Below are 1,086,857 nucleotides of genomic sequence, written 5' to 3' on the forward strand. Positions count from 1 at the left end.
CATAATCCTAATCCTAACCCCCTAACCCTCTAGTCCTAGCCCTGGCCCTAAACCTAACCCTAACGGCATTGTGTCATTCGTTCCGTGTTTTTTGGTGAATATGCTCTGTGTCTTTGGGTGTTGCGCCATTTTGGGACGGGGGAATGCAGGTCCCTGAGACTCTCACGTCTTACTGAACATTTGGGTCTTCATGGAAAAGGCCAGTGGAGGTATGAAAAACAAAATGAAACAACTCTGTTTTTCTCTGTTTCTTTTATTAGAGACAAAATGGCAAACTTATTATTACTAGAATTAATTTGTGAAAACTGTAATAATGCTGTTTCCAACTCAAGTAACTGTCACTTAAATAACACACAGGCAAAAAGGAGAAGAAATTGTACAAGGAATTAAATAAGTTGAAAGAAATGTGCAGACTTAATAAATAACAAAAAAATGCCTCTCAGATAAAACAGAATCCTTGAGGTGTTGTTTTTTTTAAATACTCCCTTAGATAAAAGTAACCTGGTACAGTAACAAAAACACAAAAATATTAAAAATTGATTTAACAAATGTATTAACATTCTCCAATATTCCGAAGTGCTTAGCCCATATAATATTTACATCATGGAATATTGTATCAGCAGGCAACACAGAAAGGGAAACCATTATGAATCACAAGATATGTTTTGGATATACATATATTATCAATATATATAGACTAATTTCCTCCCATTACTTAAAATTATATTAATTAGGTTAATAATATACCTTCAATTTTTTTAAAAAAAGATATTACTGTCAGCTGGTCCTCTGCTGTTTAAAAACAACTGTAAGTCGTTAGTGTCTACAGCACAGTCTTCCTACATTTTTATTGAAGAGTATGAATACACCATAGCTCCAAGATGGTAGATACCTTCAAAAATGGCTCCAACAAGATTGTGTTGCTCGGGGGGGGGGGGGGGATATAGATTGCAACTGTGTACACTCACGGATACTGAACACATCACTAGGAGCCAGTCGAGAGAGTCTCCCACCCCATAAAAACCTTTCATGAGGCAGTTTGGTAGCAACCAATGGCCCAGATCCTAATTCAAGTGCTGTTCTTTGCAGGATGTGATCTTACTCTTTCTAGCACCAGGTGCAAACAGGACATATTTCACAGATTCCACACACAGGACAGTTCAAATGTAACACTGCGATTTCCAAAACTCACCTCTGCGGCAAACTCTGTGTTGCATCCCTGCCAAAACTACAAGATTCCTTTTTACACCCACTTGGTACATGGTCAGAATAGTGCTTTTACAACAGCTTAAGATTTATAGCAGCTTTGCACATGCACACAATCTTTTAAAAAATAAGAAGATATAAAAAAAGAAAATAAGCAGAGTCGGAGCACCCTTTGGGTGGGTGAGCACCCGATTCTACCTTCCCTTAAAGGGTCCTTTTAAAAAGCTCTCAGGATATTTGTGTCTCTTGTCTCAACAACCTGAGAAAGAGACAGGTGGTGGTGTGGGGATGGGTGGGTTGGAGACAGAGAACTCAAACTGCAGTTCAGTGCATGCACAGGGATTATTGGGAGACAAAGAGTTTTTCACACAACAGATCAACATGGTGCACAGTGTGAGCTGTCCCTATTCCCCCCCCCACTATGTTGGAAGTATGGAGGCCCATAGCATTGCCCCAAGGGCAGTCCCCTCCTCTGCACACAGTCACAGCTCAGCGATTGTCAAGTACTGGTGACCAGTTTTATGTCATTCAAACTGGATGGGTGACCGTCTGGTTGATCATACACCAGAAACCACAACAAATTTCCTTCCAGTGATAAAGCATTAAAGGTGGTCAGAGTGCAAGACCACCTCACTCACTCATTCATTCATTCTCATGCCCAAACGAACACTAGATAAAAATATATATTATTATTTCAACATACTTCCAACGTCTTCTGAAGTCCTTGTGATTCTTAGAATGTCTTTTTGTGCTTGCAAAAACTATGAAGGAAATTACTTACCTAATTTCCTTATAACGGTTTCAAGTTCCTGACTTTATTACAGGTTAATTATCTTCCTATATAAAGATGCAATCACTTAACTGTTTTGATTCCATTGCAGGCTCTTCTCCTCGCCTCCCCCACAGCTCTGCTGAATGAACTGCCAAGCCTTGAAGAGCATAGGAAGTCCAAAATGGAACAATGGGCTGAACAGAAAAGCCTTACAGTTTAATCACCATCCATGTCACTTTTACATGTATGCTTTAAATTCCCTCCTGGGGTGTGCAGAGGAGACAGAAGTCTCCAAAATTTAATTTAGCTTAAGGAGAAATTAAACAATTTGCAATCTAAAACAGCATCACCACTAAAAATATATTTAGGGTTTTATAAGTCTCAATTTTCAGAAGCTCACGCATATATTTCACTACTGTTTCCAGTAGTGAAATGCCAAAACATTTCAGTCATTTTCCTTCCTGTTATTCATATATTTTCCCCGACCATCCATGAGAGGTGAATGGCATTTGAGTCCCTTTGAAATATGAAATCATGGCTCATCTGTGTTTCAACAGGTCTTAAATACAACAAATGCGTCCCTTGGATTCTTCTCTGCACACACAGCAGTTGAACTAAGACACTGATAACAGATTAAAAACAAACCTTCCATAAAAATTTGAGAATATCCCAGAGCACAGCAGAACTGAAATCAAATGAGGTCATATTCATTTTTTTTACTGCTATTGGGAATTTGCTAAAATGAAAATAGGAATTATTACATTACAGAGTGTTTTAGCTGCCTCTGGAAAAACAATAATCTAAACCTAGGCTATTTTAAATAATAGCTTACTCAATGTTTACAAAAATGAGGTCATTGGACAGCAGTTTTTAAAATTCACATCCCCTTCATAAGAGCGGATCCAAAAAAGAAAGCAACGCCCTGTTCCTTCCAATGATAAGTCTGAAACATAGTGCCAACACAAGGCTGTGGGTGCCATGCTAAGAAGGCGTAGAACTAACTGAAGGAACTAAATGAACTAACAAAGGTAAGAAAGAAGGGGAAGTCGAAGAGGAATGTGCAGAGGCAGCCAGACACATTTGGCTTCAGGGCTAGCCAAACAGACTAGAGGACCCCAAGGAGTCATGTGGCCTCTTCCAGGCAGGAGGGCCAAGGGGCTTTCTGTACATGCTCCGAGGATGCACCAACCCAAGGCAGCGGTTTCTCTTAGCATGGACTCTGCAGGTATGATCTAAGAAACAAAGGATCTGAGCAGAATTTTAGGATACAGAGAACACAACTTAAAAGAATTTTGGTGCAAAGAATGCACCAAAGAATGCACAGGGGCACTTCAGCAACCCTAAAATGCAACCATGGTCAGCAGACATCCTTAATCCATGGTTGCTGTGGTTCCAAATTCCTTAACTCAGAAGCTACTTAGAAGAGGCAGAAAACATTTCAGGACTTCTTATTGTATGGAGCCAAAAGGATGCTTGCCTGGAACCTCAGTGCCATTTCCACAGGGGGGAAAAGCCAGGAGTTGGCCTGTGAATCGGTTGCCCAAGATTCGTGTCCCAGAGGACAGTTTTGGAGGTTCAGGGCAACGGACTTAGCAGCACTCTCAAAAAACTGTAACCTGGAATGTATTAAAATGCAGATAATGAAGATAATTTTAAGTGCAATTTGTCAAACAAAAGGAAAAAAATGCATTCCATTCCATGGAGAAAGTGTCTAGATGGTTATCACAGATGAATGGGGAGCCTACTCAAAGCTGCTTCACCCCAGCTCCTTAACATGCAAGAGGACAGAGAGTGATGCTCTACGACAAATTCTAGGACTGGGGGACTTTAGCTTGCTTTTCTTGGAGAACACAATTCTTTGGGCTGCAGAAGTTGTGCACAACCAACCATACAAGATGAACCAAGCTCTTGACTTGTCCAATGGAAAGAACATGCACACAATAATGATGGAGCCCTGGGGAGGAGAGCATCAATGCAGAATCATATGCCACAGAATGTCCTCCCTTCAAGATCCAGTCCAACAAAAAGGGACTTCCAATACTATTCTGCAAAAGTGATTAACTATTTGAAAATGTGGTGGTTAGCCAATGGTCATTTTCCCAGTCATTTCTGCATGACCCCCCAGGTGTCACTCTCTCTTCCTTTCTGCTGGTTCCCTCTGCAGTTGCCTGAGGCTGACAGCATCCCTTGCAAGAAAAGATTGTCAGGGCGACACTTTGGGATAGCAAAGAATCCACATCCATCTGCAACCCAATCCAATAGGATCTTAAAATTGGATTTGTTTTAAACATTTTAAAAAGAAAGTGCCATTGGCCAGGAATGGAGAGAAGCTGATTTTGCATTCCCCGTAAACCTGTCTAACAGAACCAGCAGTAAAAAATATGTAAAAGAAAAAACCCAGGAAAAGCACACAGAGAGAAACACTTACACAACTGAACAACACTAGCACACACGCGCACACACACACAAACAAACAAACAAACAAACGGTTTCTGCCCATAGCTCATCATCATCTGCTGTCAAGTACAGTCCAGCACGAAGTGTTTGTTCCCCTAGAAGCAGAAGCAGCAGCAGCAGGAAACATTTAAAACCACAGGACACATAGTTCAGTCCATTCCAAGGACATGGGAAAAGGAGACATGTTGTTGGTGGCCAGCAGAACAGAATATGGAAGTCACTGGTGACGTCATGGGAGGAGTCAGTCCACCCTGGAAGGTGGCAACTCTTTCCACAGGTCCAACACACAGCCCCGTGGCATAAAAATGCAGTCATGAAAATCAGGTAGTTGCCTATTCAGATTGCAAGTCTACAGTATGCACCTGAAGAGGTTTATTGCAAATAAGCAGCATTTTCGGAGGCTGCCCTGTTGGGAGTGCAAGCTGCCTGGGAGTGCAAGACACTCCTTTTGTCTGCTCCGTTGTTGGCAACAACTCCCCTCCCCACCCCCTGGTTGCTGCATCGGCCTTCTCTGAGGCCTTGGTCCCTGTGCCACTATTTTTTGAGCTCAGCACTTGCCCCTGAGCCCTTCACCCAACTCCGGGGAGTGGGCAAGGAACTAACAGCGATGCAGCGACAGACATCCCCTGCAATGGCACAGCCTTTCCTTGCCTGGGTCCTAAAGGCCGTTGCTGTTCCTGTGGCTGAGGGGAGGCTTGGAGAGCTCCACAACTGCAGAGCGGGATTTATTCAGGAACTTGGGTGCCCGACGTAAGAGCAGCTGTGCTTCTGTGAACGTTTCGGTCAGTTCCTTCTTCCATTGTACAAACTCTGGGTCACTCTGGGGAAAAACAAATGCACACACACAAATATCAGTTTTTTCTTCAGAATCCATTGTACCAGCAAGATAACTACAACTTGTCTCATACAGTTTTGAACTCATTGAGGAAAGACTCTTGATAGAGATAGAGACAAACATTACCGGAAGTTGGGAGCCCACAGCTCAGTGGAGCACCTGCAGAAGGTCCCTAATCTGACTCTTGGAATGCCTAGTAAAATGAAGAGTGGGGAAAAAGTAACTCTGTGCCTCAGATCCCAGAGTGTCACTGCCAGCCAGTGTAGGCATTATTGAAGAGTCTGACTCCAGCAAGTTCAAAGTTGCTATTTGCAAATGCTCAAAGAGGTAAAGGGCCAGGGGCCAGGTGGAAGCATGCAACTATTTTATTGCACAGGGTGGTGGGGCATGTGCAAGGCTGGTTGATCCTCTCCAAAGGAGTTGGGGCAGACACAAAGCTGCTTTCGTAAGCCAGACAGCAAATGTCTTGGGAATTCCTAGGAGAAATAAAGCAAACTTAAATGAGGGAATCACTCTCTCAAAAAAGTTTTACAGTCCTCAGAAACACAAAACTTTAACAGAACAAATCTGTTCCTATGGACATCTGGGTTCAGAAAGAGGTGTGCTCTCGGTACCCAAGAGGGATGCAACATTGCATTAGCCAACAATGGTATCTTATGTGCTAAAATGGCTCAAAATATATTTAAGGAAGAAACATGCCCATAGTCACTGCTGGTGTGGCACACCCGGCCTGTTGTTCTGCTATTTTAAAGGCCCCACCAGCTTTCTCCATGCCCACTGCATGCTCTTAAAAGAACTAGTGGACAGCAGAGCAGTGAAACCCTGCCCTGCGGTGGCAGAAGAGCCCCAGGCAGAAGGCAGGTCACTCTGGATGAGCGACCTGCTCCAGCGAGAGCTTGGAGGCTTTTCAAGCCTCTGCCTCCCAGCCTACCTCTCATAGGTGCCACACCTTTCTTAAAGGGCTAGCCCTCTGGCCTCAGGATGGGCACTTTCCCTGTGTTTCATAAGTTCTTGCCTTGTGCATCCCTGCACTGCTGAGCAGGCAAGGCAGTGGCTGAGGTGCTCCATTTCTCAGGCTCAGGGCAAGGTGCTCACGTGGGTCCAGTGTCCAAGTTCTACAAGCCCTGGTGCGGAAAAATCTGATTCATGGGGCTCCTGCCAGTCCCTTAGCACTGGCAGGAGCCCCATAAATCAGATAGGACTGGCCCCATAGCAGCTGATGCTGCAGCCTCCAACACCATGCCTCAATCACTGATGGCTTCTGAGGTCATGACAATCCCGACGGATGTGAGCTAGAAAAATTCACAGGCCAAACCTTGTCACTCCAATAAACTCAGAGGACTGCTTTAGCAACCACGCTGTTCTATCAGTCTCAGTTCCCATATCTGCAAAATGGGAACATTTAGGAGCATAGAAAGCAGATCACTGGTCCACCAAGCTCAGTATTATCCACCAAGCTCATCTGGCAGCAGCTCCCTCAGTTTTTGGATGAGCTCATCTTCCCAGCTCTAATTGGCTGGAGACTGAATCTGGGACCTTCTGCACAGCAAATGGGTGCTCTGGCTTTCAGCACCTCCCCAATAATACTGGTGGTGGTGATTAAGGATTACTGGGACAATGAGGGTATGCTCTCAGCACTTGAAAGGGCTTACTTAGATAATCAAAACATGCTCAGCTTCCAGGTTGAGGCTATTTTCATGTGTGTGGAGGGAAGCATTTCCTACATCAACAGTTTTGGGTTTTGAACAGTTGGCCTTCCCCACCTCTAAAAAGACCTTTGAGCTTCAGGACCTCCCTCCCCTCATCCCTCAAAGACACACAGCCTACCTCACACTGCAGGACAAACTGCTTCCCCCCTTTAATTCTGAGCAAGATGCATTTTTTGTCCTTGATCTGAGTTTCTTCCACCGACAAAATCTGTTCCATAGTCAGCAAATTTTGCTAAGGAAGCAAAAAGGAAAGACAGGTTGAATTGAAGGCCCAGCTGCTACCACAGCCCTGAGAATGAAACTGGCCAAAACCCTAATCCAGCTTCCTTGGGTTTTCATAAATTGCTTACAGGGGGTGGGAGGTGGGACTTTGGAAAAGGAAGGAATCTTAGCAGCAGGACAGCTAGCTTCTCTCTACAGAAATGGCACTTCCTCACAAGGCAACTCATAAATGTCACAACGTGTGCACAGGATCACAAGGGTTGTGGCTTTGTCAAACCAAAGAAAAAGGTGATGTTTTGTTAAGCAAAGGACCCCAAAAGTCTTCATTTAAAAAATGCTACGTGGGGGGGGGGGATCCCTTCCTTTCTTACACTTTACTGAAAGCTTTTCATGCATGCCAAACCCAAGTCCTCATCTCTCCTTGTGCCCCCCTCAAACTTGGATGGGAAAGATCTAAGAAGTAGATAAGGGCATTTTGCAGGGGGGCTGGTCACCAGCGTGCTTCCTGTCTACCCATCCTGTCTTCTCCTGGGGTGGGAGAGAGGACATGCAGCAAGTCTGCTGAGATTTGATTCTGCTGGAGAATCAACAGGGTGGGCCTTTTCCCTTCCACAGGGCAATCTTTTCCCACAGGGCAGACCAGGGTGGGTGGGTGAAGGAGACCAAGCTGATGTTTCAGGTTTTGGCATCTAAGCCTAGAAGCAATGGCTACTTCTTCCTGCCTTCCCTACCCAACCCCCAAGTCATTGCTTGGAAAATTTCTCAGATGCTGAATACTGAAGGCTCTACAATATTTATGGAGAGGGAAAAAGGGTGGCAATTATGCCTACCTTATGGAGGTAGAGCAGGCATGGCCAAACTTGGCCCTCCAGATGTTTTGGGATTACAACTCCCATCATCCCTAGCTAACAGGACCAGTGGTCAGGGATTAGACACACACCTTTTTACCCCAGGTGGTTCATGAGTATTCAGACAGGAAGTGAATATGGCCTCCCCCCCCCCCAATGATTTACTTTAAGTGAACAGAGTCGGATCAGACGAAGGCTTCTAGTCCACCCCACTGCACTACTCAATACAGGAAATTCAGCAAGCGAGCCCCTCCAACAGATGATTGCACAGGCTTTGCAAGAAGACCTCTGGCTGGTGGAACAGCCCAGCACCCCTCTAGGCAACGTCTTCCAATGGCTCAGCTTTTCCTCATGTTCAGCCCCTGAGATCTAATCCTGCCCTCTGGAGCAAGTTTTTGCCTTTTTCTGTGACTAGCATGGGTGTGTGTCCCAAAGCCCTTTCATGGATAGTTTACCATTTTCGATGGGGCCCAAGGATGCGGAAAGAAATCAGTCATAATTCTGTGAACAGCAGGAGTTAAAAGGGGAGCTCTGGGGGCCGGAAGGGAAGCGGGGATGTTCCCTGGTGATTTCCCCTAAAGCAGCAACAAAGATGCTCTCTTCTACAGCTGCTACAGGGCAAGTCTCGGGGTCATCCTTACAAAGCAGCAGTTCCCAAAGGCAAAGGACCTGTGACACACTTCACCTGAATCGAAAGTACAAGGAGCAGAGCTTCACTTTTGCAACCGAAAAAGGGCCACAAGCGGAGCCCACAACAGATCTGGGCACACTTCCTGCCTGGTGAAAAAAGTAACCCAGAGAAGCGCCAGATTTAGAGATGTTTTGGGGCAGCTCCCTTAGAGGGTGGTAATTCTCCAGCCTCAAGAGCAGAAGTGCTGTGTTCAGCCAAAATGGTGCTCTCCAGGTGTTTCAGGCAGCTAGTCCCACCAGCCTTGGCCAGCCCAGCCCAGCAGAGCCAGACTGGGAAGAGAGGAGAAGGGCAAAAGAGCCACCCAGCCTCCCAGCTCTGTGGGTGGCCATTTGGGGTTCACAGGAGCTGGATTCACTTCCTCACAGCCTGTATGGGCGGTGCTTTGGGAACTGCTGCTAGGCAGGTTTTATTGCCTTACCCGCTTGCGTCTTTTTGTGTAAGTGCGCCAGGTGTCCTAAACAGGAAAACAAGAAGATTACCTGGAGCACCTGGAGCTTGGCATATCCCCTTCTGTGTTGGCCCCTCAAGCCTTAGCATACCGGAGAGGAGGCAGAGCACCCACCGCCACCACGGACATCATGTGCTCCCTCCCCCTGCCAGCCCAGCTGCCCAACTCACCCGTGACTCTCCTTCTCCACGCCATTCAAGCCGGTTTGGAAAGAGGTAAAAATAGCGTCTCTGCCACTGAGTCAGGAAGGGGTTCCCCAGCTTCAGCATGTACCCGTGCATGATGCAGTCCTTCCCCAGAGCATAGTCTGTCACAAGGCAGAAAAAAATCCACCGTTAAGGGGGGAACTTTGCAGCTCTATAGTTCCATCGGCACAAGGAGCAATTTGCAGCTGAAGACGTGCCAGAAAGAGGTCCCTGGAGGCTACAGTCAGAGGGCCACTCCACACGTGGCTTGTGGAATACTTATGCCTCAATTCCCCCTTGTCCATGTAGTAGCATTCTCCTCCAACTACTGCTTTCACACATTTTAAGAGCATAAGGAGAGTTTGCTGGATTGGGCCAATGGTTCTTCTAATCCAGTCTAATCACAGAGGCCAATCAGTTACAACAACAGAAAACCCACCCAGCAGCACTCTCCCCTCCTGTGGTTTCTAACAGCTTCTATTCAGAAGCACTGCTGCCTCCAAGTGTGGAGATAGAGCATCGCCATCTTAAAAAGACCCTCTCTTTCCATGAATATGTGTAATCCTCTTTTAAGGCCTCTTTTGGTGGCCTCACTGCCTCCTGTGGGAGGGAGCTCCATAGTTTCCATGCACTGTGATTTGAAGGCCTTTTTTTCATCTGTCCTGCATCTTCCAACATTCAGCTTCACTGTGTTCTAAGAAAGGGAGAAAAACTATTCTCTGCCCAATTCTTCATGCTATGCATAATTTTATAAACTTCTCTCACGTCACCTCTTCTCCCTAAAGCTGGAGATTCCCTTTGCTTTGAAAATCCAAATAGGAAATCTAGGACAGCAGTAGTTGGAGGAAAACCAGGGGCGTAGGAAGGGGGTGAGGTCCGCCCTGGGTGGCATCCTTGAGGGGGTGACAAAATGGCACACTGGGGGTCGGCACACCGTGAGGCCTGGCCTGCAGCATGCCTAAGCCATGCGTCTCTCCTGGGAGTGATGCAGTGGCTCGCAGCCCTGCGCTGCCCAAAATGCCAGTGTGGGGTTTGTGTCTGCCAGGCAGACTCCGTGGGCACCTTGCCACACCACCCCATGTGCCACAGTGCCCCCATGTGGTGCCCCGTGTGCAGATCACCTCACCACAATGCTCCTGTGGGCAGCTCTCCCAGCCCCCGCTGCTCCAGGTGCCAGAGCAGCCCCTGAGAAGAACTCTGTATGGAGGGGGAATAAAAGGAGGCACAAGAGGGGTTGACAATCCATATTAAACTGAGCTGTGGACAGGCCCTAATTCTCTGTTCCAAAATATTTGGCTGAAGTGGCTTTCAAAGGGACAAGGCAAATTAAGGGAGAAAGAAGGGCCCTGATGTCTCTGTGTCCACCACTATGTTGAGAGTCATCCTGCCAACTGCCAGGGGGGAACAGTGGGAGAAGACGGTTTCGTTTGTCTCCTGCTTTGGGGCTGCCTGGTCCAGCCTGGAGGCATCTGGACCCACTGGGCTAAATGGGTCCCCTCTAGTCCGATTCAACTGCTTCCTTCCTCCTTCTTTGGAGGAAGGAGAGAGGAAGGCAGAGGAAGCAGCAGAAGCAGTAGCAATAGTGGGCATCCAATCAGAGAATCTTAGAGATGGAGGGGTCCCCAGGGTCATCTAGTCCAAGACCCTGCAATGCAAGAATCCCAGCTAAAGCATCCATGACAGATGGTCATCCAACCTCTGCTTAAAAACTTCCAAGGAAGGAGAGTCCACACCTCCCGAGGGAGACCGTTCCACTGCCGAACAGTGAGAAAGTTTTTTCTGAATGTTTAGTTGGAATTTCCTTTCTTATAACTTGAGTCCTACCCTCTAGAGCAGGAGAAAACAAGCTTGTGTGCATGTCCATGGTACTGGAAATTGTGCGCATGTCAGTGCCACCGGAAATCGCTTGTGTGCAGGCCCACATGCCAAAAACGCTTCTGCGCAGGCCCGATTTTCGGCATCTAATGAGTGCTCTGTGGATTCAGTCAGTAAACCAGCTACAAATCCACCTAACAGTTACCTCATTCAACCCACATTTTACCAGCTTCCTTGTGAAAATATCATGTCAAAAGCCTGCCTGAAATCAGTATACTCTATGTCCACAGCATTTCCCTGATCCACCAAGTTTGTAATTCCATCCAAAAAAGAAATCAGATTGGTCTGGCATGACTTATTTTTGAGAAACCCATGCTGGGTTTTAGTAATCACAGCATCCTCTTCTAAATGTTTACAGACCAACTGCTGAATTATCTATTCCAGGACCTTTCCTGGTATTGATGTCAAGCTCACCAGTTGGTAGTTACCTGGGTCTGAATGTTACCTGAAGATGAATATTGGAAGATTTGAGACAAAGCCTCTCCTCCTCAGGGAGGGGAGGAGTTGTGAGCAGGAGCCGTTTCCCCCATTGTCAGGGGGTGCTCCGGCTGCTGTGGCACGCCCCCAGGTGGCCAGCCAATCAGCCGGAGGCTTGGGGGCAGGGTTTAGTTTCTCAGCCATTGTGCTGCTGGTGCACACATATGAATGGCCAAGTGGTCAGCATGCTGACATCTGGTTCAGCGAATGGTCTTTATTTCATGATGATGGAGTTCACCTCTCAGACCTCTGCAATTATATTTGGTTGGCCGACATCATCAGAAGCCTTAGGGATTGGTTGCAGCTGTGAGGGTACTGGCGGCGAGCCTCTTTTGGCTCAGGTGGCAGTCAGGCATTGAAATATGGTTGTGTGTTGGAGGGCAGGGTGTGGCCATCACCTACCCCTCCATTTTAAGGAATCCGGCGGTTGTGGATCCTGTCCAATGCCCTTGCTGGTGGCTAGGGCCATAGTATGACCCCCAGTGACATCGGGGGGGGGGGGCTTTCAGTTGTATTTGCATCAACAGGCTCCTCCCACTGGTGGTTAACCCTTGATAGACTCCCCTCCCTAAGGGGGTGGGGTCATGCTCTGTTGTTTTATCCAATGCCTAATCATGCTGTAATCATGATGTGGCCTTTTTTAGCCCATTAACCTAATATACTGTGCCCATGTGGCAGGTCATTGAATCACAAAAGAAAAGTCCTTCACATAGCACATAGTTAAACTATGGAACTCCTTCCCATAGAAGGCAGTGATGACTACCAACCTGGGTGGCTTTAAAAGAGGATTGGCCAAATTCATGAAAGAGCTAATAGCCAATCTTTACTGTGACAACTTTATTCTACTGGCCGATCTGAGATCATAACAATAAAGTCTGATTCTCTGGATACTAGCCATGATAGCTATGCTCTGCCACCATGGTAAATGCTTTCCCTGGAAGCTGCAGTGTTCTTATGCTTGAATACTGCCTGCAGGTTTCCCACAGGCATCTGCTTGGTGGGACTAGATTGGCCAATGGATCTTCCTATCCTCTCAGGTTGGGATGGCAAAAGGGATGAATGTGAGCAAAATGCAGTTACATGTACCAGAGGGACTTGAGAATCACCAGCTCACACATAGCAATAACCGTCGGATAACGAGCCTCCTGCACAACATATGTGCTGGTGACATTCGCTCCTGCCGCTCCACCACCCTCCACTACCTGAAGCCTCCTCCGTGCACTGAATTATAGACTGAAAGCTTCCCTCTCCTCTTCTAAAGCACTGGCCACAATGAGGGTACTATCTAAATAAAGAAACTAACAAGCAGGTCCCCAGTAGCCACAGTCAATCCTTATGCATCTGGGATTCAGCAGGAAGAACTTCCAGGTCCCTCTCCTTAAGAAGTCAAACAGAAGTGCAAGAGAGCACTAAAAGAATCCTAAAAAGAAGTCCTTAATGAAGGGAGAGCAGAAATCAGCCCCCAAAGACCCTCACACCATGACTTGGCAAATCCCACCTCACATTCCAGAACCAGAGCTGCCTTTGCTACCTTCCTCGTGCCCCAGTTGTTTGTTCTTCGCTCGCTTCCTGGCTTCGACCTTGTCTGTGTCACTGTTCACTGCATCATAAACCGTTTCCACCACTTCTTGTTGCCAGCGCTCTGAGATGACCAGGGGAAAGTTCTTGTACAGTTCTTGGTCACTATCAAGCAACTGATAAAAAGTGGGCAGTACAAGGAAGCAGAGAGAGAGAAGAGACATCGTCAAAAGGGCAAAACCAGCTGCCTTCCATCATATCCATAAAACTGATTGGAATTATGCCTATGAATTAAAAATATATAATCAATCTGGAGAGGAGGGGGATAATCCTACTGGGAGAAATTGGTCCTCAAGTCCCAACCTTGTCTTGGACAAAGGCCTTTCCAAACCCAACAGTCATAAAACAATTCTTAACGTTGAATGTACAACTACAACTCCCATCATCCTTGACTGGCTGGGGCTGATGGGAATTGGAGTCCAACATGTCCCTATCATATTAGGGAAATCTTTGAATGGCCCTGCATGTATTCTCTCAGTAATCCTTGCACCAGCTGGTGCAAGGACACATCCTCAGCTACATTGCACCTTCCCAATCCACCACCCTCACTTGCCAACACTCTCCCATCTCATTATGGACCACTGGAAGCCAAGAAGACTGTTCAGAGTGGAACAGGAGGGTCAAACGAGAAGCACAAGAAGCTTCTGGGTGAGCATGGTGGAAATCACAAACAGCCCACCTCCTCTGGTCTCAATGGCTAAAGGAAAATGTCCCCCTCACACCTTGATGCCTTTTGTGTCTTCCTCATCGAAGGAGCCAATGTCAAAAGCATCCGCCGCATTCACTTCTCCCCGCGGAGGAATCAGAGGCGGTGTGTACTGCCAAAGCAAGAGTAGCAGTTACAAATCCACAGGCCATGGTGATACGGAGTCTTAGTAGTTATTTAAAAAGGTAGGTTGCCCTTCAGCTGAGCTATCAGGACAATGTGTGATAAGAATTTAAAACAAACAACAGGGCAAAAATTCAGCACAAAACTGCATCAAACGCCTCATTTGAACTTTTGGTGCCTCTAAGAAAAAATGTACAAGCGTACATAAGGGGTGTGATTAAAAAATAGCAGCAGATCACCTTTTGCAAGTAGACGTACTGCCAGTCAATGCCTTTGAAGAAGGGGTGCTCCTTCACTTCCTGCGCCCTGAGGAATGAATTGCAACCAGATGGTGATTGTCTTAGGCAATAACGCTTTCAGGCAGACCAATTTGCTATGAACACAGAGGTGCTCTATATGGTGTCTGGCATATAGAGCTCAGTATTCTAGCTCAGTATTATCTACATTGACTTGCACCAGGAGCCTGGGACCTCCTGCATGAAAAGCAGGTGCTCTATCTCCTGAGTTACAGCGCTGCTGCTTTAAATATTTTAAAAGGTAGCTTAGGGCTATCTAGGTGCTATCTAAGACATCAGAGAATCAATCCATAGAAATGGAAAACCAACGGATTTTCTCGGGGCTGCACTGCTATTTGCAAATTGATCAATTTTATTTGCATAAGTTCTGAAGCAAACAGCATGCTTCTTTTGCTTTTCTGTTCATTTTTAGACTATGCGCTTCTCTTGTGTTGTAGGAGGCATCATACAAGGCATTCTGTCCTATGCGAGGAAAAGGGAAGGAATGCCTCTTTGAAGACAGGGCTTGCAGTCTGTATTACTTGTGTTAGTGATTTTTAAAAACAAAATCTGCAACCAATATATGAAGGGTGTCTTTTCACTGATTTAATTTATTCAGCAAGGGCAGCCCCTTTGTAAAACAAAAGTTCTGAGGGCTACTAACTTTAGCCATGATGGCTATGTTCCACCTCCCCTGCCAGAGACAGCACAACCCTGAACACTAGTTGCTAGAAATCACAATGGGGAGAGTGCTGCTGTTGCACTCATAGTAACATAATAAGAGCTGGCTGGATCAGGTCAGCGACCCCTCAGGTCCAGCATCCTCCACTCACAGTGGCCAACCAGATGCCTGCGGGAAACTCGCAAGCAGGATTTGAACACAAAACCCCTCCCGGCTTACAGCAACTGGTATTGCTGCCTCCAACTCTGGAAGGTCCTGCTTTTTGCCTTTCTGTGCTTCTGGCTGGCCATCTTTAGCCTACTGCCTGGCTCTTTGGATGTTCTTAAGGCATGCAACACTTCTTCTGTCAGTGAGGACTTACCCACTACCCTGGCAGCCAAGCCTCTTGCTCACGTCTCGCTGGAGAAGACCTTCCAAAAGAGACTTGAGTTCAGGGGAAAATGACTCTGGTAATTCCACATTCTGAGAAGAAAACAGGGCTATAAGCTCAGTGAGAGTTGAATGGAGTTGCTCAAAAGTTAGGATCCTCCAGACAGGTATCAGTGTCCCCAACCCACAAAAAGCCAGTAGTGATGTATGGGAGTGAGAGCTGGGAGTAAAAAAGACTGATCGCTGAAGAACTGATGCTTTTGAATTATGGTGCTGGAGGAGACTCTTGAGAGTCCCATGGACTGCAAGAAGATCAAACCTATCCATTCTTAAGGAAATCAGCCCTGAGTGCTCACTGGAAGGACAGATCATGAAGCTGAGACGCCAATACTTTGGCCACCTCATGAGAAGAGAAGACACCCTGGAAAAGACCCTGATGTTGGGAAAGATGGAGGGCACAAGGAGAAGGGGAAGACAGAGGATGAGATGGTTGGATAGTGTTCTCGAAGCTACCAGCATGAGTTTGACCAAACTGCGGGAAGCAGTGGAAGACAGGAGTGCCTGGCGTGCTCTGGTCCATGGGGTCACGAAGAGTCGGACATGACTAAACGACTGAACAACAACAACAACACCCACGAGAGACCCCACAGAATCATCTGCAAGCAAAGATGGCAGCAAAAAAAAGAAGCTACTTACTTCTGTACATTCAGCACGGAGGAAGCTATGGTGTAGGTGAGGCTGAGAGATGGTGACTGGCCTAAGGTCTCCAGAGCCCTTGTCTGATACTCTAACTACTACTCTCAAGGCTGGCTACTCTCAAGCCTTGCAGGGCTGATGTTATTTATTTAACAAATGCATATACTGCTTCATAGCCAAAGTTATCAAAGCGGCATAGCAAGATAAAATGAGACAAAATTCAAAAGCTACAGATTCCAAAAGCAATTAAAGCCATCACTACAACTACAGAATGAGTTTTCCATAAAACAGTTCAGCCTCCTTTTAAACAAAAAATCTCTTCCTGGTAGCTGAACTAAGAACAGCCAAGCACTTTGCATGTCTTGAATAAGGAAAAGAGGCAGATTCAGTGGATGGCTGGATCAATGACCTTGAGGGCCTTCTCTGTGGTGGAAGCCCAACTTTGGAGCAGCCTCCCCAGGGAACTTCTCTTGTTGCTGCCAAAGGAAGAGTTTGGGATGCTCTAACTTTTAGTATTGCATCCTCAGGCTTTTTATAGATTTTTTTTTTATAGGAAGAAGGCTATTGCTGCTCTTCATTAATTGTCTTCCAACTGATCTTTCATTTTAATATTATTGCAAACTGTTTTGAGTGATGGCTTGCACCTGAAAAGAAGTATATTTAGTGATTGAAACGAACAAACAAAAGCAGAGACAGAACCATGTCTGGCCAAAGGGTATAACTGCAGAGCAACAGTCATGATACAAAGCATAGAAACACTGGAAGGTGCCTTAGACCATTGACCCCTCTAGATCAGTAATATCTATGCTGGCTGGCACAGGCTCTCCAGAATTTCAGAAAGGTATCTCTCCCATCTCTAACTGGAGAGGTCAGTGGGGATGGAAGCAGGGACCTTCTGCTGCTGCTCTACCACTGAACGATGACCCTTCCCACAAACACAATGGCATCATTCAGAATCCTTACCACTGTGAGTGTCATGCGGTCAATCTCATGCTTGTCTTTGGTCTTGTGCTGCCTGAAAGGGCTGTGCCTAGAGAAAGAAGAAAAATTAAAGCACTGATTTGGTGTGTGGGGAAGCAGGGAGAGAAGGGAATGGAAGGAAACAGGGACATGAGCACTAGGCAGCACATGGGAGAATGGGATTAATAAAATTAGCTGGTGCCCTCTGGGTGTTTGGGATTAAAATCTCCCATCAACCCCAGTCACCACAGTTGTATGATCCTGCTGGGGCTGATGGGAGTTGTAGTTCAAAAAAAATCTCGAGGTCACCAGTTCGGCAAAGGCAGAGAAGTTTGCATCTGCTCCTTTGGATTGGGACACAGAAACACTTTCATACCGGGGGAAAAGTTTTATATCCTAAACTGTAGAAGAATAAAGCATGTTCCTCAGCTAGCTGCCTGAAGTTCTGTGCTATAACATACAGGAAAATCCAAGATGTGGCATGGAAGAGATAAACTGTGTGTGTGTGTGTGTGTGTGTGTGTGTTTCTCCAGCCAGTGGGCTACACTTGGCCTGCCGGGCCTCTCTAGCTAGTCCACAAGGTCACTTGGAGAAAGCCAGGCCCACTCAACCTACATCAGGTATTGTGCAAGTAAGGGCGGGGCTCCCCTTTATGGATCACTGCCTTGTCGTGGCGAAGGGGCTTGAATAACTCAGAGAAGCTATAAGCTATGCCATGCAGGGCCACCCAAGATGGACAGTTTTGACCAAACATGATCCACCTGGAGCAGCAACCGGCAAGCCACTCCAGTATCCCTGCCAAGAAAACTCCATGGACAACAGGCATATAAAAGTTATGATGCTGGAAGATGAGCCCCTCAGGTCGGAAGGCGTCCAACATGCTTCTGAGGAAGAGCGGAGGACAAGTACAAATAGATTCAGAGCTGATAAAGTGGCTGGGCCAAAGCCGAAAGGTCACTCAGTTGTGGATATGCCTGGAAGCGAAAGGCTTTCCTTTCCAATGCTGCAAAGAAAAATATTGCATAGGAACCTGGAATGTAAGAACCATGAACCAAGGTAAGTTGGATGTGGTCAAAAATGAGATGGCAAGAATAAATATTGACATCCTGAACTAAAATGGATGGGAATGGGTGAATTCATTGACGGGCAAGAATCCCCTAAAAGAAATGGCATGGCCCTCATAGTCAACAAAAGAGTGGCGAAAGCTGTACTGGGATGCAATCTTAAAAACGATAGAATGATCTCGATACGAATCCAAGGCAGACCTTTTAACATCACAGTAATCCAAGTTTATGCACCAACTACTGGTGCTGAAGAAACTGAAATGGACCAGTTCTATGAAGACTTACAACCCCTTATAGAAATGACACCAAAGAAGGATGTTCTTCTCATTATAGGCGATTGGAATGCTAAAGTAGGGAATCAAGAGATAAAAGGAACAACTGGCAAGTTTGGCCTTGGAGTTCAAAACGAAGCAGGGCAAAGGCTAATAGAGTTCTGTCAAGAGAACAAGCTGGTCATCACAAACACACTTTTCCAACAACACAAGAAACGACTCTACACATGGACATCACCAGATGGGCAGCATTGAAATCAGATTGATTATATTCTCTGCAGCCAAAAATGGAGAAGCTCTATACAGTCAGCAAAAACAAGACCTGGAGCTGATCTCATCAGCTTCTTATAGCAAAATTCAAGCTTAAACTGAAGAAAGTAGGAAAAACCACTGGGCCGGTAAGATACAATCTAAATCAAATCCCTTATGAATACACAGTGGAAGTGAGGAACAGCTTTAAGGATTTAGATTTGGTGGACAGAGTGCCTGAAGAACTATGGATGGAGGCTCATAACATCATATAGGAGGCAGCAACGAAAACCATCCCAACAGAAAAGGAAATGCAAGAAAGCAAAGTGGCTGTCCAGCGAGGCCTTACAAATAGCAGGGGAGAGAAGGCAAGCAAAATGTGAGGGAGATAGTGAAAGATAGAGGAAATTGAATGCAGATTTCCAGAAAATAGCAAGAAGGCCTTCTTAAACGAGCAATGCAAAGAAATAGAGGAAAATAACAGAATGGGGAGAACCAGAGATCTGTTCAAGAAAATTGGAGATATGAAAGGAACATTTCGTACAAAGATTACCATAATAAAGGACAAAAGTGGTAAGGACCTAACAGAAGCAGAAGACATCAAGAAGAGGTGGCAAGAATACACAGAGGAATTATACCAGAAAGATATGGATGTCTCGTACACCCCAGGTAGTGTGGTTGCTGACCTTGAGAGTGGAGTCAAATGGGCCTTAGAAAGCACTGCTAATAGCAATGCCAGTGGAAGTGATGGTATTCTAGCTGAACTATTCAAAATTTTTAAGGTGATGTTGTTAAGGTGCTACACTCAATATGCCAGCAAATTTGGAAAACTCAGTAGTGGCCAGAGGATTGGAGAAGATCAGTCTACATCCCAATCCCAAAGAAGGGCAGTGCCAAAGAATGCTCCAACTACCGCACAATTGCACTCATTTCACACGCTAGCAAGGTTATGCTTAAAATTCTACAAGGAAGGCTCAAGCAGTATGTGGACTGAGAACTCCCAGAAGTGCAAGCTGGATTTAGAAGAGGCAGAGGAACCAGAGACCAAATTGCAAACATGCGCTGGATTATGGAGAAAGCTAGAGAGTTCCAGAAAGACATCTACTTCTGCTTCATTGACTATGCAAAAGCCTTTGACTGTGCTGACCACAGCAAACCATGGCAAGTTCTTAAAGAAATGGGAGTGTCTGATCACCTCATCTGTCTCCTGAGAAATCTCTATGTGGGACAAGAAGCTACAGTTAGAACTGGATATGGAACAACGGATTGGTTCAAAATTGGGAATGGAATACGACAAGGCAGTATATTGTCTCCCTGCTTATTTAACTTATATGCAAAATTCATCATGCGAAAGGCTGGGCTGGATGAATCCCAAACCGGAATTAAGATTGTCGGAAGAAATATCAACAACCTCAGATATGTAGATGACACAACCTTGATGGCAGAAAGTGAGGAGGAATTAAAAAACATTTTAATGAGGGTGAAAGAGAGAGTGCAAAATATGGTCTGAAGCTCAACATCAAAAAAACAAAGACCATGACCACTGGTTCCATCACCTCCTGGCAAATAGAAGGGGAAGAAATGGAGACAGTGAGCGATTTTACTTTCTTGGGCTCCATGATCACTGCAGATGGTGACATCATCACGAAATTAAAAGATGCCTGCTTCTTGGGAGACAAGCAATGACAAACCTAGACAGCATCTTAAAAAGCAGAGACATCACCTTGCCAACAAAGATCCCTATAGTTAAAACAATGCTTTCCCCAGTATGTATGGAAGTGAGAGCTGGACCATAAAGAAGGCTAATTGCCGAAGAATTGATGCTTTTGAATTATGGTGCTGGAGGAGACTCTTGAGAGTCCCATGGGCTGCAAGAAGATCAAACCTATCCATTCTTAAGGAAATAAGCCCTGTCACTGGAAGGACAGATCATGAAGCTGAGGCTCCAATACTTTGGCCACCTCATGAGAAGAGAAGACTCCCTGGAAAAGACCCTGATGTTGGGGAAATGGAGGGCACAAGGAGAAGGGGATGAAAGAGGACGAGATGGTTGGACAGTGTTCTTGAAGCTACCAGCATGAGTTTCACCAAACTGCGGGAGGCAGTGGAAGACAGGAGTGCCTGGCATGCTCTGGTCCATGGGGTCACGAAGAGTCGGACACGACTAAATGACTAAACAACAAGGGTGGGGCTTGGCCAAAAGCCCCTGCACAGCTTCTGGAGCACTGCACAAAGTAGGCTTGCAGGCCAATCCTACTAGATGCACATGTGAAAGACTTTCCTCATGCTCTTGAACCCAGCACTAAACAGCTGATGCAAAAGAAGGTCAAACTTGCTCAGTTCCAGTAAAGCAAGAGAACTTCCTGCAGGGAACTCTTTTGCACACCCAAACCCAGTGCTAAGGAGGATGGAAAGGCCCTGCTGAAACCAATGTTTCCCTGCTTTCCCCCCTGCTTTTTAGCAGCAGTTTCAATGAAAACTCAGTCTAGCAATGAAGCTCAGCCTAGCTGAGGCAGCAAAGTTTCAGCAGTTTCTGTTGTTTTAGAATCAGGAAAGGGTTTGTATTGGAACAGCTGCTAAAACAAAGGCTTACCCCCTCCTTCATTTTAGCAGTGCCTTGCTGCCTGTGTGGTGCTTCAAAGTCCTGTCCCTGGCACTTCAAAGTGCCAAATAATCTTATTTTTCCATAAACCTGCTAGGCTGGTTTTTATGTATTCTTTTGAAATGTTAAGTTAATCACAGTTACTATGGACCAAATTTTCTCAGTCCATTCAGCAGGAGATATGATTTTCCCTCATTTTTTGGCTATTATAATTTTAGCTGCAGTTATAAAGTAGGGATGCGGGTGGCGCTCTGGGTAAAACCTCAGCCCCTAGGACTTGCCGATCGTCAGGTTGGTGGTTCAAATCCCCACGGCGGGGTGCGCTCCCACTGCTCGGTCCCAGCGCCTGCCAACCTAGCAGTTCGAAAGCAGCCCCGGGTGCAAGTAGATAAATAGGGACCGCTTACTAGCGGGAAGGTAAACAGTGTTTCCGTGTGCTGCGCTGGCTCGCCAGATGCAGCTTGTCATGATGGCCACGTGACCCGGAAGTGTCTGCGGACAGCACTGGCTCCCGGCCTATAGAGTGAGATGAGCGCACAACCCTAGAGTCTGTCAAGACTGGCCCGTATGGGCAGGGGTACCTTTACCTTTACCTTTATAAAGTTGAACACTATTTTTTTATCATTTTCCATAATAACATCTATAATAACATTATAGATAACCCAGCAGAAATATTTAAAGTTCCAGTGGGTATACGCTAGCTAATATATCAAAGTCTGATCATTAGTCTGATCATTTGGATAAAGTAATTAATTCTAGCTATCTATGGATTAAACTTGGATTGGAACCAGGATACACATATGAGAAAATGGGTGTCAGATTTGGATCAAAGAATATCCAGGAAAAAATAGCACTCAATTTGGGTTAACTTCCATTCTAATATAATTTCAGCAGACCTAAATGAGAACTGTTTTAAAAACCCCAGTCAATGGTATTTAACAATACATTGAACTTAATTCATAAATTAGGATTGGATAAATGTTGGAGGTGTGAATTAAATAAAGCAGATTACATATATATCTTTGGGAATTGTTCTCAAATTCTGGAAATCACTTTCTTTTTGCATCTCATCACAAAGCCCTGTTGCTCCAAGAAGCTCCAAGCACTTCTCACGTGCACAATGGCTTAGGAGGACCCCCCCCCCCCAATTCTGCGCTCCCCAGGATGGCTGGGCTCACCCTCGGAGAAGCTTGAAGAGCATGCAGCCCAAGGAGAACCAGTCTGCGCTGCTGTCATAGGCTGTCCCTTTCTGGAGAACCTCGGGAGCCATGTAGCCATGGGTGCCGCTGTGATTAAGGGAGGCAAAAGGAGCGAGTCAAGACAACTAGTGAATGCCTGGCTGCAGTTTAGGATGCTATGGGGGTGAGATGCTTGATGGACCACCTACAATGGTTCATTTCTAAAATCTGCAAGCAAGGGGCAGGGTTACTCGTGGACATCCAATGAAGCTGAAAATAGACAGATTCAGGACAGATAAGAGAAAGTACTTATTCACATACTTAAAACTATGGAACTTACACCAATGGGAGGCAGTAATGGCTGCCAACCTAGATGGTTTTAAAAAAGGACTGCACAGGTTCATGGAGGACATGGCTATCAATAGCTACTAGCCAGGATGGCTCGGCTCTGCCTCCAACTATGGCATTAGAATACCAGTTGTAGAAAGAAGCCACAGGAAGGAAGGGGGCTCTTGTACTCAGGTCTGGGCTGGAGGGTTTTTCCAAAAGAGGCATCTGCTTAGCCACTGTGGCAACAGGATGCTGGACTAGGTGAGCCATTGGCCTGATCCAGGAGGCTCTCCTTTTGTTATGTTCTTGAAACTCCCACAACTACCGTCTCTGAACTTAACAATCTTTTGATGCAGCAAAGGGGCACACACTTTTGGTGAGAAGGTTCTGCAACAATTTAGTGCCCAAATTATGAAAAATGCTGAAACTTGGCTAAACTCCAAGAATGAGTTTCTTATTGAAGTAGGTGGCCTTGGAGAAATACTTTGCTGTGCATGTGCTGCCCACAGGGATCTGAGATCAAACTGATTTGAGAAACAACCTCCTCGCCATACAAAGCATATTTCTCTAAAAATAAACTTAGTTTCTAGTCCTCATAGTTCTGAATTAAATAGTAAGATGGGAAGCTGTCTTGTACCAAATCAAACCACTGATCCATCTAGCACCATATTGTCTACATTGACTGACAGCAGTTTTCCAGGATTTCAGACCTAAGACTGAAAAATGGAGTTGCTGGTGATCTTGTGTCCGAAAAGCAGGAACCATAACTCAGCATCAGAACATGTTCTATGCATACAGAGGGCCTTAGGTACAATCCAGCACTTCCAGGTGAAAAAAGGTCAGGTAGCAGTCCTTATTTATGTAAGCGCCACTTGTCACAAAATGCCTCCCGAGAACTTAACATTAAAGCAGTCTCAACACCTGAGGCCCTGGAGAGCTGCTGCCAGTCAGAGTTAGTGGCCCCATTCTGCCTGACTAGGTGGAAGGCAGCTTTCTGCATTCCAATAAGAGCAAAACTGACACTGTTACAGGTGCCACATAATACATGTACCACATTTGTAAGAAATCAATCTTTTAGTGTGGCACCATGGCACTTTGGAACTTGCTGCCTGTTGACATCAGACAGGTGCCTTCACTGTACTCTTTTCAGTGCCTGCTAAAAACATTTTGCTAGATCATGCCTACCCAGCCTCATAATGTTGATGGGCATTCTAATCTGGTTTTAGCCAATCTCTGATTTTTATCATTTTTTGAATGTTTTAAATAATTTCCTTTACTGATAATTTTTTTGCTTTATTCTTTTGAGGGTTTGGTTTTTGTGTGTGTGTGTGTGTGTGTGTGTGCATGTATGTGTGTGTTTTACAATGAAACTGCATATGAGCAATGTATCAAGGCGAAACCTTTCCTCTTTAACTGGGTCTTTGGCCTCTATCTCTGGCCTTTTAGAGTGGGTGGGGGGGATATTTTAAATGTATTTCTTCCCCTTAGTTTTAATGTGTTTTAATGCATTGGTGGTTTGTTTGCTTGTTTGGTTGGTTAAGTCATTTTGAGTTGCCTTGACCAAAAAAGTGGCTTATAAATTTAATAAATGGTAGCAATATAAATTTTATGAAATAAATAAATAAGTGATAAATTCCATGATAGTAATCATGGTGGTGTTGGCAAAGAAAAAGCAACAGCGGTGCAAAGTGTCAGCCAGAAGCTGTGTTTGCACAATACTTACACGCTGGCATGAGGCTTCTTTTTGGAGAAATCGCAAGCCAGCCCCAGGTCGGAAATCCTCACGTGGCCGTGTTCATCCAAGAGGATATTTGCTGGCTAGAAGCACATCAATAAGCACCTGTTACTTACCACTGAAACGAAGAAATGTTCGACCAACAGGGTCAGTTCACCAAACTGTGCACATGCTCAACCCAGAAAAAAAAGAAAATGGACTTGCTGAAAAACTAGCACTGGCCTGTGTCTTTGGCACAGCTGAACCCCCCCCCCCCCCCGCTTACCTTTCATCTGTTAGGGGCAGAGGGGAAAGGTCAAAATGCTCACAAGCTATGCTAAGCACGGGCACAGACAGCATTTGAACCCCTGGAAGCATGCAATTTTTTGGCCCATCTTAAGCTAAACCACAGAAAGTGGAAAGCTTTACTCAAGAATCAGGGCAATCTAGAAATCCAAAGAGGGTGGAGGGGGTGGCACGGTGATGAAATGGTTCCTCCACCAGTCTGTGAGCTGGGGGCGAGAATCAGAAGCAGAGGCAGATCCTGGAAATCAAGGTGATTTTCTCGCTACTGCTATTCAGGAGCATCACTGCCTCCGACTTTAGAGGCAGAGCATTGATGGCCTTCTCTCCTCCATGAATTTGTCCAATGTGATTTTAAAGCCATCCAAGTTGGTGGTCATCACTGCTTTGCTGGGGGAACAAGTCCCATAGTTTAACTATGTGCTGTGTAAAGGAGGACTTCCTATTATGTGTCCTGAATTTTACTCTTCATAGTCGTCCTGCAACTCACAAAGCGGGGTGGGTGGTGAGATCCACCCACCTGTCATGTTGGACTTTGGGTTGCCCTGATGCCTGAACAGGGCTATAGGTTTTTCAGCCACTTTCCCTCTGCCCCATTCTGCCTTTGCCTCTCAGGCCAGTTACAGCAAGCACCTGTAATGAACATCCCTCACTCCTTCCAAAACCAGCCTGCAGTTCCCCATATCCATCTCTGGCACTCCTTTGGCACTCATCCCTCAAATCTGTGTGGCACCATGGTGGCATTTTCATCTCCTAGGTAAAAGTTACCTTCAAGTCTCTATAGACCACAAAGCGATTGTGCATGTGCTCAAGCCCAAGGATGATCTCAGTGGCGTAAAAGCGCATCTCCTTCTCTGAAAACACTCCATGCTGTGAGAGGTGGTAGTGAAGATCTCCACCTAGAGGTGAAGAGGAGGAGAGAAAGGGCCCAGAGGTCAGTTTCACAGGAAGAACAAGCCAGGCTCAATTTCCAGCACCTCCAGTTACAAGAAGGGGAGCAGCGTCAGGACAGGCCTTTGCCAATGAGCCTGGAGAGCCTGCATTGAGCTAGGCAGTCTCCCCTGGGCCAGGAGAGCAAATGCCAGGACTCTTAAGTGGGAAGATGGTGTTCAGGTCGGTACTTAAGACCCACCTGCTTAGCTGGTTCTTTAAATGACATTGAAGCTACTTCTAAGAGTGCAATTATCTTATTTTTATCCATAATTTAACTGTGATGTTTTTTATTTTTGATGTCTACGTCTTAAGAAGAGTTGCTTAACTACAGTGGTACCTTGGTTTAAGGACCAGCTTAGTTTGTGAACAACTTGGATTAAGAACGCTGCAAACCCGGAAGTAGGTTTTCAGTTTGTGAACTTTGCCTTGGAAGCAGAACATGTTCCGTTTCCTATTGAGTGTGTTCCATTTGTAAATTTCCCCACTGCTATGGGAAAGCACACCTTGGTTTAAGAATGCTTTGGTTTAAGAACGAACTTCCGGAACGGATTAAGTTCGTAAACCAAGGTACCACTGTAGATTGTTACCCTGTTGAATATCAAACTACGGGGGAGGGAACAGGGTGTGAATATAGGGAAATCCATTAACAGCAAGAGGATGAAGAGGAGGCAAAGAAGAAGAAGGAAGAGATTTCAGGAGCAACCAGATTTGCTAACCTTTCCTGGCTATTGCCCCCCTTTTCCAATCCACATCCAGATCTGGCAGTACAAGCCCAGTGTTGGACAAATAAGAAGACCACCCTATTTCTAGCTCAAGCACTTAAGGGGGAAGTCAACAGACATCAGCATTTCTCCGGAGGCCACCACCCAGGAAGAAACGCCATTATAGGAAATGACAGGTTTAGGGAGAATCAATGCATGCCGGTCAGGCCAATGGCCTGACCCTCTTGCGTCAGAAAATCCCCAGCAGCACAGGAGGACGCCTGCCTGTGTGACAGCATGAGGCCCCCTACTTCTGAGGGGGACCAAATCCTACTGATGAGGAAGAAGAAGGACTCCTCACATGCCCTGGATCTGGGACCGGGAGGAAAGGAGCAGCTAAACTAGCTCTGCTAGGGCCTTGCCAGTCCTGAAGCAACACAGCAACCTCTGGATGGCTCCCCAGAAGTTCCAGAGGCCCTCTTCTGCAGGGGTGGTGGGAATGGAACAGTGACCAGGACTATGCAAGCTCAGGCCTGAGAACACTCTCTGGTCAATACAGCTTTGCAATATACCATATTTGTCGCACCATAAGACGTACCTGACATAAGACGCACCTAGTTTTTAGAGGAGAAAAACAAACAAACAAAAAACTATTCTGAACGAAACAGTGGATGTATGATTTTTGTGGTTTATGCTGTGGCCACAGACATGTGATTTGACGGTGAGTTTGGCAAAAATCCTGAGAATCCATGTGGATCTGTGCTTTGTAACCACATTTTTGTGCCATTGCGGCCCCACACAACAGTGGGTGCATGATTTTTTGGGTGCAGGCTTTGGGTGGAGGATTTGTCTTGGCATGTGTGACAGAGACCTGGTTGGATGAAACAGATAGGCCTGTCCTTGCTGCTGCTTGTCCACCAGGTTTCTCTTATGCACAGCAACCCAGGTCATGTGGGCGGGGAGGGGGGGTTGCAGTGATTTTTAGGAAGTCATTAGTCTGCACCAGGCATCCTATTGGGAAGACCCAGTTTTCTGAGTGCATGCTCTGGAAGTTGGGCAATAGGGGCAGTAGAGGATTCCTTTTGGTGTACCGACCTCCCCGCTGCACCAAGGATTCCCTGCCTGAGCTGCTTCAGGTCGTGGCAGATATGTTCCTGGAGACACCTAGTTTGGTTGTCCTGGAGGATTTTAACATCCACGCTGACACAACCTTACAAGGGGCCGCTCAGGATTTTGTGGAACGCATGGCCTCCATGGGGCTGTCCCTGAATAAGTTTGGCCCAACTGATAGCCACAGACATGCCTTAGACCTGGTGGTTACCTCTGCGGATGTTGGTGATCTGACACTAACTAAAAGCGAAACAAAAGAAGTGCCATGGTCAGATCATTTCCTGGTGCAACTGGACTTCTCTGCAACCCTTCCCCTCTGCAGGGAGGTGGGACCGATTCGGATGGTCCGCCCCTGTCACTTAATGGATCCAATTGGCTTCCAGAGAGTGATAGGAGATGTTTTATTCCAAGATGATGGCCTTTCAGCTGATTCCCTGGTGGCCCGCTGGAATGCAGAGTTAACCAGGGCTATTGACTGTCTGGCTCTGAAGCATGGAGCCCAGACAGCCCCGTGGTTTTCCCTGGAGCTGAGGGCGATGAAACAATCGTTGAGACTGCTAGAGCGCTGGTGGCGGAAAACTCATTCTGAATCAGGCCGGACAAGGGCTAGAGCTCAACGTCCAGCCTACCAAGTGTCAATGGAGACAGCGAAGAGGGCCTTCTTCACCGCCTCTATTGCATCTGCAGAAAACAGCAGCAGGAGACTCTTTCAGGTGCTTTGCAATCTATCTGAACCACCTGCATCACCGGGGCCTGGTACGGACCCCAAGATCTCCTGCAATGCTTTTGCAAAGTTTTTTTGCAGATAAAGTCACTCAGATTCAGAAGGAGGTAGACTCCACCGTGGGAGCAGGGCCAGGGCAGGGGAGTGCTAGAGTCCTGTGTAGTCTTGTTACATGGGATCAATTCCAATCTGTTACCTCCAAGGATGTGGACAGGCTGCTTGGACAAGTGAAACTGACTACCTGTCTCCTTGATCCTTGCCCATCTTGGCTGATAAAAGTGAGCTGGGAAGGGCTGGGTGATGGGCTCTGCGGGGTGGTGAATGCTTCCCTCTGTGAGGGAGCCTTCCCAGACCCGCTGAAAGAGGTGGTCATTAAACCGCTTCTTTAAAAACCTCTTTAGACCCAGCCAATATGGCCAACTATCGCCCAGTCTCAAATCTACCATTCTTGGGCAAGGTGATTGAGCGGATGGTTGCTGAACAACTCCAAGCACGCCTGGAGGATGCGGACCATTTGGATCTCTTTCCAATCGGGATTCAGGCCTCACCATGGGACTGAAACTGCCTTGGTTGTGCTGGTTAATGATCTAGGATAGGGACAAAGGTGAGAGCTGTTTCCTAGTTTTGCTGGATCTCTCAGCGGCCTTTGACACCATCGACCATAACATTCTTCTGGACCGTCTAGAGGGGCTGGGAGCTGTGGGCACTGTTATACGGTGGTTCCGCTTTCTCCTGGGCCATGTCCAGAAAGTGGTGTTGGGGGATGAGTGTTCAGACCCCTGGGCTCTCACTTGTGGGGTGCCTCAGGGTTCCGCCCTCTCCCCCATGCTTTTTAAAATCTATATGAAGCCGCAGGGAGAGATCATCAGGGGGTTTGGGCTGGGTGTTCGTCAGTATGCAGATGACACCCAGCTCTACCTCTCTTTCAAATCAGAACCAGTGAAAGCGGTGAAGGTCCTGTGTGAGTGCCTGGAGGCGGTTGGAGGATGGATGGCGGCTTACAGATTGAATCCTGCCAAGACAGAAGTACTATTTTGGGGGGACGGGGGCAGGCGGGTGGGGGGGATTCCCTGGTCCTGAATGGGGTAACTGTGCTGCTGAAGGACCAGGTTTGCAGCCTGGGAGTCATTTTGGACTCACAGCTGTCCATGGAGGCGCAGGTTAATTCCGTGTCCAGGGCGGCTGTCTACCAGCTCCACCTGGCACGCAGGCTAAGACCCTACCTGCCCACAGACTGTGAATTAATCCCATTGCTGTTGTTTGTAACCACATTTTTGCACCATTGTAGCCCCAGGAAACAGTGAATGCATGATTTTTTTGGTGCAGGCTGTAGCCATGGACATGCGATGTGATCTGATGGTGAATTTGGGGTGACCCAATGTAAAAATCCTGAGGATCCATGGACTTTACATCCCCCCTCCCAGGCAGCCTCCACTAGCGTCCCTTATCTCTCTCCCGATCCCTCTTGTTTGCCTTAGTGTCTTTTAGGGTGGAGCAGTTTTTTTGCTCCTCCTTTTCTTCTAAATTCTCTCCTCATTTATTTAGTCTTCCTGTCTCCTCTCCTTGCAAGTTTGCTGTCTTTACCTCCCCTCTCCCAGGCAGCTTTCTTTCTTGCTAGCGTCCCTTATCTCACTTCCGATCGATCGCTTGCTATCAGTGGCTTTGTTTCAACACCCACTTCCCTCTTTCAAAAAAAGGGAGCATGATCTGCTTTTTGCCCCTGGGCAATTCAGCTCCAGGGACCACAAATTTGCTCCATAAGATGCACAGACATTTCCCCTTATTTTTTAGGAAGAAAAAAATGTGTTTTATGGAGCCAAAAATATGGTATATTCCTCTTGGCATTCCAAAGGTCATCAAAGTGGTTCACAAAACAATTTAAAAATGGAACAAAACAGAGGGAAGGGACCACACCAGCCTCCCAAGAAAGAGAACTTCATCCTAGCAAAAGCCACTTAAGAGAATGCATGATTGAGGAGAGAAATCTAAAAATTTCAAGCAATGATTCAGTGTTGGTGGAGAACCCAAAGGTAGCAACCTGCCCATCCTTGGGATGCTCTGAAGGACCATCCCCAAACTGTGCTGAAGACCCACTTGATATACATCAAGATCAGGCAGGATTCCTTCCAGGTAGAGAAATGAACGAGAATATAAGAAATATTCTGAATGTACTTGAATACCTAGAGGTTAAAAATGAAAAGAAAGCAGCAGTGATGTTTATGGATGCTGAAAAAGCTTTTGACAACGTATCTTGGAATTTTATGATAAAATTACTTGAAGAAATTAATTGTGGATCCAAATTTTTTAAAGGAATGCAAGCAATATATTCAGAACAAAAAGCCAAATTAATTGTAAATCGGGTGATAACAGAAGACTGTAAGATACAAAAAGGAACTAGACAAGGTTGTCCACTATCACCGCTTTTGTTCATTCTGGTCCTGGAAAATAAGAAGATCACTGGGATAAAAACAGGGAAAAGTGAGTTTAAATTAAAAACATATGCTGATGATTTAGTGATTACAGTGGAAGATCCAAAAAACTCTCTACTCAGAGTTATAGAAAAGATTCATAAATTTGGGGAAGTGGAAGGATTTAAATTAAATAGAAATAAAACTAAGTTATAAGTTAAGAATTTGAAAGAAGAAGAGCTGGAGCAAAGTATTGAGATAGAAGTCCATATCTAGGGATATGGTTAACATAAAAAAATATAAATATCTATAAAGACAACTATGAAAAAGTGTGGCTTAAGATAAAAAGAAGTAAGGAGTAGAATGAACCTTTCCCTACTAGGAAAAATTGCAGCGGTAAAAATGAATGTTTTGCCAAAAATGCTCTTTCTTTTCCAGACAGTCTCAGTAATGGTGAAAGATGACTGCCTCAAAAGATGACAGAAGGAAATTTCCAAGTTTATTGGGGGGGGGGGCAAAAGGCCAAGGATAAATCATAAGATACTTACAGATATAAAAGAAAGAGGCAGTTTTGGTATGGATTAGGGACTGGATAAAACTGGAAAAGGAAGAAGCACTGGACTTAGAAGGTCACGATAACAGCTTTGGATGGCATGCATACTTATGGTATGGGAAAGGAAAAGTACATAAAGGATTCTATAATCATATAATTAGGAAATAATTAATGAGGGTGTGGAAGAGATATAAAGATTTAATAGAACAAAAGACACCTTGGTGGCTCTCACCAATTGAAGCTTTGCTGCTCAAACCACTTGGAAAGAAAGGGAAGTGGCTTACATATAGTGATTCACTGAAATAACAAGAAGGAAAATGGAAACTAAAAGAGTATGAGGAAATAAAAGATCATTTTCAGAGTTGGCTACACTGTAGGCAATTACATAAGGTGTATAAAGAAGATAACAAGAAAGGATTTAGTTATACTACTTCTAGATTTCAAAAGGAAGTCATAGAAGGGAAAATGAAGTTGCTGAAGGATGCATATAGTATTCTGCTAGAATGGGAAACAAAAGATGAAGATGGGCACAAGATATAGGGCATAATATACAATTTGAAGACTGGGAAAAATTGTGGAAAACAGATTTAAAATTTACAGACTGTTCTCTTTTGAAAGAAAATTATATGAAAATGATGTACATGATGTATCACACCAGTACAGATAGCAAAAATGTATAAAACTGGGTCAAATATATGTTGGAAATTTAAAGGAAAGGAAGGTACCTTTTACCATATGTGGTGGGAATGCAGAGAAATTAATTTTGGGGGGGAAATGATATACAACGAGTTGAAGAAAATGTTTAAAATGACATTTGTAAAAAAACCAGAAGCATTTTTGTTAGGGATTGTTAGACAAGACCTGCCAAGAAAAATAAAGATTTTTTTTATGTATGCAATGACGGCGGCAAGAGTCTTGAGAGCACAAGGATGGACGAATGAGTAAACCCCAACAAAAGAACAGTGGCAAGAGAAATTAATGAACTATGCAGAACTGGCGAAACTGACATGTAAATTGCGAGATAAAGACAACTGTGACTTTAAAGAAGAATGGGAACCTTTTACAGTCTATTTAAAAAGACAACAAAATGAACTGGACTCCTTGGCAGGTTTTGAATAAACATACACAAATTTATTGGGTTAATATGCAGGGTAGATAATATAAGGATGTATAGAATTTTATAATATGCAGAGAACAATATGAGATGAGAAATCAGAGAGAGGAGCTGAGGGAAGTCCTGGGGGGGAGGGAGGGGGGTTTGTTGGGGAGGTGGGAGGGAGAAAAATGGGAGGGGAAAAAACAATGAAGATTATTTGTATTGTTGATTTGTTATGTTGAATTTGTTAATAATTTTGTTTTTAAGAAGAACACTGCAATGGCCTTGCTGGATCTGACCCTGTTTCCAACATTGGCAAGCAGAGCAGGGAGGTGAAAGCCCATGACTGGCCTCCATTTGCAAAGCTCAGAACTTGGCATAGCAATCTGTGCATATTCCCACCCCAAGATCTCCCACTTGATCTTCCTTACCGTTCATCAGGTCCAGAATGAAGCACAGCTTGTCAGGGGTGTGGAAGGCGTAAGTCATGCACACAATGAAAGGGCAGTCCTGGGGCGGGAGAGAAAGCAAAGGGTTTCTGTCAAGCAAGATACTGCCTTCCTGGCCCCTCCTGGATCCAGCAGGTAGGCACAAGGTACAAGTTTATGGTTTGCTTTTGGTACTAAGAAGCACCAAACCTTTGCAAGACCAAACAGCCTCTGAAAGAGTTGGATGCTGTGCTGCCTTGTCCTGATTCTTGCCTAGAAGCATCCTTAGTTCACAGAACCATAGAACTGTAGAGTTGGGAGAGACCCTGAGGGTCATCTAGTCCAAACTCCTGCATTACAGGAACCACAGCTAAAGCATCTAGGACAGGTGGCCATCGAACCTGTTTAAAAACCTCTAAGGAAAGGGAGTCCACCACCTTCTCAGTCTGTTCCACTGTCAAATGGCTCTTACCCACAGTAAGTTATTCCTGAAGTTCAGTTGGAATCTTCTTTCTTGTCATTTGAATCCCTTGGTTTGCTTCCTGCCCTCTGGAGCAGCAGAAAACAAGCTTGCTCCATCTTCCATATGACAACCCTTTAGATATTTGAAGATCAAGACCTCCCAGTCTTCTCCTCTCCAGGCCAACTTCCCCCTAAGTTCAAGGGGGAAGAAGAGCTGGCCAGACCTGGGACCTGCCACCAACTGACATCCTCCAGTCCTAGTCCCAGCCCCCTGATCATCCTACATGTGCCCCCAAGTTTGCCACATAACTGCTTTGAAAAGGAGGTGGAGGCCAAAGGGCTGAGACCCCACCCTTTACAGGCAAGCCATACTTTGACCATCACCTCTAGGCAGGCCAGGTTGCAGCCTCATGGGAACCAGCTGCTGACTCCCAGTAGATGCCTGCTCATCGTGGCTATCTGCTGTGGGGAGACCGCGTCGTGATTCCCCAAAGACTCCGCCAACGCGTCCTGGAGGCTCTGCACGCTGGCCACCTGGGAATCGTCAAAATGAAGGCGTTGGCTCGGTGTTACGTCTGGCGCCCTAACATGGACGATGCCATTACTGCCTGGGTTTCCGCCTGTCAAGCATGTCAAGAATCGAGGCCTGCGCCACCGGCAGCTAAGGGACACACCTGGGAGACGCCCAAGACACCCTGGTCAAGGGTGCACATCGATCTGGCCTGGTGACAGGTCAGTCTTCTCCAACCTGGTGCCCTCCAGCTTCCATAATCCCTGGTCGTTGGCCATGCTGGCTGCTGGGGATGCTTGCTGGGAACTGGAATCCAAAATCAACTGGTGGGTACCAGGCTGGTAAAAGATGCCATAGGAGACACAGATGCCTGCACTGAGGGAGGACAACCAGGCAAAAGCATTTGAGAGGGAGCAGGTAGCGGGGCTTGGTGGCTCTTGCAAGGCTCCTGGGCAGCTTCTGGACAACTATGTCCCAGCAAGGAAATCCAAGTTCACAAGATTTTTAGAATTATTAGCTGGCTCTCAACAAACTCTCAGTCTTTGTTTTTCCCCATGGAACGACAAGACCAGCAGTGGAATATGAGAAGCTTGGCTCAGACCCATGACCCACTGTCCATTTAGTTTTCAGATGTACAGTCCACCTCAGAAAGCCTGGCTTATGGATTTGTAGAATCACAGAATTGTAGAGTTGGAAGGGACCTGACGGTCATCTAGACCAACCCCCTGCAACGCAGGAATCTCAACTGCAGGTTTGCATCATAACATACACCTTAGTCCACTGTTTCACACAGTAACTAACCAGCAACTGGTGTTCAGAGATAGCTGGAGGTTCCACTTAGTCATCACTGTTATTAGACTTTTCCACCATGAATTGGTCTAACAATCCCCTCCCCATTTTAAAATTCCTCTAAGCTGGCAGCCATCATGACATCTTTTGGCAGTGAGTCTCATCAATCAATTATACATTCAGCCTCCTTCACAGGATCATTGTGAGGATAAAATTATGTGACGCGAAATAGAGATGCCCACCCTGGTGCCTAGGGATAAAAGGGGACAGAAATATAAATGAAGCATAAAGTAAAAGTCTCCACACGTTCCCTCAGCTTCCCAATACAAATGTAGGTAGCAGGTCTGAAGTTTCTCTGAACGGGCTTGTGTACTCCTATATAAGATCATAACTCTCCTGAAACTCAATGGATCCCTTACAGGAAGGACTCAGTGATAGAGAACATCAGAAGAGCCTGGCTGTTGGATCGGTTCAATGGCCCATGTAGGCCAGCATCTTGATCTCATAGTGGCCGATCAGATGCCCTAATAGGAAGCCCACAAGCAGGACCCAAACACAAGGGCACCCTCCCCTCCTGTGGTTCCCATCATTTGATATCAGAAGCATTACTGCTTCAGCCAGTGGAGGCCCAGCATGGCCACCAGGGCTACTAGCCACTGATAGCCTCCTCCTCCTCCATGAATGTATCTAATGTTATTTCAAAGCCATCCAAGTTGGTGGCCACCTCTGCCTCCTGTGGGAGTGAGTACTTTTTCAGAGCTGCCCTGAATCTTCCAATAATCTGCTTCATTGGATGTCCTTGAGTTCTAGTGTTATAAGAGAAGGAGAAAAACTTTTCTGTATCCACTGTCTCTTCTTACTCAGCTCTTCTCTAAACCAAAAAGTCCCAAATGCTGCAACTTTTGCACACAGTGGAGATGCTCCATCCCCTTGATGATTCCTGTTGCCCCTTTCTGAACCTTTCCCTGGAATCTCCAGATAGGGCTGAGAGAGACCTGGAACGCTGATGCCAGAGTGGCAAACACTGAGTTGAATGGGTCAATGGCCTGACAGTATCAGGCAGCTTCCTAAGTTTCCGGCCCAGATAAATAACGTGCTATGAATTAGGGTACCAAAGTGACAGTAGGCCCATCTGCCCACGAACCTCATTTGTTTCGCTCAGCAGGCCTTCTCTGGGACCTCTTTGCTGGGCTGGGGGGTGGGTAGTGCTTCATCTGTGCACACAAAGACTTCTCTCCACCATTCAATATTTTTTCTCTTTCTTTCCTCCCTTGGTCAAATCACCCCATTGCAAACCTCTCCTTCTCTGATTTGCTGCAGCTGACAAAGTAGTTTCCTTTCCAAGGAGTGATATATTTGGCAACTGAGGCCCAGATGTTGGGCTCCCCCCACCCCTTCACCAGCATCGTGAGGCACAGAGGAGCCTGTGACAAGGCACCTGGTGGGTCCTGGACTTATTTCTTGGCTTGCTCAGATAAGCCCCACTGCATGGACAGGGGAATGAAAGTCAGGAGAGAGGAGCTGAACAAAGGCTGGCAGGCCTGGCAAAGGAGCTGAGCCGCTAAACAATACATGGCATGACCCCAGGAGCCAGTCAGAGCATCTGGAGGGCACACCCCATTTGCAAAGCATTGCAAAGGAAGACACCCCAGCCAAGGTCAATATCATTATTGTTTCTTCAATTTATTAGTTTCCCAACAACTTGCACTTAAAAACACAGACATAAACATGTTACACCATAGTAAGGTGGGGTGAGGGGAATCAAATAAAACATGAACATTTTGTACAACACACAAAAAGTGAATTTCAGAAATAGACTTGAAAGAGAAGTTGCTGAATTACAACTTATTAATTAACTGAAAACTATGGGGAGACCTGGTCTGAATAGAGATATTGGATTCTTGTCTCATGACATATGCTAAAGCTATTTTTTGTTTCATCTGCATACTATCCCTTGCTTTTTCCTGTAGCACTAAATGCAGTCATTAACAGTCGTCAACAGGTTTATCATACCCATTGAGTCAATCACCCATCTCCTACGACCCTTCTGAGAAAACTCCCACCCCACCCTCTCACTATATATAAGGGTCTAGTGACTTCTGTTTCAGTGTATCTGAAGAAGTGTGCATGCACACGAAAGCTTATACCAAGAACAAACTTAGTTGGTCTCTAAAGTGCTACTGGAAATTTTTTTGATTTATTTCGACTATGTGAGACCAACACGGCTGGCTATCTACCTTACAGGGTGCTTGGGATGAAAGGAGTGGGGGGGAACCATGTATACCAGCTTGAAGCTCCTTGGAGGAAAAGGTGGGATAGAAATGCAATACATACATACATACATACATACATACATACATACATACATAATGAACACATACATACAAAATCATTACATACCGTATTTTTCGCTCCATAAGACGCACCTTTTTCTTCCTAAAAAGTAAGGGGAAATGTCTGTGCGTCTTATGGAGCGGATGCGTGGTCCCTGGAGCCGAATTGCCCAGGGGCAAAAAGCAGATCATGCTTTTTTTTTTTTTTTTTTTGAAAGAGGGAAGTGGGTGTTGAAACAAAGCCGCTGATTGCAAGCGATCGGAAGCAAGATAAGGGACGCTAGCAAGACAGGAGGCTGCCTGGGAGGGGGGAGGTAAAGACAGCAAACTTGCAAGGAGAGGAGACAGGAAGACTAAATAAATGAGGAGAGAAATTAGAAGAAAAGGAGGAGCAAAAAACTGCTCCAGCTAAGAAAAAGACACTAAGGCAAACAAGAGGGAAAGGAAGCAACTGATCGGTAGGATCGGGAGAGAGATAACGGACGCTAGTGGAGGTAAAAGCCCATGGATCCACAAGATTTTTACATTGGGTCACCCCAAAATCATGCATCCACTGTTTCCTGGAGCTGCAATGGTGCAAAAATGTGGTTACAAAGCACGGATCCGCATGGATCCTCAGAATTTTTACATTGGGTCAGCCCAAATTCACCATCAGATCACATCACATGTCCATGGCTACAGCTGTACCAAAAAAACCACGCACTCACTGTTTCGTGGGGCTGCAATGGCGCAAAAACGTGGTTACAAAGCACGGATCCCCATGGATTTTTGCATTGGGCTACCCCAAACTCACCGTCATATCACATGTCTGTGGCCACAGCATGAACCACAAAAATCATACATCCACTGTTTTGTTCAGAATAGTTTTTTTATTGTTTTCCTCCTCTAAAAACTAGGTGCGTCTTATGGAGCAAAAATACGGTACATTCTATCAAGCAGTGGCAAAGCAGCTTTGCAACCATACAAGAGTGTGCTCTCACATAAAATGGTCAAAGGATGCCTCTTGCCACCAGGAAGCTGCCCTCATAGTTCTTAAGGAGGGTGACAAAGCAAATGATGGACTCTCACCACATGGACACTTAGAGCCTTGCTGCAGGGCGCACACACCTCTGGATGAAGTGCTCTTTTTTCCTTTTCTTTTTTGCCTGCAAAAGCTCAAAGGACAGTCGGGCCATTTCAGTCCTTAGGCCATCTGGAGGAAACCAGGCCCTGGGGATCCCAGTAAGGTCCACTCCTTCCCTTGGGATGCTATTTGCTTTGCCATATTCAACCCCCACATGATGTCATTCTTCATCCACTGTCAGAGCCAGCATGCCTCTCTCTGTATACCAGTTGCAAAGAACCACCAGTGGGGAGGCTGCTGCTGCTGCTGCAGTTGTGTCCCACTTGCAGGCTTCCCAGAAGAAGTATCTGGCTGGCCTCTGCAAGAACAGGATGCGGGATCTCGTATTTTGCACAATTTGTATACGGTGTTTGTTTGATAATGTGTGGTTTGCTATGCCTAATAAAGAATCATAGAATCATAGAACTGTAGAGTTGGAAGGGACCCTGAGGATCATCTAGTCCAACCCCCTGCAATGCAGGAATATGCAGCTGGTCCATACAGGGATCGAACCTGCAACCTTGGCGTTATCAGCACCATGGTCTAACCAGTTGTGTCAGACTCTAGGGTTGTGCGCCCATCTCACTTAAGAGGCCGGGGGTCAGTGCTGTCCGGAGACACTTCCGGGTCACGTGGCCAGCATGACAAGCTGCATCTGGCGAGCCAGCGCAGCACACGGAAACGCCGTTTACCTTCCCGCCAGTAAGCGGCCCCTATCTATCTACTTGCACCCGGGGGTGCTTTTGAACTGCTAGGTTGGCAGGCGCTGGGACCGAGGAACGGGAGCGCACCCCGCCGCGGGGATTTGAACCGCCAACCTTTCGATCGGCAAGTCCTAGGCACTGAGGCTTTTACCCAGCAGCGCCACCCGCGTCCCTTTTATGGAAATCTTAGCCCATTACAATTGAAACAGACATTTGAGCCATGCTCGCAAAGTGCAGGGTTCTCCATTAACGGTTTTAGCATACTATGCTCCATTTCCTGACATTGTGGAAGGCCAAGGGAGGTAATGCAAAGTGGTACTGCTTTTAATAAGAGATGTTAAAGATTTGCAAAATAAATAAATAAAATTGAAGCACAAAGAATAATTTTGGGTGGGTGGCTGGAAGGTTTCTTGCTGAAAAAGCAGGACAAATAGTGCAAAACACCAACAATAGAGCTTTTCTAGGAAGTGTGCTTACACTCCCCAGGCAGCTAAAAATGCTAACACCGCCAACCCCAAGAGGCAGCAAGGTTGAGTTTTGTGCCCAAGGGACTCCATTCAAAATGGGTTATCGATAAATTGTGCCCCTTGATGGATTTCATGACCGGGCCAGGCCTAGTTGCCCAATCGTATTTGAAAATCATGACCATACCAAGCAAATGCAGGCAAATTCCAGCTCCCCCCTCCCCACCTGCAGCACTGGCTTTAAAAATGGCAAACCCGCCTCCTAGAACAGCACATAATTCTGATCATTAAGTCTTGCATAAATGTTTGCGGAATTAAGACAATACTGCCCTCCACCAACAGGAAATCCATTCCTGTATGCATTGAAAAGTTGACTTTTCAAGGATTGACTTAAAAAACAACAACAGGATGCTTGACTAGATGGGCCCCCTTTGGCCTGATCCAACTACAGGGCTCTTCTTACATTCTTATTTATAGAATCATAGAATCATAGAGTTGGAAGAGACCACAAGGGCCATTGAGTCCAACCCCCCGGCCAAGCAGGAAACACCATCAGTATTCACTATCCTAGTTTCATTTTCCAGCAGACTCATTTTTATAGATCAGGAAATCGTGAATTCATTTGGAACAGTCACTGAGAACAAAAAATAATAATCAACTTCTCTGCCAGCATCCCCAGTAACTATGGCAATCAGAGCTACTTTTGGCTTGATGTAACAAGGTTATTTTTCTCTGAAGATGCTGCCACTTTGATGTGTGTTTCCTAATCAGCCCAGAAAGGAGAATTTGAAGTTGTGTGCTGTGTGTGTACTTGACATGGGTATCTTTTTAGCTTTGTTATGTGACAGGAGAAACACTGGGTCACAACCACAGGAAAGGACGGAGCTGATGTAAAACAAGAAATTCGCCTCTCCAAATGCTGGTAAGCCAACTGGATCCTGAAGATAAATGGAAAGATCTTTATCCGCTGTTGCATATCATGGCTGTAGAATCATTCAGTGTATAAAGTCCTTTATTATAGCACCGAGGGGTTGAAGAAGAGTCCTGCTGGATCAAAGCAACCGGATCATAATGTCATAAAACTTCAAAGTTGGAAGGGGCAGCAAGGGTCATCGAGACTAACTCCATGCAATGCAGAAATCACAGCTAAAGAATCTTACAGGAGGGCATCCAACCTTTGTTTAAAAATCTCCAAAGAAGGAGAGTCCACCAACTTCCAAGAGAATCGGTTCCACTGTCAAAACGGCTCTTACCATCAGAACGTTCTTCCTAATGCTCAGTCGGAATCTCCTCTCTTCTAATTTGAATCCATTGGTTCAAGTCCTACCTCCTGGAGCAGCAGAAAACAAGCCTGCTCCGTCTTCCATGTGATAGTCCTCCAGGTATTTCAGATGCCTCCACGAAGCCCACAAGCAAGGTCAGAAAGCAACTCCCTGGCCACTGGTGTGCAGAAACACACTGCCTCTGGGTAGGGAGGTTCCATATGGACAGCATTTCATAGATTGGCCTAAAGTCATCTAAGCTACTACATAGTGTGGTGCTGGCTGTGCTGGAATTTGCCTTATACTAAGTCAAATGATTGGTCCACTGAGCTCAGTACTGTTAACGATGATTGGCCAGGATTTCAGGTAGGAATCATTCCCAGCACTACCTCAGCTCTGGAAATTCAAGGGGCTGGGATTTGTATCCAAATCAGATTCCCTCTGCCACTGAGCTATGTGCAGTCCTTCCCCAAAGCCACCAACTTAGATAGTTTTGAAAGGGGTGCAAGGCAAATCCACAGAGGAGGATAAGGCTGCCTGGTGGCAGCATCTTACCTCCAGTATGGGTGGGAAGCTCCAGTTCCAGGTGGGAAGTCTCTGGGTCCCAAGTGCTGGGGAGAACAAATAAGGGGGATGCTGTTGCAGTTATGTCTTGCCTGCACATGTCTTGGATGCATGTGGGTGACTCCTGGGAAGATAGGCCTAGATGGGCCTTTGGTCTGATCCAGCTGCAGGACTCTGATGTACGCTGGTGGCCATCACCACAACTCATGACAATCAATTCCACAAATTTATTAGGTGCTGTCTGAGTACCTTTCTTCATTTCCTCCTGAATCTCCCACCAAACTACTTTTTGGGTGACCTCTTGGGGGACAGAGAAAAGCTTTCCACTTTCTTTACCCCATGCCTACTTTCACAAACCTCCTTAATGACCTTCCTCAGGAACCTTTTTCCTTAAGTGCTTTAGCTTTTTTGCATCAGGAAGGTGTTCCTGCTCCAACAACGATTTCGGTTGCCATTTTCCGTACTTCTTCCAGCTCTATAATATCCTTGCTTGAGACAGGCTGGCCAAAGCTGAGCATCAGGCACATTATTATTATTATTATTATTATTATTATTATTATTATTATTTATATACCGCCCTATACCGGGAGGTCTCAGGGCAGTTCATGCCCTCCAGATGCTGTTGAACTCCAATTCCCATCAGTCCCAAAAGCCAGAGGTCAAGGGCAGTGGGCAGGAGAGCGCATCCTGTTTCACCGCCTGAGGCAAAATGGGAAGGGGCTGCCCTGCCAATCCCTCCTTTACCTGGGTGATGTGGCAGTGACTGCAAAGCAATGATGGCTAATTCTGGTGAGATCTCATGGGGCAAATGAGTGCTCACACAGCTCTCGGTGGAAGGTGCCACTCCTGATGTTCTGCCACCCAAGGTAGCTGCTTTGGCCCACCGCATGGGCAGGCCAGCCCTGGCATTGAGAGTTGGAGCCCACTAGTATCTGGGGCTTCAGGTTGGGGAAGACTGCTGTACACCATGATTCAAATGTGGCCACACAACAGACTATTGTAGCCAGACTGACTTTGGCTTAATATGACAAGGACTTCCTCATACTTTCATGTCTTGTTCTGTTCATCCATTTAGTCACCAACCCAATTTCAAGGGCCTCTGGAAAGCACCTGCTGGTATCTTTCAGCTGACGGTTGACCCCTATTTTGGCAGTGACAACTCACAACACAAGGGAGCATTTGTTTATATGGCTGCAGAATACCTCCGGGAATCCACTGGTTGAATTTATATCCTAAACTTCATTGGGTAGTGATCCTAGAGAGTTACAGTAAAACCAAAATGCCACTGTTAAAGCAACAAATACAAATGTAAAAATTAAAAGCATGCAACACCCAGTCTGCCCTGTGGTGGAATTTCCCAATATTATTATTATTATTATTAAAGTTAAGAGAATGAGCAAAGAGTCAGAACATACTTACGCCTGTACTGACAAGCGACAGCATGATCCTTTCATTCAAGGCTAAAGTCTCCCCTTGCTTCATCTTGATCCTCTTCTTATCCAAGCATTTCATTGCATACCTGAAAATTGTAACTTGTTGAGAAAGGGGCTTTAACAGAGCATTCAATTTTCATCACTTTCAACTGGTAGTTTGAAGGCAGAAAAGTAGGTAAACTGGGAGTTCAGGTGAGGTTCAGGGAATGCTGCCATAGGCAAGGTCCACCTTTCTGGTCCCTCAAGAAGAGATGCTGCTCCACTGAGTTACAATTCCTCTGGTTCAATTATCCCACCTCTATTGCTTGTGAGTTTTGGTTTATAAGTCACTTTACAGTAGCCTTCCCCAATCTGGTGTAATTCTCATCACCTAAGGGATGCTTTCTCAAGAGGCCATTGTTCTTGCCCAACAACAGTCTGGAAAACGGAAATGCATTTTGCAAGAGGTGATCCAGCCCCTTTGGAAAGGGACCAGAGCCCATAGCAAAATCCAGACTGCCTAAGCAGCAAGGACAGTTTGGGGTGGGGGTACCTGCTCAGACAAAACTGGACATTCACATATAGTTATGCTGCACCCATACCCTGGGTTAAGGGTGAAAACAGCATTCACTGGCACAATTTAGAAGGAAATTGTTTAGATGAATAAAGCAGTGGATAAAAGCATGTTAACTGTACCTCAGTTAAAATGTGATAAGCCCACTGGGAGCCAATGAAGCTTCAATGGGTCATCACTCCCCACTCCTCAGACACACCTTGCTGCTGGCTTTTTCAGGTGGAAAGGGCATCCCACTTCCCAGCCAAAGTGGAGAACAACAGCAATTAAACACACAGCACTGCAATGCCCCTCACGTTGATTGTTCTGTTACTTGGGGATTTTATATGGATGCATTACAAATACAAACAAAGCTACTTACATCTTCCCTGTGTCTGCTTTCCGGCAGCCATAAACTTCTCCGAAGCCCCCTCGCCCAATGATCCGGTGGACACTGAAGTCATTCATGGTCAGCTGGGGATGGAAGAGGTGGAAATGAACATTTGCTTGTGCTGACCAGCACATATGCCTCCTTGCAAGCACCCACCTGCCTCCAAAAACAACTCAGGCTAATGTGTCACAATGAACCGGCTGCCTCCTTTTGCTTTTCAGGGATTTGGTGCAATTTAAGGATGAAATGGAATCCTATTCCTTGCAAAGCAGTGGTGCACTCTGGAAATCAGGGAATCAATAGGGGACACATGAAAGGAGACAATGCCCAAATTGTAAGGAATTGAAGGCAGAAGAGATTTTGTGGGTTTCAGGACAAATGTGAGGGCACCACTGAGGAATGTTCATTTAAACTAGGGGCCTGCAGAATAAGTGCTCCAAATGAAACCTTGAGACAAAGTCAGCTAATTAAAGGTTGGTGCTAATAGCACTAAGGTTTGATCCTCGTGTGGGATAGCTGCATATTCCTGCATTGAAGGGGGTTGGACTGGATGATCCTCAGGGTCCCTTCCAACTCTACAATTCTGATTCTATGAAATAAGTCCAAAGCAGAGCTTAAATCAAACTGTCAAGGATAGTCTCAAAATCTCAGAATGCTTTCATTGCGCACTTGAAGCAACAGGCTGCCTCTGAGCATGTGCCAAGTGCCTTTCTTCACCATGGAGAAACCACATCATGCAGAACCCAGAATGCCAACCTTTGTACTGGGCCTTGCGCCAGCAGGACCCCCAGACTCATCTATAAAGAAATACAGGTGGCCTTTTTGGGACGAAAGGTGGAACATAAATTCAATCAATCAAAGTTAGAAAGCAAACTGTGAAGGCAATGTTCTAAAAGCAAAAACAGAAAAGCTGCTTTTGCTAAGAACACCCAATCTCAGTGTTGTTAAGTAAACAGCAGAGTGAATGCTGACCATCCCCATCTGGGATTTGGGAGCGGGGCTTCCCAGAGGTGGGGGGCGGGGCGGGGACAGGGGAAGATTGCTACTAGCCTGAAGCTGGGTGGAGAAAGATAGTCTGCTTATTCATGGGGGCACTCAAAAGTAAGTCTCTTGAAATAAATTAGGCTTCCTTCCTTTTGAGAAAAAAGTTGACATTGCAATGCCTTCCTCTACTCAATTTTCTATATCCCCCACTCAGTCACTATAGGTGTATGTGTTTCATCACGGGGCTGTTATCTATTAACATACTGTAAACATAAAACAAAAATGTGTTCCTGCTCAAGACAAGTGCCTTTGTCTTGCTCATATCAAAATACATATAAGCCCAGTGTTCTCTGAAAGAATTTCACCAATTGCTTGGAGGTCCCCCAGAAACTAGGCAGTGGTCCAGATCCACCTCATCCCTGCCCCTATGTTTAGAAAATGCACACACACCCCCCTGCAATTACTTACATGAATGTTTAGCTCTACATTTTTCCACTGACAAAATCTAGTAAACTTATCACTGCAAAAGAGAAGAAAAGAAAGAAAAAAGAATGTGCATTACGGTGATGAAAACTGTGCACGTGATGATTTATGAAAAGTAAAAACTATATTTAAAATTTTTAAAGCTCTGTTGAAGAGCAAACCTTCAGTGAGCAGATGTTAATTAAAGACAGTTCTATAGCAATACATGGTTTACGATGCTTCTGACAGCATTCCAGTAAAAATGCCTCCATATTTCTTATTTCGTATTTTTTTTTTATTTAAAAAATCTCCAATCATATCCTGAGAAAATTAATTAATCTCTGCATTTTAGAGCTCTATAAAATAATTAAGGAATCACATGGGTGTCATTATCATATGCTGCCAGGGAATTTTGTTTTTTTTCTAATAGTTAAATGACTGTTTATTTCCAAAGTAGACCCCTGAAAGATCACATTGCATAATGATCTTTGTTCTCATATATAATTTAGTGATTTCATCTGCTACATTTGGGAGTAAAATCTCTGAGGTGCAAGTCCTTTTGTGAAAGCAAACAGAATTAAGAACATAGGAAAGGATCTTTTAGCATCTACCTTCCAGCACACCGAGGGCCAGTACTCAGAAGCTCATTTTGCAAGACCTTAGGTCTAATCCAGTGATGGCCAAACTTGGCCCTCCAGCTGTTTGGGGACTACAATTCCCATTATCCCTGACCACTGGTCCTGTTAGCTAGGGATGATGGGAGTTGTAGTCCCAAAACAGCTGGAGGGCCAAGTTTGGCCATCACTGGAATCTATCAACACAGCTCAGGTTCAACAAAATTGTCTCAGCTGGCAACCAGAACCAGGCATGTGGTGTGCTGTTCAGCAGCAGCACCTGCCTGTTGGAACTCTTTCTTAGATAGCTCTGCCAAGCCATTTGCTCACCAAAGCTTTCCCTAACTAGGCATGTCCCTGCTGCTTTCCTGTTTATTAAAAACAGTAAAACTCCAATGAGAACATTTTCATACTACTTCTTATGGCAGTTGTTTTGCAGGGGCTGAGCTGGGTTTGCTGCACTGCAAAGCATTTCGTAATGCGGCTCAGCTCTTCTGCAAGATTTGCAGCTCTTTTTATTTACTAATAAAAATAGAAAATGAAAATAAAGCAACTTAATTAACCAAGTAGATAAAATCAGCTGTAAATCTTGCAGAAGAGCTGAGCCACATTATAAAATGCTTGCTGAGTGAAAATCCAGCTCAATTCCTGCAAAGCGTATCTAATTGCCAAGCACAGCAGAATGAAGAACACCTTCCATGATCAGAGGAAACATCAGGAGAGTAGACTTTGAAGCTGGATGGAAGGAAGATAGCTGCCTTCTGCTTAGACTAGAAGAGTGGGCAGGTCCATGTACAAGGCACAGACTCTTAAAGGCACAAACTCATTACCATTCTAGCACATTCAATGCACCTGAATGCAGTTTGCAAAATGGCTTGTGTCTGCTCCTTCCTACTAGCCATCCCAATGCCAATCCTTCAGCAACTGGCCATGTGACAAACATGCAATCAGATTCATACCTTTCTAGAAACATTTGGAAGGTTTTTCCTCTGAGGCTGTCACAAATTTCTTCTATGTAGGGCTAGAGGGGGAAACAAACATTTATTGTATTTGAGGCAGTGGCCTTTACTTGTAATAATACTTGCAAAGTGCCTAATGAAACATTTAAAAATCCCTAACAGGAGTGAAAAAGCTTCAATAAACTAAGCAGCAGAAACAAGAAAAAGGTGCTAACAAAATTCAGCAGAAGGCATCGTCTGCAAATAAAGTCCCTAAAGCAAAAACCTTCCTAAGGATGTAAGAGCCCAGCTGCCAGATGAGGCTAATGGGCCCCCCTCTAGTCCAGCCTGTCCTCACAGTGCCCAACCAGGTGCCCATAGGAAACCCACTGGCAGGAGTCCAGCACAAGAGTGATCCCTGCTCCTGTGGTTCCCAGCAACAGTCTTTGCCTGTCAGAGACAACAGAGGGAGCTGAACCCCTAGCAGGGAATCGGATAACATTTGGGCCATTGGACAGAAGCTTCTAATGAGAGTATTAAAGTACAGCCGTGATCATAGAGAAGATGGTTCCTTAAAGATGCCCTCACATTGCTTCAGAAGAGGAAGCCCCAAAATACCATTCATCTTGTGATAAGCTGCAGATTGTTTTCAAGAAGCCATTTCCTGTAGGGTCAGTAGTTAGGAGGCATATTGGGGAACAACACATTTCAACTAGACATAAGGAAAATGTCACCACATTCCTTGCTTTGAACAAAGTGGCAATACTTGATCACAGAATTGTAGAGGTGGAAGGGACCCTGAGGGTCATCTAGTCTAATCCCTGCAATGCACAAATCTCAACTACAGCATCCAGGACAGATGGCCAGTCCACCTCCGCTTAAAAGCTCCAAGGAAGGAAAGTCTACAACCTGCCAAGGGCAACCGTTCCTGCCAAACAGCTCTTACTGTCAGAAAGTTTTTCTGAATGTTTAGTTGAAATCTCCTTTCTTGTAACTAGAAGCCACTGGTTTGAGTCCTACCGTCTAGAGCAGGAGAAAACAAGCTTGCTCCCTCTTCCATGTGACAACCCTTAAGATACATGAAGATGGCCATTAGATCTCCCCTCAGTCTCCTCTTTTCCAGGTTAGAAAACCCAGCTTCCTCAACCCTTCCTCATAAGTTTTTGTGTGCACACCCTCCTCCCCAGGTGCCAGGCCCAGATAAATAAGACACAGTACAGCATAGGTATGGGATTAAAATAGGCCACAGCTTTATTAATTTCAGATGTAGGAAAACCTTGGCTTAGGCATTGGGCATGTATCCCTCTCAGCCCCCAGTTGGGGTCTGAGGCAAAGCAGGGACAGACAGGAATTTAGCGGGACACTGCAAAATGTGTGTTTACGCAGCTTGTCCCCCTTTCTGTTCTGGGAGTTTGATCATACACCAAGCGCTGATGGTCAGTGACTCACCTCACAAACCCCTCTAAAGAGGCCCTGTTAACACCATTGCATGAGGGGTGTGTTACGCTACCCTCCCATTCTGTTGATGGACTAAAGGATTCTACCCAAGGCCTAAAACCGTGAAATTGCGGTCTCGCCACCAAGATCCCTACAGCTGAAAAAACCTAATAAATGTCCGCAATCCAGCCTTCAAGACCCTGCCTCACGTCCCACAACAACAGGTCGTTCCCTGTCGAGGTCAAATGCATGCCATCAGGAAGGAACTAATCTGGACTGTCAGCCTTAATGTCCATGTGTTTGATGGAGTGACCACCAATACACCAAATAGCATTGCGGATTGCCCTGTTAATTTTAGCATCACGTACTTGATGCATAAAGACTTCGCTGCCCCTCTCTATTGTAAAAAATAATAAAAAATAATTATTGAGGAGAATCGATGCCATTTGGGTATCAAAAGATCTATTATTAAAGATTAGGAAAGTGGAAATTAATTCAAAAACAATATCAGATCATAATCCAATTACGTTAAAATAAAAGAAGGAAGAAAAATAAGAAGACGGAGAATCAATGAAAATTTACTAAATGATGAGAAAATAGTGGGAAAGGCAAGGGTGACCCTAAAAGAATATTTTGAGAACAATCTAAATCAGGGAACTGATATAAATATGGGATGGGATGCAAGCGAGGCAGTAATTCAAGGCTTCTTCATCCAACAAAATATAATCCAAAGAGAGAGATAACAGAAAATGGAGAAACTCTTGAAGGAGGTAAGAGAAAATGAAAATGAATTGGTTAAAAATCCAAAGAAGGAAATAGCAAACCAAAATATTAAGATATTACAGATGCAGCTCTCTATGATTTTGAATTATGAAATAGAACAAAAGATAAAAATATTAAGACTTTTTTTGTTAATTTGCTAACAAGCCAGGTAGACTGCTTGCATGGCAAATAAAGAAAAAACAAAAAGAGAGAATAATAGAGAAATGAATACAAGAAGGGAAGATAACAGAAGAAGCCAAATAAATATTATTGGAAGTTATATCAAGCAGAAGAGAAGAGATGAAAAAATATTTAGCACAGAATTATAACAAGTGAACAAAATCAACCAATTAAATCTGCCAATAACTATGATGGAGGTGCAGCAATCAATTTCAAAAGCAAAGACAGGGAAAATCTCCAGGCACAGATGGCTTATCTGCAGCATATTATAAGAAATTAGAAGATGTACTGTCAGAACCAATGAAAGCAGTCATGAATGGAATTTTTTAAAAAGGGGAAATATCAAAATCATGGGAAGAAGCCTTCATCACTTTGATACCCAAACAAGGAACGGTTCCAACGTCAACCAAAAATTATAACCTATATCATTATTAAATAACGATTACAAAATATTTACTGACATACTCGCTAATAGATTACAAAGAGTACTTAATGAAATTATACACAAGGATCAAGCTGGCTTTCTACCAGGCAGGCATATGCACAATAATATGAGAAATATAATAGATATTTTAGAATAGTTGGAAGCCAGAACTGACCAAAAAGCAATTCTGATGCTGGTAGATGCCGAAAAGGCTTTTGACAACATCTCCTGAATTTTTATTGGGAGGGGGGGGAGAATAGAAGCTATGGGATTCGGGGGAAATTACAACAGGGGCATTTAGGCAATATAAAGCGATCAGAGAGCAAAGCTGATATTTTACAACAAAATAACAGAGGAATTTAAGAAGTAAGGGGAGCAGAGAAGGATGCCCCCTTCACCCTTATTGTTCATCATGGTGCTAGAATTGTTAGCGATCGCTATAAGAAAAGACAAAGATGTAAAAGTATAACAGTGGGGGGGGGGGGGATCACATAAGATAATGACTTTTGCGGATGACCTGATACTAACTACCGAAAACCCGGCGGAAAGTGTACCAAAAATAATAGAAAGAATCCTCGAATTTGGAAAGGCGAACTAATATCAGTGTACTGGAAAAAGCAAAGATCACCAGTGTTGAAGCAATGATTCTTCAACATCAGCTTCGTTGGACTGGTCATGTTGTGTGGATGCCTGATGATCATCTTCCAAAGCAACTACTTTATTCCGAACTTAAAAATGGAAAGCGTAATGCTGGTGGTCAACAATAGAGGTTTAAAGACTGTCTCAAGGCAAATCTAAAAAAATGCTGTATAAACACTGACAACTGGGAACTTTATCAAAGTGGTCTTGGGCTTTGAAGACACTCGAACTCAGGATGTAAGAGAGAGCGTGCTAAGAGGAAGGCATGCTTGGCAAATCCACACCGTAATCAACTCCTGCCCGGAAACCAATCTCCCCACTGTAGAATCACATGTGGATCCAGAATTGGCCTCCACAGTCATCTACGGACTCATTGTTAAAACCGTGTTTATGGAAGACAATCTTACTCGGCTACGAGTGATCACCAAAGAATAAGTTAGCAAAGAATATGTCTATACAAGAAAAAGAAGAATTACAAAAAATTTCAGGACTAAAGATAGTAAATAAGGCTAAATATCTGGGAATTTGGTTGACAAACAAAAATTTAATGATAATCTATTTAATGATAATAATCTGGACATTTGGAAAGAAATTAAAAAGTATCTGGATATTTGGAATAGGTTAAAATTATCATTCAGTGGTATCAGTAGTAAAAATGAACATGCTTCCCAAAATGATGTTCTTATTTCAAATGATACCAGTAATTGGAGGGATAGGTTGTTTTAAACTATGGCAAAAAGATTTATCAAGATTCATTTGGCAGTATAAGAAACCAAGAATCAAAAACAAATTACTAATGGATAGTAAAAATAGAGGTGGATTGGCATTACCTGATTTGAATTTGTATTATGATTTGGTCTGTCTAAATTGGCTAAATGTGTGGATTGTATTACAGACTGCAGACATTGGATTTAGAAGGATTTGATAACCAATATGGGTGGCACTGTGGGTTAAACCACAGAGCCTAGGACTTGCCGATCAGAAGGTTGGCGGTTCGAATCCCCGTAACGGGGTGAGCTCCTGTTGCTCGGTCCCTGCTCCTGCCAACCTAGCAGTTCGAAAGCACCTCAAAGTGCAAGTAGATAAATAGGTAAAGGTTTACCTTCCGGCAGGAAGGTAAAAGGCGTTTCCATGCGCTGCTCTGGTTCCCCAGAAGTGGGTTAGTCATGCTGGCCACATGACCCGGAAACTGTACGCCGGCTCTCTCGGCCAATAAAACGAGATGAGCGCCGCAACCCCAGAGTCGGCCACAACTGGACCTAATGGTCAGGGGTCCCTTTACCTTTACCTTTATGGGTGGCATGCATATTTAGGACATGAGAAGGTGAAAGTCCACAGAGGATTTCTTAAGCATATTGTAAGAAAATCACTATGCAGAGTGTGGGAAAAAATAAAGATCTTTTAGAACCCAAAACACGCCGGTGGCTCTCACCATTGGAGGTGATAGCAGTGAAAAGGAAGAATACGGAACCAAAATGGGTTACATATAAGGATTTGTTAGAAGAAGAAAATAACAAATTGAAGCTGAAAAAATATGCGGAAATAAAACATCACATGACAGGGTGGATTCAATATCATCAATTAAATGAGGTGTTCAAAATACTGTAGATAACTAAAAAGGTTTTGCAAAAGAAGTCCCAATATTAGATAAAGAATTATTACAAAATAAGAAAAAAGTAATCTCTAGAATATATGGAATTTTATTAGAATGGAAGGTTAAAGATGAGCAAATAAGGGAGTAATGATTAAATGGACAATGGATATAGGTAAACCTATTCAATTAGCATCATGGGAAAAATTATGGAATGAGAATTGGAGATTTACGGCTTGCGATGCCATAAAGGAAAATTTTCTAAAGATGTTTTATAGATGCTACATAACACTAAGCAAAATATTCAAAATGTATAAAACAAAAGCCAAAATGTGTTGGAGGTGTAACCAAGCAGAGGGGACGCTGTGGACCTATAATAAAATTAAGAGCTTCTGGGATATGGTACATGAAGAGCTGAAGAAAATATTTAAACAAACCTTTATTTAAAAAACCCAGAAGCTTTTCTGCTGGGCATATTAGACTCCAACTTTGCAACAGAATATTCCTGTATGCAACATTGGCAGTGAGAATCTTAATTGCAAAAAATTGGAAAAAGATAGTACCAATAAAAAAAGAGTGGCAAGATAAATTATTTGATTACCTTGAATTGGCCAAAATGACGAATTCAATTAGGGCACAATCTAAACAAAAATTCCAAAATGAATGGGGAATATATAGAGATTATCTAAAAAAGCAGTGTCCTAAAATCAATACCTGGACTTGCTTTGAGTAATTTTTGCAAAACAAAATATGGTGTAAAAGAATAAAATATAGAGAAAACTAGGGAAAAGGAAATGGGAAAGAAACAGTTTACCAAATATGAAATTAGACCTGCGCTGAGGACGAAGGAAGTCCATTAGAAAAGAATAAGAATTGAAATATGGATATACGTTTATTATTTGTTTTGTATCTGTATCTGTATTTTTTTAATTAAAAAGTCTGTTTGTTTGTGTTGTAATAAAAAGCTAATGAAAAGCATATAATTCATTTTGTAAGCTTGCACCCAGTTTTCCAATCTGTTAAGGTGATTGTGAATTCTGATTCTGCCTTCTGCGGCAATTGCTCCCCCTCTCTGTTGGGTGTCACCTGCAAATTGGATAAGCAGTCCTTCAATTCTGCAGCACCCCACTTATCCCTTGCTTCCAAGATGATGAGGAACCATTAATGAGTACTCTTTGGATTCAGTCAGTCAACCAGCTACAAATCCACCTAACAGTTACCTCATTCAACCCACATTTTACCAGCTTCCTTGCAAGAATATCATGGGGGACACTGTCAAAAGCCTTACTCAAATCAAAATACAGGAGGTGGTTCACAGGGCTCCAGGCACTCATCCAAGGTCTGTGTTTCTTTGGAGAATTGAGACATGGTGGAGAATGTTGCACCTTTAAGAAATATGGTTTATTCACATATTTACACCTTCAATCTGCACAGACGGAATCTAGATCTTACAGCATGGTCATTTCAAGCAGGGATTGTCCCATACAGCCATGCAGCACTGGAATCAAAGGCATCTCTCCCAGCCAGCCTTCAGTCAGCCTGCCCAAGAGGGATACCAGTTTTTTTCTGTCTCTTCTTCTTCCCAGCACATCTTGCTCCAAAGACTCCATTTTCCTGTCATTTCGAACCCACACCATGACATGTCATGTCAGTGCCGCTATCCCAGGTGAGGCCCTGGTTTGGAGAGAAAGCTTAGCCTGTGCTTTTCCACTAGCCTTCAATCTTCCCTCCAATACTCCAAATAATCAAAATACTTGTCAGGACTGGTCGTTGTCCTCTTCAGATCACCACACAAATGCTTCTTGTTCTTTATAAAACTTTTTATTGTGTATTAACAAAACAATCTTATAAACGGTTCTTAAATATTATTCCTCAGAGTCACTTATTTCAGATACCTTCTGAGCTCTGCTTCTTCATGACCAGCCACCCTCAAAATGGTGAAGGCGCCTCTCCCTTCGTTTTCCCGCTCTTTTTTCTAACCTCCTGGCTAGAGCTGGCCTGTGTCTCCCCTCCTCCGAATCTGAGCTAGAACTTAACCCTTGCCTTTCCTGTGAACAGCCAGTCCCTCCCTGTTGTTCCTCTTGCTCCCTTCTATTAAATTTACTGTTCTCCCTCCCCCCTTGGGGAATGCTTTCTCCCTCTGATAAACTGAAAACTTCTAACTCTTCCCTGACATCACCCCCTCCCCTAAGCCCCCCTTCCTCCTTCTCGCTCTCCTCTGTTTCTGAAGGACCGAACCCTATGAACTCTTCTTCCTCGCTATCTGTCTTTTCAAATATTTCTTGAAGATGCCAGTTATGGGGTTTTGGCTTGTGGGGATATTTTCTATGAAATTCTCTCTGCAATTCTGGAATGTTAATTTTTTCTGCTGGTTCCCATGAGTTTTCAGACTCATCTAACCCTTTCCATGCAACCAAATACTGTAATTTCCTCCTACTTATTCTCGAGTCTAATATCTCTTCCACTTCAGCCTCCTCTTCCCCCATCATGGTGGGAAAAGGAGGTGGTTCCCTTGAAATTTGATACTTATGTGCTGGTACAAATACTGACAATAAAGATCTATGAAATACAGGGTGTATTCTCATATTTTCAGGTAAATGAAGCTTGAAAGCGACTGGGTTAATTTGAGCCTTTACTTGGAAAGGTCCCAATCTCCTTGGTTCTAGCTTTTTACACCTCCCCCGTATTGGTAGTCCCTTGGTAGACAGCCATACCCAGCTCCCTACTTGGATTTCTTCCCCAACTTGCCGGTGCCTGTCTGCAGCTCTCTTATAAGCCTCTTTAGCTTCTTCCAAATCCTCTTTCAATATCTCATGAATGCACCTCAACTCCTCTATCATTTGTTCTGCTGCTGGTACTGCTAACTGCTCCTCTTGACCTGGGAATGCCCTTGGGTGCAAGCCATAGTTTGCCACAAATGGGGCTCTGCCCGTAGACACATGCATTGCATTATTATACGCAAACTCTGCTAGACTCAACTTCTCTAACCACCCGCTCTGCTGATAACCAGCATAACACCTCAGATATTGTTGTAGTGTTGCATTCGTTCTTTCAGCTTCCCCATTGGTTTGCGGGTGTCTCGCTGACGTGAGGCTTAGCTCCACATCTAGTAACTGCAGTAACCTCTTCCAAAATTGTGATGTAAATTGGGCCCCTCTACCTGAAATGATTTGTGATGGCAAACCATGCAACCTAAAAATATTATCTAAAAACATCTTTGCAGTTTCCTGTGCGGTCGGAATTTTGGTACATGGTATGAAATGTGCCATCTTGGTTAGCATGTCAACCACCACAAAGATCACTGTTTGCCTATGGGATGGCGGTAGATCCGTTATAAAATCCATAGACACCACATCCCAAGGCCTTCCCGGCGTGGGCATAGGTTGCAACAACCCTGCGGGAGCTGCTCTGGGTGCCTTGGCTCGTTGACATACTTCACAACTCTTACATATTGTGTTACTTCCTCCCTTAACTTTGGCCACCAGAACTGTCGTGTGATCTGATACAGGGTCTTTTCTCTACCAAAATGTCCTGCAGTCGGGTTATCATGATGTTGCCTCAACACTTTACCTCTTAATTCACCTGCAGGTACATAAAGCACCCCTCTCCTGTACAACAATCCATCTTTTTCTTTGAAACCTTCCTCTTCCCCTCTACCTTTTCTCAGTTCCTCCATTTTCTTTTGTGCAAACTCATCTGTTACTGTCAATCGCTGGAATTCCCTGCCGTCCACTACTACGGCTGCACACCCCCATTGATCCGATCTCAGCATTTCTCGCAACTTGGGAGGTGCTTCCCCTTCCATATACTCAGGTTTGCGCGATAGCGCATCTGCACAAACGTTTTGATGCCCAGGTATATACTCAATCCTAAAATTAAACCCAGCAAAAAACTCCGCCCACCTAATTTGCCTTTGGTTTAGCTGTCTAGCAGTTCTCCAATACTCTAAATTCTTATGATCTGTTTGTACCACCACCTGATGTGACGCCCCTTCCAAAAAATGTCTCCACGCTTTAAAGGCAGCATGCACAGCTAAAAGTTCATTATCAAATATGGTGTAGTTTTGTTCTGATTGATTTAATTTTCTAGAGTAGAAGGCACAGGGTCTCCAGTCCCCTTCCTTGTCCTGTTGCAGCAGAATGGCCCCAATAGCCCTATCAGAGGCGTCAGTTTCTACCTTCATACGTTTACTTGGATCTAGGTGCATAAGATATTTTTCTGAAGCAAACACCGCCTTTAGTTTATCAAAGGCCTTCTGTGCTTCCTCAGACCATCTGAATGGCCCCTTGCCTCTTAGACAATCAGTCAGTGGCGTTGTGATTTTGGAGTAATTACCTATGAATTTACGATAGAAATTAGCAAATCCTAAAAACCTCTGTAGATCTTTCTTAGTTTTAGGTGCCTCCCATTCCACCACTGCCTGAACTTTACTGGGGTCCATGTGCACCCCTTTGTGGGAAATGCAATATCCCAGGAACTCCACCTTTTGTGTATGGAACTTACACTTCTCTAACTTCACATATAACCTGTTGGTCCTCAATCTCTCTAACACCTGCGTGACATGTTTTACGTGTTCCTCCATGCTTTCACTATATATTAAGAGGTCATCTAAATAAAAGACACAGAACTGATCCAGTATACCTGCTAAGACGTGGTTGATGAAGGTTTGAAATACCCCTGAGCCATTTTGCAAGCCAAAAGGCATTACCAAGAATTCAAATGCACCATACTTAGTACAAAAACTGGTTTTCCACTCATCCCCTTCTCTGACCCTTATCAGATTATATGCTCCTTGTAGATCAAGCTTGGTAAAGACTTTGGCTGACCTTACTCTCTCTAAGAGGTCATCTATACGTGGCAGTGGGCACACGCGAGGCTTCATTTGGCTGTTAAGGATTCTGAAGTCACATATTAATCTTGGTGCCCCTTCCTCCCCTTTCTTTTTGACAAAAAAGACGGGAGCACCCCCCGAGGCTGTGGACTCTCTAATAAAACCTCTCTGCAAATTCTTTTGCAGGAACTCCCTCAATGCTGCAGATTCTACTTCCGACATGGCATATATCTTGCTTGGTGGCAACTGTGCCCCAGGGACTAGATCTATCTTGCAATCATAGGGCCTATGTGGTGGAAGTTTATCCGCTTCTTTTTCACAAAAAACATCCCGATAAGCAATATATTGTGACGGAATCTCACTTTCATTCCCCATCAACTTCCCTTCTACCTCTGTTCCCATTACTTCCACTGAGGTTTTTCCCTTTTGCCCCAAACAATGTGTCATACAATAGATCGAACCAAAAACCAAAGACCTTTGATGCCAGGCAATCACCGGATTGTGACGATTGAGCCAACTCATGCCCAGCACCATCGGGTGTCCAGCTAGTTTGGTCACATGAAATGCCCTGGTCTCTGAGTGATGACCCATATCCATTTTCATTGGTGGAGTCTCATAAGTCACTTCTCCTGACAGTAGCGGTCTGCCGTCGATTGTTTTCACTCGCAGTGGGAAATTCAAAGGTAACAAAGCGATTTTGTGTTCCTGTACCAATTTCTGGTCTATGAAATCTGCTGACGCTCCTGAGTCTAACAGCGCCTCTACCTGGACCCTGTGTCCATTGGGTAGTTGTAGTTGCACCTTCACCGTTAGTCCTGGGATAGGTGGTTCTGCGTGAGAGCCTTCTATTGCTTCTCCACCCGGCTGCAAGCTCCCATTTCCAGCCGGGGACATTCGTTTCCCTGATGCAGTTCCTTTGGGCAATTGTCTTCTCCCATGTCTGCTCCAGATAAAGACTCCCATCCTTTACGATTGCGACATTGTCGTGCTAGATGCCCTGGTTTTCCACAGACGAAGCAGCGCCTCATGTCTCTTCCTCTCCCTGCATTTCCTCTTATCATGGAAGAGGTAGTAACTGGGAGGGGTCTGGCTGCTCCTAATTCCATGGGCTCTGGCCGCTCTCGTCCTGATATGTTGCCCGCTCTGCTCTCTGTACTTTCGATAATATTGTTTTCCCGCCACCGTGGTTGCCATTGTTCCTTCTTTTCACTAGCCCTCCGTTCCACGCGTAGGCTCAATTGCAGGCATGTTCGAACCAGAGAATCCAAGGAACTAGGTTCTGGCATTTGGGCCAATTGGTCTAAAATCTCATTATTCAGTCCTTCCCTAAAAAGGGCTGCAACTGTTGGGGAATTCAGATCCCATTTTAATTTCTGCACCAGCAAACTAAAGTTGGACCAATAAACTCCCACAGTGTCTTTTCCTTGTCTCATTCTCAACAGCTGCCTAGCTGTGGTTACTTCATGCGCAGGGTCTAAGAAAATCGTGTCTAGATACTGCAGAAACATTTGTAGATTTCCTAGGGCAGCATCCCTTCGAGATATTAGGGGTATAACACAGTCCTTAGCCCTCCCTTCCAAGAAATTAATCACATAAGCAACCTTCTCTTGCTCAGATTGAAATTCTTTATCCTTTATCTCAATTATGTAAGAAATTTCTGTCTTGAAAGCCATGTATTCAGAGCTTTCTCCCTTGAAGCTACGCGGACGTACAGTAAATGTTTTACTCACTCTGTCTCCACACTTCGCTTGCAGCATGGTTCTATGTTCTCCCAGTGCTGCCGATAGTATATCGATTTGACTTTTCAACTGTAAGTTCTGTTGCCATAAGTCCTGTAATGTTAGCTGGAGCGCTGGGGTTTCTCCTTGCTCAACTGGCACCACAGCTCCCTCCATTTTGGCTTCTCCTTCTTTACGTATAGTGAAGAGGCGCAGAGCAGAAGGTATTCTGTCAGGACTGGTCGTTGTCCTCTTCAGATCACCACACAAATGCTTCTTGTTCTTTATAAAACTTTTTATTGTGTATTAACAAAACAATCTTATAAATGGTTCTTAAATATTATTCCTCAGAGTCACTTATTTCAGATACCTTCTGAGCTCTGCTTCTCCATGACCAGCCACCCTCAAAATGGCGAAGGCGCCTCTCCCTTCGTTTTCCCGCTCTTTTTTCTAAACTCCTGGCTAGAGCTGGCCTGTATCTCCTCTCCTCCGAATCTGAGCTAGAACTTAACCCTTGCCTTTCCTGTGAACAGCCAGTCCCTCCCTGTTGTTCCTCTTGCTCCCTTCTATTAAATTTACTGTTCTCCCTCCCCCCTTGGGGAATGCTTTCTCCCTCTGATAAACTGAAAACTTCTAACTCTTCCCTGACAATACTATCATTTATTAATTTCTAGGGTTTAGGGCCCCTGCTCCCCCACAATACTACCACCCCTTTTAGCAAAAGGGGCAGCTTTCCACAGCTGTGCAGAACAAACAACAGAACAGTTACTGACAGCATTCAGAGCAATACATCAAAACAGATGATAGCACAGCGACACATTTTAAAACACAGTAACAGTTCATCTCCAAGTGACCTCCAGTTTCCCTCGAATCCTTCAGGCCTTCTCTTTCCTCTTCGGGTACATTTTGGCCACCATTCTGCATCCCAATGCAGCTTCTCAGTAACCCACACTTGACAGTCAAGGTGATAAATTTCCAATAAATCTCCAATGTTTAAGCCAGGATGTCAGCCTCAGTATGGATGTCAGCCTCAGATGTCTCACCCAAAGGCCCTCCTTTATCACTATTATCATTACTCAGCCGAACAATTCCTAAACATTGTTAACAGTTTTCGTCATTACAGGCATGGAAAAAGTAAACAAAACAATTATTAGCCCCCCACCCCACCCAAACACATCACAGCATTTCAAAACCAGTGTTGAACTTGCAGGCAGAGTCCTCTCATAAATTAGTTCAGAGTCCCAAGAAAAACCCTCTTGTTGTAATAGCCTGCCTGGGTTTTCTAAAGAATTCTTACTCTTGAGTAAACACAGTTCTCAGTCAACCCAATTCCTTCTGGGTTGCGGGTCAGGGCCTCCAAATTCACACCCAAGTCCCCAAACCATTTCTGTAACTGCTTCAAACGCAATCCCAAGATCCCAGCTGCTCCCTCTCTGGCACATGGGGGGATCTCTTCCCTGGGGCCCATTCCACCCCATCTACTGACCCATATTCAAAATCAAAATCTTGCCACCATACTTTATCTGGAGCACTTTCTTCAGAATCTCCAGGCCTGGCCCACCCACATGGGTGGCCAGAACTCACCCCCCCCCTTTGCTTACTCCTGGGGCTAAACAAAAACAAGTAACTTCCCCAGTGGCTTCCTTCTCCACTTGTAGCAAAAATCACAGCAGTAAAATCAAGAAAAATTAACAATCCTACTTTAAAACATACAAAAGCTAAAATATTAAGATTAAAATTACTTCAACTTCCTAAGCATCTAGGTATGCTTGCCTAAAAAAGAATGCCTTTATCAGGTGCCTGAAAAGAGTCTAGCAAAGGCATGTGCTTTGTTGAAATTTCAGCCTTCACGACATAGGAAAACGGCCAAGTAAACAGCTATTTTCATGGAGGGTCAAGATATTAACTGATATGCATGAAATTTCATATTTAGCTATATAATCCCTAGTGTAGTAAGATGCCTTTGGAGCAGGAATTTTTTTTAAAAAAAGTTTTTTATGAACCACCCTAGTAGGGCAGTAATTGTTCCTTGATAATTTGTCACCCCCCTCCATGATGGCACCTGGGGTGACCCACCCCCCGCCCCCCTCTCCTTCCCCCCTGGGTCTATCAGGTGTTTTCTATCTTGTGGAGAGGCCCTCCCTTCAGCAAACTGCTGGCTTTGGCACTCCTCCATCAGCTTCATTTTGCTCAAGGAGTACTGCTATTCCTCCCTCCATTTTGACTTCATTCAGGCGCATGTTGCTCCTAGGCCTTCTCTCCAGGAAACACAAATCCCACTTTTGACATCAGTTTTACAAACATTGGGTGCCACTCCTGCTCTCTGCCAAGCGGTAGCAAGATTCCAGGGGGTTCCAGGCACTCACCCAGGATCTGTGTTCCTTTGGAGAATTGAGACACAGCGTAGACACATATCTGCCCATTGTAAACTGCTTCAAGATCTTTCAGGTAGTAAGCAGTATATAAAAGGAAATAACAACAACAACAACAAGGATTCCAGAATCACCTGAAAAAGGGTTGGTGGGACCTGCTTCTTGGCAAGATGAGTTTGCACGTGATCAACTGTTGGCTTCGAAAAAGGCTGTGGGAGGGGGGAAAGGATTTTTTTAATTAAATTTTCCCCCCAAGACTTTATTATGAAGTTAAAATAACAATCCAGTAAGAAATACAAAGAAGGGAGGGATAATTATTTTTAATGGGCTAAAGATGGTTTGAGGCGGGGGGAGGGGAGCCAGCAAAGTGCTTTCATTTATTAATTAAAATATGTATATACTACTGTTTCTCATATAGATAAATAGATAAACAGTTGTTTGCTGTCCTCACCAGCTTATGCTAAATATTTTCATGGGCGGAAGAAGAAAATTGGTCTATAGCACTCAAAAGAGGCATTACAGCAGAAGCAGAGGAAGTCACGACTTCTGTGTAAGTGTTAAGAGGACCACAGTAACAAATCAACGAGACGTTTCTTCCTGGCTTCCAATCCTTTTAACAAAAGCACTGCTTTAAGTGGCTTTTAAAGGGTCCCTGTCTCTCACTGTGTTTAAAGAAGTGCTGCATTCCAGTCCCTGGCTAGGCCTCCACGTTAAGACATCTCTGTCTGGTTTTAAGTCCTGGCTTTTAACTAATCCCGGGAGGATGTGCTTACGTACATGTGAGCAGGAGAGCAGCTCTTTCATTATATAGGTGTCGTAGATGTGTCGGCTCCTGCTGAGACGATCCTCCTCCGAGTCCAGTTTTTCATATTCTTTAATCTGCAAGACACAAATGTGGTGATTCAGGACATTGAGCCTTTGAGCTCCTCGATTCCTCCTTTGATGGCTCTTCTCTTGGCTTTCCCACTGCCAGACGACTGAATAACTGGAGAAACTGCCCAAAACCCAACAACAGCAAGGTTGAGCTCAGCGGCAGAGCATCTGCCTTGCATGCAGGAGGTACCAGGATCCAATGGTAGGGCTGGGAGACACTCCTGCCTGCAATGCTGGAGAGCTGCTGCCGGTCAGTGTAGAGATGGAACAACTCAGTGTAAGGCAATTTCCTAAGTTCAACACTCCAGGCCACTTTGCCTACATCTGGAGGCAGCGAAAGCCATTCTTTGTGCAGCTGATAGAGCGGCAAAGAGCTTGCTCGTAAAATCATAGCTGGAATGAACCCAAAGGGTCATCTAGCCCAATGCAGGTATCACAGCTTGAGAAACCTTGTCTTTCAAAGTAGATTAGTGCCACATTCTAGCTATGTTGCCAAATGCATGCCACTCTCCCCTTTTTACAATGCTCTTCCAGAAAAGGGGAGCTCTCCTAAGATTTCTCTCCCCAGGTGACCAGTACACAGTCCAAGCAGGGCTGCTACGGCCAAGCACCAGGCGCTCTCTTCCTTCCCTACCTCTCAGACCCTGGGCTATTTTGGGAAAGGCCAGAGCAGCCTTCTTGGTGCTGGAAAGCAGGCCAGGGGTTCACAAGCTGCAATCAAGCCTCTTACCCTAACTGACTCAGCTCCATCCGTTAATTCCTCTAATCAGTTTCCATGGAAAAGAGACTTCTGCATTTACATCAGGCCTGCAGCGGCACTGACACCAGGAAAGGATTTGCGGGGGAATGGAACAGCTGCTTAAGCCTCATTAACAGGCAGCTCTGGGTTGCGTGTAGATGCTGGTTGATTGTGGTTGCCCCATATTCAGGATGTGTTGGCACCAGAGCCCCTTGGTGTGATCCTCAGCATAAGAGCCAAGAGCCATGGGTCCACCCAGCCCAGCATCCTGTCTCCAGCAGCCACTGCCTCTGGGAAGCCTACCAACAGGGCATGAAGGCAATTCCCAATCTGTGTGCCACCAGAAATTAAATGAGCGGCTTCTGTGAGCCCCCAACGCTCCTTCAACCAAGGAGGGCAGTCTGCTGCGTCCCTTGTGTGGGCAGTGCTTGGCCCCATCTCCTCCCACTCCACCTGAAGGCCGGCAGTTCTGTTGCATCTCTACACAGAGCAGGGCATTCAATCATGCCAGGCTCCCAGATGAACCGGGGGCCTGCCTCCAGAGGAGGGCTTTTGATGGGTCTCTGCATGATACACTGCTCCTTGGTTAGCCTTCCACAGGGCTGTGTAAGCCTGTCGCATTTCCATATTGAGCAAGATGAAATAAACCTATCACTCTGAGACATCACCTTGCCAACAAAGTTCCGTATAGTAAAAGCTATGGTTTTCCCAGTAGTGATGTATGGAAGTGAAAGCTGGACCATAAAGAAGGCTGATCGCCAAAGAATTGATGCTTTTGAATTATGGTGCTGGAAGAGACTCTTGAGAGTCCCATGGACTGCAAGAAGATCAAACCTATCCATTCTTAACGAAATCAGCCCTGAGTGCTCACTGGAAGGACAGGTTGTGAAGCTGAGGCTCCAATACTTTGGCCACCTCATGAGAAGAGAAGACTCCCTGGAAAAGACCCTGATGTTGGGAAAGATGGAGTGCGCAAGGAGAAGGGGACGACAGAGGACGAGATGGTAGGACAGTTTTCTTGAAGCTAACAGCATGAGTTTGACCAAACTGCGGGAAGCAGTGGAAGACAGGAGTGCCTGGCGTGCTCTGGTCCATGGGGTCACGAAGAGTCGGACACGACTAAACGACTAAACAACAACAACAATAAAAAATGTTTGTTTACACAAGCCTATCCAGATATAGAGGGTGCAGATATGTTTTTAGTTTATTGCTGGTTTTAATTTTTAATTTTTTAAAAATTGTTCTTACTAATAATTTTATTGTTTATTCTTTTTGTAACCTGCTTTGAGAGTTTTAAATGTATTATTATTATTATTATTATTATTCCACCCTATACCTGGGGCTCTCAGTGCACAGAATAAAATCAAGATATAAAACCACAAAATACATAATAAAAATAAAAATCCAATCTCCCCCCCCCCCCAAAAAAAAACCCCCCACATTTTAAAAGGGCACAGGATGTAAATTGGATCAACCAAAGGCCTAGTTAAAAAGGAATGTTTCTGCCTGGTGCCTAAAGGTGTATAATGAAGGCGCTGGGCGAACTTCCCTGGGGAGAGCCTTCCACAGACAGGGAGCCACTGAAGAGAAGGCCCATTCTCGTGTTGCCACCCTCTGAACCTCTTGAGGAGGGGGCACGTGAAGGAGGGCCTCAGAAGCTGATCTCAGGGTTCGAGTAGGTTCATATGGGAAGAGGCAGTCCTTGAGGTATTGCGGTCCTGAGTCGTTTAAGGCTTTATAGGTTAAAATCAGCACTTTGAACTGGGCCCAGAAACTAACTGGTAGCCAGTGCAGTCAGACCAGGATTGGTGTAATATGCTCAAACTGTCTTGCTCTGGTGAGCAACCTGGCTGCTGAATTCTGCATCAGCTGAAGTTTCCGAGGCAGCCCTATGTATAACGCATTGCAGTAATCTAATTAAACGACATACAAATTTTATGAAATAAATAAATGTAAGTCACTGGGTGAGGGTCCCAAACCAGGACTTTCAGCAGCCACTCTCAACAGCTCTGTTCGTCTCCTTTGCTGCAATGTCTCTAAAAGCTGTCATGTACTGAGTCAGACTCTTGGTCAATCCATCTTGCTCAATGCTGTCTACTGACTGGCAGCAATGGCAGGGGACTTTCCCAGTCGTACCTGCAGATGCTGCCAGGGACTGAACCTGCAACAAGGCGGCGGCTCTGTCCCCTGGGCTACAGCCCTACCGTGGAAGAAAGGGGAGGAAGAAACACTCTGGCCTGCAGTTCCAGCCTGGACAGAATCAGCTGACTTCCCAGGGTGAAGACTGTCAGCTTGAATCAGCCCTCACCAATAGGACACCCTCCAGATGTTTTGGACTACGCAACCCCCATCAGCTCCAGTCAAGCATGACAGCGCTGGCTGATAGGAGTTGTAGTCCACATCATCTGGAAGGGACTACATTGGCAAAGGTTGCTCTACATACACATATATTACCCCCCTCTAATAAACACCCATTTGACAGCTATGGCTGAATCATTCCCAATAAATCCTTAATCGTGACTCGCACAGCAACAGGTGAGATTCTATTTCTGCATTTAAGGATGTGTTGATGTGCCTGGATTTCTTCTGCTCTCGTTGAGAATAAAAAAGGGATCAAATGTAGCATAATTCCATGAAGGACATGTGATTAATCAGCCAGGAGTTTTTTTTTTAAAAAAGATTCTAATACTTATTTTTTAAAAACTGAAGGTGGCAACCACCACCTTATATATTTATTTATTTATGACTTCTATTAGCTTGCCATTTTGCCCAAAAGGCTGCTGTTGTTTACCTTTGGAAGGAAGAAAGAAACCCTCACCACTAGCCATGCTGCTGGGGCTCATGGGAGGTGCAGTCCAGCAACATCTGGAGAACACCAGGTTGGGGAAGAGGAGAGGAGGCAATATCCAGATCCCAATATAAGCCTATTTCGTATGTTCTTATACAGTGGTGCCTCGCAAGACGAAAAGAATCCGTTCCGCGAGTCTTTTCGTCTTGCGGTTTTTTCGTATTGCGAAGCAAGCCCATTAGCGGAGTAGCGCTATTAGCGCTATTGGCAGTTTAAGGGCTAAAAGCGGCTTTTTAAGGCTTAAGGGATTAGCGGTTTTGCTGCTAAAAGGCTTTTAGCAGCTTAGCGCTTCAGAAAAAGGGTTTTTGGAGCGAAAAAAACCCTCAAAATTTTTTGTCAATTTTCGTCTTGCGAAGCAAGCCCATAGGGAAATTCGTCTTGCGAAGCGCCTCTGAAAATGGAAAACCCTTTCGTCTTGCGGGTTTTCCGTCTTGCGAGGCATTCGTCTTGTGGGGCACCACTGTAACAGAGTATCTTTTCATATTTTCTTATTTATTCCCTATTGCACAACAAATGCACCAGAACCAAAAACAAACTCAATTCCTTTGCCTTTTCTTCGTAGAATTTATTGTGGTTGTAGAGAAACACTGAAAAGTCCAAGGGAAAGAGGGAGATCCTTTCTTGGCCATTTAAGAATGGAGAGGGAGGGGCTGAATGGTTCTGAACTCAAAAAGGGAAGTTTGCAAAATAGCTGTTTTATCACCATCCATGTAGTGTCAAAAATTTCCCCTGAACCTAGCTCTTTAAAAAAAAAAAAAGAGGGGTGGGGTGGGGGAAGAGATTCCTTTACCATGCTGAAGAAAGATCCAGACACGATTCACCAGATTTGAATCGCATAGAGGACAGATCTCTTACCTCTTCATAGAACTTCAGCTGAGGAACCCCTTCCTCCATGTTCATTTGGCATAACTCTTTGAAGAGCAGAAACCCTAGTAAAGACAGAAGAGTGTTGTCAATGTAATAGGAAGGTAATGTAATAGGAAACGGAATCCCATATAAAGGAATCCCACATGCAAGTCCTTATCTACCTCAGTGCACTGGGATAAACTGAGGTCTGAACAGGAATTTGAAAATGCAGAAAGATATAGGTTTGCATGATATAACACTGTTTCCAGTTGGTGCTAAATGGCTAGAACCATTTACCAAGGAACCTGCTGCTGAACTCTGACCAGACAATCTTTTAAAGGGTCCACACTTAACACCAGCAGAACAATACATTCTCTACCTTCGTAAACATTTTCCTTACCTGCAAAAGTTCATGATATACGGGCTGTCACACATGTCCATCATGCAGAATTTGACTTGATAAAAATAATTTCATGATCAATTAAAACTGGGAGCAAGTAGGAGAGAAGGAGCACTCAATACTAGCCTTGGGATCACTGGTGGAGGAAGAGGAGTGCGGGGGGAGTGCACCGCCCCCAGCAGCGTGATCCCGGTGGGGTGCCATCATGGCTGCCCCCCCCCCGCCCGTGCTGGGCGCCATGCTCCCGGAGGAGGCGTGCCAGCCCTGCCCCGCCTGCTCTCCGCCCCCTGGTGACAGAGCATGAAGCTCCGCTACTGCTTGGGATGAGAAGCCCACTTTACTCAGGCACAATCAAGTTCCACTCAAACCAGATAACGTTCTTGTTGTTGTTATATATTTATTTGTGCCCACCTTTCTTCCTGACAGGAACTCAGGGCAGATTACAGACAGAATTAGAACTGCTAAAAACGTGGGGAAAGAACAATCCTTAACAATTAGACATTAATAGAACTGAAACACACACACTCTCCCAGATCTATTAAAAACATACAGACAATTACACCAAAACCAAAAACCAAAAACAGAATGGCACCAACCCTTTCCTTAAAAGTAGTCAATTCCCCAAACCCAGTTGGAACGCGAGCAGGACAGCAAGGAAGGAGCCAGTCTAACTTCACTAGGGAGGGAGTTCCAAAATTGTATGGGAGCAGCCACCACCAAGAAGGCCCTCTCCCAAAGATCTCAGAGCCCAGGCAGGTTCATACGGAGGAATATGGTATTTCAGATGGACTAGGCCTAAGCCATATAGGGATCTACAGGTCATAACCAGGACTTGGAACTGTGCCAGGAAACAGACCAGTAGCCAGTGGAGCTGTTCTAGCAAGGGGGTCATCTGCTCCCTATAACCAGCCCCAGTCCACAATCTGGCTGCAGGTCTTTAAACCAGCTGACGTTTCTGAGCACTTTCCAAAGGCAGCCCCACATGGATAGTACAGCCATATGATGCTGGAGCTGAAGGAAGAAATGCTACATTTTAGTCCAAAAGATATGGAGGGCACCAGGTTGGCAAAGACTGCTCTGTGTAATGCAATGTAGAAAAATCTAACACAGAGGTGGGGAACAGCCAGCCCGCCAGCCCTATCAGGTCCTGATTTGAGCCACACCACCCACAGCTGCCAAACAGCTGGCCACAATACATGTCAACAGGTGTGAGGCAGTTAAGGGCACAGCTACTAAGGAACCATCAGGAGCTTAGAGGCCCCTCCCAGAGTTCCTCCCTGGGAATTCCCTGGTGCAGCCAGAGCACTGACCTGAGCACTTAAAGCAGGGGTCACCAACCTAAGGCCTGGGGGCCGTGGACGGTCTGGGAATCAGTGTGATTTTACATGAGTAGAATTCTTTTATTTAAAATGCATCTCTGGGTTATTTGTGGGGCATAGGAATTCATTCATCCCCCCCTCAAATATATAGTCTGGCCCACCACATGGTCTGAGGGACGGTGGATTGGCCCGCAGCTGAAAAAAGTTGCTGACCCTTGACTTAAAGCGTGTAAGAAGCCCTCCTTGTAAGTGTAGGGGAGGGGAAGAAAAGCTTGTTCATTATAAGACACAGAAAAGAGGCCCTAATCCTATTTAACTAAGATGGACATGCAAAGGAGATGTGCCTGCTATTTCAGTCTCTGCAGAAGAGGTAAGGAAGTTAGAAGAAAGTTGTTCTGCCTCATGATTAAACCAGCATAAGCTTGTAGAAGGAAGTATTGCCAAAGATGGACATAACTGCCCCTTTGCTTGGAAGTGTATAGATGCACAGTTTTCATATTTGGTGCGCCACCCCAAACTCCTTGCTGGTTGAGGTGTTGCACCAGTCTTGCAATGCCTCAGTAAATGTCCTTGTCAGGATTTTATTGGCTGTCCAGACTAAACCCTCAGGATATTGGATACAGAACCCTAATATTTTGCCCACCCTGCCATGGGGCAGGGGGGAACAGGAAGCTAGATAGGGGCCCTAAGAACAGCAGCCTAGCAATTCAGGAGAGATCAGCACAGGTTAGGTTAGAAAGACTGTCTAGGAAGTCTGGCAATTCCTCTACTTTATCCCCATGCAAACCTCCTCAGTATGCCAGTGACGCTCAGCTCTATTTCTCCATGACATCTGAATCGGGAGAGGCTGCAATGCACCTGGGCCACTGCTTGGATGAAGTGCTGAGAAGGATGAGGTTGGATCATGAGGTTGGACTGAGCTTGGATCCTGGCAAGACAGAGGGACTGTGGGTCAGTAGCTCCCATGTCCAGGAAATTGGCCAGGTGCCTCCCTGGGATGGGGTTGCCCTTCCCTTGAAGAAGCAGGTTTGCAGCTTGGAGGCTCATGCAGCCACAGTGACTCAAAGTGCCTTTGACCAACTGCAGCTGCTTTGGCAGCTATGGCCATTCCTGGAACAGGAAAGCCTTGTTGCAGTAGTTAATGTGTTGGTTACTTCAAGGATGGATTACTGCAATGAACTCTTGATCTAGAAGCTTGCACTTGATCCAGAACTGTACTCTTTTCAGCACCTGCTAAAAATATTTTTGTTTAAACAAGTCTACCCAGTTATGTGGAATGTGATGTGTGGCTTAATGATGTGTAAAGGGACCCCTGACCATTAGGTCCAGTCATGACCGACTCTGGGGCTGCGGCACTCATCTCGCTTTATTGGCTGAGGGAGCCGGCATACAGCTTCCGGGTCATGTGGCCAGCATGACTAAGCTGCTTCTGGCGAACCAGAGCAGTGCACGGAAATGCCGTTTACCTTCCCGCTGGAAGGTAATTTATCTACTTGCACTTTGATGTGCTTTTGAACTGCTAGGTTGGCAGGAGCAGGGAATGAACAATGGTAGCTCACCCCGTTGCGGGGATTCGAACCGCCGACCTTCAGATTGGCAAGTCCTGACTTCCGGGTTGGTGCCTCTGGCAATGGCGGAGTTCCTCTGATCGGGAGGAACTTGCCCCATGGGAATTTGGGTCTGTACCGCCGTGGCGAAGGCGGAGACCCGTAAAAATCACAGGCGGGAGAAGCCTGTGAATGTGGGATTCGGCAGGCACCATTTGCGCCTCCCCTACTCGCGGGGAAACCCGGTTTCGGGGATCCGGAGTGACGTGGGGTGAGCGGCGGTGCTTCGAATCGTCTGCTTCTTCCACGGAGCCAAGCAGCATAGCTGTTGCCGGAGAGCATTGACTTTTTCCTGTGGACAATTTGACTCCAAAGTAATTACCCGTGAGTAGAGCTGAGATGGGAAAATCAGATTTTAAAAGTTTAATTTGGCATCGAAACGGGGAGGTTCAAAACAGGAAGTCCGCCTTCCCTACTTGTAAACAGACTGAGGCAAGGAAGCTGTAGGCTGAAGTCTTGGAAAGCCTTTCGTAAAAGTCTAAATTTCTATCGGTAAAGAGCATAAAACCCCCCTTGGAGGCAGGGGAAGGGGGGGAGTTGTGGACTGAGTATGCCTGCAGGAGAGAGTGAAAAGAGTTAAAATAAAGCCGCTCTGACCCTGGAAACGGGCTGCCAGTGACTGACGTTTTGGAATGTCCATTGACAGTACTTAGAATGTTCCTTGACAGCTAGCGAAGGAAGAGAAATACATTGTTTCTATTGTCTCCGGCTGCTTCGAAAAAGGAGTAAAAAGTAACTGGAATCTGAAATTAACTTTGGATGGTATGAGTTTTGTTTAAAGGGGACATTGTTTCCCTCTAGTGGATGTCTCTGAAATTGGTTACTTTATAAGAGCTGGGCTAGGGGACTTCCAGCTGCAATATAAGAACTGTGAGAATTTGAGATTGACCTTGAATTTCTCAAGTGTTATGGTAAATGGAAAGGGAAAAAAACAGGTGAAATGTCGACAGAAGAGGCCTTAGTGGTTGTGTTAGTGAAAATAAACGATTCGTTGGAACAGCTTCACAGGAAAATTGACAATCTGGGACCAAAAAAGGTGGACACTAACACAGAAACCATTCAGAGATTGATACAGGAATCTATTTTGACATGGCAAACTATGGATGAAGTCAGGGAGAAAACCCTTGCTGTTGAATGTAAAACAATAGAATTGGAGTGTGAAAGAGCCCCATCCATTCAGAAGCAATTCGATGTGACATCTGATATGATGGAAAAACAGAAGAATTTGAGGACCAGAGCCCTATCTGAATTGGGAAAGGAAAGCTTGACAGAGTTTCAGGAGGAGACTGGACTAACATTGGTTGAGAAAGAGAGGTTTTTGAGGGCCAGTATGACCGCCAAAAATGTGAATTTATTTAAGGGTAACTGTGAAGGACATTGGTTTGAAGAGAAGGGGGATTGGGAAACATGATCAAATCTGAAGTTGCTATTGTTGGGCCGAGTTGTTGTGGTGGGGATGAGGGTTGCAGTGATGCTGGGGATGTTGCCTTTGTTCCAAATAGTGCAAGCTTTGGATGGGATGGATTGTATCAGGAGGTGGCAGAGGGATGTTTTTGGAGCTGTTTGGCAGGGCAGGAAGCCTCGAGTAAAACTTAAGATACTGACGGATGCTAAAGAAGGAGGTGGACCTGCCCTGTCAGACCCTTAAATTTTGTTGTGAACCATCTGCTTTTTGCTGGCTGAGAGAATGGTTGTCTCCTGGAAGCACAGAAGTGTTGGATAATGGCAGATGAAGTTGATGGACTAGATGAATTGGTGGAAAAGACTGGCAAGATCCGAGACCAGGGAGAAGAGTCGGTGGAAGAAGACTGGGAAAAGTTTAAAGAAAATTTATAGAAATATTGTAAAATTAATGAATGTTAGAAGAACATTGGAATGAAGTTATATGGCTTCAGTAGAAATGTTATAAGGAATTAAATAGATTAATAGAGTATTAAAGGAAAATAAGGTTAAAATGTGTTAAGATAATTATAGGATAGAAAACAGGGGAAGATGGACAGGAAGTGGAATTAAGTATAAATAGATTAATTGAGCATTAAAGGTAAAAATATGGTTAGAATGTGTTAAGACAATTATAGGATAGAAAACAGAGGAAGATGGAAAGGAATTGCTGAAACAATTAACAGAAGTGGAATACAAAAAGGGAGGTGTGAGGAGGTCGAGGAAATAAGGGAAATAAAGATAAGATGTTGAAATTGAAATTTTAAATGGTTTTTGTTTTGTTTTGTTCTGTTTGTTTCTTTTATTATGTTGGGTTTTTTATTATGTATTGTATTGTATTGTATTATGTTTTTTCTTTTTTGGTCTTTTGCAGTGTTGTGTTTAATTTGTTGAAAACTCAATAAATATTATTTTCAGACAGATCAGCAAGTCCTAGGCTCTGTGGTTTAACCCACAGTGCCACCCGCATCCCTGTCTTTAGTATACTGCCAACTGAATAGTTTAAATAGTTGTTTTTACTAATACTTTTGTTGATTTTCTTCATTTTGTGAAATGCTTTAAGGTTTTTTTACAATCAAGCTGTGCATAGATTTAACAAAATAAATAAATAAAATTTCATTTGCACTGTTTTCCCCCTGCAGATGCCAGTGCTGGCCCACCAATCATTGTTGGCCCGGTATTGGGCACAGAAGACGTATTTTGGGTGGATACGTACTTAGGCAAGGAAGCTGCCAAACCTGAAGCACAAAACATTCCCACACAAGACCATGTGCACCAGGAAATTTTTGCATAGAGTGATGTTTGGATACTCTACAATAAAGGCAGCAATGCGGTAAATTTATTTCTACGGAAGAAAATTCCCAACAGGCCCAGATAAAGCCCAGTGGCAAGGAATGTAGATCTAAAGCAAACATATGTGCATCTGAGAGAATTAGAAAGCCACTGGCTTAATCCCCTTGGGAAACACTGCAAAAGGGTTTACCCAATAACTTTTGCCTTCTGTCAAACTGTTTGGCTAACCAGTTACCCAAAAGCATACTGGTAGAACATAAAAGCAGAGTACTGGGGACTTTCCATGAGCAGGATCTCCATCAAGGTACATCAGTACTCTGCTTTTATGTAGCAGCAAAGAGACCCCACCTGCACACAAACACACTTTTGCTCCGCAGCCTGCCCAGCTGCCTCAGGCTCACATCCCAGAGACCTAAGTATCCCACTTCTCATCCTTCCCAAGGCCCAGCATCCTACTAAATGAATAAACTGAGTTATGCTAAATGTGGCGAGGTGGACTATGGGGAGTGCACCTGTGTCTTACTGTGAGTTACAAAACCCCTCACAAAACTCCAACAAGGAGCTACACTCACTCCATTTATTGTAGGAATACATTTACTCCCCCTGCAACAATTGTTTCTGGAGGCAACCCTGTTTCAACTCCGGTCACATAATTTCCCCCAGAGTTCTTGTCTTTAGGAGACATTGAACAGCCTCAGAAAGAGTTCCTTTTCTAAGTCAGCAAATACTGTTAGTGTTCTCCAGCCAGCTGACTCGCACATTCAATGGGTGGAGGTGGGTCTCCCTTGCAAGTCACAAAAGCAGGACAACCTAATCCATAAGACACCATCAGTATGCATCCACTTTTTAAAAATAACCACAGCCTGAAAACACAAAGCACATACTATTAGTTTTGTGAAGTGTCAAAGAAGAAATAAGCCTGTAGGAATATTGTACATACTAGGAGAGGATATATTGATTAAATATTATCCTTCCTAACTCATGCTAGTGAGTCATACAGTAGAGTCCATTCCCCAATATATAGCAGGAAGCTAGTTGGTAGATTCGTTTTAATCTCTATATTTAAGCAATCCAATCTGGCTTTGTTCAGACTGGATTTTGTTCCTGGTAAGACCTCTTTTATCCCTTCTAAAAAGAATAAAGACACAAGAAGCTTCTTTTAAAAGTAACAAGAAGTTTACCCACATTCAGTTCACAGTTGGATCCCTGAAGGCAGGCTTTACAGTGTGGCTTACATCCTTGTAAGGATGGTCCTATGTGCCGCTGGCAGAGAGCCAGCAATGCAGTCCAAGAGAAAAAATGGGATCAGAAGAGAGTCAAAAAGAGAAAGATGACTGCATGACTGGACCTTTTGTAGGGTCTGCAAGGGTCACACCCACCTACCTGCTCACATGCAGGGGGAGGATGCTCCAGACCAGGTGGAACAGAAAGTTCAGCTGGCTGGATCAACACCCCCCTGTCTGTGTCCACTCTAGGCAAACAGGAAGTGATGTACTTAACTGCTTATGTTACATCCCATAAAACCGACACAACCTTAAAATATATTTGGCATTTGCTGATGGATTTATGGACAGACTTGGCTTTATTTGCTATGAAATACAAATATTTGTTGGGGGAATAGTGTGATTTCCCCCTCTGGGTCTTATCAAGATCAGTACGTATAGTTTCCTAGGGCAGAATCATCAGGAGGTGTTGCTTGTGTTGACACAGTCACCATAAAACTCTGCTTTATCTTTCATTTACTGGGATCCTTTCTATACTGCAACCCACCCCAATTCAGTTCTTTCACATAACCACCTTTATGGGCTGAAACTTGGCCTACCATCCTGTAAAGCCAGCCAGGATTTTGTCATCACTGCTCCTTGCAACTAGAGCTAATTTGGAAGGAGCAACTCAATTAACTGCCAACTATGACACCCTAAGCTTTCCTCCTCCTGGCTCTTCCCTTGAAGCCCCACAGAGAATTCCCACAGCACATGGCAACCTGTAAACCCCAAAGTCCTTGAGTGGCCTTGTCTGGACATAATGCTTAAAAAACCACTGTTTACCACCACTGGAATGAATCTGAGCAAGTCCTGCACCACAGTCCAGTGCAGCCAAAAAGAGAAGAGCAGAAAGATTCATTTCCTGTTTTAGAGTAACCATGGTTTGTCGTTATGTCCAAGGCAGGATAAACTGCAGGATAAACTATGGTTTGTTCAAACAAGCCAGCTTCAAATTGTGAGTTACAATACACATGGCTTCAGTGGAGAGGGGAACACACAAGCCTGGGGCTTATTTCCTTAATGTTAAGCCAGCATTCACCCACCTAGTGCCCTTAGTGGTAAAGCAACATTCACAAGGAGTGCTGGCTGGAGCTGTGGTCCAAAACACCTGGAAGGCAGCAGGTTGTTGAAGCCTGTGCTAACCATAGTTCAGCATTGTCATCCAAATGAGGTCAGTGTGTGAGGAAGCAGGAAGAGGACAACTGCCTCCATGCATCTTGTTGGTGGCTGTGGGAAGCAGGATGCTGACCTAGAAAGTCCATCATGGTCTGCCCAGCGTGACTCTCTTGGTATATGTCTATTAGCAGTGATAGGACCAGAACCTCCACATTAAATGTAAACTGCCTCCAAGTGCCTGGTGGGTTGTCCCTTCTAGGCTTCCTAAGGCCATCTGGTTGGCCACTGTGGCAAACAGGAGGCTGGACTACGTAGATCCACATTAGGGTACTCAAGCAGAGCTCTTAAGATGTTTTCAAGCTACAAAAGTCAATTGAAGTCTGTAGTATCCACTTCTCCAAGCTGTTAGCCGAAAACTTGGTTGAGAAAGGCACGAGGCATGTTCCTCCACAAATGGCCATGGTCAGCCAACCTCCAGGTGGACTGGACTCCACCTCTCACCGTTGGGCTCATTTAATGCCTTTCACTGCAGTGCTGGCTGGGACTGTTGTCAGGGCACCATGTTAGCTCCCCTTGGCGCCTAAAATGAACTGTGCCAGGTCCACAAAGCCTCTGTTTTTCCCCTTCATGTATCTGTTCCAAATAGCTTCCATATATTTCTCTGCTGCTCACAGGCACTTGCAGGACCCCAGATATTTTATTATTTCAACAATGGGTACTTCAAGACTGGATTACAGTGGTACCTCGGGTTACAGACTCCACTAATCCAGAAATAGTACCTCGGGTTAAGAACTTTGCTTCAGGATGAGAACAGAAATTGCGCACCAGCAGCACGGCAGCAGTGGTAGGCCCCATTAGCTAAAGTGGTACCTCAGGTTAAGAACGGTTTCAGGTTAAGAACGGACCTCCAGCATGAATTAAGTTCTTAACCCAAGGTACCACTGTACTGCAATGCAACAAAATGTGGGACTTTACAGATGCTGGATCCTGAAGCTGCCATTAGTGCAGAATGTTGCAGCACAGTTGCTGACATGCGTTAGCCCCTCAGACCCTCTGATCAGAGATTTTCACTGGTTACCAATTTGCCATCAGGCCATGTTCAAGGTGTTACTAATTAGTATATAAAGCCCTTAACAGGTGCAACTGGACCTCTCCGCGACCCTTCCCCTCTGAGGCAGGTGGGATCAATTTGGCTAATCCACCCCCACCACTTGGACCATTGGATCCAAATGGTTTCCAGAGAGTGGTAGGGGATGTTTTATCCCAAGTTGATGGCCTTTCAGCTGATTCCCTGGTGGCCCACTGGAATGCGGAGTTAACCAGGGCTATCAACTGTCTAGCTCTGAAGCACCTTCTCCAGTTGCAGAGAGCCCAGCCAGTCCCATAGTTCTCCCCAAAGCTGAGAACGATGAAAAAATCACTGAGACGGCTAGAGCACCGGTGGAGGAAAACTCATTCTGAATCAGACCGGACATGGGTTAGAGCTCAATGTTGAGCCTACCAAGTGGTGACAGTGATGGCGAAGAGGACTTTTTTCACTGCCCCTACTGCATTTGCAGAAAACAGCAGCAGGAGACTCTTTCAGGTGGTTCACAATGTAATGGAATCTCCTTTGCCATCAGGGCCTGGAAAGGACCCCCAAATCTCCTGCAATGATTTTGCAAAGTTTTTTGCAGATAAAGTCGCTCAGATTCGGAAAGAGGTAGACTTTACCATGGGAACAGGGCTGGGGCAGGAGAGTGCTAGAGTCCTGTGTAGTCAAGTTGCATGGGATCAATTCCGAGCACAATTCAAAGTGCTTAAATGGCCTTGACCCAGTATACCTGAAGGAACGTCTCCACCCCCATCGTTCTGCCTGGACACTGAGGTCCAGCTCCGAGGCTCTTCTGGTGGTTCCTTCACTGTGAGAAGTGAGGCTACAGGGAACCAGGCAAAGGGCCTTTTCGGTAGTGGCACCTGCCCTGTGGAACATCCTCCCATCAGATGTCAAGGAAATAAACAACTATCTGACTTTTAGAAGATATTCGAAGGCAGACCTGTTTTGAGAAGTTTTTAATGTTTGATGTTTTATCATATTTTTAACATTCTACTGTAAGCCGCCCAGAGTGGCTGGGGAAACCCAGCCATTTTACTATTAAACACAGTTTTATTTTCACATATGCTTCCTTTATTTAACAGCAGTTTCATCTGTAATTCTTGCGAACTTGCACATTGTCTTGGGCCCATTTGCTTTAATGATAAAAAATCCTGCTGGAACATCAGGCAGGGAAGGAAGAGAGAAAAGTAAAGCAGGCTCTACTTGGGGATGCAGAAGATCCTGCTGGAGCAGCATGCAGCAGCTCGAGGCAAACAATGCTGAACTAATTGGGTATTTATTTGGCCAGTGAACTGGGGCAGCCCCTGATTACCACAATTACTGACCTACTGCTAGAGGGGCTGAAGCTGTGGTGAATGGGGCCCCTCTGAAACACACACCCTCTAACTGATCTCCAGAAACTGGAGGAGAGGGAGAAATGGCAACACAACACAAAGGGAGAAAATTACTCTGTGCCAAGCCATTTGCTCTGGGCCATCCTTTCCAAAGCTTTGAGACCACAGATAAGCAAACCAGCTAACAAGAAACAGAGACTAACCCGGGGGTCAGCAACCAAAGACCCATAGGCCACAAGCAGCCCACAGGGGTTGTTTTACCAGCCTATGAGCCGTCCCTGACCTGAGCCGCCTGCTCGGCGAGCCCACACGTGCTGCGCTAAACTGGTGCAGCATGGCGCGGGGGCTCGCTTCCGCAATGCCGGAAATCACGTCTGCGCAGACGCCGGTAATAGCAGGCGTGCGCACTCACGCGTGCCCGCGGTCCAGCTCAGAGAGGGCTCCACGGCAGTGAACCAGCTCAGGCAAGGTAAGCCTTGCTGACTCACTGGCTTATCAGCATCCCCCTCTTAGGAGCCCTTGATCAAGTAATACCTTTTGTATCGCTTGATGTTTTCAACATGGCAAATATCATTCCTGCTGCCTAATTTTAAACTGCTTAGAAACCCAATATGGGTCAAGGAGTTCAAATAAGACTTTTTTTAAACGAGGACAGGCAAAAGAAAACAACGCTTCGAAACCAGAAGCCCCGTGCCATCCGGCTCATCCTGTGGCAAACAGGAAGTGGAGAAGAGCAACAAGTTAAAGGTGGTTCATTGACTCAAAATAGAACTGCACTCTCATCCCAGAGCTGGGGGCCTCAGAGGAAGCAGAATGCACTGGGACATAATAAACAGAAGCTTAATTGCAGATAAAAATGGGGTTTTAGATAAATGCACTGACTTAAAATTTTCCCACTTCCTATTTTATTTAACAAGGGACTCCTCCCACCCCCAAGGAGGCAAGGAGAGCAGGCTGATTTTGGCTGGCATCAAAATACAGCAGAGAGGGGTGAAGAATGATCCAGCGATCTGACCCAATGGGTGCACAATAATCCCCCAGGAAGTTCTGCTGCATAGTCACCACTGAAATCAACCTATGCAAGAGCCCTCCTATTCATTTTCAGTTGTGCAGAAGAGCATCAGGGGCAACTGGTGCATGTTTTAAAAAGATATCAACTTGACCTCAGGAAGCACCAGTCTGAGGCATTGATAACTGTCTCCTCCTCGTTTAGGCAGCAATTTCTTATCAATTTTCTTTTTATATTTGTCTTTATAACAGTGGTGACTGGCACCCATTAGGATTGGCAGAGTAAGGTGGGACTTCTGGGGAGTGTCATGGTGTTGGGATTTCAGTTCCCACAAACTGCGGAGAAGCAGCTACATTGTTTACATCATGTGATGTTACTCAGCGTGAGAAAGGAAGTCTGAGCCAGTTCTCAGACAGTCCTGAGTGTAACCTGGGTGGAGTTTCAGTGAGTCCTTCCGCTTCTGGATTGAAGCAGTGTTGAGTCGCAGACTCTGATGCTGGACTGCTCAGGGAGAGCAGACATGTATGTTTGTTTGTACAGTCGAATTAAGTAGCTGGAGACTACAGACTGCAATGACATCACCTTGCCGACAAAGGTCTGTATAGGTAAAGCTATTGATTTCCCAGTAGTGATGTATGGAAGTGAGAGCTGGACCATAAGGAATGCTAATTGTCGAAGAATTGATGCTTTTGAATTATGGTGCTGGAGGAGTCTCAAGAGAGTCTCACAGACTGCAAGACGATCAAACCTATCCATTCAGGAAATCAGCCCTGAGTGCTCACTGGAAGGACAGATCCTGAAGCTGAGGCTCCAATATTTTGGTCACCTCGTGAGAAGAGAAGACTCCCTGGAAAAGACCCTGATGTTGGGAAAGATGGAGGGCACAAGGAGAAGGGGATGACTGTAGAGTATTCCTTTCCTGTATGATTATTCCTTTCCTGTATGACTAGAACATGGCCTTCTTGTATTCTCTTCCTGTGTTGTTTTCCTGTTGAATTCTTAGAGTCCTGCGTAGGTGGTGTTCTTGCACACTGCCTTCCAAACAACCCTGGTACAGATAGCTCCAAGTCTCTAAGTGATGTCATGACCTTCCTATCTAACTATATACATCCCCTGTTTATCACCGCAGACTAGAGGAATGTTAAGTGCACTCTATATAATCTCTGAGTACCAGCCTATTAATGATAGATTACTATGTTCCTGTACCCTCTCTATCTAGTGATGTGTAATGTCTTGCATGTAACCCTCGTATGTAATATTGCAATGCCTGTACACACCCCACATGCAACCAATCAGCACCAAGCACATATGCAGCAATTGGGGTAATATACAATAAAAGGGACTCTCCGAGACTTGGTCTGGGAGATGCCTCCCACATGAACACCCACGACTCATCTGCCGGTTATTATGTCAACCCAACAGACGACAGAGGACGAGATGGTTGGACAGTGTTCTTGAAGCTACTAACATGAGTTTGACAAAACTGCAGGAGGCAGTGGAAGACAGGAGTGCCTGGCGTGCTCCGGTCCATGTGGTCATGAAGAGTCGGACACGACTAAACAACTAAACAACAACAACAGACATTCTTCTAGAAAGGTCTACCTGAACAAGAACGTCAAATACATGGGGTAGGCTTTGCTATTAAAAACCATCTTGTGAAGCTCTTGTCAGAAATCCCTACCGACATTAATGAATGACTTACGCACCAACACTGGATGCTGATGAAGACATTAACGTTTTTTTTTACTCTTGGCTGGATATCATCCTATCAGAGACACCTAAGGAGGAATCCTGGGTGAATTTAATGCAGGAGTTGGGCAATATTTCTATCTGTGGCCTGGGACTATTAGGAAAGAAGGAATTGGCAACAGCAACCAGAATGGAATCTTACTTTTGACAATATATGCAGTGCACAACTTTGTAATTACCAACATACTCTTTTGACAAAGAAATAAATTTAAAACATCTTAGAGGCACCCTTGGTCAAACCACTGGCGCCTCTTAGATTATGTAATCGTCCTAGCCGAAGATGGCAGTGATGTGCTCCTTACCAGAACTATGACGAGTGCCAACAACTGCTGGACAGATCACTGATTAATACGTTCCATGTTGGCCATCAAGATTTTACCTCAATGCAGGCTTCAAGGAAGGAAGGTAAAGGTAAAGGTACCCCTGCCCGTACGGGCCAGTCTTGGCAGACTCTAGGGTTGTGCGCCCATCTCACTCAAGAGGCCGGGGGCCAGCGCTGTCCGGAGACACTTCCGGGTCACGTGGCCAGCGTGACATCGCTGCTCTGGCAAACCAGAGCCGCACACGGAACGCCGTTTACCTTCCCGCTAGTAAGCGGTCCCTATTTATCTACTTGCCCCCAGGGGTGCTTTCGAACTGCTAGGCTGGCAGGCGCTGGGACCGAGCAACGGGAGCACACCCCACCGCAGGGATTTGAACCGCCGACCTTTCGATCGGCAAGCCCTAGGCGCTGAGGCTTTTACCCACAGCGCCACCCGCGTCCCAATCAAGGAAGGGGAACCAGGGCGCAAAATGAACACTCAAGCCCTTCAAGATCCTGTTAAGCAGGATTGCTTCCAAACGACTCTTAAGGACCATCTGCTTTCGGAGTTCCCTGATAACATCGAGGAACACTGGACCAAGTTAAAAACATCCATTACTGCAGCCTGTGAACAAACTATTGGATACCAAACCAAGAAACACCAGGACCAGTTTGATGAGAATGACAGTGAGATTGAACTCATTACAGTGGTACCTCAGGTTACATACGCTTCAGGTTACAGACTCCGCTAACCCAGAAATATTACCTCAGGTTAAGAACTCTGCTTCAGGATGAGAACAGAAAACGTGCTCTGGCGGCAGGGCAGCAGCAAGAGGCCCCATTAGCTAAAGTGGTGCTTCAGGTTAAGAACAGTTTCAGGTTACGTATGGACGTATGGTCAAGTCTGGCAAAGAGATAGAAACTGTGCCCCCAAGAAAAATACCTATGCCAACACTAAGGCTGAAGTTCAAAGAAGAACAAGAGAACTAAAGAACACCTGGGGGTTTTTTTATTAAAAAGGTCAAGAGATCCAGCACTTATTGGACACTCATGATGCACAGAGTTTCTTTGTGGCTACAAAGACCATCTATGGGCCAATAAATCATGGCATATGCCCCCTACAATCAACAGATGGTACCACACTTCTAAAAGATAAAGAATCTATTGCACTGCTCTGGAAAGAACATTACCAGCAACTCCTTAACCGCAACTCCCCTGTAGTTGTTGATGTCCTCTCACAAATCCCACAAAAACAAATTAGAGATGAGCTTGCAGTATCTCCAAATCTGGGTGAGTTGTGAACAGCTGTTAACCAAATGAAAAACACTAAAGCCAGCAGACCTGACAGGATACCTGCCAAAGTCTTCAAAGTGGGAGGAATAGAATTTGCACAACAACTTCACAAGCTCATCAAAAAAATCTGGGAGAGAGAGGAGATCCCAGCAGACTTTAGGGATGCCAAGATTATCAATCTCTTTAAAAAAGGTGACAGAATGGATTGCGGAAACTATTGAGGCATCTCTTTATTAGCTGCGGCTGGCAAATTTCTTGCAAGCATCTTAGCAAACCATCTCTTAACAATATCCAATGCGATCCTCCCTGAATCCCCAAATGGTTTTAGACCTTCTAGGAGGACAGTGGACATGATTTTCACTGCTCAACAGCTTCAAGAAAAGTGCAGAGAGCAAAACCAACCCCTGTATATGGCATTTATTTACCTAACTAAGGCCTTCGACACTGTAAATCATAATGCCCTGTGGACTGTCCTTCTGAAAATTGGCTGCCCAGATAAATTTGAGAACATCATTTGGTTCCTCCATGATAATATGATGGCAACAATCACAGATAACAATGGCTCTCAAAGTGAACCATTTGTAGTGGGATCAGGTGTTAAACAGGGTTGTGTTATTGCCCCAACTCTATTCATTATTTTCATTGCTACGATCCTACACTTTGTTGAAGGGAAACTCCACTCCTGTGTAGAAATCATATATCGAACAGATGGAAAGCTCTTTAATCGAGCAGGCTGAAAGCAAAGAGTAAGGTTACTGTAACTTTAGTCCTAGAGCTTCAGTATGCTGATGACAATGTAGTGTGTGCACACTCAGAGGAAGACCTGCAAACCATCCTAAATATCTTTGCAGAAGCTTATGAAAAGCTTGGCCTATTGCTCAATATCCAAATAACCAAAGTGCTGCACCAACAAGCACAAAACAATCCCTCTGCAGCACCACAAATCCAACTCAATGGTGCAATGCTGGAAAATGCCAATCACTTCTACCTGGGCAGTTATCCTTCCACAAGGGCCCACATTGATGCTGAAATCCAGCATCGCCTGAGCTCTGCGGGTGCAGCTTTCACCCAATTGAAGTGCAGAGTGTTTGAGCACTGGGACAGTCACAGGGAAACCAAACTGCTTGTTTACAAAGCTATTGTACTACCAACCTTACTGTACACTTGTGAAACATGGACCATTTATAAACGCCATCTCCAACTCCTCAAAAGATTCCATCAACAGTGTCTCCGAAAAATTTTACACAGCACTTGGGAAGACAGGTGAACTAAAGCCAGTGTACTGGAAGAAGCAAAGATCACCAGGGTCGAAACATCAACTTCATTATATTGGTCATGTTGTTCAGATGCCTGATTATTGTCTTCCAAAGCAACTACTCTATTCAGAACTTAAAAATGGAAAGTGTAATGCTGGTGGTCAACAAAAGAAGTTTAAAGGCTCTCTCAAGGCAAATCTAAAAAAAAAAAAAAATGTAGTATAAATACTGACAACTAGGAAACACTGGCCTGCAAGTGCTCCAACTGGAGAACAGCTTTTACCAAAGGTGTCATGGGCTTTGAAGACGCTCGAACTCAGGATGAAAGGGAGAAGTGTGCTAAGAGGAAGGCATGCTTGGTAAACTCTCACCATGATCAAGTCCCACCCAGAAATCAATGTCCACACTGTGGAAGGACGTGTGGATCCAGAATTGGCCTCCACAGTCACTTACGAACCCACTGTTAAAACTGTTTATGGAAAACAATCTTACTCGGCTATGAGTGATTGCAAAAGAAGAAGACAGGGAACCAGGCAGAGGGCCTTATCGGTAGTGGCGCCTGCCCTGTGGAATACCCTCCCATCAGATGTCAAGGAAATAAACAGCTATCTGACTTTTAGAAGATATTTGAAGGCAACCCTGTATTGGCAAATTTTTGTTGTTTGATTCTATTTTTAATATTCTGTTGGCAGCTGCCCAGAGTGGCTGGGGAAACCCAGCCAGGTGGGAGGGGTATAAATAATAAATTGTAATTGTAATCATAATTATTTTATGTCTAATGTTTTACAATTTTTTATGTGCTGTAAGCTGCCCAGAGTGGCTGGGGAAACCCAGCGAGGTGGGTAGGGTATAAATAATAAATTATTATTAAACACAATGAAGAAACTTTTGAGTGAATTAGGAACAAGGACTGAATGTTTCTTAACATTGGAGATAAAGTTGTGATGTGGGACTGAAGGAACACTATGGTTGATGCTTATCTATAACAGTTACTGGAGAACCTCTTTTGGGCTTTTTGTTCTGAAAGAAAAATGAATGAACTTGAAATGCCCGAACTAAAGACTGAAAGCACATTGCCTAGCAGAGGGAGGAACAACTGGGTATTACTCTGGATTGAACATTTGACTATCTTGAAGAACACTTTTATACAGTATAGCCAACAGAGGGATAGTAGGAAGTCCTTTTTCTGATTTGTTTCTTCTTTTTTAAAATTTTTTATTATCTCCTTTAATATCCCTATCTCTTGCCTCTCTTTCCTTTCCTTTTCCTTTTTCCTTTTCTTGTTTTCTCTTTTTGCTGAGTTTGCATTTCTGTCTTGTTCTGTTCTGTCTTTTTGCATTTTGCGTTGTCCCCTACTTAGATCTAAGGAGGGGTTAACATGCAGATTGCTGTTTAGATATTGAAGGACTCTGTGTGAGAGGCTCGGAAGTGAGTATCTCCCAGGTGGGAGGATGAGAGAAGAAAGGGAAGTTCCCCGGTGAGAGTTGGGAGGGATCACCTTTCTCTGTGTGGGACAAGATTTACACGTGAAAGAGGACTTTGTATTCTCTCTCTCTCTCACTTAGTTTGTTCTTTTATTACAATGTATTATCAAAAGTCTTAATGAAAGTCTTTTTTTAAAAAAAGTACTGGCAGGGTAGAGGACAAGGAAGTCAACAGCAAGTGGAGCCACAACCAATGAGGGGCAGAGCCAACACCTTTTTTTGTCCCCCTCTACTGAGTTCTTCAAAGGCAACCCTAAGATGGAAGAAGCTAACCTCCAGCACCACCCACTGTGCAGGTTGTACGTAAGGAGGGAGGCAGGCGGTGGCTTACTGAGGGTAGCCGAGGTTGGTGGGGCAGTGTCCCATTTGTCCTAACGGACCTATGTCTCCAATATGCCCCTTTTGCAAACAGGAAGCTGCAGGGGTCCGCTCTTCACTTAAAGTGAAGATGCCAGGTAAAGGTAAAGGGACCCCTGACCATTAGGTCCAGTCGTGGCCGACTCTGGGGTTGCGGCGCTCATCTCGCTTTATTGGCCAAGGGAGCCAGCGTACAGCTTCCGGGTCATGTGGCCAGCATGACTAAGCCGCTTCTGGTGAACCAGAGCAGCGCACGGAAACGCCGTTTACCTTCCCGCCGGAGCGGTACCTATTTATCTACTAGCACTTTGACGTGCTTTTGAACTGCTAGGTTGGCGGGAAAAGTTAAGATGCCAACTACTTTTCAATTCTTTAACTGGGAAAGCTACAGAAATTTAATTTTTTCTATGCCATCTTGAGCAGCTTCAAAGACAGTTGACAATTGTTATAATTGCAGAATTTTGGCAATACACATGCTAACATTTTGGTGGCAAAATTTTGGTTACCAGGTTCTGATGAGATTTCTCGCGGCAGCCTCCTTTGTCAGAGCAGATTCCATCAGACAAAAGACACTGAAGAGCTCAAGGTCACCAAGGACAGACCAAGAGCAGCCTCCGCGAGGCCTCCTGGCTGCTGCTGCTGCACAACAGCTCTTTATTTGGTGGTGTTTCTGTGCATATTTGACCAATGCTAGGCAACAATGCATGGATTATTCAGAAGGTGTGATGCGCCAGGGAGACAGAAACACTAACAAGAGTTTTGCTTTGACAGGGCAGGATGGGCTCGTTCTCCAGAGCAACGCATCTGGCATTCTGTTCCAACAATCCGTCATGGAGCTGGGCAAGGAAGGAGGGTGCTTTATGGGCCTGCTAGCCAAGTGCCTGAGGCAAGGAATGTTCCCTTCAACTTTCCGTGTGCAAAACCTGACCTGCTTGGTGGGAAGGGCTACACCTCTGTGGCAGAGCACATCTTAGTCAGGCAATGGGCCTCCAGGTTCAATCTCCATCTCCAGAGAGGCTTCGGGAGCCCCAGGTTTCTTGAGCTCACTCTGCCATGCAGGGCTTCGCTTGCACGCTCTCTCTCTCCCTTTCTTACTCTGTGAATGATCCCCAATTCGCCTTCCCTGCTTCTCTCTCTCTATGTGTGTGTTTTCAGATGTTTCTTCAGAATAAAAGGGGGGAAACACCCAGTGTTTGTTGTGTGTGCCTTTCTTTGGGGAAGCAGCAGCCCACAGGTTTCTTACTAGCCCAGCCTACGCTGCCAGCCTCAGGTTAACTCTGCCAGTCTTCAGCTCTCCCCTCCCCTGACGCCAACAGGAGGGAAATACGCTCTTGAGATGCTTGTTGGCTTGCAAGTTGCTTCAGAGTAAAAGAAAAAAAACCCCACCCTGCTTTGCGTTTGAGCCTCTTCTGGGTGTCTCCCCCCCCCCTTATGCTGCCCATTTTCTCCTAGATGGCTACGCCAAGAGTGGACACTTACAAATGCCCTCGGATGGGGTGGAAGGCGCATTAGGCATCCTTCCCAATGCTGAAGGAGCTTGCAAAAAAGTTTATGGCTATTCCAAGAACAAGTGTGCAATCTGAAAGTGTGTTCAGCTCGGCTGGCAATGTTCTTCAAATACAAAGGGCATCTCTATTGCCAGAAAACGCCAAAATGCAAATTTCCCTTGCAAAAAATATAAATTGCGTTTAATAGTTTTTGTTCTGTAAAATTTTATCCATGCTTTCCGGTTTGGCCTGGTTTATAAAAGAAATGCAATTTTTCTTGGCAATAAAAATATAAATTTTCTTTATATTTTGTTCTGTTAAAATTTATCCATTGCATTCTTTCTATTTTGGCCTTGTTTAGAAAAGAAAATTAACAAACAATCAAATAACTGGTGTTGTGCGATGTATACATTCAACTAAGACTCGATAGTGAATTATATTTGAATATCTAAAAGTGTGACATTGAATTTGCTTTTTTCTTGTTTAGTAATGTAATTAAATGTTTAGGGAACCTTTGGTATCTAGCTTCTAATTACTTCCACAGCTTTAATTTTAGAGAAAATGTGCTATTATCGGTACAGTAGTACTATAACATAACAGTTGCAACAATACATTAAGTAAAATTTTATCAGTTTTAGAGTTAGAGCCATAAGTAATAGCAGTTGCCAGGACCATGTTCACCTCTACATAGCTCCAGCCTTATTTCAGATATTGTGATATACTGAAATATCACAATATTTAACTGGTTACGTATCGTGATGTTGAAAACCAGGTATCACCCAGCCCTAGTAACTGGAGAAGGAAGGGTTTTATATATTTAAATGCCATGGCTTTTGTCAGGGAAGAGTTAGAGTTAGAAGTTTCCAATTTCTCAGAGGGAGAAAGCATTCCCCAAGGGGGGAGGGAGAGCAGTGAATCTAATAGAAGGGAGCAAGAAGAACAACAGGGAGGGACCGGCTGTTCCCAGGAAAGGCAAGGGTTCAGTTCTAGCTCAGATTGGGAGAAGGGGAGATACAAGCCAGCTCTAGCCAGGAGGGTAGGAAAAAGAACGGGAAACCGAAGGGAAGGGTGCCTTCACCATTTTGAGAGTGGCTGGTCACGGAGAAGCAGAGCTCAGAAGGTATGTGAAATAAGTGACTGAGGAAGAATGGTTAAAGAGAAGGATCGTTTAAAAGTTTGTTTGTTAATACACAATAAAAAGTTATAAAAGAACAAGAAGTGTTTGTGTTGTGATCTGAAGAGGACAACGACCATTCCTGACAGTCCTTACTCCCAAAATCCTAAGAATTATTGCAAGGCTGAGAGTGATCACGAGAGAGAGAGAGAGAGAGAGAGAGAGAGAGAGAGAGAGAGAGAACTACAGTTCACAGGGCTCTCTAGGGAAATGGAAGCGACCGTTCTAGTCTGTGATGTAAATATTCCCTCAATTCTCTATCTTGCACCATGGGAGTTAAAGAAATGAGGTGAAGGAAAATTGTGAGCCATCTCATTTTTGTGGCACCTCCTGGGGTGCCAGAGTAATGCTCAGAAGACCGTGAGCATGCATAGAAATGTCCCAAGGAAGATATCCCAGAACCTATTGTAAGTCATGGGCTTGCTCCTAGATGTAACCAGGTATACTGACAGCAACTACCATCAATTTATTTTTAAAGACTCCAACGCTGGCTGGGGCTGGTGAGAGTTGGAGTCCAACAACAGCTACTCAAGGTTCCCCACACCTGCTCTAGAAGATAAGCCTGTTAGCCCTACAAGTGAGTAAAGCTGAAAAGCAGCTGGAGTTAACAATGGACAGCTAAAACAATCCGCTTATGAACCTTTCCCCAAAACAGTTGGACACACACTTTCTGATGCCAATAGTGATTATAATGATAATAATAATGATATTTATTTATTTATTTATTTATTTATAGTCCATCTGGCTGGGTTTCCCCAGCCACTCTAGGCGGCTCCCAATAGAATATTAAAAACATGATAAAACATCAGTCATTTAAAAACTTCCCTAAACAGGGCTATCTTCAGATGTCTTCTAAAAGTCATGTAGTTGTTTATTTCCTCGACATCTGATGGGAGGACGTTCCACAGGGCGGGTGCCACTACTGAGAAGGCCCTCTGCCTGGTTCCCTCTAACCTCACTTCTCACAGTGAGGGAACCGCCAGAAGGCCCTCAGAGCTGGACCTCAGTGTCCGGGCAGAACGATGGAGGTGGAGACGCTCCTTCAGGTATACTGGGCTGAGGTCGTTTAGGGCTTTAAAGGTCAGCACTAGCACTTTGAATTGTGCTTAAAAACGTAATGAGAGCCAATGTAGGTCTTTCAGGACCAGTGTTATTCTGAATTAGTTGTAGTTTCTGGGTCACCTTCAAAGGTAGCCCCAGGTAGAGCGCATTGCAGTAGTCCAAGCGGGAGATAACTTCTGACAAGAGCCTCACAAGATCATTTTTAATAGCAAAGCCTACCTGTGCTGGTCCTGGGGGGGGGGGGGTGTTACCATGCGGTGAGGTCTGAGTCCGGTCCTGGGTCGAGGATCTGGAGGCTGTCCGTCAAGGGCAAGGTGCGGTTCCAAGGCAAGAAGCCGGGCGTGGTCAGGAACTCCGGAAGAGCAGGTCAGGGTGCTGGCAGGAACAGGTTTCCAGCGATGTTGCTCCCGCAACCTGGGACTGGGCTGACTGGCCTTTATCTCCTCTGAGGCCAGGGGCGGTCCCGGCCCCACAGGTGACCCGCCTCTCCTGGCCTTAAGGCGAGCTCTCCTCCTGAGAGAACCCAGTTCCCTCCGCCTCTCTGTCCTGAGCCTCTGCAGCTCAGGAGAGGCTAGAGGGTTACTGGACCCAGAGGCAACCTCACCTTCCACTGACAAGGCTGGGAGAGGAGCACCTGCAGGCAATGGGTCCTCAATCACCTCCGGAGCCAGAGTGGATTCATGTGGTGTCTGCTCCTGAGGATCCAGCACAGCTGCGGGCCCTTCAGATTCAAGCCCCTGCCCTGGCTCAGCCGGCCCTGGAGGCGGGGACTCCTGTGCAGGCTGGGATTCCTCAGGTTCAGCCTCTGAATCAGATTCCCAGGCCATCACACTACCACATCTAAGGGACATGGTGGCGCTGTCGTCTAAAACCACAGAGCCTAGGGCTTGCCAATCAGAAGGTCGGCGGTTTGAATCCCCGCGATAGGTTGAGCTCCCGTTGCTTGGTCCCCGCTCCTGCCAACCTAGCCGTTCGAAAGCACAAAGTGCAAGTAGATAAATAGGTACCGCTCCGGCGGGAAGGTAAACGGCATTTCCATGCGCTGCTCTGGTTTCGCCAGAAGCAACTTAGTCATGCTGGCCACATGACCCGGAAGCTGTATGCCTGCTCCCTCAGCCAGTAAAGCAAGATGAGCACCCCAGAGTCGTCCGCGATTGGACTTAACGGTCAGAGGTTCCTTTACCTTTTTACCCCATGTATTTGATGTTCTTGTTCAGGTACATCTTTCTAGAAAAATGTGTAGCCTCCTTTTTCTTCCTTCAGTAGTCCCTCACCTGATCTTCGAGTTTCTTGAAGCGCTGCAAAATCAATGTTAAAACATCACAGCTGTCTTGCAATGATGGCAAGTTCTGCGTTCGGGATGCTTATTATCTGTGTTATCCGACAAAGTCCATATATTCCCTGTTCTAAACTTCAATTTTCTTTTACGACTACTGGGTGCTCAGGGGGAAAGGGAGGCAGACTAGGTTTAGGGCACCTAGGTTTAGGCCACCACTCACCACAATGTGAGTGATCCAATGTGATCCAGCAAGCGAGTGCTTCCCTGTAACCTTGCTTCTCACAGTGAGGGAACCAGCAGAAGGCCCTCAGAACTGGACCTCATTGCTTAGGCTGAAGGATGGGGGTGGAGACACTCCTTCAGGTATACAGGGCCAAGGCCGTTTAGGGCTTTAAAGGTCAGCACCAACACGTTGAATTGTGCTCGGAAACGTACTGGGAGGTCTTTCAGGACCAGTGTTATATGGTCTTAGTGGCTACTCCCAGGCACCAGTCTAGCTGCCACATTCTGGATTAGTTGTAGTTTTTGGGTCACCTTGAAAGGTAGCCCCACGTAGAGTGCATTGCAGTAGTCCAAGCAGGAGATAACTAGAGCATGCACCACTCTGGCAAGACAGTCCTTGGGCAGATAGGATCTCAGCTTGCGTACCAGATGGAACTGGTAGATAGCTTCCCTGGACACAGAATTGACCTGCGCTTCCATGGACAGCTGTGAGTCCAATATGACTCCCAGGCTGCACACCTGGTCCAGGGGCACAGATACCCCATTCAGGACCAAGGAGTCCCCCACAGCTGCCTGCCCCCTGTCCCCCCAAAACAGCACTTCTGCCTTGTCAGGAATCAACCTCAGTCCGTTAGCTGCCATCCATCTTCCAATTGCCTCCAGACACTCACACAGGACCTTCACTGCCCTCACTGGTTCTGATTTAAAAGAGAGGTAGAGCTGGGTATCATCCACACACTGATGAACACTCAACCCAAACCCCCTAATGATCACTCCCAGCGGCTTCATATAGATGTTAAAAAACATGGGGGAGAGGACAGAAAACTAAGGCACCCCACAAGTGAGAGCCTAGGGGTCTGAACACTCATCCCCCCCCCCCCACTTTCTGGACACAGCCCAGGAGGAAGGAGCGGAACCACTGTATAACAGTGCCGCCAGCTCCTCTAGACGGTCCAGAAGGATGTTATGGTTGATGGTGTCAAAGGCCATTGAGAGATCCAGCAAAACTAGGAAACAGCTCTCACTTTTGTCCCTAGACCACCGGAGATCATCAACCAGCGCAACCAAGGCAGTTTCAGCCCCATGATGAGGCTTGAATCCCAATTAGAAGAGATCCAAATGGTCTGCATCCTCCAGAAGTACCTGGAGTTGTTCAGGAACCACCCGCTCAATCAGCTTGCCCAAGAATGGAAGATTTGAGACTGCAATCCCAACCACTTGCACTGCTAAGCCACAGTTAGAACTATGGTTCCACAAAAACAGACAAGGCACAGCTATGGCAAACATTTCCAAACTGTATGATGATGCTGTGGTGGTGAGAGAGACTAAGGCATGCCTTGAGCAATCAAGTTACCATCCTGGACATGAGCCACCTTACTGGATGCATCCATCAGTCTATGTTCCTCAGACTGGGGAGGCCCCATGGAAGACTGACACCCCTTCCCACACCCACAAGAGAGGTGTTAGATCACAGGCCCAGGCTTCAGCTGAACCTTCCTCCTACCTGGAGCCCTCCAGAGATCAACTCCCATCAGCCCCAAGCAGCAAAGCCAATTGTCATGGCTGATGGAAGTTGTAGTCCAAAGCATCTCGAGGGCACCAGGTTGGGGAAAGCTGCTACACATAGCTGATCCAGTGGGAAATGTAAAAAGCCCCACCCTTGCCAGGAAAGCACAGTCCTATCCCTGAGCCAAGAGGACCCCTTCCTCTTGGTTCATGTGGGAACCAATGACACTGCAAGCAAGAGCCTCCAGAAGGTCAAAAGAGACTACGAGGCTCTGGGCAGGAAATTGAAGCAATTAAATGCACAAATTGTCATCTCATCTGTCCTCCCAGTTGAATGACGTGGCCCAGGGAGAGAGGGAAAAATAGTGGAAGTGAACAGCTGGCTTCGCAAATGGTGTAAACAGGAACGGTTTGGATTCTTAGATCACAGACTGCAGTTTCTTGAAGATGGACTTCTGGCAAGCGATGGGCTGCACCTCACAACGGTTGGGAGGAATGTTTTTGCCAAAAATCTCAGAAACCTCATCAGGAGGGCTTTAAACTGACTAATGTGGGGGAGGGAAGGTAGGAGTCTATCAATTGATGAAGATGATCATCCAAATGTCATAGACCAAATGGAGCAAACAGCACGCAGACCTAGTGGTGGGAGGAAAAAATCCTTAAATAAGAGACACAGGGGAATGATTAATGGACTTCAATGTCTGTACACTAATGCACAAAGCATGGGAAATAAACAAGATGAGCTTGAGCTCTTGGTACAGCAAACTAAATATGACATAATAGGCATCACTGAAACCTGGTGGGATAAGTCCCACGATTGGAATGTAATAATGGAGGGATACAATCTATTTCAGAGAAACAGACCAGACAAGAAAGGAGGAGGAGTGGCGTTATATGTCAGGGATGTGTATACCTGTGAAGAGATCCAAGATTTAGAACCTCAAAGACAAAGTGAGAGCATTTGGGTCAAAATTAAGGGAGAGAAGAATAACAGTGACCTCATTGTGGGAGTTTACTATAGATCCCCAAGCCAAACGGAGGACATAGATGATGCCTTCCTGGAACAAATGGCCAAGCATGCAAAAGGAAGGGAGATAGTAGTAATGGGGGACTTCAATTACCCAGATATTTGTTGGATGTCAAACTCAGCCAAGAGCATAAGGTCAAACAGATTCCTCACTGGCCTTGCAGACAACTTCATTGTCCAGAAAGTGGGAGAAGCAACAAGAGGAACAGCCATTTTAGATCTGGTCCTGTGACGCGTGCCTCCTCCCTCCGTGACTGCAATTAGCAGGAACTCACTCGAGGCCAGTCGCCATAAATTCCTTTCTTTATTGCTTTCTGACAAGATTACATCCAGCATAAACAAAGCGACCCGTCTCTCACGAGGCGTTGCTCTAACTGCTTTCTCTTTTCCCTCTCCCGCGAGACCAACAGAGCCAACGGCCCAGCCCCTTCCGTCTTTCCCTGTGACGTGGATCCCCCTCTCTCTGAAGCACCCCTTCCTCCCCAGACTCACTGCTCTCTTCTCTGTCCTCTGAGGACTCGCTGCTGATTAATGGAGACCTCTCTCTGTACCCCCTGATTCTCTCCTCCCTTGCTCCCTGCAGTTCCCTGACAGGTCCTAACCAATGTTGATGACCTGGTTAGTGGGGTAGAAGTGGAAGGATCATTAGGCGCAAGTGATCATGCTCTTCTGAAGTTTACTATACAGCGGTAAGGAGCAGCCAAGCATACTAGGACTCAATTTTTTGACTTTAAGAAAGCCGACTTCATAAAACTTGGGGAAGTGCTGGGTGAGATCCCATGGACAGTAATACTAAACGGAAAGGGAGTTCATGATGGCTGGGAGTTTATTAAGAGGGATATAGTAAAAGCACAACTTCAGGCAATACCAATGAGACGGAAACATGGAAGGTGCCTAAAGAAGCCAGGGTGGCTATCTAAAGAACTTTTAACTGAGTTAAGATTTTAAAAGGATGTGTACAAAAAATGGAAAAGGGGGGGAACCACCAAAGAGGAATTCAAACAAATAGCCAGCACGTGTAGACACAAAGTCAGAAAAGCTAAAGCACAGAATGTACTCAGGCTTGCTAGAGAGGTTAAAAGCAACAAAAAAGGCTTTTATGGGTATGTTCGTAGCAAAAGGAAGAACAAAGAAACAGTGGGGTCACTCAGAGGAGAAGATGGTGAAATGCAAACAGGGGACACAGAAAGGGCTGAACTCCTCAATGCCTTCTTTGCCTCAGTCTTCTCCGATAAAGAAAACAATGCCCGACCTGAAGAATTTGGAGCAAATGATTCAGCAGAGGAAACACAGCCCAGAATAACTAAGGAGATAGTACAAGAATACTTGGCTAGTTTAGATGTATTCAAGTCTCCAGGGCCAGATGAACTGCATCCAAGAGTATTAAAAGAACTGGCAGATGTGATCTCAGAACCACTGGCAGTCATCTTTGAGACTTTCTGGAGAACAGGCGAAGTCCCGGCAGACTGGAGGAGGGCAAATGTTGTCCCTATTTTCAAAAAGGGGAAAAGAGAGGACCCAAATAATTACCGCCCAGTCAGTCTGACATCAATACCAGGGGAGATTCTGGAGCAGATCATTAAGCAAACAGTCTGTGAGCACCTAGAAAGGAATGCTGTGATCACCAATAGTCAGCATGGATTTCTGAAAAATAAGTCATGTCAGACTAACCTGATCTTGTTTTTTGACAGAATTACAAGCCTGGTAGATGAAGGGAACGCAGTGGATGTAGCCTACCTTGATTTCAGCAAGGCATTTGACAAGGTGCCCCATGATATTCTTGTAAAGAAGCTGGCAAAATGCGGTCTTGACTATGCTACCACTCAGTGGATTTGTAACTGGCTGACTGACCGGACCCAAAGGGTGCTCATCAATGGTTCCTCTTCATCCTGGAGAAGAGTGACTAGTGGGGTGCCACAGGGTTCTGTCTTGGGCCCGGTCTTATTCAACATCTTCATCAACGACTTGGATGATGGACTCAAGGGCATCCTGATCAAATTTGCAGAAGACACCAAACTGGGATGGGTAGCTAACACCCCAGAGGACAGGATCACACTTCAAAATGATCTTGACAGATTAGAGAACTGGGCAAAAACAAACAAGATGAATTTTAGCAGGGAGAAATGTAAAGTATTCCACTTGGGCAAAAAAAATGAGAGGCACAAATACAAGTTGGGTGACACCTGGCTTGAGAGCAGTACATGTGAAAGGGATCTAGGAGTCTTGGTTGACCACAAACTTGACATGAGCCAACAGTGTGACACGGCAGCAATTCTGGGCTGCATCAATAGGAGTATAGCATCTAGATCAAGGTAAGTAATAGTGCCACTGTATTCTGCTCTAGTCAGACCTCACCTGGAGTACTGTGTCCAGTTCTGGGCACCACAGTTCAAGAAGGACACTGACAAACTGGAACGTGTCCAGAGGAGGGCAACCAAAATGGTCAAAGGCCTGGAAACGATGCCTTATGAGGAACGGCTAAGGGAGCTGGGCATGTTTAGCCTGGAGAAGAGGAGGTTAAGGGGTGATATGATAGCCATGTTCAAATATATAAAAGGATGTCACATAGAGGAGGGAGAAAGGTTGTTTTCTGCTGCTCCAGAGAAGCGGACACGGAGCAATGGATCCAAACTACAAGAAAGAAGATTCCACCTCAACATTAGGAAGAACTTCCTGACAGTAAGAGCTGTTTGACAGTGGAATTTGCTGCCAAGGAGTGTGGTGGAGTCTCCTTCTTTGGAGGTCTTTAAGCAGAGGCTTGACAACCATATGTCAGGAGTGCTCTGATGGTGTTTCCTGCTTGGCAGGGGGTTGGACTCGATGGCCCTTGTGGTCTCTTCCAACTCTATGATTCTATGATCTATTGGGAGTCTATTGTTACGCTCCGTGTGCAGAGTATGGCTTCTGAAGCTGGTTGGAGAGCAGACTTTACCTTTTGCCATCACACACAGACGGAGATGCTTGCAGAGTAAGAAAAATAACAAAGTTGCTTATCATAGGAAGTACATAACTTGGAAATAAATGTTTCTAAACTAACTAACTAGTCTAGAAAAGACATAGATAGTGATAATTTTTTCTCTGTGGTCCAAGAGAGAAGTGTAAGGAGGAGGAGGGAGCTCTAAACAGGCTGCAACCTAAGCTGTATCAGTCCAAACTTTGAAGGATAGGGAGGTCAGCACAGAGGTCAAAGGTACAGGGATAGTCAGGAGGTCTCTTGCTGTTTTAAGCCCATGCAAATCCTTTTCTGCCAGCTGAGTTGCACCCCAATTTCCAACAAAAATCCCAGAATCAAAAACCAACTGGGCTCTTAACTCACAGCCCATTGTTCTGTCACATTATCAAAAATATATCGCACATCTTGCTTTGTATGTGAAGCACCATTTGCCTCCCAATTTCTCCTCAGGAAAGCACACAACTCTGCCCCAGATATCCACATTTTGGAAAACACCAATTTATAGAATGCAGTTCTGAACATCAGCATGGGAGGAGTAAAAAAAAAAGCACACGGCGGCTTACCAATCTTCTGACTAAAAATCTTGTCAAAGGTTAATTCACCTCTCTCCTCCAAATACTTCTGCATCACACTGCGGATACTGAAAGAGAAATCACAGACACACATTACTCCTTGCAACCACACATACAACAAGGAAATGAAGAAAGAGAGGTATAAAAAGGTACCTTTAAAAGATAGATATCGTGAACAACAGGCCAAATCAACTACAAAACCCTGAAGATGTCATCCTGAAGGATTTGAGGTTTTGGTTTTCAATCAGAAATGGATAAATCAAACAGAAAATGTCTGCATGGGATTCACTTTCACATGCATATATGTGAGTATTAGTGGTTGCTACCTTTTGGAGGCCAGTAGACATATTTGGGATTTTGAGAGAGGGCCGTGGGCACCACCCACTTTGCTTGCTCCTCTCTCAACAGATTTGTTGGTGGTTTGGAGGGGATCCCTTTTAAATAATTGTGAGGATCCCTAAGGATCTGTGCCTCAATTCTATGTTTTTGTACCGCAGCAGCACTGGAAACCACCAGATCAGTGAATTCAGATCAGTTATGTCAGTGGAAAAATACGTGATTGGTGATTTGATGGCAGTTGGAGGGGGAGACTGTAGGCAAAAATAATTTGCAAATTTCAAATTTCATTGCATATGGCCTTCTCTGGCCTCCCCCACATATCCTGCATTATTCTGATGCCATCTCTCCTCTAACTCCTGTTTTGCTCCACTTTCTCCCACCAGGCCATTCAGCTTTATTCCTGAAATCCCCCCCCCCCCCCCGCTCTTTCCCCATCTCTAACCTCCATGGTCGGAGGCAGTATGCCTCTGAATATCAGTTGCTGAGAATCGCAATTGTGTAGAGTGCTGTGGGGCTTGCATCCTGCCTGTGGGCTTCCCACTGGGGTATCTGGTTGGCACTGTGAGAACAGGATGCTGGACTAGATGGACACCCACTGGCCTGATCCAGCAGGGCTCTTCTTCTGTAAACATGACTCTGAGAAGCCCACAAACACATACAGCATTAGCAACTGCCCCTTCCTGCTGTTGTTCCGCAGCAACTGGTTTTGAGGCACACTGTCTCCAGTACCAGAGGCAGAATATAATCATCATGACTAGTAGCTGTCCGGGACTGGCAGGACCCAGACGAGTGTGCACCAGGGGAAGGGGGCTGCTGGCTGACTCCGGAGAGGGGCCCTGTGAACCAGCCAGGAGGCAAGAGGCAGAGGCAGGAAAACCTTCAGAGTTGGAGGGTAGAGTTCAGGATGGGTTGGTAGACGAGGAGGAAGAGGCAGATCAGGCAAGTGAAGGGCCAAATGCTTCCCCACCCTCTCCCAGAACCAGGAGGAGATTGAAGAGGGAAGAACAGAGGCAGTTCTTATGCAGCTGTAGTCTCGACCTGTGTGCATGCAGCCCAACAGGGAAGGTGCATGTGACAGGCAGCAGAGTGAGACCAGGATCTGGGGATGCAGTGCCTCAGAATTCCACCAGGGGGCTGGAGCCTCTCTCTGATTGGCCACCAAGCCAGAGGGGGTGGAGATAGCACTTTGGGAGGGAGAATAAAAGGAGCTGTTTCTGAGAGATGGAGATGAATTTGGTTCTGATCAGTGTGTGGAACATCTACCCTAAGGAAAATATCTACAGCTAGAGAAAAGAGCCTCTGAGCTTAGGATGGAAGACAATGTTGTGTGTATTGGGAGAGTATTCAGACAGGAGTGAATTGGAGGGCTGAGCATGAGCCAGGAGAAGTAGAAGCTGTCTCCTTGGGTCTCCTTCCAGTCAGGAGAGGAGACATCTTCTAGAAAGAAAAGAAGAACCTAAGTCCAGTTAAGAGGGGCGTGGGGATCCCCTGGGTCTGTTGTATTATTTGAAGCACCTCAGGGGTGTGACTGTTAAAAGGTTGGGTAACTGACAGAAAGTACCACCTGGTTTAAGAACCAAAGTATTAAGATGTAACACTATGGCGAACACACAGGGTTCCCGGACGTTTGACAGTCTATTGATCCCTGTGCCACCGTGCTCGCTTCGCCGCTGCCACCAGCCCGTTACTCTCGGGTACACACTGAGTCCAGACAGTTTTTAAAATTGAACCAAATAACCAAGTTTATTTTATAAGCATTAACAAGTTTATGGTTTCAGATAATTTTTCTTGTCAGTCTCTTAACCTTAGTTTCTTTACGGCCTATACCTTCCTAATACCTTCTGACTGATTATCTCAACTGTTTAACTGACTCCTCTTAACAGATTCTCTCACTCTCTCACATCAGACTTGCCCAACCCACCGACTTATCCTCCCTCTCTCTTCTCTAACTCCAGACTCACTTCTTAACAACTCTAACTCTAACTCCTCCCCTTGGGTTCCTATTGGTTAATCATTTTACACTTAGTTAACCCTATCCTTATGACCCAGTATGATGTCACACACCTAGGAGGGCAAACGCCACAAACACCTATGCAACAACTGAGTTAAGGAACTGAAGTGAAATAACTGAAAATAAGCTGAGCATTTACCATCTAGTCTAGAAACCTATAACATCTACCTGAAACGTAATAATTGAACATAAGCAACTGAAGTTTAAAAGAAGCTGTGCTTGATTAGAAGCCTGTCACATCCATTAGTTTTAATATAATTATTAAGTTAATCATTTTCTGAAAGAACATTGCTTCCTGATATAACCTTTGTTTTATCCACTTTGTTCTGTAAAATAAATCTTTCTTTGTTCAACTTTTGCCTGAGTTTCCAAGTTCCTAAGAATTCCTTCACACAAAATCCAAGAGACAGCCTTTGGTGGTTAGAAATATACTTATAGGAATCATACAGAAGTGGGAGATTCTTCACAGTGCATAAACTGGTGGAGGGCGTGAGCCCCCCTGTTAATGCTCCATAGATGCAGAACAGGGCATGGCTGCCTAGATGCTAAACTGGTGTGTGTGGGTATGTAGAAATGACTATGTGTCAATTTTGTACTCCTTTGGCTGGCGAGGGCCCTTGACAGTAGCCAGCGATAGCCTTATCCTCCATGAATTTGCCCAGTCCCCTTATAAAGCCATCCGAGTTGGTAGCTATCAATAACTGTTGTGGGAATAAAGGTCACAGTTTAACTATGTGCTGTGTGTATAAGTCCCTCATTTTGCCTGTCATGAATCTCTCCATATTCAGCTTCAGTGGATCTCTCAGTTGGGCTCTTGTGTTACAAGAGAGGAAGAAAACCATCTCTCTATTGAACTTTTTTCACACAATGCATAATTTTATATACAGTACCTCTAAACCACTCGCTAAAGTAAAATGTTCCAAACACACTGTAACTTTTCTTCACAGGGGAGTTGCTCCTTGCCCTTGATCATTTGGGTTGCCCTCTTCCTGCTAAGATCCCCACCTCTCACAACAAGTATTTCTGCAAGCTCATGTTTAAATGCCATCAGCAGAAACGGTTCTTTGCCTTTGCGTGAGTGACCAGATGTGAGGATTGGTTTGTCTTACAAATGAGTTGTGGTTCATTTGCTTATGCAGAGTGTGCAAGTGTGATGAGAGTCCCCCTGTTACCCCGCCCATCTGGCTGGGTTTACCCAGCCCATCTAGGCAGCTCCAAACAGATTAAAAACAGAATAAAACATCAAACATTAAAAACTTCCCTAAACAGGACTGCCGCCTTCAGATGTCTTCTAAAAGACAGTTGTTTATTTCCTTGACATCTGATGGGAGGGTATTCCACAGGTCAGGCACCACTACTGAGAAGGCCCTCTGCCTGGTTCCCTGTAGCCTCACTTCTTGCAGTGAGGGAACCACCAGAAGGCCCTCGGAGCTGGACCTCAGTGTGTGGGCAGAACAATGGGGGTGGAAAACACAAGGGCAGACTAGGACCAGCTTGAGAAGGTTTGATCTTCTGCCTCCCCAACTCAGTAGGAAACATCAGGCAGCTAGGGCTGTGTTTTGCAACTACAGGAAGTCTTTAAGGGAGAGGAGACTTTAAAGCTAAGCTATGCCTCCATGGTCTGAGGCAGAAATACCCTAAGCAGTCTCAAAACGGCTAACATTCTCTTCTCCCTTCCTCCCCCACAACAAACACTCTGTGAGGTGAGTGGGGCTAAGAGACTTTTGAGAAGTGTGACTAGCCCAAGGTCACCCAGCAGCTGCATGTGGAGGAGCGGAGACACAAACCCAGTTCACCAGATTACGAGTCCACTGCTCTTAACCACTACACCACACTGAGAACAGGATGTTGGGCGAGACGTGCCCCTTTGGGTCTGATCCAGCAGGCTCTTCTTGTGTTCTTAAGAAATGGAGAGGTGCTTCTTCCCAAAGAGAACACAAGACCTGTCATTTGTTCAAATAAATGAGGATCGCCACATTAGTCACATGTGGAGATAGTAGGAATGAATCATCCCTGCATATTTCAGTGGGGGCTGAATGAAGATGTTGAGGAAAGGACTTTGTAAGGAGATAGGGAGGAATCAGTACAGGTCTGTAAAAATTGTACTGAAGACCATGAGAATATCTTGCACACAGAAAACCACACTAGCAAGGATCTGTTTGCATTTCTTAGGCACTGCTGGACAGAAAGCCAAATCTTAAGACATTTGCTTCTACTTGGGCAAACAACCAGGCCTGCCTGTAGCCTGGCCCTGGTCAAAGCCTGGCAGGCAGCTTGTCAAAGCAGCAGAACTGCCCTCTGTGCACAGCTGGGACTGCTTCCTAGTTCTGCTGGAAGGCAGCCAGACCACCTGCTGCTGCTGCAGGAAAGGTGCATAAAGATCTAAGGTGTGGCATGGCGACACACTTCTCTATTCCACCAGAGATGATGCCAAGGGCTACAGAGGAGCTCCGGCTGACCCAGCACCAGTAGCCTGGTTCATCCAAGGTTGGTCCCGTTCTGGCACACTCATTTCTGTAGCTCAAACTCAAGCTAATTTTGTTTCAAGCAGCTCCCTTCAAGGAAGGCATCCCAAAAGGGGGGCAGGAGGGGAGAAGCGATTTCCCACCCAAAGAACCCCAGGAGCTGGAAATGAGTGTCCTGCCCTTTCTTTTGAGCAACAGCCACTTTCTTCTGTCACCTTGTGACTGCAGTTCTTTTGGCATCTGCTGTGCTCTGTGCATCAGGACAAATAAAGCACATTGGGGTTAGGTGTGCCAGGCTTTTAATGAGTGAGGTGCAAGTTGTCACTGGTGCCCTGCCTTGCAAATTAGCATCACAAAAGTATAACCGGATCGCAAAACATTTTATTCAAGTTGTTTACCCAGGCATTCCTTTGGTCACTTATTAGTAGCACGTCAAAGGAACCAGGTCTCTTTCTGTTTACACATGCTTCCGAGCTGGTTGCCTAGAGGAGATTCTTACTCACCACAGATGATCAGGCAAGAGATGGTTTGTAAGTCTGGCTCCACCTCCTTGACAATGCCTGCTCATAGCACAACCTCCAAGCTAGATACACCAAAGGCCATCCAGTTCAACACATCCAGTTCATACCAGAAACAAGCCAGTTTCTTTGAAACAAGAAGAAATTGCTGAGCCATTTGTAAATGTGTCCACCTATACACTGCTCTATACTCATAGCTGAAAGCATTTCTCTGGGAAAGGCCTTCCAAAACTCTCATTTTATGTTCACTTCATTATTTTGAAGTGAAAAAAAGGAATGTCAACACTGCTAGCAACAGCTTTCCAGAGATTCTGGAAGAGAGGGAGTGGGGTGAGTGACTTTTCTTTCTTTTTTTAAGCAACCCTTTAACCACACGTTAAAGGTTGACAGGAACTCAACAGCTGTAGCTCCTATCCCAAACACCAGCAATTTTAAACCAAGAAGGCCTGCCCTGCAGATTTATACATTTTGAAAGTGTTCACCTTCTGTTCTCACTGACCAGGCAAACTCTCCCATCTTTCAAACCCTGTGACTGTTCTTGTTTTCCTCCAAACCATCCTCTGATCAACAAGCTGTGCCCCGTCCTCATTCATAATGCATGAGAAAGAGAGTCAATTAATATATCTACTCTTCTTTAAAACAGCAAAGAGTCAGCGCAGAAGAGCTCTTAAGTGCTTAAGCCTGAGATCATGAGGTGCCCCAGGAGAACGTGATGGAGGCTGTGTGCGGAAAAGAGGCTCACACTAGTGATGTTAAATTATTGAGAATAATCTTTTGGAGAACATTCTCGAGAATATTCTCGATTAATGAGAATATTAGATAATTTTTATTTAAAATAGGAGAATATTCATTTAATGCATTTAATGCTTCTAATAGGTCTAACACTTAATAACTGTTTTGGTGACTAAAACACAGCTTGATAAACAAAACTATATGCATATGCAGAAAAAAGAAGTCATTAACATTAAATATATTATCGTTATATGATAATATATTTCAATATGTCAAATATAAATGGCACCTTGAACCAATGAATGGCACTGCAAAAATCAGTTACTGGCACTAAATAAAAATATAGAAATGTCAACTGTTTAAATCAAGGCCACCTCACATGCTGTTACATATAACTGTATAGACCTAGGTACTTTAAGTGTATAAACCATTAAAGCTACTTTCTGTTTTAAAAAAAATCACACTGTATGGCCAAGAATATAGAATTGCTAAGAATAAGGTTACAGCAAAATAGAAAAAAGGCTATTACATATAGTTGAAATACATATGAATTCAAATGTTCATCAAATTTAATGCATAGCTTTTTTTAAAAAAAATGTTTTCTGTAGCTCACATTTCAAAACTGCCAACGGTAAATGACACAATGCTCGGTAACGTAACTGGATCAAAAAAATCATTATTCATTACTGTTATGTACTGAAGTTCTCAACCTGGGCCAGCAGGGGGATACTGTAGATAGTTATGCAAATGAAGGATCGAAAGTGGCGTTCAGTGATTGGATAGTTTTAGAAAGTTGCTACAGTTACATTGTTCTGGAGCTCTATATAAGCAGGCTGACTGAGCTCTTCAGTTTAGTTCTGTTCTGGCTTCTGAATAAACAAGAGCTATTTGAATAATCGCTGTGTCGTCTGATATGTTCGCCCACAACTTAACAATTACTTACACTGGTAACATCACAGCTTGACTTATTAGTTACTAGATTTTTTAAATGTGGGTTGTAAAACTGGTTCTTACATTAGAGTTTAAAGTTTGTGGAGAATATTCTCCGGAGAATTTTCTAGCAGAGAGTTTTCTCCACAAACCATAAATTATAATGTAAGAACCAGTTTTACAACCCACAATTTAAAAATCTAGTAAATCTAACTCAGGCATAGGCAAACTCGGCCCTCCAGATGTTTTGGGACTACAATTCCCATCATCCCTGTTAGCTAGGGATCGTGGAAGTTGTAGTCGCAAAACATCTAGAGGGCCAAGTTTGCCTATGCCTGATCTAACTCAATCTGTGCAGCAGAAGAAAAGAGTGTGTGATTGAGCCACCCCAAAGGGCACTCCAAGCACATGCAGGAGGCATTCTGTGCAGGCTTTTGGTTTTGCTTACCTTTGCTTTTTGCACCGCAACCATCCTCCATAGAGCTGCAGGGGCCTTTTATTCTTCTTTTAAAATTGTGTCTTAAATTGTGTTTTTACTTTTACTTTTTACTGTAAATTGTTCTGTAGCCTTTTTTGCAGCAGCGGGGGGATGAACCCAGGCAGTCCATAGCCCTGGTTAGCTCCGCATTCCAGCAGGCCACCCGGGCATCAGCTAAGAAGCCATCAACATGGGATAAAACACCCCTTACCACTCTCCAGAAGCCATTTGGATCTATTAAGTGGCAACGATGGACTATTCAAATCAATCCCACCTCCCTGCGGAGGGGAAGGGTCACAGAGAAGTCTAGTTGCACCAGGAAGTGATCTGACCATGGTACTTCTTTTGTTCCACTGGAATTTAGTGTCAGATCACCCACGTCTACAGAGGTAAACACCAGATCTAAGGCCAGATCTAAGGCATGTTCATGGCATTCGAGTATGGCCAGAGTTATTCAGGGACAGACCCATGGAGGCCATGAAGTCCCAAGTGGCCCCTTGTAAGGTCATGTTGACATGACTGTTAAAATCCCCTAGGACCACCAGACTAAGTGTCTCCAGGAGAACATACACCATGACCTGAAGCAGCTCAGGTAGGAAATCCTTGATGAGGTCAGTACACCAATAGGAATCCAGTACTGTCCAACGTCCAGAACATGCACTCAAGAAACTGGGTCTCCCTAATAGGACGCCTGGTGCAAACTAATGACTTCCTAAAAATCCCTGCAACCCTCTCTCCCTGCCCACACGACCCGGGTTGCTGTGCATAAGAGAAGCCTGGCAGACAAGCAGCAGCAAGAACAGGCCCACCTGCCATGACCATCCAAGTATCTGTTATACATGCCTGGTCAATTCTACCATCCACAATCAGGTTATGGATGGCACTGGTCTTACTGGTCATTTACCTGGTATTACACAGCACCACCTTGAGGTCCTGTAGGCCTTGTTGATACCTGTATCCTTCTGGTCAGGCCAGACCTGGAGGCAGGGACAGCCTTAAGACAATGACTAAACTGGCCTACTTGGTAATGACGTGGTCTAGTTTTAGTGTAACTCCTCCTGCTGCCCATGATCACTGAGATTGGATGTCCCAATGCCTCCACCCTAGTGTTGGCTGGGGCTCACTCCTGGGCAGGCCTGTCTCACTCCCTCTAAAACAAATTAACCTCGAATAAAATTTAAGATTAAGAAAGAAAGAGGTGGATTTGCCCTGCCAGACCTTAAACTTTATTATGAATCAGCCACATTTTGTTGGCTGAAAGAATGGATGCTTCTTGAAAATACTGACCTTTTAGATCTGGAAGGTTTTAATAATGTATTTGGCTGGCATGCATATTTGTGGTATGATAAGGTTAAATTTCACAGAGCCTTTAAAAATCATATTATTAGAAAAGCATTGTTTAACGTTTGGATAAGATATAAGAATTTGTTAGAAAATAAAACCCCAAGATGGTTGTCACCAATGGAAGTGAAGGCATTGAAAACACTCAATATGGAGGCCAAATGGCCGAAGTATTGGGAAATTCTGGAGCAAGAGGGAGACAGGCTAAAATTGCAGAGTTTTGAAAAATTGAAAAACAGAGTGCGAGATTGGCTCCATTATTATCAAATAATGGAGGCATATAATTTGGACAAAAAATTAGGCTTCCAGGTGGAAAAATCAAAATTAGAAACAGAATTGCTAGAACCCAAAGTTAAGAATTTGTCAAGAATGTATAACTTGCTGCTGAAATAGAATACTCAAGATGAAATGGTGAAATCTGCTATGATTAAATGGGCACAAGATGTTGGACATAATAGTATGATGGCTGACTGGGAACAGTTATGGACCACTGGTATGAAGTTTACGGCATGTAATGCCTTAAAGGAGAATTTAATGAAAATGATTTACCGGTGGTACTTAACACCAGTCAAGCTGGCAAAAATTTATCATTTGCCCAATAACAAATGTTGGAAATGTAAAGAGACTGAAGGTACTTTCTTTCACCTTTGGTGGACGTGCCCAAGGATTAAGACCTTCTGAGAGATGAATCATAGAATCATAGACTCATAGAGTTGGAAGAGACCACAAGGGCCATCGAGTCCAACCCCCTGCCAAGCAGGAAACACCATCAGAGCACTCCTGACATATGGTTGTCAAGCCTCTGCTTAAAGACCTCCAAAGAAGGAGACTCCACCACACTCCTTGGCAGCAAATTCCACTGTCAAACAGCTCTTACTGTCAGGAAGTTCTTCCTAATGTTGAGGTGGAATCTTCTTTCTTGTAGTTTGGATCCATTGCTCCGTGTCCGCTTCTCTGGAGCAGCAGAAAACAACCTTTCTCCCTCCTCCATGTGACATCCCTTCATATATTTGAACATGGCTATCATATCACCCCTTAACCTCCTCTTCTCCAGGCTAAACATGCCCAGCTCCCTTAGCCGTTCCTCATAAGGCATCGTTTCCAGGCCTTTGACCATTTTGGTTGCCCTCCTCTGGACACGTTCCAGTTTGTCAGTGTCCTTCTTGAACTGTGGTGCCCAGAACTGGACACAGTACTCCAGGTGAGGTCTGACCAGAGCAGAATACAGTGGGACTATTACTTCCCTTGATCTAGATGCTATACTCCTATTGATGCAGCCCAGAATTGCATTGGCTTTTTTAGCTGCCGTGTCACACTGTTGGCTCATGTCAAGTTTGTGGTCAACCAAGACTCCTAGATCCTTTTCACATGTACTGCTCTCAAGCCAGGTGTCACCCATCTTGTATTTGTGCCTCTCATTTTTTTTGCCCAAGTGCAATACTTTACATTTCTCCCTGTTAAAGTTCATCTTGTTTGTTTTGGCCCAGTTCTCTAATCTGTCAAGGTCGTTTTGAAGTGTGATCCTGTCCTCTGGGGTGTTAGCCACCCCTCCCAGTTTGGTGTCATCTGCAAATTTGATCAGGATGCCCTTGAGTCCATCCTCCAAGTCGTTGATAAAGATGTTGAATAAGACCGGGCCCAAGACAGAACCCTGTGGCACCCCACTAGTCACTCTTCTCCAGGATGAAGAGGAACCATTGATGAGCACCCTTTGGGTCCGGTCAGTCAGCCAGTTACAAATCCACTGAGTGGTAGCATAGTCGAGACCACATTTTACCAGCTTCTTTACAAGAATATCATGGGGCACCTTGTCAAATGCCTTGCTGAAATCCAGGTAGGCTATATCTACTGCGTTCCCTTCATCTACCAGGCTTGTAATTCTGTCATAAAACGGGATCAGGTTAGTCTGACATGATATATAATGAAATGAAAAAGGTATTTAAATATACCTTTTTGAAGAAACCAGAGGCCTTTCTCCTGGTCATGATCGGCCAATTGGTGCCAAGGAAGGATAGAACCTTTTTTATGTACGCTACAACAGCAGCAAGAATACTTATCACAAAGTACTGGAAGACACAAGATCTACCCACCCGGGAAGAATGGCAGATGAAGCTGATGGACTACATGGAAATAGCGGAAATGACTGGCAGAATCCGAGACCAGGGAGAAGAGTCGATGGAAGAAGATTGGAAAAAAATTAAAGTATATTTACAGAAATATTGCAAAATTAATGAATGTTAGAAGAATACTGGAATGAAGTTATATGGTTTTAGCAGAAATGTGATGAAGAATTAAGTAAAAACTGATTGTTAATGGGCTAAAGTGGAAAATTTAAAGTTAGATTAGGTTAAGACAAATTATAGAACAAAAAATTGAGAAAGAGGGAAGGGATTTGCTGAATTAGCTAATTTGAACTAGAATACAAAAAAGGGAGGTGTGAGGAAGTCGAGGAAACAAGTAAATGAAAGATAATGATATGGAATTTGGATGTGTTTTCTTTTTTCTTTTTATTATGCTGTTTTGATGTATTGTTCTTTTTTCTTTTTCTTTTTCTCTTATTTTTGATGTATTGTTTGTTAAATTTTTCATTGTTTCTGTTTTCTTTTACACCTTTTTCTATAACTAAAAAACTTTTAATAAATATCTTTAAAAAAACAAAAACAAATTAACTTATGCAAATTAGCTAACTTAACTAAAATCAAATCCAGGACAAGTCATTCAGAAGGAATCATGAAATCACAGAACTGTAGAGTCAGAATGTGCGCTCAAGGGTCATCTAGTGCAACCCCTGCAATGCAGGAATCACAACGCAAGAATATCCCTGACAGATGACCACCCAACCTTCATTTCAAAACCTCCAAGGAAGGAGAGTCTACTGCCTACTGAAAGAGATCGTTCCACTGTCAAATGGCTCTTACTCTCAGGAAGTTCTTCTGAATGGTTTGTCCCCTGGCATTCCACTCCCCGAAAACAGCGATCGATTCGAAGTGCCGCGCCACTCACCCCACGTCGCTCCGGAGCCCCGAAACCGGGTCTCCCCGCGAGTAGGGGAGGCGCTAATGGCACGAGCCGAATCCCAAGCCCACGGTCTGCCTCCGACCGTGGTTTTTTGCGGGTCTCCGCCTCGCCGTGGCGGTCAGACCCTTCTTTTCGGAGAGCGGTCTCCTCCGAGACGGAGGAAATCCGCCATTGCTCAGCGCGCCAACCCGGAAGCCCTGTTCTGTTTCATTTCAAGGACCGCTAGAGAATCCACAAATGATTCCTGTCTGCCAGGACACATCCTCCTTTGGCGCTTCCTGAAAGTTTTTTAAATCTTTGGTTTCAGTCTCTGGTTTTCCTGATTTTTCCTCCAAGCCTTTCAGAGAGACATCAAACGCTTCTGTTTTCTTAGTCAGTGAGTCAATCTTACAGTGGTACCTCGGGTTACAGACGCTTCAGGTTACAGACTCCGCTAACCCAAAAATAGTACCTCGGGTCAAGAACTTTGCTTCAGGATGAGAACAGAAATCGTGCAGCAGTGGTGCAGTGGCAGCGGTAGGCCCCATTAGCTAAAGTGGTACCTCAGGTTAAGAACAGTTTCAGGTTAAGAATGGACCTCCAGAACAAATTAAGTTCTTAACCCGAGGTACTGCTGTACTTGACAATTGTGTCACCATTTCCGTATTTTTATCAATTCGGGCTAGTAAGTTATCTGCTAATTTGTCTGAGTGCTGTGTTATCTCCTTGGCCAAATCTGATTTCATCTCAGAAATCATATCAAATAATTCAGAGTGGGACTCTTGAACCGAGGCCCTCCTAGTCATCACTGGTGTTGTCTGCTCCTTGGTTGCCATCTTACTCAAATGCAATTATCAATTACAATTGTTACAACCTATAGGAAAAATTCAGCTCCTTTTTCAATCACCTGTGCCCTGCTCCTTTCCCCCCCTTAAGTGGGATGCCTTAACACTGGGCTGTGGGCCCTCCTCCATCTTGTTTACTCCATGTCTGACATCTAGCTCACTGCAGACAATCCTGGCTAGCAGAAACATCCCAGCACAGGGCCAGGCTGAGACTTGCAACCTTAAGCACTCTAGCCCTGAGCTGCAGGCCCTCCCATCTAACTAAATTCTTCCAGAAGGACACGAGCGAAGCAAAACCTACCAATGAACCCTGTGTGAGACAAGATGGATAAATGGCATATTGAATTAAGTTGCTGGGAACTGTTGCTAAGCCCAGGGTGAGTGGCCAGTTACAAGATGTTCAAATTTACTACTGCAGTAGCTCAGTATGAGGACTATGTCACCTACCTCATGCACAGGCTGCCCCCATGGCTGCCAGCATTTCAAGAAAATCCCCTACATGTGCACATGAAGACTGATCATGAGGAAAGATGGCCAACTCCACGGCTAACAGTCACTGAGACACACAAAGTCAATGGCAGTTCCAGGACGAGGCAGAGGGCCAGTGGAGCTGGTGGGACAGAGGTTGGCTGCTGAACAGCAAAAGTTAGGAGGCAAAAGAACCCCCCCCCCCAGCTCCTTGCACAAGTCCCACTGAAGTGAGTGCAACTTCTGATCCCATCAGAATCTGCCTCACCAATCCCAAGTCAGACCATTAAAGCAGCTGGCTCAGTATTACCTTCACTGGCCAGCAGCAGCTCTTGAGGGTTTCAGGCAAGGATATTTTCTCAACCTTACCTGGAGATGTTGCCAGGGATTGAACCTGGGACACGCAAAGCATGACCTCTGCCATTTGAGCCATTCATTTTTCTCAGGTTTGTGCAGGAGTGAACATCCAGGCAACTGTCCTGGGAGTGCACATCTGGAAATTTCTGTTTTCCTTGGTTTCAGGAGATCTGTATGACTCAAAAGCTCACTGCCAGCATATTAAAAATCAGGTGAGACATGGAAGGAAACACCTGGGGTTCTCATCATCCCGTTGTCATTTGCCATTTGTTGTGTTGTCTCTGAAGGATTCAGGACACCTAAGCTCTCAGCCATTTCCTAGGACAAAGATTGTTACCTGTAATCTAATTAGGAAAGCCTGCTCTCACCTCTTTGATCCTACAAGCAGTGGAGCTAACATACATAAAAACCAAATAGACTTTGTTGATTTGAAATCTATGTTTAAGCTAAAGAATCTGGTTTAAACACATTCTGATCTACGTGATTTGAGGGCAGGAGGGGATCACTGCAGGTGTGCCTGCCCCTAATCACTCAGCAATTACCTCTCAGGAATATTTCCTATTGAGCAGGGAGCTAACTGGCTCACAAACATAAATACACACACACTTAAAACTGCTCTCTCCTTGCCCTGTTCCCTGCCAGGCCAGCCAACCAGACTGGAGCTGACAAGAGCACCTACAAGGCCAATCCATTTGTTTGCACCAACATCATCTTAATGTTGCTTCTTCACTAGATTCTTTTGCAGAAAACACCAATGTCAGGATTTAAAAAAACCTATATGCTACACTTGGGAACCAACCCTAACTTTGAAGGACAGGAGAGTAGACCTTTTTCTCCTTGCCTCATACTCTTTCTAAAAAAAGAAAAAAATGTTCTCCTGAAAGAAAAGGAAAAACCTCCAGTGCTGCTCAGCACTTGATCTAAATCACACTGCAGTTGTTCCATCCCTTTCAACAGCAAGTATCACATGGGGGTGTTTCTTTCTTGTCTAGGTATCAGTCTAGGATTGCATCAGCACAGTCATCTCTCTCTCTTTCTGAGCAGACAAGCACCGCATCCCTCCACAACCACCTAGGCCAGAAGCATTGACATTCAGTGCATGCGTAAGACTCAGCCTTGCCTGTCTAGTACATGAGTAGGCAAACTAAGGCCCGGGGGCCGGATCCGGCCAAATCGCCTTCTAAATCTGGCCTGCGGATGGTCCAGGAATCAGCATGTTTTACTTGAGTAGAATGTGTGCATTTATTTAAAATGCATCTCTGAGTTATTTGTGGGGCATAGGAATTTGTTCATTCCCCCCCCCCAAAGAAAAAATATAGTCCAGCCCCCCACAAGGACCACAATGGACCGGCCTCCTGCTGAAAACGCTTGCTGACCCCTGGTCTAGAAATAGAGAAATACCTGTCAAGTAAGTGGTCAAAAGGAAACCCAGAAGGGATAATGGTGATGACTCATTGAGATTTAACAAGCCAGCCTGGTAATTGCCTGTCCTACACAGGAGAGGGTGCACTCAAATGTACACACACAGATGGTGCACTTAAAACCATGTGAAATGACCCCAACAGTGCCCACCTTAAAGGGGCGGGGAGAGATTTCCTCCCTCTAGCTATACTCCAGTTCTTGATCTCCTGGCTAGCCTAAAAAACAGGAGCAGGAACATCATTCACCATCAGCTCAGGGAGGGAACATTTACGTGTCCTCTAAGAGACAAATGGGACGCAGGTGGCGCTGTGGCTTAAACCACAGAGCCTAGGACTTGCCGATCAGAAGGTTAGTGGTTCGAATCCCCGCAACGGGTTGAGCTCCCGTTGCTCGGTCCCTGCTCTTACCAACCTAGCAGTTCGAAAGCACGTCAAAGTGCAAGTAGATAAATGGGTACCACTCCAGCGGGAAGGTAAACAGCGTTTCAATGCGCTGCTCTGGTTTGCCAGAAGCGGCTTAGTCCTGCTGGCCACATGACCTGGAAGCTGTACGCCGGCTCCCTCGGCCAATAAAGCGAGATGAGTGCCGTAACCCCAGAGTCGGCCACGACTGGACCTAATGGTCAGGGGTCCCTTTACCTTTCAAGAGAGAAATGCATCTACATTTATCCCAAAAAGGATGAGCTCTTTCCCCCTTACAAGGCAACCCAGACTTGCACGAACAAGGCCAAAAAACAAGGTAGAAAACAGGAACTTTGACCACGAGGGGCTCCATGGAAGTCAAGCACATGGAGATACGGAGCTGCAGGAAGCCAGTATTATTGCTGGTTCAGCACCCTGTCTAAAGATAACTGGAGAAATATGGTCTCTTCCTGGGAAAGGATGTTTTCCCTCACAACACACTTCCCCATTTGATCAGAAACATCTCAATCTCATAGTCCACATGTCATTTTAGGATTCCCAAATTCTGAAGTCCATGACTCGGGCAATTTGAAGCCTTCCAACGCAAGTCCATGGGCAAGGGCAGTTTCTGCTTTGTATAAAAAAAGGTCCCAAGTTCAATCCCTGACAGCTGCCTGGAACCCTGGAAAACTGCTGCCAGTCAGTGTAGACAATACTAAGCTAGGTGGTCTGATGTGGGCATATACGAAACTCCCAATTACCACTCCCACTCCCCTTTTTGTCTGTACTTTTTACAAACAGCAATCAGGAAAGTGTTTGTTGTACCTGTCCTTTGACATGGAGTCAAATGAGGGTGCAGAACATCCCACATGGCTGGGATAGCGATTTGTAGCAGAAGACACAGAGGTGCTAATAGAAGAAGAGTTTGGATTTGATATCCCGCTTTATCACAACCTGAAGGAGTCTCAAAGCAGCTAACATTCTCCTTTCCCTTCCACCCCACAACAAACACTCTGTGAGGTGAGTGGGGCTGAGAGACTTCTGAGAAATGTGACTAGCCCAAAGTCACCCAGCAGCTGCATGTGGAGGAGCGGAGACGCGAACCTGGTTCACCAGATTACAAGTCTACCGCTCTTAACCACTACACCACACTGGTTCCCTAGGAAGCTTAGATACAAGGTTGATGAGCTCAGGAGGGGCGCGGGGGGAATCAGGGACAGAAATATCCCCCAAAGGGATAAGAGAAGCTGGATGAAAATAGGGAGGAAGGGAGGCTTTTAAATCCCTGGAAGCAGAGAGGAGGCTTTTGGTTCCCCATCCAATCACAGGGAGGACCATTCCAGGAAGAAGTAGCAGCCCAACGAAAAGGACCAACACAGCTCAGTGGTAGAGCATCAGGTTTACATGTAAATGGTTCTGGGTTCAAGCCCTGACATCTCCAGCTAAAAGGAGGAAGGAAGGGGGATGCACAAACCTGGGAAAGTCCTGAAGCCTTTAAGAGCTGCCACTGGTCAGAGCAGAAAAAGCTGGGCATAAATGGGCCAATGGCACCTTTGTATATTCACATCAGCTCCCATGAAACAGAATAAGATGTCTGGGTGTCCCATCTCTAAGGGGACTTTGGGGGGCAGGGGAAAAACCTTGGCCACTCAAGATTTTAGACAACTGGAGGCCAAGGAGAATGGTACCAAGGTAGCTAAGAGTAGCAGGTAGAGGAAGAAGACCAAGATGTGAATTCCCACTAAAGCGCTGCAGCAGAGGTGCTTGCCAACGTTTACGCTGACTTTGGTGACACTGGAGAAAGACAGTTGCTACCAGGGACAGCAGCTCTGAAAAGCCTTGCAAAAGCCCAGCTATTTTCATAATTTCTTTGTCAAACTTTAAGTTGAGGGGGTCAGGGGAAGGGCCTGACATGGAAAGGATCAATTTGATTATTTATATGACCCAGGTGTCTGGTTGTGGGCACCACCAAAGGACACAAAACATGCACCAACCATAAGTGGAGGTTTAATAACAGTATCATTTTAATTTAAATAATAGTAAAAAGAGTAGTAGGATGAAGGACAACTGAAGCCAAAGAAGCATCATTGGAACAACTTGCCAGGGTGGGGGTGGGAATCCTTTTATGTAGAGGAGGGGGGTCATTATAAACTTTTTTATTTATTCTATTTCTTTGTCACATTTTTGGACTCATGTACCTCAAAGCTACTTAAGAAGGAAAAAATAAAATGACAAAGGCATTAGATGAAAAGAGCAGCAAACATCCGACAATAAATTTAAAATGAACAGACCATCCCCATTTCACCTAAGGGTCATCCTCAGTGGCTAAGCAAAGGCCATTGGCATAACTAACTACCCTTGCAATTAAAAACCAGAAGCCTAAATAAGGGTGGTTTTGCCTGGCACCTAAAATCGTGCTTGCCTGGGGAGAGCATTCTGCCAACAGGGAACCCCCTCTGAAAAGGCCCACTCTCACGTTGACATCCTCTCTGCCTCCCTCACAAAGACCACAAGGAAGGGCAGAGTCCACATTGGTTCATGTGGGTAAAGGCGGTCCTTGAAGTAGCAGGATCTTGAGTCACTTAAGGCTTTATAGGTCAAAAGCCAGTCCCCAAACTAATCAGTAGTAGCCAGTGCAGTCAAACCAGATATGCTCAGACCCTCTTGGGTTATGCTCTTGGATGATCTTGTGGCTGTGTGATTTAAGCACCAGTGTGGTGTAATGCTTAAAGGTGTTAGACTCTGACCTTGGGAGACAAGGGTTCGAATCCTCACACAGCCACCAAGCTCACTGGGTGGCCTTTGGCCAGTCACTACCTCTCAGCCTAACCTACTTCAGAGTTGTAGTAGGGATTAAATGAAATGAGGAAGGGAGAACCATGCATGCCACCTTGAGTTCCACGGGGGGAAAGTTAGGATATAAAATGTAATAAATAAATCAAACATAACTTAAGAGCAGTCAAGGGCCAGGGTCAGGGGAATGCAAAGACCTCAAGCGGCTTCTACCTCCTGAAGGGAATCCAAGCAGACCACATGCAAAAGAAAAAGGGGGATGGGTTGCAATCCTTCATTTGGTTCACATTCACTGTACCCCAAGTCTCAGAGTGCTGGTTTGGGGGGCAATTTGGGGGAGACAAGGGTGAGGGGTTTATAAAAGTATGGTGCTGGGAAAGAGCAAAGAGGGATCTATCCTGGCTGACCCTTCAGTCAGCTGTCATGGTGGAGTTGCATCTGGGATATTGGAGAGGGGTAGCTGGATAGGAGAAGCAGGCTCTAGAAGATATTCATAGGAAGGAGAGACTCATAATTGGAGCCAGGGTGGTGCAGGAGTTAGTGTCTGACAAGGACCATGGAGCTCCTTGGAGAAAAGGTGGGACAGAAATGCAGTAATAATATTGATGATAACAAGCATGATGGGCAGTACTAATCCTGGCTCATCCTCCTTGGCAGAGTTCTATCACAGGTGCTTTTGGCCTGCAGGTGTTGGCGGTGGGGGGGGGGGTGGAGATAGCCTGCGGGGCACAGTGGTTTGAGTTCAAATCCCTCCACTCAGCCATGAAGCTCTCTGAGTGTGATCTTGGGCCAGGCACTGCCTTTCAGCCTAGCCTACCTCTCAGGATTGTGGTGGTTGCTGGCAGGATAAAAAAGGATTAGGACTTGGGAAAGACCAGCCAGCCTAGCCCACCCCACAAGGTTGTCATGGGGGTATCAAACGGGGAGGGGCAAGGACCATTTACACCCATGTGGAACTCCTTGGAAAGAGAAAAGGTTGGGACAGAAATGAAGCAAATAAGTAATAAATTAAATAAAGTACTGGCGGGGAGGAGGAGCACACTGCAAGCCCCCCCCCCCAACACCTCCCGCCAGCCGCTCTCACCTGGGCTCGGGGAGGGTGATCTTCTTGCTGGCGCGAGCGGCAGGCGAACTCTTGCTCTTCTCCATGGCCATGAGGTAGCTGACGTCCGCCAACACGGCCTCCAGGTCCGCCATCTTGGCTGCCCACAGGCCTGGGCCTTTGGCCTGGGCCTCTGGCAAGGGCCCGCACTTGGCAAAAAACACCAGTGAGGTGGGGATGGGGTGTCCCTCCTTCTCTCCCCAGGAGGCCCCCTTCTCAGCGGGCTAGCCCCTCCTCCTCCCTAAAAACAAAGGACCCCCCCATATAAGCAAGCCCTTCTCCCCTGCTAACTGGCACACCCCCCTAACCCAGGATCCTATGATTGACCCCCAATACCCTCACTTTATGTCCCCATTTCCCAATGGGGGCTAAAATGAACACTGTCCCCCTATCACCCACAAAATGACCAGCAGACTCCCCCCTCCGTCTCTCCTTTTATATATAGACTACCCCCTCACCTTGGCTCTTCTAAATGAACCCCCTAAACTCTCTCACACGAAATCCCCCTGCTCTGAAGAGACCGCTCTCATCCATTTACGGCCTAACCCCCCCCCCCCGAAATGAACCCCCTTTGGGCCCCGCTTTCCCCTCCTCCAGGTCCCCCGAAGCCTTGCCAGTTCCCACCCTATATATCTGGGGTGAGGAGGGGGCTCGGAGTTCTGCTAGTCCTGGGGGGCCATCCCCCCCGTGGCCTGGGAGGCTACCGGGGACCCCCCCCTCCTCGCCCAGCCGAGACCCTCAAAGAAGAAGCAGCTGCTGCCACCGCCGCCTTCCCATCGCGAGGGAGCAAAAGATGGGAAAGGCTTGGGGGGACGCGGCGCAGGCGAGCCCCCCCCCCCCGAGCTGCTCCCCCCGCCCTCAGCGCCCCTCTTTCGGCAGGGGCAGCGAGGGAGAGCGGCTGGGGGGGCCCGTTGCAAAGAAGGAAAAAGCAGCCTATGCCCGGAGAGGGCAATGCACGCCGGGGGCGCAGAGAGCTGTGCCGCCCCCCAAGGCGGCTCCTTTCCTATTGCCCGGGGGGGGGCGAAGAAGGGTCGCTGCCGCTGGGCAATCCGGCGCAAACGCCCCGACGCAGCTTCCTTGCAGCCGCCGCGGCCGCCGCCTTCGCGCGCCGCCCCCCGCTCCTCCTTTGCGGGCTTCTGCTGCTCCTGCCCGCCGAGGCTGAACTTCCTCTCCCGGCCCAGGAGGAGGAGAAGGACTGCGAGGACGAGGCGGCGGCGCCTTCCAAACTCCGGCGCTGGATCGATCTCCCCGCCGCTCCGGACGGCAGTAAGAAGCCGAGCCGCTGCGGAATAGCGGGGCGGGGGCGCTGGAGGGGGCAGACTGCTGGCAGGACCGCGCGTGGTTGCCTCCAAGCGGCCTCCTGCGAGGCGCTGCACTGCCTCACACGAAGCGATTTACTGATCCGCAATATGGACCGTGGGCTTCTGATTCCGATTACAAGTTCTGCTTCATCCAGGAGCGTAAGAGGAAGCTGCTTTAGGCCAGCAGTCGGGCCCCTGGTTCATCTCCTAGCCCACCAGGGAAGAGAAAAGCCTCTCCTCATAGCGGAGGCCTAATCCTTCCTTTTAAACTGGAGGTGCTGCAGACTGAAGCTCCGACCTGCCTGGAAAGCTGCTGCTCTCCTGCTGACCTGTGAGCCTGGACGCCTCAGTGGGAGGCAATTATTATTAAAAACAGTACATAACAGCTGCAGCCTTGAATATATAGAGCAGAAGGGTTTCAACTAAAGGGGCACCTCAGATCAGCCAGGTAAGCTTTATAAAGGACATTATTTAAATAAAAGTGGAAACTTGGGGTTGGAAGAGACCTCAGGAATCATCTCGTCTAGCCCCCCTACTGATAAGTAGCCATTCAGCCCCTGCTCAAAAACTGCCAGTGAAGGAGAGGCCACCGGTTCCCCTGTCCAAAAGCTCAAACCACCAGGGACTTCTCCCTAATGTTTAGGCTAAATCCTTTTCCTTCTGATTTGTATCCACTGGTTCAATAGCTACCTTTTGGGAGCAACATAAAATGAATTTGAGCCATTGTGTGTGTAACAGCCCTGCACATAGTTGAAGGTGGCCATCATATATATATATATATATATTTAATAATATTTTATTAAGATTTTCACAAAGAAAGGGAAAAAAAGAAAAATACAAGAAATAAAAAGCAATTAATAACAGTTCAATCTTTCAAAACATATCTTGCATTTGCTTGTTTCTCGGACCTCCCTACACCTCCCCTCTTTGTATTCCAATTCAGTTTGTTTATTCAGCAAATCCTTTCCCTCTTTACCTTTATCTTAATCTTGATCTTAATATATTTTAGCTTTAACTTTCCACCTGTTAACATTCCATTTTTGCATATTCTTTCATAACATTATTGCTAAAAACCCCTTAACCTCAATCCAACATCATCTAACATTCATTCATTTTGCAATATTTCTGTAGATAATCTTTAAATTTCTTCCAATCTTCTTCCACCAGCTCTTCTCCCTGGTCTCGGATTCTGCCGGTCATTTCCGCTAATTCCATATAGTCCATCAGTTTCATCTGCCATTCTTCCCGAGTGGGTAGTTCTTGCGTCTTCCAGTACTTTGCAATGAGTATTCTTGCTGCTGTTGTAGCATACATAAAGAAAGTTCTGTCTTTCTTTAACACCAATTGGCCAACCATGCCCAGGAGAAAGGCCTCTGGTTTCTTCTGGAAGGTATATTTAAATACCCTTTTCATTTCATTATATATCATCTCCCAGAAAGCCTTAATCCTTGGGCACATCCACCAAAGGTGAAAGAATGTACCTTCAGTTTCTTTACATTTCCAACATTTATTATCGGGCAAATGATAGATTTTTGCAAGCTTGACTGGTGTCATGTACCACCTGTATATCATTTTCATAATATTCTCTCTTAGGGCATTACATGCCGTAAACTTCATACCTGTGGTCCATAACTGTTCCCATTCAGCCATCATAATGTTATGTCCAACATCTTGTGCCCATTTAATCATAGCAGATTTTACCGTTTCATCCTGAATATTCCATTTCAGCAGCAAGTTATACATTTTTGACAAGATCTTAGTTTTGGGTTCTAACAATTCTGTTTCCAATTTTGATTTTTCCACCTGGAAGCCAATTTTCTTGTCCAATTTATATGCCTCCATTATCTGATAATAATGAAGCCAGTCTCGCACTTTGTTTTTTAACTTCTCAAAACTCTGCAATTTCAGTTTATCTCCCTCTTGTTCCAAGATTTCCCAATATTTCGGCCATTTGGCCTCCATATTGAGCTTTTTCACAGCATTCGCTTCCATCGGTGACAACCACCTTGGGGTTTTATTTTCAAGTAGGTCTTTATACCTTATCCAGACATTAAACAATGCTTTCCTGACAATGTGATTTTTAAATGTTTTATGCACTTTAACCTTTTCATACCATAAATATGCATGCCATCCAAATGCGTTATTGAAGCCTTCTAAATCCAAAATGTCTGTATTTTCAAGAAGCAGCCATTCTTTCAACCAGCAAAAAGCTGCTGATTCATAGTAAAGTTTAAGGTCTGGCAGGGCAAATCCACCTCTTTCCTTTGCATCAGTTAATATTTTAAATTTTATTCTTGGCTTCTTGCCCTGCCAGACAAATCTAGAAATGTCTTTCTGCCACTTCTTGAAGCAATCCATTTTATCAATAACTTGCAATGTTTGAAACAAATATAACATTCTAGGCAATACATTCATCTTTATCGCTGCAATACGGCCTAGCAGTGAAAGCTTCAAATTTGACCAAGTTTCCAAATCTTTTTTCACCTCCATCCAACATTTTTCATAGTTGTCTTTAAATAAGTTCCCATTCTTAGCTGTCATATTAATCCCCAAATATTTCACTTTCTTAACCACTGTTAAACCTGTCTCATTCTGAAACCTCTCTCTCTCAGTTCCTGTTAAATTCTTTTCCAAAACCTTTGTTTTTAACTTATTCAATTTAAATCCTGCCACTTGACCAAATTCTTCAACTAAGACTCTTTTAGTACTAGATTCTGGCTCCTGCAAAGTCAAAACTAAGTCATCTGCAAATGCTCTTAATTTATATTGTTTGGCTCCGACCTGTATCCCTTTAACCAATTGGTCCCTTCTAATCATATTCAAAAGGACCTCCAGGACTGATATGAAAAGCAATGGGGAGATTGGGCAACCTTGTCGTGTTCCTTTTTCTATCCTGAATTCCTCCGTCACAACATTATTAACAATTAGTTTAGCTTTTTGTTCAGAATAAATTGCACCTATACCATTTTCAAACCCTTGTCCTACTCCCATCCCCTGGAGATTCTTCTTCATAAAACTCCAAGAAATATTGTCAAAGGTTTTCTCCGCGTCCACAAAGATCAAAACTGCCTTAGTGTTGATATTCTCTTGTAACAGTTCCAGAATATTGATTATATTTCTCATATTATCAGATAAGTGTCTACCTGCTTGGTCTTTATGGATCTCTTCTACTAAAACTTTTTTAAATCTTTTAGCCAAAATATCTGCAAAAATTTTGTAATCCACATTTAGCAATGATATAGGACGGTAGTTCTTGAGCTGTGTCTTTTCAGTCTCTGTTTTCGGTATAAGTGTAATGTACGCTTCTTTCCACGACTCTGGTGCCCTTCTCCCTTCCAATATTTCATTACAGACTTCCTTCAAGGGTTGTACCAGCCATTCTTTCAGCGATTTGTAGTATCTAGAAGTCAATCCATCCGGCCCTGGAGATTTACCTAATTGCATGTTCTGAATGGCACTTTCAACCTCTTGTTCAGTTATTTTATAGTTCAACCTCAGTTTGTTTTCTTGAGAGATTCTTTGTAATCCATTTATTTTCAAAAATTGATCTATATCAGTCTCTTTCTGTGGCCGTTGTGTATATAATTGTTTAAAATACCTCTGAAAACATTTTCTAATCTCAGCTGGATTTTGAATAATCTTTCCATCCACTTCTAGATTGGTAATGGTGTTTAATTTTTGTCTTTTTCTCATTTGCCAAACTAACAATTTCCCACATTTAATAGCCGACTCAAATGTCTTTTGTCTCATTTGTCTAATTTTCCATTCTATCTCTTGATTTATTATTTGCATATATTGTACTTGATATAACTTTCTTTCTCTCAGAATTTCTTGTGACTTTGGTTTTACTCTCAGTCTCTTCTCACTTTCCTTTATTTTCTCCAAATTTTTCTCTTTCTTTTCATTTTGGGTTCTCTTTAATGCATTCTGTTGTATCAAGAATCATCTCATAACAGCTTTGCTTGCATCCCAGATTACTCTTTTTTCAACTGAAGTATTCATGTTTATCTCAAAGTAATCTCTCAAGGTTTTTTGGGCCTTCTTAGTTACTTCTTCATCTCTAAATAGGTTGTCATTCATCCTCCATCTGAAGGAGCCAATTGTTGTTAAGTTCATCTCCATCTTCACGGCGTTATGGTCGGAGCAAGTTTTGGGGCAGATTTCCACTTTTCTTATCTTTGGTGCCATGCCTCTAGTAATCCATATTTGGTCAATTCTTGTCCATGTCATTTTGGCTTCAGAAAAGAAGGTTCCCTCTCTTCCCAAGGGGTTCTTCATTCTCCAAATGTCCACTAAATCCAGATTGTCTGTCATCTCAAAAAAGGTGTCTGCCATCTTTAGTAACTACCTGTCTTTGTGCCTTATCCATATTTGTAGATACCACTCTGTTCATATCCCCCATCAAAATCACATTATAGTCCAAGTAATCTGTCAATGTCTCATGCAACTTCTTAAAGAATTCAGATTTCCCCTCATTTGGTGCATATACGCCTACTATCAAAAACTTCTCTCCATGTATTTGAATTTCGACTGCCACATATCTTCCTTGGTCATCTTAAAAAATGAATTTCGGTGATAGGCTCTCCTTTACATAAATCACAACTCCTCTTTTTTTAACTCTATCTGATGAAATAAACTCCTGACCCAATCTCTTATTAATCAACACTTTTCTATGTAGCCTTATCACATGAGTTTCCTGTAAACAAATCAAGTCCAATTGTTCCTTTTTTAACAAGTGAGAAATCTGTTTCCTTTTCTGAGGGGAGTTCAAACCGTTACAATTCCAACTTAATAGTTGCAGAGACCTGATGTAATTACCTTGCTTTTCCTCCAACTGCACCCAATGCTTCTTCCTGTTCTGTCGGTGGTGCCACCTTCTCCAAGCTGTCTATATCAAGAAGTATTTTTGCCTTGTCTATTGCTCCTCTTTCCAGTACTCTTTGCTCCTTTCCAAGTCCTTTCTGTAGATCTTCCACGTAGTCTTTTAAAAATCTGTCTTTGTCCACTGATCTTATTTTAATCTTTCTTCCTTTGATACTGAAAGATAGGCCCTGGGGGAATTCCCACCTGCTATTGCTTCTCAGCAGGGCAACCAAATCTCCGTAATTTGATCTATGTTCCAAAAGATGTTTCGGAATATCCTTAAATATCTCCACTCTTGACTGATGTATTTTCAGGGCCTTCTGGAAATGCAGACCCAAGATTTTATCTCTCTCCTCTTTTGATCTGAGGGTAATCAGGCAGTCTCTCACCTTAGTCTTCTTTCCCCCTCTTCCAAGCCTGAATGCACTCACTATCTTAAATTCTTCCTTCCCCAGATCTAAATCCCAAAAGTCTGCAAATTCCTGCATAAGAAAGTCACTTAGCTTATCTTTTTCAAGTTCAGGTACAGCCCTGATCCTCAGGTTTGTTTGTTTCTCCTTCAGTTCAATCATAGACAACATTGACCTATGATCTTCCAATTGTCTATGTATCAGTGGTATTTTTTCCCCTGTAGCCACTGCTATCTTCTTTGGCTTCTGACCACGCCTCTCGGTAACCCGCCTCTCGGTAACCCCCCCCCCCCTGGGTCCAGCACAACAGTGCTCCCAGCTCCTCTAGATGGTCCAGAAGGATGTTATGATCGATGGTATCAAAAGCCACTGAGAGATCCAGCAAAACTAGGAAACAGCTCTCACCTTTGTCCCTAGCCCGCCGGAGATCATCAATCAGCGCGACCAAGGCAGTTTCAGTCCCATGGTGAGGCCTGAATCCTGATTGGAAAGGGATCCAAATGGTCCGCATCCTCCAGGCGTGCTTGGAGTTGTTCAGCAACCACCCGCTCAATCACCTTGCCCAAGAATGGAAGATTTGAGGCTGGGCGATAGTTGGCCATACTGGCCGGGTCTAAAGATGTTTTTTTTTTTTAAGAAGCGGTTTAATGACCACTTCTTTCAGCGGGTCTGGGAACGCTCCCTTACAGAAGGAAGCATTCACCACCCCACAGAGCCCATCGCCCAGCCCTTCCTGGCTTGCTTTTATTAGCCAGGATGGGCAAGGATCAAGGAGACAGGTAGTTGGTTTCACGCGTCCAAGCAGCCTGTCCAGATCCCCGGGGGTAACGGATTGAAATTGATTCCTTTTAAGTCGACCAGACAGGGCTCTAGCACTCTCCCGACCCGACCCTGCTCCTATGGTGGTGCCTACCTCCTTCCGAATCTGAGTGACTTTATCTGCAAAAAAACTTTGCGAAATCTTTGCAGGAGATCTTGGGGTCTTTACAAGGCCCCGATGGTAAAGGTGGTTCCTTTTTTTTTTTAATTAAATTTTTAATAAATTTTTATTCAATACAAATTAAAATAAATACATAATCACAACAAAAGAAAATACAAAAGAGAAAAACAAATACATCTATCCAAGGAAAAGGAATTAGAGAATATTTTGTCTCTTTTCATATTTACAGTTATTTATACCTCTATAAAATGCTATTCATGATAACACAGTGAAATCAAATGTAAGATATCAGAATAAAGAAAAAGGGAACAAAAAGAGAATAAAAAAGTAAAAAAACAGATCATATATGAAATTTTTAAAAAAGTAGATAAGTACTCACAATACATAGCCATTTCCCATCTATATTTACATTCAATTGTATAATTTCGTCTTGTCCTTATCTACCTTAACCAATTGTTTCTTTTGAAAGAAAAAAGAAAAAAGAAAAGAAAAAAACGACTTCCACCGTTTACCTCACGCGTTTTTAATAATCCGTTCTTCAGATCCGCTGTTCTTCATATTTTCCCTTTGGATTTCCTTAATGTCTCACTTTGTATTTTTTATATTACGCACAAGATTATTCTAAACACAACCAGATTTTTGTAGTCGAGCCCTGGTTTTGTAAATAATCATTTAAAAACTCTGATTGCTTCATAACCATAATTTTGGATTTTCTCCTTATTATATCCATCAGTTTTGCTAGTTCCAGGTACTCGCAAAGTTTCCCCAACCATTCTCTTTTTGTTGGGATGCTTTCCTCTTTCCAATAGCTAGCAATCAAAATTCTTGCCGCTGTTGTCACGTATAGAAATAAGTTAATTTTCTCTTTGGGGATATCTTTATCTAAGATTCCTAATAAATATGCCTCTGCCATTTTTTTATGTGATGTCCTTATCAATTTTTTTATTTTGTCATGGATCATGTCCCAAAATATTTTAATCTTTGTGCAAGTCCACCACTTGTGATATAATGTACCTTTTGTTCTGTTACATTTCCAACATTTGTCATTGTTCCTTTTATTTATTTTTGACAATCTGTCAGGGGTTAGGTACCATCTGTGGTGCATTTTTCTGAAATTCTCCCTTAATAAATCACAAGCAGTAAAATTTATATTTTCCTCCCAAAAAGTTTTCCATCTTTCCAGATCTATCTCATATCCCAAATCGTGCTCCCATTTTAACATGTTTTCCCCTTTCGTCTCTTGTTCTAGGGTGGTTTTCATTACATTTTTGCAAGTATTTTTTGATCGCTCTGTAGTATTTCCTTTTCTAATTTAGAGGTTTTATTTTCAAATCCCCCCCTTTTTATGTCTTTTTCATAAGTTGCTTTTAATTGATAATATTGTAACCAATTTATTCTAAATGTTTGTAATTGTTTGTAAGTTTTTAATTTAATATTTCCATCTGCTTCCTCTAATATTTCCTTATATGTTGGCCAAGTCTCTTTTACATTACTCTTTAATGTTGTAGTTGCTTCCACTGGCGAAACCCATTGGGGAGTTTTCTCAATAATTTTTTCCTTTTGTTCTTTCCCAGACATCCAATAGAGCCTTTCTTACTATGTGGTTTGTAATTTTTTTGTGTTGTTCTTTTTTATCATAGAATAAGTAGCCGTGCCATCCATATATTTTGTTTTTTTATATATATAATATTTTTATTAGGGTATTTACATAATTAAAGAAAACAACAACAACAAAAAAAAACAACAACAAAAACAACAACACAAGAGAGGAAAAAAACAAATAAAAACAATTCCATTTTCATAATATTCCTTGCATTTACTTATTTCCCAGACTTCCCCACACCTCCCCTCACTGTATTCCAGTTCATGTATTTAATCAGCAAATCCCTTCCCTCTATCTTAACTAATCTTTATCTTAATCTTAATATCCTAATATAGCTTGATCTCCTTAATATCTTAATATATTAAGCTTTTTAATTTTACACCTTTTAACCTTTGAATTTTCTATACTCCTTCACCACTTTGTTGCTAATAACCTTTTATGTTCAATCCGATGTCATTCTAAAATTCATTAATCTTATAATATTTCTGTAAATAGTCCTTAATTTTCTTCCAATCTTCTTCCACCGTCTCTTCTCCCTGGTCTCTGATTCTGCCAGTCATTTCTGCCAATTCCATGTAGTCCATCACCTTCATCTGCCATTCTTCCAGAGTGGGTAGTTCTTGTGTCTTCCAATACTGCGCAGTAAGTATTCTTGCTGCTGTTGTGGCATACATAAAGAAAGTTCTATCCTTCTTTCGCACCTGTTGGCCCACCATGCCCAGGAGAAAGGCCTCTGGTTTCTTCTGGAAGGTGTATTTAAACACCTTTTTCATTTCATTATAAATCATTTCCCAGAATGGTGGGCACGTCCACCAAAGGTGAAAGAATGTACCTTCAGTTTCTTTACATTTCCAACATTTGTTATCGGGCAAATGATAGATTTTTGCTAGCTTGACTGGTGTCATGTACCACCTGTATATCATTTTTATAATATCCTCTCTTAAGGCATTAGATGCTGTGAATTTCATACCAGTGGTCCATAACTGTTCCCATTCAGCCATCATAATGTTATGTCCAACATCTTGTGCCCATTTGATCATAGCAGATTTTACTGTTTCATCCTGAGTATTCCATTTCAATAGCAAGTTATACATTCTTGACAAAATCTTAGTTTTGGGTTCTAGCAGTTCTGTTTCCAGTTTTGATTTTTCCACCTGGAAGCCAATTTTTCTATCCAATTTATATGCCTCCATTATCTGGTGGTAATGAAGCCAGTCTCGCACTTTACTTTTTAGTTTTTCAAAATTCTGCAGTTTTAGTTTGTCTCCCTCCTGCTCCAAAATTTCCCAATATTTTGGCCATTTGGCCTCCATATTGAGCTTTTTTAGAGCTTTTGCTTCCATTGGTGACAACCACCTTGGGGTTTTATTTTCAAGTAGATCTTTATACCTTGTCCAAACATTAAACAATGCTTTCCTAACAATGTGATTTTTAAACATTCTATGCACTTTAACCTTTTCGTACCATAAATATGCATGCCAACCAAAAACGTTGTTGAATCCTTCTAAATCCAAAATGTCTGTGTTTTCAAGAAGCAACCATTCTTTCAACCAGCAGAAAGCTGCTGATTCATAGTAGAGTTTTAGGTCTGGCAGGGCAAAGCCTCCTCTTTCTTTTGCATCAGTTAATATTTTAAATTTTATTCTTGGCTTTTTGCCCTGCCAGACAAATCTGGAAATATCTTTCTGCCACTTCTTGAAACAGTCCATTTTGTCAATAATTTGCAGTGTCTGAAATAAAAACAACATTCTAGGCAATACATTCATCTTTATCGCAGCAATACGGCCTAACAGTGAAAGCTTCAAATTTGACCAAATTTCTAAATCTTTCTTTACCTCGGTCCAACATTTATCATAGTTGTCTTTAAACAAGTTCCCATTTTTAGCTGTCATGTTAATCCCCAAATACTTCACTTTCTTAATTACTGTCAAACCTGTCTCATTCTGAAACCTCTCTTTCTCAGTTTCTGTTAAATTCTTTTCCAAAACCTTTGTTTTTTATTTATTCAATTTGAATCCTGCTACTCGACCAAACTCCTGAATCAGTTCTAAAACTCTTCTTGTACTAGACTCTGGCTCCTGTAAAGTCAAAACTAGGTCATCTGCAAATGCTCTTAATTTATATTGTTTGGCTCCGACCTGTATCCCTTTAACCAATTGGTCCCTTCTAATCATATTCAAAAGGACCTCCAGGACCGATATGAAAAGCAATGGGGAAATTGGGCAGCCTTGTCGTGTTCCTTTTTCTATTCTGAACTCCTCCGTTACAACATTGTTAACAATTAGTCTAGCTTTTTGTTCAGAATAAATTGCACCTATACCATTTTCAAATTCTTGTCCTACCCCCATCCCCTGGAGATTCTTCTTCATAAAGCTCCAAGAAATGTTGTCAAAGGCTTTCTCCGCATCCACAAAAATCAAAACTGCCTTCGTATTGATTTTCTCCTGTAATAATTCCAAAATGTCAATTACATTTCTCACATTGTCAGATAAGTGTCTACCCGGGAGAAAGCCTGCTTGGTCTTTATGGATCTCCTCTACTAAAACTTTCTTTAATCTTCTAGCCAAAATGTCTGCAAAGATTTTGTAATCCACATTAAGTAGTGATATAGGGCGGTAGTTCTTAAGCTGTGTCTTTTCAGTCTCTGTCTTTGGTATAAGTGTGATGAATGCCTCTTTCCATGACTCTGGTGCCTTTCTCCCCTCTAATATATCATTGCAGACTTCTTTCAAGGGGTGGATCAGCCATTCTTTCAACGTCTTATAATATCTAGAAGTCAGTCCATCAGGCCCTGGAGATTTGCCCAATTGCATACTCTGGATGGCACTTTCTACCTCTTGTTCTGTTATTCTATAGTTCAACTTCAATTTATTCTCTTGAGAGATTTTTTGTAATCCATTTGCTTTCAAAAATTCATCTATATCCAACTCTTTCTGTGGTTGTTGTGAATATAGCTGTTTAAAATATCTTTGAAAAGAACTTCTAATTTCAGCTGGGTTCTGTATAATCCTTCCTTCAACCTCCAAATTGGTAATTGTATTTAACTTTTGTCTCTTCCTCATTTGCCAAGCTAGTAATTTCCCACACTTATTTGCCGATTCAAAAGTCTTCTGTCTCATTTGTCTAATTTTCCATTCTATCTCTTGATTTATCATTTGCATGTATTGAACTTGATGTAACTTTATTGCTCTTAAAATTTCCTGTGACTTTGGTTTTGCTCTTAATCTCTTTTCTCCTTCTTTTATCTTCTCCAAAAATTTATCTCTCTTTTCCTGTTGTAATCTCTTCTTTAATGCATTTTGTTGTATCAAGAACCCTCTCATAACAGCTTTGCTTGCGTCCCAAACTATTCTTTTCTCGACTGTAGTATTCAATATATCCATATATTTTGTCCCAGCCCTCTAATGTTAGGACTTCATTATCTTTTAATAATATCCATTTTTTTATCCAGCACCAACACGCTGCCTCAAAATACTTCCTTAAATCTGGCACTGCGAATCCTCCACTTTCTTTTGGGCCCATCATTACTTCTGATTTTATCCTTGCTTTCCCCCCCTGCCATATAAAATTTGCAAGGTCTCTTTGCCAGCTTATAAAATATTTAGTTCCTATTACAATTGGAATTGTTTGGAATAAAAATAGAATTTTGGGGAGTATCATCATTTTAATCATAGATATTCTTCCTCCTAATGATGGTTTTAATTTTCCCCATTTGTCCATACCTCCTTTAATTTCTTTCCATTTTTTAATATAATTATCCTTAAATAAATTTGTATTTTTATTTGTAATCCATATCCCTAAGTAGTTCACTTTATTTTCTATTTTTAGTCCTATTATTTCTTCTAATTCCTTTTTTTCTTTCTCGCCTATATTTTTAGTTATCAATTTTGATTTATCTTTGTTCAATTTGAATCCTGCTACTTCACCAAATTCTTTCATTCTTTCCAATGCTTTATTTATACTTTCTTTTGGTGTTTCGGTTGTAATGATCACATCGTCTGCAAATGCTCTTACTTTATAACACTGTGTCCCAGGACATATGCCCTTTATTTCTTCATCCTTTCTCAGAGCTATTAATAGACTTTCTAATATTGTTATAAATAGGAGTGGGGATAAAGGACATCCCTGACGCGTCCCTCTCTCAATGTCTAATTCTTCTGTAATTTTATTATTTTAGATTAATTTAGCTGTTTGTTTTTTGTAGATTGCTTGAATTCCATTCATAAATCTTTTACCTAAATTTAAGCTTTCACATGTTTTGATCATAAATTTCCAAGAGACACTGTCAAATGCCTTTTCAGCGTCTACTAAAAGCATTGAAATTTCTTTACTTCGATTCATTTCGGCATATTCTATTAAGTCTATAATTATTCTAGTGTTGTCCTTTATTTGTCTGGCTGGTAAAAATCCTGCCTGATCTTTTTTAATTATCCTTTTTAGCAGAGTTTTCATTCTATTTGCAAGGACTCCAGTAAATATTTTATAGTCTATATTCAATAAAGATATTGGCCTGTAGTTTTTTATAAGTCTCAAATCTGTACCTTGCTTTGGGATAAGGGTTATTAATGCTTCTTGCCATTTCATTCATAATTAATTGCAATTTGAGTGTTATTATTTCCTCTAATTTTTAATAATATGTTACTGAGATTCCGTCTGGTCCAGGCAATTTCCCCTCCTTCATATTTTTAATCACTTTTTTAATCTTCAAGTTCAATATTTGAATTTAATATTGCATATTCTTCTTCTTCTATATCTGGTAGTCTATTTTCTGATAGGTATTTTTGAATTTTCTTTTCCTCTTTTAATTCTACTTTATATAAATTTTTGTAATATTTTATAAAACTTTCTTTAGGGTCAATGATTTCCTTTTCTTTGTCAATAATTCTATTTATTACTCTTTCTACCTGTCTTTCTTTGATAAACCATGCCAGCATCCTACCCAGTTTATTTGCCTGTTCAAAATATCTTTGTTTCGTCCATATAATTTTTTTCTCTACTTCCCTATTTATTAAATTTGATAGGTGGGCTTGTAAATTCTTTATTTGTTGGAGGATATCTTCATTCTTTGGGTTTTTCACTAGGTCTTTTTCTTTTTCTCTTATTTGTTTATTTATTTCCATAATGTTATTATCTTTATTTCTCCTTACCTTTTCCATTTGTTGTATTATAAACCCTCTCATATAGGCTTTGCTCGCTTCCCAAATCATTTTTTTATCCGTATCCTGATTTTCATTTATTTCATAAAATTCTTTCAATATTTCCTTTGCCCTTTTAACCCTTTGATCGTCTCTCCATACCTCCTCGTTCATTCTCCACCTTCCCTTAGTATGATTTTGAAATTTCATTATTACCGATACCGGATTATGATCTGATATCGATCTGTTTAGTATTTTTGCTTTTTCTAAACTGAACATCAGCTTTTTGGCTAGCCATATTGCATCGATTCGTCCCCCAGATTTTTTTGCCTCCGAGTAATGGGTTATATCTTTAACACTTGGGTTTTTTGTTCTCCAGGCATCATATAAATTAAGTGGAAAAAGGAGAGTGGTAATCTACCTGAACTTGATATTTTATCTCTTTGTGTTCTGTCCATTTCTATCGATGTTACTCCATTAAAATCTCCCATAATTACTATATTTTCATCCACATAATCCCATAATCTCTCTTCCAACTTTCTAAAATGTTCATCCTTTTTGCTATTCGGAGCATCTATTCCTACCACTATGATTTTCCCTTCTTTTGTTTGTATTTCTACCGCAAGTACTCTACCTTCATCATCTTGGAATAACATTTGGGATTTCAACATTGTATTTACATAGATGACCATTCAACTCTTTCTTTCTGTTGCAGATGCTATATATTCCTGTCCTAGTCTCGTATTTTTTAACACCCTTACATGAGTTTTGGATATATGTGTTTCTTGTATACATATGACATCCCATTTTTTCTTCTTTAATATACATTCTAATCGATTTCTCCGAAATTTACTGCATAATCCATTAATATTCCATGAAATACATTTCAGTCTCATAATCCTTTATTTGTTTATAATACTCACAACTTTACTGTTATTATGTAGTTATAGTCAAGAATATGCTATTGTCCTAAGGTCACGTTGAAAAGGAAATAAAAGTTTTGGTCTTGTCGTTCTTGCTTCACTCTACCAGTTTTTCTTCCCTCCCAGACAGGGCTCTAGCACTCTCCCGACCCGGCCCTGCTCCCATGGTGGTGCCTACCTCCTTCTGAATCTGAGTGACTTTATCTGCAAAAAAACTTTGTGAAATCTTTGCAGAAGATCTTGGGGTCTTTACAAGGCCCCAATGGTAAAGGTGGTTCCGTTAAATTGTGAACTACCTGAAAGAGTCTCCTGCTACTATTTTCTGCATATGCAATAGAGGTGGTGAAGAAAGTCTTCTTCGCTGTCGCTATCGCCGCTTGGTAGGCTCAACGTTGAGCTCTAACCTGTGTCTGGTCCGATTCCGAATGAGTTTTCTGCCACCGGTGCTCTAGCCGTTTCCTCACCCCCAGCTCCGGGGGAAACCATGGGGCTGTCCAGGCTCCATGAGAGGGCGCTTCGGAGCCAGACAGTCGATAGACAGATGCGATAACTCCACATTCCAATGGGCTACCAGGGAATCAGCTGAAAGACCATCAACATGGAATAAAGCATCCCCTACCACTTTCTGGAAGCCAAATGGATCCATTAAGTTGTGGGGGCGGATCATCCGAAATGGTCCCACCTCCCTGCAGAGGTGAAGGGTCACAGAGAAGTCCAGTTGCATCAGGAAGTGATCTGACCATGGCACTTCTTTTGTTTCACTTTTACTTAGTGTCAGATCACCCACGTCACTAGAGGTGAACACCAGGTCTAAGGCATGTCCATGACTATGAGCTGGGCCAAACGTATTCATGGAGCCCATGCTTTCCACGAAGTTCCAAGCAGCCCCTTGTAAGGTCATGTCAGCATGGATTTTAAAATCCCCTAGGACAACCAAACTAGGTGTCTCCAGGAGAACATCCGCCACAACCTGAAGCAGCTCGGGCAGGGAATCCTTGGTGCAGCAGGGAGGTATAGGCTGGTATACACATTTAATCAAGTTTGGAAAACTCAGCAGTGGCCAGAGGATTGGAGAAGGTCAGTCTACATCCCAATCCCAAAGAAGGGCAGTGCTAAAGAATGCTCCAACTACCGCACAATTGCAGTCATTTCACACACTAGCAAGGTTATGCTTAAAATTCTTCAAGGAAGGCTCAAGCAGTATGTGGACTGAGAACTCCCAGAAGTGCAAGCTGGATTTAGAAGAGGCAGAGGAACCAGAGACCAAATTGCAAACATGCGCTGGATTATAGAGAAAGCTAGAGAGTTCCAGAAAGACATCTACTTCTGCTTCATTGACTATGCAAAAGCCTTTGACTGTGTCGACCACAGCAAACTATGGCAAGTTCTTAAAGAAATGGGAGTGCCTGATCACCTCATCTGTCTCCTGAGAAATCTCTATGTGGGACAAGAAGCTACAGTTAGAACTGGATATGGAACAACTGATTGGTTCAAAATTGGGAAAGGAGTACGACAAGGCTGTATTTTGTCTCCCTGCTTATTTAACTTATATGCAGAATTCATCATGCGAAAGGCTGGGCTGGATGAATCCCTAGCCGGAATTAAGATTGCTGGAAGAAATATCAACAACCTCAGATATGCAGATGACACAACCTTGATGGCAGAAAGTGAGGAGGAATTAAAAAACCTTTTATTGAGGGTGAAAGAGGAGAGCGCAAAATATGGTCTGAAGCTCAACATCAAAAAAACGAAAATCATGGCCACTGGTCCCATCACCTCCTGGCAAATAGAAGGGGAGGAAATGGAGGCAGTGAGAGAATTTATTTTCTTGGGCTCCATGATCACTGCAGATGGTGACAGCAGCCACGAAAGTAAGAGACGCCTGCTCCTTGGGAGGAAAGCAATGACAAACCTAGACAGCATTTTAAAAAGTAGAGACATCACCTTGCCAACAAAGGTCCGTATAGTAAAAGCTATGGTTTTCCCAGTAGTGATGTATGGAAGTGAGAGCTGGACCATAAAGAAGGCTGATCGCCGAAGAATTGACGCTTTTGAATTATGGTGCTGGAGGAAACTCTTGAGAGTCCCATGGACTGCAAGAAGATCAAATGCATCCATTCTTAAGGAAATCAGCCCTGAGTGCTCACTGGAAGGACAGATCGTGAAGCTGAGGCTCCAATACTTTGGCCACCTCATGAGAAGAGAAGACTCACTGGAAAAGACCCTGATGTTGGGAAAGATGGAGGGCACAAGGAGAAGGGGACGACAGAGGACGAGATGGTTAGACAGTGTTTTCGAAGCTACAAACATGAATCTGACCAAACTGCGGGTGGCAGTGGAAGACAGGAGTGCCTGGCGTGCTCTGGTCCATGGGGTCACGAAGAGTCGGACACGACTGAATGACTAAACAACAACAACAACACATTTAATAAATAATAAATAATAATAAACAAGAAACAAAGAGGCAAGAGAGAGAGAAAATAAACAAACCAATAACCCTTTTACCACAATTCAGAAAATTCTTTCCAAAAATTCCATCAGATCTTAATATTAAAGTCCTTTCTATGCTTTTTCCAATTCTTACACCAGCCATCAATGGCCTAGAAGCTTCTTGTCTTGCAGCCATCTCTTTACCTTTAAGCTCCACCACTTGTAGACGTCTTCCATCTTCTCTGACCCTAGCTTCATTTAGTTCTTCCGTAAGCAAAACAGCTTTTCTTTCCGATTTTTCCAGTAACTGTTGGGATTTGCCTTCCATAGCTATTTCCTGCACTGGCTCCCTGCATTCCAGCTTCTTTCCAACAGGTCCTGTATGTTCCATAAATTGTCCCATTTTTTATATCTCCAAAGCAAATTTTGTTTGAGATTCTGTTCATTTCAGCTTTAAAATCCAAAAGCTGTTGTTAAAGCAGAAGTCATGTGCACATTTTGACAAATGAATGAATAAATAAATAAATAATCCTTGCTATATTTTACATTATTCACTGCCATGCCCATAAAATGGGCTATATCAGATCTTGATCTCTGTAACCTTCTGTGGTTATGACTTCAAATGAACTTTTTCTTTCTTTTTCCAAGGAAAAGGAACTGTTCCCTTCTGAAACACTTTCGGCATGAAACATTCATGACAAGAACATCAGCTGAAATGATCTTCCACACTTGTTGCTAAATATCCAGACAACCATCTAATTGGGAAGCAAAGAGAAAAGCCAACATCAGTCCATTAGCAGCATTGCCTTAATAGTTCTGCTTTACACAAATTTATTTCCCCACCCCCTCACAAAAATAGAATTAATGATTTTCTGAGATTGATTGGGATCATGGGGGGTAGTGGACAACATCAGTTATACACCATGTTACATCCATTCACTGACTTTCTCGGAATAATTGACTGTTGTTTCAATAGAAAGCAGTCCTGTGTGAAAATTCTAAACGGAATCATTTATGAGAAGAGGCACATTAAACTAGCACTGTAGGAAGAAGAAAAAAGCCAGCGGTTTTGAGGCTTTGAAAAGTGCTGGCATTGTTATCAAAGGAAAACGTTCTAAGTTCATATTGGCAGGGCAAATATATAAATTGGAGCAAGGTATTCAGGACTTGGTGTGACACATCTTGGTTTGACTTCTGGGGTGATTTTGTGCAGCGAGGCATCAGGAGGAAGATCTCAGGATTAGCTAGTAGATATCTGGGCAATCTGCAGTAAAGCAGGAAGGATTTCTGATTCCCAATTATTTAACAAATGCAGCAACAGAATGACTTATTTCCACTTTAATTAGGCTTCTGAAATGAAGAAAGCTAACCAGGAGCAGACTTTTATGTGAAAAAAGCAAGAAGGCCCGTTGGGAAGCAATTGAGCGTCTGCTTTGCATGCAGAAGATGCCAGGTTCAATCCTCAGAGGCATTTCCAGGTAGGGTTAGGAGCAGTCTCACCAAGTAGGGAGGGCAGGCAGGCCAGGCCCACTCAAATATTTTCAATGAAGGGGCCAGGCCCCCTCAAAGCAATGTCAGCATGCTATGGGGCGTGTGCTCATGGCATGAGCATGACGCGGGGCGTGCGGATGTCATGTGCACAGGCTGTAGGGTGTACTGATATAGCTCAGCCTTGGCCCCCTCAATTGCGGGGACAAATTGGCACATGTGCTTGGGAGAGTCTCCTTGCCTGAAATCTTGGAGAACCACAACTAGCCCATGGAGACAATGCAAAGCTAGATGACCCCAGTTTAACCATTTCTTTTGCTCCTGCACTTGCATAAATGCCATGCACCTTAATGAGTATTGCAAAAACATCCTGCCGTGGCTGTGTGCAAACCATTCATTTAACACGCATGCGTGCAAACACACACTGCCCCCCCCCAATGTTTTGGGAAATGTGTCTGTTAAGGGTGATGGGAAATGTAGTTCTGTGAAAGGTGAACTACAATTCGAAATATTATTGGGGCAGAGATGCTTAAATGTCTGATAAGCATGTGCTTGGGAGTGCTTTATAGCCTGGAGAGCTCCATGTTCAAGTTCCTGCCCAGCTGGTTCAGCAGTTTTGAAAGCCCCAGTGTCAGGGAAAGGGAGGCAGACAGAGACAGGGCAGCATGGAAACACTTACCGAGAGCCCAAACAGCACTTTTCTAGCCAGTCCTCTGAATCGGAGACTGAAATTGGGAGTGGCCAGTCTGTTCCAGGAACTAGCTATTCCCAGAAGAGGAGATAAGAGGCGTTCCCTGTCTCGCTGGGCATGCTGGTCTAGAAAGCCACGTCACAAAAATTTAGAAGCGGCAACTGACTGAGCAACACGGAGGTGTTGTTTTGGAGCTCCGGCGTGGGCTTGGATTTTGCAGTCATAAATCTACCGGACAGAAGTGGCTTGATGCCTGGAATGTTATCTCCTAACTAGCTAGGCAGCAAACACATCCCTCACACCCAGTTTTGAAAGCCGCAGTGGCACTGACTTCTGCAAGGCTGGTGGGAGACAAGGAATTGCAACCTGCCATCTGTTCCTCCTCCTCTCCTCCCAAGGAGCTGCATCTCCCCTGCCAACTCCCCCCCCCCATAACATTTATTAAATTTCATACAAAGACATAAATTTAACATTACAGAAAAAAGAAGACAATAATAAAAGAAAAAGATAAAATAAAGTAAATAAAGTATTACAGACCTCACCTATACCACCACATACATAAATACAATAAGACTTAGTTAATTAATTAAAATCCAACTTCATAAACATATTACTTGACTTCCTCTAATCTCTTCCAACTGAATTTCCTTGTAATTGAATGTAGCAGTTTCCAATATCATTATTCCATATAACAATATTCTGGTCATAATCAAATTTCCTAACTTTTCTTATCATACTGTTTCTTATTTGTTTATTTAATCCTAATTTAATCCTAGGCTTAATTAGTTCTTTAGTTACAAATCTTTAATATTACAATATTTATTCAAATAGTCTTTAAATTTCTTCCAATCTTCTTGATATTCCTCTTCTTTCTGGTTGCGGATTCTCCCATTGAGATCAGCCAACTCCATAAAGTCCATCATCTTCATCTGCCATTCTTCTACCGTTGGTAATTCTTGTGTTTTCCATTTTTTGGCTAATAAAATCTGTGCAGCAGTTGTGGCGTACAAAAATACGTTTACATCTTTTTTGGGCAATTCAGAACCTGTTATTCCAAGGGGAAAGGCCTCTGGTTTCTTTGTAAATGTATATTTCATCATTTTTTAAAATTCATTATAATTTTTTCCCCAGAAGTCTCTCACCTTGGGACAGGTCCACCTCATATGATAGAAGATACCTTCCTTTTCTTTACATTTCCAACATAGATTATCACAGTTATGGTAAATCGTCGCCAGTTTAACAGGGGTTAAATACCATCTATACATCATTTTCATAATATTTTCCTTTAACATTGTACATGCAGTAAACTTAACCCCTTTCCTCCAAAGTTTCTCCCAGTGCTCCGTTATGTTATGTCTCCCTTGAGTGATTCATATTTCATCCTTTGTTGGCCCAGCCCCACCGCAGACAAGGACAAGCAATTGGAGTGATATTAGCCCTGCAGAGCAGTTCATCGGGGCTCTTTGTCTCCTGATACCCTGCTGCTAAACTGTCAGCCAGTGGTGCAAAGCCTTGAGTGTATTAGCTCTTTCCCTGCCCAGGGCACTCTCTTTCTCCAGATGCCTCCACTTCTTTGGCCTAAAATCAGCTTGTGGTGCCAGCAAGCCTATGCTACAAATATGGAAACTTGGAAACCTAATTAACATTCATTCATTGAAACGGAGAGTTTTTTCATGCAAGGAGAGAGAGAGCGCGCGCAGGTCTGGTGTCTAGGGTCAGCCTGTTCAAAAAGCCCACAGCCCAGAAGGGAGGGGATCATTTACAAGGCCAGACCAGGGCATGCACCATTCATGCTTGAACTGCAGGTCACCCTATGCACTGGAATGGGGCAGTATTGGTATGCAACAATGGTACTGAATACCAGTGTTGGTAGTGTTTTTATATATGTTGGAAGCCGCCCAGAGTGGCTGGGGCAACCGTCAGATGGGCGGGATAGAAATAATAAATTATTATGAATGAATAATAATAATAATAATAATAATAATAGTGACCACCACTTGAGAAAACAGGGTCTTATTAGTAACACCCCCTATTGCCATGTGTTATGCAATGAGACACCAAAGAGTTTTGTGTCCGTTTTTCAGGGGGTCCTCAACAGACCAGTAATTTGGGGGGGGGGGCTCTGTGGTGGAACTGATGCTGATGCTCTGCATGCAGAAGGCACCATGTGGGCCCTGTTTCCAGGCAAGGGGCTCTTGAATAGATACTGATATTATACAAAAAAATGGGGTTAGCTTTTACAGCCCAACTCCCCATCATGGGATTCCGTGTCCCCTAAGCCCATCATTTAATCAGATAAGAAGGGATGGAGGCAGGAACCAATCAAAGCAAGGCAGATCTTTATTTTTCTGTTGCAACAGAGTCCCCCCCTGCCTCCCTGCAACTTGCAAGGAGGTGAGGTCCCAGTTGACAAAGACTTTTGAAATTGCCCAAGCCACTGACCACTGGTCCTGTTAGCTAGGGATGATGGGAGTTGTAGTCACAAAACATCTGGAGGGCCGAGTTTGCCTATGCCTACCTTAGTCAAAGACCACATAAAAACATCATACCTCACAGAAAGAGGTATCTACAACATATAATATGCCCGTAAGATAGGATTTTTATATGCCTTTTGTCTTTGTCCATGGAGTTTTCTTGGCAGGGATACTGGAGTGGCTTGCCGGTTCCTGCTCCAGGTGGATCACGTTTGGTCAAAACTCTCCACTATGGCCTGTCCATCTTGGGTGGCCCTGCACGGCATAGCTCATAGCTATTCAAGCCCCTTCACCACGGCAAGGCAGTGATCCATGAAGGGGCATTTCTAGACTAAGCATACCCAACTCCGTCAACCATTTCTCCTAAGACTTGGTTTCCAGTAACTTGACCAGCTACAAAGCCATCTAACAGTTACCTCATCCAGTCCACATTTTACCAGCTTCTCTACAATAATATTGGGGGGAGGGGGCTTTATCAAAAGCCTTAATGAAACTCACAGCATTCCTCTGATCCAACAAGCTTGTAACTATCAAAAAAAGAAATGGAGGCAGTGATAGATTTTACTTTCTTGGGCTCCATGATCACTGTAGATGGTGACAGCAGCCACAAAATTAAAAGACGCCTGCTTCTTGGGAGAAAAGCAATGACAAACCTAGACAGCATCTTAAAAAGCAGAGACAAAGGTCCGTATACTTAAAGCTATGGTTTTCCCAGTAGTGATGTATGGAAGTGAGAGCTGGACCATAAAGAAGGCTGATCGCCAAAGAATTGATGCTTTTGAATTATGGTGCTGGAGGAGACTCATAGAATCATAGAGTTGGAAAAGACCACAAGGGCCATTGAGTCCAACCCCTGCCAAGCAGGAAACCACCATCAGAGCACTCCTGACATATGGTTGTCAAGCCTCTGCTTAAAGACCTCCAAAGAAGGAGACTCCACCACACTCCTTGGCAGCAAATTCCACTGTCGAACAGCTCTTACTGTCAGGAAGTTCTTCCTAATGTTGAGGTGGAATCTTCTTTCTTGTAGTTTGGATCCATTGCTCCGTGTCCGCTTCTCTGGAGCAGCAGAAAACAACCTTTCTCCCTCCTCTATGTGACATCCTTTTATATATTTGAACATGGCTATCATATCACCCCTTAACCTCCTCTTCTCCAGGCTAAACATGCCCAGCTCCCTTAGCCGTTCCTCATAAGGCATCGTTTCCAGGCCTTTGACCATTTTGGTTGCCCTCCTCTGGACACGTTCCAGTTTGTCAGTGTCCTTCTTGAATTGTGGTGCCCAGAACTGGACACAGTACTCCAGGTGAGGTCTGACCAGAGCAGAATACAGTGGCACTATTACTTCCCTTGATCTAGATGCTATACTCCTATTGATGCAGCCCAGAATTGCATTGGCTTTTTTAGCTGCCGCGTCACACTGTTGGCTCATGTCAAGTTTGTGGTCAACCAAGACTCCTAGATCCTTTTCACATGTACTGCTCTCAAGCCAGGTGTCACCCATCTTGTATTTGTGCCTCTCATTTTTTTTGCCCAAGTGCAATACTTTACATTTCTCCCTGTTAAAAATTCATCTTGTTTGTTTTGGCCCAGTTCTCTAATCTGTCAAGGTCGTTTTGAAGTGTGATCCTGTCCTCTGGGGTGTTAGCCACCCCTCCCAGTTTGGTGTCATCTGCAAATTTGATCAGGATGCCCTTGAGTCCATCCTCCAAGTCGTTGATAAAGATGTTGAATAAGACCGGGCCCAAGACAGAACCCTGTGGCACCCCACTAGTCACTCTTCTCCAGGATGAAGAGGAACCATTGATGAGCACCCTTTGGGTCCGGTCAGTCAGCCAGTTACAAATCCACTGAGTGGTAGCATATTCAAGACCGCATTTTGCCAGCTTCTTTACTAGAATATCATGGGGCAACTTGTCAAATGCCTTGCTGAAATCAAGGTAGGCTACATCCACTGCATTCCCTTCATCTACCAGGCTTGTAATTCTGTCAAAAAACGAGATCAGGTTAGTCTGACATGACTTATTTTTCAGAAATCCATGCTGACTATTGGTGATCACAGCATTCCTTTCTAGGTGCTCACAGACTGTTTGCTTAATGATCTGCTCCAGAATCTTCCCTGGTGTTGATGTCAGACTGACTGGGCGGTAATTATTTGGGTCCTCTCTTTTCCCCTTTTTGAAAATAGGGACAACATTTGCCCTCCTCCAGTCTGCCGGGACTTCGCCTGTTCTCCAGAAAGTCTCAAAGATGACTTCCAGTGGTTCTGAGATCACATCTGCCAGTTCTTTTATACTCTTGGATGCAGTTCATCTGGCCCTGGAGACTTGAATACATCTAAACCAGCCAAGTATTCTTGTACTATCTCCTTAGTTATTCTGGGCTGTGTTTCCTCTGCTGAATCATTTGCTCCAAATTCTTCAGGTCGGGCATTGTTTTCTTTATCGGAGAAGACTGAGGCAAAGAAGGCATTGAGGAGTTCAGCCCTTTCTGTGTCCCCTGTTTGCATTTCACCATCTTCTCCTCCTAGTGACCCCACTGTTTCTTTGTTCTTCCTTTTGCCACGAACATACCCATAAAAGCCTTTTTTGTTGCTTTTAACCTCTCTAGCAAGCCTGAGTTCATTCTGTGCTTTAGCTTTTCTGACTTTGTGTCTACACGTGCTGGCTATTTGTTTGAATTCCTCTTTGGTGGTTCCCCCCCTTTTCCATTTTTTCTACACATCCTTTTTTAATCTTAACTCAGTTAAAAGTTCTTTAGATAGCCACCCTGGCTTCTTTAGGCACCTTCCATGTTTCCGTCTCATTGGTATTGCCTGAAGTTGTGCTTTTACTGTCTCCCTCTTAACAAACTCCCAGCCATCATGAACTCCCTTTCCTTTTAGTATTACTGTCCATGGGAAATCACCCAGCACTTCCCTAAGTTTTATGAAGTCGGCTTTCTTAAAGTCAAAAAATTGAGTCCTAGTATGCTTGGCTGCTCCTTTCCGCTGTATAGTAAACTTCAGAAGAGCATGATCACTCGCGCCTAATGATCCTTCCACTTCTACCCCACTAACCAGGTCATCAACATTGGTTAGGACCAGATCTAAAATGGCTGTTCCTCTTGAGAGTCCTATGGACTGCAAGAAGACCAAACCTATCCATTCTGAAGGAAATCAGCCCTGAGTGCTCACTGGAAGGACAGATTGTGAAGCTGAGGCTCCAATACTTTGGCCACCTCATGAGAAGAGAAGACTCCCTGGAAAAGACCTTGATGTTGGGAAAGATGGAGGGCACAAGAAGAAGGGGACGACAGAGGACGAGATGGTTGGATAGTGTTCTCGAAGCTTTGACCAAACTGTGGGAGGAAGTGGAAGACAGGAGTGCCTGACATGCTCTGGTCCATGGGGTCAGGAAGAGTCGAACACGAATAAAGGACTAAACAACAACAACAGTCTGGAAATGAGGAGACTGAGAGGATAGCCATCTTCAACTATCTAAAGGGCTGTCACATGGATGAGGATGCAAGCTTGTTTTCGCCTGCTCTGGAGAGTAGGACTCAAACCAATGGCTTCCAGTTAAAAGAAAGGCTATTCTGACTAAACATCAGGAAGAACTTTCTGACCGTAAGAGCTGCTTGTCAGTGGAATGGTGGCACTATTTGACATTGGAACGGTCTCTCGTGGAAGGTGGTTCCTTCCAACTCTACAATTCTATAATTCTGTGATGCATGTCACCTCTTACTTGCCTTTCATCAGAACATAAAAGCCTCTAATCCTGTAACCTTTCCTTCTATGGGTGACACTCTGTCCCGTTGATCACACGAGTTGCCCTTTTCTGAACCTTTACTAAATCTTTCTTGACATGAGGCCAGCAGGATTATACACAGGACTCCAAGTCTGGTTGCAACCCAGATTTGTAGAGACATCACAATATAGGCAGTTTTATTTTCAATCCCTTTCCTAATAATTCCTAGCGTGGGATTCACCTTTCTCATAACTGCAGGAGGCAGTGGAAGACAGAAGTGCCTGGTGTGCTCTAGTCCATGGGGTTGGACACGACTAAACGACTAAACAACAACAAAACACCTGTAAAATTAGCAAAAATGTATAGAACTCCTTCAAATGTTTGCTGGAAATGTAAGGAGAAAGAACACACGTTCTACCATATGTGGTATTCTGGGAAATGATTTACAAAGAGTTGAAAAAAATGTTTAAAATAACATTTGTGGGGGGAAACAGATGCTTTTTTGCTAGCTATTCTAGGTACAGAGATTCTGAAGGAGCAGAAACAACTATTCATGTATGCAATGACAGCAGCGTGGATACTACTGGCCCAGAGATGGAAAGAAGTTAAAGTTCCAGCGAGAGATGAATGGCTGATGAAGATGATGGACTACACCAAAATGGCAAAACTGACTGGGAAAATCAGAAATGAGGAAGAGAAGAATTTTAAGAAGGAATGGGAAAAAATTATAATGTATTTAAGAGAATAATGTAAACAACTAAAAATCCTTTGGCAGGATTGATGTAATGCTTGTAATATACGAAAAACTATGGAAAAACGGATTACTATTCTTTTTAAAAAATAGAGAAAATAATGGTAACCGTGGAAGGACAGAGGGAAGTCAAAGGATTCAGGGAATCCTAAATGATGATGTGGATTTGTTTGAATTTAAATTTGTTATGTAAAACTTAATAAAAATATATATTTTTAAAAATTCCCCTAGGTTATATTTGCTGCTGTGTTCTTTTTCTGTGTTATGAAATTGTTTTTGCACTGTTTGGTTTTGAGGAATGAATGAAGTTGTGGCAGAGTTCAAATGCAGAGGATATCTGAAATTGCTGAACTGCTGATGTTGAGTTTTTACCTGTTTTTACCTGTTGTCTGCTGATCTGCCCTGCTCTCCTGTGACTACACCATCAGCCTATTATTTGTACATGTTGTTGTTGTTAGTGCTTTTTCTGGGGGTACACAGGGGTACGCATACCCCTAAACATTTTATGGATCTCTGTACTTTTCTCCATCTACTGTATTTATTTTTCCCGATTTGAACTGTAAAATGATGATTTTTCTTGAGTCAAAATGAGAGTACCCCTAAACATTTTTTTAAAAAAAGCACTGGCTGTTGTTCCTCCTTGTGCCCCTTGCCCTCCGCTTTGGGTAACATCTTTCCCAACAGCATTCTGGAGGACACAAACAAACTTGCCAGAACCTCTTGACATTTTCATGGGTTCTATCCAATGGTGGGTTTGGGATAAAGGTAAAGGTACCCCTGCCCGTACGGGCCAGTCTTGACAGACTCTAGGGTTGTGCGCCCATCTCACTCAAAGAGGCCGGGGGCCAGCGCTGTCCGAAGACACTTCCGGGTCACGTGGCCAGTGTGACATCGCTGCTCTGGCGAGCCAGAGCCGCACACGGAAACGCCGTTTACCTTCCCCTCTAGTAAGCGGTCCCTATTTATCTACTTGCACCCGAGAGTGCTTTCGAACTGCTAGGTTGGCAGACGCTGGGACCGAACAACGGGAGCGCACCCCGCAGCGGGGGTTCGAACCGCCGACCTTTCGATCGGCAAGCCCTAGGTGCTGAGGCTTTAACCCACAGCGCCACCCGCGTCCCGCGGGTTTGGGATACTTTTTTCTAATGGGTCAATCTCTGCTTTCTTTTGCCCCTATGAACCAAGAACAGAATCCTGTTCCCACAATCTCTTTCACAAGACATGGGGAACATGCTATGTCTCCTTCCAGCTCTTGCTGGGCTGCAATTCCCTTCCTCACTGACCATTGTACATGCTGCCTGGAGCTGCCTGGAGTTGAGAGTCCAACAACATCTAGAGTTTGCCTCTCTCTGCTTTGGGAGGGGTAGGGGGATTGCACCTGCTGTTTCTCGTCAATGACATTTGTTGAGAAATTCCAAGCAGTTATTTTTGCTACCAGATATTATACAATGCCTGATGGCCACCTGCTGGCTCTCTAATGATCACTCTTTTGTGCTATTCCCCCCTTCCCTTGGCAACAGTTATATTAGGATGACGTGTTTGGGGGCACTAGGAGGGTAGGTCAGCCAGGCTGGGCTGCAGCTAACTAGTCTGACACAGGCACTGTCAAGTATGAAGATCTGTTTTCTTTTGAAGAAGAAGCCAACACACAGACCCTCCAGTCAATCCAAAGCTATGCGGATCAGCAGAAACAATGTTCCTGCAGAAACATGCCTTTGACCCAAACATGGCAGGAGGGTCTCCTCTCTGGGAGAGAGGGAGAAAGACAGTTCAGTTCATATTTGCAAACTTTCATCATTCACACTTCCCAAAATGGAACATTTTCTTTTCTTTTCTTTCTTTCTTTCTTTCTTTCTTTCTTTCTTTCTTTCTTTCTTTCTTTCTTTCTTTCCTTCCTTCAACCAACTTGACCACCCACTTGCTGCTGCTCATTTGCCACCCATGACCTTCCAGCAGCCCCACTAAGGATGGACATAGCCAGGATTTATGTTGGGGAGCAGGATATCCTCTTCCCTCGTCATCTCTTTTTCTTTTTGTGCTATATATTTTAGATTGCAAGGAAGCAGGCCAGGGGGGTGTAGTTCTAAGAGCTGTGTACCAAGGACATTCAACAGGTCAGGTTTCGTAATCACTACATCTCAGGGGGGAATGTCTCAGTCATTTTTCATTTCCATGAGGCTGGAGAAGGAGAATTTCTTGTGGGTGGATTGGGACGCACCTTCCTTTTGGATAGAGGCTAGCCTGGGCATGAGAGCCTGGTGGTGCTAAAGAGCAGCAGTGAATGCCACCTTCCTCTGACCCACACAGGACTACTGAGTAGCTCTTTGGGCTAAGGGCTGCAAAGACAGCCCCTCCACCTCCCTCAACTGTGGGCCACCCGCTCGGCCCCCCAACTGACAAGAAAGAGGCCTGGTACCCTCCATGGCAAGGGGACCATCTGTCACAGCTCATTTCCTTCTCAGTTCTAATCTGGAGACTTGGCTGCAGCGGCTCAGACCATGAAATGGAAAATTATTGGAGGGAAGAAAATACATTTCACATGAAGGAGAAGATTTAAAACCACACTCAAAACTATAAACACAGGAGATGGATAAAAATAGTCCTTGGCTGGGACATGGGCACCATGGTAGGAGCACCACAGGTGAGTTTTACACAACAAAGGTGGGGTGGTAGGCAAAGAGTCCAGAGACTCTCATCCTGCTTCTCACAAAGGCCAACACAAGCTGTGATGGCCTGGGATTCGGACTCGGAAGCTGAACCTGAGGAGCCCCAACCTGCACAGGATTCCCCGCCTCCGGAAGCAGCTTGAGGTTGGGGCTTGAGCCTGAAGGGTCCTCACTTGTGCTGGATCCTCAGGTGCAGGCACCAGCTGAGTCTGCTCTGGCTCCTGAGGTGATAGAGGACCCATTGCCTGCAGGTGCTCCACTCTCAGCCCTGTCAGGGGAAGCTGAGGTTGCCTCTGGGTCCGGTAACCCTCCAGCCTCTCCTGAGCTGCAGAGGCTCAGGGCAGAGAGGCGGAGGGAACTAAGTTCCCGCAGGAGGAGTGCTCGCCTCCAGGCCAGGAGAGGGAAGTCACCTGTGGACCGGGGCCGCCCTATGCATCGGGGCAGATAAAAGCCAGCCAGCCCCAGTCCCAGGTTGTGGGAGCAACGTTGTTGGTAGCCAGTTCCTGCCTGCACCCTGTCCTGCCAGATCTCCTGACCTCGCCCGACTCCCTGCTTTGGACCCAGCTTCAACTTTGACGGACGGCCTCAATACTGCACCCTTGACCTCGGACTGGACTTGGACCACTCCTCAGGGAAACCCACAGGACCAGCACACAAGCAAGGCATGAAGGCAATTGTCTCTTCTGCTGTCTCTGAACCTGGAGTTTCTATTTGCCCATCACTATTAACAACTGCTGACTCCAACATTTTTCAGATGAAAATATGGACATTCTGTTTTGCATTGGTGTCCCCACCTGACACCCTAGATACATGCTCTGCCCATGGACTACAGGAAAAGGGTGGGGTTGGCTGAGCTGCCCCAATAGGCCTTACGTCTAAGCAAACACACAGGGTTCAAACTGTAAGCTCCACCAAGTTCAAATACAAGTGTGCGCAATCTGAAATCTTATGCACATGCTGTCCCATTCAAGTCAGTAAGTGCACACAAAGGGATCTGCAACCTTTTTAAACTGTTAGAAGTAGGAATTTAAATTAAGGTTACCAGATTTTTTTAGAATCATAGAATCATAGAATCATAGAGTTGGAAGAGACCACAAGGGTCATCGAGTCCAACCCCCTGCCAAGCAGGAAACACCATCAGAGCACTCCTGACATATGGTTGTCAAGCCTCTGCTTAAAGACCTCCAAAGAAGGAGACTCCACCACACTCCTTGGCAGCAAATTCCACTGTCGAACAGCTCTTACTGTCAGGAAGTTCTTCCTAATGTTTAGGTGGAATCTTCTTTCTTGTAGTTTGGATCCATTGCTCCGTGTCCGCTTCTCTGGAGCAGCAGAAAACAACCTTTCTCCCTCCTCTATGTGACATCCTTTTATATATTTGAACATGGCTATCATATCGCCCCTTAACCTCCTCTTCTCCAGGCTAAACATGCCCAGCTCCCTTAGCCGTTCCTCATAAGGCATCGTTTCCAGGCCTTTGACCATTTTGGTTGCCCTCCTCTGTACACGTTCTAGTTTGTCAGTGTCTTTCTTGAACTGTGGTGCCCAGAACTGGACACAGTACTCCAGGTGAGGTCTGACCAGAGCAGAATACAGTGGCACTATAACTTCCCTTGATCTAGATGCTATACTCCTATTGATGCAGCCCAGAATTGCATTGGCTTTTTTAGCTGCCGCGTCACACTGTTGGCTCATGTTAAGTTTGTGGTCAACCAAGACTCCTAGATCCTTTTCACATGTACTGCTCTCAAGCCAGGTGTCACCCATCTTGTATTTGTGCCTCTCATTTTTTTTGCCCAAGTGCAATACTTTACATTTCTCCCTGTTAAAATTCATCTTGTTTGTTTTGGCCCAGTTCTCTAATCTGTCAAGGTCGTTTTGAAGTGTGATCCTGTCTTCTGGGGTGTTAGCCACCCCTCCCAGTTTGGTGTCATCTGCAAATTTGATCAGGATGCCCTTGAGTCCATCATCCAAGTCGTTGATAAAGATGTTGAATAAGACCGGGCCCAAGACAGAACCCTGTGGCACCCCACTAGTCACTCTTCTCCAGGATGAAGAGGAACCATTGATGAGCACCCTTTGGGTCCGGTCAGTCAGCCAGTTACAAATCCACTGAGTGGTAGCATAGTCAAGACCGCATTTTACCAGCTTCTTTACAAGAATATCATGGGGCACCTTGTCAAATGCCTTGCTGAAATCAAGGTAGACTATATCCACTGCGTTCCCTTCATCTACCAGGCTTGTAATTCTGTCAAAAAATGAGATCAGGTTAGTCTGACATGACTTATTTTTCAGAAATCCATGCTGACTATTGGTGATCACAGCATTCCTTTCTAGGTGCTCACAGATTGTTTGCTTAATGATCTGCTCCAGAATCTTCCCTGGTATTGATGTTAGACTGACTGGGCGGTAATTATTTGGGTCCTCTCTTTTCCCCTTTTTGAAAATAGGGACAACATTTGCCCTCCTCCAGTCTGCCGGGACTTCGCCTGTTCTCCAGGAATTCTCAAAGATGACTGCCAGTGGTTCTGAGATCACATCTGCCAGTTCTTTTAATACTCTTGGATGCAGTTCATCTGGCCCTGGAGACTTGAATACATCTAAACTAGCCAAGTATTCTTGTACTATCTCCTTAGTTATTCTGGGCTGTGTTTCCTCTGCTGAATCATTTCCTCCAAATTCTTCAGGTCGGGCATTGTTTTCTTTATCGGAGAAGACTGAGGCAAAGAAGGCATTGAGGAGTTCAGCCCTTTCTGTGTCCCCTGTTTGCATTTCACCATCTTCTCCTCTGAGTGACCCCACTGTTTCTTTGTTCTTCCTTTTGCTACGAACATACCCATAGAAGCCTTTTTTGTTGCTTTTAACCTCTCTAGCAAGCCTGAGTTCATTCTGTGCTTTAGCTTTTCTGACTTTGTTTCTACACGTGCTGGCTATTTGTTTGAATTCCTCTTTGGTGGTTTCCCCCCTTTTCCATTTTTTGTACACATCCTTTTTTAATCTTAACTCAGTTAAAAGTTCTTTAGATAGCCACCCTGGCTTCTTTAGGCACCTTCCATGTTTCCGTCTCATTGGTATTGCCTGAAGTTGTGCTTTTACTATCTCCCTCTTAACAAACTCCCAGCCATCATGAACTCCCTTTCCTTTTAGTATTACTGTCCATGGGATCTCACCCAGCACTTCCCTAAGTTTTATGAAGTCGGCTTTCTTAAAGTCAAGAAATTGAGTCCTAGTATGCTTGGCTGCTCCTTTCCGTTGTATAGTAAACTTCAGAAGAGCATGATCACTTGCGCCTAATGATCCTTCCACTTCTACCCCATTAACCAGGTCATCGACATTGGTTAGGACCAGATCTAAAATGGCTGTTCCTCTTGTTGCTTCTCCCACTTTCTGGACAATGAAGTTGTCTGCAAGGCCAGTGAGGAATCTGTTTGACCTTATGCTCTTGGCTGAGTTTGACCTCCAACAAATATCCGGGTAATTGAAGTCCCCCATTACTACTATCTCCCTTCCTTTTGCATGCTTGGCCATCTGTTCCAGGAAGGCATCATCTATGTCCTCCGTTTGGCTTGGGGATCTATAGTAAACTCCCACAATGAGGTCACTATTATTCTTCTCTCCCTTAATTTTGACCCAAATGCTCTCACTTTGGCTTTGAGGTTCTAAATCTTGGATCTCTTCACAGGTATACACATCCCTGACATATAACGCCACTCCTCCTCCTTTCTTGTCTGGTCTGTTTCTCTGAAATAGATTGTATCCCTCCATTTTTACATTCCAATCGTGGGACTTATCCCACCAGGTTTCAGTGATGCCTATTATGTCATATTTAGTTTGCTGTACCAAGAGCTCAAGCTCATCTTGTTTATTTCCCATGCTTTGTGCATTAGTGTACAGACATTGAAGTCCATTAGTCATTCCCCCGTGTCTCTTATTTAAGGATTTTTTCCTCCCACCACTAGGTCTGCTTGCTGTTTGCTCCATTTGGTCTATGACATTTGGATGATCATCTTCATCAATTAATAGACTCCTACCTTCAGGAGCACTGTCTCCCTCCCCCACATTAGTCAGTTTAAAGCCCTCCTGATGAGGTTTCTTAGTTTTTTGGCAAAAACATTCCTCCCAACCGTTGTGAGGTGCAGCCCATCGCTTGCCAGAAGTCCATCCTCAAGAAACTGCAGTCCGTGATCTAAGAATCCAAACCGTTCCTGTTTACACCATTTGCGAAGCCAGCTGTTTACTTCCACTATTTTCCTCTCTCTCCCTGGGCCACGTCGTTCAACTGGGAGGACAGATGAGATGACGATTTGTGCATTTAATTGCTTCAATTTCCTGCCCAGAGCCTCGTAGTCTCTTTTGATCTTCTGGAGGCTATTGCTTGCAGTGTCATTGGTTCCCACATGAACCAAGAGGAAGGGGTATTTGTCAGTGGGTTTTATGATTCCTTGCAGTCGTTCAGTTACATCTTGGATCTTAGCCCCGGGGAGACAGCACACTTCCCGAGACATCTTGTCAGGCCCACAGATCACTGCTTCTGTTCCCCTCAGTAGGGAATCCCCTATCACCACTGCACGCCTTCTCTTAGGTTTGGTCAGGGTTCTTCCGTGAGCGGTCCGTTCCAAGGTCGCCTGCACATTCCCTGAGGACTGACTTTGCTGCTCATCTTCATATACGTGATCGACTGTAATGAGGGAGAGATCCTCAAATGGAGTCTGCTCTTCGTCTTCCATGCTAGGGGAGAGGACCTCAAAGCGATTGTGTATTTCTAGACAATCAGAGCGAACCCTGGGCCTCCTACTTCTTTGAGTCACGTTTCTCCACATATCGGGCTCCTGTGTTGGTAAACTAGCCTCCTTCTCAGGGGAGTCCCCTGTTTCCTCCTTGGTGGAGACTGTGTGCTCTGTTGCTTCCAAGAAGAGCTCCAGCTCTCTAATTCTTTGGAGCGTAGCTACACGTTCCTCCAGTTGCTGGACTTTGTCTTTTAGGAGGGCAATCAACATGCAATTGCTGCACGTAAAGCTGCCTGCAACCTTTGGCAAGATGGCAAACATTGCGCAGGAACCGCAGGCGACTGCAGCTGTTCCCTCCCCCTCCATCTTGAGAATGTGTCGTTGGGCTTGAGACTAGCTCCGCGAAATCTAAAAGATGGTTCAAACTGCGCGCGCCGATAGGCGCGCGCCGCTGCCCTGCAAACACTGATAAGCTCCTCCCACAGCTAATCACCTGCCTCAACAGAAACCCTGCCCCCTCTGACCTTTGACCAGGGAAATCAGCTAATCAGCCACAAGAATCACACACACAAGAAACCCCTTTTGGCTCCTTCTTCAGCCGCTGCCCTGCAAACACTTAATTCATTTTATTTAATGAAATAAATAAATAGATACTACATGTTCAGGACGTTGATGCTGCAGCAATGGCGGTGGCAGAGGGGCGGCTGCTGCCTTGACCTCAACAGCCACGTTTCCCCTTCCTCTGAGGCTTCTATCTCCTTTCCCTGTGAGCCTGGGCAGCCCCTGAGTTGTTGGTTCTTCGATGGTGGTGGAGGTGGTGGGGAAGCGGTGTGCATGGAAGGCGGAGAAGGAGGGCCGAGAGCAGTTGCGGTGGCGAGGCAAGGGTAGCATAATGCCTCCCTTCCTATCGGAGCAGCCCCAATCCCATTCCTACTTGCGTGCAAGCAGGAGGGGGTGGGGATCCCTCAGCTGGGAAGGGAGGCTTCCCATTGCCTAACTGAGATATTCCTGCCCCCTCCTGCTTGCACGCAAGCTCTGAGAGGCATCGTGAAGCCTCCCTTCACAGCTTAGTTGCTGGGGTCAGGGAAGGTGGAGGCAGCCCGGAAGCTGCATCTTAGAGCCCCTGCACCGCCATCATATGGGGATTTCTGAGCAGCTACTGAAGCCAGCCAGAGCCAGCTGCTCCGGGCTGCTGAGACTGCCGCTGCTGCATTTCCTGGGGATATTAAATGAAATCCAGGGACATTCCAGGGATGGAATTTGTCCGGGAACTTATTTGCAAATGCAGGGACTGTCCCTGGGAAACGGGGACGTCTCGTAACCCTAATTTAAATCCCATAGGCTAGTTCTGACCTGCTGAATTTCTGCCTGCCATAATTTGTTAAAGGAACACTAACTCTGCCAGGGCCGGGGCGGAGGTGCCAGTCTATTTGCTCAAGGTTACCTTGGCATATAAATACATGGTCATGCCACACATACACGTTAGAAGGGGGTTAACATGGGCAACATGCCTACAGTGCCTGCCTCCTATCAAATGAACTCAGCTGAACAACACACATACAAACTCCCAAGTCTGTTGTAGTACCCTCACGCTCACAACACCAGTGCAATGGAGTTTATGCAACAGTCAGTCTTTTAGACACCAACAGACTTAGAATCATAGAAGGCTCATCTAGTCCAACCATGGGTGAAGCCAGGACTTTTGTTGGAGGGGGCAGGCCTTTTGTTGGGGAGGGCAGAACCTTCGGATGACAGCTCTCATACCCTGTACGTCTGGCCATCCTGTCCCCTCGCAGTCTCTTCTTTGCAGGCTCAACATCCCTAACTCCATCAACTAGACCTTGGCTGCCCTCCTCTGCACCCCTTCCAGCTTGTCAATATCTGGTCTTAAACTGTGGCACCCAGAACTGGACATCCCAGGTGGGATCTGACCAAGTCAGAACAAGCAAAGCCCAACCCAAATGCCTGGCCAAAGGCTGGTTGCTTTGGGTTCCCCGCTTCCCTCAGGGAAAGCCCAAGCCAGTGCCTCAGCCATCAGACCTGGAACAGACGCAGGACCTCAGAGCGAGCCTAGCTAAGTTGAGGTGCCACTTCTGGTGGGCTCAGCCATGGCTTAATTTCTAGCCAAGAGAGGTGCCATGGCCTCCCATTCTTCCTGGAAGGCTCCAAATCCCACCTAAATGGGGGGGGGGGGTACTTTTATTCAGGCAAATGGGAAGTGTACTGGTCCAAGGCAGAACCATAGCAGTTTGCCACTTTGCTTTTCAAAATTAACCTCCAAGGGAGAAGCAGTTCATCTCTTCTATCCCAACGGTTCATTAGAAGAACTGTGATGTTAAGAACTCCTGCCTGAGCTTGTTGTTTTCCTCCTCCCTCCCAATCTCTTTTTCCTTGTGGGTTGTGTATTTTAAATTGCAGAGCTAAGGGCAAAACCGTCTACTAGTTTTTGTAAGCTGCTTCGCCGCAGGGGTGTGTGTGGCTGAATAGCGAGACAGAAATGTTTTAGAATGATAGATGAAGGGGGAAGGCACGCCCGGGCACAGCAGGGGAAACTTGGAGGGGGGGCCTTTTACATACAAACCTGAAAAGCAGGTGCCTGGTCTCTCCAGTTCCTCCTCAGACGGGGGATTCATTGGCATTCAAGATGCATCCGCTTGTCTGTCTGGGAGCAGAAAATAGCAAATTTTCTTGGAACATCATTCATCACCAGTGCCAGTGACATGCCAGGGGGGTTCAGCTTAAATAGCCACCCAAGGTGCCTTTTGGACAGGCTGTGGCTGTGCCAGCAAAGAGGACAGAGGGGAACGTGGCCTCTCCTTCGCTGGTTTGGAGGCTGCAGGACTACAGAGCAGGGAGGGGCTCAAAAGAGGATCACCAGATTGAGGAAGTGCTCTCATTGGCCAAGTAATATTTGCATGGGGTGCAGATGGAAGCCTGGTTAACTCTGCTATCAGCACATGACTGAGGTAGCATGGTGGCTGTGGGTTAAACAGCCCTCCATGGTAAATAGCAGAGGCAGGAGACTTTCAACAGTGCACACCTTCAACAGCAATAGAGAATGATCAGAAAATGATAGCTGATGATGAATGCTGGGTCTGGTCAGGTATTGCAATCCTGAGCCATTTAAGGCTTTATATGTCAAAACCAGTACTTTGAATGGGGTCCAGAAACTAAGTGGCAGCCAGTGCAGTTGGGCCAGGATTGATGTTATATGCTCAAACCATCTGCAAAGGTGGTTTGAGCATATAACATGTCGCAGTAATCTAACCTATGGGGATGTGGAGAGATGGGAAGTGACCCTAAGAGACCCCTCCAAAAGGGTTGAAAGTGGAGGGACAGGAAAAAATGAAAGAATGTCTGGGAAAATCTGGACATGTGGCAATCCATGTCAACAGTGTCAACAACTTTGGGCAAAACTTGGCAAAAATTTATCATTTGCCCGATAATAAATGCTGGAAATGTAAAGAAACTGAAGGTACATTCTTTTACCTTTGGTGGACGTGCCCAAGGATTAAGACCTTCTGGGAGATGATATATAATGAATTGAAAAAAGTGTTTAAATACACCTTCTCGAAGAAACCAGAGGCCTTTCTCCTGGGCATGGTCAGCCAACAGGTGCATAAGAAGGATAGGACATTTTTTATGTATGCTACAACAGCAGCAAGAATACTCATCGCACAGTATTGGAAGACACAGGAGCTACCCACGCTGGAAGAATGGCAGATGAAAGTCATGGACTATATGGAATTGGCAGAAATAACTGGCAGAATCGGAGACCAGGGAGAAGAGACGGTGAAAGAAGATTGGAGGAAGTTTAAAGACTATCTACAGAAACACTATAAGATAATGAATGTTTGATGACACCAGATTGAATGTAAAAGGTTATTAGTAAAAAGTTTAAAGATCAAAAAAGACCTAATATTTAAAGAAATAAGGAAATATAGTTATATTAAGATATTAAAATTATGACAAAATCCAATTAAGACAGAGGGAAGGAATTTGCTGATAGAATATATGATCTGGAATACAGAGAAGGGAGGTCTGGGGAAGTCGGAGAAATAAGTTAATGCAAAGAATACAATGAGGATAAAAATTGTTTTTATTTTTAATTTTTATTTTTTCCATATTTTTTGCTGTTTTGTGTTTGTGTTACTGCATTCTTTTATTATTGTTGTGATGTGGTTTATTTTTTCTTACTTTTTGTCGCTTTATACTTATTGTAAAACCTGATAAAATATTTATTAAAAAAAAACAAACAACTTTGGGCAAAACTCAAAAAAAACTCAAAAAACAACAACTTTTCTGTCCTGATTTTCACTGTTTGAAATATGGCAACTCTAGTGGCTGCCAGCTGCCCACAGGTGAGCAGCAGTTCACAGCAGTTCACATGCGATTTGGGGGGGGCGGGTTAGGAGGGCAAGCAGTGGCATAATTCTGTGGGATGCGGAAGGGCAAGTGGCGGTGTGGTTGGGGGGAGGGCAAGCATCAGTTTCTCTGTCTCTCGCCCCCTCTCTCTCTTATCTAAGCTCCCCCCAAGTACAGGCTGCCATGTACTTCACCAGCGAGGGGAATCTGGGGTGAGGGAATAGGGGTTTATCAGGCATGAAGCTCTCCTTGCTCACTTCCCTCATATCTTCACTCTATGCCTCTTGTTTCCTCTCTCTCACTTTGTTTTTGTCTTTGTCTTCTTCCTCACACACAGGAAGACATTAGACAGCTAATCTAGCCATGCACACAACCCTCCCCCTAAAAAAAGGGGGGGAGCCTTTGTTTGGAAGGGAAAATTTGTAATTTTTCTGTGATCTATATATTGGTTGAACTCCAATGCATCTATGGTTTTCCTCTGTCCTTTTATCCTTCCAAAAACCCTGTGAAGTAGGTTCATCTAAGAGTGAGTGGCCCTTAAGTAAATAAAATACCATGGCTGAGTAAGTCTCCCTGCTTGCTGCTGGACTGCAGCTCTTCCTGCATCAAAGGGGATTGGACTCATGGGTGTAGCGGGAGGAAAGTTGCCGCCCCCAATCAATACAAATCAATAAAAATGCATAGCCAATCGAGGGTGGAGTGAGCTTTTGTTTCTCCTGCTTTGGAGGATAGGACCCAAACCAGTAGATTCAAATGCTAAGAAAGGAAATTCTGATTAAACCTCACAAAGAACTTTCTGACAGCAAGAACCGTTTGGCAGTGGAATGGACGCCCTGGGAAGGTGGTGGACTCTCCTTCACTGGAAGTATTTAAACAGAAGTCAAGGATGCCGTAGCTTTGATTCCTGCATGGCAGAGAGCTGGACTAGATGACCCTCAGAGAGCCCCTCCAATGCTACAATTCCATGATTCTAGGAGTATCATGAGTAGAACAGAAAAGACCAAGAACTGTGTTCGAATGGCAAAGCTTTATTCAGGCGATTCCATGGTGATGGCAGCAGTAGCAAGAACAGTTACTCACACACATGAGCGTGCAGAAGAGGCGGCCCCAGCTGGGGGGGGGGTAGATGACCAGGTCAGGGCCCTTGCTGGCTCTCTCAGAGCACTCTCTCACCCCCCCCCCCCCAGTCTGGAGGCAGCAGCGAAGGGGAGTGGGAGGCTTAGCTGGCAGGATGGAAGGCCCCCCTCTGATGCCACTGCATGTCCCGGATTCGCCGCACCGACTGGATCTGGGGCTGCTGAGCACCAAACTCAGCGCTGTCCTTATAGTCCCCCTTCTCAAAGAGGTATTGGTAGCCTCGGTAGCCAGGATACTGGTATCCCACCCATCTGCAAAAGGGAAGTAGAGTCAGCACAGCACACAGTGGGAGTCCCCTCCCAGCTATTCATCCCAGGTGATGGGATCTGGCTAGTGGACAGGGCTTTCTGCTCTGTTTTGCTTGCAGTCTGTAACACATGTGTTATATTTAGAACTGAACATTACGAAAAGTTTGGAAGCAGATTTACAGCATCTCATTTATTTCCAAAAGCAAAAAAGGCCTTTCTATATACTTCCACCATCCAGGGGGGATGATCATGGATCTGCCACTGACTGCCACTTTGACTGAGCCACATCTACACCATGCGTTTAAAGAGCTATGGTGCCACTTTAAGAAGCAATGACTTCCTGCAAAGAATTCTGGGAGCTGTAGTCTGTTAAGGGTGCTGAGCATTGCTAGAATACCCCTGTGCTTCTCACAGAGCCACAATTCCCTGGGAAGAGGGACTGATTGTCAAACCATTCAGAGAACAGGGTGCCCTTAATAGACTTCAGCTCCCATAATTCTTTGCGGGAAGCCTCAACTTTTTAAAGCAGTATTCTAGTGCTTCAAATGTTTGGTGTGAATGTGGCCTGAGTGTAACACATGAACCCAAGGAACTCAAGGAAGAAATGAATTTGCACGATCCTATCAAGGAGAAATAGGGCCCCTGACCCCCATGCAAATGGCCCTAGATTCAACCCACCCCAGGCAGGGCTGGGAAAGACCCCACCTGAACCCCCAACCTGGTGCCTTCCAGGTGTTTTGAACAACAACTCCCACCCTGGCCAATGGTCAGAGCTAATGAGAGTTGTCATTCAAAAGACCTGAAGGGCACCATGTTGGGGAATATTATTGTAGACAGTCCTAAGCAGCACTCTGGCTCAGACTCTGGGCACTTCCTATAACACATAGATTGGACCCTAACGAAGCCCAGCCTCTTCATCTACCCCACACCTGGGCTGCCATCTCTAGCACCTTTTTTGCACTGTCCTTATGGAGGGTCACAGAAGAGCATCTGTCTTGCAAGCAGAAGGTCCCAGGTTCAATCTCCACTGGCATCTCCAGGGATGACTGGGCAAGAGAGCCGCCGCCAGTCAGTAGAGGCAATACTGAGCTAGATAGACCAATGGTCTGATACCTATGTTTCTAGGTACATGCCAGTGGTGTCCTGCAAAAACCCCAGTGGCCTTCAGTTGAGTCCAGGAACACCTCAGAGGCTTTTGTGCCACTCCACCCAGGAATCTTTAGGAAATGAGCTCTCTCAGCCAACCAAGCTTGACCAAGCTGCCTGGCAGAGGACTTACGTGCCACTCTGGACGCGCACAGAGGACACCTTCTCCTGGTAGCCATGGGCATGGAAACTGGGCACGTCATCATCGATGATCTCTATCTTCTTTCCAGTGAAGCTGGGGTTCTCATAGAGGACGATCTTGTGCTCCTGGCTGTCCTAGGAGGAAGCCGCACCAGGCCAAGGTTAGGGGCAGCCACAAAAGGGCAGGGGGAAGGGTGACAGAGCAAAGGAAGAAGGAGGCCATGGGGGGAAAGCCACGTGCAAACCCTGGCTCACTGGGCAGGAGCAGAAGCATGCCAGCTCCACTCCTCTGGGCTCAAACCCTTGGATTAGCTTTACATCGTAGGATCCTTGTAAGGATTAAGGGGTGGCTGGGAGAATTATGCAGACCACCTCAGCACGCTACAGCCCAGTTAAAACATTTTCACAGGCTACCAATCTGATTCCAGGCACACTTCAAAGTGCTGCTTGTAACTTACGAAGTCCTATATGATTGGGCCCAGGCTACCTGAAAGATCACATCTCCCCACGCAAACCTGCCCAGGTGTTAAGATCTTTGGGTGAGATCTTTGAGTGAGATCTTGGTCCCAACAGCATCAGAAACACAGCTGGTGGTGACCCAAGAATGAGTCTTTTCTACAGCTGCTCCCAGAATATGAGATTTCCTCCCAAGAGAGGCTAGACTGGCTCCCTCTTTGTCATCCTTCTGCTGGCAGGTTGAGACCTTCCTGTTTGGACAGGTCTTTGGAAACTAAGGTGCAGACAGTGCTGCTGTCGGGGCAAACTGCATTTTAATTGCTGGTGTTCTAATGTATTTTAACTATTGGTTTTTAACTAGCTTGTTGGGATTACTTTGTATTTCATAATGGTGTTTTTAAATGCTGGACGCCTCCTTGAATCCCAGCTTGGGGAAAAGGCAGGGTATAAATGCTTAATATGCAGTTATTGACACACACCTGTGTGCATAAAAGGGTTAACCCTGAGCCCAAGTTCTCAGAGTGGGTGTTGCTTAGCAGGCTCCCCTCCCCCCCCTCAGTCTCTTTCTCTTCCTTCTATATAGCTTTGACTCCGGGCTCTGCAAATGCTGCCATTGGGCTGAACCTCTCCAAAAGGGAGATTTTATAGCCTGCAATGATCCTTTAAAAAAATTTATTTTATTTTAAAGTCTTTTAGAGCCTCTTCTTTATATGACTGCCAGCAGATGGAGACTTTCTTGCTGCAACTTTTGGAAACTCTGCAGTGGCGTAGCGTGGGTTGTCAGCACCCGGGGCAAGGCAAGTAATTTGCGCCTCCTAACCCGTGGATTTGCGCCCCCTAACCCCCAGATGTTGCGCCTGGTGCGGCCGGTCCCCCCTGCACCCCCCACGCTACGCCACTGAAACTCTGAGTAAAACATTCATTTATTTGCAAAGCCAAGCGTCTGTGATTTTATTCTGTATTTTTGTACAGAACATTTGTTTAAAAGTGGATAAGGGTAGATGTAATATCTAACCAAGTTGTAATGTACTTGGTAGCTATCGCCATTGTGCCTACCAGAGAGTAGGAATCTCTCTTCTAAACCTCTTTCTCCAAGAAATACACCCCGTAATTAAAAGGGGTCCTTGGAGGCAGGAATGAACAGAGAGATCCGGAGGGGGGTGGGGGATAAGCTCTCCTTGGAGGCTTCCGGCAAGGGCTGCCCACTCCTTGCTGATCTGAACATTTCTGCGGCAGCAGGGACTTCTCTGCTGCAGTCACTTCAGCTCTTGGTTTTTGAAGGGACTTCAATGCCATGTACTTCATGCAATTTTATTGTTAATAAAAATATATTAAAATACCCACAGCTTTTTTTCAACCGGAACTCAGTCCGTCTCAGGTAGGCACCATTGCCATTATAAGAGAACAAGGGAGGTGTCCGTGGTGAGTTCTGGCTCTTTTTCTAGAAAAATAACACTGAAAATACCATGCATGAATTTTAATGCATTGCATTTTTAATCATTGAAAGCCACTCAAACAGTAACACACCACGGGTGGGCCCTCCTCACAAGTATATGGTTGGTGGTGGTAGGGAGAAATCTCTCTCATAAAACTAGGCTATTGTGTGTTCCAGAATATTACATCTCCCCCTGCCCACAAAACCCCTCTTTCCTCCAAGTGGTTCCTGTGAAAGCATGACTTGTGTCACTCATTCAGAGTTTTGCTTTGCAGATAAAGCCATGACCCACCTTCCAACTGGAATAACAAACCACAAAGGGCACATGAAGGTCTTCATTTGAACCCTTCTTTCCTTCCTCTCTTTTGTTTTTGCTGCTGAAGTTGCCATCTGTTCTATGTCTGTCCAGCCCCATCATATTTTGAGCAGGGATGGGGAATTTGATGTTGCTGGGCACACATCCCTAGGAGAGCATTACAAGGGGGTGGACTGAGTGACTCTTAGGATCCCAGCTCAATGATTCCATCTGCCCACTCCAAAATCTTCTAAGATCAGCTGCAGACCCTTGTGACTCCACCAGGCATGAAGCCAAACCTGCCCATTCCTGTATCCAGCCCAGGACATTCACTACATGAGTGCTGCCTGCCACCAGCCAGAATGTCTCCCTCCCCTCCCCACCTCCTCACCACTTTGATGGGCCTCAAGGCAGAGATGCTGTCGCTCCTCCGGCTGTTGGTCCACGAGTCCCAGCGGGGATATTCTCCTTTCTCAAAGACAAATTGCTCCCCTTTGCAGTTCACCTGCTCATAGCCAACCCATCTGGAAAAGTACAGAGATAACCCCCACCCCCCACAAAAATCTCCATCAGCTGGAGCAGAACTAACTTTTTCCTGGCAGTACAGTGTTATCTGGGGTTACAGATGCTTCAGGTTACAGACACTTCAGGTTACAGACTCCACTAACCCAGAAATAGTACCTCGGGTTAAGAACTTTGCTTCAGGATGAGAACAGAAATTGTGCAGTGGCAGCACAGTGGCAGTGGGAGGCCCCATTAGCTAAAATGGTATCTCAGGTTAAGAACAGTTTCAGGTTAAGAATGGACCTCCAGAACGAATTAAATCATAGAATCATAGAATCATAGAGTTGGAAGAGACCACAAGGGCCATCGAGTCCAACCCCCTGCCAAGCAGGAAACACCATCAAAGCACTCCTGACATATGGTTGTCAAGCCTCTGCTTAAAGACCTCCAAAGAAGGAGACTCCACCACACTCCTTGGCAGCAAATTCCACTGTCAAACAGCTCTTACTGTCAGGAAGTTCTTCCTAATGTTTAGGTGGAATCTTCTTTCTTGTAGTTTGGATCCATTGCTCCGTGTCCGCTTCTCTGGAGCAGCAGAAAACAACCTTTCTCTCTCCTCTATGTGACATCCTTTTATATATTTGAACATGGCTATCATATCCCCCCTTAACCTCCTCTTCTCCAGGCTAAACATGCCCAGCTCCCTTAGCCGTTCCTCATAAGGCATCATTTCCAGGCCTTTGACCATTTTGGTTGCCCTCCTCTGGACACGTTCCAGTTTGTCAGTGTCCTTCTTGAACTGTGGTGCCCAGAACTGGACACAGTACTCCAGGTGAGGTCTGACCAGAGCAGAATACAGTGGCACTATTACTTCCCTTGATCTATTACTTCCTATTGATGCAGCCCAGAATTGCATTGGCTTTTTTAAATTCTTAACCTGAGGTACCACTGTACAGATAAATTATCTGTCCTCACTTCAGATTTAGAAGAAAATCTCTGGTGTATGCCTCTGGTGTAGAGGAGGGGAACTACTCCAACATTTTAATTCAATTATTTATTTACTTCTGCTATTTGCAACCTATTCTTCACCTAACAGGAAATAAACAGCCTTAAACCCAGAATAACCCCAAACTTGCTCAAATGATCCATACATTCATAAACTCAAACCCAAAACCTCACCCTAACAAAAATTGCTGAAATAAAATTAAAATGAAAGTTGGAGCTGAAGGAATCTCATTCCTCCAAATACATCATTCCCTCTCCCACAAAGGGCTAAGAGTGTCATATTTGCTCATCATTGAAATGACAGTCATGTTGGAGCATGATTCACCTCAGAGGCTATCTGAGATAATTATCTTAAGAAGCAGGAGGTTCTCCTCATTTTGCCCTTTGAAGGACAAACAAGAAACTTGCATGAAATCGTGCAGTGTCAAAAACGAAGCTCCTTCTAGCTGTGTGACCCAACCCCACCTTGGCACAGAAGCTTGCCCTTGCATCTTTCCCAACCCCTGTTCACACAGGGGGAGACTTACGGGCCTGAATGCACCAAGATGGAGCCCACTTTCTCTAGCCCAACCTCCTTCAAATTGGGACAAGCCGCATTCAGCTCATGGCAGCGACCCTGGAAATTCTCCTGCTCGAAGACGACAATCTGGAACCCGAGAAAGAGAGACAGACAGACACCTGGTATCCTACTCAGGGTGCCTACCCAGAGCCTTTTGATGCTGGGTGGCTGATGAAAGCTGCAATCCAAACATCTGGAGGGGAAGCTGCCTTCAAATAGGCAGAGAAGGCAGGAACAGAGGAGGACAGGTTGGTGCAGTCATCATAGAATCATGGTGTGGCTAGCCGAACGTACAGATGGAGAGAACAGCTGTGTCTGGGTATGAACATTGGAAGCTCCCTTATATGGCATTGGGCCGCTGGTCCAGCTAGCTCAGGACCAATGGCAGAGCGTATGCTACTGCCGCCCGGGGCAGGCGCACAAAGTGGCAGGGGTGGGGCACAGAGGGAGCAGCTGCTTGCAATTAGTCTGATTGGACTGATTTGAAGGGCACGTGCCTGGCAGCCCCGTGCGCCTTTGTGACTGTCTGATTGCAGCCTCGCAATGCAGCATGGGGGGTGCAATCACATGCTGAGGCCAGCGGAGGAGAGGAGCGGAGAGGCCTCCATCACCTCTCCTGCTGTCCACTGTTTCTGTCCCTGGTCATGCCCTGGGGGGAGGTAGTTGCAGCGGCTGTGCCTCCCCCCCCCCGCCTCTGCCAAGGGGCGCCCCTTCGCTGGCCACAAGGGGAAGGGGGTGCCACCCCTGACTGGGCGAATCTTCCCTGTGCTCCTGCCTCACCTGCCATGGGGGCACCCAGAACCCCCCAGCTCCCCCCCCCCCCCGGCTAGGCCACTGCTCAGTACTGTACTGTCTTCACTGACTGCCAGTGGCCCTCCAGGGTTTCAGGGAGGGTCTCTTCAAGCTCTACCTGAAGACTGAAGCTGGGATGTTCTGCATGCAAAGCAGATACTCTACCTCTGAGCTACAAATGTCATGATCCACCCAGTGGTGGAAAGCAGGCAGGGGCAGGGCTGGCGTGCATCCTGGGGGTGTGGTGCACCACCTGCAGGGGCCGTGGCGCCCAGCACAGGCGCGGGGGCAGCTGTGATGGCACCCCACCAGGATTGCGCTGCCGGCGGCGGCGTGCTCCCTCCACACTCCTCTTTCTCTGCCAGTGGATCCACCAGGAATTTTGGCTGCATTCAGGTTTCATCAAGTCAGTGAACCTTCCTATAAACTTCCCTCTTTCAGATTTCCCTTTCAGTCTTGGAGCAGGGAGCAAGTGGAGCCGGTCAAGTGAAGGGGTAGAATACTTACACTTCAAAGGAGGTGGAAATATGTACCGAGGACATGATTTCCAGTGGCACCTTCAGAAACAGCCTCCTGCTGAGAAGCAGATACTGGGATGGCAGCAGGAGGTGGTGGGTAGAGGTGGGTAGAGGCTTCATGGACCTCCCTGGGCTGTTCACAGGCGGAAACAGGACTTTGCAATGGGACTTTGCAACAGGACTTTACAAGCAATGCTGTAACATTCTTTTGACAGGCCTAACTGTGAGTGACTTCATCCTGCACCAATTTCCTCCCTAGCCTACCTAGTTATCCAGTTTTGGCCCAAGACCTCCATGGATTGTACCATCCACTGAGGTTCCAGCTAAAAGGCGGGAATGCTAGTGCCTGGAGGAGGAGCAGGCCAAAGGGAAAGCAAGGGTAGATACATAACATCTACCAGGCTCACTGGGAGAGAGCAAGGGTGGCCTAGTGGTCAGAGTGTTGGGCCTGGGAGACCAGGGTTCAAATCCATAAAGCTCAGCCATAAGGCTCATGGGGCAGCCATTGTCTCACAGGGGTATTGTGGGGATTAAGTGAGGAGAGAAAGAACCATGTAAGTCACCTTGAGCTCCTTAGAGAAAAAGGTGGGATATAAATGCAATAAATAATAGACCCAAGGCCTCCCCTCCTGCCCACCACAACAGCAGAGAGTAAAAAAAGATGACCAGTGAGAACTGAAACACAAACAGGTTTCCAAAAATTGGCCCTTAGATGCCTCAGATCTCTTGGACTTTTTTGCTGCAAAAGACCAAGTAACATGGCTTTGTTACTGAAACCAGTTCCAGCATTAACAAGCTCATTTCAGGGTTTGTCTTTGTGTGGACACTTCCTGTGACCCTGGCAGGAGGGCTGGGAGGTAGGAGAGGCATTTGGGAACTTTGCAAAGCTTGGGTCCCTGGCAACTTCTGTTGTATTATGGCCCAATATGGGGAGGGGGGCAAGAAGCTTCCTGCCTTTTCTGTGTGGTGCTGATGGGGAAGGCGGCCAGGCTTGCTTTTCTCTTTCTGCACAGAAGCCAGCAAGATGGAGATTACCTTTCTCCTAGTCAGGGTAGAAATGGTGGGCTAATGATTTTGCATTCTGCTTGCCTTCTGAGCAACTTAACACTTTTATGTACAAAAGTCCACAAAAGCTTGTGCCCTGATGCATTCATTAGTCTTTGAGGAGCTATAATACTCTTTGTTGATCTTACACCTCCTTTGTTTACAGGAAAGATCTCCCCTGTTATAAAGGTTCTCATTTTATTGATAAAATGTAAGATTGGACCAAAATCTATTCTTGTTGCTGCCCCGCAAGATTCTGGATCTGCAGTGGAATTTTCCACCCAGTTGAGTTCTTTCCAGGGAGAGCCTCTGCAGGGCTGCAAGCCCTCTGGGCTTCCTGGCCTGCCCCTTACTGACCTTGGAACTGGCTTGCTGCTGTTTTGATGCTTGGTGGTCTGAAGCCATCATGAAAAGTGGTTGAGTTGCTCCCTGGGGAGAGAACCTCACATCAGATTAGAAGGATGAGGGCAAAGTCACCACATTGGAGAAACAAACACAATGCTAGGTAGGGGCCATCCCAGAGGAAGTTCAGGTCACTCTGCTCCATGAGCACCAGAAACCCGGCAATGTCATTGGCTGGATCCATCTAGTGCAGTATCCTATCCTCACAGTGGCCAAACAGATGGGAATCCTGCAAGGAGAACATGAGCACTGGAGCTCTCTCCCCTCCTGCAATTTCCAGCAACTGGTATTCAGAAGCATTGCTGTCTCCAATGCTGGGTTTACTAGTCCTCGGAGGTAGGTAGCTGGAGCGGCAGAGCTGGCAACAGACAATCTCCTGACACAGCAGGGACAGAGGATTGATCTGTCAGTTTCAGTTTCTCTCAATTTTTCTTTTGCCCCAATCTGTTCTCCACACCAATCTGCACTTTTTATTTTAAAGAGTCCTCATGAAAATTAGTCATCCTTTTAGTGTGCCATTTCCCTAATTGTCACGTATGCAGCTGTGCCTAACATGTATGTTTTTTGCAAGCTATGCCCCCTGATATTCTCTCTTCTCCCCCACCCTGATAGATAGATGCATTTTTGTAACATTTGCAAGGATTGGAGAATTGCACCGCAAAACTCAGAGAAGTGCCAATTTTGAAAGATAGTTGCATTTTGGTCCAGAAATCACTTGGGGAAGTGCAGTTTAGGCAGAAACTGACTTGCTCTCCTGTCCCTACTTGGCTCTCTTCATTTGCAATGCAGCCATAAAGCGCCACTGCAACCAGCTCCCTTTCCCATCATATACATTTCTAGAGAGGAAATCTAACAGAAAGGTCCCCATTTGCAGGTGGCCACACAAACACTTGCCAGGGTTAAAGAGACTGCTGTGTAAAAGGAAGCTAGAAAATATATACATTTGAAAGGGAGAGGGAATCAGCCAGTTTGCAAAAGAAAAAAGGGGGGTCTATAGGGGGTGGGGACCACACCTTCTGATTGCTGCCAAGGTGCTGGGAAATACCCAAACAGTCCAGACACAGACACATCTAGCCAGGAGGAATTACTCACAACTAAGCACTTAGCATAGGGATGTGGGTGGCGCTGTGGTCTAAACCACTGGGCTTGCCAGTCAGTGGTTCGAATCCCCGCGACGGGGTGAGCTCCCGTTGCTCGGTCCCAGCGGCTTAGTCATGCTGGCCACATGACCCAGGAAAACTGTCTGCGGACAAACGTCAGCTCCTTCGGCCTGTAAAGCGAGATGAGCGCCGCAACCCCAGAGTCGTCTGCGACTGGACTTAACTGTCCTTTACTTTACCTTTTTAAGCACTTAGCACGGCTTAATGCAGGCTGTGAACCACTCTTGCCTGTCTCAATTCCCTCTTGTCCAAAGGGCATTCCCCTCCCAATTGCTGCTGTCCCTCTTCTGCCTCCCTAAATACGCTTCCAGACTCCGCTAACCCAGAAATAGTACCTCAGGTTAAGAACTTTGCTTCAGGATGAGAACAGAAATCATGCTCCGGTGGCCCCATTAGCTAAAGTGGTGCTTCAGGTTAAGAACAGTTTCGTCTTAAGAACGGACCTCCAGAACACATTAAGTTCTTAACCTGAGGTACCACTGTACAGATATTCCCTAGGCAATGGAGGCAGCTCTCCTGTTTGGATTTTCAAAGCATAGGTAAGGACAGGTTGGAACAAAGATATTGGATGCCTAACTTGAGGTGCCTCAGTGGAAGCTGAGACCAGCTGAGAACTAGAGAGCTGCTTTCTAATTTCTCCTTCTGGGATTTCCTTTGCAGGATATTCACACCTGGAATGGAAAGAAGAAGACCCCCCCAAAAAATATAACAAAAAAAACCCCCAAACCCCCCAGCTTTAAAACTTTGCGGGGGGGGGGGATTTAAAGAAAGAATAAGATGCTTACCAGTTGCACCAGAGTTTGCTTATGCCACTGGAAGTGCAGCCAAGCACCAGAATTTATAGGCAGCCGGCACATTAATGCACCAGAAGTATTTATCGAGTTCACGAATGTGTGATCAAAATCGAGAATGTTGGATTAAAGGGCAATGAAAACCCAGATCAGCTGACTCGTCACGACCCTTTGTCCTGCTAAAGACCAAGAGGCAGAATTATTTCATGAGCTTTTCATTTTGGAGCCACTCTCTTTGTCAGGCCTGTTGGCAAGAAAAGGGAGTTTCTGTCAACCTCAGCAGGATCTTTGCCAAGCCCCCCCTGGCATCCCTTTGGAACAATGTTGCTCCCAGCTCAGTCCAGTCTGGGGATTTTGAGGACGAGAGACTGTCCCTCTTTGATAAACCCAACACACCCATGTAGCTCATTTAGGAGGTAGAATAATAGAAATAAAAATGCCAAGGTCAGCAGTTGCAAAGTTGGAGTTTTGTTTGTTTATTTTTTAAGGGAAGATGGGTTTTTCCAGCCGTGCACACATTCTGCCTGCTGCTCAGACCACAGTCCCTGCTGGTTTGGCAAGAAGCAACCACAGGGAGACCCATCTACTGAAGCAACTGGCTGCCCAAAGGCTCCAAAGGGAAAGGGGCGAACAATATGCAAGCAGAAGAGCAACACACTGCCCTCCTGGGCAGAGCAGAGTCATTGTGGCAAGGAGCCACTAGGAGCCCTCTCCTCCACCATGAATTTCTCCAATCCTCCGTTAAAGCCATCCAAGTTAGTAGCCATCCCTGCCTCCTGAGGGAGAGAGTTCCATAGTTTATGCGCTGTGTGAAGAAGTCATTTCTTTTATCTGTCCTGCATCTTCAAACATTCAGCTTCATCCGATGTCTATGAGTTCTGGTTGACAGGAGACACACAGAGAGAAGAAAAAAAGTTTTTTTCTGTCTGTGTCCTCCATGCCAGGCATAATTTTAAAAGTATATTTCATGCCGTATCTTTCTCACCCTTTCTCTGAACTAAAACGTTGCAAACACAGCAGTCTTTCTTTACAGGAGAGCAGAGGCACCGAGTTCCGCATGACACTGGGGGGTTCGACATGTGTGTTGTTGTAAATAAAAATATGCCCTTTCCCCTTATGGGGTATCCAAGAGCCCATATAGAGTCCTTACATAGGTTCCCTATTGGTAGGAGAAAATAACAGAGGCCAACCAGAGAATATTGAGAAGCAAAGCAGCTAGTAAGCTTGATCTTTATTGATCTGTTGCAACAGGGTGCTCCCCTCCCACGCAGGAGAGGAAGAGGACCCCCCAGAATTGCTGTGCCAGAGCTTATAAAGACTTTTGAAATTCCCATTCTCTAGATCAGGCCCACCCCCAGAAACATTATGCATACATCACAGAAGGGGTGTAACCTAAGACCACCCCTCAGATCCCACCTACATCACAAATTTAAATGTTGTTTTTCTCCTTGTCACAGTTTATCTCCTGTCTAGCAAGTTACTTGATTGGATTGCCTGGGGTGCTTGTGATGTTAAAATACTTATTTCCTGGGCCACTTATTTCCTGGACCAGGTCACAGGTTCACACCTTATTCAAACAGACATATCCTTGAGACAAGATTTGTGAGGAAAGACAATGGAGAGGCTTTTCCACAGAGAAAGGATTTGGTCAGTTTAGGAATCAAAATGGTTCCAGGTTGGTCTTCCTGTGTTGATCTGTGTATGTGCAGTTATGAACATTACCTTATATCTAATACCATAAAATTCCTATCACATTATCCCCCCTCTGGGGCTAGAATTTTTCTTAAAAAATTTTGCCCCACAAATAATAACATCATATGTTGTGAATAGATACCTTTGTATAAATATATCATATAAAAATAACATATGTTGCATTTTGTTACTAAATTTACTTGTGGCATTCTAGCTCTTGGGACAATCATTTTCTCAATATTGGCTATGCTTTACATTTAGCAGGAAGGTCCACTACTGACTGAAAAATGCAGTTGGTGTTTTGTCCTTCGCCATTTTTGTGTGTTTCTCAGGTGTCAAGATAGCTCTTCTGTGGTCTCACACTGGCATAGTGCTACAGCAACACATCCTGTTGAATCCCCTCGGGGCTTTCATTTAACCTTGTCGCCTGGCATTCACCATAGCTGCCACAAGTTTTGGACATCGCATGAGAGAGACGTCTTTACCTTGGCCTTCCTATGGGATTTTATTATAGCAGGCTCTGGTCTTGCACTCATGGGAAGGACCAAAAAGCTAATTGCCGCCTGGATACACTTGCCCAATTCAAACTGAGTCCAATTATGATTTATATATGCCCATGGACAAAACAAACTGTTAAAAGAAAACCATTCTTAAAAGGGCACTTGTCCAAATAAGTCAATTTAACTCTATAAGGGATCATTCCTGCTAGACCAAAGCATATCCACCTTCATGTATCTTAGAAGCTTCTCCTTGGTAAAGCGAGTTTTAGCACATTTTAAAAAATGGGTAGGGAAGGTTGGCATAGTGCCAGGTGGGAAAATCTAAACATTGGACTACACAATAGCCTGGTCTATTAGAACGCATAAAATGTATGAGAATCCTCCACTGGGGTGTAAGGAATAAGTCATTAAACAAAAAAACAATTACACACAAAAAAATTCCCCCCTCCCCTTTGTGGCAATCACACTGTCAAGACACATTTCAACTTTCCTACATAATAACACATAATACAAAACAAACTAATTAAATATCAGTTGCATATCTTGAGACAATTGTGATCTTCTCAATCCTGGAGCACAGTCTTAAGGTTCAAAAGTGAGAAAATGTCCTTGGAATTCAACTCCTCCCCCTTTGTCAGCTCCCCTCCCCCCTCAGTCTATATCCTTTGAAAGAGATAGCTGTGGGCATTTTGAAAACTGGTGTCTGTTGTTGCAGGTCTTGTCATGGTGAAGAACTGAGTTGAGGGGTTGTTGCTGCTTTTTCATCATTGCACATCTGTAGAAGTGATATCCTGGAAGGGGACAGGGTTTTGGGGGGACTTAAAAGACAAGAGTTAGAAAAAAGAAGGGGCAAAAGGGTTTTCCCTGGGAAGCTGCAGATAATAAAAATCTTAGCGCATTAAGCATTTTATTCATTTCAATATTATCACATTTCCATATAATTACTGTTATTATCTGCTAAGTTTATTTGCTTTCCTTCACTTAGTTTTTGTTGTTGTTTTTTCATATTATTAAATAAAAAATTACTCCACATGCATAGAAAGAGAACTGTAAAAAATACAACAAAGGTTAAACAATAAAAAGAAAGCAAAAAAAAAAAAAAATTAGATTACCAGTCAGATGTAAACAGACTTGACACAAAAACATCAGATTTAGGAAAGAATTATTATTAAATAATACAAAGATATTATCAAAACCACACAGATTACCACTGGACTAAAAAATGGCAAAACAATGGAAAAAGGCTTAAAATTCAGCATGTGCTATCTGATAAGTAGAACTTGATGAAAATGACTTTCAACATGTGATGGACATGTCCCAAAAGTAACACACACACACACACACAAAATGACCTATGAGGAACCAAAAATAAATAAATGCTAAGACACACATTTTTTTAAAAAACAAACAAACCCTGAAGTAATCTGAAGTAACCTGTTTTGGCATTCTAACAACCCAATGAAAAACTGATTAATAAATGAAAAACAGATTATTTGTAACCTAAAAAAGTGTCAAAGCCACAGAGAGATAGAGGGAAATCAACTAGCAGGGATTCAGACTTGTTTTGCTGAACAGAAAGAAAGTGACTGTTTGGCTTTAAGGGAAGAAAGACAAAAGAAATATAAATGCAATTACTTTTTATAGAGTATTTAAATCACTGTTTGCATCCCCTCATTATCATTTGTGCTGTGGGAGAAAAGAAAGGGAAAATTATTTCATGTGAGAGGTCTGTCAGGAAATGCTGTTCCTAAAATGTATAGGCATATACACACACATACCAAAAAAACAACAACAAAAACTGTTATAAAATTTAAATTCCATTGGGGAGGTGAACTACTCAAGAGAGGAACTCACAGTAGGAGTGCTTTGATATTTACCTGTGAAAAGAATTTGGCATGTTAAGATTTGAAATTTGGCAACCTCTTGACTTTTGATGGTCCAGTACTTAACCCTTTTGTCTTAAGTAGCCCTTGGAGCAAAAGACACATTAAGGGTGATTTCCCTCAATGGTTCCAAGGTTTCTCCTTGCAGCACACGCTCTCCAAACCTCCTTTCCCCCCTCCTTCCTCTCTTTCTCTTTTTCAAGCTGATCTAGCCTCTGTGCATATGCAGAGTTCATGTCTCAGCAAACCTTTTATACTATTGAAAATGTTGCATCTTTTGGCTAAATTACCATTTGAATAAGGGAAGGGAAGGGTAAGGAGTAGATTTTAAAAATAGAGTTAGATTTTAAAAACAAAAAAGAGAAACTCAGCAATTCAAGTATTCACCAAAGCTAGCAATTTCAGCCCAAGCAAAACGACTGCTTCCTTTATTTACAGGAAAGGCTATCATTTTGTGTGATTTCCCCCTGGTCATTCGCGGAACAATGCCACGCCCTTATATATGGGATAAAATGGCCAGAGAGTCAGAATTCATAAGATCTTAATATTCTCATTCATTTCAGCATTACCATTTGCAGACAATTTTTTCTGCCCTTTATTTACAGGATGGTAAAGACTGATTCTGCTTGATTATGAATTTGTATGTGCTTAAACTTTGAATAGACTTTTGAGTCAGAATTCATAAGATCTTAATATTCTCATTCATTTCAGCATTACCATATGCAGACAAATTTTTCTGCCCTTTATTTGTGTTGTTGTTTAGTCGTTCAGTCGTGTCCGACTCTTCGTGACCCCATGGACCAGAGCACGCCAGGCACTTCTGTCTTCCACTGCCACCCGCAGTTTGGTCAGATTCATGTTTGTAGCTTCGAGAACACTGTCTAACCATCTCGTCCTCTGTCGTCCCCTTCTCCTTGTGCCCTCCATCTTTCCCAACATCAGGGTCTTTTCCAGTGAGTCTTCTCTTCTCATGAGGTGGCCAAAGTATTGGAGCCTCAGCTTCACGATCTGTCCTTCCAGTGAGCACTCAGGGCTGATTTCCTTAAGAATGGATGCGTTTGATCTTCTTGCAGTCCATGGGACTCTCAAGAGTCTCCTCCAGCACCATAATTCAAAAGCGTCAATTCTTCGGCGATCAGCCTTCTTTATGGTCCAGCTCTCACTTCCATACATCACTACTGGGAAAACCATAGCTTTTACTATACGGACCTTTGTTGGCAAGGTGATGTCTCTACTTTTTAGAATGCTATCTAGGTTTGCCATTGCTTTCCTCCCTAGAAGCAGGCGTCTCTTAATTTCGTGGCTGCTGTCACCATCTGCAGTGATCATGGAACCCAAGAAAGTAAAATCTCTCACTGCTTCCATTTCCTCCCCTTCTATTTGCCAGGAGGTGATGGGACCAGTGGCCATGATCTTCGTTTTTTTGATGTTGAGCTTCAGACCATATTTTGTGCTCTCCTCTTTCACCCTCAATAAAAGGTTTTTTAATTCCTCCTCACTTTCTGCCATCAAGGTTGTGTCATCTGCATATCTGAGGTTGTTGATATTTCTTCCAGCAATCTTAATTCCGGCTAGGGATTCATCCAGCCCAGCCTTTCGCATGATGAATTCTGCATATAAGTTAAATAAGCAGGGAGACAAAATACAGCCTTGTCGTACTCCTTTCCCAATTTTGAACCAATCAGTTGTTCCATGTCCAGTTCTAACTGTAGCTTCTTGTCCCACATAGAGATTTCTCAGGAGACAGATGAGGTGATCAGGCACTCCCATTTCTTTAAGAACTTGCCATAGTTTGCTGTGATCGACACAGTCAAAGGCTTTTGCATAGTCAATGAAGCAGAAGTAGATGTCTTTCTGGAACTCTCTAGCTTTCTCTATAATCCAGCGCATGTTTGCAATTTGGTCTCTGGTTCCCCTGCCTCTTCTAAATCCAGCTTGCACTTCTGGGAGTTCTCGGTCCACATACTGCTTGAGCCTTCTTTGAAGAATTTTAAGCATAACCTTGCTAGCGTGTGAAATGAGTGCAATTGTGCGGTAGTTGGAGCATTCTTTAGCACTGCCCTTCTTTGGGATTGGGATGTAGACTGACCTTCTCCAATCTTCTGGCCACTGCTGAGTTTTCCAAACTTGCTGGCATATTGAGTGTAGCACCTTAACAGCATCATCTTTTAAAATTTTAAATAGTTCAGCTGGAATACCATCACTTCCACTGGCCTTGTTATTTGCAATGCTTTCTAAGGCCCATTTGACTTCACTCTCCAGGATGTCTGGCTCAAGGTCAGCAACCACACTACCTGGGGTGTACGAGACATCCATATCTTTCTGGTATAATTCCTCTGTGTATTCTTGCCACCTCTTCTTGATGTCTTCTGCTTCTGTTAGGTCCTTAACACTTTTGTCCTTTATTATGGTAATCTTTGAACGAAATGTTCCTTTCATATCTCCAATTTTCTTGAACAGATCTCTGGTTCTTCCCATTCTGTTGTTTTCCTCTATTTCTTTGCATTGCTCATTTAAGAAGGCCTTCTTGTCTCTCCTTGCTATTTTTTGGAATTCTGCATTCAATTTCCTGTATCTTTCTCTATCTCCCTCGCATTTTGCTTGCCTTCTCTCCTCCGCTATTTGTAAGGCCTCATTGGACAGCCACTTTGCTTTCTTGCATTTCCTTTTCATTGGGATGGTTTTTGTTGCTGCCTCCTGTATAATGTTTCGAGCCTCCATCCATAGTTCTTCAGGCACTCTGTCCAGCAATTCTAAATCCTTAAACCTGTTCCTCACTTCCACTGTGTATTCATAAGGGATTTGGTTTAGATTGTATCTTACCGGCCCAGTGGTTTTTCCTACTTTCTTCAGTTTAAGCTTGAATTTTGCTATAAGAAGCTGATGATCTGAGCCACAGTCAGCTCCAGGTCTTGTTTTTGCTGACTGTATAGAGCTTCTCCATCTTTGGCTGCAGAGAATATAATCAATCTGATTTCGATGCTGCCCATCTGGTGATGTCCATGTGTAGAGTCGTCTCTTGTGTTGTTGGAAAAGAGTGTTTGTGATGACCAGCTTGTTCTCTTGACAGAACTCTATTAGCCTTTGCCCTGCTTCGTTTTGAATTCCAAGACCAAATTTGCCAGTTGTTCCTTTTATCTCTTGATTCCCTACTTTAGCATTCCAATCCCCTATAATGAGAAGAACATCCTTCTTTGGTGTCACTTCTATAAGCTGTTGTAAGTCTTCATAGAATTGGTCAATTTCAGTTTCTTCAGCACCAGTAGTTGGTGCATAAACTTGGATTACTGTGATGTTAAAAGGTCTGCCTTGGATTCGTATCGAGATCATTCTATCATTTTTGAGATTGCATCCCAGTACAGCTTTTGCCACTCTTTTGTTGACTATGAGGGCCACTCCATTTCTTTTACGGGTTTCTTGCCCACAGTAGTAGATATGATAGTCATCCGAACTGAATTCGCCCATTCCCGTCCATTTTAGTTCGCTGATGCCCAAGATGTCAATGTTTATTCTTGCCATCTCATTTTTGACCACATCCAACTTACCCAGGTTCATGGTTCTTACATTCCAGGTTCCTATGCAATATTTTTCTTTACAGCATTGGACTTTCCTTTCGCTTCCATGCATATCCGCAACTGAGCGTCCTTTCGGCTTTGGCCCAGCCGCTTCATCAGCTCTGGATCTACTTGTACTTGTCCTCCGCTCTTCCCCAGTAGCATGTTGGACGCCTTCCGACCTGAGGGGCGCATCTTCCAGCGTCATAACTTTTATATACCTGTTGTCTTTGTCCATGGAGTTTTCTTGGCAGGGATACTGGAGTGGCTTGCCGATTCCTACTCCAGGTGGATCACGTTTGGTCAAAACTCTCCACTATGACCTGTTCATCTTGGGTGCCCTGCTCGGCATAGTTCATAGCTTCTCTGAGTTCTTCAAGCCCCTTCGCCACGGCAAGGCAGTGATCCATGAAGGCCCTTTATTTACAGGATGGTAAAGACTGATTCTGCTTGATTATGAATTTGTATGTGCGTAAACTTTGAATAGACTTTTAAGTTTGATTTTTGTAAATAATAGACAAAATGATAAACACTGTAATCACTCAAATGCCTGATATCACCAGTTTTACTTCAAAACATCACAGCTTTCAACTCTAATTTTTTTAAAAAAACAAAGAGCAAAGTTGGGCTGAATTTCAATTCATCACATGCTTGCAGACACATGGCCCTCCACACAGCCACAAATTGGAAGAGTTGAAAGGGACCCTGGGGTCATCTAGTCCAACCCCAAAATACATGGCCCTCCCCACAGCCACAAATTGGAAAAGTTGAAAGGGACCCTGGGGTCATCTAGTCCAACCCCAAAATACATGGCCCTCCACACAGCCACAAATTGGGAAACTTGAAAGGGACCCTGGGGTCATCTAGTCCAACCCCAAAATACAGGGTTCATAGCAAGATTTGTACTACCAAAGAGACACACACATACTTATGTACACAGACACAACTGTTTGAAGAGACCAAAAGCCATGCTCCTAGCATGTACTAAGGAAGAGGAAAATAAAAGTACCCAACTTTATACAGAACCCTTTTAGCAGATCTTGAGATAGTTTGAGTGAGTTTGCTTCCTTAGACTAAAGAGTGCAAGTTCCTAGAAAAATGATCTTTAAAGTAAGATTGAAGTGAACATTTTCCTAAGATAGGAAGGGGGTCTCTTATAAAGCATAGTTAAAACAGCCATAGATTTGATTTAAAAGGAATACAGAAGTGAACAATTTTTCCTAAACTTGCAGAGGAATAGTAAGCCTAATCTATGCCCCCCCCCTTGCAGTTTCCTTTAAAGGAAGCTTACTCGGGAGTAAATTTACCTGGCACAGAAGTAAGAAGAAGAAAAAAAACCTGAAAGCGACAGAATGAAACAAGGGGGGGCATTTTCTAAGAAAAGAGGCCAGTCTTATAGAGACTGATATCAGGAGCCTTACAATAACTCTTCTGTCCAACCAAATCAAAGTTAAAACTGGACTCAGATATTTTTCTTAGAAGGAACACCATACTTTCATAGGAATATGCTTAATGAAATACACTGCATTTTAGCTTGAGAGAGCAATTGTGCTCAACTAGGCTTTTGCAGCAGAAACATTAGGTTAACTTCACATTCCAAAATAGACTGGAACACAGGTGTACTCACAAACTCAAAAGTTACAAAAAAACACCATTTACCATTAGACTTAAAATCACCCTCCTCACTTAAACTAGAGGAAGGGGGTGGGTTAATCCTCCTTTCAGAACACAAGTAGCACATATACAGGATCTTACCACTTGGGAGGAAAACTCTCTTAGAGCCTCTCTCAAATAACAAACATTTGCACACTTCACTCTCCATTTTGTCTTGTTTAAGATTGATAAGGCCCAACATGGCTTTCTTAGATTTAAAATTTTGGAACAAGCTTGCATTTTTATTTTAGATGGCACATTTAAGGTAAGCAGCTGCTGGATGTTACCTAAGTATAATTTAAACACAGGAAAAATGTTTCTTAACACAAATTGAAGGGGACTGTCAGAGTCCAGACGGGAAGTAAGCACCAATTGGGCTTCTTTCACGCCAGGGGTCTGAGGACTATTTCCTTTTGACAAGGGTGCACCCATTTTCAATTAAAAGGGGTTTGGACCTGGGCAAAACTCCGAAGGGGAAAACTGGACAAAGCTCTGAGGGGCTAAAAACTGGGGATCCTGGGGATACGTGGAAAAACCTGGGAATACGTGGACAAATCTCCGAGGGAAAAAAAACCTGGGACTGGACAAATCTCCGAAAGGAAAAAAAAAACCTGGGGCTGGACAATCTCCGAAAGGAAAAAAAAAACTGGGGATACCTCACTTAATCTCTATTCTACAACCCACAGCAACCTCCCTGCCTCTTACAATCTAACTCAGAGTCCCTACTGAACGCTTGCACACTTGCAATGCCAGATTGAGACTCTGGAATATGAAAAGATGGAAAGGAATTCAGCGCCCTTGCGTTCTCTGTTCACAGGTCATCTCTAACAAAGATCGCCATGGCAGAGGTGCGGCTGCGCTGGGAATTATAGTTTCAGGGCAGAAGAAATTGCACAACCTTTCTGGGCAAAACTCCGAAGGAATAGGTTGGCATATAGAATTAAGTGGAAGAAATCACACACAACCTTGTGCCTGGGCAAACTCCGAAGGGCTAGGGCTGGTGTTGAGATTGAGAGGACAGAAAGGAGGAGAAGGCATTTTTTTCAAGAGTTAAAGTGAGGAAAGAAGTAAGGATTTGAGAAGTATAGGTTTGCTGTGGTTTGCAGAATCCCACCCTACTAGCCATTTTTCCTACTCATACTCACTTCGCAAGCGCTGTCCTGGTGATCCTGGGATCTCTTGACTGGTTGTTTAAGGCCGGCCTGATCAAGCGTTGCTTCCTCTGGTTAGCCCCGCTGAACCTCCAGTTATTTCCAGACCCTGGGATTAATGGAGGACTGGTTATTCCTCCTGGCAAACTGCCTGGTGCGCGCTGGATAACCATTCCTTCCTCGCTTCCAGAATCCGGGTAACCAAAAGTCCCTTCGTGGTCGCCATCTGTTGTAAATAAAAATATGCCCTTTCCCCTTATGGGGTATCCAAGAGCCCATATAGAGTCCTTACATAGGTTCCCTATTGGTAGGAGAAAATAACAGAGGCCAACCAGAGAATATTGAGAAGCAAAGCAGCTAGTAAGCTTGATCTTTATTGATCTGTTGCAACAGGGTGCTCCCCTCCCACGCAGGAGAGGAAGAGGACCCCCCAGAATTGCTGTGCCAGAGCTTATAAAGACTTTTGAAATTCCCATTCTCTAGATCAGGCCCACCCCCAGAAACATTATGCATACATCACAGAAGGGGTGTAACCTAAGACCACCCCTCAGATCCCACCTACATCACAAATTTAAATGTTGTTTTTCTCCTTGTCACAGTTTATCTCCTGTCTAGCAAGTTACTTGATTGGATTGCCTGGGGTGCTTGTGATGTTAAAATACTTATTTCCTGGGCCACTTATTTCCTGGACCAGGTCACAGGTTCACACCTTATTCAAACAGACATATCCTTGAGACAAGATTTGTGAGGAAAGACAATGGAGAGGCTTTTCCACAGAGAAAGGATTTGGTCAGTTTAGGAATCAAAATGGTTCCAGGTTGGTCTTCCTGTGTTGATCTGTGTATGTGCAGTTATGAACATTACCTTATATCTAATACCATAAAATTCCTATCACAGTGTGTAACATCACATGTGCAACACACACTTGCAATGTCTCATAAGTTGGGAGGAGGTTGTGAGGCCTGCCCACTACAGGTAGGCCCGGCAGGGCCCTATGCCACCAGAGATAGCCCACCAGGGCACACCACTGCTAATGGGAGGCCCAGCAGGGCCCAGCCAATCAAGATTGGGATGCCTCAGCCCCATTCCTGCATACTTTTTTTGGGGGGGGTGATCTGTTCTCAGCCCCATAAAGTTGGGGCTCCCAGGGGAATACCAACCCATATCATTTATTAAAGGTAAAGGTACCTTTGCCCGTACAGGCCAGTCATGTCCGACTCTAGGGTTGTGCGCCCATCTCACTAAAGAGGCCGGGGGCCAGCGCTGTCCACAGACACTTCTGGGTCACGTGGCCAGCATGACAAGCTGCATCTGGCGAGCCGGCACAGCACACGGAAACGCCGTTTACCTTCCTGCTAGTAAGCGGTCTCTATTTATCTACTTGCACCCGGGGATGCTTTCGAACTGCTAGGTTGGCAGGCGCTGGGACCAAGCAGCGGGAGCGCACCCCGCCGCGGGGATTCGAACCGCCGACCTGACGATCGGCAAGTCCTAGGCGCTGAGGTTTTACCCACAGCGCCACCCGCATCCCATATCATTTATTATTCCTTGGCAATTGACAAGTACCCCTTTTGGGGGATTGTAAATTATGCTAAAAAGAAAACAGCTCACACCCACCAATGCAACACTCTCACAAGCTAAACCTGATTGGACCTCTGCAGCTTAAGCTCTTAACCACTAAGTGGAGGCAGTTGGTGTCCAATAGAGCTTCTCCAGGGAAAGTCCAAGGCCTTTTGCCATCAGACCTCAGGCCATCCTGACTGGTGTTAATAGGAGTCCATCAGCGTCTGGAGACACCAGGTTGGCTGATCACAAGAAGTGGTCTCCTGGTGCCTCTTGCCCATTATGTCTTTTGCTTGCAGGTGGGCACATAATGCCCCATAACTGAGATGGGGCAAAACTAGGCTCAGATAGTGTGGGATCTGCCCAGTTTCAAGAAACCATCAATACTCATGGCCTAGTAGTGGGGTTTCCCTATTCTTGATAACACCAAACCATGATAATATTTGGGAGTCATCACTGTGGCATGGATAGCTAGATCCATAGATACATTTACACATTTCTTGTGCTTGATCCTTGAAACAGAAGAGTGTCTCTCTCTCTCTTTCTCTGCACCCTGCAAAAACTACTGCAAATGGAAATAAGGCAACATTGTGGGGCTATTCTGTACTAATTGGTGTTTCTCAACAGATCCACAAAGAGCTTGGGTCCTGTCAGGGAACTGCCATCGGAGCTGGAGGCGGAGAGAAGGCTCCAGAGGGATGGCGGAGAGGGTCCCAGTAGGGAGAGAGGCAGCCCATCCGCTGGGGAAGGAAATCAGCGTAACACCAGTGGAGAAGGGGGGCAGATGGGGGAATCGGAGAGGTGGCTCCAGGACTCCTCGCCAGAGACCAGCGGAGAGAGCACGGGTACTCCGCTGCCCACACCCTCTTTGCGCAGAAGACTTCCACGCAGGCAGAGTAGGAGGAGACTGGGTGTCAAACAGCTTCTATGCTGGAAGAGTGTGATGGCCTGGGATTCCGATTCGGAGGATGAAACAGAGGAATCCCGGCCTGCACAGGAGTCCCCGCCTCCAGGGCCGGCTGAACTGGGGCCAGGCCTAGATGCTGAAGAGCCTGCACCTGTGGCAGTGAATCAGGAGCTGGCCCCAGGTGAAGCCCTTCTGGCCCCAGAGAGGCTTGACGACTCAGTGGCCACAGGTGAGCCTCCTCCAGGGCCCAGTAACCCTTCGGCCTCTCCTGATCTGCAGAGGTTTAGAGCAGAGAGGCGAAGGGAACTGGTTGCCCCCAGGAGGAGTGCTCGCCTTAAGGCCAGAGGAGGCGGGGCTCCTGGGGGCCGGGACCGCCCCTGGCCTTAGAAGAGGATAAAAGCCCAGTCAGCCCGGCCCCAGGTTGCGGGAGCAACGTCGTTGTTGGCTTCGGACCTTCCTGCGTTCCTGATCCCTGCTCGGCCTCCTGTTCCTGACTATCCGGTACTCCTGTTCCCTGCTCGGCCTCCTGTTCCCGACCATCCGGTGTTCCTGTTCCCTGCACAGCCTCCTGTTCCAGCATTCCTGTGCACCGCCCGGCACTCTGCCTCGGACCTTGCCCCTCTTCGTGTGGACTTTGCTACACCCAAGGTACCTTACCCCCGGGACCAGCACAGTTTGCTCCCGCCACCTCCCGCACTCCCCCTTCGTCGGGGTGCGTTCGGGAAGAGCCAGAGGCCATGGCTGAACAGGCGGCTGCACTGGTGGCTTTGGCCCAGGAGAACCAGGCCTTGTCTCACACCGTGCAGCAGCTCAGTGACGCGGTTGAGGCACTTCAGCAACGCTTGGAAGCCCTACCGGCTCCTGGGGCCGACGCCCCGGCTCCGGGCAAATACCCAGTGGCTTTGCCTGAGAAATTTGATGGAGCCCCGGCCAGCTTTCCCATGTTCCTGGCCCAGGCCAAACTGTATATTCAGGGGCGAGCCCGGAACTTTCCTGACGACCGTACCAAGGTGCACTTTTTGATTAGCTTGTTAAAGGACCAGGCGGCCAAGTGGGCGTTGCCGCTACTCAGGCAAGACTCCCCCTTGCTGGCAGACTATACGGGGTTTTGCAATCGTTTGGAGGCCGCGTTCGGCAACCCCCAGAAAGAGAGTCAAGCCAACCGGGCGATTCGGCATTTGAAACAGGGCAAGTCCGCGGTGGCCACATATACCACGGAGTTCCGGCTGTTGGCACAGGACTTGACCTGGAATGACTCGGCACTGCGGGACCAGTATCTCGAAGGGCTTTCGGACGAGGTACTGGACCAGTTGGCCACAATGGAACGCCCCACCACGCTGGACACTCTCATTCAACGGAGTCTACAAATAGGCGACCGGTTGGAGGATCGTCGTCAGGCCCGGGGTCGCCGACACTTCCAGTTCACGGCACCAGCTTTTTCCGGCAGCCCCACGGTCACAACTGATTTAACGGAGGAGCCTATGCAGCTCGGGGCAGTGCGGCCACGCCTTTCCCCCGCAGAGAAGGCGCGGCGTCGGGATGGAAATCTCTGTCTTTACTGTGGCGGAAGTGGACACTTCGCTCGGTCCTGCCCTGAGAAACGCCAGCCGCAGGGAAACCGCCAACCCCAGTAGCTGATGGCCCTAGCTACCGGGGGTCCCAAACCGTACAGAATGGGCCCGCACCAATGGACTTGCAACATCTTATGGTTTCGGTACGGTTATACCCTCCAGGTGGGCCCTGGATCCTCACCCATGCTTTGGTAGATTCAGGGGCAACCCGCTCCTATATGGACGCTGCTTTTGCCGCCCATCATCAGGTGCCACTTCGGAACAAGCCAGTACCGGTCCAGGTGGAAGCGATTGACGGACGACTTCTGCGTTCAGGTGCCGTTACTCAGGAGACCCAGCCTCTGGTCCTGTGTCTCCAGCAGCACCGGGAGTTGCGAACTTTGGACATTGCCTCTATGCCCCGCTTCCCCCTGGTGCTCGGGATGGACTGGCTGGAAGCCCACAACGTTCAGATTGACTGGGTCAAACGGACCGTGCACTTCCCAGACCCATGTTCCCATGCTCAATCCGGAACGCTGGCGGCCGCGCCCTCAGAGGAGGCAGCACCCACGCTCCCAGCCGTGTACCAGGACTACCAGGACGTGTTCGAGGAACGGGGGGCAGACCAGCTGCCGCCGCATCGGCCTTTTGACTGCGGCATAGACCTCCAACCCGGAGCGCCTTTACCAGTGAGTCGCTTATATTCCCTAACAGAGCCAGAGCGCGAGGCTTTGCAGGACTTCTTGCGCAAAAACCTGGAGCGTGGGTTCATTAGGCCTTCCACCTCGCCCACCGCGGCGCCGGTGCTTTTTGTTAAGAAGAAATGTGGGGAACTCCGCCCTTGCCATGATTACCGAGCCCTGAACAAAATTACCGTCCCAGACCGGTACCCCTTGCCCCTTATCTCGGAGCTGCTGGAGCGGGTGCAAGGGGCACAGGTGTTCACCAAGCTGGACCTCCGGGGGGCCTACAACTTGATTCGGATCCGAGCCGGGGATGAGTGGAAGACAGCGTTTGGGACCCGGTACGGGCAGTTCGAATATTTGGTTATGCCTTTCGGTTTGTGCAACGCGCCTGCTGTGTTTCAACGCTACATCAACCACGTGTTTCAGGACCTGTTAGACAAGTACGTGGTGGTGTATTTGGATGACATACTGATTTACTCCCGTGACCCGGCTCGCCATGAGGGACATGTCCGGACCGTGCTGCAGCGCTTGCGTGAGCACCGTTTGTACGCAAAGCTCAGCAAGTGCGAGTTCCATCAGCGGACTGTGGACTTCCTTGGTCACCGGCTCTCTCCAGATGGGGTGCAAATGGACCCGGGGAAGGTGACAGCGGTTCAAGAATGGGCGGCACCCCGGAACCGCAAGGACCTACAGCGTTTCCTGGGGTTCGCCAATTACTACCGGTCCTTCATCGCTGATTATGCTCATCGCACCACCCCGTTGACCCGGCTACTGCGCCCAAAGACGCCGTTTTCCTGGGACAAGGAGGCAGAGGAGGCGTTTCAGGGGTTGAAGGCCTGTTTCCAGAGGGCACCAATCTTACAACATCCTGACCCCTCTCGACCCTTTGTGGTGGAGACCGACGCTTCCAGTACGGCTCTCGGTGCCGTCTTGTCTCAACAGATTGGTCCTGAAGCGCCACTCTTACCCTGTGCCTTCTATTCCCGCCAGCTCCTACCAGCGGAGCGTAACTATACTGTGTGGGAGCGGGAACTACTGGCCATCAAGGTAGCCTTTGAGGTCTGGCGCCACCATCTTGAGGGGGCACGACATCCGGTGGAGGTGAGAACCGACCACCGGAACCTGGAGTACCTCCAGACCACCCGCAAGCTGAACCAAAGGCAGATCCGGTGGGCGTTGTTCTTTTCCCGGTTCCAGTTCCGGATCCGCTACATCCCTAGCTCTCAGAATCAGAAGGCGGATGCCCTGTCCCGGAAACCTGACGACAACGCAGACACGGTACAGCAAGCAGAACCCACCACGATCCTACCTCCGGCTGCATTCCTGGCCACCCAGGAGGCGCAGCCACTGCAGGTTCGGGTGCGGGAACAGCAGCGGGTCGACGCTTGGGCCCAGGAACGACTCCGGGAGCTGGCTGAAGGGTCCAGCCCACAGTATCCGGGGCTGGTCCTGCATCAGGGCCTGCTGCTGCACCACGGTCGTCTGTACATCCCGCCAGGGCCACTACGGCTGGAGGTTCTCCGGATGGCCCATGATGCCCCAGCAGCGGGGCACTTTGGACGGTATCGGACCACCCATCTGGTCAGTCGAGAGTTTTGGTGGCCCCGCCTGAAGGCTGACGTGGCTCGCTACGTTGCTGGTTGTGATGTCTGCCGGCGCGCCAAGGGACCTACCGGGCGACCCCCCGGCCTACTTCAGCCATTGCCAGTTCCACCGCACCCTTGGCACACGGTTTCGTTGGACTTTGTAGTGGACTTACCCTCGTCTCGTGGCTGTACCTGCCTTCTGGTTTTCTCCGACCATTTCACCAAGATGGTGCACTGCGCTCCCTGTCCATCTGTACCCACAGCCAAGGAAACTGCTCAGCTGTACCTTCAGCATGTCTTCCGCCTGCATGGCCTACCTGAGCGCGTGGTGTCCGACCGGGGCGTTCAGTTCACATCCCGGTTCTGGCAAGCACTACACCAGACCCTCGGGACGGAGGTCTGCCTCTCGTCAGCCTACCACCCACAGACCGATGGCCAGACGGAACGGGCGAACGCGGTGCTGGAGCAGTACCTCCGGTGTTACTGCAGCTACCAGCAGGATGACTGGGTCGACCACCTGGCGTTGGCGGAGTTCGCCTACAATAACGCGGTGAATGCGTCCACCCAGCAGACCCCGTTCCAGGCCAGTTATGGTTATCATCCACGGCTGTTTCCAGAGGTGCTGCCGACATCCGCAGTCCCGGCGGTGACGGAGTGGCTTCAAGAGCTCCAGTCCCAGCAACAGCTTTTGGTGGAGCAACTGCACCAGGCCAAGGAAGCGTACAAGGCCCAGGCCGACCGCCACCGCCAGGTGGGGCCGGAACTTCGCGTCGGTGACCTGGTTTGGCTCTCCACTCGCCACCTCCACCCCTCTCGACCTTCGCGGAAGTTGGACGCCCGCTTCACCGGCCCGTTCCCTATCGTAGACCAAGTCTCTCCTGTGGCATTTCGTCTCCGGTTACCCGCAACCCTGAAGGTTCACCCGGTCTTCCACAGGTCCCTTTTGAGTCCGGTGGCCCCACCCGACGAGTTCCACCCGAACCGTCCCCGACCGCAGCCAGTGTTGGTTCGGGGAGAGCCTGAGTACGAGGTGGAACGCATCCTGGACTCCCGATACCGCAGGGGAAAGCTGCAGTATCTCATTGACTGGAAGGGGTACGGACCGGAGGACCGTTCCTGGGAACCAGCGGCCAACGTCCACGCACCTGCCTGCCTCCGAGAGTTCCATGCGACGTACCCCGGCAAGCCGGGTCCGGACCCTCGGTTGAGGGGGGGGCCTGGGAGGGGGGATGGTGTGATGGCCTGGGATTCCGATTCGGAGGATGAAACAGAGGAATCCCGGCCTGCACAGGAGTCCCCGCCTCCAGGGCCGGCTGAACTGGGGCCAGGCCTAGATGCTGAAGAGCCTGCACCTGTGGCAGTGAATCAGGAGCTGGCCCCAGGTGAAGCCCTTCTGGCCCCAGAGAGGCTTGACGACTCAGTGGCCACAGGTGAGCCTCCTCCAGGGCCCAGTAACCCTTCGGCCTCTCCTGATCTGCAGAGGTTTAGAGCAGAGAGGCGAAGGGAACTGGTTGCCCCCAGGAGGAGTGCTCGCCTTAAGGCCAGAGGAGGCGGGGCTCCTGGGGGCCGGGACCGCCCCTGGCCTTAGAAGAGGATAAAAGCCCAGTCAGCCCGGCCCCAGGTTGCGGGAGCAACGTCGTTGTTGGCTTCGGACCTTCCTGCGTTCCTGATCCCTGCTCGGCCTCCTGTTCCTGACTATCCGGTACTCCTGTTCCCTGCTCGGCCTCCTGTTCCCGACCATCCGGTGTTCCTGTTCCCTGCACAGCCTCCTGTTCCAGCATTCCTGTGCACCGCCCGGCACTCTGCCTCGGACCTTGCCCCTCTTCGTGTGGACTTTGCTACACCCAAGGTACCTTACCCCCGGGACCAGCACAAAGAGGTTCAAGAAACACCCACTGACGGATTCTGCCAGTGACTGAGGCAGCCACGGAACTTGAGGCTGTCCAGACAGAAAGGGTTCAACCAGGCAACCTAGCCAGGAGTTGCGGCAACTTACGCACGAGCAACCCCTAGAACCATTACAGGTCCATTTAGAAAAGAGGGGCAGAGAACCCCATTCTGCAAAAGGTGTAAGAGGGCCCAGGGCTGACTTGCCACATTTTGAAGGAAGCACATTGCCATCTAATGAGGGTGTGCACCAAGACAAATTGGAGTGATCCATGTCTCCTTTCTCCCACATTCACATACACACAAATCTGTTTCAATAGGTCCAGTGGGCTTTGCAAGAAGTGGGACTGTCTAAAATGCTGCTTGCAGAGCATTGGAGAGTTTGGGATTATTTGGTGTTTTTTTGTTTTAAAGCACAGCTTTAAAATCCACTTTGTTTTAACGTTTTTGTTTGTTTTTAAGTTAAAAGCTTCATTTAAGTTTTTTTTGTTTTTTTTAACTGCATTGCTGTACTTTAACAAATAACCTTAGCGCACCCCATAACTCCATGGGCAGTACCCTCAATAGTCTCATGTTGCAAAGCCTATTGTTGCATACCTCTCCAATCTCTGAGGGGGGGTGAGATTCCAGGTGCTTACCCAGGGTTCATGTTAACTTTTGGAAATGATACACAGCGGAAACTATGGTTTCTTTAGGATATATGGTTTCTTTATATATAACCTGAGTCTAGGATGGAGGGGTTCACAGTATTAACACCCCAAAGGTGTATTTTTGTTTATCCCACAGCCTTGGTTTCAAGCATAAATCTACCATGGGTGATGGTTGAGAGAGCTCTGCCTTTCCAGCCTGCAGCTTTTTCCTCTAGCACACACTGCTCTCAAACTCAGGCTTTGTCCTCCTGTCTTAAGAACTAGAGGAGCCTCTCTCCATTGTCATCTGGCACAGAGCCCCCTTCCTTTGCTCTCTTAATGGCCCAGCGTCAGGAAGCTAGTCTGTCTTGATAAGCTTATAACACTTGCTAGGATTATAAGGGTGTGGCACCCACAAACTCAGAGCACTAAAATAACTTTTTGGACACAAAAAGGACCTGGGAAAGTCACCTGGAAGCAACAACTTTTTTAAAAAATGCACCAGCATTTGGCCACCTTTAAAACACCTTCTCTCCCGTGTTTATGGAGGAAAGTGAGCCCCTTTTACTTTCTGCCACAAAAGCTTCTGCGCCTATTTGTCAGCAATGTGGCAGATTTAATCAATTTGAGGAGCTGGGGGTGAGGGTCTCCTGTTCCTATAGATTTCAATCACTTTGGCACCCCAAGGCAAACCAAGGGCCTGCGCCCTGAGCCGTGAAGCCGAGACTCCCGGCGATGGAGACGGAAGGAAGAGGCTGAGCGGCGGCGACACTGCCAATCAAACGCCGCACCTGGTTTACCTCAGCGGCGTTTGATTGGCAGAGATTGGCTCCTTCCGCCTCGCCACCACCTTTAGACGCCGCGTCTAGGTGCGTAGCAGCACCCTGCCCTGCCATTGGATGCACAGACACTAAGAGCCCTAAAGAGACGCTTACTCGCAAGTAAGCTGCAATCGTGTCAACGCCGCTTGTTCAGTGCCCGAAGCCCACTGAAATGAAATGCGCTATGGATTGTGCCCCTGGGAAGCTAAGCGCAGCGGCTGGCCCCCCTTGCCTCTTTTTCCAGCTCCCCCCCCCCCATGCCACTTCTCCAGCCCGCCACAAGGTCTGAGGGACAGGGGACCGGCCTGCAGCTAAAAGAATTTGCCGGCTCTGCCAGTAACCAAAAGGAGAACATGCAACAGCAGTTTTTAAGATTTCTCATTATAGCAAATGTGGATCACGGAGCTTCATTTTATGCAAAGCAGATTGGAACCCTCAACACAGAATGGCATGTCACGGTTTGTAAACACATGTACAGTGGAACCTGGGGTAATCCACGTAATCCGTGACGGAGGCATGTCTGCAACCCGCAGCGTTCGCATCCTGAAGGGTAGGGTTCCGGTACTTCCGGGTACTTCCATAACCCGAAAACACGTAACCTGAAGCGTCAGTAACATGAGGTATGACTGTAGATTATGTTGAGGCCTGTAGACATCCTGGGCATCCAAAGAGCCCCTGCTCTGTAAGACCATTTAGCCCAGGATCAAAAAATAGAAGAGGGCTTGACAGGTGCAACAGAGAGGCAGGGGCGTGGGCAGTGAGGTGGGCCAGACAGCGTCAGGGGCCAAGGCTGGTGGACCATCCTGGCTCCAACCCTGAGCAGGGTCCGGAAGAGGCAGAGCCAGCGCCTCACGACCAAGCGGGATCGGGGTGCTCGGGGGGGGGGTGTGCAGGCTCCCTCGCCAGCCCAGCCACGGCGCCCAACTGCCAGGAAGGCCAAGGGGCGAGAGGGGCAGCCAGGAGCAGCAGCTGCCCAGCACGCCCTCTTCCCCGCCCTGCGGGATGCAGTGGGTGTGGACCACCCGGGGTGTAACCCCCGGGAGGGGGGTGACAAAATGGCAGAAATATGTGTGTTTTTATAAAACAAGGGCACCCGGCAACCCTAAAATAACTCCCACACACCCCTCACCCCCTTCCAAAGTGAGGCGCGGGGCCTGCATCTCTCCTGAGGGGGAGGTGGCAGGCGGACTGCCTGCAATCTCTGTGCAGCTTTTTCGAGCAGCATGGGGCTTGCGTCTGCCCACCACCTCAGCCGCCCTACAGCTGAGGGGGAGGCTGTGGAGGGGCTCCATGCAGTGCACCCTCCCTTGGCTCGCTCTGCCCCCGGTTGCAGGATGCTCCCCTCCTGGGGTCTCTAGTAACTGGCCTTTGGAAGCATCACTGGCTCTGACCATGGAGGCAGAACAAAGCCAGCAGGGCTAGTGGGCACCAGTAGCCTTATCCTTCTTCATGAATTTGTCCTCTTTTAAAGCCATCCACATTGGTGGCCATCCCTGCCTGCTGTGGGAGGGAGTTCCACAGTTTATCAAAAGAAAACTATGCGCTGCGTGAAGGACTTTCTTTTATCCATCCAGACTCTCTTGACATTCAGCTTCATTGGATGTGGCCCTGAGTTCTAGTGTTAGGAGAGAGAGAAACCTTTCTTTGTCCACTCTCATGTCATGCAATAATTTGTAAACTTCTATCATGTATGAAATTTCTTTACCAAACTTTACCTGAATGTTGAGTCTAGGACCATTGGAATGTGAAGGTGGTCCTCCTGCTCCATACTGGCCAATTGGCTCCATACTGGCCAATTGGCATCCTCCATAGCTGGCACAGTGCCTGGGGGGTCCTGATGGCTCAAATCTCCCAGACTTGGTGGGCTCAGGAGATTTAGGGGGTGTCACTTTGACCCCAACCCTATGAGAATCTTAATTCAATTGGAAGGCAGGCAGGTCAGACCACCTCCAGACCTTTATTTCCCTTTCCCCCCCTTTTTTTCTTTTTTCCGCCTCCATTTCATTTTAGATTAAGCATTTCTTTTATTTCAGTGTATTATAAAAATATACTATGTGTCAGGGGTTCAGGAGCAGAGTCACAGGAGAGGGAAGAAACGGAGAGCGAGGGGGAGGAGTCGGAAGGAAATGTCAGCGGCGACAGTAGTCCGAGGTCTCTGAGTCTCTCCAGTGACTCGGAGGATTCACAGAAAGGGGCCCCCATGGTCAGGGCAAGGGGGACACCTCGGGAAGAAGGGGCCAGAGGGGACTCAGAGAGTAACAGCTGGAAATCCGGACCAGCTTCCCCCCCAGAGTGCAGTAGGGGGGAGGAGTCCAAGGCATCGGGATCAGGGAGCGCGCAGGCAGAGGGAGAGCGTGAAGCAGGAGTGGCCACACCCTCGTCAGGGAGCGAGGAAACGGTCATCAGGAAAGTTAAACGCGCGCGCGCGCCAAGTTCAAATGTACAGGAGGGCGGCAAGGTGGGCAGCCCGGGTAGGGAGCCAGGTCCTAAAGCACGCCGAAGAGAGGGGGAGGAGTCAGAGGGGTCCAGCTCTGCGTCAGAAGAGTCCAGGAGGGAAGAGACCCCGGGGGGTAGTAAGACCCAGAGGAAGAGAGAGAGAAGGAGGAGGTGGAGTAAGATTAGAGTTTTAAGCTGGTGCACAGGGGGCGGAGATCCAGATAGAGCTTCGCCGGTCTAAAGCTCAGACGTAGAGCTGGGACGCTGAGATTTGTAAATGGAGACTATTCTTCAATAAAGACTTTGATACTGTACTACCGGCTAGCGTTGGTCCTTGGTGAGCTGGGACCCGGAGCCAGCTCTGACAGTAAGCTCTATCTCCATTCTTAAAGTTTTGGCACCAAGAACCTCGCCACGTGAGTTGACGCAGCGAGGGCAGAGGAGGGGTGCTTCAAGAGCTCACAGAACTCAGGCAAGATGACGACGGAAGAGCAGATATCCGCCCTGCAAGAAGCTGTGACACGACTCAGCACGGAGGTAATTGCATCCAGAAAAAGAGAGGAGGAAATGAGTAGCGCCTACCGGGATCTCCAAGTAAGATTGGACGTGATTTCCAAACAGGGGCCACCTGGATCCAAAGCAGAGGGCATTGGATTGGGAAAGAGGGGAGGCAGCCTTGTATCCCATTTTGACGGGAGTTTACAGCAGTACCCCAACTTTAGAGCAGACCTGTTGTTTGCGCTGGATCTGCTTGACAAAGACTTTAGAGATGAAAGAGAGAAAGTGGGGTTTATCCTATCCCATTTGCATGGTGAAGCCAAAACGTGGCTGAGAAATTTATGGAGGGACAATGATCCGGCGCTCCAAGACGCGAAGGCTTTCATTAAAGCTATGGACTCGTGTTTTTTATCAAAGATAGACGTTGATATTGCCAGGAGAGACATACATGGACTTAAGCAAGGCAAAGCCAGCGTGCGTCAGTACCATACGCGTTTCTTCGCACTGGTTCATGCACTGGGATGGGACAAAGCTTCTGCGCCAGTGAGAGATCTCTTTTGGGAGGGCTTGAATACAGAAGTAAAAGCCGAGATTGGAAGGGGGGAGAGGCCAAGGAGCACCCAGGAAGTGGTCCAGAGGGCTCTGGAGATCGGGGTGCATCTGGAGGAACGTCCTTGCAACAGAGAAGAAGGACGTTGGGGAAGGGCACCAGCCAGAGCACCTCCCTTCTATCCCAAAGAAGCAGCGCGTGCGCAGTCCACGCCCTCGCAGGGAGGGGGAGAGGAACCGATGGAGCTCGGAGGTGCCAGGGCTCAGTCAGCTACCAGAGCCCTGACGCCGGGAGCAGTCAAGACGAAGCCTCCTAGAGGGAACAGGAAGTGCTACATCTGCGACAGTGCTCAACACATGGCGAAAGAGTGTCCCCAGAGGCTCCACAAGCACACTGCAGCATCAGCAACAGTGACAGAAGCAACGCAGCAGGGAAACGACAGAGTCTGGCTGGAGGAAGAGGTACTGGGGTCCAGCCAGACAAATCAATGAAACAATCCCCAGGGATTTTGCAGCCCACAGACCCCCTCCCACCCAAACCAGTGGTGCAGCTTACAGCGTCTCTCCAACTGCCCAACGGAAGCACTCTGGAAGTGCCGATCACCATTGACTCCGGCAGCAACGCCGACTTTATAGGACTGGATTTTATTCAGCAGCACAATATACCACTGCTGCCAGCCACACTGCCCCTGAAGGTTGTCACAGTGGATGGCAGGGACTTGCTAGGGGGGCAAGTGGTGCAACAAACGCAACCAATGGTGATGCGGATTGGAAATCACCAAGAGGTCATCAGCTTCAACGTCACCAAACTGTCAGGCACGCCGGTAGTCTTGGGCATGAGTTGGCTGCACAGGCACAGTCCAGCATTGGCGTGGTACCAACGCCAATTGACCTTCGGTTCCTCCTATTGCGCGGAACATTGCATTCTTCGTAGCCAAGAAGAAGGAGGGGAAGACACGCAGCTACAATTGAGCACGCTGCAAGCAGTGCCACGCAAGTACGCAGCGTTTTTGGAGGTTTTCTGCGAGAAGGAAGCAGACAAGCTGCCTCCCCACAGGCCCTATGACTGCCAGATTGACCTCCTGCCAGGGGCGACGCTGCCAGCCGGGAAACTGTATTCCATGTCTGAAGACGAGCTGCAGGAGCTCAAGGAGTTCATAGACCTCAACTTAAAGCGCGGTTTCATCCGGGAGTCGAAAGCAGCGGGGGGCAGTCCTGTATTCTTTGTGAAGAAAAAGGACACGCCCCAAAAAAGACTTGTAGTGGATTTCAGGCTCTTAAATTCAAAGACCAAGCCCACAGCCTTTCCAATGCCCAAAATAGATGACCTGCTTGCAACGGTGAGGAAAGGACGCGTTTTTACAAAGTTGGATCTGAGAGGGGCGTACAACCTGATCCGCATACGGGAGGGGGACGAGTGGAAGACTGCCATGTTCACGCCCCTGGGCACATATGAATATAGAGTTATGCCCTTCGGTTTACAAAATGGCGCCCACTGTTTTCAGGCGTTCATGCATCACGTCCTGGCGGGTCTTCTCTACAAGAAATGTGTCTGCTTCTTGGACGACATCCTGATATTCTCAGAATCTGAGGAGACCCACGAGGGGGACGTCAAGGAGGTTCTGCAGCGACTGCAGGAGCATCGGCTGTACGCAAAGCTGGAGAAGTGCCAGTTCGACAGGAAGGAGGTGGATTTCCTGGGCTACAAGCTGTCGGACAAGGGGCTCGCCATGGACAGCGCCAAGGTTCGCGCGGTGTTGGATTGGAAGAGCCCGCGCAATCGGAAGGAGGTCCAGCGGTTTGTGGGGTTCGCCAACTTTTACCGCAAATTCATCAAGGGGTTCGCGATGCAGACAGCGGCCATTACCGACACGCTCAGCTCCAAGAAGAAGAAGTTCATCTGGACGGAGCAAGCGGAGCAGTCCTTCCAGAACCTCAAGCGTCTCTTCTCGTCCGAAGGGCAGCTACTGCATGTGAATCCCAGCAAACCGCTGAGGGTTGAGACGGACGCCTCAGACAGAGCCGTGGGCGCCGTACTGTTGCAGGAGGACCCGCATGGGGACTGGAGACCGTGTGCCTTCTACTCTAGGAAGCTCAGCAAGTCAGAGCAGAACTACACCATCTGGGACAGGGAGTTGCTGGCCATTCATGCAGCATTCAAGGCGTGGCGGCACTTCCTCATCGGGGCCAAACACACTGTGCAGGTTCGCACGGATCATAAGAACTTGGAGTACTGGCGCACGGCAAGGTTCCTGAACCAGCGGCACATCAGATGGGCGGAGTTCTTTGCGGATTTCGACTTCAGGATAGAATACATCCCAGGCGACAACAACATCATGGCAGATGCACTGTCCAGAAAGCCGCAATACCTCGAAGAAGCGGCGCCAGCAGCGGCCAAGCACATTTTCGCCCAGAAAGCGTGGGCGTGCGCTTCCGCAACCGTGGACCTGGAAGCGGTCCGTCGAGCACTGCAGGAGGACTCCTTCGCTCTAGCCAAGATGGAGGAGGTGCGCAAGGGCACGGTGAAAAACGACGAGTTCCAAATAAGGGACGGATTGCTCATCCGCAGAGGAGCACTCTATGTACCGGGAGATGAGCTCCGCGCGAAAGTACTGCAGCAGTTGCACGACGCGCCAACCGCCGGGCACTTCGGCAAGGAGAAGACGGCGGAACTCGTTGCCAGAGATTTCTGGTGGCCCAAGATGAGGGGGGAAGTCGCGGAGTACGTCTCGAGGTGCGACACTTGCCAAAGGGCCAAGTCAGTGCACAAACCTCCGGCAGGACTGCTCGAACCGCTGCAGACCCCGAGCGAACCGTGGGAGAGGGTGGCACTGGACTTTGTCACGGATTTACCCAGCTCGAGGGGTAAAACGGCAGTGCTAGTGGTGGTGGACATGTTCACTAAAATGGCCCACTTCATTCCGTGCGCGAAGGTGGCCACGGCAGAACAGACCGCCAAACTGTTCATAGACCACGTCTTCAGGGTGCACGGACTGCCACGGTCTATCTTGTCCGACAGGGGGCGCCAGTTCATTTCGAGCTTCTGGCAGAAGCTGATGGGTTTCCTGAACGTCAAGATCAACCTAGCGTCGGCGAGACACCCGCAGACCAACGGACAAGCGGAGCGCGTCAACGCCATCATGCAGCAGTACCTGAGATGCTATGCAAATCAACAGCCGACGACATGGGTGGACTACCTGCCACTCGCTGAGTTCGCTTACAACAACACGAAGCACGTGTCCACAGGGGTGACGCCGTTCTTCGCCAACAACGGGAGGCATCCCAGAACCTTCCCGGGATTAGAGAAACTGGGGGAGGGGGAGCCACAGGCAGCGGAAGTCTTGGCGGCGGAATTGCAGGAAGTCCACGATCAGCTTAGGAGGCAATTAGAGCTTGCAAAGCACGCATACAAACTGCAGGCTGACAAGCACAGGAGGGTTGGTGAAGACATACAGGTGGGAGACTGGGTGTGGTTAGCGGCCCACGCAGTGCCGACCAGATCTTTAGCTAAGAAGAAACTTGGACATAAGCAACTAGGACCTTACCGAGTTGAAGCACAGATCAATCCGGTGGCCTTCCGGTTGACACTTCCGGAAGGATCCAGAATGCACCCAGTATTCCATAGGTCGGTGCTCACGCCCTACAAAGCACCTCACCGATTTCAGGCGCAGGGCACGGCACCAGACCCGTATAGGGAGGCCCCCCCAAGGAGGGAGTCGCCAAGAAGAGAACCCATCAACCAGGTCACAGAGATTTTGGACTCGAGATGGGGGGAAGAGGGAGTAGAATATTTTCTCGCAAGGGAAGGTACCCCGGCCAGCGCCAACAGTTGGGTGCCGGACTATGCCCTGGACGAGCCTCTCCTCAAAGAGGAGTTTCATGCCTTGTTCCCACACAGGCCCATGCCAGCCGAGTATTTCGACGACTGGCTTTTCACACCCACGCTTTCTACCAGCACGTTCCAGGGATTCACATCGGACGAAGAACCAGCATTAGAAACACGTTCACCGGAGGGCTCGCCCTCGGGGTTTGCCTCAGACCGCTCGTTTTGGTGGGACAATCGAGGAGAGGAGAGGTGGCTGAGGGGCCCTTGGCAGGGAACGGACCCAGAGGGGAACGAGGGTGAGAGGGACATGGACGTGATGGGGGAGGACGTTGGGTTCGAGCATGGCGGCACGGAGATGGAAGCAGAGGAGAACGAGGTCGGCGAAGACATGGAGGACGAGCCGGATTTCTCTAACTGGATGCACGCCACGGGGGACGAACTGTATCCACCATTCACCCCCACAACGACGGAGCACCCAGCACCCCCGCCGGAGGAAGGGGAGGGGGGAAGGGGGGGCTTCGAGGGGGGGATGGATGTCAGGGGTTCAGGAGCAGAGTCACAGGAGAGGGAAGAAACGGAGAGCGAGGGGGAGGAGTCGGAAGGAAATGTCAGCGGCGACAGTAGTCCGAGGTCTCTGAGTCTCTCCAGTGACTCGGAGGATTCACAGAAAGGGGCCCCCATGGTCAGGGCAAGGGGGACACCTCGGGAAGAAGGGGCCAGAGGGGACTCAGAGAGTAACAGCTGGAAATCCGGACCAGCTTCCCCCCCAGAGTGCAGTAGGGGGGAGGAGTCCAAGGCATCGGGATCAGGGAGCGCGCAGGCAGAGGGAGAGCGTGAAGCAGGAGTGGCCACACCCTCGTCAGGGAGCGAGGAAACGGTCATCAGGAAAGTTAAACGCGCGCGCGCGCCAAGTTCAAATGTACAGGAGGGCGGCAAGGTGGGCAGCCCGGGTAGGGAGCCAGGTCCTAAAGCACGCCGAAGAGAGGGGGAGGAGTCAGAGGGGTCCAGCTCTGCGTCAGAAGAGTCCAGGAGGGAAGAGACCCCGGGGGGTAGTAAGACCCAGAGGAAGAGAGAGAGAAGGAGGAGGTGGAGTAAGATTAGAGTTTTAAGCTGGTGCACAGGGGGCGGAGATCCAGATAGAGCTTCGCCGGTCTAAAGCTCAGACGTAGAGCTGGGACGCTGAGATTTGTAAATGGAGACTATTCTTCAATAAAGACTTTGATACTGTACTACCGGCTAGCGTTGGTCCTTGGTGAGCTGGGACCCGGAGCCAGCTCTGACACTATGTATTGGGTATGAACTTTTCCCATGTGTTTTAAGATCACTTGTGTCTTGATGGTGATACTACCTAAGGATCTGGCAGGAACCACCTTTGCTCCCAGTGAACAAGCCATAGGAACATTCAAAGCTGCCTTAGAGTGTGCCAGATTCACTTAGCCCGTCGCTGTGTCCACTGCCTGTGGCCATCCCCAGCCCTGTGAACACCTGAGGTCCTTTTTAACTAAAGTGGTGGAGGACTGAACAGGGGACCTGCTGCCTGCAAAGTTCTGCCATCAAGTGACAAACGAGAGGAGACACAGCAAAGAGCAGAAGCCTTGGAGGCTCAGAACTTTATTGAGAACATTAGGCTTTATTTTTATTTAGACAGCAAAACACAGCCTTTTGCCAGCACTTCAGGAAGGGGAGGGTCTCATTTCTGTTTCTTCTCCTTGACGGATGTGACTCGCTATTACTTTAGCTTTCCTCAAAGCAGCCTCTTTTGTGCCATTGTTGGTCCCGGATGCGCCGCACTGACTGGATCAAAGGTTGGCTGGCATCCCACTCATTCCAGTGGCAGTACTCACCCTTCTCAAAGACGTACTGGCGGCCACGGTACCCGGGATACTCATATCCCACCCATCTATGGAGACAGAGGGGCAAGAGAAGGAGGACCTATCAGGATAGGCTCAGCCAAGCATCCTTCCCAACACAGCTCACCGCAGTAACAACTCATTTCCAAAGATCCAAACTACTCATTGAAGCCAGAACTACTCATTGAAGTCAGAACTACTGCCTTTGGGCTCTCAACAATTCCTCTCCGAAGACAATTTACAAAATGAAATTTTCATTTACATAATAAGATTCAACAAAACAGAGCTATATGGTAGGTTAGGTATGAAAGTTGAAAAAGCTTGGTGTAAAATATGAAAAGGACACACACACACACGAAGCCTCTTTTGGGAAGTAGTTCCACAATCAGGGTATTACAGCTGAAAAGGTCTTCTCCTGTATCCCAACGAAATGTACTTCTCCTGGTGGAAGAACCTGGATCAAAGGTCCCAAGGTGTGGTGGGCTGTCAGGTTCATATGGAAGAAGGCCGTGTCCCAAACGGTTTACGGCACACTTCCCCAAGCTGGTGATATTGGACTACAGTTCCCATCATCCCTGATCATCAGTTATGCTGGCTGGGACTGATGGGAAATGGAGTCATGAGAGTAGCCATGATTTATGTTAGGGGGGCAAACCTCCATTAGTTATGTATTTTTATTGATTTACCTGATCTGGGGGGCAGTGCCCCCCCCTGCCCCCTGGCTACACCCATGAATGGAGTCCAGCAATGTCTGTTGGGCACTAGCTTGGAGAAAGAATGGTTTCCCTTAATAGGGAGTTAGCAACATCTTGAATTGGGTCCTGAAATTAATTAGACGTCAGCACAAGTACCAGGAAGATAAGATCATCTTGCACCAGTTTTAATTTCCAGGTGCCGTTCAAAGGCAAATTCAGGCAGAATGTGTGTTAGAATTAGTTCACAGAATTAGTTCAAAAATCTCTGAACTATGCATAAAAGTAGTTCCCATGATTTCTGATTGAACTAAACTAGGTTTGTTTCTAGTTTATCTTCAATTTCATTTCCTTACACACTTTTTTTACTCTCTAAGTTCGTAATTGTTGAGGGAAATGAACTCATTGAGTCACGTTCCACTGTCTGTGTGGTTCAATGTCTTCTGAAGTATATGTCACACCAGTACAGTAGCTGCTGACATCCTGAATGCTGAATTCCCTCCCACCCCGGAGGATCATTTAGAGGAATTTAACAACATCAGCAGAGCCTACTGGATCAGGCCAAAGAGAGCCATCTAGTACAGCATCCTGTTCTCACAGTGGCCACCTAGATGTGCTAAAGGGGAGAAGCCCTCAACCAGGAGCTTCTAGCAACTGGTATTCAGAAGCATTACGTGAACTCAATTTTTTCTCGAGAAAGACAGATGCCAACAACTTGAACTAAACTGGGAGCTGAACCACTTTGTTTTGTAAAGGGACAAACATGAACTGGAATTACTTTCTGTTGGGGCATGTCAAACATGATCTAGTATTAGTTCCTTTCAAAAATGAACTTCCCAAACTCTGGTTACAATAATATAAGCTGGATTGGAGCCTGCCCTCTTCCCCCTTCCTGTGGGCTGCTATTTGCATTGGTGGGGGGCATTATTTTAAGGACATCCTCAAACTCTATTTATTTTAAAACCCAATCCTTGATTATGCTTGCATATCCTTCAGTTTTGAGCAACACATTCCAGGTCTCTGAGATTTGTTTGTGATGTAATTAATTTGCTTACTATGTTTTTTTTGGGTTATTTTTAGTTCATTTAAGCCACCACAAAGGCCATCTGACTGGAAAAAAGCAGGATATAAATGCTACAAAGGAATTCATTCATTTATAGATTGCTCACCCATCAGTGTCCTCTGGGTGAATTACATCTCAGTACTGGTCAAATAGTTCTTCAAGATGCTTTCCTGGGCATTTTATGGCCACCTGTGCTGCTTGTTACAGTTTTCAACTCATAGACTCACAGAATCATGGAACTGTAGGGTTGCAAGGGACCCCAATGGCCCTATAAGCTAGGGTTACCAGAAGTCCCCGTTTACCTGGGATAGTCCCCACATTTGCGAATAATGTCCCTGGATTTCATCTAATATCCCCGGGAAACGCAGCAGTGGCAGTCTCAGCAGCCTGGAGCAGTTGGCTCTGGCTGGCTTCAGGAGCTGCTCAGAAATCCCCATATGATGGTGGTGCAGGGGCTCTAAGGTGCAGCTTCCGAGCTACTTCCACCTTCCCTGACCCCAGCAATTAAGCTGTGAAGGGAGGCTTCATGATGCCTACTGGAGCAGCCTCCCAACTCCTACTTGCGTGCAAGTTAGGCAAGAGGAAGCTGAGGGATCCCCGCCTCCTCCTGCTTGCACATAAGTAGGAATGGGATTGGGACTGCTCCAATGGGAAGGGAGGCATTGCGCTGCCCCAGCCACTCCCGCTGCTCTCAGCCCTCCTTCTCTGCCTTCCATGCCTGACCCACTGCGCACTGCTTCCCCCACCACCTCCACCACCATCGAAGAACCAACAACTCAGGGGCTGCCCAGGCTCACGGGGAAAGGAGATAGAAGCCTCAGAGGAAGGGGAAACGTGGCTGTTGAGGTCAAGGCAGCAGCCGCCCCTCTGCCACCGCCATTGCTGCAGCATCAACGTCCTGAACATGTAGTATGTATGTATGTCTGTATGTATGTATTTATTTAAAGTGTCCCCAGATTCATTAAAAAAAAATCTGGTAACCTTCCTATAAGCCAAATCCCTGCAATGCAGGAATCGCAACTAAAGAATCCCTGGCAGATCCCTGGGCATCCAACATCTGTTAAAAAAACCTCCAGTGAAGGTTCATCACCTTCTGAGGTCATCTGTCCCACTGCTGAACAGCTCTACTGTCAGAAAGTTCTTCCTAATGTTTAGTCAGAATTTGAATCCAACTCTCTTTTCATTTTTCATTGTTCATGTCACTTTTTAATTCCCTTTTTTGTGGAATGCTTTCCCCAGGGAAAGATAACAGAGATCAATCCATTTTTATTTGCCCAGACCTTGTATATTATTGCTTTGCATTTTTTTCTGTTTTAATCTTATTTTATGCAGCACCTAGAGAGCATTTGTACTGGACATCTGATTAATAAAATATATAAGACCAAAATGTTGCCCAAAGATCTTCAAGCACCCACCAGCCACTCTGGTTATAAGCATGATTGTTAATAGATCTTTCTCACTGGCCATTGTCCCTCCCAGAGCCAACTATGTATTACATTCATTTGAAGCATTTTTACTGCCATCACCCCAAATTCTTTGGCTGGAAAAGACTATCAGAGTAGTTTACAAAGATCTATAATGAGAGACAGGTTTTAAGAGCAAGAACCACGCTAATAGTCTTGGCCCTTGTTCCTCACATTTCAAATAATGTGAAGATGGAGGCCAGAGACTGGGAGAGAAAGACAAAGAGCAAAAGGGGGCCTGGACAAGGTGTGTGGACAATTAAAATGAGAGCAAGTCCTGGCAGAAACATTTATGGGGGTTGCTTCAGGAACGCCAAAATGGCTCAGGAAGTTGAAGGTTGTTCCTGAAGGAAAGTCTGTTCCAAATGTGTTTGAGCTGTAGTCAGTAGCTCAGAGCCACCACTTTGGAGAACCAGCTCCTCCTTCCTGCATTTTTGGGGTTTCCGTGCCTCCTGCCTGTTCTTTTCATCTTTTTTGGGGGGGGGGGGAGATAAGCCCACATGCCAGAATGAGCCAAAATCGGTTGGATTACCTTCAGTGAGTTCCATCATTATTTATTTCATATAATTTATATTCCACTTGATTGTAAAAAAAGAAAACCCTCAAAGTGGTTTACAACAAAGATAAAACAATAAAATTGTCTATAAGAAGAATTAATAACAATTTAAGACTTTCAAAAAGTTAAAGGCTAAAAATGGATTAAAACTCACACTAACTTTCAACTGGGTAGGTTTGGCTAAACAAGAATGTTTTTAACAGGGCTATATCGTTTTAGCAGGGATATATCATTCTAAAACGTCACAGGTTTTTTTACCTTTTTATTTGTCAAAGCGGCTGTCTTCCTGCTGCTGGTTGCTGGCTGCTCTGCAGTGCCCTCTGGTGTCACCTTTCAACAACTCATTAGGACATAATGTGTCCTGTGGCTGTCAAAACCATTTCTTAGCCCTTCCTTAAGGTTAAAAACCCCTGGAAAAGACCCTGATGTTGGGAAAGATGGAGGGCACAAGGAGAAGGGGACGACAGAGGACGAGATGGTGGGACAGTGTTCTCAAAGCTACCAACATGAGTCTGACCAAACTGCGGGAGGCAGTGGAAGACAGGAGTGCCTGGCGTGCTCTGGTCCATGGGGTCACGAAGAGTCGGACACGACTAAACGACTAAACAACAACAAGGTTAAAAACCCTGAGTGTAGATCTGCCCCAGGTGCACCCCAGGTGAAGGCAACTGCCTGATGTCAACAGGAAGGGAGTTCCAGAGTGTAGGTGCTGCCACACTAAAATATCCATTTCCTACAAATGTGGAATAGATATTATGCAGCCCCTGCAAGAATGCCAGATCTGCCAATTGCAGCGGTCAAGGGGGAAAAGATATGGGGCAAGCTGGTCCCAAATTGTTAAGGGCTTTATATACTAATTCTAAGGAAGCTGATTTAGGGATTTGCTCTTCCAAGAGAAGCAACTGTGCAAAGAAGCCCCCTGCTGAAGCAGAGGCTACAGGATTTGCCTCCCCGCCCCCCGCTCCCTCCTTACATTCCATTCAGGGCCTTAATGCTGGCCACGCGGTCCTGGAAGCCATGAGCCCACAAGCTGGGGACGTCATCCTCCACGATCTCCATCTTCCTGCCCCCATAGCTGGTGTTTTCAAAGAGGTGGATCTTGTGGTCTGCACTGTCCTGCAATGGGAACAAGTGATGGGAGCTGGTGTGGAGTGGGGGTGGCTGAATGGGTCCCTGAACCCTCTCCCCCTGCAACCACATATTCACAATGAACCACATATTCACAATGAAGAGGGAGGGGCTGTACCAAGACATTTGCTATGCGTACAGAACGCAGGTGATGAGAAGGAAGCTCTCTGCCTGAGCTCCTGGAAAGCTGTTGCCAACCAGAGTGGACAGCATGGGGCTAGGAGGATAAATATCCTGAACAAACACACAGGATATGATAAAGGGAGCATGAAACTGGCATACAAGGGCTGCCCAAGGCACTGGGGTGTCCTCCCCCAATGTAGGTCAGGACAATAACAGATACACATAATTTACTCCATGGCCACTGCCCTTTCGTGGGCAAATATCTGTGACTTACGATCAGCAGGGGGCGAATGGAGAGGAGGCTGTCACTGCAGTGGCTGTTGGACCAGGAGTCCCAGCGAGGGTAGTCGCCCTTCTCCAACACAAACTGCTCACCACTGAATGCCTGACGCTCAAACCCGAGCCACCTGTGGGAGGAATCAAACCTATTGTTGTTCCTCAGTCAACCTGAGAAGCTTGGCATGTAAAGAGGTTGCTCCAAATTCAGACTACATGGCTATCACAAGCCAATATTGAATTCCTGTGCAGCATTTTCTGAATACTGTATGGAAAAGCACATGAATGTGACCTTTAGGAAGTTTGTAAATAAACCATTTTTAACTTACTAAACATGTGGTCTTTTTCTATACTGGGGAAGAGGGGAACTTTGGAAGGAACTCAGAAGGCCATATCTAACAGCCCATATTTCCTCACTTTACTTTGCTGTAGATTTTGTGATTTTAAATCTCTGCTGGGTTTGTCTCATCAGAGAGTACATGCCCCAAACCTGGATGTTGGCATCCAGGAAATTATTCTTTTATATCTATTTTTTCCTTGCCAGCAGTAGTTAATTTGCTACCCATTGCCAGAATGTCTGGAACACTACCTCTAACTATTGTCTATTAATTTCCCTCTGACCTAGACCCAGCCATGTAACGTTTTGACCTGATTTTGTGAATATGCAAAATTAATTGTTTCTGTTTTGATTTTATTTTATTTTTTGTTCTTCTCTTCCTTAGTGGGTTGTGCTTTCTATAGGTAAGGAGCCCTTACCAGTGCCACATGACTCTTGGTTTTTCTGGGAGAGCCTAACATAGCCAGAACAAGACTTCTAGAAGCTGTGCTGATTGTCAATAAAGAAGGTAAGGTAAGAGAGGTTGGGGTTGGCCTAGGCTCTACATACATTAAACAAAATAGAAACACCGCCACCCGACCCCATCCCCATCCATCTTCCCTCTCTCCACCCCCTTTCTTTTTTCTTTTTTTTCTTTTTAATCTTTTCTTCTCCCCCTAATGCCTCAACAAATGAAAAGGATTTGTAAAAATGTTACATGGAAAAAACAACGAGGCATTACACTTACTTCTGTAAAACAAGAAAATCCTTAATAAATAAATAAATAAATAAATAAATAAAGAAGGTAAGGTAAAGGTAAAGGTACCCCTGCCCATACGGGCCAGTCTTGACAGACTCTAGGGTTGCGCGCTCATCTCACTCTAGAGGCCAGGAGCCAGCACTGTCCTCAGACACTTCCGGGTCACGTGGCCAGCGTGACAAGCTGCATCTGGCGAGCCAGCGCAGCACACGGAACGCCGTTTACCTTCCCGCTGGTAAGCGGTCCCTATTTATCTACTTGCACCTGGGGGTGCTTTCGAACTGCTAGGTTGGCAGGCGCTGGGACCGAACGCCGGGAGGGCACCCCGCCGCGGGGATTCGAACCGCCGACCATGCGATCAGCAAGTCCTAGGCGCTGAGGTTTTACCCACAGCGCCACCCGCGTCCCCTCGTCAATAAAGAAAACACAGGTTAAAAACAGCAGTTATCAGAATCAGTACCAATTTTATCCCCATAACTCAGACAGGAAGGCTGAGGGGCCAAGTTACTTACTGCCCAGGGGTTGGGCTAGATGACCCTTTGGGTCCCTTCCAACCAGGGCTTTTTTTTTTTTTTTTTTGCAGCTGGAACTCACCAGAACTCAGTTCCGGCATATTCAGAGAGGGTGCCATTGCCATTATTATATGAGAACAAAGGAGGTGTTTAGGTGCCAAATAGTTCTGGCATCTATTTTTCTAGAAACTCTACAATTCTACGATTCTGGAAGTGAGTTTGTGACGGGAGCAATTTCCTGATTTGTAGCTCAGCCTCTTAGCCAATCCACCTCTTGCTCTGCTTGCTCCCTTTGGGATCACCTGGGCACAGCATTTAAAGCTTTTTTTTTATTATTTTTAAGGACACACAGCTGCCTGTAATTGGCTGCACAGAGCTGAGGAGGCCTAAGGGAGTTCACTGCAGCTTTGCAGCCCCCGGGCCTTTCCTGACTGGCACCCCCCCAACCAGAACTTTGCCAGCAGTCCAGAACTAGAAAAGAGGTGCCTTCAGGGGGCAACTAGGGGCATTATACACCTCTCAAACTACTTTTACTCCTCACAAAAGCTTCTGGGATAAAACCCAAATCAAAATTGGGTGCTTTTAAAATCTAGCTTTCCTTGAGAATGCTCAAATTTCAAGACATGTGCTTCTAGCCCGGTGTGGCTCCCTGCTCTCTCCCATGCTTGGTACTCACGGGCCAGCCTCCACCTGGATGGAGCCCACTTTGTCCAACTCCTTCTCCGTCACGTTGGGGTTCTCATCCATGAGCTCACATTTCCTGCCCTGGAAATTCTCCATCTCGAAGAGCGTGACCTAGATGAGGGCACAGAAGCCAAGTGGCCCAACAGCCATCAAGGGGTAAAGAGCCTCAAAAAGGAGCATGTACTGATGGAGAAACAGTTTTGGGAGAGAAGCTATCAGCCAGCTTGTTTGCAGGGGGCGAAAAAAGCATTCCCAAATTGAGATGCCCTCCACCAAAGGTGACACAGAGACCTTTAGGGCAGACAGCGCTGTTTCTCTCTGTGTGGAGGAGGGAAGGCCAAAGAATGAAGACTCTCTGAATATGTTTGCAGCTTCCAGCAGCTCTTATTTTTCATTTGTATTCCACCTTTCCTCCATGGAGCCTGAGGTGGTATGCATAGTTTTCCCGCTTCTCGTTTAATCCCCACAACCACCCTGTGAGATAGGCCTGGCTGAGTGGGGATTTGAACCCGGGTCTCCCTGGTCCAGCACTCTAACCACTGCACCACACCACAATTAAGACACAATTGTGGAGAAATTTGAAAGACTTTATTCAGGGACAACAAGGACACAACCACAGAGGCAGGGGGACAGTGTTCAAAAAGTAGCTTCTAACAAGGGGCCCAAGAAAGGTGCAGGAAAACTTTTGTTAAGGAAAGTTTTATAAGAAAAAAACTGCTCCTTTTCCCTTATGGGGTATCCAAGTGGGTTTCCTATCAGTTGGAGGAAATAACAGAGGCCAACCAGAGTATATAGAGGAGCAAAGTGGCTAGTAAGTCTGATCTTTATTAACTGTTGCAACAGGGTCCCCACTCCCCACATGCAGGAGGGAGGAGAGAACCCTGAACAATGGAGCGTGAGTCCTTATGCAGACTTTTGAAACTGCCCACCCTGTAGCTCAGGACCCCCCCCAAAAAAACCCCCACATCATACATACATCACAGAAGGAGGCAGTCTACAGCAAAAATAAATCACAGGAGGTGGTCTACAGCAGAAATCCTGTCTGCCAGGATACCTAATAATGGTCACTGATTGCACTGATTACATTACCTGGGCATTACCTGGGCAGCCAGGCTCACCCTTATACACAAATACGCGCCCTTAAGACAGGATTTGTAAGCAAAAGACAACGGGGAGGATTTCCCATTTCCTTCCTCCTTGCAGAGAAATATTTGAGGTCAATTTGGGAGAGTCAAAATGGCTTTAGGATTGCTCTCTCAGACAAATGGTATGTATGTGTTTGCCTTGTACATTTATGAACATTTAATTTATATTTGAGACCTTAGAATTCTCATAACAAAAGCCTTAAAGAGGTGGAAGTGAAGGAGAGGTGTGTGTCGAGGAAAGTAATAGTTCAAATAATGTAGCAAGTGATGGCCAGCTCATTGAAAGACGACAAGGTCTTGAAGATATGATTGCCAGGTCTCCAGGTCTGATTTGAAGCCTCTGGGTTTGCCTGGACCCCTCCAGCTGGAGGACTTGATTCTCAGGGTGGGTGAGAGTACCTTTATCAATAAGAAAAAATATTAAGAAGACTGTGCATACAGCTTGCAAGCTTCAGCTTGGCAGGAGCTGGATGCAAATTGGGGGGGGGGGGGTGTCCCTGCCTTCCTTCACTCCGCTCTCCCAAGTAACCTCTGTTTCCTGGGCCTCCTACCATGACATCACCAGGGGCCACTCTTAGGTTTCAGGCCATCACTGGATGAAGACAATCATCATCACCAGGCCACTGCAAGAACATTCATCCCCAACAGGCTGTGCATATCTGAACACAGGAGGCTCTTCAGCAGTCGGCCCAACCATTAGACACAGTGAGGCAGCTGCCTCAAGTACAGAGTGGTCAGGAGCACCCCAGGTCCTGAGATTTCAGATCTCTCTGATACCCAGACGAGTTTTCCAGAGATAGGGAACAATGCCACAGGCTCAAGAGGTCACTGGGAAGGCAGTTGAATTTAGGTATCCAAACTCTTGAAAAAGAAGAAAAGGAGCAGAAGGTGGCCTAGTATAAACCACCAGAAAGTTTACACAGACAGCCCAGAACGATGAAGTGGGCTCTAACCAGTTACGTTGTTGCAGAAACCCTTGGCTGTCTTTGTACACATGCGCAGCACATGCCCACAAACACTTCCTACCACAGCCGGCTGTTGTTGGGCAGGAAAGGAGAGGCTGGGGAAAGTGTATGTGCTGGGGAGAGGGAGAAGCTATGGGGAGCCCAGTGCTTGGGAAGCAGGGAGGGCCTGAGGAAGGGATGCACTTGTGAGCACCCATACCCTGCCCTAGACGAGCGCAATGCCCTTGAGTGCACGGTGCAAGCAGGAGGGCTGAGGAGGTTTGTGCAACTGCCAACTGCAGGCATAGGAGTCAACTCCTAGGGGCCAAGGGGTCTTTGCCCTCCCTTAAATATTTGAGGGGCTGCCCCCCCCCAAAGTGGATAGGCATTGCCTTTCAAATGGTGTGTGTGCACTGCATCATGTGATCAATTATGGGGACGGGGCTTACATCCCCCCCCCTTTTATTCAAGTTGCCACCCCAGGTCAAAGGGCTATGGCTAGCAAGACAGTGGCCTGGCACATCCTAGCCCAGTGATATGCAAAAATAGCAACCCTGGTAAGAAGTTGGCCACGCAGCACCCATACCCAGCTGTCATGGGAGGCAAGAGTGCTGCCCCGCCACCTGCCCTGATCCAGCTCACCAAGAGGTGCCACTTGGGCAGTGAGTCCTGCAGGAGACCCAACTAGTCCCCGGGGTTGGGAGAGCAAGGTTACTGGTCAAAGTGCAAGAGGAGCCGATTGCCCAGCAATCCCAATTCCGGCCTGAGTCCTAAGCTACAACGCTTGCAACATCAATGTTTTTGCACCCTTAAGGATTTTGCTCCTGGGACAACTGCCACCGGCAAAGGCCACAAACTACATGCTATGGAAAGATAACACTGGGCAACAATTTTTTACTTTTTGAATGTTGTCTAGATTTCTACAACTGATTTAGGGTATTTTTGCACTGCTGAATCAGGAAATGGCACCCGTTTCTCTCCATCAGGTCAGGTTTACTGTAAACTGAATGGTGGGCATTGATCAAGGTAAGTACACGTAAATTGCTTGTTGCTTCACCATTTTTCAAACTTCAGGGCTTGAACTTCCGTTTCTTGGAACTCCTGGAATGCTCAGCGGCAAGGAGTTCTCTCTTCAGAGTCCAACAGTAGTCAGCCATAATGACTGCGTCCCAGCGACCCTGATACCTGGTCTCCATCTCTTTCATGTCCTGATGGAATCTCTCCCCCTACTCATCACTCATTGAACCCAGGTTCTCAGGAAACCAGTCCATATGTGAAAATAGGTAGTGCATCTTGACACTCATGTTGCAGCCCAGGTTTCTGAAAGCAGTCAGCATGTTGTTGACAAGTTCTGCGTAGTTTCTGGCCTTATTGTTGCCAAGAAAGTTCTTCACTACCAGAACAAATGCCTTCCACGCTTCCAGTTCCACTTCATTCATTGAGTTTCCGAACTCTGGATCTCTGATGAGCTGACGGATCTGAGGAGCGTCAAAGATGCCAGCTTTCAACTTCTCCATGGTCAATCCTGGAAAAGCCCGGCACAAGTAAGTGAAGCAGTCACCATCCTTGTCCAGAGCCTTGGTGAACTGCTTGATTAAGCCAAGCTTGATGTGCAGCGGTGGGAAGAGTATTCTGCCTCTGTCCACCAGAGGGTCGTTGATGACGTTCCTTTCTTTGCAAGGCACCAATTCCTCCCACACAGGCCAGTCCTTCTTCGTGTAATGCTGAGCACGGTCCCTACTATCCCACATGCACAGAAAACATGGGTACTTGGTGAAGCCAGACTGTTGTCCCAACAAAAAGTTCACCATCTTCAGGTCAACACAAATAAACCACTTATGCTGATCATAACCAATTTTCTCCAGCACATACTTCACCGCTTCTCCTTCAGTGTACTCGAGTGAGCCACGGGTATAGAGGCAAACTGGTTGCCGTTGTGTAGCAGAACACATTTCAGTGATTGCTTGCTGCTGTCAATGAACAGTCTCCAATCTTTGGGTTCGTACTGTGGCACTCCAAGCTTGAGCAGAAGCTGTGCAATATCTGCACAGTACACCAAGTCCTTCTCTTCCAAGAAAAAACGGAGATACTCTTGATGCCTGTTGCGGAAGAAGCTGATGCGAGCACTGTCAGAGAGGAGGTTTTTTCCCCTTCAATCTGGATGCCAACAGTTCAGCAGAGTCCTTTGACAAGCTGAGGTCGCGAACTAGATCATTCAACTCCTTTGGGGAAAATGGATGTGGAGCATCATCTTCAAGAACCACTTCTTCTTCTTCATGTCCTTCAACACTGGAGGCATCTTCGTCACTAATGTCAGGAAGTTATCCGAAGATAGGCACTGGAATTTCATCACAATGAGCTACAGGACGACGTGCTGATTGAAGAAGAAGGGGCGGCTGCCCCATTAACTTAGTTTTGATCCCCCAACTTTATGCTTTGCCGCACCAATTTATGGAAGATTTCGAGGTTTTATGACTTCAAACTGATCCCTTTTCGACATAATCACCCAGAACTATCGGACCTGAATACTTCTTGTCATTAAAATAATCATTTCCAATCAAAACAATTATTCGACATGGCATTTTACCCCCACCAACTTCTTCTAAAATGCTCCACACAAGAGTACATGTGAACAAAAACGTAAAAAACGACATGTGGCCATAGCTCAAAAACTTGACCTGATTGAGCAAAACCAATGTGATTTTTTGATTCAGCGCATCAGATTCGTCCTAAATCAACTGAAAAAATGCAGACAACGAATTTGTTGTTGACCAGTGTAATCACATCACTCCTTGCATGTTTGCTGGTACATGGAGGTCAGGCTGTGCTCAGACTTGCTCTTGGCAAGCAAAAGATTTGTTGGAGAAGTCAAGAGTGCCATCTTCTGTCTAAATCTAGAACAACCAGCTTTGAAAAAAATACAGTGGTACCTTGGGTTAAGTACTTAATTTGTTCCGGAAGTCCATACTTAACCTGAAACTGTACTTAACCTGAAGCACCACTTTAGCTAATGGGGCCTCCCGCTGCTGCCGCGCCACTGAAGCCCGATTTCTCTTCTCATCCTGAAGCAAATTTCTTAACCTGAAGCACTATTTCTGGGTTAGCAGAGTCTGTAACCTGAAGCGTATGTAACCTGAGGTACCACTGGTATCTGCTTCTAGTAAAACGTGCACCATGTATTGTTACATGCCCCCTATTCAATCTCTGAGCAGTGAGAGAATTCGGGAGTTCCAGGAGCTTACCTAGTTGCATTCCTTGGAATGAAGGTCAATGGAGACTGTGGAGTCTTAAGGCTATATGACATTAAAGGTAAAGGGACTCCTGACCATTAGGTCCAGTCGTGACTGACTCTGGGGTTGCGGCGCTCATCTCGCTTTATTGGCTGAGGGAGCTGGCGTACAGTTTCTGGTCATGTGGCCAGCGTGACTAAGCCGCTTCTGGCAAACCAGAGCAGCGCATGGAAACGCCGTTTACCTTCCCGCCGGAGCGGTACCTATTTATCTACTTGCACTTTGACGTGCTTTCGAACTGCTAGGTTGGCAGGAGAAGGGCCGGGGAATGGGAACTCACCCCGTCACGGGGATTCGAACCCCCGACCTTCTGATCGAAAAGTCCTAGGCTCTGTGGTTTAACCCACAGCGCCACCTGCATTGACATTATTTACACATTATTTACAACATGAGCATAAATGGAGGGACTCACAGCATTAAAACTCCCAAGGATCTTGTTTCTCCATTAGTCAAGTCACAGTTTGGGATCCAGCACAGAGCAAACGGGCCTCTGGGTCTCTGGCTTCCAGCCTGTTTTCAGCTCAAAACTCAATCTTTCTCCTGGCTATTGTTCTCTTACTTAACAGTTAGGTGAGAGGGGCGGAGGAAAGGGCCCCACATCTGCCTGGAGGGCCCCATCATTTAGTTGTTGCCCTTGCTACCTAACTCTTTTTGGGGGAATGCCATTGAGGACAGTTAAGTAGCCAGCTAAGCTTCTTGTTTCACAGAGAAACTTGTCTGAACAGCTCAGCAATATAACCCTTTATTTCTACCCTCACGGGGACAGGACCCCAAGAAGGGGCTCAGGGCATCATCCAGACTGACTGCCCAAACCTGCAACAGTATAAAATCTTCAGGGGCTTTGTGGGACAGGGAAGGGATGAATTCAACACTTGCCATACCTTGTAATTTGGCCCCATTTCCTCTGGGCTCTCCGCAGCTGCCATCTCCTCCATAGGGGTCTGTTGTTCAGTCATGGTGTCTGCAATCAAACCCTGTCCCGCCCCCATCCCCGTGCAAGTTAGAGATGGTTATTGCTCCAAGGAGGAAAATCCTCTCTGCCAAAGATTTCTGCCAGGCTTTCTGCCAGAGAGCATGAGAATGAAGAGATCATCATCTGCATAAGGAGACTCCCAGTCTCCAGGGACTCTGGGAGATTGACCTGCAAAGAACTGGCCAAAGTAAGGCAGTGATCATTCCTACTTTATTGTCTAGCTTTAAGACCAAAAGGGGAGGAGAGCTTTGGGGAGGAACCTATTTGTGATGGAGGCAACTGTCAACTTCATTGGACTGGAGACAGGGGACACAGGGGTGGAGAGTAAACACATCCCACACCCAGCTGGTCTTTTTCTCATTCCTTATTACTGGTGAAGCTGGTTGACCCTTAGGATTCCTTCCAACTCTGCAGTTCTATGCTTCGGGGAGGCAGAGACACATGGAAGGTTCTCCTCCAAGAGTGCATGACTCAAAGCTCTGCACCTCAAGGAACTGCAGAGCAGCACACTGCATTTTTGCTGCTACAGACCAACCCTGTAAGATTCCTCTCAGGACTCTGCCCACCCACTGACCCACAATGAGTTGTAGTTCAAGACGCCACCTCACTTGCAGCTTCCTTCAGGTTTCAGTCTTGGAATTCCACTGCCTGGTGTTCTAGTTCCCCACTCTCCCAAGGCCCTCCGCGACATCTCCCTGGCCTTCCCTCACTGCTGTCGCTGGTACAAAGACAGATGCCGTTACATACAACTTACTGTCTTTAGGTCTCATCTACCCCTTTTTTTTGCTGTGGGGGGGATAACATGGATCAAACGCTTAAGTATGACATTCAAAAGCTTTTGCTGGAGGTAGGGAAGCGCTATGCGAAGGACTCCAGGGTAACCATGTGTCTGGTGAGGACACATTCATACCTCCTTTTCCAGATGCTGTTGGAAACTCTGACAGGCAGGCAGGCAGGCAGGCAGAGGAAGCAGGCGCCTATTTATGTGCTTGCCTCTGAGCGCAGCCCTGGCTTCGAGGGGTGCTGAGGCAGCAGCAACTCCATCCAGCAGACCCCACCCATTGCCTTTCACTTCAATAGTGAGGGCTCCACTCCACAATACGGAGCCATTATGCAGAGGCCTCCCAGCTGACGGTTTGGAGAAGATTAACAGCCTGCCTGCGAGTCAGCCCATTAGGATGTTGGCACTGCTCCTTGCCAGAACGTCACAGAAGTTCTGGGTCAGCAGCTTTCCAACCCCAACCAAAGCCCTTTCAGCAGCAGCAGACACTCATGCCGTATGTCCCAGGCCAGGGAGATGTTACGGAGGGCCTTTCCATTGAAAGGAGCAAGAATTCTGTGCCTCCAGTCTCAGGTTGCTGGTCTTTAAAAGGCAGGCTCATGAGAATCCTCATCCAGCTTATTAAAACTACGTGTTTATTCTAGCGAGTGGAAGTGATTTGAACCAGCAATGTAAGGAGGATATTGACAAGCTGGAACATGTGCGGAGAAGGGAAACCAAGATGATTAAGGGTCTGGAAACCAAGCCTTATGAGTTGAAGGAGTTGGGTATATTTAGCCTGGATGAAAGGAGTTATGATTGTTATCTTCAAATATCTTAAGGGCTATCACACAAAAGATGGAGCAAAGCTTGTTTTCTCCTGCTCTGTAGGGTAGGACTCGAACCAATGGCTTCAAGTTCAAGAAAGGAGATTCCAGCTAAACATCAGGAAGAACTTTTTGACAGTAAGAGCTGTTTGACAGTGGCAAAGTCTCCCTTGGGAGGTTGTGGACTCTCCTTCCTTGGAGATTTTTAAGCAGAGGTTGCACGGCCATCTGTCATAGCTGTTTTAGTTGAGATTCCTGCATTGCAGGGGGTTGGACTAGATGGCCCTTTGTGTTCCGTCCAACTGTACAATTCTATGATTTATGAATTTTGCTTTGTCTGTTTTGCATGTCTATGCATCTTCCTCTAGGTGCCAACCAGCTTAGCTTCAGCAAAATGGTGAACGCATCACAACACTCATTCAGATCGTTCTCTGAAGCCAGCAACTTGTGGTCTTGCAACTTGTGTGGAATTGTTTTGCTATGCTTCAGGGGGCCGTATGCAGCCATCATCTGGTAGGATGCAAGAGTTGGAACTGGGACCCAAGCTGCCCGAAAATGGTATAGCTGCCACCTCAGGAGTAAGAAAGGGCCCTGCCAAACTCCCACCTCTAGTCTTCTCTCCTTTCCAAACTATATGTATGGGAGGGGGGAGAAAAAGAAGGCAGAGATGCTGGGGCCCTTCTTCAGCTACCTGTTCCCTCTTTCTGGCTACCTCAGAGAGAGAGCAAGCAAGGCTGCTGCAGGTGAACAACCCTTGCCCCCCCCCCCATCCTGTTCTGAGAGAGTAACATTTAAAAACAGCCTGTGGAGTCTTCTATGGGGGAGGAAAAGGGGAAGGAAAACCCTCTGCTTCAATAAATGTGAATAGTTTAAAAGAAAAATGAAAGATGGACATGCAAAGTCATTCTGAATGCTGTTTTTAATCAGATATAGTTGTCCAAACATTTCTTAGTAGTAAAACTACTAAAATACAGAATTTCAGTGCCTTGCACAAGCACAAAAGAGAACCCGTGTGTGTACAGATTCAGAGGGATTTGCCCTGATGCCACCTTAATCCCGCTCCTTTGTGCAGGGCCAGCTCCCCGGGGAATCCAGGCATTGCATACATTCCAACAAACCCCCTGCCTCCCCCCCCCCAACATGAAAGAGATGCTGTGGATGCCCCAAACTTTGCTGCAGCTCCTCACATCCCAGCAAAAGGTTTCTGCTAGTCTGGAAAGGAGTCTGTAGGATGTGTGTGTGTCTGAGTGCATACTCAGTGCAATTTAAGGAAAGGCTTCTAGCACACATTAGAGTCACAGGCGGAAATCAAACCAAATGAGAACACCAGGACAAAATCAACTGATTTTTTTTTTTAAGCGAAGCAAATGGGAAGATTGTCAGCACCTTCAGGGGCATTTTGGTGCTAATCACGTTTGCCACTTCAGCACAGCCAACCCACCTAGCAAGCAAAACAGACAAGGGCCAAACCAAAATATCCTGAGTCTTAGGAAGCGGCAAGGTCTGGGGGAAAATCTATACCCACAGCTACTTGAAAAGGAGGGGCATTGTGACAGCATCTCTCTAATCCCCTGGGTATACCCACTCCCTTCCCAAACCATGCCAACTGGGTCTTCCCTGTGGGCTGGGAGTGGGGTGAGGATGCTGCTAAGCAGAACTGAGGACCCCAGGATACATCCTCAGTGGTGCTCAGAGCAGAATATATTATGTTTTCCTATGGCAAAATATTACTGCTATTTCTGCTCTGAGATGAACCCATGGGAGGTGTCTGGTTTAACAGGGGCAGATCCCCAGGGGACGTACAAAGGTTATTCTGCTTCATCCCAAGGAAGAAGGTGCTCCATCCCCGGCACAGCCACTTAGCTGAGGAATGGTTTCCTGAAAGGGAGGGGCTGATTGGGAGACAGCACCATTTGCATGGGGCTTGGGCATAGGCCGAAGACTGCAAAACCCACGTGGGGCAGGGCAGGGAAGAGCAGAAAAAGCCAATTGCGTGAGGAATTGGCACAAAGGTTACGAATGTCTGAAAGCCCACAAGGGCAAATTGGGGATGTTCATCTTCAGGGTTAGGCCTAGATCAGTGGGACACGTCCCCTTCCCATTCCTAAGGGCCAGTGCAGATGCATTTTTGTACTCCCAACAGGGCTGTGAACTTGTGAGACACTGCTCAGCAGTGAAATCTTCTGCCCACCACAGACCGTGTGTGCATGTCCATGGAGGACATCTGTGCAATGCAATAGAAATCTGTCTAATTCTGTGACAATATAAGCTTTAATTTTCTGAAAATAGAACATTTCTGGGAAGAGCACTTAGGGGTACTGCTATTTTCTTAACATCCAAAGAAGGAATCCCAAACATGGGGGCTTTGGGTAAGGAAACAACAACAGCAACAGAGAAACCTCACTATGGAAGAAAGAATCTTGCAGATCCTTCATGGGAACTTGTTCAGGTAAAGAGGCTTCCTAGATGGCAAAAGCAGAGACTCAGCAATGGAAAAGACCAAAGAGGAAGGAAGGTGCTTTGCAGGGTCATAATTCACCCCCCCCCCCGTACATTCACAAGAATGAGCGACCCTGGATTTCTTTTGACAGATTGTGACAAGGTAAAAAGGCTTCTTAGAGTCTGTCTTCAAGAACACTTGGAGACCACAGGCAGGGACCCTAAGCTCCTTCACTGATATCATCCAAGTTTAACATTTGTGGAAAAATAGGTACACACTTCTGCAACTGAACTTTTGAAATAATCAGAGGAATATAAACTATTCATTTACCCCTTTATTTACAGAAAGAAAAAACTTAAACTTCCAGCAAGAGAACCCAGCAGGGTTCCTATGCAGCCCTGATACTGGCAAGGTGAGACTTCCCTTCTTTTTTCAGTAAATAGTGAGGGGTGGGGAACCACCCCTCAGATTATTTACAACTATTTTAATGAGGACTGTCTGATGTTATTGCTTTATCCCTCTAGAAATGGGATGCTCATTACTCTGTGTGCTGACAAAACACACGCACATACAATCTCACTTAAACAATAAAATCTCATTTGATCCTAAAAAAGAAAGAAAGAGTATATATCACATTGTCTTGGCGGAACAGATGATCCTCAAAGTTAATACCAGCCAATCAAAATTTTCTTAAAAAATAATCAGTCAAGTTTCCTCTTTCAATATGGCAGTAAACATAATCTGTTTCTTCCTCTTTCCATTTCCCATACTCAGACAGCAACAAGTCTTTTTGCAAGAGACCAGCCTATAAGTTCATCCGCTACAACATCCTCCCTTGTTCATAAGCCAACAAAGAGCAGGTTGGTGTGCCCAATTCCCCAGCCAGAAGGCCAGTGTGTCAGGCACAGCACCGCCCCCCCCAGCAGCTGGAGTGGGGGGGGGGGGGCAGCTCTGCAGCACAACTAGGAGACCATAACAGCCACAGCTGCGGAGGGGCGGAATGGATCCTGAGGAGTTGGACAGCCTTCCGCATCAGGCCCACCATAGACATTCTTCACACCAGATGGAAAGGCACTGCGCACACAGCAGTCAGGGCGGGAAGCAGCAGCAGCAGGGGAGAGGGGCGTGAGCAAGTTAAGGCTTCTTCTGTCTTCCAAGTCATCCGGACTTCAACCTGGAAAGTTGGGGGAGAAACACTATTTCATATCTGCTGATGGAACAAGGCCTTCTTCACACAGTGCATAGTTAAACTGTGGAACTCTCACGGACAGGAGGCAGCGATGGCCACCAACTTGGATGGCTGTTGATGGCTTCCAGCCACAGTGGCTCTGCTCTGCCTTCAGAGGCAGCAATGCTTCTGAATCCCAGCTGCTGGAAAACACAGGCGGGCAAGGGCTGCTGCGTTCGTAGGAGCAGTGCATCTTTCCCTCATTAGGGTCTAACTTAACCCGTGGGGAGAAATTGTTGCTCAGTGACGGAACACATGTTTTGCATGCAGAGAGCTTCAGATTTATTCCTTCGCATCTCTATTAAAATAAGAGCAGGTGGCTGGTAATGGAGAAGAACTTTCTTTGCCACAGACTCTGGAGAGCCCCTGCAAGCCAAAGGAGGCCATGCTTTCATATATTATTATTATTATTATTATCATTGTTATCATTATCATCATCAATAAATTATTACTATTATTACTATTATTGTTGTTCAGCTGCTAACAACCCTCTTCAAAGACACCAAACTGGGAGGGGTGGCTAACACCCCAGAGGACAGGATCACACTTCAAAACGACCTTGACAGATTAGAGAACTGGGCCAAAACAAACAAGATGAATTTTAACAGGGAGAAATGTAAAGTATTGCACTTGGGCAAAAATTGAGAGGCACAAATACAAGATGGGTGACACCTGGCTTGAGAGCAGTACATGTGAAAAGGATCTAGGAGTCTTGGTTGACCACAAACTTGACATGAGCCAACAGTGTGACGCGGCAGCTAAAAAAGCCAATGCAATTCTGGGCTGCATCAATAGGAGTATAGCATCTAGATCAAGGGAAGTAATAGTGCCACTGTATTCTGCTCTGGTCAGACCTCACCTGGAGTACTGTGTCCAGTTCTGGGCACCACAGTTCAAGAAGGACACTGACAAACTGGAACGTGTCCAGAGGAGGGCAACCAAAATGGTCAAAGGCCTGGAAACGATGCCTTATGAGGAACGGCTAAGGGAGCTGGGCATGTTTAGCCTGGAGAAGAGGAGGTTAAGGGGTGATATGATAGCCATGTTCAAATATATAAAAGGATGTCACATAGAGGAGGGAGAAAGGTTGTTTTCTGCTGCTCCAGAGAAGCGGACACGGAGCAATGGATCCAAACTACAAGAAAGAAGATTCCACCTCAACATTAGGAAGAACTTCCTGACAGTAAGAGCTGTTCGACAGTGGAATTTGCTGCCAAGGAGTGTGGTGGAGTCTCCTTCTTTGGAGGTCTTTAAGCAGAGGCTTGACAACCATATGTCAGGAGTGCTCTGATGGTGTTTCCTGCTTGGCAGGGGGTTGGACTCGATGGCCCTTGTGGTCTCTTCCAACTCTATGATTCTATGAAATTCCTGATAGCCATCTTCAAATATCTCAAGGGCTGTTACAGGGAAGATGGAGCAAGCTTGTTTTCTCCTGCTCTGGAGGGTAGGACCTGAACCAATGGATTCAAGTTCTAAGAAAGAGATTCAGACTAAACATCAGAAAAAACTTTTTGACAGTAAGAGCCATTCAACAGTGGAAGGTCTCCCTCCAGAGGTTGTGGACTCTCCTTCCTTGGAGGTTTTTAAGCAGAAGTTGGATGGTCCTTTGTCATGGCTGTTTTAGTTGAGATTCCTGCATTGCAGGGGGTTGGACTAGATGATTCTTGAGGTCTGTTCCAAATCTACAATTCTAGGATTCTACAAGTAACTTGCGTCTGCTAATTCCAACAGGCAGGAGTGGCCCATTTCACCACTTGAAGCAAAATGGGAATTTCTCCCTCCTTCCCCCTCCCCACCCCATCCCTTCCCTTCCACCGCAGGAGCCTTGGTGTCAGGGAACTGCCATCAGCTCAGAGGTGGGAGGTGGAAGGGCAGTTGGGTTACAGGGAGCTGCCAAAGATTGAGAGAAGCAGCTTGTCCTCCGAGGAGGAGCGAAGCCATGCCTCCAGTGGGGAAAGGGATGCAGGGCTCGGAAGATGCAAGGGAGAGCCGCAACACTGAACCTGAGCAAAGCGGGGGGGAGGCAGGTCCCCCCTTGCCCATGCCCTCTCTGCACAGAGAGGGGAGGCGTAGAATGGGGGTCAAAAAACTGCTCTGCTGGGGAAAGTTTAAGGACTGCCCACTCCCAGATTCTGCTAGTGACTGAGCAGACATGGAAAAGAGTCGATCTGCATTGTAAACGTTTTGGACAGATAATAAAGCCTTGGAAAGACACCAACAGGAAGTCTTGCCTGTTTGCTCTCGAGCAACCACGCCGGCATTTATAACACTTGGCATTTGCAAAGCGTTGCTGATGTGTTTCTCTGCCTGCGGACAGGAAAGCCGAGTGGTGGCCCCTCCTGCTGGAACACCCCCTCTCACCAGTGAGAGGGAGACATTCTGGGAGCAGGAGAAGCAGTGGGGCAGGTGGAGAACCACCTCTTGCATTTCCGCTGCCTGAGGCGGGTGCTTCTCCTTGCCTCATAGGTGGGCCAGCTTTGTCAATTAGGGAGGCAAAAAGTTTTCCCATTTATAAAGTTTCCAGAAACTTACAGACTTACACATTAAATATCTGGGGGGTATGACTGACAGCTAAAAACATTAATATATTTAAAGACAATTACATAAACACTTGGAAAGAAATACAGTCAGTGGTACCTTGGTTTTTGAACAGCTTAGTTCCTGAACAACTTGGAACTTGAACGCTGCCTATCATTCAAGTGTTCTTACAAAAGTCAGTGTTCTGGTTTGCGAACTTTGCTTCGGAAGCCGAACATGCTCCTGAACTTCTGTATTCACTGTTGAGCTGCTAATTTGCAATGCCCCATTGTAATCAAAGCCTTTTTCCTCCCATTTTCACTGCTGCACTGCTAATTTGCACCCCCCCCATTGTAATCAAAGCCTTCCCTTTCCAATTGCAGTGTTCTGAGGTGATACTTGGAGCTTATATTTGGTGCTTTTGTTTTTGCTATTTTTTGCATTTTTGTTTGTGTGGCTTTTCCGTTTTTGTGACTGTGGCTTGTTCTTCATTTTATTATTGATTGATTGATTGATTGTGTGACTGCAGAAATGGATAAAAGCCCCCCATCCAAACATTGACTATCATCAGTGCAGGTAAGAAAAAAAATAATTTTAATTTTTATCATCTACAATACTTATTTTATAGTATAGTACATTGATTATTGCTTTCATTTTATGGATCAATGGTTTCGTTAGATAGTAAAATTCATGTTAAATTGCTGTTTTAGGGGTTGTTTTTACAAGTCTGGAACGGATTAATCCATTTTGCATTACTTTCTATGGGAAAGCGAGTTTTGCTTTTGGAATGCTTTGATTTTGGAACAGACTTCTGGAACAGATTAAGTTTGAGAACCAAGGTACCACTATAAAAAGAAATTTAGAGATTTCGGGTAGGATGAATTTATCTTTTTGGGGAAGAATACTGGTGATTGGAAGTACAGGACACTTCAAGGAATGGCAAAAAGTTATTTCTAGATTTATCTGGCAGGGAACGAAACCAAGGATAAAATATATATTGTTAACAGATGCTAAAGAGAGAGGAGGCTTCGCCCTGCCAGATTTTAAATTATATTATGAAGCATCCTGCAGTTGCTGGATCTGGGAATGGATAACATTGGAAAAAGAACGACTGGTTTACCTGAGGTGTAGATTTATGAAATGGGGACACTGGGGAGAGTAGATTGGGTATTTCCTCTCACATGACCTCAGGCAAGGGCAAAGACTTGTGGGAGGCAGGCATTTCCTCAGTTTTTCGGATTTGCCAAGCAGTAACGTTCACCAATGCACCAGAAAGAATAATAGCAGCCTGCCTCCCTTCCTGGCTCATAAATCAATAAAAATAGAAGCAACAGAGTCAATAGTACCCCTCCTAAAGGAAAAAAATCAGTGCGACTGCAGACCATCATAGGGAGGGTTCCACTGTCCCCAGCATCCCCCAATTCACACTTCAGGTAAGCCAATCATTCTATTTATTTCATGGGACGCTGGGAACAGTGGATTGGGACATACCACAGCACTTCCCAATCCGGCTTACGCACTGACTACAAAACTTGGTCTACACTGTATGGCCAAAAGCCGCCTCAGCTGAAGACGATGCCTAGTGAAAGTGGAAGGAGGCGACCAAGTGGCTGCCCTACAAATCTCTATTAAAGTGGCATCAGCCATAAAGGCAGCAGAAGTCGAGGCTGAACCAGAGGACTGCGCAAAATATGAGATGGGTGGGGCAATTTCATAGTATCATAAGCTAAGGAAATGCACGCCCTAATCCCTCTAGCTAAGGAAACTGAAGAGCCCTTTGCTCCTAAGGTGGAAGGATGAAAAGACACAAACAAAGAATTAGTTTATATACACTTTTAAGGCTCTGCGAACATCCAAAGAGTGCCAAGCCTTTTCCAACGGATGTTTTGGATCAGCACAAAAAGTCAGGAGAATGAGTTCCTGTCGAATGTGGAATTTTGTAAGATCTTTCCATTTCTCCTAATGGAAGATGCATAAATGCTTTGCTACCGACAAGGCTGACAGTTCTGAAACTCATCTCACCTGAGATATCGTAACCAAAAATAGGATTTCAAAAGAAAGGTTCTTTAAGGAAATTTGGCATAGTGGTTCAAATGGAGGCCGTTGCAGTGCTGACAGAACAGAATGCAAGTTCCATGATGGAAAACGGTACTCACTGGAGGATGCTGTAACATAGTTCCTTTGAGGAAACGTTTGATTAGCAACGTTCTGTGACAGCGAAGAACAGCCAACAGAACTTAAAGTCGAAGAAATGGTGGAAAGGTGACATTTTAAAGTATTAGGCCATAGACCATTTTGCAGACCATGTTGGAGATAGTGGAGAACTCTGTGTAGCCACAGCTTTACACTAGGAGGTAAAGGCTGGCCATGTTGATTGATAAATACATCTTGCGGAAGATCTGGAAGCTAGAATGGTGGAGATAACAATCTCATCCAGACCACGATATTTCAGTCTATGGTGCTCAAACGCCATGCAGTCAGTAGGATTGGATGAGTCAATGGTTCCTGGCGAAGTAAATTGGAAGTAAATACAGGAAGATGAAATGGTGGTGCCACTGAAAGCCTGAATCTCTGACAGCCAAGGTCTGCGGGGCCAGAATGGTGCAACAAGACCCACCTGAGCTGTTTCCAACCTGATCTTTCAGAGGACTCTCGGAATGATAGCTTGAGGAGGGAAGGCATACAATAATTCCTTCGGCCATGGAGTCATTAGGGCATCCCAGGTGTCTGCTTGGTTGTCTTTGAACCTGCCAAAGTAATGGGGTAGCTGACAGTTTAGCTTGTGAGCAAAGAGTTCGACTTGTAGAGGACCCCAGCATTGTTGAATCTGAAGAAACTCCTGTTCATTCAGTATCCATTCCCCTTGATTTACCTGGGATCTGCTCAATCAAACTGTTTGCCGTCACCGGTGGTAAGATCTGCCGTGAGGCTGAGGAGTTGACTCTCAGCCCAACTGAAGAGAAGAGCCATCTCTTTCTGGAGAGATTCCAAATGGGTCTCTCCTTAACGAGATATGTGGGCTTTTGTTGTTGAGTTGTCTGTTCAAAGAAGGACGTGGTGGAGTTGAAGACGAGATGAGAAGCAAACAATTGCCAGTCTGGCTGATCTCAACTCTAGCCAATTGATGGAGTAAGTGGCCTTCGAAGGCATTGAGTGTAGAGAGATTAAACCTTGTAAACATGGTTACCTGAGTGCTGCAGGGATTTCTGAATGGAGTGCTTTCCCAAAGACTGGAGGTTTGCGCAGCATGGACAGTTTGAGTTGAGGAGATAAGAGCAAAGACCTGGGCCAATTTTGAATGATCTCTCATTGATGCAGAAGTAAAAACCACTGCAGGGTTCTTGTGTGGTGTTTCGCTCAAGGTGTAATCTGAGAGGCTCACATGCAGAGACCTAGAATTGTTGACAGTTGTTTGGCTGCCATCTTTTTTGTCTTTAAGATTGAAGCTGCCGCTGTGGAGATTTTGCTGATCTGCTCTGGTGAAGAGTCATGAGATTTGAACTGTATCTAGCCGGGTGCCTAAGTGAATGATCCTTTGTGATGGAGCCAAGCAACTTTTTTTGTAGTTGATCAAGAAGCTGTGAGATTGAGGGTGATCTGCAAATGGAGATGAGCCTGTTGAAGGGATGTTGCCTGGAGGAGCAGGTCGTCTAGGAACGGATAAATATGAATGTGTTCACTTCCAATGCCACAATCATGGACTATGCGAAATGGCACAAACATACATCTCTCCAATGCAGTCACAAGTGGATTGGGTCTGCAAGACGCAGAATAATAAGTGAAAATAATAATAAACAATTGAATCATTCCTTAACTAGGAGGTTTAGAAGCAGTCTATCAGTGCCTGCTCACTCCATTGCCATGACTGCGAACTGGGAGGAGAATATATTGCTGAGGAATAATAACCCCAACTCCTTCTGCCGTACCACGAACTAGGAGAGTAGTCAATATGAAGCCTTAATGAAGCCTGAAATGATGCAGAAAATAATGGCTAAAGGCTGTAGAAATCACTAAAGAAATGAGGTGGTGATTTGGAGCCAGCAGCCACTAAAATTGAGCTGCAATTGCGAAAAGACTTGGGTAGGATCCCCCCCCCCCATCTTTAAATCTGATAAATGTGGCAAAACGGAGCCACAGCATGCAAAAAACGAGCATATTCAGTGACCGTGAAGGAGAACATTATACAAGGATGCTCTGCACGAAAGTATACGAAATAAACTAAAAACAAGAAGAACTAAGGTTGCTAAGGGAAACAACCAGGGTGGGGAGGGATGAAATATTTTTTGGAGAGTGTGTGTGTATATGCAAGACTCAAAGACGGAGTAAGTCGCTAAAACTAAGCAGGACTAGATAAAATAAAGCAATAATAAAATGAGATCAAAATTGAAAAACTTATCTGAAGAAGGAAAGCCAGGTAAAACAGACTGCTGAGTCAGGCAGGAGAAAAAAAAACTGAGGAGGAAGTGCCTGCCTCCCACAAGTCTTTGCTCCTGCCTGAGGTCATGCGAGAGGAAATACCCAATCCACTCTCCCCAGCGTTCCATGAAACAAATTGCAGATATTTTAAATCTAGAAGGACACGATAATAGATTTGGATGGCACAAATACTTATGTTATGAAAAAGCAAAGGTGCATAAAGGTTTTCAGAACCACTTAATTAGAAAATCTTTTTTTATGATAAGGGGAAAATATAAAAACTTAATAGAACAAAAAACATCTTGGTGGCTTTAGAAACAAAAAAAATTGGCCGACTAGGAGGCGATAAGAGATTTATTAACGGATTGGTTACAGTATCACCAATTAGATTATATCTCTAAGACAGATAAAAAGAAGTGTTTTAGTTGTGAAATATCAAGATTTCAAAAAGAGTTGTTAGAAAATAATGTTAAATTATTGTCCAAAATGTCTAGTTTGCTTTTAGAGTGGCATACAAACATGAACAAGTCAGTAATGATACACTGGGCAAAGGATTTGGGACATAATATCCAAATGGCAGATTGGGAAAGGTTATGGAAAACAGACTTGAAATTTACAGTGCACTGAAAGAAAACTATATGTAAATGATGTACCAGTGATATTTGACACCTACTAAGCTGACAAAAATGTATAGAACAAGTACAAATACCTGCTGGACATATAAAGAAAAAGAAGGTACCTTTTACCATATGTGGTAGAACTGTAAGGTAATAAAAGCTTTCTGGGAGATGATATATAATGAAATGAAAAAAATGCTTAAAATAACCTTTCTTAAGAAACCAGAAGCTTTTCTATTAGGAATTACAGGTACCAACATTCCAAAGGAACAGAAAAGACTTTTCATGTATGGAACAACAGCTGCCCAGATGTTACTAGCCCAGAAATGGAAAGAACACAAAGTCCCTACCAGAGAGGAGTGGCAAACCAAACTGATGGACCATGCCGAGATGGCAAAACTGACTGGAAAACTCAGAAACCAAGAGGACAAAAACTTTATAAAAGAATGGGAAAAAGTTATAAGTTATTTAGGAAACCACTGTAAGCAGATGGAAACATTAGCAGGACTTTGATTTCATTTGTAGTGTAACAATTACCATGTATAATATGGATTGATATAAAAGTTGCAGTAGCGAAGAATATGTAGTAATAAATGCAATGATGGCCAAAATTGGCCTTCCATCTGTTTTGGGACTACAACTCCCATCATCCCTAGCTAACAGGACCAGTGGTCAAGGATGTTGGGAATTGGTAGTCCCAATACAGATGGAGGGCCAAGTTTGGCCATCACTGATTAAATGTTTAAAATGGGACCCCATGGAGTGGATCGGGGGAAGTCCTCAGATTTGGAGAAATCTCTATATATGGATATATATTTGGATACTTTTTATAACTTTGTACAGTCATACCTCGGGTTGAATGTGCTTAGCATTGAGAATGTTTGAGTTGCACTCCGCGGCAACCTGGAAGTAACAGAGCGCGTTACTTCCAGGTTTTGCCACTCGTGCATGCGCAGATGCTCAAAATGACGTCACGCTCATGCACGGAAGCAGCAAACCGCAACCTGCCCACGCGCTGTTGCTTGTTACGTTCGCTTCAGGATGTGAATGTGGCTCCGGAATGGATCCTGTTCGCATCCCGAGGTACCACTGTATTTGTAAAACCAACTAAAAATGATTTCAAAAAAACAAAAGTTTCTAAAAAATGCTCGCCACCCCAGCATCTGGAATCCAGAGCTCCTCAATGAGACATTATGGCTGATGGCCCCTGGTCACCCCGCCCTTTCCCCCCTGCATTGGGCCAGGCTCATTGCTCTGCAGACCCTCTTCCACTCAGCAGGGAGCTAACCCCATCACCGCCACTGCTGCCACCTCCAGACCTCGGTCGTCACACTTGGTTCTCGTATTGGCTCTGCCTCTTCTTGGACTTCAGCTCCTTCAGCCAATGTGGAGACAGCTCCTCCGACCTGGAATGCAGGAAACAGGCCTGGGTCACTCCCTTTACAAACAAATGCACATCCCATTCGAGGTCCTTCCATGAGAAATTCACTACTGGGGAGCTGAAATAAGGAGGGTGCCTGCTTCTCGCAAGCCTATCTTCCCTCTGCCCTTAGCCCTTGTTTGGTCCTCTTTGCGCACAGGTGAGAAGGCGGGGAACACATCCTGGTTGCCCAAAGTTTCAGCAAAACCTTTGGATTCAATCCTACTAATGCATCTAAAGGAGGATCTTTTCCCTCTGCACTGCATGGCAGGATGTGCAGCCATTGCTCCCTCACAGCTGATCATGCTGGGGCAGAAGTTTGGAAGTCTTGCCAATGCAGCCCTGGCTGGTGATTATGGTCGCCTGAACCCAGAAAGACAAGGTGGTGTCGGCCCACTTTCCTCAGCAACTGCTTTGCGCTTCCTCCCACTGACACCATGAGTGAAGCCTTTGTTTGCCTTTTGAGATGCTGCCAGATGACAAAATCTGATAGAATGTGCAGCGAACAGGATGATACAGTTCTGCTGGGTGATTCCTTATTGGCTTCTCTCACAGAACAAGAAGAAAAAATTTAAAATACGGACATTGAAAATAGTAGCTTATCTGGGGCTGGAAACAGGGCAATCAAAAAACAAAGAAACTGCATGAGTTCCCCAAGTTTCCCCAAGAGGCTTTTCATGCCTTTTGAAAGCACACTTCTCATTTACAAAATGTTTAAAGTGCAAAAACTCAGCAAAGTGCTGGTATTTATGTAAATACAGTCTCAAAACTGGGGACAAGAATAGGGTCTGTATGTAGTCTTGAATGTAGTACAGTGGTACCTTGGTTCAAGAACAGCCCTGTTTATGAACTATTTGGAATACGAACTCCGCAAAACTGAAAGTAGTGTTCCGGTTAGCAAACTTTAACTTGGTCTATGAACGGAAGTTGAACGGTGGGAGGGCACCGGCGGCGGAAGGTCTCATTAGGGAAAGCACACCTCAGTCTAAGAACGGCTTTGGTTTAAGAACGCACTTCCAGAATGGATTAAGTTCGTAAACTGAGGTGCCACTGTATAAGCTGCAGAATTCCACTTCAAGATTTATAATTTTAAAGTCACCAGCCCTTATGACTATAAAGGCAGGATTTAAAGTATTTGGGTAACCCCTGCTGGAATCTCAGAAACCAAAAGACTTTTGGGAAGCTAGAAGGTGGTGCTTTCACAAGTAGCAAAGCAGTAAAATCTGCAGAAAAACTTAAAGGTGAATTTATCAGAATGTCACCCTGACAACAAGCCTCCTCACCTCTCTTCTTTCTCCGTGCCAACAGGCAGAACTCTGCCAGCAGGAACTCCAGCCTGAAATGGGAATTTTGGTGACTTGGACAACTGCACTTCTCCTGTTCCATCTGGTTCATGTCTTTTCCTGAGTTGAGCCTGGAGGGTGGCGAGAGGGGAACCCTCTGGTAAATGTCACGGTTGGATCACAAGTTTCACAAAAGGCAGCGTGAGAAAGGGACCCATCAGCAATGAGCTCACTCCAAGGAATGTCTAGCCAAGGGCCTGGTGCCTTCTGGCCATCACCAGGCAAGGGTGGTTATGCATTATGTGGAGGGGCATGATTTCAGGGATGGAGCACCCGGCTAGTGCATCCAGTCACCAAGTAATCAAGGAGCGGCTCATGGAAAAGACCTGAGGAGGCTTTTGAGGGGAGACCAGGCTGAGACCAGACTGCCCTAACACTTAGACACCCAGCAGATCTCTGCAGTTTGAAGGACAGTCTCTCCTGCAAGTTCCCCAAACCCACTCCACAGGAACTCAGGACAGGGCTTTTAGTGCAGCTGCAACTGTTCTGTGGAACAGCATCTCGGATGAGAGACGGAAGGAGTCTACTTTCTGGAAACAGCTGAAGACATTTTTGTTCCAACAGGCTTTCCCAACCAGATAAACCATGGACTTTGCCATGAATGCCTATTTTGTATGGTTTTAATCTTGTTTCAAATGTATTTGTTACTTTAGTGTTTCTAACTGCTTTTAATGGCTCCGATCTGGTGGAACACTCTGTCACAAGAGACCAGGGCCCTGCGGGACTTGACATCTTTCCGCAGGGCCTGCAAGACAGAACTGTTCCACCAGGCCTTTGGCCAGGGCACAGCCTGACTCCCTCCATCGGCAATCTTCGCAGAGCTCTGGCCCAATGGTTGCCAGTGGCTTGATTTAATTAATTTTATAATGAATGATTTTAGAGTGTTGTTTGTACTGTTTTATTGTTGTTAGCCGCCCTGAGCCCGGCTTTGGCTGGGGAGGGTGGGATATAAATAAAATTTATTATTATTATTATTATTATTATTATTATTATTATTATTATTAATTATCTGACGTGTAAATCACCTTGAGATGGTGGTTTGGAAGGCAATAAATAAATAAATTGTAGCAATAATACAAGAATGCAAACATTTTGACACGGTAATTCCTAAATCTTCAGGCGGCGTTGAATGGAGGCTCACAGCACAGGGCATGGGCCTCCCAGCTATTTACTGGGCATCCTGTTCCCAGTCTCCAGTCACTGGCCCCTTCCTCCCACACCGTTCCACTGCCTCCTTGCATGCAACATGTGAGGTACACCATTTCCATAGCCCACCCTCAGGTGCCTTTGGGGCTCAGAATGGGCTCCAGGTATTCCCATTGGTACCCAAAGTGCCCCCGTGACATTTCTCTTCTTGTGCTACCAAATTACATGAACTAGTACCACGTGTTTCTCAGCGCAGGTTGAGGCAGAATCAACCTCTCCACAGTGTCTCTGAAATATACTCCATGACAGGTTCCCAATGCTAAGGACAAGTGTGTATGGGGGGGTGCACCAACATTCACCTTGAGGGCTGAGTGGTCCATCCCTGGAAAGACAGGGAGCCTCTGCAGCTGAGAGATGGGCGACCTCTCTGTTGGCTGTGGGTTTCCGTCCTCACCAGAGTCTTCTTTCTTGGCTGAGTTTTCTGCTTAAGAATGAGGATTACTCATGAGGCTTCAGACACTTTGGGAGGGAGGGAAGGCACAAAATACAGGGATAGAAACCCACTGCTTGGACCCCTCCAACCAGCAGCTTCTGTCTCCTTTCAAAGCAGTCCCTGGGATGACTTTCCAATCAATTCTCCCAAGCCAGAAGCACCAGAAAGCAGCTTGGTCAGCCAGGGGATGCGACTTCACCCTCTGCCATCTTTGCTCCTGCCCAGGCCTCTGTGACTTTGCTGACCAGGTCCCTCTGTCTCCAATCTCCCTGTGGTGGAAAGGTCAGGCACTGTGGCCTCAAGACTAGCCAAGGGCCCACTGCTGCTCCAACAACCACCCGCTTTGCAACCAGAGGCACCATGGGGGAATTCTGGGTCTACACAACCTTTCCTGACCCTTCCAGGTACAGAGGTGACTGGAGAGGTAGCAGGGCAGCAGTAATAAGATCCTTGCTGGCTGGGAGGTGAAAATCAAGTTTAGCCTCCCCCTCCCTTCTTTCCTGCATTTGCACCTGGAGAACTGCAGCCTGTTGAAGAGCCAGAAGGCTGAGCCAGTGAGTCCCACAGCTACAGCTGCTTCCGGAGAGAAGCCCATCGCATGGGCCATTGTGTTGTGGGTGGCAGCTGTGTTTTGGTCCGAGCACAAATGCAGCTTGGGAAAGTATGAAGTATGAATCACCGTGTGCTGCTAAATGGATTTACGTCCACATTTGTATTTACTATAGCTTTATTGTATTCTCTCTCATATTAATTTGTTCACCGTTTTGTGGGTCTTGGCCAGAAAACAGTATAGAAACAAGTGGACGAAGATGATGATGAAAGTCTCGGAGCCAGCACTGATGGGTACTTCCAACCTACAAAGGCGGGAAGTGCCCAGTTCCATGTGCTTTTGGCTAAGGTCTCCCACCTCACCTCTCCCTCACAGTGAACCATCCAGATAGGAAGCTAGAGAGAATGTAGCTGCACCTGACAATGTATCCGTTGGACACTATTCTAAGGGCACAACGACCAGGCACACAGCTCTGTGCTATCCAACACCCTTTCAACGTGCTCAAGGATGGCAAGTAATCCAGGTTCAAATTGGCTGGGATCCTGCAACTTGGCTCGCTTACTTGTATCACTCATGGAACTATTTGGCAGATTCTGGGGATTTGGGACAGGTTATATAGCACAGGACACCTTCCCTCTGCTACCTGTGGAGCCCTTGAACAACCACGTGCTGTCTGCCTCTTCTGTCACAGAGAGCCGCTGCTCAGTGTCTCCCCCGGAGCTTCTTCTGAGCGAGTGGGAAATTGGGGCTCGGTGCTGGCGCCTCCTTTTGCTGAGCTGCACGCGGGTTTTCAAGACACTCGAGTCCAGCACAGGAGTTTGCTTTGAGAAGAACAAACACACATGCTGTCAAACACAGACCTGCAACACTGCCTGCAATGTGTCCCTCAGGGACATGCCTCAAGAACTTACCTCCAGGAAGGAGAAGTCTGGGCCGTCCCCTGCTAATGCAGGGGCCTTAGCCCTGTCTGCAGATTCTACATCTGTGCTGAAGCGGTCCAGACTGGTGCTCCTGTGGTCCCTGGAGGAATCGTGCTGGTCGGTTGCAGAGGCAGGATCTGTTTGAGAGGAGAAGGACGAGAACCGGCTGCTGGGGGGCTGTTTCCGGGCTGAAGCCATGTTGCTTTCTGAGGAAGGGGACTCTGGCACAAAGCTACGACAACCAAGAGGAACAGAGCAGTGGTTAGCCAGAGGAATACAAAGCAGGGAAGGCTGGGTGGTGACTGAATCACCTCCCAACCCAGGAGACAGCTGCCTCTTGAAGCAGGCTGCTTAAAGCTCAACCTCACCTCCTGTGTTTGGAGGCCCACCTTTCTTGTCCCCAGAACTGACTCAATGGCACAAACAACATGTGGAGTGCTATTTTCCCTAGAGGCCCACCCAAATGTTAAGATCAGAAGAGGGGGCCCTTTTGGTAGCTCCCTCAGGATTGCAGGGTGGGGGTGGGGGGCTGGAGAGGGCCTTCTCTGTTGCAACCCCTGAGTTGTGGGACCTGCACTATACAGCCTTGGGGAAATGCCGAAACCCTGGCCTTTGGCACCTGAGATGTGTATCTTTAGGATCCCTCTTAGTTCTGTGATTCTAAATTGTTTTAAACTGTTTTTGATGCTGTTTTTGAGTGCTGTAACCTGCCCTGGGACCTTAGGGAGGAGGACAGTTAATGAATAACAGTAGTAATACTGACAATAACCTATTATCTCACTTGGCATTCTTCCTTTCTTGCCACAGAGCACAGGAAGTGGTATGTTTACAAAGCCAAGGAGAGGCAGGGGGTCCCAGGATGCCCTGCAACACTGAAGAGTCCAGGTACCAAGGAAGAAAACACCCTGAAGAAAAAGCACACCAAATGCATCAGGAGCAAGGAAGCCACAGTGTGCACACTGACTGCATCTTGGAAGGAAGTGCAGAACTGCCACTTCCATGAAGAGAATGATGGACATTTAAAGAGAAAAGCCCCAGTGATCATACCCAAAGAACCATCTTGTCCCTTACTCTTTCCCCACAGTAGTTAGCCAGATTGGGAACCCACACACTGCATGCCCACAGGCTTCTATACACAACATCAGACCAATGGTTCAGGTTGAAGGGATTACCTGGGGCTGCTAAGAGGCAGCAGAGGGGGGTGGAGGTATAAAGGAGTATCAGGCTTTGGAAAGCCTGGTTGTCACATGCAGGAGGCGTTTGAGAAGAATGGAAAAGCAAAGCCCATTTCAGCCTGGTCCCAGATGGCTAAAGACTGACAGCTCCCTCCATGAACCCCTATGGGACCTAGGCTGGCTTTTGAAACCCTGGGGGGGGGGGTCTCCTCTCCTGTGAAGGGCTGTTGTCCACGGCAAAAGACAAAGGGGGCCAGCAGCATTACTGAGCACTCTTTCTCTGTGCAACCTGTCTGCTTCCTTGCCTCAACTCTTCCTTTGCTTCAGCACCCCCCTCCCCACAATTATTCACCCTCTATTAAGACAGATCTGAACTGGTCACTTGCAGAGGACCACGTGGAGTTAGGCAGGCTCCCCAGTCCCAGTTCAGCAATTGTTCTGGATGGTAACTCAGTGACATCCCCTAAAGGGACCCTTCCTGGCCAAATCAGCATTCCCAAATGGTTTCTAACAACAGCAGCAGAAGAAGCGTGGAATAGTTTGACAACCTCCTGGGGCCTGGCTGTTCTTAGCAGGTGGCCACCTGGCTGAGACACAAACTCCACCCTCCCACCCCAGGGAAGGCTGCTCACGTCTGAACTCACCAACAGTGAACAGAAGCCTGAAACAACTAAGCATCATCTCACAGCACCATTTCAAGAGGCTGCTGCCTTAAAAAGACACGGAACAGGCATATTTCTCAAGCTCTGGTGCCGACTGATTGAGAGGCAGACAGGCCTTGAAACGAGAACACTCAAGAACAGAATCCTTAGGCAGCTTCTTCTGCCCAGAAATGGCAGCACCAGGCAGCCAAAGGCAGCCTCTTCTCATCAGCTCTCCAGGTCAATTAAGACCACCTCCTAATGAGCTCCTAATGACCTCACCATTTGTAATGAAGGATATCTTTAACTCAGGGATCAGCAAACTTTTTCAGCAGGGGGCCGGTCCACTGTCCCTCAGATCTTTGAGGGGGGGGGGGAATGAAAGAATTCCTATGCCCCACAAATAACCCAGAGGTGCATTTTACATAAAAGCTCACATTCTCCTCATGTAAAAACATGCTGATTTCTGGACCATCTGCGGGCTGGATTTAGAAGGCAATTCGGCTTGATCTGTCCCCTGGGGCTTAGTTTGCCTCAACTGAATTTGCTTAGTTTGCTTTAACCGAATATGCCCTGATGTGGAAGAATGTATAATTTGCTGTTGAAATGGAACACTCAGGATGAAATGGTGAAATCAGCTATGATTAAATGGGCACAAGCTGTTGGACATAATATAATGATGGCTGACTGGGAACAGTTATGGACCACAGGTATGAAATTTACCGCATGTAATGCCTTAAGAGAAAACATAATGAAAATGATTTATAGGTGGTACATGACACCAGTCAAGCTTGAAAAAAATTATCATTTGCCCGACAATAAATGTTGGAAATGCAAAGAGATTGAAGGTACATTCTTTCACCTTTGGTGGACATGCCAAAGACATTCTGGGAGATGATCTATAATGAAATGAAAAAGGTATTTAAATATACCTTTCTGAAGAAACTAGAGGCCTTTCTCCTGGGCATGGTCGGCCAATTGGTGTTAAAGAAGGACAGAACTTTCTTTATGTATGCAACAACAGCAGCAAGAATACTTATTGCAAAGTATTGGAAGACACAAGATCTACCCACCCGGGAAGAATGGCAGATGAAGTTGATGGACTACATGGAACTGGCGGAAATGACTGGCAGAATCCAAGACCAGGGAGAGCAGTCGGTGGAAGAAGACTGGAAAAAGTTTAAAGATTTTTTACAGAAATACTGCAAAATTAATGAATGTTAAAAGATTGTTGGAATGAAGTTATATGGCTTTAGTAGAAATGTTATAAGGACTTAAGTATAAATAGATTAATGGAATTTTAAAAGTAAAATAAGGTTAGAATGTGTTAAGATAATTATTTGACAGATAACAGAGGAAGATGGAAATGAATTGCTGAAACATTTGACAGAAGTGGAATACAAAAAGGGAGGTGTGAGGAGGTCGGTGAAACTAGTGAATGAAAGATATTGAAATTGTTTGAGTGTTTTAAATTGTTTTGTTTGGTTTTGTTTAGTTTGATGTGTTTAGTGTTATGTAGTGTCTTTTTATTGTATTGTATTGTATTGGTTTTTATTTTTCTGTTTTTGTTTGGTTTTGCAATGTTTAAATTGTTCAAAAAGCAATAAATATTATTTTTTTAAAAATGCATCTCTGGGTTATTTATGGGGCATAGGAATTCATTCATTTCACCCCAAAAAGTATAGTCCAGCCCCCCACAAGTCCTGAGGGAAAAAGTTTGCTGCTGGAAAGGTTTGCTGACCCCTGCATTAAAGGATGGACCTCTGCCTGGAAAGATGGATAACTGATGTTATACAGTGGTTCCGCTCCTTTCTCCTGGGTCGTGTCCAGAAAGTGGTGGTGGGGGATGAGTGTTCAGACCCCTGGGCTCTCACTTGTGGGCTGCCTCAGGGTTCCATCCTCTCCCCCATGCTTTTCAACATCTATATGCAGCTGCTGGGAGATCATCAGGGGGGTTGGGCTGGGTGTCCATCAATATGCAGATGATACCCAGCTCTACCTCTCTTTCAAATCAGAACCAGTGAAGGCGGTGAAGGTCCTGTGTGAGTGCCTGGAGGCGGTTGGAGGATGGATGGTGGCTAACAGATTGAGGATGAATCCTGACAAGACAGAAGTACTGTTTGGGGGGGGGGGACAGGAGGTGGGCAGGTGTGGAGGATTCGCTGGTCCTGAAAGGGGTAGCTGTGCCCCTGAAGAAACAGTTGCACAGCCTGGGAGTCATTTTGGACTCACAGCTGTCCATGGAGGCGCAGGTCAATTCTGTATCCAGGGCAGCTGTCTACCAGCTCCATCTGGTACACAGGCTGAGTCCCTACCTGCCTGCAGACTGTCTCGCCAGAGTGGTGCATGCTCTAGTTATCTCCCCCTTGGACTACTGCAATGTGCTCTATGTGGGGCTACTTTTGAAGGTGACCCAGAAACTACAACTAATCCAGAATGCGGCAACTAGACTGGTGACTGGGAGCGGCCACCGAGACCACATAACACTGGTCTTGAAAGACCTACACTGGCTCCCAGTACGTTTCCGAGCACAATTCAAAGTGTTGGTGCTGACCTTTAAAGCCCTAAACAGCCTCGGTCCAGTATACCCCCATCGTTCTGGCTGGACACTGAGATCCAGCGCTAGATCCGGTTCCCTCGCTGTGAGAAGCCAAGTTACAGGGAACCAGACTGAGGGCCTTCTCGGTAGTGGCACCCGCCCTCCCACCAGATGTCAAAGAGAAAAACAACTGCCTGACATTTAGAAGACATCTGAAGGCAGCCCTGTTCAGGGAAGTTTTTACTTTGTGACATTTTAATGTATTTTTAATCTTTGTTGGAAGCTACCCAGAGTGGCTGGGGAAACTAAATTATTATTATTATTATTAGCCCTCAGATGGGGCAAAGGGGAAAGTTAGCCCTGGGGTGGATCTAGAAAGCCTTGGCATGAATAAGAGGAGAAGGAGAGGGAGACACTTGACCATCAGAGTGTGATACAAGAGATTAATTTCATAAAAGATGAAAAAATGGAAAGCTGGACGTCAGGGGAGCTCAAGGACAAAAACAGTGCACTTTAAAAGTGTTGAGCATGACAGGATAAGGGCTTAAGGTACCATGTTCACAGCAATGGGAAGAAACACCCATGGTGCTATGGGAGGTGCAGAGTATAGAATAATAGAACTGGAGTTAAAAGGGACCCCAGGGTCATCTAGTCCAACCCCCTGCAATGCAGGAATCTCAGCTAAAGCATCCATGACAGATGGCCATCCAACCTCTGCTTAAAAACCTCCAAGGAAGGAGAGTCTATCACTTCCTGAGGGAGATTGTTCCACCATCGAACAGCTCTTACTGTAAGAAGTTCGTCCGGATGTTTAGTCGGAATTCCTTTCTTGTAACTTGAAGCCATTGGTTCAAGTCTTACCCTCCAGAGTAGGAGAATACAAGCTTGCTGCATCTTCCATCGGACAGCCCTTCATATATTTGAAGAGGACTATCATATCTCAGTTCCCTCTTTTCCAGGCTAAACATACCCAACTCCTTCAAGAGCTCCTCATTTGGCTTAGTTTCCAGACCCTTGATCATCTTGGTTGCCCGCGTCTGCATACATTCTAGCTTTTCAACATTTTTATTAAATTGTGGCACCCAGAAATGGATACAGTATTCCAGGGGTGGTCTGACCAGAGCAGAATAGAGTGGTACTATTACTTCCCTTGATCAGGACACTACATTTCTGTTGATGCAGGCTAGAATAGCATTAGCTTTTTTTGCAGCTGCACCACCCTGTTGACTCATGTTAAACTTGTGGTCCACCAAGACCCCAAGATCCTTTTCATATGTACTGCTAGTTAGCCAGGTGCCTTCCATCTTTTATTTGCGCATCACACTTCCAGTTTCCTGCCGAGCGGAATGGCAGCATGAAACTGATCGCTCTGTAAATAGTGATCATTCTGAGGCTTGCAGAGACAAGAGTGGAGCGTGCCAGGGCTAGGCACCCCCCCCCCACACACAAAGGTTCACTGAGGTTAGTGAAGTGTTGAGTGGTCCATCAGAAGCACCAAGCTCCCACCGCCCACCCAAGAACCTTGCTGAGGGGGGAGTGTAGTGGAGCGCACTCCAGGCTTCATCGCAGCTCTGCCTGCTGAAGTCACAGGCTGCCGCAGCAAGCAGGAGATTTGCATAACAACAATTGAAGCTGAAGAACAATAAGCAGTTTAAAAGTTATTTTATCCAAATAAAATAAAATTTGGCAAAACAGAAACTAAAGAGGAAGTCAACTTCCATTTTCTGGCAATCTGCCAACTGCAAGGCAAGGATTTGTAAGTGCTTAAAAGACAATATTGGACGCTTCCATGGTGACAACTATATTTTCTGGTCTTCCACTTGAGGCGCCATGGAAGATGGCTGAAAATACCATCACTCCAGCTCCCATGGGGTAATTAGAGGCTGAGAAGCACGTAATCAGCCTCCCAAAATCTTCCTGGGGTATGGGAAGATGCAGTGTCATCCGCGGATGCCCAACAAACCAGCCCCAATTTCATAAAGAAGGAGGGGATGAGGGCACTGGATGGAAAGCCCCCGAGGGAGTCTGGATTGCCCAGACGCTGTCTCTGCAAGCGCACCAAGTTCCATTTCTTAAGAAGTAATAGTGCCACTGTATTCTGCTCTGGTCAGACCTCACCTGGAGTACTGTGTCCAGTTCTGGGCACCACAGTTCAAGAAGGACACTGACAAACTGGAACGTGTCCAGAGGAGGGCAACCAAAATGGTCAAAGGCCTGGAAACGATGCCTTATGAGGAACGGCTAAGGGAGCTGGGCATGTTTAGCCTGGAGAAGAGGAGGTTAAGGGGTGATATGATAGCCATGTTCAAATATATAAAAGGATGTCACATAGAGGAGGGAGAAAGGTTGTTTTTTGCTGCTCCAGAGAAGCGGACACGGAGCAATGGATCCAAACTACAAGAAAGAAGATTCCACCTAAACATTAGGAAGAACTTCCTGACAGTAAGAGCTGTTTGACAGTGGAATTTGCTGTCAAGGAGTGTGGTGGAGTCTCCTTCTTTGGAGGTCTTTAAGCAGAGGCTTGACAACCATATGTCAGGAGTGCTCTGATGGTGTTTCCTGCTTGGCAGGGGGTTGGACTCGATGGCCCTTGTGGTCTCTTCCAACTCTATGATTCTATGATTCTAAGATGAAAAACTGGATTTAAGTTTTGGACATGCTTCGAGTGAGGAGGGGGAAATTATTCTGCCAATTAAGCCAGCCACTGAGATACGGAAAAAGGATAACATATAAGTTGGTACGTTGAACGGAACGGAACGGGAAGGAAGGGGTAAGCCCTTTTTACTATTGTATTCTGATTCTGAATCGTTTACATCATTTATAGCAAGCGAGACTGAAAAGTTTTCTATTTGTTTATATAAATATGTCTCTAAAACTATAAACTGTGTGGAAAAAACAATATTATATAATTAAAGCTTTTGATCTTTGAATTGCTTGGAAGAAGATAAAAGATTCTCCAACTGTTGATATTAGACAGAAGCAGGATCTCATTAGCCGCTGGAGGATGTTAAAATTTTTTGGATGGTTTCCTAGATTGTATTGGAGGATTCATGACACATTTTTAATTTGGAAAACCACCATGATGGAATAAGACTGAGCTGCAGAATTATAAATAGTCATAGGGGGAGGTGAGCCTTTAATATGCTACTGTATTTGTACTTCAAGTCCGATTTGGTAAATCTCCCCTAGAAAGGCTAATGTTTGATGCAACCGGTCTGGGAAAATTAATGAGCAGACACTTATAACTGATTACATCGGAACTGAGAGAAGATGGCGGCTGCCAGCAGCGAAAAGACTTTTGGATTCGGCAGAAATACCAGCATGTGAGGAGATACTGCAAAGGACAGAGGGGTATCATACACATAAAATTCACACAGAAACACACCATTTTACTTCAGCTCGCTTGTAGAAACAACTCAGAGGCCATGAAAGAAGGAAAACAACAGGAAGATTTAAAGGAACTATTAGAAATGACTATCAAAAGCAGTAGAGATATGAGATGATCAGAGCCCTGCCCCCCTGAACTTGAAGCATGGGAAGTCCCAATAAAAAATTAATAACTCAGCAGAATATTTGGATTATTTGATATGTATATGTATAATTTGGAATACTTAATGTGATTTGATTGGATTGTTAAAATGGAAAACTTAATAAAAATTATTTATTTTAAAAAAAGAGAACTATTTTTTTTTCATTTTTGGAATTTAACAGGATTGGTTTTGACACTAAACTTGGAAGGTGCTCTATTAGTCCTGATTTGGAATAATATCCTTTAAATTGGAGCTTGACAAAAGAGCACCAGCTTTCTGGATTTTGGATTAATAACACCTGGATCTCCACAATCAGACCCAAAGCTAAGCAGGTGAACACTCACCCAACTCTGGGAGGGACCCTCGGGAGGGGAGAGTGCCTGGAATTAGCTGGAGGGCATACGTTGTGAGAAATAATATGAAGAATGATGAAGAACAGTGTGTAAGGAAAATATCATATTAATTTGGATTTACAATTATTTTGGATGTATAAACATTTTGGATTTACAATTTACAATTACCCACGTGTGACAGGAACTATTTGGAAGTACTGAAAGACCCGGGTATAAGGCGGTATATAAATTCAGTAAATAATAATAATAATAATAAAATAAATAAATAAATAAATCAAAAGAACTGAGCAGCCGTGAGCAGCATTACATTATTATTATTATTATTATTATTATTATTATTATTATTAACTGTGCCTACGGTTTAATCTTTAAATTGTTTAATCTTTAAATTCCTATAAACCTTAAGTTACATTGTCCATATTTGCTAAATGCATACTCTTTGTATTGGTAAACATACCATGTCTCTGCGAACAGTTTGATTTTTTTCATTTCCATCCTGTTTGCTCTTGTTATTAGGTTGAGAACCGAAACAAAAATCTAAGAGGTGGCCTTGAACAACTAATAAGAGCAGGGGTAAGCAAGCTAAGGCCCATGGGCCACAAGCGGCCCACGGGGGTCAATTAACCAGCCTACGAGCCGCCCCCGAACTGAGCTGCCTGCTCGGCGAGCCCCCGCGCGCTGTGCTAAACCGGTGCAGCGCAACTCGCTTCTGTGGTGCCGAAAATCGCGTCTGTGCATACTCAGACGCCGAAAATCTCACCTGCGCAGCATACGCCGGAAATCACGGCTGCGCATGCTTATGCATGCACACGATCTGGCTCATGGAGGGATCTCCAGTGGAGTGAACCAGCCCAAGCGAGATAAACCTTGCCGACCCCTGGATAAGAGTGACACTGAGAAGCCATTGTTTTGCCAGTGTTTTTAATGTCTGTTCTTAAACAGACATAAAATTGTAAGTAAGCAAGGGATGGCATCGCCAACTATAAAGAAGTAAAGGCCTCTCAGGTCGATGAGATTCAGTTCCTGAGGGCAGTATAGCATCTGAGATGGTTTCCATTTTGGGAGACTTTAAAAAGGAAATGCTGGCACAAATGCAAACACAATTTGATAGTGTCAAGGAGGATATTAGGGGGGAGATGGAAAAGCATACAAAAAGGTTGACAGATGCCATGGGAATAACCTTTAAAAATTTGGAGACCAAAACTCAAAAAACGGAAAAAGTCATCCAAGAATTGCAGGAAGAACAAGAGGTAATTAAGAGCGACGTGAGAGGTCTGTCGGGCAGGCAGGACCAATTTGAGCTACAGCTTGCCCTCCTTGAGATGAGGTAAAAATCCAATGTTCTCAGAATAAGAGGTTTGCCAGAGAAGGAGGGATAAACAAGATTTGTTGACATATATAGCCAAGACAATTGCTGATTGGTTGGGGGAAAGTCAGGAGTATCTGGAAGAATCAAGTTGCTACCAGGTTTCATTTGAAGACTTCTGGAGCTAGAAAGCAACCTGGAGACTCCTTGGGGTCAGGGGAGCTATTCTCCAAAAAATTATGAAAACAGTCTCCAGGTTGACAGTAATGAGGTGGCCATTTACAAGGAAATCCCCCCGATTTTATGACAAAGACGCCAGAGAATCCATTATATAACAAATGGTTTGATTAAAGCCAAAATAAAATTCAGATGGGAATTCCCAGAAGGAATTTCCTTTAAATACAAAAGCAAAAAATATAGATTGGCAAATGAAGATCAAGCACACGAATTCTGGCAAAAGTATGGCAGAGATTTTCAATTTGATAACCTATATACAGTACTAGGCCCTCTCTGCCTGGTAGGAGGGACAGGTCAAGATCCAATGGGACCAGCAGGAGGGACAGGCAGAGATCCAATAAGCGGAGCAACAGGAGGGGATGTAGATAACTTATATAATCAAGACAAAGGGGAGTATTAGACAAGGTCGTAGGGAAAAACAAACAGTAAAACAAAATGGCAAATTTAAAGGTATTAAGTTGGAACGTAAACAGCTTAAATAATAAAATAAAAAGGAATAAAATATATAATTCTCAAACAAAATTTAGATAGTTTGTCTTCAAGAAACACATATAGCAAGCAAATACCAAAGAGTCCTAAGTAATAAAACATTAGGAATGGAATTTATAACAGCAGATAGATCAAAAAAAGTGGAGTGGTCCTTTATATTAAATCAAAATTTGAGCCCAAACAAATTTTTAAAGATGACCAAGGAAGAGTAATAGTGGTACAGATCGTGGTGCAGGGCGAACAATTTTTATTAATAGGAATCTATGCCCCTATTGATAAAAAAACCGGACTTTTATAAGAAATTAGAGACTGATTTAATGGATTTCGCAGATCAGAAAAGGATATTGATGGGTAATCTGAATGGAGTCGTGTCATTGTAAATGGATAGAACGATTAGGAAGAAGGATACTGAACAGGACTGACTCCCAAAAACCTTCTGTGAGATGGTGGGCAATTAAAATTTGCTAGACATTTGGAGAAATAAACATCTATTAGATAGGGAATTCACTTTCCATTCAAAGTGCATGAAAGCAGTGCAAGGATAGATGCGATGTGGCTGTCTAAAGAATTAGAACTGAAGGTAAGGAAAATATAAATAATGCCAAGAACAATCTCAGACTACAATCCTTTATTTTTAGAAATGCAAAATGAAATACAATCCACTTTTAGATGGAGATTAAATGAGGATTTATTAGATTCAATTTAAAAATAAAATTTAAAAAAGCACAAAAGGTATTTGGAGACTATTTTGAGCTAAACCTAAATAAGGGTACGAAAGCACAGATAGTATGGGATGCTAGTAAAGCGGTTATGAGGGACTAATTTATCCAACAAAATACGTATAGGAGGAAATAGAGAGAAAAAGAAGAGAGAAATATTAGAGGCATTATTGAAAAAAGAAAAAGAACTAATATGCAAACCAAACAAAGAATCCACAAAGCAAGTAATAAAATTATTACAAACACAATATTCAATGATCATCAATCAATAAATAGAGTGGAAAATTAAAAGAATGAAATAAAAGTATTTTGAATATGCAAATAAACCAGGGAAATTATTAGCATGGCAGTTGAATAAAAACGAGCAAAAAAATAGCATAAATAAAATAAAATAAAATGGAAAAAATATAGACAATTCAAAAGAAATTAGGAAGCCTTTTGTTAAATATTTTACAGAATTATATAGGAAAGGATGTGAAAAGGGGAAGGATATAGATGAATATCTGAAAGCTAGTAATTTACCAAAAATTAAAGAAGAAAAATTAGAAATTCTAAATGCCCAGATAACAACACAAGAAATATTAGATGCAATTAAGCAGGCAAAAACAGGGAAATCGCCAGGAACAAATAGACTATCAGCAAAATATTATAAGAAATTAAATAATCAACTGTAATACCATTACAGGAAATAATGAATAAAATCTTAATATTAGAGTCCAAGAGACATGGAAAGAGGCTTATATAACTTTGATTCCAAAATAAGATGCCAATGTGGCATCAATGAAAAGTTATAGACCAATTTCATTATTAAATAATGATTATAAATTATTTGCTAATAATTTATAGAATTAGAATGAATAGGATGAAAATAGTAATGAATGAGTATATACATCATGACCAGGTAGGATTCCTTCCAGGCAGACAAATGAAAGACAATATAAGAAACATTATAGATATTATAGAATACCTGGAAGTGAGAAATGAAAAACAAGCAGCATTAATGTTTATAGATGCTGAAAAAACCTTTGACAATGTCTCTTGAGAATTTATTGGGGGGGGGGGGGAGTTCAGAAAAGGAATTCAAGCTATATATTCAAATCTAAAAAAGAAATTAATTGTCAATTAGGTGGTAACAGATGAATGTAAAATACATTCCCGTTATCACCTTGGTCCTAGAAGTCCTGGCGAGAAATATAAGGGCAGATGAAAATATTAAAGGAATAAAAGTATGGAAAAAGTCATACAAATTGAAAGCCTATGTAGATGATCTGGTAATCACAGTTGAAGATCCCAAAAATTCTCTTTTGAGGCTGATAGAAAAATTTAGGAGTTTGGGCAAGTAGCAGGATTTAAATTAAATAAAAGTAAGACCAAGTTATTAATTAAAAACTTAACAGAAGCAGATAAAAAGGAATTATTTCAAACCATGGAAATAGAAACTCATAAAAAAGTGAAATATTTAGGGATCTGGCTCTCAACTAGAATTATCAATATTTATAAAGACAATTATGAAAAATGTTGGAATGAGTTAAAAAGGAATCTAGAAATATGGGGCAAAATGAACCTATCATTATTAGGAAGAATTGCAGCAATTAAAATGAACGCATTGCCAAAAATGTTGTTTTTATTCCAGACAATAACACAGCCTGCTTCAAGAAATGGCAAAAAGGTATTTCTAAATTTATTTGGAAAGGGAAGAAACCGAAAATAAAACATAAAATATTAACAGATATTAAAGATAGAGGCGGATTCTCCCTTCCAGATTTTAAATTGTATTATGAAGCGAGCTGTGTTACTTGGATCCGGGATTGGGTCAAATTAGAAAATACTGATTTATTAGACCTGGAAGGACATGATAATAGATTTGGCTGGCAATGTGTATTTATGGTACAGTAAAGGGAAGGTACATAAAGGCTTCCATAACAATATAATTAGGAAATCATTAATAAAAGTATGGGGGAAATATAAAGATTTATTATAACAAAAAATGCCCTGGTGGGTTGCCCCAACAGAGGGAATATCAATCAAAAGGATAAATATGGAAACTGGATTATGAGGAGATTAGAGACTTTGTCTGCAACACTGCGAACTAAATGAGGTTTTTAAAGAAGATAACAAGAAAGGATTCGGTTATACCATATCTAGATTCCAAAGAGAAATTACAGAGGATAGTAATAAACTTTTAAAGAAAATGTATAATTTATTGTTAGAATGGGAGACGAAAGACGAAGAGGTTAAATCGGTAATGATTAAATGGGCACAAAATATAGGTCATAATATACAAATGGAAGACTGGGGAAAGTTATGGAAAGTAACTTTAAAATTTACTGATTGTGTATTGTTAAAAGACAATTATATGAAAATGGTGTACTGATGGTTTATTACACCAGCGAAAATAGCCAAAATGTATAGAACAAGCTCCAATAAGTGTTGGAAATGTAAAGAAAAAGAAGGAACGTTTTATCACATGTGGTGGAATTGTAAAATAATTAAAAACTATTGGTACATGATTTATAATAAAATGAAAAGAATGTTTAAGATAACCTTTGCTAAAAGACCAGAAGCTTTCTTATTAGGCATTTTAGGTCAAGATTTGCCAAAAGACAAGAAAAAAATATTTATGTATACTACAACAGTGGCTAAAATTTTACTAGCTCAAAAGTGGAAAGGCGATGAAATGCCAATGAAATAACAATGGCAAGAAAAACTGATGGAATATGCTGAAATGGTGAAGTTGACTGAAAGACCTAAAGATAAGGACAATATTGACTTTTAAAAAGACTGAGAACCTTTTATGATGTACATACAGAAGCAACATAAGGAAATGGACTCACTTGTAGGGTTTGAGTAAACACTTACAATCAACAAATAGAACATAATAATGAAGTATAATCTTAACTTTACTATATTAGGGAATAAGATAACATGCAGGAGAAGTGAATACGTTATAAACCAGAAAGGGAAGTTGGGGGAAATCGTGGGGTGGGGGTGTAATTGGAAATCTATTTTGTGACCATCTTACCATAGAATCATAGAATCATAGAATCATAGAGTTGGAAGAGACCACAAGGGTCATCGAGTCCAACCCCCTGCCAAGCAGGAAACACCATCAGAGCACTCCTGACATATGGTTGTCAAGCCTCTGCTTAAAGACCTCCAAAGAAGGAGACTCCACCACACTCCTTGGCAGCAAATTCCACTGTTGAACAGCTCTTACTGTCAGGAAGTTCTTCCTAATGTTTAGGTGGAATCTTCTTTCTTGTAGTTTGGATCCATTGCCCCGTGTCCGCTTCTCTGGAGCAGCAGAAAACAACCTTTCTCCCTCCTCTATGTGACATCCTTTTATATATTTGAACATGGCTATCATATCACCCCTTAACCTCCTCTTCTCCAGGCTAAACATGCCCAGCTCTCTTAGCCGTTCCTCATAAGGCATCATTTCCAGGCCTTTGACCATTTTGGTTGCCCTCCTCTGGACACGTTCCAGTTTGTCAGTGTCCTTCTTGAACTGTGGTGCCCAGAACTGGACACAGTACTCCAGGTGAGGTCTGACCAGAGCAGAATACAGTGGCACTATTACTTCCCTTGATCTAGATGCTATACTCCTATTGATGCAGCCCAGAACTGTATTGGCTTTTTTAGCTGCCGCGTCACACTGTTGGCTCATGTCAAGTTTGTGGTCAACCAAGACTCCTAGATCCTTTTCACATGTACTGCTCTCAAGCCAGGTGTCACCCATCTTGTATTTGTGCCTCTCATTTTTTTTGCCCAAGTGCAATACTTTACATTTCTCCCTGTTAAAATTCATCTTGTTTGTTTTGGCCCAGTTCTCTAATAATCCAGTAGGGATTATGTTAAAATTTGTTCATATATATATATATAGTCCCTATTAAAATTCATTTATATATTTAATAGGGACTATATATATTTAATAGGGACTATAGATATAGATATACATATAGATATATATATAGATATAGATGATATAGATAGATATAGATATAGATATAGATATATAGATATAGATAGTCCCTATTAAAAATCATTTTGTTAGCTTGTGCCCAGTTCTCCAATCTGTTGAGGTAATTTTGAATTTTGAATCTGTCTTCTGTGGCATTAGCTCCCCCTCCCAGATTGGTGCCATCTGCAAATTTGATGAGCATCCCCTCAATTCTTTCATCCAAGTCGTTTATAAAGACATTGAACAACAATGGGCCCAAGATAGAACCCAGTGGTACCCCACTTGTCACTTTTTTCCAGGATGACAAGGAACCATTAACCAATACTGCTTGGGTTTGGTCAGTTAACGAGCTACAAATCCACCTAACAGTTACATTTTACCAGCATTTTCACAAGAATATCATTGGGGACTTTGTCAAAAGCCTTACTGAAATCAAGTCCAGAAGCTCAAAAGCCTCTCAGTTCTGCAATTCTGTACAGCTCTTGCTTACCAAGCCCCCTGTGATATACAGCCTTCGCTCTGCCCCCTTTGCAAAAGGGGAACTGAAGCTTAGAGGAAGCACCTCTGCCCAAGGACACAGATCAAGGGCTCAGTTTCCAAGGTTCAAGCCCATTGCAAAAGTGCTGGGATCAGAAAGAGCCACTGCCCAGCTCCCATCCATTGTAAGAGACTGGGAATGAGAAAGGTAGATCCCAAGTGAATCCTGACTCCAAGGTGGGAGCAGGCCCTTCTCCCTTACAAAGGGATCCGTGGACCTTGGCTGCTCAGGGTTGCCACCCCAGGAGCCTCACCTGTCCACACTGTGCCGCTGGTCGCTCCAGGTGCCATACTGACTGTCCGTCTCTTGCACAAGCGTGTCGGTGTCCTTGGCTTCTGCAGCTGGCCTGCCAAAGCACTGCTTCAGCTGATCCTGCAACACACAAGGGGGGGGGGGAGAGCATGCATTAGCCCCTTCTAGGGCAAGGAACAGCTAGCAGGTCTAGGGAGTGATGGTGAATAAAGGGTCGTGATGCCTGTTTCCTCCTGGCACTTAGCAGGGTGTGGCCTCCCCAAGGGGCTTTCCAAGCATCCCACCCCCCACCTTCTATAGGGAATCATCTGTAGAAACTGAGAGGTGTACCCTTGTTCCATGGCTGCTTGCTTGTTCTTATAAACAGCCCCACAGCAAAGGGCCAAAAATATGGGGAAGTCACCTTTAAAAGGACAACTTTCAAGGAGGCTGAAACCTGGTGTCACTTAAACTGCTCTAGGTATTGTTGCTGTGTGAGGGCTATGAGCATCCTTGACTAGAAAGTCAGAGGGGATTCCCAGGAAGAGTAATGGGGGTGGGGCTCCTGGGTCAGCCTTCTTGCACCATGCGGGAAAAGAGTTAGAAGGACTCACAGAAAAATAGCAGGGTTCTCTCACAAAATGTGCCAAATTTTCCTCTTAGGAAACAGTGCATAGACTCATCTTGCCTAGACAAAGCTGGTTAAAGAAACCAGTGAACACCCCAAAATCTGGTACTGAGTGTTCCTTTCTCTCACTTTATACATTTTTATTTTCTGTTTGGCTAACCTAAGGCCCGGGGGCCAGATCCGGCCTAATCGCCTTCTCAATCTCAGTCTCAGTCAGTTTTATTGCACATAGCCAAAGGCTGCCGCAATGTACACAGAATTATTTGACAATTAAAGGAAAATTACTTCACCCAGGGAAGTAATTTTTCCTTTTTTACTTCTCTACTTTTTAACTTACTGAGATTCTAACAGCACCTTCTTGTCTATGCCTTCTCAATCCGGCCCGCAGGTGGTCCGGCAATCTCCGTGTTTCTACATGAGTAGAATGTGTGCTTTTATTTAAAATGCATCTCTGTGTTATTTGTGGGGCATAGGAATTTGTTCATTCCCCCCCCCCCCAAAAAAAAAAATATAGTCTGGCCCTCCAAAGGTCTGAGGGACAGTGGCTGAAAGAGTTTGCTGACCCCTGGGCTAACCTGTTCAAGGTCCTTCTTATCTTGCCCAACCCCTTTTGTTTACGGAATGCCCATCACAGGCCTGCTCTCTCTCTCTCGCTTGGCAACTGTGCCACGATTAGGTCACTACCAACAGGCAAAGCTATTGAAAAATAATATGGTACATGTTAATTAATGGAGACAGCAAAGCAAAAGAGCAGAATAAAGCTAGGTCAGCCCAATAAAAGCCCTTTGTTTTATGCAGTTCCATTCCAGCCACCAAATGATTCTGGTCCCTTTCACCCAGCCTATCATGACAATCGCTTTTCATTAAAAAAGAACTATGTGCTTCCTTTGCCAAGGCCCTCTGAAACCCAAAAAAGTTATTTGATTTGCTCTCAGTCCTGCCATCAGCATCCCTCTAGAAGGGAAGTAAACACAGGAGGAGGTTCTTCAAGCACTGCCAGGGTCCTCAAGCTCAGCTGCTGGCTGGCCACACTCTTCCGTCCTCAGAACCTTCCCAGCTCAGGGAAGTAAACACAGACATGTGACACACCAGCCACAATGTTAGCAACAGAGGAGTGATTTGCTAACAACACACACCAAGAGTGGCCACTCCAAAGGATTCCAACTAGTGCACTGCTAATGGCAGGGACCTTTACAACACAGACACAGACTCCTTTCTGTGCCTGAGGACACTGCGAGAAAGTACAGCCAGGGGTAGCTCAGGAGGGCAAGTCCCAGCCACAAACAAGGAGGCTCTCTGTTTAAGCCCTGGAGATCTACTCAGATCCCAGAACCCAGGTTAAAGTCTTAGTTGAGACCAGACCAAGTGGCTACTGGTGAGACAAGGCAGAACTTGAGTAAGAACTTGTCCAGTGGACAGCTTTGCCATGGTGTCCTCTGGGTTGTTGTCCAACAGAAGCCACAGAAGACCTTTAAATATTTGCTTTAAAAATTCTTGTGCTCACTGGAAAGGCACCTTCCACTCAGAAGCACAATCAAACCCCTTGTTTGAGTCATTGTAAGCTTCACCAGACCATAATCTATGGGTTCTTGTGCCAGAAGAAGAGTCTGATATCCCGCCTTTCACTCCCTTTAAGGAGTCTCAAAGCGGCTACCATTCTCCTTTCCCTTCCTCCCCCACAACACACACTCTGTGAGGTGAGTGGGGCTGAGAGACTTCAGAGAAGTGTGACTGGCCCAAGGTCACCCAGCAGCTGCAGGTGGAGGAGTGGAGACGCGAACCCGGTTCCCCAGATTAGGAGTCTACCACTCTTAACCACTACACCACACTGGCTCTCCAACATCCTGATGGATTGGGGCTCTCCTCTCTCCAAAGCGGGGTGACTTTGCATTGACCCACAGGGAAAATTCAGAAGAGCTTCTGGCTGGGCAACACAGGTAGGGGAAAAAGGCTTATTGTGAGAAAAGCCCTGGATGTCGGGAGGGGGAGAAATTCTATTTAGTCTGCATTTAAAGACAAACTGGCCAAACTCCCATATTCCAAATCAAATGTGACTCAAATCACAACCATCCCTTGAAATGTGCATTTCTTTAAAAATATTCCAGTATAGTTCCCTAGCCAAGTAATGTGTCCAAAAGTGCAGATAAAAGCTGCACAGATTAGTGAAATGCATTGTGTTAGGCCGGGGAAATTGGTATGCATGAATTGGGCACAATTGCATACAGAATGTATTCAGATAAATTCACACCGAAATGCTGATGAACTTTCATGAGCTTCTTCTAAAAGAAAAGTTCAAATTGTTGCAAGAATGTGGAGAACTAAATTTAAGGTTGGAAAAATAAGAAATAGAGAGAACTGATTTGGATTGTGAGAAACTGTGGAATGCTCTAAACTACTTGACCCAAACCATATGAAAGTTTCCAGTGTATTAGTACAGCTGCTCTACTAAGGTAATGGAGACTCCGTGGTACAACATTTTTGTTTCTAGACTCAGTCTTGGGGAAAGAGTTTAGAACCTCCACCTCAATGAATATCTTGAGGCATACAACCACCACATGTTATTTATGCGACACATTAAATACCTGCTGGAACATGCAGGGTGTGAGGTCGGGAGCCACACCACCAAAAGAAGGCCCTGCAGTCAGCTGGCCAGAGCAGGCCATGTGAACCTACAGGAGCTTCTGAGTGAAACTCGCTAACTAGTCCGCTGGACAGGAGCCTGGTTACTCACCACACTCACCATCAGCAATGGGAATTTAAAAAACCCAGTAAATGTTGAAATGGAGAACAATGAAAAATCTACATTTTTAACACTCCTCCTGTGAGTAAAAAGTCTGCTAAAGGGACAGCTTGAATGTGTAACCCATGACTGTGTCATGAAAGATTAATGGACTTCAATGTCTGTACACTAATGCACAAAGCATGGGAAATAAACAAGATGAGCTTGAGCTCTTGGTACAGCAAACTAAATATGACATAATAGGCATCACTGAAACCTGGTGGGATAAGTCCCACGATTGGAATGTAATAATGGAGGGATACAATCTATTTCAGAGAAACAGACCAGACAAGAAAGGAGGAGGCATTATATGTCAGGGATATGTATACCTGTGAAGAGATCCAAGATTTAGAACCTCAAAGCCAAAGTGAGAGCATTTGGGTCAATATTAAGGGAGAGAAGAATAACAGTGACCTCATTGTGGGAGTTTACTATAGATCCCCAAGCCAAACGGAGGACATAGATGATGCCTTCCTGGAACAGATGGCCAAGCATGCAAAAGGAAGGGAGATAGTAGTAATGGGGGACTTCAATTACCCAGATATTTGTTGGATGTCAAACTCAGCCAAGAGCAGAAGGTCAAACAGATTCCTCACTGGCCTTGCAGACAACTTCATTGTCCAGAAAGTGGGAGAAGCAACAAGAGGAACAGCCATTTTAGATCTGGTCCTAACCAATGTTGATGACCTGGTTAGTGGGGTAGAAGTGGAAGGATCATTAGGCGCGAGTGATCATGCTCTTCTGAAGTTTACTATACAGCGGAAAGGAACAGCCAAGCATACTAGGACTCAATTTCTTGACTTTAAGAAAGCCGACTTCATAAAACTTAGGGAAGTGCTGGGTGAGATCCCATGGACAGTAACACTAAAAGGAAAGGGAGTTCATGATGGCTGGGAGTTTGTTAAGAGGGAGATAGTAAAAGCACAACTTCAGGCAATACCAATGAGACGGAAACATGGAAGGTGCCTAAAGAAGCCAGGGTGGCTATCTAAAGAACTTTTAACAGAGTTAAGATTAAAAAAGGATGTGCACAAAAAATGGAAAAGGGGGGGAACCACCAAAGAGGAATTCAAACAAATAGAATACTTGGCTAGTTTAGATGTATTCAAGTCACCAGGGCCAGATGAACTGCATCCAAGAGTATTAAAAGAACTGGCAGATGTGATCTCAGAACCACTGGCAGTCATCTTTGAAAATTCCTGGAGAACAGGCGAAGTCCCGGCAGACTGGAGGAGGGCAAATGTTGTCCCTTTTTTCAAAAAGGGGAAAAGAGAGGTCCCAAATAATTACCGCCCAGTCAGTCTGACATCAATACCAGGGAAGATTCTGGAGCAGATCATTAAGCAAACAGTCTGTGAGCACCTAGAAAGGAATGCTGTGATCACCAATAGTCAGCATGGATTTCTGAAAAATAAGTCATGTCAGACTAACCTGATCTCGTTTTTTGACAGAATTACAAGCCTGGTAGATGAAGGGAACGCAGTGGATGTAGCCTACCTTGATTTCAGCAAGGCATTTGACAAGGTGCCCCATGATATTCTTGTAAAGAAGCTGGTAAAATGCGGTCTTGACTATGCTACCACTCAGTGGATTTGTAACTGGCTGACTGACCGAACCCAAAGGGTGCTCATCAATGGTTCCTCTTCATCCTGGAGAAGAGTGACTAGTGGGGTGCCACAGGGTTCTGTCTTGGGCCCGGTCTTATTCAACATCTTTAGCAACGACTTGGATGATGGACTCAAGGGCATCCTGATCAAATTTGCAGATGACACCTGTCAGAGCTGGCTCCTGGTCCCAGCTCACCAAGGACCAACGCTAGCCGGTAGTAAAGTATCAAAGTCTTTATTGAAGAATAGTCTCCATTTCCAAGCCTCAGCGTCCCAGCTCTACGTCTGGACTCTAGACCGGCGAAGCTCCGTCTGAGTCTCCGCCCCCTGTGCACCAGTTTAAGACTCTAATCTTACTCCACCTCTTCCTTCTCTCTCTCTTCCTCTGGGTCCTACTACCCCCCGGGGTCTCCTCCCTCCTGGACTCTTCTGACGCAGACGTTGACCCCTCTGACTCCTCCCCCTCTCTTCGGCGGGCTTTAGGACCTGGCTCCCTACCCGGGCTGCCCACCTTGCCGCCCTCCTGTACATTTGAACTTGGCGCGCGCGCGCGCATTTAACTTTCCTGATGACCGTTTCCTCGCTCCCTGACGAGGGTGTGGTCACTCCTGCCTCACGTTCTCCCTCTGCCCGCGCGCCACCTGATCCCGATGCCTGGGACTCCTCCCCCCTACTGCACTCTGGGGGGGACGCTGGTCCGGATTTCCAGCTGCTACTCTCTGAGTCCCCTCTGGCCCCTTCTTCCCGAGGTGTCCCCCTGGGCACTCCCCTTGCCCTGACTATGGGGGCCCCTTTCTGTGAATCCTCCGAGTCACTGGAGAGACTCAGAGACCTCGGACTGCTGTCATCGCTGACATTTCCTTCGGACTCCTCCCCCTCGCTCTCCATTTCCTCCCTCTCCTGTGACTCTGCTCCTGAACCCCTGACAACACCAAACTGGGAGGGGTGGCTAACACCCCAGAGGACAGGATCACACTTCAAAATAACCTTGACAGATTAGAGAACTGGGCAAAAACAAACAAGATGAATTTTGAGAAATGTAAAGTATTGCACTTAGGCAAAAAAATGAGAGGCACAAATACAAGATGGGTGACACCTGGCTTGAGAGCAGTACATGTGAAAAGGATCTAGGAGTCTTGGTTGACCACAAACTTGACATGAGCCAACAGTGTGACGCGGCAGCTAAAAAAGCCAATGCAATTCTGGGCTGCATCAATAGGAGTATAGCATCTAGATCAAGGGAAGTAATAGTGCCACTGTATTCTGCTCTGGTCAGACCTCACCTGGAGTACTGTATCCAGTTCTGGGCACCACAGTTCAAGAAGGATACTGACAAACTGGAACATGTCCAGAGGAGGGCAACCAAAATGGTCAAAGGCCTGGAAACGATGCCTTATGAGGAACGGCTAAGGGAGCTGGGCATGTTTAGCCTGGAGAAGAGGAGGTTAAGGGGTGATATGATAGCCATGTTCAAATATATAAAAGGATGTCACATAGAGGAGGGAGAAAGGTTGTTTTCTGCTGCTCCAGAGAAGCGGACACGGGGCAATGGATCCAAACTACAAGAAAGAAGATTCCACCTGAACATTAGGAAGAACTTCCTGACAGTAAGAGCTGTTCGACAGTGGAATTTGCTGCCAAGGAGTGTGGTGGAGTCTCCTTCTTTGGAGGTCTTTAAGCAGAGGCTTGACAACCATATGTCAGGAGTGCTCTGATGGTGTTTCCTGCTTGGCAGGGGGTTGGACTCGATGGCCCTTGTGGTCTCTTCCAACTCTATGATTCTATGATTCTATTCTATCTTTAGACATCAAAATGTGCTATGGAAATTCTTCTACCAATGATGGGAAGTGTCAAGAGACACCCCAAAAAATCCTCCAGGCAAAACATTTGAAAGAGTTGCACCCCAGTTTGTGGTTGGGGGGCACATAGATGCAAGGCTGAGTTGCACACTTCTGCTATAGGCTGTTTCTTGGTGGGTCCATGTTGTCCACATAAAGTAAGAGGACTGGTACAGACACAGGCTGGCACCTTCTGGTGGCAAAATGGCGCTCTCTCTCTCTCTCTCTCTCTCTCTCTTATCCTTTGCATTTCAGCTGGTAGCATTTGATTGCAAATTCCTTCCACAGGTTGATCACAAACTTTGTAAAATAAAATAAAAAATAAAATAAAAAGCCCAAGTCTGTGACGTATGTGAGAAACAAACACCCCCACCCACCCATACACCCCTTTTTCAGAATATCTATGCTGCAGTTGGGACTGTGGCTGGTGAAAAGGTTTATATAACAATAACAATTTATTATTTATATGTCACCCATCTGACTAGGTTGCCGCAGCCACTCTGCCCCCCCCCCCCCAGTAGTAAAAACACAATTTGCCCCTATCTGAAATGCAAACAGGGGACACAGAAAGGGCTGAACTCCTCAATGCCTTCTTTGCCTCAGTCTTCTCCAATAAAGAAAACAATGCCCGACCTGAAGAATTTGGAGGAAATGATTCAGCAGAGGAAACACAGCCCAGAATAACTAAGGAGATAGTACAAGAATACTTGGCTAGTTTAGATGTATTCAAGTCTCCAGGGCCAGATGAACTGCATCCAAGAGTATTAAAAGAACTGGCAGATGTGATCTCAGAACCACTGGCAGTCATCTTTGAGAATTCCTGGAGAACAGGCGAAGTCCCGGCAGACTGGAGGAGGGCAAATGTTGTCCCTATTTTCAAAAAGGGGAAAAGAGAGGACCCAAATAATTACCGCCCAGTCAGTCTAACATCAATACCAGGGAAGATTCTGGAGCAGATCATTAAGCAAACAATCTGTGAGCACCTAGAAAGGAATGCTGTGATCACCAATAGTCAGCATGGATTTCTGAAAAATAAGTCATGTCAGACTAACCTGATCTCATTTTTTGACAGAATTACAAGCCTGGTAGATGAAGGGAACGCAGTGGATGTAGTCTACCTTGATTTCAGCAAGGCATTTGACAAGGTGCCCCATGATATTCTTGTAAAGAAGCTGGTAAAATGCGGTCTTGACTATGCTACCACTCAGTGGATTTGTAACTGGCTGACTGACCGGACCCAAAGGGTGCTCATCAATGGTTCCTCTTCATCCTGGAGAAGAGTGACTAGTGGGGTGCCACAGGGTTCTGTCTTGGGCCCGGTCTTATTCAACATCTTTATCAACGACTTGGATGATGGACTCAAGGGCATCCTGATCAAATTTGCAGATGACACCAAACTGGGAGGGGTGGCTAACACCCCAGAAGACAGGATCACACTTCAAAACGACCTTGACAGATTAGAGAACTGGGCCAAAACAAACAAGATGAATTTTAACAGGGAGAAATGTAAAGTATTGCACTTGGGCAAAAAAAATGAGAGGCACAAATACAAGATGGGTGACACCTGGCTTGAGAGCAGTACATGTGAAAAGGATCTAGGAGTCTTGGTTGACCACAAACTTAACATGAGCCAACAGTGTGACGCGGCAGCTAAAAAAGCCAATGCAATTCTGGGCTGCATCAATAGGAGTATAGCATCTAGATCAAGGGAAGTTATAGTGCCACTGTATTCTGCTCTGGTCAGACCTCACCTGGAGTACTGTGTCCAGTTCTGGGCACCACAGTTCAAGAAGGACACTGACAAACTAGAACGTGTACAGAGGAGGGCAACCAAAATGGTCAAAGGCCTGGAAACAATGCCTTATGAGGATCGGCTAAGGGAGCTGGGCATGTTTAGCCTGGAGAAGAGGAGGTTAAGGGGTGATATGATAGCCATGTTCAAATATATAAAAGGATGTCACATAGAGGAGGGAGAAAGGTTGTTTTCTGCTGCTCCAGAGAAGCGGACACGGAGCAATGGATACAAACTACAAGAAAGAAGATTCCACCTAAACATTAGGAAGAACTTCCTGACAGTAAGAGCTGTTCGACAGTGGAATTTGCTGCCAAGGAGTGTGGTGGAGTCTCCTTCTTTGGAGGTCTTTAAGCAGAGGCTTGACAACCATATGTCAGGAGTGCTCTGATGGTGTTTCCTGCTTGGCAGGGGGTTGGACTCGATGGCCCTTGTGGTCTCTTCCAACTCTATGATTCTATGATTCTATGATTCTATGAAAGAGTCTGATGTTCAGGCTGCTCTTTAAGCCAGCAGTTCTTAACGACTGCAAGCAAAAGTCATCACAAAGGCAACCTAAGAACACAGAAATTTCCTCACCATACAGAAGCAGTCGTATGACGAGTTCAAGGTGCCCTGCCCATAGCCAAGTTGCTGAGCAATAGCTCCCCTAGACCTGTAGCAGTCTTCTATGTCACTGCCTTGCAATGTAACTACTCACCAGAATTCACATGATGCATTCAAGGAGCAGCAAATAATCCTTGGTGCCTGCTTAGTTAAATACAGTTCTGGTCTCCACACTATCCCACTGAAAACATGACACACAACCAATCAATCAGCTAAAATACACCAACCCTCATGCACCTCTTAGCTAGGCTCAGGTTGGGGTGAATTTTCAGAAAAAGGAAATCCAGCCACTCTCACAAATGTTTGTCCACACACATCCTAGTTTCTAAGTCAGTGGATGGATTGGAATTTCTCTCAGAGGGAGATCAGATATACCAAGATGGGGCACAGAGAGGCAGTCTCTGGGATACACTTTTGGCTTCAGTGCAACTACAAAAGTATGCCCCTGCCCTGATAACTTTCTCCAGCCTTCCTAAAAAGCTATGGGCCACCTGCAACCCTAAAGTAAGACAACCACCAACTTTTGCAAAGTGCTTGAACTGCCAGAGGCAACCCCGGTAACCTGGTGACTAGCTACTAGCAAGCCTCCTTTCACAGTCAACCCGTGCAGCTTGTGCCTGGAAAACAAGCAACCCCCTTCTACCAGCACAGCTTTAGGAGTGCCTGCAGTTCCATGGCTGCAATGTTTAGCTAGATGGATTAAAAACCCTTTCACTGACTAAAAATGTGCCCTCAATTACTCAATGTGTTCTTTAAATCTATTTTTGATGCAATGAATTTTTAAAAAGAAAGGATGGCACAGCAGGCAGACGTGGCCTGTTTCCCTTTGCATTGTAAAAAAGGCCTCCAAGTTGTCAGCCTACTCCATCTTGGTTCCTGCCCTCCAAATGTTTTGGACTGCAACTCCCAGACAACCATGCCGGCTGGTGCTAATGCAGGTTGCAGGCCAGAACATCCGAAGGGCATTAGGTGGGGGAAGGCTGCTCCAAGGGCATTCTATAAAACAGAACTATTGCTTTTACACATGTACATATTTAAGTGATTAGACTGACCACAACATTTTAATCAGGTGACAATTTTAATGTCACTTTACTCAAGGTTTCCTGTCTCCACTCCAAATGAGCAGAGGGCTAACAGAGTACTCATGCCCAGCCTCCTGTTCTCACAGTGGCCAACCAGATGCGCGTGGGAAACTGAGTGATACAGAACAGGCACATATTTCCTTTAAAAAGTTTACTGACCACACAGAAATGTAAAGGCAAAATCCACATATTGCTCCCCAGAAAGCACACCAAGACACACACACACAAAATCCAAGCACCATTTCCAAATACTCACTACTGGATAGGTTAACTTTGCCCACAAGGATCTGAACATGGCCCAATGCCTTCTTCTAGACCCGGTGAAGAACCCCTGTCCAATGTGGAGATGGCGTTAGGCAGAGCAATTTCCTGAGTGAGAGACACCTTCCTCTCCCCTAACGTTTGCTGCTGCAGCAACAGATAAACAGTTCCTAGAACTGAGCAGGATCCTATCCCAGCTGACCTCACCAGCCATGGCAGTTATCTGGAAGATTTCCCACAGCATGAAGACACAGCATTTTTCTGTAGCTGATGACTCCTCTGTAGAGGCAGAGAGGAGAAGGAGCCAGTGCAGCCACCAGCCCAACCCTCTGAACCCCAGCACATGAGTGGCTTGGGGTAGCCAGCATTTCAAGGGCAGGGTGGGGGGAAGGGCCAAGAAGGAAGCAGTCTAAAAGGTGTGCCTTGGAGCCCTGACAGGGTGCTGGGACACCATTGTGGGTACATGGGAAGCTCTCTTATACCAAGCCAGATCTTTGGTGCCTCTAGCCTGTTCTATTTGTACTGCCCAGGGGTGGTTCTCCAGGCAAGGGACCTTGTCAGCCCCATCCAGAGAAGCTGAGGATTGAGCCTGCGTCCTTCTGCATGCACAGCACATGCTCTGCCAATGAGCCACTCTCCTTCCTTTGCCTAAAGTGTGGACTCCCAATATCCTCTATGTCTGAAGCATCAGATACTCCAAACTTAAGCCATCCAGTTGAATATCCCTTGTCTCTGAAATCCAGCAGAGGACACAGAAACATCACTGGGTCTAGGAAATATTGACAAGGAATATTGACTTTATTCATGGGTTCCCCCTCCACAAAGTCTTACAAATGTCATTTTAAGAAGGTGTCTAGACTTCTCCCTGCTATAACTCTTTAGCTGGAAACCACAACAGTTAAACATGACTTACATTTGTATTTTGGACATGCTAGAAAGAGTTCTGATAGTAGCACAGTTCATTTAAACAAGGCTCATTTAAAGTTGTTATTATTACTACTACTATTTATTATGCATCCTTCACCCCCAGGTCCCAAGGCTTGTTTACAATAATTAAAACACAAATGCAGCACCACCCCAAATCACCAGCCCTACTAAGAGGAGATGCATTGAAACTAATGAACATGGCTAACAGGTCCATTAATTTTAGTGAGTCTACTCTGAGCAGAAGTTACTTGGATCCAACCCTCAGGCTCCAGCCTGGTCTACACAAGTGAGGTGACAAAACATTCCTGGACTGTCCCATTTCAGACTGCAGGGGATGTACTATAGACAGACACACACACCACTTTGCATGTGGAAAACATCTCCAACCTTTTGCTTAATAAGCTGGTTTGCTGTGCAGAGTGAGTTTATTTGGGAAGAGTGGGAAGAGCTCAGATATGCAGCTGCCTCTCCTACTAATGGCAGCCTGCAATGGTACAATCCAGGAGCACAGTTTTACCCCCACCCCCTCTGTAGTGTGACCAGGATTTCAGAGAGTTCCCCATCAATAGAGTGCAATCACCAAGAACATACGCACACCTGCTCTTGTGGTATGTAGGTGGATGTGACAGAACAGCAAATGTTATGGACTATTGCTAAAAACCACAAAGGGATGAACAGGAGATGAGACCTTAGTGATCCTTGAGACTTACTTGGTCATTAGCAAACTAGGACAGTTGCAGGTTTGGGAACACACACAAGCCAAAGAGATGCAAAACTCTGACAGCTTGCAACAGGCCAGTCTCTCTCATCTCCATGCACTAGGAGAACAAGTTCTGCTGCTCTATTAAAGCAGTGCAGGAGATGCAAGCAGAGCTCATTTTTCTCAACACCTAACTAAACATCCCACCTACTCTTGTGCCATGTAGCTGAATGCTCTCACTGCTAATAATACCAAGGTTGCTATGCAACCAGAAGGCTGCCAGAATAATCTAAGTTACGTATTTCTGTCCCACAGCATCCTGCAAGTGACATCACTTTTGTGGAGCCATGAACATTTAGTATCAACAAACATTTTGCTTGTTGTATGCAGCAGTGGTGGTATTCCTTATGATTTTGTGGCCTATCTTGCAAAAGGTTTAGACTGGATGCCACAAACATAAAATCAGAAGAGATATAATAGAGAAATGAAATCAACCCTATCAACAAAGCTCAAAACTGAAAGGGCTCAAAGGAGAGAAAGCAGTAAGGCCAGCAAAGCACACACTCACTTGCACTTAAGTTTCGCAGACAGAAAAGTCCTTCTTCACACAGCGCATAAACTATGGAACTCTCTCCCACAGGAAATGGCTTTAAAAGAGGACTTGACAAATTCATGAAAGAGAGGGCTTTCAATGGATACTAGCCAGGATGGCTATGTTCCTGTTGCAGGAAACCACAGGAGGGAGAGAATGCTTGTGCTTATACCCTGCTTATGGGGTTCCCACTGAGGCATCTGGTTGGCTACTGTCAAAGAAGCATGGTGGACTGGATGGGCTGCTGGCCAGATCCAGAAGGCTCCTTTTTTGTTCAAAATGCTGCTGGTGGGGCACTCAAAGTGCAGTCCATCTGAACGAGAAGGGGAAGGGCCAGGTGAAAAGGAAGGGTTAAAATTCATATGGTATGAAGTCAAGGAGGTGGAGTGGAGTGCACCTGATGGGACAGGCCTCATGGCAAATGGAGAAGGTTGACATTTCAAGGTATTCAGGAAGCCATCTCCAGGTGGCTGGCAGAAGCAGAATGATGCAGAATCCTCATCTGCAATGAATACCAGGTTGGTGCACCCTTTTCACAGGTTCAGAGGCACCCGATGGCATCAAAGTGCTGCTCCAAAGGTTCACATGGAAACAAAGGTGTCTGCATACCTGATTCTGCAGTACAAGACTGCCAACCTCAGGCTTGTAAAGGTCACCTCACCAAGCGGGTGGCAGGCCTGCAAAGAGATGGTGTTTGCTTTAAGATCAGAGGAAGCTTTATGAAATGATGAAGCAGGAACTGGGAGGACAGGGCAGTTCAATTTGGTAAAATTAAAAGCGAGTGTGCTCTCTGAATGCATGGAGAAGCTGGAATTAGAACTGGAAATTTTATTATCTAACCTGACACAAGCATTCCCTGGGCTGATGTTTAGAAGCAAGTAACCAGATGGCTTAACACATGGGTCTGAAACCTTGCAGCTGGAGGAAGACCCAGATTATCCCTGACCACAGATGGCTTACTTGAATACCAAGATCTTGCACACTACTTCCTGGAGACACTCAGGCCTTTTCACACCTCTCTTGTCTAGCCTGCCCTGGCAAGAAACAGCTGGAATTTGAGATAAAGATGGCAGCAGCTGATTTGCATGCAAAACCAGGCTGAACAGGCAGCAGGAAGATGACCTCTAGTCTAGGAGTGATATTCAAGTAAGCTTCACTAACTGTAAAACTTAGTCTCATCCATTCATTTCAACGTTTCTACTCTGAGTAAAACTTACTTAAGTACCACACTAGGTTTCTTCCTGATATGCTGGTTTTCCCAAGAGAAAATCTCTTCCTGCACTCTGATGACGTATGGTCCGCAAGTCTTTACCAGCTCACCTGCTATGTGTGTGTCAGCTAGGCATGAGATCCAGTGGAATGGGGAAGTCTCCCACAAAGGGGTTCCAGCATAAGCACATATCAGCCCGTTGCTGCGCATACTCCCTCGGGCCAGCCCAAAGAGCAGCCCCTAAGGCCTTTCTGGAGAACACAAACACAGTTCTCTCCTCCAAATTCCTTGGCAGTCAAACACTAGCCACTCATTGTTTGGCACAGACTGGGTTTACACTACGGCGTAAAACATTAGTTAACATCTCCAAGAATGTTCCTTAACCAAAAAGGGGGTGGGGATGATGTATTGTTATGAAGGCTGGTAATGTCTTTTAAAAGGAGAATGTAGGATAAAGCATGACTAAAACAAATTGTCCAAGGTCACCATGAATGGCAAGTCCATTTTCCTGCCTGGCGCTAATTTCCCAGCTGTAAGCACAGCTTCACTGCACCTTTACTACCAGCCCCTCAAAAAATCCGTGACACTCCCTCTGCATCCTTCCAAAGGCATAAGATGCTTCTTGGGGCAGGTAGGAGTCTCACATTCAAACCTTACGTACTGATCAGCCCTCCACTTAACTGCTCTAAACCTCAGTTCTCCCATCTGAAAAGTGAGGATATACTACCAAAATCACCAACCCATAAAAATGGCTCCACTTTGTGCAAGTTAGAAAGTGACATTGCCAACCCAGAATGCAGTCAAAGCTGATTTGGAAATGGCTCTTGTGAGTGCTAACAAGGAGTTGATTGCCAAATGGTTCCTGATGTAAAATCCAGCGTTAGTCTTGGTTGCATTTAAAAGACTTATAGCAGGCTTCCTCAACCTCGGCCCTCCAGGTGTTTTTGGCTTACAACTTCCATGATCCCTAGCTAGCAGGACCAGTGGTCAGGGATGATGGGAATTGTAGTCTCAAAACATCCGGAGGGCTGAGGTTGAGGAAGCCTAACTTAAAGGCTCATGGAAAGCTACTTTAACGCTGTAGTGGTTCATGTTAAATTTTCTTCTACAAAGCTAACTTTTCTCCAATGAGAGAAAATATTTGATTTTTACATTTCCTGCAAGAATATTGTAGCACATACTTTAGAAACAATCTGAGCAGCTCTCAAGAGATCAGCAGAAAATCTGACAATGATGAAATCAAAACTTTTATCTGCTTTTAAATTTTGTCAACTTATAAACAAAAAACCCAGAAATTGTTCTAGTGAGGAATGCTGAGCTGAGAAGGGTAAAACTAGCATTCATGTGGCAGGCAACCAGCAAATTGCTATTATTTGACCTACAGAGCACCTTAACTGGTAAACATTTCCCACCCCTTCCTTTGGTTTATCCTTGAAATCAAATGGGCAATAGGGAACTACATCCCTGTCTTTCATTATCATTAGGTACTCAAGAATGCTTATGGAGCTGAAATATAGACAATATCAACCAAACCAGCACCACGTACCAGGAAAACAGCAGCTGGAGAACAATAACAAAACATTACAACCAGGACAGAGAACATAAGAAGGATGTCCACCAGCTTCCTAACCCTTGTGAGGGAGTGGGGACCAGGTGGGCTTCTCTAGGAGGTGAGTTTCCAAAGGAGTGGCACCATCAGCAAGGAAACCTGGCTGCCTCCTCACCTGTTTGGTAAAGAGAGCAAAGAGGGGAAACCTACTCGCATACCAACTGCAAGTGCCATAGCATCTGGAAGAGAGAGGGTGCCTGAAACAGCAGCAGCTGTTTCATGAAAGCACAAAAGGTTAGGCATGTCTACCATTTCAGCTGACCTACTAACATTTACCATCACTTCTGATAAAGTGCCCAAATGATCCCCAATCCTCCCTGCCTGGTAGCTGAGATGTGACCTGCCAAGTGCCACAGACCTGGCTGGCATCTGAAAGATTTGTTGATTCTGCTTAGCTGAATAAAGCACTGCTGGGTCACTGCCACAAGAGCTATACGTGGAACACCTGAAATATTTCATAGAAACAGCAGCAGCTGCCTTATATGGACTCGGACCCTGGTGTGCATCTAGCTCAGTGCTATCTACATAGACTGGCAGCAGCTGTCCTGGGTTTCAGGCTGGGATTTTTCCCAGTCCTACCTGGAGATGTCTGGGATTGAACTGGGGATCTGCATGCAAAACAGGTTTCTGCCAATGAGCTACAGCCCTTGCCCCAAAGGGAAGCTCTTCAAACTTGTTACCCTTAATCCACAGCACCACACTGCCTCTCAGAATGTTGCTCTGAGTTACCCATAATGTGCAAAGGCAACAATTATTATTCTATTCAGAATTTTGGGTTAAAAAAAAAAAGAAAAAAAGATGTATGGCCAGCATGTCTATGGAATCAAGTTCTTACAGCTGTCTGATGTTTCCCTTTGCATGTACCAAGGAGTAATTAGTTTTAAATACCATTTGCTTCTGGATGCATTCTCAGGAGGCTTCCTTCTTCTTTTAGAATAATTAGGACTACCTTTCAATAAAGTGACTTGCAACATATAAACATGCATCCCAAATGCAACAGAAGTGCAGTAAAAACATTCCAGAGGCTCCTCCTTCACGGGCTGATTCTTCTGCCCCCAAAGTGATGCCACCTGCACCAGCAGCCGAATGAGGGCGGAGCACGCTGAGTGCCCCTGGTAGTGGGGGGAGCGGGAGAGGAGCACTGTATGTGGAATGGAGTATTTTTGGGAAAGACCTGGCTGGCTGGAACCTTGAGCAGCAGCACTCCACGCTAAAGATTACTAAAGATAAAAGGGAACCCTGTGGTTTAACTCAAATCAATTTGGGTCCCATTTGTCAGGTTGGTTTAGCACAATTATTCCACTTAACTCTGACGTGTCAGATTGAAACTTGATACACACATTCAGAAACAATTCTACATTCTAAACACCAAGCCCCAGTTCAACTCCTGCAACCATTTTCAAGGGGAAGATAGAATCAAAGAATTGTAGGGCTGGAAGGGACCCCAAGGGCTATCTAGTCCAACCCCCTGCACTGCAGAAATCAGTAACATGATGTGGACGCAATGGGGTATGGAAATGTTGGCAGACAAGCAGGTGCACATGTACAGGGCACAAGGATAGATTTCCACCCATTTTCAAGAGCAAACGAGGTCTCTGACTGCGCTATGTTAGGGTACGTTATCTAGGAATATTGCCTATTAACACAACAACTTTGTTTTAACTTGGTGAGACATGGTTTCAAGAAGGCACCATCTGAAAACTGGAGATGGGAAGAATACAGTAAACAGAAGAAGCCTTTTTCTTAGAGGCCAAGCCTCTTCCGCAAGCAAATTCCACAGCCTAATAAAGAGGTTATCAAGTGGAAAACTATGAACTGCTTGGGTGCCGGTTCTAGTCCCCTTGTTTATTAAATTCAGTTGATTTGTGTTGTCACTGTGCATGATAGGGTTGCCAAACATATGACAACCCATGTCGGCAATGTCGTTTTTGGCATTTCCCTTTAAAATAGCTCCAAAACTTCATTTATTTTTGGCGAATTTGCCAAAAAGCAGAAGAGAAAAACCAACCAGTGCTCTGCACCCTCCCACCAGCTTTATGGGCTTTCATTTTACATAATTGTAAAAAGAGCTCTGCACTAGCCTGGCCCACTAAGTGACCTAGCTGCCAATCAGGGACTCAAAAGAAAGACAAGATGTATGCCATGGAATAATACACAGGAAGTGGAGTGCCTGGGCCTGACATTGACAGCCCTTCCCTGTACTCAAGTCTGCAAAATCATGGAAGTCCAGACCAAAAGTAATTCCCAAATGTAGGTCATTTATGTCTTTGGCCAGGAGTAAAGGGGGTAAAATGCCAACATCCATCTTGCCCCTTGATGAAGCTTAAAGCCTGATTCGGAGAACGCTGCTGCTGCTGGTGCCTTAAGTGAGGATCCCATGGTTTGTTTACCCAATTAGACGCTCAACGTGAACTTCCTTCCGGAGGAGCCATCTGTAGGCGCTTGCCTCAATGAGCACCAAGACAAAGTGAGGACCACGAGCCCTGCTTAAGGTCAGGAAGCTCCAGAGTCCAATTATGATCAGAGATCCAAGCTTGAAATATAGGCAGGATCATCTGAAGCAAAGGGACAGATTCTTGACTAAACATACTCGTTTTGTGATAAAGGCCTGTTTCTTTAAAACCCTTCAGTGCAACCATGGGGGTGGGGGTTACAAAAGAAACTTTCTCCCTGTTTGTCAAAATGTGGCCTCTGGTCAGGTCCAAAACAAGTCAGGAAGTCACACCATGTCAGGAACCAGGAGTTCCTGGAGACAGGAGGAGAAAGGATCTGGGGGACAAAAAGAAAACAATGACATAAATCCAGCTGACAAGTGAAGCAGTCACTGCCCCAAAACTCTACTGCTACAGCCTCTGCTTTTCAGGGTTGAGAGTGGCCAACCAATATGACAGCCAGCCATCAGAAGCAGGAGTCTGTGCCCCAAAGCTATCAAGCGTCTGGTCTGTCCTTTTGGAATTCAATCTCCGACATCTTCCCAGGAGAGCTGAGAAAGACTTTGCCTGAAATTCTGGAGAGCCAACCCCAGTCAGTATAGACTAGTTCTGCCATGACTCTCCCACGTTGGCAGAAGCCATCATTTTTGTACATGTTCAAGGCTACATGGAGATCACAAACCAAGGCTGCTCCCCTTCATGGGAGCCCCAGTCTGAGGGCAGATCCCCACCATGTATTTAAACCACACCCAACACACATTTTAAAGTACATGTCACCCACCAAAGAATTCTGGGAGCTGTAGTTTCCCTTTACAGAGCTGCACTGCCCAGTACTCACAACAAACTTCAGCTCCCAGGATTCTTTGGGGTGTAGTCATGCACTTTAAATGTATGTTAGATGTGACTTGAAAGCATGGTGTGGATCTGCCTTGTGGTCTTGGCTAGCTGTGCCAAGAGTCTTGGTTGGTACAGGGCAACTTCCTAAGTACCTTACCACATTCATTTCTGTACTACAAACTATCAGCTGTGCACCAGTGCAATTTTTCACGACCTCATCTAAAGAACCCTGGAACAATAACTAGTGCAGTTGCAAAACTACACATGTTTAAGCAGTTCTTGTTCATTCTGAACATGGCTGACACAGGACAATATCCTTACAGAAAAGAGGCAGAACCCTTGGGAACTTTAGGTTAAGAATTATATGGCACAGAGAAAATTAAAAGCCTCAACCATGGCAGGTTCAATGTGGAGACCATGTGCTTGACCTCACCTTCTGGATGAAGTTTTTCAGCATGACCAGATATTTGCTGAAATTAATCAAATTTACTTCTGATAACTGTTGGTGCCATGCCAACAACCACCCGGATGGAGTAGATTTCTGGCACCAAATTGCTCTGCAACCTGGATCAGCCATAAACAAGTCATTCAACCCAGGTGTCTCTACAATTCTGATCAACACCACTTAAGGTACATTCCCCTCCCGCAACCAGCTTTGTTATTCAAACAACCTGCCTTTGCCTACCTCTTACACAATAATGTCTTTTTAGTTTCTCTGGCAGGCCCAGCCAAAGAGTAAACAAAGAACAGCTCAGGCCATGGAGGAGGTTTAACTCTTTGCTCTCAAAACACTCTAGCATGAGGCTGCAGAAGCCACCCTTCTGCTGTGTTGTAGATACCAACATGTAAAATCTGAAGCAGTGTCATTAGAGGTAACAAGTGTGGTAGCTGTGACCCTGGCACCTCACTTCTGGATGGAATAAACCTTCTGGACATCCCACAGGGCCTTCTGGAGAAGGTGGGTTCAAGGCAATGAAACATGAAGGGTGAAACTGCTGGGCCTGTCTAAGCCCAGCTGGAGCAGGGGGAAGTCAGCCAGCTGGAAGAATATTCCCCCTAGGAACCGGCCAGAGAGTTGAAAAGGCAAGACCTATCCTGCCCAGTCTGAAATTTGGGGAGCCTTTCTGAGAAGCCTTCCTGGGACATTGGAGAACCTGGAGATGCCAATGGGCAAGAGAGAGCTTGGCATTCCACACAAACCAAAGAACCCATTTTTAAAATTATACTCCCAGCAAATTCAGAGCACTCGCAAACTTACACTTCCTCCTATCTACACTTTCCTCAAAGTAGTAAGAAATGTCCTTGCAGCATATTCTCAACGTTGGCGGTAAATTCCCTCTCAAGGCTGAATTGGCTAAGTTTAGAATCACAGCAGCCTTTCCTGGCATTATGCTGGAACTGAACAAGGCCGCAAACAATGATTTCTTCAGGAAGCCCTTGTGTGTGTGCACTATGCAACTGGTCCTGTTCACACTCACACCCCCACACCCCCCATTGACCTGGTTAGACTTTAAGGGAAGCTGAGCGAACAAGAAACCTTTTACATGGCTCCCCAGCAGGGACTTAGCCCACGACCACAGACAGGCACCCAGGTGTTACGTTATCAACTGAGAGAACAAAAAGGCCAAACACAGCTCTTTTGTGTTTTGCCACAGGGCCCTCAGAAAGGGTGGCCGAGGGAGCATGTTGATCTTGGACCCAAGGTCAGTCAGGGACTTAATGGGAGGAAGGGTGAGTCAGGCTTCACCCCAAATACCATTTCCCAAGCTCCGGTTCAAAGTCCTCATAAGAGGAAGCACCCTTGAGCATCTGCAGAGTGTTTCCAGCTGTTCCTTCCTTGCTCCCCTTCAAAGTTTAGAATTAGGGAAGCAACATTCCAGAACAGAGGAGAAGACATTTATTCAGGACCAAGCTCCAAGCAACTGTCCCTAGGAGTGCTTTCTTTTTTAGCCCCATGCCTGCATCCAAGGACTTTGAGTTATTTCAAGAAGAAATGAGCCACAGACCAATCGCCCTGTTGCCCAAGTACCTTTGGGACAATGAAGGCTAAAAGATCTGAAAGAAACATCCAACAATGCTAAAATGATCAACAGCAGGAGGCTTTTTTCCTTCTTAAAGCTAAACAGAGATACATTTGCAAGCACACAAACTGTAGCAGGGTTACCAGCCTAGAATGCAACAGCAACCATCCTGGCTCAGTTCATATCACCCACCGGCAGCTTAAAAGGGTGCTTACAAGGTCAGGCTGCTCCGAGCTGGCTTGCCTCTTCCTCAGAGAGGAAAGCCTTTGCTGACTGCGCATGGAAAACCTGCGGAAGGACTCTCTGCTCCGGGATGCAAAGTGCCTGAAGGAGGAGGTGCGCTTGAAAGGGGCTCTGCTTGCCCCCACCCCACTTGTTCGTTCATGGGCAACTGCAGTTGTGACTAAATTCAGCGCCTCTTGCAAGGACCTTCGCACGGAGCCCACCCAGTGGGTCATGTGGTTCTGCGCCACCGTCAGCTTGTCTCCAAGGTAATCCATTGCTCCAAGACACCCAAAAAGGCGGGTGGGCTTGCGAGGTTGGGGGACAGACCGAGAAATTTACTTCCCCCTAAAATGAAACCAGAGCTGCCCGGGAGCCAGAAATTACTAAGCACTCTTGAAAATCTAGTTACAAAAAGAAAAATGGGGAAAAGGAGCATGGGGGATTGGGGGAGGATGGAATAAGGCTGGTAAATTTCTAAGTTGTTTAAAAATCAAGTATTTTTCTTCCTCAGTTGTGGATGCCTCTTTGAACCAAATTCACCCAGTAAAAATGCATCTGATATATCAAGCACATGAAGAACAGAAATCTAGAGCTTGCTTTGGCAGCAGAATGGCATTTGGTCTTCTTTCTCATTCCCACACAGTCTCAGGGAACTCCTTTCCACAGGCCAGTTTGGCAATTTTCGAGTTGAGAATCCTAGAAAAGCAGCTCCTCTTCTCTTCCTCCCCCCTCTGGCCTGGTGAGCTTCTGAGGCAGCAGCACAGAGAATGAAGTTCCGAAGGTGGCCTTTGGCCCATTCATGAGATGGGCTCTTCCCATCTCCCTAGAAAGCCAGTCCTTCAAAGGTAGGTCCCAGTGATGGCCACAGAAGCCCCCACCCTGTCAGAGGTCCGTTTTAATCTCCGGCATCACCACGACCAGCACTTGCCTTAATTTCTAGAGCCCCGTCAGTTCCAAGATGGGGAGAACGATGTGAAGCATGCTGCCTTTGAGACCCTGATTGCCTGACTCACAGCCTCCGGAAAATCTTTTGCATGGCTCTCTGGCTCAGGAAGGGGCTTCCGTGGGGCGGGATGTTCTAGAGACTGAGAGCTTGAGAGGGAGCGATTGCTGGCTGTTCCAGAAGAGGCAGCAGAAAAGGCAGGCTTCCTCAAAGCACTCCTCTCCACCTTTGTGCCACTAGAAGGCACCCTCCAGAAATGCTGCTGGCTGCCGCAGCACTGGCCAAGCCCACCTGGGTGTCTGCAAGCGGAGGGGTATCTCGCTCAGGGAGACTCTGAGAGCAGCTTGAGGCAGAGGGGGCTCCAGCGGTTGCCTCCTCCCCACTTAGAGGCACCCGGTTCCTCCTCTCCCCTCCTCTGCAACAGGAAGGAAAACAATGAATGAGATATAACCGCTGCAGGGGCTGGGCTTGATTAGAGTACAGCCCGGGTTGTCATGGCAACCAAGGGGAACAGCGAGATCCCTTGGAATGATTCAGTTTGCATCTCATCACGTGGAACCTGGGCAATTGTTAACCCTTGCCTGCACACCAGGAGAGAAGCCACCTGGGCTTCTTGGAAAGCCTCCCTTCAGCAGCAACAGCCAGCGGAGGACTAAAACTGGTCAGCCAGAGTGCTTTACAAAGCAAACCCCCCCCCCCCTTCTGTTGACTGGGAGCAATTGTTTGTTTGTTTGGTCATCTGATGTTCTCCCCTAGTTTCATCTGGAGCTTGTAAGCTACTACAAACTTAGTATGGAAAAGAGCAAAGCAAAAAACGTATCCCCATTAAAAAATAACTGTGGAGACAAAATGCTAGTCAATCAAGGTTAGCCGAACATAAATTATATGAAAAGATTCCAGAAATAAACCAAGTTATTCAGTGTCTGCACTGTCAGTTGAAGTTTACTTAATATGTTAAGTCAATCGACTGGACACACCAAAAGGGCAGCAGCTCAAATCAGAAACTAATAGATGCTTCTAAGTCATAAAACCCCCAGATTGTTTCCAGTTACTACTGTAGGAATCAGAAACTCCTTTTTGTTATATTAACCTAAGGAACTGCCTCCTAACTCCTTGAAGCACCTATTATTTGAATTAATAAGTTTGTGTCCCGTTCAAGGTGGGTTTCTGTTCATGAGCAGCATTCTGGCCAGATCTTCTGTTGTTGTTGTTGTTGTTGTTGTTGTTGTTGTTGTTGTTGTTGTTGTTGTTAACATCACCACCTTTCACAAATATGTCTCAAGGTGTTCCACAAAACATAAGAAAACAGTTAAAAACAGCAAATTAATTTTAAAAACTATACAAAGAAAAAACCTATGGCCGAGATCAATTCATTCAGCTAGGAAAACTTGTCAGAACAAAAAGGCATTCAATTGTTTCATGTTTCTTTGGAACTCTCCCGCAGACCACAGCGACCTAATGGTTAAATGAAAGATATGATGCTCCTTCGAGAAACCTTCCCCTGAGCTGTATAGGGCCAAAATCTTGAACTTCGCCAATAGCAGTTGGCAGCTAGAGCAAGTCCTACAAATAAGGTGCTTTGTTGAAGGTTGTGAGTCTCCACCAGCAACCGAGCCACTGCATTCTGCTGCATCTGCAGTCTCTGGACAAGCCCCACATAGAGGAGCACATTGCAGTAATCTGACCATAAGGTCTCCAGTCCATGGACAAGGGTAGTTACACTACCCTTTTGACCAAGGAATGGCAGTAGCTGAAGCTAGCAAATGGCACTCCTAGCCACCAAGGACACCTGCACCTCTGTCAAGTGACAGAGCTGAATCCGGGAGCACCTCCAAACTGCGCAGCTGCTCCTCCAGGGAGAATGAGACTCCATCCATGACAGACCATGGGCCACGCTGGCTGGGGTGGATGAGAGCGGGGAGTCCAACAGCAACTGGAGGATCACAACTTCTTCATCCTGCACTAACAGGACAAGAAGGCTTGTTCCAAGGGTCCTCTCATGTTCCAATGTTATCTTAGGTTATGTAGGCTCTTCTGGAAGCATAAAGGAGGGCAACATCACAAGAGGAGGATAGTTGAACCATGGAACTCCATCCCACAGGAGGCAGTGATGGCCACACACTTAGATGGCTTTGAAAGAGCATCAGACAAGTTCGCAGAGGAGGGGGCTATCTTTGGTCACTAGCCTCCACAGTTGGAAGCAGAAATGCTTCTATGGGGAGAGGGCTGCTCTTGTATGTAGATCCTGCTTGTGGGTTTCCTGCAAGCATCTGGTTAGCACTGTGAGAACAGGATGCTGGACAAGATGGGCAGTTGATCTGATCCAGAAGGCTCTTCTTACCGTCTTAAATGAAATGTTTGAGGGGGAACGCTTGGGGTACAAAAAAGCTTGGGGTGCAAAGCTTTAAATCAGCTTTGGAGAACCTTGTAGGTAGCAGAGTTTAGTTCTGCACCCTCAGTACAAAAAAAATATCAAAATCAATCAAGATGGTCTCATTCTATACAAAACTAGGGTTGCCATGTGTCCTCTTTTTCCAGGACTCCATGGCCTCTTTTTCATGATGAGTCATCATAGAGATCCATAGTTAAAAGCAGAAGTCAGCAAGTGTTCTCTTTTTTGCTCTTCAAAAACTCCCACCAAAGGAGCAACCATGTCACTGAAGTTACAAACCTGCTTTGATCATTATCCATTTGCAACCTATTAGGCACCTCCATTCCTGCAGCATTCCCAAAAGGATATCTGGTCCCTCCCCCCCCCCCCCCGAAAGAGGAGGAGGAGGAGGCAGAAGAGGAGGAGGGGTGAAGCTTTCTGCCACTTGTTCAAAGCTGTAACTATCAGGAACTATCAGGCTGATGAACCTTTCTGTAGCAGTCATCATTCCATTATTTTCTTCATGAGAGCACCACACCCTGAGCTCTCTCATTTTAAACGCATTGAGCATTTCATACAATATATCCTTGTAAGCAATACATTCTAAGCAAAAATCTGAAAGTGTGTGTCAGATTGGGGGTGGGTGTCGACAGGAGGTTATTAGCCATAAAGAGAAGCAAGCAGCAGAAAATTCAGTTTTATTCTTAAGTGAAATATGCACAATAATGTAAGGGGAACATCTGCAAACAGTGGTGTTCCAGCAGCAGGAAATGGGAGCCTGTAGAAGGAAAACAGAAACAGCAACTGCCCCCTGCAAAGAACAAGATATTTGCAGCTCAATCCTAATTTAGAGGAGAAGCAGCAACCTCAGCAGGTGGGATGCTATAGCACTTGGGACCGCCTTCTTGATGGGCCTTGAGGACAATGATCCTAAAATTATTTTAATTTGGCAGCAAAGAGGATGCATGACCAAAACGTAACAACATGATGTGTGGCACATAACGCACTCATTTTATGGGCATTCGGTATAATAGGTCATGCAGACAACTTCATTGTCCAGAAAGTGGGAGAAGCAACAAGAGGAACAGCCATTTTAGATCTGGTCCTAACCAATGCTGATGACCTGGTTAGTGGGTAGAAGTGGAAGGATCATTAGGCGCGAGTGATCATGCTCTTCTGAAGTTTACTATACAGCAGAAAGGAGCAGCCAAGCATACTAGGACTCAATTTCTTGACTTTAAGAAAGCCGACTTCATAAAACTTAGGGAAGTGCTGGGTGAGATCCCATGGACAGTAATACTAAAAGGAAAGGGAGTTCATGATGGCTGGGAGTTTGTTAAGAGGGAGATAGTAAAAGCACAACTTCAGGCAATACCAATGAGACGGAAACATGGAAGGTGCCTAAAGAAGCCAGGGTGGCTATCTAAAGAACTTTTAACTGAGTTAGGATTAAAAAAGGATGTGTACAAAAAATGGAAAAGGGGGGAAACCACCAAAGAGGAATTCAAACAAATAGCCAGCACGTGTAGACACAAAGTCAGAAAAGCTAAAGCACAGAATGAACTCAGGCTTGCTGGGAGGTTAAAAGCAACAAAAAAGGCTTTTATGGGTATGTTCGTAGCAAAAGGAAGAACAAAGAAACAGTGGGGTCACTCAGAGGAGAAGATGGTGAAATGCAAACAGGGGACACAGAAAGGGCTGAACTCCTCAATGCCTTCTTTGCCTCAGTCTTCTCCGATAAAGAAAACAATGCCCGACCTGAAGAATTTGGAGCAAATGATTCAGCAGAGGAAACACAGCCCAGAATAACTAAGGAGATAGTACAAGAATACTTGGCTAGTTTAGATGTATTCAAGTCTCCAGGGCCAGATGAACTGCATCCAAGAGTATTAAAAGAACTGGCAGATGTGATCTCAGAACCACTGGCAGTCATCTTTGAGAATTCCTGGAGAACAGAACGAGAAAGGGGTGCAGAAAATTCCGACAAAAGAGAAAAGCAAACTAAATGAGATGATTGAACAAGAGGAAATTGAAAAAGCAATTAAAGAGTTAAAAAGTGGGAAAACGCCAGGCCCGGATGGATTCAGTGCAAGATTTTATAAAGAAATGAAAGACATCATAATTTCACCACTGAAACAAGTAATGAATGATATATTATTGAGAAATGAGATACCAGAAACTTGGAAAGAGGCATATATTACTTTAATTCCCAAACAAGATTCAGATTTAACCCAAGTTAAGAATTACAGGCCGATTTCGCTTTTAAATAATGATTCTAAATTATTTGCTAATATATTGGCAAATAGAATGAAAAAATTGTTAATGGAGTTGATACATGAAGACCAAGCAGGCTTTCTTCCTGGCAGGCAAATGAAAGACAATATTAGGAACATAATCAATGTTTTGGAATATTTGAATGACAGGATTGATAAGCAAGCAATGCTAATATTTGTAGATGCGGAAAAAGCCTTCGATAATATTTCTTGGGAATTTATGTTAAAAAACTTTGAAATGATGGACATTGGACAAAACCTATTGAATGGGATGGGGTCAATATATAAAGACCAAAGAGCAAAATTAATAGTTAACAACGTGGTGACAGAAAGTATAAAAATAACGAAGGGTACAAGACAAGGATGTCCGCTTTCACCACTGTTATTCATCACGGTCCTGGAAGTTTTGTTAAGAGCGATAAGAAATAACCAACAGATAAAAGGGATAACGTTAGGAAACAAGCAGTATAAGACTAAAGCATTTGCCGATGACCTGGTTTTAACTCTGGAAAATTCGACGGACACTACAAGGGAAGTTTGGAAGGAAATAGAGCAATTTGGACAATTGGCGGGTTTCCGCCTAAACAAAAAAAAGACAAAAATGATGTGCAGAAACATGGACTTAAAAGTTATTGAGGAAGTGCAGCAACAGTTAGAAATAGAAGTGGTTAAGAAAGTTAAATACCTGGGAGTTTGGTTAACCCCAAGAGGTATAGATTTATACCAAAATAACTATATTCCAACATGGAGTAAGATTAAAAAAGACTTAGAGGTGTGGGGAAGAATGAAATTTTCATTTTGGGGTAGAATCGCAATAATTAAAATGAATGTGCTACCAAAGATGTTATTTCTGTTTCAAACCATCCCAGTAATCAGGGGGGCAGCGATTTTTAAAAATTGGCAAAGAGAAATTTCAAGGTTCATATGGCAGGGTAAGAAGCCGAGAATAAAGTTTAAGATATTGACTGATGCGAAAGAAAGAGGAGGCTTCGCCCTGCCGGACCTGAAATTATACTATGAAGCATCCTGCCTCTGCTGGTTAAAGGAATGGATTAAATTGGAAAATACTGATTTGTTGGATTTGGAAGGATTTGACAATAGATTTGGGTGGCATGCGTATCTATGGTATGATAAAAAGCGAGTACATAGAGGGTTTGGAAACCACACCATAAGAGGCTCATTGATAGAAGTCTGGGAAAGATATAAAAATCTGTTGGAGGCAAAAACACCATGGTGGTTGTCACCATTGGAGGTATTATGTGTGAAGAAGACGAATATGAGTGGGGAATGGGTAACATACAGAGAACTAATAAGGAAAATAGACGGTAAATGGACGTTGAAGCCATATGAAGAAGTGAAAAGATATGTGAATGACTGGCTGCACTATTACCAAATTAATGAAATGTTTAGAAAAGAGCTTAAGTTAAATGGTTTTGCGGAGAAAGAGTCGAAATTCCAGAAAGAAATAATAAACAGTCACTATAAAATTTTGGCTAAAATGTACAACATATTGTTAGAATGGCACACAAAAGATGAAGAGATAAAATCAGTTATGATTGACTGGGCGAAAGACTTTGGATATAACATATATATGGAGGACTGGGAGAAATTGTGGAGAGAAGGATTAAGATTTACTGCTTGTACAACTATAAAAGAAAATGTGATGAAAATGATGTATCGATGGTACTTAACACCAGTGAAATTAGCTAAGATGTACAAGGGATGTAACAAATGTTGGAAATGTAAAGATAAAGAAGGTACATTTTATCATTTGTGGTGGGAATGTAAGAAAATTAAAAATTATTGGGAAACGATATATAATGAATTGAAGAAAATGTTTAAATATACATTTGTTAAGAAGCCAGAAGCATTCCTGCTAGGTATTGTGAGAAATGAGATAAACAAGAAAGATAGGAAATTATTTTTGTACGCAGTAACAGCAGCGAGAATATTGTTATAGCCCAGAAATGGAAACAAGAAGAACTGCCAACACTGGAAGAATGGAGAATGAAAATGATGGACTTTGCAGAACTGGACAGAATGACAGGAAGAATTAGGAATCGACGAGATCAGAGATTTATTGAAGAATGGGAAAAAATTTCAGAATATATGCATAATTTAGGTGAAAAACAAATAACGCTTGTAACGTTTAGCGAAGCTTTGTAAAAAAGAAAGTTAAAATTATGGATTGAAAGCAGATTTAATTTAAGAAGTAGATAAGAACTAAGAAATGTGTGGAAAATTGAGAAGGGAAGGAGTACCAGCCAAGTTGAGGGAAGTCAAAAAATGAGAGAATGGTTTTATAAATTGTTTGAATTGTATTAATTTGTCTTATTTGTAAACTGAATAAAAATTATATTTTAAAAAAAAAGAGAGAATTCCTGGAGAACAGGCGAAGTCCTGGCAGACTGGAGGAGGGCAAATGTTGTCCCTATTTTCAAAAAGGGGGAAAGAGAGGACCCAAATAATTACCGCCCAGTCAGTCTGACATCAATACCAGGGAAGATTCTAGAGCAGATCATTAAACAAACAGTCTGTGAGCACCTAGAAAGGAATGCTGTGATCACCAATAGTCAGCATGGATTTCTGAAAAATAAGTCATGTCAGACTAACCTGATCTCGTTTTTTGACAGAATTACAAGCCTGGTACTGAAGGGAACACAGTGGATGTAGCCTACCTTGATTTCAGCAAGGCATTTGACAAGGTGCCCCATGATATTCTTGTAAAGAAGCTGGCAAAATGCGGTCTTGACTATGCTACCACTCAGTGGATTTGTAACTGGCTGACTGACCCTACCCAAAGGGTGCTCATCAATGGTTCCTCTTCATCCTGGAGAAGAGTGACTAGTGGGGTGCCACAGGGTTCTGTCTTGGGCCCGGTCTTATTCAACATCTTTATCAACGACTTGGATGATGGACTCAAGGGCATCCTGATCAAATTTGCAGATGACACCAAACTGGGAGGGGTGGCTAACACCCCAGAGGACAGGATCACACTTCAAAATAACCTTGACAGATTAGAGAACTGGGCCAAAACAAACAAGATGAATTTTAACAGGGAGAAATGTAAAGTAGTGCACTTGGGCAAAAAAAATGAGAGGCACATACAAGATGGGTGACACCTGGCTTGAGAGCAGTACATGGGAAAAGGATCTAGGAGTCTTGGTTGACCACAAACTTGACATGAGCCAACAGTGTGACGCAGCAGCTAAAAAAGCCAATGCAATTCTGGGCTGCATCAATAGGAGTATAGCATCTAGATCAAGGGAAGTAATAGTGCCACTGTATTCTGCTCTGGTCAGACCTCACCTGGAGTACTGTGTCCAGTTCTGGGCACCACAGTTCAAGAAGGATACTGACAAACTGGAACGTGTCCAGAGGAGGGCCATATGTCAGGAGTGCTCTGATGGTGTTTCCTGCTTGGCAGGGGGTTGGACTCGATGGCCCTTGTGGTCTATTCCAACTCTTTGATTCTATGATTCTATGATTCTATTTATTTATTTATTGACTGACTGACTGATTGAATTTATATACCACACCATACCCAGGGGTCTCAGGGCAGTTCACAGAATAAAACCAATATATAAAATCACTAAATACATTAATAAAAAATAAAAACATCCACACAATAGCCCCTCTCCACACACACAAAAATCATATTACTTTGTACGCCAAAGAGGGTACCAAATCCACCTGGCTAGAAATCCAAAACCAGGCAGACTCTTCCACATAATTGTTGTGGGTGACAATGCCAGGCCCCAAGAGTAATTTAGTACTGGAGATGTGCCATTGTCCCCTTGATAAAAATGCTCAAAAATCTTGACATGAAGGACATTGACGAGGCACCCAAAAAAGGAAATGTTGAAGCAATGGGTGACCAACTACCCTCACATAGATGGGCGACATAGGTGTTCTAGTAGGGGCAAAGAGGTAACATTCTGTTATGTGAATCAAGATACTACGGGTGTCAAATCAGCTGACCCATTCCAGGATGTTTGTATCCTCACCCCCACTGCTATGTGAATGGTCAGTGTAACCATTTTACATGCATTTAAGCTATAATCCTGTTGGTTGGTATACACTTCCCTCTGACCACACAACTTACAGTACACTTCCTCTCCCCTTCCAACCAGAGGTGCATGTGTGTCTGTACATTTGTGTGTATGCCTGCCCTATCCCCACTCCTGACGCACTAAGGTAGGGAAAGACCTCATGCATATGATGAAGTGGACTCTGGTCCATCCCATAATAAACTTATTGGTCCTTGAAGTTCAATAAGACACTGTTACTTTTGTTGCAACAGACTAGCAGGGCTACCCCTCTAGAGATAATTAGGAATGCATAAGGAGCACCTTTCCCCTCCTTTTCATTTCCGAAAACTGTTGTGTTTGTGTTGGAATGTATGCTAGGACATGCTCCATCTCCAGCTCAATTTGGGATGGAAGTCTTGGCAAAATCCAAGACAGCCGCTGAGGTGCGCCTTTATCACACCCCTTTATTTGGCTGTATGACTCCAGGTTTCAGGGCATTTTGTAGCCCCTTCTTGGGCTTTCCCTTGTAAGACTGCAGCGACCATGCATTCCACAGCCATCATGGTGAATGTTCATTAGAAATATTACTTCATTCGAGCCAGCTGGCTTTGTCAGAGACAGTTTAAAAATAGTCAGGGGTTTGCACTGATCATCATCCCAAGAGAACAGGTGTTTGGAAGTTCTCATCTCCTTCTATGTCAACAAGAGTCACAGTGTGCCTCCTATATTTTGCTGTTTACAGCACTGCCCCAAAGGCAGAGTGAAAAACCATTATTAAAAGTTGATTCAGGGATCTGAAATCAGATTACTGAAATAAATGACCTGAACTGGAAACAACAGTTCCACTGTGAAAATCGAGACTTACTCTACTTACAAGGCACCCTCCATCCCTGCAGCCTTTCCCAAGGAGGCATAAAACATCAAAGCAGCCTGCCTCCTTCAGTTTGCCCCATCTTCACACAACTGGCATTCCAAAGAATACTTCATCTGGCCCTGGAGGTTCCATTCAGTTATACTCCTGTGTAATATCCACCAACAGACTTAGGTCCTCAGAATCCTCTAATCCTCCTTTTAAAGTATGGCCATTGCCATACTTAGTGGCAGCAAATACTGTGAAGAAGTCACTTATTTTGCCTGTCCTGAATCCACTGTCAATCAGTTTCACTGAGTGACACCCTGCCCCCTCCCGAGTTCCAGTAATATACAAGGGGGAGCAAAGGTTTTCTGCCCACTTTCTCCACCCTGTGCTTCATTTTGTAAACCTCCAGCATATCTCCCAGTTAGCCACCCTTCTAAAGGAACAAAAGCGAAAAAACCCTCATCAGCTCAAGCAGCTGGGCTGAAGCAATAAAAGCCAGAGATCCATTTTCCCATCTCAGTAGCAGTCTGCTCTGAAACCATTGACTGAAGCCGTTTGCTAGCTGAACTTACTCAGAAGAGGCCAGGAAGCAGAACAGAAAAAGCTGGCGAGGTCATCAGCAGGGTTAAAGGACTCTGCACAGGAGCTGGCCTGAAATCTCTTCAGCAAACTGAGCTAGAAACTGCCTCAGTTAATATTTAAACCAACAGCATAAATACCATTTTAGGAAGACATTCCCAACTGCAGTTTGGTTGTTCCTCCCACCAGCTGGCAATCCCACACTGGCGTGGAACATTATGTGTGCAGATGCGTTCAAGGTGAAGGGATGGTGTGGAGAACCTCAAGGAGGTGCACAGCAGCACTAGGGAAGCTGCCTGAATAGCATTAAGAATGCACGCCCTGCGAGGGAAGAGCCCTGAGTCAATCAGGAGCTCATCCAGAAGCCAGGCTCTTTCCCCCAGCCACCATGACAGCTGAGTGGCAAGAGCCATTTTGTGAGATGAGCACTGGGAACCATCAACTGTGTGTATGTGCATTTGGGGGGCAAAGAAGGAGAGAGCACCTGGACAATGTGCCTGTATTCCATTATTCCAACATGTGCTTCAGCTGGCCACCATTTAAAAAACATTGTACAAGGTATCATCATTTGCACATGGCTGTTCATTACAGTGGCTTCCTTCTACTTATGAAGAACGTATCCAACTAAGTTCTACTCAGAGGTCTACTAAAATTACATTAATCATGTCCATTAATTTCAGTGGGTCTCCTCTGAGCATGACTAGCAATGGATATAGCCCTAAACATGCAAGAAATTAATATACCGTATTTTTCACTCCACAAGACGCACCTTTTTCTTCCTAAAAAGTAAGGGGAAATGTCTGTGTGTTTTATGGAGCGAATGTGTGGTCCCTGGAGCCGAATTGCCCAGGGGCAAAAAGCAGATCATGCTTTTTTTTTTTTTTTTGAAAGAGGGAAGTGGGTGTTGAAACAAAGCCGCTGATCGCAAGCGACCGCAAGCAAGATAAGGGACGCTAGCAAGAAAGGAGGCTGCCTGGGAGGGGGGAGGTAAAGACAGCAAACTTGCAAGGAGAGGAGACAAGGAAGACTAAATCAATGAGGAGAGAAATTAGAAGAAAAGGAGGAGCAAAAAACTGCTACAGCTAAGAAAAAGACACTAAGGCAAACAAGAGGGAAGGGAGTGTTGAAAGGAAGCAGCTGATTGGTGGGATCGGGAGAGAGATAAGGGACGCTAGCAGAGGCTGCCTAGGAGGGGGGAGGTAAAAGGCCATGGATCCTCAGGATTTTGCTTTGGGTCTTCCCAAATTCACCATCAGATCTCATAGCATGTCCATGGCTACAGCCGCCACAAAAAAATAATAATCACGCACCCACTGTTGTGTGGGGCCACAATGGCACAAAAATGTGGTTACAAAGCATGGATCCACATGGATCCTCAGGGGTTTTGCATTGGGCTACCCCAAACTCACCATGAAATCACATGTCTGTGGCCACAGCATGAACCACAAAAATCATACATTCACTGTTTCGTTCAGAATATTTTTTTTTTCTTGTTTTCCTCCTCTAAAAACTAGGTGCCTCTTATGGTCAGGTGCATCTTATGTAGCAAAAATATGGTGTGTGTAGGCACACACACACACACACAGAAAATTTCAGTTTTCCCAAAAGGCCACCTTGATCAGAGCTCATTTCCAAGGAAAACTGAAAACATGCTGGCCAGGAGAGGTCTGCTAGTTCTATTTTATGAACCCTCACACCAAATGGGTGTGTTAAAAACAAACTACACTAGTGGCCAAAATTGTGGAAACCTTTTGGAGAAAGTGTATTTCCAAGGATTCATGGCTCATAACACCACTTTCTTTTGGAGCAATACCATAAAATTATATATCATTGGAAAGATAATTAAATGAAGAATGTAATGCAACAAGGTTTGTTCAATTATCTGTATTCTATCAAGAGTTATAGCCAAATAACCAGAAAAAGGAGTGTTTAGAGAGCCAATCAGGTGTCATCTTGTTTTGGCAATGATGACTCATAACACCAGTTTTTTGGGGGGGGAATAATACCATAATTATATATAAAACAGAATGTAGATTTATTGGACTTAGAAGGGTTTGACAATCCCTATGGGTGGCATGCATACTTAGGATATGAAAAGGATTCCTCAGTCATATCATAAGAAAGCCTTTATATAGAGTATGGGTGAAGCACAAAGAATTACTAGAACCCTAAACCCCTTGGTGGCACTCCCCTCTGGAGGCTACAGCAGGCAAAAGGAAGAGCATAGAAACGCAATGGGCCACATATAAGGATCTCTTAGATGAAGAAGGTAATAAACTGAAACTGAAAAAATATGAGGAAATAAAATATCACTTGACAGGATGGATTCAATACCATCAGTTGAATGAGGTGTTTAGAATAATAAAAAAAGGTTTAGATAATAAAAAAAGGTTTTGCAAAAGAAGAGTCAACACAAGACAACGAATTAATACAAAACAAGAAAAAAGTAATTTCTAGAATGTATTGAATTATTTTAGAATGGGAGGCTAAAGATGAGCAAGTAAAGGAAATAATGATTAACTGGGCAATGGACCTAGGCAAAAATATTCAATTATTGGCCTGGGACAAATTATGGAATAAGGACCGGAGATTCACGGCTTGCGACTTGATAAAGGAAAACTTTCTCAAGATGTTTTATAGGTGGTATATGACACCTACCTGGTGCTGGAGGAGATCTTGAGAGTCCCATGGACTGCACGAAGATCAAACCTATCCATTCTGAAGGAAATGAGCCCTGAGTGTTCACTGGAAGGACAGATCCTGAAGCTGAGACTCCAATACTTTGGCCACCTCATGAGAAGAGAAGACTCACCGGAAAAGACCCTGATGTTGGGAAAGATGGAGGGCACAAGGAGAAGAGGAAGACAGAGGACGAGATGGTTGGATAGTGTTCTCGAAGCTACCAGCATGAGTTTGACTAAACTGCGGGAGGCAGTGGAAGACAGAAGTGCCTGGCGTGCTCCGGTCCATGGGGTCACGAAGAGTCGGACACGACTAAATGACTAAACAACAACAACAAATAAGACCTACCAAAATATCCAAAATGTATAAAACAAAATCTAAAATGTGCTGGAGATGTAATCAATCAGAGGGGTCGTTACTTCATACGTGGTGGACCTGTAACAAAATTAAGAGCTTCTGGGACACGGTATATGAGGAGTTGAAAAAAATATTTAAACAAACTTTTGTAAAAAAAGAAACAGAAGCATTTCTATTGGGCATAGCAGATTCAGGCATGGCAAATGAAAATAAGTGAACACCCACAGCAAGAATGTTAATTGCAAAAAACTGGAAACGTGAAACAGTAACAACAACAAAAGAGTGGCAAGAGAGATTATTTGATTGCCTTGAGTTGGCAAAAATGACGGATGCAATTTCAAAAAGAGTGGGGAAAGTACAGAGATTATTTTAAAAAACAGTGCCCTCAAATTAAAACCTGGACTTGCTTCGAATAATTTTTGCAAAACAAAATATGGTTTACAAATACAACATATGGAGAATGGTAGAAAAGACGAAATGAAAAAGAAACAGTTTATCAAGTTTAAAATCAGACCCGCACTGAGAAGGAAGTCTGTTAGAATAGAATAACAACTAAGGATTAGATAACAAAAGTCCATGTGCAGATACTTGCAGATTTATGGATATATGTTTATCATTTATTTTGTGTTTTCTTTTGTAGTTTGTTTTCTAAGTGGTGTGTGTGTGTGCTGTAATAATAAGTTAATAAAAAGTGTGCGTGCGTGTGTGTGTGTGTGTGTGTGTGTGTGTGTATCCCACATGCAACAGAAACCCACATGGGCCACAAAAAGCCAGTGCAGAGGAGGACACCAGCTGAGGCCAGCTCTCTACTCGGGAACACCAGGACAGGGCTTCCTCTCCTTCAGACCAAAACTGAGCAGCAATGCCAGTGAAACAGCTTCCTTACCTCCCTGGTAGGCAGGGAAAGAGTGAAGCAAGACACATACACACCTCAGCTGGGAACTGGATAATGCTGAGGCAAAAGGGCACATTTCCTTTTTGTTGCAGGAAGAGGCTGCTAACATTAGAAACAAGCAAGTCAGATCCAATGGAAGTATCTGCGCCGCAGTAGACAAGCTTCCTGGTGCCCTACTACTAGATCTTTCCTTTTCACGTTGTTGGGTGTACAAGTACTGCCAGACACACACTCAGGTGAGCATGTTGCTGAACTGTGGGATGCAGCTTTTATTTTAATTCTATAGTGCAGGGTCCAGGTGATAAGTTCACAGAGATTGAGCAGAACAGAAACTCACCCCCTTTGCATTAAGTAAAACTAAAACTGTCTCAATGGTTGTTTTAAATTATGTATTTCTAAACTGATGTTCAACCAAGCATACACTTGTGTTTTCTATCTTGTGAAGAATGTTTACTGAGTGGCAGGATGTAAGTTCACTATATAAATCCATCTGATATAACTGCCAACAAACTCAAAGAAGAGGCCCAGCAAGGATGTGGGAGGTTCACCCCACCTTACTTCAGTCACTAAGAATTCCTTGTCCCACTGTAAGGAGAGGCAAAGTATGAGCACCCACATCCCATGACTTGCCATGGTGTAATTCAAACAACCTGAGAGTGCAGAGTGGGAGACTTCCGGGTTCCCGCAAATGGTGGCAGAACACGAGCCTTGATCTCGGGAGAAAGGCTCAATCGGTTAGGGGGGCTCGGGGAAAGTACAAGGACGTTGTGCACCCCCCCAAAAAAGTGAGTTTTCAACCAAAGAATTTTCAACCAAAATGACAGGATTGGGGAAAAATCAGTGCAGGGGATGGGGGGGGGGAATACAAAAGGCCTTGAGGAAACAACAGAAAAAACACAAACAGAAGGGGGGAAATTGAAAAGGGAACATGATAAAATGAGGGAAGAATCAGCCGAGCTGATGAAGATGCAGGAGGCCGCCTGGGACTCGATTGCAGTTCTGTAAATGCAACATAAAGATTTAACTTTGTGTTTTCGTGGGATACCGGAGGAGACTGAGGAAAACATAAGAGGAAAAAAATAATACAGGAATTAGTCATCTGGATGGAGATACAAGAAGTAGTCCAACCGATCAACAAAGCCTTCAGGATAAAATTAAGCTTTGCAAAGGCAAAGATATTGCCAGGGGACTGCCAGCTGACCTTCAACTAATGTATGGCAAAAGATGGAATACTACAGATGAATTATCAAAAGAGACTTCAAACAGATGAACTTAATATAATAATTCTGAAGGAAAGTCCAACTGGATTCCAACATAAGTGCCAAATCACAACCCGCAGATCACATTCGCAACCTGAGCATCCACAGTAATATATGTAAATGATGCACATTAATGTTTATAGATGCAGAGAAGGCCTTTGACAATGTGTCATGGATGTTTATGGAAAAAAACAATAGAGATGATGAACTTTGGAGAGTCATTCTAGAGGGGAATAGAAGCAATTTACTCAGAGCAATAGGCTTTGCTAATAGTGAATAACGTGATAAGAGAAAAATGTAAAATAGCTAAAGGGACAAGACAGGGATGCCCCCTGTCCCCATTATTGTTTATATTAATTTTAGAAACCCTGGCAAGATGTATAAGATCAGATGATGGAATAAAAGGTATTACAGTTGGGTGTAAAGCATATAAACTGAAAGCATTCGCAGATGACATTGTGATAACAGTAGAAGACCTGATGATAAGTATACCAAGGGTCTTGGACAGAATTCTGGAGTTTGGCCAAGTAGCAGGTTTCAAGTTAAATAAAAAGGAAGCAAAAATGTTGGTTAAAAATATGATAGAAAAACACAAAAAGGACCTACAACAAAAAACAGAACTGTTTTAATAGAAAAAAGCAAGGAATATAAACATTTTTAAAGACAACTATATAACCACTTGGAAAGAAATAAAGAGAAATTTGGAGGTATGGGGGAGGATGAAGTTTGTGGGGAAGGATATCAGTAATAAAAATCAATGTATTGCTAAGAATGTTATTTCTATTCCTGACAATTCCAGTAATCAGTGGAGTAGGATAATTTAAACAATGGCAGAAAGCTATCTCCAAATTTATCAGGCAGAGGAAGAAACCAATGATAAATTATAAATTGTTAACGGATACTAAGGAAAGAGGTGGCTTTCCCATGCCAGACTTGAGATTATACTATGAGGTGTCCCGTCTTTGCTGGCTTTGGGAGTGGATTGTTCTAAAGAATGTGGATATTTTAGACTTGGAAGGTCTTGATAATAGATTTGGTTAGCATGCATATCTATGGTATGAAAAGACAAAAGTGCATAAAGGTTTCCTAAACCACTTTGTGAGAAAATTTATTCTGTGTGGGAGAAATATAAAAATTTAGTGGAACAGAAAACATCTTGGAAGCAATATCTTTGAAAATTTAATGCAAAAGGTGAGTGGGCAACTTATAAAGAGCTGTTATCAGAAGTAGAAGACCAATTGAAAGTGGAAAAAATTGAGGATATATGGCATTTAGTAACTGATTGGTTGCAATATCACCTATTAAATGCTGTATTTATAAAGGATTAAAAAATGGTTTTAGTAAAGAAATTTTGAGGTTTGAAAAAGATTTATTAGAGAATAATGTGAAATTACTTTCAAAAATGTATTAACTGTTGTTAGAATGGTATACTAAAGATGAAGAAGTTAAATTAGTAATGATACAATGAACAAGGGATATTGGACATAATATACAACTTGCATCATGGGAAAAGCTATGGAGGGAAGAATTAAAATTTACAGCATGCTGTACGCTGAAGGAAAATTATATGAAAATTATGTATTGTTGGTACCTAACTCCTACTAAATTAGCAAAAATATATAGAACCAAACCAACAAACACATGTTGGAAGTGTAAAGAGAAAGAAGGCACATGTGGATGTGCAAGATGACAAAATCATATTGGAAAATGATTTATGAGTTGAAAAAAATGTTTAAAATTACTTTTGTAAAAAAACCAGAAGCCTTTTTATTAGGAATTTTAGGTCCAGAAATACCAAAGGAGCAGAAAAGACTGTTTATGTAGGCTATGACAGCTGTGTGGTTGTTCTTTGCCCAAGGATGGAAGGAAGACAAGGTACCTGCAAGAGAAGAATGGCTAACAAAGATAATGGACTACGTTGAAATGGCGAAAATGACCTGGAGGGCAAAATGACCTGAAGATAACAAATTTAATAAAGAATGGGGGGGAATTTAAGTTACTTAAAAGAACACTGTAAACAATTAAAACATTGGCTGGATTCTAAAAAAACACTTGCAATGTAGTGAGAACTATGGTAAGAATTGAGTGTTAAGAAAATATGGAGAACATTATATGATACAGTATGGAAACCAAGGAGGGGCGAAGGGAAGTCCAGAGATTCAGAGAATCCTATGTGTACAAGATAATGATTGATTTGTGATGATAATTGTTAAAGGTAAAAATGACTTTAAAAAAAAAAAAAAAGAGAGAGCAGTGTGGGAATCGACAATTTACATAATCAGCTACTGAATCCTGGGACCATACAGAGTCTGGGGTAGAATATAGGCACAAAAAAGGGAAGTTAGTGGGGCCGAGGCAGAACAGAAACACCCCCCATGCATAAAGTAACACCAAATCCTTCTCCATTCCTAGACAAGCTCCCAATTCCCTTCAAAATCAACACATGGACCAGGCATAGGCAAACTCGGCCCTCCAGATGTTTTGGGACTACAACTCTCATCACCCCTAGCTAACAGGACCAGTGGTCAGGTATGATGGGAACTGTAGTCCCAAAACATCTGGAGGGCCGAGTTTGCCTCTGCCTGACATGGACCATCCTGCAACAATCATCCTGCCCTCTGCCCCACAGTATCAATCTTCCTAACTGCTGGCATATGAGGCCACCACCTGGCTGAAGTCAAGGACGTCTGTGGAGACAACCGCACCCAGCAGGCAGCATTTCATGCTTTCTCCCAGCTACTGTGCAGTAACACTTTGCCATCAAGGATGGCTAAACAGCTCCCATTTTAGCTAAGAGCAGGGTCCCTTACAACAGCCTTTATATAGATAATATTCTGACTGTTCAAAGCACTTTGTTGGCATTATACAAGGATGGACAAAAAGATGAATTTGATGAAAAGGATTTTAAGGGGATATATAATATAACAGGGGCACGGGTGACGCTGTGGTCTAAACCGCAGAGCCTAGGACTTGCCGATCAGAAGGTCGGCGGTTCGAATCCCCGCGACGGGGTGAGCTCCCGTTGCTAGGTCCCTGCTCTTGCCAACCTAGCAGTTCGAAAGTATGTCAAACTGCAAGTAGATAAACAGGTACCGCTTTGGCAGGAAGGTAAACGGCATTTCCGTGCGTTGCTCTGGTTCGCCAGAAGTGGCTTAGTCATGCTGGCCACATGACCTGGAAGCTGTACACCGGCTCCCTCGGCCAATAAAGCGAGATGAGCGCCGCAACCCTAGAGTCATCCGCGACTGGACCTAATGGTCAGGGGTCCCTTTACCTTTACCTGTTATAGAGCAGCCTTCATCAATGGCCATGGAGAGCTGTGGCTGATGGAGATTGAGGTCCAAAACATCTGGAGGGCACAAGGTTGGGGAAGACTAAACTAGCTGGGCATTTAGTCTGATCCAGCACAGCTCTTTTATTTGTAGCTCTGCAGTCCTCACAAGCTCAGTGGGATTATACAAGCAGAATGGGGAATGGGAAGACAGTGGCCTTCTATGAACAGGGAGGTGGCATGGGAATTGGTGAAGGAATCGTGAGGACCTCAGATCAGAAGGGCAGGTTGCTGGGGAACACAAGTTGGGGGGGCACAAGTTATAAAATATGCCAGTTTATTTTGATATATTGTTGTTGTTGTTATTATTATCCCACCTTTTCCTCTGACAGGACTCAAGATGGCTTACAGATAAAAATAAGAACCACTACAAACAAAGAAAAAAATCAATCATTAAAATATAATTAAACACTGGTAGAATTAAAACTATATACATATAGAAAATCTGTTTAAAACACACCAATAATTACAATAAAACCAGCATGGCACCAACCCTTTCATTAAAAGCAGCCAGTCTTGTTGGAACAAGAAAGTCTTCATCTGCTGGTGGAATGACAGAAGGGAGGAAGCCTGTCTAGCATCTCCAGGGAGTGAGTTCCACAACCGTCCGGAAGCAGCCATCACCGAGAAGGCCCTCTCCCGCGTCCCCACAAAGTGGGCCTGTGAGGGGGGCAGGACCAAGAGAAGGGCCCCTCCCAAAGATCTCAGAGCCCAGGCAGGTTCATACGGAGGAATACTGCCATTCAGATAGCTTGGACCTAAGCCCTGTAGGTGATAGCCAGCACAGTTTGACTTGTGCCAGGAAACAGACTGGCAGCCTGTGGGGCTGTTCTAGCAAGGGAGTCACCTGCTACCTATAACCAGCCCTAATCAACAATCTGGCGGCAGCCAGGTATGTGGGGTTGCTTACATTTTTTCAAGGGCAGCCCCGCATAGAGTGTGTTACAGTAATCCAAACAGGAGATTAAAAAAGCATGTGTCAATGGCCACATCTAAATTGGGATGGTTCAAACTAGCAAGACCAAGGAGAAAGTTTTAAGGTTGGCAGGCAGAGCTAGTGAAATCCAGAGGTTTCCATCAACCCAAGTGCGTACCACTACAAAACTAAAGAATTGGCAAATTCTTGCAAATTCTGGGTCGAGGTGACTACAGTGTAATAGCGCCCTCCTGTGGTTAAATTATGAGGACATTTTGCAAAAAGACTACAGTGACTTGGTGAAAAAGTCTACTTCCTATCAAAAGTTATTTTATTAGAATACTGTTCAGGCCTGTCCACCCACTGCAACCACATTTCTTTTAAAACAAGAGCAAAAAAGATACATACACTCACCGAAACATTCTTCTGCCTAGTGCTCTAGAAAGAAGGTGCCGACATTTTGCTCAGAGTTGTGCAACAGAAAGCTCCAGTTCATAAAATTCTCTCTTCACGCACACAAACTCCTAAGTCAATATTCAGCCCCAAACCAAGACCACACACTCAGGAGAATGTCCTCTTAGGACACTGAGCTCTCCAGCAGCGTCTGCTCCTGCTTAGCTTGCCCAGTCTTTAGAAAGGGTTAAGAGAATTTTTGTGTGCTCATTTCAAAAAACATTTATGGGAACGATTTGCTTTCTTATGAGGTATGCCTGGCTCTATCACGATTAACTTCCAGGAGGAATTTGAAAACATTCCCATTTGCTGAGGCACTTGCTGTTGGCATCTGTCTGTCTCAAAAGACAATGGAGTGTGCTTCTCGGGGTGAAGTCAAACTGCTGCATTAGCAGCACTAAAGTGACCTCCCTGGGGCACCAACCTCAGCAGTGTGGATGGAGGTCTTGGGTTGACCAGACAACAAAACCCCCCTCTCGGCCTTGCTGGTGTGGTCTAAAGGAAACCAGAGACAGGTGTTTAGCACCAGCTGGGATGCAGGAGTTGTCTGAAGGAGGTGTACAAGGCACCACCCAACTGTCTTAGGGATTCCACTCTGGATTTGTGTAGGGTTTTACTCCTTAGCCTTTTCTTCTCCCCAAGACATCCTTGGTGGCTGAAGAATACTGTTCCAGGTAACCTTAAGATCATTGGATGGAAGAATGCTTTCAATCTTTTCCACTCCAACTGCTTTTGAATGTTTTTAACTATAACTGATGTTTTTAATCGTAATTGTTTTTTGAATTGTTTTCATCTGTTTCAGATTTTATTTTATTTTCTGCTTTGTTTGCTGCCCTGGGCTCCTTAGGAAGGAAAGGAGGGACATAAATTCAATAAATACAGTAAATAAAAATACTGCCATTAGCAATTATGCTGTGGTTTCATTTGCTGTATTAGTTAATGTTTGCAATGTTGTAGCATTTTGTAAGCAGCCCTGTCTTGAAAAAGAAAATCAGCAAAAACAAAATACTTCTGGTTATCTTTGAAAGGAAACGAGCCACCTCTTGATGACCTCTTCTCAGAAATGCACATTGGGGAAAAATTCAGAATGGCTGAGGCATTATCATTCATTCATTTCATTTATATCCCATCTTTTCTCCAAGAAGCTCAAAGTTGGCATACATAGTTCTTTTCCTCTCCACTTTATCCTCACAACAACCCAGTAAGGTAGGTTAGGCTGAGGTTAGGCTCAAAGTCACCCAAGGAGCTTCAAGGCCTAAACTCATTGCCAAGCCTTCACATGAACTAAGCGCAATAGAGTGTGGGGTGCAGACCATCAAACAAACTGAGGCTTCAAGTCTCTCCTTTGCTGCTGCTGCTGCTGCTGCTGCTGCTACCTGCCTACTCTGGGTTCTTTAGTGGCCTCTGAAAGAAGAGGCTTGGTCGCAAATGCTGCCTGTCATTTCACCCCAAGTTGTAGTTAGCACAAGCCACAGTTTCCAAACCAACTTCAAAACAAATGTTTCCTTTTCTGGCTTACCAGTTACAAACCACAGCTTGGTTCTGCTGTCTGAATTAAGCCTATTGCAGTATAATTACTCACAGGACACATGATCCTCCACTATTGCATTTGAAAATGTTACATGCTTTCAAAAGTAGCCCCACAAATGTGTTTCCCCCCACTCCCAGACAGAAAAGAGAGATGAAAGGACTTCTACCAGTTTCTGACACAAATGCCAATTACCCTCTCAAACATTCAAAGGCAACTGTCTTAAATGTTGTAACAGAGCTATTCATGAGCTCTAGAGAGCTTTAAAAAATAAATGAATGAATAAACAATACAGTTAGAAACGAGCTTGTAACCAGAGTTTGTCTTTGCAAGCCTCCCCACCTAGCAGAGCACTCAAAGTGCCCACCTGCATCGGTCCCAGGTGCAAGCCCTCCCCAGGGTGGAAAAAGGCCCTCTGGGTCACTTCTGACACAGAAAGCAGTACTGTGACCCAGGTTTATTTGGTTCGGCTGGGAGATGGGGACTGGGTATTTTGTGGACTGAATCCGAGCGCAGACAGGATGAGGTTTCAGTGGCTGGCAAGTCTGGGATTTAAAGGTGCCAGCCTTCTCATTACCAACAGGCTCCAGCCCTTCTATCTGGGCCTGTCCACAGGTTTCGAGTCCACCTGAATTCAGCAATGCACATATAGTACCAGCAGCCAAGGAATGTGGGTTACCATAAAGGCCATGACTGCAGGCGCTAACATCCTGTTACCGGCACAGTTTATGTTAATTTTAATCCTGAATCCTGCCAACATCGTACACCATCCCTGGTGAAAGTCAGCTGACAAGGAGCAGGAGCAGGAGCAGGAGCAGCACAATCCAAAACAACACTGTGATCGCTGTAGTAAAGAAGAGACACTTCTCACTGGCCTCAGCCTGCTGCAAGGATCTCCTTTTAGTTCAGTTTGGGGTGGCAACAGAACTGAAGAAGTGGTGAGAAACAAGCCCCCACACTAGCAAGCCTGCATGATGACTAAAACACACAAGGTGCTGGGAACCAAAGAGATCCTAGGTGAGCTTCCAAACTTCATGAGCCATGCAGGCTTCCAGAACTAAGTATGTGCTAGTGCAGGACTTCTGAAAGGGAGCAGTACAGCCCCTGCGGAATCACCTAGAGGGCGCTATGTGGCAGGGCCCCCCCCCCAACAAGCACATCAGCCACTTATTTACAACTGACCAACCTACAGCCCAGCAAAATGCCTTCCTCACTTAGTATTTTAAGCCCTACTGCTCTATTTTTATAGGGTAGGGCAGGGGGCACTGGGGATGAGTTTGTGGAACTGAGGGGGCAGTGCCCCCTCCAAATGGGAACCACTGTGCTAGAGGCACAATGAAAAGCAGGAAGGCCAAGGCGTGAAGGGGCTGAGGAGGCAAGTTCGACATAATGATTAGAAAATTCATCCAGGTCATTTGACCACTGTCTCTGGTTTGGTTTCCTTCCTATTTTTCAGCACACAAGATACCCTTCAGAGAATGCTAAAGGAAAAGTTTTCTCCCTTTAATTTGTAACCTGGGTGCAACTTACTACCTCCAGTCACCCAATTGCTAGAAGCAGGCAAAGAGACACATGGTTTCCCAGATAATAGGAAACAGAAATCAAACTACTAACAATGTTATTTTGCCATAGCACTCAGCAGGTGTTTCACCTGTGTTCCTGTGTGCACGACAGTTGAGATGTACAAATCAACAAATGTACACCCTTTCATACAAACACTAGCACCAGTGCTCAATGCAAGGTGTGTAAAGGTAACATGTATCCCTAACAGGAAAATATGGTGCTAGGAAGATGATTGGCTGACATTCATGAACTCTGAGCCAGCAAGGGCCCTTGCCTAAGTCACACCCCCTTCCATGGGATCCCCTCCCGCAATGAGTCTACGGCCTTAGCCCCATGAGCACCAGCTGCTCCTGCTCCTGCCCTTCTTCCTCTTCATTCCAACCCCTTGCTTCCTTGCCAGGCAGACAGAGCCACAGAGCAAGCAGGCAGGAGCATCTCTGGACCCTCCTTGCCCCATCAGGAGGAGCACCAACCCCCACTGTTGTCAGGGAGAGACGGTTGGGCAAGCAAGCTGGTGAAGAGGGTGAAGAAGAGCAGGTGCCTCTTGCTGGGGTGAGGGTCCTCAGCAGATGCCCGCCCATGCCAACCTTTGACAATGGTTCTGGGAGGCCACCGGCAGCGCTTACAGAGCAAATTTCTCAAGGAGTTTTACTAGGCCCAAAGACTAAATACCCCACTCCAGATTACATTTCTAATTGTAGCAGACTCTGACATCTCTGTGTAAGGGGAGGGGGCTGGGAAGAAGCAATGGGGGAATAAATATTTTTCTACCCTTTGAAGGCCACTAAGAATAGAACTAGATTTGCCTTCCTCCACCTACTGTTTATTTTTATTTATTTCATAAAATTTATATGCCACTTGATTGTTAAAAAAACCCCTCAAAGCGCTTTACAAAAAGAATAAAACAGTAAGATTATCAGTAAAAACAGCTAGGTAAATAATTAAAATCAGTGATAAGTTAAAACCAGATTAAATCACATATCAGGAGAGGTTTGGTGAAAGAGGACAGCGAAGGCTCCTGGCAGGGAGTTCCAAAGTGCGGGCACTCCCAGACTAAAATATCAACTTCTTGCAAATGTGGGACATGTATGATGTACCTGTAACAGCGCCCGTTCCGCAGATGGAAGCGAATGAGGGGCCATCTTTGGGGTAATGTGTCCCCAAGTCATTAAGGCCTTTCTGTGCTAATGAACTTGGCAGCCACTGCCGATCTCTGAGCACAGGTGTGATATGCGGACAAGGTTTCACGGCTGCCAGCAATTGTGCTGCACTAATGGCAGCTTCCCAATCAAGCACAAGGGAAGCCCCACACAGAGCCCATTGCAGTGATCCATTCTTGATGTAATTAATGCATGGACTATGGTGGCCAAACCACTACCCTCCCAATGTTTTTGACAGCTGCCATCAGCCCCAGTCAGCATGACTGCTTTGTTTGGTGCTTGTCTCACCGAAAGGAGTTAGGATCCCAGTTCCACATACAAACCACAGATCTATGCTGTCATCTTTTATTATCCTACCATGATTAAACTATTTTCAGGTGTCTCTTTTCAAATGACCTTCCCCTCCTGCTCCTAACCAAGAGACATCAATTGCCCTCCCTCCCTCCTGACAGACAGACAGGTCTCAAAGCCATGGACAGATATACTTAACGGGAAAGCAAGTACACCCCAATACTGAGAATATAAGCAAGAGGTAGATGTTCTACTCACCCACAGAGACCGTAAGGACTTCAGCAAGTTTGGGCAGTAATAATACTCCATTCTCAGCAGAAGATGGAAAGAAAGTGTGCTCCCCCACCTCCGTTTGTTTTGCTCTTTAGTAGAAAGTTATAAGCATATCAGCCCAATTAAAGGCACCATGAATAATTCAGAGAGCTGCTCAATAGGAGGAAAGGATCTGTGCACCGTCTGTCCCTTTAACAGGTGGGGGTGCTGGTGCTGAAGCCACTTCCAAGCCTATTTACATTAACCAACAAGTGCTAGTAGATCACCAGCAAGAGTGCAGCTGCAATTTCAATTTCCAATTATACTTCTGACCAAAACTTCTTTTTCTGAAAAAGGCCTGTTGAGCGGATACAGGCTGCAGTATATGGCAAAAGGAGCAGCCCTTGCTTTGTGGCTGACTGACCTCATTTCCCCCGAGCTGCAGACCACAAAAGGGGGTGGGGGAGAGGAACAGGCTTAGCATAAAAACACTTTTCAAATTAAAGAAGGGGATAAAACTATTCTAGAGCATGGAATAGTCCTGCGCTCCTCTGATGACCAGCAGCACTTGCAAACTAAGAACCAGCAGTAAACCCTACAAATTATTCATCAGCTGCTCTGTGTTCCTCTGCATGCAGCTTCCTAAGCAAAGGCTGCGAGAAGGAGGAGGAGAACAGCTTTGCCACCTCTCAAGATCTCAGGTGTATGAGAAGAGGAAGAGGCGAAAGAGAGGTCAAGATGCTGCTGCCCACACTTCTTTGAGTCACAGACTGCAACCTGCTTAACCCTGGGAGCCTTGCCCTACTCAATGGGGCTTACTTCTGAGTAGACTTGTGCAGGACTGCAAGAGCAGCCAGGGCCAGATGAAGACCTTGAGAGGCCCTAAGCACTGGAAAGATTCTGCCCCCAAATATGTAACTCAAAATAAAAGCAATACTAAACCATAAAATAAACACATGAGATGATCTGATTTCCTCTTATTATTTCAATCTACATTAGTAAGACACAACCCTGGTTCATGTAGGTGCAGATGAGTAATAAAAAGAAAACGCGAAAGGGGGAAAAGAGTGTGCAATGCAGTGTAAGGAAGTTTTACAAAGTTCTCATTTTTCGTATGATAATGATGACTTCAACACTTTTTCTTAAATATCAAATGTTAAGTTCTTCTTTTTTTAAAAAAAATATATCACATTTTTGGGGGATGCCCCTGCTTTGCTGGTGCCCTAAGCAAATGCTCATCTGCCCGCTAGGTAATCCAGGACTGCCGGCAGCCTCCCCTGATTACCTAAATATAAGTGCTGTAAGTCAGCACCCAGAACCTTGGGCACAAGGTAAACAGCAGTTCTTACAACAACAGCTGAGCAGGAGCCCCCACCCACCCACCCAGGAGGACTTCATCTGACAGCAGTGGATGTGGGGAGGGCTGTGTGGAAGCAAGAGTTTGCAGGAAAGACTTGGGGGGGGGGAGTGTCATTGCAAAAGGCAGAATTGCCTATCCTGTTTTTCAGGTGCAACCAGCTGACACAGATTAGCCCTTTCCAGGGCTGGGATTAGCGTGAGGAAATCTGGACTCCCACAAAGATTAAGCCCTGTTATGATTAAAGTCATCTACTTCCATCAGCCAATCCCAGTGTGCAGTGCTGGGTTCATAGGGAAAAGACAATTGTGCACTTGGTGTACTGAAGCAAGAATAGGAGAGAGCTCACACCATCTGAGGGCACAGGTTGGAGCACACAAATGAAAACCAAGGGACTTTTAAGTGAAATGAGCGAGGGGGGCACACACAATGCCTCGTGCATTGTCTGTGCCCCTCTGGATTTTGTCGGCTGCAGACAACATGGCCAATGGTCAGAGATTAGGGAAGCTGGAGACCAACATTGGGCAGTGGGGAGGACAGTTTCCAGTATTCACCTCTCTCCCACAGATACTCTTGTTCCCTTTTCAGAACATATAAAAATCATCATAATCTCATGATTTCCCTTTTCAGCAACAGTGCAACATTATGATGAAAGCAAAACCCCAAATCCACCCCCTTGTCATTACCCCTTAATGTAAGGAGATGGAATTTCATATTGTTATTAAGAATATTTTTTAGCGATTGAAATTGAGTGACGTTTCAAGGGTTTGGCTCAACCTGTTGTTTAAAAAGGTGGGTTCTTTTAACACACACACACACACACACACACACACACTTGAGCGATAAGGCTTTAAAGGGAACAAAAATGGGTACCTTGCCCAGAATGAATGGATAAAATGTTGACACGCCAATGTGGTGGCACCATTTAGGACTGACACACACCAAGCACAACCCAATGCAGGCATCTCTGCGGACACAATGCAAACATACCTTGGCTTCCCATTAGTAAGAATCTCACTACCAGACGAGAGATTGAGTCACTCAGAAGACAGTGAGCCAGATTTTATATTGTCTCCTAGTTTTTCAAACTGGGATTCCACCAAGGCACACCAGAGCTCTGCCACAAGAAGGCTGATAGTCACAGACAAGTTATCAGACAACCACTGTTCCTAGTCTTCCCCTGTTAACATGAAGCTCCAAGGGATGCTGGGTATGTTTCAGGGCAACCTTGCAGGACAACAATAATGCCCAATAAAGTTTACAGGCATCCCCCCTCCCCGAGACTGGATCCTAGAAAGCACTCCCCAATCTCTTGCCCATGCACGGACATCACAACATGGACATGACAAGAGTCCCCCACCTGCCAAAGTTAGCACAACTTCCCCAGTCTTAGTACTCCATTGCTAGCAGCTGCTGAAAAAAGCATACAATTTTCTAAACAAAGCAATCCTTTCAGTCACCACATGGTGGAGTTGAACACCCAGGTGATCAGCAAATCTTTGATTTAAAGCACACTTTTGAGTTTCCTATTTGCAGGCACAACTCTGAAAAGCTTCCTCCTCAAGGATAAGCACTTAACTGGCAGTTTACTACTGTCACCAGCGTCCCATAACCCATCAGACACTGTCCCTGTCCTTTCATCAATGCTGATCAACAGCAGCACCAAATAACACCAACTTCCACCTTTGCTGTTTATGCACTGGCACCTCAGAATTCAAAATTCAAAAACAAAACACATTAATTCTGAAAGGGAGAGGCTGGAAGGAATATGAAGCAACACTTGTGCCTCACACAGTGAGATATCATTCCCAGCCACAACATTTAATATGCTTTAGCCCCTTTTCTGGGACAGGCGCCTGTTTCAAATGAGTTCTGCACCATGGTCAATTTCATAAGGTAATGGAGAAGGAATGGCATTGATTGCAGGCATTCTGGCAATTATTTTCAAATACTTGCCTCTTAATTTCACCTCATACATCCAATTATAGGTAGTTACAACAACTCACAAAAGCTTTATTTATTTACTATTAAATTTATTTACTGCCCTTCATCCAAAGATCCTAGGGCAGTTCACAACAGAAAAATACAAAATGAAAATATAAAATATATAACAAAGACAAAAACAAACCAATAATCTCACTTCCACAAACACATTTAAAAAGCTACAGAATGTTAATCAGCCCAAGGCCTGGTTGAAGAGAAACGTTTTTGCCTGGTGCCTAAAGGTAGCCAATGAATGAGCCAGGTGAGTCTCCCATGGGCATTCCACAAATGAGGGGCTGCTGCAGTAGCCTTTAAGATGACAGCAGGCTCACCAAGTATTGCCTTTGAGTAAAAGACTAACTGCATGGCTGTTTCTTAGGTTCAGTATTCCAACTCTCAAGAGGGTTTCTAGATAGTGATAATTCACAGTAGCCAGGAGAAAACTTCCGATTGCCTTTTGGTTTTTTGAAATCTAGCTTTACTTTTTAGATATTTTCAAACTAAAACCTATTCTGTGCTTATAAATTAATATATATATATTTTTGAAGAGAAAGGTTCAAAATGAATTGCATATTTCACAATGTTTGGGGTGGGGTGCGGATATTCTCTACATCTATGAATAGAAGGGAAAAGTACCAAGCAAATTTGTCTACCAGATGGCTTAAGACTAAAGTATGCTTTTATCAGCAGAGCATATAACACCTTGTTTCACTTGCTCATGTCTCCCTCGCTATCCACTTTGTTGAGCTTGATCGCCTATTCTAAACTTATGCCATATTTTCCTCCATCCCAACCAATCACGCTGAGTCAACAATAGGGCTGGGCAATATCTGATTTTCAACATCATGATATATCACCAGATCACTAAGTAGCCCCTTTTAGAGGCAATCCAGCAATCTAGGGGAGACTCATTGCTCCCTCAGCAGCCCCACAGAGAAAGGACTGGCGCAATGTGATTTAGGCAAGTCACTGGCCCACTCTAGACCAGGAAACCTTGGTTGAGCAAGGCTACGGAAAAGAGCAAGGCAGGGGGGAAAGCACATCTGCACTCATAGCAAAGTGTGTAAACCATTCTGTGGGCAGTGAAGCTCTGAGACCTTCAGTGCACCACATTTACGCAACTAGATTTGCAGGCCTGAAAAAAAAATCACAGAAGAAGAGAACCTACCGCTGCCCAGTGGTCAGTCCTTTTGTCTTTGTAAAAACTGTGGCTCCTCTGCTGTAGAGGAAGGTAGGGAGAATTTCTTGCTCCTGAGCCATCACGGTCCTGCTTGGTCCATTCTTTGTCAACATCCTTTTAGAGAAAGAAATTTAAAAGAGAACTGAACTCACCAAAATCAAGACCTTGCTTTAATGCCATGAGTCCTTGCAAAGTTTTTATATCTGCCACTGCAGAGAAGGGGCAGAAGGTGTGGGTTTGTCTGCCCATCTGCACAGCTAATACAGCTTGCCAGTGGTGCACCCAAGGGTCAGCTGTATGTGCTGTGCAGATGGGGCAGACAAACCTTGTGAGGCATCATAGATGACAAAATGAACAAAAAGACCTAGAATGGTCATTCCCCTCACCCTTTGCTCATTCCTTTCAGTAGCCTTCCAGATGTTGCTGGGCTGCAATTCCCATCACCATGGACCACAGGCCACCCTGGCTGGGGATGATGGGATTTGGAGTGTAGCAGCATCTGAATGGTTCCAGTTGCAGAAGGCTGCCCTGCAGAATACAAGCTATACTCAGTGACTGGTTCTGTAATGTACCTTTGTCCTTTCAAGGAGGAAAGAGTCCCGTTGAGATGTCCTTTGTTGGTTCAGCTGGCTGTCCATAGATTCTGGTGGGAAGCTTTGACATACTCTGTTTTGGTCTTGTCTTCCTCTTGTTTCTGGCCCAGAGGGTAAACTGCCCCTTGCTCTGGACTGGCGACTCTTTTCAGAGTACGAACGCTTTAAGTCTGGTAGGTCACAGGCCAAACCAGATGTAGCGCGACTCCATTTGGCTCTGCTCTTGACTGCAGAACCGTCATTCTCCAGAAAACTTCCACCTGCACCAGCTTGCTTCTTATCAGCCCCACTCACGTCAACACTGGTGCTCCAGTTGCCCTCTGAATGCACAGCTGACAGTTTCTTCAGGCTCACATCCTTCCCCAAGGCACCATCACTGAGTACCTGTGGGGGATGAAGGACAAAGCTTTTCTCCAGCTCCACATCCATACTGACAAGACTGGAGACCTGTGAATTGTAATAAGCATATTTTGCACTTTGGTGCCTTAACACGAGGTCCTCTCCTTGATCATCATCAACAATGAATGTCTTTTTCCTAGTGCTGACTGGATCTGCTGCAGGTGAATACTTTGGTTTTTCTGCAACTGCCCTTGCCTGGAAAGGAGGGCTGAAATTCACATCTATGGCCTTGGAGGGATTCAGCTGCTGGCCACAGTTCCTCAACAGCTCTCTCTCTCTTATGCAGAATTCTGTGGCGTAAATATCCTGCCTAGTGCTTCCTGGAGAATTCCTTTTATGTGCCAATCTCTCCCAAGGAAATGAGCTGCTGTCTTCAGGAAGACCACCCTCTTTCTTGCCCAGAGCCACAGAGTCCTCCTTAGAATCTCCTTCATATTGGGCCATCAGTGCATCAATGTCAAGAACTTTCGACCTGTAATAATCAGAGGCCTTACCTTTGGCCATACTGTGGCTGTGGTTGCTACACTTCTTTTGCCCTAAATGCTCACTGTCCCAATGAAGAGGTCTGAAATAGAAGAGAGACTCTGGCCCTGCTAGATGCAGGGGATCTACTTCTATAACCCTCGCTTTAGCATCCTCTAGTTGCTTCTCTGGAGCCATCGAGTTCCCATCTCTGGTCTCAGTTAGTGTATGTTTAAATGTTCCTTTCTTTGGAAGATCTGAGGCACTACCTTCTCCCCCTTCAATCCAGTTCTTTTTAAGATGCCTGTCCAGAGAGACATGTGCATCTGTAAATCTTTTACTATATTGGTAATTTGGGGGATAGGATCTTCTGGAAGTACTAGTATTGGGAGTAACTGAAGCATCTTTGGCTAGTGAAGAAATGTGTTTGCTTCTGAGAGGATCAAGTAGTTTTCCAGAGATATTTGCGTTTTCATCAGGGATCTGGTAAGTAATAGCAAAATATGTTGCCTTTGGCTCCGAAGGAGAGAGCTGATTCTTAAGACCATTGTCTGGACTGCTGGGAGTGACTAAACTCCCATCCTGTGGCTCTGCTCCACACCTGGGTTTTGGGTTTCTCTTTGCAATCAATTTGTCATGAAGTTGCAAGGAGTCCCCTCTGCTCAGGGCTTTGCCACTCTCCTGAGCCAGCAGCCCAGCTTCCTCAAACTGGGCAGCATCATGAGGCAAGGTCTTCCTTCGCCATCTTTCTGAAGCTTTTGGACCAGAAACATGACAGCCACTTCTCCTGACCATCTCTTCTCCACTGAGCTGTTGATGCGGGTGTACTTCAGCTTTGTGCTCCAAAACATTCCGTTCTTCTTGGGCACTGTATGCCATTGAGCCTGTCATTAATCCAAATGCTTTAGATTCTTCTTTCTGCTCGTAAGATATTGTAGGGTCTGCCTCTGGGTGGGGACACTTGATGCTGTGCTTTTGCCACTGGTAATGGGTCATCCCACACAGAGAAGTCTGGCTCTCCTGCTTACTGGTAATGGGTGAAGAAATGTTCTGACCACCATTTGCTCTGGCTTCACAGCCATCTGTCCTGTCTGGACCTGCTTCAAAACTCTCTGGGAAGCATTTCAGCATTTTGGAACTCTCCATCTTACCAGCAAGAACAGCATCACTTTTTCTTTTTTCTGTTCCTGAAGATAGCTTAGAGACTGTGTCATCTGTTTTCCCCAAATCCTTCTCTCTATTAGTGAAGTATGAAGCTATCACAGTTGCATGCTGCTGTCCAGTCAGATTTTTATCCAACTCAGCTCCTTGCTTGTGGGAAACATGTTGGCTTTGGGAGGCACTAACTTCTTTCAGAGCAGTTACCTTTGTTGAAATTTCCTCTGCGTCTCTTGCTTTGAAAAGGAAAGAGTCATCTTTCCAGCCATCACCCTTAATGTCGGAGCTACGGGTCCAAGAAGCATCCACAGCACTCCCATCCGTTTTTCTCCTCTCTTTCAAAAATCTTCTGCTGCGTAGGGTTACAGCCTTATCCTCAGGCACAACTGCAATTGCCTCGCTTTGCACCCTTTTGCCAACTGTCTGGAGAATTTCATATCTTGGCTCTATCCTTTGGTACATTAATGATTCCTCCACATGCTTTGCAGTGGGTTTTTCATACTTGTCTTTTGCAGTGTATATCTCTGATGCCTGAGGAACTTTGTCTTCATTTGAAATGTTTGCATTTCTTTGTTTTCCAGCATCTGCTGATATATGAGCCTGCCTGGAGGACACTTTCTTTGGGTTCATTTTAGCCTCCCGAGCTTTTTCTAGCCATGACTCCTTGCCAAATCCTAGCTGCCCCTCAACAAACTCATTCATTGCCTGCAATGTAGACTCAGCTTCAAAGTGACCAGCAGCTATGTGGTGCCTCTGCACATTGTGCTCAAACATGGTTGCTCTGACAGTTTTAATGCACACATTCTCTATAGAAGGCTTGGAATGTGTTTTCATGTCATGATCTGTGACCAAAGCAGGACTTTCACCCTGCAGAGTGACATTTTGACTCTCTATGGCAAAACTACTATCTCTCTCAAGGTGCCCATCTCTGTGTGGGATTTTTAAAGGCTGCTGTAGCTTCCAGGGAGTTCCAGCCGAATGGGCTTCTCTAGAATCTGTTGCATGCAGGAAATGTGCCTCATCCTGAAACAATATAACATTAGAAAAAGATATTTTAGAACATTTCTAAATGACATCTTACACATATGCCACTTCTGTAGCATTAAAAATAAATAAATCATAAGAACAACCTTGTAACATCCCAGAATTTTATACCAACTCACAAGTTTTGGGCTTTTCCTAAGAAGTTTGTAACATTTCAATAACAACAACAGGAACAGGATCTTTCCTGCAAATGGTTTTTGGACTGTAAAACTATAGCAAAAATTGCATGCAGTAAAATTGGACTATTTCCCCCAAATATAACCACTATTCTCCTCTGATTTGGATGGTGCATGGTTTCATCCTGAAGGATTCAAGCCTGAGCCAATTTCTGCTGAGCCCTGCAGGACCAATGGGCAGTATCCAGCTAAGTTCTGCTTAGAGTAGACCCACTGAAATTAATGTACTGAAGCTAGTGCTTTAATAAAATTAAAGAGGTGCTTTAATAAAATATTCAACAACTCTATTAAACTGTTATTTTTCTCCATAGTGAGACCGAGCTAGACTGAGCTAGGAGAGTACATCACCAGCCTATCTGGGACCTCAAGAAAATTTACTAAAGCATGGCAAACTTTAATTGACTGAGATTTAAAAGCAAACTGAACATCTTTTTTAAAGATATAAAAATATGCCTTGACACAAACTGAGAAACAACAAGTCTAACAGTGAAACTTCTGTCCATATCCAAGTATCATTATGACAAATGGAATGAAATGTTTAGAGAGAGTTAATTGATGGCATAATGATTAAAACAAACTAGCACTATTCACAGGAGAAAGAAGAGAGGCAGGGAACTCTTTCATAAAAGGCTACTAAGCTTACTGAGGCATTTTGCTATCTTATGCTTAGAAACAACCATACACATGAGCCAAACACCCCTAAATTAAGGATTTTTCTTTGCTGCCTAGTTCGGCAAAGGAATTAGCAAGCTAAGCACCTTAGGATTAGGTCAGTCTTAAAATGCACAAGGTCCACTTCTTGATCAGGCATATGCACAAGCAGAGCCTGACACAATGTCAAAACAGGCTTACATTTAGAAGAACCAAACCCTACAATGCTCTCTCACCTCCTGAATATCTGGCGTTTGACTAACAGGCTTCATGTTTGATTCAGACTGTCGCTCAGGCTTCGTGTCACCAGAAGTCACAGGGTTGGAAAACCTGTTTGCAAAGATTCCACTGAGTTAAAAAGGAATGATCTAACTTGAGTAACAAAATTACTAGCCATTTGCTCCAATACAGGTACATCAGTACATTACAGGTAAACAGCATATTAATTTAGCAAACTTCCAAAAATTCCAAAGCAGCTTTTCATAAAGGTCACTGGAAAAATTAAATTTAATAGCACTGCATCCACTCCAGAAAACCCTGACCTGTCTTACTGGCCATGATGTGTAAATGGATCTAATTCTGTCTGCCCTTTGCCCCAGACCTAATGAGGGCCAGCTCTGGATCTAAACAGAGCAGGCACAAGACAATGAGCCACTGGAGCCTGGCCCAGCAACCACCTCCTCCCTCCCTCCTCGGCACCCTGACCCCCCCCCCCCCCGCCCACCATGACAAGCAGTCAGACTGGGGGGGGGGGCACCTTTGTCCTTCCCCTGAGCCACTCCTGACAAAGTGACAACAGGTTGCCTCAGCTTCAGTCTGAGGAAGCAATTGACGGTGCCATGTGGAGGCTGCCTGAAAGAGTGCTTGTGCCAAAGCCACTTTTCTGCACTTCCAAATGCAATGAAATTAACCTGTGTTTTAAAGCAGTGGTAGTCCAGGCACTCTCTGGTCAAGCTCATCCACAATACCTCACTCTGAGCAAACCTGGGAGAACCCATGCCACTGCTGTGAGAGGGCCGGCAAGCAGAAGGGGGGAGCAGCAGGTGGGCAAGAGGGAGAGTTAGCCGTGTCAACCCCCCATGAACTGCAGGGAGCAACTGGCCCCATTGGCAGATGGAGATGGTGTACAATCTGCTACCCCTCCCATTAAAACAGCTGAACACACTGAAAATATTGCCCATTCAGCTAACAAAAAAAATTAACCTATTAGACTCATTCACATACATTTGTTAGTTTGATAGAACTATCAATGCTTGGTCCTACCTTACATTATGAATTTTGCGTTATTAAAAAAAATCATTATTTTAAAAATCAAGGGTAATCCTGCTTCTTTAAGGCTGTGCCGAAACCTGCAGGGAATCACAGCCCCCAACTAGAACACACCATTTTAAAGAAACAGTGTGCTATCAAAGGGCATCACTGACACTCCTTTCCACACCAGCAACTGCCCCTATCAATTTGCAAGGCAAAATGCCAATGCTTGTGCAGACAGATAAGATTTCAAGAGCAACTGAGGCAGTAGGAGAATGAGAGTAGTGGAAATGTTCTAAAAAGAAAATTTTATCTGAATTTATGGAGTTTACATCTAATTCATCCAAAACTTACAGTTTGGTCAAGTCTGCAGAAAGAGGCCGCGAGCAGAATGACTGGCGCAGGTTTCCTGGCTTGGTCTCTGTATTTTCAGCAGACAGTTCTCTGATCCTCTGCTGGATGTTCATAATTTTGTTTTCTTTCCCAGGACTTTCTGGGAAGGATTCAGCATTCACTGGAGGTGCGCAGCTTTCAAATGAATCTGGTAAATTCACAATTTTTTTTATAGTGCCTTCCCTCAAGCTTTTGTTTTTGGTGTCTGAAACATTTGCAGAGATTTCACTAAAGGCACAAGTTCCCTTGTGCTTTGGTGCCATTCTCTCTTTGCCAGACAGCCTTTCGCTACGGGGTGGCTCTGTGTTTTTTCCTGAAGTTGCTGCAATATCTGTTTCTCTCCCATTTTCTTCCTCTTGGCTTTTAAGTCTCATCTCCCACAGGTATTTTCTGTCCTTTGCAGAGACTTGATTCAAGTCTTTTGGAGTGTTCTGGCCTAGGGACCCAACTTCATTTGAAGAGGGCTTCTGGATTTGAGCAGTAGTTTTACTTTTAATACCCAGGCAGTCATCAACCTGAGTGGCACTTTTCAAATGTGACTTGGAAGAATCCACTTTGTTTAACCCTTCTGCTTCACTCTTGGTCCTCAGTTCAAATGGTCTGCTGCTGCCCTCATTGGTAAGGAGGTTCCTCTCCTTGCTTTCAGATGGGCAAGATTTCCTTTGAATTGAAAAGTCTCGGATTTCAAATTTTGCTGTAAGATCCATGGATAGTGGGCGAGGCTTCCTAACCCAGGACTTTTCAGGATTAGGTTTTTCATCAGAAACATCAGTTCCACACTGCTTTTGATCCTTTAAGGACTCCAGAAAAATGGCAGACACTGGTCTCTGTTTGGGCCTTGGCTGCTCCTCGCTAGCCAAACTAGCGTTGCTCTGCTGCTTTCCAACATTTTTAGGCCTTTCCTCAGTAGCACCTGAAAAGGACTCTTTCCTTTCGAGAGATCTGTGAGGGTTGCAGGAGACAGGCTTGGACTCTGAGGAAACAGAAAATTGCCGGTGAATGGCAGCACCTTCAGGTCTTCTGTAGGACATTTCTGATTCTGAGGGAAGCTGCCTCTCCTGCGCCCGTAAAGTGCTGTATGTTTTCTCAGAAGATAACTTCATCCTTGTTTCCTCAGTACTTCTGGTTTCAAATAGGATTACCGTGTTAGCCTGGGGACTGGAATAAAAGGGCATATTTGCAACTAACTCACTTGTGCTTTTGTTCTCGATTAATTTTTGCTCTACCAAGGGAGGAATGCTTCCACTAAGTATTCCCTTAGCATCTGCCACATTGTCTTCAACGTTTTTGGCAAATGCAAAGGGTCTGCGGGCGACATTGTCAGGTTTGGCTGTGGGGACAGGAGCTTTCACCGCTGCAAAAGTGTCCCAAGACTTCTCCCTTGAGAATGGCTTCGGAGTTAATCGTGGCCTTGAAGTAGCTGGAGGCATTGTTGCTGGTCTCATAGGGTTCCCAAATGTGCTCCTTCCTTCTGAAATTTGTGGGGACACAGAACTTGGATGTTCATTGGACTTGTTGCTTGTATCAGAAAGACTGCTGGCAAAGGTGTGTTGAAGTGTTGCCTCATTCACAAGCTCGCTTCGATTGGTCAGGGATGTCAGGACAGAGCTGACTTCAACTTTCGTTGCCATCGCTCTCATTGCCATCCAGGGGAATTACAAAGAACCCGTGAGGAAGAACATGCTATAAAAAAGCAATAAAATTAGGTGTTACTGCCCCTCAGTTCAACAAATGGGAGGTGAACAAGCAGACATGGATATGGACGGAAATGGACGGGTGGTGACAGGATTCTAACAATGTTTTTAATATCAATAGTTTCTTATTTGGAGTCATCTTTGCCAATAAATATTTTTGTGGGTACCTTTTGCCCACATAAATGATTTCCATGTAGAAAATGCAAGTTTCTCAGATTCAGACAATCATTCTCATTTGCAAAGGCACACTTGTAGTTGAACATATTGTCCCAGCGCAGCCCTCTTTGTTGTCTATTTCCACTTGATTCCCAATGCACTTTCCATCACAAAAACACATTTATATCACACAAAACACAAAAACACAGTTGCAAATATCCGAAAGGAAGGAAGGAAGGAAGGAGCGGCATTTGAAATCCAATGGTGCGTCAGAAGCGAACGTGTGCTTCCAATGAATTTGTTGTAGTAACATCAAACCCACAAGACACTTTCACACAAACCACACCGACCTTAGTCTCCCTGGCCACTGAAAAAAGAGGCAAGCTGGATCTGGAGACATTCTGCAGAGAGTCCTCTCCATGCATCACATGAGAAAAGTGTTGCTCCTCCTCCTGTGAATAACAACAGGTCTTTTTAAGAAGACAACATTCAGAGGCAAAGGAAGATCCTGAGAACATGCAAACGCACATGCTTTACTCAAACTGCTGTGTAACCTCTCCACTTGAGCTGTCTCGCTCATAGGACGTCTTCTTAGGATACTGACTGACTGCACAACTTTGTAAGGAAAATGGCAGCTGGAACTGAGGAATCAGCAACAAGACCAAGAAGCAAGGAAGGGTGAGGAAGTGACAGAAATCTAGAAACCTAGACTGATGCAGCACAGCATACTTAATTTCAACAGGCTCCAATAAGGAGGATGAAACCAGATGGCAGGAACATCTCTCGCTTATGTGAAAGTAATTGGCTAGCTCTTTCTTAATGGTGTTGTTGAAACCATAACAGTTAAACAGGATTTTGTTGACTTAAAAATTTTGTATTAAATTTTTGAATTCTCTATTTTTGTGACAACCTTTGCTGGGAGCCTTTCTTGCTGAAGGAGGTATAGAAATAAATGTTAACAATTACTGTACATTTTAAAGTGTCATCCGTTTGCTACAGGAGCCTGCCCTCTTGTACTCGGGGAAACACAATGTGTACATTTATATTACTAAATATACTGTATATACTCGAGTATAAGCCGACCTGAATGTAAGCCGAGGCACCTAATTTTACCACAAAAAACTGGGAAAACTTATTGAATATAAGCCGGTTCACCACACCACAAACCTCCTGGTGGGCCGGAGTGCGTGTGTGCATGCGCGCATGCGCACACGGCAGAGGGGGCTTCTCTCTCCCCCCCAGCCCCTCCCGTCCCCCTGCCTACCTAGGGTGCTGCCGAGAGGCAGAGGCTGGTGGCGGCAGCGGAGGAGGAGGAATAAGAAGCCCGAAAGCCTCTGCCGCTGGAAATGCACTCAGGTGGGACCCTCACTTGAGTATAAGCCAAGGGGGGCTTTTACAGCATATAAAATGTGCTGGAAAAGTCGGCTTATACTCGAGTATATACGGTATATTATTTTCTTTCATTACTAAACAATGTCACCCATATGATCTCTCTGGCACTTCTAAGAAGGGCTGGGAAAGAACCCTGGAAAGACGGTACTAAATATAACGGCAAGTCCAAGGTCTGGATTTGTAGCAGGTGATGTTCCAATAGAAAAAGTCACTCTCCATCACCATGGGAAGTGGGGTGGGAGTGTGGTGTACCAGAACGAGAGCCGCTTGCCTAGCTGCTCTATCTCCTGTGCTTCCACGAGCTCCTGGCAGCATTGGCTGGTACTGGTTCCTTTACGGAGCAGCTGGACAGCTGGACAAGTGGAGGCAGAGGTGGGAAGAGTCCCCAGCCTCTCCTGCTAAATACTCAGTCAGCAGCCAGGGATCGCACAGCCTGTGGTCACACACCCAGCAGAGAAAGAAGGGAGCCGCCAGATTTTGCCTTCCCGTTGCAGCAGTGACCTGTTTGTACTTTGCAAAAGACATGACGAGAGACACTGATCGAGAGACTCTGCTGCAACAAAACATGTGAGGCAAGTAACTGTGTGTAGCTGCTGCTTCTACAAACCTTGATGATCAACAACAGTACTTAAGGATCTGTGGGTGTTTGGGATACTCTTGAAGAACATTTTCTGTGAGAAGAGGCTTCCTATTATTCGAGTCATACTATTATGAAAGAAACTGTCTGAAGTTTGTTATGTTTAGTAAACTGCTAAGAAACTCATGAGCAATATTATCAGATTTTTCTATAAAAACATTTAATCTTACCTATTATAAGTAAAAAGCGATGTTTTTGTATGTATTGGAAGTAGAGATAGGAAGGCTGGGGGGGGGGGGGATGGAAAAATTCCATTTTCTTCCAAAGCCGTTTTTTTCCAATTTCCCTGGTTTTTCCCCATGACTTCCCATCTCTAGTTGGAAGCTGCCCAGAGTGGCTGGACCAACCCAGCCAGGTGGGCAGAGCAAAAATAAAAGAAGAAGACGAAGACGATGACGACTATCTCTTTTCTTGAAAGAGAAAAATGAAATCGCTCAGTGGGGATAAAGGGAAAAATACCTAGGAATTATTGGCTGGTGAACGTCACTTTAAAATTGTCGAGCTGAAAACCAAGTGGCAGGCGGCCCCAATACTTCCAGTGTTCTTAGTAAAGTATACTGCTAACGAGAAACTGCCCTGAAAATCTTTCAGCTACAAAGGGAGGAAAATAAAAATAAGACCAGTAGAAGATAAAGTAAAGTTTTTGTATAAATTCGAAGAAGATCTGCAGAAGGGACTTGGAAAAGAGCCAAGATCATTGGATAGAAGATCACCAGATAGAGAGTTAGAACAAAGAGCTTTGGACAGAAGATCACCAAAAAGGGAAATCTTGGATATATCAGCACTATCTTTTGGATTGGACCCTCCAGTGAACGTGTCACCATCACTACCAACAGAAGAAGAGCAAGCATTGGGTGCAGTTGGAGGAATATCAAAGTAATTACATGATGGCGTTGCAGGCTCTGAGCTGGAATGTGAATGGACTGAACTCCCCAGAAAAAAGGCGGAGAGTTTTTCATTTATTGAAAAGAGAACATTTGGACTTGATTTGTTTACAAGAAACACATGTGATAAGGCTACATAGGAAGATATTGAGTAATAAAAGACTGGGCCAAGAATTTATCTCATCAGACAAAGTCAAAAAAAGAGGAGTGGTCCTTTATGCAAAGGAGAGCCTATCACCGAAATTTATATTCAAAGATGATCAAGGAAGATTTGTTGCAATTGAAATTCAATCACAAGGAGAGAAATTTTTGATTGTAGGTATTTATGCACCAAATGAAGGAAAATCGGAGTTCTTTAAGAAGCTACACGAGATACTGATGAATTATATGGATTATAATATGATCTTGATGGGAGACATGAATGGAGTGGTGTCTACAAATATGGACAAGGCACAGAGACAGGTAGTCACCAAAGATGGTAGATTACCAAAAACCTTTTTTGACATGACTGAAAGTATGGACTTAGTTGATATTTGGAGAATGAAGAACCCTCTGGGAAGAGAGGGAACTTTCTTCTCTGAGGCTAAAATGACTTGGACAAGAATTGACCAAATCTGGATAACTATGGGATTGGTTCCAAAGAGTAGCAAAGTGGAGATTTGCCCTAAAACTTGTTCTGACCATAATGCCATGAAGATGGAAATGAAATTGACGCCAACTGGTTCCTTTAGATGGAGGATGAACGATACTTTGTTCAGGAATGAAGAGGTGACCAAGAAGGCCCAAAAAACTCTAAGAGATTATTTTGAGATAAATATGAATACCACAGTGGAAAAAAGAGTAATTTGGGATGCAAGCAAAGCGGTCATGAGAGGATTCCTAATACAACAGAATGCAATTAAGAAGAGAATTCAGAATGAAAAAAAGGATAAAATCTTGGGGAAAATAAAGGAAGGAGAGAAGAAACTGAGAACAAATCCAAAGTCACAGGAGATCCTGAAAGAGATAAAGTTATACCAAGTACAATTTATGAAGTTGATGAATCAGGAAATAGAATGGAAGATTAAACAGATGAGGCAAAAGACATTTGAATCGGCAAACAAGTGTGGAAAATTGTTGGCCTGGCAAATGAAAAAAAGACAAAAACTTAATACTATTACGAATTTGGAAGTGGAAGGAAAGAATATACAGAACCCAGTAGAGATAAGGAAGTGTTTTCAGAGGTATTTCAAACAACTTTATACACAGGACAAGCAGAAAGAAATGGATATCGATCGATTTTTGAAAATAAATGGATTACATAAACTCTCTCAGGAAAAACAACTAATTTTGAACGGTAAAATAACGGATCAGTAGGTGGAAGGGGCCATTCAGAACATGCAATTAGGCAAATCTCCAGGACCAGATGGACTGACTTCAAGATACTACAGATCTTTGAAAGAATGGTTAATACAACCATTGAAGGAAGTCTGCAATGAAATATTGGAAGGGAGAAAGGCACCTGAGTCGTGGAAGGAAGCTTATATTACACTTATACCGAAAACAGAGATTGAAAAGACACAGCTTAAGAACTACCGCCCTATTTCGCTTCTTAATGTGGATTACAAAATTTTTGCAGATATTTTGGCCAAAAGATTAAAAAAGGTGTTAGTAGAAGAAATTCATAAAGACCAAGCGGGCTTTCTCCTGGGCAGACATTTGTCTGACAATACGAGGAACATAATTAATATTTTAGAGAAATTACAAGTGAATATCAATACTAAGGCAGTTCTGATATTTGTGGATGCAGAGAAAGCCTTTGACAACATTTCTTGGAGTTTTATGAAGAAGAATCTACAGGGGATGGGGGTAGGGCAAGGTTTTGAAAATGGTATAGGTGCAATTTATTCAGAACAAAAGGCAAAATTAATTGTGAACAATGTAGTGACAGAAGAGTTTAAGATTGAGAAAGGGACACAACAAGGCTGTCCAATTTCTCCATTGCTCTTCATATCGGTCCTTGAAGTTTTGTTAAATATGATTAGAAAGGACCGAGAGGTTAAAGGTATACAAGAGGGAGCTAAACAGTACAAATTGAAAGCATTTGCTGACGCTTTAGTATTGACTTTACAGAAGCCAAAATCTAGTACCAAAAGGGTATTGGAACTGATTCAAGAATTTGGACAGGTAGCAGGTTTTAAGTTGAATAAGGTTTTAGAGAAAAATTTAAATCCGAATGAGAGGGAGAAGTTTCAGGAGGAGACGGGCTAACATTGGTTAAGAAAGTGAAATATTTAGGGGTTAATATGACTGCCAAAAATGTGAATTTATTTAAGGATAATTATGAAAAATGTTGAAGTGAAAAAGGATTTAGAAATATGGACAAATTTGAAGTTATCATTGTTAGGCCGAATTGCTGTGATAAAAATGAATGTTCTGCCAAGGATGTTGTTTTTGTTCCAAACATTGCAAATTTTGGATAAGATGGATTGTTTCAAGAAGTGGCAGAAAGATATTTCCAGATTTGTTTGGCAGGGCAAGAAGCCTCGAATAAAATTTAAGATATTAACCGATGCTAAAGAAAGAGGTGGATTTGCCCTGCCAAACCTTAAACTTTACTATGAATCAGCTGCTTTTTGCTGGCTGAGAGAATGGCTGCTTCTTGAAAACACTGAAGTGTTGGATTTAGAAGGCTTTAACAATGTATTTGGTTGGCATGCATACCTGTGGTACGATAAGGTAAAAGCACATAAAGCGTTTAAAAATCATATTGTTAGAAAAGCATTGTTTAATGTTTGGACAAGATATAAGGATTTGTTAGAAAAGAAAACCCCAAGATGGTTGTCACCAATGGAAGCGAAGGCACAGAAAAAACTCAATATGGAGGCCAAATGGTCGAAATATTGGGAAATTCTGGAACAGGATGGAGACAGAATAAAATTACAGAGCTTTGAAAAATTGAAAAACAAAGTGCGAGATTGGCTCCATTATTACCAAATAATGGAGGCATACAATTTGGACAAAAAAGTTGGTTTCCAGGTGGAAAAATCAAAATTGGAAACAGAATTGTTAGATCCAAAGATTAAGAATTTGTCAAGAATGTATAATTTGCTGTTGAAATGGAACACTCAGGATGAAATGGTGAAATCAGCTATGATTAAATGGGCACAAGATGTTGGACATAATATAATGATAGCTGACTGGGAACAGTTATGGACCACAGGTATGAAATTTACCGCATGTAATGCCTTAAGAGAAAACATAATGAAAATGATTTATAGGTGGTACATGACACCAGTCAAGCTTGAAAAAAACTATCATCTGCCCGACAATAAATGTTGGAAATGCAAAGAGACTGAAGGTACATTCTTTCACCTTTGGTGGACATGCCAAGGATTAAGACATTATGGGAGATGATTTACAATGAAATGAATAAGGTATTTAAATATACCTTTCTGAAGAAACCAGAGGCCTTTCTCCTGGGCATGGTCGGCCAATTGGTGCTACTTTTTTTATGTATGCAACAACAGCAGCAAGAATACTTATCGCGAAGTATTGGAAGACACAAGATCTACCCACCCAGGAAGAATGGCAGATGAAGTTGATGGACTACATGGAACTGGCGGAAATGACTGGCAAAATCCGAGACCAGGGAGAGGAGTCGGTGGAAGAAGACTGGAAAAAGTTTAAAGATTATTTACAGAAATATTGCAAAATTAATGAATGTTAAAAGATTGTTGGAATGAAACTATATGGCTTTAGTAGAAATGTTATAAGGATTTAAGTATAACTAGATTAATGGAATTTTAAAGGTAAAATAAGATTCGAATGTGTTAAGATAATTATATGACAGATAACAGAGGAAGATGGAAAGGAATTGCTGAAACATTTGACAGAAGTGGAATACAAAAAGGGAGGTGTGAGGTGGTCGATGAAATAAGTGAATGAAAGATAAGATATTGAAATTGTTTGAGTGTTTTAAATTGTTTTTGTTTGGTTTTGTTAGTTTAATGTGCTTAGTGTTATGTAGTGTCTTTATATGGTATTGTATTGTTTTTTTCTGTTGGTTTTTTTTTTTTTTTTTTTTTTGGTTTTGTAGTGTTTAAATTATTCAAAAAGCAATAAACATTATTTTTTTAAAAAAAGAGAGAAACTGCCCTGAAAATCGATGGACTCCTATTGCAAAAGAAAACTGAAAGCTGTTAAGCTCATCCAAGTTTCTCCATTTCTCTTATCAAGTCCCATTTCTTTTAATTGTACTTTAAGACTATTTTAACAGGATAAGCTGAAATAACTTTAACACAGTTCAGGGGTCTTTGAATGTTAATATGCAGTTATGAATTAATTGCATGCGGGGATCCTCCTTCCATACTTTTTGAATAGATTTCCCAAAAGATATTGTAGATAAAGTTTAAGTTTTGTGCGTTATATTCAAACTATGATAACTAGAATTTCTGTTTACTATCTCATCTGTAAACTAGTTTACACAATTTACATTAAATAACAAGGTGAGGTTTGGGACCTGAAGGCTCTTTTTTGTCATAAAAGATTTTTTGCTTTTAATCTTGCTTTCTTTATTGTTCCATATAAATTTCAGAATAAGTTGTTGCCACTGATGAATTTACTTGATCCTAATTGGAAAATATTGAAATAAAAATTATTCTAGACTTTTCTGAAGTTGCTCTGCATGTATGACTGCACAGAGATCATGAAAGGGGAGGACACCTTTGCAGACCCACAACATTCTTTGCTTTTTTAAAAAATGCTCGCAGTTTTATCTTCTGCATGTGCCTCTGTATACAACCCTGCACTTAGATCTTTGATCCTTAATCACCCAGGGCACAAGTCCCCAATGGGAGCATCCTACACACAAGAACAGGAAGAATGGAATCAGGCTACAGAAGGTCTGGCACACCCTAGGAACTTTGCCCTTTGACCGCCCAGGGGACTGGCAAGAAACCACACAGAATACCTCACCAAAGATCACTGGGCAGGAGTGTTCCCAGGCAACCCCCGACTACTGTTGATTCACTGCCCTGATAATCTTTAGTCTTACAACCTTGATCTTTAGATTTACAGGCTTATAAAAAGGGTGCTGCAATGCGCGGTGCAAATTTATTCAAAAGGCCGTCTGTTTTTCTATACAAAAGACTTACGTGTTGAACACTCGCTCAGTGAAATCAACAACTTGAAAACATGATCAGCACCCCTGCTCACATGCATCACAATCAAGCAATCAGAAGTGTCCATCAGTATGCAGGATGGATGGTCCATCTTAATTAGGAACTTACCTGGCACTGACCACACTCCACAGAGTGCATTATTTGACTAGTTAATGATTTTTTAAAAAATAAGGGCAGCCATTGCAGCAGAAGACATGCATTCATACGTCTCTCTCAGTACACAACTTAGGGAGCCAAATCCCACTAGTAGTGACACAGCAACACAAGTGGATTTTTAATTTATTATTGTAAACCAGCAGCCTTATGCATGGTGTTGCTTAGGAATGCTAAGAAACAAACAAACAAACAAACAAACAAAAAACAGTGCAGTTTTGAAATCAATGGTTAAACTCAGTGCAGTTTTTAAGGGTTCAGTCCGCAATCTTGATTAAAAAGGGATAAAAACGTGGTTTGATCTCAGGAACCATCATGCAAATTTTGGCTACACTATCTTAAGAGGAGTTCAAATGCATAGTGAGTTAGTGAGCAAACAACTTTCTGAAATATATTGCATGTGGTTCTATGGAAATAAACCAGGGAGGAGGGGTGTTATTTCCACATAGTAAAAAAAAAAAAGGTATTTCCTCATAGTAAACAAAAATCCCAGGCACTTGACCTGTTTACTACTTACAACTTGGATACTGCAGCAAAATCATTTGAAATACTGATTGAGGTCCCTACCCATGGCTCATGAATTTGTTGCATCTGGAGGCAGCCCTGTTTAGGGAAGTTTTTTATGTTTGATGTGTTATCATGTTTTTAATAATTCTGTTGGAAGCCACCCAGAGTGGCTGGGAAAACCCAGCCAGATGGGCGGGGTTGTTGTTGTTATTATTATTATTAGCTGGGGAATCAGGACAGGAGTAAATCCAATGGATGTGTAAGGACAAACCCATCCCCCTTCACCAGACAAAAAACAAGATTACTGCCTCATAATTAGCACCTTTGGTCTGTTAATAACCATTTTGACAAGCACTTGTCAACTGGACATTGTTAACCGTGAAGCCAGACATCTCTGTGCCACCTCTAAAAGTTACATCTGGAAAGCTTGGCCACTTGGAAGAAAGGATTGCTCAACTAACTGTAAAATGAAAAACACCTGAGAAAACAAAAACCAAATCACACCTAAGCACTAGCTAGCACAAAACTAGGACTGAGGTTAAAAGATTCCTCAGGTAAAACATTATAAAGTCATGAAGTGCCAAGTGCAGCTCCCTCTGCCCGTAACAGGAAATCGTACCTCTTAAACATATTTAAGCAGGCAACCCAGGAGTTGTGACCACTGAGAAGCCACTGTGATTAAGCAATATGGGGTGCAAGAGGCAGACTATTCGTTAGGAAGGATAGGAAGGATATGTTCAAAGGTATGTGCAGACTACCTCTAAGCAATTCCACTCCCAGAGTAATGACCTGAGAGAGGTCTCTGCTCCAGCACTAGAAATATGTCCTTCATTGCAGCTGCATGGCTGAGACACAGCTAGCTGTCTTTTTAAAAGACCTCTCTCTAACATAGGATTTGTTCCCCTCCTTAAAAACTTAGTGAGTGTCTGAAAAGTAAAGGAAAGTAATTACTCCTTGGCTGCCAATATGGTCATCACTCTGGGAAAACACAACCAGCACTCCAGTAGAGTGAGGAAAGGAAAGTTTTCTTTCTGGATGCAGAAGATGAGTCTGCCAGGGCAAAGGAGCTCAAGAAAGCAGAAAAGTAAAAGAAAAGAAAAGATCTGAAGGAAGCAGGTTGTGATGACAAAAGGAAAGGGGGCCTTTGCCTATCTACTTATTCTGTGTAGGTTGCCATGTTACAAGAGGATGAACGTCAACTCATTAATACTGCTTGTTCATCCTTCCACGGTAAAGCAGCTTCCAGTATTTTCTATTGCAATACGTGACACTTTTCTTTCTTCTTGGGTAAGGCAGGAAAGGAAGGGAAAAGATTCCACATATTTGTTGCAAGCCTGTCTAAGAAGCCTCACCCGTCTGGAAAGGAGAAAGAGACATCAAGAGGCCACAAAAATGGCTGTGATGCAACATGGAATGTAGGCTTCATATCTTATGTCCATAATTCAAACTCAGCTCCAAGACCACTCATGGCTCATTAGGGAATGACCCACTGAAACAGCAATAGCAGAAATGTTTAAAAAAGAGAGACTGGTTTATTTAACAGTCCTGTATACCTCTGTTTGTTCTTTTTGGTCGGGTCTTTTGTTCCTGCTCCCATTTAAGTCCATATCTCAGTGATTCTCAGCGGGGGGGGGGGGGGGGGATCAACATATTCTGGCTCCACCCTCCCTCCCAAAATCATACCAGAGCACAAGAGACACAACTCCCATGATCCCTAGCTAACAGGTCCAGTGGTCAGTGATGATGGGAACTGTAGTCCCAAAACATCTAGAGGGCTGAGTTTGCCTATGCCTATGGTATAAACAGGAACGGTTTGGATTCTTAGATCACGGACTACAGTTTCTTGAAGATGGACTTCTGGCAAGCGATGGGCTGCACCTCACAACGGTTGGGAGGAATGTTTTTGCCAAAAATCTCAGAAACCTCATCAGGAGGGCTTTAAACTGACTAATGTGGGGGAGGGAGACAGTGCTCCTGAAGGTAGGAGTCTATTAATTGATGAAGATGATCATCCAAATGTCATAGACCAAATGGAGCAAACAGCACGCAGACCTGGTGGTGGGAGGAAAAAATCCTTAAATAAGAGACACGGGGGAATGATTAATGGACTTCAATGTCTGTACACTAATGCACAAAGCATGGGAAATAAACAAGATGAGCTTGAGCTCTTGGTACAGCAAACTAAATATGACATAATAGGCATCACTGAAACCTGGTGGGATAAGTCCCACGATTGGAATGTAATAATGGAGGGATACAATCTATTTCAGAGAAACAGACCAGACAAGAAAGGAGGAGGCGTTATATGTCAGGGATGTGTATACCTGTGAAGAGATCCAAGATTTAGAACCTCAAGGCCAAAGTGAGAGCATTTGGGTCAAAATTAAGGGAGAGAAGAATAACAGTGACCTCATTGTGGGAGTTTACTATAGATCCCCAAGCCAAACGGAGGACATAGATGATGCCTTCCTGGAACAGATGGCCAAGCATGCAAAAGGGAGGGAGATAGTAGTAATGGGGGACTTCAATTACCCAGATATTTGTTGGATGTCACACTCAGCCAAGAGCATAAGGTCAAACAGATTCCTCACTGGCCTTGCAGACAACTTCATTGTCCAGAAAGTGGGAGAAGCAACAAGAGGAACAGCCATTTTAGATCTGGTCCTAACCAATGTTGATGACCTGGTTAGTGGGGTAGAAGTGGAAGGATCATTAGGCGCGAGTGATCATGCTCTTCTGAAGTTTACAATACAGCGGAAAGGAGCAGCCAAGCATACTACGACTCAATTTCTTGACTTTAAGAAAGCCGACTTCATAAAACTTAGGGAAGTGCTGGGTGATTTCAGCAAGGCATTTGACAAGGTGCCCCATGATATTCTTGTAAAGAAGCTGGTAAAATGCGGTCTTGACTATGCTACCACTCAGTGGATTTGTAACTGGCTTGACTGACCGAACCCAAAGGGTGCTCATCAATGGTTCCTCTTCATCCTGGAGAAGAGTGACTAGTGGGGTGCCACAGGGTTCTGTCTTGGGCCCGGTCTTATTCAACATCTTTATCAACGACTTGGATGATGGACTCAAGGGCATCCTGATCAAATTTGCAGATGACACCAAACTGGGAGGGGTGGCTAACACCCCAGAGGACAGGATCACACTTCAAAATAACCTTGACAGATTAGAGAACTGGGCAAAAACAAACAAGATGAATTTTGAGAAATGTAAAGTATTGCACTTGGGCAAAAAAAATGAGAGGCACAAATACAAGATGGGTGACACCTGGCTTGAGAGCAGTACATGTGAAAAGGATCTAGGAGTCTTGGTTGACCACAAACTTGACATGAGCCAACAGTGTGACGCGGCAGCTAAAAAAGCCAATGCAATTCTGGGCTGCATCAATAGGAGTATAGCATCTAGATCAAGGGAAGTAATAGTGCCACTGTATTCTGCTCTGGTCAGACCTCACCTGGAGTACTGTGTCCAGTTCTGGGCACCACAGTGCAAGAAGGACACTGACAAACTGGAACGTGTCCAGAGGAGGGCAACCAAAATGCTCAAAGGCCTGGAAACGATGCCTTATGAGGAACGGCTAAGGGAGCTGGGCATGTTTAACCTGGAGAAGAGGAGGTTAAGGGGTGATATGATAGCCATGTTCAAATATATAAAAGGATGTCACATACAGGAGGGAGAAAGGTTGTTTTCTGCTGCTCCAGAGAAGCGGACACGGAGCAATGGATCCAAACTACAAGAAAGAAGATTCCACCTAAACATTAGGAAGAACTTCCTGACAGTAAGAGCTGTTTGACAGTGGAATTTGCTGCCAAGGAGTGTGGTGGAGTCTCCTTCTTTGGAGGTCTTTAAGCAGAGGCTTGACAACCATATGTCAGGAGTGCTCTGATGGTGTTTCCTGCTTGGCAGGGGGTTGGACTCGATGGCCCTTGTGGTCTATTCCAACTCTATGATTCTATGATTCTATGCTGTAGATAGTCTTACATAAAAGTCTTCCCTCTAACAGTTTTAGAAATCATTTTGGGGTGGCTTGTCTTAAACATTCTTTTCATCATTTTGAAATATTTAACAAACCCTTTTTAATTATTCAGGAAAATTGCCTTTGGCAGGGGCAATGGGAGGGGGGGTGTCCCTCCACCCAAAGGCCCCTCCCCATGTTTTCTGAGGCCTTCACATCTCAGATGCTGTGTATGCGCAAGGAGTGCCAATGAGTGACTGGGCCCAACCCCTTCGATTCCAGGTAGCCTTCCCACCATCAAGCTTGCCTCAGAGTTGCCTGCATGTTATCAATCTTCCTATCTAGGATGAAGCCACGTCATATATCTACTGAAGTAGAGCTTTTCCACAGAGTCTTTAGCACAATTTCCTACCTGGGAAGGAAAATCAACATCCCACAATGTACTTCATTTCAACTTCAGAGCCTCTTGCTTGATTCCCCCCCCCCCCCAAGTAGCCACATTATTTGCCAAGTCTTCCCTTCTGAACATGGATCAACTTTGCCCACGCACTTCCCTTTTCGCAAAAAACTGTGTTCCTTCCATCTGCCTTTTTCCTCCTCCATGAACAATATCAGTCTGATGATGCCTCTGCTTTCTCCCCATAATATGAACTAGTGCTTGAACTGGATGGAGATACACCAGAAAGAATTCAAGGTGACATCTTCAGCAATTCCTCAACTTGCTTCCCCAGAACAACCTGACTCTCTTTGCTTACACTGCCCAATAAAGAGGCCTCAGCTCCTTCCTTCCTATTAGCCATTTTCTCTTTCTTGTTGCTTAGTCACATTTCTGTGCTGCCTAAAACTATTTGTGTGTGGATTCAAAAGCGTATTACAAAAATCTGTTTTCTTCCGATAAAAGCTATTGTGCTTTCAAAACCTCTGCCTATAGTTTACCTTTACTCCCCACTGCCAAAATCAAAGTTTCATGAAAGATTTGCAGAGGGTGCCCAGTCGTATGTAGGCTAAAATGTGCTGAATACATGGGAAAGTTGTAAGAAATAAAGGATTGGGGGAGAGAGAAAAAATAAAAAAGTTAAGGGTGTGGGTAAGACAGCTGACAGTGGCCAATATCCACCCAATGTTCAGAATACTTCGATAATAATGGCATCTGGCCAATACCACAAATGTTTTGCAGTTCTTATTTTTTAATCTGCATATATATCTGATGAAGTTCCACGAGTGTCCAACATGTAGCGAAAGAGATTTCAGTAATTCACAACTTCTCCTTCCCATTTCAGTACTCTGTAGTTAGCAACCCTCAAAACAAAATTCAGATAAAACCATATTATGCTCTTAACCTCCATTACCTCTCTCTACACAATGCTACACCTGAAATAACTGAAAATACAAAACACCTAGAAAAATGGAAATAGAAAAAAAAATCAGAAGAGAATACACATCTAAGCAAAAGCCTATGGGAAGCTAAACAAATAAAAGTTAACAAGAATTTAGCTTTACCAGATTCACCCACAAGAAACTCAAACCTGTACAAACCTAAGTATCCCCGAGCTAGGTCACCAGCCGGCACAGAGCCCTGTCTTGTCAGAATAGCAGGCCACTTGCCCCAGGGAAGCTCATGGGCAGGACCAGACAACCATCGCCATCCCCTGTGGTTTGTTCCAGTAATGGGCTGAAGCCAGAAACACTTCATACCTGCAATGCCAGATCTGCATCACAGACTGCTGGGCTTCCCACAGATCTAGCTGCCGCTACACAAGCACTGCCATTTCAAATCTGCATGCATTAAATATAACTTCCATTTTAGCCCACAGCTTGCTGCAACCTACGAAGTACAGCAAAACCTGAGATTACTTCATATTCAAGGGAAAATCAAAGGCAACTCTGTTCCTGTGACTGTAATTTGTCATCACTGTGTTTAATTCTGAATGTTAAGTTGTTGTAATTTTTGTGGGTGTTCCTGCTGAAGGGCGTGTAATAAATTTAGTAACAACAACAGCAGCAACAGCAGCAGCAGCAGCAACTCTCAAAGACACTAGATTTGGGACAAAATACTAGCTCCTGGAAATTTGTTCAACTTGCTAATGAACAGTTGGGCCAAAGGAGACACCACACAGCTCCCTTGGCTGAACATACAATAATAATAATAATAATAATAATAATAATAATAATAATAATAATAAATTTTATTTAATAATAATAATAATAATAAATTTTATTTATATCCCACCCTCCCCAGCCGAAGCCAGGCTCAGGGTGGCTAACAACAATAAAAATATGGGGGGGGGTATCACAAGACTGCTTGAGTGATGGATCTGACAAGCAACTTGCCTGGAAGGAGCTGTTGCTGCCCACGGATCAGTAACTGAATTAAAAGCTGCCCTGCAGAGCTAGTTGATTCCTGCCTTCCCCCCCTCCAGACAGGGGTGGTTTTTTGTGGGGAAGAGTGTTCTAGAATGTTAGAGGACTGGCACCCAGCCAGTGCCTATCAGCTGCATCTACACCTGAGGCAACAGCATAGAGTGAGGGATATAATCTCTAGCTCTCTATAAGAAGAACCTTGTCTAGCGGAGCCTTCTTGCAAACTACAGGGGACAGCAAGTCACAAAAAAACAGAATGCTAGCACAGTGCTGCCACATGTTCAACAGCTGGAAGCACCAACATAGGGGAGGACTATGGTGACCCTCCTGATCACTGCGTGATGGCAACAGAGTTCCCTGTAGGAAATGCCTTCACTTCTTATTTCCCAAGTGCTACTGCAGAGGCACCAGGTGAAGTGGAGCATTTCCTACAAGCTATGGCAATGACATTCTTCCAAAGGGTCTTGGGAATTGTCCTTTCAGGCAAGTGCTGAAAAGTCTCTGAATAGAGACCCGTAATGCAGAGACCTGTTATGAGAGATCCTCACAGTAATGCGGTTCCCAAGATTCCCTGTGAAAAGGAAATTACTGTGAAATTCAGGCTACTCAAGATGGTTCAGCTCACTCTTGGTGTGCAAGAATTGCACTCGGGAGGCTGCAATGGGAAGATTTTGCAAACTGGGGATGCGTTCTTTGTTTTAGGTTCCTGAGAAGCCGCAAATGGCCCACGCAGGTATATGTGGACAATTAGGCTACAAAATGCTTTTTGTGGACTTTTGTAAAGTTGGTTTGACCAGTCTCGGTTTGCAGTGCAGATTAGCCCTTGGTGTGGCACATCAATGGTTTGCCTGCCCGTGACTTCAACAGACATTCCTCTGGGATTACCAGCTTTACCCCGGCACTGGCAGGCCTCTCGTCCTCTGTTTCATGAGCCCTCTGAGCTTTAGCAGTGAGTGTCTGTCCCACCCTGTCCACCCAGAAAGCTGCCCGCGGAATCTGGGCAGATCAGGAACTGTGCTGCATTGAGAAGACACAAAACAGAGAGGGGAAGGAGCCACCCCCCCCCCAAAAAAAAATATGACACTCAAACAACAGGAGAAAATGATTCCTGTATTTACTTGAATCTAATGCTCACCTTTTTTGGCAAAATTACATTGCAAAAATTAAGGTGAGCATTAGATTCAAAGGCACATTTACATTTGCCTGCAAATACCTTTTTTGGTTTCAAGGTTCTGAAAACTCAGGTGTGCATTAGATTCAATGGTGCATTAAAAGGTAAAAAGGACCCTTGACAGTTAAGTCCAGTTGCGGACAACTCTGGGGTTGCGGCGCTCATTTCGCTTTACTGGCCGAAGGAGCTGGCGTTTGTTTGCATACAGCTTCTGGGTCATGTTGCTTCTGGCGAACCACAGCAGCGCACGGAAACGCCGTTTACCTTCCCGCCGGAGCAGTACCTATTAATCTACTTGCACTTTTGGCGTGCTTTCAAACTGCTAGGTTTGCAGGAGCTGGGACTGAGCAACAGGAGCTCACCCCATCACGGGGATTTGAAGCGCCGACCTTCCGATTGGCAAGCCCTAGGCTTTGTGGTGCATTAGACTTGCATAAATACAATATTTATATAAACTCCCAATAATTTACACACCATATTTGTAGCAAGTCACAGAGTAACAAATAAAAGAGTGAGGTCCCAACCACCTGGTGCATGCAATCCAAATTTTAACAACTAGCAGACAGAGGATCTAACTCCTGAATGTACTCTTCTGTGTAGAAAGTAGTTTGATGTTAAATACACACACAGACACAGACACAGACACACACACACACACACACACACAGAGAGAGAGAGAGAGAGAGAGATACCCTCCACAAATTTTACTGACAAATATGAAGCCACAAATGTTAAGAAAGATGGCTTCTTAATTTAGCTAGTGCAAAGCCAACTCTAGATGACCAATGGGACCATGACTTGCAACCTTGTCAGATAGCATAAAGCAACACAGGCCAAAGATTTCCCCTAGAAAATTTTCTAGTGAGATATCCTGCAAGGTGAGCACCACCCACCAAAACAGTCCTACTCTGTGCACAGCAGTGTGTACAACGAAGACACATCTGCACTGGTGCAAGAAAGCAGTAAAGGAAAGGACTAAAGTTCAGCAGTACAGCATCTGATGTTCACATGTAAATTTAATCCCTGCTATCTCCTGGGAGGTGGGACGTGGGTGGCGCTGTGGGTAAAACCTCAGCGCTTAGGACTTGCCGATCGCATGGTCGGCGGTTCGAATCCCCGCGGCGGGGTGCGCTCCCGTCGTTCGGTCCCAGCACCTGCCAACCTAGCAGTTCGAAAGAACCTCCGGGTGCAAGTAGATAAATAGGGACCGCTTACCAGCGGGAAGGTGAACGGCGTTCCGTGTGCTGCGCTGGCTCGCCAGATGCAGCTTGTCACGCTGGCCACGTGACCCGGAAGTGTCTGCGGACAGCGCTGGCTCCGGGCCTATAGAGTGAGATGAGCGCACAACCCTAGAGTCTGGCAAGACTGGCCCGTACGGGCAGGGGTACCTTTACCTTTTACCTTTATCTCCTGGAAGGTCTAGGAGAAACTCCTGAAGAGCCACTGCCAGTCAGAGTAGACAATATTGAGTTAGATCAGGGGTCCTCAAACTTTTTAAACAGGGGGCCAGTTCACTATCCCTCAGACACTGTTGGGGGCCGGACTATAATTTGAAAAAAATATAAACAAATTCCTATGTACACTGCACATATTTTATTTGTAGTGCATTTCCCAATCCCCAAAGAAAGGGAAGCAAGAAGGAGGGCGGGCTGGCAGCGCAAGCAAGAGGCTCGCCTTTGTCTCCTCCCTTCCCAGGGAACAAGCCTGCTCTGTGGGGCTTTCGGCAAGGCACCTCCTCCTCCGAGGAGACCCACAAGTGGAGGAGGCGACTGCCAAGGTAGGGGCGCTGCGACACGGCCGGATCAGACGAACGCCTGCCTCGTTTGCTCATGAGCAAGCCCCTCGGAGTTTACCCTCGTTGCAAGCGCGTTTCAGAGCTTGTAATGGGGAATTGGGCAGCAGTGATCCTGTGCCTCCTTCCATTGGGAATAAGGCCCAGGGAAGGCGGCGGCGCTGTTTAAAGTTTGAGGACCCCTGGATTTGAAGATTTAAGATAATGTTTGTTTATAGAAAGTAGCTTTGTTGGGTGTTATATTGGATTGGACGAAGTGAATATTGCATTTATATAGTAGACAGATGAAGAATAGGAAGTTCTTTACTTTCTGAATCATATTTTTCTCTTTCTCTTTTCACTTCTTTTCTACTCTTTTTTCTATCTTTCTTTCTTCACCCCCTCCCACTTTTTATGTTTTTATTATATCTAGAAAAAAGTCTTAGTTTGGTCAAAAAAAGAAAATATATTAAGTTTTGTATTTTTCTCTATCAATGTAAACTACCCTCCTTTTTCCTCATGGCAACAGTCCCAAGGCAGCTACTCCCAATTCTTCTTTGTGCAGAACAAAATCCAACAGAGAATTTCATAGACTTTAAAACCAACAAACAAACCCTGTTCTATACAGAAAATATGAAAAGGTCCCAAAGCAAATAATTCAGTTGCATTATCTAAATACAGTAACCATGAGCAGAGCTTTGAGGTGATGAAAGCTTTCACTCAGGAAATTGATGTCAGAGTCTTGTATTGCTACAGGACTGAGAGCCGTGGAACATCCTTTCCAATAGTGTGGACTCTCAAGAGTTCAGCAGGAAAGGAATCAGGAGAGCAGCCAAATCTTAGTCCTTTTTCCTCCTTTCTTGAAGCTTTTAATGCTAAAAGCACTCTAGAAGAGGAAGAAAAGTAACCACAGAGCTCCATCTCTAGTTACATGCTTGAGCTCATCATTATCTCTGCTGAAAAGCTGGAAGAATACAGATGGCACAGTCAAGCCCCAAAGCCCTGCTCTTTCTTGCAGCCTCCTGGGGGCCTCAAGCAAGGCTGGCATCTTGAGATTAAGGGAGCTACTTCAGGAGAAAACTCTGAGTTTATTGAGGAAAACCACACAGAAACAAGGAGTGGGAATGCCCTGTTGTGACAAACTGACGAAGCATCATGCAGCTCGGGGGGAGTGGGGGGAAGAAGCACAGGAAGACACATTCAGGAATCCAGCTCATCCTGAGACAGACACCCCAGACTAACTGCCAAAGTTGCTTGGACAGCCACCCAGCTGCATCCATCAAGTCAGAAACCCCACCCAGAAGAACAACATTCTCTTCAGATAAAATTGTCCTGATAGGACTGTGGGTGAACTCAAGTGGTGTCTCTTATGGGCACCCTCTGTCTCCTCTCTTGGAGTTCCCTTCCCAAATCACTGCCTCAACCACGAATGAGAACCTGGGTCCCTGATGAGCCGTGTCCTTCTTCCCCTTCTGTCAAAATTTAGAGTAATCAAGAATGGGACCTGTCCCCCCCCCCCCCCGCTTTCTTATGATGCCCTGTAAATCAACAAGCGTGCCATCTGTGATACGTTAGTGAGGAAATCACAGTTACAGCTTGAACACAGATAACACGCAGGTTGTGGCATTGTTACCATTACCCATTAATATACTTCTCAAGATCAAGGCACAGGCCAAAGGCAGTGTCCCATAGAATGCCATGAGTCATACAGACTTCTATCAACAACGTCCGAGATCTCTTCCAAAGTAGGTTGGGCAGACAACATTTAGCAGTTTCATTCAAGCCAGAGTTGCACTGGAAGCTCCCCATGTTCTCTGTTTCACACAAAGCACACAACTCGTAAGATAGGAAGAAAATCCAAGGTGGCATAAGGCTTTTGCTCCCCTTTTGCTCCATGTCATAGGCAAAGCAAACTTTGGCATCTACCTCATGGAAGTGGGGAGAGACTCAGAAGGAGCTGCGCTGCAAACGGCTGCCTCATGGCCTCAGAGCTTCAGGGGCACTGGATGGCCCACACTTGAAGCACCCAAAGGCAGGAAACCTGCCCCAGCCTTCACAAGTGGAACTAATGACAGATGGATCTCCTGGCAGCATCCCCTTGTGTCTTTGGCCCAGAGTGGCAAGCAGATGCCAGCAAAGGCTTCCCACACACAGACCCAAGGCAGGCTTTGGGTGCTCAGGTTTATTCATAGTCCACATTCAAATTAAAAAAACACACAAATATTTTATTGCAAACTACCAAGCGTGGAAGGGAGAGGAGGGGACACAAAATACAGAAAAGGCCTTCAAACACTATGCTTTTCATTAATTAAATTTAAAGAAACCAGTCCACCTTAACAATTCTGTAGAAGTTGCTTGTGAAACTTAGCAGCTTTGAACACAAACTTTCCAACCAATTTACTTACATAATGACCGTTTATTCATGATCAAGAACGCCGTATATATACACCTCTAAAGGCTTTCCAAGGAAGGGAGCAATCAAAGGACAAATAAAGTCTAGTTTTTTCAACCTCATAAAAACTGCACAATACTAACTCATGTAGGGCACTTTCTAACTCTTCACTACCGCATGGATATGCACGATTCATATTTCAAATGCTATTAAATCTTCCTTCTAAAATAGCTGAGGAGGAAATGCTGAAATGAAACATGTTATTTCCTATATTTGGGGACACACAACGATGTCAAAAAAAATTAACACCACCTCCCTGTAGATCCATAGCAACTCCGAAATGAAATGGAGCACAAATCTTATGGGGATATGTTAGGATCAGAGCTCTAGTATATTTGACCTGTCTTCTTTTAGCCCAAGGAAGGGGGATGGGAATAAAAGATACAGTGGTACCTCGGGTTACAGACGCTTCAGGTTACAGACTCCGCTAACCCAGAAGTAGTACCTTGAGTTAAGAACTTTGCTTCAGGATGAGAACAGAAATTGTGCAGCGGCAGCGGGAGGCCCCATTAACTAAAGTGGTACCTCAGGTTAAGAACAGTTTCAGGTTAACGACAGACCTCCAGAACAAATTAAGTTCTTAACCCGAGGTACCACTGTACTGACATACCATAGGTACAATTTTGTTTTCCAGGAAAATAATAATAATAATAATAATAATAATAATTATTATTATTATTTATTATTTGTACCCCGCCCATCTGGCTGGGTTTCCCCAGCCACTCTGGGCGGCTTCCATAGAAACCAAAAATACACTAAAATATCACACATTAAAAACTTCCCTGAACAGGGCTGCCTTAAGATGTCTTCTGAATGTCAGGTAGTTGTTTATCGCTTTGACATCTGATGGGAGGGCGTTCGACAGGGCGGGCGCTACTACCGAGAAGGCCCTCTGCCTGGTTCCCTGTAGCTTTGCTTCTCGCAATGAGGGAACCGCCAGAAGGCCCTCGACGCTGGACCTCAGCGTCTGGGCTGAACGATGGGGGTGGAGATGCTCCTTCAGGTATACTGCTTGCATCCCTCATTGAGTCTTCACACACTGAAAGGGCCTGGGACATGAGTGATGGAACAGCAGCTCTGTCTAAGGCTACAACACATACTTTCTTGTTCTTCTCCAAGGTATGCCAGGATACTGGAAAGGGCAAGGTACAAGCACATTGTTCTCATGGCAACGGTCCATACACCCCAACCTGCTCTCAGCAGTGCTACAAATTGTGGAGCAAATGGCTGGCATCTGCAAAGGGAGCATGACGATCCATTGACTGTTCTCAAAGTCCTTCCATGATCATGATCACATGCTCTTCTACTGTTTGACCAGAAATATGAGCCTATAGCAAAATCCAAGCCATCACATCCGCCACAGAGATCCTTCTCTACCTACCACATCTCTAGCTGCTGCCACTTGGAAATTCACCTGAAAATAATTACATAACCTGGCGCACTGCGCCCAGCTCAGCAGATGTTTGTAGGGCAAAATGCATCCCTCTCTCTCACAAATCAAGCCCTCTCTGTGAGCTGAAATGTTTTACATGCTTCACATCTAAGTAGGTCAACTATCCTAAACTGTAAGTCAGCCTTATAATTAAAGTAGGCACCCAAACCGAAAACTCTGCCCTTTGTCCACTAGGAGGATTTGGGCTATGACCTTCCATGGCCCCTTTTCAGTGGCTGCCCCCAGACTTCAGAACCCCCTTCCCAGGGAGACTGGCTCCCTCCTTGATGTCCTTGCACTGGCAGGTGAAGGCAACTTTATTCCTGGAGACTATGGGGAACTGATTACTTTTAAGGAAAAGGCTTTTAATAGTGCGCTCCCTCTGGTTCACCAGAAGTGGCTTAGTCATGCTGGCCACATGACCCAGAAGCTGTACACCAGCTCCCTCGGCCAATAAAGCGAGATGAGCGCTGCAATCCCAGAGTTGTCCACGACTGAACCTAATGGTCAGGAGTCCCTTTAGCTTTACCGTTTTCACTACATGTATTTTAATATACAGTGGTGCCCCACAAGACGAATGCCTCGCAAGACGGAAAACCCGCTAGACGAAAGGGTTTTCCGTTTTTCAATGCACTTCGCAGGACGAATTTCCCTATGGGCTTGCTTCGCAAGACGAAAATGTCTTGCGAGTCTTGAGATTTTTTTCTGCTCCCCACCCCCTTTTTCTAAACCGCTAAGCCGCTAATAGCCTTTTAGCAGCTAATCCGCTAATCCGCTAAGCCTTTAATAGCCTTTAATAGCCGCTAATAGCGCTAATCCGCTAATCCGCTAATAGGGTTGCTTCGCAAGACGAAAAAACCGCTAGACGAAGAGACTCGCGGAACGAATTAATTTCGTCTTGTGAGGCACCACTGTATCTGTTTGTTCCCTTCTATAGCCTATTATAGTTTTATTACTTTTAAACTATTATATTCTATATGGTTTTAGCTCTCTGTGTTTTATTTGTTTTGGTTTTTATTTCCGTGTGCTTCCTTGAGCTGCAGAAAGGTGGGATAAAATAAATAAAATAATATTAATAATACCTGCAAGATAAGGTTGCTGCAAGGTACAGGTGGACTTCCAGAAGGAGCCTGAGCTGTCACCTTGCAGTTAAGAGGTTGGCAGAAGAAAAAAGTAAGTTTCAACTTACTTATACAGTGGTACCTCGGGTTAGGTACTTAATTCGTTCCGGAGGTCCGTTCTTAACCTGAAACTGTTCTTAACCTGAAGCACCACTTTAGCTAATGGGGCCTCCTGTTGCTGCCGTGCCACCAGCGTACGATTTCTGTTCTCATCCTGAAGCAAAGTTCTTAACCTGAGGTATTATTTCTGGGTTAGCAGAGTATGTAACCTGAGGTGTATGTAACCCGAGGTACCATTGTATAGCCTAAGCTAAGCAAAGTGGTGTGTCATGAGTTACATAAATATAAGCCTCGGGGGAAGGAAAGGCAGGTCTCAGTGCTAAAGAGCTTTCAATCTAGTTTTAGATCATAGAATAATAGCGTGTGGAGTTGGAAGGAACCCCAAGGGCCATCTAGCCCAACCACCTGCAACATAGGCATCTCAACTAAAGCATCCAAGGCATAGGGACACCAGCCTTTCCCAGATTATTCTGCCATTGCAAAAATAAAGATTCCCACAGGACGGTGTGTCATGGGTTTTGATTGCCTTTATACTTGTACATTATCCCACTACTTATCCTTATCACCTCAAGTTCCTTCCAACTACCATGAGTTCTAAGTCTCATGGGGCAAGGATCTGTCTTTCCTTGTTGCTCTGTAAGTACTCTGCACAGTGACACGCTTTCAATTAACAGAATAATTTATATATTTCTGTTAATTAAAGCATGTATGTGTGTATGAGAGGAAACATCTCAAAGTGATTTACAATAGAACCTGTTAGAACATGATAACAATAACAATAAAACAACACTATTAAAATCAGTATAAATGTTATTAAAAGATGGTTTGTGCCAAAAGCCACCCAAAGCATCCATATACAGGTAGATTCTTAGTGTGTGTTGAACATGTATTACTGTTGGTGCCCTCCATTTTTTTTGGCTGTTGCTTCTGGAGGAGGTCTATATGGAAGAAGGTGTTTGCTCTGACAAAACCCTACACAACTTCAGATCAGAATCAGAGGTCGGCATCCTAAGGCCCATGGGCCAGTACCGGCCCACGGCGACCCCTGCCGCTCCTGCCCCCGCCCGCTCTTACCAGCCTGTACGCATGTGCACAGGTGCTTCTCCGACCCAAATGTGCCCTGGAAATAGCGTGTGCGCATGCACACTCTTCCAGGTCAGAGCAGCGCCCGTGTGCATACGCTGTTTCCGGTGCACTTCTGGGTCAGAGCGCCAGAAATAGCGTGTGTGCACGAGCACAAGCACTTCTCAAACCCGGAAGAGAGCACATGCGCACACGCTCCGGCCCATCCTCCAACGGATTGAGCGTCAACCGGCTCATCCTTCAATATGGTTTCCAACTTCTGGATCAGGTTATAAGTCAGTATCCAAAGCTTACGCCTGGCTGCTGGTAGCAAATGGGTAGCCAGTGCCAATTTATCCAATTTTTTGTGATATGCCCTCAGTCAGCAGCTCCACTCTGCAACTTAACCACTGCATTCTGCACTAACGGCAACTTCCAAACACCCATAAGGGCCGCCCCATACAGACTCCATTACAATAACTAGATCTTGAGGTTACCAATGCTTGGATCATTGTAGCAAAGTTATCCCATCAAGAAAGAGCTATACCAGCCAAAGCAGTACAGTGGTACCTTTGGATGCGAACGGGATCCGTTCCGGAGCCCCGTTCACATCCAGAGCAGAACGCAACCCGCGTCTGCGCTGTCGCAATTTGCCGCTTCCGCGCATGCACATGACGTCATTTTGAGCATCTGCGCATGCACAAGCGGTGAAACCCGGAAGTAACCTGTTCCATTACTTCCAGGTCACCGTGGAGCGTAACCTGAAAACGCTCAACCTGAAGCGACTTTAACCCAAGGTATGACTGTACAAGGTGCTCCGAGCCACTGTGGTGACTTGAACACCCTCTCAAGCCACACATCTCTTCCTTCAGAGGGAGTGCAAACCCATCCAGAACAAGTAATTTGCTTGATTACTGGACCAGGAACCATCCTCCCCACGGTCTCTGCATTGTCAGGATTCAACTGCAGTTTGTTGACCTTTATCCAACCCACCATTGTGCCCAGACATGGATTCAGAACTAGCCCAGGCACACCTGACTCAGATATAACAGAGAAACAGAGCTTAGTATCTGCAGCACACTGATGACACCAAGCTCCAAATCCCCTAATGACTGCTCCAAGCACTATGTAAATAAAATGAAGTAAAAATAGTGCCAAAGTAAAGGCTATGCGAAAGATCAAGATGAACATAATCCCTGTGAACCTCTGGCAGTTGCATGCCTAAACAAGCAACATTATCTCCTAACCACAGCATACAACAGACTGACCTTGGGCTAGATACTCCACCAAGTGCCTATTCCCCTCAGATCCTTCTGAAGCATCTCATAGGCTGCAAAGCAGAGCTTTGTTCTCCTGACAGTAGCTTCATTATTTCACAATTAAGCAGAAAGCCAAAAGCACACATCCGCACCCAACAGAATCCGGTAGAGGGGCAACCAACGCAGAACAGAGATGGATAATAACCTACTCAATTGTAACCTAATTCACTTGTAACACATCATATAAATATTATTTTACACACCTTCTGTTATACATTTCTAGATGGCAAGTTAAAGATGAGCTCTTTTCACAGTTTAAATCTTAATTTCACTAGTTGTCTTCATGGAGAAAGAGAATTTTTTTTTTTGCACAGCATAAGTGACTTCTAAAACCATGCACCTCAATTATACTTTTCATGCCACACTGATCAAAAACGACTGACTGGCATAAAGGCCTATAAGAAATAAACAGTGATGCAAACTCTTGAGGGCCGCTCCCCTCAAATTAGATGTGGTCTGGGAGGGGGTGAGCAAAACACCGCTGGAACGAATCTGTTTGGAAAGGAAAAGACTCTAGTACAATTATTACATTACATTACGCCCTATCCAAAGGAGACTTGTAGGCACTATAAATACATTTCACATGAACAATGATGTTTATCAACTCAAGATAAAAAAAATTAAAGAGACAAGACTACCTAAGTACCTAATCTGACACATAAACACAGCCATTTTCAGTTTTCAGCCATTTATAAATTGCACCCTTGAAGAAAACATAGAACAAGAAAGCACCAGTCAAGGAAACTGACATAGCCTCTTAAAGGCCATTTCAGAGTGGAAGCTGGATTGCAAGACCAGATCTTTTGACAATAAGGGATTCTATGCTGCAATGGGGATTGGCCTGTGGAGGAAGATGCATACAGCTGGGAGAACAATATACTTTGGACCACCTTAAAGTATAAAAGTTAAAAGCTGCAAATCAGCAAAAAGCACCTCTAAGAACACTGATCTACTAAAAAGAAATCAATACAAATGTGCCCAAGTTTAGATCCAAAACTAATACATTATTTTTCTTCTAATATGCATCCACTGTCAAACTTTAGATTGTAAGTGTCCTGGGACAGGGTCTGTTCAGGCCCCGTTTTCTTCCTCTCCCTTTTTTGCAGGCACTCTGAAGATATAAGAGCTGCCTTGCTGGTTCAGGTCAAAGTTCTACCTAGCCTGGCTAGTTACTCACAGGAAAGCAAAAAGCACAGGGATAAGTGACATATGGTATGCATCTCCTATTTCTTTCTGTCATAAACCAGAACTGAAGACACTTCTAAAAAGCATCCCAAATACAGTAGCTTAACTTGTAACTTGTTTGTTATGACAATACACACTACAGAGCCAGGGGATTCACCCCATTTGTCACATTCCCAACCAAAGTCAACAATGTCTTCCCCTTGATACAGTCAGTTTCCATGGTGCTACCACCATACAATTGGAGGCTGGAGTTGGCACACCATTGATACGAGAGGTTTTCTAAAATTACCATACCCTGGATAATTGCAAACTCCCTAACTGGTTTGACTAGAAAAACTGGCATGTCTTTCCTATGCATTTATACGTGGGTCCCTAATCTTTTCCTGTTCAGTATAACAGGTGATTTAACACCACCCTGGTGAGCAAATTACTATTTATGTGGCAAAATCAGTGCATGGTTCTTCACAGAGAAATGAAAACTGCTCTAGAGCAGTTAGGGGGATCAAGGTGCATCACAAAATGCAGTGTCCAGTTTTAAAAAATCTTCTGCCAAATCAAGCTGTCCAGGCATGTAAGATTTAGAAACCATATTTTAATTAATACAGCCAGGCTACCATTGTTTGATAGTGCATCCACCCACAACCTAGTCCAGATGTTTTGGAATACAACTCCCATCAACTCCAGTTACAACTGCTGCGCCGGGAGTCCAAAACATCTGGAGGATATGAGGTTGTGGCTGGATGCACTAGTGATGTTGTGTGAATGAAGTTGTTAAAGCAACTGAAATAGCCTTATCATGAAAATATCACTCATCTGCCAATAACCAATTAACTTTAGAAGAAGTTGGCAGTAACACAAAACAGCAATTCCAGCCAGGTAGGGAAGATCTCCTCACTAGCAGCTCCAATTTTTGTCATGATCAACCCCTATAGAACAGGGGGTTGCATTCATTTAATATGTTGAAAAGAGCCAAGAAAAATTGTTGCTCTATAAGCAAGGATCATTTGTGATATTATCATGGGTTGCACCAGCTGTCTGATACGTCACATTTATCAACTGTAAAGTTAACTTTTTTCACTCTATTCTCACACTCACATTATTTAATTTGTATTTTGATCAACTTGATGTGTTGTGATATTTCAAATGCACTACCTACTGGTATGACCCAGAATGCCAGAGAAACAGTGCTGGACATCCTCTTAGCCTAAAGGCCTGCTCTGTAATGCAAAAAAATGGGTGAGGTATAAATAATAAATTATTATTATTATTATTATTCCAATGAGGGCCCTCAATTAAGCAGCTACAGGGGTCAAGAACAAACCAGGAACTCTTGTAGTCTTGTCTCTAAAAATAGGTATTCTCTTCATTCACTAATATTTTAACTGAGGCTGCAACCCTAACTACATTTACGTGGGAGTAAGTTCACTGGGACTTACTTCTGTGAGAATATGCATCGGATTGCACAGCCACTGCGTCTCCTCTGCTCCAGACTTCCCTTCCTTCCACTTCCTCTCTTTTCCTCATGCATTTGGTTACTTAGATGGTTTAAGTCTGCAGGCACATTCTTGTGATTTGTCCACCCTATGTCATATTTATTCTTCACCACTTTGCTTTAGGCATTTAGGAAATAATATTTGCACACAGCTCAGGTAGTACGTATCATGTTGCAAGAGACTCTGAGGGGCACCTTTTGAATTATGGTGCAGTTGCTTGGGGGACAAAAACTTTTTGGTTCAGGCCTGTACACGTGACTTTTTAAAAGAGTGCTGCCTACAGCTGCTGAGAGTAATGGATCATTGCCATAGAAACATTAGCTACCCTTTTTCTCGCAATGAAATTTTCTCATAATTGTCACCAATAAAAAGTCATGTATGACAGATCAATAACCATATGTTGCAATCCCTGAATAGCGATGCCAACTTCACTTAATGATTGCACTCGCCAGATTGATTTCAACAGAATTGTATGATCCAAAGTACCTGGAAGATCATTCACACATTAAATCATCATTAGAGACACTGAGGTTGAGAGATCAAACTTGAAAGATTATGAACTGGATACCATGTGGTACACTGATTAAGTCTGCATCCTGCCATCTGTCAAAGACTTGTCCTAATCCTACTTGAAACACGGAAAATACAAAACTTTCTTCAAGCCAGACGTCAGGAAAGCACCTGTCCTTCCAGATTAAATTGCTCAGTTTATCACACAACAGGCACAATCCCCAATGGGATTTGCAGAGATGGTTTGCCTCTGCAAACTGAGCATGTCATGCAAATAGGGACATAAAGGCAGATTTGACAATCTGAGGAAAATGTTTAACCTGCAAAACCAGAACATTTGCAGGATACCCAGTAGCTGGTCATTTTAATGATTACTTGGTAGTGCTTTTAATGTATTTTTAAATGTTTTTATATTGCTGTATATAGCGACATTGGTATGTTATGAGAGGGTCGTTGGTATATTCTTTTATAAATACAGACACTGCCATTACACAAGGTTAGCTTGCCGTCTTAGACAAGACACATTATGCATGTTTTGGTTAACAATGCTCAAAACCAGAACATGTGCCACATTGCTTAAAGGGCAGATTGAATATACTTGATGAGTTTCCTTTTATCCCTATGTGATCTTTTCTCACATTACAGTTTTTTTCTTATTTCTTTCTTTTATGTTTGCATTTCTTTATGAATCTCTCATCTCCCTCCCCAATCTAAATATAAGTACTGGTATGTATGTACCTGTTTGCACTGAAAATTGAATAGAGAAACTAGAAGAAAACTATTTGACAGTTCTAATACAACAAATGCAATGGAGCATCATATAGCCTGTGTTAACTCAAGTCAGTACAGCATGAAAACTCAGGGTCGTAGGTTCAAGGCCCACATTGGGCAAAAGATTCCTGCATTGCAGAAGGTTGACTGGATAACTCTTGTGGTCCCTTCCAACTCTACATTTCTTTTTTTTTCTTTTTTTTAGCAATTTCAATATAACAAAATATCAAAACATATCCTATTCATTATCCCCCCCCCTTCAACTCTACAAATCTATGGGGTACAACACTTCCACAGTCAAAGATGACATGACCCGTAGGCAGTTCTCAGAGGAATGGGAACTAGAATCTCCAATGCCAGCACAAGGAGCCCACCCTAGTCCTTGAGGGCACATTTTCTGACAGGGCAGAGCAGGCAAGAGGCTGAGGCTGCTGACACATGGAGGCTATCTATCCATTTGCTAAGCAAAGGATGCTGCTGTAGCTGCCACAAAGCAAAACACATTTTGCACAGATGCAGCCAGCAGAAACAGAGCTGGGCTCCTCAGGTTGAAATCATAGAACTGTAGGATTGGAAGGGACCCAAATGGTCATCTAGTCCAACCCCCTGCAATCCAAGAATCACAGTGCTAAATGGGCTTTAAATGCTTATATTTGTTTTCCTAACTGCTTATATTTGTTTTCCTAACTGCTATGTCATTAACATTCCTGTTTCACAGTTGGGAAGTAAATTCTATTAATTTCAGTAGGATTTTCTTCCAGGTCAATGTGCTTAACACTGGGGCATTAAACGAAGAAGTTTCGAATATCCCAGCACTCTTCCATAATATATCAGATACAAAAAAACAGTATTTCAAATATTCAGTAACACCAGATGTCTGATGCAGTAGTCTATCAACAGTGTCTAGAGAACTGCTAGGAAATGACAGAGATTCAGTGAATCCACAGCTGAGAAATGACTTGACTGTCAGGTGCCTCAGAACCAAATTAACTGTGCCATCAATAGAATCAAGCTCATGCTCCCTTTGGAGTCAACTTTATCTTTCAACTTACAGGCAGAACACACACCATTGTGGATGCCTGTGGAACTAGCACTAAGCTTAATGCCACAAAGGAGACCCTAATTTGCCAACCTGGTGCCCTTCCAATGTTTCGGACTGAAACTCTTGACAACCTCATCATAGGGCCATGCTGGCTGGGGCTGATGGGAATTGTAGTCCAAAACACCTTCAGGAGACCAGGTTAGCAAAGGCTGCCCTAATTCAAAGCATCTGTCTTGAAAGAAGTTCAGCTGAAATAGGATGTCTAAAGTGTTCATCATTTAGTCACACTATTACTGCTTCAAGTAAAAAACACAATCCTACAATATCCCTTATCAAAAAAAAAAAAGTAATAACATCATTGATGTGTCAACTAAGTTGCTTTTAAATGAGAAATGGATATTGATTCAAATGTGTCCAAAGCTGAAGAAGTCTTTCCATTCACATAACCACTCTCCAACTACACCTCACTGCCAAAACTTTTTATTAAACACTTTGTCTGAATAATAAAAAATAGACCCAGATTCATTTTACAACCATACTATCAGCACAGGACATACCACAATAAAGGACTACCCCCTTCCCCAAATTAATTTATTTTATAATACCACAAGTCAAAAATTAGATCCCTCCAACTAGCCAGCCCCTGGCCTTTGCTCTGGGAGACGCACAGAAGCCCAATAATCCCCTCATGTACATTACATGAAGGGAAGGGATGCTAACTTCCCATTTGCACCCCTTCCCAGTTTACAAGTGCACAGCAGTTTCCTCCAGTCTGCCCTCCCTGAGACATACACTCTATGTAGGAAATAAATGAATAATCTCTGAAGGAGAGAGAGGACAAACAACGACAACAGCATAACTCAACTAAACATAATCATCTCAAATGCAGTAAGACAAATTACGGATGTCAGAATCACTTAATTATCCCATGGGGCTTTAATGAGGTTTAAATACTATGATTTAGCTATGCAGAAGGAAGAAACTCTGGAAATAGCATAATGTGATTTTTTTTAGGGTAGGCATGATCAAGATGAAGCGGATTTGTTTTTGTTTTTAGTCAGAGCAACCCAATTTTGGAACAAGCCAAGCCAAGCTGCCTGGCTGATAAGGATCCTGCTCTGCCCTCCTGGCAGCTAACTAATGAGGGGGAGAAATGGGTCTGGGAAATGGGTGAAGAACAAGGAACTCGACCTGGCTCCAGCCCCTGTTGCTATTTTTCCTCTGTCAGCTTTGGCCTTTAATCCCATCAAAAGGGTCCGGCTTATTGGACGCTAAAAAGGGAGAGCCCATTACACGCAGCAAAAACAAGGGGAGGGAGGGAGGGAGGAAGGAAGTAAAAATCACTCCAGGGAGTTTTAGACCTTAAAGAGGAGGCTCCCTTTCCTTCTTTCAAGCTTGCCTGGAGGGCTCTTCCACCCACCCACCCGCATGCCATGCTCTTCTTCCTGCAAAGAAAGCAAAGCAGGCACTGACCCCCGACCTCTTTGCACGGCTGGAGGGTTTCGCAGGCAGGCAGGCGGGCAGGCAGGTTCTCCTCTGCCGCCTTCTCCCCAAGCTGTTGCAGAGGCGCCTGACAGAGGCGACGGGAAACAAAAAAGCAGAGCAAGGGTAGGGGGCACACAAAGCAGAAGGGGCTGTTGCCAGGCAGGAAAGGAGGGGAGGGGGGAGGCTCCGTGTCAGGAGGAATCTGGGGACACAGCCCTCCCCTTGGGAAAGTGCCGCCTGCACACATATAGACCCCAAGGAAGAAAATGCAAGGGGGGGGGGAGGTGTCCGGAAGAGAAGGTGGCTTGGGAAGAGGCTGCGAAGCGGGAGAAGAGTTGGGGGGGGGCGCATCCCGCAGATCTGAGGAAAGGAAAGGAGGAAAAGCAAACGAGGAGACCGAAGAGGACGCGGGGGGGGGGGCAGGCGGGGGGCTCACAGGTGCCCAGGAAAGTCGGGAGGCGATCGGAAGTGATTTGCTGGGGGGGGGGGAGAGAGAGACTGCCCCGAGGAAGAGGCTTGTCTTTCGCTCGCACAAGGGGGAGACTTTGGCTGTCTTCTTGGGGAGGAGGGGCAGCGGCTGGTCCCGGAGATGGAAAAGGATCCGGGGGGGGGGCAAAGAAAGAGAGAGAAGGAGACCCGACTCCTCCTCCGTGCGAAGCACCTTTCTTGGGGGAGGGGGCGCCCCCTCCTCGTGAGGAGACTTTGGGAGATGCGATAGACCGAAGGAAACTGGCCGGGGGGCGTCGCTGCATTTGGGGGAAGGGGGTCCCCAGAGGGAGGGGCCACACCATACCACCCCGTAGTCCTCACCTGGGTCCGACGGCGGTGGCGCGTGCGCGCGTGCTCCGTCCTGCCCGCCGCGCTCGGCTCCCCGTCTCTCTCTCTGGGCGTCGGGGGCGCGCGGCGCAGCCCAGCTTGCTTCGCCCGGGCGCCAGGGGGCGGGGCCGCCGCTGCCTCGCTTGCAGAAGGGGGGAGGGAGAGGGGCGGGGCCTGCGCACCTTCGTGGGCGGGGCAGGAGGAAGCGCCTCTGTTGCCATGGGGACCGCGCGTCCCGCGCAGGCCAAGGGCGGAGGAGACGCGGAGGGAAGTGCCTCCCTTAAAGGGGGAATTAATGTATAATTGCATAACATTTCTCTGCCGCACGACTGTGTGTCGGAGGGGCTCCTGGCCCAGAGTTCAGCCTCAAGTAGTGTATTAAAATTGAGTTGTATTGGAAGTGAAATTCTAGGATTATGAAAAACAATAATAAAAATTGGGATTTTTATTATAAAATATAAGACTTCTTCCCACACACAATTTCTCTTTTTGAAATAATTTGTATTGTTTTTACAAAGTAAATCAAACAATTAACATTTTTTTAAAAAATAGTAAAAACTTAGGACCTCCCTCCTCCCCTCTGGGGGTTTAAATGTCTATGCCAATTCATCCGAATTACAGTCCTCCAATATATCCAAAGTATAACACTGCAAGAGTTATTCAAACCCTGCCAAAGAGTTCAAGTGTTTACAATGTTCTTTTAAATACAATCTGTATTTGTCCTGGGACGCGGGTGGTGCTGTGGGTTAAAAAGCAGAGCCTAGGACTTGCCGATCAGAAGGTTGGCGGTTCGCATCCCCGTGATGGGGTGAGCTCCTGTTGCTTGGTCCCTGCTCCTGTCAACCTAGCAGTTCAAAAGCACGTCAAAGTGCAAGTAGATAAATAGGTACCGCTCCGGCAGGAAGGTAAACGGCATTTCCATGCGCTGCTCTGGTTCGCCAGAAGCGGCTTAGTCATGGCGGCCACATGACCCAGAAGCTCCCTTGGCCAGTAAAGCGAGAAGAGCGCCGCAACCCCAGAGTCGGTCCCAACTGGATTTAATGGTCGGGGTCCCCTTTACCTTTTATATTTGTCCTATTCTCTATAGAAGTTTTGATCCTCCTGATTTCTGATTTTCCTAGTCAATCTAGCCATCTCTGCATAGTTAACTAATTCTGCCAATTCGCCTTTGTCAGCATCTTGTTCTCTTTCCATTGCTGGGCAAGCAGCATCCTTGCAGCCGTAGCCGTACATGAACAGTCTTCTCAAATCCTTCAGTATGTCTGCACCTAAAATTACTATTATAAACATTTTTTTGATTCATTATATTTCCCATAATTCCTTTATCTTTTTACAATTCAACTGCATATGGTAGAAGGTGCCCTCTTTTTCCTTACATTTCCAACAGACATTTGAGCTAGTCCTATACATTTTCACTAACTTACTGGGAGTTACCGTAAATACCAATGATACATAATCTTCATATAGTTTTCTTTCAGCATGTAACTCGCTGTAAATTTTAAATCCTCTTTCCAAAGTTTTTCCCATGCTGCCAATTTTATGTGGCTGGGGAAACTCAGCCAGATGGGCAGGGTATAAATAATAAATTATTATTATGTTATATCCGAAATCTCTTGCCCATTGAATTATTGCTGACTTAACTTCTTCATCTTTAACAAACCATTCCAAAAACAATTTATACATTTTAGAAAGTAGTTTCACCTTATTTTGTAAATTCTTTCACAAACCTCGATAATTCCGTGGCAAAACCCTTTCTTTTATCCATTTTAAAAACATAATTCAGCTGGTGATATTGTAACCAGTCTGTTAAAATGTTGTAACCAATCTTTTCTCATATTTGATTTCTTCACAAAAATCGCTTCTAATGGCAATAACCACCATGGAGTTTTTTGTTCTAGCAAAAAAATGTATTTATCCCATACCACATATAATGACTTTCTTATTACATGGTTCAGGAATCCTTTGTGGACTTTAACTTTTTCATACCATAAGTACACATGCCATCCAAATCTGTTATCATGACCCCCGAAGTCCAAAATATCTATATTTTGTAATGTTGTCCATTCCCGGAACCAGCAGAGGCAGGCTGCCTCATAATATATTATTAAATATGACAGGGAAAAGCCACATCTATCTTTTGAATCTATTAACAACTTATGCTTTCTTCTTGCTCCCCCCCCCCCGCGCCATATAAACCTTGAAATATCTCTTTGCCATTCCTTGACCACAGGAATCGGTTGAAACAAAAATTACATCCTCAGCAATACGTTCACTTTTATCACATATATCCTCCCCCAGAATGATAAATTCATCCTGTGACAAATCTCCAAGTATCTTTTTATTTCTTTCCACGCGGTCAGGTAGTTATCCTTATACACATTAATATTCTTTACTGTCAACCAAACTCCTAAATATTTGACCTTTTTGCTTATTACCTTATCAGTAATTTTTTGTAGTTCTTTTTTATTTTGTTCTGTCATGTTTTTCACCAGCATCTTTGTTTTACTTTTATTAAGCTTGAAACCTGCCACTTGGCCAAATACATTCATCTTCTCCAAGACCCTTAGTAAACTTACCATCAGGTTTTCTGTTGTTATCACAAGATCATCTGTGAATGCTTTAAGTGTGAATACTTTATTTCCCACCACTATTCCTTTTATTTCTTCATCTACTCTTATTTTCCTTGCCAGGATTTCTAATACTAAAATAAACAGTAATGGTGGCAGGGGACACCCCTGTCTTGTCCCTTTCATTATTTTACAACTTTCTGTTATTACATTATTAATGATCAGCTTTGCCTGTTGCTCTGAATAAATTGTGCCGATTCCTCTATAAAAAGTCTCTCCAAAATCCATCATTTCTAGTGTTTTTTCCTAAAGTTCCATGAGACGTTATCAAAGACCTTCTTCACATCTGTGAACATTAATACCGCCTGCTTGTCACTGCTGGCCTCCAGATATTCTATTATGTCAGTTATATTCCTTATGTTATCCTTCAGCTGGCAGCCACATAGAAAGCCGGCTTGATCTTGATGAATTAAATCTTTTAAAATCCTTTTCAATCTGTTTGCCAATATATTAGCAAACAGTTTATAGTCATTGTTTAGTAAGAAGATCGGCCTGTAATTCTTAACTGACATTAAGTCTGTATCATGTTTAGGAATCAACGGAATGTATGCTTCTTTCCAGGATTCTGGTAACTTTCCTGTATCTGATATTCCATTCATTGCATCCTTAAGTGGTTGTACCAGAAAATCTTGAAATTCCTTATAGTACTTAATTGGCATTTTACCTAGTTTGGCCTGGGTTATTGTGTGCTGGTCCCGGGGGGGGTTACCGTGCAGTGTGGTCTGAGTCCAGTCCGAGGTCGAAGGTGTGGTATGGAGGCTGTCTGTCAAGGCTGAAGCGGGGTCCAAGGCAAGGAGTTGGGTGAGGTCAGGAACTCTGGCAGAAGAGCAGGACAGGGTGCCAGCAGGAACAGGTTACCAACAATGTTGCTCCCACAACCTGGGACTGGGCTGACTGGCCTTTATCTCCTCTGAGGCCTAGGGCGGTCCCGGTCTAAGGTGACCTACCTCTCCTGGCCTTAAGGCGAGCACTCCTTCTGCGAGAACTTAGTTCCCTCCGCCTCTCTGCCCTGAGCCTCTGCAGCTCAGGAGAGGCTGGAGGGTTACTGGACCCAGAGGCAACCTCACCTTCCCCTGACGGGGCTGAGAGTGAAGCACTTGCAGGTAATGGGTCCTCGATCACCACCAGAGCCAAAGCAGATTCAGCTGGTAGTCTGCTCCTGAGGATCCAGCACAGGTGAGGGCCCTTCAGGTTCAAGCCCCAGCCCCGGCTCAGCCGGTCCTGGAGGTGGGGACTCCTGTGCAGGCTGGGATTCCTCAGGTTCAGCCTCTGAATCTGATTTCCAGGCCATCACATATTGCCTGTTGTACCTCCATCATTGTAACTGGTGTGTTCAGGTAATTAATCTTCTCTTTCAGAATGTTTGGTAAATTATTCTGCTTTAAATAATCTTCTGTTTTATCTTTATGTTCCTCTCTGGCTCAATATAGTTCCATATAGTATCTTACAAAATGTTTCCTTATATCTTTCAGGCCATCAATTATTTTATCTTCTACATTCAATTTATTTATTAAATTTTCACTCTGTTTTTTCTTTAATTGCCATACTAACAGTTTCCCCGGCTTATTGGCGAATTCAAAATTCCTTTGTTTTAACATTTTGATTTTCCATTCAATTTATTGACTCGCCAACATTGAAAATTGTGTTTGTAACATTTTTATATTTTGTTTTAAGGTTTTCATTGTTTTCATTTTTGATTATCTCCTCCAGTATTCCCCCCCCTGTTTTTCTCAGAAGTGTATTTTGTTGTATTAAAAAAACTCGCATTACTGCTTTACTTTTATCCCACACCACATTCAAATCTGTTCCCTGGTTCAAATTTAATTTGAAAAAGTCTCTTAAAGATTTTTCTGCTTTCTGCAAAGCAGACCTATCATCCAGAATTCCTTCATTTAGTCTCCACTTCTGTGGTGGTTTCCTTTCACCCCTCAGGTCTAATAAGACTGGGTTATGATATGAAAAAGTCCTAGGTGGTATCTCTGGGGTTTTTCCATCACTCGATATCAATATTGAGGTGATTCTTCCAGCAGATTGATTTGGTTCTGAGAAAAAAAGTGAATTCTTTGTCCATTGGGTGTTTAAATCTCCATATATTAATTAAATTAAATTTTTCCACTAATTGAAAAAAAGTTAATGGTAGTCTCCCTTCCTTATTTTCAGATTTCTTAATGTCCATCTCTAGGGAAACTACCCCATTAGTATCTCCAAGTAAAATTATTGTCTGGTCCATATATTCAAACATTTTTTCCTCAAGTGATTTGTAAAATTCCGACTTTCTCTCATTCATCACATAAATTTCTATTGTTATTTTCTTACCTTGTGCTGTTACCTGTATTGCTATCATCCTTCCTTCCTTGTCTTTGAATAATAATTTCAGGTTGAGCTTAGTTTTTGCATAAATTACAACCCCTCTTCTTTTTGTTTTATGTAATAAAGTCCAGTCCTAATATTTTATTCAAGAATCTTCTGTGCTTCCTTGCTACATGTGTAAACAAAGTATTTCCAAATTTTGTTTCAATAAAACATGCTCTATTTTATTTCTTTTTATTTTAATGTTTAGTCCATTTACATTCCACATTACGATTTTCAGCTTTATCATTCAATTATGTATTATTACAAAAAAAAATCTAATTAAGAGTCTTATTCTTTTACTTCTCCTTGTTTTTCTCCTTATCTGCTACCAACCCCTCACTTACTTCTCCCACTGCCAGTGGTTTTTCGCCTCCTAGCTTTTGTAATTTCTCCCAAAAGTTTCTGCTTCACCTACATTTCTGCATCTCTGCTTTTTCCTTTTGTAGGTGAAGGAAATTTATAGTTACTCCTTTTCTAAAGCAGTCATGCTGGAATCTCTTTTAAAATAATAATATTTTTCTCATCCATTTGCAGTGTTTTTTTGATAATTTATCTGTAAAATCTTATCTTTGACGGCTCTTGAGTTGAAAACCACCAAACAGTCACCAGGCCATTTTTAAGCTTTTGCAAGTCTCGATTTAACTCAGAAAATTTTTCTAATATACGTAGATATTTCATCCTCTTGTATCTCTAGCCAACTAGCTAATTCCTTTGTTAACCTCTCTTGTATCCTCGTCAGCATCTTCCAGGATCCCCTGGAAGCACAATGTCAGCTCCTTCTGCTGCATCTCCAAGATTGCAATCGAATCCCAAGCTGCCTTCCTTCTTTCTTTTCCCCTGTTCTCTCTGCCCTCAGCCGGGGTGTTTTTCGACATCTCTTCTAGGCTTTGGGTTTTTGTTTTTAGGTCTTGTACCGATTTACCCAATTCTGTAGTTTTGGTTGATAATTCCTTAATTTGACCCTTTAATTCCACAATTAATTTTGTATTTTGTTCAATTCTACCCCTCCACCCCCCCCCCAATTTATCCAAGTTTTCGTCCAAGGCCTTAGCATTTTCACTTATGTCTTTTTTTATTTTATTTATTTTATTTTTTTTTTTTAATAAATATTTTATTCGTTTTTGCATAAAAGACAACAAAGCAAAACAAAGCAACAAACAATACACCAAAAACATACAGAATTACACAAACATAACATACTACAAAAAACAGAAATAAAAACAATCTTATCTTCATATTAATCTTGCATTAACTTGTTTCTCTGACTTCCCCGAGTCTCCCCTCCCTGTATTCCAATTCATACAATTAAACAACAAATCCCTTCCCTCTGTCATAATTAACCTCTTTTCTGATTTGAATGTCTTAATATAGCTTATTCAATGCTTAGAACTTAGAATGTTGAGTCTTCTAATCCTTAAAATTTTACTCCAATAACCTTCTACATTCAATCTGATGTTATTTTAACATTCATTAATCTTGTAGTGTTTCTGTAAATAGTCTTTAAATTTCTTCCAATCTTCCTCCACCGTCTCTTCACCCTGGTCTCTGATTCTGCCAGTCATTTCTGCGGATTCCATATAGTCCATGACTTTCATCTGCCATTCCTCCAGCGTGGGTAATTCTTGTGTCTTCCAATACTTTGCAATAAGTATTCTTGCTGCTGTTGTGGCGTACATAAAAAATATCCTGTCTTTCATACGTACCTCTTGGTTGACCATGCCCAGGAGAAAGGCCTCCGGTTTCTTGGGGAATGTATATTTAAATACTTTCTTCAGTTCATTATAGATCATCTCCCAAAAGGTCTTAATCCTTGGGCATGTCCACCAGAGATGAAAAAAGGTACCTTCAGTTTCTTTACATTTCCAACATTTGTTATCGGGCATATGATAAATTTTTGCTAGTTTGACTGGTGTTATGTACCATCTGTATATCATTTTCATAATATTTTCTCTTAGGGCATTACATGCCGTAAACTTTAGCCCAGTGGTCCATAACCGTTCCCAGTCGGCTAGCATTATGTTGTGACCCACATCTTGTGCCCATTTAATCATTACTGATTTCACTTCCTCATCCTGTGTATTCCATTTCAGCAGCAGATTATACATTCTTGACAATACCTTAGTTTTGGGTTCTAGCAATTCTGTTTCCAATTTTGATTTTTCCACCTGGAAGCCAATTTTTCTATCCAATTTATATGCCTCCATTATCTGATGATAGTGGAGCCAATCACGGACTTTACTTTTTAATTTGTCAAAACTCTGCAGTTTCAATTTATCTCCATCTTGTTCTAGTATCTCCCAATATTTTGGCCAATTGGCCTCCATATTGAGTTTTTTGACTGCTTTTGCTTCCATCGGAGATAACCACCTTGGAGTCTTGTTTTCAAAGAAATCCTTATATCTAATCCATACATTAAACAATGCTTTCCTGACAATGTGAATCTTAAACATTCTGTGAACTTTAACCTTGTCATACCATAAGTAAGCATGCCACCCAAACGCATTATTGAATCCTTCTAAGTCCAGTATATCTGTATTTTCAAGAAGTAGCCATTCTTTCAGCCAGCAAAAAGCTGCTGCTTCATAGTAAAGTTTCAAGTCTGGCAGGGCAAAGCCTCCTCTTTCCTTTGCATCTGTTAATATTTTAAATTTTATTCTTGGCTTTTTGCCCTGCCAGACAAATCTAGATATATCTTTCTGCCACTTCTTGAAACAGTCCATTTTATCAATAATCTGCAGTGTCTGGAACAAAAATAACATTTTTGGCAATACATTCATCTTTATCACAGCAATACGACCTAACAGTGAGAGTTTTAGATTAGACCATATATCTAGATCTTTTTTTATCTCCATCCAGCATTTTTCGTAGTTATCCTTATATAAGTTCCCATTTTTTGAGGTCATAATAATTCCCAGATATTTCACTTTTTTCACCACTGTCAAACCTGTCTCATTCTGAAACCTTTCTTTCTCTTTTTCTGTTAGATTCTTTGTCAAAACCTTAGTTTTTGTTTTGTTGAGTTTAAAACCTGCTAATCGACCAAACTCTTGAATCAGTTCTAGAACCCTCTTCACACTGGACTCTGGCTCCTGCAATGTCAAAACCAAGTCATCTGCAAATGCTCTTAATTTAAATTGTTTAACTCCGACCTGTATCCCTCTTACCATCTGGTCCTTTCTAATCATATTCAGCAACACCTCCAGGACCGATATAAAAAGCAGAGGGGAAATAGGACAACCTTGTCGTGTTCCTTTTTCTATTCTGAACTCTTCAGTCAAAACATTGTTAACAATTAATTTTGCTTTTTGTTCAGAATAGATTGCACCTATACCATTTTCGAACTCTTGGCCTACCCCCATACTATGGAGATTCTTTTTCATAAAACCCCAAGAAATGTTATCAAAGGCTTTCTCCGCGTCCACAAATACTAAAGCTGCTTTTGTGTTTATTCTTTCCTGTAAAAGTTCCAAAATGTCAATTATATTCCTTACATTATCAGATAGGTGCCTTCCTGGGAGAAAGCCTGCTTGGTCCTTGTGAATCTCCTCTGCTAAAACCCTCTTTAATCTTCTAGCCAAAATGTCAGCAAAAATTTTATAATCCACATTAAGTAATGATATAGGCCGATAGTTCTTAAGTTGGTGTTTTTCCGATTCTGTCTTTGGTATGAGAGTCACAAAAGCTTCTTTCCACGTTTCTGATGTCCTTTTCCCCTGTAATATGTCATTACATATATCCTTCAAGGGTTGAATTAGCCAGTCTTTCATTGATTTATAATATCTTGCCGTCAACCCATCAGGTCCTGGGGACTTGCCAAGTTTCATATTTTGGATGGCGCTCTCTACCTCTTGTTCTGTTATCCTGCAGCTCAATTTAAATTTACTTTCTTGAGATATTTCCGGTAGCCCATTTTCTTTCAAGAATTCCTCCATATCTGCTTCCTTCTGTGGTTGTTGTGAATAAAGCTGTTTAAAGTATCTTTGAAAGGCACTCCTAATTTCCACTGGGTTCTGAATAATTCTTCCTTCCTCTTCTAAATTTGTTATTGTATTCATTTTCTGTCTCTTCTTTATTTGCCATGCCAATAACTTTCCACATTTGTTTGCTGATTCGAAAGTTCTTTGTCTCATTTGTCTGACCTTCCATTCAATCTCTTGATTTATCATTTGCATGTATTGTACTTGATATAACTTTATCTCTCTCAAGATTTGTTGTGATTTTGGATTTGATCTCAGTCTTTTTTCACCTTCCTTAATCTTTTCCAATATCTTTTCTCTTTTTTCCTGTTGTAATCTCTTCTTGAGTGCGTTCTGTTGTATCAAAAATCCTCTCATAACAGCTTTACTTGCGTCCCATACAGTTCTTTTTTCCACCGTAGTGTTTAAATTTATCTCAAAATAGTCTTTCAGAGTTTTCTGGGCCTTCTTGGTTATTTCCTCATCTCTAAACAGAGAGTCATTCATCCTCCATCTGAAAGAACCAGTTGGTTGTAAGTTCATTACCATCTTTACAGCATTGTGGTCGGAGTAAGTCTTTGGGCAGATTTCTACTTTTTTTGTCTTTGGTGCCAGTCCTCTTGTGATCCAGATTTGGTCAATTCTTGTCCATGTCTTTTTGGCTTCAGAAAAGAAGGTTCCTTCTCTTTCTAAAGGATTTTTGGTTCTCCAGATATCCACCAAGTCCAAGTTATCAGTCAGTTCAAAAAAGGTTTTCGGTAGTCTCCCATCTTTGGTGACTACCTGCCGTTGTGCCTTGTCCATATTTGTAGAAACAACTCCATTCATATCTCCCATCAAGATCACATTGTACTCCAGATAGTCCATCAATGTCTCATGTAACTTTTTGAAAAATTCCGATTTTCCTTCGTTCGGTGCGTATACGCCAACAATCAGATATTTCTGTCCATGGTGTTGAATTTCAATTGCCAAATATCTTCCTTGTTCATCTTTAAAAATTAATTTTGGTGCTAGGCTCTCTTTTGCATATACCACCACTCCTCTTTTTTTAACTTTGTCCGATGAAATAAACTCTTGACCTAGTCTTTTATTAATTAGAATTTTTCTATGGAGCCTAGTTACATGTGTTTCCTGTAAACAAATCAAGTCCAATTGTTCTTTTTTTAAAATGTGAAAAATTGATTTTCTCTTAGAAACCACGTTTAGACCGTTGCAGTTCCAGCTTAATAGTTGCAGAGACATCTTGAAATTGGTCTGCTATATTCCTCCAGAAGCTCCCAATGTGTCTTCTTTCTCTTCTGGTCCCGGTGGTGTCGTCTTGTCCAAATCCAAGATTGCTTTAGCTATAGCTCTCCTTTTTCTCTCTTGTGTATCGGACGGGTCTTGGTCTTTAAAGAATTCCTTCTGTAAGTCCTCCTCGTAGTCCTTTAAAAATCTGTCTTTATCTTCCACTGATTTTATTTTTATTTTCCTTCCTTTTATACTAAACGAAAGCCCTTCAGGGAACTCCCACCTAAAGATGATGTTGTTCTTTCTCAGCTGTGTGACCAAGTCTCTGTAGCTAGATCTGAGGTCTAAGAGATGTTTGGGGATGTCCCTGAACAATTCCACTCTTGATTCACCAACTTCCAAAGGCCTTTGGAAATGTAGTCCCAAAATTTTATCTCTCTCCTCTTTAGATCCAAAGGTGACCAAACAGTCTCTTGTCTTGATTCTCCTGCTTGTTTTACCCAGTCGGAAAGCACTTACTATTTTGATTTCTTCTTTATCCAGATCCAGTTTCCAGAAATCTGCAAATTCCTGTGCAAGAAATTCCTTAAGACCTTCTTTTTCAATTTCTGGCAAGGATCTGATCCTGAGATTCGTTTGTTTATCTTTTAATTCAAGCATGGAAAATCTTGTTCTATAGTCCTCAAGTTGCCTGTTAATCGGTGGTATTTTTTCTTCTGTGGCCTCTGCAGCTGCTTTAGCTTCTTCTGCAATTTTCCTTGTTTTTGATGATTCCTGCAATAATTGCTGAATTAAATTCGTATTTTGTTTAATACAAGCTGTATTTTGATCTATTTTAGAAGATGTCTCTGACACCTTTTTGTTTGTTTCTACAACCTCCTCTGTCAATTTATTTAATGATTCTTGAATTTTTGCAAATCCTGTATTGAAAAGGTCCTCAGTTGAAGACATAGCTTTTGGTTTAGGTTGTACAGATGCACCTCCAATTGGGTCAGGTATAGAGGCTCTTCTTCCTGAGTAAAAGGTTTTCCCAGATCTTGTAGTCTTCTCCTGCAGCTGGTCTACTTTTCCCTTATCACTTGCCATACCACAGCAACTTATTTCAAGGTCACTCTCAGCTGAGGCTAGCTGTCAGACTTGAAGTCAAAACAGTGGAAAGTCCCCAGTCACTTTCCCAGCTGCAGCAAGCTGTCAGATTTTAAAACCAAACAGTGGAAAATTCCCAGTTGCTTTCTGTTTCTTTGTATCAGTCTTTGTAACAATCCTTATGTCCACCAGGGGGATACAATAGCCCCTGGGAACAATGGCTCCCGTCTTCTCCTTCTCAGCAACTTTGCAGCTAATTCCTCCCAGTAACAAGACTTAAACAGTCTCAGCTTTTAACAGTATAATCCAGTTTGCAGAGCTTAAAATCTCAGAGTCTCTCTCCGCAGTCCCTCCTTTACCCTGTGTTTTCAGATTGACAGATCAGAGCCGGGCGCGCCGGGCGGTGGTTCTGGGCGCGCCGGGCGCGCCGGGCGGTGGTTCCCCCACAGTCAGCTCTTTCTTACGCAGGCAATACAGTTTCCAGTCCTTCCCCCCCTTTTCCCTGCCACTTAGGGGGGGAAAAGATCCTTATCAAAACGCCAGATTCCGTTTCTTCAAAAGCACTTTTAAAGGTTTGGCACGCAAAAGTCTTTGTTTCCAGCTATATACAGAGCGGAAGGCTGACTTCCTGGTTAAACCTTACCGCTTCGGTTCTAATTTAGCTTGCTTTTTTAACTTGCCAAATCCAAAAGTTCCTTAATTTGTTTCTTTCCCTTTTAAAATTTGTAATTCTCCTACTCACGGAAAGTTCTTTTATAATCCAATTTGTCCCAAGAAGAAGTTGAGCGCTCCTCCGATCACGGCTGTGCGACGTCTCTCCGAAAAAGAAGCGATTGACTCTCAGCACCGCGTTACCCCCTCCACACTCCGGAGCTCTTTTTTTAAAACCCATAATTAATTCTGAAACATCCATTTTTGGCTCCACTTCTAGTGCTGACCCTCTTCTCCCTTGTGCAGGAGTGGGAGTTACCGCTCATGTCGTTGGTTGTGGCGCTTCAGTTGCCATATCTCAAATTGTCTTAAATAATTATTTAATTTTCTCTTTACCTTCTTAATGTAATATTGTTTTGACTTGCAATAATTTTAGAAACCTCTAGGTGTCACTCTTGCCCCTGTTTCCCCCTCTCTAATTCCATAAAAAAAATAGTAGTGTTATAAAAAACCAATTGCAGTTCCCCTCTTTTACCACTAGATGTCTTTCCCCACACATAATTTCTCAGTTTGACTGGCTTCATTGCCTAGTTCTTCCCCAGGCATGGGCATAGCTAGGGGGGAGCAGGGGGAGCTGCCTCCCCCAAATCAAGCAAATAAATAAAAGCACCACAATCTCCCTCCCCAGCATGCATTTCTCTAGAGCCATCTCTGTCTGGCCCAGCCAGGCCCCCCTTGCCCTGTAGAGTAGTCATTCAGTACTTTGTGGGGAGTAATGACCTGTCTAAGGTCAAGATGGCAAGGGAATGTCTCCCTGGGCTACTGCATTGGGAGGGAAGGAAGAATTTGAGAAGGAAGGGCCGAAAAGGTGTTCAACAAATCCGAGAAAACTTCTTTTAGTTTAGATGTTTTTTAAAGGCATGTTCTTTGTAATTTTGCAAAATATACTTGCTAAACACATGAAAGGTACTCCCTGATGTCAGCTGCTTTGCATGAAGAATGTCCTGGGATCTTCAGGTTGGAAAGACTCCTGTGTGAAACCCTGGAGAGCTACTACCAGCCAGAGTAAGAAGAACTGTGTGAAGTAAACCAAGGAGCTGACTCAGAGGCTTGTGAGGCATCAGTTGTACTTTGTGTGTGTCTAATAACTCTTACACACCCCTGGATATAAAAGAGAGGAATGATGGAGGCAGTTAGAATGCTGTTATCAGTAGGGCTGATCTAATCCACTTTCATGAGTTTGACCAAACTGCGGGAGGGAAATGGAAGACAGAAGTGCCTGGTGTGCTCTGGTCCATGGGGTCATGAAGAGTCGGACATGACTAAACAACAACAACAACAAATCCACTTTCAGTGTTAGAAGTCACCGAGAACAATACAAAGCACATGGTGCACTATTGAAAAGCATGTTTCCCTGTGTCTGTTTTTAGACTTTTTATAAGGGATTGTCAACTATGTTCCTTGCAAGGTGCCATGTGCATAGAGGGCACTATAGAAATAAGAAATAATACAGAGCAGGCTGTGAAATTGTGATGGTAGGGAGTTGGGCTAAATACACTTAGTGCTACCCTCGAGTCAGAATCCACAGGGCCCAGCCTTTTCTTCCACTATCCACAGGGACAGAAGACTCATTGTTTCCCATGACACTTCCGGCAAAGCACTCTCACAGTCAGGTTGGGGGAAAGTGCTCCTGCTGGATCGAGCACGTCCCGATCGCAGCAAGGCAAGGGAAGCACAGGGCAAAGTGACTTCTCCCAAAAAGGTCTGAGAGGACACCTCGGACCGAAAAGGGCACCAAACAGTGCAAAAAGGGGTTCAAGCACAAGAGTGGGAGAAGGACTGGAGAACCTCAGCGCTAAAAAAATTGGGCCAACCTTGCAGCAAGACACCCCAAGGACTGAATTGAGTAGTGTTGAACTATCTGATTTATAAGAGCCGCTGGACCCTACATCTTAAATAAAATAAAACAAAACTTGGACTAAAAGAGGCTTAAACTAAAAAAACACAAGTTCATAGATGCAGAGGCTACAAATTACTATTAAGAAATCTCAAGCCGAAAGGTTAAAAAAAATTTACTTACCAGAGATCAGTGGCAACACAATCTATTTAATTGCAACTAAAGAGCTTTACAGTAGTACCTCAGGTTACATATGCTTCAGATTACAGACGCTTCAGGTTACAGACTCCGCAAACCAAGAAAAAATGCATTGGGTTAAGAACTTTGCTTTAGGATGAGAACAGAAATTGCACGGCCGTGCAGCAGCAGCAGCAGCAGCGGCGGCGGCGGCGGGACGCCCCATTAGCTAAAGTGGTGCTTCAGGTTAAGAACAGTTTAAGGTTAAGAATGGACCTCTGGAACGAATTAAGTTTGTAACCAGAGGTACCACTGTACATCAAAGTAAAAAGTGAGGCTCTGCCTCTTGGCTCCTGCATACTAGCTCAAATACTGAGGTCGAAGTGAGCAAAATAGTTCAGCGAAGTTTAAGAACTGACCTAAATCCCTTTTAACGTTAAGGCGGAGAGTGGGAGCGGGGGGGAATCACTAGATCCCCCCAATCCTACCACTTGGCTTCACGGAGAATCACTTCAAGCAAAGCCGTGGAGAAGGCAAAAGAATTAAAATAGTAAGCAGAACCCAAGGGAACCCAAGTGAGCTATAAAGACCTGGCTGAGCGTTGCAACGGTACAGAAGGAAGAGAAAAAGACTGGAGAAAGAAAAGCCAGCGTCAGAGAAGAAAAAGGAGGTTGAACAGGAAATCGTGGGAGAGCGCAAAGCTACAAAAGATAGCGGGAACAGAGTGTCAATAGAAGAAGCAAAGCAATGAGGATCTGAAGAAAGGGTGGTAAAATGGCGATGAGTATAAAGAAAAGTTGAATCATCTAGCGTCCTGCCTGTTTAAAATGGAGCCATAGACAAAATAGGAGGGCCTGCAGCTCCAACTGCAGCGACACCTAGTGGCGGAGGAGGAAAATGCTTTAAATATTACATCATGGCTTGTTGTTCTTTATACAGTGGTACCTCGGGTTAAGAACTTAATTCGTTCTGGAGGTCCGTTCTTAACCTGAAACTGTTCTTAACCTGAGGTACCACTTTAGCTAATGGGGCCTCCTGCTGCCGCCGCGCGATTTCTGTTCTCATCCTGAAGCAAAGTTCTTAACCCGAGGTACTATTTCTGGTACTATTTCTGTAACCTGAAGCACCTGTAACCTGAAGCGTCTGTAACCCAAGGTAACACTTGTTACCGGAAAAATCCGAGGGCTCCCTTGGACAAAAAGTAAAGACACCAACCAGAGTAAATTGGAGCAAATCAGCAGCCTGTAGGCCTGGCCTTTATTGAACTGTTGCAACAGGGTGTTCCCCTCACTTGCAGGAGAGAGGAAAGACACATAAAATGGTGTGCAAGACCTTATAAAAACTTTTGAAATTCCCCTCCTCTAGGTCAAGCCCACCCCCAGAAACATCATGCATACATTACAGAAAGGAGGGGTTGAGGGAGGAGTTGTGGTAACCTGAGTGTCCTGTCACCCCAGTTTCCTGCCCCCTGAGGGAAGATCTGATCATTGTCCTTTGTTCCAGTCTGTGCTGAATCCACTCCCATATGCAAGTTCTTTGTGATCTTGATTGTCATCTGTCTGGGATCATCAGGGTTGGCATAGCAACTGGGCAGGGCTCCTGTGGATGTGCTGGTATGGTGAAGGGTTTATGGCACCCTGTATCAAACCTTCCCCATTTTGTAGTCTTTCCTTCATGGAGTAAAATAAAAGTGGAACAGTGCAAATCCGATGTATGGTTGATTTTCTATGAATTTATAACAGAAGTGTAGCGTATGTAGTGTGTGAGTGTGTGTGAAGTTTGTACAAACTATATGATGGGGGGGGGGGGTTTCCTGCTACACATTGTAATAAGGTTTGGAAAGAAATAAAAAAGGATTTTGAAACTTGGAGCAGATTAAAATTATCAATAGGAGGAAGAGTTTCCATAATTAAAATGAATGTCCTTCCCAAAATGCTCCATCTCTTTCAAACAATTCCCATATCTAGAGAAATATGTTTTGAGGAGTGGAGGAAAGATATGACAAAATTCATATGGCAAAATAAGAAGGCCCACATAAAATTTAAACTCCTGACAGACAAAAAAGAGAGGGGAGGTCTGGCGTTGCCAAATTTAAAATTATACTGTGAAGCAGAATGCCTTGTATGGCTGAAAGAATGGATCACTTTGGAAAAAGCAGATTTATTAGACCTGGAGGGCTTTAACAACAGATATGGATGGCACGCCTACCTCGCATATGATAAGATCAAAGTCCATAAAGTCTGGAGCAAGTACAAAATGAGACTGGAGCCAATGACACCATGGTGGCTTGCACCTCTAGAAGCCCATGCCATGAAAAAATTAAACATGAATAAGGAATGGGCAACATATAGAAATTTGATAGGGGAAGATCAAGATAAACCTAGAATAAGACCATATGAAGAAATAAGGCATTATGTCTCCAACAGATGGCAATATATACAACTTGGAAGTGTCTTTAACTCGGACTCGAAGAAAGGCTTTGCTAAAGAGAATTCATTAATGCATGAAACATTACTAAAAAAACCTCAAAAAATTACTATCTAAAATGTATAACCTATTGCTAGATTTGGATATGTTTGACGAGGAAGTGAAAGAGACAGTGATTAAATGGGCGTGAGACTTCGGCCACACAATATATTTAGAGCAAAGGGAGAAACTTTGGCAGGAAGATAAAAGGTTTACCACCTGTAGTACTGAAATATACTCAAGAGTCGAGAGTGGATTTCATGCTCTTTATTCAGCTCATAGTGGTGAGGAGGAACGAAAGTCCCCTCAAAGTATCTGCTTTATATACATTATTTACACAATGGGCTGCACATGATTGGCTAATTCCGGACTTCTCCTGTAGGCCAATTAGGTTGTGGATTCACTTCCCTCTGGAGGCGGATTGGGTGGCTCCTGCAGACCAATCATACTGCTGCATTGTTCTAGGACCAATCAGACTGCTGCATTCTAAATCCTATTGTTCTAGGACCACTGCTGCATTTTGGATCCTATTCAACTCAGTACATAACAAATACAATAAAAGAAAATTTAATCAAAATGTTCTACAGGTGGTATTTAACACCAGCCAAATTAGCAAAAATCTATAAACTAAAATCCAATCTCTGTTGGAAATGCAACAAGGAAGCTGGCACAGCAATGCATATGTGGTGGAGTTGCACCCCAATTAAGTACTTCTGGGGAGAAATACATGAGGAGTTGGAAAAAATGCTTAAAATCCCATTAACGAAAAAACTAGAGGCTAACCTATTGGGCCTTTTAGGAAAAGAAATACTGAAATTGAAAAAAAGAATTTTCTTATATGCGACCACCACAGCTAGGATAGTAAGAGCATCTAAATGGAAAGCTAAAGAACTACCTACCAAGGAGGAATGGATTCTCAAATTAAATGAATATTTAAAATTGGCTAAATTAACAGCATCCATATGACAGCAGTCAAATCAAAAACTAAAAAATGAATGGTAATGCTTTGATGATTATATGACAAAATATTGCTCTAAAAAAGACATGCTCATATGCTTAGATTAAGAATGTAAATGCATCAAAACAATAAATTATCAGTGACATATGTATGTATATAGAGAAAATAAAAACAATCAGAATCCAATGATAAGGGTAACATTGATTCTAGATAAGACGAGTAGTGGTGGAGGGAAGTTAAACTGGGTGGTAGGTTTATTTTATTTGTTTTTTCTTTTTCTTTTTCGGATATTGTATAATGATTTAATGTATAATGATTTAATGTTTCTTTTCTGTTATGTATTATTTCTCTTTTTTAATTAAATTGTATGATGGAAAATCTAAATAAAAATACAAAAAGAAGGGGGGGGGGAGAAGCCCCATTGTTTCCCAGGCCAGCCTCCTCCCATCTGCTACTCTTCAGCAGTATCACCAGTAGCCAGGGATGATGGGAGTTGCAGAAATTGTAACTGAAAGGTTGGCCAATGCTCCTACCTTTAATTTCAAGTTGAGGGCTTTTTGGAAGCCTTCTGCTAGACATTTTGCATGGCTGGGCAGCCGCTACAGCAGGCTGTAGGGGCCTTTGTAAAGCAACACTTAAATATGCAGTCCATTGGGACACTCCTGCTATTGAGATGAATGGTGAGCCTTACAAGAGCCTTACATTTCAACAGGGCTTGCCTATAAGAGCATCCCAATGGTTTCTATCAACTAAAATTACTCAGTCTGCCATTGGATTCCACCTTTAATATTCAGATCTCCAGGGGAAATTGAAGGCATTCACAGGCTATGAATGATTGTTTCTTAGCTTGCCCCTTCTGCACATTGAGTTTGGGCTCTCATTCCTTGGAATCACCATGACAACATTCCTCTGGAGCACCAAACATCCTTGAATCAAACTCTGGAAGCAAACTAGTCTCAAGCTTCTGCAAACACTCCTTTTCTGTTGACTCCCTCCCCCCCCGGGTGCAACATTTATTTGAGTTTTCCCCGCTGGCCTGCCTCCACGTAGGTGCCAGGAACATGCTTTGCTCTGAGAAATTCTCCTTGCACTCTCCTTCGCATCCTTGTACTGTACTTGAAATCCTACAAAAGTGCTCTACCATGAGGGATCAGTGTGTAAGCAGGAACCACAAAAGAAGTTGTTGTAGTTTAGTCGTTTAGTCGTGTCCGACTCTTCGTGACCCCATGGACCAGAGTACACCCAGGCACTCCTGTCTTCCACTGCCTCCCTCATGCTGGTAGCTTCGAGAACACTGTCCCACCATCTCGTCCTCTGTCGTCCCCTTCTCCTCGTGCCCTCTATCTTTCCAAACATCAGGGTCTTTTCCAGGGAGTCTTCTTTTCTCATGAGGTGGCCAAAGTATTGGAGCCTCAGCTTCACGATCTGTTCATCCAGTGAGCACTCAGGGCTGATTTCCTTAAGAATAAGTAACCAGTCTCAAAGACACTCACGTTACTATGAGTCACCCCCAGGAATGCATGGAGCAGGTGAAGATAAGTCAGGCTGCTGGTATAAAAATGTACACTAAAGCAGCCCTTTCTGGTTCATAGACCTGTAGCTGTGTGTATTTTCTGCAGATATCAAACAGAGATCTCTTCTTGCTTGCTTTGCACATGTGATCTTTCTGCCTTGTATGCGGAAGGTCCTAGCTTTAGTCTCTGGCATCTGCAGGTAAGGCTGGGAATGTACCCAGTCTGGAATCCTGGAGAACTGCGAGTCAGTGTAGATAATACTGAGCAATGTGGCCCATTGGTCTGACTCAAGGTGGCTTCCTATGTTCCTATAATGTACACACACACAAAAACACATTTCTTCCTCCCCCTCCAGTTAAAGTTTGTCATGCAAACTTTGTTTCAATATAAAGTTAAGAACAAATACCACATTGTCTGCACAGAGACTGATGCTGCTGCAATTCCATCTCTGGCAGACATTGCTAATAGCAAATGGGCATTCCATAGCTGCCCAGGCAGAAGCAGGCCTTGGGGCTTGACACTCAAAAGTGTCCAGGATTTCTCCTGGATCCTCAGTGATATTACATGTAAAATATCCAAGTCTCTACTTGGTGGATGTGGATCTGTTGGATTCTCTGCACACATCTGTTGTTCTTCATAGAATCATAGAATCATAGAGTTGGAAGAGACCACAAGGGTCATCGAGTCCAACCCCCTGCCAAGCAGGAAACACCATCAGAGCACTCCTGACATATGGCTGTCAAGCCTCTGCTTAAAGATGTCCAAAGAAGGAGACTCCACCACACTCCTTGGCAGCAAATTCCACTGTCGAACAGCTCTTACTGTCAGGAAGTTCTTCCTAATGTTTAGGTGGAATCTTCTTTCTTGTAGTTTGGATCCATTGCTCCGTGTCCGCTTCTCTGGAGCAGCAGAAAACAACCTTTCTCCCTCCTCTATGTGACATCCTTTTATATATTTGAACATGGCTATCATATCACCCCTTAACCTCCTCTTCTCCAGGCTAAACATGCCCAGCTCCCTTAGCCGTTCCTCATAAGGCATCGTTTCCAGGCCTTTGAGCATTTTGGTTGCCCTCCTCTGGACACGTTCCAGTTTGTCAGTGTCCTTCTTGCACTGTGGTGCCCAGAACTGGACACAGTACTCCAGGTGAGGTCTGACCAGAGCAGAATACAGTGGCACTATTACTTCCCTTGATCTAGATGCTATACTCCTATTGATGCAGCCCAGAATTGCATTGGCTTTTTTAGCTGCCGCGTCACACTGTTGGCTCATGTCAAGTTTGTGGTCAACCAAGACTCCTAGATCCTTTTCACATGTACTGCTCTCAAGCCAGGTGTCACCCATCTTGTATTTGTGCCTCTCATTTTTTTTGCCCAAGTGCAATACTTTACATTTCTCCCTGTTAAAATTCATCTTGTTTGTTTTGGCCCAGTTCTCTAATCTGTCAAGGTCGTTTTGAGTTTCAGTTGCAACACAACCAGAATTTGCCTTTGCAATGATGACTAGACTGTGGCTCTAGAGGTGCACCGTCAGTACCCTGCTTCTTAGCAATTCCTGTGTATAGTCCTGATAATGTCACTGAGTCCCTTGTGAGAAATACATAATGTCAGGGGTTCAGGAGCAGAGGCACAGGAAAGGGAGGAAATGGAGAGCGAGGAGGAGGAGTCCGAAGGAAATGTCAGCGATGACAGTGGTCCGAGGTCTCTGAGTCTTTCCAGCGAATCGGAAGATTCACAGAAAGGGGCTCCCATGGTCAGGGCAAGGGGGGTGCCTAGGGGGACACCCCAGGAAGAAGGGACCAGAGGAGACTCAGAGAGCAGCAGTTGGAAATCCGGACCAGCGTCCACACCAGAGTGCAGTAGGGGGGAGGAGTCCCAGGCATCGGGATCAGGCGGCGCGCTGCCATCGGGGAGCGAGGAATCGGTCGAGAGGAAGGTTGTAGGCTGGGCGCGCGCGCCAAGTTCAAATGTACAGGAGGGCGGCACAGTTGAAAGCCCGGAAAGGGAGCCAGGTCCCAAAGCCCGCCGAAGAGAGCGGGAGGAGTCAGGGGGGTCTACGTCTGCGTCGGAAGAATCCAGGAAGGAAGGAACCCCGGGGGGTAGCAGGACCCAGAGGAGAAAGGAGAGACGGAAGAGGTGGAGTAAGGCTAGAGTCTTAAACTGGTGTACAGGGGGCGGAGATTCAGATGGAGCTTCGCCGGTCTAAACCCTAGACGTAGAGCTGGGGCGCTCCGGCTTGAAAATGGAGACTGTAATTCAATAAAGACTTTTGTACATTACTACCGGCTAGCGTTGGTCCTCTGTGAGCTGGGACCTGGAGCCAGCTCAGACAGTAAGCTCCATCTCTTCGAAAAGTTTGCACCAAGAACCTCGTAACGTGAGTCGACGCAGCGAGGGAAGAGGATTGGTGCTTCGCGAGCTCACACAAGTCAGACAAGATGACTACAGAACAGCAACTAACAGACCTGCGAAATGCAGTGACACAACTCAACGCGGAGGTACTTGCATCCAGGAAAAGGGAGGAGGAAATGGATACCGCCTGCAGGGATCTCCAAGCCAGGTTGGAAGTGCTTTCTAAACAGGGGCTACCGGGACCCAAATCAGAGGGCATTGGGCTGGGGAGAAGAGGAGGCAGCCTTGTATCTCATTTCGACGGGAGTTTACAGCAGTACCCTAACTTCCGAGCAGACCTGCTGTTTGCGCTGGATCTGCTGGAAAAAGACTTTAGAGATGAGCGAGAGAAAGTGGGGTTTATCTTGTCCCATTTGCATGGGGAAGCCAAAGCGTGGCTGAGGAATTTGTGGAGAGATAAAGATCCGGCGCTCCAAGATGCGAATGCGTTCATTAAAGCGATGGATTCGTGTTTTTTATCAAAGATAGACATCGATATTGCCAGAAAAGACATACATGGGCTCAAACAAGGCAGAGCCAGTGTGAGGCAGTACCATTCCCGCTTCTTTGGATTAGTCCATGCGCTGGGATGGGAGAAAGATTCTGCTCCAGTCAGAGACCTTTTTTGGGAAGGCTTGAATGCAAATGTGAAAGATGAGATTGCAAGGGGGGAGAGACCAAAGAGCACTCAGCAAGTGGTCCAGCGGGCGCTGGAGATTGGGGTGCGTCTGGAAGAACGTCCATGGAACAGAGAAGAAGGACGTTGGGGACGTACGCCAGCGAGAGCACCTCCCTTCTTTCCCAAGGATGCAGCGCGTGCGCAATCCACACCTTCGCAGGGAGGGGGAGAAGAACCGATGGAGATTGGAGGCGCCAGGGCTCAGTCAGCTACCAGAGCCCTAACACCGGGAGCAGTCAAAGCGAAGTCTCCTAGAGGGAACAGGAAGTGCTACATCTGCGACAGTGCTCAGCACATGGCGAAAGAGTGTCCCCAGAGGCTCCATAAGCACACTGCAGCCTCGGCAACAGTCACAGACGCAACTCAGCAGAGAGAACCACAGCAGGGAAACGACGGAGTCTGGCTGGAGGAAGAGGCACTGGGGTCCAGCCAGACAAGTCAGTGAAGCAATCCCCAGAGATTTTGCAACCCACAGACCCCCTCCCACCCAAACCAGTGGTGCAGCTTACAGCATCGCTCCAACTGCCCAATGGACTCACTATGGAAGTGCCGATTACCATTGACTCTGGTAGTAACGCAGACTTCATAGGACTGGATTTTATTCAACAGCACAACATAGCACTACTGCCAGCCACGCTGCCTCTGAAAGTTGTCACGGTGGATGGCAGGGAATTGCTGGGGGGGCAGGTGGTGCAGCAAACGCCTCCGATGGTGATGCAAATTGGGAATCACCGAGAAGTCATCAGCTTCAATGTCACCCACCTGTCGGACACGCCTGTAGTATTGGGCATGAGTTGGCTGCACAGGCACAGCCCAGCATTGGCGTGGTACCAGCGCCAACTGACCTTCGGCTCCTCCTACTGTGCGGAACATTGCATTCTGCCTAGCCCGGAAGGGGAAGAGGATGACCCGCAGCTACAATTAGGCACGCTGCAAGCAGTGCCACTCAAGTATGCAGCGTTTTTGGAGGTTTTCTGCGAGAAAGAAGCGGACAAGCTGCCTCCCCACAGGCCCTATGACTGCAAGATTGACCTCCTGCCAGGGGCGACGCTGCCAACCGGGAAACTGTATTCCATGTCTGAAGACGAGCTGCAGGAACTCAGGGAGTTCATAGACCTCAACTTGAAGCGCGGTTTCATCCGGGAGTCGAAGGCAGTGGGGGGCAGTCCTGTATTCTTTGTGAAGAAGAAGGACACGCCCCAAAAAAGACTTGTAGTGGACTTCAGGATTTTAAATTCCAAGACCAAGCCCACGGCCTTTCCTATGCCCAAAATAGACGACCTGCTCGCAACGGTGAGGAAAGGACGCGTTTTCACAAAGTTGGATCTGCGAGGGGCGTACAACCTGATTCGCATACGGGAGGGCGACGAGTGGAAGACTGCCATGTTCACGCCCCTGGGCACCTATGAATACAGAGTTATGCCTTTTGGATTACAAAATGGCTCCCACTGTTTTCAAGCCTTCATGCATCACATACTGGCGGGTCTCCTCTACAAGAAATGCGTCTGCTTCTTGGACGACATCCTGATATTCTCAGAATCAGAGGAGACCCACGAGGGAGACGTCAAGGAAGTTCTACAGAGACTGCAGGAGCATAGGCTGTACGCCAAGCTGGAAAAGTGCCAGTTCGACAGGAAGGAGGTAGATTTCCTGGGCTACAAGTTGTCGGACAAGGGGCTCGCCATAGACAGCGCCAAGGTTCGCGCAGTGTTGGACTGGAAGAGCCCGCGCAATCGGAAGGAGGTCCAGCGGTTTGTGGGTTTCGCCAACTTTTACCGCAAGTTCATAAAGGGGTTCGCGATGCAGACAGCGGCCATTACCGACACGCTCAGCTCCAAGAAGAAGAAGTTCATCTGGACGGAGCAAGCGGAGCAGTCCTTTCAGAACCTCAAGCGTCTCTTCTCTTCCGAAGAGCAGCTACTGCATGTGAATCCCAGCAGACGAATGAGGGTTGAAACGGACGCCTCGGACAGAGCCGTGGGAGCAGTACTGTTGCAGCAAGACCCGCTTGGGGACTGGAGACCGTGTGCCTTCTACTCTCGAAAGCTCAGCAAGTCAGAGCAGAACTACACCATCTGGGACAGGGAGTTGCTGGCCATTCATGCAGCATTCAAGGCGTGGCGGCACTTCCTCATCGGAGCCAAACACACAGTGCAGGTTCGCACGGACCATAAGAACCTGGAGTACTGGCGTACGGCAAGGTTCTTGAACCGGCGGCACAGAGATGGAAGCAGAGGAAATCGTGGTCGGCAAGAGCACGGAGGACGAGCCGGACTATTCCGGCTGGATGCACGCCAAGGGAGACGAACTGTATCCGCCATTCACCCCCACAACGACGGAGCACCCAGCACCCACACCTGAAGGAGGGGAGGGGGGAAGGGGGGCTTCGAGGGGGGGATGGATGTCAGGGGTTCAGGAGCAGAGGCACAGGAAATGGAGAGCGAGGGGGAGGAGTCCGAAGGAAATGTCAGCGATGACAGCGGTCCGAGGTCTCTGAGTCTTTCCAGCGAATCGGAAGATTCACAGAAAGGGGCTCCCATGGTCAGGGCAAGGGGGGTGCCTAGGGGGACACCCCAGGAAGAAGGGACCAGAGGGGACTCAGAGAGCAGCAGCTGGAAATCAGGACCAGCGTCCACACCAGAGTGCAGTAGGGGGGAGGAGTCCCAGGCATCGGGATCAGGCGGCGCGCTGCCAGCAGAAGGACAGGAGACAGGACTGGCCACGCCTACATCGGGGAGCGAGGAAACGGTCGAGAGGAAGGTTGAAGGCTGGGCGCGCGCGCCAAGTTCAAATGTACAGGAGGGCGGCGCAGTTGGCAGCCCGGATAGGGAGCCAGGTCCCAAAGCCCGCCGAAGAGAGAGGGAGGAGTCAGGGGGGTCAACGTCTGCGTCGGAAGAATCCAGGAAGGAAGGGACCCCGGGGGGTAGCAGGACCCAGAGGAGAAAGGAGAGACGGAAGAGGTGGAGTAAGGCTAGAATCTTAAACCGGTGTACAGGGGGCGGAGATTCAGATGGAGCTTCGCCGGTCTAAACCCTAGACGTAGAGCTGGGGCGCTCCAGCTTGAAAATGGAAACTGTACTTCAATAAAGACTTTTGTACATTACTACCGGCTAGCGTTGGTCCTCTGTGAGCTGGGACCTGGAGCCAGCTCTGACAGATCCAGAATGCACCCAGTGTTCCATAGAGCAGTGCTCACGCCCTACAAAGCGCCTCACAGATTTCAGAGGCCGGGCGCGGCACCAGACCCGCTCAGGGAGACGCCCACAAGGAGGGGGTCCCCAAGAGGGGAACCCATCAACCAGGTCACAGAGATTTTAGACTCGAGATGGGGAGAAGAGGGAGTAGAATATTTTCTCGCCAGCGAAGGTACCCCGGCCAGCGCCAACCGTTGGGTGCCGGACTATGCCTTGGACGAGCCTCTTCTCAAGGAAGAGTTTCATGCCTTGTTCCCACACAGGCCCATGCCAGCCGCGTATTTCGACGACTGGCTTTTCACACTCACGCTTTCAGCCAGCACGTTCCAGGGGTTCACCTCGGACGAAGAACCGGCACTAGACACACGTTCCCCGGAGGGATCGCCCTCGGGGTCTGCCTCAGACCGCTCTTATTGGTGGGACAATCGACCAGAGGAGCAGTGGAGCAGGAAGTGGCTGGGGGGTCCTTGGCAGGCAACGACCCCGGAGGTGCCCGGGGGAGAGATGGACATGGACGTGCTGGGGGAGGACCTTGGGTTCGAGCACGGCGGCACAGAGATGGAAGCAGAGGAAATCGAGGTCGGTGAGAGACCGGAGGAAGAGCCGGACTTATCTGGCTGGAGGCACGCCAAGGGGGACGAACTGTATCCGCCATTCACCCCCACAACGACGGAGCACCCAGCACCCACACCTGAAGGAGGGGAGGGGGGAAGGGGGGGCTTCGAGGGGGGGATGGATGTCAGGGGTTCAGGAGCAGAGGCACAGGAAAGGGAGGAAATGGAGAGCGAGGAGGAGGAGTCCGAAGGAAATGTCAGCGAAGACAGCGGTCCGAGGTCTCTGAGTCTTTCCAGCGAATCGGAAGATTCACAGAAAGGGGCTCCCATGGTCAGGGCAAGGGGGGTGCCTAGGGGGACACCCCAGGAAGAAGGGACCAGAGGAGACTCAGAGAGCAGCAGTTGGAAATCCGGACCAGCGTCCACACCAGAGTGCAGTAGGGGGGAGGAGTCCCAGGCATCGGGATCAGGCGGCGCGCTGCCATCGGGGAGCGAGGAAACGGTCGAGAGGAAGGTTGTAGGCTGGGCGCGCGCGCCAAGTTCAAATGTACAGGAGGGCGGCACAGTTGAAAGCCCGGAAAGGGAGCCAGGTCCCAAAGCCCGCCGAAGAGAGCGGGAGGAGTCAGGGGGGTCTACGTCTGCGTCGGAAGAATCCAGGAAGGAAGGAACCCCGGGGGGTAGCAGGACCCAGAGGAGAAAGGAGAGACGGAAGAGGTGGAGTAAGGCTAGAGTCTTAAACTGGTGTACAGGGGGCGGAGATTCAGATGGAGTTTCGCCGGTCTAAACCCTGGACGTAGAGCTGGGGCGCTACGGCTTGAAAATGGAGACTGTAATTCAATAAAGACTTTTGTACATTACTACCGGCTAGCGTTGGTCCTCTGTGAGCTGGGACCTGGAGCCAGCTCTGACACATAAGAATAAATTTAAGGATTAAAGGCAAACGGATGAGCTAAGAGGATTTGCAGCCCAAGCATCTCCCCTTTCTTCAAATACCTCATTTCAGCTCAGTTCCCCTCTTCCTCTCCCAAAGCTGTGTAGCTCTTCCAGCCAGAAAAGGATTTAAAAAACATAATATGCAAATCAGAACTGTTTATGTAGACCAACAGTAATCTCTTACCTTCACCTGGTTTCTGTCACTCCATAATGTTGTATCTCTGCACCATATACTGTACTGAAGAAAGCAGACAGCTGTACATGGTAAAGATGAATTATCTTGCATTTCCTTCTTTGACAAATATATAATCTTGCCTTTGCCACCCTCAGTTAAACCTTTAGGTAAAAAAAGCAAATGGCAGTTTCCCCACAATGGTCATTTTCCCAGTTGAACAGCAGGGCTTGGATGAGAGGTGCCATTCAGGGGCAATGTGGAAGAGATGCTACACAGCCAGGATTGAGGAAGGAGAAACGGATCTGAGTTGGATTTTTATTTAATCCTTGTGAATCTCATGAGACAACTCTGCAAACTTGTCTATTAAAATATCAGTGTTCGGAAATAATTTGCTCCAGTTGCAACTTCCATTGCAGGGGGTGGGCTAGATGATCCTTGGGTCCCTTTCAACTTTACAATTCTATGATTCTAAGGTTTACTTGAATGTTTAGAAGACTCAATCATTTTTAAGCTAACAAACCCTACCTATTTGAAGGGCCATAGCTCTGCCGTGCATACAGAAGGTCCCAGGTTCAATCCTTGGCATCTCCAGGTAGGGCTAAGAGAGACTCTGAACCTGAGTTGACAATACTGAGGTGCTCTGGTTATCTCCCACATTGACTACTGCAATGTGCTGTATGTGGGGCTACACTTGAAGTTGACTTGGAAACTACAACTAATCCAGAATGCGGCAGCTAGACTGGTGACTGGGAGTGGCTGTCAAGACCATATAGCACTGGTCCTGAAAGACCTACATTGGCTCCCAGTACATTTCTGAGCACAAATCAAAGTGTTGGTGCTGACCTTGAAAGCCCTAAATGGCCTTGACCTGAATGAGTGACTCCACCCCTGTTGTTCAGTCCAGACACTGGGGTCCAGCTCCGAGGGCCTTCTGGCAGTTCCCTCACTGCAAGAAGTGAGGTTACAGGGAACCAGGCAGAGGGCCTTCTCGGTAGTGGCGCCTGCCCTGTGGAATGTCCTCCCATCAGATTTCAAACAGATAAACAGCTATGTGATTTTTTAAAAGACATCTGAAGTTCAGGGAAGTTTTTAGTGTGTGATGTAGTATTGTGCTTTTACTATTTTTTGTTGGGAGCCTCCCAGAGTGGCTGGAGCAACCCAGTCAGATTGACAGCATATAAATAATAAATTGTTGTTGATGTTGTTGTTGTTGTTGTTGTTATGAGTCAGATGGACCAATAGACTGACTCATTGTAAGGCCATTTCCTAGGTATACATTAACACCAAGAAAGTTCAGTGCTGTCACTTGTGGATTGAACCAGCCAATCAGCATAGCCAGCCCTGAGGGATGACAGAAGCTGTCATCTAATATTGAGAGGACTGCAGGGTTCCCACCCATTATCTACCACATGGTTAGCCAACCATGGTTCCCTCCAGATGTTGTTGGATTACAACGCCCTAATTCCCAACTATTGGCCAGGCAGGGTGGGAGGGAGTTTGGGAGTCCAGCAACATCTGGAGAGCCCCACCAGGACTATGCCTGCTCTAGACCAAACCATGCCCAGTTCTTTTCACTCTGCAACCTAACTAATGAGAGATCAAGACACCTTTCATTCCTATAAGGTGCTTTGATTGAACCTGTAAGACCCAGGTTGAAAGGTCTGTCTCATCTTCCTGGCCTTGCTAAACCTGCACCATGTCTGAACATGCACACAAGTCTTTAAAATAAGCAAGCAAGCAACCTTTTGATCTGGGAGCAGATGGGTGGGGATAGGGTGCCACGGTCTGATCTGCTTCTTCCTGCTCAGGAAAAAATGTAAGCATGACAACAGTTGGGTGCTGTTTCCACCGTTCCACTAAAGCTGCTATGAATAAGTGGGGCCCGAGGGTGGTTCCTCATGATGTTTGCCTACGAGGTGGGGCTTATCAATGCAGGCACAATCTCCCTCCATTAGCCAAGAGGAGATGCTTTGAAGCCTTTGCTTCTCCACTTTCTTCAGATATTCATTAACTAAAACTAGGATTGCAGGGTGCGGGGGCTACTTCTGTGAGCCTTGCCTCTGCCTGCATTTGTGAGGTCAAATCCATTGGCAGAGTTGCCAGCTCCCCACCAGGGCAGACCACTGACCTGAAGTCTCCAGGCTTGCCTGCCTGCCCCCAGGGGGAGGGCTTGTATCTACACGTGGGCAAGAGCGCCTGTAAAAAAATAATTAATTAAGAATACTGTGCATGCAGCTTGAAAGCTTCAGTCTGGCAGGAGCTTGCAACAAATTATTGCTCTGCCCTTCTTATCTCCTATGAACACCTACATGTATTTTCTTTGTTTTCTGAACAAGCAAGAATGTTTTGTGGCTGCTTAACAGTCCAGAGACTTCAGTGCTAATCAAAAGCCCTTGCAGCTCCATAAATAAATTTTATATTGGGAGATACACTGTGTGGCTGGTTAGAGATACACCAGATTATACATTTTCTAAATCAATCAAATCAAATCAAATCAAATCAAATCAAATAAATAAATAAATAAATAAATAAATGGGCTCAAGAATTACACAGCTGAAATGGTTTTGAGAAACTATTCTATTCAGCCAACCCACTGGGAAAGGGAATCTCTCTCAACGATATAAAATCCTCACACAACTGACTACCCTTCCTCTCACTTCAGTAAGACTAAAATGGGGTGAAAGATTTTGGAAAAAATTAGAGGAACAACTCTGGGAACAAATTTGGGATGAACCACCTTTTGAATCCATCTAAATTAGAATTTGAGAAAATGCTTTAAAGATAGCACATCACTGGTTTATGTGCCCAGCCAGATAATATAGAATTAATCATAACACCTTGAAGCTTTGCTGGTGGGAGTGCAATTTACCTGCACATGTGGTGGTTTTGCACAAAAATTATCCCTTTTGGGGGGAAAATGTTTCAAATGATGCAATAATTGCTAAAACCAGACTCGAAATTAACTCTACTATTATAACATACTTCACAGATTAGAACGAATCAAGATTTCATCCTCCATTTATTAACTGCAGCTAGATTAGTGATTGCAGAAAAATGGGAAAGCTTAATGCAAATCTTTTTGAAGCCTGGATTTCGCAAGTGATGAACATTGTGCTTATGGACTTTGTTAAGACTCTGTTGCCTATGTTAAGACCATAAGAGCCAACTCCCAGGGGCTGAGGTCCCTTTGGCCCCCAAATAAAATATTTGATGGGACTGCCCTCCCCCAAGGCATTGCTATTCAAATGGTGTGCATGTACCACATCATGTGATCAATTATGTGGGGTGGGGCTTACCTTCTCTCCACCCCCCCCCCCAAATATTTTATTCAAGTTGGCACCCCTGGTTAAGATAATTGAACATGGTTTTCATACACACTCCACTAACTCACAAAATCTTACACTTTCATGTATCATAGAATCCTAGAATTGTAGAGTTGGGGCCCCAAGGGTCATTAGTCCATCTCCCTGCAATGCCGGAATTTCAGCTAAAGCATATCTAACAGATGGCCATCCAACCTCAGCTTAGAAAACCTCCAAGGATCCAAGAAGTCCACCACCTCTAAGGGAGACCATTTCACTGTTGAACAGCTTTTACTGTTAGAAAGTTTTTTTCTGATGTTTAGTTGGAATCTCCTTTCTTGTAACTTGAAGCCATCCTACCCTCCAAAACAGGAGAAAACAAGCTGTTCCCTCTTCCATGTGGCAGCCTTTGAGATAATTGAAGATGAATATCATATCTTCTCTCAGTCCTCTCTTTTCCAGGCTAAGCATACAGTAACCAACTCCTTCAACTGTTCCTCACAAGGTTTGGTTTCCAGACCCCTTTTCATCTTAGTTGCCTTCCTCTGCACGCGTTCCAGCTTGTCAACAACCTTAAACTGTGGTGCCCAGAACTAGACACAGTACTCCAGGTGTGGTCTGACGACCCTTGATCTGACTTCCCTTGATCTGGACACAATACTTCTGTTGAGGCAGCATTAGCTTTTTTTCTGCTGCATCACACAGTTGACTCACATTCAGCTTGTGGTCCACTAAGACCCCACTATTTTTCTTTTCTATGCAACTACTAAGCTCTGTTTTTATTGTATGGGTATGTTTTGTTACTTGAAATTAAATATTAGTTAGGAAAAAAGAGTAACAAGTTGCATAAGCAGTAGTGGGCAGAGGTGTAGCTAGTTGGTTTCATGACTACGATAGTTATGGGACAGAGATGACTTTGGATACCTTGGTGGATGACATGCCAGGAACTGGACTGAGCTAGTGTATCCCTATTGGTTCTGCTGAACTTCCTAGTGGCTTTCGATACCATCAACCATGGTATCCTTTTGGGCTGCCTTTCTGGGATGGGACTTGGAGGTCCTGTGTTACAGTTGCTCCCTTCCTTCCTGGAGGGGCAAATCCAGAAAGTGGTGCTGGGAGACTCCTGTTTGATGCTTTGGCCATTGGCCGGCAGGGTCCTCAGGGACCCTGTTTTGTCCCCCAAACTATTTTATGTTTACATGAGACTCCTGTGAGAGACGGTTTGGAGTTTCAGGGTTCAGTGTCAGTATGCTGATGATACCCAGCTCTATTTCTCATTTTCACCTAAATCCAAAGAGGCTGTCTCAGTTCTAAACCAGTGTCTGTCATCAGTAGTGGACTGGATGAGAGTGAACTAACTATAATACAATACTGACAAGACAGAGGTGCTCTTGATCAGTTGGAAGGCAGAACAGGGAATCGGGATTCATCCTGTGCTGGATGGGGAGCACTCCCTCTAAGGACATAGGTCCATAGTTTGGGTGTTCTCTTGAACTCAGCCCTGAGCATGGATGCTAAGGTTTCTGAGTTGGCCAGGAGTGCATTTGCACAGTTACAGCTAGTGCGCCAGCTGCACCCATTCCTTGAGATGTCTGATTTGGCCAGTAACACATGCATTACAGTGGTGCCTCGCAAGACAAAAAGAATCCGTTCCGGGAGTCTTTTCGTCTTGCGGTTTTTTCGTCTTGCGAAGCAAGCCCATTGACGGAGTAGCGCTATTAGCGCTATTGGCTAAAAAAGGGCTAAAAACGGCTTTTTTAGGGGGGGGTTAGCGGTTTTGCTGCTAAAATGCTTTTAGCAGCTTAGCAATTCAGAATAAGGGGTTTTGGAGCAAAAAAAAAAAATTGATTTTTTTCCCGTCATTTTTCGTCTTGCGAAGCAAGCCCATAGGGAAATTCGTCTTGCGAAGCGCCCCTGCAGACAGAAAACCCTTTCGTCTTGCGGGTTTTCTGTCTTGCGAGGCATTCGTCTTGCGGGGCACCACTGTACTTGCAATTCGTATGGATTAGGGCTACCTTTGAAAAGTGCTCAGAAACATCAACTGGCCCAAAGAGCTGCAGCCAGACTGTTGCTTAGGGCTGGTTATAAGGAGCAGATAAGTTGAAATTTCAGAGTCTGGAATGTTCCTGACCTGGCAACCTTAAGGGTGGGTGGACAGCCGGAAACTGTATGTGCATCTTCATAATTATTCTACATTAATGGGGAGCGGGGGACACAACCCTCTAAGAGCAGAGGTGGTAGGAGAGTGCAGAAAGTCCTGTGGGGACACATGAGCCTCGGATGCAGGTTCCAAGTTCAACTCCAAGTAGAAAGATGCTGGGTTAGCAGGGCTGGGAAAGCCCAAGACCTGAAAGAGCTGTTGCCCAAGGCCTGACGCTATTTGGCTGCTCTAGAATAGAAGAGCATCCCACCAGAATGAGTATATTGTCCTGTGTCCTTCAGAGTGCCCAGTATACTTTACAATGTGAGAAGTTAGTGCCTGCTGAATGGGGAACTAACTTCCATTTCAAACAGGCTGACGTAGAGACTGCAGAAGCTGTTTGCATTATAAGCAGTCCAATCTCATTCACTCCACTCTCTTATGACAGCATGGAATAGCTCTTATTCACCCTCTAATGACAATACAAGAAGCCATGCTTAAAACAAGGCAGGGTTTATAAGTCAAAAACTGTGGCTTATGGGTGTCATTTGTTTGTGGTTAATAAACCATAACAAGCAGGGCTCAGTGTTATATGCAAACCATTCTAGAGAGACATAACTCAGAATCTGTCCCAATCCCAACACCAGAACTGTTACATATAACAGCCATATTTTGTTTGTTTGTTTGTTTGTTTAATTATTGATTTGAAAATACATAGAACCATAGAGAATATATAACTTTCTTTTATCTTTCTGGCCCCACAGAAATAAGTTACAATTAACATCGGTTAACAAAATATCAAAGCAGAATTTTTTAAAAATAACCAAAATTATGCCACAGAGCGGAATGCAAACAGGCAAAAAGCAGCACTTTTATTGTCAAACATTAACTATGAAAGCAACAGCAGGGCATCTCATAAGGAGTGATACCAGAGTAGCCCAAAGGAGCCCGCTGAGACACACACACAAAGCAGCAGCAGTAGCAAGTTGTGTCAGGCAGCAATCACTCAACAGATACATTCAGAGCTCATGTTTTCTTGCTCCAAAAAAGGTACCTGAAGAACCTTCCTGGGTTGCTTGATACAGACACACACACACACACACACACACACACACACAGCGACACCACCTTTCCAACCAGAACTCCCACTAAGCTTCCAGCTTTGGGTGTGTCTCTTTTGGCCAAAATGGAGCCCCCAGCCCCACCCCAGCTGTCAACCTTCCCTTTTTTTGGCAGGAAATTCCCTTATTTCAGTGCCGTTTCCCGCTGCTATCCCAGATTGTTAGATATCCCATAGACTGTCTCTGGGACAGGTGAGCCTGCTGATCCCTTATTTTCAAATCTGAAAGTTGATAGCTATGCACCCCACCCTGGTTAAAACAAAAACGAAGCTCTGGTGATTAGGACACAGTTGCCCACAAGCCAACAACTGCTAATTCACACGGAGAAGCTGTAGACCATGGGTAGGCAAACTAAGGCCCGGGGGCCAGATCCGTCCCAATCGACTTTTAAATCCGGCCTGTGGACAGTCCAGGAATCAGCATGTTTTTACATGAGTAGAATGTGTGCTTTTATTTAAAATGCATCTCTGGGTTATTTGTGAGCAAAGGAATTCGTTCATTTTTTTCTCTTCAAAATATAGTCCAGTCCCCCACAAGGTCTGAGGGACAGTGGACCAGCCCCCTGCTGAACGTTTGCTGACCCCTGCTGTAGACCAACCTGGGACCCTCCAGATGTTCTGGGGCTCCAGCTTCCATCAGCCCCTACTCCCAGTGCAGCTGCATGATGATGGGGCTGATGGAAGAAAGGCCACATGGGCTTGGTCTGATAAGAACTGCAGTCTTAAAAAAAAGTGCCCTTCAACCCTGGGTCCTCAGATGTTGCTGGACTACATCTCCCATCATTCTTGGCCTTGGGTTAAGTTGGCTGGGGATAATGGGAGTTGTTGTCCAACAACATCTCAGGGCTCAAGGTTGCAAAACACTGGTCTATAACACTCAGAGTGTACCAGGCTGGCAAAGGCTGACTTAGATGCACACAAATCTCACAGCTCCAATTCACAAGTGCTTCTCATCTTTGTTCTGGCATACTTCCTTGTGTATGATAGCCCGTCCTGCTGAAATGAATGGGGATTTCTCCATCACCATATGCAGGAGGAGATCATAGAATTGTAGAGTTGGAAGGGACCCTGAGAGTCATCTAATCCAACCCCCTGCAATGCAGGAATATGCAGCTGTCCTGTACCGGGATCGAACCTGCAACCTTGGTGTGTGTGTGTGTGTGTGTGCACATCAGAGGGTGTCAACAACTTTGGATTGGGGCCAGAATCCAGACATGCAGCAGAACAGAGGCACCCCTAAATGAAAGCACAGCAATACATTTTCTCTGCTTTGAACCTTGCATTCCCTTAAGGCACGGATGGGACACCTGCAGCCTTCCAGATGTTGCTGGACTACAACTCCTGTCATCATCCCATATCATTGGCCAGGCTGACTGCAGCAGATGAGAGATGGGAGTCCAGCAATGTCTGGAGAGCCACAGCTTCCCTATGTTTGCTTTAAGGTCTTCAGATAGAGCTGACATTGGGAAACAAACAATTATCACCAAAATTTCCAGCTGCTACTTAAGTCCCAGTTGAAAAGGAGGGGCATATAGGAACTATGCAAACACCATTGATAGCCTTATTCTCCATGAATTTGTCCAATCCTCCTTTAAAACCCTCTACTTATCTATATAAGGGATGCGGGTGGTGCTGTGGTGGGTACAGGAGCAGGGACCGAGCAACGGGAGCTCACCCCGTCACGGGTATTCGAACTGCCGACCCTTCTGCTCCTGCCAACCAAGCAGTTCGAAAGCACGTCAAAGTGCAAGTAGATAAATAGGTACCGCTCCAGCAGGAAGGTAAACGGCATTCCCGTGCGCTGCTCTGGTTTGCCAGAAGTGGCTTAGTCATGGTGGCCACATGACCCGGAAACTGTACGCCGGCTCCCTCGGCCAATAAAGCAAGATGAGCGCTGCAACCCCAGAGTCGGCCATGACTGGACCTAATGGTCAGGGGTCCCTTTACCTTTACCTTAAGGTACTACTGGACAATTTTTTAATATATTCTAACAGGTTCACATTCTCAACCACGATTGTAATAAGAAACAAAACGTTCTAGTGGAATGACTGCCTGATACTGTGTTTGGCCACCGTTGAAATAATAGAAATCTCTTCATCTTAAGAATGACCAGAAAACTAGAGTCAAGTGTTTAAATGTGGGCTGTCAAATTAATTCCGCTGCAGCTGAAAGAGAATGTGTGTGTGTGTGGGGGGTGTTATACAAAAGTTGTGGACTCCCATCTCACATCAGGGATGACCAGCAGATGTCAGGGGTGACGGCAGTTGGAGGTCCAGCAGCTTCTGGGGTGTGTGTCCCCCCATAGCCCCCGCTGCTGTGTTAGCTTAACATTCTTTTAGAGGATTGCAAAGAGTAACAGCTGGTTTTATTCTCCCCTGCCCAAGGCTTCACCTGATGTCGTAATGTGTATAGATAACATGGGCCGTCTTTTTCAAGGATGTAAAAGTCCTCCAGCCAGAGATTCCAAAGGCTGCCCATGATAGCATTTCTACTCAAAGGGCAGGTTCATGCACAAGAGCACATCCAGCCTCTGCCCCACCAAATCAATCCAGATCCACGCCAGTTTCTCATTGACAGACATGGCATTCTGGGCATGAATTTTTTGACATGCACGCTAGCCCCAAGTGTTGTAATTTCAAAATTAGATTTCTTTTCTTTTTTTAGGTAATGTGAAAAGGGGAATCAATGCTTGTGGCATGCACACTCACCTCTGGTCAACAAAATCTGGAAGGTTTTCATAGGGATTCAGAAACCTGCCAAGTCTCTTTGGCAAGTTGATGGGATGAGAGAGACATATCACTTTACACCCCATAGGAAATGAAGCCACTTTTTCTTGCAAACTATTATCTGTCTTTATCCTCTGATGTGCAACAGAACAGCAACAAACCTCCACTACTACTCCCAATACACTCAAAGAATTTTGGCATCTGAGGAGCAGCAAAACGCTTTTCTTAAAAGCAATGATTTCTTAGTGCCCTGCCTAACTCACATATACATTTTCTATACTGTACATACAATATTTGTATCTATATAATATATAGATATAGACACACACACACAAACAATTTCCTGATCAACATTTAAAAGATATGTTTGGCGACATTGAGAAAAGAATGTATTTGTTTGCATAATGCTTCACGCACACAGAGTTCAGGACGCACAGAGAGAATCAATAAAGACCTGTAAATAAATAACATTTTCTTTGCATTTAAAAGTGCTCTCCTTAAAACACATGCGCGCGCGCACACACACACACACGCACACAGACACAAAGCAAGACTGCTATCAAATGGCCAAAATATGCTCTCTCTGATAGCATAGGCAGAAAGTGCTCGGCTTGATTACTCAGCTAGCTTTTAAAACAAAACCATTTTTTAAAGGGATTTCAGAAAAACTAAAAGGTCACCCCAAGGGGTGAGTGCAATTAGTTCATGGTGATGTAGCATTGCTCTGAAAACAAGAGTGTGATATGGGAGTGGAAAACCCTTGTGCTAACAATTGCAAAGTTATATACTAGAAACTACTTCTCAAAATTTAGATACAGCTTCTCATAGCGTCAAAAACAAAGACAACATCAAAAATCCCCTGCAGATGCAGCCTACACACTGCATCTCACCCTTCCTCCAATAAAGGGGAGAAGATGGACCATGTTGTCCTCCCGGTCACTCTGTGAAGTAGGCTGGATGGGCAGGAAGTGACCAACCAACAGCTTCAAGGGTGAGCGAAAATTCAAAGCAAGTCAAGGTCCCATGCTCTTTCCACTGCATCATACCATTTCTCGCTGCCATCTCCAGGGCAGCTGGCTCCTCACAACTTGCTTGGCAAGGACACTGCCCTGTCAGAAAAGGGCTAGTCAGCCTGCTTAATTCTCTCGTTTGGAGTTTTCCAAAGTGGAAAGGTTTATCTTTCAGAAACAGGTCACTAGATCAAGTTTGTGCTTTTAAGAAAGGAGGGTGGAAACACTAGCATCCACAGTCAAAAAGCCCAACACAAGCAACATGTACGTACACCCACCCACCCCATGGACTGCATGGATCCTTCAGTCCCAAACCTTATCCTTAAAATACCACATTGCCCTGCCATCTCCCAGAAAAAGTTCTGGGGGTAGAAGTAGTAAGGCAGATCAGCTCCAGAACAGGAGGAAGTAACTTGTTTTGTAACTGTTCCCCTTCCTTATGGGGACAAAAGGGCAAAAGCCCACTTGGCACCACTGCCCAGGGGCACGATTCTCTTGTGCTTTAGTATCTGGCTGAGCCTGGGATGTGCCTATGTCTGCTTTGGAGGGCGGTGCCTGATTCTTTAACACTTGCCAGAAAAATGGAGTGCCCTACCACTTTGTGGAAGTCCAACCAGCCACCCAAGGCCATGGGAAGTCCAAGCTGAACTTGTTTGGGGCAAGGAATCCAGTTTGCACTACTGGTCCACCTGGCATGGCCTCCTTGCACAGCCAGTGATGGAAGCCTGGGACTTACAGCTTGGGCGCCAAATGGGAAGGGCAAAATTAATGGGCTTGGGCGAGGTCAGCAGCTCCCTCTCCAAACTCAAATCCCCAGGCTTTGCATAGGGAAGCCGGGACAGTTAAACCAGTTTGACTGTACTGTTGAGACAGAGCTCCCTGCTTTGAAGTGCAGCTGTCAAGGACTGAACCCCCCGCTCCCAATTTAAGGATGGAGGTCATTAAGGGTTATTCACTTTGGAAGCGTGGCTCTTTGACCACTCTCTCCTGAAAGAAGAATAGGAAGGGCTTAGCATGGAAGTACGAGTAGCCAGCACAGAGACCCAGCAGGGTGGGTGGGATGGATTTTGCAGCACTGTTTAAGAGACTAGTCCTCTGGAGTGAGAGGGAGAAGCAACTATGGCTGAGCATTTACTGGCTACGAGGAAGGCCTTTTCATGACAACAACAACCAAACAAAATATAGGCACTCACTTAGCCATGATGGCAACTTTTTCAGGAGATTTTTTAAAATCAGGGAACCCATTTAATTTCACTCTGTTTCTTTCTCCTTCTCTTTTAAAAAGAACACCTGAATTTTTAACACAGACCAATTCAAATATTTGTCCTCAATGTTACTTCACACTAGAGTGCTAAGAAGACTGGTTAATCTGGTGCTGACCAGAGACAACACAGAGGCAGAACTTCAGAGGAGTCACAGGATCAGCTCCATGGGCTGCCGTTTCCATCAGCCTTTCCCAACATGGGGCTCACCAAGTGGTGTTGGACTACAACTCCCATCATCCTTGACCATTGGCCAGGCAGACGGGGGATATTGGAAGTTGGAGCTCAACACCATCTGGAGGGCACTGGGCACTAGGTTGGGGAAGGATGGCTTACCTCCTCTAGTAAGTGTTTATAGACTTTCTCCAAGAAGTATCCTGTATCCTGTACTATCACATCATTCAGAAGGACAATGTGAAGGAGAGGCGCAAAGTGTGTGTGTGTGTGTGTGTGTGTGTGTGTTAATAGGCTGAGCCCAACCTCCAAGGTTCAGTGTTGAAGAGAGGAAACTCCTGAGGCTGGAACAGAGCAACCATCGGGTGCTTTCTGCTTTGAAACACAAGGAGCCATCTAGGGCAGAAAGAGAGAAGCGAGAGAAAAATTTCAACGAGATGCCATCAAGGCCCTGGACATACATGATGGCTTTGAAACCTGATGATAGAAAAGCAGGATGCTTAAGTCCTCAGTCCAGCAAAAAATGTGCTGGGTTGGAGAACATTTTTTTTTGTCAGGCCCTGGTCAAGGGCAAAGAATGGCAAGCATCCCCACAGAGCAGGATGGAACAGGCCAGCCTGGCCTCAGTCTGCTATACGGTTTCCTAATGAAATATGGTGACAGCAATCTGGGGCACTGCAGAAAATTTCAGGAAAATCAGGAAGAGAACAGACAAACCTCAGTGGCAGAGATGGCCTCAACTGGCACCCTTCAGAAGGTGAGAAAGCTTCCCCATAAAAGGATGACCTCGGCGAAGCCTCACCTTTTGATTAAAGGGCCAAGAGTTAGATCCCGACCTGCACATTTTGGAGGTGACAGGGGAAGGAAAAATGCTGTCTGTTTAAAATATTCTCTCTGAAGGAAGATCTGAAGGGAGGGAGGGAAATCAACGACAGATCCCAGCCACCCCTTTTCAAGGCTTGACCTTTCCAAACAGGAACAGAAGGTAATAAAACCAGTCATCCCAATAAACAGCCACACCCTTTCCACCCACCTAACGACTGACCTCTGTCCTCAAGGCAAGGTTTGTGCCAGTCAAGCTCCATCCTACCTGAATGAGAAAGGAGGCAGAGCTTGTGAGTTCTTTGGTTAATTGTCATCACGGAAACAGAAGAGCCAGCAGGCAGTGGCTGAAAACACCCAGCCCATGCAAACCGTGGAATGACTGGCTGGGAGACTGCCTCTCCAGGGACTGGCTCAAGTTCATGGGGAGAGGCATGCTCCCTCTCTAGCTCTCTGCCTTATGCGCTAGTCCAGCCTCCAAATGTACACAAGGGTTGCTTCAGTCTCCCTTCCTCTTCCAGGGCAGATGTTCTCTCAAATCACTTGTTCTCAATGAGTGTCTGGACTTTGTAGACAAGGTCCCGCGCCAGCTTCAGGACCTGTTGAGTGTTGTGCCGCTCTGCCATTTCTGGAATGGAAGGAAGGAAGGGTCAAGCAAAACAGAGGAAGAAGAGAGGGTAGGTTCAAAAAAAACAAGGTGAGGTCTCTGCCCTTCCCTCTATCCCCACACTCAGGCATCCTGCAGGGACACCTTTGGGAAGGGACCACAACTATGTGGGAGAGGCCATGCTCAGCACACCGCAAGTCCCATCCCCAGCATCTCTAGTTAAAAAAAAGGATCTATATGTCATGTGCAAGATACAGAGGACATTCACAACACACACGCATATCAGTTGGGCAGGAAAGCAAGAAGATGGTGCAAAAAAAGAGCTCAGCAAGAAGTCAAATACAGTGGTACCTCGGGTTACATACGCTTCAGGTTAAGGACTCCGCTAACCCAGAAATAGTGCTTCAGGTTAAGAACTTTGCTTCAGGATGAGAACAGAAATTGGGCTCTGGCGGTGCGGCAGCAGCAGGAGGCCCCATTAGCTAAAGTGGTGCTTCAGGTTAAGAACAGTTTCAGGTTAAGTATGGACCTCTGGAACGAATTAAGTACTTAACCCGAGGTACCACTGTAGCTCAGTCTGCATGTAAGTGAAATATTGCTCAGACTAAGGCCAAAGTCTACAGCTTGATGGAATCCGGTGAGTCCCTCCAGGCACCAACGGATCCCTAAAGAGTACCTTTTGGGCTGCTTTGGTGGTGGTACTGCAGTGCAGCAGAGAACAAGCCAACATTTCTCTCTGCCTGCACAGAGGTCAGAAGGCAGCTCAACCTCAAAGTCCCTGGCTCAGGACTCCTGGAGGCTGGCTTGGTGCCTATTCCTGAGGGGCACAGATTTTGCAGTGCAGTCATTTGGGACAGAAAAGTGTCCTCAACTTCAGCCCCAGCCCATTACAATCTGTACCATTGAAGAACTTGATGATATCCGTGAAGTCCATGTTGTTCTCCAGGATGATGTCCCGATAAACCTCCACCAAGGCAAGAGCAATGAAGAGGACATAATGAGACGAGGAGATCTGTGCTGCTGCCCAGATCGTTTCCCAGACAGAGAAGACATCATTGTAAACTAGCTCTGTTAGAAAACAGGAACAAAAAAAGAACAGTCATTGAAGCCATCTGAAGCGACCAAAGCTAGGGTTGTCACATGCCCTCTTTTTCCAGGACACGTCCTCTTTTTCATGGGTATGTAAAATGAGAGTCATCATAATGATCCATAGTTAAAAGCAGAAGTCAGCAAATGTGTCCTCTTTTTTGCTCTTTAAAATATGGCAACCCTAAAATGCATAAGTGACCCCCAACCCAGAATTCTCTGCAGCAAACAGCGTTGTGCAGCAAACATCAAAGAGGACACCAGGAAAAAAATTGGGGGGAGGAACAAAGAAGGGCAATTATATTTTACCTTCTCCCAACTCCTGTCCTCAGGATGCTATCAGGGCAACTCATGCTGCTCCAGCTAGTGTTAAAAGATGTGTTTAAGTCAAAATGCAGATACAGACCCCATACCCCCAACGCACCTCGCTTAAAATCCAGGAGAAACCAGCGGTAGCAGAAGTAAAAATGTGTGTAATCGCCATTTTGATGCATCAGCTCAAACAGCTCAGAGTCTAAAATCTACCAGAAAAGCAAAAGCTTCAGGATCTTGTTTCTGCAAGAAAACCACATTTGTCCCTCCCCCGCCACAAACCCCCCACATCCTACATGCAGCAAGGTGCTCAATACTCCCTTGACCTCTTTTCAAAGAGCTTCACAGGACATGGAAGTATCAAGCAGAGAACCTAAGCAACACTGCCACCCTTTCTTTTCCTTGCACAGGTATTGTGCCTAACAGCAAGCAGAATGTGTCTCTGAGAGGAGCTTTCAGCAACTGAATTTCTACTGATTAAAGGCACTGGGATTAAAGGCACTGTGTATGTAGAGGGAATGGCACCCCTCCTCAAGGCCCCAAGGCAAAAACCAAGGAGCTTATCACCCCAAACGGTAACCAAGGGTGGGATTCCAGTGCAAATTGAGGTTTGCATAATTAAAGTAGACTAAGAAGAGCTTCATAGTGAAAAATGAAAATATTTCCTTGGATTTGAAAGTGTTCAACATGCCATGGACCCCTTCATGGATCACTGCCTTGCCGTGGCGAAGGGGCTTGAATAACTCAGAGAAGCTATGAACTATGCCGAGCAGGGCACCCAAGATGAACAGGTCATAGTGGAGAGTTTTGACCAAACGTGATCCACCTGGAGGAGGAACCAGCAAGCCACTCCAGTATCCCTGCCAAGAAAACTCCATGGACAAAGACAACAGGCATATAAAAGTTATGACGCTGGAAGATGAGCCCCTCAGGTCGGAAGGCGTCCAACATGCTACTGGGGAAGAGCGGAGGACAAGTACAAGTAGATCCAGAGCTGATGAAGCAGCTGGCCAAAGCTGAAAGGACGCTCAGTTGCGGATATGTCTGGAAGCGAAAGGAAAGTCCAATGTTGTAAAGAAAAATATTGCATAGAATCATAGAATCATAGGAACCTGGAATGTAAGAACCATGAACCTGGGTAAGTTGGATGTGGTCAAAAATGAGATGGCAAGAATAAATATTGATATCCTGGGCATCAGTGAACTAAAATGGAAGGGAATGGGCGAATTCAGTTCGGATGACCATCATATCTACTACTGTGGACAAGAAACCCATAAAAGAAATGGAGTGGCCCTCATAGTCAAAAAAAGAGTGGCGAAAGCTGTACTGGGATGCAATCTCAAAAATGATAGAATGATCTCGATACGAATCCAAGGCAGACCTTTTAACACCACAGTAATCCAAGTTTATGCACCAACTACTGGTGCTGAAGAAACTGAAATTGACCAATTCTATGAAGACTTACAATACCTTATAGAAGTGACACCAAAGAAGGATGTTCTTCTCATTATAGGGGATTGGAATGCTAAAGTAGGGAATCAAGAGATAAAAGGAACAACTGGCAAGTTTGGCCTTGGAGTTCAAAACGAAGCAGGGCAAAGGCTAATAGAATTCTGTCAAGAGAACAAGCTGGTCATCACAAACACTCTTTTCCAACAACACAAGAGACGACTCTACACATGGACATTACCAGATGGGCAGCATCGAAATCAGATTGATTATATTCTCTGCAGCCAAAGATGGAGAAGCTCTATACAGTCAGCAAAAACAAGACCTGGAGCTGACTGTGGCTTAGATCATCAGCTTCTTATAGCAAAATTCAAGCTTAAACTGAAGAAAGTAAGAAAAACCACTGGGCCGATAAGATACAATCTAAATCAAATCACTTATGAATACACAGTGGAAGTGAGGAACAGGTTTAAGGATTTAGATTTGCTGGACAGAGTGCCTGAAGAACTATGGATGGAGGCTCGTAACATTATACAGGAGGCAGCAACGAAAACCATCCCAATGAAAAAGAAATGCAAGAAAGCAAAGTGGCTGTCCAGCGAGGCCTTACAAATAGCAGGGGAGAGAAGGCAAGCAAAATGCGAGGGAGATAGTGTAAGACACAGGAAATTGAATGCAGATTTCCAAAAAATAGCAAGGAGAGACAAGAAGGCCTTCTTAAACGAGCAATGCAAAGAAATAGAGGATAACAACAAAATGGGAAGAACCAGAGATCTGTTCAAGAAAATTGGAGATATGAAAGGAACATTTCGTGCAAAGATTACCATAATAAAGGACAAAAGTGGTAAGGACCTAACAGAAGCAGAAGACATCAAGAAGAGGTGGCAAGAATACACAGAGGAATTATACCAGAAAGATATGGATGGATCGTACACCCCAGGTAGTGTGGTTGCTGACCTTGAGCAAGGCATCCTGGAGAGTGAAGTCAAATGGGCCTTAGAAAGCACTGCAAATAACAAGGCCAGTGGAAGTGATGGTATTCCAGCTGAACTATTCAAAATTTTAAAAGATGATGCTGTTAAGGTGTTACACTCAATATGCCAGCAAGTTTGGAAAACTCAGCAGTGGCCAGAGGATTGGAGAAGATCAGTCTACATCCCAATCCCAAAGAAGGGCAGTGCCAAAGAATGCTCCAACTACCGCAAAATTGCACTCATTTCACACGCTAGCAATGTTATGCTTAAAATTCTACAAGGAAGGCTCAAGCAGTATGGGGACCGAGAATTCCCAGAAGTGCAAGCTGGATTTAGAAGAGGCAGAGGAACCAGAGACCAAATTGCAAACATGCGCTGGATTATGGAGAAAGCTAGAGAGTTCCAGAAATACATCTACTTCTCCTTCATTGACTATGCAAAAGCCTTTGACTGTGTCGACCACAGCAAACTATGGCAAGTTCTTAAAGAAATGGGAGTGCCTGATCACCTCATCTGTCTCCTGAGAAATCTCTATGTGGGACAAGAAGCTACAGTTAGAACTGGATATGGAACAACTGATTGGTTCAAAATTGGGAAAGGAGTATGACAAGGCTGTATATTGTCTCCCTGCTTATTTAACTTATATGCAGAATTCATCATGCGAAAGGCTGGGCTGGATGAATCCCTAGCCGGAATTAAGATTGCTGGAAGAAATATCAACAACCTCAGATATGCAGATGACACAACCTTGATGGCAGAAAGTGAGGAGGAATTAAAGAACCTTTTATTGAGGGTGAAAGAGGAGAGCGCAAAATATGGTCTGAAGCTCAACATCAAAAAAACAAAGATCATGGCCACTGGTCCCATCACCTCCTGGCAAATAGAAGGGGAGGAAATGGAGGTAGTGAGAGATTTTACTTTCTTGGGCTCCATGATCACTGCAGATGGTGACAGCAGCCACGAAATTAAAAGACGCCTGATTCTTGGGAGAAAAGCAATGACAAACCTAGACAGCATCTTAAAAAGTAGAGACATCACCTTGCCAACAAAGGTCCATATAGTAAAAGCTATGGTTTTCCCAGTAGTGATGTATGGAAGTGAAAGCTGGACCATAAAGAAGGCTGATCGCCGAAGAATTGATGCTTTTGAATTATGGTGCTGGAGTAGACTCTTGAGAGTCCCATGGAGGAAGATCAAACCTATCCATTCCTAAGGAAATCAGCCCTGAGTGCTCACTGGAAGGACAGATCGTGAAGCTGAGGCTCCAATACTTTGGCCACATCATGAGAAGAGAAGACTCCCTGGAAAAGACCCTGATGTTGGGAAAGATTGAGGGCACAAGGAGAAGGGGACGACAGAGGACGAGATGGTGGGACAGTGTTCTCGAAGCTACAAACATGAGTTTCACCAAACTGCGGGAGGCAGTGGAAGACAGAAGTGCCTGGTGTTCTCTGGTCCATGGGGTCACGAAGAGTCGGACACGACTAAACGACTAAACAACAACATGCCATGGAATGTGCAAAGTTAGGAATATTTTTTAAAGCCAGAAAAACTAAAAATAGGATATTTATGGATATGGGAGGAAATGCTGCAGTTAAAATGCACATGCACTGGACATGTGGCAAGAGATGGCTCAGGAAGATGGAATAAAGCAAACACAGAGGCCATACAATTTCAGAAGACCGCCTGTGCGGTGGATGGACAATCTAAAACTAACAGTAGGGATCATGTGGATGCAGGAAGCAAACAACAGAAAGCGATGGAGAGACTGTGAAGAAGTGTCTATCCAAAGACGGACGTGAGACACTGTAGAAGTCAGAAAATGAGCTGTCAGCCTGGCCCAACAATTTCATGTTATGGAATTTTCTGGTTTAGAAAGCTGTGTGGAAATGCACTGGAAAGTGCAGGGTAAATGAATGACTAACGGGAAGGTGAAACTACTAAGTTGGGTTTTCCGGCGTTATGGAGTATGCTGACGACACACAACTCTACTTCTCCATTACATCTGCAGGTGAGGCAGTGGAAGTGCTGGACCAGTGTCTTGCCTCAGTCATGGACTGGATAAGAGTCAACAAACTGAAGCTCAATCCAGATAAGATGGAGGCTCTGTTAGTGGGGGATTCCCTAGGCCAGATGGGTGGGAGGTTGCCTCCTAATTTGGGAACCACTGATCTGACCTCTACATAAGCCTCTGACAAGCAGATCATGGTGAACACTCCATGGAAAGGGTGAACTGGAAGAGTTCCTGTTCTTTACCTGGATGAGGGATCTCATGTTGGCAAAGTGGGTGTCCATGGCGCCTCCATGGGGGAAGTTCTGGTTCATCCGCTTCATAAGCTCTGTGAAACAACTGAAGGCAATGGCCTCTGAACAAGGGCGGGGCGGGGGGGAGTGAGAGAGAGAGAATGGGGGAATCAGTGCCCTGTAGACCTGGATCTCACCTGCTTTTGCCCAGAAGGAAGAGGACCCAGGCCACCCAAGGACACAACCAGGAGCTCTCTGTGTGTTGGCTGCCAAAGGCATGCATGTCCAGGTGACAGTTTTACACATCCTGGCTTGGGGAAAATCACAAAAGTGCTACGTCTTCTCCTGTGCAGGATACTCCTCCTCCAACTGCAGCCCCACATTCCAGCCATGGCCTGGAAGCCACACCAATTAGGCTGTTCACATTGGTCTGACAGTCATGTGGATCTTTGGGATCAGCACACATCAGAGCTTTCTGCATCCTGATGTTCCATCTACCTCCCATGTGCCATGGAGCTGGCTCTGAATTTGTTTTTTTAAACACCAGACATGTCCCTGCTTCAAGCTGTGAAACATGAGTGGGCAAGCCTGTTTCATCTGGATTTGGAGAGGTGCAAGAGGGTGAGGCCCAAATTCTACAATCTCCCACCCACAATGGAAGCACATCTGAGTGGGATGAGAGAGTGGGGGAGTCTTTTCACAGTGGCTGTACCTACAGAGCACCTTGCCTTGGGAAGTGCACTTGGCCCCCTCCTGCACATGAAGAGTTGGATCAGACCAACAGGCCCATCCAGTCCACCATTCTGTTCTCACAGTGAACAAGCAGATGCCTATGAGAAGCCCACATCAGTTGCTCAGAGCCATTTCATTCAAGCAGGCTCTCATTGGGCATGGGTGATCATGTTTTTACATTTGCTGATCCTGTTTCCTTGGTTGGTGGACTTATTCCATTGGGTCTTTTTATGAAATTGTAATTTCACAGAATCACAGAACTGCAGAGTCAGAAGTGACCCCAAGGAATGCAGGAATCATAGCTAAAGAGTCCCTGACAGAGGCCATCCAATCTGTGTTTAAAAACCTCCAACAAAGGAGAGCCCATCACCTCCCCAGGTAGTCCATTCTGTCTGTAAACTATCATGAATGGTGCTTTTGCACCATAGAGTCAGGGCAAAAATGTTATAAATGAACCAATAAATGAATAGTCCAGCGAGGGGATCCATCAGAGCCAGAATTCCCCAGACTGTTAAGGCTGGCATAGTGGCAAATAGAGAGAACTCACCATCATCCAGAATCACAAGCAAAGGAGCCAGCAAGTCACACATCCCCTGGACATAGCCAATGTCAATGTGGTGCCAGACGTAGCTGCAGAGAGACAGGAGGCTGGGTGAGGTGACAGAGGTCCTGCAAAGCAGCTGCCAAGGCCCTGATTTCAAGGGGTCAGCAGCAGACCCAGCAGGAAAAAGGAGCAGAATCTGTGTGGAAACATCCCAAACCTGTGTCCCTCCCATAAACCATGTATGTCTGCAGACCTATATTTCAGCTGCCAGTTCATTTTGCTTTCGGATAGGAGGATTGCAACATTTGACCATACAATCTTAGAGCTGGAAGAGACCCAAGGGTCATCTAGTCCAAGCGCTTGCAATGCAGGGATCACTGCTAATTAATCCATAGGTAATGAACCCACAGCTGATTAAACCAATTAATCAATAAATAATTTTAAACAAACAAAAGCAATTTGATCAATGAAAATGGTGTCATTGATTAAACCACCCAGATTATTATTTTTTTTTAAGATGGCATGTGCTGTCTTAGAAGAGGCACCAGCAAGACAGGGAATGCAGAATGCCTCTTCTAAGATTGGGGGGGGGGGGCTGCTGCAATGCAGAAATGCATCGTCTCAAAGCCCCAAACAGCCTTTGAGGGTGGTTGGTTCCCCTCTAAAAATGCTAGCTTAATAAATCAATCAGTGACAAATCCTCTGTTTAATAAGCTGAGGCTTCATTGGGTCTGTGGGATAACCAGCTTCCTATAACCAGTACTGAGCTGGGTGTGCCAATGGCCTGACGTGGTATAAGGGAGATCCTTTATTCTGAATTATGAGGACTGGAATCTCACTTTATTTTTACGGGAAGGGCCAGGGTTCCAGCCTTCACTCAGCCTGCAAAGGGCCCTCTGTGGTCAGTACATGGGCTGCTCCTTGCGCCAGGCATCCTCTGGTCCCACAGCTCCTGGCCCAAAGAGTGACAGAGTCGCCTGAAGGAACGACACAGCCAGTTCCCGCCCCCATCCCACTGGGCAGCTACCTGCACATGATGTTGCGCAGCTTCTCCAGGTTGGCTGGTGAGAAATACCAGTAGTTCCGGTCGCACCTCTGGACATCCTTCTCAATGCGGTGCAGGTTCACAGTGTACATGTCAAGCAGCTCTGGCTGCGGAAGCAGAAAGGGCAAGGAAACACATCCCAGTTAACGTTCAGCACAAGTTCTGCTAAGGCACATGCAAGGGCCTGTCCACGCCACAAACTTAACAGCTGGTTTTAAAAGTCATAGCATTGCAGAGTTAGAAGGGACCCAGAGGGCCATCTGGTGCAACGCTCTGCAGTGCAGGGATCACAGCAGAATGACAGGTGGATCCTGCTGCCCGAGGCAGTTGCCTCACCTTGCCTCACAGGTGGGCCAGTCCTGCCTCAAATGGGGCAATAAAGGAATGAAATGTAGAAAAGTACATGTGGTGATAGTTTTGTTATTTACAAAACTATTCACACAAACTCAAAACTGAGCTGTTGATAACACAGATATCCTGGCATTGGTAAATCAATTTTAACACCCCACTGATGTCAATGGGACTAAAATATGATTACTTCCTCTCAATCTATCCCATAATCTCTCGCCTTAAACTGGGGGGTATTGACTTTGTTACTATGATATTTTTTAACAGTAATAATTTTTTATATATACCCCGCCCTCCCCAGCCAGAGATGGGTTCAGGGCAGCTAACACCAGTAAAATCACAATTAAAATGTTGGGGAAGGAAAAAACCAACCAATTTAAAATACAGGTTAAAATACAATTTAAAATGCAGCCTCATTTTAATAGTAGCCCATAGATCAAAACCATAAGGGGAGGGAAACATAAGGGTCAGACTAAGTCCAAACCAAAGGCCAGGCAGAACAGCTCTGTCTTGCAGGCCCCGCGGAAAGATGTCAACTCCCGCAGGGCCCTAGTCTCTTGTGACAGAGCGTTCCACCAAGTCGGGGCCAGTACTGAAAAGGCCCTGGCCCTAGTTGAGACCAATCTAACCACCTTGCGACCTCCAAAGTGTTGTCATTTGTGGACCTTAAGGTCCTCCACGGGGCATACCAGGAGAGGCGGTCCCGTAGGTATGTGGGTCCTAGGCCACATAGGGCTTTAAATGTCAAAACCAGCACTTTAAACCTGACCCTATACTCCACCGGGAGCCAGTGCAGTTGGTAAAGCACTGGATGAATGTGATCCCATGGCAAAGACCCTGTAAGGAGCCTCGCCACAGCATTCTGCACCTGCTGGAGTTTCTGGGTCAGCTTCAAGGGCAGTTCCGCATAGAGCAAGTTACAACAATCAACCCTGGAGGTGACCATCGCATAGATCACTGTGGCCAGATCAGGGCAAGAAAGGTAAGGGACCAACTGCTTAATACAGAGAAGATGGAAAAATGCCACCTTTGCTGTGGCTGCAACCTGCACCTCCATGGAAAGGGAGACATCGAACGTTTCACCCAAGCTCTTGACAGAAGGCGCTGGCACTAACTGAGCCCCCGCAAAAGATGGGAGTTGGCGCCCCAACCCCATTTCATCCTGACCTAGACAGAGGACCTCTGTCTTGGAAGGATTTAACTTCAACCGGCTCCCACACAGCCATCCAGCCACAGCTTCCAAGCATCTGGTCAGTGTGTCTGGGGCCGAGTCAGGGCGGCCGTCCATCAACAGATAAAGCTGGGTGTCATCAGCATATTGTTGACAACCCAGCCCAAAGCACCAGACAATCTGGGCAAGGGGGCACATAAAGATATTGAAAAGTATCGGGGAAAGGATTGCACCCTGTGGCACACCACACACCAAGGAGTGCCACGGTAGCTCCCTCGTTAGTGCTATCCTCTGTCCCCGACCTGCGATAAAGGAGTGCAGCCATTGTCGGACTGTGCCCTGAATCTCCACATCGGCAAGGCAGTGGTACAAAAGTTCGTGATCGACCATGTCGAAGGCTGCTGACAGATCTAAAAGAATCAGCAGTCCCGACCCGCCTTGATCCAGCTGTCTACGGAGATAATCTGTTAGGGCGACCAAACGCATCGCGGTCCCGTAACCAGGGTGAAAGCCGGACTGGAATGGATCCAAAGCCGATGTTTCATCCAGAAACCTACCAAGTTGTTTGGCAATCGCTCTCTCAGTTACCTTACCCAGGTATGGAAGATTCGAAACCAGGTGGTAATTGGATAGATCTAAAGGATCTAAGGATGTTTTCTTTAAGAGCGGATGCAACACTGCTTCCTTCAACTCCCCTGGTAAAGTCCCCGTGCCAAGGGACTGATTGATGATCTCACCCAGGGGGGCCCACACCTCGTCTGCACATGCTCTAATCAGCCAAGACGGGCACGGGTCAAGAGGACAGGTGGTGGGCCTTCCAGCTCGGAGGAATCTGTCTACATTGGCAGGGAGTATCCGATCGAAGTGGTCCAATACTGGACCTGGGGACAGTCGAGGGGCCTCCAGTTCTGTTACTGTATCCAAACTGGCAGGGAGGTCACGGCAGAGCAGCAAGACTTTCTCTGCAAAAAAGCTCGCAAATGCCTCACAGCTATGGGTCAAATTCGTATTTAAATTTGGCTGTTCCTCTAGGGTTGTTAAAGACCTAATTATTCTAAAAAGTTGCGCTGGGCGAGAGCTAGCGGAAGCAATGGAAGCTGAGAAGTAAAACTTCTTTACATTTTCACTGCCATCTCATAGGCTTTCATAAACGTCCTATAAGATGTTCTTGAGGCTTCGCTGCGAGCACGCCGCCATACTCGCTCTAGCCATCTGAGGTCCCGCTTCATTTCCCGGAGCTCCTCGGTAAACCAGGGGGCCCGGTTTCGGCGGGGTCACAGAGAGCACTTAGGTGTGATCTCATTGGTGGCTGCCAAGAGCCGGTTATTCCAGTTCTCGACAAGCTCATCTAGTGAGCCGCCAGGGGAAGCAGGGTCCCGCAAGGCTTGACGAAATCCATCAGGATCCATCAGCCTTCACGGGTGAGCCCAAATAGGCTTGCCACCCGGGAGGGAGTCGGGAGTCAATCCTGGCTTTCAGACCATGGCACTTCCACAAGTGAGGACATGATCACATCTATACCCACAGCAAAAATCAAATCCAGCGTGTGGCCTGCTTGGTGTGTGGAACCCAAAACAAACTGGGTTTTTTAAATATTGTAAACCATCCTGTGATCCTCAGAAGAAGGGCAGTATAGAAATGTTAACACCAACAAGAACTGTGGGCCATCATTTAAAAAACTAAACTGTCTTGAGAACACTGCCAGAAAGGCAAGGCTGTAGTACATTAGTAGTAGCTAGCAAGTAAATTAGCTGTACAGTGGTACCTTGGGTTACATACGCTTCAGGTTACAGACTCCGCTAATCCAGAAATATTACCTCAGGTTAAGAACTTTGCTTCAGGATGAGAACAGAAATCGTGCTCCAGTGGTGTGGTGGCAGCAGGAGGCCCCATTAGCTAAAGTGGTGCTTCAGGTTAAGAACAGTTTCAGGTTAAGAATGGACCTCCGGAATGAATTAAGTACATAACCAGAGGTACCACTGTAGTAGTTAGTAGCTGTTAGTAAGTGAATAGATAAATGCTCTAGTGCGATCACAGCAAAAATTTCACCCTGCCTAAAATGTTTGCTCCTTTTGGGTTTTAAAGCAAAACAAAATACCGTTCCCAAAGATCAGGAGGAACCAGGGACCCGGGACCCTGACACACTCACAGAGTAGGTGACCCCCGACGAGGAGACAGGCGAGACTTCGCTAATGGTCAAGTCAGTGACAGCCAGGGATTGTGAATCCAACTGCGGGTACAGGCTCTCCATCTCTGGCTCTTCTGAGAGGTCATCTTCACTCCCCATGGAGCTTTGCTGCCCCACACTGTGGTCTGGCCAGCTGCCTGTCACATCCACTATAGACAGAGATGCCCCCTCTTTATCGGGGTGCTCCTTGCCCATGAGGATAAGCTCCTCTAAGCTGCTGCTGGTGGGGAGCTCCTCCAGGCTGTCCTGGCCCTGCAAACCTTCCCCTGTTTGTGTGCCACCCACAAGGGCATTGTCCACACCGAGAGGTCCCTGGCCGACAGCCATGCTCGCCTGGGCAGAGTGGCACACCGCTTTTGCGGTCTCCACCATACTGTCCTTGGTGCTGAAGATGTGCTCTGAGCATGGGGAGGTGACCAAAAAGTTCTGGGAAGAGGGATAGCAAGGGTCGGGGGAGGAGGCGCCGTCAGGGATCATCCCGTTGGAGAGTTTGGGCCGTTTGCCATCTTCAGATTTGGCATCTGCCTCGGGCTGTTCTACCTCATCAACCGACTCAAACACCTGGGCAAAGAAGGAGAGGCCAAAAGAGAACAGGAATGGATCAGATTGTCTGACTACTGCAATGGCCTCTGCATGGAGCTGCCTTTCAAGATGGAATCTACACACGTATAAAAAATGCTGTGAAAAAGCTTTGTTAAAAGTTTTGAAAAATACATTGAATTTTGCATAGCTCACTGTCACCATCTAGAGTCACATTTGTATATTACACTTTACAACACATTTAAAATGTTTTGTTTGCAGCTGTATAGCTGAGTCTACCGAGGAGCCTCAGCCAGTGCAAAGTGCTCTGTTGCTTTTTCTGGCCAAGTGATCACAGCATATAATTCAGATTCCAGATTGGTTGTCAGCCCAATTCAAAGTGCTGGCTGCCATCTTGAAAGCCACAAACTGCTTGGAGCCAGGTTATTCCACGGATTGCCAGCAGCCTCACAAAGCTGCCTGGCTCTTAAGATTGGCTGTAGAGGTTCCCATCAGGAAGGTGCACCAGTCTAGTGAGGCAGGTCCTTTGCAGTGGTGGGTCCCCCACCTTGGAACTGCACTTGGCCCCTTTGACGGTTTCTGAACTGGCTCTGAAGATCTCTCTTTTCAAACCTGCTTTTATCCAATTCATTCAAGGCTGGTCTAAGCTTTTAAGTGCAATTTTAAAATGCTGCAACTATTTTTCTACCCTATTTTATCATTTCACTGCTGATTTTTTGTTATGTAAATTTTGATCGTTACTGTGAAATTTGTGAGTGGGCTGCCTAGCCCTGAAAGGCACCACAGAAATACCAAAATGAGTTTATAAAGATAGGTAGATATTTTACAGTGAGTCATAAAACAGAGATTAATTTATTATAGCAAAAAAATAAAATTAAAAAATGCTTATGTAACAGTAGTAAATAGTTAAATGTTTAGTAAGAGACTGCATTCTGCAAAGATCTGAAGCTGTGTTCCCAAGTGGGTGGTAGCATCCCTAGGGGTGGGATTACCTAGGGGGAAGCAGGGGGCACTGGAGGTATAAATGACTATCAGACTTTGAAAAGCTGGTATTACTGGATCAAGTTAATCAGTTTTCTTGAATTAATTAAACTAAATAGTTTAAATTGGATTCTGAATAAAGGTGCAATTAGTTGTTGTGTTGTTATCTTTCTTACTGTTGTGGGCCAGGCCAAAAGCAATGCTCTCTCTAGAGATGGAATGATGGAGCCCAGGGGACAGTGGCCCCCAAAAGTTTGGGGTCCGCTGACCTACAGCAAACTTTATCTACCTGCCAGATCTGACCACTGGCCCACCCAGCTTCGCCAGGGCCTCTCCTGAATCTCTGCCTTGGGGGTCTTTCCCAGCCTGCTCCTGAGACCCTTCGGCTGGGGAGACCACTGAGGATTGAACTGCACTCCAGGTAGCTTACAGGTAAAATAAGAACAACTAAAAACATGAAGGGGGGAACAGTGATTAAAAAACAAGGTAGCATTAATAGAATTAAAACGATCCATCTATCTAGACAATCTATTAAAAACATACAATCACATTTTTATCCTGTCCTTTCCTCCAAGGAGCTCAATTTGGTGTACAAGCTTCTCCCCCATCCTCCTTTAATCCCCACAGCAACCCTGTGAGGTAGGCTAGGCTGTGAGAAGGCAGTGACTGGCAGCCAAGGCCACCCAGTGAGCTGCATGGCTGAGTGGAGATTTGAACTTTGGTTCCCCAGGTCCTTAGCCAACACTCTAACCATTACACAGTGCTGTCTCTCAGGCTTGCACAGCAGCTCAGAATTTGGAGTCCCCCCCGAGGATCCAACAGGCTGGACACCTCACCTGGGTACTGCCACTGGAGTCGCTCTGAAGCCGTGTCAGGTTCTGTGGGCCGGAACTGCCGCTCTGGGAAGACTGTGGGAAGAGAGGAGGCGAATGGGAGAACCAGGCCAGGGGGACAAGTCAAGGTGTCTGCAGTGGGGGCAGAATGCGCTGATGCCAGGAATCAGGGGAGGAGGCCAGCTTGGGGGGGCAAGAACCAACAGTGCCCCCTCTTTTTAAATTGCTCGTCCCCTTCCACTCACAAGGTGCTTTAACAATCAGTTGGGGGGGGGGGACTAGGGAGACTCTCCTCTCATAACCCTGAACAAACTACAGCTCCCAGGATTCTATGGAGGGGGGCCATGGCTGTTCCAAGTGGTATCCTAGTGCCTTTAATGTAGGGGGCGGATATGGCGAACATGCTCCAGGGAGTGCTGCAGGAAAGGGCGCAGTGGAGGGGAGAAATTGAGAGATTTAAATTATTTTTACGCATTCTGAAGCCATCTGGGAACTGACTCAATTCCAATGGACCTTGATTCCCCCCCCCCCCGCCACTCACATCGTTGCTGATGGTCGAATCTCGGTGCATCATGTGTTCCATGTGGGAGTCCAGGCTGGCCCCTGAGGAGCACTTGGCCAGGGCGGCCGCGTGAGACTCCTTCTCCCGTTGTCGGACAATCGCCTCGCAGCCCAGCCATTCTGCCATGGTTTGCTCATAGCAGGCGCGAGTCTGGCTGTCGACCTGAAGCCAAGAGAGAAGCTGGGAGAGGCCCGTGCATCCCCCACAGCACCCTGGAGCAGAACTGAACCCAGTTTCATTTATTTGTTTGCTGGATTTATGTCTCACCTTTTCCTCCAAGTAGCTCAAAAGTGGCACAATGGTCAGAGTGTCAGACTAGAACCTGGGAGACCAGGACTCAGCCATGAAGCTCCCTGGGACCTTGGGCCAGTCACTGCCTCTCAGCCTAACTTACCCCACAGGGTTGTTGTGGGGATTAAATGAGGAGGGGGAGAACCATGTACCTTGAGCTTCTTGGAAGAAAAAGATGGTATATAGATGTAATAAACAAAACAACAAACATGGTTCCCCTTCCTCTTCATTTAATCCCCGCAGCTACCCTGTGAGGGAGGTTAGGTTGCAAGAAGGCAGCCACTCCGTGAGCTTCATGGTCGAGTCGGGATTTGAATCCTGGTCTCCCAAGGTCCTTGTCTGACACTCTAACCACTAGAGCACACTGCCTCTCACACAAGAGAGGATAAGTGGTGCAGATAGTTTGAAAAGGATAGAAAGGGAAAAGAACACTTGGCAGCAGGGGAATTTGAACCCATGCCTCCGGAGAGAGCCTAAATCCAGAACCTTAACCCACTCGCAGCGCTGCCTTAAGCAGTGTGATACCTTAGACTGCACAGCACAGAACAATGCCAGGCCTGACCACTTTCTACAAAGTTTGAATCTGATCCACGGCTCTTCCTCAATCCCCCCATCCCGCAAAATCATTTGCCATCAATTAATTTGAATATTATCAAGAAATTTCCAGTGAGCTTCTCATGAGTGGGGTGCAGGATTTTGTCCTGCCTGCCTTGTTTTTAAGGTGCCCAAGGAGTAAGTTCTGGAAGTCCTTTCTCTCAATCTAAAATCATCCACCCAGTGGTCTGGGCTCTGCTGACTTCCTGCGTGCCCAAGTTTCAATGAAAGCCCATGGGGAAGAGATCAGGAGGGAACACAACAGACTGCTGGGTCAGGCAAAAGGGACCACCTAGTCCAGCCTCACAGGGGCCACTCAGATGCCCCAGTGAGAAGCCCACAAGCAGGGCTCAAGCAGAACAGCAGCCTTCTGCCCCCCCCCCTGTGGTTTCTGGCAACTGGGATTCAGAAGATTTGCTGCCCCTGACTGTGGAGGCAGAGCCGAGCCACTGAGAGCCGCCCACAGCTCTCTCTTCCATGACTCCCCTTTTAAAGGTCTGTAGACCACTCTGCCTCCTGGGGAAACAAGTTCCATAGTTTAACCATGCACTGCATTTTCAGATCAGGAAGTGTGGGCAGGCTGAGGAGCACCAGAGAAATGCTTTGCGGAAAGAAAAATTCACCCACCACACCCTCAGCCACTTTGCAATGGTAAGGAACGTGCCAACCCCAGCTCTAAAGTGCCCTGAGTATGAGGCAGAAAAATGGAGCCCTCTTCCACTGGGCAAAGTCAATTTTTGAGGCAGGACTTATGCAAAGAGAACAAATGGAAGTTTTAATCAGCCCCACATAATACTAAAATAGCAGCAAAGAGGTACGTATATCTATAAAACACATTCTTATTAAGTGATCCACTAGTTAGTATAAACTTTTGGTTTTCTGGAGAATTTTTGAATGGAATGAAGCTCCACCATTCTCCTGCAAAGGTGTCTTTGTGCTCCTCTTCCTCTTCATGTGTGGGTCAATTTTTCCATAAGGCAATAATTAATAATAATAATAATAATAATAATAATAATAATATATTTATATATTTATATCCCGCCCATCTGGCTGGGTTTCCCCAGCCACTCTGGACAGCTTCCAAAGGGAGATTAAAAATACATTAAAACATCAGTCATTTAAAAACTTCCCTAAACAGGGCTGCCTTCAGATGTCTTCTAAACATCAGATAGTTGTTAATTTCCTTGACAGCTGATGGGAGGGCGTTCCACAGGGCGGGCACCACCACCGAGAAGGCCCTCTGCCTGGTTCCCTGTAACTTGGCTTCTCGCAGTTAGGGAACCACCAGAAGGTCCTCAGAGCTGGACCTCAGTGTCCGGACTGAATGATGGAGTGGAGACGCTCCTTCAGGTATACTGGGCCGAGGCCGTTTAGGCAATGATTCACCCTCTTTTGTACCATGCGTTCAATTCTGTACCTTTTAAGCCCTTCCAGAATGTGACTGTAACCACATGTGCTCTGCCACTAAGAGAAATCCAATTAGTGGTTTATCCACTAATCGTTCGTCTTGTTTAGCATTTAAATACAGATTCAGTAACACAAGCACTGCAGACTTCATGGCATACCGATGAGTAATTTTACTTATCTCACCTGCTTTCTCTCAGCTTCTGACATCCCAAACCGGTAATGTCCCAGCAGGAAAGGCCAGACTGCTTTCCGGATCTTGTGCTGGACCCCTCCGAAGTAGACTAGCCGCAAAAGCTCTTTCTCCTCATAGCTCTGTGGGGAAAGTTCACTGAAAACTGAGGCCAAGTAAAGAGAAAATGACTCCCCCCCCCCCCGCCAGCCCTCAACCACCTGCCTTCAAAAGCCGGGCCAGAGCCGACTGTGTCCCAGGGGTGGCCAGGGCGAATTGGGGGTCCCCCTTACCGTACTGTCTTGCAGGAACATCTCCCAGACCTCAGGGGTCAGCCCCTGGCTGGCGCTGCAGGGCACGCTGGGTGACACAATGTCGTGGTTCACCAGCGCCGAGAGGTGGGTTCTCACCGTGGAGAGGTGCCGGCAGTAGGCCAGCCCTAAGCCATGGAAAGCAGAGAGAAAGAGGCTGCACAGAGGGCAATCCCAGAGAGACCAGCCCTCCACAGCGGGAAGGGCAGGTAGGGGAGGCGGCTAAAGCACCACTGCCCATTGCTCCCCCAGGGAGGGGCAATACTGGCACAAGAAGCACCCCCACCACCCGCCTGACTTGGAGGAGGGACTGTAGGACCGTGTCAGGACCCAAGGAGCCCCTTCAGTCCCCTTCCACCTCTACAGTTGTGCGATTCCATGCTGTCACTTAGAGGAAAGAAAATCTGAACTGGTTGTATCAACCACCCTGCCCAAGCTGGGTGCCCTCCAGGCGCTCTAAACTGCAAATCCCAGTCAACCCAACTGTGTCAAGGCCACAGTTCAAGCCCCATGTTGAGCAAAACATTCCTGCATTGCAAGGGGTTGGACTAGATGAGCCTGGCTGTCCCTTTCACCTCCACTATTCTATGATTCAATGCGCTGTAGTCCAAATGACCATGCTCACTGGGGTGCTGGAGTTGTAGTTCTAAACATCTGCTATAGACTGATGGCAGAGGGAGAGAAGGGAAACAGAGCTAGTCCCCTGGCAGGGGGATGAGAGGCCAGCTGCCTCCATCAACCATCACCAACTGGCAGCCATTCCACAGGCTACCTGCACCCATTCTATCCCAGCTGTTCCTTATTAAGAACTTTGTCACTTTTAAGAACTGGTGCCAGACTTTGATTTTTCCTTCTCCCTTCCCATCTCTTTCCTTTAATGCCATGTCTGATAGATCATAATCCTGAGGGCCAAGATCATCTTGATCTTTATTGAGCTGCAAGTCTTTTTGGCTTAAGAGCCAGGGGAAGTCTGGGATAAACAAAATATTCTTGCAGTTTTGGTGTCACAGTAGTAGACCCAAGGTAGTTCTGCCCTTCAGTTCACAATACTGGGGCAAACTCCACATCACACTTAATTGCAAGGCCATAGTGCTATAGGGGATATAAAAGTACTTCTTTGTCATCACCTTTTAAAATGAAAAGCAGCAGAAGATAGAAAAGGCTGCTTAACCCTTTCTCCCCCATGGTTATTTCTACACCAAAAACCGTAATTCCATCTCCTGCCCCCAAATGCTTTTTCATCAGGAGATTCAGCAGCCGGGGGGGGGGGGGGGAGCAACTTTCAAAGAAATGGCGGGGGAAGGGTTAAGCAGGCTGTTCCCCTGGCTCCCAAGTGGTGACTAAAAATGGGATGAAGTGAAAACTCACAGCCATAAAACGCTCGAGATAGTATCTGGTACTTCATGTTATCACACAGCAGCTTCAGAGGAGCCCTGGGAAGAGAGAGGGAAGGGGGGTATAGCTACAGTCCTATAAGGAACCAGAGGATGGATTGTTGCAAATGGATACACCACAAGCAATAATCCCATTTTTCAAGATGTACTTTTCAAAAACACATTAGCTGCCATTCAAAGCATAGCATTTCCCTCCTTAGTGACTCACAAGATTAAAAGCAATCTAAAAGCATCCTGCACAGGGGTTCCTGAACTTTTCCAGGCTCCTGCCCCCTTAGTTCCATAAACTCATGCCCAGAGCCCCCAGTCTATAAAAGGCATTATACAAAATAGCATAATAATAACACAAAATAATAACACAATAAAACTCAAAATGCTAATAATAATGAAGAATGCATGTGCTACTGCACCTGGCTGTGGGCTGAGCCACACCGTACAGTGAGAGCCTCCCCCCAAAGAATCATGGGAGCTGTAGTTTGTTAAGGGTGCTGGGAATTAAGAAAACAAAGAAATCCTGCTGCATGAGGCCAACGGCCCCTCTAGCCCAACAGCCTGGTCTCACGGTGGCCACCCAGATGCTGAGAAACGCTGAAGCAGGATTTGAGCTCAAGAGCTCCCTCGCCTCCTGAGGTTTCCAGCAACTGCTCTACCGAAGCAAGATGGCCTCCAGCCGTGGAGACAGAGTACAGCCCTCGTGGCTAGTAGCCCTTGAGAGAGAAGGGTCGTAGCTCACAGGCAGAGCATCTGCCTTGCACAAAGAAGCTCCAAGAGCCAATCCCCAACTGCCTCTCTGGTCAGGGCTACAGAGCCCAGACAGCCTCTGCCAGTTGGTGTGGACAGTACTGCCCTAGATGGGTCTGACTCCCTATGTTCCTGAACTATAGCTCCCAGGATTCTCTGGGGGGAGTCATGTGCTTTAATTGCCCTTCCAGACCTCACCCCGCCAGCCCTCAAGTCAGCCCTTTTGCCTCTGTGAGGCCACCTGGGCTCCCTGGCAGAGAGCAGCCCCATCTCACCCCCAAGCCAGCCTCTGTCGCCTTGCCTTTCATGGTTGCAGCCATTGGAGGGGCCACTCTCCGTGGATCCGCTCTGAGAGCAGGATGAGCAGGAGGACTTGCGGGTGCCTGGCTGCCACATGGAAGGGAGGGTGCTCGTCTGGGTGTCGACCAGATCCTGCGGGGCTAGAAATGCAGAAAGAGAATAGCACAACATCAGGATAAGGCTTGAAGCAGCTTACCCCAGGAGCAGAGAGAGATGGAAAGCTAGATGGGAAAAATCAGACACACAATATTTGGAGGGCTACATCGATTAAACCAATTGCATGATCTTCACCCAATCACAGGAAGGCTTTCAATTAATAAGAGAGAAAAGGTCAACTGCACCAGTATCCACAAACTGGGCTCATTGGCACAACCAAAGGTGGCACCTAAGGAGGCTTTTCTCAAGATAACCACCTCAGTCTCCAAGGAAAATGCATGAATTTGCAGGGAGCACAAGGGAAGCTGCCTTGTACCCAGCCCATCTAGCTAGTACTGTCAGCACTGAATGGCAGCAGTCTCAGGCAATGATACTTTCCCAGCCCTCCCCAGAGGTGCTGGAGATTGAACCAGGGACCCCTTGCATGCACCGCAGGTGCTCAGCCATCAAGCTGTGCACCTCCTATTCCTTGCTGACCAACTTGGGTCATTTGCAAGGGACTGTGTGCCTCAAGGGAACTGGGAACCCTGCAGTCAGAGGGTCAGAGGAGAGAGAAACCTTGCCTCTGGTGTTCGCAGGGTCCCTTTTCCTGTGATGAAAGGGAAAAGAATCAAGAGCTCTATTGCTGGGAAGAATGGTTCCATCCAAGATGTTTGGAGTGGAGGGGAGTCTTCTGGAAAGCCCCCATCCCCACCAGTGAGACAGGGTCATCCGGAAGAGCTGAGGCAGGAAAACAGGATCCTCTCACCCAGCCTTTAACTTTCTTGGGTCCTCCATACATAGTAGGACAGCAGAGATGCCTGGGCTTTTGCTTGTCTCAAGGCAGCCTCAGAAGCATTCTCTGGAGCCGGCCAAGTCTCAGTTATTTTTAGCCACAGCTTTTACCTCCTCTGGATGTGTAGGTAAAGCAGGAGCTGGGCTGAGTACAGAGTTCAAAAACTAGAGTTCAAGGCTAGAAGCCATTGATAGCCTTATTCTCCATGAATTTGTCCAATCCTCTTTTAAAACCCTCTACTTATCTATATAAGGGATGCGGGTGGCGCTGTGGGTTAAACCACAGAGGCTAGGGCTTGCTGATCAGAAGGTTGGCGGTTCGAATACCCATGACGGGGTGAGCTCCCGTTGCTCGGTCCCTGCTCCTGCCAACCTAGCAGTTCAAAAGCATGTCAAAGTGCAAGTAGATAAATAGGTACTGCTCTGGCAGGAAGGTAAACAGCATTTCCGTGCGCTGCTCTGGTTCTCCAGAAGCGGCTTAGTCATGCTGGCCACATGACCCGGAAGCTGTACCCCGGCTCCCTCTGCCAGTAAAGCAAGATGAGCACCGCAACCCCAGAGTCGTCTGCGACTGGACCTAATGGTCAGGGGTCCCTTTACCTTTATACAACAGTGAGCATTCATCCTGATATCCTGAGATGAGCGCCACAACCCCAGAGTTGCTTAACTGTCAGGGGTCATTTACCTTTACCTTTTACCTATCTATATACCGTATTTTTCGCTCTATAAGATGCACCAGACCACAAGATGCACCTAGTTTTTGGAGGAGGAAAACAAGAAAAAAAAATATTCTGAATCTCAGAAGCCAGAACAGCAAGAGGGATCACTGCGCAGTGAAAGCAGCAATCCCTCTTGCTGTTCTGGCTTCTGGCTGCACAGCCTGCATTCGCTCCATAAGACGCACACACATTTCCCCTTACTATTTAGGAGGGGGAAAGTGAGTCTTATAGAGCAAAAAATACGGTACTTTTTCCAGAATCCAGTTCACATTTTCTGTCTTGTTATAAAATATATGTTGTATTTTTCAAATCTTGCAAATCACTGTGGGATCTTTGATGAAGGGAAAGATACAAACCCTTTCTCAGGGTAGCCAACCTTGTGCTGGCCAGATGATGTTGGACTACAACTCCCATTGTCCAGGACCATTGGGCTAAACTGGGTGTGCGTGTTGGGAGGTTGTAGTCCAGCAACATCCGGCGGCCATGTTGGCTATCCTAGAAACAACTAACCTTAAGTGCTCACCATCTCACAGTAAACTTCATGGAGAACTGGCTAAGCACTTAAGAGTTGTGAGGCAGCCAAGTTACAATTCACAGCAAAACTTTCAAAATAATCCCTGGCTGGTTTCACATCAGAGCAAAGGCTCTGATATGCCTTCCAATTACAAGCTCTCATATAACTGGCTTGCAGGAGCACTGCAATGACATGCTGACTCCAGAGTCACTTTGAAACAATTTTACCACACCAAAATGATTGAAGGGAAATTTCCATGAATCACCCCTACATGTCCCACTGGAGCACCATGGCCTAAATGAGTTTTGGAAAGGATGCCAAATGCTTTGATACAAGAAGAAAGAGCATCCCTGGAGCAGATTGTCCTTGAGGGACGGGGCAATGGAGCCTTCCTCCACCAAACAAGAATTGGACCACAGGAGGACGCAAAAGCCATATCTTGCTCTCTAAACTCTATGCAGGGGACATGGGGAATGTGAATTCAAGGACGGTGGGAGGAGCATTTTGATTCAGATCACAGCAGGAAGGTTACTCTGCACAGAGAAGCAGGCTTTGTGTCTGCTGGCATTTGCTAAATCCTACATCAACCAACCTGTTCAGGTATTTAGCAGGTGAACTGCCTGGGCTTTTAACTAATCAATTTAAAAATGAAGGCTTTCTAGGAGAAATGAAAAAACAGTACCGTGTTTTTCAAAGGTCAGCTGATTGACAGTTTTCCGTGTTACTATCAGATGCCTCAAGTATCATTTGGTGGAAAGGAAGGACCCAAGCATTAACAACAATAATGTCCCCATAGTGACACTGGGGAAAGTCAGGCTGAGGTCTGCTGGGCCAATTCTTGGCTGCAGGGCAAAGCCAACCCAGCCCTTGTCCCCTCCAGCCTGAGATCCAAAAGGGAGAGGGGCTAACCCGACAGGAACCTGGAGAGGACAAAGTCTTCCCCAGATCATCCTTTGGACAGCAAGAGGGATGGCTCCATCTCTGCAGAGGTGGCTGCAAGCTGCTGATCTGTTAAAGGACATTTTTCATTTGAGCTCCGTTGCCTCCTTCCTTTCATCTGCCTCAGATTATAACCAACAAGAAGTATGACAGCAACATTATATCACTACTAAAAGCAATTAGATCCATTAAAACATGCCTCTGATTTAATTGGACAATAGATTTCACGGTTTTCATTTTTTTAAATGTTAATTGTTATAGCTATTTATGCATCTGTGGGCATCAGGCATCCTCTCCTCCTCCTCCCAACACAGAAGGGATTGGGGCCAGCTGTGACACATGCAGCACACCATTACAGAGGGAAGAAAGGAGGCTGCTTTTCCTTCACAGCTGTGAGTATTTTATGGACATGCAGGTCTAATCAGTTCATTGGTTTAAAAAGCATTGTATGATCAATCTATTAAGATTTCTTTAAACTGGGCAGCAGCCCTAATCACAGCCCTAATTACAGGTGCCACATAATACTGTTCTGCATTTATAAGAAAGCAATGTTTTAGTTTGGCAGCACCTGCACACTTTGGAACTCCTTGCCTGTTGACATCAGGCAGGTGGAAATGCTGTACCCTTTTTGGTAGCTGCTAAAAAAAAAAATTAGACAAGCCTGTCCAGACATGCAGACAATTGATGTATGTTTAACGTTAATTTTTAAAAAATGTTTTACATAGGGTTTTTAAAAAATAATTTTATTGTTTTATTTGTCTTGTAAACCACTTTTTTTTCTTACAACCAAGGTGTATATAAATGTTATGAATTAAATGAACTTGCTTCTTCTGCTTGTGTGCCTCCAGGCAAAGCAGCCCAAGGGAATGAGCCAAGGAAAAAGATGGGAAGAGGAGGATCCCAGCTGCCTGCCCTGCCCTGATTCATAAATGCCAGCATCTGCCCCAGCTGCCAAGCCAAAAGCAAGAAGCACCCTCCATGGGCCAACAACAACATTACACAGGTGTGGGCTGGACCCCAACGTGACCAGAAGGGGAGCCGTTGCCTCAGGAAGACTCAGAGACCATTTGGGCATCACCACCACTCTGGCAGAGGTCCGACGCTTCCAGGCCTTTTCTTTCCCAGCGGCAGTAGAGGTGGAGGGAAGGCAAGAAGGGTGGTTAACAACCACTAAAGAGGAAGGGAGAGAAAAGGCAAAACATGAAGGCGGGCACAGTCCATGCCGCTTCCTCAAGCCTGGAAAAAGGAAAAACACACTAGGAACTCACTAGCTGTGATTCCCACATTGCTGAGGGTTGGTTCCAACTCTACGATTCTAGGAATAGTAGAAAAATCCATCATTGGCCAGAAATCCCCCTATGGGAAAGCAAAGAGAGCCAGTGTGGCCTAGTGGTTAGAGTGTTGGGCTTAGGACTTGGGAGAACAGGATTCAAATCCTCACTCAGCCATGAAGTTCAATGAGTGGCCTTGGGTGCCAGTCACTGCCTCTCAGCCTAACCTACCTCCCAGGGGTGTTGTGAGGATAAAACGGGGAGGAGAATTATGTATGCCAACTTGAGCTCCTTGGATTAAAAGGTTGTATATAAATGAAAAGAACAATAATTAAGATCACTAACACGATAGGAGTTGGGAGTCAGTCAACATCTAGAGAGAGAAGAGCAAATACACACCCTTTGATGTTTGATGGAGGATTCAGTTTCCCCAGCTTTCATTTATTAATATATTTAAATCCAAGTACAGATTTCTAATCCTTATGAAAGCAAGCTCCCAAAGTGTGGCTGAAACTTCAGAAGCCAGAGACTGGCTGGGACGCCAGCGCCTTACACAGCTCCGAGTCAGCAAACCATGAATAAAATATGCAAATCAGTAATAGTAATAGTAATTTATTATTTGTACCCCACCCATCTGCCTGGGTTTCCCAAGCCACTCTGGGCAGCTTCCAACAAAGATTAAAAATACATTAAAATGTCACACATTAAAAACTTCCCTGAACAGGTCTGCCTTCAGATGTCTTCTAAATGTCAGGTAGTGTTTTTCTCTTTGACATCTGGTGGGAGGGCGTTCCACAGGGCGGGTGCCACTACCGAGAAGGCCCTCTGCCTGGTTCCCTGTAACTTGGCTTCTTGCAGCGAGGGAACCGCCAGAAGGCCCTTGGCGCTGGATCTCAGTGTCCGGGCAGAACGATGGGAGTGGAGACGCTCCTTCAGGTATACTGGGCTGAGGCCATTTAGGGCTTTAAAGATCAGCACCAACACTTTGAATTGCGCTCGGAAATGTACTGGGAACCAATGTACCGGTAGGTCTTTCAGGACCGGTGTTATGTGGTCTTGGCGGCCGCCCCCAGTCACCAGTCTAGCTACCGCATTCTGGATTAGTTGTAGCTTTCGAGTCACCTTCAAAGGTAGCCCCATGTAGAGCGCATTGCAGTAGTCCAAGGGGGAGATAACTAGAGCATGCACCACTCTGGTGAGACAGTCTGCGGGCAGATAGGCCTGCGTACCAGATGGAGTTGGTAAACAGCTGCCCTGGACACAGAATTGACCTGCGCCTCCATAGACAGCTGTGAGTCCAAAATGACTCCAAGGCTGCGCACGTGGTCCTTCAGGGGCACAGTTACCCCATTCAGGACCAGGGAGTCCCCCACACCCACCCGTCCTTCGTCCCCAAAGAACAGTACTTCCGTCTTGTCAGGATTCAGCCTCAATCCATTAGCCGCCATCCATCCTCCAACCCCCTCCAGACACTCACACAGGATCTTCACCACCTTCACTGGTTCTGATTTGAAAAAAAGGTAGAGCTGGGTATCATCTGCATATTGATGGGCACCCAGCCCAAACCCCCTGATGATCTCCCAGCGGCTTCATGTAGATGTTCAAAAGCATGGTAAGGACTGTATAATAAATTATGCAAAGTGTCAGGGAATGGCCTGAAGACGAGGACTGGGGAATGCATTCTATGGCAGACCAGCTTCTCTCCGATGGAGAGCGGGAGGGGGAAGAGTCGCCCCCCCCCCTGTCCACGGCATGTTCAGAAGCAGAGACAGGCAGAAGCTGAACAGCTTGGGGGAGTTACTCAGTTATGAGATAATGACGACAGAACCAGAAGGGAGGGGGCAGCTAGTTGTCTCGTCACTTGAAAGTGTGAGGGCCTCCCCTCGGACTTGGAGGTCCAAACGTATCAGGGAACAAAGGAGTCAGAGGGAGGAACTTCCCGTTGGCGCCCAAAATGCTGCGGAAGCCGGAAAGAGGATTAGACTAGCCAACTGCCTTCCTTGTGGAGAGCTGTGTATTTGTGCTCGCAACATGATGCTGTAATAAAAGGACTATAGATCTATCAGCTGCTCATTAATTCTTATCTGTGAAGTTACTGAAGGGAGGGGAGGACTCTCCATGCCTGACACAAAGTAAGCAAATTTCCATAATTTATACTGGTGGTGGACATGAGCATTCCTTGGTGCAGAATTTTAATGTATCCAAACTGGATCATGCACACCTCTGAGCATTCCTTGATATTCCTCAGGGCATGGAAGGCAGGCTACAATGGCATAATAAATATGGCTTATGAAATATGAATGGAATACACTCCTATATGTTTATAACATGTAGTAAAATTAAAAGTTAGCCTAACGTGGAAAAAAAATCTTATTTAAGATAACTATGTCAGCTTTCTCAGTTTCTACCAGGCGAGCAACCTTACCAAACTCTGACTGAAGGCCAGGATAGAGGATCCGGAAAACGTAATCGGTTGCCTCCTCCTCCTCCTTGTCTGATGCCGACTCCGAGGACCCCTGGGGGCTTCGCTTCTTCAGCTTTGGAAACACCTTCCCCTTTGAGGAGTCAAACAAAATTATTATTAATAATAATAATTTTATTATTTATACCCCACCCATCTGGCTGGGTTTCCCCAGCCACTCTGGGCGGCTCACAGCATATATCAGAACATACTAAAACATCAAACATTTAAAACTTCCCTGAACAGGGTTGCCTTCAGATTTCTTCTAAAAGTCAGATAGTTGTTTATTTCCTTGACATCTGAAGGGAGGGTGTTCCACAGGGAGGGTGCCACTACTGACAAGGCCCTGTGCCTGGTTCCCTGTAACCTCGCTTCTCACAGTGAGGGAACCAGCGGAAGACCCTTGAAGGAGGATCTCAGTGTCCGGGCTGAACGATGGGAACGAAAAAGCTCCTTCAGGTATGTAGGGCTGAGGCAGTTTAGGGCTTTAAAGGTCAGTACCAACACTTTGAACTGTGCTCAGAAACGCACTGGGAGCCAATGAAGGTCCTTTATATCACGCTTCCTCAACCTCAGCCGTCCAGATGTTTTTGGCCTGCAACTCCCATGATACCTAGCTAGGGATGATGGGAATTGTAGTCTAAAAACATCTGGAGGGCCAAGGTTGAAGAAGCCTGCTTTATATGGTCTCGGTGCCGCTCCCAGTCACCAGTCTAGCTGCCGCATTCTGGATTAGTTGTAATTTCCAGGTCCCTTCAAAGGTAGCCCCACATAGAGTGGATTGCAGTAGTCCAAGCGGGAGATAACTAGAGCATGCACCACTATGGCGAGACAGTCTGCGGGCAGGGAGGGTCTCAGCCTGCGTACTAGATGAAGCTGGTAAACAGCTGCCCTGGACACAGAATTGACCTGCGCCTCCATGGACAGCTGCGAGTCCAAAATGACTCCCAGGTTGCACACCTGGTCCTTCAGGGGCACAGTTACCCCATTCAGGATCGGGAAGTCCCCCACACCTGCCCGTTCCCTGTCCCCTAAAAACAGTACTTCTGTCTTGTCAGGATTCAACCTCAATCCATTAGCCGCCATCCATCCTCCAACTGCCTCCAGACACTCACACAGGACCTTCACTGCCTTCATTGGTTCTGAATGAAAAGAGAGATAGAGCTGGGTATCATCCGCATACTGATGAACACTCAACCCAACCCCCCCCCCCCGATGATCTCTCCCAGTGGCTTCTATATGAGCATGGGAGAGAGGACAGAACCCTGAGGCACCCCACAAGTGAGAGCCCAGGGGTCTGAACACTTATCCCCCAACACCACTTTCTGGACACAACCCAGGAGTGGAACCACTGTATGACAGTGCCCCCAGCTCCCAGCTCCTCTAGATGGTCCAGAAGGATGTTATGGTTCGATGGTATCAAAGCCACTGAGAGATCCAGCAAAACTAGGAAACAGCTATCATCTCAATCCCCGGCACACTGGAGATCCTTGACCAGTGGGACTGAGGATCTTTTGGTCAGTTTCACTTGTCCAAGCAGCCTGTCCACATCCTCAGAGGTAACAGATTGGAACTGATCCTATGCAACTTGTCTAGACAGGACTCTAGCACTCTCCCGCCTTGGCCCTGCTCCCACGGTGGAGTCTGAGTGACTTTAATCTGCAAAAGACTTTGCAATATCATTGCAGAAGATATTGGGGTTGTCACCAGGCCCCGATGGTGAAGGTGGTTCCATTAGATTGTGAACCACCTGAAAGAGTCTCTTGCTGCTGTTTTCTGCAGATGCAATAGAGGTGGTGAAGAAGCTTCTCTTCGCCATTGCTATCGCCGCTTGGTAGGCTCGACGTTGAGCTGTAACCCGTGTCTGGTCAGATTCAGAATGAGTTTTCTGCCACTGGTGCTCTAGCCATCTCAGCGATTGTTTCATCACCCTCAGCTCCGGGGAAAACCATGGGGTTGTCCAGGCTCCACGCAATCGGAGAGGGCGCTTCGGATCCAGACAGTCAATAGCCCTGGTTAACTCCACATAGAATCATAGAATCATAGAATCATAGAGTTGGAAGAGACCACAAGGGTCATCGAGTCCAACCCCCTGCCAAGCAGGAAACACCATCAGAGCACTCCTGACATATGGTTGTCAAGCCTCTGCTTAAAGACCTCCAAAGAAGGAGACTCCACCACACTCCTTGGCAGCAAATTCCACTGTCGAACAGCTCTTACTGTCAGGAAGTTCTTCCTAATGTTTAGGTGGAATCTTCTTTCTTGTAGTTTGTATCCATTGCTCCGTGTCCGCTTCTCTGGAGCAGCAGAAAACAACCTTTCTCCCTCCTCTATGTGACATCCTTTTATATATTTGAACATGGCTATCATATCACCCCTTAACCTCCTCTTCTCCAGGCTAAACATGCCCAGCTCCCTTAGCCGATCCTCATAAGGCATTGTTTCCAGGCCTTTGACCATTTTGGTTGCCCTCCTCTGTACACGTTCTAGTTTGTCAGTGTCCTTCTTGAACTGTGGTGCCCAGAACTGGACACAGTACTCCAGGTGAGGTCTGACCAGAGCAGAATACAGTGGCACTATAACGTCCCTTGATCTAGATGCTATACTCCTATTGATGCAGCCCAGAATTGCATTGGCTTTTTTAGCTGCCGCGTCACACTGTTGGCTCATGTTAAGTTTGTGGTCAACCAAGACTCCTAGATCCTTTTCACATGTACTGCTCTCAAGCCAGGTGTCACCCATCTTGTATTTGTGCCTCTCATTTTTTTTTGCCCAAGTGCAATACTTTACATTTCTCCCTGTTAAAATTCATCTTGTTTGTTTTGGCCCAGTTCTCTAATCTGTCAAGGTCGTTTTGAAGTGTGATCCTGTCTTCTGGGGTGTTAGCCACCCCTCCCAGTTTGGTGTCATCTGCAAATTTGATCAGGATGCCCTTGAGTCCATCATCCAAGTCGTTGATAAAGATGTTGAATAAGACCGGGCCCAAGACAGAACCCTGTGGCACCCCACTAGTCACTCTTCTCCAGGATGAAGTGGAACCATTGATGAGCACCCTTTGGGTCCGGTCAGTCAGCCAGTTACAAATCCACTGAGTGGTAGCATAGTCAAGACCGCATTTTACCAGCTTCTTTACAAGAATATCATGGGGCACCTTGTCAAATGCCTTGCTGAAATCAAGGTAGACTACATCCACTGCGTTCCCTTCATCTACCAGGCTTGTAATTCTGTCAAAAAATGAGATCAGGTTAGTCTGACATGACTTATTTTTCAGAAATCCATGCTGACTATTGGTGATCACAGCATTCCTTTCTAGGTGCTCACAGATTGTTTGCTTAATGATCTGCTCCAGAATCTTCCCTGGTATTGATGTTAGACTGACTGGGCGGTAATTATTTGGGTCCTCTCTTTTCCCCTTTTTGAAAATAGGGACAACATTTGCCCTCCTCCAGTCTGCCGGGACTTCGCCTGTTCTCCAGGAATTCTCAAAGATGATTGCCAGTGGTTCTGAGATCACATCTGCCAGTTCTTTTAATACTCTTGGATGCAGTTCATCTGGCCCTGGAGACTTGAATACATCTAAACTAGCCAAGTATTCTTGTACTATCTCCTTAGTTATTCTGGGCTGTGTTTCCTCTGCTGAATCATTTCCTCCAAATTCTTCAGGTCGGGCATTGTTTTCTTTATCGGAGAAGACTGAGGCAAAGAAGGCATTGAGGAGTTCAGCCCTTTCTGTGTCCCCTGTTTGCATTTCACCATCTTCTCCTCTGAGTGACCCCACTGTTTCTTTGTTCTTCCTTTTGCTACGAACATACCCATAGAAGCCTTTTTTGTTGCTTTTAACCTCTCTAGCAAGCCTGAGTTCATTCTGTGCTTTAGCTTTTCTGACTTTGTGTCTACACGTGCTGGCTATTTGTTTGAATTCCTCTTTGGTGGTTTCCCCCCTTTTCCAATTTTTGTACACATCCTTTTTTAATCTTAACTCAGTTAAAAGTTCTTTAGATAGCCACCCTGGCTTCTTTAGGCACCTTCCATGTTTCCGTCTCATTGGTATTGCCTGAAGTTGTGCTTTTACTATCTCCCCATTCCAGCGGGCCACCAAGGAATCGGCTGAAAGGCCATCAACATGGGATAAAATATCCCCTACCACTCTCTGGAAACTATTTGGATTCATTAAGTTGTGGGGGCGGACCATCTGAATCGGTCCCACCTCCCTGCAGAGGGGAAGGGTCGCAGAGAAGTCCAGTTGCACTAAGTGATCTGACCATGGCACTTCTTTTGTTTCAGTTTTACTTAATTGTCAGATCACCCCCGTCCATGGAGGTGAACACCAGGTCTAAGGCATGTCCGTGACTATGAGTTGGGCCAAACTTATTCAGGGACGGCCCCATGGAGGCCATGCGTTCCACAAAGTCCCAAGCGGTTCCTTGTAAGGTTGTGTCAGGATGGGTGTTAAAATCCCCTAGGACAACCAAACTAGGTTTCTTCAGGAGAACATCCACCACAACCTGAAGCAGCTCAGGCAGGGAATCCTTGATGCAGTAGGGAAGTTAATACAGTAATAGGAATCCTGCACTGCCTCTATTGCCCAAGCTCCAGAACATGCACTCAGAAAACTGGCGTCCCAATAGGACACCTGGTGCAGGCTAATGACTTTCTAAAGATCACTGCAACCCTCCCCTCCCCACCCAAATAACCTGGGCTGCTGTGCGTAAGAGAAACCTGGTGGACAAGCAGCGGCAAGAACAGACCCATCTGCCTCATCCAACCTCATTTCTCCATCCACAATCAAGTCATGCATGGCGGTGGTCTTGTGGATCATTGACCAGGCATTGCACAGCAGCACCTTCAGGTCATGTGGGTCTGCCTTGTTGATTCCAGCATCCTTTCGGTCAGGACCAGACTTGGAGGAAACAAAGATCTTCAGAAATGTGGCTGCCTCATTTAGTGCAGAACAACGACCGAGCCAAGGCCAGAGCAGACTCAGTCCCAGGCTCAGACTTCCATAGCATTCCCATCCAATGTGAGGAACTATCCCGTCTGAAACCATGGAGAACCACTGCCAGTCTGTGAAACCAATACGAAACTTGATGGATCTACTATTTGACTCAATCTAACACAACTTCCTGAATGCCTAAGGCCAAGCTCCCATTTCCATGGGGGAGAAGGGGTGGGGGTGAGAACAGTCTCCCCTTATCACAGAGGTTTCCCTCCCTAGCACAGCTTTCCCTCGTTGCTTTTCAAGTCTGATTTTCTTCATTCAGTTTTTAAATTTGATTAAAACAATACTTCACGACAAGGGTTCAGTCCGGAAAGAACATCAGAAGAGCCTCTGGATCAGGCCAGTGCCTGTCCAGTCCAGAATCCTGTTCTCACAGTGGCCAACCAGATGCTCCAATGGGAAACCACAAGCAGGACCCATGCACAAGATCACATTCTCTTCCTGGGATTTCTAGCTACAGTACTGATATTCAGAAGAATATTAATATTTTAAAAAACCTATATGCAGGATTAGAATCACACAATTTGACTCCAGATAGAATACACCCAGAGCCTCCTGCTCAGCCCTCGCTGGAGATGCCACTGGGGACTGAGCCGAGGGGCTTCCCCATGCAAAGCAGGAGCTCTTTGACAGACCTTGAGCTCCAGCAGATGCCCTCCATGGGTTCCTGAGGCCTATACCTTCCTCAACCCCTCTAAAAGCAAAGCAGGAGAACAGAAGACCCACAAAGCCCTTCTTGCACCTGCCACTTCCAGAGCCCATGAACAGTTCATAAGAACATCAGAAGAGCCTGCTGGATCCATCCAGTGAGGCCCATCTGGTCCAGCATCCTGTCCTGAGAGTGGCCAACCAGATGCCTCTTCTGCCAAGCCCACAAGCAGGAATCAAACGCAAGAGCCCTCTCCCTTCCAGTGGTTTCCAGCAACTGGCATTCAGAAGCACTGCTGCCTCTGACCTTGTAGGCAGAGTGCAGCCATCGTAGCCAGTAGCCATTGATAGGCCTCTCGTCCTCTATGAATTTGTCTAGTCCTCTTTTAAAGCCATCTCAGTTGGAGGCCATTACTGCCTCCTGTGGGAGGGAGTTCCACAGTTTTACTATGTGAAGAAGGCCTTTCTGTTGTCTATATACCTTAAAACCTTCAACTTCATTGGATGCCCATGAGTTCTAATGTAATGACAGGAGAAAAACATTTCCCTCTCCACTTTCTCCATGCCATGCATGACTTCATAAACTTCCATCAGGTTTCCTCTTAGGCCTTATGCACATTTGCCTTTCCTCCACTGTCTCCAGGCACAGACTGCACTTAAAAGCTCCAGGTCTGAGCAGGGGTTGGGGTTGTGCTTTTTTTGCTCAGAGCTTTTCCCACAAAACCCCATTCTTTGAAGCTCAATCAGAGCAAATGTCATTCGGCAGAAAACCCAAATTGACGTTTGCTCCGATTGAGCTTTAAAGAATGGGTTTTTGTGGGGACAGCTTGGAGCCAAAGAAAGAAGAAGAAATGTTTGGACATGGAGCTTTTAAGCGTGGACTGTGGCTGCAAAGATCAGGGCAAAAGGGTGTGGATAAGCCATGATTTGCCTTTTCTCTAAACTATAATGTCCAAAGCCCTGCAGCCTTTTCTTGTAGGAGGGTTCTCCACCCCCCTTGATCACCTCAGTTGTCCTTTTCCAGCTCTACAAAGTCATTTTTGAGTGGAGATTACCAGTCCCGAGCTGTGAGAAGCCAACCCATGAGAGGCCACCCTCACCCCCCCCCCAGGCTGCAGCCAGCCTTACCTTCCCCCTCTGTGACCACAGAGGGGGGTCCAGCTGGCCATGGGGCAGGAGCCCATTTTCTAGGCAGGAGAGGAACTGCAGGAGGTGCCCACCTTTCGGGAATCGCAGTGGTGGGCGCTGGATGCCGTCTTGGCTTACCAGGACAACTGTGCCCCCACTGTCTACTATTGGCAAGAGAAAGCAGGTGGGGGGAGAGAGACGGAAAAGAGGGAAGAGGTGAGAACCAGATTCTGTCCAAAGAAACCCCACTGGGCTTCAGGGGGAGCCAGAAGCATTTTGTTGCCCCCACCCCCAAATGGCTTAGGGCCACTCACACCTCTGCTTAATGTCGACAATGCACCCCTCGCGCACCCTTTAAATCCCCTCGTACATACAACAGGTTTCTGGTTTTGATGTGGAGAAGCTTCTACTCTCTTTCCAGAGAATGGGGTGCTTCTCTCCTGCTCCCCTCCAGGTCAGTCGTGGGTGGAGCCAGAGCCCAAAGTGGACTGACCACCAGACAGGGCGACCAAAGCAGATTCTGTAGCGGAGCCAGCCCCTCTCTTACCTTGCTGGTGGCAGTGGAGGTAGACAATGTCCTCCAGGCGGATGGTCATGGCGTAGTCCCAGTAGATGCTGTGAGAGGGAAGAACAAAGCCCACCGGGGTCACCCTCAGAAAACTCCCTGAAGGGTCAGCCCCACATCCACCTCTAACAGGAAGAAAATGGAGTGGGAATAAGCAAAACTAAACTCCTGGCAAATGCTCAACGAAAGAAAGAGACCCATCCCAAATTCTGTGGCAGTAAGTTCCACAATATTAGAGAATCTTTCCACAGTGAGTTCTCTCACTTTAAAAAATGAAGCTGCAATTTTCACTACATCTATGCTACCAGTTTTTGTACCAATTTAGTGAATAATATTGAAGTTCTAAGTTAACATGCAATTGATGCATCATATTTCAGACTGGCTCCCACCTGTTGGACCACTGAAATTGCAAGAGCTGGTTATGAAAATTTAGCTCACCTGTAGAGATGATGGCAGCATTGCTGATTGGCAGCTGAAACTATCATTTAAGCTACCAGTATGGCTGGTGCAACTCTGCATAATTACATTTCAGCAGGAAACCTGGGATAACTCAGTCTGTAGAGCAGGAGACTCTTAATCTCAGGGTTGTGGGTTCAAGCACCACATTGGGCGAAAGATTCCTGCACTGCAGAGGATTGGACTAGATGACCCTCATGGTCCCTTCAAACACTACAATTCTATGATTCTAAACCTGTTAAGACACCACCATTGACCATTATCTAGATATATCTTCTTATACAGTGGTACCTCGGGTTAAGAACTTAATTTGTTCTGGAGGTCCGTTCTTAACCTGAAACTGTTCTTAACCTGAGGTTAATCGCTGTGGCCACGCGATATCTGTTCTCATCCTGAGGCAAAGTTCTTAACCCGAGGTAATATTTATGGGTTAGCGGAGTCTGTAACCTGAAGCGTCTGTAACCTGAAGCATCTGTAACCGAAGGTACCACTGTATACATAACCATCTAAGGCTGTTGTCATGCTCTGCAGTTCACACAACCACCAGTAGGTAGCACTGTGAAAAAAAGTGTGATGACAAACTTAGAGGCTAGCTAGGCAGCACCTGCCCAATGGGGAGGAGGGTGGTGACCAGGGAGTAGAAGGAGTGGGGTGGGGGGGAGGTTGACAAGCAACATGAGCAAGGATGGCACTTTCTCTCTCTCTCTCTCTCTTTGTGTGTGTGTGTTTGGCTTTGGCGGAAGGTCCAGGCTTTCGCGACTTCCGGGTTGAGCGCCAGCGGTTATGGCGGCTCCCCTCTGAACTGCAGAGGGGTGAGCTCTGAGAAAGTTGGGGTTACACCACTATGGCGACGTGGTGAACCCATGAAATCGTAGGCGGAGGAAGCCTACGACCGTGGGACTCGGCGGGCACCATTTGCGCCCCCCAAAACATCTTGGGAGCTCGGAACGGGCTCCGGAGCGTAGCGGGAGTTTGGAGCGGTGCTGAGAGTCAATCGCTACTTCCTCGGAGTGATGTCGCACAGCTGTAACTGGAGAGCGCTCAACTTCTTCTTGGAACAATTTGGATTACAAAAAGAAGCACCCGTGAGTAGGGGGATTACAAAATTTTAAAGAAACTATCACATAATTCTGGAATTGGATTTAAAGCAAAGAAGTAAGATAATTAGAACCGAAGCGGTAAGGTTTAACCAGGAAGTCAGCCTTCTGCTCTGTATATAGTTGGAAGCAAAGACTTTTGTGTGCCAAACCTCTAAAAGTGCCTTTGAAAAAACAAAATCTGACGTTTTGGGAAGGACTTTCTCCCCCCCCCCCCCCAAGTGGCAGGGAAAAGGCGGGAAGGACTGAAATTTATACTGCCTGCGTAGAAAAGAGAGTTTATCTTTGGAAAAACACCGCTCCGACGCCTGGTCCTGAGCTGTCAAATTGAAAGTAAAGTGTAAAGAGGAGACTGTGGAGAGAGACTTTGAGAGTTTAAGTTCTGCAAATTGGACTATCTGGTTAAAAGACAGGATTGCTTAAGTTTTTCTGCTGGGACGATTTGGATACAAAAGTTGCTGCGAAAGAGAAGACGGGAGACATTGTATCTTAGGGACTATTGTAACCCCCCCTGGTGGGCACAAGGACTGTTACAAAGACTGTTACAAAGAAACAGAAAGTAACTGGGGAATTTTCCACTGTTTTGCTTTAAAAACTGATAGTCTGCTGCAGCTGGGCAAGTGACTGGGGACTTTCCACTGTTTTGTTTTTAAATCTGATAGTCTGCTGCAGCTGGGAGTGACCTTGAGACAAGTTGGTGTGGTATGGCAGATGGGAAAGGAAAAATAGACCAGCTGCAAGAGAAAACTACAAGGTCTGGGAAAACTTTCTATTCAGGAAGAAGAGCTTCTATACCAGATCCAACTGGAGGTGCATCTGTACAACCCAAATCAAAAGTGATGTCTTCAACTGAAGATCTTATAAATGCAGGATTTGCAAAACTTCAAGAATCAATAAATAAATTAACAGAGGAGGTTGCAGAAACAAATAAAAGGGTGTCAGAGGCATCATCTAAAATAGACCAGAATACTGTATGTATTAAACAGAATATAGACTCAATTCAGCAATTGCTGCAGGAATCAGCTAAAACAAGGAAAATAGCAGAAGAAGCAAGGGCAGCTGTGGAGGCTACAGAAGAAAAGATACCACCGATTAATAGGCAACTTGAGGACTATAGAGCAAGATTCTCTATGCTTGAATTAAAAGATAAACAAACGAACCTCAGAATCAGATCTGTGCCAGAAATTGAGAAAGAAGGACTTAACGAATTTCTTGCACAGAATTTGCAGATTTTTGGGATTTGGATCTGGGAAAAGAAGAATTCAAAATAGTAAGTGCTTTTCGACTTGGCAAAATAAGTAGGAGAATCAAGACAAGAGACTGTTTGGTTACATTCAGATCCAAAGAAGAAAGAGATAAAATTTTGGGACTACATTTTCAAAAACCTTTGGAAATTGGAGAATCGAGAGTGGAATTGTTCAAGGATATTCCTAAACATCTTCTGGACCTCAGGTCCAGCTATAGAGATTTGGTTACCCAGCTGAGAAGGAACAACATCATTTTCAGGTGGGAATTCCCTGAAGGACTTTCGTTTAGTGTAAAAGGAAGAAAGATAAAAATAAGATCAGTGGAAGACAAGGACAAATTTTTAAAAGACTTTGAGGAGGACCTGCAGAAGGAATCTTTAAAAGAACAAGACCCGTCAGACCCACGAGAGAGGAAAAAGAGAGATACTGCGAAAGCAATTTTGGGCTTGGATAAGAAGACGCCACCGGGATCAGAAGATAAAGAGGACACATTGGGTGCAACTGGAGGAAAATAGTAGATTAAATACAAGATGTCTCTGCAACTACTAAGTTGGAACTGCAATGGTCTGAACTTGGTTCGAAAGAGGAAATCAATTTTTCATATCCTAAAAAAAGAGCAATTGGACTTGATCTGTTTACAGGACACTCATGTGACTAGGCTCCATAGGAAAATTTTAATTAACAAAAGATTGGGTCAAGAGTTTATTTCATCTGATAAAGTTAAAAAAAGAGGAGTTGTAATATATGCAAAAGAGAGCCTAGCACCAAAATTTATCTTTAAAGACGAACAAGGAAGATATTTGGCAATTGAAATTCATCATCATGGACAGAAATATTTGATTGTAGGTATATATGCACCGAACGAAGAAAAATCTGAATTCTTTAAAAAGTTGAATGAGACATTGATGGACTATCTGGAGTACAATGTGATTTTGATGGGAGATATGAATGGAGTAGTTTCTACAAACATGGACAAGGCACAACGGCAGGTAGTCACCAAAGATGGGAGACTACCGAAAACTTTCTTTGAATTGACTGATAATCTGGACTTGGTTGACATTTGGACATTTGGTTGACATTTGGAGAACTAAAAACACCTTAGGAAGAGAGGGAACCTTCTTTTCTGAAGCCAAAAAGACTTGGACAAGAATCGACCAAATTTGGATCACTAGAGGACTGGCACTGAAGACAAAAAAAGTGGAAATCTGCCCAAAGACTTGCTCCGACCATAATACAGTAAAGATGGTAATGAACTTACAACCAACTGGTTCCATTAGATGGAGGATGAATGACTCTCTGTTTAGAGATGAGGAAATAACCAAGAAGGCCCAAAAAACATTGAAAGATTATTTTGAGATAAATTTGAATACCACGGTGGAGAAAAGAATTATTTGGGACGCAAGCAAAGCTGTTATGAGAGGATTTTTGATACAACAGAATGCACTCAAGAAGAGATTACAACAGGAAAAAAGAGAAAAGATATTGGAAAAGATCAAGGAAGGTGAAAAGAGACTGAGATCAAAACCAAAATCACAAGAAATTTTAAGAGAGATAAAGTTATACCAAGTACAATATATGCAAATGATAAATCAAGAGATTGAATGGAAGATTAGACAAATGAGACAAAGAACCTTTGAGTCAGCAAATAAATGTGGAAAGTTATTGGCATGGCAAATAAAGAAGAGACAGAAAATGAACACAATAACAAATTTGGAAGTGGAAGGAAGAATTATACAGAATCCAGTTGAAATTAGGAGTGCTTTTCAAAAATACTTTAAACAGCTCTATTCTCAACAACCACAGAAAGATGCGGATATAGAGGAATTTTTGAAAGTGAATGTGAAAATACCTCAAGAAAGTAAATCTAAATTGAGTTGCAGGATAACAGAACAAGAGGTGGAGAGTGCCATTCAAAATATGCAATTGGGCAAGTCTCCAGGACCTGACGGGCTGACTGCAAGATATTATAAATCACTGAAAGACTGGCTAATTCAACCCTTAAAGGAAGTATGTAATGACATACTCCAGGGGAAAAGGGCACCAGAAACGTGGAAAGAAGCTTTTGTGACTCTTATACCAAAGACCGAATCTGAAAAACATCAACTTAAGAACTATCGGCCTATATCATGGCTTAATGTGGATTACAAAATTTTTGCAGATATCTTGGCTAGAAGATTGAAGAAAGTCTTAGTAGAGGAGATTCACAAAGACCAAGCAGGCTTTCTCCCAGGAAGACATCTATCAGACAATGTGAGGAATATAATAGACATTTTGGAACTTTTACAGGAAAGGATAAATACAAAAGCAGCTTTGATATTTGTGGATGCGGAGAAAGCCTTTGACAGTATTTCTTGGGGTTTTATGAAGAAGAATCTCCAAGGTATGGGGGTAGGCCAAGAATTTGAAAATGGTGTAGGTGCAATCTATTCTGAACAAAAAGCTAAATTAATTGTTAACAATGTTCTGACTGAGGAGTTCAGAATAGAAAAAGTAACACGACAAGGTTGCCCTATTTCCCCTCTGCTTTTTATATCAGTCCTGGAGGTGCTGTTGAATATGATTAGAAAGGACCAAATGGTCAGAGGGATACAGGTCGGAGCTAAACAATATAAATTAAGAGCATTTGCAGATGATTTGGTCTTGACATTACAGGAGCCAGAATCTAGTGTGAAAAGAGTTTTAGAACTGATTCAAGAGTTTGGTCGATTGGCAGGTTTTAAATTAAACAAAACAAAAACTAAGGTTTTGACAAAAAAATTAACAGAAATTGAGAAAGAAAGGTTTCAGAATGAGACAGGTTTGACAGTGGTGAAAAAAGTGAAATATTTGGGAATTATTATGACTCCAAAAAATGGGAACTTATATAAAGACAACTATGACAAATGTTGGATGGAGATAAAGAAAGATCTAGAAACATGGTCTAATTTGAAACTCTCTTTATTGGGTCGTATTGCCGTGATAAAGATGAATGTATTGCCAAGAATGTTGTTTTTATTCCAGACATTACAGATCGTTGATAAAATTGACTGTTTCAAGAAGTGGCAGAAAGACATATCTAGATTTGTCTGGCAGGGCAAAAAGCCAAGGATAAAATTTAAAATATTAACAGATGCAAAGGAAAGAGGAGGCTTTGCCCTGCCAGACCTGAAACTTTACTATGAAGCAGCAGCTTTTTGCTGGCTGAAAGAATGGCTACTTCTTGAAAATACAGATATACTGGATTTAGAAGGATTCAATAATGTGTTTGGTTGGCATGCATATCTATGGTATGATAAGGTCAAAGCGCATAGAATGTTCAAAATTCACATTGTCAGGAAGGCATTGTTTAATGTTTGGATTAGATATAAAGATTTTCTTGAAAATAAGACTCCAAGGTGGTTGTCTCCGATGGAAGCAAAAGCATTAAAAAAACTCAATATGGAGGCCAATTGGCCAAAATATTGGGAGATTTTAGAACAAGACGGAGATAAACTGAAATTGCAGAGTTTTGACAAATTAAAAAGTAAAGTCCGTGATTGGCTTCATTACCATCAGATAATGGAGCCGTATAAATTGGACAGAAAAATTGGTTTCCAGGTGGAAAAATCAAACTTGGAAACAGAATTGTTAGAACCCAAAACTAAGATATTGTCAAGAATGTATAACTTGCTGTTGAAATGGAATACACAGGATGAGGAAGTGAAATCAGTAATGATTAAGTGGGCACAAGACGTTGGTCATAATCTCTTTACATTTCCAACACTTATTATCGGGCAAATGATAAATTTTTGCAAGCTTGACTGGTGTCATGTACCACCTGTATATCATTTTCATAATATTCTCTCTTAAAGCGTTAGATGCCGTAAATTTCGTACCAGTGGTCCATAACCGTTCCCAGTCAGCAAACATTATATTATGACCCAGATCTTCTTTCACCTTTGGTGGACGTGCCCAAAGATTAAGGCATTCTGGGGGATGATCTATAATGAGCTGAAAAAAGTATTTAAATACACATTCCCGAAGAAACCAGAAGCCTTTCTCCTGGGTATGGTCGGCCAACAGGTGCACAAGAAGGATAGGACATTCTTTATGTATGCCACAGCAGCAGCAAGAATACTTATCGCACAGCATTGGAAGACACAAGAGCTACCCACCTTGGAAGAATGGCAGATGAAAGTTACCGACTACATGGAATTGGCAGAAATGACCGGCAGAATCAGAGACCAGGGAGAAGAGACGGTGAAGGAAGATTGGAGGAAATTTAAAGATTATTTACAGAAACATTATAAGATAATGAACGTTTGAGGATATTGGATTGATGGTGAATGGTTATTAGTAAAAAAGTGAATAGAAAAAGACCCAACATTTTTCAGATTTAAGGAAATGCAATTATCTATTATGCATTAAAATTACTAGGAAATTAAAAAATGATAGAGGGAAAGAATTTGCAGACAGAATACTAGATTTGGAATACAGAGAAGGGAGGTCTGGGGAAGTCGGAGAAATAAGTTAATGCAAAGAATGTAAGAAGATAAAAATTGTTTTTAATATTTTTCTTTTTCTTTTTTGTACTTAACTGTTTTTGCGTTTTTGTGTCGTAGTGTTTTCTTTTTTGTTATTTCGTTGTGAGGTTGTTTGTTTTTGTTGTTTCATGTTTATTGTAAAACCCAATAAAATATTATTAAAAAAAAAAAAGACGTTGGTCATAATATAATGCTAGCTGACTGGGAATGGTTATGGACCACTGGTATGAAATTTACGGCATGTAATGCCTTAAGAGAGAATATAATGAAAATGATATACAGATGGTACATGACACCAGTCAAACTAGCAAAAATCTATCACTTGCCCGACAACAAATGTTGGAAATGCAAAGAAACTGAAGGTACATTTTTTCACCTTTGGTGGACGTGCCCAAGGATTAAGATCTTCTGGGAGATGATCTATAATGAACTCAAAAAAGTGTTTAAATACACATTTCCGAAGAAACCAGAGGCCTTTCTCCTGGGCATGGTCAACCAAGAGGTACGCATGAAGGATAGGACATTTTTTATGTACGCTACAACAGCAGCAAGAATACTCATCGCACAGTATTGGAAGACACAAGAATTACCCACGCTGGAAGAATGGCAGATGAAAGTTATTGAGTATATGGAATCCGCAGAAATTACTGGCAGAATCAGAGACCAGGGAGAAGAGACGGTGAAAGAAGATTGGAGGAAGTTTAAAGACTATTTACAGAAATACTATAAGATTAATGAATGTTAGAACGACATCAGATTGAATGTAAAAGGTTATTGGTTAAAAATTTTAAAAATTAAATGACTCAATATTTTAAGCTATAAGTACTAAATAAGCTAAATTAGGATATACAAATTAAGACAAGAACTTAAATAAGACAGAGGGAAGGGATTTGTTGTTCAATTGTATTATCTGGAATACAGGGATGGGAGGTTAGGGGAAGTCAGAGAAATAAGTTAATGCAAGGCTACCATGAAGATAAAATTGTTTTTATTTTTGTTGTTTTTGGTGTTTTATGCTTGTATAACTGTGCTTTTTTCTGTTTTTTCTGTTGTTTATTGTATGTTGTTTTTAATTTTCATGTAAAACTTAATAAAAATATTTATATATATAAAAAAAAGAAGGTCCAGGCTTTCGCTCAGAAAATCCCTGCTGACAACTGGCACAAAGCAGTAAGAAGAGTGCCGGCCATTCTGCCTCAACCCCAGCAGAGGGTGCACTGGCTCTGACGCTGGGCAGCCCTCGTCTCCTCCTAACCCTTGACCAGCACAACTAAGGACTTATTCACCTTTTCCTCCTCCCTTCCCAGGCATGATTCACACTTGAAAGCTCTGTGTCCGCAGTGGCGTAGCGTGGGTTGTCAGCACCCGGGGCGAGGCAAATAATCTGCGCCCCCTAACCTGTGGATTTGCGCCCACTAACCCTAACCCCCAAATGTTGCGCCCGGTGCGGCCGGCCCCCCCTGCACCCCCATGCTACGCCACTGTGTGTCCGAGTGCTCTTTCTTCCTCCGCCCCCTCCGTGAAAAGTGCTCTTGAGTGTTAAATCATAGTGAATAGAAATCTGCATAAAACCTGAATTGCTGTTTGTTGCGTTTCAGCTTTATTGAAACGTTTAAGGGACTTAAATGTTAGCATCCTCATTCACACAATTATTCCAAATGTTAAGGCCCCTGAGAGATATTAGGAGACAGACACCCCACATTCCTCTTTCAGTTTCTGTTGAAAAGGGATTGACTGTTACGCCACCCTGAAAATTGTAACTCTGGGAGGGGAAGAGGAGTCCCTCTGCAACTCTCAGCACCCTTCCCAAACTACACTTCCCAGAATTCTTTGGAGGCACGCCATGATTCTTTCAACTGGAGTTGTACAGTGGTACCTTGGGTTACATACACTTCAGGTTACACATTCTGGCTAACCCAGAAATAGTGCTTCAGGTTAAGAACTTTGCTTCAGGATAAGAACAGAAATCGTGCTCCAGCAGCGTGGCGGCAGAAGGCCCCATTAGCTAAAGTGGTGCTTCAGGTTAAGAACAGTTTCAGGTTAAGAACGGATCTCCGGAACGAATTAAGTACTTAACCCGAGGTACCACTGTAGTGCTTTAAATGTATCGCACAGGAGGAGCCTGAGTGGGCAGGACAAGCTCTGACCCTTCAGATCCTTCTTCAAAAGGCGGTGACTGAACCTTTTGGGGTTTCATTTGTCTTTCACTTCTCTTTGCCCAGGCTTAAAAAAGTGCAGCCATGCTCCCTGAGGCCTTGCAAAAGCAAACACAGGAAAGCAGGCGTTTTTTCCTTGACCTTTGGGGAAATGCAGCAGCTGGGACAACGTGCTTGAGGCCAGAATATGGAGCCCCACCCAGCGTAAGGAGGAGCCAGCAGGAATCTGGACAAGCAGAGCTGCTGTTAAGCAAAGCATGCTGGATCCGGCCAGGGGCCCATCTCAGCCAGCATCCTGTTCTCACAGGGGCCAACCAGATGTCTGCACTAGAGTTGTCTCCTCACCTTCAGTTTTGAGCAGCTGGGATTCAGAAGCACAGCTGCAGAGCAGAGCCATGGTGGCCAGGAGCCATCGATAGCTCTCTCCTAGCAATGAATTTGTCTAAGAAGCGAAGAAAGCTCCCCCACCCTCTCACCCCTGTGTAGTCCAGCCTCCTTCCTCCAGGTGCCCACAGATGTTTTGGGCTCCCCTGCAGGGCTCCTTTTGCCAAGATCTACACAGAAATCTTTATCAAACTCCTCTAATTAAATCTGCCAGGAAGCTCCAAAGCATATGACATCCTTTCAGGTCAAAATACTCCTGTCAGGTCAAAATGCAGCCATTGCAGCCTCCCCCAGCCTGCTGCCTTCCAGGTGTTTTCAACTACAACTCCCATCAGCCCCAGCTAGCGCTAATGGGAGTTGCTGTCCACAGCATCTGCAAGGCATCGGGTTGAGGGAGGCTGATCAATTGTTTTCAACGTGGATAAATTCTGTGGTGCAGCAACTTAAACACCTTTTGTTAATTTTCTTCTTTTGGAGTGGGTGACATGACTATAATTTTTCATGGAATCATAGAACTGAAGTGTTGGAAGGGACCACGAGGGTCATCCAGTCCAACCCCTTTTGCCCAACATGGGGCTCAAGCCCACAACCCTGAGATGCTCATGCTCTACCGACTGAGCTTATAATGTTGCTGCTTGCTTTAGTTTCTTTTTATGCTGCTTTTTTATCCTGTTATATGCATTAGAATAATCTATTCTCTGTGCTGCTCACCTTTTCTCATAGTCCAGATCACCCACAGAGCCATTCATCAGTTGGTTTGGGGTCCACTTGAGAGTCATGACATCAGCAGTCTGGTGAAGGGACAAATATCCTGGGATGGACTCCATATCGTCCCGCTAAGAAAAGAGGAAAAGGAAGAAGCGTTGTTTGCTTTTTAATTATTTTATTATTTAAACATCTATTTGGTGCTTTTTCTTTAATTATTCTGCCATATGGCAAAGAAAGGATTAGCAAAGCAAGCCGCCATCTACGGAGTCAGTCCCTTGGTCCGTCTAGCTCAGTACTGTCTGCACTGACTGGCAGCAGCTCCTCAGTGTTTCAGACGGGGGTCCTTCTCTCCCAGCCCTGCCTGGAGATACCGAGATTTGAACTTGGGACCTTCTGTATGCAAAGCAGATGCTCTGCCACTGAGTTACAGCCCATCCTGATTCCCAGAGCCTTATAATCTATAAAGACATGGAACAAAAAGAAAATGGAACAGGAGGGAGGAGGAAATCAGCAAACTCAGGTAGACGTGCTTATTTATGAATTCTTCTAATGGGCAGCTGGGCCAGAAAAATGCCATGGAAGGACATGCCCAACAAGGCTGGTCGGACGGCCCTGGCCCTTCTCTCCGCTCCTCTCCTGCCACCTGATGGAACAGCTGCTGCCAGGTGACCCGGGGCTCATCTAGCTCAGTATTGTCTACACCAGGCTTCCTCAACCTCGGCTCTCCAGATGTTTTGAGACTACAATTCCCATCATCCCTGACCACTGGTCCTGCTAGCTAGGGATCATGGGAGTTGTAGGCCAAAAGCATCTGGAGGGCCGAGGTTGAGGAAGCCTGGTCTACACTAACTGGCAGGGGATCTCCCAGCTGGACCTGGAGATGCTGGGGATTGAACTTGGGACGTCTGTACACAAAGCTAAACATATGTAGATTTTATGCAAATTTGACCTATGTGCCGTTCTTTAAGTACCTAGCAATGTCATTGCCAGGCAAGCCTCCCATCCAGGCACTGACAGACCTGGCCCTGCTTAGCTTCAGGAAAGTGCCCCCCCCCCCCCGGACTGCACTCTGGGAGTCAACTCAAGTTGAATGGCTTACAGCACAATCCTACTAGACATGCCCATTCTAGGATAGAATCATAGAATCATAGAGTTGGAAGAGACCATAAGGGCCATCGAGTCCAACCCCCTGCCAAGCAGGAAACACCATCAGAGCACTCCTGACATATGGTTGTCAAGCCTCTGCTTAAAGACCTCCAAAGAAGGAGACTCCACCACACTCCTTGGCAGCAAATTCCACTGTCAAACAGCTCTTACTGTCAGGAAGTTCTTCCTAATGTTTAGGTGGAATCTTCTTTCTTGTAGTTTGGATCCATTGCTCCGTGTCCGCTTCTCTGGAGCAGCAGAAAACAACCTTTCTGCTAGATGTGTACAGGGGACCCTGTGACAGCCTAGCTATTGTTATACTGTTATAGCCAAGGGTCAAACACCCTCTGGGGGTCTGTTCTGCATCTTGAAAATCTCTGTTTAAAAATTAAGAGGCCAGTTTCCAGCTCATCCATGAGATTACAGAGCCCAGAGGGTTACAAAGAGAGATATCTACTCACTCCATGGTTGGGGGTGGGGAGAGAAATTGCTAGCATTCTGCAAATTTCCTGAGTTCTCCTCACAGCTAGCATAACTGTATGTATGCTCAGTGTTTCAGCAGTCATCATTTGACCATGGTAAAAGATTTATGGTGCTTCCCACCTTTGCGAGTGGCTACTAGATTTGGTTTCAAAGCAACCCCTTTCTAACCCTGAGAGGCTACTGTCTTTGCTCTACTCACCGGCTGCACCAAGACATTATTTTTGCCGTATAAGAGTGTGGCTCTGGAGTTCTGGTGCAGCGACTCAACGTAGTCTCTGGCTGAGAGAGACAGCCGGTCGTCCATGCTTCCACTGGAATGCCTCTTCTGAATCTAGGAGAATCCAGCCAGAAAATCAACTTGGAACCAGTTTACCTGTTAGGTTGCCTTACCTGCCATATGCACCCACTTTAACCACTTTGATCTGCAGAACTGGCACTGCGACTGGCACCACGTAATACTTGTTCTGCTTTTGTAAGAATCAATATTTTAGTGTGGCAGCACCCGAACACTTTGGAAGTCCCTGCCTATTGACATCAGGCAGGCACCTCCACCGTACTCTTTTCAGCGCATGCTAAAAATGTTTTTGTTTAGACAAGGCTACCCAGACATGTAGAATGTTGATGGATGTTTTAATCGGTTTTTAGCTGGTTGCTGATTTTATCTTTTGAATGTTTTAGAGTGCTGTCTTTAATGATGATTTTAATGTGTTGGTCATGAACCTTCCCCACAACATGCATGACACAAAGACATCAATAACCTCACATGTGCCTGTGCACACATGCCCCACAGTCCCAGCTGCTTCCCTGCAGCTTCTGAAACCTACACAGAGAGCTGGGCGTTTGGTGGGCGAGTCTTGGCGGCAGTGAGAGCTGTGGATTCGGTGGCGCTGGACCAGCTCGTCAGCCGAGGGGTCAGTCCAGAAGTGGTCGGCGGTCTTCATCTTGGTGTACTCCAGTGCACAAGGTCCCACTGTGGAAGGAGGCAATAGGCAGGGCAGGCAGAGGAAACAAGGAGAGCAAGCTGGTAGGCGGCCGTCCCCCATTTGCCGCTGCTCCCCAAACACACTGACCCCCCCCCGCTTTGGTCCAGCTCAACAGCTGGACCAAATTCCAGAGCACTGAATTAATCAGGAAAATCCCAGAAGGTTGGAGTACCAGTGTGTGCAGCATGCCCTTGATGCAAGAACCCAAAACCTTGAGACACCATAATGAAGAACATGAGAACACAAGGAGAGCCTGCTGAATCAGGCCGATGGCCCACTGAGTTCAGCATTCTGTTCGCCATCAGCCAGATGCCCCAAAGTGAAACCCTCAAGCAGTGCCTGAGCACAAGTTCTCTCTCCCTCCTGCAGCTTCCGGCAACTGGGATTTAGATGCATTTACTGCCTCCAGCTGTGAAGGCAGAGCAGAGCCATTGCAGCTAGAAGCCACTGATAGCCCTTATCTCCATGAATCTGCCCAATCCCAGTTGGTGGCCATCACTGCCTCCTGTGGGAGGGAGTTCCATAGTTTAACCACGCACTGCGTGAAGAAGGACTTTCTTGCATCTCTCCTCAATCTTCCCACATTCGTCTTCAAGGGATGTCCACGTGTTCTAGTGTTATGAGAGAGGAAGAAAAACTTTTCTCTACCCACTTTCTCCAGGGTTCCAGTTGGGGGCACTGGGGAGCAGGTATGCCCCCCCCCCATTTTCCTGAAGGCATCCCCATCTCTTCTCTCCATTCATTAGAGGAAGCAGAAAACAGCCAAGGGGAAACCTAGCTGATACAGGGTCCCCCTCCCTACAATAAGATATACTGAGGAGTGGGGGCTCTTATTGCCTAGAGCAGGGTTTCCCAAACCTGAGTCTCCAACTGATCTAGAGCAAGGGCAGGGGACCTGAGACTCTCCCCAGACCATGCTCCCACTCCAGACAACGAATGCCCCACCCCATCTCCACCCCCTTCTCAGGTGTTCCTGCTCCACTGGAAGGTATCCTGGAACTGCAATAATTATTCTGTTTGCTTGCATGGAAACCTCTGACTTTTGCTGAAATGTAGCCAGGCAGGAGTTTCACCCTTGGCTCTGTGCCCCATGCACTTCTACCTCTGGTCCTGCCCAACTGCAAGTACCTACTCTAAAAGACTTTATCTGTATAACTTGAAAATTCACTCCCAGCATCTCAAACACAAGCAAAGTAGTGCTCCAAAACAGTCAGGTTTTACCACTCAACAGCACTTCAGAAAAGCACATTTGTCAGCCCCAAAGTACATCAGGGTGTCAGCGCAGAAGCAAGCAAAGCCACATTACCCAGCAAAGAGGCAAGGATTGGCCCATCAACTGGATCCATCAGCAGGGCTTCCTTCTCATAGTATTTGCTGTACAGACAGAAAACAAGGAGAGAGAGAGAAAGGCTTTATTAACCCCAGGAAGGGTATGGTGCGTGCATCTTCCTCCCAGGAAACATTTCTCCAGCGCTCTACAGCTTCCCTGGCTGCCCACACCTCCCCGTCCAAAAATGCCTTGTGGGAGGAGGGACCCAATGACACCCTCACTTTCATTGGGGACACCCAGTAAGGCTGCCAGCTGCAGGATAAGGGTAAGGACCCTCACAGCCACCCCCGGGCCACTTTACCAATAAGGTCAGCACCCCCAAAACCCATGAGAATCTCACCAAAATTTCCTCTCCCCTTGTTAACTTCCAAATGCAATTTCTCTCACTAATTGATGGAGCATGGTTGGGGGGAAATAATGGGGTGAGGGCTTTTTTTTTTAGCACAGCACTGCATTTAACATACCGCTGGGTATTCCTCCAGTTGCCTCTGCATGCCAGTAAAAGTAAAAATTCTCCAGCACTGAACTAGGCTAATGTATGACCATTAATCTGCTCACTGAAAAATTATGAGCTTGGCTTAAGCTAGGATACCATTTTATCAGTCTGTTAGAAAAGGAGCTGAGAAGGAAACAGGCTTGAATTAACACAAATTACGGGATTTAAATTCTGCTGTTGCCAGAGCCTCCTTTCAGTCTGGCCTGCAGGGGACTAAAATTCAGCATGATGCAACATCAGTGAGGCTCCCTCCTGCCTTTCCCTGTAGCTATAATGCTTTTTAAGCACACAGGCAGTGATGTCCTTCTCTACCACATCCATGCCCAAAAGGAAGGCATAGATTTCTTTGCAGAGGTAGATCTAAATGGCTGTCCCGAATACACCACCTTATTTGAAGGGCGCTAATTGGAGGAGACTTTTTCAGTGATCATACAGGCCCTGACACAGTTTGGGATGGGGGCAGTTTTAGAGGCTACCATGACAGAAGTGGGAGCTTCTTACTTTTCTCTATCTCCTTCCCCACCACCCAATGCCTTCTTCCTTTTTATATTCTTTTTAAATGACAGCACCTTTTAAGAAGTTAAAGAGAGAGGAAAAAGGGGGGGGAGAGATAAGAAGCCCACTCCACTCCCTTCCAAAATCACAAATTATCTCTGCGCTGCCCAATTCTCCTCCTGATCTGTGTTTGCCCAAGGAGACCCAGAGACAGAGCTCCACCCACCTGGCCCCAGCCAGGGAGAATCCAGCACCCCACTAGACCATATCCCTTGCTGGCTAGCTTTGACCAGCAGCTGAGAATGTTGAGCCCCCATCTGAAGACATGATACAATACTCATTGCAGCACCTAAAATTTAGGCAAAATGCCTTCAGCCCAAGGGCAACAAGCTGTTCTGCAGTACTTGCAGTCTGGTGTTAACCACACAGAGACATGTTTTTATCCTTAATAGAATTGTGTTGGCTTCTGTACATTGTATAGTTTATAGCTATGTTCATAGTGGTTTTGAATATCACTAGATATTATTAAAGTTTTGCCCTTTATTTATTTATTAATTTGTTTGTTTAATCGATTTCTACTCCACCTTCTAATCCAGAGAGATTCCAAGGTGACTTATTTTATTTATTTTTATATTTTAAAACCTAAGGGGGTAAAGTATCTCTCCCCAGCTCAACTGGACATGCTCAGAAACAACATGTTGTGCATCAGTTGGGAAGTAAAAATGGAAAACTACTCAAACCTCCAGCAACTTATAATATCATAACCTCAAAAAACATTCCTGCTTTGCGGGGGGTGGGCACTGCAACATTTTGCTGCAGGCTCTTCTTGTCCAACAGAAGACAGTTTCAGACATGCTTTCCAAATGGCCTAAAACAAACTCTGGATCTCCACAAATTGATCAGGCACATGGGGAATTCATCACAACGCCTACTTCCCATGTGAAGTCCAATGAACCCAGATGTTGAAAAGACTAAAGTTTAACTGTGCAAATGAACCTTACGGATGTCTCCCTCAGGAGCAGAGGCAGGCAAAGGAAACTGCCGCCACTCATTGTCTCTCTTTACCTGCTGTTTTCCACCAAGTGGAGCACTATTTTGTCCAGGACCTTTTCGAAAAGTGCCGTCCGGATCCAGAGGTGCTTGATGGCCTGCGGGGAGAGGCTGGGGAGCTTGGAAGCCTTGCGTGTGCTCTCCTGGACACCCGGGCTCTGGTTTCGCCTTAGGGGAGAAGGGAGAACAAGTCCCACATTCACCCGTATCTGTGGCTCCCCAAAATCTCCCAGAAAGACATGCACAAAGTTGATACACTCATCTATTTACTGGACATATTTGCTTACAAAAGGATATAACCCAGGTTTTTAAGAACAAGAATGTGGAAGGAAAATTGCAGCAAAATAAGGCCTAATCTGCACAGACCAGTTTGAGGCTAAATCAGAGGCTACTTTTTCATGTCACAAAAATTATGGGCCAGGAGTCTCAGCATCGTCATTGTTTATTTGGATGCTGCCATTCCAGAACAAACTATGTTCAAGGTGGCTCACAAATAAAAAAATAATTACATAATTTACCATAATTTACAAAATATAACAAAATTTAAACAATGAACAATTAATGAGAACACCCATGAAGAAATAATGAATAAAATCAAACAATCCTCTTACAGTAAATAAAAATACCACCATAAAATCACATAAGTCTTGCACTAGCAACCCAGGTCCAATGGCCCTCCAGACTTCTCCAGCGGCCTGACGCTGGGGACTAGATGCAAGGGCCAAAGCTCTCCTTCTGCTGCTTGAAGCCCCATTCCAGCTGATGTCTGGCCATGTCTCAGCCCCATGCGCACACCCAGGCTCAGAGCATAGACTTACACATTCTCAATGAGCTGCTCCAGGTCCTGCACCTTCCGGGACAATTCCTCAGCAGGAGGAAAGCTCTTCCCCACCTTCATGAACAGGGCGGCAATCTTGTTGCTACGCAGGAAGCCCGCCGCCCGCCGCTTGAGGCCGTGGAGGACACAGGCTTCAATGGCAGCTGGAAGGAGACAAGAGAGCCCAGGGGCCAGATGGTGCATGAGGAGGGAGCAGTGGGGCAGTCAAGTTCGCTGATGATGGGAAGTTGTTAAAAAAGAGATTGCAAAGAGCTCCAAAAGAATGTTTCCAAAGTGAGAAAATGGGTGGTAAAATTGGCAAATGATATTCAGTGAAATGTGTAAAGTGATACATATGGGACCAAAATGTCTTAATTGCCCATACATGTGCATGGGGTCTGAACCAGCGATGACTGACCAGGAGCGAGACCTTGGGTCTCAATGAAGATGTCACTCCAAAGTGCAATGGCTGTGAAAAAGGCAAATTCCATGCTAGGGATCATTAGGAAAGGAATTGAAAATAAAACTGCTGGCATCATAATGCTGAAAACTATGGTGCAACTGCACTTTGAATCCTGTGTCCAGTTCTGGTCGCCTCGCCTCAAAAAGGATATTGTAGAGTTGGAAAAGGTTCAGAAAAAGGCAACCAGAATGATCCAAGGAAAAGAGGGACTCCTCTATAAATAAAGGTTGCAGAGTTTGGGACTTTTTAGTTGAGAGAAAAGGCGAGTAAGAGGAGATAGGATTGAAGTTCATAAAATAATGAACAGAAAGTGGACAGAGAAAACTGTTTCTCCCTCTCATACCACAGGCCACTGTGAGAACAGGATGCGGGACGAAATCCACAAGGTCCTTCTTATGTTCTTTTATTATGATAATTTTTATTAATTTTTCATTAATAACAATCCAATGGAGGCCACATTAATACAATACCAAATCATGCCAAATCACAATACAATCAAAAGAACCAATTAATCAGTTCCGAAATCAACATTTTTGGATGACTTCCCATGTTCCGGCTATCAGGAGTTGATGTTATTGATGTTATTCCTTGATCCTGTGCCAATTCTCTTAATTAGTCCAAGTTCCACAATTCCAATCTTAATCCTTTGTGGGGGGTTTTGCAGCCATTGATGTGACCACTTTCGAACGTATTTAATAAATCCATATCCATTCAATTGCAGAGGGAGTTTTATATCCTGTAGCTGTGTAAAATATTTATTTACCTTCTTTCCCCCCCTTCCTGTTGTAATCAGTTTTCTTCAACATTGCCCCTCCTTCGAGAACTGATTTCTACGTGCGACACGTTTCCATTTTGTCTCATCCGAAAGCATTCCAGAGCCCGGCCACGGCTTCTGGCCTACTTCCAGTGTTCTGGCCTACTTATCTCCCTGTTCCTTCGAACAAGCTGGTGCCTTGACAAAACCATAATAAAGTAGAATCAGAGCTCTCTTTAACGGGCAATATCACAAATCATCACAGTATTTCACACAGTCTATTCTTTTAAGTACTCCATAAAGAAAAGAGTCCCATGGACTGCAAAAAGCTCAAACCTCTCCGTTCTGAAGGAAATCAACCCTGAGTGCTCACTGGAAGGACAGATCGTGAAGCTGAGGCTCTGGCCACCTCATGAGAAGAGAAGACTCCCTGGAAAAAACTCTGATGTTGGGTAAGATTGAGGGCACAAGGAGAAGGGGACGATGGAGGAAGAGATGGTTGGACAGTGTTATAGAAATGACCAACATGAATTTGACGAAACCCTGGGAGGCAGTGGAAAACAGGAGTGCCTGGTGTGCTCTGGTCCATGGGGTCATGAAGAGTCGGACACGACTACTCTGCTAAACAACAACAACAACAAAGAAAATTATAGGTTCTTGTTGAATCCCTCTAGCATTCCATATATAGTTGTAATTCCTTAATAATTTCATTCCATTAATAATTGATTCTTCTTCAGTGAAGACTTGCCAAATCATAGCACAACAAATCCACAAAGAGAACAAAGGCTCCTCCTAACTTACGTAGCCTTCCAATTATTATAACGAAAGTTCTCTCCAGATCAAAACCTTGGCACCCAGTGGCTGATTCATTTAGCAGGTTATCTTTCTCCTTCTTCCAAAACACATGTTTCTTATGTCCATAATCAGATACATTTTACAAAAAACAGAGAAACCGCCGTTCATGGCAACCGCCTTGGGGAGTTTCCAATACGTGCAGTGCTATGCCCTCTGCGTCCCTGCCCCTGCATTCCATCGGAGCGAGAAGCAGTTATCGGACGATCCACGAGGGAAAGCTCTCCCCCCCAACCTGGGGGGCGGGGCTTGCAAGGATAATTACTCCCAAATTATCCTTAACTAACTGCATGGCTGGCATCCATTACTGCGGGAACAGCTGGTCGCCATGGCGGAAGTGGTCCATCCTATGTTCATCTTACCACCTGTTCACACTCTTATCAGTTCTGCAGAGAGATCAGCTCCAACAAACACCTCCTGATGTCCTGAAATGACCTCCATTCCAGATTATCCTTATAAGAAAGCACTATTCCACTTTAGTGTTTGGTGCCAGAGTTGAGATTTCCCTCCTCTTCCCTCCCTGCCCCTTTCTTCTTTTGTGTCCTGTCTTTAATCTGTGAGTCTGACAGCTGGGACTGCCATGTTTCTGAGCAATTGTACGCAAGCTGCTCTGGTAGCTGTTTTGGCTGAAGTGCAAAGAGCAAACACTGTAAAAAAGTAAAATAAACGGCAACGCTCTAGAGATTGCACTTCAACAATTGGAAGTTCAGAAAAGCTCCTCCCTAAGCTGTCCAAGCCCATCTTTGCCACAACATTGCCAGTCCCCGGATACCAATGCCAGCTTGGACCCACCAGCTTGGAGCAACCTGTGACCTCAACCAGGTATCCAAAGACCATTTACCACCTGCTGCTGGGGGGACTCCAACTCCACTTTGATCCTTCTCAGAACATAAGAACTTGGGAAGAGCCAGCTCTATCAGGCCTACAGCCCAGCATCCAGTTCTCACAGTGGCCAAGCAGATGCCCCAGTAGGAAGCCACAAGCAGTTTTGGGACACAAAAGCAATACCCTCCCCTCCTGTGGCTTCCAGCAACTGGGATTCAGAAGCATTGCTACCTCCAACTGTGGCGGTCAGAGCATGGCCATTGTGGCTGGTAGCCATTGATAGCCATCTCCTCCTCCATGAATTTGTCTCATCCTCCTTTAAAGACATCTAAGTCAGTGGCCATCACTGCCTCCTGTGGGAGTGAGTTCCATAGTTTAACTACGCACAGGGTGAAGAAGTCTGTCCATTTGTCTGTTCTGAATCTTCCAACACCCAGCTTCCTTGGATGACCACGAGTGAAGGAGATGCTGATGTCTCCAATTATCACCCATGGCTGACATTGCCCAGAACCAGGACAGAGGCATCTTCCCTACTGGCGCTCTTGCCCTTGGGTAGCAGAGGTCCACAGCGTGAGCCAATGCTGTTGTGAATTCATTTGCCTTCCCTGCTGCGGGTGACGGTGCGGCTCCATCTCTCTGGAGTCCAATGGGGGGGCAGGGGGGAGCCAGACAGAGTAAATTAGCATTTTGGGTCTGAATTATTTTCAGCTTTGGCAAGCTGCAGTGTTCCCAATCCATTCAGCTGCCAGCAAGCTCCCTTATCAGCAGACAGCATGGCAGCCCACAGCATAGCGGGGGGAAGAAACGGCAGAAGCTACCTAGAATCACAGAATTGTAGACTTGGAAGGGAACCCCAAAGGCCATCCAGCCCAACCCCCACAATCCCCACTTGCCCTCCTCTGAAGAAAAAACATGCATCCTCCGTTACAGCCCATTTCATAAGGCTTCAAAATGACAAATCAAATAATTTTTGCTGATTAACTGACAGAAGCTCAGTAAAATTTGAGAGGGCAACTTGCAAACTCAGGGAACACTGGTTCATTTTCTTAGGCTACTTTGCTTCTGGTGTGTTACTGTCAGTTGGGAATGAACGAGAACATATTCAAGGGGTTAGTGCTCAAAGAGAGTGCTTCTTTGCACAAGGAAAAGTCATTGTCAGTTATCTAAAAAGGGGCCACTGACACTGCTGTTTTGATGACAAGTCTGGGGTGGAGCTATCTCACCCACCACTCACAGGTCAAGTTTGATAGGTGGGTGGAACAGACAGACAAACCCCTTCCCAAAATATCTAGTACAGTGGTACCTCAGGTTACATACGCTTCAGGTTACATACGCTTCAGGTTACAGTTTCAGGTCCGTACTTAACCTGAAGCACCACTTTAGCTAATGGGGCCTCCTGCTGCCACTGCGCCGCCAGAGCATGATTTCTGTTCTCATCCTGAAGCAAAGTTCTTAACCCGAGGTAATATTTCTGGGTTAGCGGAGTCTGTAACCTGAAGCGTATGTAACCTGAAGCGTATGTAACCCGAGGTACCACTGTACAGGCATGTTCGAAGTTCATTTCAGGGGCCTGGCTGGATGATGAAGAGTGGCGGCACTAGCCCAAGAACCCCCCAGAGATGACACAGAAGAAGACGACTTAGACCCAGGACACCAATGGTGGAACTTGGAAAACCAGTCTGTGGCAGGTACAAGTTTGGAATGAAATAAAAAGGAATATGGAGGTATGGGGAAGAAAAAAGTTATCCTAATGGGGAAGGATTTCGGTAATAAAAATGAATGTAATGCCTAGAATGTTATTTTTATTCCAATCCATACCAATAGTTAGTGGAGCAGGACACTTCAAACAATGGCAAAAGGACACATCTAAATCTAACTGGCAGGGGGTGGGGCAAGAATTAAATATAAGTTACTAAAGATTCCCCTTGCCAGTTTTAAAGTTATATTATGAGGTGTCCTGCCTCTGCTGGCTTCATGAAGGGATAACATTAAAGAATTCAGATATATTAGATCTGGAAGGTTATGATAACAGATTGGGATGGCATTCTAGGAAATGATATATAATGAACTGACAAAATGTTTAAGATAACTTTTGTTTAAAAAAAACAAAAAAGCCAGAAGCTTTTTTAATAGGCATCACAGGAGAAGAAATACCAAAGGACTTAAAAAGACGGTTTATGTATGCAACAACAGCTGCAAGAATACTTTTTGCCCAGAGATGGAAGGAAGAGGAAATGCCAACCAAGGAGTGGATAGCGAAAAAGATGCACAATGCAGAAATGGTGAAAATGACTGGGAAGTTCAGACACCAAGATGATAGTAAATTTAAAAAAGAATGGCATAAATTTATAGAGTATATTAAGGAACAATGCAAAGATTTAAAGATGTTAGCAGGATTGATATAGTGCTTGTAATTTTTTAATAGGTAAAGAAATAAATAAGGATGTAATCAAAGTTGGATATATGAATTAGATGCAGTTAAAATTAAAAGATGTATTTGTGGAAAACCAGAAGGGGGAGGAGGGAAGTCTTGGGGTACAGGGAATCCCCCAACTTTATAAATAATATTGAATTTTAGTTTGAATGATGCGAATGATGAAAACTGAAAATTAAAATTAAGAAGGAGGAGGAGGCTTGCCTGAACGCAGGAAGGCCATTTTGGCCTACAAACCCATCCCTCCAACCTGGAGCCATACAGCAACTGGTCAAGGGTTTCCTTGCCCCAACCAAAGGGACAGATGTCTCTCTCTCTTTCTTTTCTGTGGTCTGCGGTCTGATTCATCTAAGCTGCATCAGGGGAGAAGCTAGCAAGGGATGCTTTGCGATTAAGCCAAGATGACACATTGTCACTAAATAATGAACCACCAAAGCAAGTGCTGTTTACCAAGAGCTGGCAACACAGATCCGTCAGGAATGAAAGGACTCCCCCCACCATCACCCTTCCACCTGCATGGATGAGGCCTTTGAGGGGGACTGCCATGCAGTCAATCCCACCAAACTTCAGGCACCCACATTGGACAAGTCCTTTGAGTGGAATCCGCTGCAGCCTTTCCATTAAAGCAGGGGTGGCCAACTCCCAAGAGACTGCGATCTACTCACAGTTAAAGACTGACAGTGATCAAACTTGTTGAGCTTTTTTTAGGAAGGAAAGCCCTGTTTTGGGGGGGGGGGTTGAGCTTCTTTGGGGGGAGCCAAAGATCTACCAGACGTTCATGATCTACCTGTTGGACGTGTCTACATTAAAGGAAGAACAAAGCAGAAAGGTTGCAGCCATGGCTTCTTAAAGGCCTGGAGGAGAACAAGGCAGAGGGATGGAACTGAAAGCTGCCCTATCCTGGCGCCATTCTCCCTTCCCCCTCCTCTGCCACTTATCATGCTAATAAGGGTTATTTAAGAGCCTGATCCTCCCCATGGAGGCTGAGGGAGGCTGGCAGGCAACTCAAATTAGATTCCCATCATCCCCAGATGGTGCTCCAGAGCTGCCCTGAGGCCAAGGAGAAATGCAACAGCAGACTTAAGAGGCTGGGATGAGAATTGCCAAGCACTCCTGCCTGTCCTGCCTTGTGGGTGGGGAGGAACAGCACTATAAATAATGTGAAGCCCATAGGGAGCCAGCCAGCTCCAGATTTGCTCTGTTCATTTGGTGAGTCAGGCTACAGTTGCTCCAAGGAAGAGGAGGTGGTGTCTGGATCACCCTGTCTTAATTCTCTCCCCACTCACACAGCTGGCCTACCTTAACCAAAGAGTCAGGTTGAGGTAATGGTCAACAGGCATCCCTTGTAAATGGATGGCTTAGCCAAAGGACATAAGAAGGGCCTGCTGGATGAGGCTAATGGCCCATCTAGTCCAGTCTCCTGTCCCCACAGTGGCCAACCAGATGCCCCAGTGGAAAGCCACAAGCAATTTTTGGGCACAAAGGCAATACCCTCCCCTCCTGTGGCTTCCAGCAACTGACATTCAGAAGCATGGCTTGGATGCAGAGCATGGCCATTGTGACTAGCAGCCATTGATAGCCTCATCTTCCATGACAGACCAGCTTCTCTGATACAAACCTGCCCAGCAGTTGAGAATGATTCAAAGGCTCTTCACTACATCCCCCCAATATCAGAAGTTAGGTGGCAAGTAGAGAGGGGGGCAGTTCCATGGAAGCATACAAATTTAGAAACACTTTTGAAAACTTCGTAATGTAAGATGTATTGAAGCTGTTTTGATAAGAACCTAAGATCATAAAAAGATTGTGCTGGATCAGGCCAATGGCCCGTCTAGTCCACTACTGTGGTACCTCGGGTTAAGAACTTAATTCGTTCTGGAGGTCCATTCTTAACCTGAAACTGTTCTTAACCTGAGGTACCACTTTAGCTAATGGGGCCTCCTGCTGCCACTGTGCTGCCACTGCACGATTTCTGTTCTCATCCTGAAGCAAAGTTCTTAACCCGAGGTACTATTTCTGGGTTAGCAGAGTCTGTAACCTGAAGCCTCTGTAACCTGAAGCATCTGTAACCCGAGGTACCACTGGCCAACCAGGTGCTTGTGGGAAACTCATAAGCTCAATTCAAGCCCAAGAGCCCTCTCTCCTCCTGTGGTTACCAGCAACAGAGCATGGCGGCAATGTCTAACTGCCATTGATAGCCCTCTCCTCCATAAATTTGGTCCATGGAGAGAGCCACCCTTGAAGATGTGTGATGGCCAGAGCAAGGGAAGGTCAGTAGCTCCGGTTTTCCCCAGGCTAGCAGGACAGCCAAGCTGGTGTGCGCAAAGCAAGAGTCAGCACCTTGGAGAGAGGTAAATGCTGAGTTCAGATCCGTGACCAGTGTTTCTGCAGCTGCGCCCAACCACTAATGATGTCTCAGCAACCATCAAGTTTTATAGCAGGGTTGTGTGGCCACTGAGTAGATGCTTGACCCCCCCCCCCCCCGCCCCAGAACTGCCTCCTAACTAAAGGACTGGTGCCGTCTTCTGCAGCTAAGTACCTTCTTCAAGGTAATGGGGTTTCCAGCTCTTGGGATCTCTCCTCTTGGATCTCCTGATTCTCCAGTGAGTCCAATAAGAGGGCCTAGCAGTGGAACTGACATTTTGGGGCTCAGGGAAGGGAAGGTGAGCTCCATGGACCCATGCAGGATGAACCAGCGCCAGATCCCTCTCCACCTTGGGGCTGCTGCAGCCTCCAAGGAGTCTTGGTATGGGATCAGGAAAAAATCCACAGTTGATAAGGCAAAACAGATAGATGGAACAGTCTATTTCCAGTTCGGATCAATATTCCATGTTTATTCTTAAGCCCCACCTCATCCCTGACTAGATGTCATCCAAAAGGGCAGTGCGCAACTGCCTTTAAGAAGCTACTGAGGCTCACAGCTCAGATACTGGTGGCCAGGCAGGGCCGATGGAGCACAAAGGGGAAACTGCACACCAGACAGGAGACGTCCGGCTGGCAGACTTACCACAAAAGGAAATGATGTGGCTGCTGTCTTCATGTACAAACTTCCTGGTGACAGATTCCTCCATTATCTGTTTCACCTGCAAAACAGTAGAGACAAAACAAAAGAAAGGTGAGTTTTTTAGTTTGTGAAGGTAAAATTAAAGTATTAGGTTCCAGTCTACTAGGACTCAATTTCTTGAGTTTAAGAAAGCCGACTTCATAAAACTTAGGAAAGTGCTGGGTGAGATCCCATGGACAGTAATACTAAAAGGAAAGGGAGTTCATGATGGCTGGGAGTTTGTTAAGAGGGAGATAGTAAAAGCACAACTTCAGGCAATACCAATGAGACGGAAACATGGAAGGTGCCTAAAGAAACCAGGGTGGTTATCTAAAGAACTTCTAACTGAGTTAAAATTAAAAAAGGATGTGTACAAAAAATGGAAAAGGGGGGAAACCACCAAAGAGGAATTCAAACAAATAGCCAGCACGTGTAGACATAAAGTCAGAAAAGCTAAAGCACAGGATGAACTCAGGCTTGCTAGAGAGGTTAAAAGCAACAAAAAAGGCTTTTATGGTTATTTTGTAGCAAAAGGAAGAACAAAGAAACAGTGGGGTCACTCAGAGGAGAAGATGGTGAAATGCAAACAGGGGACACAGAAAGGGCTGAACTCCTCAATGCCTTCTTTGCCTCAGTCTTCTCCGATAAAGAAAACAATGCCCGACCTGAAGAATTTGGAGCAAATGATTCAGCAGAGGAAACACAGCCCAGAATAACTAAGGAGATAGTACAAGAATACTTGGCTAGTTTAGATGTATTCAAGTCTCCAGGGCCAGATGAACTGCATCCAAGAGTATTAAAAGAACTGGCAGATGTGATCTCAGAACCACTGGCAGTCATCTTTGAGAATTCCTGGAGAACAGGCGAAGTCCCGGCAGACTGGAGGAGGGCAAATGTTGTCCCTATTTTCAAAAAGGGGAAAAGAGAGGACCCAAATAATTACCGCCCAGTCAGTCTGACATCAATACCAGGGAAGATTCTGGAGCAGATCATTAAGCAAACAGTCTGTGAGCACCTAGAAAGGAATGCTGTGATCACCAATAGTCAGCATGGATTTCTGAAAAATAAGTCATGTCAGACTAACCTGATCTCATTTTTTGACAGAATTACAAGCCTGGTAGATGAAGGGAACGCAGTGGATGTAGCCTACCTTGATTTCAGCAAGGCATTTGACAAGGTGCCCCATGATATTCTTGTAAAGAAGCTGGTAAAATGTGGTCTTGACTATGCTACCACACAGTAGATTTGTAACTGGCTGACTGACCGGACCCAAAGGGTACTCATCAATGGTTCCTCTTCATCCTGGAGAAGAGTGACTAGTGGGGTGCCACAGGGTTCTGTCTTGGGCCCAGTCTTATTCAACGTCTTTATCAACGACTTGGATGATGGACTCAAGGGCATCCTGATCAAATTTGCAGATGACACCGAACTGGGAGGGGTGGCTAACACCCCAGAGGACAGGATCACACTTCAAAATAACCTTGACAGATTAGAGAACTGGGCCAAAACAAACAAGATGAATTTTGAGAAATGTAAAGTATTGCACTTGGGCAAAAAAAATGAGAGGCACAAATACAAGATGGGTGACACCTGGCTTGAGAGCAGTACATGTGAAAAGGATCTAGGAGTCTTGGTTGACCACAAACTTGACATGAGCCAACAGTGTGATGCGGCAGCTAAAAAAGCCAATGCAATTCTGGGCTGCATCAATAGGAGTATAGCATCTAGATCAAGGGAAGTAATAGTGCCACTGTATTCTGCTCTGGTCAGACCTCACCTGGAGTACTGTGTCCAGTTCTGGGCACCCCAGTTCAAGAAGGACACTGACAAACTGGAACGTGTCCAGAGGAGGGCAACCAAAATGGTCAAAGGCCTGGAAACAATGCCTTATGAGGAACGGCTAAGGGAGCTGGGCATGTTTAGCCTGGAGAAGAGGAGGTTAAGGGGTGATATGATAGCCATGTTCAAATATATAAAAGGATGTCACATAGAGGAAGGAGAAAGGTTGTTTTCTGCTGCTCCAGAGAAGTGGACACGGGGCAATGGATCCAAACTACAAGAAAGAAGATTACACCTAAACATTAGGAAGAACTTCCTGACAGTAAGAGCTGTTCGACAGTGGAATTTGCTGCCAAGGAGTGTGGTGGAGTCTCCTTCTTTGGAGGTCTTTAAGCAGAGGCTTGACAACCATATGTCAGCAGTGCTCTGATGGTGTTTCTGCTTGGCAGGGGGTTGGACTCGATGGACCTTGTGGTCTCTTCCAACTCTATGATTCTATGATTCTAGTCCCCTTGCTAGCAGACTGGATCGCTCCCAGGACAGAGATCATTCCAGAGTTTGAAGCTTTGAGGCTGCAGGGACCAAGTTCAAAGAGCTCCTGAAAGCCCCTCCAAAACACACACGCAAGAAGTAGGAGGATTTTTGTGACTATGCCTAGAAGCTGAACTCAGATGCAAGTAGAGCAGAAGGCTGAAAATTAAGCCCTGGAGAGCAGAGAGCAGTTGGATTAAAAGCGCCTGCATCAAAATGAAATCCATTTACAGCAGTTTTAAAAATTGCTCTTAAAGGAATGAAGCACACAGGCCACACTGAGTGCTTTGTTCCTGTAATGGCAACAGGAATGTGATGGAAGGGTACAAGGGGTCACCGGGCAGGTGAAGATCAGTGGGTTACAGAAGGTGCTCCTCCCAATCCCTGTGCTATGGATTCTCCCCTGGGGCTGCTGCCCCACCCACAAAGCTCCGCTTATTCACCCCCCCCCCCCCCCGATTCCAGCTGGAGCAACAAAATGAGTGGGCACCTTGCAAGAGCAGCTGTCAGAGAAGGTGAGGAGAGGATGAAGCTTCCCCCTCCACCATCCCATCAGTCATCCTCCCCTTCCTCCTGCCTCACATTATGAAAGAAACGTTTTACTTGCACACAGCAGATGCCTGTGCACAACTCCCCAGGATTTTAAAATAATGGTGCTGAGAGCAGATGGCAGGACAGGTGGGAAAGGGAGAGATTTTAAATCTGTCTTGCGGTGGCAGCTGCTCCTTCCAGGAACATCTCTGTCATTCTTTAGCTAAAATTTCTACATTGGAGGGGGTTGTACCAGCCTGCAAGTGCTCCAATTGGAGAACAGCCTTTACCAAAGGTGTCACGGACTTTGAAGATGCTTGAACTCAGGACGAAAGGGAGAAACGAGCTAAGAGGAAGGCAGGCCTGGCAAACTCTCACTGGGATCAACTCCCACCCGGAAACCCATGTCCCCACCGTGAAAGGACGTGTGGATCCAGAATTGGCCTCCACAGTCAGTTATAGCCTCCCTGTTAAGACCATATTGATGGTAGACAATCTTACTCGGCTATGAGGGATCGCCAAAGAAGAAGACAACTAGATTACCCTTGAGGATCCCTTCCAACTCTGCAATTCTTTGATTCGATGAAATCCAAGAACCTAAGAAGCACCCCTGCTGGATCAGATCAAGGGTCTGATAGGGAGGATAGGATGGGGAAAACTAACTTAGTCACCCCTCTCATGTCAGGAGATTCCAGCCAGCCATTCTGGGAGGCAAAGGGGCCCAACAAGCAGGGATTTTTCCTTTCCCGGGAATCAGGAAAGGTCCTGCATCTGCACCAATCCTTTCCTGAAGAAAACTGCTTTTAATGAGCTTCCTATGTTCTGCAGGGAATGTGATGGCAAGCAGCCCTTAGAGAAAGCTGCCCTGAGAGAAAAACAGTTGTGGTCTCTGTCCTCTTATGAGAAGAAGGAAATCGAAAAGGTGATGGCAGCTCAAGAGCTCCAGCTCAAGGCAGCTCTGAGCACAGACTTGCTTTCTTAAATGTCTTAAATGTGTCTTCTTTTGCACTTAGGAGAGACGTGCATGTTCTATTATACACCTGGAAGGTATCACACACGCAAATCCCAAGTTGGTAAACTCAAAGAGTCAGATTTTAGAATATTTATATCCTCTGTAATTTGTGTTCCGTTTTGCTTGCAGAGCTAGGCTTTTGTGGACTTACTGGTACTGGCTGAACTGCCACATGATTTCTTTAAAAAAGAAAAATTAAAAGCTGGGGAATGATTGGCTAGTTGGCTAGTTGCTAGTTAGCTAGTAGAGAAGTGTGGGATGTGACCTCTAAGGTGAGGGTAATGCAGATCCAACAGCTGAGCTCTTGAAAAGCTTGTGCTGCCTTACAAACATTGAACTGGCTTATCCTTTGAAAGCACATGAAACAGGAAGTGGCCAGGCCGGCCTCCTCCTCACTTGCATTGCCAACATCCAGCTCTGTTTGTCTCTGCAGTGCTGACAAGCCCAGGCTTTGCTCCTGCTGCTGTGCTCCTTTCCCGGTGTGCAGCTGCTGCCTCTTTTCACAGGACAGTGTGAGCTTTACAGCTGCTCAGCCAACAGCGGATGCACCAGGCCAATGACTAACCCCATTCAGCCGACAATCTCTCTCAGCTCCTTTCTGCTGCCTCACCTGCCAGCTGCGCTTCCTGCCCCCAATGTGTCCTTAGGATGATAATAAAATAATGGCATTCAGAGTCACAATTTCCTGTGCAGGTTTGGTGCTTTCCCTATCCTCGCCTTGCTGTGGGAGAGGAAGCAGGGTTTGAACCTGAAGCAGATCAGTCCCAGTGAGTGTTTGTATTGCAAACAAATTGAGAAATGAAGAAGCAGAAGGGGCTTCTAACCATGTGCAGAGTGCCTCTCAGCTGAGTGTTTGTATTGCAAACAAATTGAGAAATGAAGAAGCAGAAGGGGCCTCTAACCATGTGCAGAGTGCCTCTCAGCTGGCACTAAATTAGTACCTATGGCCCTCTGCCACACATCCAAGGTGGGATTTGCCTGCTCCCCCACCCCATTCCTCAGCATGCATAAATTCCCCAACTGAGTCTGTTCAAGCAGTGAAATAGGACCTGATTACAGAGGGGATCCTGTCCTCAGTTTCCCCCAAACAGCAGACGAGGAGGGAAGCCTATTTCTGCATGGCACCATTCCAGGTGGATGATAGGGAGCTCACAGGAAAGAATAATTAAATCCCTGCACACAGAAAATCAGCAGCTCAGGGAGAATGGTGCTAGCCCAGCTTCACACTTCCATGCTGGTTTTCTAAGTGCAGGGAGTTTGCTTTTTCTTCTTGGCAGGGATAAACCCAACCCACCTGTGAAGCCTGCAGTGGTTCAGTCCAGGAACTGGTTCAACTCCTCACTGGGTGTTGGTGAACAGGAGATCTTTGTTGGTGCTCTCAGAGCTGGAGGGAATTCACAATGGCAAGAACCTGGCCATGGAGTCGACCCAATGCCAGGATGAACAGGATGGCCTTGTAGCAAGTAGCCAATTATCTTTGAGGTGTGTGTGGGGGGGGATTTCAACCCTCTTGAGTGTTGAGCGCATAACAGAAGTGTCCTTGCATTCCTTCACAGAGCAGCAGCCCCCCACCCCCATGCTGCTCTGTACAAACAAAGCTTTGCTTGTGGGGAACCATCAACTTGCCTTTCCCTCTCAAGAAGCTCAGGTGTTTCCAGCTAGAAAGTGGGGGGGCGGGGCTGCTATCCACAGCAAGAGAGAGCAAGTGGACTGCTGGCTGTCCCTCCGGAGCAGCAATGACCCCGGCTTCCACCAGGCAGCCGGCAGCCCCAGCCCCACAGAAGGCAAACTGGTTGAGCTGCATTTTCCACCTGGTTCTGCAGCTGGAGGAGGGCAACCCTCAAGACGAGACCTGAGGCAGGCTGCCAGACTGTGCTTTCTGCCCCTCCCCTCCCTGGTATCTGACATCTGCCAGTCCTCTTCCATTTAAAAAGAATCATGGGAGGCCCATAGCTTAGTGGAAGAGCTCCCTGGCTCAGTCCCCAAAGGCATATCAAGGAAGCACAGGCAATCATTCCTATGGGAGCTCTCTGAGACTTCTTTGGGGGCACTGGGACTTCCTCTCTCTCCCCCCACCCCACCCCAAAGCACTCCTTTCTTGCATCAAGGCCTCTTTCAAAATGTCTTTGTCACAGTTGACCACGTATGTATTGTTGTTGTTTTAAACTGTTTCTGTATTTATAATCGTCGTTTAAAACTATTGTTATTTACTTCATAAAATTTACACACTGCTTGATGGTAAATGCTCAGAGAGAAGGAACCAATAAAATTATCAGAAAAAACTGTAAAAACAACTCTTCAAAACATTCAAAAGATAAGATCAGCAATCAACAAAAGTGCACTGTCAATGTTCTACATATCCAGACTGGCTTGCCTAAATGAAAATGTTTTCAGCAGGAGCAAAAAGAGTGCGAGGGGGGGGGGCTGGTGTCAAGAGGCAGGGACTTCCGGAGTGTGGGTGCTGCCACACTGAAGCAGCCATGAGGGCATCTATGGGGTAAGGCCATCTGGCAGGTGAACTGCTCCCAAGTTGTTATGAACTTTATACCTTGAACAGCACCCCCCCCCCCAATATTCCATTGTTTTATCTGTTTTTATATACTGTATGTAACTGATTTATAAATGTTCTTACCTTCTAAATTGCCTTGTGATGCCTCAAGGGCAGCCATTTATAAATGAAATAAATACAAGCCTGTGGGGAGAACCCCCCTTTTTGTCCCACTTCACTTTTCTTTTACAGCAGGCGAGGAACCCTTTTCAACCCCAGGCTGGCATTGCTCTTGGCCTGCCTTGCAAGGGGCATGCCTGCCAGCAGTGCGTGTCACCCAGGACACTTTCACACACAGGTGTGCACACACCTCCACAGCTGACCACGCCTTCGAGGGAGAGACCGGGATGACATCCTCCAAAGGGCACTGATCTGGGCATCTCCACCCAGCCCTGCATTAAGGCTCTTTTCATGGAGGAGACGCCATCAATGGCCACGGTGGCTCTGCTGCCTTTGCTCTAGTTCCGCGGTTGGAGACAGAAATGCTGCTGAATACCAGTTGCTGGAAGGGAGAGTTGTAGGAGGGGAGAGCGCTGGAGTGCTTGGGTCCCGCTTGTAGGTTTCCCATAATGGGCATCTGGTCAGCCACAGTGAGAGCAGGATGCTGGACTCGGTGGCCTCCCATGGGCCTGATCCAGCAGGCGCTTCTGATGTTTTTAGTAGAGTCCAAGGCAGCTTGCTACACTCAACTCTTAAGGCTCCAATAACACACATTTTCCCCAGCAGTCAAACTGCCTCCTCACTACTTTGCAAATCAAGGCTCAGAGAGAAGTTTTTAGACAGCAGTGCCAGTACCCATCCACATTAAAAGTAAACCAGGGAAGGCTGGCCTGACCTTGGCCGTGTCAGCACTGAAAAACATGTTCTCTCATTTTGAATTTGCACAGGTGTAAACCAGGAGAGCTTTTTGGTTTGCACATTGACTATTGTCTTAACGAAACACAACTCCCCTCCCACCCTGTACCCCCCTCCAATTTGTCCACCTGCTGTCACCAGCCTGTAATTCCAATATCCTGCAGGGACAAGTGGAAAAAACTATCCTGCAGATACAGCAACATCCTAATAATGAAGAAGAAAAACACACTGCTTGCATTATTCCTGTGCGTTCAATCACTGTTTGCATTGGGTTATACAGATGATAACATAGCTGAGAAGTCTGATACGGATGGAAGAAGCACAACTGTTCTCTCTCCACCCCCTGCACACACACAAAGTTTCATTTAGGGAGACAAAAAACAATCATGGCAAGAACTGATTTTCAACAGATACCTGAGGGTGCAAAGTGGGACAATGACTTTAGGTGCCTGGGGTTAGCCTTCAATCTTAAGAAGGTAGGGATCAAAATGTTATCACACACACATTGCACCCAGGTACTGCTCCTAAGCACCAGGGTTGCAATGCACCTGTAGAGCCAGATGCAGCCTTTCCCACCTTCACCATATGCAGAATTCAGTTTGGGCTCCACACTTCCCAGAACCAAAGGAAATGCCACAAGGGAGCCTTCTGCAGAGCTACATTTCCCAACAAGGAAAGAACTGGAGAATTGCACTGTTTCTGTTGAGATGGAGGTGGGGGAAGGAAAGCAGAGACCTGGAAGGTAGTTCCTACAGCCATGTAAGGTTTCTTCATACCAACCAGGTGCAAAAACTCTTATTTCTGCCTTTATTGCTAGTAACCCTCCTCCTGCCAAAATGCTTTTCTGCAGACCCGTATACAAACAGTTGAACAGAATCATAGAATTGTGGAGTTGAAAGGGACCCCCACAGGTCATCTAGTCCAACCCCCTGGAATGCAGGAATGCCTAGCGGGTTCCAGGTCTGCTCTTCTTTAAAGTGGCAGAACACCTGCTTGGCATTCAAAAGGTCCCTGGTTCAATTCCTGGCAGCGTCACCCTGTTTGAAACCCTGGAGAGCTGCTGCCAGTCAGTGTAGACAATACTGAGCTACATGGACCAAGGGCAGATAAGGCAGCCCTCCCCCCATGTTCCTTTTGCACCCTTGGAAAACGTAGTGTGCACAACAACAGGGGTGCCATCTGTTTCTGCCATAATCAGTGGGGAGCTGTAAAATGTGCACCCAGGAAGCCCTTTCAGATCATATGATGCTACAAAGAGAAAGAAAGAAAGAAAGGTGATGCTGAGCTGACGCACATTTCCAAATTCCATCCCCTTCTAACTGCTTCACTCCCCAAAGCCACTGAAGATTTAAAAATCATGGCAGCAGCTGTTGCCACGGAAACAAACTGAAGCAATCAATGCTGGAGGATGAGCTGGCAAAGCTGGGAGAGGAGCAGGAGAGTCAGCTCCAAAGAGGCGGGGGGGGGGGGGCATGGATCTTTCCCTGGAACATTTTCAAAGCAGCAGAGGCAGAGGAAGGGAGCTCTTGGGGGAGGGGGCACAAAAAGCACCTTGAGCAGGAGAAAGCAGAGGCTATGACCTTCAAAGAGAAAGGAAATGGCCCCGGAGGCTCTTCCTCAGCCAACTCACAGCAGAAAGCTCCCCCCTCCCAGGTATTTCGGGGGGGGACGACCAGCAACTGACTTTTAAATAAAATTAAACACACAATTGTTAATTGCGCCCATGGCTAGTTTGGTCCCAAACCCACATATGAGCAAAAATAAAATAACTCCGGCTCTTAAAGGATGGTTCATGTATCTTGTATCAGGTATAGATACCATCATCTTAAAAGATGCATTCTCCCAATTCTCACATATTTTTACTTATTTTTATTTATTTATTTAACTTAATATTTATTTTATTCATTTGTTTTATTAATTTCTATACCGCTTTATATTTTTAAGAAAAATCTCAAAGCAGTTTACAACATATTAAATCAATAAAACATAATTAAAGCAATCTGAAGAAAGTCAAATATAGAGTATACAGTCAAAGCAACATAACAGAAAACTAAAATATTATCTTAAAGATTTCAAAATAAAGCATTACAAAGGAGGTCAACTACAGAATGCATACTTAGCCCAGTAGGGCTGGGGGAGTCTGGCCCTGCCCCCCAGGCCAGGTGGAAAGGGCCTTGCAGGGAGCAGCCCCCACGCCTCACAGCCTTCTTTAAGAAGCTCAAAGTGGCATACACAACTTTCTCCCTCTTTTATCTTCACAACAACCCTGCGAGGCAGGTAAGGCTGAGAAAAGCAGTGACAGGCCCAGTGCGCTTCATGTCCAAGCCGGGCTATGAATCCCAGGCGCCAGTCCCACACTCTAACCTTGCACCACATTGGCTCCCTTCTCACAGACATGTTTGCCCTCTACATTTTTTTTTTTAAAAGAGCAACTCATATTATATATAAGTGTGTTTTCTCAACCTGCCTTCCAATGGAAGTTTTTAGTTGGTCAAACAATTTCTAACCTATTTACAGAATAAGATACTGCAATTCTCCTAATCAGAAGAGATGTAGATTCGCATCAACTTCACCAACAATTCTGTGTTCTGTTGACCATCCAACAGAGGAGATGGCTTGTAATGCCCACACAAGTTGTAATGCCCCAACCTGTGTCGCTGGGTGGTGGGAAGGTAGGAGTCGTAACCCAGCACCATGCGGAGGCACCAGGTTGCGGGAGGGGGCTCTGCTTTTACAAAAATTAACTGAGAAGGTGCCAGAGAACCTCAGAAGAGTCAATGGCCCACATAGTCCAGCCTCCTGTTCTCACAGCAGCCACCCAGAGGCCCACAAGCAAGGCCAGGGCACACCAGTGCTCTCCCACTTGCAATTCCCTGCAAGGGGTATTCAGGGGTATGCATGCCTTCTTTAACAGGAGAGGGAGAGGGTAAGAAGACTGGCTGTGGGATCAAGCCAAATGGGGGCCCCTGTAGTCCAGCCTCCTATTCCCACAGTGGCCACCCAGAGGCCCCCATGGGAAGCCCACCATTAGGACTCTCCCCAATTGCAATTCCCAGTAAGTGGTCTTCAGAGGTATCCTGGCTCCACCAGTGGAGGCAGAACATAGGAAGTGCTTGGCTGTGGGATCCATGCCGTCCAGCCTCCTGTTCTCACTGTAGGCAGCCAGGGGCCTGTGGGATCTGAGCAGAAGGCTTCCAGCAACTGGCATTCAGACTGTGGAGGCAGAGGACAGCCCATGTGGCCAATCCTCTTTTAAGGCCCTCCTGGTTGGGGGCCATCACTGCCTCTGGTGGGAGCGAGTTCCAGACTTCCACTATGCACTGCACAAGGAAGGCATTTCTGTCCTGAATCCTCCAACGTTCAGCTTCATAGGATGTCCATGAGTAAACGGCTCTCCCTGACTGCAGGCCATTCTGAGAACAACCACCGATGCCACACAATCAATAACTCTCCAGAAAAAGCTATCCAAGAATAGACCTTAAAGGTGTTCAGCACTAAGGAATAAAAACATCTTAAGCTCATTGCCGGCAGAGCAGGCAATTAAAAGGTGCTGGAGACGACCTCCACCTTGTGCCCTGGGAGCCCCATTTAAAAATCAAAGGGAAGACACACAGCTGAGGAGGATGCCTTCTGGGTCAGCAGGATGCTACCCTCGCTGCCACTGTGCCCCCCCCCCCCCGCCTGGTGTTAAGTAACCACCACCCCTCCAATATTGGTGGGGTTGCCAAGGCAACCAGAAGAATTTCATTCTGCTTTCTCACCATCAACACATAAATTGGGACTGCATGAACTGGTTCCCTTGCTATTCCTTGAGAGCATTTAGAGTCAGCCAGAAAGAGAAAAAGATGCTGATATATTTTTTTGCTTGCTTCGCACCCCTCTTCACGCAAACCATGGCTGTGTTTTTTCAGTGTGTGTCACCTTTGGGACACAATTCGTGTGTGTGTGTGTGTGTGTGTGTGTGTGCATGTGTGTTGCTTTTTGGCAAAGCATCATTTCCCCAGCACTTGTCACTATAAAACTATCTCACAAGACGATGGGCCCCATCTGCACTCTAGATGTAAAGTGGTATCGCACCACTTTAAGCAGCCATGGCTTTCCCCAAAGAATCCTGGGAATTGTAGTGTTAAGGGTGGGGAGCATTGTTGGGAGACCCCCTATCCCCCTCACAGAGCTACAGTTCCCTGAGAAGAGGGACTGATCATTAAACCACACTGAGAATTGAAGTTTTGTGAGACAAATAGTTCTGTTAGGGCCTCTCAGCACCAAACAACAAACTACAGTTCCCAGGATTCTTTGGGGGAAAGGCTATGATAGTTTAAAGTGGCTTGCTAGTGTTTTACATTTACAGTGGGGACACTTTCATATTCGCCCCCCCCCACCACCACCACCAGATTCCTTGAGAAGAGCTCAGAGAAGGAGGAGGAACGTATTTTCGGGCCACCCAACTCCTTCATCCCAGAGATCATAAAGTGGGCAGGCATGCTCTCTCTCTCTCTCTCTCTCTCAATTGCAAATTACATGCAAGCAGAGAAGCACAATTTATTTGACTAACAGAGGAATTGCCAGCTCACAACTGCAAACAGAAATAAAACTCCCAGGCCAATGAGGACACGTGCTCATATTTCTTATTTCTTGCACAACCTGCACCCCAACACAGGAGATACAAGGCAGTCCAGCCTGGAGAACATCACCATCCAAGGTTTGTGACACGTTCCCCATGTGCCACAGTTCACATCCTAGCCCAGTTTGCCTTTCACATCCTGGTCCCTCCCTGTCAGGCAGCCTGAATGAAACTCATCTCTGGCACTTACATAACCATCATCACGGTGGCTCGCTGATTAAAAGCCCTATGCAGACTCCAGCTCTCCCAGGCTCACAGGAAGAGGCGCACAGTACCTATGGCTTGGTACATAGCTGGAGGGGGAGGCTGTAGGAGGAGCAGGGAGCATTGTGGCTCAGGGACAGAGCACCTGCCTGACAAGCAAAAGGTCCCTGGTTCAATCCCTGCCTCAGAGCCTGGAGAGCAGCTGCTCCTTGTGTCAGCTGGAAAGGGTGGAGCAGTCCCAAAGACCACCCTGCCCACCATGTTGAGCAGAGGCTCAATGTTGAGCAGAGACCACCATGTTGAGCAGAGGCCAGAAAGTAAAATGGGCCTAGTGGTTGACGTGCGCCTCACCTTTGCACAGGAGGTTTCATCCCAGCCATGCCAAAATCTAAGGGCAAATCCACAGTATATATTTAAAGCACATGACTTCCTTGAAAAGTATCCTGGAAAGTGCTGTGTCTCCCCACCAGAGCTACAAATCCCAGTACTCTTAACAAACTACAGGTCCCAGAATTCTTTGGGGGAAGTCACTTTTTAAAATGTGCCTCGTGTGGATCTGCACGGAGGTTTCCCCACATGCACCTCTCCATCCAGGCTCCGAGTTGAAGGGGGCCAAAGGATGGTGGGCATGGAGCTGGGCTGGTGAGGGGCACAGCCTGCAAAGAGACCTCATGCAGAGGTTCCCCATCCCTGGCATGGACCGTCCTGAGCTAGATGGACCAGTGGGCTCCCTGGATTCCGATGAGAGGCAGCGGTAGCCCCTGGTCTCTCTAGCCCCCAGCAAGGGCTTTGCTCCAGTCCGTGACAAAAGAAAACACAGGAGAGGCTTTGAAGTGGAGAAGCATCAGGCCTTGGCAAACGAATGCAGTGACCTCTTCTTGTCCATCTTGCCCTTGATGGATCTGTCAGGACGCAGCAACAGATGATGCCAGAATTCAATTAATGGGAGCAACGAAGCCAAACTTCCCCATGGGGTCACGCCAGCCAGCCTGCAGCTCCCCTCCCAAGAGCAGCACAAGTGAATGTGCAGTAAGAGGGAGCTGCAAAGGGGTAGCCCAGTACCAGCCACACACACCTCCCAGGCTGTGGGCTCTGCACAATCCAGAACTAGACTTACATAAGCAGCAACTCTTTTAGCACCACATGGGAAAGATTGGAGGAGCGGGGGGGGGGGATCAAAATGAGAGCCATCTCAGTTCTGATCCTTGGGGGAGGGATGAGGGGGAGGATGAAAGGGTCTTGAACCCTTAGGAATGTTCATCGGCTAGGCAGACAGGTCCAGATGTCATGCTGCCAGAGACCTTGAGAAATTCTTCATGTTCCAATAATGCTGAAGGCAACAAAGATAATAAATAAGCTGTCCAGAGGGCAAGCGATGCCCACCTTCTCCAGGACATGTTCCAGACTAGAGAGGAAGGGTTGTCCCCAGATGGGGGAAAGCCACTCTGTGTGTCCTCAGAGACTCCCTTTACCTCTACTATCTCATCTTGCCCCAGGGACTACTTAAGTCCTGTTGGATCAGGAAGAGATGCCCATCATCCGGCTCTCACAGTGGCCAGCCAGATACCTGAGGGGAGCCCCCCCCCCCCCGGCCCCAGCACCACCTGAGATGCCCAACACCTGGTCGCCTCTCCACGCCACCTCTCCTCTGGTGACCTTGCTGCCATGGCCTGCCCCAAATAAGGGGAGCATGGGAGACAGGAGCAAGGTCCCTGAGCACGTGAAGACTGCAAGGACCACTCTGACAGGGTAACCCTGCACATGCAGGACAAAATGGGGAAGGAGTGACATGCCCCCCCCAAAAAAAAAATCTGGAGAGTTTTGCATCCCTTCCTGCATTGCCTCGCTTTCCTTTTTTGAACAAGCTGATCTGCTCTTTGGGGTAACAACCCGTCCCCCATGTCCATTTGCAGCTGGCCAGGTCTCTTCTTCCTGAGAGGAGGGAGGAAATCTCCTCGCTCAGTCTAAAGCCCCCAAAAAGGGGGGAAATGGGAAACGGGGCTTTACTCTCCCCCGCCTTGAATAGGATGAGTCAAGCGCATGGAGCCAAACGCAGGAGACTCTTAAGTCGCACCCCCCAAAAGCCCCCCCCACCCCCCACCCCCCAGCGCGCAAATGCAAAGCTACCGAACGAGCCCTGCCCCCCCCCGTGGTGCCCCCCCCCCGCTGCCCCGCGGGGCAAGCAGCGCGCACCCACCTCCTTCTTGGCGCTGCGCAGGAGGCGCTGCCGCGTCTCGGCCTCGGCGGGCAGCAGCAGCAGCGACGAGGGCGTCAAGGCGCGCAGGGCGGCCGCCGAGCCCCCCGACGCCCCCCGGCTGCCGCCCCCCGCCGCGCCCCGCCGGCCCCCGGCCGGAGAGGAAGAGGAGGAGGAGGAGGAGGTCGCCGCCGCCGCCGCCATCGCCGCTTCCTCCTTCTGCCCGAGCGCAGGGAGCCGCTGGCCGCCGAGGACGAGTGGCTGCGCTGCGCTGCGCGGGGCTGGGCGATCCCGACGCGCCGCCCTCCGAGCTCCCCAGCCGCCTCCGCCTACGGCCTCCGCCGGCCGCCTTCCCGCGGACTAGCCGCTTGGCACCGCGAAGGGGAGGGGCTCCGCTGGCGCCTCCACCCCAACCAGGAAACGCGAAATGATATGAAATTCAATAATCAATTGCTAAAACATTTACCTACAGGATATAATGAATGACATTTTAATATTAGGGAAAGTCCCAGAGACATGGAAAGAGGCATATATAACATTAATTCCAAAACAAGATACTGATGTGGCTTCCATAAAAAATTATAGACCGATTTCGTTATTAAATAATGATTATAAATTGTTTGCTAACATAATGGCCAATAAAATGAAAACAGTATTGTACATTGTACATACACCATGATCAGGCAGGATTTCTTCCAGGTAGACAAATTAAGGATAATATGAGAAATATTATAGATATTATAGAATACCTGGAAGTGAGAAATGAAAAGCAAGCAGCATTGATGTTTATAACAAAAATAAATAAATAAATCCTTCCAGTAGCACCTTTAGAGATTGGTATGAGCTTTCGTGCGCATACCTGCAGAAGTGTGATACCTGCGACACTGAAAAAGCATTTGACAATGTCTCTTGGGAATTTATGAAAAAAGTACTTGAAGAAATGAATTAGAGGAAATTTTAGAAAAGGAATCCAAGCTATATACAGTAGTACCTCAGGTTACATACGCTTCAGTTTCCATATGCTTCAGGTTACAGACCCAGAAATACTAACCCAGAAATAGTGCTTCAGGTTAAGAACTTTGCTTCAGGATAAGAACAGAAATTGTGCTCCGGCGGCGCGGCAGCAGCAGGAGGCCCCATTAGTTAAAGTGGTGCTTCAGGTTAAGAACAGTTTCAGGTTAAGTACGGACCTCTGGAACAAATTAAGTACTTAACCCGAGGTACCACTGTATTCAGATCAAAAAGCGAAATTAATTGTCAATCAGGTGATAACAGAAGAATGTAAAATACAAAAAAGGAACAAGACAAGGATGTCCGCTATCACTTTTATTATTTATTTTAGTCCTGGAAGTCCTGGCGAGAAATATAAGGGCAGATGAAAACATTAAAGGAATTAAAGTAGGGAAAAAGTCATATAAATTGAAAGCCTATGCAGACGATCTGGTAGTTACAGTTCATAGAATCATAGAATCATAGAGTTGGAAGAGACCACAAGGGCCATCGAGTCCAACCCCCTGCCAAGCAGGAAACACCATCAGAGCACTGCTGACATATGGTTGTCAAGCCTCTGCTTAAAGACCTCCAAAGAAGGAGACTCCACCACACTCCTTGGCAGCAAATTCCACTGTCGAACAGCTCTTACTGTCAAGAAGTTCTTCCTAATGTTTAGGTGGAATCTTCTTTCTTGTAGTTTGGATCCATTGCTCCGTGTCCGCTTCTCTGGAGCAGCAGAAAACAACCTTTCTCCCTCCTCTAGGTGACATCCTTTTATATATTTGAACATGGCTATCATATCACCCCTTAACCTCCTCTTCTCCAGGCTAAACATGCCCAGCTCCCTTAGCCGTTCCTCATAAGGCATCGTTTCCAGTTGAAGTTCCCAAAAACACTCTTCTGACAGTGTTAGAAAGAATTCAAGAGTTTGGGCAAAAAAAAATAAAAATGACTTGACTTGACTTTCCCCCCCCCTTTTCTTCCCCCCTTTTCTGTTTTTTTTTTTTTTTTTCTTTCAAAAGAAACAATTTGTTTAAGGTAGATAAGGACAAGACGAAATTATACAATTGAATGTAAATATAGATGGGAAATGGCTATGTATTGTGAGTGCTTATCTACTTTTTAAAAAATTTCATATATGATCTGTTTTTTACTTTTTTATTCTCTTTATGTTCCCCTTTTCTTTACTCTGATATCTTACATTTCATTTCACTGTGTTATCATGAATAGCATTTTATAGAGATATAAATAACTGTAAATATGAAAAGAGACAAAATATTCTCTAATTCCTTTTCCTTGGATAGATGTATTTGTTTTTCTCTTTTGTATTTTCTTTTGTTGTGATTATGTATGTATTTTAACTTGTATTGAATAAAAATTTATTAAAATTTTAAAAAAATGAGTTTGGGCAAGTAGCAGGATTTACATTAAACAAAAGTAAGACCAAGTTATTAGTTAAAAATCTAACAGAAGCAGATAAAAAGGAATTATCTCAAACCATAGAAATAGAAACCCATAAAAAGTTTAAATATTTAGGAATTTGGCTAACAACCAGAAATATCAATATTTATAAGGATAATTATGAAAAATGTTGGAATGAGTTAAAAAGGAATCTAGAAATATGGGGCAGAATGAATTTATCATTAGTAGGAATAAATTGCAGCAATTAAAATGAACGCATTGCCAAAAATGTTGTTTTTATTCCAGACAATACTGGTAATAAGCAACACAGTCTGCTTCAAGAAATGGCAAAAAGATATTTCTAAATTTATCTGGAAAGGGAAGAAACCAAGGATAAAACATAAAATATTAACAGATACTAAAGACAGAGGAGGATTCTCCCTTCCAGATTTCAAACTTTATAATGAAGTGAGCTGTGCTACTTGGATCCGGGATTGGATTAAATTAGAAAATACTGATTTACTGGATCTGGAAGGACATGATAATAGATTTGGTTGGCGTGTGTACTTATGGTATAATAAAGTGAAAGTACATAAAGTTTTTCATAATCATATAATCAGGAAATCATTGATAAAAGTATGGGGAAAATATAAAGATTTATTAGAACAAAAAACTCTGTGGTGGGTCGCCCCAACAGAAGCAATTTCAATTAAAAATATAAATATGGAAGGGAAATGGCTGACATATAGAGATTTGCTGATAGAAAGAGAAGGGAAATTAAAACTTAAGGATTATGATGAGATAAGAGAACACATTCATGATTGGCTGCAGCATCATCAATTAAATGAGGTTCTTAAAGAAGATAGTAAGAAAGTATTTGGATATACCATATCTAGATTTCAAAGAGAAATTGTAGATGATAATAATAAGCTCTTAAAGAAAATGTGTAATTTATTATTAGAATGGGAGACTAAAGATGAAGAGGTCAAATCTGTAACAATTAAATGGGCACAAGATATAGGACACAACATACAAATGAATGATTGGGAAAAATTATGGACTCCACTCTGGATTTGTGGAAGGTTGCCTCCTTAGTCCTTTCTGCTCCTGAAGATATCCCACAAGGCAGGTTTAGGATCAGAGTTTTTCTTCTCCTAGATGGGAGAATATGCTTGGATATGTAATGAATATGCAATAAGCAGTCCTAGTATGGGAAGGCTCCTCCTCTCTCACTGGTAGTTAGAGCTCATTTTTTAGTCCTTTTTGGGGAAGGGCCATCTTGCCCTGGGGGGGGGGGGCTCCTGACTCGCAGCTGCCCTCCTCCCAGAGGGAGCCCTGCCTGCGCTTCCTCATGTAGCTGGAAAAGCACCAGGTACAGGAGAGGCCCCAGGATGAAGGAGATAAAGGCTTCCTTGCCCTTTGCCCACCAAGGCTTTGGATGTTTCTCCCCACCCCCCACTGAAATCTCCACTCCTGTCAATCTTCCTGCACCCCTTGCAGGCAGATGAACATCAGCTCAACCCAGCCTGTCACTTCCCATCAAGGTCAGCTTCACAGAGCAACTTCTGAACTGTGGGCAGGAGCCCAAAAGGGAGCTGGGCCTCACCACCTTCCTGGGCTGGCAGCTCAATAACACGCTCCGTGTCGTTTCTCTCCGTGTCCCACGCCTCTTTTCCATGGGAAGAAGAAGCTGAGAGGAGCACCAAATGCTGCTTCTGAGGTGGCCAACTTTTATGCTAAACCCTGCTCCTATGCCTCTCACCAGTAGCTTGATTTACACACATCATCTGGGGGCTTCTAGTGCTCATCTGCCTGCAGTGAAAAGCTTTGCCTGCATATTGAGCTGGTCTTAAAGGCAGAGGAGCAGCCCAGGCAAGGGTCCTCCTGGCCATGGCCACGACTTCTCCCCCTCCCGGGGGTCAACTTCTTCCAAAGCTTTACATGAGTCACCTTCAGCCTTTTGGTTCCTTCTCCTTCACAGTCTCCTAGCAAGGGCAGAAGGTCCCAGGTTCAGTCCTTGACATTTCCCATTGAAGAGGCCAGAGGGCAGACCTGGGAAAGGTCTCTGTCTGAGACTCTGGAGAGCCACTGCCACTACAAAGAGGCATGACTGGTCTAGATGGATAGACATAGCTGTCTCCAAGGTTTAAATCCCAACCTAGGGCTTCTTAATTCAGGCTCTATCAATGGGACCTGCAGGCCAAGACATCCAGAGAGTACCAGATTGGCAAAAGCTGCATTCATTTCATATCTGACGCTCACTAGACCTCAGCCTGTTTAATCGGCATAGAATTCCACAGCTCATCACAGAGACATATAAAGTTCTAAGATGAAAGTGGCTCTGAATATACACATCTCAGCACAACTAGACACACTCCCAAGATTCTAGGATCCAAACACTTTTATTTAAAGAGGAAAGCTAAGGGAATTTAAAATTCTACCTCAACTTGAATGGCGTGCAAAAGGGATAATCCTTTGCAGTCTCTCACTGACATTTTCCACAAAGCCCCACTTTGCCATGGTCTGCCACTGCCACCCAATGCTCAGCAGGTGAAGGCGCAAGACTGAAACACACACGCTCTCTCTCTTGAAGGGTCGGCACTATACTGAAAAAAGGAGACTTTGGTGGCATGTTGAAATTCTTGACATGGAAATGCCAATGGGAAGAGATGGGGACAGCTTCACCCTTCCAAATTGCAACTCTCCAGCAGTTTCCAAATAATTTCCGATCAAATGGAGGTGATGCAGGGATTCCTGACTTGGAAGGGACCAGCCGGGGAGGCAACCTTGAGCCTGAGCACATACTGTCTTAGGACTTGACCCCTGCTTGGGTGGCCCATGACAACTGTTTGACAGCGCCATAAAACCTCCATGTCCAGTGACGAGGGGTGTTGCTATGTGACAAAAAGAACTAGGGTGAAGGCCCCTGGGCAAATATGCTCAGGTTGCATGTGTGCATATGCAAATTTTGAATTTGAATATCACAGAAGGCAATTTAATCATTGACTGCCTATTGATTAATCATTGACTGCCTAATGGATCCTGCTCCAAATTGATTGATTTTTTTAAATAACTCTGATTCACTAGATCATTTCTAGATAAATGGATCTTAAATTAATTTATTTACCTCTGTGTTTCAGAGGCCGGGGAGTGCAGGCAAGAGAAGCAGGTAGGTGTCACTATCTTTTGCAACAGCCTGCTGACTGCATTCATAGGACAGTTTATTCCATGTTCACAATGTTTCCCTAACTGTTAATTTCTGTGCTTTATTTGAGCTTTCACATGACATAAAAGTCACTGCTAGAAATGTTGTGGAATATAGTGCAATCTTAGCAAATGTGTTGTTTACAAATGGATTTTTTCCTGGAAGCAAATAACACAGAAGCAAGCACTAAACTTATATTTCACTACGTCTTTGGAAGAGACTTGCAGGGCAGCAGCTGAAGAAGGAGCAAAAAGGGTTTTCTTGTGTGTGTGATTATTTGTGGCTGATTAGCTGCTCTCCCTGTGCAAAGGTCAGAGGGGGCAGGCAGGGTTTCTGTTGAGGCAGGTGATTAGCTGTGGGAGGAGCTTATCAGAGCTTGCAGGGCAGCAGCTGAAGAAGGAGCCAAAAGGATTTTCTTGTGTGTGTGATTCTTTGTGGCTGATTAGCTGCTCTCCCTGTGCAAAGGTCAGAGGGGGCAGGCAGGGTTTCTGTTGAGGCAGGTGATTAGCTGTGGGAGGAGCTTATCAGAGCTTGCAGGGCAGCGGCGCGCGCAATTTGATCCATCTTTTAGATTTAGGGGAGCTACTCTCAAACGTTTGTTGGGGGAGACCTAGGTTTTTTTGGGGGGGAGTTATTTGTCCTTTCTTCACGCTTTTTATGATGCAGGACCGCTGTAGCCACGCCCAACAACACATTCTCAAGATGGAGAGGGAGGGAACAGCTGCAGTCGCCTGCGGTTCCTGCGCAATGTTTGCCATCTTGCCAAAGGTTGCAGGCAGCTTTACCTGCAGCAATTGCATGTTGATTGCCCTCCTAGAAGACAAAGTCCAGCAACTGGAGGAACGTGTAGCTACGCTCCAAAGAATTAGAGAGCTGGAGCTCTTCTTGGAAGCAACAGAGCACACCGTCTCCACCAAGGAGGAGACAGGGGACACCCCTGAGACGGAGGCTAGTTCACCAACACAGGAGCCAGATATATGGGGAAACGTGACTCAAAGAAGTAGGAGGCCCAGGGTTCGCTCTGATTGTTTAGAAATACACAATTGCTTTGAGGTCCTCTCCCCTAGCATGGAAGACGAAGAGGAGACTCCATTTGAGGATCTCTCCCTCATTACAGTCGATCAGGTATATGAAGACGAGCAGCAAAGTCAGTCCTCAGGGAATGTGCAGGCGACCTTGGAATGGACAGCTCACGGAAGAACCCCGACCAAACCTAAGAGGAGGCGTGTAGTGGTGATAGGGGATTCCCTACTGAGGGGAACAGAAGCAGTGATCTGTGGGCCTGACAAGATGTCTCGGGAAGTGTGCTGTCTCCCCGGGGCTAAGATCCAAGATGTAACTGAACGACTGCAAGGAATCATAAAACCCACTGACAAATACCCCTTCCTCTTGGTTCATGTGGGAACCAATGACACTGCAAGTAATAGCCTCCAGAAGATCAAAAGAGACTACGAGGCTCTGGGCAGGAAATTGAAGCAATTAAATGCACAAATTGTCATCTCATCTGTCCTCCCAGTTGAACGACGTGGCCCAGGGAGAGAGGGAAAAATAGTGGAAGTGAACTGGCTTCTCAAATGGTGTAAACAGGAATGGTTTGGATTCTTAGATCACGGACTGCATTTTCTTGAAGATGGACTTCTGGCAAGCGATGGGCTGCACCTCACAACGGTTGGGAGGAATGTTTTTGCCAAAAATCTCAGCAGGAGGGCTTTAAACTGACTAATGTAGGGGAGGGAGACAGTGCTCCTGAAAGTAGGAGTCTATCAATTGATGAAGATGATCATCCAAATGTCATAGACCAAATGGAGCAAACAGCACGCAGACCTAGTGGTGGGAGGAAAAAATCCTTAAATAAGAGACACGGGGGAATGATTAATGGACTTCAATGTCTGTACACTAATGTGCAAAGCATGGGAAATAAACAAGATGAGCTTGAGCTCTTGGTACAGCAAACTAAATATGACATAATAGACATCACTGAAACCTGGTGGGATAAGTCCCACGATTGGAATGTAATAATGGAGGGATACAATCTATTTCAGAGAAACAGACCAGACAAGAAAGGAGGAGGAGTGGCGTTATATGTCAGGGATGTGTATACCTGTGAAGAGATCCAAGATTTAGAACCTCAAAGCCAAAGTGAGAGCATTTGGGTCAAAATTAAGGGAGAGAAGAATAACAGTGACCTCATTGTGGGAGTTTACTATAGATCCCCAAGCCAAACGGAGGACATAGATGATGCCTTCCTGGAACAGATGGCCAAGCATGCAAAAGGAAAGGAGATAGTAGTAATGGGGGACTTCAATTACCCAGATATTTGTTGGATGTCACACTCAGCCAAGAGCATAAGGTCAAACAGATTCCTCACTGGCCTTGCAGACAACTTCATTGTCCAGAAAGTGGGAGAAGCAACAAGAGGAACAGCCATTTTAGATCTGGTCCTAACCAATGTTGATGACCTGGTTAGTGGGGTAGAAGTGGAAGGATCATTAGGTGCGAGTGATCATGCTCTTCTGAAGTTTACTATACAGCGGAAAGGAGCAGCCAAGCATACTAGGACTCAATTTCTTGACTTTAAGAAAGCCGACTTCATAAAACTTAGGGAAGTGCTGGGTGAGATCCCATGGACAGTAATACTAAAAGGAATGAGAGTTCATGATGGCTGGGAGTTTGTTAAGAGGGAGATAGTAAAAGCACAACTTCAGGCAATACCAATGAGACAGAAACATGGAAGGTGCCTAAAGAAGCCAGGGTGGCTATCTAAAGACTTTTAACTGAGTTAAGATTAAAAAAGGATGTGTACAAAAAATGGAAAAGGGGGGAAACCACCAAAGAGGAATTCAAACAAATAGCCAGCACGTGTAGACACAAAGTCAGAAAAGCTAAAGCACAGGATGAACTCAGGCTTGCTAGAGAGGTTAAAAGCAACAAAAAAGGCTTTTATGGGTATGTTCGTAGCAAAAGGAAGAACAAAGCAACAGTGGGGTCACTCAGAGGAGAAGATGGTGAAATGCAAACAGGGGACACAGAAAGGGCTGAACTCCTCAATGCCTTCTTTGCCTCAGTCTTCTCCGATAAAGAAAACAATGCCCAACCTGAAGAATTTGGAGCAAATGATTCAGCAGAGGAAACACAGCCCAGAATAACTAAGGAGATAGTACAAGAATACTTGGCTAGTTTAGATGTATTCAAGTCTCCAGGGCCAGATGAACTGCATCCAAGAGTATTAAAAGAACTGGCAGATGTGATCTCAGAACCACTGGCAGTCATCTTTGAGAATTCCTGGAGAACAGGTGAAGTCCCGGCAGACTGGAGGAGGGCAAATGTTGTCCCTATTTTCAAAAAGGGGAAAAGAGAGGACCCAAATAATTACTGCCCAGTCAGTCTGGCATCAATACCAGGGAAGATTCTGGAGCAGATCATTAAGCAAACAGTCTGTGAGCACCTAGAAAGGAATGCTGTGATCACCAATAGTCAGCATGGATTTCTGAAAAATAAGTCATGTCAGACTAACCTGGTCTCGTTTTTTGACAGAATTACAAGCCTGGTAGATGAAGGGAACGCAGTGGATGTAGCCTACCTTGATTTCAGCAAGGCATTTGACAAGGTGCCCCATGATATTCTTGTAAAGAAGCTGGTAAAATGCGGTCTTGACTATGCTACCACTCAGTGGATTTGTAACTGGCTGACTGACCGGACCCAAAGGGTGCTCATCAATGGTTCCTCTTCATCCTGGAGAAGAGTGACTAGTGGGGTGCCACAGGGTTCTGTCTTGGGCCCGGTCTTATTCAACATCTTTATCAACGACTTGGATGAGGGACTCAAGGGCATCCTGATCAAATTTGCAGATGACACCAAACTGGGAGGGGTGGCCAACACCCCAGAGGACAGAATCACACTTCAAAACGATTTTGACAGATTAGAGAACTGGGCCAAAACAAACAAGATGAATTTTAACAGGGAGAAATGTAAAGTATTGCACTTGGGCAAAAAAAATGAGAGGCACAAATACAAGATGGGTGACACCTGGCTTGAGAGCAGTACATGTGAAAAGGATCTAGTAGTCTTGGTTGACCACAAACTTGACATGAGCCAACAGTGTGACGCGGCAGCTAAAAAAGCCAATGCAATTCTGGGCTGCATTAATAGGAGTATACCATCTAGATCAAGGGAAGTAATAGTGCCACTGTATTCTGCTCTGGTCAGACCTCACCTGGAGTGCTGTGTCCAGTTCTGGGCACCACAGTTCAAGAAGGACACTGACAAACTGGAAGTGTTATTAGCAGAAGTGTTATTAAGAATTATATGAATATTAAGGGTTAATGTGATAAAGTGGAAAATTTAAAGTTAAATTGTGTTAGGATAAATTATAGAACAAAAATTGAAGAAGAGGGAAAGGATTTGTTGAACTAGTTAATTTGAACCAGAATACAAAAAAGGGAGGTGCGAGGAAGTCGAGGAAATAAGTTAATGAAAGATATAGATATAAAATTTGGATGTGTGTTTTTGTTTTTTGTTTTTTTATGTCGTATTGTTGTATTGTATTCTTTTTATTGTTGTATTGTATTGTTTATTGAATTCATGTATTGTTTTTCTTGATTGTTTTTTCTTTTTATAATTATAAAATATCTAATAAATATTATTTTAAAAAAACAACAACAGAGGAGGGCAACCAAAATGGTCAAAGGCCTGGAAACGATGCCTTATGAGGAACGGCTAAGGGAGCTGGGCATGTTTAGCCTGGAGAAGAGGAGGTTAAGGGGTGATATGATAGCCATGTTCAAATATATAAAAGGATGTCACATAGAGGAAGGAGAAAGGTTGTTTTCTGCTGCTCCAGAGAAACGGACACGGAGCAATGGATCCAAACTACAAGAAAGAAGATTCCACCTAAACATTAGGAAGAACTTCCTGACAGTAAGAGCTGTTCGACAGTGGAATTTGCTGCCAAGGAGTGTGGTGGAGTCTCCTTCTTTGGAGGTCTTTAAGCAGAGGCTTGACAACCATATGTCAGGAGTGCTCTGATGGTGTTTCCTGCTTGGCAGGGGGTTGGACTCGATGGCTCTTCTGGTCTCTTCCAACTGTATGATTCTGTGATTCTATGATTCTATGATTTATGTGGAATGAAAACTCAGATTATAATACAGACCTGCAAAGCCCTAAATGGCCTCAGCCCTGTATACCTAAAGGAGTGTCTCCATCCCCATTGTTCAGCCTGGGCACTGAGGTCCAGCGACAAGGGCCTTCTGGTGGTTCCCTCATTGTGAGAAGCGAAGTTACAGGGAACCAGGCAGAGGGCCTTCTCGGTAGTGGCACCCACCCTGTGGAATGCCCTCCCACCAGATGTCAAAGAAATAAACAACTATCTGACTTTTAGAAGACATCTGAAGGCAGCCCTGTTCAGGGAAGTTTTTAATTGATGAATTATTGTATTTTAATATTTTGTTGGAAGCCACCCAGAGTGGCTGGGTAAACCCAGCCAGATGGGTGGGGTATGAAAAACAAACAAACAAACAAACAAACAGTTCGGGAAATGCCCTGAAAATGTGATAGGTGCTGTGTGAAGGCAGACCTAGACAAACATTTTGTCTGATCTGGCAAAGCATTTGCTTATGTTCTTAGAACAAATGTTGAGCTATGAAGTCTCCATGGTCAGAGGCAGGTCTACCTCCAGAGACCAGATGCTGGAAATTAAGGAACTGGAGAAGACACACTGCCTGGATGGCCTGCTCAAGGGCTCCTAAGAGGCATCTCTCTGGCGCCTGTTGGGAAAAGAATACTGATTTGGCTGGGGCAGGACCTGTGGCCCAACAGATCTTGTTGAACTCAAACTTCCATCTGACCAAGCCACCAAGAGTTTGAGATTGCAGGTGTTGGGGTTCCACCAACACCTGAAGGGCCCAACTCCTGGTCTAGGCTTCAAAAATACTCTCCAAATTCTGCAGCCTGAAAACGTTCTGCAAGTTCTTTGAAGAACATAATAAAATATGAAGTGCCTGCTGGATCAGGCCAATGGCCCATCTAGTCCCAGTGTGCTGTAGTGGTTAAGAGCGGCAGTCTCATAATCTGGGGAACCGGGTTTGCGTCTCCGTTCCTCCACATGCAGCTGCTGGGTGACCCTGGGCTCGTCACACTTCTCTGAAGTCTCTCAGCCTCACCTCACAGAGTGTTTGTTGTGGGGGAGGAAGGGAAAGGAGAATGTTAGCCGCTTTGAGACTCCTTCAGGTAGTGATATAGAGGGGTATCAAATCCAAACTCTTCTTCTTCTACTTCTTCCCGCATCTTGTTCTCCTAGTGGCCAACCAGATGGCTCTGGGAGACCCACAAGCAGGATACTAGCACAAGAGCAACTCTCTCCTCCTGTGGCTTCCAGCAACTGGCATTCAGAAGTACCTGCTGTCTCCAGCTGTGGAGGCAGGCATAGCCATTGTGGCTAGTAGTCACCGATAGCCCTCTTCTTTCCAATCCTCTTTTTAAGCTATGCAAGCTGGTGGAAGAGACCCTGATGTTGGGAAAGATTGAGAGCACAAGGAGAAGAGGACGACAGAGGACGAGATGGTTGGACAGTGTTCTCAAAGCTACAAACATGAGTCTGACCCGGGAGGCAGTGGAAGACAGGAGGGCCTGGCGTGCTCTGGTCCATGGGGTCACGAAGAGTCGGACATGACTAAACGACTAAACAACAACAAGCTGGGGGCGATCACTGCCTCCTGTGGGAGCGAGTTCCATAGTTCAACTGTGTGTGTCCCCAGAGGCCCACTGGGAACCTGCACCTCAGTGCAACAACATTCTCTGCACTTGTGATTCCCAGCAACTGGCATTCAGGAGCCTACCCACCATGGCTTTTAGAAGCCACTGGCAGTCTTATCTTCCTGTTTCCAAGCATTGCCAGTGGGCTTCTGCAGGAGAAGCTCTCAATGGATCAGACTATTTGTCTATACCTCTCTGCAGCTTGTGCCACTTACTCAGCACTGCCATTCAGCCTGTTCCTCTTTGCCATGATTTTAAATTTCCAGTGTTGACCTTTCGCTAACCTGATCTTGGGGGGGGGGGGGACCTGAGGCCAATATGCCTGGAGGCAGAAGATGCTGTAGCCCAGCCTGCGGGTGGCCCACAATAGCGTGCCTGACTGGTTCAGTGCTCATGAGGGCCTGGTCTCTCGCTCCAAGTTCTCCACCTCCACCTTGCGAATTCCTTTGCTCCTTTGATTGACAACCTAGAGCCAAAGATGACAGGAGATGTGAACATCACACTGACAGAACAGATAGGGAACTAAAGAGACTACGCTTCCCTGGCTGAGTTTCTGAGACCAGCACCGCTGAGCAGAAGATACTGCTGTGTGCACGCCAGTCTCCGAGTGGTAAGACTGTGGTGTCTTTAGGAGATGTTGAGTTATTTGCACATAGATGCAACCTGAGCACAGGATACAGGGCTCACAGCATGAACCCCCGCGCACAACAAGAGCCAGTCCTTGTAGGGACTGGGCCTGAGCTGGTCTCCATCCCACCAGGGCTCCTTGTGGCCCTGGTTGGCCCTCATTATGCCTCCTGTGTTCCTTACTTCCAGGCTCAGGTGCCTTCCCACATATGCCAGCAGTACATCTGTGCTACTGTCCCTCAGATATCAGTCTCTTGGAGTATCGCTTCTGGCAGAGTTGCCATACTTCAGGAATTTCCTGGACATATATGGAATACTGCAGTCACAGCAGCCCATGTCGGCAGTGTCATTTCCCCCCTGATTTTCCATAAAAGTAGCTCAAAAACAGCATTTTTTGAAATTTTGCAAAAAAGCAACTTTTCTGTCAGGATTTTCATTGTTTGAAATATGACAACCCCAGCTTCCAGTGTAACATCCCACTTTCTGTGGGAGGAAAGAGCCCCTCAGAATCAGGGGGCTGGTCTGAGCCAAAGAGGCAGACCACAGCAAATGAAGGGAAAGGATTTGGGAGGGAGGAGGAAAAAGGAAAACCCAGTCACTCTTACTCGCAGGGTTATTGCAATTACAGATGGAATGGAAATATTTCAAGGAGAGAAGGTGTCCAAAGTCGCTGGTCTCTCAGTAGCATGGATGGAGAGTTCAACAAGACTTCATCCCAGGTTGAAGGAGTGTGGAAGATTCCATGGTATGTCCCTGGTTGCAGCTCACAGCAGCCATTCACTGGGACCATCCTCCCACGTCGCAGATTGCATCTCCCTGGTAGGCCAGAGGCCCAGAACCTTCGTGTTAAGGTCTGCCTGGAAGTAAGGGAGGTGGGAGAGCAGAGCGCCTGCTTCTGCCACCAGGACACTTGCAATGCCAGTTTCCTCTCATACTCCGGTAATCACTAAAATTGTTAGCTGGGTCTGAAACTTTGCACACACAGCAAAACATCCAGCAATTCCTTCCCTGCAGATAAAGGTTGAGGCTATGGGGCTGGGTTTGGACTGGAGAGGCAGTGCCATCTCTCAGCCTGACCTACCTCACAGGAATGTTGTGAGGACAAAAAGGGGGGGAGGAGAATTGTGAATGCTGCCTTGAGCTCCTTGTAGAGAAGGGAGGGGGGATATAAATGTAATAATAATGAGGAGAAATGGTGGTGGCAGCGGCACCTAGGGCCTCAGAGGGAGTCTGTGGCAGAGGCACAGTTTGGGCTGGGGCTTCCTCTTTGCCACTGAAGCCACACCAGCTCTTGTGGCCACGGACGTGCCTCCTTTGATAGGCGGCTCCCGCCTTCCTTTGATCCACCGCATCTCTTCCCAGTGGCTGCTCTGTGGCAGGTGGGGGGGTGCCCACCCCATCTGGCCCTCCCCTTCTGGGGTCTGCCTTCCCCTTCACCAACTTCTTCAGCTGAAATCCTGCAGGGGCGTTCAGGAGACGCAGCAGGAGGATGTCTGCTCCTCCAGCCGAGTTCCTCATCACCGGGCAGGCTGCTCTGGCAAACCCTAGCCCAGCACCTCTCCTCACCCAGGCAGACTCCAGGGACAAGTGGAGGAAAAAGATGGATTTCCTTTTGTCAGTGATAGGATTTGCTGTGGATCTGGGCAACGTCTGGAGGTTCCCTTATATCTGCTACCAGAATGGAGGTGGTAAGGAGACGGGGTGTGATTTTGGGCTCTTTCCTACCCCATCCCCTTCTAAACAGTTAACTGCTTCCCACTTTAATTGTGGGAGTCTTATTAATGCCTTGCCTGGGATCCCACATTTTCTGTTTCTTGCTAGGGTTTCAATACTTGTCTTAACTTTGCAGAATCCTTCTTCATTCCCCATCATTTTTTTATCCTTTCCTGCTTGACAGCTTCTTTCCCCATCAATGCAACTCCTGGCTGAATCAGAAGTTTTGGGTTTCTGAATGGAAGGAACCGCTCTTAAGGAGCAGGGTGCAGCATTAAAAAAAACCTCTTACAAAAAATGGATATAAAATCTGCCCCAGGAGTTCTTTTCATTGCATAGCTTACATTGAATTAGCCCCTCTAGGATTGTGTCAGTTACATGTTTCTAAGCCAACTTCCCTAATTTCAGCCACTTACCCTTTATAACCTTTTTCTTCTTTGAAGAGTGTTTCAAAAAGCTACTGTGACATTCCATGATAATAAAACTGGTTCAGGGAAGGAGATTGATGGTTCCATGTCAAAGACCATATCTGAGAGCCAGTGTGGTATGATAGATAGAGTGTCAGACTAGGACCTGGGAGAGACCAGGGTTCAAATCCCCACTTGGCCAAGCCGAGCTTACCTTACAGGGCTGTTATGAAGATTAAATGCAGAGAAGAAGGATCATGTATGCCACCTTGAGCTCCTTGGGAAAAGGTAAGTGACCTTCAGACATGGCATACATGGCTTTGTTTGGAACATTCAGATGCACAAAGAATACACTAGTTTGGTTGACAGATAGGAATAGTTTTTGTTGAAAATGGTGTTAAAGCAGAGGCACTGAAAAGCAGCCAATTTTTCTCCTTTTATTGCAAAGTCTGAGGCTTTGTCTTTTGGAGGGCTCCAAATGACAGGCTCCAAATGCCACATTCTTCCTGGCTCTGCAGCTGTTCTACAAGTCAATATAATGCAGGAGATTAGTTTGTTTGTTTTTTAAAGAAATGTGTGGGGTTTTTAAAAATTCCAAGGAGCTGTCCATGGTATTGGGCATTCCTGGAATAACTAGCACACAAGAATGTAGAAAGCTGTGTTGGCTAATTAGAAAATTAATCCAAAATCTACAGTCTGGTGACACCTTTATCGAAGCCAACACAAATGTTGCAAGATGGTGAGTAAACCTGCTCATGACTCAGCGACATTTTATGCCTAATACAAGGTATTCTCATGCTACAGATCTTGCAATAAAGAACATGCTCTCTCTTCTTATCCCTCTAATTTTAATTTGAACTATTCATGCCTCCTAGCATGGCTTCCATTTTTTATGCAGTCAAGCTATTTAAAATACAAAAAATAAAATAAAAATGGAACTGAGTCAGGAGGAGGGAATCAACATGATCTGGTCAGCAAACCTTGGGAAGGACCAAGACTCAGTGGCAGAGCGCCTGCAATGCACACAGACAGTCCCGAGTTTAATCCCCAACAGTATCTCTAGGAAAGACTGGCAGAGAATCCCTCTGTGAAACCCTGGGGAGCCTCTGCCAGTCAGTATTGACACTACTGAGCTCGATGGATGGTGGTCTGACTCAGTATGAGGTGGTATGTTTCAAGGGCTATCACATGGAAGATGGAGGAAGCTTGTTTTCTCCAGCTTACAAGGAAGGAGATTCCAATTAAACATCAGGAACAACTTTCTGACAGTAAGAGCTGCTTGACCGTGGGACAGTCTCCCTTAGAAGGTGGTGGATTCTCCTTCCTTGGAGGTTTCTAAGCAGAGTTGGATGGCCGTCTTTTAACATTTGGTTGAGTTCTCCAGGTACCTTTTAAGCCCTTCTCCCTGGCAGAGATGTAGATGAGTGACACCCATCCCCACACATGCACAGCAGACTTGCCCATGACAGTCGCACCTAATGGTGCTTCCTCTGGGTGCATCCATCAACTATCCCCAGTGTTGTGGGGTGTGCATTTCTCCCCAATACAACAGGTTATGTCTTTGCTACACAAGCACTGGTGTACCAACAATGCAGTGAATGTTGCTCATTAGGACCGCAGTCTCAGAGTGATCCACCCTGTATAGGGAAGAGGAGGCTTTATCACAGGGGACCCACTGCCCACCCCGGGTCTTTCATTCAGACCATGAGTTATTCATATCACTGGGAGGGGGCAAAGCATATTAATGAAACTCTCTCTCCTCTCAGCTGTCCCTCCATCCCCACTGGACTGCAGGGATTCTTGCCTGGGGTGCTGGCTGCCTTGCACCCACTCACAACATTTTTATAATTTCCCTCACCCAGTCCACAGCTGACTTGACTGTCTCACAGCCAAGACTTTTTTGCTTGTGGGGAGATGGAGGCCAGGTCTTTCCTGGTGGCCCTGGATCCAGCAGCACAGGAGGAAAAACCTGTTAAGGCCCTGCCCTGCCCAGACCCCCTCAAACAATCTGAATGTGCAGGCAGGATAATGGAGGTCTTTCTGTTCTCTCCTCACAGGAGCTTTTCTCATCCCATACATCTTGATGGCCATTTTCGGAGGGGTGCCTCTCTTTTACATGGAGCTGGCTCTCGGACAGTTTCATCGGGTGGGAGCTATACCCATTTGGAAGCACATCTGCCCCATCTTTAAAGGTAAAAACCAGCCAAACAAGCAAGGATGAAAATTATAAGATTCTGTGAGCTATGGGCTTGCTTTTTTCCTCCTCCCTCCCCTCCCTCTTTCATTGTGTGCCGCGTCCCAGAGGAAAGTGGTTAGCCACTCATCTTAGTCATAATAAATAACAAGATGAAAGATGAAAAAATCATTTTAATCATTCCAGTGGCACCTTAAAGATCATCTAATATAAGCTTTCAAGGCATGAGTTTTCGTGTGCAATACACTCATCTTAGATTCACATCAAACCCAATCCCCATGGAGGGGGGGATGGTGCATGATTCACGTCATTCAAGTTTTTTTTACCCTGTCCATCCAGCTGGGTTGCCCAAGCCACTCTGTCCAGCTTCCAACACATATAAAATCATAATAAAATATCAAAGGTTTAAAACCTCCTGATACAGGGCTGCCTTCAGATGTCTTATAAAAGTTCTATAGCTATTTATCTCCTTAACATCTGATGGGCACCACCACCAGAAGACCCTTGGAGCTGGACCTCAGTGTCCAAGCTAAATGACGATGTCATTTAGGACTTTAAAGCACCAACATTGTCATAGTAGAGCTCAGTGGAGGGAACCAACCAGCCATATCTTAGGGGAGTACTTGCCTGGAGGCAGAGTCCATATGCAAGGTTCAGTTCAGTCCTAAGGTCAGGAATATCTCAGTTTACATAGTCAGACAATCCGGGGGTCAAAGTCAAGGGCCCAAGGTCTTGAGAAGCAAGAGGCAGCAAGATATGGCCAGGAAGACAAATGTTGTTTCCAGCAAATGACTGAGACTGGAAACCATGCTTAAGAAAGCTGGAGCGAGCTGGTTCTCATCATGACACACATTTTGAATTGTACTTGGAAATGTACTGGGAGCCAGTGAAGATCTTTTAGGACCGGTGTTATATGGTCTCAGTGGCTGCTCCCAGTCACCAGTCTAGCTACCACATTCTGGATTAATTGCAGTCTCCGGGTCACCTTCAAAGGTAGCCCCACGTAGAGTGCATTGCAGTAGTCCAAGCAGGAGATAACCAGAGCGTGCACCACTCTGGCCAGACAGTCTGCAGGCAGGTAGGGTCTCATCCTGAATACCAGATGGAGCTGGTAGACAGCTGCCCTGGACACAGAATTGACCTGCGCCTCCATGGACAGCTGTGAGTCCAGAATGACCCCCAGGCTGCACACTTGGTCCTTCAGGGGCACAGTTACCCCATTCAGAACCAGGGAGTCCCCCCAATCCCTGCCCTCCAAGGTGCTGTTTTGCTCTCCACGCAGGTATCGGTTTTGCCATCTGCATCATTGGCCTGTATGTCTCATTCTACTACAACACCATCATTGCCTGGGCCCTGTATTACTTCTGTTCATCCTTCACCCACACCTTGCCCTGGACCAGCTGTGACAACCCCTGGAATACACCCAACTGCACCAGCTATTTTGGGAAGAGCAACGTCACCTGGACCAACCACTCCAAGTCGCCAGCTGAGGAGTTTTACGTGTAAGTTCATGTCATCTCCTGCATTTATGTGGTTTTGTCAACATTTGCAAATTCTGCCTGAACCCCCTCCCTCCCTCACTTCCTATCTCTCATCTCTCATTCACTAGTTTTTCCTGCTTTTATTAACTGTTATTTTGTCTTTTCGGTGGTTAGAAATGTTGCAAAGGTACAATAATAGTAGCACGCTTCTCTTGTTTCCTCTCCATGACCCTTCAAAATATCCTCTGCAGGGCTATCATAGGCATAGTAGGCACAGTAGCCTGCCCTCTCTTGCATCTCTCAAGCTTGTGCCCTTGCAGGTGTCAATGGACCACAGTTCCTATCATCCCTGACCATGTTAGGCTGGTGCAAGGGACTGATGGGAGCTGGAATCTAACAACATAGAACCATAGCATTGTCAAGTCAAAGGGGCCCCTAAGGGTCATCTGTTCCAACGCCCTGCAGTGCAAGAATCAGAGTTACATGGAACCTGCTGGGTGGAAAGCCACCGGAGGGGAGAGGACTCTTGGGCTCAGGTCCTGCTTGTCCGTTTCCCTTGAAGGCATCTGATTGGCCACCCTGAGAACAGGATGCTGGGCTAGGTGGGCCATTGGTCTGATCCAGCAGGCTCTTCTGATGCTCTTAAGATCTGGAGGGCCACCCACCAGGCTTCCCAGTTCCTCCTTCAGAGCCTCTGCAACCATGTTTGCTCTGAGCTAAGTCCCATTGGCTTCAGTGGCGCTTACGATTGCACCCTTGACCATTTGTGTGTACAAGGAGAGCCTGCTCTGGTGACAAGTGAAGCGCTCAGGGCGATGGCACTCTGATGTTTCCACTTGTTTCTCTCTTTCACTGACCCAAGGGTTTCTGTCTGCCTCAGGAGGAAGGTTCTGGAGCTCCAGAACTCGCAGGGCCTGTCCAACGTGGGAGGCATCCGTTGGCAGCTGCTCCTCTGCCTCTTCCTCATCTTCACCATTGTCTACTTCAGCCTTTGGAAAGGGGTAAAGACCTCTGGGAAGGTAACAGATGCTTTGACTCTCTTCTGTCCAGGCTCCTGGAGGTGGGCAGATCAAGGAGGGGAAAATGTCTCAGCTATACATTCTGCACTGGCCTCTGAAGGGACATTGTCCTACCTGCAAGGAGCACCTCACCCCATGGCAGCAAATATTTGACCCACCCCCCAGCTGACCGGCACCACTTCTGAGGTGTTTTTCCAGCCCCCTGTGGCTGACAGCAGTGGTGGGAGAGGTGAGGATTAGAGAGGGGCAATGTGCCAAGTGGGAACAGGAGCAGCTAGCAGCAAAGCCTTCATGGTGCTCACGGCTCCCAAACTCTGGGACCTTCCACTTGCTGAGGTGCCAAGACCTCACTCCCAGCTGAGATTCAGGAGGTAGTGCAAACCTTTCCTCCTCTTCTACCCCAACCATCAAGCTTTTGAATCAATTTTGCTTTGTTCTCTGGCTAGTTTCCTTTCTTGTTTTATGAGGAATTGTTTTGCTTTAAAAAATTATCACTCTGATTTATAATAATCTTTTGTTTTATTTTTAATGATTTGCTCACTGCTCCGAGGATAGTTACATGGGGCATGCAAAGAGAGGAGATTGGCTGAACAGATTTAAATAGACCTGCCTGAATCTGTGTGTTTCCTGCAACCCCACAGTTGGTGTGTGGGTACCAAATTCTGCACTGTTAAGCATCTTCATTTTCGTTTTGAAAGCAAAGAAATAGCTTCCTAGCCCTTAAGCTTGAAACATTTACAATAATCCCCGATGAAAGAGTCCAGAGCCCAGAGGTGAAGGGGCTGAGCAGGATCCCCAGAGAAGAGGGAGGGAGGCACTCAGGGCAGCCCTGCTTGGCTCCTGGATTGGCAGGAGGGATCCGAATAAATGGTGCAAAACAAGCCAATTGGAATAATTTGACCAATTACAGCATTCAGTTGTGCTTGATCCAGGATGCCAAAAACCCCCTTTTCAAAATAAAAACAATAGTTGCAATGATGATTATGATGATAAACATCCTACAGGGGAGATATGTAGGAATTACTCCAAGGGAGAACCATGGTAATTTGACCATTCTGATGGATTGGCCATAAACCACAAGTGAGGGGGAGGGTGCAGGAGATTCACTTAGAAAATCTGGGAACTTGGCGTTTTGGGGGAACAAGGAAGGGATGCACAGCCCACCCAGAAGGGGAAGTGGGTGGGGAGCTGATGATCACAATGGCCCTGCCCACTGCAGCCCCTTTGCTGCCTTCCAGGTGGTGTGGGTGACAGCCACCCTGCCCTACGCTGTCTTGCTCATCCTGCTGATTCGTGGAGCGACTCTGCCAGGAGCCTGGAGAGGGATCGTCTTCTACCTGCGGCCCAACTGGGAGAAGCTCACCAGCACAGCCGTAAGCCAGCACGATGGCTGCCTCATAAGGCCATGATACAAATTGATGGTGCAGCCACATTTGGAATACTGTGTCCAGTTCTGGTCACCTCACCTCCAAAGGGATGTTGTAGAGCTAGAAAAGGTTCAGAAAAGGGCAACTGACAGAGGTTTATAAAATTAGGCAAAACATGGAGAAAAGGTTTTCTCCCAATCTCAGAGCACTAGAACCCTGGTCCTCCAATGAAGCCGAATGCTGGAAGATTGGGGAGAGATAAAAGGCAATGGATGGCACTGTGGTCTAAACCACTGAGCCTAGGGCTTGCCGATCGGAAGGTCAGTTGTTCGAATCCCCGTGATGATGGGGTGAGCTCCCGTTGCTCGGTCCCTGCTCCCGCCAACCTAGCAGTTCGAAAGCACATCAGAGTGCAAGTAGATAAATAGGTGCCACTCCGGCGGGAGGTAAATGACGTTTCTGTGCGCTGCTCTGGTTTTGCCAGAAGCGGCTTAGTCATGCTAGCCACACGACCCGAAAAAACTGTCTTTGGACAAACGTCGGCTCCCTCGGCCAGTAAAGCAAGATCAGCGCCACAACCCCAGAGTCGTTCATGACTGGACTTAACTGTCAGGGGTCCTTTACTACCTTTTCTTACTTCATGTAGTGCAGAGTTAAACTATGGAACTCCCTGCCACAGGAGACCATGATGGCCACCAACCTGTTTGACTTAAAAGAGGATTAGACAAATTCATGGAGGAGGAGAGGGTTATTGATGGCTACTAGCCAGAATGACTGTGCTCTATCCTCATGGTTTGTGGCAGCAATGCTTCTGAATCCCAGTTGCTAGAAGCCACAGGAGGTGAGAAGGCTCTTGTGCTCAGGTCCCACTTGCTGGTTTCCCACAGGCACTTGAGAACTGGATGCTTGACTAGATGCGCCCCTTTGCTCCTGATCCAGCCACAGGCACTTGAGAACTGGATGCTTGACTAGATGCGCCCCTTTGCTCCTGATCCAGCCACAGGCACTTGAGAACTGGATGCTTGACTAGATGCGCCCCTTTGCTCCTGATCCAGCCAGCTCTTCTTATGGTCTTATGCTTCTTGCACAGCTGCACAATATAGTGAAGGCTGCCACTTTTGCTCGCTGGCTGGGCTCCTGTGCCTTGACCAGATGTGCGTCAGGTCGGCCATCAGCAAGAAGCAGCAAAGTGACTTCGTATGCAGAGGTGGCCCACCTGATGCAGTGCTGAAGCTCCTTGGGGCCTTAAGCCAGCTTTCCAAATTCTATGTGTTCCTCCCACCCCAGAACAAGCACCAGGAAAACGGCATAGAGGTTTCTCTCAGCCTGTTCTAGGCATGACTGGGCCTGAGCCCTTTCCTTTAACTAACCAGAAGCAGGTTGCAAATGAGCTACTATGGCAGCCCCAAGGGGCACCTTGCACTGCCAGGCCAGCTGCCCTGCCTGAGCCTCTGAGCAAGCTGGCTGCTGGCGTCCCATCTGCCATTTCAAAGCCAGCCTTAAGTATTCCATACTGATATGAGAGCATTGCATAATGCAGTGTTATGTTAATGATTACCAGAATATGACAACACCCTTTCCCAGATTGCATCTGATGCTCTAGCAGCACAGAGACACTCCCACCCCATGGAGCAACAGGGAGGAGAGGCTTGCAGTGGACAGAATCAGGGGAGAGGTTGGGGGAGCACAGTGGCAGGCTCTCTTTAAAGCCTAGCTGTGGGGTTCCTGACCATCCCTCCACCTGGCTTTGCACTCCAGAGAAGATCAGAGGATGGATTGTCAGGAGGGAGAGTATTAGGTTGATTATTTTTTCAGAAAACAATAATCAAAAGCAGCCCTTGGAAATGTAAATCGCTAATTGAATCACTCATCTCATTTGCATCTGCTGGGGATTTAGTTGGCCAGCTTCCCTCTCACTGTCTTTGCAAAGCAGGACTGACAATACACTTCCTGCCTGTAATTACCGCTGAGTTGCCCTGGCGAATTTTGATTAAAGCTAATCAGGTGGAGAGGAGAATAAGCAAAGGAATCAGAACCAAGAGGTGGTGCTGCCTTTATAGTCTCTCCCCCCCCACACACACATTCCCCTTGTGGGAATCCAGGTGGGCATGGAGGGTTGGCCCCTACGGACAGGTGGGCCAAGACTTCCATTCTCCTGCTCTGAGGAACTAATAAGGACCAGGATCTGTCCAAAGACTCCTCCAGCCCAACAATCTGTTTGCCAAACGCTTCACCTGTGGTCACTGCCACCATCACCACCTGCCAGCCATGAGGGCAACCACCCAGGGGCACTGCTGGGAGCAAGGAGGGAGGGTGAGCCTTAAGCCTTTTCCTAGGTGCCCCCAAGTGCTTCTGGCTGGGTAATAAATTATGGGGGGGACTGAAGACAGAGGTGATCTTGGCTTCTGGGCACAATATTGATTTCAGGAAAGAAGGAAAGGCCCAACTATTTCACCTAGTGGTGTGTCAGGAGTAACGAATGGGGATAATTGAAGAGAAATTGAATTGATCTGGAGCAAGATCTGTTGGGAAGTTAACTGAGGGCAAATTAATTGGAAAGAAAATTATTTGGGGGGAACTTGAGGTGGGGCACACATTCATTGAAGGACTTATTTGGGGTGATTTGGAGTGGGAGATGAGTTGGCTTCCTTTCTGTGACATTGAAGTCCAAGCATACATCTCCACATATAAAACTGCATTTGCAAATTTGTCTCTACGGCCCCACATGCCGTCTTTTCAGCCCCTCACCATGTATCCTGGCAACAGCTCTTCCCAAACATTAGACAGCTTGACTACACCCACAACTGGAGTCTTTGCTCCTTCCTGAGGAGCAACATGGTGTGACCCAACTGAACAACATGTCTCAGGATTCCTTCCTGTGGTGGAGGGGATGATTCTGGATGTTTAGCCTCTGTCTGGGTTCTGTTTTGTTCCTCTGAGCCAGAGGCCTGTTGTATTTGGGTCTGTGCAGGTTTGGGTCGATGCTGCCGCCCAGATCTTCTTCTCCCTGGGGCCAGGATTTGGCGTCCTCCTCGCTCTGTCCAGTTACAATCCATTCCACAACAATTGCTACCGGTAAGGGCCTGAGGCCAAATCCAAATTCTCCCTTTGCCCCCTCTCCCCATGCCTCCACTGCAGATGAGTGAGACAGGGCTAACAACCTTCTCTCTGCAGCACCATGATTTGAAGGGCTTTCCCTTGAGTGAGGACTGGCCAAGCTTGGCTGATGCCTTGCTGGTGTGCCAATAAGCTGTGCTCAACTCCCAGGGAACTGCCATTCCTCCTGTGGGAAGGAGTGAGTATGGCATCCAAAGAACTTAACCACTGCCTTTGGTAACCCTACAGTCTTCCCTCCTTTCAAGGCTTAATGTGGGTTGACCGTATAGACTTGCTTTTTGTTTGGTGGAACAGGTCACAGGGTTGGCCTCTCCAGAAGGCCTTGTGCGCATGCAGGCATTGCTCTTCTTTGATGGCGCATGCTGGTGCCACCACTGGTGCACTGCAGCATTTATTTGAGCTTGCAGGGAGGATGCCATCCCCAAGCAGAGCAGCGAGCAGAGAGTGTGGGAGGCCCTACTAGGATGGCTACCCTGAGGAGAGGAGAGGCACACCATCACATTGTCATGGTAGAATTAAGATTCAGCTGCCAGCCCAGTGGGCTTCTGGAGGTTGTCCTTTTGCTGCAGGGAGCAAAATGTCTTCTGCTAGCCCTGAGTTGCTGCTGCAGAACCAGGTTGTTGCTGCATCCTCTCAATGACAGGCAAGGTCACCTTGTTGTGAGGCCTGTGGCCTGTCCAGAGACTCATTTATTTTGCCTTCCAGGGATGCCATCATCACTAGCGTGGTCAACTGCCTCACCAGCTTCCTGTCAGGATTCGTCATTTTCACCGTCTTGGGATACATGGCAGAAATGAGGGATGTGGAAGTCGAGGATGTTGCAAGAGACAAAGGTTTGTGTTCTGCGTGTCATGTGTGTCAAAACTGCAGTGCTAAAAATTCTTCCACGTGGTGTATCTGATTGTGGCCTCATGCTCTATACTCCGTAACACAGAATCCTAGCATTGTAGAGTTGGAAGGGACCCCCAAGGGTCCAATCACCCGCAATGCAGGAATCACAACTGAAGAATCCCTAACGGGTGGCCCTCCAACCTCTGCTTAAAAACCCCCAAGGAAGGAGAGTCTGCCATAGAGTTCACCCAGTCCTTAAACTCCCTCCGTTAGTCTGTGACACCTGAGATGTGGACAACCCTCCATACCCTGCTTGGTGCTTATGTCCCTGCCACATCCAGTTAGAGGAGGTTTCTGCCCTCAATGTTGAACACAAGGGCAAGCTGTGGCTATGCAGGTGTAGAGAGTACACTTGATTTACACACTCTTTGAATGTGGCATGTTGGCCTTTACAAAGCTCAGGGGTTCCATATAGTGAAACCCTGAGAGAACATCTTCATGTATATTTAGGCAAGAGTCCCCAAGATGTTTAAAATGCTGTGAGTTGCCCTTAGGCTTACAATCCAAAATCTGCAGACCCACAAGAGAGGAATAATAATAATAATAATAATAATAATAATAATAATAATAATATTGGGCGGCTCCCAATCGAGTGTTAAAAACATACAGCATTAAATATTAAAAACCTCCCTGAACAGGGCTGCCTTCAGATGTCTTCTAAATGTCAGGTAGTTGTTTATCTCCTTGACATCTGATGGGAGGGCATTCCACAGGGCGGGCGCCACTACCAAGAAGGCCCTCCATCTGGTTCCCTGTAACTTTGCTTCTCGCAATGAGGCAACTGCCAGAAGGCCCTCAGTGCTGGATCTCAGTGTGCGGGCAGAACGATGGGGGTAGAGACGCTCCTTCAGGTATACTGGGCCGAGGCCGTTTAGGGCTTTAAAGGTCAGCACCACCACTTTGAATTGTGCTCGGAAACATACCGGAAGCCAATGCAGATCTCTCAAGACCGGTGTTATGTGGTCCCAGTGGCAACTCCCAGTCACCAGTCTAGCTACCACATTCTGGATTAATTGCAGTTTCTGGGTCACCTTCAAAGGTAGCCCCACGTAGAGTGCATTGCAGTAGTCCAAGCAGGAGATAACCAGAGCATGCACCACTCTGGCCAGACAGTCTGCAGGCAGGTAGGGTCTCAGCCTGCATACCAGATGGAGCTGGTAGACAGCTGCCCTGGACACAGAATTGACCTGCGCCTCCATAGACAGCTGTGTGTCCAAAATGACTCTGAGGCTGCGCACCTGGTCCTTCAGGGGCACAGTTACCCTATTCAGGACCAGGGAGTCCCCCACACCCACCCATCCCCTGTTCCCCAAAAACAGTACTTCTGTCTTGTCAGGATTCAACCTCAATCTGTTAGCTGCCAGCCATCCTCCAATCATTGCAGCAGTCCCATCCCAAGGCCTTGCCCTTCCATTTGCCCTTGGCCTTTGGAAATGCTTGGCCATTCATGGTATGCTAGGAAGCTGCCTTATTCTGAGCCCGGCGATTGGCCCATCTGGCTCAGTACTGCCTACACTGACTGCCAGCAATGGCTCTCTGAGGTTTCAGACATGAGTCTCTCCTGTGATGCTGCAGGGATGGAACCTGGGACAGGTGCTCTCCCCACAGAGCCACAGCTCTTTGGCATATTCTCTTCTTTAGGGCCCAGCCTCCTCTTTATCACTTACCCTGAAGCCATCGCCAACATGGTCGGCTCCACGTTCTTCGCCATAATCTTCTTCCTCATGATGATAACACTGGGACTGGACAGCACGGTAGGGAGAACTCTGCCTTATACCCCAAATCATTCATTGCTAGATTTTAAAAGGCTCAGGGCATAGCTCTCCACAAACCTGGGCAAACTTCGCCTGTGCTAACATAGATGCAGGGTGAGGCAGGGAAACTGCTATGGACATGTACCCCCCCCAAACATATAACTGGAGCAGGGGATCCAGGGCCCTGGGGCTCAGGCCCCCTAAGCCACCCCTAACAATGACCCTGCTTTGTGGTCAGGCAATAGGGAAGATTGTGGGATTCTTTTCACAATGTTTTTAGTTTGATTTCACCCGCAAGAGGACACTCCTCCAATGTCTCCCGAGACAGACGGATGCCAAAACATTTCAGAAATGTAGCACATCATTCCTTTTTTATTTGTTTCTTTAAAAAAAAGGCTACTGCGAATTGAAATATTTCCAAATTCTGAAAGTGCGCACCTTCAGAGAAGAGCCTGGCTGGATCAGGCCAAAGGGGCTCCTCTACTCCAGCATCCTGTTCTCACAGGGATTGTCCACACTTCCAGGCCCACTGGCTTGGTTCCAAAACTGTGGGTGCCCAAGGCGACACACAGCATGGGCACACATGTGCCTGATGTCACACACACAAGTCAGTGGGTATGCTGACATTGCACGCACATGCTGATGTGCCTCCTGACATTGGGCATGCACGCCCCTGGTGCAAAATTTGTGGGTTCCTTCATGGGGAATGTTGTGGGGGCTGGAGTACCCAGGGCCCCAGGCAGCCGGCACCTATGCACCCTTCCACTTAACCTGTGCTTCCGAGGCATCAGTCTGAGTGGTTTGCCCTCTGCCCTGCTCCTTTCCCAGGGAAAACCCACTCCTTAGCTCTAAAGCAGAGAAAACATCAACCCAAATTGCTGTTTGCTCCGACGGAGTGCCAAAGAGTAGTTTTCCTCAGGGAAAAGCAGTGGACAAGAACAAATGAGGATAAGCTGCAGTGGCCCCCAGATGCGCCCAAGGGAAGCCCTCCAAGCAGGATTTCAGCACAGGAACAACACTCTCTGCTCCTGTGGCTTCCAGCAACTGGCATTCAGAAGCATTGCTGCACCACCATAGTGCCATGTGGAAGAATTATCCCATATTTTGACTGAGCCTTCCACATAACTCTCTCTGTCTCTGTCTCTGTCTCTGTCTCTGTCTCTGTCTCTGTCTCTGTCTCTGTCTCTGTCTCTGTCTCTGACACACACACACACACACACACACACACACACACACACACAGTGTCCTTTTGCTGACTGAGACTGACAACTCTTTTTGGGGGGTGTATTTGCAGTTTGGGGGCCTGGAGGCTATGATCACAGCAATAATGGACGAGTACCCCCACCTCCTGGCCAAGCAACGGGAGCTGTTTGTCCTGGGGCTCATCACAACCTGCTTCCTGGGCTCTGTAGCCACTCTGACCAGTGTGAGTTGCCAAAAAAGTGGAGCCATATGCGGGGGGGGGGCAGGGGGCTTGGTTGTCTCTTGCTTGTTGACAGCCTTCAGACTTAGAATAACAGAATCCTAGAACAGTAGAGTTGGAAGGGATCCCAAGGGTCATCTTGTCCAACAGCCTACAACAAGTAGACTTTTCGGGATCCACTTCATTTTCTGCTAGAATCTTAAGGTAGGTGCAAAATATAGATGACTAGAATCAAAATGTTGAGAAAAGGGGCAGAGCCTGTTGCCCTCAAGGGCATCAGCTGAAAGAGTTTTCGTATACAACGACAAATCTACACCAGAGCCCCAACAAACTGGCCAACAGAGCTCAGTAAAGACCTGGTCAAAGGGATCTTGTTAATACCCTGGTTTACAAGTGCGGAGACGCAAGACTGAGAGAGAAGCAAGTAACAGAAGAATTGCCAGGACAAAGAGTTGTGGTTTGGGGGTTTTTTTACCAGCATTTTTAATAGAATCATAGGTGCAGGAGGCCAACTAGTCCACCCCCTGATCAGTACAGGACCTTGCAACTACTTCATCTGTGAACGAAGCCCATTCAGACTTGGCTTAAATATCTCCAGAAGGGGGTGCCTGCTGTCCTCTGAGGCAGAGTGCCAAGCCACCCTTCCCATTTGGACATCTCTCCTCATGCTTAGCCAGAAACTGCTTCCCAGCCATTTCCCCCCATTGGTGGGACTGGCACATAAGAACATAAGAAGAGCTTGCTGGATCAGGCCCAAAGGGACCCATCTAGTCCAGCATCCTGTGCTCGCAGTGGCCAACTAGATGGGAAGCCAGTAAGCAGGACCTGTGCCCAAGAGCCTTCTCCCTTCCTGCGGGTTCCAGCAACTGGTATTGAGAAGCCTTGCTGCCTCTGATTATGGAGGCAGAGCACAGCCATTGTGGCTGGAAGTCATGACTAGCCCTCTCCTCCTCTATGGATTTGTCTAATGGCCTTTTAAATCCATCCAGGTTGGTGGCCAACTCTGCCTCCTTTGAGAGTGGGTTCCATGAATCTTCCAACATCCAGCTTTGTTGGATGTTCTCAAATTTGAGGGTTATGAGAGAGGGAGAAAAACCTCTCTCTCCACTTCTCTCTCCATGCCATGCATAATTTAATCAGCTTCTGTCATGTCTCCTCTTACTCACCTTTTATCTAAAACCAAAAAGCCTTTCCTGATAGGAAATAGTCACTCCATCCCAGGGATCATTTTGCTTGCCCTTTCCTGAACAAACCTGCCCTGACTTCTGTGTGATGGCCCTTTCGATTTTTTGAAGACGGCTATCTCGTCTTCTCTTCTTCTTCTCTTTCCCCAGCAAAACATGCTCAACTCTTTCAACTGTTCCCACAGCCATTGTTAAACCACTGGCATGGTTTAACATATGGCTGGTATAGTTACAGGTAGGTAGCTGTGTTGGTCTGCCATAGTCAAAACAAAATAAAAAAAATCCTTCCAGTAGCACCTTAGAGACCAGCTATGGCTGGCATAAACCAGTCATAGTAGCACTAATGCATTGATTGGATGGGGGTAACATGACCAAGATCTCAACAGAGAAGCATTGGCCGTATCTGTCATCCCAGCTGAAAAGCTACTAAGCTTGGATCTTCCCATTTTAGGGCGGGTCATACATCGTGAAACTCTTGGAAGAGTTTGGTGCCGGCTGCTCCATCTTAGCAGTGGTGTTCCTGGAGTCCATTGCAGTCTCCTGGTTTTACGGTAAGGAAAGAAATACCATGTCCCAGTTACTAGGTTTACTATGAGCCCCGGAGAGATTCTCAGCCTTCCCTGCCTTCTGAAACAACCCCCTGTACATGATGTTGCCTAGAAGTCGGGGGGGAGGGATTGTGTCCAGTGGGTTTCCATAGGGAAAGGACTCTATAGAAGTGGGGCCACACCTGAGAAGGCCTTGCTTCCAACAGCCATTGCACCACAGCTGCTCTGGATGTTTCATCATTATCCTTATGTGCCAAATGTTCCTGTGCCATTCATCCATTGTTGTGGGGGCTGTGGGGAGTTTTTTTAATTAGACTATTTATTTTAAAATATTTATATGCAAGCATCTCCATATTTACATGCAAGCATCTCCAGGCAATGTACAACAGCAATACAAAATATGATATGAAATGTTACAATGCCAATACCGTACAATATGCAATACAATTATAATCCAAATGAATTAGTAGTTTAAACAAAGTCAAACTCATAAGAATTGACATCAGGAAAGATCAAAGTGAATACAAAGGTCTTGAGCCTGCAGCAACACTGTGACACAAATGGTACTTCTGCATCTGCTGAGAGGGATCACACACTTACTGTGGCTGAAATGTTTGTGGTGCAGATCCCACAACTGCCACAGCCACATGAACAGGAGCTCCACCCCCTTCTTTTCTTTCCAGGGATCCAGCAGTTTTGCAATGATGTGAAGGCAATGCTGGGGTTTGCTCCAGGAATCTATTGGCAGGTTTGCTGGGCTGCTGTCAGTCCAGCCTTTCTAGCAGTAAGTACTAATCTTCATTATCCTCATTCACCCCCAATGTCCAGCTCAGGAAAAGAGACATTTCCCTGCTTGAGACCACAGAGGAAGCAGAAGGGAAAGAGAGGCCAAGCTAATAAGGGATGGATGTGGTTGTTGCAGCCTATAGAGCCCACCTTTCCTCTAAGTGGCTCCAGGTGGCTTACATAGTTCTCCTCCTCTCCATCTGATCCTCACAACAACCCTGTGAGATTGGGCTGCGATACTGCTATTAGCCCAAGGTCACCCAGTGAGCTTTGTGGCTGAGTGGGGGTTTGCACTCTGGTCTCCCAGATTCTACTCCAACACTCTAACCCCTACACCTGCTGGCTCTCAAATGCTGGCCACCGGGGAATTGAGATGAGGCTGAGGGGCTTTCTCGGGCCCCTTCCCTTGAGAGCAAGGGTTGCCACTTAGTGCAAGCATGTATGCTTTGCTGGCAAAAGGTTCTCAGTTCCATTCTGGGCATCTCCAGTTAAAAACATCTCTGGTCAGAGACCAAAGAACATGGCATGCCAGAGATGGAGGAGGAGGAGGAGGAGGAGGCGTTGATTGGGAAGACATCATCTTCTGCTCCAGGACCATCCAGGCAGGGGACATGGCTTTCCTAGTCTCCTCAGACTCAGAGGAAAAGCTCTCTCCTCTGGTCCAGCAAGTCTGCACCCGTCAGCCTCCAGAAGGCCCCTGCGTGCTGCTGTGACTCCTTTCTCCTTGGGGGAGCTCCAGATTGGGATACCTGCTGCAGGGATTTGCCTGTGGTCCTGAAGAGACTGGCCTTCCTGCTGTGATTCTGCACAGCCTTCTTTGGCTTGGCCCTCCCAGATGTGATTCTCCAGCCCTCTCAGCCAAGGCAATTGCTTCAATCCCCCCTCCCCATGGATCCTCAAATAAAACTAGGACAGGGCAAGCAGGGGGTTGAACTAGATGACCCTTGGGGTTCCTTCCAACTCTTCAGTTCTATGATTCTCAGTAGCAAGTTACATGGAAGCCCTTTCTTTGCCTGAGACTGGAGATCTGATACCACTTAGTGTAGAACAGCCTCTGCCAACCTAGCACCCTGCAGATGTTTTGGACTTCAGCTCCCAGCGTCATATGGCTGTCCCAGACATCTGGAAGCTGAGTTTGAGGCGGGTGGTGGGGCATCATGCTTGCCTTCCATGTTGCCACAGCACAGATGCATGTGTGTAGGCATGTGCTGCCTATGTGTGCTTGTGTGTACACAGCAACCTCATTTCCGGTACCTGTCACTCAATGGCTGCCCCTGGCAGTGTTGTGTGAGGAGACAAGGTGGGGCTGGAACCCCCTGCCCTCCTGCCTGCCCTTGCTGCTCTGCCAGCTGATCTCCAAGCTGCTTCTCCCACCTGGGAAGCACCCAGCTGGCTGGAGCACGTGGCACTCCTTGCCTGTGCCAATCAGGGCACCCAGGTTGCCTTGCCCCAGTTGCTGGTCACGCACACTAAGCCACTGGGGATGGGTGTCCCAGCTAGCTCAGGGCAGGGCTCTCCATGCTGGTTCTTGGCACCCAGACTTTGCCCATCTCCTCTTGTCAGTTCATCATTGCCAGCTCCCTCCTGGACCAGCCTCCCCTCACTCTCTTCGACTACCAGTACCCAGACTGGAGCATTTTGGTGGGTTACTTCATCGGAGCCTCATCCTTCATTTGCATCCCAGTCTACATGGTCTACAAGCTGGTCTGGACCCCGGGATCTCTTAAGCAGGTCAGGGAGCTAGAATCCTCTCTACTCTGTGGTTGTGTGGATGCCTGTGTCTGGGCGGGGGTTCAAGAAAGGGGGTTTCCCTCAGCAGTGGTGGAATTCTAGGTCTTCTCAGGGGCACTAAGGCTGCCATTCTGAGCTTACCTGACTCCATGGAACCTGTGAACCTGCTGTGCAACTCAGGGAGTCTGATGGCGAAGAGGCTAAGCTATGAACCAGTCACGCACATTGTTGGGAACCACTCCCCCCAAAATATACTTTTTCTTAGTGTTTCTTTGTGAGCAATATATTCAAAGGAAATTGATCTGGGGGTGATGACTTCATGATGTATATACAGTGTTTGCTTGTGATGGTACTCAGCAATAGAAGAGCTTCTTATGGCCTGCTGGATGAGAGAGGCAGTGAGCTTCACGGCTGAGGGGGAGGATTCGAACCCTGGTCTCTCCCAGGTCCTAACCCAGCACCCTAACCACTACAGCGCCGCTGGCATCAGCTCCCCCTCTCTCCTTTGCAAGATAAATTCCCCAGGCTGCTGTAACTGGGACCCATGTTTTGTACTTTAACCTGCTTTTTATTTTACGCATTGTTTTTATGGCAAATTGCTTAGACAAGTCAGTTTAAAGTGGTATAAGAACTGTATAAAATAAAGGTGGAATGGGAAATGTATGTAATCAAGTAAAATCCATCACTTGAGTGGCGTTTTCCAGGCTTGTCCCTCTCACTGTCTGTCTCTCTGCCTTGGTCATCCAGCGCCTGGCAGTCTGCCTTCGGCCGGAGAGGAGAGCTCAAGAGCAGCCCATGGAGCCTGGCCTCATGCCACCGGCCCCCTAATCCACAGCACGGACAGCCCCCCGAAGGGAGAGGCCAGTCGGACAGAGGGGACCAACTCCAGAGCAACCGGGAGCCCCAAGCTGCCCTTGGCTGCTCAGGCAGCTGCACCACTTGCTTCACCTCCCCAGGAGAGCAAGATGCCTCCTGCTCGTCCAGCACCAGCTGCAGGGGCACCAAAGTGCATTTCCATCGACACTGGACAACTCCCAAGTCACACCTTTCTTGCTCCTCCTCTCCACTCCACGATCTGCTGTATTCATACAATTATAGAGTTGGAAGGAGCCCCAAGCGTCCAACCCCCTGGGGTGCAGGAATCACAGCTAGTGAATCAATTTCTACTTAAAAACCTCTAGCGAGGGAGAGTCCACCTCCTTCAGGGGAGGGGGGGTCCCGCTCCACTGTTGAACAGCTGCTACTGGCAATAAGTTACCGGTATTCCTGATGTTTAGCTGGGATCTCCTGTCTTGCAATTTGAATGCATTGGTTTGAATGCTGCCCTCTGGAGCAGGAAAAACAAGCTTCCTCCCTTTTGGTATTTGAAGGTGGCTGTCCTCTCAGCTCTCCACCTTTTCTTCTCCAGGCTAAACATATCCAGCTCCTTCAACCATTCCTCATATGTCTTGGTTCCCAGGGTCTTTACCATTTTGGATGCCCTGCTTTTCCCACAGGGCATCCAAAATGGTTCCAGGTCTGTCTGGCCAGGCGATGTGGCTAGAAGAGTTTAAGAGAAGCTGCCAAGAGAGATTTTGGAAGTGTGCATGTCTGCAACCAGCATAGTTTCCCCTGCAATCCTTTTCATGGAAGAAGGCAAGGAGGAGGAGGAGGGGAAAGTCACCCTGAAGGGGGCTCTTCCTCTTTCACAGGAGCCCTCAGCACAGCCCTGCAGCGCAGCTCTCTCTGCCCATGTGTGGCTCAAATACCTACCTAGCTGCTGATCCATATAGTCCAGCATCTTGTTCCCACGGAGACCAACCAGACACCCCCATGGGAAGCCTCTGAGCACCATGAGAGTGCAACACCAGCCACTCTCCTCACTTGTGCAGTAAAGGGTGGGCACTGAGTACGAGAGGCTGGCCCTTCGGGGAAAGAGGGGCTCTACCCTACCATCTCCCCTCTGTCTGCCCCACCTGTCTGTCTCTCCACTTACAACCAGTCCAGGTGGGAGGGAGCACACCTCCATAGAACCAGGATGAGGGGGACAAACCCAGGGTGAGCTGGCTCTGGCGCCACCTACTGGTGGGCTCCCTGCCCAATGAGTAACCATTGGTGGGAGAGGAGACAGACACTGTGTGTGTGTGTGTGTGTGTGTGTGTGAGTGAAAGAGAGAGAGAGAGAGAGAGAGAGAGAGAGAGAGAGAGAGAGATCATGTTAGGTATTGGACAAGACTTGCTTTTAGTCTGTAATCAGGCAGATTGGGACAGGGGCAGGGAGAGGCAGCGAGAACTAATCTGAATAAAATGTACTACCCTGACATCCTGTTGTGAAGAGGAAGCACTAACTGCAAGTTTGTTTTCTGTCCTCTGAAATTTTTCTTGAATTTACATGGAAATTAGCATATGCAAGTTTGCGTCACTGGCCTGTGTGAAGAGTCTTGTCAATACCTGCCCATGATACAAAGAGAAAAGCTACCTGTTCAGTTTGGCTCTTACTGCTCTTACTGTCAGGAAGTTCTTCCTAATGTTTAGGTGGAATCTTCTTTCTTGTAGTTTGGATCCATTGCTCCGTGTGTGCTTCTTTGGAGCAGCAGAAAACAACCTTTCTCCCTCCTCTATGTGACATCCTTTTATATATTTGAACATGGCTATCATATCACCCCTTAACCTCCTCTTCTCCAGGCTAAACATGCCCAGCTCCCTTAGCCGTTCCTCATAAGGCATCGTTTCCAGGCCTTTGACCATTTTGGTTGCCCTCCTCTGGACACGTTCCAGTTTGTCAGTGTCCTTCTTGAACTGTGGTGCCCAGAACTGGACACAGTACTCCAGGTGAGGTCTGACCAGAGCAGAATACAGTGGCACTATTACTTCCCTTGATCTAGATGCTATACTCCTATTGATGCAGCCCAAAAATGTGTTTAGGAAGTTTGCAGCCTGTTTTAAAGGAACAGAAACCTCTGTTGTGTAATTTTCCACAAGGCTATCTCCTCTAGACCCAATTCTAGGCTGTCAAATCATTTCCACTGCATATATATATTCCTGACTTGGATCATTTTCAAAGGCTCTTGCTGCTTTCTCCCTGATAAAGAGCTCTGCCTTACTTTCATTTGACTTGGGGAAAATAAGCTGTTCTTAGAGTGGAGAGAATCACCCTCAATTAGATCTCTGACTACAGGTTCAGGGATCAGAAAATACAGTACTGTAATCAAAAGTTGACAACCCTACATTTGTTCTATGATAAATGTATTTCAAATATCTGGATGTCACCAGTGTCCTTTGACGTGGAGACCATCTTATTTTATTGTATGCAGCTGGAAGCACTGTGGATTTTAATTCTCTTGTATTTAATACCCTCTTGTATTCCCCAATTTACCAATTTATTTGTTTTGGGGAGGTGAGGTGAACTCTGCAAAGGAGGAAGGGGTTACTCTGAGAATGTATTTGCACTGTGGTTCCTTTCAGAGAGATGCTGGGTCACAACTGCGTCCCATGAAGTCCACAAAACATTTATGCCGTGATAATAAATTTGTTAGCCTTTGAGGTGCCACAAGACTGTCGTTTTTGCTGTAAGGGACTGGTGTGGCTACTAGCCCTCTGGAAATGGAAATGGCTGGGTGCCAACTCCATTCAGAAAGTGCTCTCGGAAAAGAAAGGAAACTTTTGCTTGTAGAATATCTGGTTATGAACAAAAACAGCTAGGAAATTAGTGAGATTTAAAGCTATGAAAATCCGAATTCTTCAAAGCTGGGGACTGTTTCGTTCTCGTTTTATTTCTAGGAAAGATCTGTAGCTTGCTGCCTTTTCAAAGGCAAGGAGGTAACGGGTGAAACGAGATAACATTGATTAAAATGCAATAAAAAGAGCAGGAAATTAAAAGCCGCACTGACTGACCCATGGTTTTGAAGCCTGCTGTAACAAACGTAGGTTATTTGCATTTATGCTACAATCCTATGCACAGTTGGGAGTAACTCCCATTGAATTCAGTGGGTTTCCTTCCGAGCAGGGACGCCGGGAATCGCGCGGTCAAGTTTCCACTTTCCTCCCTCTTTATGTAATTCGCTCTACACAGGGCTGCCCTTGAAGCTGCCCCAGAAACTCCAACAGGTGCAGAATGCTGCAGCGAGGCTCCTCATGGGGTCTCTGCCATGGGAGCACATTCACCCAGTGCTTTTCCAGCTGCACTGGCTCCCGGTGGAGTACAGGGTCAGATTTAAGGTGCTGCTTTTGACCTTTAAAGCCCTTCACGGCCTAGGACCCTCGTACCTACGGGACCGCCTCTCCCGGTCTGCCCCACGGAGGACCTCAAGGTCCATATATAGCAACACCCTAGTGGTCCCGGGCCCTAAGGAAGTTAGATTGGCTTCAACCAGAGCCAGGGCCTTTTCAACTCTGGCTCCGGCCTGGTGGAACGCTCTGCCTCATGAGACCAGGGCCCTGCAGGATCTGATTTCTTTCCGCAGGGCCTGTAAGACAGAGTTGTTCCGCCTGGCCTTTGGCTTGGAGCCAATTTGATTCCCTCCCTCCCTCTCTTTCTTTTTTCTTTTCCTTCTCCACCTGCGATGAGGCTACATTTTAATGTTCCATTATTTTAATGTTGTATTTTACTTTTGTTTTTAAGTTGTAATCATTCCATCTTGTTTTTATTATTGCTTGTAAGCCGCTCTGAGCCCGGCCTTGGCTGGGGAGGGCGGGGTATAAATAAAAAATTATTATTATTATTATTATTATTATTATTATTATTATTATTATTATTAATGCCCCGACGCCTCTCCAGAGAGTCAGCGGCATCCGATAATGGAGACTACCACTCCCAGCATGCAATGCTCGGGAGGAGGGCTGAAGGGGACCCTCGGGGTGCTAAAGCCCACGTGTTCACGCGCAACCTTTTGTTGGGCCGGTTGGCTTCCCCCTCCCTCCCTCCCTCCCTCCGCTGGGCAGAGCGTGGCAATGCGAAGCACCTTGGGCTAACACGTGCCGGCAACTTCGCCGCATCCACACGTGCAGAAGACACCGGGTGGAGCTGCGGGGATTTGGCGGGCGGGGCTGCCCTGCGGCTTGGCCCCGAGGAGGGCGAAGGAAGGGCGGGCGGCCTCGGCCTCCACTGCCGGCGGAGGGGCCGGGCGAGGATGGGGCGGCGCGGCGGCTGCCGGGCGGCGGGCCTGCTGCTGCTGCTGCTGGCGGCCGGCGGAGACGCGCTGCGGGACGAGGCCGAGGCGGCCCCGCCAGGGAACAGCCGGCCCTACGCCGTGCTCCAGACGCAGAACCTGGGTGAGGAGGCCGGACGCCTGGGTCCCCGAGGGAGAGGGGGCACCCTCCTCGGACGCCTGGGTCCCACGGCCCTGCCCCCGCCTTCCACCCCTCCAGTCCTCCGCCTCCCTCGCCTGTCCCAAGCCCATCACTCCGCGCCCGCCGCTTGCAGGTTCTCCCTCCCCACTTCCATCCCTGTGATTCCTGGCTCAGTTCTCCTTGCAGGGCCAAAGACCTTCTCTAGCCAAGGGCTGGCAGGATGAACTGGTGTGCCCTTAGCAGCCGGGGCCAGGGAAGGAGGAGGTAGCCCCTGGCTGGGGTAGACTAGATGGCCTCTGGGACACCCTGCCTATTCGGGGGGGGGGGTGAAAAGCCATGGGAAAGCCAGACTCTGTGGACCCTGCATGTCTTTTTTTTATACCAGAGGAGCCTGCTGGATCAGGCCAGTGACCCATCCAGTCCAGCATCCTGTTCTCACAGGGGGAAACTGGCAAGTGAGACCTGAGCGCAAGAGCCCTTTTCTCTCCTGCTGGCAACTGGCATTCAGAGGCCTTGGTGCCTCCTGGGCTGGCTCTCAGCACTGAGCTTCCTTTCTTGAATTGTTTGGCCTCCCAGTCCAATTGTGACTTAGATGTGCTGAGAGTTACACCTCACTGTCAAAGTTGCATCAGTAATAAGTTGTACTATTCCTCTCCCGCTTGCTGGTTGGGGTTTCCTCCTATCCAAATGTCTTCCAAATGTCTTCCTCATTATGCTTCTGAGAATCCCCACAATCAGGTTGCTGGTCATTTTGGCTGTTTCTTTTCCCAGCCAGGCTGGGGCTCCCAGCACTTTCTCCTCACCCTGCCAGGCAGTTCCTGGCCGGGCTGCATTTACTTGCAGCCAGGATGGGGCCAGCAAGGATTGCAGACTGGAATTTCCCCATTGACAGCCCCTGACAGAGTCCAACAGAATCTGGAGGGCTACAGGTTTCCTGTTTCTGCGCTAGCAGATGCTCAGTAGGAGCACTGGTTCTTGTGCCCAAGGATGAGAGCGAGAATCCAAGGAATTCTGAAAATGGGAGGAATTGGTAGCGAAGGTTGGAAGGCACTGTGAGTGATTGGCCTTTGAGGGCTCCTACTTGCTGTGGTCTAAACCACAGAGCCTAGGACTTGCCGATCAGAAGGTTGACGGTTTGAATCCCCACGACGGGGTGAGCTCCCGTTGCTCGGTCCCAGCTCCTGCCAACCTAGCAGTTCGAAAGCACGAAGGGCAAGTAGATAAATAGGTACCACTCTGGCAGGAAGGTAAACGGTGTTTCCGTGTGCTGCTCTGGTTTGCCAGAAGCAACTTAGTTATGCTGGCCACATGACCAATAAAGCGAGATGAGCGCCGCAACCCCATCTGCGACTGGACTTAACGGTCAGGGGTCCCTTTACCTTTAGGGAGCTTCACAGTCGAGTGGAGATTTGAACCCTAGTCTCTCCCAAGTCCTATTCCCAGCCTGTAACTGCACCCTGTGTCTCCCAGCTCCTGCTCTTGAGAGAGCAGCGTGCCCTGTAGACTGAATCAGTCCCTGGCTGCCCTCTTCCATGCCTTATCAGCCCAGGCTCTCACTCTTCCTTTCTCTTGCAGTTCTGATGGGAAGTGTCTTTGGCATCCTGCTCGTCGCCATGATCCTGCTGTCTGTGTGTGTGTACAAGCCCATTAGCCGGCGGTAGCCCAGGAGCAGCATCTTCAGGAGGGCTGGAGGCTGGTGGCTGGAGGGGAGACCCGTTCCCAACACCAACACGGGCCATGTGCTCTGATATACACTTCATCTTCATGCCCGACCAGCTTCTGGGCACGCTGAATGGGACCCTGAAACTGAGATGCGCTGTGCTTCCTTCCATCTTCCATGTAAAAGTTGTTTTGCTCTTGGTCTGATTGCTCCAGTTGCTGTTCCATGTGTGTGTGTGTGTGTGTTTGCATGCATTTGCGCCACAGGGATTTGTGACTTAACAGAGCATTAAAAAAACCACCCTGGTTGTTTTCAGTTGGGCACTCCTGGACTTTCAAAAACGCAGAGCATATTTTGAACTGGGAAAGAAAGGCAGCATTTTATGAAAATTGTTTCTTTGTGTGTATGAACCAGAGGCTCCCACCACCCCAAACTGTTGTCTGTAATATTCTTGCTGACAAAACATAGTGAACTCCTCCCCACACTATTTCTATTTTCCATCACTATTTGCACTTCTTCTTTTTTTCTTGAAATAATTTTTATTAACAGGCCAATCACATAATTTTGTTCAAATCACATTAGTTCCAGATTATACAGCCAAATTTTAAAATTTTGGGGGGTACCCATACATCAAGCTCCGCACGAGTCCAAAATTCCAGATGACTCCAGACATCACTTATTTGCTGCTTTGCTATTTGCACTTCTTCAGGTGTGTGGGAAGACTGCATCTCTCAGATGCGCTTGAAACATGTTAGTTGCACTGTGGGGCATTGAAGTCACACTCTGCTTTGTTGAGGGAGCTTCTCAGACAGGGATGGGGAACCTAGCCCAGCCAGCAGGACCAATGATGGGTGATTGACTCAATGGGTATGGTAAATCACCCATTTCCTACAACCCTTCTGAGAAAACCTCCACCCCACTCTCCCACTATATAGAAGGGTCTGGTGACTTCTGTTTCAGTGTATCTGAAGAAGTGTGCATGCACATGAAAGCTTATACGAAGAACAAACTTAGTTGTTCTCTAAGGTGCTACTGGACAATTTTTTAATTTTTTTTATATATTTTGACTGCATCAAACCAACACAGCTACCTACCTGAACTAAGCTGGTAGCAAATTAAACTTCGCAGGACCCATTTAAGTTGTTTTGGAGTACAAATAAGGAGCAGCAAACAGGCTAGGTCCCAAAATTATCTGGCCTGTTTTGAGGAAACAGGCTCTATAGGGTAGCAAGCAAAGGCTTCAGTTTTCATGGTGTTGTAGTGCTGGAAGTCTAATTTCCTGAAATGCAGGAATCACAGTTAAAGAAGCACTGGCAGTTGGCCATCCAACCTCTGCTTAAAATCATCCAAAGAAGGAGAGTCTACCACCTTCCGGGAGTCTGTTCCACTGCCAAACATCTTTTACCACCAGAAAGTTCTTCCTGTTTTCTTCTGCCGTGTGATGGGACTGGTGTGACTTAAGAGAAAGAGAATTCTGAAATCCTAAGAGTAGTGATGTGAGGTGAGAATATTCTCCACAAACTGTAAACTAATGTAAGAACCAGTTTTACAACCCACATTAAAATTTGTAAATAAATAATAAGTCAAGCTGTGATATTGCCAGTGTACATAATGAATGATTTTTTTGATCCAGTTACATTGTGTCATTCACCATTGGCAGTTCTGAAATGTGAGCTACAGAAACATTAATTTTTTTTAGTTTAAAAATAACTAATTAAATTTGATGAACATAGGGGCATGATTGTATGTCCCTCTCGGGTCATGCCTGTGTACATAAGTGTGTGTGTCTTTTTGGTAGTACAAATCTTGTTGCAAAAGGGAGGTCATGGTGCTAAGATCCCTGTATTTCAGTGGGTTGGACTGGATGACCCCAGGGTCCCTTCCAACCATACAAATCGATGGCTATCAGTGGTGGATTGTATGTTGTGTGTAATGTGAAGGTGCTAGAGGTAATTAGGAAGGATAAGGAATGTGTCTGCAAGCATTGGAGAGTGAAGTTATGGTGGGGTGGGGTGGGGTAGGGTGATGGGCTGAAATTCAGCCGAGCTTTGCTCTTTGGTATAAAAAGATGGAAGGATTGGTTTTCAGAGTTTGGAATAGTTTTAAGAAGTGGGAGGTGAAAGTGGTGATGTTTTGAAGGAGAGCTGGTGATACCAAGCATTTAAGTGCGTATCTAGGGGTTTTCACCATTTTGTCTGTTATTTAAACCAGACTTCAAATATGCTAGAGTCCAGCCAAAGTTTAAAGTACATAAGGTAAAGGTAAAGGGATCCCTGACCATTAGGTCCAGTCGCAGACGACTCTGGGGTTGCGGCGCTCAGCTCGCTTTATTGGCCGAGGGAGCCAATACAGCTTCCGGGTCATGTGGCCAGCAGGACTAAGCCGCTTCTGGCGAACCAGAGTAGCGCATGGAAACGCTGTTTACCTTCCTGCCAGAGCGGTACCTATTTATCTACTTGCACTTTGACGTGCTTTCGAACTGCTAGGTTGGCAGGAGCAGGGACCGAGCAACAGGAGCTCAACCCGTTGCGGGGATTCGAACCACTAACCTTCTGATCGGCAAGTCCTAGGCTCTGTGGTTTAACCCACAGCACCACCCACGTCCCTCTTTAAAGCACATACAAATTCATAATTAAGTGAAATGAGCCTTGATCATTTTTTCCTGCAAATAAAGGGCAGAAAATTTGGTCTGCTAATGGTAAGGCTGAAATGACTGAGAATATTAAAAATCTTATGAACCGTGACTGGCCATTTTCATTCAAACACAAGAGGGCGGTCGATTGTTCTGCTAATGATGGGAGGGGTGTGATGACACAAAATAATAATAACCCACATTTGTGAAACATTTTTGAAAAGTGATCTGTACCCCTAACTCCTGTAGATAAAGAAGGCGTGTAGCTCCCAATTTTCTTTGGCTGGGGTGCAGACATGTCTGTTTAATGCAGGAAACATCATCCATTAGTGCTGAGACTTGATTAGGAATTTAATTTGACCAAACTTTTATTACTGGCTTTCGGTGGAAAAGTTGAGTTGTTGGGTTGTCTGAATGGTGAAATTCTGATCTGTTTAAAATTTAAGATTTATAAGCCTGCTTTCTAAGCAGCAAGAAACAGGAAAGCATATGTATCAGAAATGTCTTAGGACATCAAACTGGGAAAATGGATTTTAAACTGACTGAACAAGTTTTCGGCCCTTGGGAATTTGGTCTCTTGCATCTATCCCTTTCCCCTTCCTTGAGTCCCTAGTAAGAAAAGCCAATCATGGCTTTATTCCAGTGGTAATTTAGTCAGGAGATTTAACACTTTAAATGGTATAATAGATTGCTGAATCATGAACCCTGTGCATGTACAGAGGCTATGTTAGTTGAAAAGAAAAGAAAAAGGAGGTTTAAACCAAGAGGTGACAAAGCTATGCCCTGTACATGGAACTTTATTCAAATTTCTTTAGGTAAAATTGGGAGCCATTGAGGAAACTGCAGTAAGAACTACCCTTTTGTGGGCTTTGTGTAAAAATGTAAGTTGCCCTAAATCTTTGCCCCAGGGGCTACTTAAGAAGAAACAATAGTTAAGTACAGAACCATTAACAACTATCAACAATAGAAAAATGGTTCCCAGATTTTAATCTAACCTGCAAATTTTCGTATGTATTTCAACTATATGTAATAGCCTTTTTTTCTATTTTGGTGTGACCTTATTCTTAGCAATTCTATGCCCATGGCCACACAGTGATTTATTTATTTTTACAGAAAGTAGCTTTAATGCTTTACACTTAAAGTACCTAGGCCTATACAATTATGTTTAACAGCATGTGAGGTGGCCTTGATTTAAACAGTTGACATTTCTATATTTTTATTTAGTGCCAGTAACTGGTTTTTGCAGTGCTATTCAAAGGTACAAGGTGCCATTTACCAGAGATTGACATACTGAAATATATTATATAATGATAAGACCAAAATTATGGTCTTTGGGAAGCGTAGTCCCAGATCCAAATGGAAAATGGATCAGCAGAATCTGGAGCAAACATGCTCCTTCAGATATCTGGGAGTTCTCTTCACTGAGACGCTGTCATGGAAGGGGCACATTAAGGCTACGAAACTCGCAGAAAGCTTGTGGGGCATTAATGAAATTCTATTTTACGGTGGGTGGCCAGTTACTAGAACCTGTGTTGAAAATCTTTGCCAGCGAAGTGGTTTCCCAGAGGCTCTATGGAATAGCGATATGGGGCATGGACCCAAAGGCTAACAAAGCCTTAGAAATAGTGCAAAACAAATTCCTCAGGAAAGTGCTCTTGCTCCCCAACGGGATCCTGGATGCACTTCTTCGTGCTGAAGCTGACGTGACAACAATACAGGCTAGAATTGATTACCTGTGCCTAAATTATGTGAAAAGACTTCAATCTCTTTTGGAGAAGAGATTTCCAGCTATGTCTTACATAGAACAGGAACAGACCAAATGCTGGAAGGCTGGCATCCAACTTCTCTTGTCCCAGTATCAATTACAAGATCTTCAGGTGATCACGAAGATGGATAAGAGGCACTTAAGAGACTGTCTCTTTAGGTCTGATGCAGAAAGGGATCTAACCATGATTGCTCACCATGGTTCCCACTTATCAAAATGGAGCATGCCCAAGCCAGATACCTGACAAAGCTCCCACTTGCCGTACTAAGAATCGCTTTTACAGAACTATGATTCCAATTGATGCCCTCGGCGGTGTTGGATGGACGGTATGGCAAAGTACATTATGAAGAGAGACTCTGTCTGCGTGGACAACCCTGCGTCGAGGACCTGTGCTGTTATTTACTGCAGTGCCTGTTATATATAGACCCAAGAGACCGATTTATAAAACCCCTGTTTACGAATGGAAGACATTTGAATAGGGTGGAAAGGGTGAAATGGCTGCTGAGCGACACCAACAACTTTGTTACTTATAAAGCAGCACTCTATGCGCTGGCAGCTATGAAGATCAGGAACTAGACAAAATAGCGGTCAACTGCAAAGGGGATTCGGATATTTAATTTGGCACATCTTACCTGAGAATCTTCTGCTATTCTATTCTATTTAATGCAACAAATAATTTTAGTAGCCGTGACCATGGTTTTATTGTATGTGTGGTGCCCGATGATTTTTATGGTTATTGTTTTTTGTTCTCCTGAATGTTGCCATTGCCTATTGGCTAGTGCAATAAAAAGTTTTAATTGGAATTATAATGATATTATATTTAATGTTAATGGCTTCTTTTTTATATGTATGTAGTTTTGTTTATCAAGCTGTGTTTTAGTCACCAAAACAGTTATTAAGTGTTAGAGCTATTAGAAGCACAAGATAGCCTATTACTGAATTTACTTGTATCAAACCTTAACATGCCAGCTGTATTTCTTGACTTGTCCTATAACATGTACATGTTCTAATGGAAGAATAAAATATGATTTAACTACTGAGTTTCTATATATCAAACCTTAACATGACAATTACTGGTGCCATCACCTTAGAATGCTTTAACTATAAAACATGTTTTACTTTTTAATTTGATACTTGCAAGTGAGAAGTAGGCTTGTGCTTATATATTTTCATTGTGTTTCCTTTGCTAAACAACAAGTTTCCCTATATGTCAACAGTGCTGACCTGTTGACCAATAAGAAAGAATTTTCTGTAGTTTTTGGTTGCCATCCGAACAAGTTAACCATGAATAAACATGCATATTAACTAATTATATTATTTTCGGTGCATTAAAATGAATACAGTGGTACCTCTGGTTACGTACTTAATTCGTTCCAGAGGTCTGTTCTTAACCTGAAACTGTTCTTAACCTGAAGCACCACTTTAGCTAATGGGGCCTCCCGCTGCTGTCGTGCCACCAGAGCACGATTTCTGTTCTCATCCTGAAGCAAAGTTCTTAACCCGAAATACTATTTCTGGGTTAGCGGAGTCTGTAACCTGAAGCGTATGTAACCTGAATTGTATCTAACCCGAGGTACCACTGTATTCTATTTTAAATGAAAATTCTCTAATATTCTCATTAATCAAGAATATTCTCGAGAATATTCTCCAAAAGATTACTCGAGAATATTCTCCAAAAGATTACTCTCCAAAAGATTACTCTCAAGAATTTAACATCACTACTTAAGAGTAAGCCTCTCTTACTACACATTATGCACTGAATGAAAGGCTACTTTGCTTGCTCCATTTTCTCCAGACAGTAGGATAACTTCTACTGTGAGTTATCATGCACAGATGCATGTGCAAGCATTTTACACCATGAATGAAAAAGCTACTCAGAGTGGCTGGGGCGACCTAGTCAGATGGGCAGCCTATAAATGATGATGATGATGATGATGTGAAGAGTAGGGAACACCTGTTGATGTACTGGCTTCTCCATACATCACTGGGGAGTAGATTGAACTGTGCACACAGTTGTGTATGTGGGCAAGGTCCCTTTAACCAGAGAAACTGGTAAGGCTGCAAGTGCGAACTCCCCCTGTCTGTCCCAGCAAATGCACAAAACAGCATTAATGGAGAACAGCAGTCATGATCCAGCTTCCATGCTGAGCATGCAGAGTCACACACACTGCCATGGAGACACATCCAAACCTTTGGACTTTCCTTTGCAAGCAAAGTGCAGCTCTGCCTCTTCATAGGTGCTTGGATTGTGGCTTTTTTGTGTATCTTAGCACAACCATTTCTTCAAGGAGTCAAGAGGTTGGAAGATGCAATGGAATAAGCTAGTTGAGGGTGTTCACACTGAAAAAAAAATGCACACTTAAGTTTTCGTTGGTGCAGATGTGGTTTCGTTTTTTGTTTTACATACAAACTTGATTTTCCTGGTGTATATATTTTATACTTAACAAAGGGTTAATTTTGCCACTGTATTTATTTTTGGTTAACTGATGTGAACCTAAATGTCACTTTCAAAATGAGAATTCTGCCTCCGTCTCTTTCCCTTCATTGTGACTATGAGCCTGCAGCTGTAGTTCAGGTACTTCTGAGCTGGAAATGTAACTCCAATTGCTTCACTGTGCAGTAAAAAAAATTGTAGCTTCACACAACAAATTCTTGACTACTGTGGTTCACATATTTTCTAGACTGATTGTGACGTAAAGGGCTTGGCCTTTTGCAATCCTTGCATCTTTCAAGGCAGTCACTGCTGTTTCTATTATTTGGGCAGCACAGGATCATGGCTGAGAGATAATGAGGTTCTGTCAGCCATGATATTGCCCAAATATTTTCAAGCATCCCTGCATGATCCCCAAAATTGAACATATTATGTAGCAAATAAGATGCTATTCAGATTATGCTGTATTAAAGCAGCCTGCTCAAGACATTTCTTTATGAAAGCTGCTTTGCAAGGGCTTATTAATGCATTATATTACAAGCACATGCAAACAAAGTGCTGAATGTGAAAGTGGCTTGTCTCTCTGGACCCAACTAAGTGCCACACTGCATCAAAAGAGCGAAGGATCCACTGACTTGCTAAATGTCACAGAATGTCTACACCGCTTAAGGTGCCTCTGTTCTGGAGGGCCAGCTGACATTGTAGGTTTAGCAGTGTGAAGCTACTCAAATGTCAGGCTTATTCCTGCAGACTTTTATCTGTCTGTGATAAGCACAGAGTGACTGAAGGGTGTCTTGTGCCCCTTCCTTTGGGGTTGCAAGAAGATGCAAGGATCAAACAAGGAATTAGGAGCATTGATTTTGGTTTAAACTTCGGGATAGACAAGAAAACTATTCTAAAGGGGGAGGTCTGTTATACTTACAGGTGCCTGCTGAGCAAGATAAGTTGCTTTTAAGCCTGCAGTGGTATTAAGAAGCAATACTCTATGAACAAAGGTTTAAATAAAGACCATCTTTTTCTGGAAGCCTCTCATGTATTGCAGTCTCCTGCCTTTGAAGCTCTATAAAAGGGCAAGATCTGAATTACTAAAAGGGGTAAGCTAACATTCCTGCCAATTGGTGTGTTTTTACTTTGGCCATCAAAACTAACAGCTTGACAACAGCAAGCTAACTTTCTGAGAGCTGCAAGAAGGGCTCTTGCGAGGAGATAACTTACATTATCCTGGATTCAATGGGCCACTGGCACAATGACACAGAGAGGACAGTCCGCTTGCCACAAATGTCCCAGAGCAAAAACAAGAAAAGGCTTCCTTGTAGCAAGAGGGCTGATTCCCAGTTACCTCCTTGCAAGCACTGAAAGAATCCACAATACCCAACAAGGCCCTCTTCAAAAGGATTCCTTTTATTTTCATGTGAAACTTAGCTGCATATTTCTGCCCTGGTTACAACGACAATCCCAGAGTCGTCCATCCCCCCCCCCCCACCCCTGGCTTGCCCCGCATAGAACACCCAGAAATTGCAACTACCTTTCTTCTGGAGAGCTTTATAGAGAGTCCCTTCCCTTCGGGGACTTGAGACAGATTCAGTTAAGAGTGAAGATTAAATAAAGTCAGGCAAAACTTGCAACTGGTACATTTGGAGAGGCTGCCCCCCCCCAGGGGAGGTGAGCAAAGATTAGCCCTGCAGCTGAGGCACCTGAAAGCCCACGGATGTGTCTGCCAACCATCACAAGGCAGCCTTCCCCAGCCTGTGCCCTCCAAATGTTTAGGATGACCCCCCCCCATTAGCCAAAGCATCCCACAGCTCTGCTGGCTAGCCCCCCATTCCCCACCCAGGAGTTGTACTACCAAATAGTTGGCAAAGGCTGCTGCTCTGAGGGACTTCCTGTGGGGTGGCTTCACATTTGCTTCCCTCCTGCCAGTTTCTGAAACAACATTTGAAGGAGGTGGAGCCAGCTCACCTCTCCGCTTGCTACCCAGCCCCTCTGTGCCTCTGGAGAGGGAGGAGGTGGTGGCACTGCTGCCTTGCCCTGACCCCCAGCCCCCTCCCCTGTGTTTATTGCTAGCTAAGGCCACATGGTCTGCAGGCAACAGAAAAACAAGCAAAATTTACTCCTATGCTGCTCCTATCCCCCATGGCACCTGCTTTAAGAACTTAAAACAGACAAAAAATGCACTTTCTAGAGGAAAGGGAGATAATATGCACTATAAGAAGGCAACATGAGTTTCCCTTTTGGTCAAGAGAACCTGCTTTACAGCAGTCCCTTTCTCCCTTTTAATATGGGGAATTGGGTACTGAGTTAAGTTTCCCTCAATTCCCTTTTTTCTTTTTTTAAAAAACCCAAACACTCCTATACACTCCTATAAAGCACCTGTGCTTTATAGACTCCTATACACTCCTATAAAGCACCTGTGTGGGACAGGAGGTCTTGTGCCCACTGGAGTAGCAAACAGCTGGGGTTGAGATAGTGTTAAAGGCTGGAAGGAAATAGGGCATTATGCCTAGAGCATCCTTCCCCATACCTGGAGGGTGCCAGGTTAAGGTAAGGATGCTCATGGCACTGTCCCCAACAGACGGTGGCTGCTGTTCGCTGGATTCAAAGACAACCTAGAGGACTTGCTGCATCTTTGACCGGCAATGAGATGATGCCCACACAAACCTTCCTCAAACAGGGCAAGTTCCCTGCAGTGCTGGACACTAGCCAAAGTGCCCCCCCCTTTTTAGAAAAAAGTTGAAGGCAGCCCAAGGAATTCGTCTTTTAAGTCCAAAGTTCAGAGCACACAAAAGGAGAATGAAGCTTGAGAGGTGGGGACGGCTCCTGTAGATCTGCCGCAAATTGTCCCCACAAAGGACATTTGTAGCCTGGCGCAAGGTGCAGCCAGCCCTGGGCAGCTGAGCCCATGTGCTTCTCAGCACTGAGAAAGGATTAGGCTCCTCCTTTTGCTTTGAGAGACAGAGAGAGAGAGGGTTGCGGGAGCTGCCGCCTGCCTGCCTATTTGTCAAGGAGGGAGCGCTGGAGAGCTCGCTGCAGCTCTGCCTCCTCCTCCTCCTGCCGCCGCCGCTCCAGGTCCTGCTGCTCACGAACGGAAAGCTCCATAGCCAGGCGCAGGTCCCGATCGAAACTGGAAGATTCCTGCAGAGAGGCAGAGGCTGGAGTAGCCAAGAAGCTTTCCTGCAAAGCCCTGGGGGAGAGGAAGAGAGATGGAGTGAAACACTTTTAACCAGCTGCCCAACACAGAGCCTGCTTTTCTAACACCCCCTGCCTTTCTGGGGCAAAGCCCCCCTCCCCCCAATGCATGGAGAGCAACGCTCCCGAGCAGAGGCATCAAGGACCTGCTGGAACAGCTGTGAGAGCTAGAGCCACAGCAAGGAAATGCCTGGGTCTTGCCAGGAAGCCGCTATGCCTCCACACCCCCTCCCAGGTCAGTGCTTGCAGGGAACTTAACTGGACCAGCCGAATGATGCGCAGGTGCTTAGGATGTATATTCATCCTCCCCACCGCCCTTTGTGGGCGACTTTTGTGTTTCTCACTCTCACATACTCAATTTTCATGGAAGGAAAGGAGGCCGGAATGGCTTTAAACGAGGGTTAGACCAATTCATGAAGGAGAAGGTTATCGGCCGCCACTGGCCAGGATGGCTCTGCTCTGCCACCACAGCTGGAGGTGAGGCAGCTACACTTTTGAACACCAGTTGCTGGAAGCCACAAGAGGGAGAGGTGCCCTGCTCTTTGGTTCAGGTCCTGCTTGCTGGTTTCCCGCAGGCATCTGGTTGGCCACCCTGAGGACAGGGTGCTGGACTAGATGGGTCCCCCTTGGCTTGATCCAGCAGGCGCTTCGGATGTTCATAAAAGTCTCCCACCCACAAACAGAAAAGGCAGAAGATGCTGCAGAAGCTACACAGAAAAGGAGTGACGACAGGCTCAGCCTGAACTAAAACCATAATGCCCCCTCCTTTTACGTGGTCCCCCCCCCCTGGAAAGGGGGGGAATCAACTAATGATGGGCAGATGGTGAATGAGAGAGAGAGAGAGAGAGAGAGAGAGAGAGAGAGAGAGAGAGAGAGAATGGGTGGATGAATGAACCAGGGCTGTTCCACACACTTCTTGCTTTGGGTCCGCTCAGGGTTGTGGCCTCTGATCACCTTCCCACAAGGGAATGTGGTCCCCAACTTCGAAAGGGCCACCCACCCCTGCTATGAGCAGCTGCAGCAGAGTTGGTGAAAAGCACTTAGCAGCCCTGCTCTACTCCTGCACTTTCCACATATTCCATCCCTCTCCCACCAGAAACCCCTGGGAGATGGGAGCTCCTGCATGGGAAGGCCAGGCAAGGGAGCGTGAGATACTCCCTGTCACTAGCAACAGATGCTCCAAGCCAGGGCTGGGGAACACCTGGAGCTCTCCAGCTGTTGCTGGGAATCCAACTCCCATCAGATCCAGTCAGGACGACGTGGTCAGGGATGATGGGAGCTGGAGTTTAATAACAGATTCCTCTGGTTCCTCCTCCCTGCTCTACAGTAAACCCTGGATGGGGCTCAGCTTCCTAGCACCTGGTGGTGAGTAACTCCTCATGTTTAGCAAGAAGGAACATTACCTTTGATACTGAAGGTTGAGGTCCTGTGAGTAAGAGACAGCCCCATTCAAGTCTGGTCCCAAAGCCTCCTGAGAAAGACACCAGAGCAGTTAATACCAGTGACAATTTGAGACGCACACTCACACATCATGCAGAAGTGGCTGGTGCTGGGGGTTTAATACCATTGATATCTTTTCTAACCCACTTTTCTATTGGATGCATTAAAGTGACTTACAAAAACTCAGAACAAACCAATCTAAAAAACTAAACACGGCAAGATGCGATAATAGTAAAACACTAAACTAGCATGTTAATTCAGAAGCCAAACAATCCTTAAAAGTAGCAACATTAAACATGAACGCCTCAGTGGTTTTGCTGTGGGTTTTTTAAAGTCTCCAGTGGTTGCCAAAAAGCAAACACATGAAGGAGCTTGGCTGATCTCTCCTAAAATGGAGATCTAATGCTGCCCTCAGCTCAGTGGCAGAGCACATATTTGACATGTAGAGGGTTCTGGGTTTTATCCCTGACATCGCAGACAGGGCTGGGGAAGGAGACCTGACAGAAACCAGAGCTGCTGCCAGTCAGTGTAGGCCCAGTGATGAGGAACCTGTGGCCCACCAGAAACTGTTGAATGCCAGGTCCCATCATCTACCGCTAGCATGGCCAATGGGAATGGTGGTCCTGCAACATCCAGAGGGCCACAGGTTCTCCATCTCCAGGAGAGACCAGTGGTCTCAGTATAAAGCAGCTTCTTGAGGTCTTTTTGACATGCATTGTTGCATTCCCAGGATGCAACAGACTCCCTCAGAAAGTGGTGGACTCTCCTTCCTTGGAGGTTGGGGAACATGGTTCACATGCATCGTCTGAAGACCCCATTTGCCAGATCCCCTGGCCTTTCCTGTGCTCTGATTATTTCACACAAGAATTCTCCCATTATGCTGCTGTCCCAACTCTGCCTCCTCAGGTGGCCCCTTCTGCAGCGTGAGAAAAGAGCAGGGGCAAAGCTCAGCAAGGCCGTCCAAGCTCATGAGATGTTGGCCAGGGGTGTGAGGTAAGGGAATGGGAAAAGATCCCTGAGCAAGAGGGGCTCACTCTGTTCTGGCCAGACTCCATCAGGCTCTGCTGGATAGCAAACTGCATGATCTCGTTGTCTTCATCCTGCACCCGGACATTCCTGCCATCGTCCTGAATGTGATAGGATTTAGGGATCTCAAAGACGGACTGGTCGACCACAAAGGCAGAGGCTGGAGTAGCCATGTGGGGGGGAAAAAGGACACCAAGCATTAAACCCAGGGATTGGCAGAAAGCCCATAAAGCAGAAAGCAGAGGTGTAGCAGTATTATTTCATTTGGCTTGCTGGCTTAAGGATGTAATTCTCTCTTAGGGTGAAAAATGGTTTAGCCCCAGGGTGAAGATGCTGACGATGGGCCCACAGCTCAGGCGGAGCACCTGCTTGGCACAAAGGATGCCCCAGGGTCAGTCCTGGGTGTCCCCCATTAAAAGGATACGACTAACACGCCACAGTCTTTGCTCCTCCTCCAACCCTGGATGGAATCAGCCTTGGTTGCCCTGGTGGATGGCCCGTGTCAGGAGAGGGACCGTTCCTTGATCTCTCAGCGACCTTCAATACCGCTGACTGCGGCATCTTCCTAGATAGCTTCTGTGGCATGGATATCAAGGGGAGTGGACGACTGCAGAAGGTGCAGAAACACTGGAGGAGTGCTCTTCAACTCCACAGGGTATCCAATGCTATCCAGTATCTATATGAAGCTCCTGGGAATGGCCATTAGGAGTTTGGGAGCACGGCACCATCAGTATGCAAAGCTCCAGGGCTCTGGACATATCTTGAACGAAAAATAGGGAAACCAGGGAACACCTTTTCACCTCTATCAAGGCAACCAGGTGAGCATACAATGTCTACTGCTCTATTTAACAGTAGTGCAGAATCAAATAATAGGGCCACTGAACTGGTCTATCCAGTAGTACACCCCCATGAGAAATCAGAAAATAGGAGAGACTTCCACAACATGGTGGCTCTTGCCATCTCTGACTGCTGGCCATATTGGCTGGGGCTGATGGAAGTTGGAGTTTGCAACCAGTTTATGAAGGATGTGTTATTGCGTTGAGCATTTTTATTTGTTGTGCAGTGAACATAATAAGGGATCCATAAACACCTAGAGGACCACACATTGGGGAAGATGGCACTATCTATCCCTCTGCTGCACAATGCTTTGGGAGATGATCTCAGGTCAAAAGTGGGTTTTAAATATATAAAAATGAAGGAGATATCTTGCATAATTCAGCCTGTGAAGGCGCAACCAGGAGCAAAGAGGTCCACACATTTTGTCCACTTAAATCTGACTGCCACAGAGTCTCCCAGAGGAACATCCCAATCTGGAAACCAAAGGGTTCCTCTTACTTGAGTTCCTCCCTCAAACCCTGGAGCAGCTCTCTCACCAGATGGCTGCTGTGCCCCATCTGAAGCCTGGGGAGACGCCTCTTCTGCTGTGCTGCAGCCATTCACATTCCCAAAAGTAATGCGAGCATTGAGGATGTGGAACAATGGGATCTCTGCAGTTGGGGGAAGGGAAGAGGGACACGAGAGGTTGAGCAAGGTCACCAGTTATCCTCATCACCACAGTTTGCTTTGAAGGTGCCCCAAGACAAGAAGCACCGTTTAAGGGGGTTGATGTCTTGAACATGGTGGCAGGTGGGGGGCAGGAAGAGGGAACCGCCAGCACAAAAAGGGTCATACCGATTTTAACTGGAAATCCAGGAGGAAAGTCCAAGGTGATGAAGTCTTTGAGTTGAGCAAAATGTGCACTGGTTCTGGCCATCAAGTCCACAATGGGGGTGACCTGCTCCACAAGGGAGAGGGGAAACTGTTCGGACATCCACAAGTTGGCTTTAAACCTACCAGAGATGAAAGTGTCATAAACACATCTGCCCCAAGTAGAGAAATACAGCATGAGTCAGTAAGCAGTCCTCCCCCCCCCCCTCTCTGACACAGAATGCAATGTTGATAAGGAGCTAGCAGAGAGTGGGAGGGTGAGAAGTCAGCTCGCTCAAGATGCGCAGGCCGTGTCGTACTACAGCTCCCAGATGGGCGCAGAGAATCAGTGCACGCCCTCATAGATTCGGGAGCACCCACAGACTTGGACGCGGTGGAGAGGTTGGGGTTGGCCACGCAGAGTTTGGAGCTCCCTCTAGAAGTGCAGACCATCGATGGGCGCCCCTTATTGTCAGGGAACATCTCAGACACCACGATGCCAATAGGCCTCGAGTTGCCGGGCCACCAAGAGACAATATCGTTCTTAAGCTCATCTCAAAGGGGGGGGGGGGGAATGCCAAGCCAGTAACTTAAAACATGGACCAAGTGAATGTTGTCTCTTGACTCAAGCCTTGACAAAAGCAAGCATCGCTAATGCCTCTGCACCGGGGGAAATGACATCCTTACCCAAAGCAAGCAAGATGTTGGGGAGATGTTGGGCTTCTAATGGAGGCCCCCAGCTGCAGTTGGTGGAGGATTTCTAAAATAAAAGGTGCTGTGGCTTGAGTTACCCTGAAAGACTTCTCTGACTCCCAGGTTCCTGGGGACCATGCTGTGAAGGGCTCTCTCACTGAATGGGTGCTGGGGCTCAGCACAGGCTCAAATCAAGTGCTGCGAGGCTGCTTCAGCAGCAACTCATGGTCCAGCAGGGAGTGGGCCTGACTTCTGCAGGGAGCATCTGTTCCTCCAGAGAGAATCAGAGTGCAGGATTTGCAAGCTGGGGTGCAAGAGAAAGGGAGGGGAAACTGAATCTAAGATAACAGGACGTTCAACAGAGTAGTAGATTTACTTCTGAGTCCGGATGGTCACTTCTTTGGGTCTCCCAATATCTCTGTCTTTCAGGTCAAACTGAGGGTTGAAATATTCCTCAGGAGTGATGGCTGTAGGGTTATTGGTTGTGGCATATTCTGTCGTGAGGTCCTGGGGGAAAGAGGAGAGCACAAGGTGGGTGACCAGCAAGGCTTGGCAGAAACTCCTGGCTATCTGTCCAGGTTGCCTCAAAAGCCAATGGTGTCCCCAAATCAGAAGCCCAGGAGATCAGTAGCAGTGGGCCAAGGCTTCCCAACTCAGCAGGTCAGCTGCTCAGAGGGAGAGAGGGGGATTTTGCCTCAAAGTGAGTTGGCTCATCAGGCAAAAATAGAGGGCAGGATTGGCACAGGGAAACATGAAGGTGTCTGAAGGAAGACAGTCAGTGGGGGTGCAGTGGACCGTGTTAGACTAGGACCTGGGAGACCAGGGTTCAAATCCTCAGACCGGTCACTCACCCTCAGCTTCACCTACCTCACAGGGTTGTTGTGAGGAGAAAATGAGGAGAACTATGTGCACCACCTTTAGCACCATGGGAGAAAGGTGGAATATAAATGAAATAAAGTGCTGGCCTTTCACCAGAGGACTTCCAACATTTATTTGCTTTACATTTACACAAATTTATATTTTGAGGAGTTGAAGACAGAACACCTTGGTCGGTCCCCTGCCTTCCGCCCTACATGGCTGGGCCCAAAGGGGTCTTCCAATGCAAAGCCCTCAGCTTCCAAGTGCAGGGCAGGCCTCTCAGCTGATCAGCATTACAGGGAGCCCATCTTCAAATGAGGCTTCTCCTTTGACCTTTGGCAGGCATTAACCACCTAACGTAATTACATAATGATGTCATTATGACACCAGCAGATTGACATACAGGTGGTCCTGCCCACCTATCAAAGTTGCTCAGATCCCTTTCTCCACCCCTGGCCTAACTGTGAGAAAATAACACAAGCTGCTGGGAAGGAGCTCAGGCCAACTCCTGCTTTTAAGTCCATGTTTATGATTTATTTTTAAATCAGCAACATACTGTGCTGTTTTATTCTTGCAGTTTTTAATGCGAGCCAGTTGAGGAACCAGGAGGTTGAAATGTGGGACAGTGAGTAAATAATAGAGGAGGAGTCCTCTTTTGCTGAAGAGATAAGCCTCAAAACACATTTTGCTCCTATCTCTGTGGTATAAAAACAGGAGTTCCTTGGCTGTTGCAGAAAAAACAACACTTCATGGTTCCAGAGGGGTAGAGGATCCAGAGCACTTCTAGGCTGCCTAGAGGGACTTCCCCTCATGTTTCAAACCCAGATGCACAAACCTCTTCTCTTGGACGACATCATGGAATATAAAATTCTCTCATAAGAAATTTGTTTTGTATTAAATTTGCAGCATGAATCCTACTTTGCTCCCTTACTTTTATTCATTTTCCTTTGTCTTTCTTTATGTATTTTCAATTGTACTGTTAGCAGTTTTCCAGTAAAAGACTTAAAACCATAAAAAAGGGAAAAAAGACAAAGCATTTTGCTCACCTGTTGTGCCCCGTACTCATGCTCGATGGTTCCCAAAAAGGATTCAAAGGGGTTTCTGTCAGCTGGAGGAAAGGGCGGGGGAGGAAGCACAACTGCAGTGTTATCTCTGTCAGCCCCCCATGTCATGCTGAAACCTTCCCACTGGGAAGCATGAACAAGGCTGGCCTTTCAAAAGGGACTCTCCCCACAGCCCCAATGCAAGAGCTGGAGACGCCCCCATTGGATCTCCTGGATCTACTCCTGGAGGGCAGGACTGGAAAATGGAGAGGAATCTCACATCCTTTCCAGTGTGCAAGGATCATGGGGAAATGACTCTCCCTCTGCCTTAAATATGCACAGTAAACTGGTTTGTGATGGAATCTAACATACATGGACGCTGCAACAAATGATTCTGTCACTTTAACACATGACTTGAGCTGAAGAGCCACTTCTTGTGGCAGCGCTGGCAGCTCAGAAATCTTGGGTGCAAAGTGGGTCTTAACACAGTCATTGTCAACCTGGTGCCCTCCACGCTTTTTGGATTATTGCCGACCGGGGCTGGTGGAAGCTGTAGCCCCAAACAACTGGAGGGCTCTAGGTTGGCAAAGCCTGCCTTAAAGGATCCAAAATAAAATGTCAGGAAGTAAGGGGCAAAATTGGCAGTTGCAATTCTGCAAAACAGCCAGCAACAGATTGCCTCCACCACCTGTGCGAGGCTGGTAAGAACACAAAAAAATACAAAGAGCTTGCTGGATCTGGCCAGTGGCTCACCTAGCCAGGTGTCCTGTTCTCACAAGGGCCAACCAGATGCCTGTGGGAAACCAGCCACTAGGATTCGAGCACAAGAGCCTTCTCCCCTCTTGTGATTTCCAGCAACTGCTATGGAGAAGCATTGCGGCCTCCGACTGTGGAGGCTGAGACAGCCATCGTGGCTGGTAGCCCTCACTAGCCCTCTCCTCCTCCATGAATTTGTCTAATCCTCTTTTACAGCTATCCAAGGTGACCATCGCTGCCTCCTGTGGGAGCGAGTTCCACAGTTTAACTATGCACTGTGTGAAGGAGGACTTTCTTTTCTCTGTCCTGAATCTTCCATCCTGAGTCATTGACATCCCCGAGTTCTAGTGTTAGGAGACAGGTAGAAATAAATTTCTCTATCCACTTTCTGCATGCCATGCATACTTTTATAAACTCTTGACTCGCCTTTTCTCTAAGCTAAGAAGTCCCAAATACTGCAGTCTTTCCTCACAGGGGAATTGCTCCATCCTCTTGATCATTTGGGTGGCCCTTTTCTAAACCGTTTACAACTCCAGATATCCTTAGAGGATACCCACACTGTTCTGACTTCCAGCTCACCCCAAAGCCGCATGAAACAGCAGCTGGCCCTGCTTAAAACAGAGCCCCAAAACAGACCAGCTGCTCTTCCCACAGCCCTCCCAGCCTCCTGAATTATAGAGCAGCAGCAGCATGCCTGTGAACACATTTCATTTTGCAGGGGACTGAATTTTGGCCAAGCCGTCACCAAGGAATTGGGTCGTAATGTCTGGGCTCAGAATCAAAGATGCCTTGCCTGCCCTCTCCTCCCACAGGACCAAATTACCTTTGTATCTCCTCTTCTCTTCTTCTGTCAAGTGCTCTGTTCTGATCTTGGTCACAACATTCACGTTGTTGGCCGTATAGACCTTGAGGGAAACAAGGAGGAGGGGGGAGAGAAGTAGAGAGCCCAGCTAGTTCTGGAAGCCCCCACAGAAGTGGCTATGGGGTAACTGACAAGGAGGGTCCCAACCCATCCTCATCCTACCCCAATTCCCAAGACAAAGCACCATCTGTTGGCCAGCTAAAGCATCTCATTAGGGCTCCTCTTGTGGAAGGGTCTCCCCAGGGAGGCTCACCTGGCGCCTTCCTTACATAAAGCATTCCTCTTCCCCATCGCCTTTGGCTCATTAAACTATCTGTGGCCGTTTAAACTCTGAGGGGGGAGTACTGTTTTTGTTTGCTACTATGGGATGCATTTTTGTATACTGCCCTGTGATCCACAGTATAGAAATTTTAATAATAACAACAACATCTCAATATATAATATGCACAGTAAACTCTTTGGAGGGTACAGCTAGCCTGTGTCATTTGGAGTGTCTATAATTCTGGTAGGGAAAAAAAGGAAAATTGCATAAGAACCTCCACAGCCGTACCAAAGGCCCACTGCATCCCTTGAAAGCAGCAGGTCAAAACACCTCTCATTAAGCTCTCAAGCAGAACTTCATAGTGAAAGAGGAACACTTGATGCCTCTCAGAGACATCCCATCATCAAAACCACCCAAGAGCAAAGCAGCCCTGCTGGGTCAGGCCAACCCAGTGCAGCCTCCTGTTCTCACAGTGGTCAACCAGGCGCCTCAAGGGGAAGCCCACAGGGCAGGACGCAAGCCATAAGCCCCCTCCCCTCCTGTGGCTTCCAGCAACTGGCATTCAGAAGATTTACTGCCTCCAAATGAACAACGTCATTGATAGCCTTCTCCTTTGTGAACTTGTCCAATCTATTTAGAGCCTTTTGACATGGAGGCTGCATTTCTCTCGAATGTTACCTAAAGCTGCCAATGGACATTTCTTATTAAAGCCACTGAAAGTGGTCCCAAAGAGTTCCAGAGGCTCATTTCACCCTGTCTTTTGCTTGTCATTAGCACACTGCCAATCCATGTTTTCATCAGATAGCTGTACATCCTTACACTGTGAGACAATGAAGCCCATTATTTGCTGTTTGCTTTTCCCAGACCATCTGAGGCCTCATTTATGCCACTCTTCCGAATCAGAAGCAAAGGTTTTCAGGCTGCATGCACTTTTCATCAGGTGTCAAGTCCTCATGGCTGCAAATTAAAGCTCTGTGGAAGGGGGAGATTTGTGGGCAACACCTGGAGAAATCTTAAAATGCTGAGCAAGGCTCCTAGCTGTCAGGGAAAAGGGACATCAGTACAAGAGCAACAACTGACCTTTGCATCATAATCGCTCACCAATTCACTCTTCTCAGTTCTCCAGACCCAGAAGCCGGACGTATTTCTGCAAGAGACAGGAAGCTATCAAAGAATCTGTGCTTCTGCCTTTACAAACTGGCTGTTGGAAGTGCAACAGAAAGGACCATTGGATTTGTAACTCAAGAACTGACTCTGTTAGTGTTAACTAGCCAAGAGGGTGCCAGGTGGAAGTGCTGCATGATGCTTGCTAAGGTAGCACGTACATGGAGGAGAGCCATGGACTTGAGCACCTTGGGAGAAAAAGCAGCATATAAATGTGAAAGATAGATAGATAAATAAATAAATGCGTTCACTACCCACCTCTTTAAGGAAAGAACCAGGAAGGGACTCAAAACTCCCACCAGCCCCCCCGTGCACCTAGGGGAGCCCGTTACCACTCCATGGTGGCCTTGGCATAGTTTCTTAGCAGGATGAGAGAGAGAGAAAAAAAAGAGAGAAGAGGGGAAGGCTTCCTCCACCTCCTCAGAGGCTTTGGATATGGGGAGAGACAGGGGTTGGGGAGCTCTGGATGCTTCCTCTCCCTGCGCCAGACTCTGAAACTGGGGCTACATGAGATCTAGGGCAGGGGTAGCCAACCAGGCAGCCTTACCTATGGGGGTGCCATTGCAGTTCAAAATGTCTGGAGGGCACCAGGCTGGGCAAGGCTGCTTGGGGAACAGCTGCTGGAGACCCAAACTTGAGCCTTGTCCCACAAGACCAGTGCCTGTCCCTCCCTCCCAAAGGGCAAAGGAGAGCTCTGGCCTCCTCCTCCTCCTCCTCACCTTTCAAAGGCAATGTTCCTCGTGTCCAGGGAAGTGCTGATGATGGGAGAGGTGAGCCGCCTCTCCACCTCCTTGGTCTTTGGGGTCATGGAGTCCAAGGTCAGGCGCTTGATTTGCTGGGTGATCTCAAAGCGCTCCGTGGCAACCACCTTCTCATCGTGGTTCACCTCGATCAGCTCTGCCCAGTTCCCAGTATCTGGAGAGAGGAGGAAGATGCTTTTCTGGGCTCCTGGCCAGCACATGCACACAAAGGCACTTACTTGGGAGTAAGAGAGTGATCTTTATTTGGGCAAGTAACATGACAGGCTCAGCAACAGACAGAGGGCTCAGGAGTCACAACTGAGGAGTTCAGGTGCAGAGCAAAAAGTTGAAAACTGGACAAAAGAGACAGAGAAGTTCCTGTGAGTTCCCTCACCCACCTGACAAGCTTTTAGGGACAAGGCATGGCCTGCTCACTCACTCACCATGTGGGGATATCAGGATTGATATCCATGGGGGGAAGAGCAGGCTACTCCCAAGTGTGAAGGCAGCACCTGGTTTTTAAACTGATTGCTGGGTTTAAAATGGTATAAGGTCAATGTTTCCCTTTATACTTTTGGGTTATTATTTTTTCAACAAAATAATATTACTGTGCATCATTTTGAGTGTGTCTTTTTTGGCAGAGAGCCAGTGTGGGATGGAGGTTAGAGTGTCTGACTAGGCCCTGGGACAAGCCAGGGTTCAAATTCCCACTCAGCCATGAAGCTCTCTATGTGAACTTGGGCCATTCCTTGCCTCTCAGACTAATCTACCTTACAGGGTTGTTGTGGGGACTAAACGAGGAAGGGGAGAACCATGAACACCACCTTGAGCTCCTTGGAGGAAAAGGTGGCATATAAATGCAACAAATAAATGAATAAATAAAAAACATTATGAATTGTTTAACCCAACAGCTTGGGGAAGCTGAAGCATTGCAAGGCACATTCTGCTTACTCCTCTGTAGACCAATAACAATAACCAAGGACAGTGATAACCAACAATGGGTGCCCAAAGGATAGTAAAGGCCTAATGTGGTCAGGTGACATTAATGGAGCCAACTCAGGTAGGTGAAGGACTCCGCAAGTTTCTGAATTTTGCAGAGCCCTTCTTCAAGTGGAATGGAAACACCATTTCCTGGGCTTTGTAAACAAACAAAGGCAAAGGTTTTCAGCTAGGCCTTTTTGGTTTACTGAGCAAGAGGCATCACCTGGGTGACAATCCAGAAATGTATGTTGCACTCTTAGCCTTTGGGGGGGAAAACCCAAACATTATCAAGGAGGCCATGTACTCCACCTCTACCTGCCCCACTGCAGAGAGACTGTCTTCCTGCACAACTCACTGCACAATCCTAACTATGTTTACTCAGGAGTAAGCCCTATTGAACTCAGTGGGGTTATTAGGATTGCAGCCTTACTTTCTGCCTCCAACAGACTGCTGGGATCACTGCTGGTTGTGCCTCTGACTGATGGAAATGCCTCACCTCTTGCCCTCCAGGGCCCTGCATCCCCTGTGAGGAGAATCAGAACTTACAGGGTTAAACAGTTCTGTGTGACGTCTCACATTCTGAGGCGTGGTTATGTTCACATACGGGAATCTTTCTTTGTGTGTGAGCTTCCTTTCGTTTTTGGCTGAGAGACGAAAGAAATGCCTGCTCTCTCGCCGGGACAGATTTATGATGTTTTTCTTCTCATTAAAGGCTGTTAGAGATTAGCAAGAAGCCTGCGAACAGTCAGATTTATTATCCACACACAAGGCAACACTTTCTACCGCTGCAGAACTCTGCTAAGAGCTTCAAAGAGAGCTCAAGTTTTTTCTATCGGCACAGGCATCCATCGGCACAGGGGAAGTGTGCCGGGCGCCATCGTATCTCAGCAACCCCAGCCTGCAAGCCCTGTCCCCCTCTCTGCCTACCTTCTTCCCCCCTGAAGATCAGACTGCGCTTCCCTCGTTCCCAGCTCATGTTCTCAAATCCCAGCAGTGTGATGTCAACTCGCAGCTTTGCACCGCTCTTCCAGATGCGGCAAACATCGCTGGGGCAAACTCTGGAAACCAGCGGAACTGTTGGTAGTTGGAGAAAGGGAGAGAAAAGAAAAGTACCTTTTGCAAAAGAAGACACCAATGCCCAAGGTCCCCTGTGAGGTCAAACCCGTGGCCCACAGAGTCTGGTCTTCTGCTTCCAGGACTGGCCTCCTGGAGAGTCCCAGGAATCCCACCTGCAGCACAGCACTGGGAGAGCAAGGCTTCAGGAACATCATGATGAATCATAGAATCATAGAGTTGGAATAGACCACAAGGGTCATCGAGTCCAACCCCCTGCCAAGCAGGAAGCACCATCAGAGCACTCCTGACATATGGTTGTCAAGCCTCTGCTTAAAGACCTCCAAAGAAGGAGACTCCACCACACTCCTTGGCAGCAAATTCCACTGTCAAACAGCTCTTACTGTCAGGAAGTTCTTCCTAATGTTTAGGTGGAATCTTATTTCTTGTAGTTTGGATCCATTGCTCCGTGTGTGCTTCTTTGGAGCAGCAGAAAACAACCTTTCTCCCTCCTCTATGTGACATCCTTTTATATATTTGAACATGGCTGTCATATCACCCCTTAACCTCCTCTTCTCCAGGCTAAACATGCCCAGCTCCCTTAGCCGTTCCTCATAAGGCATCGTTTCCAGGCCTTTGACCATTTTGGTTGCCCTCCTCTGGACACGTTCCAGTTTGTCAGTGTCCTTCTTGAACTGTGGTGCCCAGAACTGGACACAGTACTCCAGGTGAGGTCTGACCAGAGCAGAATACAGTGGCACTATTACTTCCCTTGATCTAGATGGTATACTCCTATTGATGCAGCCCAGAATTGCATTGGCTTTTTAGCTGCCGCGTCACACTGTTGGCTCATGTCAAGTTTGTGGTCAACCAAGACTCCTAGATCCTTTTCACATGTACTGCTCTCAAGCCAGGTGTCACCCATCTTGTATTTGTGCCTCTCATTTTTTTTGCCCAAGTGCAATACTTTACATTTCTCCCTGTTAAAATTCATCTTGTTTGTTTTGGCCCAGTTCTCTAATCTGTCAAGGTCGTTTTGAAGTGTGATCCTGTCCTCTGGGGTGTTAGCCACCCCGCCCAGTTTGGTGTCATCTGCAAATTTGATCAGGATGCCCTTGAGTCCATCATCCAAGTCGTTGATAAAGATGTTGAATAAGACCGGGCTGCTGCATGTCAAAATTTATCACTATACACTTAACCCAGTAGCTAGCTGTCTTACAGCAGCCAATTCCAAACAATAAATTTGCGTTTTGCAGACTTTTCTCTCACCTGTCCAGAATCTCCTCCCTATCAGTTTCATTGGAGGACCCCACCCCAAGTTCTAATATTGCAAGGGAGGAAAATCTCTCAGTACCACCCATGAACTCACAAACCTCTGGCAGGCCCCTTTCCAATCATGCTTTTTCCTAAACTGGGTGGCGGCAGGCGGGCAGGTGAGGACCCTGCAGTCCCTCCAGATGCTGCTGGACTCCCACCTCCCACCACCAGCAGCCAGCCTTGGCAAGGCCCAGGAGAACAGGAGCTGTAGCCCAACAGGGTGTGCAGAGCAGCATGTTCCTCATCCCTGATATAGCCTTTCCTTGTAGGGAAGATGCTCTCACCTCTTGTGGTTCACTATCTAGCATGTGGTTTGTATATGTGCACTCAGGTTAAACACAGACCCTTTGGGGGCTCTTTGGGAGTTTTGGTAGGACAGACACATAGACATAGTCCAACATAACTGAAAACAAGCAAGTCCCAGTAAGAGTGAGCTGAACACAAAAGGAAATACACAGCCTCAAAGAAAGAGAAGGAAATTTAATTCGAACGTACCCCAACTGGTGAATTCCCATTTCATTTCCACATAAAAATCTGGTGTCTGTTGGAGGAGGGAAAAGAGCACAGTTGTGATGTGTGATTCAGACTGGGGTAGGGCCTATAAAATCCAATGTGTTACTTTAAAATGAAATGAATGCAATATTGCACAAATGGCATGGAACTTGCAGCCTGCAGGCCTCATGATGATGAAGTGGCCACATCATTAAGTGGTTTTCATAAAGAGAACTTGGTCAACACAGAGATGAACAGCAGGCGGTTGGCTGTTCTGGGTGCTCTTTAAGCTCTTACCACCAGCCGATCTTTGAGGCTTACAAAAATCCTTGCGATTTGAAGCTTCAACAATCAGCCAATAGCTGAGGCTTCAAAGCGCTTTCACCAGCCATGACTTTATAAGACCCACAACTGATCTCACATATCGCAGCAGGGGGTATGGCTTGGCCAACTGGAGAGGTCTGGAGGGCCCAGTAAGGCCAGTGACCGAAGGTTCCCCGCTGCTGTTGCATTAAGACATTAGACAGAAGTATTAGGCATCTGCTGTTCTTTTCACTGTGTTCCTCCAATGACTGCAACACCCCACTGCAAAACCTTCAGCACAATTTTATGTACATCTACTCAGAAGTCCCCTTCATGGATCACTGCCTTGCCGTGGTGAAGGGGCTTGAATAACTCAGAGAAGCTATGAGCTATGCCGTGCAGGGCCACCCAAGATGGACAAGTCATAGTGGAGAGTTTTGACCAAAAGTGATCCACCTGGAGCAGGAACCGGCAAGCCACTCCAGTATCCCTGCCAAGAAAACTCCATGGACAAAGACAACAGGCATATAAAAGTTATGACGCTGGAAGATGAGCCCCTCAGGTCAGAAGGCGTCCAACATGCTACTGAGGAAGAGTGGAGGACAAGTACAAGTAGATTCAGAGCTGATGAAGCAGCTGGCCAAAGCCGAAAGGACGCTCAGTTGCGGATATGCCTGGAAGCGAAAGGAAAGTCCAATGTTGTAAAGAAAAATATTGTATAGGAACTTGGAATGTAAGAACCATGAACCTTGGTAAGTTGGATGTGGTTAAAAATGAGATGGCAAGAATAAATATTGATATCCTGGGCATCAGTAAACTAAAATGGACGGGAATGGGCAAATTCAGTTCGGATGACCATCATATCTACTACTGTGGGCAAGAAACCCGTAAAAGAAATGAAGTGGCCCTCATAGTCAACAAAAGAGTGGAGAAAGCTGTACTGGGATGCAATCTCAAAAATGACAGAATGATCTCGATACGAATCCAAGGCAGACCGTTTAACATCACAGTAATCCAAGTTTATGCACCAATGACTGGTGCTGAAGAAACTGAAATTGACCAATTCTATGAAGACTTACAAAACCTTCTAGAAATGACATCAAAGAAGGATGTTCTTCTCATTATAGGGGATTGGAATGCTAAAGTAGGGAGTCAAGAGATAAAAGGAACAACTGGCAAGTTTGGCCTTGGAGTTCAAAACGAAGCAGGGCAAAGGCTAATAGAATTCTGTCAAGAGAACAAGCTGGTCATCACAAACACTCTTTTCCAACAACACAAGAGACGACTCTACACATGGACATTACCAGATGGGCAGCATCGAAATCAGATTGATTATATTCTCTGCAGCCAAAGATGGAGAAGCTCTATACAGTCAGCAAAAACAAGACCTGGAGCTGACTGTGGCTCAGATCATCAGCTTCTTATAGCAAAATTCAAGCTTAAACTGAAGAAAGTAGGAAAAACCACTGGGCCGATAAGATACAATCTAAATCAAATCCCTTATGAATACACAGTGGAAGTGAGGAACAGGTTTAAGGATTTAGATTTGGTGGACAGAGTGCCTGAAGAATTATGGATGGAGGCTCGTAACATTATACAGGAGGCAGCAACGAAAACCATCCCAATGAAAAGGAAATGCAAGAAAGCAAAGTGGCTGTCCAACGAGGCCTTACAAATAGCAGGGGAGAGAAGGCAAGCAAAATGCGAGGGAGATAGTGAAAGATACAGGAAATTGAACGCAGATTTCAAAAAAATAGCAAGGAGAGACAAGAAGGCCTTCTTAAATGAGCAATGCAAAGAAATAGAGGACAACAATAGAATGGGAAAAACCAGAGATCTGTTCAAGAAAATTTCGTACAAAGAGGAACATTTCGTACAAAGATTACCATAATAAAGGACAAAAGTGGTAAGGACCTAACAGAAGCAGAAGACATCAAGAAGAGGTGGCAAGAATACACAGAGGAATTATACCAGAAAGATATGGATGTCTCGTACACCCTAGGTAGTGTGGTTGCTGACCTTGAGCAAGGCATCCTGGAGAGTGAAGTCAAATGGGCCTTAGAAAGCACTGCTAATAACAAGGCCAGTGGAAGTGATGATATTCCAGCTGAACTATTTAAAATTTAAAAGATGCTGCTGTTAAGGTGCTACACTCAATATGCCAGCAAATTTGGAAAACTCAGCAGTGGCCAGAGGATTGGAGAAGATCAGTCTACATCCCACTCCCAAAGAAGGGCAGTGTCAAAGAATGCTCCAACTACCGCACAATTGCACTCATTTCACACGCTAGCTGGTTATGCTTAAAATTCTACAAGGCAGGCTTGAGCACAAGGTGGACCGAGAACTCCCAGAAGAGCAAGCTGGATTTCGAAGGGGCAGAAGAACCAGAGACCAAATTGCAAACATGTGCTGGATTATGGAGAAAGCTAGAGAGTTCCAGAAAGACATCTACTTCTCCTTCATTGACTATGCAAAAGCCTTTGACTGTGTCGACCACAGCAAACTATGGCAAGTTCTTAAAGAAATGGGAGTGCCTGATCACCTCATCTGTCTCCTGAGAAATCTCTATGTGGGACAAGAAGCTACAGTTAGAACTGGATATGGAACAACTGATTGGTTCAAAATTGGGAAAGGAGTGCGACAAGGCTGTATTTTGTCTCCCTGCTTATTTAACTTATATGCAGAATTCATCATGCGAAAGGCTGGGCTGGATGAATCCCTAGCCGGAATTAAGATTGCCGGAAGAAATATCAACAACCTCAGATATGCAGATGACACAACCTTGATGGCAGAAAGTGAGGAGGAATTAAAGAACCTTTTATTGAGGGTGAAAGAGGCGAGCGCAAAATATGGTCTGAAGCTCAACATCAAAAAAACGAAGATCATGGCCACTGGTCCCATCACCTCCTGGCAAATAGAAGGGGAGGAAATGGAGGCAGTGAGAGATTTTACTTTTTTGGGCTCCATGATCACTGCAGATGGTGACAGCAGCCACGAAATTAAGAGACGCCTGCTTCTTGGGAGGAAAGCAATGGCAAACCTAAACAGCATTTTAAAAAGTAGAGACATCACCTTGCCAACAAAGGTCCGTATAGTTCCCAGTAGTGATGTATGGAAGGGAGAGCTGGACCATAAAGAAGGCTGATCGCCGAAGAATTGATGCTTTTGAATTATGGCGCTGGAGGAGACTCTTGAGAGTCCCATGGACTACAAGAAGATCAAACCAATCCATTCTTAAGGAAATGAGCCCTGAGTGCTCACTGGAAGGACAGATCGTGAAGATGAGGCTCCAATACTTTGGCCACATCATGAGAAGAGAAGACTCCCTGGAAAAGACCCTGATGTTGGGAAAGATGGAGGGCACAAGGAGAAGGGGATGACAGAGGACGAGATGGTTGGACAGTGTTCTCAAAGCTACAAACATGAGTCTGACCAAACTGCGGGAGGCAGTGGAAGACAGGAGTGCATGGTGTGCTTTGGTCCAGGGGGTCACGAAGAGTTGGACACAATTAAACGACTAAACAACAACTCAGAAGTCAGTCTCCCAGCCATCTGCATTAAGCAGCAATCTAAAACACTCATACCATTGAGGTTGCAACCCTGCATGCACTTATTGCGAGCATGCTCAACTAAAGAATGGGTAGCTCCCCCCCCCCAGGGTTTTCTCAGAAATTTTACATTTCTTGTCTATAACTGAGCTGAGGCCTATCTATAGCCTTTAAAATGAAGGTTATGGAATTAAGATCCAGCGTGGTGTAGTGGTTAAGAGTGGTAGTCTCGTAATCTGGGGAACCGGGTTCGCGCCTCCGCTCCTCCACATGCAGCTGCTGGGTGACCTTGGGCCAGTCACATTTCTTTGAAGTCTCTCAGCCACACTCACCTCACAGAGTGTTTGTTGGGGGGGAGGAAGGGAAAGGAGAATGTTAGCCGCTTTGAGACTCCTTAAAAGGGAGTGAAAGGCGGGATATCAAATCCAAACTCTTCTTCTTCTTCTTCTAAAAAGAACTGGCAAGCTAAATAGGCATCATTCATGCCTCTCTATTTACCTCATTAATTTTTTGGAGCAATTCTGGGACCCCACCAAGAGTGGTGGACGTTTGGTGGTAATCCCTATGTTGCAGGATCATGTGGACCATCTCAGGATCCCCTGTGCTGACAGCTTCATGCAAGACTGGAAAAAAGACAAACAGAGGGAAGCTAAGAGAGAGGGAAAGGGATTCACATCATGCTGGATACTTGCAACTAGTGAGCCAGTTCAAACAAGAACATGAACTTTCACTCCTGCTTTTCTGGAACTTTCTTAGCTCCCTGGACAGCCATCCTCAGAAGCTCCAGGACCTGCCTACACCTTCTGCTGAAAGCATAGAAACATCTAGGCCTAAAATAGGCATGCTTTCGCCTAGTCAGATCTACTTTTCCTTTTGTTACTGGAGTCCCCAAATTTAACGTAACACTAGAATGAAAGAGCAGAGTGCCTCTGAGCTGTTTTCAGTACCAGAACTGAACTGGAGCTCATAAACCTGTCCTACAAAAGTTCTCTCCTGCTTAACCCAAGCTTTCTTTGTTTCAAAAGTCTAATTTAAAGGGTGGTGGGAACTGTGTTGTTGGTGCCCTATTTAAACAAGTGGGAATTGGAATTCCTTGCCCAGGAATCCAAGTTGGTTCCTTGAAGCACCAAATCAACGAGCGATCGACTAGTAGACCAACAGCTTTACCTTCTGCCCAACACTGGTCTAGGCCCTGCCTGAAGTTCTTCCTCTGTTCTCCTCCCTTTTGCTGCAAACATGCCTTGCTGCAACCCCTTACCTGTCCATCCCTGTGCATTTTCTTTGGTGACATCTGCTTTATGCCGCAGGAGGACTCTGACAGACTCGATGTATCCCAAAGAAACAGCAAGATGCAATGAGGTCCGGCCACGGGGATCCCGCTGGTCTACATCCTGCTAAAAAGCCAATAGGCAGACCTCTTCTAAGGCCTCTGCTATAGTCAACACAAGTCATCAAGGACGTTCAGAGCTAAATATGAAAGCTGACAATGTTTCATGGAGTCTATGCTGACAGCTTCAACGCTGTTGGTGTTGCTTATAAGGACACATAGGCAGGCAAGCTTAAAATGAGACAGCAATCCCAAGAAAAATCAAACTGGTCATGCTTTATATAGAGATAAGTAAAACACCCTATGCAATGAAATTATGAAGAGACATGGAAGAAATTCTGGTCTCAAACTGCACCCCACCAGATGTCTGTGAAACAGACAGATTTTGCCTCCTTCAATGTTTTGCAATTAAGGATAAAACATTTTTCTCTTAGTAGGTTCCACCAGCATCCAACTCAAGCAGCAATCTTATACTGAGTCAGATCATTGGTCCCTTTAACACAATATTGTTTACTTGCCCCAAACTTGTGCTCTCCAGATATTCTGGATACAACTCCCCTCTGCCTTAGGGCCATTTTGGACTGCAATTCCCATCAGCCACAGCAAGAATGGCAGGAGGCATCTGGGCAGTGACAGGCTGGGGAAGGCCGGTCTACCCAAGAGTGGTGGCAGCTCTCCCAGATGGCAACCGGCCTTCCTATGCGAGCTCATTTGGCTGGAGATGCTGAGCACTAAACCTGGGGCATTTGGTGGGCAGAGTTCAACCCCTGAGCTAGGATCTCCCCTGCAATAATCATGAAAGCACTTGTGGGAAGAGGTTCCTCCTTTCTTTTTCAAACTGGAGCTCCAGAAGAACTGTGTCAGCAAGTTCCTCCAGGTTCTTACAATTTCCCAGCTCTTTGTGAGTCTGTGGGTGGGCTTTGGGAGCGAACGGGGAAGCCTAGTCTGCTGGGACTTTATCTCACCATCTTGCCTCCCCTCTTCAACAGCCCAGATTTCTCCTACAGGAGGGGTGAGGAATCTGTTGCTGGGTTCCAACTCCTATCATCCCTGACCATGGATTGGCTATGCGAGCTGGAAGGTGGGAGTCCAACAACCCACAGGTAAGCAGCTTTCTTCAACCTTGGGTCCCCACATGCTGTTGAATCACAAAACCCACCATCCGCAGCCAGCTTAGCCTATGGTCAGGGATGGTAGGAGTTGCGGTCCAACAACATCTGGGGACCCAAGGCTGAAGAATATTGCAGGATCCTCTCCCACTGGGTATCCTGCAGGATGAGGCCTTCCTGCACAAGTGCTGGCCCAATAGGGTGAAGCCATCTTCTCTCCAGCACTTGCAAATGGAGACACTCACATTCCTCTGTGAATGTCCTAAGAGGCCTGGGACTGAGAGGGACTTCTGTGTACAAAGTCTATGTCCTCCCACTGTGTTATTCACCCTCTTGCCCCCCCAAAAGCTGAAAATAAGCTCCCCCCCCCGAAAAGAAGAATCTGGCCTCTGATTTTCTGTACCAGGAATTGCTGTCATTCAGCTACGAGAGGATGCTATGGCAAAATGCCATATACCAGGCAATAACCTTTACAAAGCAAACTTTGTAAAATGACTGGTGATGTTATGGAAACAGATGGTCACTGGGATTGGACCCCCACTTTGGGGACGGACACGGACACACACACACACACACACACACAACAATGAGCGCTTTTGACAGACCACTACAAAATGCAAACCACACAAGGCAGAGAAAGAGCCACTAGCATGCAAACAGCAACACACACTCTCGCCTTACCTAGGTCTTTCACTACTAGCTTTAGAAATCTGAAACAGAAGAGCATCTATAACTAAGTGAGAAAAGTAAAAATCAACAGTGAGCCAAAGAGGAAAGGTCAGGATCATTTTCAGTACTGCTGGTGGGAGTTCTATTGTGTAATCAGCGTGTACACAGCACTGCTTAGGGCAGCTTTCCCCAACCTGATGCCCTCCAGATGTTTTGGATTGCCACACCCAGCGGTCCCAGCCAGCCATGTTCCCAACACACCACACATCAGTTTGTGCTTGTTGAGGCCGATGGGAGCCGTAGTCTGTATTTTCTGGAGACACTAGGTTGGCAATAGTGAGTTTAGGGTCACGTGGGCCAACACACACAAACACACAAGTTACACTGAAGTTGTAAAGTTAGGCCCAACAACAGATAACCAGGTTTTTCACTGGCCAATGTCCCACATTTCAGATGATTTAGCAATTAAGATTCAACCTATCTGCAGATTACCAAAACCTCACCAGCAATAAAATTGTATGTCTGCTGACTGCAGATGGGCTAACTTCTGTGTGAACATGCATAAGGCTGCAGGGAAGATATCAAAGAATCCTGAGTTCGGTTCTGGCCATATGTAGATTATTTAAGCTTAACTGATAAACAAATCTTCTTTAAATCACAGGTTCAGGCACAATCCCTATGCACACTTTCGTGGGAATCGCCCCACCTGATTTAGTGAAATTTAGTTCCACAGTAAAAGAACTGCTATTCCTTGTAAGAAGGAAAGACTGTATGTGATATTTTCCTTCCATTCAGAATTTCAGCTACACGCCAGGACCTCTAAGTGACAATTGGCACCTGCTGCCAATTGCAAGTTCCTTGGGGAAGGGGCCTGAGGTTTTGGGTGTATGTGTGTGTACGGAGACACACAATAACCACAACTGCGATAAGAGATACATTTAAAACCAAGTTTAGCATTAAGGGCCTAAGGGGTTATGGGGCAGGTTGGTCTATCTGAACACAGCAGTCTGCAAATTCCCAACTCAGCTCTAAGCCTGCGGGAAGCTCCCCGTGCCTAACACGGTGCACAAATCACTCCCTCTGACTGGGCAGAGAAGGAAGTGAACAAATTGACTAACCTCTCCAAAAAGAAATCAGGTTTTTGGAGGGATAGAGAAGAGCAATTCTCTGCTTTACCAACAACAGTAAAGAGTGGTTCAGCTTAGCAAAGTCCCAGGTTTCCTTGTTGTGGTCTCCTTCCATCTAGGCTAGTTTCAGCTGCAACCAGCAAGCATGCTCATTCTCCTAGTGGCCTTGCTTCTTGGCCCCACTTGGACAGTTTCCAACATTTCCCAGACACCAACAACACTGTTTGTGGACCACCTGTAAGCTTCAGTTAGAAGCCAGCTGGTCTTAAGAAAACCAGGCTGTTGTACAGTTGCTTTGGAGAACAGCCAGCATAGCAAGAAAAGAACGGGTGGCAAAGATGGAGCAGGGGGAACATAACCAGAGAGCTCTGGGTTCAGATCCCCCCATCATGATGCTCACCAGGTGACCTTGGAACAGTCACTCAGCCCAGCCTCTCTCATAGGGGATGGATGCTCCTTAGAGGAAATGCAGGAAAAAACACTTCCTGCTGTGATGCCCAAGTGAAAGATAAAAACAAGGAAGATGCTCCCTTTAGAAAACCCCTTTTGCCTCAGAGCCCTAGACATCAAACGCATCATTGCACTGCAGAAAAATTCATAACAGGTTCTGAAGCACAAGCTCAGTTGACCAGGACACTGACCTGAGCAAGCCGAGATGGTGCCTTAGAGCTTCCTAGAAGGGTTGCAACTGCCATTTCCACTCTCTCAGTTTGAAACCATTTGCTAGAGTGGGCAGGATTCTACTAGGGGCATGGGTGGGCTGCAAGCTCAAATATTGGCCATTTCTGTGTTATTCTTTTGTGTCTGCCAAATGAAGGGACCCCTACTACTTCCTTTGCCCCTTCTCATAACTCATTCTTTCCTATGAACCTTTAGCTGTTGATGGCTTCTCTCATCCCTTTTCCTTTTATGTATCTACCTATAGGCCTGAACAGAGGCAGAGATTCCATTTGGCCTCTCTGCTCTTATTTTGCATATCACAGGGATTAACTCCTCCAAATCAGATTCAATCCCCCTCCCACTCATTTAGGGAGCCCTCAGCAGCACAGCCTGAGAATAAAGCATACTTTGTGCAGGTTTTTAATTGTTCCTGCTTTTTCACAGATCTCAGGTTGGCCTGACAAATCTGGTTTCTCTTTCCCTTTCCCTTTTAAAAAAAGGGAAACAGCCAGCAGTACCTAAAAGTAGTATGTAATTGCTATAAGGCTTTTAGAAAACCTGCAAGCCCAGAAATAACCAGGACAGCCTTCACCAACCTGGTGCCCACCAGATGTCCCATCATCCTCAACCGGCAAGTGGTAGTCCAAAAGGGATGGAGGGCACCAGGTTGGAGAAGAATGAATTAGGATATGGAGGAGTCCACTGTAGGACCCCCATTCTCCACCACCCTAAAAGCTTTGCTCTACTGAAAACATGGGTACACCCCCTGCCATGATAAAAGTGTCCATCCACCCCTCTTGAGCCCCTCCAGCCCTGAGCCAACAGACAGAGCCCTGGCTCCAGAGAAGAGCACTTGAGATTGGGGGCCACCTGCCCTCTCGCGGGCCCTCTCTCAGCCTAGCCTCCCTCACAGGGTTGTCATGAGGATGTTCTCATGCACATCCTACTGAAGCTCTTGGGAAGAAAGGAAAGACACGAAGGTGATCCACAGCTGCAACTGCTCAGAATCCACACAAACACCTGTGGAAGTCTTAAGAGCCCAGGTGTCCCCTCCAACGCCACATGCCCCCCTTCCTCTTTTTTACCTTGTTCTTCAGCGCTTCTTCCAGCTTCTGGAAGTCATTATTCCAGACTAAGCCGTGCAAAGGGAACTTGCTGTCGGCGTCCCTCGAAGAGCTCATCCTGGGCCGATGGGCCCCTTCTCCCCCCACGTCAGGGCCCGGAGGGGGCCCAAACCCCTTGACACAGGCAGCCCACTCCTCTCAGGTCATGCCCTCCGCTGCCCCCAATGCAGGCTGGGGAGCACCTCTCCGCCCCCCACGGTCGCGGCTGCCTCCCCCACCTCTCCTTTGGGTGCCCAGCGAAGCCCCTCACCCCTCTCGGAATCTGTGGGAGGTCCTCGTCAGCCCCCCGCTTTCGGGCTCCCCCTAACCTTTCACCTTTCACCCCCACCCCACCGCTCCTACGCTGCTCCTCCTTCCTCGCTCCCCACCAGGCCGACCCGCCCGGCCCCGCGCCCGCCTGTGGGGACCAGGAAGGAGGCCCCGGGAGGAGGAGGAGGAGGAAGAACCGCGGCCCCCTCCCCTCGCGGGCGGGACGGCCTTCGGAGGCGGTGCCGGGAGGGGGGATCGCTCAGGGCAACCACCCGCCTTCCCTCGTCCGCTCCCTTGAAGCCGCGGGCGCCATGCTGCGCGCGGGCAAAAGCTTCAGCCCCGCCCCCCCCCCACACCCACGCTTCCTGCGCTGCCCGCCATGATGTCTGAGGGCGCCCAACAGTCTCCGGGTACTCCGGCGGTCATCTTGGAAGAAGGCAACTGGTATTGTCTTTCTCTGCTTCGCTCGCGCTTCCCTCCGACCACCATGGTGACTAAGGGCGCCGTTGCCGCCGACGTAGATCAGGCGGCCATGTTTGGAGAGGGCGACGTATTAGCGTTGTCCGGTCCGCCAAATCAAACTCTGTCATTTTGAGAGAGGGCAAGCGCCATGTTATGTAAGGGCAGCTTCTCCCGTCTCCTCGGACGCGCTCACTTGAAGGTCCCCCTCCCCGGAGCAGCCGAACTGGAGAGAAGCTTTCGTCGAGTCTTATCATAGAACCACAGAACTGTGGAATTGGAAGGGACCCCTGAGGGCCATCTAGTCCAGCCCCCTGCCGTGAAGGAATCAAAGCTACAGCATCCTTGACAGAGGGGCACCTGACTTCTGTTTAAATACTTCCAGTGAAGGAGAGTCCACCACCTTCCCAGGGCGTCCATTCCACTGCCAAACGGCTCTTGCCCTCAGAAAGTTCTTTGTGAGGTTTAATCAGAATTTCCTTTCTTAGCATTTGAATCTACTGGTTTGGGTCCTACCCTCCGAAGCAGGAGAAACAAAAGCTCACTCCACCCTCTGGATGACAGCCCTCACATCCTGTATGTCTGGCCATCCTGTCCCCTCGCAGTCTCTTCTTTGCAGGCTCAACATCCCTAACTCCATCAACTAGACCTTGGATCATCTTCGCTGCCCTCCTCTGCACACCTTCCAGCTTGTCAATATCTGGTCTTAAACTGTGGCACCCAGAACTGGACATCCCAGGTGGGATCTGACCAAGTCAGAACAAGCAAAGCCCAACCCAAATGCCTGGCCAAAGGCTGGTTGCTTTGGGTTCCCCGCTTCCCTCAGGGAAAGCCCAAGCCAGTGCCTCAGCCATCAGACCTGGAACAGACGCAGGACCTCAGAGCGAGCCTAGCTAAGTTGAGGTGCCACTTCTGGTGGGCTCAGCCATGGCTTAATTTCTAGCCAAGAGAGGTGCCATGGCCTCCCATTCTTCCTGGAAGGCTCCAAATCCCACCTAAATGGGGGGGGGGGGGTACTTTTATTCAGGCAAATGGGAAGTGTACTGGTCCAAGGCAGAACCATAGCAGTTTGCCACTTTGCTTTTCAAAATTAACCTCCAAGGGAGAAGCAGTTCATCTCTTCTATCCCAACGGTTCATTAGAAGAACTGTGATGTTAAGAACTCCTGCCTGAGCTTGTTGTTTTCCTCCTCCCTCCCAATCTCTTTTTCCTTGTGGGTTGTGTATTTTAAATTGCAGAGCTAAGGGCAAAGCCTTCTACTAGTTTTTGTAAGCTGCTTCGCCGCAGGGGTGTGTGTGGCTCAATAGCGAGACAGAAATGTTTTAGAATGATAGATGAAGGGGGAAGGCACGCCTGGGCACAGCAGGGGAAACTTGGAGGGGGGGGGGCTTTTACATACAAACCTGAAAAGCAGCTGCCTGGTCTCCCCAGTTCCTCCTCAGACGGGGGATTCATTGGCATTCAAGATGCATCCGCTTGTCTGTCTGGGAGCAGAAAATAGCAAATTTTCTTGGAACATCATTCATCACCAGTGCCAGTGACATGCCAGGGGGGTTCAGCTTAAATAGCCACCCAAGGTGCCTCTTGGACAGGCTGTGGCTGTGCCAGCAAAGAGGACAGAGGGGAACGTGGCCTCTCCTTCGCTGGTTTGGAGGCTGCAGGACTACAGAGCAGGGAGGGGCTCAAAAGAGGATCACCAGATTGAGGAAGTGCTCTCATTGGCCAAGTAATATTTGCATGGGGTGCAGATGGAAGCCTGGTTAACTCTGCTATCAGCACATGACTGAGGTAGCATGGTGGCTTAGGCCTGCCTAGAGCTGTACAATCCCAAATAGATAGAGATCTAGTTTGCCACTGAGAATAGAAGGATGGACAAGATGGGTCCCCTTTGGTCATCCATCAGGCTCCCATTCTGATTTCACAATGGGGCAAGGTCAGTAATTGCAGCACTGTGGAGAGCTCCAGGTGAGCTTTTATGAGGGCTTTATAGATGGTCACCTTCCAGGCTCTGCCCCTTCCTTGGATGAAAGGGTTTAAAGAGGCAGGTCTCTGGCTTGGGACTGAATCATAGAATTGTAGAGTTGGAAGGGAACCCAAGGGTCATCTACTCCAACGTCCTAAAATGCAGGAAACCCAACTAAAGCATCCATGACAGATGGGCATCCAACCTCAGCTTAAAAACCTCCAAGGAAGGAGAGTCCACAACCTCTGGAGGGAGACCTTCCACTGTTGAATGGCTCTCACTGTCAGAAAGTTTTTTCTGATGTTTAGTCAGAATCTCCTTTCTTGTAACTTGAAGCCATGGGTTTGAGTCCTACTCTCCAGAGCAGGAGAAAACAAGCTTGCTTCATCTTCCATGGGACAGCCCTTCAGATATTTTAAGAGGGCTATCATATTAATTTTCTTCCCTACTTTTTCCTGGGGTGTCAATTTTATAAAAACAGTAGCACTAATAACGGACCACCTTTGCCCGCAACAAATATGGTCGCCGCATGCCTCGCCTTTCCCGGCGGCAAGATGGCCGCCCGAGGCCCCGCCCCAGCGTCCCTCGTCACGGACCCTCCGCACGGCGATGGTGAGGTGCGCACTTGGCGCAATCGGCTTGGCGAATGGCTCGGCTCGCGCGCTGGTGGCGCGCGCACGCGCAGGACGCCTTCCCCGTGACTGGCGGGGCTGAGAGGGACCCGTTAGCGGGAGCGGCGGCCCCCCGAGCGGCTCCACTCGGCCCGGCTAGGCCATGTCCAAGCGGCTGCGGAGCAGCGACGTGTGCGCCGATTGCAGCGCTCCCGGTAAGCGCCGCGGGAGACCAGGGGCGGACCACGGGCGGGCGGGGGGCCACCGCGGAGCTCGAAGGAGCCAGGCGTCCGAGGGACCCAGGCACCCCAGGGCTGCCTCCCTCGTCACGGGGCTGCCGCGGGAGAGGCCGCCGGAGAAAGGGAGGGCTGCAATCCTGCTGAGGGGAGGCCCGTCTGGGGGTGTGCAGGGGGCCTCTGGGCATGTGCAGAGGGCCTTCCCTCGCAAGCGGGTGGGGGAAGGAGCAGGTGCCGAGGGGGGAGCTGTCGGGGGAGCCCCGGCACCTCTCCGCTCTGGGCTTGGGGTGTCTGTGAAAGAGGGACATGGGTTTCCCCCGCCCGCCCGGGATGGGCCCCACTAGCCTCCTGCAGGCTCTGCTCGGGTCCTTGCAAGGCGGGCTTCCCAAAGGCGCCCCCCGGCCCCGTGGGATGCAGGATGCTAAGGGCCTTGGGCCTGATCCATCCACAGGTGGTTATGTTTTCCAAAATCACCAGCACCCAGCTTGGGGGCAGTTGGTGGGACACACCCTCTTCCCCCAGGGCCTTTGATGGAGATGACATTCTCGGCCCCAAACAGGAAACCAGCTGCGGAAATTGCTGCGTCCTGCCTTGAGTTAATTGCAGGTGGCAAGAGAAAGCAGCAGCCAGTTCTCAGAAACCCAGCCGGCTCTGCTTGTGGTGGCACAAGGGGCCCGAGCCTTTCCCCTGTACCTTGGATGAACGAGCCAGAATTGCCCCTGACATCAGAGCCTCGTGTGGCTACCAACGGTTGCCCCGTGGGCTGTTGTTGTGGATCTTCCTGCCACAGCGAATCTCAGGTCTGCCTCGTGGTCTGGGCACAATTCAAGGTACCGGCTCTGGACGATTTCTTCCTCCCCATTGCACCATCACAAAAGCACTACTTCAGCTCTGCCATTTGTGGGCTGAGTTCACACAGCCGAGGGCACTTGGGCATACACCACAACTGTGGCAGTCACTTCCCCCAGATCAGACATAGGCAACTTTGGTAATCTGTACCCCCAACTCAAAAACCCATGAGTTGTCCTTCTGTAAGTAAGTAAGTTGCCAACTTGTACTAGTTGGGGAGCCTGCCTAGCATCAAGTACGAAATACGTATACTGGCATACTGCACATAATTCCCAAATGAGAACTCTGAGGTTAAGCGTAGATGCTCTTACAGTTTGCAATTCCACTTTGCTGCATTGTAAGTAAGTAGTTTTTAGGGTGGAGGCTGAGTTGCCGTGCTCTTGAAATGCACAGGGGACCCTAATAATTTATGTGGAAATGGGAATTGCTGGTTGTTTCAGCAGCCTTGCCCCATATCTTTCCCCACACTTAAAACAAGTATGCAAGCATTTCTTCATTGTGTGTGTTCTTCAGCTCTTTCAGGGAGAACTGACAATTTCCCTCTGCTGTTCTTACAACTTCTCTAATAATGATTCACCTTTGCAGTAAAGACAGTAGTGTAACAGATGTTCTATTCGGCTTCAGTTCAAGAGATTGCATGCTTTGCCAGGCACCTTCCCATTCTGCTCCGGTTCAGCAGAGAGCTTGGCTTGTGACTCAAGGCCAAATCTGGCTTGATGCTTGTCATGCTTCCTGTTTTGCGTGACCCTGCCATGTTCTTTGCAGCTTGTTTTAGCTCATGCCCTGGGTGCCTTCTCTGAGCTCAGTACAAATCCAGATTTCCTTCCTTGTTTGGTGATGCACAAAGTACAGTAGTTTTTAAAATATAAAAACTGGACCTGAGAAACCCAACACTACCTGTGGCTGAGGTGGACGGTAGTGGAATTTATTTGCAACCAAACTCCTGCCTCTCTCTCTTCCTGTGCTAAATGTGCCACTGTTTTTCTTTCAGACCCATGTTGGGCATCAGTTAACAGAGGAGTTCTGATTTGTGATGAATGCTGCAGTGTTCATAGGAGCCTGGGCCGGCACATCTCCCAAGTCAGGCACCTGAAACACACACCGTGGCCCACAACGCTGCTTCAGGTAACACACACTGGGCTCATCATGCCATTGAGCCTCGCTGCTGCCCATGCCAATGACCACCCCTCCTGCCTAACAGCTTCCCATAGTAGTCGTGTGTGGCCCAAAGGTGGACGGGGCAGAGGAAGAGAAGAGCTTGCTTGTGTAAAGCTTCCTTGTCTTGTCCTGCGAGGCCAAGGCTTACTTGTCAGGGACAGCCAAACAAGTGGCTGTGTAAGCACTTAAATTATAGTGTGGTGCTGTGTTTGTAAATTTGTAAAGTGGATCTGAGTTGATGTGCTTTTCTCTTCTGTTCCTGATTCCACTTGCTTGCAAGTAAACCTGTTTGGTTCAAATGGGGCTTAAACATCGAATTGATATGTTGCAGGTCCAGAGGACTATCCAGTTTTAGAGTCCTCTTTTTCTTTTTATGCACTTGTATGGGTGTGTTCCAGGGTTTTCTCTTCATATTTGTGTGTCAAAACTGCTTTATTGCAGAGAGTGCCTTGTTCTTCATAAGCCTCCACCTTTCCTCCAGTAAACGTCCTTGCTGTTGAAGCAACTCTTTTATCTGTGGGCCTGTTCAGTGGCAGCACCCTCCTGCATTCCTCCTGCTTCTGGGACTCCTATGGGAGGACAGGATGCTGGGCTAGATGAGCTCTCTTTGGTCTGGTCCAGTAGGCAAGCTCTTATGGGGAGAGCTGGAAAACACTGACCTATGGAATGCATATCACAACCAAATGCTTTCTCCCAATTTAATGATTCTGTTTGTCAACATTCCCTAACCTTTTGCTTCTGGTGCTTTTTTAACGTTTTCTAATGTAACTGCAGTTGTATGGGGGGGGAGTGGGGGGGATGCAGGGGGGTTGCAAGCAAACTCTACTTGTTCACTGTCACTATGACTGCAAAGCACTGTGGCATGATTCCCCACTCAGCCACACAAATCACTAGGTGGCCTCAAGTCCCTTGCAAACTCTTGGCCTGCCTTACCTCTGGTGGAGGTGATGCACCTTACCCAGAACTCCTTTAGAGGAAGGTCAGAATAAATATGTGTTAAAGTGTGCCTGCTTGTTCAGATCTTTTAAAGCTATGAAAGGCAGACAAGAAAGGCTGTTTTCCCCCTTCCACATCTGGCAATATAAAATCAGAAGGCTTGTGGTTGTTTCTTTAAAAAGCATCCTGCCAAGTGTTTTGGGGCCACATAAAACAGTAGCTAATTAGACATAGGTTCCTTTACTGAAAATAGTTTAGCAGGCAAAGGAGGAAAAAACTCCAGGAAACGTCTTGAGCTTATCGGTTATTTCATTTATGGTTTGATTGATTCTGGTGTTGTGTGTTAAAACAGCTCTGGGTTTAGGTTTTTTTAACAAGCATTATGTAAATTTTAATAAATAAAATAAATTTTTGAAGAAGTAATGAAATGAGACACAAATTGCAAAAAGACAGAATATTGTGCATCAATGCACATTGCTGAATGTGTCCAGAGATTGACTATGCAGCAGACTTCAAAACTGGTCTGGGGCCTTTCGAAATGCTGAAATGGATGTTTTTTGCACATTAAACCCAATACTCTAACCCTTAACTTTATTCTAAAGGTCAACAAAACTTTGAGCAGAGCCTTGAAAAGGGCTGTTTCTGTAATAAATGCTGGTGCATTATAGAACGTTTGCAGAGTACACCTGCAGAGCTCCATGCCAGCAACAGGACAACTGTCACCTAGCGTCTAAGTTGCTCTGGACAAGAGGAAGACACCAACTCCATGCTTCGTGTTCTGCTTTGTTTTTTGCAGATGTTGGAAACCTTGTACAGTAATGGGGCTAACTCCATCTGGGAACATTCATTGCTGGATCCTGCATCTGTCATGAGCGGAAGGCGCAAAGCAAACCCCCAGGACAAAGTTCAGTAAGTTGGATCGGGGCGGGCAGGTGGGGGGGGGGGGGGAGCAATGCCTCTATCTTCCCTAGAGGGCCAAAGGGGCAAACCTACAGCAACCTCCAGCAAACCATGGCCAGGGCTGGAGCCGATGTGAGCCAATCCTGATCCTGCCTCCCACATTGCCCAAGCAGAGGAAAACACTCTTGGTGGCAGATGTGACTAAAATGGAGAAAGCCTCTTTATTCAGAGAGCTATTTGGGGTTGGGCGTTCGAGGAGCACACCGGATCAAAATGTCAGAAGTGTGGCTGAGTCCATGGCCTCCTGCTGCTGGAGGAGCATGATTGGGATGCTTGTTTCAAATCAGCATGTGAAATTCAGACCACCTCTGTGGTCTCCTGGGCCATGGCATCTCTTGCATGGCATGCTTCCTCTCCCCATCAAATGCAATTTTTTCTCACCATCCTTCGCCAACAGGGACATTGAGTATTTTTATAGAAAGTGAAATTTTTAAAATATATATTATTGCGTTGTTGTTGTATCTCACCCATCTGACTGGGTTTCCTCAGCTACTCTGGGCAGCTTCCAGCATATATAAAGACTTAATAAAACATTACACATTAAAAGGCTTCCCTATTCAGGGCTGCCTTCAAATGTCTTTTAAAGCTTATATAGTTACTCATCTTCTTGACATCTGATGGGAGGGCATTCCACAAGGTGGGTGCTACTACTGAGAAGGCCCTCTGCAAGTATTCATCTTACCCACAGGATTACGGCCTTAGTTTCAAGCTAAAGGTGCTTAATTAGGGATCACAGGCGCAACTACTGAGTAAAGGCATTGGGAGCAAGACTTTGTCAAAAGCCTTACTGAAATCAAAATACATTACATCCACAGCATTCCCCTGTTCCACCAAGCTTGTAACCATCCAAAAGTAGATCTCACTCATGAGATGTTTTTATGCTCTTCTGTGGTGTAGTTCCTTTTCCTTTTGACTCACTTGTAGCCCCAATAAAGCGGAATTCATCAGAGCAAAGTATCAGATGCTGGCCTTTGTTCATCGCTTACCATGTCGGGATGATGACAGTGTGACTGCCAAAGACCTTAGTAAGGTAAGATTCCCTCATATGAAGACCTCTGAGTTTGGATCCGGCTGAAGGCCCATCTAGTCCAACATTCAGTACTCACTAGATGCCCATTTTATGGGTAGGTAGCTGATCAGGATGTGTTCCATCCACAGTATTTAGCTGCCCCCCTGACACTTTGGGGGAAAAGGTATGACTGAGTCCTAAATGCTTCAGAGGCTACTCTGTGTCAAAATCCAAATTCTGATTCAGAAAAAAGAAACTTAATATTTCCTTTTTTTACTAATGAGGAATTGATTTTTTTTTTTACAGAATTGGATGAAATTTACAGGCATAGTAGCCCCTCCAGATTGGATAAAGGACTACCAAATTAGACACAAAAAGGTTTAGGATTCCCCCCTCCCCCACTGGGCTCATCTGTAAAATTCATCCCTTCCACCCCCCAAAAAGGGAACCATCAATACTTAAAAAAAGAAAAAAGAAAATATTTCTGCAGAAATGGATTAACTTTTCAAGCAGGGTAGCACCTTTTGTGTATTTACAGTTTGGGGGCAGTTAAAAATGATTCATTTAATTGTTTTATAAACAACTTGTGTGAAAACAAAGGGTACATCAAAGGTGAGAAATTTGCCAAATGACAGACAAATCAGCCCAGAGATTTTAGTGCTTGGTGTATTTGAAGTTGATTTTGAGCAGGGGGAGAACTAGAAAGGATTTGCTTCCTTCCCTGTGATATATTGTGGGCAACAGTTCCATTATGAAATCTTAGAGGTGTCCCTTGGAAAATAACCTGCCTGCAAAATTTTGGAAGATAAGATGTAGGGGCCAGAGGGTTACAATGAATGAAAACCAAGAAACACAGCTTCGGGCTTGTATTCTGCTCAGTGACATCAGTTAAATCTTAAGTGTGAAGCTGATCTGAGTGGATGTTTTTATGAGAGACGGAGAAGCATCTGTCACTCCCTCCACACCAGCCTTCCCCAGCAGAGAGCCCTCCAGAAGTTTTGGGCTGCAGCTGGGATGGATGGGTGTTGGGGGCCCCAGGTCACCTGGAGAGCTGCAGGTCAGGGGAGGTTGCTCCACTCCGTCTGCCATTTGATAAACCTTTTTCATGTCTCCACACCTTATTTGTCAGTTGTAGCTGGCAGGTGGCTAGAGGCCAGCCTCGGCGTCCCCCAAAGCAAGCCCCTCTGGGAATCCCTGGAAGGAGTTACTGGGACTGTCAGCACAGGTTTCTCAGCTGCGGTGAGGCGAGAGAAAATTCTCTGCTGACCTCTTTCTTTCCCTTTCAGCAACTCCACTCGAGCGTCAGGACGGGGAACCTGGAGACCTGTTTGCGGCTTCTCTCTCTGGGCGCCCAGGCCAACTTCTTCCATCCAGTAAGAGAAGGCCTTTCCATAAGCTTGGCCATCATTGCTTTGGGCTGGTCTGCAGCAGCTTCTCAGCAAATGCCTGTTAACTCCCCTTTGCAGGAGAAAGGGAACACCCCGCTGCACGTAGCTGCCAAGACGGGTCAGATTTTACAAGCAGAGTTGTTGGCGGTGTATGGGGCTGATCCTGGCACACAGGACTCCAGTGGGAAGACGCCTATTGACTATGCAAAGTAAGCCATTTCAAGCTTGGGGGGGGGGTATTGTTGGCAGGAAAAAAACTAAAAACTAAGAGCAAGTTCCAAAATCCCTTTTGGAGTGGGTGGGAGATGGACCAAACCTCCTTACTATTGAATTTCACTGTTTAGTGACATGAGAAACTTTCTCAGCGTATCCCTTCCTCTGTTTCTGAGGCAACGGAGGATCTCTGCAGCTAGGTTAGAAGGAGGAGCTCTATGTGCTGTGGGATGCTTTCACCCACTTAAAATAAGGCATGGTGGCTTTCAGTGCCTTATTTTAGATAGCAAACCTGTGCAGTACAGTGGCACCTTGGGCTAACTTAATTCGGTCCGGAGGTCCGTTCTTAACCTGGAACTGTTCTTAACCTGAAGCACCACTTTAGCTAACGGGGCCTCCTGCTGCCGTTGTGCGATTTCTGTTCTCATCCTGAAGCAATTTTTTTTAAAAAAATAATATTTATTAAATATTTTATATTTATGAAAATAAAGACAAAAGAGAAAAACAATACATAGATTCAACAAACAATACGTCCACAATAAAAAAGAATTCAATACAACAATACGACATAAAGAAAACAAAAACATTTAAACACACATCCAAATTTCATGTCTGTATCTTTCATTTGCTTATTTCCTCGACTTCCTCGCACCTCCCTTTTTTGTATTCTAGTTCAAATTTACTAATTCAACAAATCCTTTCCCTCTTCTTCAATTTTTGTTCTATAATTTATCCTAACACAATTTAACTTTGAATTTTCCACTTTAACACATTAACAATTAATATTCATATAATTCTTAATAACACTTCTGCTAAAACCCTATAACTTCATTCCAATATTCTTCTAACATTCATTAATTTTGCAATATTTCTGTAAATATACTTTAAATTTTTTCCAATCTTCCTCCATCGACTCTTCTCCCTGGTCTCGGATTCTGCCAGTCATTTCCGCCATTTCCATGTAGTCCATCAGTTTCATCTGCCATTCTTCCCGGGTGGGTAGCTCTTGTGTCTTCCAATACTTTGCGATGAATATTCCTGCTGCTGTTGTGGCGTACATAAAAAAGGTTCTATCTTTCTTTAACACCAATTGGCCGACCATGCCGAGGAGAAAGGCCTCTGGTTTCTTCAGAAAGGTATATTTAAATACCTTTTTCATTTCATTATATAGCATTTCCCAGAAGGTCTTAATCCTTGGGCACGTCCACCAAAGGTGAAAGAAGGTACCTTCCGTTTCTTTACATTTCCAGCATTTGTTGTCGGGCAAATGATAAATTTTTGCAAGCTTGACTAGTGTTAAGTACCACCTGTAAATCATTTTCATTAAATTCTCCTTTAAGGCATTACATGCCGTAAATTTCATACCGGTGGTCCATAACTGTTCCCAGTCAACCATCATGATGTTGTGTCCGACATCCTGTGCCCATTTAATCATAGCAGATTTCACCATTTCATCTTGAGTATTCCATTTCAACAGCAAGTTATACATTCTTGACAAGTTTTTAACTTTGGGTTCTAACAATTCTGTTTCCAATTTTGATTTTTCCACCTGGAAGCCTAATTTCTTGTCCAATTTATATACCTCCATTATTTGATAATAATGGAGCCAAACTCTCACTCTGTTTTTTAATTTTTCAAAACTCTGCAGTTTTAGCCTGTCTCCCTCTTGCTTCAGAATTTCCCAATATTTCGGCCACTTGGCCTCCATATTGAGTTTTTTCAATGCTTTCGCTTCCATTGGTGACAACCATCTTGGGGTTTTATTTTCTAGCAAATCCTTGTACCTTATCCAAACATTAAACAGTGCTTTCCTGATAATATGGTTCTTAAAGTCCCTATGGACCTTAACCTTATCATACCACAAGTATGCATGCCAACCAAATACGTTATTAAAACCTTCCAAATCCAGAACATCAGTGTTTTCAAGAAGCATCCATTCTTTCAGCCAGCAAAAGGCGGCTGATTCATAATAAAGTTTAAGGTCTGGCAGGGCAAATCCACCTCTTTCTTTAGCATCTGTTAGTATCTTAAATTTTATTCGAGGTTTCTTGCCCTGCCAGACAAATTTAGATATATCTCTCTGCCACTTCTTGAAACAATCCATTTTATCCACAATTTGCAATGTTTGGAACAGAAACAACATCCTTGGCAATACATTCATCTTTATAACAGCAATTCGACCTAGCAATGATAATTTCAAATTTGACCATATTTTTAAGTCCTTTTTCACTTCAGACCAGCATTTTTCATAATTGTCTTTAAATAAGTTTACATTCTTAGAAGTCATATTCACCCCCAAATATTTCACTTTCTTAACCAGTGTTAGTCCTGTCTCCTTCTGAAACTTATCTCTCTCCATTGCAGTTAGGTTTTTCTCCAGCACCTTTGTTTTCATTTTATTTAACTTAAAGCCTGCTACCTGACCAAAATCTTGAATTAATTTCAGTACTCTTTTAGTGCTAGATTCTGGCTCCTGTAAAGTTAATACCAGGTCATCAGCAAATGCTTTCAATTTGTATTGTTTAGCCCCCACTTGTATCCCTTTAACCAGTTGGTCCCTTCTTATCATATTCAGTAAAACCTCCAGAACCGATATAAAGAGCAGTGGAGAGATTGGGCACCCTTGTCGCGTTCCTTTCTCAATTTTAAATTCTTCCGTCACCACATTATTCACAATTAGTTTGGCCTTCTGTTCTGCATAAATTGCACCTATACCATTTCCAAAACCTTCACCCACCCCCATCCCCTGTAGATTCTTTTTCATAAAACTCCAAGAAATGTTGTCAAAGGCTTTCTCCGCATCCACAAATATCAGAACTGCTTTAGTATTTATCTTCACCTGTAATTTTTCAATAATATTAATTATGTTCCTCGTATTGTCCGACAAGTGTCTGCCTGGGAGAAAGCCCGCTTGATCTTTATGAATTACCTCTGCTAATACCTTTTTTAGTCTTTTAGCCAATATATCTGCAAAAATTTTGTAATCCACATTAAGCAATGATATGGGGCGGTAGTTCTTAAGTTGTGTCTTTTCAGTCTCTGTTTTTGGTATAAGTGTAATATAGGCTTTTTCCGGTGCCTTTTTCCCCTCCAATATTTCATTGCAGACTTCCTTTAAAGGTTGTATTAACCATTCTTTTAAAGATCTATAATATCTTGAAGTCAGTCTATCCAGTCCTGGAGATTTACCCAATTGCATGTTTTGTATGGCCCCTTCTACTTCCTGCTCTGTAATTTTAAAGTTCAACATTGACTTATTTTCCTGAGAGATTTTTTGTAGTCCATTAACTTCCAAAAGTCTATCAATGTCCATTTCTTTCTGCTTCTCCTGTGTATACAGTTGTTTAAAATACCTCTGGAAGCATTTTCTAATTTCCACTGGATTCTGTATGTTCTTTCCTTCCACTTCCAAATTCGTAACTGTGTTAAGTTTTTGTCTTTTTTTCAATTGCCATGCCAAAAGTTTCCCACACTTATTTGCCGATTCAAATGTCATTTGTCTCATCTGTCTGATCTTCCAGTCTATTTCCTCGTTCATCAATTTCATATATTGTACTTGGTATAACTTTATCTCTTTCAGAATCTCTTGCGACTTTGGTTTCACTCTGTTTTTTCTCTCCTTCCTTTATTTTTTCCAGGATTTTATCTTTTTTCTCATTTTGTAATCTTTTCTTAATTGCATTCTGTTGTATCAAAAAACCTCTCATGACCGCCTTACTTGCGTCCCAAATAACTCTTTTTTCCACTGTAGTGTTCATATTTATCTCAAAGTAGTCTCTCAGAGTTTTTTAGGCCTTCTTGGTGAATTCCTCACTACGAAACAGGGCATCATTCATTCTCCATCTAAAGGAACCAATTGGTGTCAATTTCATTTCCATCTTAACCGCATTATGGTCGGAGTAAGATTTGGGGCTGATTTCTACCTTATTAGTCTTTGGTGCCAGTCCTCTAGTTACCCAGATTTGGTCAATTCTTGTCCATGTCATCTTAGCCTCAGAAAAGAAAGTTCCCTCTCTTCCTAAGGGATTCTTTGTTCTTCAAATGTCCACTAAATCCATGTTTTCAGTCATGTCAAAAAAGGTTTTTGGTAGTCTACCATCATTGGTGACTACCTTCTCTGTGCCTTATCCATGTTTGTAGACACTACCCCATTCATGTCCCCCATCAAAAGCATATTATATTCCATATAGTCCATAAGGGTCTCATGTAACTTCTTGAAAAATTCTGATTTTCCTTCGTTTGGTGCATAAATACCTATTATCAAAAATTTCTCTCCCTGTGATTGTATTTCAATTGCAACAATTCTTCCTTGTTCATCTTTAAACATAAATTTTGGTGATACGCTCTCTTTTGCATATAGGACTACTCCTCTTTTTTTAACTTTATCTGATGAAATAAATTCTTGACCCAATCTTTTGTTAATTAATATCTTCCTGTGTAGCCTTGTCACATGTGTTTCTTGCAAACAAATCAAGTCCAAATGTTCTTTTTTAAGTAAATGGAAGACCCTCTTCCTTTTTTCAGGGGAGTTAGCGCCATTAATGTTCCAGCTCAAAGTTCTTAACCCGAGGTACTATTTCTGGGTTAGCAGAGTCTGTAACCTGAAGCGTCTGTAACCCGAGGTACTACTGTAGTATGTTTCACTCACCCTGTGAGTAGGATTGCAGCCTCAGAAGTCACCAGCAACAGATTTTTATTATTGTTCTTATTGATGTTTTCAACTCAACAGTAGTGATTTCTGAATGAATCTCCCACCCACCTTTTGCCCAATAGGCAAGGAGGGCACCATGAGCTGGCAGAACGCCTTGCGGAAATCCAGTACGAGCTCACGGACAGGCTGGCATTCTATCTCTGTGGCAGAAAACCTGGTAAGGGTCTGACTAGGTTTATTTCATGTTATTGTGGTTATTTCATTTCCCCCCTAAAATTTGAATATCGGTTGATTGTTAAAAATAAACAAACTTCAGAGTAGTGTCTCATACCCTCCAACATTCCTCTGATGAAAATAGGGATGTCCCATTCCATAATAATAATGTTACTCTTTATACCCCAGCATATCTGACAGGGTTGCTGCAGCCACTCTGGGCAGCTTCCAACATCTATAAAAACATAATAAAACATTAAACATTATAAGAAAAAACTCTTCCCTATACAGGATTGCCTTCAGACGGCTCCAGGGTTGGATAACTTCATACTCACCACCATTTCCCCAATGAAAATAGGGCAGGAAATGTGGGGCATTCTGGGATCAAATCAGAAACCAGAAGAACTTCTCTAAATCAGGGACACCCCTGGAACAGGGACACTTGGAGGGTCTGGTGTCTGTAGAATAAGAGTAAGAGTAAAAAAGAAAAAGACAATAAAAATATCAGTAAAAACAGTTCAAAAAAGGTGTTAAAACATTCAAAAAAATAAAAGTCAGTGATAAGCTAAAAATGGATTAAAACCCATGTCAACATTCTCCATATCTGAGAAGGCTTGTCAAAGCCAAAATGTTTTTAGCAGGTGCCAAAAAGAGTGCAGTGAAGGTGCCTGCCTGATGTCAACAGGCAGGGAGTTCCAGAGTGTAGGTGCTGCCACACTAAACGATTTCTTGCTAAGGCAGAACAATAATTAGGTGGCCCCTGTAACTGTGCTGGCTTTGTCGATGGAATCAGTTGAGGGGCAGATCTGGGGTCACTTTATGTACTGTTAGTAACACCTTGAAGATGGCTCACTAGCAAATGGGCAGCTTCTGCAAGTCCCTGAGCAGAGGTAGTCTTATGTTCTATCCTGCTTTACTTCCAGAGAGCTCGGGGTGGAGTCCATGGTTCATGCATCCCCCCGCATCTACTTGTGTGAGAAGTGGTCCAGCAGGAATGGGGGGGGGGCACATATGTTCATCCTGGGTCGCCATTATCTTTTAACCCCTCATGACTGCTGTAGCTCAAGGGAGGAGAGACTTTAGACTTGCAGGAACTACTTGACTTTTTCCTAGAACTGTAGTCTGGTATAAAATATGTATTCTGATCCCAGGAATTTGTTTGGAGTACCAGAACTGAGGTGAGCTCACATTCCTTTCACACAGAAATCCACACCTGGTGACACCCACGCTTTATTCACTTCTGCAATCTAGTTTGGGTGTGGGAGGGGTCATTCTGTTGCTGCTATAAGCAGATGGGAGTCAGAAACCCTTTCCGATCTACTGCAGGAGATCCAGATCTGCTTCTGCCTGTCCTAGCCCTGCCAGAATGCAGCCCTCAGACCTCTCCAGTTCATGCAGGCCCTGAAAAGGCTGCTCAGTTGAATCAAGTTGTGGCTTGTGGAGAACTGTGGGTTGAGATAATGACATGATCCTTTCTCGCACCTAATGCTCTTTTGAAACTTCATTTTCAGATCACAAAAGTGGACAACATTTTATTATACCTCAAATGGCAGACAGGTAAGAATGCAGACTAAGCACTAATAATATGTGGTAATAGTATTGTTGGCCAAATCAAATGACAGTCGTAGATTCGTTTGATTGTCAAGACTGATGTGCGCTCAAGCTTTGATTTTTGTCTTCCTTCTCCTTGCAACCTCTCCTTGTCTTCTGTTAATTGATTGAGGTGCCTAAAGTCTTTCCTGAATGGTGGCGCAGATGTTGATAAATAAGGCAAATAACATTAATAAATTTAATTGATATTTTTTCTCCTGCTGCGGTCCCTTGGGGATTAAGACGGCTGTAAGTAGTTCAGTAGTTTAATTTACCATTTAACTCTGCTATGTGAGGGTTGAAAATTAGGTACTTATCACAAAACACACTGATAACTCAGCTGTGCACTAAAAAGTGTGGACAATAAGTGTGGGTTGGTTGTTTCATTTCTGTGTATTATGTGACCTGTTTTTGCAGAAGTTGTTAAACTGAGGATCTGTGTTCTGGCCAGCACACCCTTTTGAGATAAGCCTTTCATCTCAGAAAGATTTATCTCAAAAGATTACTCAGGACAGGGCTTTGAGTGTGACTGCCCCTGTTCTGTGGAATAACATCCTGCCCCCCTATCTGGACCCTCCGGAAAGAGTTGAAGACATTTTTGTTCCAACATACCTTCCTAGCTGGACAATTGGGTCTTTGCCATGAATGTCTGGTCTGTATGGTTTTAGGTTTGTTTTAAGTGTATCTGGGTGTTTTTGGGTTGGGGAGGTTGTGTGTGTGTGTTTAAATTGGTTTTTTCCTGCTCCCCTCCCTCTGTTTTTTTATTGTACATCACCTTGAGATGATTCTGTTGAAGGCGATCAATACATTTAGATGGTGACTGATAATATATCCAGTGCTTTGGGGGGGCGCAGGGGTACACATACCCCTAAACCTTTTGTGAATCTTTGTACTTTTGTCCCCCGATTTGAACTATAAAATGGTGATTTTCTTGAGTCAAAATGAGAGTACCCCTAAACATTTTTTTAGGGGGGGAAAGCCCTGAATATACCTTTAGGGTATCTCTCAGGGCGTGTGTAATTAAGTTTATATCAGTCTAGAGGCTGACATTCCAGCAGAAACTGTCCACAAGCCTGCCTGCTATGAGAAGCAGATCGATAGATGATATAAAAGCATCAAGCAGCACTTCACACAAGCTTTCTCTGGATCCCTTTTAGAATTCGGTTAATCACTTAAATAACATACATGTTACTGTGATTAACAAAACAGGTTTTATATTTATGTGGCAAACCATTTCCCCTTCCTTCTTCACTAGCTGCTGTGATAAAAAAATGAAATGATGCAGTAAAAAGCAAGAGGACTAAACTACAACTGTGTCTGCATTCTTGGTCAAGGAATGACAGGCGCGTAACTTTAATTTTCACCCCTCTTTGTTTATTCCTTGCCTAGTGGTGCTTCCAAGGTTCAGGTGTCAATAAATACAGTGATCACTTCTTTCTTTCACAGCAGTTTAGATTTGTCAGAACTGGCCAAAGCAGCCAAGAGGAAGCTTCAGTCGGTGAGTAACATTTTCTCTCTGCTTCCCCGCCCTCAGCTTTGGCTTTTCAGGGAGGAGGTTTGGACCCTGGGTGGGACTGGGGAGGGTGCAGAGGGTGGGTTGGATACAGAGCGAGTACAGCTTACCAGGAGTCTTGAGTGTGGAACAGGGACGAAGGAACAAGCCTTAGGGGCTTTTTTAGATTTTTATATCCTTCACTTTAAAGAGTGTGTTGCTGGTGTTAAACTCCTGGGAGTAGCCAGCAGCAACTCGAGCAGCTTTTGGCCCTTGCTGAGGTGCCAGTGGATTGACTCCTGAGAGGCAGCAGCCCTTGCTGGCTGAGTGCAGATTGTGCCACACTGAGTTTGTACCACATTGCCCCTCATCTGCCCCACTGCCCGTTTGCATGCTCTAAAGAGCCACCATGCTGCCACGGACTTGATGTCAATAGAATTGCCCCAGACACCCATTGGCTTCCCCTTGTTTGAGTGGGGCAGGGCTTCCCCATTCCACCCCAGAGCCCACCAAGCCCAGCTTTGAAGGGGCTGGTGGCAGAAGAGCAGAATGTGTGTTTCAGTGCTGGGGGGGGGGCAGCAATGGTGGGGAAATGCTGTGGGCTTCATGAGGAGGGTTTCCTGGTGGGGCATCTGGTGGCTGCTGTGAGAAGCCTGGCTAGATAGATGGAATTTAAGCTGATCCACTGGCTGGCAGGCAAGCAGGGGCCCCTTAGTTTCTGAATGTCGGGAAAATAAAAAGCACACGTTTGCTGCTCACTCCCAGGAGGGGGCTTTGCCATAGAGAGTCGTGATTAACTTTCCCATCCCCTCCTCTCCAGCTGAGCAATCACTTGTTTGAAGAGCTCGCCATGGATGTCTATGACGAGGTGGACAGGCGGGAGACGGACGCAGGTGACCTTCTGTTGCGGGACTTTTGGGTGCTGGAGGGCAGCTGGGTGGGTGGGTGCCATGCCGCAGCACAGGGGCCCTGCGTGAGGCCAGAATGAGCCTCCTCAGCAAAACGCTGCATTGCAGCAAAGGGCTCCTGCCCCTGGAAGGTGCCAAGTCCTCTCTACTCTTCTTGCCCCGTACTGCAATTCCCCCCCCCCCCGCCCCCGGGTAGCTCTACGTCTCGGGGATGTGATGGCCTGGGGTGTCAGCCTTGGCAGCTGCTGTGGGCCTTCCCCAGTCTGGGGCCCTGCAGGTGTTTGGGGAGTTGTAATCCAAGGGCTGGACAAGGCTGATTATAGCTCACAACCCAAGCCTTGGTTTTTGCTTTAGAGTGAAATTGTGTTTGACCCAGAAACTACAACTAATCCAGAATGCGGCAGCTAGACTGGTGACTGGGAGCGGCCGCCGAGACCATATAACACCAGTCTTGAAAGACCTACACTGGCTTCCAGTACGTTTCCGAGCACAATTCAAAGTGTTGGTGCTGACCTTTAAAGCCCTAAACAGCCTCGGCCCAGTATACCTGAAGGAGCGTCTCCACCTCCATCATTCTGCCCAGACACTGAGGTCCAGCGCCGAGGGCCTTCTGGCGGTTCCCTTGCTACGAGAAGCCAAGTTACAGGGAACCAGGCAGAGGGCCTTCTTGGTAGTAGCGCCCGCCCTGTGGAATGCATTCCCACCAGATGTCAAAGAGAAAAATAACTACCAAACTTTTAGAAGACATCTGAAGGCAGCCCTGTTTAGGGAAGCTTTTAATGTTTAATTGTATTTTATTTTTATTTATTGTATTTTAGTGTTTTGTTGGAAGCCACCCAGAGTGGCTGGGGTATAAATAATAAATTATTATTATTATTATTATTATTATCGAAATTTGTGTGTCTTAGTATGGGGGGAAAGCTCATTTGCCCAGAGGGCTTCATTTGGGACAAGGACTGGGCTCTAGGACATGTGTCCAGTGCTTTGACTTCAGGTGTGGGAAGTTTATGAGGGAGGGAGCACCCTTTGTCTGCCACCCACCGATTCCCAGCCAGTGCCCAAGCATGGAGAGACTGTGGGCCTCCAGATGTTGTTGGGCTTCAACTCTCAGCAATCTGCATGGCTGCCGGTCCGGGATTATGGGGCTGGAGGCCAGCAATACCTGGAGAGCCACAACATGTCCCTCCTTTTTTATGTAGAAACCTAAGCAAAGCTAACCCTGGCTTTCCTCTCTCTGTCCCTTGAAATAGTGTGGCTTGCCACTCAGAACCATAGCACGCTGGTCACCGAGACGACGGTGGTCCCTTTTCTCCCCGTCAATCCCGAGTACTCCTCAACAAGGAACCAGGTATGTTTCTCATGCCATTTCTCTGTCATCCGAGGAGGAAACTTATTCCCAAGGCCTAAACACAGGCAGAGGATTTTCCATCTATCAGATTTCTACCTTTGCTGGACAAATTCAGAAGTGGATTGCTGGAATGCACCGTATGTGGAGGCTTTCTGGGATCTGGTTTGGAATCTCCTGCTGGTGCAGAATGCATTGGCAAACTGCTAAGCAGGGAGCTTCCGGTCAAGAACATGGAGCACCAGGGTTAAAGCAGCTTCACTGGCAGCCCATCTGCTTCCGAGCCAAGGTTCAAGGTTCTTGCACTGATTTGCAAAGCCTCATACAACTTTGGCCCAGGAAACCTCAGGGATGGCCTGAACCCTTGTATCCCAGCTTAGTCACTGAAATCCTCTGCAGCAGCAGATGTTGATACCGGAGTTGGTGAGGCTCATTTGACAACAGTGAGAAAATGAGCCTGAGGAACCCTCTGCCACTAGAGATTCACCAGGTGCCTTCTGTGCCAACTTTTAAATGCCTGCTGAAAATTGTTCTGTTCTGCCAGGACTATGCAGGCAGTTAAGTATACATCCTTCCACAATGGTTAACTGATGTCTGGTTTGGGTTTTTTTGTAAATAATTTTTATTCATTTTTATTCATTGGGAGGGGTGGCTAACACCCCAGAGGACAGGATCACACTTCAAAACGACCTTGACAGATTAGAGAACTGGGCCAAAACAAACAAGATGAACTTTAACAGGGAGAAATGTAAAGTATTGCACTTGGGCAAAAAAAATGAGAGGCACAAATACAAGATGGGTGACACCTGGCTTGAGAGCAGTACATGTGAAAAGGATCTAGGAGTCTTGGTTCACCACAAACTTGACATGAGCCAACAGTGTGACGCGGCAGCTAAAAAAGCCAGTGCAATTCTGGGCTGCATCAATAGGAGTATAGCATCTAGATCAAGGGAAGTAATAGTGCCACTGTATTCTGCTCTGGTCAGACCTCACCTGGAGTACTGTGTCCAGTTCTGGGCACCACAGTTCAAGAAGGACACTGACAAACTGGAATGTGTCCAGAGGAGGGCAACCAAAATGGTCAAAGGCCTGGAAACGATGCCTTATGAGGAACGGCTAAGGGAGCTGGGCATGTTTAGCCTGGAGAAGAGGAGGTTAAGGGGTGATATGATAGCCATGTTCAAATATATAAAAGGATGTCACATAGAGGAGGGAGAAAGGTTGTTTTCTGCTGCTCCAGAGAAGCGGACACGGAGCAATGGATCCAAACTACAAGAAAGAAGATTCCACCTAAACATTAGGAAGAACTTCCTGACAGTAAGAGCTGTTTGACAGTGGAATTTGCTGCCAAGGAGTGTGGTGGAGTCTCCTTCTTTGGAGGTCTTTAAGCAGAGGCTTGACAACCATATGTCAGGAGTGCTCTGATGGTGTTTCCTGCTTGGCAGGGGGTTGGACTCGATGGCCCTTGTGGTCTCTTCCAACTCTATGAGTCTATTATTCAATTAAAAAACATTCGTATTAGTAACAAATCAAACCAAATCTTTCCACATTCAAAAACAATATAGCCAATTATATAATCTAAATTAATTAATTTCAATGGGACTTCCCGTGTTCTGGATTTCAAAAGCCAAATATCCATCCTTTATCTTTCAGTTATCTTCTCTATTACTTCACAGTTTTCCAATCCTGATATTAACAATCTCCTCTCTCCCTCAGTCAGTTGCTGGTATAACTCACTATCTTGTTTTATTTGACCATTCCTTATTTCTGTAATCACGCAGGGGGCTTTTTCCACATTGTTCTTAGTTTTAATATTTCGAAGCACAGTCCACTTTAATGGCCCCTTCCTTTTCTGCTGATTGTTGTTCTAATAGGCTCTGAGCTTCCATCCAAGGTTGAAATTAATTAGCGACTTCTCACTGTCTTTGATCTCTGATGTTTTAAAATGTACTGTAGAGGTGTACTTGGCAATCAGTAAGTCACACAAAGATTGTTTCGGTTTCCTCATAAAAACACACGCCAGCTCTCAGGGGCCCTTGGACAGCTGGCAGGCATCCAGAGTTCACCACCACTCTTTTCTCAAACTGTAATGTTCCATGCAAGCAAATGTGTCCTCTGTAAAGTACACCCCTTTTGCAATTCCAATAAAAAAAATCTCCAATCTCCCCCCATTGAAGGAGGTTTTTTCTGATCATATCCTCCTTAGCCCAAGCTGTTCTGATCATATCTGATCTTGCTCTGCCAATTTTGATCAGGGCTCTCCGCCAAGGACTGTGAAGAGTCAATAAGTCCAATTATTTTACTACTCCTGCGTTTCCTTTGGGTAATTAATTATTTCTTGGTGGGGTTCGCCAAATCATGAAATAGTAAATATAACAAATACAAAATGATGCCACTCACCTCATTCATCAAAACGACAAGAAAGGAGTCTTTTTGAAGTCCGAAACTTGACCTCCAACGACTGTGTAGTTTAGCAGATTTTTCTTTTAGCTCTTTCCATCTAGAACATGCCTGTTTTTTTGCAAAATCTTTTAATTGTTAGGAAACATGGACTTCCAGCTGATGAGACTGTTGAGAGCAGTAAGGAGTTAATCTGCTGTGCCTCGGAGCTTGAGGGAAGAGCTTATCAGGCAGGACGTGACGTAAACAGCCTGCTATGCAGTGTGTGTTCTGTGGAAAGTGAAAGTGTTAGTTAAGCTGCCCAGCTCAGAGAGAGAGGAGCTGGGAAAAATGCAGCTACACTCCAATGGATTCTAATCTGTATATATACCGTATTTTTCGCTCTATAGGACGCACTTTTCCCCCTCCAAAAATGAAGAGGAAATGTGTGTGCGTCCTATGGAGCGAATGCAGGCTTTCGCTGAAGCCTGGAGAGCGAGAGGGGTCTCCAGGCTTCAGGAAGCTATCCGCAAGCCCTGGGAGCCCGCGGGAGTCCCCCCCGGGCTCCCCCGGCTTGCGCAGAGCTGCCTGCACCTCGAAGCCCAGGTGCGCTGAGCAGTCGCGCCAGGGCTTCGGGTAGCTGTGCACAAGCCGCGGGAGGGCTCCCCCAGCTTGCGCAGAGCTGCCTCTTATCCCAAAGCTACCCGAAGCGACTGCTCAGCGCGCCAGGGCTTCGGGATAAGAGGCAGCGCTGCGCAAGCCGTGGGGGGGCTCCTCTGGCTTGCACAGAGCTGCCTCTTATCCCAAAGCTACCCGAAGCGACTGCTCAGCGCGCCGGGGCTTGCGCAGAGCTGCCTCTTATCCCGAAGCTACCCGAAGCGACTGCTCAGCGCGCCAGGGCTTCGGGATAAGAGGCAGCGCTGCGCAAGCCGTGGGGGGGCTCCCCTGGCTTGCACAGAGCTGCCTCTTATCCCGAAGCCCCTGCGCGCTGAGCAGTCGCTCCGGGGCTTCGGGTAGCTGTGCGCAAGCTGCGGAAGGGCTCCCCCAGCTTGCGCAGAGCTGCCTCTTATCCCAAAGCTACCCGAAGCGACTGCTCAGCACGCCGGGGCTTCAGGATAAGAGGCAGCGCTGCACAAGCCGTGGGAGGGCTCCCCTGGCTTGCACAGAGCTGCCTCTTATCCCAAAGCTACCCGAAGCGACTGCTCAGCGTGCCGGGGCTTCGGGATAAGAGGCAGCGCTGCGCAAGCGAAGCCCGAGGAGGAACAGAAGGGTCTCCTTCTGTTCCTTCTCCAGCTTCGCTGAAGGGCGCTGCGCCTTCTCCCTCTCTGCGCACCGCCTTTCCTGTGAAGGAGAGGTGCTGCGCAGAGAGAGAGAGAAGGCGCAGCGCCCCTTGAGCAACGCGCCTGTCATGCGAAGCGGGAGGAGGAACAGAAGGGACTCCTTCTGTTCCTCCTCCCGCTTCTCAGCGACGCGCCTGTCCAGCGAAGCCCGAGGCGGAACAGAAGGGTCTCCTTCTGTTCCTTCTCCAGCTTTGCTGAAGGGCGCTGTGCCTTCTCCCTCTCTGCGCAGCGCCTTTCCTGTGAAGGAGAGGCGCTGCGCAGAGAGAGAGAGAAGGAGCAGCGCCCCTTGAGCAACACGCCTGTCACGCGAAGCGGGAGGAGGAACAGAAGGGACTCTTTCTGTTCCTCCTCCCGCTTCGCAGCAACGCGCCTGTCCAGCGAAGCCCGAGGCGGAACAGAAGGGTCTCCTTTTGTTCCTTCTCCAGCTTCGCTGAAGGGCGCGGTGCCTTCTCCCTCTCTGCGCAGTGCCTTTCCTGTGAAGGAGGGGCGCTGCACAGAGAGAGAGAAGGCGCAGTGCCCCTTCAGCGACGCGTCTGTCCTGGCTTCTGCTTTAGCCCTGCGCAGCCTCTTTGGGCAGGGGGAGCCTTCATCCCGCTGCCCTGAAGAGGCTTGGCACGGTTACCCCAGAAACCAGAACAGTCACACGGTATCCCAGAAGCCAGATCCCTCTTGCTCTTCTGGCTTCTGGGGTTCAGAATATTTTTTTCTTCTTTTCCGCCTCCCAAAACTAGGTGCACCCTATGGTCCGGTGCACCCTATGGTGCGAAAAATACGGTATATGTTTTCGGAACAATAAAGAAGCTAGAGAAAACAAGCTGCCGTCTCTGGACTCATCCCTTATCACACGCCGCTGCGCTAATTCTGCTGATGAGTTTACGACCTACAGAGGTCCGCGCAGTGGAAGTGTGCCGGGCACCATTAGATCATAAATCTGTCCGAAGAGATTTATGGGAAGCAGTCGAACTCACTAATTTGACAGAGACTGACTTTGGAGAGTTGCCAAATTCGTGCCTTGGACATCACCCAGAGTCCCTGCCTCTGCATCTTGTTGCGGAGCGCAGATAACGGACTATCTGCAGGTGGCACGGCTCCCCCCTTCCCTGGGGGGTGGCCAGGATTAATTACCCTTATTTAACCCCGAATTACTGACACGACTGGCTGTCCGATCTCTTGGGAGGCCACCATATCTGTTTTTAACCTTTTAAAGGTTTTTCTTACATGATTTTATTGCTGTAAGCCATGTATGTGGTGTGTGTGTGTACGTATATGTGTATGTGTGTGTGTGCCCATGCCCACACATATCTGTGATACAGCTGTATACAAATATCTGTATGAATAAATAAACAAACTGTGCATCTTGGTTCTGAATACTGAACCTGTTGCTGATATTATCTTGGGAACAAGGAGATGCCAAGAGCTCTGAGCTTTCCTTCTGCTGGAAATGGATTTTTCCAGAAAGCCTGGGAAGGCATGAATCTGTAAAGGAGGCGAAGGATCTGCTTTCTGTTCCTGCTTCTCTGGCTGCTTTCTTCTATTGCCTTGCAAGCTCCTCCAGCTCCTCTAAGGCCTTGTCTTGCCTCTTGTCTTTCAGGGAAGGCAAAAGCTGGCTCGCTTTAACGCCCATGAATTTGCAACACTTGTCATAGACATTCTTGGGGATGCCAAGCGAAGGCAGCAAGGGAACCCTGTCCCAAGTTCCAGAGGTGAGTCCCTGTTTGGACGACTGGCTGACTTGAGTTTTCAGGACAGATAAAGGGACGTCCTTCTTCATGCAGCACATAGTTAAACTATGGGACTCGCTTCCACAGGAGGCAGTGATGACCTCCAGATTAGAGAACTGGGCCAAAACAAACAAGATGAATTTTAACAGGGAGAAATGTAAAGTATTGCACTTGGGCAAAAAAAATGAGAGGCACAAATACAAGATGGGTGACACCTGGCTTGAGAGCAGTACATGTGAAAAGGATCTAGGAGTCTTGGTTGACCACAAACTTAACATGAGCCAACAGTGTGACGCGGCAGCTAAAAAAGCCAATGCAATTCTGGGCTGCATCAATAGGAGTATAGCATCTAGATCAAGGGAAGTTATAGTGCCACTGTATTCTGCTCTGGTCAGACCTCACCTGGAGTACTGTGTCCAGTTCTGGGCACCACAGTTCAAGAAGGACACTGACAAACTAGAACGTGTACAGAGGAGGGCAACCAAAATGGTCAAAGGCCTGGAAACAATGCCTTATGAGGATCGGCTAAGGGAGCTGGGCATGTTTAGCCTGGAGAAGAGGAGGTTAAGGGGTGATATGATAGCCATGTTCAAATATATAAAAGGATGTCACATAGAGGAGGGAGAAAGGTTGTTTTCTGCTGCTCCAGAGAAGCGGACACGGAGCAATGGATCCAAACTACAAGAAAGAAGATTCCACCTAAACATTAGGAAGAACTTCCTGACAGTAAGAGCTGTTCGACAGTGGAATTTGCTGCCAAGGAGTGTGGTGGAGTCTCCTTCTTTGGAGGTCTTTAAGCAGAGGCTTGACAACCATATGTCAGGAGTGCTCTGATGGTGTTTCCTGCTTGGCAGGGGGTTGGACTCGATGGCCCTTGTGGTCTCTTCCAACTCTATGATTCTATGATTCTATGGATGGCTTTTAAAAAGGGTTGGACAAACTCCTGGAGGAGATAAGGGCTATTGATGGCTACTAACCCTAATGCCTCTGCTCTGCCGCCACAGTCAGAGGCAGCAGTGCTTCTGAAGACCAGTTGATGAAGCCACAGGAGGGAGGAGGGCTCTTGTGCTCAGATACCCCTTGTGGGTTTTCCGTAGGCATCTGTTGGACCAAACAGGATGCTGGACTAGATGGGCCATTGGCCTGATTCAGCAGGTTCTGCTTGTGTGCTTAGGACCGTAGTGCAGGCAAAAGTACAAAGGGATCCTGGTGAAGGCTTCAGCTGGCTCCTTCCTGATGCCTGTTTCCCTTTCGTTCTGGTTCATGGAGCTGCATTTTGAGGAATGCCACATTCTGCACACATTCCCTAAACATCAGGCATTTGGTTGCTGCTTTTGCAGAAAATGTAGAGCTGATCCTGAAGTCTGTCAACAGCCAGCACAGTACAGAGTGTCAGGATAATGACCAGCCTGACTACGACAGCGTTGCCTCTGACGAAGAAGTGGATCTGGAAACAAGCTCAGTCAAGGCACCCCGGCAGAAGGTGAGCCTGTGCAGAGATATCTAGAGGGCGGCAGCATGTTGGAAGGGGCTGTGCAAAAAGGCTGCTCCTCACGAAGTGCTCGCCTCAGGCCCATCACTGCTGCTAAAAGGTGAACAGTCCTTTGCAGAGTGAGCCTTGTCCCTGCTTATTTGAGCAGCTGGGCCTCTATCCCCAGCACTCTTGGTTCATTTGAAAAGAGATTTGTAAGGCTGCTTGGTTCCCCTTCCAGGTCTGGAAGGAGACTTACGGCCTCTCCTGACGTTAAAGGAGAGAGAGAGAGATGGTACTTCAAAATCCTTGAGGTGTTTGGGGACACCTGCCTTTGGACCAGCATAAACCCTTTGATGCTAATTTTGAGAGCCTATCTCACTTTTGACTTCTGAGTTGAAAACTTCTAGTTATATTGATTCATTTGTGAATTGCCTTTGGAGTTGTTTGTTTTATGTTTGTTTCTGATGTGCAGTATATAAGTGGCACTGAATTCTGCATCATGTATTCTCTGTATTCTCAGAGGCTTCATTGTTTATTATTTAACATGTCCCTTTTGACTTTGGTCCTCAAAGTGAGAGGAAACAGCTGTGTCTAAATGAGCAACACATCATTGTGTGTTGCGTTTTGCAGAGCCTAGATTCAGACTTGTCGGATGGACCCATCACAACCCAGGAATATCTGCAGGTTAAAAACGCCCTGGTGGCTTCGGAGATGAAAATCCAGCAGTTAATGAAGGTGAACGTCAACTTGAGCGATGAGCTGAGGATCATGCAGAAGAAGGTAGCATGAGAGTGAACGAGAGAGGGTTTAGTTTAGTGCGCCTTGAGTAAAAACCCCACATGCATGAAAAGGGCAGAATGTTGAAAGCTCAAAAAAAAAAAGGACTGCAGAGCCTACTGCAACCTGAGACCCTCCCACTGGCTGTTGGGTTCCAACTCCCATCATCCCTAACCACTCTGGTCAGTGGCCAGGGATCATGGGAGTTGGAGTCCTGCAGGGTAGCAGGTTGGTGAAGCATGGTCTAGCATCAACTTCCTGATTGATGGTGATCAACCGTACTCAGCCGGGGCTCAAAGGGAGGGGAGCCACTTGGCTCCCCACCCCCATGAGCCGCAGGGTGTCCAATCCTGCATGAAGTTGTCCCTCACTGTTCACTGTGAAAGAAAAGGAAATGGAAGCCTTCTGTTCCTGTTAATTCCTCTTGGGATTGCTCAGGCTTGGACCCCCATAGATCAAATATTCATCACTTGCCTCCCTAGACCACAGCCCTGGTCACCTTAATTCATAGTTTCCCCCTCCCCCCCACCCGCTGATCTCAGTCACCCCATTAAGGAAAGGCATGACTGCAAATGGTTTACGGTGGGTCTGTACAGCCATTTATGGATTCTCCCGTGTGGTGAGATTTTAAATCCATGAATTTCTTGAGTGGTCAAGGGCAATGCTTTGTCTATGCTGTGTCAATAAAGTGAAAGAGTTTGCCTTTATTTTATATTTTTCTGTGCTGTCTTCTCCATAGCATGAAAAAGGAGAATGATAAACAAAATTATCCTGTTCTTTCTTTGAGAAGCTCAGGATGGGATACACTGTGTGGGCCTATTGTCTTCACTGCAGCCCTGTGGGGTAGGCTAAGCCGAGGGAGACCGAGGAGTCCAAAGCCCTCCCAGTGAGCTTCATGGCCAATCAGGGATGTAAGCCCCGGTCTCCCTCATCCTAGTCCAGTGCTCAAACCACAGCACTACCTGTTCTCAGCTCACAGTTTCCACCATGGCCGTGATCTACTGTGTGAGAGCAAACCCAGTGATCATAGCAAAATGTTTTGCAAAATATGAGCAATGGGGATCATAGAATCCTAGAATTGTAGAGTTGGAAGGGGCCACAGGAGTCATCTAGTCCAACCTCTGACAATGCAGGAATCTTTTCTCAACTTGGGGCTTGAACCCACGAACCTCAGATGATGAGTCTCGTGCTCCACCAACTTTTCAGTTCTCAGTTCAATGCCACTAGATTTGTGAGCCTTGCTAAAATTATAATGGGCTTCTGGGAATGTGTGTAGGACTTTGAGTGCAAACTGTAGCTCCCCCCACCTACTTCTTCATCTCCCCCAAAGATTTTCAGAAAGGAGCAGCAGCTGACCACAAAGCCCCTCTTGGCCGTGTTTTGTGTTTTAGATGGGTGGCCAGGGCTACTGCAGGCAGTGGGGAGGTGGTTTGAGAAATATGTTGCAGCTTACAGTAAGAAGGAAGAGGAGGGGATGAGGAAGGGTATTCACAGGCCTTCAGGGGTGGGAGAGAGAACTAACTTCCAAAGGCAGCGAAAGGGTTTTTTCTCTCTCTTTTCAAGATCTCTCTGACCCAATACTGCAATTGCATGGCTTAGTCTCTCAGTGCTATGTAAAGTTCCTCCCCCTCCCCTTTATGATGGATGTAGCAATTCATGAGCCGCCAGAGGGGGGTGGGCAACTTCCTCCTTTTATATCTATTTGCGGGGGGAGGGGGAGAAAGCAGGAGCGCCAGCTGCTTTAAACTGCGCAGAAAACTGCAGAAGGCCCACCAGATGTTTTATGCCTCTTCCTCCTGATTAATTGTGCCCTTAGCTGACTTGAGGACATTGTTGGGAATCTCTTGTGATGGGGCTCCTGTTCTGATCCCCCTTGTTGTGTTTCCATTCCAGTGGCCTTGCCCCTCTCTCTTGTGCAAATAGGTTTGAGTCTCGTTTCGTCTTCCACTTCCTGCGGTGACATTGCCATTTCCCCAGTTCCCTCTTTTCTCTGATTTGACTGTTGGGCGCTTGGCCTGAGTCAGCCACTTTTAAAGAATGTTGCTAAAGCCGCTGTCTGCGTTGCTCAGAAACGTGGCCTAGCCTGGGTTCACGTTGCTAGATGTTGGAGCTCCTCTTTACACACACAACCCCACCTAAAATTTTGGGGCTCCCAAAGCTTTGAGAATGTAACTGATTTGGCAGACGTTTCCTATAAAAGGAAAAGACTGCCTTTGAAAACAGAAAGACAAGCAAAACCTGGCTAGCTAGTGACGGTTTTCAAGCATGAGGATGCACCGACTGTGCTGCCCCCCTCCCCCAATTCTTGCTTTGCTGTGCTGTGGGGACATCCAAGCCCCCACTCTGAAATGTTTTATTCCAGCTTCAGACGCTACAGAGTGAGAACACGAGTCTCCGGCGGCAGGCCACAACAAACGCCTCCCTGACTCCCGCTGGCTCTGAGTACCCAGACGCCGGCAGCCACTCTTCCTTGATCTGGCGGCCCTCTGTGCGCAGCAGCCGGCCCATGTCCATGTACGAGACAGGATCAGCCCAGAAGCCCTACTTGCCATTGGCCGAGGTCTCCTACCCAGAGGAGCACATCACGTCGCGGCTGCAGCCGTTCCCTCCCCACGTAAGTAAGACCACCAACCTGCTGCCTCTTTGGGGGGGCTGCTTGGGCTGGCCTCACTCAGCCTGCCCCCAATCTGGGGCTCTCCAGATGTTGGGCAAGGCTGGCCATGTCCCTGGGAGAAGTGCCTCTCTCTGCGGACAGAGCATCTCTGCCTAGCTGTCTGGGGCTGTAGCATTTCTGCTGTGCAGACTGGAGCTTTGGCCTTCCGCTTGCCCTCTTCATTTCACCTTTCGCCAACCTGGTGCCCGTCATATGAGGACGGACTGCTGTTGCTCAGTGGGGAGAGAAAGCTGCTCTGTGCATGCTCAAGGAAACTTAAGCATACACTACGACTGCTTGTCAGTTTCTCTGATGAAGAGGGGCAATCAAATATGAAAGAGGGGTGGTGGTCAGTTAGCACCTTGAAAGATGTGGGACCCCAGGAGGGGGGCAGGGGGATCTGCAGGGGGCTTCTTCCCATGGGCTCCTCCATTACTTCAAAGCCAGAGTTTGCTCACGAAAACGTCCAAGCACCCTGAGCTCCTTGCAGTGGTGTGTCATTGTCTTTCCTCACTCTTTTTGCACCTTTGACTTGCTGATGCTGATGCTTGCGTCTTTGTGTCTTGCTGGATTTCAGAGATGTTGCTCTTGCACCCATTACCCACTCTTGGGACAGTCTATTGTGGGTTTATTGATCTAAATCAAATCCCTTATGAATACACAGTAGAAGTGAGGAACAGGTTTAAGGATTTAGATTGGCTGGACAGAGTGCCTGAAGAACTATGGATGGAGGCTCGCAACATTATACAGGAGGCAGCTGGATGATATTCCAGCTGAACTATTTAAAATTTTAAAAGATGGTGCTGTTAAGGTGCTACACTCAATATGCCAGCAAATTTGGAAAACTCAGCAGTGGCCAGAGGATTGGAGAAGATCAGTCTACATCCCAATCCCAAAGAAGGGCAGAGTCAAAGAATGCTCCAACTACCACACAATTGCACTCATTTCACACGCTAGCAAGGTTATCCTTAAAATTCTACAAGGAAGGCTCAAGCAGTATGTGGACCGAGAACTCCCAGAAGTGCAAGCTGGATTTCGAAGGGGCAGAGGAACCAGAGGCCAAATTGCAAACATGCACTGGATTATGGAGAAAGCTAGAGAGTTCCAGAAAGACATCTACTTCTGCTTCATTGACTATGCAAAAGCCTTTGACTGTGCTGACCACAACAAACCATGGCAAGTTCTTAAAGAAATGGGAGTGCCTGATCACCTCATCTGTCTCCTGAGAAATCTCCATGTGGGACAAGAAGCTACAGTTAGAACTGGATATGGAACAACTGATTGGTTCAAAATTGGGAAAGGAGTACGACAAGGCTGTATATTGTCTCCCTGCTTATTTAACTTATATGCAGAATTCATCATGCGAAAGGCTGGGCTAGATGAATCCCTAGCCGGAATTAAGATTGCCGGAAGAAATATCAACAACCTCAGATATGCAGATGACACAACCTTGATAGCAGAAAGTGAGGAGGAATTAAATAACCTTTTATTGAGGGTGAAAGAGGAGAGCACAAAATATGGTTTGAAGCTCAACATCAAAAAAACAAAGATCATAGCCACTGGTCCCCTCACCTCCTGGCAAATAGAAGGGAAAGAAATGGAGGCAGTGAGAGATTTTACTTTCTTGGGTTCCATGATCACTGCAGATGGTGGCAGCAGTCACGAAATTAAAAGACGCCTGCTTTTTGGGAGAAAGGCGATGACAAACCTAGACAGCATCTTAAAAAGCATAAAGCCATGGTTTTCCCAGTAGTGATGTATGGAAGTGAGAGCTGGACCATAAAGAAGGCTGATCACTGAAGAATTGATGCTTTTGAATTCTGGTGCTGGAGAAGACTCTTGAGAGTCCCATGGACTGCAAGAAGATCAAACCTATCCATTCTGAAGGAAATCAGCCCTGAGTGCTCACTGGAAGGACAGATCCTGAAGCTGAGGCTCCAGTACTTTGGCCCCCTCATGAGAAGAGAAAACTCCCTGGAAAAGACCCTGATGCTGGGAAAGATGGAAGGCACAAGGAGAAGGGGACGGCAGAGGACGAGATGGTTGGACAGTGTTCTCGAAGCTACCAGCATGAGTTTGACCAAACTGCGGGAGGCAGTGGAAGACAGAAGTGCCTGGCGTGCTCTGGTCCATGGGGTCACGAAGAGTCGGACATGACTAAACGACTAAACAACAACATTGTGGGTTTCTTTCTTTTTTATAAGAACCTGCTTTTATACTGTGCACATGTGCCTGCACGCGCATGTGTGTATCTTTCTCTCCCTTATTTTTGGGCAGGGAGGAACGGGCTGGTGACCGGCTATTCTTCCTCCATGCCTTTTTTCTCCGTCTCTCCCCCTCCCCTTATTTCTATCTCAGCTGCTTGAACTGCGAAGCTGCCTGGCAGATCAAGCTGGAGTGCTGGCTGAGACGGAGAGGGGGCCACAGCCGCCTGAGAAGGTTTAACTGTTCTGCGTTGGGGGAGGGGCTGCTGTCCCAGCTGGACCAGAAATTGGGGGAGGCTGTAATGCTTTCAAGGCAGTCCCCAGAATCTCTTGCTCAATCTGCTGGTGGTTTTGCTGGCCACCTGGGCAAAGAAGCCCTGGAGGGCTTGGCAAGCCGAGAGGGAGAAGGGCAGCTGGGCAGGGGCCTGTGGTGACAGCAGGGAGGGGGGCGCAGCTGAGAAGGCCATAGTCACAGCAAGGAATAAAGCTCTTGGGGTGTGTCGGGGGCTGTTCCAGCTTAAGGAGCAACGTAGTAAAGCCAGGGGGAGGGGAGTCCAGAAGAGGAGCCAAGCAGGATGGGGGGGGGGCAGACCACAGGTGGATTTGCATAGGATGCAGTCGACAAGAATCACAAGATCATCAAGTTGGAAGGGACCCTGAGGGTCACCTAGTCCAACCCCCTGCAATGTAGAAATCACAACTAAAGCATCCAAGACAGATGGCCATCCAGCTCTGTTTAGGGTGTGAGCAGAGATACGGCAAGTTTTAAGAGTGGGGACTCCTGGCTTCCAGCAGACGTGCCCCTTCTGTGATATCAGAGCAGCTCAGCCAATGGCAGCCAGAGAATTACCTGTCATTAAAGTGGCACTGCAGCGTCAGAGTTTAGCTTGTGCCACCAAGAGGGTTGAAGCAAGAAGAAAAAGGAAAAGGGGGGAGGCAGTTGGAGGGCGGAGAAGGCAATGGGGGAGATCCGTCCTCTTCCTAGGGGTTCTTTCTCCTGGTGATGCAGAACCATGGAAAAGCAAGATGACAAAAGTGTGCTTTTGATACCATCTGTGCAAGGAGATGCCTGTTCCTTATATTTCTGTCCTTTAGCCTTCCAGAATTTAATTTCTGGATCTGATATTCTATTTATTCTGGTCTCCCTGGATTTTGCTCTGCTCTTAAATTGCCCTCAAAGTGTTCTGTAGGTATTGGAGAAACGGGTGTTGGGTCTTCCCACCCACCCACATGTAAACCCCTCCCTTAATGAGCTGATACCCAGATCACTTTTACTCCATGGTGTGCTGTCCACTTCATAGGTAATTAGTTCAGAAATCCTTCAGGCAGAGGGCAAAACAGGGAAGAGGGTAATTGCAGCTTTGTAGGGGTGGAGCTCCCCAAACAAGAAATTTCCCAGCACTTTAAAGCATCAGCAGTGGCCCAAATCCAGCAGGGTTTTGCAGTTACCACGATTCTCTTAAACAGAGCACAACAACAAATATAAGACAAGCGCTGCAGCATCAGGCCAAAGACCATCACGTCCAATCTCCTGTTCTCACAGCAGCCAACTAGACACCTCAATGGGAAACTCGCAAGCTGGACCCAAACGCAAGAGCGACACTCTCCCCACTTGCGATTCCTGGCAACGGTTATTTGTAGGAGCAGCTGCTTCTGACGGAGGTGGAACATAGCCTGGAGGGCTAGTTGCCATCCATAGCCCTCTCCTCCAGGAATTTGTCCAATCCTCTTTTAGAGCCAGCTAGGTTGGCACCTCCCCGCCTCTTGTGGGAGAGAGTTCCATAGTTTTAACTGTGCAGGGTGCAAAGAAGGACTTTCTTTTGTCTGTCCATTGGCTGACCCCAGTGCATTCAAGTTGGAGGGTGAATGTATCACTTTGTCCATGCTGTACATGGAAGCCCAGTGGGGTGGCATAGCCTTATGCTGAGAAACGCTGGTGTTTTTGGAATGAGGGCAGTGGTTATCCTCTCCAGTTAAAAGGTTTGGACAGCAGTAGCAGTGGGGGCAACGGACCCTCTGCTTGAGAGCAGTGAGAGTAAGTAGCCCTGGGTTAGGCAGAGCAAAGGTCTGGCTATAAGAGCATCTTCTCCGGCTGTATCTATGAATCTGGTGGCACTCATCTTGCTTCCTGCCCTTTCTCTTCCAGGCATCCAAACTGGAAAAGCAGAGCAGCCTGCCTGAAGGGGATTATGACAATGCCGTTCCTGCGCTGGAGCCCGACGAGACAGGGTAGGCATCAGGAGAGCATGGGCTGTGTATGAGTATTACTGTTGATTAGTATTTATTACCCACACTTCACCGTAAGGGCCCAGAGCAGGTTGCAGCATTAAAACACCATATGAAAAGAAAATTTAAGCAACTTACAAGCATAAAAGTAAGGTGGGCTCTGCAAACTTTGTCTCAGGAGACAAAGGCCAGGGTCAAGAGGAGCCTTTTCAGCCTTTGCAGGCTCCAGGTGCCTCTGTGAGGGGGGAGGTCCCTAGGTCAGAACCCAAGAAGGTCTTTCCTGTGTTTGAGGTGTATATGTGGGTTGGAGCTTTGGACACCCAATGTGCTCACCTTGAATTGGGCCAGGTAAGGAGCTGGCAGCCAGTGTGGCTGTTTTAAAACAGGGCTTATATGAAATCTAAATGGGTGGGAAACCCATGAAGACTTCCAGAGGTTTCTGGACTGCAGCCTCCCGTCATCCCTGAGCATTGCCCATGCTGGCTGCAGGGGCTGCTGGGAGTTGGAGTCCTGTGACCTCTGGAGGGTCCCCCACAAGCAGTGTTGTCCCTGTCCTCCTGGTTTGTAGCTGGGCTCACACACAGCCTCCTCTGCCAGCTGGAGGCCCTCCACCTCTTGCAGGACTCCAACTCCCAGCAGCCAGGGATTGTGGGATCTGAAGCTCAGCAGCGGCCAAAAGTCCACAGATAACACAGGGTCCCTTCAGTTCCTTTCAAAGCGCAACATGGCAACCCTCAAGACTGGGCAGGAAGTTTTGCTGAGCACATGCCTCAGTGTGACTCCTGTAATCGCGCCAGGCTGCATTTTCACAAGCGAGTGAAGAAAAGCCCCCCCCCCCCGCCTCCCTGGTTCTCTCCCCAAATGGCCCTGGGTAAAGCTGTAGGCAGTGGGCCAGAGCCTCCAGGAAGCAGATCTTTTCTGGGCCTTGTTCATGACTGCCTACAAGTGGAGGATGAATCTTGCGGTGAAGGAGGTTGCCTGTTCTTTACCTGACAGCCAAGGCCAGCTGGCTAGGGACTTGGGGTGGAGAGCAAACAGCACCATTGGCAGCCTTGCAGATGTCCCCCCGCCCCCAGTTTCTTTAGTGGCTTGTTTTATATCAGTCTTCAAAGGGAGAGGAAAACAGTTATCCTCTGGAAATTCTCTCTTGGCCACTTGGCAGAGATTCTGATTTGCCAGAGACAGTCAGGCAAGTGGCCCTCTGAAACGCTTGCGTGTGTGTGTGTTGGCAGAATCAGCAGGAAGGCCAGGCAGCGAAGCACCTTCCGACAGGGAGAAGGGTCCACATCCGAGGCCAAGGACCCAGATGCCAGCCCCAGCCTCCCCAGCACAGAGGATGTAATTCGGAAAACAGAGCAGATCACCAAGAACATCCAGGAGCTTCTGCGGGCAGCTCAGGAGAACAAACACGACAGGTGAGGAGGCCAGGAAGTCAGAGCAGAGGTCCCTGGAAGAAGCGCTTGAGTATCCTGGTCTGCGTTGAGCAAAAGTGCTCTTCCCCCATCAGGAGGGATCCTGGAATCAATTAGATGAGGCAGCATGCAGAGCGATGATGATGCGTGTGTGTCTTGCAAGTGTGGGTTGACGTCCTTCTTTCTTTAAAGAAAGAGAGGCCCAAATTCTTGTACACCTGGCTGGCTTTGCTACCTTTTCCATCCAAGGCACCTGGCAGCTTTTATTTTCATCCTTCTGGACCTCCTAACAGGCCAGGATCTGGTGCTTAAAATCATGCCTTCCTCCTCTTTAGCTGGGAAAGGGTGTGTCTACAAGAGGAGTCCTGAGGTACACAAGTATCTGATGGTGTCCTGGATTTTCCCACGCCCCTTTCTGCTCGCCCCATTTGGGGTTGGAGGGGTGTCAAGAGGCAGAAGTGACCCTGGGAGTTTGGGAGGGGGGAAGCTTGAGTCACATGTGTGTCCTCTTGAGCAAAGGTGTAGGTTATGACAGCTTTATGCGCTCCTTGGTTCTGCAAGCGCTCCGTTGGGCTGTGAGGCGCTCCTGTGCTGAAAAACCTTTCTCTCTCCTCTCTCTGGTTTTCCTCCTTGGGGTGCCCAGGCCATTCAGGCACAGCAGCGCCCCCAAGCTTAGGCACAGCCTGGGCTGTTTCAGTCCCCTGGTTCCATGGGCCGAGCGAGCTTCTCTGCAGCCTCTGACCCTCCGGCAGCCTGACCCTCCCACCACCTGGTATTCTGGCCTCTGTCCCTGCCTCCCAGGCACAGTGTCCTTTTTCTTTCTTTGGGGCCCTCCCCTCCCCTCCCAAGCATGGGGTCTTTAGCGGTTATGCAAGAAAGGCAGCAGAACACCCAGGCCCAGCCTGCTCAGCACCATTTGGGAGAGGAGCTGGGGTTCAATGGGAGTGCAGTTTGGGGCCAGCAAGCGGGGGGAGGGTTCCTTCATCCAGCCTGGCATTTTGTGTCTGCTCCGTCCCTGGTACCCTAATGTGCAGCAGTGAAAGGGGAAACCTTCTTTGACCATCCACAGGGGTGTCACCTGCTCAGCTGGCACCCTGTGTTTCATCACAGGTTGTACTTGCCTCGTGGGACTTTCTGAGCTCACTTGAGGGCAGAAAACAGAAGCGCAGGCAGCTGATGTCTGAAAGAGAGACCTAAATCCAGATGAAGAATCCTGTACCTCTGAGAAGCCCCACAAGAGCTAAAGGAAAAGGTTGAGGCCCTGGCATTTGGTGATGGGACACCCCCTCCTCAACCATGGAGAAAGATGGCCTGGGAACAGGATGAGTGCTAAGAGGCAGGGAGTGGGAGGGTGCAAGGGAGCGGCTTCATCTTTGAGCTTTAGGAAGGTCCTGGCTGCTCTTGGAGCACAGCAGGAGCTCTGCTTGCTGAAATGGGCTTTTCATTTTCTTGTTCAGGTGAGGGACGTGTGTCCCTCCCACACACAGTTGAACTCCAACTCCCAGCATGGTCAGGGATGATGGGACCTATAGTCCAATGGCATCTAGAGGGCTGCACAAGTTGCTCAGCCCTCTTGTACATGTTAAACTGGAACTCACTGCCACAGGAGGCAGGGAGGGCCACTGGCTTGGATGGCTTTAAAAGGGCATTGGACAAATACAGGGAGGAGAATAAGGCTCTTAGCCGTGATGACTCTGCTCCCTGGATCCCATCACCATCCTCCTGGGGTCTGGCGGCAACTGTTTGGGCTCCACATCTGTCTCCACCTCTGGTGGGCTTTAGATGAGACCTTCCTTGCCTCAAGCAACTTTCCTGCATAATCGTCCATGACTGACCCAGCTCCCCATCTCACCTGTCTGTCTGCCTGCCTGTCTCTCTGTGGCTTGAGTTTGGGGAGGAGCATGGAGGTTGGGCATGCAGCTGGTAGCAAGGAGGTTTGTGTGTGTGTGTGTGTGTGTGTTGACTGGGGGACTAATGCACACATGGCTGGGCCACAACCCCTGGCTAACAGTTCTGCGCGCACCAGTTGGATTTCGTGGACTGTGTGGGTCTTGGCACTTCAGGCACACAGGCTCCAATCCCTGCTTGCCTGTAACTCCATCACGTCACTTTTTGGGGAGCAATTTTGTACACTATGACAAGCATTTTGCCCCCCTCCCCGCTGCCACCACTGCTGCCGTCACGGAGGAGAAGGCTGTTGATGCCTCCTCTCCACGATGGCTCTGCTCTGCCTCTACAGTTGGGGGAAGCAGTGCTTCTGAAACCCAGTTGCTGGAAACTGCAGGAGGGGAGAGGGCTCTGGGGCTTGGATCCAGCTTGCGGGTTTCCAACAGGCATCTCGTTGGCCCCTGTAAGTACAGAAAACTGGACTCGCTGGGCCCTTGGCTTGATCCAGCAGCCTCTTCTTAAGTTCTTAGGACCATTGCTCTCTGAGTTTGCATCTCCTCTGCTCTCTCCCAGCACAATGAGACTCTTTCCTATGAGACAACTTAAAGCTTTTCTTCTGGCTACTATTTTTATTTTAAAGTCTCCACATCAAGCATTTGGACTTCCCAGCTGTACTTCTTGTGTTGCCACTTGCCAAGGTGCATGAGGTGGGCCTGGATGTGTGAACACCCTTGTTTTTAATGGCTTTGCCTCTGCAGCAACTAATGTCACCTTTTGTGGCCCTGGGGGTGGGGGAACTTGCTTCCCTTAGAATGACCTGCCCCTCTCTCCCCTTGCAGCTACATCCCCTGCTCAGAAAGGATCCACGTGGCAGTGACGGAGATGGCTGCCCTCTTTCCAAAAGTGAGTAGCCCTGCAGAGGTCAGAGGGGGGCTCTGAATGCGGCAGGGACTCCCTTGTGGTGGCCAGCCTGTGGAAAGGACCAGAGGACTTATTTCATTTCACCTTTATCTCCAAGGAGCTCAAGGGAGCCTACATGGTTCTTCCCACTCCTCATTTAATCCCCACAACAGCTGTGTGAGGTAGGTTAGGCTGAGAGAGGCAGTGACTAGACCAAGGTCACACCCCGTGAGCTTCCTGCCCAAGTGGGGATTTGAACCCTGGCCTCTCTGAGGTCTTAGCCCGGCACTCTAACCAGGACACCCCGCTGGCTCTCTTGGGAGTGGTCTTAGGCCAGACACACCAGGGGTCCCTCTAGCTCGCCACTGCTGTCTCCATGGATGGGTGGCAGATCTGTAGGGTTGTTGTTTTTTTGTAATCATTTTTATTAAGTTTTACAACAAGTACAAAATGACAAAAGCAAGAAAAAATAAAAAAACAAATCACAACGCAACAAAAATGAAGAAACACAATAACACACAAACACAAAACAGCAAAAAACCCCACAGAAAATAAAAATAAAAAATAAAAACAATTTTTATCCTCATTATATTCTTGGCATTAACTTATTTCTGCGACCTCCCCAGACCTCCCTTCCCTGTATTCCACATCATATATTCTATCAGCAAATTCCTTCCCTCTGTCTTGATATAATTTTGTCATAATTTTAATATCTTAATATAACTGTATTTCCTTATATCTTAAAATATTAGTTCTTTTTTATTCTTTAAACTTTTTACTAATAACCTTTAACATTCGATCTGGTGTCATCATACATTCATTATCTTACAGTGTTTCTGTAGATAGTCTTTGAACTTTCTCCAATCTTCCTTCACCGTCTCTTCTCCCTGGTCTCTGATTCTGCCAGTCATCTCTGCCAATTCCATATAGTCCATGACTTTCATCTGCCATTCTTCCAGCGTGGGTAGCTCCTGTGTCTTCCAATACTGTGCGATGAGTATTCTTGCTGCTGTTGTAGCATACATAAAAAATGTCCTATCCTTCTTATGCACCTGTTGGCTGACCATGCCCAGGAGAAAGGCCTCTGGTTTGTTCAGGAAGGTATATTTAAATACCTTTTTCATTTCATTATAGATCATCTCCCAGAATGCCTTAATCTTTGGGCACGTCCACCAAAGGTGAAAGAATGTACCTTCAGTTTCATTACATTTCCAACATTTATTATGGGGCAGGTGATAGATTTTTGCAAGCTTGACTGGTGTTATGTACCACCTGTAAATCATTTTCATTAAATTCTCTTTTAAGGCATTACATGCCGTAAACTTCATACCTGTGGTCCATAACTGTTCCCAGTCAGCCATCATAATGTTATGTCCAACATCTTGTGCCCATTTAATCATAGCAGATTTCACCGTTTCATCTTGAGTATTCCATTTCAGCAACAAGTTATACATTCTTGACAAATTCTTAACTTTAGGTTCTAACAACTCTGTTTCTAATTTTGATTTTTCCACCTGGAAACCTCCTTTTTTGTCCAAATTATATGCCTCCATTATTTGATAATAATGGAGCCAATCTCTCTGTTTTTCAATTTTTCAAAACTCTGCAATTTTAAACTATCTCCCTCTTGCTCCAGAATCTCCCAATACTTCGGCCATTTGGCCTCCATATTGAGTTTTTTCAATGCCTTCACTTCCATTGGTGACAACATCTTGGGGTCTTATTTTCTAACAAGTCCTTGTATCTTATCCAAACATTAAACAATGCTTTCCTGATAATGTGATTCTTAAAGGCTCTATGAACTTTAACCTTGTCATACCACAAATATGCATGCCAACCAAATACATTGTTAAAACCTTCCAAATCCAAAACATCAGTATTTTCAAGAAGCATCCATTCTTTCAGCCAGCAAAATGCGACTGATTCATAATAGAGCTTAAGGTCTGGCAGGGCAAATCCACCTATTTCTTTAGCATCTGTTAATATCTTAAATTTTATTCGAGGTTTCTTGCCCTGCCAGACAAATCTAGAGATATCTCTCTGCCACTTCTTGAAACAATCCATTTTGTCCACAATTTGCAATGTTTGAAACAAAAACAGCATCCTTGGCAAAACATTCATCTTTATAACAGCAATTCGGCCTAACAGTGATAATTTCAAATTTGACCATATTTCTAAATCCTTTTTCACTTCAGACCAACATTTTTCATAGTTATCCTTAAATAAGTTCACATTCTTAGCAGTCATATTAACCCCTAAATATTTCACTTTCTTAACCAGTGTCAATTCTGTCTCCTTCTGGAACTTATCTCTCTTGATCTCAGTTAAATTCTTGTCTAGAACCTTAGTTTTCATCTTATTCAGCTTAAAACCTGCTACCTGTCCAAATTCTTGAATTAGTCCGTTATTTTGTAATTCAGCATTAATTTATTTTCTTGGGAAATTTTTTGCAGTCCATTCGTTTTCAGAAATTTGTCAGTATCCATTTCTTTCTGCTTCTGTGTATATAATTGTTTAAAATACCTCTGTAAACACTTTCTAATTTCCACTGGATTCTGTATAGACTTTCCTTCCACTTCCAAGTTCGTAATGGTATTAAGTTTTTGTCTTTTTTTCATTTGCCAAGCCAACAGTTTCCCACATTTATTTGCCGATTCAAATGTCTTTTGTCTCATCTGTTTGATCTTCCATTCTATTTCCTGATTCATCATTTTCATGTATTGTACTTGATATAACTTTATCTCTTTCAAAATCTCCTGGGACTCTGGTTTCACCCTCAATTTCTTCTCTCTTTCCTTTATTTTTTCCAAAATTTTATCTTTTTTCTCGTTTTGCATTCTTTTCTTAATTGCATTCTGTTGTATCAAAAAACCTCTCATGACCGCTTTACTTGCATCCCAGATTACTCTTTTTTCCACAGTGGTATTCAAATTTATCTCAAAATAGTCTCTCAAAGTTTTTTGGGCCTTCTTAGTAAATTCTTCATTCCTGAACAAAGTATCATTCATCCTCCATCTAAAAGAACCAGTTGGCATCAGTTTCATTTCCATCTTTACAGCATTGTGGTCGGAGCATGTTTTAGGGCAAATTTCCACTTTACTAATCTTCGTAGCCAGTCCTCTAGTTACCCAGATTTGGTCAATTCTTGTCCATGTCATTTTAGCCTCGGAGAAAAAAGTTCCCTCTCTTCCCAAGAGATTTTTCGTTCTCCAAATATCAACTAAGTCCATATTTTCAGTCATATCAAAGAAGGTTTTTGGTAATCTTCCATCCTTAGTGACTGTCTGTCTTTGTGCCTTATCCATATTTGTAGACACTACACCATTCATGTCTCCCATCAAAATCTCATGTAACTTCTTAAACAATTCCGATTTTCCTTCATTTGGTGCATAAACCCCTATTATCAGAAATTTTTCTCCTTGCGTTTGAATTTCAATTGCTACAAATCTTCCATGATCATCTTTGAATATAAATTTTGGTGATAGACTCTCCTTTGCGTAGCGGACCACTCCTCTTTTTTTTACTTTATCCGATGAAATGAATTCTTGGCCTAATCTTTTATTATTCAATAACTCCCTGTGTAACCTTGTCACATGTGTTTCTTGTAAACAAATCAAGTCCAAATGCTCTTTTTTCAATAAATGAAATACTCTCTGCCTTTTCTCAGGGCTGTTCAGTCCATTCACATTCCAGCTCAAAACCTGCAGCGCCATCGTGTGGTTACTTTTGTGCCCCCCGACTGCCCCCAGAGCTTGCTCCTCTTCTGTCGGTGGTGGTGTTGGCACGTTCACTGGGGGGTCCAATCCAAAAGATAATGTCGATATGTCCAATGTTCCCCTATTTCAGGGGTCTGCAACCTGCGGCTCCGGAGCCGCATGTGGCTCTTTTACACCTTTGCCGCCGCTCCGGGGCAGATACTAGCGAGGGGAGGAGGTGCATTGTGCGCCCCGACACTCCTTACGGTGGCGGGCACTGTACTGGCTGTGACGTTGCATGGGGGCGGTGCGTGCGTTAGTCACGCACTGTCCCGACGTCACCTTCCTGCCCACTACATTGTAAGGGGCATGTACGCTGGTCACTGCATTGAAAGGGGGCATTTTTTGTATTTTTTGTTTATTGAATGTGGAAAATAAAATATCATTTAAAAAAAAGAAAAGAAAGGGGGCATGTACGCTGGTCACTGTTTTGAAGGGGAGTGAAGAACACACACACAAAAAAAAGGTAACTTGTTAATTTAACATTTATTTCTATGAGGAGGAGTAATTCTGAGGGATCAAACAAAGAAATTTTAAAAAGTGACAAAAAAGTTATTTTTATAATGACGAGTTTTGCGCTCCCAGTTTTTTTTTTCCTTCGGAAACGGGTCCAAGTGGCTCTTTTTGTCTTAAAGGTTGCAGACCCCTGCCCTATTTGATGATCTTCTCCCCAATGCTCTTTGCTTTGATCCTTTATCTGGTGATCTTCTGTCCAATGCTGTTGGCTCTTTTCCAATTCCCTTCTGTAGGTCTTATTCGTATTTAAACAGAAACTTTATCTTCTCTTCTGTTGATCTTATTTTTATTTTCCTTCCTTTGAAACTGAAGGATAAGCCTTGAGGAAATTCCCACCTGAAAATAATTTTGTTCGTTCTCAGCAAAGCAACCAAATCTACAAAGTTAGACCTAAGGTCTAAAAGATGTTTGGGAATATCTTTAAATATTTCCACTCTTGATTGATGTATTATCAAAGTCTTCTCGTAGTGCCAGCCCAAAATGTTATCTCTTCTTTAGATCGGAGGGTAATCAAACAGTCTCTTATTCTATTCTTTTCCTTCTTCCCTCCTCTTCCCAGTCTGAAGGCCCTCACAATTCTAAACTCCTCTTTTTCCAAATCCAAATCCCAATGAGCTGCAAATTCCTCCGTAAGATAGTCTATCAGAGAGTCTTTTTCTAGTTCAGGTACAGCTCTGATCCTCAAGTTTGTCTGTTTTTCCTTGAACTCAATCATAGAAAGCGCCAACTTATGGTCCTCAAGTTGCTTCTCAAGGTCTGAGACTCTCTCTGTTTCCAGCTGGGTTACCTTCGCTTCCACAGCAACAACCTTTTCTTTAACTTCCTCTGCAATCTGTTGAGTTGAATTGGACTCCTGAATCAATTTCTCAATAGCTTCTGTATTAAAATTAACTGTTTGTCCCAAACTATTTATACTTTGTGTATTCTGGTTTATGCTTTGTGTGTTCTGTCCAATTTTTTATTCATTTGTTCCAAAGAGTCATTTATTTTGCTCAGGGCAAGTGCCAGGGCCTCTTCTGTAATCATCCCTTTTGGTTTAGGATGTGTTGATACAGCCACAGGTGAAGCAGAAGGGCCAGGAAGACCAGATGTAGAACGTCTTTGCCAAGACTTCCCAGACCTTGTTGTTTTGTCTTGGATTGGCAGATCTATTTTTTCTTTCCTATCTGCCATAACACTTATGCCCTTCAAGGTCAAATCCCACAGTCCCAGAGTCTTATCTTTGGAATTGGAAAATTCCAATCCCTGTAGCAATTTCAAAGTCCTCCTCTAGAGGGAAATAGTTACTGTTTATATTATGTTAGTCCAAAGTATCACCTTTTTCCCCTTTTCTTTTTAAACCACAATTGCACAAATATATTTAGTATTAAATCTCAGCTACTGTTACTCATTTTCTTTCACTCCTTTTAGTCCCTTTTAACTCAGAAGAGGGTAATTGAAACAATGTATCACACTTGTTCTCTGTCAAAGAGCAAATCTCACAGTTCATGCAGAGCTCTGAAGTACAACAGTCTTAATGGCAGCCCGTTCCCAGGTTGTGCGCGATGGAAATTCTGCTTCTTTCCCTCACTTTTTGCAGGGAGATATTGTCCAAAAACTCCCCCCCCTTCTCCTGCTTCCAGGGGGGGGGTTACACTATTTTTAATGCTGGAAATTAGATGTTTAAAATACGTCCTCCGAGGTTTTAGCTTGAGCCAATTTGCTTCCAACTTTTTACAAAGGAGGAAGGCGGACTTCCTGTTTTGAGCCTCCCCCCATTCGTTGCCAAATTCAACTTTTAAAACCCCAAATTCTTCACTTTACTCACGGGTAGTTGCTTTTAGATCCAATTGACAACAGGAATAAGTCAGCGCTTCTCCGGCAACAGCTGTGCGTCTTCACTCCGTGAAAGAAGAAATAAGCTCGAAGCACCGCGCCACTCACCCCACTTCGCTCCAGAGCCCCAGTATCGGTTTCCCCGCGAGTAGGGGAGGTGCTCTTGGTGCCCGCCGAATCCCACGTTCCCAGGCTTCCTCCGCCTGGGATTTTTTGGGGGTCCCCGCCTTAGCCGCGGCGGCAGGACCCGATTCTCACGGAGCGGGTTCCTCTCAATCAGAGGAACTCCGCCATTGCCGATGGCGCTAACCCGGAAGTCTTAGTTATGTAAATCATCTTAATGTCCAGAGACTGGTAACATCTAACCAGATCTAAAGAGAAAGGGAATTCTGACACAATCATATTGTATACAGAGATGTAAAACCTTATGCCATAAATTCCACTGCTCACACCTGAATCTCTGGCTGAGCGACACAGCGAGAAATAATCCAGGTTTGCCCACACTGAGTGAATAGTCAAAGGACAAGAAGGAGAGTCTGACTAAACAGCAGGAAAAGTTATCTGACAGTAAGGGAGTCTCTCAGAAGGTGGTGGGCTCCCTTTCACTGGAGGTTTTCAAACAAAGGTTGTATGGCTGCCTGTCAGGGATTCTTTAGCTGTGATTCCTGCATTGCAGTGGGTTGGACCAGATGACCCCTGGGGGTCCCTTCCAGTGCTACAGTTCTGATTCTAGGACACTGGAGCGAGTCTCAGCTCCCTGGATGAAGCCTTTCTCCAGGCCTAACCGTAAATCCTCTTAGGTCAGCGGTGGCGAATCTATGGCTTGCGTGCCAGAGTGGGCACGCGGAGCCCTCACTGCTGGCACACATGCCACCAGCCCATCTGCGCTGTTGTTTTGTTGTTTTTTCCCCGTATGTGTTCCCGCTCCTCCCCATGCTACTGCGTGCATCCACTGCTTAAACCCGGAACTTTTCTTTTTCTTTTTTGCTGGTAGCCGGCGATTGTGTTCGGCGATTGGTCTGTTTTTCAATTGGCTACAGCAGTGGCTGTTTCTGATTGGACATAACAGTGTTCGTTATTTGACCCTTGTGATTTTTTTTCTGCACTTTTTCTGGTGCTGGGTGGTAGTTCCCAGCTCCCCCCTCCAAGCCAGGCCTCGCCCATTCCCTTCTGCCCCCCCCCTCCAATCCTCCGCAGGCTCCTCATCTCCCTTGGGCTTAACCTGCCTGGGCTAGGAGGGCACCTGTGCCCGCCACCTACCTGCGTGCCTGGCCCAACCTAGTCTCACCCCTTTGCCGTTGCCGGAGGGAAGGAGGGAGGAAGATGGGGAAGACCACACCGGGATCGCGGGCAGGTAGCAGGCAGGCAGGCAGGCACGGCTGTTGGGCTGGCTGGCTGGGGTGGGAGCTCTCCCTCTCCTTCTCCCTCTCCTCCTGTCCACTGCTCACCTGGCCCCAGGGCTGCTCCGTCCTCCCCATCGCATCAGCCTGAGAAAGAGCCAGCCAGTTAGCCGGGGAGCGCATCTGGTGGGAGGGGGGAAGACGGAGGGAGATGGCGAGAACCATGGCAATTTTTCTGTTCTGTCTCTCCCCCAGAAAGCTCAAAAACTTTGGGCACTTTGCAATAAATAAGTGGGTTTTGGTTTGCAGTTTGGGCACTTGGTCTCTAAAAGGTTCGCCACCACTGTCTTAGGTGCACACAACGGAAGCAACTGCTGATACATTTTTGCAGTGGAAAGAAAATATTTGGTCCTTTAACCTATCGTCCTCTCTGCATGCTCCTTTAGCCCCCTGCCTCTGATGTTCATGCAGAAGTGCTGCTCTAGCCGGGTGGTGCCTGCCCCCCGTGTCATGCTTTCCCCCCTTTTCCTCTGTCCTCCCCAGAAGCCCAAGTCTGAGCTGGTGCGCACCTCTCTGCGGCTGCTGACCTCCAGTGCCTTCCGACTGCATTCCGAGTGCACAAAGGCCCTTCCGCCAGAGTCCTGCCCCCTGGCCGACATCCAGCTGGTCACCCAGCAGGTCATTCAGTGCGCCTATGACATCGCCAAAGCTGCCAAGCAGCTGGTCACCATCACAACCAAGGAGAACACCAACTGAGGCCGCCGTGTCCTCCCACCTCCGCAGCAGGCCTCCTGCAAAGGGTCGGCTTGGAAGCTGAACATTTTCATGTTTTTTACAGGAATATTTAAGGTGGTGCATTACTTCTTTTTTAAAAAGGAATCTCAGTATTAAAGGGGTTTTGCATGTTTCCCCCCCTCAAAAGCCCCCCCCCCGAATTAATGTAACCCACTGCCTTATTTTATGCCTGTATTGCCAGTGTAAAGAGGGTGTCAGTGTATGGAACGTCATGAGCCAATCTTCGCATCAACCGCTCTCACAGGGATGTGTGTGTGTATCTGGGGCAGGGAGTGGCGGGGAGGGTCGCACTCTGCACCATTTGTGAACTGAAATGCACATATCAGGATACATGGCACATATCCCCAAGTCTTGTTATGCAGCTGTTTGACACACCTGAACCACTATGTTGCACTTACCACTAACCTCTGAAGAGCGGGGGTAGGTAAGGACACCCCCCCCAACATGATCCCTGCCAATCAGTCCCCACCCCTTGCAAAATACCAGGCCATCAAAGGCTTGCTACAAAATGGTAGGACTAGCCTCCCGACCCCTTTAATATTTTAGTCTCCTGGGACTCTGCTTTCCATGGTGGAAGCAGATGGGAGTGTCTCAGATTTTTTTGGCCCCAGTTCATATGGATCTTTGAGAAAGTGCTTTTCATGACATAACTGCACCACAAAGCTTTCCTAGGGCAGAAAATGATTTTTTGCTTGTCCTGTTTCTGCTCACCCACCCCCACTCCTCCTTTGGAGTATCTGCATTCCTGGGAGGATGGCTTGCTGGTGGTGGCTGTGCCGGGAGCGGTGCACTGCAGGGAGTGTCTAGTTGCAGGTGGGACTGAAGGTCCATCTTGGGTGGCAAAGGTACAGTGGAAACCTGCCTGGATTTGGGGAGGAGTGAGAGACTGATTGTCTTGTGTTTTTTGGGTGGGCGGGGTGGGGGGAAGAGAACTGCTGGTGTTGAGAGCTGGGCTTGGTGTCCTGTCCCACTTGAGCCCCGACAACCTTGCTTCTTGAGAGCCACTGTGCCTGTGTTCACCAAGGCGGCAGGGCAGGGTGACATTAAGAAAGGGGGCAGCTGTGCAGGGTGGCTAAGAAAGCCTCTGCTTTGCTGTTGGGTGTCCAAGTGGTCCAGTGGATGCCATGGTTTGCAGACAAGATGCCGTGAAGCAGAGTGGCCCAGCCGGGGTGTATGTGTAGAGAGAGGAAGCAGCTGGGGGGGGGGTGTAGAGAGAGGAAGGTGGACCCTGTTCCAGAGGCTGAATGCGTCTGCTGGTGAAAGGATCATAGTAATTCCTGTTAGGTTGGCAATTTGGCTGGTGCTTCATGGAACGAAACAGGTACCATTGATGGTCATGCATGAGAGAGGTTCCTACACTAGAGCACATTGGTTGCACGGAAGCCCTGCTGCCATCGCTAGGCCTTGAGGGAGTGGTGACCGGTTTGTCTTGTTGGGTTTGGTGGGTCTTAAATGGCCCTCTATGGCGAGAACTAGGTCTGGGTCAGGAGCCTCTCTCCCCCCTTATGCCCAGTTGCCCAGTCTGATCCTCAGTGCTTCAGAACATCCTTTGTGCCACTTGAGGGGAGTCTTCCCTGGGGAAGGCGGTTCAGGGGGCAAGTCTGCATTGTGTGTGTCTGGGGGAGAGATTTCTGGGATGGTCCCAACAGCATGCAGCATGCTGTGGAGTGATTTCTGGCAGGGGCCCTTTAACAAACAGCTGATTTTGTCCAGCGACAGCCCCACCCCCTCCTTTCATCTTGGTGTGTCTGGGCCACCCCACTAGTAAAGGGTTCCGATGAATCCGGAGAAATTCTTATGAATTCTGCTGAATGGAGAAACAGTCTTGGGCTACAGCCGGCCTGTGAGAGTTTGGTGCTCAATGTGGAAAACCCAAAGGACAGCCTGTGGGCACATCATGCCCAATTCTGTGCACACCTGTCTCATAACAAGCAAGAGCTGTGTGCAAGGATGCCTTGTGGTGCTCTGGGTTCATCTCCCACTCATTCCACTGCAGCCTTCCACCCCAGCAGGACAAGACCCACTTAGCTCCTCTTCTCTTAAGAGTCTGGCCAAAATGTACGCACAAAACCGAGAGTGTCTCGGGTCTGGGGAAATAGGAAGCTTGAGGCTGGCTGAGCCTGAGCAAGCAAGTCAACCTTCCTCCTGCCCTGCCTAGTGCTCCCACCGGCAGGCTCTGCCACGGCCCGTGAAGTTGCCAGCTCACTGCAGGGTACTGCTTCTGTACAAGGCAGAGGAGACGATCTGCCCACCTGCATGCCACTCATAGGAAATGGGCAGACAGGCTGTCTGCTCCAGGGATGCTTGGCTGGCGGTGGAGAGGTTTCTGGGTTTAGAAGCAGCAGTCCAACTTGAGGGGTGTGTGAGAGTGTGTGTGTGTTTTACCCTGTTGGTATTTATACATTAAAAGAAACCAAACCAAGTGCCATAATAATGTTGGATGCTGATGTTACCTTGTAATTAACTACCTTTTTAAAAAGTATTGTACTATTTTTGGGTTTAAAGAAACAAACAAACAAAAAAGGTAGAACAGGTATCTTGCTTTTTCTATTCTTGTCTCCTGGTTTTGTCTTCTTGCAAACAGTGTTGACTGGCATGAAATGTTGGCTGAGCATAGCTGTCAACTTTTCCCTTTTCTTGCGAGGAATCCTATTCGGAATAAGGGAATTTCCCTTAAAAAGGGAAACATTGACAGCTATGTGGCTGAGACCGATTTGGATGTCTTTGCCCTTGTTGGGCCTGTGGGCCCATTGCAGGTAGAGAAACTGTTTTGGGCAGCAAGCGCGCACTCCTCCCTGCCAGGAAGTCGGCTCAGGAAAGGGAAAGCACCTGACCGCTGGGTTCTAGGTCCTTCTCTCTCACGGACAAAGCAAAGGAGCAACACCAGCTTGCAGTAAGAGAGTTAAAAAGCTTTATTGAGCCTTTTGACATCCCTGTCAGAGCCTGAATGGGAAGTGCTTGGAGCCTCCCACCCTCTTCTTCCTTGCACTGCTTTGCCAAAAGCAATAATAGGTAGCTGCTGCTTCCACATCCAAGTTTGGCGAAGGTGAAGGCTTGCAAGGACAGCGTGTGGTTGAGCTGCTGCCTGCTGGCTGAGTCTGTCCACCACCATCCCATATCTCCCCCAAGTGCCTTGAAGGATCAGCAATCCCCACCTGCAGAGCCTCTTAGAGCCACAGCTGTACCTGCCCTCCAGGAAGGGCTAAAGCCTTCAGCAGGAGAGGGCTGCTGTGCAAGGGGGGTGGGGGGCTGGAACCCCCCAGCCTCTCTCCTTTTTAATCTATACAAATACTCCCACAGCAACCAGGAAGCGGCTCCCACATTGAGGATTTTAATCTACTGAAACTGGAAAGCAAGCCCCCTCTCGCTTCTTTAGGTCCAGGCTGCTTTGGGATAGCTGTAGCTCTGGAAAAGAACAGAGAAGGAGAAATGCTTTCAGTTCTTGCAGGTAACACTTTTCCTTCAACCCCTGGCAGATCCCTGAATGAAACTGCTGGGATGGGAGGCAGCTGCATGTGTAAATAAGAGGTGGTGAAGGCTGCCTTGTTGTGCCCCAAATACGTTGGTCCAGGCACAAAACCCCAAACAGTTTGGAAATGCCTGACTCCCTTGTCCAGGACCCATGTGGTAGGAGGCCAGACAGAGAGGCTGGCTGCTCCCCCATATAGAGGGCTTGGCTCATCCACAAGAGGCATTTCAGAAACACCCGGGGGACAGAATCACTCTTCTCTTGCCCACAGGATGGGGAAATTCCCTGTTGACTGGCATGAGGCACCAGTTCTGATAGGCTGCTGCCTCCGCCCCCCTCACCTTGTTGCGATAGCCGAGCTCCATCATGCGCCTGGCGGCCAGTTGCTCCAGCTCCGCGTTGCGCTGCTCCTGCTGCTTGGCCTCAGCTGCTTCCTCCCACTGGCACTGCAGCTCCTCCTGCTCCTGCCGATGCCGCTCCGTGAGCTGAAAAATCAATAGGTAAAGGAGAGGGAGAAACCCAGCAAGGTGGGTACATCGTCACAGCCCACGTGAACTATTAGAGCTCACACAGTTAGCAGTCCTCTCTGGACAGCCCACCCACCCTCCTGCTTCCCCCTGTGAGCCTGTGCCTTCAAAGTCCCTCTTCTTAAGCACAGCTCGCCTTGAACTCTGAGCATCATTTTGTCATCACCTGCTGCATGAGGTCCTGTGCCCCCAGCCCTTGATCAGTCCTTCACTTCTCGCTCCCGTCTCTGCCTGACTATTTCCCTTTTGTGTGGAAAAACAGTCCCATTCCTGACTGGGGAGAGGAACCACAAAGCAGAATGATGAAGCAGACCATCTTGTAGCTGACGGGAGGATAACTGCCCTGTATTGTCTAGACTTTGGGGAAACCCACCCAGACACCAAAGGTCTGGACCCCTCCTGCTTTTGGTTTTTGATGGCAGAAAGTGAGGAGGAATTAAAGAACCTTTTAATGAGGGTGAAAGAAGAGAGCGCAAAACATGGTCTGAAGCTCAACATCAAAAAAGCAAAGATCATGTCCACTGGGCCCATCACCTGGCAAATAGAAGGGAAAGAAATGGAGGCAGTGAGAGATTTTACTTTCTTGGGCTCCATCATCACTGCAGATGGTGACAGCAGTCACGAAATTAAAAGACGCCTGATTCTTGGGAGAAAAGCAATGACAAACCTAGACAGCATCTTAAAAAGCATAAAGCTGTGGTTTTCCCAGTAATGATGTATGGAAGTGAGAGCTGGACCATAAAGAAGGCTGATCACTGAAGAATGGATGCTTTTGAATTCTGGTGCTGGAGGAGACTCTTGAGAGTCCCATGGACTGCAAAAAGATCAAACCTATCCATTCTGAAGGAAATCAGCCCTGAGTGCTCACTGGAAGGACAGATCTTGAAGTTGAGGCTCCAGTACTTTGTCCACCTCATGAGAAGAGAAGACTCCCTGGAAAAGACCCTGATGTTGGGAAAGATGGAGGGCACAAGGAGAAGGGGAAGGCAGAGGACGAGATGGTGGGACAGTGTTCTCGAAGCTACCAGCATGAGTTTGACCAAGCTGAGGGAAGCCAGGACCAAGCAGTGGAAGACAGGAGGGCCTGGCGTGCTCTGGTCCATGGGGTCACAAAGAGTCGAACACGACTAAACGACTAAACAACAAAGTCCTACAGGGGCTGCCAGCTGGCTCCTGAGCAAGACCTACCTGCGCTTCCAACTCCCGCCTGCGCTCAGTTTTCAGTGCAGCCTCCTTTTCCTTCTCCCTGTGCGTCAGCTGCTTGGCCACTTCAAGCTCCTGGATCAGCTGCTCCCGGGACTTCACCGATTCCTGCTGCGCCTGCCTGTTCCTCTCCATCCTCTCTTGGATCTGGCGCTCCCTCTCCGCCAGGACCTGTTTCAACCAAGAGATGAGAGGGAGGGAGAAGCCCAGGCTCCTGTCCCTGCTGCGCAGGCAACCTGCCTTGATTCTTTCTGCCCCAGGTGCAGAGAGCTCACCTCAGCCATGAGTCTGTCCCGGGCCTTGCGCTCCTTCTCCCACTCTTGTTCTCGCTTCTCCCACACTTGCTTGGCTTCCTCCCTTTGGTGGGGTGGAAGAGAAAGGAGGGAGTGACTTTGAGTGCCATAGAGGTATCATGGAGGACAATGGCCTTTCTCTCTACAAGTAGGGGACCCCTCAGCTGCTTTGAGAACTGAAGAGCACTGACCCAAAGAAATCATAGAACTACAGTGTTAGGAGGGATCCCAAGGGTCATCTAGTCCAACCCCCAGCAATGCAGGAATCACAGTTACGAGATTCTTCCAAGCTCATCACAGATCCCCTGCCAGATCCTAGGAGCCCTCTCCACCCACAAATGGACCACTGGGTATGCTGGCTGGAGCTGATGCAGAACCTGGAGGGTACTAGGTGGAGCGGGGGGGGGGGGGGGAGGCTGGGCTGGCGGCTGCTCTTCTCCAGCTGTCTCCCCACCACCGCAACCACAACAGCTAAGCCACTTTTGCAGGGTGAGGTTTGTCAGCTACAGGGAAGCAATTGCTCCTCTTCCCAGCAGCCTTTGCTTCAGCCACACCGCCGAAGGGAACGCTGGCAGCAGCTTGCTCCACAGCCCGCCCTCCATCCCGTTCTCCCACCTCACCTGAAGACGGTCTCCAGCTCTGCCTCCCGTGCTTTTTCCAGCTGGAGCTGCTCCTCAATGACCTCCTTCATCCAGGCCACGACAGCCACCGCTTGCTCCCGCTGGGCAGACTTCAGGCGCTGGTCCTCGTCCTCCTGTTCCATCAGTGCCAGGAGGATCTGCCTGTCCTTCTCCTGCAGGGCAGACCAGGAGAAGCTTCCGTGGGCCAGCAGAGCTCCAGGGCCTCAAGCCAACAAGAGCCCTTCCCAGTCCCTTGGAGTCAGAGCTGCTGGGGACAGAGCCCAGGACCGTCTGTGTGCAAAGGCGTTCTCTGGCATGGAGGCCCAGCCACTTCCTTAAGGCAGGGCCAAGGTGGCTAGAAGAGATGGGAGGTGGCAAAGGCCTAGCAAACCAAAGAGGATGATCAGGCTGCCAACAGTAGAACAGCCGCCAAAAAAGCAGGAATACCACAGGGGAGGCGTCTCCAGCATTGTTGGCTTTACAAAAAATGTTGAGATTTGGCAGCAGGCTGTGATGCAATCAAGGCAAGTGCCACTGACCATGGGCAGGGTGCAGCTCCTTGTACTCCAGAACTGAAGGGGTATGGGACAGCCATCTTACCAGCCTTCAGCTGTGCTCTGGGCCTGAAGCACAAAGCATTCCAGTGGCACCAACTTACCAGCTCCTCCTGGATCCACTGGGCCCGCCTCTTCAGTTGGGCTTGATACTGGTGCCTCAGAAAGCGCCTGAGAAGAGAGAAGAGGAGAGCCAGACTTTGTAATTCACAGGAAGAGCCAGAGAAAACAAGCAGGGGGGCTTCAGAACTGCCCCAGCTTGTTAAGTTCTCAAGTGCAGCTAAAAGTACATTTCAGCTACACAAAAATGTAAACAGCACCCCTGAGCATGTGCAAACTGCCTCACTTTCATCACAAGTAAAGGCACCCACAGGGTCACTTTTGGCAAGGTGGAAGTTGCAGCTGCCTAATATATCTTGTTTGAGAAATTAAGTACTGGCGCTGACCCATCCCCCAGCCACGGATAGGAACCCTGCACCCCTAAGCCTAATTTCAAGCAGGTGTCCTGGGAGGAAGATACAGTGGGAATGAGGGGAAAGAAGGAATGAGATGCAAGGGGGGTGTCCCTCACTTGTGGCTCTGGCACTGCCAGGAATCCACCCAACAGATTTCTCCTCAGCCAAATAAAGGTTCCCCCATTCCTGCCCTCCTCTCTCACCACCACCACCTCCCAAATCCTTACTTAGCTAGGGAGGGAACTAAATAGCAGCTCTCAGGGCAGCCAGGTGCCCTCTGTCAACCCCCTCATGCCCTCTGCTTTCCAACAGCCGTACCCAAGTTCAGTCTTCTTCCTCTCCTGCTCCTGGCACTTCCGCTTGGCCTCCAGGGCTTCCAGCTCCCAGTGCTGCCTGAGCAGGTTCTCCTCTTCCCTCTTCAGCTTTGTGGCCTGAGAAGAATGACCCAGAATCCTTCATCTCCAGGCTCACCTCCCTTTCCCAGCAGGAAAGCGGGGGTTGGGGGGTGGGGGACAGAAGCTGCTAGGGAAAGGAGGGGCTGGAGCTGCCCCTGCAGCAGAGGCTGCACACTCAGCATCCCAGATGCACATGACCAGGAGCTGCTCAGCTCTTGCACCTCCTTGCCGCTTGCCCCCACAAGAGCCAACCAATTGCGGGCATGTGCAGCCGGGCACCCAACACTCCTCCTGGCAGGGCACATCTTCCTCAGCTCCAAAAGCCCTAGAGCAGCCACGTGGAAGCGTGGGTTGCACTGACACCCAAAGCTGGGTCGATTTATAACAAATACCTTCAGTTCATAGCCCCCAAAGGCCACGTGGGGCCTGCCCCTAAATCCCACATGGTGGTCACATATGGGAAGAAGCAGAAGAGGGAGAGAGGCTTGGTTCAGGGATCTGCACCTGCACCAAAGAGTTACTGTCTCTCTTCCCCCAGCCAGCCCCCCCCCCCCCCATCTCATCTCTGCCTTTTCTGCCAGGGGACTGCCACAAAGAGAAGCAAGACAAGACAGATGGCGGGTGGGGGGTGGCGACTGGCGCTTGCAATCCTCCACCATCCCCTCAATGCCAGGCCCCAGCATGTACCTCCACCTCCCGCAGCTGCAGCTCCTTCATCTGCTGCCGCAGGAACTCTGCCTGCTTCCTTTCTTCCTGCTTCCGCCTCTCCTCCTCCTCCTTCATCCTCTCCAGGGCTTCGCTCCGGGCTGCCTCGTATTTGTTTTCTGCACAGATCTTCTCTTCCCGCTCAGTGGCTTCTCGCTGGATTGGGGTCAAATGGAAGCGTGAGCATCCTGTCCACCTGCTGCCTTCTCATGCTGAAGGAGCAGGGAGAAGGGGAGACACGGGGCACCAGGCCCAGGAAGCCTGCAAAGAGGCACACTGTGGCTCCTACCTGTTGCTTCTGAGTCAGCTGATCTCCCCAGGCCTCCACCACGTGATCCTTGTGCAGTTTGGACCCAACCTGGTGGGAAGGGACAGAAAGCAGGAGCTCAGCTGTCTCAATGAACTCCTACCCGTCCCCCATCCTTTGAGCTGCAGAACTTGCTTTAGAGGGGAGCAACAGCATTGCTTCCCATCCCACGGTTTGAGCTGGAGGAAAAGGGCAGGAGCATCCTGATACAAAGAAGCAGGGAGCCAGGGTTGGCCTTGGCACCCAGCATCCTTGGGCAGGATACAGGACACACTGCCGACACCTGCCCTGCTGCCACCTTTTTATCAGAAAGGTTTCCCAGCCAAATATTCCCATCAGCACAAAGCAGCAAGAGTCTGGTGACAATGCTCATACCCCACAAAGCCCCAGAGTGACCCAACACCAGGGGGCTCAACCCAGCCATGTTGCTCAGAGTGCCGCTGGTGCCCCCCTTGCCAGGAAGCCTACCAGGGCCTGAGGAAAGGCACTCTGCCTTGGAGCTGGTCCAGCCTGGATCCTGCCCCAAGAGGAGACTGTCCTACTCCATCCCCCTGACAGAGCTGCATTCTGTTCTAATGCACACACACCCCAGGATTCCTTGGGGCAAAATGATGCTGGATTGTGCCCTTGTCTCTCACCTCTCGGAGCTTAGCGCTGTTGTTCTTCCAGCACTCGTACAGACAATCCTCTGCAATCTGTTAAAAAAGCAGAAATCAGAATCCCTCATGCAGGCAGCACCAGAGCCTCACCCGCTTGCCAGTTTACTTCTGTTCTCAGACAGAACAGTACACAACAGTACAGGAATGTAAGCATGGATATCATGTTACATCAGCAATGGGAAATGAAATTGCTGACACCGCTTGGGGATGCGCCTGCAGTGGCAGAAGAATGCTGCGGGGATGCTGGGAAAGGAAGCCTTTGGCAAGACCTGGAAGCATCACTAGGCAACATGACGGTGGCTTTGACCACCAAAGCTGCTGCAAGTCAAGCTTTGGCTCCTGCAGGTGCCTCTGGGAAGCCTGCAAACGCAGCAGCACTTATGGACCATGGGGCACTCACAAAGTAGACCTATAGAGGAACCAGACTTGCCAGCAGATACACAGCCTTCTCTTCCTCATCCTGGGAAATTCTTACACTCAGCTGGTGTGTGCCCCACCCCCACACCCCCCAGATGGTTTAGAAGAGCAGACCAACATTTCCCATGGCAGAGATCGCCTCCTGACAATTCTCTCAGCCCTCCCAGTGCTTCTGTGAATGCTTCTGAATGTCGTCCTATGAGGAAGAGCCCTTAAGACTCTCTTTTAAGACCCTGACAAAGGATGTATCTCTCTCTTGTAACCGAAGGAAAGTTGCAGCGGGTTGGACTAGATGACCCTTGGGACCCCTTCCAACTCTGATTCTATGAGAAATAGTCTTCCTTTCAGACTGACTTGTTTTCTCCGCTCCTCTCTGGCTGACTTCAGCTCGTCATTTCTCCGCCTCTTTTCACTCAGGTCTGCATCCTTGTTCAGCTGCAGCTCCTGCAGCTCTGCTGCCAGCATCTCACGCTCCTCAAAGAGCAGCTTCTGGAGTTGCCTGCGTCTCTGCTCCAGGCTGAGACACTTCTCTTCCTTAAGCTTCTCACGGTGATAGGCGGTCATGCTAGCAAAGGTTTTAAAAAAGAAAAGCGAAGATGAAAATGGTAATATTCTGCTGGTCCCAACTTTGATCCCTTTTTCAAGTTTAGCTTCTAAAAACAGCCCTGACTTCCCTAACCTTCTTTAAGGATGTCCTATTCTCTTTACTGGGACGCGGGTGGCGCTGCGGGTTAAACCACAGAGCCTAGGACTTGCCAATCAGAAGGTTGGCAGTTTGAATCACCGCGACGGGGTGAGTCCTCGTTGCTCAGTCCCTGCTCCTGCCAACCTAGCAGTTCAAAAGCACATCAAAGTGCAAGTAGATAAATAGGTACCGCTCCAGCAGGAAGGTGAACGGCGTTTCCGTACACTGCTCTGGTTCGCCAGAAGCAGCTTAGTCATGCTGTATGCCGGCTCCCTCGGCCAATAAAGCGAGATGAGCGCCACAACCCCAGAGCCGGCAACGACTGGACCTAATGGTCAGGGGTCCCTTTACCTTTATTCTCTTTGTTGTGGCACACAACACTGATGCTGGCGCTCCCAGTTTGCTGCAAGCTTGCAGAGAGCGGTCCTTTCTTTCCTGAAGAAGTGTAAAAAGTCTGACCCTCTCTCAGATTCTAGTGCTTGTTTACACTTCAGCTATTTTACTTGCATTTCAGCTGCCGGGGACAGCTAACAGGGCTGTGGAGGAGGGGGCAGGGCCTTTGCCAGTGCTGCTCTTTCCCTTTCTTGTGTTTGGACAGAGTTAACAGCAAATGCAGCCAAAAATTCTACCCAGGCATTATTCAAGTTGCTGCTTCTCCCCACCCTGCTATGGGTCCCCACTGCCCTAGCCTTGCCTTTGCTTGTAGGAGTGGCGTGAACTCCACTGGGCCTGCTTTGAGCTGTAGACCCCAGACTGTTGAAAATAGCGGCTGTTCAGCTCCCACAGTTTCCGGAAACGGGCTTCTTGCTCACGGTGGTGCACAATCTGCTGCTCAAGGGCTCTGCTGCGGTTGCTCCAAAACGAAGGGATTGTAGGCAACGCCATCTGGGCAACTCTGGATTAAACACCTCGTTTCTGAAGGACATGAGAAGTATTAGTTTTAACAGGTGCATGAACCATCAGCCCACCGAGCTCCACTCCCCATGCAGGCCAGCCAGCCCCAGCCCCCAGGCACTCGGCATTCCATGGCTCAGAGCCTCCCCAACACACAATCTGCAACACAGACCTGGAAGAGATGGAGAGGAGTGTGTTTTCCCAGCTGCCTAGATATATTACGGCTGCAATGTTTAGTCCATTCTGTCACTTAGATCAACTAAAAAATTGGATCAAATATAGGAAGTATCTGTTGGTTGATTGGGTAGCAGAATATTTTAAAAGTTATTCACATAAGTAAGTGGGAGCTGCAAGGAGTTTACTGCCGGCCTGCCAGGCCACTCTGCGCCAGGGGCCTGCTGTCCTGGGACTGGAGGACAGATGGGCAGCCCACTCTGGCCTTTGCCACTGGGGAGCAGCACCTGCTGCCTCTCAGGGAGGGTGGCTGGGAGATGCATGACTATTAAAAGGGGTTAGGCAAACGCATGGCAGGTAGAGCTAGCAGTAGCTACTATACCTGTGCACCACTGCCAGAGATGGCAGGCCTCTTAGCGAGAGGCGCTGAGGCTCACAAGCAGGGAGAGTGCTGGGGCACTCGTGTCCAGCTTGCAGGCATCTGACTCCGGTGAAAACTGAATTTTGCAACGGGGGGACCTTGCATCTGATCCACCTTCAGGACTCGACTCGGAAGGGGGCAGAGGAACCAACTGGTGCCATCCATCAACTGATGGGCTGCATTGTGCACTTTGCCCTCAGCTATATTTTGATCCTGCAGGCAGGAACTACCTTGTCTGCACTGCAGCTAGAAGACTTAAAGTGCTTTACGCGTGTTAATTGTGTGCGTACCAAGCATCGTCCTAGGACCTGCGACAGCCTCCCTATTGCCTCGCCCCAGAAGAAAAAAGCCCTTTTCGAAATGGCAATGCTCTGACGCGCGAGCGCACCAGGAAAGAGCACGCCGCGGTTTTCGCAGGCTCCTCAGCGCCTGACGGGCCCGGGAAAGGCCATGAAGCCCCCGGGATGTGGGGCGGGGGGGGCGGGGGGGCGCCGCTGCTGCTGCCTCCCGGCCCAGCCTGCCTCGCATCCGCCCCTCGAGATCCCTGGATAAAAAAGGGGGAAGGAAATGCAGATATGATCCATTAAGTCCTCAGTCTGGGGGCCCTCGCCGCGAAAGAGCCTCCGACGTCACACAGTCGACGCCGTGACGTCAAAAGGCGAACCGTTTTCACAGCGACGCGACGCGCTTCTATGCGCAACACGGCGGAAGCTGTTAAAAGAAAAGGTAAATCCTGTATTTAAATATGTAAGAACCACAGGGCGATAGCCAACTACCGCCACCCACCTGGAGCCCCGGACGACACGCCGCCGCCGCCTCCGCGACTCCTAACGACCGAGCTCCTTCCGGTGCCGCCAAGCGGCTCCATGGCAACACTTCCGGGCCGGGCTACGGGGGCCGCCGAGGGACACGCCTCCTCCGAGCGCTCCGCGATTCCCGTTCCGCCTTTCGAGACGGACGGGAGCTGTCGAACCGCCGCAGAGATACGAGAGAAGTTGAGAGAAGCACCTTGCTTCGCACGCGAGTCACCTCCGGGTCCCCGTCCGAGACTCCTCCTTGCGAAGTCTGCGCTCGTTTCTTTGACCAGGTCAGCTGAGGCTGGTGGAGGTTGTAGTCCATCTACTGAAGGCATTCAAAGACCTTAAACCAGGGTTGCCCAACCTTGTGACGCCAACTGCTGGTGGACTACAACTCCCATCATCCCTAGCTTCCAGTACCAGTGGTCGGGGTGATGGGAATTGTAGTCCAAAAACAGCAGGCGAGGCGACCCAAGTTTGGGCAACCCCCTTTGAAACAGTCCTGGGCTTCGCCCAAAGAATCCTGGGAACTGTAGTTTGTGGGGGGGGTGAGAGTTCGGAGGAGACCTTCCCTGCTCTCCTCGCAGAGCGGCAGTGCCTCTTCCCGGAGGAGGAGAAGCGGGGAATCCCCTGCTGTCGCTCCGCCCCGCAAGCCCCGGAGCGCCGGTGGAAGCGGCCTCCTAGCGCAGTCCTGGGCTGGTGCGGATGTGGCCGAGATGCCAAGTGTCCTGGAAAGCGGGGTGCCTGGAAGCAAGACAGGCGGCCCGGCCCTTTGCATGCAATCTTTTTCTGGAGCTATTTGCTGGAGGTATTTGTCGTCTCCTGCTGCGCGTCCTGCTTTCTGCTCGGATTCTCTTCCCTGTCTCTGGCTGTTGCCCTCCTCGCTTCTGTCTGCATTTCATGTCCTTAATGCACTGGACCCCTGAGGTCGCAGAGGGTGTCGGGCTTGACATTTCTTTCAGAATCTGTAAAAATAAAGGGACCCCCTTCTCTTGCCTCTGCTCCCTTTCTGCCCCTCCATCTTTTTTCTTTTCTTTTTCTGTTGCAAAGGTGACTTTGGTAAGTGAGTAGAGGACTTGAATGGGTCCAAATGAGATTAACAGATTAGAAAAATTATGTAGAAGAAATGTTTGTGGCCAGGATGTAGAGATATGGGAATAGTTCAATATGTATGTTGAATCCGATGACCACAGAATCTGAATGTTTGAAACCCCCATTCTAGGCGCATTTTGCGACAGGGAATTTCATTAGCACAAGCAGTTTCTGAGCTCTGGGAGCAGTACTGCACCTAAAATTTCAGATTAAAGCTGCAGAGTGGAAGAAAAGGAGGACCTTTTTCTGCCTCCAATTTAAGAATATTAGGGGGGTGGGCAGGGAAAGGACTAGACCATGTGAAAAATGAACATAATATTTTAGCTGCAGTTCATTCATTTTCAGCTTTGTATTTTTCTTATTAAAAAAGTGCACCTAGACATTCTGTTGTTGTGCCCATAACCAGCTCCTAGCTTCCATATCTCAGTTTCTAACACTGCAGAATCTATAAGTTTAAAAATTATATTGGTTCTGCTCCTGTGCTGTACAAGCCATAGGTTATCACAACTAAATCTCACATACTCCATTTATATGCTACACTTTATAATCTCCGATCAGTTTACCTAATAATACTGTAAAATAAGGTTTAAATCCCAGGAGAGTAAATTGCAAGAGCACTTTTTCTGCTGAGTTGCTTTACAAATTGACATTCCTTATGGTTTTTTTGAAAGTCACTTTCTACTCAAATGCGAAACACGGCTTCAAAATCTTGAATTTAATTAAACATGGGGGGGAGCATTGCTATGGTTCCTGTTTTTCATCCTTTTGGGAGGCTATTTTTGCTCCTGTAAATGCTGGAGTTGAGAGAGCAACTTGAACACAACAGCAGCTGCAACATTCCCAATTTTCTCTCTCTCCTCCCCCCCCCCCCCAATTATTTTAACACCACCATGGAATCAGGGGTTGGGAAAACTGCAAAAGCTTGCTCCCTCTTTGGTGGCTGTTTTGGCTGGTCCTGGTTGGGTGGTTTTGCCTTGTGGTGGATTTGGGAGTTCATTGCTTTGGCCTCCTGTGTTATTTGTAAAAAGCAGCACTTGGGACAAGAGCATAGTCTGCAGTCAGCATGGCAGACATCTGATAGTTTGTGTGGAAGTCCTGACACCTTCGGCTTGCGCAGAATATAGACTCTAGTCTTCAAACAGAATTTAAAAGTACCTTCTGAGTGTGTTTACCAGGAAGTAACCCGTTCAGTGGTGTTTACTCCCAGGTAAGTGTGCATAGGGTTGAAGCCGAAACCTGCAATCCCAACACATTTATGGGGGAGCAAGCGCAGCTGAACACAGTGGATCTTACTTCTGAGTAGGCATATACAACTATGTTGTAAGACTGCGATCTTGGGAGTAAGTTCCTTTTAGCTCAAACTGAATTTCTGTAGGGATTCAAGACCAAATGTTTATGGGGTTTCTGTATCACTGTAAACTGTTCCGGGAATGAAAGCAGGAGTGTCATAGATACATAAAATCATTGTCATTATTAAAAATTAAAATTAGAATTATTATAGAGGGCAGGATTCCACACCTTCTGAGATTCATGTATTTCTACCGTGGCCACACCTAGACTTTAAAAATGTATCCAGATTAATAAAGCATTTCGGTTTACTTGTTGGGCATGAAAATATTGACAATATTAAAATTGTTTGCAGTTTGTCTTGGGAGGAGCACTAAACTTAGCCACATCATAATTCGATCTCTTTGCCAGTAGCTGATCCATCTTTACAAGGGACAAAATGTGTGACTGGTGCAGTTTTTATGGCCATCTGGCAGCTGGTGACATTTGGGAGGTGTACATGTTGTTCGAAAACAGTTGTCAACCTTTGTCCCACTTGCATCCCAGCCGTCCCACTTGGAGAGCAGCAGATGGCTTTGGGGTGCAGCCAAGCAGAGGATTGTCCCTCCTGGCATCAGCTTCCTCGACCTTTCAGCCCCAAAGATGTTTGCACGCAAAGTGAAAAACAGATATTCCAAGATGAACTTCCAAAGGTGCAGCGTTGGAAAATCCTTGCAGTAGTATTTGAAATGGCATGAAGACATCAGTTGGTTTAAAATAGGCTTAAAATAGTTAAATTCCCTAAGAAGTGTGCACCAAATTGGGGGATCCCTGGAAAAGTTATTTGCTAGTATTTATATCATGCTTCCCCTGCCCACTTCTAAATGTGATGTCCGAAGTGGCTTAGTATAAACACAGTGCAAAGTTTAAAAGCAACATGTTGGCCGTTTTTGAGATATTAAAACAATGATATTATTAAATCTATACCAAAGCACAGTGATGAAGCAGAAAAAGTAATAGCTAACAGGGAAAGCAGGTGAAGACAAAAGAACCAAAGGCTGTTATCTAATACAACAGAAAAATAATGAGCTCGCAGTTTGACAGAAGTTCCTAATAGTGATGACCTGAACTAATGTGGCAGGGAATTCCGCATGCCAGTTCTACATATAGGCAAGGTTCTGTGTGTACCTAATTTGTGCTCCTGTACAAGTTGCCTTTGTTCATGTTTAAAGTTGGTAAAAACAGAAACTGCATTCTTTGCTAGGATGACAATTCTGTGGCAAGAGGCTGAGCATTCCATAACTCACGTAAATTTAAGATTTGCTGTCCTTATTTTGCAGTATTTATTTCATTACCTTTGAGTTCTATTAGCTTGTAGTGCATGGAGCACAGAGCAGGCGTGATGACATCATCTGCAGTGATGCTAAGCTGATTGACACTCATTGTTCTGCTTAGTGCATGAGGTGATAAGGAGGCTTTCAAGTTCTACTATTGTGTGCAACAGATTAACAAAGCAAAAGTTGGGGAAGGAAGGAAATAATCAGAGGCTTGCTCCTTCATTCCTTTTCTTTGATGAGGTTCCTACTTCATGCAAGCAACTTCAGCAATTGACTTTGAGGGTCATCACAACGAGCTGCTGCCTTCAACATTTTACCACTACCCTCCTGCTGAGGCCATAAAGGCTAGGAACTTACACTCTCACTTTTAAAAGAAATAAATCAGAGACAGCGGAGCCATGGAGGAGAGGAACCTGTGCTGGGTTCTAACTCTCACTCCCCATAACCAGTTGGCAGTTCTGGCTGATGGGAAGGAGTCCAGCAACATTTGCCAGGCTGCAGATGCTTCCCATCCCTAGTTCAGTGGGTTGAAAAAGGACCTGTTTCTGTTCTGTACGTCTTCCAAACTTTATTGATGCAGAAATACAGATAGATGTTTCGGGGGACCCCCCCCCCCCAGTCAGTGGTTACTTCTTGATGTATTGCCTGGTCAAAGGAGGTGGCGGATGCTATAATGAGCCACTCTTTCCCTGCCCCCCCTCCCGCTGCAAACTATCATCATGTTACCATGCAAATGAGGGGGGTTGTTTTGGCTCCTTTTTTGGCCTGGCTCAGGACCAAGCGAATCTGAAGTTTACGTTCTTCACAGCAACAGCTGCCCAGCTCCTTCTCAGACTACAGTGGCTTCGCCTGGATGGGTGCGGTGATTCTCTAGTTCTTGAGAATGAAGAAAGGAGGTTGGTAGATTGGGCCGCTTGGTGGTGAGGGGGCTCCTTGGCTCAGAGAGGCTGGTAAGTGGCAAAAACCAAAGGAAGCTCGTATTTCTGCTAATGGTTATTTGTTTGTTTATGGTGCAGAGCAGCTTCTACAGTCACCATAGAAATATGTCTAGAGTTGAATTTGGCAGGGGGTGGAGAAGAAAGTGCCCTCCATGTCTCAGAGACCCCTGTGAAGAGGGGCTGGTTGTTAAGCCACTCTGGGAATCGTAGCTCTGGGAGGGGAATAGCAGTCTCCTAACAACTCTCAGCAAACTACAGCTCCCAAAATTCTCTGGGAGAACCCATGACTGTTTAAAGCACTTTAAAAGTATGAGGTGAAGGTGGCCTTACTTAGGAGTAAGTCTTATTGAATTCAGTGGGATTTTTCATATAAACATCAATTTTCCCCCTCTATGCTGTTTAACATCTACATGAAACCACTAGGTGGGGTTATCCGGAGGTTTGGAGTACGTTGTCAGCAGTATGCTGATGACACTCAGCTCTATTTCTCCTTTACATCTGCAGTGGAAGTGCTGGACTGGATGAGAGCCAACAAAGGGAAGCTCAATCCAGATAAGACTGAGTCGCTGTTAGTGGGTGGTTCCCTAGACCAGATGGCTTGGAGGTCACTTGCTCTTGATGGGGTTACCCTCCCTCTGAAGGAGCAGGTTCGTAGCTTGAGGGCTCAGGTGGCCTCAGTGGCCCGAAGTGCCTTCCATCAGCTTCGGCTGGTGGCCCAGCTGTGCCCCTATCTGGACAGGGACAGCCTAACTACTGTTCTCTATGTTCTGGTAACCTCTAGGTTAGATTACTGAAATGCGTAGGGCTTCCTCTGAAGACGGTTCGGAAACTTCAAATGGTGCATAAATTCAGCGGCCAGGTTGCTCACCAGAGGAAGACGGTTTGAGCATCTTACACCGATCCTGGTCCAACTGCACCGGCTACCAATTAGTTTCCGGGTCCAATTCAAAGTGCTGGTTTTGACCTATAAAGCCTTAAACGGCTCAGGACTGCAAGACCTCAAGGACCGTCTCCCTCCATATAACCGACCTGGACCCTGAGATCCTCCTCCTCCACAAGAGGTCCGGAGGGTGGCAACACGAGAACGGGACCTTTTCTGCAGTGGCTCCCCGTCTGTGGAATGCTCTCCCCAGGAAGGTTCAGCTGGTGCCTTCATTATACATCTTTAGGTGCCAGACAAAAATGTTCCTCTTCAACCAGGCCTTGGCCAATTAATATTCTACAGCCTTTAAAATGTGCTTGTGGGAATGGTGGGGGTATCTGTTTGGTTTGTTCTTAGTGTTCTTATGTATTTTGTGTTTTTTATATTGTAATTTTATGTTGTGAACTGCCTTGAGATCTACAGATGAAGGGTAGTTTACAGATTTAATAAACAAAAATAATAAAAATAATAAATGTTAAAAGCAAATGAATCCCCAAAAAGAATCTCCACCTTGAATTGGCTACCTGTAGTAAGCTGACACCCCCATGGACCAGCGCCTAGGATTGTGCTGGACATGACATTGATCTCGTGGGAGGCAGGATGGGGGGGGGGGGCGAGGTAGAGGAGAGGGATGGGCCTGTGTCCTAAAGTGACACGTCGGTGTCTGTGCCCCTGAGACATTTTGTTGTCAGGGGCCAAAGTGGAGACATTATGCTCCCCTCTGCAATTCCATATACAGCGCCCCCTTATGTTCTGGGGCCCTGCACACATAAGTGAAATTGAGTAAAGTGGGGATTGCAAAGTAAGGACGCACACAGAGAGAGAGAGACTCCCTCTAGAAATTGCTGGGGGCCGCTGCCCGGCCTGTTCCAAGCCTCCCCAGCGCGCCTTCCCTACTATCCAGCACGCCTTCCCTTGCTCACTTCCCGGCAGCAGCCCTGAGCAAGGGAAGGCCAATTTATTTCTCCATTTATTTCTCAGCAACCTGCGTAAATGCTGGTGGGATGCACGTAAGGGGGAGGGGGTGCCTGTTCCAAAGCTGAGCAGATTGCTTCCACCCTGGCGATGGGGCAGCAGCATCTCCCGCACAGCCAAAGGGATCTGTCCTCTCGCTGCCCCTCAGAATCTGCCCCCGAGGTGGCTGCCTCCCTCCACCTGACAGGAAGGCTGCCCCTTTCTGTGCCTGCCAACAAGATCACTTTCCCCAGGCTACACGCAAGTCCAGCAGTACAGAAGCCCACGGCTGGAGCCCCAGGCTCCCAAGTGCAGCTCCCACCCAGGAGCGTGATCCATCCAATGCCCTTGAAAAGAGTGGTGGCCATGCAGTTTGCTCCGCTTTACTTGGCTGGAGGGGGACGGTTGCCTCCTGGCCTTTGCACCTGCCCCTGCCCCCCTCCTTCCAGGCATGACAGGTGTCTCTGTGCTGAAGCTCTTGCTCCAGGAGGCGGGGGTGTTGCCTTATGCTCAGGCCATGGCACAGGAGAACAGGCAGACTTTGCCAAGGGGCTGCTTTTGGAGAATGAAAATTGTTATGTACTGAAGTTCTCACCCTGCGCCAGCAGGGGGATACTGTAGATAGTTTTCACTCAGGTCCACATATGCAAATAAGGGATTGAAAGTGACGTTCAGTGATTGGATAGTTACAGAAAGTGTTACAGTTGCATTCTAGTGGAGCTCTATATAAGCAGGCTGGCTGAACCCTTCAGTTCAGTTCTGTTCTGGCCTGTGAATAAACAAGAGCTGTCTGAAGAATCGCTGTGTCGTCTGATATGTTCACCCACAACTTAACAAAAATAGCTCATGTTTCAAGAGCCCCTCTGGCTCAGCGCAGGACCTGGCAGCAGAGAGATAGATCAGCAAAGAGATTCCATTGGCTGCAATATAAAATACTGTAAGAGGTGGATCTTTCCTGGAGCAAAGGCCTGCTGTGTGTTGTCGTGTCTCTTTTTAAGTGAAGGTCTTGGGGCAGCAGTTCTACAGTGTGGTGGATGCCGTTGTTGTCTGTGTTTGTGCATGAATCTGGCCCATATGGTCCTTGGAATTCCTCTTAACTTTATCATGGGGTCAGAGGTGAGGAAAGCTCTTTTTCAGTTTTGAAGGGCCCAGTATCAATTTGTGTAGCTACCCAAACAATTTGTGTGTTTATAATTCTGTGGTGAGAGCTTGCGTTTAATAAAAGCTTGTGGGGGAGGCAGTTGATGCAGCAGCAGCAGAACAGATTTTTTAAAATGCAACATTATCCATTTTGCTGCTGTCTTTTCAATGCTGACGGGGGCTGTAGTTTGTCTGGAGAGCACCAGGTTGCCAAAGGTGACCTTAGGTTAACTTTCAGAACTCTGGAAGTGTGTGTTTGTGTGTGTGGTTTTTTCCTACTACCACCCCTAAATATTATTCTCTCTCTCCACCCCCATCCAGGATTTCTGAATGGTCCTGCTAGCTTTTTTCTCTTTGCTGACTTTGGCCTGGTTCGTTTGGACCAAAATGGCAAACTACCCAAGGAAACTGGTCGTGGAAGGGCCTGCCCCAGACCAGCCACTTCCTCCCGAAACTCTGGATCTTCCCACCAATGGATCCCGCCTCCAACTCTCCAAAGCTTGTGGGTCGCAGCCCCCGCTGATGGGGCCCATCCAGGACTCCGAAGACGCCTCCCAGCAGTGCTCTCCTCTAAGCACGCAGGCCTCTGTGGGTGCCCCTAAGCAGCCAGAACACCCCTCCTGCCCCTGCAAGCCCCCAATTCCCCAGTCTGCCTCAGGTCATTCGGCCCAGGGCTCCCCAGCCACGGAGTCGGCGAGGCCTCTCAGCCGGGTCATCGTCCCTTCCTCAGGCCAGTCGCTGAGGCAAATGGGGTCCCTCTCAGGAGAGGAACCAGAGAGCAGCCAGGCCCAAGTGAGGCGCCAAGCAATGACCAAGTTTGTGCTGGGCTCTTTTGAAGACAACTCTTCTGATGACGAGCTTGTGGCTGGATCCTTCAAAATGGCGGGCAGGAGGAGGAGCAGCTTGGCCAGCGTCGGGTCTTCGTCCTCCGTGGATTCCTCGCCGCTGATCTCCCTGTCGGAGACCAGTGGGGTGATGAGGTAAGCATCATGGCAGCTGGGGCAGGCAAAAGCTAGTTTGAGCATGACATGTGAAACGGGCACAATATGAGATCCTGTGCTCTTTGTCTTTCCTAACTTATGCCAAAGCCCCCTCTCCTTCTGATTCACAGCAGTCTATCCCTCCTTTGCAGCTGAATGCCTATGACCTTAAGCAGCTTCCCCAACCCCATACCCTCAATAAGGTTTGGCTTACAGCTCATGTCCACCCAGCCAGCCACGTTCCCCCCAAAGGATGCTTCGTCCTTCTGGGGCTGATAAGAGCTGGAGGGCACCAGGTTGGGGAAGGCTGAGCTTTAAAGGATGGGATGAGGAGCTTGTGGCCTCCGGATGTTGCTGGACTCCAACTCCCATGAGCCCCAGCTAGCGAGGCCAAGTGGCCCAGGATGATGGGAGTGGGAGTCTCAAAAACAGGCCTGCCAGCCATGTTCTGCTTTGACGGGGGGTGGGGCGCCGTCTTCTTGGTGGTGGCACATCCTGGGCTCCTTTGGGAGGAAGGGAAGGATACAAATGGAGTAAATAAACATATGAAGGAACCAAAAGGCAGAGAAGAAGCTCCTGGCTCCTCCTTTGTTCAGTTCAAGATACAGGCCAAGAGATTTCTCTGTGCCTTTTCCCTCTTCTTTTATTTTTTGGCAAACTGATTTTTTATTTGCTATGCTCCTTGCTTGTTACTCCAACTGTTGAAGTTGTGGCTTAAAAAAATGTCTTTCATTTTGAGATGCTGAGGTCTCTTTCATTGTATGTCAGTTTAGAAATGTTTGATTTATGCTTGACTACTGCAATGTGCTCTACGTGGGGCTACCTTTGAAGGTGACCCGGAAACTACAACTAATCCAGAAGGCGGCAGCTAGACTGGTGACTGGGAGCGGCCGCCGAGACCACATATCACCGGTCTTGAAAGACCTACATTGGTTCCCAGTACGTTTCTGAGCACAATTCAAAGTGTTGGTGCTAACCTTTAAAGCCCTAAACGGCCTCGGTCCAGTATTCCCGAAGGAGTGTCTCCACCTCCATTGTCCAGCCCAGACACTCAGGTCCAGCTCCAAGGGCCTTCTGGCGGTTCCCTCACTGCGAGAAGCAAAGCTACAGGGAACCAGGCAGAGGGCCTTCTTGGTAGTGGCCCCTGCCCTGTGGAACGCCCTCCCACCAGATATCAAAGAGAACAGCAACTACCTGACATTTAGAAGACATCTGAAGGCTGTTCAGGGAAGTTTTTAATGTGTGACATTTTAATGTATTTTTAATCTTTGTTGGAAGCTGCCCAGAGTGGCTGGGGAAACCCAGCCAGATGGGCGGGGTGCAAATAAATTATTATTATTGTTGTTATTATTATTATTTTATTGATTTAAAATTTAGACATGGTTTCTGAAAGATGAAAATAGGTGATATGAAGAGGTAACAATCTCCAGAGTAGCTCAGCTTCATGGTAGCTCAGCATCCAGCCAAAGCCAGAACTTTTCTGTTTAAGAAATCCAGCACTCCCATTAATGACCCCCTTCTTAGTTCAGCCAGGGTCTTGGCTTGCAGCCAGTGGTGGATTTAGGTAATTTTAGATTGTGGACTTAAGGTTCTTTGGGGTCCCTTCTTGGGCATTGTGATGGGATGAAGAGCTGCTTGTGTGTAAATTGCAATCCCTCAGAGTTTGAACAGCTTCTCAAACCTCTGCCTGTGACGGAGCCCCTCCAGCATGGCTGCGTCAGTCGCTAGCAGAATCCGAAAGTGGTTGCTTTCGGAAACGTTTCCAACATAAAAGCTCCTTAACGGAAACACGTCTTCTGGCCTCTCTGCGTGACAGTTTCCGGCGTGGAACGGGTGTCCCTATAGGAGGTTCTGGGACATCCCCACTATTTTCACTGGAAGCATCTCTGAGCCATTCCTCCGACTCTCCTTCCCTTGACATTCCTGTTCGCCCCCTACTGGTTCCTTCTTCAGGTGTTACGTCTCCCTTTACCTCAGAGAGCCTTGGCACCTCCGGTGCTGCCGATGGCAGTTCCCTGACATCCACCTCCCCTCCAGGGCCCCCTTCACCCTCTCCCGTCTCCTCCCCTACAGTTTGGGAGGGGGTAAAACCCCGGAAGGAACCTTCCTCATCGTCTGAGGTTTCGAACACCTTTCTCCACTTGTTGCGGTTCCTAGTCTCTCGGTACTCCTCGTCGTCTGAGTCCGTTCCTTCTTCCAACTCCGACTCCGCGAATCCTTCCAGTTCCTCTTCCTCGTCTGTGGTGCCGAAATACTCCCTCCTAAACCTTGCTGCCGGCTGTGGTTTCCTCGGGAATCTTTGGTGGAACGTTTCTGTTAAAACCTCGTCATTGACCTCCTCTGCTGTCACCCAAGTGTTTTCTGACTCCGGTTCCCCTTCCCACGCCACTAAATACTCCACCTGATTGCCCTTCCACCTGGAATCGAGGATTTCCGCTACATGGTTACTGCTCTCCCTCTCTTCCAAGACTGGTCCCCTGGTGTGCTCCCCTTCACCTCCCCCCTTGTACGGTGACAGTAATGACCTGTGGAACACTGGATGCAATTTCATGTGATTGGGTAACCGGAGTTTGAAAGCCACTGGGTTGACCTGCTGAATGACCTCAAAGGGTCCCAATCTCTTGGGTCTTAATTTCTTACAACCCCCTTTGAACGGCAACCCTTGGGTGGACAACCACACCTGATCCCCCACCCTTATGGTTTCACCTTCCCTCCTGTTCTTGTCTGCCTGCTTCTTATATTGAGCCTTGGCCCTTTCTAAGTTGAGCTGAAGCTGACGATGGATCGCTTCCATCTCTTCTACAAAATGTTCGGCCGCTGGGACACTCCATCTCTCGCCTCCCTCCCCCGGGAATGCCCTGGGGTGACACCCGTAATTGGCCAAAAAGGGGCTCATCCCTGTGGACACATGTTCCGCATTGTTGTAGGCAAATTCTGCCAGCGCCAGCTTTTCGACCCAATCATTCCCTCTGTCATTGACATAACACCTCAGATATTGTTGGAGGATGCCATTTGCTCTTTCCGCCTGCCCGTTGGTTTCAGGATGCCGGGCCGTCGAAAAATTGACCTCCACGTGCAGCAAGCTCATGAGCTTCCTCCAGAACCTGGAAGTAAATTGTTTCCCGCGGTCCGAGACAACCCTCAAGGGGGCGCCATGCAGCCGGAAGATGTGTTCTACAAACAACTTCGCTGTTTCTTCCGCTGTCACTGCATGTGAACATGCCACAAAGTGGCACATCTTAGTTAACAGGTCCACTACTACCATGATGGCCGTCTTCCCTTTGGATTTGGGCAGATCCGTCATAAAATCTATTGATACCGCCTCCCAAGGCCGTTCTGGCGTGGGTAGTGGTTCCAATAACCCTGCCGGCGCCCTTCTTTCCCCCTTGGCCCTCTGGCATTGGTCACACCCTCTTACATACTCCTTTACATCTTCCCTCACCTTGGGCCACCAAAACTCCCTGGTGACCATCCACATGGTCTTGTGTTGTCCAAAATGTCCCGCCGTGGGACTATCATGCAACTGCTTGAGTACCCTCCCTCTCAATTCACCTTCTGGTATATACAGTGCCCCTTTGTAATACAATGCCCCATTTCTTTCTTCAAAACCCTCCGGGCTCTCACCCTCTCCCCTGAGGCCTCTGAGCTTATTTTGGGCATATTCGTCAGTTTCCGTTTCTTCTACCAGCTCTCGTCTCCCCACCAGCGCCGCCCCACACACCCAGCGGTCCTCAGGAATGACATGTCTTTCTTCGCTTGCCCCCTCCCCTTCCAAGTACTCTGGTTTGCGTGAGAGAGCGTCCGCCCTGACGTTCTCTGGGCCTGGTACATAACAAATCTCGAAGTGGAATTTGGAAAATTCCTGTGCCCATCTCACTTGTCGTTGGTTGAGTACTCGAGCTGTTCTCCAATACTCCAAATTCTTGTGGTCGGTGCACACTTGCACCTTGTGTTGTGCCCCAATCAATAAATGTCTCCACCTCCGGAACGCTTCGTGAATGGCAAGTAGTTCTCTGTCATACACCGTGTAGTTCCGCTCGGACTTATTCAGCTTCCTCGAGAAAAAACCACACGGTCTCCACTCCGACGTATTTCTTCCCGGCTGAAGAAGCACAGCCCCCACCGCTCTGTCTGACGCGTCTGTCTCCACCCTCATGGGCTTCTGTAGGTCCACATGCAGAAGTTGTTCTTCCGAAGCGAAAGCCCTTTTCAGTTCTTCAAAAGCTCTCTCCGCTTCCGCCGTCCAAACAAATTTCTTCTTGCTACTGAGGCAGTCGGTGATGGGCGCCGTCAAGTGTGCAAAATTCTTGATGAACTTCCGATAAAAGTTCCCAAACCCCAGGAATCTTTGCACATCCTTCTTGGTTTTGGGTGCCTTCCATTCCAGCACCGCCTGGACCTTGCCTGGATCCATGGCCAATCCTTGGTCTGACAGGCGGTACCCCAGGAATTCCACCTCCTTGGCATGAAACTGGCACTTCTCCAGTTTCACCCACAGCTGATTGGCTTGCAGCCGCCCCAACACTTCTCTCACGTCCCTCACATGCTGCTCTTCATTTTCCGAATACACCAACACGTCATCCAAAAAGGCCACACAATTCTTGTAGAGCAACGGCCCCAGGACGTGGTTGATAAAACTTTGAAAACATGCGGAGCCGGCTTGGAGACCGAAGGGCATTACGAGGTATTCAAATGCTCCCAAAGGGGTGAACATGGTGGTCTTCCATTCATCCCCCTTCCTTATTCGTATCAGATTATACGCCCCCCGCAGGTCCAGTTTTGTAAAAATCTTCCCCTTCCTCACCCTGGTCAGAATGTCATCAATTCGGGGCATAGGAAAGGCCAGGGGTTCCGACACGGCGTTTAGGGCCCTGAAATCCACTACAAGCCTCGGCTTATCTGTGTTTTTTTTGTCCACAAAAAACACTGGGCTGCCCCCCACCGCTCGGGACTCTCTGATGAAACCCCTCTTCAGGTTTTTGTCAATGAACTCCCTCAGCTCCTGCATCTCCCTGTCTGACATGGCGTACAGCTTGCCCACTGGGAGTTGAGCCCCAGGGAGTAGGTTGATTTGACAGTCAAAGGGTCTATGCGGCGGCAGTTTGTCCGCTTCCCTTTCGCTAAATACGTTGCTCAGATCTGCATATTGCGGAGGCACCTCCCCTTGCTTCATTACCTCCATCCCAGCTAAGGTGAGCTTGGCTCCCCCTGGATCCTTCCCCTGCTTGCAGTGTTCCAGGCAATGCGCTGACCCGAAGGAGACTACCCTCTGGTGCCAGCCCACTAGAGGATCGTGTAGTGCCAGCCAGCTCATCCCCAAAATTATGGGAGCTCCTCCCAATGTGGCCACATTAAACGCTATCCTCTCGGTGTGCCTTGCCACCCTCATTATCATAGGGACTGTCTGTTGGTTCACTTCTCCTCCCAACAGCTCTCTGCCGTCAATTGTGGTCACCTGCAGGGGTTTACTTAAGGGGAGGGTTTGTATCTGGTGCTCAGCTGCGAACTCCTTACTCATAAAATTACAGGAGCTGCCTGAATCCAGCAGGGCCTTGATCTGTAGGGGGTGTCCGTTTGGCAGCTCTAGCAACACCTCTATCACTAGAGCAGGTCTGGGAGGTTCTGGTGCGGGCACTCTCACTGCTTTTGAGCCTGGCTGCTGTGCCCCGAGGGCAGCCAGGCGTTGGCTTTTACTTGCTCTGTGCTTTCCTCCTCCTCTCCCCCAACAGCTCCCGCCATGCCTTGCCATTCCTTTCTCCGTGGACAGACTCTGGCAAAGTGTCCTGGCTGTTGGCAGAGATAGCATTTCTTCCCGCCCTTTCCCTCCTTCTTCCGCCCTTCACCGATGTTTGAAACTGTGCGCGCACGCGCTGTTCCCACTTCCATCGGCTCTGCCGGCGGGAAAGGCTGCTCTGGAATGTCTGGAATGCGGAGCTCCCTCCAACGTTCTCCTTTCCCCTCCCGCTTCTCCAAAGCCCTCGCTTCCTGGCGCGCTCCTATGGCTAGCGCGGCTTTAGTCAGCTGGTCCATAGACTCTGCTCTGGGGCTCCGGGAAAGTTCATCTTTCAAGGAGGAAGACAGACCTTCTTCGAAAAGCATCAAAATGGGCTCAGCAGACAAGTCCCACCCCAAACGATGAATCAACATAGTGAACTCAGTCCAGTACTCACGGACAGTCCTGTTTCCCTGTTTGCAAGCCATTAACTGCCTTCGCACCCCTCCCTGCTCAATGTCACTGGAAAACATCAGGTCCATGGCACGAAAAAACTTCCTTGTGTCCTTTAGGATCTCATTATTTGCTGCCATCAAGGGTCTAACCCAGTCCTTCGCCCCTGATTCGAGATGGCTAATTACAAAAGCCACTCGCGATTCCTCATCAGGGAAGTCATCAAATTGCAGATTGAGAGCATATTGCATCTCTGTCCTAAAGGCATGGTAGTTCCTGGGGTCCCCCCCAAATTTCTGCACCAATCCTGGCATCTTTCTGTTGAGTGGGGTGGTTTTCTCCCTCCCCCTCTCTGCATCCTGAGCCCTCCTTTCTTCCAGCCTCGCCGTCTGCAAGGCAAGCTGGATTTCCAACGTCCTGTACCTTTCTTCCAGTGTCGGACCTCCTCCAGCTGCCCCTGCTCCTCCGGTTCCTGCTGGTTCGCTCATGATGCCTCTCCCTGGCACAAGCTAGCTGTCGATGACTTTCGGATTGCTGTGATGGGATGAAGAGCTGCTTGTGTGTAAATTGCAATCCCTCAGAGTTTGAACAGCTTCTCAAACCTCTGCCTGTGACGGAGCCCCTCCAGCATGGCTGCGTCAGTCGCTAGCAGAATCCGAAAGTGGTTGCTTTCGGAAACGTTTCCAACATAAAAGCTCCTTAACGGAAACACGTCTTCTGGCCTCTCTGCGTGACAGTTTCCGGCGTGGAACGGGTGTCCCTATAGGAGGTTCTGGGACATCCCCACTATTTTCACTGGAAGCATCTCTGAGCCATTCCTCCGACTCTCCTTCCCTTGACATTCCTGTTCGCCCCCTACTGGTTCCTTCTTCAGGTGTTACGTCTCCCTTTACCTCAGAGAGCCTTGGCACCTCCGGTGCTGCCGATGGCAGTTCCCTGACAGGCATTGATGATTCTAATGAGTGGCGGCTGGAGGGCGGCAGCACTCTCCAGATAATAATGTATGCCTCACTCACTACAAATGGCCTTATGGGGTGGGGGCATTAAAAGGCCGTGTGCATTGCTCAGCAACCTGCATTGAGCATCCAGCATTTTTTGGCTCAAGGCTCCAAGGGCAGGGACTCATCCACATTTCTGTTTGCCCCATGATTTCCATTCACAGGTCCAAGAGGTTTTCGTTTTGTGCTGCCGCTTTTCCTGGGAAAACCTGAATGTCAATCTGCAGAAAACCCAACTGGAATTTGTTCCAATTCAGCAGTAAGCAGTGGGTTTTCCAGGAAAAGTGGCAGGAAAAGATGAACCTCTCTGACCCTTGAATAGAAATCACAGGAGTAACAGAAATGTGGAGAAGCCCTTGCCTGTACCAGCTGCATGGCAGAAAACAGCTCCCTGCTTCATGTTAGTAAAAGTTAACTCTTAAAGCACCCGACATTTCCTAACAGCAAGGAGTGGTGAGTGAAAAGAGAGAGGAGCAGCGAGTTCAGATCCTGAAGCTGATGGAACTGTGTAGATGGGGCAGAGGGAATGACCTGTTTGTTTGTTTTTCAGACGAGAAATTATTGTTGCTTATTTATTGAATTTATATCCCTCCCCAAAGAGCCCAGGGTGGCAAACAGATGGGCCATTTAAAACAAAAGCAAGGTAAACGTTTTAAAACGGGTTAAAACAGTCTAAAAAGAACTACAGTTGAAAACATCTAAAATCAGTTATGGTTAAGAACATTCCAAAAGCAGTTAACCAAAAAGATAAAAAACATTCTTCCACCCAGTGATCTTAGGGTTGCCTGGAACAGTGAGAGCCAGTGTTGTGTCATTGTTTGGAGTGCTGCTCCAGGAGCTGGAAGACCAGGGTTCGAATCCCCACTCAGCCATGAAGCTCCCTGGCTGCCCTTGGGCCTGTCACTCAGCCCACGCCACCCCACAGGGCTGTTGTGAGGGTGAAAGGGGGGAGGGGAGCATTATGTGCACCACCTTGAGCATCTTGGAGAGAAAAAGGATGGAATATAAAGGGCATCAATTAATAATCGTAATTCTTTAGTCACCAAATGCCTGGCCAAACAGGAAAGTTTAAAAATTCCTCCTGAAAATAAATAATGATGGAGGCAGATGCACCTGACTAGGGAAGGCATCACTGAAAAGGCTCCCTCACGGGCTGGTGAGAATCGGAGGGCCTCTGGTGGAGCCACCACCAACCAGCTCAACCAATCGTAGGGTCTGAGATGGTTGGTAATGTATTCCAGATACGCATAGTCAATTTATTATCTGGTGTTTCAAATTATCCTGCTTCTAATTTTTTTTTTTTTAGAGAACCTCTTCTGACGCAGTGTCACACAATAAGCCTTAATGTCCACAAGGACACATTTTATTTTTAAACGCAGACAAACACATTAGCTACAAGTTGTTCCCAAAGCCTTCCAGGGTTGCTGATAAGCAGAGGACAAAAGGCCTGATTAGGACAAAGGACTGTTTCTTTGGGGGGGGCAGGCCCTTTGCCTCCCTCTTGCTGCTGCTCTCCTGTTGCAATGGGGGGGGGGGGGACTATGTAGTGATACGTAGAAATTGTGAAGGGGCTTTGCAGCCCTGGGGGTCCCTTGCGCAGGGGACTCTTGGCAACGAGGAAAGCGACAACTTGGATTTCAGTGAGAAGCAAACCCCGCATGCCTTCCGTGAGTCTGTCAAGCCAGTGATGGAGTCCAGCGAAAGTGTCCCATCTGTCAGGCGATGAGCTTTCTGGAGGTGCCTGGCTGGTCACTATCAGAGGCGGGACTTTGGCTGAGCTGTACTAATCCGACAGTAATCGGACTCTTTTTTAAAAAAAATAATATTTATTGCTTTTTGAACAATTTAAACATTACAAAACCAAACAAAAACAGAAAAATAAAAACCAATACAATATAAAGACACTACATAACACTAAGCACATTAAGCTAAACAAAACCAAACAAAACAATTTAAAACACTCAAACAATTTCAATATCATATCTTTCATTCACTTATTTCACCGACCTCCTCACACCTCCCTTTTTGTATTCCACTTCTGTCAAATGTTTTAGCAATTCCTTTCCATCTTCCTCTGTTATCTGTCATATAATTATCTTAACACATTCTAACCCTATTTTACTTTTAAAATTCCATTAATCTATTTATATTTAAATCCTTATGACATTTCTACTAAAGCCATATAACTTCATTCCAACATTTTAACATTCATTAATTTTGCAGTATTTCTGTAAATAATCTTTAAACTTTTTCCAGTCTTCTTCCACCGACTCCTCTCCCTGGTCTCGGATTCTGCCAGTCATTTCTGCCAGTTCCATGTAGTCCATCAACTTCATCTGCCATTCTTCCCGGGTGGGTAGATCTTGTGTCTTCCAATACTTCGCGATAAGTATTCTTGCTGCTGTTGTTGCATACATAAAGAAAGTTCTGTCCTTCTTTAACACCAATTGGCCGACCATGCCCAGGAGAAAGGCCTCTGGTTTCTTCAGAAAGGTATATTTAAATACCTTTTTCATTTCATTATAAATCATCTCCCAGAATGTCTTAATCCTTGGGCATGTCCACCAAAGGTGAAAGAATGTACCTTCAATCTCTCTACATTTCCAACATTTATTGTCGGGCAAATGATAAATTTTTTCAAGCTTGACTGGTGTCATGTACCACCTATAAATCATTTTCATTATGTTTTCTCTTAAGGCATTACATGCAGTAAATTTCATACCTGTAGTCCATAACTGTTCCCAGTCAGTCATCATTATGTTATGTCCAACATCTTGTGCCCATTTAATCATAGCTGATTTCACCATTTCATCCTGCAAATTTCAACAGCAAATTATACATTCTTGACAAATTCTTAATCTTTGGATCTAACAATTCTGTTTCCAGTTTTGATTTTTCCACCTGGAAACCAACTTTTTTGTCCAAATTATATGCCTCCATTATTTGATAATAATGGAGCCAATCTCGCACTTTATTTTTCAATTTTTCAAAGCTCTGTAATTTTATTCTGTCTCCATCCTGTTCCAGAATTTCCTAATATTTCGACCATTTGGCCTCCATATTGAGTTTTTTCAGTGCCTTCGCTTCCATTGGAGACAACCATCTTGGTGTTTTCTTTTCTAACAAATCCTTATATCTTATCCAAACATTAAACAGTGCTTTTCTGACAATATGATTTTTAAACGCTTTATGTACTTTTACCTTATCATACCACAAATCTGCATGCCAACCAAATACGTTATTAAAGCCTTCTAAGTCCAAGACTTCAGTGTTTTCAAGAAGCAGCCATTCTCTCAGCCAGCAAAAAGCAGCTGATTCATAATAAAGTTTAAGGTCTGGTAGGGCAAATCCACCTCTTTCTTTAGCATCAGTTAATATCTTAAAATTTATTCGAGGCTTTTTGCCCTGCCAAACAAATCTAGAAATATCTTTCTGCCACTTCTTGAAACAATCCATCTTATCCAAAATTTGCAATGTTTGGAACAAAAACAACATCCTTGGCAACACATTCATTTTTATCACAGCAATTTGGCCTAACAGCGATAACTTCAAATTTGACCATATTTCTAGATCCTTTTTCACTTCAATCCAACATTTTTCATAATTGTCCTTAAATAAATTCACATTTTTGGCAGTCATATTAACCCCTAAATATTTCACTTTCTTAACCAATGTTAGTCCTGTCTCCCCCTGAAACTTTTCCCTCTCATTTGGGGTTAAATTTTTCTCTAAGACCTTGGTTTTCACCTTATTCAACTTAAAACCTGCTACCTGTCCAAATTCTTGAATCAGTTCCAATACCCTTTTAGTACTAGATTCTGGCTCCTGTAAGGTCAAAACTAAATCATCAGCAAAAGCTTTCAATTTGTACTGTTTAGCTCCCACTTGTATACCTTTAACCTCTTGGTCCTTTCTAATCATATTTAACAAAACTTCAAGGACCGATATGAAGAGCAATGGAGAGATTGGACAGCCCTGTCGTGTCCCTTTCTGAATCTTAAACTCTTTTGTCACTGCGTTGTTCACAATTAATTTTGCCTTTTGTTCTGAATAAATTGCACCTATACCATTTTCGAAACCTTGCCCTACCCCCATCCCCTGTAGATTCTTCTTCATAAAACTCCAAGAAATGTTGTCAAAGGCTTTCTCTGCATACACAAACATCAGAACTGCCTTAGTATTGATATTCACTTGTAATTTCTCTAAAATATTAATTATGTTCCTCGTATTGTCAGACAAATGTCTGCCCAGGAGAAAGCCCGCTTGGTCTTTATGAATTTCTTCTACTAACACCTTTTTTAATCTTTTGGCCAAAATATCTGCAAAAATTTTGTAATCCACATTAAGAAGCGAAATAGGGCGGTAGTTCTTAAGCTGTGTCTTTTCAATCTCTGTTTTCGGTATAAGTGTAATATAAGCTTCCTTCCACGACTCTGGTGCCTTTCTCCCTTCCAATATTTCATTGCAGACTTCCTTCAATGGTTGTATTAACCATTCTTTCAAAGATCTGTAATATCTTGAAGTCAGTCCATCTGGTCCTGGAGATTTGTCTAATTGCATGTTCTGAATGGCCCCTTCCACCTCCTGATCTGTTATTTTACCGTTCAAAATTAGCTGTTTTTCTTGAGAGATTTTATGTAGTCCATTTATTTTCAAAAATCGATCGATATCCATTTCTTTCTGCTTCTCCTGTGTATAAAGTTGCTTGAAATACCTCTGAAAACACTTCCTTATCTCTACTGGGTTCTGTATATTCTTTCCTTCCACTTCCAAATTCGTAATAGTATTAAGTTTTTGTCTTTTTTTCATTTGCCAGGCCAACAGTTTTCCACACTTATTTGCTGATTCAAATGTCTTTTGCCTCATCTGTTTAATCTTCCATTCTATTTCCTGATTCATCAACTTCATATATTGTACTTGGTATAACTTTATCTCTTTCAGGATCTCCTGTGACTTTGGATTTGTTCTCAGTTTCTTCTCTCCTTCCTTTATTTTCCCCAAGATTTTATCCTTTTTTTCATTCTGAATTCTCTTCTTAATTGCATTCTGTTGTATTAGGAATCCTCTCATAACCGCTTTGCTTGCATCCCAAATTACTCTTTTTTCCACTGTGGTACAGTGGTGCCTCGCAAGACGAAATTAATCCGTTCCGCGAGTCTCTTCGTCTAGCGGTTTTTTCGTCTTGCGAAGCAACCCTATTAGCGCTATTAGCGGTTTAGCGGCTATTAGCGGCTATTAAAGGCTTAAGGGATTAGCGGATTAGCTGCTAAAAGGCTATTAGCAGCTTAGCGCCTTAGAAAAAGGGGGTGGGGAGCGAAAAAAACCCCCCAGGAATCGCAATACATTTTCGTCTTGCGAAGCAAGCCCATAGGGAAATTCGTCCTGCGAAGCACCTCTGAAACCGGAAAACCCTTTCGTCTAGCGGGCTTTCCGTCTTGCGAGGCATTCGTCTTGCGGGGCACCACTGTATTCATATTTATCTCAAAATAATCTCTTAGAGTTTTTTGGGCCTTCTTGGTCACCTCTTCGTTCCTAAACAAAGCATCCTCCATCTAAAGGAACCAGTTGGCGTCAATTTCATTTCCATCTTCATGGCATTATGGTCAGAACAAGTTTTAGGGCAAATCTCCACTTTGCTACTCTTTGGAACCAATCCCCTGGTTATCCAGATTTGGTCGATTCTTGTCCAAGTCATTTTAGCCTCAGAGAAGAAAGTTCCCTCTCTTCCCAGAGGGTTCTTCATTCTCCAAATATCAACTAAGTCCATGCTTTCAGTCATATCAAAAAAAGTTTTTGGTAATCTACCATCTTTGGTGACTACCTGTCTCTGTGCCTTGTCCATATTTCTCTTCTAAGCCCTTTTTTCTCTGCTGCCCACAAGAGCTGGGTGTTCTTTGGCTTCGCCCCCCCCCCCTTTAAAAAAGCACCTGCCTAGGAAAGGGTTGCTTGTGTGTCTTTGGGAGAGGAGAAGCAGCCGCGCCTGAGAAGCGCCCCGACTCCGGCCCGGGGCTTCGTTCTCTGCCGCCTCTCGGGGCCCTTTTCCTCGCCTGAGCCGCTTGGTGCTGCTCGAGAGTTTGCTGGCCCTTTGCCCAAAGGGGAGCAACAGGCGGCAGCAATGGAGCAGCAGGAGGAGGCGGCGGAGGACGAGGCTGCCTCGGGGGCCCCTGCCCTCCGCCCTTCGGGGGGGCTCCCGGCAGAAGCCCTCCCGGGCAGGATGGCAGAGGAAAGCGGAGCCGATCGGAGCTGCTCCGGGGGCCTTTGGAGGTCAGTCCTGGAAGGTGGGGGCGGGCAGAGGACTTGGTCCCCGGCAGAGGGCCGAGACTTGGCGGCCGAAGTCCCTTCTCCTCTTCGGGCAGGCGGAGAGGAGGGGCTCTTGGGCGCCCCCTTCCCCTTGTGCCTGGCGGCAGCCGGGGAGCGGGAGGCGGCAGCTGCCCCGCTCGGACGGGCAAGTCCTTTCCCCCAGCTTAAGAGGTTTTTTCAGGCACCTGCATGTCAGAAGGGGGACTGGCTTTCTGCAGTCGATATTTCCCGCGTGGGGTTTTCAGAAGTGCCAGAGGTCAGGCGGGGGCTTGCAGAAGCCCTTTCGTCTGCTTTATTGCCCCCCTGGGTGTTTTGGAGCCTCCCGTGCATTTGGGGAGTGGATTCTCCAGATTCTTCCGCTTCTTCGTTTTCGTCAGCAAAGATTGTGCCCGTGTGTGTTTCGAAAACTGCTGCGGCTGGAAAAGCTCCTAGATGGAGTTTCCCATTTCCAAAACAAAATCCACGTTTCTTGTGTGACGTCACTGTGTTTCCCACCCTTGACCCTTGCTTGCCTCTTCCATTTTAAATCTTTCTTGCCCTCTTCCCTCCCTGCCCGCACTGCGTTTTTCTTTTAAACATCCAGTTTAGGAAGTGAGGGGGGGGGGACTACACAGCATCTTGTCAGGTTAGTTGATCTTCCTTTCCCCTTGCTTTCCCTGCCTGTCATCTGAAAATTGGGTTAAGTTTTTGCTAAAAGCAGAAATAAGCAAAATTGTGTGCACGCCTTGGGAGTACATGGGAGACACTGATTCCAGTATAATTTATGCCGATTTATTTTTATTTAATGAAGGTTTTGATTTACTTCAATAAACATATCAATATAGTAAAAATAACGTAAGTGCAACAAAGCAGCATAGTATAGAATCATAGAATTGTAGAGTTGGAAGGGATCTTGATGGTAATCTAGTCCAGCTCCCTGCAATGCAGGGATCATCTAGATCATGAATGACAGAGGGCCATCCAACCTCTGCCTAAAAACCTCCAAGGTTATTTCTGGGGGAGACTTAATATTAGGTTGGTAAAATACTTAAGACCATTATGAAAACCAAATTTCACATGGTGCTGTGGAGAGGGAGTCCTTTGTATCAGTATTTCTGCTGTATATAAGGGAATTCAGGGTCCTTCTGAATTCTTTTTGGCACCACACCATTTATGAGTCCCCCCCCCAAAAAAAATTTGCATATTTTTATAGCAAAACAAAAGTTGTAAATTCTGATTTATAAGGCTTTGAGTGTGAGTTGTTTAAATGTGTCATGCATTGCATATTGTGTGAAGCAGTTGGAAAGGTGGCTTTAAAATAAATTAATTCCCTAAATATATGTTATTAAGATTCTTTTCTCTTCCCTTCCCCCCTCCCCCACCCCACAAAATGCACCACTCAAAATGTGGGTTTAGCTACTAGGGTCCCACAGCGCAGCCGTGTTTCCCCAGCCAGAGGGTGGCATGGCCGGACGTTTGCCCAGGCCCCTGTCTCTTGATGAGAAGACCCTCTGACCAAGCAGGGCTTCCATTTCCTCTTGCATAGATTATCTGAGAAGGTCAAGTGCAGTTGAAGAGAGCTCACACTTTGCATGTCCCAACTCTGGGGAGGAGCTTTTGAGGGAGGGGGCAAGCCCCAGGCCCCCAGGATCCTGCAGTCTGCATGAGAGAGGGACTAGACTGCCTGCCTCTGTGACAAGAGATTTACCCTCTAGGAGTCCTTGCATCCCAACAAAACTACAGTATGGCCTGACCAACTTGACTCAATGACTAAGTGGGGTGGAGATACATTTTTCATATTGCTTTGCGACTGCTTATACTTTCTTTTTAAAATACCAATTAGTCCAGGTTCAGATTTGTATATGAAAGGGCACATCACCCCTTCCCCCATCCCCCAAAGGCTGAGGTCACTGCAAGATGACCATCAAGAGAAATTTGCTAAAGTTACTGGAGATCTGTCTGTTTCTTGAAGACTGAAGAGTTCTGAGTGTGGGGTGTTTGTGTTTGGAAATATATACCCTAGTGGAGTACTCATGTTCATGAGCCTGTCATTCTTTCCAAGAGGGGATTTCCACTCCTCATTTTTCTCTCTCTTCCCCCTTCCATTTTTCATTCTTCTTTTCCAGCTGGCACTCAAATGTTCTGTGGCTTCTGGACTGCTCAGCATTCATGGGGGGAGCCAGCGGTGGGAGGAGTTTCCTCTTGTCTTAACTCACCACCTGTGTTTGCTATCGAAAGGAGTGATTATTAATTGTTATTTTGATGATTAGGCTAAATTCCCAGTCAAAACTGCCTCACTCACTTTTTGTCCTTTGCTCCGGAGGGTGTTTGTTGCCCCCCCCCCTCCCCGGCCTAATCTTGCCCGGCAGCTGCATTTCTGGGAGGACTGAGGCCAGCCCTGCAAGCGCTTGGCGAGAGAGCAAGGAGATAGCAGCAAGGAGCAGGCGCTGGGTGGCAAGCTGCCCTCCTTTGCCTCTCCTTGGTTAGGGGGGCATACGGAAGGTGAGAGGGGGGCATACGGAAGGTGAGAGGGGGGCATACGGAAGGTGTAATGCCTTAAGAGAGAATATTATGAAAATGATATACAGATGGTACATGACACCAGTCAAGCTAGCAAAAATTTATCACTTGCCCGATAATAAATGCTGGAAATGTAAAGAAACTGAAGGTACATTCTTTCACCTTTGGTGGACGTGCCCAAGGATTAAGACCTTCTGGGAGATGATCTATAATGAACTGAAAAAAGTGTTTAAATACACCTTCCCGAAGAAACCAGAGGCCTTTCTCCTGGGCATGGTCAACCAACAGATACATAAGAAGGACAGGACATTCTTTATGTACGCTACAACAGCAGCAAGAATACTCATCGCACAGTATTGGAAGACACAAGAACTACCCACGCTGGAAGAATGGCAGATGAAAGTCATCGACTATATGGAATTGGCAGAATCAGAGACCAGGGAGAAGAGACGGTGAAGGAAGATTGGAGGAAGTTTAAAGACTATTTACAGAAACACTATAAGATAATGAATGTTTGATGACACCAGATTGAATGTAAAAGGTTATTAGTAAAAAGTTTAATGATTAAGAAAGATTAAATATTTCAAGATATAAGGAAATGTAGTTATATTAAAATTATGAAAAAATTAAATTAAGACAGAGGGAAGGAATTTGCTGATAGAATATAAGATCTGGAATACAGAGAAGGAAGGTCTGGGGAGGTCGGAGACACAAGTTAATGCTAAGAATATAATGAGGATAAAAATTGTTTGTATTTTTTCTATTTTTCTCTTTCATTTTTTTTTTTTTTTGCTGTTTTGTGTTTATATGTTATGTCATTGCATTTTTCTGTTTTTTGTTGTGTTGTGTTTTGCTTTTTGTTGTTTTATACTTATTGTAAAATCTAATAAAATATTTATTAAAAAAAGAGAGAGAGAGAATTTGGGTAAGGATTGCCTGGGTCGGGCCAAGTCTTGCTTAACCCAGCCTTCTGTTTCCAGCTCACCAGCAGCAGCCCTCCTCCTCTCCTTGTGCCCAGCACCTGGCATTATTTGGTGGTATGATGTGCTTGCACATGGAGGCTCTCTCTAAGATCTCACTTCCCTTTGTCACCTTTTAAAGCCACCATGTAAGCTAGTCATCATCACTGCGTCCTAGGGGGGTTGCATGTTGTGTCCTGAATAGGCCACCAATTTGTTTCACTGTGGTGACATTTCATTCACATAGAGACAGAGCGAAGGGAGTCTTCCTGGTCTCAAACCAGCAGCCTTGAGGCTGGTGACTCTTTGCTCTAGGCACTGCATTGGGAGAAGACCTGCTGGGTGTCCTTGTGGTCGGACACAGACAATTTTTTCTGCAGCTTTCAAACGAGTTCTCCAAAGTTTATAGATCACAAACACATTTCTGAGCCAGCCTACACTTGGTGAGTCATTTTGGTCTGAAAAGAGGAGAAAAACAACAACAAGAAATGTGGAATTATTCAGTACGTGTCACCTGGAGGGCAATTCTGGTTCGCCCTTGATAACCAGAGGAGTGGTGGTTTGAAAGCTTGCTCCTCCTTGAGCTGCCCTTCTGGTTCCAAGGAGTCGCTGCCTGTGACTCCTGCTTCCTATCAGTCCTACCAGGTCAGCTTCCACTCTTAATTTCCCTCCGTCTTCTCACCCCTTCCAGACCCAGCATGTCGGGGATGCACCTGACCAAGAAGGGGCGTGAGCAAAGGAAGCTAGACCTGCACAGGGACTTCACGGTGGCCTCGCCTGCGGAGTTTGTGACTCGTTTTGGAGGAAACCGTGTCATTGAAAAGGTAGCATCCCCACAGAAGGGTAGCACATCGGGGGGGTTGCGACCATGGCTGGGTTTCTTGTGGGCTTCTAAAAGATATCTCCGGGAGGATATGCATAGTCGCCCTTTTTTGGCATAAGGTGCAGAGCTCAAATGCAAATTTTTCATAGAATCACAGAGTTGCAGAATTGGAGGGGACGCCACGGGTCATCTAGCCTAGCCCCCTGCAGTGCAGGAGTCACTGCTAAAGAATCCTTGACAGATGGCCATCCAACCTTTGTTTAAAAACCTCCAAGGAAGGTTGAGTCTGCCACCATATTTGTATCACTTTTCATTCATTTTTCTTTCCATTTTTAAGAAGACCAAGACACTCTTTTGCACAGAGCTTTGGGTTTGGAGGATGAGGTTAGACTATCGCTCTCTCCCCCCTGCCCCAATTTAATATTCGTGCATTACATGGTTGTACTAAGCTTTATGGAACCCACCCTGGAACCCCATGGTGAATACTTAAGGGTGTATAGTAAGTAGGTCATCATCAGGGGCACCAACTCCTAGAGCAGGGGTCAGCAAACTTTTTCAGCCGTGGGCCAGTCCACCATCCCTCAGACCGTGTGGGGGGCCCAACTATATTTTGGAAAAAAATTAAATGAACGAATTCCTATGCCCCACAAATAACCCAGAGATGCATTTTAAATAAAAGCACACATTCTACTCATGTAAAAACACGCTGATTCCTGGACTGTCCGCAGACCGGATTTAGAAGGTGATTGGGCCGCATCTGGCCCACGGGCCTTAGGTTGCCTACCCCTGTCCTAGAGGCTGAGCTCTTTTAGGCCCCTTCCAAATTTATTTTTTTGGGGAGGGGGGGCCCTCCACCAATCTTCAGTGCAGCCCGAGGTTGAGAATGGCTGCTTTGAAGTGTAGGGTGTGAATGTGGCCCACACTTCTCTTGTAGTCTTTGGAGGAGGGATTGGGGTGCTCTCCATTCTCCAGCTGGAAATCTTTCCAGGATTAGCTGCTTAGATGCTTCAGTTGAGATTCCTACATCGCAGGGGGTTGGACTAGATGACCCTCAGGGTCCCTTACAACTCTGTGATTCCATGATTCTAACAACAATCAGTAACAAACATTACCTGTGTGTGGTTTCTTCACAGGTCCTTATTGCCAACAATGGCATTGCGGCTGTGAAGTGCATGCGCTCTATCCGCCGCTGGGCCTATGAGATGTTCCGCAATGAACGGGCCATCAGATTCGTGGTCATGGTGACACCCGAAGACCTCAAAGCAAATGCAGGTAAGCAGCGAGAGTGTGGCTGCTCTGTCTCTGCATGCACATTCAGCGCTGCAAATAATTCTACCATTACAATTTTTCAGAGTATATAAAAATGGCCGACCAGTATGTGCCAGTCCCCGGAGGAACGAATAATAACAATTATGCCAACGTAGAATTAATTGTGGATATTTCAAAAAGGATTCCAGTGCAGGTAAGGTCTGAAATGCTCTATCTGCCTCTTTCCTGTTCCGGAGAACATGACAACAGAACAGTTTTGGTTTGGCGGCTTTGAGGATCAGTTGTTTACAACAGGTTTGTAGCTCTTGAGCTTGCTTCCTTGGAGTGTTTTCCGCAGCCTTTTGTGTTTGGACCCTCCGTCTGTCTGCCATGAAACCTCCATGCAATGCAAAGGATTCCTGGGGACAGATAGAGAGACTCTGCTGGCTCAGGCAGCGGGTGCTCTGGGTGGGGAATGGCAATAAGGTGGCTCTGTGACCCTCTGCACTCTCAACCAGTTTCCCTTCTCGGAATTAAAGCCATTGGAAAGCCCTTGGAAGCAGTATTCTGGGAACTGTAGTTTGCTAAGGGTGCTGAGAGTTGTCAGGAGACCCCTGTTCTCCTTCCAGAGCTGCAGTTTCTAGAGTGGTTTAATAGTCAATCCCTCTTCACAGAGAACTCCGGATTTGTAGCTCTGGGAGAGAATGCACCCATAACAAACTACATCTCCCAGACTTCTTTGGGGGAAGCCAGGACTGTTTAGAGTGGTATCCCGCTGCTTTAAATGCATGGTGTGAAGGTGGCTGAAGCTCCTCTACTCCCCTTAGGGAGTTCTCTGCAATACGCCTCTCTTGTAGTCTTTGGGCTCTGTAGGGCAGATCTTGAGTCAAAGCAGCTGTTTATGGATCTGAAGTCTGTTTCTAAAATGCTTTCATTGCAGGCTGTTTGGGCTGGTTGGGGACATGCATCGGAAAATCCAAAACTTCCAGAATTGCTTCACAAACATGGCATTGCTTTCCTAGGTAGGCATTCTTCCCTGCAGGGGTCCCGACTATTTTGACAGTGGGCACAACAGCGTCTCCTAAGATTCCTTTGGAGGAAAAATGGGGGGGGGGGGCATTTGAAGGTACAATCTTCTTTTTTTGCCGGGTTTATTTGGGGACAGGGTAGATGTTTTGCTTGTTTTATGAGATGTTTTTGACAATTTCTCCTCCTGTGAATTGATATTTTGTGGTGTGCATGGCAGAATCTTAGATTTCCCAAAGACTGACATGGGGAGCTGGCTCAGTGTCTTTGAAATGCATGCTGCTGTGTACCTGTTAATACGGCTGATTTCAAGGTTGTTTATGCACTGAGAGATTGCTCTGTGTGTGTCCACATGGATACAAAAATAGACAATTGTCTGCTGTGGTAAATTGCAAAACTGGGGCCACAAGACGAGCACCTGCTCCTCCTGTGTTATATTCTGTGTAGCACTTCAGACTGTAAGCTGCCTGGGGCAGGGACCTGTCCTCTTGCATGTTGGTGGCACTGTTAAATGGGCAGGCGCAGGATGAGTCGTGTGCCGACCTGCCTGTTGGAACAGGAGCACTGATGGAGTTTCTGTGGTGCAGAAACTAAAAACAAGCAGCGTGCGGAGCAAGTGTAAGCAAGGGAGCTCTGCTGGGCTTCTTGTGGGGCCTCTCCTGGCTGCTTCCTTACGCTCTTCCAATGCTGCCTACGAACGGATGGGCTCTCATGCTGTTGTGCGAGGGGACCATCCGTCCCTCTGGGCCTTGCCCAAGTAAGTACAGTTCTTGGTGGTTTCTTCCTGCACTTACCCCAGGACAACTTGTTCTGTTTTGCCAGGCCCGCCCAGTGAAGCCATGTGGGCTCTGGGGGACAAAGTGGCTTCCACCATTGTGGCCCAGACGGTCCATATCCCCACATTGCCTTGGAGTGGAAGTGGTAAGAGAACGTGTGTGCTCTGTCCCTGCCTAGCTCAGGCTTCTGGTTGGTGCTCCCCAACAATTGCAGGCCTCCCCTGTTCCCAGCTTCACTCTACACATGCCCACAGGGGATGGGACAGAGTGGAGGTTCAGGGCTCAAGGAGCACGGCAGAAACCAAGGCCTGTTTTTGTGAAATGGAGCCTATCTCACATTTTGTCGCCCTCCTACCTACCTCTGCAGTGTTTGACATGAGCTGAGGAAGATTAAGTCTCCATTTGTATCTTGTCCAGCATTCTGTTCTCACACTGGCCAACCAGATACAACAACAACAACAACAACAACAACAACAACAACAACAACAACAACAACAACACTTCACCCATCTGGCTGGGTTTCCCCAGCCATTCTCAATGGAAAACCAACAAGCAGAACCCAAACACAAGAGCAACTGTCCTGTGGTTTCAGCAGCCATGAATTTGTCCAATTTCCTGGGCTGGTGACCATCTCACTGCCTCCTGCGGGAGTGAGTTCCATAGTTCAACTCTGCGCTGCATGAAGAGGTCCTTTCTTTGGTCCTCTCCCAATCTTTCAACATTCAGCTTCCCTGGACATCCATGAGTTCCAGTGCTTGGAAAGAGGGAGAGAATACTCTTCATGATCGCTATGTGTTACTTCCAGGACCCGAAGCCTCTGAATTCCAGCGGCTGGGGAGCAACCAAGGGAGAGGGCTGCTCCTGGGCTCATGTTCTGCTTCTGGACTTCGCTGGGGCATCTAGTTGGCAAGGATGAGATCAGGATGCTGGGCTTGATGCCCCCCCCCCCGCCTGATCCAGCAGGGCTTTGCTTACATGCGCTGCCTGTGGGATGCCGGTCCGGATAGGCCTCTGGTCGGATCCAGCCTGGCTGTTCTTACATCCCTGTGGCCACCACCTAAGGCTTCTTGATGTGAATGTTTCCAGGTTTGGTTGCTGAGTGGATGGAGGACGAGAAGGAGCAGCCAAGAACCATCACTGTCCCCCTGGAGACGTATTGGCAGGGCTGCGTCAGGGATCAGGATGAAGGCCTGGAGGTAACGCAGGTTCAGAGGGGACTTTGGACTTCAGAGCAGGGGTGGCTGACTGTGGCCCTGCCAGGGCCAGACTAGGACAGAAAATGCCACCCGACTCCTCCTCACTCTTCCACCACCTAAGGCAACTTGAGACAGCCGGGGGAAGCCCTGAAGGTGGTGGGGGAGGGAGCAGGGGGATGGCGACGGTGGAGGAAGAGGCGCAGGAGGCAGCAAGCGGCTCTGGAGGTCAGATCTGCTCCTCCTCCAGCTGCCCCCAGCAAGCAAGCCCTGAGCCCAGCGGATGCTGCCTGACTTGAAATCACCCCCTGAAATTGATGGACGGTGGATTCAGGAGAGTCCAAAGAAAGTCCTGAGCAAAACCCCCAGCAGAATTTCCTCCCAAGGCACATTCCAGCTGCAAAAGGGGGGTTTTCCTCAGGGCCACAACACACCTGAAAAGGGTTGCATTCTCCACACACAGCTTCCTTCTCAAAAAGAAACATTATCAGCCCTGAAGAAATCCTGCGCAATTTAACAGCCACGTTGCAGGAAGAATTTGCAACCAAGGCTTTTCCCATCAGCCCTTACTAAGTGAGAGAAGCTGAGACAACCAGGTTTCTCCCTTTCCCACCAAATTTTTAAGCCTCAGGGTTCAGGGCTGAATTTTGATCTGCAGTTCAACCCTGAAACATGACACATTGAGGAGGAGTGGGGCAGCATTTGTATCGGGCAAAGGTGGTAACTCCCTGGGGGGCAGCCAGCGGCCTTGTTCCTTAAGGAGCCCATAGCTCTGTGTGTGTGTAGCTGGGCACTTTTCACGGGGTGAATCAGCCACCATTTTGTACTGAGGGAAGTCTAGGCTGCCCACACTTAGCCTGAGAGAAGCACAGGCCTTGGCCTCTGAGAGGAGATGGTTCGCTCGGTAGTCCGGGGCTGCAATTAGCGGAGAATGGTCCTTTAGCTCTTTGCCATCTGACTCTTATTTTCCTTTCCTTTCCTTTTTCTGAAATTCCCTTTCTCTAAGGCTTCCGAGAAAATTGGCTACCCTGTGATGATCAAGGCTTCGGAAGGAGGGGGCGGCAAAGGAATCCGGATAGTGGAAGCGGCAGAAGAGTTTCCCACCCGCTTCAGACAGGTGAAAGCTGCCTTGGTGGATTTATTATTAATTTACCCCACCCTTTTCTCCACTTAACAATTAAATGTTTAATTGTTTGTTTACGGTTAACTCGTTATGTTAATGTGGCATTTCTGTATTAATTAATTTAATTTCATAGAATGTATACACCACTTGACTGTAAAACAAACAAACAAACCATCAAATCAGTTTGCAAAGAGAGTTAATAAAATTATAAGTAAAAACAATTCTTTGATGTTCAAAAGACAAAATCAGCAATAAACTGCAATAAATGAATAAAAAATACCTCAACATTCCACATAGCTAGGTAGGCTTGTCTAAACAATAATGTTTTTAGCTGGTGCCAAAAAGAGTGCCTGGTGTAAATAGGCAGGGGGTTCCAGAGTGCAGGTGCTGCCACACTAAAATATCCATTTTATAATCTTATAATCCATGCAAGTGCCACTTCAGAACATTTGCAAGTATCTGAGGTTTTGCTTCATGTATGCAAAGTTTCCATAGCCAAGGACAAAGCATATTGACTGCTAGGCTTCCTTTTGGAAATTGAGGCCGGGGTATGTTACAAATACACTAAAATGAAATTCAGATGCTGCTCTTTGCCGCGGGTGCAGAGAACCTCAAGTCTAGGAGCTGAATATGGCTCTACATTTAGTCCTCTCTGTCTGGCCCTCGGGACTCCCCCCAAGTCGCATTTCTCCACTCCCTCCTTGAGGGCTTTGGCTGGATGTATCCTGGAACCGTGACAGTGCCTCTTGAGGAGAGCTGTGTGGCGCTTGTGTGGCTTGCAGGTAGTCCACTGTGCAATGGGAAAGCCCCCCCAGGCTCCACCCACTCTGGCCTCTGGCCCCGCCCACAGCTGGTATGTGGCCCTCAGAAAGTTCTGTTCATGAGGGAATGCGGCCCTCAAGCTGAAAAAGGTTTTCCAGCCCTGCCTCCCAAAAGCTGCACAACAGAGAATCCTTAAACCTTTGGCTTCTTCAGAATATCTGAAAATGTGTTCACTTTTATTAAAATTGGCAGATCTGTACTTTGGGCTTTCCTGTGTAAAAAAATTGGGCTTTTTCTCCCAATGCTGAATCCAGATTAAACACATGGGTTGCTTTAATGTGTTCATAACAAACAGCACAAATGTTGCTTCCAGCGTTGCCGCCTGCCGTGGAGTTTGCCCTTGGAGAGGCATAAATCATTAACAGATGTGAATCAGTCTGTGACGTCAGCATTCCTTTAAGGCAGGAGTTTTCAGTAGGGTGCAACTTTGACGATTTGAAAAACCACTTTGGTTGACTAAAAACGCCTCTGATTAACTGAGCAGCATTTACTGTGTTTGTTATTAACATGAACATGGCTTAGAAAGGATGCTCCCTGTTCACTCCTGCACAGGGTGGATGCCTCTCCTAAGCTGCTGCAGTATATGTGTTGCAACAATTTATTTCTTAGTGTTTGGGTTTTATCACATGCACATTCAACTCACTGGCCTCATACAACTACCTGGTGTATATGCAGTCCTATGCATATTTACTCAGAAGTAAATTCCATTAAATTCAGTGGAGCTTACTCCCAAGCAAGCACCCTGGAAATTGTTTGTTCAGGTGATGACTCACATTATCAGGCCAGCTCTCCAGGGTGAAATCTCTGTTGTGAAACCCCTGTGCCCAGCAGAAGCGTCCTGGCATCTGTCTGTACAGTGTGCTTTTGTGCCTCTGTGTTCTTTGAGTTTTGCTCCCTCCCCCGCCCTTTCCTGATCTTCCTTCCCTTATGGCCCACACAATTCAGCACCAGTAAACTGTCTCCAGAAGCCTCCCCCCCCCCTTGAAGCTTTGAAACATCAAATTTTGGGTGTCTCATAGCCTTGTCCTGTCCTCCGCTCACATCCTTCCCCAGTCCCAACCTTGAGTAATGCTACTCTGGAATGTACCTGGAAGGCCATAGCCAACATGACTTGGCTGCTGTACTCCATGCTCTGGTAACTTCCAGACTGGCTTGTTGTAATGCATGCATCACTTTCTACAACTCAGAAACTCTCAACTGGCCCCAAAGGCAATGACCAGGTTATGGACTGCTTTGGATTGCTTTGTGTTAATTGGTGGGTTTTTTGTCACCACACCCATCTCAGCTTCCCCTCCTATCCAGCTGGTGTGGATTGTGTAGCATTGATTCCTGCACTGCGGGGCCTTGGACCAGATGACCTTTTGGGTCCCTTCCAGCTCCACAATTCTATGATTCTGTGATTCTAGGTGCAGAGTGAGGCTCCAGGCTCTCCGATCTTTGTGATGAAGTTGTTGCAGCACGCCCGGCACCTTGAGGTCCAAGTCTTAGCAGATCAGTATGGGAACGCGGTTTCGTTGTTTAGCCGGGACTGCTCCATCCAAAGGAGGCACCAAAAGATTATTGAAGAAGCTCCAGCAACTGTAGCAGCAACGTCTGTGTTTGAATACATGGAACAGGTACACACACCTGAGTTTTCCAACACAGGCTGTGAGCCAGGGGATGGGAAAGGGTCACAGCTCTGTGGTAGACCACCTCCCTTGCATGCAGAAGGTTCCAGATTCCATCCCCAAGGATTCCCAGCTAGGGCTGAGAGAGACTCCCAGTCCGTGTACAGCACTAAGCTGGCTTGGGCCAATGTTCTGATATGATAAAAGGCAGCTTTCTCTATTCTTATTTAAGCTAGCCCTTTATCTGGGACCACAATAACTGGATTCTTATTCTACAGTAGCAGAGAGTGCCTGGTGCTTCCCAGGATTTTTTAGAAATAAAAAAATGTTTTTTAAAAAATGGAGGGTATAATTCATGAGTTTGGACCCATCATGCCAAAAACCAGGCAAAGTCACAGCAAACTGTATTTTGGTCTGCCATTCTGATTCAAAATGGCACCTGGCACCCAAGCGTTGACAGAGACCCCTGTCCCCATCTCCTTGTTTGCACGCACCAAAACAATAAGCAAACTGAACTGCAGCCACCATTCGCAAATCATGTTTTTCTGAGTTTTGCAATGCAGGTATACAGGCAACCCCTCATTTACATAGGTTCAATATGTGCGTGACTGTGCACACATGGATTGGGCAGAGGCAGAATGAGGTGTTTGCAGGCTTTTTCAGTGGTGTTTCAGATATGTGCAATTTCACTGACACATGTGGTTCCTTAGAATGTAACCCCCGTGTAAATGGCCTACGTATATTGCCTATATTGGGGGGAAATGCACATAGAAAATAACAAAGAAAAAGTTGATGCATTAGGGGAACTTGCTTGGGAAATTGTGCAGAAATGACATAACAAAAATTTATATACTGGGTGGAATGTGCACTAAAATGCATATATATTTTTTGTGGTGACTTCCCTTTCCCACAGGCCCACATCCCTGTTTTTCATTTTATTATTTATTTCCCTTTACAGACTGCCTCTTCTCCAAAGACCTCCTCATGGTTCCCTTTTGCCCTCTTCCTCCTCCCCCTCCTTCCTTCACACTCACAACCACCCTGTGCTGTAGATCAGGCTGAGACCAGGGTCACCCGTAGTACTTTGGGGGTGAGTGTGGATTTGAACCTGTGTCTCCCTAGTCCCTGCCCCAACACTCTGACTGCAGCACCACACTGGTCCTTGTCCCGTGTTCAGATCTCACCTTCACCGCAAACTATTTTGTTTCTTTACTTGCTGAACATATTCCTTATTCTTCAAAATTCAGTTCTCCAAAGCAGCCAATATATCACAATGCAAGAAAAATTAAAGTCAAAGTTTCAGATAATGTAGGAGCGTGCACTTTTCTGGATGAATTGCTCCTGTCACTCTCCCAAGGCATTGCGTGTTTTATGGAGGCTTATTTTGCGTGGCTGCTTTTCTCCACAGTGTGCTGTACGACTTGCCAAAATAGTGGGATACGTGAGCGCGGGAACGGTGGAATACCTCTATAGTGAAGATGGCAGCTTCCACTTCCTGGAGCTGAATCCGCGTCTGCAGGTGGAACACCCTTGCACCGAGATGATTGCTGATGTTAACTTGCCTGCTGCCCAGCTTCAGGTAATTCAGATACTACTAAATGGGGTTTTTGTCCCGTGGCCCTCCCCAGCCAGCATGGCCAGTGGTCAGGAATGATGGGTGTTGTAGTTCCAGCAACATCTGGAGGACCACAGGGGACCCATCCCTGTTCTCTAGGACTAGTGGGAAGCAGGGTCTTTGCAGGGACCTAGAAATTTCTAAGCCTGGTGTTGTTCTCACACCACCAAAAGTCAGTCTCTTTAAGGTCTTTTTCATTGTAGTAATTTATTTATTGCATTTTTATCCCATCTTTTCCTCCATGGTGCTCCAGAGTGCCATATGTTCTCCTCTTCGCGTTTCTTCCCCCAAACAACCCTCCTTTACCTATCCAGTGAAGTAGGTGAGGCAGAGAGGCAGTGATTCAGTGACTGGCACAAGGTCACATCCAGTGAGCCTCATGGGCAAGGAGGGATTTGAACCCTGATATCCCAGGACCTCATCCAGTACGCTCTCCAGTTGCAGTAAAGAATGTAGGAAGAGCCCTGCTGGATCCGGCCAAGCGCCCATCTAATCCAGCAACCTCCTTCCCACAGTGGCTGGCCAGGTGCCTGCATTTAGCTCTTCTCCATAAGAATGTAGCAGAGAAAATAACCGGAGGCTGAAGTGAGCTTGCAGACCCTGGTTAAGAGGGGAACCTGATTAGTGCTAAACATGATTAAGACTTGGTGCACATGTACTCTTCAACTGTGGATGAGCATATGGGAGCCTGTAAGAGAGAGGAAAAAGGAGTATGGGATTTTTACAAGCCGCTCCTAATCTCTTAGCTGCGGTTGAGACTATGGGTTCATCCACACTCCCATTTGCTTTCTAGGCACAGGTCCGAGCAGTTACCCCCTTTCCCCGCTCCTTGCCCATGGAAAACCCATTCTTTAGTGCTAAATTAGAGCAAACATCAATCTGGAGAAAACCCGAATTGCACTTTGCTCTGATTGAGCACCAAAAAGCAGTTTTCTCTGGGGGGAAGCAGAGGGAAAAGAGGAAATGTGAATAAGCCTTTAAGGGTTATCTGCATTCAATTGGCAGTTTATTTCATTTTCCTGTTGTTTCCCTAATTGTTAAGTTCTGGTTTATATTTGAGCTTTCACGTGATGTAAAAGACACTTCCTGAAATATAGTGGAATATAGCACAAGTTTAGCACTTGTTTCCATGTTATTTGCAAATAGATTTATTTTCTGGAAGCAAATATCATGGAAATGAAATGTACACCATATTACCAGAAGTAGTTTTTATGTTATCTGAAAACTCAAATAGAATGCAGAAATTAACAGTCAGGGAAATGTCAAGAAAACAGAATAAACTGCCATGGAATGCAGCCAATATCTTGCCATGTGTTCTGATGCATCCCATGAAATAAAATGTTTGTAAAAGCATCTGGAAAGGACCCTGAAAGGTCCAAGGAATTCTGTTTCCTTTTGCCCCTTCTTTTCTCTTCCTCCTCTCAGATTGCCATGGGTGTGCCTTTGCACAGACTGAAGGACATCCGGGCCCTCTATGGAGAACCCCCCTGGGGGGATTCTCCCATTGCCTTTGAGAGCCCCAGCAATGTGCCCGTCCCCAGGGGCCATGTGATTGCAGCACGGATCACCAGTGAAAATCCTGATGAGGTCAGTCATGGAGACATGGAGAGGGGATGCTGAGAGAGCTTGGGTCCACATTGCAAGCGTGTGGGATGTGAATCCTTTCATCAAGCACTGTCAAACTTCTGTGCAACAGGAGTTCACAAATTGCCTATTGTTTATTTATTTAATTTTTTTGGACCCCAGCTTTCCACCTAAGGTTCTGTTATGCTGCTTACAATCTAAAAATGAAATAAAAGCACAATCCAGCAACCATTAAATATGAACATATAACAATGTAGTTTATTATTAAATATTATTATTCAAGATGAAGCAGCAAGGACTAGCAGCCGCAATAAAACACAATTAAGTCCAGGATTGCTTGGAGAAGATCTTGCAGGAACTCAGATGACCCTGCAAGATCTGCAAGAGCCCCCCCCCCCTAATGAGGGCACTGCGTGGGCCTTACCCCTTCAAGCAAGATGGGGAGCATCAAAGTGGACACAAAAAGAGCTTTTAAGCTTTCCGCCTTGCTTGGATTTAACTTGTGAAATTTCAATCATGTTCTACCACGTATGGTTGAAATAATTCAAGTTAAGAGTGCCTATGATACGATCACACTGTAGTAAAGACCTGGGGACATTAAAGCCCACATCCGGTTTTTCTTAGTACCGGTCAGGTAACACCATCTATGCTTTTCAGTGACTCTGCTGTCTCATGTTTACCATTTTTGTGGCAAGCTGCCTTTTGAGACCTCACTTAAAAGTCGGCGGGGAAATAAGGCAAAAGTGTAAACGCATGTTCTCCCCCCCCCCCCCACTTTCCTGCTCCCCATGTCTCTCTTTTGCACCTTGCAGGGCTTCAAGCCAAGCTCTGGCACCGTGCAGGAGCTGAATTTCCGCAGCAACAAGAACGTCTGGGGGTACTTCAGTGTGGCAGCCACTGGCGGCTTGCATGAATTTGCTGACTCTCAGTTTGGACACTGTTTCTCCTGGGGAGAGAACCGAGAGGAAGCCATCTCGTGAGTATTTCACTGTCATCAACCTTAGTGGCCTTAAGGAGTTGGGAGCAGGTTACCTGCGAGACCACCTTGCCCTGCATATGCTCACTTGACTGCTTTGAGCTTCAGAATGGGCACCCTTGGAGGTGCCACATAGCATTTGTTCCACATTGTGGCCGCACCATACTTTGGAACTCCCTGCCTATAGATACCACTGTGAATCTATACAGTGGGTAGATATTCACTGTATTCTTTTTCACACCTGCGAGAACCACTTTTGTTTAGGCAAGCCTGCCCAGATACATTGAATGTTGGCATGTTGTTTTAATCTGATTTTAGCTTATCACTGAGGTTAATTATTATTTGAATGTTTTAAATAGCTGCTTTTAACTGTTGCTGAACTACAACTCCCATCACCCCTGGCCTTTGGCCATGCTTGCTTGGGCTGATGGGAGTTGTAGTTCAGCAACATCTGGAGGGCCAAAGCTACCCCACCCCTGCAGTAAGTTAAAACAAGAGCCATGATGTTGGGCTGTGAGCTTTCCCCCTCAAATGGCAGTCACCAAAGTGTAGCTTGAGGATAAGGAAATGTGCGGCTTCATGATGTGATGGTAAACTTTTTAGATGATCAGACTGCAATCCTATCCACATCTGTTTGGGAGTAATCCCAACTGAGTGAATGCAAAGGGTTGCCCTGCACATGTTATTAGGGAGAGGAGAGAAGGAGATGCAAGACTGCCTCTCTTCATACCAGCATTTCCAGTAACATCTACCGTAATTCCAGGCTGTGATTGGATGATACTTCAGAAAGGGCCTTGGTTCACCCCCTGATAAATCAAATTTCCAGCTATCTTTTTGAGAAAAGCAAATTTATTGTTGTATGCAGAGTCTAGATAAAAAATAAAAATAAAATCTCCTGAGGCAGATCTGTACCTTAATAAGAAGGGTTATCTTCTCAGAAACTTAGTAGTAGCTCTGAAGGAGCTGTCCATCCGTGGGGACTTCAGGACAACAGTCGAGTACCTGGTCAAGCTGCTGGAAACAGAGAGTTTCCAGGCCAACGAGACTGACACCAGCTGGCTAGATCACCTGATTGCAGAGAAAGTGCAGGTGAGCCGAGCTCCGGGTGCCAGTCATTTATGCCATGCTTCTGAATATATACTGCATATTTTTTATTAACCTTTTGGGATTCAAAGATGTGAGCACCTTGGTCTGAATTCTTTCTTCTTATGAAGAAGTTGTCTGTCTATCGGTCTGCCTACATTATTTTCCCTTCAGGCAGAGAAGCCAGACACTATTCTGGGCGTGGTCTGTGGCGCTCTCAACGTGGCGGATGCTCTGTTCAGGACGTCTATGGATGACTTCCTGCATTCGCTTGAAAGGTAAAGCGCCACCTAAAGGAGTGTTGGGGGTGTTACACCACTCAGCCGCATTTGAGAAACTCTTCCTACTCACCTGGGCTTTGTGCTGACTTGCAGTCGCAAATTATGTTGCAGGGAGTGGCAGCTTAGCTAAAGAGCAGCTGTCCGAGCATAGCAGCAAAGTGTGTGTGTGTGGAATGCTTAGAGTATTCTAAAGGTGCTCTGCAGATCTGTCTTCATAAGATTGTTCTGAAGAGTAACTGAAGGGCGGTGGAGAGGGGAGGAAGAGGATTGTAGGGCAATTTTTGTGCTAAGATGGGATTGTCTTCCAGGGGCCAAGTCCTACCAGCAGCCTCACTTTTGAACATTGTTGACGTTGAGCTTATTTACGAAGGCATGAAATACTCACTCAAGGTAATGCTTGCAAAAGGTTGATCCAAAGGGGAAGGCTCAGAGAGCCAGTTGATTTGTGTGCCAAATGTACCGGGCTCAGTCCGCAAAGACTACTCCAGTTAGGCTGGGGAAAGACTCCTGTCTGAAGCCCTGGAGAGCCCCTGCCAGCCAGTGCAGGCAACACTAGGCTACATGGACTTGACACAAGGCGGCTTCCCACCGGGAGTTTTGGTATGCAGGGTGCGGTTTGGGAACATGATTGGAGAGCAGGCTGTACCGGTTGCTTAGGGAGTAAGAAGATAATGAAGTTGTTCATCATGGGACATACCGTATTTTTCGTCCCATAGGACGCTCCGTCCCATAGGACGCACCTAGTTTTTTTGGGGGGAAATAAAGGGAAAAAAATTTCCCTTTATTTCCCCCCCAAAACCAGGTCGGGAAAACCAAACCAGGTCGGGGAACAGCTGTGTGGTGGCGCTCCACCTCCCCGCTGTCCCCTGAGCTTCTGGGGCTGGTGCTGAGGAGAAGCGCACTTCTCCCCAGCGCCAGCCTCCAAACCAGGTCAAGGAACAGCAGGATGACGGCGCTGCACCTCCCCGCTGTCCCCTGAGCTTGTGGGGCTGGCCGATGTCTGCCCGAAGCGCGGGGCGCGCTGCTTCTGTGCACCCCGCTCTCCGTGCAACAGGCTGCTATCCGCAGCCTAGGGAGCCCTGAGGGAGTTCCCGCAGGGCTCCCCAGGCTGCGGATATCTGCCCGGCACGCAGGGCGCTCTGCTTCAGGGCACCCCGCGCGCCGGGCAGCAGGCTGCTATCCGCAGCCTAGGGAGCCCTGCGGGAACTCCCGCGGGTTCCCCAGGCTTGCTGATAGCTTCCTGAAGCCTGGAGAGGAAGAGGGGTCGGTGCGCACCGACTCCTCTCGCTCTCCAAGCTTCAGCGAAAGCCTGTATTCGCCCCATAGGACGCACCCAGATTTCCCCTTCATTTTTGGAGGGGAGAAAGTGCTTCCTATAGGGCGAAAAATACGGTAAATACAGGTGCCACTACCTGAACATAATCAGTCCTCAGGAAATGGTTTGTCATGAGAGTGTTTGTGTAACAAGTCAACATTTTCTATTGATTCCTATGAGGAAATGTATAATGCTTTTCTGACCACGCAATTTTGTCCCCAAAATGACGAAAAGACCCAGGAAACCCCTCTGAAACCTTGCAAAAAGCAAACAAGGAAGGGAAAAATGCTCTTATTTGCCCCATCTCTCCCCCTTCACCCCCAGCTGCTGCAGAACAGCTGCTGCAGGCCAGCCAAACATGAAAGGCAAGGCTTCCTTGAGGCAGCTTATCTACACGCTGATCTGGCTGTTTGAATATCTGAATCTGCAGTGTGTATTGTGAGGTTGGAAGTGGGCAGGGTGATAGATGGGGTAACTTGGGGTTTTCCTTCCCACTCTGAGGGGAAAATAGGTAAAAAGGCTCCCGTTTTCTTTTTCTGGCGCTTGGGCAGGTTGCTCGCCAGTCGCTGTCTACCTACGTGATCATAATGAACAACACCCACATAGAGATCGACGTCCACAGGTTGAACGACGGGGGGCTCCTGCTCTCCTACGATGGCAACAGTTACACCACGTACATGAAGGAAGAAACAGACCGGTAAGTGGATTTCTGAGTTGCTGCTTCTTGCTCTTTGTGGACTCCAGTTCAAGGCTTAGCAAGGGAGAGAAGCTTTTCCAGGCCACCTACAAGGGAAGGGAGCGGCTTTGTCTGGCCACACGTGCAGCAGCCGTTTGCTCACGATTAAGTCACAGTTGCCTGTGATGTCATGGCGAGCAGCTTAGGCTGGGAGCTGTAGGCCAGGGCTGTGCATTTCACTTTGGCTGTCAGGTCCTGCATTCACTTCCCAGACCGGATAAGACAAACCTTTAGAAGAGGGAGGAAAGATTAGCATAAAAGCAATAACAGCTCACATAGAAAAAGGGGGGAACTCCAAAGAAAAGCATAACAACTAGAGCTGCAGTCTTAAAGTTATAAGTAGCTAGATTAATCAACTAAATGGTGCCTCAATTAATTGGGCCGCACATTTTAATTTTTTTTACATGTGCAAATACTATTTTTAATACAACTATTTATTAAAACTGCTTATATGGTTGGCAGGTGGCAGTGATCTGTTTTAATCTGGTGTTTTTGTCATAGCATAAATCTGAAGCAAAAAAAGCATGAGAGTTGGAAGGGACCCCCAGGGGTCATCTAGCCCAACCCCCGCAATGCAGGAATCACACCTAAAGAATCACCTAAAGAACCACCACTCACAGGTGGCCATCCAACCTCTGTTTCAAAACCTCCAAGGAAGGGAGAATCCTCCACCTTCTGAGATTGGGCGTTCCACATCCTGTGCTTGAGAACTATTCTGTACATTCATTGGCAAATTAATCACCCCCCCATTAAATTAGTTTAAATATTTAAAATGAATATTTAACTTAAGATTTCTTGGTCACAGCAACTGATGGAAGGATGCAGTGGTAAAGGGACACCCTTCTCTCTGCAATGGGTAGCAGTTAACACCCGAAAAGCTAACCCTCCCCCCCCTGTCTCTTTTCGGCTCCAGATACCGCATCACCATTGGCAATAAAACCTGCGACTTTGAAAAGGAGAACGACCCAACCTTGCTCCGTTCTCCCTCTGCTGGGAAGCTCCTGCAGTACACGGTGGATGACGGGGGACACGTCTGTGTGGGCCACAGCTATGCGGAAATCGAGGTAGCCCTGGCGTTTGGCCGGCTGGGAAGCATTTCTGTGGATGCTCTGGAGCTGCCTTCCCAGCCACCGCATGGCAGGGGCAAACGGGAGCGTATTGGGCGCAATGAACTTTCAGCTGCAGAGTGGGTGGGGATGAGTGGATCATTTCTGGGGTACACCCTTTCCCTGGATGCCCCAAGCGCACACTTATTTTGCTTAAGGGCTAATCCAGCCCTGCGTGAATCCAGCTTTCATCCGAGGCCTGTCAGCAAGGGTGAGGAAGCCTCCTGTCACTCTCCAAACAGGTGATGAAGATGGTGGTGACCTTGGCAGTGGAGGAATCGGGCCTCATCCATTACGTGAAGCGGCCAGGTACATTGCTGGAGACGGGCTGCGTTGTGGCGAGGCTTGAGCTGGACAACCCCACCAAAGTCCACCTGGTAAGTGAGCCGAGGCTGATTGGGAAAGGAAGGTGTGTCTGGCTGGGCTCTGCTCCGCCCTTCCGGATTCTGCTGACCTGTGGTTCTAAAAGGATTTTCTCTGCTTTCTTCCTTCTTGTGCTGCCCTCCCCAATGTCTCCCCATCCCCACCTCCAGGCCCAGTTGTACACCGGTGGGCTGCCCACTCAACAGCCCCTGCCCATCCTTGGTGAGAAATTGCACCAGGTCTTCCACAGCGTGCTGGAGAGCCTGATGAACGTCATGAATGGATATTGTTTGCCAGAGCCGTATTTCAGCACCAAAGTAAGGGGGGGGGGTCTCCTTGTGTGCAAAGACCCCTGGCTGGTTTTGTAATATGATTTTTATTAAGATTAATCTAAAACAATACAAACAACAGATCTATCAGTCAAAGCCAAGTCCCACACCCTTTCGTGCCAAATGCTTCACTTGTCCTGCACAGAAAGCAAGGAGGTTGTGGGTTGCCCTGGAGGCCAACAAAGTCCCACAGGGACAGGAAGCCTTCTTCTAGTCTCCTTCCTGCTGGGAGGAGCTAGGGGGTGGCAGGGCCGAGCCACGTCAGAGGCTGTGGTGGTAATGCGGAATAGGGCTCAACAGTCAGGAACAAGCCAGGATCTTCCACAAGCAAAGCAGGTGGGGCCTCTTCCTTGTGCTTGGGAGGCTCCCAGGCAAAGCTGGCTTTCATTGCGCCAGACACTTTTCTCAGATGTGCAGAACTTCTCTTAATACAGTCATACCTCGGGATAAATACGCTTCAGGTTGAGTGCTTTCGGGTTGTGCTCCGTGGCGACCCGGAAGTAACGGAACAGGTTACTTCCGGGTTTCACCGCTCGTGCATGCGCAGACGGTCTAAATGACGTCACTCGCAGGCGCGGAAGCGGCGAAACGCGACCCGTTCACGCGCAGACGCACTGTCGCGTCTTACGTTCTGTTCAGGATGCGAACGGGGCTCCGGAACGGATCCCGTTCGCATCCCGAGGTACCACTGTACTTCCCTTGGGTTCCTTGGCAGTCCCCATACCAACAGAGCCCCTCAGCACAAACTGCCGATGCCCCTGAACTTGCCTTTTCCCAAACTGAATCTGTGTCTTATTTGGGAGGTCCTTGTGTCCCTGATAATTTACTCCTGTTTGATGTTGTTCAGGTCAAAGAATGGGTCTTCAAGCTGATGAAGACCCTCCGGGACCCCTCTCTGCCTCTCCTGGAGCTGCAGGAGATCATGACGAGCATTTCGGGCCGCATCCCGCCATCTGTGGAGAAGTCAATCCGGAAAGTGATGGCCCAGTATGCCAGCAACATCACCTCAGTGCTGTGCCAGTTCCCCAGCCAGCAAGTGAGGGCTGCAGTGGGGAGGGGGAGGGCAGGTGATGCCAGGAGGACTGGGGGTGGGGAGGCCCAGGGGGGATCCTGAGAGAACTGGGGGTGTTCTTGAGCTTTGTGCAGAGTTTCCCCTCCCCTCCCCCTCCCTAGGTCTGTGTAACTGAAGTTACTGCTCTTCTCCAGTTGGCATGCAGGGGTCCTCCAGATTGTGATGTGTTGATATGCGACAGCAAAGGGGTCTAATGCAATCCTGGGCTGCATCCACAGAAGTCTAGTGTCCAGCTCAAGTCATTGTACAGCTCTATTCTGCCTTTGTCAGGCCCCACCTGGAATCTTTGTCCCGTTCTGGGCGTCACAATTTAAGACGGTTATGTGCAGAGGAGGGCGACCACGATGATGAAGGGTCTGGAAACCCAGCCTGATGAGGAACAGGTTGAAGGAGCTGGGGATGTTTAGCCTGGGAAAGGGGAGACTGAGAGGGGACTTGGCCTTACTCTCTGTATATGAGGGCGCTCATACAGAGGATAGAGTGAGCTTGATTTCTGCTGCTCTAGAGGGTAGGACATGAACCAATGGATTCAACTTTCTGATGGTAAGAGCTGTTCAGTAGTGGAGTGGACTCCCCCAGAAGGCTCTCCTCCACTGGAGGTTGTTAAACAGAGGTTGGATGGCCATCTGTTGGGGATTATTTTGCTGTGATTCTTGCATTGCTGGGAGTTGGACTGGATGACCCTTGAGGTCCCTTCCGGTCCTACAGTTCTTTGATTCTATGAACATCCTCTGCTGCTCTGGAGAAAGAAGCATGGGCACAGAACTGAAAGTGCAGAAACAGGCAGCTCCCAAGTCATCTCCTCTAGTTTTTCTCCTTGCCCTCTCTAAAAGACATGCTAGGGTCCATAAACAGCTTCAGGGGAGAGGGCTCTTGTGCTCAGGTCCTGCTTGCAGGTGTCGTACAGGCATCTGCTTGGCCCCTGTGAGAACAGGAGGCTGGACTAGATGGGCCACGGGCTGGATCCAGCAGCCAGGCTCTTCTGATGTTCTTTTGCCCCCCAGATTGCCAGCATTCTGGACAGCCATGCAGCCACCCTGCAGCGGAAAGCTGACCGGGAGGTCTTCTTCCTGAACACCCAGAGCATCGTGCAGCTAGTTCAGAGGCAAGTTCAGGGGGTGGGCACCCTGCCTTTCTCTTCACATACATGCAGCAGACATTCCCTACACCCAATGTGTGTGCTGGGTGTCTAGTTTTTTTCTGCTTTCCTAGCTGGGGCTGATTTGAGTTGTAGTCAAAAACATCTAGACAGCACCAGGTTGAGGAAGGCTGGTTTAATGACTATGCTGTGGCCTTGCCTAGAAGGAGGAGAGCTGCAGCAAACAGCCCATCGGGGCCTTTCCCTACATTATATATTTGAAAGTTGTTTCTTTAAGATTTCATAACTAAATTTTGCATGGTGGCTCCTCAGTTCAAGAATCGGATTTTCATTTACATTGGGATACAGTTGGATACCATTTTGAATCAAGATTTCGTTTCTTAGAATCCCAGAGCAACACAGGGGACAAGGCTGTTAGTGATGGAGATATATATATATATATATATATATGTTTTAAATCTCCAGTTCAACTTGCTCTGACCTGATACATAAATTATGTGCTTCCTTTTTTTTAAAAAAAGTAAAACCTTCATACTTTTTCATCTACTTTATTCGAACAGCTGTGCTTCACAATTAAATTAAATTAAATTAAATTCCTCAAGCCTCAACATGATATTTTTAGCTGAGAGTTGAAAGTTCTTTACAATAGGTGGCGTTGCTCATCCTACCAATGCCTGTTGTAAACAGGCTGAGCAGGTTTTTCTCTTGCATTAGAAACCTGCAAAGTCTGTTTAACCAAAATCAGTGGGACAAAGCTATGTAGGTGCCCACCACGAGAAGCAGAGCCCCTGTGAACCCACCTTCAGCTCTCCAAAAGCTCTTGTCAACCCCAGCAAGAGAGGAATACATCTGTTCCCCTCGTTTAGGTATCGCAGTGGCATCCGAGGCCACATGAAATCAGTCGTGTTGGATCTCCTCAGGTGTTATTTGCAGGTGGAGACCCAGTTCCAGCAAGGTAGGCTCAACAACAGGTTTGCCGCACTTCGGTCATCACGGGAGTGAAAGAGGGAGACCAAATCTGACAAGCACCCCTTTTTATTTTCCCTTTTCGTCTCAGCTCACTATGACAAATGTGTGATCCACCTACGCGAGCTATACATGCCCGACATGACCCCGGTTCTGGAATGCATTTTCTCCCATGCGCAGGTGGCAAAGAAGAATCTCCTGGTGACGATGTTGATTGTGAGTAGCAGGAGGAAGCTAAGAGCCAGGAGTCCTCTCAGAACAGGGAAGGGGTTTCCTGGGGAGCCACAGATTTGTGTGTGTGTGTGTGTCTGTGTGTGCAGCAGGTCTGTGGCCCTCCGGGCCTGGTTGGATGGCAGCATCCATCTTCCCTGGCCATCGGTCACTCTGACTGGGGCTGGTGGGAGTTGTTGTTTGGCCACCTCTGGAGCAGCCCTCAGATTCGCCATTCATTCAAAATTTTATTTGTATGATGCTTTTCCACAAAAACGAATCTTGCTCAAAGCAGCTTGCAACAAAGAAAACAGGAAGGCATTTCGAAATCAGCCACCGCAAGAGCAATTTCATTTCCCAATAGCATAACAGCAAATGTAACAGCATACAAAAGCGCCAACATTTCAATACCAATATAATAAGATTACACTAACAACATTGTGCCTCTTGGCAATAGCAAAAATAGCAAGGGAGCTGCTGGAAACCCCTCTTCCCCTTCTGCTTTCAGCTTCAGAAGCCGGGCTCCCTATCCGCTGCTGGTTCCTTTCTACATTGGTGCAGGAAGAGATAATACATTCTGGCATTTTTTACCTCCAGGATCACCTTTGTGGCCGAGACCACACCCTGACCGATGAGCTGATGGCCATTCTGAATGAGCTGACTCAGCTTAGCAAAACAGAGCACTCCAAAGTGGCCTTGAGGGCCAGGCAGGTCAGTGGGACTCCCGTGTTCTTCCTTCATTCCTGGAACTGCAGGCATTTTGTGCCAAGGCTTTGTGTTGCTGCCTAAGGGGAGGAGGTTCCAAACGGCCCCATGTCAAGCTTTGCATGCCCTGGAGGAGGGTTTGGGTTTCTCAAGGAATCTCAGGAGACCTTCCAGAGCACCTGGCATGGATGGGAAGAGTGTGGCTCTCTGGATGTTGTTGGGCACCCAACACCCAGCAGCCAGCATGGCCAGTTGTCTCAGGATGATGGATGTTGTAGCTCAGCGACATCTGGAGGGCTACAGATGTTCCTTCTCCTTAGCATTGACTCTGTGTTTGGCAGAAAGAGGATGATCCTGATATGTCCAGGTGGTAACTCTTCAGATTCCAGCTACAATTCATTTTGTAATATGGCCAACCTGATTCTGTTGGTTTTTTGTTATGTTTTGTTATGTTTTGTTTTTTACAAATTTACTCAGCATTTTAAACTGTAATGCTTCTGCTTATTGCGATGTGTTGCTGTTGTGCTTTATTTCTGATGTTTTGTTTTCCTGCTTTATTCTATATTTTGCATTTATTATTTTTATGTTTAAGGTGTTGCCTGTGAATGACAACAAGATTAACAGTTTGATTTATACTTTGGGGTTAAAACAGATGGTTCTCTAGTTTTTGTATGTGTCAGCATGGAAAGACCGTTTGAAAATGTCTGGTCTTTGAAATCTCAGAAGAGATAGGGGCACTTTCAGTGTCTTTCCCCACTAACTTTTACATCTCCATTCTCTCCTGATCTTTTGCTCCCACGCTTTTCAGATCGTTTGAAATCCTCCGTCTTGGAGGCAGAATAAATGGCACAAAAGTTAGCAATTGTGCACAAATCTTGCTTTTCACTTGTATGTTTCAAAAGGTTTGCTGGGGCTTGTGCTTGTGATTCCTCCCTCCTTGCTTCCCTTGGGCCGGTTGAACCCAAGCCCCTTTTTGTTCTCAGGTGCTGATTGCCTCCCACCTCCCTTCCTACGAACTGAGGCACAACCAGGTGGAATCCATTTTCCTCTCAGCCATAGACATGTACGGACACCAGTTCTGCCCTGAAAACCTAAAGGTGACCTGGATTGCTTGTTGGGTCTGGCTCTTGCAACTGACAGCATCTGTTCACACTAAAGAGCCATTGTCGTGTCTTGGCAAGAGTGCTGGACTAGGACCCAGGAGAGACCAGGGTTCGAATCCCCACTTGGCCATGAAGCTCCCTGGGTGTCCTTGGGCAGTCACTCATGCTCAGCCAAACCTACCTCACAGGGTCGTTTTGAGGATAAAATGGGGAGGAAGAGAATTGTGTGTGCCACCTTGAGCTCCTAGGAGAGAAAAACAGGTCGGATACGAATACATGACATAAACTTGAGTCACGCTTTAGCCAAGAAGTACTCAGGGGTGGAGCTGGTCCTTTGCCCAGAGTCAGTCTATCAAATCCCTCATTTTTTAAAAAGTAAATAAACTTAGCTGAGAAAGACCCCTGCATGCTTATCAGAGAAGACAGCATTTTCAAGCTATAGTTTTTATTCATTCCTTGTATGACTCTGTTCTTCCCTCTCCTTGTGAGTATTATGCCCTGTGGGCAGATCCATACTTTAGGGATGTAGATGGGTATAGAGAGAAGAACTCTAAGCAGCAGCATCAAAATGCCACAAACCAGTAAGGATGCTGCCTCCTGATGCTTTTGTCGAAACCTCAGCTGTGTGCACGACACAAACACAGTGATTGTTGGTGATAACTCCATCTTCTTAACTTTGCTACAGTAATATAAAGCTTGCAGTGGGGGAGAGGGCCTTGGTCTCATTTGAGGCCTGAGTGATTCTAATCAAACTTCCTCACGGAAGCATGAGAGGTGGCGGACTCCCCTTCCTTGGCGATTTTAAGAAGAGGTTGGGTGGCCCCCTGTCACGGATTACCTAGCTGAAATCTTGCAGGGGGTTGGACTGGATACCCGTGGAATCCCTTCCAACCCTAAAATCCTATTATTCTAAATTCTAAACCAGCGTGATTCTAAAAATGTATTGTGTTCTCCAATGGCAGGCCTGTTTGTTCATTCGCTGCTCCTCCCTTCCTTTCTAGAAACTGATCCTTTCTGAAACCACCATCTTTGATGTCCTGCCCACTTTCTTCTATCACTCCAACCAGGTGGTCCGCATGGCAGCCCTTGAGGTAAAAGGGTGGAGTAGGGTAGTGCTTGAATGGAACACAGTGACATTTTTCCCCCTTCCAAAAAAGGGAGGGTGCTCTTGTAGCATTGATGGCAGCTGCATAGTTTGGGGCAACTGCTGGCAGGCTGGGGATGAATGCATGCAGCATTCATGATCTGAAGGGCGGGTTCTCATTCATAGAACAGTAGGGCTGGAAGAGAGGGACCCAAAGGGTCGCCCAGCCCAAACCCCTGCCATTCACAGATGCGTTGCAGCACTCACACGACGTGATTGACATCCAATTCCAACCTGCACTTCCCCACCCACTCCAGATGTGCCCTTTCTGGGGGAAATCCAAGAAGCAAAACCACCACCATCCCAACCTGTGGCCAGCACCCCCGTTTGGGGAGGAAAAGGTTATAGGAGTATGCTGCTCTTCACCTGTCGTTGGAATTCCCTTCTTTCCTCCCCAGGTGTACGTGAGAAGAGCCTACATCGCCTATGAGCTGAACAGCCTCCAGCATCGCCAGCTCACGGACGGCACCTGCGTGGTGGAATTCCAGTTCATGCTGCCATCGTCCCATCCAAACAGGTGGGCTTAGCCAAGAGCCAGAGACCGACCGTCTTGCACTGGCTCCCTGGGGCTTTGGGGGCTCTTCAACATGTGTGCATGGGAGGACCTTTGGTGCAGAAGGAAACTGGACAAGGGCAGGCTGGAAAGGAGGTGTGGGCATGGGGGCAGAGCTACCGGAAGGTCCCAGGTTCAGTCCCTGGCCTCTCCACCTGAGACCTTGGATAGCCGCTGCTGATTGGAGCAGGTGGCTCAGTGGCTGGGCATGAGGTGTAAGGAAGCTTTGTGTGTCTTCTTTCAGAGGCAGCAGCCCCGCCCTGAGCAGGTAGAGTGTCTGGTTCTTTACACTGTGCAGCATGAGTGGCAATGCAAAAAGAATAACCTGGCTGCAAGTGTGTGTACGACTCCTTGCCTACCTTACCCTGGTTCTTTCAATCATTCTGGGCTTGCTAACTAATTTGCTTTTTGGCAAGCATGTGAAAGGGGTCTTTCTTCCGGGATCATGGGATTATGATTATTTTTTTACGTGTTCTTGGTCCCTGCTATGAAGCTTAGAAGTGAGTATCAAAATCTCCAGGTGGAAATAAGAAGCCAGCATTTGTGGCCTCAGGGCCACACTGGGAGCAAGGACTTTCAAGGGCTGAGATGAGCTGTGCGCAGCCACCTCCTGTGACCTGTCCTGGGTCAGCCTTCTAGCCATGCTGGGACTTGTGGGATCATCATCATGAGCTGTGAAATCTCCAAGGCGGCAGGAGTGAGGGCTGCCCTGGGGGATCCGTGGTGCTGCTGCAGCACTCCTGTTTCCTTTACGAGAATAGCCGTAACCCCCTTAGTCATCCAAGAGTCCTGTCTCCATGACTCCGGGGCTCTGCTGTGCCTGATTCTTCCCTTCCTTTGCGTGTAGGATGTCTGTGCCCATAAGCATCTCGAACCCCGACTTAGCCCGGCACAGCACTGAACTCTTCATGGACAGTGGCTTTTCTCCTCTTTGCCAGCGGATGGGGGCCATGGTGGCTTTTGACAGATTTGGAGACTTCACCAGGTAGCTGAACCGCCATGTTTTTGGAGGGATGTGTTGTGACCCTGGCCTTCTGAATGTCACCAAACAGCTAGACCACATTCACACCCTACCTATGACGTGCTTACGATACCACTTTAAATAGTTATGATGTCTCCCAAAGTATTCTGAGAGCTGCTGTTTGTTCAGGGTGCTGAGAGCTGTTGGGAGGCCCCTGATCCCTTCCCAGCTACAATTCCCAGAACTCCCTTTGAAGAAGGATTGATTGCTAAACCGCTCTGTGAATTGTAGGTCTCTTCCAAATTATCCTGTGTGTAGCATCCTGGGGACAGCACAAAAGTCTTTATTACCCACCAGTCATTCCCAGGAAAGAATGTAGTTCTAGCCATTCTGTTCAAGAGAGCTGAAAGACGCTTTGGATGTTTAAGAGCAGGTCTATTTGTATACCCACCATGTTGCATACAGTTTGTCTGATTCCGCCCCCCATTCCTTTTATGCTCTGAGCTATTTTCTCAACGACTGTCACTTGCCAGACATTTTTAAGTCAAGCGACAGCCCTTGTAAGGACTTCCAGGTTTAGATAGCCAAGCGGCCACTGGAAAAACAGCCAGTCAGTCCTTATTCTTCACATCGGCATTTAGGCCCTCTCATTCTTTGATTCTTCTGCTCCCTGTTTTCTCTTTTGTGCCAGAAACTTTGATGAGGTCATTTCCTGTTTTGCCGACCCCAACCCTTCCGAGAGCCCCTTGTTCAGTGAGGTGAGGGCCACGCTGTACGATGAAGAAGACAGCAAGGTGAGCGACTTGTGGGCCTCCAAGGAGCTCAAGGTGGCAGACAAGGTTTCTCCCTTCCCCACAACAACCCTGTGAGGTAGGTTAGGCTGAGAGGCAGTGACTGCCAGTCAGCTTCATGCTCAAGTGGGGATTTGAACTCTGGTCTCCCAGGTCCTAGTCCAACACTCCACGCTGGCGCGCCAATAAGTGGGGAAGGCAGAATGCCCAAGACAGCCTCTGCCACCCTGTTACTTGTCCAACTGCAGCACAACAGTCCTGCAGCGCTGCCAATGGATCTTACTCTCCAGTAGTTGCTGCCACCATCCTCCTGTGAAGAAAGGGTCTGCTACAGGAGAGTAATACCCATGGGCAGCACTGCAGGGCTGTTGTGTTGCAGTTGGGCAACAAATGGGGTGGGAGAGCCTCTGTGGGGCTTCACCCCTTTGCCACCCTCCCACTTACTCTTGCAGCCCAGATGGGAGGGAACCTGGGAGGCACTAAAGCACTTACTTTTAGGAAGGCTCCAAGCCATGGCACCATGGCATTTGTTCAGCCTGCACAGGCATTTCTGGGGAAAGCAGAGCTAACCTCCAGCTGCTTTATCCTAATCCAAGACCAAAGCAGCTTGCCTGTTTCCCTGGCAGACCCCCCCCCCACCACTTCCTAAGCCCCAGCAACTTTGAGGCCAGTACACCCTGCGTCTCCCAGACAGTTACTATAACTGTATCACTGTAACTGACCATGTGGCTTTGCCGTTTCCAGAACCTCCGAGAGGAGCCCATCCATATCCTGAATGTTGCAATTCGGTGGGCAGAGCACCATGAAGATGAGGAGCTGGTGCCCGTCTTCAGAGCCTTCGCTCAGTCCAAGGTTTGGTGCCTTTCACTTCACTCTGGGGACTGGCAGGAAAAACAGAATGGGTCTTGGGCTTCATTGGAAACACATTTGAGTCGCGTGACTTCCTTCAAAGAATCCTGGGAAATGTAATTTGTTAAAGCTGCTCCTAGCAGCTCCCAGCCCCCTTAACAAACAGTGTGTGTGTGTCAGGTTCTTCATTCAGGCGAAAAAGGAGATGTGTTGTGCCCTGACAGCTATGCATTAGGTAGCTAGCCCCCTTGTTTTTAGCAGCTTGCTTTCCATTTTGGGGCTGCGAACTCTTGCCATGTTTGTGCAGGGAGGTGGGGGTGCAGCTGCACACATCCCATTTGTTCCCCGCAAAAAAATGCATTTGCTGAGCTGGTTTTTGGACTCAAGGGTGCACATTGAATGATGAACCCAACTACATCACCAGCTGCAGATCCTCAAGGCCAACGCTGGCTCCTGCTCAAGGCAAAGCCATGCCTACATTGATGCTGTCTGAGCCGATGGTTTGTGTTGCTGCTCCCTGAAAGATCAACTATTTTGCCCTTGGAGGGTGACATGTCTGTGGGAAGTTTCTCCTAGGCTCACTCACACCTTTGCCTCTCTTCTCTTCTTGGTCTGTTCTCCATACAGAACAACATCCTTGTTGAATGTGGGCTCCGAAGAATCACATTTTTAATAACACAACAGGTCAGTGAAAGTGATGGAATTTCATTTTGGGGTTTTTAGGATTTGGTGGGTTATTTTCTTTAAAAAGAAGACAAGGCACTAAAGGAATGCTGCTATCTTGTATCCCACTTTTCTTCCTGAAGGAGCCCAGTTCTCTGTAGTGGGGGGAGGGGGCTTCTCCTTCTCCGTGTTTATGACTTTTGCTTTCCGTTGCAGAGGGAATTTCCCAAGTTCTTCACATTCCGGGCACGAGATAAGGTGAGTTGGCCCAGGTGGTTTTGTACGTGGAAGTTAGCTTAGCTTGCGCACTGCCAAGACCAACAGGTGCTTGTCCCACTTTCCTGGCAGTTTGCCGAAGACCGCATCTACCGCCACTTGGAGCCGGCGTTGGCCTTCCAGCTGGAGCTGAACCGCATGCGCAACTTTGACCTGACAGCAGTGCCTTGCGCCAACCACAAGATGCACCTTTACCTGGGTGCTGCCAAGGTGGAGGAAGGCGCTGAAGTCACAGACTACAGGTTTTTTGTCCGTGCCATTGTCAGACACTCGGACCTGATCACCAAGGTAAGCCTCAGGGCTGAGCCAAGGGAAGCTGTCGGGGGGAGGGTGCAAGAAGTGGAAGGGGGGCCAGAAACGAAGCGTCTGCTGAGGTCAGCTCAGCCCGAAAGCAGGCATTTTAACCAGGCTCCCGCCTGTCTCCTTATAGCACCGTGAAGCCTCTTCTTTTCTGCTTTGAGGGTCTTTCCTTTCTCTCTCTGATGTGGCGCTTCCTCTGCCCTCTCTCTGGGACAGGAAGCCTCGTTTGAATACTTGCAGAACGAGGGTGAGCGGCTGCTCCTGGAGGCCATGGATGAGCTGGAAGTGGCCTTCAGCAACACGAGTGTCCGCACCGACTGCAACCACATCTTCCTCAACTTCGTCCCCACCGTCGTCATGGACCCCTCCAAGGTCTGAGCCTTGCTTGCTTCCCTTTCTGGTAAACACCTAAGAAGGGCTCTTGCAGATGGGACAGACCAAAGGGGGCTCATCTCATCCGGCGCCTTGCTGCTCACAGTAGCCAACCAGACGCCTCTTCTGGGAAGCCCACCACCAGCAGCAGCAGCAGTCTTCCGACACACCTTCGTGTTTGTGTGTTATTAGTTAAAGTACCATGGTACCTCGGTTCTTGAAGAAAATCCATTCTGGAAGCTCATTGAGCTTCCAAAACGTTTGAAAACCGAGGCGTGACTTCCCATTGCTTGCAAGAGCTTCTTGCACTCAGCGGAAGCCGCGTCGTACGCTTGGGTTCTGAAAAATGTTCGAAAACGGAAGCGTTCACTTCTGGGTCTTCGGTGTTCAAGAATTGAAATGTACGACAATGGAGGCATTTGGGAACCGAAGTTCCACTGTATTTTCTAATCTGCAATGCTTCTGAATGACCATTGCTGGAAACTGCAGGAGGGGAGAGTGCTGCTCTTCTGCTTGGATCCTGCTTGCTACTTTCCCATTGGGGCATCTGGCTGGCCCCTGTGAGAGCAGGATGCTCGACCAGATGGGCCTGATCCAGCAGGCTCTCCCTGCATTCTTAACATTCTTAAAAGAATATTATCAGTCTGATTATGTTGGTGGCACCCCCAGATTGAGGAATCAGTGCGCTCCATGGTGATGCGCTACGGGAGCCGTCTGTGGAAACTCCGGGTCCTGCAAGCCGAAGTGAAGATCAACATCCGCCTGACGCCAACTGCCCAGGCCATCCCCATCCGCCTCTTTCTCACAGACGAGTCGGGCTACTACCTGGATATCAGCCTCTACAAGGAGGTCAATGACCCCAGCACGGGAAATGTAGGTTTCTTGCATGTGCTGGAGATGATGGAATGTTTGTGTACGCTACTCCTTTGTTCTTGCATTTTTGTTCTCTGCACCAATCATGGCCACATAGTATAAAGTGGGATATCTCCCTCCGTTGCTCTGTTAGCTGAGTGGCAGAGCAGCTGCTTTGCATGCCAAGGGCTCCTGGTTCAACCCCCAGTGTCTCTGGGCACCTGGAGAATGGACCAGGGATGGAGGACATTGGTGGCTCTCCAGAGGTTGTTGGACTCAACTCCCATCTGCCTTGGACAACCAATAGTCAGGGAGAGCGGGAGTCATTGCCCAGCACCACCTGAATGGCCACAGGGGCTCCTACTGGGCCTTATAGACACTGGCTGCCTTCGGTGATGTTTCCTGCAGCCCCCAAAGAATTTGTGCTTGCAAATGTTGGAAAGGAATGTGAGAGGACAGAGGAGCCGCTGCTCTCTTGCTATCCTCACCGGCCCCGTCTTCTGTCTCCTCCTACTCTAAGTGCCTCTCGGCATTTCACAGCCTTTTCTTTGCCTGAAGGAAATGTTGCCTCATTAAGAAAAGTAACTTTGGGGAGGGAAGTGAATAGGTACATGGTCAGTGCTCCCTTTTCTATCCCCCAGCTGTTTCCTGTTTGAGTTGTAGGTTAGTTAAAAAATGGGAATTTCAGAAATCAGAACTGAAGGGCCACCTCCGCAGCAGACCTTTAAAGTGCTATGATACCCCTTTAAACAGACATGGCTTCCCCCAAAGAATTCTGGGAACTGTGGCTTGTTAAGGGTGCTGAGAGTTGTTAGGAGACTCCTGTTCCCCTCAAAGAGCTACCGTTTGCAGAGTGGTTTAACAATCAATCCCTCTTCCCAGAGCACTCTGGGAAATTGGGGCTCTGGGGAGAGAATGGGGGATCTCCTGACAGCCAGGGGTGTTTCAAGTGGCATCATAGCACTTTAAATGTATGGAGCGAATGTGGCCAAGTTCTGCCCCTCACAAACTCTGTTGCCAGGTTTGAAACAGCTTTGATTTCACAAGTGTAGAAGTCTGCGGGGAAGAGTGAGGAGGAGGCGGCCTCACGCTGTGCTTTGCCTCCTGGACTAGATCATGTTCCACTCCTATGGAGACAAGCAAGGGCCTCTGCACGGAATGCTCATCAACACTCCGTACGTCACCAAAGACCTGCTTCAATCCAAGCGCTTTCAGGCCCAGTCGCTCGGCACCACCTACGTCTACGACTTCCTTGAGATGTTCCGGCAGGTGAGCTGCAGACGAGGCCCCCACATCTCCTCCTGTTGTATCAGGGAAATGCTTTGTAAGTGGGAAGAGCAGGCTCCAGTTCAGCCCAGAGGCTTCACAAAGCGGAAGAGGGATTGTGCACACTGCTGCACACACGGTTCCCATCCCACAGTTAGCTCTGGTCAGAAAGGTGTTTGAGGTTTACATTACTTATTTTTTAAAACCCTCTAGTCCCTGTTTCTCCAGAACTGATAGTGAGACACAACTGCGGGAGTACATGGCGGGGGGGGGGGGGGGAGGCAGCGCTGCTTTGGTCTGACTGCAGCCCTTAGAGAGCAGTGGGGAGTCCGTCGCCTCCAGGCTTCCAGACGGCTTCTCCCTTCTCCCTTGGTCCTTCTGGCTGGGAAGGCGAGTCAAAGCTGGAAAGCCACTGGATTCTCACCCCACTGCAGAAGCTGGGGCAGGAATCCTTGACACACTGGATCTTCTGGAGTAAGAAAGAGTGGCACTCTGTTGTTTTGCTCATGGCTCTCATGTTGGTTCCTCTTTAGGCTCTGTTCAAATTGTGGGGTTCCACGGAAGCAGACCCTGCAGATGTCCTGACCTACACAGAATTAGTGCTGGATTCTCAGGGGCGGCTGGTACAGATGAACAGGCTGCCTGGAGGAAATGAGGTAGGGCCATGGAAAGGCAAATCCCCCCCCAGGAAAGGAACTGAAAACGGCCAACATCATAATGCCATTGGATTGATTGATTACTTTTATATTCCACCTTTTCCTCCAAGGAGCTCAAGGTGACAAACCTGGTTCTATCCCTCATTTTATCCCCACAACAGTCCTATGAGGTAGGTTGGGTTGAGAGGCAGAGACTGGCCCAAGTCACCCTGAGTGGGGATTTGAACCCTAGTCTCACCCTGTTACCACTACAACAATAGGTGGTGCAAGAGCATTTGGAATGTTGTGTGCAGTTCTGATCACTTCCCCTCAAAGAGAACATTGTAGAGTTAGAAAAGGTTCAGAAAAGGACAACCAAGATGATCAAGGAGTTGGAGCAATTCCCGTGTGAGGAAAGGTATAGAGAAAATGCGAGTGAGAGTCAGCATGAGAGAAGCTATGGAACAAACTCCCACCAGAGGCAGTGATGGCACTGGGTAAATTCCTGGGGAAGGGGGCTATCGAGGCCTACTAGCCACAAGGGCTATTATCTGCCTCCAGGGTCGGAGCCAGCTGTGCTTCTGAATCCCAGTTGCTGGAAGCCACAGGAGAGAAGAGAGCTCTGGCGCCCAGGTTCTGCTGGCAGGGTTTCCCTTTGGGCTGTCTGGTTGGCCCCTGTGAGAACAGGAGGCTGGACTAGATGGATGGGCCGCTTTGGCCTAATCCAGTTTAATATGTTCTTATGGCAAAGGCGCAGGCGAAGAAGCTGGCTCTTGGCTCCCTAGATCCAGTATTTTCGCTGCTGAGGTGGGGCTGTTGCTAAACCCTCAAGGGCTATATATAGGAGGCCCACTGAGGAGAGATGGGGAAGCTGGATAATGCTCTCAGACAAATGACCTCATTGGCTTTTGCTGTTCACTAAACCATAACCATAACACTTGCTATTCTGTGAAAGCAATCAGTGTCAGCTTTGTGGACAAAAGCTCCAGAACATACAGGTGGTAATTTCTTCACCTCTCCTTCTTCCTCAATATCCTTCCAGATTGGGATGGTGGCCTTCAAGATGAAGATGAAGACCCCTGAGTACCCCCGAGGCCGTGACATTGTGGTCATTAGCAATGACATCACCTACAAGATCGGGTCGTTTGGGCCGGAGGAAGACCTCCTCTTCCTGCGCGCTTCAGAGCTGGCGCGCAGCGAAGGCATCCCCAGGATCTACATTGCAGCCAACAGTGGGGCCCGCATTGGGTTTGCTGATGAGATCAAGCACAAGTTCCAGGTGGGCTGGGTGGACCCTGCAGAGCCATACAAGGTATGTGGCTTCCTGGCAGATCCCCCCTCTCCCCAAAAAGAGAGTTTCACTAGGGTAGAATCCCGAGACATTTTGTTGGGGGGGGGGGGGTTGTGGATAGGTACAGTTCTCAATGAGATCCACTTGTCTCCTGGAGCTTCCCTGAATGTGTGCAGAGCCCTGTGTGAGGGTCTCCTCCTCAAGCGACAGCAGCCTCTCCTCTGGGCTGCAATCCCATCTCCACCTTGCAGAAAGCAGCCATTGGAAGTGGAAGCTAGGACCCACAGGAAGCCAGTCCTTTTTAATGCAGCACATAGTTAAAGGATGGAATTCTTTTGCATAGGAGGTAATGAGGGCCACCCACCTGGATGACTTTAAAGGAGGTTGGACAAATGCATGGAGGAGGAGGAGGAGGAGGAGGAGGAGGAAGAAGAGGAGGCCATTGATCGCTTTGAGCCTCAATATGCTCTGCCTCAGGCACTGCAACAGCCTCCCCAGGATCATGCCCTTAATCCATGAGACTTCCAGAGGGGCAACCATGTTTGTCTCTTGCAAGAAAGGCACCTTAAAGCCTAACAGATTTATCATGGCATCCACTTCATTGGATGTTCAGCTGACACTGGGGGTTCGAGTCTTCAAAAGAAAAGAAAAGAAAAGCTTATGCCATAATAAATTTCCTTCCTAATGCATAATTTAAAATCTCATGATTTCAAATAAAAACCCTGCCAGTTTCAATTCTAAGGTTGTGCTGAAGTGGAGTGGGGTGCAAGAACTTCTTGGCTCTTCAGTCCATTTCAAAAGCTCCCCCCCCCCTTTGCAAGTTTTCAGGGAGGTCTTCCAAAGCATTACAGGGCAATTCTCAACTGGTGCTTTGCTTTCTGTAAGGGCATCTAGCGCAGTGGCCTCATTTTTCACCTGGTTTGTGCTCTGGCTCATCTGTCGCACTGATTTCAAAGTGGTGCCCCCAGTTTCCTCAACTGATGTTGCTCCGCCATCTTTTTCCAAAGGGCTTCAAGTATCTGTACCTGACCCCGCAGGAGTACACCAGGATCAGCTCCACAAACTCTGTTCACTGTGAGCACGTGGAGGAAGCCGGCGAATCGAGGTGAGTCAATGGTGTCCCCCTGTCTTGGCTTGCCTGCAGAAGGTCCCGTGTTCAACCCCCAAGGGTATTTCCAGGTGAGACAGGGGGAAACAACAACCGTGTCTGCAATCCCAGAGAGCCTCTACTAGTCATGGAAAGGCAGCCAAGTGCCAGGCTAGATGGACCAGTGCTTTGCCTGGCTGTCAGGCAGCTTCCCTCGTTCCTGGGAGGAGGAACTCTTGGTGTTCTGCCCTGCCGGGCTCCATCTTTCAGCCGCCTTGGCCTCCTGCAGGTACATCATCACCGATATCATTGGCAAAGAAGAAGGCTTTGGCGTGGAGAACTTAAGAGCATCGGGCACCATCGCTGGGGAGTCTTCTCTTGCCTATGATGAAATTGTCACCATCAGCATGGTATGTATGTATGTATGTATGTATGTATGTATGTATATCCTGCTTTCCCCCAGACTGGGACTCAAAGCAGCCCTGGGCTCTTTCTGTCTCCTGCAGGTGACCTGCCGTGCCATCGGAATCGGGGCTTACCTGGTGAGGCTGGGCCAGCGGGTGATCCAGGTGGACAATTCCCACATCATTCTGACTGGAGCTGGAGCTCTGAATAAGGTAGTGAGCAGGCGGCATTCCCTAAGCTTCCTCCGTGTTCCATTGCGCAGAGCCTTCTTGGCACTCCATTTCCTTTTGCTTGTTCCATTGCAGCACTAAAGAGCTCCCTGGAGCTCTCTTCATCTTCTCAGCTGGATGGCTCTCATTTTGCCATGTCTGCCTCTCGGCCAAGGAGCCACCCGCTCCCAGACCATCTCAGCCGCATGCAGCTGCGGTGTGGGAAAGGACGGAACAATTTCTCTCTCTGCCCATGAAATATTTTGGGGATGTAAAAAGAAAGTCACTGCATCTCCCTAAGTGATTTGCACCACAGTCCGACACGTGTTGCAGCATTTGGGACCTTTTAGTTTAGAGAGATGGCGAGTGAGAGGCGACACAACGGAAGTTTACAGAAATATGCCTGGCCTGGGGAAAGTGAAGAGAGAAAAGTCCTTCTCTCCCTCTCATGACACACGGGGCTTCTCCACACTCCCTGTTGTCCTGCTGCTTCCCCTGGAGGAAGCCGGTTGCTGGCCAGTGGGGCAGGCGGGGAGGGACAGCCCCTGGGCTCAGGTCCTGCTTGCTGGCTTCCCACAGGTATCTGGTTGGCCCCCGTGAGAGCAGGAGGCTGGGGCCAATGGGTAGGGTTCTTCTTATGTTCTTCTTGGATTGGGGTTGTGTTTTTGGACCAGGTCTTGGGCCGTGAAGTGTACACTTCAAACAACCAGCTTGGAGGGGTGCAGATCATGCACAATAATGGCGTTTCCCACGTAACAGTTCCAGACGATTTTGAAGGCGTCTACACTATTCTGCAATGGCTTACATTTATGCCAAAGGTAGGTTGAGGGCAACAGAGCTTTGACAATCCTCACAATTCCTCTCTGGTCATCCCGCCTCATAATTATCATTTATCCTAATAGGGGTGATAAACACCAGGGGTGCAATGTTTGTTTCATTCATTCATTCATTTATTTTTGTCATGTTCTTGTTTTCTTCCTTGTGAAAACAAAACCTATCCATAAATAAATTCTTACAATAAAGTATCTTAATTGACTGAAAAAGTTTCCCCCTATCTTAACTGGGCAGCTGACGTAAAATAAAAAAATAATGATTTTTTTTTTTAAGGGAATTACCAATAAATAAATAAAAATCCAGTACAGTCATACCTCAGAAATCAAACACCTTGTGAGTCAAACATTTTGGCTCCTGGATGCCACAAACCCGGAAATGAGGATTCTGGTTTGCGAACATTCTTTGGAAGCTGAATGTCTGAGATGGGTTCCGCGGGTTCCGGTTGGCTGCAGGTTTGATTTCCGAACGTTTTGGAAGTCGAATGGACTTCCGGAACGGATTCCGTTTGACTTCCGAGGTATGACTGTAGTTGATGGCCACCATCTTAGAATTCTCTGTCCTGCTTCTCACATAAATAGGAGGGCAGATTTATGTAGGTTTAATTGACAGGTTGAGGATGCGACCCTATGATTCCAGGAAGGGCATTCACTGGGGCCATGGGATATTGCTGACCACCCTCTCTGTGGGCACGGATGGCCTCCCCAAGGCCCCTTTGCCATCCCCTTTGGGGGAGAAAGAGGGTCCCTTCCAACAATTTTATGAGGCTTTGATTCTATAAGATGCTGTTCACATTCTCAGAGCTAAGCAGCCCTAATTTCTTCCTTTCTTGATCATCTTCTCAGGGCTCTCGTTTTGTTTAAAGCTCGTTTAAGAGAAGTTTCTTCTTGTAGGACAATCGTAGCCCTTTGCCTATCACCACCACAAGTGACCCCATTGACAGAGAAATTGACTTTGTCCCTTCCAAAGCCCCTTATGATCCCCGGTGGATGCTGGCAGGGAGACCTCATCCCAGTAAGTACAGGCACTAACCCAGCTGCAAGAATTCTGCAATGCTTTTGGAGGTATGGAACTGAAAGGGGAGGGGTTGCAATGTAATAGCAGGGGAATTGTTTCTGACCTGGAATTTTCTTCATTGACATTTCCTCCTGGTCAGTGTCATCAAGGCAAATCTACAATTTGTTTGCCAGACTTCCAGGGCTGACCTGAAGTCTCTAGGTTTGTGTGGCCCTCTCCAAGTGACAGAGGGAGGTTGCCATTGTTGTTGTTGTCATTACTAATAATAATAGGCTATGCTTGAAGCTTACGAGCTTCAGCCTGGCAGGAGCTGGTTGCAGGTTATTGCATAGACTCTCTGGAAGATCTGTCCCCTTCACCTCTCCCAATTAACCTCCATCTCCAAGGCTCAAAGCTCATCAATGGTTCTGCTTGTCCCCTGCCTAAAAAAAACGGGTCTGAGCGGTTTTCCATTTGACCTGCTGCTTACCCCAGGCAAACCTTCCCTTCGCGACTGAGTCAGAGCAAATGTCAGTCCATGGAAAACCCCACTGATATTTGCTCTGTTTCAGCTGTAAAGACTGAAGTTCTTCCCAGGGGGAAATGGCAGGACAAGCAAAAAGCTGCATGAACACTCTGTGTGGGGAGGAATTTCCATCCAGTGACGTATTTGTTCATTTGTAGACTTCATGTTTTTTATTTGGATGACATGCTCTTGGCGACTATGCTTAATGCTTAATGTGTCATGCCTAAGGGCACCACTGGGCTCCAGCCCCCAATGATATCACCAGAGGCTGCCCCAAGGTTTCAGGATTGGGCCCTGGGCTCTCAGGATCTGACAGCCCAAAATACAGTATAAAACCAAAAGCATTGTGAATTGCATAATTATAAGATGTGGATCAAATATGTGGAGTAAAAATGCAAGGGAAAGCAAAAGATCATAAACTCCACTGTGAAAGTTTTTTAAAAAGGAAAAAAAAAGCTGAAAATGGAGGCGAGCTGCATAAGCAATCTGCCAGAGACCTGTTGTCTGCCTTCTCCTCACAGGTTACACTGTCCCAAGTTGTTAAGGGCTCTATGTACTAATAGTAGTAATAGTAACACCTGGCAGCGAATCAATGGCTGGTGCAGATCTGGGAGCATAAGGTGTTGTAAGTGGCTGAGCCTGTCAGCTATCAGGCTGCAGCATTCTGCGGCACTAACTGCAGCTCACTGTGGCAGTCGAGGCTCTTTGAGCCTGGGACTGCATTTACCAGGGGTCTGCTCCCTTGTTCCCTGCTGCTACGACATTTCCCCAGCTTTGCATATAATGAACGCAGCATATATGAAGAGGTTGTGGCTTTGGAAGGTCACAGTCAGACTTTTCTCAGCGTCCCCCGTTCCTTTATTGTGCAGCTGTGAAGGGATCCTGGCAAAGCGGCTTCTTTGACCACGGCTCTTTCATGGAGATAATGCAGCCCTGGGCCCAGACGGTGGTGGTTGGCAGAGCCAGGTATTGGCCGAATCTTCCCTCTTACTAGAGGCAGTTGGGGAGAGGAGGGGGCTGGCACATTCTTAAAGGTGCCCCCCAATGGCTGCCTGATCAGTTACTGGGGTGGGCTACACTCCTGCCCTTGTCACGGCCCCCAGGCCATTTAATGCCTGGTGCAGAATTCGTCAGAATGAAAATCTCTGCTTTCTGCCTTTTGCATAAATAGGATTCCTAGTCCTTATGATCATTGAAATGCTCTTGGAGTCTTTAAATAGTTTTTCATTTGTTTTGCATGGAGTCCACATGAAGCTCTTTTCCCTCCTTCGGATTCTTTGCAGGCTGGGAGGGATCCCGGTGGGTGTGATCGCAGTGGAGACCCGAACAGTGGAGTTGGCGGTGCCAGCTGATCCAGCAAACCCAGAATCAGAAGCAAAGGTTGGGAGCACTAGAGTCATTTGCATTCCTGTACCATTGCTGATTTTATCTTTTCCATGAACCTGTATTGTTCTTCTCAAGCTGCCTTGTTGTTTTGGTGACCTCTACATTCCTTGTGTAAAAAGTCAGCAGATCACATGGCTCCTCTTCGGCTGTGACACATCCCTTGAAACATGGGGGGGAAGCTTTGGCCTGAATGTTCGTTTGAAAATGGCAAAACAACAACAACAAACTTTTGGTAACCCCCCATTAGCCCCTGGCCCCTCAACCTCCTGGCTGCTGTCACCAGGATCTGAAATTTTTACCTGCTTTCCTTTTTACTAAGTTTTTGGTTTTGAAGGGTTCCCCCCCCCCCACACAACCTCTTCTGTTCCCTCCTTCCTAGATAATCCAGCAAGCTGGACAGGTTTGGTTTCCAGATTCAGCCTTTAAAACAGCCCAGGCTATCAGAGACTTTGACCGTGAACGCCTTCCACTTTTGATTTTTGCCAACTGGAGAGGATTCTCTGGTGGGATGAAAGGTAACTTACGCACCTCTCCTTGTATGAGCTGACCATGGTCACCTGAGGCCCTTCTTCATGTGCCACCTCCATAGGAGGACAGGAAGGCAGCAACCTGAGAACGGGGCCTTTTCAGTGGTGTCCCCACGCTTGTGAAATGCTCTTCCCAGGGAGGCTTCCTTGGCACCTTCATTATATACCTTTAGGCACCAGGCAGAAACATTTCTTTTCTGCCAAGCCTTTGGCTGTTAATCACCCATGGCCTCGTTTAGTGGGTGGGATCTTTTAATCTTGCCTTTTAAAATAGCCACGTGTTTTAGATTTCTCTGCCTTGTTTTATGCTGGTTTTAATGTAAATGTTCTTTAATTATTGTTGTCGATCGTTTCAAGTTACTTTGCTTAAAAGAGTGGCAACTAAGTTTAATTTTAAAAAATCACCCAGTGATGTTACTTGCTCCCTCGGCCCTGGAGCTGGCCTTGACTCCCGCCCTCCTTGCAGACATGTATGATCAGGTGCTGAAGTTCGGGGCGTATATTGTGGACAGCCTTCGGCAATTCAAGCAGCCGGCCCTCGTCTACATCCCCCCCCATGCCGAGCTCCGCGGGGGCTCCTGGGTGGTGATTGATCCAACTATCAATCCTTTTCACATGGAGCTGTATGCAGACAAAGAGAGCAGGTGGGTGCTGAGGGAGGCGCTCTTCCGTTAGACAGTCTTGGCGTCAGAACATCAGAAGAGCCCTGCTGCAAGGGCCCATCCAGGCCAGCATCCTGTTCTCACAGGGGCCAACCAGAGCCCCCAAAGAGAAACTGGCCAGCAGCACCCGAGTGAAAGAGCCCTCTTCCCCAGGACGGCTTCAAGAAACTGGCATTCAGAAGCTTCTTCCAGCCATGGAGGCAAATAATAGCCATTGTGGCAAGTAGCCACTGACAGCCCTCTCCTCTGTGAATTTGTCCAGCCCTCTTTTAAAGCCATCCAAGTTGATGGCCATCACTGCCTCCTGTGGCAGGGAGTTCCATAGTCTAATTATGTGCTGTGTGCTGCAGCCATGCTTCTGAATGCCAGTTGCTGGAAACTGCAAGAGGGGAGGGTTGCTCCTGTGCTCAGATCCTGCTTGCGGGTTGCCCGTATTGGGCATCTGGTTGGCCCCTGTGAGAACAGCATGCTGGATTGGATGAGCTGCCTTTGGCCTGAACCAGCAGACTCTTCTTGAGTTCTTATGTTCTTAACATCTGGAGCCCCCCCCCCAAAGGGCCCAGTCTCTGATCCAAAGCGATCCTGTCCATGGAGCCTGGCTGAACATCTCCACCAGCCGCAAGGATGTCTGGCTGGAAAGAGTGCAAGAGCCCTAATTTGGGCAGCTCCTATAAGCCTCTGGTCTCTGTTTCTGCAAGATGGCTTTGCTTTCCAGGGGGGGCATCTTAGAAGCTGAAGGCACCGTGGAAATCAAATTCCGGAGGAAGGAGCTGCTGAAGACCATGAGGAGGATTGATGCCACCTATGCCAGGATTGCTGAGCAGCTGGGTAAGAAAAGAGAGAAGGGCTGTGGGGCTGTTTCCTGCCTCCCTACCCCCCCCCCACCTTCCCCTTAAAGCTTGGCCTTGGAATAAGGTTTCTACCCATTTTCAAAGGCCGTATTTGATCCAGGGTGGGGAGGTGGGGGAGAGCAAGTATTCTTGATGAGCTCTTTTTGGCATGTTTTGCTAGAGCAGACTGTGCCACCCTGGCGCCCTCCATCGGCCCCATCCAGCACAGCTGCAGGATGACAGAACCATGGCCCTGCTGGCTGGGCTTGAAGGAAGATGCCGTCCCAAACATCTGGAGGGCACCAGGTTGGCAAAGGCTCCTCTGGTGAACCTGGAAGTCAGAAGAGAGGAAGCTGCTTTCTGCAGAGTCCGACTAGCGGTCTCTCGAGCTCAGCATTATCCACACCAGTTCTTTGGGGTTTCAGGCAGGGAGTCCTTTCCAAGACTCTCCCGGACACCCCAGGGGAGATGGCGCCTGGGACCTTCTGCTTGCAAGGCAGATGCCCTGACCACTGAACTCTATAGTCCTTCCCTGCACAGACTTCTTCCTCCCTGGCATTTTCCTCCCTGCCACGGATCAGCCGCTTTTTCTGGTGTCTACAGATTTTGTCTTCTCCTACAAAGACTTCTTGTATTCTATGATTAACAGGTTCCCTGAGGCTCTCTGCAGAGGAGCACAAGGAGCTGGAGAAGCAGCTGAAGGCCCGCGAGGATTACCTCCTCCCCATCTTCCACCAGGTGGCAGTGCAGTTTGCTGACCTCCACGACACGCCAGGGAGGATGCAGGAGAAAGGAGTCGTTACAGTTAAGCCATGGGGTTTTTTCTTCTCGCTCCTAAATTCTCTGTTCTTCCAGCCTCTGGAGTCTGATCATCCCTCATGCCTGAGAAGGTGTAGGAACTGTTTTTCATTTCATTCAAGTTGGAAAAGCAAGGGCTGGAATCCTTGTTCCACTAATGCTTGCTGCATCTCCTTTGTGCTCCATCTCACGCTAACCTCTCTCACAGGGTTGTCATGAAGGTAAAATGCAGGGAAGGGTCTTTGTCTGCTGGGCAGAGTGTCTTGGAGAAAGCGTGGAATGAAAATATAACCATACGCTTGTGGGCTCATGAACCTGCTCAGCTTCTGAGCCATACTTGCCCAACCTGATGCCCCCCAGATGTGTTTGCCTCCCACTCTCATGGTTGGCCCCAGACTTGCTAAGACCTCCTGTCTTGTCACAGCAGAGTTGATGGAGGGCATCATTCAGGCTGCCTAAGGGGGGTTAAGTATGTCTACAACACTGGATAATGTGAATATCCTGATAAGCTTCCTCCGGCCAGTGCAATAATTTATTAGTATTCCCATTAAAAAAATTAACTAGCAACGACCTTATTTGCTCCCTTTTAGGACATTCTCCAGTGGAAAAATGCCCGGGCGTTCTTCTACTGGCGTTTGCGGCGCCTCCTGCTGGAGGAAGTCGTGAAGGCAGAGATCCTAGAGGCTCACAGCGAGTTAAGCAACAGCCACATCCAGTCCATGCTGCGACGATGGTTCCTGGAAACGGAGGGTGCCGTGAAGGTGCTTAGCTTGGCTCTGTTGCAAGGAGGGGGTAGCCTCTGTTCCCCCCACAGAGGTTGGACTCCAGCCCAAGCCAGCGCACTCTGGGGGTGCAGGGTGTTCTCCCTCTTTCCACCTCAGCTGCTGGCCGCACAGCGCCTCCAAGGGTTTGGAGACACACCGCTTGTATGTGTCCATGGAGCCCTTGCAGCCAAACCCCTGTGTGCAATCTACCTGCAGATATAAGACGCCTTAATAATACAAAGCATGGGTAAAATTGTGGCGTTTTCAGAGTGGAAGGCAAGTTTACAGAGAGAAAGGGGCTTAAAGCCTGTGCATTTCATCCTATTCTCACCTCTGGCTAAATGGGTTTGGCAAGCTTTTGTGTGATTTTCAAAGACCTTCAAGGCCTGCTTGGTTGGAAGTGAGGGTGAGGGGTGCATACTGCGTGAAGGACCCATACCCCACTCTGACCTCTCTTCAAAGCCAGTCTGAGTTTCCATTCCTCCTCCTCTAGGGCTACCTCTGGGACAACAACCAAGTGGTGGTGGAATGGCTTGAGAAGCACCTGCAAGAGGAAGACGGGGCCAAGTCTGCCATCCAGGAGAACATCAAGTACCTGAAGAGGGATTATGCCCTCAAGCACATCCGAAAGTGAGTGTCAGGCGAGACAGCAGGGGGGCTGCTTGAGGAAGCTCAGCTTGTTTGCTGCAGGGGCTGCATCTGGGCTGTTTCTGGGTTGGAAAGAGTTGCATAGCAGGGATCTGGAGGGATGACCGTCCAGTGCTTGGTGCCTGATTCACATTGCAATCGCCATTGCAAGTTGAAAGTGCAGCATGGGGCTTCTGAATGCCAGTGGCTGGAAGCCATGAGGGGAGGGGGGGAGTACTCTTGTGCTTGGGTCCCGCTTGTGGGTTTCCCTTAATGGGCATCTGGCCAGCCGCTGTGAGAGCAGGATGCCGGGCTGGGTGGCCTCCCATGGGCCTGATTCAGCAGCCGCATTCTTAAATGACCCCCTTCCTTCTCCCTCATAACACCCCCCTTTGCAGCTTAGTTCAAGCAAACCCTGAAGTTGCCATGGACTGCATCATTCACATGACCCAACACATCACTCGTGCTCAGAGGGCCCAGATCTCTCACCTCCTGGCAACAATGGACAACCCTTCCTCCTCGTGACTAGGGCATAGCTGCAGCAGGAACAGGCACACGCCCACCATCGGCCTCCTTCAGACCTGACAGCCTCGTGGCCAAGCGGTGCAGCACAGAATGCATCTTCAGCGCAGGGCTCAACCAGCAGTTCCTAGAGCACAGCCACGTGGCAGGCGCAGTGGACCGGGCCTTTGTTGGACAGCTGTCTGTCGTGCACCTGAGGACAAAATTATCCCCAGCTGTTTGGCTGGCTATCAACCGAAGGTCATCTGCAAGTGTATGTTACCCAGCTACTGGTGTCCAAGACAAGTCTCGCCAGGTGTTTTCACATCAAAATGTATTGTCTTTATAAAATAACAGTACCAGTTTTCAGTGACTTTTTTTTTTTTGAAAGAAAAATGTCTGTGATAGAATTGTGCATTGGGGAACAATGCCAGTAACCACTTCCAAACCAGTCTCCAAGGCCTTGGCAAAATGTGTCACACAGACTGCACTGCAGCCATGCTGCACCACAGAACACATTGCAGAAATTCCTACAAAAAATGTTGCTGCTTCTTGGTTGCAGATGACATTTTTAGCCCCATTTGCTGATGTAGGAAGTTTTGTCAATTTTCCTAATGAAAGGGATTATTCCATCTCCCTCCATCATCCTTCCCAACTGCATCCCTCGAGCGCAAGCCAATTCTGCCAAGGTCTGCCCACCTCGAAAGCAAAGCAGCATCTCCACCTTCGGTTGGAAACATTTGCCCATTTCCTGGCAGTGCCTAAGGCTGTGCCTCCATCGCCAACCTAGTGGTTCCAGCAAAGGTTGGCCTAATGGGATTAAGCGGACGCCATGGCCGTTGGAGGCATTGGGTAGGTTGTTGGAATAGGCTGCAACCTGGGAATTCACAGTGCATTTCAAAGGTGTAAGCACCTGGCAGGTGGAATGTATTGTAATCTGCATAATGTTGAGCATTGTAAGTCCCCCCCCAAAAAAACTTATATAAGTGTGTAAAGGGCAAAGGTGGCAACCGAAGGGAAGTTTATGTTGCTAATCCTATCCACTGTTGAGTGTTGCATATCCTGACAGTCACACTAACGTTCCAGTGTCCAAACCAGGCTGCCATGGACTATTCAAGCCCAGGTGGGTGTTGAGGAACATGTTGTGTTGAGTTCAGTGACAGGTGGGAGTTTTTTTCTAAAAGAAAAAGAGAGTTCTGGTTTCTTCCTTCAAGGAAGGAAGCACCAAGTTCAAAAAAGTTGCTCTTTCTCCTAGCAAATATATTAATTTATGTGCACATTGTCATGGGGGGGGGGGGTCCTCTACTGTTCAAGCGTCTAATAAAAACAGCAATGTTTACTAGAAATGATCCTCTCTGGATTTTATTTACAGATGCCACATGCATTTTGTCTGTTACCATGTCAGAGACTCACAAAACAGGTCTTTTTAATTCTCTGAGCATTTCCAACTAGATTTGTTCTTGGCCATAAAGCTATTTCCTCTCCATTGCTCTTGTTCTGAAATGCAATCTTGATTTATTTTTGGACATACGTCTCTTCCATTACTGCCTCTAGCATTAATCCTTTATTGTGAATTTTTAAAAAAAAATCATAAGGCCAACAGTAGTAAATTATTGGATGGCAAGTCATGTCATGTAAGCAGAACTGACATTACATTTTCCATGGGAGGTTTCCTTAAACAATAAAAATTCTGTTAGTGGCCACTTTTCTGCTTTTCACAGAACCATAGAATCACAGAGTTGGACGGGATCCCAAGGGTCCTCTAGTCCAGCCCCTGCAGTGCAGGAGTAACAGCTAAAGCGCCCTGGCAGATGGCCCCCCAACCGCTGTTTAGAAAGAGTCTACCACCTTTTGAGAAAGTTCTTCCTAATGCTTAATGAGAATCTCTTTTTATTTTTTGAATCATAGAATCATAGAGTTGGAAGAGACCACAAGGGCCATCGAGTCCAACCCCCTGCCAAGCAGGAAACACCATCAGAGCACTCCTGACATATGGTTGTCAAGCCTCTGCTTAAAGACCTCCAAAGAAGGAGACTCCACCACACCCCTTGGCAGCAAATTCCACTGTCGAACAGCTCTTACTGTCAGGAAGTTCTTCCTAATGTTGAGGTGGAATCTTCTTTCTTGTAGTTTGGATCCATTGCTCCGTGTCCGCTTCTCTGGAGCAGCAGAAAACAACCTTTCTCCCTCCTCCATGTGACATCCCTTCATATATTTGAACATGGCTATCATATCACCCCTTAACCTCCTCTTCTCCAGGCTAAACATGCCCAGCTCCCTTAGCCGTTCCTCATAAGGCATCGTTTCCAGGCCTTTGACCATTTTGGTTGCCCTCCTCTGGACACGTTCCAGTTTGTCAGTGTCCTTCTTGAACTGTCGTGCCCAGAACTGGACACAGTACTCCAGGTGAGGTCTGACCAGAGCAGAATACAGTGGCACTATTACGTCCCTTGATCTAGATGCTATACTCCTATTGATGCAGCCCAGAATTGCATTGGCTTTTTTAGCTGCCGCGTCACACTGTTGGCTCATGTCAAGTTTGTGGTCAACCAAGACTCCTAGATCCTTTTCACATGTACTGCTCTCAAGCCAGGTGTCACCCATCTTGTATTTGTGCCTCTCATTTTTTTTGCCCAAGTGCAATACTTTACATTTCTCCCTGTTAAAGTTCATCTTGTTTGTTTTGGCCCAGTTCTCTAATCTGTCAAGGTCGTTTTGAAGTGTGATCCTGTCCTCTGGGGTGTTAGCCACCCCTCCCAGTTTGGTGTCATCTGCAAATTTGATCAGGATGCCCTTGAGTCCATCATCCAAGTCGTTGATAAAGATGTTGAATAAGACCGGGCCCAAGACAGAACCCTGTGGCACCCCACTAGTCACTCTTCTCCAGGATGAAGAGGAACCATTGATGAGCACCCTTTGGGTTCGGTCAGTCAGCCAGTTACAAATCCACTGAGTGGTAGCATAGTCAAGACTGCATTTTACCAGCTTCTTTACAAGAATATCATGGGGCACCTTGTCAAATGCCTTGCTGAAATCAAGGTAGGCTACATCCACTGCGTTCCCTTCATCTACCAGGCTTGTAATTCTGTCATAAAACGAGATCAGGTTAGTCTGACATGACTTATTTTTCAGAAATCCATGCTGGCTATTGGTGATCAAAGCATTCCTTTCTAGGTGCTCACAGACTGTTTGCTTAATGATCTGCTCCAGAATCTTCCCTGGTATTGATGTCAGACTGACTGGGCGGTAATTATTTGGGTCCTCTCTTTTCCCCTTTTTGAAAATAGGGACAACATTTGCCCTCCTCCAGTCTGCCGGGACTTCGCCTGTTCTCCAGGAATTCTCAAAGATGACTGCCAGTGGTTCTGAGATCACATCTGCCAGTTCTTTTAATACTCTTGGATGCAGTTCATCTGGCCCTGGAGACTTGAATACATCTAAACTAGCCAAGTATTCTTGTACTATCTCCTTAGTTATTCTGGGCTGTGTTTTCTCTGCTGAATCATTTGCTCCAAATTCTTCAGGTCGGGCATTGTTTTCTTTATCGGAGAAGACTGAGGCAAAGAAAGCATTGAGGAGTTCAGCCCTTTTTGTGTCCCCTGTTTGCATTTCTCCATCTTCTCCTCTGAGTGACCCCACTGTTTCTTTGTTCTTCCTTTTGCTACGAACATACCCATAAAAGCCTTTTTTGTTGCTTTTAACCTCTCTAGCAAGCCTCAGTTCATTCTGTGCCTTAGCTTTTCTGACTTTGTGTCTACATGTGCTGGCTATTTGTTTGAATTCCTCTTTGGTGGTTTCCCCCCTTTTCCATTTTTTGTACACATCCTTTTTTAATCTTAACTCAGTTAGAAGTTCTTTAGATAGCCACCCTGGCTTCTTTAGGCACCTTCCATGCTTCCGTCTCATTGGTATTGCCTGAAGTTGTGCTTTTACTATCTCCCTCTTAACAAACTCCCAGCCATCATGAACTCCCTTTCCTTTTAGTATTACTGTCCATGGGATCTCACCCAGCACTTCCCTAAGTTTTATGAAGTCGGCTTTCTTAAAGTCAAAAAATTGAGTCCTAGTATGCTTGGCTGCTCCTTTCCGCTGTATAGTAAACTTCAGAAGAGCATGATCACTCGTGCCTAATGATCCTTCCACTTCTACCTCACTAACCAGGTCATCAGCATTGGTTAGGACCAGATCTAAAATGGCTGTTCCTCTTGTTGCTTCTCCCACTTTCTGGACAATGAAGTTGTCTGCAAGGCCAGTGAGGAATCTGTTTGACCTTATGCTCTTGGCTGAGTTTGACATCCAACAAATATCCGGGTAATTGAAGTCCCCCATTACTACTATCTCCCTTCCTTTTGCATGCTTGGCCATCTGTTCCAGGAAGGCATCATCTATGTCCTCCGTTTGGCTTGGGGATCTATAGTAAACTCCCACAATGAGGTCACTGTTATTCTTCTCTCCCTTAATTTTGACCCAAATGCTCTCACTTTGGCTTTGAGGTTCTAAATCTTGGATCTCTTCACAGGTATACACATCCCTGACATATAACGCCACTCCTCCTCCTTTCCTGTCTGGTCTGTTTCTCTGAAATAGATTGTATCCCTCCATTATTACATTCCAATCGTGGGACTTATCCCACCAGGTTATAGTGATGCCTATTATGTCATATTTAGTTTGCTGTACCAAGAGCTCAAGCTCATCTTGTTTATTTCCCATGCTTTGCGCATTAGTGTACAGACATTGAAGCCCATTAATCATTCCCCCGTGTCTCTTATTTAAGGATTTTTTCCTCCCACCACCAGGTCTGCGTGCTGTTTGCTCCATTTGGTCTATGACATTTGGATGATCATCTTCATCAGTTGATAGACTCCTACCTTCAGGAGCACTGTCTCCCTCCCCCACATTAGTCAGTTTAAAGCCCTCCTGATGAGGTTTCTGAGATTTTTGGCAAAAACATTCCTCCCAACCGTTGTGAGGTGCAGCCCATCGCTTGCCAGAAGTCCATCTTCCAGAAACTGCAGTCCGTGATCGAAGAATCCAAACCGTTCCTGTTTACACCATTTGCGAAGCCAGCTGTTTACTTCCACTATTTTTCCCTCTCTCCCTGGGCCACGTCGTTGAACTGGGGGGACAGATGAGATGACAATTTGTGCATTTAATTGCTTCAATTTCCTGCCCAGAGCCTCGTAGTCTCTTTTGATCTTCTGGAGGCTATTGCAAGCAGTGTCATTGGTTCCCACATGAACCAAGAGGAAGGGGTATTTGTCAGTGGGTTTTATGATTCCTTGCACTCGTTCAGTTACATCTTGGATCTTAGCCCCCGGGAGACAGCACACTTCCCGAGACATCTTGTCAGGCCCACAGATGACTGCTTCTGTCCCCCTCAGTAGGGAATCCCCTATCACCACTACACGCCTCCTCCTTTTTGTAATTTGGATCCATTGGTTTTAGGTTAACTTACATTCCCAACCCTTTCTAAGATTGCGTGTGTTTGGGCAGGGGCTGCAGGATTGCTATGGATGCCCTGCTGTCCTTTTTCACTAGTGAAGACATTTGTGGGATCTTCCTGTGAAAGAGGTTGCTGATAGGCAGCCGGTGGGCTCAGCCACACTTCTTTACTGCTGAATGGGAGCAAACGTTTGTTGGGTTTTCCGCAGGTAGACGTTTGCTCCCATTCAACACTAAAGAGCAGGTTTCCTTGGGGGAAGCGCTGGGTCAAGTGGACATGTGGGCGAGCCCTGGGTCTGCTGCGTCATATGAAGGCTTGACCAAAAAGACACCCAGGAACCCGAGAATTAATAGCAACTCCTGCTTTTGTTTTATATGATTCTGGACTTGGTGAGAATTTACATCTGAGTAAAAATATCCATATGCTTGAGTTATCCCAAGCTGAAAAACCAACCCAGTCCAGAACATCACTTCTGCTGCCCTGAAAACAACAGACTCGCCATGCAAAACAGTGTGAGGAACCTCCAGCCCACGGGCGACTGATTCTTCCAAAACTACACCCAGCTTTTCATCAGCTGATGGACAGGGGTAGGGTTCAATTCTTTATTGGCATGTGATTTCAACACAGTAAGACTGAGCAGGGGGTCAAATCCTGCTCTGACTCCTGCAGAGAGGAGGACTGAGCTGTCTGCTCATCAGCTGATGACAAGGGAGTTCAGTTCTGCTCAGGGTTGCTTTGCAGTCACCTGATGTCATTATGACGCCAGAAAATTGACGTGTGTGGTCTCACCTGCCTGTCACAGTTGGCCCCTGGGGGTGGGGGGAGATAAGCGTCTGGCCTGCTGAACCAAAAATATTGCCCCCCCCCCCCCCGCTGTAAACAGTAGCAGATTTGCATTACTTCTGGCAAAAGAGAGCTCCAATGGCAGCCCAGCCGTATGACGGGGCTCAACTCTCCTGGCCATCTCTTTCTGCAGGGCTGCTACCCTGACACCTGCCTTGATCAATGTTCTCAGACTTGTGGTTGTGTAAACAAGCCCAAGAGAAAGGAACTTTCCCATTCAATATTTCCACAGTCTATAAAGAAGAGCAAATATTTTGTTCCAGATCTGAAAAAGACTTTATAAAAATTCTATCCAACCAGTGTTTAGTAAAACATTATTAAAAATATAAATATTACATCAAGGTTATACTGGCATCAGCAGACTAAACGTTAAATTGTAAGTTTTCAAATTTTAAAACCAGTTTCCAGTTTTTCCTCCTGTGGGTGGACCTATTCATTTATTTACCTTGTGACCTAATGCTGCAGCCCTGGAAACACTCACCTGGGAGCAGTAAGCCCCACTGAAGAGGGTGGGGTGCACTTCAAAGAAAAGATCCACAGGAATGAATTGCAAAAAAAGAGCCACAGTCCTTTTTCAGCTGTAGAAAAGCCCTATCAGTTAAACATAAAAAACAGTATTGGGTCTGGCACATGTGCCATTTTATCTCTAAGTATCTAAAGTACTTCTTTTAAAGTTCAGGTAAAAAAAGGGAAAGAACCTGACATAAAAGTTTTGCAGTATTTTGCTGTGCTTCTGAATAATTTAAGGTTTGTGTTTTGTTTTCCTGTCACTACAACATTTTAAAAAATTTGATGCTGAATACACAATTCCTTTTTGTTTTCATAAAAATAAATTATAAATAAAATTTACAACAGTAATACTGCCTAGTACAATAATTAGGAAATACTATACACAAGTCTAGAATATAAACCCTAAATTATTTCTCCTTTGTTTTAAAAGCCTAAGGTAATGTTTTATCCAGTGTAAAGTTCATTATTTATTACAGCCTTTGCCAAGCCGACGCTCCCCAGCTGTTTTTGGCCATGGGTCCCATCCATCCTGGCTCACACAGATGTACAGGTGGGGCCGAGGCTGGAGGGCACAGGTTTTGGTGAGGGCTGAGCTGAGACTTTCTCTACCAGGGAACACGAGCCGCCCTCCTCCCTCGAGAGGCAGAGCCTTCCTGGCACCTCGGAAGACTCTGCTGCCCATGGCCTGGACTAGACTGAGACCATCTGGCAGCTGCTCAGGGGCTTCCCAGAAGGGATGGCTGAAGACTGGGCAGAGGGTGGATGCTGGAGGGAAGGGAAGGGAGAGCCAAAGGAAGGGTCCAAAGCGAGAAGTAGGAGCCTGCAGGGAGGGAGAGTAGCTGGATGGTGTGGCTTGAGATGGACAGAGGGGAGATTCACCCCCTTTTGCCTGAAGAGAAGAGAGGCCGGTCAAGAGGCAGGGGGATCACTAATGGAAGTGAAGCCTCTGGGAACTGGGGAAGAAGGTCTGGGGAGGAACCACCAGCAGGGCCCAGAGTGGAGCTGGGGGCACACAGTTGCAACTAGTGATAGAAAGCTCAGCCAGTTGCGGCTTGGACTGTCACAAATGATAGAGCAACCCTAATGGGCTTCAGAACAGCCCAAGCATCAGCGGGTTGGGGTGGGGGGGCTTTGCTGAAATTTTGCAGCTTGCCTTGGAGCACACCAGGATCCCTTCACATCAGTTAGTGTCTTCAAGACTATGCATCTCACCAAAATCTCTTGCTTGGGATGCTTGAAGGAGCAGCAAGGCATGTTCTCCTCCCCAATTTGGATAATTTTGCAGGCTCAAAGCACCCCCAGAAGGAACTGGGCTTCTCTGTTTTTCAGTCAGGCTCAAGGGACGGGAATGGCTCTTTCAGAGAAGGGCAATAGGCTTGTTTCCTTGGGTGCTGATGTACTGAGTGGCAGAGATGGGGTCCAGCGTTGTGTATGTTGTGTAGAGGCCTGTCACTTGCAAGTCTGAAAAGGAGGGGTGGTCAGTGTTGTTGCTGGAGGCAGGGGTGAGGCCAGCGGGGGCCAGGTCGCAGTCAGAGAGGGCCAGAGAAGAGTTGCTGAAAGCACCCAGGCTCTCCAAGTTGAAGCTCTCGTCTTTCATCTCTTCCCAGATGTTACCTTTTCATAATAGGGACAACAACAGAGCAGTGAACATTGGTGACAGTTCAGCTTTGAGAAGGTGGAAGTTGCAAGAGAAGAGGATTGCGAAATGCACTAGTTGTCCACAATCACATTGGCTCTAGTGAGAAGAGGCCCATCTTCCTCCATGATGAAACCAGCCATGAGCGATCCCCATCTCAAACCCCATGAGGACCTATCTAGATCCCCACTTGGACCAGTATCAACCCCTCCACAGCTGAGTTCAAATCCCACATTAAAGAACAATAGAGTTGGAAGGGACCCCAAGGCTCACCTAGTCCAACCCTCTGCAAGGCAGGAATCACAGCTGGAGAATCCCTGCCATCCAGCAGTCATCTCCACCCCCTTACCTTGTAGCGCAAAGTCCATGATGCTGGGATCAAGGGCATCCACCTCTGCGTTCATGTCGGTCATCACGCTGAGGAAATCTGGGGCACGGCTCATCGGATGCTGAGGAAGGGGACTCTGGCTAAGACCGTGCAGCGGGTGCAAGGGAGGGGTCTGCGCAGGAGCAGGCGAATCTGGAGTCATGCACGCTTGCGTCTGGATCTGGTGGTGCAGCGGGAGGGACTGCAGGGCGAGTGTCATGACCGGCTGGGGCTGCAACTGTGAGATGCGCCCTGCGGCTGCCGCCATGTGGCTCCGCATGGAACCGTCCCCCTCAGACTGCTTGCTCACCCGCCTGCAGCTCTCGGGTCGGTCTGTGATGAGCTTGTCCAGCTCCTCTGCAAGGGGAGATTGCCATTGATGCGTGGGGAGTAAAGTCCCTCAGAAGGGGCCCACAGCTCAAGAAAATATAGAAATTATATCCTTTCACAGCACTAAGGCCACATTCACGCAATACACTTAAAGCGCTGAAAGGCGGCATATAAATAGATACCAACATAGCATAAAATTGGAAGCCCTGTGCATGGCCTCAAGTGCCTGGGAGGAAAAGCAGACATAAGCTTTAAAAAAATGAAGAGACCAGCTAAACGAGCTGCTGTCTGTGTGGAGGGAGCAGCCTCCATGCCCGTGGGCATCACCCTCCACGCATCTCCTCCCCTGCAGGGGTGCGGCAGCCACATCCGGTGATTTTGCCGTTTCTCCCTGCCAGAGAACTATTGGCAGGCAGGGCCCCCAGGAGCCTCCTAGCCAGGTGCCGACCTGCTGCTCACCTGGGTTGGCCATGCTCCGGAGAATGGCTGCCAGGTCTTTCCTCTTCCACTTCTGCATCTCCTCTTCCATCTTGTCTATCTTGGCGGGGTTGAGGGCCCACAGGCAGCCTTTGCGGGACGTGCCGCTCATCTTATTCTCCACCTTCTCAAAGCATTTGTTGAGGGACAGGTTGTGGCGGACGGAGTTCTTCCACCCATCGGGCGCTGTCTGCAAAAGGGAGCAAGGCCACTTCCTCAGGTCATTTAAGAAGAAAAAAAGCCCTGTGTCCAGGGGTGGGATTGTGCCCTTCAAAGGCAAAGCACCAGCGAGCACTTCCATGAGGCAACATCATTGCTATGGGACCCAAATGGGTCCTACGTGAACAAAGGTTGCAGCAAGGACCTTTTAGTTTAGAGAAAAGATAAGTAAGAATGATAGAAGTTTATAAAATTATGCGTGGTATTGAGAAAGCTGACAGAGAAAAAGTTTTCTCCCCCTCTCATAAGACTAGAATTCATGGACACCCTATGAAGTTAAATACTGGGAGACTGAAGACAGATCAAATAAAGGACTTTATCATGGAGACAGTTAGACTGTGGAACTCCCTCCCACAGGAGGCAGTGATAGTGACCAACTTGGGGCAAATTCAATGACTGTCCGCCAGGATGGCTCTGCTCTGCCTCTGCAGTTCCCCATGTCAGCTGCAAGGCAAGCCCTGCCTCCCTCACCTTGAAATAAGGGAAGTGCTCCTTCATGAAGCTGTAGATCTCGCTGACGGGGAGGCTGCCCGTCTTGCTGTTTTTCAGGGCCATGGCAATCAAGCAGCTGCAAGGAAGAGGAGAAGTCAGAGTTTCCTCCCCGCCTTCCTGTTCTTGTTGCTGCTTCCATTTCTATTCCACCTTCTAATCCAAGGAGCAAAAAGGTTGGGGTACATGGTTCTCTCCTCTTCACTTTAACCTCACAACCACCTCGTGAGGGAGGCTTACGCTGAGAGACAGCGAGTGGCCCCAAGGTCACCCAGTGAGCTTCATGGCTGAGGGGGGAAACTTGAACCTTGGCCTCCCAGGCCTTAGCCCAGCACTCTTGTTCTGGTGGTGCAGAACGTGCCCCCCCCCCTTTTGCAGACCGTTCCTCGGAGTAATCTCTCCCCATTTCAGTAACTCCAGGGCACACTAAGCCCCCTCCCACAAGTCATCCCTTCTGCATTTACAGGACTTAGGTCCAGTTAAGGATTGTTTTGCAATTTTTTCACAGCGTAAAGTTCTTTTCTCATTTATGATGGAGAAGTGAGAATGACAGAGGATGTTTACTGTGGGATCGGTGCTGTTTGCGGATGCTGCAGTTCTGCAACACCCACACAACCCGGCTGGCATCAGCATGTGGGGCTTGTTTGCTGGATTGATCCTTAGTGGGGGAAATCCAACAAGAGAAAGAGGAAAAAGAAACTCTGTCACTAATTACAGTACAGTTGCACCTTACATTAATTTAACTGGTGCAGTTTCAACCTTGCGCAGTTAAAGGCTGGCCTGTTGGGACTATGCAAATTAAAGACACATGAGGTTTAAGTGTGTTCATTCCCAAATTAAGCCCCACACCTGGAAGCCCTTCGGAACAGCAACTCACTTCAGCTGCAGTTGCTGAGTTTGGGGCATAAGACGGGCAGGTGTGCCTGGGCAAAGTGTGGTCCTTCTCACCTGTAGGAGTAGATAGGCTTGGGGTAAGGCTTCGCCTGCTGGTCCTGGGTGCTGTGAGGAGCCAGGCGGGGGGGCTGTGAGTATTGAGGCTGCGTCCCGTAAGAGGTGCTGTAGATGGTCGTTGGAGGGCACTGGGGTGGGGAAGAGGGCAGGGGGGAGAAAGGGGGAAAGTTTCAGCTCTCAGCAGTTAAATAGAGACTTTAAAGACCTTTTCCTTCATCACAAGGGGTGGGGAGTGGAGGATACCAAGACGCAGGTATAACTTATAACATTACATGTTAGCCTGGACTGAGAGGTGACATGATAGCCAAAATTCTGGATTTATATTTGGATTTAAATCTAGGCCTCCTTCTCCAAAGCCAAATCTTTAGATTAAATCTCTGGATTTAAACCTGGGCCTCTTGCTCCAAAATCAAGGCCTGAACCCCACTTCCGTTCGACCCATATTTTGACCATATTGTGTACAAATTGCTCTCCTGGGTCCGAGGGCTTTTCTCATTGTTCTGCTGCTGTGCCTTGTGAAAATCCAATCTTACCCACTGAATCTGAATTTATCAGATGTGCTGGAAATCCAAAGAGAGATTGAGTTTGACCGAGCTTCAGTTCAGTGGGTAAGACTGAATTTTCGCAAGGCACAGCAGCCAAACGACGATAAATGCCCTCAGACCCAGGGGAAATAATCAGGACACAATATGATCAAAATACGGGTCAAGTGAAAGTGTGGATGAGCCCTACCTCTGCATTAAATTGGGATTAAATCTCTGGATTGCAATCTGAGCTCTTGCTCTGAATCCAAACACATGCTGCTTCCTCTACCAACTCCCCACTGTGGCCCCCTGCCATGCTTTCAAATAAAGGCAAATAAACCCGCAGCAGCTCAGCTTGGCTTACTTGCCCTTGACTTGGCCGCGCTTCTTTGTTAAAGTTGTTTTACGTCCCCTTAAAGCTCTGTGCCTCAACATACACACAGCCTCGGGAGTAGGAGATGGTACCTGTTGCGCGTGTTGAGCGATGGTGAACACCTGCTGGACATGGCGGGGCAGAGGAGGGAAGAGGGGGGCTGCCTGCGCTTGCAGACTGGGAGACAGCTGCCCCCCAACCACATACTGGCTTATCTGCTGCCAAAGGAAAGAGAAGAGGAACGTCAGTTGAAGCAGGTCAGAAACGCCTCCTTGGCCAGGAGTGGGGAGGGAAAGGAAGTGCTTACATTGGCACCGTGAGATGAAACGGCGTTCAGTCCTCCCAGAATGCCTTGAGGCAGGCTGGCCTGGATGTGGATCATTGCTCCAGGAGTCCCTGCGGTGGCGTGCAGATTCCCTGGCATAGACCCTGCTGGGCAACGGGAGAGACATGGGGCGTTGTGAGTCTTCCAATGTGTGTGCAGACAAAACCACGCCACTCGCACGCACAAGAGAAGTGCCAGCACATGTCCGTTTAGCACCTGAGGCACGCACAGAGGCCAAAACAAATGAATAAATCTCCAGGGCGGTAGAAATAAGGAGGGGAAAACACACCCCACCGCACCCCCTGAAAGGGCTCCCATAGCAGTTGATGGAGCAACTCAACATCCCCGCAAGAGACCTACCTGTCTGCTGCAGCACAGCATTCTGGGAGCTGAGTCCAAAGTCCATCCTTTCGCTGGCCATTTGTTGCAGCCGAGGGACGTCCACGGAAGTCAGCCAGGACAGGGACTGTAAGTCACCGGGGAGGTCGTCTTCACCCAGTTGTGAAGGGTCAGAAGCCAAGAGTCTACAGAGCGGGGAAACAAGATGCTCAGGCGAGAGACTTAGGATGGGCTTTTCCCCAATAGTCTTGAGGTTGGACACAAATCCCTGTTGAGTGTCAGCCACTGCAACCCGGCCCCAATTCACACAGCACGGGCCCAGGCCCACGACTGGGAATCTGAGAAACTGTTGTGGACACCACAAAGCACCCTAATTTTATGAAACAAACAAACAAACAAACAAACAAATAAAGTTTAGAAATCTTTAACCTGTACTTATTCTATTTCTAACTTTCTGAAAGTGTTTAATTATTGTTGCTAATTCTTATTACTGATCAGTTCATTGTTTTATCTTTATTGCAAACCGCTTTGAGGTTGTTGTTTTAACAATCAAGTGGCGTGTACTTAAAAAAATAAAATAAAATAATTATCAGATAAGACGCTGGCAATGGTCAGAACCCCCACTCCCCCCCCCCCCGACAACAGGCAAAAGCATCCAGAAGTTATAACCATCTGGGGTGGGGTGGGGAATCACAATTAAAACACAGGTAACAAAGAAAACAAAAAATATGCAACCTCTCCCAACACCAAATAAAAAAATCAATTTTTAAAAAAGTAAAAAGAAAATATTGGGAGGAGCAAAGGGTCTGGGTGGGCATGAAGGGGGCTCATGGTGCCCACGGGCACCACACTGGGGACCCTGGTCATACAGTGTTCAATATTATTTCACTCCCAAGTACATTAATGAAAGTAAAAATCCCATTTCACCCGGGTGCACAAAAGTACTGAAACCTAGAACCACAGTGTTCATTTGCCACACTTGGCTTGTTGCAGATTGAGCGTCAAAAATTTTCCTGTCATCTAAAATAAGATTATAGATGCTTTTTCTGATAGACATATGCATCATTGGCTGAAGGCACTGAGCTTACGCCCTAAAATAAATCTGGCATTTGCACTTGCTCCCTTTGCAATTTTCAAGAGTTTAATAATACAACTGTTGCAGCCAAGTTAATTCACAGAGCTTTGTGCTCACATTTCTCAAAAGGGTTTTGCCGTTTTCCTCTGCCAACCTCAAAGCAAAACTTAGCTCGTTTTTCTCTTTTTAAGGCCAAGGGTGGAAGCAAAGGTGACGCCCCTGCTAGGACCCTCCTGGCTTCCCCCCCCCCCCCCGCTCTCTTCTTCCTCAGTATTAGTCCTTGCCTGCAAGATGGAATAACCCGCCTTGCCAGGCAGGGCTTGTGGAGTTCTGGGCCTGGGAAAGAGCATCAGGTGGTCCCCCCTTCCTCCTCCGCCATTGGCCAGGCTGTGAGTAAACAGGAGCATCAAATGGTTTAAAAACTGGGGAAGGTCCCTGTCGTTTGCAACAGTTGGCCCTGGGCATTGTAAGGCGAGGAGGCATTGTGCTCCAGCGACTGTTGAACAGGCGGGGGGGGGGGGGCGGCACACGTGGCTGCCTTTTGTTTTTGGGATTCTTGCTTAATTGTTTTCTCCCCCTTTTTACAAACTTCCCATTAATCTGTCTGAATGACAGCAGACACACAACCCCGTGCCATCTGGCACTCCGGGGCCCCTGGCAACCCTCAGCCCCCCCCCAACAAATAAATGGGGTCAGGTGGGCGGGGAGGGTCAAGACCCACTGCACACGCCTCCTGTCAGCGAGCGCATGGCCCGCCCCCTGCAGCACATGGCTGGGTGGGAGCACCATCTCCTTCTCCAGCTGATCTTCCCTGGAGAACAAGCTGCTTTCTATGGCAGATCTAAGGGATCCCTGTTCATTCTTCTCCCTAATAAACACTTCCTTGTAAATCCGCCTTGTGTGGAGGAGAAGGGAAAGCGCCTGCCCCTTTTCTGTACCAAATCTTTGCACAACTAGCCTACAGGGTAGACCTCCCACCCCTTTCCTGGGTCCCCACTCTGTATGGAGACAGGGGTTGGCACAGAGTTAGAGGGAAATATAGCTTTGAGAACACTCACTCAAAACCCTTTTAAACTTCTTGAACTGAATGTTATGAACCACCAACCAAGGCTAAAGCCAGCTACCCCTGGCTAGACAGTCTAGAATCATAGAACTGTAGAGCTGGAAGGGATGCCAAGGGCCATCTAGTCCACTCCCTGCCATGCAGGACCTGCAAGATGGTTGTGTAAATCTCTGTTATGTAAAAGGGGCTGAAGGGAAAACAATGGCACAGGAATAAAGCCTGCATTTCTAGCCACTGGATGTTTTGGATTTAGGTGGCTTTTCCATCTGAAACAGGCTTTGGTTCTGCACACCGTGAAAAACAAGCAGGGTGGCTCCGTCTGCCAACCGCTCTCCCCTCAACTGATTGCCCACAAGAGCGCAGTTGCCAAGCACTCACTCCAGGCACTTGGTTCTGTGAGGCCCCCCCGTCCCCGACTCTGCCTAATACCAGCTCAGGCCAGTGGTCCATCGCGCTTTTTTTTGTCAGCCTGGGCACATGAACAGTCTAGTGTGGGTGTGCACAGCCACAGATGGGCATCCTTCCCTGGAGGGTTTTAGGCAGAGGTTGGGAGGCCTCCTGTCCTGATGCTGCCGCTGAGGTCCCTGCACTGCAGGGGGCTGGACTGGAGGACCCTCGGAGGTCCCTCCCAGCTCAACCATTCTCTGATTCCATGATGAGCTCTGCAGGCAGGGCTTCAGGTGGGTGTTTTCCCCAGCCCTGGCATAAAAGACCACCAGCTGAACCCAGACTTCCCTCATTGTGTTTGATTTGTTGTCCTTTCAAAAGGCAGAGTAAAAATGCCACATGGAGCAATGCTCAGATAATTTTTCTCCCCCACTGCCACCCCCATAACTCCCATTCCTCTGGCTGTTTTCATCTTAATCCACCAGTGACTCCAGAAGACAGAGGAAGCAGCTGCACGGCCCCCCCTGCCCCCCCTGCTGCTGGACTACAGCACCCATCAGCCCCTGCAGTCAACCCAGCCAAGTGGCCAGGAATGCTGGGAGATGTAGTCTTAACAATGCATGGAGAGCCAAAACAGGTTCCTTCCCCCTGAGGAGGGGACTATAGATGTCTCCTCCAAGGCAAGCACACAAACAGTAAATCCCACTCCATGGGGTGCTAATCACCCTTTGCAATGACATATTTCTTCAGGAGAGCAGGTTCCCTGGCACTGCACAGCTGAAGTAGAAACCAGAAGAAGCAGGCTTTCTTCCTTCCTCTCACTTTATTCCTGGTGGGGCCACAGAGCAAAACCACCCCAGATCCCAGCAAAGCCGGCCAGAGGGGGGCGTATTGGGGGCTGGGGGTCCTCCACACTTCCCTTTGCTCTGCATTTCTGGGCACAGGTCCGGGATTTCATGTCCAAGCACTTTTTCTCTGGCACTTTCCCCACAAAAACCTGCTCTTTGCTGCTGAAAACAATTCTGCAGAAAACCAAAACTGAAGTTTGATCTGATTCAGTGGTAAAGATCGGGTTTTCCTAGGGAAAGCAGTGGGGCAAAAAAGAAAAAAGAAAAAAAAGGGCTAGCTTTAGAAGTGCTTGGGCACAGAGCAGAAAAGCCCAGGCAGGACAAAGGGGCCTGTGGAGGAGTCCTCAGGCGGGAGCCCTATTTACTGAGACACACAAGCGCACGAGTGCGGCAGCCCTGGGTGCCATCTGGGGGCTGCACATCTAGTGGTTAGAGTGTCAGACTAGCACTCGGGAGGCCGGGGCTAGAGCCCCACTCAGCTATGAAGCCCCCTGGGCTCTGAGCCCAACCTACCTCACAGGGTTGCTGTGGGGATTAAGTGAGGAGGGGGAGAACCATGTGACCGTCTTGAGCTCGGAGGGGTGGGAGGTGGGATATAAACACAATTAATTATAAGATGAGATGAGATGTCATCATGGGCCTGGCCATGCTTGTGTCTGCGCAGCACTCTCCCTTGCCGGACCAGGATCAGGTGTGCGCATTGTAGCACTTGGGACAAAGGCTAGTTCTTAACATTTAAGCATCACGGCATCTATCAAACCAGGCAACAGGGAGCAGTGTCTGCACAAAGGTTTGATGGTCAGAGAACTGAAGGCCTCTCAGATCGGTCTTTCAAAACTGCGACACTCTTCCTTCGTTCCTTTTCATTCCCCTCCCCGCCCCCTCCTTTAAAATACTGTATTGGAAACCGGGTCTCTTCTAAGTTCCGCAGCCCAATGGAAACATTTCAAGGGAGAGAGCGGAGTGTTCTCAGCACAATCTCAGCCTCCCGCTCACTAATTGGGGGCCAATTCCCATTTTGTGGAGTCTTCATGCGCCCCCCCCCCATGGAGAACTCGGGGCTGCAGGTTCCAGTTGCGGCTGCAGTGACAGCAAGAGAGTAAACAGACCTGATAGAATCTGACAGGTCCATTCTCTTCTTAAAATCAGTCAGTCTGAAAGATTTTCTTTTACATAATCCAATGTGCTTTCTCATGAAGTAGAACAAATGCTACCATGCACTTTGGGGTACAATCTAGGGTTTTTTAAATACACTTTTACTCCTTTTAAATGGGGTTGGGCAAATTAGTTTAGAATACATAATAATAAATTACAGCATTATGTTTTACAAACTTTGGGAACTCGGTTTGTACCGGGAAAAAAGTTCCAATAATAGCATGTATGCCTGCTTTTTTTTTTTAAGGTATTATGTTCAGCATGATCACTTATAAATAAGTTCCATTTCAGTTTGTGGAAGGCTTGTATCTACAAATGAAAATGATATTTATTTTCCTTCTGTCTTGAATTCAAAATGATCTCACTCACTCAAAAACAATAACGTTATCTGCAAAACCTACTAGAAGGCATATATAGGTTACCTACAACTTTTATTTAGCAATGAAATCCATCCTTTACAAATGCCAGGATATGTCAAGAGTCCTCCAGACGAAAGAGCAGCATAAGGTGTTCCATGAACCTTTTCCCCATGGAGCTTCAAAGAATGTTAGCAAGTTGCTTGTTGAGCAATGAAAGGCTAGAGCAGGAATGTTTGCCGTGGGAAAGAGTGTCTGAAAGTAGTAGCTGCCCAAAGCAAAAGGGTAGAAGATCCTCCAGCAGAGAGGGAAGGGGGCTTCTGAGTCGCCCATTCCAAATGCACAAAAGTTGAGGAGTTTTTAAAAGTGCTTTTGAGTAGGTTACCTGATGGTAGATTAATTGGTAGGAGCTTCATAGGTAAAGCTAAAGGTACCAGTCACAGACGACACTGGGGTTACAGCGCTCATCCCGCTCTATAGGCTGAGGGAGCTGGTGTTTGTCCGTAGATAGCTTCCGGGTCATGTGGCCAGCATGACTAAGCTGCTTTTGGCGAACCAGAGCAGCGCACGTAAACGCCGTTTACCTTCCTGCCTATTTATCTACTTGGACTTCGATGTGCTTTCGAACTGCTAGGTGGGCAGGAGCTGGGACTGAACAACGGGCGCTCACCCCGTTGCGGGGGTTCGAACTGCTGACCTTCCGATTGGCAAGCCCTAGGCTCTGTGGTTTAGACCACAGCGCCACCCGCGTCCAGCCAGGAGCTTCATAAAAAGGTAAAGGTACCCCTGCCCGTACGGGCCAGTCTTGACAGACTCTAGGGTTGTGTGCTCATCTCACTCTAGAGGCCGGGAGCCAGCGCTGTCCGCAGACACTTCCGGGTCACGTGACCAGTGTGACGAAGCTGCTCTGGCGAGCCAGCACCAGCGCAGCACACGGAAACGCCGTTTACCTTCCCGCTATAAAGCGGTACCTATTTATCTACTTGCACTTAAGGGTGCTTTCGAACTGCTAGATGGGCAGGAGCTGGGACCGAACGACGGGAGCTCACCCCGCCGCGGGGATTCGAACCGCCGACCATGCAATCGGCAAGTCCTAGGTGCTGAGGTTTTACCCACAGCGCCACCCGCGTCCCTTTAAGGAGCTTCATACCACAATATAAAATGTAACCCAGTTTAACCCAAAGTACAGCAAGGCAACAACTGGGGGGCGTGGCTGTTTTTGTTTTTGCTGGTGGTGGTGTGTGTGTGTGTGTGTGTGAGAGAGAGAGAGAGAGAGAGAGAGAGAGAGAGTACATATAGCAGTTATTCTGCCTCCTATCACATGGTAGGATGCAATAACATTTTAGAAAGCTGCAGTGCTTTGTTTTCCTGTAAATAACTTCAGAGGGTGGCAGGAAAGCAGGACACAATAAGAAGTTTCTAAAATTCTGAACTATGTGGAGAGAGAGGAAACCTTTTCCGCTTCTTTTGTGATACTAGAACTTTGGGTCACCCATTCAAGCTTTTAAGCTGCAGTTTTACAGCAGACAAAAATTACAAAAAACCGCATGTAATTTAACTTAGGGAATTTGGTGTACAGTGGTGGGAAGTTCCACTGGTTACAATGTGGTGATTGGCCACCAACTGATATGGCTGCAAAGGGAAGTCAATAAGTTTCCAGAGAAGGAGTCTCTCAATGCCAACTGGGCATGATAGCTAAGTGGAACCTTGATATTCAGAGGAAAGATCCAAGATGGTAGGAGCAGATTCCCTGAAGGCGAGAGCCCAAAGGCATCTGCCCAACTGGCCACGCTGTACTGTACGGTGTACTCATGTGGATGCAAGGCTGATTTGAAGCCTGAGTGCTGTTGGAGCAGGGCCAGATGGAGACCCCGCCTCCCTGCTCAGGGCGCATCTGGATGGAGGGAGACAGGGAGGGAGATTCCTTTCCCCTGGACTATGGCTTGATTCAGCAAGACAATCCTTAGACGCTCAATATTCAAAGCGTACGGATGGCTGGCATTAACTTCCAAACTGCCATAGCTCATGCTGGATAAAGTATGGGGTTTAAACTAAAGAAATACACACACACACACACACACACACACACACGAAAAAAGAAATTTTTAAAAAATGGGTTTTATAAACAAGAATAATGTTATACCAATAAGTATACCAAGTTTTCTCATGTCATTTGTATGAACACATGAGTCTTCGGTAAAACAGACGGAGGCCAGAATGTGTCTGTGATTTTGCTACGTGTCAAAGACACAAAATCTCTTATGCACGCAGAACCCGTCATTCATTTCAGTGGAAGGGCTGAACCATGTTTGCACACCAAGGAGTGTACAGATGTTCTACCTGGCATTTACACACCTCCAGAAGCCATTTGAGGGGGACAGAAATCCCCAGTAGCACCTACTAAAATGCTCTGCCAGGTTCCCAAGGGAAGAGATAAATAATTATTAACCCTTAGTTACTGAGCACATCCTAAGATGCAAGAAATTGCCAGGCTGGAGAGCTAATTGAAAAGCAAAGGGCAAATGTGAAATTGATTTGTGTGCACGGGGGCAAATGACACTCAGAGCACCGTTTCACAGGACAGCAGGGAGAAATACAAATTCATTAAGAAAGAAAGAAAATGCTCACCTATATTCTTGTGGAGAAGGGTGGTGGCTTTGCCCTGAATTTCGAATGAGGCCAGACATGACGGAGGTGATATCACTTTCTATCATTTCCTACATGGAAAGAAGGGGAGAGGGACACACAAGTATGACAGAACTACCCAGTATTTCAACAAATAAAGAACTAGCCTCTTGATTGTTTAAAATGCTATATATGATGACACCCAAATCTTACATATTTTGCTTCAGAAGAAGATTTCCTTGGATTTTTTTTTAAAAAACCTTTGTTGATGCTTAATGAGCAAACACTAGTATATAATGAGAGGAAAATCCACCATTATCAAGTGGATAAATTTGGGATAAACAACATTTTGCAGTCCAAATTCAGTAAGATTTACACAGGACCGACTTTCCAGGCATTTTTGCTGTGAGTGTCCTCATCATATGTATCTAGAGAGAGAGCAGCCTGACCCACTGGACTCAAGGTGGACTTTGCCGTATTTTCAAAAGTACAACCCATTGAAGTGAAATAATTGCTCAAAAGAAAACAAATAAAGAAAGAAACCCGCTGATTGCAGAAGTGGGTGAAAATAAACGAAGTCAAAGCAGCTGACAAGTCTGGGGGGCAATAATCACTGCAGCATCTTTTATCCCAATGCCACTTTGTTTTCACGGGGAGGAAGGCGAAGCTGGTCCCAGACCCCCTTATGCCCCCCCCGGGTCCCGGGCTCCCCACCCGCGGGATCTCTTCGGGGGCCCTGCGGCTTTTGCACCCTGGGCGGGGCGGGGGGAGGCAGGTACCTGCACCACGATGGCGGCGGCGGCGGCTGCCCGGGCGCCCGGCTGCTCCCTTCGCCCGGCGGGTTGCGCTCTCCTCGCTTCCTCCTCGCTCGCCAAACCGTTTTTAAATTTCCCTCTCGGGGAGCTGTCCAGCCTGGAGCATGCGCAGAAGGGGCGGGCCGGCGGCGGCGGGGCGGGGGGGGCAGCTCCGGGCAGGCGGCGCCCTCCTCTCTCTCTCTCTCTCTCTCTCTCTCTCTCTCTCTCGGCCGGCGGAGCAGCCCGGGCGCCGCCCCAAGCTCGCCGCGGGAGCCCGGAGGCAGTGCGCGGAGCCGGGTCTCGGCCGCGAGGAGCTCCCAGTCGCCCCGAGACGCGGCTCGGCGGCAGCGCCAGGAGGGCGGGCGGGCCGGCCTCCCCTTTGGCGCCGCGGCGCCCGCGCCTCCAGCCGCGGGAAAGGGCCCGCGAGGAGGAAGCGGGGAGATGAGGGGCTGCGCGGAGCCCGGCCGGGAGAGCAGAGTGGTTGAACTGTGGAACTCCCTGCTGCAAGAGGAGGCGGGGAGGCCCCGGCAGAGCCAGGATGTCTCTTAGGAGGGGCAGAACCTCGGGGGGAGCTGCCCCCCCCGCCCCACCAACCTGGATGGTTTTGAAAGAAGATTGGACAAATTCATGGAGGAGGAGAGAGCTCTGGATGGCTGCTAGCCAGAGTGTCCCCAGTAAAATATTTGAGGGGCTGCTCCTTCCCAGTTGATGGGTATTGCCGTTCAAAGGGTGTGTGCGCGCCATGTCATGCGACTGATTAGGCAGGGCAGGGCTTACTTGCAGCCCCCCCATACTTTATTCAAGTTGCCCCCCCCCCCCGGTTGGAGGCATCAATACTTCTGAATCCCAGTTGTTGGAAACCAGAGATCTTGTGCTCAGATCCTGCTTGCAGGTTTCCAGCAGGCCTTGGGGAGCCCCTGTGGAAACGGTTTGTGGGACCCAGCAGGGCTCTTCCAATGTTCCGATGTTTTCTGCCCACCCCGCCCATTCCAGGTCTCCCTGGGGCTTTCACAGACAAACAATAAGCTTTGCCAGTTCTTACCAGAAACAGAAAACCTCTGAGCACATGCAGATTCCCTTTTGATTGCTTCCAGATGACCTGTTTATTCAGCAATCCTCATGCATTTGCACAAAGTTTGTAAACCGCTTTAAGATTTCATTAATTGCAAGTGGTATATAAATGCTGTGAAAAAAAGTACAAATAATAAATGTGCAATTGTGTTTCATTTTTGCTTTATGTATTATAGTACGGTTATTCCATGTGTTGTGATGTAAGTTGTCCTGCACTTCTCTTTGGAGGAAGGGTGGGGTCTAAACGCAGTTCAATAAATAAACAAACTAGGGTGCCACAGATGGACATAGGAAGTGTCTGCTGGATCAGGCCATTGGCCCAACTAGGCCAGCATCCTGTTCTTACCCTTGTCAGCCAGGGGCCCCCCATTATGAGAAGCCCACAAACAGGCCCCGGGCACAAGAGCAACTCTGCCCTCCTGTGGCTTCTAGCAACTGGCATTCAGAGGCATCGCTGCCTCTGACTGTGGAGGCAGAGCATTGAGTAAGCCGCCTCTTGAATTTACAAAATGCATAACCTGTGTGCAGCAATCCTGAGTCAACCTTCCTCTTCCTTCTTCCAGGTAAATTAAAGTAGACAAGGTATATCAATAAGGAGTGTTCATCTCTCTACTAGGGCATCATTCAGAATGTGTTTCTGCTACGACACACTGGCTAGCAAGTTCCAGTACTCTGCAACAAACACAGTGATTTGCTTGACAGAAATAGAGCAAAGGCCTGATCCACACATCACCATGTGCACCAAAATGGGCTAGAGAAGCGAAAAACAGCACTAGGAAAGTCTAGACACACACACACAAATTATAGTGAATAACTGCTTTTAAACAAGCAACTTATTTCCTCAGAACGCTTAATGCCTCTTTTAATTTACCAGAGCATTTAATTTCCCCCCTCCACTTGTGTTACAAATCTTCTTTGTATTTCTTGTAGATTGATATTTAAACCGAAATAGACATAAACCAGAGCGATAGGTGCTCCATTTTGCAAGGCCAGGCCTCCCCACCCCCCATGGGTGAAATTTGCTTGTAATACTTTCTGTCAGTGTAACAAATTGTAGTTAAAATCATTTAGTGTGAAATTGCCCATTAATCCCACCAGGAAAAGGCATTTAGCAAAAGTCTAGTCACTTGAGAGCATACAGATGGTGCATCGGAGTTGTACAATAGGACCAACCACTGATTATATGCAGGGATGTAACGGACAAAAAGGTCTTCCTGAAACCAAGGTCGGAAGAAGTGAGGGTGGTCCTAGTGCCTGACTGGTTCAAATAGAAGGCAGTCTTTACAATATCAGCAATAAGCAAAATGCACAAGTATGTTGAGAACAACCAGGGCAGAGAAGGTGAAACGGCTGCAGAGTGAGGCCAGTGACTTTGTAGCTTATAAAGTAGCTCTCTGTACCTTGGCAGCTGGGAAGATTAGGGTGAAAGAACCAGATAAACTAGTGGCCAACTGCAAAGGGGACTCGGAGATTTAATTTGTGCATGTTATATGAGAACTACCTATGTAACAGAGAATTTTAGTAGATTTGTCTGTGGTTTTATTGTATATGTAGTGACTGTTGATGTTTTTGGATGATGCCATGGCCTTTGGGTAGTGCAACAAAAGTTTATGAAGTTAAAAACATAGTCAGAATATATAAACATCAATATCTGGGTATTGATGCCCCAGAAAAAGGAAAATGTCTGCCTGGTGAGAAAAGAATGTCAAAGTTAGTGTCAAGTCCAGAACAGGAGAAGAGCCTGCGAGATCCGCCCCAGGGGCCCCTCTAGTCCAGACTCCTCTTCTCACAGGGACCAGCCAGATGCCTGTGGGAAGCACACAAGCAAGATTTGAGCACAAGAGGCCTCTCACCTCCAGCAGTTTCCAGCAAGTGGTCTTCAGAAGCATTGTTGCCTCTATTAACCTTAAATCTGCCTTGTAGGAATCCTTAGCAGATGACTGCAGTGCCTGGAGACGGTCAGGTCATGCATCCACAACAATGCTCAGAGGAGGAATGACTGCTGGGAAAAGCGCAGAGAGGAAAAACGCCCCGGTGCATCTGCAGCAACACAACCGGATGCCTTCCTCTGCCACAACTGCAACAAAACATGTCTCCCCTATCAGTCTCTACAGCCACAGCAGGCGCTGTAACTCGCCAACCTTTGGACTTCATCCCTGAAAGCACACTCCTCCAGTGTCTCCCGAGACAGATGGATACCAACTGTCTCCAGCTGTGGAGGCAAAGCAAAACAATCGTGGCTAGCAGCCATTGATAGCCTTCTCCATGAATTTGTCCAATCCTCTTTTAAAGGCCATCCCTGCCTCCTGTGGCGGCGAGTTCCATAGTTCAACCAATCTGCTGCATGAATAAGTGCTTTCTTTTATCACTTGTGAATGTTCTGACATTGAGCTTCATTGGATGTCCGTGACTTGCTAGTGTTATGAAAGAGGGAGGGGAAAAAAATATTTCTCAACTTTCTCCATGTCCTGTCATGGGGGTCAGTTCAAAACATCTGGAAAGCCCCATCCTGGGCAAGACTGCCCTGTTGCCCCAGCTGTTGGTGATGTTTCTTCCAGCACAAGATCTCAAATTGTTTTAGGTCTTCTGTGCTTCCTGTTACAGACAGACCTACAAGGACATGCCGGCATTGCTGTTTCTCCCCATTTATTTTGTTGAGATAGCAGATGAGCTGCTGGCATCTGCTTTGGGGTATTGCCAGGACGTGAAGTTGGTCCCTTTGCAATGTGAGCTGTGTCTTCAATGTTTCATCCCCGTTTGTCCTTTCCAGATTCTACATGGACCAGGGTGAGACTTTTCTACACACGTCTCCTTGACAGGCATTAATCAAATGGGAACAATCGAGGCAGGGGTGTTATTTTTATCCAGGGGCACTTTAGCCTGATGGATCCACCCACCCTCCTCAAACGTCTCTGTCCCAAATCCTGCCACCGCTTCTTAGGTTGCTTCTGCTCAATTTTGACATGACTCGGAAATCCAATTAAACCGTTTTTTCACCTTCCCAGTCCCCAAATCCAACATTTCAGTAATTAGTAGAAACAAGCCCCTCTCGCACTTGCTCCTTTTTGTAGTCCAGGGGGCTGTGTCCCATGATTTAAAACTAACATTTTCAAAAGCACTTCATGGTTTTGGGGAATGGTCAATTAACCTTCTGTTTCCTGTGGGGAACCCCGTGAAGAACTGTCAACAGTTGGGTTTGCAGAGATTTGCCCAGTGACCTATGAGGCCAGGAGGTTCACAGATGCATGTAACTGTGTCATCATAGATTTGTTTCCTGGGTGACAATATCGCAAGAGAATGAGCCAACTGCTTGTCGGTTTTTGGCTTCTTCTGTAGCACACGGGTGACCAGCTGAATCGATCACGATGTGCTCTCCTCCCAGCTGGCGTTATGGGGTGTACTAATGGGGAACACAAGGACAAAAGGGGATTTCTGGTATCTTTCAGACATTTCCCCTTCCTCTTTCCCTACACAATCTTTTCTTATTGATACTAATAACTCTGTAGACCAGAGAAAAAATTCACAAGCTACCTGCTGAGTTTTCTGTGCATTTTTAAACTATATATATAACTTGAGAGTAGCTATCCTAGTTGTCAACTATAGAGAAAAAAAGCAACATCCTATACCCATAATTTATGCTGATGCAGTCGGGGGGAGGAGGAGGGGAGGAATGTTGTAACTGCATCATCAGAACAGCTGCTGTATCCAATATTCACTTATCCTGGGACACACACACAAAACACAGGAAATGGTGCAAAAAGGCAGACACACATCCCTGGCTACCTACGTGCTCTTGTAGTGATGTAAAGGTAAAGGTAAAGGTACCCCTGCCCGTACAGGCCAGTCTTGACAGACTCTAGGGTTGTGCGCCCATCTCACTCAAAGAGGCCGAGGGCCAGCGCTGTCCGAAGACACTTCCGGGTCACATGGCCAGCGTGACATCACTGCTCTGGCGAGCCAGAGCTGCACACGGAAACGCCGTTTACCTTCCCGCTAGTAAGCGGTCCCTATTTATCTACTTGCACCCGAGAGTGCTTTCGAACTGCTAGGTTGGCAGGCGCTGGGACCGAACGGGAGCGCACCCCGCCGCGGGGATTCGAACCGCCGACCTCTTGATCAGCAAGCCCTAGGCGCTGAGGCTTTAACCCACAGCGCCACCCGCGTCCCTGTAGTGATGTGGGAAAGCTTAAAAAATTGCTCCCAATGATGTCAGGATAGCTGCAAAGTTCTGCCACCAAAAGAGGTCTGGAGGAGAATAGGTGATGGTGCCATTGTGCTGCTCCCCTGGAAGGGGGCATGTCCACCCCCCATAGCTGCGCCCTCAAAACAGCTTTGGGCATGTCTCACGTTCTTCCCATGTAATAGAATTTCATCAGCCAGCCTAATTTAGATTGCTCCAATATACACTATTCTAATAGGATACAATCTGCGGCTAAGAACATAAGAAGAGTTGCTGGATCAGGCCAATGGCCCATTCAGTCCAGGATCCATGTTCTCACATTGCCCAACCAGATGTGTTTAGGAAACCCGCAAGCCAGACCCAAGCGCAAGAGCCCTGCCCCCTCCTGCAATGCCCAGCAATGGACATTCAGAAGCACATGGAGGCAGAGCAGAGCCTCCTGGCTAGTAGCTCCATGAATTTCTCTATTCCTCTTTTAAAGCCATCCAGGCTAGGGGTCATCACTGCCTCCCGTGGGAGCAAGCTCCATGGTTTACGGTAGCTATGCACTGGTCTATTCAAGCCCAAATACACAGAATCCACATTGTTATTAGCTCTGCAATGGATGTACCACGAACTCCCACCATAAGCTGTTTATGATGCGCAATTTCATCTGAAGGAATGGGTGCCGGACTATTGGACGATGAATTGCGTCCCTTTAAGGCATTTGCTGGCTGCTGTTTGCAGTGGCTCAAGGTGGGTGGAGAACGCAGGAAAGGCTGTTCTCGCCTCTCTCAGGAACATCATTAGACACAGAGAAGGATGTTAGTGGTTTTTTTAAAACAAATTCTCATGGCCAAGATTCTCAGTGCGCAGCTTGCACTGTGGTCACCTACTAACAAGTGTCAAAGTCACCCACTGCTGACAGTGGAGGTGCCAGGGCTGAATTGCTGCCAATAAGTTAAGCATCCCATCTTGGGGGGGGGGGGGTGTTTAAAGAGCTGCTGACAGATAGTGATTGCCCTTCTCCGTGACTGAAGGGGGAAGCAATGTGTTGCCTCTCCTCTGCACTCAGGATGGATTACTCATTCAAAATGACAGGTCCTGTCCTGCTTCTCCAAGTTTGGAGTGCTCTCAACGCACAGATACTTAACGTTAATTCAAGAACCAGTCATGTCAGATGGCCAAGTTCAAATCCCCCCTCCTCTCTCTCTCTCTCTCTCTCTCTCACACACACACACACACACACACACACAAAATAGTATGTTTTGAAAGGCCTGAGCCAATAATAAACACCATCCACCGGGCTTGCTTCCTCCCATGTGGCTCTCATTTAGGACATATCCCCAGCACACTGTCTCCATTGACGGGTAAATATATATGTGTATTTTTTAATGCCTCAAGAGGGGTCTGAATGATAAAAGAAACCTGGTGCATTAACTAAAAGCTCTGTGATTTTATATTGATCTCGCCATGCAGATGTCAGCGCTTCTAATAATTCTTTCAGTTAAACCCAAACGCGATCAAGTCCAGGTTTTCGTAATACAATTAGGCTTGTATGGTGGTTCTGGGACGGGGCAGGAAATACTGACCTTTCCACAACTCCTCAATGTGGACCAGAATCACATTGCTTGCTTTCTTTGTCCCTGGATGTGTGATGTCAAATGGATCCCCCTCCTCATCTGTCCACAGTCAGTGGATTTTTCCCATTGGCCTTAAAGAGAGGGAGTAATCTGATGAATAGCCAAACAGTAAAATGCAGCTGAAACGGAGAGGGGGGGGGTGTCCTTCACGTTTTTGTATTTGATTTACTTCCTACTTCCTTATTTAATCACTGGGTTCCTAAAGGCCCCCTTGAGTGCGAATGACCCATGTTTTGTTGCTAGGGATGTGCCACTGACCCAAGCCAAGACCCCTGCCCTAGTTCACCTATCAGACAAAAATGAATATATTCCAGGAGCTATCAGCTTCCATTATCACTAACTGAGCCTGGCAGGTGGAGACGGGCCTCATTATTTTTAATTGGGTCCTATAGTTCTGCAGTTAAATAAAACACAATGGGCTCAGTCATTCAGGAAGATCTGCAGAAGACCTTCTGAGGAATAGGAGCCCTCCAGGAGAATCCCGTCTTCCCCCTCCACGTCTACCGGACTTTGGCAGGAAAGGACTGCACAGTGGATGGTGCCCAGCACAATCCTGCTCTTTTGTCTGCTTTGGAGTCAGGAGAAAACCAATTCTGCTCCTTTTATTGTTTTTGGCCATTTTCAAAACAATACACACCCTCTTAGGCGAAGGGCTGTAGCTCTGTGGCACAACATCTGCCTTGCAAGGAGAAAACATTGAGCTAGGTGGAGCCAGGATCTGACGTGGTATAAGGAAATCTTTAAAAATGATGATGATGATGATAGTTTACAGTCAATCAATGAAGTTACTCAATCCACTATGAAATGTCTGTGAAGCGCTCATGATGAAGGCATTCTTAGCGGCAGCCCCACCACGGTGGAATGTGATTACGTGAGATGTCAGAGTCCGACCAGGCCGGCCCATCCATTTGGCCACTGGGAGAAGAGGATGGGCCATTGGCTGGATATAGCCGGCTCTTCTTAGGTTGTTCTCTTCGTTCTCTTGCAGCCTTCAAGACGTTCCACCTTTTCCCACCACCTTTAGCAACTTGTTTGATCTGAGCTGCAGAACTTTCCAATGTTTACCTGATTTTGATAATTTTACATTATGCTGGATTAGCGTTGGTCCTCTTGGCTTTTTAGAAACATTTTGAAATATTGCTTTAAGATTTTGGCAGTGCTTTGCAGTCTTAAATTGTATTTTATTGCTTATCTGATATGTCATTTGTAAAAATATTTTGGATGATTTTTCCCCTTGAAAAGTAGTATGCAATTTACATCTCATTCCTCTTTGCTGCTTTGTGTGTGTGTGTGTAATCTGAGAGCTGAAAAATCAAAATATACTCAGTTTGCCATAAATGCTTCCATTGTAATTCAAGGTGGATGGCAGGGATGGTTAGATCTGTCAATTTACGTTTCTCTAAATTTTTAATTTTTCAGTATTTCCAGTGCAACACATTTCCACATTCATTTGTGTTAAATATCTATATATGTTGAACTTTTAAACATTAAAACTCTCTTCCTCCTAATAAACACACCTTTGCATGTGAATTTGCCTAATATAACACATTTTAAAAAGAATTTCCCCCAAATATAATACAGTTTAAATGTTATTTTAGCTTTTAATAATAAAGAAAAAATTAAATTGTCCCATAAATTTGCATGTTTGAACACATTTTTCTGCATTGTAAAATCTGGAGAAGTGCAAATTTTCAAGGCAAGCTGCACTCTGGTTTGCATATTGTTTTGAGAATGAGACCAGTCCACATTAAAATGCAAACCAAACCAAATTTCTACCCCACCTCTGGTGAATGCTAAGATCTGAAGAAGTCCCAGAACATTTTCTGATTCACAAGGCCCTGTGATTTCCATTCCCATTTGCAATGAGCGCCAAAAACAGCCCCTTCCCCTGGACAGTCCTAGGCTGAGAGGCTTGGCAGTTCAGGCAGCCCAAGAGCAAATGCTTGCTGAGAAGACCTGTTTTTGCAAAGCTTTTGTTACACCCCAGCTCTAAATGATAAAGTCTTTAAAAAAACCCTAAAAGATGAGAAGTATTCACAAAAGTAAGAGTGAAGATATAGCAGCCCAGCAGAGGGCTTAATCTCTGTTGTCACCTTTGTCGTTGTCCCCCCACCAAAAAAACAATCCAGGAAAGAGAGATGGAGTTTATGACCAGAATAACAGGGGCAACAATGAGCTCATTCAGACCTCAGCTGATGTTGGGGGGCCACATTCTTCAGGAGGGGCATGTCAGAAGGGAGTCCCTCCAAGGCGATTCGCAGGCCACAGGGGCTTCTCCTCAGCCCCCAAGGATGCTCTCCCACAGCAAAGGCCAGCTTGGGTGGCTCTGATGAAAGCCTCTCCAGATGTGTGCTCATTTCTATGCATGAGTATTGGAAAGCAGGTTCCCCCTCTCCGCAAAGTGTGTTAAGAATTGCAACATGAAAAACCCTAAATGGGAAGTCTAGGCTCTGTTTTCCCACAATCGCAGGTTGTAACATAAGCTGTCTCTTCTAAGTATATTTGGGGGGCGGCAATGTAAAGAGCTAATCGTACCCCCTTACAGCAGGACCAGCGATGATAACTGGATTTGTTTACAATTTCTCCAGAAAATCAAAGAGCAGTTCCAACGATTTATACTGAAATAAAAAAATTAAGGTCTATATATAATAAATGTTCATAAATGTACCAAGCAAACACGTACATAAATATATGAACCACATGTCTGAAGCAGCACAGGAAAACAGCCTGGAAACCATTTTGACTCCCAAACTGACCAAATGATTTCTCTGCAAGGTCAAGGAAAATGGAAAAGCCTCTCCATTGTCTTTTCATTCACAAATCCTGTCGTGAGGGTATGTCTGTGTATGAATAGGGTGAGCCTATGACCTGGCTCAGGAACTAAGTATTTATCATTACAAAAGACTGGCCAGGCTACCCAGGATATCCAATCAAGTGAGCATTAACAGGTAACCTGCCAGACAGGAGGGAAACAACGAACTCAGATTTCTCTTGAGCTACACCCTTTCTGTGATGTAGGTATGATGTTTCTGAGGGTGGTCTTGGACTCCAGGGCAGGCAATTAAAAATGTCTATATAAGGGCGGGCACGCCTTTGTTCGGGGTCCTCCTCCTTTCCTGCGTGTGAGGGGAGCATCCTGTTGCAACAGTTCAATAAAGATCAGGCTTTTCAGCTGCTTTGCTTCTCAATACGTATTCTCTGGTTGGCCTGTTCTTTTCTCCGACCGATTGAGAACCTGCAAAAGACTCTATAAGGGCTCTTATTCCCCCATAAGGGAATAAGGGCAGATTTTCATTTATTACAATACTAACTTGCAGACTTGATAAGATTTAATGTGCTTGTTGAATTAGTATTTAGGAAAGCCAGCATTCTAGCACGGGGGGGGGGGGGTTGTGGTGGGCATTGTCTTCTGAGGATGCTCCCTTGTGTCACTAAGTCAGTCTTGAGTATACCTTGCAGGCCCCCATCAGCAGAGGACGGGGCTGAGACTAACAGATAGTCAGGAAAATGCACAAGGCAGTCGACCTCATAAAGATGAAAACACCGTAAGTAAAGAAGATTTCCCCTCTTACCAATGGGGCCTCTGTGTGTTTTATTTACTCTTTTAAGCAATGCTAGTGATAATAGAATCATAGACTTGTGGAGGTGGAAGGGACCCTGAGGTCCATTTAGTGCAGCTAGTGCTTTTTTCCTGGGGGTACACAGACCCCCTGAATATTTTGTGAATCTTTTTACTTTTGTCCATTTACTGTATTTATTTTTTCTGATTTGAACAATAAAATGGTGATCTTCTTGAGTCAAAATGAGATTACCCCTCAGCATTTTTTTTTAATAATAATAATAAATTTTATTTATATCCCGCCCTCCCCAGCCGAAGCCGGGCTCAGAGCGGCTAACAACAGTAAAATGATAAAACATTCTAAAATCATTTCATTATAAAAATAATTCCAATCAGATTGATGGCAACCATTAAGCAAAATTCTGTGCAGATTGCCAGAGGAGGGGGTCAGGCTGCGCCCTGACCAAAGGCCTGGTGGAACAGCTCTGTCTTGCAGGCCTTGCGGAAAGATGTCAGGTCCCGCAGGGCCCTAGTCTCTTGTGACAGAGCGTTCCACCAGATCGGAGCCATGGCCGAAAAAGCCCTGGCTCTAGTTGAGACCAGCCTAACCTCTCTGAGGCCTGGGACCTTCAGGATGTTTTTATTTGCAGACCGTAGGTTCCTCTGTGGGGCATACCAGGAGAGGCGGTCCCGTAGGTACGAGGGTCCTAGGCCGTAAGAAAAAAAGCACTGAGTGCAACCCCCTGCAATGCAGGAATCTCAACTAAAGCATTCATGACAGACGGCCATCCAACTTCTTCTTAAAAAACTCCAAGGAAGGAGAGCCCACAACCTGCTGAAGGAAACAGTTCCACTGTCAAACCAATCTTACTGGCAGAAAGTTTTTTCTGATGTTTAGTCGGACTCTCCTTTCTTGTAACTTGAAGCCATTGGTTTGAGTCCCACCCTCCAGAGCAGGAGAAAACAAGTTTGCTCCATCTTCTGTGTAACAGCCTTTGAGATATTTGAAGATGGCCATCGTATCTCCTCTCAGTCTCCTCTTCTCCAGACTCCAGGCTAAACATCCTCAGCTCCCTCAGCTGTTCCTCTTAAGGCTTGGAACTCAGCTATACAGCTGCAAATAAAATGTTTTAAGTGTGACACTGGATGGTGATGGTGAGCCTTATGGAAAATTCAATGTATTTTTAAAAAACGGTTTTAAAAAAGCATTTTCAGAACGCTTTTAATATGTGTGTAGATTCCACCTTGGATTCCAAACCCTGGATCATCTTGGTTGCCATCCTCTACACACCTTCCAGATTGCCAATGCCCTCCTTGAACTGAACACAGTGTTGTTTTAGGTGGGGTCTGACCAAGGCAGAAGAGAGAGATACTATTATTTCCCTTGATCTGGACATTATATTCTTCTGTTGTTGCACTCTAGAACAGCATTCGTTTCTCTCTTTTTTGCTGCTGCATCACACTGTTGACTAGATTGGTAACTAGCTCTCTGTAAAATAAATATCCATTTCCCATCTCTCGTGAGCTGCAGCAGGCTAAATCCTTTCCAGGCTTGATGGCTGATCAAGTATGCAGGATTAAAATGCAACAAGCAGGTGCATTTATCTGCCTGAATCCTTAACGGTGCAGTAACACCCCACTTATTGCTTGTAATATTTAGAATTAATGAATGCGGCCTTGAATAATTGATGGCTGTTTTAGCACAAGCAAGAATTCAATTAAATTCGAACAAGAGACATCCAGGCATGTGGTAAGGAATTCCTCTTTCCATTTTGTCTGACTGCAACAATGCCGTTCGGATCTGGTCATTTAAGACAACTGGCAATGGAATGGGTGTGCAAGACGGAGGGGCACGGCACGTATCCGATTGCTCAAAAGTCATTCATCATGTCAGAGCAAGGCAGGAATCTGAACTCCTGGAAAGAATAACGGGTCGGAGATCTCTCTGCATGGAGGTAGGATGGCATGGAGCTGAACCCAGGCTGTAAAACGCAATAGGAATAATTAGAGCATTTGCCAGAAAAATGCTGCAGGTTCCAGAATGGCGCTTGGCCCATCGCCCTAAAGGGAGCAAGGCAGAAAGCAGGATGAGGTGTGGGGTCTGAAGCACTTTCCTTAGGCATCTGGCTTCTAAGAACCCCAGCCTCCCAAGAGCAAAAGTACAACCAGCGAAGCCTTAGAATGGGGGCTCTGTGTCCTGGCGAGGGGCTGGGAGAAGGCAGCTATAGGCACTTGTGGTGGGCATGTCCGAAGGTGGCAGATTGGGGGGAACAAGTGTTTAATGAGCAAGTGTTTAAAGTGAGTATTTTACTCAGGGTTTAATGAAATAGAGCTAGTGCTGTGTAGCGGTTAGACTAGAGTGTCAGACTAAAACCTGGCAGGGACCAGGGTTCAAATTCTCACTTGGCCATGAAGCTCACTGGGTAGCCTTGGGGGACAGTCACTGCTTCTAAGCCTGACCTACCTTGCAGGGTTCTTGTGGGGATTAAACTGAGGAAAGGGGAAGCCATCTAGATAGTAATGAATTAAGTAAAATTACTCAACAGCATGTCGCAATGTCTGTAGCCCTTGCATTACTGAATCTGTATTTAAATGAGAATCAGGACTAGGTGGATAAACCACTAACTCTTAGTGGCAGCATAAATGGTTATAGCTGCATTCCGGAATGACTTAAAAGGTGCAACCCTGAATCCCTGGTACAAAAGAGGATAGCCTCTTGCCCTTATGGGAAGATTGATCCACAAGTTAAGACCAGCTAGAGGAATAAAGCACAAAAGGACACCTTGGCGGGAGAAAGGGGGAGCTTTATTTTGTTCAGAAATTCTCCAGAAAACCAAAGACCAGTCCCAAAGGTTTCCATTAACTTGTGGATCACTTAATAAGAATGTGCTTTACAGATGTATACTGCTGTTAGTTGTTTATGTGTGGGAATACAGGTTTTCATAATGTCTTTTGGGGGGGCCTCCAGGAAAATAAAAATCAAATGCATAAAAAACAGGGGTTCCCAACATGTGCCCATAGGCATTGCAAATCTCTGAGAAATCATCCCCCTTGGAGCCCAACAAGGCACCCTGCCTCTTCCACTTCTTTTTTAAATTTCTCTTTTAAAAAACAATTTGGGGTCATTGTTGAGGTGTTGCTGTTGTATGATTTTAGGGGGGTTGTTTGCAGGTAGGGGTTATCTTTTGAGGGAAACCCTCCTCAGCTTCTCATTTTTGTAGTCATCTGTTTAGTTCTATACATTGGTTTGCAAATGTTTTAAAAAATATTCCTCATGAAATTCACTAGCATTTTAGTGCAGTTTTCTCCTGCAATTTTGCCTACTATACACATCTTTGCAAAACAGTTCCTCCTCCTATAATTTTTGTATGTTATCTTCACTTATATATACATTTACACCATGTGTGCCCTTTACACTGGCTTACTAGCAGTACATGTGAAAAGAATATTGGGGTCTTAGTGGACCACAAGCTGAACATGAGTCAACCATGTGAGGAAGCAGCAAAAAAAGCTAATGCTATTCTAGGCTGCAGCAACAGAAGTCTAGTGTCTATCTAGACCAAGGGAAGTCATACTCCCACTCTATTCCAGACCACACCTGGAACACTGTGTCCAGTTCTGGGCACCACAATGTAAGAAGGATGTTGACAAGCTGGATGGTGTGCAGAGGAGGGCAAGCAAGAGGATCAAGGGATCAACCAAGCCTTATGAGTAGCAGTGGAGCAAGCCGATCGGGTCCCTGGGGCGGTGTGCGTGCCCTGTGCCTGAAGGCGGAACCAGCTGCCCACGGGGGCGGGGCCAGCTGGGGCTCTGTGGGGCCTCCGAGGAGTCTGCCTGCCTCCTCCCATTCAGCCGCCCTACAGCTGGGTCGGGGGAGGCAGCGGGTGGACCATTTGGGCAGTGAGGCACCCAAGCCACCACATCTCGCTCAGGAGAGACGCATAGCTCAGGCATGGGTGCAAGCCCCACGGCGAGTGCCGCCCGGCATTTTGTCACCCCCCTCAGTGGTGACACCTGGGGCGGCTCGCCCCCTCTTCCTCCGCCCCTGCTTATGAGGAGTGCTTGAAGGAGCTGGGTATGTTTAGCCTGGAAAAGAAGAGACTGAGAGGAGATTTGATAGCCATCTTCAAATATCTCAAGAGCTGTCTCATGGAGGAGGGAGCATGCTTGTTTTCTCCTGCTCTGGAGGGTAGGACTCGAACCAATGGCTTCAAGTTGCAAGAAAGGAGATTCCAACTAAGCATCAGGGAAAACTTTCTGACCGTAAGAGCTGTTTGGTAGTGGAACAGACGCCCACGAGAGTTTGTGGGCTCTCCTTCCTTGGAGGTTTTTAAACAGGTTGGATGGCCATCTGTCATGGATGCTTTAGCTGAGATTCCTGCATTGCAGGGGGTTGGACTAGATGACCCTTGGGGTCCCTTCCAACTCTAAGATTCTATGTACATTCTGGTACACTTTACTTGCCTGGAGATGTGCAGAGTTTGAAGGGTGGGTGGACAGTGCAAATTAAGTAAGTCCATCTTGAAATGTGAACTGAGTTTAATTTCTTCCCCATTACTAATTGCACACTATGTAGACATGCATAGAATTGCAGGTGTATGTTGAGGAATTTAAGACTATGCAGTCAGATGAACCACACTACAACTTACTTCTGAGGAATCACCCAGAGCTGGATTGAACATATTGTTGTGATGCTTGTGGGGGGGGGGAGGGGTTAGGGTGTGTGCCTCAGCCCCTTCTAATTCCTGGACCCAGCAAGGGTTACAATCTAATGGAGGATCCCGCTGTTGAAGTAGCCAGGCAAGGGCCATCATGACCCCTAAGTGTGGGTATAAATAATGGGTGGGGTATAAATAATAAATTATTATTATTAATATTAAGAAAGGAAGTTGCTCTGTGTTAGAGGGCAAATGGGTGGGTCAACTGGTCAGTGGTTAGGCGGACCAAAGCCGGAGCCAGGGGGTGTGTGAGAATTGGTCTAGAAGCAGGCAGCAACCTGAGGGGGAGAGAGAGGGAAATGAAGACCCAGGTAACTACCAACAGGTGAATTTGATATCAATACAGGCAACAACCAATTTAGGCACGTCCGAATGACGCACAATTACATACGTGTACACAGTGCCAAACCCAGAAGTAGTGCCAAACCGTCATAAAAATGTCACAAAAAGGGGCGGAACAAGGCAGGGTGGGGTGGAATGGGGTGGAGTGGACTTAGGTGAGGATTGCCTGTAGGAATGATCCTAGAACAGATAATGCAACAGTTGCTCTGTGAGCACTTAGAAAGGATGCTGTGATTACTATGACCCAACACAAGTTTCTCAAAAGCAAATCTAATTTCTTTCTTTGATGGAATCACAAGCTTGGTGGATCTGGGGAATGCTGTGGATGTAGTATATCTTGATTTCAGCAAGGCTTTTGACAAAGTTCCCCATGATATTCTTGTGAGGAAACTGGTAAAATGTGGGTTGAATGAGGTAACAGGTGGATTTGTAGCAGGTTGACTGACCAAACCCAAAGAGTACTCATTATTGGTTTGTCATCATCCAGGAAAAAAGTAATAAATGGGATGATGCAGGGCTCTGTTCTGGGCCCACTGATGTTCAACGACTTTATAAACGACTTGGATGAAGGAATTGAGGGGATGTTTATCCAATTTGCAGATGGCACCAATGTGGAGGGGGAGCTAATGCCACAGAAGACAGATTCCAAATTCAAAATGACCTCAACAAATTGGAGAACTGGGCGCAAGCTAGCAACATGAATTTCAATAGGGACAAATGTAAGGTTCTGCATTTAGGCAGGAAGAACCAGATAAACAAATATAGGATGTGGTACACCTGGCTTTTTCATATGTACTAGCAGTACATATGAAAAAGATCCGGAGGTCCTGGTGGACCACAAGCTTAACATGAGTCAACAGTGTGATGCAGAAAAAGCTAATGCTATTCTCGGCTGCATCAACAGAAGTCTAGTGTCCACATGAAGAGAAGTAATAGAACCCCTCTATTCTGCCTTGGTCAGACCACACCTGGAATACTGTGTCCAATTCTGGGCATGGGCATAGCCAAGGAAGGGTAGGGGGGCAGCTGCCCCCCTAAATCAATACAAATCTGAGGTTCTGCACCCCCCAAACAAAAGCCTGCCCCCCTAACAAAAATCTTGGCTATACCCATGATTCTAGGCACCACAATTTAAGAAAGATGTTGATAAGCTGGAAGGTGTGCAGAGGATCAGTTGAAGTAGCTGCTGATGTTTATCCTAGAAAAGAGGAGACTGAGAAGAGATATGATAGCCATCTTCAGATATCTCAAGAGCTGTCACATGGAGGATGGAGCAAGCTTGTTTTCTCCTGCTCTGGAGGTTAGGACTTGAACCAAGGGCTTCAAGTTACAAGAAAGGAGATTCAGACTAAACACCAGGAAGAACTTTCCGACAGTAAGAGCTGTTTGACAGTTTTCTGAATCAAAATTGGACTCCCTCTGTACTATTTACACCTGAAAATTTGCAGAGTCATAGAATTGTAGAATCATAGAAAATTTGTAGACTCATAGAGTTGGAAGGGATCCTGACTGGGATCTAGTCCAATCCCTGCAATGCAAGGTAGAGGTCTACAGCCTCTTGAAGGAGACCATTCCACTCTTACCACAAGTAAGATCTTCCTGATGTTTAGTTGGAATCACGTTTCTTGCCATTTTAACAATAACAATAACAACAAATTATTTATATGTTGCCCCAGCCACTCTGGGCGCCTTCCAACAAAATAAAACATGAAACATCCATTGGTCCCCATCCTGCCCTGTGGAGCAGGAAAAGACAAGCTTGCTCTATCTTCCATTTAACAGCTTTCAGGTATTACACCCATTTTAACTAAATTCCTAGGCAGATCAGATAATTTTACTGCTGTCCTTTTGTCAGGTGCTGTAAACAAATCACTACTAAAGTGGCAAAATTCAGGGCATCAGCAAGCATTGCTAGGAACTGGAATATTAAATCTCTTTACCAAGCACGCTAGCAATGCAGCAATCCACTGAATGTGTGACAAAACACATGCCTATCCTAGTCCTTTGCTGTGCTGATAGTTCCTAGTAGTCTTCTACTGGTCTGTAAATTGCAAATTGCATTTGTAATTGCCTGTAACTTAGAGGCTGGTCTGTGTCCATGATAATACAAATTGGATTGGGCATCATCTGAGTTTAAGAGTGAAAAAAGATTTGCTGACATTCCTTTTGTAAATTCACTTCCCCAGGTGAGGAGTCAGAATTATCATGTCTTGTGAGTTATTGAGCACATTAAACATTAACTTCTTGGTCTTATTGTTAGCCCAGTTCTCTGCACTTTTAATTTTTAAGCACCACCTGCCTTGGACCCAACTTGGCAAGAGATCCTGTGACTTTGCTCACCAGCTATGCATTATTCACCATGAAGGCTGTGGCTTAGGCTTAGCTTCCTTGGCTTCTGAGCTCCAAAAAGCACACTGGCCTCCGTTGGTTCCAGTGATTTGGGGTGGTGGGCGATGGGAGGGAGGGGGGTGTCACGAGGGAAGAGTGACATTTTCAGCTCGATCCCTTTTGTGATCTCTGGCTTACTTCCATGCTCAGCCTGTAATGTACCTGTGGCTAATCAAAGATCAGCAGTGGCTGCAATATAATCTCTAGGAAGGTCCGGTTTCTCGCTCTTATCTGGAGAAGCAGCCAATACTCACCTCCCTGGGACTCGAAGGGCAAAGCCACCGACATGCAGCATGAATTATTGAGCTTTCTCCACTGGGACGGAAGAGCCGCTTCTCATAACTCACGGCATCGTGTTGAGGCTACGCTGGATGGATCCTAAGCAACTCGCCAAGCGAGCTCTGAATGGCTTAGCTGGAACCATTGTTTGAAACGGCCTTCGGGATGGCTGCCCAGGTAATCTTAGCAATGGGGCGAGATTGTCGTGGTGGAGAACTGTCCAGACCTAGGCTGGGCTTGCTTCGCTTCTCGGCAGCCGCGCAGCTCCATGGCTGCAGATGGAGTCTCCCGCTGCCTCGACTGTGGGTGCACTATGTGACCTTGGGCAGGCCACGCTCTCAGGGCCTCCTCTGCATTTGCTCCTGTTTACCTGAGACAGTTCTGGCACCCTGAAACCCCTGGTTTTGCCGCCATCTTTTTTTGTTGGCAGGAGCTGCTGGAGTTCATTTTCTAAGTGAGGGGGTGGACTGCATCTTGCCTGTGGTGTGCATGTGCCCAGATTCCAGCCCATGAACAATAAGGCACCAAGAGGTTGCCATATTCCATGTTGCAGCTATGGAGGCATCTTTTGAACAACTGAGAACTTAGTGCATTAGGAAAAGAGTATTTCCTTCTGCTCTGCCTTTCACCCAGAGAGAAAGGCAGCCCTTGCCTTTTAAAGCAACAGACAACAGGCTATGGCAGAGTCAATAAGCAGATAGGATGTTGCCTCCATTAACGTCTCCCGCTGGCTGCAGGAAACAATATCTTGATATTATGGGTGTTACAGCTGGTGGGTTCTGTTTCCATCCGATAACTGCTGAAGGTGGGTGTGCACCTGTAAAAGGGAACTTAACAGCCAGCTATCTCACAGAGTTGATGGAGAAAGGGCATCATCCATAAGGTTCCAGCATCCACCCCAAGTGTTGTGATGTGCTACTGGCATTCAAGCAACCAAGTCCAAGAAAGCCAGGGATCACAGCTCTGAAACTCTTCCATCCCAGTTCGGCTTCCACTTCCTGTTTTCTCCCTGGAGTGTAGGGTTGCCTTTCCTGGTCTGTCTCCAGGTTGCCTGGCCCCCTCCAGGTGGCAGGTGGAGGAGAGAACGCCTTCAGTGATCATGGTAAAAATGAGTAAGAGCGCTGTGCATGCAGCTTGCAAGCTTCAGCCCAGCAACTGCAAATTACAGTACAGACACTCTGAAGGAATTTGCTGTCCTCTGCTCCCCTCCCCCAATTACTTTCCATCTCTGGGGCCTGCCCCTGTGATGTCACCAGGGGGGTCGGCCCTGGGTCTCAAGTCTGGGCCCTGAAAACTCAAAGTCTGGGATGGTCCTGACCTGCAACGTGGGTAGAATTTGAGCTCCGTGGAATTTGAGCTCCATGGGGCAGAAACCTAGAATCTCATTCCTTGTGTAGCACCATATACTCTGGTGGCATTATAAGACCACAGTACGAGCAACAGCAACACGCTTGTATGGAGCTGGTCCAGCCTGCTGCAGGATCCCCAGCTGGGCAGGTCATCTCTCAGCACCTGCCACTCTGGAACAGCTGCAGACACCCCAGCACCCCTAGGGCCCACCTTCTCCCTGGGCCACAAACTGGCAGCTGGCCATTTTAATTCATCACAGTATCCCAGACATAGCATGGCTCTGGAGCATTGTGGGAAATGAAAGTGGACGTGTCGGGGGTGGGGTGGGCACCAGAACCAGGAAGGAGGCACACCAGAGGATTCTCTTCAAACCAGCTTTGCAACCAGGGAGTGGAACCTTGCCATTCCTGACAAGGAGCTCCTGGCTTTGCCTTTCAACTTGTTGGGGGGAAGTTTCTTCTTTTGAAGTCAAATGTGACTGTATTGGATTTTCTTGGAAACTGGCCATTTGCATTTCTTGGAAACTGGCCATTGCACTTTGGTCACTGCTCCCAACAGGCTCAACAACACTCACCTCTCGCACCAGGTCCTGGGTGCCACTCAAGATCAGACCCAGGAGCGGACTTCTGGGGAGGAACCATGGCAGGCTAGATATCGGCTTCTGGTACTCCTGCCAACAGACGTAATTGTGCAGTGACGAGAGATAATCAAGACATAAATCCAGATTGCCAAATTCCCTTTTGAAATAAGGAAGGAAAGCAGTAGAGCCTCGCATGCTCAAAAGAAAACATTCATCATGTTGGGGGAATGTCTGTCTTCAGGGGTGGAGAGTGAGGAAAAGCCCTTGGCCAACACACTTCCTAGTAAAGGTAAAGGGACCCCTGACCATTAGGTCCAGTCGTGGCCGACTCTGGGGTTGCAGCTTCAGGTCTGCAAACTTCCTTCTTTTAACAGCCAGGTGTTCTAGGGCAGAGTCATTTAGTGCATCCAGAAATGTGACCTTTGTCATGAGAAAGGAGAGACTTGGAGTGTGGCCTTTGTGGCCAGGAGACCTGGCCTTGGCCAGACCTAGCTTCTGACCAGAGCTCTAGTTACTGGGGTGAAGAGCACAGGAGGCCATGCTTGGGACCCCTTTAATATGGCCAAATTACCTAGGCCGCACTCCAACGCATGCTTACCTGGGGGTAAGTCCCATTGTGCTCAGTGGGGGTTATCTCTGAATAGACATATATGGGGCTGCATTGTTAAAGTTCCATTATATTTAAATTTCCCAACCCACTGTGAGGTGTGGGTGCCCACCCCAGCCTGCCCCCACCACTCCCAAAGCTCATTCTCCTTCCTGCTTCTCCACAGCCAAACAGGGCTTATAATAATCATGACAGGGAAGATGCGGCAGTAAATCTAACTAGGGTTGGGTCATTTGTTTGCTTCCAGCCAGGCTGTTATAAAAATCTCATTTCCTAATGCAGTCAGCCATGAAGTGGCAGCGGCGGTGGACAGAACCTGTTCGTTCACTTATTTATTACACGAGGCATCGCTGTTGTGGTTGCTTGTCTGGTAAAAGCAATGTTTGCATTAAGTGATTCTCTAGAGCCTTTTACACCATAACAACATTATTGAAAGGGGGGGGGGGGGAGAAAGTAAGAAAGTAAAAGTCCTGCGTAGGGATGTCATTCATTCAAATAAAGTAGACCTGCTCATTCCCCTTTAACATTATACGCTAGGAGGTTTGCTTGGCACAGAGTTAAGTGATAGATAAAGCTTCACCTGTTTAATTGCTGCCTGGCTGGCTGCTGAAAAAAGCACAGGCTCAATCAAATACAGGAGGGGGGAGCCACCCAACTGGTGATGCTTTTATTTCACAGGACACCCGCAAACTGTTTTCTTGTCTTTAACAAGTCAGAGCCCCTGAATCTGAGGTCTATGTTCTCTCATCCACCAAGTGTAAAGCAGTTAAGAGTGTGATCCGGTGCTTGTCTACTCAGAAGGAAGCCCCGTTTCTAATGGAAATTGCAACCCAAGCGATTATGAAATGGAATGACAATTCTTCCTTATGCCATTAAGCCCCCTTGGTTCATTGTGCTCCACGGGGTGTCCTTTGCTGCAGGGGCCCCGTCTCCTAAACACAAGAGAGCCCAGCTGCAGCTGCCCAGCGCCCTTTGGGACCAAGGCCATTGGCACGCCACCCCTTTCAAGCGCCAGTCAGGCCTTCCTCCAGAGGTTTCTGGGAGCTGTAGTTTGTGGAGGGTGCTGAGAGTTGGGAGGAGAGCCTCCCTCTTCCCTTCCCAGAGCTGCAGTTCGCCGTCTTCTCCTCCTCTCAGCACCCCCACAAACTACAACTCCCAGAGCCCTTTGGGCGAAGCTGGGCCTTTAAAGGGATGGCGTGGCTGGGGCCCAAGAACAGCCCTGCCAAGGAGCCCCGGGCAAAATGGCTCTGCCGGTGGCTGCTCCTTGGAGGAGAGGCAGCATGCCGGAGGCTGAGGAGGTAAGCGGAGCTCCGGGAGAAAGGGAAGAATACTTCTCTCTGTCCTGGACTTTCTCATCCCCTTCAGTACAAGAAGGAGGCCCGTCTGCGAGGGGGTTAAAATGAAATGGGGGGAGGCAGCAGGGAGACCCCACGCTTGGGGTTTATTGCCAGGGAACTTGGGAGCGCCGCTCTAAAGAAACCAAGGGCTATTTATTGATTTGCTTTATCGCCCGCCCAGGAGCTGAAGGGGCCACGCAAGGCTTTCTTGTTCCCCTCCGTCCCTCCCAGGGAGCTTTGTCGGCTGCAAAGGAAACAAAGGAAACACGTATCTCCAGCCAAGTTCTTCTGCATTTCTTGTGATGTTGAAGTAATCAAACTCTTCCCCTCCCCGCCCGATGAAAGAGTCCTGTTATGCAAACTACTTAATTTTAGCTAATCAAACAAAGTGAGGCCTACAAAATGGTCGCATTGCATAGAAGGCAGCTCCCTAGTCAGGCATTTGCTCCCATTGGGACAGGCTGTGGTAGCCCTTAGACACCCAATGGCCTTGCTCCTGCGTTGAACGGGGTGCCGGGCGTGGCCCCCTGCTTAACTCTCCTGCGAGGGTGTTGATTCACTGCCCCCAATGCACCTAGGCTTGAAGTTGGGCAACTGAGAAAATGAGGGGCCGGGTGTAGCTAGGGCATTTGTCAGTGCTGCTGAATGCCCCTTATACAGTGGTACCTCTGGTTACAAACGCTTCAGGTTACGAGCTCCACTAACCCGGAAGTAGCTGCTCCTGGTTGCAAACTTTGCCCCAGGATGTGAATGGAATTTGTGCGCCGGAGGCCCCATTAGCGAAAGCGTGCCTCAGGATAAGAACGGTTGCAGCTTAAGAACGGACCTCCAGAACAAATTAAGTTTGTAACTAGAGGTACCACTGTATTAGGCTTATATTTGGGGCTTTTTTCAGATGGAACGCAGGTCTGGCACCTCTCAGGTGGGTGCCATTGCACCTATTTTTCTAGAAAAATAGCCCTGGCTATATTTTGCCTTTTGGCTACAAGAGCCCACACAATAGCCTATCATGCAGGAAAATACAAAACTGAGGGGTTACAAGAACTGGGGCAACAGGAAACCTATTTTTAGCAGCGGGGTTCAAAAAGTAAAGCACTAAATAGCCCTCTTCACGGTTTGCTTGAGGGCTAGAAGAGAGGGAGCCCACTGGAGCTGTCCCTAAGAAGGCCTTGTCCCATCACACGTCAACTAACTTCATTCTCCTGCTATGAGGTGCACTTGAGTTGGTTGGTCTTCCTGGGAAAGGCGCAGTGCCTGGCCAGCAGCTCACAGGGGCAGAAGGGCAAAACGAGGAGGGCAGGGGAAGGTGGCCCAAGCTCTGCACTGGAATGAAGTGCCCACCATGCAGCTATGGAAGATGGGGGAGCATCCAGAGTGTGTCTACCTAACAAACTCATAGGGAAGCCTATTTGACTGCCCACCAAGAATCTTGGGCGCTGTTTGGTTGAGGGGCTGAGAACGTTGTATGGATTTGTTTATTTATTAACCTGATCTTCCTCCCAAAGGAGCCCAAGGCAGCAAATCACAAGTGATGAAACAGAACTCCATTTCTCAGAGTTTGCTAGGAGGGGAGGGTGCCCACTAACTTCTCGCTCCAAGATGTGTGTGTCATGTGTGTCTGTGTCTCCTGTGACCTCCCAGGGGTTGGATTCCAAGGCCCTCCATTCCCAGCTTCTTGCCAGGTCTGATGAGACCAGAAGCCCAACAGCACCTGGGGGGCTGCAGGTTCTCAGACCCAGATTTAATCCAAGCTGAACACACCATGCATTTAAAGCACATCAAAAGTGCATATTCCCCCTCCCAAGAATCTTGGGAACTGTAGTTTATCCTTCACAGTGCTAAAATTCCCAGTGCCCTTAACAAGGCACACCTCTTGGGATTATTTGGCAAGAGTCGCGGGCTTTGAAAGTATGCTGTGTGGAACCTGAGTGTCCAGGCTGCATTTGGTGCCTTGGTGCCTTTGCTTTCCTATGTCCTAAGTCCGTCCTTTGGGTTTGTTTCCCTGGTTCGACTTTGCAACTGCTCAGCTCACAATCAACTCCAGGGAAGTTGCTGTTATGTTGAGGGTCACTGCATTGCTCTGTGATACTGGATTCGAGAGCGAGGCTTGAGCAGGTCAAAAAGGCTGATGTCACGATTGATTGGGAACGTGCAGAGTGATACTTTGTAAAATTTCTGCTGAGATGCATTTCCTCCTCTAAGGCACAGCCTTCTCAGCCCTTCAGATGCACCGTTGTCTTTTTGACAGGTAGTCTCTTGACAACATTGTCCTGGGGTTAAAATGAGTGCAGCACTTTTGGAACCAGGAGAGCGTGCAAACTATGGCAAGTTTCGTCCCTTGCCCCCCCCCCCCCCAAACTATCTGTTGAGAATCAGCAATGGGCTGCCAACTCAGCACACATTTAACCCACAAGGTAATGCTGGAATCCGGCAGTTCAGTATCCTACCGTCCTGGTGTTGGAACCAGAATCTAGGTCCTAGATGAACTTTGGTCTTGGCTGCAAACACGACATCTGACTCCCCCAAGCATTTGGACTGATGCAGGGGTAAGTTAAAGTTGCAGATGTTCTGTGCAATTGCTCTGGGGACAGTGTAGATTTTGGCTAAGTTTGAATTGAGCTTGAATTGAGTTGCAGCTGAGAAAGGTTTAATGGGATGATTTAGTCACGAAATGCAAAAGTGGATCTGTTTTGTTGTCCTGCTATTTCTGTAAGATGTAGGATAAATAAACAGACAAATGTCAGCTTTCTCAACTTGCCTTGATGCCTGGGCTGGGATTTATGATGGTTTCCCCTACCTGCAATTAGACTAGGATGCATGTGCTTGTTTTCTGCCAGGACTCGGGGACATCTGTTCTCTTCTACTTGATGGGAGATGTTAAGCCCCTGCTCAGCTCCACGTCAGTAAACTTCCATTGCAGGGCCTGGGACCTCGGGGGGGGGGGGGGTTCTCTTCATGACCAGACCTTTGATACAGGGTTGGCATGTGATGGTTGGTCCAGTATTGTCCAGTAATAAAAGGAATTGCAGCATCAGTTTCTTAGAACTGTATAGTGTGCTGATTACAAAAAGCATCTTGCACAATGCCCAGAGTGCAGCACCTCCAAAAGCTTTGTTGATAAATCTGTATTTATGAGCAAGACTTGAGGGTTAATTCTGAACCAGTTAAGCCAAGCAAAATTTCCAGTTGTGGGGCAGGGAAAGGGGGCATCACTCTCCTGCCTTTTATTCACCAGTAGTTTTGATTTAATTCTTTATAAGAGGGATGGGAACCCCCTTTTTCTGTTGAGGGCCACGTTCCCAAAGGTGGAATCTGCCAGAGGCCTCGTGCCAACTGGGTGCACAGCTGAAGCCCATGGTAGGCAGGGCTGGATACAAAGTGGGGAGCGCAACCTCCTCTCTCTCTCCGGCTTCCTCTCTGCCCAGCCAGATGCAGCAGATCACAGGTCACTCTTGACAGAGGAGGCACTTATTAGTTTGGGGGTCACACGTGGCCTCAAGGCCAACCTTTCTAATTTTAATCTGCTGTTTTACTTTGTTATGGTCCACTGCTGAATTAGCTGTTGAATTATAACAAAAAGCAGCTGTTCTTATTTTATTTTTTTAGTCCAGCTGTTTTTATTATTGTACACTGATTTATGCTTTAAACAAAATATTGATTTGATTCTTATTTACTGTGTGCTTGCTATTTTTTAACTGTGTCGTCTGCCACTTTGGAAAGCGGTTGTACAGAAATGGAAGGTACAAATTTTGGAAAGACATTTTGCTTCCTCTCCTTCTCAAATCTGGTTTGCAGAACCAGATTAAATTATGTGTAAGCAACAACTGCATACAGATATACGGTACTTGGCTTGCATTATAGATACAGATTGCAGAAATAGTGTGGGGTTTTTAATTTTTTTTTAAAGTGTGTACAAAGTCCTGGTTATAACTCCAGTGATGTATACTATTATACCATTTGCACACGCAGGTGATGTCCTATGCGCTGTAAACTCAGAACTTACAAATAACCAGCCTGTGCAATCCAGGCTAATTTTTGCAACAAGTAAAAAGCAGGGATGCTACTCTGTTTCTCCAAACCTGACCTGATACCGCTCTTGCACTTTATGCCAAGACATCCTCGCTGCAGAACTTGGGAACATCCTGCAGAGGTGATGCCAAGCCCCTCCCCTCCCCAATGAGCATGTGGCCGCTACACGAGCTTCAGTTTAGTCTCTTGGCAGCTACACGAGCTCAAAGCGTGTTGCTGCTGCTCCTGACCCTTAACAGGTGAATCTCCAGTTTGTAGCTACTGTGCCATTGGAAGCTGCTTTTTCTCAAAGTCAGGGCCTTGATCCGCTTGGCTCAGCATTGCCTACGTGGACTGGCAACACCTCTTTCAGAAGGAATATTCCCAGCCCTACTACAGGTGTTGGGGGGTCAAACCTGGGACCTTCTGCAAGTAAAGCAGGGGCTGTGGCTCTGAGCCTCCTTGTCCAGTGGTGCCCCGCAAGACGGATGCCTCGCAAGACGGAAAACCCGCTAGACGAAAGGGTTTTCCGTTTTCAGAGGTGCTTCGCAGGACAAATTTCCCTATGGGCTTGCTTCACAAGACGAAAATGTCTTGCGAGTCTTGAGATTTTTTTTCGCTCCCCACCCCCTTTTTCTAAGCTGCTAAGCCGCTAATAGCCTTTTAGCAGCTAATCCGCTAATCCCTTAAACCTTTAATAGCCGCTAATAGCCGCTAATCCGCTAATAGCGCTAATCCGCTAATCCGCTAATAGGGTTGCTTCGCAAGACGAAAAAACCGCTAGACGAAGAGACTCGCGGAACGAATTCATTTCGTCTTGCGAGGCACCACTGTACCTGCGGCCTCTTTTGACCCCCACAAGATTCTCTCTCTGCTGCTGACCAATCCACAGATAGGGAATTGCATACCCCCTTAACTTTCTGAAGCCCAAGAGACCCACTTTTTTTGTTGGTTTCCCTGCTTGAGATTTGAATGGCCCCTGGCTTGGCCTATTGTTTCTGCACCCCAAATGAGCAGGAGTTGCACCGTCTCCGAGATGACAGCGACTGGAGGGTTCTGGGGAAGGTGGGCAGGGGAGACCGAAAGAAATATGCCTTGATTCCCTCCCACTCATCACAAAGCCCACACTGTTTCAAAGCATCAGGATTCCTGTCCTAAAGAAGGTTCTCTTGACCTGGCCCACCTTGCCATAGCATCCACAGAGCGGACGTGCTCTGCCTGGGGCTCCCCTTCTCTCTCTCTCTCTTAACCTGTTCATTCTTCACCTGTCGCATTGGGTGGGGGGGGGGGAGTCCCCAGAGGAAGAGGCCTGACATGGCAGGTCTAACGGAACCCCGCCCCCCGGCCCTGAGCTAGAGGACGGCCGAGCCGGTCGGTCCTCGGCTTAGTCGCTGTAGACCTGCCTGAGCCTGACAAGAAAGAGTTGCCAGGAACAAATCTCTATTGTTCGCTGTCATCTTTAAATGAGTGTCAAAGTAGGCAGGGGGGCTTTGACCGTTAACTGCACAATTTGGCGGGGGCCCTTGTGTCCAGCCTGGCCAGCCCAGGCGCCCCCTCCCATTTCTCAGATTAGCAGAGGCGGCCTCCAGCCTCTCTCCTAAATGGGCCATCGTTGGCCCTTTGTCCACAGACTGCCCGGTGTGAAATTTGCAGCGACGTTAAATGTTTTCTAATGAATAATTATTGAAAGGAAATGGTGGGATGTGTGTGTAATGGATTGTAGCACATTAAAACGTTTTATTCGGGGGACACAAAAATGTTGTCCTTCATAAGCGCTTTCAGAGAAGGGCTTTCTTCCACCTCCCCACCCCCGGGAGAGAGGTTTTAAAAAAAATTCTCAGAGGATTACCATCAAACTCTTATAACAGGGTGTCTCTTTCTCTCTCCCTTCCACCCTGATAGAAATGGAAAGAGGCCCCCTGGCCATCAAATCTTTTTCAAGATGGCAGCCGTGAAGCCTGCGGAACTGTTGGAAGCTTTGGGGTTTAAAAGGAATGTTTTTGAACTGTCTTTTGCTTTGGGAGAATAGGTTGGGTTCCCCTCTCAACCTCTGTGCTTTTCACGGAGAAAGACGATCTAAGGCTGCTGTGCCAAAGTTACAGGCAAGTATTTGTCTATTGACAAGGAACCGTGGAATAATCCTGTCCCCCTCATGCCGATGACGATTAACCTTAAAAGCTTGCATTTTCTGTTCTCTGGAATATATTGCCATGTAACTGTTTTGCTGCGGGTATAATCAAGTTTAGAACATTATTATATCATCTTTAAAAAACTGCACAGGGGTGTCTGCCAAGTTTTGTCTTTTTCCCAAGCAGACAGCTGGTCACCACATTTATGTTTAATGCTGGCTTTTCAGTGAGATTAGTAAGCTTACAGATGTGGTAGATTTTCTTAAAAAGAACCTGGAATGGTTTCCCTTTATAAATGATATTCTGTGCATGCACCACAAGAGTGACCATCCCCACTTCCTGTGGTGTTCTGGAGGTGTTTTGCTGGTTGCTAAGGGGCAGCTGAGTTCAAAAGCATGTCATAGTGCAAGTAGATAAATAGGTACTGCTCCGGCGGGAAGGTAAACGGCATTTCCGTGTGTTGCTCTGGTTCGCCAGAAGCAGCTTAGTCATGCTGGCCACATGACCCAGAAGCTGTACACTGGCTCCCTCGGCCAATAAAATGAGATGAGTGCCGCCACCCCAGAGTTGGTCATGACTGGAGCTAATGGTCAGGGGTCCCTTTACCTTTAAGGAGCAGCTGGTTCCAGGGCAGCAGGTGTCCCTCTGCCCTTTATATTTTGACCTAGTGGAAATAATTTGATTATATAATTCAGTCCCACAAGATGTGGCAACGGCTTTATGTGGCTTTTGAAAAAAGTTAAGTTCATGGAGAAGGAGAAGCCTGTGAGCTGCTCTAAGCCTAAAGGAAATCTCCATCCTCAGAAGCAGTTTACCTTTTGTGCCCTACAGGCTGGGGACAGGTGGGATGGAGGTTGCCGCCTTGCCCTGCCCTGCCTCTGAGCTTTCCAGAATGGCCACTGCATGGGACTGGTGCAATCTATTTTGCCACTTGAGGCAAAGGACAAGATGGCAACCCCACTCCACATTCAGCAAACCATCCAGGCTGGAAGTTGATGCATATGTCCATGCTGATGGTTGGACAGCCTCCTCCTCCCCCGTGGCCAATGACAGCAGGCTAGCTCATGAGATGCCAGCTGGCCCCTGGCAGCTGTCTCCTGAGATCGGCACTGTTACTCTCTGCCCAACGAGAGGGACGGCTCTGCAGGAAATGGGATCCTGGGCAAGGCAAGGCAGGGCTCCTTGGGGAATTCAGCAATACCAGATCTACATGTCAACAATTGCCAATTGACTGGTTGGTTTTCAAGGAGGGATAGACAGTTTCACAGAGGAGAAGTGTGCCAGAAGCTGCTTTATGCCAGGTCAGACTCTTAATTGTTCACCAGTATGTATTTTATTTTAAGTTAGAATATTTGATTTAATGTTTGTGATTGTAATGCAGAAAAGATCCCTGCATTGCAGGGGGTTGGACTAGATGACCCTTGGGGGTCCCTTCCAACTTTACAATTCTATGATTCTAAGTACCACTTCTACTTTGTTCTGTATTTACCCCTCTCTCCAAGCAGGGAGAGACTCGGGGGGCCCTGCGCTTTGCCAGGTTCGGTTTCCTTGGAATGAGGGTCAGCCGAGGCCTTCAGGGTGTACTGTTTTATTTACACCTATATAGGTTTCATTTACACCTGGGCATAAGATGGAGGGGTTCACAACATTCATCAGTATTTAAATGAAAACTTTAAATTTGCAGTTTAGCCCAGCACACGTTTGAACAAAGCAATCTTCCCTAAGACATTTGTGTATGTTGCTTTCACTAATAGATGCATTATAATGCACATTTTACCCCAATGCCTGCATTTTTGTACACTTTACGTGGCCAGAGAACTGCACTGCAGAATTTGTAGAAGTGCAAATAGTGAAGGATGGCTGTGTTTCAGTTTTCATATTTCAGAGGCAGGCTCGCTTTAAATGTGAAAGGAAGTGAATTTCTCCCCATCCCTATGCTTGATCAATGTTGTCTCCATTTCCGTAATCCTAAGTGCTTGGCTGCCCTTCCTTGGTGGCGAGAGAGTGGCGCTCTGCACATGCTTGGTCAGAGTCAGAAGTGCTTCTGAATATGAGCTGCTGGAAACCACAGAAGGGGAGAGTTGCTCTTGTGCTCGGCTTGCAGGTTTCCCACGGGGGCATCTGGTTGGCCAGGAGGCTGGACTAGATGACTCAGCAGACTGACTCAGCAGAACTCTTCTTATGTTTCAGTGCTTCTGTGTCACGTATGGCTTGGTCCTGTACTGAGCTCCGCACTGGTGCTGTGCTGTGGAGAGGCCTGGGTCAAAGAAAGCTGTGCACCGCAGCGCAGGGATAAGAAACATACAGTGGTACCTCGGGTTAAGAACTTAATTCGTTCTGGAGGTCCGTTCTTAACCTGATACTGTTCTTAACCTGAGGTACCACTTTAGCTAATGGAGCCTCCTGCTGCCGCCGCGCCACCGCCGCACGATTTCTGTTCTCATCCTGAAGCAAAGTTCTTAACCCGAGGTACTATTTCTGGGTTAGCAGAGTCTGTAACCTGAAGCATCTATAACCCGAGGTACCACTGTATTTGCAAGAAGACTACCTTCCCAAAAGCAGGTGAACTCTGCAAACGCTTGATGGCTGTTCTTTGTCCAGAGCCTGTCGGAAAGGGTAGGATCTACCTAGGCAGAAGTAGCCTGCCTGGATTTATACAGGCCCTAGTCACCTCCAGGTTTGACTACTGCAATCTGTTGGTATGTCGGACTGCCCTTCAGGACCAGGTTCTCTAAAAAAAATTCCGGTTCAAGATGCAGCAGCTGCTGACTGGCTCATCTTATAGGAAGTAAGTAAATAAGATAATATCGTACTAGCCAGAGAGGCCATGACAAAACCATACAAACCCTGTCAGAAAGAGTGTGTTTGTGCCTCTGCCTAAGACATAAGCAAGGCTGCAGTTGGGGCGCCTCCACGACTGCATGCAATGCATTTCTGTTTAGACCTCTGAATCTCCCTTACAAGTCACTGCAATTTTCTCCACTTCCTCCTCCTTGATTTTTCTTGCCAGCAGCCCAAAGAGGGCTCAGCAGCCTAGAACGTCTCTGCCAAGGAGAGACTGCTTTCTTGGAACAAACAGGGGATTCAGAAAGTGCCTCCTAGGTTCTGTGTATAGTGGGCCATGTCACAAATAACGGTGAATGTCTTCTACATTCACTTGCCCACAAATACAGAGTCTCTCTATCTGCATATGGGATCTAGTTGCTCGTCCAGCACAGCTGAGGGCATTGCTTGGAAACGCAGCCCAATAGAGACAGATCTTAATAGAGCTGGCCAGAGTTTAGACAAACAAGTGGCTCTAAAATTTACTCAGGTGCTTAAATTCAGTATCTTAACTTTTTCTTCTTTTTTATGTTGCTTACACTGGACTTAAAAAAAAATCTTCATCAGCTTCTGTTATCATGTGTCTGTATTTTATGCACTCACCTCGGGCAGAATATAAATCCATCAAGTAAGAATGAATTAAATCAATTGATAAGACAAATTAATAAACTTTCTGCCCACTTTGTGTTGTGATCAGCAGAGGGACTGTTAAGGATTTAATTTTAAAGAAGGTTTTAGGGTGACCTCTTGTGGGAGAAAACAGGACGTACGTCTTCTGAAAATGTGAAGAAGTCACTTGTCATTTCTGTAACCAGAGCACCCTCTTCTCCTCAGACATGATTTTTTTAAAAAAACAACAACAGGTGCCTTGTTGGGCCAAAATCCAACAGGGGGCTCAGGATGCTTAACCTGTTGAATTTCTTCTTGCTGTTCAGCTGGGAAAAGCAGCTCAGCCCTGTTAGAGGAGGGAGGTGAATAAGGAGTTCTGCAGGCAGGAATTTTAGATGCAATGATGGTTGTGGGAGTTTAACCTGTTGGATTTCTGCTGATGTTCAGCTCATGGCTTTAGGGCATTAATAATTGGATCTCCTGCCTTCCCGCTCCTGCCACCCAAAGATGTTTTTCTTATATTTTGCTCATAGGGCAGCTGAGTGCATTGCAAAATGAAGGGTTGGTGAGCCCTCTGCCATCTTAATTTGCCCAGTGCAGGGATTTCAAAGGCTGTAGATAGGTAGATGACTTGGCTACAGCACTCCATGCTCTGGCAACTTCCAGATTGTATTATTGCCATGTGTGCGCTGTGGTCTATGTGGGGCTGTGCTTGAAGACAGCTGAGAAACTCCAGCTTCTCCAAAATTACTAGCTGGTTTGGCTTTAGATCACATATGACCTCTGTTCTAAAACTGTGGCTGCCAGTTTTGTTTTGTTTTTTAAGGCCCAATTCAAGATGCTCACATTAGTGTTCAAAGCCCTAGCTAGGGTTGTCCTATGTCCTTTTTTTTCAGGACACTTTTTCATGGGTATGTAAAATGAGAGTTGTCATAGTGATCCATAGCTAAAAGTAGAAGTCGGCAAATATGCCCTCTTTTTTTGCTGTTCAAAATATGGCAACCCTACAAACATTGCAGGCCTCAAACACCTGAAATGCGTAGGTTTGGAGCGTAGGTTTAGAGGCTTGGAGTGGTGGCAGCCCAGAGCAGGGCCTTCTCTGTGGCAGCCCTTCAGCTGTGGGCACCTGCCTTTTTCACTGAACAGCTTTGGGCAAATGTTGAAGATGTACCTCTTCAGCACTCCTTCCTTGGAGGTTTTTAAGCAGAGATTGGATGGCCATCTATAATGGATGCTTTAGCTGAGTTTCCTGTGTTGCAGGGGGTTGGTCTAGATGACCGTTGGGGTCCCTTCTAACTCTACAATTCTATGATTCTATGTGTTATGCTATTATTGCAAATGCAATATGCTTTAACTGCTTTGAATTCTGAATGTTGAGTTGGTGTAACCCAGCCTGGGGCCTGCTGGTGAAGGCTGGGTAACATAATTATTATTGCTTGTTGTTAATGTAATATAATTTAGCCCTGCACCCTGGGTCCTTGAGACAATGCTGCAGGAAGGCAGCGGTCCTTGAGACAATGCTACTGTGGGTGGCAGAGAAAATGATGAGACTCTCCCCCTCCCATGCCCTTAATGGGTTGGCTTCTAACTGCAGTCAGTGGAAATGTTTCAGTGGAAACTGAGCACTTCCTTGTGCTGCTGTGGCAGTCCAGGGATGGCAGGAAGGGAAGCAATTTGCCCGAGGTGTAATTCTGTGAAAAGAAATAGGTGAGAGAAATCTGATCCAGTAGGCAGCTCCTGGGATTTCAAAGGCCACTCACTCCTTTCTCTCTCTGGTCTCAGAGAAGGTAAGGTGTTCTTTCTGTCTCCGGTGCAGAGCAGTGTGATGGTCTTCATACTGTCAGTGCCCCTTGAGAGGGGCTGGCCGAGCATCCTGGTCAGCCAGGCCTGGGACCTTTGGGAAAGAAGCAGTTATTTCCTAGGAGGAAAAGGGGAAAGGCTGAAGCTGCCACAATGTCGAATGAGAAGCCTTGGCTGTTCTAACCCTAGATGTGCGCAGAATTGAGAGAGTTGTACAGTGGAGAGAGCAACTCTGCACATGGTCAGAGGCACTTTAGTCTCTTATTTTGTGTTCCTCTCTCCACCCCTACCCCAGGCTGTGTCAGCATAGGAACAAAGGAAGCTGCCTTCTAGCGAGTCAGTCCATTGGACCACCCAGTTCAGTACTGCCTGTACTGGCTGGCAGCAGCTCTCCAGGGTTTCTGGCTGGGCTCTCTTTGGGGATTGAACCTGGGACCTTCTGCATGCAAGAACAGGTGCGGTCTTGCTTCACCGGAAGCCCTGGGAAGCAGCCCTGGAGAGTATTCATGCAGCAGATTTAGGAAGGCAGGGAGTGACGTTTTTATAAGGGCCAGTGAGTTAGTGAAGATTCCAGTCTGCTGTTGGGTAGAGCTTTCTGACAGGAAGAGCTGTTTGACAATGAAGCAGACTCCCTGGGAAGGTGGTGGCTCTTCTTTGTTGGAGGTGTTTAAACAGAGGTTGGATGACCATCTGCCAGGGATTCCTGAGCTGCGATTCCTCCACTGCAGGGGGTTGGCCCTTGGGGTCCTTCCAGCTCTGCAGTTCTGTGATTCTCTGCTCATAGTTTCTCTGCGGGAAAAGGCAGCACGAGATGCAGGAAAGCAGGAGGGTGGGTGGCACAGCGTCCCCATGAGGATTGGGAGCACACGTGTTTTCTATTGCCTTCTGGCTATTTTGGACTACAAGTCCCATCATCTCTGAAAGTTGGCCCTGCTGGCTTCTGGGCCCCAGGTTGGGGAAGTCTGCTGCAGGCCCTTCCCCATGCAGGTGGGGCTTAGCATGTGGGGAAGGCACCTGCAGGATGCTGTCTTTGCAGGGTGTGCTTGTGGGTGAGATTTTGAGGGGGAGGAGGAGCTACTAAATGAGCACGCAAGGTGGGCTCAGCCAAGCAAAAGTGAAAAGCAGCAGCAGCAGACTCCCAAACTGCTTCACCGATAAATTGAGCAAATGGCCTCTCACGATGGGGTGCATGTAAAGCAGCCCCAAATTCTGTCACATAGACATTCTCCCCGACAGTAGAGGCAGGTGAATCTGTCAATATCTGCTTTCTTTCAGTTTCTCAGTTTCCAACCTTAAATTCAGCTGGCTACATTTCTGCATCAGTGACCTTTTGAAAAAATAATCTGCATGAAAATAAATATGATTTTTTGTGTACATTTATCCCAATATATGTATTTTTTGCAAGGAATTTTCACCAGTTTACACATATCTTTGCACACTTTTTGGCCAAAGAACAGCATTAAAAAATTTGGAGAAATGCAGATTTTGATAGATGGCTGTGTCCCAGTTCGCTTACTGGTTTGGGAAGTGTAAATTAGGTAAAATGTGAATTGAATGGATTTCTTCCCCCACCCCCATCCCTGCTTGACAGATAACTTCCTAGGTGTGTGTTCAGGGCTGCATTAGCTTTCTGGAACCCAAGAGTCGCCATGTCATTGTGATCTGTTCAGCAAGCCTTTCTCTGCTGCAGGTGCAGATGAGCAAGATCTGTTTCTAAGAGCCACTCGGAATCTCTCTCTCTCTCTCTCTCTCCTCCAAGGTGATGAAAAATATATTTTGCTCAGCTCATGACCCTGGTGGCTAGCAAGCTCCGATAAAAACCTTGCACAGAAAGACGCCCTGTCCAATTCACTGCCTTCCCAACCATGGCCATGAGTTCCCATTGGCGGAACAGCATCCCCAGTCAGGGCAGAGATTGCAACAATATGTTTAAAGTCCAGCTGGATTACTTTAGAAAGGGCTTCGTTGTGGAACAGGCAGAGGAGAATCGCAGGACGGAGCCGAGGCCTGCCAGGTAAGGGAACGTGGGGGAAGCTGAAGCCCTAGCGGCTCATCCAAGCAGACGCCCCCTGCAGCACAGCTGTGCCCAGCTAGATCCTTAAAAGACTTGTGGCGCAGCCTGTGTCTGAAATTCCCATTAAAAATGGCAAGTGCCCATGAATCTGCATGGGGCAAATTTTGGCAGACCTGCAAGCAAATCTTTAAAAGTGTATTTTGGGGGGCAGGAGTTCCAGGGCTCCGTGCAAACGATCTGGGGGCCCTGATCCTCATCACCACCACCTCTCTCCTTTGGCAGAGCACATCTGTTCAACTTGTGGAGAACTCAGTTGGATTCCTGAATTAACTTAAGAGGACAGCAGTGTCTTAGGACAGCCTTCCCAACCTTGTGCTGTTTGGACTACAACTCCCATCAGTCCTAGTTGGCCCAAAACAGCCAGAGGGGAGCCAGGCTGGAGAAGCCTGCCATCAAGCAAGTGGCGGTGGAAGCGAGGAATCCTGGTCAAATACTGCTGTGAAACTATTAAGCTGCAAGGCGGCCAAGAAAATGAGCTACAAACCAGAATATTTACAAATGGTTAGCCTTGGACCAAGGCAGTGGCAGACGCCAGGGGTTTTGTGAGATCACTTTTTGTTTTTGTTTTAAGTAGTACCTCGAGGTGCAAAATAGTGTTTCAGTGGGCAGAATGATGATTAAGAGGGTGGAACCAATTGCTTCCCGACCGTTGGTGAACTTCTAGACCAAATTGCGGTGTCTCCAGATTTACAGCTGCAGGGACTCTGGTGCGCTCCGTGCTACTTTTGGTTTAAACTGCAGTGTGATGGTGATACTGATTCTGCCTTGCAGACGTCTTGCTGGTGGCCTCGTTCCAAATTCCAAATCATTTCTTAGCAATTAAGGGAGACTGATGAGAAGTGTGCATAGAAGAGAAGAGGAGACTGAGATTCCAACAGATTCAAATGACGAGAAAGGAGATTTTGATTAAACATTAGGAAAAACTTCCTTGTTGCTTGTAGTATGCATGAGGCAGGAGAACTTTGCAAAACGAAGCTTTTTCTCTAGTTCTGATTATTGTAGTTTTAAGTGCAAATAAGTGAGTAAATAGGCTGAATCGGATAGATTTTGTTTCATTGCTTTTCCAAAGGGTTTACAATTTATTAATCTTTTTTTAAAAAAAAATTTATAAAATTTTCCAACATACATTTATAGTATCCAATCTAAATTTATCACATATTTTCTCTTTTAGACTTCCTTCAACCTCTCTGACAATCATCCATTATTCAAATTTTTAAATACCGTATTTTTCGCACCATAGGACGCACCGGACAATAGGTTTTAGAGGGGGGAGAACAAGAAAAAAAAAATCTCCCCCTCTCTGCCCAGCGCCCCTTCAGCGAAGCGGCAGGAGGCGCTGCGCAGAGAGAGGGAGAATTTTTCCCCTCTTGTTTTCCCGCTCTAAAACAAGGTGCCGTTCAGGCGGCTACCTTGGAAGCCTGGAGAGCGAGAGGGGTCCCCTTAATTATTGGAATTGTCTGAAATAAGAATAACATCTTTGGCAGCACACTCATCTTAATCGTTGAAATTCTCCCCCAAAAGGATAACTTCATTCGGCCCCACACCTCTAGATCTTTCTTTATTCCCTTCCACACTGGCACATAATTATTCTGAAACAAATCAATACTCTTGGGGGTTAACCAGATTCCCAGGTATTTAACTTTTTTCACCACTTCTATCCCTGTTTGTTGTTGCATTGTTTCTATCATACCTTGATCCATATTTTTTGCTAACATTTTAGTTTTTTTCTTATTCAATATAAACCCTGCCACTTGACCAAATTGTTCAACTTCCTCCAAAACAACTTTTGAACTTTCCGGCGGTTCTTCCACTGTTATTACCAGATCATCAGCAAAGGCTTTTATTTTATATTCATTACGGCCTACTGACACACCTTTTATTGCTTCATTTCTCCTTATTGAATTTAGGAAAATCTCCAGAACCATTATGAATAACAATGGTGAAAGAGGACATCCTTATCTCGTACCTTTTGATATTTTTAATTCTTCCATAGTCATATTGTTTACAATCAGCTTAGCTCTTTGTTCAGTGTATATGGCTTTTATTCCATTAAAAAATTCATTCCCCACCTCCATGTGTTCTAAATTTTTTAACGTAAAGTCCCAAGATATATTATCAAAGGCCTTTTCTGCATCCACAAATATTAACACTGCTTGTTTCTCATTCCTGGCTGTTAGATAGTCTAACAGATTGACTATATTCCTTATATTATCCTTCATCTGTCTGCCAGGAAGGAAACCCGCTTGATCTTTATGTATAACTTCTTGTAACACCTTTTTCAACCTCTTTGCTAACATACTTGCGAAGATTTAACAATGAAATAGGCCTATAATTTTTAACTTGAGTCAAATCCAAGTCTTGTTTTGGAATAAGTGTAATAAAAGCTTCTTTCCACGTCTCCGGCATTTCTCTGTCCTTAAGAATATTATTCATAACTTCTCTCAATGATGTAGACAGGATGTGTCTCATTTCCTTATAATAACTTGCTGTAAATCCATCTGGTCCTGGAGCTTTCCCTTTTTTCAACTCTTTTATGACTTCTTTAACCTCTTCCATTTCTATAGGGGCGTTCAGCCTTTCTTTCTTTTCTGTCGGGATCTTCTGCACCTTTTTTTCTTTTAAGAATCTTTCTATTTCCTCATATTATTTTTTTCTTTGTTATTGTATAAATGACTGTAAAAGTCCAAGAATCCTTTCCTAATACCCTTTGGATTGACTATCTCTTCACCTTCCATGATGATTTTATTTATTGTATTCTGCTCCTTTCTTTTCTTAATTTGCCACGCCAGCCATTTTCCTGATTTGTTTGCAAACTCGAAGTTTCTTTGTCACAGCTTTTTTATATTCCATTCCACCTCTTTGTTTATTATCATCACAAATTGTGTTTGCAGAGCTTTTATGGTCTGTTTTATTTTTAAATTATCTGGTTTCTTGATTAATTTTTGTTCATTGTCCATTATTTGTTTTAAGATTTCCTTCTTACCTTTTTCTCTGCTTTTATTTTTAATTGAGTTCTGTTGTATAAAAAATCCTCTTATCACCGCCTTGCTGGCGTCCCACACGACATTCATTTTTGTACCCTTATTACAATTGTACTCCACCAACTTCTTTCGTGCTTCCTCTAAAAATTTTTGATCATCTAGAAGGTAATCGTTAATTCGCCACCTGAAAGTTCTTTCTTCATAACCTCTTATTTCACATTTGATTGGATTGTGATCTGAAATTACTCTTGGTTGAATTTCCGCTTTTATGATTCTTGGAGTCAATTTGTTAGATACCCATATCTGCTCGATTCTCGACATTGACTGATTTGATTCCAAATTCGGAATACAATTTATTAATCTTGCTCCAGTTAGAAAAATTGTCATCACTCCCAAATTTTGCAGCCTTGGGAAGAAACGTTGTGTTTTCTTCTCAATGCAGACTCTAAATGAATTTTGGAAACCATAAAAGAAAATAAAAAAGTTGTGTTTGTGCAGCTTTGCAGGTCAAGCAAATGCTGGTTTCTGGAAGACACAAGGCTGCTTCCAGGATAATTCACAAGCCTGGCTGGCATCCAAATAAAAGTATAATGGGATGATTGTGTCAAATTATTTCTAGAGGGACAGCAGCAAAAAATTAAAATGAGGTAAAAAAAGTATGTTGTGGCTACTAACAAATACACCATAGTCCTTTATGAAGTCAAGTTTTTGCTGGCAAACGTGAGAGACAGCGGGATGCAGCCATGAGAGTGTTGGACTAAGAGCGGGGAGATCAGGGTTCTGATCCCAACTTGGTTGTGGAAAGGAAAGTGGGATAGAAACGCAGTAAATATATAAATAGTAGTTTTATATATACCTATATTGCCCAGAGTCCTTGAAAAAGGGGTTGGAATGTAAGAAATTTATTTATTATTTATTTGTTACATTTGTATTCCACCTCCCGTGCCACCAGAGCTCAAGGTGGTGTGCATTGTTTCTCCCCTCCCCATTTTATCATTGCAGCAACCCTGTGAGGTAGGTGAGGCTGGGAGGCATTGGCTGGCCCCCCAAGGTCACCCGGCGGACTTCATGGCTGAGGGAGGGATTTGAACCCTGGTCTCTTGGGGTCCTAGTCCAGCAGTCTAACCATTCTCCTACGCTGGTGCTCTGGGCTGTATGTGAACTCATCGGTTCTCTTCCATCTCTGAAAACTAGCAGGTGGTGTCAAAGATGCCCTGCCGGAAGCTGCTTTGTACTTTAATCTTGAAAGACCTACATTGGCTCCCAGTACGTTTCCGAGCACAATTCAAAGTGTTGGTGCTGACCTTTAAAGCCCTAAACAGCCTCGGTCCAGTATACATGAAGGAGCGTCTCCACCCCCATCATTCTGCCCGGACTCTGAGGTCCAGCGCTGAGGGCCTTCTGGCGGTTCCCTCACTGCGAGAAGCAAAGCTACAGGGAACCAGGCAGAGGGCCTTCTCGGTAGTGGCGCCCACCCTGTGGAACGCCCTTCCAGCAGATGTCAAAGCGATAAACAACTACCTGACATTCAGAAGACATCTTAAGGCAGCCCTGTTCAGGGAAGTTTTTAACGTGTGATATTTACTGTATTTTTGGTTTCTATGGAAGCCGCCCAGAGTGGCTGGGGAGGCCCAGCCAGATGGGCGGGGTATAAATAATAAATTATTATTATTATTATTATTATTATTTAATCTCCCTCTTGTACCCACATTCTCTTGGAGAAATTGTGCTGTTCTAGCTATCCTTGATTCAATCCCCGCCCCCTTGCCCCTTGCAGATCGAAGCAGCGTGGAGGAAGCCCTACAAGCTGAACATGGAAGGGGCTCTCGTGGCCCGGGACAGAGTTGGGATTCAAGATTTCGTCCTTTTGGATTCTCACACGAGTGAAAATGCCTTCTTGGACAACCTTCGCAAGCGATATCAGGAGAACCTCATCTATGTAATTGCACTCTGAGCTGCTTTAGGGATGCTCCAGTTGGTCATGAGCTGTCTTATGAAGAAAGGGGTGGTGATGGGTGGTTATTATGGGATGCCTGCTGTTCTGTTGGATTGGTGTCTCTTTCAGATGTGGAGAGGAAATGTGGAACTAGAACAGGAGTGTTGGGCCTCCTGGGGTAGCTTCAAAAGAGGATCAGACCAATTCATGGAGGACAAGGCTAGCAGTGGCTATGGGCCACAATGGCAGGGCCGTGGGCCTTGGACCTTCTGCATGTGCTCTGCCCCTTCCTGGCTTGAGCATAACACAAAGCCATAATTTGTTTCTCTGACCATCCTTGTTCCAAAGGCATTCAGACAAACCATAGTTTGTTTTATTTCCCACGTGCTCTTCCCTCATGCCTGTTGATGGGCATCGGTGGTGGGACATACCAGGATGTACTCTTTACAAAATGTTGCTTTACAAAAATGTATATGAATTAGGCAAAATTGCACACAAACAATTGTGTTGCAAAATGGTGTGTAAAAGTGGAGAGCTTGCACTTAAGGCTGGAAAACTGAGAAATGGGGATAACCTGCAATGGACAGACCCCCTCATCCCTGTGGCTGTTGGGTCCTTATTTGTAGCGTTTGTTCCTTACCCCTCAGACGTACATTGGCACTCTCCTGGTGTCTGTGAATCCCTACAAAGAGCTGGGCATCTACACAGTGAAGCAGATGGAGCAATACAAAGGGGTGAACTTCTTTGAGCTGCCACCACACATGTAAGCACGTTGCCAACTTTCTTAGGTGTCTGCTTGCGCAAGTCTCCTCCCACCCAGATTTTAAAGAACCAAATTAGATTTTAAATGGCAAAATCCTTATATTGCTATGTTTCTGAGTTACTGCTTGTAGTTGAGTAGTGGAGCCTGTTGCACCTTCCAAAAAGTTTACGCTAATTTGTGGACAGTGTAACGAAAGACTCGTTTTCAAATACCTGGCATAAAAAAAATGCTACCACTGTAAGGGAGTAACTAGCATCACACAGGGTTGACTCCAGAAACATAGTTAATAGAGCTGTTGGGAAATAACAATGCAGAATACTGGGCGGGGAAAGGGAAGGAAATTGTTGTGTAAAACATGGTTGGGGGAGAATTTTACTTTATCCACATTTTTATGTAGCAGCACCAGATTTGCAGCTCCCAGACTAATATGTGAAATGGAATGTTATTGTCAGGGCTTTCACCCAGCCTTTGCCAAAGAGGGGCTCATGGTGCGTTCCAGCACCATTTTTTCCTAGAAAAATAGCACTGGTAATTAACCTTCAGATTTCACACTTCTCCAAATCTTGCCATTTAAACTATTGTCTCAAAAATGTACCAAAATGTATGTTTTAAAAAGTGTGCATTTTAGGATTACATTTGAAAGTAAGAGTTTAAGTATGAATTTAAATACAGATTTTTATACATTTTTTAATGTGTCTGTAAAATTAATGAGGAAATTGAACAGAAAGGACTTACTGATACAGGTGCAATTGGCTGGTGATAGACTGATTCAGCCAGCATGGTGTTGTGGTTAGAGCACTGAACTCTGACTGGGAGACCAGGGGTCAAATCCCAGTTCAGCCATGATGCTCCCTGGGTGTTCTTGGGCCAGTCACTGGCGTCTCTCAGCCTAACCCGCCTCACAGGGTTGTTGTGATGATAAAAGGAGAAGGAGAACTGTGTATGCCACCTTGAGATCCTTGGAGGAAAGGTGGAATATAAATGTAATTTTAAAAATAAAAATACCTGCCTAAGTGATGAAGGATGCTTTGAAACCTTCTAGCTTCTGAAGGTGCCTGGCATTGTTTTACTTAACTCTGAGAAGGCTGTCACTGTGACCAGCGTGTGTGTTTGGTCCTTTTCCAGTTATGCCATAGCTGACAATGCCTACCGGGTCATGTGCACAGAGTACAACAATCACTTCATCCTGATTTCGGGGGAGAGCGGTGCTGGGAAAACAGAAGCCTCCAAGAAGATCCTTCAGTATTTTGCCATGACCTGCCCTACCACAGAGCAACTGCAGGTCGTCCGAGACAGGCTCCTGCTCTCCAACCCTGTTCTGGAGGTAAGCAGGAAATGCACCTTGCTCCTCCCGCATCAGAGGCGAGAGCAGCAAGACTTTGTCCGCTGCCTACCCAGCAGAGTTCTCTAGGAGGTTTACATAAACAGTAAAATGCATGATACAAATTACATTATTATTATGATCATCCAGGCTTTTCCCTTACACAAATTTTAAAAATACAGCTAAAATATAATAAGTTAAAATCATATAAAAGATAATCATCAAAAAGTAACTGAATAGAATAAAACAATATAAAACAAATCTATTACAAGACAAATAGTAAAAACAGCACAGCACTGTTAAAGCCCTTTCCTTAAAAAAAGCTTGTTGGGATAAAAACAGTCTTCACCTGCTGGCAGAAGGATAACAAAGAGGGAGCCCGTCTAGCGTCTCTAGTTCCAAAGTTGTCTGGGAGCAGCCACCACCCAGGAGGCCCTCTCCCGCGTCCCCACCAAACGGTGACGGTGGGGGGACCGAGAGAAGCCCCTTCCAAGATCTCGGAGGTTAATCTAGGAGAATAGGGTCTTTCATCTGCTGGGCCTAAGCCATAGAAGAAAGCATTCAAACCAAGACGGGCTCCTTGCTGTCAGGATGTATTTATCCTAACTGAAATCTGAGTAAAACACAGCCGCTGAAACAGTTGGGATGGGTTTTTGGCACCTGTGGAAACCTCCCTGGTGTTTAAGGACAGTTGAGGTGTGATGAGTGCCCTGGTTGCAATTTATTCACCTTTCTGTCTTTCGTGCGGTTGCTTCATGATGAGGCATTGTATTTTTAATCTGGAACCCTGTCTGAAATTGTTTGCAATGAGGAATGGGATAGAAAAGCTTTAATAAATAAATGAAATTTTGAAAAAGAGTGGGGAAATGCTGGAATGCAAGGGGGGGGGAGAAAAGGGGAAGGGGTGATATGGGTGGCACTGAATGATCAGCGCAACTAACAAGAACAACTCAAGGACTGAACAAGGCGAGGAGGAAGAGAGGGGAGGAAAACACCAAAAGACCTCGTTGCTCCTTTTTTGTTTGTGCTCATCTGTAGGCTTTTGGAAATGCAAAAACTTTACGGAATGATAATTCAAGCAGGTTTGGAAAGTACATGGACATCCAGTTTGACTTTAAGGTAAAGCATCTTTCTTTCTTTCTTTCTTTCTTTCACTTGGAATGGGGAGATTTGCAGTGGTCTGCTATAAGAGCCACTTATGCGCCACTCCCCCTGAAGAAACTGAATGTCGTTCTCCTCCTCCCACATGTTATCCCCACGCTGACACTGTTGGCTGACGGAGTGACTGACCTCGCATTTCCCAGAGAGCTTCATGGCTCAGCAGGGATTTGAACCTGGATCTCCGCCTGCCAAGCCAGATACTCCACCCACTGGCGCACATCAGGGCTGACTCGTTGCTCAAGGGAAGGTGACTCTCTGCCTTCTTAGTGCCATGAGATGCTTCCATGTGACTTGAGACAATTCAGCCATCCCTTCTTCATTTCTCTGTCCATTTTTGAGGTGCAGTGGAACCAGAACTCTACACAGGGGATAGTCATTGTCTAGGTTTTACTCAGCAGACCCTCTGAAATTTATGCTCAGAGCTTTTAAGTGTGCACCTGTGCCTGGAAAGAGCCAGGCAAAAGGTACATGTGGAGAAGCTCTTTCTATGCTCTGCCTCCACTTTAGGTTGCCCACTGGTGAGAACAGGAGGCTGGACCAGATGGGCTCCATTGGCTCTTCATTTGTTATCACATTCTCTCTCTTTCCTTTTGTTTTTTTGTTCTTTTCTTCCCAGGGAGCTCCTGTTGGTGGGCATATCCTCAGCTACCTGATAGAGAAGTCCCGTGTTGTCTACCAAAATCCTGGGGAACGGAACTTCCACATCTTCTACCAGTTGCTGGAAGGCGGGGAAGAGGATTTGCTCCACGACCTCGGCCTGGAACGCAACCCTCAGAAGTACATGTACCTAATTCAGGTTGTGGGGGGCTCTTTGTGTGCCCCCTTCTTAACAGCTCTGTTCTCTATGCCCAGCTTTCTCTGGTAACTACTGAAACATGCAGTTTCAACCCAATAACAGAGGCACACCTTACTCTTTTGAACCCCAAAAGGCTTGGATTCCCAGCCATCAGAGGAGCACACTCAACCCGCTGTGGGTTCTGCAAGAGTTGCTGATCTGAGCAGGCTTCCTGATTTGGGAGGGACCAAACCCAGAACAGTGTCTTTGGTAGACAGAGCGAAAACAGGCTCACAGTCCCTACTGTGGATGGGTAAATCTTTTTGCACTCTGCAAAGGAAATAATCCAGTGTCTCAGTCATACTCACACCAGATGATGCAGGAAGGTGTCAGGTACCCAGCAGGAGAGAGGATGGGACTGTGCAATTTATTGTTTTGGTCCTTGCTTCTCCCAGAAGCACATCAGAAATCCTCCTTTGGCTAGGTGCTTTGAGCTCATGGCAGCCACTCATCTATTTCTCAGGGTGCAATAAAAGTTATTCCATGCCCCGCTGTTTGGCAAGTACTTGCAGTAGGTCAGGCTGTGTGTGCCACTCAGCACAAACTCAGCATTTGCTTCAGGAAAGAGGACCCCAAGGACCTCAAGCAGTGGGCCTTGATTTAGAAAAGGGAGAAAGGAATATTCCCATTTTATTTTGTTTGTAAACTGTTATTCTGCTGCTTCAGGGGAATGCTCAATTTTTAAAATATTGTATGTGTAGTGTATATGATCCCGAGCAGACCAAGAACAAAAATACAACTGAGCATCAACACAGACAGAATTAAGGGTGGATGAGTATCAGCTTTGGTTTCCCCATTTTTCCATTCTTAAATTCAGTTTATCAAAACTTCTGCCTCACTGTTAAAAAAAACACGTTAATTTTTTTGTCAGAATTTTAGTGTGAATCTCCTAATTACACATTTTTGCAAGCAATTTCCTGAAATAAAATTATTGGTTCTACATTGCTATCACTAAAATATGTATCCTTATGCTCACATAGTCCTAATATGCTCATTTATCTATGCACCACAAAATTTAGAAAAGCGTGGTTTTCCAAAGATATTTGTATTTTGGTCTGCATCTTGTTTGAGGATGTGCGAAATAAGTGGGCACTCCTTAAAATGTGCACCACCTGCGTTTTGTTCTCATACCAGCATTAGTGTGGGCTGCATTGCTCTCATGTTTTGCCTCTGGTCACCCACTGTGTGAAAGAGGAGCCGGGACTCAGCTGGCCTCCTGCCCAATCCAACAGCCGGGCTCTTCCTATGCTCTGGCCGGACTGTATCTCCAAGCTGCCAAATGGAAGGCAACCAAATGTACTGTATGTATGTGTGGTCTTTGTATCTAGCCTTTCCTCCAAAGAGCTCAGGAAGGCACTTGGAAGGCGCTCCCCACCCTCATTTTATACTCACCCCGTAAGCTTTTACACTTTCTACACTTGCCTTTCCTCCACGCTTTCCAGGCGCTTGAAAGCTCAGTATTCGAGCGCTCCCCCCCCTTTTTTTTTCTCCAGAGCTTTCCCTGTGAAAACCTGCCTTTTAATGTTGAATTGGAGCAAATGGCTTTCCCTGGAAAACCCAAATTGCTGTTTGTTGTGCTCCAGTTTTAAAGAATGGGTTTTCATGGGGAAAGTTTAAGGGTGAAATAAAGAGCACTTAGACACTGAGCTTTCAAGCGCAGACCTGTGCCTTGAAAGAGCTGGGCAAAAGGTTAGGGTGGCTCAGCCCTTTGTGTCTCTGTGTGGGGTTAAACCTCCAGCCTCACCCACTCCAATCCCAGACTCCGCCATGCGCTTTGCCTGTGCAGAAGTTTCTCATGCCACCCCCCTCTCCCCACAACAGGGGCACTGTGACAAAGTGTCTTCCATCAACGACAGGAGCGACTGGAGGACGGTGCACAAAGCTTTCACTGTCATTGACTTCAAAGCGAGAGACCTTGAGGTACAGACAAAGGGGGGGGGCAGGTGAAGGGGGCGTTGCTTGGAAGTGGGCCCCTGCTTAGTGATGGAAGGAAACTGGAATCCCTGTAGAAGCCAGCAAGCTTTTTTTTGGTCAAGAGCTGAGTGGAGCATAGGCAGCTGCCTTGCAGGGCAACAGACCACTGGCCAGCTGAGCTCTCTAGTGCCTGCAAACTGGCAGCTGCTCTTCAGGGTTTTGGGCAGGGTCTCTGCCTGGAGCACTAAGCCAGGGACTTTCTGCCGGAGCCAGGAAGCCAGGCTACTTCCCCTGCATGTAAAATGAGAGTCCGCTCCTCACACTTCTAAGTTGGATATGGCTTGCTCATGAGCAAGATGGCTGCGTAGCCCTGAGGTCTTTGTCCCTGAAAAACTAAATAACTAATGAAACAATAACATTTATGGGCATTAAAGTACCAGTTGACCTGGAACAAACGGGGAATGAAGCAGGAGGCTGAAGCATGCCTGGCGGACCATCCAATGGTTCTGAACACTTTAGCAAAGAAGAAACGGGCAGGGAGTACGGTGGGGCTCACAGCAACGAGGTCATGAAGTTGAAAAGTTATCTGTCACGGGAGGGAGCCTGAGCAACACAGTTCAGTCTCTTGTGAAAAGCATTCTAGGATTCTCTCCCCAAATGAACAGAACTCTAAATGAAGTTCATGCACAAATCAAAGAGCAAGTGAGGAAGGAAGAATCAAACTGTGGTTGGAAGGTTGGAAGTGGTGACTAAGGAACTCTGTGTAAAGAGGGAGGAGCAGCTGAGCAAGGGCAGTGGGCCAACATTTGGGTGAAGGGACCTCTGAATTAGAAGAAGGGACTAAGAAGTCCAGATGAGGGCACTTAAGGGAACTTACTCTCCAGTTTTAAAAATGCACTGTTGAAGAAACCATATACCTGGTGTTGAGAAACCTATAGGAGCTGATCCAAATTTCCCTATCAAACCTATCACAGACACACTAGGAAAAGTGGGCATGCACCCTCATCACTGTAAGAAACAAAGTAAGAAGGCAGGCCAAAAGGGAGTGGACACGGATCAACAGCAATGCAACCAAGGAGGAGCAGGAGCTCGTTGCTCTGAGAGCGCAGGGGGCTGGACTGGGCATTGGCCTGATCCAGGAGGACTCTTCTGTTTTGCTGCTGTGAAGCTGTTGTTCTGCAGCATGGCAGGCGCAGGGCATAAATTGGAAGCAAAATGCCGTTTCTGAGGTTATCTAATATGTGCAGACTGGAGTAATACCCACTTCAGCCTCTGAAGAGGCAGCTGGTCTGCAAGGGTTCTGCCAGCCATGCGTAGTTTTTTGTTCTGCTGCTCACCCTTTCTTGTGCTCACCTGACTCTTTGTGTCCGCAGAACCTCTTTGGAGTAATTGCTAGTGTCCTGCATCTGGGAAACATCCAGTTTGAGGAGGATAGCAATGGCCATGCCATCATCACTACTGGCTCCCAGATCAAGTGGATCTCAAAGGTACCTGCCTGGTGGGGGTGGCAGGTGGGAGCAGCAGCTTCCAGTGAGTCCCTCATAGGTTCTTGCTATTCATTTGCATCCACATGATGCCAAATCATCAAAATGCCATTCTGTATTCCTCCCCCATTTAATCCAGCTTTAATCCACTTCAGATGGTGAAGGAACCCACCCTCTGGTAGGCTCACCTGCCTTGAACCTCCTTTTTTGCCCTTGCCAGCTGCCTGGTAATTTAGGAAGCAGCAAAAACATACTACCAGAAGAATATGTTTTTCTGTCACTTCAACATGGCATTTGCATTTCAGGAGTTGCGTCCCCTCCAACCGCTAGGTGGTACTTGCCATTTGGCTTCAGTTGATTGCCCTTACCATGTAAAAAGGTAAAGGGGACCCCTGACCATTAGGTCCAGTTGTGACCGACTCTGGGGTTGCAGCGCTCATCTCACTTTACTGGCCGAGGGAGCCGGCGTGCAGCTTCCAGGTCATGTGACCAGCATGACTAAACAGCTTCTGGTGAACCAGAGCAGCGCATGGAAACGCCATTTACCTTCCTGCCGGAGCAGTACCTATTTATCTACTTGCACTTCATGCTTTTGAACTGCTAGGTTGGCAGGAGCAGGGACTGAGCAACAGGAGCTCACCCCGTTGCGGGGATTCAATCTGCCGGCCTTCTGATCAGCAAGCCCTAGGCTCTGTGGTTTAACCCACAGCGCCACCCACATCCCCTTACCATGTACACCACCATAATTAAATCTCTGCCTTCACTTATGTAAGGAAAACATCAGAGTCTGTATTTGTGTTCTCTGCTTAACTGTGTTTCACTTTTTTTTTGAAAGATATTTATTAAAATTTCAACATATTACAAAAATAAGAAAAAGAAGAAAAAGAAAAAGAAAATACAAAGTAAAAACAGTTAAAAACAGATCAGTCTTTCCATATCTTATCTTTCATTTGCTTGTCTCCCTGACCTCCTCACACCTCCCTTTCTTGTATTCCAGTTCAATTAGTTAATTCAGCAAATCCTTTCCCTCTTTGATTTTATCTTAATCTTTTATCTTAATATATTATAGCTTTAGATTATCCACCTGTTAACAATCCATTTTTACATATTCCTTTATAACATTGCTGCTAAAAACCACTTAACTTCAATCCAACATCATTCTAACATTCATTAATTTTGCAGTATTTCTGTAAATAGCCTTTAAATTTCTTCCAATCTTCTTCCACCGACTCTTCTCCCTGGTCTCGGATTCTGAACTGTGTTTCACTTGAGGCATCAAGACAGATTTGGGTAACACAACCAGATTTTGTGTTTTCAAAAATGGAGCAGCCATTGTTGCTTCATCCCAGAATCCTACCTAGGTATAGCCTGATACAGTCTGCATTCTCCATCTTCAGATGATACTGAGCAGAATTGGCCCAGGACATTTTGCTGCTTGAGGCAGAATTCCCAGCTGCCCCCCTGCCTCCTCCTCCTCTGCCCCCACCACCTGGGGAAAAGAGAAGAGAAATGGAGGCTGGAGAGAAGCAGTGGCCTCAGGTGGCAGATCCAGGTCCAAGGAGCACTTCCTGTCTCACCTGAAAAGAATTATGGAGAACTCTAAAGCTTGTACAAAATCTTGGTTGCTCCTAATGAAAGGCACTGCTAGACTTTGAAATTTAAGGTCCATTTCCCCCCTCTTTCTTTCTAGCTTTTGGGGGTCCACTTATCAATTCTGCAAGAGGCCCTAACTCACAGAAAAATTGAAGCCCGGTTTGAAGAGGTATGCTAACAAGCTTTTCCTGATTTGCTTGCAAAGAACTGAAGTAGCCAATTCACTAGGTGACCCCACCCTTGTGCTCTTCCTCCCCAAAGGTTTTAAGTCCACTGGATGTTGACCTGGCCTTTTACGCTCGAGATGCAGTGGCAAAGGCCATTTATGGGCGGACATTTACTTGGCTGGTCAACAAAATCAACAGCTCTTTAGCAAACAAGGTGAGTCTCTTGCTGTAGCTAATACAACGTGACCCTCTGAAACATTTTTTTAAAACCATGTTTGCAGTTGGCAATCCGGCAGTCATTCCAAGATAACTGTTCCTCCTTGGAGCCAGTCTGTGAGAGACGGGCCACATCCCCCTTTCTGGGTCCTGTGCTGACTGGGGAAGGGAGGCCTGGCCAGAACAGAGTGTATTCTTCTGCATAGCCCACCTTTCCCCCTTAAACAATGGATAAAGGGGCAGCCAGATAGGAAAAGTCCTTTTATTTACTTATTTATCCATCTATAGGCCACTTAACTTATTACAAAAAATCCCTCTTTGAGCAACTCACAATAAAAAGCTAAAAGCTCTGAAACATACATTAACACAAAAATATATCTACAAATATCAAAAATACCAAAATTACTGAGCACTGTAATCCAGAGTTGTAACTGAGTTTTATAACTCTGGATCATAGTGCTCAATAAGCCAATATTCTGATAACTTATTCTTTATTATAAATTGATTTTTATAGAAATTTTCTTAGACAAATAAGAAATACGTAATAGTAAACACAACATATATAACAAAACTTTACTCTGAGCTTAGTCCCAGTACTACCTGTTGATAAAGAGAATAAGAAAATTGATGCAACCAGGGACATCATAATAATAATAATTTATTTATACCCCGCCCATCTGCATATTACAAAATGAGGTAATATGTAATATGTAGAAACAGTAATCTGGAATGTCAAAGGATGTCATTTATATGTTTTTAAGCAAAGGCCCAAAGTGTTTAGATATACTACCTGCCCATAATGGACTCAGAAGATCCGTGGAGGGTGATGAGGACTGCTCCCTTAGGCTTAAAAATATATAGAGAAAATTTGACAAATGGAAACCAAGTAACTGAAAATGATGTTTTGGATTTAATCCCCCTAAGTTGTTGTTGTTGTTGTTTGCTTTGCTTGGCAGGATCTCACCAGGAAAACTGTGATTGGGCTGCTTGATATTTATGGCTTTGAGGTTTTTGAGACAAACAGGTAAGTTACTCTTGCTCTGGTCAGTTCCAGGTTTGATTAGTGCAATGTGCTTTATGTGGGTCTGCCTGGAAACTTTGGGCTGGTCCCCATGTGCTTCTGGTCACAGCATTTACAAAAAAAGCTGACTTATGAGTATTGAGACCTAAAGGAGGAGAACATCTTTTGCAAGCTCTTCCACTTCCAATTGCTCAGGGTGGTTTTCCTTAAGGGCCCTTGGTGAAAAAGTAAAAATGAAATAAATTTAAAATGCCTGTACATGGAAATCTCGCATATCAGTGGTGGTGAACTGCCCTTTGTTGGAGGTTCTTAAAGAGAGATTGGGTGGCCATCTGTCAGGATCTCTCTAGTTGTGATTCCTGCCTTTCGGGGGTTGGACTAGATGACCCTTGGGGTCCCTTCCAGCTCTACAGTTCTTGGATTCTCTGACATTGGACTCCTTGTCCCTGACATGGCAGGTGGGGTGGGGGGAGGATTAGAAGAGTTGTCAGTCCCATGAGACCCCACCCCCCACCCAGCAGTCTCAAAGCAGCTGCAGTGCAGACACGGGTTTACCCTCGTTAGCTCCTGTTTGAGAATTAAATGCCCATATTTTTCAAATGACTTTTCTGCACTTGGAATTTCCTCTCAAGCTTTGAGCAATTCTGTATCAACTACTGCAATGAGAAGCTACAGCAACTGCTGATAGAGATGACCCTGAAGGCTGAGCAGGAGGAGTATGAACTGGAGGGCATTGAGGTAAAGGCTGCAACCCCACCCCCCCAAAAAAAATAAAATAGATTCCTTATTGCCTTCCTGGTCTGCTGTCAGATCCTTCCTTAAGATAAAACATGTATTTGAGTACATGTGGATTGAATGAAATTTCAAATAAACACAGGTGAGGTTGACTTAGATGACCTGGTCATTCATGATCTGTCCATCACTGGCTTTCCAGATGTTGGAGGATTTCAGCTCCCTACCATTGCTGGAAATTGGTCGGGACACAGGTCCCCCGTACCCCAAACAGCCAAAACAGGCGTTGCCAGTTTTCAAAGCAATATCCAAACCTGCTGAATGTGTCTGCCAGAGGGGGAAGAGGGATGGGCACATCACAAGCAGAGACCCCACTTTAGTTCTCTGAAGAGCCTGTTGCTCCTGTTTCTTCCAATCCTTGCATAGCCCAAATAGGGCATGGAGATGGGGGGCATCGGTTTTGGGAGACTCTCAAGGTTTGCAGAAGCAGAAAAGAAAATCCTCAAGGTAGGCACCCCCCCCCCCGAAGCAACTAATGAGGTTTGAGGGTGCCCAGTGTGGCCATGGAATGCCAAGGTAAGGGCGCTTTAGCGGGGTGTATGTGGAAAACGAGGTGGGAGGGGGTAACATGGAATGAAGCACTTGGAAACCCAAACAGGAGTGCCTCATACGGCAACATTTTGCTGCAGCTCACCCCTTGTTAATCTTCTCCAGCCCAGAGGGAGTTTAATACCTTGTTTGAATTCTCTGTCCAAATCTCACCTCAGTTCTTCAGCCTCAGATTGTCCCAAGGACTCCTGTCCCCACACACCTGGATCTCAGAGATGCTTTTGCTGATGGAAAAGTTATGTGCATCAGGTGTGACTTTTTAATTTTGCAGGAAGCCCTCTTGAGTCTCTGTTTTTGCTTCTCATTCCAGTGGGAGCCAATCCCATACTTCAACAACAAGATCATATGTGACCTCGTGGAAGAGAAACACAAGGGGATCATTTCCATACTGGTAAGAGAGAAGATTCATGTTTAAAAGTTTGAAATGTTTAAAAGTCATGGCTTCCTGCCAAAAGTATACTGGGAATGGCTAGGGAGTTTCTAACGGAGAATTAGTCATACACCCTTCCAAAACTACAGCCCCAAAGTTTCTTTCTGAGTCGGGTGCAGCAGTTAAACCAATTTCAGCCAGGTTTTAGTTTGGTGGTGTCAACACCCCAGGGATGCCTGACTGCCTGGGATCTACATCTTCTTTCTAGTCATGTTAGCTCAGTTGGTAGAGCATGAGGAAAGAGCCCTCGAGGGCATCTCCTGCATCTTCCAGCCTTCAGGAGCGCAACTGCCTCCAATGGTGGGCATTAGCCGTTCTCCTGCTCCTCCTCCTCTTCCTCCTTCTCCATGGACGAAGGACTTGTACTCTCACCCCCAGGAAACCACCAAAGTGGTGGGTTTTCAGGGATAAAAGGAGTTATTCAAGAATGGATAACTTTTCGCATGCCTCCTTGCCTGCTGACAGAGAAATGGAGCCAAATGATTTATAGATGGGCAACCTGAGGCCAGGACTCTCATTAGTGGAAACTTCATCAGACTTGGCAGTGGCCCAGGGAGGCATTTCAATCTGTCCTTCTCAGAAGCACTTGTGGCTTGTGGGATTTTGCATCCTGGGGAACTGGACCTGAGGGGAATAGAGGTCAGCTCTGAGCCCCCTTCCAAACCCCAGCTCCCAGAATCCTTTGGGGGAACCCCTGACTGTTTGAAGTGGTGTCATGGGGATTTAAATGTATGGGGAGAATGTCCTCCCCCCCCCCCCCGAAGAAATCCAGTTATGGCTAGCTGAATAATAGGCAAGACTTCTCATATTCCTTCCTGTGTCAGGATGAAGAATGCCTGCGGCCCGGAGAAGCGACAGACCTGAGCTTTCTGGAAAAGTTGGAGGAGAAAGTAGGAGACCATGCCCACTTCGTGACGTATGCACCTACGCTCCGTAACCTCCCCCAGAGGAGACCTGCTTCCCACATGCCCTTCCCTTCCTTGGAGAGCCCTTCTTCGTTCAGAGCACCCCCTAGCCCTGCCCAGCCCACCTGGCTCTTCTCTTTGACCCTGAGGGAGGTGCAAATGCCCTGCCCCCCGGAACGGAAAGGTTTTGACCTCTTCTCTTTCTGTCTCCAGGCGGAAGCTTGCTGACCAGAAGACACGGAAATCCATTGACTGGGTGGACTTCCGCCTCCTTCACTATGCCGGAGAGGTGACCTATTGCACTGTCGGTGAGAAAGCAAGAGCCCAGCCTCTGCTGGCTTGGAGGTGCCACGTTGGCGGTGGCACCAGACCAGACACACTAAGACCAGAACAGGTTAAAGAGTGTCGGAACTAATCCCCAGTGACATCCCATGAAACGGAATGTTGGAAGATTCAGGACATGTAAAAAGAAGTACTTCTTCACGCAACACGTAGTTAATCGATGAAACTCCCTCCCACAAGAGACGGGGACGGCCACCAACTTGGGTGGCTTTCAACAAGCGTTGGGCAAATTTGGAGCAGGAGGTTTTGGATGGCTTCTAGCTGCAATAACTATTCTCTGCCTCCACATTCAGAGCCAGGCATGCCGGGTTCTGCCCAACATTGTGGGTGCCAGGCGGATCCCATTGCAGCCGCAGCAGGCCCCACTGGGTTTTGGGAGGGCGTAGCAGGCCCCATTGGGCTTCCTTTTGTTATGTGGGCTGCACAATATTGAGGGGGCCTGCCCCCCCATGGAAAATTTTGGGGGGAGCTCAGCCCCCACAGCCCCACAGATATGGCTCCCCTGGTCAGAGGCAGTGTTGCTGCCAAACGCTGCTTGCTGGTTTCCCACAGGCATCTGAGTGGCCCCTGTGAGAACCGGATGCTGGGCTAGAGGGGCCCCGCTGGCCTGCTCAGGAGGCTCTTCTGATCTTCTGACATTAACTAGCTACATCTAGCACACAACGCTTAATCCTCGGGCTAAATTTCCCGTAACTCTCTTGGGCTGCTGGAGTGAAGAAAGGAGGAGTTCAGTCCCACACGATGTGGGGTGGGCATCAGATTGGGATTTGCTTCACAGAGAAGACAGCTATCAATGGCTCCTAGCCACTATGATTCTATTATTTTTTGTGTTTTAATTCACTTTGATTTCCCCACCCCACCCCAATTCCAGGATTCTTGGAGAAAAATAATGACTTGCTGTACCGGAACCTTAAAGAGGTAAACATATCTTTTAATTATGTTAATTTGTTTGGGCTTCTATCCTGTCTTATTTATGAGATATGAATGGCTAATTTAAATAGCAACATGGGCACAAGTTCTTACATATACAGTGGTACCTCGGTTTTTTAACGTCTCGGAAGTCGAACGTGCCATGCGTCTTCCGCATTGAGTTTTACGGAGGTAAGTGCTTCTGGAAGTAAATGTTCAGTTTTCGAACATTTTGGAACTTCAACGGTCTTCTGGAATGGATTACGTTCAAAAACTGAGGTACCACTGGATATTTAAATACACAAACCCAGTACATAAATAATACACAAATTATTTCATGTAAAACAAAGGATGTTTTAGGGGTCTGATGTCTGGTCTGGCAACAACAGATAAAACTACCTGATTGGAAATAAGTAGAGAGAGTTTGGGGGTGAGACAGGGCCCCGGAGTCCCTGGGTTTTTTTTACTAACCGCCCCCCCTGGATCTCTCCCCCCCCCCCCCGCTTATAGGGTAGCTAGATTTACTGTGTAGTGCAGTGCTGGTGGTGGACCCCCTTCCCTCTCTCCTCTCCAGCAATCTTAAATTGCCCAAAAGCAAACTTGAAACATGAGCCATGGTCTGGAGAGGAGACCCTTGGAAGCCCCAAGTTAGCCCCTGTTGCGAATCCGTCCTTCCTCCTCCTCTCCAGTCTCAACAGCCAGCCAGTCTGCATTCTGTGGGCACTGAAGACCCCAGCCCTCTTTGGAGACTGTTTTGGGATTCTCCCCCCCCCCCCATGCCTTGCTTTTGAAAAAAAGATTTGCAGCCTCAGGGATTTCCCTCCACCTAAGCTGCTGTGTGCTGCTGTTTTGCCTGCCTAAACAATGGCACTCACAACCGTAGCATCAGGAGTAGGAGGAATGATAGGTTTTATAGTGTGAGGCTCTCAACGTGTGATAATTCTGGCGACTTGAAAGGAGAATTCACGATGTTCTGATGGGAATCCTCTTGTTTTCTAAAGTCAAAGCTTGGGTTATGTTTCGTTTTAACAGCAAGATCTGACTTGGGATTTGCAAATTTTCCATGCCCCCCCCCCCCCGCCAAATGTCCATGATTTTTAAAGGAGGTGCATTTTCTCCAGCTTCCTGTGCCCCATGCACGTCTAGAAATTTTGCGTCATTTCCCTCCCCCAGCAAATTTTGAATAGGCCCCCCGTGCTCTGATCTTCCCAGTGACTTTGCTTTATTTTCATTTGATCCCAGGTGCTGTGCAGGTCGAAAAATGGGATCCTCAGAGAATGTTTCCACCTGACGGAGCTGGACAACCGAAGGAGGCCTGAGACTGTGAGTTTATCCCAGGCATAGGCAGCCTAAGGCCCATGGGCTGGAAGTGACCCATGGGGGTTGTTTAACCCGCCCATGGACCCCCACCTCCCACTCAGTTGGCTCCTGTGTGCTGCACTAAACTGGCGTGGAGCAGAGCGGGGACCACCTTCTGCGACACTGGGCGGCTTCCCATTGGCTGCAGGAAGCTCCTCTAGCCAATGGGAAGCTGCGCACGCCTCTTCCGCGTCGGAAGGAGCGCTGGAAATGGTGTCTGCAGGATCGCGAACTGGCCCATGCCCCCAAGATGTTGCCGACCCCTGGTTTATCCCATACATGTGGGCCTAGATGTCAGGGCTGAGCTTGGTGCAAGCTTCAAGTGACGTAGCTTGAAACTTCAACAGTTTTGTGGAAAGTGGTGGGGAGGGGGAGGTGGGGGCTTAATTTTAAAAAAACCTTCATTGCCTTTGCTAACAACTGAAAAGTGCAGTGCCATATGCAATGCAAACAAACAATAAATACTAAGGGAAAGCCATACCAATATAAACTGAGACATCCGTATTTCCCAAGGTGGCATGGATGGTGAATGCGGGGGCATTTGAGTCTGAAGCACAGGAAATAAAATCCAGCCAGAAGACATGAAAGTGCTCTGGATCCTCCACCTCCCTGGAGGCACGCAGCTTATGTGTAATTTTTCCCTACAATAGCCTGAGTTCCTAGGTTCTTATACCACAAGGACAAATGTAGATCCCCCCCCCCCCGGGGGGGTTTAATTGCTGAGCTTTTGAAATGCCAGCAGCATCTAACATCCACGTCAAAAGCTCTTTTGGGAGACAAGCTTTCATGTTGTTTCGGAATATGTGGAGAGACGAGAGTTGTGGGGAAGCCAGGGCACGTGGTTTAAGATATTTCTTCATATGCTTGAGATCAAAATATAGTGGTACCTCAGCTTAAGAACTTAATTTGTTCCGGAGGTCTGTTCTTAACCTGAATCACCACTTTAGCTAATGGGGCCTCCCGCTGCTGCTGCGTCGCCGGAGCACGATTTCTGTTCTCATCCTGAAGCAAAGTTCTTAACCTGAGGTATTATTTCTGAGTTAGCGGAGTCTGTAACCTGAAGCGTATGTAACCCGAAGTACCACTATAATGAAACCTGAGGGCGTTCCCACCACAGATGGAAGGATGTCCCCAGAACTCACAGTCCCACCAGCAATCCTGTATTAATTGGAGGGGGACACTTTTATTTTTACATTTTTATGATTTGTCCTTGCAACTGTACTTCCTAGGTGACATTCTGTGTAACTGTTTTGAATGATTCCTTTCTATTTGCTCAGGTGGCAACTCAGTTCAAAAACAGCCTGGCTAGTTTGATAGACATCCTCATGTCGAAAGAACCTTCCTACATTCGATGCATTAAACCCAATGATGACAAAGCGGCTGGTAAGGTTGTCTCTGGGAACGCAGCAGAAGGGTGCATTGTGTTAATAATAATAATAATAATAATAATAATAATAATAATAATATGCAAAGCTCTTTTCTCTGGCTGGCAGAGGTCTGCGGTGATGGGGACCTGTTCTAGACCTACTAACCAGAAAACCTTTTAGCTTAAGATGCAACCATAGGGTCAAGCTTCCCTTCCTCTTCAACTTCTATCCTTCCCCACAAAATGCCCAATACTATAATTGGAATAAGGAAAGGCGGGACGGGGTGACTTTTAAAAGAAGTAAGAAATGCAGTTCCTCCTTGGCACAACTGAGTGCACGTCTGGGTTTTCCCACCGAGAGGATCTCTGGGAGAATATATATTCTTATTGGGTTGAGGGGTTGTTTTGGATGATTTCTTTGGGTCCCAACCAACCCTGTGGTTTTGTGCCTGCAAGACTGTAGTTTGTAGGGACTGCTGCAATGATTAGCCCAGATAGTGGCCGTAGCCAGGCCAGCAAACACTCCATTTACATGTCTAAAGAGCAGGTGAAGGACAGATGTGTTGCTACGGGCACAATCAGCTTGCAATGCTCTTTAAGAAATGGCGTAGGGCTTCACCTCCGTCTTCTGGCTGGATGCCGCATCATCCTGGGGTGGGAGAAGAACAAGCCAAGGAGCTAGTCTTTCTTTTTATCCTGGACTGAGGCTGGAAGCTGGAAAGGAGAGGCTTGACTTGCTCTGTGTGCAGAAGCCAAAGCTATGGCTTGAGGGGGGCACCCCTAGAAACCTAACAGGGACGTGAGATCTGTTGGGGTATTCATGCTGTGAGTCTCTTGGTTTTATGCTCAGGCATAATGTGTGTGTGTGAATAAAACCATATATCCTAAAGACAACACAGTCTCTAGTGACCTCCATTCCAAGGAAACTGAACCCTGGGTAACGATAGGCACCATCCCAGTCTCCAGGTGGTGAGAATCCAGCAGTTTCCAGCCACTCGCTCAGTTTTGGTTTCCTGGGAATGGGGGCAGCAGACTCACAGCTTTGGATCCAGCACAGAGCAGGCAAATCTCTGCATCTCTGTGTCCCAGCTTCCAGCTTCCAGCCTGTTTTCAGCTCAGCTGGCACACACAACTCTGGCTGTTGTTCTGCTACCTAGCAGCCAGATGAGGGGAGGGGGGTGAAGGAAAGCCTCTGGAGGGCACTGTCGCTTTGTTGTAGCTCTTGCAACCTTGCTTATTCTTTGGGGATACTTTGGGTCACTGTCTCACAAAGAAACGTGTCTTATCAGTTCAGCAACCTACTCCATTAGACTCCAGCCCTCGCTGGGGATGGGGATCCAAAAAATTGGAAGGGACTCAGAGCATAATCCAGAATCACCCCCCCCCCAACAACCATATGTATCTTAATGGTGTAAAAGGAGAAGGGAGCTCATGGCTTGGCCAGCCTCTTCCCTTGGTCAGTTGCCTGCTCTCTCTCTCTCTCCTAACTTAAAAGTTTGCACACAGCGGCGGAGGAAGCTGCTCTGGTGCCTGGGACAACGCGCCCGGGGTGGGGCCAGCTGCCCATAGGGGCGGGGCACACCGCAGGGCCTCCAGAGTCTGCCTGCCTCCTCCCACTCAGCCGCCCTACAACTGGGGGGGAGGCAGCGGGCGGAATGTTTGGGCAGCGTGGAGCCTGTGTGCGCCCAAGTCACCGCGTCTCTCCCAGGAGAGACGTGTGGCTCAGGCCCCGCAGTGAGCGCCGCCTGGCATTTTGTCACCCCCCTCAGTGGTGACACCTGGGGCAGACCGCACCCACCACACCCCCTTCCTCCGCCCCTGTTTGCACATGTGCCCTCATCCAGCTGGTAGCAACAACCTCTTGTCCTTGGTGTGGGTTTTGTCTTTTGCAGACAAATTTGATGACTCCTTGATAAGGCACCAGGTGAAGTACCTGGGCCTGATGGAGCACCTGCGAGTGAGGCGAGCCGGCTTCGCTTACCGTCGGAAGTATGAGCACTTTCTGCAAAGGTGAGGCCCAAAGCTCTCTCCCCACCCTTGTTTCCAGCAACTGGTATTCAGGCAGGGCAGAGCCGCCTGTGTCACGGGCAGCAAGGCTTCTGAATAGCAGTTGCTGGAAACCAAAGAAGGGGAGAGTTGCTCTTGTGCTCCAGTCCCGCTTGGGGCTTCCCACAGAGGCATGTGGTTGGCCTCTGTGAGAACAGGATCCTGGTCTAGGTAGGGCATTGGCCTGATCCAGCAGGCTTTGATTACATTCTTACTTTCACTGCACCAACTGCCCTATAGGCAAAGTAAAGGGAGGTTTCATGGACTGGTTGGTCGCAGAGTTGTGGTGGGAGGAACCAGCTGAGGACCCCCAAGGGAAGAAGGTTTGGGGCCTGGGGAGTGGGGGTGGGACGACAATGAGGGGTCAGGGGAGAAGAGGGAGCAGACTGGCAGGAGGCGGTGCTGGAAGAGGCCACAGGGTTTGGTGAGCAGGAAGAGTCTGTGGCGGAGAGCGGTCCAGGAGACAGCGTTGAGAAGAAGCCGGGGAGTCTCCCCCTCTTGCTGTGACCAGTTCCCCTTCGCCATGGTCTAGAACACGCCGAGGAAAGAGAGAGAAGCAGACGGAGCCTTAAGCTGCTGGGGAAGGAACTGGGTGAGGAGCCTTAGAGAGCGGTGGGAAAGAGGGACCTTCAGCCCTTGCAAATGCCTCATGGGGGCAAGGGCTGCTGGCAGTCACCACTAGGCCTGCGCTGCTTTGCTTCTTTGAACAAAGAGTTAACTTCACTGATACCGTGTTTTGCTTTGAGTACACTTGACTCCAGCTCCTGAGAGGGGGGTCAGAAGTGGGTCAGGAGATTTGCTTGGAACACACTTTCCTTTAGTCCCTGAATTTATTTATAATTTTGTTTTTAGGTACAAGTCCCTGTGTCCAGATACCTGGCCTTACTGGCAAGGGACGGCTGCCAAAGGAGTTGAGAAGCTAATCAAGCATATTGGCTACAAGCCAGAAGAGTACAAAATGGGAAAGTAAGAGCAACATACAAATAGGCATTAGGATAAATTGCTTGCAAAAATGTGTACATTGGGCAAAATATTACAGAAGAGTGTCTGTTAGGAGAAATGTGTGCTAAAAATCTGGAAGTGTTTTCATGAGGACTGCAAATGGATGTGGAAATGTGGTGAACTGAACTTAAAAGGGGGAAAGGGGGAGAAACTCTTCATCCTGGAGAAGAGTGACTAGTGGGGTGCCACAGGGTTCTGTCTTGGGCCCGGTCTTATTCAACATCTTTATCAACGACTTGGAGGATGGACTCAAGGGCATCCTGATCAAATTTGCAGATGACACCAAACTGGGAGGGGTGGCTAACACCCCAGAGGACAGGATCACACTTCAAAACGACCTTGACAGATTAGAGAACTGGGCCAAAACAAACAAGATGAATTTTAACAGGGAGAAATGTAAAGTATTGCACTTGGGCAAAAAAAAAATGAGAGGCACAAATACAAGATGGGTGACACCTGGCTTGAGAGCAGTACATGTGAATAGGATCTAGGAGTCTTGGTTGACCAGAAACTTGACATGAGCCAACAGTGTGACGCGGCAGCTAAAAAAGCCAATGCAATTCTGGGCTGCATCAATAGGAGTATAGCATCTAGATCAAGGGAAGTAATAGTGCCACTGTATTCTGCTCTGGTCAGGCCTCACCTGGAGTACTGTGTCCAGTTCTGGGCACCACAGTTCAAGAAGGACACTGACAAACTGGAACGTGTCCAGAGGAGGGCAACCAAAATGGTCAAAGGCCTGGAAACGATGCCTTATGAGGAACGGCTAAGGGAGCTGGGCATGTTTAGCCTGGAGAAGAGGAGGTTAAGGGGTGATATGATAGCCATGTTCAAATATATAAAAGGATGTCACATAGAGGAGGGAGAAAGGTTGTTTTCTGCTGCTCCAGAGAAGCGGACACGGAGCAATGGATCCAAACTACAAGAAAGAAGATTCCACCTAAACATTAGGAAGAACTTCCTGACAGTAAGAGCTGTTTGACAGTGGAATTTGCTGCCAAGGAGTGTGGTGGAGTCTCCTTCTTTGGAGGTCTTTAAGCAGAGGCTTGACAACCATATGTCAGGAGTGCTCTGATGGTGTTTCCTGCTTGGCAGGGGGTTGGACTCGATGGCCCTTGTGGTCTCTTCCAACTCTATGATTCTATGATTCTAACTGAAATGGACAGATTTTGCCCACCTCTTCCTGGGAGTTCTTAAATTTGGTGAGACCACCCTCAGAGCAAATGATAGAATTTTGGGTGCCTGCATCTCACTGGATGATTTTCTCTTGTTTAGGACCAAAATATTCATCCGTTTCCCAAGAACTCTGTTTGCCACAGAAGATGCCTTTGAATTCAGAAAAAATCGGCTAGGTATGTAATTTGCCCACTTTTGATCTTGCAAATCCCCAAAAGTCATTTTTAACTGAATATTTTGATGCCGCCTTGTTTCTGTGAGGGTTTGCGCTAGGCAGCATCTGAGAAGACCACAGCCTTGCAGTTCACATGGCCTGCAGGAAATTTAGGATTGCTAAAAGCAGATGGATTTTGCAACTAGGAATGGAGGAGAATTTTATTTGGTCTGCAGTTTTACATGAGCTGATTTAATTTGCACAGATCAGAATGTAAACATCCTCCAGATTTTGCACTTCTTTGGATTTTTCAGTACAGCTCTTGGCTAAAGATATAAACAAAAATCCACGTAAAATGCATTTTTTAGGATAAAGCATTTAGAAATGTGTACCTTGACATACAATCCTTGTTTAGATAGGTATTTTGCAATGTAATGTGCAAACTGATTTTTTGTGTAGGTTTTTTAAAAAGGAAATTTGTAGATTACTTCAGAAATTTATGGGGGTGTCTGTTCGAATCAGAGGCAGCAGCAGTGGAAGAGATGGGACCTTCATGGAGTCTAATGCTTTGAACCCCTCCATCATAGGCTCAGGTTGCATAGATGTGTAAATGAACCATATATCATAAAGACAGCACAGTCTCTGCTGGGACTCATTGTCCAAAACGAAACGCAGACCCGGCTAAGTGCCTGGAACTCCCTGGCATCCTGCTCTGCTGTGGAAATTGGAGGTGGTGTGTGACAATCTTCGTCTATCTATCTACCAACTAATTGTTTTGTTCACCTCCTCAGCCTTCCCTCGACATAGCCAACCTTGTGCCCACCAGAAGGCATTTTAGCCTTCTGTCCTTCAAGGGTGGGGTACGAGTGGCTGGACTCCTGCTCTCATCCTGCCCCTGACCATTGTCTGCGCTGGCTGCCAGGGCAGAGGGGAGCTGGGAGCCCAGCAGCATCTGAACGGCTGTCGCAAGTTGCCTGTCCCAGGTTTAAAACTAGACTTGGAATGTAGACTTTCACCTCACAAATACCGTACTTTTTGCCCTATGTGGTGTAGTGGTTGAGAGCGGTAGTCTTGTAATCTGGGGAACCGGGTTCGCGTCTCCACTCCTCCACATGCAGCTGCTGGGTGACCTTGGGCCAGTCACACTTCTTTGAAGTCTCTCAGCCCCACTCACCTCACAGAGTGTTTGTTGTGGGGGAGGAAGGGAAAGGAGAATGTTAGCCGCTTTGAGACTCCTTAAAGGGAGTGAAAGGCGGGATATCAAATCCAAACTCCTCTTCTTCTTCTTCTTCTTCTTCTTCTTCTTCTACTACTACTACTATAGGACGCACTTTTCCCCCTCCAAAAATGAAGGGGAAATGTGTGTGCGTCCTATGGGGTGAATGCAGGCTTTCGCTGAAGCCTGGAGAGCGAGAGGGGTCGGTGCGCACCGACCCCTCTCGCTCTCCAGGCTTCGCGCTGCTCTCCGCAAGCCATGGGAGCCCGCACCAGGCTCCCATGGCTTGCGGAGAGTTGCCTGCATGTTGAAGACTTCGCACGGCTCTCCACAAGTCGCGGGAGCCCGGCGCTGGGCTCCCACGGCTTGTGGAGAGTTGCCTGTTCTGGGGGCTGGGGTGGGGGGAAGCTCGGGCTTCCCCAGCCCCGTGCCTGGGGGGCGGGAATAATTTTTTCCCTCCTCCCCCCAAAACACTAGGTGCGCCTTATGGGACGGTGTGTCCTATAGGGCGAAAAATACGGTATATTTTCAGGGAAATTTAAGCTCTGGCAGACTCTCCTTCATTGGAGGTTTTTTAAACAGAGCTTGGACGGCCATCTGTGATGGATTCTTTAGCTGAGATTCCGCCATTGCAGGGGGTTGGACTAGATGACTCTTGGGGATCCCTTCCAACCCTACCATTCTCTAATTCCCAGTTGCTTTTCCTTTTCAGTTTCCAGAATACAAGCCAAATACAAAGGATGCTTAGGGAAGCGTGAGTTCCAAAAGATGAGGGAAGCAGGTAAGTAGCAGATCTTGGCTGCAAAAACCCCAGGGAGATCTTGCTTGGTTTTGTACCAATTCGGGATTTTTAAGTAAAAAATGCATTATTTGGAATTGAGACCCAAAACGTCTTTATTTCAAATGCTGGTTTCTAACATTCAGCTTCTTGCTGCAATTCTGAATGTTACTAACGAACATTAATTTGCTGCATATTTATTGATTTGATGTAAACAATGGTTAGCCCCCTCTTCAGCTGGAAAGTGTCCCAGACTGCAGAGGCATAGCAAGGTCAAGTGGTACCCAGCGTGGAAATTTTTTATCACGCTCCCCCCATTGACGGCTTGGGGTAGGCTTGGGCGTTGTGGGCAGGCAGCACACCAAAAGTCACCCCCCTCAGCAATGACACCCAGGGGGGTCCGCCTCCCGCCCCCCCTTCCTACGCCTCTGCTAGAATGTAGCAGAAACAAGGTGGTCCCTGCTCTCAGGCTTACAGTTTAATAAAATAAAACTTGGCCCCCTGTTCTTAGTTCCAAGTTCTTTTAGTGCCTAGATGGATTGGAAACGGGTCAAGGAGGGGGTGGGTAACTTTCCTTTCCTTTACAGATTCCCATTTCAGCTGGGACATGAGCACTGGAGAACATACTTGGGGTCTACTCTCCTGAATTAATTTCTTTGTTCAGCTTCTCTGTTTCCTAGTTTTCAGAATAGTGCAGCTGAACAAAGAAATTAATTCCGTGTTTACTTGGGTCTTCAGCAAGAACAGCGCATTGTTGCCCTCTGCTGTCTGTCCTCTGCCACAATTATGTGACATTATTATTCATTGATATTACTTACAAGCAGCTTCACAATAAAATATTTAAAACTCTATAAAATAACTGTTATGTTGAAGTGGGAAGGGGGGACCTTTGGCCCTCCAGGCAGTGGCATAGGAAGGGGGGTGCGGTGGGTGTGGGCTGCCCCAGGTTTCATCACTGAGGCGGGTGACAAAATGGCAAAAATATGTGTTTTTAAAATGAATAAAATTTGGGCTCCCAACACTTTTTTAAAAAACAACAACTCCTGCACCCCCCACTTCCTACGCCACTGGTAGCCAGGTGAGGCGGGGGGCACTGGGCTTCATACCACGGGGCCTGCAGCGTGCCTGAGCCATGCGTCTCTCCCGAGGGAGAGGCGGTGGGCGGACTGCCTGCAAGCTCCGCGGTGCTTTTTCGAGCAGCCTGGGGCTTGCGTCTGCCCACCGCCTCAGCCGCCCTACAGCTGAGGGGGAGGCTGCGGAGAGGCTCCACGCAGCGCCCCCTCCCTTGGCTCGCCCCGCCCCCAGCTTGCCCTGCCCCTGGCTGCAGGATGCGTGCATCGCACCGGGCACCCGAGCAGCTAAGCTATGCTGCTGCCTCCAGCGGTTTCTGAACCGCACCTCCCAGCATGGGGATTCCAAAACCCCGATGTTGGCCCTCGCACACACTTCAGAAAACTTTCTTTTTTAGAAAAGATTGGGGGAAAGCAGGCAGAAGGTCGAAATGGACCTCACAATGAACCAGAGCACTATGGCTCTAAAACTGGGCTAAACGTAGCCTATTTGCCACACTGTGGTTGTTTGGTTTACTTACAAGTAGTCAACAAGGATGGTCAATTTTATAGAAAGTCCAGTCTGGATCCCTGATGGTGGGAAGGCAGCTCAGCCTTTTAAAGTCTCTCTCCTGGGAGGGAGTGACTTCTGTCCCTTCCTGACCCGTGAGAACCAGAGTCAGTTGCTCAGGTCCCTCCGTCTCTCGGGTACTTATGACCCCTCTTTGGCTTGGGATGAGGAAAAAAGGATCGTATTTTTCTGTGTATAAGACTATGGTTTTTTTATTAGAAATATATGTTAAAAATGGGGGGTCGTCTTACACACGGATAGTGCAGAAGGGGGATGGGTGATTGTTGGCAGCTGTGAGCCGCAAGGCCTGCTGTTGATTGGCTGCTGCAGCAGTTGGGCGGTCATTTGGTGTTTGCTGGCGGCGAGCGGACAGATGATTGGTGGGTTCGGCAAGGCATGCAATTGGCAGTGGTGTTCAGGAGGGTGAGCGATTGTTGGCAATCCCCCCCACAAAACTCAACAACTCCCCCCCCCCACAAAGCTTAACCATTCTGGGCAATCTCCCCCCATTTCCTTAATTTGGAGTCCCAAAAAGTAGGGGTCGTGGCAGCTTGACTTGGAGGAATGGTGGGGCAGGTCAGGGCTTTCGCATCCCTCTTGGCAGCCTCTCTTTCTTCTTGCTCTGCCCTTGTGCAAAAGGGTCCTCTTGCCCCTCCATGGTGACTCTCTCTGTTTCGCAGCCATTAAACTGGAGTCCTGCTGGAGAGGAGTCCTGGCCCGGAAGCTGGCCAAAAAGAGGATGTGGGCAGCCCAGACCATCCGGAAGTAAGCTGGCTTGTTTGTTTGTTTGTTTGTTTCATTCAATTTACATTGGATTGCTGAATTGTAAAGCAAAGCAAAACCTCAGAGTGGTTTACAAGAAGACTAAAACAATGAAATTATCAGTAAAATGGACCACTCCTGTAGGTACATCAGAGGCTTCATCCACCGGAAGCAACCCTTGAACCGCAATAACAAGGACTTTGTGAGGCTTGTGCAGTACACCTACCTTATGAAACTCAGAGATCACATCCCAAAGAACGTCCTGGACAAAAGCTGGCTTAAGCCTCCAGAGATCATGCAAGAGGTGAGAGCTGTTAGAACCTTCATGTTCAGAGCTACTGTACCTGTGAATGCCGGTCGCTGGGGAACAAGAGTGGGAGGGGGGCAGCTGCCTTTCAAGCCCTGCTTGCAGGTGTCCCACAGTGTCTGGCTGGCCACTCTGAGATGCTGGGCAAGAGGGGCCTTTGGTCTGATCCAGCCCTTCTCATGTTAGCTGAGGGCACTGATGAAGGGCAGGAATTTGAACCAAAGCTCAGCCGTCCTTTGGAATCCGCAATTCTCCAAATTTTGCAATGCAATTCTCCAGCCAAGGCACATGTAGGGAAATAGGCATATACTAAAGTTTGGTGTTGGTCCATGGGGTCACGAAGAGTCGGACACGACTAAACAACAACAACAACAACAACAACAACAACAAAGTTTGGTGTACACAAAGACTCTTCACTGAAAATAGCACCCAATATTATGTTAGATGTGTATGTGTGTATATATATATATTTAACAGAAAACAAGATATGTACATATTTTGGCCAAACTGCTTGTATATGTTGGGAGAAATTTGCACTAAAATGCCAAGGAATTGTCACAAGGACTTTCCTGGAAGGAATGTCACAAGCTGAGGAGGGAAAGAGGAGAGTGGCTGGAAAAATGCAAAACACAGAGAAACTAAGATTGGCAGATTTGCCCATTCCTAGGGCAGGCAGATCAAGCTGCAGGGGCCTTACGGAGCTGAAATTCAGTGCTGTTTGCAGTCCCAATATGGCATGGAAGGTCACACGTCCCCCATCACTGCTAAAAGCTTGCCTTATCCCCATCTTGCCTGGTGCCACCTGCTCTGACTGGCAGCTGCTCTCTCAAGCTGAAGTCTTCACTAGCCAGAAACCGGGACTCGAACCTGAGGCCTTCTGCATGCTGCGTTAAGACCCCTTCCCAAACATCCATCTTGTCCCACTTCAAATGACAGATTACACTCCCCCCCCCCTCTCAACCTAGACATCTGAGTTCCTGAGAAAGATCTGCACAAGAAACCTTGTCCGGAAATATTGCCGTGGCATCACAGCACAGAAGAAGGCACAGGTAAAGTTTGGGCTTTTGAGTTTTTGTGGGGCTCAATTCTTAAAATGAACAGTGTTGGGAGCTGGAATCTGTCCTGGGTACGTCCCCCTGGTTCCTAGTTGCATCTACTGTTGTTGTGCTGACAGTGCACTCTGCAAAGGCTCAGAGGTGCAGAGGCTTGGGAGCTCTCAGAAGGGCCAAAGACCTCCACTGCAGCTCTCTCACATTATTATTATTATTATTATTATTATTATTATTTATTTATTTATTTATTTATACATACATACATACATACCCCGCCCATTTGGCTGGGTTTCCCCAGCCATTCTGGGTGGCTTCCAACAAAATATTAAAAATGCAATAAAACATCAGACATTAAAAACGTCCCTCAACAGGGCTGCCTTCAGATGTCTTCTAAAAGTCAGATCGTCATTTATTTCCTTGACATCTGATGGGAGGGCGTTCCACAGCGCAGGTACTAATACCGAAAAGGCTCTCTGCTTGGTTCCCTGTAACTTAGCTTCTCACAGTGAGGGAACCACCAGAAGGCCCTGGTTTCCTTGTGGGGAAAGGCCAGGACAGTTAAAAGCAATTCTTTTCATGGAAAATCAAATACTCCTGTGACAAGAGCTACCAGAGATTTGGGGTTTCTTCCATTCCCCTGAGCCAGTGGTTTTCGGCCCGTTTGCCATGGCACCCTGGGGTGCCTTGAATGATGGTCAGGGGTGCTGCAGTCCCCCTTTCCTTCCCTCTCTCCTCTGATGCCCTCTTGCATCTCTGCCTCCCAAAGGCTTGCACAGCTGTTTGTTGCACCAGCCCTAGCTACAAGCTCCGTGGGCAAAAGGTGCCTCTGGGGCTGGCCATGGGGTGCTGGTTGTCAGGAGTTGAGGCGGCCTCTGGGGGAGGGCCAGGGAGCCTAGCCAGGCAGTCCGCCAGCTGTTGGGAATGGACAGACAGGTCCCAGGCCCCTGTGGGGCAGTGTGAGGAGGCCCCTCTCTTTGGGGCGGGGGGGGGCAGCTCAGAGACCAGGGCACTCCTAAGGAGAGGAGAGGAATACTCCACAAAGGAGGGTGTTCCCAAAAGGGTGAGAGGCTGCCAGCTCTGGAGGAAGGGGTTACGTAACTGGGCTCCTGAGCCCCACAGGGGTGCCACCGAAACAATGTAGTTGGTAAAGGGAGCTGTGGACTCAAAAAGGTTGGAAACCTCTGCCCGAAGCATATGTTTAAAGTGCATTCCCACAGAATCCTGGCAACTGTCATCTGTTAAGGATGCTGAGCATTGCCAGGAGTCCGCTATTCCCCTCACAGAGCCACAGTTCCCAGAGTTCCCTGGGAGGGACTGATTGCTAAAGCACTCTGGGAATTGTGAGAGGGAACAGGGCTTCCTTCATGCCTCTCAACACCCTTGACAAACTACGGCTCCCAGAATCCTTTGCGGGAAGCTATGGCTGTTTAAGTGGTATCGTGGTGCTTTAAATGTATAGTGCCAAGGTGGCCTCAGACTGCCCCCTTCAACAGAGGATGCATGACAGAAATGGCGGTTGCATCCTGCCGTTTGCAATGGATGCCCTCGTGAGGTGGCACCACCATGCACCTGGCCTCCATTGGCTAACTGGGTGGGGCAAAGCAGCGACGAGGTTGGTGTTGTACAAATTGCAACCAATCAGCAAGCAGAATTGACGCTTTATGGGTGTCTAAAGAACGTCTATTAAAAGTAGCAAAACCAGAGATCCTACCGAGAACCATTTCTCATCATAAGTCAGTCATGTTAACACTAAGAGGAGAGATTAAAAAAACCAAGATGGAGTCTCAATGAAAACTTATTAAATGATGAAGAAATTTTACAGAAAGCAAAAAAGACTTTGAGAGAATTTTTAAAGTTTAATATGAATCCAGGTACATATATTAAAGTAGTGTGGGACACTGGAAAAGCGGTGATTAGGGGATTCTTTTTTCAACAAAATATGTTTCAAAAAAGAATGAGGGAGAAGAGAAAAACAGAAATTTTAGAAGAGATAACAAAAAAGAAAGAAAAAGAACTCCTAAAGAATCCAGGAAGCGAACAATTAGAGTATTAAATTGTTACAAACACAATTTGCAACGATCATTGACCAAGAAATTTATTGGAAAATCAAAAGTATTAAAACAGAAAATTTGAATTTGCAAATAAGCCCAGAAAATTGCTAGTGTGGCAACTCAAGAAAAACAGAGTGAAAGAGTCGTTAAGAGGCTGAGAATAGGAGAGAGAACAATAGATGATCCAAATGAGATTGTGAAAGCTTGGTAAGATACTACAAAGATTTATACCAAAAAGGAGAGGGAAACCATGAAAAGATAGAAGAATTTTTAAAACATACCAATCTACCAAAAATATCAAGTGAAAAAATGAACATGCTTAATGCACCAATTACGATCTTTGAAATTCAATCTGCAATTAAAAAAGCAAAAGTAGGAAAACCCCCAGGTTCGGACTTACTTTCAGCCGGTTATTGTAAAAAATTGGAAGATCTTATTGTTAAGTTGTTGGCGAACATGTCAAGACAACACAGCGATTCTTTAAACAGCTCTTCTTTATTCAGATGCCAGAACAGAACTGGCTGAGGAGCTCAGTCAGCCTGCTTATATAGAGCTCCAGAACAATGCAACTGTTGCCATTTTCTAAAACTATCCAATCACTGAACGTCACTTTTCGATCCTTCATTTGCATAACTATCTACAGTATCCCCCTGCTGGCCCAGGGTGAGAACTTCAGTACATAACACTTATATTGTTCCCACTAAAAGACATGATGAATATTTTAGTTAATGGGAAAACACCAGTTTCATGGTCAGAGGCCTATATAACGCTCATTCCTAAGCAAGGGATGGATTTACAGCAGGGGTCAGCAAACTTTTTGGAGGGGGCTGGTTCACTGTCCCCCTGACCTCGTGGTGGGCCGGAGTGCGCGCACGCGGCGGAGGGGGCTTCTCTCTTTCCCCCTCTCTCCCCTGCCCTGCCCACCTCTGCTGCTCTGCCTGCGGTTGGGGGCCGGCGGGAGCGGCACCCCTCCTTTTTGGGCCAGCTTTTCCGGGCGCCAGGCTTCCTATTCAAGCCCAGCCCCCTTCCTCCGCAGGACGGGGAGAAGCCAGGAAGAGGGAGGGAGGCCGCCATAATGAGGGAGGAAGGGCAAAATGATTGCGCCTATCCAAGCGGTGATTGCAGAACCGTTCACGGGCCAGATTCAGAGGGCAATTGGGCTGAATATGGCCCGCGGACCTTAGTTTGCCGACCCCTGATTTACAACTTTGCACCAATTATAGGCCAATTTCACTACTTAATAGTGACTACAATATCTTTGCGGATATCTTAGCAGAAAGACTAAAAAAGGTTCTGAAGGAAATAATACACAAAGATCAGGCTGGTTTTTTACCTGGATGCCAAATGCAAAATTATATAAGAAACATCATTAATATCTTAGAATACTTGCAATCCAGAAACAATAAGCAAGCAGCATTAATGCTGGTTGACACAGAAAAGGCGTTCAATAATATTTCCTGGAGGTCAATGGGTTTTGGCGAAACCTTTGTCAGAGGAATACTGTAGAGGCAGTATATTCTGGACAACAGTCCAGACTTATAATAAACGGAAGGGAACTAGACAAGGGTTTCCTCTATCCCCATGACTATGTATCTTGGTGTTGGAAATTCTGAATAGGAAAATAAGGAATGATGTAGTTATAAGAGGTATAGTATTGGGAGGAAAATCTTACAAATTGAGAGCCTACGCTGATGACCTTATCATTACTATGGAAAATACCAAAGAAAGTTTTCCAAAAGTGATTGAGGTGATAAAAGAATTTGGACAGGTGGCTGGTTTTAAAATTAACTGTAAAAAACCCCGAAATTTGTTAGTTAAAAATATGGAGTTGCAGGGGAAAAAATGAAATTTAAAAAATCACTGGATTAGAGGTGAAGAAAGTCAAGTGTTTAGGGATTTGGCTAACGGCAAAGAATATCAACCGATATGAGGAAAATTACATAAAGACTTGGAATGAGATAAAAAGAAATTTGGAAATTTGGGATAGACTACATCTTTCTTTTTGGGGAAGAATCTCCACAATTAAGATGAATGTCCTTCCGATAATTATTTTTTTGTTTCAGACTATTCTGGTGTTAGGGGGAATACACTGCTTTAAGGACTGGCAACGAGACATTTCGAAATTCATATGGCAAGGGAAAAGACCTAGGATTAAGCATGAACTACAGTGGTGCCCCGCAAGACGAATGCCTCACAAGACGGAAAACCCGCAAGACGAAAGGGTTTTCCGTCTGCAGAGGCGCTTCGCAAGACGAATTTCCCTATGGGCTTGCTTTGCAAGACGAAAAATGACGAAAAATTTTGAATTTTTTCCCCGCTCCAAAACCCCTTTTCCTGAATCGCTAAGCTGCTAAAATCATTTTAGCAGCAAAACCGCTAATCCCCCAAGCCTTAAAAAGCCGTTTTTAGCCCTTAAATTGTCAATAGCACTAATAGCGCTACTCCGTCAATGGGCTTGCTTCGCAAGACGAAAAAACCGCAAGACGAAAAGACCTGCGAAACGGATTCTTTTCGTCTTGCGAGGCACCACTGTATTACTTGATATTAAGGGGAGAGGGTTTTTTTTCCTTACCTGACCTCAAATTGTATCACGATGCAGCGTGCCTAACTTGGATTCGTGAATGGGTAGTACTGCAAAACACAGACCTGTTGGATATAGAGGGGTTTGACAACCATTATGGTTGGCACGTATATCTGGTTTATGACAAGGTGAAAGTCCACAAGGGTTTTTTGAATCATACGATAAGAAAATCCCTTTATAAAGTATGGGCTAAATATAAAGATTTACTCAAACTGAAAACCCCTTGGTGGCTTTCCCCTATACAAGCTTTCGCAGTTAAGAAAAAAAAAATCTGGGACATTATATATAATGAATAAATTATATATAATGGGACATTATATATAATTTATATGTTCATTCCAAAAAACCCCAGAAGTCTTCCTGTTGGGAATCATGTTTAATGAACTCCTGAAAATGTTTAGAAGAATTTTCATGTATGCAACAATGGTGGCTGGAATTTTGATAGCAAAAAATTGGAAAGGAGAAGTGATACCCACCAAATTAGACTGGCAGGTGAAGATGATAGAATATATAGAACTAGTCAAAATGACTGGCAGCTTAAGAGGTGATTCAAAACAGAGCTTAAATAAAGAATGGAATGTCTTTAAAGAATATTGTCAGGTGGTGGTGTGGTTGCTCGAGAGCAAACAGGCAAGACTCCAACCTGTCTTTTCCATACAAACTATTTACAGTGCAGAGTGTCGCAAGTCCATGTCTGCTCAGTCGCTAGCAGAATCTGGGCGTGGCCGGTCCTTGTACCTCCCCCAGCATAACAGTCGTGTGACCCCCATCCTTCTCCTCCCCTCTCTGCGCCCAAACCAACTGCGCAGAGTGGGCGCTGGCCAAGGGAGACTTGCCTCCCCTCCGCTTTGCTCAGGCTCAGTGTTGGGGCTCTCCCTAGCATCTCCTGGTCCCTGCACCCCCTCCCCACTGGAGGCGGAGCTTTCCTCCTCGCCAGAGGAGGAACTGCTTCATAAGATCTTCAGAGGCTCCCTATAACACAACTGCCCTTCCACCTCTCGCCTCTGAGCTGATGGCAGTTCCCTGACAAATATTTACAGCTACATTGTAAAAATGCTTTGACGAGTCTAGGCTGAACCTTGCAGGACAATATGAAACACGAATAAATTAAGTGATAATTAAAATTAAGTGATAATTCAAAGTGTGAAATCGAAAGGGAAGCCTAGAAAACATAGTGGGATGAATGGAAGTCAAAGGAATATGTGATGCTTTTTCTTGTTTGTTTGTTCTTTAGTGTTGTTACTGTAGTGTTTTGTGGTTTGTTTGTTTGTTTGTTTGTTTGTTTATTGTTTGTTTGTTTTTAAAGTATTGTTTCAATAAAGTATTAAAACAACAACAACAACAACCAAACGAATGCATCACCTGGAGTGCTGGATAGCTTCCTGCCGGTGCGTTTGCACCACGCTGGTCTTCGCATCCCCTTGCCCCGCTGCCTACCTCACAGAAAGCAGCAGTGCAAACAACGGGAAGTCAGTGGTGCCGGTCATACTGTGGACTTAGGTCAGCTACCTGAGCACGTTCCTCATGCAAACCTGCCTGGGCTCTGAGAAGGGGAGGCCCTTCTCTCAGTCCTGCCCCCCTGACAGGCCCGCTTAGTGGATGGAGGTGTGGGAGAGGGTCTTCTCTGGGGGGGGGGGCTGCTCCCAGACTCCGGAACGCCTCCTGGAGAAGCCAGAATGGCTTCCTCCTGGCTGTCCTTTTGTCAGCTGGTGAAGAACTGAATGTTTTTGAGGAAAGGGCTGTTGCTGTGATTTGTTGTTGTTGTAATTATCTGTATTTTTAATAGATCTTTTATATTATTTTAAATCTATGTGTTTAATTGTATCTTAATGATTTTATTTTCTGTTTTTAGCTTGTTTAATATATCTGTGTAAGACACCTTGAGGCAGGATATTATTATTATTAACAACAAACAACAACAACAACAACAACAACAACAACAAATACAGTGGTACCTCGGGTTAAGAACTTAATTCGTTCTGAAGGTCCGTTCTTAACCTGAAACTGTTCTTAACCTGAAGCACCACTTTGGGCCTCCTGCTGCTGCCGCTTCGCTGGAGCACGATTTCTGTTCTCATCCTGAAGCAAAGTTCTTAACCGGAGGTACTATTTCTGGGTTAGCAGAGTCTGTAACCTGAAGCGTATGTAACCCGAGGTACCACTGTACATGAATTAATTAATTAATTAATTAATTAATTAATTAATAAAACTGAGCCCATGGCTTGCAGGAAGGAAGGTGTCCTTATGCCTCTTAGTAACATAAGTACAACTCCCCACATCAGCCTGAAGCAAGAGTTTTAATGTGGTTTCCTTCTTGCAAAATACTGGCCTAGTCTCTTTCTTTTGTTCCAAAACAGATGGAGGAAAAAGTGATTGCTAGTGGCATCTTCCGCGGGAAGAAGGCTGGCTATGCCCAGAGCCTGAATGAACCGTTTCTTGAGACCAGGCTAAGTGAGTAGACCAGAAAGGGCAAGGCTGGTTGAGGATTTGGTTCACTGGAGGCACAAGGCCTGACACACACATTGTGCACTCCTCCTTTGCAAGGAAATGCAAATATGTAAGGCTACAAAAGCAGAGGAGAATGAAAGCTTAAAAGCCTGATTTCCTAACCAAACTTTTGCATAGCTAAGGCATCTCTTAGGAAGAGTCGCCCTGGAAACAGCAGAGAACTTGGAGCTAGCTTACCTGAGCAGGCAAACCCAGGGTCCTTGGAATGAAGGTTGGCAGAGACTGGTGTCTTTAGGCTATATGGTTTTATTTGCCCATATATACAACCTGATCAGAGGATAGAAGGGCTCCCAGCATTAACACCCTAGCAGACCTTGCTTCCCCATTAGTCACAGCTTGGGGTCCAGCACAGAGCAAGCAGGTCTCTGTGTATCCAAACTGCTTCCGGCTCTCCCACACAACTCTGCCTTTTGTTTTCCTCCCTAGCAGTTTGTGGGGCAGAGGAAAGACCCGCCCATTCGCTTGATAGCATGGAGCATGCAGTCTTGACTATGCTACCACTCAGTGGATTTGTAACTGGCTGACTGACCGGACCCAAAGGGTGCTCATCAATGGTTCCTCTACATCCTGGAGAAGAGTGACTAGTGGGGTGCCACAGGGTTCTGTCTTGGGCCCGGTCTTATTCAACATCTTTATCAGCGACTTGGATGATGGACTCAAGGGCATCCTGATCAAATTTGCAGATGACACCAAACTGGGAGGGGTGGCTAACACCCCAGAGGACAGGATCACACTTCAAAACGACCTTGACAGATTAGAGAACTGGGCCAAAACAAACAAGATGAATTTTAACAGGGAGAAATGTAAAGTATTGCACTTGGGCAAAAAAAATGAGAGGCACAAATACAAGATGGGTGACACCTGGCTTGAGAGCAGTACATGTGAAAAGGATCTAGGAGTCTTGGTTGACCACAAACTTGACATGAGCCAACAGTGTGACGCGGCAGCTAAAAAAGCCAATGCAATTCTGGGCTGCATCAATAGGAGTATAGCATCTAGATCAAGGGAAGTAATAGTGCCACTGTATTCTGCTCTGGTCAGACCTCACCTGGAGTACTGTGTCCAGTTCTGGGCACCACAGTTCAAGAAGGACACTGACAAACTGGAATGTGTCCAGAGGAGGGCAACCAAAATGGTCAAAGGCCTGGAAACGATGCCTTATGAGGAACGGCTAAGGGAGCTGGGCATGTTTAGCCTGGAAAAGAGGAGGTTAAGGGGTGATATGATAGCCATGTTCAAATATATCAAAGGATGTCACATAGAGGAGGGAGAAAGGTTGTTTTCTGCTGCTCCAGAGAAGCGGACACGGAGCAATGGATCCAAACTACAAGAAAGAAGATTCCATCTAAACATTAGGAAGAACTTCCTGACAATAAGAGCTGTTCGACAGTGGAATTTGCTGCCAAGGAGTGTGGTGGAGTCTCCTTCTTTGGAGGTCTTTAAGCAGAGGCTTGACAACCATATGTCAGGAGTGCTCTGATGGTGTTTCCTGCTTGGCAGGGGGTTGGACTCGATGGCCCTTGTGGTCTCTTCCAACTCTATGATTCTATGAACTTACTTGGTTGTGCTTCACATTTTCTTCACATGTAGTCAGCCACAACCACTGCCTAGGCAGAGGGACTGGTTTAGCAGGCTTGCTCTTATACCTGCTACCCCCACAGATACAGAACCCAAGAATTGGAAGGAACTCAGGGTGTCAAAGAGACTGAGCCCCCCCCCCCCCAACTCACAACAGTAATCCTATACACAAAGAATTCTGGCCAGGGATGCTTTTAGCAAACAAAAACAGGTAGAGGAGAAAGGCATGAGAGTTGCTTCTGCAAAACATCAGTCTAGCTGGGTTACAGACATTTAACTTTAACTGGTACATAATTAAAGGGTTTGATACATATTTTAAAAGCTTTATATGTACAGTGGTACTTAATTCGTTCCGGAGGTCCGTTCTTAACCTGAAACTGTTCTTAACCTGAAGCACCACTTTAGCTAATGGGGCCTCCCGCCACCGCCGTGTGATTTTTGTTCTCATCCTGAAGCAAAGTTCTTAACCCCAAGTAATATTTCTGGGTTAGCGGAGTCTGTAACCTGAAGTGTCTGTAACCTGAAGCATATGTAACCCGAGGTACCACTGTAATAAGATTAATGTAACAAAGAATATCACAAGCATAAATGTGTCAATGATTGAGTTAATAGGTTTGTGGGCTCTGGTATTTCAGCCCCCTTACTTGAACCGTGCATTTTAATTGTGCCAGGGGAGGGTTGAGGGGATGCTGAGTTCAGAGATGGAGCAGCTGATCAAGGCGCAAGTTGTTTTGTCACTGAGGCAAAAATTAATCCCAGAAGCACCTCTCCTTCCTGCCTTCAGCAGTATAAATATTACAATATGTAAATAAATAGCAATTTCTGCCCTTCCATAACAATCAACTTTGCCTAATGGTAGAGCTGGTACTGACTGGGATATGTGTTTTGTTGTGCCAGAGGCAGCCTAAAATCTCTCCCTGAGATCAGTTTCCTTTTGTGCATCTCTCTTTGTGGCTCCCCACTTTTGTGCTGGCGCTGTGACCCTTGCTCTTTCCTGTGTTCCTAGACGAGAGCGAGTTGAGCCCCAAAGTCCTGCAGCTGATCCGCCACGAGAGAGTGAAGGTGAGGGCTGGGGTGTGTGGGGCACGGGCAGGCCAACCTGCACAGTGGTCCTTGAATGGTGTGTGGCTAAAGCTGTGACTCTCAGGCGAAGCTGCCTCTGCTTCTAAGACTCGCCTCGTGGTTGGTTTTCAGTATGTGACGCCGGTGGTGAAGTACGACCGGAATGGCTTCAAGCCCCGAGAGCGGCTGCTGGTTCTGACGCGTGTGGCAGCTTATGTGGTGGAGATGGCCAAGATCAAGCAGAGGATTGAGTACGCCACCCTCGGAGGTAACATCCCTGCTGTCCTTGGGCAACCCTTTCCCTTCCCAGGCATCCAGCCAAGTGAGATGGGGAGAGACCCACCCATTTGCCTCCTTGGCAACAGAGCAACCTGTCTGGATAGCATAAATGGCCTGGTCAGCCAAGGCCATCCCTCTGGCAAAGGAACTGGTTGGGCTGGTTCAGCAGTCTCTTCTAGCAAAGAGCCTGAAAGGGACCCAGGTTGACCGCTCCCTCCCCCACCTCATAACAGTCCTTTCTTGCAGTCTGTCAAATGGCCCATGTGAGGGAGAGGAAGCAGTAAAGAATGAAACTGCATCCAAGCACACAATAAAATCTACCTGCCAGGCTTCTTTGCAGCTTGGCAAAGAAAGGCAGTCCTTCCAAATTTTTCTAGCAAGTGACTTTGTTTTGCATTCTTTTTCCAAGGCCTTTCTGCCAGCAGCTTGGGCGACCATATCTTAGTCATCCATGTTTCAGAAGACAGCAAAGCAGAGAAGGTAGCAGTTTCTCTTTACCCGCCCATGGTGTGTGTTTGCGTGTGTGAAATGCATGGAAATAAAGCAAGCTAAGGAGCAAAAGGAACGCCTTACTTTCAGACAGTGGATGCCTGTGATACAGCTAATCATTATCGGAAGAGAAAGGCATGACTTTGAATAAGTGTGGGGAGAGCACTCGCGTCTTGCTCTTATTATTATCAGGGGGGGGGGCCACTGTGAAAACAAGATGCTGGGCTAGAGGGGACCCCTTTGGCCTAATTCAGCCCAGGCCTCCTCTTCTGTACTTGTGAAAAGTTAGCTTATCAGTTTTTATTTTCCTTAGTGGTAGGATATGGGGCTGCACACCAAACTACATGAGATTAATGAATTGTTTAAGATAGCTAGGAAAAATGGCTTTGCAGAACAAAAGTGTGCTTTCCAAAGTCCTATTAGATACAAATATAAAAGTATTATAAAAAATGTACAAACTGCTGTTGGAGCAGGAAACTAAAGAGGAATTTGTGAAATCGAGCCTGATTAAGTGGACACAAGATGTGGGTCACAGTATTGATTATGAATTATGGGGAAAGTTGTGGAAAATAAATATGAATTTTATGGCATGTTATGTGCTAAAAGAAAATGTGATGAAAATGTCCCACAGATGGTATTTAACACCCATCAGGTTGGCAGAACTGTCTAAGAGTTTACTACTCTACACCACGGCTGCAGCTAGAACCTTATTGGCACAAAGGGGGAGAACAAGTCTAGTACCCACTAAGGAAGAAAATGTTTGAATTTGCTGAACTGGTTGGTCTGACAAACGGGATAAGAGAAAACAAAGATCAGGAATATAAGGAGGAATGGATAAAGTTTATTTACTATTGCAAAAACCAGTATAGACAAATTCATAGTTTGCAGGTCTCAAGTAAATCCAGCAGATTTGAAATAGAGTATTTGACAGATAACAAATTGGATGATTAAAAATATGTGGATTACACGGAGTAGTAAAAGGTAAAGGTACCCCTGCCCGTACGGGCCAGTCTTGACAGACTCTAGGGTTGTGCGCTCATCTCACTCTAGAGGCCGGGAGCCAGCGCTGTCCGCAGACACTTCCGGGTCACGTGGCCAGCGGAAACGCCGTTTACCTTCCCGGTAGTAAGCAGTCCCTATTTATCTACTTGCACCTTTGACGTGCTTTCGAACTGCTAGGTTGGCAGGCGCTGGGACCGAGCAATGGGAGCACACCCCGCCGCGGGGATTCGAACCGCCAACCATGCGATTGGCAAGTCCTAGGCGCTGAGGTTATACCCACAGCGCCATCCACGTCCCAACACGGAGTAGTAGAAAAGCAAAAGGAACCAGGAAAAGTGTGGAAGAGAAGTCATATGGTATATGTATAAATGTGGTATTTGGTACGAAGTTGTAAGTGGGACGGGGGGAGGGGGATTAAATATGCTATATGTTCCTATTTTAGAAAATGCGAAGAAAAGAAAAAGAATTTTCCTGCCACACCCTTTGAGAACCACTGGTATAGGGACATGTTTACCCCAAGTGCATTTTTTTATTTTATTTTTTGCTTTTGAAAAGTGTTATTAACCTCTTTGTATTCAATTTTCAAATGCAGCTGTCTGATCATAACACAGTGGTGAAAAGGGAGTTTCTCCTTGAATGGAGAGCCCTGCCTGACTCCATTTCTTGCTTCCAGGGAGACGCCATTCTGCAGTGTGAACACTTTTTTGAGACGGTCACAAAACTCTGCATTCTGGCCCACAGGCAGAATGTCTCGGTGGTCCAGGGAAGGTGGGTCCCTCACTCTTCTGAGGCCTTTGCATTTGCAAATGAATGAAATCATGGGATTGATGTTCTTAAGCATCACCCACAACTGTTGACATAGGAAGCACAGGCCTGCTTATCAGCCTGAATTTCACACTCCATGTATTTAAAGCAAAAACCCAGGGGACTATTTTGAAGAGGCTGTTCTGATGCCACATTGGGAAGGATACACCACTGAATTAGGAAGGGCAGGAGAGGCCTGGTGCCTTCACAGCCTGTAAGTGGGCTTCTGGGAAGCATCTGAACAGCCACTGGGGGGATTCTGGCCTGATGCCTCTGACATCCTTGTCCCAGTGCAGGTGGCTCAGAAAAACCACTTGGGTCCCAAATGAAATATCTGAGACTGCCTCCTTCCCTCTGGGCCCTTTCGGGTGCTAAGATTGGCAGAGGAGCCCCTCTTGGTAGTTCTGCTGCCCTCAGAACTGCAAGGGGTGGTGGTGGTTGTAACCCCAGGAGAGGGCCTTCTCTGTGTCAGCCCCCAAACTGCAGAACTCCCATCCCATTGAAGTGCAACTGGTCCCTTAATTGTACAGCTTTCCATGACTGTTGAAGACACACCTGTGTTTTTGGGACCCACTTCAATTCCTGGCAGTGGCTCTCCAGGGACTTCATTATCAGCCTTATTATTTCTGCATGGAGAGCAGGTCTTCTCTCCCTGAGTTCCCGGACCCTTCCCTAGAGGCCAGGATGGTGGTTTTGCACCTAAGCCTGGTGGGCTTGTGAATGTCATTGCTGGTGTTTCTTTTTTGTAGCCTCCAGTTCCAAATCAGTTCAGGGAAAGAAGGAACAATGGTTTTCACCACTGGGCAGGATGCTCAGGTCTACAAAGCCAAAAACGGACAACTGACGGTGGTAAGTCCTTTGCAATGACTGTGGCCCTTTTTCTACAGGCAAAGAACTGGATGCTGAAGGAATGACTAGCAAAGCAGATTTAGGGGCCTAAATGTTGTAGCTGGAGTGAGGTTTTTGTAGGTAACTTGGGGTGGTGAGCAGACCAGTCCTCTGAATGCCAGTTGCTGGGGGTCGTCAGTGGGGAGGAGGCTGCTATTGCCTTCACGTCCTGCTTGGGGGCTTCTTCTCTTTGGGGCAGCTGGCTGATCCCTCTGAGAGCAGGAAGCTGGATAAAAAGGGTCACCTGATCTAGCAGGCTCTTAGATTTTCCTTCCTCATCGTGCGACACAGTGGATGATTTATAATAGGCAAGATTGTCAAAACATGCTTTTATTTCAAGGCCGGTGCTTTCTAAAGAGAAACATCAAAAGTAGATCAATCAGATCAAAGGTCCATCCAGCCCAGCCCCCCCCCCCCCCGTTGCTCGTAAAGAAGTTTTTTAAAATCAATTTTCATCTCTAAACTATTTAATATGCTTGTATTGAGATATATATTTGTTTACATTAGAACATACAACATGCAACAATTATATGTTAAATATTAAAAATAAAACCACAATAAACACTCGGATAAATGTTTCTGAATATAATAACAAAGCTGTGTCAAAGTGTCTATACCAAAATTATTACAGATATGATGTATAGCAGTACGTATTGCTTTGATTGGTTACCATAAGTAAAATGTACCGGTATTTTGTATCAACAACAATTAGAATTTATAGGAATTTCTAGGGCATGAATTTCCTTTTAAAAAGCCAGATCCCTTAGTTGCCTGTCAGCTCCCCTTTGTCCTTTTGGTGGGAATCACAGAATTGTAGAGTTGAAGGGGACCCTGAGGATCATCTAGTCTAACATCTTGCAATGCAGGACTCTCAAGTAACAATGCTTCTGTTTAGGCAGGGGCTGCAAAATGAGAAGGGAGCCATCTAATTATTTTTTTTAATCTTTCTATGTTTAAATCCAACAGGTATCACCCAGAATAACATCGTGATGGAAGCACATGTTCCACCTTTGCCTGTTAACCGCTGATGTTCGAAAGAGAAAGTAGCCCAAACTCCTCTGTGGAGAGGAGCAGAGCCCATATTATAATTCTGATGCTTACAAAGAGTGTTTTGATGCCATAGGACTGTTGCAGATCCCATGACTGACTGTATGAATACTCCCAATAACTGGCTATATTTTTGTGGTAACTTGCCTCTAATCTAAGTCAACAGTTACAGATTTCCTTAGATTTCCTTAATAGGTCCAAGTGGGGAAAGCCTCAGAAAAGAATTGCACCTGAGAAGTGGAGGAGGAAGTTCTACACTCTGGAAAAAGTATTCTTCCCATTACAGGGCTGGAAGCGTAATGGCAACCTGTAAAGCTGAATCCTACAGCCTGGAGAAATGCGAGGCAGGCAGCTGCTGTCCCTTAGGGTTTGGGAACACAGCTCCCCTCATTTTTCTCTGGCGCTGTTTTTTGGGGGAACCTTGAGATCCCCGCTGCTGCTTGGGCAGCCACAGGCCCACCGAAGGGAGGTGGGGTGGGGTGGGGGGAAGGTTCTGCAGTCGAAATCGTGCCTCCATGTTCCTCTCTATACTAGCAACATGTGACTGTAAGTGGCAATGTGAATTAAAAAGACTAAGAGAAACACGGCTTTGAAATGATCTTGTAGGTTTTTTTTTTAAAAAAAGAACTAGTTCCTGACTGGTTTTAAAGCCTCCTCCTAGCTCTGTCTGAAAGCCAAGGAAGGTGGCCAGCTGAGGCTTCTTCTCGACCAGTCACCTTTTTGTTACATGTGGAGCAGGAATGGGGAGAAAGGCCCACTTGCCAAATTTGCAACTCCTAAACCAGTATGTAAACTGAAACCCTCTTTACCTTTGAAATCCACACTTCCCTGAATGTTGATCTGCAGTTCTTCAATCAATCAAGGAATGTGTATAAAAATGCATATTGGTGAAATTAACATACAAAATGCATTCTGTAAGGGGAAATTGCTTGCAAAGCTGCATGCAAATGGTGTATTTGGGGAACAATGCACAAAAGTGTGCATTAATTTGAATGTGTCTCTTTAAAAAATGCAAATGTTTGTGGAAAATGAGGCAAACTGAACTTAAGAGCGGGAAAATGAGAAACAGAATAAATCCAGAATCCATTTGTCCAGCTCTACTGAGGAAGCGCCAGAAGCTCCTCGGGGTTCAGCAATGACAGGCTGGTTGCTCTGATTGGCAAAGGCGACCAAATGGAGACTTCAGTGTGTGAATGTTGCAAGTTCAGCTGCTGAGCGGAGTCTTGCATCTCCCAGCCACAAAGCTCTCCCAATGCTACCCGGATTCAGGTGGATTGAACCAGCAGGTGTTGAGCAGCCCTGAATTGGAACGGTCTTCTGGTGATATCTGCCAAAAAATTAGGGCCTGCTTGTGTGACTGCATTTGAGTCGTCTCTCAATTGTGTGCTTGCTTCCTGCATGGGAGGGAGATCTCCCCACCTCCTGGCACGTCTGGCAAACTTTGGCCCAGCAGCCCAAACCATTTTTGATCCACCTTCCTGCAAAAAGTATTGGGCTACATTTGTTAGCTGCCTGCAAGAGAAACAAAGGAACAGCCAACAAGTTGGAAATTGGCAAAATGCCTATTTATTCTGCATATTTTCAGACCTGCATAAAATACATACATACTTAAACATAGAAACTTTGTTCTGCTCTGCAAATATTACCTTGTAGCATTGGAATGAAGCCTGTGAAACTGAAGCTGTGGGGGAGAATTTCTGCTGCTGCTGCTGACAGAGGAAGGGTCCACTGCTGCTCTTAAAAGTGCTTGTCACTGGATGCAGCTGGCAGCTTGTTCCCGCAGCCAGGGGTGGAGGAAGGGGGGTGCAGTGGGTGTGGAGTGCCCCCGGGTGTCACCACTGAGGGGGGTGACAAAATGCTGGGCAGCACTCACCGCGGGGCCTGGGAGAGACACGGTGGCTTGGGTGCGTGCAGGCTCCGCGCTGTCCTAATGGTCTGCCCGCTGCCTCCCCCCTCCCAGCTGTAGGGCAGCAGAGTGGGAGGGGCAGGCAGACTCGGGAGGCCCTGTGGTCCACCCTGCCCCTATGGAGGGCTCGCCCCAGGTGCCCGAGCGGCTTCCTCTGCCGCTGTCAGTCATGGCCTCTAACCTCGCTGCAGAAGACTGCTTCCCCACACAGATGTGCACTTGAATGCTCCTTCGCCACACTCGTCAACCACAGCAAGGCTTCATTTCAGGACACAAAATCCATTGCTCAGGCAGCTGAAGTGTTTCATGCAAGGTACAGCCACCCATTCTGCTGCCCCTTCACCTTCCACTTAAAGGGCTTTTACCGCTGCACATGACTTTGGGGGCAGCTGGGCTACTTTTTCCTTGCACCTCTAGCTCATGCTCTATAGTTTGTGTCTGGAAGTTAACACCCTGCTGGCACGGTAAAAATAGCAAGACTGTCAGGCTTCTACTTTAAAGGAAACAAGTCTGCAGGATTGTCAGGATGCTTCCTGGTTGCAGGTGGGAGAATGAAAAAGCACCTCCCACTGTGCCCCCACATGGGAACAATTGAGGAGGAGAAGGGACCACCTTAGGCCTACAGGGAACCTGGGGCAGCAAATACTACAGCTAGATTTAACCACCTAAACCTTCCATGGCCACATAGGTGTCTTGTCTGTACCAAGGAGAAGTACCTTATTCCTTGTTCTGATACTGAACAGTGCAGAATTCATTGGAAGCTGATGTGCAGCCTCCCTTCTTCACTGATCCCACCTTTTCCTGAAAACAAAGTCTCACCGAATAAATGGATTATCTTGAAAGATGCACTCAGCCCCGGACATTGAAACAAAGAGCACTTCCCTCTATTGAAGAGCATTTTTTTAAAAGGCTCAGAGAACTGAACAGGGAGAGGAAGGCAACTGCACCCCACCCCTTCCTCTGGCCCCAGGAAGCTAAAACCACCGGCACTCACTTGCTTATTTCCAAACCTTCAAACTAAAAGACGGGCGAGGAAAGGTGATCTTAATGCGCAGAGTTGATGTTACACAATTGGTTGGCTGACAGGAAGAGGAAACTGCTTCCCTTTGATGTGGGATTCTAAGCACCCCGTCCTGGAAACAACAGTTACCTTTGGGGATCTGGGTGTAGCAGGCTCAGTTCTTCCACATTCGTAAGAGCAAGGTAGGATGCTAGAAGCAAAGGCATCACAGGAATCCACCATCCTGTCCCCTAACTGCAGACACAACAATTTCTTTCTTACACTTCCAAAAAATGTGAGGATTGCCCCCCCCCCCTAGGCTGTACACAACAAGAATAAAGAGAGGAAGTTATCAGACTCTTGCTGGAGAAGTTTCTTAAGTGCCTTCCTTGAACTACAACTCCCAGATAAGTTTATCTGTAACATATTAAGGATGTCAAAATACTGAGCAAGTTTTACAGTGATGTCACTTACTATAATACTTAAACATGTTTTTAACAATGAATCCTCCAAGACGATGTGGAGTTGGGAGCATCCAGAGCGCCATCATGACACACCATTTTGTTCCGCAATGTTTTATGCTGCACAAGTGACAGGCATGAAATGGGATAAATAAGACCACCAACCAGTGCCTTTTTTCTCTCCTGCAAAGGGAGAAAGTTGCAGCTGAGGGGCTGCATCGACTGTGGGAAGATGAGACAGAGACCCAAACACACAAAAAGGAATGAGCCGAGTGAGACTTTGATACTCAGCGTATTAATACTTCAGCCTTCTCTGGCCTGGCACCCTCCAAATGGGTTTGACTACAACTCCCATAAGTCCCAACCAGGATAGCCATGTGATCCTGGGGCTGATGGGAATTGTGGTCCACCCCTCTGGAGGATGCCAGGCCAGGGAGGGCTCCTCTAAGCTTCAGCAAACAGCTCGATGCTTTGGCTTTCCTGCTACTTCAGTCCCAAACGCAACATTACAGGTTTCTGGTTAATCTGCTTCCTAACGGAAGTAAAAGAGAAATTGTGCAGAGGTAGATTTAAAAGGGGTGATAACCGTGCATCCTGCCTCAACACACACAGAATGTATTCTCATACATGGAAGGTGCTCCTCTAAACTGCCTCCCACCTCCCGAGTAGTAAGACTGAGGCTTTACATATGCACATGAGCCTACATGACCTGGGAGAAAATCTGGTGGAGTAGGGCTTTTGCAAAAGCTGCATCTGATATTTTGGGGCTGGGGCTGGAGGGATACGTAGGACAGCCCCTTGCTCTCCCCACCCTGTGCTGTAGGTTCTCTCACCTTTGAGACATGCCTTGGGTTACAAAAGAAGAGAGCAGGGCACAGCAAAGACAGTGGCATGGAAAGTTCACATTTTTGTTTCTGTCCCACCTACAAAACAGGCAAGAGCAACTTACACACCCAAGATGGGACGGATGGAAGGAGAAACAGATGCGCTCCCAAAATCAGCAGGGTTTGTCTGCATGGAAGTGGGTGGGGAAATGAGAATTGTAAAAGCCTGCCTGAAATGGGAAGAGGCATTGCTTGGACTTTTGTTGTGGAAAAACTGTCACAGCATGAAAAAACAAACAAACAAACAAACACCAAATGTTAACTTGGGAAGAGGCAAGACAACACTTTGGGCCCTGCTGCAGGTACATTTCCCTAAAGAGTGGCCAAGAGAGGACCACCTCTCCTCTGCCCATGTCCAAAAAGAAAGAGGGAAGCAGAAGGATTATCCTTCCATCCTAGAAGTATGTTGTGTCCTTTCCCTCAAAGTGCCCCTGTCTCTGTTCACAGACAAGTTACACCTGCACTTAGGAAATTAGCAATCTGGTGCCAAAGCAAGCAAAGAGGTTTCTACTGTAGATTTTGTCACAGTGCATGAATTGAGAGGCAGCTCATCTCTCCCGTTTTAACTTTCAGGAAGAGAAAGTGGAAGGTGTGTGGAAGTTGAGCTGCTTTTCTTGAACCCTGGACTTAAGTGAGATGGAGAGGGCAGGCAACATCTTTGTTTTGCTAGCACAGCCATCCCCAGCAGCATAGCCCTTTCCAGAGGGCTTTGGACTACAACTCCATTAGGATGGGAGCTGTGAGTCCAAAGCTCCCAGAGAGCACCAGGTGGGGGGAGGCTGCCTTTGCAAAATGCCCTGCAGAAGGAAGATTCCTCAAGGCACGAGAGAGCAGGAACAAGAAGTGCTGGATGAACCAAGACAGGCATGGATTCCCAGAGGCTGGAGCGAGTCCACAGGATTGCTGCGAAGCTGGACACCTCGTGGATTTTCATGATAAAACTACTGTGTTCCATACCAAAAATACTTTGTTTATAAAATAACAGTTTAGAATATAAAGTTAGGTGCCTGGCAGCCTCTGGAGTGAGCCTGGACGGAGATTTTGCCCCAACAGGACTGTGGGCTGAGGCTGGCTTCTCTCTCTCTCTCTCTCTCTCTCTCTCTCTCTCACTGGTGCAGGTGAGTGCGGTCGTCCGGGCGCTTGATGTGGATCCTGCGGACCCGCTCAATGCGCTCCCGCTCCTCGTCCTCCTCCAGGTGGTGCGAGCGGCCGGCTGCCCCTCCAGTTGCTTCCAGCAGCGCGTTGTCCGGGCCTCGTCCATCTTGGGCTTCATAAAGCAGAATGTTTAATGTCTCCTCGTAGATCCGGGCTTCTGGGAATTCAACCTGGACACCCCAAGCAGAGGGAGGTTAAGAGGAATTCCTTTCTCCCAAGCTGGAATTCAGGGCAACTTACATTTTAAAACATCATTATAAAATACAAAGGAAAACAAATTAGTTAAAAACCAACAGTTAAAATACACCAGACCCTGTTTAGAGCCAGCAGTCAAACTACAGTTTGCCCTGACATCTGCCCAGCCTGAGCTCCGCCTGCACCTCCATTTCCAGAGGCCCATTGGAACAGGAAGCTCTGAGCCTGCCAGTGGAAGGATGACAAAGAAGGAGCCCATCTAGCCTCTTTTGGGAGGGAATCCTGCAATATGGGAGCAGCCACTCCTGGATCACCACCAGTGTGCCTCTGATGGGACCAAGAGAAGGTGCTCACCTGAGGATCTTAGCACTTGGGTGGGTTCACAGAGAGAGAGAGATGATATTTCAGGTAGCCTGGGCCCAACCATAGAGGGCTTCATAAGTTATCACCAGCACCGTATTGTGCCTAGAAATAGACTGGTAGCCAGTGACGTTGTTTTAACTGTGAGCCAACATGTTCCCTAAACCATCCTCAGTCAGCAGTCTGGCAGGAAGCTTCTTACCCCAGGCCCTCTTGCCTAGGCATGGAAGAACTTTGCAACCCAGCTATGTTGGGGGTGGGGGGTGGGGAAGGGGAGAGAAGAAGAGGGTTGCAGGGGCAAGCTCAAATACTTGCTTGGTTTTGTCTGCATTTACCTACCTTCTACATATCATTTTGGAGAGTGGGTGGGTGTTGTCAAGGAAGCAACAGCAACAAGACTCACCTTGGTCTGTTTCTTTTCCGTGGCGTACACAATGGACGTGCAGCAGACTTCCGCTATCTTGCGCCCCTGTCCGTAGAAAGACCAGCAGCAAATCTCATCCCCAATGACATCCTTGATGAAGAGGACCCTCCCATTGAAGCGCAGCGAAAGCTTGTCAAACAGCTCAATGTTCTTCAGCATGTTGTCATCGGAGTTGCTGAGCCAACAGGAGAGGAATGAGGACAGCTTCCAGTTTCCAGGGGCCTCTTTTAAACCCCTGCCCCCACTAACTCTACTTTGAGTCAAAACTCCATTCCCCGCCTCCTCACTTTGTTTCATCAGCTCCCACGGGGCATTGAAAATGGCCTTATAAACCTTCCCTGGGTGCAGAAGGTGAAAGCTTTTACCTGGTGTAGGAGTACTTGTTGTTACTTCTGTTGTACAGCAATTTTACCGCTGGCTGTGGGGAAAGCACAAACAGGTAGGGATAAATGTCACAGTTTGATGCTTTTGTTATAGAGCTCACCTTGAAAAGGGAACTCTCCCTTCAGCTGTCAACTGGGGGAAGCCATTCCAGGTGGGACAGGAGAGATAGGAAGCCCAGCTCCATCTGGTGCCTCCTGCCCCTGAACTGTGCATTCTAAAGAATGACTCTTTAGAAACTGGCACCTGAGTTTTGCTTTTCCTCTTCCCTCCCTTGTCTCTTTTCCCTTGCGTATCCTGTTTTTTTTAGACTGCAAGCTCGCAGGTAGAGACTGTCTTGTTTTGACTATATGCCAGTCTCTTTGGCTGAACAGTGGGGTACAAATTCAATCAATCAATCAGTCATAAACTTTGCATGGTGCAGATTGGGAAGGCAAAGCCACGGTGGAGGGTTAAGACTCGGAACTGCCTCCTGCACATGAGCTCTGGTACAGAATGCAGCTGCTTTAGAATATCAGAAGAGCCCTGCAGGAGCATCAGACCAAAGCTCCCTCTAGTCTGGCATTGTGTTTCTCACCAAGGCCCTCTTCCCTTTGTTGCCAGCAAGTGATATCCACAGGTAGACTGCCTCTGTACACAGAGGTTCCACTCATGGCCATGTACAACCATGAGCAGACCTGCCCATTATGATAGGTCTATCCTTCTGACAAGGAGTGGCTGAGCTGTGTCCCTCCAGTTATTACTGGACTACAACTCCCATCTTCCCTGACCACGAAGTCATACAGGCTGGGGCTGATGGGAGTTGGGAGCCCAACATCCAGAGGGTCACAGTTAGCCACCCCTTTGCTATGTTTTTACTGAAGTGTTTATATTCTGGCCCCATATAAAATATCAGGGTGCTGTAATATGATCCTGGCCTTGCAGGTTTAACAATCTAAGTTTCAAAGACAGAATACAGGTGAAGATAAAGGTGGTGGTGGGGAACCGGTGAGGAGAAAGAAAGAGTAAAGAGGCAGGTAATTCTCCACCGCACCCCCAACCCAGTTCCTAAGGGAAGGGATAATAATAATAATAATAATAATAATAATAATAATAATAATACATTTTATTTATATCCCGCCCTCCCCAGCCGAAGCCGGGCTCAGGGCGGCTAACAACAATAAAACAGTACAACAGTACAACACAACACAACACTCTAAAATCATTCCTTATAAAATTAATTCAAATTAAGCCCAACACTTAATCACAGAGGTGGAAGGGACCTAAAAGTCATCTAGAGCAACCCTAAGCAATGCAGGAATCACAGCCAAATTGTACAGGTATTGAAGTGAAAACCAGGCGGGAATGTGTAGTTTGTGAACATGCCAAGCTTAAAACACAGCTGTTCTCATCCAAAGAGCTGCTCACCTTGTTTGATGTGGCTATAAGTTTCTGCTCTTCTTTGGAGGATGTGATGATGGGCACCTTGCAGAAGGGCTCGTAGACCTCTTTGTTCTGCTGAAACGAGAGACCTAATCAGAACGCAAGCAAGAGGTGGAAGAGAAGTCAGGAGCCCACCGGGAAGAACCTACTAGCCCAGCTGAAGACCCACCAGGAATTGAGGTACATCAGGCAGTGACTCAAGACAGGGCCTTTTCTGTGGTGGCACCCTCACTGGGATGCTCTCCCGCCAGAAATATGGTGTTTGCATTGCACAAGTTTTGACGCCAACGGAAGACACCTCTCTTCACCAAGGCAAACAACAAAAGGGCTTTTGTAGCCACTGTGGGTTCTCAAGCGCCTGATGCATGGCCTACTTACCTGTAGGGCAGCCTGGCACTCATCCACCAGACCCTGGACCAAATAATATTTGGCTTCTGCCAGCAGCTCTTCTATCTCCCGCCGGCTCTCTGGAAGGGGTACAGCACCGTCACGCAGGTAGTTTAAGATGGTCCCAAAATGTTTACCGCAGCGGTCAATCAAAATCCAGCCTGAGACAACAGCAGATGAAGATTAATGGAGGAAGAGGCAAAGGAGGAGAGCAGAACAAAACCACCGTCTCCCTGTTACCAGTGAGAGGACCACCAACAGGCCAAGGTTTGGGGTGCCTAAATACCTTGCAGCAGAGATGGGGAACATCTGTGGCCAAGCAGATGCCCACTGGGAGGCCAGTCTGCAATCCTGGGGCCGCCACAAAAAGGGGTCACCTCTTGCACCTGCTTATAGCACCTCATGTAATGACAGGGCAGAGAGTAGAGCCTCTTATGCTGATCTCAAGTCCCAAGCAGGATTTTGGGTGTGGGCAATGGAAGATCTATAAAGCTTTAGAAAAGGAGGTGCCCTGTGAACATTTTGGAATGCTAACGCAAGTTTACTACTTGCCTTGACCAAATAGGAATCAGCTGCAGGAAACTGGAAAAGGAAGCCCCTCCCCACTCCTTTCAGGCTCACTGAAGTGCCATGATCAGCAGCCAAGAAATAAACAGCCCGTCAGTCTAGTAACAATATTTGTGGGTTGTCATTTTGGATGGCTCATTTGCAACGCTGGGCTTACATGCCCCCAAGTGGCCTCCTGGTTACCTTGAGCAAGTGACCCAACAAAATAACAGATTCATAGAATCGCAGAATTGGAAGGGACCTGAAGCGCCATGGAGTTCAACTCCTTGCAATGTTCAACCCCCTGCAAGGCAGGGATCATAGGTAAAGAATCCCTGACAGCTAGCGAATCATTTCTCTAGTCCCCACCCACCCCCCCATATTAAAGAAAGGGCCAGCTAAGGGCATCTAGGAGGTAAGAGGGCTCCCTAGAAAATCTCCTGCTGCCGGCATATTCTGTTTATTAGGGTGCGATCAGTGAAAATGAAAAAGCAGTGAAATGGAACAGGGTGCCTCCTCTTTCTTCCCCCCTCAGCTCCCTCTCCTAGCCCTTGACTGAACACAGCCAGAGAAGCAGTTTCTCAGAGGGAAGCTCCCTGCGCAATCGTCAGCAAGGCACAGCCAGCCCTAAACAGCCCAAAGGCTTTGGTTTATGGGCAGAGAGACAAGAATGCATTTGAGGAGGGTGGCGGGGGGGGGGGAAGCTTATGCAGGACAGACGCTTGTCTTGAACAAATAAGGGCAAGGCAGGCCAAAGGATCTGATGGGTGCCTTGAATTAATGGCCTTACAGTGAAAAGCTGATTATGCTCTTAGTTCTCCAAGCCACGAGTTTTACATAATGGCTCCAAATGGAACAAGGGACAGTCTATCTTTCCAGCCCTGCTATCTTGCTCTACTTTGCCCTTACGGCGATTAAACCTGCAAGTTTTCTTAAAATCAAAGGGTGCAAAAGTCTGTATTGCTCTTACTCGCTCCCACAGGAGGCCGGGATGGCCACCAACTTGCATAAGAAGAAGAAATAATAATAATGATTTTATTATTTATACCCCACCCATCTGTCTGGGTTTCCCTGGCCACTCTGGGAGGCTGGATGGCCTTAAGAGAGGATGGAACAAATTCCTAGAGGATCAAGGCTATTAGCCATGGGGATGGTGCTTTGCCTCACACAAAAAAGCAGCCATGCTTCTGAATGCTGGAAGCTGCAGGAGGGGAGGCGGCTCTGGGGTCAGATCCTGCCTGTGGGCTTCCCTTGGGGGCATCTGGTTCCCTGTGAGAACAGGAGGCTGGACTAGATAGAGCAGCTTCCCTGACAGACTTCATCTATCCCACTGTTCAGTTCCTCCCTGACCAACCTTCTGAGACTCTTAGGGAAACTTTGCTTCGGGGCTCCGACAAGTCCATCACAGAACAAGTGGCATTTTTTTTTAATATCAGCATCATCATCATTATTAGACTATGAACTGCCCGATACATTTGAGTCTAGCATTATATTTTTTTCAGTTGTCAGCATGGAAGTGGAGCCTGCTGCATCTGGCCATCTCAGTGGCCAACCAGATGCCTCTTTTGGGAAACCTGCAAGCCAGAACTGAGGACAAGAGCCCTCTCCCCTCCTGGGGTTTCCAGGAACTGGGATTCAGAAGCATTACTGCCTCTGACCAGAGAGGCAGAGAATAGCCATCATGCCTGGTAACCATCGACAGCCTTTCCTCCATGAATTTGTCCAATCTTATTTTGAAGCCATCTGAGTTAGTGGCTACCCACTGCCTCCTGTGGCAGGGAGTTCCATAGTTTAACTATGTGCTGCATAGTGCATTTTTATTAATGCAGAGAGATTGAGTGAGGCTAACGGGAGCCTCAAACAGCCACCTCTTAAGAGCACACTGGCACTGCCCATCTTGGCCCTGCCGTCCCTCCTGGCCAGGAGGCCTCCATTACCTTCGCTGTCGGTGAGGACCTCCATCCGACCACTGAACATGGCCTTGAGCATGGTGTCCTGCTTGGTCAGCGTCTGCATGGTGGTGTAGTACAGGCCCCCGCCGATGTTCAGCTTCACATACTTGGAACTGGGGCTGGCGCCTTTGAAGGACATGGTGCGGGTTGCGGCTGCTGGCACTGCAGTGCTCACCACCGTTTCTCCAGACATCTCTTCCTGCAAGAGCAAAAGAGCCTTCTGTGAGGACCCTCGTGCCCCTCTGGTTACCTGCGCATCCTAAACAGGTCGGACCAAGAGGGGCCCAGCTGGACTGGAGCCAAGGCCCTTCGGCTCCAGCTTCCTGCTGCTCAGGGGCCATCAAATGCCTCAAGCACTGGACACAGAGGCAGCAGCCCACCTGGGCTGGGAAGAACGTAAGCAGAGTCTGGCACTGACAAACAGCCACCTCCAGATGCCTGCCTGCCTGCAGGCTGGGCTTCATAGGCGTCCCAGTGAAGAAGCATATGGGGTGGCGCCACGTTGTGGAAGGGGAGTCGAGGCATGGGGGCCAGCGGTTAGTGTTGGACTAGGCCCTGGGAGACCAGGGTTCAAATCCCCACTTGGCCATGAGGTTCACTTGGTGACTTTGGGTGCCAGCCACAGTCTCTCAGCCTAACCTACCTCACAGGGTTGTCATAGGGATTAAATGAGGGAGGGAACAGGGTATGTCACCCTTAGTTCCTAAGAGAAAAGGCTGGGAGTTGCAAGAAAGGTTCAGAAAAGGGCGACCAAATGATAACGGGGATGTAGAGATGCCCCTATGAGGAAAGGGTGCAGCATTTGGGACTTTGTAGTATAGAGAAAAGGCAAGTAAGAGGCAACAGGACAGTTTTATTGAATGATACCTGGCATGGAGAAAGTGGATTGAGAAGTGTTTCTCTCTCTCAGAACATTAGAACTCATGGGCATCCAATGATGCTGAACGCTGGAAGACTCCAGAGAGGTAAAACAAGGTACTTCTTCAAGCAGTGCATAGGAGGCAGGGATAGCCACTAACTTGGATGGCTTTAAAAGAGGCACCTGGTTAGCCACCGTGGGAACAGAATGAGGGACCACTGGCCTAATCCAGCAGGCTCTTCTTATGGTGTTGCTAGTTATTGGGCTCTCACATGGGTGCAGTGTGGGTACACAGTGCGAGGCAGAAGGAAGTGTCTTGGCAAAACTCAGTAAGGAAACTAGCGTCAGGACTTCTCAGAGAAACGTCAGGATTTTTGCATAATTTCATCACTCAGTTGCTCTCATTGGCCTTTTGAAATACTTTTGAGAGTGTGTAAGAACTGAATTGCAAGCAAAAGATGAGCTGCTTCAGGCTGGGGGGGGGGGGGAGGTTGATGATTCACCTCTGGCTAGTGTCCTGGTCAGGTTATGTGTGTGCTTATCATCTTCACGGCTGACTCCTGAGTGACTCCCTCCCCACCAAAGCCAGTTCACAAGGCTGCCTTTCTCTGCAGTAAGGGCTTGGCTTATTTTGAAGTCAGCCAAGGAATTTCAGCTTCAGTCCCAAGAAGCTCTTTGGTCAGCTTTTCCACAGTGCAAGCAGTACAGACAATGGAGCAGTCTCTCTTGTTCTTCCCACCTGCCCCTCCTTTCCCTAAACATCAGCCAGAGAGTTATTCTACAAACAGACGCCTTCTCACCCTCCTGCATTTAAGACTGTTAAAAGGATTCCAACCTCAAGTGACACAGCCCTGGTGTTAGATAACGTTCTTCCTAATAGCTGCCAACTTGTGATCTACAAGAGCCTAAGCTTGGGGTCCCCAACAGCACCCTCCCGTGGCCCTTGCCCAAGTCCTCTGCTCTGTTTTTAAAAATTGCTTGGGGAGGGAGTTGTTGGGTTGGAGGGGGCACATATTTTGGGGAGGGGGTTCCTTTGTCTATTGGTGTGGGTGGGTGTAGGTTTTTCCTGCCATTTTGGAAATGGGTGGAGTTCCGAGCACTGCTGGTTTATTTTCTGTGGAATTGGCATTTTGTGGTCCCCTTTATAGCTTCTTTCCAAAGGTGCCCCGTGCCCCAAAAGCTTCTGAATAAGCCCAGAATGCAGTATGAAAATGGCTGTGCTACACCCCACCCCACCCATTGTGAGTGAGAGCCTATCAAAACAAACACATGCGGTCTTTAGAGGTACCACAGAACAGCAAAGTTATCTCTCTGCAATGGACAAAGCAGGCATGAGTCACTAGCCAGAAGGAGCCCTTCTCTGACCTTATCAAGGGGCTGCATTGGAGATCTATCAGGTTTGGAAATCTCCTGGGGCAGTGACAAATGGCAGAAAGGCTCTTTTTCACTTTATCAGGCCTGGCCAGGCTTCTGTGCTAACAATAAACTTAGATCACCAGCCACCTCAGAACAATGAGTTTATCAGGGCCTCAAGCTTTGCACAGAGGGGAAATTAAAGTCCCACTCACCATCACAAAGCCAATGAAAGAGCTTTGTCAGAGGGGAGAGCTTTAAGGCCATGGTTAAATTATTAGGCTGCCTGAAGGCAGGGGAGGAAGTAAATTAATATTGAAACAGAGTGCTGAATGTTTCATGCGGCATCTTGTTACCAGTCAAGGGGAGCTCCAATTCCCACCTTATCTCAGGGATGCATTAGATAAAACCTGACAAGTCAGGATTAAAAACAACCCAGCTAGGAAAGGAAGAGCCAAGAGGAAAAAGGATAGCAACATTTCTGTGGCTGGGGGAGAATCTGACTTACTTAGATATTCCTGGTATACTTCTGGGGTGAGCTGAGCAGGCACTGTGCTTAGCAGCAGCCCAATGGCTAATTCAAGTAAATTCCAAGTGAACAAGAGTGACTTAATAATACATGTTGTTGTGCTGCTGCTGCAATGTCTAAGCTTACCGAGATGGTATGATTAAGAGAAGAGAGACAGAGCAGAGAGAACCCAGTTGCCCTTTATGGAGTAGGTAAAACACAAGTATAATTTGGAACCATTTAAAGACTTTTCGCAGCCGATATAAAGGCGAGACATTAGTTGAATTATGCTTGGATAGTTTATGACACAATGGGTTTGTAAGTGAAAGGTCTGACCTTCCATCTTGTTGTGATCCTTAATGGAGCACAAGTAAATCAGTTCATATGTTTATAATAACATGAAATAAAGAGAAGGGATGGGTGGGGGGTTTGAAAGACTTTCCTCATATCTCCATGCCCTTCAGAGGATCCCTAAGTGGCTCACAATAACACAAATTTACTACAAAACACACATTCGTCTAAAAATACAAACCGGAAGCAGAGAAGTCAGATAGAATCATAGAATTGTACAGTTGGAAGGGACCCCAAGCATCATCTAGTCCAACACCCTGCAATGCAGATCAACACTCTAATACGCTCTCTGTCAAACTGGCACTCTTCAAGATATCTTGGGACTACAAATCCCATGGTTGTGCTGGTTGAGGCTGGCAGGAGTTGTCGTCCAAAGCCCCTGGAGAGCACCAGGGTATGGGAAAGACTGTTCTAATAGAGCACCCTAAATTGGTCCCCTATTCTCAAAAACCTGGTGGGAGAGAATGGTCTTGACTGGTTTTCCAGAGACTCCAGTGCAGAATGTTTGGTGGACTTTCCCTACAGAGGAAGAGCCCACATGGAAAGTGTCCACATGGAACAAACTAAAATATTCAACAGTCCACCACCTGCTTCTTAAACCTTTCTTGTATGCCCCATCTTTGCCTGGCCTCCCCCTATTCCTCCTTCTCACCTTCCCAGAACCCTCACGACCCATTGACAGCAATTCCCACATCTTCTTGCAGTGAGTTCCATAGGACATTGATGTGCTGAGTGAAGAAGTCCTTCTTTAGGTCCAACAGTTTCATCTGATGAATTCACTCCCTGCCTCACGTGTGCACTCCCCGTTGGTGACCCACAAGACCGTCTCATGGCATCCCATTTGCTATCCTCTCCCCTGCCCCAGGGGCCATCCAAGGTGTGGCTCACTTCTGAGTAAACCTGCATAGGATTTACACTGAAAGAACATGAAAGGCTGTCTCCCTCCAGATGACTTGGACTACTTAAGAAGACACCTGAAGGCTTATAGGAGGTTTTCAATGTTTAGTGTTCTGTTCTGTTTTAATATATGTTGGAAGCTGTCCAGAGTTGTTGGGACAACCCCGTCAAGTGGGCGGGGTACGAAAAAACATTATTACAACTCCCAAGTTGTGCTGATGAGAACTGATGGGAGTTGTCATATGGAGGGCGCCAGGTTGGAGAAGGGGGCTGGGCATTTAATGCAGAGTTTATCGCTTCCTAAGCCCCGCCTCCCTCCCGTGCCAAGCTCTAAAATGCCACGCACATTGATGGCCCCACAGAACAGATCACCATCATAATCGGAACTGGTTTTATTGATGTTGGGTTTCATCCTCATGCTCACGGGGGGGGGGGGATCGGGGCCCACTCGAAACTTCTCCCCGCTGAAGGACACGGGGTCTCTGAAGCCAGAGAGGAGGAGAAGGTCGCCCCCTTTCCCTGGGCTCTGCCCAAAGGGACCTGCCTAAGAGGCCCCCCCCCGCCCCAAGGGGTTCCTCACCAGACCCCCCCCCCGCCCCTCCGAAGTCCCCCCCCCCCGCTCACCATGAACAGCCCCTGGCGAGGCCCCCCTCAGCCAACCAGGTCCCGAGGCGAAGACGAGGAAGAAGCAGCGGGTGACGCAGGCGAGGAAGGGGCGGGGCGCCCCAAAAACTTTTCTGCCGAGCCCCACCCCGATTCTACCCATGCTCCTTTGCGTTCCTCCCCGGCTTTTTCCACAAGGAGGTGGGCGGAACCCAAATCCCAAGGACCTGAGTTTCCGGACGGAGGAATGAAAGCAACGGGCAGGGCCAGCTCCTGGGAGCGCCGGTCGCGACTGGGCAAGTCTAGCCTCCTTCCATCTCTATGCCTCTTGCGCTCCGGCTGCAGGAGGAGAGGCGGGACTTCCGGGCCAGCGACCGGTTTCTTCCCAAGGGCCGGAAGCGCCGGTGTTTTCCTTGACTCTATGGTCCGTTTCTGGTGGTCCTCCTTGGAGTTCTTTGGGGGGGAAGGGGGGGAGGCGGCCGTTATCGAGGCGACGGAGGAGGAGGAGGAGGCGGAAGGGCAAAGCAGAACAGCGCCTAACAACTAGCGGGTCGCACACACACACACACACACACACACACACACTCTATCCCCGTGGGAGCTCCCGACGACCCTGGCAGGTAGGACGCGGCGTTGGCGCCGCCCTCGCTGGCGCGGAGCCGGAGGGTCCTGAGGCGCAGCTCGCGGCGGGGGCGAGATTCCAGTGGCTGACCTCCTGCCTCCCCGCAGAGCCCAGGGGGGCCTCCTCGACTCCCGAATGGCGGCCCGAGAGCTCCTCTGCCTCGACTAGAGAGAGAGAGAGAGAGAGAGAGGTGAGGAGGAAAGTGCTGGGTGGGGCAGGGGAGACCGGGAGGAGGAGCGCCCTAGATCCGTTTGGGAGCCCTGCTTTCCGGCCTGCTAGCCGTAAGCCTTTGCCTGGTTCTCTGAATGCGGTGGGCTCGAGCCTCATGCCAGACAGCCACTTCATCCCAGAGACCTCACCTGTCCAGGTTGGGAAAGGCTGAGGGAGATCGTTTTCATCTGGTGTTTGGGAAAGTGCTCTGTGTAGTTGTGAAGGAGCAGCTCTCTGCCTAAAAGCTCACCATCTGAATTAAAACATGACTAGAGAAGGTGGCAGCCAAGGGTTCAATTTGCAGGATGCTGTGTTAGGTGGACCCTTTCCTTTTGGAAAAACAGAACTCCGGGTGATGCTAGAAAAGGGATGCCCAAAATAAAGGATGCCTGTTCAGTAGCTAACCTGACGGTAAGTGAGTAAAGGGATCTCGGCAGAACCCAAGAGGAGTTCTGTTCCCTATTGTGGTAGTGTTGTAGGCAATGCAAGCAGGTGCGGCACAGCTTTCCCAGCTGTCCTTCCCCTCTCCTTCTGTTGCCAGAAACCTCCAAAATGTTCAGCGCAGCCCAGTTGTCCAAGGCCCAGTTCCTTGACAAGGCGCGCCAGGCGCGTGAGGAGCGCCGAGAGCTGAAGGAGCGCGAGCGAGCAGCAATGCAGATCCAGGCCCTTGTCCGAAGGTTCTTGTGCCGCTGTCGTTTGCAGCGGGAAATCAGGTGCGTGCAATGCGTGTGCAGGTGCTGGGTGGATTTGGCTTTTGGCCTCTGGGGACTGAAGCCTTTTGCCGGTGGCTATGCCAGTGCTGGCTCCCAGGGTTCCTTGTCTTCGATGAGGGGGGTGCTGCAAGATCCAAATCCTCTCCTGCTGCCTTTGAACTTTTTGGATCCTCTGAGCAAAGTGAGCGTGGCATTGCTCTTGGGGCATTGGTGGGCCCTTTGCCTCTCTAGGGCGCTGGCAAATTCCTGAACCTCCTACCCAGTGTAGCAAGGGAAATATCTTAAGTCAGTCATTGTGTGTGGGCATCTTGACCTGTTCTGCCATGTATGCTCTGAGCCGATCTGCAGCTCCTTCTGCTGCCTCTATCCAGAGGAAAGAACCTGAACAGTGTTGCCATTTGTCATGGAAGGGGGGGGGGGAATCCTACCTCACCTGCACACACCAGCCTTTCTCAAATTACATTGTACCTTTTCTTTTGGACTTTCCTTTGTGCTCCCAGGAGAGAAGTGGATGACTTTTTTGATGCAAACGGGCCTGGCAAGAAGACAGCACTTTCGATCTTCAAAATATCCCGGAAGCTGCTCTTTGTTTTCAGGTGCCAAGATGACAAAGAGGTACTACTGCTTTGCTGAAGGTCTCCTCGTTGCATGCTATTTATTCTTGATGCTAGGGGTGGGGCTGTTCCAGTCACAGAATGGGGAGGGAGAATTTTCTGGAACAATGTGAGCTTGGACAGAAACTACTTACTGCAGCAGCAGATTCTGCCTGCTTCCAGGCTTGCCCGAATTCTGAAAATGATCCTGAGCCCCAGAGTCTCTGCAGGGGCAAATATGTGTTCCATAGGAGAACTTTTGCATTTTTCAAGAGGTAAGCTGAGCCCAAAAACACATATCCATAGAAAGAACTGCTGCTGTCCCTTTGTGTGAGTTTTCCACTTGGGATATATCTCCTTTTGTAGGAGTCCTGGGCCATTCTGCTATTTTTTTATGTTCCAAATGATTGAGTGAACCAACTGACACAATGCAGAATGCCCTATTCTTGGAGCAGGGATGTCCCCACCTGTGATCCTCCAGAGGCTGCTGGACTCCCAACTCCCATAACTCCTGACCATCAGCCATGCTGGTGGGGCTGGTGGGAGTTGGAGTCCAGCAACATCTTGAGGGCCACAGATTCCCCATCCCTAATCTAGAGGGAGGATGCTGCTCTGAAAGAGTAAGTGCACTGGAGACCAGTCAGTGCATGAGCCTCATGCTCTGCTTAGGGACTGTACGGCAGCATTAGACTGGCCATTAGGAGAACAGGATGCCGGACCAGGTGGGCCATTGGCCTCATCCAGCAGGGCTGCTCTTACGATCTTGAGCAAAAGACAACCTTTGGATTGTAAGAGTGAAGTCTGTTTACTGGAAATAATGGAAAGCACTGCTTTGCAGGAACCATTGGATTGAGGCAACAAAATGATTATAATTTCATATTAACTCACCTGCTTTTCCTTGCAGAGATTTGAAAAGTTGTGCCGCTGTATCCTTAACAGTATGGATGCTGAAAATGACCCTAAGGTGAGCTAAAGTCACTTTTCATAGACGTTAACATGAGAGTGTGTGCATATTTTTTTCCATAAAATATCCCCAAGAGCAGGTGGAGAATTTTTTAATTCCATAAGCATATGCTGGCCAGTGTTTCCTGAGAAACGTGAATATTTGTGGTTGTTCTAAAACAACCAATGTCAGAGGCTTCCCTGCCACATACACACTGCAGCTCTAAATTATGGGGTGACCATGCTTTGTTCTGCATTTTCCCAGTCCAGCGACTGAATGATGGCCTCTCCTTCCCCTCCCGCAGTTATCATGGTCTTCTGTCACTTGCCCACAGGTGTGGTATGTGTCCCTTGCACTTTCGAAGGAGCTCACACTGATGTGGATTAAGCAGGTCAAGGATGTGCTGTGGCTTTGCTGTGAGTTTCTGAAGCTGCTTAAGGTATGGACTGACTTGGCTGTCTGTTTTGTGTGTGTTTTCACTGGTCTGTGACCATTGCAGACTTCCATTTCATGTCTCTGGCGGTTCTTTCCCCCAGCCAGACATTTTGCAAGACTCTAAGCTGGTGAATCTGCACCTCACAATGCTGGTGACATTTACGGACACTTCCACTTGGAGAATCCTGAGGGGGAAAGGTAGGTGTGTCGAGTTCCATTTTTCTAGGGCTTTCTACTAGCCAAAATGACAAGGCTTTTTAATACTTGCTGTGGAATCTTGTCAGCTTCTCAAAGATGAGTGATGGATGGCACTGTTTCTGCCTTGCCTGCAGAAGAAAGTGCCTGCTCAGCATCTGTTTTGTTCACAAAGAATGTAGTACAGAGATAGAGATACGTGAAGTAACTTCCAAGGTTTTGGGCTTTAAGGTTGGCATTAGATGCCCACTTAATTTTGAATTATGAGACCAGCCCGTTCTCTGGAGAGCAGTTTGCCCCATAGTGTATAATTTAGCTGCAATTGCCAGCTGTCTCCTTCTGTGGTGTTCCTCTTGCAGGAGAAAGTCTGCGACCTGCCATGAACCACATCTGTGCAAATATCATGGGACACCTGAATCAAAAGGGATTTTATTCCGTGCTCCAGGTTTGTTGTGCTTGGTGTAGGGGGTCTTAGTTTTTGTGTGAAATGATGTATATTTGCATCTGCTCAAAGAGAAAATAAATGATGGTTAACAGTGTATATGTTTTGTTTTGTTTTAACATTCACCTCAGCTTGTGGTGTTTAAAGCTGTTCTTTAAAACGAGTTCTGTTTGCTACTCCCCTAGTTGCCTTTTTCAGTAATTCTGAGAGCTCATGGTAGATCATGGCATGGCATCTCCAACAACAGCTCCTACCTGGGCTGAGAGAGGTGAATGTCTCTAAAACCTCATGGCTGAGCCCAAGTTTTAACCTGTGTGCTCCCCATCCAGTACCTGCTGTGTCTGCAGCGCTGTCCTGGCTCTGAGTGCTCCACAGTAGGCTTTGAAACTGATGCTGCTCATTGGTGAAGTGCAAGAACAGCTCATAATCTTTGTGCGCTGATCTGTGAGTTTGCTCCATAAACATTTTTTTCTGAGAAAGCATTCAGTACAATTCTCCACTTGGTGACAGTGATGTGCTTTATCCTGCTTTCTAGAATAGCTCTTTTAACTCACATAGTTGATCTCCAGGCAAAGCGAGCCCAGTGGCTGCATTGGGGCTGAGCTCTGTCTGCCATGTTTTTATTAGTTACATTAGGGTATCATCTTCAGGGGACTGTTGGAGAGCCATAAGCTACTCCTGTCAGAAGTCTGGAATCTATAAGTTGTGCTTTCTAACAGTTGCCCCTCATAGACACCCATATGGAGACTCCCACAGAAGGCAGTGATTGCCAGCAGCTTGGCTTTAAAAAGGATTAACAGATTCATGGAGGAGAGGGCTATCGATGGCTCCTTGCCACAGTGGCTAAGCTCTGCCTCTGCAGCTGGAGGCAGCAATGCTTCTGAATCCCAGTTTCTGGAAATGGTAGGAGGGTCCTGTTTCCCATAATGAAGATATGCTTGGCCACTGTGAGAACAGGATTCTGGTCTAGATTTACCTCTCTTTCAAATCAGAACCAGTGAAGGTCCTGTGTGAGTGTCTGGAGGGGGTTGGAGGATGGATGGCGGCTAACAGATTGAGGTTGAATCCTGACAAGACAGAAGTACTGTTTTGGGGGGATGGGGCAGGTGGGTGTGGGGGTCTCCCTGGTCCTGAATGGGGTAACTGTGCTCCTGAAGGACCAGGTGCACAGCCTGGGAGTCATTTTGGACTCACAGCTGTCTATGGAGGCGCAGGTCAATTCTGTGTCCAGGGCAGCTGTCTACCACCTCCATCTGGTACACAGGCCAAGACCCTACCTGCCCCCGGACTGTCTCACCAGAGTGGTGCATGCTCTGGTTATCTCTTGCTTGGACTACTGCAATGTGCTCTATGTGGGGCTACCTTTGAAGGTGACCCGGAAACTACAACTAATCCAGAATGCGGCAACTAGACTGGTGACTGGGGGCGGCTGCCAAGACCATATATCTTGAAAGATCTACATTGGCTCCCAGTATGTTTCAAAGCATAATTCAAAATGTTGGTGCTGACCTTTAGAGCACTAAATGATCTCGTCCCAGTATACCTGAAGGAGCGCCTCCACTCCCCTCATCCACCCTGGACATTGAGGTCCATCTCTGAGGGCCTTCTGGTGGTTCCCTCACTGCGAGAAGTGAAGCTACAGGGAACCAGGCAGAGGGCCTTCTCGGTAGTGGTACCCGCCCTGTGGAACGCCCTCCCACCAGATGTCAAGAAAATAAACAACCAGCTGACTTTTAGAAGACACCTGAAGGAAAGCTTTTAATGTTTAACAGACCACTGTATTTTAATATTTTGTTGGAAGCTGCCCAGAGTGGCTGGGGAAACCCAGCCAGATGGGCGGGGTATAAATAATAAATTATTATTATTATTATTAGATGAAGAATTGGCCTGATCCAGCAGACTTTTCTTATGTTGTTGAATCTTGGCTGCACCTTCTGACTTCCGGAGCTTTTGGCAGGGTTGGGGTAGGAGATAAATGACAACCAGCACCAGAAACTTATAAGGGAGGCTCTTCTCTCTCTCTCTCTCTCTCTCTCTCTCTCTCTCTCTCTCTCTCTCCCCATTGTCATTGGAGGGATGAGCATGCGGGCTGCGTGAAGAGGGAGTTCAAGTGGGGGGAAAGGAAAGGGAGGCAAAAGTTCTCTCTCTGAGGAGCAGGGTGGCTTCTCCCCCCCCCCAGCTTTTCTGGATCCCTTCCCCCCCACACCCAGCGCCCCTTCCTCACCTTCAGGGCTGGCACAAGCAGCCCCCGCCCCTTGGGTGCGTTCTCCTCACTGAAGAACTCTTACTGCAGCAGTGGCACCTGCATCCTGCCCGCCAGGCTGTCCCGCACCCAGTGAGGGGATGCTGCGGCAGTCACTTCTGGGGCCGAGCAGCTTGGCATTCCCTAACTCAGTGCCGGCTGCAGCAGCAAAATCCGGAAGCCGAGGGGGTCGTTGATGTGGTGGCCCTCTTCTCGGCTTCCAGATTTTGCTGCCATGGCTGACGCTGAATTAGGGAAGGCCGTGCCAAGCAGACAAGTGATGTCGCTGCCTCCCCATGCTGCTGGGTCCCTCTGCCGTCGCTGCAGCACCAGCCACCCCATCCTCCGGTACTAGGTGTCGCCAGTGGCCGGCGCTGAGTAAGGGAAGCCCAGGTCGGGTGGCAAGTGAGCGGGCAGCGGAAGTGTAGCACTCAAAATGGAAGTGCACCCCCAAACTGAGTACATTCAGGTTCCAAAAAAAGTTTGAAAACCGGAACACTCATTTCCGGTTTTGAAGCGTTCAGGTTCCAAATAGTTTGTGAAGTAATCTGTTTGAAAACCGAGGTACCACTGTATTGCAGCACACTGACAATTCTTGACAATCCTTTCAGCTTCTTCGTTCTTCTTTTTCAGATTTTGCTGACAAATGGCTTGGCGAGGTCAAGACCTTCCCTCTCCAAAGGCACTTTAACGGCAGTCTTTTCTCTTGCGTTGCGGTTAGTCAATAGGCCAAGTTATTACTCTTCAGTAAAGCAGCTTTAAATAAATGCATGTGTGGGTTTATTTCTTCCCCATTGCATCACCCTGAATTTACAAGTGAGTAGTCCCTTCCTCTGGATTTTATTTTTATTATGGCAGTCAGGGAGGCATTATTTCATCAATTCTGTTGTAAACCCACAACTTTCCCCATTTCAAGAAAGACTTGAATAACTTGCCAGCGCAAGAGTAACTTGCTAAGCAGGGAGCTGGTTCCAAGGTGAACTTGTTCTTTGGAACATGCTCGCAATCTGGAGTTAAAAATTAAATTCATAAAATATGTTGAGAGAGAAAAATGAAGCACACATTTGAGTCATCAGAAGAGCCCTGCAGCAGGATCAAGCCAAAGGGGGCCCATCCATCCAGTCTACCGTTTTCTTCCCCACAGTGGCCAGCCGATGCCTCTTTGGGGAAGCCCACTAACATCCCCCAAAAGGTACTTCCAGAGTCATTGTCTTTCTTGCTAAGACTTTGCTTTCCTTACTACGGGAGTGGCTGTTCTTGTCTCCGTGTGCAGAAAATGTATGCTTCTCTCTTCCCTTACGGTATTTTTCTCTCCCCAGCCCTGTGGTTGCGGCTCAGTTTTCTGACAATCTCTTACGATCCTTTTTGATCCACATCCTATCCGTGCCTGCTATAGTCACCCATCTTGCTACGCTTACTCCTGAGGTAGGCGATCCCTCAAATGGCGCGAGTGAGAGACAGACTATTGGAGGGGGCACATTTGTTTTGCTTTGCTAAGATCTCACAGTGCTGCTGTGCTAGACGGGGAGGAGGTGTCCAATTTAGGCAGAGGGTTAGTAGACCATTGAAAGTGGCTTTGTGAGCCAGAATTGGCCCACCGGCCACAGATTCATCTACCCTTGATTTATATTACCTCTGTCATTCTTACAACGTACCTGTAATATGAGGCCGATATTATTATTATCCTGTTTAGATGGAGGTGCTGAGGATGGCAGAATATTATAGTGTAGTGTTGGTGGGAAAATGGGTGTTTGTACTTTGCTGTGGAGAGAAAATAGAACTTTATTTGCCTCTTCCTAACTTGGGCATAGGTAAAACTACTTGAGTGCATCACAACACTGTTTTACTGACCGAATCAAAGCAAAGCTGCTTTGGGAACTGTGTTTGACTGATAAGCCGAGGTACAAGTGTATTTAAATAAAGGAAGCTATAAAAAGTTCGCTTTCCTTTCAGTGCTTGGCAGTGATAGAATCGCAGGACCTCCTGCGCAAATTCATACTGTTCTTGAGCCGCGAAGAGCTGTGCAGGGACGTCTGTGTGTGTTTAGAAGGGAGCCACACGCTCTGCCTTCTAGGTAAGCAAAGCTGCTTCCTATCTCAGTGCTGCCCCTGGCCAAGGATGTGTGAATAAAGCTGTGTGGCTAGAGAGTATCTGTGGGGGAGGCCACACAGAAGGATGCACTTGACCTCTGCAGTGTTTGCACAAGGCCACCTGAAATGTGGCTGTAAAATGATGCTTCCTGAGAATTTTCAAAAATATTTTTAGAAATCAAATTTCTGTTCCTTTATGGCAGTGAAGATATGCCATGTGGGCAGTGTGTTGGTGAGCTATCAAAAGCTAGAGGTGTAGCTCCAAAGGTACTGCCACGGTCAGAGGGCAGAGGAGTAATGACAATTTTATTTGCTTAGATGTGATTGAAGGGCTGTGATCGCAGGGCTTAGTATTATGGGAAGTGCCGTGGATCAGTGCCAGTGCAAATATGGAGCTAGTTCAGACATATTTTGGAGGGCAACTTAGATGTGAGCCATAAAAGACAGTCAAATGTGAGCCACAAATCTGGCTTTTAATTTCCCAGCATCCAATGCAAATAAAGAAACAGGCAAGGGAAAATAGTTTTCCTTATCCTCCAAACTCACATGATGTAACAAAACGTTTCATGTGGCTAAACTCGGGTACATTTTTTTCATGAGGATCTTTATAGAGAGGACCCTGGGGAGCATAATGAACAACGTCCTCTGTGACCTTTTTACACAGAGGCACTGGGCATAGCACGAAGAAGAACAAAACATGCAAACTTGTTTAGAAATTACAGAAACAAGAAACAAGAGTCACTGGCAACCAGCTATTCCCTGCTAAGGATTCCAGCCACTTCATTTGATTCTCCTCTTCCCCCCCCCCCCCCCGCCTGCCTCCCTCCCGTTTGTCAGCATTTGATGGCCACTGAGTATCCTCTGTCCTTCCTGGGTTGTTTGGCGTTGCCTCCCAGCTCTTGAGGCTCCCCTTCCTTGCTGTTTCCCTCTTCCGTCAGTTCAAGCGCTGCTGCTGCTGCTCTTTTCCAGGCAACCTTGTCTACTTGGGCTCCTTGAATGACAAGGTGTTGGAGGAGGAGACAGCCCATTTTGTGAGCGTCCTGATTCAGATGCTCTCCTACTGCCAGAAGTATGTTTCTCAGAAGAAGTCCAACCTCACACACTGGCACCCTGTGCTTGGCTGGTTCTCCCAGACAGTGGATTACGGGTAAGCGTCACTCTTGGTGGGCAGGGGCAGGGGGGAAAGAGGGTCTGTAGATCAATGGGAGGAGACCCAACCTATGCACCAGCTCCCCTACATCATCAGCTCGAAGGATCACACCACAGCTGATAGGAAAGATCTCTCTCTGCCTGAAATCCCCACCCCAGCCCTGGGAGCTGCTGATAATTCCAGACAGTTCTGCTTGCTGGTCACCTAGACCATGAAGCCCTCCCTGCCGTGTGTCCTGTGCCTCATTTCCTTGGTCTGCCCTCCCCTGTCCTAGCTTGAACGAGTCGATGCCTCTCCTCACAAAGCAGCTGCAGCACCTCTGGGGCGCCCACCTGATCCGCATCCTCTTCAGTGACGTCCTGAGCAAGAAGCTTCTGGAGAACCAGGATACAGCCCGCCTGCCAGTGCCGACCACATCTCCGCAAAACAGCCTGCCCATGAAGAGTGAGTGGCTGCAGAGCCCAGCCGCCCTCTCAGGCTTCAATCCTTGACCCTTATTCTGGAGAAAGTTGGGCTGGGGTTTTTATTTTTTGCCCATTTAATTTTAGTTTTGCATCTAGAATAGTTTAGAAAAGCCTCTGACCCTGGGAGGCCTAGCAGACCTCTGCTGGTTCTCCTTGGGCGCCACGGCTCCTGCTGAGGGCCTTTTCCTCTGCTACACCCAACCAGCAGGGTTTCCCCTGTGTATTTTTGCACAGGCCTCTCTGGGTCAGGGAACAACTTCCTGGAGGATCCCTCTTGGTGAGAGCTGCGCCTCACTGTTCTCATGGAACGCTAGAATTGTGGAGTTGGAAGGGGCCCAAGGGGTCTTCTAGTCCAACTAGTCCAGCATTGCAGGAGTTCCTGACAGATGGCCGTCCTGTTTAAAGGCCTCTAATGAAGGAGAGCAAGCCTTCATTAGGAGTCTGTTCCAATGTCAAGCAGCTCTTACCCACAGAAAGTTTTTCTAATGTTTGGTTGGAATTTCCTTTCTTGCAGTTTGAATCCGTTGGTTCAGGTCCTCCCCTCTGGAGCAGCAGAAAGCAAACTTGCTCCATCTTCCATGGGACAGTCCTTCTGGTACTGGAATATGGGCATTGTATCCCCTCTCAGTTTTGGGACAAGGCTGAGCCCACCACACAACAGTGCAGAAGCTTAGGACAAAAATAGTTCCCTTCCTGCCATCAGTTACATATGGGAGCATATCTTTTTCTTTTCTTTTTACCTCTCTCCCTTCAAACAGTTCCTAGAGGGGATTCAGAGTAAAATAGAAAAACAATAAAATCAACTCAGAATAAAAATCAAGCATAAAACAATAGAAAAAAGAGCAATTTTAAAAGCATATGATTAAAAAAACAATTTAAGCACAGAACTGGTTTTAAAAGCCTGGTGCAAAAAAAATTAAGTCAGTGAGGAAAGGGCCAGGCAAGCCTATCTAGGCACAGAATTCCATAGATTTGAGCTCTGGAAAATTTGGAGCTACAGGTGGAAAGATGCTTGTGCAGGAGGTATTTACTTCACAACATTTATACGCTGTTTAATAGTAATAAAACCTCCAGGTGGTTTGCTATACATTCATAAAAGTTTATATACTGCTTACAGTAAAGAAAAACCTCAAAGTCTGTTTTAAAAAATATATAAAAAAATAGAATTTGTCAGAAAAGACAGTTGAAAACAGCTATTAAAAATATTCAAATAATAATTAAAATCAGCCATAAGCTGAAGACATATTAATACAGTGTTCCACATACCTAGGTAAGCTTGTCTAAACAGTAATGCTTTTAGCAGGTACCAAAAAGAGTACCCTGAAGGCAGCTGCCTGATGGCAGGGAGTTTCAGAGTGTGGGTGCACACAGTAAAAGTTCAACTTCTTGCAAAGGCAGAATGAGCATTATGTCATTATGTGGCACCTCCGACAGTGGGCATATGTGGGATGAGGCAAGCTACATACATAGAGAGAGAGGTTTTGAGGGAGAGGTTAAAGATGAGAACATTGTCAATGCTTGTCTGCCCCAAGCTGCTGTGCTCCAACTCACATCAGCCACCACAACCTGAGGGCCAGGGATCAAGGGCAGTTATTGTCTGACAACATCGGGCAAGTGGCTGGTCCTAGATTGAGGTAGATCTCAGGATGACTTTCAGGAGTTTAGGAAGCGCTTCCAATTCCTCATCATTTAATAGCAGCAGCAGCAGGAGCAAAAGGACCTTTGCCCCGGTGATGCTCTTAAGCATGGATCAAAGTCACAGGTGTAGATTTGTGCTTGTATTTACAGGGCAACCCATGGCTCGGCTAGTGGAGCCGCCATTTTGCATTTGGCTTCACTCCCACTCCGGCCACTTTAATATAATATTTTTTTTAAATCCCTGGATCCCACAAGCCTTTAAAGTTTGCCCCCCCCCCCATTCTAGTACGTATGATGCGTTTGACCATTTTGGGGTCTTTCCAGCATGAGAATTGTTTGCTAGTGGTTATCCACAGTGTTAGAATCTGAGATATGAAAGCTAGGAGCTAAATGGCACCTTAAACCCAGGTTATGGGTGCAACCACGGAATGTGTAGGCACACTTTTTTATAACAAGAATACAAAGCTGAAAATGAATGAACTGCAGCTAAAATATTATGTTCATTTTTCACATTACCTAGTCCTTCCACTGCCTACCCACTCCCTAATATTCTTAAGAGGGTCTCTTCTCCAGTCTTCAGAGAGTAGCTAGAAGTGGGGAGGCAGAAAAAGTCCCCCTTTCCTTCAACTCTGCAGTCTTAATCTCAAATCTTAGGCACAATACGCCGCCCAGACCTCAGAAACTGCTCGCGCTAGTGAAATTCCCTGTCGCAAAATGCGCCTACAACAATGGGAGTTTCGAACACTGGTTCTCCAAATCTGAACAATGGGAGGAGGGGGCTGTTAGGAGGGAGGGAGTCGTTTGAGTGGGAAGATCCCCTTCAACACGGTTCCTTGGGGTGCCTCCGTCTGACTGTCCCCTTCTCCATTTCCCATTAGACCTTTTCAAGCGGGCCTTCCAGAAATCCGCATCTGTCCGCAACATCCTTAAGCCTGTCGGGGGCAAGAGGGTGGATTCAGCAGAGGTGCAGAAGGTCTGCAGCATCTGTGTCCTGTATCAGATGGCCCTCACCACCCTGACGCAGATCCGGCTGCAGATTCTCACAGGTTGGTTGAGGGGGCATTGGAGGGGATGAGGAAGCAGGCAGAGTTTGGGGGTACCTGACGGAAGTGGAGACCTGGTCATCAGGTAAAGCTAATTTGAAACAGTCCTCCCTGCTAAGGCTGGCTTTACTAGGACCAATGTTCCCCAACCTGGAGCCCCCCAGGTTGGGGGCACAACTCCATCAGCCCCAGCCAGCGCAGCCTGTTGAGTGCCCCTTCTCACCTGTTCAAGCTGCTTTTTTATAGTTAAATTGAACCAAGCGTCCAGTCCTAATCATGCTGAACATTAATGTTGAACATTAATCTCATCACAGTCAATGCAGCTCACTTCAGAGCAAACAGAGAATCGTGGAATTGTAGAGTTGGAAGGGACCCTGAGGGTCATCTAGTCCAACCCCCTGCAATGCAGGGATCCCAGTTAAAGAATCCTTGATGGGCAGCCATCCGACACTACCTCCCAAGAGGGTCCATTCCAATGTCTTAATGGCTTTTAGCTTCAGAAAGTTCTTCCTGATCTTTAGTTGGAACCTCCTTGTCCTTTGAATCCACTGGCTCGAGTCCTACCCTCTGGGAATGTTCTGAAATATACAGTCCTCTCTCTTTTGGACACCTGATGTGGGACAAATTCCCACCCCCATCTGCTTTTTCTCCTGGTGCAAGTTCTAGAAGAGCAGATAATGGCACCTTGAACTTTGCTAGGCAGCGGCTGAAACTGCCATGGTGGGCAGGGTCAGAAGGCCAGAGGAAAGGCACAGGCCCCCTTTCTGCCTTACCTGCTGTACCTGCCTGCTTCCCGCCCTCTCCCCACATCCTCCTCCTCATGGTTGATTTTCTACTAGGCTTCCCCAGAGCCTTGAGGACTAGAAGCTTGTGTTTCATTGCCGCTCTGTGTGTGTTTAATGAGAGATATTGCTTATAATAATAAACAATTAATGGAGAGCTGTTTGGCCTCCTGGGGCCGGTTCCCTTGTGGATTTCCCCTCTCCTAGGCTTGACCTACCTGGACGACCTGCTGCCCAAGCTGTGGGCCTTTATCTGTGAGCTGGGCCCCCAGGGCGGCTTGAAACTCTTCCTGGAGTGCTTGAGCAACGACACCGAGGAGTCCAAGCGGCTGCTGGCCATGCTGATGCTTTTCTGCGACTGCTCCCGGCATCTCATCACGTAGGCTATTTTATTGTGTGTGTGTGTGTATATATATATATATATATATATTCTCACATCATGCCAGCTCAAATTTCCTGCAGACGGCAAAGGTGCGGGCAGGCAGAAGGGGCCTAAGAAGGTTCCACGTGAGGATTTTCTTGGGCTCTGCCTGCCTGCTTGCCTGTGCCTTTGAGAAAGCCTCCCCCCCCCCCCCGCAGTTCTTGCAAGCTGGAGAAGTATGGGGGCCACCTCAGCTGAGCAGTGGGAGGCTTCCCACCCCCCAGCTGAGCAGTTTAAGGAAGCCCCAATGCTCCTCTGGCTCACACAAGCTAGAGAGGTATGGGAGCATGGACTGGGCGAAGTATATTGGCTGCTTCTTCCTCCCCTCCTCCACAGTGAGACAAAGGAAAACTGTTTCTTTTCTCCCCCTATCCCACTTCTAGAATTCTTGATGACATTGAAGTCTACGAAGAGCAGATCTCTTTCAAACTGGAAGAGCTGATCACAATCTCATCTTTCCTGAATTCTTTTGTGTTTAAGATGATTTGGGATGGAATTGTGGGTAAGTGATTTTGGTTAACTACCTGTTCCTTGAGATTTTCTAGGCTTTCATCCATCTATTAAGACAGACCCAAAGATTATTAAGACCCAAAGAGTACTCATTAATGGTTCCTCGTAATCCTGGGAAAAAGCGACAAGTGGGGTTCTGCAGGGTTCTGTCCTGGGTCTGTTGTTCAATGTCTTTATAAATGACTTGGATGAAGGAATTGAGGGGATGCTCATGCAATTTGCAGATGACACCAAACTGGGAGGAGGAGCTAATGCTGCAGAAGACAGAATTCAGAATGACCTTAACAGATTGGAGAAGAGGGTGCAAGCTAATAATAATAATAATAATAATAATAATAATAATAATAATAATAATAATTTATTATTTATACCCCGCCCATCTGGCTGGGTTTCCCCAGCCACTCTGGGCGGCTTCCAACTGAATATTAAAAACAGTACAGCATTAGACATTAAAAACTTCCCTAAACAGGGCCACCTTCAGTTGTCTTTTAAAAGTAAAATAGTTGTTTATTGCCTTGACATCTGCTGGGAGGGCGTTCCACAGGGCAGGTGCCACTACCGAGAAGGCCCTCTGCCTGGTTCCCTGTAACCTTACTTCTCGCAATGAGGGAACCGCCAGAAGGCCCTCGGCGCTGGATCTCAGTATGGACGATGGGGGTGGAGACGCTCCTTCAGGTTTACAAAATGAATTCTATAAGACCATCAGAAATCAAACTATTTGGAGTCAATTCCTTTGGCTTCACATAGAATTGCTTTCACAGAACAAAAACTTGGTGTTATGCCCTCTGCCTTTCTGCTCTAAGAAATTGCTTTTGGAACAGCATTTCTGTGTGTTTAGTAAAATCAGGCATAGGTAAACTCTGGCCCTCCAGATTTTTTGAGACTACAATTCCCATCATCCCTGACCACTGGTCCTGTTAGCTAGGGATGATGGGAATTGTAGTTCCAAAACATCTGGAGGGCCAGAGTTTGCCTATGCCTGGTAAAATGGTTACAGAGGACGTTACAGTGTCTCTATAAAGAATATCATGAAAATCATCTGTCTAAGTTTAGCTGCAGGGGAAATTTTCTTTATATCAAGTGAGGTTGTGTGATTTTCACTGTTGGACAAAGAAAATAATGTAACCTTGCGTATTTCTTTTTTTGTGTGCTTGCTGCCGAGAAATTAAGAGCCAAATTTGTGGCTCTGCTCTGAATGTTGTATTCTCTTTGTTGTGGCATGTAGCTTTACAAATACAATGATTACTATGAAAATGTTTTAGTGCCAGTCAGAGGCAGGGGCCAGTTTTCATTTGCTCTTGGGGGGCCGGGGGGCGGACTTGTGGCCCCCTAGATGTTGCTGGTCTCGCCTTCCTCCCTGCTCATTGGACATGCTGGCTGCCTTGTAACATCTGGAGGGCCACAGCTGTCCCGCTTTCTATTGTTGAGTTTTCCGCTGTGGGTTACAATGTTTCCGGCTTTATTGCAGTGTATGTTTTCTCTCCCCCTCCTTGTTACAGAGAGTGCCAAAGGAGAGACTCTGGAGCTCTTCCATTCGGTGCACGGCTGGTTGATGGTCTTGTACGAACGAGACTGCCGCCGGCGTTTTGCTCCAGATGACCACTGGCTGCGCAAGTAAGCACCTGCTTCCAAACGGAGTAATCCAGATTCCTACCCACCCTGTCATAATCTGAGTCTAGGGTGTTTGGTGCTTTTTTCTGGTCTGTTTGCCCTTACAACATTTTTTCAAGTTTACTGTTATGCCTCCCCCTTTTAAAAACACTTTCGGGACGGCAAGTGACTTGACCAAGGCAGGAAAGCGAGTCCTTGGCAGAGGTATGAGCAGAACCAGCTCAGCCTAGCTCTGTGCTGGCACTGGGCCTTGGTGTGCTGCAGGATGGATTCTGCCAAGAGCTGTCCTGTTAGAAGTTGCCCACTCACAACTGGCTGGTCCTGTTTCTTTCAGGACTTTCAAACCTCCTGCCACATTTATGTTTGTTTTATTTTTTTAGGGACCTTAAACCGAGTTTGCTCTTCCAGGAGCTTGATAAAGACCGGAAACGGGCCCAGCTGGTCCTGCAGTATATTCCCCACATCATCCCCCACAAAAATGTGAGTGGAGCCTGAGCCCGGAGCCTGGAAAGGAGGAGCTTGCTGAATTGTGGGAATGATGCTCCAAGGCAGTATTGTGTGGCCCCGTCTTAGAATCAAAATATGAATGAAGCACAGGTCTTCTCACCCAGATGCTCTTCTCTTGCGAATTCATAGAAGCACAGGGTTGTAAGGGGTGGAAGGTACCCTAAGGGTCATCTAGTCCCACCCCCTGTAATGCAGGAAGCGCAACTGAAGAATCCCTGACAGGTGGCCACCCAACCTCCGTTTAAAGGCCTCCAGTGCAGGAGAGTCCACCACCTTCCAAAGGAGTCCGTCCCCCTGTCCAGCAGATCTGACCACCAGGAGGTTATTGCTATAGTCTAGTCAGAACCTTTCTTTTCCTTTGAATTCATGCATGCTCATCTGATTTGATGGTTCTGTTCATTGCACAGAACTACAGCCCACCTTCTCAGTAACCTGGCCTGGTTTTGTCTGCCCTCTGGCCTTTCTCTCTGGGGTCTTGGGCAGAGGGAGGGTCTTTCCCATCACCCAGCAGAGCAGGATCTGTGGACCACTGACCGACAGACCGTCCCCAAGTACACTAGTGGCCAAAAGTGTGGAAACCTTTTGGGGAAAGTGTATTTCTTAGGTTTGATGGATTATAACACCCCCCCCCTTTTTTAGTAATACCATAAAATTATATATCAATGGAAAGATAATAAATGAAGAATGTAATGCAATAACTTTTATAAAGGATTATTTATTACAACATAAATAAGGAGGACATGCGGCAGCTAGACTGGTGACTGGGAGCGTCCGGCGAGACCATATAACACCGGTCTTGAAAGACCTACATTGGCTCCCAGTACTTTTCCGAGCACAATTCAAAGTGTTGGTGCTGACCTTTAAAGCCCTAAACGGCCTCGGTCCAGTATATCTGAAGGAGCATACCCACCCTCATCGTTCTGCCCGGACACTGAGGTCCAGCTCCAAGGGCCTTCTGGCGGTTCCCTCACTGCGAGAGGCCAAGTTACAGGGAACCAGGCAGAGGGCCTTCTCGGTAGTGGCGCCCGCCCTGTGGAACGCCCTCCCATCAGATGTCAAAGCGATAAACAACTACCTGACATTCAGAAGACATCTGAAGGCAGCCCTGTTCAGGGAAGTTTTTAATATGTGACATTTTAGTGTATTTTTCATCTTTGTTGGAAGCCGCCCAGAGTGGCTGGGGAAACCCAGCCAGATGGGCGGGGTACAAATAATAAATTATTATTATTATTATTATTATTATTATTATTATTATTATTATTATCATCATTATCATCATCATCATCATCATCATTATTAGCAGTGTGTTATGTGATTGCTATCAAGTTGGTTGGGTTGGTTTTTTTGTTTTGTTCTTTCATTTAGTGAGCTTGTAAAAAGTAATAAAATTAAAGAAATGGTGCAAAGAGTTGACTGGTCACCCAGAAAGTGAAGTAAAATAATACTATTAAGTGACCAAGGCTACAGTTATGAAGAAATTAGAAGGAAAATCGATTGAAACTTTTTGAAGAGGTATAAGGAGACTCCGTAAAATATCAGACTCTAAGGTCAGGAAAAGTGATGATAGAAGAATTGAGAGACTGTGCCTGCGTGACAGAATAAAATCATCTGGGTGTATAAAAGATGACATGGTGCATTGTATTGTGAAGTTGAGTGCAAGGACTGTTTGGTGCAGACTGCAGGAATATGGTCTAAATGTTAGAATTCCAAAGAAAAAGAAGAAGAAGAAGAAGAGTTTGGATTTGATACCCCTCTTTATCACTACCCGAGTCTCAAAGCAGCTACCATTCTCCTTTCCCTTCCTCCCCCACAACAAACACTCTGTGAGGTGAGCGGGGCTGAGAGACTTCAAAGAAGTGTGACTGGCCCAAGGTCATCCAGCAGCTGCACGTGGAGGAGCGGAGACGCGAACCCGGTTCCCCAGATTACGGGACTATCGCTCTTAACCACTACACCACACTGGCTCTCAAACAAAGGATAAAAAGGTTAAACATGGCTAAAACCCATGTTAACAGGACAGCGGAACAATGAGACAGTGTTATTTGGAGTGATGAGACCAAAATCCCCTTGCTTGGTAGTGATGGCATGAAATAGGTGAGGAGGAGTATCAGGGAAGATTTACACTCTACTTGTGAAACACCCAGTTAGTGTTATGATTTGGAGTTGTATAACAGCACAAGGTGTGGGCAGAATTTGTGTCATTAATGGGAATGTACCGTACTTTTCTGTGTATAAGACTAGGTTTTTTTACTCTAAAATAATGTTTAAAACCGGGGGTCGTCTTATACACAGATGGCAGGGGGGGGGCGACAGGTGATTGGTTGCAGCCATGAGCAGGAGCGGCCATTTTGTTGGTGATTGGTGGCTGCGTCAAGTGCTGTTTCGGATTGGCTGCTGCTGCGTTTGTCATTTGGGTTAGTGATCCCCTCTCCCGAAAAAAACTCAACAACCTTGTGCAATCCCCCCTAAAAAGCTCAACAACTCTGGGTCATCTCCCCCCATTTTCTTAAATTTGAGTCCTCAAAAATAGGGGGCGCCTTATACACGGGGGCGTGAACATAGCCCAGACCTTAACCCAATCGAAAATTTATGGAGCCGACTAAAGAAACATGTTAGTCAGAAGCAACCCAGCAATAAAACCCAATTAATAGAGGCAATAATTCAATCTTGGTTGCATGTTATTACAGCTACAAAACTAAAGAACTTGGTTCAATCCATGGGAGGGCTAAAGGTTACCCTACTATTAACTGACGTGAGAATTTTTGTATATCTCATTTTTTCATATTTCTTCTTTAGACTGCTGTTGTAATAAATAAGACTTCATAAAATTTATTGCATTACATTCTTCATTAAATTATCTTTCCATTGATATATAATTTTATGATACTACTCCAAAAAAAGTGGGGTTATGAGCCATCATTGCCAGAATAAGATGATACCTGATTGGCTTTCTAAACACTCCTTTTTTCTGTATATTTGGCTATCGCTTTTGATGGAATACAGATAATTGAACAAACATGGTAGCAGTGCATTCTTAATTAAATTATATTTCCATTGATACATAATTTTATGGTATTACTAAAAAAAATGGGTGTTCAGAGCCAGTGTGGTATAGTGGTTAAGAGCGGTAGTCTCGTAATCTGGGGAACCGGGTTCGCGCCTCCGCTCCTCCACATGCAGCTGCTGGGTGACCTTGGGCCAGTCACACTTCTCTGAAGTCTCTCAGCCACACTCACCTCACAGAGTGTTTGTTGTGGGGGAGGAAGGGAAAGGAGAATGTCAGCCGCTTTGAGACTCCTTAAAGGGAGTGAAAGGCAGGATATCAAATCCACACTCTTCTTATGAGCCATCAGACCTCGGAAATACACTTTCTCCAAAAGGTTTCCACAATTTTGGCCACTAGTGCAGTGCGTTCCCCTTGGGCTGCCCAGTGTGGCCTAGTGATTAGAGTGGCAGACCAGGTAGTGCCAGATTAAACCCTGTGGAGGCCCCTATGCAGGCGAAATCTCGGGGACTTCTTGTAAATCTTTCAAGATCAAATCAATATTATTTTGATCCATTGTCACAGGGCCCCTGAAAGGCATGGGGCCCATAGACCAGTGCCCACTCTGCCTATTTGGACCAGGGTTCAAGTCCCCACTCGGCCATGAAGGTCCCAGGGTGACCTTGGGGGCCAGTCCCTGCCTCTCAGCCTGACCTACCTCGCAGGGTTGTTGTGAGGAGGGGCAGAATAGTGAATGTTTGACACCTTTTGCTCCCTGTAGGAACAGTGGGATATAAATGTAATAAAGTGGTGGAGGTGAAATGTGTTCAAACCCTCCTTGCTCAATCTGTTGCCCTCGGGATGTTGCTGAACTCCAGCTCCTCTTATTCTTGACTACAAGCCAGTGGGACTGAAGCAGTAAAGCAGCATTTGGAGGGCACTAGGTTGGGGAAGGCTTGTTGAAACACTATCTGTAATGAAGTAAAAAAAACTGCTGCAGCTGCTATTTTGTTATCAAAAGATATATATCCTGCGTCTCTAGCATCTTTGAGGTGGGTTGCAATCTAGAAATAACAATAAAGCAGGGCCCTGTGACCCTACAGGGAAAGAACGGCTACAGGGAAAAGCAGTAGCTGAATGTTGACCCAAGGAAGAGGCTCCTGAGCAGCTGCCCTGGAGGCTCAGGCTGGCGTTCTGGTGACCCTCCAGGGAAGGAGAATCCTCCCTCTGTGCCCTGCAGCTGTTTCCCTTCCAGATGTTGCTGGGACTCCCACCTGCCAGCAGTGGGCCTGGCCAGTGGCCAAGGATGACGTCTCTTGAGGGGGGGGGAACTGCAGGTTCCCCAGGTGTAGTCAGGTGGGGGAAGGCTGACCTTGCACTTAGGCAACATGGCTTTTGAACAAGCGCATTCTTTTGGAACATTTTCAGAGGGCTCTTCTCTTCCGGAACATGGTGACAAAAGAGAAGGAGAAGCTGGGGCTGGTGGAGACCAGCTCCGCGTCGCCTCATGTCACGCACATCACCATCCGCCGGTCACGCATGCTGGAGGTGAGTGGCGTAGCTTCTTCGAGAAGGTGGTGCAAAGAAAACCACCTTTCTCTGCTAGCCTTTCTGTGAAGCCTCTTGATTTGCTGCTTCCTGAAAACAAGGTTCAGGATTCTTGGCCTTGACTGGCCTTAGCTCCCCAGGGGTTGAGACAAGTGGCTCCCAGGCCTGTTTGGACTGAGGCAGCTAAGGAAGCCTTCTCATGCCCACATTTCACTTTGAGCCAGCCTAGTTGCAAACTATTGCAGGTTTCAAAGGGAGTTCTGCCACAGTCCATACCAATGAACTGTTCTCCCACCCCACCTGTTAGGAGCCAGAGTCTGGAGCAGGCCTAGTGGTCACAGCAACTCTTCCCAGTAGGTCTGGCCCCAGTGAGGCAGTTGCAAGGCCCTGCCTTCCCAGTGCCCTCTAAGACTCCTCCCCTGGGTCCTTCTCCAGCCAGCTGAGGCTTCTTTGCCTTGTTTCTCTTTGCTCTGCCCTATTCATTCCTTTCCGTGTTCTGGGAGACCTGAGGGAGGGAGCTGCTCACAGCAGGGGGCGGGAAACTCCTTGGCTTCTTCTGCAGTTGCCCCCCCCCAAGCCTCCACTTCAGCCTCTGAACCTGGACTCCCCTCTGACACAGCCTCTTCCTGCTCACCAAACCTGTTACCGTCTCTGCTTCCAAGACTTCCTCCCCATGGTTTTCTCCCTCTGACCCCCATTGTTGTGCAAGCCCCACTCCCCGGGCTCTGAGCCTTCTTCCTTTGAGGGTTCCCCAGCTGGTGCCCCCCCCCACTCCTCTGCATCCAACCAGTCCATAACACCACCTTTCTGGCCTTGTGGCACTTGCCAACTCTCCCCAGGACGGGTACGAACAGTTGCGCCAGCTGTCTCAGAACGCCATGAAGGGAGTCATCCGGGTGAAGTTTGTGAATGACCTGGGAGTGGATGAGGCCGGCATTGACCAGGACGGCGTCTTCAAGGAGTTCCTCGAGGAAATAATCAAGAAGGTCTTTGACCCTGCGCTCAACCTTTTCAAGGTGCCAGAACCCTGTCCCAAGCCCTGTCTTGTCAGACAGCCCCAGGTGGCCATGCAGGCAGCCATGGGCTTATGTTGCTCTCTCTTGTCTCTGCTGCTACGTGCCGGGTAGACCACCAGCGGCGATGAGAGGCTGTATCCCTCCCCAACGTCCTACATCCATGAGAACTATCTCCAGCTCTTTGAGTTTGTTGGGAAGATGCTTGGAAAAGCCGTCTATGAGGTAGGAGGGGCGTGGCGGCTTAGGGGCCTTTTTCAACAGCTGCCCTTGGCACAACCAGTGCCAGCCCTCTGTGGGTGGTTTGGCTCCTGTACGGGACCCCAAGCATCTTTCCTAAAGAGAAGCGTTTTTGCCGATTGGGTCGGGGGCGGGGAGGCAGGGAGGCTAGCAGGAGCTGGCGCTGGAATAATGGAGCCAACTAATTCTTGTTTTATCCTCCTCCTCCCTCCTGAGTTTGACAGGAATAAAGCTGAGACCCAGGAGGAAGATGCAGGAAGACTGTGTTGCCACACACTAGACTGGAAGCAAATAACAAAGGGGGGGGGCTGCCTGAGGGCAGGCTGAGTCTGGTGGGGCAGTGCCCCCTTCTCCCAATGGACCATCCAGGATTTTTGCTTTGGGATATAGATTGCCTCTTCCAGTGTTCAGGCTCTGATTACTTGGTGGCTGGTGATAGTGCAATGCAGCTCTCTCTGAGCCGTTTTCCTTCTCCCCCTTTGCAGGGGATTGTGGTGGATGTTCCGTTTGCATCTTTCTTCCTGAGTCAGCTGCTGGGACATCATCACAGCATCTTCTACAGCTCTGTGGATGAACTTCCCTCACTGGATTCGGAGTTCTATAAAAACCTGACCTCCATCAAGGTTTGTTTGCCATCCTTTTGGCTTTCTCTCAGTGCCTTCTTCCTTTAATCATAACCAGCGCAGGGGGATTTGGGCTTGCAACTGATTGCTCTAAATGCAGTTCTGATAACTGAGTGAGACGTCTGCCATTGTGTTTCTCCCAGTTATTGACTAGGCCCAGTCTCCTTGCGCTTGGCCCGGGGAGCAGAAACTAACTGCTAAGCCAACAGTGTGCCAGGCTGTCTCCTTCTGCAGTCAGACATCGTTAGCACACATTAAGCAACATGTAAAACATTGAATTGAATGAAAAATTCAGCATCTAGAGAAGATTGGGTTTTGCTTTTTTAATGAAATTGTGAATGCCAGAGAAGTTTCTAGACTCTGTGAATGTCTAGTGGGAGTTGACAGTGAGTGGCTGATGCCTATTGCAGTCTTGGAAGTAAGAGGAATAGGTGAGTCAGAGCTGCCAGTGGTGGCTGGGATTCTGCGAAGCCAGATTCATACAGCGTTGCACATGAATGTATTTGGCTGAGCTTAATTTGGACACGTGCAGCAGAATTCTGAGAGAGTGCTAGGAAGTGAAGCCCAGGCAGTTAGGGTGGAAACTGAGCAGCCTCAGCACTTAAACTCTCCCCTTCTTTCTTTCTCTCCCCTTCTCAGCGTTACGATGGAGATATCAGTGACTTGGGCCTGACGCTTTCCTATGACGAAGACGTGATGGGCCAGGTGGGGCTCCCTCCCAATCTCCTCATCTTTTTTTGTCACATTTTCTGTAGGGAGTGACACCCCCTTTGGACTCTGAGTCCAGCCCTCTTGGCCAAATGCTCCATCAATTGCCCTGGGCCAGGCAGGGCTGACACTTCCCACTCAGACTTTTTTGCTCGCTGTCTCCTAAAAAGCTTAGCTCTTCATTCTTTATCGATTTGAATCCTTCCCCCACCCCCTCAGCTCCCACAGTTCTGCCACACACATAAAGTATACACTCAACATGAACATATACAAACCTCCCCACAGAAGCTGGCCCACCTCCGCCCTCCCCAGTAAGCACAACTCAGCCACCCGCCTGTGATGGGCGGGGCGGGCGGGCTGGGCCTCTGTGTCATAGGGCCATTCTCTCTAGAAGGTGTGACACCCCCAGCCGCCGCCCCGACCTGAACTTCCCGTGGTATATTACAAGCAATAAGTAATGTCTCTATCTCTCTCCCTCCCAACCCCACCGTTTTTCTAGCTTGTTTGCCATGAACTTATTCCAGGAGGGAAAACCATCCCTGTAACCAACGAAAACAAGTAAGTGATCACTTATCAGCCCTGATCCCCCTGGGGCTGCATTCTGTCCCCTTCCCAAAGGGTGGCTGACTTCAACATGTTGAGGCGGAAAGGGTACCCCCAGTGCCCAAGTGACTCCCACACCAGGCAAGACGTAGGAACAAGGTGCTTGCGTCACCCGAGGTATCCAGATTGCCAGAAGAACTTTTGGAAATGGAATATTTCCAGGATGTGGTGGGAGTTTTACCTGCTAGCACTTTTACCTACTAACATTTGTAACTCAGGAGGTAGAAACCTTGACTTTTTGTTAGATATAAAAAAATTCAAAGCAGTGTTCCAACCTTTCTTTTTAAATATCAGGTTGTGGGAGTTCCATTGCCCCACCACACGCTTGAATCAGCCCTGGTGGGTGGGATTTCCTGCAGCAGCTGCCTTGTGTTTGCACCTAATGGCCCTGTTGTATGTGACTGGAAGGATCCTGCGCTCCTTGTGCTGCAGTTGGACTTCTGCCATTTTTCACAGGAAGCCGTCCTTGGGAAGCAGAGCGCTGCATTTGCTTTGCCCCAAGTGCTTCTGTGCGGCCCCTGGGATCTTCCTTTTGGCCTTGTGGCTCAGCTGATCTCAAACTCCTTTGGAAACTGTTTCAAAAGTGGCGTACTCCGAGAGGAAAACTTGGAGGCAGAAGTTTGACTTCCAGTCCTTGTTGGGGAAAGTTTCTCGCTGGGAGCTCCCCATGGTCTCCCTTGTCACATGCGCTGCTTTGTGGACTGAGAACAGGATGGGGAATCCTCTTGAGCCTTTCTGAACTAACCCTAACCGCTCTGCCCTGTGGTGAGGGGGCCATTCTTCCCCCACCCCTAGGATGGGACTGGTGTGCTAGCCATGACCACCCTCTCTCTGAAATGCACACCAGGGACTGCCACCCTGGCCACATTGCTCACCCCCCCCCAAAAAAAAACCTCCACTCCATTTACCAGTCCCCCACCCCATTCCTTTTCACCTCATCCAAACCCCGTCTTGCAGCTTCTCTGTGTCCCTTTGTCCCTGCGTTATTTAAACCTAAACCTGCCATTCTGAAACCTGCTTTCTCTACTGCTACCTTCCTGTGCCCTGACTTCATGCCAATACAGGATTGGGATGAGGCACTGCAGGTCCTCTTATGGGGGCTGCGTGATGACAGCCTTACATTTTATGTATATAGGGATGGAAGGAAGGATGGATGGATGGATAGATAGATATGGGTGCCTTTCTGTCCCCCACGTCAGGATCAGCTACATCCACCTCATGGCCCACTTCCGGATGCACACGCAGATCAAAAGCCAGACGGCTGCCTTCATCAGCGGCTTCCGCTCAATCATCAAGCCCGAGTGGATCCGTGTCTTCTCTGCCCCTGAGTTGCAAAGGCTGATATCGGGTGACAACGCCGAGATAGACCTCGAAGACTTGAAGTAAGGGAGATGGGGGGGGGTGTCTCTTTCCACATTCTGCTTCATTGGATGTCCACAAGTTCTATTATTAAGAAAGAGGGAGGCACACTTTTCTTTCTCTCCTCTGTCCATGCCATGTGTAAGTTCATAAAGCCCAAAAACTTTGAGGAGGGATTTGAAAGGCTGGAGAGGAGAGGAAGTGTGTGTGTCTCCATCCGCCCATCCATGCAGGGTGGGGGAGCCCCACACATCAGGGCAGCAAGGGGCAAGTCCTTTCAGGTTTATCTGCAGCAGAGTGTCCAGTTTTGATCATGGGTGTGGGGCACATTTGGAAGAGGTAATCATGGGAATATCAAAGCTCATTAGGGTGCTGAAGGTTAGCGGTGACCTCCTTCTCTACTGGCTTGAGTCACCATACAGTGAAGTTTCAGTGTTTCCAGTTGAAAGTAGCCATTGGTGGGTGGGTGTCCCATGGGAAGTGAGCAAGGGGGGCGACCCCCTCTGCAATTCTTCTTCTTTATTTGCATAATGGTCCCACCAGCAGCTTTCATGTGGCAACAGGAAGTTGGGGGCAGAGCTGTAGTCCTTCCTTTGATCTAGTGACTTCAGTGACCTATGAACGCCACTTGATTTTTTGTCTCTTCTTCCTTAGGAAGCACACTGTGTACTACGGGGGCTTCCATGGCAGTCACCGAGTCATCATTTGGCTTTGGGATATCCTAGCCAATGATTTTAACCCCGATGAAAGAGCCATGTTTCTTAAGGTAAGCTGCGTGTGTGTGTGTGTGTGCGCGTGCGTGCGTGCGTGCGTGCGTGCACACACACATGCACATGCGTGTAAAACAAGAGTGACCAGCCAGGCCTGGTGCCCTCCAGATGTTGGGCTTCTAGCTCCCACTGGCCTCAGCCAGCATGACCAATAGTCATGGATAATGGGAGCTGGGAGTCCACCAGGTTGGTCATTCATGGACCTTAGTCACTTGAGTACATGTGGATAGCTCAGTCAGTAGAGCATGAGACTCTTAATCTCAGGGTTGTGGGTTTGAGCCCCATGTTGGATGAAACATTCCTGCATTGCAGGGGGTTTGGACTAGATGATCCTTGTGGTCCCTTCCAACTCTGATTCTCGCAAGTGTAGTTTCTTGCTGGTCTCCTGAGTGCAAGATATGCACTGTATATATGGTTACCTGTGGTCTTTCCCCTAAAGAGAAAGCAAGATTTTGGTCTTCATGGTCCACCATAAAGGGCTGCTTTAACATTGGAGCTGCCTTATACTGAGGTCTGCTCTTCTTACGTAGACCCTTTCCTACCCCTATCTGGGAATGCTGAGGATTGAACCCAGGAACGTAGGCACACAAAGTCCTTGCTCTGGTACCAAACTGGGGTCCCAGCTTCTTTAAATGCAGGCACATAAAGGCTGCTTCAGACAGAGAAAGGACTTTGATCAATCTAGACCAGGAATCCATTCCCCACTTGGACATGAAACTCACTAGGTGACCTTGGCCCACTCTCACTCTCAGCCGCTGGGTTGTTGTGGGGCTCCAATGACGAGAGGGAGAACCATGGGGGGGGGGAGGTTGGATTTAAATACAATAAAGTAATAATAATAAATGTGGGGCAGCCCCTCAACGCCACCCATGACAGTGGTGCTGCACCCCAGTTGAAGAGCCAGCCTGATCCAGTACATGTCTCCCCCTTCCCCTTGCTCTTTTTCCTCTTCTGTGCCAGTTTGTTACCAGCTGTTCTCGGCCGCCACTGCTGGGCTTTGCCTACCTCAAGCCTCCCTTCTCCATCCGCTGCGTGGAAGTATCCGATGACCAGGTATGTGCATGAGCCAAGCTGGCGAGCCTTGACCTCCTGTGTTCCCTGCAGGTGCCATGGTCTCCTTCCTGGCATGGGAGTGTCTGATGGCTCCACCCTTCCTTAAAGGAGCCACAGTTCACAGAATTAGACAAATTCTTGGAGAAGAGAGCTATCAGGGCCTACTAGGCACACCAGATACTTCCGAGTACCATGAGGTGGTGGAGGGAAGTGCTCTTGTGCTCAGGTCCTGCTTGAGGGTTTCACATGGAGACGTCTGGTTGGCCACTGTGAGAACAGGAGGCTGGACTGCAGGAGCCACTGGCCTGGTTCAGCTGAAAGGAACACAGCCACCCCCACGGAGGACCCCAGGCTTGTCTTTAGAGGACCCTGGAACCTTGAGGAGGAAGGTTGGGGAGGGGGATGGAGGGAGATCTTTCTCCCAATTCAGCTCCCCACCCCTCACCTCGGTTCAGGTTGTAAGCCCTTTTAGATTTACTTAACTGGATCATCTGTTTTGGGACGCGGGTGGCGCTGTGGGTAAAACCTCAGCGCCTAGGACTTGCCGATCGCATGGTCGGCGGTTCGAATCCCCGCGGTGGGGTGCGCTCCCGTCGTTCGGTCCCAGCGCCTGCCAACCTAGCAGTTCGAAAGAACCTCCGGGTGCAAGTAGATAAATAGGGACCGCTTACCAGCGGGAAGGTAAACGGCGTTCCGTGTGCTGCGCTGGCTCGCCAGATGCAGCTTGTCATGCTGGCCAAGTGACCCGGAAGTGTCTGCGGACAGCGCTGGCTCCTGGCCTATAAAGTGAGATGAGCGCACAACCCTAGAGTCTGGCAAGACTGGCCCGAACGGGCAGGGGTACCTTTACCTTATCATGTGTTTTGCGGAGAAATCAGCTGTGTGGGAGGAATCCAGGGACTCAACAGTGAGGCTAATGGCAGAAGTGGAGGGACAGCCAAGGGCCAGGCAGCAACTGGGGAGTTTAAGGCCAGTTTAGGTGTTGCTATAGGGACGCGGGTGGCGCTGTGGGTTAAAGCCTCAGTGCCTAGGGCTTGCCGATCGAAAGGTCGGCGGTTCGAATCCCCGCGGCGGGGTGCGCTCCCGCTGTTTGGTCCCAGCGCCTGCCAACCTAGCAGTTCAAAAGCACTCTCGGGTGCAAGTAGATAAATAGGGACCGCTTACTAGCGGGAAGGTAAACGGCGTTTCCGTGTGCGGCTCTGGCTCGCCAGAGCAGCGATGTCACGCTGGCCACGTGACCCGGAAGTGTCTGCAGACAGCGCTGGCCCCCGGCCTCTTGAGTGAGATGGGCGCACAACCCTAGAGTCTGGCAAGACTGGCCCGTACGGGCAGGGGTACCTTTACCTTTACCTAGGTGTTACTAGGGTAACACTTTAAACAGTCATGGCTTCCCCAAAATAATTATGGGGGTTACAATTTGTTCAGGGTGCCAGGAATGGATAGGAGACTCCCTATTCCCCTCATGGAGTTTTCGAGTTATCTGTGAAGAGGGATGGATTGATCTATAGACTGCTCTAAGAACTGTAGCTCTGTGTGGGCAATGGGGCCTCCTCGCAGCTCCTCAGCACCCTTCACAAACTACGGCTTCCAGAATTCTTGGGGGTGGGGAGCCATGACTGCCAAGTGGTGTGAATGTGACCTAGGCCGCCAGCAGGCCTGTCTCAGCCATGATGCTCTGTAACCATCAAACACCAAAGGTGATGCAAAGCAGCTCCCAGCTGAATCGCATACCGTAAGGCAGGCCTGTCCTTTGGGGTTGGTCCCCTCGCTCTGCTCTAGAGAGCAGTTATTCTCTGATGTGGAAATAGTGAGGAACATCCCTGCCTGGAACAGGCTGCTCTGTTGGGGTCCCAAGGGCCTTCTGGGCAGAGAGCACCCAGATCTCAGGCAAGATGCTTTGTTCAGCCTGCAGCGCTCGCCAGGCGCGTGTGTTTGTGGCACCCCAAGCCCTCTGTTTCTCTCCCCAGGACACGGGGGACACCCTGGGCAGCGTCCTGCGGGGCTTCTTCACCATCCGGAAGAAAGAGCCAGGCGGGCGACTGCCCACCTCCTCGACCTGCTTCAACCTCCTCAAGTTGCCCAACTACAGCAAGAAGAGCGTTCTGCGGGAGAAGCTGCGCTATGCCATCAGCATGAACACAGGCTTTGAGCTCTCCTAGCCTACGCTCTCAAGAGCTGGATGGGCTCTCAGGGCTATACCTGGGTAAATGGCCGCCTGAGCGGGTTGTAGCTCTGGCCTGGGGTCCGGCATCACTCTGATGCCGCTGGACGCAACTCTGCAAGGAGGACCTCCTTGGAAACGCAGCTGGCCTGCCATTAAATGTAGCATCAAGAGCCAAGCCTGTGCATTGTCCTTGGAGGGGGGCCATGCCCAATGGAGGATTGCACACAGGGCCACACAAACTACTCATGGGCCCTGGGGTGTGTGCCCTGTGGATAATTTTTATCTTGGTCTTGGGCAAATAGTTGGACCTTGCTGTGGGCCAGGCCAGGTCAGACTCTGGCAAAACGCTGTGGAATGAAGGTCGGGAGCTGGCTTTTCCCTCCCACTTTGGCTTCTGAAACACAGGCTTGAGGCTGCTCAACTCAGGAGCCCCGTGAGATTGCAGGAGCTTTCTCTTCATGTTTTTTGTGTTCCTCTCTCTGTGCCCAGGTTTTGTCGCCTGCGACTTTCCCACAGCTTCGCATTGACTCTCGGTCTGAATACATGTTTGCCTGCAGGCCCCCAAATGAGTGCTTCCCGCTAGGTTTGTGATGTGGAATTCCTCCCCCGTGGCAGATTTTTGCTAGTTGTGGGCCTGCAGCTTGTCAGATGTCGGAGAGCAGCCTTCACCAACCTGGTGCCCTCCTTTCTGACCATCGGCTGGGGATGGTGGAACTGGGAGGATGGGCCAAGGCCCCATTGGCTGGGAACTCCCCTTAGGGCCTCAGTTGGCAGAGCCCGCTGAAACATTTAGTGGCTGAGCTAATCTGCAGAGGCTCCTGGGCAGCTGAGAGCAGTTCCCTGCTCTAACCTCTCAGGGACTTTGCTATGCTGAATAGCTTCTCAATTTCCGTTCAGGAGCAGCAACTCCATTAAACTCTGTAATTGCAAAGGGGTTTATGCTGAGGTTGCTCGTTATTCATTGCTTGCTCTGTATTCACATTCATTTGTGCACTTGTCCTTCCCAAGCTCCCCTTCCTTGACATCTCCCACAATCCCAGATGTGCCCAAAGGGAAGAGAAAAAATGTTCCCACAAGGTGATATTTCTCCCCAGGGATCCACCTTTTGCTGAATCTGACTGGACCATGTGCAAAGCACAGGGCATCTTTCAGGGACTGGACTTGTCCTGGTCCGGGTCTCTGCTTTGCCACAAATGGGTGGATGTCTTTGGAATGACTAAACGCCAGGAAGCAAGGGAGAAAGGTCACCTTGTGCAGGGTCTTCCCTCTCTCCAAGTAGATTTGTGATCAGCTCAGTCTCCCACCCAAGGTATCCTGGGGATCTGAATAAGAGTGGGAAGGGAGGGATTGAACTGTAATCAAATGCAAAATATTTTAAGAATGTTGGGTTTTACTGGTTTTATTGTTTTTCTTTTTGCAGAAGCCCCGTTTAATGCTTTCTAACCTTGATTATTCCACCACTGCAAATCTTTAGCCTTGAGGTGTAAAATAGTTGCTTGTTTTTTAAAATAATTCTAGTGAAGGGCTGGGCCCAGAGAACACTCTCAAGCATGAACCTGTTAACTGAAAACCCAAATCCCCACCTTTTCTTGATTTTACTTTGAATGTTGCAGAAGAATGTGTGTCTCATGTTTTAAATGCTAGACATTAAGAGCATTCTCTTAATGGATTTGGCAATATTGCACTACAGAAGTTGCAGGATACTCTAGGGCAGCCTTTTGGATGTTTTGGACGACAATTCCCAACAGCCCAGATCTGTGCTGGTTGGGGCCCATGGGAGTTATAGTGCAAAACATCTAGAGGATGCCAGTTGGTGAAGGAATGTTGGGGTGGCACAGGGCAAGCTCTCCAGTAGAATCTCTCCAATAGAGTAGGAATGGGGGGATGACACTACACAGCACCCCCTCCCAGTGGTCTCCTTGACCCTCTGATGAACTGCTTCCTCCATGTATACATTTTCAGAACTGATGTGCAAATTGTGATTGTGTACTAAATATGTTGAAAGAGTTTGGCTGTTCTAGCCCGCAACAGTTGGGCATGGTGTGGCTTTCCCAAACAAGGAAAGCTATGCAAGCTGTCAGGGGTCTAACATCACCCCCACCCCAAAACAATGCCTTGCATGTCTGTCATGAGGTGAGGAGAGGAAAGTTTGCCATAGGAGATTAATAAAATATTTTATCTTGGCCCTCCTGTATCCTAGCATTTTACAGCATATTCTCCATGTTGGAAATAAACTTGACAGATTGGTTCAATGTAGTCATAGGGAGGTGGGTTTCTCCCTCCCCACTTCGTAAAAATTGGCTTCTGTTTCAAAGAAACCTACAGCAGTGTGAGGAAACGTACAACAGAGACTCCCATGACTGAAGAGGAGGTATGTCTCTGAACAGTTCAACAGACCCCGAAGAGGAAGGGTCGGGTATGTTAAATGGCAGCCACTGAGAGGCAAATGAAAAATTGGGAGTCCTGCTGACAAAAGGAAAAAAGCAGAAGCCCTCTGGCAGCTGAGCTGCATCCCAAAGCTCCAATCTGGTGATGCCCACTGCTGCCTCCCACCTCTCAGCAGCCGTTTCCAGGATCTCTCTGCACAAAGGTTACAATGGCAGAACTTTGCTGTGCTTGAGATGCTGCGTCTCCTGCCAAAGTGTTGATGGATTCAACGATGACCTCAAAAAGAAGAAGAGGACAAGGAAGTGTAACAGAGAGGCTGTGGTCTGCAAGTCAATCTGAGTCAAAGCGCCAAGTGCCTCTGGCAACAGAACACCTCTTGCGGAGAAGGGCTCTGCAACACATCAGGTGTGGCATGTGCTTCTCCCCTCCTTTTATCAGCACATGTCAATAAATGCAGCTGAAGTCTATTCACAGTGAACGCTCCAAGTTCTCTTAGCAAGCTGGTCTCAAAATGGAGCAAGACTGGAGCCGCAAGCTTTAAATAAGCTTTCAGGAGTAGATTTCAAGAGCTCCGTTTGAAACTGCAAGCAATCTTCCATCTTGTCCAGTCCTCTGCCTGAAAGCCTGGCAGTCCACCTCTTGCATCAGAGGGCCTCTGCTCCCTACTCCGTTCTGGTGTAGATCTTCTCCTGCTTCCCTTCCTTCATTGCAGCATAGCGGGCGAGAACAAATAAGTAGTCGCTCAGTCTAAGGAACGGGAGAAAAAAGCTGTTGTCCATCTCTGTACAGGATAAGAGTGCGTAATGGGCATGTCTACCCTAAGGGTGGGGCAGCATCTAGGGCTGGAAGGAGGAAGATGTCCCTGCGCATGTAGCCAATCAAAAAGGTAGAGGAATGGATGTGCTCCCCCTCCCCCAACTGGATGTCCTCCAGGTGCTTCAGACTAAAATCTAAGGTAGCCAGTTGGGGAAGGCTGACTTAGGCAGTTGCCAGGTACCAAAGTAAAATCCAGCCCCTGTGAGGCCTGCAATTTCAGTGGAGGAGGCAGGCACTGAACGGGAACCAGCATCTATAGTAATGGGATATGGCAGAAGGCCACGTTTAGCCACAATAATCTGGCTGCTGCATGACCCCCTCCCCAAAACAGGGAGAACAAGAGTCAAACAGGCTGTGAGAAGTTACCTGCGCCTGCTCCATGATGACACTACCTGCCTTAAAAGGGGGCAGAGTATTTGTCCTTTCCAACTGGTTGCAGCAGCTCTCTGCCAGAGAAGGTTCCCTTCCCCATCACCTGCCAACAGCCCCTTTTACCTGAAGATGCCAGGGGCGAAACTTTGGACCTTCTGCATGTCAAGTCTGCATGGAACTACAGCCCTTCCCAAAACACCTTCCGCATGTGGAGCAGGGAAGCGCTAGCAATTTGGGTATGCCTGCAGGGTGTGCACCTAGAGAAAGGACATCTCTTCCCCACCATCCTCTCTCAAAGACCAGCAGACTCCAGATGTCTCCTTCCACTGCCCCAAATCTCAGCTTCCACGCTTCCTCCTCTCCACTTCCCAGCTTAAGCACAAAGAGAAAAGACAAGACTGTTTGGTCTCCGCAGGACAGTCAGCAAGGTCCATGTGAGTGCCCCAAGGTAGACCAGTAGTTCCCAAACTGGCATAAAATGATTATCAGACTCTGAAAAGCTGGTACCACTGGATCAAATTCATCAGTTGTGTTGAATTAATTAAACTAAATAGTTTCAACTGGATTTTGAATAAAGGGGCAATTAGTTGTTACTGTTTTGAATCTTAGTGTTATCTTCTTTAGTGGGTTATGCAAACTGCTATTTTGAATAGTGCTTTCTATAGGGTTGGGGGGCACTATGGAACCAAAGGGGCAGGGCTCCCAAAATAGATGCAAAAAGGACTCTCATCCATCCCCTTGTCTCAGTAGGAGATATCCAGCAAGAAGCTCCCAGGGCAGAGCAGCCTTCCCCATCCTGCTCTCCACTAGATCAGCCCCAGAAACCAGCAGGGCCTGTGGCCAGGAAAGGAGGTGCAGAGAAGCCCTTATCTGGTGCCTTGACTGTGTGATCCACTAGAGTCTCGACGCATTCCCCCTGCCCCCCCCCCCCATCCCAGCTTTGTCAAAAGGAACAGTTCCAAGTTACCTGTTCAAAAACTTGGCCACGTCTGCATCTGCTTCTCCCATTTTCACCAAAGGAATCACACTGCAGAAGAGAAAAGGAAGACAGTCATCACTACAGCTGATATAATTGGATCCAAAACCACCTTTCATGCCCCCCATTGGCATGAGTAAATTTTGCCTTGTTCTGCCAGATCCTAAGGTGCTAAAAACATTGTTTGCTAAATGCACCAAATTCTCTGCTCCAAACCAACTGCATTTAAAGGGGGGGGGGGGAGTACCCACAATTAGTTTGCATTGCCCATTAACGGCTCCTGCAGAACTCAGGATCTCTTTTGGCAAACACTTCCTTGTCTTGCTGCACAGTACAAACTCTGATCTGTGCCCTCCCCCAGCATTGCTGGGGAGCACCTGTGGTCGTTTCCAAACAATTTTCATGCAAGCCTTACAAGGTTGACATGCCAGCGAAGACTGAACAAGAGAGGCTGGCAGCCCAGACAGCTCACTCAGGGCAGCAGGGGGTTCTCATGGCTTCGTCATTGCAGTTGCTCACTTACCACCTCTCGGCTCGGCGGCAGATGGCTCTGGAGAGATGGAGAGCAGTGCTGCTTTTGCCGCCAGACTGAAATGACATTAAACAAAACATCCAGATCTGCCTTATGCCAGGGTCAGGCCCATCCAGCCCCCGCCCATCTGCTCTGACTGATGAGAGCGCCCCGGGGTCCTCAGCAGAGAGCAGTCTTTCCCTGATACTTTTGAGACAGGGCAGGCTGGCGACTGAACCTGAGACCTGTGGAGCTGCAAACCCTCGCCTGAAGCAGGAACAGGCGCATTTGCAGCCGATGCAACCATTTTGGCTACCTTCCCACAGAAGTCAGAAGGAGTGTCTGTGAAAACATGCCCTAAGGAAAGTGCTGTGAACTAGCTGTTAGCTGTGATTCCTGCACAGCAGGGGGGTGGATTAGATTATCTTTGGGGTCCCCGCCAGCTCCACAATTCTATAATTCTGTGTGAGCCTGAGGGGAGCGATTCGCCCAGGGCCTTACAGCAAGCTTGGGATTTAGGTGGCAGTTAAATCAAAGTGGTTTGTGATGGCCCCCAACTTAGACTCCTGTAAAAAGGAACTACAGAAACTCATGGGTGTCCACAAGTTCTAGCATCATGAGAGAGGGAGGAGTCCTTTTCTCTGGTGCAAAGGGGGAGGAATCTTGCTTGGTCTGGCTGCATCAAAGTGTTCCCTGGCACACCCAGGGGCGAGCAGGATCATTCTCCCTTTGCATCAGCTGGTGTGTGTATTGGGGGGCAGGATCCATGCACCCAAACCCAGAACTAAGCAGCCTGATCAATGGCTCAGAGCTCCCCAAAGGCCCCAGCAGTGTGCTTGCCAAGCAGGAACTCTGCACAAGAATCTGGGTGGCTGAGCCACCTGTCACTCACAGCCCTGTGACACTGTTCCGGATGGGAATCTGGCCAGTGGAAACCAAGAGATATCTGCCCCCCTCCTTCTATGCTGCAAGGCCTCTGCTTTGTGACCTCCTCACAGAGCACAACGGAACACGCAAAATACCTACGGGTAAAATGAAAGCTGTGAGTGGCGGAAGCTGCTCAGAGTAGCGATCGATCCAGGCCTCCAGCTCCAGAATGGGCTTTTCACTGAACGACGTTCGCTCTGCAGAAGAAGAGACACGGCTGAGTGGACCAGCCAACCAAGGAGTCACCCCCAAAGCGAAGCCCTGGCTTCTTCAGTCCCCTGCTTAAGTCGCAGGATAGGGACTGCCACACATGACGCATCAACCTTCCTAAAATGAAGGAGGCTTGAGCCTGGGTCTTGGGGCCTGTGTGGGTTCCAGTGCTGAGTCCTGGAATACCTCAAGCACCTCTGAGCATGCACAGAGCATTTCCCCCCAAAATGGTTAAAATGCCATCTTGCATTTTTAAACAGGGTTTAAGTAGGTGGGCAGCCCTAACAAGCAGAAGCACTATGGCCAACTTGTGCATTTGGCAACCTAGCAAGTCAACGTTTATTAGAGACATTTATACTTGGGATATATTCATATGTAATGCTTTTAAGGCATGCATCAAAATCTTTGCAGAAAAAGCATTTCCCCCCACTAAGAAACCACAACGGAGTCTTGTGTGTTTCTGTTCCAGGGCATGGTCTGAGGGAGCTTGGCATGGCTGAAGCTTGGCAGGTCTGGGTCCAGTCAGACCCTTGCCTAGGGCCCTGCCAGGAAGAAAGAAAGGAATGGGGTGTAAATGCAATAAAAAACCCAATTTAAATAAGCCACATAAACAAAGGTTTCATGGTCAGAGTACTTCCTTCAGTTGTCCAGCAAAACTGATCCCCAAAAGCAATGGCAGCAAAACCATTTCAAAAAGGGCAGCAGTTAGCTTATTTTTAAAAATGAAGATCTATACTAGGTTCCAATTACTTAAATGTGACTCCCTGGCGGAGGATATGGGAGTTGCCACGTTGGAGCCAGCATCCTGCAGCGCACACTGGACCTGCAGAAACAAAACAGAGCAAAGGTGTTTCGGATGAGCACTATTTTTGCACAGATGGCGAGACATTCAGAAAGCAGTTTTAATTGTTGGTCTGGCCTGCCTTCGTGTCTCTGAAGGTGCCAAAGAATGGGCAGAGTTCTCTGACCTAAATTGGAAGAGGCTTTGGAACGCCCACCACCACTGGCTCCATCAGGGGGTGGGAAACTGTGGTGGTCCTCCTCTGGCAGATGAAGCTGCACTCCCGCTCCTATCAGCCCGGCCAGCATGGCCAATGGGCAGGGATGGTAGAAGGTGGGACCCAGCCACATCTGCAAGAGGACGACAACTGCTGGCCCCCTGCCCTTGCCTTAACTTACACAAGCAGATGGACAAGAGTTAGGCCAACAGCTCTTAGGCAGAACACCTCCGCACAAGATGCTCAGTGATAGGATATCCCCAATGACCGAATGCTAGCAACTGTTGCCAGCCATCGCAATTTACTGAATTTATCGCTCCCATAGGAAGCATTGATGGCCCCCAACTTGGAGGGCTTTAAGAGAGGATAGGGCAAATTTAGGGAGGAGAGGCTATCTGTGCTCTGCCTCTTCATTCAGTGAGACTTCCAAATACCGGCTGTGGGACACCTCAGGCAGGGAGGGGGAGGAGAGCACTTGTGCTTGGATCCTGCTTGAGAGTTTCCTGCAAGCGACTGGTTGGCAACTGTGAGAACAGGATGCTGGCTGAGATGGGCCATTGGCAGGGCTCTTCTTCAATAAAAATCTACTAGCAGAGTAGCAAATATATAAATTAAGCAACACACAGTAACAATACAACAACTTACAGTCATACCTCGGGTTAAATACGCTTCGAGTTGAGCACGTTCAAGTTGTGCTCCTCAGCAACCCGGAAATAACAGAGCACGTTACTTCCGGGTTTCGCCGCTTGCGCATGCACAGATGCTCAAAATGACGTCACGTGCATGCACAGAAGCGGCGGAAAGCGAAACGTGCATGCGCAGGCGTGCCGTCGCTAGTTACGTTTACCTCTAGATGCGAACGGGGCTCCAGAACGGATCCCGTTCGTATCTAGAGGTACCACTGTATTATTTATACCCTGCCCATACTGTAAATAAAAAGAGCACGAATGAAAAGTCTTAAAGTTTCTCTTGCTGTCTCCTCTTAGCGCAAGAGTTGGACAAGAGGGTCCTTTGGTCTGATCCAGGAAGGCAGTCCTCGTATGCGGATGCTGTCAGTGACGGGGAGACAGCTATTTCTTACCTGGTGAAGTTCCTGCACAAACGAGTGACCTCCTTCACTGCCAAATTCAGCACTTAGCCTGCAGCAAAATAGGAGAGATTTTACCCTGAGATATAGGTAACTGATGCTGTTCGTATGAGAGATTTACCTCTTGTGGAGGCACTACAAACAAGCCTGAAACCAGTTGAATTGTCAAGTTCCCCCAAAGAACTATTGTGATGTGAGAGGTGTATGGCCTTCTCATGTTCAGGCAGACAGGAAATTGCTTCAGGGCAGACACAATCTGTTCCTGGCTCTTCATATGAGATGAGACCTGCAGGATTAGACCAGAACATCTGGTCTAGCATTGCTTGCCCTTAAGTGGCCAACAATTGCTTCCAAGAAGCACAGAAGCAGAACAGGAAGGCAACAGCCACTCCCATTATTGCTCTCCAGCATGTGGAATTACTGAGGTAGACTGCCTCCCAACTTGAAGGTTCCATAGAGCCATCCTTGCCTAGCAGCCACTGAAAAAGACCCTCCCCCCAAAAAATGTCCAATGTGGGGGTGAGGGAACATCTCTGACCCTCCAGATGTGGTTGAACTGCAACTCTCCACAGCTGGAATCCAACATCTAGAAAACTACCACAGATGGGTTTTTTGGGAGGGGTTGGAATAACCTCCTCCAACATCTGGCAAAAGACTGCAGCACTCTTGCAGGGCGAGATGATGTCCCCTGGAGCTTCAGCCTGTGGGCAGGGCAGCAGGGCCAGGCACAGCCTGCTCCTCTGACATCACCAAGGCAGGACACAAATGGCGAGTCATGGCTGTGGGCAGCTGCAACAGAGCGAGGCCTCTACTACAGTTCCAACGGGCTCCTGTCACTCCCCTCTCCACCCTGGACCATGCTGCCTGGCAGGTTTCATTTCACTTAATAAAAGGTTTTGAAACTGCTCTTTGTTAATCAGGTAGCAGGGTGGGGCTCAGAATAAGGTTATGCCAGGGAAGAAGGTTGTGCAAGGAAATATGCTGCCTGCTGCCAACCAGCAAGAACAGCTGCTGGGGGAAATGAGAGGCTTTCCTTGCTTCCCATGACAGAACTGCTTTCTTTCATATCAAATGACCACTATTAAATTTTTTTATTAACCACCTTTCACCAGCAAGTCCCAGCGTGAAATTCAACAATTTAAAAATTCAGAGTTAAAAAGGTTAAAGCTTATTAATGTCACCGTAATTGGGTGGGTCCTAAAAACCATGTCTCAGGTGCCAAAGGTCCAAAGCCATAAAGTGAAGGTGCCAGGCGCACCTGTGGGGAGGGAATTCAACAGCTGAGGGGCTGCCCGAGAAGGCCCTCTCCTCCTGGGCCACCACCAACATCCCAAGTGCCTGTTGATCTTAATATACGGAAGGGTTCTGAAAGGAGGGGGTCTTTCAGGAATCTGGGGGTCTTTCAGGAATCTGGGGCCCGAGTTGTTTAGGGCTTTGAACACAAATGTGATTACTTTGAATCAGACCCAGAAACAAAGTGGCAGTCTATTATTCTCTGAAACATTCTTATAAATTGAAGAAATAATTTACAGTCTTTTGGTTACCCTATGGCTGAACTCAGCTCATCGAGTGTTCCCAGGGCATCAAAGATCTGGTCATCTTTTGCTCTCCTCTCTCCAGTGAATGTGCTGGAAAACCCTTTTGAAAACCATGCAAGATGATAACAGTGAGAAAAATATGAAGCGGCTCACACCCAAGTGCCCAAAGCCCTGTTCACACGTGCATGTGCAGTGATGGATTTCTGTAGCCCCAATGACTGGCAGCTGAATGTGGCAACTGACTCCAATGAAAGCCCACAGAATTTCTCTGCAGTGACTCATTCCCCCATGCAAGGAATCACTTGGGACAGTAGGCTTCACAGTATTTGCACTAATACAGTAAAGGTAAAGGGACCCCTGACCATTAGGTCCAGTCGTGACCGACTCTGGGCTTGCGGCACTCATCTCGCTTTACTGGCCAAGGGAGCCGGTGTACAGCTTCTGGGTCATGTGGCCAGCATGACTGAGCCGCTTCTGGCGAACCAGAGCAGCGCACGGAAACGCCGTTTACCTTCCCGCCGGAGCGGTACCTATTTATCTACTTGCACTTTGACGTGCTTTCAAACTGCTAGGTTGGCAGGAGCTGGGACCGAGCAACGGGAGCTCACCCTGTCGCGGGGATTCGAACTGCCGACCTTCTGATTGGCAAGCCCTAGGCTCTGTGGTTTAACCCACAGCACCACCCGTGTCCCTTACTAATACAGTATCCCCATTCAAATGTATTATTATTATTATTAAAAAAGAATCTGAGCAAAGCATCTCATATTTTACAATCTCTTGTGTTTTCTTTTGTTAACAACATGTCACAGGTACATTATAAAATATTTTCCATTTGTTTCTGTGTGTAGATATATATTTGAAGCAGAGACCAACAGCCGATTCCAGCAGTCATTCTAAGGGTGTCAAAAATGCCCCTTGTGGCACCACGGTGCTCTCATGGGCCAAGGATTAGCCGGGTGGATCGGAGACCTGCCTCCGCTGGCAGGATGCTGCTACCTTGGTCTCCTGTTTTCGTGTATAACTTGGGGATTTGGGTTGTTTTCCTGGGCTTGGCATCCACGCTGCAGAGGAAGAGGAGAGGGAAACGGTCCTTTACATTCATTCCCTTTGCATATTCACACGAACTATTTAGTTAACAAAAATTAAGACACAACACATGATGCAATCGACTTTCAAATGAGGATCAATGCAACGTCCACCGCGAGCGCGCCCGGACTCGCTTCGGTTTGCGGGAGACGCCTCCTCCTCGGGCGCCTTTTAAAAGCCAACCCTTAAGGTTTCTGGTTCTAGAGGTAACAGAGGCGCCTCCCCGAATCACGCTTCCCTTCGCGCGCCTCGCCCCCCCCCCCCCCGCTTCCACGGCGCTTCCTCCCGGCTAAGCGAGGAAACGGGCCGCTTCACACGTGACGCTGCAACCCGTGCAAACGGGGCTCACCTGGGCGCCTCTCCGGCCCCGCTCTGCTCCCGGCTCAGGCGCCTCGCGCTCCCGCCCAGGGCCCAGCCCGCCGCCGCCCCCGCCGCCCGCCGCACAGCGCGCCCGCAGCAGAGCAGAGCCGCCATGGCGCCGCCGCCGCCTCGCGTCCCCCCGCCCCCGCTCGCGATTGGCCGGGCGGCGCCCAGACCCGCCCCCGGAGGAAGAGGGCGGGGCCAAGGCGCGGCGCTGCCGGGATTGCTGCTCGCTGGCCGCCGGTCGGGCTGCTCTGGGGGCTGCGGGGCGCCTTGGCGGGAGGAGATGCGCACCTGGGTGGTCTCGGCTCCGGGGAAGGTGATCCTGCACGGGGAGCACGCCGTCGTCCACGGCAAGGTGAGCGGGGCGCGGGGGGCGAAAGGGGCGCCAGGATCGGGGCCTCGCCGAGGGGCCGGGGCGAGGCGGACAAGGCGGCGGGAGGAGCGCGCCTCCCTCGGGCAGATGCCGCAGCCTGAGTGCTGAGCGAAGGGAGACCTCGCCAGCCTGGACCCCCTTCAGGGTCTTTCCATTACCAGCTTGGGCCCGGTTTCCCCCCCCCGGATCGCCTTCTTGCCCCGAAGATGCCCCCCGGCTTCCTTCTCCCCCCGGCCCTCCCCGCCTGCGCTTTCCCTGTCTTCGCTGCGCTCTTCTCGAGGTCTGCCCAGATATGTAGAATGCTGGTGTGTGTTTTCACTTATCATTGATTTTAACTATTTTTGAATGTTTTAAATAGTTGTTTTAAACTGTTTTTACTGATGATAATTCTATTTCTCTTTCCTTTTATAAACTGCTTTGTTTATTTTTATTTTTTACAAACAAGTGGTATGTAAATTTTATGAAATAAATAAAAAGTAAGCAATGGCTATATTGCAAAGCCTAATTTGGCTTGGGACCTCAGTTAGCTGCCGGAACTCCTCCGCTGACCTCAGTCTCCCTGGACTCCAAAGTCTTCATCCGAGGCCCTGCTTTCAGGTGCCCCCTTCAAGAGGGAGTTTGGGGGGGGGGGAGAATGGGGAAGCAGTTGCAGTCCCCCACTTTTGCTGCACCCTCCCAAGCAAGCTCTGCTGGCACTGACTCTCAGGTTAAGACTTCCTCTACTCCCAGGCATTTGGTGGGCTATTGATTTTTGCCATTTTTGCAACCGGCCCTTTGTGTTGTTGATTTTCAGGGCTTTATGTGAGGGTTTAAGTATTGGACAGTCTCAAGTTTTATTTTGTGTGTGTTTTTATACTACTTATAAATTCTGAAACTGCATTGTAGGAGGCATTTTAATATAACATATAATACAAACGGTGCACAGAATAAAAGCAACCCCAGAGGAGTGATGTATAAAAACAGCATAACATGATTGGATGGGGATGAATTCAGATTTAGGTTGCCCATCAAAACCCCATCCACTAGAGAGGAAGCCCCATTGAATTAAATAGGATTTACTTCGGAGAAGATGTAGTTAGAATTGCCCAACAGAAAACCTGAAAAACAAGAAGGCCTTTGCCCAGTGCTGAAAAGACATGGAAGGAGGTGTGAGCCAAGCCTCTCCAGGGAATATGTCGCATGATGTGAGGCGCTCCACAAACAGCCTCAGATGAAGATCTTCAACTCCATTTCCCAACATGTTATGATGATTGAGAATTATTATTTAATGAATGTCTACCCCGCCCTTCCTCCCCAAGGAGTCCAGGGCGGCAAACAGGTACACAGTTTAAAAACAAAAAGCAGAAACATTCTAAAAATATATATTTAAAATTACAATAAAGAATGCCTAAAAGCAGTTACAGTTTATTTATTTCATAACATTTACATGCCATTTGCTTATTAAAAGAAAAAATCTCAAACCAGTTAAAATCAGAATTGTAGAGTTGGAAGGGATCCCTAAGGGTCATCTAGTCCAAGCCCCTGCAATGCAGGAATCTTGACTAAAGCATCCATGACAGATGGCCAGCCAACCCCTGTTTAAAAACCTCCAAGGAAGGAGAGTCCAGCAGACTTCCGGTGGAGCGCAGTTCTGCCGCAAGAGGGGTTTCTCTGAGAGAGGATCCCGTTCTATTTCGGAGAGAAAAAGGGCGCTACAGGGCGCAGTAGCCCCCTAAAAAAAACCTCTGGTGGGTGTCCAGAGTGTCAGGTTCCCAGCGGTGCCAGAAGCTATCTGCCCGGCCGTCAGGTAACTCCAAAAAGGAGCGAAGAGAACGGCGGAGCGGGATAGCGGGCTAAGGGAAGCCATTATCTAGCTCCGAATAGCAAAGCCCCGAGCTTGCAAGGAAAGCGCTTCGCTCTCAAATTCAAGGAATTCGGCTCCAAATTAATACAAGCGGAAAGATTTTGTCTTAAGAAAGGATCTGAAAGACAGAAAGATAGCTGCGGAGTTCAGCTATCATCTGGAATCAGCTCAGACGCAGCGCTACGCGCAGAGCGGCAAAAACGAAAGTGAGTTGCCGCTAGCGGCTATTGTTTCTTTCTCTCTATCAACTTTTCTAAAGTAACTCTTCAAGAAGTTACAAAGTACTAAATGGTTATCAAGGTTAAGAGGGAACAGAAAGCTAATAGGTGAAAATAGAGGTTTTCGATGTAATGGAGGAGAAAATAGAGGGAAAATGCTTTTCTACTTTCATTTTTAAAGAACAAAGAACTGCAGACGGAAGTGGAGTTCGACTCCATTGTAAAACTTTAAAAGAACATAGTTGGGACAGAGATCAAATATCTTTCGAGACCGGCTTTTTTTCTTACTTGATTTTTGTGGGTCTTTAACTGCAAAAAGGAAGATTGACAACCCAGCCACCCAAGGTCGTATTATAAATATTTTTAAGTAATTGGGACTTTATTTACTACGCCACGTTAAACTGGATTTAGGACCTCTAGTGGACGGAATGAGATAGAACAACTTGTTTTTCTTGCCTCTCTTCTGTTGTCATATTAGTGGATGGGACTTTATATGGAAAAAACTACGCTTCTTCCTCTTTATTCTGTTATTTAGTGAACTTTCCTCTGGGAATTTTTACAGGAGTTTGGATATAATTTTTGAAAAAATGAACTAAATAGTGTTCTAATCTTCGAATCCTCTCATCTATGGAACTGTGATTTTTTGCATATTTCCATTTTCTGGATTAATTTTGATTTTAAGTTCCTACCTCTGGTTGAATGCCTGTGGAGTATTTGGATTAATTTTGGTTTTGATTTTTTGGAATAGGTTTGAAAGCTTTTGCTTTTTAATTTTTTAACTTTGGGTGGTAGAATTGGAATATCAAATTTGGAATACTAGACTTGGTTATCAAGCAGCAAGCCTTATTGGAGGATTAGCCTAATTGGTGGCAGAAGATTGGTCAACTTTGGTCTTTGCTTCAATCCTATTTCTCATCAACTCTTCATTTGTTTTAATACGTCACCCATGGTTCTATTATTGATTTCTAATTAACCGATAATACGATTCTTAGAAAACACTGTATTATACATTATAAATTACAAGTTTGAAATTGGTTAAAATTTTAGAAAATGTAGAAAATTAGAGAAGACAGGAGTGCCTGGCGTGCTCTGGTCCATGGGGTCACGAAGAGTCGGACACGACTGAACGACTAAACAACAACAAAAGAAAATTAGAAAAGTAGATTTGATATTTATTTAAATTCAGGCTATTGTTGTATTAGGAGGTATTTGGGGACAGTTGTTTGATTTATTTACTTTGAGATATCGGTGGCCTAAAAAGTGGGTGTGGGGAAAATTTCTGTTTGATACCCATTTTTTAAGATGTCATTCCCGCCGAAGAAAGGGGTTGATGGGGGGACGCCAACAGAAAGGAAAGGCTCTAAACAAGAATCTGACTTTAAGGCAGAAGTTTTGAGAATGTTTGCAGAAATTAAACAAAGTGAAAAGAATTTAGAATCAAAATTAGAACAAGCTGACAATAAGATTGGGAAAATGGATAAAAAAATTGATGAAACAGTTAATGAACTGAAAGGACAAATAAAAGACGTGACTAAGAGGACACAATCTTTAGAGGAAGGAATGAAGAAGACAAAATTGGAAATGAAAGAAGTCAGACGAGAGGAAGATTAAAGTGGAGATGTTGGAATTAAATAGATCACAAGAGGAAATCAAAGATGTGATTGCTATGAATGAATTGAGACAGAGGGAAGTCAATCTGAGATTTAGGTCTGTGCCGGAGACACAAGGTGAAAATATCAGAGAGAAATTAATAACAGAAATTGCACAATGGATGGAGGTTCCAATTGAAGATGTCGCAAAAACAGTACAAAGTGCGTTCAGAATGGGAGTAAGAACACCTAAAGCAAGAAAATTTCCTGGAGACTGCCTAATCACCTTCAAAGACAGAGAAATGAGGAATTTGATACTACTAAAGAATAGAGAGAAGAGACTTAATATAGATGGGAATTACATAATTATTTTTAAGACATCCCAATTAGACTGTTGAAACGAAGAGACCCATATAAACCATTGGTACAGAATTTGAAGAAAAATAAAATTGAATTCAGATGGGAATTTCCAGAAGGAATCTCTTTTGCCTATAGAGGGAAAAGGCACAGATTGACGAATCCAGAAGATACAGGAAAATTTCTGAGGAAGTATAAGGAACTAAGAACAGAAGAGGAAGAAGCTAAAGGCGCAGAAGGAGGGTTGGAATTGGAAGAAGAAGAAGAAGAGAACGGAAAGAAGACAGAAGAGGAAGAAGAAAAAGAGGTAGAAGAAGTAGTTAAGTTATAGGAAAGTTAAACAAATTTATTTAATTAGAAACCATCATGGCGCTAAAGTTATGGAATTGGAATATTAATGGGTTGAACGAGGGGAAAAAACGGAATAAAATTGAACAATTTTTTGAAAATAAAAATCTGGACATCATATGTTTACAAGAAACACACGTGGCAAGAAAGCACAGAAAAATTCTGATTAACAAAAGATTAGGAAATGAATTTATATCTTCGGATAAACAGAAAAAGAGAGGGGTTGTTTTATATATTAAAAATAAAATTGAATCGCAACAAATCTCTAAAGATGAAGAAGGAAGAATTATAGCAGTCCGGATCAAATGGCAAGGGGAAAATTTGATAATTGTCGGGATCTACACACCTAATGGAAACAAGACTGACTTCTACAAAACTTTGGAAGAAAAACTGTTTGAATTTATGGATCAGAAAATTATAATAATGGGAGATATGAACGGGGTAGTCTCGCTGGAAATGGACAGATTAAGAGATGGAACATCTAAAGAAGGAAAACTACCCAAGTCTTTCTTTTCAATGATTAAGAACTGTAACTTGATCAATATTTGGAGACTTAGACATCCATTGGAGAAACAATTCACATATTTTTCTGAACCGAATCAATCAATGTCAAGAATAGATCAAATATGGGTCTTGAATGAACTGACTCCAAGAATCCTACAAGTTGAAATACAATCTAAAGTAATTTCAGATCACAATCCAATAAAAATGGAACTAAAAGGCTTTGAAGAAAGAACATTCAGATGGAAAATTAATGAACATCTTCTGGACGACCAGAAAATCGTAGGAAAAGCACAAAAGAAACTAACTGAATACTTCGTTGATAACTGTAATAAGGGTACAAAGATGAGTGTAGTATGGGACCCAAGCAAGGCTGTGATGCGTGGCTTTTTTATCCAGCAGAATTCATTGAAGAATAAAAACAGAAAAAGGGAAAAAGGAAATTTTAAAGCAGATAATGGACAATGAACAAAAACTAATTAGAAAGCCAAATAACTCTAAAATAAAACAAGAAATCAAGACTTTGCAATCACAATTTGAAATGATAATAAATAAGGAATGGAATATTAAAAAGTTAAGACAGAGAAACTTTGAGTTCGCTAACAAATCAGGCAAATGGCTTGCGTGGCAAATCAAAAAAGAAAGGAGCAGAATACAATCAATAGAATCACTGTGAATGGCGAATAGACAGAAAATCCGAAAGAAATTAGAAAAGGATTCTTGGGATTTTACAGACAATTATATAAAAACAAAGAAAGGAATAACGTGAGGAAAATTCAGAGATTTTTAAAAGGGAAAAAGGTGCAAAAGATCCTGGCAGACAAAAAAGACCAACTGAATGCCCTAATAGAAATGGATGAGATTAAAGAGGTTATAAAGGAATTGAAGAGGGGAAAGGCCCCAGGACCAGATGGATTTACATCAGGTTATTATAAAGAGCTAAAAGATGTTCCGATGATACCCTTAAAAGAAGTTATGAACAATATTCTAAAGGAAAGAGACATCCCGGAAACATGGAAAGAAGCATTTATTACACTTATCCCAAAACAAGATTCGGATTTAACCCAAGTTAAAAACTATAGGCCTATTTCATTGTTGAATACAGACTACAAATTTTTTGCAGGGATTCTAGCAAGAAGAATGAAAAAGATATTATTAGAAACTATTCATAAGGATCAAGCAGGTTTCTTCCAGGCAGACAGATGAAGGATAATGCAAGGAATATAATTAATATTTTGGAATATCTGACTGCCAGGAATGAGAAACAAGCTATACTTATGTTTGTGGACGCAGAAAAGGCCTTTGATATAATAGCATGGGACTTTATGTTGAAAAATCTGGAGTGTATGGAAGTGGGAAAAGAGTTTTTTAATGGGATAAAGGCAATATATACAGAACAGAGAGCTAAGTTGATTGTAAATAATGTGACTACGGAAGATATTAAAATATTTAAAGGAACTAGGCAGGGATCTCTGCCTTTGCCATTGCTGTTTATAATGGTCCTGGAGGTCTTAATGCGATCAGACAAAATAAATTAATAAAAGGGATAACAAAATGAATATAAAGTTAAAGCCTTTGCAGACGATCTGGTAATAACGATTGACGAACCAATAGAAAGTGCAAAAGAAGTATTAGAGGAGATTGAACAATTTGGGAAGGTGGCAGGGTTCAAATTAAATAAGAAGAAAACTAAAATAATTGCAAAAAATATGAAGCAAAGTATGATAGAAATAATGCAACAACAAACAGAGATAGAGGTGGTGAAAAAGGTAAAATATTTAGAAATTTGGTTAACTCCTAAAAATATTGATTTGTTTCAGAACAATTACATACCGGTTTGGAACGGAATGAGGAAAGATCTGGAGGTGTGGGGTAGAATGAAACTATCTTTTTGGGGTAGAATTTCTACGATAAAGATGAGCGTTCTTCCAAAGATGTTATTTTTATTTCAGACTATCCCCATAATAAAGGGGGTAATGATTTTTAAAGAGTGGCAAAGAACGATTTCAAGGTATATCTGGCAGGGCAAAAAGCCGAGAATTAAAATTCAGCTATTAACAGATGAGAAGGAAAGAGGAGGCTTTGCCCTGCCAGACTTGAAGTTATATTACGAAGCAGCATGTCTTTGCTGGTTGAAAGAATGGATAAAACTAGAAAATAAAGAATTACTTGACTTAGAAGGTTTTGATAACAGATTTGGATGGCACGTGTACTTATGGTGTGGGAAGAAGAAAATGCATAAAGGCTTTGGGAACCACATCTTCCGGAGTGCGTTAATAGAAATATGGGATAGGTATAAAAACCTATTAGAACCAAGAGTTCCACACTGGTTATCTCCGTTAGAAGTTATGAGTGTAAAGAAAATTAATATGAGAGGTAAATGCTGAATTGATAATTAAAGAAGGAGGAAAATGGAAATTAAAACCATATGGTTTTATATGCAACCAATCATAAACATACTCTTTAACTTGTTCATATGAAGAGTATGTTTATGATTGGTTGCATTATTTTAAGGTTAATGTAATGTTTTAAAAAGATTTTAAAGAATGTGGTTATGCAGAAAAAGGCTCTAAGTTTCAAATCGATATAATAAACAATGATTGTAAAATTCTGTCGAAAATGTATAAGATATTGTTGGAATGCCGTATGAAAGATGAAGAAGTTAAGTCGGTAATGATACAATGAGCCAGGGACTTCGGTTACAATATACAATTTGATGATTGGGAAAAACTATGGAAAGAAAACTTAAAATTTACTGCATGTACGGCATTAAAGGAAAACGTGATGAAAATGTTTTATAGATGGTATATAACACCAGTAAAATTGGCAAAAATGTTTAGGATGTCTAATAAGTGTTGGAAATGCAAAGAAAAAGAAAGAACATTTTATCATATGTGGTGGGATTGTAAGAAAGTCAAAAGTTTCTGGGAGATGATATATAATGAGTTGAAAAAGATGTTAAAATACACATTTGTAAAGAAATCAGAGGCTTTTCTTTTAGGGATTACCGGAAACGAGATAAGAAGAAAAGACTGTAAACTCTTTCAATATGCAGTTACAGCTGCAAGGATTCTACTGGCCCAGAAATGGAAACAAGAGGAAATTCCGACAATTGAAGATTGGAGATTGAAACTGACAGACTATGCAGAATTGGATAAGCTAACTGGGAAAATTAGATATCTTAAGGACCAAAAGTTCATCAAAGACTGGGGGAAATTTGTAGAATATCTGAAAAATACATGTGATGTGCAAACAACGTTAGTGGGATTTCAAGAAGCACTGTGAAATTTGAGATGCATTGTTATAAAAAATAATAGAAGTGGGAGGGAAGACCAATAACAATACTAAGGAGAAGGAATGCGTAATTAAGAGGTAAAGATGGATGTTTGTCAAAGAAGCTGAAGGAAGTCCAAAAAGAGAGAATTTGTTTGTTAAAAATTGGATAAAATTGTATATTTGTGTTGTAAAACAATAAAAATTATTACATAAAAAAGGAGAGTCCAGCACCTTCCTTCATGCTTCCGTCCAAAGATCTCGAGAATTCTTCAGCCATCAAATGCCCAAGTAAAGAAAAATGTTTCCAAATTCCTCCTTAAAGCTAATAATGGTGGGCATTCCACAGTCAGGGAGCCACCACTGGAAAGGCCCTGTAAAAACGAAGAAGCTTATTATGGCACCAGCTTTTCTGGACTACAGTCCACTTCATCAGAGGCATGGAGTGTTTTCCTGAGCTGCAGGGGTATGTTTGTGTGTAGATTAGTGAAGCTGGGAGGAAATAAAATGCAGGAAAGTGCAGACAGTGATAATAAGTCTATTAACATTCACAAGACCACGGTGATAACGTATTGGTAGGTCAGTTAACACACCTTAGAGTTGGTGAGGTGGACCTTAGTCCACTTCTCCCATAGCAAATCTGCTTGTTTTAAGGCACCACAAGACACATTTATTTCTCCTGCGCAAGTCTAGCATGACTACCCCACTGGGAATTGTAACATTGTGGGGAACGTTAATATTTATTTTTTTGCAAGAGTTAAATCCATATTGAGAGTGGTTGTTTCTTTTTCTCCCTGTACCCGCAAAATGCACTTGGCAATGTTTCCTCTCGGGGGGGGGGGGGGAGAACCTTTGTCAGCCACAGGTGTGGGCTCCCTTCTAGGCAGGCTTGTCCCCTGTCCCCTAACCCAGGCAGGCTTCCTGGGGCCAGTGGTGGGCGGAGCCAGAGGAAAATGGGTGGAGCAACCCAGGCAACGCTGCCTAGATTCCACACACTCACACATCCTCCCCGGGGTCAAGCAAGGGGCCAAGTTGGTCCGAGTTCACAGACCCATTCCAGCCTGGAAGACACACTCAAGGAAGAGTGCAAGCCAGGCCTGGTAAGGGTTGTGTCCTGGGGAGAGTCCCAAGGAGCAGGGGGGGGGCGGGATCTGGAGGGCACCTGAAGTTCTCTGTGCTGGGGTTTTAGAAAAAGGCCTCCCCATGCCGATCTCTGTGTGTGGTGCCTTCCCTGTTGAAGGTGTGTTTGACTCCTGCATAGCAGGGGGTTGGACTAGATGACCCTCAGAGCCCCTTCCAACTCCGCAATTCTGCAATTCTAGCTTGCCCTGGCCGTGGCTTTGAACCTGAGGACATTCCTTCAGATGACCCTTCGGAATGATGGGAAGGTCTTGCTATGTCTGCCAAATATTGGGACCAGGTTACACTGGGAAACATCTGAGCTGGAGCCCTTACTGGCAGCGTTCCCTGGTGAGCACTCTGGATGCTTGGGGGGTGCTGGGGGGGACTCCTGTTCTTTGCTTCAATCTGCAGAGAGCCACAGCTGCTTTGGGAGATCCATTCCGGGAAGGCCTGAGATGAGGGTCTCACTGCCCAATCTCCAGGCATCCTGTGTGGGCTGCCTGGGGCTGTGAAGCACAGCAGAGGGGCAGGAGCGCAGTGGCAGAGCGTTGACTTTGCACGCAGAAGGTACCAGGCCGAATCTCCAGGTCAGGCTGGGAATGTCCCCTGCCCGAAACGCTGTTGCCAGTCCTGCCAGCCCTGAGCTCGATGGAGCAAGGCTCTGACTTGGGATGAGATCGCTTCCTGGGTTCCTGTGGTTGGCCTAGTAAAGGCGTTTCTCTGGTGCCCATCCTGGAATAAAGCAAAATGTGTCTGGTGGGTCCGTCATGGACCGTTAATATGCCTTCCTCTCCATTGGCTCTTTCTCCAGCTGGCCTGATTGACACTCAGCCCCCCAGCCCAGAACAGGTGGAGAAGCTGAAGGAGTTTGTGGGGGCTGCAGAGGGAGCGGCTGCAGCCACACACAGCCTGGCCGTCGTGGCCTTCCTCTACTTGTACTTGTCCGTCGCGTCCAAATGCGGGTAAGGCTCTTGGGCACCTCCCCCCCCCACTTGTCGCTGCTTCACCCGTGATTTAATGCATTGATATTTCTCTCCCAGAGAGCCCTGTAGTGGGAATTATAGCGTGTGCCTTGACTGAAGGGCCTAAAAGAGAGGAGATGCAAAGCAAGAGTGCCTGAAATGATATGGTTAGGAGAAACTGCTCACGCAGACTGTGTTACGAATGTGTCAAGGAAAAGCTTACATTCAGCAAGTCCTGTAAAGAGTAGGCATCCTGGTCTTGCAGAATCAGGTTTCCAGCTCTGTTAAAGCAGGCATGCTTTTCATCAGAGAATGGGACCTAATTTGTACGCATGTGGGTGGGTTCCCCAGTGGGGGCTGTTCTGCCCAAGTAAAGTTCCCTTAAACATCACAATGCTGTGTCTATTGAAGAACTCCACCACAACCCTTTAGTGGTGTGGCTCTCTCAGTTCTGAATCCTGGCTCTCTGCAGTGAAGTGTATGCTGTAAACTGACCTGTGGTTTTCAGGTGAAGGGTAGTACTGTATACACATTCAATAATAATAAGATAGTTGGAAGCTGTAGCTCATTTGGGGGTGAGGTGGGGAGCCGCTGACCCACAGATCAAATTGGGACCCAGCACAGGTCCCAGTTTGGCCTAGGAGGCTATTTTCCCCAAACCACACTCCCTGCCCTCCCCCCACCTAGCATCATAGTTGACATAAGGTGTGGGTTGTAGATGGAGACAGGGCTGGATCTATTGCAAAACCTGCCAAAAGCCATCTGGAAGTCACCGCTCCCCAGATTGTTGGCAGTGACCAGCTGTCCTGGAGCAGCCAGTACCTTCAGAAAGCAGCTTTGAAGTACCTATGCTCAGCACTTGGTATAGGGTTGGCAAACTTGTTATGATGCCTGATGATGGATGGGTGGTAAAGCAGCTGGTTTATCATCTGACATCATAAGGTTCAGTAATGGCCTGGTTGGGTATCCTTGCAAGGTGAACCCCTTGCTTCAGGAGCTGCTGAAGGGTCGTGGCTCAGTGGGATAGCATCTGCGCTGCATTCAGAAGGCCCCAGGTTCCATCCCCTGCAGCATCCTGGATACAGCTGTTGCTGCCAGTCCTTGTAGACAATACTAGGCTAGATGGACCCAAGGGTCTGGCTCAGTACCAGCAAGCCTCCTCTGTTCCCTGCTTCCTATGACGCCAGAGCAAACAGATTTGTTCTATTGTCTGTGTGACAGGATAATGCAACGCATTCCAGTTCTTCCTTGTTGGTCCTGCTCAGTAAATGATGGAATGACAGGTGGTTTACTTTTTATTTTTGTAATGTTGTGTCTTTCAGGGTTCTTCCAAGCATGGACATCCTGGTGTGGTCTGAGCTGCCCACAGGTGCTGGGTTAGGTTCCAGCGCCGCTTATTCCGTCTGCCTCGCAGGGGCTTTGCTTTCTGGGTGTGGGATCATCAGCTGCCCTCTGGGCGAGGGCCAGTCTGTAGCCAGGTAGGAGCCCCAGAGAGCTGGGCGCCGTAGAATCACAGAGCTGTAGAGGCGGAAGGGTCATCTGGTTCAACTACCTGCAGTGCCAGCATCTCGGCTGAGAGATGGCCATCCAACCAATGGGGGGGGGGCGTGAAATGCTGTGGATTCACTTCTACCTCATTCAGCTATTTTATGTGTTCAATTATCTGTCGCAAACAGAAACAAATAGATATCAATAGATATTTTTCTTTGCCTAAGTATAAGAACCTGGAAGAACTGCTTCCAAATACAACCAGCCAACATTATTATTTATTAAATTTATACCACACCTTTCCTCCAAGGAGCTCAAGGTCCTCTCCCTCCCCCCACAGCAAGCCTGCCAGGTAGGTCAGGCTGAGAGGCAGTGACCGGCCCCCAAGGTCAGCCGCGAGCTTCGTGGCTGAGTGGGGATTTGAACCCCATCTTCCCAGGTCCCAGGCCGCCACCAAACAACCACAATAGGCAATACTGGTCTGCATGGACAGACTCTGGCATGGTGTGAGGCTGTTTTCTGCCTTCCAGGTGGGCTGAGGATGAGCTGGACTTAATCAACAGGTGGGCCTTCCGAGGAGAGCAGGTGATCCATGGGAACCCCTCTGGAGTGGATAACGCTGTGGGGACCTGGGGTAAGTGCTTTCTCTCTCTGATTTAACGTGAGAAGAGGCTTCTGGATCAGGCCTAAGGTGGGGCATGTAGTCCAGCAACCTGTTCTCACAGCGGCCTGCCAGAGGCCCCAAGTGGGACCTGCCTGCAGGACCTGAGCCCAAGAGCCCTCGCTGCGGTTTCTGGCAACTGGTCTTCAGAAGCTTTGCTGCCTACAGCTGAGGAGGCAGATGGCAGAGCCACCATGCCTAGGAGCCATCTCTAGCCTGCTCCATGAATTTGTCCGGTCCTCTTTTAAAGCGTCCAAGTTTGTGCCCATCACTGCCTCCTGTGGGAGCGAGTTCCGTAGTTGAGCTACGCGCTGTGTAAATCATAGAATCACAGAGTTGGAAGGTACCCTGAGGGTCATCCAGCCCAACCCCCTGCAATGCAGGAATCTCAAATAAAGCATCCATGACATCTAATATTCCCCCCCAGCTCAGTTCACAAGTGACAGCATTGAATGGCTTGCTGGATTTTAATTCCACTGGTATCACCACAGTCTCCATCTGCTACGCTTCTAGAAGCCATTCGGGGGGGGGGGCAGGCGTCCTGCATCACACGCTGGGGTCTCCCTCACATCCTACATGAAGCTGCCCCTTTGGAACTATCTGTAGTTATCTTTCTTCAAATATTCAGAATTCCTTTCCTTCTCTCCCTTGCTTTATGACAAAGGAGTGACTCAACGTTGCTCTGTATTGTTCATTGTAAATTGAGTTCTTTGTGCCAGATCATGGAAAACAAGACATCTTCTGAAACTGTGTTCCAGTGTTAAGACTCTTCTTCTCCCCCTCCGTGGAAACTTTTAGGTGGAGCTTTGAGATACCAGTCAGGAAAAATCTTGCCGTTAAAAAGGTAAAAGTTCACTCTGAGCGTTAATGTTTATGCTGCATAAAAACTACTTTTAGTGTGATGAATGTGGTTAGTAAGCTGCTCTGTGGGAAGGCTGGTGGGTTTCAGACTATATTTGCCAGGGGTGAGATGCTGGACAAGCCACCTCTTGGGGGTTGCTCTACCCCTGGGCTGTCTGCATGGGGTGGGGTGGGAGACGGGATGAACTTACAGGGACACCCCACCCCCCACCCCCACCAGCTCTTTGAAATAAATAGTTAAAAGCTCTTCGTGATGGCCACCGCATGAGATGGCTGCAAAAGAGACATTAATGAAGGAGGAGGCAAAGGCTCTCGGGGGCTCCTGGCTGTGTTCACCCTCCACCTTCGAAGGTGTTACACCTCTGCTTCCCGGCTGGGCAGGGCAGGTGAGCAAAGTCCTGTGGCCTTCAGGGGCCGCTTGCAGGCTCCCAACAGGCTTCTGGCTGCCCATTATGAGAACAGGAGAGGGGACCAGGGGCCACCCCCTGGCCAGACCCAGCAGCAGGGCTCTTCTGGGGCTTTGATGTTTGATGATTCTGCTTTCATCCCCTTTTTGTGGGGAAGGGCATTGAATAAGGTGATGCAGCTCCAGTGATGTTAAATTCGAGAATAATCTTTTGGAGAATATTCTCAAGAATATTCTTGGTTAATGAGAATATTAGAGAATTCCTATTTAAAATAGGAGAATATTCATTTCAATGCATTGCATATATAATTAGTTAATATACATGTTTATTCATGGGTAAACTTGTTCAGATGGCAACCAAAAACTACAGAAAACTTTCTTATTGGTCAGCAGTGTTGACATATAGGGAAACTTGTTGTTAGGCAAAGGAACCACAGCGAAAATATGTAAGCACAAGCCTACTTGTCACTTGCAAGTATCAAATTAAAAAGTAAAACATGTTTTATAGCTAAAGCATTCTAAGGTGATGGCGCCAGTAATTGTCATGTTAAGGTTTGGTATATAGAAACTCGGTAGTTAAATCATATTTTATTCTTCCAACAGAACATGTACATGTTATAGGACAAGTAAAAAAAATACAATTGGCAAGTTAAGGTTTGATACAAGTAAATTCAGTAATAGGCTATCTTGTGCTTCTAATAGCTCTAACACTTAATAACTGTTTTGGCAACTAAAACACAGCTTGATAAACAAAACTATATGCATACATATAAAAAAGAAGCCATTAACATTAAATATATTATCATAATATGCTAATATATTTCAGTATATCAGTCTCTGGTAAATGGCACCTTGTACCTTTGAATAGCACTGCAAAAACCAGTTACTGGCACTAAATAAAACTATAGAAATGTCAACTGTTTAAATCAAGGCCACCTCACATGCTGTTACACATAATTGTATAGGCCTAGGTACTTTAAGTGTATTAAAGGTACATTAAAGCAACTTTCTGTAAAAAAAAATAAATCACACTGTATGGCCAAGGGTATAGAATTGCTAAGAATAAGGTCACACCAAAATAGAAAAAAGGCTATTATATAGTTGAAATACATATGAATTCAAATTTCATCAAATTAAATGATGAAACTTTTAAAAAATAAAAAGTTTTCTGTAGCTCACATTTCAGAACTCCCAATGGTGAATGACGCAATGCCCAGTAATGTAACGATCAAAAAAATCATTATTCATTACTTACACTGACAATTTCACAGCTTGACTGATTATTTACTAGATTTTTTAAATGTGGGTTGTAAAACTGGTTCTTACATTAGAATTTACAGTTTGTGGAGAATATTCTCCGGAGAATATGCTCACCTCACATCACTATGCAGCTCTGAGTTCGTTTCCCTCTCTGGCACCTAAAAACCTCCACACACAAAGGATCAATATTAATTCCTCAGCCTTGCGAGATGCTTATAGATGCTCTGACTTTTTGCAAACAAGTGGCATTTAAGGAATAACTTGCTTGCTTAAAATTACAAAGCGTTTGAGGACAGAATGCAAGGGGTCTCTTTTTCAGCCGTTGGCCACCCTGATCCCTTCTGCCAATGAACCATAATCAGACTCCATTAAAATCTTTCGTGGGGCGTGAAATTGCTCTATTAGCCGCTAACATCAGGCGCTAGTTCATTATCGCAGATGGTATTAGAAAGCAAAGTTATTTTGGTTCACAAGACACAGGCCTTTTGTCAGGCAGCTAAATGGCCTCTGGCGGCACGCTGAGGTAATTCTAACCACAACGTGGCTCCTAATGACGTTTAAGCTTTTGGGTCGAGGTCCCTGTCTTGTGTGAAGTCCTTAATGGCTGCGCAATGGTCATATGAACAAAAGTGACTGGCATTGGGGGGGGGGGGCTAGTCCTGGCTCTGAGCCTGCAGAAGGCCCCACGTCCGTTGGTGGGGCTGCATGGGACCCCTCCTTCCTTGAGAGGCACTGCCTGTCAGGATACACACCACCAGACTCTACAGAAAAGGATGCTCCATTAGCTCAACTGGTGTGTATTTCTACAAACTTTTAAGGCTGAGTTGTAACGGGGGAAGCTGCCTTATTCCGAGTCAGACCTTTGGTTGACCTAGCTCAGTGATGTCTGCACTGATTGGCAGCGGCTCTCTGGGGTTTCAGGCAGAGAGTCTCTCCCAGCCCTGTTTGGGGATGAAGTCAGGGATTGGCCTGAGACCTTCTTGCCAGGCTGATGCCCTCCCTACCCCTGAGCTCAGGCCTTTTCCCTCTTTCTACCCTGGGATCTTGGAGGGAGAGCCTATGAATACCCTAGAGAAGATGGGCAACATCATCATCATCATCATAATACTTAATATAATGGTGTTATTTCTACCCTGCCCACCTGGCTGGGTGGCCCCAGCCACTCTATAAGAACAGAAGGGTCTGCTGGATCCGGCCAATGGCCCACCCAGTCCAGCATCCTGTTCTTACGGTGGCCAACCAGATGCCCAACATGGGAAACCCACAATGGGATCCGAGCACAAGAGAGCTCTCCCCTCCGGAGGTTCCCAGCAACTGGGATTCAGAAACATGGCTGCCTCTGAAGCGGGGAGGATAGAGCACAGCCCCCAGGGCTGGGAACCACCCATGCTTCCTGCTCCCTCACAACATTTGGCGTCTCCTTCACTTGCAAAGGATTAAAGTGAAGTGGAAGAACATGGAGTGAATTGGCTTGCTTGCCCACGTTGGAGAGGAGACAACATTTTTTGACTCTGTTCTCCTTTTTTTCTTAGAGTCCCCACTCTACGGATTTTATTGACCAACACCAAGGTCCCTCGGAGCACCAAGGTCCTGGTTGCAGGGGTTAAAGACAAGGTGCTGAAGGTATTGCTTCTGATACAAAACCAGTATGGCCTAGTAGTTCGAGTGTTGGATTACTAGGCCTGGGAGACCAGGGTTCAAGTCTCATTGGCCATGACCTTGGGCCAGACACTGCCTCTCAGCCTAACCTCCCTTGCAGGGTTGTTGTGGAGGGCTAGAAATGAGGGGAAGATCTATCTATTGGGTGCTCCTTGATGGAAGAAAGCTGGGATATAAACACAATAAATAAAATAACTCCCATTAATTGGGACTCTGAGTCCCCCCATGATATTTTGGTTGGAAAACTGGTTAAATGCCGGCTGCATGAACTCCAAAGTGTGGTTGTCAGTTAAACTGGAAGTTGGTTTGGAGTGGTATGCCATTCTTAAGTGGAGGAAACCCCTTTTTTCCTCCTGCAGTTTCCTGCCATAATGGAGCCGGTGCTGGCTTCGATTGACGCCATTTCCCAGGAGTGCGAAGATGTTCTCAAAGCAATGGCCGATCATCCATCTCAGGAGCACTACCTTGTGCTGGAGGTGAGGAACCCTTTGTTTCTTCCTCTTTGAAACCAGCCAGGAGAGGCAGGACATCACTGGGAAGAGGCAAAAGCAGACAGGGCAGTTCCAGCTTGCGAAATCCAGTGTGTGCGACTACAGAGTGAAGCTGCAGGTGCAGAGCGGTCGCAGCGAAGCAACCCGAGCCAGCTGTGTCTTCCCCGTGTCCTAATGTCCCTTCAGGTAGCCTGCCACCCTCCCTTGGGTGCAGTGGGCAAGGGTGGTGCCCCAGCCCTGGAGTCAGATTCAGCCACTCGTCTGGTCAGCTTCTGAGCATGGGATGTTGGCAAGGCTGTCACCATCTTGGCTTCTACCTCTGGCTGCGCCATGTTTGGGGCTGGCCCCGTGGCTGGGATCTTGCTGTTGGCCAAATCCTGTCCCCTCCCACTTCCCATGTTGATGTAAGGCCAGAAGAAGATCCTACTGGATCAGCCCAGGGGGCCATGTAGCCCAGCCAGATGCTCTGAAGGGAAGCCCACAAGTAGTACTCTCCCTTTCTGTGGCCTCAAGAAACGGATCTGCAGAAGCACTGCTGCCTCTGACTACGGAGGCAGAGCATAGACCTCATGTGAATTTGTCCATTCCTCTTTTAAAGCTATTCATGTTGGTGGCCATCCCTGCCTCCTGTGGCAGCAAGTTCCACAGGTTAGCAATGTGCTGGTCTCTTTCTCCTTCTGAACAGGAACTCATTGACATTAACCAGCACCACCTGGATGTGATTGGAGTTGGCCATTCCTCCCTGGACAGAGTCTGCCAAGTCACCGCCTCTCACGGGCTGCATAGCAAGCTGACGGGCGCAGGGGGAGGCGGCTGCGCCATCACTTTGCTACGGCCAGGTCAGGAGATGCTGCGCATCCTGGGGACACTCTTATTTATTTGCTTACAAACTTTCATCTGGGGAGTGCATAAGCCCGAGGGTGAGCCAGGGAGGCTTGCCCTCGGTTGTGGAGTCACGAGGCTGCCCTTAGGGATGACCCTCTTGCTGTTTTCTCCTCTGTTACATGGGGATAAGCACAGTGGCCTACTTTACAGGGGTGGTGTCCTTGATGCAGCTTCATTGATGTGCACAGTGCTTTCCAGAGTGAGATAAGCGAAGAAAGCAAGTCTTTAATAAGGACTCCTGTGCTGATAGGTGGAAGTTCTGCTTTGCTGGTCCAAAGTCCACTACCCGCTATCTCTCGCCCTGACCTTTTACTGGTTGAGGCTCTGGAGAGCTGCTGCCAGACAGAGTCGACAACACTGGCCTGAGTTCCTCCCAGCTCTACAGTCCTCTGATTTTGTGTCTCTAGCCCAGCCATAACGCCTGATTCTGTGCCTTTTCTTGGCAGACACTCCTCCTACAATAGTGGCAGCCGCCACCCAAGACCTGGACGCCTGTGGGTTCGAGTGCTGGGAGACGGACATTGGGGCCCCGGGTGTGTGTGTGCACTCGCCCCCCTCCCTGAAAGCAGAAGTGCAGGCGGTTCTTAGCGGGGTTTAAAGGTGGTGGCAGAGGCTCCTCTTCCTGCTGAGAATTGGTTCCTGGTGCCGCGAGTTCATCACCCTCAGCCGTTCCCCAGATTTGACCGCAGAGGCCTCGCTCAAAATTGTGGGACCCCTGGAGATTTTGGGTTTACTTGGCCTATTGGACCCTGGAGAATGCAGCGCAAGGATTCTGACAGGGCCTGGTTGCTGGAAGCGGTGGTATCCCCACGAGTTGCTTTGCGGGGCCTGGTTATGCTGCTTGGAAGGGCTGTCACTGGGTGCTGAGGGTGCTGGGTGCTGGCTGTCTTCTGCTTGACTCTCTTCTGTCCTCCTAACTTCAGCAGGGAAGTCCTTTTCCACCCTGTTGAGACCTTGCCAGGGACGGCTGCTTTGCTCTCCTGTGCGGATAAGGTAGAGCTTCTCTTGCAGGGTGGCTGGAACTACATGCGCTCAGGCCTATGTGGAGTTGGGGAAGCACTGGTTTGTAAAGCGGGTTGGGGGGGGGTGATTTTCTTCTGTCTTTTTGCAAGGGACAAGTGACAACTTTTGGGGAGGCTCGGTCCATCACTTTCTCCCCCCCCCCCGCAGCCCCTTCCTAGCTGTTCTCCCGCCCCCCAAAATGCAGTTGATATGTGCACTGGGACCTCAGTTGGCAGAAGAAGGCTTAAGCTCCACTTGCCCCAAATCGCAGCTTTGCAGCTCTTCTGAGGAAGGGGAAACTGGGGGCCCAACCGTGAATGTCTTGCGGGACCGAAAGGAGCCAACATTCTCTCCTCTAGACTTGTCGGCACCACTTCCATCTTCCATTGGTTTCAGCATTTCCCATAACTTTTCCAGACTTTGGCTCAATTTCCCAGCCTTGCTTGGCATTGGGAGATCTGATTGCCTGGTCTCTGGAAGAGTCAGCTGTCTCAGGTAGACAGCCCTGTGGACTCCCAACTCCTGGCAGCCGGGAGGATCCTGCACACTCAGGAATGCTGAGAGTTGGGAGTCCAGCAAGGCCTCGAGGAGACCCACAGGTCCCCCCACCTTGGTCCTAGGCTTGATGGGTGGGGTGGAGGAGGAGGTGCCCTTGTTCCTAACAAAATGTCCGGCAGTCTGAAATGGAATTGGGGTGGGGGGAAGTGACCTCCTTAGTCTGTTGGCTCTGTATTGCTTCCTAATGATGTGTACACAGAGAGAGAAAGAGAGAGGTAAATTGCAACTTACACAGAATTACCATGTGTGATTTCAACTTTATGTGGTTGAAGGCTGGCCAGTTGAAATTGCAACAATTAAAGTCACGGAAGAGAGAGAGGTTAAAAGTTCTTTTTGCGCAGGGTTTTCCTGGCCCGAAAATAGCTTTTAAGTTCTCTGCCTTCTTCTGGGAGGCTCTTGTGAGATTTCATGGTACCATCCGAGACCTCGCAAGACCTTCCCAGAGTCTGGTGAGCAAGGCAGAGAGCTTAAAAGCCCCGCTTGGAGGATAAGACCTGTTTGGTGCACAGGGGCAGTTCAAGGGGCTGGTTTGAGAATGTGCTTTTTTGCAAATATGCACCACCCCAGAAATGTAGCCCCCGTGCAAGACGCAAGTTACCTGTGGGCGTGTATGCATATGTGTGTGTGAACACTCACGAGGGCTGCAAGTTTTGATCTGGGGAGCCTGTGGTGAGTTTTCTCCAGATATTGCTGGACTACAACTCTCATTAACATCCCTGTCCATTGGCCGTGCATGCTGCAGAGGATGATGGGAAATTGATTCCAGTGACACCTGAAGGGGTTGCCCCCTCCCTTTAATGAATAGATTAATCAACTCATATATGGTTCTTTTTGAAGGGAGGGGAGACTCTGCAAGTTGAGGGCACATTTTGAAGAGACAGTTTTGATTCTGGTATGTTCCTGCAGTGGAGAATGAAATATAACACTGCAGAGCTATCCTTTGTAATTTGAAATGGTGACTATTTTGTTAGTTTGTGGGTTGTTTGTATTTGGGGGGGGGGATAACCTGCCCAGCAAAAAACAATGGGGGGGGAAACAAACACCATCCAGACAGGGATCTGCAGCAGGTGGGCTCTGCCCTGCTGCCCCATAGCTTTTTGCCCTGATAAAGAGACGGGTCTGTGACAGGTTACACTCACTTCCCAGAAGATGGAGGAAGCACCCCGGGGGTCCTCTGTCTTGGACCCGGTCCTCGCCCACAGAGAGGAACCGATCCATGAAGTGGAAGTCCTGGGAAGCTTGGAAGGAAGTGATCATGTCCTCCTGGGTTTCATGATACAGAGGCAGGGAAAGCTGATTGTGGTCAGACATGCACTCACTCCGGACTTTAAGAAGGCCAATTTCTTAAGGAGCTACAGGGTGAGATCCCACGGTCAGAAATACTCAGAAGGGAGTCCAAGATGGATGGGAGTTTCTAAAAGGAGAAATATTGGGTGTCCAAATGCAGGCAATTCCAGCGAGAAAGAAAAGTGGGAGGCATTTAAGGAAACCGGTGTGGCTGCCTAAGGAGCTTCCAGATGAGCTGAGATTGTGGGAAATCACAAAGGAGGAGTGTGCACAAGTAGCCAACAGTTGCAGGATGAATGTCAGGCGGGCTGAAGTTCAGAATAATGAGCACAGCCTTGCAAGAGAGCCAAATAAACTTCTTATTTTTAACCTATGTTCAAAGCAAGAAGAGGAGCAAACAAGTGGTAGGTCCTCTTCGTGGAGAAGACTGAGATATGCTATTGGGTGACAGAGGAGGCGGAACTGCTCAAGACCTGCTTTGCCTCTGTCTTCACCGAAAAGGAGAGCAATGCCCAACCTGGTTATAGAGAATAATTGACGTAAGGAAGAAGCTGCAGCCCAAGATAGGGAGAGAGCTGGTCAGGGAACACCTAACTACTTGAAATGAATTCAGATCTCCGGGACCTGATTAGTTGAGGAGGGACTAACGGAGCTTGTAGATGTAATCTCAAAGCCTCTGCAAATAATCTTTGATAATTCTTGGAGAACAAGTGAGGTTTTTGCAGATGGGAGGCAGGCAAATGTTGCCGCCATCTTGAAAAAGGGAGGAGAAGACCCAGGGAACTGTTGACCGGTGAACTTGACATCGATACCAGGAAAGGTCCGAGAACAGATATGTTAACAGTTGGTCTGTGGGTACTTAGAATAGGATGCTGGGGGGGGGGGGGTTGAGTCAGTTTTAAACTTGCTACACAGAAACTCATTCCTTCAATTTGAGCATGGGTTCCTCAAAAAAGAAGTCATGCCAGATAAATCTCATTTCTTTTTCTTTTTTTGATTTCAGTAAGGCTTTTGACAAAGCCCCTCATGGTATTATTGCGAGGAAGCTGGTAAAATGTGGGCTGGATGAGGTGGATTTGTAGCTGGTTGACTACTAGCCAGGGTTGCTCTGCTCTGCCTCGGCTGTGGGAGGCAGCCGTGCTTCTGAATGCCAGTTGCTGGAAGCCAGAGGAGGGGAGGATGTTCTTGTCCTCAGGTTCTGCTTCTGGGCTTCCCCTGGTCCACCATGGTGAGAGCAGGATGTTGGCTAGGTGGGCCCCCTTTGGTCTGATACAGCAGGCACTTCTAATGTTTCTTATGAGTTAACTTGCCCTTCAACGGCGCACAAAGGCTCCAATGCACAAACTGGGCTTTGATCCGCACACAGATTGTTTTCCAGCAGTGGTAAGTCCAGGCATTGGCACAGGCAGCTGTAATAATCTCCCCTCCCTGCCCCCACCGTTCACCTTTGGCCACATCTGCTCCATACCTTTTAAGCGCTATGATGTCTCTTTAAGCAGCCATGGCTTCCCCCAGTGCATTCTGGGAGCTGCAGTTTGTTAAGGGCCCCTCCAGTTGTTGAGATCCCCTTTTCCCCTCAGCTGCAACTCCCAGAGTTCCCTGTGAGAGCAGCATTGGGAACTGTGGCTCTGTGAGGGGAATTGGGGTGGGGGGTCTCCTAGCGGCTCTCAGCAGCCTTGGCAAAGTGCATCCCCAAGGAGTCTTTGGGCGACTGCTTAAAGGGGTCTGATACTGCTTTAAATGCCCGAGTCAGGTCAGATGCCTTGGTCTGCCCCTGGTGTTGGGCCCTGGCTGGACACCAGAGGGCAGCAGGGACCCACCTTTCGGAAGAAGTCCCCTGAAATCTTAAAGAGGCTGAGAAATCCCTGCCCACCTTTTTGCCCTGACGAGAGCACTCCTGCAAATGGTGGGGGTGACAGAAGTCAGCAACCTATTTCTTCCCTTGTAGCTAGAATCTGCCATTACCTGATCTATTTTTTCTCTTTTTAAAAAAGTTTGCTTTCAAATACTGCTATCAATGTACATTGGTGCTTTACATAAGAGCTTACATTATTTATTTATTGCATTTCTGTCCTACCTTTTTCTCCAAGGAGCTCCAGGTGGTGTGCATGGTTGTCCCCCCACCTCATTTAACCCCCACAACAACCCTGTGAGGTAGGTTAGACAGAGAGGCATGGACCAGCCCAAGGTCACCCAGTGAGCTTCATCACTGAGTGGGATTTTGAACCCTGGTCTCCCAGGTCCTAACCTGACACTCTGACTCTTACACCATGCTGACTCTCCGGTTAAGCAATGTGGGCAGGCGCCTGCCCCATGGAGCTTACAGTATCAGTTTTGACAGAGAAGGAGAGGTGAACTTGTTTATTAAAAGGGCTTCTAGAGAGCGCAGGAGGGGAGGCTGCTCTTGCACTCGTGTCATGCTCAGGGGTTTCCCTTTGAGGCATTCCATGGGCCACTGAAAGAACAGGTTTGTGCACTAGATGGGCCCTCATGGACCTGGTCCAGCAGGCTTTTTGGATGTTCTTATACTCCAGCAGCCTCGTTCGGACAGTGACGTGCTGTCCCTCGTTGGTCCAGGCAGCAGTGGAAGCTGCCGCTGTCCATTAAAGCACGCAGCATTTTGCAGAATAAGAAGCCAAAGAGACAGACCCCTGCTGCATCTGTCGCCCATCACTTTTCTTTCGTGCCCTTCCCAAAAGGGGCAGCCCCCTTGGAGAACAGAGCCTCTACCTCTGGACCCATCCTCTGTGGGTGTAGATTTTGCCTACATCCATTGTCAGCTGTGTGGATTTCATCTGCCCCTTTGCAGAGAAGCCGCAAACAGGCCTGGGAGGAGCTTTTCCTACTAATGCTCAGCCCAAACATGGCAGATAAATGACCTTTCGCTGCCACTTCTCTTCTTGTAATTATGGCGCACTTCCTTCTACCTCTTGCCCAATTAGCTCTGTTTCATGCACTCTAGCGGCCCAGGTGGGGGCTTCCTGCCTTGCACGGGAGAGTGAAGGTCTGTAGCTCAGGGATGGAGCCAGCTGCTTCGCATGCAGAAGGGCTCACCTAAAAAGTTTTAAAGGAAAGAGGACCTCAAGGGAGCAGATGTTTGGGGCTTCCTCTGCACCACACTCTAAAAGCACTACGATTCTGCTTTCGAAACAACATATCCACACTACAGATTTAAGGCACTTGCAATGCATATTTACAACACATGTCTTGCCCCTAAAGAATTCTGGGAATTGTGATTTGCAGAGTCTTGGGAACTGTAGCACTGCAGGGTGAAACTACAGCTCTTTGGGTGAAGTCAGGTGATTTAAATGTGTGTTGGACGTGTGGTGTGGATCTGCCCCCTACGAGCCCCCAGCATACACCAAGAAGGCACCAAGAAGAGTCCTTGTTCCAGTAGCACATTCAAAGTGCCATGGTGCCCCTTTAAGAAGCCATGGTTTCCCCCAAAAGCATTCTGGGAGCTGTAGTTTCTTCAAGGCACTGAGAGTTGTTGAGCATGGCCTCCATCTTGACTAGGAGCCACCAATAGCCTCCTCCTCTTCTATGAACTGGTCAGATCCACTTTTAAAGCCACCTAGGTGGGTGCCTTTCACTGCCTCTTGTGGAAGGGAGTTCCACAGTTCAACTATGTGCATTCTGTGCTGGTGTGGAATCACAGGATGCCCCCTCAGCTTGGTGCTGTCGTTCTCTGGGCTGCCCCTCTTCCCCCGCCCACCCGCCCTTGGTGCAAAAAACTCCCCCTCTGGATTGTGCTGGCACAGAGGCAAGGAAGGCGGGGGGGGGGGGGCATTTCCCTCCCCGCAACTCCCATCCCTTAGCCTTTCTTGGCTTCCAGGCCGTGATTTTATAGATGTGCATTAATGGAGCCACCGATTTCCACTGAAGGATTGGACTGGTAATTTGGCTAATTTTTCTTAAGCTTCATTTTTCACATTATGAGCATCACGGAGAGAAGACGAATGATCTTCCACGTTGCCTCTTAATGACCGGAGGAGGAGGAGGGGGCCTGGCTGAGAGGCTCCAACAAAGGTTCAAGATCTTTTGGAAGGCAAAGAGCGTGTCTGACTTTGGGGCTGGATCCTGCGGAGCCCTTTGGAGCAGAGCGGCCTTGAACTGGCAGAGTGTGATGGGGGTGGGAACAGCAACCCCCTGTTCTTCTCCCACTCACCGGAACTCTTGGACATCCCATGAATCAGAAGGTTGGGCGATCCAGGACAGAGAAGGGAAGGGCTTTCTGTTGGCGTAATAATAGAGTATTGGACTAGGACCTGGGAGACCAGGGTTCAAATCCCCACTTGGCCATGAAGCGCATTGGGTGACATCCTGTGCCCTTTTAAAATGTGTTGGGGTGGTTGTCTTTATTTTGATTGGTTTTATATTCCGACTTCATCCTGTGAACCACCCTAAGATCTGTGGCTATAGGTCGGTACATAAGTTATAATAATAATATTTATTATTATTATTATTATTATTATTATTATTATTATTATTCGGGGCCTGTGACGGCCTCTCAACCTCACATGGTTGTTTTGAGCATAACACGGGGAGTTGGAGAACCATGCGCAGCACCTTGAGCTTCTTTGAGGGAAAAGGTGGTATAGAAGTGTAAGAATTCCAGCTTCTGGAAGCGGCTGGAGGGGAGGGGCTCTTGCCGTCTGGCCCTGCACCCAGTGGGCTGGATGGGCCATTGGCAGGGTCTTTTCATGCTCCGTTAGCCAACGCCAGCCAAAGCCAGAGAGCAAGAATAGTGCATGGCCATAAACCAGGGCAAGGGATAGATTTCTGGCATGGGGATTCCAGTTGGGGGTAGAGTGGAAGGTGACATTTCTCGCTGGGGTCCGTGGGAGCCATGCTTCAGGAGAACGTGAGCCCACCGCCAGAACGTTCTCCCGTGTTCCCCACCGCCATGCTTCACATCCTGATTCCTTGGTTCAGCAGGGCCAAGGCAGCAGGCTTGCAGGAAAGGACAGGTATTAGAGAAATACACCAAAGGCTTCAATGGCTGCCACCACTTCTTTTTTTAAAAAAGAGGCCACCACAGATTGGTTTGGAGGCAGGGAACAATGAGGGGATTAAATGATCTGAAGGGGAAATCAAGCCCTTTAACCTGCTTGAGAATGTATCCTTATTTCTAACACTGGCAGCATTAAGATAAATTCAGCGGTGTAAATAAGTTTTCATGGATGTAATAATGGAATATTGAATGATTTGCAGGGATTTATGTTATGCAAAATGAACCATAGAAAGAGAAGAGAAGTCATTCATATCGTAAGGATGTGAAAATGAGTACTTTAAATTGTAAAACAGAAAATTTAATTTTGTGTGTGTGTATATATAATAAAAAATAATGCAGAAGGCCCCAGGTTCATCTTTGTTTGATGGCTGACAAGAAAACCGTGAAATATCTCATTGCACACCAAACTGGGAGAGGTGAGCTGGTTCTGGTGTCCTTTGCGACCTGCACCAGTCATGCTGTTTTCCTGCCTAACCTTGATAGGAAGTTAAAAATAAATAAAAACCCTTCTCCGGCTTTCCTATGGAAATGGCAGGTGCAAGGAGAGATGGGGGATTTGAGATAAGAAGGCAGCAGTGTTGACTGTGAGGGCGCTTGCTTCCCCCACCCGCCCTCTGCTGCCCAAGGCACAGATGGGGACGGATATATATATATATATAATCAATGTCTGCAGTAGCTTCTTTCTGCTCTGATGAATAGATTCTAAAGAGGCAGTGACATTATTTGAGATAAGAGAGGAGAGAAAAAGGGTCAGTGATAGAAAATGTCAGAGCGCAGAGATGAAACGCAGTGGCAAGATGGGGGGCACTGGGGGGGGATTGGGCCATGCGCTCCCTATCCCCCACACACATCCCCCTTGGAGGAGGAGAGAGGGAGGGAGGGAGGGAGGGAGAGAGAGAGAGAAAGGGTTTGAAAACTTTGAAATTCTAATATAGTTGAGGGGAGTCAAGTCACCATACTGAGTCCCCCCACTCCAAATGAATCCCCTCTGCCTCCAATTGTTCCTCAGGTTGAAGGCTTGTTTCTGTGTTGTTTGCTTCATCCCCCAAATTGTTTACAAATAATAACATGGAATGAGTGCTAAACTTGTGTTACATTCCACTATATTTCTGAAAGTGACTTTTATGTTGTGTGAAACCTCAAATCCAATTTGGAAATTAAAAGGAAAACATTGGGAAAACAGAATAAATGGCTCTGTGGATGCAGCCTCTCTCTCCCAACAACATAACTACCGCAGCATTTATTCAGGATGTTCTTTCTGGTTTTCAGAGCTAGCAAACTAAACTTGTGCCAGTTGCTGGAGACGTCAGGAGGGAAGAGAGCTCTGGCGCTCAGGTTCTGCTTGCAGGTTTTGCATGGAGGCGCCTGGGTGTCCCTGTGAGGACAGGAGGCCTCCCACTTCTCTCCCCAACAAACTCATGCTGTGATAGGGTCTAATGTTATGCCCACACCTGTGAGGATGGCCCCGTGTCCAGTCTTGCCCTGCTTTGGCTTGGCAGCTCTGCCCCCTGTCCCTGCTCTGGGTCCTTCATGGGTGGATTGGGGTGAGAGGGCAGTTCACAGGATGGCAGGAGAGACAGAGCTGTGCCCAAGACGGAGGGGCACCTGAGAGAGCAGTGCTGGACATGACTGCAAGTGAGTGGCAAGGCTGAGGAAAAGCAGACATGGGGTCTCACCACCCTCCCGGGTGCAGCCCCTTGAAAATGGAAGGTCACAATTCCTCTAGCCATTCATCACCCTGAGCAACCAAGGAGCGTTTTCCTGAACTCCTCCTCTTCAATGGCTCTGGTCACACCACCTCCCTCCCTGGCAACACCATCCCTGAAGGGTAGCATTTGGACTACTGGGTGCAGTTCTTGCTCACCTCACCTCAGGGAGGATACTGTACAGTTAGAAAAGGATCAGAAAGGGGCATGCAAAATGATTAAGGGGGTGGAGCGACTCCCCTGAGAGGAAATGACATTTGGGACTTTTTAGTTTAGAGAAAAGGCAAGGAACAGGAGACATAACAGAAGGTTTATTATTTTTTATTAAATTTCCACAAAAAATTCCAATACTTGTACATGACAGAAGTTTATGGCTAGAGTAAAGAAATTCTCTCAAAATGCTTGAACTTGTGGACATCCAGTGAAGCTGAACATTGGAAGATTCAGGGCAAAGAAAAGAAAGTCCTCCAAGCAGCACCTAGTTAAACTATGGAACTCCCTCCCACAGGAGGCAGGGAGGGCCACCAAAGTGAGCATGCCAGGCCTTGTATTTAAAAACTTGGCAGGTGGGACGTAAAAAGTTGTTGGGACAGCTTCCTTGCTTGCTTCCTTTCTGTTCTGGACTTCTTGCCCTGCTTCTGAACCCCCAGACCAGGACTCCTGAGCCTTGTGCCTGAGGGAAGAACTCTCTCTTAATTACAAGTAGGAGCCTCTGCTTGAGTGCTTCGGAGTGGAAGCCGGGACCGTTTCATTGAGTTAGGCGGAATCATCTTGCCAAACTTCACCTGCCTGCCTGATGCAGGATAAGCAACGACAGGTTCCTGGGCAGATTGCTGCCCAGCCTCCGCTTTGCCAAGGACTTATTCATATGCCCGCCAGCTTTCACCGATTTTGGTCATGGTTAGTCTGTTAGGTGCCACAAGACTCTTGGTTGCTTTTGCCGCAACAGACTTAACTTGGCTTCTCTGTTGGAAATTGTGCCATACTAATTTCACATGGCGACAAGAACTGACGTTTCTGTGCCAGAGAAACAGATAGAGCTAAGAATGCAAGAGCTGCTTTGCAGGATCTGGCTAAAATCCACCCACCATCATTCAGCTGCCGTCAGGATGTCCTGGGCAGCTGTCACGAAGGGGCAGCTGGTCCATGTTGACTGTCTCCACATCTACCACTCTCAGGTATACAAGAAAGGAGATTCCGACTAAATATTAGGAAGGATTTTCTACTGCCTGGCAGTAGAATGGACTCTTTGGAAGGTGACGGACTCTCCTTCGTTTGTGGTTGGAAGGCCATGCAGCCATGATTCCTACATTTCGGGGTGGACTAGAAGACCCTTTGGGTGCCCTTCCAGTTCTACAATTCTTCTAGTTCCACAACAGTTCCACTTTGCTAGCACAGCTGCTGGACGCCAGTGGTCCTCCGTGAATCCGTCTATAAACCTTTTTCAAATCCTTATTACCACTAGGCTCTATTTCCACATCCTTTCCACTCGAGGGGAGTGAGAACTGTGAACAGCTACGACACTCATTGAAGGATTTAAGGCGTGAAATCCTCCCCCCCCCCCCCGCACCTCATGGCACAGTGAAGGTTTTGAAAGTTAAGTATTACTGTCGGGCTTTGTTGTTGCCTAACTGCGACAGACAAATTGAGAACTAGTTGTCAAAATGTCAGAGCACAACAAATCAACATTCAAAATGAGTCTCTGTGCAATGTGGTGTATAATTAAAAAAAAATCCTTTTTAGAAATTTCAGCAAGCGTTGGCTTGGCTTTATATTTGTCTGCGTGATTAATAAAGGCAGCTAATTTTCAGACTTTAAAAACAGCTAGAAAATAGCTCCTAATTACATATTAGGCCCCTAACGTCCCCCGCTGAGCTCGGCTGGTATTGGTGGGCCACAGATTTTGGCAGGGGTTTAATTACATTCTGAGCTTCATCTAATTTTAGTTAAATGTAATGTAATCAGCAGCAGATGTCTTGAAATAAAATATGAATTATGAATATGAGGATATTTCTTTAAATAATTCTTTAAAAAACGATTTGCTGTTTCGTTCCCTGAAGCAGCACAGCACTCATTAGGAACCAGGTATGAGGCTGCATTGAGAAAAAGGGAGTTTAGGAAAAGAAAGGAAGTTTTGCTGGAGCAGCTTTCAGAGGGCAATCAGAATACTACGAAAGCAGGACAAATCATCGTTTCAGGTGAAGGTATCAAATAGAGCTTAAGTGTATTTGCTCTACAAGGTCAGCTGGATTTTGAAACTGGATATGAGGTTTGGATTTCCCTCGCTGAAATGTGAATGCTGATGCCTGCACTCCTTGCACCATCCACCCAGAGAATTATTGACCCTTCCAAATGGCTTTTGCATCCCTCAGGGACCAGCTCCTTCCCTCTGACTCTTCAACACCCCTGGATTGGCTCTTGCAGAAGACACTTAGATTATGGTTTATATTACCCCCATTGATGTGCTGACCAGCTTGCCCCCTTCCCAGAGCCAGAGGAGGGGTGATAGGCTGCACAAGGACATAGTCTCTGATGGCTTGAGGAAAGCCCTGGAGAGGAGGAGACTTAGATGGCTGTGGGGAGGCAGGGACTTTCAGTCTTGGCAAGTGATTCATGGGGCCAGACCTCCCGGGGCGAAGCTGCTGTGCTCATTAGGCCTGACACCAAGTCTGTGGAGATCCTGCTTTTGCTAATAAAGAGTTAACTCCAACTTTGAACAGTGTGATTTACTGCCAGCTTGCTCTGTGACACCACTACACACACACACAATTTTGGTGTAGGAGAGGCCGTGAAAGTAAGCCTATGGAAGATGCTCAGACTCAGTGGCGGAGCTTCATGCTCTGGCACTGGGGGGGGGGGGCGAGAGCAGGCAGGGGAGGGCGTGCGTCCTGGGGGTGGGGCATGCCACCTGCAGGGGCATGGCGGGGGGGGCAGCTGCGATGGCACCCTACCGGGATCGCGCTGCGCTCCCCCCGCTCTCCTCTTCCTCCGCCAGTGCTCAGACTATAATGGTGGCTGACCAATCGTGTGTGTCTTTAATAGGATTGGTGCTGAGAACCGGGGTAGAGTACTGGATTGACTGTGCAATCTAGACTGTGGATTTAGATGGCCTTTTCTGCCTTGAAGCTCACCTTCGGTAAATCATAGACCCGCTGCCTAGCCTACCTCACAGGCTTGTTGTGAAGATGAAATGGAATAATCTCCATGTATGCTATCAGAACTGCTCAGAGGAAAGCTGCTTGATTCCTCTTCCTGCCAAGGTCCTTTTCCTTTTGTGCCATATCTTTTAGATTTATTTATTTATTTCCTCATATTTATATACCACTTGATTATAAAAAGCCTCAAAGCAGTTTGCAAAAATAATTTTAAAAGATCCTTAAGGCAGGAAGCATCATTTTGTAAGCTACTCAAGGAGTCCCTTTAGACTAAAAGCCGGATAAAAGTATTTGAAAGAAAGGTGGTGACGCATCTCCATGTTCATGGTAAACCAGGCAGGTGAAATATTGTACAGCTCTTACTCACTTCTGTTTTCATGGCATCACAACCATTGTCAGAGGAGCGTAAGTCCGAAAGAACGCATGCGTATCCTGCCAAGCCTGTGATCTTCCAGGCAGAGGGGGATTTGAATTTGGGTTTCCCAGGACCAAATCCAGCGCTCGGTCTGCTGTCTCACTGGCCCTTTGGGCAGTTGGTTGCCCTCCAGGTGTTAGACTACAACTCCCATCATCGCGGACCAATGACCTAGCTGGCTGAGAACTGGAGCCCAACAAGGCTGCAAGGAAGGCCGTGGCAGCCTAGCCACCCTTGCTTTAGAGAGAGTCATTTTTTGTGCTTTGTTATGTCACAAGGACACCTGCCTCTGGGAATGTGGGGAAAATTGCCTTGCATTTCAGTGTCAAACCTGCTTAATGTCCACATTCCAAAACAAGGCGCAAAATGAATGTTGTGCAAAGGATGCCTGCTCCTCACTCTCAATATACTCTGGACTATGGACCTTCTGAATTATCTCTTCATCTTGATACCCAGTAAAGAAAACCCTGTGAAGAAAATATAAAGGTGGGATAAAGTATTAAGATTATTGGTATGTATAGTTATTGAGTTTAATAAATAATTTTAAAAATCAACCCCAAACTGAACTTCAGTTCTTCTTCCAAACCTTTATGAATTTTGTGATATAATTCTTCAACCAAAAAAATGCAAATATTATGGGAAAGTGTTGCACACCAAGCAAATATAGTGAATAAAACATATAAAAATATGTCATGTAAGGTGAGATTAGTTGCAAAATGTGTGGATTAGGCAAAAGGCCCATGAAAGCTAATACAAAAATTCTGATGGATTGTTGTGAGGACTTTTTTTAAAACTGATGCAGAAATGTGAACCAACCCAGACCCTGTGATCATAATCAGATCACTTCTCCATGTGCCTCCTCCACGTGGGGCCCAGAGAGTGGCAACACAAGAATGGGGCCTTTCCAGTGGTGGCTCCCTGTTTGCGGAATGCTCTCCCTAGGGAGACTCACCTGGCGCCTCTCATTACACATCTTTAGGTGCCAGGCAAAAAACATTTCTTCTCTTCCAGGCTTTGACTTCTGATTATCTGTCGTTTCTTTTAGTAGGTGGGATGTTTTAATCCTACCTTTTAAAAATATGAATGTGCTTTAGATTTTTTCCTCTGTTTTGTTTTACTCTGTTTTTAATGTGAATGCTATCTGATTGTTATTGTATTTTTTTTTTAAAGAATTTTTATTGGGTTTTACAGTAAGTGCAAAACAACAACAAACAAGAAATTTCACAACAAAAAAACTAACAAAAAGAAAACTACAACACACAAACACAAAGCAATAGAACATGAAAAAGAAAAATAGAAAAAATAAAAAAAACATTAAAAACAATTTCTGTCTCCTTATATTCTTTTCATTAACTTATTTCCCCGACTTCCCCAGACCTCCCTTCTCTGTATTCCAAATCATATATTCTGTCCGCAAATTCTTTCCCTCTATCATAGTTTAATTTTATAATCATCTTAATGCATAATATATAATTACTTTTCCTTATATCTAAAAATGTTGGATCTTTTTCTATTTACTTTTCTACTAATAACCATTTATAATCAATCTGATGTCATCAAACATTCGTTATCTTATAATATTTCTGTAAATAATCTTTAAATTTCTTCCAGTCTTCCTTCACCGTCTCTTCTCCCTGGTCTCTGATTCTGCCGGTCATTTCTGCCAGTTCCATGTAGTCAGTAATTTTCATCTGCCATTCTTCCAGCGTGGGTAGCTGTCGTGTCTTCCAATACTGTGCGATAAGTATTCTTGCTGCTGCTGTAGCATACATAAAAAATGTCCTATCCTTCTTGTGCTCTGATTGTTATTGTAAGTCACTTTGAGTTTCCTTTTTTTAAAAGTGACCAATAAGTTTAATAAAAATAATAACAATTTTTAAGAATAGTTTGTTTAATTTGAGCCAGTGTGGTGTAGTAGTTAAAGTGTCGGACTAGGACCTGGAAGACCAGAGTTCAAATCCGCGCTTTGCTATGAAGCCCACTTGGTGTGACCTCTGGCCAATCACAGCCTCTTAGCCTAGCCTACCTCACAGGGTTGGTGTGGGAATGAAATGAGGAAGGGAAGAACAGTGCATCCATCTTGAGCTCCTTGGAGAAGAAGCTGGGATATAAATGCGGTGGTTGATGATGATAATGGTGCAATGGAAGCTGAGAGAAATGTGTAGATCTGCCCCTTCCTCGCCCTTTGCCAGCCCCCCCCCCCCGGCAGCTTCTGCTGGGCTGCCTCTCTAGCCAAGGACAGCCCCCCCCCCAGCTTCTCTTCCTCTTCCACCCCCCTGACACTTTGGTATATTTTAATCGGGTTTTGCCTGGATCCTCCCCCTGCCCCCCGCAGCCACAGAGACACGCTTCCCTGCCTGGGTTAGCAGCCCTCGCTGTTCAATTCATCAAGGGAGTGACAGCTAAAATTCATTTGAAGATGAAGAAAGTGCAGCCTAATCCTTTCTGGGAGACATTGATAGACTAGCAACCAAGGAAGAATTGCAGAGCCGTAATGAAATTAGGCTAAAACTGCTGGCGGATAGCAGATAATTGCCCTTGTCTGTCACTAGGAATAACATCTCCCCAAATCCAACACAATGATTGGGGAAACTTGGAGGAATTGTATTTATTTATTTTATCCCCCCTTCTACCACCTTCCTTTTCTATAAGAGACCTCCCCCCCCCCCCCGGCTGCCACAATTGGGATTAGCTGTGCAGTTCTCTCTGCCGGATTCTCAGCTGCACAAAGATCACTCTCCCTGACATTTCTGATCCTATCAAACAGAAGGAATTGGCGCTTAGATAGGAATCTAACAAATCACAAGGTGAACAGAGAAGGTTAGTACAATTGTGTGTGTCCCCCCCCCCCCTGCTTGTTAATGGGTTTAAACCAGGGGGGAGGGTTATGCCCCAAGTCCACATCCCCCCATAATCCAGCCTTTGTCGGCTTGGTATCCCTGCCAGAGCAGCCATGTTGATAGCGGCTGCAGCCTGGGGCAATAGGTTGGCGCAACCTGCCACAATCTGCCATTTCATACACACAAGGAAGGCTGCCGGTTCCTGAGCAAGCGAATAATGGTTGTTGGCCTTTGTTGCTGCTGCTGCTGCTGAGATTAACACTGCTCAGATAGACTGCTCCTGCTCCAACACCGTTGCATAAGAAACTTGGCTGGCAGGGACTGTTGTCCAGGGTGACGTATCTCTGACGTCCTGCTCGCTTGTCAGGAGTAACTCAGTGGGTGAATGTGCATTTGCCCAGGTAAGGCTGCAGTCACAACATGAGGATGCCACCAGGGTGCCACTCTGCCTAGCCAGCTGTCCCAACTAAGCCTCTAAGCGAAACAACATCTGCCTTTTTCATATACTATCTTGAAGGCTAGGGTGGCCAAGTCAGAAGCATCCCAGACCATCAGATTTCAGCGCCCAAACTTGAGACCTAGGGGCAGACCCTGGCAGTGTTTCAGGAGTGCCCCCTGGCAGTTCTTCCTCTATGCTCCCTCCCACCACTCAGCCCTGGAGACAGAGGTTAATTGGGAAAGGGGAGGAGGGCAGACCCCACCCCAAGAGTCTTTTAATTTTTGTAACTTAAAGTAAGTTCATCATGTGACATATCATATTGAGGCCCATGACGTTCTGAAGAGATAGGTGTTTTTAGTTTTGGCATATCTTGATTCTGGGCTGAGCTTTTAAGGTTTTTGTGTAGTCTGGCAAGACCAATTATTTATGTTTAAATTTCAAACCCTCATAACTCAAAAACAGGAGGAGATAAAAAATTAATATTTTAGATTTAAACTTAGTTTTGATCATTCAACAAGTGTGCAAAATATTAAGAACATTGGATGATATGAGGTAATGGATAATTGATATGGAATGACAGCACTGCAGAAGTCTCATGTGCGATGGCAGATGGTGGTGGTCTTGTGAACCCAGATGAAGAGCAGTATATAAATTTAATAAATAATAATGATAATGATACTAACGATAATAATAATCTGGACAATCGGGGGCAGCCCATTCCATTTCAGTGCCTGAGGCCCCTTCGCCAAAGCCTCTCCTGTGGGGCTTCCTGCCCCAGATGCGCCCCCTGGCTGCAATGGCAGGGGCAGGAAGGAGGCCTGTGGGGATGATGCCCCACTGGGTTCCACCACCCGAGGCAGCTGCTCCCGTCTGCCTCGGGGCAGGTGGCCCCTTGGACACCCCTTGCGCTCCAGCGTCTCTTTGCAACCCTGGCCAGTTCCCTTTCTCCCTCGGATCTGGCGGGGAGTCACAGCAGGTTCCAGGATTGCTTCTCTGGAGGTGCAGACACTTTTCTCCTTGGACCAGGCAGGGACATGGGCACCACTGGGTCACCCAGCAGGCAGACAAAGTCTTAGGGCACCAGCATAGCAGGGGTACCAAACGAAAGAGAACTAAAAAAGAAAAGCACAGAAATAGTACTCGTGGGAGAAATCAGAACTTAGTTAGACTTCCTTACTCTCCACTCAACCCTCCTCCCCCATTTCTTCCCTTCTTATTACTTATCCTCACCTAAATTGGGGTGGGGGGTGATAGTCCTACTAATATAAATCAAAATAATGCTAGGAAATCAGATTCCATCACGTGCCACAAAAAACTGTTTTGTTTTATTTTAAAAAGTAAGCGGAGAACGCTTTTATTTGTATAGATCTTTATTATTTGTAAAGGGACCCTTTCCTTTTATTATACCTCTGAAGCTGCTCTGCATCTTCATACGTTTGTCCTCCCAGGCTGTGGCACTTTATGGTTTACATCTTTAACATCTTCCTTTTCTTTGTTTTTGTTGTTTGTACTTTTGTTTTGCTTTGTTAACCAATCAATTATACCTGTTTGTGTGTGTATAGGAGACAATGGACCTTTGAGGGTGAAATGGAAATATATATTTAAATATATAGGATTTTATTTTATGGTTTGGTATTGTTTTGATTTTGAACCGCATGTATGGGGGTGGGGGGGGGCACACCACAAGCTCTTTCATATTCCCGCCCTGGATATGAGCGATCGGAAGAGAGTCCTGGGGAAATTCCCGCTTCTCAGGAGCCTCCCGCTGCTTCCCCCCTGCACCCAAAGGGGCTGCCATGTCAGGCTCAGAGCATTTGGGGAGCTGGCTCCTTCTCTGGCCCCCACCAAGGCCTGAAGGGCCCCTGGGCCCTGGTTTACCCCCCTCCACCTCAGGGCCCATTGCGAGAATGGAAGCTTCCTCCAGGAGGCCGTAAATTTGGCCGGATCTCTCTCAGCTACGGAGGTGAATCCCAGCCGGAGGCTGACCAGCCGTTTGCTTGGGGATTTATGGCCAAGGAGGTTAGCGGGCCGGGCGAGGGAGAAGACCGGCCAAAGGAATGGTTTATGTGCTGCTGCTGCCGCTGGCTGAAGCCCCCATAATTTACTGGGGCCAAGATGGGGAATATTTCATCCTCTGTCTTCCCAATGAAGATGGCTTGTGTTTGAAACCGCCTCAGTACACACAGTCAATCCCACTTAAGCGTCGGCTGAGAAGAGGCAGAGGGGAACGGAGGACACTGCCTTATCCCAGCTAGCGCAGTCTTTCCTGCACGGACTGGCAGCAGTGGCTGCAGGGTTCAGGCCAGGAATGGAAGCTGGGGCCTTCTGCATTCAGGACAGGTGCTCTGCCACTGAACTGTATGGGCAGTCCCCTAAATGGAAGGTAGGGTTCTAGTCCTCATGAATAAAGAGCTAAATACATACATACATACATACAAACAAACAGAGGAAGGTCATGACCTCCAACATTTCTCCAATGGAAATAGGGATGTCCGAAGGAAAACAGGACGTTCCATGATCAAACCAGAAACCAGAACGGCTTCTGGTCCGTTTTCCAGGGATGCCCCTGGAAAACACTTGGAGGGTCTTGAAGCTGTGCCTACTAAGCCCAACCCCCTGTAATTCTAACCCTAACTCTACTCCCATGGGTAGGCAAACTAAGGCCGGGGGCTGGATCCGGCCCAATCGCCTTCTCATTCCGGCCTGCGGACGGTCTGGGAATCGGCGTGTTTTTACATGAGTAGAATGTGTGCTTTTATTTAAAATGCATCTCTGGGTTATTTGTTCATAGGAATTTGTTCGCCCCCCCCCATATAATCTGCCCCCCCACAAGGTCTGAGGGATGGTGGACCCCCTGCTGAAAAAGTTTGCTGACCCCTGCTCTACTCCTACACACTCCGTAGTGTCTACACTACCTGGCAGCTGCTCTCCAAGGCTTCACCTCTCCGTCCCTGGAGAGACCAAGAGTGATTGAGACTGGTGCCTTCTGCCTGTGCTATGGCCCTGCCCCATCAATCACCAGGGACCCACATGCCCAAGAACCCTTCCATTCCTGACTCTGGCATGCATCAGGCCCGGGAGTGGGCGTGGGAAAGGAAGCTGCCTCACACTAAGCAAAGGATGCTACGCCTCATACACACCATGTGCAATTATCTTTTATTTTATTGCTGGTTCAAGTTTGTGTTCATAATTCTCCCCCCTTCTCATTTAATCCCCACAACAACCCTGCAAGGTAGGGACTGAGAGGCAGGGACTGGCCCAAGGCCCCCCAGGGAGCTTCCTGGCTGAGTGGGGATTTGCAGAAGGCCCTGGGTCCGTCCCTGACAGCATCTCTAGGTGGGGGGTGAGAGACCCCTGTTTCCAGGCAATGTAAACGCAATGAGCTATAAGTGGTCTGTCTTGGTAGAAGGCAGAAATCCCTAAGAGGTTACATAAAAACACAATATCATTTTTTAAAAAAATCTATATTCAACCATACCACTAAAAATAAAAATAAATGCATCTAATAACAGAGAATCCATCCATAAAACATTTAGGAAGATATCAATAAATAATGAAACAGAGCCGGACGATGGATCTGATGAGCCAGGGAAAGCCTTCCTAACTAGAAGCGTTTAAAGCCTGCCGCTGTTTCTGCCTGAGCTCCGTCTCTGGGTGCTCTGGCGAGTGCCCCCCCCCCCGAAAAGGCCCACTTTTGAGATGCCATAAGGCGCCACTTTGGCCACTTAGCCTTATGACATTTGTGTGCTGCCTACACCAAAATCACTACAAAATAGGAAATAGTGTGAAAACAGTTAAAACCCATTCTGTATATAAAAACAGTGAAATAATTCCAATACAGATGCAAAACAAGGGTGCCTCTGAGCATGCTCTGAGCTGAAGGATTTGTTTTCAGTGCACAAATGGAACTGAGCTCCCTGTCCTTTCACACAAGAGTGCAATCCTGCTTAGATGTCCTCATTTCAGCCAACTCATTTTAGTAGGGGAATGATTTTGTTGTTCCTTTTGTTGTTTAGTCGTTCAGTCGTGTCCGACTCTTCATGACCCCATGGACCAGAGCACGCCAGGCACTCCTGTTAAACAATTGAGAATTAGAAAGCTTGTCAATCTATTGCAATCCCCCAAGAGATCTAATAGTAGATTCACCACCAGAGTGTGTTTTATCGCAATATCTATCCCTTTTAAAATTTTTGTTTACACATATGAACAATATATTCACTTATTTTATGTGGTTTTTAATTCATGTAATAACTATTTTCTCCTCCCTGAACTATTGTGGGCAGGACAGTTTAAAAACCGAAATGAATACATTCATATACTTTTCTGAATCACGAGATCTAGCAACTTGCTCCTAAGGCAGATTGCAGTCGGGAAATCCCCCAGTTCTGTGACTTTAATGTCCAGTTTTGTCAACTTCAGCCTGTGCACGGTGGTCAAATTGTTTCTCCCTTTTGCTGCCCCTCGCCCCCCCCATCCACCTGGCTAGATTCAGGGGAGCTGGCTGCACCTTTTAATGACATTTAATCCGACAGGGTGAGGTGCTCTGTGACATTTTGGATGAAGACACGGGGAAAGGTCAAAGAGCGTGAAAGGTCGCGAGAGGTCGGATGAAAAGCCACGCTCTTTTCGCTTCTCCGCGCTGCTTCCCGTAAGAGCCTCTGACAGCTTTGGGCACAGCCGGAGCCGGAGTGGCTCTGCTGGGCCCAGGCATCCTGCTATAGCCAGCTGATATCTCAGCTTTGAAAGCTTTTCCTCAGCTGAAATAATAAAACCCTTGCATTTAAAAGAAACATTTTTGTTTACTATGGCAATATTTATAGCCTTAAAAATGGGTTGTTTTGGGAAATGGGGGCAGGGTTTGGATGTCGGCTGCAACCCCATCCGGCCGCCAAGGAGGGTGGTCTTGCACGGATAAGAGCTGGCAGGCAAATGCTTCCCCTAGAGCTCTGCCCATCATCACCTTTGCTTCTTATTCCCACTGTTGTCTTCCCACATCCACCAGAGCTGTTGGCCTGACACGGCTGACTTTCTGCCAGGAAGTACCTGCAATAATGTGGTCTATGCTCCATGCTGAACCACAGGCAAGTACAGAAGGGGTGTTAAATTACACCCCCCCAAAAAAGTTTAATTTAATTCCCTGTGTTAAGGGGGGGAAGGAAATCTAGGGTGACAGATTATACAACAGCCCAGCTTGTCGGGGTGCAAGTCCCCTGCAGGTCATAGAATCATAGAATCATAGAGTTGGAAGAGACCACAAGGGTCATCGAGTCCAACCCCCTGCCAAGCAGGAAACACCATCAGAGCACTCCTGACATATGGTTGTCAAGCCTCTGCTTAAAGACCTCCAAAGAAGGAGACTCCATCACACTCCTTGGCAGTAAATTCCACTGTCAAACAGCTCTTACTGTCAGGAATCTTCTTTCTTGTAGTTTGGATCCATTGCTCCGTGTCCGCTTCTCTGGAGCAGCAGAAAACAACCTTTCTCCCTCCTCTATGTGACATCCTTTTATATATTTGAACATGGCTATCATATCACCCCTTAACCTCCTCTTCTCCAGGCTAAACATGCCCAGCTCCCTTAGCCGTTCCTCATAAGGCATCGTTTCCAGGCCTTTGACCATTTTGGTTGCCCTCCTCTGGACACGTTCCAGTTTGTCAGTGTCCTTCTTGAACTGTGGTGCCCAGAACTGGACACAGTACTCCAGGTGAGGTCTGACCAGAGCAGAATACAGTGGCACTATTACTTCCCTTGATCTAGATGCTATACTCCTATTGATGCAGCCCAGAATTGCAGGTCCATGCAGTCAGTAAAAGAAGGAAGTTCCAGCCAAGCAATTTGGAGCAAACAGTAGACCATGATCTTTATTGTTGCACAACAGGTCCCCCCAGGAGTAAGAACCCCGAGCATGGGGTGATCTCCTCTTCCCTCTTTCCCCCAGAATACACTTTGAGCAGATGGGGAGGGGTATACAAGGGTTACACAAGTTCAACATTAGGTCACTTTATCAGACACCTTGAAATATACTCAGAGTCGCAAAGTGATTTCATGCTCTTTATTCAGCTCATAGTGGTGAGGAGGAATGAAAGTCCCCTCAAAGTATCTGCTTTATATACATTATTTACACAATGGGCTGCACGTGATTGGCTAATTCCGGACTTCTCCTGTAAGCCAATGAGGTTGTGGATTCACTTCTATCTGGAGCTGGATTGGGTGGCTCCTGTCGACCAATCATACTGCTGCATTGTTCTAGGACCAATCAGACCGCTGCATTCTGAATCCTATTGTTCTAGGACCAATCAGACTGCTGCATTTTGGATTCTATTGTTCTAGGACCAATCAGACTGCTGCAGTTTGGATCCTATTCAACTCAGTACATAACACACCTCTTAATTCCCCACCACTGAAAGAACAATAAAACTCTTTACATCTTCTTGCCCTCAGGACTTGTCTGGAGATGGGCTTTCAGAACACCCAACTTGTTCAACTGCCTCTGCGGATGTCCATTGTTGCCCCCCGGTCACTCCCAGGGTGGGGGGCCGTGTCTGTGCTCTCACGCTTGGGGAATTATGGTGCGATGCCCTGTTCCTGCTGCCTGCGTGACTTCCTGCTTCTTGGTTCATGGAGGGAGGTGGAGCCCAAATTCACCTTTCCTTAAGGGTTAAAATGGCCATGGAGAGTTGGTTAAAGTATGGATTGTCTACGAATTTATAAAGCTAGGCGCCTTCCCTGAGCTGTCGAAAGGATACACAGAGGCATAATATTTGTAACATTGTAACAACTTTAAAGATGTCCCTCCCCCCGTCATTTCCCTAACAGCTGGAATGTTAGGAGGGAGAATTATAGTATGCATATCTGTGTGTGTCCCCCGCCCCAATCATGTTTACTTTAGACGTACACCAACTCTGTGGGGCTGAGGCCTCTAGAGAGGGGGCAGAGGGGGCCTGGCGGGCAAATGTCTCATCAGGAGGAGGCCTGGTCAGCCTCTCCCTATGTGACAGTCATCACGTGTATGACACACTTGACATTACATGCATGCGCATTGGGCACATGATGTCGCCCCCCCCCCAATGTCAGGAGCAGCTCAGTGCCTGTGGGACGCCAAATACTAAGAATACATGCCTTAACTTGGACTTTAAAGTGTGAGTGCATTCACATACACACTTGACACATACAATTATTATCCAGTTTATGTATTATTATTTACTTGCAGCTCGTGCCCAGCACTGCCCAGGAATCTTCAGAAAGCAAGAAATATTCTTATTTCTAAATGGTTCAGTTTGTGAGTTTGGGCCCATCATGCTAAAAATCAGGTGAAGTTGTGCACAAGTCATGTTTTTGTCCACCATCTTGATTCAAAATTGCACCCAGCTCCCAAACATTGATGAAGACTTGTGCCACCTTCTAGGGAGCACTTGGGCCACGCTTGGCGATGGCATATTGAGGAAGTGGCCAAAACCTGTGCCCCCGAATGTGCAAAGTCATGCCAAAGTCATGTTTCAGATAGACATCTTGCATCCAAACGGCGCCAGGTACCCAAAGACCAATGAAGACGGCCACCCTCATCTCAGGAACCCTCATGCCACATTTGGTGGCGATATCTGGAGAGGGGCTGAACTTATGTCAGAAACCGTGAGAAGTTTCTGACAGGGTCACTTTTGAGTTGTCAGCCTTGCTTGGAGGGCAAGGCTTGCTCACCCCCCCAGCCCTGGAAGGCTCAGGAAGGTCTCAGGTGAGCTTGAGGAACCTGTTCCACAAGATCTGTTCATTTGCTCTAATATTGCCATTGATATTTGCATGTTTTACTTCCATCATTGCAATGACTTTTGCTTCTACAATATGCAGGGTGAGGCTTCTTGTACACTAAAAAATAAACAGAGATTCTATGCCAGGAAAAATACAGAGTACAGCAACCTGCATAAATCTGAGCATACATTTGCACCAATAGTCTTGTTTTTACACCCTTGATCCTGCAGCGTTTGTCATTCCTGTGGGAGGGGCAACCACACATAAGCCCCGCCCCTCACAGATGAAAAGGGTGGGAGAGGCCTGTGGCTCATTGGTAGCATGATGCAGAAGGTGCTGCATCCAGTCCCAGCCAGCATCTCTCATTCTTGTGCTGTTCATGGGCAGGATGGCACCCTCCTTCATCTCTGTGGGTCAACAGCACCAAAGCATTTCATTTTTGTCTTGCCCTGCGCTTTCCTGGCTGGTTCTCAGCCACGGCTGGCCCCTCTCGACCCCCCCGCCCGCCCGCCCCTCAAGAGGAGGGCAATATCATCATCTCTCCTGCTACGAAGGACTCTCAGGCAGCTGGGGCAGTGGCTCTACTGGTGCGTCTCGGGGGATAAAGCCGTCCTTGTGTCGGGGACTGACACTTTTCTTCGGGAGACAAATGACACGGGAGGCACGGCCACCATCGAGTGCGCCCTTCCAAAACCAGAAGATTGGATTCTTCATAAGCAAGTTTATTTTTTTGCTGAGCGCAGTGGAGTGGAGCAGATTACGGAATCGGGTGCCCCACCCGTCTCCCCTTGGGCTCCTTGAATTTACTCTCAGAACCGTGAGAAGGTGCCACTGCCGGCCTTCAGCAGCTGCCCAGTTGGGGCAACCTCTGGCACCTGTCAAATATATATATATATACCAGTTGACTGTAAGCTCCCTCTGCTTTGGGGAGAGGGGATGGCCCTCCCCGAGGCAGAGTGAAGCAGACCCCCCCCCAGGGCAGCAGCAGAGGTGGGTGTTCCAGGTGCCTCCACGAAGTCTTGCTGCCCTCGGGGACGGTGAAGGGTGCTGCTCCATTGCCAGGATATAAGTCAGATTCAGCTGCCAATCTAGGGTGGAATCTACACACATACAGCATAAAAACGCTGTGAAAATGCTTTAAAAAATGTTTTGAAAAATACATTGTATTTTGCATCACTCACTGTTGCCATCTTGTGTCACATTTGTATATTGCACTTTACAACACATTTAAAACATTTTATTTGCAGCTGTGTAGCTGAGTCCTGTGTTTTAAGTGCAATATGGAAAATTCAACGTATTTTTTAAAACACTCTTTTCAGAACTTTTTAATATGTTTGTAGATTCTACTCTAGTTGGTTTTTTAACATGGTGGAATAGAGTTTGGGACCCATCAATTCAGACTCTTGATGAAAGGGCTGTAGGGAGAAGGTGGACCTTGCAGGCCAGCGGCTGAAGAAGGAGCCAAAAGGGTTTTCTTGTGTGTGTGATTCTTTGTGGCTAATTAGCTGCTCTCCCTGTACAAAGGTCAGAGGGGGCAGGGTTTCTGTTGAGGCAGGTGATTAGCTGTGGGAGGAGCTTATCAGACCTTGCAGGCCAGCGGCTGAAGAAGGAGCCAAAAGGGTTTGGTCCATCTTTTAGATTTAGGGGAGCTAGTCTCAAACGTTTGTTGGGGGAGACCTAGGTTTTTTTGGGGGGAGTTATTAGTCCTGTCTTCACACTTTTTATGATGCAGGACCGCTGTAGCCACCCCCAACGACACGTTCTCAAGATGGAGGGGGAGGGAACAGCTGCAGTCGCCTGCAGTTCCTGCGCAATGCTTGCCATCTTGCCAAAGGTTGCAGGCAGCTTTACATGCAGCAATTGCATGTTGATTGCCCTCCTAAAAGACAAAGTCCAGCAACTGGAGGAACGTGTAGCTACACTCCAAAGAATTAGAGAGCTGGAGCTCTTCTTGGAAGCAGCAGAGCACACCGTCTCCACCAAGGAGGAGACAGGAGACTCCCCTGGGAAGGAGGCTAGTTCACCAACACAGGAGCCCGATATGTGGAGAAACGTGACTCAAAGAAGTAGGAGGCCCAGGGTTTGCTCTGGTTGTTTAGAAATACACAATCGCTTTCAGGTCCTCTCCCCTAGCATGGAAGACGAAGAGCAGACTCCATTTGAGGATCTCTCCCTCATTACAGTCGATCAGGTAAATGAAGATGAACAGCAAAGTCAGTCCTCAGAGAATGTGCAGGCGACCTTGGAACGGACCACTCACGGAAGAACCCCGACCAAACCTAAGAGGAGGCGTGTAGTGGTGATAGGGGATTCCCTACTGAGGGGAACAGAAGCAGTGATCTGTGGGCCTGACAAGATGTCTCGGGAGGTGTGCTGTCTCCCCGGGGCTAAGATCCAAGATGTAACTGAACGACTGCCAGGAATCATAAAACCCACTGACAAATACCCCTTCCTCTTGGTTCATGTGGGAACCAATGACACTGCAAGCAATAGCCTCCAGAAGATCAAAAGAGACTACGAGGCTCTGGGCAGGAAATTGAAGCAATTAAATGCACAAATCGTCATCTCATCTGTCCTCCCAGTTGAACGACGTGGCCCAGGGAGAGAGGGGAAAATAGTGGAAGTAAACAGCTGGCTTCGCAAATGGTGTAAACAGGAACGGTTTGGATTCTTAGATCACGGACTGCAGTTTCTTGAAGATGGACTTCTGGCAAGCGATGGGCTGCACCTCACAACGGTTGGGAGGAATGTTTTTGCCAAAAAACTCAGAAACCTCATCAGGAGGGCTTTAAACTGACTAATGTGGGGGAGGGAGACAGTGCTCCTGAAGGTAGGAGTCTATCAATTGATGAAGATGATCATCCAAATGTCATAGACCAAATGGAGCAAACAGCAAGCAGACCTAGTGGTGGGAGGAAAAAATCCTTAAATAAGAGACACGGGGGAATGATTAATGGACTTCAATGTCTGTACACTAATGCACAAAGCATGGGAAATAAACAAGATGAGCTTGAGCTCTTGGTACAGCAAACTAAATATGACATAATAGGCATCACTGAAACCTGGTGGGATAAGTCCCACGATTGGAATGTAAAAATGGAGGGATACAATCTATTTCAGAGAAACAGACCAGACAAGAAAGGAGGAGGAGTGGCGTTATATGTCAGGGATGTGTATACCTGTGAAGAGATCCAAGATTTAGAACCTCAAAGCCAAAGTGAGAGCATTTGGGTCAAAATTAAGGGAGAGAAGAATAACAGTGACCTCATTGTGGGAGTTTACTATAGATCCCCAAGCCAAACGGAGGACATAGATGATGCCTTCCTGGAACAGATGGCCAAGCATGCAAAAGGAAGGGAGATAGTAGTAATGGGGGACTTCAATTACCCGGATATTTGTTGGATGTCAAACTCAGCCAAGAGCATAAGGTCAAACAGATTCCTCACTGGCCTTGCAGACAACTTCATTGTCCAGAAAGTGGGAGAAGCAACAAGAGGAACAGCCAGTTTAGATCTGGTCCTAACCAATGTCGATGACCTGGTTAATGGGGTAGAAGTGGAAGGATCATTAGGCGCGAGTGATCATGCTCTTCTGAAGTTTACTATACAACGGAAAGGAGCAGCCAAGCATACTAGGACTCAATTTCTTGACTTTAAGAAAGCCGACTTCATAAAACTTAGGGAAGTGCTGGGTGAGATCCCATGGACAGTAATACTAAAAGGAAAGGGAGTTCATGATGGCTGGGAGTTTGTTAAGAGGGAGATAGTAAAAGCACAACTTCAGGCAATACCAATGAGACGGAAACATGGAAGGTGCCTAAAGAAGCCAGGGTGGCTATCTAAAGAACTTTTAACTGAGTTAAGATTAAAAAAGGATGTGTACAAAAAATGGAAAAGGGGGGAAACCACCAAAGAGGAATTCAAACAAATAGCCAGCACGTGTAGACACAAAGTCAGAGAAGCTAAAGCACAGAATGAACTCAGGCTTGCTAGAGAGGTTAAAAGCAACAAAAAAGGCTTTTATGGGTATGTTCGTAGCAAAAGGAAGAACAAAGAAACAGTGGGGTCACTCAGAGGAGAAGATGGTGAAATGCAAACAGGGGACACAGAAAGGGCTGAACTCCTCAATGCCTTCTTTGCCTCAGTCTTCTCCGATAAAGAAAACAATGCCCGACCTGAAGAATTTGGAGCAAATGATTCAGTAGAGAAAACACAGCCCAGAATAACTAAGGAGATAGTACAAGAATACTTGGCTAGTTTAGATGTATTCAAGTCTCCAGGGCCAGATGAACTGCATCCAAGAGTATTAAAAGAACTGGCAGATGTGATCTCAGAACCACTGGCAATCATCTTTGAGAATTCCTGGAGAACAGGCGAAGTCCCGGCAGACTGGAGGAGGGCAAATGTTGTCCCTATTTTCAAAAAGGGGAAAAGAGAGGACCCAAATAATTACCGCCCAGTCAGTCTGACATCAATACCAGGGAAGATTCTGGAGCAGATCATCAAGCAAACAATCTGTGAGCACCTAGAAAGGAATGCTGTGATCACCAATAGTCAGCATGGATTTCTGAAAAATAAGTCATGTCAGACGAACCTGATCTCATTTTTTGACAGAATTACAAGCCTGGTAGATGAAGGGAACACAGTGGATGTAGCCTACCTTGATTTCAGCAAGGCATTTGACAAGGTGCCCCATGATATTCTTGTAAAGAAGCTGGTAAAATGCGGTCTTGACTATGCTACCACTCAGTGGATTTGTAACTGGCTGACTGACCGGACCCAAAGGGTGCTCATCAATGGTTCCTCTTCATCCTGGAGAAGAGTGACTAGTGGGGTGCCACAGGGTTCTGTCTTGGGCCCGGTCTTATTCAACATCTTTATCAACGACTTGGATGATGGACTCAAGGGCATCCTGATCAAATTTGCAGATGACACCAAACTGGGAGGGGTGGCTAACACCCCAGAGGACAGGATCACACTTCAAAATGACCTTGACAGATTAGAGAACTGGGCCAAAACAAACAAGATGAATTTTAACAGGGAGAAATGTAAAGTATTGCACTTGGGCAAAAAAAATGAGAGGCACAAATACAAGATGGGTGACACCTGGCTTGAGAGCAGTACATGTGAAAAGGATCTAGGAGTCTTGGTTGACCACAAACTTGACATGAGCCAACAGTGTGACGCGGCAGCTAAAAAAGCCAATGCAATTCTGGGCTGCATCAATAGGAGTATAGCATCTAGATCAAGGGAAGTTATAGTGCCACTGTATTCTGCTCTGGTCAGACCTCACCTGGAGTACTGTGTCCAGTTCTGGGCACCACAGTTCAAGAAGGACACTGACAAACTGGAACGTGTCCAGAGGAGGGCAACCAAAATGGTCAAAGGCCTGGAAACGATGCCTTATGAGGAACGGCTAAGGGAGCTGGGCATGTTTAGCCTGGAGAAGAGGAGGTTAAGGGGGGATATGATAGCCATGTTCAAATATATAAAAGGATGTCACATAGAGGAGGGAGAAAGGTTGTTTTCTGCTGCTCCAGAGAAGCGGACACGGAGCAATGGATCCAAACTACAAGAAAGAAGATTCCACCTAAACATTCGGAAGAATTTCCTGACAGTAAGAGCTGTTCGACAGTGGAATTTGCTGCCAAGGAGTGTGGTGGAGTCTCCTTCTTTGGAGGTCTTTAAGCAGAAGCTTGACAACCATATGTCAGGAGTGCTCTGATGGTGTTTCCTGCTTGGCAGGGGGTTGGACTCGATGGCCCTTGTGGTCTCTTCCAACTCTATGATTCTATTCTATGATTCTATGTGTGAGAATTGCCGTGCCAGATCAAGCTGAGAGCCATTCCACTTCCAACAGGGACCCCGTGTGGGAGGACTTCCCCCCCTCACATCATGGGGGGTATGTATTCTATGAAATAAATAATGCTGGCTGAAGGACAGAGTGTTGAAGGCCATGGGTTTCTGGATGAAACATTGGCTCTGGATCCATTCAAATCTGGCTTCAGCGCTGGTCATGGGACCGAAACGGCTCTGGTCGCCCTAAGAGATGATCTCTGCAGGCAGCTGGATCGAGGCGGGTTGGGGCTGCTGATTCTTCTAGACCTGTCAGAAGCCTTCGACATGGTCGATCACGAACGTCTGGACCACCGCATTGCCAACATGGGGATTCAGGGCACAGTCCTTCAGTGGCTGCGCTCGTTTCTCTCTGGTCGGCGACAGAGGTCTTTAAGCAGAGGCTTGACAACCATATGTCAGGAGTGCTCTGATGGTGTTTCCTGCTTGGCAGGGGGTTGGACTCGATGACCCTTGTGGTCTCTTCCAACTCTATGATTCTATGATTCTATGATTCAGACGGTGGCGCTTGGGGGGGAACTGTCATCGCGTCACTCCTTGGTGTGTGGAGTGCTGTAGGGTGCGATACTCTCCCCGATGCTTTTTAACATCTTTATGCGCCCCCTCGCCCAGCTTGTCCGGAGTTTTGGGTTGAGCTGCCATCAGTATGCTGATGACACCCAACTCTATCTGTTGATGGATGGCCATCCTGACTCGGCCCCAGACACACTGACCAGATGTTTGGAAGCTGTGGCTGGTTGGTTACGTGGGAGCCAGTTGAAGTTAAATCCTTCGAAGACAGAGGTCCTTTGGCTGGGTTGGGACGATATGGGATTGGGGGGGGGGCAACTCCCATCTCTTGCGGGGGCACAACTAGTGCCAGCACCACCCGTTAAGAGTTTGGATGTAATCTTCGGCACCTCCCTCTCCATGGAGGCGCAGGTTGCAGCTATAACAAAGGCAGCATTTTTTCATCTCTGCTAAGCAGTTGGCTCCTTACCTCTCTCGCCCTGACCTAGCCACCGTGATCCATGCGATGGACACCTCCAGACTGGATTATTGTAACTCGCTCTACGTGGGGCTGCCCTTGAGACTGACCCAGAAACTCCAGCGGGTGCAGAATGCTGCAGCGAGACTCCTAATGGGGTCCTCACTGCAAGATCACATTCACCCGGTGCTATACCAGCTGCACTGGCTCCCGGTGGAGTACAGGATCAGGTTTAAGGTGCTGGTTTTAACCTTTAAAGCCCTATACGGCCTAGGACCCTCGTACCTACGGGACCGCCTCTCCTGGTATGTCCCACAGAGGAATTTACGATCTTCAAACAAAAACTTGGAGGTCCCGGGCCACAGAGAGGTTAGGCTGGCCTCAACCAGAGCTAGAGCTTTTTCGGCTGTGGCTCCGATCTGGTGGAACGTTCTGCCACAAGAGATTAGGGCCCTGCGGGACTTGACATCTTTCCGCAGGGCCTGCAAGACAGAGCTGTTCTGCCAAGCCTTTGGCCAGGGCCCAGCCTGACTCCCTCCTTTGGCAATCTTCACAGAACTCTACCCAATGGTTGCCATCAGTTTGATTTGCAGTAATTCTTTAATGAAATGATTTTAAAATGTTGTCTTATTTTATTGTTGTTAGTCGCCCTGAGCCTGGCTTCGACTGGGGAGGGCGGGATATAAATAAAAAATTTATGATGATGATGATGATGATGATGTGCAGAGCTCTGGGGAAGGATCCCTCCTAAACATTTACTCTTCTCAGGAACCGAAGGGCAGCACCAGTGCGGTGGCAGAGTGCTGCCTTTTCATGCAGAAGACCCCAGGTTCAGTCCCCGACATCTGCACCCCTTTCCCCTCTGAAACCCTGGGAGCTGCTGCCAGTCAGTGCGCACAATGCCAACTTGGCCTTGACTCTAAGGCAGCCTCCCGTCTTTCTGGCTGCCTCTTCTGACTGAGAGGGCTGCTCTTACAATCCAATTCCCAACAGCGACTAACCAAGTTGACTCTGAGAGGTTCCCAAGAAGGACTGTGAAAGCAACATCGGCGTCGCATGTCTTGTCCCTGGCATCTTTGAATCCAGAGGCATACTGCCATTGAACATGGAGGTTCAACTTTGCCCCAATGGCTAACAAAACCAGGGAATGCCTGTCAGGGAAATTTTTTAAAAAGAGCAACTTCAATGCATTCTTGTGTGTCGCTGGAAAACCCACACAGCCCTCCTTCGCTCGCTAGGCTCTGCCATGGGGGCGCATCTCCCTCTGCCCCTCCCAAAACTCTGTGCATGATTTTTATGGCGGTTGATTATATAAAGGAAAACTCCTGTTAGCACTCCGCCAAATGGCGCCAACATAAGAGCGGAACATTATGTAGTGGGTTGACAACTGTGCAGAGGAGGTGTGAAATATAATGTCCCTAATGTTGCAATTAGACAAGAACAAGTCTAATGCTCCTTGCTGTCTCTTTCATTCCCTGCCTTTTTTAATTAGCGGTAATAACCAAACGAGAATGAGCTTTAAGTGGAGAGAAGCGGCTTTCTGCTAGAGAACTAGGGCTCCATCCAGATGAACAGACGCTCAGCAGGAGCACAGCAGCTTCCGAGAACTGGGACAAGGGGCCCTGAGTTGTCCAGCATCCTGTTCTCACATACAGCGGCCGGAAAGATGCTTATGGGGACCGCGCAAGCAGGGCTGGAGTACAAGAGCCCCGTTCTCACCAGGGGCTTCCAGAAGCTGGGATCCAGAAGCATTGCTGTCTCCAACCGTGGAGGCAGAGCGGAGCTGCCCTGGCTAGGAGCCTCCCATGGCCCCCTCCTCTTCCTCCTCTTTTAAAGCCATCGTTGCGGCAGGAGTTCCACAGTTTAACTTTGCACTGCATGGTGAAGGAGTCCTTTTTTTATTACCTGTCCTGAATCTTCAGGTTTGTTGTTTGTCCATGAGAGAGACATGAAAAATCTTTCTCTATGCACTTTCTCCAGGCAATGTATCATTTTATAAACATCTATAATGTTGCCCCTTACTTACCTTTTCTCTAAATTAAAAGGTAAAGGGGCCCCTGACTATTAGGTCCAGTCACGGCCGATTCTGGGGTTGCAGCGCTCATTTTGCTTTACTGGCTGAGGGAGCCGGTGTACAGCATGACTAAGCCGCTTCTGGCGATCCAGAGCAGTGCATGGAAATGCTGTTTAACTTCCCGCCAGAGAGGTACCTATTTATCTACTTGCACTTGGACGTGCCTTCAAACTGCTAGGTTGGCAGAAGCAGGGACCCAGCAACAGGAGCTCACCCCGTCGGGGGGATTTGAACCGCTGACCTTTTGATCGGCAAGTCCTAGGCTCTGTGGTTTAACCCACAGCGCCACCCGCGTCCCTTTTCTCTAAACTAAAAAGCCTCAAATGCTGCAACCTTTCCTCATAGGGGGATGAGGGAGTCATAGAACTGTACAGCTGGGACCCTGAGGGTCATCTAATCCAACCCCTTACAATGCAGGAATCTCAGCTAAAACATCCATGACAGACGGCCATCCAACCTCTGTTTAAAAACCTCCTAGGAAGGAGAGTCCACAACCTTCCGTGGGAGACCGTTCCACTTTCGAATAGCTCTGACTGTCCAAAAGTTATTCCTGATGTTGAATCAGAATCTCCTTTCTTGTAAATTGAAACCACTGGTTTCTCCTACCAGAGCAGGAGAAAACAAGATTGCTCTGTCTTCCATGCAGCAACCCTTCAGATATTTGCTGATGACTGTCCTATCTCATTCTCTGTCTCCTTTTTTCCTCTGCACACTTCTACCTGTATAACTCTATGGTGGCTCCTCCCGCAGAGGAAGAGAGACAGCTGCCGTTTACATCCCTCACTGATCATTTCCTCCACCTGCTCCCTCTGTAGCTGCTTGTCCCCCACCCCCTGGATCCCCCAAACCTGAACCCAGTCCATCCACCCTCCCCACGCACAAACTGACACGCCTGTTCCCTGCTCCCTCTTCCATGGTGGATTGGTGCCCAGGCTTCTTGTTCCTAACACAGCTGCCTCTTTGCAATAATCATGTTTTCTGAGGTGGAAAGAAGCACTTAAGTAAAATTAATGCCTCCATTAATATTGATGTGCACCACCATGATTGTGAAGCTCTTATAGGTATTAAGGAGGAAATTATTCCGAGGGAAGATGCTTCAGAGCAGCCTCCCCCAAGCTGGTGCCCTCCAGATGCTTCAAGCTGCAAGAGCTAAAGTGCAGAACATCTGGCAGGCGCTGGGATGCGGGGAAGGCCAGCATTTAGCCTTTAGCCTCCATGGAAAATCATTTCCCTTCATTTACTTATTAAAATGCATATGCCACCTGATTGTATGAAAACTTGTTGTTTACAAAAAATAAAAAGCTCAATGAAATTATCAGCAAAAGCAATAAAAAAAATTAAAAACCTTTTTTTAAAAAGCCTGTACCAATAATCTTTATAGTTCCCCCCAACACAATTTGCCCTTAGAGCTGTGCACAGCTCCCCCTCCCACCTTGTGGCCCTGATCCGTGGCCCCCAGATTGGGACAAATCACCCTGGAGGCCACCCATCTCAGATCCGTCTCTGAAGCCATTTGGGGGTTGGAGCAAAGGGTTTTTTAAAAACCCTGTTTTGGCAGACAGTTAAAACGGGGTTTAAAAATATGGTCAGGAGGGGGTGCACTGGCACCATGCAGGATTGGATCCTCTGGCTTACCAGCTGTTAAGTGAGTGGCTCTGATCCTGTGTTCCCCCTGTTTCAGGGGGCAGGAAGGAGGAGAGGCCTGGCAGGAAAGGCACACAACCTCCCCCTCTCCCACAAAGACACAGCCATCTATTTTTGTGTGAGTTCCTCCTTATACCTGCATTTCTGTACACAGTTTTACCCAATGTACACATTTATCAAACCAATTTCTCCAATATAATGTAGCTTCATAGGTTATTTAAGAATTACTATGTGCACTTTTGGAGTTGGAGAACTTAATCAAAAAATTCAGAGAAACCTGAATATCATTAGAGAAACCAGCCATTTGCATTTAACTCAGCAGCATTTAACAAAGCAAAGAGAGAACTTTTCCATTTGTTCTCTAGTCCGGCTTGCCTCCTGCTGCTCCCCAACATGCTCATATGCTTATATGTACATTATTCTGTTATTATATGCTGACTTGTGTTCTAATCTGTTTTTAGCTTATTATTGCTTTTAAGTATTTTTTGTATGTTTTAAATAGCTGTTTTTAACATTTTTGCTGCTAATGTTATTGTTTTGTTCTCTTTGTAAACTGTTTTGAGTTTAAAAATAAATAAATTACAGTATTTGGAAAATTCAGGACAGATAAAAGGACTTCCTTCTACATGCAGCACACAGCTTCTGCAGGAGGCTTCTGCAGGAGGCAGTGTTGAACACCAACTTGGATGGCTTTAAAAGCATATTTGAGAAATTCATGGATGAGGAGAGGGCTCTCAGCGGCTACTAGCCAGGATGGGATGCGGGTGGCGCTGTGGTCTAAACCACTGAGCCTCTTGGGCTTGCCGATTGGAGCACCCCAACCCCATAGTCGCCTTCGACTGGACCTAATTGTCTGGGGGTCCTTTACCGTTCCCCCCTTTTTTTTTACTAGCCAGAAGGCTATTCTCTGCCTCCACCATCTGAGGCAGCAGTGCATCTGAATGCCAGTCGCTGTGGACTGCGAGTGGGGAGGCTGCTCTTGTGCTTATATCCTTCTGGTGGGTTTTTCATTGCAGCCTCTGGTCAGCCCCTGTGAGAATGGGACTAGATGGGCCCCCGTTGGCTTGGTCCAGCAGACAGGGTCTTCCTAAGTTCTTAATCAAGCGGTATATATGTTTTGTGAAATACTGTAAATATTTGCAGTTACTGTGGTTGCACTGATTTTTGATTACTTTGGTTTTATATTGTTATGTTAAATGTTCATAGTTTGAGATATATAATAAAAATCTTTAGAAACCAAGTAAGGGGGAATAAATAATAATCTATTTCAGTTGGTTTGGGGAGTAGGAATCAGGTTGTATTGCCCTGAAACAAAATTTGAGCAAATTTCTCCTGCATTCTGAATATTGGTTAAAAGGTAAGGTAAAGGTAAAGGTACCCCTGCCCGCACGGGCCAGTCTTGGTTTGGTGCAGATAATTGCTCAGCAGCATGGACACGAAGGGAGGTGTGATCAAAAGTGAGCATCTTCTTCTGTTCCTTGAGGTCTCTCCCCCCCTCCCCCCTTTTGGTCTTAATCCTTGCCTTGTGGTTCATATGGAGCCCCGGTGCTAATAGGTTTAGGATTACTGGGATATGCACAAATGCCAAGGCAAGCCATCACTCTCTCCTCTGTGTTAAGGTGATTTCATTAGGATTTGTGTTTATAGAGCAGAAACTTTCTCTTCTCCCTTTTGATATTATTTTTATTCAATTACATCAGCAATTCAGAGATCTTCAAAGTTGTTCCATCAGCAACATCTTCAGTGCTTGGGAGATAGGGTTATTTAAAGCAGAAATGGGAATCTTAAAACACACGGGGGGGGGGGGGGAGGGGGAGTCTTTAATAGAAATGCCTCTATGTGCATTTCCCGCCCAGCAGAGGGACAAGATCCATAATCACATTTTAGCTATGCCTGTGCTTTAATATATATATAGTAGTAGTAGTAGTAGTAGTTGTTGTTATCATTATCATTATCATTATCCTTAAGGGACCATTTCAATTCTTCTAATCCAGCAAGGAGAATTGAGCTGTCTCTTCTGGCACAGTTGCAAATGTTTACATTTCTAATGCATCTCAGTTGTCACAGGGATATTATTAAGGGTGACTTTAGGATTTGACATTAAACATTTAGCAGGGTACTGGATTTTAGAAACGAAATGAAAACTGGAGCACAAAGCAAAGGGGTTGGGCTTTGCATAATGATGGGGGGGGGGAGGGGGCCAGCCAGGGACAGGAAGTGCACTTTGCAGAGGGACCGAAGTCCCTGCTTTGTTCATTGTCCCAGAGCTCCTCTCTCAAGCCGAGCCCCCTGGCCTTGCCCCACTATGCCGGGGTCCTCCCGGCACATTCAGACACCCACATCCAGCAAGGGCTTCAAAGGGGTTAATTAGCAGCTTAGCACCTTGAATTATTTAGGGCTTGCTTTTGATGTGTTTTCCTCCTAATTAGCCTTTATTAATGAAAGGTGACCCCCTATTCCTTTGGGTCACCTGCCTCTTGCGCCACAATCTGTCATCCACTTTGCGCTGCTAGGCAGCCCCAAAGAGGCTGAACCGAGAGCCGCTAAGGGTCGAGGACTGGAGATGGCGGCTTGGGAACATCTGGCCCAGGAAGGGAAGCCCCTTGTGAGCGGGAGAGGGAAGCATCCTCCTTCTGCTCCTGTGGGAAGAGGGAGGCCAGTTGGGAGATCTGCTTGCGGAGAGGTGTTTGTCCCCCAGGAGGCACAGGTCTGGTTCTCAAAACCAAGGAGCTGGTGATCAGGCCTGCCTCTGCATGCCAGATGTTTGGGATGGGGAGCAGTAAAGGAGAAGCACTCTGCATATGCTTAAAGGCACACTGTCCATTTGCATCATGTCACAAGTTGCACCTGTCATTTGTAAACGGACAGGTAGGTGATGTTTTAGTTAGCTGTGGCTGCCTTGTTTTCTTATGTATCTTATTAGAATCACAGAATAAGTTTCCTTATTGCAAGCTCCCCTGGGGGGAGCTGTGGACGTGTCTTTTGATGAATGGTGAGAAAGACATTTTTTAAAATAGAGCAAACTAAAGTTAGATATTGGGCAGTGGCACCACTCCTGCAGCCTGCACTGTAAAGAGATCCAGCTCTTCCCTTGCTGCTCTCTCCTACCTGAAAGTGCTTGTCCCATTGCTTCCCCCCCGGAAAATTCAGTCTTTATTGCTGAATCAGAGCAAACGTCAACGGGGTCTTCTGAGCATTGTGATTTGTTCCGATTCAGCACTAAAGAGCAGGTTTTCCCAGAGAAGAGGGCGGAGCACACACAAAGCTGCTCAGACCTGTGACTACAAAGCCCAGAACAAGCAGAAGTGAGGAGCAGCCCAAAGACTCTGACTTGGAGAGAGAGAGAGAGAGAGAGAGAGAGAGAGAGAAGAATTCATAGGGACCTGACAGGCTGATATTAAGCTGGGGAAGCCTTGCCCACCACTGCTAGGAAAACGCTCGCCTCCTTAATGTCGGAGGGCCAGGCAGCTTGCTGAAAGCAGCAGAGAAGTAAAAAGGTGGCACAGCAAAAAGGAACTGTGCTCTTCGCCTACCCACCCACGACCTGCAGCCCTTAATGGCAGGTGTCAAGGGGGGCAGTCCAGCCCCCACCCAGCCCTCGACTGCCTTGCTCTGAAAGCCTGCTTGGAAATCACTTGAGGGGAATGTTCCTCCTCCTGGCTGGGCCCTTGCCGGTGTCCCCCCCCCCCAAGATAATGGCTGTGTGCCCTGAATCAAAATCACAGTAAATAAATCCCATTAAGAAGGCCTTTTTACTCTGCCGTGCGCACTCATTACAGTGTGCCAGAACCTCTGGCTCCTGGGATCCCAACTCTAATGAGGCCAGGATGTATGTGTAGCTGGAAAATTAATGCTTATACAAGTTAATTTGTTTTTATTAGTCTGCATCATGCGAGCCGAGTGGCTGGCAGGAAGCAAGCAAGGAGGGGGCAAGGAGGAGCAGAGATTGGCAAAGGGGTCTTGGGGCTGGTGGGGAGCAGGGAGCCCCAAGGAGAGGCTTGCTAACTTGGCACTGTGCTTTGTGCTACTCCAGCCTCCAAGCGACTCCAGGGGAATGAAAGTGAGCGGAGACTGGGGTGTCTTCAGGGTGTGTGGTTTTATTTGCACTTCCTGAGCCGAGGGTGGAGGGGGTGCCAGCATTAACATTCCCCATGAGCTTTCCAGGGGAGCCCCTAAGTCCAACTTCCAGCACCAGCGTTGCCTTGCAGGGTGGCGCTGAGTGGGTGGGGCGCAGGCCTGCCCCAATGGGCCCAGTCTCGACCTGGGGAGTGGGGACCCCCACCCGCCGCCTGGCCTAGCCAAGCGCACATCCAGCTGAGCTAACGAGGCAGGGATGGGCTCCCACTGGAACGCCAGGCCAGCCTCTCTGACGAGCTCCATTAAGCCTCTTCAGCAGGACATTTGCATAGAGGGGGCATTGCTGCAGCCCCACAGGCCCCAGACCAGCCTCCCTCTTCCAAGGAGAGGAGCTGTCAAATTAATTCTGCTGGCGGTCTCGCTCACCTGTGATTTCATTAAAGGAAAGGTGAAAGGGGAGAGAGGCAATTCAAACAAGATAATTAAAAAACTCCGATTAGCAATTACCCACGAAGCCGTGGCCTGGGGAGCTGCTGCCGTGGCGTCACTTGCAGCCTCGGGGGGGGGGGGGGGGCTGGGCAGTGAGGGAGGGAAGGAAGGACTGCTGGAGAGGTCACCGGGATGTCCTCTTGGCAAGTGAGCAGGCCCGGAACATTCCTCAGCCACAAGGTCGCGCCCACCCTTTCAGAGTGATTAAATGACGCTTTAATATAGCGCAACAATCCAGACACCTGTTGCCAGAGAGTAATTGCAAAACAGACACCCACCTCTCAACCCTGCACATCTGGAAGAAGGGATCATGGAGGGGAACAAATTCATTCTTGCTGGCCTTCTGCCAGAGGAATCCTGTGCAAGGCAGAAGACTGTACAAGTTCCTGCCAGCCCAAATTGGTGCAAGGTGAAAACAGGCATCATCATCATCATCATCAGTTTTGCCTTGCTTATGTTCTGCATCTCAGGCGCCTCAGAGGGCAGGGGTGCCAACTTGAATAAAATACCGGGAAGGAGGCCAGGTAAGCCCCACCCCACAGAATGGATCACAAGATGCAGCACACACACACCCTTTGAAGAGCTATGCCCATCCACTTTAGGGAGGTCCACCCTCTCAAATATTTTACTGGGGTGTGTGTGTGTGTGTGTGTGTGAATGGGCCTTGGCCCCTAGGAGTTGGCGCCTTGTCATAGCGGCAAATGTCTTGCCTGTACCCTAGGGTGGCTCTCTATACCTGCAGCAAACAAAACAGGAAAGGTCCCTGCCCTGAGCCACTTACAGTCTGAATTTCACCAGCATGAGAGGCAACAGAGAGGAGGAGGAAGGGTATGAAATGGAGGGAAGAGGAAGCAAGCAAAGACAAATGGCAACAAAGGCAGTTGCATGTCTGTAGAGTTAGACAGAGCCAAAGATGAGCCTTCTGGGCTTAGATCCAAGATCTGTCTCGTCCACCACCTCTCCACCAGACTCCCCTTCTTCAGGGGGTGAGGCTGGAGATTCCGTGTGGCAGGGAGACCTGCTCTCAGGGTTCACTCCAAAGCACGTAACCAACCAGAAGCTCTTAGAATGGTAGAGTGGTCATCTGGTCCAACCCCCTGCAATGCAGGGATCTCAGTGAAAGCATCCCTGATGGACAGCTATCCAACATCTGTTTAAAAACCTCCAAGGAAGGAGTGTCCGGAATCTTCTTTCTCATGCAGGAGGGCCTTGAGGGCCAGCTAGGATCCCTCCGCTGTGAGGACACTGAGCCTTGGAAACAGCAGGTGTGTCCCATGGGGGCATCGGTCCAGCCTTGTTAGTGAAGCTCCAGTGTCTCTGGTGTCTAGGAAGGCCTCTGGCCGGCTTTTGCTTCCACACCAGCTTATATGACCCCCTCCTGAGCAAGGATAGCTTGACGACACTGGTTCACACATGAGACCTTGATAACTGTAATGTTACCGTGGGGCCACCCTTGGATTTGGTCCAGGAGCACAAAACACAGCTGCATGGCTGCGGTTATGACTCCTGTGAAGACATGGTGGACGGTGGGATCCTGAGGAAGAACGGGGGGAGTTCAGGGCGTTGGAGCTGGACAATTCTTGGAAGGGTCGTGGCAGGATGCGGGAGACAAAGTCTGCATGGCAAGAAGTGTCCAGACCTTGGGTTGAGATCCGTAGCCCAGCAGACAGAGAGTCAGGTTTCAAGGACGGACCAGAGGAGTGTCCCACCCCTGGGACTCTGGACACCACTGGCCAAATCTCTCCTGCTGTGGGGCTGCCGCCTCACCTCTGACTAGCCGATGAGGAGGAGCCTTCAGACAGAGGAGGAGGAGGTGGCAGCTGAGAGGAAACCGGAGGGCACTGAGCTGGCACCGACCCTGCCGCTATCTCCAAGGGCTTGGTGGTGCCGGTGCAAGCAGACCTTGCATGCCCAACCCACTCGTAGGCATGCCTGCTTGCTAGCCCTGTGCTAAGTGTGGTGCCCGCCCTGGTCTGCAAAATAATCCAAGTCTTGCTCTTGCCTTGAAGGAAAGATATCCTGATCGGCTTGGTGATGCTGAATTTGGAACAAGGACCAGGTGGCCAGACAGCATCATTCAGGTCTCTCAGCCCAGCTTCCCTCCGCCACACCATGAACACGATAATATGAGGCTACCTCACAGGATCGTTGTATGGCTGACTGAGATAACCTATGTGAAGCATCCTGAACAGCCCAAAGATCTATATTAATGCTAGATAATAATAATTATTATCATCACCACACGAAGGAAAAGTGTGGCAAAGCCTACGAATGAGAAAATCTATTTTGCCTTTGTCCTTGCTGACTTTCCTCTCTCCTCTCTCTCCCTCCTTCCTCTTTCTCTCCTTTCCTCCTCAACTTTTCATTTCCATTGTTATTCTCCTCCACTTGCATTCTTCATTAGCGAAGACTTCACATCCTCCTGTTTTTCATACTGAAAAGGCTAAATGATATACTGACACCTTAATTACACCCCTTTGTCACAATGTAGCGTGGAAATGGCATGAGTGATATGAGAAGAAAGGGCTGTGGCAGGCACGTCAAGAGCGCTTGATTTGCGGTGGCAGATTGGGAGTGACACCAGTGGGGGCTCAGAGGAGTCACACCCTGCCTTGTTGTCGGTACTCGCAATGCCCTGACAAAAGGAGACGAGGACTCGGGAACGACAAAGCCACATGTTTGCAAAGGACATGGGTGGCCGGGATGCTGGAGAGGAGAGTGGGTGGGAGAATCAGCTTCATTCCTATAGTGTCAATGGCTGCATCAGCCAAGTATCATACAACCAAGCATTGTAGAGTTGGAAGGGACTCATGGGGGTCATCTAGTCCAACCCCCTGCAATACAGGGATCACAGCTCAAGAATTCCTGGCAGATGGCCACCTCTTCTTCAAAACCTCCAAGGAAGGAGAGTCCATGCACAGAACTGTAGTGTTGGGAGGCTGAGACTGTTGCCTAGTTCAGTGGAGCTACTGAATCATTTATTTATTGCTATATCTTAAACTCATTGAACCAATCACTTCAAGTTACAGGAAAGGAGATTCCGACTAAACATCAGGAATAACTTTCTGACAGTAAGAGCTGTTTGAGAGTGGAACAGTCTCCCTCAGGAGGTGATGGACTCTCCTTCCTTGGAGGTTTCTAAGCAGAGGCTGGATGGTCGACTGTCATGGATGCCTTAGATGAGATTCCCGCATTGCAGGGGGTTGGACTGCATGACCTTCCAGTTGTATGATTCTGTGATTCTATGCTTTGTGTCTGATCAGTTGGTGTTGTCTCAACACTGTGCCTCCGCTGCCCCCGGCATCATTAGGAAGTATTTACTGGTGGCAAGAGTCATTTGACAGTGAATGGATTCCTTCGGAAGGTGGTGGAGGTTGTAAAAGAGAGGTTGGATGGCCACTTGTCAGGGATTCTTCAGCTGTGATTCCTGCAGTCACAGGGTTGGACTAGATGACCCTTGGGTCCCTTCCAGCTCTACAATTCTATGATTCTATTTTCTCAAAGCAGATCATTCCACTCTTCTCTCTCTCCTGCCCCTTCTTCTGTTTTTCTCTCTCTATCACTCTGCATGCCATGCCTAATCAGCATCCCCAGTCCTCACTGAGACTGTTTTAGATACCCCCCCCCCTAAATTTTTGTAAAACGTTTTTTTGTACTTGCACAAACCTCTGATATCCCTCCCGTTTCTTTCTCAGCATATCCTCATTGGTCTACAATCCTGTCGACACTAATTTGTGGTGTGCATCCTGCCCAGGGAGCGACCTAGCCGGCGAATTCTGCACCAGCTGCAGTTTCCAAACCGCCTTCAAAGGCTGCCCCATGTGTAAAACATTGCAGTCATTTAACCCAGAGGCTGGAACCCAGACCAGTTGACTCACCTGAGTTAGAGGAACTTGAGGTGGAGAATTTCAGTCCTTGCAATGCATTCCTTCTTGTCAATAAAGCATTGCAAAGGAGGAGAAAGTGGGTGGTGAGTAGGAATGCAACACAGTGTTAAAAATAACCTCCCTGCACACTCTTACTTCATCTCTGTCTGCTTCCTAAAGACAACCTTCTGTCACAAGTCTCAAGAGAGTCCATGTCTCACACTTCAAAATTCTCAGAGATTAACGTGTGTGTGTTCCTTGGAATGGGGAGAGGAGGCAGAAAGTGTTCCCATGTGAATTGAGCATTGGGTTATAGAAGCAAAGACTCATTTCTTAACCACCATGAAATGAACGCATCTCCAAATTTTGGAGTAAGATTTTTGTTATTATTTCGACCCAGCACGAGTTTCTCAAAACAATTCATGTCAGACAAATCTCATTTCTTTTTTTAATGGAGTTACAGGCTTGGTGGATCAGGGGGATGCTGTGGACATAGTGTATCTTGATTTCAGTAAGGCTTTTGACAAGGTCTCCCATGACATTCTTGTGAGGAAGCTGGTAAAATGTGAGTTGAACAAGGTAACTGTTAGGTGGATTTGTAGCTGGTTGATTGACTTAATCCAAAGAGTACTAATTAAGGGTTCCTCGTCATCCTGGAAAATAGTGACAAGTGGGGTGCCGCAGGGTTCTGTCCTGGGTCTGTTGTTGCTCAATGTCTTTATAAATGACTTGGATGAAGGAATTGAGGGGATGCTCATCCAATTTGCCGATGACACCAGACTGGGAGGGGGAGCTAATGCTGCAGAAGACAGAATCAGAATTCAAAATGACCTTAATGGATAGGAGAACTGGCACAAGCTAACAAAATGAATTTCAATAGGGAGAAATGTCAGGTTCTGCACTTAGGCAGGAAGAACCAGATGCGCAAATGTAAGATGACTTACTAGCAGTACATGTGAAAAGGATCCAGGAGTCTTAGTGGACCACAAGCTTAATATGAGTCAACACTTTGATGCAGCAGCAGCAACAAAAAGAAAAAGCATATGCTATTCCAGGCTGCATCAACAGAAGTATAGTGTCCAGAACAAGGGAAGCAATAGTCCCAGGACTATTGATTGATTGGTAAAGAAAAAGCATTGTATATGCGTTGCATATGCAATATAGCACTGTGGCACCAGATGGCGCTGTGGAGTCCCATCTTTCCCAACTGGGTTTCCCTATATGAGTTTACAGTGGTACTTCGGGTTAAGTACTTAATTCGTTCTGGAGGTCCATTCTTAACCTGAAACTGTTCTTAACCTGAAGCACCACTTTAGCTATTGGTGCCTCCTGCTGCCGCCGTGCCGCCAGAGCACGATTTCTGTTCTCACCCTGAAGCAAAGTTCTTAACCCAAGGTACTATTTCTGGGTTAGCGGAGTCTATAACCTGAAGCGTATGTAACCCGAGGTACCACTGTACAATGCATTTAACTGAATCACTTCTTTGGCGTGTCTAGATCCAGCTACACTTTCTTCTCCCTTGGTCAGCCCACACCTGGAATAGTGTGTCCAATTCTGGGCACCACAATGTAAGAAGGATGTTGACAAGCTGGAATGTGTGCAGAGGAGGGCAACTAAGATGATCAAGGGTCTGGAAACCAAGCCTTAGGAGGAATGGTTGAAGGAGGTGGGTATGTTTAGCCTCGAGAAGAGACTGAGAGGAGATACGGGAGCTATCTTCAATAATTCAAGGCCTGTCACATTGAAGATAATTTATTTAATTTTTTTATTTATCACATAGTTATAGCACATGGGGGATGCGGGTGGCACTGTGGGTTAAACCACAGCGCCTAGGACTTGCCGATCAGAAGGTTGGCAGTTCGAATCCCCGCAACGAGGTGAGCTCCCATTGCTCGGTCCCCGCTCCTGCAAACTTAGCAGTTCGGAAGCACGTCAAAGTGCAAGTAGATGAATAGGTACTGCACTGGCGGGAAGGTAAATGGCGTTTCCGTGTGCTGCTCTGGCTCGCCAGAAGCGGCTTTGTCATGCTGGCTACATGACCTGTAGGGAGCTGTACGCCGGCTCCCTTGGCCAATAAAGCGAGATGAGCGCCGCAACCCCAGAGTCGGTCACGACTGGACCTAATGGTCAGGGGTCCCTTTACCTTTACCTCATAGTACACCACCTTTCCCTTTTAGTAGCTCAAAGTGGTGCACATGGTTTCCCCCCTCCCTATTTTATCCTCACAACAACCCTGCAAAGCAGGTTAGGCTGAGATGTTGTGAGTGGTCCAAGGACACCCAATGAGCTTTGTCGCTGAGTGGGGAACCAAACCCTGGTCTCCGAGATTCTAGTCCAGCACTCTAACCATTATGCCACACTGCCTCTCCCAAGGATTGCACTGCCAAATATTGTCAGTCACTATTAATTAATTATGAATAATGGTTAGTAAGTATGAAATAATACAACCCCATTGGCATACAAGACAATTATTAGCAAAGAGAAAGAGAGACAGAGAGTTCCCTCTCTGCAAGGAGCTTACAATTTAAAACTGGCTGTGGGAAAGGCTGGCGCCATAATAAACAAAGAGAGCCCAGGTGAGGCTTCTTTCTCCCCCCCCCCCCGCACCCTCATTCCCCCCACCCACCCCACGGATGGGTGTCTGCCTGCCTGCCTGTCTGTCTCCAGGGCCTGCAAAAACAGGTCATCCTTTGCACTCTGCAGGTGGATGGAGCCAGAAAACTTTGCTGCAAACTTATCCCTTGAAGGTTAATTGGCTGTTAACATTTCACCCCAGGAGGGGGGGGCACATTGATTTCAGGCCTGACCCTGGCTCCTGCTGCAGCTGCATTCTAATTGGGAAGAAGAAGGAGGAGGAGGCAAAAAGAGGGGGGAATCCAAAGAGGAGCTCTTTTTCAGGGGATGAAGGCAGCCACTCGCAGCTCAGCTCCAGCCTCCTCAGGGCCAGAGCTTTGCGTTCCTTAATCCCAGGCCGACTTCCCTTCCCTTACAAAAAAGCAAGGGTGGGGGCGGGCTTGCTACAGATATATATGGAAGAAGGAGCCAGCTTGTTTTTTTTCTGTTCTAGAGGGGAGGACCTGAACCAATGGATTTAAAATGCAAGAAAGGAGATTTCAACTGAACATTAGGAAGAACTTTGTGAGGGTAAGAGCTGTTTGACGGTGGAACAGACTCCCTCAGAAGGTGCTGGACTCTCCTTCCTTGGAGGTTTTCCAACAGTGGTTGGGTGGTCCTTTGTTAGGGGTTCTAAATGAATTGCAGGGGGTTGGACTTGATGGTCCCTTGGTGTCCCTTCCAACTGAACAATTCTATATCAAATAGCAGCTTTTTTTGGGGGGGGGGGAGAGCAGGTGTTGAGTAGCCCCCAGTGCCAGAGTGAGGAATTGCCCATGGGGGAGATCAACATTTCCAGCAATGTGGGAGGAACAAGACCGTTTGGGGTGTTCACATTTTGAACCTCTCCATTGTAGGCTCAGGTTGTCCTGGATGTTTGAGCTGAGATTCCTGCATTGCAGGGGGGTGGACTAGATGAACCTTGATGACCCTTCCCAGTCCACAATTCTAGGATAGGTGTAAATAAGCCGCCTATGTGCCTCATTCCAAAGGAAACATGAACCCTGGGGGAGCACCTGGAACCCTTGCGATTAGGGGGGCAGGGGACAGAACATTGTGTATAAGCAGCAGAATGTAACGTTTGGTGTAACAAACCAGAAATGGAAGTTGGTGGAAGTCAACAGGGAGGGGGGAAACTAGAAAATGAATGCTAAGTGATGATATTGAATATTTGTTATGAGAAAAGAAAATCGATTTTAAAAAATTCTTAAAAAAAGAGAGAGAGATTAGGGTGGCATGCAGCAGCCCCATAGGACCAGGTAGGGAGCAAGTAGGCAGGCAAATGATGCCAGCTCTGTAGCAGGATCTGTCCCCACAGACCACAGCAGCAGCATCCTTGCTGCAAGCCCACCACTATGCCAAGTTGCCGCGGGCCATTTCTCAGCTGTTTCACCCATCTCAAAATTGGTGAGCATTTTATCCCTGCTCTATTACCATGCAGAATGTGCTATTTAACAAATTGTTGCTTTGAATTTTGGGTTTCCCCAAAGAAGAGGGTTTTCAGGCAAATAAAAAGCCAGTGCTGCTTGTGGGCAAAGGGCAAGCTGACCCCCTTCTGCTTGGCCTCATCACCCCTTCCACTCATCCTTGATTAATAAAGACATTTGCATGTAAATAGAACCTGGCTTCATTTCAGAGCTCATCTGCTCCTGGTGCTGGTTATTCCCACACTGAAGGTATAACTCTCCATTTGGCTGGCCGTGTAAAACTCTCATTTTCCAGTGCTGTGTCCTTGGAGTGCAGCAATCCGCCCGGAAGCTCTGGTCCATGGAGCTTATGCCAGGCGTTCTCTGTGAGATGTTAAGAGCCACTGACCAGGGACTTATGGGGCTCTGGGCGTCCAGGAAAGGTCAGAGGGAAGAATGCCCTAGCCCTGGTCCTCCAAAGCCTACCTCTGGACATTCAGTTTTCATTCAAATAGAAAGGGGCTGGCATTGAGCTATTTATGGTGATATGGGGGTACAGGCAAGATTCAGCCCAATTCCTCCATCAAAACTAGAGTTTTGCAAATAAGAAAGAAAAAGAAAGAAAAACTTTGGAGTTCTGTTAGTTTTTGCTATCAGCAACTTTCTGCAAATTACATATTTGTTTTATTATTAAAATGCATTCATTTCCTCCGTCAGTTTCTCTCTCTCTCTCTCAGCCAATGTTTGCCCGTGTCTCTGCTGGTGTCACGAATGGCTCTCTCAGCAACTGCCTCCTGGCGGTTGCCATTTTCTTTCCCAGAATGCTCTGGGTATTGCATCTTTCAGGGGCATTCTGTGGGGAATATGCTGCCCCTCCATGCTGATTCTCCCCAGGCATCATCCCAGGCCTATCTGGTGCCAATCTTCGAACCACAGCTGTTTCCTTTGGGCCTGGAGAGGACGAATTTTTGCCACGAATGCCAGTTTGCAGTTGCTTGACCACAACCCCTCTCCCCATGATCCACCCCAGGATGGCTGCTTTCTCCAGAGACTTCATTTGGCACGACAAATGCATTTGCATACCCTCCAACATTTCTCTGATGAAAACAGGGATATTACTACTAGAAGAAGAAGAAGAAGAGTTTGGATTTGATATCCCACCTTTCACTCCCTTTAAGGAGTCTCAAAGCGGTTGACATTCTCCTTTCCCTTCCTCCCCCACAACAAGCACTATGTGAGGTGAGTGGGGTTGAGAGACTTCAGAGAAGTGTGACTGGCCCAAGGTCACCCAGCAGCTGCAGGTGGAGGAGCGGGGAATCGAACCCGGTTCACCAGATTACAAGTCCACCGCTCTTAACCACCACACCACACTGGCTCTACACCACACTACTACTACTATTACTATTATCCCACCCATATGACTGGGTTGCTCCATCCACTATGGGCGACTTCCAGCACATATAAAAACTTTTTAAAATATTAAAAAACTTCCCTATCCAGGGCTGCCCTCAGATGTCTTCTAAAGGTTGTATCTTATCTCCTCGAGGGTCACAAATGCTGACAGAGGCCTGGTAGGGAGCAGAGCTCAGTTGTGCCCGTCTCAAAGGCAGCTCTTAGATAGAATCCTGGAATTGTAGAGTTGGAAGGGACCCAAAGGGTTACCCAGTCCAACCCTTAATGGAGAACATTTTTCTCTGGGGTTGTGTTCCTTCAGCCTCCCTTCTTTCCAGCTTGTTTCTTCCCTCCAAAAAGTAAAATGAGATGGCAACACCAGCCACACAACACTGCTGACACTTCACAGCACAGAGGAGTAGTGGAAGGTTGCTTGGAGCCACACCATGGAAACATGGCCCATTGAGCTTGGTATTGTCTACACTGACTGGCAGCAGCTCTCCAGCACTTCAGACATGACCCTCCCCCAGCCCTCCTTGGAGATGCCCTTGGGGATTGAACCTGGGACCTTCTGCAGGCCACACAGATGTCCTTCTACCCTCCAGCATCTGCCATCAACAGTGCCTGCTGTTCAGAGCTAGACTCTCTGGCTGCAAAGCTGGGACAGGCCCAGAAAACGGCCACAGAAATTATTAGGAAATTGTTTATAAATGGGTGGACAATGGGGAGCCTGAGATTCTGTGTCATAGGAGGGAGATCTATTTCTCCCTGCTGACTTTCCCCACACTAGCCATAATGGTAAAAATCTCTAATCACATCTCCCCATGTTGCTCTTTTTTGTACCAAGCCAAACACTTTATTTCAGAGGTTTTCAACCTTTCTGAGTCCACGTCTCCCTTGACCAACTACATTCTGCGGCTCCCAGTTACATTACCCCTTGCCTGCAGGGCTGGCAGCCCCTCAGCCTTTTTTGAACACCCTCCCTTGCAGTGTGTTCCTTCAACCTCCTCTCCTCTTCCATCTTCTTGGGAGTCCTCCGGGCACCTGTTGCTGCCATCCCTGGTCTCAGCGCTGCCCCCCCCCCCACTCCCAGAGGCACCATTCACCTGGGGAGCTTGTAGCCAGGGCTGCTGCAGCAAAGAGACATGCGAGGGCATCAGAGGAGGGAAAGAAAGACAGAGGCCCCCTGACCATCCTTCAAGGCACCCCAGGGTGTCAAGGGACACTGGTTGAAAACCACAGCTTTACTTGTTTGTTTTCTTTATAAAATTATCTATAGGATTATGTTTATGGGGATAGCCCGCCCAAAGGGGTCTTTACAGCATTATACAACTTTAAAATATACAAAACTAGCAGCATTAACAACCAGCATTTAAAAGAAAGGCCCAGTGAAAACAAAAGCTTAAACCTTTGCCTTCTCTAGTTACTCGCTGACCTAATAATGTTGGTTGTCCTCTTCTGTACTTTTTCCAGCTCTAGAATGCCTTTCAGAGATGGAGTTTTCAAAATTGTACAATATTGTATTCCAAATCCATTTATATGGTAGATTTATACAAAGACATTCCCGAAGCTGGAATTTTTGGTTCCCAGTCCAACTCCATCACCCAATTTCTCAATAAATCTTGTTGAGGAATTCTCTTTGTTTTTCTGAGTTAACATTTTCTTTGAGTTATCCATCTTGACCCTAATATGTCTTTCCTGCCTATTCACTGCCACTTCAGACCACATTGATTTATATGTTTGTCCCAAATGTTTGTCCCAAATGCTTTTATGCTTACTTAGGCTGAGTCTCGTTTGCCATATTGTTGCCCATTTATCCAACTGGGAAAGTTCCTTTTTGCCCAGAGATTAGCAGTTTCACACTTGAATTCCTTAAGACTGCTTGAATGTGTTTCATCTGGACCTATTGATTTGTTAATTTTTAGTATTTGTCAACCAGCTCTACTGAAATTTAATCTGTTGTGTCACCTCTATTTGACGTAGCCTTCCAATGCCCTCCCTGGGAAGCAGCAACAGGTGAGGCCTAGGCACCTGTCCAACATCTTACAGAGTTAAGATGTGTGCAGATATTCAGCTTCTCAACAATCTCCTGGTCCTTTTTCAGCAACCTTCATCACCTTCTCCAGATATTGGGGGACAAAAAGGATTCCGTTGATCATCTTGCTCTTCCAGTAGCTTCCTGTGACAGACTGCTGGGCTCTGTGCAGGTTTGGCCTCAAGAGTTGGCAGGATCAGGCATCTGCCAAGGAGGGTGACCAAGACAATAAAGGTTTAGAAACCAAGCCTTATGAGGAGTGGGTGAGAGACTTGAGTATGCTTAGCCTGGAAAAGAGGAGATTGAGAGTCAGTCTTCTCCGATAAGGAAAACAATGCCCGACCTGAAGAATTTGGAGCAAATGATTCAGCAGAGGAAACACAGCCCAGAATAACTAAGGAGATAGTACAAGAATACTTGGCTAGTTTAGATGTATTCAAGTCTCCAGGGCCAGATGAACTGCATCCAAGAGTATTAAAAGAACTGGCAGATGTGATCTCAGAACCACTGGCAGTCATCTTTGAGAATTCCTGGAGAACAGGCGAAGTCCCGGCAGACTGGAGGAGGGCAAATGTTGTCCCTATTTTCAAAAAGGGGAAAAGAGAGGACCCAAATAATTACCGCCCAGTCAGTCTGACATCAATACCAGGGAAGATTCTGGAGCAGATCATTAAGCAAACAATCTGTGAGCACCTAGAAAGGAATGCTGTGATCACCAATAGTCAGCATGGATTTCTGAAAAATAAGTCATGTCAGACTAACCTGATCTCATTTTTTGACAGAATTACAAGCCTGGTAGATGAAGGGAACGCAGTGGATGTAGTCTACCTTGATTTCAGCAAGGCATTTGACAAGGTGCCCCATGATATTCTTGTAAAGAAGCTGGTAAAATGCGGTCTTGACTATGCTACCACTCAGTGGATTTGTAACTGGTTGACTGACCGGACCCAAAGGGTGCTCATCAATGGTTCCTCTTCATCCTGGAGAAGAGTGACTAGTGGGGTGCCACAGGGTTCTGTCTTGGGCCCGGTCTTATTCAACATCTTTATCAACGACTTGGATGATGGACTCAAGGGCATCCTGATCAAATTTGCAGATGACACCAAACTGGGAGGGGTGGCTAACACCCCAGAGGACAGGATCACACTTCAAAACGACCTTGACAGATTAGAGAACTGGGCCAAAACAAACAAGATGAATTTTAACAGGGAGAAATGTAAAGTATTGCACTTGGGCAAAAAAAATGAGAGGCACAAATACAAGATGGGTGACACCTGGCTTGAGAGCAGTACATGTGAAAAGGATCTAGGAGTCTTGGTTGACCACAAACTTGACATGAGCCAACAGTGTGACGCGGTAGCTAAAAAAGCCAATGCAATTCTGGGCTGCATCAATAGGAGTATAGCATCTAGATCAAGGGAAGTAATAGTGCCACTGTATTCTGCTCTGGTCAGACCTCACCTGGAGTACTGTGTCCAGTTCTGGGCACCACAGTTCAAGAAGGACACTGACAAACTGGAACGTGTCCAGAGGAGGGCAACCAAAATGGTCAAAGGGCTGGAAACGATGCCTTATGAGGAACGGCTAAGGGAGCTGGGCATGTTTAGCCTGGAGAAGAGGAGGTTAAGGGGTGATATGATAGCCATGTTCAAATATATAAAAGGATGTCACATAGAGGAGGGAGAAAGGTTGTTTTCTGCTGCTCCAGAGAAGCGGACACGGAGCAATGGATCCAAACTACAAGAAAGAAGATTCCACCTAAACATTAGGAAGAACTTCCTGACAGCAAGAGCTGTTCGACAGTGGAATTTGCTGCCAAGGAGTGTGGTGGAGTCTCCTTCTTTGGAGGTCTTTAAGCAGAGGCTTGACAACCATATGTCAGGAGTGCTCTGATGGTGTTTCCTGCTTGGCAGGGGGTTGGACTCGATGACCCTTGTGGTCTCTTCCAACTCTATGATTCTATGATTCTATTCTATTATTCTAATCCTTCATTCGTTTTCACAGCCTCTGAGTTCATCCAGCAAACAAGTTATATCAAAACAGTATGTTTCTGTGTGGGTGTTTATTTTCTTCCAAGTCTTTCACTTTCACTTCTTCATGCCAGTAATTATCCAATACGAAACGTCCCAAAATGGAGGAAATTTGGCTTTGTGCCAGTTATTCCAGGCATATGTCCAAACCTTTCTGTTTTATCTCATACCAGAATGATAAGCCTGTACTTTGACTAGAAGCCTCAATTCCCATCTTCCGCTCTTAAAAGTCCATCAGAATTAACTGCAAGTTTGTATACCGTATCTTTTCCACACAGTTAATAATTAGATCAAAATTATATCAATATTGCAATACAGTCCAGTCTCACTTGCCTACATAATCCATCGGTATTCAGACTTTCCAGGGGGATTTGCCAAGTAAAATAGCAAATACGCAGTCTATCAAAAGGAAACAAAGGTGACTCCCCTCCCCTTTCCGTTCCGACATACCAGTTCCATAGTAAAGATAATCTCTCTTCCACTCAAATTCCTTATCTCCTCAGTGGCTGAATCAGTTGGCAGAGTAGTTTATCTCCCCTCACTCAGAGCATGCCCGTTAATTAAGTCGGAATTATCATCTTAAAAAACAGGAGTTTGTTCGCTCATGGCGGCAACTTTGGAGAGTTGCCAAAGAGATCCACAGTGTTTTCCACCCAGCGCCCCCTGCCCCCTCATTCCTACCAGACTGGGGGAAGGTGTTGGGAAATCTGCAGGTGAAGCTGCCCCCCCCAGCCCTGGGGGGGTTGGGAGGATAATTACTCCCATCTCATCCTCAAAATATTCCATGCGAAACGGCGCAGATGTAATCAACAGCCTCTGCTGGGGGCGGAGGGCAGAGGTGATGGGCTGCATCCTGGCCTTGAGAGGGAGAGGGAGCTATAGGCTTAGAAGTCACCATGTGACATCCTGTGTGGGGTTTGGTGCAGTTGGTCTCACATGCCAAGTGTGAACCTTGTGGGGTGGGGGGCAAGGCTGGAGGCTGACCACCCCAGCCGACCCTGTCCGTGGCTTGCTGGGGTTTCAGACAGAGAACGGCCCTCCCCAACCATTTTGGAAGATGCCTTTGGGGACTGAGACTGGATGAGCTCCACCACGGAGCTCTAGGGCCTGACCCCACTTTTCTTTATGTTATTACATTCTTCGGAAGCTGTAACAAATTACATGAATAAACAAGGCTCTAGCAGAAGCAGGACCAGTTTCAGCTGGTGTTTCATGATCTTCACCTCTCCAGACGGATCACAGATTTAATTCCCTGTTATCTTCCCCAGCCTGTAAGCAGGAGGGGGGATCAATTAAGAGAGCGCAAAGTGTGTGACAATTTCCAAATAATTAATAAATTAAAGCACTGGGGAATGTTTACCATCAAGGATAGATGCTTGTCATATTTAAAATGTTCAAAAGGGAGAGTTTCTAAACTGATGTGAGGTAGGAGGAGAGATGCTTCAGATCAAACAACTTTGCTGAATTCCTTTTATCAAGCCTTGTGGCAGGAGGGAAAAGGAACAGAGGCTTGGTGGAAGCTGCACCATGTGGTCTGGGCTCCTCTGAGCATCCATCCCTGTCTCCCACTGCCGGACCACTTTCTCTGACACTCCTGAGTCCTGAAACCAAAGGTTGGGAACTTCAGGCCCATCAGAACATACAGAAAGCTGCTGGATCAGGCCAATGGCTCATCTCGTCCAGCATCCTGTTTCCACAGTGGCCAACCAGATGAGTGTGGGAAACCTGCCAAGCACATCCGAGCACAAGAGCAACGCGCTCCTCCTGCGGCTTCCAGCCGCTGGCATTCAGAAGCCCTGCTGCCTCTGGAGGCAAAGCAGAATCATCCTGGCTGGAAGCCATCGATAGCCCTCTGCTCCTCCATGAATTGGTCTGAGCCTCTTTTATAGTCATCCAAGTGGGGGGCCATCACTTTCTCCTGCGGGGGCGGGGTCCATAGAGACCCATGAAGGAGGACTTTAATTCTGTTCTGAATCTCCAGTGCCAGAGGATGCCCATGACTTCTAGTCTTCTAAGAGAGAGATATAAACTTTTCTCTCTCCGCTTTCTCCATGGGAGGCATAATTTTACAAGCTTCTTTTTTTAGTAAGATTTTATTGAAGATTTTCATACTGCAATAAGATAACAGCTACAAAAAATGGAAATACAAAAACAATGGTGAAAAATGCTTTGCAGGGAGGGGAGGCTGGGAGTGAGGCAGGAGTAAGAGGAGGGGATTAGCTGTGCATCTGCTAATGACTGGGGAAGTGGGCAAAGCTGGGCAAAGCCTGCCCTGGCTTGACGCTTGCAGCCGAGGCCTGTGCTTGAGAGCACACCTCAGCCGGTAAATCTTTATCAGGACTGTAGCTAATGTATCAAATAAGAAGGTTCCATACATCATGTCTGCAGTTCGACATGTCGGGTGGGACAGCCACAGTCCATTACCCTGACAGACGGCATTTATTTGGGAAGGAGGGAGATTTTCCAAACCAAGCTAGGAAGTGAAATAAAGTCATATGACTGAGTCTTACTTTGTCCTGACCAGGTGAGCTTGTGAGCCTGAGGGGGCTGAGCAGATCCAGGCAGGGCCTGGAGGGGGAAGGACTGAGCCACCAGGAGGGATGTTCCAGGGAGCAGAAGCTTTCAGCACCTGGGAGAGCTCCAAAGCAAGACAGGCGGGGGAGGGAGGGGGGGCCAAAGCTCAGCTGAGCAGGACTCCTGGTGATCTCACCCTCATCACCTGCATCATGGTGATGAATAGCTAGCTCCAGACACTATCTTTCTGTCTTTAGGAAGGGGTAGTTGGGCCCTTGCTTTGCCTCAGGTATTGACCTCTCCTGTTGTTGTTGTTGTTGTTGTTGTTGTTTGTGTGTCTTAATGAAGTTTTTTTAGTAATGTAAAATGGAGACTACAAACAAAAAATAATAATCAAAATTACAAAACATAGAAACAGTACAGAGGTTGCATTTCCCAAATAGCATGAGAGCGGATCATGAAGAAAAATAAAAGCAGCAAAACTGTTCTGGCAGTGGAACAGTAGATAAGGGGGCAGAGCCTGACCAGCACTGGGGTCCCCATTCCTTTCCCTGTGATTCCTGCATTGCAGCAGGTTGGACTACATGACCCTTGGGGATCCCTTCCACTTCTGCATTCTGTGATTTGAAGACCCACATCAATATCACACAGGACATGACAACATCTTTCAATCTGAGGTGGAGGTTGAAGAATCTCTGGATTCCTGTCTTGAATTCTAGCGGGATCCCTTCCCACGATTAACCCATGGCTTCTGTGAGCACTTCTCCAAGCTTGGCCCATTGCACTACTGTGGGGAAGGATGATGCGCCACCTCTGCCTTCCTTTATGGCATCTCTGCTCCAACTCCCCCCCAAGGAGCTCAAGGCGGTGTACATGGTTCTTCTCTTGCTCATCATTTAATCCCCACAACAACCCTGTGAGGTAGGTGAGGCTGAGAGGCAGCGACTGGCCCCCAAGGCTACCCAGGGAGCTTGATGGCTGAGTGGGGGAGTCAAACCCTGGTCTCTCCCAGGTCCCAGTCCAACACTCTAACCACTAGGCCACCCTGGCTCCCCGATCTCCTGATGATCTTCTTGGAGTAACCTTGTGTAAATCCAGTGGCAACGAACAAATCACAGCAACGGATGCATTTCAAACTCTCTTTATTGGACAATGGAGAAATTCCGGGGGGGGGGGGGGAGAGAAGGGAAGGGAAGGGAAGGGAAGGGAAAGGGCATTAAAATCAAGTCACAAAGAAAATAGATTTGTTATGAGGAAAGAAAGCAGCCCTCACAAGCAAACACTGCAATGATTCAATTAATGAAGCAGTTGGGCATACAATATTGTTAAGCAAAGCAAAGCAGCCTTTTGATGTGTTAATCATACCTGTGCCAGGCAAAATAATAACAGGAATAAGAATAATGTCAATGGGAATGAGCAAAATCAGTTGCATGCCTGCAAATCTGAATCTGGGAGAAGAAAACAAAAATATTGCTCTTGTTGATTTGTCTTGGCTCCTGCTGTTCTGATTTCAAACTGGGCTTGGCGGGGTGGGAGAGGGAGGGGGAGAAGGTTTCGGCAAGGGCACCTGCGCCCCTGTGCCTTTAAGAGCCATACATAAAGGGGAGGGTGTTTTATTTATTTAGTCATTCATTGCATGTATATATATCACCTTTTCTTCTAATGAGCTGAAGGTGTTGTGCTTGGTTCTCCTCCTCCCCATTCATCCTCTCAAAACCTGGGAGGGAGGCCAGGCTAAGTGACTGGGACTGGCTAAAGATCCCATCCAGTGAACTGGCGATTTGAGGAAGTGGGGAAAAGCTGTCCTCTCTCCACTTTCTCCTTGCCAGGCTTCATTTCATACACTTCTGTCCTGTGGCCTCACCCTCACCTTTTCTCTAAGCTAAAAAGTCCCAAATGAACTTTCCTCCTAGCAGAGCTGCTCCAACCCAGAATCATTTCGGCTGCCCTTTTCTGAACCTTTTCCAACTCTGAAACCTCCTTTTTGACGTCAGGTGACCAGAAATGTACACAAATGTGGTCACGCCATGGTTTTGTATGATAATTGCATGATGATATTGGCAGTTTTATTTTCGGTTCCTCTCCGGATGATCCCAGCATGGAATTTGCCTTCTTCATTGTTGGCGGGGGCTTCTTGAGCACGAATCCTGAGGCCAGAGATCTAGACCAGACTATCCACCATTGTGCTTCCTCCAGAGGGCAAAACATCCTCCCTTGGGTCAGTGCCGGGGAGGGAGGGAGAAAGAGGCCGATATTTGTGTGCACAGAGGTGGGATGCTTGCTTGCCCACAGTGTGTGGGGAAGGCCTTCCCAAGATAGTGTCATAAATCACTGTGACACCTTCTCTTTGCGCAGACCAGGGACGGCTGACAGAGGCTATTTATCTGAGTGTCATTGGCAGTAAACTAGGTAGGGAAGAATGAGCACAAATGAGAGAGAGGGCGAGAGAGAGGGGGGGAGGGGGGGAGAGAAGATTTGCAACCTCACTGCATGAAGTTTTGCCCCCAACTCTCCACGGAAGTGACGCGCAGACTCTCCTCCGCAGGCTGCAGGAGAAAGATCCTTCCTGGCAGACGGATGGCCCCATGATAGGCATTCATTTATCCACTGATTGGAGTTATATGCTACCCATATAGCATATATATGGTCGGGCCCTTTAGGAGGTTTACAACTTATTTAAAAGTACCAAGAAATATAATCCAAAGTTTCAAACAGTGGTTCCCAAAGTGAGCAGGGGCACCTCCTGGGGGCACTAAGAGGCAAGGGGGGGGCTGGGGGGGGCAAATGACTGTCACCTCTGAAAAGGTGGTATTGCTGGATCAAGTTCATCGGTTTTCTTCAATTAATTAAATAGCTTTAACTGTGTTGTGAATAAATGTTCAATTAATTGCTACTGTTTTGAATTTTATTATGTTGTTATTTTCCTTAGTGGGTTGTGCAAATCATGATTCTGAATAATGCTTTTTATAGGGCATATAGGCGGGCACTGGGAATGAGTCCGTAGAGACAAGGGGGCAGTGGCCAAAAAATGTTTTGGAACTGCTAGTTTAAAGCAATTAAAATCAGTTATGAACAAGACAAAAAAGGTGGAAGAGAAACTACCTAAGAGCCAACACAGCAGCCTAACCTCGGTCTGAAGCAAATGCATCACAGCCACTTCCCTCCTGATGATTCAGCGCAGGTCAAGGACAAGAAACATCCAACTGCTGTCCTGTTCCCTCAGGAGGGGCCAGCTTGGGACAGGAGTCTCAGAGAAATTCTCTGGTCCACAATTGAGTGATAGTTTTTGTACCTGATTGTTTGCTGATCAGCAAAGGTGGTCAGTTTATGTTTTTTGGAACAAGCTGAAGATGGCTGCCCAAGGGCATTGACATAGCTGTCAACATTTCCCCTTTTTAAAGGGAAATTCCCTTATTCTGAATAGGATTCCTCGCAAGAAAAGGGAAAAGTTGACAGCTATGGCATTGGATAACTTGTCATTCATTCATTCAGACCATTCCTTTCCCCATATAAGTGTGTGTGTTTGCCTCCAGATTTTAAGTTGACAATTTAAACTTCACTCCTTTGCCTGCTCTTATTTATTTACAGTGTGGTGTTGTTGTTTTAAAATCCTGAGAACTGTGGGTTACTGGTGGGGTAAAAATGTTATTGATTGGTTGGTTGGTTGATAGACTGCTGTATCTCACATAGATATAGATATATAAGCAGTTTACAGTAATAAATACATTAAAATGTTTCTTAAAAGTTAAAAACAGATGTCAATTGTAGAAGGATGTTGTTCTTAACTGCCTGCATAATTCTTAATTTCTACAGCTAATCCAGAATGCGGCAGCTAGACTGGTGCCTGGGGGCGGCTGCCGAGACCACATAACACTCCCAGTGAAAGACCTACATTGGCTCCCAGTACGTTTTCGGGCACAATTCAAAGTGTTGGTGATGTCCTTGACTTGGCCTCGGCCCAGTAAACCTGATGGAGCGTCTCCACCCCCATCATTCTGCCTGGACACTGAGATCCAGCGCCAAGGGCCTTCTGGCGGTTCCCTCGCTGTGAGAAGCCAAGTTACAGGGAACCAGACAGAGGGCCTTCTCGGTAGTGGCACCCGCCCTGTGGAACGCTCTCCCACCAGATGTCAAACAGATAAAACAACTATCTGACTTTTAGAAGACATCTGAAGACAGCCCTGTTTAGGGAAGTTTTTAATGTTTGATAAATTATTATATTTAAATATTTTGTTGGAAACTGCCTAGAGCGGCTGGGGAAACCCAGCCAGATGGGCAAGGTATAAGTAATAAATTATTATTATTATTACTATTATTATTATTTGCCTGGTGGAATAGAAAAGTTTTCAGCAGGCATTTAGAAGTTGGCACAGAAGGTGCCTGCTGAACCTCTAGTGGTAAAGAGTTCCCCAGGACTGGACCAATGACACGAAAGAATCAGGTTCTCATTGTTGTCAAACTAGCCTAGCCACCTCAGGCAACGGTGCTCCTGTTGGTGATCTCAGGGAACAAGCTGAGGTGTAAAGGGTTCAAATGGCAGATAGACTGATCTCCCTCAGCCTGTGAGAAGCTCCCAAATGGAAAATCCTAATCATGCAGGTAAGCCGGTCAGGGACAACGTCCTTGGGAATGTCACATGAGTGAGATGTGGAAAGGGCAAGGGGCTGGAGCGAGACTGGCTTGGGGATCGGCCGCTTCTGGCCCCCTCTGGCCCCTGCATGTTCCCAATTGATTCTTCATTAGGGAGAAGTGATTGGCAAGGCTGAACTTTGCCTCTCGTCTCTGGATCCGGCCCCCACCTTCCATCAATCTTGTGGACGGGGGAGCAGGTAGCTGGGCCAGCCCAATCCATCAATTTGCAGAGGGAAATGCCAGATGCACCATGGCGAACCTGAACCATGGTGACACCGCCATCTGCGCTGGGGTGGGGAGCCTGCCAATGTGCACTGGAAGGAGGGGCCGGGGTTGCTTTGGGCATAGATGGATGACATGGCAGGCTTAGCACTGAAATGAAATCTAGAAGGCTCTGGGGCTCAGGAAGCTGCCTTGTATCGATGCAGACCACTGGCCCACCTAGCTCAGCACTGCTGACACTGACTGGCAGCATCTCTCTGAGGTCTCAGGTGAGAGCCCTTGAAAGCCCTGCTTGGAGATAAGAACTTAAGGTGAGCTTGCTGGATCAGGCCAATGGCCCATCTTAGTCCAGCCTCCTGTTTTCACAGCGGCCAACCAGATGCCCCGTGGGAAGCCCGCAAGCAGGACCCGGGTGCAAGAGCAACTCTCCCCTCCTGTAGTGGCAACTGGCATTCAGAAACATCGCTGCCTCTGGAGACAGAGCCCAGCCATCTCCCCAGGCCAGCAGCCACGGGGAGGCTTAAACCTCTAGGACTTTGTCCCATCCCTGCCTCTGGGGGAGGGATTTCTGCCGATTCCCTCCACGTGTGAAGAAGGACTTTCTTTTCTCTATCCTGACTCTTCCCACATTCAGCTTCACTGGAAGTTTGTGAGTTGTGAGGAGAGAGAGGACAGGAAACTCCTCCTCGGTGCTCTGTGTCCCCTCCGTTATGCCTCTGAGTACCAGAGATCCACTAGGGGATGCCATTGGGGATTGAACCCGGGACCGACTGTGTGGGAATCAGGTGCTCTGCCAGTGAGCCATGGTCCAGGAGGGATGAACGGAAGAAGGGCAGAAGTCAAGCTCCACCTCAAGACCAGATCCTGAAAAGAGCAGGAGGGGAGATGCTGGCGGACTTCCCGCAGGTTAGCCTCAGAGAGAACAGGATAGTGGACTAGCCGGTCCCCCCATGGCCTGATCCAGCAGGACCCCCCCCCCCACTCCAGATTCCCGGGGAGTCAGCCACCTGCTTATTACAAGGCCCTTCAATGCAAAGTATATCTGATTTCAGTGTGTGGGGTTTTTTTAAAAAAAGAAGTTTCAGAAATCAGCAGCTGTTTGGGGGGAAAGGCTCAACCAATACAGAATTTCAACTGCAGGGTTAGGAAGAGGCTTAACCCTTGCAGGCGTTTTGGAGAAGACTCTGAGAGTTGTCATAATGTTCACCCGCACACTCACAGCAGCGAGCAAAAGTGCTGAAAAAATCAAATCAAACAGGAAGTTTCTTCCTGCAATTTCCCAAATTGTCTCCAAGAATGAAATGGAAAGTTGTTTGAATCAGTTCCCTTCCCCCACCCCATTCAAAAGCCAAAAGTACAAGTTAATGGAACTCAAATGGATCCCTTATGAATTTAAAATCCTTTCAGAAAGGGCGAAATTGTTACAGCTGAGGCGTTGCACAGGCCCCAGCGTTGCTTCCTTCCATGGCAAAAATTGAATAATTGATGTCATTTGCAGCGATATTGAAATGTAATGATAAAAAGGCTGCGTGTTTCAGGAGCTGATGACAAACAGTTCTTTAATATGCAACTCTTCTTCCTCCCCCCCCCCCTTTCTGGCAGAGGAGGGGGAGGGCTGGGGGTGCCTTTTAATATGGTCTAGGAAACCACTTAATGAGTGCGTGCAAAAAACTGGGGGTGGGGGGAGTAAATGGGAGCCCATCTCCATCAATGAGATGCAAGGAATTTCCACCCGACTCAGCAGAAGCTGTGAGTTTGGAGAGTGGGTAATTATATGAATGTAAAAATCATTATAATACCAAATGGCTCCTAAGGAAAATTGATTCTCTCGCTGTGCCCTTTGATGTTTACAGGGAACGAGGGGCAGGAGAGAGGGCCTTGCTCACAGAGAGGTCACCTGATTTCCCTGACGATTTTGTTACTTATTTAGTGCCTTTATGCCCCACCTTTTCTTCCAAGGAGCTCAAGGGGGCCGCGCACGGCTCCCCCCCCCTATTTTATCCCTGAGAATAAAGTCGTGCAACTCAGAGTGATCTTGGCACAACTGCTAACAGGAGTGAGACCAGGTTCCAGGTGTTAATGAATATGGAAATATGTGTGAATATGGAAAGCCCTTAAGAACCCTGGGACCAGTTTACCTGTGAGATCGCCTTACCTGAGGTATGTCCACTCAACAACTTCGATCTGCAGATCGGGCATATGGAGGAGAGGCGTCAGAGCAGACAGGGGAGGAGCAAAGAGGCAGAGGCAAGCGTGGAGCCCAAGGAGCTGTGCTCTAAGGCATCAGGAAGAACTTTCTGGCAGTAAGAGCCATTTGACGGTGGAACGGTCTCCTTCGGAAGGTGGCGGGTTCTCCTTCCTTGGAGGTTTCTAAGCAGAGTCGGATGATGCCAACACATTTGCTTCATGTTATATGAGGGTCTGGACTGCTCTTTTGGTAGATTTAATGCATTTTGGTATGTGTTAAGATTTGAAACCACTCTCCGATCTTCAGATGAAGGGCGGAAGAAGAAGAAGAAGAAGAAGAAGAAGAAGAAGAAGAAGAAGAAGAAGAAGAAGAAGAAGCATCTAAACTGCTACCTGTTTGCCACACTTACCTGCTGAGGACTAGTAACTGGGTATTCTTAAGACACTTAGAAGCAAGGGGACTGTTGTGGGGGTGGGGATTTAGTCACCGCTTTGAATTTATTGTGTTACTACCTTCCTTAGTGGGCTGTGCAAACTGCTCTTCTGAATAATGCTTTTCACAGAGTAGGGAAGGAGGCACTGGGGACGAGAATATGGAGCCAAGAGGACAGGGGCCCAAAAGAACCACTGACCTAAAACATTTAAAATCTTTATCGTTTCCTGGATGTCCTTCAATATTCTGCCTGAGCACTTTTGCAGCAGAGCCCCAGACACTCACTCCAAAATCACCTTTGGCCACAATCCTTTTGGAGTTTTCTTCCCTCAGCTCTGTGAATGTGACGCATAGGATGCAGGGTTACAGCTGCCATGCCTCATGCCTGGTCACCTGGCACTGAACTTGTGGAAAGCAGGAGGAGAAATCAGCATGTGACACCCTCTGCTCCTCATGTGTAAATTACCTCCATTGTTTCCATATCTGCAACATTTATCTTTTGAGCCTGAAACATGGCACAGAAAACTTCTGCAGGACAGCATCTGCCCAGGAGAAAATTCACAACAGCTCAAAGAAATCAATGGCTTCCTGGTACATTACAAATCTTTTCTTGCCCCCCTCCAAAGGAATTGGGTTTTCATTTTAATTTTTTGGAGCAAAACAAGAACAAAAACATATCACGCAACCTCCCCCCCAAAAACCCCCACAACCACCCCTATCTGTTGATTTTCCAAGCTGCCTGCCAGGATAGCAGGGCCAGCCTTTTCTGCTGACCTCTTCACCTTGCCCATCTGATCTGCTGGGCCTTAGTGCCTGTTTGTTGACGCTCCGAGGCAGGATGCGGATCCTCTGGTTGTGACTTGGAGAACCAGCCCTGGCTAGGGGAGGACCACAGAGCAGCGACAGAGGTATTCCTTTTCATTCACTATGATTCCCAGAACATTTTAACACTAGATCCCTCTTCTCAGGGAACTCTGGGAATTGTAGCTCTGGGAGGGGAAGAGTGATCTCTCCAAACATCTCTTTGCACCCTTAATAAACTACACTTCCCATAATTCTTTTGGTGAAGCTGTGACTGTTTAGAATGCTTTAAATGGATGGTGCAAATGTGGCCATTGGGGCACAGTTGGAGATAAAGATATCTGGCATTTCAACAGAAGCAAACAAGAGCGGTGAATTTTTTTTATCCCAGGAAACCTGCAAGTGGGACCCCAGAACTGGTACTGATTAGCACTGCTGCCTCCACCGTGGAGACAGAGCACAGCCCCCAGGGCTGGTAGCCATGACTCGCCTCCTCCTCCTCCTCAAGTTAGTCCAATCCTCTTTTAGAGCCACCCATGTTGGTGGCCATCCCTGTTTCCTGGGGGAGGGAGTTCCATAGTCTGTGCTTCTTTTATCTGTCCTGAATCTCTCAACATTCAGCAGGATGTCAAGTTCTTATGTTAGGAGGGAGAAGAACGTTTCTCTCTCCACTTTCCGTGCGCTTCTTTCATGTCGCCCATTATGCACCTTTTCTCTAAACAAAAAAGTCTCAGATGCTGAAACCTTTCCGGGGGGGGGGGGGAGTCGCTCATTCCTCTGGATCCCCTTTCCTGACCCTTTTCCAGGGGAGGGAAGATGGTTGGAACTGTGCACAGCATTCCCAAAGTGGTTGCACTAAGGACTGTTTAATGGCATTATGACATTAGCAGGGTTTCCCCCTCCTTCTCCTTTAGCTGTTTAGAGAACCACCCAGGAGCTAAAAAGCCAAGTTGACTCACATTCAGCTGCATACCTGCAAAGCTCCTGGGCGCTCTGTTTCTGCAGCTTTCGGGGAGACCTGGAAGAGTTAACATTTCCCAGAGAGAAGATACTCTAATGAAAAAGGAGCAAGGAAGCACAAGGCCAGGGAGAAATGCTGCTAATTGGCAGAGGAGGAAAAACGCAACCTTGCACCTGGGATTATGTTGATCCAGCAGGGCTTATGAACTCTCCGCCTTGCCTCTGAACATCTTCCAATTTGGCCTTGCTGTGGGTACCAAATTCATAAAGTTCACAGCTGCTTAAATTGGTAGCGGTTGCCTTCAGAAGAGCTGAGAGTGCGCATTAGGAAAGGTCTCCCGTTCGGGGTGGGGGCTCCCTGAGCTCTGGGGCTGGGGCTTTCCTCCAGGCCTAGTGGGGATTAGCCGGCAGGCTCTGCAGATCAGGACAATCAGCCCAGCCCAGCTCTGCGAAAATGTCACCCTGGCAGGAATCAAAAGGCAATAACACTTGCACAGCACCCCACAGTCTTCCTCATTTGGAAGCATTTTGATGATTTGCTAACTCTAATAAGATCAGAGAAGTCATGGGGGGGGGGGAGAGAATTCCCTGAGGGGGAGCAGGAAAGTAAGAATGCCTGCCTTAAATCCTCAGGCCCTGTGGCTTTGCAGGTGGAAATCTGGAATATTGATGCTTTCAAGTCTGAGAAGCTGGCCGTTCCTTCAGCTTCACAGCATTTTCCTAATGCAGAATGTCCCCATGGAGAGCAAATCAGCCTCCTGGATATCACATTGTATTAGATGGTAGAGGTAAGCCCGGATATGCCCCTGTTCTTGGGCTAGACTCTGGAGGGTCAGGCTGTGTTCCAGGTCTTTGAGACATGGGATGGTGGCAGCTGTCCATCAGAGAGGTGTGAGTGCAGGATGCAATTGGTGTCGTGGCAAACACAATGTCAGGCTGGGCCTCCTATGCTCAGCCATTCTGTTTGTGCACCAGGCATGCGATTCTGGGCTGCCAGCAATGTTGACTTCCCCGAAAGGGCAGCGTGGGATCTCACTATGCATCATTTGCTGGAAACTTTCCTGAAAGCAACTGAACAGATGCCCTTCAATTTTGCTTCAGTAAGAAACCCTGGAAAATCTCCTTTGCAAATAATTGGGTAACTTTTCCTGCCACTTCCAATTTGACACGGTAACTTTCTTCTTTTCGCTACAAGCAAAAGCACTAAGGGTGACAAAACTTGTACAAGCAAAAGAGGTTCATTTATTATCACAGGGTCTCCCCAGATGCTGGTCGCTCCCCTCGCTCCCCCTTCTTCTCTTTCCCCCTCCTCCTTCACTGCCTGGAGGCATTCCTCTGTTGATGACTGGAAATTAGAACACAAAGCAAGGAACAAAACGCTGCTTGCTTTCAAGGAGCAGAAACATCTGATCCTACAAACCTCCACAGCAACCAGCAGGTGCCATTCTGGAGAACAATGGGGGGGGGGGGGAGAGAAACCCTAGAAGAGGAGGCCGGGCAGTGGAGTGGCCAGAGTATTAAATCCCACTCAGCCAGGAAGTTCACTGGGTGACCTTGGACCAGACAGTCAAGCCAGGCCATTGGTTGGTTGATCCCATGTATATCCCATCCTTTCTCCAAGGAGCTCAAGGTGGCATACATGGTTTCTTCCCCTCTTATTTAATCCCCACAACAACCCTGTGAGGTAGGTTAGACTGAGAGATATAGTGACTGGCCAAGGTGAACTCTGTGGCTAGGTGGGAATTTGAACCCTGGTCTCTCCTAGGTTCTAGTCTGACACTCTTAACTACTACCCTTGTGATGGGTCTGGAAGCCTTTCACAAGGAATACCTCTGCTCACTCAGAGATATATTTACAGTCTTTCTTTACATACATATCTACAAGTTACAGGACATAGCTTCATGCATCCGAATCCTCGGCAGCAGATCCAGGAAGTGGGAGCTTTCGGCTCCTGCTCCAGCAGAGGAGCTTGGGAAGCCCCAGGCGCCTCCTTTGTGCCCTGCGTTTTAACCCCCTTCTGTCCTGTGCTGTGCTGGAGGAATGGGCATTGACTCTCGCTCTGTCCCTGAACTGGTCGAGTGGTGCTGATGGTTTCCTCACCGCTTGAGTTCCTTCTGCTTGCTTGTCCTCCTCTCCCTCTCCTGTCTTTTCTAATGGCTCCTGTTCTTCCCCCTCCCTCAGCTCCGGGGCATTCCCTGGCAGCCCTGTGACAACCCTGCACTGGCTATGACCCAACAAGGACCCAGAATTCTCAGGAAGAGCCCTCTGGGAGTGGGGCTCCTGCCTTACCTGCAGCAGAGGAGCCCCCATCCAAGTTAGAGGAGGAGGAGGAACCAGCCCCCAGCACTACAAAGTACCACAACCAGAAGCTCCAGCCTCCGGCAGCTGGTTGGCAAGGGGGGGCGGCGCACCTATGAGCCCAATGTCACTGTGCTACTCGAGAGCAAAGAGCTCCTGGACTAGGTGCCTGCAAGCTGATGGGTCTTCCAAGCTACTGACCTGTGCCCTGTACAGCTCTGCCCTTGGGTTCATAGAATCATGGGGAACCTGAGGGTCATCCAGTCCAACCCTTTGCAATGCAGGAATCTCAGCTAAAGCATCCGTGACAGAGGACCATCCAACCTCAGCTTAAAAGCCTCCAAGGAAGGAGAGTTGCACCACCTCCCAAGGAAGTCTGTTCCACAGCTGAACAGCTCTTACTATCAAAAAGTTCTTCCTGGTTTAGTCATAATCTCCTTTCTTGTAACTTGGAGCCATTGGTTTGAGTCCTACTCTCCAGAGCATGGGAAAACACGCTTGCTCCCTCTTCCATGTGACAGCCCTTGAGATATTTGAGGATGGCTCTCATATCTCTTCTCAGTCTCTTTTCCAGGCTACACATACCCAGTTCCTTCAACCATTCCTCATAAGGCTTGGTTTCCAGACCCCTGATCATCTTGCTTGCTGTCCTCTGAATATGTTTCAGCTTGTCAATATCTTCTTAAATTCTGGCTGCTGAAGCATTGCAATTAAATAATTTAAAGTGGATTTGTGACCTTTTCCTTCAAAAGTATTGGAAGGACTTCGTATGCCAGCTTCACCATTTCCTTCCTTTGGTGCTGGTATTTTATTTTCAATAGAAACAAGACTCTGTTTTTTCACCTACACACACCTACACACCACTTTAAATTGTTCTCTGAGACATGGAAGGCAGGAAAAAGGAAAACTGGGACATTCTGGGGTCAAATCCAGGATCAAATTCCGTGGCTGTCCCTGGAAAATTGAGACACTTGGAGGGTCTGAGATCAGAGTGGGACCATGACTTCCCTTGATCTGGACACTAGACTTCTGTTGCTGCAGCCTAGAATAGCATTAGCTTTTTTTGCTGCTTCCTCACATGGTTGACTCATGTTCAGCTTGTGGTCCACTAAGACCCCAATATTCTTTTCACATGTTTTGCTGTGAAGCCAGGTGTCCCCCACAGGGTGGTGAGCCTAGGGGGTCCCGGGAGCCAGAGGCACTCTTGATTTAGGTGTTTGTGCCAGGTATATATGGTATTTCTGTGAATTTTCCCGCACTTCCATTTCCCGCCTCACCCCCAACTCTTTTGCAAAGAAGGTGTGTGGAGAGCCCCCCCCCCCCCCCGTTCCTGCCAAGCCTGAGGTCGGAGGCAGGAAACCTGAGAGTTTATTAGTGAAGGGTTTCCCCAGACGCCAGCTACATCATGCTTTCCTTCAGGCGCTGTTTGCAAATATAGGTTATTAAATTGATTTTCCCCCATGCCTCTTCCATGCTCAATGAACATTAAAATTAAAGTTCTGCTTAGTTTCTTTCTAGGTCAAGGGTGAGGGAGCTGGAGGGAGGGGAGGGGGAAAGAGGAGGAAGGGATGTGATGCAGCAATTTCCCTAAAAGAGAAAATACTGCCTATATAGCAAAACAATAACAATAGATAAATATAATGGGGAGTTCACACACACCCCAGTCCAAACGCACAATTGGGAACAAGGTATGCCCAGCGATGGCTGCTGGTGCCCATTGAGTGTGGTGGAGCAAAGCTAATGGACTCACGGTTGCAACAAAACTGTTCCCCAAGCCCATTTCACAGAAGGCAAAGTGGTAGAGCACAGAGCTGCTGCCCCCACTTTGCCCAAATGAGGAGCCTTGCTCTGCCGCAAGATGGGGGGGTCGGGTCCCTGTGGCAGGGAGCAAGCTGCGCACCAAGAGCCCCCTCCCTTCTCCTCCCTCGTCCTGCTGGTCTGGCTTCCTTCCATGCAGTCGACAGCTAGAACGATATTTAGCAGGGCTCTGATTGATGGGCACAAGCAAGTCTTCCTGCCTCCCTATTGTAAAAGACAGGCACCCTTCCAATTTTTATCAAGTTTTACTTTTCAAAAAAGAAAAGGAAACACACACACACACCCTTCTTTCTTTGTCAAGTGAATGAGAAGATTGACTTTGAAGAGTGTTGATTGACACAGCTGCTGGAGAACTGGGCCTCAGAAACAGCATTAAAAAACCCAGCACCCTAATCCAAGGCAACCTTTTCTTTTTCTTCAAAAAAATGGGTTACCCATTGTTTGTTTGTTTGTTTATTATTAAATTTGTGAGGTCCATGCCTTTACACAAAATACCATAAAACATTATTAAAAGATAACAATAAGATTATAATTATATGGGTTACCCATTGATAAGGAAGTCATTTGGGACAGAAGCAACTGTCTGAAGAGCCAGCGATCATGGAAGAGCTCAACCAATGCTTAATCTCATAGAATCATGGAGGTGGGAGGGGCCTCCAAGGGCAAGAACCACAGATAAAGCATCCCTGACATATGGCCCTCCAACCTCTGTCTAAAAATCTCCAAGAAAGGAGAGTCCACCTGCCCCCGAGGGAGTCCGCTCCATTGCTCAACAGCTCTTACTGTCAGAAAGTTCTTCCTGATGTTTAATTTGAATCTACAAGGAACTGCACTTTGGCTCATGTGTCAGCCCCTTTCCCTCCAAATCCCTGAGGTTTCAAGCTGGGTTGTAGTGCCAGGAAAAAAGGCACTCTGGTTATTCTCAAGTGCATTCTTTCTTTTCTTATTGCACTTCAACAGTGGAACGGTCTCTTTCAGGAGCTGGTGGACTCTCCTTCCTTGGAGATTTGTAAGCTGAGGTTGGATGGATGCACAACTGTCATGGAAGCTTTAGTTGAGATTCCTGCACTGCAGGGGGTTGGACTAGATGACCCTCAGGTCCCTTCAAAATCTATGATTCTAGGACTTGTTATAAAGATCTGCTCTAGGGCTGGAAGCAGGATTAAGTTTAACCCTGTGAGTGTTCTCTGTGCTGCTGGTAGTTTTGTTTAGTAGACTCTAGCCTTCAGTGCCTAGACTATATGTAAGCTTTACACTGGTCCTTCTCCAAGGTGGCATGCAGACAAAGGATCTAGGGGTCTTAGTGGACCACAAGCTGAAGAGGAGCCCACAGTCTGACGCAGCAGCTTAATAAGCATGTGAGGGCATCCCAGGGCATGGTCAGCCAAGACAAGCCCTTCATGAGGCCAGGAGCTTTGGGTCTGGTCAGGAGTTGGGTGGGTGCCCTGGGAATCACCTGGGCACTGCCTTGAGTTCCATGATGGAAGAAAGGCAAGAGATCCAAATGTAATAGTTGACACAGGTGGGGCCCAATCCACCAGCAAGTTCTTTCACACAAAGCAAACCTCACGAGATGCTGGAGGCAATTGCTTGAACTTTGAAGGCAGATTGAAAGCTTTTGCCACACTTTGGATGCTATTGTACAGCTTCAAAAACTTAAGAGCCTTTGTGACTGATCTCCATTTACATTGCATTGTGTCTCTGTTGTTGTTACTTTTCTCCCAAGGAAATCATTTTGTGGTTGGACTGTCTCTGGGATCTCCTCCTCCTGCTGCACCCTTTGCTCTGCTGATGGCCTGGAGGAGCCCGCGTTTGCTCCACAGTGATGGGCATGGGGAGGGCAGCAGCTGCTTCCGTCCCGACTTACAATTGCATTTATGGAGCCCACTATAAACAACAAGACAAAAGACTTTTCAAAAGTTCTGAAGGCTGCGTATCGCCAAGCAGCCTCCAGGCACTGTTTGTGGAGACAGGTTATGAAATGGATTCCCCCCTCCCTTTTTACATGCTCAATGAACATTCAAATTAAAGTTCAGCTGAGTCTCCCTGTGGGGTGAGGAGGAGCTTTGAGGGGCTGAGTGTGTTTGGAATGGAATAAGAGCAGGTTCCTCCGACTGACTCAAAGGACAGATGTTCCAAGCGGTTTCTGGCTGCCTTCGCTCAACTGTGGGAAGCCCTGAGGTGGGACAGAAACTTGTCTTCTTAACTGCAGCCACACAGCTTCACCTCTGGCCTTGGGATCAATCATACAGACTCCTTCTTCCCCAAACCAAAACTTGCTGATCCATGAATGGATGCCATGTTTGTTCTGACAGAGCAACATGGGAGATGTTTGGATACAAGCAAAGTCATCCTCAAGATTGCAGGCCTTGATGTGGGTTCAGTGAACTGAAGAGAAATTCAGCACAGACCACTATTAGTCAGTAACACTGCCCCTTTAGCTGCCTTCCTTTAGGTCAAAAACTTTCTCCAAGCCTTGCAGAAGTCACCCTTAGCCTTTCTAGGGATGAAAAATGCAGCTAGACACAATAGAATCATAGAATCATAGAGTTGGAAGAGACCACAAGGGTCATCGAGTCCAACCCCCTGCCAAGCAGGAAACACCATCAGAGCACTCCTGACATATGGTTGTCAAGCCTCTGCTTAAAGACCTCCAAAGAAGGAGACTCCACCACACTCCTTGGCAGCAAATTCCACTGTCAAACAGCTCTTACTGTCAGGAAGTTCTTCCTAATGTTTAGGTGGAATCTTCTTTCTTGTAGTTTGGATCCATTGCTCCGTGTCCGTTTCTCTGGACCCGCAGAAAACAACCTTTCTCCCTCCTCTATGTGACATCCTTTTATATATTTGAACATGGCTATCATATCACCCCTTAACCTCCTCTTCTCCAGGCTAAACATGCCCAGCTCCCTTAGCCGTTCCTCATAAGGCATCGTTTCCAGGCCTTTGACCATTTTGGTTGCCCTCCTGGGGCACGTTCCAGTTTGTCAGTGTCCTTCTTGAACTGTGGTGCCCAGAACTGGACACAGTACTCCAGGTGAGGTCTGACCAGAGCAGAATACAGTGGCACTATTACTTCCCTTGATCTAGATGCTATACTCCTATTGATGCAGCCCAGAATTGCATTGGCTTTTTTAGCTCCCCTGTCACACTGTTGGCTCATGTCAAGTTTGTGGTCAACCAAGACTCCTAGATCCTTTTCACATGTACTGCTCTCAAGCCAGGTGTCACCCATCTTGTATTTGTGCCTCTCATTTTTTTGCCCAAGTGCAATACTTTACATTTCTCCCTGTTAAAATTCATCTTGTTTGTTTTTGCCCAGTTCTCTAATCTGTCAAGGTCGTTTTGAAGTGTGATCCTGTCCTCTGGGGTGTTAGCCACCCCTCCCAGTTTGGTGTCATCTGCAAATTTGATCAGGATGCCCTTGAGTCCATCATCCAAGTCGTTGATAAAGATGTTGAATAAGACCGGGCCCAAGACAGAACCCTGTGGCACCCCACTAGTCACTCTTCTCCATAATTAATGTGAATTGCAGGGCATGCGGATCATTGAGACCACTTCCAGCCCAAGTTCCTCCCAGGGCTACACCTATCTGCCTGAAGGCCACCTGCCACAAGATCTGGTGATGCCCCCCAACTGGGATGGCATTAAAAGGGAATTGGACAAATTTATGGAGGAGGAGGTTACCAGTGGCTGCTAGTAATCTCAGAGGCAATGTTTAGCTGGACAGTGCTTTTTTTCTGGAGGGACGCAGTGGTACGCATACCCCTAAACATTTTGTGAATCTACTGGAGGAAGAAACTATTTTTTTTTAAAAAAAAATACCGTAGTTTCTTCTCTAGCACAGTGAATCATCAGTTCCGTTGAGTAGCATGGTGAATCATCAGATGCTGGCCTCATTTCCTATCCTGAGTCTCAGGCAGATGCGAGCATTTAATGTGTGAAGCAGCGTGGAATGTGGATGTGTGGTGTTTTACTGATGAAAGTTTGGCCTCATTAAGGGGCAGTATTTCAATAAGTGTAATGCATGTTCTTTGTACTTTTGTCCATTTACTGTATTTATTTCCCCCGATTTGAACTATACGTAAAATGGTATTTTCTTGAGTCAAAATGAGAGTACCCTTAAACATTTTTTTAGAAAAAAAGCACTGCATCTGGATATCAGTTCATTCCTGGGAATCCCAAGTGGGAGACTGCAACTGGATTCAGGTCCTGCTTGTGGGTTTGCTGGACTAGATGGACCTTCAGCCTGACGCAGCTACAGAGCTCTTCCTAGGGTCTTAGCTACGTACCTTATCTCAGAGAGTCGCCCAATGCCATGCACAACTGTGGCTCCCAAATTTAAGGCTAGAATGTACATTCAGTTGCATTAACAGGTAAACTTTTCCGACTCCAGTTCAGGCTGAGAACGGAGAGCTGGTGCTTTTCAATGCTCCATTGTGGCAGGCATAGGAGGCGCTTCTGAAGTGAAGCCACCAATAATCAGTGCTCATAAAAAAGAATAATACTGTAATCCCTCCGCATAAACTCATTGATCAACCGTCTTCAGCTGGCTAACAGCAGTTATCAGCAACCACCAACAAGAAATCATGGGTGTCATGGCTTGGAGAAAGAGGATACATTTTTCTCCCTCTCTCACAAAGCACAAGAACACTTGGGCTTCCCATGAAGCTGAGTGTTGGAAGATTCAAAACAGAAAAAGGAAAGTCCTTCACACAGTGTGTTATGTACTGAAGTTCTCACCCTGGACCAGTAGGGAGATACTGTATTTTTTTTTTTTAAATAATATTTATTAAATTTTTCCAAAGATACCAAAAACAAGACTACAAAGCATAGTATAGACAAAAAAAGAGAAGAGAAAAAATAAAAAGAAAAGAAAAAGCAAAAATCCAAAAAACCACATATGAAATAAACCCCCTTCCCCATTCCACCATCACAAAAATTTAACAAAAGCAAAAACACTCAAAACAAAACAAAGAAAAACTTCATTTTTCAAATTCCTTCTTTCATAACTTGGTTCCTCAGCCTCCTCCCACCTCCCTCTTTGTATTCCAGTTATTAATCAAGTCGGCAAATTCCTTCCAGCTTTCACTGCTTATTCACTTATTTACTTAACCCATTTAAATCTTATTTCTTCCTCAACATCACCAAACAAATAAACATCAAAAAATATAAAATTATCCAATCCCCAATTCCCTAAATAACAAAGAAAAATAAAGAAATAGCCTTAAATCTTATACTCTCAAATCCTAAAGTCATAGAATCATAGAATAGAATCATAGAGTTGGAAGAGACCACAAGGGTCATCGAGTCCAACCCCCCTGCCAAGTCATATACCCTTATATCCTAATGTCTTAAATTCCTTATATTGTTTCACTGGAACCAGATAGAATCCTTCCACCATCCCCCAAAGGTTCTTAATCCAACAATATTACACTAAATTTTACTTTAAAATTCCCAATTTGTCCCACCATCTCTTCCCCCTGGTTTCGGGTACTGCCAATCCTTTTTACAAATTTTAGAGTCTTTCCAGTCAACAAAATAAATCACTCAACCAGGTTCTCTTATGTCCAAGGCTTTCAAGTCATCTTCCTGGCCTGTCTGCAAATTCTTTTTCCAGCCTGAAATTGAGTCCCAAAGCACTTTCCCCCCGACGTCTCCTTTGACCCTCTTCAACAAGCTTGCCCAAACTCTATATTTCAACTTATAGACCAAAAAATAGTCCGAAGCTTGTTCCACCCTCTCTTTGAAGTTGCTGGGGTTCACTTTTCCAAACTTTCTCGCAGTGCCACCCTCCAAAATGTGCCTCGTCAATCCTAAATCACTCAATCCATATGGGGCACTGCTTCTCCGGATCTGTCCTTTGGTCTCCATGATCTCACAATTAATTTTATGTCCATCAATTTGAGGCTCTATCACTGTAATTTCCACATAGGATTTCTTTTGCAAAGACAGAGCCTGTTCTGTTTGTTCCATCTTCTTCTCCGATGCCCCTCCTTGCGAAGTTAATTCCATTTCTCGAACCGGATCTAGTGATTTACTCCCTTTCTGTGCCAAAATATATGCATTTTTTTTCAATTCAGAAATACCCAGTTCAAGAATGCTCACTTTTTTAAAAACTTGTTCCACCAGAGCTGTTATTTTTTCAGCCATGTTCCCAGGCTTATTTCTCCAGTGTTATCTTGCTTTCAAGGTCAGTTGCTTTCTACAGTCTGCAAATTGCAGCCTGCATGGAAATTTCCATCCCAGAATGTAACAATCACAAACACCTTTCTGCAACAGTCTACGACAATCTGCTACAGTTTCCTTTGGTTATTTTCCTTCCACATTTCAGTTACTGTTATAATTCAGCTCCCTTTTTCCTTTCCAAGAAGAAAAGTCCATTAACAATCCATTAATCCATTAATCCATTCCTTCGTTGTTATTATTTTTCAATTATAAAAGCTTTTTTCCTTTTGACAGCCCGGTCCCGGGCTCGAGACGGTAGTAAGTTAAATCAAATTCCACTGTCCTGCAGGTCAATAGTCTGTCGAAACAATCTCCCCCTCTCCCCCTGCTTCCGAGGGGGGGGGGTTCAAAAGGCTTAGATGACGAAGATGTTTACTTTACAAAACACTTTTCAAAGGCTCCAGCTTCTTTTGACTTTGCCTTGATCTTTCTACAAAACAGAAGGTGGGCTTCCTGTTTAAACCTTCCATTCAAGTGCCGAATTCCAGTAATTTTATAATCCAAATTCCATTACTTACGAAGTTTCTTTAAGTCCGAATGTCCACAGGAGAGGTTGGCGCTTCCTGACAACAGCTGTGTGGCTTCACTCCCCGAAAACAGCAATCGATTCGAAGTGCCGCGCCACTCACCCCATGTCGCTCCGGAGCCCCGAAACCGGGTCTCCCCGCGAGTAGGGGAGGCGCTAATGGCATGAGCCGAATCCTAAGTCCACGGTCTTCCTCCGACCGTGGTTTTTTGCGGGTCTCCGCCTCACCGTGGCGGTCAGACCCTTCTTTTCGGAGAGCGGTCTCCTCCGAGACAGAGGAAATCCGCCATTGCCCAGGCACGCCAACCCGGAAGCCCAGTAGGGAGATACTGTAGATAGTTTTCACTCAGGTCCACACATGCAAATAAGGGATTGAAAGTGACGTTCAGTGATTGGATAGTTACAGAAAGTGTTACAGTTGCGTTGTAGTGGAGCTCTATATAAGCAGTCTGGCTGATCACTTCAGTTCAGTTATGTTCTGGCCTGTGAATAAACAAGAACTGTTTGAAGAATCGCTGTGTCATCTGATATGTTCACCCACAACATAACACAGTGCATGAACTATAGAACTCACTCTCCCAGGGGCTGTGGCAACCACCAACTTAAGTAGCTTCAACAGAGAATTGGGCAGGATTCAACAGAGAATTGGGTAGGATCAATGCCTACTAACCATGGTGAGCATGCTCTGCCTTCATGGCTGGAAGCCCTCGTGCTTCTGAACACCAGTGGATGACCTCACTCACAGCACAGGGGATAAATCGGACCCTGAGGAAGCCCACTTTGAGGGCTCCATGGGGCCAAAGCGTCACTCTCTGGAAAAGGCCTTCCAAGTAGGACTGGAACCATCGCAAAGCGGTGCCACCCACCCGCAACTCAGACAGCCGCTCCAGAAGGGTATCATGGTTGATGGTATTGAAAGCCACAAAGAGGTCAAGGAGAATTAACAAGGAGACATCTCCCCTGCCTCTCTCCCAGCAGAGGTCACCATACACGGCGACCAAAGCAGTTTCTGCCCCAAGACAAGGCCTCAACCCCGACTGAAATGGATCTAGAAAATCTCATCCATAGGCTCTTCTGATGTCCTTGTGGGTGTCCCTTCCCTTAATGGCAGTCTTGCTGGATTAGACCAAAGGCCTATCGAGCCCAGCATCCTGTTTGCCAAAATAGCCAGGCAGCTGCCTTTGGGAAGCCCTGAAGCAGCCGCCTCTTCCTATCTGCGCTCCCCAGAATGCGGTATCCAGAGGCAGGGGCAGAGGAAGGGGCTGCGGTTGGGGCAGACCGCCACGGGTGTCTTTGCTGAGGAGGGTGACATTTGGTGTGCCGCCCGCCCGTGACTCCCAAGCCCACCCTGAGCCGTTGGGGGAAGGGGGGGAGCTGCGCCGCTTTGCCAGCAGCATTCCCCCCTTCCCCCTTCGTTTCGACAGCTGGGGGAGGCTTGGGAGTCGTGGGCAGGCGGCACGCCAAATGACCGTCATGGGTGGCTTGCCCCGCCCCCGTGAGTGGCTTGCTCCGCCCCTGGCTGCAGGGCACGCTCACCGCTCCATGCACCCAAGCGGCTATCCCGTGCCTGGCAGAGCACCCTCTGCGCCCCGCGCCCCTCGGGAGTGCGCCCGCCCTGGGCAGCGTGGGCATATGCTCTGCCGCTGTCCAGAGGCATGATAGGGGAGTTCATTCCTGTTACGCCGAGGTGACTCTCAGTGGCAAACTCATGACGCTCAGGTGACCAGCACCCGCACCGCTCTTTTCTGTGGCTGACTCAGCTCTAATGGAAGTTTCCTTGGAGCTGATAGAACATGACAAAATGATTGATGCCCTGACAGCAAGTGGGGGGGGGGGATGGGGAGGAAGGAGGAGGAAGGAAAGAAAACACCAGCTTACTAAGGCTGACATGTAATTCATATGACAAAGAAGTTTCGGGGGGGGGGGGTGTTTGCATGTGTGCACAAACAAGGGTAGCTATGCTGCTGCTGCTGTTTTTAAAGCCTTGCGTGCCCGTCTTCCTTGGCCTCGGCTCTGGCCAAAGGAGTTCAAAGGCACAAGGCCAAACTGTAGCTGCATTGAAAGCACTCCAAAACTCCATGAATTCTGGTATCTGTAGTCTGTTAAGGGTACAAATAGGCCCCTCTTCCCCTCCCAGAGCTACAATTCCTGGAAAGAGGGATTGGCTGTTAAGCCACCCTGGGAACTGTAGCTCTGGGAGGAGAAGAGGGGCCTCCTAAGCCCACTCAGCACTCTGAACAAACTACAGCTCCCAGGAATCTCTGGGGGAAGCCATGGCTGTTTAAAGGGGTATCCTAGAACTTTGAATGTGTGTTGGGAAGGTGGCCTGTCTGTAGCAGGTGCTGTGGATCTTGCTCAACATGAGCACCAGAAGCCACAGAAGCTGAGGGGGGAAAGCTGAGGGGGAACAAAAATGACCCCAAGGGGGCAACACCATTGTGCTGACAAAAGCCAGAATCAGGTCTCTTGAAGTGGAGGAGGAGGGGGAAAGCCAGTCACATTGGTTCATCCTTCCCAAATCCACATCAAGCTATGCCTTTATTAGGCCAAGCCAAACGTGGGCAAACGTGTCAAAGCAAACGAGGGCCCCCACTTTGGGTTGAAGCCCCCACCAGCCTTTGGCAAACAGCCTCCCATAATCCCATCCGAGATCCTCCTGTCAGCTCTGGATGTCTACCCATGGCTGTGATGTCCCCACAGGCCAGGCTGCTGCTCCTCCTCCTCCTCCGATCAAAAGCCATCCGTTAGCAGTCAGGGCGAATGAGGCACATGAGGAAACATCTTTAGCCGAGTGCCAGCTCCGTCGCTGAGAGCATTACAGCGCCTATTGACTGACGACGCAAGTAAAAGTCAGTAGCGATTTAATTAGGATGACTGACTCTTGACTGCCTCACATCTGCACATGAGGGGGGTGTTGGCAATGGCAGAGGCAGCGCGGAGAGGCATCTGGCCCCCACAAGCAGCTGGGCATGATCTGAGTGGCGTCTCATCTTCAGAAATGCGGCAAGGGACCCTGAGGGCATCCTGGGTGAGCAGGCTGCACAGGTCCCACTTTAAAAATGAAATGACTGCCCTGTGTGTGTGTGTTGGGTTACTTCTGTGGTCAGACAGCCCTTGGTCCATACATTCCCAGGGTGTGGAGAGAGAGATTGCAGAGCCCCGAGGCTTGAAGGCGACTCGGAAACTTCAGCTGGACTAAAATGCAGCTCCGGGGGTGGGGGGTGGTCCAGGACTCAGAGAGAGCCTCCTCTGTGGCAGCATCGAGGCTGTGGACTTCTGTCCCCAAAGAGGTGCATCTGGTTTCACTTTTGGTGAATGTTGAAGACAAAGGATCTTGGGGTATTAGTAGACCAAAAGCTAAGCATGAATCAACAGTGTGAGGCAGCAGCAAAAAAAAGCTCTTCTAGCCTGCCTCAACAGAAGCATAGGACCTGAACCATGCAGCAATATGTCCGCCCCCGCCCCCCTCCTCAGATCAAACCTGCAACCTTGGCATTATCAGCACCATACTCGAAGCGCCTGAGCTATCCAGGCTCTAGTTACAAGAAAGGAAATTCCAACTAAACATCAGAAAGACCTTTCTGACAGTAAGAGCTGCTTGACTGTGGAGCAGACTCCCTCGAGAGGTAGTGTGGTGTAGTGGTTAAGAGTGGTAGACTCCTAATCTGGGGAACCGGGTTCGCGTCTCCGCTCCTCCACCTGCAGCTGCTGGGTGACCTTGGGCCAGTCACACTTCTCTGAAGTCTCTCAGCCTCACTCACCTCACAGAGTGTTTGTTGTGGGGGAGGAAGGGAAAGGAGAATGTCAGCCGCTTTGAGACTCCTTCGGGTAGTGATATAGAGGGGTATCAAATCCAAACTCTTCTTCTTCTTCCTTCCTTGGAGGCTTTTAAGCAGAAGCTGGGAGGCCATTTTTCATGGATGCTTTAGTTGAGATTTCTGCTTTGCAGGGTGTTGGACCAGATGACACCTGAAGGTCCTATTCTCTGGAGCAGCAGAAAACAAGCTTGCTCCATCTCCATGTGACAACCCTTAAGGTATTTGAAGATGGCTCTCATGTCTCCTCTCATATCTCCAGGCTAAACATACCCAGCTCCTTCAACTGTTCCTCATTAGGCTTGGTTTCCAGACCCTGGATCATCTTGTTGCCCTCCTCTGCACACGTTCCAGCTTGTCAACATCCTTCTTAAATTGTGGTGCCCAGAACTGGACACAGTGTTCCAGGTGTAATTTGGCCAAGGCAGAATAGAGCGGGAATATGACATCCCTTGATCTGAATAGCATTTTCCTTTTTTGCTGCTGCATCAAACTGTGGGCTCATGTTCAGCTTGTGGTCCATCAAGACCTCTAGTTCCTTTTCACATGTACTACTGGCACGCCAGACATCCCCCATCATGTATATATATATCTCAGCTTCTGACATTAGACTCAGCCCACCCACAGCCTGGGAAGGAGCCATCTCTCGGCATGTTGGCTTCACCAGCTTGGTGCTCCTGAGGCGCTCCTGGAGGCGGGAGAGAGGAGGCCGAGGCCTGCCACGCCTCAAGGAGCCTGGTTGTCAGATATGGGGCAGGCTGAAATATTAATGGAACTAACATTTCAATTACCTTTTATCTATACGGATGCAGGCAATAGCGCTCTCTCTCTCTCTTTCCCAGCCACTCAGCTCCCTCTCAACCCCCCCCCATTGCTCCTCTTCTCTCACCCTCCTTCTCACAACCTTCTCTTTTTCTCTCCCCCCCCCCCATCTCTTCAGAGACGCTGTCAGGGAGACGTTCATGCCGCGCTGGTTCTTTTTATTGGTTTTCATCACTTTTGACATTGCCAACAATGAACCTTGAAGTAAATTTTCAGGAGCGACGATGTCAGTGGGGAAGTGACGGCGCCGTCATTTTTCTAAATTAGGTGATGATTCCTAGCCCATGTGGAAGGAACTGCAGGAGCGACTGGGGGTGCGGGGAGGAAGGAAGGAAGGAAGGGAAGGAAGGGGGGAATATTCTTCCTAGGCCACCTGCTGTGACTGTGTAGGGGGCTACTTCTAAAAAAGAAAAGGACAAAGGTGGAGGTCTACATGGGCTGAGAGCCCTCCAGGGCCAGCCTTATAGTTAGGCAGCGCATGGCGCATTAGTGCTTGGTTTATTCCACTTTACTAATAGTTCTGCAGTCCTTCCCCAGTGCTGCCATATTATTTGCTGCCCAGGGAGGTTACAGCACAGTAAAAGCAGGGACCCCCCACCCTCAAAAAAGAAGGGGAAAAAAGGAAGCCTAGAACATTTGTGGTATGAAATGTTACAGGATTTCAGCAGTAAGTTACAGGATGTGCACCAATTGGAACCCAAGAGCTATGAAATCCCAACAAAGTTTGCAGGTACAAATAGTATTGCCATAGGTTTGGGAGGGGTCAATCTGGATGATGCCCCAGGTCCTTTCCCCAACCGTGATCCTGTATCTGTGAGGGTAGCCAGTTTCTTTGTTAAGGTAATGGCCTTGGCTTGTCAGTTCAAAACTGCTATTTACATGTCCAAAGAGGTTGCTCTGTTGCCATAGAGACAAATAGGCAGGCCTCTTCCCACCTCACCTGGCTGGATGCCACCTCTTCCTAGGATGGTGAACATAGGCCAAGCAAGGGACTGTGCTTACATGTGAGTTTGGGACTGGTGCTGGAACCTGGGGCGACAGAGACCTGTCTCTGTGCTGGACCCAAAGCTGTGTTTGGGACTCCCCTGGAACCCTAATGGGGAAGCAAGATTCTGTGGGCCCCTCCATCCTATCCTCAGATCCTATCCGCAGGCTATATACATGCATGAATAAAACCAGATATCTAAAAGACACCACAGTCTCTACTGACCTTCATTCCAGGGAAACCAAACCTGGGTAGAGGTCTCTCATCTCTCAGAGACTGGGGCAGTGCGTAGCAGTATTGAAAGCAGGATTGCATGCGACTTCCCTGTTAGCATCATGAAAGCAAATCATCACTTGCAGTTCGGATGTAGCCCTGATGATGGGAGAGGGAGAAAAAGAGGCCAAGGAGGCTTCATAGATGTGTCGTTGGCCTAACCTTTCTTGGGTTGCATGCAGGGGACTGTTTGCGTCAAAGCACCTCTCACAAATAAAACCAACTGCAAAGCCCTGCTGCTCTGTGTGTGTGTGTGTGTTGCTCCATTTCACAATCCCCCTCCAAGTGCCATTTTGTTCCACTTCTCCTTATAATTCCCTTTCAAAGTAAAAGCAAAGCTTCACCCGTCGGAGTTCAGCATCTCTCCCTTCCCATCTCTCTCTTTCTCTCTCTCTTGCATTCATTCCCCCACCTCCTTTTCCGCCACTGCCATCACTCTGAAGTGCTCCCACTCTACCTACCACAAACATCAAAGCAAAGTGTCTGATCTCTTCATCCCCCAGAATAAACAACTGACAGGAAACATAACTAGGTCTTCGCTCAGGTATTGTACGAGAAAAGGATTTTGTTAGCTTCACGTGATCTCCCTTCAGTTTTTGAAGTCTCTGTGCAAGCGGCAGGTGCCTGCAACAGGGAGGATGTGGGAAAGTCACCTCCATAAAGGTCTGCAGAAGAAATCTGGTTGAGGGACAAGCCTCACCTGAAAACAAGGAGCAGGGAGGGGGCATCACAGATTGATGTTGCATGGAGGGAAGCAAAAGAACATCTGCAAAAGAACCGTAAGGAAGCAACATCTAGGGTTGCTAGACCCCCGTGTGGAGCTGAGGGCTCCAGGTTTGCCTGACTCCCCATAGGTGGCAGGGGGGGTCTTGCATCTGCAGGGGGGTGACAGCACCTTCCTTCCCTGCTCAGGCTCCCCAAGCAGGTGAGAAGGAATGACCCTCCCATGTCAGCTGCATCTGGGAACAGGCTTTTGAGCTAAGTTTACCATCTTAATTCCCAGCCAGTTTGTGTTTTTCATTTGAGTGATGTACTCTTGGCAGCTGTTGTTAAGGCTTAATGCGCTTAATTACGTCACTCTCCATGATGCCAGCCCCCCCCCCAAATCACCAGGGGGCACCCAAGGCCCTGAAATCTCAACCCTAAGGCTACCTCCGCTACCCTGGAGCCATTATGTGACTAGTCGACACTTTATAAAGCCATTGTTGCTAGCAGCCATCCTGAACTGGATTTTGTGGCAGTGAGTCCCACAAGCTAACTGGCATTGCATGAAATCCTGTATTCCTTTTGTCTCTGGTAATTCTTCTTTTATTTCTTTGGCGATCATTTGTAGCCGAGTAAGATTGTGTTCCATAAATATGTTTTAACTGTGAGTCCATAAGTGACTGTGGAGACTTATTCTGGATTCACACATCCTTCCACAGTGGGGACATAGGTTTCCGGGCGGGTGTTGATCTTGGTGAGGGTTTGCCAAGCGTGCCTTCCTCTTAGCACATTTCTCCCTTTCGTCCGAGTTTGAGTGTCTTCAAAGCCCACGACACCTTTGGTCAAGGCTGTTCTCCAACTGGAGCGCTTGCAAGCCAGTGTTTCCCAGTTGTCATTGTCTAAACTACATTTTTAAAAATTTGCCTTGAAAGAGTCTTGAGACAGCCGCAGCACAGGAGCAGAACCCCTGTCCTAGCAGGCCCCATTCCAAAGGGGGCAGGCCTGGCCCCAGTGGGCAAGCAATTCTAGGGGTGCTGAATGCCCATGGAACAGCTGCCAAAAAAGCATGCCCCAGAAAAGAGGACATGGTCATATGTCTCCCGCTCCCCTGTTCCTCTGGCTCCTTTGTCTGCCCTTCACTTCCAGAAGCTGGAGCAGTTTGATAAAGGGCCTGGAGGAGGGTGAAATCCCCAAAAAGGTTATTACTTTTTTCTGTATGCCACAACAGCTGCGAGAATATTGCTAGCGAAGAATTGGAAGAAACAAGATTTACCAACTATCGAAGAATGACAGATGAAGATGATGGACTATATGGAACTTGCCGAACTGACCGGGAGACTCCGAGACCAGAGAGATGAGACGGTGGAAGAAGGTTGGAAGAAGTTTAAGGAATATTTGAAAAAATATGTTAATATTTAAATCTTAGAATAGCTTTGGAAGTGGATATAGGCGGTAGGGTTAGATGTAGAAGTGTATTTTATAAGTGATAAAATGTGAAGTTTTTGTGGTGAAAGTAAGTGTGGGGAAAATAAGATGGTTAGAAATTATGATATATGTAAACTGCTAAAGATGAAGTAAAATGAAAATCAGATAGGTGGGACTTGGGGAAGCCCACTTAACAATGTTTAGAAAAATAAGGATATGACAAGAATTTGTTTGTATTGTTTGTCTTTTCTGTTTGTGTTTTTTATATGTGCTATAAAATGAATAAAAAATTGGGGGGGAGAGATAAAGGGCCTGGAAGCCAAGCCTGATGAGGAATGGTTGAAGGAGCTGGGCATGTTTAGCCTGGAGAAGAGGAGACTGAGAACAGATATGACAGCCATCTTCAAATATCTCAATGGCTGTTGCATTGAGAATGGGGCAAAACTGTTTTCTCCTGCTCTGGAGGGTTGAACTTGAATCAATAGCTTCATGTTACAGGAAAGGAGATTCCAACTCAACATCAGGAAGAACTTTCTGACGGTAAGAGCTGTTCAGCAGTGAAATGGACCCCCTCAGGAGGTTGTGAACTCTCCTCCCCTGGAGGTTTTTAAGCAGCAGTTGGATGGCCATCTGTCATAAGTACTTCCATTAAGATTCCTTCTTTGCAGAGGGTCGGACTAGAAGACCCTTGGGATCCTTTCCACCTCTGCCATTATATGAAGGCAAACAGGCGAGGGCAGAGCAGAATCCTTCCTTCATGGCTGCTGGGCGTTAATTTGGCTTGGGCAGTCCCTGGGTCACAAGTTGGCAGCTGTATGCTAAGAAAACAAACAGACGGGGCTGCAGGCCTGGGTCCTTCAAAAAGCATGTGCAGCAGCCAAATTGGCCCCTTACTAAGGAAATCCTTTAAAATGCAAGCAAAGTGTTTCCAGCAAAGCCTCAGAGCAACCCTGGCAAAAGTTGCATTTCCTTGCCAGCTGAATGGCTGAGATTAAAAACTGCTCTGTCATGGGGATTTTTAGCATTTCGGGCTATTTCTCTCTCTCTGTTACTCTGCCTCCCCCCCCCCCCTTCATTCTAGAGTAGTAGCCATCCCGGTGGGCGTGTTCGTCATAATCTATAGAAGCCGGGCCATCGGCCACATTGAGCGAACAGACAGGAAATCAATGCCGTGAATTTGAATGGCTAAGCTCAGGGGTCCAATGTTCCAGGACCTTTGATTGAATCTGAGATCTTCCTCTCTTTTTTCTTTTTTGCTCCTTCTGCTCTTTTCTTTAACAGCAACAAAATTGCACCTAGTATATCATCCCATCCCATCAGGGACATCCTCATGCCACATGACCTGAAACCACTGCAGGTGCAGATCATGGAAATGAAATTGAAATATACTCTGAGTCGAGTGTGAATTTCATGCTCTTTATCAGCTCATAGTAGCAATGAATGAAACTTTCCCCAAAACGTCTAGCTATATATACATTATTTACACAATGGGCTCTGCGTGATTGGCTAATTCCGGGCTGCTCCTGCAGGCCAATCAGGTTGCGGAGTCACCTCCTCCAGAAGCCTGATTGGCTGCTCATGCAGGCCAATCAGGTTGCTGATTCACTTCCACCTGGAGCTGGATTGGGTGGCTCCTGTGGACCAATCAGACTGCTGCATTCTGGGATCCTATTGTTCTAGGGTTCAGCTCAGTACATAACAGTACATAACAGAAATGCTCTTGGCTTCTCTGGACCAAGCACAGAAAAAAGACTAGGATAGTTGGTTTTCTGGGATAGGTGAGGATGAGACAAGTCCATAGCAAACCCCAGAAGAAAACTGGATCTCTTTGTTCAAAATCTCCTCTGGCCTTTTAGGTCTGCCTGGCAATCCTTTGGCCCAGAGCTTGAGGGTAGGATTCTGATCTGGCTCCTAAATGGTGCATTTTGCTCCCACAAACTCCCAGTCCTGTTGATCATTGTACAGTGGTACCTCAGGTTACAGACGCTTCAGGTTACAGACTCCGCTAACCCAGAAATAGTACCTCAGGTTAGGAACTTTGCTTCAGGATGAGAACAGAAATCGTGCCCAGCGGCGCGGCAGCAGCAGGAGGCCCCATTAGCTAAAGTGGTGCTTCAGGTTAAGAACAGTTTCAGATTAATTACAGACCTCCGGAACGAATTAAGTACTTAACCCGAGGTACCACTGTACGTAAATAGATTAGGAATGTGATTAGGAATGTGAAGTTGTTGTATCTCTCGCTTGGCTCATCTGGGTTCTCTTATAAGCAGTCAGCTCCTTTGCCTTCTGGCACAGCACCCACTTTGCATTCAGTGGATATTGACGCAGAAGGGATGGAAAGGCCACAAACAAGGAACCATGCTTTATTTATGAGAAAACACGAGATCAAGTTTGCATAATCAACAACGATTTAATTTGTGGAGTTTTTGGCCCAGATCTTTGTGTGATATGTGTGTGTGTGAGAGAGAGACAGACAGGGAGAGAGAAATTGATTTTAAAATATCTTTATTAAGTGGTGTTTGGGTTTCAAATCCAATCTTCTGTTTCTGATATTAAAATGTGTCACATATAACAAAGATCAAATGTACAAATGCCTTACCCGGGTTGTGTGTTTCCCAGTAGGTTCATTTTAGGAGGGGAAGGAAACGCCACCTGCAGCAGTTTTGTTTTCCATTATTTGTCAACCTTTCATTTGCTCATCATTTCCATGGAACCAATTGCGAAATAAACCAGCCCATGAGACTTCCAATTAAAATGCTATGTAAATCTAAAAGTCAAATATTGAAAATGGATCTAACCTGCTAGAAAGAATGGGAAGATGAGGGTAGGGGAACCACATTGACGTGTGGTATCTGTTTTTAAATGGATCACAGCAAACAGAGCAGGACAACAATATACATAGAACCATGGAATCATACAACTGAGGAGTTGGAAGGAACCCCAAGGGTCATCTAGTCCAACCCCCTGCAATGTCAAGAACCCTTGACAGATGACCATCCGAGTTCTGCTTACAAACCTCCAAGGAAGGAGAGTCCACCACCTTCCATTCCACTGCCAAACAGGTCTCACTGCTAGAAAGTTCGTCCTGATGTTCAGTTGGAATCTCATATCTTGCAACTGGAATCCATTGGTTCCGGTTCTCCCCTGCAGAAAACCAGCCAGCTCCTTGACAGCCCTTGAGATATTTGCATGAGACATTTTTAAATTGGCATAAAACTACAGCAGTGGCAGATACAAAGGGAAATGCATTTACATTTTGTTAAAAAGCATTTTAAAACTGAATGCTTTCTTTCAAATCTGAACTGATGGAGCCCCCCATATATCTTTTGGAAGGGAATTCCAGAGGGGTAGGACAGAGCCATCAGCAAGAAGGCCGTAAAAATACATTTTTAAAATAACATATTCCCCCTCACCTCAATTTAGATAATACTCATTTCTAAATATATTTTCTCCCAAAGTTCTCAAAGTTTTCAAACTGTTTTGGAGAACTGCAAATTATGTGCAGTGTGACAACAAAATTCTGGAAACTTTCAAAGTGATAGTTTGTGGTGTTCTTCCCTGTTACTGTATTACTGATTAATCTGATTCCACTTTTCTAGTACCTTGATATCCCAGCACACTTTCATCACCAAGGGAACAGCAATCTGTGCCTCAAGCCATTGCAGGGAAGGGAAAGATCAGTTCCCTGCCAGGGTTGCCACCTTTCCCCTTTCTAGGAGACTTCCAGTGCCTTTTAACAAGTGACAGACAGAAATTTCAGTCACCGCCTCCTCCATGTCAGGATAAGCCACACCAGTTGGATTTCTGCCTGCTCTGTGGCTGCTAAAGCTACAGAAATGGCTCCCACCTGCTGTGGGGACGAAACAGGTGAGAAAACAATGAACTGGGTTTGGCTGATATGAAACTCATCCTTGAACTGCAGGGAAGGAGCAGGGGGCGGAGGGGGGCACGTGGGGGCTTTAACGGCTCAGCCTCCTATTTCTCTTTCATAGCTTTGTATTATGTCCCATTGATTTGACTCATTCGTAAAGCAGCAAACAAACAAACAAAGGCAGCTTGAGGAACAGACGGCGGCAGGAGTGTAAAGGAAGGTCCATAAATCAGAGCTGCCTCTCCTGGGGCCACCAGGAGCAGGCCTGGCCCCTGGGGGAAGAGGCCATCCCTTCTCTGCGCCTGGGGATGGGCTGCTCCCTGGCACCAGGGACGGAGTGGGCGCTGGGAGGAAAGCAGGAAGGGAAGGCCCAGCGCTCAGGGGCAGAGCAGCTGCCTTGCATGCAGAAGGTGCCAGGCTCCGTCCCAGGCCTTCTCAAGGAGGGCTCAGACCTTGGGAGGTTCAGGCTGGCTTTCTGCTGCCCCGGAGGGGAGGACCTGAACCCATGGCTTCCAATTACAAGAAAGGAGATTCCGACTAAAGCTATGGAAGAACTTTCCGAGGGTAAGAAGTGTTCCCAGTGGACAGGACTGCTCCCTCGTGGACTCTCCTTCCTTGGAGGTTTTTAAAGAGAGACTGGGTGCCTACCTGTCAGGGATTCCTGCACTCAGGTCCCTGGCCTCCCGCAGCTGATCCAGCTTTCTCTCCGCACCTGCTCCACCTGTCCCTGCACATCCTCTGCTCTCTGCCCATTGATGAATGTTGCAGGGATGAATTACTTGTGTGTCCCATGCAGGTAGTTCAGTTGCCTCCTGCCGCCAATAAATACACCTGGTGGCGGTTATGCCAGGCGAGATAACGGATCGGGTAGCTTTCCAGGATTGCACAATTCATTTTTATATAGGAGCCTGGTCGTCAGAATGGCAAGAATATTTCACACAGAAGTCCATCATTCACTAAGAAAGGAACGGAGGTGGGGGAGCGGGATTTCAAGAAGAGGGTGTTTTATGGGCGCTTCAGGTGAGCGAGATCCACAAAGATGACACTCCCTTTATCTCATAGGAAACCATTCGGGTGGTTATCAATTTACTCTTGCCTTGTAAATAACGCAGCTGGCGACAGGGGCAGCGGAACTACAGTTGTGTGGAAGTTTTTTCACATAAACTTTCAGTAATAAAATAGTAATGGAACTTGGTATATTTGAGAATGATACACCTTTGAATAGGGCTCTCCTGATAGAGAAACTGATTAAAAGGAAGCAGTTTAAGTTATTGCAAATATAAACTTTTGCTAAATTTATTCTCAGTGCTACTGACCAATTGAGGCCCTTGATTTGCTGTGAAAGTTTCTGTAAAGTCTCTGTGGGTCATCTCTAAAAGGTGCTGTTTACCACAGCCTTCTGTTTTGTGTGCTGGGTTCTGAGAGGTCTCTGTGGCTGCTAGCCCTGATGGCTGTGTCCCCTGCAGGGGTCACATGCCTCCAAAGATCAGCTGCTGAGAATCACAAGGGGGAGCGTTGCTGCTTTGCGCTCAGGTGCTGCTGGGAAGCATCTGGTTGGCCACTGTGAGAATGGGTTGCTGGACTCCGATGGGGCTCCTCGGCCCAATCTACCTTCAGGGCTGATTTTCTTATGCTAGTATCCGTCTGGCTTAAGACGATGTGATGATGCCTGCAACTCCTAGGAGCAGATCTCAAATGTCAGACCCTGAGATTTATTTATTTACTTGCATTGATGAATAGTTTCCTATGAAACAGTTGAACAAAAAAACATATATAAAGCAATTTAATATATAAAAATAGTTTTGAATCAAATAGAGATATAGACTGCTTAACGTTTTGGTCTGTTCCTCTCAAAATCATGATGTAGTGGAATAAGGTGGAAAAGCCATTTTCCCCAGGACACCCAGCATACCCCATAGCCAAGATCTGACCACCAAGATGACTCAGGCCTGCACCCTTTCTGTACCCCTGATCTACAACTGGGCAAATACGGGCAGGAATCTTACACAACACAACACATCAACACAACACAACACAACACGGGTTATCCACCACCTCATTGTTTCAATGCATCTCCAGACTTGGTCACCTTGTCCAAAGCTGTGTAAGGATAATAAAATCATAGAATGGTAGAGTTGGAAGGGATCCAAGACGGCCATCCATGTGGTAAGTGGCTTTCTCAGAGCGTCTTAAGGAGCGATCACATATGGCCACTTTGCTGCGTCATGAAGTAAACTCAAGGCTGTTTCCACCACATTCCAAGAGGACCCCCAAATCAGTTCTGCAAACTGCTTTGTCCCGCTGGAGAGGAGGCCCATCTCACCCCCAAATGTACCCTAACCAGAGGTAAACATTATTTCCTGAATCATCTTCCCATTTTTACTGACACAGACAATTTTTAATGCACAATCAATGCTTGATGCCTTTTTACAGTTAGTTAATGCACTGGTGGCTGCAACCCCAAGCGGGAGAGCCAATTGCCATTAAAGCCTTAATGTCTCTTGCAGGCTCTGCTTCGATCTCTGAAAGTTGGTTATGGGGTGGGGGTGGGGAGCAAAGGAGGTATCAAGTGTCCTCTGCAAAGAATGATTCTCATGCATCCCCTTCACTCTTCCTAATCTCCATTATCTGTGGCATAATAGAATTTCTTGCCTCCACCCCCAGCTCACTTAATGGTTGCCAAGTCCCCGTAATCCTCTCTAATTTATGACAAGTCCGGCTGAAATACAGCCCCAGCCGGCTGCATCTCCATGATGAACCCAGCACAAAGGGAGACAAACTGTAGATTTCGGGTGGAGGGTTTGAAGTTAACATCTACCCTATTTGAGAAGGACTCCATGCTTGGAATCTGCTATAGGCTGTCAAGGACCTACCATATCCCTTAGGGGAGGGAACTTGTGGCGTGGGGCTCCAGAGGGCATGACCAAGGGATGATGGGAGCTGTAGTCCAGCATAAGAACAGAAGAAGAAGAAGAGCCTCCTGGGTCTGGCCAATGGCCCACCCCACGTAGTCCAGCCTTCAGAAAGAAAACTGAACATTTATGAAAGCTGTCATCCAGTCCAGGAGTTCCTTGTTGGTTAAGCGTATGAGGATTAGCTGACAGATCTATTTATCTGTAGATTAATTTTTTTAAATCAATTTGCATCTGGAGAAAAAACAGTATTTCTGAAACAAGAAAAAAAAATTATTTGTTTTTGGATGTTATGTGGTAATGTCAGAGAGCACATCCTCTTTGAAGAGGCATCCTCTCCTGCGTGAGAGAAAGAGGACTCAGAACTGGCCATTTTTGGAGATGACGTTTGCTATCGTCACCACAAGGAGACTCTGAAACGGTATAGAGATGACCCGATGCCTGTATAATGGTTTGGGTTGTGGTGGTGGTTTCTTGCCTTTTTAGTGGCTTGAGCATTTTACGATCTTTCATTTGTTTGTTTTATTGTATTGGTTCACTGCTTTTCTTACAAATGTAATTCAAAGTGAGGATTGATGTTTTTAGTGGCTGGAGAAACCCAGCCAGATGGGCGGGGTATAAATTATAAAATAATAATAATAATAATAATAATAATAATAATAATAATAATAATAATAATTTACATTAAAGAAAATGAAAACACAACAATTCAGATTGAGGGCTAAAAACACAGTTTTAAAAAAGGCAGCACTAAACGTCCCTCTCCGCTAGAAGAGGCTACAATATTCTTCAAATTAAGGGCCTAAACCTCTTACAATTAATAGACCATGTCCCTTACTTTCAATGGGTCTACTCGTGAGTAGGCAGCCCAAAGTCCTGGCATGGCTGCACACTCAGAGCCCTGCTTTGCTGTTCCTTCTGTTCCTGGCGGTGCCCACAAAACATGACCACACAGAATCAAATTACAAGAAAGGATATTAGTTGGAAACATTAGGAAGAACTTTCGGACTGTAAGAGCTATTTGACTACCTCAGAAGGTTAAAAACCTCCTTCCTTGGAGGTGACCCCAAGGGCCCCTTCCAGCCCTACAGATCTCTGGTTCTGGAAATGGTGGATTGGGCCCGGTGTCTCTCATTTGAAGTATGCTGCAGGCTTTCCCTACTTTTAAGGGTATTGGAGAAGTCATATGGATGGCATTAAACCAGAGCTGGAAAGGCCATCAGGCTACCCCACAAAGGGCTGTGCGGTTCTTCTGGCACGAAGAGGCATTTGCAAGAGGCGAGGAGCGAGGCTGCCAAGTGCTCCCCTCACCACCCGCCTTTCAGCATTGATATTCAAGGCCTTGTTTTGTATTAGGCTGAGATGAACGCTGGTCAAATAGAATTATGTACTATTTGCTTATGTTTGAAGATAACTTATCATAAAATTAGCCTCTGCGCTCCCTCCCGAGAGAGCCTCTCCTCTGAAACGATTATCCCCCTTTCTAGCTGGCTAAGGATTCCTGGCGGCTGAACCGCTGCCCCCTCTGGCAGGGCTTTTCATTTAGGACCAAGAGCAGGGCTTCCCTCCCAGATTTAAACCAAGGAATCTAGGGGTGCAAAAGGGTAAGTGCAACATCTGAAATAACACCAACAGCCTTGAATATTACGCCAGTGATGGAGAGCCATCAACTTTGGCTTCTGACATCTCTGGGTCTGGGATGATGCTGACCAGGCAACCCTATTCCAAATCATCCTCATCGTCATCATAATACCCCACCCATCTGACTGGGTTGCTGTTGAACCACAACCTGACCATTGGTCAAGCTGGCCGGGGCTGATGCGGGGTGCAAGGTGTTAGTCTATAAAACCCTTAACAAATTGGGACCCGTTCACCTGCAAGATGTCCTTGCCCTATATAAGCCCACTTGTCTGCTTTGACCTGCACTTTTACAGTCACCACATGATATATATGCTCCATGTTTCTAAGAAACCAATCTTTTCATGTGGCAGCACCAACACACTTTGGAGCTCCCTGCTTGCTGGCAGCAGGAAGGCCCTTCGCTCTACTCTTTTAGGCACCCACTAAAAACATTCTTCTTTAGGCAAGCCTACCCAATACGTGTTTTTTAGCTTGTTGATTTTAATTAATTTTAACTGTTTAACTGTTTTTACTGATAATTTCATTGTCTTGTTCTTTTTGAAATCCAGTTTGAGGGCTGGTGGAATGGAGGGCAGGGCAGTAGATGGTAAGTGAGGGCAGTGGCACTAGTAGGCAGAACTAACAGTAGCTGGAGCACCGCAAGGCTGCAATCCTAGGTGCCCTCACTTGGGAGAGCAGAGTCCTACTTCTCTGTGCCACGCTGAAAACACCCACATTAAAAAAAGAAAGAAATCCCAGGCAGAGGCATCCACAGGAAGCTGGCAGGAGCACTTTTAAAGCAGAGCAGGTGTCCTTTTGGATTCTCCAAGGATGGGGAGATTCTCAAAGTAGCAGAGAGTAAAAAGTTTGGGATGGCCGCTCTTTCTGGTGAATTAAAGGATGCACCAAGGGTGCCTGATCTGCATTAAGGTGAGGTGTGGAAGGGCCCTTGGTGGGGAAATGCCACTGTGGTTTTTAGGTTGCAAGATTTTTCCCAGAGAGCTAGTGGCGATATAAAATATCAGACTAGGATCTGTGCTCTGCAAATATGATAAAATAATTGGAGAGCCAGCTTGGCAGAGTGGCAAGGGAGTGTCAGACGAGGATCTGGGAGAGGCCAGGGTGCAAATCCCGTCTCAGCCACAAAGCTCAATGGGTGGCCTTGGGCCAGTCACTGTATCTCTTTTTTTTTTTTATTTTATTTTAATAAATATTTTATTCGTTTTTGCATAAAAGACAACAAAGCAAAACAAAGCAACAAACAATACACCAAAAACATACAGAATTACACAAACATAACATACTACAAAAAACAGAAATAAAAACAATCTTATCTTCATATTAATCTTGCATTAACTTGTTTCTCTGACTTCCCCGAGTCTCCCTTCCCTGTATTCCAATTCATACAATTAAACAACAAATCCCTTCCCTCTATCATAATTAACCTCTTTTCTGATTTGAATGTCTTAATATAGCTTATTCAATGCTTAGAACTTAGAATGTTGGGTCTTCTGATCCTTAAAATTTTACTCCAATAACCTTCTACATTCAATCTGATGTTATTTTAACATTCATTAATCTTGTAGTGTTTCTGTAAATAGTCTTTAAATTTCTTCCAATCTTCCTCCACCGTCTCTTCACCCTGGTCTCTGATTCTGCCAGTCATTTCTGCGGATTCCATATAGTCCATGACTTTCATCTGCCATTCCTCCAGCGTGGGTAATTCTTGTGTCTTCCAATACTTTGCAATAAGTATTCTTGCTGCTGTTGTGGCGTACATAAAAAATATCCTGTCTTTCATACGTACCTCTTGGTTGACCATGCCCAGGAGAAAGGCCTCCGGTTTCTTTGGGAATGTGTATTTAAATATTTTCTTCAGTTCATTATAGATCATCTCCCAAAAGGTCTTAATCCTTGGGCATGTCCACCAGAGATGAAAAAAGGTACCTTCAGTTTCTTTACATTTCCAACATTTGTTATCGGGCATATGATAAATTTTTGCTAGTTTGACTGGTGTTATGTACCATCTGTATATCATTTTCATAATATTTTCTCTTAGGGCATTACATGCCGTAAACTTTAGCCCAGTGGTCCATAACCGTTCCCAGTCGGCTAGCATTATGTTGTGACCCACATCTTGTGCCCATTTAATCATTACTGATTTCACTTCCTCATCCTGTGTATTCCATTTCAGCAGCAGATTATACATTCTTGACAATACCTTAGTTTTGGGTTCTAGCAATTCTGTTTCCAATTTTGATTTTTCCACCTGGAAGCCAATTTTTCTATCCAATTTATATGCCTCCATTATCTGATGATAGTGGAGCCAATCACGGACTTTACTTTTTAATTTGTCAAAACTCTGCAGTTTCAATTTATCTCCATCTTGTTCTAGTATCTCCCAATATTTTGGCCAATTGGCCTCCATATTGAGTTTTTTGACTGCTTTTGCTTCCATCGGAGATAACCACCTTGGAGTCTTGTTTTCAAAGAAATCCTTATATCTAATCCATACATTAAACAATGCTTTCCTGACAATGTGAATCTTAAACATTCTGTGAACTTTAACCTTGTCATACCATAAGTAAGCATGCCACCCAAACGCATTATTGAATCCTTCTAAGTCCAGTATATCTGTATTTTCGAGAAGTAGCCATTCTTTCAGCCAGCAAAAAGCTGCTGCTTCATAGTAAAGTTTCAAGTCTGGCAGGGCAAAGCCTCCTCTTTCCTTTGCATCTGTTAATATTTTAAATTTTATTCTTGGCTTTTTGCCCTGCCAGACAAATCTGGATATATCTTTCTGCCACTTCTTGAAACAGTCCATTTTATCAATAATCTGCAGTGTCTGGAACAAAAATAACATTTTTGGCAATACATTCATCTTTATCACAGCAATACGACCTAACAGTGAGAGTTTTAGATTAGACCATATATCTAGATCTTTTTTTATCTCCATCCAACATTTTTCGTAGTTATCCTTATATAAGTTCCCATTTTTTGAGGTCATAATAATTCCCAGATATTTCACTTTTTTCACCACTGTCAAACCTGTCTCATTCTGAAACCTTTCTTTCTCTTTTTCTGTTAGATTCTTTGTCAAAACCTTAGTTTTTGTTTTGTTGAGTTTAAAACCTGCTAATCGACCAAACTCTTGAATCAGTTCTAAAACCCTCTTCACACTGGACTCTGGCTCCTGCAATGTCAAAACCAAGTCATCTGCAAATGCTCTTAATTTAAATTGTTTAACTCCGACCTGTATCCCTCTTACCATCTGGTCCTTTCTAATCATATTCAGCAACACCTCCAGGACCGATATAAAAAGCAGAGGGGAAATAGGACAACCTTGTCGTGTTCCTTTTTCTATTCTGAACTCTTCAGTCAAAACATTGTTAACAATTAATTTTGCTTTTTGTTCAGAATAGATTGCACCTATACCATTTTCAAACTCTTGGCCTACCCCCATACTATGGAGATTCTTTTTCATAAAACCCCAAGAAATGTTATCAAAGGCTTTCTCCGCGTCCACAAATACTAAAGCTGCTTTTGTGTTTATTCTTTCCTGTAAAAGTTCCAAAATGTCAATTATATTCCTTACATTATCAGATAGGTGCCTTCCTGGGAGAAAGCCTGCTTGGTCCTTGTGAATCTCCTCCGCTAAAACCCTCTTTAATCTTCTAGCCAAAATGTCAGCAAAAATTTTATAATCCACATTAAGTAATGATATAGGCCGATAGTTCTTAAGTTGGTGTTTTTCCGATTCTGTCTTTGGTATGAGAGTCACAAAAGCTTCTTTCCACGTTTCTGGTGTCCTTTTCCCCTGTAATATGTCATTACATATATCCTTCAAGGGTTGAATTAGCCAGTCTTTCATTGATTTATAATATCTTGCCGTCAACCCATCAGGTCCTGGGGACTTGCCAAGTTTCATATTTTGGATGGCGCTCTCTACCTCTTGTTCTGTTATCCTGCAGCTCAATTTAAATTTACTTTCTTGAGATATTTCCGGTAGCCCATTTTCTTTCAAGAATTCCTCCATATCTGCTTCCTTCTGTGGTTGTTGTGAATAAAGCTGTTTAAAGTATCTTTGAAAGGCACTCCTAATTTCCACTGGGTTCTGAATAATTCTTCCTTCCTCTTCTAAATTTGTTATTGTATTCATTTTCTGTCTCTTCTTTATTTGCCATGCCAATAACTTTCCACATTTGTTTGCTGATTCGAAAGTTCTTTGTCTCATTTGTCTGACCTTCCATTCAATCTCTTGATTTATCATTTGCATGTATTGTACTTGATATAACTTTATCTCTCTCAAGATTTGTTGTGATTTTGGATTTGATCTCAGTCTTTTTTCACCTTCCTTAATCTTTTCCAATATCTTTTCTCTTTTTTCCTGTTGTAATCTCTTCTTGAGTGCGTTCTGTTGTATCAAAAATCCTCTCATAACAGCTTTACTTGCGTCCCATACAGTTCTTTTTTCCACCGTAGTGTTTAAATTTATCTCAAAATAGTCTTTCAGAGTTTTCTGGGCCTTCTTGGTTATTTCCTCATCTCTAAACAGAGAGTCATTCATCCTCCATCTGAAAGAACCAGTTGGTTGTAAGTTCATTACCATCTTTACAGCATTGTGGTCGGAGTAAGTCTTTGGGCAGATTTCTACTTTTTTTGTCTTTGGTGCCAGTCCTCTTGTGATCCAGATTTGGTCAATTCTTGTCCATGTCTTTTTGGCTTCAGAAAAGAAGGTTCCTTCTCTTTCTAAAGGATTTTTGGTTCTCCAGATATCCACCAAGTCCAGGTTATCAGTCAGTTCAAAAAAGGTTTTCGGTAGTCTCCCATCTTTGGTGACTACCTGCCGTTGTGCCTTGTCCATATTTGTAGAAACAACTCCATTCATATCTCCCATCAAGATCACATTGTACTCCAGATAGTCCATCAATGTCTCATGTAACTTTTTGAAAAATTCCGATTTTCCTTCGTTCGGTGCGTATACGCCAACAATCAGATATTTCTGTCCATGGTGTTGAATTTCAATTGCCAAATATCTTCCTTGTTCATCTTTAAAAATTAATTTTGGTGCTAGGCTCTCTTTTGCATATACCACCACTCCTCTTTTTTTAACTTTGTCCGATGAAATAAACTCTTGACCTAGTCTTTTATTAATTAGAATTTTTCTATGGAGCCTAGTTACATGTGTTTCCTGTAAACAAATCAAGTCCAATTGTTCTTTTTTTAAAATGTGAAAAATTGATTTTCTCTTAGAAACCACGTTTAGACCGTTGCAGTTCCAGCTTAATAGTTGCAGAGACATCTTGAAATTGGTCTGCTATATTCCTCCAGAAGCTCCCAATGTGTCTTCTTTCTCTTCTGGTCCCGGTGGTGTCGTCTTGTCCAAATCCAAGATTGCTTTAGCTATATCTCTCCTTTTTCTCTCTTGTGTATCGGACGGGTCTTGGTCTTTAAAGAATTCCTTCTGTAAGTCCTCCTCGTAGTCCTTTAAAAATCTGTCTTTATCTTCCACTGATTTTATTTTTATTTTCCTTCCTTTTATACTAAACGAAAGCCCTTCAGGGAACTCCCACCTAAAGATGATGTTGTTCTTTCTCAGCTGTGTGACCAAGTCTCTGTAGCTAGATCTGAGGTCTAAGAGATGTTTGGGGATGTCCCTGAACAATTCCACTCTTGATTCACCAACTTCCAAAGGCCTTTGGAAATGTAGTCCCAAAATTTTATCTCTCTCCTCTTTAGATCCAAAGGTGACCAAACAGTCTCTTGTCTTGATTCTCCTGCTTGTTTTACCCAGTCGGAAAGCACTTACTATTTTGATTTCTTCTTTATCCAGATCCAGTTTCCAGAAATCTGCAAATTCCTGTGCAAGAAATTCCTTAAGACCTTCTTTTTCAATTTCTGGCAAGGATCTGATCCTGAGATTCGTTTGTTTATCTTTTAATTCAAGCATGGAAAATCTTGTTCTATAGTCCTCAAGTTGCCTGTTAATCGGTGGTATTTTTTCTTCTGTGGCCTCTGCAGCTGCTTTAGCTTCTTCTGCAATTTTCCTTGTTTTTGATGATTCCTGCAATAATTGCTGAATTAAATTCGTATTTTGTTTAATACAAGCTGTATTTTGATCTATTTTAGAAGATGTCTCTGACACCTTTTTGTTTGTTTCTACAACCTCCTCTGTCAATTTATTTAAAGATTCTTGAATTTTTGCAAATCCTGTATTGAAAAGGTCCTCAGTTGAAGACATAGCTTTTGGTTTAGGTTGTACAGATGCACCTCCAATTGGGTCAGGTATAGAGGCTCTTCCAGTCACTGTATCTCTCAGCCAGACCTACCTCACAAGGTTGTTGTGGGGATAAAGTGGGGGGAGGAGACCCATATACACCACCTTGAGCTCCTTGGAGGAAACGTGAGATATAAATTGAATAAATAAAAAAATAAAACAGCAGCTGAGGAAGCAGACATGGCTTTCTGTCATTGTGTGCATATTTCACTCCCAGTTCTTACGAAAATGGTCCCCGTGACAGCATCTCTTCCTCTTAAGGAACAGCTTGTGAGAGCCAGGCCCACCCAGAAAAGTAGTTCCTCCCATCTCTTTTTCAGAAAAAAAGTTGAAATCATCACTATGCATTCCGCATCCCCTGAGCTTTCCCAGAAAGTCTTGCTCAATATTTCAGGGAGAACACCCTAGGACGTCTGATGTTAGTGAACACATTAAACAGTGATATAAATTTGTAATGAGAGGCTCAAAATGAATGGTACTTATCATTTATGGATGGAATAATTAAAGGTACTGTACTTGGATGGCTTTACAGATTTGATATTTTTTAAGAGAGCGAGAGTGAGAGAGAAAGGGCTGTAAATTACAATCGACGGGGAAGAACAACTACCTCATGCCCAGAGAAAGCTGCAATCTGGGTCAGTCAATCAAAGCCCATTTTGCCTGTGGACAGAACATGCTGGGCACAACCCATAGTTTCTAGATCTATAATGCCACTCCATGCTGGCTTGGCCAGACCCACCTGGAATACTGGGTCCAGATCTGCGCACCCCAGTTTAAGAAGGATATTGGCAAGCTGGAAGGAGGGCAGCCAAGATGATTAAGAGTCTGGAAACTGAGCCATTTGTGAGGAATAGTTGAGAGAGCCGGGGATGTTCAGCCTGGAGAAGAGAAGGTTGAGAGGGATAGGACAGCCCTCATCAAATACCTCAAGGGCTGAGACATTGTTTTCTGCTGTTCCAGAGAGTAGGGCCCCAACCAATGAATTCAAACCACAAAAAAGGAGATTCCAATTAAACATTAGGAAGAGATTTGTGAAGGTAAGAGCCATTCAGCAGTGGAAACAGACTCCCTCCTTGGAGGAGGTTGGGTGGCCATCTGCCAGGACTTCTTTTGTGGCATAGCTGTCAACTGTCCCTTATTTGGCGGGAAACTCCCTTGTCCCGCTGCTGTCCCTTATTGATGATGTCCCTTAAATTTCCCGGGTTTCATGCTCGCCCGGCTCAGGAGGGAAGCAGCGGCTCGGGGTCCTCCGCCGCAAGAGAGAGAGTGCGCATGAGCTGCCGCATCTCCATCTCTCCCTTTTCCCCCTCAGGGGCACATCGTGAGGAGCCGGGCAAGCAAAATCCCTTATTTTGGCTGCTGATCCCTTATTTTTGAGGCTGCCGGTCCCTTATTTTCAAATCTGTAAGTTGACAGCTATGTTTTGTGGCGAGTCCAGCAATGCAGGGGATTGGAAGCCTTCAGACTTTGGTCTAGTCCCCTGCTTACTTTCTAGGGGGACATTGGCAAGCAGAGAGGCCCAGAAATGCAGCAAGCCTTCCCTGTTGTTTGCTCCCAGCCTCTGGTATTCATTTTTTAAAAAATAAATTATATTTTTCAGTTTTAAGAATGCTACAGACATACAAATCAAATAATTTCCCAATAAACATACATATTTTGACTTCCCTCCACCCCTTTTGCGGTTTCTTATGATTTTAATTTTTAACACTGCGTTTCCTGCATTATTCCATTTATTAATTACTCCCTAATTTTTCTTTAACATTATGTTTAACTGCTTGTTTTACGTTAATCCTGCTAATGAATTTCTATGTATACAAAAGCTTTTCAGATATTCCACAATTTCCCCCCATTCTTCTTGGTTTCTTATTGTTCCATTCAGTTTTGCCATTTTGGCACAGTCCATTAATTTAATCTGCCGCCACTCCCCCTTGGTTGGAACAGAATCTTCTTTCCATCACTGAGCATAAATTATTCTGGCTACAGTTGTATCTTACATAACTAGGGGGGGTGATTGTTGTTGTTTGTTCTTTTGGTAACTCTGTGCCAACTATCCCTAAAAGAAAAGTTTCTAGTTTTTTAGTAAAAGCTATTTTAAACATTTTCTTCGATTCATTATAAATCATTTCCCAGAAAGCTTTTGCTATCTTACAAGACCACCACATATGATAAAAAATACCTTCTTTCTCTTTACATTTCCAGCATATATTTGATTTTGACATATATTTTTGCTAATTCACTAGGTGTCAAAATACCATTTATACATCATTTTTATATAGTTTTCTTTCCGAGTGTAACATGCTGTGAATTTCAGATATACGCTCCACCCCCCCCCCCATGCAGCCATTTGAATGTTATAACCTCTATGTCTTGCCAATGTATCATCACTGATTTCACCTGTTCATCTTTTGGTTCCCATTCTAATAACACTTTACAGTGGTGCCCCGCAAGACGAATGCCTCGCAAGACGGAAAACCCGCTAGACGAAAGGGTTTTCCGTTTTGGAGGTGCTTCGCAGGACGAATTTCTCTATGGGCTTGCTTCGCAAGACGAAAATGTCTTGCGATTCCTGGTTTTTTTCCCCCACTCCCCACCCCCTTTTTCTAAGGCACTAAGCTGCTAATAGCCTTTTAGCAGCTAATCCGCTAATCCCTTAAACCTTTAATAGCCGCTAATAGCCGCTAAACCGCTAATAGCGCTAATCCGCTAATGGGCTTGCTTTTGCAAGACGAAAAAACCGCTAGACAAAGAGACTCACGGAACGGATTCTTTTCGTCTTGCGAGGCACCACTGTATACATTTTAGAAATTGCTTGGACATTATTTTCTCATAAGTCTCTTTCAAATCATGAGGCTTAATTTGAAAAGCCATTCTTTGAGTAAGGAGAGCCACAGTGGTGTCTTTCTTTCCAACTTTTTTTTATATTTATCCCAAACCATATATAAAAGCTTTCTTATGATTTATAAAACCTTTATGTACTCTGACTTTTCTATACCTTAAGTATGTGTGCCAACTGAACTTATTATCATGTTCTTCTAAATCTGACACCTGAGTATTCTTCAATGTCAACCATTCATTTCACCAGCAAAGACAGGATGCTTCATAGTATAATCTTAGGTCTGGCAGGGAGAATCCACCTCTTTCTCTAGCAGTTTATATTTTATTCTTGGTTTCTTCCCCTGAAACACAGGAGGTTCCATTTAACCCTCACTGGAAGGACGCGTAGGAGCAGCCAAAGGAAACACAGAGTCTCATGTGTGAACGCAAACTGGTGACAAATGGATTCCGTTTCAACATGGAGCTGAAGGCAGGACCCGCGGAGGCCTAGTGAAAGTCAACAAGAAAAATGCTTAATGTTTATATAAAAGGGAAAAAAACCCTGAAAACTCTGCAGCAAGCATGAGGAACATCTCTCCCCCCTCCGCTCTCTCTCTTTGCTTGTCAATTCTCTAAATTTTTGTCGGCATGGCAACGCCGCAGGTGAGTCTCGTTAAGCTTAATCCTTGAATTACGAACTACCTCTTCAATTGTCTGTAATTACTTTGGGGACGCTGTTAACCTCTCATTACAAACATGCAGCTACTTTGTGTGTGTGTGGGGGGTCTTTTCTCCCCTACCTTTTTCTGCCCCCCCTCCTAGAGATGTAGCTAAGAGGGCAAACGGTGGACAGGCCCCCTAATTTAGCCTTTTGCTCTTCGCAAGGCCAGGTCTTTTCTCTTAGCACTCAGGCATCATCTCATCCCCATCATTAGTGGAGGACGGTTGCCATGGCAATTAATCATTCAATCCCTCATCAGCAACTTTTGCCAAATGTCACCCTGCTCTTGATCAAATGAGGAGAGCAAATTAAAGGGAGCCGCCTGTTACCCTCCGCCTCCCCCCGCCTCCCTCTGGCCGCATTAATAACTTTGAAACGGCAAGATCCACTCTCCAGGGTTTAAAAGGGGATATTTTGGATCTGGTCGGAGAGGAATGAGCGCTTGGGGTTCAGGCCTGATCAGCTGAATCCCGCTCTGGGGCACCCCACTGTCAGGAGCCAGACTCAGAAGTAGGTCAATGATAAAACACCTGATTTCAGTGATTTGTTCAAAGAAGCAAAGCAGCGCAGGCCTAGTGGTGACTGCCAGCAGCCCTTGCCCCCATGAGGCATTTGCAAGGGCTGAAGGTCCCTCTTTCCCTCCGCTCTCTAAGGCTCCTCACCCAGTTCCTTCCCCAGCAGCTTAAGGCTCCGTCTGCTTCTCTCTCTTTCCTTGGCGTGTTCTAGACCATGGCGAAGGGGAACTGGTCACAGCAAGAGGGGGAGACTCCCCGGCTTCTTCTCAACGCTGTCTCCTGGGCCCCGTCCTCTCCTGCCTCTGAGCCTGGACCGCTCTCCGCCACAGACTCTTCCTGCTCACCAAACCCTGTGGCCTCTTCCAGCACCGCCTCCTGCCAGTCTGCTCCCTCTTCTCCCCTGACCCCTCATTGTTGTCCCACCCCCACTCCCCAGGCCCCAAACCTTCTTCCCTTGGGGGTCCCCAGCTGGTTCCTCCCACCACAACTCTGCAACCAACCAGTCCATGAAACCTTCCCTGCAGACCCTCTTGGGTGCTGCGTTGGGCAGAGGGGACCTTTTGGTTGCTCCACCTGCCCTCAGATGTTTGGTGGGGTGGGCAGACCAAGAGAGGACCTTTTCTGTGGCACCCCCACAATTGTGGAAGCCCCCCCCCCCAGAGGTGGCCTGGCACCTACACAGCTTCCTGCAAATGCTGAAGACACACCTCTTGGACCTGCCCTGTGGCCCTTGAGATGGATGCAGTTAAGACCCGCCTTCCTTCTGCAATTTTAACCTGTAACTATTTTTGATATTGTGTTTTAACTGTTGTAACCTGCCCTGGGACCTTAGAATCCTGGAATGGTTGAGTTGGAAGGGTCCCCAAGGGTCATGTAGTCCAACCCCCTGCAATGCAGCACTCACAGCGGAAGAATCCCTGATAGATGACCATCTAGCCTCTCTTTAAAAACCTCCCAGGCAGAAGAGCCCATCACCTTCTGCCCATTGCTCTGTCGACCAGCTCTTACCCTCGGAAAGTTCAGAGTATCCTTTCTTGTAATTTGAATCCATTGCTTCAGGTCCCACTCTCTGATGCAGCTGAAGAACAATCAGGCTGATGTTCCAGTCTCTGAGGTGGGTGGGTCGACATCAGGATGTGTCCCCATGGTCCGGCTCCCCCACATGCTCCCCTCTGTGCCATGGGGCTTCCATGCACCCCGCTGGCCTTTGGCTCTCCAGGACATCCTCTTGCCATCGTGATTCCTGCATTGCGCGGGGGGTGAGCCAGATGTCTCCCGGGGTCCCTTCTAAATCAGCAGTTCTACGATTCGGAGAGAGAGGCTGCTTAGCCACCAGCGTCAAATGGGTTAATCCCAGCAGGTGCCTGGTGTGCTGAATGCAATGTCCTCCCTTTTGTGACCTGATTCTTGAAAACAATCCTATCTGAAATCATTTTCCTTTTCAACCTGTAATTAGCTAGCTCCGTTTGCTGCATGCAAATTTCAGCCCCATAATTGCCAGCTCTAACCTTGAGGAGGGTGGGGGCCCCAGACACCACCCACTTTGGGCAGGCCTTTCTGAGGAAGGGCCTGTTTCCTCTGCATGACCCACAGAAAAGGACACATTAGATGGGGGGGTCCCCATTAGTTCTTTCTGACCATTCTAGCTTCAACTACTGGGTGCAGGCAAGCTAGGTTTCAAAGCAGAAGAGGCCAGTACTATCTTCTGCAGACAGGGCTTAAATTTGAGTCAGGGTTCAGCACTGGAATCTGTTCTGAAAGGCAAGAAAAAGCCTGGAAGGTGTGGAATTAGTAAAACAGGAGGGTATCTGAGCATGTACAGAGTGATCTTTTTCCTCAACATGGAATTGTTAAATACATTGACATTTCCCCCTTCCTCCACCTGGAGGTGTAAAGCTCATTTACACTAATCTAGCCAGCTGAATCAAAGAATCATAGAATTGTAGGAAGGGTACCCCAACTCCCTGGTAGCTGGGGGGGGGTAGCTGGTTTCTTTGCCCCAGGTGAAGCTTTCAGAGGGGCGCCATTGAGGCTCCCAGCTTGTGTGGGGGGTGCCAAACCAGGTCTCTGACCCGGGAGAAATAATGCCTAGTTTTGCCCCTAAAAACTAGAATGTTGAACTGGTCCCAGAAATGGGATGTCCAGACCCAGCTTGCCTTCGGACAGCTGCCACCTGCTCTAACCGGCACTTCTGGGTCCTCTTCAAAGGCAGTTCCACAGACAGGGCATTTCTGGGGTCTACCTGGGAGTCGGAGGCTCCCTCTGTCCAGGCAGGAAACTTTGCAGCTGGTGCATTAGGTGCCTTGGGTGCCAAACCTGGATCAAGGAGATCCTCCAAGCAGTTTCTCTCTCAAATGAACTGTGTCACTGTCAAACAGTGTGAAATATTATTGGGGAGACTCTTTATGCTCCACTACCTACCCAGCCCCAGCCAAAAGTAAGATCTCAGTGCAAAAGGCTATAAAGCAAGACCTGGATTTCTCCAGCTCTGAAAGCAGGTGGGGCTGCAGCACCTCAGGTTCCATTTTTCTTAAGTCTTTGCGAAGGTAAATTATCTGTGATTTCACTCTGGTGAGTGAAACACCTGTGCTTGCAAATGGCAGAAATAAATTGTGCCAGCAGCAGATGCCTTGTGCAGAGCAGGACAGAGCATGGCCAGATCTGCAAGGAATTTGCTTCCTGGTTAGCATTCTGCTGCTGCACGGATGCGATGCAAGGAGGGAGCAGAATCAAGTGATGGGGGAGGCTGGGAAAGAGGAGGAAAAGGGCGGGTGATCTTTGTCTTGGGGGGGGGGGGAGGATGCTGTCAGTCTACCATTACTTGCCTTGGGGAGGATTTTTAGCATTTGATACAGGACAGAGTCCTTCAACCTTGGCTCCCTTGTTGGACTACAACTCCCATCATCCCCAGGCAGCTTAGCCAATAGTAAGGGATGATGGTAGTAAGGAATGATTTTGATACTGATGATGATGATGAATAGTTGTAGTCCAATAACATCCAAAGACCCAAGGCTGAAGAAGGCTGCGACAGGACAAAGAATCAGCTACCCTGAACATTTCAGCTTACATTTAAAAAGCAAGCAAACACAAGAGCAAGTTACTAGACTGCACTGAGGGAGGGGCGAGCCTGGGCATGTGGAGGGTGCCTGTTGCAGCAGAGCAGGCTGTTAGCTGGGGGCTTTAATGCTACATGCCAAACCCTTGTCCTGACTGAACATAAAACTGCTAATGTCATATGGTGTGGTCACATTTAGAATACTGTGTGCAGTTCTGGTCCCCTCATCTCAGAAAGGATACTGTAAAGTTGGAGAAGGTTCGGGAAAGGGCAGCCAGAATGATGGAGAGGGTGGAACAACTGCCCTGTGAGGAAAAGCTGTGGCATTTGGGGGTTTTCAGTTTAGAGAAAAGACGAGTAAGAAGCGAACCCCTCCCAGAAGATATTGGGGGGCCAAAACTGCTCAGCCCCCATAAAGTTGGTGCCCCTGTTCTGCTGGAAACCACCGGAAGGGGAGAGTTGCTCTTGGGCTCAGGTTCTGCTTGTGGGTTTCCCAGAAGAGGCACTGGGAAGATTTGGGATGGCAGCAGCATTGGTGGGCGGGCTCCTTTATATTCACAAGCTTCTCTCTCTCTCTCTCTCTCTCTCTCCCCACACACACACACACACACAGTAGCTCCAAGCCAGTGCCGAACAGAGTTGATCTTGTTCCATGTAATTACCAGGGAGAGCGCGGGGGAAGTTACACAGCGACTCAATTATAGGAAATTGTAAAATTGCATTAGGGAAGGTGGTGTTTAAAGGCTGATGCGTTTGGACAGTTTGTCTCTTTCTGACTCCGGGAAATTGATTAGCCATCAACTGCCTTTCCAGGATGGGTTTTCCCCTCCCCTCCCCCCCCCTTTTCACATATTTGAGAAGCTGGGAAGCAGGCACAACATAGACATTCTGTAGACCCTCCAACTGTCCCTATTTTCCAGGGACAGTCCTGGAATTACGAAAGCCAGCTTGGCTTCTGATTTGATCCCGGAATGTCCCTGTGTCCCCCACCAGTGCTGCCCCCCCCCAAGCACAGAGAAGAGGAAGAGTTGGCGCTTGTCCCAAGCGACAGCGGCTTCAGCTGCCAGGGAGCAACTCCTTGCCTCTCCACGGCCACCGCTGCCAGCCTCCTCCCTTGGGCAGCTGGTAGTGGCTGGTGGTCCGCAGGTGAGGAGGGGGAAGAGGCTGCCAAGCCCAGCCTTGCATGGGGCGCCAACTCTGAGGGGCAGGCAGAGGAAAGGAAGGGGGAGGGGAGCAGAGCACAAGGAGTCCTGGTTTTTTAAAAACAAACAAACAAACACCTTTGTTTGTCCATGTCTAATCTTGCCCCTTTCTAAAATTTATTTATTGTTATGTGTTTTCCTTTTTGTAAATCTACCAAAGAATGAAATGAAATTGGGATTAAAGGGTATTCTTGGGATGGTGGAGGGTGTCTGTGCTGTTCTGTAGTGGTGATGGAACTCGCCCTTCTTCTGATAGGAAATGCTCTGCAGGAGGTGGGGGAACCAAAAAATGGGGGGGGGGTCAAGGAGGGTCAGTTGTGGGGAATAAAAAATGTCCCTAATTTCATCAGAGGAATGTTGGCGGGCATGCATTCTCTACAGTCAAACGGTGATTGGATGGGTTTCATCTGGCAGGAAAAAGTTTTGCACACTCCGATTGTCCAGGAAGCAGCTGAACTGACTCACCTTGGCTTCTGCATCAGCAATGTTGTAGTTTCTCAAACCACATCTGCACCTTGCATATTACCCCTTTAAACGTTCACGGCTTGCCCCAAAGAATCCTAGGAACTGGAGCTCGTTAAGGACAGGGAAAGTTGTTAGGAGACCCCCCGTTCCCCTCAAAGAACTACAGTTCCCAGAACGGTTTAACAGCCAGCTCCTCTTCCCAGGGAACTCTGGGAATTGTAGCTCTAGATGGGCCAGGGGCCTGATCCAGTGGGCTCTTCTTGTGTTCTTAACCAAAAGGCATTTCCACGTATTCAGGGATGCTTCCACTCCACCCCAAGGTGGGTGAGAGATGAACGAACACCTGTGGGGTCTTTCCCCCACAACCCTGCTCTTTTGGGAGAGCCCATCTCCAGGATGGCCCCTCACCCGGCCACACTTCCCTTCCCTCCCATCAATCTGAGTCGTCATACCAGCTAATGCTAATGGCAGAGCTGCCTGCTGCCACAGGGACTGACTGGCGTCATCCAGAGATGGTGCCAGGATCGCACTGAACACGCTGGGTGTCCTTAAAGAGGTACCAGTGGAGGAAAGAGCACTGCTGGGCACTTGGAGTCTGGGAAAGGAAAGGCAGCAGTCCTGCTCCAAAGGGCAAGCGAAGGTCCCAGAGGCAGACCCCAACAGTTCCTCCTGAAAGATCCAGGAAGCTGGGGGTGGGGAGGACAACCTGTCTCTGTGTGGGACCCTCGAGGTCTGCTGCCAGCCAGAGTACGCAAAGCTGGGCCAGGTGAACCAAAAATGACAAGTCTCACCTGGTGTTTTCCAGTCGCAGAGAACATTATTACAACCTCCAGCAGGTGGCCGCAAGAATGGAGCTGGGAGGAACATAGCCAGTGCCTGCTGGATCAGGCCAAGGGCTCATCTGCTCCAGCATCCTCGTCTCACAGGGGCCAGTCAGATGCCCTTGGGGGAAGCAACTCTCCCTCCTGTGGCTTCCAGCAACTGGCATTCAGAAGCAATGCTGCCTCTGGCCGGGGAGGCAAAGCAGAGCCATTGTGGCTAGCGGCCCCTGGTAGCCCGCTCCTCCCCCATGAATTTGTCCATCCTCTTTTAAAGCCATGCAAGTTTGGGGCCATCCCTGCCTTCTGTGGAAGGGAGTTCCATAATTTAACTCGTATTTCATTTTGTCAGCCCTGAGTCTTCCAACATTCAGCTTCAAGGCCACAAGTTTTGGTGTTAGGAGAGAGGGAAACAAATTTCTCTCTCTCCAATTCTCCATGCCATGATAAATTTCTATCATGTTCTCTTTACTCACCTTCTCTTTAGATGAAAATGTCCCAGATGCTGCAACCTTTCTGTTGCACAAGTATCCTTCTGTGCTGAATTGTTCAAGTGGAAATAGATAAGCCTTCCCCAATTATTGTTGGGCTACTTTGGCTTGTTAAAGCATACCTGTGAAATGCAAGCTTCCTCTGGTTTTCAATGCTATGGATGAATGGATGGTGCCCTTTGGATTATCAGTTGCATTTTATTTGTAGTCTTGTGATTTTATAGTTTTCTTGTTTTAACTTGTACACTGCCTTGAGAACAATTGCAGTAAATAGTGTATATACTTTAATAAAATAGTAACCAGCCTCACAGGTGTGGGAATGTTATAGATACTAGGAGCGGATATATTGATTAAATATTATCCTTCCTAACTCACGCTAGTCATACAGCAGAGTTCATTCCCCACTATATAACAGGAAGCTAGTTTGCATCTTCGTTTGAATCTCTTTACTTATGCAATCCAATCTGGCATGCCCAGCTTGGAGTATATTCCTGGCAAGACCCCTTTGATTCCCTCTTAAAAGAAATACAGACACAAGTCTTCCTTATAAGTAATGAAAAGTTTACTCACATTCAGTTCACAGATGGATCCATGAAGGCAGACTTTAGCTTGTAGTTACAGATATAGTGTGGCTTACATCCTTGTAAGGATGGGCCCATGTGCCACTGGCAGAGAGTCCAGGAGAAGAAAAGGCATCAAAAGAGGAGGATGGCTGCGTGACTGGACCTTTTGTGGGATCTGCAAGGGTCACGCCCACCTACCTGGTCACATGCTCCAGACCAGGTGGAACAGGAAGTTCAACTGGCTGGATCAACACCCCCCTGTCTGTGTCCACTCTAGGCAAACAGGAAGTGATGTACTTAACTGCTTATGTTACATCCCACAACAGGGTTGTTGTGAGGACAAATGGAAGGAGGAACCATAGGGTGCATAGAATGGAGATCTGGATTTGCCAGAATATCTCTGATTGATTTTCAAGGATTTCTGATAACAGAAACATTGTGAGATTCCACTCCCCGCCCCCAACATAAACCTTTGAAATCAAGAAAGTGTGGAGTAACCAAGACCTAGAAGTGAATTTTTCTGTGAGAAATGTGAGCTCTACTAATAGAATCATAGAATTGTGGAGTTGGAAGGGTCCCTGAGGGTCATCTAGTCCAACCCCCTGCACCCATGACAGGTGGCCATCAAACCTCGGCTTAGGAAACCTTCAAGGAAGGAAAGCCCATGATCTTCCCAAGGGAGACCATTCCACTGCCAAACAGCTCTTCCCGTCAGAACATTTTTCTGAATGTTTAGTCAGAATTTCTTTTCTTGTAACTTGAATCCACTGGTTTGGTTCCCACCCTCTGAAGCAGCAGAAATCAAGGTTGCTCGTCTTCCAAGGAACAGCTCTTCCTTGGCTCAGAATTCAAAGCATTAGTCATTTGCCCCAGACTGGCTTGGTGAGTCTTGGGGTCTAAACACAAGGTAGTTCCCACAAATCTCATGTCTTCCAGCCTGGATGTGCATTGCCTTAGACACCTTGTTCTCTCTCTCTCTCTCTCTCCCGTAAATACAAATCCAGGACTAGTCTCTACCTCTCGGCTTGGTTAAAGCCCCTCTCCTCCCCTCTGCCCCCTCTGGGCTGTGGTGAGTATTATTTTAGAAATTTAAACCCTCCTTGCCTGCACAACTCCCAACAGAGACTGTCTTTAATGGGCTTACCTTCCACCTTTCCCTTTCCCTTTCCCTCTCTCTCTCTCATCAATTCTTGATAGTGCTGCAACATTAATAGCTTTCCAGGGCCCTCTTAATATGCCCAGGGACATAAAGTGGAGCCTAATCAACACATTTTAGGCAGAATTGCCCACATCCTGGTCCGGGTGCCATAAAAAACGGGTACCCATAGAAGCCTCTGTAATTAAGGCTTCCCTCCTAGCAAATCCATTTATAACGCTGAGGCTTCCCGTGTGCCTGAGCTTTTAGGCTGTTTTAACTCCTGCAGCCCAGGCGACAGTCTTCAATTACACAGCTGTGGATAATGGATGCTTCAGTGAGGGGGGTGGGGAGAGAGGCTTGCAGCTATTCTGTTTCCCAGAAATGATAAATGAAAATAGATGCATTTCCTTTTTGCCCCCATTTTGCAAAAATGAAATAAAATAAAGCTAGACATGCAGCTAGTTGCAATCCTCTCTTTGCCCTGAATTTCCACACAGATAACAAAAATGTGGGGGGCACTGAAAAGGGGGGGGGGAGGAAGATGGGGGCTGGGCCTCCCACAATCCTCTTTGCCTGCAATAAGAGATAAAAGTGGGGGAAATTAGGGGCTGTGTTGATGAGTATAATCAAGTTAATCATAGGCTTGACGAGGGGAGGGCTCTGAAGCCCCTTTCCTTTTCACCTGTGACAAGTCAAGGAGGCTTTTCTGCTAAATATTTTGCCCTCTCCTTAGCGTTGGCTCCCCCCCCCCCAAACGCAAGCCTGTGATGGGGGATGCTTCAACATTTGGTGGGGGGGGGGAGGCAGTGGGATTTCAGTTCAGGTGGGCAGAACTCCTGCAGTTTCTGGGAAGGCTCAGCTGCCCCCAACTCAGCCTTCTTGATCCCTTGTCCCCTGCACTGGAGGCAACAAAACAGAGCAAGGAGACAAGGCACTGGGCCCTTTCTGCCAGGTCAGGCTTTTAGTACATTGAGCCAAGTATTGCCAGCTCTGACTGGCAGCATTGGGGACTTTTTAGAGAAGAGGCAAGTGAGAGGAAGCATGATGGAAGTTTATAAAAGTTATGATGGCACGGAGAAAGCGGAGAGAGAAGAGTTTTCTCCCTCTTTCGTAACCTCTAAGGAAGGAGTTCCTCATGAAGCACCTGAGGGCCACCAACTGGGATGGCTTTTTAAAGGGAGAAGGAGAGCGCTCCCAATGGCTATGGTCACACTGCACATTTTAAGCACTGGTGCCTCTTTAAGCAGCCATGGCTTCCCCTGAAGAATTCTGGAGCTGGAGTTTGTTAAGGGTCCTACAATTTGTTAGGAGATTCCCCTTTTCCCCTCAGAGCTACAGTTCCCAAAGTGCTTTAGGAATCGGTCCTTATTCCCAGGGGATTCTGGAAATTGCAGCTCTGTGGGTGGAAGAGGGCACCTCCTAACAACTAAAAGGTAAAGGACCGCTGGACGGTTAAGTAAAGTCAAAGGCGACTATGGGGTGCGGCACTCATCTTGCTTCAGGCTGAGGGAGCCAGCATTTGTCCACAGACAGCTTTCCGGGTCATGTGGTCCACATGACTAAACCGCTCCTGGCGCAACGAAACACCGTGACGGAAACCAAAGCAGCACACAGAAACGCCATTTACCTTCCCGCCACAGCGGTACCTATTTATCTACTTGCACTGGCATGCTTTGAAACTGCTAGGTTGGCAGGAGCTAGGCCAGAGCAACGGGAGCTCACTCTGTCACAAACCGCTGACCTTCTGATTGGCAAACCCAAGAGGCTCAGTAGTTTAGACCACAGCGCCACCCAACACCCATAACAAATTCCCATAATTATTTGGGGGAAGCCATGGCTCTTTAAAGGGGCATCTTAGGGCTTTAACTGTGGTGCAAAAGCAGCCTTTGCCATAATGGCTGGGTGCTGCTCCATTATTGGAGGTGGGGTGCCTCCTCGGAGTAACACTTGCTGGGGATCACGAGTGGGAATAGTGCTCGGAAGGGGCCCTGGCTCAGTGGCAGAGTCCCTGCCTGGCATGCACAAGGTCCCAGGTTCAATCCCCGCTGGCATTTCTTGCCTGGACCCCTGGAGAGCAGCTGCCAGACTGTGCAGACAGTACTGTGCTCAATGGCCCAATGGTCTGATGCCGCACAAGGCAGATTCACGTCCCGCTTGGGGGCTTCTCTTGGGGGCGCCTGGTAAGTCACTCTGAGAGGAGGAGGCTGGACTCGTTGGGTCCCTTTGGTTTGGCCCAGCAGCCAGGCTTCCCTTAGTGTTCTTGGGCATGGAGAGCAATTGTCAAAACTGTGTTCAAACTCAGGCGCCAGCAAGTAAAAACCCGACCATTCTTTGCCAAGGAAATCCTGAAGTGTGTAGCTCATTAGCTGCTGTTTGGCCTTATTACGTCTTCTTCCAATAATCGTTTTTTCCAGAACTGCCAATGTTTTCCCATTCCCATCTGGAATTTAGGCAGTAATATGGCTGTCTGAAAACAGGCGAGATCCCAGCAGGAATCCTGCCAGGCTCTCCCTCTCCCTGCCTCTCTTTCTCTCTCCTGCTGGTTTTCCTTTTGTCACCACCTCCCCCCTCAACAAAGGTGCCTTCCCCAGGAGGAAGAAAGTTCAGTCAGCCCATGCTAAAATATACATGGCTTCCTGCTCTGTATAAATATTCAATTGAAGGAATGAAATGCCACAAGAGCAACACAAGAATGGCATTAGTGCTATTTGGGTCAAGCGCGCCGCGCAGGGGAATTCTGACTTCGAGGAGCCTTGGGATTCAGGGGGAGCTCGAGACTCTCCTCTCGAGGAGACCTCTGAATGAAGCAAACTGGTAGTCGGCTGAGATCAGGCTGTAGGTCCATTTGTTCTGGCTCGAAAACCCAGCACTAGGCTGGAACGAAGTCCTTCTTCACTCTGCGCATAGTTAAACCATGGAACTCCTTCCCACAGGAGGCAGTGATGGCCATTGACCTGGAGGGCTGCAAAAGAGGAGTGGACAAATTCATGGAGGGGGAGAGGCCTGTCCATAGCTACTGGCTTAGCCTCCACGTTTGTGGAAACCACAGGAGCGGAGAGGGCTCTTGTGTACGGATCCTGCTTGTGGGTTCCTCATCATGGGCGTTTGGTTGGCCACCGTGAGAACAGGGGCTGGACTAGATCCAGCAGTTGAGCTCTTCCTTTGTTCTTAGGAGCTGCTGCAACAACTGTGTGCTAGTCCTGTGCTGTGTCTGCTTTCTGAGCCAGCCCTAGGAAGCTGCTCTGGGTGAGGGTGGGGGGGGGGGTCTTCATTTCAGACAGAAAGGGCCTGAGAGTTTCTCAAGAAATGCTTTTCAAGGCCAAAAGAAATTCAGTAGATCTAGGCTGTGTGTGGACTACGTAGAAAAACCAATTGCTTCTGGAATAAAATGCTGTGTGCATACGCACCCTGAGCCTGGGGCTACAACCATCCATTTCCCTGAGAGTCAGACCCACTGAGCCTAGTGGAGAGCCCTTCTGAGCAGACAGGTGCAGAGGATTGTGCCTGGCAGCGCTCAGTGCCGTGATCAAGAAGATGTGAGGCATTGCCAGTATTTAAAATAAGCTATTGTCTTTCCCATTGTGGATTTCCATTGCCTAGTCGCATTTTGTGTGTGTGTAAAGGTTGGCCTTTTTATTGATCCCTCTGATTTATTTTATCCCTTGTGATTTGTCTCTTATTCTATAGTTTTCCTTGTTCTTGGTGTTGTTGAAATGTGGATGCTGAAATAGGCTGAAATAGTTTTGAAATGTTCTAAGCCACCTTGAGTGTCCCCTTTTTTCATTCTTAATGGAGAGGTGGGTATGCATAGTTTAAAAGAAAAATAGGCACATCTTGCCCACTCTTTCTCAATCCAAACTAGGTGAGTGTCCATCAGATCTCAGCCTTTCCTCATAAGCATTCATGGCGGAGGAGGCGAAAGGAGGCAGGTTTTGTTGGTCAGGGTGGCAGGGTGGCTCTTCCAGGAAGTCTGCACGCATAATAATCAAGAGCCGCCTTCAAAGTCTGGGTGGGACTCCCCCTTGTTTAATGGCTGAGACTTCAAAGCCATCTCACCCTCATCTCCACCAAGCAGCAGTCAAAGCATCTCGCAGAGCTCCGCTCCCCATTAAGGATCAAAGTCCTGCAGCAGCAAGTGATTGCTTCAGTGCCCGGAGAACTTGTGAAAGCCGGATGCCCTAAAACAGGGGGCTTTTGCCTCCCACCCTTAAAACAGAAGGGCTACCAAATGGCACACATCTGGACACCCCGGGGTCTGTGGCCTGCTTGGGCTAGCACTGCAGGGAGCAGCCAGGTCAACTTTGATGGCCCTGCAACTTAAGAGAAGGTGCTGGGGATTAAACCTGTTTACAGGCTGGGGGGTCAGCTGCTTTCAACGGATGGAGGATGGAGGAAGGATCCAGATCTTTTCCATAAAATGCAGCAACTGTCCTCTGAGCCATGGGCTTCTTGCAAGAGCTGAAAAGATGTGTGGCCCCCTCTGTCAGGCAAAGCAAAGGTTGCAAACCGTCCTGCAACGAGCCCAGCCTCACTGGCCCTTGATGAAACAGGGGAAAGGGTAAGGAGGCCGAGAGGGACAGCCACTTTTGCACCACCCTCCAACATGGCACATGAAAATAGGGATGGTCCATCACTTTAGAGTGGAAGGTCCCTATTTTCAAGCGCAATGTTGGACATCAGAAGAGCCCGCAGGATCAGGCCAATGGAGGCCCATCTAGGCCAGCCTCCTGCTCTCGCCGTGGCCAACCAGATGCCAACCAGATGCTCAAGGGAGGCTGGCCTTCATGACCTCTCCTTATAGATCCTCTTCGGCCTTTGGCTAATTAGCATGCAATGTCCTTTTGTGTCTGTGTGTGTGGATGGGGTGTTATTCGTTTTATGGGGTGTGGGTGAACTGGCCTGAGATCTTCGGAAGAAGGGCGGTATTGAATTAATAAATAAGGAGGCGAAGCATAGCCATTATGGCTAGTAGCATGGCTAGTAGCCTCATCTTCTGTGAATTTGTCTAATCCTCGTTTAAAGCCATCCCAGTTGGTGGCCCTGCCTGCCTCCTGTGCCAGGGGGTGCCATGGTCTGACTCTGCACTGCTTGAAAAAGGACTTTCATCTGCCCTGAATCTTCCAACATTCAGCTTCACTGGATTTCCACGAGTTCCAGCATTATGAGAGGGGAAGAAAAACATATTTCAATCAAATTCCTCCATGAGATGCAGTTTCATAACTTCTAGAATGTCGCCTCTTACTCAGCAGCGGAGCATATGCCTGCGCTGCCCAGGGCGGGTGCATGAGGCATGCCCCCGAGGGGGCAGAAGAGGTCCTCCCACGCCCCACAGTTCAGGGTAGGAGAGGGGCGGGGAAGCTGCTGCTCACCCTCTTCCTGCTCTCTGCCGCCGGGTCAGACAGGCGGAGCTTCTGCAGCCAGGTGCGAGGCGCCACCGCCACGGAGTGCGCACGGCAGCGCTGCCGCCGACTCTCCTGCTCTCTGCCGCCAGGTCAGACCTGACCCGGCAATAGGCGCTGCGGCCGGGGGTGCCTTGCCATGGCTGAGGAGGGCTGCTCTCCGCCAGCGGGTCAGATGAGCTGCTGCTGCCAGGCGTGCGATGTGCCACGGCCGAGGAAGGTGGGCAGCAGCGCTGCCACCCACTTGCAGCCACATTTTGTTGCATTTGTTGACTGAGCTAAAAAGTTTCAATACGTATTATGTGGACTTGTTGAGGTTAATTAATTGTCAGACGAAGGTATGAAACTCGTTTTAAATATTATTTTTTCAAAAAAAAGTGTCGTGAGACCCGAATTTTTTATTTTATTTTAAAAACACATATTTTTGCCATTTTGTCACCCCCTGAGTGATGACAGCCAGGCGGCCCACACCCACTGCACCCCCTTCCTACGCCGGTGCTCTTACTCACCTTTCTCTAAATCAAAAAGACCCAAATGCTGCAACCTTTCTTCAATGCATTTTGGTGCCCAGGGCAGGTTGGTGCACCCCCCCCCCCCCGCTGTTTCATGTACAAAAGCTGACGGGCACTTTTAGCCTTATGTCTGCCCTGGCACCAGGACGGCATCTTCCGTGGTATCTGAGGGCAGCAGAACCAGCTCATTTTGGAGGTGGAAGGCAGCCCAGGGGGCGGAAGGCAGCTCTGCCATGGCAAATCCAGCTTGCCTTCCCAGCCTACGATGGCTCCTGGATGAGAGTTCTTGTGTCTGTACTAGCCAGGCAGGGCACCCTTTTCCTAAAACAGCCGTGCACCTGGGGCCAGGATTGAGATGTTCCTCTGCTAGAGATGCATCTTGGTAACCTTGCACCACCAGGCCCTGGATGCATCTCTGTCTAATTACTGCAGCCTGACCTGATGGAAATCAGTCCCTAGGTGATCAATGCAGAGAACGCCATCCAAAAGGGGAACTGCTATAATGGTGTTTAAATTGTTTTCAAGGCAAAGTTTAATTGGGACTGTGCACAAGGGCATTGTGCTAGTTGCAATGAGATAATTGAGCACCTCAAGGAGCCTTCAGTGTACACGGACAGCCTCAGAGATCAATTACTCTTTCCTTGAGTTGCCCCATGCCCCATCCCCCCCCCCCAAAAAAGATGTCAAGATGTATTATTTTTGTAGCATTCTTAGGAAGAGAAGGTATAGCACTAGCCCGGGGGGGGGGGGAGTTATTATTCTTTCTTTTAAATGAAGTTTCTAGGTGTTGTGATTATGATGAAGAAAAGTAAAAAAATGTGCCAGCTGTTGTTGTATCTTCTTTTCTTAAATAAATCTTGATCAAGCAGAAAAGTAGAGCATCAGAGGCCGTTTCAACTTTCCAAAAATTTCAAATGGACTTAGCCTTTCCTCTCAGTGCTCAATATACCTTTTCTGCAAGGAAAACCCATTGCACAGGCCTGCGACACAGGTTTGCATAAAATTCACAGGTGCTAACGTAAACATACAGCTGCAGATCTTGCTAACATATACCTATAGATCTTCCAAAGGTGAAGCGGCCCTGTAAGCGCAGGAAAAGGAGAGCGAGAGAGAGATGAGAGGGGGAAACTTTGAAGGAGGAGGAATTATGGGGAGCCCATTGCATAATACCCAGCCAGGGGCCCCTAAAGATACCCCTGGCAACTGTTATAAGAAAAAACCCGCTCCTTTTCCCTTATGGGGTATCCAAGAGCCCCTATAGAGTCTTTAAGTAGTTTCACTATCGGTAGTAGAAAATAACAACCAGAGAATATTGAGAAGCAAAGCAGCTAGTAAGCCTGATCTTTATTGATCTGTTGCAACAGGGTCCTCACTCACCACACGCAGGAGGGAGGAGGAACCCAGAACAATGGGCAAGCCCTTATATAGACTTTTGAAATTGCCCACCCTGTAGCTCAAGACCCCCCCCCCCAAAAAAACGCATCATACATACATCACAGAAGGAGGCGGTCTACAGCAGAATTACATCACAGGAGGTGGTCTACAACAGAAATACTGTTTGCCAGGATGCCTGATAATGGTCACTGATTGCTTTTTGTGGGCAGCCTGGCCATTCTTTAGTGATGGTAAATACTTTAATTCCTGAATCCAGGTCACAGGCTCACCCTATTCATACAAAAATACAGTGGTACTACGGGTTAAGTACTTAATTCGTTCCGGAGGTCCGTTCTTAACCTGAAACTGTTCTTCAGCTGAAGCACCACTTTAGCTAAAGGGGCCTCCTGCTGCCGCTTCGCCGCCAGAGCACGATTTCTGTTCTCACCCTGAAGCAAAGTTCTTAACCTGAAGCACTATTTCTGGGTTAGCGGAGTCTGTAACCTGAGGCGTATGTAACCTGAAGAGGTACCACTGTACGCCCTTAAGACAGGTAATCAAAGGACAGTGGAGAGGCTTTCCCATTTCCTTCCTCCTTGCAGAGAAATATATGAGGTCAATTTGGGAGAGTCAAAATAGTTTCAGGATTGCTCTCCTGTACTATTTCAGACATGGGGTTTATATACTTATGTATGTGTTTGCCTTGTACATTTATCAATGTTTGTTTAATATTTGGGACCTTAGAATTCTTGTAATACAACCATGAGGTTTCCATGAAAGGTTTGTCACCAGCCAGAAAGGACAGAAGAAAGAACGGATTCAGACAGAGCTTGCGGGATGCCTCTTGCGATCAGACGGAGAGAGATGAGTTGTCTTGCAGAAGTTCATTCAAGAGCCAAGACTCTTGAAAAGCTGAGCTAAAAGACTCATTTACATGCCCTTAGATTTCTGGGCCTGCTCTTCACTGCAGAGTCTACCTCCCCGCACCCCAGCGCAATTTCCAGTATGCCCAACGCCCACTGGCAATGTGTGGCAGGTTTTTTGGGGGTGGGGACCTGTGCCCAAAGGCAGGACCCTTCCATGTCCTGGGACACTGCACTTTGGGAAGTGCATGGAATCAGCTCCAACACAAAGTCTCTTTGGAATCCACAAGCAGGTGTGGGAGGAGCCAGGTGAGCGGAACCAAGCCCAGTTCAACCTGCATCTCCAGCCCCCCAGGAACCAGTCTGCTCCGAGTGAAGTGTGAATATTGCACATATTATAATATTAGCTCAGAAGGACAGTCATGAGCAGGAAGGCCTGGTGCCTGCGATGGACCTTGAGGCCAAGGCCCTTTTCAGTGGAGAGGGACTTCTGCAAGATCTCGCCTCCCTGGGATCCACGCACCTCCTTCCAACCTTCCTAAGAGGAGGTCTGTGTGTCTGTGTAGCCCCCCACCCCCAGGAAAGGGATGGAAGGGAGCATGGGATGGAAAGGGGCCATGTGGCTCTGGAACGGCAGGCGGCTCTCAGCAGCAGACAGGGGAAAGTGTTTTATTATCCTGGTCATTAAAAGCGCCATTAAAATCAGAACTATGGGGCAGGAGGGGCCCTTTGAACCGCAGCTTCACACCCCCCCCCCCCGGCACTCTGGGCTGGCCTATTGCTCTCTGTTGGATGTCGGATTTCCTTCCCCTCAGATCTCCCCAAATGGCCCCCATTTGCCCACCACGCTGTCTGAGTTTTGTCCCTTTGTGGCCTCACCCAAGTGCTCTCTTCTCAGCATGCTGCACCATCAAGTCAGAGCGCCGGAAGGTTCTTCCAAGTGGCCTCCCCTCGTCCTCTCACCTTCAGCGTCAGATGCTTGCCTCCAAGCAGCATACGCCTATATTCTGCATTTTGCCTTATCTTCATTTTGATTCACACCATAATTATGTTATGATTTGTTGTGACTTGACTGCTTTAAACAAATAAATTTTATCTACTTGGCTTCAAATGCATTCGCTCTTGCTCAGCTTTCATCGCTGTCTCCTCTATGAGCTTTTCCCTGGACTTGGCCCCACTAGTCCAGACCAAAATCCTTTCTGAGTGAACTCCCAACCTCTTAATGGACATTATCAATGAGACATTTCAGATAACTCCGGACCTGGTGATTTGGATTCTCAAGCTAGACTGCTCTTTCTCCTGCCATCACCTTCTCCTTCTGTTCAGGCTGTAAATGTTACCTATTTGTTGGGGGCTCATAATCAGCATGATGTGCATGGAGGGGGGAGCACCGCTTGGCTGTGAACCAAACAAAATCCATCTTCATTGCGGCCAGCCCTTCTTTTTCCTGCTGACCCTTCCCGCATTAGGAACATTGCTGGCGCACCCTTTGTCATACGACTGCTCTTCCACCAGAGGATTTATAAGGGAGAGCAGGCATCCATCACAGGGCCACGCAGCCATTCATAGACTGGATACATCTTCATTAATCTTCCCCATGTGTTCCAGGTCACTGGGGACAATTCCTTGGAAACGAAACCATGCACTCCTGATGAGGAAAGGGACCTCTGCCCATTAGTATCCATTAAACCCAAAGTACACACTGCCAAGCAAGAGAGAGATGTGCTGAGGGGCGACCCTGGACTCCAAATGCCACTTGCTTCCTCTGTCGTCTAAAGGAAGGCAGTGTGGGACTTTCTGATATCTTGGGCCTAACTCAGCCTTGCCCAGCCTTGTTCCCCGGGGGTGTTTAGGACTGCAATGGGAGGAGGACACCAGCCTGGGGAAGGCTGTCTTCACTAAGTGGTTATTTATGGCCTGCATATCTCACCTGTCCTCCAAGAAAGTCAAGGCAGCATACACTATTCCACTTCCGTCCCTATATTTTTCCTCACCACAGCCCTGTGAGGTAGGTATGGGCAAGAGAGAGCGATTAACCCAAAGTTACCTAAAGAGTTTCATTGCTGAATTGGGATTTGTCATTGTTGTAGTGAGTATTTATTTATTTAATTTTATAATGCCAAAAAATGTTGTCTTTGCGTAAACAAATAATATTTGTGTTATTTGAGTGTCAAGTTTAGTTCCATATTTGCCACGCTTGCGACGAGCGCTGTCTTCAAAAAGATGGCTGCACTCTCTACATAATAAAGGGATGCCAAATGATATGAAAAGTGCCTGGAGATTCTAGTCCTTGTTGAAATCTCTCATTATTTGTAGCTTTCTCCATTGTAGCTGTATTTCCGAGTGAGTGGTGTCAAGGGTCCAGTGTAAGATTTTGGGCTGTTTTCCTCTAACTTGCAATTCCTTTCTAAGATGTCAAGATAATATATAAGACCAATTCTTTTCACAATATTTCTATATTTGTATCATCAAAAATATTCAGTAGCATTGATTTTGGACAGCAAATGGTCTGAGTGCATGGGATTCATTCCAATCTGTTACCTCCAAGGATGTGGACAGGCTGCTTGGACGAGTGAAACTGACCACCTGTTTCCTGGATCCTTGCCCATCCTGGCTAATAAAAGCATGCCTGGAAGGGCTGGGCGAAGGGCTCTGCGGGGTGGTGAATGCTTCCCTCTGTGAGGGAGCCTTCCCAGACCCGCTGAAAGAGGCAGTCATTAAACCGCTTCTTTAGAAAACATCTTTAGACCTGGCCAATATGGCCAACTATTGCCCAGGCTCAAATCTTCCATTCTGGGCAAGGTGATTGAGCAAGTGGTTGCTGAACAACTCTAGGCACGCCTGGATGAAGCGGACCATTTGGATCCCTTCCAGTCTCAAGATTCAGGCCTCATCATGACTGAAACTGCCTTGGTTGCGCTGATCGATGATCTCTGGCGGGTTAGGGACAAAGGTGAGAGCTGTTTCCTAGTTCTGCTGGATCTCTCAGCAGCCTTTGATACCATCGACCATAACATCCTTCTGGACCGTCTAGAGGGGCTGGGAGCTGGGGGCACTGTTATACGGTGGTGTTGGGGGATGAGTGTTCAGACCCCTGGGCTCTCACTTGTGGGCTGCCTCATCCTCTAACCCATGCTTTTTAACATTGTGTAAAGCTGCTGGGAGATATCATCAGGTTTGGGCTGGGTGTTCATCAATATCCGGACGGTACCCAGCTCTACCTCTCTTTTAAATCAGAAACAGTGAAGCTGGTGAATGTCCTGTGTCTGGAGGCGGTTGGAGGATGGATGGCGGCTAATAGATTGAGGTTGAATGCTGACAAGACAGATGTACTGTTTTTTGGGGGGGACAAGGGGCAGACAGATGTGGAGGACTCCCTGATCCTGAATGGGGTAACTGTGCCCCTGAAAGACCAGATGCACAGCCTGGAAGTCATTTTGGACTCACAGCTGTCCATGTAGGCGCAGGTCAATTCTGTGTCCAGGGCAGCTGTTTATCAGCTCCATCTCATACGCAGGGTGAGACTCTACCTGCCCGCGGACTGTCTCACCAGAGTGGTGCATGCTCTTGTTATCTCCCGCTTGGACTACTGTAATGCGCTCTACGTGGGGCTACCTTTGAAGGGTCCTGGAAAGTACAACTAATCCAGAATACGGCATCTAGACTGGTGGGAAGACAGGCGAACTAATATCAGTGTACTGGAAGAAGCAAAAATCATCAGTGTTGGAGCAATGATTCTTCAACATCAACTTCGTTGGACTGGTCAAGTTGTGCGGATGCCTGATGATCGTCTTCCAAAGCTACTACTCTATTCTGAACTTAAAAATGAAAAGCGTAATGCCGGTGGTCAACAAAAGAGGCTTAAAGAGTGTCACAAGGGAAATCTAAAAAAATGTAGTATAAACACTGACAACTGGGAAAGACTGGCCTGCAAGCACTCCAGTTGGAGAACAGCCTTTACCAAAGGTGTCATGGGCTTTGAAGACACTCGAACTCAGGACACAAGGGAGAAACGTGCTAAGAGGAAGGCAAGCTTGGCAAATCCACACCGTGATCAACTCCCGCTCGGAAACCAATGTCCCCACTGTGGAAGGACGTGTGGGTCCAGAACTGGACTCCACAGTCACTTATGGACTCATTATTAAAACTGTGTTTATGGAAGACAATCTTACTCGGCTACAAGTGATCACCAAAGAAGAAGATAACACTGGTCCTGAAAGACCTACATTGGCTCCCAGTACTTTTCCGAGCACAATTCAAAGTGTTGGTGTTGACCTTTAAAGCCCTAAACGGCCTCGGCCCAATATACCTGAAGGAGCATACCCATCCCCTATCGTTCTGCCCGGACACTGAGGTCCAGCTCCGAGGGCCTTCTGGCAGTTCCCTCACTGCAAGAAATGAGGTTAGAGGGAACCAGGCAGAGGGCCTTCTCAGTAGTGGCACCTGCCCTTTGGAACGCACTCGCATCAGATGTCAAGGAAATAAACAACAACCTGACTTTTAGAAGACATCTGAAGGCAGCCCTGTTTAGGGAAGTTTTTAATGTTTGAAGTTTTATTCTGTTTTTAGTGTTCTGTTGAAAGATGCCCAGAGTGGCTGGGAAAATCCAGCCAGATGGGTAGGGTATAGAAATAAATTATTATTATTATTATTATTATTATTATTATTATTATTATTAATTTGAACCAGAGCTGCTTTGGTCCTGATCCAATACTGAAGTCACTGCACTATGGGGCTGAAAGGTAATCAGCTCTCCCGAGTCACATGCAGCACAACAACGGCTGGTGTCTTCCCATCACATGCAGCCATTCTCCTGCCTTCTTCTACTCCAATGGTTGCCGGGCGCTGACAGAGAAGATGTGGAAACGCAACATGCACAGAACCATGGAACTGGAGAGCTGGAAGGGACCCTGAGGTTCATCTAGTCCAGGGGTCGGCAAGGTTTTACCTGCCTGGGCTGGTCAGTTCCCGCGGAGATCTCTCCATGGGCCAGATCGTGCGCATACACAAAATTTCCGGCATCTGGGCATGCGCAGACGCAATTTTCGGCACTGCAAAAGCGAGTCCCCGGGCCGGTTTAGCGCAGCACGCGGGGACTCGCTGAGCGGGCGGCTCGGTTCGGGGGTGGCTTAGGGGCCGGTTAAACTACCCCCGTGGGCAGCTTGCGGCCTATGGACCCCGGGTTGCCAAGCCCTGGTCTAGTCCTACCCTCTGCAGTGCAGGAATTGCAGCTAAAGAATCTCTCACAAGTGACCACCCAACCTCTGCCCTCCAAGGAAGGAGAGTCCGCCACCTTCCAAGGCGGCCCATCTCACTCTCAAGCAGCTCTTCCTGCCCTGCCTGATGTTTAGTCAGAATTGCCCTTCTTGTAATTTGAAGCCATTGGTTTGGGTTCTACGCTCTGGAGAAGCAGAAAACAAGCTGGCTCCGCCCTCCATCTGGCAGCCCTTTGGACATGGGCGCAGCCAGGATTTTTGTTGGGGGGCAGGCTTTTTATTGGGGGGGGGGACCTCAGTTTGCTATGTATTTTTATTGATTTTTATTTATGGGGGGGAGCTGCCCATGCCTTCAGATATGTGAAGATGGCTCTCATATCAGAGGTGGATTTAGGGCAGTGCAACCGTTCCCCCGCACGGGACGCTGAGCCGAAGGGGGTGCCACAGGTGTTGCAAATATGACGTAGTGCACATGCAGAAGGCAAGGGGCTGGGGGTATGTGTGCCGGGTTTTGGTCTTGCACAGGGCACCCCTAAAATTCAAAAGACCAAAGCCCCAGCTCATATCACCTCTCAATCTTCTCTTCTCCAGGGCAAACATCCCCAGCTCCTTCAACCATTCTTCATGAGGCTTGGCTTCCAGACCCTGGATCATCTTGGTCACCCTCCTCTGCACATGTTCCAGCTTGTCAATATCCTTCTTAAATGGCAGCACCCAGAATGGGACACAGTCCTCCAGTGGTGGTCTGGCCAAGGCAGAATAGAGCAATACTATGACTTCAGCCACAGTCCATTGGGGTCCTAGGGGGACCTTCCCCATATCTGCGTGGTTGCAGATCCCCCCCCCCCCATCTTCTGAGATGCAGGAAATACAGCAAGTTGGGTGAGCTGGAGATTGCTCTCTGGTTTTTTATTTAATACAGACATTCCTTTTCTAGAATTGCAGCATAGAACAAGAGAGAAAGAGACACAGGAGTTTCACGGGGGGGGGAGGGCTGATGTGATGCTGCTGGGTGACTGAGGAGATTGCAAATTAGAAAAAGTCAATGTTGAATTTTCCCCATTTTATTTTAACAAGACATGCTTCCTTAATGCAAAAAGCTTCATGCACTTTGGTAAAACACTTGTGGGAAGGTGGCTCCCGTGCTCAGAAGCAAAGGAAGGTCCAACTTCAAGCTGTTTCAGCCCCTGGCAAAATAATTGCTGGACGTGGCAGCTCTTTGGGGGGGCGGGGCGGGGGGGGAGATCGTATCCATGCCATCTTTGTTCCAAAATCAGTATTCTTGACTTTACCAGGGAAAGGGGGTCCCTGTCTTCTGTGGGGCCACCCAGCCTCTCCCCCCCCCCCCGGCCTCTGGGCCACATCACTTCTGATAGGTCCTTCTGCTAGACTGAACCCCACCCCCCACTCTTAAAGGGCAATTACTCCCTTGCCTAGAGGGACTCTTATGTAGAGCAGAACCATAATTATCATTAATAATGAGAAAATGGGCTGGCAAAGAGCCAGGCTGTGATCTATTTGTGTAACTGCTATGGGGAAGATGGCTTCATACATACCGCCTGGGAGGACAAAGCCTCCCCACCCGCAGTGTGATCCTGAGAATGGGGACAATGGACTCCTCTTCCTTTGCTGAGAAGGATCCCTCCAAGATCTTGGGCAGGGGTCCTGCTGAAACGTAAATGTGGGACCTGCCTTGAGAGTGGGGGGTTTATTACCAAAAAAGCCCCCACAGAGTGTTATGGCAAAATCCGTGGCCTGGAGTACCACTTTCTCAGATGCCCCCCAAACCTTCTACCACCCAAAATCTGCTTGTCTTTCAGGCTCTTGGTTGGTTTCAGTGCGGCAGGCGGAGTTGACCAGCCCTCTCAGGAGTTTTAGGAGAGTTTCTCTTGGACGGTGCTGCTCTGCCACAGATTTGTCCTTTAACCAGGGCTGTTTTCTCGCTGGAACACAGTTCTGGCCCCTCTCAGGTGGACGGCATTGCCACTCTAAGACAACAGTGAGTTCCGGCACCTCTTGCACTACCTTAAACTGACGTCTTGCTTTAAATGGTGTCTTGTTTGGGGGCCACATCTTGGTGAAAAGCAGGGCTACACATTTTATAAATAGAAACGTTCCTGCCTCTTTCGTCCTTCTCCGTGTTTAGTCTGCTGGTTAAAGGCCTCCCTCACCCAGGCTCCTGAGGCTCACGGGGCAGCTGGGAACAGAGACCCTGCCCTTTTCCATCCCGTTATTTTTGTTTTCCAGTTTGGAGGGGGGTTGACCCACAGAATCCACATCAGGATGGACACCCAGGCTCATCTTGAGGGAGTGGTGCCTGCTCCAGCTTTGGCCTGTGCCCTCTGCACCCACAGGGGTGATATGGAAATCTGCCTTCTACTGAGTCACACCACTGGTCCACCTAAACCAGTGCTGCCTGCACTGACCGGCAGCTGCTCTCCAGGGTTATAGGCAGGGGTCTGTTCCTAGACCTACCTGGAGAGGCCAAGGATGGACTTGGGACGGACCGCCTGCATGCAAAGCAGGTGAACTCACTTGATGGGCTGCGGTGGGCTTACCTGTGTGAGGTGAGAAGCAGCAGCAGTGACCGGGGGCCCCTATTTACATAGCTGTCAACCTTTCCCTTTTCTTGCAAGGAATCCTATTCGGAATAAGGGAATTTCCCTTTAAAAAAGGGAAACAACAGCTATGCCTATTTACATTTCTCACAATGGGGTACAATATGCTTTTTTCAGGATTGGGGTAGAGAGCAATTGAATTCTTAGCTAGATTCACTGAACAGGTGCTGCAGCAGGTGCTGCTCAGAGAACTAGGCTGGGGCAGAGGCGGGTGAGAGGGGGCCCAGGACAGGGCTTGGCTGTGCTTCCTCACAGGGCCCCAAGAGGCGCTGATGCCAGCCCTGCCTGCCAGTCCTGCGTCCAGCTTGGCACCACCACTTGAGAAGGACGTTGACAAGCTGGAAGGTGTGCAACCAAGGAGCGGGCTAAGTTTAGCCTGGGAAAGGGGAGACTGAGAGGAGATATGATTGCCATCGTCCAATATCTTGAGGGCTGTCATCTGGAAAAGGGAGCAAGCTTGTTTTCTCCTGCTCCGGAAGGTAGGACCCAAACTAAACGATTCAAGTTACAAGAGAGGAGATTCTGACAGTGGAACGGGAGGTGGTCAACTCTCCTTCCTTGGAGGTTTTAAGCAGAGGTTGGATGGCCATCTATCAGGGATTCTTTGTCTATAATAATAATAACAACAACAACAGTAATTTTTTTTTACACCCCGCCCATCTGACTGGGCTTCCCCAGCCACTCTGAGCAGCTTCTAGCATGTATAAAAACATAATAAAACACCAAACATTAAAAACTCCTGATATAGGGCTGCCTTCAGATGTCTTCTGAAAGCTGCGTATAGTTGTACCTTGGCTCCCGAACACCTTGGGAGTCAAACATTCCGGCTCCCGAACGATCAAAAACTGGGAGTGAGTGTTCTGGGTTTTGAATGTTCTTTTGGAAGCCGAGCGTCCGATGGGGCTCAGCAACTTCAGATTGGCTTCCTGCAGCCAATCCAAAGACGTGCTTTGGAAGTCGAACGTTTCAGAAGTTGAACGGACTTCCAGAACGGGTTCTGTTTGACTTCTGAGGTACAACTGTAGTTCTTTATCTCCTTGACATCTGATGGGAGGCCGTTCCTGCATTGCAGGGGTTGGACCAGATGGCTTTGGGTATATCTTCAAACTCAAGCATTCCATGATTCCCACTCCAGAGCTGCTCAACTGTCAAAGAGAAATAAAAGCCTCTGGGCTGGGCTGCCCACACTCCCTGCAGAGACTTCCCCCCTCCCTCTCCCCTCCCCCACATGGGCCATCCACCCAGTTCCCCCTTTGCCGTCTCTGAGCTCCATCTTGCAGGCAGGGCGGCAGCAAGCCTCCTCCCTCCGCCTTGGCGGCCCCTCGCTTTGCCTTCCTTGCCTCCTTCCTCTGGCATTGCATCTTGCTCAGGAGAGACCTGGCAATAACAAAGAGCCCCTTATGACAGGGCCTACACAGGATATGAAATGCATGCCAGCGAGATAAGCCGCCATCGCCCATCAGTCATCCTGTATCTCTGGTGGCATCAAAAGGCGCGTGACGAGCCACAGCCAAGAGCCACAGCCAGCTTGGATTGACGCCGGGCTCTTTCGCCTCCTCTCTTTTCTAGGCTTCCACCCCCCTCTTCCTAAGTGTTGTTCACGGAGGAATAAAACCAGAATAAAGGCACTTCCAGCAGGCTGCTTTTAGCCTCCTAATGTGCGGAAGGGAAATGAAGAGAAGAGAGAGATGCTGCGGTGGGACTACTGGGAGGATTGGGATCAGGACTGGGTGCAGTTTGACAGGGTAACAGACTTTGTTGGGAGTTGGTAGACCCTCCTTCGCTGGAGGCTTTTAAGCAGAGGTTAGGTGGCCACCTGCTGTGACTCCTGCATTGCAGAGGGCTTGGCTTTTTTAATTCATTTAATCGTTTTTTCAATACAGACATCAACCACAAAAAACACATACAAAAAACCCCACAATAACACTAATAATACAATTTAACAATTGAGTACTGATATACCTATAACTACACCCTTTTAACAGTATTTCCCCACCTCTTCTCCCCCTACTTCCCACCACTTTCCGCCTTATCGCTTAAGTGTTCCTTCCAAATTTCTTCATATTTATCCATTCTTAATTTGCGTCAATATGCAATTCGTTCGTATGTAACTAGTCTGTCCATATTGTCAATCCATGTGCTCAATGGGATCTTTTTGTGGCTCTTCCAATTCATCAAAACAAGTTTTTTTGCTCCTAATATGTGTGAGATAGTGAACGTGGTCACCAAACAAGACAAGGAAACCTTGGATATAAGGATAACCCTTTTATTTGTAACGCGTTTGCAAAGGCGGGCCCCCCCGCACTCAAGAGTACGAAGGGGCCCCGAGCAAGCTACGGATCGTGACTTTTGTTCCTATTGCTGCCGCCCCTCCTTTAGAGGCTTGGCTTACAATCTACCTATTGCAATTCAACACGACTCTAATACATAGACCAATCTACACTCACTATTTGGGTTTTTCCTAATATGGGAGCTATACATTCTGAAGCTCCTTGTGGTCTTTTGTGGTCTAACTGACAGGAAGCACGCTCAAGCTGCTGACTCTGCCTGCATACATGGTCTTCTGTAAATTTCCACTGGGTTTGAGGCACAATTGATTACTCCTTCTCACAATCCCCCCCTCTTGTTGTACCCTGCCTCAAATTCACATAACAATTCCCAATGTTCTCCTTCTTCGCCCTCCGTAGGCACAGGGGCATACCGCATGGACATTAGCTGGGTTTGGACCTGCCTTTGCGCTAGTAGAGAAAGAGAATTATTGATTGCCCTTACAAATATGGGCAAAACACATGGAATTAACACACACCCAGCAGCTATGAGTCCAATAAGGGCCACTATTGCCTGTAGCCCGGGCAATTTTGGAAACCAGGATCCAAACATATCTTTAAAGTTTAACCCTTCCCATGTTTGCACCGGGACATGTGCTAGCCTAATCATGCGATCTGCTATATCCTTAACTACTTTTCCACTATCATCTATTTCAATACAACAATTAGTCAGGTTAAATTTACCACAAACCCCCTTCCCATGTTCCATTGGTGTCATTCCTTAGAAAGCATTCTGTTCCCACCAGCTGATTAGAGATCTGCCATATCTCATTTCCCAAATGGTGGTATGTAAAATTCTTTTGGCTTTTATAGACCTCAGTATAGTTCACCTCATGGGCTACCCAGGGCCATTGATCCCCCATGTTGGTGCTCCCGCATACAAAACAATTCCTGACTGTTAGTTCTTTTGCAATTGTTTCGGCTAAGCTTAGAAACATGTTGTGAGCTTTAGGTGGAAGAGGGAGATGGTTGAGCTGTTGCATCTGTTCCTCAAACTATCAAAGACCGTAATGGGTCTCTTTGTTACTTTGCTCGTGTGTACCTGAATAATTAAGTAGCCATAAGGATCCTTCCCTGTACCATCTATCCCCAATCCCACGTATATGTGTTTCGGTGTGGTTGTTGTAGATTCCTTGACCCATAGGCAGACGGGATTGCATCCTCCAGATTTGCAGTCTGTGGATGCTCCCCTAGTGGTGATATTTACCCCCTCAGGTCCCCTGTAACTGGGCTGCCTATTGACTCCCTCCGTGTACCAATAATTCCACGTCCCACTCCCTGCTCCCACATTGGTCTCTCCTATCCGTTTGGACAAATACTTCCTGTTCTGTAAATATGACTGTTCCCAGCTGTGGGACCCACATGTCACTCCTGCCTGTCTTGGGCTATAGAGAACATTGTCTTCCTCCCCCCCCCCCTTTGTTTGCAGTTCCCCCTTTGTATCCATATACATATATACTTGAAGTGATCGGCCCCACCGCCAAAGGTTCATAGCATTCTGTCTTATTTTCTTTGGTCTGACACCTATAATACTGAGTTTGATTATATATACACGGTCTTAATTGTGTGAGGCACTCCGGGGCCACATTGTAATAGATTAAAGTCCTGGTGACTTTATTCCCTGTTTTAGTAGTCTGAATACACTCTGTACATTCCTGGTCCTGGGTGCCTGAACAAATCCGGGCAATGCCCAGACCCAGGAAAAGGAGCATTAACCCTCTCATGGCTCAGGGAAAATGTCTCGGATCTGGCGTTTTCCTCAAATATCTCAAGGTTAGAGTCACCGTGGGGGTCTCTAGTAACTCACAATGGACCACCCCCTGCAGAGTGACTCTACAATATTGAATTATTATGTCCTCTACAAAGACTATAGAGCATTCTTCAGTACAATGCACGCAACAAACACATGCTTCACAGTGAGCGCAGCAACAACATTCGTAGAAACACTTGCAAGTACAAAATAAACACATCAGGAAAGCATTCACTGTCCTTAATCTCCTCCCTGGTTCCTGGTCCCTGATCTGGTGAGTTTCACCTTCAACGGATTGTCTGGGCTCGGTGTTGCCGTCCAACTCTCAGGCGGGGCCCTTTTTACCCGGTGATAGTGAGTCCATCCGTGTTCTCGGGTCCGTACTGCTGACTCAGTGGTGAGCAGGACCTGGAAAGGACCATCCCAACTCGGGCTGAGCTCCTCCGCCTTCCACGTTTTGATCAGGACCAAGTCGCCAGGCTGGAAAAGGTGTTGTTGTTCCAACAACGGGGGTCTTTGTGCCAAGACTCCCTGCCTATGGAGAGATAATAAGGACTGGGACAGTGACTGCAAATATTTCCTCAGAAACAAGTCTTTGAATACTATCTGGGGGTTCCCCAGCTGTGTCAGGTAAGGCCGTCCCATCATCATCTCAAAAGGGGACAATCCCGTGTCCTTCCTAGGAGCTACCCGCATTTGCAACAAGGCCAGGGGTAGATTTTTCGTCCAAGGTAGTCCATTTTCCAAGTATAATTTAGTCAAATGTTTTTTTTTTTTAATTTCTGCGTTTGCACGCTCCACCTTCCCGCTACTTTCGGGGTGCCAAGGAGTATGAAAGTCCCATTTTATTCCTACCAACCCCATGACTTCCTGCAGCACCTTTTGGGTGAAGTGAGTCCCTCGGTCTGAGTCTAATGTCTCAATCATTCCATACCTAGGAATGAGGCTTTCTAGTATGTTTTTGGTGACTACTTGAGCTGTGGCCTTTCTACTGGGTATGCTTCCACCCATCCCGTCAGGTGGTCTTTAAAGACCAATAAGTACTTCTGCCCTCCCCTCTCCGGTAGTTCAGTGAAGTCTGCTTGTACTCATTGAAAAGGCCATACTGCGAGGGGTCTCCCCCCTCTTTCTGTCTTCTTTGCCCGCGTTTTATTAACCTTCTGACAAATTAAACATTTCCAGGCGATGGCATGAGCTATTGGCCACATGTCACGGCTCCAATACAGGGGCTTAACTAGGTTAATCATTCCTTCAGTCCCAAAATGTCCACTCTCGTGCACTTTCTCCAAGATTCCCATCATAGTTGTTTTGGGAAGTACCATTTGTCCCTCTGGGGTCTCCCAACCACCCTCCTTTTCTATTGGACAACCCAATATACTTAGGTTCGTCCTGGGGGACTGGCTTATATTCCTTCATCAGGGCAATCACCGTAGGATTCATCATCTTTGTCATTAAACGTTATACCATATTTTGCAAGCATTGCAATAAGCAGGGAATACACAAGCAGAGGAGCAAAAGAATTAGCAGGGGCCCTATTAACATTGCAAAGAGTCCCTGAACCCAACCACGTGGTAGGAGTCTTTCCAACCCGGACATGTCCCAGCCCTCCCAGGTCTATTATAGGGATTGTGGGCTCCCCTACTAGAAAAAGCAATAGAACAACTAGGGGAAATAATTGCAGGGCGCTTTCCCCACAAATTCTATGGCGTTCATGCCAGCAGAAATAAATGGCCATCCAGGAGCACAGGGTTCCCACTGCAATTCCCAGCCACCAACCCCAATGACTCCAAGGCTCCTGCATTTGGTCAAGCTCGGGCGTATCCCACCCAAAACACAGCAGGGGGTTGAGATGAACGTACTAGGGTCCCTGAAGACCCCTTGGGAGATGTTGGGAGATATTCCGGTCAGCACATGCTGGCTGTAAGTGGTAAGGCTGGCTAAATCAGCCTGCTCCTGATAATTCCACCGTGGAGTGGTGGTGGGGGGGGGTAGACTTGGTCAAGTTGGCCCCCGTCCACTCCCTAGTTCCTTAAAAAGGCTCTCGCCTCGACATGTACTCTTCTAGTCTCCTCAGTGGTCAGGATGGAGTCTAGAAGGTACTGCACGTCGTCAAAAGTGGGGTTATAAGTTTTAAAAATGCCTTCAAACAATTTAATAATTTTTGCTGGGTTTTCCTCAAAGGATGGATTTTGGTTTCTCCAGTGACATACATCAGCACTGGAAAGTGGCACATGTTGCACTGTGTAAGTGCGCTCAGGGACCACTCCATTGGGGTCTGGCACCCCGGGAGGATCATAAACCACCCTCAAAGGCATGGTTGCCACAGCTTGTCCTCCTGAGCCTCTTCTCTCTTCAGTTTGAATCCCCAATCATCATTTTTAGTAGCCGCTTTCCAGTTGTTCAGAAAGCATTGTAAAGGGGTGCATTTACTCCCTCCCGACCCCATCTTAATTTTCCTCAACAAAGTAAAAGTAATCCGCTCCTAGAGACAATTTTATTCAGGCAAGCAGCTCTCACTCCAGACTGTGACTTCAAGAAATGCACAGTCCCACATATGGTTAGCCAAGGGGAAACGCTAAGCCCCGACCACTCAAACTTTCATCCTTTCACTGGATTACTTTGGCACACTTCACACTTTCCTTTTTTTTTTTTTTTCTAGTTCAAATTAGCTAATTCAGCAAATCCTTTCCCTCTTTCTCAATCCTTGTTCTATAATTTATCTTAACACAGTCTAAGTTTTCCACTTTAGCCCATTAACAGTCAGTTTTTGCTTAATCCTTTATAACATTTTTCAATTTTGCAATATTTCTGTAAATATACTTTAAATTTTTTTCCAATCTTCTTCCATCGACTCTTCTCCCTGGTCTCAGATTCTGCCAGTCATTTTTGCCATTTCAAACAATACATCAAAACACCAAGAGAAAAAAAAAACAAAAACATCTAAAAACACATCCAATTTCCATATCTTTATCTTTCATTTACTTATTTCCTCGACTTCCTCACATCTCCCTTTCCCTTATTTTCCCAATTTCCTCCCTTCCCCTCTTTGGGCATCAGGTGGGGAGGTTTCCTTGCATTTCCTTGCATGCGCAACAGCCTTGTTTATCTCAACTTGCACAGCCCCTTGCACAACAACCCTATCTTGCCCCACCAGTAACTGCTTCACCCGTTACTGACAAGTCAGTCTCTCTTCCCCCTCCCTTCTCAGGAGGCATGCTCCTGATCACGTACACTTTTTCCTTCAATATGTATCAGTTTCCCCTTCTGGATTCCAATTATAACCTCTCTCAGGTCCTATTGGATATTGGGGCCAAACTACCCTAAAAAATTAATCATTTTTTACTTTTGACAGGCCCCTGGTATACTGTCTCACCCCATCTTCATCCCATTCTAATAGGACCTGCCCCAAGGGACTATTCGGATCAATGGGATCCTGCTTTCCTCCATTAGACCCTTTTCTACACGTACTCTGTCCCTTGCCCATTGTTACAATGTCTCACAACCGCTCACTCACAGATTCACGCGGACTCGCCTGGCCGTTTCCCTCGCGGGACCACGGAACCGCAAGCTAATCCTCTCGTCAGGACTAGGTCCTGATCCACACTCACGCGTCCGTATGGAACCTCTCTTTCACTCAGGAGACGAATCACTCACCCCCTCCTTCTTTCCAATCCCAAAGCTTACTCACCCAATGCAGTTCAGCGCCGTTTCCCTCGACTAGTGAACAGGCGGGCGTCCCCGCTGGGTACTCACGGTCCCCGACCGCGATATCTCTCCTTCTCAGTCTCGGATTCAGTTCCCTATATCAGGTTTCCGTCAATCAGCCCTCGTGAACCGTCACAGACACGCCCGGGTCAGGTTTCTCCGAAAAATCGGAGTGGCGCCTACCCGTTCACCGGGGGTCGCTGCACAGCTCGTCGAGGGCCCCACGTTGGGCGCCAATTTGTGAGATAGTGAACGTGGTCACCAAACAAGACAAGGAAACCTTGGATATAAGGATAACCCTTTTATTTGTAACGCGTTTGCAAAGGCGGGCCCCCCCGCACTCAAGAGTACGAAGGGGCCCCGAGCAAGCTACGGATCGTGACTTTTGTTCCTATTGCTGCCGCCCCTCCTTTAGAGGCTTGGCTTACAATCTACCTATTGCAATTCAACACGACTCTAATACATAGACCAATCTACACTCACTATTTGGGTTTTTCCTAATATGGGAGCTATACATTCTGAAGCTCCTTGTGGTCTTTTGTGGTCTAACTGACAGGAAGCACGCTCAAGCTGCTGACTCTGCCTGCATACATGGTCTTCTGTAAATTTCCACTGGGTTTGAGGCACAATTGATTACTCCTTCTCACATATGGCACGGCACATCCATTTTTTTTGCATTGCAGAGGGTTGGACTAGATGACCAAAGTCCTCATCCAAAGCCTTACTGGTGGACCGGTCTCCTGCAGCCTCAGCTGTCCATCCCCCCAAACCCCACATCCCTGAATAACTTCCTGTGGACTAGAGGCAGCTATACAGAAAGCACAGACTGTCTCCTATGCCAGGATTTGAATGTAAGAGATTTGTTGTGGCTGAATAACTCTTGGAGACTATAAATAAATTGCAGGGGGGGGGGATCAACACAGCAAATAAGCAGCTGACCTCTTGACCTTGACATCCCTGCATGTGGGAACTGATCCTAAATTCAGCACTGATGTAAAAATGCTGCAACTGCATGTGGCCTACACATTTATCCTGCGGTGCACTTTATTCTGCAAGAACTGTCACCTGGTCACTCTTCCTTAGGCAAGAACTAGCAGGCTCAGTGTACACAGCATTTTAGAGGGTGATGCAAGCAAAGGTTCTCTGCCCTGAACAAATTTTGACAGTGTCCAGAGCTGCACAGACTGTAACCAGAATTTCGGTAGATTTCTCCAGAAAATTTGGCTGCCTTTCCAAAGCTGGGGCTAACTATTTTCGTTTTGTATTGCCTTTATTTTGTCAGTACTGATAGTTCTCGTTTCAGTGCAAGGCCTAGGGTGTTCTTTAACATTTGTAGGTCATTGCATTGCACCATGGGTTTTGTAGTCTTTAAGGCTTTATAAAGAGCAAGCCAGCCACTCCTCTCCCTTTCTTTTTGCGCTTCTTTAGCTTGTAAGCATGGAGATGGCTGGGGTTGTGGGTGAAATGGTTAAAATATCATGAGGCTGCTGAATCCTTCCCAGCTGCTGTTCTGGGTGAGGAACTGCTATTAATTAAAACCTGAGTGCTGGAAGGGCAGGTTGCGACGCAGGGATGTGGTTCCTCTTGGCACGTCCTTCAGCCTATTGTCTTCTCTGCCAATATGGGGAGGGTTTTGCAGAGGGTAAGAAGCAATGATCCCCACGTATTGATGGCCGAGCAAATCAATGCTATCTCCCTGTTCCATGCGTAGGCACCCATTGATTTTTGTTGTTGTTGGTACCTCTCTGTTTATGTAATGTCTGAACTTTGCACAACTCAACCGTTTAATGTGCAGAAAAGGAGGCCTGTTGCCATGAAAACAGATCTCTGGATGACAGCGTAATGCCGAGTTCTCCTTCTTTCCTTGGACTGCACTGAATGTATTTTAACCTTGATAAGTCAATAACTTTGTACAAAAGGGAGCAGAAGCTGATAGGGCTTTCGATGCATTGAAACCTCCCCCCCCCCCCCCCGGTTTTAATTCCCAGGAAATCGCTCCGTCCTGCAGACCGCTGAAAGCCATTTGAAATGAAAAAAGGCTGACATTTTGAACGCCAAGAAGTGGCCTGGTTTTGCATCCACAAAGGATGCGGGGGTTTATTTTATTTTATATCTTTCCTGCTTGGTAAGAAAGGCAGTAAAGCTGGAGAGTGATGGAGGCAGATGTGTGGGGTGGGGCATTCGATGAAGAGACGGGGGGGGGGGAGGATTGACAGAAGCCTAGAGGGCAAGCCTTTGCCAAAAGCAAAGAGGGCCCCGGCCGGAGGGAACAGGTTGTGCTTGCCTGTGACTGTCCCGTGAACAGCCTGAGGGACTGGCAGGGGACCCAGAGGGAGTGGAAAGGGAGACATGAGGGTGAGGTGATCAGGTTGTGGGAGATTTGGGGACCACCCGTGAATTAGTCTGGGCCCTGGGTGGGAGCCAGGAGGCTGATGGGGGCTGCGCGAGAAAGTGCATTAGAAGGGGGGTGGGACTGCCATCAGTACTCAGGGATGGGACCGCTAGCAGTATCTGTTTATTAGGATTGTATTGATTTGTCTTTGCCTTGATACTTTTAGTGTTGGGTTTTTTATATTTATGTTGTTGTTTTAATTTGCTGCACAGCTCTTAGAGATATTTTCTATATTAAGTGGTATAGAAATGGCCTATAAGTAAGTAACTGTCCTCTATAGCTATGGGGCAGATCACATGCTTGGTGTGCAGAAGGTCACAGAGTCAATTCCAGGATATCCGGGGATAAGAGAATAAGAAGAGCCTGCTGGATCAGACCAGTTCCCACCTCCCCAGTGAAGCATCTTGTTCTCACAGGGGCCACCCACAAGCAGGGCCTGAGCTTAAAAAGCACTCTCCCCTCCAGCGGTTTTGGGCAATAAATCATAAGTCAGCTGCTGCATCCTCCTCAGCCAGCTTGGTTGCCCCTTTCCTGCTCAACAATATTCATGTTGTATTGCAAATGCGGTCGCACCATAGATTTGCATAATGGCATTAGGATACCGGCAGCTTTGTTTTCTGTTCCTTTCCTAGAGATTCCTAACCTGCCATTTGCCCCCTTCCTTTTAATGCTGTATTGTTTTTAACACTTGATTGGGAGCCGCCCAGAGTGGCTGGGGAAACTCAGCCAGATGGGCGGGGTATAAATTTATTATTATTATTATTATTATTATTATTATTATTATTATTATTATTTTATTATTATTCCTGGCTGCTACGCACTGGTTCATCATCTTCACTGAGCTGTCTGCTATGACCCTAAGGTATCGCTCCTTGTCCATCACCGGCAGTTCAGACCCCTTGAGGATAAGAAATTAAGAAATTTTTTGCCCCCCACATCATCATCATCATTTATTGAATTTATATACCTTCCTATACTCTGAGGTCTCAGGGTCTCATCATGTGTCATTTTACAGTTGTTTCCTTTGAATTGGACTTGCAATTTTATCTCTGAATTGTGCCTTTGGAGCTCTTAACAATCCCTTTTTATTTTAACAACCCTGAACAATCTACTATCTTCAGCAAACGTGGCCACCTCACTACTCACTCCTAACTCTAGATCATTTATGGACAAGTTAACATCCTCCAATATCTAAAGGTCTGCCACATGGAAGATGGAGACAGCTTTCTGCTGCTCCAGAAGGTAAGATCTGAGCCAGTGGATGCACAGGATTAGAAAGGAGATTCTGACTCAGTATCAGGAAGAACTTTCTGGTGGTAAGAGCTGTTTAACAGTGGAACGGACTCCTTTGGAAGGTGATGGACTCTCCTTCCTTGCAGGGTGTGCTGGTCCCGGGGGTAAGGTACCTTGGGTGTAGCAAAGTCCACACGAAGAGGGGCAAGGTCCGAGGCAGAGTGCCGGGCGGTGAACAGGAACGCTGGAACAGGAGGCTGTGCAGGGAACAGGAACACCGGATGGTCGGGAACAGGAGGCCGAGCAGGGAACAGGAGTACCGGATAGTCACGAGCAGGGATCACGAACGCAGGAAGGTCCGAAGCCAACAACGACGTTGCTCCCGCAACCTGGGGCCGGGCTGACTGGGCTTTTATCCTCTTCTAAGGCCGGGGGCGGTCCCGGCCCCCAGGAGCCCCGCCTCCTCTGGCCTTAAGGCGAGCACTCCTCCTGGGGGCAACCAGTTCCCTTCGCCTCTCTGCTCTAAACCTCTGCAGATCAGGAGAGGCCGAAGGGTTACTGGGCCCTGGAGGAGGCTCACCTGTGGCCACTGAGTCGTCAAGCCTCCCTGGGGCCAGAAGGGCTTCACCTGGGGCCAGCTCCTGATGCACTGCCACAGGTGCAGGCTCTTCAGCATCTAGGCCTGGCCCCAGTTCAGCCGGCCCTGGAGGCGGGGACTCCTGTGCAGGCCGGGATTCCTCTGTTTCATCCTCCGAATCGGAATCCCAGGCCATCACACCATCCCCCCTCCCAGGCCCCCCCCTCAACCGAGGGTCCGGACCCGGCTTGCCGGGGTACGTCGCATGGAACTCTCGGAGGCAGGCAGGTGCGTGGACGTTGGCCGCTGGTTCCCAGGAACGGTCCTCCGGTCCGTACCCCTTCCAGTCAATGAGATACTGCAGCTTCCCCCTGCGGTATCGGGAGTCCAGGATGCGTTCCACCTCGTACTCAGGCTCTCCCCGAACCAACACTGGCTGCGGTCGGGGACGGTTCGGGTGGAACTCGTCGGGTGGGGCCACCGGACTCAAAAGGGACCTGTGGAAGACCGGGTGAACCTTCAGGGTTGCGGGTAACCGGAGACGAAATGCCACAGGAGAGACTTGGTCTACGATAGGGAACGGGCCGGTGAAGCGGGCGTCCAACTTCCGCGAAGGTCGAGAGGGGTGGAGGTGGCGAGTGGAGAGCCAAACCAGGTCACCGACGCGAAGTTCCGGCCCCACCTGGCGGTGGCGGTCGGCCTGGGCCTTGTACGCTTCCTTGGCCTGGTGCAGTTGCTCCACCAAAAGCTGTTGCTGGGACTGGAGCTCTTGAAGCCACTCCGTCACCGCCGGGACTGCGGATGTCGGCAGCACCTCTGGAAACAGCCGTGGATGATAACCATAACTGGCCTGGAACGGGGTCTGCTGGGTGGACGCATTCACCGCGTTATTGTAGGCGAACTCCGCCAATGCCAGGTGGTCGACCCAGTCATCCTGCTGGTAGCTGCAGTAACACCGGAGGTACTGCTCCAGCACCGCGTTCGCCCGTTCCGTCTGGCCATCGGTCTGTGGGTGGTAGGCTGACGAGAGGCAGACCTCCGTCCCGAGGGTCCGGTGTAGTGCTTGCCAGAACCGGGATGTGAACTGAACGCCCCGGTCGGACACCACGCGCTCAGGTAGGCCATGCAGGCGGAAGACATGCTGAAGGTACAGCTGAGCAGTTTCCTTGGCTGTGGGTACAGATGGACAGGGAGCGCAGTGCACCATCTTGGTGAAATGGTCGGAGAAAACCAGAAGGCAGGTACAGCCACGAGACGAGGGTAAGTCCACTACAAAGTCCAACGAAACCGTGTGCCAAGGGTGCGGTGGAACTGGCAATGGCTGAAGTAGGCCGGGGGGTCGCCCGGTAGGTCCCTTGGCGCGCCGGCAGACATCACAACCAGCAACGTAGCGAGCCACGTCAGCCTTCAGGCGGGGCCACCAAAACTCTCGACTGACCAGATGGGTGGTCCGATACCGTCCAAAGTGCCCCGCTGCTGGGGCATCATGGGCCATCCGGAGAACCTCCAGCCGTAGTGGCCCTGGCGGGATGTACAAACGACCGTGGTGCAGCAGAAGGCCCTGATGCAGGACCAGCCCCGGATACTGTGGGCTGGACCCTTCAGCCAGCTCCCGGAGTCGTTCCTGGGCCCAAGCGTCGACCCGCTGCTGTTCCCGCACCCGAACCTGCAGTGGCTGCGCCTCCTGGGTGGCCAGGAATGCAGCCGGAGGTAGGATCGTGGTGGGTTCTGCTTGCTGTACCGTGTCTGCGTTGTCGTCAGGTTTCCGGGACAGGGCATCCGCCTTCTGATTCTGAGAGCTAGGGATGTAGCGGATCCGGAACTGGAACCGGGAAAAGAACAACGCCCACCGGATCTGTCTTTGGTTCAGCTTGCGGGTGGTCTGGAGGTACTCCAGGTTCCGGTGGTCGGTTCTCACCTCCACCGGATGTCGTGCCCCCTCAAGATGGTGGCGCCAGACCTCAAAGGCTACCTTGATGGCCAGTAGTTCCCGCTCCCACACAGTATAGTTACGCTCCGCTGGTAGGAGCTGGCGGGAATAGAAGGCACAGGGTAAGAGTGGCGCTTCAGGACCAATCTGTTGAGACAAGACGGCACCGAGAGCCGTACTGGAAGCGTCGGTCTCCACCACAAAGGGTCGAGAGGGGTCAGGATGTTGTAAGATTGGTGCCCTCTGGAAACAGGCCTTCAACCCCTGAAACGCCTCCTCTGCCTCCTTGTCCCAGGAAAACGGCGTCTTTGGGCGCAGTAGCCGGGTCAACGGGGTGGTGCGATGAGCATAATCAGCGATGAAGGTCCGGTAGTAATTGGCGAACCCCAGGAAACGCTGTAGGTCCTTGCGGTTCCGGGGTGCCGCCCATTCTTGAACCGCTGTCACCTTCCCCGGGTCCATTTGCACCCCATCTGGAGAGAGCCGGTGACCAAGGAAGTCCACAGTCCGCTGATGGAACTCGCACTTGCTGAGCTTTGCGTACAAACGGTGCTCACGCAAGCGCTGCAGCACGGTCCGGACATGTCCCTCATGGCGAGCCGGGTCACGGGAGTAAATCAGTATGTCATCCAAATACACCACCACGTACTTGTCTAACAGGTCCTGAAACACGTGGTTGATGTAGCGTTGAAACACAGCAGGCGCGTTGCACAAACCGAAAGGCATAACCAAATATTCGAACTGCCCGTACCGGGTCCCAAACGCTGTCTTCCACTCATCCCCGGCTCGGATCCGAATCAAGTTGTAGGCCCCCCGGAGGTCCAGCTTGGTGAACACCTGTGCCCCTTGCACCCGCTCCAGCAGCTCCGAGATAAGGGGCAAGGGGTACCGGTCTGGGACGGTAATTTTGTTCAGGGCTCGGTAATCATGGCAAGGGCGGAGTTCCCCACATTTCTTCTTAACAAAAAGCACCGGCGCCGCGGTGGGCGAGGTGGAAGGCCTAATGAACCCACGCTCCAGGTTCTTGCGCAAGAAGTCCTGCAAAGCCTCGCGCTCTGGCTCTGTTAGGGAGTATAAGCGACTCACTGGTAAAGGCGCTCCGGGTTGGAGGTCTATGCCGCAGTCAAAAGGCCGATGCGGCGGCAGCTGGTCTGCCCCCCGTTCCTCGAACACGTCCTGGTAGTCCTGGTACACGGCTGGGAGCGTGGGTGCTGCCTCCTCTGAGGGCGCGGCCGCCAGCGTTCCGGATTGAGCATGGGAACATGGGTCTGGGAAGTGCACGGTCCGTTTGACCCAGTCAATCTGAACGTTGTGGGCCTCCAGCCAGTCCATCCCGAGCACCAGGGGGAAGCGGGGCATAGAGGCAATGTCCAAAGTTCGCAACTCCCGGTGCTGCTGGAGACACAGGACCAGAGGCTGGGTCTCCTGAGTAACGGCACCTGAACGCAGAAGTCGTCCGTCAATCGCTTCCACCTGGACCGGTACTGGCTTGTTCCGAAGTGGCACCTGATAATGGGCGGCAAAAGCAGCGTCCATATAGGAGCGGGTTGCCCCTGAATCTACCAAAGCATGGGTGAGGATCCAGGGCCCACCTGGAGGGTATAAACGTACCGAAACCATAAGATGTTGCAAGTCCATTGGTGCGGGCCCATTCTGTACGGTTTGGGACCCCCGGTAGCTAGGGCCATCAGCTACTGGGGTTGGCGGTTTCCCTGCGGCTGGCGTTTCTCAGGGCAGGACCGAGCGAAGTGTCCACTTCCGCCACAGTAAAGACAGAGATTTCCATCCCGACGCCGCGCCTTCTCTGCGGGGGAAAGGCGTGGCCGCACTGCCCCGAGCTGCATAGGCTCCTCCGTTAAATCAGTTGTGACCGTGGGGCTGCCGGAAAAAGCTGGTGCCGTGAACTGGAAGTGTCGGCGACCCCGGGCCTGACGACGATCCTCCAACCGGTCGCCTATTTGTAGACTCCGTTGAATGAGAGTGTCCAGCGTGGTGGGGCGTTCCATTGTGGCCAACTGGTCCAGTACCTCGTCCGAAAGCCCTTCGAGATACTGGTCCCGCAGTGCCGAGTCATTCCAGGTCAAGTCCTGTGCCAACAGCCGGAACTCCGTGGTATATGTGGCCACCGTGGACTTGCCCTGTTTCAAATGCCGAATCGCCCGGTTGGCTTGACTCTCTTTCTGGGGGTTGCCGAACGCGGCCTCCAAACGATTGCAAAACCCCGTATAGTCTGCCAGCAAGGGGGAGTCTTGCCTGAGTAGCGGCAACGCCCACTTGGCCGCCTGGTCCTTTAACAAGCTAATCAAAAAGTGCACCTTGGTACGGTCGTCAGGAAAGTTCCGGGCTCGCCCCTGAATATACAGTTTGGCCTGGGCCAGGAACATGGGAAAGCTGGCCGGGGCTCCATCAAATTTCTCAGGCAAAGCCACTGGGTACTTGCCCGGAGCCGGGGCGTCGGCCCCAGAAGCCGGTAGGGCTTCCAAGCGTTGCTGAAGTGCCACAACCGCGTCACTGAGCTGCTGCACGGTGTGAGACAAGGCCTGGTTCTCCTGGGCCAAAGCCACCAGTGCAGCCGCCTGTTCAGCCATGGCCTCTGGCTCTTCCCGAACGCACCCCGACGAAGGGGGAGTGCGGGAGGTGGCGGGAGCAAACTGTGCTGGTCCCGGGGGTAAGGTACCTTGGGTGTAGCAAAGTCCACACGAAGAGGGGCAAGGTCCGAGGCAGAGTGCCGGGCGGTGAACAGGAACGCTGGAACAGGAGGCTGTGCAGGGAACAGGAACACCGGATGGTCGGGAACAGGAGGCCGAGCAGGGAACAGGAGTACCGGATAGTCACGAGCAGGGATCACGAACGCAGGAAGGTCCGAAGCCAACAACGACGTTGCTCCCGCAACCTGGGGCCGGGCTGACTGGGCTTTTATCCTCTTCTAAGGCCGGGGGCGGTCCCGGCCCCCAGGAGCCCCGCCTCCTCTGGCCTTAAGGCGAGCACTCCTCCTGGGGGCAACCAGTTCCCTTCGCCTCTCTGCTCTAAACCTCTGCAGATCAGGAGAGGCCGAAGGGTTACTGGGCCCTGGAGGAGGCTCACCTGTGGCCACTGAGTCGTCAAGCCTCCCTGGGGCCAGAAGGGCTTCACCTGGGGCCAGCTCCTGATGCACTGCCACAGGTGCAGGCTCTTCAGCATCTAGGCCTGGCCCCAGTTCAGCCGGCCCTGGAGGCGGGGACTCCTGTGCAGGCCGGGATTCCTCTGTTTCATCCTCCGAATCGGAATCCCAGGCCATCACACAGGGGCTGGATGGCCATCTGTCAGGGATTGTTCAGCTGTGACTCATGAATTGCAGAGAGCTGGACTAGATGACCCTCGGGATCCCTTCCAACTCTACAGTTTTATGATTCAATAGATGCCAGTCCTTGGGAGACTTCACTTTATATTTCTCCCCTTTCAGAGAGCTGCTCATTTATTCCTACTTCCTGTTCCCTGATGTTTAGCCAATTCCTGATCCACAAGAGGACCTCTTCTCTTATTTATTGACTGCTAAGCTTACTTATAATAAGGGACGCGGGTGGCGCTGTGGTCTAAACCACAGAGCCTAGGGCTTGCTGATCAGAAGGTTGGCGGTTTGAATCCCCGTGACGGGGTGAGCTCCCTTTCCTCGGTCCCAGCTCCTGCCAACCTAGCAGTTGGAAAGCACATCAAAGTGCAAGTAGATAAATAGATACCGCTCCGGCGGGAAGGTAAAACGGCGTTTCCATGCGCTGCTCTGGTTCGCCACATGACCCGGAAGCTGTCTGTGGACAAATGCCTGCTCCCTTGGCCTATAGAGCGAGATGAGTGCCACAACCCCAGAGTCATTTGTGACTGGACCTAACGGTCAGGGGTCCCTTTACCTAAGCTTACTTAGGAGTCTTAGGTGAGGTACTTTGTTGAAACTTTTTGAAAGTTCATGTATGTTGTGTGATGCGTAAGACCTCTGCCTGGCACTTTGAAGCGGTGCTGCCGGTCAGAGCAGACACCATTTGGCTAGATGGATCAACAGTCTGACTCTGTGCAAGGAAGATTTGTGCACGGATGGTGGGGACGGAAAGAGCACCAGCTTGGCATGCAGAAGGTTCCAAATCTAGCCTGCAACATTTTCTCTATGTAGGGTTTTGAAATGATGCCCTGTCTGAAAATCTGGAGAGCTGCTGCCAATCAGTGTAGCCAATACTGAACTACTGTACAAAGACACATCATCTGACTCGTATACAGCAGCTTCCTGTGATCCCATGCCTAGGGATGAAAGTGAAATTTGTTCCATCCACATTTTAAAGTAACTCAACCTCATTCACTGGTCCCAGATTTACATGCAGATTGAAGGACAGCAAACAAATGAGAATTTTGTGGTGCAGTTTTAATTTCTAGATTGTGTGCAAAATATATGTATTTTATTGGGAAATATAGTATTTTTCTGCATACAGAATGCAGATTTTTAGGGATTAATTTTTCAAAATGAAAAAAATGTGTGTGGAATTTATGAGGTGTTTTTTTTTTTTTAATCTACAAAAAATGGACTTGTGATTGAGCACATGTGAAACTGGATGAAATTCACAATGCAGCCAAAATAAGAATCATTCAGTCAGAAAGAACCACTCTGAAAAAGATTCCAGCATCCTCTCCTAACAGTGGTCAACCAGATGCCTGCGGAGCCTACAAGCAGAACCTGAGCGCAACATGGATTCTCCTCACTTGTGATTGGCAGGAGCTGGAACTCAGAAGCATTGCTGCCTCAGGCCACAGAGACAGAGCAGGTGGCTAAGAGCTGCAGACGGGCAGCCTTCTCATCTGCAAATCTGCCCAGTCTTCTGCATTGCAGCCATCCCTAATGACATGTCAGGCTCAATTAAAAGCAATGGTGTTAAAAAGGTGTTTAGATCTCCAATTAGATTTAGATTTTAGATTTGGGAGAGAGTGAAGCTCTTCCCTGTTTGGCAGAATCTCAGCTATCAAAATGAATCTACTACCCAGGATGCTGTTTTTATTCCAATCAATTTAAATTGTAAATAATTCAGGCTACTTCAAAGAATGGAAGGAGGATATTTCTAAATTCATCTGGCAGGGGGGAAAGCCAAGAATTAAACATAAAATTATGATAGATATAAAAGAAAGAGGAGGCTTTGCCCTGCCAGACCTGCAAACGTACTATGATGCAGCCTGCCTGTGTTGGTTAAAAGCATGGATTACATTGGATAATGCAGACTTAGAAGGTCATTTTTTAAAATTCAGCTGGCATGCATATCTCTGGATAGGTGAAAATTTATAAAAGTTTTATGAATCATATTCTAAGGTTTGGGAGTTTGGGAGAAAGATAAAAATCTGCTGGAAAGGAAAACACCTTTATGGCTATCTCCTTTCGAGGCTATTACAATTAAGAGAATCAATATGGATAGACAGGGAATTGCTGCACTTTACAGAGAGGGAACCTAAACTGAAATCAATGGACAGTGTAAGGAGCCATGTTACAGATTGGTTACAATATCATGTTGCATGAAATGTTTAAAATAGACAGGAAAAATAGTTTTTCAGACCAAAGCTCACAATTTGAAAAAGAACTTCTACAAAACAAAGAAAAACTTTTATCTAAAACGTACAATCTAAAATGCTCCCTGCAAGGCCCTTTCCACCTGGCCTAGGGGGTGGGGCCCAGACTCACCCAGCCTTCTATGTTAAATATGTATTCTGTAGTTGACCTCCTTTGTAATGTATTATTTTGAAATATTTAAGATACAGTACAGTCATATCTCATGTTGCGTCCGCTTCAGGTTACGTCTTTTCAAGTTGCGTCCTGCGGCAACCCGGAAATACCGGAACGGTTACTTCTGGGTTTCGCCACACGCACATGTGCAGAAGCACTAAATTGTGCCGCGTGTGCAGACGCCACTTTTCTGGATGCAAACGCTTTGAGTTGTGGACGTGCCTCTGGGACAGATTACATCCGCAACTCAAGGTTCCACTGTAATATTTTCTTCTGTTATGTCGCTTTGACTGTATACTCTATATCTGTCTTTCTTCAGATTGTTTTATTTATGTTTTATTAATTTAATATGCTGTAAACAGCTTTGAGATTTTTCTATAAAGCATTATAGAAATTAAATAAATAAATCAAAAGACGAGCTTGTCATTCTTTCATATGTGTTGGACCTGTAAGAGGGTAAAAGAGTATTGGGAAATAATTCATAATGAATTGAAAAAAATGTTTTTAAGTACTTTTCCAAAAAAAAAAAAAAACCAGACCTGAGTCCTTTTTGTTGGGTATAATACAGATGGAAATTCCCAGATGTCAAAAAAGGTTATTTATGTATGTGACTACTGCAGCCCGTGTTTTGTTAGCACAAAAATGGAAAATGAGCGAGGTCCCAACTAAAGAAGAATGGCAACTTAAACTGATGGAATATGTGCAGCTTGCGGACCTAACATATAGTAAGGGAACAAGAAGAACATACATTTAAAGGAGATTGGAAAATATTTATTGCTTATATGGAGGGAAATTGTGTACACTTGAAAACGTTGCCAGTATTAAGATAAATTCAACAGTGTAAATAAGTCTTGATGGCTGTAATAATGGAATGCTGAATGGTTTAGTTTATGTAAAATATGCAGAGATTTATAATATGCAAAATGAACCGTGGAAAGAGAAGAAGTCATTGATATTTTAAGGTTCCTTAAATGAGTATTCTTAATTATAAAACAGAAAATTACACACACACACACACACACACACAGTGTTTAGAAGGAAGCTGTGAGTTTTTAGTTTGCAGTTGCTGTTTTAACATTCCAAAGCCTCTCCTTGCTTTATCTTTTTTTGAGGGTCAATCAAGCAGCGTGGAAATGTCTCCCGTTCTGTCGGAGCCCCGCCCGGGGATTCGCCTTCCGCGCTCGAATTTCCCCGCGAAAGAGCCACGTGCCTTGCAGGCGGGGGCGGGGCCGAGCGCGAGAGACGCTTCGTGGCGTCGCCGGGGCAACGGCTGCCGGGGCGACGGGGGCGGGGCCGAGCCGCGTGCGCCTTGCGCCGGGGAGGAGCGCGCGCGCCCCGCCGCGCCTGGCCGCCTGCGCCCGGCTCGCCTGCGCTCAGTGTCGCCGGAGCCGCCGCCGCGGACGGAGCGGGCCAGGAAGCAGCCGCAGCGCCGCCGCCGCCGCCAGCCGGGCAGCCAGCCGGAGGCCGGAGGCCCGCCCGTGGAGCCGCCTCCGGGGATGCGGAGCCGCCAGGACCCGGCTGCCGCCTAGCCTCGCCGAAAACCGGATTTGGGCTTTGCAGCGCCGCCGCCGCCGCCGCGCCCTCGCCGCTTCCAGGGAACGCCAAGCCGCCGCCGCCTCGTCCTCGGTTTGCTCCGCGCCGGGGCAGCTGGGGCGCCGCTCGCCTTCCTGGGCGCCGGAGTCGGAGAAGCCGCCTTCAGCCGGCGTCGCCCGGAGCGCCCTTGGCCGCCGGTTGGGGCGCGGCGCCCTTCCTGCGCCCCGGCGGCCGGCGAGGGTCGGGGCGCACACAAAGGGAGCAGCCGCCCGGCGGCGTCCCCCGCTGCCGCCGCCGCCCGCCCTCCATGTCGCCTCGGCCGGGCGGCGCGCGGCCCCGGCGGGAGAGGAGCGCGGCGGGCGGCTGGCTCCCCCGGCCCGCCGTGCCGCGGCGCGGCCCTCGCTGCCCGTGAGGCGGCGGCCCATGCCCGGGGGCGGCGGCGGCGGCCCGGCCCGCGGCGCCTGCGGCGGCGCCTGCTGCTGCTGCTGCTGCTGCGCGTCGCCTGACCCCGCGCCGACTCGGCCGCCCTGGACCTCCGCCTCGCGCGCTCTCCGGCCAGGACCTCCTTCTCTCCCCGCCGCGGCTCCATGGCTCCCCGGACGCGCCGGCTGCTCCCGCCGGGGGCGGCCTGAAGAGGAGGAGCGCGCCAGTGGCGGCGGCGGCGGCGCTTGCCGGGTAAGGGTCGCGGGGCGACGGGGCTCCGGCCTCGGGGCGGGAGAGAGGAGGCTGCCGCTGGCCCATCCTTCCCGGGTGGCAGGGCCGCCTCGCCCCCTCCTCTCTTCCTCGGGGTTTTCCCTCGCGCCTTTTGTTAGCCACTCGGAGCGTTTGGTCGTGTTCTCTTTTTGCCACCAAGCTGCCTACTAGTTGACACGCATCTTTTCGGGGCTCGCGACAGCCCTGCCAGGTGGGTTGAGCCGAGAAATGCGAAGTGCCGGCCCCAAGGTCACCCCAGCCAAAGGGCACCTGTGGCCCCCCAGCCCCACAAGAACTCCTTGCTGCCGTCCCATCTGCCTTGCTTCATGGGGGGCAGGGACATTCTGCTGCGCCCATGCTGCTCCTGCTAGAAGGGGGGTGAACTTGCTGGCTGAGCTGCAGGTGCCTCGGGGGGCGCCGGAAAAGGGTGCTTTGGCCCAGGGGCAGTGGGAATCTCCTTGCCTGCCTGGAAGAGCCTTTTTCGCGGGGCGGGGGGGGGGGGGAGGAGAAGAGGCTCTGCAATTTGGCTACTTATTTTTCCTGAGACTACCAGGGGGCCTCTTATTGCATGCTATGGAATCTCTCACTTTGGGGTAAAGGGCTGGAAATCTTTCCTTTGGATGATTAATCTGCTCCCCTCCCCCATAAAATTGGAATGAGTGGCAGAATTGCTTCTGCTTAGGCCGGTGAAAGTGTAGTGAAGCTTTCTCAGAACTGACAAGAGAGTGGTGTTTTCTTTGATTACCTGGCAAGCCTTGTGTGTGTTGGAAATCACCTGCCCCCCACCCTGGGAACGTGTGGGGGGGGATTGGATGTACCTTCCAACTCTGCAAGTCTGTGATCTGTGTGGAGAGGCTGGTCTGCCCACGTGCCCCACCCCCCTTGGTCCTCCTTGGGGCAGGAGCTGGAGGTGGGCATGTACCTGTGGTTTTTAATTTCTAAAGGAGCACAGGGGTGCTTTTAATGAAAAGGGTAAATGTTGCTGACACATCCTCATGGCCGCAGTGGGATGGAGAGCAAGGGAGATCTCAACCAACCCACCTCAGCAGTACATTGATTTTCTTTTTAGGCTACTGTTAGGGATTCTTGGCATTACATGTAAATGGAGGGGTTTTTGGTAGCGAGAGGAAATCTGCTGTCTTGAATAATACAATATTTTTTTGAACAGAGTGGAGGGTTGACAAGTAGACTGTTGGCCTCCTTCGCAGAGATGTGTAACGGGGGGGGGGGGGCTGCAGATGTAGCTGGACCCCCCTTTTAAAAATTAAATTATTGAACGCTTCACAAACTTGCATGCTGCTGTGCTCCTGAATGCCCATTGCCCCTAACTTGGGCACATTGGCTTTAGATGATGCTTCAGCAGCCTCTGGAGGGCCACACGTTTGCCACCCCTGCTGTGGAACTACCTGAGCCTCTTGTGAGCAGAGGGGGTGGGCGGGCAAAAGGCTTTTGCCTGGCTTGCAGCTGGTTGCTGGTCTGGTCCACCAAAGCAATTCTGCCTTTGGAACCTTAGATAAAATGCCGGGGGGGGGGGGGCAGTTCCCTGGCTGTTGAGAAGCAAACCTCCATGTGCAGGGGCAGTCTGCCATGATGGCGGGGAGGGGGCGGGGAGGTAGAGGCAGAGCTTGGGGGCACCTGGCTGGCAAGTCCCGCGAACAGGACTCAGTGTTGGACTCAGTGGGTTTGACCCAGCAGGGAGATGATCTTCTTGATGTCCCTCAGTTTCCTCATTTAGTCTGTAGATTAAGAGAAATCCCATTTTGCCGGAGGAGGTGGAGGCTTTCCAGAACCTGCATTTTTGTTTGTTGTGCCCACATGAGGGGCTAATTTCCTGCTAAGATCATGCCCATCCTTGAATCCGGAATCTTTTAAGAAAGAACAAGCTCTGAGAAGTAGGAGTTTGCTTGGCTGTGTTGTGAGAGGCACAAACAAATGCAGCAAACATTATCTCCCCATCCCCTTGCAATACAGCTCACCTTCCAGCTGGCCCTTATCTTTCCATGAAAGGAGCTTACAGTAAATGTGTTTATTCCCCCACCCCCCTATTTTTTTTAAAAGTGCAGTCTCTGCATAGTGCCTGATGGGTTGGGCTGCACACAGTAATTCTGGGTCTGAAGAGGCAGAGGCGGTGCAAATGACCAGGGATGGAGGGGCCGAAGAAGCTGCCCGTGCCTGTGAATGGAGATAAGGGGAGCTGTGTCAGATGCGACTGGTCTTTGTATTTAATTTATTTATATCCCTTCCTTTCCCCCAAATTGCCATTCAAGGTGGCTTCCAATGTTTAAAAACAGCACCATTGTTATTATTTATTATTAGTGGCATTTATTAATCGCCTTCTATGCCATTGTCTCAAGGCGATTTACCCATAAGATAATGACAAACAGTTAAAAGCATAAAAACAACCAGTACCTTTAAAAACAAGACTGGTGTCCTGGCAAGTGGTGAAGACCCCTTTACCCAGCTGGGGAAGCCTGTCAGAACATTTCCAGGAGGCGTCAGCGGGCAGGGAAGCTTTTCCATAGAACGGGGCAGCCCTTCCCCAGGTTCCTGCAGAGCATGGCTCTCCTTCCAAGGGTCTAATTACCCACGCAATGTCAGGAACGTTATTGGCCCGTGGCCAGTACATTCTTAACGTTATAAAATATAAAGTAGCGAAAAAAGCTAGTTTAAAAAACCAACAGTTGTAATACACCAGACCCCGTTTAGAGCCAGCAGTTTGCCCTGACAGCTGCCCAGTGGTCAGCGCTGCCTGCACCTCCCTTTCCAGAGGCCTCTTCCAGGAAGACACAAAAGAGGGAGCCCGTCTGGCCTCTCTTGGGAGGGAATCCCGCCTTCTGGGAGCAGCTGTAGAAAAGGCTTGCTCTCGCATCCCCACCAGCATCTGGTGCTGAGGGGACTGAGAGAAGGTGCTCCCCTGAGGATCTTTGCACCCGGGCAGGTTCAGGCCATAGATTTACTGGTCATCAGCAGCACTTTGAATTGTGCCTGGGTTCAGATCAGATGTCAGTAAAGTGGTTTTAACTGGAGAGTAGCGTTCCTGGCTGCTGGTTCCCCCAGTGGCAAACTCTGGACTTAAGGACCCCAGCCTCCTCCTCTCCCCGTGGCTCAGCAAGAGAGCAGCCCTGCCTGAAACCCTGGAGCACTGAGCCAGGTGGGCCAAGGCGGCTTCCTGCATTCCCCAGCTGGTCTTGAGATGGTGTCTCTTGCAGCCAGGAACTTTGGAGCTCACAGCGAGAAGCACCTGCCCAGTTGCATCGGGTGCTCTGACCTGCAGGTTCTAGGAGATGGACTTATGCCTGCTGCACAAGGCCAGGGTGCTTTTCTGGGCTGGTTGGGAGCTGCACTTCAAAACGTCTGGAGGGCACCAGGTTGGCGAAGCCTGGATTAAACGTCCTCCTGCCACAATCATTTTCTGCAATGTGCTCCCATGCTGTGGATCCACGTGGATGTGGTGTGGCAGCAGAGCCGGAAGCTGTGGTTTATAACTCAGTGTTAGGAGCTGATATGTAAATATTCTGGCCTTTGAACAGACCTATGCTCCTTGCTTTGTAGCTTAAAAGGTAAAGGGTTCATTAGGTTCAGTCGTGGCCGACTCTGGGTTGCGGTGCTCATCTCGCTTTATTGGCCGAGGGAGCCGGCGTACAGCATGACTAAGCCGCTTCTGGCGAACCAGAGCAGTGCACGGAAATGCCGTTTACCTTCCCGCCAGAGCGGTACCTATTTATCTACTTGCACTTTGACGTGCTTTCGAACTGCTAGGTTGGCAGGAGCAGGGACCGAGCAACAGGAGCTCTCGTGGGGATTCGAAACGCCAACCTTCTGATCGGCAAGTCCTAGGCTCTGTGGTTTAACCCACAGCGCCACGCGCGTCCCTTGCTTTGTAGTTTAAGACTAGCTAAATTGAGGGACGGGAAAGACCACCTTCATGTTCTATCAGCGTCCATGGTCCTTGGGTGCCAAAGCCAGATTTAAAATTTTATTTTTTTAAGCTGGTGTCTGGAGTTTTCCACCGTGGGCTAATTGCAGACCTTAGTTGGCAGATAAAAACCATATGTAAAGTAGTTATTATTCATTTTTTAGAAACTTAGGTTGGAGCAAAAGTATGTAAGCTTTCAGGCTTTGTAGGTGCTTTGCTAGGTGAAATGTGAAGGGAGCAACATTTCTGGCGCAGATGGAACAGGTTGGCTTAGTGGCTGAATACATTTTCGCAAGGAGAAACCTGCTTTCCAAATAGCCCAGCGCTTGTGAACTTTTAAAGCCTGCGTACTTTTTAACCCGACTTAAGTCACTTGAGTGAAAGATGGTAGCTATGGGGTGAGGAACCTGTGGTCTGAGGGCCACATTCTGTGCTGGGGGGCCTTCCAGGGCCACGAGCAAAAGTGGGCACAGCAACAAATGTGCGTTTTGCCTTTTTACTACAAGTCTGCTTTTTCTCTCTGTGCTGCATCCATCCAAGCAAGCAAGAAGGGGGGGCTGGACTTGCCCCCCCAGTGCTGCCTTGTAAGTGTTTTGCATGGATTTGGCCTCTCTCAGCCATAACGCTCTATGGTGGCCTTAGCTCCCCCCCCCCCCCCTCCAGCATACCTCACAGGGCTGTTGTGAGGCTGGAACAAGATTGCCATAGAATGGCAGAGTTGGAAGGGACCGTGAGAATCAAACCCAGGACCCTCAGATTAAGACTTTTGGGCTCTGCTGACTGAGCTAATGTATATGAAATGATAAAACAAACCAAAAAGGGTGGGGGGGGGGGAGAAACTAAGGTAAATGGTAGCTTCTAAGGTTGTAAGCTCCTTGGGCAGTGGTGGAGTTGCATGTATAAAAACCTTGAAATAGTTGGGGAAATGGAAAGAGGGAGAGAGTTTATTTGGATTTGTAGCGAAATCTCAGCTCATTTCCTCCTCCTGTGCTGGAACCTCTTGATAATGACGATGCCTGCAGATTATAGATCTGATCATTTGGAACCAAATAAAACCCTTGGCTTCCTTCAACTTCATACACCTTTTGAAAGGCTCCAAGAATTTGGTGGGTCTGTCTCCCCAAGTGGCACCTGCCCCTTCTTTTCCCTGCATAAAGATCCATCTCCGGTTTTAACAGGTCGATAAATCTCCGCTTCCAAGTCCCACCTCTCAGTTTCATGCTGCAAGATATTTCAAGCCTGAAGAGGGAGGGCCATTAAAAATGCAAGGCTCTGAGCCGCTGGGTAGCGATCCGGGGCTGCAGGAAGGCAAAACTCACCCTTCCCCCCTTTTCTTCCTAAGGTAACACTAATGTCTCAGCAAATGAAACTGATCTGTAGAAAACGTAACTTGAAAAAAGAGACATTGCACATACCTTTGTAAACCAAGAAATCTTTAATAAAAATATTATTTTTTAAAAAGACGTTGGCCGTGTGCTTGACTAGTGAAATGGGACTTCAGTAGCCCACCTTCCTTGTTCCCTGACACCACCTCCTCTTTCCATGTGTGAGGATAAGGAAAGATTTCTTTACAAAGCGGATTTCAGTTGAGAGTAGCGCTCAGAACTTGTTAGGAATTTGATGGCCTTTCACTTTGGAAGAGTCCTGATCCTGCAACCCAGTTGCTAAGGCTGCCAAAGTGACTACTTCTGGCCCTTGGGGGAGGGGGGTGCTGACGGCGTAAATGGCTATCAGACTCTGAAAAGCTGGTATCACCGGATCACATCCATCAGTTTCATTGTATTAATTAGATTAAGTAGTTTTAATTAGATTTTGCAGTAAAGGTGTAATGCATTGTTGCAGTTTTGAATTTTATTGTGTTACTATCTTCCTTGGTGGGTCCTGCAGACCACTATTCTGAATCAGGGGAGGGGGCACTTGGGGTGAATTCATGAAGCCAAGGGGGGCAGTGGCTGGGGAAAGTGTGGGGCCCCCTGCTCTGAACTCTTATGTGCAGCAAACCTGCTACTCCTCCCTGGAGTGGAGAGGCAGTGGAGGGGCATTTCTGAGTTCCCGCTGCTCCTGCTTGCAAGAGAGTCGTGTCAAGTGGCTGAATGTGCCTTTGCTGGGTGTAAAGGCTGCAGGTGTGGGGGCCATTAATGGCTGCCCTGGTCTGCCTGCCTTGCCAGCTGCCCTTACTAAGCCTCCGAGTAAGCGGAGAAGCTAGATTTTTGCCATCCACCGTGAAAACATGCTTAACTTTTTTCTGTACTGAAAAGAAAACACAGCTAATGTCATTTTAAGAATAATTTAAAATGTGTTACCCAATTGCAGCCCATTTTGCATCCTTCTCCAGGTTGCATATATGGGTTTGTTTTTTATTTGAAAATAATGATCTTGAGCTTATTACAGCACTTCAGAGTACAGGAGGATACTTAACAGTCTAAAATGGAGAAAGGGGAAAGCGGAGGTCTGAGTAAACAGGGATTCTTTATAAGGGGTTCTTTCAGTTGCACCAGCGACTTTCCTGAGTCCTTTGTATGGTGCATGAGGCTCCCCCCTGCCCCCTGTCCTCCTGCCCACACGCAGAGTGCCTTCTTGTTCCTGAACAACCACAGTTGGTCGTCTTTCTCTGTGGCAACTAGTACTTAAGGGGCATATCCTGATGGGGTCAAAAACTCGGCTTTGATCCCTTGCAGGCCTGTAAAGGAGGAAAGAGCTGGCCTGTTGCTAATGCCTTGAGAAAATATGTGACTCTCTGGACAAGCTGCTATGCCAAATATAAATGACAAATTGCATTCAGGACTTTCCAGGCAAGCGAAGGAGCGAGAGAGGAAGGACATTTCTCTCCTTTTTCTCTTGCCTGGTGCATTCTTTGGAAAAAGCTAATATTCCTGCAAGGTAATTCAATCAAACAACGATTCCTGTCTGCAAATGCGGCAGAGAGGCAGGCTTACAAAAGCCCCTGCTTTTATTATCTCCTGCTTGCTCGAGAATTGCTTTTCTCCCTCGAGTGAGCTGGCTAAAGCTGGCTTTATTATGTTAACCTATTTGTGTGTCAAGAGCTATTGTGCCGCTCAGTATCTCTGTTTGTGTTTGCCTGGCACTGCAAAGAAAAGGGCAAGGCAAGGGAGAAGAGGAGGAGAAATGGCCGGCTGGTCAGTGCCTGGCACGGGGGGCGGGGGGGGCAGCACCACTTGCTTGCATCTCCCATGATTGCTCAACCCCCAAGGAGGGGTCTGCCATGATTATCAGCCTGCTGCCTAATAATGTCTCCTAAAAAGCGCACCTCTTTGAGGTGTTGTAGTGTTTGCGGCAGGGATGCTATTTCTACTTTGGTTGTGCAACCTTTGCTCACCTAGTGCCCCTAAATGTTTTAGCCTGCAGCTAGAGGCTACCAAGGCTGCTGAAGGCTGCACCCCTATCTGCATCTAAGTCTCCCTCCCTCCCCCCGGTTTTGTAGTATCTGACACAGACCAATGGTCCTTCTAGTTCAGTATTGCCTACACTGACTGGCAGCAGCTCCCCAGAGTTTCAAATGGGTCTCTCTTAGATGCCGGGGATGGAACCTGGGTCCGTCCTTCTGCATGCAAGGCAACTGCTCTACCACTGAGTGAGTTATGCCCTTTCCCAGATCATTAGCCCAGCTGGGGAAACCCAGTCAAATGGATAGGGTATAAAAAAAAAATTACTAAATGTATAAAATGAATTGGGTGGTATAAAATATATGCAGGGGGGAAAAAGAACCATGGAGGTGGAAGTCTTTTCATAAGAAATTAGAGAATGAAAATGTAAGATGTGTATTATAGGTCTTTGAAAGTGCATAAAATAAAAATTCAAAAAACTAAATAAATTATTATTATTATTATTTGCCAAGTCCAGTCGGAGCAGGAGTGTCTGAAGTTCTTGGACAGAGAAGAATTTCCCCTCCGTCTTCTTGCCTTTGCTGTCCCAAAATATTTTTAACTGGATGTGCCCACCCAGAGACCTCCTGCCCTCATTCCTTTTGTCAAAAGAGCTTGATGCTTTTCTGGTGTATCCTCACCACAGCCCTCTGGGGCGGGCCATCCAGTGTGCCAGCAAGTACCTGGCCCAGGATCTGAGCTGTCCTGCCCAACATTTAATCCCTTTGCCACATGAGCTGGATGTTAAATAACTGAACCCCCAAAATGTAAAAATCATGGTGTTTCCTTTCCCCTCAGCTGCTCCGCTGAGGATTTAAGTGAAATGATACTGTGCTTCAATAGACCTCCAGTTTGGAGAAAATGAAGAAAGATGTTGGGTTGAAAGTACTCCAGGATGGAGAAAGCTCTTGTTGTTTTGACTGAGAATTAATTAATTAATTAATTAATTAATACAACCTTTTTATTATTTATACCCTGCCCATCTGGCTGGGATTCCCCAGTCACTCTGGGTGACTTACAGCATATATAAAACATTAAAATATCAAGCATCAACTTCCCAATACAGGGCTGCCTTCAGGTGTCTTCTAAAAGTTATGTATCTTCTTGACATCTGAAGGGATGGTGTTCCACAGGGAGGGCGCCACCACCAAGAAGGCCTTCTAAGAAAGCACTTTAAAAAGAAAGTATGAAGGAGCCGGTGGTCTTTTTGATTCACACATCCCAGGAGTCTGCAGGTGAAGGGTGAAAGTGCATGCGACAGGTGTATTGGGGTAGCCCTACCCCCACTGTTAATAACTGGGGGGCGGGTTGCATTCAGTTGCATTCAAATGCCTTTCTTTTGAAATGAAGCAAAATGCTGTCACTGAATTGATCTTTGCTTGATCCCATTGTCAAGTTGGCCCAAGTCCCTTTTCCCCCGTGTTCTGGAGGTCAGGGCCCAGTGAGATTGTGCCTCCTTTTCTTAGATTCTGGAATCCTGAGCGGCTGGTCTTTTCTTGCACGGACCTCACCAGGTCTAAAACGGATTGGGATCCCCAAGTATCCTTCAAAATGGATTGAGTCATCCAGACTCAAAGGCGTAACTGAACCCCGTTTACCTTCCTGGGTGTGTCTCCGGACTTTCAGTACTGTGGGGAATTGAATAATTTTGAAGGCTCCACCCAGGGTGGGGGTGCCTGTTGTGACCCTGTCTGAGTGAATGGCCTCGCCTCCTCCCAAAGCAGGTGGGAAATCCTGCCTTGTGCCTCCTCACGGGATGCCATGGAGCCACTGGGACACTCCCTAAACATGCAGCCAGCCACCTTACTGCCGCCCCCAAGGAGACTCCGAAATGGGGGTGGGTGGAGTGTCAACTCCTCCATGTGCAGGGAGCCCCCACAACCCAGAAGGGCTACCTTTTCTTTCCCTTTTTCTGATACGCCATAGCAAGTTATGATTTATTCATACGCCGTCTTTCTGCCCAGAGGAGACCCCGAGGCGGCTCACAAACAATTCAAGTGCGGATAAACACGTAGCAATATAAATGCGGTGAGAATGAGACAGAAGAGTAACATTTCCAGAGTATTTGAGGGCATTCATTTTCCTGCCCAAAAGGCAGCAGATTGTCCCCCACAAAAACATGAAAAGAAAGAGAGAGCCACGGGGAGGACTTCAAGTAGCAGCTCCTCCTTTTAAGGGTCTACGGAAGGCGCTGGGAGGCAGGTGCAGCGGCCTCTGTCCTTGAGAGCCAGTTACAGGTTCCTACTTTGGATCTGATATGAAAGCTTCCTCCAGCTGCCAGAAGTTTGCAGACGCCTCTGGCTGGGAGGCCAAATTGGATTCCCTTTCCTTGTGACATGGCATTAAAAGCCGGGGGGGGGGGGGGAGATGTTTGTTTAAGCCTGTTATGGGTCTCTTGGTGACCCCGAGTGCACCCTTCCACCGGGGCACATGAAATTCTCTCTTGGCCAGAGGCTGTGGACGCACTTAGAGTTGGGCTGAACGTTACCTCACTTAGCTAATAAGCTGACGGGGGGGGGGGGGGAGGTTAGGATGACCTCTTGAAGATGCACACAGCCAGATGTGGCCCCCAGGGCTGTGAGCTACTAAAGACGGAAAGGTGTGCAGATTCCTCGCTCAAGACAGATCTTTCCTGAATGGCAGATGATGGATGCTGTCTCTGGTTAAAAGGGGGAAGCCTACAGCCCAAAGGGTGTCTGGCTTCTTGGGGGAAGGACACAGAGCCCCAGGGGCCACTGAACTGCCTGGGGGCCATTTCTGGAAAAGTTGCTTTGCTCCTTGGTAAGAAGCAGCCAAATAATGAGCATCAGGAGCCCCAGTTTGAAAGTCCTTGGTCCTCATCGGCTGCTGGAATTAAGCCAGGGGCGCATTAGCCCAGCTTTTGTCCATCCTCGTAGCTTGGTGGCTTCCATTATCTCCTCCCGTTACGGCTCCCCTAGAGGGCTGTGGTGGGACACATGGGAAGGTTAAAAGGGTGTCTCTGTACATGTGCGGTTGTCCTGCCCTGATTCTAGAGCTGTGGCTTTCTTGCTGTTTTGTGCATTGCATTGATTTTGTAGCTGTAATGGAAATGCTCCCTTCCTCCTAGAGGTTTTGAGGCCCAGCACTTATTATTTTAGAAATTGAGCATCCAGTGATTGCCCCCCCCCCCCACCACCACCTTGCAGTAAATGCTGTGGGAGGATTGCAGCACAATTCCATTTCTGTGAGCTGGTGGGGGTCCTTAAAACAACGCCTTGTAAATACCTGCCCCTCTTTGTCACCTGGAGGTGATTATGACTGTCCCCTGGGTGCTCCCTGGCTCCTTTTGCAAGGAGCTAGCTTGGTCTCTGGGGAGCAGAAGTGCCCCCAACTGGGGCTTTTATTTAACCCTCTTCTTCTGCCGTATCTTCAGTGGGCAACCAGTCACAGGCCAAACAAGGTGCCTTTGCTTCCCTTTGCGTTTATTGCAAATGCAAAACCAGGGCTTGTGGGGTGTCTGGAGGGGAAAACGCAGCTCTGCGCTGGGCCGGAAGCCATGAATGCAGCAGCTCAGTCCCATCCTGTCCCCCCCCCCCCTCTTTCGTCCTCCCTCCCTCCCTCCATTTCAGGGTCTCGCGGTGGCTTTTTCCTGGAGAGGCGCACAAACGCATCTCTTTATGGCTGGCTGTAAACAAGCTTCCAATAAAAACAAGTTAATGACCTGAAACCGACAAGAGCCTGCTGGGGATTTTTTATTGCCCTGGAGACTCCTCTTGCCAACGAGGAGACGGAGCAGCAGGGCTGTCGTGCCACCCCCACCCGGCGCCCCAGCCTCCTCCCACCCCCGCAGAAAGGCCAGATGATTTCTGGTGATCTCTGCAGGGGCCACCTCAAGTGCTTTAACTGATTCCGACCTTCCTTGGCCATTTAGTTCAATAAAAGTTGCAGAAAAGGGCAACTGAGGAGCCGGAGTTACACAGAAGATGGAGCTTCTCCTGGTCTGGAGGGTGGGACTCAAACCAGTGGCTTCAAGCTACAGGAAAGGAGATTCCGACTAAGTACCAGGAGGAATTTCCTGGCAGTAAGAGCTGTTCGACGATGGAACGGACTCCGCCTTTGGAAGAAGGTGCTGGACTCTCCTTCCATGGAGTTTTTTAAACACAGGTTCATAGAGTAATAGAATGGTAGAGTTGGAAGGGATCCCAAGTGACAGGAGCGAGTGAGCCTGGGTTCTGCTTGCCAGTTTCCTACGGGCAGCTGGGACCAGGATGCTGGGGTAGATGCCCCCCCCCCAGCCTGATCCAGTGGAGCACAGGGCTCTTCTTGTGTTCTTAAACTTGCCCAATGTCTCTTGGTGGCAGTTCACTCTTCCATTGTGTGTATATGTTACTGGGGGTAAAAATGGGTCTGATCCATTCCTACTAGCCCGTAACTGTCTTGTGGACTCATAGTATCATAGAATGGTAGAGTTGGAAGGGACCCTGAGGGTCATTTAGCCCAACCCCCTTGCAGTGCAGCCATGACAGAGGGCCATCCAGCCTCTGCTTAGAAGCCTCCAAGGATGGAGTCTGTTCTTCTATCAAACAGCTTTTACCATCAGAAAGTTCTTCCTGATACTTAATTGGAATCTCCTTTCTTGCAACTTGAATCCATTGGTTTGGGTTCTACTCTCCAGAGCAGAAGAAACAAGCTGGCTCCACCCTCCATGCAACAGCCCTTGAAATATCTGAAGATGTCTTTCGCATGGGGTCGGTCACAGTGAAGTATGTGTCCATAAGATATCCCTGCCCCTCTGGGTGTCGCCTGGGAAAGGCCTTCCATCCTTGCGCTGCTCTGCCTTCCAGCTGCTTCTCCTTTTAAAAAAAAAGCCTTTTGTTTCACCTGCCTAACTTCTGTAGGCCATTTTTTTTTAGCAGCAGAAGGGTGCCATGGGGTGCGGGGGGGGGGGTGGAGCTGGGAGCAAAGCTGCCTTTGTGGTTGGTGAGCAAGCCTAATAGAGCAGTAAAACCTTACACTTCAGGGGCTTCATCTGCCCCACACAGCCAGGCTCTGTTGCACCTTGCAGGATACCCAGGACCTGGCAGGACGAGCAAGAAGTGGCCCTCCTACTCATATGCCATAATTTGCCAGCTGTGTTAGTGCCCTGCTTTAATCTATGACCCCAGGCGGGTTATTGAGTGTGCAGTTAGTCATCCGAGAGCGACTTGATGTTTTAGAAGACCAATTAAACAAAAGCATGCTTCTAGACCACATGGGACCAGAGATGTAGGCAATTGCAGGTGAAATATCAGGTATCTGAGAAATATTGGGATGGTGTGTGTGTGCTCCAGGCAGCCTTTGCCCTGTTCCACCACTGCAAGAATAAAATAGGTGAAGAAAGCAGAAATATGCACTGACAGTTAATTTTCATGCGTTCTCTTGGACATGGAATGTTGATTAAGAATCTGGATCATTTTAAATATTGAGGCCCTGCCGATGGTATGCAAAACGGAGAGTTCTGTCCACGGCGGAAGAGTTCCATCACAAAGAAGGAGCTATTGCTTCTTCTGCCCCAGGTATAAAGCCTGCCCCCAGTCCCAGGGTGCAGTGAGTGGAATAGCCGGGCAACCAGCAAAGCCTCTTGCTGAATGACGCTACCAAATCAGTGGCTTACAAAGAATTAAATTTGCAGCGACTGTAGCTAAACTCCATTCACATGTTGAGAATAACAAGTTAACACACTGAGGAGGTGGTGAGAGAGGCCTGTAGCTTTTGATGCCTGGTGCACCTGGCTGGATTGGGTTGAATTGCCGTGTATATGTTACAAAGCAGCTCTTCCCGCAACAAATGATAGATCGGTTTGCCTGTTCATCGTGACTCAGGAACTGGAACTGGGGCAGAAAAGCACAGATTCGGTGGAACTAGTTGTGCGTTTAGGCTGCAGCCTGATGTTTGTCATTGCAGGGGGCTGGACTAGAGGACCCTCGGGGCCCCCTTCCAGTTCTGTGAAATGTGGCTGGAGTCATCAGCTGGGGGGGGGGTGAGCTGGTTGCTTTGCTGGATTCTTGCATGGACCCCTTCCTAACTGTGCCCTCGGCACCCTGATGGGTGTGCCCCAAGCCCCAGCTCCAGGGGGGCGGGCAGAAGCTGCTGGCTTTCTGCACCTGGGTGCGGGGAGAGAGGGAGAGAGAAGATTGAGGCTGGGGACCATTTTTCTAACTCAATAACTGGCAAGACAAGACGGAGTCTGCAGTCCGGAGATATAATTAGTTTGCAGCCACTGCACTTCCTTGATTTAGCTTCCTCGAGCTGAACAAGACAAGGCTGCTCGACCCAATTAGTGGGTACATCCCAGCAGATAAGAGGCTGTTTCTCTGGTCCAGAAATGGGGGGGGGGGGGGTATAAAAGAGTGGGAGGAGAAAAAGAGGAATTGTTTGGGGGCCTTTATTCCTCAGAGTTGGAGAGATCTTTGTGGTTTCCTATAAACAAGATAAAATTTGTTAGCTGAAAAGTTAAGAAATTGTCAACTGTAAAACCAGTAAAACTGCTTCTGACCTCAGGGAGTCCCCCCAGACCACTGAGGGCCCTCCTGGCTTGGACTGGAAGGTTTGCTTGCCATCCTGAATGGCCAGTTGTTTTGGGGAAACCCCCAGCAAGGAAGCAGGTGAGCCGCCCCTGGTGCCTTGGGTTCAGCATCCCAGCTGGGTCAGACTCCAGCCTGCCTTGTTCACCCTGCTTCCAGCAGTGGAAGCTGAGTGCAGAAGCAGCGCCCTCCTCTCCCTGAGGGTGGGACCCAAACCAAGGGCAAGACAGGGGAACGGACTCCCTTGGAAGATGGCAGGTGCTCCTTCATTGGAGGCTTCCAGGCAGAGGTTGGGTGGCCGTCTTGGCACGGATACTTCAGCTGCCATGTCTGCAATGCAGGGGGCTGGACTAGATGACCCTCAGGGTCTTTCAACTCTACGATTTCTTGTGATCCCAACCATCCTGCCTCTGACAGTGGAGCTAGGAGCCATTGATGACCCCATCCCCCATGAGTTTGTACACACCCCATTGAAGGCCCATGAAGTTGGCAGCCATTGGTACATGTTGCCTCTGCGAATGGATTTGCTGCCCAAAGAAGCTCTTCTTGTCGTTGGCGCTGGACCTGCCTTTGTCCATCCTCACAGCACAACCATACCACGTTTCACACCTCTCTCAAGGGGAAACGTGGTGGCAGTGCATGACATTATGTAGTACATAGTTAAACTATGAAACTCCCTCCACCGGAGGTAGTAGATGGGTCAGCCCCTGCCCGCCCCCCCAGCTCTGAACCAGAGTGTCTCTAAAGATAGCACCTCTTTCTGTATCAGGGAAGGTCAGTTTGAGGGGACAAATTTGGCCTGGCCCAGGGAGGGCCACCACCTTGGGTGGCTTTAAAAGAGGATTGGACAAATTCATGGAGGAGGGAGCTATCGGTGCTACTAGCCACAAGGACTACTAGCCACAACCGTTAGGCTCTGCCTCCAGTAATGCTTCCACCTATCAGCTGCTGGAAACCGCAGGAGGGGAGAGGGTTCTGATGCTCGGGTCCGAATTTGCAGGTTTTCCACAGGCACCTGGCTAGATGGGCCACTGGCCGGAACCACCAGGCTCTTCTTTTCCCCTTTTGCTTGGCATCCCAAAACGTTGCAATGGTGCCCCGAGCTGCAGTCCCCAGGGATGGGGGCTTATCAAACCACTCCGGGAGGGGACCAGGGGTCTCCCTGCAGCTGCCAGCACCCTTTGCAAACCACAGCTCCCAAGGTTCTCTGGACAAAGCCAGGATTGTCTGACGTGGCATCATAGCGCTTTCAACATATGTCTTGAGTGGGCTGGGGTTTGCAGGGCGCTGGGACAAGTGGTGCAGCCCTTTCTGTCTGTGTGCATCCCCTTTGTAATGTGGTGCGTCAATTCCAAAAGCGTGAAATAGATCCTGAAGCTCCAGTTTTCCTTTGTGGTGGCTGGGGGGGGGGGGGGGGCTTAGATGCACTCATACCTGTTTTTTGAATTCTGATCCCTCCCTACTTTCCTCTCTTGTTTGGAGGCAGTTTTGTGGCTTGGCTCCCTCGCATGTGTCTCCTGGATTTGTGGACGCCGTGGGTCCTGTTCTGAAGGCGCTCAGTGGCAGAGCGTGGCACAAGGCCGCAGGTTGAGTCTGCGATGGCTACCAGTTGAAAGGCTCTCCGGGGATAATACTGCATCTGATGTTGTAGGAATGGTATAAGGCAGCCTCCTATAGTCCATGGGGGTGGGGGAGGCAATGAAGTGATATTGTTTTCCCTCCCCCAGCCAAGATCTCACTCAACCGCTGGTGAAGTTGAGGCTGGGCAAATAAATTAAAGCCGCAACAGATCAAATGGCTGAGAAGACAGAGATGATGGATCGCCAACGCTCGGTGTTTTGGAGAGGATATTTAAAAGGGAGTTGCTAGAGCTGCCTGAAGCTCCATCTGGTCCAGCTTCCTGAATCCAAAGCAGATACCTCCAGGACGTCCACAGGCAGGATAAGAAAGCAAGAGTAGGTCTCCCCTTTAGCACAACCCATCAGATTGGCATTTGGAGAGGGAGAGAGAAAGTGCCCCAGAACATGTTCATTCTGTTCTCGCCTAGTATGAGCTCCCTGAATTTGTTTACCCCTTAAAAAAAACCCTACTTTTTAAAAATTAAATACATTTTATTAGTATTTTCCACACAACAACAACAACACGAAAAATATCGAAAAATAACAATACTTTTTTAGTTTTTCGAATGTTGGTTTCTGTGTGTTGTGTATTGTTAAACAACCTACATTTTAGTGTGCGCTAGAATCTCCTCGTTGGATCAGACCAAAAGCACATCTAGTTCAGCCCGGCTTCCCACCATGAGAAACTAGATGGCCTTTGGGGGGGGGGGGGCACAAGCAGGAAATGAGGACAGTCGCCCTTTCCTGCTGTGGGTCTCCAGCAAGCTAGACTTTGGTAAGGGACATTCACTGGCCAGAGTGCTGCTTCTGCTTCTTTATTTATTTATTTTTTGTTGTTGTTGTTGTTGAGCTGTGAGGGTGGACATGGATAGTCAAAGAAGGGGCTTGATCTCTGTTAAAGCTGTCTCCGTCGGTTTCCCACACCATATCTTGTGGCAGGGAGTCCCTGAATAACTCTGGCCCTACACATAGCAGTGGACATGCCTTAGATCTGGTGTTTTGCCTCTGTGAACGTTGGTCTTCCGACACTAAGTTCCAGTGGAACAAAAGAAGTGCCATGGTCAAATCACTTCTGGGTGCAACTGGACTTCTCTGCAACCCTTCCCCTCTGCAGGGAGGTGGGACTGATTCGGGTGGTCCACCCCCACCACTTAATGGATCCAAATGGTTTACAGAGAGTGGTAGGGGATGTCTTATCCTATGTTGATGGACTCTCAGCTGATTCCCTGGTGGTCCGCTGGAATGCGGAGTTAACCTGGCTCTGAAGTGCCCTCTCCGATTGCATGGAGCTCAGATGGCCCCATGGTTTTCCCTGGGGCTGAGGGTGTTGAAATGGCTAGAACATCAGTGGCCAAAAAACTCATTCTAAATTGGGCTAAACACGGGTTAGAGCTCAACATTGAGCCGACCAAGTGGTGATGGCGAAGATGTTCTTCGCCGCCTCTATTGCATCTGCAGAAAACAGTTGCAGGAGACTCTTTCAGGTGATGCGTAGGGTGATAGAAACACCTTTGCCATCGGGGTCCAATAAGAACTCCAAGATCTCCTGCAACAAGTTTTTTGCAGGTAAAGTGACTCGAATTTGGAGGGCGATAGACTCCACCATGAGAGCAGGGCCAGGCAGGAGATTCCCAGAGCTCTGTCTAGTCACGTTGTATAGGGTCAGTTTCAACCTGTTACCTTTGAGGATGTGGACAGGCTGCCTGGCCTAGTGAAACAGACCCTCTGTCTTCTTGCCCACTCTGGCTCATAAAAGCCAAGCCTCTTGCTGGATCCTAGCCAGGATGGCTCTGCCTGCCTCCCCAGTCAAGGCAGCAGTGCTGGAAGGTGCGGGGGGGGGGGGCGACGACGACGCTTGTGCTCAGGTCCTGCTTGCGGGCTTCTCAGTTGGGAGTGGGGCACCTGGCTGGCCACTGGGAGAAGAGGGTCCTAGATTAGACGGGCCGTTGGCCCGATCCAGCAGCCTCTTCTTACGCCATTATGAGCGGAGCTGGCTGGCTGGCGGCCAACCTGACAGCGTTTCAGCTCCCACTTAAAATCTCTGATCGATGGTCAATTGATCCTGCTCTGAAAATCAGAGCCACTCAAGGCAACACGAGGGTGCTACGTGAAAATGTGTCTTTAGTTTTCTTTCTTTCTGGATTCTTTCCTCTTTCCCCTCCTGGCTGAACATATATCCGCCTCCCGCCTCATCCCCCCCCCCCTTACAATGTCCGTCGTTGCTGCTTTTAGAGAGGCACTGACCCTCGTCCTGTTCCTGCTCCAAAATTTGTTACTGCAATAAAGCCGAGAGGTTGTTAAAGGATGTCAGGGATATAAACTGCGTACTAAAAGTTCCCTGTCGAAGCTTTAGATTGTACGAAATCTTGGTTTAATTGCCTCTTTGCTGGATTTATGCAGCTTATTCAGTAACTCTTTATTTTGTGTGTGTTCCAGTTTTCTTCCTCCCACTCTTCTGTCCTTTACTCTTCAGGTGTAGTTGGAATCAGCTTTGCACTCAAAACATCAGCTGCTCCCAGAGAAGACGAATCACACACACACACACCAGCTCAAACCAACATGGGCCAGGAGTCCAAGGGAACGTAGAAAATTAGGCTGTCAGCTGCCTAAGAACCTCCCGCTTTTTTGTTTGCCATTTTACTTATCAAAAAAGGCCAAGTCTCTAGTCCTCCTGACTGTGAAGGCGTGCTGGGAAAGTGCCTGTGTGCAAAGCTCTCTGGGGTTTCAGGAGCCTGGGCTGGGGGAGAGATGCCTTTTCCTGCAAGTCTTTGGCACTTCTTTCCGGTGGCAAGATCTGTTGCTTGTAAGAGGTCTTGTTCCTGCTGCTTTTGTTCCCTTCCCACAAGCAGTGGGAGTCTCTGCCTGGTTTCTTGGCAGAAAGCTCACTGGGTTGGCTGGCACCCTTTTCTTGGCTCTCCCAGTTTTTTCCTCTGGCAGCCGTCACAAGAGCGTATGCCACCTCCCTCCCTTCCTCTTCCCTAAGTAGGTAGCAGGGGAAAGGGGTGCTCTTTGAAGTTTGAGACCTGGATCATGCAGCCCTACTGCTGTGTGTGGGTGTGGCAGTCTGGGGCCACCTTATCAGGCCCCCAGGACTCTTCCCACCCACCCCGCCCCCACCCCGCACCAGCCCTGTTCTGTGCCTCCATGGAGTATTTTTGCCTGCTGGGAGGTGTCCTTGGGCAGCAGTGATGCCCTTGGAGGATGGAGAGGTGCGGGGGGGGGGATGCTCAAGCCTCTGACTTTTTATGTAACTGGAAGGTAGCTTTCTGGAGTGAAGTCTTTGCAAAAGGAAGGGGCACATTTAGTGCCCTGGTGCCACCCGTGCCACATGGCTGCTGGAATCTGCCCACAAGGAAATGTGGCCCTTCAGACAGAAAGGGCTTTCTGTCACTATTTTAATGCAACAGGGAGACAAGTCATTGGTTCTTCGGTGAATGACTCTTCTACTGCTTGAGAGCCAGTGGCACAGTGGTCAGTGTCAGACTAGGACCTGGGAGACCAGGGTTCAAATCCCCACTTGGGTGTCACGGCCCTCCTAGGGCTGTTGTGGGATTCGGATGAGGAGGGGGAGGAGAACGCTGCCTCCTTGGAGGAAGAGTGGGAGATACATGCAATGAAAAAGCAAGATGCCGTCCCAATTATGTGTGCTAATTGTGAAACAGAGGTAGACTATAAATATCAGTATAACTTTTTTAAAAAAATTGGGGGCATGGGTGAGGTCCACGCTGCCCAAATTCTCTGGGTTTGCAAAAAGAAAAAAAGGAACAGAAAGGGCCTTAGTCTAGCAGAAGGTGGACTCAGTGCAGCTGATTTACCTTCTCTCTCTCTCTCTCTGTGTCTGTCTCTCTCTGTGTGTGCGTGTAAATATGTAAAATGCGCACCCCCCCTTGCACATGCATGCACCCCCCACCCCCAGTGGAGGGGGCCCCTGCTCCCCACCACAGGCCTGCCCGCTTGCTTGCCCGCCCAGCTGTTCCTGGGTTATTAATGCACGCCGCTGATCATGGGCTCCCGTTGTAATCATTAAAACTATTAGAAGGGAAATGTTCGCTTGAAGCTAATGTCAGCCTCTCTCTGTTCTGCTTTGCAAACGCTCACAATTAATGCCAATCAGGAGCCAGGAAGGAGCCAACTTGAAATCGCGTCTGTTTGATCTCATTTGTCAGCTGTTGCCGTTCTGTGTTGTACATTTTCATACAATTGCTATAAACATAGAAGGGGAGCTGGGGGGGGGGGGAGTGCCTCATTCTCTCTCTTCTCCACCCCCCTTCCAAGTGAGCATTCACCATTGTTCTGTATGTTCATTTTAATCATTTTGTATTTCTCTGCCTGTCATCTGGTCCTCGCAGGCAGCCTCGAGTGGGGAGAAGAAAGTGGGCCTTTGTAAAACAAATACATAGATCTTGATAGATGCCTCATTTTCTGATCCGGTGGCTGTGCGAGATTATCTGCAGCTAAATAGGAAAGGCCTGTTTAAATTCCTCTTTTCCGCAACGAGCCGCTCGCTTTGCTCTGAATGTAGCAGATGTTTTACTAAGGCTTGTGGGGGGGGGGGTTGGGGGCTCAGTCTGCATCTTTTTTCTTTTAATGTTTTAAAGGAAGTTGTTTATGTGTGAGGAGAGAAGTGCGAAATCAGAGATGGTTTGACGGGGTTTGCAGCACTGCTCTGTTAACCTAAAAATAATAATAAATTGCATGAGGTAAGCAAAAGGAAAAGTGGACTTTTTAAATTATTTGGTTGATTGGACCCGTTTAAGCGTTGGGTCAGTGCAGCTGCCACACAGGTGAAGGAAGGGGCTTCTCAGGAGGCACCTGGCTAGCCCTGCCCCCACCACCCGCCTTCACTAACCTGGGGCCTCCAGGTGTTTGGGGCACAGCTGGCATCAGCCCAGGGTGCTGAGGCTAATGGGGGATGGAGCCCAGGATACCTGGAGGGCACCAGGGTGGCCCAGGCTTGTCTTGATGTCACTTTGCAAACCAGCCACACTCCTGGACAGTGCGCTGTGAGTCCTGCCTGGCAGGGGTTGGTTGACCCTCGGGGGCCCTTCTGTGCTGGGTGCTCCCTGGTCTTGGAGTCCTGGATTCCACGCAGCTTTTCCTCCAGCAAAATCTGAGGCTGCTCTGTAGGAAGAAGAAGAGTGTGGATTTGATATCCCGCTTTCTCACTACCCGAAGGAGTCTCAAAGTGGCTGACATTCTTCTTTCCCTTCCTCCCCCACAACAAACACTCCGTGAGGTGAGTGGGGCTGAGAGACTTCAGAGGAGTGTGACTGGCCCAAGGTCACCCAGCAGCTGCAGGTGGAGGAGCGGAGACGCGAACCCGGTTCCCCAGATTATGAGTCCACTGCTCTTAACCACTACACCACACTGGCTGTTTTCCCACAGCAACCCTCAGTCCCTCTTCATAGCCAGCCCCATGGGATTTGGACACAGGCTGCCCCTCCCTTTATCTAGAAGGGGCTCATAGACTGAGGTTACCAGATTTTTATCAATTAATCCGGGGACACTTTTCAACTTCAATGGATTTTGTACTGGGGGACTGATTTGTAAATCCGGGGACTGTCCCTGGGAAACGGGGATGTCTGGTCGCCTTATCATAGACCCCTCCCCACCTCCCAGATTGACCCATTTCAGCACCAGCCTGCCAGCTTGGCTGCCAGCGAAAGTGGCTTGATCTGACCAAAGAATTGTCAAACTTCACAGTCCTAACAAAAGCACCCTAAAATTTAAGCTCACTTCATTCTAGCAATTTTGATTGGTCTTTTTTTTAAAAAAGTGAGAAAATATGTTAAAGGGACACCAAAAATAGATTCTCTCAAGCAGTACTGATATATCGCTCAGGGCCGGTATGAGGAGCAGACCGTGATGTCGGCTTCGCTCAGCGGTATATCTCTGGGTGAAAGCGCCATCCCACTCAGCCCTCATATGGCAGCGGAGAGGGAGAAGCCAGCTGTCTTGGCGAGGGGCTCAGGCACTTTGTCCCTCCCTCTGCATCCACTGAGCAGTTAAGGGAGCCCCGCGCCCTGCCCACCAGCAGCAGGAACAGGCTGGGGCTGTCCCTTCCGCACCTGGGTGAAACCGCCTCAGTTCCCCAGGTGGGAGCTGGGCAGTTTCACCTGGTGTCTCACAGGTAGAGGCCAATGCAGCTTGTTTTTACAACATCGCAGTATATATGTTTGGCTGGCAATACACCACAAAGTTGAAAAGCTGATATTGCCCAGCCCTAACAGGTGAGCGGAAGGTAGATCAGGACTTCCCCCCCCCTTTTTTTCTTCTTTTTTTAGCATTTTCCACCATTTACTCTCATTATCAAAAATATTTAAAAGTACATACGGAACACGTACCTCACATCCTTCTTTCTATGGCTTTAACCCCCCCCCACACACACACCCTGCCCTACCCACAGAAAAGACAGGGGGGAAACAAACCAAAAAGCCAACAAAAACGCTATTTGACCACATTCACATAAAATGACACCATGGTACACTACAGAACAAAAAGGAGGCATCATCCAATTGGTGTCCAAAACCTTTTGCTTACTTTTCAGACCTAGTAACCATCATTGTACTTGCTTTGTGCCAAATCCAAAGTGTCTAATGTCATAATTCCCTGGCAATGTCACTTAATGAACAACTAGATGGCAAACGTAAAGGAGTTTTAGAAATTCTGGCATCACTTCTCTTCAAACAGGTTATTGAACTATTGTCCTTAAAATAGCAGGGTAATCTTTTCCATTCTAGTCAGCCCATAGATACGCAAATTGAAGAACTTACATGCTAGACCAGAGGCAGCCAACATGGTGACCTTCAGGTGATGTAGATCACAACTCCCATCAGCCACAGCCAGCGTGGTCAATGGTCAGGAATGATGGGAGTTGCAATATAACATCAGGATGCTACCACACTGGCTAACCCTGTTCTAGGCACACATTTCAACAACAGGAGGATTGATACAAAGTGGTATATTTTCAACTTTACGGTTTGCTGTTTCTTTCATGGTATAATTGGAAATAAGCTAAAGACAAAAGCTTGTGTGTGGAGCAGAAGGTAGAACAGCTCCGATGGGCTCCAAGATTAACTTGCAACATCCACCACACCAATTCCATGCTTGGCACATCCCTGCTGTTCCAAACTTGGGTACACAGCAGCATGTTAGTCACTTTCAACCAATGCCCTGCTGTGTCTCTTCTTGGTGCATCCAGCTGGTGTCTAATCCCATCCAGGACTCCACCCAGATAGGAGCAGATTTATGCAAGCAAAGCTGGGGGAAACAGGCACTAGGCTCTTGAAGTAGTAGCTGCATGGGAGGACCTCAGCAGAAAGGCAATGCCCTCACAGTGTCATCATGCTGCTATTATTCCAAGCATGTTTGTGTGAAGCGGTAGGAGCAGGACTTTCAGTAGATTACCGTATTTTTCGCTCTGTAGGACGCACTTTTTCCCCTTCAAAAATGAAGGGGAAATGTGTGTGCGTCCTATGGAGCGAAGACTCTATAGCCCCGCGACCCTCTCCCAGCTGGAGAAGTGACGTGCGCCTATGGCAGCAGCCTCTCCGCTGCGCCTTTCCACTGGTCCCTGACCTGCTCTTTGGGGCTGGTGGTGGGCTTCCCCCCACCAGCCCCAAAGAGCAGGTCGAAAGGAGCCTGGAGAGCAAGAGGGGTCGGTGTGCACCGACCCCTCTCGCTCTCCAGGCTTCCAAGGTAGTCACCTGAACGCACCTTAAACAGCACCTTGTTTTAGAGTGGGAAAACAAGAGGGGGGAAATTCTCCCTCTCTCTGCGCAGCGCCTCCTGCCGCTTCGCTGAAGGGGCGCTGGGCAGAGAGGGGGAGAATTTTTTTTTCTTGTTCTCCCCCCTCTAAAACAAGGTGCGTCCTATTGTCCGGTGCGTCCTATGGTGCAAAAAATACGGTACTAAGGATTTCTGAATCCTGCTTTGTTTGCAATAGTCATCGGTGGGCTTCAGGGATCTAGAGTAAGGGAAGAAAACCCAGGTCCCTCAAGGGGTCTTGAAGTGCACCCCCTCACCCCCTGGGCTCGATTGCCGTTGGAAGCTGTTGGCCATCGCTCCATCTCGTGGCACGTGAGCTGTTGTGTGAATGATCAGGTTATATTGTCTGCTCTGCATCTGCTGCCTTCTGATTTCCATTGGGTGACCCCTGAGTTCTAGTATTGTGAGAGACGGAGGGGGGGATTCCCCTTTCTTGTTTTTCTGCAAACTGATATTCTAACCTCCTTGCAGTCCCCCCCCCCCCGCCCCCCGGCTCCTCTTTCTAACCTGGCAAACACACAAGTCCAAAGTGCCAAATGACTGCAGTGGTTGCCTTGGACGATGACTTTATGTTGGTGTCCAGTGAACCTGCCCTACAAGTTCATTTCTTGGCATCTTTTGGTCTTTCTTTTGCAGCAAGTAATGATTTAATGTTTGAATATTTCCCGACAGAAACGAACCACACCAAGCTTGCAAGTAGGGTTCCCATTTCGAGTCCAAACAAAGAGTTCAACATGGCTCTCTCTGTTCCAGTGTTTTTTAATATTTCATTGTTCCTGGCAAAAGTTATAATTTTATTTGCTCCAGGAAACCTTACAGCAACCTCCTAAATCTCTCTCTCTCTCTCTCTCTCTCTCTCTCTCTCTCTCTCTCTCCCACCCACCCAGCTGAACTGTCTCATTTAAAGAATTGCATCCATTGTAGAAGGGTTAGGGGTCTGGCTGTCCTAGAGCTTTGTGTTGCAAAACAGTGTTGGGGGTGATGGACGTCCCATCAAACCGTAACCCGATTAGGCAGGGGAGGGCCACAGCGGAGGTTGGGAGCCAATGGTGCTTGAGGACATTCTTCCCCAGGAGCCCCTGAATGGAAACCCCATCTGTCGACTGGTAAAGCCTTTCTCTGCTCCCGCTGTGTGCCTCTGATAATGGGGGCCGCCTTCAAAGGAGCCCCCCTCCTCCCAAGCAAGAGTTGGATGCTTCCTGAAGGCCCATCCCAGGAGGGGAGAGAGCGAGTGGTGGGTGCGCTGCAGAGACCCTATTGTGTGCGTTTGCCCCGCACGAGGGAGATGGGGCGAGTCCCAGGCGCCCCAGACAGCGGGAGTGAGTGAAAAATGGCCCTTCCATTCAGCCACGACAGCTCCTTTTTGCAGGTGGCTCCGGGGGCGAAAGGTCAGGAAGTCGGGCTGCTGGCACAAAGGCGAGGCAAGGAAGCCGAGCATGAAGGCGACGGGAAGAGATGCCGCCAGTGGGAAGGAGGGCCAGGAGGAACCGCACTGGTTTCCAGGCAGACGGGGTACAAGGTGCCCTCTCCACTTGCATGGAGTTTCACCCCCTGCCACTGAACTGTGCGCCCGCCAGGAATGCCCCTTTGCGCATCATGGCCGCGTGAGCCACATTCCTGAGAATCGGAAGCGGAGCTCACATCCTGCTTGTCAACTGCCCCTGGGCAGCCTCTGAGAATGCTGGACCAGATTGGCCTGTGGTTCCCCCCTCTCCCCCAGTTCCCTGCTGAAAGTGAATAATGATGAAGATGCAGTTCACCAGGAAGGGTACTTCACAACTGGAGAGCCACCACTGAAAAGGCCCTGTCACAGGCCAGTACCAACCAGGCAGCCCCTGGTGGTGCCACACAAGGATTTTAGGTAGCAAGGCTGGGCAGGACCCTTCTCTGCCTGAGATGGTTGAAAGTTGCTGTCCATCAGAGTAAGTACTAGGTGAAATGGGCCACTGGCCTGACCTGATTATCAGGCAGCTGCCCATCTTGCCCCGGGCAAGGGACTGAGGCTGAAATTGCGCACTGTGGCACACAACAGGCTTCTGCTGCAGCACACAGGTGCAGACTTCCAAGGCGCCCATCTTCCTCTGCTATGACCTGATCCAGGGGTCAGCAAACCTTTTCAGCAGGGGGCCAGTTCACTGTCCCTCAGACCTTGTGGAGGGCCAGACTATATTTTTTGGGGGGGTGAACGAATTCCTATGCCCCACAAATAACCCAGAGATGCATTTTAAATAAAAGGGCATGTTCTACTCATGTAAAAGCATGCTGATTCCCAGACCATCCGCAGGCTGGATTGAGAAGGCGACTGGGCCGCATCCGGTCCCCGGGCCTTAGGTTGCCTACCCATGAGATCAGTGCATCGCTCAGCCCTTTCAGCTGTTCTCCAGACGTTCCAACCAGGTACTCCAACACAGCTCCCACCAGTTTGTGCTGCCTGGGACTAAGAAGCATTGTCGTGCAGAACACCTGGAGGGCACCAGGTCGGCAAAGCTTGCCGTCATTTCCTCCTGTCCCTTGCAGGAGTTCTCAGTAGGGGGATTTGCCTCCTTTTTTCTTCCAGAAGTGGCTGGATGCAAATGACCTTTTTATTTGTCTAAAGTAGATCTTGGGTCTCTTTGCTAGAAATTACCCTGATTAGATTATATATAGTGCTAATTCTGCTTTTCTTAATTAAAAAAAAAAATCAAGAGTGCCTCTGAAAGTGACTGTGCCCAATCAATAGGCTGCTGACAGTGGCATAATTTGTAATTCCATTTGTAATTTTCCATCAGACATCTGTCTCGGTTCCTTGTGAGTCAACATAGATCTGTGCAACTTTACCCAACTGGCTCTGTTCCAGCAGTGTGGGGTGACTCCCCCCCCTGTAGCTTAGATGGATCTCTGGCGTCTGTCGCCATCAGGGTGAACACACTTTCCCCTGGTCCCAAATGCTGATTTATAACCAGAATGGTGTGCACTATGTGCCTTAGAAAAGCCCACACCCAGCCCTGGAGGACCCACAGTCTTTATCCCCATAAAGAACAGAATTCTGCAATCTTGCAGATCACTGAACTTGACATGATGTTGAGCTTCGGGCAGTGAAGCCTCTGGCTCTGATTGGTTGAGCTTCTGTGACCCTACAGAACAGAGCCTGGGAGCTGGGGTGGGGGCAGACCTCAGACTTGCAGGGTCTACTCAATGTTGCCGCCCCCCCCCCCCAGCTGGAAGATCCATTAATTGGAGCCTGATCCAAAAGGCAAAAGGCAAAACTTGGAATAAAAGTATTCTGAGCTCAGGTACTTGTTTTTGAGTACCAGAACTGAACCTAGTACATAGTACTTTGTTATCCACAGCTTTCTATATTTCAGTGTGGTGTAGTGGTTAAGAGCGGTGGACTCATAATCTGGTGAACCAGGTTCTCGTCCCCGCTCCTCCACCTGCAGCTGCTGGGTGACCCTGGGCCAGTCACACTTCTCTGAAGTCTCTCAGCCCCACTCACCTCACAGAGTGTTTGTTGTGGGGGAGGAAGGGAAAGGAGAATGGTAGCTGCTTTGAGACTCGGGTAGTGATAAAGAGGGGTATCCTCCTCTTCTTCAGCAGTGTAATTTGGAAAGGGGGGTGGGATTTTTGCCCTTTCTACTTTTATATGGTATGGTGGGGATTTAGAGATCCTTGATGATCACCTGTAAACCACCCTGAGATCTGCCAGTAGATCCCAGTCCACCTTCTCTCCCCCCCCCCCCCGTTGCAGATTGACGTACAGTGTATTCTGTGGACATCATTCACTTCCTGGGGCTCCCACGGGAGAAGGGCAGCATATAAAAACAAGCTGTATTTGAAAATAGTAAAATAGCAAAATTTAAAACACTTGGACAAGCAGATATGTTTTGACCAGGGTTGAAACCATTGTAAAATCCGGTTCCTGCCTCGCTTGGCCGACAAAGAGCCTCTTTGGAAGATGGTCGGGTGTAGAACAGGGGTTGTCAACCTGGTCCTTGCTGCCCACTAGTGGGCGTCTCAGGATTCTAGGGTAGGGGGCTCTACGGGACAAGCGCTGGTGGGCGGTAAGGAAATTTGACCATCAAGAAAGATGCATTGGTGGGCAGTAGGCATAAAAAGGTTGACTACCCCTGATGTAGAAGAACATGAGCAGAGCCTGCCGGATCAGGCCAGTGGCATCCGGTGCCCATGAGTCCACCATGAGATGCTTGTGGGAAACCAGTAAGCAGGACCTGAGTGTGAGAGCCACTCTCCCCTCCTGCAATCTCCAGCTGACATTCGGAAGCATCTGTGCCTCTGACTGTGGAGGCAGAGCACAGCCATCCAGGCTAGAAGCCGTCCTTCACCTCCTCATTCCTCTTTTGCAGCGAGTCTCATAGTCACACCTGGGTCCCAAGCGCTTCGGGGTTCTTCTGCCTGCTTTTTCTTTTTTTGAAGCAAACCATCACTAGGTTTCCCATTCAAAGTGTGATTTGCCCATGTGGACAAAACGGGCAAATGGCAGTGGGTTCATTCAGACGCAGGAAACACTGAGCTTTCCTGATCATAACGCCAGCACTTCTTCTTCCCCGTTTTCTACCTCTTGTGTGATGGAACTGTGACTTTTTGAGTGATGTGCTGGAATGTGACAATAAATACCTTTCCCCCCAGTGGGTGTGATGTGGCACAACAACAACCCCCCTCATCATCAAGAAGGTGCCTCAGCTGCGAGGCTATTTGTGTTCAACATTTTCGCTTTCCAATGGCGTTTATCCTTATTTCTAAAATAAATTTATATATAAAAAAACAAAAAACCCTGCCTTCCACACAGGCATGCTTTTGTTGCAGAGAGAGCCCCCCAAGGGGTGCATCTTCCAGGTTAAAGAGACTTTAAGTGGATCTTTGCTGGAATCAAACAACATGGATGTGAGCACTAAACTCTATTAGTTTATTCCACTAGTTTTCCAGAATGGCTTTTATGTTAGGTGAAAACTCAAGTATTGTGCGGAAATTAAGAGTCAGGGGAAACATCAGGGGAATGGAGCAAACTGCTGTGTGAGTTCAGCCTTGGCTTTGCTTCAAGCTAGACGCAACAGGATTCTTCAGCTGAGATGCCTCATTTCCAGGGGTTGGGCTAGATGACCCTCGGAGTCCTTTTCAACTCTACAATTCTACAAAGTGAGAGTTGTTGCACACAGTAAACCGGAGCGCATTAGCTCATGCATGTGGAAACTGAAGGCTTCTTAAGGTTTGTTCTTGCTGCTCCAAGCTCTGGTTTGCATTTTGGCTGCCCTGGGCCAGTCAGTTGGGTAGGTCATAATTCAGTTTTTAGGGGGCAAGTGCAGAGTTCCAGCTTGCTGGCATTTGTGTTGAATTTATGTTTTACTTTAAACCAGGTTTAAAGGGGCATTTAGTACATTTGAAAAATGAAAATAAAGCATGCTTGAAGTGGGATTTTTATCTGTTCTCTGGCAGGCTGCAGGATGAGGCCAGTGGGTGTTGTTTACCTTGCTTGGGTCACATCCTGCACAGGCCAGCTGCAGCTTCCTTCAGCTTTTGTGCCTCTGCTGCTCTAGACTTTCCTTTGCTGATAAAGATCAGGTTTGAATGGGAGGCCTGCCTGGGCTAAATGTATGCAAACTAAATCAATCTGCAGATAATGATTTACTTTGCTTAGTTTTGCTCTTTAGAGACTTTGGGGTTTTTTAAACTGTGGTTTCCCCCCTTTACTTTTGCTGGGGGGTGGAGGGGAAAGTGTGCTCTGTGGATGGAAGAGATAAGAGCGGTTGGGAGCCTGAAGTACATGGAGGGATTAGCTTGGCTGTCTTTGTTCCATGTTCATATGGGCAGATTCAGAATCTTGAGTGCCTTGCTGCTCATGTGGCTTTCTCGCAAACCCCACCAGCCCCACACCCCCCTTGCCAACCCACAGCCTTCCCTTTACACCTCACCCAGACCCCCTAGCCTCACAGCTCCTCGGTGCCCCTCCATCCCTGCTTTAGTCAAAGCTGCCTTCTCCTCATGCAAATCCAGGAGTGTGACGCTGGGATGAGGCAGATCGGTTCCTCCAACGGGGACTGCATGTTGACTGCCTTACAGACAGATAGGTGGATAGAGAATTAGAAAACGAAACGTTGCTGGCTCTCCTGAATGCAAAGTGAAATCCTAGAAGGGTGGGTTGGGGGCTAAGCAGTTCTCTCTTCAGAGTATGTCTTTTGGGCTTTGCACCTCACCGTTCACCTCTTTCCCCTCCTTGGAGGAGCAGATGCAGCCATGCAGAATTAGCAGGTCTGTGCAGGTGACATGATTTACTCAGCTTGCAGAATCCTAGAAGCCAGAGCTTGGCAGAGAATGTTAGATACTTCCTCACACAAATAAAGATGCAGCCTTGACGATAGCTGGGATAGCCTTCTGGAAGTAGATATGCAGCTGGTTAGATATGCTGCAGGGCTTCAATATGAGAGCTCTTGGTTTCATGAACTCTCCAGACCACACATTTATCTCAAGTTTTCCCCATAATCCATGAGAACTAGGAACTTCCTTTAAGAGAGAGAGAGAAAAATTACCGTAAGGTCGAATTCCATGCCTTGCTTGGGGAAAAGGCTGGTGTAAGGAATCTGCAGCTGCTGGCCCCGGGTGCCAGCCCACCCCTTCCCACTCTCGCCCTGCGACGTCTCCAGTCCAAGCCTGGTCTTCCTTCATTTTGCCAGCCACTTATGTGCCTTTGCTTTGCCTTCTGATCCTCTTGTGCGGCTTTTCTGTTTAATCTTGAAATGTAAAGATTCAGACGTAACATCTACCACTCTCTCCTATATAAATAAAGGCATAGGGGCTCTTACTTGCAGAGCAATCTTAGGCATGTCTACTCGGAAGTAAGTCCCACTGAGGTCCCTAGGACAAGCACATGGGACGGCAGCTTTTAATGCCTTTGCAGATCCACTTTGTCCCTCTCTCCCTCCCTCCCTCTCACTCACTTGTCGTGGGCTGAGCTTTGCAATAGTCACAGCCCACCTTCTCCTGAGAGGAAGAGCTCCTGAGGCAGCATTTTTAATGCAAATGAGGCAGAAGAAGGGAGTTACTGGCTGTATTATGAAAATCCACTGTTGGAGCAGGAAGGATTTGGGGAGACCTCCCATATTGTATACATGAAGGAAAGTCGGGACCATAGAATGGTAGACTTGAAAGGGACACCCAGGAGCCATCTAGTCCAACCCCATGCAATGCAGGAATCACTGGCAGATGGCCACCCAAACTCTGCTTAAAAACCTCCTAGGAAGATGATGGGAGCTGGTCCCCCTCCCAGTAGCAGATGGAGGGCTGCCCCACAGTTGTAGCTGGGGCACAGGGGGGGGGGACTCAAGGAACATCCATGGATGTAGGGGTTGAGTGATTCCCCCCCTGCTGCCGCCGCCCAATGTTGTTGTGAAGGAGACAACTGAGCTTCTTTAAATTAACAGACTTAGCGGAGCGGGGGAGGGGGGAGAGGACGCCCCCGGTCCCCCCCCCCCCGCAGGTATTATCTGTGGAGAAGCCCCCTCTTTTAATCAGCAGTGTCTGTGTCTCTTTAAGATCACCAGGCTTTTAAAGATCACACAAGGGGTTAGAGGAAAATTACCCTTGACTCTTAACATGCTAATATAATCTTGAACCACATCTTCAGAACGGCAGCTAAAATTGCTTTTTAGATTAACATTTAATTATTAACAGGTCTCTCTCTCTCTCTCTCTCTCTCTCTCTCTGAGCTAGCAGGCTGCTCCCCCCCCCCCCCTTGCCAAATATATTAGGCGGGTCTGATGGAGACATTTTCAAGTGAAGTGGGGGGGGGGAAGGAGGGTGGCAGGGAGGAAGGTCAGCCATGCCTCCGACAGGCCCCCCCCCCCCGTGCTTTATTGGAAGCCGTTGGCAAGGTGCTAGTGAACTTTCCCTTTTGGGTTTTTTATTTTATATTTCCCATAATTTACAGAGGGGTGACCTTTCCCCAGATTAACTCATTCCACCACCCAAACTGTCAGCTTTGCTAATTGAGTCGCCACTCATTTTCCTTTTCAAGGTTGAGCATAAATTACACCGCAGTTTCCAGCGTAGCAACCTGGGGGGGGGGGGGACACACACACACACACACACACACACAAACACGCACAGTAATTCAGCAGTGACTAGCCTTGGAACATGTGAGGAAGGAACAGAGGGTCCTTCTGAACATGTGCAGAGTGCATTGCTATCCTTTCCCAGTGTTGCACCTTGGAGTGGGCTCAGGTGGAGTTGCCCCATGTGGTCTTGAATCCTCGAGCCTCTTGGGACGTTGTTGGGGTTTTTGAAAAGGACGTGAGGAGCTGAGCGTTGGTGCCCTTAGGATCATCAAAAGGTAGAGCTGTAAGGGACCCCAGCGGTCATCTAATCCAACCCCCTGCTTAGGAAGGCCAGAACAGCCTGGCTTCGGAAAGTTGTTACAGGTTTGGTTTAACAATTGGGTGAGGAGCCTCCAAACTACTTTTTTGTGCTGACATTTGTTTCCTTGCAAATGGCTCTTGAGCAGTTTTCCTGACCAAGCCAAAAAGAACATTTTGAGAAGACGGGGCAGATCCCTAGAATTCGGGTCATGTCGAGTTTGGTGAGTGGCTGAGCCTGCCAGATGGGATTCCACCGAATGTGAAGCTTTAACACTTGGCTGATGGTAAAAGCTAGATCTGACGAGGCTTAAAACAGACCAGAACTATTTTTTGTGTTGAGGTTTTACCCTCCAAATGACATCCATACAAGATGGGTGACACCTGGCTTGAGAGCAGTACATGTGAAAAGGATCTAGGAGTCTTGGTTGACCACAAACTTGACATGAGCCAACAGTGTGACGCGGCAGCTAAAAAAGCCAATGCAATGCTGGGCTGCATCAATAGGAGTATAGCATCTAGATCAAGGGAAGTAATAGTGCCACTGTATTCTGCTCTGGTCAGACCTCACCTGGAGTACTGTGTCCAGTTCTGGGCACCACAATTCAAGAAGGACACTGACAAACTGGAACGTGTCCAGAGGACGGCAACCAAAATGGTCAAAGGCCTGGAAACGATGCCTTATGAGGAACGGCTAAGGGAGCTGGGCATGTTGAGCCTGGAGAAGAAAGAGGAGGTTAAGGGGTGATATGATAGCCATGTTCAAATATATAAAAGGATGTCACATAGAGGAGGGAGAAAGGTTGTTTTCTGCTGCTCCAGAGAAGCGGACACAGAGCAATGGATCCAAACTACAAGAAAGAAGATTCCACCTAAACATTAGGAAGAACTTCCTTGACAGTAAGAGCTGTTTGACAGTGGAATTTGCTGCCAAGGAGTGTGGTGTCTCCTTCTTTGGAGGTCTTTAAGCAGAGGCTTGACAACCATATGTCAGGAGTGCTCTGATGGTGTTTCCTGCTTGGCAGGGGGTTGGACTCGATGGCCCTTGTGGTCTCTTCCAACTCTATGATTCTATGATCCTCACAAGAACCCTGCTGGGTAGGATAAGCTCTGAGAGAGGGGGGGCCTGTCCCCCAGCAAGCTCCGTGGTGGAGCGGAGATCTGAACCCAGGAGTTCCCTGCCCTACTCCAGATTGCGACACCACACTGGCTCTTGTCTGGGGTCCAGATTCAGCCCTTGACCGTTCAGCTTACCAGGGGACGTGGAGCCAGTCTACCTCACAGGGTTGCTGGGGACTAACATGAACTTGTGAAATAACCATTGTGGGAAATGGTGTCAATGTCCCTGGCTGCTATATGTAATGACCTGTCTGTGCACCAACACTGTACTAGTGCTGTACAGACAAGGGAACTTTGGGTCCAGGTCAGGGGAGGTAATAGTCCTTCTCTCTTCTGCCTCGGTCAGAGCCCTCCTGGATTCCTGTGTCCACTTCTGGGCTCCCCACGTGGAAGAAGGATGTGGACCAGCTGGAAGGTGTGCAGAGGAAGGCAACCAGGGGCATCAGTTATCTGGAAACTGAGCCTTACGAGGAACGGTTGAGGGAGTTGGAGACATTTAGCCCAGAGGAGAGAAGACTGAACGGTGACAGGATCACCATCTTCACATACCTGAAGGGTTGTCACACGGAAGATGGAGCAAGCTCCAGGACCCAAACCAGTGGACTGAAATAGCAAGAAAGAGATTATGACTAAACATTAGGAAGAAATTTGTGACAGTGGGACAGACTCCCTCGGGTGGTGGTGGACTCTCATTCTTGGGAGGTTTATAAATAGAACTTAGATGGCCATCTGTCGGGTATGCTTCAGCTGTGATTTCTGCCTTGCAGGGGGTTGGACTGGATGACCCTTTGCGGTCCCTTCCAACTCTACAATTATGTGATTCCGTGGAAGTTTATGGACCTTCTGCCAGATGGATTTAAAATTATGACTAAGAATAAAAATAAAAAACCAGGCAGGGGAAATGTTGTGTATCGGTGGAGATGTTTGAATGGTCTGAGTAATGAAGAAGGTCCTGCGGAGGGAGAAGGCCTCATTCCAAAAAGGGACAGAGCTTGGAGAAAAGATAGCTGCCTTCCTGTCAGGTAAACAGAGGCAGCCAAAATGGCATGGCTTTGAGGCTGCCATGGATTGTGCCAGAGCAGGATGCCCAGCTTTTGACCTGCTGGGAGAACCTTTTGGGATTTTCTCCTGCACCAGCCCTGCCAGGAGATGTGCAAGGGGATAGAAGTGCGGAAGGTTGTGCAGGAGAACATCCCAAAGAGGGGATTTGGCTCCCGTGTCAGTGAAGGCTCTGGTACTACCATTTTCCTTTTCGTTTGCCAAGTTCTGTTGTAGCCCTGAGTGAAACTTGGTGCTGTCTGAATTGGGCACCTTGCTATTGGGCACCTCTGCTTTTGATGGGGTTTGGGGAACTCCTGAGCATATCAGTAGGGGGAGGGCACCAAATTTGGAAGATTTGCCCATGATGCACATCTTGGATTGAGAAGATGAATTGGGAGCCCGCCTTTTTCCTTTGAAGTCTTAAACCACCTGTCCTCGTGTGACTGGCAGGCGGATAGCCCTGCTCACTTGCCCAGGGGCCCGTGGGTGTCCTGAACGCGTCTCCTTCCGCAGCCCTGATTTTGATCCCTTCATCCCTAGAAGTCCAGTGTGCTCACTATCCATTGTGCCACGGAGCCACCTGTTTGGCCTGTTGAGATTGTGGCAGTTCCTAAATCTTCAGAAATCGTCTTTGGGTTGGTTAGCGTTTCTCCAGCAGCCTCTCTGGCTCTGAATGTGTCTCTCTCCTCCGCTCTGGCCTCCACCCCCTTCCCCTTTTATCTCAGCCTTGCCGGGCAAGGGGGGAGAGAAGGGCATCGACAGCTGTGCGGCGCCTTATCTTGCCACGGGGACCTTCAGCGCTGGAGATAAGGCCCATCTTATCGCCTGCGGATGTCAGAAAAAGTGCCAAAGAGTTCTATCATTGGCGCATTAGATGTCGGCTGGGTTTTTTTTCTTTTATTAAAAAAGTCACAAAGACCTTGGACTTATAAATAGCCTCGATTTTAACGATAGGCTTTCAAAATTAGCAGGCGTTAAGAGAAAAGGCTGTGAAATGGGAGCTGAAAAATACAGTTGGTTGCCATAGGGTAACTTTTAGAAAGGCAGCTATTTTTAAAACCGGAGAGTGGCGGATATTGAATGCATTGTGTTGTACCGTTGCTTTACGGGAAGCCTGAAGGCAAAAAGGTGCAGCTGATCTGTTTTGAGTTGGCAGGTGCGATTCAGACCCTCCACCATTGATGGTCGACAGAAAATGCCTCTTCTTGTCCAGAGAACCTGGGGTGGAACTCCCCCTCCCTCCCTTTCTGCCTCCTTGGATCCTTGGCCCCTTGCCCACATCCCATAATAAGTTTATGGAATGCAGTGCCACAAGCTGCTTGGTGACAGCCACTTGCCCAGAGAGCTGTAAAGCACACAGATCTCTGGAAGAGGAGGGGGGAAATGTCTGTCCGCAGGGACTTGCCATGTACAAGTGTTGTTTCCCCCCCCCCTTATGTGGGGGTTGCATTCTGGGCCCCTGTGCACATAAGTGAAATTGCGTAATAGGGAGGGCGTGTGGGGAGGACATAGAGAGAGACTCGCCCTGGAAATCAGTCAGGCCGCTGCCTCCCTACCTGGGGGGGGGGGGGGAGCCTGAGCAAGTGGCGGCAGCGGCCACGGAGGGCAAGGGCCTAGAAAGGGGCCCAGCAGGGCCTTTGGTCTAGCGTCCTTTCGTGGAACCTCCATGTTCAGAATTGGTGTGCCTGTGAGTATGAGCTCCTGGGGAGGAACCACAGAGGAGCCCTGTTTCCCGTGTGTCTTCCTAGGGGCACGTGGCTGATGACTGCGGAAGGGAGCAGGACCTGGCCTGATCCAGCCCTCCTGCAATGCACAGTTTTCCTTGCCCTTGAGTCCTGGGAGGGAGTCTTTCTCTCCCCAACCCATTTCTGTAGGTGACCTGCTATATTCAGCCCAGATTCAGCACTTCCAATATATTTCAGGAAGCTGTTTGTTTGCCTGTTCTCTGTGCATTTGGACAGCTCTTAAGATAGCATAAACAAATTTGGCATGGTGGTTCCTGAGATCAAGGGGCAGGTTTTAATTTGTGCTTGGATAAGATTGGACACCATTTTGAATCAAGGCTGAACCTTTGAAAACAACATGGATTTTAACAATTGATGTCAAAACTGCATTATTTGTTCCTGAGCCATGGCTGCTGGTTCATTGCAAGAGGGGTCCTCCTCAGCCTTTTCTGAGCTGCAGCTTGCAGGGCAGAGGGCCCCCCATTTCTCAGTATGCCTGCCTCCCCCCTTCTCTCCCCCTCTGTAAAACAAAACCAGAAGGAGCTGTGGGCATTGGTGCTGATGGGCAGCGTGCCTTAGTGTGGCCCAGTGGTGGCTCCGGCCTCACCAGGGTGCAACGGAAATCTTGTACCTGTAGAACTGCCTCTTCTTGAGGTGGGCAGAAGATGCTCTAGGAGACAAGGGACCAAAGCATCTCTCCAGGTTCAGGTGGTTTGAGGTTTTGTGGCTAATTAAGAGTGATGTGACCTTTTCTAGGAGAACCTGTCAGCGGAACTTATGGGGGGGGGGCATGAGAAGGATGTTGGCGCCCGCGGCACCCTTTGCCTCTTTGCCTTGCCACGTGAGTTTAGTGACCCAGAGGAGGAAATGGGGATCCACAAATACAGTTGCTAACAAACGGTGATGGCTAGAAATTTAATTTTGTTCTGGAAAACCTGCTGGGAAGACTCTCAGAAAGGCAGTGTCTTGTGCTAGGGTCAGCGTCATGTAGGTTGGATGCTTTTGAAAAACACCTGGTGCACTTAAACTTTGCCTGTGTGGAGCAGAAAGCTCAAAAAGGCCGTCTCTTTTTCTGACTAGTGAAAGCATACAGTGGCTTCCCAATGCAGCCGCAATTTGTGGGTCCTTGGAGAGAAGCCTCCCTCCCTCCCTCCCTCCCTGGAAGACCGGGCCTTGTGGGATCATGAGGATCCCCAGGCTGCTGCGAGGACGGAGGCTGTATTTCTGCACGCAGAGAGCACCTCCATCACATTCGCTGCATCTCTGCTTTCAGAGTTTCATCAGAGGCAGTAAATGCTTCTGAGTAGCCATTGCAGGAATGCAGGGAAGGAGAGTTGCTCTTCTGCTGGGGTCCTGCTTGCAGGTTTCCCATAATGAGCATGTGGCCGACCATGGTGAGAACAGGGGGCTGGAGTCGTGTCAGCCTTGTCCTGCAGGCTCTCTTCCTTCCTATCCATTGCAAGGGTGACCCTCTGCTGTTGTGCAGTTCTTTATTTCAGGTGAAACAGAAGGCCAGCAGTCCTTTTCCATCTGAGCCGAATACCCCAAATAGACCCAACTGGTGCAAAGAGTTGTGGGAGCTGGGGGGGGGCGCTCCAGAGCATACCCCTTGTGGCCATCAGTAGCCTTATCCTTTAAAAATCTGTTCAGTCCTCTTCTTAATCCATCCACACTTTGTGGCCATCCCGGCCTCCTGCTGCAGGGAGTTCCATAGTTTAACTGTGTGCCGTGTAAAGAAGTCTTTTTTTCTGTTCCAAATCCTCCAGCCTTTCGCTCTCTTGGGCTGTTTTGCGTCCCAGTGGCCTGCTGGATGAGGGAACTGGTGGGACGTGGAGCCAGCAGCAGCTGGAGGGGCTGCAAATGGGTCTCCAGCCTCCATCTCCACTTTCAGTGTCCATATTATAAAGCCCAGACAGCAAACTCTGGCTAAAGTGGGCAGGAAGAGAACTGTGTGCTGAGCATGGTCTCTTGCTCTGTCTCTGGCCAGAGCCAGCTTGGAACTCAATCTGGGGTGGTTGGGAATTAGTTCAAATGCAGATGAAGCTAACTAAGCATTTGAACAGATCAGCTGATTCAGGGCCTTGCAGGGTGCCCCCTTCCCTTTCAAACAGTCCTCCTCAGATGACAGTCAATCAGGACAGCTGGCTTCTGTGCCCCATCTCGGCCCTCCCATGTGCAGACCACGACAGGTTGACGTGGGGAGGGGGGGGGGTTCTCATGCTGGATCTCCTGTAGGAATTAGGGATGCAGAAGCTTACAGTTTTGCAGGATTACTGTTTGTGCATTTGGGGTGGGATCCTAGAAGGGTCCCCAAGGGACATCTTGTCCTACCTCCAGAAAAGGAGGAATCTCGGCTAAAGCACAGGTGACAGGTGGCTGTTCAACCTCTGCTTAAAAATCCACCGCCTTCTGAGGGAGTCCATTCCACTGCCAAACACTTCTTACCCTCGGAAAGTTCTTCCTGGTGTTTAGCTGGAATGGCCTTTCTTGTAACTTGGCTCCATTGCTTCGCGTCTCCCCCTCCGGAGTGGCAGAAAGCACAGCCCTTCAGATATTTGAAGATGTGTTTTTATGTGTTTTTAGATTTCTGGATTTTGTCTGTGTTGCTTTAACAGATGTAAGCAACCGTGAGTCCTGGTTGGGGGAAAAACATGGAGTAAATAAATGTTCTAATAAAAACTCACCTGCAGCTTAAACTCCATGTTGGGAGATCCCGTCTCTGCCCCATTTCGAGACACACAACCCCCACGGTTGGCCCAGTGCATTTTCCTGAAAAATCCAAGCAGCTTTTCAATTTTGAGGCAGTAGGGTAGGTCTGAAAGTGAGAGCACTTGCTGCCAGTCAGTGTTGACAGTACTGAGCTGAATAGACCAATGGCCTGACTCTGTACAAAGCTTAGCCTGTCCTTGTACGTTTGCTCCTTCCATAGGTTTCATGGCAGCTCATGTCTGGCAGTGTACCTTGAGCTGCAGTGGACCCCTGGCAGGGGTGGGGGGAACATAGCAGATGGAGTAAACCAAATGCGCAAGGTGCCCCGTTAAAGATGTGGTAGATCAGCCTGGCTAGTTGGTCTCCCGCCATTCTCTGGTCCACAGCCTCCACAGCTCCCTCAGGCATTTCCTCCTCTGCCTCATACCTAGCCAGACCTTCATGACCTAGACCACCAGAAGAGCCCCTCTGGCTCGGGACAGCGGGGTCCCCTTCAGCACAGCCTCCTGTTCTCAGGGTGGCCAGCCAGGTCCCTGTTGTGGGGAAGAGCCTCTGGCCTCCTTGGGCTGCCAGCAACTGGCATTCAGAAGCGTTGCTGCCGTGCAAAGCTAAAATTTGCATTTGTTGCTTTGCCCCCCTTTTTCTCTGGCATGGGGCTCCTGGAAGGCTGCCCATACGTGCCCTTGGTCTGCAATAGGGTCCCTCCAGGCAGAACTGCATGGAAAGAGACCCTGATGCTTCCTTGCACTCGCATGGTTGCTGAGCAGTTTTGGGTCTGTCTGTGCATGCTCCATGACATCACAGCAGATGAGCCAATCCGATGGGGAGCCTGGCAGGCCCCCGTGCAAACCAGCTTGACCTTGTTACCATACGGATATCAGAGGCAACTGGTTTTGCGTTAACCTGCGCCCTGTCTTCAGTTCCAGGAGTGGGTCACCTCTCAGGTTTGAGGTCTGTCATCATGTATGCCACTCTTTATGTGATGAGGAAAATAGGAAGCTGCAGTTCTAAGAGTTTTCGCTTCCCAGAGTTTCTTCCCCAGCCGCCTTTGCTCCGGCTTCTCCAGGTGGCAGCATTGGTCTCCGGGGAGAGGAGGGCTGCCTGTGGATTTGCCAGGAGGATTAACACAAAGCGCCAGGCGGGCAGGGAGGGCCAGCAGCAGCACCCTCCTGCCAGAGACCCAGATGGCGAGTACCTGTTGGCTGGTCATCAAGAGCTGGAGGAGACGGCAGGTGGGATGAGGCTTAGGACAAGGAGGACGGGCATGGGATTGGAGCAGCGCCATGGCTGTGCAGGAGAAGCGCTGCGGAAAGGGGACGGGCGGACGCCTTTATTTCAGGGAGCGTCTCAGCTCTGCAAATAAAGAACGCTGTATCTGTCTACTCCAGGGCTATTGTTATTGCTATTTATTTACATTCTGCCTTTTCCCCAGACCAGGACTCCAGGCAGCTTATGGATAAAAATGCAAAAACGGAGAGAAAACTGGGAAAGCTAAAAACATAGAAGGATAATAATTTAAAAAAGCAATTACAACAATAATTTTAATTTTTTTTATTTTTACACACACCAGCACAGTTGGACAAAGCAGCAGTGGCCTGACCCAGTCTTGATAACTTAAAATTATTATTATGATCACTTTCCCGTCCCCGGGCTGGGTGCAACCTTAAAAGACAGTAATAAAAGCAAGTTTAAAGCTGCTTACAGTCACAGAAATAGGGTGGATTGTGAAAATCTGTATCTCCAAATGTCCAATGCCAGGATAAAGAGGCACATCTTCTGCATTTGCCAGGAACTGCATAATGACAATGCACCTCTGGGGGGCAGAAGTTCTTCAGCTGAGGGGCCACCACAGAGAAGGCCCTCCACTCGCAGGCCACCACTCCCTGCCACTTCTCAGGGTGGAGGAAGTACTAGGAGGTCCCCCTCTGCTGATGGCAGCACCCAAGTGGGTCTGTAGGAAAGGAGGGGGGTCTTTCAGATATTGGAGGCCTGAGTTGTTTAGGGCTTTGGACGTTAACGTGAGCACCTTGAATTGGGCCCAGAAATGAACTGGCAACCAGTGCAGCTCGTTTAAATCGGGTGTTATGTGGATCTAAACAACACCAGCTGGTAATCTGACAGCTGCATTTTGGACCCATGAAAGTTTCTGAGTTGTCTGCAAGGGTAGCCCACATAGAGCCTCCCCACCCTTTGGGAGCGACCAGGAATTGAGCCTAGGACCTTGGAAATGCTTTGGTGGAGCACTGGCTTCTCATTCTGCTGGGAGGGGCTGGCTGTGTTCAGGACACTGGAACCACCCGAGAATTGGAAACTGTCCCGGTGCAGCCCCATGGCACAGCCCCACTGTGGCTCAGCCGTGCTTGGGGAGTGGCAGCAGGAGCCACAAGGAGCCTTGTGTGGCCTCGGTCTTCTCTCTGGGAACTCACCTGTGGGCCTAGTGTGATGTGCAAACTGGGAGTGTCAGGATACCTTAAGTGAGAGGAACATAGCCCCTTCCTGCAAAATCTGCAGCACATGCATCCCTCTGGCTGGTTTTTTGCACCTTGCATGAATTGCATCTGATTGCGCCCTAAAAACCCCACCTCCTGCCTTCCTTGTGGCTTTTGTTGTTGTGGAGTTTAGCTGCTTCCCAGCGCTCTAGCGGCTTGCTAGCTCCCTGTATGACCAGGCCAAGGTTGTAATCCTGGCATTGTGGAGGTGAGCAGCTGGCTGGCTTATCAGTCAAGTGTATTCAATTCCCAAATAAGCCCTGCTCTGTTCTCGGATGTGTGCGTGTATATGTATTTTCTTCTCTCCAACTACATAATTTCTGACTGATTGTGATATCATATTTTAAAATTACCAGAAATCAAAGCCGCGAAATGGATATCGCTGCTTTTTACCACGAGCTGCATTAACGAGGGACATATAACGAATGCTCCTTTCTCTGTGTCTCGCTCCTTTTCTTAAAGACAGTAATAGGAGAAAATTGGTTTTGAAACAGAATAAAAGTCCCTTTCAGAGGAAAATCACTTCTTTCAAGGTACCTTTGCAGAAAGTAAAATAGTCAGTGATGAAAGGTGGTTGTGTGATTGTCTTCTGCTTTTAGAGAGAGTCTGCTACAGATGGGGAAATACAAGATTGGGATAATTACATGGTAACGAACTCTTGTTGTGAAATTAGCATCTTAAGAAAAATAGTGAAAAAGGCTTTTATTCATGAATACTTCATTACTAGGAGGAAAGTGGACCAATTTGGCAACTCCAGGCACCTGTTCAGGATTAAATAACTTTTCTCTCGGCGCACCTTCCCCTCGCAAGTGTAGCATGCTTTTGCCGAACTTTTTGGCTGAAGGAGAAATGGATCCTTTGAGGTGGTCCGGAAAGGGGCAGCGGAAGCAGCCTCTTCAGCCAACTGGCCCTGTGGGAATGGCTTCAGAAAGGTGCAAACACTTCTGTGGTTTTTGAAAAATACCAGAAATCAAGTCAGGTTTCCCTACGCACAAGGAACAGTTGTTCAAACTTTGGCACACCACATGTGCTGTGTGCCTTGATTGCTTACAGGAACAGGCAGAGGGGGGAAGTGTATACTTGTAAAAACTGTTTAGGAATAAAAAAAATGTACATTTTGGAACTGGTTTGGTTTCTCCTTTTTGTGAGTGTTTTGCTTTTCAATATTTTTAAATTTGGTTTTCTACATCTTGCTGTTTCTCCACTAGCTCAGTTTTTAGCTACTCATTCTTTTTTACTTTTTCAATGAAATCTGATTTAATATGCACACATTTATAAGTGGCACCAGTGTGACCTGGTTTTGATGCAGGGACTTGAATCTCCCTCCCCACAGGACAAGAACCCACAAGCAGGATTTGTGTTGAGAAACAAAAGATTGCCTCTGTTGTTCTTATAATAAACCGCAAAGTGTCTAAGTGCGTACTGCTGTGCAGCAACTGAGTTTTAAAAAACTATTTTAAAGCCTGCATGTATACAGTCATTTAAAAATAAATACTTTTATCATTATTTTTAAACTCACTAGCTACCTTTTTTGCCATTGCAATCCAAAGCAACTCGCAACAATATGTAGATAACATACATTAAAACCATCACAAAACAAAAGCGTAGAAAAATAGAAAACACATTCATGGTTTTAAAAGGCAGGATTAAAATACCCAACCCATCCAAGGGGCCACAGGTAGTTAAAATACCAAAGCTCTGGTGAAAATGAAACGTTTTTGCCTGGTGCCAAAAGATGCGTAATGATGGCGCCAGGAGGGCCTCTCTAGGGAGAGCATTTCACAAGTGGGGAGCCATCACGGAGAAGGCCCCATTCTCGTGTTGCTAGCTCTGGACCTCCCATAGAGGAATGCGGGAGGGACAAAGGGCAGAATAAACAGCAAGAAGCAGCAAAGGTTGCAGGCAGCATAAAAACCTGTTTGAGCCCAAGCCTGTGCTGAGCCGGCTACAGCAGCAAGCCAGAGACATGAAGTGCTGCCTCTGAACATGATGTCTGCAGAGACCCCTTCAGTTGTTGTTTCATTCCATTATGAGATCTGGGTGGGTGGGGTGCTTTGAAAATGTATCTTTCTTCCTTCCTTGGTTTTAAATGTACCCGTCTGGTTTTTTGCTTGCTTGCAAGTTGCCTTAGAACTGTAGAGGTGGAAGGGGCCCCGAGGGTCACTCAGTCCAACCCCCTGCAATGCCTTGAGTTGCCATTGGTAAGAAAAGGTGGCCCATAAATTTACTGTGTGATAGCAGCCCTTGTTAAGGGAAGGTGTCTCTTGGGGTAGGCGGCCTCTCTGGCTGACCGCTCATGGCTGCCCTGCCTGCCTGCCCCCTGTTTGAAGGCCAGAGTTCCCTCCTGAGGTTGCCGTTTCTCTCTTGGGGGACGAGTCACGAGGCAGCAAAGGACACAAGTCTGTTTGGAAGGGAGGAGGACGATCGCAGGGAGGCTGAGAGCGAGCAATTCCTTGCTGTCCATGCTAATTTATCAGCCTGGAGAGGAGACGGCCAGCCATTTCCGCTCACGCCTGTCGGCTGCGTTCAAGGGGAAGGACGTTGGGCTAAATCGTGCTGACATAACCATTAACCAGTTCACTCCAGTCAGAGGGGACGGACGGTGTGCAGTCTCCCACTTCATGAGCTGTGATGAGGAAATGTCCCCGGGGGAATCGTGCCGGGGCAAAACACCAGAGCAGGAGGGAACTTCCCTGCCTTTCCCCAGCGCCCTTCCTTGCGCTTCTGGGCGGGACGAGGGCCGGCCCTGGCCCCTTCTGGGCTCCCCCCCCCCCCGCAGAAACATCCCAGGAGGGGTGACCTTGAGCCTGGCCAGCCAGCAGCCGCCTCATTTTGGCCAGGCACTTTCCTCAAGGACCGCTGGCGGTTTTGCTTGCTTTCCATGCAAATGGAGTTGGCGCAGCATGGGATTGCAACTGCTTTCCCTCAGCTTTATTAATTTGAAATTTTGTCTGCACAACAATCTTCTTTTAAAAGTAACCAGAAGTTTACTTACATTCAGTTCACAGTAGGTTCCCTGAAGGCAGGCTTTAGCTTGTAGTTACAGAAGAGAGTGTGGGTTCATCCCATATGGGGATTGAGCCCATGTGCTGCTGGCTGAGAGCCAGCAGACAGCAAAGGGCATCAGGATGGAATAAAGCGAAGAAGAAGAAGGGAAGATGGATGTGTGACCAGCCCTTTTATGGGGTCTCCCAGGGTCACGCCCATCTACTTGGTCACATGTAGGAGGAGGATGCTCCAGACAGGTGTGACAGAAAGTCCTCCTGGCTGGAGTAACATCCCCCTGTGGGTCTACTCTGGACAAACAGAAAATGTTGTATTTGACTGCCTTCTGTGATGTTACATCCCACGCAATTTAGGTTTTGTTTTTGTTTTCTTTACCACCACTCTGAGATTTTAAGGGCCTGCCTTAGTTCCACCTGTGTAATTTCTCCTGGGGATGTTTTGCTCGCAGCCTTGGGGAAATGGTGCCTGCGTCCATCTGGCATATCCGAAGGGGGAGATTTGGTGCGGGGCAGAGGGAAAGGAGTAGCTGCAGGTCTTGCACCCGTTCTTCTGGCTTCGTCCCTGTTCCGCTCCGCCCATCCCTCCAGCATTTCTCAGGAGGTTGCTTCTAATTAGCAGCCCAAAAAGGTTACCATGAATTGTTTGAAAGTCACCCGGAGCAGAGCAGGACACTGTTTTATTCCAGTTCCCTCTGCAGTCAGAATTGATGGTGAGGAAAAGGGATTTGCACACAAGCTGCTCCTGCGCCTGCCATGGTGAGGGAGCTAGAAAGCCGCAAGGGTGGGAATCCAGACCGAAGGATCAGGAAGAAAGGGGTGGAGATCCGCTGCAGGGTTTAATCTGAGCCCAGGACAAAGAGCTGATCTTTACATGGACAGCAGTCATGTAGGATTCTGATATTTGGGACTTCACTGCTTGCAGATTACGTAACAGGCTGCATTTTTTTAAAAATGGCCCCCTTTGGGGAAGGTGGTACAACTAGGGCAGGGGTCGGCAACCTAAGGCCCGGGGGCCGGATGCGGCCCAGTCGCCTTCTCAATCCAGTCCACGGACGGTCCAGGAATCAGCATGTTTTTACATGAGTAGAATGTGTCATTTTATTTAAAATGCATCTCTGGAATTTGTTCATCCCCCCCGCCCCCCCAAAAATATAGTTCAGCCCACCACATGGTCTGAGGGATGGTGGACCGACCCACGGCTGAAAAAGGTTGCTGACACCTGAACTAGGGGGTTAACATTAAAGGGCAAAGAGCAGCAACCATTTAGTGTGTGTATGGGGGGGGCACCATTTATTTTGTCTTTTTACCTTGGGCACTAAAATGTTTTGAGCTGTCTTGTGTTCTTGGTGGTTAAAGAAAACATACACGGAGAGAGACAGCATCCCTGCATTTAGAAATGAGCAGCTAAGGGAGGCGGCTGTAGCTCCAACTTTAACCATTACTAGAAAGTCTAGAAAGTCACAGGTTTCTCACCCCTAATTTAGCCCCCGAGGTGTTTACTTTCTGGGCCATGGGAAATCCGGCTCTGGCTGCTCCTGGGTTCCAGGGAGGCTTTCTGGAGCAACAAACCAGACATCTTAATTCTTGCAGCAGGCAACAAGTATGCATGCCTCTTGGGTGATTTGCATGAATCCGGATGTTGGAAGGCTAATTTTAAGTCAGCCCACCTGGAAACAAGTGGAGGCAGTAGGGAAAGAGGGAGACTTGTGCCTTTCCTCAGAGACAGCCAGGCTCCGGCACTCCTGAGACCAAGAAGCAGCCTTCCTGATCAGAGACCTTCCAGGCATATGCTGAGTTATTGCAAGCTGCCTGATGGTTTAATAATATTAATAATAATAATAAATTTTATTTATACCCCGCCCTCCCCAGCCAAAGCTGGGCTCAGGGCGGCTAACAACAATAAAAACAATCCAACATTCTAAAAACTTTTCACCATAAAATCAATCAGAAACAAATTGATGGCAACCAGCAAGCAGGACCCTGTGCAGATTGCCAGAGGAGGGGGTCAGGCTGCGCCCTGACCAAAGGCCTGGTGGAACAGCTCTGTCTTACAGGCCCTGCGGAAAGATGTCAAGTCCCGCAGGGCCCTAGTCTCTTGTGACAGAGCGTTCCACCAGATTGGTGCCACAGCCGAGAAAGCTCTGGCTCTAGTTGAGGCCAGCCTAACCTCTCTGAGGCCTGGGACCTTCAGGATGTTTTTATTTGCAGACCGTAGGTTTCTCTGTGGGGCATACCAGGAGAGGCGGTCCCGTAGGTACGAGGGTCCTAGGCCGTATAGGGCTTTAAAGGTTAAAACCAGCACCTTAAACCTGATCCTGTACTCCACCGGTAGCCAGTGCAGCTGGTATAGCACCGGGTGAATGTGATCTTGCAGTGAGGACCCCATTAGGAGTCTCGCTGCGGCATTCTGCACCCGCTGGAGTTTCTGGGTCAGTCTCAAGGGCAGCCCCACGTAGAGCGAGTTACAATAATCCAGTCTGGAGGTGACCGTCACGTGGATCACAGTGGCTAGGTCAGGGCGAGAGAGATAAGGAGCCAACTGCTTAGCTTGGCGGAGATGAAAAAATGCCGCCTTTGTTATAGCTGTAATCTGCGCCTCCATAGAGAGGGAGGTATCGAAGATTACACCCAAACTCTTAACGGACGATGCTGGCACTAGTTGCACCCCCGCAAGAGATGGGAGTTGCCCCCTCAATCCCATATCGCCCCGTCCCAGCCAGAGGACCTCTGTCTTCGAAGGATTTAACTTCAACCGGCTCCCACGAAACCATCCAGCCACAGCTTCCAGGCATCTGGTCAGTTTGTCTGGGGCCGAGTCAGGATGGCCATCCATCAACAGATAGAGTTAAGCCGACCTCCCCTTCTTTCTTCTCCCCACATTTGCTTGTTGCTCCCTGGGTAGGCCAGTCTTTCCTCCAGCAGCCAGAGATCTGTGTGTGATGTGATATATGCATCCTGACAAGCAGCTGTCAGTGGATTTCAGCATGGAAGCATAATGGAACAGAAACCTCCTTTCGGAAGGACACTGTCTGCTCCTTGTACATTGCCAGCCAACCTTTTCCCTGCGCCCGGTTGCAGTGGCAAGGCCATTCCAGACGTCACTCAGGGTGGGGAGGAACGAAGCCTAATTTATGCCATGTGCTGCACTTCCCAAAGGATGGTGCTGTGTGCTGAGCTCCAAAGGAGCAAATCGGTGGCCTCTTTCCCCTCGCCTTGACTTTGATCATCTGGATTTCGAGGGCAGCCTGAGATGGGGCAGCTGAAAGCTCCTGAGCCCGCATTCCCCTTTTGCCAGAGGGAGGGGGGAGCGAATGCTGCATGTGGGGGGGGGGGAGCATTTGCTACTTTTCGGGTGGAGGGGGGACATCCAGTGTGAGTTGAGTGTTTTCTAAAACTTGGGGAAAGTTTTGTGTTTTGTTTGTTCCCATCAGGTGTTTCTGCATTGCAAGGGGTTGGACTCTGGGGTCCCTTCCGAGTAGACAGTTTTAGGATTCTGTCATCTGCTGGGAAAAGAGCCCACATTTGTGCCACTTCAGCTTTTATTGATGCTTCTGGGGTTATTGGGGGGGGGGGACTTGGTGTTCCTACCCACCCAGAAGGAAGTGATAGAAAACCACTTTTGGAAAACTTCCATAGTTGACTTTCTGTCGTGTCCTTGGATCAGCCTGCTGAGTCCTCCATGGTGCACACATTCAAATTGTAATGCTCAGACCATTCTGGAAGTCACTCAGGGCTAGGACAGAAGGCAGTGGGGTGGGGGCGGGGTGATTAAGCATAAGTAATTTAAATAATGTTGCCAAGACTGTCCAGATTCTGCACCAAGAAAAACAATAATAAAGCTGGATTCAGCAAACTGTGTGCATTATGCAAATTAGGCAACTATGCACAATATGTCTTATTTGGTGTAATTTATTTTCCTCTCTGCCATTCTGCATACATTATTCTGGCTTTGTTAGTCATGGGTAGGGCCTCAGAGATTCCCTAGAAATATCATTCAGCAACTTCTGTTGTTTTGAGGCTTCTGGCAGTATCTCCCTCGTCCTTTCAAGCACATCTCCACCACCATAAGGCCTATGTCCTTCGTTTGTCTTGAATTCAGCTGCCTGGTGCTGCACTCTGAGCTGTTCTGTTTAGCAATCTTCTTATTGACTCAGTTTGCAAGGTCCTCTGAAGTGGGAGAATCACACAACTTAGTCTGCATTCACACAGCAGTTTATTCCACAATATTTCCCTCTTAATTTCTGCATTATATTTGAACTTTCATGCAACTTTCTGCTTAAAGACCTCCAAAGAAGGAGACTCCACCACACTCCTTGGCAGCAAATTCCACTGTCGAACAGCTCTTACTGTCAGGAAGTTCTTCCTAATGTTTAGGTGGAATCTTCTTTCTTGTAGTTTGGATCCATTGCTCCGTGTCCGCTTCTCTGGAGCAGCAGAAAACAACCTTTCTCCCTTGTAGTAGACCACAAGCTGAACATGAGGCAACAGTGTGATGCAGCAGCAAAAAAAGCTAATGCTATTCTAGCCTGCATCAACAAAAGTCTAATGTCCTGATCAAGGGAAGTAATAGTCCCACTCTCTTCTGCCTTGGTCAAAGCACACCTGGAATACGTTGTCCAATTCTGGATGCCACAATTTAAGAAGGATGTTGACAAGCTGGAACGTGTGCAGAGGATGGCAACCAGAATGATCAAGGGTCTGGAAACCAAGCCTTAGGAGGAATGGTTGTGGGAGCTGGGTATGTTTAGCCTGGAAAGACTGAGGAGAGATGTCTAAAGGGTTGTCCCATGGAAGATGTAGCAAGCTTGTTTTCTCCTTCTCTGGAGGGCAGGACCAGAACCAATGACTTCAAGTTACAAGAAAGGAGATTCAGAATCAACATCAGGAAAAACTTTATGAGGGTAGGAGCCGTTCAACAGTGGAATGGGCTTCCTCGGGGGGGGGGGGGGCTCTCCTTCCTTGGAGGTTGGATGGCCATCTGTCAGGGATGCTTTAGTTGAGATTGGACTAGATAATTCCATGATGCTATGACTCCCTCCAGTTTTGCTGACTGACGCTCTTCTGTCTTTTTGGGTCCCCCGCAGCGCACTCTGGATTGACGCCACTGGAGCCTTTTCCCTGCCACCAGTCATGTTGGCCTGCCTGCAGAGGACACAGAACCCTCCCAGCCAGCACCTCACCTGCCCAAACAAGGCCCTGGAGCCACGCAAGTGTGAGTAGACCCCCTCGCTGGTTCTTCTGCGGACTCGACTCACAACTGCCTTCACACAAACCAAAGCTGGTGTTAGTCGTAACGATTCCCATTGTGGGACACTTTCCAAGGTGTGCCTCTGTGGCCACATCTGCACCATGTGGGTTAAATCGCTATGGAACCATTTCCAATAGCTGCAGCCTCCCCCCAAGAGTTTTGGAGCTGCGGTTTGTTGGAGGTGCCAAGAGTTGTTGGGAATGCGCGCACCCCCCCCCCACACACACTTAACAGAGATTGATTGTGAAGCAACCCTGGGAATTGTAGTTCTGGGAGGGAAATTGCTGGGACAGTTATCCCCTAACAACTCCCAGCACCCTTAACAAACTACACCTTTCAGAATTCTTTGGGGGAAGCTTAAAGTGGCGTTGTAATGTTTCAGATGTATGGTTTGAAGGGAGCTCAGCCCGTGTGGCCAAGGAATGGCCAGGGATAAAGGGGGAGATCTAGGTCCCTAGAGCAGAGGCGAGAGTGGAAGGTGGGTGGGTGCTCAGGGGTAGCCTGCAGTCTGGGGGCCATGGCAATTGACCTAGTTTCCTCCCCCAGCAAAAGTGCAGCCATTGGTGGCATGGGAGCGGCGCTCTCTCCATCCCACGAGGGTTCTGGGCTGTTGCTATTTTGGCTCAGCATCCCTTTGCCGGTTGGTGGGGGCTGGGAGCAGGGAGCCGTTTGACTGGAGTGGGTGGGGTGGGGGTCGCACTCTTCTGAGTCACATGGAGAAACACTGCCCCCTGAGTGAGCTTGACCAGGCGTGGAGAAGGATCCCTGGGCTGAGAGCAAATGCGAGGGTGGCAGTCGGAAGGAGGGAGGGAGAGAGAGAGAGAGAGAGAGAGAGAGAGAGAGAGAGAGACTGTGCTTTCTCTGAGCAGGGAGAACGGCTGGCCCTTCCTGCTTCCCCTTGATGCTGTCTGGCCATATTGAAAAGTATATTTATTTAGCAAATAATAAGGTGGGAAGTGGAGCCGGGAGCCGGGCTTGGGTGGCTGGGGGAAGTGGGTTCCCGTGGCTGGGGGGGTGGGGAGCACCCTTCGCTGCCGTGCTGCGACTTGGGTTCTCGCCAGCCAGGGCCCCATGCAGCCAGCGCCCCGAAGGAATTGCTTCCTGCCTCCCCTTCCTTTTTATTTCCTTCTCAGGCCCCTGTAATTATTTCTCTGGCTTTTGCTGTGACTCTGCGGCTCCTGATGAGTTGGCCTTTCAGATAAGCCGTAAACTAGTTACATTAAAATAGGTTCCGAAAGGTCACTCATCAAAGCACCTGTTCCTTGCGGTCTTTGTCTCTCCATCCAAAGCTGTGATTAAATGTCTATTTAATGAGCCCGAGTGAGGCAGGCTGCGGTGACCTCTCTGGCTGCAAAGGCGCATTAAGAGGCTCAAGTGATGAATGTGTGTTTTTAAACCGGAGGGCTGGGTGTTGGGGGTTCCCCCCTCCCCTGTCTTGCATCAGGAGCCCTCACTCCTCTTCTCCCTTCAAGTGTTTGCCATGTTCCAGGCCTGGAGATGAACATTTCTGCGGCTTTGATCACTGAGACCCAGCATGGGTTTCTCAAAAACAAATCATGCCAGACAAAGCTCATTTCCTTTTTTTGACAGAGTTACAACCTTGGTGGATCAGGGGAATGATGTGACGTCATGTATCTTGATTTCACTAAGGCTTTTGACAAAGTCCCCCAGGATATTCTTGCAGAGAAGCTGATCGAATGGTGGCCTGCACAGCATTTGAGGAACTGGACTTGCAGTCCTTCCTCCCCATCCTCTGATGAACGGTTGTTGGGGTAATCGGAAAAGATGGCTCTTCTTAGAACTAGGCACGATTTAGAAGCGACTCTGATTACTTAATTTGCTCCTGAGTATCTCGGCAATTATCTTTATGGGCCTTATTTCTTGTCCTCTGGCGTCGTTTCCGTCGATATTAAATGAGCCCACCTCGCAGCGTGGCAGCGGCTAGCCTGCCACCACCACAGAATCCTATTATCCCGCCTGTGCTGCTGAATAATTTTTGTATTAATTTCACATCAAAGGTGAGCCTGTTAATGTTGGCCTCCCGCCTGTGCTGGAAGGCACAGGGGATGTTGGCATTTCTGAGGCTCTTCCTCTGCCTTTCTCCTCCTGCTGGCTGGCTGCCCTGGGGGGCTGTCAAAGCACCCCTCTCTCTCCCCAGTTTTCCTTCTCCCCTTTCTCCTGGGCTTCCTTCGTCTCGCATAGTGGTGCATTTGCAGCAGGAACGGTGAGCTTGTTGCCCTCCATAAGTTATCGTTATTGTTTATTAAATTTCTTTGGAATCCTTCACCTGTAGATCTCTTCAGAGGGTCTCCTGTCTGTGCCCCACATGTGCCCCAATGCAACCAGTGCTATGCCCCTGGTGGGTCTGGAAGTTTGGCAGTGAGGTCCTGCTCCCTGTTGTGGCTTCTGTGGCCCCTGCCACAGGGCAAGGGGGCAGCCTCAAGGAGGTAGTGAGGGCCAAGGAGTCAGGGCTGGTTGTGAGCCTCAGTTGTCCATTTGAGACTTGTGGGTATAGAGCAATATATAAATTCTAATAACAACAACGATGATGGTGGTGTGAAGATGTTTTGCTCAGAGCCAATTTTCCAGCTGCAGACTCCTGGTTTATTTTTAAAGAGGTAACTGACCTTGCACCCGTCTCTCCTCCCCCTCCCCCCCCCCATGGATGCATCCTCCACGGAGCTGGATCCTCCCCTCTCTGCTCCCACCTGCAGGAGGACAAGCCTTGGGGCCCCCTTTCTTCTTCAGCTAGGCCCCCCCTGAGTGCTGTGCCGCTAAAGATCGGGGCAGAAATCAGCCTGCCCTCTCAGTCTCTGGGGGGAAAGCGCTTCTTTCTCTCTGCTGATTAATTTAGTAATGGATTTCTCCCTTCCCCTTTAATATATGATTTTATATATTTTTCATAGCAGGCAGCATTAGTGTGCAAAGCAGTGAAGTTTTAGAAGCAATCAATATCCCTGAGCTATGGAGCATGTGGAGCATTATTTCCAACTCTGATTTGGGGACTAGCTGGTCCTGCAAAAGGAAGTTTTTATATATCTCCCTTTAAAAGGAGTAAAGGAAAACCAATAGTGGGTGAGTCCAGCGGTCGAGAAAGCGGTTTCTGCCCCTGCCATAGAGGGAAGTGAGGGGCAGATGGGGCTCGTCCACCTGGGAAAGGAGCCCATCTAGGAGAGGAAAACTCTGGTCCTAAACCTCCACTGCCTTGCGGGGTATCTTCAGGAGAAGGCTCAGGAGGAAACCCTCCACAAATCCAGGGTGGAGACTCCAGGCAGTTGGATGGCGCCTTGTCCGCCTCCTTCTAGCAACTCCTGCAGCCAAGCTGGTGCCAAACGTCTGGCTCTGCTTTCTTTTGGACCACAACAGCGTGGCTGAGAGCGGGTCTTGTGTTTGGGCTGCCCAGGACCTCTGTACACACTGCCTAGGCTTGTGCCCAGGGGAGGGGGTTCATTTCAGTGCTGCTGACACAATGGCTTGACTTCACCCCCAGACGTGCACTCCATTGTCTCTCAAGACAGATGGATGCCAACAAGTTATATCCCACCTTTTTCTCTAAGGAGCTCAAGGCGGCGTATGTGGTTCTCTGCCTCCTCCTTTAATCTCCACAACAACCCTGTGAGGTGAGTTAGGCAGAGAGGCAGGGACTGGCTCAAGGTCACCCAGTGAACTCCATGGCGGAGTGGGGATTTGAACCCTGGTCTCTCCCAGGTCCTAGTCTGACACTCTGACTTCGGTACCACTTTGGCTGCCAGCTGCCCAGCCTTGTTTGACGCAGCCTGGATTTATAGCCTGGGAATGTTTTCTTGAAACAGAGCAACTCGGCCCAGCCTTCCTTGCCACTGTCTGTCAGCAAAGCAAGGTGGACCACAAAAGGGGTCGTGACCAGACTCAATCTGTGCCCTCTCTTTAGCTGTGTCAGGTGATGGTCCTTTTATCTTCAATTTCTCTCCCCCCACTTCTGTGTTTATAGGAGCATGGGGCTTTACTTTAAATTATAAATCAAACAGCCCCTCCTCTGCTCAGCTGCCCTCTCACTCCTCTGCTGTCTCCCTGCAGCTGCAGAGCCCTGGCTCATATTTTAATTAAATGTCATTTTCCGCATGCCTCTGCCTTTGCACTTTGTCTGTGCCTGTATCTGCTCCTGGAACCCCGGCTGCTGTTTCTACTACAAACGCAGGAAGTCTGTGCTGCCGCTGTAACGGCTGGAGATCAATATTCTTCTCCTGAGCTGGCTGGTGTCTTCTTCCACGAGCAATTAAAAAACACCTCTTGGAGGGGTCTCAATGGAGCCGATCAGTGGGGCATCTTGAGTCTGGGACATGCATCTCCTGTCCCAGGTCCTGGTGCCTCTCCTTGAGCTTGCGGTCTCTGCCTTCCACTGCTCACAAAACGTCAGGCACCCCGGCCGGCACCACTCTTGGACGAGGCTCCCTGCTCCCTGCTTTGGCAGGGCTCAAATTTCCTTTTTCTTGGAATGAAACTGTGGAACAAAGTTGGTGGCCCTTGTTGCCCTCTGGCCAAAGTTGCCCCCTCCAACGCACCATCTTTAGGGGTTATTAGTTTCAGAGATGGCCTGCTCCAGAGCCGGGGGAGGCTGGCAGGGTCGGCCCCTGGCAGTTGTGCTGGGCTTTGCAGCAAATGGCAGGAGCCAGGAAGCTTTCTTGTCCATCTAGCTCAGTATGGCCTACACTGAGTTTTGGAAGCTCTTCTGAGCTGCAGCCGGGAGACCTTCCTACCTGGAGATGCCAGGTTTTAAACCTGAGAGCTTCTGCATGCAAAGGAGAGGTCCTGGCACTCAGACCCAGCCTAGGCTCATGAGAGGTGGAGGGAAGAGGGGGTTTAGGCCATCGGACTTTTAAAAATGGGCATGCGCTTGCGGAGGTGGCTGTGCTGCTCAAGTGATCCACCAGATGTGATCCGTTGGCTTCCTATCAGGGACTCCCTGCTGTTGGTCACCCTGGTGAGCTCCTTCCGGAAGATAAAAATCTACTTGTCAATAACAATAACAGCAACAGGTTTAATACAACAATCATCAGCTGCGTACAAATGCTGCTGGGTATTCCAAGAATACCACTCTGCAGATTTCAATATTTTATTTAATATCCTTTTCCCTTGATGATAGGAGCTAATAATCCCCCCACAGCCCATAATTACTATGTTTTTCAAACCTTTTTTGCTCCCACAACATTAAGGCTTTGAAGATGCTTCCGTGTTCCTTGACGGTGCCTCATGGATTCGTTGACCAGATCCCTTTTTGGCTGATCAGATTCCCAGCCCTTAAGTGGTGGGTCATTTTTGCAGGTATCAGAAGAGACTTGCTGGATCTAACCAAAGGTCCATCTCAGTCAGACCCTGTTTTTCAACACCCCCCCCCCCCAAAACATCCCACTGGAGAAGGCTGGGGGTGTCCACAGTAGCTTTGGGGTGCTGGGTGGCTGTCTCTCTCCTAGGGGGAAATGAAGCCCCATGGGGTGGGGAATGGGTCTAGACTGGGCCTGCAGTACAGCTTATGTGCTTGTGGGTGGCTTGCTGGTCCCCTGGGTCCGTTGGTGCACCTTCATCTGCACCTGAGCACTTTCAGTTTTATGCCTTCCCAGCCATACGGGGGGGGGGGGGCTTGACGGGACTTATTCCTGCTGTGTGTTGCTGTCCCCTCCCCTTAATTAGTAAGAACACAAAAAGAGCCTCCTGGATCAGGCCAGTGGCCCATCTAGTCCAGCACCCTGTTCTCACAGGGGCCAACCAGATGCCCGTGATGGGAAATCTGCAACCCCCAACATAGATGTTGGGTTACGACCCAGCCCCCCAAATAGAATCAGAGAGTGTTATCTTGCGCAGTCTTCTCTGTTTCCGTCTCTTTGCCCGCCCCCTTGGATGGAGGCTGATCCTGGCCTGCCTTCTCCCCCATGGATGCAGAGAAGGATGAAAGGAGGAGGAGGAGGAGGAGGAGGAGAAAAAGAAAGACAAGAGGGAAAGAAAAGTAGCGTGAGCGTTGACAAGACTTTTCAGAAGTCCTCTTCCAAGGCCCCATTACACAGTGTCCTTTTGTGTTCCCTGAAAGTATTTTGGCAGCTTATCTGCCAAAGGTTTTCAGCCTCTGAAATGCTCAAGAGGGAGGTTCAGGGATGCTTTTGAGGCATCTGCTGCTGCTGCTGCTGCCGATTCTGAGTGGGATAGCCTTGGGGTACTTTGAGATCCTGCTTTCGAAGACTAGAACTTAAGTGCCCCTGCCAGTATGCGCCAAAGACCAACGAAAGCTCTTATGGGCATTCAGAGGCACACTAATGCGTTGCGCATGCATGAATGGCGCCCTTTTCTGAATTGGGGGTGTGTTCTGCATTCTTCCCCAGGGCACACACAAAGCTTCCTTGGGCATAAGGGGGTCCAAGAGACTTCTTACAGAACGCCATTGTGCAAATGTCGCCTCGGTTGAACCACGTCATGTGACTGAGTCCAATCTCAATCTCAAAGTGCCGGAGACTTTTCAGTTCAGTGAAAAGTCAAGTAAGAGGTGGCAGGATAGGATCGTAGAATCGTAGAGTTGGAAGGGACTGAAAGGGTCCTCTAGTCCAGCCCCCTGTAATGCAGGAACCTCTGCTAACTTGCACTCCCTTCGCTTAAATCCTATGCAGAAAAACTCAGAATCCTGCCAAATGTATAAAATTAGGTGGGGCCTGGAGAAAGAGGAAAGAGAAAAGTTTTTCTTGCTCTCTCATAACCCTGGAACTTGTGGACATCGAGTGAAGCCAGGTGCTGGAAGATTCAGGAGTTTACCTCTATTTATTTTCAGCTATCATTCATGCCATACTGGCTGCTCTTAGGGGGAGGGGGAGCTAACAAGTCAAATTAATTAGAGCAGGGGTTCCCAGTTAGCTAGGTACTGCAGACCTTATTTTTCCAAAGCCAAACCATGGACCCTCTACTTTGGAAAATGTTGATATCTCCATGGTAGGTTTCATTATGCGAATGGTGCCACAGATCCCCTGGGTGGATCACGTGGACCCCCTGGGTTCCGTGGACCACCAGCTGGGAGCCACTGCATTAGAGCAACAAAGGAAGTATCTAGGGGCTGCTAAAAAGGTACGGATGAGGAGGCAGTGCCTTGGTGGGCCAGTTGTGGCCTGTTAGATGTGGCAAGTCCTCGGATCTTCACAAACTCTTTGCTGGTGCCTCTGGTGGCAGCAAACCTCTTGCTTTCTTTGTGTGCTTCCAGTGCGCTGCTGCCCTGGTGTTTCCTCCCATCGCAGGTGTGTCTCTGAAAGGGGAGATAACAAGAGCTGCTTGTTTACCAGAGCCTGCCAATGAACAAAAGGGCTTTGACGCTGCGCTTCAAATGCCACCTCTTGCAGTGAAAACACTGCTTTTGAGCATGATTGGATTTCGTGCCCAACCAGAAATAGGAATATTTTCCTAAATGTGGCAAGCACTGCACTCGCCGGTCTTTCCAGCACATAGTGCTCTGTGTCTCCCATGTTCCCTTCCCAAGAGTCCCCTCCTCTGCAGGGCAAAGAGAGAGAGGGAGGTTCAGGTATTCATTCATCATAGATAGTTGGGTTAAAAATAAAAAGGGAACAAAATCAACAAATCAGGTTTCTGTACAAAAATCTGGGCTATTGCATGTAAACGATACTGTTAGCCTAATCTGCAGAAACCTTTTTGTGTGTGTTGTGGATACGGGCTAGTGGGGGGCTGCTGCTTGGTGTGGTCTATTTCCCTGTAGCACACCCCGCCAGAAAAGTTTGCCTGGCCAATTCTTGGGCTCAGCCAGAAATGCCCCCGGCCCACATGCCCTTGGTGGGCAGGAGCCAAAGGAACAAAGTAAGCGGAGCCACCAGTTCTGCTCTTACTCTTGTACAGCTGTGCAAAAGAGCAGAAGTTTCTCCATGCCCCCCCCCATCTGTCCACCCTCTAGCCGAGAAAGTGGAATGGGCACAGCTCAGTGGCATGGAGCAGGGGGAGGGAACCTGGGCAGAGTCTGGCGGGCCAGATGGATGGAGAATGGGGACCTCTGCCTGAGGACCCCCACCCCTAGGCAAGTTGGAGGAGGCTGGGTTGCAGGGGGTTGGCCAGGGTTCCCCTCTGTGATTCTATGGTGAAGCTGCCTTGGCCCTCTGGATTTTAACAGCTGCATGCAAAGAATCCTGCCCTGTTGTTAGATTGTAGGATATTTTCAATTCTTTCTGTTGGGTTTTCTTTAAAGCTCCGCTGTGCCAGAGGTGGAAAATAAGATGATAAACTCCCACCTCCCCACCCTTCAAGAGCTCTGTTGTTTTCCACTCTGCTTCCAGGTGTGATACAAAACACCCAGCGAATCTGGGAATGTGCCTACTGTACCTCAGAGACACAGGCTCTGCAGAACCCCACTTTCCAAAGCAGGTGCTCTCTCTCTCTCCCATCGTGACCTGCAAAATGGTGCTTTTGCAAAAGGTAGTGCAGTCCTGTGTCCCCCAGGGAATCCATGGCCGGGGGGGGGGGGGAGATCCCCTTGGCTGAAAAATGTTGTGCCCACTAGGCCTCTCCCAACAATTGCTTGAGGGGGGCTTCCTTCCAGACCCCTAATATGGCAATTAATTCTCCTTCAAGCCCATTTCATCTTGGGGCAAAGTGGAGGGGGGGGTTCATGAGGCAGCCTGTGGAATTTGCGGCATTGCATTTTCTGTGCTACTTTCGCATGTGATTTTACACATGCAAGCCTGTTTACCAAATCCATGTCAAGTTCACCTCCATGCCTTTTGCATCTGATTTTGCCCCAAATTGTCCACCTGTAGCAGACCAGCCAGGTCCTCTCACCCTTTTTAGAAACTCTGTAATGTTTCTTTCTGCATAAAATTGCAGGCAGCTGTGGATTCTGAATCTCTCTTTCTAGGAAACAGTCTTAAGTTTGTTGCATAGCAGTGGAGCCTGGCTTTTTATGGTCCATCTGCAGCGGCAGCACTTGTGGAAATTCCCTCTGTTGAGTGATAAAAACTGTTTTAATTGCATCTGCATTTTTTAAACAACAACAACAACACCTCTTTTAATAGCTTCCTAATTAATATATTATACTATTTTTTATTATAATATTTACATATACTTTCTTGCATAACATCATAGTGTACAAAAGTAAATAAAACATTTGGCTTCATGAGCCTAGAACTTCCCCCCTCCCCGACTGATGGTTTTCAAACCTATTCTCTATGTACTGCATTTTGTTATATATCTTTTGCTATTAAATCATAATCTTGTTTACATACTAAATTAACTGTAATAAGTTTGACCTTACAAAACTTCTTGTAGCCCTACTAGCGATGTTAGTTATTTACAGTTGTCCTTCAGATATAACACAAATTTATTCCAGTCTTTCAGAAAAGTCTCATCCTGCCGGTTCCAGATTTTTCCCATCGGTTTTGCCAATTTGGCATAGTACGGTAATTTCATCTGCCACTCTTCTTTTGTTGGCAAATCTTCTTGTTTACATCTTTGGGCTAATAACATTCTCGCTGCAGTTGTTGCATATAAAAACAATCTTTCATCCTGTTTATGTATTTCTCGGCCTACTATACCTAACAGGAAGGCATCTGTTGTTGTTTTTTTATAGATATATATTTCAACATTTTAAAAATTTCATTATATATCATTTCCCAGAAGGCATTCACCTCCTTACGGGTCCACCACATATGATAAAAGTACCCTCTTTTTCTTTATATTTCCAACATTGATTATTTGTTCTATATATTTTTGCTAATTTCACTGGTGTTATATACCATCTATACATCATTTTCATTATATTTTCTTTAAGTGAACTGCATGCAGTAAAATTTACCCAATCTTCTAACTGCATATTATGACCAATATCATTTGCCCAATGTATCATTACAGATTTAACTTCTTCATCTTTCGTATGCCATTCCAAAAGTAACTTCTACATATTCGACAATATTTTAACTTTGCTGCCTAATAAATCCATTTCAAACCTAGATCTTATAAATTCAAATCCATTTTTCTTTTTATCTTCTCTAAACACTTCATTTATTTGATGATAATGCAACTAATCTTTTACTGACTCTTTTATCTCTTCATAAGGTTTCAATTTCCACTGGTTATCCATCTCTTTCACCAAATCTCCACAGGTGGCCCATTTTTGTTCCATATTTAACTTTTTTATAGATGTTGCCTCTAATGGCGACAGCCACCATGGTGTTTTACGTTTTAATAAACTCTTATATCTACTCTATACCTCGTAGATTGATTTTCGAATTATGTGGTTTATGAACTTTTACCATCTCATACCATAAATATACATGCCCCCTAAACCTATTGCCAAATCCTTCCAGAGCTAATAGATCTGTGGTTTTTAACAATATCCAATCCCTTAACCAACACAGGCAAGAAGCTTCATAATACAATTTCAAATCTGGCAGGGATCCTATTTCTTTAACATCTGTAAGCAATTTGAATTTTGTCAGATAAATTTTGTTATTACTTTTTGCCACTCTTTGAAATTACCAAGCCCATTTATAATTGGGATTGACTGAAATAAAAATAACATTTTGGGTAGCACATTCATTTTGATCACTGAAATTCTACCTCATAGAGATAATTTCATTCTTCCCCACACTTCTAGATCTCTTTTAATACCATTCTATACCAGTATATAATTATCTTTAAACAAATTTATATTTTTTGATGTTAGCCAGATTCCTAAATATTTAACCTTTTTTACTACCTCAATACCTAATTTATGTTGCAATTTGTCTTTTACATATTGATCCATATTTTTAACAAGCATTTTTGTTTTCTTTTTATTTAATTTAAAACCTGCTACCTGTCCACATTGTTCAATTCTTTCCAGTGCTTCCATTGCACTGGTTGATGGGTCCTCTACTGTTATAACTAAATTGTCTGCATAGGCTTTCAATTTGTATTCTTTTCGACCGACACCAATTCCTTTAATCTTGTCAGTTTTTCTCATATTTCTTAGGAGGACTTTCAGGACTTATAAATAATAATGGCGATAATGGGCAACCTTGTCTGGCAATCTAGCTTTTTGGTCTGAATAGATTGCTCTGATCCCTTTTATAAAACATTGTCCCATTTCCATTACAGTGGTACCTCGGGTTAAGTACTTAACTCGTTCCGGAGGTCCATTCTTAACCTGAAGCACCACTTTAGCTAATGGGGCCTCCTGCTGCTGCCACGCCACCGGAGCACGATTTCTGTTCTCATCCTGAAGCAAAGTTCTTAACCTGAAACAATATTTATGGGTTAACGGAGTCTGTAACCTGAAGCGAATGTAACCCGAGGTACCACTGTAATTCCAATTTTTTATTATAAATTCCCAAGAAATATTATCAAAGCCCTTCTCAGCATCTATAAATAATACATTATACTAATACCCATGGTATTTTGACAAAGTTGCAGGTGGAAAGTTTTTCTCTTGTGCGCACCCATAAAATATCACCTTAATTTCCACATGGGTTTACACAGGAGCCGAGACAAGATTCCCAAACCCTCCCTCGACTCTGCCCTGTTCAGCTGCCAGGTGTCCCTGGCAGCTGCTCCTATGTTAGGACCATGGAAATAAATTCTCTGCCGTAGTTGAAGACAGGAAGTTGGGTGGCCTGGAGCTGACCCCCAGTACTCTTCCATCTTGCCAGGACTTTGCTGACTGACCCCCAGGTTTTGACTCAGCAGAAAGCGTTTGGAGACTCCATGTTCTTTCTCGGTTATCATTGCATGGGGTGTCATTGGTCCCTGGTAGCTCCAGGTAGGACTGAGAATGTCCCTTGGCTGAAACACTGGAGAACCATGCACCAACTCTGCATAGAACAGTTTCCCAGTATTGCTATATCTGTATTCATTCCTCTTAAGTGCATTTTATTGTTGGTTTGCATAATCTTAATTTATGGCCCAAATGCTTGTCAACCTGCACCTTTATCTTAGTCTTATCGTGGTCCTCTCTGATGGGCATTGCTGTTTTTCAGCGAGAGGGACGGGGCTTTGTCTGTGGTGGCACCCCACTTGTGGAACTCCTTGCGCCTTTGGAGGTGCAACCGCCATCCTCATACTTGAGTTTTGACCATCAGCTTTATCCACCCAGTCTTTTCAGATAAGCTGGTGTTTGTGCAGTTGTATGTGTTGTTCTATCTGCTGCCTCACTAATATAAAGACTCATGCATTGTCTGGGGTTTGATTTATTTAGGCATTTTTTCTCAGGTTAGTTCGGCTTTTCTTGTATTTTATGTTGGAAACTTTCAATAAAAAACGATTAAAAATATATAGGCATTTTGATGATTGTTGTTGATCTGGTTTGTTGTTGTGAACCAACCTACAATCTCAATTCATTTTATTCTAATTTTTATTTAAAAGCATTTCCTTTGCTTTATATTTTGAAATTCATAATTGATGCAAATCAAATAAACAAATGCATAGGTCATCCTCGCCCTCTCTCTTCCTAATCTCCCTTTCCTGCAGCTTGGCCTGCTTTGGCTTGCAAATTCTGGCCCCTTTCCCTCTGCTTGCAGCCCTGTGGTAGTTGTGTTGCACATGCCGGGAACAGGTGGGTAGATGGACCTTCTCCACTATTGCATGGCAGGTAGTGACAGAGATGCTGTTTCTGGGTTTCCTTATTCTCCATTTTACCAAGCTTAGTGGGGGGCGGGCTGGGGGAGGGGGCAGTACCCACTGCACTCGCAGCCAAAGCCACAAGCGGGGGGGGGGGGGGGTAAGCTTGTAAAAAACAAGACTGTGCATTTTTACTGGTCTGTTTTGCAATGTGCCTGCCCTCTTTTGCTGCCCTGTTTTATATGCCCATATCCCTGGCCATAAAAGGTAAAGGGACCCCTGACCATTAGGTCCAGTTGTGGCTGACTCTGGGGTTGCAACGCTCTTCTCGCTTTAATGGCCGAGGGAGCCGGCGTACAGTTTCCGGGTCATGTGGCCAGCATGACTAAGCCGCTTCTGACGAACCAGAGCAGCGCACGGAAACGCTGTTTGCCTTCCCACCGGAGTGGTACCTATTTATCTACTTGCACTTTGACGTGCTTTTGAACTGCTAGGTTGGCAGGATCAGGGACCAAGCAACAGGAGCTCACCCCGTCGTGGGGATTTGAACCGCTGACCTTCTGATCGGCAAGTCCTAGGCTCTGTGAATTTCCCTGCCCTCCTTTCTCTCCCCCTTAGTTTCACAAGCTGACCTTGGGCCAGTCACCCTCTCTCAGCCTAACCTACCTCGTGGGGTTGTTGTGGGGATTAAGTGAGGAGGGGGGGAACCCTGTTTGCCACCCCTGAGCTCTTTGGAGAAAGAGGGGGGAGTCTAAATGCAGTGAGAACATTTTTGCACTGGAGGCTCTGCTCTTGATACGGCCCCTTGCCAGTGAAAGGAGCCTCCAGTTAAAAGCTTCAGGCGCCGCTGCTGCAGCCCTTTGTGCCGGAGTGTCGAGCGTCTTCCGAGAGTTCCCTCCGCCGCGCCTGACCAGTGGGGTCCGTCAGCGCAAAGGAGGCCCCTTCCCTTCCCGCGAATCAAATATTAATCTGCAGCCATTCAAGGAGGATGTTGCTTAAATGGCAGAACAGAGAGGCTGGGAAGCGCCTCCGGCATCCTGCAGGGCCCTTCAGTTGCGTTTATGCGCGTCCTCTGCGCAGCCTCTCCTGTCGTCCTGACATCTGCCCGCCCCTCATCTCTGCGCCTGCTGCTTCCTTCCCCCGCTTCCCTCGACTGGGTGGCAGAGAAGGCCAGCAGTTTCACGAAGGCAAAGCGTTGCTGCTTCTGCAGCTGCAGGTGCCTCCCTCCTCACATCCCTAAGCCCTTCCACAAAAGAGCTGCCTCTTGGTGCAAAGTTCTGTGGGGATTTTGATTTCTGCCTCACGTAGAGCAGCATGGCCTGGGAGGAAGGGCATTTCCAGAGACTCCCTGGTTCAGATCTCACAGAGGCAGCAATGCTTCTGAGTACCAGTTGGTGGAAACCACAGGGGGGAAGAGTTGCTCTCGTGCAAGGATCCTGTTTGTGGGTTTTCCAAAAGAGGCCTCTGGTTGGTGGGATAGATGGGCCCCCATTGGGCTGATGCAGCATCCAGGCTCTTCCTGGGTTCTCAGGTTGCACCTCTGCCACGGACTGCAAGGCGCTTGGGCGAGTGTCTCTCTCTCTGTCTGTCGCAGTGCCTTAGCTGAACCACGGGCTGCTGGGCGGCCTCACAGGACTGCTAGAAAGAATGGAGTAACAATCAACGTGTTTGCATCTCTTTTGCATACAGAGATTTGCTTCTTCCTTTTATAGATTTAGAGGGATTTCATGCACAAGTGCTGGTCTTTAAAGCAGAGGACTGAAGGTCCAAAGTAACTTTTGTCCCATGCAAAGTCTGTGGAGAGATGTCCTCAGATAGCCTGCAGTCGCTACAGCCCCCGTGCCAGGGCTTGGGGAAGGGCACCTCTCTCTTGCAAGCAGGATCCCCTGTGGCATCTCCAGGAAGGGCTGGCAGAGGCTCTTGCCTGAAACCTTAGAGAGCTGCTGCCAGTCAGTGTAGACGAGACTGAGCTAGATGGACCAATGGTGGCATAAGGCAGCTTCCAACGTTTTCTGCCCCCACCCACCCAGCTTCTTCTCCCCAGCTCAACCCTTCAACTCTTAAGCTAACTGAAGAGGCAGGGCACTTCCAGATGGCTGTTTGTTGCAGGATCTAGACATAGATGTCCAGCCCATATGTCCAGCTCCCCCCTCCCAGTGTTTAATCCAGATTTACCTTTGGGGGTTGGGGGACCCAATAAGTTGTCAACAACCCACTTGCAACCTGCCTGAACAACCTGCCTCCCAAGAGCAGCCCAGAGAATATAGCCAGTGTCTCCATTGCTGTGGAGGGGTCAGTTCCTTGCATCCTGCTCTCCTGCCAGGTGGGACTCAGAGAAATTCTTCCCTCCCTGTTTGTGGGCGCACGCGCGCACCCCCCCCCCCCCGCAGGAGCCACATAAGGAGCTATTGACAAGACCGGCTGGTGCAGCCAGGGTGGTGATCTGTTTTGTGGCTGGCACAGCACCCTCCAGCTCCTGAGCTCAAGCGATCCTCCAGGAGAAGCTGAGTTGCAGGCCCTCTCTTGGGGCTGGTTTCGCTCTTCCCCTGAGATTTAGGTTCCCAGAGGTTATGCAGAATAAACTGGTGCAGACAACTCTTGATCTATGCTCCAGTTTACAGCCTCTGGGCTTGCAGTTGCCTGATTTTGTCCTAATGGGGCCTGCCAATCTGTGCCCTGCTAGATTACTGAGCCCAAGAGGCTTCCCTCCATCCCTACTCCAGGAAGCCCCCCCCCCCATCTTTCAAGACCTGATGGAGACACCCAGCTGGAGGTTGTTTTAAGGCGACAAGGCTGCCCAGAAGGAAAACACTCCTGTCTCTCTTATTCTGAACCCCCCAGACACACAGAGTTTGTTTTCGCGCTGACCCTAAGTGGCATCAACAGCACCAATTCCTCACGAGGAGACAAATGCAACATGACACACGTGTGTAGCAGTATCTGCGGTGACACTTTGGCGGCAGATAATAAAGAGCTTGCCCTGAGGTGAGCAGATCTGGAAATGGCGTCTTGAAAAGCCTCTCTGTTAATGGACGGGCTGGTTGGGGTGGCAGGAGGGGAGTCGCCTCATCTGTTCCCTTGTGTCTCGTGACGCAGGAAAGTTGGGAGGGTGTAGCAGCAGGGCCTTGTTTTCTGGGCTCTGCAAGGCTCCCTCAGATTTGGAGAAAATTGGGAGGACAATCCTGAGAAAGCTTCTGGGATCTCTTGGCTAGAGAAAAGGGGGGGGGCACTTAGATTCATAGAATCACATAATTGGAAGGGACATCTAGCCTAACCCTTTGCAGTGCAGGAGCCCCAGCTAAATAACCCCTGATGGATGGCCACCGGGCCTCTGCTCAACAAGCGCCCAGGAAGGAGAGCCCACCACCTTCCAAGGTCTTCTGTCCGCAAGGAGCGCTTTGTCCTTTCAGCCGTCCCAGCATGGGCGCTTCCTTACTCGGGGTCCGTCCTGTAGCTCCTCGGTCTCAGTCTGCCCCACAGGAACAAGCAGCAGTGGCTCTCGGGGGTTTGGCAGGGCATCTTCCCTAGCCTTACTTGGAGATGCCACTGGGGACTGAATCTGATCAGCTGCTGTGCGCCAAGGAGGCTTATACAAAGTCAGATCTTTGCTCTGTCTTAACCCACTATTGTATGTTCTGGTCAACAGCAGCTCTCCAGAAATTCAGGGAAAGGGGGCGGGTCTTTCCTAGTCTTAAGATTTGGGTTTGTTTTGTTTTTTTAAGGCAATATTGGTCAGCCATCGAACAAACCTGAAACTTCCTTTGTGCCAATCTGCTGCTGCCTTCTGGGGTGGGGCAGTGGGGAGAGCCAGCCGGTTTGTACTTGGCCCTGGTGCCCTCCCTATCCTGCTGCTTCCGTGCCCATCCGGCATCACCCTTTGTCATCATCATTCTGGCTACACGCACCCTCTTCCTCTCCCCTGCTGAGGCAGCTTCCCATGCTGAGAGATTGGACCTTGAAGCTCTGTTTGCCTTAATTTGTAATATTTCCAGCCTGGGGGAGAATGCAGGGAGCATCGATTGCATTTCAGCAGGCAGCCTCACCCAAAGGCCCAGTGGTCTGACCAGCTCCAGTTGACTTAATTGGAACCTCTGCTCTCTCCCCCTCCCCCCCGGCATTTAGCACCAGGACCTTTGTTCTGTTTCAGGCGAGCAACGCGCAAAGTCATCAGAAAAATGTGGAGGGAGCATTCTGCTCCACCTGAGCGGGTGGGGTCTCCTGTTCACTCTGCCCTGCTGAGCTTTACGCTGCAAGTACACCTTTGCGATTACAGGGGCTATGCAGCTTGTATGGGTTTGGGCTCAGCAGCTGGCCAGCCTGAGGGCTAAAGCTGACCACCCACAAGAGGAACTGGATGCAGCCCCTTGGGCCTCCGTCTGCACTCTCCCAGACTTCCATGCCCAGCTCCACACCCCGGAGAGGTTTAACCGTCGGTCCCTCTACATACGGAACTCTGGGAATTGCAGATCTTGAGAGGAAGAGGATGCCTCCCAAAAGCTCTCAACCACCTGAGCCACTTCCCAGGATCCTTCAGGGGACACCGAGGCTCTTTAAAGGGGTGTCAATAGTGCTTTAAAGCAGCAGGGAGCCTTGTGCTTCCCCTTGTTCAGTGTGAGGCCATAAGATGCTTCTCCACACACAGGCCGCCTGCGTCAGAGGCATCGCTGCTGTTTTTGGCCTCCGTGAAGGTGTTGGGTGGATTATTATTTTAAAACATCAATCAAAGATCAGCATTTGATTTTATCCCCCATGCTGTTTGACATCTACATGAAACCGCTGAGTTTTGGAGTATGTTGTCAGCAGCATGCTGATGACACTCAGCTCCATTTCTCCTTTACTTCTTCAGGTGAGGCAGTGGAAGTGCTGGACCGATGTCTTGCCTCAGTCATGGACTGGATGAGAGCCAACAAAGTGAAGCTCAATCCAGATAAGACTGAGGCACCCTAGACCAGATGGCTTGGAGGTCACTTGCTCTCATTGGGATTACCCTTCCTCTGAAGGAGCAGGTTCGTAGCTTGGGGGTCCTCCTGAATCCTTGAGACTCAGGTGGCCTCAGTGGCCCGGAGTGCCTTCCATCAGCTTCGACTGGTGGCCCAGCTGTGCCCCTATCTGGACAGGGACAGCCTAACTATTGAGAGCTAGGCTATCCCTGGCTTGAGAGCAGTACATGTGAAAAGGATCTAGGAGTCTTGGTTGACCACAAACTTGACATGAGCCAACAGTGTGACGCGGCAGCTAAAAAAGCCAATGCAATTCTGGGCTGCATCAATAGGAGTATAGCATCTAGATCAAGGGAAGTTATAGTGCCACTGTATTCTGCTCTGGCCAGACCTCACCTGGAGTACTGTGTCCAGTTCTGGGCACCACAGTTCAAGAAGGACACTGACAAACTGGAACGTGTCCAGAGGAGGGCAACCAAAATGGTCAAAGGCCTGGAAACGATGCCTTATGAGGAACGGCTAAGGGAGCTGGGCATGTTTAGCCTGGAGAAGAAAGAGGAGGTTAAGGGGTGATATGATAGTGTGGTATATTGAACGTGGTCACCAAACAAGACAAGGAAACCTGGATATAAGGATAACCCTTTTATTTGCAACGCGTTTGCAAAGGCGGGCCCCCCCGCACTCAAGAGTACGAAGAGGCCCCGAGCAAGCTTCAGGTCGTGACTTTTGTTCCTATTGCTGCCGCCCCTCCCTTAGAGGCTTGGCTTACAATCTACCTATTGCAATTTAACACGATTCTAATACATAGACCAATCTACACTCACTATTTGGGTTTTTCCTAATATGGGAGCTATACATTCTGAAGCTCCTTGTGGTCTTTTGTGGTCTAACTGACAGGAAGCATGCTCAAGCTGCTGACTCTGCCTGCATACAGGGTCTTCTGTAAATTTCCACTGGGTTTGAGGCACAATTGATTACTCCTTCTCACAATCCCCCCCTCTTGTTGTACCCTGCCTCAAATTCACATAACAATTCCCAATGTTCTCCTTCTTCGCCCTCCGTAGGCACAGGGGCATACCGCATGGACATTAGCTGGGTTTGGACCTGCCTTTGCGCTAGTAGAGAAAGAGAATTATTGATTGCCCTTACAAATATGGGCAAAACACATGGAATTAACACACACCCAGCAGCTATGAGTCCAATAAGGGCCACTATTGCCTGTAGCCCGGGCAATTTGGGAAACCAAGATCTAAACATGTCCTTGAAGTTCAACCCCTCCCATGTTTGTACCGGGACATGTGCTAGCCTAATCATGCGATCTGCTATATCCTTAACTACTTTTCCACTATCATCTATTTCAATACAACAGTTAGTCAGGTTAAATTTACCACAAACCCCTCCTTCCTTGGCCAATAAATAATCGAGCGCTAATCTATTTTGCATAATATAAGTGCGGCTCTTGGCACTTTCTTTAGCCAGTTTAGTTAAAGCAGAAGCAGTTTCATTAGTAATTATCTCTACCACAGCTTGTAAGCGTATTATTCGGTTTAGCAAATAAATAGGATCCCGTCCGAATGACCCTGCAGTCCCATCATTAGCCCATGTCGCTGGCCCATAATACTGTATTATTCGTTCCGGGGGCCATTCGGTGTCTTTCCAATTCCCTATATGAATAGCCCGCTTTTTCCTGGGCCCTATTTCATCGTAGACAGGCATTCCCAATTTGGATTTTACTTCTAAGGGGAGCAAGAAAAAGCTAGGCCGCAAGGTGGCCAACACGCATGAGCCTGTCCATTTTAAAGGGAGCCGGTTATATGCATAGGACCCACATGCCCAATAGAATCCATCTGGGGTTGTCCATTCTAAAGTGGTATTTTGGGGGTCCTGCAGAAAGGTCATATTAGTCATGTTGGCTAAAGGTGAGGGCCACTTTTTGGAGGAATTATCCGAGCTCCACCATTCTTTACTATTCCATTGCCCTAGGCAGGGCATATTCCCTACCCATGTTCCATTGGTGTCATTCCTTAGAAAGCATTCTGTTCCCACCAGCTGATTAGAGATCTGCCATATCTCATTTCCCAAATGGTGGTAGGTAAAATTCTTTTGGCTTTTATAGACCTCAGTATAGTTCACCTCATGGGCTACCCAGGGCCATTGATCCCCCATGTTGGTGCCCCCGCATACAAAACAATTCCTGACTGTTAGTTCTTTTGCAATTGTTTCGGCTAAGCTTAGAAACATGTTGTGAGCTTTAGGTGGAAGAGGGAGATGGTTGAGTTGTTGCATCTCCTCCTCGAACTCTTCGTAGACTGATAGGGGCTTTTTGGTGACTCTGGTAGTATGCACTTGGATAATTAAATAACCATAGGGGTCCTTACCTGTGCCCTCTATTCCCAATCCTAGGTATATGTGTTTCGGTGTGGTGGACACCGATTCCCTGGCCCATAAGCAGATAGGATTACATTCCCCCTTTTTACAATCTGTGGATGCGCCCCTCCTTGTGAGGTTTATCCCCTCAGGTCCTCTATATGTGGGCTTCGACTTGACCCCCTCTGTGTACCAATAATTCCATGCTCCACCCCCTGCTCCCACATTGGTCCCTCTTATCTGTTTGAACAAGTACTTCCTGTCCTGTAAATATGATTGTTCCCAGCTGTGGGACCCACATGTCACTCCTGCCTGGTTGTTCGGGCCTTGTCCCTTGGCTATAGCGGTGCATGCATCGAAACATACGTGGACTGCTTTCCCTCCCCTCGTTACATTGTGTGCTATGTACCCCTGCCTGTCTTGGGCTATAGAGAACATTTTCTTCCTTTCCCCCCCTTTGTTTGCAGTTCCCCCTTTGTATCCATATACATATACACTTGAAGTGATCGGCCCCACCACCAGAGGTTCATAGCATTCTGTCTTATTTTCTTTGGTCTGACACCTATAATACTGAGTTTGATTATATATACACGGTCTTAATTGTGTGAGGCACTCCGGGGCCACATTGTAATACATTAAAGTCCTGGTGACTTTATTCCCTGTCTTTGTGGTCTGAATACACTCTGTACATTCCTGGTCCTGGGTGCCTGAACAAATCCGGGCAATGCCCAGACCCAGGAAAAGGAGCATTAACCCTCTCATGGCTCAGGGAAAGTGTCTCGGATCTGGCGTTTTCCTCAAATATCTCAAGGCTAGAGTCACCGTGGGGGTCTCTAGTAACTCACAATGGACCACCCCCTGCAGAGTGACTCTACAATATTGAATTATTATGTCCTCTACAAAGACTATAGAGCATTCTTCAGTACAATGCACGCAACAAACACATGCTTCACAGTGAGCGCAGCAACAACATTCGTAGAAACACTTGCAAGTACAAAATAAACACATCAGGAAAGCATTCACTGTCCTTAATCTCCTCCCTGGTTCCTGGTCCCTGATCTGGTGAGTTTCACCTTCAACGGATTGTCTGGGCTCGGTGTTGCCGTCCAACTCTCAGGCGGGGCCCTTTTTACCCGGTGATAGTGAGTCCATCCGTGTTCTCGGGTCCGTACTGCTGACTCAGTGGTGAGCAGGACCTGGAAAGGACCATTCCAACTCGGGCTGAGTTTCTCCGCCTTCCACGTTTTGATCAGGACCAAGTCGCCAGGCTGGAAAAGGTGTTGTTGTTCCAACAACGGGGGTCTTTGTGCCAAGACTCCCTGCCTATGGAGAGATAATAAGGACTGGGACAGTGACTGCAAATATTTCCTCAGAAACAAGTCTTTGAATACTATCTGGGGGTTCCCCAGCTGTGTCAGGTAAGGCCGTCCCATCATCATCTCAAAAGGGGACAATCCCGTGTCCTTCCTAGGAGCTACCCGCATTCGCAACAAAGCCAGGGGTAGATTTTTCGTCCAAGGTAGTCCATTTTCCAAGTATAATTTAGTCAAATGTTTTTTAATTTCTGCGTTTGCACGCTCCACCTTCCCGCTACTTTCGGGGTGCCAAGGAGTATGAAAGTCCCATTTTATTCCTACCAACCCCATGACTTCCTGCAGCACCTTTTGGGTGAAATGAGTCCCTCGGTCTGAGTCCAATGTCTCGATCATTCCATACCTAGGAATGAGGCTTTCTAGTATGTTTTTGGTGACTACTTGAGCTGTGGCCTTTCTACTGGGGTATGCTTCCACCCATCCCGTCAGGTGGTCTTTGAAGACCAATAAGTACTTCTGCCCTCCCCTCTCCGGTAATTCAGTGAAGTCTACTTGCACTCGTTGAAAAGGCCATACTGCGAGGGGTCTCCCCCCTCTTTCTGTCTTCTTTGCCCGCGTTTTATTAACCTTCTGACAAATTAAACATTTCCAGGCGATGGCATGAGCCATTGGCCACATGTCACGGCTCCAATACAGGGGCTTAACTAAGTTAATCATTCCTTCAGTCCCAAAATGTCCACTCTCGTGCACTTTCTCCAAGATTCCCATCATAGTTGTTTTGGGGAGTACCATTTGTCCCTCTGGGGTCTCCCAACCACCCTCCTTTTCTTTCCATCCTTCTTTGACCATGTATTCTTTCTCTCTGGGGGTGAATACTAATTTGGCCGTGTCTAATGGGGTCAAAACGGGGACCCGGAGGGCACATTGTTGGATGATTTCCTCATTTGGTGTACCCTCCGCCGCTTCCTTTGCCCTTAGGTCCGCCCATGCATTTCCCATCTCTTCCGGGCTTTTCCCGCGTGTATGTGCCGATATATGTACCACGGCTATCCTTCGGGGTCCGCATAGGGCATCTAACAGACGTTCAAGGAGCATCATGTGTTCTATCTGCTTTCCATCTGCCCTAATATATCCTCTCTCTCTCCATGTTCTACCAAAGGTGTGTACTACTCCCCAAGCATACCGTGAATCTGTCCAAATGGTTACTTCCAGACCTATCCCCAACTCCAAGGCTCGGGTCAGTGCCATTATTTCACATTTCTGGGCTGACCACGTGTTTGGGAGGGCCCCACTTTCTATCGTGTCTCCATTTTCCAGCACTACAGCATATCCTGACCTCCTCTTTCCCTCTTTCACATAGCTGGATCCATCTACAAACCACCGTTCTCCATCGGGGAGAGGTGTTTCCATCAGGTCTTCCCTGACTTTCGCCATTAGCTGTATGTCATTTAGGCAATCATGCTCATCTAATTCCCACTCCTTCCTTTCTCCCCTCAGGAACTCAGCGGGGTTCAAATTCCTGTCTGTTCCTATGGTGATGTCAGAACCAGTTCTCAATATACCTTCATATTTTACAAGGCGGCCGTCAGTCATCCAGGTGGACGCGGCCCCTGTCATGACTGAATTAATCTGATGGGGGCTGTGTACTATTAGGACTCCCCCAAAGGTCAATTTCCTGCTCTCAACCACTAATTCTGCAGCGGCCGCCACCGACTGGATGCATGAGGGCCAGGCCCGTACTACTGGTTCTAAAGTCTTGCTCAAGTATGCAACGGGTTGATATCGCCCACCTCTCTTTTGGGCCAAGACCCCTACAGCGGTTTGGGAAGTTGTGGTGACATACAGGTGAAATGGCTGTTGGAGGTTGGGTAGGGCTAATACCGGTGCCTCAATCAGAGTCCGCTTTATCTCTTCCCAATGTTTTTGATCTTCCTTGTCCCATTCCACTTCCTCCTTCCCCATGAGTTTCTTATTCAGAAATTGTGTCAGCTTGGCGTACTGGTCTATCCATAGCCTGCAATATCCCAACAACCCCAACATCCTCCTGACATCGGTTTTGCTTTTAGGGGGTTTTAATTCTAGAATCCCCTTAACTCGCTCAGGATCTAATTTCCTGGTTCCCCCTTCTAGAATGTGGCCTAAATACTTAACTTTCCGCTCCGTAAACTGGAGCTTCTCTTTAGACACTTTCACACCCAGTGCTCCCAACCAGTTCAAGAGTCTGATCGAGTCCTGTTTGACCTCTTTTTCCTTCTCCCCTATCAATAATAAATCATCAAAATACTGCAAAAGACGGTTGGGACCCTGGGTCTGAAAATCTGCCAGCTTTTCCCCTATCGCTTGGCCAAACAAAAGAGGGCTCTCGGTGTATCCCTGGGGTAACACTGTCCATCGATATTGCTGTTTCCGCCCAGTATGGGCGTCCTCCCACTCAAAAGCAAATAGGTCCCTACTATCTTCATCAAGAGGGCACGTCCAAAAGGCATCTTTTAGGTCTATGACCGTGTACCACCGTGTGCTGGGTGGTATTCGGCTCAACATGGTGTAGGGGTCCGGGACCACCGGGAAACGGGGCACTACTATGCTGTTTATATTTCTCAGGTCCTCCACCATCCGATATTTCCCATCTTTCTTTTGTACTGCCAAAATCGGGGAATTAAAAGGGGACATTGTTGATTCCAAAAGGCCCTGTTGTATCAGTCCTTCCACCACTGGTTGCAACCCTAATCTCCCTTTTCTCTTCATTGGGTATTGTGGGGTCCACAAATGGGTGATCCCTGGTTTGACAGTAATCCTAATGGGACTTATATCTAATCTTCCAACAGTTCGCCCATCCGCCCATACCCCGGGGTTTATCTGTTCTTCATCCTCCTCTCTCAGAACATACATAGGGGTTCCAGCATTTAAATCCATCAGTTGGAATCCTAACTGAACCATCAGGTCCCATCCCAATAAATTTATTCCCGAATCTGGTATTAGCAATAGCGACCCCACCACTATTCTTTCTCCCCTTCTGATTTCAGTATTGTCTAACTGAACAACTTCTTTTGGTTTCCCACTTACCCCTACGACTTTTAAATTGTGATCTGTTTTGTTCACCCCTTGTGGTAGCATGCATACAGAGGACCGAGTGGCCCCCGAATCAACCAAGAAGACTAATGTCTTCCTAAAAGGACCCACACATAGGTTCACCAGTGGCTCATTCCGGGTCCTAGGGCCTGAGCCGGAGGACCCCTATTCATCATATAGGCTGAAAAGCTCAGTCACACCCTCTTCTGACCCCCGATCCCCTGTCCGTGGGCCTGGTCTTCCCTCAGGAGGGTGAGTCACCGGAAGTTGGTCCCTAGGAGTACGACATTCTCGGGCATAATGTCCAGGTTTGTTGCATCGGTAGCAAATGAGTCCGGTGGGCCGGAAACCTCCTCCTCTTCCCCCTCTTCCTCTGTAGTTCAGACCTCCCCTGGCCTGCCCCTGTCCGGTTTTGCTTGCCTGGGGACCCTCCCAAGCCTTCTGCAAGGTAGCTGCCATCATTTGGCACTTCTGTTTACTTTTTACTACATCCCTATTGACGTAAACCTGCTGGGCAGCCCTCACTAATTCTGAGGTGGTGGCCTCTTGCCAATTCATCTTTTGTAACTTCTTTTGTATATCTGGCCAAGCCTTTGTCACAAATTGCATCTTTAAGAGACCATCGAAGGCCCCCGAATCCGGGACTACACCTGAATATTTGGTCAGGTGTTCCCTGATCCTCTGGACGAAGTCCCCTGGGGACTGATCCTTCTGTTGATGAACCTCAAAAGCCTTGGTCAGGTTAGTACTTTGAGGGACCGCCCGTTTGATTCCTTCTATTATTATGTCCTTCAAGTCCTTCAAGTGTGTTCGATGGCCTGGCTCATTAGGGTTCCAGGGGGGATCCCTCAGAGGGAATTTCTGCTCTCCTGCCACTACTGCCACCTGGTTATCCCCTGCCGCCTGGTCTGCCAGCTGCCTCTCGTCCCAATAAGTCATGGCTGCTCTCCTTATTAGTGCTTTCTCTTCAGGTGTAAATAAATGTCCTAAAATGTACATTAGTTCGGTATATGTGTACAGGTGGGGTCCCATCCACATCTGTAAGAGGTTCGCCACCTCCTGGCTATTTTCATGTAACTTGGGCAAAGTCTGCTTTAGTTCCCTAAGTTCCGAGGGTTTAATGGGACTCACCACGTATACCATAACTGGACGTCCCTGTGCATCAATACCCCCTGGGGTTTCACGGAGGGGGAAACTATCAATTGTCTTATCTTCCCTTCTTGGCCCAGCTGACTGGAAGGGCAGACTTTCCACATCTTTTACGAGTTGGCCCGCCTCCCTCTTCAAACGCGAATAACGGTTGTCGTTATAAGGGGGTGGAGATGGAGCAGACGGAGTGAGTGAAACGCCTGCCTCTCCCGACCACGAAGGGGCCAGCCACGAAGGGGACGACCTACACGACCTACGCCCAGGAGATGTACAGTCTGTTGAATCTTTACCAGTTTGTACTTCTCTGTCCCCCGGTCCGCCTTTGGCGTGTCTGGAGGGGAAGAGGGATTTTCCGGGTTCACTGGGGCTGCCGGGGCAGGAGCAGGGGGAGGTTGGGCTGAGGGTACTGTTCTCTCATCCTCCGAATCCTCCTCCTTTGTCCTTACCGGGTATTGTTTGGCCAAGGGAGGGGGGTCTGGTCCAAAAAACTTAACGTGGAACCAGACTTCCAAATAGGGTTTCTCACCCTCTTTCTTCTGCCTAATCAGATAGTACTGCAGTTGTTTCATCCAATATGTATCAGTCTCTCCTTCTGGGTTCCAATTATAACCTCCCTCAGGTCCTATTGGATATTGGGGCCAAACCACCCTGCAGAATTTAACCATCCTTACTTTGGTCAAGCCCCTAGTATACTGTCTCACCCCATCCTCATTCCATTCCAATAGGACCTGCCCTAAGGGACTATTCGGATCGATGGGATCCTGCTTTCCTCCATTAGACCCTTTTCTACACGTACTCTGTCCCTTGCCCATTGTTACAATGTCTCACAACCGCTCACTCACAGATTCACGCGGACTCGCCTGGCCGTTTCCCTCGCGGGACCACGGAACCGCAAGCTAATCCTCTCGTCAGGACTAGGTCCTGATCCACACTCACGCGTCCGTATGGAGCCTCTCTTTCACTCAGGAGACGAATCACTCACCCCCTCCTTCTTTCCAATCCCAAAGCTTACTCACCCAATGCAGTTCAGCGCCGTTTCCCACGACTAGTGAACAGGCGGGCGTCCCCGCTGGGTACTCACGGTCCCCGACCACGATATCTCTCCTTCTCAGTCTCGGATTCAGTTCCCTATATCAGGTTTCCGTCAATCAGCCCTCGTGAACCGTCACAGACACGCCCGGGTCGGGTTTCTCCGAAAAATCGGAGTGGCGCCTACCCGTTCACCGGGGGTCGCTGCACAGCTCGTCGAGGGCCCCACGTTGGAGCGCCAATTTGTGGTATATTGAACGTGGTCACCAAACAAGACAAGGAAACCTGGATATAAGGATAACCCTTTTATTTGCAACGCGTTTGCAAAGGCGGGCCCCCCCGCACTCAAGAGTACGAAGAGGCCCCGAGCAAGCTTCAGGTCGTGACTTTTGTTCCTATTGCTGCCGCCCCTCCCTTAGAGGCTTGGCTTACAATCTACCTATTGCAATTTAACACGATTCTAATACATAGACCAATCTACACTCACTATTTGGGTTTTTCCTAATATGGGAGCTATACATTCTGAAGCTCCTTGTGGTCTTTTGTGGTCTAACTGACAGGAAGCATGCTCAAGCTGCTGACTCTGCCTGCATACAGGGTCTTCTGTAAATTTCCACTGGGTTTGAGGCACAATTGATTACTCCTTCTCACAATAGCCATGTTCAAATATATGAAGGGATGTCACATGGAGGAGGGAGAAAGGTTGTTTTCTGCTGCTCCAGAGAAGCGGACACGGAGCAATGGATCCAAACTACAAGAAAGAAGATTCCACCTAAACATTAGGAAGAACTTCCTGACAGTAAGAGCTGTTCGACAGTGGAATTTGCTGCCAAGGAGTGTGGTGGAGTCTCCTTCTTTGGAGGTCTTTAAGCAGAGGCTTGACAACCATATGTCAGGAGTGCTCTGATGGTGTTTCCTGCTTGGCAGGGGGTTGGACTCGATGGCCCTTGTGGTCTCTTCCAACTCTATGATTCTATGATTCTATTCTATGATTCTAACTACTGTTCTCTATGTTCTGGTAACCTCTAGGTTAGATTACTGAAATGCATTATAAGTCAGGCTGAAGATGGTTCGGAAACTTCAGATGGTGCATAAATTCAGCGGCCAGGTTGCTCACCAGAGGAAGACGGTTTGAGCATCTTACACCGATCCTGGTCCAACTGCACTGGCTGCCAATTAGTTTCCGGGTCCAATTCAAAGTGCTGGTTTTTTGTTTTTTTATTAAAGATTTTTTTGATTTACAAAAGTGAGTGCAATGTCTCTCTCTCGTATATTCCCCCCCCCCATGTAACACTTTTACAAATCAGTTTCATTTGTTGAGACATTGGGAAGAAAAGGGGGAGATGGGTGGGGGTGGGGTCGGGTGGCGATGTTTCTATTTTACTTACTATATGTAGGGTTTGGTGTCAGCGTTGCTCTTGCAGGTTCTTTGCTGTTCACTTGTGTTCCTTTGGTGGTGAGAGGTTGGGGTTGGCCTATGGTGTGGTTGTTCATTTGTGGTTGGCTGTGGTGGTCTTTGTTTTCATGTGTGAGTGGGGTGCGTAGGTGTTTTGGATCAGGTTAGCCATATTGATTTGTATGCCGTTGGTGGATTTTTGTCATTGTCTTGTTGGGCTGTGTACGTGATAAAGGGGAGCCATACCGGGGTGAAGGTGTCTTTTTCTATTTGTCTCCATGTCAGTTCCAGTTTGTTGGTTAATTTTTCTAGTAGGGCTGTTTCCCATACTATTTGGTACCATTGGTCCATGCTTCCTCCTGACAGGTCTCTCCAGTGTCTGGCTATGATGCTGCTGGCTGCTGAGAGTAGGTGGGTTATGAGTTCTTTGTGGTGCAAGTGGGCATTATTGTCTTGGAAGATGTTTAGTAAGGCCAATTCTGGGGTGATTTCTAATACTTGTTTGGTTATTTTACTTATTTCTCGTATGGTTGTTGTCCAGAATAGTTGGGTTTTGGGGCACTCGCACCACATGTGGAGGTATGTGCCTGTGGAGGTGCACCGTCTCCAGCATTTTGGTGAAGTTTCTGGGTGTATTAGCGCTAGTTTTCTTGGTATTAGGTACCACCTGTAGGTGAGTTTCAGAGTGAGTTCAAAGTGCTGGTTTTGACCTATAAAGCCTCAGGACCGCAAAAGCTCAAGGACCGTCTCTCCCCATAGAAATCAACCCGGGCTCTGCAACCATCATCTGAGGCCCTTCTTTGTGTGCCGCCTCCATGAAAGGTCCGAAGGGTGGCAACATGAGAACGGGCCTTTTCTGCAGTGGCTCCCCATTGGTGGAATGCTCTCCCCAGGGAAGTTCGCCTGGTGCCTTCCCTACACAGGCATATTTTAGACATTCAACTGATTAACATTCTATGGTTTTTTAAAATGTTTTTGTGGGAGGGGGAGTTGTTGGTGTGGTTTTGGTTTTGTTTTACTAAGTTTTATCTGTTCTCATTTTGTGTTTTTTCTGTTGTGAACTGCCCTGGGATCTTTGGATAAAGGTGTAATACAAATTTAATATAACAACAATGAAGAAAAAGAAGAAGACCATGACTTTTTGGAATTTATTAACTGTCGTTTTGTAAGCTGCCCTGAGACCCTAACCAAGGAAGGACAGGGAACAGATTGAACAGATAATCCAAAAGGCAGCCCCTTCCCCACTGCTCCAGTCAGCCAGGGGTGCCAGCTCAGCAGCCAGGTATGTGAGGAGCAGTCAAGGAACAGAAACTGGTGCCCAGAGAATGAAGGGAGCTCCTCTCTTGGCACCATCTAGTCGCAGGTAGCTCATGAGAACAAGCCCCCTGCTTCTAACAACACCCGGCTCCTTTCACCCCCTGAGCCCCAATTAGCAAGATGCTTCTCTGTTTACTCTGGCAGTAGCCCAATTGCTCTGGTCCTTGAACACACAGATTATCCCAGAGTTTTAATTTCTGTCAAAGCAAGGTTGTCAGTGTGAGGCTGGGCTGAGATGGAGCCGTGGGCAGGGCTTCCTTGCCACTTGGTGTGTTCTCAGGAGGTTGGGAAGTTAGAATCATAGAATCATAGAGTTGGAAGAGACCACAAGGGCCATCGAGTGCAACCCCCTGCCAAGCAGGAAACACCATCAGAGCACTCTTGACATATGGTTGTCAAGCCTCTGCTTAAAGACCTCCAAAGAAGGAGACTCCACCACACTCCTTGGCAGCAAATTCCACTGTCGAACAGCTCTTACTGTCAGGAAGTTCTTCCTAATGTTTAGGTGGAATCTTCTTTCTTGTAGTTTGGATCCATTGCTCCGTGTCCGCTTCTCTGGAGCAGCAGAAAACAACCTTTCTCCCTCCTCTATGTGACATCCTTTTATATATTTGAACATGGCTATCATATCACCCCTTAACCTCCTCTTTCTTCTCCAGGCTAAACATGCCCAGCTCCCTTAGCCGTTCCTCATAAGGCATCGTTTCCAGGCCTTATGTTGCGTGAGAGAGTGAAGCAGCAGCCCTTCTTTGGAGGCCCCCATGCCAGCTTGTGGCTCTGGCGCCCGCTCTGGTCCTGCGAGGAGGAGGGAGGGAGGGTGATTGCCACCTCCCTCTATTTGCCTTGAGCCTAGCAGCTCTTAGCTGTCAGCATCCGGATGAGCCCTTGCTCCTTCGCTGTAGCTTGAGCTCCTTGGGAGCCAAATCGCAAGACAGGCTGACAGCTGAGCAGTGGGGGGACGGACCCCTTCCCTCCCCCTCCACAAGGGCCTCTGCAATCGAAGGGGCTCCACGATTAACCCTGCCTTGTTCTCCACTTTGTAACTAATTTTTGGCACATTTTTTTTAAAAAAGTATACGGTTAAAAACCAGGGTTAATTAGGCGCCCTGGCAGCTGGGCCTTGGCGGAGGCCATTGTGTGCCTGAATTTAACCGGAACTGGTTTCACAGCGTAGTCTGCTTTAATTGGTAACTGTTGTGAGTTTGGGCAGGCCGACTGCCGCCTCACGCAGGCCTAGCCAGCCTCCCAATTAGGGGCTTCCCCCTCCTCTCCCCACAGTAAGAATGCTTCTGTTGAGCCCCTGCGGGATGCCTTCCCTCCAGCCCTCTGCCGGTTAATCTGATATATACAATGGGCTGAAATTGGTGCGTCTCCTGGGAGCTGTACTCATTAGCCCTGACTCCTGTGATGTCACGGCATGTTCACTGCTGTTGGCGAAGGTTTCCTGGCTGCAGAATGTTACTCAGAGGCAAGGGCTGGGGGGGGGGAGGCACAGAGATGGAGGGTTTTGGAGGAGGGTGCGGGGAGCCTCTGCATTTTGCATCTTGAGTCCAAGTAATGTGCGTCTTGGCTGCTGGTCTGTGTAGTGTTAACCTTTTATTACGTAGCCCTAATATACTCCTCTTTCTGTTTTGGGCCAAGTGCTTTCTCTGCGTAAATGGTCGCTCCTGATAGATGCTTTCCCTGCAAGAATTTTGTTTCCCCTCAGTTCCGCTCAATGCCATCAGCTCCCACAGCAGCAGCTGCTTTTCCCCTGAATGGAGCTCCTTTTCTCCTTCACGTGGGTGAAGCCCACCAGGCAGTCATAACGATAAATAGCTGGCCGTATTTGTCCACGTCACTGAGGACAGATGTAGTCAACTCAGCGACACTTTCTGAGTCACTTCCAAAGCAATCGCTGATACGTTTTTTGGTTGGGAGAATACTTTTTGACATTGCTGAAAACGTTCCTGGAAAGTAGTGAGTCCTTGTTAGCTCAGCCCTTGTTATTGCTGCAAACCTCCTGGGCTGGGTCTTTGCAAGGGAGCTCCCAAGCATCCCTCTGGCCCCTGAGCATTCACCCCAGGGGAAGGAGGCTGCTGTGGGCATCAGCTCTTCCATGCATCTCTCTTCTGTGACAGGGCATGTGCTCGTCAACCTGTCCAGGATACATTGCAAGTTGTCTGCGCAATCTGTGGCTGACTTCACTTGTGATGGTTGGGCCACAGTCCTAAACAGGAGTCCTGGGGGCGCAGCAGTGCTTTTGAATGCCAGTTGACGGAACCCATAGTGGAGGAGGCGGCTCTTGTGCCCAGGTCTTGCTTGCGGGTTTCCCACAGAAGAAACCATTGTGGCCATTGTGAGAAGAGGGTGCTGGGCAAGATGGGCCCCCGTGGGCCTCATCCACCAGACTCTTCTCATGTTCTTCCTATTGCTGCTGCGTTGCTACTTGTGCTGTACAATGTGAGAGTGTTCCAGATTTTGTGGGGCAGGGGTCTTGCTTTTTATATTTTGCCCCTCCATTCCAAAGAATGTAGAGTTGCTTGGCTGGATCCAAAGAGAGATCTAGTGTACAGACCAGCATTTGGCCTCCTCAGAGAGCCAGCCAGATGAGGGGGCTGTGACAGCCACAGGCCTCTCCCATTGCTGGGTCTCCATTTCCTAGAGTTACCAGAATGGTGTGAGATGCAGTCACACACTTGTGTGAGTGTAAAGTTGGCCTTGGTGCACTTTGGGTGTGTGCATGGGGCTTGGCCTTCCCCCGCATTTAACCTTGACTTTGCCACCCTTCCTACAGCCCAGGGTGCCAAATGATGGTTGCACTCGATGACATCAAATAAACTCACAGTCCATGCCTTGTGTAGTTCAGACTAGATGTACCAAATTAGATGTTGACGGTCCATGGGCTGGCTTGGCATCCATCAGCTCTTCCCAGAACTTCCTTCACACACCCCAATCAAGTCCTAAGATTTATATCCCATTGCAATATTCCCAGATCTGGGCCTAAATCTGCCTCCGAGCCAGCCTGTTGGCCAATTTGCAGGGAGCAAAACACTCGCCTTGCTGCAGGCATAATCTCATAAGCCTCTGCTGCCATCCTAATGGCTTCTCCGGCCTGCCTGCAAACCGCTCTCCCTCCAGTATAGATTCGCAGAGTAATATAAAAAGCCATCGGATTATTACTGCAGGCGATAGGTTTTCCATTTACAGTAATAAAATACTGAGGAAACAAAACAATTTAAAATTCTAATAAAATTCAAAGCAAATCTTCAGCAGCTGAGATGATTCAATTATTTAGCTGTTATTGAATGCGAAGATGGGGGATAGGGAACAGGTTGTGGGATTGGGAGATGGGAAGGGAGGACTGCTGGTTTGGGGTTTGTTGTCCTGGGCAGTGTCTTCTGTGCCAAATAAAAAGCAAGGTCAATCCAGGGAGCCAGCAGCCAGTCGTGAGAGGTGAGCAGCGTGGGAGGCTGGGGCAGAGGCCACAAAGGTGTGCCATTGGCTTTTCTGCAGGGAAAGGTCAAAGCATTTTGAGGCTTTAACCTCTTCTGGAGAAACAAAAGAACAGCTTTCCCCAACAATGGCACCCTTCTGCTCTTTGGCACTACATCTCCCCTCGGTTGTGCTGTCTGCGGCTGATGAGAGTTTCAGTGCACAAGAGCTGCAGGCGTCTAAACCCAGTTTCCTTTATCCATAGATTCATTCATTCATTCACTGCATTTCTGCCCCACCTTTTTCTCCGAGGAGCTCAAGGTGTGTGCATGGTTCTCTTCCTCCCATTTAATCCCCACACAACCCTGTGAGGTAGGTTGGGCTGAGAGAGATAGTGACTGGCCAGGTTCGCCCAGTGAGCTTCAGAGCTGAGTGGGGATTTGGACCCAGGCCCTAGCCTGGCAATCACACCACCCCTGGCTCTCAAACCAGCGGGTAGTGAGAGGAGTTTTGCCCACCTGCAGAATGTTAGAATTCAGAGCCACCCAGTGGAACTGATGGGCCCTGGCTCAGGACAGACGACAGGAAGGACCCCTTTGTGGGGCTCACATAACATTGCAGGGGGTTGGTCTAGACGACCCTTTGGGTCCCTTCTGACTCTCCAGTTCCAACTTTACAAAACATAGGACCCGTGGGGTGCAGCAGTTGAGGGTGCTGGGCCAGGGAGACCGGGGTTCAGCCCCCCACCCTGAGCCACCTTGGGCCGCTCACTGCCTCTCCGATTAACTTACCTCACAGGATGGTTTTGAGGATAAGGAAGGAAAAGACCCATGGATGCCGCCTTGAGCTCCTTGGAAGAACAGACGGAATATAAATGTCTTGCTGAATAAAGCTGCAGCCACACGTTGTGGTGGCTGTTAGTGTTGGGTGTGTTCACAGTGAAGTTGTCTGTGGCTTGGGGGCCATTTCACAGTGCTCCCCCACTTTTCCTCACACCAGCAGGGCTTCATTGGTGTCAGATTCACCACACCAGGAGGCATTGACAGGCCAGGGCTGACTCTGCCCCAGGCCTGCTTGTCGCCATCAGAAACGCATGATGCCCAAATGCACCTTCGCTCTCCCCAAACATCCAAGAGATCTCTCGATGCCTCGTACTTCCAGGCGGGGAGGAGTGTGAGGTTGTTGAGTGGCTCAAGGGAGAGAGGAGGCCAAGTTCCCTGAAAGAAGGGCTACAAGAAGGGGGGGGGCTCCCATTATGCACACACTCAGGTAGGAGCACACAGCCCAAACCCTCAGCCCCACAGAAGGTTTTCACAAAGGTCTTTGCAACTTGGCTGGTGACCCTGTCCAGCACCTGAGTTTTATAAAAAAAAGAACAGGGTTTGCGTGCATCTCGGACAAAGTCGTTTGAACTCAGATTAAGAGCCCTGCCCTGGAAACGCAGCGGGTGCCCAGTAAACGGCTGGGGGAGCACAGCCTTGGGGGGCTTCAGAAGAGAAGTTCAGTGACTGTTTAACAAATGGCACCAGCAAAATGACTTTTCTGCCTAAATTTGGCTGCTGAAACGAAGAAGGCAAACCAGGTGCAGGTTTTTGTGTGAAAGGGCTCCGAGCTCAGTTCCGTTCCAGTGTTGCAAACCCTTTGCTCAGAGGCAGCCTTTTCTTCCCTTCTCACTGGTCTGTGATCAGTAGGTTTTGGGATCTGGCAAGACAGAAGTGGGCTCAGCCCTGCCCTGCCCAATCCAGATTTCTCCCCCCGGGTACAGCGTTTTCCAGGCCATAAGACTGTAGAGTTGGAAGGGACCCCAGAGTCATCTAGCCCACCCCCCTGCCATGGCGTTTCTGCAGCCCCTCTGCCCGGACGCAGCCTTGGCTTAGTCAGCGCTCAGCGGAGCAGATGGCAGCAGCCTCCACGGAGGAGCACCTGGTGCCTGGGCAGAGAAGGGCTTGGCTGTGCAGCCGCTGACAGCTCCGCTTGCAAGGGGAGAGGGGTGAGGGAAAGGGCAGGCCGTTGGTGCTGGCAACCGCGGCTGCGTGTCAAGGCGAGGCTGCCTTTGCATGACGGGTGACGGGGTGATTGGGGAGAGTAATTACGGCCCGTTAGAAAGCAGTAATTACTGCAGGGAGGGAGAGGCGCTTGCCAGCGGAGTGCAGGAGTGCGCCAGGAACCCTCTCGGAAATTGGTAGCTCTATAATTTTCCCAGTGGGGGTTCGCTGCGTCACCCTGAGATGTGACAACACATGGAATTTGCAGCTTGTCACAGCGAGCCCAACTGGTGTTCAGGCAGTGACACAGCCTCTCTCCCTCACCCCCCCCCCACCACCACCACCCTTGATCTGGGAGTGACCTTCCAGGGGCTGCTTGGTGCGTTTCCTGTGCTTGACTCGCGGTGGCAGAAGGCTGGCACCCAGTCTGGCTTGTGCCAGGGCAGGTGGGCACTGCAGCCCATCCACAAAAGGGCATCGGTTGCTGCATTGGGTGCAGGAGAGGAGCTTCCTGGGAGTCTGTGCCTGTAGTTTAAGGAGTCAGGAGCAGGTGGAGCCCCTTGTGCATGTGTGGGGAGAGCTTGGGTGTCCCCTCGGGAGCAACTGACGGTCAGAGGGGCAGCCCTTCAGTGCCCTTCTCAGTACTGTATCCCTCCCTCCTGAAGGCTAGGGAAAAGCAAGCTAAATTATGCAAGTCAGTAAAGAACTATGGAATAAATTATGCAAAATCAGAGGAATTAAAGACATAATTTATTCAGGGTCAAAGGGTTCAGCTCTTTTTGGCCCAGGATTTGGATAGCCTGGGAGTAGAATGTTAATAGCTTTTAGCCTGGGCGACTCACGACCCCAGCTTGAAATCCCATTGAAGTCAACCGGGATTTGAAAAGAGGGAATAAGTGCACAGAAGAGATTGCATCGTTCACAGATTCCTAAGAGCTGGAGGGGGGGGGACACCATCTAGTCTGATCTGAAACAGACACAGAATAATCTTCACAATCCAGGCGCCAAACAGGGAGCCATGCACCCCAGTGAATGATGCCTGCAGAGCAAATGAACCCAAGCTGCTTGTTTGGGGAGTCCAGGCACTGCGGCTGTTGCTCACCAGCATTGTGACACAGAGCAGGAGTTAGCGGTTTGTGCAATTCCTGCCTCTGCAATGGGCAGGTCGCGGTGGCCGCAGCCGGTCTCTCCTCCTCCGTGCTGGGGAGGCTACCTGCCCTCCTCTGGCTGTGGGGCTCAGAAGCGCTGGGACAGCACAGCTGGATCCTGCAGGGCACCACGGAGCTTGACCTTGCGGGCACTCGCCCCGCTGCCCCCACCTCCAGACGGGAACCTTTCCCGCCAGCCCTCTCACTGGGAGCCATTTTCATTAGGGATTCTGTGAGTGTCACCAGTTAATTAGCATCATGTTAATTGAGTATTTGCCATGCTTCTTCCTCCAAGGACAGCCGCGCTAGCATGGAGGGGAATGCAGATGTGCCGTCCAGAGGGTGGTTGGGGTGGCAGCCGACCTTGTCCTCCTCTAGCCCTGGGTCCTGGCAGCAGCCAGACCACAGGGCAGACCCCCATCCGAGCACTGCCCTTGGGTAGTCCATAGTGTGGCAGGGCATTCCTGCAGGGTGAGCTCTTGGGAGAGATCATACAGAGATCTTGGCTCCTCTGGAAGATGTTTAGGGCTCCTGGGGCTCTAGGCAATGTTGTTTGCTCTGCCCAACAGAGCAGGGATACTGAGGCATAACAACTTCGTTAGACTATGGAACTCCCTCCCACAGGAAGTGGGGATGGCCACCAACTTGGTTGGCTTTGAAAGAGGATTAGGCAAAAATCACGGAGGAGGAGAGGGCTCTATTAGCCAGGGTGGTCGTGGTTTGCTTCCAGGGTCCTAGGCAGTTGCTGGAAGCCATGGGAGGCGAGAGTGTTGCTCTTGCTTGCAGGATTCCCATAGAGGATGGGCTGCTGGCCTCATCCAGCAGGTGCTCTTCTGATGTTCAGGCCAGGGGCCCACCAACTCCAGCATCCTGTTCTCAAAGGTGCCTAAGGGAAGCCTGCAAAGAGGACCCAGGCACAAGAGCGCTCTCCCCTCCGGCACTGCTGCCTCTGACGATGGAGGCAGAACATAGCCATTGTGGCCAGTAGCCCAGAATCCAAACAAGCACCGAGTGCATGTCGGGAAAGTGCAGAATGCAATTGCCTGAGAATCTCCACTTGCCTTACCTGAAGAGAACACAGTTCCTGCCCTTTTAGGGGTTGGGAAGGTTTGCTTGGATGCCTGTGGGCAATGCCTGCTGAGACAGAAGGGGGGCAGCAGTCAAGGGGTGGGACTTCACTGCCATGCGTTCCTCCTCCCATGGGATGGCGGCAGCGGCATCCTGCTACTGCTAATTGTTGCTTGTAATTATCTTTGTACCCTTAATGTGCATTGTGACAAGAAGACCTCAAGGAGGTTACTGTGTTTGGATTTTGACATTGGAAAAGCAGTCGAGAGATGGGAGGAGACGAGGTCAGGAGGAGGGTTCGAGTTCAGCGCAGTGGTGCATGCTTAAGATTATTTGCAAATAAGGGATGCAAGATGGCAACCTTCTCCAGCCAGGTGCCCCCCCAGATGTCGGCCCCAGCCAATCTGACCATGCTCCCACCGTGAGGACTTTGGCATGTGCCCACAGGAGCTAACTCCTAGGGGCTGAGGTCCCTTCACCCCCCCCCCCAAATTGAGGGGGGAGCCACCCCCCAGTTAATAGGCATTGCCATTCAAATGGTGTGCGTGTGACGTGTCATATTATGTGGGTTAGCTTACCTAAACACCCCCCCCCCAATATTTTATTCAAGCTGGCACCCTGTGTGTGTCCAAAGACTTCAAGGAAAAGGTGGCTTGGAGGATGAGAGGGAGGTGGAACTGGCCAGCCGTCATCTCTGATCAGATCAGCCTCTCTTTCCTGCTCTCTGGCCCTCCCTACCACAGTCCACAAGCACATGGGCTGGTGTGGTGCAGTCCTGGGAAAGGCCAGGGTTCAAATCCACCCTCAGCCGTGAAGCCCATGGGCCTCTCTCAGCCTGAGCTACTTTGTTGTGCAGATAAAATAGGGGGGGTGGACCATGTACCTAGAGCACCCTGAGCTTCTTGGAAGCAATTAAGAAGCAAGTACCGTATTTTTCGCCCCATAGGACGCACTTTTTCCCCTCCAAAAATGAAGGGGAAATGTGCGTGCGTCCTATGGGGCGAATGCAGGCTTTCGCTGAAGCCGGGAGAGCGAGAGGCATCGGTGCGCACCGACCCCTCTCGCTCTCCAGGCTTCAGGAAGCTATACGCCAGCCTTGCAAGCCCTGTGGGAGTTCCCATGGGCTCACAAGGCTTGCGGGCAGCAGCCTGCCGCCCGAAGCACGGGGAACCCTCCGGAGGACTCCCCGTGCTTCGGGCGAGTGTCCGCAAGCCTTGCGCGCCCAACGGGAGGTCCCGCCGAGCGCGCGAGGCTTGGGGCGGCAGCCTCCCGCCCGAAGCACAGGGAGCCCTCCGGAGGACTCCCCGTGCTTCGGGCGCGTGTCTGCAAGCCTTGCGCGCCCGACGGGAGGTCCCGCCGAGCGCGCGAGGCTTGGGGCGGCAGCCTCCCGCCCGAAGCACAGGGAGCCCTCCAGAGGACTCCCCGTGCTTCAGGCGCGTGTCCGCAAGCCTTGCGCGCCCGACGGGAGGTCCCGCCGAGCGCGCGAGGCTTGGGGCGGCAGCCTCCCGCCCGAAGCACGGGGAGCCCTCCGAAGGACTCCCCGTGCTTCGGGGGCGTGTCCGCAAGCCTTGCGCGCCCGACGGGAGGTCCCGCCGAGCGCGCGAGGCTTGGGGCGGCAGCCTCCCGCCCGAAGCACGGGGAGCCCTCCGAAGGACTCCCCGTGCTTCGGGGGCGTGTCCGCAAGCCTTGCGCGCCCGACGGGAGGTCCCGCCTAGCGCGCGAGGCTTGGGGAGGCAGCCTGCCGCCCAAAGCACGGGGAGCCCTCTGGAGGACTCCCCGTGTTTTGGGCGAGTGTCCGCAAGCCTTGCGCACCCGACGGGAGGTCCCGCCGAGCGCGCGAGGCTTGGGGCGGCAGCCTCCCGCCCGAAGCACGGGGAGCCCTCCAGAGGACTCCCCGTGCTTCGGGGGCGTGTCCGCAAGCCTTGCGCGCCCGACGGGAGGTCCCGCCTAGCGCGCGAGGCTTGGGGCGGCAGCCTCCCGCCCAAAGCACGGGGAGCCCTCCAGAGGGGTCCCCTTGCTTCTGGCGGGTGTCCGCAAGGCTTGGGGCGGCAGCCGCAGCTGAGGGGGGGAAATAAATTTTTTTTATTCATTTCCCCCCCCAAAAAAAACGAGATGCGTCCTATGGGCCGGTGCGCCCTATAGGACGAAAAATACGGTATTTCTTTGGCCTGCCTCTGTGGGGCTCCTCTGGGAGGCCTCCCTTCCCCATCGGCCTGTGTTGTGTCTGCAGCCGCAGAACCTGCCCAGCCTAGACAGACAGACAGGTTATTTTCCTCCCTAAGTGATAGACTTAGCTGGGCCTTTGGGGTAGACTATTGACGAGATATTGGCAGCCAAGGATCAAGTGGCAGCTGGATGTCCTGGGCTATATTTGTCTTGCTGGCTCGTGATGCGGCCGTAATCCTCACAGAGAGCGGTCAGGGTGAAGACACCAAGACGTGTCTTGCCTTGGAGGCCTCCAAAGACTCCGAGGGTCACTGGCTCCGTTCCCAAAGGCAGGTGCGGCTGGGCGGGCCAAGGGGCAGGCGTCGGCTCCCGGCTTTGGAGGGGCCCTTGAGCAAAATGCTCAGCTTCCTCTGCAGCAGATGCCTGGCCATGCCAACCCTTGGCGCCAGCCCTGCAAGGTGGGCCCCTCAGCAGCTGTCCAGGTGCTGCAAGCGGCTCTCCCACGAAATCATATAATCCTAGACCGGTGGAGTTGGAAGAGAGAGACCCCACGGCTCATCTGTTCCAACTATTTGTCTTGAGCATAAGGCACTGATAATGAGGAAGGCCGTCTCTGAATATGGGCGACGTGTTCACTTATCACGGTTAATAACAGACCCCTCCTCCAAGAAAGAGGTCCGCCTCTCCTCTTTTGAGAGGGGCCACTGGATGCCTCTGCTCACAAGCAAGTCGTAGGGTCATCAGACATTCCTTGCTATTCCTCCCAGAACCTGGTGCTCTTATTTATCTATCTATTTCGGAAGATTAATGCACTTAAAGCCATTTCCAAAGAGAATAAAACAAGAAAATTAGCAGTAAAAACAAAACATTTGAAAGAGAGAATCAGCAATAAACTAAAAATAGATTAAAAGATACATCAGCATTCTACATGTCTGGGTGGGTTTATCTAAACAAGGATGTTATTTAGCAGGCTCCGAAAAGAGTTCAGCGAAGGCAGGGAGTCCCAATGTGTGTGGCTGCTGCCACACTAGAAGACTGATTTCTAACAAATTGGGAGCGTGTGTTATGTGGCAGCTCAGATCAAAGTGGGCATATTCGGGGAAAGGCAATCTTGCAGGTAAACTGATCCCCAGTTGTTAAGGGCTTCACATAATATATGTTTATTGGTTTTTTTCAAAATGGCAACAAACAATAACAAAGAAGCAGAGGACAAGGACTGTGTGGAGCACATTATCGAAGTTGGAATAAAGTGAACAGAAGGTTCAGGACACTTGTGCAGACGTCATAATAAAATAGATTCTGCTAAGGGACATTGGGCTGCCCTGCATGATGACATTTGCTGAGAGAAACACAGTGGAAATGTGTCCCTGTTAATTCTCTTCAACCTCCAAGCGGTTTTCAGTACAGTCAACCATGGTATCCTTCTGGAGCGGCTCTCCAAACTAGGGGTGGCTGGCATCGCTTTGTGGTGGTTCCAGTCCTACTTGGGTGGTTGTTCCCAGACGGTGTGACTTGGGGAATGCTTTTCAGCCCCGTGGAACCTTCAATTTAGGGTTCCGCAGGGCTCACTCCTATCCCCCATGTTGTTTAACTTCTACATGAAACCGCTGGGTGGGGTTATCCGGAGGTTTGGAGTACGTTGTCAGCAGTATGCTGATGACACTCAGCTCTGTTTCTCCTTTACATCTGCAGTGGAAGTGCTGGACTGGATGAGAGCCAACAAAGGGAAGCTCAATCCAGATAAGACTGAGTCGCTGTTAGTGGGTGGTTCCCTAGACCAGATGGCTTGGAGGTCACTTGCTCTTGATGGGGTTACCCTCCCTCTGAAGGAGCAGGTTCGTAGCTTGAGGGCTCAGGTGGCCTCAGTGGCCCGAAGTGCCTTCCATCAGCTTTGGCTGGTGGCCCAGCTGTGCCCCTATCTGGACAGGGACAGCCTAACTACTGTTCTCTGTGTTCTGGTAACCTCTAGGTTAGATTACTGAAATGCGTAGGGCTGCCTCTGAAGACGGTTCGGAAACTTCAGATGGTGCATAAATTCAGCGGCCAGGTTGCTCACCAGAGGAAGACGGTTTGAGCATCTTACACCGATCCTGGTCCAACTGCACTGGCTACCAATTAGTTTCCGGGTCCAATTCAAAGTGCTGGTTTTGACCTATAAAGCCTTAAACAGCTCAGGACTGCAAGACCTCAAGGACCGTCTCCCTCCATATAACCGACCTGGACCCTGAGATCCTCCTCCTCCACAAGAGGTCCGGAGGGTGGCAACACGAGAACGGGACCTTTTCTGCAGTGGCTCCCTGCTTGTGAAATGCTCTCCCCAGGGAGACTCTGGCGCCTTCATTATACATCTTTAGGTGCCAGACAGAAATGTTCCTCTTCAACCAGGGCTTTGGCCAATTAATATTCTACAGCCTTTTAAATGTGTTATGGGAGCGGGGGTTATTGGGTTGTTGTTGTTGTTGTTCTTCTTCTTCTTCTTATTATTATTATTATTTATATTACGTATTTTGTGGGTTTTTTATCTTGTAACTTTATGGCTGGACAGTTTCTCCTTATATGCTTCTGCGCATGGCAGTGCAGACCTAGCAGCTTCTTGCGAACAAGGATGGGGTATTATTGTTATCTTATTTTATTTATTTATATCCTGCCTTGTTCCCAACGGACTCAAGGCGGCTTATAGATAAAATCAAAACAGCTGGAAAAAACCACACAGGAATAGAATTAAAACTATATACACATGATCTATTAAAACACTACAAATCATAACAATAGAAACATTGCAGCACCAATCCTTTCCTTAAAAACAGCCTAATCCTGAAAGTCTGTTGAAATAAGAAAGTCTTATTCCACAAGGAGGGAGCCAGTCAAACCTCTCCAAGGAGGGAGCTCCAAAGTCAGGGAGCAGCCACCACCGAGAAGGCCGTCTCCTCTTTCAGTCACTTTCAGTGGCCAGGGCAGTTAATCCTGGGTCCAGGGCCAGAGATGGGTTTCTTAGTACAGAAGGGTCCCCAGGGTTTTATGCAGGAGCCTTTGATACTCAGGGGATGCAAAATGGATGTGCAGAGCACTGAGCTGCCACCCTATTCCAGGGACACCAGGAATTTATGTCATGCTTTAGAGCCTCTTCCCCCCTCCCTGGTGCTTTACAGATATGTTTGTCTCCTGTCAACACTTCCCTGCTGGCTGGGGCTGAGGAGATGTTGGTGCAAACCATCTTGGAGACGTGGCATTTGAGAAAGCCACTTAAAGTCCATGCTTCTGAGATGTTGCCAGCCAGAGCTTGAAGGCAGCAACTTTCCCCTGCTTTGATATCCCTGGCGCCTGGTTTTTCTGAGGTGGGCTGCCTCGGAAGCAGAAGGCTTTATCCTTTGTTATCACAACTCATAGCTCTTGAGAGACCAAGAAGGCTGATCCTTCCCAAAGGATCCTGGGACAGTTGGCTGTGTAGATCAGTGGTGCCCAAAGAGGGTGGTGGGATTACCGGGGGGGTGTGTGCTAAGAGGCAAGAGGGTGGCAGGGGGCACTGGAGGTGTAAAAGTTCATCAGTTTTCTTGATGTAGTTTCCATTGGATTTTCAGCAAATCCTTAGCGGGTTGTGCAGGCCACTGTTCTGAACAGGGGCTTTTTGTAGGATAGGGGGTGCTGGGGAGGAGTTTATGGAACCAGAAGCACGGGGGGGGGCTGGGGGGAAGGGAACCACTGGTTCAAATGCAGCCGTGGATCTAGCTCATTCTTAGCTCTCCAGGTTAAAATGGGTGAGCATTTGGACACCCCCCCCCACCTATTTGGGCTTCCTGGTTTTCCTGGCTGTGGCAGCAGGACACAGCTAGGGCGGGTCTGCCGTCCTCAGACCAACAGCAGGACGTGGCATCACCCTGCGTGAAAAATGTGTGCTTGTCCACGTGCGCTTCGCTTGAGCAGCTGCCCCTCCCCCAGTCCATTAATCGCAGGCTTCCATTAAAACCCACCGCAGCAGGTCGTTTGAGAAGCGAGGCGAATGGGTTCACTGGCCATTTCCCCATTACATTAATGTTATGGGCTTTTTACAGGTGTCTTAAATAGACATTGTTATTAACGAGTCTATTAAGTCAATTAAAACCCAGTCCTTTGAGCTGGATTTAATGTAGCCACTGGGAGAGATTGGGGGGAGGGGGCTAGAGGTATTTTTGGTTTCCTGCCATGGTGTAAGGAGCAGCCGGCCATTGTAGTTTCTTTCTGCTCCTCTGCTGCCTGCCTTCCTTTCTTTCTTTCTTTCTTTCTTTCTTTCTTTCTTTCTTTCTTTCTTTCTTTGTCGTGTCTCACATCCGTCTCTGGAGATACGCCTCTCCATTCCTGGGAACCAACTTTTCATTTTCATCATTATTATTACTGTTCTATATTGCATATATATCGCACCTTTTTCTCCAAGGAGCTCAGGGTGGCTTGCATAGCACTCCCCTCCTCGATCCCCATAAAAACCCTGTGAGGTTGGTTAGGCGAAGAGGCCAAGCAAGGATTTGAACACATGGATCATGGAATACGAACCTGCTTTTAAAACCCTCCGGCCTCTTGTGCCCGCGGGAGGGAGCCGGGGGCCGAGGCAGAGCAGCAGCACAGGCCAGGAGGCCGGTGTGTCCCTCAGGTCTGCCTCCCTCCCTTGGCGAGCAGGAGACGGTCGAAGCGCCGAGAAAGACTTGGCATGTTGTTTTTAAATGACTTGGTAGCAGCTCTCCCCTTTTTTCCGCCCTCTCTCAGAGGCAGCCTTTTCAAACACCTAATTTATTCCATCTATTAGATAGATTTTGTAGATTTAATCATTTTCACAGTTGGTGGCTCATTGGATACTCAAGATAAACTCCAAATGAAAGTATAATGGGAACGACAAATGAGTTTTTGCACCAGAAATAGCAGAAACTTGCTCAAGAAGGGAGTTTGAGAGGAGCAAAATATATATAATTTCTCCTTCCGCCCCCCCCCCCCCTTCTTGGCGCTGCCTTTTGCTGACTACAGTAGGTTACCACAGTTAATTTCGCCAGTTTTGTTCATCTGTAAAATTGCATAAAAGTGACATTTTTGTGCTCATTATAAGAAGTGCTGATTTATAGCTGGTAAATGGAATCCCCCTCCCTTTTGTGTGTGTGTGGAGCTCTCATAGTAGCGTAAAGCACCCATGAAATTGCTTGTATAATGTAGTTTAAATCCAATCTCCGAGAGAGATTCCCCCCCTCCCCCCTCCTTGGCTAAGGAGATGTTTCCTCTCCCCACACCAAGTTTATTTAGGCTGCTTGGAGAACGGGGGCTGGCCTGGTCTTCAGAAGGACGGATCTGCCGTATATGTAATACAAAAAGGGCAAAGGACATTAAAAGTATCTGGAGGTTTCAGTCCTTCCTGAAGTCACAAATTAGGCACAATCTTCTCCATTATCCCAGATTGAGGGGCACCAGCGTAAGATTTTGGGCTGTTTCCAGCTGAGTTGCAATAACTGTTTGAACTGATTCTTCTGACAATATGTTGACATTGGTATCATCCGAAAATATTTGGCAACATTAATTTTTGACAAGCAATAGTTGGTTTACGGAGAGAATAAACCAATTTTGAAGGTGTTTTTTTAAAAAGCAGTTTATTCGCGAAATAAATAGGCGAATGCCCACTTAACGCTGCTGCCTGCCTTTTTGTGTCCTAGGTGAAGTCATGGCTCCCCTGCATTCCCCGCGATACCCCAGCCCAGCTGAACTGGACGCCTACGCGCAGAAAGTGGCCAACAGCCCCCTCACCATCAAGATCTTCCCCGCCAACATCAGGGTCCCACAGCACAAGCACCTTAACCGGACAGTGAACGGGTACGACACGACGGGGCAGCGCTACAGCCCCTACCCTGTGCACGCCAGCGGCTACCAGGGACTGCTGGCCATCGTGAAGGCTTCCTCCTCCTCCTCCAGCAAAGGCGTGGTGAAGAGCACGGAGGGCAAGCGGACTAAGATGTCCCCTGCCCACGTGGCCGTTGCCCCCTACCCTGTGACGAGCACTTTAGCCCCAGGCCCCTCCTGCGCAGCGCAGCTGGGCTACCACAGCAGCCAGAAGCAGATGGAGGCCCCCGCGGCCCCCAACGTCACGGTAGCCACCTCGACGATCCCGCACGCTGGCAGGAGCCTGGCGCTGCCCCAGTCCAACCTGCCCTCCATCCAGAACATCATTTTCCAGATCAATCAGCAATGCCAGGCGCAGGCCAGCCAGCCACTGTGCCAAGGGGTAGTGGTAGCCAACCCCAGCCCCGCCAAGCACGGCGCCGCCGCCGCCGCCGGATTTGCCACCATGGCGACGGTGGGTGCAGCCGTGGCGTACGCGGGTGCCGTGCTGCCCGACTGCCGCAAGGGAGCTGAGCTGGTGGCAGGCTCCCACCCGGGTGGTGGGCACCTTGGTGCCAAGGCCAGCCTCTACCCCGACGGCATGGACTACCTGCTCTGGCAGCAGCAGAAGCCGCAGCAGCAGCAGCAGCAGCTACGCATGTACAGTGCGGGCAGCGGGGGTGGGGGCGCCGTCAGCAAGTCCCCTGAGGTGTGCGCCGGGGTCCTGCGTGCCTATCCCATGACGGGCCCGGCCGACAAGGTGAGCTCGTCCCCGTTGAACTGCGTGGGCATGCACGGGAACTTCTCAGTGGGGCAGTACTTTGCTCCCCCCTGGAACAGCATCCTGGTCACCCCCAACAGCGACTGCTACAACCCCCCGGAGCTGGCCAACGGGCACCGCGAGCTGGGCGTCCAGCCCTCGGACGGGCTGCCCAGCTTGCCCAGCAAGACGCTCTGCAATACCTCTGTCCTCAGCAGCAGCCTGCAGTCGCTGGAGTATCTCATCAACGACATCCACCCTCCGTGCATCAAGGAGCAGATGCTGGGCAAGGGCTACGAGACGGTCTCCGTGCCGCGGCTCCTGGACCACCAGCACGCCCACATCCGCCTGCCCGTCTACAGATAGGAGCCGCCGGCACTCTGCTCTGAACCTGGAGGGCAAACCGCTTCAGCTAGGGACCCCCCTTTCCCCCTGCTTTGCCCTCCCCAGCACCGCCAGGGCCCAGACGGCCGCGGCAAGCAGGGGCCCCGAGGAACGCAGGCAGAGGCAGGCAGCAGCATCCAGAGACTCGCTGGGATCATAGAGCTTCGGTTGTGCAACCGGCTGCCCTGGGATGGAGGAAATTGCTTGTCTATATAGCTCAGAAGTTTTTGTTTCTCTTTCTTCAGAATGTGAACAGGGAGGTGCTGTCCAATTTTGCTGCTAATCCAGGGAGAGAAGGCTTCGCTCTGTGTGTGTGTGTGTGTGTGTGTGTGTGTGTGAGAGAGAGAGAGAGAGAGAGAGAGAGAGAGAGAGAGAGAGAAAGAGAGAAGGGGCGTGTGAGTATGAGTCTGTGACCAGTTGGATTTGCATGTGGAGGGGTCCCTTTCCCCTCTCCCAGAAAGAAGTTTCTGTCCTGTGCTGAGTTCAAGTGGGAGCTTTACGTGCATCACGGTAAGGGGGTGGGCGGGAGTGGATCGAGCCCCTTCCCCCGCCTGCTCCTAGGCATCCAGGTGGCTTAGTTGTGTAGCTTTGCCTACTTTCTAGTTGAAGTCTGTAACTTGCACTGTTTCGATTTAAAGCTAATAATTGGGGAAAGGTGTGAAGCCTATTTAAGGAAGGAAGAAGAAAACACTTGGAAAAAACTTGAAGCGACTTTTTTGTTTTGTTTTAGTTGAATCTACTGTACATTTCTGCGTTTGGCTGCTACACAACGGAGTCCCTCCGCCCTATGTCAGCATAGCCCTAGGTGATTTTTTAAAATTAAAACCTTACATTTTATTGTTATTGTTATTAATATTAATATTATTTTAACGGCAATATTGCATTGCCTGTTTTTGTCTGGGAAGCCAGCCTATTCAGCCAGGAAGTTGTGCTAGAAAGAATGAGAGGCCATATTGGAAGGATTGTCGTCCCGTCCCCCCGCCCTCCCCCCGTTGGCCGTTCATTTTGACTATTTCTGTCTCTTTCAAGCCCACCTGTGTTGCACCTGCCTGCGGATGCACAATTTGAAAGGGCAGAGTCCAGGAAAGAAACTAATTTACCTCTGAAATGTCACAAGCAGAAGACTTGCTCCATTTTTGTTTCTCCCAAAAAGTTAATGGGATCGGACCCACAAGGGCCCATGTGACGTCATGCAATAGGTCCCCCTGCAGCTTGGCTTGTGGCGCGTGGTTTTTGCATTAGGCTGGACCCAGGTCTAAATCAGGTCAGAAGCGTGGCTGGGCGGCGGGACAAGTGGGGTTCGTAAATGATTTCAGAAGAATTGGAGGTGAGCGTAGATTTCTCCTCAGCCCAGCCAGTGTCATGTCCATTACACAACAACTCCTCGCCTCCACCTGCTCTGATCACGTTGCAGGAGGGTTCTCAGGCAACACATGCGGTTTCGTTGTTGGCCGGGTCTACTGTTGGAGAGGCAGGTTGCAGCTGAGAGGAGTAGGACTAGTCCCATTGAAGGCATCCAGTGTGTTGTGTTTAGTTTTCCTTTCCAGCATATTATAATTTGCTTACTTTAATTTCCTTTTTTAAAAAAAGAATTCTCCAGAAATTTTCCTTCTGCTCTTGTCATTCAACCCATGTAATTTATGTTTTAATAAGTTTTATTCAAGGGACCTGCTTTGCGGGACTCACAGAGGAGTTTCCTCCCTCCCCTCCCCACTGTTTAAAAGAAGGAAAAAATAAGAGTGGCCCAAAAGGGGTTGTGCTCTGAATATAGAGGTACTGTGTCCTTAACCACCTGTTCCAGCACTAAGTGCATTTACAAATCTCTGAGAATGTGTTTTTTATATGAAAAAGTGACCATTATATTCTACTGTGAGAAGTGCATTGTGCACTATATTGTTTTAAAAATGAGAGAAAACAAAAAGTTGGAAAAAAAACAGCAAACGATGTCTCTGGATGTTGTCTTTCTTTTTTCTCTACCCCCCCCTACCCACCCCACCACCACCACCAAAAAGAAAATTAAACCTGGGCTTTCACTGGCTGTTTGGTTCTGGAATTTGCTTGTATACCTTTTGCTCTCCCTTCCTGTTCTTCAGTGGGTGGGGGGAGGAAGCAGGGCAAGTCACACGGAGGGGGGGGACCCCCTTGGCCCCCCTGGTGGGTGCGCCCCTGGCCACATGGAGTTCCTCCGCCCACAAAGGAAGTTTCCCACCCATTTCAGCAGAAGAAGCAGGCCTGCCTGGGTCTCCCTAGACGCACTTGGTGCTTGAGGAAGCATTGGGGAGCCCCACAGCCTCACCAAAGCACACGTGGGTCCCCAGATGGGGAGCAGACCGCTTCTGCCCTTACTGACCGCAGGGGAGAGCCGGATCACCCCAAGGAAGGGGGCTGAGGATGGATCCTCTGTCAAACTTCTGGTGTGTCAGATTTCCCCCCGTGTGTCATTTTATTTGGAAATGAGTCTTCATAAGAAGTGTTGAACTTTTGCAGGGAGGGTTTTTCTATAACTTGATTTATTGACATTCTGAAGATTTGTACGGCATAAGACATCACACCTCATTTTTTAGTTTTGCTGTTCCCCTCATGTGCTCCCTCTCTCTAGTCATGCAAAATATTACCACACAATTTGGAAGCCATGTTTTCTTCAACATTTCCTAATCCCCTTCTCTTTCTTTGTGAGATTTTGCTTCTCTTAGCTGTGCCTTGCTTGATTCAGCATTGACCCCATAATTAAAACACTGATTTCCCTCATGTTTTGCTCCAGATAAGCTTACATTGTACTCCTCAGAATAATGTGTAAATTAGAGGAAAGTGTCAACACTGAATGCTGAGATACCTCTGCTAGTGCTGCAACCCCTGTTCATTGTTTTGATGAAAAAACAGAAAATAGATGGCGAATTCTTCAATGATAGAGGTCCGTCTACCACAGTTTTACCACACCAAGGAAAATTTTATAATGGTGAATCATTACAAAACAGTTTTCTCTCTCGCCTTGTGGTGTTATTTCCCTGTAGAAAATGATCCCCCAAACCCCTTTTTCCGTTGACTTTGGGACATAGGGCGGCTTTTATTTATCTTCTGAAAGGATTAAGAGTCCAGGGCATTTCCTTGGCAACCGCAAAGGTCAATAGATAATTTATATGATGCATAAGAAGTGGAGCTTTTTGCCAAACAGCAGGACTCTCTATGCCGGCTCTTGAAGTGGGTTTTCAGATCCAGCTGGTGGTCTGGATATGCCCCCCCCCCCCAAGACACACAGCCATGTCGTCCTCTTAAAAAAACCCTTGTGCTCCTTTTCTTAAGACAAAGACCACAAGCTTCCTCCCCACACCCCAAGACACTTTCTCTCTGAGGTGAATTTATCTCCTGTCAGGAAAAGCTGTGATGGAGGAATGTTATTTTTTTGTCTTGGGGGGGGGGGGAATTGGCCAGCAGGCTCCTTCCTTCTTGCTCCCCGCAGGGTCTGTCCTCTGGGGTTCCCAGGCAGCTGAAACAGCGCCTTCTCCCTGCCATGACCCCATCCGCTGTGGGCGAGGGGGCAGATTACTGCCCCAAACAATGAGCTCCTTGCATTGGGGATAATAGTATTAAATGCCAAAGAGGTTTCGGCGCAGGGCTGCTATCACTCACACCCTTGTCTTCCCCCTGATGCGGCATATGGTGCGCCATTATGCGGGCCTCTGGCCTCGCAGGAAAGCTTTTCCGCTTGGGAGGCTGGCAGGACTCGCGCTTTGGGGGCGAGACTTTCCCATACTGCCTCTCGCTTTTTCGTCCAGAGGAAGAAAGCGGCACCTCTTCCAAATAAAGACCTCAGATGGAAATGTGGCAGCACCTAAAAGGGGGGGGGGCGGCACTTCATGGGCTTTTAAGCTGAAAAATGGGCCCTTGGCTGAAATGATGCGCAAAAGCCCCAGAGGTAATTTTGTTGAATCGGGGCTTCCGTGGCTGGTCCTGAGAGGAGGGAGTCTGGTGCGCTCTCTTCATTTCTGCTTACTTGTTTTTATGCCGTGACCTCAAAGGGGAGAGACCGGCATGGATGAAAATATGTGCTTGCTACCAGGAGAGGTAGGCTTTGTGTGATGTCTTCTCCTCTCCCCACATGAGCCTCCCAATTCTCAAGCGCTCCCCTTTCTTGGAAGAGGGGTGGTGCTGCTGTCGGTTTGACTGCTCACACAAAGGTTATTCTATATCTGGGCAACGGCTGCGCCTGTGGGATGCTCCTCAAAATTGCCTCCATTTGTCTTTCCTTGCACACATAACAACCTGTCTTCAAATTTCATGCTCTGCATGGAGAGGGGAAGGCAGATGAGCCAGGAATCCTGAGAAACGTAGAGTCTGGCTGTCCCTCTGCTGGCAGAAAACGGCTTCAGACTTCTTGGAAAGAGGGTCAGAAAACAGCGCATGCGTGTGGCCACCACTTGGCTGCAGTCGGAGCTGGCAAGGCAGCTTTTCAAAGGCATCTAGTTAGATGCTGTAAGAGCATCATGTGTACTTGTGTCTGGGTCTGGTCAGTGCCTGGGTGGGAACTGCTTCGGGGTCCATGACAGAAGGAAGGTGGGCTATAAATGTAAAAGATGAGGGGGGGGGGGTCAAGCAGCAGAGAGATGTCCATTTCAACAGTCACACAGGACGGCATGTCTCTCCCACCAGGATAATCTGCCTTGGCCATTGCCAACTTCCCCACTGGAGATGGCAGAGGTAACGGCAGGAGGAACACAGGAAGGTGCCTTGCACCAAGTCGGACCCTGGCTCTGTGGAACCTGGTTTTAGGAAGCCCTGCCTGGAGATGCTGCAGGGGGTGGAGACGGACCTTCTGCATGCAGAGCAGATGATGTACCCACTGAGCCGTGTGGCCCTTGCCAACTATACAAAGGATGGGTGCTGAAAGTACCAGTTAGCAGTGGTTCAGGCCAAAGGTCTATCTAGTTCAGCCTTTCGCAACCTTCACCAGACGTGGTTGGACTACAGCTCCCATCCTTCTTACCCAGCATAGCCATTGGCCAGGGATGATGGGAGCTGTAGTTCGAGAACATCTGGCGACCCAAGGTTGAGACAGGCTGATCTAGTCCCACGTGATCTTTTTCACAGTGGCCAACCAGATTTTTCAACTCTATTTTGATAAATCTTATATCTGTTTTTTATGTATATTTTATATTTTTTATGTAAAGCGCAGAGTGGTTTTGTTCGCTTAATGGTCTCTGTCGAGAAGCAGGACAGAAGGGCAGTAGTCTTATCATGATGTCCAGTGACAGGCATTCAGAGGCTGATGTATATAGAGCCATCGCGGCTCATTGCCATTGGTAGCCTTGCCCTCCGTGAATTTGTCTTACCCTCTCAACTATGCACTGTGTGGTTTGGGCATGTAGAACACACACAATGCATGCCAGAAGCCTGATGTGACACTTGCTCTTAGGTGCATGCAGAGTGCTTTGTCTTCATTCAGTACAGTACCCCCTCACACCATCCCAGCAGTGGCAGACCTTAGGGTCTCAAATTCCACCGCCTCTTGCCTTCTGCATCCTAGCTGCGTCACCCCTTGCAGAACCCCCGAGGCTCTGTGCCCAGCGGACTGGACTCTGCTAAATGCACCTCTGATCCCAGGGTCAAGGGAAGGGTTTCCTTTGCCGTGATTAACCCTTGCCTCCACTATGGGAAATGTCCCTGGATCCCATGGCTGCAATTTGGGCAGACTTCTTATCCTCTAGAAGAGGTCCCCTCCAAGGACAATCTCTCAGCAGGGAAATCTGATTCTCTTCCTACCTTTGTTCCTCCCAGATGCATCAAGCAACCCACTTCCTCCTCCACCTTACCAAGTAGGAACATTTCAAGGGCATCTGGGGGGAAATGGCTAAGCCTTGGAGGGCCTGCGGATCTCACTAGCAGGGGTGCGATGGGGAAGTCTCTCATTTCAGCAGTTGCTTTTCATGCAGCCCATAGAGGGGCCAAAGGCTTCCTCACACTAGGAAGACACAGGACCCCTTCCAGTCCCACTCTTGCAGCCTAAACATGGAAGAAAGGGCAGCCCTTTAACTGCTGCACTTGGATGCCAGGCCAAGAGTTGTGCCACGAAAAGGTTTGTTCCTTCTGTGGTGGCTGAGTTGAGAAGCAGCATGGACATCCAGCAGCAGAAGAAGAAGAGTTTGGATTTGATATCCCGCCTTTCACTCCCTTTAAGGAGTCTCAAAGCGGCTAACATTCTCCTTTCCCTTCCTCCCGCACAACAAACACTCTGTGAGGTGAGTGGGGCTGAGAGACTTCAAGGAAGTGTGACTGGCCCAAGGTCACCCAGCAGCTGCATGTGGAGGAGCGGAGACGCGAACCCGGTTTCCCAGATTACGAGACTACCGCTCTCAACCACTACACCACACAGCAAAGGACATCCAATGAAGCAAGCGCACCAGCTTGCCCCCGCAATTGTGGGGGGTGCTGCCAGGCGACGTGGGCATGCCATGTGCACACGCCATGCAACATGCTGATATCACACATGCTCTGACTTTGCTTGTGGGGAAGTGGAGAATTTGCACATGACTTTCCCACATCTCTGCATTCAATTCCCCAGCTGCTTTTACTTTCTTATTCGCTGTGATTCCTGCCTTGCGGGGGGCTGGACCAGATGACCCTTGAGGTTCCTTCCAGCTCTACTTTGAATGTCTCTGCTCTGCTCCGTGTTCAGGAGACCCAGCAGGAGGCCGGGTGGGAATGCTCCCCAGGTGAGGAGAGGAGGAGGAGGTGTGGGACCCAGGCTAGCCCTTCTGGAGGACGCAGGAGACAGAGGGATTATGGCCTCTCCCCGCGCGCCTCCTGTAACTCCGGCTCCCGGTGTTTCTCTGGATATTTATGGCAAGCTGGGAAGGAAGCGCTTGCTCAGTGGCACTGTCGCCACCCTGACAGCCAATCAAGGGAACAAAGAAGGATTGGCACAAAGGGGGGAATTTCACTGAGGCTCATGCTACGGGGGGGGAGGGGCTGGGGGAGAGAAATCAGCGCAAGAGATCTGACTGCCTTGTGGCATGTTCAAATTAAATTGTCTTCAGGAAAAATATTTGCTTAGATCTTTTTTTAAAAAAAAAAAGCCAGGGGGAGAGAGGCGAATAAAAGACACTGGAGGTGCTGCATTCTGCGGAGGAAACGGGGGAAATGGAGGCTGGAGGAGTTTCTCACGGCCAGAGACAGCCACTCGGTTCAGTGTTGCCACATCAAGCGCTGTGAGCCAAAGCCGCGCTCGCTTGGCCCAAGCTGGGCAGTAAGAACAGCTGCGGGGGGGGGGGGGGAGCAGCCAGTGGCGTAGCGTGGGGGGTGCAGGGAGGTCGGCCGCACCGGGCGCAACATCTGGGGGGGGGGTGCTCGCAGCTCTCTGCCCCCTGCTAAAATCCACGGGTTAGGGGGCGCAAATTACTTGCCTTGCCCCGGGTGCTGACAACCCACGCTACGCCACTGGGAGCAGCTGCTGGGCATGCAAAGAGCCCTCCACCCCCTTCAGCCCCAGAATGGAGCTGCACCAGAATAAGGCAACTCCTTTTGGGGAGCAGCTGCTTGGCATGCAGAAGGTCCCCGGGTTGACCCCCGTCTGCAGGCCTGGAGAGCCGCTGCCAGTCAGTGTAGACAATACTGAGCCACACGGACCAGTGGTGCATTGCAGGAGGTTGGACTAGATGACCCTACAATTCTGTAGGGTCTGATGACTCTACAATTCTGATGACTCTACAATTCTGTTCTATGAACTTCCCAATTTCAATTTTTAAATGGAAATATTTATATACCTCTATCATAAAAGTATATCAGAGCGATTTGCAACAGTATAAAAGCATAAAACCAAACAATAAATCACAAAAAAGTTAAAAATAAGTTAAAAGCAAACTTCAGTAGACCTTGTGGGGAATGTATTCTTAACAGTCTGCATCGGAGGAATAGGAAAGTTTTACAGCCTCTCCTGATTCAGATGTTCTGGACAAGCAAAGCTGTGCCTCAACATCAGCATCCTGGCGTCACGTTGCTCCCAAACTCCTGGTGCCCTGTAGCGCCATAGAACACTCAAGCAGCAGGTGCAAGCAAAGTATTATCTCCTCTGAGGATTCGGCAAATGAAAACAGTTTTTCATTTTTCTTTTGAGGCTGTTTAACAACAGCAACAGCAACAACAATATATTAATTTATTACTTGTACTCCACCTATCTGACTGGGTTACCCCAGCCACTCTGGGTGGCTGTTTCATTATTTAATTTGTTGAAAAATAACTTGTATCCTTATACATACATTTCTGAACAATATCTGGTGCTAGCAATGTGCTCCCCCCCGCCCCCCGTCTTGCTAAATGCTTCTTCCCACAGTTTCCCAACAGATGGCCAAGTGCAGAGGATGGGCTTCCATTTTTGCCTCATACAGGCAGCAGAATTACACCGTTCCTCCAGTCAGCAGGGTGCCAGCAAAGCACTATCCCCTATTGACTCCACAGGGTGCAAGAAAATGCTCTCTTCCGGTGAAGCTGCATGGTGCAAACCAAGAAAGGAACAGGCTTAGTACACCCACCTGTCACACTAAGAGAAAAAGGATTTTGCAAGGGGCCCTTCCTTCTGTGGCTGATAGAAACAGGTGATGTTTATCTGGTTCTGAGACAGGAGGAAGCAGCAGAAAGTCTCTGGGCTCTTAAGGGTTCAGCCAGCCCAGCTCTGCGAATGAAAGGCTTTTTCTCTTTCTCAAGCAGGAAAGCAGGTCTGTCCCTGCAATGGAAAGACTGGGCTTTTCTGATCCTACAGAAAAGAAGACGGAGAACACTTTTCTCCAGTTACATTTGCAGAATGACATCTGATTTATTGTGGGATCAGCCTCTGAGCTGGGTCAGTTCCTTTGCTGCCTTGGGTCTCACTTCTGGAGGGGGCCCTGGGGACGGGAGAATACGCCTGTAATGAATCTCCTAGAAGAGGCAACCCAGGTATGATGAAGCTGTCCTCTGACCCTATAAATTCTGCCAGGCACTGCACTTCATCCTTCTGGCAAGAAAAACTAAAGAATGAAGGAGGGAGGGAAGGAAGGAAGGAAGGTGAGCAGGCCTGTCTGGATCCAGGTTAATGCTGCATGTACAAGGTCTTAGCCTTGGGCTTTTACGTTAATTAATCTACAAGAGCAGAGTCCCCCCCCCCCCCCGCACAGATTAGCCTCTCTTTCCTGCTCCCCGGTCTCCTCACCACAGTCCGCAAGCCCATGAGCCAGTGCAGTCTAGTGGTTAGTAGTGTCAGGCTGGAACCTGGCAGGGACCCTGGCAAGGGTTCAAATCCTCCCTTGGCCATGAAGCTCCCTGGGTGACCTTGCGTGCCACTCCCTGCCTATCACCCTGACTTGCTGCACGGGGTTGTTGTGGGGATTAAATGAGATGGGGGGGGGGGAGCCACATGTGCCACCTTGAGCTCCTTGGAGGAAAAGGTAGGGTGTAAATGCAATAAAATAAAAATAATCAAACAAAAACCCAACCTTTGGGTACCTTTTTGAATTGCACTGGTCATGCACAGGGCTAGCAATCAAAGGAACAGGCTGAGCAACTTGTTTGCATGCTAACGACTTCCAGAAGGGGACAGCATTGGTCTTGTGCAGCAAAAGCAGCAGAGTCCTGCTGTGGCACCTTAACCAACTTGATTGCCTACCCTCCAAGTGTCCCTATTTCCCAGCGACAGTCCAGCAATTACAGAAGCCATCCCAGATTCTGAATTGATCCTGGAATGTCCCTGTTTCCCCTGCCAGTGCTGCGGTGGGGGCTGCAGGGGAGCATCCTGGTGCCTCTCCACGGTCGCCCCGGCCAGCCGCCTTCCTTGGGCAGCTGATAGCAGCCAATGGAGAGCAAGCAAGGAGGAGGCTGCCGCTGCCAAGGCCCAGCCCTGCGGGATGTGAGGTGCAGGCAGAGGGCAGAGCTGCCCTGGACGGGGAGAGCAAGGAGGCTTGGTTTTTAAAAAAGAAAAAAGCTTTGTGCATCCACATCTAATCTTATCCCTTTATAAAATGCATTTATTGGAGTGTTTTTATTTTTGCTAATCTACCAAAGGATAACATAAAATCAGAATTAAGGTGTTTTCTCAGGATGGCGGAGAGCAGGTGTGCTATGTCCCATTGGTGTCGTGGTGGTGACACTCGCCCTTCTTCTGATAGGAAATGCCGGGGGGCGAAAAAGGGGGGGTCGAGGAGGGTCAGCTGCGGGGGAGTGAGCAATGCCCCTCTTTTTACCTGAGGAATGTTGGAAGGCTGGGTTCCACTTTGGCACTCATCCTAAGATGCACCCAAACATTCACTCCCCCTTGCCTTGTCCAGCCGCACAGTGACTGCTGGGGCCTCCTCTGCAGGGGACGCTCCTCTTTTTTGAAAGGCCATCAGAGGGCAGCCCTGCATTTGAAGGGCTGTCCAGCCCAATAATGAACCCTGAAGAAAAGGAGGCATGTAAATTGCCATATGCAAATTTTACGCAAATTCACATGTTCTAAAACCATGATGCAAAACATGCTGCCCTCCTCTGAATACCTGTGCGCCCCGTTGTGCTTGGGTCCTGCTTGTGGACTTGTTATGGAGGCAGTTCCGGGCCTGGATGAAGCTGGTCTTTCGGCAGAGCGGGTGAGATGCCCTCTGCTTTCTGCCTCTCCCACCACTGCTGCCATGGCCTCCTTCCCCACCTTTCCAGGCAGCTTTCTGATGACATTCGACAGCCGTCAAAATGGGTTATTTATTCCCCCGAGCTGCGCACACATGCCCTCCTTCCTAAGCACATTATGCTGCAAATCCTGTTAAACTAACGTCACCCCGCTTAGGTGCCTGGTGCTCAGGGGGCATTTCAGCCCAAGCCCTGAAACTCGCCCTACCTCTTCCGCTTGCCAGCCAGCCAACCCAAGGCAAATGCTTGTCCGTTGCCAGTGGAGAAGTGTGTCTGGTGTGTCTGTGCTGGCATGACGTTCCCTGACACTCGTGAGAAGCTGGTGCTCTCCTCTGGCACACCCAGGGGCAAAGGCAGCGGGTGGGGTGGCTGCCCTCCCTCCTTGCCCTTGGCCCCACAGATGGAAATCGACTCCCCTGCCAGAGCTGAGGCCTTTAGGCTGCATTGCATACGCAGAAATCTCATTACCTGCATTAGGAGAGTTACTGGCAGGAAAGCCATAAGCCAGCTGGCTTTGCAGACTCCTTTGAACTTTGCAGAGCTGCTGGCCTATATCTCAGAGCCGCTCTGGTGGGGGCGGGGTGAGGATTGCACACTGGCCCCTGAGCTCTGCCACCCGCTGCCTGCCTTTGCTGGCACCAATGCCAAGCAGGCCAGGCTGCCTCCTGCGCTGACAAGGAGCAGAGCCACACCATGGCAGTTTCTCCATCAGGGAGACTGGGAGGAGATCTAAGGGGAGGGGGTCGCAAGCTGCAAGGGCCAGCGGAGGGGCATTGGTGAAGGGCACAACACTCAGTGCCACTGAGGGACAAAACACCCACATTCCCCCCCGGAGAGGATTAACAGAACCGTAAAGTTGGAAGGGACTACCAAGGGTCATCTAGTCCAGCCCCCTGCAATGCAGGAATCACAATGCTAAAGAATCCCTGGCAGGTGGCCACCCAGCCTCTGTTTAGAAACCTCCAGAGGTTTAGAAACTTAGCAAAATAAGCAGAAGTGTTGATGGTGTCAAGGCAGGCGGAAGCTGCATCGAGGCTCCAAAATACACTCAGCAGGAAGTAGCCCAGGAGGCTGACGTATCTCGGGGACATTTCTCATTTATCTCCCAAGCATCCAACTCTCTCTTGCCAAGCCAAGAGTTGCGAGGCTTTATAACGTGCCAGGGGATAGCAGCATTTCCCCCCTGCAGACCTGGCCTGATCAAAATACAGTCAGGAGGATAAAAATAATTTCAAGGGAAGCATCTGATAAAGCAGGTCTCAGGAGGCAGCTACTGTAAAACTGCCCAGCTCAGAAAATAATTTAAACGGGGAGGGGGGAGCCTCCGTTCATCTCTCACTTTGATTGAATGTTCGTTTCCAAAATTAACCTTCAAATTTATCTAAAAATAAATTTGCCTCTGTGCTTGGCATTTGCTCAACCGCTTGCTGTCTCTGACTCCTCCTTTGTTTGGGGTGAGCAGGTCTGTCAGGGCTGGCTGGTGGCTGCAGGTCTTTTGAATTGGGGGTTTCAAGGGGGGGGGAGTTGTAATCCAAAACATGGGTGGTGTGCCAGGTGGGGGAAGATGGCTTGACTTGGTTTAAGGCAACATCGCCTGATCTTGTGCATTAGGCCATATATCTGAAGCACTATGATACTATTTTAGACAGGCACGACTTCTCCCAAAGAAGCCTGGGAGCTGTAGTTTGTTAAGGGTGCTGAGAGCCATTCGGAGGTGCCTGTTACCTTCAAAGAGCTACAATTCCCGGCGTTCCCTTGGAAGAGGAATTGAGTGTTAGACCACCCTGGGAATCGTAACTCTGGGAGGAGAACAGGCGCCCCCTAATAATTCTCACCTCCCAGAATTCCTTGACGGAAGCCGTGGCATTTAAAGTGTCATTGCAGTGCTTTCAATCCATGGGGTGATGTCATCATTCAGTAGTCAAGTACTTTCTCATAACAAGCAGAGCCTGCATTAAAAAAAACCACTCGTCTCCCGTCCCCTTGCTCTCTCTCCTGCTGGGGGGTGGGGGGGGGTTGTGTTGGCTTTTGCTGTGTGTCAATTTAGCATGGGCTGCAAAGGTCAGTGCACTCCTGCATTGACTATAGAAGATGTCGATACTTGTTTATTACCCAGGACTGTTAATGCAGCGCCATTTTTGTGGCTTTGGGGCAATAGACACCATATTGACTGTGGCCTGGAATGTGCTTCGTGACCTCCAGGCCAAGGGGGAGGGGAGCCAGGCCTGAGGCCCAGGAAACATCCCCAGGGCAACACCTTTCACCTGCCACAAATCCCAGGACCTGGCCAGAACTGGCCAAAATAAACCCCCACTGCAGTCCCAGAGGCTTTGTGGTGTTTCCTAGGCATCAGGGTTCACTACATTGAGCCCCCAGACCTGTTTTCACAGGCTCTTAGAGGCTCTGACTTGTGTCCCATGAAGGCTTTATCTCACAACCTGACACAGCGGGTGCTCTTCACACACCCACACCCCGTGGGCTCCCCAGTGCAAAAGCATTGCAAGGGTGAAGGCTGTTGCTCCATTAAATAAATCTTGCCCCCCCCCCCAAGTCAACTGAAACTCATAATTAAGGGACTTGGGCCCCATCTGCCCCACACCTTTAAAGCAGTCACAGTAGCTTATTCCCCTTTCAGAGTTACAATTTTCAAATTGGTTGAACATGCCATCTTCCCCTAGAGAACTCTGGGAACTGTAGCGAGGGGAGGGGCGAGGGGAGGGGAGGGGAGGGGGGGGCCGCCTCACAACTCAGCCCCCTGAACAAACTACAGTCCCTGGGATTCCTTGTTTCTGATTAAGGTGGTATGATACTGCGTTAAACAGAGGTTGCAGGTGGGGCCCAAGTCCCTTAATTAGGCGTTTCAGTTGACTGACTAATCTACATCTGCGTAAATCTACGCAGGAGTAAGCCAACAGTTCTGAAGCAAAAAAGTACTTTTTTGGATTTTACTCTAAGGCTATGAACACACTCCCGTTTACTCTGCATCCGCTGGCTTGTAAAGGGGTGGACACACAATGCTGGCCCCGATTCATATCTATCTGGTGTCCATCCTTTTGTTCCCTATGAAATAGCTGCATTTCAATGCCTTTCCCCCAAAACTGGCTTCGATTGAGAAAAAGAACGACCTAGTTGTGTTTTAAGCTGGTTTTAAGCCTAAGAGAGAGATGGTTCTTATAAAAAAACACTTAAAAACAAAGAAACAAATCTGACCATTTTATTGGGGGGGGCCTTTTTGTCAAAAAGTTCTGTGCATCAGTGGAGCCAATGAATCAATTTAACACGGCAGCCCTAATTTAAGTTGGGGAAGCAAAATCAGGGGAGGCCCCCCTCCCTTCCCCTTCAGAGTTTTGCAGAAGTGAGAATGTGGACAGCAGCAACTTCTCTGCCCCCCCCTCTCTCCCTCTGTCTTTGGCTCCTGCATTAAGCACCCCCTTTCTTCCCTCTGATGTTCCTGCCTCCCCCCATCAGTCTGTCTCGCTTTGTTATGCCAGGGGAGGGGAAATGGGAGGGATCTGATGATAATAAAAACGATTGTGTGTTGCATTGACAGGAGGGGCTTTTAAATCCCTTCTTGACGTTCTTAAATTACAATAGGAGAATAAAGAGCTGGGGGGTGGGGTGGGGAGAGAATATGGGACTTTGGTAATGTGTTAATCTTAATTGAACAATTACCTCCGCTCCTGAAGCGTTCATTACTGCAGCGCTTATTGTCAGCTGTTTTTATTGTCTTGCAATGAATGCTGGAGAATCCATTTCTTGAAAAATGAAAAGCAGCTTCAGAAACCAAGCTGCTCCCTGCTCTCTTCACCGCTGTCCCCACCCCCCTTTCTCTCAACTTTTACAAGAAGAGGCTGCTGGATGAGGCGGGGGGGGGGCATGTCGTCCAGCCTCCGGTCCCCGCAGTGGCCCCCCAGGTGCCTCAAGGAGAGTGCAAGAGGCCCTGGGGGAGGCAGAGCCCAGAGTCATCGATAGCCCTCTCCTCTCGGAACTGGTCCAGTCCTCTTCCGCTGCGGCAGCGAGTGCCGTTCTCTATGTGGAACATGAAGAAGTCCTTTCTTTCATCTGTCCTCAGTCTTCCAACATTCGCTTTCGTTGGACGTCCTCAAGGTCTGGTGTGATGAGGGAGAAAAGCTTCTCTTGCAAAACGATCTGGTCCGTGGCCTTCATTAGCAGGAGGGACCTGTTGCATTGGCGCTCTGGGCACTTATGACTGCGGGCAATAAATCTCCCTGGCATCTCCCTGGCATCTCCCTAGAGTACTGTGTCCAGTTCTGGGCACCACAGTTCAAGAAGGACACTGACAAACTGGAATGTGTCCAGAGGAGGGCAACCAAAATGGTCAAAGGCCTGGAAACGATGCCTTATGAGGAACGGCTAAGGGAGCTGGGCATGTTTAGCCTGGAGAAGAGGAGGTTAAGGGGTGATATGATAGCCATGTTCAAATATATGAAGGGATGTCACATGGAGGAGGGAGAAAGGTTGTTTTCTGCTGCTCCAGAGAAGCGGACACGGAGCAATGGATCCAAACTACAAGAAAGAAGATTCCACCTAAACATTAGGAAGAACTTCCTGACAGTAAGAGCTGTTCGACAGTGGAATTTGCTGCCAAGGAGTGTGGTGGAGCCTCCTTCTTTGGAGGTCTTTAAGCAGAGGCTTGACAACCATATGTCAGGAGTGCTCTGATGGTGTTTCCTGCTTGGCAGGGGGTTGGACTCGATGGCCCTTGTGGTCTCTTCCAACTCTATGATTCTATGATTCTATGATTCTCTCTATCCTAGAAATCAAATACATCGTTTCCCCATGTCTTG

At 47.1% G+C, this 1,086,857-nt stretch overlaps 19 protein-coding genes and 3 long non-coding RNA genes across 83 annotated transcripts; 11 read left to right on the forward strand and 11 right to left on the reverse strand.

The window, feature by feature from the left end:
- Positions 1-237: 237 nt before the first annotated feature.
- GRK3 (G protein-coupled receptor kinase 3) lies at positions 238-115,617 on the reverse strand. 6 transcript variants are annotated; one of them, XM_083407288.1, is made up of 23 exons: positions 114,367-115,617; positions 95,177-95,253; positions 65,594-65,667; positions 61,056-61,157; positions 60,413-60,487; positions 46,346-46,407; positions 44,779-44,830; positions 43,318-43,409; positions 42,390-42,489; positions 32,783-32,861; positions 25,595-25,725; positions 24,533-24,627; positions 22,480-22,587; positions 17,118-17,184; positions 15,451-15,551; positions 14,372-14,438; positions 14,026-14,121; positions 13,257-13,419; positions 9,359-9,495; positions 9,159-9,194; positions 7,098-7,211; positions 5,087-5,255; positions 238-3,210 (listed from the first exon to the last, which is right to left on the reverse strand). In XM_083407288.1, exons 1-22 carry the CDS (start codon positions 114,477-114,479, stop codon positions 5,094-5,096), a joined length of 2,103 nt encoding a protein of 700 aa, XP_083263414.1. In that variant the 5' UTR covers positions 114,480-115,617; the 3' UTR covers positions 238-3,210; positions 5,087-5,093. The 6 variants fall into 6 exon arrangements, with proteins under 6 accessions (XP_083263414.1, XP_083263417.1, XP_083263413.1 ...); XM_083407291.1 differs by adding an exon at positions 88,810-88,924 and having other exon boundaries at positions 238-5,255; positions 114,367-114,388; XM_083407287.1 differs by having other exon boundaries at positions 238-5,255.
- Positions 115,618-153,887: 38,270 nt separating this feature from the next.
- Positions 153,888-184,596, reverse strand: LOC310661410 (beta-crystallin B2). 2 transcript variants are annotated; one of them, XM_083407345.1, is made up of 6 exons: positions 184,554-184,596; positions 162,517-162,588; positions 159,774-159,892; positions 158,129-158,261; positions 155,544-155,686; positions 153,888-154,267 (listed from the first exon to the last, which is right to left on the reverse strand). In XM_083407345.1, exons 2-6 carry the CDS (start codon positions 162,565-162,567, stop codon positions 154,099-154,101), a joined length of 615 nt encoding a protein of 204 aa, XP_083263471.1. In that variant the 5' UTR covers positions 162,568-162,588; positions 184,554-184,596; the 3' UTR covers positions 153,888-154,098. The 2 variants fall into 2 exon arrangements, with proteins under 2 accessions (XP_083263471.1, XP_083263470.1); XM_083407344.1 differs by lacking the exon at positions 184,554-184,596 and adding an exon at positions 164,507-164,871.
- A 41-nt stretch (positions 184,597-184,637) lies between these two features.
- On the forward strand, positions 184,638-202,869 carry LOC310661416. The gene is made up of 3 exons (XR_014503937.1): positions 184,638-185,194; positions 199,757-199,879; positions 200,153-202,869. It is a non-coding gene; the product is annotated as an uncharacterized lncRNA (long non-coding RNA).
- LOC310661409 (beta-crystallin B3-like) lies at positions 193,468-208,348 on the reverse strand. The gene is given in 6 exon segments (XM_083407343.1): positions 193,468-193,783; positions 198,481-198,623; positions 199,033-199,165; positions 201,299-201,417; positions 207,567-207,695; positions 207,699-208,348. Coding segments are annotated over 6 exon segments (753 nt in total). The 5' UTR covers positions 207,762-208,348; the 3' UTR covers positions 193,468-193,617.
- A 1,798-nt stretch (positions 208,349-210,146) lies between these two features.
- On the reverse strand, positions 210,147-289,015 carry KIAA1671. Of its 6 annotated transcripts, none has more exons than XM_083407329.1 (8): positions 288,950-289,015; positions 242,077-242,195; positions 226,327-226,567; positions 226,059-226,236; positions 224,732-224,856; positions 223,167-223,297; positions 221,752-221,869; positions 210,147-212,859 (listed from the first exon to the last, which is right to left on the reverse strand). In XM_083407329.1, exons 1-7 carry the CDS (start codon positions 288,998-289,000, stop codon positions 221,791-221,793), a joined length of 924 nt encoding a protein of 307 aa, XP_083263455.1. In that variant the 5' UTR covers positions 289,001-289,015; the 3' UTR covers positions 210,147-212,859; positions 221,752-221,790. The 6 variants fall into 6 exon arrangements, 5 of the variants coding, with proteins under 5 accessions (XP_083263455.1, XP_083263454.1, XP_083263453.1 ...); XM_083407328.1 differs by lacking the exon at positions 288,950-289,015 and adding an exon at positions 263,191-265,019 and having other exon boundaries at positions 221,783-221,869; positions 224,732-224,853; XM_083407327.1 differs by lacking the exon at positions 288,950-289,015 and adding an exon at positions 263,191-265,019 and having other exon boundaries at positions 224,732-224,853.
- Positions 289,016-290,120: 1,105 nt separating this feature from the next.
- On the reverse strand, positions 290,121-334,334 carry LOC310661387 (uncharacterized protein KIAA1671-like). Its single transcript, XM_083407256.1, has 6 exons — positions 334,185-334,334; positions 301,791-301,892; positions 299,552-301,273; positions 298,183-298,276; positions 294,036-297,098; positions 290,121-293,577 (listed from the first exon to the last, which is right to left on the reverse strand). The coding sequence occupies exons 3-6, from the start codon at positions 301,234-301,236 to the stop codon at positions 293,431-293,433; spliced, it is 4,989 nt and encodes a 1,662-aa protein (XP_083263382.1). The 5' UTR covers positions 301,237-301,273; positions 301,791-301,892; positions 334,185-334,334; the 3' UTR covers positions 290,121-293,430.
- Positions 324,152-493,527, forward strand: LOC310661414. Its single transcript, XR_014503935.1, has 2 exons — positions 324,152-324,249; positions 490,138-493,527. It is a non-coding gene; the product is annotated as an uncharacterized lncRNA (long non-coding RNA).
- On the reverse strand, positions 369,072-448,689 carry SGSM1 (small G protein signaling modulator 1). Its single transcript, XM_083407267.1, has 25 exons — positions 448,582-448,689; positions 434,265-434,340; positions 425,934-426,096; positions 425,131-425,283; positions 423,051-423,118; positions 421,586-421,731; positions 420,961-421,092; positions 419,136-419,260; positions 408,565-408,632; positions 408,018-408,181; positions 401,207-401,336; positions 398,510-398,680; positions 394,410-394,548; positions 393,342-393,406; positions 391,956-392,101; positions 391,677-391,805; positions 389,181-389,363; positions 388,643-388,714; positions 386,247-386,846; positions 382,561-382,685; positions 381,537-381,619; positions 380,270-380,379; positions 375,703-375,799; positions 375,093-375,260; positions 369,072-374,213 (listed from the first exon to the last, which is right to left on the reverse strand). Exons 2-25 carry the CDS (start codon positions 434,326-434,328, stop codon positions 374,125-374,127), a joined length of 3,390 nt encoding a protein of 1,129 aa, XP_083263393.1. The 5' UTR covers positions 434,329-434,340; positions 448,582-448,689; the 3' UTR covers positions 369,072-374,124.
- LOC310661396 (sodium-dependent serotonin transporter-like) lies at positions 463,044-482,321 on the forward strand (the record flags this gene model as incomplete). Its single annotated transcript, XM_083407300.1, is given in 13 exon segments — positions 463,044-463,256; positions 465,734-465,866; positions 467,151-467,370; positions 468,230-468,368; positions 469,607-469,741; positions 472,707-472,810; positions 473,558-473,685; positions 475,385-475,497; positions 476,792-476,923; positions 478,556-478,655; positions 479,336-479,436; positions 481,002-481,169; positions 481,917-482,321. Coding segments are annotated over 13 exon segments (1,767 nt in total). The 3' UTR covers positions 481,998-482,321.
- Positions 486,098-488,411, forward strand: LOC310663637 (uncharacterized protein C12orf76 homolog). Its single transcript, XM_083411704.1, has 2 exons — positions 486,098-486,418; positions 488,012-488,411. Exons 1-2 carry the CDS (start codon positions 486,277-486,279, stop codon positions 488,095-488,097), a joined length of 228 nt encoding a protein of 75 aa, XP_083267830.1. The 5' UTR covers positions 486,098-486,276; the 3' UTR covers positions 488,098-488,411.
- A 3,861-nt stretch (positions 493,528-497,388) lies between the features above and the next one.
- ANKRD13A (ankyrin repeat domain 13A) lies at positions 497,389-522,629 on the reverse strand. Of its 7 annotated transcripts, none has more exons than XM_083407294.1 (16): positions 522,312-522,629; positions 517,593-517,725; positions 516,833-516,957; positions 512,487-512,532; positions 510,549-510,695; positions 510,052-510,144; positions 508,620-508,815; positions 507,817-507,883; positions 506,436-506,517; positions 504,860-504,921; positions 503,332-503,462; positions 502,248-502,405; positions 501,950-502,063; positions 500,585-500,736; positions 499,514-499,581; positions 497,389-498,105 (listed from the first exon to the last, which is right to left on the reverse strand). In XM_083407294.1, exons 1-16 carry the CDS (start codon positions 522,405-522,407, stop codon positions 497,916-497,918), a joined length of 1,860 nt encoding a protein of 619 aa, XP_083263420.1. In that variant the 5' UTR covers positions 522,408-522,629; the 3' UTR covers positions 497,389-497,915. The 7 variants fall into 7 exon arrangements, with proteins under 7 accessions (XP_083263420.1, XP_083263419.1, XP_083263423.1 ...); XM_083407293.1 differs by having other exon boundaries at positions 517,593-517,728; positions 522,312-522,628; XM_083407297.1 differs by lacking the exon at positions 500,585-500,736 and having other exon boundaries at positions 517,593-517,728; positions 522,312-522,628.
- A 2,979-nt stretch (positions 522,630-525,608) lies between these two features.
- Positions 525,609-572,308, forward strand: GIT2 (GIT ArfGAP 2). 9 transcript variants are annotated; one of them, XM_083407272.1, is made up of 20 exons: positions 525,609-525,847; positions 527,709-527,842; positions 529,608-529,720; positions 530,696-530,801; positions 532,067-532,153; positions 532,247-532,377; positions 537,155-537,249; positions 538,757-538,802; positions 540,282-540,333; positions 541,148-541,220; positions 542,486-542,583; positions 547,891-548,002; positions 549,361-549,503; positions 550,125-550,274; positions 552,634-552,885; positions 557,275-557,357; positions 558,587-558,769; positions 559,410-559,538; positions 561,493-561,556; positions 569,523-572,308. In XM_083407272.1, exons 1-20 carry the CDS (start codon positions 525,796-525,798, stop codon positions 569,733-569,735), a joined length of 2,316 nt encoding a protein of 771 aa, XP_083263398.1. In that variant the 5' UTR covers positions 525,609-525,795; the 3' UTR covers positions 569,736-572,308. The 9 variants fall into 9 exon arrangements, 7 of the variants coding, with proteins under 7 accessions (XP_083263398.1, XP_083263400.1, XP_083263399.1 ...); XM_083407274.1 differs by having other exon boundaries at positions 550,125-550,229; XM_083407273.1 differs by having other exon boundaries at positions 540,285-540,333.
- TCHP (trichoplein keratin filament binding) lies at positions 570,689-582,694 on the reverse strand. Of its 4 annotated transcripts, XM_083407322.1 has the most exons (14): positions 582,561-582,694; positions 581,843-582,263; positions 580,758-580,978; positions 579,733-579,943; positions 578,941-578,997; positions 578,285-578,353; positions 577,978-578,151; positions 577,214-577,326; positions 576,545-576,611; positions 575,887-576,059; positions 575,249-575,330; positions 574,959-575,144; positions 573,585-573,728; positions 570,689-573,179 (listed from the first exon to the last, which is right to left on the reverse strand). In XM_083407322.1, exons 3-14 carry the CDS (start codon positions 580,946-580,948, stop codon positions 573,147-573,149), a joined length of 1,500 nt encoding a protein of 499 aa, XP_083263448.1. In that variant the 5' UTR covers positions 580,949-580,978; positions 581,843-582,263; positions 582,561-582,694; the 3' UTR covers positions 570,689-573,146. The 4 variants fall into 4 exon arrangements, with proteins under 4 accessions (XP_083263448.1, XP_083263445.1, XP_083263447.1 ...); XM_083407319.1 differs by lacking the exons at positions 581,843-582,263; positions 582,561-582,694 and adding an exon at positions 582,339-582,460; XM_083407321.1 differs by lacking the exon at positions 582,561-582,694 and having other exon boundaries at positions 581,843-582,332.
- A 216-nt stretch (positions 582,695-582,910) lies between these two features.
- ACACB (acetyl-CoA carboxylase beta) lies at positions 582,911-651,540 on the forward strand. Of its 15 annotated transcripts, none has more exons than XM_083407252.1 (55): positions 582,911-583,157; positions 586,859-586,994; positions 590,320-590,978; positions 608,592-608,724; positions 609,857-609,995; positions 610,076-610,185; positions 610,912-610,993; positions 611,820-611,918; positions 612,860-612,969; positions 613,973-614,083; positions 616,318-616,527; positions 617,927-618,097; positions 619,559-619,720; positions 620,530-620,693; positions 621,632-621,782; positions 621,951-622,054; positions 622,366-622,447; positions 623,924-624,069; positions 625,022-625,172; positions 625,457-625,591; positions 625,748-625,894; positions 626,754-626,942; positions 627,983-628,083; positions 628,944-629,032; positions 629,135-629,259; positions 629,851-629,964; positions 630,942-631,055; positions 632,063-632,152; positions 632,604-632,722; positions 633,003-633,026; positions 633,606-633,743; positions 634,411-634,513; positions 635,255-635,362; positions 635,987-636,043; positions 636,239-636,280; positions 636,371-636,586; positions 636,815-636,970; positions 637,640-637,843; positions 638,936-639,091; positions 639,622-639,744; positions 640,766-641,035; positions 642,022-642,119; positions 642,391-642,511; positions 642,608-642,718; positions 643,390-643,533; positions 644,440-644,560; positions 645,938-646,034; positions 646,352-646,448; positions 646,834-646,969; positions 647,448-647,625; positions 648,359-648,471; positions 649,123-649,277; positions 649,862-650,032; positions 650,529-650,665; positions 651,061-651,540. In XM_083407252.1, exons 3-55 carry the CDS (start codon positions 590,329-590,331, stop codon positions 651,185-651,187), a joined length of 7,401 nt encoding a protein of 2,466 aa, XP_083263378.1. In that variant the 5' UTR covers positions 582,911-583,157; positions 586,859-586,994; positions 590,320-590,328; the 3' UTR covers positions 651,188-651,540. The 15 variants fall into 15 exon arrangements, 6 of the variants coding, with proteins under 6 accessions (XP_083263378.1, XP_083263377.1, XP_083263376.1 ...); XR_014503921.1 differs by having other exon boundaries at positions 582,914-583,157; positions 586,853-586,994; positions 644,392-644,560; XM_083407251.1 differs by having other exon boundaries at positions 582,914-583,157; positions 586,853-586,994.
- Positions 641,067-695,177, reverse strand: FOXN4 (forkhead box N4). Of its 8 annotated transcripts, none has more exons than XM_083407318.1 (12): positions 693,569-694,041; positions 692,376-692,471; positions 679,115-679,236; positions 671,502-671,590; positions 664,011-664,174; positions 663,633-663,757; positions 663,418-663,543; positions 662,426-662,556; positions 661,460-661,556; positions 660,752-660,959; positions 659,945-660,319; positions 641,067-641,647 (listed from the first exon to the last, which is right to left on the reverse strand). In XM_083407318.1, the coding sequence occupies exons 4-12, from the start codon at positions 671,585-671,587 to the stop codon at positions 641,613-641,615; spliced, it is 1,347 nt and encodes a 448-aa protein (XP_083263444.1). In that variant the 5' UTR covers positions 671,588-671,590; positions 679,115-679,236; positions 692,376-692,471; positions 693,569-694,041; the 3' UTR covers positions 641,067-641,612. The 8 variants fall into 8 exon arrangements, with proteins under 8 accessions (XP_083263444.1, XP_083263438.1, XP_083263442.1 ...); XM_083407312.1 differs by lacking the exons at positions 641,067-641,647; positions 693,569-694,041 and adding exons at positions 657,192-659,573; positions 694,805-695,177 and having other exon boundaries at positions 692,376-692,468; XM_083407316.1 differs by lacking the exon at positions 641,067-641,647 and adding an exon at positions 657,192-659,573 and having other exon boundaries at positions 663,418-663,540; positions 663,633-663,754.
- On the forward strand, positions 684,399-754,809 carry MYO1H (myosin IH). Of its 3 annotated transcripts, XM_083407259.1 has the most exons (33): positions 699,688-701,763; positions 707,454-707,708; positions 712,527-712,688; positions 713,333-713,448; positions 714,574-714,772; positions 715,808-715,888; positions 716,547-716,726; positions 718,587-718,685; positions 720,053-720,166; positions 721,854-721,925; positions 722,018-722,137; positions 723,096-723,163; positions 723,793-723,898; positions 724,812-724,892; positions 725,756-725,847; positions 726,050-726,144; positions 727,050-727,096; positions 728,330-728,410; positions 729,724-729,829; positions 731,705-731,822; positions 732,711-732,824; positions 734,136-734,212; positions 736,119-736,187; positions 738,485-738,569; positions 738,711-738,870; positions 739,839-739,922; positions 746,915-747,008; positions 749,650-749,705; positions 749,838-749,973; positions 750,394-750,464; positions 752,149-752,243; positions 753,029-753,128; positions 754,134-754,809. In XM_083407259.1, the coding sequence occupies exons 3-33, from the start codon at positions 712,563-712,565 to the stop codon at positions 754,155-754,157; spliced, it is 3,066 nt and encodes a 1,021-aa protein (XP_083263385.1). In that variant the 5' UTR covers positions 699,688-701,763; positions 707,454-707,708; positions 712,527-712,562; the 3' UTR covers positions 754,158-754,809. The 3 variants fall into 3 exon arrangements, with proteins under 3 accessions (XP_083263383.1, XP_083263384.1, XP_083263385.1); XM_083407257.1 differs by lacking the exons at positions 699,688-701,763; positions 707,454-707,708 and adding an exon at positions 684,399-684,679; XM_083407258.1 differs by lacking the exons at positions 699,688-701,763; positions 707,454-707,708 and adding an exon at positions 694,151-694,286.
- Positions 754,810-755,757: 948 nt separating this feature from the next.
- KCTD10 (potassium channel tetramerization domain containing 10) lies at positions 755,758-770,049 on the reverse strand. 4 transcript variants are annotated; one of them, XM_083407335.1, is made up of 7 exons: positions 769,880-770,049; positions 765,273-765,486; positions 762,781-762,950; positions 762,388-762,477; positions 760,965-761,017; positions 760,579-760,774; positions 755,758-759,790 (listed from the first exon to the last, which is right to left on the reverse strand). In XM_083407335.1, exons 1-7 carry the CDS (start codon positions 769,880-769,882, stop codon positions 759,572-759,574), a joined length of 945 nt encoding a protein of 314 aa, XP_083263461.1. In that variant the 5' UTR covers positions 769,883-770,049; the 3' UTR covers positions 755,758-759,571. The 4 variants fall into 4 exon arrangements, with proteins under 4 accessions (XP_083263461.1, XP_083263462.1, XP_083263460.1 ...); XM_083407336.1 differs by having other exon boundaries at positions 762,388-762,474; positions 769,880-770,043; XM_083407334.1 differs by lacking the exon at positions 769,880-770,049 and adding an exon at positions 769,011-769,258 and having other exon boundaries at positions 762,388-762,474.
- A 152-nt stretch (positions 770,050-770,201) lies between these two features.
- On the forward strand, positions 770,202-803,712 carry UBE3B (ubiquitin protein ligase E3B). 7 transcript variants are annotated; one of them, XM_083407263.1, is made up of 28 exons: positions 770,212-770,478; positions 770,588-770,670; positions 771,232-771,403; positions 771,904-772,018; positions 772,901-772,960; positions 773,274-773,378; positions 773,476-773,572; positions 773,929-774,014; positions 776,887-776,969; positions 777,573-777,678; positions 778,207-778,327; positions 779,313-779,490; positions 779,768-779,937; positions 782,474-782,641; positions 783,628-783,799; positions 784,225-784,343; positions 785,851-785,965; positions 786,343-786,442; positions 790,881-791,000; positions 791,840-792,016; positions 792,128-792,238; positions 792,739-792,876; positions 793,516-793,581; positions 794,084-794,142; positions 795,387-795,569; positions 796,201-796,312; positions 797,277-797,369; positions 799,337-801,719. In XM_083407263.1, the coding sequence occupies exons 3-28, from the start codon at positions 771,243-771,245 to the stop codon at positions 799,526-799,528; spliced, it is 3,207 nt and encodes a 1,068-aa protein (XP_083263389.1). In that variant the 5' UTR covers positions 770,212-770,478; positions 770,588-770,670; positions 771,232-771,242; the 3' UTR covers positions 799,529-801,719. The 7 variants fall into 7 exon arrangements, with proteins under 7 accessions (XP_083263391.1, XP_083263389.1, XP_083263387.1 ...); XM_083407265.1 differs by lacking the exon at positions 770,588-770,670 and having other exon boundaries at positions 770,202-770,282; XM_083407261.1 differs by lacking the exon at positions 770,588-770,670 and having other exon boundaries at positions 770,240-770,478.
- Positions 801,691-810,922, reverse strand: MMAB (metabolism of cobalamin associated B). 2 transcript variants are annotated; one of them, XM_083407342.1, is made up of 9 exons: positions 810,792-810,922; positions 810,353-810,417; positions 809,363-809,456; positions 807,813-807,870; positions 806,484-806,556; positions 805,623-805,720; positions 804,609-804,673; positions 804,077-804,136; positions 801,691-802,668 (listed from the first exon to the last, which is right to left on the reverse strand). In XM_083407342.1, the coding sequence occupies exons 1-9, from the start codon at positions 810,914-810,916 to the stop codon at positions 802,584-802,586; spliced, it is 723 nt and encodes a 240-aa protein (XP_083263468.1). In that variant the 5' UTR covers positions 810,917-810,922; the 3' UTR covers positions 801,691-802,583. The 2 variants fall into 2 exon arrangements, with proteins under 2 accessions (XP_083263468.1, XP_083263467.1); XM_083407341.1 differs by lacking the exon at positions 804,609-804,673.
- Positions 810,923-810,992: 70 nt separating this feature from the next.
- On the forward strand, positions 810,993-831,615 carry MVK (mevalonate kinase). The gene is made up of 10 exons (XM_083407324.1): positions 810,993-811,160; positions 820,630-820,777; positions 821,241-821,391; positions 822,714-822,869; positions 823,410-823,513; positions 824,339-824,384; positions 827,600-827,690; positions 828,086-828,202; positions 828,903-829,056; positions 829,549-831,615. The coding sequence occupies exons 1-10, from the start codon at positions 811,089-811,091 to the stop codon at positions 829,698-829,700; spliced, it is 1,191 nt and encodes a 396-aa protein (XP_083263450.1). The 5' UTR covers positions 810,993-811,088; the 3' UTR covers positions 829,701-831,615.
- A 4,708-nt stretch (positions 831,616-836,323) lies between these two features.
- Positions 836,324-837,310, forward strand: LOC310661413. The gene is made up of 2 exons (XR_014503934.1): positions 836,324-837,205; positions 837,237-837,310. It is a non-coding gene; the product is annotated as an uncharacterized lncRNA (long non-coding RNA).
- A 139,175-nt stretch (positions 837,311-976,485) lies between these two features.
- Positions 976,486-1,073,370, forward strand: FAM222A (family with sequence similarity 222 member A). The gene is made up of 3 exons (XM_083407323.1): positions 976,486-976,648; positions 1,025,389-1,025,516; positions 1,070,120-1,073,370. Exons 2-3 carry the CDS (start codon positions 1,025,435-1,025,437, stop codon positions 1,071,406-1,071,408), a joined length of 1,371 nt encoding a protein of 456 aa, XP_083263449.1. The 5' UTR covers positions 976,486-976,648; positions 1,025,389-1,025,434; the 3' UTR covers positions 1,071,409-1,073,370.
- Positions 1,073,371-1,086,857: the final 13,487 nt, after the last annotated feature.

This window comes from Podarcis tiliguerta, assembly GCF_965153285.1.
Source record: "Podarcis tiliguerta genome assembly, chromosome: 13".
NCBI classification, from domain to species: Eukaryota; Metazoa; Chordata; class Lepidosauria; order Squamata; family Lacertidae; genus Podarcis; species Podarcis tiliguerta.

Coding starts and splice junctions, on each gene's coding strand:
- GRK3 (XM_083407288.1), bottom strand. CDS start 114,479: ATGGCGGACCTGGAGGCCGTGTTGGCGGACGTCAGCTACCTCATGGCC. Junction 60,488..61,055: donor AGCTGCTCTCCTGCTCACAT/GTACGTAAGCAC, acceptor CCCCTCCCACAG/CCTTTTTCGAAGCCAACAGT. Junction 44,831..46,345: donor TTCCAAATGTTTCTAGAAAG/GTATGAATCTGA, acceptor TCTCTTTTGCAG/TGATAAGTTTACTAGATTTT.
- LOC310661410 (XM_083407344.1), bottom strand. CDS start 164,578: ATGTGCCGGCTGCCTATAAATTCTGGTGCTTGGCTGCACTTCCAGTGG. Junction 162,589..164,506: donor AGCAAACTCTGGTGCAACTG/GTAAGCATCTTA, acceptor TTCTCTCCCCAG/GGAGCAACTCAACCACTTTT. Junction 155,687..158,128: donor CCTTGAGGCCCATCAAAGTG/GTGAGGAGGTGG, acceptor GCTTCCTCCTAG/GACAGCCAGGAGCACAAGAT.
- KIAA1671 (XM_083407326.1), bottom strand. CDS start 263,475: ATGGATTACCTTGGAGACAAGCTGACGGTGGCGCAGAACCACATGACC. Junction 226,568..242,076: donor CAGCGGCACAGTGTGGACAG/GTGAGGCTCCTG, acceptor TGGTTGTCGTAG/CTTTGTGCCAGAGTCCCCTT. Junction 224,857..226,058: donor GTTGTTCAAGGGCTCCACAG/GTAGCAGAGGGA, acceptor CTCATTCTTAAG/CAGAAAACTCAGCCAAGAAA.
- LOC310661387 (XM_083407256.1), bottom strand. CDS start 301,236: ATGGCAATGAGAGCGATGGCAACGAAAGTTGAAGTCAGCTCTGTCCTG. Junction 298,277..299,551: donor TCTGCAGACTTGACCAAACT/GTAAGTTTTGGA, acceptor CTTTGCAAACAG/GTTTTCCAACCCTGTGACTT. Junction 293,578..294,035: donor TCCTCCTTGAAAGGACAAAG/GTACATTACAGA, acceptor TTTCTCTAAAAG/GATGTTGACAAAGAATGGAC.
- SGSM1 (XM_083407267.1), bottom strand. CDS start 434,328: ATGGAGGAATCTGTCACCAGGAAGTTTGTACATGAAGACAGCAGCCAC. Junction 392,102..393,341: donor ATCTCGAGCGTTTTATGGCT/GTGAGTTTTCAC, acceptor TCCATGGCTTAG/GGCTGGCCTACTGCCGGCAC. Junction 386,847..388,642: donor ACTCCAGTGGCAGTACCCAG/GTGAGGTGTCCA, acceptor TTCTTTGCCCAG/GTGTTTGAGTCGGTTGATGA.
- LOC310663637 (XM_083411704.1), top strand. CDS start 486,277: ATGGGGCGGCGCGGCGGCTGCCGGGCGGCGGGCCTGCTGCTGCTGCTG. Junction 486,419..488,011: donor GCTCCAGACGCAGAACCTGG/GTGAGGAGGCCG, acceptor TTTCTCTTGCAG/TTCTGATGGGAAGTGTCTTT.
- ANKRD13A (XM_083407293.1), bottom strand. CDS start 522,407: ATGAGCTCTTCGAGGGACGCCGACAGCAAGTTCCCTTTGCACGGCTTA. Junction 504,922..506,435: donor AGAGAAGAGGAGATACAAAG/GTAATTTGGTCC, acceptor CCTTTCCTCCAG/CTGACAGAAACCCCTTTGAA. Junction 503,463..504,859: donor ATGAGTACGGGGCACAACAG/GTGAGCAAAATG, acceptor TCTTTCCCCCAG/GACCTCACGACAGAATATGC.
- GIT2 (XM_083407272.1), top strand. CDS start 525,796: ATGTCCAAGCGGCTGCGGAGCAGCGACGTGTGCGCCGATTGCAGCGCT. Junction 527,843..529,607: donor GGCCCACAACGCTGCTTCAG/GTAACACACACT, acceptor TGTTTTTTGCAG/ATGTTGGAAACCTTGTACAG. Junction 557,358..558,586: donor CTGGAGCCCGACGAGACAGG/GTAGGCATCAGG, acceptor GTGTGTTGGCAG/AATCAGCAGGAAGGCCAGGC.
- TCHP (XM_083407322.1), bottom strand. CDS start 580,948: ATGGCGTTGCCTACAATCCCTTCGTTTTGGAGCAACCGCAGCAGAGCC. Junction 578,998..579,732: donor GAGAGGAGCGGAGAAAACAA/GTCAGTCTGAAA, acceptor CTTTTTTAACAG/ATTGCAGAGGATTGTCTGTA. Junction 577,327..577,977: donor TGCAGCTGCGGGAGGTGGAG/GTACATGCTGGG, acceptor CATTCTTCTCAG/GCCACAAAGCTGAAGAGGGA.
- ACACB (XM_083407252.1), top strand. CDS start 590,329: ATGGTCCTGCTAGCTTTTTTCTCTTTGCTGACTTTGGCCTGGTTCGTT. Junction 625,895..626,753: donor AGCCGTATTTCAGCACCAAA/GTAAGGGGGGGG, acceptor GATGTTGTTCAG/GTCAAAGAATGGGTCTTCAA. Junction 641,036..642,021: donor ACCCTGCAGAGCCATACAAG/GTATGTGGCTTC, acceptor CTTTTTCCAAAG/GGCTTCAAGTATCTGTACCT.
- FOXN4 (XM_083407312.1), bottom strand. CDS start 671,587: ATGATAGAAAGTGATATCACCTCCGTCATGTCTGGCCTCATTCGAAAT. Junction 661,557..662,425: donor AAGCCTATCTACTCCTACAG/GTGAGAAGGACC, acceptor TCTTCCTTGCAG/CTGCTTGATTGCCATGGCCC. Junction 659,574..659,944: donor CATGGACTTTGCGCTACAAG/GTAAGGGGGTGG, acceptor TATTATGAAAAG/GTAACATCTGGGAAGAGATG.
- MYO1H (XM_083407257.1), top strand. CDS start 684,554: ATGGGTGTGCAAGACGGAGGGGCACGGCACGTATCCGATTGCTCAAAA. Junction 732,825..734,135: donor GAAGAGTACAAAATGGGAAA/GTAAGAGCAACA, acceptor TCTCTTGTTTAG/GACCAAAATATTCATCCGTT. Junction 739,923..746,914: donor CAGCACAGAAGAAGGCACAG/GTAAAGTTTGGG, acceptor GTTCCAAAACAG/ATGGAGGAAAAAGTGATTGC.
- KCTD10 (XM_083407333.1), bottom strand. CDS start 769,079: ATGTCCTATGGAACTCACTGCAAGAAGATGTGGGAATTGCTGTCAATG. Junction 760,775..760,964: donor AACAAGTACTCCTACACCAG/GTAAAAGCTTTC, acceptor CTGTTGGCTCAG/CAACTCCGATGACAACATGC. Junction 759,791..760,578: donor CGGAAAAGAAACAGACCAAG/GTGAGTCTTGTT, acceptor TGGGGTGTCCAG/GTTGAATTCCCAGAAGCCCG.
- UBE3B (XM_083407265.1), top strand. CDS start 771,243: ATGTTCAGCGCAGCCCAGTTGTCCAAGGCCCAGTTCCTTGACAAGGCG. Junction 778,328..779,312: donor CCACACGCTCTGCCTTCTAG/GTAAGCAAAGCT, acceptor GCTCTTTTCCAG/GCAACCTTGTCTACTTGGGC. Junction 794,143..795,386: donor CCTGTAACCAACGAAAACAA/GTAAGTGATCAC, acceptor CCCCCACGTCAG/GATCAGCTACATCCACCTCA.
- MMAB (XM_083407341.1), bottom strand. CDS start 810,916: ATGGCGGCTCTGCTCTGCTGCGGGCGCGCTGTGCGGCGGGCGGCGGGG. Junction 807,871..809,362: donor GAGCTGAGTTCAGCCATAGG/GTAACCAAAAGA, acceptor ATTTTGCTGCAG/GCTAAGTGCTGAATTTGGCA. Junction 804,137..805,622: donor TCACAGCTTTCATTTTACCC/GTAGGTATTTTG, acceptor TCTCTTCTGCAG/TGTGATTCCTTTGGTGAAAA.
- MVK (XM_083407324.1), top strand. CDS start 811,089: ATGCGCACCTGGGTGGTCTCGGCTCCGGGGAAGGTGATCCTGCACGGG. Junction 820,778..821,240: donor CTTACTGGCAGCGTTCCCTG/GTGAGCACTCTG, acceptor CTCTTTCTCCAG/CTGGCCTGATTGACACTCAG. Junction 822,870..823,409: donor GAGGGCCAGTCTGTAGCCAG/GTAGGAGCCCCA, acceptor TCTGCCTTCCAG/GTGGGCTGAGGATGAGCTGG.
- FAM222A (XM_083407323.1), top strand. CDS start 1,025,435: ATGTTGGCCTGCCTGCAGAGGACACAGAACCCTCCCAGCCAGCACCTC. Junction 1,025,517..1,070,119: donor GGCCCTGGAGCCACGCAAGT/GTGAGTAGACCC, acceptor TTTGTGTCCTAG/GTGAAGTCATGGCTCCCCTG.